Source organism: Chelonia mydas, chromosome 22 (genome assembly GCF_015237465.2).
Source record: "Chelonia mydas isolate rCheMyd1 chromosome 22, rCheMyd1.pri.v2, whole genome shotgun sequence".
Classification (NCBI taxonomy): domain Eukaryota; kingdom Metazoa; phylum Chordata; order Testudines; family Cheloniidae; genus Chelonia; species Chelonia mydas.
Window position 1 is genome coordinate 3,792,129 of NC_051262.2, and position 1,153,433 is coordinate 4,945,561.

Sequence of the window (1,153,433 nt, forward strand, 5' to 3'; positions counted from 1 at the left end):
GAGGAGACCATCAGAGCTGCCCTTGAATTTTAGGCTCCTTGGGGCGGGTGTGTGTGTGTGTTTTGTGATACAAGAGCAGCCCACACAACTTCCTCTCCTGCTGCTTAGCTCTGTCTAATTTTAGGCTGCAAGCTGCCCAGCGTAGGGCCGATACTGTTGCATGTCGGGCCACTGCCAGAACCCCATGGACGCTGGGGGTCTTCCAGAACAGCAGCAGTGTTGCCAGAGGGGGCAGGAGCGCACCTGCGGGGTGGGGGAGGAGATGCTTTTCCCTGGTGAATTGCCCCCAGGCTGTGCTGCACTGGGAGGTTGCATGCAACCAGGGCTGTCTCCTCCGGAGGGGCCTGTATCTTGGGGGTAAGGGGGGAGTGGGGAGAAAGATGTACGGAAACAAAGAGACGGGCCTTAGTGCAGGGGATTTCTGTTAGCCCCACACCCCTCTTCAGATCGGATGCATTTTAAAGATTTATCTTTTTTCCAACCCCAAAGCAGGGAAACAAGATCAGTAGCCCCCGGCTCCCTTGGGAGAGAGGTAAACTGAGACCTTGGGAAAGGGAGACAGCTATGAATGGGGCTATTCTTATCTTGGGAGCAGCCCTTTCCCTCCGCGCCTATTGTTCATTCATGCACCCAGCACAGCGGCACGGGGGTGGGGGGGAGGGAACCCCTCTGTGCTCCAACCTCCCCGGGATCAACCCCCTTCCCCCACCCCCTCCTGGCATCTCCCTCCTGCTCCCCCCACCCCAACTCTCCCACACACAGCTGGCCTAGGCTGCCAGCTGCTGTATGCGCAAGCGTGGTCAGCAGGGGCGGACCGACCTCCGCCGTTTGCCCCAGCCCACACTCCTCGCTTCCCCGCTCATGTTAACTTTATATCGTGCCATTATTTCGCATCCCTCCCTCCCTCCCTCCCTCCTTGGCAAAGCAGCTCCGTTCCGCAGCCCTTCCTCCGGGGAGCCCTGCAGCCCCCCGCACAATTCGGATTACAATCCTTTCTTCCCTTTGCAGACGCCTTTGGCCAGCAAATAGCGGATCGCAGCCCCCTCCTCCCCCTAGGCACCCGGATGGCTGCTTGAAGGTGAGTTTAAGCAGCTCAGCTGAGCAGACCTGGGGGGGGGATGTGTATAAGTCCCTGTACCCGAACCCACCCCAAGCGTTAGTCGTTTTACAGGGGGAAATTGGTCAATTGCATTCCTCTGGCTGCAGCACTGGGGTGGGTGGGTGTGTAATTGACATGCTGCCTGGGACAAACCCAGGAGGGGCGTGCGGGTCTGGTTTCTGTTTTGCCTTTGTTTTTGTTTACTCCTGAGCTAAAAATAAAATGAAAGCGGATTTAAAGGCTGCAACAAAAGGCGCCCATAAACTGGGCTCTTGTCCACCGCTGATCCAGAATCCACCTTTAAAGCACTGCAGGGAGCAGCCTCTTGTGCCTGAAATGTTCTGGATGTGTTTGAACTTGGACCTCTGTCTCTGCTTTTCCGATTTTAAGACTAGAAGGATCTAGTGAGAAATACTGCAGGTCTTTTTGATAGGCTCGTTTGGGGTATCTGGTTATCTAGACTTCTTAAGGGGGTGGGGGGTAAAATAAACAGCCACCACCAAACTTCAGGCTTGGAAAAGATGAGACTCAGGAAGGGTGATGTATTGACTTGTGTGTAATCTGTGCATTGCATCACTGGCTGCTTGGTGTAGGAAACAGCTTCTAGTGGTTCTGAAACTAATGTTAATGGGGAAGCTAGTAGAAGGCATGTGAGAACAACTAGGTGCATGCTGAGTTAGTGGAACTTACTGCTAAAAGGAAATCACAGGAATGGGATGGACAGACACACACATGAGTTTGGTTTTCATTAGGCTCTGGCACTCAAAAAACGTGATCTTGCTGGATTCGAATATTAGCAATAGATCAGTATTATTATTTAAGCGGGTTTTGCATTGATTTTGTAGATCAGTGCTTATTCGGGAAAAGGAGCCCTAAAACCAGGACAGAGATTATTTTGGAGGCCTCTGAACGTGACCTGAAGAAGAGCTCTGTGCAGCTTGAAAGCTTGTCTCTCTCACCAACAGAAATTGGTCCAGTAAAATATGTCGCCTGCCCCACCTTGTCTTTCTAAATGTGTCACACCTTTAAGTATATGGCTAATAGTCGGACTTGGGTATTTGGACAGGGGCATTGCAGATCTGTGTGTCCGCAAATAACCCCTCAGATTTGTGCTCTAGGCGCTGATGCAAATACAATTTGGTTTTTGGTTTTCAGTTTCTTCCTGTTTACTTGTTGCTTTGTGAAAGGGTGTCTCTGCTGAGGGTTCAGGTCACTGTAATGCGCACGTATGAATGAGCTCTAGATGCTCTACTGCAGGAGGAACTGTTAAGAGCCACTGGAAATTCAGAAATCTTGGGAGGTGGGTGGGGAAGAAAGAAAGTTGTCCGTTGGGGTCTTGCATGGGATGGATTTGTCAGGAAGAGGGCATGGCAAATTAAGGGATCAGAGCATCTGGGAGGAGGTTTGTGAAGTGTTTGAATGGACTAGATTCAATGCAGGCACGCAGCTGTGTGTATAACTATGCAAATATTAACCCTGTGTATGTGCATTAGAATCCTCCTACACCACCAGTAACAGTCCAGCACAGCAACCTGCTGACTTGTTGGCGACATGAGCTAATCTGTGTTGCCTCCCTCCGTGGCTCCATATTTTGGGAGCGCTGATGCGCATGTGTTTGGAACGTACTGATAACATAGTAGCAAACGCTAAGCATGATTGATTTGTAAATCAAACTAGCTTTCTTTACAAGGCCCCAAACCTTCTCAGGACCTCCTCTGACTATGGCTCCTGAGAGGTTTCCTTGCCTAATAAGCCACTGTGCTTCTGTGGCACCTTTTTGCTTGACACAAGGGCATAAGGATCCCTTCCCCTATGGGGCATCTGGTGCAGTGATAAGTGGCTTGCTCAAGGCCAAAGAGCAAACCAGTACCAGCTGGGAATGGAACCCAGGTGTCCTGAGTCCCCCTCTCCTGCTGAATCTGCTCAGTCATGTGTGCAGCTCCTGGGACTGAGTTGATAAGGGAAGTGGTTTATGGGTGGAGATAAAGAGAAATGAGAAGGAAAGGGAAGCGGGCTGCCTCCTTTTGAGGTTACTGTCCCATCGCTGGGGCGGTGCTGGTCAGGGGCAAGGTTTTGTGTTTGTTTTTAATTTAAACTGGTGGCTTTGCCCTGTGAGGTAGACAGCCCCCACATGGGACTGATCGATCGTAAATATCGGGCAGTCCCGGCCTCTCACCAAAGGCATATGCATCCTCCCCATGGCCGCCAGGGAAGGCTTCCTCATGCAGGCTGCACACTCCAGCCTGCTCTTCCTTAGGAGCTGGTGCGGCCTTGCTGAGAATAGCTTGACCTGCTGGTATTGCTGATGGGGGAGTATCTTTCTGCTGCTCTACAGGTTTTTCCTCAAAGGAGCAACTGAAAACACACATGGCCTGTTGGAGCCCAGGCAATTAGCTGTTGCCTGCTATGTTCCGTGAGGCATTTTCCTCTCAACAAACACACTTAAAATTGGGTTGGGCAATGCAGTGTCCCTGGCAATAGAGAAGCGATAGAATCTGGCTGTAATGAATATAAAGGGGGTGTTTTATTGAGGCTGCTGGATGCAGACAGATCTTGTCATCCTCTCTAGCTCCCAGGCTGGCTGTACTACCTAGCATCACCACTCGGGCTCTCCCGAAGTCCTGGCCTGAATTATATAGTCATGGACCTGCTGAATGCACTACCGCAAGTGCCCCTGTGAAATGGCTCCAACGCCTGCTGATGGGCTGGAAGCAAAGAATACCCAGGTAGTTACATGTGAAGTGCCCATCAGGGACCAGAGGAAATCACTTGCCTGAGGAGTCTGACTGATGTAGGGCCAATAGCTGATTTAGTTGGGGATTGGTCCTGCTTTGAGCAGGGGGTGGGACTAGATGATCTCCTGAGGTCCCTTCCACCTCTGAGATTCTAGGATTCTGTGATCGTTTGGACGAAGCAGCAGGGAAAAGCTCGCTAATGGGTACTGCGGGGTAGAGCTGCTTAGTGAGTTGGTTTGGGATGAAAACAGTGAGAACTCCAAGCTAATATGTGGGGTGGATGCGGGGGTGAGAAGGAACGTGATGTGCAGGGAGGAAGATGCTTTGGAGGTGGTGAGGAGGAGAAGTGATCTTGAGGTGGTTGTGGGTGCAAACGAGATGGGAACTTGCAGCGTGGCAGGAAGGGCTGTCCCCAAAACCATTGCGTGGGGAACAGTGCATAAAGATCTGGGTAACTCTCACGCCAGGAAAGTCCTGCCAAGGGAGAGGGGCTCCTGACAAAGGAGAGAGTCAAGCGTGCATCACCTCGGTGGTGGATGGGGAGCAGAGTCTGCATGCTCAGAATACGGGCCACATCTAGTGCCTCTCATCTGATGTTCCCAAAGCACCTCACGCAGGTGGGGGTGATCTTGGGCATACTGAAAGCAAAGTGGCTTCCAAAGGTCACCCAGCAATAGAACCATGTCTGGAGCCCAGGTCTCCTGACCCTGTGCTCTAACCACTAGCTCATGCTGCCCCATGTGACAGGCTGCTGTTGCCTTCATGCCTTGCATCCTGCTGCTGTCCCTTCCTATAACGGTCCTGATTTCCTACTCTGACCCTCCTCATAACCCCCTATGCCTCCCTTATCCACCTCTTCATGTCCCCACTTCTCCTTGCCTACTGCTTTCTGTCTGGACCAGCCTACTAGCGTCTCCCTGCTCCAAGCCCCGCCTGCCTCTTGTTCTCTCTCCTGCTGTCTTGCATACAAGAAAACAAACTGCAAGCTACATGCCAGATCTCAACAATGCAGGTTTCCAGGGCCTTGGCTTGTCTCTGCTGTGCCCGTAGTATGTTAGCCAGCTCGTAAAGTTCTGCAAAGCGCCATGCACGCTGATTAAAGAGGGAAGGAGAGGGATCGCACAGGGTGCTTTGGAAAGGAAGAGCTTAGAGGAATAGGATGAGACTGAACAAAGGGAAATTCTGGCTGGGGTGAAGGAGAGGAACCATTTCCTCATGCCAAGGTCAGTCACACTGTGGGACTGGTGTCCCAGGGGTAAGTCGTGGAATCTGGGTTGCTAGATGTTAGTCATTCACTGCCCAAGGCTTTATTTAGTCTGTGATGTGTAGATCAGTGGCTCTCAACCTTTCCAGATGACAGAACTCCTTCCAGGAGACTGATTTGTCTTGCGTACCCCTGAGTTTTACCTCACTTAAAAACTAGTAGCTTACAAAATTAGACATCAAAATACAAAAGTGTCCCAGCACACTATTACTGAAAAAATACTTATTTTCTCATTTTTACCATATAACTGCAAAATAAATCAATTTAATATAAATATTGTACTTATCTTTCAGTGTATAGTACATAAAGCAATACAAACACATCATTGCCTGTATGAAATTTTAGTTTGTACTGACTTTGCTAGTGCTTTTATGTAGCCTGTTGTAAAACTAGGCAAATATCTCAATGAGTAGACGTATGCCCGGAAGACCTCTGCATAGCCTCAGGGATACATGTACCCCTGGTTGAGAACCACTGGTGTAGGGGACAATCCTGCTGCTCTAGCTGGGTGTGCCTGGATGGTGGAATGCTCTGTGGGGCCAAGCTGCTCAGCTGGGCCTTGCAGCCCTTTTCTGGGTGCTCTAATGAGGAGATCTGCGGAGGGCGTGCACAATGGGAGACCTGGTGAGGGGCATTGGAAGGAGACGTGGAGGGAGCCAAAAGAAAATGGAGCAGACAGATTGGGTGACTATAGAGCTAACTGGAGGCAGGGGGCTTCTAAGGGCTTGGTGTGACACTGTATCTCAGGGGAACAACCTTCACCCCCATGTTCATCCTTATAATATGATTCTGTGGTATCCAATGCAAAGTTTGTCATGTTGGGTGTCTTCGGAAGGCTCATGATGACTGAGCATTGTTGTTATAGTAATGTTATAGGTTGTAATATCATGTATATAGTTATGAGGCTGAAAATGTGTCCTCGTGGCTTAAAACAAGACCAGGCAAAACTCTCCAGGAACAGAGGGGCAGTTCGCACCTCATCAGGGCATGTGTGGGACAAACCCAGCCCAGCCTCACAGGAACAAAGGACACTGGCCTAGGCAGCAACAAAGGATCTGTTGGACTCTCCAGTGAGTCACCCCCCTTCCCTCGGTCAGTTTGGGGCTACAATGAGGTAATGCTCACCTGACCCTGAATGGGGAGCAAAACCAAGAGGGAAGAAAGAACATGATAAAAGGGAGAGACATTTGCCATGCTCTTCCTCTCTCTTCCACCTCCATCTCCAGACACCACCACCCAGCTACTGAAGCGCTGATCAAAGGGGAGAGCCTGGCTGAAGGGCAACCAGCCAGCCTGTGGTGAGAAGCATCTAAATTTGTAAGGGCACTGAAAGTGTTAAGATCAGCTTAGAATGCATTTTGCTTTTATTTCATTTGACCAAATCCGACTTGTTAATCTTTGACTTCTAATCACTTAAAATCTATCTTTTATAGTTAATAAATTTGTTTGTTTATTCTACCTGAAACAGTGCATTTGTTTTGAAGCATGTTAGAGACTCCCCTTGGGATAACAAGCCTGGTACATATCAATTTCTCTGTTAAATTGATGAATTCGTATAAGCTTGCTGCATCCAGTGGGCATAACTGGACACTGCAAGACGGAGGTTCCTAGAGTTGTGTCCGGGACTGGAGATGTTGGCTAGTGTCATTCGGTTGCACAATCCAAGCAGCCGCTGGCCAAAAGTCCTCACTCGTACTGGGAGCATCTTACATGCTAGAGGCTGTGTGTGAACAGCCCAGGAGTGGGAGTTCTCACCGCAGAGCAGGGTAAGGCTGGCTCCCAGAGTCGAGGATTGGCGTGACCGGTCCAGATAACACCAGGGGAACGTCACACTTGGGATGTCAGATGTGTCCCAGAAAGCCCAGCTGTGCATGTGGTGGTTTGGGCTGGTAGGGTCACAGGATCTGTAGTCTCTGCCTACACCTTGCAGTGCAGGTATGCTTAAACTCTCCCTACGTTCAGAACCCTATTGGTGCATTTAGCTGCATTAAAGGAGACCCCCAAACTGACAACGGTGACTGGAAAGAGCATGGCCTCCAGACACCCTCCCCTCCAGGTGACCAGGGCCTTCGCCAAGCTCGCAAGGCCCTCCACCTGCTGCGAGAGCTGGAGCAAACAGGCCTGGTGAAGGGACGCAAACTCTGGCTGTGCTGGAACAGTGGAGCTGGCTGAGGGGTGTGAGTTCCAGAGCTGAGAGCCCTGCTCCCTGGCAATCAGGTCTAGGAGCAGTCTGGGCTGGGGTGGTGGAATGTCCCCTTGTAGTATTGAGCAGCCTGGGGCACAGTGGCCTAATGCACCCCCTCTCCCTCCCACACACACCACTGAGCAAGTAGGCGGCCACCTTCTGCAACAGCCGGAGCTTCTGGGTTGGTTGCGAAACATTAGCAGCATCCCTGCTAACTTTGCTGCTGATTCTTTGTGGGCCTGGGCCAGAGTGTCTGGTTGTCAATTAAGCTGGTCATAGAATCACTGAATATCAGGAGGTCATCTAGTCAAACCCCCTGCTCAAAGCAGGACCAATCCCCAACTAAATCATCTTGATTCAGCAGCAGGAACTGTGGTCGTGTGATCTCATGCAGACTAGAACTTTATGCATTGTGAAGACAGTGGTCACTTTGGATGGGCTATTACCAGCAAGAGAGTGAGTTTGTTTGTGGGAGGGCGGAGGGTGAGAAAACCTGGATTTGTGCTGGAAATGGCCCAACTTGATGATCACTTTAGATAAGCTATTACCAGCAGGAGAGTGGGGTGGGAGGAGGCATTGTTTCATGGTGTCTGTGTATAAAATGTCTTCTGCGATTTCCACAGTATGCATCCGATGAAGTGAGCTGTAGCTCACGAAAGCTCATGCTCAAATAAATTGGTTAGTCTCTAAGGTGCCACAAGTCCTCCTTTTCTTTTTACTAGAACTTTAGTTTCTGATGCAATGAGCCCTGTGCCAGCCTCTTTCCGTTTGTGGCTTTGCAGCTTTGGCCGGGTATTTTCCTGATCGTTGTCGCTGACGACGTCATGCTTCACAGAACCAACCAATGCCCCCCCTTCCCTTCCTCCTGCTAAGTAACTCAAGTAACAAGCCTCTTATCACAGGCAGTGTGCAGTTACACTCCACCTCAGGCAGATCACTTGCTCTCAGATGGGTATGGACTAGTGCTGTGGTCCCTCTGAACCGATCTTCCACTCCTAGATGGGAGCTGCTCCCAGCCAAGAGACATTTGCTTCTAAGTCAATAGAAAAATGAGTAAGTGCCATGACTTTTACCTACAGATCTTACCATTCTGTCCTGAGGTACATGGATGCAGATTCAATCAATTGCCGCATATGCCAGTGGTTAGAGCAGTGGTTCTCAACCCGCAGGCTGCTGGTGGCCTAATCAGCACAGAGCTGTGGGCCCTCTGACATCTTCAGGGCCATACAGGTAGTACTGGATGCGGCCCACATATGTGGCCCTCTGTGGTAAATACATTAAGAACCACGGGGTTAGAGCAAAGCATGGAGAAGTCTTCAGTGCTGGGGTCTCTTCTGAGCTCTGCCATGGACCTGCTGTGCCAGCTCACTCACGTGAATAGTATCCGGAATGGGAGGTAGAATGCCTAGCACAGTGGGGTCTTAGTTTCTGGGTTTCCTCGGTACAAATAACTTAATTCTAATTATAAGTGTTTAATGAGTGCTGCTGGGTGTTCAGCATCTTGGAAAAGCAGGTCACTTTTATTTAGAGCTAAATACAGATTTAGGAGACTAGGTTCAGGTGGCGAATTTTGGCAAACCCTGGCCTTAATCCCTCTGTTCCTCAGTTTCCCCACCTGGTTAGCCACTATGGTGGTAAAAATGCCCTTGTCCCAGCTGCTGTAACATTCCCGCTGTTGCTGCCACCAGGGGGAGGTTTCCTGGTGATGGCTACTATAGATGCGGCATGTGGTCAGGGACGGAGCTGGGCTAATGTTCCTTGGCCTTCAATTCATGCCACTTTTGCACCTCCCTGAAACTTTTCCTCCAAGTTTTGGGCTGGAATTAACTCAAATTGTCAAAGAAAACTCAAGCCTAAGCTGGGGAGGTGCACCTGGCTCTGCCTTGGAACTGTGCAAAATCTGCACAATTTGCCTGGCTGCCCATGAGCAGGGTGAGACGATGCGGTGATTAAAAAAGATCAAGGCCTTGTCTTCACTCGTGCCCCCACTGGTGGGGTAGCATTGCTTGCTAGTTTGTATGCAACCCGCTGTTTAGTGTCTTTGCATGCGCCCCTTCTGTGACTATTCTGACCACTTGTTTCTGCCTGACGCTAAAATGGACTTGTCCTGAGCTCAGTGGGGTCAGCTCTGTGTGGAAAGCCCTGGGTTCGAACCCGGCCAGCTGCCTATGATAGTGATGGTTACAGAAATGGTGCCCAGTAGCCAGCAGGTGCCTGGGCCAGATTTCCTCTCCCTTGGCAGGGTAAGTGGCTTCTGTGTTGCATGTAGATACAGCTGTAGTGTTGAGGTGCTAACGTTCTCGAGAATATAGTGACCAGCATTTGCCACTTCTTCTGAATCTCAGCAAGGCATTAACAGAGCTGCTGGGATTCTTGAAGCTGTTTGCGTGATAGGGTTGGTTTTATGAAACTTTTGAAGAAGTTTTGAAATTAGTGGCGCAACCTGTTTCTACGTTTTCAACATGAAAAGTGATTTGGGGTTTTTTTTTTTTTTGGTTCCTACTGATACTTGTTTATTTTTATATTTTAGTTACCTCTTACGAAAAAAAGGTTAAATATAAAAAGGTCAACGTCAAAACAAAATATTGTACAATTATTAAAATTAAAATGTCTTGACTGACCCGATCGAATACTTCTGTTGTTATTGGTTCATGAATATTTTTTAGATTATCCTGATTTGAGACAGAGAATATGTTTGGAAATCTCAGACTCTCCTGAGATGGGGAAGTCATTCCCTATCTAGCTCTAATAATTAAGAGGAGATGATTAATTTCTAGAAATTAGTTTCTTCTCTGATGGGTAGTGGTGGTGAGAGCTCTGCAGTGCTACAGCACTTTTGAAAAGCCACTTGATTTAAAAAAAAAAAAAAGGCAAATTACAGACTCTGTCGACTGCTCTGCCATTCACAGCGTAAACTGCAAGCAACTCTTCTGATTTAAGTCCTAGACTTTAAGGTCACAAGGGATCATCGTGATCATCCAGCAAGGGTGCTGGAACAATTTGTATAGTGAGGGGTGCTGTAAACCCAAACTGCAAACCCTGTATATGATGGAAATCACTTCAAGCCCGGGGGTGCGGCAGCACCCCTAGTTCCAGCATCTATGTCATCTAGTCTGACCCCCTGCACGTTGCTGGCCACAGAACCTCACTCACCCACTCCTGAAATAGACCCCTAACCTCTGGCTGAGTGAGTGAAGTCCTCAACTCATGGTTTAAAGACTTCAGGCTACAGAGAATTCACCATTTACACAAGTTTAAACCTGCTAGTGACCTGTGCCCCATGCTGCAGAGGAAAATCCAGGGTCTCTGCCAGTCTGAGATGGGGGAAAACTCCTTCCTGACCTCAATTATGGCAATTGGTTAGACCCTGAGCATGTGAGCAAGATCCACGAGCCAGACACCAGGGAAAGAATTTTCTGTAATAACTCAGCACTCTCCCCATCTTGTGTGCTATCTCCATGGTCCCTGTGCATGACGGTCAAAGGCTTTGAGCTCCTGTTACAGACTAAATTTTTGACTAAATTTTTCTGCATACACAGTGGAGTGGATTATGTAACCACATCGAAGCAACTTTCTCTTTCTGCATTTGTTTGAAGAACAGGTAAGCAGCTGATCAGAAACTTAAAAGCTGCCGTTTTTTGCTAAATGGCTGATAGCTGAACTTTTAGAAACAGAGGCACTGATTCTCCTCTTGGGATGCCAGTATAAATTGGGAGTAACGCACTGAAACTGTCCGTTAAAATGTTGTAAAATGGATCTCGACCCTGGCTCAGGATGTATTCCAAACAGACTTTAGCAGTAGTGTTCGAGTAAAGCTGCCCCTTGATATGCTGGGGGAAAAGGGTCTCTTTTGGTTCAGTTTCTTGTTTAATTTTTTAATAGGGGTTGATCTAGGGTGACTAGATAGCAAGTGTGAAAAATCGGGACGGGGGTGGGGAGTAATAGGCACCTATAAAAAAAAGCCCCAAATATCGGGACTGGTCACCCTAGGTTGATCAGAGGCATGTGCTTGTCTTGAATGTTCCTCTTCGTCCCGACTGTAGTGATGCACTGCTTTGTCTCTATCTCGATCTAGCGCTGGTTTTAACTCCTCTTGTAGTGTTTTGTTTTTCCTTTTTCTCTGTGTTCTGTGGGAGGCGGTTTCTGCTTGGTGCAGCGTTGCTGGCACGCGCTAGGTGTTTGAACTTTGATCAGAGAGAGGAGGGATCTGAGCAGGAGACCTGGAGCTAGGAGCTGCTGGATTCCATCTCTAGCCCTACCACTGACTTTCTTGGAAGTGCAACCTTGGCGTCCTCCAGGCAGTCGTGTACGTCTGCACTACAGCTGGGAACGAGTCTCCTGGCCTGGGTAGACACACTCGAGCAAGTGCACTAAAAACAGCAGTGTAAACGCTGCAGCTCGGGTGGCGGCTCCGGCTCACCCGACTCCCTGGGTCTGAGCTTGGCTGGCTGTCCTGAGTCTCCGCCAGCGTCCACCCAGCTATGTTTGGTGTGCTAGCTTGAGTCTGTGTTCCCGGGCTGCTGTCATTCCCAGCAGCAGTGTAGACAAACCTCAGCAGGCCTCAGTCCTGTCTCAGAAGTGCCACCCTGAGGAGCAAGAGCCTAGTGCAGTGTCTATGGCCCGTTCAATCCTCTGCCTCCGCTTAGCCTGCCCGCAGGGGGTGTCACTTGTGATTGGTGGCTTGAGCGATATATGGTAGATGGCCATTGGCAGTGTATGAGTGCCCCCCACTTCGGGGAGGCTGGCCACGCAGCCCCACCCCTTCCACCCAAGCCCCACTCACCAGAGCTCCCCCGACGCTTGCCAGAGCCCCGAGCCCTCCATACTGCTGGAGTAGCCCTGGCCAAACAGCTCTGGTCCACTCACGGGCCCCAGCACAGGGTTGCTCGCCAACCCCAGCTTGGGGGAGAGGGCGCAGCATGAATGGGGTCAGGGCTTGGTTTAGGGGGGCTTAGCCTCCCCTGTCCTATTATACCCGCCACCCGTGGTAGAGGCCTGTCTGCCAGGGACCTGACTGAGACCTGCCAGACTCATTTCAGGTAGTCTGCTGGTCAGCCATTAGCTGGGGACACTGCCAACCTGGACTGGCTTTGTGCCAGTGAAGCACAAGTCAGAGAACTTGTCCCTCTGATTCAGTGCTTTTTCTCCTTTTTCTGGAGAATCCCACGCACTTCAGTGTCTAGCCCATCCTTGTGTGTTGCTCTTCTGCCGGTGGTGGCTTGCTCACGTACCTCACTGCTGCTTTCTGCTTTGATTGCATAGAACGGTCCTCGTGCCTTTGGCCACCAGCCCAGCCTTGGTGCTCTCCCTGCTGGCGGGTCCGGGGTGCTTACTATATTTGTCAATTACCGTGTGCCTCGGGAATTCAGATTCCTCCCTGTTGCTCTGGTCTCATTTCCATCACTGAAAGACAAAGCTTGGTACGTGTCCCTGATAAGACTTTGCTCCAAGTGCCCCAGTTTGGGTTTCTTTAGACTGTCAAAGATCTACCTCTCACTGGGAACCTGCTGAGCAATCTTATTGTACTGGCATTGTTTTGCAATCTCTTATTTCCTAAAGTGAAAACAAAACTGTGACATAATCCCGCTTATCTGTCCTCTGTGTAACTGAAGGTTGGTCTTATTTCCCAGGAGTCCTGTGAATTCTTCCCCATTTATCCAAGTCCCAGGATCTTTTCCCTGTAAATGCCTGAGAAAAACAGGATTGTGCTATGTGTGGCTAAGATTGCTCCCTGACCACTGATTTTTTTTCATTTGGGGGAATGAAAGACTTGCATTCATGACTGGGTGCTTAAAAGTGGCATCTAGTGAGGAAGCTACAAAATATACATGTTGGTATGGAGGGCAATACAGTGGTGCCTGATCTTCTCCCCTGCCAAAAAGTTAACCTGGATGGCAGAGAGAAGGGGCAAGCATCAAGAGGGCATGAAGTAGAGGGCAGGTGTGAAAGGAACTACTGTTATGCTGTCAGGTGTAGATGGCTGCCATCAAGCGGGTCTTTGATCTATAGACAATTGCAGATCTGGTTAGTGCCCATGGGTATGCTAAGAATCCTGCTTTCAGGAGCAATTAAATCCCTTTAGGTAGTGATACCTGGAAATGACCACCCAAGGCCTCGTGACAAGGCCTGATCAGAAGCTATAGTTGTGTGGGCTGAGCAGTTCCCTGATTGCAAATGCAGGGGATAGGGAATTGTTTGGCAAGGTATGTGTGTGAGGCAGAAAGCCAGCAGACAGAGAAGCAGTTGTGAGCATGGCCTGAGACTTGCAGAGCTCCTTGGGCACAGAACTCGATGCAAAGGCAGGCATGGGGATTTCTGAGCAAGGGAACTTCCTGCTGCTTGGTTCCACTGGAAACAGGAGTTTGTGGACATTTCTTATAAATAGGGTAGAGCTAAATAATGTACCTGACTCACATCATCCATTTCTCCTCTTAAAAGAACCAATCTTGCAAGGCTCTGAATATTGCCTAAGCTCTCAGGCCAAAGGGGCAGTGCTACTAACCGTAGCAGCCTGTGTGGAACTTGGAAGGAGGTGCACAGGTTGCCGAAGGGAAGGGGTTGGAAGAGGTACCGAGAAGTCCATCTCTGTGCACTTGGCTAGAATGCTAGCTGCAGTTGCATAATCTCTGTAACTTGTTCTCTTAATAAAGAGCCAGGTGAGATCTAGAAATGTGGTGTCCTCTCAGGACCCGGTACGTGAACCACTGAAGAGTAGAAATGTCAATGTAAAGGTTGGGTGCATCAGGAGTGCCTGAAATGCATTAACCTAAATTCTGGACCGTACACCCAATTACCACTTGCAGTCTACTGTTGGAGCAAGGAAGCGAGAAATGACAAGGGTACTTCAGCCCTTCAAACAGCCGGTGAGTGAGAGGCCATTTTACAGCGACAGTGCAGGAGGAGTTGGAGCCATTCAGTTTGTCTCCAGCCCCAAGTGAGGTTGCCAAGGTACTGGAGGAAGACGGCAAAAAACTAAGCCTTGAACATGCACTTTCCACCCTTCTCATCAGGCTGAGCCCCACTGGAGGTGTGCAGCCACGTTCTCTGAAGCCGTGCGAGATGAGCGCTTCTCTTTTCTCCTGCTGTACTGCTGTGAAAGAGCCCTGGCACCTGCTCATGTGGAAAGCGCTGAGGAGGGAGAAGAATTGTCCTCCTTAACCTTGGAGGATAGGACAAGAAGCAATGGGCTTCAATTGCAGCGGGGGAGGTTTAGGTTGGACATTAGGAAAAACTTCCTAACTGTCAGGGTGGTTAAGCACTGGAATAAATTGCCTAGGGAGGTGGCGGAATCTCCATCATTGGAGATTTTTAAGAGCAGGTTCGACAAACACCTGTCAGGGATGGTCTAGATAATACTTAGTCCTGCCTTGAGTGCAGAGGACAGGACTAGATGAACTCTTGAGGTCCCTTCCAGTCCTATGGTTCTGTGATCATGGGGCTGGGAATTTCCCTTAAACATCAGTAATGCTGGGATACAATAACTTCTCTTCAAACCTCCAGGCAACAGAGGGAAAGACCCCTAAGTTTCAGGGAGTCTGATTCATTCTATCCAGGCAGGGGCAGTACACACCCCCATGTGTGGGACAGGTTTCCCACGTGTTTAGGGCTTTGTCTTTCTACAGGGGACGGGAAAACTAAATGGGTCTCTGATTCATACTGTGGAAAACGGCCTTCAGAATGGCCATGCTCATGGGACTAAATCCAGGAAAGTTGTGTCTCCACCTTTGAAATGACTCCCTACCTCACACTGAAACAAATGCCTGTAGGGAAGGAAGCGGCTTAAGTGGCTCCGTGAGAGGCTGTTGAACTTTCAGTCTGGTTGAAGATTATTAGTGAATAAAGCTAATAAAGGTACTCGGAGTGGAAAGCAGAGTCGGTGTGATCTGACTGCGCATTGGCATCTCCTCTTAGGTGGTTGGGTTCTGTGCTGTCAGTTCCTTGAGTGTTTTCTGGCTCTCCCAGCATTTACTGTAGGCAGGACTCTCTAGCTGCCGACAAAGAAGACAGGGAACTGATTCTGGTGTGACCTGGGCTTACTTCTCATTCCTCTTCTCTCTGCCACTCCCCCGCTGCAGCAAGCTGGCTGCCCCGGCGTGTGGCTCAGAGGTGCTGGTTCTGACATAAAAGCCTCATTTGCAGAGAGATTCCACAGTCTGTTTTTAGTGGAATAACTAATTTTTTTTTTTCTGAGCAGCATCAGCATCTCTGGTGCCACCCTCAGCATGGAATCAAAATAGCCCCTGCCGTGAAGAGCTGAGCAGTGGGCACAAGGAGAGGATGCAGTGGGAAGCCCAAAGGAGAGGAGTTAAGTTCATGTAATCCACCGCTCAGTGTGTCCCTCTCTGAGTCTGATCCATAGAGGCTATAAATCTATTACAGCTCCTAGATTAGGCAACTCGCTCCTTCAGCCCAAACTGTAACGTGTTGTGAGCCCCGGACGTCCCCAGCCCAGTCCCCAGCCACGACAAAGGTGCCAGTTTTCACATTAGCCTTTTTCTTTTTAAAATGATTGACTCCCTCACGTGACCTCTCATCGCCTGGCTGGGTTAGGGCGTCCCAGGAGGGCCGATGTCTGCAGCTGTCTGGGTTCTCCTCCAACTCTCTCCCTCTTGGTATGATTACTTTCACCCCTTGGGCCCAATTCTGCCCTCGGAGATGTGCGCACACCCTGCTCATCCAGGTTACGTGTCTGTGTCTCTGAAGGCTGGATTCCCCTGGGGAAAGTCTTATCTTCCTGCTCTGTGACCTACTGAGGACCTGAGCTGTGAACGCTCTGCTACAGAATGTATCACTTACTCTGGAGTTCCACCCACAGGGACTAAGCACTATGCCTGGTAGTGTTTACAGGGTCGGGCCCTTAGTCACAGCTTTCCTGGGTAGGTACAAGTGCACACCTAAAGGCTGTGAGGGATGCATTGTTTTGCCCAGTCTCTCCCCATAGGAGATGGGGGTGGGGAAACCTAGACTATGCACAGGACTGGAAGGGACTCCCTGGGTTATCAAGTCCAGTCCCCTGCTATCACAGGCAACCCTGTTGTATCATCTCCTTCATAAATATATCCCGCTCCACCTTAAAACCAGTGAGGTTTGTTGCCTCCACTGTTCCTCTTGGGAGACTGTTCCAGAGGCTGCTTCCCGGCTTCCAGTTTCCAGCCTAAATTTACACATGGTCAGTTTGCCCCATCTGTTCTTGAGTCCGCATTATCCTTCAGCTTAAATAGCTCCTCACCTTCTCTGAAATTGACTCTTCTGATGTATTACACAAAACCACCGGATCCCTCTGAGCCTTCGTTGTGCTAGGCTAAACAAGCCAAGCTCCGAGTGGTATTCTCTCTGCTTTTGTTTCTTGTGTCTGGCTTTTACACTAGTGCTCTTGCCTTTGAGTTGTGCTCTGCCCGGGCCTCATGCGCCGGTTCTCTGCAGTGTCATATCTGTCGTGCTGCGGTGGAGTGGATTGTTCTGTAGTCTCTTATCTTACAGGATACACTTGCCCTCTGGGGCTGAGGTGTCATTCGTTAGCGTTTGTGACGTCTCCTTGAGAGCCTCCCATGAAAGATGCTAGTGAAGGGCAAGTTATTTTTAAAAGTGTCTTGGCCAGAGTCCCAGGAGGGAGAGCCAGGAATGGAACCCAGGAGTCCTACCATGCATTTTTGCTCCCTCTATGTTCTCCTCTCTGAGAACCGCATTCCCTGAGATTGTTTGTTTTTAAATGAGCTCTCTGTTAATGAACACTTCTTCACTGCTTGCCAGTTTAACTTGTTGCAATCCTGGAGATAGTTTTGAAAGAAGAAATCCATTTACTCCCCCCAAACTTATCTTTCTAGTGTCTGAGCAATATCATTGGTCCGGTATCACCCAATTACAGTGCACCGCACTTCTATCTTTTGAGTTGCAATTGTGCAATAAAAACATCACACGTTCTCCTAACAGCTGTTTGGAAAATGCCTGCAATCAAAGAGTTAAACAGCTTTGTTTTCCCTTTACAAAGATAACTCATGTATTTTTCCTCTGGTAAAATACATTCCTGCTGTGAGATTTGAAGGTACAGTTGGCTCGGAAACCCCTGCAATGGTTTTCAGTGACTGACTAAGAATAAATAATGTCTTTAAAATGTTTGAAATTTTTCTCCCCTTTCCTGACTCCTGGCTCCTAGATGAACTGAGCATGGCCTAAATGCACCTGTACCAAGGATTGGCTGCACGGCCGTCTCCTGTGTAACATGGTCCTCTCTTGGTGAGCCACCGCAGTGCACCCTGGGAGTCCCTGCTGTGTTGCCTCATGGGAGATGCCGTCCAGCTGGGGACAAGAATGGGACCGTGACGAGGCCTCGCGGCAGCCCGCATACCAAAATAACAACTTCTTTCCCCTTATCAGGTGCTTGGGTTTTTGGATGGAAAGTTGGCATTTGCCTGCGGAAAGCGCACTTTGCAGTAAAAATTTAATTGAGTCAAAAACTCGATTTGCCTTCAGAAACCTGTTTTGGATGGACAACTTTTCAACCAGTCCTAGTTTTAATCATGGTGTGGTGGACGCTAACAGTGTTTCGAGCTAGCCAGGCCAGTAACGAATCACAACCTCGGTCGTAGCATGGACAGGGCCTGGGCAGGCACAGTGGAATCTTACTACCCAGGCACTTGATAATCAACACCATAAAATGGTTCAAGTGAGACTTAATAGCAGATGCTGTTGTCGGGTCTTGCATGGAATTCCGTACAGTACATTTGCAGCTACGTGAGGCACCATAACATTTAAACTGTTGTCTAGCAAAAGCACATTTTAAGTTTATAATGATTTCCATTTATTTGGATAGTAATGGCTGCAATATATAAGCCCTTAAATTCTAACAAACTCATTCTTCTGGTCCCTGTATTCTTTTTTTTTAGTACTGCCTGTGTTACTGTATAACAAAACCTAGACCGCTGTGTAACAACCAAGAAAACCTGCCAGGGCTGTAGGTGAACTGTGAAGATAAGAAATGATCTGTGGTCCCCAATAAGATAATTGAGAATATAAGCAATGATTAAATCACTCCCTGTTACCCAATCTGGTGTGCCCAGTGGGATTGTTCTCTGCTCTGTCTGCAAACTCCTTGTGGCAGGGCTAACTTTAACGTTTCTTGGGGCTTAACCAATAAGAACCTCGGTGCTATTGCCACACTATAAAACAAGCAGAAGGAGTTGAACGTGACTTGAGGCATTACCTTGCCTTTCTAAATTATTGTGTGTCTGTTCTGTGCCTCAGTTTCCCCATTGGAAAAATGGGGCTAATGGTACTGACCTCCTTGGAAATGTGCCTTTGAGATCTGTAGACGAAAGGGTGTAAAAGACCTAGAGATTATTATTTATTATTTTATTACTTGCTACCTTGAAGTGGCTCACACTACGGACTGGCAGAACCTCACTAGTTCTCCTTCACGTCCCTGGTGGGTCAAATCTAGTTCCCACTGGGGTCAAAGGCAATCACCTCTTTGACTTAATTGGAACCTGGCTCAGGCCCTAGTGTACTGTAGGATCTATAATTTGTGCACCTGAATTCTTCACAGGAGTAGGATTCATTCACGTTTACCTGACCATGTGGCATTTTCTCCTTTATCAAGTCACTTCCTTTCCTTTGATGGGCCCTGCTTACACCCTTAAGTCTACCTGTCAGAAACGTGGCTCCATGTGAAAATGGACCCAGAAGCCACCTTTCCGCTTCCTATGCAGCTGAATCTCACCTCCTGAAATGAGTGACAGAGAGAAGATGTTATCTTGTTAGCCCTGTAAAATTGATACAGCTACAGGAAGGGAAGGTGGATTCTCTTCTGCCTCACACGCCGTTTAATAAATTGGCAATACAGCTCTCATTGCAGGATCTTTATGGCAAGGGAGGGTGCTAAAAGTGGAAAGATCCCACTGGGTTTTCTACTCCTCACTGAAGATTTTGTGCTACGTATTCTGTTTTCGGTTATTGCAGTCCTTAGAATTAAAGGTATAGTTGTCTGTAGAGTCAAGCTGCCATTTTGTATTCTGTTCAGTGCAGACTGTTCACAGAGGAGATGCACTGTGAGCTCTTAAAGAGATCTCCTTTTCTCTCATTTTATTATTCTAAACCAAAAGGCACTTATCTTGACTTTAGTAAGGCTTTTGATACTGTTTCGCATGACCTTCTCATAAACAAACTAGGGAAATACAACCTAGATGGAGCTGCTATAAGGTGGGTGCATAACTGGTTGGAAAATCGTTCCCAGAGAGTAGTTATCGGTGGTTCACAGTCATGCTGGAAGGGCATAACGAGTGGGGTCCCGCAGGGATCAGTTCTGGGTCTGGTTCTGTTCAATATCATCAATGATGTAGATAATGGCATAGAGAATACACCTATGAAGTTTGCGGACGATACCAAGCTGGGAGGGGTTGCAAGTGCTTTGGAGGATAGGATTAAAATTCCAAATCCATCTGGACAAACTGGAGAAATGGTCTGAAGTAAATAGGATGAAATTCAATCAGGACAAATGCAAAGTACTCCACTTAGGACGGAACAAAGTGGGAAATGACTGCCTAGGAAGGAGTACTGCGGAAAGGGATCTGGAGGTCATAGTGTATCACAAGCTAAATATGAGTCAACTTTGTAAAGCTGTTGCAAAAAAAGTGAACGTCATTCTGGGATGTATTAGCAGGAGTATTGTAAGCAAGACACGAGAAGTAATTCTTCCGCTCTACTCCGTGCTGATTCGGCCTCAGCTGGAGTATTGTGTCCAGTTCTGAGCGCCACATTTCAGGAAAGATGTGGAGAAATTGGAAAAAGTCCAGAAAAGAGCAACAAAAATAAATAAAGGTCTAGAAAACATAACCTGTGAGGGAATATTGAAGAAATTTATTTAGTTCGGAGAAGAGAAGACTGAGAGGGGACACAACCGTTTTAAAGTACTTAAAAGGTTGTTACAAGAAGGAGGGATAGAAATTGTTCTTCTTAACCTCTGAGGACAGGACAAGAAGTAATGGTCTTAAATTGCAGCGAGGGCGGTTTAGGTTAGACATTAGGAAAAACTTCCTAATTGTCAGAGTGGTTAAGCACTGGAATAAATTACCCAGGGAGGTGGTGGAATCTCCATCATTGGGGATTTTTAAGAGCAGGTTGGACAAACACCTGTCAGGGATGGTCTGGATAATACTTAGCTCTGCCTTGAGTGCAGGGGACTGGACTAGATGACCTCTCGAGGTCCCTTCCAGTTCTATGATTCTATATCTGTGGAGATGTATCCTGTTGATCTCTGTGTATGCGAGAAGATGAGTTTACACTCATGAAGACTGCTGAATCTCACACAACAACCCAACTTTCCCTTTCATGTACACAAATTTCCCTTCTGAAAGCTGGAACTACTGCTTTCCATTTCCTTCCTACTAGTGAGTTGAGTATAGTGACCTTTTGTTCCTCTTTGTTCCTCTTCCATTACCTGAGGAGATCACCCTCTGTTGTGTGACACTTTCAGATATGAATATTTTAATCTGTATGAAAATTCTGAATTTATTCTGGGAGCAGCGTGGCATAGAGGACTGAGCCCAGGGCTGGGGGACAGGATGTCCTGGCTCTGCCACTGACTAGCTCTGTGGACTTGGGGAAACTGAGGCACAGAGGGTCAGTAGCTTCTATATCTGTAAAATGGGGGTAGTACTTTGTTAAAACAAATCTTACTGTTTGAAAATTATTTTTTTAGAGCTTTCCCCCCCATTTTACAGATGGGCAAGTCAGTGACTTACCTTGTGCCTCAGTTTCCCCGAGGTCACACAGGAGGTTCAACTCCTCCTGCTTGTTTTATAGTGTGGCAATAGCACTGAGGTTCTTATTGGTTAAGCCCCAAGAAACGTTAAAGTTAGCCCTGCCACAAGGAGTTTGCAGACAGAGCAGAGAACAATCCCACTGGGCACACCAGATTGGGTAACAGGGAGTGATTTAATCATTGCTTATATTCTCAGCTATCTTATTGGGCACCACAGATCATTTCTTACTTTCACGCAGGAGGTGACAGCACTAGGAATAGAATCTGGGTCTCCTCATTCTGCTCATAGCGCGCTCACTGGCCCACATTGTCTCTCTAGGGGCAACCCATATCCTGGGGCCTGGAACCTTTCTGCTCTTGTCCCCTCCAGTTACTGGATGAGTGAGTCCAGAACCATGTTGTGTTGGAGGATTTGTCAGAGATGCTGAGTTTGTGGGAACAACTCTTACTGATGGGATGAGATGAGTCTCCTAATGCATTCTGTAGCTGTGCGGGGGGGAGGGGGAGGGAAGGGGGAAGTGTTTCTGCAGCTCATTAAGCTATGGAGAGAGGAATACATATAAATTTGGGATTAGACCTAGGTCACAGAGGGGTTTGAAGATTAATTAGGTGATATCTGTAAAGCTCAGTGCAACTGACAAGTATTTTCATTGTTTATCGCCTACAGCCTGCTCCTAATCCTCAGTAATTAATATCTAATTTAGACTGTCAGTGCCCTGGGCCAGGAACATTGTCTTCCTACATGGTTGTGAAATGTCATCTACACCTATGGAGCGAGACACATACAGTAAACGATCAGTTTGGCTGGATCCTGCAAGATGCAGCATGTCCTTGGCTGCTCCTAATGCCCATGCTCATCATCCATGAATCCGGACTGGGCCTCAGCCATACCTCACTGCAAGGCAGTGCCAGTGGTGAATTATTTGCTTCCAAGTCTCAATGCAGTCGTGTCAGGGAAACAACGTATAAGGCGGCAGGGGAACGTGACGAATCCACAGATTGGCTGAGCCGCTAGAAGGGGGTTTGTCAACCCAAGAGCTCCCTCTGTCTAATAGCCCTGTCCCTGATCCTGGGAGCCTTATGTAGGGGTGCGGCTGGATCCTTTCACATTGTAGCGAGGATCCCGGTCAGAGCCACAATTGTAAAAATGAAATGCTGGGAAGAACCCACCCCTCCTTTAAGATTCCTGAGTGACTAGATTTTTTTTATCCGCTAGCGCAGTGTTTCTCTGTGTTTTGAGACCAGGGACTTGCTTTCTCAACTGTGTCAGGGAGACCAGCGCCAGCCCATGGACTGATGGTTGAGAAACACTGCTGTAGAAGACTATCCCCTCTTCCTCCTCCCCGACCCCCTCAAAACAGTGCGGTCATGTCCTCATTAGGGAACAATAGACACGTGCGGGAAGCTGGGGTGTGTGTTTCATGCTCTTAAAGAGAGAGACACCGCAAGAAGTGTGCACCTAACAGACTACTTTGGTTTGGTTTGGGACAGGCAGGTTCTGACATCTCTAGGACTAAGAATTAGGTTCATTTGTTTGGTGAAATGCAGCACCCCAGGCATGGGGAAAACTGGACGTGGAAGGGACTCCCTGACTGGGTCTGTTCTGCTGCTCTTGCCACTGTTGGGGATTTGGAAGGTGAGACTGGCCAGGTTAAACCATCCAGAGATGGATCCTTACTTGGCTGATCTGAGAATGTGTCCAGGATCGATTGATTGCAACCTGGGGCTCTGAATAACAAACTGTGGCTAGGGAGAGAGGAGGGGAGGTTGGGGTGCAGCCTGAGCGGTGTGAGGTGGGTTCCTAGAGCATCCCCCGCAAGTGGGGATGGAGGTTGGGCTGCTGGGGGATGGGGCAGGGAGAGATCTTTTGGGAGCGCCTTCGTTTAGGATGCGAACATGCCAGTTGTGAAGCGCCTCCTGCAGGCTGCTGCGGGGGGGACGGGGACGGAGCCACTTCGCAGAATCGGACCCTTAAAGCGTGAGGTGTCTTTCTATGTCGACCAATCTACCAGACCCCCCTCACAATCCCCCTTGTAAGGAAGGGAGATAGCGATGCCAACCCTCCAGGATTGTCCTGGAATCTTCTGTCATGTGATGAAGCCTCCAGGAATATGGCCAACCACAACTGGCATCCCTGCAGGAGAGCATATTTCTTCAGCTGCTGTGGTCATGTGTGCCTTTCAGTTCCTGCCCTGGAGGGGGAGGGTGGCTCCTGGCACATGGGTAACCTCTTAAAGCCAGTGCTGAGAGGTCGAGGCCTGAGGGACAGATCATCCCAGGCTAGGGTAGCTCTGCAGCAAATTGTCACATGCCTTAAACTCAATCCAGGGAAGAGAAGCGGAGAAGTAATTATCTGCTTCCTGTAGTCCCTGCTCCCAGCCATTCCTCATCCTCGCTGACAGCTTTGACTGCCCCTCCTTTCTTCCCAGGATTGTATAATCCCACGATTGTGTAACAATTAGCCATCTCTTTTGCTGATTGTGGAAACTGCACCTCTTTGTTTTCTCTGATCAGGAGCATTTGGTTCCTGCCTCAGGACTTTTTCAGGTGGCTCCATGAACCCTTTGAGGCTTTCCAGTTGGAGACCTGCTTGGGGGCATCACTTTTTACAGCTGCTGGAGCTATGAGATGAGTTTGGCAGGTCTCAGTTCTGTTGGTGGTGGAGAGGAAGATCTTAAGCCACTAGTGCACTTTAGAGGAGTTACCTGGCTCAGCTGCTCCTTGGGAGTGAAACTCTATGAGCTGCTTGCAGTGTGCTCACTATGTGCCAGTGGGAGGCGCTGTTTGCCCTGCAAAAATGAGGTGTGTTTAACCCTTGTTCTAGCAGAGGATGCTACACACCTGGCAGACAGTGAGAGCTCATGCACAGTGGGTATTAAACATGGCTTATCCTGTCCACACCAGCAAGGCAACAGTCTTGAGCAGTGTGTGGTTGGAGACAGGGAATGTGTGTAGACGCTCTTTGATTTTTACAGTGGAGGGACAACCACATGGAGTTGCTCACACTTTGCCTATCCAGCCTGACTAGTTTGCTGGAGGGGGCTGCTGGCTAGCTAACTTTTACAGGTACCTGGCTTTTGTTAACTGGCCCTGGGGCCCTTCCCAGCCCCAAAGTTGCAGGAAGAGGGGGAATGCCACATGCTTGATGACACTCTGGAATCCCCTGCTGGGATCCCCTTAGCTCCTACATACAAGACAGGTCACTTCCGTTTTGTTGTTCATATGGAAAAGTATCCTGACTTCTGCATGGAAGTTTGGAGCCCTGGGAATGTCCCGATCAGAAGGTGCGAGTGGAGGTAGACAGCACACATAGAAGCAGGAAGGTCTGATGTTGGCTGTGTGGGAGGACGTGGTGGCAGGGAGCTGAAGAAGACCTCCCAGCGAAGGTGAGAGTGGGCCACTTGCCCATTTTCCTGCCCATCCCGTGATGCAGAGGCAGTCCTGTAGGGAAGTTTATACCCAGGGTTACTGAAAAGGGATCACGTCAGACTGGCTAAAGCCCTCGACTTGCATCCAGAGCTGCAAATGTTCCATTCTGGAGGGAGCGGGAATCCTGAAAGCCTGGTGGGCAGTGAGGGGGAGGGAATGTTCGATCTCAGGTGGGAAATGGCTGACAACACCAAGATCTTGAACTGTTGCCACCCCGGACAGTCAGGCTGACAGAAGGAACGGAAGAATCTAAACCAAACAAAGGAAGGCACCAGCTCTCTTGACACCCAGAATGGCACTCACAGTCTTGTGTGTGCTGATGGAAATCACGCATGCCCACCCAGTCATGGCCAGTGGAGGACCAGGCTCAGCAAGCAGACACTAGTTGGCTCCAGGCCACCCCAGTGGCTGACCAGGCCGCAGCAGAAGGAACTGTACAGAGGACGAGCGGCCATGTGATCACGAAGCCGTTGATGTTCAGAGCTAGTAGCTACTGACAGACATCCAACGAGAGGCACAGTAATCCTCTCGTTTGTCAGGTGTTCAGGTCATCTACTCACCTGTCTCCTAAGTCTCCCCGTGTCTTGTCTCATTGGCCATATTTGTGGCTGGTTATGGTTAAGAAGAGAAGAACGGCCGTACAGGGTCAGACCGGTGGTCCACCTAGCCCAGGATCCTGTCTTCCAACAGTGGCAAGTGCCAGATGCTTCAGAGGAAATGAGCAGAACACGGCAATTTTTGAGTGATCCGTCCCCCTGTCATCCTGTCTCAGCTTCTGGCCGTCGGAGGTTTAGGGACACCAAGAGCATGGAGTTGCATCCCTGCCCATCTTGGCTAATAGCCATTGATGGACCTTCTCCTCCATGAACTTGTCTAATTCTTTTTTCACCCAGTTATACTTTTGGCCTTCAGAACAACCCGTGGTAGCAAGGTTCACAGGTTCACTGTGCACTATGAAGAAGTACATTGAGCAGATGTTTTCAGAGAACTATCTACAATGACTCCGAGATCTTTCTTAAGTGCTAATTTAGACCCCATCATTTTGGATGGATAGGTGGGATTATGTTTTGCATCGGGCATTATCCATTCTTTGCATTTATCAACATTGAATTTCATCTGCCAGTTTGTTGCCTAGTCACCCCGTTTTGTGAGATCCCTTTGTAACCCTTCACAGTCTGCTTTGAACTTAACTATCTTGATCAGTTTTGTATCACCTGCAAACATTGTCAATACACAGTTTTCCCGTTTTTCCAGATCATTTATGCAATATTATGTTGCTGTTTTTTCCCCCGAAAGGAGGGGGAGATGTAATTTTAAGCCCCGCCTACCAAGTCTGGTGCTTTTCCCCCCACTAGTGGTGGCAGGGTTAGAGACATTGATGAACCAGCTACAGCCTTGGCTAGGAGACCTGGTCTTCTAGCATAAGCAGCAGAGACTCTGACATTAATATCCAGATGTCCCAGATTCAATCCCTGTAGCTGATGACCCATGCAGACTGTGGTATTACACAACCCCAGCCCCTGGAGCAAAGGGATACTGTGTTCAGTGCGTGCCTTCTCATTGCCTCACAAGTCCTCCCTGAATTACCTGCCACACTTCTTGTCAGACTTGTTTTCCTGGAGCCAGACACTAATCCAAAAAAAAAGGGGGACGTTTTGAAAGGCCTCCCATGGCTGCTGGTTGGTTATTTTTTTCGCAACAACATACAACTGATGCCATTGTACAGTTAGTTCTTTTAAGGATTAAGTTACAGGATATGGCAAATAACTTGGCCAAATCTCATATACACTTTGTTTTGTTTTTCTTCTTCTTCTCTAAAGGAGACTCTGAAATACTCGAAATGTTAGCTTACAGCCAGATCTTCTGCGTGTTGGGTGGTAGCTTTTGTATCAAAGCAGGGACTCTTTCAGATGGGGAACAATTTAAGCCTGATTTTGCTAGCCTAAGGTTCTTGCAGTAATTTTTTATGTTGGTATAGCATCTTCCATCCAGCAGGATCTCAGTGGGGTGGTTGTTTTTGAAATGCAGAGTGGGACCTTGAGGGGAAGCGCTTTTCTAAAACTAACTTGCCAATGCTGAGTTCTTTGTCACTTTCAAGCCCTCCATTATAATGAATGTCCCAACTTTTCAGTCCCACTCCAGTATTCTAACCATCAAACCAGCCTTTGTCTCGCTTAATTTTTTATTGACTTCCTAAAAAGGACTCATGTCATTTTAAAAATTTCTCTCTTCTCCAGTGCCACATAGGTTCTACTCAGCGCTTTGAAGCCCAAGCACCAATAGTAAAATAACTTGATTGTTTCAGAAACTGCTGACTCAGAGAGGAATGTGTGACGTTGCACTCCGTATGTTTTATGGAAATATGCTTATGAGTGTAAATATGTAACTGAAATATTCTTTATGCAAAAGGTCTCTTGTAAGGTATCATAACAAAGGTTATAACCTATTGAATATATTTCTCCTACTTGTATGCATGTATCATTCTTATATCTGAAGCTAGAAATGTGAAGTATATCTCTGAGGTCCTATTGTAATTAGGCAAAGTGTGGGCCATTAATGGTGGTTTAGAATCTTGATGGCTCCCAATGACTAGGACAATTTGGTTGTAAATGGTTTATTTACCTGCAAACCTTCCTGTATACGCGTGGGCCAACCCAGGAAGAATGGAGACTAGGGGGGTCTTACAGTGACATCTGATCATGTCACATGATACTGGAATCCATTTTAATCCTTGTTCTTTTCCATTGATGAGGCAGAGGTCGGGATAAGCACAGATAAAAGATTCCCACCTTGTGCCACAGCTATAAAAGAGGGTGGGGCAGGACAATGGGGAATGCCAGTCATGAGAAAACCCCTGCCTACCACCTGAGATGTCTGCTGGATCTAACAAAGACTGTACCAGGGGAAAGGATTGGGCCCAGACTAAGAAGGAGTCTAGTCTGTGAAAGAAGCTTATTGAGGGTGAGCTATTACCTGTAATCAGTTTCTTCATGTATTAGGCTTAGACTTGCGTGTTTTGTTTTGTTTTGCTCTGTGACTTACTTCGTTCTGGCTGTTATTACTTGAAACCAGTTAAATCCTACTTTTTATACTTAATAAAATCACTTTTGTTTATTAATAAACCCAGAGTGAGTGATTAATACCTGGGGGAGCAAACAGCTGTGCATATCTCTCTATCAGTGATATAGAGGGCGAACAATTTAAAAATTTATCCTGTATAAGCTTTATACAGAGTAAAGCGGATTTATTTGGGGTTTGGATCCAATTGGGAGCTGGGTGTCTGGGTGCTGGAGACAGGTAACCTGCTGAGCTGTTTTTAGTTAAAGTCTGCAGCTTTGGGGGTGTAGCCCAGACCTTGGTTCTGTGTTGCAGCAGGCTAGCAGGTCTGGCTCAACAAGGCAGGGTTTTGGAGTCCCAAGCTGGCAGGGAAAACGGATTCAGAGGTAATTTCAGCACGTCAGGTGACCGTCCCAAGGGGATCTCTGTGGCTGACCCCTTCACAGAATGAAACTCACTTTTGGAAGTTGCTGTGTCTTTGCTGGGTTCAGAGGTGGACCCGCTGGTCTGAGTTTCGCGCGGTGCTTTGCTGCTCAAATGTCGGCTCCACAAAGCTGCTGCATGGACAACAGCACCAAGGAAGGGCCATCTCAGAAATGGAGTGAGATGCAACCTAACCTGGGCACAGGATGTTCCTCTTCTCTGGGAGTTCCTTAACCGTTATTTTCTTTGCAAACACTGAAGCTGACCTTGATGAATTTTGAACTTTTGGTCCTAGGAAGACAGTGGTTTTGGTGGTGGTAATTATTTGTATTGCAGTAGCGCCAAGGTGCTCCAGTCAAAGACCAGGGCCGTGCTGTTCTAGGTTCTGTACACAGAAGTGTGGTTAAGTCTTTAAGCCATACCCTCTGTGACATGGATTTCTAATTTTCATGTTTTTTTATAGAGAAGATTAAAATAAATATTATACCTATAAATAAAAGCCCAGATTTTTTTTTAAAGAAAATACACTAAAATCAAGAAAACAGTATTCTCTTCCCCCTCCCTAAAGTTATATACAGAAATGGTGGTAAAGAAGGGTCACTTACTAAATCTTTGTAACTGAAAACTTGTGTCTGGAATGAGAGGAGCATTTACTTTCTTTAGGGGCAAATTTTGTTTTGTAAGTTTAAAAAAATTTTTTTTGGTAAATATTTTTTTGTTTGCCTTCTAAACGAGTCTTTAACCTGAGCTCACAGTGTTGGAATTCACTTCTGTGGATGGGTGTGGCTCCTTGGCCACAATTATTTCCATCTGTAACTCTCACTTCTGTTGTTCCTCTTGCAACATTTCTCTAAAGCCTCTCCCACCCCCAAAATCTGGCAAAATCCATCCGTTGTAGTTAATCTCTCCAGCTGTAAATGACCCAGTGGCTACCACTGGGATTAAACTGTTGAGAATCATCCATGTGGCTCATGTGTTGACCGCCATTGTAGCAAAAAATGTATGTGTTTTGGTTGTGGACTTGTATGGCTCTATTTCTGTGTGCTTTGTTCTCCCCTGAGGCCCTCCAAGCTGTATACAATACTGATTTTTCCATAGGGATATGGCACATGAAGCCAGTTCATCCCTGATTTAACTTCGCTGAAGTCAATGGAGTAATATTGGGGATGAATTTGACCCTTTATGTTGCTAGAGAGAGGTCAGAATTAGAGCCTTGAGTCTTAAAACCAGGGAGAAGCGGAGGTCTGATTTGCATCCCTGGTTCTGAACCCGCCCCTCTGGCTCTGCTTAGGTTTGATTCAGAGAATTTTCTATTCCCAGTTTCAGTTTGGTTTTGGTTGAACTATAAGCACAGCTGATCTCACAAGTCTTGTGCCGAAGTTCTGGTGAGAATTTCGCACTGTTGAACGCTAACCCTCAGTCTGATTCTGCTTCAATCCCTAGACCAAGCCCAATTCTGACACAGAGCCAAACACCACCTCTAGTGAACATAAGCTATTTGGCATCTTCCCAGAGTGCAGAAAAGCTAATGCAGGCAGGTCCTCAGAGTAGCAGCCGTGTTAGTCTGTATTCGCAAAAAGAAAAGGAGGACTTGTGGCACCTTAGAGACTAAGGCAGGTCCTGTAACTTCAGACATTCCTGGGCCCTTTCCGTACCAAAGTGCCAGTGGGGCATATTTTAAATTTCCTTTTACAAATAAAATCATTGATGAGCTTAAGGCTGAACTGTAGCTGCAGTCAGTCTGGCACAGATGGATGGGCCTGTAACCATAGGCCCTGATTAGCAAAGCACTTGATCATGGTGTTAACTTTAAGCACTTGAAGTCAATGGAACTTAAGCACATGCTTAATGTTAAACATATGCTGAAGTACTTTGCTCTGTTGGGACCAGAACAGGGATCTCACAGGCAGCTGCTCTGCAAGCTTCCCTCACTTTGCCTGCTGGAAGTGCCCTCTCCTTGACTTGGAGGGACTGCTCTAGGAATGAGGGGACTTCAGTCTCCATGGCCCATTCAAACTTTGTTGTCTCTGAGCTGGCAAAGAAGATAGCCCATTAGTGATGGTGACTTTGTGACTTGGATGCTTAGCCGGTGCTGACTGGACTGAGTCTTCTGAGTCGTGCAGAATCAATAATTTATTTGCCAACTTGTGCCTTTTTCCCTGCTCATGAATTGTCTATGAACTGATTTGCAAAATTCCTGATTTCATTTCTCATTCAAAATTACTTCTGATTTTTGTCAGCAGACATTCCTATGATGAAATGTTGTGGGTTGGGTGGTCCCATAACTCATGCAATCAAGGGAACAGAAACAGACCAGTGTAACTAGCCAATGTCCCATGGCTTGGGAATTTTACAGTCTCACAGTTTGACATTAATTTCTGGCAAATATTCAAGTTTAAAATTAGCTCTGAGTGTTCACACCAGTAAAGGAGAAACACTCATCTTTGTGGAAAGAACCAAGAATACAATGAATCCGATTTGACTTTCAAATTCATGAATAAATGTGTATTCCCATAACATCTTTCATCTCTCTGCCCAATTCATTTCATGCAGAGACCAATCCCTGCAACACCTTCAGCTCACTAGTGTCCTGATATGAGATTTAAACTGATAAACTACTGCCACTTAGCTCATTACTAGTCCTCTTAGCCATCCACTACCTCCTTGTGTAGGTACCTTAAACACCACAGCACTTCTGACCGGGTGAAAGAAGCGAGCTTTCCTCTTAACTGGTGCAAATTCTTTGGCTGCAGTAATAGTAGTCAACTCAAAATGAGTGCTGATGTGGAGATGCTGGCAAATTCCTGTAGAATCTCCCTGGAACGTATCCTCATAGTCTGGGAGACCAAAGCAACCTGACGTTCCCAATTTAATGCTCCTGATTTCTCACAGGTGCAACCAAGTGAATGCAGCTACTGAAATACTGTTGGCTTGATTCTCAGCATTCCAGGCTTTGACAATGTTGTCGGCTAATCTCTGGCTCTTAGTTCAACGCGTTCAATTGTTGCACTTGTTGGTGGAGTCAGAATTGGCAGGAAACGAGATCTTAACTGGGTCACGTCTTCTAGAAGGAATTATCTTCCTGGTGCCACCTGATCGTAGAATTCTGATGGTTCACTTCTCTCTAGCCATTAGTATGGCATTCATCATGGTAGTATGTGAATCCGTGCTGGGCTTCTGTCCTCACTGCTGGGAGCATGGTGCTGCTGTGATGACAGTCTGTAGCTCTTCTTTTGATGCTGGGATCATTTAGACAACCTGGCAGTGCAGGGTGCTTCCTAGATAACTAAGCCATCTAGAGCAATGCTTTTCATTCTCTCCCACAACTCCCCTTTACAGGGAAAAGGGAGGAGATGCAGCTGGTGAAATATGGACTAATGCATCCTAAGTGATAAGACGTTCACATGGCATGCTCTGGATTTAGTACCATCTGCTGCCTGTCAGGTTATCAGGACCATTCTTTTGGCCAATATGTACTGTTCTGGAGGTTGGCGTAAGCCTTGGCTGCTGATGAGAAGACTATTGTTCGTGTTGTAGCAACTAGCTCCTGGGATCTTCTCTGCCCCACCAAAAAATAAGTATAGCTCTTCCCCATTTTATTCTTCTTTGAGATGTTTGCAAGTGAGCTTAGGCCAGGATATCCTGGGCTTTGATCCAGGGTTTTCGCTCTCTTTGGGACACGGGCAAGTGAGTTCTCTTCCAATCTGCTTCTGTTCCCCTCTGTCGGACAAACAACCTTGTGTCCAACTGCTGTTAGTGTCTCCTGGCATCTGTTTGCCTTTCCCCGGGCCTCTACATTGCTGAAATAATTCATTGCTCCCTTCCAGTCCCAAAGCTTCCCCTTCCGAACTATGGAGCCTCTTCCAGGTCCTGGGAAGTTGTTGGGGCTGTGTATGTTGGGCAGAGGAACCCAGGTGGCTTGTGCATGATGTAAGTATTGCTTTGACGTCAGGTTTTCTGCAGTCTCTGCCCAACCAGAATCTTCCCTGTGTGCATTTCGTGGAAGGAGCTGGGAGACTAGCAGTGTGGGGGCTGATGGACAGGCCAGCGTGGGGCTGTTCAGTGAAGGCTGAGCCTCCGCTACCGTTTTCCCCAGAGTATACGGTAATGGAGCTGTGGAATTTAGATTCACAAAGGGCTTTAGTGCCCAGGAAATCACTGGGATTCACACAGCCTGAGTTAGGTGCTCGCGCTGCCGATCCGGTGAATGGAGGGAGATTGGCACCTCAGAATGGGATTCACAGAAGCCAGCACGCTGAGCAGAGAGCCGCCTAGGCTAGCCAATGGGAGATGCCAAAGAGAAGGGTATGACCTAAGCTCCGTCCCCTCTCAAGTAGTTCAGTGCCTAAATTAACTATAGCTGCCTTCTGCTTCAGCTGTGAACCCTCTCCTGGCCTCGGGTGCCTAAAGCATTTCTTGTAGCTCAGGAGTTAGGGGACTTACCCAGGATGGGAGAGACCCCTTGTTTGAGTCCCCCCTCCGAGATGGGATTTGAACTGGGCTCAGGTGAACAGGTGAGGGTCCTACCCACAGAGCTATGGGACAGTTAGATGCGGGACTTCTTCCGTATCTCCTGTTGATGCTGTTCAACTGTGGCTAAACAAATAAATAACCATTGGAGCCTGGGTCTTCCCCAGGCACGCCCACCCCACCAGGCTTCAGAGTCAATCCCTCATGGCCCGATGACTCTTTAATTATCCAAATTATTAACAGCTTCCACAGGAGAGATTTAGCCGCATCAGGCTCTCCAATAGCCCAGTGGTTAGAGCGCTCACCCGAGAGGTGGTAGATCCCTGTCAAATCCCTTCTCCTCATCAGGCAGGGTGGGACTTGAGGATGTCTCCAACGTCCTGGGTGAATACCCTCACCACCGGGCTAAAGTTACAAGGGAGGTCCCCCCTCACCCTCCGGTTTTGTGTGGAGCTAGATGTGCTCTATTGGACTGAGCCCCGCAGGCAGGTTAAGCAGAGGAACACCCTGTCTCCCCCAGTTGGTGAATTGCTCTGGGGCGAAGGGTCTGGGTGGCTGGAGTGAGTGCCCGGGCCCAGAGGCAGAAACATAGGCACCGAGGGAACTTTTATTGCAAAGCGTAGGTGCCTGCAGTGTTCGGCAGCGGCCGAGCGGGAGTTCTGGGAAAACCCGTAGCGCTTAAATCTGGGACTTAGGCACCTAACTGCCGCTTTAGGCACCTAAGCCCCTTTGTGAATCTAACCCTCACCGTCCCTGGGCTCCATGCTGCGGCCAATGGAAGCATCACGCTTACAACCACAATCAAATCCAGATTTTCTTCAAACAGCATGTGTTACAGGAGCTCAAGGGACTAGCCCTTAGCCGTGCAGGGTCGGAGACACACAGCTAAAAGCTCTGGTTCCCTTCCGTAGAGGGCAGTGGCCTGCTCAGTCATTCCAATCCTGGGCATTTCTGCAGTGCAGATCACTTGGTAAGGATTAAGTCATTGGATCGGGGCATATCCCAGCTGCGTCCCGGTCGTGACTGACTGCACAGTCTCGAGTGACAAATGGAGCAGAAATTGGCTCGCGGGACAGTGCCAGATCTCTCAGTTCATGCATCTTAGCATTGCGTACGGTAGGGAATTTGGCCAATACTGATCAGTGTCGTAATTACTAAACCCTGTGCTTCTGTAAACACCAAGCCCTTTAGGAGAAGGTTTGGCTGTGTGGCAGCGCTCTGGTGAGGATCATTTCAGCTGGGTTGTGGGTTAAGGAGGGGAACTCAAGTGGAAAATATTGGGGTGTTTTGGGGAGATCCCCTCTTACCTTTCTCCTTCTTCCCAACTCTTGCTAGTGCTTAGACTGGTGAAAGGGAGGAGTGTAGAACAGAGAACTGGGAGTCTGGACTCCCAGCTCCACCTCTGACTAGCTGGCTGACCCTGGGAAACTTCTATCGGTAGGTTTCAGAGTAGCAGCTGTGTTAGTCTGTATCCGCAAAAAGAAAAGGAGGACTTGTGGCACCTTAGAGACTAACAAATTTATTTGAGCATAAGCTTTCGTGAGCTACAGCTCACTTCATCGAATGCATTCAGTGGAAAATACAGTGGGGAGATTTATATACACAGAGAACATGAAACAATGGGTGTTACCATACACACTGTAAGGAGAGTGATCAGGTATGGTAACACCCATTGTTTCATGTTCTCTGTGTATATAAATCTCCTCACTGTAGTTTCCACTGAATACATCCAATGAAGTGAGCTGTGTTCACGAAAGCTTATGCTCAAATAAATTTGTTAGTCTCTAAGGTACCACAAGTCCTCCTTTTCTTTTCTCTATACTGTAGTTTCCTTCTCTGTACAGTGGTTTTCCCTTCCCAGCACCTCCCATCCCCAGCCATGGGCCAGGAACCCGTTGGTCTAGGCGTTGGAGCAGAGAACAAGCAGAGAACAAAAAGATGGTCCCTAGCATTCTGTATGATACACACCCCTCTTGTGTGTGGATTTAGGATGCACTTCATTTCCATTCTGTGGGATCTAGCTGGTGTCTGTCTCTGTGAACACCTTTCCCAGCCCCCATGCTCCTGATCCCCTGTGGCTGACCCATGGACCGGGATGTTTCAATGTCTGGCTCCTTTAATGGCAATCCTGATTGTGTGCCGCTCGCATTTTCCTTGCTGCACAGATGGGCCCTAGATTTACTGTGCTGTTCTCTCCATTCACATCTGTGCGGAGCTGAAATCTGAGAGTGCTGGGCCCCGTCTCCTAAGCTTGTTTTGGCTATCTCGATGGCTGGGTTGCTGCTGGCCTCCTGCTTCCACCCAGGTGACGTTTGTCACACGAATTAGCTTTATCTATGCTAATTAGACTCTTTCTCATCAGCTCGTCCCCATCTCAGGCAAGCCAATTTTTGCTAACATGTTAAAGTAAGCATCCCTTCTCCTTGACACATTTCACTCCCTGTTTAGTTCTGGCTTAGGGCATTTATGTCAAATACCGATGGGTTGTCTCGAGCGTGGTAGCTTGAGGCATGCATTTTATTTATTTATTTATTGTAGCATCAGTGCGTGGCTTTTCAAAGTGGCTGGTGACAACCCCAGGGGCCGACAGCCGTTCTCTAGCCACAGAGCCGGTAGAGTGTGGGCAGTGGCAGGGCACTGAAAATGGGCCTTTTCCCCAGCTCTAATGGAACCACCTTCAGGGGAGCTATCTGCGTAGCTCAAGTGGCCTTGGCCTGTCTTTTGATAGCAGTTGTGATGTGGATATGCCCACTAGGCACTGGATTGGGGGAGCCCTCTCATTCCACTTGCACTATATTCGGCCCCAGCTGATCAGATGGAACATGCTCATTCTGCAGGCGTATGGACAGATGAGAAAACCCATAAAAAAAACCCCAGAAAAATCCGTAGGGAGCCCCCAAGCTCGACCCCTGGTCCTTAATCTTCAGAGCCACAGGCCCCCTCCCCTTGAGCTGAAGGAGATCACCTTTAGCTGACTGTAGGAGCGGGACCTTTTAGTCTCTCTAGGCCCAGTTGCTAAAGGTCTGCTCCAAAAACACCCACGCATCCAGAACATTATCCTGAAACTTGCCCGCCAGTAGCCTAGAAGGGGCAGGTGTCATGTCCGAGCCATCCTGTCAATTATCAGCCATTCTGAAGCCAGTGTCACCTTTCTGCCACGTAGTAGCAGGTGTCTCTGGCCTTGCAGCTGGTGGAGGAGAAATCAGTGACGTGGAGTCTGGGAGTATATATAGATGTAGCTTGTATGTGTGTGAATAAAGCACCAGTCCCGGAATGAGGTGGTCAACCAGCATGCAGGGCAGACCCTGCTGCCAGGAATCTCTGCGCCAGGGCCCACTTCCCAGGGAGCAGCTGTGGCTCAGGGTTTGACTCTAATCAGAGCCCCAGACAGTGAGTGAACTCTCCTGCTGCTCACACAGCTTCTCCTCTCCCCAAGCTGCCTCTACACCAAGACCTTGCAAAAGTCAGAACTACCACAGCACGTCTTCCCAAGAGTCAAAACTTGCTTGTAGGCTAAGAAAAGGACCTTGCAACAGCAGGAGCACTGTCTGCCGTAACAACAGGCTGTGACTAGTTGCTCCTTAGTGGACCTAAATCTAACCCCGACCCCCACTCTAGCCCCTGGTGTCCAGTGCTTCATTTTAAATGGGACTGGGTTTCCCTTTTCTGTTCAGGGTTTCAGGTACAGAGACCTTGGCCTGCTTAGTCCCATGACAAACAATCGCCGTTAAAAATCTCTTCAGCCTTTCATAAAGATAAAGAAAAAGGAGGAAGAGTTAAAGCATTTGCCATGTGAAGTATTCAGCAAGACACCCTTTCCCTCGACCCAGAGAGAGCTGTAATAACCGTCCTGTTGGGGGGAAAGAAAAGAGGGGAGTTGAGACAGTCTGGAGGTCTTCTTGAAGTCCAATCCTGCTTCCTTGAAGACAAAGCAAGACACGGACAAAAGGGGACAGATAAGGGCAGTGAAGATAGAAACTGCAGCTTCTGGGGCTGCCTCTCAAGGGGTGAGGGCAGGGCGTGGCGGCATGCCCACGCTAGCTTTGAGCAAGCTCACTGAAGGGAGCAATGCAGACGTGGTGGCCTAAGCTCGCTACCAGAGTACAGTCCTGCCCGGGACGCTAGGTGTGCACTCAGCCGGCTCACCTGGGCTGCCACGGCTACCCTGCTATTTTTACTGAGCTAACGCAGCTGGGTTGTCCTGGCTGGATTTATGGCTCAGTGCAGCAATCTATAACCTACTAACCTTCCTTTTTCCTACCACTGCAGTGGTGCTAACTGCCCCTTTCGCCTTGATTAGTCTCTTACAACCTGTCAACTCCTTAGGCTAAACCAGAGGTCGGCAACCTGCGGCACACGTGCCAGGGGTGGCACCCGAGCTGATTTTAGTGGCACTCTGCTGCCAGCCGGGGTCCCGGCTGCCGGCCCCACTCAGCCCGCTGCCGGCCTGGATGGGCGGAACCCCGGGCTGAGCGGGGCTGGCGGCCGGGACTCCAGCTGGCCGGGGCTGGCGGACAGAACCCCAGACTGGCAGTGGGCTGAGCGGCTCAGCCTGCTGCCCGTCTGGGGTTCTGTCTGCCGCCCCTGTAAATGTAAAATATATTACTGGCACGCGAAACCTTAAATTACAGTAAATAAATGAAGACTTGGCACACCACTTCTCGAAGGTTGCCGACCCCTGTGCGAAACAATCTGTTCCAAACTTCCACCTTGTAGTTAGCATGGCCCGGCCTACACTACGGACCTAGCGCGGTGTAACTACATCGCTCAGGGGTGTGAAAATCCACACCCAGGAGCAACGGAGTCATACCAACCTAAGCCCGCTGTGTAGACAGCGCCAGGTCATAGCTACTGGTTCTCAGGGAGGTGGATTAATTATGCTGACGGGAGAAGCTCTGCCGTTGGCATAGGAACATCTTTAGTTAAGTGCGACAGCGTTTTAAGTGTAGACCTGCTCTACTTTTCCTGGACCTGGAGAAGAGCTCTGTGTAAGCTCGAAAGCTTGTCTCGCTCCCCAGCAGAAGTTATTACCTCGCTTTCCTTGTTTCGCCTGTGCCCTTTAACAGTTTCTCTTGGAAGGATGTATATACTGAGGGGAAGCTGTTGCAGCCTCTGTAGTGCAGCCCTGTTCCACTTGTGCTTCTCCATCAGCCGGGCGAGTCCGTGGGCTTTATGCCTGCATACAGCCTGGAATGGCCTCTTCAGCCAAAGGCACAGGGGCTGTGCCCAGAACTGTCTTATCCGCCCACTTGGTGAGCTTTGGCAGGTGGATGAGGTGAGGTGAGAGGGAGCCCTGAGGCCTAATCCCAGCGTTGACATAAGCGCTCTGTGTGGTGTCGGGGAAATTGTGGTTGGTTTTCCTCCTCTGTGGAATGGGGGAGCGCTCCTTGACTCTGCCGCCCACGCCCCGGGAGCCCTGCTCAGCTGATCTGAACCAGCCGTGGCGGTGCAGTGGGTTTTTTATCACACAGACTTGGGACCAGCGGGCAGAGCATGCCTGTCAGCTCCTTTGATTTAGGAGAGACTTTTGCTTGTCCCCAAAAAAGGTGGGACAAACAAATCCAGGAGTGGAAGTCGAGGCTGGGCCCCCTCCCAAACAAAATCAGTTGGGGTTTACGGGCTATCCTAGGGCACCCCTGATGCTTCTGTACTATGAATTTATTGCTGTGTTTCTGTTCAGGAGGGACCTGGTTTTGTGCCACTGATGCTGGCAGGCCAGTCAAAAGAAATTTGGTGCCCCGATAAATCCATGTTTGCTGGGGCTCCGCCTCCTGCCATTTCACCCCAGTTATAGATGTTTTGGGGGCCCAAGTACCGTTGTCCCCTCCTTTCTTCCCCTTCTGTCTGCCCTGGCTGTGACTGCCTGCAAGCAGAGTGCTGGCCCTTTAGCTGTAAGCCAGGAGCCTCTCTGCCAGAGCATCACTGTGGAAAGACATTAAACCTTTTAAAAAGGAATAAACAAATGGAGGAAACACGCTGCCGTCCCCGGGGCTGGGAGTGAAAGCTGCCGTGTCTGCTGGATTGAAGAGCTATGGCAAATCCTCCCAGCACTGGAGAGCGAGCACCACAGTGGGCAATAGGGCCTGCTAGGGACACAGTATCCCCTGTGCTTTAAATAAAGGCTGATTCTGTAGCTCTCAATGCTGGGTTTTTCTCTTCACCCGTGCAGGGGATATTTGAAGCTGCTGTTGCAAATCTCGGTTTTCTTGCTGCTGGGTGTCTTTGGCAATGTGTCTGCTGCATGCCTGCTTAGCTGTGCATGGTTCAGTTGAGTGTGGTCTGCACACCTGCTCTGTGAAATCCCAACGGCTTGGTGGTATTTTGAGGTTGCAGACCTCCGCCGGGCCATTCTGGCCTGTCATCTTGCAGGTTTGCCTCATCCAAAGCCATAACTGCTTTTTGTATGGTGTTGCTCAAATCTGGAGGTCGTGCCAGATGTCAGATGGGAGAGCTTGGGTTCTCCTAGACCTCTTGTCTTCAGTCAGGTGGGTGGTAGAGGATGGGGAGAGGGAAGGAGCGAAGCAGGGCAGGGAAAGATAGCCAGGGGAAGTCAGAAAAGGAATGAGCCCCAAGTCAGGAGATTTTTAAAACCTCTGGTTTTTTAGCCCTTAAGCATTGCATTTTGAAGCTGTTCTCTGCAGCCAAGTGGGGTAGATTTTATTTATTTATTAAATGAAAACTGCAATTTCCCCATCTTTGCTTGTCTCCAGCAGGGGGCTTTAAGCAGCGGAACACCAAATATTGCGAGATTCATGATAAAATCACGGGATTGTCAAGACCGGGTCTGCAGCATCCCAAAGGGATTAGAGTGGGAGGGGAGGGATGGCCCTTTCCCTGTCTGTTTGGGAAATCCAATCCTTGTGAAAACAGAGTGGAAGTGCTGGAGGAAACCATCTGTCTGTAAAATTCCAAACCACCCTTCCTGCTGCTGGCTCTATTCTGTATCTCGATGCATGTTGTCTTTGGTAATACTCTTGGCATGTTTCACTTGGTTTAATTTCCCTGAGAACTTTCCTCTTGGCTTTCTCCTCCTCCTCCTGCTAAAACCCTCTGTCTAAGGTACTTTGCTGACCTATCCTGTCTCGATTTGCCTGCCCTCTATACGCCTTTTTGTCTCCCCCTGCTCTTCTCCTTCTCCTTCTCTGTTCCCTCCCTTTCTAGCTCCCCCATGCCCGATCCTCTTAGGATCAGGACAAAGTGTGTGTCCTGCTCACCCTCCCAATCAGGCTGATGGTGAATTAACCGGTGTTGCACTCAAGTGAGTTGACCGCCCTGCTTTTACAGTACAATGTTGCCTAGGGGATAGAGCAGTGGACTGGGACTCAGGTGATCTAGGTGCGATTCCCAGCTCTGCCACTATCTTGCTGGTTGACCTTGGGCATATCACTTTACTCCCCGTGCCTCAGTTTCCCCTTCTGTAAATTGGGATAACACTGCCTGCCTCCTTTGTAAAGTGCGGAGGCCAGCCCACTGGAGGGATTGCCTCTCTCTCTCTCTTCCATACTACCAGCCTGCTGGGGTGCTCAATTCGATCCCCCTCGTTATAAAAGAAGGGGTGGCTGGCAAGGTGTTCTCTGTGAGGGCTTGGGACTCTGGACTTGGCTCTTCCCTTTGGGTCGAAGTTTGCTGACCTTCCAGGCTGCAAAAGACAGCTGTTTGCCAGGGATCTGGGAGAGGGCTGAGGGTGTGCTCCCGCAGCCATGAAGGGGAGAAAGGAGTAATTGTAGGCAGCTAGTGCCCAGGGTCTAACTCCAGGCCACAAGAGGGAAAGCTGTGGGCGTCAGCTGCTGCATTATAACGATCGGTGCGGGGTGGGCACGGACACGAACCCCCATGTGCACCGCTGCTGACCACGTGCATGCAGCACTGGAGAATGCAGCTTGTGATCTTAACCGTTAGTAGGCTATTTACGCAGCCCTCCCCCGTCAGGTGTCAGTAATCTTTGGACTTATGCTCGGTTCAGGCCGCTGAAGGGGGAGAGAGACTGGTGGAGGTCAGTGATGTACGTGTAAGCACCCAAGCGTCCCACGGCCTGGCGAGCAAGAGGCTGGGCGTTCTCTGTCTGTGAAGGCCCTGTACTATGAGGGTCTGCCCAGAGCTGGGTTCCTGCACTTCCCAGTCCCACCCAACTGCTGGGCCTGTGGGTCCTCAGTGGGATTTAGAAAGAAATCTCTCCAGCTGTGAGTACTTGCAAGCAAAGGCTGGAAGAGGCCGATACTTGGTGGAGGTGCCGCGCATGAAGTGATGTGTGAATGCTCACTGTATGTTCCCATAGCTTCAAGTCCCAGCTCCAGGCCTGTAGCTTATACCGAGCGTGCTGCCTTCAAGCCTCCGGATTGATGCAGTATTTCTGCACCAGTTTATCTACACTGCAGTCAGGCATCTGACTACCTGACATGCCCGAGCTAGCTTTACATCGGGTCCCCAAGCAGTGAAGCCGTGGTACAAACCTGCCTGGATCCCTGGGTAACATTCGTGGAGCTAGTCCTCTCTGCTGTGACTTCACTGCTCCAAGACCCGAGCTAGCTAGACTGAAGCTAGCCCAGGGATGTCTGCACGAGCTGCAGTCACATCCAGTAACTGCAGTAAAGCCAGCCCCTGGAACTACGTCAGGATAAACTGGACCATTGCATACGCTGCATGGCAAACCTCTGAGCCAGTCACCAGCCTCAATCTCTCATAGCCTGGTGTCCATGCCCCACAAGCCACCATCCCCATTGGTACTGATGGAGTCTCAGCAAAGGCTCCCTCCAGGAATGAATGGGCCATGGAGGCTGAACTCCTTCTGGTGCAGGGATCTCACTTTAAAAGAAGACCGAGTGCATTGGTAGGGAGCTGTGGTGGGAACTTCCCCTGCTGCTGTACCCGTCCTGAGGCTAAGGAGAGGAGTTCAAGGCCAGGTCTGTCAATGGGACACCTTTCACCAGCACTAAATTCACCTTAAAAATAAAATATCAGGGGGCAGCTTTATTTATTTATTTATTTATTTATTTATTTATTTTATTTTGGTCATTGTTCTACTAACCTGGGCTCGCGTTGCCTGAAGAACTTCTGTAAGGTGCTTTTGAGGTGGAGAAGCATCTGCACCTGCATTTGACAGCTGGGGAAACTGAGGCAGACACGTGCATGGCCTGCTTTCCAGGGACATTGAGCACCCAAAGCTCCTGTCGGAAGGCTGCTTTGAGTAGTCAGCACTTCTGGAAATCAGGCCCAAGGTCACACAATGAGCCACTGGGATGGCCAGGAAAAGAACCCAGGTGTCCTGCTGTAATAGCCAGGCTGTAGCATTCTGCTCAGCCTGGCCTGCTTTCTCCCCAGTAGGGTGGAAGCACCTGGGGAAAGAGAGTAAATGTCCCTTGGCATCTGTTCTCTTTCCTCATGCATGCAGCCTCCCCGAGCTCTGTGGTGTGGTATCCAGATGCTGCGGGCACAGGATCGGTGGCACATACCCCTCCTGTGCACTTGTGCTCACAGCCATTCCTGGAACCCAATCTCTTCGCCAGAGAGGCTGGTGACTCTTGATGTGTCCGTGCTGTTCTCTGTAGAGCCCCAGCATCCTCTGAGGGCAGAGTGCAGTGTGAACGTAGGAGGAATGCTGGGGTGTGAATGACGGAGATCAGAGTGGCACAGATGAGACAACCTCAGCAGAGCAGCCGGTGTGGCGCTTTGAGGGGACTGGCAGAGAATCAGGGAAGGTGAACCATGGCTGTGAAAGTGAGTTGTGCTGAGATTCCCACCCCGTGGCACCAGCTGCAGAAGTACCGCAGGTATGGGGAGGTTCTGTCCACATGCTGGGGCTTTGGCTCCTGATCTGACTGCATCAGTCAGCCCTCTTCGGTGCAGCAAACAAGCTGGGACAGACAGTAGGCAGGAAGGAAACTAGGATAAACCTACTGGAGGTGCTGTTTCTCCTCTGTTTTTTTTACCTCCCCTGCTGGGGCGGGGAGGAGCTGTGGTGAAGGGGTTAGAGGAAGTGCCTTTACACTCTTTGTGCAGAACCCCCTAAGGAATCTGCTGGTTTATTTATTTTTGGAGGTTCCTCTTACAAATGAGCCATAAAACAGGAGTCTTGGCCACACATGGGATCTTTAAAGGCCAGGCCAGGGTAGCCTCAGTGGCCTGGCCTTCTTGTGGAACAAAAAATTCCAAGTTCGGCAATGTCAGAATGTCAATTTGAACGGAAATGTTTTGGTTTGAATCGACACTTGGACATGGAATGTTTCATTTTGTTTCAAAATGTTAACATGAGAAACTTAATTGAAAGTGACATTTTTTCCTCTGGAAAATTTCAGTGAACTCATTTTCTGTTGATTATTTTTTATTCTGGTTGCTGGGCACTGTTTAACGAGCCGCTGTGCTCCACCCCAGAGGAGGCTGCATTCCAGCGGTGGCAGATATCCCTCCTCTAAAGTGCCCCTGAAATCCTTGGGGAGGAAAAGTGCTCAAAATTGCAAACTCTTATGACTGGATTACTCCTTACCCGGCTTACATTGCACTTTGTGGGAAACTGTCCTATGCGCTAATCATGGCAGCCTTCCCCCAGGGTGAGAGAGGTGGTGTTAAGAGACCAGAAAGGTCTTATTTATTTTTGCACTATGCCCCCTCCTCCAGCTCTGACTGAGGAACCAGGAATGCTACGGCTTTGTCTCCCCAGATCCTTTTGGGGAAAATCTCCCACTATTGCTGTAGCATCCATGCCCCTTCCCTGAGGAGAATAACGGGGAGCTGTAGAGTAGACAGACAACTCGTGACTGCTGGCATTCCAAACCTTGCGTGATTTAGACCTGACCAGAGCAGAGCTCAATGATACAGTGAGCATTAAAGTGTGGCTCTGCTAAAGGAGGCATTGTGGCTTTGTAGTGGTTGTGTCTCCAGATGCAGCTGTGCTCAGTTTACAAGTGAAGAACTTTCCGCTGTCAGTCTGGCAGTGCTTTCAGGGACTCTCAAGCAGCCCTCTGTTTTTAACTTCTTCCATTGACTTCAGTGATTCTGGTGCCACCCTCGGTGCCTTCGTTGGGTTTTCATGGGTGTGATGGGTCGGAACTCTTCTGATAATGTTCAAGAAGGAGTAGATTCTGGCTCCCTCACCCTGGATCTAAGGGTATTCTACACTGGAGGTGTTATTTCTAGCTCGGGTAGACATACCCGCACTAGTGGTGGGACAGGTGGGAGGTAAGTCAGGCTAGCTGCTCTGAGTACAACAATGCCGAAGGTAGCATTTAAGATTTAAAAAAGGTCTAATCAGTGTGGCCAGTAAGAACTACCCAACTGCTCTGGCTGCTATGCGCCATTCTGTGTTTGTACAAATATAAGATCCCTTAACATCTTTGCGAAGGGCGTGACTAGATCCGAACACTGTAGGCTTAGGTCTGTGCTTCCGAAATCTGTTTAGGATGGCAGCTCTGCCAGGGACCACCTTGGATTCAGCAATCTGCTGTCTGGGTATTTAGCACCAATAAACTGATTTCGGTTTGCGGGTAAAATACTTCTTCTGTCTGCTTCCTTGAAAAGATCTGAAAGCGCTTCATAAGCGAGCATGAGTTAAGCCGCTCAATAGCTATGTGTGGAAGGCAAATATTATCTGTGTGGAGAAACTGAGGTACAGAGGGAGCCTGGACCTGTCTCCAGTCTGTTGGCCTGCTCTACCCCCGTGTCTCACAAATCACTCCACTGCACTGTAGAGCCTCTGTCACCGTTTCACATGCTGACCTCCCAAGTGGCCTGTGCTAGCACCACAACGGAGTTAATGCGGTGACGTGCTGTGAAATTGATTTCATTGCGAGAGCTCTCATGAATGTAATCAGCAGGGGGTGTTACTCTGTCTCTTATTTCACATAAATGAGATTAAGCAATTGAACAGCCTGTGCAGAGGTTTGTTTGGGGGTGAGGAGGAGACTGGAGATTGAGACACACATGCTTTGAAGCTTTGGTGTGATCTAATTGGGGTGGGGATGGGTATTCCACCAGCAAGAATGGGAAAATACCATGAAGAGTCTAGGGCCTAGAAATCTAGTGTACACTTTTATGTCGAGTTGGTCGAGTTCAGGATCCTGACACAAGGAAGAAAGGGAAGCAGCAGAATACGGACCCTGGACTTCAGAAAAGCAGACTTCGACTCCCTCAGGGAACTGATGGGCAAGATCCCCTGGGAGAATAACATGAGGGGGAAAGGAGTCCAGGAGAGCTGGCTGTATTTTAAAGAATCCTTATTGAGGTTACAGGGACAAACCATCCCGAAGTGTAGAAAGAATAGTAAATATGGCAGGCGACCAGCTTGGCTTAACAGTGAAATCCTTGCTGATCTTAAATACAAAAAAGAAGCTTACAAGAAGTGGAAGATTGGACAAATGACAGGGATGAGTATAAAAATATTGCTCAGGCATGCAGGAGTGATATCAGGAAGGCCAAATCACACCTGGAGTTGCAGCTAGCAAGAGATGATAAGAGTAGCAAGAAGGGTTTCTTCAGGTATGTTAACAACAAGAAGAAAGTCAAGGAAAGTGTGGGCCCCTTACTGAATGAGGGAGGCAACCTAGTGACAGAGGATGTGGAAAAAGCTAATGTACTCAATGCTTTTTTTGCCTCTGTCTTCACGAACAAGGTCAGCTCCCAGACTACTGCACTGGGCAGCACAGCATGGGGAGGAGGTGAGCAGCCCTCTGTGGAGAAAGAAGTGGTTCGGGACTATTTAGAAAAGCTGGACGTGCACAAGTCCATGGGGCCGGATGCGCTGCATCCGAGAGTGCTAAAGGAGTTGGTGGATGTGATTGCAGAGCCATTGGCCATTATCTTTGAAAACTCATGGCGATCGGGGGAAGCCCCGGACGACTGGAAAAAGGCTAATGTAGTGCCCATCTTTAAAAAAGGGAAGAAGGAGGATCCTGGGAACTACAGGCCAGTCAGCCTCACCTCAGTCCCTGGAAAAATCATGGAGCAGGTCCTCAAGGAATCAATTCTGAAGCACTTAGAGGAGAGGAAAGTGATCAGGAACAGTCAGCATGGATTCACCAAGGGCAAGTCATGCCTGACTAATCTAATTGCCTTCTATGACGAGATAACTGGTTCCGTGGATGAAGGGAAAGCAGTGGACGTGTTGTTCCTTGACTTTAGCAAAGCTTTTGACACTGTCTCCCACAGTATTCTTGCCAGCAAGTTAAAGAAGTATGGGCTGGATGAATGGACTATAAGGTGGATAGAAAGCTGGCTAGATTTTCAGGCTCAGCGGGTAGTAATCAATGGCTCCATGTCTAGTTGGCAGCCGGTATCGAGTGGAGTGCCCCAAGGGTCGGTCCTGGGGCCGGTTTTGTTCAATATCTTCATTAATGATCTGGAGGATGGTGTGGATTGCACCCTCAGCAAGTTTGCAGATGATACTAAACTGGGAGGAGAGGTAGATACGCTGGGGGCAGGGATAGGATACAGAGGGACCTAGACAAATTAGAGGATTGGGCCGAAAGAAATCTGATGAGGTTCAACAAGGACAAGTGCAGAGTCCTGCACTTAGGACGGAAGAATCCAATGCACAGCTACAGACTAGGGACCGACTGGCTCGGCAGCAGTTCTGCAGAAAAGGTCCTAGGGGTTACAGTGGACGAGAAGCTGGATATGAGTCAACAGTGTGCCCATATTGCCAAGAAGGCCAGTGGCATTTTGGGATGTATATGTAGGGGCATTGCCAGCACATCGAGGGACGTGATCGTTCCCCTCTATTCGACACTGGTGAGGCCTCATCTGGAGTACTGTGTCCAGTTTTGGGCCCCACACTACAAGAAGGATGTGGAAAAATTGGAAAGTGTCCAGCGGAGGGCAACAAAAATGATTAGGGGACTGGAACACATGATTTATGAGGAGAGGCTGAGGGAACTGGGGATGTTTAGTCTGCAGAAGAGAAGAATGAGGGGGGATTTGATAGCTGCTTTCAACTACCTGAAAGGGGGTTCCAAAGCGGATGGCTCTAGACTGTTCTGAGTGGTAGCAGATGACAGAACAAGGAGTAATGGTCTCAAGTTGCAGTGGGGGAGATTTAGGTTGGATATTAGGAAAAACTTTTTCACTAGGAGGGTGATGAAACACTGGAATGCGTTACCTAAGGAGGTGGTGGAATCTCCTTCCTTAGAAGTTTTTAAGGTGAGGCTTGACAAAGCCCTGGCTGGGATGATTTAATTGGGGATCGGTCCTGCTTTGAGCAGGGGGTTGGACTAGATGACCTCCTGAGGTCCCTTCCAACCCTGATATTCTATGATTCTATGTACACTTAGGCAGGAACCTGCAACATTTGACATTTTGAAAATTTCCTGTTTTGCATCAGGAGAGAGCGAGCGAGCAAGAGAGAGACAGATTCACCCCCAGGAAACCTAGTGGTTGGGCTACTCACCTACTACATAGGAGACCCAGGTTAGGTCCCTGCTCCAAATTGGGCAGAGTAGGGATCTGAACCTGGATATCCCACCTGAATGCCCAAACCACCAGGCTATTGGCTATTCTGAGGTGGTCTCTCCCTGGTTTGGACCTTAATTCCTTACTGGATTTGAGAAACTTCGCTGAAGAAAGTGTTGTCAAAACTGCAAAAAGTTCTGTTTTCAACAAATCAGTCCTTTTCTGACAAACTGTTTTGTTGAGGAATTCCTGAATTCCCAGTCAACCCAACGGCCCTCATCCTAGTAGCATTTTACATAATCTTTACTGTATTTATCTTCACAAGATCCCTGGGAGGTAGGGCCGGGCTTTTGTCCCTATTGTACAGATGGGGAACAGAGAGACTCGGTGACTTGTCTAAAGTCACACAGGGAGTCAGTGGCAGAACAAGGAACTGAACCTGCATCTTCCAATTTGTAGGCTAGTGCCCTAACCAGTGGAACAGTGTCCTCCTCTGAATGTCACAATGGGAACAGCTAAGTGGCCATTGGAAAGTGGAATTTCACATATTATGTAGTGAGACAGGAGGGTCTTGTGGTTAAGGCACTGGACTGGGAGCCAGGGGATCTGGATTTAGTTTCCAGCTCTGCTACAGATTATTCATGTGACACTCGGCAGGCAGGAGGCCTAGCTGTTCCAAGTGCAAGTTGTCCTCCCGATAGTTTTCTGAATGAATTCAGCATAAAACACTGAATGCCTCCAGCATTGACTCCCGGCAAAAGAACAGCTTTGACCGTGCCTACGCTGGAGCTGGCTGAAAACTGTCCATCAAAACTTTTATTGATGGAAAATTGGGTTTTTGACTAAATGCATTTTTGTTGTGACAAACGTCTGCTTTCTAAAGGGAACTTTTGCGGGGGTCAAAAATGGAATGCCTGAAAGCCAAAAAATTCTCAATTTTCATCCCAAAGCCCAAATATTTAGTTTCTGAAACACTGCTGTGGTGCTTCATGGGAGTTGCAGTTCAGATGCCTCATGCTCCCGTTCTCTTCTGTGGGCTGGGCCCCAGCTGGACTTCTTTGCCCAGGATGCACCTTGGCCAAGTGACTGCCATGATGCCCTGCCTGGAGGGTAGGCTGTGGTGCATCATGGGAGATGTAATCCAAGCAGGCTGTCCAGTCTCTAGAGGAGACTCCCATGAGGACGGGGATGGCGTTTCTGAATTGAATATTTTAGTTATTACTTTTTTCCTCCCTAAAACCTCAAAATTTTCAATGGAGGAAAAGCCCATTTTCCAACCAGCTCTAATCTTTGTTCATCTGCTTAGTTTCTTCTCTCTAAATACTGTTCTCCTACTGCCCGTCATGGCATTGGCCTGTTTGCTCCTGGTAAGCACAGAAAGCTTTTCGTTAGGCGTAGCAGTGCGTCTTGAATGAATGTTGCTTGAAATGAAAAACAGGACTTCTCAGGTGCCCTGAAAATTTCCTGGAACATGTGTCATGGTGTGGAAAACCAGGATGCTTTGTGTGTGTGTTTAGTTCATTGTTGCCAGCTCTCACAATTTGAGAGTGAGTTTCACACTAGTTGAAGGCTTTTTTTCTTTTTTTTTCTCGGAATGCTCCTGCTTCTGGAGTCGTATGATTGTGAGTTTGCTTTTTAAAAGAAAACGAAAACAATCTCTAACCCTTGTGGTTGCAGAGAAAAGCTTGAGAAATGTGACCCTCAAAGGCTTAAAAAGCAGCAGGCAAATGGAGACCCTCAAATGTATAAATACACTTTAAAATCTCATGATCTTTAAGCCAATGTCAAGGTTTGTGCGGGAGGACCCTTGATTCATGATTTATCAACACGTAGGGCCGGCAGTACGGTCATATGGGGCCTGACCTAAGCAGTACGGAGTGTCTGAGCTCTCTTGGCTCCCTCTGAATGCAGCGAGATTCCCTTCCCTGTGCCCTACCTACTCGGCCTGACGAACGGACCGTGGGGCTTCTGCCTGCGGAGCACCTGGGAGGAGCTAAGGTTACAGTAGCCTCTGTGCCAGCTGCTCCCTCCAGCTCCATGGCGCGCAAGGCCAGAATGACAGGTTTCAGAGTAGCAGCCGTGTTAGTCTGTATTCGCAAAAAGAACAGGAGGACTTGTGGCACCTTAGAGACTAACCAATTTATTTCAGCATAAGCTTTCGTGAGCTACAGCTCACTTCATCAGATGCATTCAGGCCAGAATGTTGCTGGCACCTGCCCAGCTCTTCATGCTCTCCCGCTGGTGTTGGTCTCGTTCATAATGTCCGTGGGGCTCTGGCACCAGGCCCAGTACCTGCCGTGGCAGGAGAGGAAGGGAGGTCATGGGGGGCGGGGGGAGGGCGTGGGCCGCTGTTGCTGGCATTGGCACATCCACTCCCTCACACCCTCATTAAGACCTGCTGGTGAAGCCCACAGATGAGAACCCTGCCTAAGCCCCAGTCTGAAGAGACTGGGGTAGTCTTCTGACCCCCTACTGCAGGCTAGGGGTTCAAATCTAGCTCAGGCTAGTAGTGAGCAGATGCCCTCAAGCATCTCATAGCTGGGATTCTGGCTCCCTGAGGACAGGTATCTGTGGCGCTAATGGGGACCTCTCAGCAGGGAGACCAAGGGGGAAATGGCATCTGAATCCTCTCTCCCCCTACAGACGGTCCCTCCAGGGCAATGACTTATGGCACTAGGGAGCAGTGAGTGGGGGAAGTGAGCCGTGCTGTGCCTGTTCTCTGGATGCCATGGGGGCATCAGTCCCTGCAGGTGAAAATACCCTCTGAGCCCGCTTGTCGTGTTCTGTTCATTCTGCTGTCCAGGCAGCAGCTGGTGGAAGTGCTACCTACTGGCTGGAGCAAGAGGGATTGGGAGCCAGAGATCCTGCCACTGCTCTGCTGTGTGACCTTGGGCCAGTCTCTATGTAGAGATCGCTGGAAAGGCGGTGTTATATGGAAGGACAAAGAAGTATTGTTGGTGGGGGAAGAGAACTCAATAGATGGTCCCTCTGGTTCAGGGGGCACAAGGCAACAGAGACCCCAGCTTAGGTTTTCCTCTCCTGTGTTGCTAGGCCAGGAAGCAGCCTCTTCCAGCCCAGCTCTCTCCCCCCAGATACTCACTGGCTTCCCCTTTTGGGTCAGTCTCTGTTTCACTTCTCATTCCACCAGTTCTAGACTGCGAAGACCCCACATGATTCTAATCTGTGCAAGCTCCTCCCCTCCACCCCACCTCTTGAGAAGATTTATCATCTTCATTCAAGTTTGTTGTGTGCAGCTGGCAAATCCCGTCCATGGAGCAGAGCCCTTTAGCTCACATACTCCTTCCTTTGGAGCTGTGAACTGGCCTTGATTGCATGGAGGTCAAAGCATCCTGTGTTGTTTTATGTGCGCTAAGGTGAGGGGTGTGAAATGAGGCTTTTTGGCTGTGTTGAATGCACATAGTTGTGTGACTGTGGGTTAGGCTGCAGGGTCCTCTAGATCCTTAAGAAAAACACCAAGCACAAGAGTGCCTCCTGCAGGATGAACCTGGGAAAACACGTCAGGCTTCGGGAGAAAGGTGCAGGTGGTAGAGGGGTGTGCAGCATCTTCTCATGTCACCTCCGGTTGCAGAGCAGCGTCGCACACTGGAGACCTGGCAAGGCTGTGCGTTATCACAAATGCCCAACCTACTTCTCCAACCCTCCCATCTCTCTCCCTCACCCTCATCTTTTTATGCCACATCCCAGCACGAGTGGTGTTGGTGCAAATGTCACTTGCAGGGCACCCAGAGTTTACAGGCTGTAAATCAGATTTCTGTATTCTGGAGAAACTCCTCTACTGGGGTTACGGCCCTACCGGAGGCTGCTTCTCAGTTCCTCTAAGTGAATTTTGTGCTGGCCACCGTGTGGGCTGTGTGGGCTCAGAAGCCCTGAATGTAGAGTGGTGAGTGGAACTGGGAAGAGAGAAGGTCAGGTTTTGGAGAGCTTCCGCATGTAACACTGGCCTCTTGGCATACCTAATAAAGATCTCTCTCCTACAACTCTGCCTGCCAGCTTGCATCATTCATTGCTAAAGAAGCACTGAAGATCCAAAGTCCTCTGTATAGCCAGAGGAGTGGTACAGCCTGGGCAGTGGCAGGACAAGCTTCCCCCTGGCTGCAGTGCGCCTCACCCACTTCTGCAGCTCCTAATGGAGCCCTCCAGCTTGGGGGAGTTTACTCCTCATAACTTGGCCTTCCTGTTGAGCGTGCCAGCTAGGGCGTGGATACCCAGCCACTAGGTGCCAGGGCTGCTTGATGTGCTTTGCTCAGATATTTTTCAACATAATGCTGCCTTTTCCGAAGAAAGGAAACTTTCTGGTTTTTCCCTGAAAAACTAAGTGTTTTTTACATATATATATATAAACCTGAAAAGTGTTTGTGTTTTCTTCTCCCTTTTCTCCATTGTGCCACTGGAAAAGATGGGGAGAAAAGAGTGAGACCGGGGAGAGGGGAAGGAACCCCTAAAGCCAAAACCGGAAATGTTCATGGTTTGGTTTTTCAGAGGAAAATGAAAACTTTTGCAGAAATTTAAAAAGAAATAACTGCAAAAAAAATCATATTTTTTCCTAGCTCTCCTAGGGAGCCCTCCTAGGCTCATTTGACATAGACACCTCAAACAGCGCATCAGATGGTGGGAATCTTCGTTCACCACTAAAATATTATGGGTATAAACTCCCTAGAGCGTTGTCTCCAGCTACTGTTACCTGCTCTCCAAATCAGAGGCTTTTAATCCCTAAATGTGCAAGCTCCTTGTTATCTGTGAGCTTTGTGGCTCAGACCCCCAGCTAGTATAAACTGGTATAGCTCAGTTGAATTACGAAAGAGGGAAGTCGGTCCAATGGCTAAGGCACTAACTGATCATTCAGGAGACATGGGTTCTGTCGCATACTCTCTGTGTGACCTTGGGCAAGCCACTTAAAGTATGTCTATGCAGCAAAGAAAAACCCGCGTCTGGCTGATGCTAGCTGGCTCAGGCTTGCAGGGCTTGTGCTGCCAGGCTGTTTAATTCCAGTGTAGACTTCGGGGCTTGGGCTGGAGCCCGAGCTCTGGGACCCTCCCACCCTGCAGTGTCCTGGAGCCTGGGCAATGAAACAGCCCCGCGAGCCTGAGTCGGCTAGCGGAGGCCAGCCCCACGGTTGTCTAGCTGCTGTGTAGACATACCCTTAGTCTCTCCATGCCTGAGTTCTCCAGCTGTAAAAAGGGGTTAATAGCCAGGACCTACCTTGCAGGGGTGTTGTGAGGCTAAGTACAGTAAAGATTGAGGGGCCACAGTTCCTGGCCAATGGGAGCTGCTGAGATGGCTCTGGGGGCGGGGGCAGCGGGCAGAGCCCCCATGGCTGTCCCTCCACCTAGGAGCCAGAGGGAGATGCCAGCAGCTTCCCGGGCGTCGCACGGGGCCGGATAGGGAACCTGCCTGCACCACCAACCGGACTTTTGACAGCCTGGTCAGCGGTGCTGACCGGAGCCACCAAGGTCCCTTTTCAACTGGCAACCCTATGGTAATGGGGGCTGTGTGAGTACCAAAGCTAGCCAGACTTCAGCGCAACTGCTCCTGTTTACAGCAGCTGGGCATTTGCCCTTACATTCTCTCGTGGTCTGCGAGCAGAACCCCGCGATATACATTTTTTGCTGACTGAAGACCTGGAACGAAGTGCTCAGCTCTTCCAGGCCCTGATCTTGCACGCCGTGTGTGGTTCCCCTAATCCTGGGGTTCCCTTGGAATCCCGACAGGCCACAGAGAATGTACGTACCGGCCTGAAATACGTGCGCTGTCAGCGGTGTCGTGTCTCCTCCAGAGCGGGGATCCAGTCCAGGCCCTGTGGTTACCAGCTGGGTTTTGCATCTAATGCAGTGGACGATAAATTTCTCCATCCACAGCTCTCTGTCTGCTCCTTGTCAGAGGTGGGTTCCTGGAGCCTGGTAGAACTCTCATCCCGCTTCCTTCAACCCACTTTATTTTACTCTTCTCTATGTGAAATGTCACCAATTCTTAGTTTGTTTTGGGCTTTGACCTACAAATCTCTCTCTCCCTTTTTCAGAGCCAAACTTAACAGCCTAAAGCCCGGGCAGGGACAGTTAAGCTGCTCATAAAACAACGGTTAATTGTGGCAGTTGTAAGGAGATTATTTCCATGAGCCATGTTCAGTTCAGTCACATTTCCTGCTTTTGTTTCGTGTGCATCTGGGTTTCCCTGCCCCGGACTCCAGGCCCCTCTCTTCCTCCCTGCTTGGGAAAGGATTGGGCCTTGATCCAGCCGATGGCTGAGGGAGGGCCAGATGCTGGCCGGGACCGTATTCTTCAGCGGTGAGACTTGAGGCTGTGCTGTTTCCTTCCCCTGCAGAGGGGGCTGCGAGGCATGAAGCACAACGCCAAGGGTCTGTGCAAGGAGTCTCCCCTGGAGAGTTCAGTCCCTGGCCTGCCCTGAGCTGGGCACGGTGTGATTTTAGCGTAGGGTGACTAGACAGCAAAGCGTGAAAAATCAGGATGGGGGTGCGGGGGGTGATAGGAGCCAATATAAGGAAAAGACCCCAAAATCGGGACTGTCCCTATAAAATCAGGACATCTGGTCGCTCTGTTTTAGCCGTTGCTGTAAAATGGCTTCAAGCACCAGGTTGTGAGGGTTGCTGCAGTTAGATGTTGCCAGTGACGCCCCCCCCCCGCCCGCCCCCACCTTCACTAGTTCTGTGTATCTCCCTTGGCTCTGTGCCAGGGCTGCCAATAATGGCTGAGTTATCTGTGTGAGTTTTTTTAATGTGTCTGGATGCCATGGGACTGCAGAGGGGACATCCTGGGGACATCAGGGCCTGACCCGGAGGTCTAATTCTGGTACTTTCAGTGTCCTGAGCCCCCTTAATTTGTGTCTCAGGCCAGAGACCTGCTGTGGGAGAGAGCATTGGTAGTATGACGCGTATTGCAGCATAGAGTCACAGAATATCAGGGTGGGAAGAGACCTCAGGAGGTGTCTAGTCCAACCCCCCGCTCAAAGCAGGACCAACCCCAACTAAATCATCCCAGCCCGGGCTTTGTCAACAGTGGTTAGGAGCCTGAGTCCTGGACCAAGCTGCCCTTGTGCCCGGCGCTAAACAAAGCCAGTCCTGGGCTGGGTTTTGTTGGAGTTGGTAGCCCATTGCCGATCCGTGGTGCCCCCCCTTCCCCTGGCTGCTCTTTGGAGAGGTTTGTGTGTCCCACACACCCAGGCCCTGCTCCCCTGTCTGTGGGGAGGAGGGAGGGAGTCTGTGGAGCAGTGGAGTTCCTGGGTGACTGCTCCTCTGGGCGCTTGCCACGTAAAACTGGTGGCTTCACATTATTCCCGTTCTGTGGTTTTGTTGTAGGTTTTGTTTTTCCTCCCTCTCAATCCCTCCTGCCTGCTGTGCGGAGGGGCAGGGGAGAGGGAGGGTTGTGGCATTACGGCACTAGTGGGTCCCTCGGCACACACTCCTTGTTCCACATGGTGGTTTTCCCTGCCCACTGACTGCACAGGGACAGTATGAGCCTGTGGCATAGGCTGCTGAGGGAAAGGCCTGTCTTTTGGGGCCTTGAAAACCTAGCTGGGCAAAGCCCTGGAAAATGCCCCGTCCACTAAAGAACCATCCAGCGTTGGCCCATAGGGGGCACGCTGCCTGTCCAAATAGGTCTTTGCCATCTCTCCAGGCTGTGTGATGGGTGTGTCTCACTTAACAGAGTTGAGTGGTGCCAATAGTCAGGCTGATGTTGCTTCAGTGTCTGTCCCCCTGAAGACTAATTCTCTTGGGACTGACGGTTCCTCTCAAATGCTTTATGGCAAGATGCTGCCGAGGATCTGAACCCCAAACACCCCCGCCCTTCCTTCCCCTAGAGTTCCCCTGCCTCCCATCATGCATTTTAATCCTGGATGGCTAGAGTTGGGGTTACGTTACCCTACAGCCTCCTTGCTGGCCACAACTGTGCAGGTGACCAGCGGCTCAGTACCAGAGCGATAGCCCATGTGTTTCTTGCCAGGGTATGGCAATGCCGGCTGGTGTTCTCGGAATACGGCTTTGACTGGAGACCCTCAAGGGATACGCTGCTGAATTCAAGCCTTAAGGTGGCGTGATGCAGCAGTGGGAGGAGACGACTGGGGAGAGATGGAAGACAGGGGTTCCTTTACCTGGCTCCCTGTGTTACTTTGAGGCACAGAAGTGAAAGGACTTAGGCCAGATTCCCCATTTTAAAAACAAAGATCATAGTGCTGCACTAACTTGCAGCGGTGGTTGTAGAGCTAAACCAGCTCGTGTTTGTGAGCTGCCTTGAATGCTGGGGAGGGAAGGAGCTTTGCAATGTTAAGTAGTGTTTCCTGAACCGCTTTGCTGTGAAAATTGGATTGGAAATACAGGGGACTGGGCTATTCGGTGAAATTTCTAGGAGTCCGGTGGCACCTTAACGACGAACAGATTTATTTGGACATAAGCTTTGTAAGTAAAAAACCCACTTCTTCAGATGCAGATTTCTGCTTCCTACCCTAGCAGGAAATGCTGAGGCATCCAGGTGGGGTTATTTTAAGGCTGGAGATATCCATGGCACATGTTGCCTGGGAATGCTCTTTTAGAGTAGCTTCTTTTCACTATACAGGGCAGGTGGGTGCTATTCACTCATAGAAGAGGGCAGCTTGACGCTTGGTCTCACAGAGCATGAAATGGGGTAGGGTTCCTAAATAGAGTCTATAACCAGGACTTTCCCTGGGCAGCACTTGTACCTGCTGTGAGCTGATAAGTGTAGACTAATCCACTGCACTGCAGACAAATACCCCTGAGTGATATAGTTATACTGACCTAATTTCATAGTGTAGACCAGGCCTTAGTCTGTGCTTTCATTCCTAAACAGGGTGGAATACATTGATCCAACACGTTCTCTAATAATAATAATAATGATGATGATGATACCTAGCTCTTATCCATGGATCTCAGAGCGCTTTGCAAAGAAAGTAAACATCATTATCCCTGAAATACAGATGGGGAAACTGAGGCACACGGTGACAACGAGACTTGCGCAAGATCACCCAGAAAGCCCGTGGCACAATTGCGAATCTCCAGACTTAAAGCCCAGGGCTCTGGCCACTAGGCAGCACTGATGTTTGTGCTGAATTTTGAGAGAGAGGTTTTGACTGTCTTGCTTAGTTTTTGGATGTAATAAAAAATATGCTAAAAGAATGTTTAGGTTGCAAAGTCAACCTCTGAAAAGTCACATACCAGAATAAAGGTTGTCTGTGCTGCCTTAATTTGACCCCCTTGTGTGTATGCATTGTGATCGGTTTTAATTACATGATCGCACACTGTTTTTCCGCTCCACAGGTTCTCTGCCTCCTTCACTGAACAGGATGAACAGTGCTCACTGACTGGGTAGCTATTTATATTTCTTTTTATCCTCCTCATTCACTGTGTGGCCCTATGCATTATTTACTGTCTACCATCCAAATCCTGCCTTGAATACAGAATTATTAATTTCCTCATGGGCTTTTCCATGGTGCTCTCCTTAATGAATTGAAGCCAGTTCAATGTTTGCACGGAACTATCTTCACAATACCCTTTGAGAGGGAAAGTGGTGTGTTATCTGCATTTTAAAGATGGACACTGAGACCCAGTGATTGAAGCCAAAATTGTCACTTGTTATCTGACCTTGGGTGTCCAGTGTGGGAAGCGAGTCCTTAGCATTTTATAGCACATCAGAGCAGAGCTCCTGTCTACCACAGGTTTGAGTGCTCAGCATGTCTGCAGCTCTGACCACAGGCGACTCGCATTGTGCCCCCAGCAGATGAGGACCACATGGTGGCCTGTGAAAACTTTGGTTCATGTTACTTGCGCAGCATCGCACAGGATCTCTACAGCAGAGTCACTTTCCTTTAGCCAAGAGACCGTCCTTTCTTTCCCCCCAACCCCGCCTTATTCATTATGCACCTTCCAACTTCTGCAACAAATGAGACAAGGGGCCTATAGACAGTATTCTCCTTCACTGCTCAACCTTGGTTCATCCCCAGGGCGAGTCCATCCTGTGCACTGAATGAGGCAGGTGTCATGTGGAAAAATTATCTGTGATCGTATAATTAAAGACTGTCATAATGGACACCCTCACTTCTGATCTCTCCTAGCTTTTGAGGACTTGACTTTGCAAGCCTAATTGTGTTCTTTGAATGTATATTTTTGAAGGTAACATAAGTATATAGATTTTCTTGTAAGAACAGTTATCAATGATATGCGTCAACTCTTCTCACCTGGCCCTCAGCTGAGCCATCATGAATGGACCGATCTCTCAAAGATGTTGATACAGAGTTGGATGTGGAGGACGGATATGAAGGGGGCTTTGCGGAATGGCTTAGGGCGGGTGTTCCGGGAGTGAGGGTCAGTGTGGGAGAGCACGTGAGAAGTCGATGAAACTGGCATCCGGAGGAGAAGAGAGGCAGAGCTGTGTAAGGTGTTGCAGGCCAGGAGCCTGAGGAAGTCGGGAGGTGTTAGGGGTGGGGATGATGTGGCTGGAGCCAGGGCAAGGGAGATAATGAAAAAAGGCAGCTGCTAATAAGGCACAGTTACAGTAAAACTTTTAACATACTATATCATACATGACTTATTCAGGATCAGGTTAATATTCAAAGAATCTAGGTAAGGTTCTGGCTTGCTGGCTGGGGAGCCATCCCCTTCTGCATATGCTAAAAAGGGTAACCAAACTTCTAACTATTTATCATCTTTTTGGCGCTTCTATTGCGTGTACTCGCTTGGTGTGAAAGCTTCTTCATCACAAGGACAGTCCATATTTTACTATACCACAAGTTCAAGTGTTGGGGAAAAGAGTGTTTCCATATGGGGAACTGAGATGCAGAGAGAGAAGGTGACTTGCCCAAGGTCACACATGAAGTCAGGGGCAGAGCTGGATGTTTGAGTCCAAATCTCCTGAGTCCCAGTCTAGTGCCTTGACCCCAGAGTCATCCTTCCTCTCACCCCTCCCTGTAGCATCTCTGAAACTATTCTTTGTGGCTCTTAATTTCTTAGAGATTGAAATTTACTGAGTGTGTGTTACTTAAACTTCAGGTCAAAACCCTTTTTGCTATAGCAGCAACTGCCAATGGAAAAACTTTTAACATTTGCTGCTGCTACAGAATTGCTCTTGGGTTGGGGACTTATCCCCAGATAAGTTTGTTTGCTTTTTAGAGGTTTTTGCCTAAGTGAATTGACTAGAATACAAAAAAAACCCAACCAAAGACTGCTCTACTTGTAAATGTAAAGAAAGCGTTAACATTTAAGACACAGTATGAACCCCACAACTAATGGCTTTTGCAATAAAGAAAATAAAAAATTTAAAGGACAAAATCCACAGCTTTGTGACAGCTGAAGTTCAGAGATGAGTCTGTAACCTCTGCAGTAGCCGTGCCAAGTTCATTCCCTCCCCATTCTGCCCACCTCCTTCCTGACTTTCTTTTCTCAGTTTAAAACTGTCATTTTTGTCATGTTCTTTTGCTACACACAAGGTTTTTCATCATATGAAATAAACTTTTTAAAAGTTTAACATGTAAACCAGGACATGGGGATTGGAGAACTGTCCTGGATTTTAGGGGAATAGTGATAACTGACTGAAATCTTTTTTTTTTTTCTTCAGTGAAACGGGTTTGTAGGTAGCCATTCTTTATTAGGTGTCATGGGCAAGCGCGTTTGTCATCCAGAAACACTTTTTCCCACTTTGAGGAATTATTTCCTCCATACAATGGGCTTCAGAAATGATCAACAAGATTAACAAAAACATTGGAGGGGGTTACATGTTTGGCGATATTTTGTAGCTGTCCCTCCAAAAGCAGAGTTACATTTGTTTGGTTTTTGGTTTTGTTTCTCATTACATTCGAGGGGACCTGAAGAATTATTTGTCTTTTTATATAACACTTTTTACATTTTACTTTTATACCAGCTGTAACCCGAGATGCTTTACAACATTAAATAACGAGAAATTACTGATGTTACGGTGATTTAAAGCCCCAATGCAGAGGGCCTGGGGAGAAACTTAAAGGCCCAGCTGAAGTGGAAGAGGGAATGATTGAAGAGGGATTCAAGGGCTACTTTTGGATGGCCTAGATCAGTGGTTCTCAACCAGGGGTATATATACCCCCAGGGATACATAAAGGTGTGCTGGTCATCTGGGAATTAGGTCTTTCCAGTCTCTGAGCGCCTCCTGTCCGCCGGTGTCTCTCCTGCCTCAGGCCCCCGTATCGCTCCTGGACCCTGATGCCCTTTACGTTGAGGTTCTGCCCCCAGCAGTACCCCCACACTCTGGATCTCCCCTCCCAGGGGAACCCCCAACCCCTATGCCCACCTTGCCTCAGTGGCTACTGCCAGTCGTCATCTAGCCCCCTTTCTCTGGGGCAAACTGCAGTCTGTCATGGGCACTCATCATCGGCAAGGGGGTTGGACCAGCTGCTTCTGCCTATCCCCAGGTTACACCTCTTCACCCCGGTGCCTCTTTAGGCCTTAAACAAGCCTTCAGCCTGTGGAGTTGCCAGGCTGGAGCTCCCCAGCTCCTCTGGCCTTTCCCCAGCCCTGCTCCGCGTCAGTTACCCTCCCTTCCCAGCCAGCCAGGCCCTTCTCTCTCCAAGGCTAGCCAGAGTGACTCAGCTCCTCCCTTAGTGCTTTTATCAGGGCCTGCTGTGGCCTGATTAGGTGTGGCCCCAGCTGTGGCCACTTCCCCAGTCAGCCTGCCCTTTCTCCCAGGAGCGGAGCACTGCCCTGCTACACGGGGGTACATCAACTCATCTAGATATTTGCCTAGTTTTACAACAGGTGACATAAAAAGCATTAATGTAGTCAGTACAAATGAAAATTTCCTATGGACAATGACTGAAATGTAAGTACAATATTTATATGCCAGCTGATTTATTTTATAGTTATATGAGCTAGGAGCTTGCACGTTTCATTTGTTAGCCGGAGCCATCGAGTGGTATTTGACTATGACTAAAAGGAGGCCTTATGGTGCCGATAAAAAGTACTGGGTTTTCCTTCGTATTGGTTTATCTCAGTTTCCCAGGGTACCTTACCAATCTTCAGCTGGAAGTGTACTAACAATTTAACAGACTGCTCGACAGCATTGCCTCTTCATTCCAAGAAATATGTTGCATTTTTCATCAGTATCTTTATAATGGTTCTGGTGATAATTGTTATCATGTATGCACATATTTACTGGTAAAGTCCTGTCGCCATAATGTCCCTAAGCATAATAACTCAAAAAGAAAAGGAGGACTTGTGGCACCTTAGAGACTAACCAATTTATTTGAGCATAAGCTTTCGTGAGCTACAGCTCACTTCATCGGATGCAAAGCTTATGCTCAAATAAATTGGTTAGTCTCTAAGGTGCCACAAGTCCTCCTTTTCTTTTTGCGAATACAGACTAACACGGCTGCTACTCTGAAACCTTTATATACACAGAGAAGATGAAACAATGGTTGTTACCATACAGACTGTAACAAGAGTGATCAGGTAAGGTGAGCTATTACCAGCGGGGGGCGGGGGGGGGTGTCTTTTGTAGTGATAATCAAGGTGGGCCATTTCCAGCAGTTGACAAGAACAGTAGGGAGGGAAATAAACAAGGGGAAATAGTTTTACTTTATGTAATGACACATCCACCCCCAGTCTTTATTGAAACCTAAGTTAATTGTATCCAGTTTGCAAATTAATTCCAATTCAGCAGTCTCTCCTTGGAGTCTGTTTTTGAAGTTTTTTTGTTCTTGTCAACTGCTGGAAATGGCCCACCTTGATTATCACTACAAAAGGTGTCCTCCCCTCCCCCCCCCCCCCCACCACTCTCCTGCTGGTAATAGCTCACCTTTCCTGATCACTCTTGTTACAGTCTGTATGGTAACACCCATTGTTTCATGTTCTCTGTATATATAAAATCTCCCCACTGTATTTTCCACTGTATGCATCCGAAAGCTTATGCTCAAATAAATGTGTTAGTCTCTAAGGTGCCATGAGTCCTCCTTTTCTTTTTGCGGATACAGACTAACACGGCTGCTACTCCTGAAACCCATAATAACTCAGAGATCTATGGCACTGCTTAGGACATTTGTGATTGTAGTCGGCTTATTCGTTACCTGTTGGTCTCCGGTGTTATTCTGTTGCTCCTAGATGTAGCCTGCAAAGTAAGATAATGTGCCATTTATACAAGCTCGACTGGTTTATCGCCTTGGTGGCCATTAATTCTACATTGAGTCTGAGCAAGGCAATGTGGTAGGTTTTCTTTTGCCTTACTTGTGGCTGTCTAGTGAAGACAAACGAGCATGGCCAGATTTTTGCCTGTTCAGCCCACTGCAGATTACAGTCGAAGTAAATCTACAACTTTTTAGGATCCAATTACAAAGGTTTTCAATCACAGGGAAAAACTTTAAGCAGTTTTTTGAAACTTTGAGTACCTATTTGTTACATAACTAGTTTTGGTTTGGGCTTTAATTTTGTAAGAGGACTGACTCAGGGAAGTATAAGATACAAAAATACTACAAAACTTAAGGCTGCAACAGCCCCCATCCTCCTATGCCCTTAAACAAAAGTTCCTCGTTGCTTAGGGAGGGAGACCAACAGACCTTTGAAGTGATGGCCCTGAACTGTGGGCACAGCCACTGTATAAAAGAGGATGAGCCTGTGATTAAGAATGGAAGAGCCTAAAAGCTGCCTGAACAAGAGTCTCCTGATTAACCAGCATGAGAACAAAGGAGGCCTTTTTGCTTTGCATGGGACGACTGACCCTGTTGATTGCGTTGCTTGCAAAGAATTGCGCCAGTGTTTTCTGCCTTCCAGATGTCCCCAGCTCTGCACGTTTCATAGGCAGCCAATGGCTCTGGCGTGATAGGCTGGTTCTGTGCGATGCCCAGAAAGGTCTGAAGATCTGATGTGTGCATTTCCCATGTATGTGCCTTTAATGGAATGGGCTTGTTCCAAACTCACTAGCGTTCCACGGGCTTTCTCCCGAGCCCTTAATTACAGTGTTTACTAATGACCTATTTGCTAAAGAAAATGGCTCTTCTGAGGCTTTTGATCATGCCTATCTTTTTCTTTTTTTTTGGTCATGCGTTACAGCTTGTGGGCAGGAACTTTTAAACGCTAATGATTCAGCTACTCCATGGGCGTCGATGTAACTAGAATTAACCTTCTGTGGCATTAAAGTGTGCTCCCCATTCCTGTTAAAATTGCTCCCCCAGCCACCAGTGCCATCCCTGCAATCTGTTCTGAAATTCTCCATGCAGCATTGCAAGGCATTCATGCTCTGCTGTCTTTAACTCTTGTTCCATCTCTCCCCTCATGCTCATTTGGGACAACCAGGTCCCTCTTACAGACACCCAGAGAGGTTCTTTAAGTAGCCAGCATTCGTCTTTAGATCAGTTGCAACCTCAGACCTTCCCATCTGGCTCCGGAATGCCGATTGAGGAGGGAGGGTGTTTTTGGTCGGTGCTCTATCCTTCGTGGGAGTTGTGTAAAATACTTTTAAAGAGCTGCTGAGTTCTGACAAATTTTGCAAACGGCAGTGGGTCACGGAAAGCCCGCTTAACTGTTACCTTTTTACTTTTCCCCAGCATGGCTGATTTTCCAAGATGTTTGTGCTTGAAGCAGACACTATCTCCTCTCCCTCATAGTCATTTCTCTCCTGCCTGAATCGTGCAGTGAGAGACATCCTATTTCATCTCCATTGGAGGCCGTTGGGGTCTCCTCTCTTCCTGCAGACATCAGCCAAGGTCGAGGGGGAAAACCTGTCTGGGTAAAATCAGAACCAGCCGGAACATTTATCAGAGATTTGAACCAAAGTTGGAATTAATTCCATCGCTCAAGAGTGGAGTTTAGGACTCAGCAAGGATCTTTATTCATCTCAGCTGCTATTTAATGTGAACTGATCTCCTATGTATCTAATGTCTCCATTACCATCATGTCTATCCAGGCATGAAGGTAATCAGAATGATGTGACTCTTATACCTCATGACATGCTAGGGCTGGAGAGCTCTTTGTCAGACCATGGGCAAAAGCTTTCAGTATCAGCCAACATTTCCCAAGCACTGGGATCTGATACTTTCAAAAAACAAAAAAACCCTACTTCTAAAAAAAAAAAAAAAAAAAAAAAAAAAAAAAAAGAAAAAGGAAAAAAAAAAGTCCCTGTCCTGGGTTGAAGTATTTTGCCATTTGTTCCAGCCAGGTGTTGAAAATCTCGCTCATCACGTCGTCTTAAAAGAGCTCCATCTTTCAAACTGTCACTGCTCAGCAGCTCTGCGGAGGTCTCTTTCCATAATGACAGTCCTTTTGAGGATATTTTTATGCTAGAAAGGGTTGTGAATGAAGTTGTGTGAGGCCAGAACCTTCCTGTGACTTACATGCTGACTTTGCTGAATCCATAGTTGCTGATTTGTGCTCTGAGGAAGGGCAGCAGGAACTGGCCTGACTGTTGGTCTCTAATCGATAACACAAGAACGGCCAGACTGGGTCAGACCAATGGTCCATCTAGCCCAGGATCCTGTCTTCTGACAGTGGCCAATGCCAGGTGCTTTAGGGAATGAACAGAACAGGTAATCATCAAGTGATCCATCCCCTGTAGATATTGCATCTTCTAGTAGCAATGTGGCCTCTGATGTTTTATCATCTGAATGTTACCAACACAGCCCTGCTCCCATTGCCATCTCTGGAAGTTTTGCCATTGACTTCTCTGGAAGTAGCAATTAGCCTTTGATCTTGGTTGATTGGGTGGATTTCATGACTGTGGTTGGGAGACAGGGAATGCTGATGTCTGTCTCTCCTACATCCCAAGGCTGAAGGGTGTCCAGGCTCCAACCTTCTCAGGAGGATGCCGGCTGATCCGGGGGTCGTCCACTGAGTTCCTTTTAAAATAGCACCGCCCCTGCCCCTTGCTGTGGGACCATCTATGTGACCGCCTCAGGCATGTTTGTTAGTGCTCGTCCCCTGACACCTTGGAGAGTAGATGGGACCTGCCAGTGACCCTTGTCAGAGAGAGGAATAGGCCATCGAGCAGGCAGGCCTCCTGGGTGTGCAAGGGGAGAGTAGGGAGCCCCCCACCCCATGCAGCACCAGAGCTGCCCTCCTGTGGGAAGGGCTATCCTAGGCCTCGCGTGGACGAAGAACAAACCCACCCTCCTTCCCCTAGCACCCACCCCCTGGGTGCACGGCAGTGTTCTACGTGGCTGTGTGCAGAGCAGCTGGAGCCATTGGTTGGGAGTGATGCCCTCACTGTCCTGACCCACAGGTTTCGAAGCTGGGTCTGCAGGAACAGCCACGCTCCAGCCCTCCACCTGGCAGCCTGCCGACGCTTGCTTACCTAGGACCCATGGAGCCCAGTTTGAGGCTCTGCCCCTGCCGTTCTATTGGTGGAGTCCTGGACCAGCTGATCTGCTGCTGTCTTAAGTTGGGCTAGCCATCAGCACAGGAACTGGTCTGAACAACTGTGCGCCTTGTGCTTTCTGCTCCCATGGCTTGAGTTCCTGGCATCCTGACCCGGCCTGACTCCTGGCTTCGGATAGGTGGTTCTGACCTCCAGTTTGTCTCCTGACCCTGCTATCCTGCCCCAGCTGACTCCTGTCTTGTGACTGAGGACTCTGGCTCTGACTACTGGGTCTGGCTGTCCACCACCCAGCTGTGACACTTGCTGCATTGCGGAATCGTGACTAAGTGGGGGGGGGCTTTGATCATGACGCACCTGGATGTGTGTGGATTTCATAGATTCCAAGGCCATCGGTATCATCTGGTCAGACCTCCTGAATAACTAGGGCCCGACCGCACTCACGGCCCATTTTGGTCAATTTCACAGTCACAGGATTTTTAAAATGTCATGGTTTCCCATATTTAAATCTGAAATTTCACGGTGTTGTAACTATGGGACTGCCAGCCCAAAGGGAGGTGGGGGGGGGGGGGTTGCAAGGCTATTGTCGGGGGGTTGCAGTATTGCCCATCCTCACTTCTGTGCTCCTGCTCGCGGCAGCGCTGCCTTCAGAGCTGGGCACCTGGCCAGCAGCCGCCGCTCTCCCCCCGCCCAGCTCTGAAGCAGTGCAGAACTGCTACCCCCTTACAATAGCCAGATTTCCCGGGAAACGCCAGGTTTCATGGTCCGTGCTGTGTTTTTCACAGCTGTGAATTCGCTAGGGCCCTCTGTATCATAGAGGACTCCCCTGAATTCACACCTGTTGAACTAGAGCAGATCTCTTTGAAAAACATCTAATCTTGATTTATCAGGTGCCAGTGATGAGGAATCCATCCCAACCCTGGATAAGTTGTTCCAAGGGGGTGGCTGCATCATGGCCCAGCCATGTCAGTGGTGTGACGGATTCCTTTTGCCGGACGGTAGCGTGAGGCCATCAGTAAACGAGAGGACTTATTGCTCAGTGAGCCAGATTAGCTGGAGAGTGTGGGCGGGGGGGAGCCCGGTGGAAATGGGGTGCTGTGTCCTGCTTTTCACGGTGATCTTTCTGGCTTCCCTGGATCCTGTAGCCTTTTCCCTTCTCTCTGGTATGAAAGATCTTGGTGAACAAGGCGTTAAAGATCCTGGTGCATCTCCTGGCATGTCACCCAGAACCCAGGGTCTAACTTGGGTAGGAGGCAGCGCTTAATTTGTAATGAAAGAGGTGCTGGGGCTCAAACAATTTTGTGACATTCATAACGGATGCAGCAAGCCCAGAGGTGCCTGACAAGTCTTGGCACAAATTAAACACTGGTAGGAGGCAGACGTAGTGTGTCTGTCCGCCCCAGCTCTGAGGGGGCGCCCGGCTGCAGCCCAGGCTGTGCTGGCTCTGCGCTTGAGAGCTCTGCCTTTTGGCAGGCAGTCGAGTGAAGCCCGGGGAGGCGGGGGAAGCCCCACTTCTTGCTCAGCTCGCAGACAGATTCCGTGGGAGAGGTTTGCTCTTTTGGCGGCATATTGTAGCTTGCCAGCTCTCCGAGGGCTGTGACGGGCAGGCCGCCCGCCCTGACTCCGCGGTGATTCTCCCCCCTGAAGCAGCACGGGGAGGGCCGAGGGCTGGGCTTGGCAGCGTCTGAGCAGAGAGCCTCAGCCGGGCTTGGTTTCCTCAGGGTTTGATGTGGGTCCTGTCAGCCTTGAAGCAAAACTGTAGCTCGGTGCTGTCATCATCTCAGAGGGGGTGGGGGTCCTAACGCAGTTGGTGGGGCAGAGAGGAGGAGAGGGGAGTGAATAATGGATTTTTTCAGTCCACTGGCCAGTCTGAAAAAATGAAGAAGAAAAATATGGAGGGTTGGGGGAGGGGAGGGTGTGAATGAAACATTTCATTTGGATTTCAAGTGGGTTTCACTTTTTTCAAAAACCATCTTTTGGTAAAATTGCCAAACAAATAGTGGATTCAGGAACTCCAAACCTTACTGTTTGAAAATGTTGGAACAAAACGTTGTCACTCTTTTTTGGAATTTTTGTCCTTTTCTGATCATGCGCGATTTGGTGAAACTGGCACGAATTCAAGAAAGGGGTTTGGGGTCTGAATCTGCATTTTTTTGCCGGGCGGGGGGCGGGTGTCAAGAAAGAGTTTTGGATGAAAAATTTCGCTCAGCTGTAGGGGCATCTCGCATCTCTCTCCTCATTTTCCCTCCTGTTGAGGTGTTTGTCGTTCGCTGGCTCTGGAGCTGTCTTTACCCATCTCTCTGGCTTCCCCTGGATGGGACATGGAGAATTGGGGATGGTAAAAGATTGGCCTACTCAGGACGTTTGCTGTGCAGAGGAGACTGTGTGTGGTGGTGAGCGTACACACCCCTTGGAAGGAGCTCCTGTGGGCTGGGAGCATTTGGGATGGCAGAGGAATCCATCTCTTGGAAACGCTCTGGTCAGATTGGGAGGAATCCAATGGCTTCTGCCTATTGAGCATACGCCCCCTCTTGTGTTAATTATTTTGCAGCTGCTGAATGCACTGGGTGCATCTGGGAAATGCCCAAGTAGCCCGCATGCCATGCGACGTACCTGGCATGGTCTTTTAGTATGATCGACTGGAATGGTCTTTTAGCAGAACACCAGAGTTGTCTATGTGGGGATGATGAGGGGATGGAGGCAGGGTCAGTTCTAGGGTCCCATTATTGTGAGGCAAGTGGGTATTTTGGGGCCCTGGATGTTGCTATTTAAAAAACCAACAACCTTCCAGGAGTCCAGCAGCTAGTAGGATCCCTGGCAAATCTTGGATTTTGAGTTTAAAAAGGCCAAATTTGGTTACTGTGCCAGGACTATGTCATTGTCACTTCCACTGCTTAACATTGGATAACTTGGCACATATTTGGCCCTTTCGAACAATAATTTGGAGCCCTTGAAAATCATCTGCAGGGGTGTGTGTCCCCTTAGCCCCGGTAGCACCAGGTCTGGATGGAGGGGTGTGGGGCACCATGCACGGTCTACTTCCTTTATGAAATGCTTTATCCCATTCAGGCTTTCCAAGAAGTTCCTATTGGTCTTTCAGAGAGTTGTTACGTGTGAATTTATTTTCCAGGCCTTTGATCGGTCTCTAATGTAATTATCCTCTCAGCTTGTGGGTTTCTTTAGATTGCTGTATGATGCCAGGGCTATTCTACTTCTAATGTCTCCCACATGGCAGACTTGTGCATCCAGGGGGGAAAAACATAGCAATTCCAGAGCACCTTTTTATTAGAGGATCTCAAAGCACTCTGCAAATCTGTAATTAAAGCTCTCAGCGCTCCCCAGGTGGTAGATGTGTGGTGGTCCCATTTTAATTGGTGGGAAAACCCAGGCACAGAGGTTGAGTTTCTTGCCTTGCAGAAGCTAAAGTGCCCCTGCTGGCTCTTCTAGTTAAACGGGTTCATAGCCAGGGCAATGAGCAGGGGAGAGGTCTGAGAAACACTTGCATGATAAAGAACCGAGCAGCATTGCTTCAGTGATGGGGATGCATTCCAGGGTGGATGGCTGTGGCTCTCGGAGGAGGGGAGGGGAATTCCTGTTGGGAGCTAGGGAGGGGCTGGCCCTTCCAGTGTTTGGGCAGTGGGGCACGGCTAGGTACAGTGAGAGGAGCTGGGAAGCAGGTTAGTGAGATGGGGGAAGTTATTCATTCTCCGTCTCATGCACTTACTGGTGCTAGTGGAGCGGGGTTCCAGCTTTCCAGTGTGGTGACTCGTCCTTGGACCTGGCCTTCCGCTGCTTGGCTCTGGGGATGCATATACAGGTAAGCTGTGCAAGTCCACAGCATGAGCATCAGAGCCTTCTACTGCTGCTCACTTGCAATGTTACTTGTTAGCCGTAGGGGCCTGTTTTTCGGCGTGATAACACCCTATTTGCGAGTTCCGGCCCTCGTTCGGTGATGGCTCAGTCACGGATGGTCAGCGAGGATTGAACTCTGGTCCTTTGGCAGGAAAATCATGCTGGCACTTGAGCGAAAAGAGTAACTCCATTAGCTGGTAGCTGTAGCAGGCTCTGACTATATGGTGTGGATCACCGGCCGGAGGAAGACATGGCCTACTTACCATGGCACACTTGAAAATGCTGTTGGCCTGCTCAAAAATATTCTTCTGGGCAGGTGATGAGCAATAACCATGATGTTCCCTCTTCTTCCTCTCCCCCAAATTTCAAATGCCTCCCGCTGCACCCTGGGCTACACTCTCCACATGCTCAGTGAGTGCATTCAGGTACAGAGTACATGGGCTTCTGTAACGCTGACAGACCCTGGTCGTCAGCGGGTGGGATCGAACCTGGGGCCCCTGGAGCTTAGTGCAGTCTTCTCTCTCTCTGTCTCTCTTGCTAGTCTGGGTGCAACTAGATGGGACAGAACACCATACCCAGGAGGTGTGTGGGTTACACTTCCAGCATAGCGTCCTCAATGCATGTTTGTTTTCGAGTGCTCCTGCTTTCCCTCCTTGCATAATAATTGAGAACATTTGCCTTGAAACAGAGAAAAGAAACTAATCCATTCCTCAGTTCAGCTGATGCCTTTCGGCGCATGTACCTTTGGTGCACGGGCCTGGGGCTTATATCAGGCTAACGTGTGACATTTACAGGGAGACCCTTGTTAAAATACAGCAGCATATCACTCTTCTGTAGCAAGTCCTGGATTGTTACTAGTGCTGTGGTGGGAGCGCCGGCCCTGAATGGCTGCAGTGCTAGAAACGGCAATTAATCTCTACGTTATACGCTATAAAAACAGCCTCTTCCTGAAAGCCCAGAACCCATAATCCTGCCTTAACAAGGACGATGCAAGCTCTGCTTTTTAGTGAAATGCTTTATCCCATTCAGATTTTCTTCCAGGAACTTCCTGTTGGTCTTTCAGAGAGTTGCTACTTGTATATTTATTTTCCAGGCTTTTGCTCTGTCTCTAATGTTAATTTCCTCTCAGCTTGTTCAATTGTATTTTATTTTATTTTTAGTATGATCCTAATGTCTCCCATATGGCAAACTTGTGCATTCGGATGGAAAAACCGTATTGCACTTCCAGAGCACCCTTTTATTACAGGATCTCAAAGCACGTTGTAAATCTGTAATTAAATCTCTCAACGCTCTCCAGCTGGCAGATGAATGGTGTTTCTATTCTAATTGGTGGGGAAACTGAGGCACCGTGGTTGAGTTGCTGACCCAAGGCTGCAGTGAGGCAGGAATAGACCCAGAGAGTCCTGCTCATTTGTCGGTTCAAACATTAGACGCTGCTGCCCGGAGAGAAGGACTCCAGGTTCCAATCACTTCGTCGCTGCAACTTTCATTTTTGGATAGAATTCTCTGACAGCGTGGTGGAGTTCTAATTTGTTTAAATCAAAGGCAGGGGGAGCCCTTTAGATTGCAAAGGACCTTCGTTTCCTGTCTAGATTAGAACAATGGCAATATGGGTTGAATTTTAAGCCTACAGTATATCCTGCTGGTAGTGCCCATTTATGAATGTGACATTGCTGATGACTGGCAGCAGTGTTCATTCTTTGTTTCTTTCTCTGGTGTATGCACTGCCATGTACTGTCTCTCCCTTGCTCCTTCTGGTAGTTTGCAGGTACCCAGAGCTGAATTGCTGACTGAACAATGCTTGCTTTCAGTGATTAGGAAAAACTCTAGAGGGACTTTTGGGTTAAATTTATCTCCATATCTAGGGCTCAGTCCTGGAAATCCTTATTCAAGTGGGCCCCGATTCAGCAAGGCACTTAAGTTAAAATAACGAGTCCTTGTGGCATCTTAGAGACGAACAAATTTATCTGGGCATAAGCTTTCGTGGGTTAGAACCCACTTCATCAGATGCGTGGCGTGAAAATACAGGAGCAGATATAAATACATGAAAGAATGAGGGTTGCTTTGCCAAATGTGAGGTCAGTCTAAGGAGATAAATCAATTAACAGCAGGATAGCAAGAGAGGAAAAATAACTTTTGAAGTGGTGAGAGTAGCCCATTACAGACAGTTGACAAGAAGGTGTGAGTAACAGTAGGGAGAAATTGGTACTGGGGAAATAAGTTTAGGTTTTGTAATGACCCAACGACTCCCAGTCTTTATTCAGGCCTAATCTGATGGTGTCCAGTTTGCAAATTAATTCCAGTTCTGCAGCTTCACGTTGGAGTCTGTTTTTGAAGTTTTTTTGTTGAAGAATTGCCACTTTTAGGTATGTTATTGAGTGACCAGAGAGACTGAAATGTTCTTCTACTGGTTTTTGAATGTTATGAATCCTGATGTCAGATTTGTGTCCATTTATTCTTTTGCATAGAGACTGTCCGGTTTGTCCAATGTACATGGCAGAGGGGCATTGCTGGCACATGATGGCATATATCGCATTGGTAGATGTGCAGGTGAACGAGCCTCTGATAGTGTGGCTGATGTGATTAGGCCCTATGATGGTGTCCCTTGAATAGACATGTGGACAGAGTTGGCACTAGGTTTGTAGCAGGGTTTGGTTCCTGGGTTGGTGTTTTTGTTGTGTGGTGTGTAGTTGCTGGTGAGTATTTGCTTCAAGTTGGGGGGCTGTCTGTAAGCGAGGACTGACCTGTCTCCCAAAGTTTAAAATGTAAGCTTCTGCTTAAATTCCATTGATTGTGATGAGTGCTTAAGTGCTGGTTTGAATGAGAGCCATGGGTAATCGCGCTGATTAGCTAGCTACATGAGTAAGAGTTTCCTTAGATTTTTAATTTGTTGACCAATCCCTCTGTTTTACTCCAGCTCAGACAACTAGAACTGTGTCTCTGAATCATTTATGTGTTCTTCTCCTTTAAAGTTCCAGTGAAGGTACTGAAGTTAAGAAGCATTCACCTGCAGTGCTTGCAACCCAAACTTTCCATGCTCGTGTAGGAAAACTACAATGTGAAACTGACTTGAACAATAAAACAGGGAGCAGAAGGGAAGCCAACCAGCCAACTTGTCATGTTCATGCAAAAAGTAAATGACAGAGACAGAAAAATAAACCGGACCTAGAAATTCTTTTGGTTTTCACACTCCTTAGGGTGATATTAACAGATCTTTTGAAATATTTTTAAACAGTCCTAGAGTGATCATAGAAAAGAAAAAGAAAAAGCATTAATGGTCTAATAGCTACTGTAGTAGACTCCGAAGCAGGACTCTTGTTTGTATTCCTTGCTTTGCTGCAGAGTTTATTACTACTTATTTTCATAGTGCGTAGAAGCCCTATTATAGACCAGGACCCCATTATCCTGGGTGCTGTGCAAACACAAAACAAAAAGATAGCCCCTTCTTTCTCCAAGGATCTTACAATCTAAGTCACTGTGAGACCTCTGGCAAGTCCCTTGACTTTCCTACAAGTCAGTTTCCCCATCTGTAAGTACAGAGAACTACTCCAGAGGGGCATTGAGGCTTAATTGTCTGTAGAGTTTGGAGTGTTGCATGTGAACCCCTAAACAAGTCTCCCTCCTACTGGTCTGTAGCAACCTCTAGCCTGCGTGTGGTTCTGGTTTCCGTCTGCATGTGGTTGGTGGTGTGGGAGTGATGATCTGTGTTGTCTGATGCTCCACGTGGCGTTTCCCTGAGTGGTCTGTGTCATGCTGAGCTGCAGTCTGAGCTGTTGAAAATTCAAATACAGAGTCCAGTAAATATTGTTTGACTCAAGTAGCTTTTGTTATCGCCTTGATGTCGCCTGCTCGGAGACTCCTGGTGGGAAACCCACTAGTACAGGCTGAGCTGTGGTGCTTCTGCTGGCTTTTTGTCGATGGCGCGTGGCCTCCTGCATCGTAAACGTTAACCCGCGAGTGGCAGATGCTGGCCCCCTCTTGCTCGGTATGAAGCTTGCTCCCAACGGCGCGCGTGGACTCTGGGAGTGCAGAGCCCCAGCCGCAAGGGATCTCTCTTTAGAGCTGGCTTTTGTCCCCTCTTTTAATAGGTCACTGATCTCTGAAGGTGAAGTGTTTCTGTGCTGCCGTTTATCCCCTCTCCCATGCCGGCTTGTTTGTAGGACCACATGTGGGCTTTGGCAGTGCCCACGGCTCCGACGGGAGGCACTAGTGTTGCAGTTCGTAGGCTCACTTGTAAGGACTGACTCTCTGGAAAAGATCCTGGAAGCGTTTTTGTGGGTCTCTTGGAGGATGTGCATAGCTACACATAGAAACCTGGGGAAACGAGAGGGCAACATTTGGCTCTTCTGATCATTCTAGTAACTTCTGTCTGCTCCTTGCAGGTGTGCAGACTCCCTGGGAGCCCTGCTCTCGTGACTGGGTACATTAGTGGGTGATGAATGAACCGGAAGCGATACCTTGAGAGGGCAACATACAGCTGTATGTAACATCTGGTCACCAAACCATGCCCAGTGTCCTAGGGCCACTTCCTCTCGCCTGTGCATGATCTGTGGAAACTCTCAGAGCAGGGCTGGTAGCCCCTTGACATGCCCTTTCCACTGACAAAGGGTGGGAGAGAGAGGCAGTCACACGACAGGTCAATGGCAGAGCAGGGATAGAACATACATCTCCTTACTCCCAGTCTGGTGCCCTCTCCGCTGCCTAGTCAAGTCACGACCACCTGGCGGCAATGCTGATCCCTACAAGCGGGGGAGATGCTGTGCTGGACAGGGCAGCTAATCCTCGCAGTGGAAGAACAGTGTTAGCACTGGCAGGGCAGCCCTCTGTGGCTCATACCCTTTTGCGCTACGTACCAGAGCGGAGCTGCGAGAGAGCCCTACGTGCAGAAACTGCTGCTGGAAACGCATTTGCTTGGGGCCCCTGATCCAGGTCTTAGTCCTCCTCTGCCTCTGTGAGGGCATGTGATATTAACCACATGCACTAATCTGCTGAGCTCAGGGAACCGGCTGCCCAGTGCAGCCCAGCTCCTGGAAAGCCGGCAGTGCCTTGTACGCCAGTGGGAACAAAGACCGAATTCTGCGTCTGAGCCGGTCAACAGATGGCAGGAATTAGGAGTGAGACGGTGGCAGTTTCTTTGGGTTGGAAATCCTTGCATTAGCAGCAGCTCAGGCTGCTGGGTAAGGGCGAGCAAAGCCAGTCCAGACCGTGGGAAGAGCGTGGAGGGGACTGCAGCTGGGGTGGATGGCCAGAGAAATTCTGCACCTTTGCCCAACCAGCCCACGCTGAGCTAACACCCATCAGCACTGCCCCGGAGGGTCCCACCCTGCCCTCCACGCGGCATCCTTCCCAAGCTCTCACGATGGGGTGGAGCCGGTTGCATTGGACTTAGGCGCTCGGCACTCTGCTGTGCTGTCTGGTCCTGCAGAGTAAAGCCAGCACGGTGCTGCCCAGACAGCCACCTGCGTGCGCTCCCTCCCTCTGGGCTGGACTGAGGTGCTGCCGAGCGGCAGGAATCCACACCCCTCAGACAATCTGGTTGCTCTCGGTGCCCGTGCAAGGTGGGAACCGGCTGGGCCTGTGGGATCTCCCATGGTGATCACAGCCTGATGCTTCGGTATGCTAGGTCCCACATGCCATATGGAGCAGTTGGGTGGGGGCTAGCCCTGGGCACAGGAACAGGCATGGGGGGGAGAGGTGTTGGAGGACCAATGGGAAGTGCGTATGCCAGCAAATGAAGCTAGTGGGGCTGCCTGGGCTGCCTGTGGTGCCATGTGACTGCTGGGGATGGCCTGGGATCCCGTGTGCAGTAGGAAGCGCTAGCCTCCGGACCACCGAACTCCGCTCGTGTTCCATCTCTGTGGACCCCTGGAGCAGGTTCTGGTGGTTGTGGGCGGTGACAAGGAGTCCGACCCCCTGGGTTCTGTTCCCACTGACCCGATGGGCGGGACGCTCGCCTGCCTTCCAGGGAGGCGGTGGTGCTCCGAGCGACGTGGCCCTGAGGCGGAAGGGAAGGAGGAGAAGAGCTGTCACGGAGTCACTGGGTGATGCTCTGGAACTACTCCATACGAAGCCAGGCAGGACTCTGAGGAAGCCTCCTCTCCCCAGGGCAAGAAGCTTACACAACGTCGACTTTCCAGGGGCTGACCTCGGAGCGTTCAGCATCCTGGTTCACACTGTGCGCTTCCCTCAGTGAGTCCGCACAGGCGGGGCTCCTGGGGGAGGCAGAGGGCCCTGCACCCCAATTCCACAGTCAGACGTGACTCTCAGCCAGCCAGTAAAACAGAAGGTTTCTTAGACCACAGGAACATGGTCTAAAACAGAGCTTGTAGGTTCAGAGAACAGGACCCCTCAGTCAGGTCCGTCTTGGGGGGCAGGGAGGCCAAAGCCCCATCTGAGCCTCCCCCCATTTCCCCAGCCAGCTCCAAACTGTAACTGTCCAGCCCCTCCTCTGGCCTTTGTCTCTTTCCCGGGCCAGGAGGCCACCCGATCTCTTTGTTCTCCAACACCTTCAGTTGGCACCTTTGCAGAGGAGAGGCCCAGGCCATCAGTTGCCAGGAGACAGGATGTCGGCCATTCTTTGTGCAGACACCATCACACTGGCCCCCAAGGGCTCTGCCACAATCACACACCCTTATCCCACCCCCGGGATACTTAAGAACTGCATAGGGGAAACTGAGGCACCCACACAGAATTCAGAGAAAACATTAAGAACATTCCCACTTTGTCACAAGCGCGTGGCAGCCTGGCAGCAGAAGTGCTTTGTGCATGGAATGGGTGCAGCACGGATGTCAGCAATTTCTGCCTCTGGCAGGTGGGGAGCGCTCCAGCAGCGAGAGGGGCCGGCTGTGGGGGGTCTTTGATATGGGCGCTTGTCCACTACCAGTGGGAGTGAGACCACTCATGCTGGCCAGTCATCAGTCTGGGCAAGGTGGGCTCTAAATCAGTGCTGGACTTGTACTGGTGCCAGGGAGGGGAAAGGTAACCCAAGTCCCTTCCCTGATGGGAGACTTTCAGTAATGCTCCATTTACACACCAGAATTCTGTCTCCTGTCCCCCCCCCCACCCAACCTGGCAAACAAGCGAGTGACCTGTCTGTCTCGGGCGGGGTAGGCAGAGAGCTGGTGGTTCTTCTAACCCTGGCAGCTCTGGGCCAGGGAGGGTCAGGAGGGAAGCTCTCTGCCTGCTAGACTCCAATTTTGCTTCCTGCCACGCTCTAGTCTCTCACTGTCTGTGCTCATTACTTATCCCCTGATTGCTGCATGAGCCGCCCTCAGGGCTCCCCCTTCGGCAGGAACTTGTGGCGCTCAGAAATGTAGGAGAACTTTTCAGCAAGAGAAGCGCGGGCTGTTTTTCTCTTAACCCTTCGGGGCTGGCCTTTCCTACGGAGGCGCTGAACAGGGGGCTAGGAGGCCAGGGTATTGACTATGGGTTACTTCCAGTTGTATTGCAGATGTGCCTGGAGGCCCCAGTCAGGGTAGCATCCCATTGCGCTAGGCGCTGGACTCAGGGAACGGAAGACGGCCCTGCCCCAAAGAGCTGGTAAGGTGGCTGTGGTAAACGGGGGCAGGGTAGGAGGGGCTGGCAGCAGTGCACTGGGCATGCAGGCACCCATTGGGAGCAGACTTACTGAGCTGTTGTCTGCTGTGTTAGCTGCGGGGTTCTGCATTCAGCGGGGTTGCAAGCAGGTGGCCCTTCACTCACTGCCAGGCTGTCGTCCTCTTTCTTAGAGCCCTTTCCCCCGGTCCAGGATTCTTGGTGTCTCTGGCCAGCAGCATGAGGCTGTATTCCCCTCTTCCTGCCCTGCAGCGAGCCAGGGACAGCCAGGTGTGCTGGCTCCCGCTCCCAGAACTGCCCTTCCGCTGGGGTTCCCAGAGAGGCCTCAGCAGTGCGCACGGGAGCGCCTCATGGGCTTCAAACCTTCGGCTCTTGCCGTTCCAGATGTTCCCAGCTTCTCCTACTCGGGGTTGTGTAACAATTGAGTCAACTTGAATCCTTTCCCACTGGAGAGTGGAGTAGTGGGGCCCTCCCTCTGTCTGCCTCACTTAACCCCTTGCTGGTGGGACGTCAGACTTTGGCAAGATGGGTATATAGGGCAGCAGCAGCGACCCAGCTGGGGAGGGGGGTGCCACCAGTCCAGGTTTTCCCAGGATCGTCCCCTTTTTTAAGGTAGCTGTCCCAGGAAATCTGTAAGGGTGCTCAGTGCGGGGGTGGGGTGGGGTGCGTGTGCTCCGAGACTGGCTGAGGAAGGAGAAAGCATCGATCTTCCCCTAAGAAAACATACCCGATTTCCATTAAGCCGCCCAGAAGAAGCCTTGCCTCGCTGAACGCAGCCGTTGGCAGCCTGGTGCTTATAGGGCACAAGTGAGAATGGGTTTGGAGCGACCCATCAGGCAGTGGCCTGGGAGGGGAGGCTGGAATGGATAGAAGATAACAAGAGACGGTGCCCTCTGCTCTGTGTGTGGGTTGTTTCTGAAGTGAGCAATGGTACCAAGTAAAGGATGGGAAACGCGGACTTTCCGCTCTGGTGGCAGGGATTTTTCCTGTGCACAAGATGAATGCTCTGCTCTTTAATGAAAGCAAGAGTCACAGCAGTGCAATAATTCCTAGGCTGGTAACGCCTAGCAGGTAGATATTCAGTATTCCCTTATTTCATAAAGTGCTCCGTAACCCTGAGGATGGTCTTTGCAGCCTGCCTCTGTCTGTCTCTATCTAAAACACAGGCTCTGGCTCCTTCCTTCTGCAGCCCATCAGAGGCTGCGGCAGGCCAGGGGAGAATTCCCACAGGGCGGGGGCAGAGTAGGATGGCCATGAACAAGCTCCGTTGTCAGTGGTGTGCTGGGAGTAGGGCCACAGTGGGCACCCCAAAGACAGGTCTGTGTGGTGCTGCCACCCATTGGCAGCCTGGTTTGGGCTACGTGAGAGCAGTTTCAGCCGCTGAGCAGGCCAGACTTGGCTCAAAGCCACCTGAGCATCCCCTGTCCCTGGGATGCCAGGTTTGTGCTGCACTTCCGAGAGGCACCCACAGAAATTACTTCGTCCAACAATGAAATGTGGCTGTTTCTGGAGTGGGACATCACAGCTGTTGAACAGCACTCAGCTCTGCACAACAGCTCAGGAGAGGAACTGATGAAAAAAGCCTTAACTGCAGGAGGCATGTGCATAAGAACGACCATGCTGGGTCAGACCAAAGGTCCATCTAGCCCAGTATCCTGTCTTCTGACAGTGGCCAGTGCCAGGTGCCCCAGAGGGAATGAACAGAACAGAGAATCATCAAGTGATCCATCCCTGTCACCCATTCCTAGCTTCTGACAAACAGAGGTTAGGGACACCTTCCCTGCCCATCCTAGCTAATAGCCATTGATGGACCTGTCCTCCATGAATTTATCTAGTTCTTTTTTGAACCCTGTTATAGTCTTGGCCTTCACAACATCCTCTGGCAAGGAGTTCCACAGGTTGACCGTGTGTTGTATGAAGAAATACTTCCTTTTGTTTGTTTTAAACCTGCTGCCTATTAACTTCATTTGGTGCCCTCTAGTTCTTGTGTTATGAGAAGGAGAAAATAACACTTCCTTATTTACTTTCTCCTTATCAGTCGTGATTTTATAGACCTCTACCATATACCCCTTAGTCATCTCTTTTCCAAGCTGAAAAGTCCCGGTCTTATTAATCTCTCCTCATAGGGCAGCCATTCCATCCCCCTAATCATTTTTGTTGCCCTTTTCTGAACCTTTTCCAATTCCAATATATCTTTTTTGAGATGGGGCGACCACATCTGCGTGCAGTATTCAAGATGTGGGCATACCATGGATTTATATGGAGGCAACATGATATTTTCTGTCTTATTATCTATCCCTTTCCTAATGATTCCCAACATTCTGTTCACTTTTTTAACTGCCGCTGCACATTGAGTGGATGTTTTCAGAGAACGATCCACAATGACTCCAAGATCTTTCTTGAGTGGTAACAGCTAATTTAGACCCCGTCATTTTATATGTATAGTTGGGATTATGTTTTCCAATGTGCATTACTTTACATTTACCAACATTGAATTTCATCTGCCATTTTGTTGCCCAGTCACCCAGTTTTGAGAGATCCTTTTGTAGCTCTTCGCAGTCTGCCTGGGACTTAAATATCTTGAGCAATTTTGTATCATCTGCAAATTTTGCCACCTCACTGTTTACCCCTTTTTCCAGATCATTTATCAATATATTGAATAGGACTGGGCCCAGTACATCCTTGGGGGGACACCACTATTTACCTCTCTCCATTCTGAAAACTGACCATTTATACCTACCCTTCGTTTTCTATCTTTTAACCACTTACCAATCCATGAGAGCACCTTCCCTCTTATCCCATGACAGCTTACTTCACTTAAGAGCCTTTGGTGAGGAACCTTGGCAAAGGCTTTCTGAAAATCTAAGTACACTATATCCACTGGATCCCCCTTGTCCACATGCTTGTTGACCCCCCTCAAAGAATTGTAGTAGATTGGTGAGGCCTGATTTCCCTTTACAAAAGCTGTGTTGACTCTTCCCCAACAAATTATGTTCATCTATGCGTCTGACAATTCTGTTCTTTACTACAGTTTCAACCAGTTTTCCTGGTACTGAAGTCAGGCTTACAGGCCTCTAATTGCTGGGATCACCTCTGGAGCCCTTTTTTAAAATTGGCGTGATGTTAGCTATCCTCCAGTCATTTGGTACAGAAGCTGATTTAAATGATAGGTTCAAACTACAGTTAGTCGTTCTGCAATTTCACATTTGAGTTCCTTCAGAACTCTTGGGTGAATACTGTCTGGTCCTGGTGACTTCTTATTGTTTAGTTTATCAATCTGTTCCAAAACCTCCTCTAATGACACCTCAATCTGGGACAGTTCCTCAAATTTGTCACCTAAAAAGAATGGCTCAGGTTTGGGAATCTCCCTAACACATTTCCCTAATCACATCCTCAGCCGTGAAGACCAATGCAAAGAATTTATTTAGTTTCTCCACAATGGCCTTATCGTCCTTGAGTGCTTCTTTAGCATCTCGATCGTCCAGGGCCCCCACTGGTTGTTTAGCAGGCTTCCTGCTTCTGATGTACTTAAAATTTTTTTACTATTACTTTGAGTCTTTATCTAGCTGTTCTTCACATTCTTTTTTGGCCTTCCTAATTATATTTTTGTACTTCACTTGCCAGAGTTAATGCCCCTTTCTATTTTCTTCACTAGGATTTCACTTCCATGATTAATTACTCACCCCAGCACGAGCTGTCGGGACCTTTGTGTCCTGGGTCATCAGAGAGCTGGGTGCTCAGTGTCCTCTGGTGCCGTGGCACTGGGGCACTGGCTTGGTGGGAAGAGCACCACCGCCTGAAACCTGAGCGTCGCTTTCCGCAGCACCTGCCTGTTCCTACTGGTCTAAGGTGTCTTCAGGGTAGCGCTGCCCAACAGTTTAGCTCTTAGATTTCACGGAAGCCTCCTAGTCAAAGCCTAGCCAGACCCCTCTCATGTGATCTCAGCTGGGGGTAGCATGGCTACAGGCTGTAGGACCACAGTTGCTGGTTTCGCCATGGTCACCAGCAAGTTCTGTTGTCCCCCATGCAGCACCATGAAGAGAACTCGCAGCTTTCAGCTCCCCAAACCTGCATTGTACCCAGTCCCTAGAGGACCTGCTCCATTAGCTGAGGGAACGTATGGCTGGTCCCCGGTATACGTCAGGGTTGTGTTCTTAAAAAGGGCGATGTATACTGGGGACCCACCAGTACAGTACTCCTCTGAGCGAGCCCCGTCCCTGCTCCTCCCTCTCCTGTAGGCGCGCTGTGAGGGTTCCTTCCCCACTCTGAACTCTGGGGTACAGATGTGGGGACCTGCATGAAAGACCCCTGAAGCTTATTTTTACCAGCTTAGGTAAAAAATTTCCCAAAGGCACAAATTCCACCTTGTCCTTGAACAGTATGCTGCCACCACCAAGTGATTTAGACAAAGAAAAAGGGAAAGGACGACTTGGAGTTCCTGTTCCTTAAAATATCCCCCCAAGCCCCTTCACCCCCTTTCCTGGGGAGGCTTGAGAATAATATACCCTAAATGGCCCCCTCAAGGATTGAACTCACAAGCCTGGGTTTAGCAGGCCAATGCTCAAACCACAGAGCTCTCCCTCCCCAAAAAGGGACAGCGATCTGTTTCCACCCGGTTTCGAACCGGGGACCTTTCGCGTGTTAGGTGAATTGATTACCACTACACTACGGAAACCCAACTTGGCACCTGAGTAGAATAGATTCCAATGCCCTGGAGGCTGCTTACTCCAGATGCACACTCCAGATGCACTTACCAGCTGCTAGTGACAGATTAAAGAAGCTTGCTGGGTGGGATGTATTGAGTCCAACTCGTTCACCCACCCCAGTTTCCCTTCTGTGGCCCTTTAAGATGAAATGTAACATTCAGGCCTTGACCACCTGTGACAATAAGGATCCAATGGCATGTTTCATGAGCTATGGGGGGCTTGCCCTGGGGTCCTGGCCAAATCCCCACTTGCTCCCTCTTAGCTTCCCCCTGCAGTTTCAAGTGGAACTGGTTTTCTTCTTTATTCCCTGCCCTAAACTCCCATGTCTTGTACCTGAGAGCGGCTGCAATTCCCTGCAGAGGTGACTGTGTTTCCATGTGGGGTGAAGCTGGGCTGGTATCATAAATCCATGTCACTGAGTGGGGTAGAATAAAGTTTATACTGGCACGCCCTTTGGGTGGATCTTCGTAACTCAATGGTGGCTCCACCAGTGTCCCCACCCTCTCAGATCCCTCTCATTTGATGTGTTTATTGCATTGACGTACATGAGGTTTACAAGGGGGTGTGTGTGTGTGTGTGTGTGTGAGAACTAGTTGTGGTGCTGTTTTCAGCTGGCACACGCTTACTGGATCTGTTGAAGTTTCCAAGCCACGCTTTTCAGGCCACATTTCATTTATGCAGCAGTGCCAATCCCTGCTAAGTAAATTGTCCGGTGACTGTTTGTTTGAGCATGCTGACGTTACCATGTGAAAATGCGTCGATTACATAGTTACATAGGCCGGGTAAACTGCTCTTCAGTCTGTTTATGGAACACATGCACCGACTGATTGACCAATAAACGTGCTGTGTGAGCTTTGCATTGCTTGGGATGAAAGCTACCGTGTGCATGCTAAGCGACGGTCTACAGCAGCCGTCTGAGACGTAATTCCAGACCTGCTACGTAGCACCAGAGCATGGAGCTGGAGCTGCTGGATCACAGACCTCAGTCTCAGGGCAGTGTTGCTATGGGGGTGGTCCAACATTGAGGAGTCTTTGTATCCTTCAGTGACCAAGCACGGTGAGGAGCAAGCTGTACCCCCAGCCTGCTGGAGAGGAGCAGCACAGAGCAGGGTCTACTTCATTGGGCAATTTTACATCTGAATTCATGAGCCATGAGTTGGGGTCTGTATCTCCTACCTAAGGTCATGTTGGGAGGGTCCCGGTTCTAGATAGGGCCTGTCTCTCCGACGAATATCTGTAAACTGCTTTGGGGGGCTTACATGGCATAAAGAGGTTTGAAATATTGTCATCCGTAGTTATAGAAGGCATCACCAGGTGGCGCTGTTAGTCATTCAAGTTCGTTCTTAGCATGAGAGCAAATGTTCATCCCTGGGAAGACATGTTTTGTTTAGTTTTTAGTTCGGTCCGTTTCTGTGTAGAAAGAGCTGTGTGAGCCGCGGGAGAGTTTGCGCTCTGTATTAGGATGTAACTAGAGGAAATTCTTGGGGCAGAGCTGCTTCCTGGGAACAAGGCATTGGTGTGGGGCTGTGATTCCCAGTAGAGGGGATTGCCCTGTATGCTGTTTGACCATCTCCTTCCAGGGCTGTTGGATGGGTGTAAAGAAGACAAGTTACACTTAGAATAAGTCCAGATTCCACACTACTGATTTCTTTTCACCGGGACGCTGACTTAGCAGGTAGGTGACTGTGGCCTTGTATTGCTCAGCACAAGGAACAGACACTGGTGTCAGAAGGGCCAACACGAGCAAATGGGATAACCCAGAGAAGCTATGTGGCTAGGGATTGTGTGCCCTACAAGCTGCAGTGTCACGGCTTTCAGGGTCGAGCCCAGGGGTGTTTTGTCTTAATTTTAGCCAGTCCCTGCTGAGAGAGCTGGCCTCCAACAGAGCAGGTGAAATCAACAGCAAGCTGGTGCCCCCAAGGCCGAACTCCCACCGGTGTGTCATGTTGCTAGCCTGCCCTTTTCCCTCCTGGCCTTCCAAGGAGTTCTCCCCATCTGTACTAGTCCTTGAGCCAGCTCTTTCCCTGGCATGGAGTTGAGGGTCAGTGAGTGGAAGGAGTCCTGCGAGAGTGGAGGTTGCAGGCTGCCCAGCGCCCACGCTTCTCCTCACCTCCCTGCCCCCTGGAATTTGGCAGAGGAGAGGGGTGATTCTGCACATGTCTCTGTTTCTCCGTGCCTCAGTTTCTCCATGCACAAACTGTGGATAAGACCTAACTTTGTAAGCCAGGCTTAGGGAGGGTGTTTTAGACACAGCCTGTTTCTGAATGTGGAACGTGCCCATGGCTGAGTGGTTAAAAAAAAGCCCTCCTGTGAGCTCTTAATTTCTGATCTGTGGGTGTAATGACTTCATTACATGCTGCGGCTAGTAAAGACACAGTCCCAATGTTGTCTAGTAAAATGGAAATAAACTAGGCTCCAGAAACAGTAACTTTATTTTTCTTTTACACCATTTTCACCAATTAGGGTTTAAGGATTTTTTTGCATTGCTGGGGTGACTACAAAGTCTGGCCCCTCTTTCCCTGGTGGGAGTGGATTACTCCCAGGGTCTGCGTTACTGAAAACACAGAGCTCTGATTGCCTTTTCCCTTGCAGGATCTGCCAGGGGGAGGCTGCATTCACAGGGCTGTCGGCAGTCACTGGAGATTTCCTGGAAGACGTGAAATTGACCATCTGTTGTGCAAAGCCTAAAATCTCCCTAAACAATGTGAAATTCTAACTTTCTGCCAGTGTTGAGCTTTGTGCAAACATGGCTTGGAATCCAGGGGCCACACGCTCAGCTGATGTAAATTGGTGTCGTTTTGTTGGCTTCACAAACCTGAAGACGTTGCCCAGCGACGGGCTTGGTCTGACAGAGTGAAGGGAATGTGGTGGTTGTCCCACGGGCAAGCATGGAACACCGTCCAGATTGGAGGAGTGTTGCGGGCAAGGCTCGAGTGATTCCTTTTTCACCCTCTGCAGGAATGCTAAATGCAGGTGTATAAAACTGGTGAAACTGCATCTACGCAGCAAAGTGAACTCAGATGAACAAAACCTTTTTGATAGTAAAAATTCCAGAATGTGTGCTTTTTGTATCATCTTTTTTTAATTTCTTTTTCCAGACAACTTAAAGCACTTCAGGGCAAGAAAGATACATCTGTTCTATTTATAGCTAGCACCACAGCTGAGCAAAGTAGTTTGCACCACAGCGTAGCGATGCATAAACTTGGAGTGCTATGCAATGTTTGTAAAGAAATATTTCAGAACTGGGGAGGAAGGCAGGGCATTACATTTGGGGCTGGGAATCACAGCCCCCGCTCCAACTGTAGACATACCCAAAGGGTATGGCAGTGTAACAGATCTTTGTGTGGGTGGAAACAATATGGTAGAGACCTTGCAGATTCTCGAAGAATTCAGGATGTTCTAGGCATGCTCAAAAAGAGTATTTGTGGCACCTTAGAGACTAACACATTTATTTATCTAGGCATGTTCAGAAGCTTGTGTGCATGTGTATGTTTAGATTTGTCACCTGTGTACAAAGCCCAGGCTGTGGGATGAGAGGCGATCCAGTCTGGACCTCAAGGTTGAATGTCTGTGGAAGTGATCCACCTTGCTGCCGATTTTTTTGGGGGTTGTCCTTGTAGGTAAGAAGCGAGCTTACCAAGTCTGAGATAACTAGTTCAAGTTTCCAGGTGTCAGCGGTGGGATTTGTGTTGGCACCACATTTCGGTTTTATGTATCTTATTCTTTTCCTATTGGTGCAGATGTGGATTTTTTGTAACATCAGTTTCACACCCACTGACGGAGCGACTGTTCCTGCTCCCTAGCATGCTAAAGCTGCAGTGAAAATGGCGGAGGGGCTGTCCTATTTACATTGATTTTATTGAAACTTTCTGGACAAGACCTTCCCCTTCTTCATTGTTGCAATTTTCCATAGCACAAAGTCTAACAAGCCAAAAAGTAAGTGGAAATTTTTCTTAAGGTGTGTGCTGTAACCTTTCGACCCTCTCGTATGGAACATGGTTGATCATAAACACATTTCACTGGGTCAGTTTTGGTGCTGACCTAAAAAATTTCCTTTTTTTTTTTTTTTTTTTGCTTTGAGCAAAGGAATTTTCCCCCCCCTCCCCCCAAGGGAAAAAACAAAGTTATGCAGGTCTCTGGTCTCCTCCCAACCCCTATGGGGATCTTATGTGGCCTCTGTCACTTTGGTATTTGCACATTGCGCTCCTTACTGTGTGTGATTGTTTCCAACAACCCGGTGAAGTAGGACAGGCTTGTTATTCCGGTTTAACAGATACGTCACGCCGATTAAGAGGTGTCTCTTCGAAAGAGATGATGGGTGCTGAACTGTTCTGAAAACCTGTCCCCAAGTGCAGGTGCTGAGCACCTGGAATGTGGCCTTGTGTGGCTCCCTCAAGCTTTCAGAAGGATTGTCTGACTGGGCTGTGAACCCCACCCAGTTCAAAGCCTCAGCCACAGACCCTCCTTTCTGAGGCTGCCGCAGGCCCCTCCTTGGGGCAAACAGCATGTGTGTAATGCCAGTCCCTGATCTCTCCTCCATCCCAGATCCGGGAGCTTGCTGTTTGGGCACCCAATGAGCTTATTTTTGTTTTGGGATCTGCTATGCAAATCTCCTTCCTGCATGTCCAATCCCAGGAACCCACCCTGCAGGTAATTCCAATATGCAACAGCCTCCAACTAAAAGAAGAGTCCAGTTGGAAACCCATTACCGAAGAGCCGGCATATTTCCTTCGTAGTCAGACCAAGTATAAAGGGTGGGTTTAACATCTCTCTCCCTCTGGAGACTCAGGCCCAGTGGATCCTCAAAGGTATTTAAGTGTCCAACTCCAATGGGAGTTAGGTACCTTAAAACCTTTGAGGATCTGGGCCTCGCTCTCCCATGGGGAAGGTTGGATATCGCACGTGGCTTTCTCCTTGGCAAAGCAGCAAACCTGCCGGAGTTCTAAACTCTCTCTCCTTCCTTGGCGGCCTTTTGCAGCTGGCACTGATGAGCTCCAGATCAATCTGTGTCTGTGTCGAGCCCGCACCTGGAATGCTGGGCATGGCCTTGCTGATGACTCGGTGCCAAAGAGACTGGGAGGAGAGGTTCGAAGGGAGGGCAGCCAAACTCTCTGGAGAACTTGAGGCTAGGTTTGATCAGAAAGGGTAAAGAAATGTAAAGAAAGGAGCAATGGGGAAGACAACATCAGGGGGAGAGTGACTGGTTCCCACACAGCTCTGCCATAGTTCATCACTTTTCACCCACAGCCCCTCTGCTGTCCTAGTCCCCTGCTCTTTGGTACAGCTCTGAATCCGGTCACGAGCTCCCCCGCAGCTCTGCTGATGTCCCACAATCTTGACCTGCAACACCCCTGCTAGTCCAATCCTGCCCCCTCCCTTCCACGCAGCTCTGCTCGTGTGCATCAGTCTGGCCGTGCAGTGTCGACTCCACGTCAGATGGATCCTGCCCGTTTCATCCCATTGTGTCCTGTTACAAATGAACCCCGCCTCTGTTGTGGGAGGCCTGAACAAATTGCCTGCACTCTTGTACCTTGCCACTAGCCTCGTTGTTCCCTCGTAGATGAATGTGTCACTATGTCTGTTCTCCATCACTGGCCATTTTAAAATCCAGATTGGAGGTTGGGCTAAAAGCTCTGCTCTAGGAATTATTTCGGGGCCGTTCTCTGGCCTGCGTCGTACAGGTGGTGGGACAGATGGTCACCATGGTCCCTGCTGGCCTTGGAATCCATGACTATTTAAAAACCATTTTCGAGTGTTTAACAATGAGCTGGTGAAGCTTGTACTTGTGGAATCGCCTCCCGCGCAGATCCCAGCTCTCAAACCTGAGGGGCTGAAACTGAAAAACTCCTTCCGGAGTGTCTCTGAACTCTTTAAATATTGAATCAAGTCTCTCCTCTCTTTTCTAGTGTTGAATATTTCTGTTTTTTCTCCACTTAGGCTGTGGGAGAGAGAAATTCATTCAAACTTCATGCTTTAATTCCCCGCCCCTCCCCACCCTCTCCCCTGCAGCAGCTGTACAAATATAAAAGGAGTACTAGTGGCACCTTCGAGACTAACAAATTTAGTCCTCCTTTTCTTTTTGCGAATACGGACTAACATGGCTGCTTCTCTGAAAGCTGCACGAATATAGTTCTTAACCAGCTGAACAAAGGTCAGAAATAAAATAAAATACACCCCCCCCCCCCACCCCTCTCTGATAGCTCAGCCTGGATTCTGTAATGTTACTTAGAATCCTAGAAAATCAGAGTTGGAAGAGACCTCAGGAGATCATCTAGTCCAACCCCCTGCTCAAAGCAGGACCAACACCCACTAAAAATCAACATCCCCACTAAAACTACATCCCCCAGCCTGCCTGCCAGCTCCTTTTAGCTGGGGCTGGGCGAGTGGAGCTCCTCTTAGACCAGGGGTCGGCAACCTTTCAGAAGTGGTGTGCCGAGTCTTCATTCATTCACTCTAATTTAAGGTTTCACGTGCCAGTAATACATTTTCACTTTTTTAGAAGGTCTCTTTCTATAAGTCTTTATATATAACTGAACTATTGTTGTATGTAAAGTAAATAAGGTTTTTAAAATGTTTCAGAAGCTTCATTTAAAATTAAATTAAAATGCAGAGCCCCCCGGACCGGTGGCCAGGACCCGGGCGGTGTGAGTGCCACTGAAAATCCGCCTTTGGCGCCCGTGCCATAAGTTGCCTACCCCCGCCTTAGACATTGCAGAGTCCAACACCCCGTCACCCCCAAAACCAAACTCATCTCTTCAGCCAGGTGACCACCGCGGTGGAGCAGAGTGACTGCGCTGGCTTGGTGGCTGTTGGCACCCGGCATAGGCAGCCCCTAGCCAGCGTGGCTCCTCCCAGATTGCAGGGAGGGGAGATCCTTGTCTCAGGAAGCTATTCTGCAAGGATGTGCACGGTAGGGAGATGCTTCCGACTGGGGCGGGGTAGAAACTGCTGTACAGCCACTCCAGCAGCGGGAAGGCAGGTGCCGTTGTGCCCTCTGCCAGGGATAAACAACTGTGATTCTACTTCCGGAGCTCCGCCTGCCTCGTTATTCCAGGGCCTGGGCCTGGCTGAGACACAGACTGTGAGGTCACGTAACAACATCCAGGACTTAGCCCCTCGGCTGCCTGGTACAAAGCACTTGCTATGGGGCAGAACGCACCCGTCACGCTGCCGTGAGAGGAGTGCTGGGTACGTCTGGTTAGAATGCAGCTGCTGGACTGAAAGCGTTGAGGTTAGGGCATGCCTGGGTGTGTGGCTGAATGGGCTATATTGGGCTCTGCCGTGAGCAAGCCTGCCTTGGTAAACCTGAGAGGGGATCAGGGTCTTGCGTGAGAGAAACCTTCTGTCCCTGCTGAATGATGTGGCTCACACAGTACTTGTCCTGTCCAGGCATGCATTCAGCCTCTGTGTGCCCTTCCTCAGAACTGCTTGTTTTGGATACTGATCTCCCACCTGTGTTCCAGGTAAAGGTGGACTTCTGGGATGATCTCTGTGCTCTGCAATATTTCAGATGTCTAGCTATTTGTGTACACAGTCAGTAATTGGGGTATGACCATGGGGTGGTGTCAAGGCTGATTCCCCATTCTGGCACTTTGACTGCAGAAGGTGGGGGCCCGCAAGGATTCTAAAAATTAATACTGGCCACTCCATACTTGTATTCAGCTTCCAAGGTTAGAGCTTTTCTCTGAGCTTGGATGGGTAGATGCTGCCACCACCCAAGTGCAAAAACCCCTTTGAGAGCCCAGGAAGGCGCACTTGGGAATTCCTTCCTGTGGGGTTCCCTCAAGCCCTTTCACCCCCTCTGTGGGGAAGAGCTGAGACGGAAATCAACTGTTGCCACCAGCTAATTAAACAACGTGCACAGACCTCTTAGGGACACACAAATCCAGTCCTGTTCTTAAAAAAAGGTAAATTTTATTACAAACAAAAAGAAAGAAAAGACATCTGGAGCTTAGGCTTTTTGATAGGTTTAAAAAACAACAACAATTACAAGGATTAAGCATCAAGATTGCGTCTTGAGCTCCAGCTTAAAGGTTACACGCAAAACAAAAGCACCTGGGGTGACCACAGAAGAGTCCACAAGCCATAAAGAAATAAAAGGAGATAACCTGATCGCATCTTCCTAGACATTCCCTGACCTACTGACATATCGGGGGTTTCAAATGAGTAGTTTCTGGGTAGGATCTGATGATTTTCATACCTCCCCCTTCCTGCTCTCCGGAAGAACAACACAGACCAACAAAGGGGAAGTTTTTTCCCAATTTTAAAAAGTTCTAGCCTTCCCATTGGCTCTTTTGGTCAGGTGCCCACTGCCTCCCTTTTACCTATGGACTTTTTAACCCTTTACAGGTAAAGCAAGTAGAGAGCAGCCACTAACAGGGATTTTATAGCTCGCTGGCTGGCTGGGTGCCCATAAAAGGGAGCTCCTCTCCCCCCCAGCCCCCCACCCCTTATTTATCACAGGTGGTTACCCATAAGGGTTGGAGACTCCCACCCTATCTGCTGTATGAATAATGTGTGTGCTTTGGAACAAGGCAAAGGTCAGCCAGCCCCCGAGGCAGGACCTCTGTGATCTTCGGTGCAAGAGACTCAGTGTCTGCCCATGGGATGCTGGGCACCATGTGTTACTTTAGCCTGGTTTTTAAGGGGAACGCTCCCTAAGCAAGTCTCTCGTGACACCGTAGACGTTTCAGTAGCATTAATTCAACCTATATGCCAGGTGCAGTCTGGAATTTCTAGTTATTTCTGTCTAAAAATACTGGCCTTGTAATTTAGTTCCGAGAACCTCTTCTACAGCCCACAGCAGGGCTTTTTCCCTTGAAAAGGCAAATCTATTTTAGTCAAGTGATCTGAAATTTACCAGAATTAATGCAGAGTAAAACGTGAGAACGTTAACCTCCCTTTACATTTGTGTTGCATTCTCTGGAAAATGCCTATATATTGTCTTTGCTAATGCCTGTTTTTGCATTTCCTTTTTCACTTCTCCTCTAGAAGTGCATGAAAGGAAAGGCTTTAGAACAGTGGTATGCACACAGGTCTTCTGGGGGTACATCAACTCATCTAGAGATTTGCCTAGTTTTACAACAGGCTACATAAAAAGCACTAGTGAAGTCAGTACAAATTCAAATGTCATACAGACAATGACTTGTTTGTCCTGCTCTATATACTATACACTGAAATGTAAGTACAATATTTATATTCCAGATGATTTATTTTATAATTATATGGTAAAAATGAGAAAGTCTGTGCTTTTTCTGTCACAGTGAACTGTGACGCTTTTTTGTATTTTTATGTCTGATTTTGTAGGCAAGTAGTTTTTAAGTGAGGTGAAACTTGGGGGTACGCGAGACAAATCAGACTCCGGAAAGGGGTACAGTCATCTGGCAAGGTTGAGAGCCACTGGTTTAGAAGAGTCAGAGAGGACCCCAGGTATGCACTTGCAATGCCTGAACTGGAAATGCACAAGTAGGAGATTTTTCTCCGCACAGGGACTTTAATTCATGCTTCACAGCATGCCCGAGACAGTCTGCACTCCCTATCTGGCCACCATGCACTGGCGGTGTGTGTATGTGTGAGCACTGGTGACCTCTGCTGGAGCAGGACAAATTAGTGGTGGTTCTAAGGGAGCTGCTCCTTTCTGCTTGCCAAGCGAGCATGGCTGGTGCTGGGTGGAGATGGGGCACTGTCTAGGGCTGAGCTGGATTTCAGACAGTAAATCCATTATGCTAAGCTGATTTGTTTTCCTCGCTCGTCTAGCTGTATCCATGTAGCCAATAAAGATGCCAGGCCACGTCCTGCTTGCAGCAGGAGCACCTGTACCCTGACCCTAATTCCCACTGAGGCTGGGCACTTGCGGAGCGTTAGTAACTGGAGCAGCATTAAGATCAAGGAGAACAACACTTGGCGGGGCTAGAGTGCCTCAGTTTCCCTCAGCGGGAAGCCCAAGGGCACAGAGTGAGTCCGTGCAGAGCCAGGAATAGGACCCAGGAGTTCTGACTCCAGTGCTCTGCTTTGACCATTAGACGGTGTGTTTGCCATGCGTAACCATGGGATACCGCAAACCCTGTCTTCTCTGTGGGACTTGCCCATTCGCAATCATGGGCCATGACCTCAACAGCCAGTTGTTACCCTCCATCCCCAGGCCCTCTGAAAGATTTCAACTCCTCTGAGACAAGCATTGAGAAGCTAGGAGGGTGGGCAGGCTGCTGCAGCGGAAGAGCGAGCGTTAACTCGCTCTCCAAAGTTGAATGGGAGCTAGTTTGGCCCTTGTATCCGTAGGCTCTTCCCCCTCCTTTATAAAATAGTTCTGGAGTAAGAGAGCAGAGTGTGCTCAAGAGGAACTGTTAGCAATCAGCTACAGTGTGGTGTATCCTTGCTAATGGGGCCACTGGCAGGACTGAGACCTTAATGTTGATGGTGTTGACCAGCTGTTGTATCATGGAATCTTGTTACTTCAGTATTCCAGATGTGTAACCTGTTTGGGGACTGTTTTCACTGCAGCCCAGTCCAAGAAGTCCTCATTGCGGATCTCACATGTGCGTGCATGTGTTGTGAGCGTATTAATGGGCTGTATTTATTAATGCCACGCTGAGGTTGAGATTGGAGCTTCCTGGAAGTCATATGAGGTTCCCAGAGCAGCTGTAACTCGGCGCGCCAGGGTGTTACAATGGGAGCTTTCATTGCATGACCGTCATAAGACACCGCGTAATGTGCAAGAGAAAGTTGGGTCTGAATACAAGTTAGCTCCCCTTGGGCTCTTGTTTTATCAGCTCCTCCCAAGGTAAGCAGAGTCCAGCTTGGTCAGTGCTGCCGTGGGAACCTTGAGGGAACATGTCTAGCCTTCTAGGAAGAGCCGGCTGGTACCTGTTAAGTGGCACTCTTTCCTTCTGAGCCTGTACTGCATGCAGGGACCCTATGACGTGGCAGGGAGGGGTCATCTTGGCAGATATGTAAAACCAAAGGCTGGAACTAAAGGTCCCAGGAGATTCAGAGGAACAGCTGAACAATAATGTTGTGTTAAAAATTACCCTAGGATAATTATTGGTGCCATCGTGGTGTGCAATAAAAGGTTTTATTGGCTTTTCCTTGACAATATTTGCATAACAGTTATGTGAGTAATACATATCTCTGTTTCCTGCTGACACGCTCCACTGACCAGTGAAATGCAGCCACTTCTGTGATGGATCGTGTCAGCTGATTGCCAGCTTGCAGCTGCGATACACGGGTTCTTGGATGGGGCGCCAGGTTGAGGAGGGCTTGGGTTCTATTCCTGGCTCTGCTAGTGATTTGCTGTCACCTGGGCCACGTTGCTCACGTTTCTCTGTCTTGGTTTCCCTCTCTGTAAAATGGGGATAATGCTACCTTCGCTTTGAGATCTAAGGATGAAAAATGCCATAAGTGCTTATTCAACCTCCTCCACATCTATCCTCATCATCCTCGCCCTCCCGTTCTTTGGATTCTCTTGTCATTTACCCCACTGCCTCTCTAATGTTAGCAAATCCCAGTGCTACAGGGATGAGGTCATATTCTGCGTTTTCCCATGTGGCGTGTGCAGGCCGGCTGTTTGTTCTTTGATGTGTGTGCCCAGACGGGGTCCTCTTTGCATTCCACACATGCTACTGCCGCAGGGGCACCACACATCTTGCAGCCTGTCACTCAGGTAACACGTGCAGGCCGGAGCTGGAGTTGACTAGCAGCTGGCTCTAGGAGCAACGTGTGATCAGAGTTTATGGAGCAGCCTCTGGGCTTGAGGGTTTGAATCCTGTTTTGAGTGGGTAAAAAGCAGAGCCCAGTTGGAATGAAGCTCAGAGTATGTTCCCCCTGCCTGGTTACAGTACAATGACTATATACAACACAGGAGGTGTTATAAGCTATTAGGTAACATCTCCCGTCCTGCACTGCTGCGGTGGGGACTTGAGCCAAACCTGCCCTGGGCTGCTCTGATGGAACCTCTGCTATCTGCTTCCTCTGGTGTTCTAAGCGTTCATATTTGTCAGAGTGAAGCTGGGATTTGCTAGGGGGAACTTCTGCTGTACTCTGAGGACTACGGAAAGGAGGCTGGCTTAGGTTGCTTTGCTTACGTTGTATTTTGCCTGGAATCCTTGCAAACAGTGCTCTATCGATACGTACCTTCCACATGTATGTTGCACTCCTGAGTTGTTTGCCACTGAGACCTGGATAGCTGCATGTTTCCCTTAAGGGCTTACTGGTGATCTGGTCACCCCCTTGTTATAGACTCTTTACTTTGATGGCTGTTTGGTGTTCATGTGAAACGAGCTGGGTTTCTTTCTTCTAGTGGCGCAGGTCCACGTCCTTCTCCTTGGCCTCCCTTAACTCCAGTCTTGGCAGGAAGACCAGAAGGAATGAGTTGAGTGTTTGGAACTCCTCTAGAAGGGGTCCCTCCCAGGCTGGATTGAAACCTGTTCGAGCAGGACTTTGTGGGGTGGGGTGAGGTGTGTGTGTGTGTGTGTGTGTGTGTGTGTGTGTGTGTGTATGGAAAGCTGGCACTGTTGCGGTTCGCTGGCTTTCATTGCTCTCTGTCCATCCACAGGACAATTAAACTCCAGTGATGTCACTCTGAAACATTCCAGCAGCACTAAATGAGTTTCTCTGCTGTGGGCGAGTAACTGGAGAAGAGCTAAGCTGTGCGGTAATGGCTAGCGTGGGCAGGGGGCCTGGTTAACAAGATCATGCTCTCTTTGAGCTACTAACTGAATGGGCAGCTGATGGCAATGCGACAGATCTAATTCTAATTATGACTGTCACAAAGGTACTGGATTGTAGAACGGGGGAGGCTTGCTGAGCGATCCGAGGAGCGCTGTCTAGCAGGGTGGATAAATGGCTGGCTCACAAATGGGTTGTTGGATTGGGAGGCTGTCAGGTGGCTCAGGATGTGATACGGAGACAGGATTCACATACTTGTCTAATGACCTTGAAGGCTAACTCTGCGCTGCCTATGTTTCTGGCCCTCTCCAAGCGGGGCGGTCTAGTAAACATAGATGATCTATTTAAAAATACGGGGAGGGGAGACACTGAAGTGGCAGCCCATTCAGAGCAGGGAGATGAGGTTTGATGAGGCGGAGTGAGCCAGGGAAAGAACAACTCTCAGTGGAGACATAGAATTAGAGTCATCCAAAGCTCCACTCCCAAGGAGAATGAGGATGATGCTGGGCAACAAACTCACTGCATCCCACCATTTCTCTTCTGGAAATCCCGGATACCGCTGTGAGAAGCTGGCCTCGTTTCATGCTGCACCCTGGCTGCTGGGCCCTCCCTGCAGGGAACACACTTGCTGGTCCTTCTTTGACTCTTACCTGCTGTTTCTAAACTGGCTCTTGCAGTAACAGCTGTGATGAACGTGACCTCTAGATTAGCATCTGACAAGGTTTGCGTGACTCAGACTCATCGGGTCATGCAACACCCTGTGAAGTAGGTACATGATGATGATGTTGTTTGTTGGATCCGTTTTACAGATGGGGAACCAGAGGCAGAGAGAGGTTAAAAGACTGGTCCAAAGTGATTCAGTGGCCAGCTGGGCGCAGGAGTCCTGCTCTAACTACTAGGGGCTATTGCCTTCCATTGCTGACAAGGACAGCATACAATAGCATGTAAGTGGGGCTGCAATTCTCACTAAAACCTAAAAGTGGGAAGCGATGTTGCATGTCCCATCAGACTCCAAGAGGAGGAAGCAGAGCAATAGGAGTTAGGAACCCCCCCTGGAGGTCAGCTAAAGCTGGGGTGGCTCACAAGGTAGTTATAGCAACCCCAGCAGAGATGAGGAAGGTGAGAGAAGATGGTTGTGGATGGTAGTTAGGGAAGTCTTGGCCTACTGAAAGATGCTTTCTCCTTCACTGGTTTGTAATGTCCAGAGCAGCGCTGCTTCCATTGTTTCCCTTAGCAGGCTAAGTTCCAGTCCAAATAGATCCTGCCGCACCTTTGCCAGGACTCGCAATGGATGCCTGTGGACCACAAGGTCAATCAACGGAGGCCAACATACCAGAGAGGTCCCCGTCCTCTCTAGTGCCATGGGTATTAGCTGATTGCCTTGGGGGGATCTTAGCATCAGGATCCCCACAGCATCACTGATGCTCCATGCACTGAGATGCTAATACATTACCAGAGACGCAGCAGACGCTGCACCGGGACTGTGCCTGCGGCTCTCCACAAGAGCAGCCTGCGGGTGCAGGGAAAGGAGGGTGCGTGTGCATAAAACTTTATGCCTAGGATCTGGTTCTTTTCTATCCTCTCTTAAATGTCCCAGAGTAGCAGAGGTCTGGGTCAGCAAGAGGGAACCCCGTGGGCTAAGACACAAAACTTACCAGAAGAAGCCAGGCAATTCAGCTCAGTTTGTTTTTCCCTGGGGCTATTAAGTGTGCCATGCCACTTTGATGAACTAGGTATAGCAGAGCATCTGACCTGTTTGTTGGAATCTAAGCAGAATCTAATTAAAATCTAAGCAGCCAGGAGGCACAGCAGGGCGTGTAGTTATTGCTATGGTAGATTAATATATGTAAACATCCTCTCGACAAGACTAGGCTAAGCCACCCTGGGCTGGGCACTTTCAGGGTGACTCAAAATCAGCCAAAGAGTCTTGCAGCCTGCTGCTTACGGGTGGGGATGCAGCTTCTCACCCGCAGCACAGATGGCTCTGAGTTTCAGGCACCAGACGCCCCCTGATGATCTCCGGTAGCAGCTTCTGTTTCTGCTCAAGAGCTGGGATTGGTAGCATCTTCCAAGGTGAAATAACAAGCCCTGCATGGGGGCTCTGATTGGATTGCCCCTAATTGCACACGACTAGATCATGGGAGCAGGAGCAGTGGAAGAGATGGAGGGGGAATTGTCTGTTCAGAGGTTGAATTCACAGCTCAGCTGGTGTGTGGTGAGATGCATGGTGACATTCGTGTCCTCTAACTCCTCAGTCCCAGCACAGTGGGTTCTAGTGGCCCTGAATACAAGAAGCAATTAAGTGATGCACAATTTACTCCTGAGGGAATTCTGCGCCTAAAAATTCTGTGCATAATATTTTAAAATTCTGCAAGTTTTATTTGTCAATAAATAAATGCAGAGGCCACTGGCTGCATGAAAGTGGGAGATCACCCTGCAGCCCCACCACCACCACCCACCCCTGGGACACAGACTCAGCAGTGAGGCTGCACCCGACCCTGACACAGCACAAGACCTGGCCCTGCTCCTCTGTGCCGAGTGCACCAGGTGTGGGGCAGGCAGGCTCAACCAGGCAGGATCTAAATGTGAAGGGGCTCAGTGTGGGGTGAGAGGGTTCTGTGTGGGACAGTCTGGGTGCAGGCACCTCAGTGGGGGGATCTGGATGCACAGAGGCTCATTGGGAGTGGGGTTCCAGGTGCAGGGGCAATGAGACCCTGCAGGGGCTTCCAGGTGAAGGTGGTTGGGGCTCAGCGGAGGGATCTGGGTGTAGGGGTCTCAGCTGGGAGGTCTGGGTGCTGGGGGAGTGGGGCTGGGTGTGGGGCTGGGTGCAGCTTGTTAGAGGTCAGTGGCATGGGGGTCTGGATGTGGGGGCTCAGGGTGGTGCAGGGGGGTGGGGCTCATCAGGGTGGGGGTGTGAGTGCAGGGAGCTCGGGGGGGGGGGGTAGTCTAGGTGAAAAGGTGGGGGTCCGGAGACAGGGGGTCTGGATTCAGGGGGGCTCCACATGCAGTGGTTGAGGTTCAGTGGGGTAGGGTTTTGGGTATGGAGGGCTCGTGGGGTACGGGGTGAGGCTTGGTGGGGGTGTCTGGGTATGGGAGGTTTGGATGGACGGGGGAGCAGCTCCGGTACAGTGACCTCTCCCCCTGCAGGTGAGGAGCGATGGGGGCAGGAAGCAGGGGAGGATGCTGAGCTTCCTGCACCTGGGGGAGGTTTCTGAGGGTGGGTCTGACACAGCCCCAGCCACTCCTTTCAGGGTAAGAGGAAGTCCAGTCCTCTCCTGCCTCCAGCTCAGCCGGAACGAGCAGCTGATCCTGGCTCAGAATAGGAGCCACTGGCTGGGGTGTCCCCAGCTCCACAGTGATTTACCTCTCCGCCGGCTGCTCCGGGTGCCTGAAACGATGTATCTGCTCTGCTAGAGAGTGGTGCGTGACTGCTCTTGCAGCTTCCCTTTCCTTCCCTGCCAGAAAGTCATTTTTCTGCGGGGAAGCAAAGAAATCTGCGGGGGACATGAATTCTGCGCACACGCAGTGGGACGGAATTCCCCCAGCAGTAACAATTCCCTGTATGCCACTGCACTAAGTACTCCTCCTGTCTCTTGTCTTCCTTTGATAGGGGACGGAAGAGTGGGATTGTAAAGCCCCACCCTGCGGAGGCGCTGCCGGCTCGGCCTTGGAATGAGGGGACGGACGTAAGTAGCCTCCTTTTCCCCCCCCCAGCTGTTCCTTTTATTCTTTAACTTTCCTCCAAAGGAAAGGAGGGCAGAGCGGTGCAGATGTCGCTTTTGGCAGCACGAGAACGAAGCCGCTGTGTGCTCTGAGTGTAGGGCCGTGGTTCCATAAGTGACCCTGCTCCCTCTTAGCGCGATGGGAAGGGCCAGGAGGTCATGATCCCTGTTCATGAACCCCTGGGGTTGAGAACCCCTGCACGGGGGAATAACCAGTAATTGTGTTACCTGGAAAGAAGGCCCCAACCACACGCTTTTCTTCCAGTAACTTTTCATCCTCTTCTTTTCTGATAATGGTTCTTCAGAACCTGTGACCCCATGGAAACGCCAGCCTTCTATTTACCATTAGCATCTGGAAGGCACCCATCACCAGCAAAAAACCAGCCATGGGCTCTGGGTCCGTGGGGCGTGAAAGCCAGCCCTGCCCTCCCTCCGAACTCCAGACTGATCGAACCTGGATTTGATCCTATTCTGTATTGTTTAGCGGCCCATGCATTGACCCGCTGGAGCAGGGACATCTACGTTCACATATGACAGCAAGGATGCAGAGAGACATCCCCCCGCCCCCTCCCGGCCCGTTCCACGTGAAAGTGATTCTACATATTTCGCTCTGTGTGAGGGGCAGTCAGACTGTGCAGGCTGCATGGTCCGTTTCTGAATAACAGGATCACAGAGCTCTCACCTGGCCCCTTGAGGATGCCTACATGAGTGTTCTATGCAATTTCAGGTCAGATTAGTGACTTGCTGGGAAATTTAAATCATGAATCTAGTGCAGTCATTAAGGTGTGATTAATGCGTGCGCGTGCGTGACCTTGGCGAACTCCCCAACAGCAAAGTAGCTGAGCAAAATGTTATCTGCTACCTCTGGCCAGTGAATTACTGAGTATCACGGTGAAATGCTTCCTTATTTCTGGTTTCAGAGTAGCAGCCGTGTTAGTCTGTATCCGTAAAAAGAAAAGGAGGACTTGTGGCACTTTAGAGACTAACCAATTTATTAGAGCATAAGCTTTCATGAGCTACAGCTCACTTCATTGGATGCATGCAGTGATAGCTCACCTTTCCTGGTCACTCTTGTTACAGTCTGTATGGTAACACCCATTGTTTCATGTTCTCTGTGTATATAAAATCTTCCCACTGTATTTTCCACTGCATGCATCCGATGAAGTGATCTGTAGCTCACGAAAGCTTATGCTCAAATAAATTTGTTAGTCTCTAAAGTGCAACAAGTCCTCCTGTTCTTTTTCCTTATTTCTGTTTATTCATTAACAGAAATCATATGCAAATGCTTCCCTGGAAGGAGGGTTTTACCGAATAGAAAGGGTTGCGTCTGGCGAAAGATCTCCAGGTACAATCCCCTTGAGAGAAGCAGCAAGCGGCAGGGGGCACTCGCAAGGATGCATGGGCATGGGTGGCTGTAGCAAGACTGGTTTTCCAGGGTAGTGGCAATTTCTCCCCTCTGCTCAGTGAGAGCAGAAGGTGGGCAGAACGCAGTATTGAGTGTCCGTGAGTGAGGTAGAATCCCTCTCCGGCTGAGCGAAAGGTGCCTGGAGAGGAAGTGCAGTTTCGCTACTGAACGGCGCAGAAGTGATGCTCATGTCACTTTGCTGTCGGGGAGTTCGCCAGGGTCACTACTGGGGAGTTCCACTGTGTGCAGTAATTAAAGTGAGCTAGACGGTGCAGTGACATTGGGGCAGGGTGGAAATGAGCTGCCATATGGGGTACTGGTGAGCTGGCCTGAGTTCTGCGTCTCAGTGTGCAGTCTGAGAATCAGTTCAACGATATACGGCGCCCTTGGTCTCTTTTCTCTGCTCCGCCCCCGTTGGTCTGTGCTCTCTCCAGCTGCCCACTGTGCACAGGCTGCCCCCTTGGGGTTTGCCCTGTGGTGTCCTCTGAACACAACGCACAACGGTTATTGCATTTCCTTCCCGGCTTTCCTGCTGCTTGGGCTAACGCCAGCCGGTGGTCTGAGCAGCGCTGATCATAGTCCACCTGCCTTGGCTCTGAGTCAGAGAAGTCCTTACCTATTTAGCAAACCACTTAAACTCACATCTGACTTTAGGAATGTGCCTAAGTCCCTTTGAAGTCAATGGGATTTAAGCAAATGCTTCAGAGCTTTGCTGAACTGGGTCTGCTGGGAGTGGAGGACTGATTCTTAAGCTGGCCCTGTTGGCTTTCAAACTGGGCAGAGACCTGTCCCTGTGAGGCCTCCTTATCATGCCTCATCCTTATCTGTGCTCTGATCCATCTGCGGTGTCAGGGCCCTATCTCTGTGCCGTAGGTTGGCAACTGTCTAAGGGCCCCACCCGTGGGCCTGGAGCCCATGGTGCTAGGCTCTGTACAAGAGAGGCAGACCCGTTGTTTTGTAACAGCAGTGCCAAACCTAGTGTCAAAAGTGAGATGCTGTAACTGAGCCGAGGCTGCAGTTCTCCCTTCCCCCCCCTCAAATCACTGGCCTCTTCTAGACTAGAGTGTGCACTGTTGTAATGTCAGCCCAGCACACGGTACGCCCAAGGGAATCCACATTGTGGTGCCAAAAGGAACAATCCCAAGCTGTCACTCGTGCTGCTCTGATGATCGATGGAACCAAAGGCAGGGAGCATTACATCCCTCAGAAATCTCTTCTGCTCCCTGCCCTTGGATGCTGCTAGCAGCAGTAGTGTTGCCTAGTGGGTAGAGCAGCGTACGGCAACTCCGCACTCCTGGGGTCGGCTCTTTCCCTGCTATGTTATCGTGAGCAAGTCACTGAAATCACTGCACAGCAGAAGTTACCCACCTGTAAAATGAGTGGAGCAGCCTGTTCCTGCTTCGCAGGGGTGTTAATGAATAAATGAATGTAAATTGCTTTAAGATGCCCAGATGGAAGTCTCTCTGGAATGGCAAAGTGTCATTGCTATGGCTCCCTTCAGTGCCGCAAACAGCTTGGAAGTGTCAGGAACATAAAAGTACGTCTCCAGTAACTCAAACTGCGCCTAAGCCAGATCCAGCTGCAGCCTGCACCGGGGAAACTCCCACCTCTGGAACTATGCTGATATAGCTACAGGGGCTAGGGGTGGGGAACCCCTACAGCTATAGAGGGTGGGAGGGAGCCTCTAATGTAGACCCCCCCTGGAGCACTGCAAAACAGACCTACCCTAGCAACTTTCATCGCGGTTTGCACTTGTCACCTTCTGGGTGTAAAACAACCCAGTGTAGATAGAACTTTCCTGTATAGATCAGGGTGTCGGGGCCAGGAGAGCAGGCCACTGATCCATCTTGCTGCTAGCCAGTCTCTGCCACTCTAGAGGAGAGCGAAGAGACCCCTTAATTCTCATGTTTCTTGTGTGGAGGTAGGGGAAGACTCAATGGCAAACATCAGTTCAGCTCCAGTTTGTAGTGGAGCGATTAATGTGCCAGAGGAGAGGACTGATTTCAGGTGGCAACGAGGCTACAGGACTAGGTGAGCCCTTAACCAAGAACCTGTTCTCCTGCAAATTTCATAGATAATAAAGACCAAGGGTTTTATTAATGTTGTCTTTGTATTAATGAAGACCAAAAGCTCCAAGTACATGGAGCATAGCAACAGGATGGTGCAGTGCGCTCGGCACTCCCAGACAAGAAAACCAGGGCTCTTCCCCGACTTTGTCCTTTTCCCTGAGGTGTAGTATGTCTTTTAAAGCAACACAAAACAAAAATAAAGCAAAACTGTGATTATTCAAAGAGACCTGGGAGGGAAGCTCAAAGGCATTGTTGGGCCATTGATCTGCTCAACCAATAGGGATTTAGGCTGAATTCAAGTTCAGAGGCTCTGAAACCTGCTCTTTACAAACCCTTTTCCTTCCCATTGGGTGGATTTTAGAGGTGTGAATGTTTTTGTTTCCACTGACAGCTGAACAGAAACGTGACCTACTTTTACGCACTGCCACTGTGCTTAACTATACAGACGGAGTCTCTGCTGGATCTCTTTGGGGGCCAAACCACAAGAAGGGGTGAAATGCACCATGTCTGTGGTTGTGCAATTGTGTTAGCTGGCGCCTGCACCACCACCCAAGTGGAGTTGGTTTAAGGGAGTGCTCTCACTGTTTTGGGGAAGCTCCCCAGCTTTGACATGTGACGTAATGCACTGAGAACTGTGAGCAGAGAGTGGAATCTAAAGGGTGGGTGAAGATGACTTGAGTATTCCTCTGTCTCCTTAAAAGAGAATGAATGTAAGGTCTAGGTGCGTTGGGCTTGGAGAGGAGGGATGTGATCCATGAAGGGTCTCAGCATTTATCTCTGCTTTGGAAAGCTGTGATCTTCTGGAAATTAACTTATCAATGAAATACAATGAAGCATGTTTTGACTGCCTGACACTTGTAAGCAGCATCATGTACTCTTGACTCAAACCTGTACAAGGTTGGGAGGAGTGGAGGAGATGAGTGTTCTTGCCAGATCAGTTTAATTATATAACTGGTATCTGCATAGCCATTAATGTGCATGACATGAGGTGGGACAGTAGAAATATATTTTAAGGTGACTTGTTCTCTTTAAATGGTAAGTTTGCATTTATTAAAACTGCTGCTTGCTCATATAAATTACTCTGGGATGCTTCTCTGGAAGACGTTACCTTTGAAAGCCCAACCTTAGGGTGTTGCTGATTCCCTCCCCACCGAAATCTCCTAGGTTCCACCCAGTGATCATCCTTGTTACCCTCACGTAGCAGCAGGGAGCAGGGCTGGGCCTCCTGGTTCTTTTGCCACCAGCCCTCTCCCTCTGAATTGAAGTCCCTGAAATGAGGTGAGTTCAGCTCAGTCCCAGGGTCTCAACTTGCTCGGGGGTCAGGCTCCCACCTAGCTATCTCTTGCCATCCCACAGAGAGAAACAGACCTGGATTGTGTCTCTCTGATCCCTGGGGCATGCGGTGTTAAGTCTAAAACTTTTTCTGTCGGGGCTTAAACCCAGCTCAGTAACAATCTCTCTTGCTGCCATCCTGAGTATTCTGTTGCATTACAATACGGAGAATGCCAGCATTGTAAGGGTTAACCACCAGCTGTTCCCTCTTTGGGGAGAGGATAAAAGTTTGGCACCCTCGGTCCACTGATCCGGAACCGGAGGGTCGTGTCCGCCCCTCTGTTACAGACAACCTGCTGCAGCCAATCGAAACTCAGGCCTGTTCAAATCGCTGTGTGTGTGTGTCTCTCTCTGCTGTGAAATATCCCCAGTGGGTGACTCCCAAAGCCATACAGGCCAGCCCGTAAACAGGGCAACGAGGCAACGGTGATAAACACAGAGGGAGTATCCAGGGGCAGGTGGAGAGACGAGGTAACTGGAGTCCCTGAGTAAACACCTGCCTGGCTGGAAGCGTGCGGAGATTAAGAGGACAGCCCTTGGAATTAGTGGAGTTTGATGTGCAGGTGGTGAAAGCCGCAGGTAGGAGAAACCACACATCTGTCTGAGAGTGCTGCAGGGGGTCGCTGTGGGGAGATGGGATGGTGATCGTGAAGGTCAGAGCTTTAGGAAATCCAGGTAGTTACAAAACCCCAGGTACTGGGGGAGGGGAGGCTTAATAGTAGGGATCCCCTTGATCAGCTTTTCATCAGGTGGCCAGGTCTCTGTATGTGCTCTGTAGAGCCCCCCCAATCCAAGGGCTAAATTAGTATGTTCCTTCTCTAACCTAGTCCTTGAGTATGACCCATGTGCCAGGGTCTGTTAGCCCATGACCCTACCCCCAAAGAGCTTTCGCCTGGCAAGGACTAATCAGCCACACTTTTAAAAGTGGCCTCTGATTTGGGGAGCCCAGCTTGAGGCCCCTTTGTGAGGTGCTGAGCACCTGCATTTCCCATTGACTTCAGCTGGAGCGCCCTGAAAATCACATTCCACGTGCCTCCCACTCATTGCTTAATGTTCCCTGGCTGGAGTGCTAATAACGGTCCTGATCCTCCAAACCCACTTGCGTTACTCAGGGTGGAGTCCCTCCACAGTCAATAGCAGGTATGTAAAGGCTGGCAGAGCTGGAATGAGAAACAGCCTGAGTACCCTGCCCCAGAGATCAGGGTTGGTCTGGCCAATAGACGGGAGTGCCTCCCATGCCATATCCCTCCTCATCACGCCCCTGTGAGCAGGGAAGTATTAGATCCCCATTTGATACAGAACGAGGCAGAGAGAGATGTAAGAGCCAGATTTTCAAAGGCCCCTAAAGAGGCAGATAGGCACTGTTGAAAATCACCCGAGGCCCCTAAATACCTTTGAAAATCTGGCCCAAGGTCAGGGCAGGGAATTGGGGTCCCACGCTGGCTACCACACTATAGCATCACCTCTCCTGTAACGCTCAGAGAACCACGGTGGGGGAGATAACATCTTCTATTGGACCAACTTCTGTTGGTGAGAGACACATGCTTTCGAGCCACACGATTCCCTCCCTCACCTTTTCTCTCTAATATCTGGGAACCAACACGGCTACACCACCACATATTACCTCAAACGGGGTGAATGGGAAACAGAATCGTGGTTTGTTTGGGGAGCACTGGATGTCCGTCCTTACTAAATAACTAAATTGAACAGTCCCACGTGTGTGCAACGGGAATATATATACCCTACCAGGAATATATTTTTATAGCAGAGGGAGAACAGCAACGAAATCCAAAAGATGTCCTAATAACAAGGTCCAATTATCGTGCAAAGAAATAAGTGGGTACATTCCAATCTCTGAAACATAATAACAGACTAATTAATCAAACAGGAACTGCCACCTTGCCGTTCTGCAGAGCTAGTTTAAGACCTGGGAAATTGAGCTCAGCATTTGAACGCATGGCAGACTCGGGAAATGCTCACGATTCGTGTGAGGTAAGCTCCGATGGCTTTTTATTATTAGAACGACTTGGTTTTGTTATAAAGGAGCTGTGATTATTGACAGTGGTTTTGTAGACTTTGACTTTAGAAGGTGGCCAGCGATTTGGGGAGTCTTGGTAACTGGGTGTCTGACTTGGGACATGGTAAATAACAAGTCACACTTGAACTGCTTCATCTGCCTGCACCTAAGATGAATTTGTCAGGAAAGGTAAATGGGATGTTGGCTCCCTCCACCTGCTCAGGTGCTTTTACAACTGGCAGTAGGCGTGAACACCTTTGGGAGATCCAGATATTCTGCAGTGCCCGCACCCTGTGCAGGAGTTCTCGAATCACAGAGACTGGAGAGACCGGATCCCATTCCAGTAGGATCGTCTGTGTCCTTCACCCTGCAGTGCAGGGTTAGCCTCAGCACTCCAGCATGGTGTGTTTCTCAAGTTCTCTGCCCATGTAACTTCAAATGTTACCATCACTTCCCTTAGGATACTGTGGCGAAGCCTGCTAGATCTCACACTCAGGATGTTTTTCATGATCATTCAGTCTATATTTTCTTTTACCTGAGCTCTGTCTGATGGGCCATTCACAGAGTGAAACGGTTATGGGCATTCCTAGAAAGGCTTTGCGATGTTGCTGGCTAATACAGTGCGCTCCGCTCCATCCGGATACACTTATAGGGAGATCTCAGGGAATCCAAGTAGCCTGATAACGAATGGTGGTGGCTGGGGCTTAATTAGAACAGGTACAAAATCAGGATTTTAAAAATAAATATAAACAAACTTTAAAAACCTGGTTGTTGCCCTATTTGAAAACTTGCCTGACCTCTAACTGCTCCGACTTTCTAGCCCCACCCTCTTGTTCTCCTTCTACATCCATACCTGCCTGCAGGTCACCAAGAGCATTGATGTCTGTGCAATGACGTATCTGACCAATAGGGGGCAATACTATCTGCTAGGCCCAACATTGAATATCTTTATCAGTCCCTGCTCGGGGATAGGAAATAATCGGGCCCTTCATGTGCCTTATATTCAGTCGACAGTCTCTGGCTCTAGAAGAAATCATGCACTTTTCCTTTAAGAAGCCTAATGCAGCATCATTGGCATTTATGGCACATAAGAAGACCCCCAATGCAGCCTGGTACTTCATGTGGCTGGCGAAAGGTTTGGACTAGTGATGGGTCTGCACCAAACCTGAGATCCAAAAATCTTGCAAACTTTCGTGGTTTCATAGCGTGTAATGCCAGATGGGACCATTAGATCATCTAATCTGGCCTCCTGTATGTCACAGGCTATTAAATTCCACCCTGTTACTCCTGTGTTGAGCCCAGTAGCTGCAGTTAGACCAAAGCATTTAAGTCCTCAGAAGACTGAACTGTTGTGAGTGCCCAGTCCCCAAAGTCCCTGCAATGGCAGGGAATTGGTTAGGTGAGACTTGCCCAGGTGATCCCAACGTGCTGCAGAAGAAGGTGGAAAACCCCCCACGGTCCCATACAAGCTGAGCTGGGGAAAAATTCCTTCCTGATCCCAGATCTGGTGATCGGCTTGACGAGGAGCATGTGAGCAAGGCTCACCAGCCAGGCATCTAAGACAGGATTGTCCATGCCACTTTGGAGCACTTGTCCTCCCATAGGTACTGACTCCGTGAGTGCTCCGGGGAGTTTGTACTTTATGGCAGGTGGCATCTGGTTCTGGGGCTTGGGCCCAGCTCTCCCTGGACACTGGGTGCTCTTCAGGGTAGGCTTTCCGCTCTCTATTTCAAAGGCAGTGGAATGGTGGCTCTGTTCAGATTGGCGTGTAGAGACCTCCAAGAAGCTTTGGCTAAGCTCAGTGAAGTGAGTCCAAGTGCCGTTGGGCTCCAAATAGGTTGTGAATCTCACATGATTGAACTGACTCTACCCCTGCTTCCAGCCAGGTTGGACTCCTGCACCAGAGGCCCTTCTCTCTGGGACTGCTTTTGCTGGAGTGATGCATTGCTGAAAGAAGGCAAAGAAAAAACTGACCTCTCTCTCTCTGTCTCTCTCTCTGCAGTGTGAGAGATGGCAGAGTTCTTGGAGCTACTGTGAGCCAGTTCTTTACTATTATCCACTCTGGGTTTTCCTGTCCCTTAAGTACTACTCAGCACTTTACATTTTTCAGAGCACTGTCTGCATATGAATCTGCCTATCACCCCATGAAGAAATAATAGTATCCCTGTTCTGCAGCTGGAGAACTGACGTAGGGAGGTTAAGTGACTTGCTAAAGTCTACATGGTGACTCAGTGGCAGAACCAGGGTTTGAATTTGGGATTGCCTGGCTCTCAGCTAAATATCGGGACGCAATGAGTCTGTGCGGCTCAGCTGGGAAGTGAAAGGCCAAGCACCTGAGGTGTGTTTTAATATATTCAAAGGACCATGCTGCATGGTCTCCCATGGCCACTTACTTCTTGTAATGAAACAGCACATTGGAAAGTTCCAGTGGATTAAACGAAGCAACCTCTGTTCATCCTCCGATCCCCCTCTGGGTGTATCTGCCCCTTGCTGTCATACAGCAGTGAATTCCACTCACCAACTCCTTTCACCTGTGAGAGTGGCTGCTAGGGAATCAGGGAGAAATCCACTAGCCTGAATGTGCTGTATGTATGCAGCCCTGGAACGGTTAGGAGCTTGTTTTCTCGGTATTGCAGCTCTTAACTCCTAGGAGCCTGTTTTCTTCAGAGGCAGCTCAGGTGATGTGAGGCAGAGTTGATGCAGCATGTTGCAGAGGGGAGACTTGCCTGCTGTGTGTGCTCGCGTGTTCTGATTCTGTTATTTTCCTGAATCTGAAAGATTTGAACAGAAAAGTGTAGAGTGATGGTTGCTCTTTGAGTAATGAAAATATACAAGTGAGTTCAATACTTGAGGGCTGTGTGTCCACACTGTGAAAAGGATTTTGACAAAGTAGAAAGGGATCAGAAAAGAGCTACAAGAATGATTCGAGGTTTGGGAAAGACTAAAGGAACTCAATCTATTTAGCTTAATAAAGACGTTTAAGAGATAATTTAATCTCTAAACACCTGGATGGGGAGATGATTTCTGATATCAGAGGACGCTTTAATCTATCAAATGCAGAGTGAGATCCAATGGCTGGAGCTGGATAAAATCAGACTAGAAATAAGGTGCAGATTTTTAACAACAAAGATAATTAACCATTTGAACAATTTACCCAGGGAGGTGATGGATCCTCCATTGCTTGAAGTCTTCAAAAAGCTACACTCCAATTCAGCCAGAAGTTATGGGCATCATGCAGGAATCACTGGGTGAAAAGCTAAGACGACTGACTAAATAAAGGGTCAGAATGGTCTCTTCTGGTCTTAAAATCTGAGTCTTTGAAAACAACAGTGAAAAAGGTGGTGGTTTTATTAGCAGGTGTTATGAAAATTGGGCATATAGATTATCATCTCTTTCCTGATTTGGAAACCAGTTCATTGAGACTTTGTAGGAGGGTAGTAAATTACAACAGCAGAATAATGCAGTTTACTTCTCTATGTACCATTTGCTGTAGACGTGATCACTGGCACGTAGCCCTTTGTAAAGCTATAAACAGCGCACATTTATTTAATGCATGCGATAACATACAGAAGTGAAAATAATCTCTGAGACTGTTGCACCAATAACTAAACATAGTGATTCACCTCTCCTGCCAGTTGGGGTCACTTCTCAGTGAAAACTGGCTGTGAAAGGTCCTCAGAGCATGACTAAGCCTTCCAGTCATCTTTACTCAAGATGAATGTGCAGGCTTTTTACTTGGACCCTAAATCACTTCCTCTAAATCCTTGGATGGTGATATATTGGTTAGACAATAAATGTTCTCCCATGTGCCCCAGTTCAGACCCCAGGAAATCACATGATGAGCCTGAGTACACAGCCCTTTTGTCTGAGGATCTCAAAGCATTCTGCAAACAATAATTCTCACTCCTCTTCCCTCTGCCCGATGATGTGGGTATTAGCCTCATTTTAGAGACTGGTAAACTGAAGCAGAGAGGGCTTGCCACCCGCAGTGCCCACTGATTCTGGATGCCCAACCTGGGACATCTGGAGCCTGATTTCTAGCGGTGCTGAGCACTCTCCGCTCTTGCTGACTTTGGTCAGAATTGTGGGTGCTCAAAATCTCTGCAAATTAGCCCCTGGATGCCTCCAGTTGTGCACCCAAAATGAGTGGGCACTTCTGGAAGCATGATCCAAAACGTGGGACCTGACATCAGAGAGGTGAAGGGTACAGCTGGGATTAGAAGTTGCTGGGGGTGTGGCTCCTTCTGCTGTAATAAGTAGACTATTCTCATGCTCTCTCTACCTGTGGAAAAGCACAGTTCATCCCCCTCCTGTAATATGAGCCTATAGGGAGAGACCGGGAATTCACACACCCCTTTGGCTGAGTATAAGATTAGAAAAGGAGTTTGTTTTCTAAGAAGGGGAAAAAGAACCCCCTCTTCTCCCTCCTCCCCCTCCCCAACGCTCTTGGCAAATATAAAATGCTTCCTACAGACCTTCCCTCATGTAATCTTCCATGCCTCCTCCTCAGCAATGGCATTAAACTTGGCAAAGCTGTTGCTAGTGTACTAGGCACTAAATATTTCCGTAAATATATTTTAGCTACTACAAATCCATTTTAATTTAGTACAAAATAAGACACAAGCTAAAACTGAGAAGTGTGGGTCCACCAAACAAGGGACATAGACGTTATGATATTGACAAGCTAAAGTCCCTTGAAATACAGAAAGCTTTTGTTATGCAGTTAAAGAACAGGTTTCAAGCACTTGTAGACCTTGATGAAGAAGAGGGGAATGCAGATGAGGAGATCAACAAGAAGTGGGACAAAGTAACAGCACTTTATAAACAGAGCAGTGAAGCCTGTCTAGGCTACAGGAAGAAGAGAAGGAAGGAGTGGATTACACCCAGCTCATGGAACGCCATAGAAACCAGACGAGCTCTGACGAAAGAAGTTTTAGACACAAACTCCCAGAAGCTAAAGGACAAATATCATAAGCAGTATAGCAAGGCACACCGAGAGGTCAAACGCCTTGTGAGAGCGGACAAACGACATTATATTGATAATCTGGCAACACAAGCAGACGGTGCAGCTGCTGATGGTGAACTAGGAACCTTCTACAAAATGATGCAGCTTATCAGTGGTAAATGACAGACACCAACAAACACTCTCATCAGGAACAAATGAGAACACCTACTAACAACTGACAAAGAACAAGAAATGCACTGGATAGAGCATTTCAAAGAATTGCTGAACAGGGAGCTACCGAAAGAGGAAGCAAACATCCAGGAGGCAGAAGAAGATCTTGATTTCAACACAGACACCCCAACTCAGGAAGAGATCATTCAAGCCATCAAATCCTTAAAAAATGGGAAAGCTCCTGGCAAGGATAACTTGAATGCAGAATTGTTCATGGTAAATCCTAAATTACCAGTATCTATTCTTGCCCCTCTATTTATATCAGTCTGGGAAAGGGGAAAAGTGCCAGGTGAGTGGACCAATGGGGTTACAGTGAAGATATGAAAGAAAGGAACTCTCAGTGATTGTAATAACTGGCAAGGTATCACACTTTTATCTGTGTCAAGCAAAGTATTGTGTAAGATCATAGTCTGGCATATATCAGAGGCAGTTGATAGCGTTTTCAGAAAGGACATGGATGCACAGACCAGATCTTCACTGTACAAAACATAATAGAACAGTGCTTAGAATGGCAACGGTAACTCTACATATATTTCATAGACTTTGAGAAGGCTTTTGATAGCATTCACAGGACCAGCCTAGGGCGCATTCTATGGGCATTCTCTAAGGTGCCACAGTTACTCCTTTTCTTTTTGAGAATACAGACTAACATGGCTGTTACTCTGAAACGTATGATCAATGTCATTAAAAGCTTCTGTTTCAACTTTGCGTGCCGTGTTGATCACGGTGAGCTCAGTTTTGAAGTCAAAACAGGAGTACGTCAGGGATGTGTCGTGTCTGCAATCCCCTTCAGCATTGCCTTCTACTGGGTAATGCAGCGTACAACAGAAGACATGCCAAGAGGCATTAAATGGGACACCCTTCTCGTCCCTTGAAGACCTGGACTTCGCAGATGATGTCACTCTCCTATCACATACCCAATAACATATACAAGAAAAAAGAATTTGACTCAGCTCATTCAGCTAGCAAATTGGACTGCAAATCACCTGCAATAAGACAGAGATCATGACCTTTAATATTGCCTCACCCTCACCAGTACAGATAGAGGATTATGTTCTCACCAGTGTAGAAACATTCCTATGCTTGGGCAGCACCATCAGCCAAGATGGTGGAACAAGCCAGGACATCCGGAACAAAATCAATAAAGCCAGGAACACCTTCAGGAGCTTAAATACGGTCTGGAAATCATCAAAATACAACACCAAAACCAAACTCAAGATTTATCAGCGCTGTGTACTTTCAACACTACTTTATAGTGCAGAATGCTGGGGAATGAGGAAGTCTGACATGTCCAAACTGTCTTCATTCCATACAACCTGCCTCAGAAAAATTCTCTGTAACTTTTGGCCCAGAACAATCTCAAACCAAGATCTGAGCACCATCGTTGCCAGGAGGCGTTGGAGATGGATCAGTCATGTGCTTCAGATGGAATCTGATTCTGTCACCAGAGTAGTAATAAGATGGACACCTAAGGCAAGCGAAAACGAGGCTGCCCGAAAACAACCTGGTGAAGAGCTGTGGAAGCCGAGCTGAAAAACCTGGGGCACAGCTGGGGAACCATTGAAAGACTTGCCAGAAACAGACAGGAGTGGAGGAGCTTTGTCGCTGCCCTAAACTCCAGAGGCGTCATAGGAACATGATGATGAAGACAAATACATTTTAATTGAGTACAAAATAACATCATAAATTAAAATGTTGTGTCCAAAATATCAAAACCAAAAAATGGTAACCAAGAAACGTCATGAAATACGTAAGGTGGGGTGTAAGTTGTGTATTCCAGTTGTTTGTCTTAGCCTATAAAGGTCGGGGTATTCACCATAATCTTTTGGGTGGCCTCGGGGACAGCAGAAATTCCCGCTGCTGACGGAGCCAATCCTTGCTACCAAGCACACACGGAGCCAGGCACTAAACCTGGCCGAGTGGCTTTGCCACCGAACTGCACCGTTGTTTATCTTTATGAATTGCTTCAAGGCTGCCTTATCTGCTGTTAATAGTGATAAAATGGAAGCTCAAATGACAGAGGCACTGGGCAGCCTAAACAGTGTTACTGTGGCGACAATCGTCCATCCTTCATCACTTAACACTGGGCAGTACTATCAGTCTGCTGAGCCAGCTACCTGCTGGGACAACACATGAAAAGAACACACACACACACACACACACACACACACACACAAGCCAACTGACGACAACCTCGACCTGCTACTAGGTGTGGAAAACCACACGCTGCCTGGTATTCACTAGGGTTTTACTTCTTGTTACCGTGCATTAGCTCCCATGCAGTAAGAAAGCACCTTTGTTCCTAGTGGTGACACACCCTAAAACTTTTCTCACCCCCTAGGGTTGAATCTCGTGTCACATGTGCTCTGTCGTCCTCTCTCTCGGCTGTTTGTCTACACGCCCATGTGCTAATTTCTTGGATGGGCTATGCCCGAGCGATTAGTATTAGGATTGCTAGGGCTGCTGCATTTCGCCCCCAGGCTGTGGCTCTGTCTGGGCTGGCTCTTTGTAGCCAAATGAGGCTGTAATGAGTGTTGGGAGTTCTCTCTAGTCAGGAACTTTTATGTTTGTTCCGTCCCCAATCCCTTATGTATAAATTGTTCCCGGCAATGGATTCCTGTGCAGACGTATGCTAATAGTGCTTTGTTCTTGGGTTCAGTCCTTGCCTGCTTATTGATTATTGATTTTTTTTTTTTTTTTTTTTAAATAGCTAGCAAGTATCAATCCAAAGGTCAGGGAGATAAAACAGCAACATCATTTAGTGTTACAGCCTGAATCAATACAACAGATGTGTGGCGAGCAGGAGCCGTGGGCACATTAGTGGAGTCTTTCCCCCCTGGGTGTACAAGTAAAGCTGTGAGCTTCTCTTAGTGGCGTTAAACCCTTCCTGGTGCATTTCGGTATTGAAGCTTGAACGGTAGCAGGATCCGACCGTTTCACAGATCGCACCGTCCTCCTCCCCTGGTGTGACTCTCCCAGATGGTTTGAACCCTGAGCACGCTTCCTTTCCTTGCAAGATACTAGGAGTTGTACTTTCAGAGACACCTCCTTCCCACACAATAGGGGCTGGAACATGGCCTTCTCCACTTGAAGCCAGTCTCTCAGCTGACCTTGCTGGTCACGCACATGCGTAACCCCTCCAGGCTTCCCATTACGCTCCCAGCTCCTTCACGAACGCTTTCCCCAGGTCACTAACTGGCCATCCGCTTCTGTCACCGGGGCTGGCCCGATCTGCTGAAGGAAATGAATTGCATTGGTTTCCAAGCCTGCTGGTGTCGAATGCACCTGCTGCGAGGCTGGTGCACCGTTTCTGGTACCAAAGCCAGTGCTGCAGGCAGGGGCGGCTCTACCGATTTTACCGCCCCAAGCAGCTGCCGCCGCGGAGCTGCCACCAAAAGCCACCACAGCGGGAAGAGCGGCGGAGCTGCCGCCAAATGGCCGCCGCGGGACACGGCCTGCCGCCCCATTCTAGATGCCGCTCCAAGCACCTGCTTGGAAAGCTGGTGCCTGGAGCCAGCCCTGGCTGCAGGCCTTGAATAACTGGTGAACGTTGGAGTGAAAAGTGCACTTGGCCCGCAGGGCGAGCTAAGCAGGAGTGAGTGCTGTGGCTCTGAATGAGGACTGCGCATCACTGGAGCGCTGGGTCCTGGTGGGAGTTGGAATCAGGTGTGAAATTCAACTGCTTTGAATGTTTTGAAAAGTAAATAGTCCTTGGGATACAGAATGTTCAGCCATGCATTTGTTTCATGTAATGAATTCCCTATAATTGCCCCCCATCCCACCTACAAATTAGCTAATTATCTTTAATTAGCTCTTTGATCACACTTGCACCCTGGTTGTGTTTGGATTGCACAGTTTCCGCTTGGCCATTGGAATCTACTCTGTGACGGTGGTGTCTCCTGGTTCCCGCAGGAGTCCCCTCCCGTGCCGGATGCATCTCGCTCTTGGGCAATCTGACTTGTGCTGAGTGTAAAATTCTCCTTTGCTCCATTTCCCCATGTCACTCCTAGTTACTGCCTTGGAGCCTGCAGCGTCCATTCTTGTTTCTTTCTGCTGTTGAGAGATTAAAACAATTTGATTCTCGTTCCCAGAACACACTGCTCGGCACAGTTTGGCTAAAAGACCGCGGTCAGACAGAACTGGCTGGTGAATCTTGCCCATATGCTGAGGTTTTAGCTGATTGCCATATTTCGGGTCGGGAAGGAATTTTCCTCCAGGGCAGATTGGAAGAGGCCCTGGGGGTTTTTCGCCTTCCTCTGTAGCATGGGGTACGGGTCACTTGCTGGAGGATTCTCTGCTCCTTGAAGTCTTTAAACCACGATTTGAGGACTTCAATAGCTCAGACACGGGTGAGAGGCTTTTCGCAGGAGTGGGTGGGTGAAATTCTGTGGCCTGTGTTGTGCAGGAGGTCAGACTAGATGATCATAATGGTCCTTTCTGACCTTAGTGTCTATGAATCTATGAACTACTAGGCTGAGCTGGTATGAAAGGAATGCTTGTGGCACTTTAGAGACTAACCAATTTATTTGAGCATAAGCTTTTGTGAGCTACAGCTCACTTCATTGGATGCATACAGACTAACAAGGCTGTTACTCTGAAACCTATGAAAGGAACGTGCTGCATTTAAGGACAGGCTGTTGAATTGGTCTGTGGCTTGTCTCCGGAAACCTGGGGGGAAACAGCTGAAATGCAGAAACCTATTGCATAGAAATGGCTTTCGCTTGCACCTGTAGAGTTTAGTCTCGTATGCAGAAAATCTGTTGTTTTGACGGTTCAAGATGGTTGCTGATGTTTCTCTGCTTTCATGTCTAGTGATGGAGACGGTGAAAAACCACAGCAAGAACAGTGAGAAACTATTGTAATTTCTAGCTGCATATGTTCCCAGTCCTTCTGCACCCCATTTGACAGGTGACGTCCTTTTATAGTTTGTGGGTGCTCCAACTACTGAACAGATGGCTAAATGTGGATTTACATGGCTAACTTTAGACCCTTCGCTTGTGTGTGGGTAATATACAAACCCTCAGATGATGTAAATTGGCCCGGAGTGATGCTGGTTTACGCCATCTGAATATCTGGTCCATGATTAGGCTTGTCGGAATTCAATTTTTATTTATGATCTTGACAGATAATATTGATTTTTATTTTTAAGCATTTATTTTTATTTTGATCGATTTTAAAAGTGTCACAGTTGCGCAAAATGATGGGTTTTAAGCCCCCTCCCCCTTTTTTTTAAGATTTGTATTGATTTTAAATTCTCACAGTTGTGGGGAATTATGGAGCATCGGCCAATGGAGGGGTCAGACAATAATTATTGAACGACAGTAGATGCTGAGATTCAAAAAGTTAAGGCTTTATAATGGTTCAAACCCAACTGTCATCATCACATGTCAGAATTTTAGCCTTAAATCGAACTCTCATACGTTCTCAAGCAGTGTTTTTCTTACTTTGCCTCTCTTTAAATTTTGATTCTCATCAGTGGAAATATTCTTTTCATTGGTTTGTGTGCATATATTGAAATTGATGTTTACTGATAAATCTAATCCCCCAGGCCTACCCATTATGTATATTATTGGCATATTTTCAGGCTGTATGATTATATAGCTTTTACTTGATCTTGGATTTTTTGGTATGTCTCTAATCTGACAATAACACTGTATCAGAGTCTGGCAAAGCAACAGTGTATTTTCTGTCTCTGTCATATTTCAGCCATATCTGAGAGTGAAGTGACGGACTCTCAGGCAGGACTGCAATTGAATATAATGCGAGAGCACATACTAGGACTTGGCTTGAGCATAGGTGAAAGAGGATGCATTGCCTTTTCATTTAGAATTGGTCTAACAGGTACCTAATTGAGTTATGGAAGCTCATTAATTGCCTTTTTAGACATGTCTCACCCAGTGTTCCCTCTTCTGTTGAGGCCTCAGCTGCACTGTAAAGGTCTCTCCAATTTCTTATAAACTGGAAACACTACAGGGGCGCTAAATGCCTCCGACTGCTCACTAAATGAAAAACAACACTGAAGAGTAGCTCTGACACTGGAGTTAACTTGAGAGAGTTTCCCCGGGTGAAGATGGGCTCGGCCGGAACTTCTCCCTTCCCTTTGTGATTACTGTAGACTTTGCCTGAGTCTGCCAGCAATACTCATGTTCGGTAGACCTGCAAGAGGTTCTATTGAAATCCATGGGACTACACAAGTGAGTACTACTCAGCATGAGTAAGGGTGGCAGAATCGGGCCCTTTGTGTGAGTGGCTGTGTGTGGAGGGGTTGCTCCGTCACTGCTAACTTTCCCATTATGCTTGGTCTTGCAGTGAAGTTATAATGAAGAAAGATGGTGTGAGGTAAGGTCTGGCTCTGGGAGTCAGGTCTCCTGGGTAGCCTGGTAACGTTTCTGGTTCTGCCACGAACTCATTGTATGTGATATTTTAACGCATGCACGGCCTTGGTGACCGTCCTCAGTGAAGGCGGCCAAACAAAACGAGGCATTGAGAATAGTGACTGAGCTTCTGTGGCATTGGGGCTGGTTGTGATGGTCTGGGTATGAGTCCTTCAGTGGCAAAGCTCTAAATCCATATTGAAAACTGGTTGCTGAGGGTTAGCAACAAAATACATTGTGCACTTAAACCATGCACGTGCTCTCTTGATTTTGGGGGCTAAGCCAACTGGTTCTCAGAGCAGTTCCTCCTTGGCACACCTGCCTGTCCCTGGAGGACAGGAGTCTGCATTTCCTTTAAAAAGAAAAGGAGGACTTGTGGCACCTTAGAGACTAACAAATTTATTTGAGCATAAGCTTTTGTTAGTCTCTAAGGTGCCACAAGAACTCCTTTTCCTTTTGCAGATACAGACTAACACGGCTGCTACTCTGAAACCTGCATTTCCTTTGATGCAGTTAATCAGAGGCAGGTAAAGCAGAGCAGGGAGTGCCAGCAAACGGCTGGAAATGTCTCCATTAACTGCTGCCGGAGGAATGGGGGTAGCTGGGCAGGGAAGTGAATGTGGAATTAATTCCTTCCCTTGATTAAAAAATTGTTTTCTCTTGCCACAGAGGGCAGGACAAGTGGCAGTGGGTGCAAACGACAGCACAGCAGATTTAGATTAAATCTCAGGAAAACCTTCCTAACTGTAAGCACAGTAGGATTGTGGAACAGATGCCTTGAGAGGTCATGGAAGCTCCTTCACTGGAAGTTTTCAAAAGGAGGCTTGATAGCCGTCTGCCTTGGAGGGTTTAGGCACAACAAATCCTGCAGCTTGGCAGTCTAAACGAGATGATCCTTGCGGTCCCTTTGAACCCTATGGGTCTGTGATTATCTCCACTGAGCGAGTGACACCTCACTCCCCTGGCATTGGCACAATTGCGTCTTACTCTGTCTGGCTCGCTCTTGGCTTTGAGATGCTAGCAGTATTTTTTAACGGCCCTTTTCGGTTTATCGTGGTGGGAAGGGAAATGCAACGAAGGGTTTAATCAGTGCCATCTCCCCACACAACTGTTCCTTTCCACGCACCCTCAGCAGAACAGCTTGTTTCCTTCAGTGGACAGGGTGGGAAATGGGGGCACGAAGTCTCTCGCTCCTAAATCTGAGCCTGGAAGCTGTTCCCAGGGAAGCTTTGCCTGCCCTGCCCTGGGTTGGATGCATTTTATCTTCACATGCTGCTGTCACCTGTGACGGCTTTCCATGTCAGGTGTCTCCAGATCTACTGCTGGTGACCACTTGATGCCTGTTGTCAGTAGGTGTGTGTGTGTGTTCTTTCCGTGTGCCTTCCCAGCTCTATGCAGAAGGCTGGTTCAGCAGACCTCGAGAGTACTACCCAGTGTGGTCAAGTCTTGGCGGCTGGAAAGTCGTTGCCTCGGTAGCCCTGTTTAGACTGCTCACTGAGTCTGTCCTTGAAGCTTCAATGTTGTTAGCAGACAGGGCAGCGAGTTAGTTCTGCAGGCTTCGATGTTACTCATAAAGCACGGTTCAGTGACAATGGCCCCAGGCCAGGTTTGTTACCCAAAGACACAGTCCTAGCGCTCTGGCTCCATGGTTACAGGTACGCTTACACCTGAGTGCCCTGTGGCAAGGAACGGCTCAGTCAGCAGCAGGACTCCCCACAAAGAACTACGGGGAAGAACCCAGACATTACAGGCCAAAGCAAACAGCTAACCAGGCACATGACACCTATCTCATGACATCTGGTTATTACCTCCCCTTGATCCTGATAGCTTGAATAAATATCCCTCTTCATTGTGTTGTCAAACCACTTTGTACAAATACATCCCAATCTAGTACTAGCTGGAATATATTTATGTAAATATCTAGCGCCTAGTACACTACCAGCAGCTTTGCCGAGTTCATATGCTGGACAGTGATCTTGTGAGCATCTACTTTAATATGTGGTCTGACTTTGGTTCACAGCCTCTGGTTCAGGCCTCAATTCTTGCACCAGGCCCAGTGCTCCAGGCTCTCTGTCTCTCTCTCCTACGATGGCTGCTCATTGGCCTTCATGAAATAATGTCTTTGTCCAGTTTCCAGTCAGATGTTTACATCACAGCCCCCCCTCCCTGCACCCCACAGCTGGTACTGACAGTACCCCCTCCTTGGCGATTTCCATAGATAAGCCAAGAACTGACTAGGGCGTGAAGAGCTAGCAGTGGCCTTGTGGTGTGAAGGGAAGCTCTAGTCCGGGGCTGAGGCATGTTGCTGGGTTAGCTAGCACTGCTGCCCATGTGGGACCTGCCCTAGAGAGAGAACCATGGTCACCATAGCTGTCTTCAGGACAACTCAGGGACACGAGTGTGCGCTGGCATCCCAGGGTGTTTGTTCCTGTTCCTTCATCAGTCGGACAGGCAATGACCGATCCGGAGAGAGGAGCAACATCTGAGGATGAACGTTCCTGGTTCCTCCTCAATGCAATCTGAGATGGTTCGCGCCTCATCCGGTCTCCTTGGCTGTTCTTGTTATACCAATAAAAGCAGCAGGATCTTATTAAAGAGAAAAAGGCAAAATACCACGTTTATTGTGAATACAGAAAGAATCATAGTAAGCAGTTAGTTATAGCTATAACATTCCATTCAATCTCATATTTATTCATACACACACACACACACACAGGTTCTGCAAGGTTGTTATCATAGTTACCAGCCTTAGAGTTGCTCATGCCAAGCCACTGACCAGGTGGCCTGGACATGAGGAGGGAGCAGGGCCTTGTCAGATGCACATCTGACGCTCCTGGAAGTTGGTTTGCAGAATCAGACCCCAAAGTTCTCACTTTCTAGAGTCTGTTTTTATAGGAATTTCTTCCTATGCCAGTCTATGGGAATTGCTTCATCATGCTGTTGCTGAATCAATCAGCAGATAGCACGTTCCTAACGGCTCCGTGCTGCTAGATGTTATCTTGTTCTTTGGTTCTCCCCTTCTTGAGGCTGTTGGGTGGATTCCAGTCTGCCCTCCGGGGGTCCTCTGGTTATTTCCACTTGACGCCTTCTTCAGCCGATGGACATTGGATTCTTAGGCTGGCACCTCCCTGATCATTCAGTTATCCACACCAAGCATCCATCCACATACATCCTCTATCTCTATTTTAATCACAATTGTTAATACAGCAAAAGGGCGGGGAGTCTCTGGGAGCTGTTTCTGTTGTTACAGAGTATTGCTTTGAGTCTCTCTGTGTGAATTGCTTTGAGAACAGACTCTGTCTTAGAATGTACTAACGCAATTAGCAGCTTGCAAGTTTCACACATAGATGGAGAGAAACAGTACCAAAAACCAAGAGACCTCTTAATTAGTAATACACTGGAATTTAAACTATGGGGAATCAAACTGATTTGTGATTTTAATACAGAACTTCTTTAATATGATCCAACATTCTGAGGCTTCCAAGATGAGGAAAGTTCTGTTTCCCTCTTGGCTTTCCATAAAACCAGTACAGCCGTATGAGCACAAACAGGTGGACGAGCTGTAACAGGCTGGGAAGTGGAGCAGATCCTGGGTGGAGTGTAGATACCACAAGTGGGGAAACAGTTGCTAACACAGGAACAGAATTGAGAAGAGTAAAACTAACCCGATGAAAGGGAATCGAGAGAGAATAATGTTGAATACTTGACTCTTCAAAGCATTGGTTAATCTGTGCAGCCTTCTGTGAGGGAGAGAAGTATCATCAACCCCAGTTTTACAGAAGGGGAAAACTGGGACGGGGGATTGAACCTGGGAGTCAGATTGGGGGTGGGGAGGAAGGTGGTGGTTCTCCAAGCTCCGTCCGCATAATAAGCTCCACCCCGTGATTTGCCAAATGGAGATGCTGCTCACTGTAGATTGTGCAGGTGTTCCAAGGATGATCATGTGTACTCGGAGCTCCACTGCTCTCCTTGAGCTTGGCTGCCCCACTTCAGTATGCCCATGGCCCCTGCTAGGCTCCTTGGGCTTGGATCAGAAGGGAGGATTTGGGGGGGGGACCGTGCCCTTCCCCTCTGATTTGCTGCTTGGCTTGTACTGAGCATGCTCAGTCACGTGGCTGAAGTCAGCTGTTCTCACTCTGCCCTGCCCCTACACATGCACTGTCAGCAGGCCTGGGTCATCTCTGGCTTGGATCCTTTGTGGTTGGAAGGGAAAAATTAAGTAGTGCCCTCTTCCAAATGCCACTTGCTTGTGGCACGAAAATGAGACACCACTTGCAGTAAATTGTGCAGATCAGTGCCTCTTTCTCTGCCTTCATGCTGGGGGGGAGGGAGAGAATGAGTTTGCATGGGCCATCAGAGGTAACCCCACGCTGCTGCGAGGAATGGGGCAGGTCACGCCTCTGAGCTGCTATTCATAGAATTATAGAATCGTAGAATATCAGGGTTGGAAGGGACCTCAGGAGGTCATCTAGTCCAACCCCCTGCCCAAAGCAGGACCAATCCCCAATCAAATCATCCCAGCCAGGCCTTTGTCAAGCCTGACCTTAAAAACTTCCAAGGAAGGAGATTCTACCACCTCCCTAGGTAACGCATTCTAGGCTGGCTGCAGAGTCATCTCTCCATTGGTTCCGCTCTGCTTATATTTTTGAGGGCTTGATGGAGCCATTAGTGTTGCGGAGATGTTTATATGAACGCGGAGATTCTGGAGAACAAGGAGGTCACTTCAGAGCGGCGCCAGTGTGGCGGATGGGCATGCACTGGCTTAGCCAGGAGCACACGGGGTCAGACTGGTGGAGGGGATGAGTACCTCAGCTGAAGTCACTGAAAATCCGGCCCATTGTGAGCAAGGGGACACTAAAAATAGAGCATAGCTACTGCAGCGTGAGAGGCGGGAGGAGCTGACCATGCTGAGTATGTACTTAATATCCTGGACAGCACCCGCCTCAGGACAGTTAGCCCCTCATGGTGCTATGGCCAGGTTCTGTTAGCACGCGAGCTGGACCAGAGCTGGCCCAGGTTTGACTCCTCGAGCTGGAAATGTTGTATCTTCCCGCTCTAGTGTAGACGTACCCTACGTGGCAGAATCAGGGATGGCACTCGGGAGTTCCCGGCTCCCAGTCCCTTGCTCAGCAGGTCCCTTCGCCCCTTGTCTAACAACAACACGCAGCGCGTTCTAGAGCAGGAAGGCCCAAGTCTTTGCCCTGCCGTTATCGTCTGATGCCCTGGGTTTGTGTCTAAAGGCCACCTCAGACATGACAGACTCCCGCTCCACGCCCTTTTCCAGGTAACTGTATTCAACTGGCACCTCTCCAGCCACTGCAGCGAGAGGAGCATGTTGATTTGTGCATATAACTGCATAGTAGAAACCTTTATTAGTCAGACGTGCCCATCCCTAGCAAGCCGATCAGATCTATGCCCTCTCCCCCACCACCACCACCCAAACCAGCTTTTAAAAGAACAGAAGCAGGGACACAGTCACAGAATGTGATTGAAAACGACAGCCCGCTTCTCCCCTCTCTGGCCCGACAGTGCTCTGGGCCCGGAGCTGCAGACCCAGGGAATATAGGATGGGAGCCGTGCAGTGACCGCCGTAGCTTTGGGAGAGGAGGGCTGAAGCTGTGGGAACCTTTCCAGAGATTATGGTAAGCGGGATGACAATTTTCAGGCAATTCTTACCATGCCAGGTACAGAAGGGCTTTTTGTTTATTAGAAGAAAACTAGGCTTGGCTTTAATATTGGAGTGATCCTCTTACCCAGGGGAGCACCGTGCCGTCACTGGCAGGCAGAAACTCCAATAGGACGCTTGCATTTCTAGCTGCTGCAATCTTCTCTCTCTGAGGCGCTTCTCGGGCCACGTTACCGTGGCATCTGAGCGCCTCCCGCACCCGCAGTCCTCTGATCCCCAGGATACAGATGGGGAAACGAAGCCAGAGAGAGACTAAGGCTATGTCTACACTGCAGATTTCTGCTGGCGTGGCTATGTCGGGCAGGGGCGGGAAGAAGTGTGAGGCCTGTGCGAGCAAAGCGCCTAGCAGAGATGCGGCCGTACCAGCAGGAGGGCACTTTTGCCGGTATTGCTTACTTTTTTTGCGGGGGGAAGGGAACTGGTGAAAGTGCAGCTTTCTTAGTATAAGCTACATCCGTACTAGGAGCACTTTGCCAGTGTAGCATACTATCTCTTTGTTGTGTGTGTGTGTGTGTGTACACGTCACCGGGCACAATGGGGTCCTGGTCTGTGACTGGACGACGGTGCTGCCGGAATCCCAACGTACCCATATCGGTAGGGTAAAGTTCTCCTAGTGCAGATGCGGCCTATGTCCGTGCTTCTCAAGCTCTCTGATGTGGGGGACTGGCAAATTTTTTTCCTAATGTGCTCGCAGACCGGCAGCCGATGACTTGCGGACCAGCACCGATCCGCAGACCACCATTTTGAGTAGCACTGGCCTACGTGACGTACACAAGATTGGACAGAACGCCTTCTTTGGAGCCGGGAATTGAACCGTGGTCTCTCAAATTTTAGTCTAGCACCCTACTCCTGGATTGTCCTCCCTCTTAAGAGGGATCTAATCAATCAGGCATACCATAATGTCCGGGGCACCTATGTAAATAATGGTATCTCGCATTTGCTATTTTGACATTTTGAAATTCACTGCTTCGGACTTTCAACTACTCCAGAAAGGGAGACGATAGAAAGCCAATTCTTATGCTTGGTTTGAACTTAGAGCTGATTTCCCAAAGGACAGGGCCTGAGTTGCAGCCACAAATTAATGCCAGAGTCTGTTGCCCCTGCATATCTGCATTTATACACCCACGTGTGGGTTTTGGAGAGGCAGGCACAATATGGCTCCTTTGATGCTTTGGCCTGTGTCAGTCCATGGAGTACTTGGGTTTGTCTGCACACAAATTGTTTGGGAAGAGCTATTCTGAAATAACCCCATGTATGGATACTTTTATCCCAGAATAAGAATGTCTTGATCCTGTTTAGCTTAGCCCACTTTCAAAGTAGACATGTCCTTAGATTAATCCACTGATGTTTTTCTAGTGCCTTTCATTCCCGAGAGTCCCAAGCTGGAATGATTTCATCCACCAATGAACTGCAGCTACTTCTAGGGTGGAACACAGTAGCTGTTTAACAGCACATAGCAACATTGCAGGAGTGTAGGATTCAAAGTGAGGAACAACTCTGTATCCAGTTGAAACTGAAAGGGGAACTTAAAAGGGACAAATGTAACCACCTAAACTGAAACTTGGGTGGGATACCTGGGGTTAGCATGAGGGTGGCTGGGACAAGTAGTCGACCATGGGAGTTGTCATTCTGCTGGGTCAAGTGTGTCTATCAACTTGTTTCCTGAATTGGGTAGCAATAGATAATCAGATGGCCTTGAGCCTCTATTGCACTCCAAACTCTCTCTCCTCTGCTCTTGCTTTGCTGCCTTGTGGTGTATTAATTTAAATTTATGGATGGGGAGTGTGTCACAATGTCTGCCACAGTCGCTGCATGCTGCAGCTGGTTGGACTGCTTTGAGTGCTGACTGTTAACGCTATCTTATCCTCCGGTTCCTGCCTCAGAGCTCTCCTTTGCCATGATGCCTACAAAAACTTTAAATTGGTGAGGCCTATGGTGTGCTATGGCCACTGCCCATCATGCTGGCTAGTATTGCCTCACGGTTGCCTTATTCTCCCTGTCTGTTTCCATCTGCTGTCTCTTGCTTTACACTTAGATTGTAAGCTTCTTCGGGCTGGGACTGTCTTTTGCTTCTGTGTTTGTACATCGCCTTGCCCGGGGGAAGGAGACCAAAGCCCTGAGGTAAGTGGGAAAGCGGGATACCGGAAGGAAGCACAGGCAGGAATGTCTGTGAGGGGAGGGCTCCTGCCTCATACTGGGAATGAGGGGCGATCAACAGGTTATCTCAAGTGCTTATATACAAATGCACAAAGCCTTGGAAACAAGCAGGGAGAACTGGAGGTCCTGGTGATGTCAAGGAACTATGACGTGATTGGAATAACAGAGACTTGGTGGGATAACTCACATGACTGGAGTACAGTCATGGATGGTTATAAACTGTTCAGGAAGGACAGGCAGGGCAGAAAAGGTGGGGGAGTAGCACTGTATGTAAGGAAGCAGTATGACTGCTCAGAGCTCCGGTACGAAACTGCGGAAAAACCTGAGTGTCTCTGGATTAAGTTTAGAAGTGTGTGCAACAAGAGTGATGTAGTGGTGGGAGTCTGCTATAGACCACCGGACCAGGGGGATGAGGTGGACGAGGCTTTCTTCCGGCAACTCACGGAAGCTACTAGATCGCATGCCCTGATTCTCATGGGTGACTTTAATTTTCCTGATATCTGCTGGGAGAGCAATACAGCGGTGCATAGACAATCCAGGAAGTTTTTGGAAAGCGTAGGGGACAATTTCCTGGTGCAAGTGCTAGGGGAGCCAACTAGGGGGGGTGCTTTTCTTGACCTGCTGCTCACAAACCAGGTAGAATTAGTGGGGGAAGCAAAAGTGGATGGGAATCTGGGAGGCAGTGACCATGAGTTGGTTGAGTTCAGGATCCTGACGCAGGGAAGAAAGGTAAGCAGCAGGATACGGACCCTGGACTTCAGGAAAGCAGACTTTGACTCCCTTAGGGAACAGATGGCCAGGATCCCCTGGGGGACTAACATGAAGGGGAAGGGAGTCCAGGAGAGCTGGCTGTATTTCAAGGAATCCCTGTTGAGGTTACAGGGACAAACCATCCCGATGAGTCGAAAGAATAGTAAATATGGCAGGCGACCAGCTTGGCTTAATGGTGAAATCCTAGCGGATCTTAAACATAAAAAAGAAGCTTACAAGAAGTGGAAGGTTGGACATATGACCAGGGAAGAGTATAAAAATATTGCTCGGGCATGTAGGAAAGATATCAGGAGGGCCAAATCGCACCTGGAGCTGCAGCTAGCAAGAGATGTCAAGAGTAACAAGAAGGGTTTCTTCAGGTATGTTGGCAACAAGAAGAAAGCCAAGGAAAGTGTGGGCCCCTTACTGAATGAGGGAGGCAACCTAGTGAGAGAGGATGTGGAAAAAGCTAATGTACTCAATGCTTTTTTTGCCTCTATTTTCACTAACAAGGTCAGCTCCCAGACTGCTGTGCTGGGCATCACAAAATGGGGAAGAGATGGCCAGCCCTCTGTAGAGATAGAGGTGGTTAGGGACTATTTAGAAAAGCTGGACGTGCACAAGTCCATGGGGCCGGACGAATTGCATCCGAGAGTGCTGAAGGAATTGGCGGCTGTGATTGCAGAGCCCTTGGCCATTATCTTTGAAAACTCATGGCGAACGGGGGAAGTCCCGGATGACTGGAAAAAGGCTAATGTAGTGCCCATCTTTAAAAAAGGGAAGAAGGAGGATCCTGGGAACTACAGGCCAGTCAGCCTCACCTCAGTCCCTGGAAAAATCATGGAGCAGGTCCTCAAAGAATCAATCCTGAAGCACTTAGAGGAGAGGAAAGTGATCAGGAACAGTCAGCATGGATTCACCAAGGGAAGGTCATGCCTGACTAATCTAATCGCCTTTTATGATGAGATTACTGGTTCTGTGGATGAAGGGAAAGCAGTGGATGTATTGTTTCTTGACTTTAGCAAAGTTTTTGACACGGTCTCCCACAGCATTCTTGTCAGCAAGTTAAGGAAGTATGGGCTGGATGAATGCACTATAAGGTGGGTAGAAAGCTGGCTAGATTGTCGGGCTCAACGGGTAGTGATCAATGGCTCCATGTCTAGTTGGCAGCCGGTGTCAAGTGGAGTGCCCCAGGGGTCGGTCCTGGGGCCCGTTTTGTTCAATATCTTCATAAATGATCTGGAGGATGGTGTGGATTGCACTCTCAGCAAATTTGCGGATGATACTAAACTGGGAGGAGTGGTAGATACGCTGGAGGGGAGGGATAGGATACAGAAGGACCTAGACAAATTGGAGGATTGGGCCAAAAGAAATCTGATGAGGTTCAATAAGGATAAGTGCAGGGTCCTGCACTTAGGACGGAAGAATCCAATGCACCGCTACAGACTAGGGACCGAATGGCTAGGCAGCAGTTCTGCGGAAAAGGACCTAGGGGTGACAGTGGATGAGAAGCTGGATATGAGTCAGCAGTGTGCCCTTGTTGCCAAGAAGGCCAATGGCATTTTGGGATGTATAAGTAGGGGCATAGCGAGCAGATCGAGGGACGTGATCGTTCCCCTCTATTCGACACTGGTGAGGCCTCATCTGGAGTACTGTGTCCAGTTTTGGGCCCCACACTACAAGAAGGATGTGGATAAATTGGAGAGAGTCCAGCGAAGGGCAACAAAAATGATTAGGGGTCTAGAGCACATGACTTATGAGGAGAGGCTGAGGGAGCTGGGATTGTTTAGTCTGCAGAAGAGAAGAATGAGGGGGGATTTGATAGCTGCTTTCAACTACCTGAAAGGGGGTTCCAAAGAGGATGGCTCTAGACTGTTCTCAATGGTAGCAGATGACAGAACGAGGAGTAATGGTCTCAAGTTGCAATGGGGGAGGTTTAGATTGGATATTAGGAAAAACTTTTTCACTAAGAGGGTGGTGAAACACTGGAATGCGTTACCTAGGGAGGTGGTAGAATCTCCTTCCTTAGAAGTTTTTAAGGTCAGGCTTGACAAAGCCCTGGCTGGGATGATTTAACTGGGACTTGGTCCTGCTTTGAGCAGGGTGTTGGACTAGATGACCTTCTGGGGTCCCTTCCAACCCTGATATTCTATGATTCTATGATTCTATGGAGTCCTGATCCAGGTCTCGGGCTCTGAGGTGCTACGGTCATCCAAACAGTGATGTTACCCCTTTTTACCCAAGCGTTAGCCAAAAAATTTGGTTTCAGAGTAGCAGCCGTGTTAGTCTGTATCCGAAAAAAGAAAAGGAGGACTTGTGGCACCTTAGAGACTAACACATTTATTTGAGCATAAGCTTTCGTGAGCTACAGCTCACATCATCGGATGCATGCAGTGGAAAATACAGTGGGGAGATTTTATATACACAGAGAACATGAAACAATGGATACAGACTGTAACAAGAGTGATCAGTAAGGTGAGCTATTACCAAAGACTGGGACACATCCACTCCCAGTCCACCCCTGGTCTTTGGACTGGGAGTGGATGTGTCATTACACAAAGTAAAGCTATTTCCCTATGTTTATTCTCCCCCACCCTCCCCCGCCCTGCAACTGTTCCTCACAGGTTCTTGTCAACTGCTGGAAATGGCCCACCTTGATTATCACTACAAAAGGTTGTTTTTTTTTCTCTCTCTCCTGCTGGTAATAGCTCACCTTACCTGATTGCTCTTGTTACAGTGTGTATTGTAACACCCATTGTTTCATGTTCTCTGTGTATATAAAATCTCCCCACTGTATTTTCCACTGCATGCATCCGATGAAGTGAGCTGTAGCTCACGAAAGCTTATGCTCTAATAAATTGGTTAGTCTCTAAGGTGCCACAAGTCCTCCTTTTCTTTTTCCAAAAAATTTGGAGTCTGATAGGCTATAGATTGCTCCAGATAGGAGGAGAAATTGGGGAGGGTCAGGTATTTCTTTGATGCAGTTTTGTTGATTTACAAAGAATGTACCACATCCTGGTTTCCTGAAGCCAGCAGGAAACACCCAGCAGGAGACATTTCGTTGTTTACCATTCCAAGCCTTCTTCCACTCAGCACTGAGCCCAAAGAGCTGTTTTCTCAACTTTCTTCCAGGGCCACATTATCAGCCTTCTGTTTCTGTCTGCTTGGCTTGATCTTGCTTCTTCAGCTCATCCTATCTCTCTCTCTCTTGCTCACACACACAGACCCGTACTCCCAAAACAAAACTCAACCCAACCTTCCACCCACCTAATTCTAATTCCTGGGTGGACTCACATATGCCTTTGTTTTAGGCAAGGGGCTGATTAATGTCTCTTACTGCTATCTTAAATGAGGATTGGCAGTCACAGCTCACAGTTTAAATGAGGTTTAATCCAACCCCCAACTATAATAGCTCAGAATCATTGTCTCACTATTCCCTTGGGCTCTGTCTCTTTCATCAGATATTAAGATTGTAAGTGGTTTGGGGCAGGGCAGTTTTTTCCTTGTATGCATGAATTATATTTTCCTTATATGCATGAATTTTTCATTATATGCATGAATAGTGTCTAGCAGGGCCTGATCCCTTAGGGAGCTGTTCTAGGCTACAATAATGCAAAATTAATAATCATCAGGAAAGTTCCACTAATAAAGATGCGCTTACAATATGTCCTGCTTCCCAAACCCCACAGATGCCTAATGTAATCTCATAATAAACAGATCTGATGAGGAAAGAGAACATGGCCGCTGGTGAAGCAGGAGGAAGGAATCCATGATTTGAGGATCATGGAGCAGTAACTCTGAAGATCTGTGTGTGATGTCTCTTGTGTGTCTGAATGCTCCTAGTGGAATGACAAAGCACAATACAAGGAAACACGTAAAATGACACGCGTGTTTCCTGTTACAGTAGAAAATCAGTCCCTTGACGTTTTACAACTGAAAACCAAATAGAAATTGACCCGTTTCTCCCCCAAGGGAGACGTAAGTGAAATAGGTGAAAGATGATAAAACCCAACAAAAACACACTTCCTGGTGTCCATAATAATGAAAAGCTCTCCAAGTCCGCAGTGATTGTGTCTAGATTGCTTCCATGCCCTTTGTTGATTGCAGCCTTTGGGTAGCTGATTTATATACCTGCAGTAGAAGAATCCTATGCAGTTACAAACTGGGGTTATGTCACTGAATATATTCTACGTTGTTGTTCATATTAAACTAATTGCTTAATTGCAGGCTCGGTGATCTGAAATAGTGGATGGTGAGCGATGTCTGTTACTACTGGCTTTGTTAAAATTGTCTCTTTTTTTCATTAAAAGCCCCAGATGTAAAATAAGCCCCAGCATGTAATGGCGGGCTTCCTGCTTGGCTCTTCTTGCTGAGGGCAACGCCTGTCACCAGGTGGGAAAAAACTTGTGAAACTGGAATCGATGGCAGCTGACCCCTGGTTTGCCTTATTGAAGCTAGTAGGACTCTCTCCGTAAGGACAGCAGGATTCATCCTGGTGGTTGTGATCGTGTATCGGTAATTCCCAGGGCATGCCCCTTGGAGAGGACTGCAGTCTGAAATTTGGAAAGGCAAGAGGGTCGAGATGAAGTTCCTACCTCCAAAGTACCCTGCACCTTGGAGGGGCTGGAGATGCAGATATCTGCAGCGGCTTTCTAGGTTCTTTTCCTTCCTCTCAAGCTGCCTGTGGGGAAGGGGTTTCTCCAGCCAAGGGGCTGCTCTGTGTCCTGTCTGCCGGTTGGAAGGTGGATCTCATTTGCAGTAACCCTGTTTGGTTCACACACAGGCAGCTTGTAGGATTCCTGCTCTTTGGAGTTTGATCCTGACTTTGCTCTATGCACCGTGCTCTTTAGGTCTGCATCCCGCCTGTCTCTCGCTCTGTGTACAAGCACTCAGCGGTAGGGTGACCAGATGTCCCATGTTTATAGGGAGAGTCCTGTTTTTTGGGACTTTTTCTTGTATAGGCACCTATTACCCCCCACCCTCTGTCCCATTTTTTTCACAGTTGCTATCTGATCACCCTACTCAGTGGGGGTGCATCAGTTATGTGTACCACAGCCTTGTTCTGTGCTTATGCACCCCAAAGTCTGCACTCTCTGCTCTCAGTCCTGCTGCATGCTGCACCCCACAGCTGCTTTCGATGTTCCCCTCACTCTCCTTCTTCTCTACCTTTGCCATGTGCCCAAGCCTTACCCCTGTCACTTCAAGCTTTTAACTTTGCTAAAGTTTAAAAGCAGCACACTCCCTTAAGTTTGGCATAGAAACATATTTTTGTAGGTCCTACTAAAATAGCAGCTGTTGCTTTTGTGGTTTGTGTGATGAGTGATATATTATTGAGTGGGCAGGGACAACTCCAGTCCTTTGCAATCTGGAGGGCTTTTGCCGTCCCATCATTCTGATCTGAAATTAGATCGCAATCTGGACCCGGAAACTTGTGTTGTTTAATTAAAGTGACGTGCGGGAGTCGCCTTCCTCCAGGCAGATTTCAGAGCCTCTGCCAACCCCAGCTTGCATTTCTGATAGCTGATCTGCTCTTAATCACTCCAGCATTCCCAAGAATGAATCCCTAATTTAAAGCAGATGAGAGATAATGTGAGAATTTCCAGATTATAGAAAGCAGAGGTTTGGGCTGATGTATAGAAAGCAGACGAGCTCCGCGTCCCACATCCGCCCTCCCGCAGCACACCGTCTCTTACAAGGCACCGTTTGCTGCCCGGGGTCCCCAGAGCATTGCAGGCCCTGTCGTTTTAATGTTAAATCTTCCCCTCATCTGTTTCTCCTCCCCCTCGCCCCCCAACTGAGAGACACATTCTGGGGAGAGGGAAACAAGCACCAGCTCCCCGGAGACAGCCGCGCTGCATGAAGTTGCCATGTTATTTTGAGGGTTCTCTGGACTTTCCCCGGTGCAGGTGAAGAGGTGATTTTAGTCTGTGACCCTGCGCCGGGGGTGTGTGGGAAGCAACTGCCCAAACCGGTCGGCTGGGTGGGTAAGGAGTGCAGGATCCCGTATGCCGATCCCGCTGGGGTTTAATGTCTAACCCTGTCTGCGACGCTTGCTCCCCTGCCTGCTACTGTGTGGCTAAGAACTTTCCTTGGCCTCTGAGGAAGACCGAATGGCTGAGATTCCTCAGGTGCAAGGGGGTAAAAAACCCTATTGGCTCTACAGGCATGTGATGCAAAACAGTGCATGTGCTGGGGGTATAAAATCTCAGCTCCCATCCTGTCTAAACTCTTCCAAATGTTCTATTCCCAGCATACCCCTGCTGCAGTGGATTTGGGAGACTGGTCACCAATTAGGTCTGCCCCCATCTGGGTGGTACATCTTGCTCAGGGGGGGGAGAGGGAGACCGGCAGTGGGATGAGGGGGACTCTAAAGGAAAGCACTTTGAGTCACATTGTGACACGTGCTCTCTGTAGCCCTCTCCTTGCGGTGAGAAGTTTGTGTTTTTCCAGACTAGATGAGGGGGGATCCTCTCCTTAATATAAGGCTCTGACTGCGGCATTAACATTCTGGGCTGGGGTGAGTGGTTGTGAAGGAGCTACTGCTTCAGAAGGTCATTTCATGCCCCAGGGTATCCCAGGCTGCACTGAAAGGCGGTAATCTCTGGCTAAATTACCTTTCCCAGTAAAATCTGTTAACTCTCTTGATTTGGATAGCTCCAGATTTAAACCCCAGCACACGACTCCATGAGATGAGCCCCAAAGAGTGCTATTGAAATACTCCTTTCCTTGACTGTGGGGGATGACCACACTGTAGTTATGGGGGTGGAGAAGGGCCCCATTGTTACACTTTGCCCTGGTCTACACTAGGAGTTTAGGTCGAATTTAGCAGCGTTAAATCGATGTAAATCTGCACCCGTGCACACGATGAAGCCCTTTTTTTCGACTTAAAGGGCTCTTAAAATCGATTTCCTTAATCCACCTCTGACAAGTGGATTAGCGCTTAAATCGGCCTTGCCGAGTTGAATTTGGGGTACTGTGGATGCAATTAGACGGTATTGGCCTCCGGGAGCTATCCCAGAGTGCTCTATTGTGACCGCTCTGGACAGCACTCTCAACTCAGATGCACTGGCCAGGTAGACAGGAAAAGGCCCGCGAACTTTTGAATTTCAATTTCCTGTTTGCATGGTCACCTGCAGCTTGCCACGCTGGCCAGAGCTCATCAGCAGAGGTGACCATGATGGAGTCCCAGAATCTCAAAATCCAGCATGGATCGAACAGGAGGTACGGGATCTGATTGCTATATGGGGAGAGGAATCCGTGCTATCAGAACTCCGTTCCAGTTTTCGAAATGCCAAAACGTTGTGAAAATCTCCCAGGGCATGAAGGACAGAGGCCATAACAGGGACCCGAAGCAATGCCACGTGAAGTTTAAGGAGCTGAGGCAAGCCTACCAGAAAACCAGAGAGGCGAACGGCCGCTCCAGGTCAAAGCCCCAAACATGCCGCTTCTATGATGAGCTGCATGCCATTTTAGGGGGTTCAGCCACCACTACCCCAGCCGTGTTGTTTGACTCCTTCAATGGAGATGGAGGCAACACGGAAGCAGGTTTTGGGGATGAAGAAGATGATGATGAGGTTGTAGATACCTCACAGCAAGCAAGCGGAGAAACCGGTTTTCCTGACAGCCAGGAACTGCTTCTCACCCTGGACCTGGAGGCAGTCCCCCCCCGGACCCACCCGAGGCTGCCTCCCGGGCCCGTCAGGCGGAGAAGAGATCTCCGGTGAGTGTACCTTTTAAAATACCATACATGGTTTAAAAGCAAGCATGTTTAATGATTAATTTGCCCTGGCATTCGCGGCTCTCCTGGATGTACTCCCAAAGCCTTTGCAAAAGGTTTCTGGGGAGGGCAGCCTTATTCCACCCACCATGGTAGGACACTTTACCACACCAGGCCAGTAGCACGTACTCGTACTCGGGAATCATTGTAGAACAAAGCATTGCAGTGTATGTTTGCTGGCATTCAAACAACATCCGTTCTTTATCTCTCTGTGTTGTCCTCAGGAGAGTGATCTCATTCATGGTCACCTGGTTGAAATAGGGTGCTTTTCTTCAGGGGACATTCCGAGGTGCCTGTTCCTGCTGGGCTGTTTGCCTGTGGCTGAACAGAAATGTTCCCCACTGTTAGCCGGGGGGGGGGCGGGGAAGGTGAGGGGCTAGCCACGTGATGGGGGGAGGCAAAATGCGACCTTGGAACGAAAGCACATGTGCTGTGTCTGTAATGTTAACAGCAAGGTTTACCGTGAAAGAGTGTAGCCATTGTTCTAGAAAATGTGTCTTTTTAAATTCCACTGCCTTTTTTTTTTTTTTCTTCACCAGCTGCATGTGTTTCAATGATCACAGGATCTTCTGCTTCCCAGAGGCTAGTGAAGATTAGAAGGCGAAAAAAACGCACTCGTGATGAAGTGTTCTCTGGGCTCATGGTATCCTCCCACACTGACAGAGCACAGACGAATGCATGGAGGCAGACAATGTCAGAGTGCAGGAAAGCACAAAATGACCGGGAGGAGAGGTGGCGGGCTGAAGAGAGTAAGTGGCGGGCTGAAGAGAGGGCTGAAGCTGAAAGGTGGCGGCAGCGTGATGAGAGGAGGCAGGATTCAGTGCTGAGGCTGCTGGAGTATCAAACCAATATGCTCCAGCATAAGGTTGAGCTCCAGGAAAGGTAGCAGGAGCACAGACTGCCACTACAGCCCCTGTGTAACCAACCACCCTGCTCCCCAAGTTCCATAGCCTCCTCGCCCAGACACCCAAGAACGTGGTGGGGGGGCCTCCGGCCACTCCAACCCATCGGATTGCCCAAGCAACAGAAGGCTGGCATTCAATAAGTTTTAAAGTTTTAAACTTTTAAAGTGCTGTGTGGCCTTGTCCTTCTCTCCTCCACCACCCCTCCTGGTGCTTCTCTCCTCCACCACCCATCCTGGGCTACCTTGGTAGTTATCCCCCTATTTGTGTGATGAATGAATAAAGAATGCATGAATGTGAAGCAACAATGACTTTATTGCCTCTGCAAGCGGTGATCAAACGGAGGAGGGGAGGGTGGTTAGCTTACAGGGAAGTAGAGTGAACCCAGGGGTGGTGGGTTTCATCATGGAGAAACAAACAGAACTTTCATACCGTAGCCTGGCCAGTCATGAAACTGGTTTTCAAAGCTTCTCTGATGCGCACCGCGCCCTCCTGTGCTCTTCTAACCGCCCTGGTGTCTGGCTGTGCGAAACCAGCAGCCAGGCGATTTGCCTCAACCTCCCACCCCGCCATAAACGTCTCCCCCTTACTTTCACAGATATTATGGAGCACACAGCAAGCAGTAATAACAGTGGGAATATTGGTTTCGCTGAGGTCTAAGCGAGTCAGTAAACTGCGCCAGTGCGCCTTTAAACATCCAAATGCACATTCTACCACCATTCTGCACTTGCTCAGCCTGTATTTGAACAGCTCCTGACTACTGTCCAGGCTGCCTGTGTACGGCTTCATGAGCCATGGCATTAAGGGGTAGGCTGGGTCCCCAAGGATAACTATAGGCATTTCAATGTCCCCAACGGTTATTTTCTGGTCTGGGAAGAAAGTCCCTTCCTGCAGCTTTTGAAACAGACCAGAGTTCCTGAAGATGTGAGCGTCATGTACCTTTCCCGGCCATCCCACGTTGATGCTGGTGAAACGTCCCTTGTGATCCACCAGTGCTTGCAGCACTATTGAAAAGTACCCCATGAGGTTTATGTACTTGCCGGCTTCGTGCTCTGGTGCCAAGATAGGGATATGGGTTCCGTCTATGGCCCCACCACAGTTAGGGAATCCCATTGCAGCAAAGCCATCCACTATGACCTGCACATTTCCCAGGGTCACTACCCTTGATATCAGCAGATCTTTGATTGCGTTGGCTACTTGCATCACAGCAGCCCCCACAGTAGATTTGCCCACTCCAAATTGATTCCCAACTGACCGGTAGCTGTCTGGCGTTGCAAGCTTCCACAGGACTATCGCCACTTGCTTCTCACCTGTGAGGGCTGCTCTCATCTCGGTATTCTTGCGCCTCAGGGCAGGGGAAAGCAAGTCACAAAGTTCCATGAAAGTGCCTTTACGCATGCAAAAGTTTCACAACCACTGGGAATCGTCCCAGACCTGCAACACTATACGGTCCCACCAGTCTGTGCTTGTTTCCCGAGCCCAGAATCGGCGTTCCACCGCATGAATCTGCCCCATTAGCACCATGATGCCCACATTGCCAGGGCCCGTGCTTTGAGAGAAGTCTGTGTCCATGTCCTCATCACTCACATTACCGCGCTGACGTCGCCTATTCGCCCGGTATCGCTTTGCCAGGTTCCGGTGCTGCATATACTGCTGGATAATGCGTGTGGTGTTTAATGTGCTCCTAATTGCCAAAGTGATCTGAGCGGGCCCCATACTTGCCATGGTATGGCATCCGCACAGAAAAAAGGCGCGGAACAATTGTTTGCCTTTGCCCTGACGGAGGGAGGGGCGACTGACGACATGGCTTATAGGTTTGGCTTACAGGGAATTAAAATCAACAAAGGGGGTGGCTTTGCGGGAAACTGAATGGCCCCCTCAAGGATAGAACTCAAAACCTCAAGGATAGAACTCAAAACTGGGTTTGGCAGGCCGTTGATTTCACAGAGGGAAGGAAGAGAAAATCAATACAAAACAAATCTGGTCTATTTCTTGTTTTGAGCCACTTCATCTATCTTTGTACATCTTGCTGGCAGCAGACTGTGCAGTACGACCGCTAGCTGTCATCATCTCCTGGGTGCTCGGCAGAAGACGGTGCAGTATGACAACTAGCCATCATCTTCTGCTGCCTGGAGGTGAAACTTAAAAGGGAAACGACCAGGCTGAGTCACTCCCAAGTTTGCCCAGGCGCCCGATTAAAAGAGCACCCAGGACTACGTCGATGACAGCTACCAGTCATACTGCACTGTCTGCTGCCAAAAAGCAATTAACTGCTGCTGTGTAGCAATGCAGTACCACGTCTGCCAGCACCCAGGAGACATACGGTGACGGTTTGCTGAGCGGGCTCCATGCTTGCCGTGGTATGGCGTCTGCACAGGTAACTCAAGAAAAAAGGCGCCAAACGATTGTCTGCCCTTGCTTTCACGGAGGGAGGGAGGGAGGGAACGGGGGCCTGACGATATGTAACCAGAACCACCCACAACAATGTTTTAGCCCCATCAGGCACTGGGATTTCTACCCAGAATTCAGATGGGCGGCGGAGACTGCGGGAACTGTGGGATAGCCACCCACAGTGCAACGCTCCGGAAGTCGACGGTTGCCTCGGTACTGTGGACACACTCCGCCGACTACATGCACTTAGAGCACTTGTGTGGGGACGCACACAATCAACTGTATAAAACCGCTTTCTACAAAACCGACTTCTGTAAATTCGACCTAATTTCGTAGTGTTGACATACCCTTAGTCTCTGATCCCTTTCCATCTGCTCTTCCTTAACCCACGGAAGCTCTTCAGGAGCTGACACTGCTATGGGAGTGTAAACTGGATTCTACTCTGCCTAATGCTTCCCATTATTTCTTATCCAAATCCGTTCTGTGACCAGTAGAGCTGTCAGCTCAAGTTCTGAGGGCAGAATGCTTAATAATTGTGACCAGAGCTGGGTGAATAACTAATTTATAGCTTCAGTGGCCGTTCTGAAGAATCAGCAAAACAGTTCAATTCAACGTGAACCCAATCCAAACATTCTGAAGTTTTCTAGTGAATTGAAAATGTTTTCTTTGAGCCCAAACTCATATATTGTTTGATCAGAAATCCTGTGTTTCCGGGCACGTTTAAAAAGCTAGATTCACAGAAGGGCCAGTGGTGGCTCAGGACTTTTAGCCAAGTGGTTAGAGCACTCACCTGGGATGTGGGAGACCCCGATTCAATTCCCCTCTCCGCCTGAGGAAGAGCAGCGATTTCAGCTGAGGTCTCCCACATCGCCCTGACTCCTGTTAAAAGGGGGTGAACCTGGCCCCGGATGGGGAAAGGGATACGTCATACGCACCACAGGAATAGAGCACTACCCTGGGGATGGGTGTTAGTGTCTCAGTGCATGACCTTCTGCCGGGATGAAACCGACATGGTTTTGGACGGTAAGGAACAGCACCAAGCTGATTGTTCCCTCTGCGTGTGCGAGAGACTTAAAATGTGAGTTTAAAGCTCATTACCCATCTGGTTGTTCTGCAGGGTGAGGTGGGGCTTTGATTTTTAATGCTAATAAAAGCAAATACTTTTTTTTTTGTTTTTAATCAGCTGGGAAAGAATATTTTAAATGAGAGTGGTGCAAACAGAGGATGAAAAGGTACAGCACACTGTCACGTCGTGGCCATAGCATTGCATTTCCCAGAACTCTATTTCCATCTGTACCTAGGGCTCCACCCCGGAGGATGGCCAGAGTCCCATGAGAGGCACTGAAGGAGATGGGAGTCTTTAGAGTGGGCCCGATCCATAACTCATTCACGTCAATGGAAAAGCTCCCATTGATTGGCTGACTCTTGGCCTTCGACATGCCCTTTAAAATGGGGACTGTGGAATGGACTGCTGCTGGCTAAACCCCAAGTGGCTAAGAGGAGGCAGCTAATAACTGCAGGAGCCTAAAAGTTAAATGCCGTACATGGGCCCCATGTGAGATCACTACAGAATGGGAGGGTGTCGTGGAAGGATCCATGGGAGATAGGAATCCTAGTGCTGTGGGCTGCACAGAATCACCTGGGTGTTAGAGAAGGTGCAAGAGATGGTAGCTGACATGTCTATATGCTCCCTTCCTGTGTGAGGGCATGAATTAGAAGCTGGACCCTGTGCTTGCGCTCCCATTGCTGACTAGTGCCTGCTTCATCTGGTAGCCCTTTCCCTCCCCATTGCAGGAGACCACAGCACAGAGCCAGGGTGATGCTGGCAGTAAAATATATTTGCTTTTTGCATCCCTGCCCCTAACAGCTCTCTTCAGGGTGTCGCTTAGTCAACAAACTCAGCATTCCTCTGACAACTTTGCTTTGTGGCTTGGTGGGAACTTACAGGAAGCGGTGGGGCTGATAAGTCCCTTAGGTATGTTGTGTCCTTATGCTGACCTTGTGATGCACAGGCTCTGCCCTTTCTGCGTAGCCATAACTAGACATTTAAATGCTTTCTTATTTTACTGTGAAAATCAGCCATGGTAAACATCTCTGCAGACAGGCTGGCACGTCGTAGGTATCACTGCGCCACATGCCCTGCCGACTCAGCACTGCAGGGGCTCAGATCCCCTTTCCCTCTCCACAAAGCAGAGGACTGTCTCACCGAGGAGACTCTCCATGAGCTCCTAACAGTATGGGGTCTACAAATAGAACTGGTCAAACAAAGAAGTTTGATGAGGATTTGGCAAACAGGTTTTTTTTGTTTTTGTTTTTATTTTCAAGCTAGACTGATTTTTCCCCTCCTTCCCAAGTTTTAATTTTTTCCTTTTGAAATCACTAATTTGCTGTATTTTTGCGAGTTTCAGGGGGCAGAGTTAACGTTGGATGGGGTTGGCAATGAGTGATGAGAGTCCCAGGACATTAGAGACACAAGGCAGGTGCGATAATAGCTTTTATGAGACCAATTTCTGTTGGTGAGAGAGAGAAGCTTTCGAGCTTACACAGAGCTCTTCTTCAGGGCTGGGAAAGGTTCCCGAGTGTCACAGCTAAAGGGACCATTAAGGTGAAGTGGCCCGTTCACACCCCTGTAGTCATAGGACCAAAGGGTGGGGGTGAGTGGGTTTCAGATTGTCCTAGTGAGCCATAAATCCAGAAGGATTCCCTTGCAGTAGGAATTGGCTGGCTCTCTTCTGTTTAATTCCAGGGATTTTAATGTTAGGTGGGTTTTTTTTCCTTGAAGCTGTCGAATTTTATTGGTGTCATACCATGTTCTGGGTGCTAGCTGGACACATTCTCAAACATAACTCTCTTCTTTTTACCAAAGTACTTTTGTTTAGACATTGGATGAAATTCTTACAAGTGCAAGAGGCCTTGTGACGCCTAGCTAGTCCTTGTGCTTGTCTGCAAAGAGGGGGATTTCACCATTTACTCTGCTCCCGGGTCCTAATTCTACCCCTTTATCCCTCCTGAAACAATTCTCCTCTTCCTCCTTTGCACTTCCACGCTTCGGATGCCTGCACCGAGTGCCACCCTCCCTGAACCTGTGCTGACTAGCTTTGCCTTCAGCTGCCTGGTGACTGCTGTGCTACCTTGCTCAGGTGGAATTTGCTTTGCTTTATCAAAGTCACGCTTGTTGGCAGGTCAGTGAAGCCCTTAACAGCTCAGCCGCCGGTGCATCTGAAAGAAAACAGTCCTGCAGGGACCTATAGTAAAGAACAGACTTGTCAGACACATAGATGAACATAATTTGTTGGGAAAGAGTTGACATGGTTTTTGTAAAGGGAAATCATGCCTCACCAATCTACTACAATTCTTTGAGGGGGGTCAACAAGCATGTGGACAAGAGGGATCCAGTGGATATAGTGTATTTAGATTTTCAGAAGGCCTTTGAAAAGGTCCCTCACCAAAGGCTCTTAAGCAAAGTAAGCAGTCATGGGATAAGAGGGAAGGTCCTCTCAGGGATTGGTAACTGGTTAAAAGATAGGAAACAAAGGGCAGGAATAAATGGTCAGTTTTCAGAATGGAGAGAGGTAAATAGTGGTGTCCCCCAGGAGTCTGTACTGGGCCAGTCCTATTCAACATATTCATAAATGATCTGGAAAAAGGGGTAAACAGTGAGGTGGCAAAATTTGCAGATGATACAAAATTGCTGAAGATAGTTAAGTCCAAAGCAGACTGCGAAGAGCTACAAAGGGGTCTCATAAAACTGGGTGAGTGGGCAACAAAATGGCAGATGAAATTCAGTTTTGATAAATGCAAAGTAATGCACAGTGGAAAACATAATCCCAACTATACATATAAAATGATGGGGTCTGAATTAGCTGTTACCACTCAAGAAAAAGATCTTGGAATCATTGTGGATAGTTCCCTGAAAACATCCACTCAATGTGCAGCGGCAGTTAAAAAAGTGAACAGAATGTTGGGCATCATTAAGAAAAGGATCGATAATAAGACAGAAAATATCCTATTGCCTCAATATAAATCTGTGGTACACCCACACCTCGAATACTAAGGGCAGATGTGGTCGCCCCTTCTCAAAAAAGATGTATTGGAATTGCAAAAGGTTCAGAAAAGGGCAACAAAAATGATTAGGGGGATGGAACAGCTGCCCTATGAGGAGAGATTAATAAGACTGGGACTTTTCAGCTTGGAAAAGAGTCGACTAAGGGGGGATATGATAGAGGTCTATAAAATCATGACTGGTGAGGAGAAAGTAAAGAAGGAAGTGTTATTTACTCCTTCTCATAACACAAGAACTAGGGGTCACCCAATTAAATTAATAGGCAGCATGTTTAAAACAAACAAAAGGAAGTATTTCTTCACATAACACACAGTCAACCAGTGGAACTCCTTGCCAGAGGATTTTTTGAAGGCCAAGACTATAACAGGGTTCAAAAAAGAACTAGATAAATTCATGGAGGATAGGTCCATCAATGGCTATTAGCTAGGATGGGCAGGAATGGTGTCCCTAACCTCTGTTTGCCAGAAGCTAGGAATGGGTGACAGGGGATGGATCGCTGGATGATTACCTGTTCTGTTCATTCCCTCTGGGGCACCTGGCATTGGCCACTGTGGGAAGACAGGATACAGGGCTAGATGGACCTTTGGTCTGACCCAGTTGGGCTGTTCTTAAGTTCTTATGACCTCTGTGTTCAGTCAGGAGACTGCTGCAAGGCATGGCTTGTTACATTGCCTGGTCATGTGATGGCTGAGCTCAGTTTCACGCTGCCAGCTCTTCCTGCCACAGCTGTGTTGGGGCAACAACACCCACTGTGATTTGCACCTGTGACTGGGCCAGTACATGCAGGGACTCTGGAAGCATCTGTCTCATCGTTCCCAACACTGTGGGTGTGTTGCAGGAACTATGGGGTACCTTCCCAATCTGAGGCACTGCAGTGTGGGATGCCGGAGGACAGGTTGAATCAATGCAGCTGCAGAGCTCATGGCTTCTGTGCCACAGGAAGAGAAATGGTTATACATTTTCATAGGTTTTAAGGCCAGATCACCATGGTGATCCTCTACTCAATTGTGGTCACCAGGGCAGATCTTCAGAAAGGCATCCAGTTTTGAACTTAGTCCCACTGATGCAGGAGTCTGAGCCACCAACAGAGCTACGTTGAACAATGCCAGCTGCAGATCTGGGCCTGTAGGTTTAACCCGCTGGTTGCATGCTGTTGGTCTGGTGGGTTGCCAGACTGAGTGCATGGCACCAAGGCTTTTGTTGGGGTCAGTTGTACTGAGGAATGTAATGGGCATATTTCTGACAGAAGTAGTAGCGGGGGTTGTTCATATGCCTAGGCAGACTTCTTACAGACTGGGAAAATAAGAGACACTTTTAATTCAGAGATGCCCAAGAAGACAATAAAGAAAAGTGCCCTGACAGTACGATGTGATTTTAGATTGACAGGTCTTTGGGGCGGGGACTACCTTTTTGCTCTGTGTTCGTACAGCACCTAGCACCCTGGGATGCTGGTCCATGAATAGGGTAGGTGCTACCACAATACAGAGAAGAATCATCATTGATCTCCTGGTGATCTTTGGATATGCACACGGGCTAGTTTCCAGAGTCCACCAGGCCATGTGAAGCCTGAGCTGTGCTCTTCTGCATTGATTCGATTACTCTTGCTACCCAGTCGCTTAATGACTTTTTTGTTTTGAGGATTAACTTTTGGGGTTTTTTTTTCCTGTTCAGAAGTGACCGAGAGTTGCACCCACAGGATTTTAGCATGTGGCAAACAAGCGATTGTTTGCCATTGCACACTGGGTTACTGTTATCCTAGATCGGATTACTCAAGGCGCTCTTTAAACAAATCCAAATAAATAGCTGCAGGCGCTCATGCGCGTACTTTAACATGGGCCCAATTTACCTGTCTCTCATGCGTAACTGGGCAATGTCTCCTCTGGAACTGGTCCCCCAGGTAGAGGATCAGCTCCAGGCCTGTGCATCAATTAAGTCCCACTTAGCGGGCTTTTGTTGGCCTTCTGCATCCTTTTCTGGGGCACAATCCAGGCCCTGCTTTGTAGAATCCTTCCCATGGAAGATGCTATCCAACATAAGTGCTAGCTGGTCATCTTAATTGGGGATTAGAGGGTGTGTTCGGGGAGGGGAAGTCACTGAATAGATGCTCTGGGTTTTTTTGGCTGATTTATTTCTTGAAATATTAATATATCTAACCGGGTGATTTGTGCTAACAGGATTATCTGTGGCTCTGCATGCCTGTTACAAACACGTTAAACTGCTTTATGGCAAGGAGAGCAGTCAGGGCTGGTAACCAAGGTTTTATACCATACAAAACCTCTTTTGTTTCAAACCGTGGACAGGCTGGATCTCCCCCTTTCCTCGAGGAGGAGTGGCGTCAAAATCAGGAAGAAAAGCAACAGGATGGGAAGTGTAAGAGAGAGGCGAGGTTCTGTTACAGTGAATCCCCAGGTTCTGAAAGAAGGGGCAGTGTTGCTGTGGTGTTTGTACCAGGGTAGTGCTGGAGGCCCTCCATCAGGAAGCAGTGCTGGAGCTTGTTGGGAAATTTTCGTAAGAACATTAGAACGGCCACACTGGGTCAGACCAGTTCATCTATCCCAGCATCTTGTCTTCCAACAGTGGCTGGTGCCAGGTGCATCAGAGGGAATGAACAGAACAGGGCAGTCATCAAGTGATCCATCCCCTGTGCCACCCATTCCCAGCTTCAAGCAATCAGAGGTTTAGGGCCACCCAGAGCATGGGGCTGCATCTCTCACCGTCTTGGCTAATAGCCATTGATGGATCTATCTGCCTAATTCTTTTCTGAACCCAGTTATTTTTGTGGCCTTCACAACATCCCCTGGCAACAAATTCCACAGGTCGACTGTGTGTTGTGGGTCCTTATGTTTGTTTTAAGCCTTCTACCTATTAATTTCATTGGGTGACTCCTGGTTCTTGGGTTATGAGAAGGGTAATCAATACTTCCCTATTCATTTCTCCTCACCAGTCATGATTTTCTAGACCTCTATCATATCCTCTTTAGTCATCTCTTTTGTAAGCTGAACAGTCCCAGTCTTATTAAGCTCTCCTCATATGGAAGCTGTTCCATACCCCCAATCATTTTTGTTGCCCTTCTCTGCACCTTTTCCATTTCTAATCTATCTTTTTTGAAATGGGCCACCAGAACGGCACACAGTATTCAAGGTGTGGGCTTACCACTGATTTATATAATGACATTATGATAATATGGCAGTAAGTATCTATTCCTTTTCTAATGGTTCCTAACATTCTGTTCACTTTTTTGACTGATGCTTCACGTTGGGCAGATGTTTTCAGAGAACTATCCAGGATGACTCCAAGATCTCCTTCTGGAGTGGTAACAGCTCATTTAGACCCTCCTTATTTTGTATGCATAGTGGGATTATGTTTTCCAATGTGCATTACTTTCATTTATCAAATTGAATTTCATCTGCCATTTTGTTACCCAGTCACCCAGCTATGTGAGATGCCTTTGTAGCTCTTCACAGTCAGCTTTGGACTTAACCATCTTGAGTAATTTTATATCATCTGCAAATTTGCCAACTCACTGTTTACCTCCTTTTCTGGATCATTTATGAATATGTTGAACTGCACAGATCCTAGTACAGATCCTTGGATGACCCTGCTATTTACTGCTTTTTCCATTGTGAAAACTGACCATTTATTCCTACCCTTTGTTTCTTAACTTTTAACCAGTTACTGATCCATGAGAAAAAATGACGAGGAGTACTTGTGGCACCTTAGAGACTAACAAATTTATTTGAGCATAAGCTTTCGCTTGCTAAAACCCACTTCAGAGGATGCATGCAGTGGAAAATACAGTAGGAAGATATATATATGCAGAAAGAACATGAAACAATGGGTTTTGCCATACCCACTATAATGAGAGTGATCAGGTAAGGGGAGCTATTACCAGCAGGAGGAAAAAAAACTCTTATAGTGATAATCAGGATGGCCCATTTCCAACAGTTGACAAGAAGGTGTGAGTAATAGTAAGGGGGAAAATAAGCATGGGGAAGTAGTTTTACTTGTATAATGAGTCATCCGCTCCCAGTCTTTATTCAAGCCTCATTTAATGGTGTCCAGTTTGCAAATTAATTCCAGTTCAGCAGTCTCTCGATGGAGTCTGTTTTTGAAGTTTTTTTGTTGTAGTATTGGAACTTTCATGACTGCCTGCTTTGCTTAAGAGCTTTTGGTGTGGGACCTTCCTTCAGAACTCTTGGGTGAGTACCACTCGGTCCTGGTGATGTATTACTGTTTAATTTATCAGTTTGTTCCAAAACCTCCTCTACTGACACCTCAATCTGGGACAGTTCCTCAGATTTCTCACCTAACAAGAATGGCTTAGGTGTTGGAATCCCTCTCAGCCTCTGCAGTGAAGACCGACGCAAAGAATTCATTTAATTTCTCAGCCAACAGCCTTGTCTTCCTTGAGTGCTCCTTTTGTACCCCGATCATCCAGTGGCCCCACTGAATATTTGGCAGGTTTCCTGCTTCTGATGTACTTTTTTTTTTGCTGGTTTCAGATAAATTGGTTAGTCTCTAAGGTGCCACAAATACTCCTTTTTTTTTTTTTTTTTGCTGTTAGTTTTTGTGTCTTTTGTGTCTAGTTGCACTGCAAATTCTTTTTTGGCCTGCCTCATTATACTTTTACAGTTTTGACTTGCCGGAGTTTATGCTCCTTTCCATTTTCCTCAGTAGGATTTGACTTCCAATTTTTAAAAAGATTCCTTTTTGCCTCTGACTGCCTCTTTTACTCTATTGTTTAGCAATGGTGACATTTTGTTGATCCTATTACTGTTTTTTTAAAATTTGGGATATACATTTAATGTGAGCCTCTATTATGGTGTTTTTAAATAGTTTCCATGGAGCTTGCAGGTATTACACTCTTGTGAGTGTTCCGTTTAATTTCTATTTAACTAGCTTCCTCATATTTACATAGTTCTTCTTGAAGTTAAATGCTACGGTGCTTCTTTGGTATTGTTCCCCTTACAAGGATGTTAAATTTAATTACATTGTGGTCGCTATTACTGAGCAGTTCAGCTATATTCACCTCTTGGACCAGAACTTCTGCTCCATTTAGGACTAAATCAAGAATTGCCTCTGCCTTTGTGGGATCCAGGACTAGCTGCTCCAAGAAGCAGTCATTAGTTTTGTGTGGAAATTTTATCTTTGCATCCTGTCCTGAGGTGACATGTTCCCAATAAATATGCTGATAGTTGAAAACCCCTATTATCACTGAGTTTTCTGTTTCTGTAGCCCCCCTGGTGTCCCTGAGCATTTCATAATCTTGGTCACCATCCTGGTTAGGTGGTTGGTAGTATATTCTGACTGCTATATTCTTATTATTCAAGCGTGGAATTTCAATTCCATAGAAATTCTGTTTCAACTAATCATTTTCTGTCAAAAGATCCTAGTGCATCAAAACCGAAGCTGTTCTCCAAATGGCTGGATATGAATCTCCCAACTTGAAAAAATGTTGAAAAAATTTTGAAATTATTGAAATGTTTCTTTGATATTTTTGAAATGAAAAATTCTGGTTTTGTGATCTGAAACTCTGTCTCATTCAGAAATTTCAGTGAATCAGACACACACACACAAAAATGGCAACACCAAAACACAACATTTTGAAATGAAGTATTTCATTGGACACAAACCAAAATTTTGTTTGGGTTTTTGGTTCCCGAATAATTGAGGTTTTGACTTTGTCCCAATTTGAGAGGGGGGAAAAAAAATTGAACTCTTGACTAAGGGACGGAAAACCATTTTCACCCAGCTTTACACAGGATCCCAGTGTGCTAGGCACTGTGTGTGTCTGCATGCATGCAGTATCGGCGTTTGGAGACATCGCCTGCCCCGAAGAGGTCACAGCGGAAGGTCCTGATCCTGCACTCTAATCCTCATGTGCAGACCCTAATACCTGTATAGTCCCAGTAAAGTCAGTGGGGCAAAATACAGGGGCAGGGGACTGCCCATGTGGATCAGTTTGTGGGTGTAGCAAGCTGGGGGAGGAGGGCGGACAGCTGTTACATGTACTGCATCCAGCGTCCTCCGTGAAGAGAGATCACAGACTGACTCAAAGCCATTTGATTGCCCAATTGATGGGACCAAATGTCTCTCAATCAAAAGGGTTTGGCTGTGAAACTAGCTTCCATGCCCTGTCACCCAATCCCAGCTTCTGGCAAACAGAGGCTAGGGACACCCTCCAAACGTGTATACCCCAGGCCTAGCCCTCTCCTTCCACAGGACAGGGAGAAGAGCAGAAGACTTAAAGTCCACTAGGGACCTCGAGATGTAGCCGTTAGTTATCTTGGAAGAGCTTGGATACTGCAGGGATGGGTACTGAGATGCAGGATGTTGCTCTACCGACTTCTGGTCTACTTGTGCCCCTCCTCCTTGTTTGTTATTAATACTTTGTTCTTCTCACCCATGGATGTCAAAGCACTTTACAGAAGCAAGTCAGAATACCATCCCCATTTTACAGATGGGGGATGTGACTTCCCCAGCGAGCCGGGAATAGAATTCAGGTCTCCAGATTCACTGTCCAGAGCCCACTCTGGTGTATTAGGCCATGACAAGGTGGCAATGAGCTACCAATGCAATGTGGCTATGAAAAAGGCAAATGTGGTCCGAGGATGCATCTGGTGAGGTATTTCCAGTAGAAATGGGGATGTATTAATGCCATTGTAAGAGACACTGGTGAGACCTCGTCTGGAATACTGGCTACAGTTCTGGTCACCCATGTTCAAGAAAGATGAATGCAAACTGGAACCGGCACAGAGGAGGGCTACTAAGTTGGTCAGGGGAATGGAGAGCCTAAGAGCTGGGCTTGTTTAGCCTAGCAAAGCAGCGGCTCAGAGGGGATCTGATTGTTCTCCATAAATACATTGGGGGTACGCGCCAGGGAGGCGGAAGAGCTACTGAAGCTAAAGGACACTGTTGGCACAAGAACAAATGGGGCTAAAGTGACCATGAGTAAATTTATGCTGGAAATTAGAGGCAGGTTTCTAACTGTCAGAGGAGAGAGGCTCTGGCACAGCTTCCCACTGGGAGCAGTGGGGGCAACAAACCGGACTGGATTTAAGGTGAAGCATGCTATGTTTATGAAGGGAATTATTTGATGGGGTAGCCTGGGATAGCAGGGGACTGGACTTGATGATTCAAGAGGCCCCTTCCAGTCCTATGTTTGCATGATTCTAGTAGGTGAGGTGATCTCTTTTATTGGCCCAAGTTCTGTTGGCAGAGATGTGTTTTGGAGCTCCACAGAGCTCTTCTTCAGGTCAAAAGAAAGCTTACCAGCTGAAGTTGGTCTGTAGCGAGGAGACGCTTCACCAGTGCGGCGCCTCCTGCTGGTCGTCTCGGGAATTAGCTCTTTCCTGCCTGGAGCGCCCTCTGCAGGCAGGTGTCTCACCTGCCGCTGGCCCCCATGTCCCTCCTGGACCCCGGTGCCCCTTTACCTCAGGGTTCTGCCCCAGCAGTACCCCCATGCTCTGGGTCTCCCCTCCCAGGGGAACCCCCAACCCTCTAAACCCACCTTGCCTCAGTGGCTCCTGCCAGTCGTCCTCTAGCCCCCGCTCACTGGGGCAGACTGCAGTGTAATGGCCACTCATCACTGGCAAGGGGCCAGGACCTGCTGCCTTTGCCTGTGCCCGGGCTGCTTTTACTCCTTTTCTGCAGGAGTGGGGCAGCCACCCCACTGCATGGTCCAACCAAAGCTATTGCCTCACCCACCTGGGACCAGCACATCTGGAGCAGCAGTACAACCAAATGGCTAATTGTCGCTCCTTATTGCATGCTCTGTGTGTGTTCTTCAGATTCCTTTCATCCAGGGCTCCGGTTCTGTTGTTCGTTCGCCTTACAGTTCAGTTGTGTTTACTCTGTATTTGATGGGCTATCAACGTTCTCTCTTATTAAATGTTTCCTTGATTCATGACTGTAGGTTTGCTTTTAAAGAGCCAATCACGTTTATATGACATGACTAAACAAAGGCAGAGGTTGGAGGCCCGGAAAAAACACAGGAATCCTTCACAATAATTCTTGACATTGCTACTCTGTAGCGCTTCTCACCTTCAAATCGCTGTCGAGCCCGCAAGCTATGAATTGCTTCCTCCCCCTGGCAGGCAGGTGATATGCTAATCCTACAGCTGGGGAAACTCAACAAAATAATGAAGTTACGAGTGTGCCTTCTTCAATAAATTGGCCTGGTTTTGCTCTTGTTTCGACCAGTGTCACTGCAGTGATGTCAGTGGAATTGCTTATGATTTTCACCAGTGGCAGCCCCAGTATTGTCACCTGTAGACACAGGTATTTGTATACACCACAAGTCTATGTGTAGTGCGGGTCCAATTCGGGTGCTGATTTTCTCTTGGTTGGTCTTTTTCTTACTTCGTGAAGGGTTTCCAATGAGATGAGAGCTGGTGAAGGGGCCAGATGGACCACCCTGGAGACCGAAGTGTTCTGTTTACCCACAGCACAGCTGCTGTGCAGACACTGCAAAGGTGCTAACTGCCCCTACAGGATGCTTCTGTGCTGCTCTAGGGACCAGCCCTAGGTGTCAGACCCCCGATACAGCCAGCCCTCGACCTATCTGCAGAGATGGCCGGCTGCTGCCAATTGTGCGTGCGGGAAATGTGGACAAGACTGAGACCCAGCAAACTCATTTCATGTAGACCACTGAACGGCCATGCTGGACATTCAGAGCTATAGCCCAGGTTTCAGTCCTATTTACTGGTGAGGTCTGGCTAGGACGGCCCCAGAGTGCATGGATCTCCAACCTGCTACAGTGCAGCAGAGCTGGATGCTATCTTTATGTTCTTGTCTCTCGGGAGCTGCTCTTATCCCATCCAGTGGAGGAAGCATTGGGCTGGGAACAAACCAGGCTGGGACAATAAGAACCCAACTCTTCTAGGTCTTTTTGGGAGTGGGAAAGGGGACGTTTGAGACAGCTTCATGAACTCAGTTTTCTTAGGATGGGGGAATCCCATGGAAAGGTTTGTGCCTGGTGGTGTCTCCAGCCTCTGCGAGAGGAGGGGATATTTTGCAAGCTGAACCTTGCTCTTGAGAACCTTCCATCCCAGGCGGGTGTGGGAAGCAGGAATGTCGTGCAAAGCAGCTGAATGTGTAGAGGTTCGGTTGAACCTAGTGTCCTAGGTGGTGAGGTTCAGCGATCATTGGTTATTGTGTAGCACAACGACTTACAAAACAAACCTCACACGTCCCTCCATCTTTTTTGATGCCATTCTTCATTTTGAAGCATTTTTTGCCATGGCTGTAGATTAGTAGGTGCAGCGTGTGGGTGGTTGGGATTACAGAGGAAGACTCTGGTATAGTGACCAAAGAATGGATCTAGAAGGCAAGGATCCAGGTTCTGTCTCTAGATCTCCCACTGACTTGGGGCTAGTCATTTGACTTCTATGCCTCACTTTCCCTGTCTGTAAAATGGGGACACCCCTGCTGACCTACTGTTGAGGATGGGCTGAGGCAGAATTAGGGTTTGGTTAGCACTGTGAGGTCCCAGCAAAGAAATGTGGCAGAAAAGTGCCAATGGTCTATATTAAGATCTCCTCAACTGGTGAGCATTTTAGGTGGATGATCCACCCTGGTGCTCAGGGTGCGTCCAACCCAGCTGCAAAGACTCCCTTCAGCTGTGTGGCTTCACTGGGCAATAAGACAGATGGGCAGTGATGTTGTGGGTAATTAGAGCACATCCTTTTGGGTGGGGTCCAGAGGCACACAGCTGAATGCCCGGTGAGTTTAATCAGCTGAGATTAAACTCACTGGCAGTGAACCCTGCCCCTCCAGAAACGCACTCCCTGGGTTGTTTTGCATTTGCAGTGACACAATGCATGGGGTAAAAGGCAGACGCTCACTGTCCGTGGTGGCCTAGCTGTAATGTCAGCCAGAGGGCTCAGCTCTGAACTTCCACTCTGAACTTTTTTGTCGACAAATGCCCATGTGTTGATCCCCAAATGGCCTGTGAAAATGGTTTTGGTCTATCAGAAACCTGCCTGCCAAGTAAGATTCTATCCTTTGCTGCCAGCTTGCATAGCGGGCTGCTGGGGAGCCAGCACTTCCTGGGTCCACAACTCCAGGGCAGCCTAGCCTTGTGGGCAGTGCCAGGCTGGGGACCCCAGACCTTCCTAGAATCCAGAGCTGCAAGGCAGCCCTGCCATGCCAGGGTTTCCAGGCTCACTGCAGTGGATCTGGGTTCCTGAAAGCCCCAGCTCTGATCAGGATTGACTCCCAGATCTGCAGCAGGGAACCTGGGGACAATGAGGACTTTCAGACTCCCTGCCCCAGAGTTGCAGACCCCAGGAGCCCCAACAGCTGGTGACTGAAATTTCTTGTCAGGTTTACAGCCCTAGTGAAACTGACAAGACTGTCAGTCAGCGGCTGCCCTGGTGCTGGGGAGCAGGTCTTGTTTGGGGTCGGTATTTCCAAAACCTTTTTTTTTTTTTTTTTGAAGATTTGTGGTTCATGGGAAATTTTGAAAAAAAAAAAAAACAGTTTACATTCAAAGTGTGGAACGAAAACAGTCAAAATATTGACGTTTCCCAGGAACCAGAAATCCCTGGTTTCGGGCAGCTCCTTGGTGAAGTATCACATTGCTCAGCAGTGCCCCCTCCAGTTGATCTGTAGAATGGCGTGTATGGGCTATGAGAAGAGTCATATCTGCTCCGCCTGGGCAGGAAAGAAGGTAGGCATGCACCCTGTTGACCTGCAAAGTGGCCTCGCAGCACAGGTGTAGGTGATATGGTGGCACAGGGGTAAGGCTGTAGTCTTTGATACTGGAGGGCGTGGGTTCCAATCCTAGCGCTGCTGTGGAGCAGCGTGGCCTTTCATCAGACTTAGATGGCTATAATGGTCCCTTTTGGCCTTGGAATCCGTGTAGGTAAGGAGTGGGGAAGAGTCAGACGGAGACAATTGCTGGAGTTAAACTCCTGTCCGAGGTGGGTGTGAAGAGGAAATCTTATTCCAGGGCATATTTATCAGCAGAGACTTTCTGGGGCTGTTCTCTGGAGCATTAAGCAGGTATTATTATCTGCTAGGATGGAGTAGGTGAGTCCTGCACACTCAATCCCCTGCAGTTGGTAAGGTCACCCTTGGTCCTTTGTTACTTGATGGCCTGGACAGCCCTGCTGGTGGTCAGATAGCAGAAGGCTCAAGAGATTGCTCATGAGAGGTGGCTGTGGCAGATGGGCCGAGGCTGGAAGGGACTGTGAGTTACCCCTCTCTGGTAGCTCTTCTCTGCCACTGATGGGGCCTCGGGCATTGGTGCACCTCGGTCCCGTCTCTTCTCGGCACACAATAGCTTAGTCTCCTGAGGTTAGCCATACTGGGGTGTCATTTCACCTGTTGGGTTTAGTGCGTGGGTGCTGGCTGATGGTGGCCTGTGACATATAGGAGGTCAGACTAGATGATCTAGTGATCACTTCAGCTCTTAAAACGCTGCGATTCTCGAACATAGGGCAAAGAGCCAGGCCCAGACCCAGAAAGATTATGATTTAAGTACAAGGCAGGAGAGAATGGCTGGCTACAGCCAGACAGGGGAGAACAAGGAAACAATGAGGCCATATTGGTGACAGGCAATGGTCACAGCACCCCAGCTGATTGGGTCCTGGCAAGTGAAGTATCCTCTTCCCCTGCATGTGGTGGTTCTAGATCCAAGATAAGGCACGTTGACAGGGCAGTGCAGGGGTAAAGAGAAGAACAAAGCCTCTCTAAGCCTGTCCTTTTGGCACCTGTTCCCCAGCACTTACATTCACTTAGCGAAGGAATAAATTCCAGGGCGTGTTGAGGCTCTGAGGAGCCGCATGGTTATGAAATTAATTTGTTCCGTCCTGTAATGATTCGTGGCATGTCCCCAGCAACTTAGGATGGGAATTGCTCGTAACGAGCGGTGCCTCCTCCCCCCCCCCCCCCCCCCCCCGAATAAAGGTGGCTTTAGATTAGTTTTGTTTGGCTTTTGCTGGCCAAGATGGTGACTGCTGAGTGCAGGCGGGAAGGGGCGTGAAATGAGGATTGTGTGGCAAAGTAAACATTGACCTTAGAGTGGTCAGGGAGTGGGGAGAGCTTAACCACTGGCTCCCACTGCCCTGGAAGAGTTTTAGACTGCTCAGGGATGTGAGAACGCTCAGCTTTGTCCTGCCAGTGACTAAGGATCAGCAAGACGGATGCATGGAGCCAAGGTCATTTTGGAAGAATGTCCTGGCCCGGTTTGCTGGCACTCTTCCCTGCTTCTCCAGAGGGGCGTCTGCCTCTGCGGAGATCCACGGCAGCCTAAAGATTTCAAGGAAACATGACTTAATTATGGAATCATTCAGGAACCCAAGTAATAAATCAAGCGACTGAGCTGTTGAAAATCACTCGGCTTGTAGACACCTGCTCTGAAAAAAGTAAACATGCTGTACATGGGTGGGGAAGGCCTGCTCATTATATTTCCTTAATTAACCACAAAGAGATCATTAGGAAGGTGGTTTCAAACCTTTTCCACTGAGATCTTCCACCCTGGTGCAGTCACCTGATGCATCGCAGGGCGGCTTTCCGAAGAACTCAGAGTGAGTGCAGAAGTCTTTAGAAAACACACAGCACCAGCCAAGCCTCTTTCCAAGTGGATGGCTGGATCAAAGGAATCTGGTTCTTTCCGAGTATGTGGAATCCGACGTGATGTGTGCTGCTTTAATACCTGCCTGTTCGGTCTGATCTGCTTGGCTCCTTGGTGATGCATCAGCTCTGCAGCTGTCTGCTTGGTTCAGGAGCTGCAAAGCCCATCTGGTGCGTGGTGCAGACCCAGAGTCTGTCAGTCTGGGTGGTCGCTGTCTCTCACTTTATATGTGTGTCTGTGTGTGTGTGCGGAAATTATTTTTTAAAAATGTGAATTGAAAATGAAGGTGGCTTAACCCCATCCTGCAAAGTTAGGTGAGGGAAAATATTCCCATCTAATTTATTTTGATAACAACATGGAGAGAACACTTCAATGGGGAAAACTTTCTCTGTGCAGCCTTGAACTTCTAACTCTTCATGTTTTAACTCAGAAGCTCATAAATAATCTATGTTTAGCTGTACTGTGCATCAGGGATTCCATGGGAAGTGAAGTACAGTTATTATCCTCTATCTACAATACCCTGTGGAATACTATGCAGCTGCATCAATATAATGTTATGTGAATATGGATTAGAAGCGCATATGTATAGTTAGGTGGGTTTTTTTTAGTAAGTGATTAACAGTTGACCTACAGCATTTCATGGCATATAACATTTGTGAACTACACCTGGAAACATAAGCTCATCTGTAGGACAGCTGAAGTCCTGTTTCTGTAACATTAATACATTTTGTTCATATGGAACAAAACACATTTTTTCAAAGAGAAATTTCAACGGTTTTGATTTTTTTTCGTGCTGAAGGGCATGTATAATTTAAACACCCATCTGTAATCTCTCTGCATAGAAATCTTCCAAAGTCTCATTTTCAACAGTGACTTACGCTCCTAATTCACAGAGGCACTTTTGAATCCCTGAGTGTGTGACCAGATGATATATATGATCAGCATCTGCCTGCCTCTGTGTGTGTGTGTGTGTGTGTGTGTGTGTGTGTGATTGCTAACATAAAATCTTAACTGCTAGCATCACTATCACACAGGCCACACTAATGCAAGTGCTTCTATGGCACTGAATACCTGTAGGCAGGACTTTCAGTGCCACATAGCATGACGGGGGAGGGATGTGTGCAGGGTGACCAGATGTTCTGCCTGGCAGGTACGACTCAAAGCGTCTTCCTCTTCCCACTCTAGGTGACCAGCAGTGGCCGCGATGAGAGCAATAGCCACCGGGTGGCGCCTCACCTGCTGATAAAAATGATCAACAAGTCCCGTAAGTCCTTGTCGCTTTGCGTTCTTTCCCTGAGACGGGTTTGCAGGGTCATGGATGATTCATGTACAGAATGGTATTTAATACTGACCAGTAGCACCATGGCAACCCCCCAAACTGGGGAAGGGACAAGGTGGGTGTCAGAAACCAAGGCAAGGATGGCTGGGCCCAACAGTCAGAGCCAGAATCAGGAGTCAAGAGCAGGATCGACCCAAGGCAGGAGTAGGGCTGGGAGCCAGGCTGGACCCAGAGCAGGGCTGGAGCAGGCTGAGGCCTGTGGTCTGTCCCCACTGTCAGGCAGGGGAGGGTTCCAAGCTATGAAGTGAGCTGGGCGTGTCTCCAGAGTGGTTTATATACCTGCCCTGAGAGTCACCAGACCAGCTCCTGGCTCCTGGATTGGCTGGAGCCTAGCGTGTGGTTGAACCAGGCTCTAGTTCAGGGATGACTCCTCACCTTCCCAGTGGGGTCAGGGATGTGATCTCTTTCTGTCCTTTGCAGTGGCTCTGGAGGATCAGCCAGTGTGTGGAGGGTTGTGCATGGTGTGATGAGGTGGTACAAAGAAGGATGGAGGGAGCTTTTTGTCTTCTCCAGGAGGCTGGTGGGAGAGGGAGGATAGCTCCATCAGTGGCTATTAGCCAGGGATATAACCCCATGCTCGGGGTGTCCCTAAACCTCTGACTGGCAGATGCAGGGACTGGACGACAGGGGATGGATCGCTGGATGATTACCTGTTTTGTTCATTCCCTCTTGGGCACCTAGCATTGGCCCTTGTTGGAAGACAGGACACTGGGCTAGATGGACCTTTGGTCTGACCTGGTATGGCCATTCTTCCATTCTCATGATATGTACAGTTGTCACTGTTTCTGATCTGGCCGTCTTTTCCCACCTCCTTCATCCTTAGACTGGGCTAATATGTGTGTATTGGGGGGGAAGGTAGGGGGTTGGAGAAGGGGAAATAAAAAAAAGCACCCCCCTGTAAATCTACAGCCCATATGAGACTGGACTAAGATGTAATTCCCAGAGGCCCCTGCTGGAGCTTCTACTCCCTGTACTTGGTACCTACATGTTATAGTGATGGGCAAATATAAACAGGTAGTAGGTGGGTGATGCGGGGGGAATGCTGTAAATCCTCCGATCTTACATGGACACCAGCTGCGACTAGGTTAGTGGGCAGAGACATGAGGAGACTCTTGTGGCTGGCCGGTGGCAGGCAGGGTACACTGAGCCAGGGAAGGGGTTGTGACAGGCTGGGGCAGGGTGTGTCAGCCGGGATCAGTTTGTGATTGGTTAGATGACTCTGGATGAGCGAACGCAAGGGCTGAGCAGGGCAGGCAGATCAGGTCTAGTTTGGTTGTAAAGACCAATAAAGCTAGATTAAACAGCCCAGCCTGTGGTGGTCATATCACTAGCCGCACCCGGATATAAGAGTCTGGGCCAGCTAAGGGGCTTGGCAGATTGCTCTGTTTCACAGCGTGTGAGCATGAGCCTCTGAGCAGGAAGTGTCTGTTCCACAGAAACGATAAATTTATCTCAGACGCATATTTCTTTGGCTGAGCTTATTCAGTGGGTGGGACTCCTGGCTCAGATAGCCACACTTCATCAGCTGCTTTATCTTTCATAACCCAGCTGTGTGCTCCTGTCGCCAGCCTTACCTGGTCAGGTGTGCCATTTCTGGGCCTCCCTGCTGATGGGTGCTAATGGCGTCCGCGCTTCATCATTATACCAATGAGCACAGCTTCCTCTCTGTCATCTTCTTGTGTGACACACGCCTCGCTAGTGTGTTTCTCGTGCTGGCTGCTGCTTGAGCAGACGTTTCTTTTCACATCAAGTGTCACTGCAAACTCTGGGCTCCATGCTGTTGTTCCCCCTTAGCTGCTTTCTGTGCATGTGGCTTCCTTTTCTTTTCCTGTTGCACCAACCCAAGTCTGGTCTCTGGTCTGGCAACCAGACACCCCGTCAGAGTAATTTATATTGAAGTTATCTCAGTAGCCTGATGAAGCATAACAAGTTTCTCCAATGTAAGCGCTGATGCTCTTAATGACAGTTCCGTGTCTTTGACCTGTATTCTAGCTACAGGTTGACCTCAAATCATGGAGGAGTTCAGTCTCCTAAATTGCAGAATTGGACCTTCAGTCTCCCACCAGTCACTGATGGAGCAGACACGTTGGTCTATTGCTGCACCTTGCGCTGAAATACGGACTTGTCAAACTTTATTTTTCCCCGAGTGATTGAATATGCATTGGGGGGGAGGATAGCTCAGTGGTTTGAGCATTGGCCTGCTAAACACAGGGTTGTGAGTTCAATCCTTGAGGGGGCCATTTAGGGATCTGGGGCAAAAATTGGGGATTGGTCCTGCTTTTGAGCAGGGGGTTGGACTAGATACCTCCTGAGGTCCCTTTCAACCCTGAGATTCTATGATTTTAAATGTTACTTTTCCACACACCCCGCAAACAGGCACTTTGAGCCTGAATGACTTTTATTCTAGTTTGAGAAATGTCAGAACAAAAGGAAACTAAAGGTAAAATCTCTATATGAGAGAGAGGGAGAGAGCTCAGCATGGGCCTCCCTCTGTAACGTGCTGCAGGAGTTGCACATCCTACAATGGCAACTTCTCCCTGCAGAAGGGCAGGCTCCTTAGATGTTTAATGGTGCCAGCAGAAGGAGGGAGGTGCTGAGTTTCATAGATTCATAGATATTTAGGTCAGAAGGGACCATTATGATCATCTAGTCTGACCTCCCGCACAATGCAGGCCACAGAATTTCACCCACCACTCCTGGGTGGGCTGATTGGCCAGACCCATTGGAACCAAAAGTTCAAATCCCAGTAGCATCCCCTCAGGCAATACCCCATTGTGGGGAGAAAAATTCTGCTAATAGAGAGCTCTTTAATCTAGCAGACATAACAAGACCTGTTGTGGGCTGTGAGCTGAAACAAGACAAATTCAGGCTCGAAATTAGATGCAAACTTGTAAGTGGAAACCATTGGAGCAACTTATCTAGGGTTGTGGTGGGTTTGCCATAATCCTGAAGTCTTTAAACGAAGATTGGATGTCTTTTTCTGAAATCCTGCTCCAGCTCAACGACTAGAACTGAGCTTGATGCAATAATGAGGGAGAGAAATTTCAGGCCTGTGTTGTGCAGGAGGAGGATCATAATGGTCCCTTCTGGCCTTAAAAAAATCTATGAAATGAAAGAAAGGGTTAGTTGCATTCTCCATACAGGCACAGCAAAAAAAAAAAAATGGAACAGCTGCTGCTCTGGAGAAAGCAGGGTTAATGAGAAACCACTGCCAGAGGGCCAAATTCCCTGCTAGTGTAAATGGGCAAAACTCCACTGAAGTCAGCGAAGAAGAGAATTTGATCCAGAAATTGCATCTCCTCTTCCACTGGAATATGTCTGCATTTTCTTCACATATTAATTTTTGGGAAGGGTTAGTTAGGACTGGCGTGAATCTGGCCCTGTAAGTTCCAGCGGTTTACTTTGGAACTGGCATTATACCTTAGACACCGGGGGAAGGAGGAGAACTGATCTGCACACCACTAAAGCATTTGACACACTGCCCCATGAAACCTTATTCAAAAAATGAATTCAAATTGGCTTTGCCTGTGAATTGAGATCTGGCTAAAAGGATGTAAACCAAGGTCCATGTATTGAGCTGATGGGACGGTTGCATGTTGTGTGGTCCCAGCATTACAGCGTGTTCTCTGTCTCTCATAGGATGGAAGATGATCTTAGGGCTGGCGTTCTTTCTGGTGATGGCGTGGTACTCTATATCCCGCGAAGAAAGGTACATACATCTGTGAGTGTCTTTTTAAAAGTTTTAGTGGGGGCAAGAGGCTTTTCTCTTCTGCCCTTTCCTGATGGTTTCAGGCTGCCTCACTCTGAGACTAAGACACAGTGCATGGAAGGGACACACTCGATCTCAGGAACAGTGTGGAGCTGGAGTCGGGGATAGCTAAATGACCCTGCTTCCAGCCAGATAAAAGGGAGGCCTATCTAGTCTGGATCAACTGGTGAGATTCACCTCCTCAGTTCATCCTACAGGATAAACACGATTATAATTCACCAATAAGTGCCGTCTTGCTGTGATGACATTGCATAACCATGCATTGGGGGTTCCCCTTCCCAAGCCTATCATGATTTCTGGGGGACAGCTCGGTGCTTGTCCAAGGTGAATTTGGGATGACCCTGAAAAATCTGGGCTGTAGATCATGGTGAGTGAGCGTCTCAGCCTTGTCTTCCCTAAAAGGTGCATTCTTACCATGTTAGCTAAGACTGATAACTTACGTGAGGGAGACTCCCAGAGAAGGCTGTCTGTAGTCTTAAGTGCGTGTTAGGAGGTTGAGTTAAAGGACGGGGTTAGTTCACAGGATATGAGAATGCACCTTTCCCTGTACTCGACGACACACCCGAAGGGTTAAAGAAGAAGTGTAGAGGATAAGCAGTCGAAAAAGATGTCAGGCAGTTTTCTTTGGTGCTTCTGCCTAGAACTGAAGACGTGAGTGACGTCTCTGCATGCTGCTCTCTCTCTAGGGTGGGCTTAAGAGCCTAGTATTTGAGCATATAGCAGTCAGTAGAGAGAGGGGTGCTATTACCCACGAAGCATATTCTTAGTATACTTGGAGATTCCCGCAGGCTCTGCCATAGCGCCTCTGGCAACTTGTCACTAGGATGACTGCAATAAGCTCTCCTAGTGGCACATGGCCTGGAGCTGACATGGGACCCGAGCCCTCGGTTAATGTCTGGCAGCGACATGCTCTGCTCTCGCGTGGACTCGCGCCTGCTTGCCGGACGTGGAAAGGACGGCTCGTCATGCGGGCGGAGCCCGGGCTGGGGAAATCACCATCTCCGCTGCTTGCCTTACAGTTTTTCTTTCCCCGTGCAAGATGTCAGAATGACGTGTCCCCAAGGAGAGATGGAAAAGAAAGCCACGCTGCTCATAGGAAAGTGAGTAGCTGTCCTGAGCAGGAGCTGGGCCTTTGCAGGGCTGCTCTTTGCTCCCAGGGGATGGGTGGCATGTGGGAACTGGGGGAGGATTGGCACTGCGGGCTCTGGGGGTGAGGCAAGGGCGGAGAATAGACTGTGAAGTCAGCTGAAGATGCCAGTTCAGTTCAGGTTTGCACGTCCCTCTGGCTAATCCCGCTCTGTGTTCCTCGCAGTTACACGCGGGACCGTCCCATGTTTTTACACCTAAACGATTACTTTTGGGTGAAGAACCGGTCACCGTATGAGCTGCCGTATGGGACTAAAGGAAGCGGTAAGCAAACCTGATTTCTCTGCTCTGCAGCACCGATCCCTGGGGTTTGGCTAATTGCAGCATGGCACATAATAAAGGAAATGTGTTCCCGCTCACACCTGCTTTTTCTGTCTCTCCTGCTGCCTCCTATTTCTTACTTGCAATCTAACCAACGTGGCTTGATCAGCTCTCTCCCTTGGCCTCTTGGCTCTGCCCTGGACTTGCTTACGGTTTGCATGGCCCTTCTGTGAGCGTGTTGCAAATAACTTCTTGTCAGCTGACCCCTGTTTTCGTTTAGGGAATTACCCCCAAACAGATGAATTCTTACAAAGGTGTTGGTGATTGCTTGCCCAGGTTGTGAGAAAAACTTTCAGCCAGTCGGGCGTTCACAAACGGTTTGCAGCAACTTGTTTGTTGCCCATGATCCGTGAGTGGTTGTCAGAGTCACACGATACTGTTTCTGCTCCCTAACTGGATGACTAAGTCTCTTTTTAAAAAGGTGAATAAAGACTATTTTATGTCGATTAAAAATAGTAAAAAGGTGCCTGTCCCAATCTGTAGGAGCCTTAACATCATTTATAACCCCGCAAAGTCTGGCAACGTGGAAGTAATAGTGACTGCTTTTGGTCATGTATATCCCTCCGGTTCCTGTGTGCAATGTGTCCCTCTCTGTGCCCAAGCCACACCCGATGTGGATCTCTTTTATTCCCTAGCAACTGCTCCTGGGAGATGGCAGCAGTCCTCTCCTTCCCCTCCCTCCCGGCTTTTGGCTCCCCTCCAGGAGGGACAGATAGGGTCATAGAAACATGAGTCTGGAAGGGGCCTCGAGAGGTCATCAAGTCCAGCCCCCCTGTGTTGTGGCAGGGCCAAGTAAAGCTACGCCATCCCTGACAGGCGTTTGTCGAACCTGGCTTTAAAAACCTTCAATGATGGGGATTCCACAACTTTCCTTGGATGCCTATCCTGGAGCTTAACTGGCCTTAGAGTTAGAAAGAAAGTTTTTCCTGTTATCTAACCTAAATCTCCCTTGCGGCAGATTAAGCCCATTGCTACTTTTCCATGTCCACTGAAGGTAGAACAACAATTGACCACGGTCCTCTTTGTAACATCCCTAAACATAGCTGAACTCCATTATCAGGTCCCCTCTGTCTTCTTTTCTCAAGACTAAACATGCCCAGATTTTTAGCTTTTCCTCCTAGGTCAGGTTTTCTAAACCTTTAATCATTCTTGTTGCTCTCCTCTGGACTCTCTTCAGTTTGTCCACTTCACTCCTACTGTGGCACCCAGACTTGGACACAGTACTGCAGCCGAGCCCTCACCAGTGCCGACTGGAGTGGGACAGTTACCTTCTGTGTCTTACATACAACACTTCTGTTAACACACCCCCGAATGTTGTTAGCCTTTTTTGCAACTGCATCACATTGTTGACTCCTATTCAATTTGTGATCCACTATAGCCCCCAGATCTTTTTCAGCAGTACGACCACCTAGCCGCTGATTTCCCATTTTTGTGGTTGTGCATTTGATTTTTCCTTCCTAAGTGAAGTACTTTGCACTTGTCTGCACCGAATTTCATCTTGTTGAATTCAGACCAGTTCTCCAGTTTGTCAAAGTCAGTTTCAATTCTAATCCTGTCCTCCAAAGTGCTTGCAACCCCTCCCAGCTTGGTGTCATCTGCATATACTCTCTACTCCATTAGACAAGTCATTAAAAAAATACCAGACCCAGGACTGACCCTTGCGGAACCCCGCTAGATACACCCTCCCAGTTGGACAGTGAACCATTGATAACAACTTTCTGAGTCCGGTCTTTCAACCAGTTGTGCACCCACCTTATAGTAATTTCATGAAGACCACATTTCCCTCGTTTGCTTATGAAAGTCTCATGTGGGACTGTGGCAAAAGCCTTACTAAAATCAAGATGGATCACATCTACTGCTACCCCCATTCATTAGGCCAGAAACTCTTTCAAAGAAGGATATCAGGTTGGTTTGGCATGACTTGTTCTTGACCGATCCATGCTGGCTAGTCCTTATTATCCTTTTATCCTATAGGTGCTTACAAATTGATTGTTTAATCATTTGTTCCCGTATTTTTCAGATATTGAAGTTAGTCTGTGGTTCCCCATGTTCTCCTGATCCCCCTTTTTAAAAATAGGAACTATGTTTATCCTTCTCCAGCCTTCTGGGACTCACCCATCTTCCATGGATTCTGGAAGATAATTGCTAATGGTTCCAAGATTGCTTCAGCTCGTTCCTTAAGTACCTAGGATGAATTTCATCAGGCCCTGCTGACTTGGATACATCTAACTTATCAAAATAGTCCTTAACCTGTTCTTTCCCTATTTTGGCTGGCGTTCCTTCCCTCTTGTGAATATTAATTGTTTTGAGTGTCTGGTCACCATTAACCTTTTAGTGAAGACTGAAGCAAAATAGGCATTCAACACCTCAGCCTTCTTCATGTGGTCAGTTATTAGCTCTCTTTCCCTGCCAAGTAGAGGACCTACGCTTGCCGCTGACTTTCTCTTGCTCCTAATGTATTTAAAGAACCTCTTCTTATTGCCTTTCATGTCCCTGGCTAGGTGTTACTCATTTTGTGCCTTAGCCTTTCTGATTTTGTCCCTACATGTCTGTGCTGTTCTTTTGTACTCCTCCTTAGCAATTTGGCCATGTTTCCACTTTTTGTAGGATTCTTTTTTGATTTTCAGGTCATCAAAGGGCTCCTGATGGAGCCATATTGGTCTCTTTTGATTTTTCCTGTCTTTCCTTCCCACTGGCATAGTTTGCAGTTGCGCATTTAGTTGAGAACCTGCCAGCTCTCTTGAACATCTACCCAAGTCCTCACTCCCGGCAGGAGCAGTTCACTTCGGGGGTGTGGATGGCAGGGAGGGGTCCGACGGTGGAGATGTGAGAGACTTCAGCCACCATCTGCCAATGAACATGGTTGCTCCCAGCTCCTCCTTGCCTGCCTGCCCCATGGGTGTTGATGTGTGTGGTGAACCCCACTGCAGCTGGGAGGTGTATAGCCTCTGGGGGAAGCTCTGGGGAGCGCTGTGTTAATAGTGGGTAGGAGATCTGCTGGTGCAGATGCAGGCTCCTCTGGAGAGAGCGAGAGTCTTCTGTCGTTGCTGTCATTATTTATTTGTAGCACTTAGGGGCCCCAGTCATGGCCCAACACCCCGTTGTGCCGGGTACTGTGCAAACTGCCCCAAAACACTTGCAATCTAAGTCTAAGACAAGAAACAACAGGTGGATGCAGACAGAAAAGGATGCCCAAGGAAGCAGGAACAGAGTGCATTTGGGAGCAGCCCTGGGGCTGGTGAGTGCTGACGCTAGAGGGCAGGTTAACAGGACAGCTGCTAAGGAAGGCTCTATCCAGTCTTTCTCAGTGCTCCTGCTTCGAGCCACCTAAGTGCATCATGTTGTTTATTCCCACCACTGCCTGATCAATAAGTACATAGAATATCAGGGTTGGAAGGGACCTCTGGAGGTCATCTAGTCCAACCCCTGCTCAAAACAGGACCGATCCCCAATTAAATCATCCCAGCCAGGGCTTTGTCAAGCCTGACCTTAAAAACTTCTAAGGAAGGAGATTCCAGCACCTCCCTAGGTAACGCATTCCAGTGTTTCACCACTCTCCTAGTGAAAATGTTTTTCCTAATATCCAACCTAAATCTCCCCCACTGCAACTTGAGACCATTACTCCTTGTTCTGTCATCTGCTACCACTGAGAACAGTCTAGATCCATCCTCTTTGGAACCCCCTTTCAGGTAGTTGAAAGCAGCTATCAAATCCCCCCTCATTCTTCTCTTCCGTAGACTAAACATCCCCAGTTCCCTCAGCCTTTCCTCATAACTCACGTGTTCCAGTCCCCTAATCATTTTTGTTGCCCTCCGCTGGACTCTTTCCAATTTTTCCACATCCTTCTTGTAGTGTGGGGCCCAAAACTGGACACAGTACTCCAGATGAGGACTCACCAGTGTCGAATAGAGGGGAACGATCACGTCCCTCGATCTGCTGGCAATGCCCCTACTTATACATCCCAAAATGCCATTGGCCTTCTTGGCAACAAGGGCACACTGTTGACTCATATCCAACTTCTCGTCCACTGTAACCCCTAGGTCCTTTTCTGCAGAACTGCTGCCGAGCCATTCGGTCCCTAGTCTGTAGCAGTGCATTGGATTCTTCCATCCTAAGTGCAGGACTCTGCACTTGTCCTTGTTGAACCTCATCAGATTTCTTTTGGCCCAATCCTCCAATTTGTCTAGGTCCCTCTGTATCCTTTCCCTACCCTCCAGCGTATCTACCTCTCCTCCCAGTTTAGTGTCATCTGCAAACTTGCTGAGAGTGCAATCCACGCCATCCTCCAGATCATTTGTGAAGATACTGAGCAAAACCGGCCCCAGGACCGACCCTTGGGGCACTCCACTTGATACCGGCTGCCAACTAGACATGGAGCCATTGATCACTACCCGTTGAGCCCGACAGTCTAGCCAGCTTTCTATCCACCTTATAGTCCATTCATCCAGCCCATACTTCATGGCTGCCTCTGTCTCCCCTGCCAGCCTCAGAGGCACTGAACTGTTCTTGTTAAGTTGTTACACTCTTTCCTTCCTGCTGCACAGCTCATGAGCTGTCTTGCGTGGCTGCCACAGCCTTGAGGAGGATGCTCCGGCATGTGCTGCAGGGTCCGTCCACTGGGAAAGACCTGAGTGGCACTCAGAGCATCTTTGCTACTTGCACTGACCCCTCTCTCTACTTGACCTCCCCAGCCCTGCCAGTCAGCGCATGGCAGAGGGGACTGCGTGTGGAAGGTGGCCAGACCCAATTGCTTTTGGCCAGAGGGAGGATGGGGGTGGAGCCTTTGATGGTGGGAAAGGGGATGATCCCAGGGAAACAGCCCTCCAAAAGAAGAATTCCCTCTCTGGTTGCCATGTGGTGCATGGGGGTAGCCTGGGGTCTTGTGCCTAACGTGGGGATTTCATGGCTTCTGGGGAGGACTGATCTCACTAACTGCCCCCTTGCATTCCTTTGCAGAAGACATTCTCCTCCGGGTGTTAGCGATCACCAGCTACTCGGTGCCCGAAAGCATCCAAAGGTAATTCCAGTGCATCTAACGTTTCCTCCCATGCTGCCATTGTCAGGTGAATGATCATCACAGAGCTGTGGAAGGGGCTGGACTGAGAGCTCTGGAGACTCAAGTCCACTCTTTATCTACCAGTCAGGCACAGGCCACAGTGGCAGGGCGAGCTCCTTTCTGCCCCCCATGTGTTGTCTAATACCAGTGTGCCCTTGTGAGGGGTTCAAGCCCCACAGCCCATCCGGCCCTTGACTTCTCTGCTGGGCCAGTTAGAGCAATCTGTGAGTCGAGGGATTTGGTGTCTGGATCTCCAGGCTAGGGCCTTGAGTTTTCAGAGTCACTTCATGTAGGTCACCGGCACTCAGGTGGCATTTGGAGACATTCAGTTACTGCCAGCCTGGACTCACGCTAGATGAGAAGATCCCTAGCAAAGATTTTGATGAACCAAAAATTTTATTTAAACCCAGCAGAGCCCCCTCTCCAAGTGAACACAGGAAGCTCTTGGCCTGAATACCAAGGAGGCTGAAGTCCATTTATATTGGCCTATGTGTGTCTCTTTTTCCTTCTTGGTCCCCTTGTGGATGTTGATAAATCATCTGACCAGGCTTTGGATCAAGACAAAGAGACAATGGAGTCGTCTTCTGCATCAGGTGGGGTTGGGTTGTCATGCAAACATCCACCATCTGTGTCTGTCCGAGGCAGCGCGAAGGTCCACATGTTTACCATCTTCTTGGGTACAATCCATCTCTTCCTCCTCTTTCCTGGGAGTCTCTTTCCTATCACCCTCTCCCCCCATGCCATCGTCACGAGGTACTTTTCATTCATCCTAAATTGACCGCCAGCCCCTAGCCCTCTGGAGGACAGCTCAGGTGCTGGCTGCCAGAAAATCCAGCAGCCAAGTGGGTGAACTGCTGCCCTAGGGCTGAGATGTCCTCCCATCCTTAGTTCCTGGTGGAGAAGCATACAGGTCGCTCTCACCTCTCCTTAGAACCAACGTCTACTACTGCCCTTTGGAAACTTGCCAAAAGGAAGAAACTGCTTGCACCAGAGACTCAGCGTATCAGTCGGTGTCCCTGATGTACACCGCAGTGAGAGGGCCTCTCCCCTTTGAACTAAGCGCATGCCACTGTCTCCCCACCGTCTTGCTGTAGATCTGGTGGACCGCCAGCACGTGGCACGGGTGTTGCCACTGCCCAGCGCCGGGCTTTAACCCATGGAGGGGGGTTTGAGGTCTGAGTTTTCCATCTCCTACGTAGGCTGCCCTGCCCACCCGAAGAGCTGCCTTTGCCCTGAGCGGCGCCCTTTCACAAATACCTCTGGCGTGTGAGTGCGCCTGCTGGGGTGTGTGACTGTCGGAGACCCTGGCCTTCTGTGTGTGTTGGGAGCGCAGCGCCAAACCCCACCCCGGTGCCCTCTTGGTCACTAACATCCCCGAACTGCCCCATTCTCCTTCCCTTGGTGTGTATGGGGGGCTTTGCCCAGATCTCTCCCCCATCTGTACCCCTGCCTCATCTCTCCTCCCGTCCCTGGCGTTGTCCCACATACGCCCCCCTCTCTTGCGGCTTCCTCTCCCCATGTGAACTGAGAGACAAGAGGGAGGGAGGGGTGGGCAGAGTCAAGCCCAACACAGGCAAGTTTCTCCATGTGGCTTGGCCTGCCTTGCCAGTCCTTGGGTCTCTGCTGACGCCCCTCAATCCTGCCCTGCAGCCCCGCTGCTATTCCAGTCCTTGGGTCCCTTGTGAGCCAAGGTTGCCAAACTGCATGCCAGGCTGATGAGCAGATTTGTGACGTGCACCAGGGAGTGGGTTGGATGAGACCCCTCCTCCCCCCAGTGTGCCGCTTCCCGGCAGCCAATGGCAGGATTGGGTTTCCGAGCCCCTGGTAGACTTGCGATCTGTAGCCCAGCCCCGCGCTGACAGACGTGCTCCAGGACATGATGTCATGGTGCTGCAGCCCCAGCCAGCGGCCTGGCTGTTTGTTTGCACTAAAACGAAGTACATTGCTGGACTCTCTCTGGGGACGTACAGCAAAACAAGCCATTGATTTCTGGCAGGCGGGTAACGAGCTGCAGGGTCAGTCTGCTGTGGAATGGTGACTCGCTGCAGCGCCCGTGATTCTGTCTGACAGCCGAGCTCTGGCTCTCTCTTGCTCTGGTCTGTCTGCTTGTCTGAGCTAGTCAAGCGCGGACCATGCGAGGCATGGGTCATAAATACAGTGTGAGTGACCCCCCACTCCCACCCCCTTCCTACAACCCCAGCAGATCTGGGGCACCGTTGTAGCAGAGCAAAGGAACAGGATCCACTCATCCAGCCCACCTAGAATCAGGAACGAGAACCAGATCTCAGGAGGCCCAACAAAACTCCAGTGCAGGGCTGAACAGTGTAACCAGATACTTCCTCGTGTGGCTGTCGTCTCCAGCAGCTGGGCCGTCGGGGCAGAGGCTGCTGTCCCTAGGACAGAAGGGAAAACCAAACCTGGGGCCAAGGCAGGACTTACGGAACATGCTGCAGAGGCAGTCGCCGGGCCAGTTAAAGGCCTGTCTCTGACACAATAAAATGCTAACGCCTAGCTCATCGCTTCCGTAGATCTCCATGAGCTCTACAAAGGAGGTCCGTATCACTAACCCCATTGTGCGGACGGGGAAACTGAGGCACAGAGCGATGTGACTTGCCCAAGGTCACCCAGCAGCTGAGCTGGGAATAGAACCAAGGATCCCTGCGACTCCGTGGGGTGTTCGAGTCGCTAGGCCATGCTGCCGGCTTAGAGCAGCAGCAGCCACCTCCCTGTTGCACCCTGGCGAGCTGGAGCGTGGGGCTGTTCGCGCCATCCAGGGCTGTTTGTGGTTTGCTAGGGGAGGTGCGGTGTGCAGGCTCAGCCCCTATGTTTGCCTGCGTTTCAGTGCACTATCGATGAGCTCTGGGATGAAAACCAGCCTCTCATCCCATTTTATGAGGGAATCCAACGGCTTGGCGTTTGCCTCGCAGCTCTCCAGGTAGCCGGAGGCAGCAGTGGAAGGGAAGAAACTGGCCCGAACAAGCTGCTGCCACGGAGTCTCTCTCTGAAGTGGCTTGAACTGGTGGAAGAATTGGGTTGACTGGGTGAAGCAGCTTCCACCAGTTGCCTAGAGATCTTTCTGACAGTGGTCCCATTGCAGGGCTGGCTTATCACATGGATGCTTCTTTCCACCCCAGCTTCTGGCACCAGCAGGTTTCTTTTCCTCATCAGGCAGGTTGGGACTTTGTTTTCACCTGCCGACCTCAGCCGTTACCGCCGGAATGGTGCCTGGGGCCTGCAGGAGGATGCTGCCTCTGCACTTCTGTAGTATCACCCATCTGACGGGCTCGGGAGCTTCTTTAGACCTCACAGCCTCCCTGTGCTGCTGGGGTGGCATCCCCAGCTCACACATGAGAAAACTGGGGCACAGAGAGGCGGAGACTTACCCAGGATCATACATGGAGTCTGTGTCACACCAGGGAACAGAATCCCAGGCCAGTGTCTTTCCTGCGGAACGATATGTAACTCATGCTAAAGGTGTAGTTCACCTAAGAGGATAAGAGTCTACTTCTGTGCCAATTTAGAGGAGTTACTCCTGTAGCTCAAGCGGTAAGGGCTCTTGCTTTTAGTGATGAAAGTCTCAAGTTCAATCCCTGCTGTCCACTGAGCAGAGGGCTTATTATACGCACCTGCCACCTTCTTTGGGTGTTAACGTGTTGTCTGCAGTCTAATGTGCTGATAAAGGGTCTCTCTTGTCTCTGGGTCTCCACTTGGAATCTAGCTGTGTTGGTAGTGACTGGGCGCCATTGCTACTCAGGGGTCTGTGTGAAATGGGTTTGTGATTTCAGTTTAGTTCCTAGTGGGTGGGAAGGGGCAAGTGTCTACATCAGACAAATGGCCCTACTGACTAGGCCAAGGGAGAGCGGCAATGGGAATTCACCCCTGCATTTCCCCTGGAATCCACCGGTAAAAATGCAGTGCTCGCAGATTCATAGATCTTAAGGCAGAAGGGTCCATTACCGTCTTGTCTGACCTCTTGCATCGCAAAGCCATAGAATTACGTGCAAAACTTCACCCCCCCCGGGAAAGCAAGAAGCTCAACCCTAGAGGGTGCCAAGGAGTCGAGGCTGTTTTTGTTACTTCTAAACATGTGTAAAGAACTAAACTGTTCTATGTAAAGCGGGAGAGAATTCCCCAGAGATGAAAAGGGCAGTGAGGGCGTTTGGTTGAGATTATCTTTTCTTTTGCAGCATGACGTGCCGAAGATGTGCAGTGGTGGGGAACGGACACCGGCTCCGAAACAGCTCCATGGGGGAAGCAATCAACAAATATGACGTAGTAATCAGGTAAGGCACTAAGGAGATTCAGTACAATGGGGGTTAGTCTTCCTCCCCACAAGGACCCATCACATCTGTTTGGACACAGTGGAATATGTTTGCAGATACCTGGGGACAGACTGAGATAAACACTCTGGGATCCATGCTACGTTAATGGGATGGAGGAAAACAGAATGCATTCTTTTCGTGTTGAGAGATCAGAATTGATGCGGCGTGTGAGCCTCTTATCTTTCCCTTTTCCTTTGACTTCACGTTGGAGTGCGTGAAAGGAGGCAGAGCCAGGGAGCAGGGCTAGCCCGGACGAGAGCTGGCCAAGACATTTTGCCATTTGATTGAATTCTGAATCGGAATCAAATATCAGAATGGCTGGCGAACGGGAAATCCTGAACAAAAATTCAGTGCAGAAGCATGGACCCATGGCATTTCCCAAATGTTAATACCAGTTTCACTGTGGCTGTTAGCAGCTGGCCCGGGGACTCTGAGAGCTCTGGGGTCCCTGGCCCTGGGGCTACCCTTTGAGCTGCAGAACCTGGAAATCCAGGGTCCCTGGGCAGCTCATATGGGGCAGCCTGTTCCAGGACCTCCAGGCTATCAGCTTGATGGCAGCGACCCTGAGAGACCCCAGTATTTCCAGACTCCAGGCTGAGGATCTCGGAGCCAAGCTCCAGTTAGAGTCAGGGCTTTCAAGAGTGCCAGGTTCCTGGCACCACAGCAGAGAGCTTGGAAGCTTGGAGAGCCCGCAGGGTCCTGGCTCCATGGGAGGCAGCCTGGAAGCTCTGACATAACAGGGCTGCCTTTGAGACACTGGCCCTGGACATCTGGGGTCCCTGGGGCAGCCCATGTAGTGGGGATGCTCCGGAGATGTGGACCCAGGCAGACCATGTGGTAGGGATGCCTTGGCGATTTGGACCCTGGAAGTCTGCGGTCCCCGGTGCCAGAGCAGTCCAGATGGCAGGGCTCCCCAGTAGCCCATGTGGCAAGCTGACAGAGAAGCAGGCTGCTGGGCTTTCCTGGGAGCTGGAATTGCCAGCACCAGCGAGAAGCAAGTGCTCAGACTCCTTAGGCCAGTTCCTCAGCTCTGATCTGAACGGAAATGCACAGATTTACACAAGGGATGTGGGAGATCCAGGTTAGTCCAACCTGGAAATTCTAGTTTATTCAGGCCCTTCTGCCACGCTTGTCACTGTAGTGTGTGAGCACCTTGCAATCATGCATTAAGCAACGTGACTAACATCTGTCCTGTGTTTGCTCTCTCATCCTGTCCCAGGGAGAGATGTGTTGGCAGGAGAGGGGTTGGGTTTGGGTGGTTTTATGGAAATATACACTCACGTTCCTCAGGATCTGTTAGGGAAGGCAGGGAAAGCAATGCGTCTGGCACCCAAGTGGGAGGTGGGGGCGTTGGGATGGGCCTTACTTCCCGGGGGAGTTCATTCCTGAAGGATCCTGTCCCCTAACCTAACATCTATCACGTCAAAGTGTGGCGAGCAGGTGGCTCGAATCCCTGAAGGGGTCTCTGCTGGGGACGGGAAGCCAGGTGCTAATGGGACAGGTCGTGGGGAAAGTGGGACGCATGTGAAATATCCCCTTCCTCATCTTGCGCTCCCTCCCCACAGGTTGAACAATGCGCCGGTTCATGGGTACGAGGCGGACGTGGGCTCCAAAACCACCATGCGGCTGTTTTACCCAGAGTCCGCGCACTTCAACCCCAGGCGGGAAAACAACCCGGATACTCTGCTGGTGCTGGTGCCCTTTAAACCCATGGATTTCCAGTGGCTGGAGACGATCCTCAATGACAAGAAGCGAGTAAGTGCCGCAGGGAGAGCAGGGGGCCACGTCTGGCCTCTCCTCTGCCTTGTTTCGCTCTCGCCGCTGGGTGCAAGGCTGGGGCAGCCCTAGTGGGGAAAGAATAGCCCCTGACTTTCCTGTTGTCCTTTTCCAGGTTCGCAAGGGGTTCTGGAAGCAGCCCCCTTTAATCTGGGACGCCAATCCCGAGCAAGTGCGCATTCTGAACCCTTACTTTATGGAAATTACTGCTGCCAAATTGCTTAATCTTTCCATGAAGCAGCCGCGGAAGATTAAACAGGTAAGGGAGCCGGTGTGCTGGGGGCAGAGAGAGCAAGGCAGACTTGCGGTGCCCCGGATCTAAATCACAGGGCAGACCCGACTGGAACTCGCTAAGGGGGCATGGTGCCATTCCGCTGCACTGCCCCCCCTCCTTTTTCCCCATTGTGCCCCATCAACTTGTTGAGTAGCCCAGGGCTGGGTCCACATGGCTTGGAAAATTACTGCCCTTTCCAAGGCAGGAGGAGACCAAGGTGAAGGCCACTTGGGTGATTCTTACGGTGCTTTGTAGATAAAATGCTAGGTGATCCATCCACCCGCAGTACAGGGCCTCCTGGGTCGGGGGAGATGCTGGCAACCCACTCACCTCTGTTTCCCTGCATCCTTGAGATTATATTCACACTGCTTTGTTGGGGGGAAAGTTGGCCACGGTTGGGAACTGATTGTGGCTGGAGTCTAAAGCAGAGGAGCTGCTCTTCTGGAGGGAGAAGCTAGCAAGTGGCTTCTGCTCAAGGATGAAGATCTATCTGCACTGAATCCTTCTATTGTTTGTTTGGCCAGTGCAGCCTAATTATTAGGGGGTGTGTGTGTGTGTTACCTGAAAAGATTTTCCTTGTTGTCCATCACTTGTGAGAAATCAGACAAACCCATGACGTTTGGCAGAAGTTGCAAAGGTCTGCGGAGTTCAGAGTGGAATTCTCTTCTCATCCTTTCTTGTAGTGGCACTGTGATGCCGTAGCATTTTGCATCTCCAAAACACTTGGGAATGATTGACTAGCAAATGCCCCCCTAGACCTGCAAGAAATCTGATGGGGTCCTCGTTTATAGCTCGAGAAACTGAGGCTCAGAGGGTTAAATGTCCCAGAGCCAGTCAGTGTTTCACAAATAATCGTATAGCTTCATAGACTGTAAGGCTAGAAAGGTTCCACTGTGATCATCGAGTCTGACCTCCTGCATAGGCCGGGACAAAGAACTGCCCTAAATTCATTGCTGTTTGAACTACAGCAGATTGTCTAGAAAAACATCCAATCTTGATTTACAAATGTACCCTGATGGAGACTCCACCACAGTTGTTCCAATGCTTAATTACCTTTAGTGTGAAAAACCTCTGCCTTATTTCTAGCCTTCATTTGTCTAACTTCAACTTCCAGCCACTGGAGACCTTTGTCTGCTAGAGTGAAGAGCCTGCTCTTCTCAAATTTCTGTTTCCCATGTAGGTAGTTGCAGACCGTGCTCGCGTCACCTTTTAACCTTATCTTTGATAAACGAAAGCATTTGAGTTGCTTGAGTCTTTCACTAGAAGGCAGGTTTTCCAATCCTTGAATCCTTCCCATGGCGCTTCTCAGACCCCTCTCCAATTTATCAGCATCCTTGTTGAATGGTGGACACCAGAACTGGACCCAGTATTCCAGTAGCAGTCGCACCAGTGCCAAACAGAGAGGTAATAGAACCCCTCCTATTCAATATGCCCCCGTTTATATTTCCAAAGATCGCATTAGGCCTTTGTGCCACAGCATCACACAGGGAGCTCGTGTTCAGTGACTATCCCCCACAGCCCCCACGCCCTTTTCAAAATAGCTGCTTCCAAGGAGCAAATATTTGGCATACACTGACCTCGTGCTGATGTTGCTGAATTCTACGTGTGGAAGAGCGTATAACCGAGGAGTGAGTAAACCTGTGCAGAGCTGCAGGGACTCTAAATCTAGCGATGAGGGGGGATCGGAGTAAGCAGATGTCCAAACAGCGTCATTCGGGGATGGGGGGCTGCCACGGTCAGAGAGGAATATCTTCCTCTCCCTGGAAGCGAATAGAAGTTGGCTGAGGGGGCAATAAATTGTTCTACTGGTCTCTCTCCATCAAGGCTCACATCCTCCCAGCCATGTCAAGCAGAGGGAAATGTCCCAAGCATGGAAATCTTATAGGTCAGGGTAGAAGTAACTTACTAAAGGATCTGCAAAGAGAGATCCCCGGACCAGCTTGGCTGGGGGAAGATCATTTCCAGCTGAGACCAGCTCAGCATGGCTCCGACCAACTTAGCCGGGGGAGAAGCTCCTTCCAGAGCAGCTGGCTGTTTGAAGGAAGGTGTGTGCTCTACTTTAGTGTTGCCACGCCCAGAGAAACTGTTTGTATGACTTTCTCCTTGTTCCCATAAATGGATTTCCATGCAAGCGTCTCCATTGTCCTCCACATTTCGTCCAGCATGTGCTACTTTGGGAGGGGAGGGTATAATGTCCCAGGCATCACCCCTCCAGGTTCCTTATTGGGGCTTTGGATCAGCTAAAGAAGAGAATTTTTGTCCCAGGTTCACACTGAGCCTGGTGCATGCTGGGACAGGACTTTGGAAGTTTAAGCAGTGCTGTTTGGATATCTGTGTATTGCAGTCATGGGCAATAAAGCTTTCCTTCAACTGTCCATTCTCAGTGCCTTGATCTATGGCAGATCCTAACGACCCGGCACACCGTCATGGGGGCTCTCCCCATCGGGAGATTTTTCAAGGAGCTACTTGGAAAATCCATGTGTGTCTTGGAGTTCACGACCCAATATTCCCTCTCTTGTCTAGTCCAGATGTTTTATACCCTGTCAAGGCTGAATCCCCGCTCTGTCACACTGAGTGCAGAAGTGGGGGCCTGCAAGGATTTTAAAAATGAATACTTGCCACTCCCGGCTTGTATTACACTCCCAAGGTTACAGCTTCTCTCTGACCTTGGCTTGGGTAAACGCTGTCACCACCCAAATGCAAAAAAAAAACCAAAAACCCCTTTGAACCCAGGAAGGAGCACTTGGGAATTCCCCCCTGTGGGGTACCCTCAAGCCCTTTCACCCCTCCGGGGAGAGCTGAGAAAGAAAACAAAGGAAATTAGCTGTGGCTACCAGCTAATCAAACAACATGTGCACAAACCTCTCAGGACACCAAAAATTCAATTCTGTTCTTAAAAAAGGTAAATTGTATTAAAAACAAAAAGAAAGACAATACATCTGAAACGTAGGCTCTTGCTAGATTTTAAAAGAGCAATTCCAAAAATCAAGCACCGAAAATAGCTTTCTGGGGGCTTCAGCTTAAAGGTTACAAGCAAACAAAAGCATCAGAGGAGATCCACAAGCCAATAAGAAATAAAATAAATAACCCTAATCGCGTCTTCCTAGACATTCCCTTAATTTACTTACATATCTGAGGCTCCAGATAAGTAGGTTTGAGGTATGAATTGATAATCTATAATCATACCTGGCTTAAAGCTGGTCGCAGCATTACTGCTCCCTGTCCCTGCAGCCCAGAGAACAACAGACAAAGGGAAAGTTTCTTTCCCAATTTTAAAAAGTTCTACCTTCCCATGGGCTCTTTTGGTCAGGTGCCTGCTCCCTTTTCTTTACCTGAGGGACCTTTTAACCCTTTACAGGTAAAGCAAGCAGAGAACTGACCAAGAGGGATTTTACAGATAACTGGCTGGCTGAGTGTCCATCAAAGGGAGCTAGTCTCCCCCCCTTCATGTATCACGTACCCCATGAGGCAGGTGGTGATTATATACAGGACAAAACTGAGTCCCACTTTGTAATGGCGGCAGCCCTATAGCTAGAAGCTGCCCTTCCTAAGGGGGGAAGCTTCATTCTTAGTCACGCGTATATGACAAATTGCGTCCATGTATCACAAGGCACCATGGTCATCGGTGAGCCTAGGCCCAGTGTTCACACGGCTCTGATGACTGCGCATACTAAGCCTCGGTGTTATACACAGGACCTGACCCCAAAGAGAGAAGGGAGGAGAAAACCACTCTGAACTGAACCCAGCATGTATGGGTTTTTTTATCACCCTGAGCCCTTCTGACTCTCTCTTTCATCTCTCTCCCTCTAGAAACCAACGACAGGATTATTAGCCATCACCTTGGCATTGCACTTCTGTGACCTGGTACATATCGCAGGCTTTGGGTACCCCGATTCTGCCAATAAGAAACAGACTATACACTACTACGAGCAAATCACACTTAAATCAATGGCCGTAAGTGACCACGCTCTTTCCCCTCTGGTGGTGATCATGGTTTGCTGTTACTTTCCTGTGTGAATCTCTGGGCTTTACAAACGTCACCAGAGGAAACTGTGTTATTAACGTATAAGCGGTAAGCTGTCTGGATTCGGTATGTAATAGAACTAGGGGTTACACCGTCCCTCCATATGCTGTGGGCACTATCCATGGTCATACCCATAAATAGCTTTGATGCATTCCATCCAGAAGAGAGCAGCGGTGCATATGACAGTGATGATCCATAAAAACTCTTCCATTCCCTTGGCATTTGGAGTATTCCCCAGAGTAAGTAGAGGGGATACCTAGGAAATACTCTAGGTAGTAGCACTATCTGTATTATGGTAGTGTCTAGGAACAGTAAGCAAAGATCAGGGCCCACCACGTGTTAGGCCCTGTACAGACAGCAGAACACCTAGCTTGCCATATCCTTGGGACAAGAACCATCTTTTCATTCTGTCTGTACAGCGCCTTGCACACTGGGGTCTAGGTCCACGACTGGCGCTCTGAGATGCTACTGCAATACAATTAATAAATTGCTAATGAAGATAGTCCCTCCCCAGAGAGATGGTGTCATCTAAAGCAGGGTTTCTCAACCCATGGGTCAGGACCCAAAATTGGGTCACCAGAATGTTTCAAAGGATCACGTGGCAGCTCCTGCGGCTCCTGTCCCACGGGGCTGGCTGGTCTCACCTCTTCACTCCAGGCACTGCAACCTCTGAGGTCCCAGCACCACTCAGGTTTGGCCCAGCCGTCATGCTGATGGGAGCCCAGGCAGGCCAAAACTGAGTGAGTGGCACTGCAACCCCTTGAACCGGGTCACAACTCCACTTGCACAAATTTGGTCCAGTCAGGGAGATGGGGCCAAACCAGAGCGGCGCTGCAACCCCACAGGTTGCAGCACCCAGAGGGGAGAGCCAAGTCCAGCCAGCCTCACAGCACAGGAGATGCAGGAGCTGCCACTGTGGGGTGAGTGCTGGGCAGGACCTGACCAAAACCAGCTCAGGGCCTCCACCCCCAGACTATTTACTGGCTCGTGACAGGCCATAAACATTTACAGATGGGTCCTGAGCCCATAAAGGTTGAGAACCACTGATCTAAAGCACAAGGACAACGTGAAGCCAGGCTGAATCTCGGTGGTGAGTTACTGGATGTGAGTTTCCTGTGGCACAGACAAGAAAGCCCACATCGTTCTCCAGCTGGCACGTGTTACAGTAAAACACAAATTCTCAGAACAAGTCTGTGTAAAAGCCTCGGAGCAAGTGTTTTTGCACACAGTCCCTGTGCTGTGTAAAGTGCAAACCTGCCTCCTTCCTTTGGCTTGATGAGCACAGACATTAGCAAAGACCTAATACACAGCTCAGCTCAAAACATCTCTCCGCATTGGGCTGCTCCTAGGGCTCCTCCTTCAGGGCTGCGCAGCTCACACCCTAGATCCTTCATCCTGAGAGAGCTCCCTTACTACTCCCTCTAGATAGGAGTTATCTGCCTCAGGGAGTCAGCCGAATCCACTTACCCCTTTCCCGGTGGGACTAACCCCTGCAAACACTGCCAGCCTGATAGAATTCGTGGGGTTGTAAATACAACAGCAAAGATTTCCCCAGCCCAGAGAAGAATTTAGTCTGTGAGCAGCTTAGTAGACAAAGGAGGAGACACCGGCCTGTTTCGCTGTTGAATCAATGCAAAATGAACAATCCCTTTTCTTGCTGACCAAGCTTCCAAGCTTTCTCATCTGCAAGGTGGCTAATTACCAACGGACCCATTTTATCAGTGGGTTCAGTGAGGCCGAGTGGCTTATTCTGTGGATTCCTGAAACGCTGCTTTGCGGTTGTAGGCATTAAATACTAAACTCTTAAAACAACGACAGTCCCCTTTTAAAGCTGCAGGGCCCCCCCCCGTCCCCCGAGTATCACAAAGGGCGAACCGCGACAGGGCCGGGTGGAGTGGCATCTGATGAGCTCTCTTTTGTCTGTTTCACAGGCATCGGAGCACAATGTCTCGCACGAGGCATTAGCAATAAAAAGGATGCTTGAATTAGGCATCGTCAAGAACCTTACGCACTTCTGATGGGATGTGGACTGGAATTTCCCCGCATTGCCTTGGCCTTCGCCTTGGCTGCCTGTCGCCCAGCGTGTCTCAACATCCACCGGGCCGGAGATACCGCTGCTTCGCCACAGGGCCCCGAATGGGCTCCTTGCTCATGGTGAGGGCTGGCTGCTGGGGACAGCGCTGGTCCTGGAGAAAGTGGGCAGAGGGGAGAGGGCTGCAGAGTCCCCCTCGGCCAGGCTGACTTGGCTTTCGGCCACGTCGTGTCAAGGCTCAGAAGCAGAGCATCCGAAATCCTTACAGTTGTGGGGTGGCTGGATCCCTTTGCGGCCAAGCCATCGCTGACTTGCCGGCTTTTAGGGCAGCGCAGAGGGTGCCCCCGTGGGATGGGCCCTCATGGCTTGCTGCTGCACCCCCCTCTTTGGCCTGCCCACTCTGTGTAGGGGACTGGGGCTGTTTGCCGCTCTGTTGAACTGAACGCTGGACAGGTGAAGAATTGTCAACTGCTCGCCAGATCAGTTTGCTCTCAGTCCGAATGAGGCAGCGGGGCTGGTTTGAACCCCCCCCCCCCACACCATCCCCCCTCCCAGGGTGGGGGGCTGTCTCTGGGGGTGCAGCGCGTGGGAATGCTGCTGTAGGTGAAAGTTGTAATGGTGTCCTTTTTTAAACGTTTATTTGGGGGGGAGGGGAACCGTGCAGTATTTTGCTGATGGGGTTTTCGTCTGACCCTCCTTCCCCCCAGTGCTGCTTCCCAGTGGGAATGGGGAGATGGCGATCAAAGTGGGGGCAGAGAGGCAGAGTGGTGGGAGCATTAAATTATTCTTCGCTGACAGAGCACAGCTGCCTGCTTCACCCCCAGCAGCCCTCGGGCAGTGAAGGAAAGGAGTTTGAATTCTGTTCTGTAAGGGGGCCTAGCATGGGGAGCTAAGGTGACCCCTGGTTTGGAGGAGGAATCGTGGCTGCTCCAGGAATGAGCTGTCCCTAGGGCCGCCTCCGCTGTGGGGCTGAGATCGGACGGGGGACGCCCTCCGCTCGGCCGCACTCGAGGATGTGAAGTAGGAATAAATAGGGTTTCCTTTTCCTTTTGAAAAGGGGCCAGACCGACAGCCTGGGGAATGCGGCACTCGGTTTATCCACAAAACAGGTACCACCATGGGCGGTGGGTGAACGCCCCCTTCAGGGAGGCCATGCCTCCCCCTGCTCCCCTCCTTGCCCACTGGAGCCCCAAGCGTGTCCCCCCACCAACCACAGCCGGAGGAGCCTCAGCCGACCCGCCCTGACCCACTGGCCCAAGCTGAGCCCCCGTCGGCTTCGGGGAGAAGGGGAGCACCGTCCATGGGGCAGAGCGTGGGCAGGGCCGTGGCCTGGGTTAGGGGAGGCTTAGCTTCCGTTGGCCTATGACACCCACCACCCATTGGGTACCACACAGGCTGTTGGACTGCACCCTGCTCCCAGCCAACGTGTCTTAGCCCTAAACTTGCAGGGCTCAGACAGGAGGTGAGTCTCCATAGCCCGCCCTCCAAGCTGTCTCCTCTCTGCCGAGATTGCCAACTATCGGGCTCTGGGCACACGTTTCCTGGGAGCTGGTCCTTTAGATCCTGAAGCGGGGTTGGGGGCAGGCATGCTGCGAAAGCCCAGATCTCTCTTTGGGGTGGGGGAGAATAGGGGGAAATGTTCTTCTTCAAGGTGTTGACCCAAAGGGGCTTGGACTTGGTGGGACAGAGCAGAAACGAGTCTCCTGAGCAGGCAGTGCTGTGGCTCAATGCTAGTTAATTTAACGAACTAATTTAAATGATTATTTATCGGAGAAGCGTCCGTGTCTATTGCAGTACAAGTGGAATGTTGTTTTCGTTGAACTGCCCTGTGGGGTGGGTAAGGAGCAGTGGGGTTGAAACTGTATCATCCTTCTGCTTTGCCTGAAGGGGGAGTGACCTTTGGGGATACTCCCTCCTAACCCAGCTCCAATGCAGAGCAAGTACCCAGCCCCCTCTTATCCTCCATAGTGGCACAGGCTTGGGGTAGCAGCTTTGTCCCTCGGGTGTCTCTAGGGTTTTGACTTCATCACTAAGCATCTAACCGCGCTCAAGGACTCCCGTTGATTTAGCAAGTGCTGGATTAGGGCCCAAAGCTCTTCCTGCCACTGCACCCCTTCTCCCTTGTAGCGCAGTCGGGCATGTGTCACATGGCTTGTATCACTAGGGGGCATGGCTAGGGAACGAGCGTGTGTGTGTTGTGTCCATCCCTGCTGCCCCCTGCTGGAGGGTGTGTGTGTGTGTGTGTGTGTGTGTGTGTGTGTGTGTCTACATACATGTCCCAGGGCTGCTTGGTTCTCAGTACTTGCAGCAGCCGCCTATCGCCTGTTGAGAGAAGCCATGAAATCCCTGCCTGGAAGCCCAGCCTGTCCAGTGGGCACAGTGCTGGATGCCCAGGGTATTGCGTGTGTCCTGCCCCCGCCTCCTCCGGAACCCCACCCACGGGCTCCTGCTCCGGGGGTTCCAACGCAGAGGAGGTGGCTGAGCGCTGGGTGTACTGGGGACAAGAAGGGGTAGGTGGGGGCTGATGCAGGGACCAGGGTGAAAATCGGGCTGGGCGCTGGGTATTGCTAGGTGGGGAGAAGAGCTCTGCCCTCCCTTCACCGTGGAATGGCTGCAGGGTGACTACGGTAGCCCAATGGCTGTAGCTGCCCTCTGCAGGGCCCGTACCCCTCCAGCACAGCGGGCGCTGTGTGGACACGTATGAGAATGGTCCCCGTCCCACAGGGCTTGTGGTCTCAGCAGAGCATCCCCACTCTCCTTCCTACACTACACACACTGCGGGGTCCTGCAGAGTGCTGCTGAATGCCATGCTCAGGCAGGCAAGGAAAGGGAGCCCCCCCAGCTCCCTTTGTCGAGCTCTGAAGGGTGGCGGGAGATTTCTCAGCTGCCTCTTTGGGCTTGTCCCTGGTGTCTCGGTGCCCCGCGCCATGGCTGCTTGGTACCTCGTGGTGATGGCAGTGGTGGAACCCATGTGCCCCTGCTCCGAAAGCACAGGCCCCTGCTGCTGGGTTTCCAAAGCTTTTGGCATTTCATAGGTTTTTTTAGGCGGAGGGAGGTGTGGAAGGGGAGAGGGAGATGTAGAAGGAAATCATGATAGATGACTTCTGCCCCTGCTCTCCGAGCCCCATGTACCATACCCCATGTACCACAGGGTGGTCCTCCCTGGGTCTGGTGGAGCTGTTCCCGAACTTGGGATGGGTGATGCCTGTGTGTCTAGACCTGACCCCCTGGGGGCGGAACATTGAAATATTTACTGTACAGTATCAGTCAACTCTAAACTCTGTCATGCTCACTGGTCTTTGGAGCGCGAGCGATCTCAGAATCCCAGTTGCCTCCGAAGATGACTGATGTATTGCACCATGGTTCTATTGTAAAGACTTTTTGAAAAGAGTTTTTTTAATAAAAGAATTCTTGCTCCAAAGACTGTACATAGGTAAATCTGCAAGATGTGCTGATTATCCCTTACTATCTAGATTGTATATATTGTAAATCTAGATTGCAGTTTAAAAAAAAAAAAATCTGGTCTGAAGAAGGAAACATGTGCTTGAAAAAGGCAAAACAAAGAACTTCATTTGTGGATAAAACCCTAAAAAAGGCGTTTGGTGGCCAAGTTTCATTTTTCTTTTACACTGTGTGTTTGTGTGAGAAAGAGAGAGACTGCAGTGTCAGTGAAAGATGCCAGGCCAGGAGCCCGGTACTTATCCATACGTCAACTTTCAAAGCGGTTCGAGGGTCACATTTAGCACTGCCTTCTGGATAATAGGAACATCTGTAGCCAATATGGCTTTGGAAACAGTCAAACCACTGTTGAGAAAATTAGAATTTGTCAATTCAAAATTAGAATCAAATAATAAAAGTACAAACTAATCAGTCTGTAAAGAACGATAGAAGTGTTTACCATGCTCTTAATCCTCAAAATGTTTTGCAACTAGCCTCAGATGTGTGCGTATTTTCCCTCATTGTACAGGTGGGCAAACTGAGGCAGAGAGAGGCAGCGATATGCCAAGCTGGTTGGAAAAATGGCAAAAGATCCATCATTTTTTCGTATAAAACAAATGTCATCGTAATATTAAATCTTTGCAAACCACTGCCTAGTGGTAGTGCTATGCTGAAGGGGAGCAGCACTTACGCTGCCCGCTCTGTGTGTTGGTGGGATGGTGGTACCCGACACAGGCTATGCGTGGGTTAAATGTGGCTGTGAGGCCAATTCTGTTAGCGGGCTGCACCTGGCGGCAGATCCAGGCTCAATTGATCATGAGGCCCAGCTGGGCAGAAACAGCCTGGCTTGTCCAAGGAGAAGAAGTTTGTAGCTGAAGGGAGCTATGAAGGGGGGTGTCTGCAGCTACTATCTGGGAGCAGAGAAGTGGTGAGGAGGAAACCCAGGGGTGAGGAAACTCTGAAGCTAGCCCTGGAAGAAGGGCCAACCCCGAGAAGTTGTGGGGAAGGGAGGCTGGGTCGGAAGGAGCCCAGGGAAACAGCAGCAAGGACGGGGATGGGGCAGACCGTGGCTGTTGGTTATAGGCTCCCTGGGCTGGAAGCCTGCGTAGAGGGAGGGCCTGGCTTCCCTCCCAGCCACTGCCCAGAGGCATGAGCCCAGAGTGCGGGCCGGAGACCCGACACGATGCCTAGGAATTACTTGTCGGACTTTTGTTTGTTGAACTTGGTTACCCCGAAAGGGGCAGCCCAATGTCGTCGCCTGGCCGGCGGGAAGAGAAGCCACCACAGCACCGGAACGACGGTCGTCGGGGGGGACACCGTATGGGGAGGGAGCCGCGACGCCACCCCCAGCTCCTGCGGTGAGTGAACCCTTTGCAGTCAGGATCTGTCGCTCTGTTGTCGGTTTGTGCAGTGCCCAGCCCAGTATCCCGGCTGGTGTAGAGCGCGGCAGTGACTGGTGCCGGGGAGCGCAGGCTTTTGGGGGGGGCCTCTCGCCGCCTTCCCAGCTGCACAACGAAGCGTGAAAGCCGGGCCCGGGCTGAACTTAAAACGGGACGTGCAGGGGTTAAATTGAGAGGGGCAGTTCCCCCCACCCTTTTCTCTCTGGCTTGGCGAAGCAGCACCCCTAGAGGACTGCACCCCTCATTGACTGGTGCCATGAGAGCACCCCCTGCTGTTTAACTGCGGCTGGCGTGCCGGGGTCTAGCCATGGCGCCCTGCGCACCTGGTTCCCGGCCAGGGTGGAGGGAGCGGGAGGGCGTGGGGAACTGCCATTGTGTGTCTTTGGTGACTGGCCTTTGCCATACGAAATGGGGAAAGATCCAAATGGAACAGTACAGGCATGGAGCCGGGTGTGAACGCTGCCTTGTTAGAACTACCCGGGGACTTCACACGCTGACCCCCACCTCAAACCGCAGGCCTAAGCCTGCCCCCCTGTTCCAGGCCATGTGAGCGTGTGACTGTCGCTTTAACTGGGGGGGGTGCCAGATAAACTCTCTGTTGCTAGGGCAGGAAAAGGCCGGTTCACCCTCCTGCTGGGGTTCTCACCTCTTTTTTTCGGAGCGCCCCTCAACATGCTATGAAAAACTCCAGGGCCCGGGGCGGGGGGGGGACCCTTGGGCACTGGTGTCGTTTGACTTCTATTTTGGGGCATGGGAGGGCAAAGGGTCTGGTGGGGCTTGGGTCAGCTCCGCGTGGCAGGGACCAGGAAGGGAGCACCACCCCTGCCCCCCGACTCACCTCAGCAGGTCACCCAGCCTCTCTGGGTTGTGGGGGGACTCAGCTCAAAGCGTTTGAAAACAGGTCAGGGTGCAGGGGGGGGGGGGAGCTCCATGCAGGCAGGAGGGAGCTGAGGGTATGGGGGGCTAGGGGCTGAGTGAAGGCAGGGGGGAGCTCAGGGTGCAGGGAGTGGGGAGCTAGGGGCTGTGTGCAGGCAGGGGGGGAGCTCAAGGTGCGGGCAGGGGATAGCTAGGGGCTGTGTGCGGGCAGGGGTAGCTCAAGGTGCAGGCAGGGGGTAGTTAGGGGCTGTGTGCGGGCGGGGGGTAACTCAGAGTGCATGGAGGGGTAGCTAGGGGCTGTGTGTTGGCAGGGGGTAGCTAGGGGCTGTGTGTGGGCAGGGGGGTAGCTCAAGGTGGAGGCGGGGGGTAGTTAGGGGCTGTGTGCGGGCGGGGGGTAACTCAGAGTGCATGGAGGGGTAGTTAGGGGCTGTGTGCGGGCGGGGGGGAGCTCAGAGTGCATGGAGGGGGTAGCTAGGGGCTGTGTGCGGGCGGGGGGGTAGCTTAGGTTGCAGGGAGAAGGATTGCTAGGGGCTGTGTGTGGGCAGGGGGTAGCTAGGGGCTGTGTGTGGGCAGGGGGGTAGCTCAAGGTGCAGGCGGGGGGTAGTTAGGGGCTGTGTGCGGGCAGGGGGGTAGCTCAGAGTGCATGGAGGGGTAGCTAGGGGTTGTGTGCCAGGAGGGCTCCCCCTGCGATGGCTGCTCCCCAAGGGCTCTGCTGGAGCTGGAGCTGGGTCTCTCACCCGGGCGGCTCTTACGGGTTGCGTGAGCAAAGGGGGCTGGGAGCTGAGGAGCAGCCGCAACCCTGGGTACCAGCAGCAGACGGAGGAATGCTATGGCTGCCCGCTCCACGGCACCACCAACCAGAGGAGCAGCTGCCCCACATTGCCTGGCTCTGGCTTCCCACCTACCACCTGGCCAGAGGGCTGGGCCTGGGGGAGAGGAGGAGGTGGGGGTGGAGCTGACCCTGGACTGCCCCACTCTGGGGAAGGCACTGCAGTTTCGGGAGCTACAGCCTCGTGCTCCCTGCAGCTCTTCCCATGGGGTTCACAGCTTCTGGCTGTGGGGAGTGCCGCGGCTGGGGGCTCCAGGTTTCAGCCGTGGGGCTCCACAACCCCCCTGAAAGGGCTCATGGACCCCCCCCCAGGGGGCTGCAGACCCGTGGTTGAGAATCGCTGCACTGGATGGGGACAGTTGGGAGTGTGGGATAATGTGGGAGATCCGTCTGCGCCCACCCTGACAGGCTCAGAGAGGTTGATCTTAGCCCATGTACCAATACTTTCCTCCCAAAACTGCTCTTTGGAATTTTCCTCTGGTAAACTGAGGCACCCAGTCTTTCTAGCCAGACGGCTGGCCACTGTTGTGCATATTGCATAGCTCCTAGGAGCCCCAGGCCTGGGCCCCGCTGTGCTTGGCACTATACAGAAAAACAACGAAAAGACGCGCCCTGCCCTGAAGAGTTTGCAGTCTAAGCCTAAGGTGGGGGAAGCCCAAGGTAATTGAATATGATCTGTCTAAGGATGACTCCTAGACTGGGGGCGGGGTATAGTTCTGCAGGTGTCTGTGGGACTGTGAAATTCTAGAATAGGTCTCTGTGGTATATGGGGAGCAGGGGCTGGTCTACACACGGTTTAGCTGCAGTTGGTTGGGAATCAATCCACTTCACTTAAATTGATGTAACACACAGTCTGTTGCAAATCAACTTTTAGCTAAACTTATTGCAGACCAAAAGCCTGATACAAACTGACAAACTGCAGGGAGTGGTCTTGGTTTGAGCAGCGGGTTGGACTAGATGACCTCCTGAGGTCCCTTCCAACCCTGATGGTCTATGATTCTATGGTATGACTTCAACGAAACCAATGTAATCTACTCTTCACCCAGTATGACTGTCCATTCGCGGCTGAACCCAACTAACTAAATCAATGCGTGCCTTTAGTTAAACTGATGCAATGTTATGCAGAAGGGAAGTTTGACCATACAGGAGAGCGGAGACATCTATTCTTTACCAAACTGCACAGAGAAACCCGATTCTTTCTCTTTTTGATGTGTGTATTTCCTGATGCCTTGTGAGGTGCAAATCCATTCTCTGCCAGAGGAAATTCCAGCTGGGGGCACATTTCTCTCTCTGTGCGGACATCTCTCGGCTGTAACCACAGCATCTGTTTCACTTATCTGGATATAGGCAGCCTGCTGACCAGATTGCAAGGCTGGTCTAGACCTCCTGCAGTGGAAAATATTTGTGGATATAACTATTATCTAGAAAACTATCTTTGGTTCAGAAATTGGGGTCATTTTTTCCATAGTGCGTTCCTCTGTAAGGGCCCGTTGAACTCAGGAACCAAGTTCCCATTGATCGAAATGTTGGAGCCCTAATGAGGCTTGGCCAATTCATCACGTGAAATTTACCAGCCAAGGGACAAGACTTTAGCCTGCCCTTCTCATGATGAGCAACTTACTCGCTTGTCAAACAAACTCTGGCTCTTTGAGGGAGTAGACTTTTGCAAGGCTGCTTTCGAAGGCCAGCTGTGGGGGACAGGCCCAGAGCTTGCTGTGAAAGGGCATAACAAACAGAAGCCACGTGTTACCCTGCTGCCTGCCAATCCTTTCTCATTCCCATGTATTTTTAAATTATTGTTGCCTATTCCAGGAAAGTGCTGCCCTGGAATTATGGCTCTTTAGCTCTTCACAGGGTCTATTCTCTTCCAGCCGGTCTAGTCCACTAAAAATACATTCAACCCCAAGGGAAGGGGTTGGGGCAACAGGCCCATTTCCTGCCCCCCCTCCCCGAATTCAGCTCTCCCACAGAAGCACAGAGCTGCCAATCTGTGATCCCAAAAGGGAAGAGCCCGTGTTCTCACTCCTTCCACCCGGCATTAGATCAGTACACAGAGCATGTGCCAGTTTTCCAATGGTTGGGTAGGTTTTTGGTTTTTTACTCTTTCACTTCTCTGCTTTCAGAATAAATCAATGGGAAGTGACAGATCTGTGGCTGCTTTTCTCTGGGAGGGAGCAAAGCTTAGCCCCATTGGCACTGGGATTGGAGCTGTCTGCCTTCTGCTCCAACTCGGCCGTCTGTCTGCGTGTGAGAGAGGGTGCGCCTTTCCCCCTCCCTCAATGCCGCAAAGTACCTCCCCCCAGGGAATAAAAAGTTTAACTAGAGAAAGCCCTGAGACAGCTGGTTGGGATTTTGTCACTAAAACTGCCTGCCCCTTGCCAACAGAAAACACAGATTCATCTAAACCAAAACTTTTCACAGGAAAATGTGTTGGGAATTCAGGGAGGGGAGAGACAGACAGACATACACTCTAGAACAGCCCGGTGGTTAGGGCCCAGACTGCGAACGTAGGAGATCTGGCGTTAGTCCAGCCCCTGCCTGATCTCAAGCAGCATCTTGCGCCCTGGTGTGTGGAGTTGTGCAACTTGTTTCTCGGTGTCATGGCGGCAACTTGAAGAAAAAATTGGGTTTGGGTCGCCCTGAAATGAAAACTTTTTCAGCTGTAAACCCCCTCCCCCCTTTTTTTGTAAACAAACGAAGGTAAAATTCAAACCACGGTGGCCTTTCCGATCGACAAAATGTTTTAAAAAAATCAGTGTGAACCGTTTTGACTTTTCTGCAATTTTTTTTCCGACCGAAACAATTCAGCAAAATCAGCACAAATTTGCAGAACGTTTTGGTCGGCCCAAAGCTGCATTCTTTCGATTGAAATAAGGGTTAGTCCAAAAACATTCGCCCTGCTCCACCAGTGAGGGCCCTGAGCAGCAGGTGATTAGCCTCCAAATTGCCCTGTCCCGTTCGTTCCCTCTGAAGCATCTGGCACTGGCTGCTGTCAGTAGACAGGACACTGGGCTAGATGGTCTGAGCCAGTGAGGCCGTTCTTACGGCTACTCTGGGCTCACTCTGTGTGTGGTGTTTAGTGATGCACCTCGTAAGGGCTCAGGTTCATCCTGGTGAGGCCAAACCCTAACATCTGCCCTTTGTGTGATTGAAGCTCCTCCTCCTAGAGCCTTGACTCCTCCCCCCTGTTCTGGGCAGAGCGGCTCCCTTGGGAGCTTCCTCCTCAGCAATCCCAGCCCTATGAGGTGCTCAGCATCAGCTCTGCCCGCCGGGCTGCCACCATCCTTCTTCCTTTGTCAAATGCACGGCAGGGGGATGACTGGCACAGGGGCAATGGGTCTATGGCGCCCTCCTCTCTAGGTCCCAGGTTCAAAGCCACGGGAGGCTGGTTGTCTAGCAGCTTTGGCCTCTGTCCGGGCAGAGGTGTCCACGCCTGACAAGGAGCAACGTGATCAGAGTGGGGCTGCGAGGAAAGAGCTGGGGCCAGCACGGTCGCCTTGAAGCTCTGACAAAGGGCCCAACTCCTTCCCCTCCCCACAGCTCTTCCTCCTGGGTTCTCATGGGCAGCTCCGGCGGGGACCCCGTCTTCAGCAGAGGTGGCCCTGACACACAGACCCGAGTCTCTGTGGAGAGCTGGAGCAGAACTGAGCAGTGGGAGGCTATTTCTAACATCCTCCATGACCAGAGACTGATGCCAGGGGAGGGGTGGGGGGGATCTGTCTTGTGGCCTCTGACTCGGGAGGCTCTGGGTTCAAGGCTTGGCGCTGTCGCACTTAAATCTCCCTGCCTCAGTTCCCCAGCTGGGTCAGAGGGGTAATGAGCCTCCCTTTGTCTGTTCTGGGCACTGGCTCTTCAGGGTGGGGGCTGTCTCTGTACTGCACCTAGCACACCCCTTCAGTTAGAGCCACCAGGTGCTACCACCCTGCTGTTGTACCAACAGTGTAAGGTATTCATCTGGCCCCCATCACCACAACACCTGAGTGCCACACAGTCTTTAATGCATTTAACCGCCAGCACCCCGGGAAGCAGGGCAGGGCTACTCTCCCCCATTGTACAGCGGGGAAACCGAGGCACAGAGAGGCCAAGTGACTTGCCCATGGACACTTGAGTGATCTGTGGCAGAGCAGGGTCTCCCAGGTTTGAGGCTAGTGCCCTAACCACTCTAAGCAACAGGGTTAAGGAGAACCCATGAGGGACTGACAGTCTTATTCACAGTACGTGAAACAAGAACAAACCCAGCACTGCTCCAGTCTGCTGCTGTATACACGCTTGCTCTGCTTCCCAGCACAGGCCTCCCTGGCTTGGAGGGAGGTGAAATTTTGACTGTCCATGAAGCATGATGATTGTATTGGATTAAGTGGACACAATCATTTCCTCACTGTTGTTTTGTGCATGGGATGATTTAGTTGGGGATTGGTCCTGCTTTGAGCAGGGGGTGGGACTAGATGACCTCCTGAGGTCCCTTCCAACCCTGATATTCTATGTGTGCGTGAATTCCAGCCAGGACATTTTTGTTTTTGACACATGTGCTTGTAACAAAAGCACCCAGTTTAACACCCAGTTCCTTTGTCTGATTCTCCCTGGAGGGACCCATTAGTTGTGTTTTGTCAGGAGTATCACACTGCCCGGTACTCTCTCTCATTTCCTTGTGCTACGGTGTCTCTATCCACCGATAGTCCCTTGTCTTACGCTTAGACTGTAAGTTCTTTGGGGGCAGGGACTGCATCATTGTACAACATCTAGAGTAGTGAAGTGGTCATGGCAGGGTTAACTGGGCTAGCCAGAGTGTTATACTGTTTTTTCTGGGTGAGACGCCACCTCTAGCCAGGCTGTGAGCTGCCAGGGCAGGGCCCAGTTTCCGAGCGCCATGCCTGGAGTCACGTTTCTTCAGGGTCCTGAAGAATTTAAGGTTTAATGAAACAAACAAGCGCTCAAAAGGCAGCTCCCCAAGCAAATTGGTTAATTTGCAGCCAGTTTAATTGCTCGTCACTGTTGCTTGTTGCATATTAATGAACAGATGGTTGGAAAAGCTCCTGCCATAGACGGAGGCCTCCGAAATATCTGGCAGGCAGCTGGGCCTCTGAACAAATCATTAACTGCTCGCGAGGGGCAATCGGCTGCCACGTATTAGCATATTAATCAAACTTCATGAATTATGTGTGGGGGCTGAGGTGGGGTCCTCCCCAGGCAGCAGCTGTGCGGGCAGGGGGTGGGAAAGGGGAAGGGGTGTGACTGCAGTTACAGCACAGGGCCAGCAGGTGGCAGCAACACCTTGGAAAAGCGAGCGGCATTTAATGGTTTGTTTGCCACTGTGCCAGGGTGAAAAAGAAAATCTCCTGCTCTGCATGTTAAATCCCAGCCTGTGGCTTGGGCTGCTGCAGGAGAATGGCCTACGCCCCTGCCAAGCTGTGCAAGGGAGGTGCCTGTATTTCCTGCCGGCGGCTGCTAATTTTGCAAAGGTGGCATTGCAAATACTCCTCGAAGGTGGGGCCCTAGGCAGAGCTTATTGACGCCCACGCCCTCCCGATTCTTGGCTGGCCCAGGGACTAGGCTCTTCCGTTTCCCAGAGCAGGACATGAGACTTGGACTCCGGTCAGGTCTCGTGTAACCCCTCCCGTGCCATCGGGCCAGGGGCCCACCCAGGCTCTCCCCTTTCCCGCAAGCCTGGTTAGTTTTCACCCAGCCGGTTGGAAAGATGGAAAGAGCAGACCGGGGGAGCAGGGGGATGTGACCAGAGCCTGAGAGTGTCTGCGGGAGGGGGAGACAGTGACACGTCGAGGGTGTGGACTTGAAGGGAGGGGTGAAATTAAGAAAGCGGGAGGGGGGGTGTTAATGTGGATTTCAGGAACAGTATCCTGGGAGGCCAGTGTACTGGGGAGTCCATGGGATGGAAATGGGGAAGCCCCATTGCTGGGGGATCTGATTAGACAAAAGTGCTGGCAATGACCTCGTGCTGACCCAGGGGCCGGGCTAGATGGGCCGGGCTTGGGCTCCTGCCCCATCTCTTGTTCGGGGCAGCAGAGATTTCGAGTGCTAGAGAAACGCTCAGGAGCATTGTTCTTCCCTGACCTGTGAGCGGGCAGTCCCCGGCCAGCATTGGAAGGGCTAGTGTCTCTGGTGGGGTATATCTGGGTCAGCTCAATGGCCCAGGTAAACAGGGGGTGGGGGGATATAGGGGTAAGAGGGGCAAAGCCTGTTTCGACCTTCAGATGGGTCCCTGGGGCTCAGAGGAGGTTGGGTTGGCCCATTGCTCTGTGTGGTCTGATACTGGGCAGTGTCTGAAAACCCGCCCTCCATCCCCCCACATTCCCCATGTGCTGCACCAGGGAAGGGGGCATGATTCCTTCAGCACCTTGGTGATGTTTAGCTTATGCCCCATAGCGTGAGAACATAAGCAAGGCCATACTGGGTCAGACCAAAGGTCCATGTAGGCCAGGATCCTGTCTTCCAACAGTGGCCAGTGCCAGGTGTCCCAGAGGGAATGAACAGAACAGGGCGATTATCGAGTGATCCCTCCCCTGTAGTCCAGTCCCTGCATCTGCCAGTCAGAGGCTTAGGGACTGCGGTTGTGTCCCTGCCCATTCTGGCTAATAGCCATTGGTGGACCTATCCTCTATGCACTTGTCTAGTTCTTCTTTGAAACCTGTTATAGTCTTGGCCTTCTCAACATCCTCTGGCAAGGAGTTCCACAGATTGGTTGTGTGAAGAAATACTTCCTTTTGTTTGTTTTAAAGCTGTTGCCTATTAGTTTCTTTGGGTGACCCCTCGTTCTTGTGTTGTGGGAAGGAGTAAATAACACTTCCTTCTTTACTTTCTCCACACGTCATGATTTTATAGACCTCTATCATATCCCCCCCCACTTAGTCATCTCTTTTCCAAGATGAGCACTCCCAGACGTTTTAATCTCTCCTCATTTGGAAGCTGTTCCCTCTCCCTGATCGCTTTTGTTGCCCTTCTCTGTACTTTTCAAATTCTAATATATCTTTCCTGAGATGGGGCGACCAGAACTGTGCACAGTATTCAAGGTGTGGGCGTACCAGGGATTTATATAGTGGCATTTACTGTCTCATTATCTGTTCCTTTCCTAATGGTCCCTAACATTGTTAGCTCGTATTATGACTGTTGCTGTTCATGAGCAGATGTTTTCAGAGAACTAGGAACGCCAAAAATCTTTCTTGAGTGGTAACAGCTAATTTAGACCCCCATCGTTTTGTATGCGTAGTTGGGATTATGTTTTCCAATGTGCATTATTTTGCATTTATCAACATTCAAGTTCATCTGCCATTTTGTTGTCCAGTCGCCCAGTTTTGTGACATCTCTTTGTAACTCTTCACAGTCAGCTTTGGACTTAAAAAAATCATTCAAGATAGTTATTTACAAACTTCAACACCTCACCGTTTACCCCCTTCTCCAGATCGTTTACGACTATGTTGAACAGCACTGGTCCCAGTACAGACTCTTGGGGGACCCTGCTATTTGCCATTCTCCATTGTGAAAAAAGACCATTTATTCCTATCCTTTGTCTCCTATCTTTTAACTAGTTATTGATTCATGAAAAAACCTTTCCCTCTTATCCCATGACAGCTTACTTGGCTTAAGAGCCTTGGGTGTGGGACCTTGGCAAAGGCTTTCTGAAAGTCCAAGTACACTATATCCACTGGATCCCCCTTGTCCACATGCTTGTTGATCCCCTCAAAGAACTCCAATAGATTGGGGAGGCATGATTTCCCTTTACAAAAGCCATGTTGACTCTTCCCTAGCACGTTATCATCTATGTGTCTGATAATTCTGTTCTTTACAATAGTTTCAACCAATTTGCCTGGTACTGAAGTTAGGCTTCCTGGCCTGTGATTGCCGGGATCCCCTTAGGACCCTTTTTAAAAAACCAGCGGTATGTTAGCTACTCTCCAGTCGTCTGATTGAGAGGCTCATTTAAGTGGTAGGTTATATACCACAGTTACTAGTTCTGCAATTTCATATTTGAGTTCCTTCAGGAACTCTTGGGTGAATACCGTCTGGTCCTGCTGATGTATTACTGTTTAATTTATCAGTTTGTTGCAAAATCTCCTCCATTGACACCTCAATCTGGGACAGTTCCTCAGATCTGTCACCTAAAAAGAACAACTCAGGTGTGGGAATCTCCCTCTCAGCCTCTGCAGTGAAGACCGACACACATAATTCCTTTAGTTTGTCAGCAACAGCCTTGTCTTCCTTGAGTGCTCCTTTAACACCTCGATTGTCCAGGAGCCCCATTGACTGTTTGGCAGGCTTCCTGCTTCTGATGTTCTTTTTTTTTTTTTTTAACTAGTTGCTCTGCAAATTCTTTTTTGGTCTGCCTCATTATATTTTTAGCCTTGACTTGCCAGAGTTTATGCTCCTTTCTATTTTCTCAGTAGGATTTGACTTCCAATTTTTAAAAGATGTCTTTTTGTCTCTCACTATCTATTTTACTCTTGTTTATCCATGGTGGCATTTTTTTGGTCCTCCTGTTTGTTTGTTTTTTTGGGGTGGGGGGGAGTATACATTTAACTTGAAGCACTATTATGGTGTTTTTAAATAGTTTCCATGCAGTTTGCAGGCATTTCATTCTGGTGACTGTTCCTTTTAATTTCTATTTAACTAGCCTTCTCATATTTGTGGTGTTCCCATTTTTATTATCCAAGCATGGAATTTCCATAGAAATTCTAGGGTACAGTTTGATTCATTTAAGATTTTTACTATATTTGTCTCTATGGGTTCTTTCACATCTAGTGCCACTAGATGCCACATCCCCCACCAGCCGCATGCCACATCCCCCACCAGCATGACCTACTCGGTCATTCCTGTATATTTTATATCCTGGTATTACTGTGTCCCATTGATTATCATCATTCTGCCAAGTTTCTGTGATGCCTATTATATCAATATCCTCATCTAATACCAGGCACTCAGGTTTGCCCATATTCATATTTAGACTTCTTGTGTTTGTCGTACACAAGCACTTACTGGAATGTGGCAATATTTAGCTGTCTGCATTCGTGTGATGTAACTGAATGGGATTCTTTTCTTCATCTGTTTCTTTTCACTTCCAACCTGGACTTCATCAACTTCTGTCCTCTCCTCTTTACCAGCATATAGAGAATCCCTGGTAATAGATCCTCCCCTAAGGGAGCAAATGGCTTGATTTTTCTCGTCATGTTTGGCCCCACTTCTCCTTTGCTGGGAGGCCTGCAAGGTTGTCACCTGGGCCTTTTCCTCCACAGCCAGCTTCCATCCGTCCCCAGGGCTCTGCCCTGGGGCTGCACTGATGGTGTTTGGCCTGTGTGGTGTTGGGTGTGATTGGAGATGGGGTGATCTCAGGAGCAGCAGGATGCAGCAGCCACGGGCTCCGGCCAGTGATGGATTTCACCCCCCCTCCAGTGTCGGAGGCAGAGCTGACAAACACACCAAGGCCCTAGTTCCACAGTCAGGCTCCGAACCTCAGCAGAAATAATGTGGCTTCTGATTCCTAGAGGCAGGGAGATTTGCAGGGCCCTTGGGCCGTGAGCATCCTCTGGCACCTCTTGAGGGTACGTGTCTGTTACAACATGGGGTAGGTGCTAGAGAAACGATACTAATGCTGAGCTCTTGTCAGCTGTAGACCTCAGAGCGCTTTACAGAGGAGGTCACTCAGTCTCATTAGCCCCATTGTACAGACAGGGATACTGAGGCCTGGAGCGTGGGAAGTGATTTACCCAAGGTCACTCAGCAGCAGGCCGTTGCTCTATCCGCTACCTCAGACTGCCTAATGGATAGTAAGAGACTGATGGTTATTTCCTTGTCCCAACCACAGAGTTCCCCTTGCTGGCCCTGTGGGGTTAGAAGCAGCTGCACATTGACGCTCTCAGCAGCCGGCGCTGACATATCACTGCAAACCCAGGGCCCTCCCCAAGGGCTGGGAGCATGGAGGGGGGCAGTGCGGCAGGGAAGGGGAAATAACCCTGCGGTCTTCAGCATTCTGCATCTGTTTTCCCTTGCTAAGGTGTGGGATCCTAGCACAGGAATGTAGGGATGGCCAGGCAGGAGCAGGCCCCGGCTCCGTCTAGCCCGGTATCCTGACAATGGCCAGCACTGCCCTTCCTGCCGGTGCCTGGTTCGCAAAGCCCCTGGGGAAGGAAGCTGCTGCTGTGGCAGGGTGCGATTATTTTAGTGAGGAGCCTGAAGCAGAGCACCTGCTTTGAACCCCCCATGTCTGCTGGATTTGGGGCCGTTTTGCAAATAGCCCCTCACTCTGTAACCAGTTGATGCAAAGCCCTGGGTCCAAGAAGCCCTCCTGGGCCAGATTTAGGCTTTCAGTGTGAGTTAGGCACCTACATCCTTTAATGACAGGTTTCAGAGGAGCAGCCGTGTTAGTCTGTATCCGCAAAAAGAACAGGAGGACTTGTGGCACCTTAGAGACCGTCTCTAAGGTGCCACAAGTCCTCCTTTTCTTTTTACATCCTTTAAAAAGATCTTGGGCCCAGAGCCTTTTGGCGTTTGCAGTCTGGATCCTGAGCCCCATGCTGCAACTTGAGCTTATCCCAATTAATAAATAACAGCCCCCTCAGGCTGAGGCTGCAGGGATCAGGCTAATGAATGTGGGGGGCAGGCTGCTGGGAAGTTGACGCACCATGGGTCCTGTCTGCCCCCTTCTGGCCAAATATTAGAGTACAGCTACCTCCTTGGAATCCCCCATCGGTCGGTGTATCGCCCAGCCGAGACCCCTGCAGTTCAGGGCAGGTGGGTCTGGCTGTAGGAGCCCAGCAGGGTTGGGACCTGGAGGTCAGCGGCCAGGAACTTCCAGTAGCTGGAGCTGCCCTTCTTTGTCATTCAAACATCTTCTCCATGGGCCTGTGGGGCACATGTCACCCACCCCCACCCGTGTGGTGTCACGTCTCCCTCTAGTGGTGGCTGGATCACACACAGCATTTGGGGAGCCTGGCTAACAGAGCCACCCGGGTTCCCTCGCTCAGGCAGCCGGAGCGCCTGCTTTAAGAGCTGGAGGTTCCTGGTTCAGTCCCTGCTGCCTATGACAGTGAGAGTGCCTGCCCCCTCATCCCGCCATCGGCCCCCCATGGTCCTGCTTCTGCCCCCTTTCACTCCCATGCACTTCCTGCAATTCGGGGCCTCTCTGCAGCATGTTTAACCAAGTGGATTTAGGGCCTGACCCTGCAGTCGCTGGAAACACAAGTGCCGTTGATTTCAGAGCAGAGCCTGCTTTGCTACGTCCTGGGGAGACAACCCAGAGCAGGCACGGCACAGACACGGGGAGGTAGCGTGGCCCAGTGGATAGTGCGCCCGTCGAGGATTCCAGAGACCCGGGCTCTGTTCCTGGCAGTGTTGGTGGTGGGCTGTGTGGTCTCTGGGAAGTCATTGCCCCTCTCTGTGTTGGATCCTTTGTCTATTTTGATTGCGAGCTCTTTGGGTGGAGGCTGGTGTACGTCCATGGCCCAGATCTCAGTTGGGTTCCTGGTGTCGCTGTGATACCTCAGGGCCCATGTCATGTGCTGCCCCCTGCTCTGGAGGGACCAGCTCCAGGCAGGAGGTCAGTTGCTGTGGCCCATTCGATCCTTGCCTCTCTGCTGAGATGGCCAGGGACAGTGCTGACCTGTGTGATGTGGCCACTGGCCCACTGGGAACGGGCCTGAAACTCCACAGGCTTTCGGCAGTGAAGTCTCTGGAGGGTGGAAGACCCACGATCCATTGCCAAGCCCCTGAGATATCCAGGACCTGGGGTGTGCTGTGCGGTCAGAGCTTGCTGGGTCTGACTCGCAAGGGGTCTCGCTCAGCAGTGCCTGCCTTCGCTGGTGATAAGGAGATGAGGGATGCAGAGGAAGCAGCAGGACTGATCTGTTTCAGTGGAGATTGCTGCATAACCATCTCTCCCACTGGGTCCTGATTGCCCGGGGAAGAGTCTCTCCCATCACCTCTCGCTGCGCGGTTTAATTACTCTCCAGCTAATGACCCAGACCGTTGCTGTTGTGGACCAAAGGCCCCATCCTGGAGGTAGCTGGAGGGCCCCTTTGCGCCGCAATGCGGACAGCTGCCTCATTCTCCAGTCTGTGTCATTGTCGCCTGCCAGCTCTCCCGTCACCCACCCTGGGCCTCAGGGCTCGGCTCTGGATCCACGCAGGAGCTGCTGGGAGCTAAACCTGGATCTGAGTGACCTATGCTGGCTCCTCTGTGGAGGACTGGGAGACTTGGCTACTAGGGAAACTGGTCAAGAGACCCCAAGGGCTAGAGCCAGGGACACCGGACTGGTCTCTCACTCCTAGTATGCCTGCATTGTATGCCTTGCCTGAGCAGCGGCTTTACAGAGAGAATGCGGGAGAGAGGACTGATTTTATATTTGGTTTGTTTGTTTTTAACTCTGTCTCCCTCTGCCTGCTCTGGGTGAGGAGGTGGTACCCTGCTGCCGAAATTCTCCCACGCACACTGTATTGCCAACATCAGGCATTCAAAAAATCAGATCAGTTTAAACACCATGAGGCTTTTAAAAAAGGATATCTTTTGGGCTCGTTTTCTGGTTTCCGAGCCTTTTGGGTTGTGTTTTCCAGCTTTTCCCTTTAACCACCAGGGTTCGCAATGTACATTTTAACAAAAGGAAAGCTGAGATTCTCAGTCCATCACTCCAGCAGTTGGAGCTTTGGGACAAATCTCAGACAAAATCATGAGAATTAGCCACCCCGTGTACCCAGGAAACCAGCAGGAATGAGCCCAGGGCCTCTTATTCCAGGAACCGGGGAACAAGGATATTGCCCATGCGCTTCAAGTGAATGAAATATCTGAATAGAAGAATTGCCCAGCTCTCCCACATGGAAGCACTCCGAGGATGTTCCTTGACACGAGTTGTCCAGGGAAGCAGGACCGATACGTACGCTTGGGGGTGGGCTGCGCCTGTGCATTGCTTTGGGTGGTATCCGTATTAGCCATCACTGTTCTCTGGGCAAACTTCCTGCAGCTACTCTTCATGCACGAATCCCATCAGGCCCAAAGCCAGAACCCCCAGCACCCAGCCACGCCCCGAGCAGAATGCTGCCTGCCAGCTGTCTCTGTAACAGAACTTTTGTCAATGGAGTTTTGGCCTGCAGCTCCCAAATTCACAAGCCAGGCTGTATTCAGGAGCGGTTTCCAGGGCTGCTCCAAGGGGGGCTGGGATTGGGCCAGCTTTAGTGGAAGTTAGGGCAGAACATGCCTGTTTGAGGGGGAAACCGGGACAAACATTTGACTGACCGAGGCCACAAAACCCAGGAGTCTGGTTTTCAAGCAATTAGCCTCCTATCAGCTTCAAAATTGCCAGGATCCACCAGAGCCCTGACTCTCCTGGGGCCTAGCCAGGTTCCTCCCATCCAGGCTTACTGGCATTCTCTTCTCTAGACATGGCCCGTTCTCACCTGCCTTTGCCTCCTGTCACCTGGGATGTGGCCGAGTTCCAGCTGTGGAACCCAGAAAGACTTCTTTAGAACATAGCCCAGGGGAGGTCGTGGAAGTTCCTTCCCTGGAGGTTGTCAAAAGGAGGCTAGATAGCCGTCTGCCTTGGGTGGGTTAGACACAGCAAATCCTGCATCTTGGCAGGGGGTTAGATTAGATGACTCTTGTGGTCCCTAACCCTAATGATGCACTGTCTGTGAATTCTTCTCTCGGTGGGCTGGCTAACTCTAGAGCTTGACGCCAAGCTGAGCAGGTGGCTGGGGCGACGCTGCGGTGTGGGATGGTGGAAGGGAGACTCGGAAAAGTGGAGGCCATCTCAGTACTCTTAGAAAGGGCCAGGGGTGTAAGGTCCCTGCCTCTGCATGTGAGAAGAAAGTGAGTTTCCCCAGTGTTCCCAGAGCTTGTCTGCTGGCTGGCTGGAGAGATGCTGAGAGCCTGGTGACAAAACTAAGGCTACCAGAAGGGTCTGTCGCGGTGACTGAGTGCTTTTCTGGTCTGGCAGGGGTGTGGAGACACTAGGTCCTCTCCAGCTGCCTTGCCCCAGTGCTGTCCAGGCTTGGTTTGTGGCCTACGGGTTAGGTCTGGGACGGAACTGTGCATACTTGGGGATAATACTGACTCACCTCCTTAGGGGCCTGGTACAGCTGAACTCACTAGTAGCTGTTTGTAAAGCTGCAAACACACCAGGGCCGTGTGAAGTGTTTCAAACTCCACAGTCGATTGGGCCAGTGGTTCCTGGACGCTCTAGCCCAGAGTGTGGTCTACTAGCCAATCGCCGCGGGCCCTTCTCCACTGCAGGTGGGAGCTACCCTTCCCAGCTCGAGGAGGCGCACCCGCACGAGCTGTGGTCGAGCGAGCATGCTAGATGCAGAGCGCAGCCGCGGCAGCAGGTGGGGTTAGCCGCGCCCATCCAAGGTGCTACGGACTTTCAGTGCACTAGCTTGATCACAGCTAGCATGGGTATTTCCACCTCCCGCTCGACGTGTAAATGGCCTCTGTTTGGCAGGCCTCCCCCCTCAGCTACAGGGGAAAGTGTGTGTGTGTGTGTGTGTGTGTGTGTGGGGAGGGGTAACCCCTTCTAATAGGGTGTAGTAGCTGGATATATGGGATGACGTCTCCACAAACCACCAGGAAATGCTCCACAGGTCGCAGTTTAGGAACCATTACTCTATTCCCTCTGCTTCTCAGGCCTGTATTTTCCCATTAATCCTTTAAATCTTCATCTGTTGCATGCCTCAACCCTCACAGCTGTGACTGGGACAGGAGCGAGGCCTGAGCAGAGACTGTCCCAAAGACGTTTACACTTAGTACAAGAAACTGGAGGTGGCCAGACGACTCCTTCAGCCCCACGCTGCCGACCTGGCTCAGCTCTGGGCCGGGGAGCTGGAGGCAATGGATTCCGTCCCATCGCCCGGTCGCCAGCCACCCAAAAGTCACACGTGTCGTGTCTTATAGCAGGGGGCAGCTGTGTGGTGGGGTGTGGTGATCCCTAGCTATTGAGAGCTGGTGTCTATTCCAGAACCCTGGGAATGCTACCTGGTTTTTTTATGCCTGAGAGTATTTGCACATAAAGCCAAATTCTCTCCTCGACACTTGAGTAAATCAGGACTAACTCCTCTGAAGCCAAGGGAGTTATTTTGGAGTTACACGGTGGGAACGGAGAGCAGAATCTGGCCCTTTTTACAATTAAAGGGAAACTCTCCTGGGATGGTTTAATCCCAAATATAAATTTCCTTGTTTTTTACAAATCCTTTAACACCCCCTAGGGTCAACTGAACTGTTCTTATGACTTGTATTTATTTATTTCCCAATTCCAGCTAACACAGGCTTGGGAGGGTTTGGTTTTTAATGGTGGTTTAGATTTAAAGAGTGGCATTTGCAACCCAGCAATGAGAGGCAGAAAGGACCGAGGTAAATTTTTTTTAAAGATGCCTAAGTGACTTAGGTGCTTAAATGGCATTTACAGAAGTAACTTAGGCACTTAGGGGCAGATTTGTGAAGGCAGTAAAGTGCCTAAAGACACAGATAGGCGACTGGATGCTTTTGCAAATCTTACTAGGCACTTAAGTCCCATTGACTTTCAATAACATTTAGGTTCTAAAGTGACTTAGGGGCTTTTGAAAAATTTACCCTTAGTCTGTTCAGTTTGACTTGAGTGATGAAGTACAGGAACCAAAAGCAAACAAATGGTGAAAAGTAAAGTTGATTTTTTTTTCCCACAGGCTGCCTCAGTTTTAATAAACGGCAGCAAGGGAGGATTTTTCATCTAGAATTCATTTTTAATTTTGAATGCAAGATTTTAGGGGCAGGGCTGGTCTCCTTCCGTTTGGGCGGTGCCCTGTCCAATGGAGGCCCTAGATCCTACCATAATAAACATGGCTCAATAGGATAAATGGATCAAGTTCTGCCCTGTTGCTTCTCATGAGAAGCAGGGCAGCGCCCCTAGATGTGTCCGCTGTAGCAATAAACCTCTGACCCTTCTGAAATGTCCCATGGCATCTGACATGTTTAATGTGAGTCCAGAGCTAGGGTAGGCCTGAATCTCCCCCCCACCGGCTCCCAAATGCTGCCCAGGAGCCTCTGTGTTCATATAGTGCCTAGCACAATGGGGCCAAAGCCCTGTAATATGAAAGTTAAATGAGAACAATGGGCCAGGCCAGATCCCCACAGCTAAATCAACCTCACACTCTGGCCTATTGGCATGAGATTGTCAAACTGATTCCCATCTTTGCCAAGGGAATGACTGTATCAAATCTGACCCAGCCGGGATCAGCAAGGCCTGCCCTAAGGAGCCTCCATTTTGAAAGCACAGAAGCAGAGTGAAATTGGGTGTACGTGCCCTCCCGGAATGGACATGTTTATTTCATAGCTTCCAAATAACCTGAAAGGGACCAGAAGCAGAGGAGCTTGTTACATCTCTTGTATTAATCTTCCAGTTGTGCTACTGGGATAACACACAAGCGACAGTAAGAGATTGCTCTCTGCTGGCATGCCCCCCCGCTTTGGGAGGGTCCGCTCTGTGACTGTCATACCTAACTCAGATACAGACAGTCCTCCGTTGTGCTGTGTCCAACAACAGTTCCTGGCTCGTGGCAGAGTCCCCTGGTGCATGAGATCCGCTGTGGAGCAGTGGGGCGGGCCCCCGCGCACTGTGTCAGTCCCAAGACACACTGTAATATGATGGACACTGAACACCAAACGAAATAAGAAAACCCGATTTAGCAGCGTCAGTGCGCCTATGTTACACCACCGCCCGTTACGCTTCTGATGCGCTGTCTTAAATGAAGCCACACCCTCTCGGGGTCAGAAAACACGGCTCCGAGCCATGGGATCGCGAGTGGCGGGACGGGCGTGTCGGTGGGTCTGAGATGCAAGCTCCCTGGAGCGTCCCACTGCCGCAATACAGCGGGAGTCGGAGGAAGGGCGCTGGGAGAAGGCCTCTGAGCCGACTCCCTCATCGGCTTCCAGAGGGAAAGCAGCCCCCGTGGGAGGGCTTGCAGAGGAGAGGAAAGGCGAGGTGTTGGGGAGGGGAAACCAATGGGGTGTAGCAGGTGTGGCCCTGTCAGCGAGTGTGGGGAGGCCACCGTGCTGCTAGCCCCTGGGCCAGTGGGAAGCTTCCCCTGTGGCCTGACAGGTGAGGAGAGTTCTTGTTAAGTGAAGTAAGTGCTGAAAGGCCGGAAGGCTCACGTGAGGAGGGGCCATGGGCACAGGGTGGTTCTCGGCCCAAACGAAAAACTCTAGAGGGGCGTACTGAGTGCCACAGGGCTCCCGGCACTCTTCGGGGCATGCGTGGCAGGCGTCTCTCTCCCCAAAGGGGGCACCGAGGAAAACGCCCTGGAAGAGGCTTCCGGTTCCGGGGGGTGGGGACGCTGGGTGGCAAGGCGCGCCCCTTCCCCTCCCCACAGCCCCAGCCTCCAGGTCCAACCTTCCTTGTGGTTTGTGCTTGAATCGGTTTGGTCTCGGCTGCCGTAGTCTCCCCACCCCGCAATGGTCCCGTGTTTGACATTGCCCCACGGGGCTAGGAAGGAGACTGCAAGTCTTCGGGGGGAGGGGGGAGAACAGAGCTGCCCAAGACACCCCTCCCTCCCCCAGGCACCCCACAGGAGCCATGGGGTGTCATTTTACTGTGGACAAAAGTGCTTTGGAAAATAAACTCACTAGAACCAGAATAAAGCTTGGGCCAAAATCACTTCTGCAGCTCCCAGCTGCTGGGGGCTCCCCAGCATCCAATGCCTCGGCTCCCGGCCATCCACCCCCGCCCAGCCCCCACTGTCGGCCACGTCCCAGCCGCTCACACGTGCGTCTGCATTCTCCTCTGCAGGGGCCGGCTGGGGTCTGAGTTCTGGGACGAGGACTGCGAGTGGTGGGAGGAGGAGGCCGAGGCCTTGCTGGCCTTGTCGAACTGGACGTAGCCGTCCTGCTTGCCGCTGCTGCTGACGCTGCTGTCGCACTGCGTGTCGAGGAAGGAGCTGCTGTCGCTCATGGAGCCCCGCTGGAACTCCCGCTCGCACAGCTCGATGGAGCTGCTGCCCATGCCCAGCACGAAGCGCTGGCTGTAGTCGTAGAGCCGGTTCTGCCCGCTCAGGGTGGTGTAGATGTTGGTGAAGGACATGCCCGTGGGCACCCGCTGCTTGTTGGCGGGCCTCAGGTCGGGCTGGCAGCCCGAGAGAGAGATGGTGGGGGTGGAGTGGTGGTCCTTGAAGGTGTTCACGCTGTAGTAGCCATTGGTGGGGTCCTTAAGGGAGAGACAAGTTACCGTGACACAGCAGCCCTTTGGGGGGTCTGTCAGCAATGCGTGTCAGGCCTGACATGCTCGCTACACCTAACACCGAAATATAAACCCAGAAGGTGGCATTCAATGTAGCACTGGGAAACTAATAACTCACTGCTCATTAGTATTCTTGTGTGCTGTGTGTACAGAGGTATGGATATGTGCTAGAATTATGTCCTTAAAATGTGTTTGGCAAACAAGGCATAAGCCGAGTCTGCCCTAGACAAAGGAGTGGATATTTGCTTCTCTGACCAGGTTGGTTGTTGGGCAGTGACAACGAAGGTACATTTACATAAAAGGTAAACAAAGCCACCAACCCAGTGAGTGGGGCAGATACCCTCTTACCTATAAAGACAGGGGGTCTGCGCCTCAAGTGATAAGCAACTGACGCAGCTGATTGAATGCAATATTACTGTGCCATACAAGTGTATCGAGTAAGGTCTTTTATGAAAACCTGTAATGCAATAGTGATTCAGATCAGTGGCTGTCAACCTTTCCAGGCTTCTGTACCCCTTTCAGGAGTCTGATTTGTCTTGTGTACCCCAAGTTTCACCTCACTTAAAAATTACTTGCTTAAAACTCAGACATAAAAATACAAACTTGTCACAGCACACTACTGAAAAATTGCTGACTTTCTCATTTTTACCATATAATTCAGCTGGAATATAAATATTGTAGTGACATTTCAGTGTATAGTATATAGAGCAGTATAAACACATCATTGTATGACATTCTAGTTTGTACTGACTTTGCTAGTGCTTTTCATGTAGCCTGTTGTAAAACTAGGCAAATATCTAGATGAGTTGTTGTACCCCCCTGGAAGATCTCTACATAACCCTGGTTGAGACCCACTGATTCAGATCATTGTGAATTGTCCATATTAACACAGTGTGAGGAATTATGGATGATCACTGCTATTCTTTAAAGTCTGTGACCAAACACAAGGAGAAGCAGGTTTTCTCCAGGCAGGAGGGAAGGCAGCTATCTACCTGTCTGCAATGAAATTAAGCAGTGTGGAATCAAAACAATGGAAGCCCCATTTACATAGGAATCAACGGGGGGATGGGAAGTCAACAGGAAGGGAAGAACAGCGGAGTCAATGAACTTTAGGAAGACAGCCTGGTGTCTATAGCCCTGCAGGAGAGATGCTTGGTCTGGGTTTATTTTTCAAAGGTTACTGGACTATAAAGAGAAAGGGGAGCGGATCCCATAGCTGTCCATCACATGGGGGATTAAAGGGACTGGAGCTCTTGAAATCTCAGAATGTTGGGTCCTTCAGCCAGGAAGGTTGATATCTCTGGGAAATGAATATAGGTGAGAGGCTGCTCAGGCATAGATTGTCACTTGCTAAAATGAAGTTTTAGAAGTGTATTTTTACTTTTGTTTGTGTGTAAGCCTTTCTATCTTTACTCTTTCTACTTGACAGCACTTACGCTGATGGCTTCTTGTTCATTTTACTTTTACTATATAGCAATTCAGGGCTGTGATTGAAATAAGAGTGTCTGTCAACCCCCTGGGAACTTAATGAGCTGTCGTGTAGTCTCTTTACAGGAGCAATGAACTTAATAAGGTTCTGTGAGTGCTATAGTCAGGTGGCCTGGACGCTGCAGGGCAGATGGTTTGGGGGAAATTTGGAACCAAGTGAGTGTTAGGCTGCAAAAAGTAACTGGCTGGTGGAAGCCAGGGTGTGACCTCCATGCTTGTAGGCTGGCTGTTGGTGTCAGCGCTGTGCATAACATTGAAGGCACCCAGAATTGTAGGGCAGGCGTGATACAATCCCTTACTGGTCTCGGTTGACTAGTGTCCAAGTTACACACTGGGAACGGAGAACTGGGGAACCTCATGATCCCCGCTGTCCTGGGCCCCTTCCATCCAATGACCTTTTGGCTTGAGATTTCCTCTGGAATCAAGTATCCGCTCCATTTCCTCCCCTGCGTATTTCGGTACCTAACTCCTATTGAAACCAAAGGGAGTGAGGCACCTAAATACCTTTGAGGATCTGGCCCTACCTTACTTGATTTATACTGTTTCAAAATGAAGCGTTTCTAGGGCTGCGTCTGATAGGTTTATGGAAAGACCAATCACAGAGGACACGGGCTGTGAGCTGGAATCTTGTGACCAGTCAATGCTCTTGGTGCTTTGGGGGAACATGGCAAAGGTCCTGTGTGCACTACACCATGGCCCCAGGTCAGGGACAACTGTTCTGTACCTGGGCCCCCAGGCAGGTTCTGACTTGTGGGCCTTTGGCAGGCTCATCCTGCTGCTCTAGGACCTGCAGTCTGTTTTGACGGTGCCACCATTCCACTGAGACCTGCCAAACTCACGGCACACCAGCCAGGGAACGGCTGGCAGACACTGCTGACCTGGATCAGCTGTAGCTGGGGAACTGGAGGCAGTGGGGTTCCGTGTCCCATTCCCTGTTCCTTGAGCCATCCAGAAGACCCAAAGGAATCCAGTGCTTGTGAGGATGGGGGTGGGAGGGAGCGTTTGGTAGCTCTGCTGCTCGTATCCTTCAGATGACTGTTCCCTGCAAGAAGCTGCAGCTGGCCTGGCCCCAAGCTCATGCAGGTGCAGGTTCTGCTCCCGCTGCCTTGTGATGCAAGGGTCTCTGCTGAAAGTCCCCACTGGCTTTTGCTGCTGCCTCTGTCCTTATGGAGCCGTGTTCCCCTTCAGCAGCCAGATAAAGAGAGGGCTCAGGGAACCAACAAGGGCTGAGACAGCTGCGTGCTGGAGAGATGAAGACTACTTCTCTGTTGCTATGGAAACAGCTCGGCTAAATATGATACCTTACTTAGTTATTTCCCCACTCCCAGAAGACAAGGGCAATGATCCCCTTCCCTGGGGGGTGCCGTCACGCCAAGAGGGTGGCATGTGGGTATCAGGCCAAGGGCCTGGGAGTTGAAAGGCCCAAGCTGGTTTTCAGAGGTGCTGCGCCCCTGTGGCTCTCACGTGCTGCACCAGGCTGTGGGAGCCTCTTCGTGTCTCGGAGGGACCAGTGCATTGTGACCAGCATGGGACAGGGAGGCTGGGGAAGGGGCGACCAGGGGACATGTTACCCATTCTCGCCCTCAAATAAACAGTGGGACCAGCATGTGGGAGAGCTTCTCACCCACTTTGCAGACCCCAGGCCCATTCCTGGGTTACAATGAGTTTTGGGGACATTGGAATACCCCTGCCCTCCCCTCACCCATCCCCGCACCTCCAAAGGTCAGTGCAAATAGTGTTTCTAACTAAACTGCCTCTGGCTGCTCCCCTCCCACTGGGCCTCTCTCTCCTTTGCCCTGAGGCTGCATTAGACTGTTCGGCCAGAGGGGCCTGAACACCCACTTTAAGTCCGCTTCATGCTGCCAGAGCGGTGCAAAGGGATCTTAGTATAAATGAGACTCAGGCCCTAATTCTCCAGCCTCAACTCCCATGCCTCCTGGCTTGGGTCTCTGACTGTATTTACACCCCCTGCGCTGAAGACCTGGGGGACAAGAGGAGGGAGAAGTTTCTTGGAGGCCATGCCATGATCAGGTGTGAATCAAGGAGGGGAACGGGACTAACCCATCTTCCCAGCCCGGGGGGAGTGAGTGAGTGAGTGTGTGTGTGTGTGGGGGGGGGGGGGTTGGCTGCAGCCTGACGCTGCTGCAGAAGAGAGTCATGGCCTCTGCTTTGGAAGGCCGAGTTGGCGGGCAGGTGTGCGAAGGCAAAAGCTCTTCCACAGCCGGCCTTGCAAAGAGAACGGCTGGGGCACCTCCCGCAGAACACCCGCTGGGAGGCTGGGGTTTGTCCACGCTGACGGGCAGCAGCCTGGCGTGGCTGCATGTGGAGGGGAAGGTGGCAGTACACATGACTGATGTCACCCCGGGGTGTGTGTAAGCCGCCTCCCTGAGCGCCGTCAGTTGCACCAACCTAAGCGCCGGTGTGGACAGCACTGGGTCAGCAGGAGAGCTGCTTCTGCCACGGTAGCTACTGCCCTGGGTGGAGGCGGTCTCCTTGTGCCGACAGGAGAACGCTCTCCCGCCGTCGGTACAGAGCGTCTTCGCCAGCCATGCTACAGCAGGGTCGCTTCTAGTGTAGCCTACCCCTGTAGCGCGTCTGGTGGAGGTGGCTGCCTCCAGACGATGGGGCCAGGTTCGCAAGTGATCCGCACTCCCAGCTGGGGCCCGATTTCCAAAGCAGCGCTCCTCCCAGTGCGCCAAGCTCTTTGGACAATCTGGCGGTGCGTGCCTGGGAGGTGTGCAGCGCACAACCCTCTGTGCATGCGGTGAGTGCTGAGAGGCTTGTGCGACGTGTGGGTGAGTCCAGAGGAACGAGCGGATGCTATCACACCTGCCTATTGTGTCTCGTATTGCAGCTGCTCCCTGGGAGCTGGGCTCTGAAATGTCGCTTCTCGTGGCTGCTGCCTGAGGCAGTAGGGCCCAGTGGGCAGGGTACTGGGTTGGCAGTCAGCAAACATCCGTTCTATTTCTGGCTGTGCCTGGGAGCTTGGAGAAGTGCCTGCCTGTCCTTGTTTCCCTTCTGTCTTGTCTGTTCACACTGTAAGCTCTTCGGGTCAGGGACTGCCTCCGCCTAGGTGTTTGTGCGGCACCTAGCACACGGGGGCCCTGATATCAGTTGGCATGTCTAGGGGCTACTGCAAGTCACGCATGGTACTAAGGGGTTTAGGTGCCTGAGGCTGGAGCCAGGCCGCTGCTCACCTTCAGGTTCTGGAACTCCTTCTCCTCCTCCTTGAGCACCTCCAGCTGCTTGAGGACAGAATCCTGCTGGAACTCACCTCTGTCCATCTGCAAAACAAGACCAAGTCCCAGTGAGTTTGAGGGTGGGGCCTCAGTGGATCTAGCCCTGTCAGTGCAGTGCCCAGAGGGCTGAATTACACCACAAACCTTCCCAGCTCTCAGCACATGCTCCCTCACCTGCAGGTGGAGCAATATCACCTGCACCCTGGGCTGTTCCCTCTCTCACCCCCCAGGAAGTCCTTAATCACCCCACTTCAGGTAGGGAGCTTCCCCAAATGTCCACCAACCTCCTAGACGAGGCAGCACTGGCTGCAAGAGATAAGAGCATACTCACCTGCGTGACACTCCCTCCTGTGCTACCAGCAGGGGAGATTTTGCTGCTCATCCCATCCAGGGTCTGCTCCCCTTGGGGGAAGGGCGCAAGTATCTGCTGTGCCACCACCCAGCCTTTCCTCCCGCTCTTTGGGCAAGGTCTTAGAGTGACCAGATGTCCCAATTTTATAGGGACAGTCCCGATTTTTGGGTCTTTTTCTCATATAGGCTTCTATTACCCCCCACCCCCGTCCTGATTTTTTCCATTTGCTGTCTGGTCACCCTACCAGGTCTCCAAGCAGGCTGCTGGCAGAACCAGGACTAGGACCCAGATCCTCACAGTTCCAATGCAACGCTCTAGCCAGGAGGCCCCACTGGCTTCCGCACGTGTGTGCGAGAGAGGGAGGGAGGGAGGTGTCACCCCCAGTTTGCAAGCCGGGAGCTGAGGCACAGGCTAGATGACGGGACTTGCACAGCACCACACAGTGTCTGAACCAGGAACTGAATCGAGGTGGCTTGAGCCAATCCAGCCTCTCTCCACTCGCAGATCCCCTGCTACCCGCTCTGGGCTGCAGTGACACAGGAGTGGCTGAGTGTGTCCACCTGGCAGTGCCAAATGCAGCGGGATCTGGTAGCTGAGCTGGGAGAGCAGTTCCAGTTGCTGAGTGAGCGGGTGGGACGCTTCTACCCTGTTCAGGTCTCTAGCAAGACCATCTCAAACCCAGAAGCAGGTATAATTCCAGCCAGAGGGGGCAGGTGCACATTTGTGCACACGCAAGTGTGTGCTGATTCCTACTGACACCAACAAGAGCGCCGTTCCCAGGACCATAACTGTGGTTCATTATCCATCTTGAATGACTCATGAGTAAGGATCCGATTCGGTCATGGATTCTGTGACTTTAATGGGCCTCCGTGACTTCTTTGGCTTCAGCCCGAGGCAGCGGCAGGGCTGGAGCAGGAGTCAGCCCCTGCTCAGGAGCAGCTCCTGGGGTCGGGTCAGCCCCCGGGGCCGCCGGAGCAGTGGCCATGGGGGCTGGTGGCCAGCCCCCGCTGCAGGAGCCATGGTGGAGCTGGAGCAGTGGCCAGCAGTCAGTCCCTGTCAGGGCTCCAACTGTTAGCCCCATCCCCAGGGTATTTTTAGTAAAAGTCAAGGACAGGTCACGGGCTTCCGTGGATTTTTGTTTATTGCCCTCTTTCCCCCCCCCCCCCCCCCCCCAGTTGTTTCTGTGCTCTTGAGAAAGGCCATGGAGGAGGCCTCTAAATGGCACAGGCAGGGCAGGAGATTTCTAATGGCCCGACATGGCTCCTTGCATGGCTTAGTCCAAAACAATGATGGTCAGGGATTGCAGGTGGCTGGCGGCACTGTCCCAATCTGACCCAGCAATGCAGCCCCAAGACTGGGTGGTCTTTGGTTGAGTAGCTAAGGGGACCCTGCCCAGACTGATGGGCCTGGAATTTGATCTGCTCCTGTCGACCCCATCACTCAGCTCAAGATCTAACTTCAAAACATAGGCTTCAACACAAGTCTTTTAAAAGGAGAGAGAACTCTGGGTGCCCCGGTGCTAACAAAGCAGCATATACAACCTGGCAGTCAAAACAGACCCTACAAAAACAAACCGCTGTGTGCAGCCCTGACGAAGGCCCAGAGAGGGGAATTGATGTCCCCAAGGTCACCCAGCAGGTCAGTGGCTGAGCTGGGGACTCAAACCCAGCTCCTCTGGGCGTAAGTCAGCGCCCCTGCAAGCAGGCCATGCTGCTTCCCCTGAGTGACAGGGAAATGGCTCTTTGCTTCCCACTCTTTTCCCACCCAGGGGCTAAGGGTTAAACTAATGACAGTGGCCTGTGGCTGGCTTTGCTTTTGCAAAGATTGGAAGGCAGCGTACCTCCTCGCTAATCTGAATTTGGCTGCCAACAGCGTTTCAAAATCCCAGGTCGGTTTTGGTCTTTTCTTAGTGCTGTAATTAACTCCAAAGCCTGTGATTTTTCTGACTCCAGCTCCTCTCGAAGGTTGGAATCCCGGAGGTTTTACTGAGCCCGTCTTTGACAGCTTACGCCTGACTTTCCAAAGTACCACGGGGGGAAGGTCGATGGGACAGATTTTTTTTTTTAAAAAAAAAACATCCCCCTTGCTTGCTCCAAGATCTCCTGACCCTCCCCGCCCCCTCCCAAGACAGGTACCCCTGTCTGAGAGAGACATGAGGAATCTGAGTCTCTTCTCCCAGCCTCACTTGGTTTTCTTTGAAGACTGGCTGGGGCAAGGTACGCATTAATTAGAATATGGCTCTAATTACCCTTCCCTCAGAAAGGTGGGTCTGAATAATTATCCGCCACTTTCCAGGCTGCCTTTTATCTTCGGAGAAATTGATTTAGTCTCTACAGTCTTCACGTTTTCTCTTTGCGGCTGTAGCCCAGACCTTCTGTTGGACTTACTGCCACTCAATGCCTAATCTAATCACAATTGGAAATCTACACTAAAGTGCTGATTATTACCTGACTTCTTCTGCTGCTTTTGCTGGTAAGTGGTAGTGGAAATTTACCCTGCAGCACTTTCTGCTGATCTCTGAAAAGCCTTTGATATGGCCATTTAATGCAATAAATTAAGGTAGTTGAGTTTTGCTGGAAAAAAGCCTGTAACCTCCATTGATTTACCAGGGTAAATACATGTGTCACAAAGGATTAAATTTAGGGCAGATAAAATACCAAAAGGAGGAGTGCTCACTCTATGGGCTGCATAGCGGGTTTAGTGCCATCTTAAATTCTTATGTTAAATTGAAGGGATGCTGTTAGGACGGTTAGATTCCACATTCAGAGCCTGTTTGTGTGTACAGCTTTATAAACCTGCTCGAAATGTTTCATGTTTTTCTGCCACTTCAGAAAGTGCAGGGTTTAGTTTTCTTTCATTTGTGAGGCTTAGCCATTCTCCTGCAGTGTTTGTAACCAAAGACTGCTAGTGTAGGAGAGACACGCAAGTGCAACTGACGATGCGATGAAACTTCCTAGTCAAGCTACGCTGGCCTACCTGCAAACAAACCGCATAGGTGCTGAATTGTAAACCAGATTGAAAACAACAAGAAACTTTTCCATATTAAGAAGCGGAGGCACCATTCATAACACACGTTTGGGGGTTCTTTTAAATAAATGGCAGTAGTTCTCAAACTGGTTTCTGGACTGTTGCAATGCACTTTGTGTATGATTTTACCCTGGAGTGGCTGCTCAAAGAGAGGGTAAGGGACCTTCTAGTGCTACCAGTTATGGGAGCGTTTCTTCAGCTCATGTGGTAGGGGAACAGAAGGACCAGTGAGCTGCTCTTATGCGTGTGTAAGTAATGTAATAACGGCGCTGCCCGCATGCCTGCAGTGTATTGACTCTTCACCCTCCATGGAGCCCTTTCATTCTGAGACTCAGTGGCTGCGAGAGGAACAGGGGTGTTGTCTGATGATCTCTCCCCTGTGAAGTGGCTGGCAAAATGAACAGGCTGGAGACCTCCTGATATAGAAGAGCTACCTTGAACAGAGGACTGGGTGGGACCTCTGGGTCAATGAGTCCCGTCCCCTGCTATCACAGGCAGCCCGATCATGGGATCCCGTTCAGATACTCATCAAGCGCCATCTTAAAACTAGTAGGGTGTTTGACCCTCACTGCCCCCATTGGGAGGCTGTTCTAGAACCGAAGTCCTCTGATGGTTAGTGACTGTCTAATTTCCAGCTTGCATTGGCGTTTGCTTGCACGTGATGGTGTTAAGGTGCCATGTGGAATGGGGACTCCAGGATCTTGCCCAGTGGCTTCAAGGCAGCTGTGGATGGTGCTGGGCAGGAATTCATGCTGCCCTGCTCAGCCTGGCCTGGAGGAGCTTGGTGGCACAGGCATCCGCACAGGGCAAGGAGGAAGGCGATGGGTGTTGCATTCCTACGTGAGTACCTCCTGCAGGCCGACTGGAGAGGGAGTGCGGCCATCGGACTTGGCTCTCCCGAGCTGTAGCACTGTTCTGAGCCAGGCAGGGGGTGTCCCAGGGTTGCGAATATAAAGAATACGGTCACTTGGCTGCAGAGTGATGCCGGGGCGGGAATCAGCATTATTTCCCGCAGACCCCTACGCACAGCCGGCTCGGCCCCAGGTGCAGACTGTGGTCTGCAATGTGCAGGAGCTAGACTAGATGATCATGATGGTCCCTTCTGGCCTTAACTTCTAGGAGACTCTTGGCTTCACTGGTGTGAAACCTGCTTACGCCAATGCTTAGGCTGAGGCAGGGTTTTGTCTGCCCCCTTGCTGCCGCCTGCAGACACACTGTGGAGGGAACCGTAGCTGAGCTGGCTGACCAGGGAAGGGAAAGTGATGAGACAAACTAATATTCATTGCACGCTCCTCAGAGAGGACTTAGAATCACAGAATATCAGGGTTGGAAGGGACCTCAGGAGGTATCTAGTCCAACCTCCTGCTCAAAGCAGGACCAATCCCCAATTTTTGCCCCAGATCCCAAATGGCCCCCTCAAGGATTGAACTCACAACCCTGGGTTTAGCAGGCCAATGCTCAAACCACTGAGCTATCCTCCCCCCAAGCAACAGACTGTGAAATCCCCAACCCCAGCCCAAATGATAACACTTGTCATTCCCTGCTGCTTTCCATCTGACCCGCTTCTGCTCCTGGATTCCCTGTTCTTCCCTGGGGGCTGCGCTGTGCCGTGGCGGGAGGGCGTGTGAGTTCCATTGACCCTCAGAGCTGTGCTGTGGGGAGCTCAAACTCCTTGTAGGGCTACCTGCGTTGGACGGGCCAAAGGGCAGGGGCCAGACGGAGTACCGTCCATTGGCCCTCCGGGGTGGGGGTTGAGCGCTAGGACAACTACCTATCCTGGTGAAACCGTGACCTTTATTGAAACACAACAAGGGAGCCATTCTAGCAAAGAGCACAGTTGTCTGGGAGGGTGGAGCCTTGTTCATATGCTGAGTGATGTCTGACCGTACGGGAAGGATTTAGAAACAGATTTATTACCTGTACTGAGGTAGCATCTCGGAGCCCACGTCACGGACTAGGACCCCACTGGGCAAGGCACTGTACAAACGGAGCAAAAAGACATGCCCTGCCCCGAAGTCGTGCTTTACTGGTTGGGTAAGCCATACCACCCTGGGAGGGAGTGGGTGAATATTATCACCCAGAGGGGTAAACTGAGGCACCGAGTTGAGTGACTTCCCAAGTTCACTGTGATTTCATGACAGGACTGGGGGTACACATAGGCATCCTAGTGCCCAGTTCCCCTCACTTCCTTCTTATGAAACAGTCCCCTTTACTCTTCTTCCAGGGGTTGATGTGGTCTTGGGGCCAGAGTCCTAACAGTGAGGCTTAAGTCAGCCGACGAAATGCTCAAAGTCCGATTCTGTGCCACGTCCACCACATTAATTACAGAGAGGTGGCTCTTCACGCTAGTCTGGTAATATTATCTGTTAGCTGCTGTGACTTCCTAGTGCTGCGAGGGGGCAGTGCATCCCCATTAGCTGAGAGCCGCTTGGGGGTGGGTGTGTGTGAGACCGAGTGAGAGCCCCATGACCGAGATGAGGGTTGGCACCATAAAGGAGCAGTTCATAAAGCAAATTCACATCAGCTAATTTATAATTCCTGAATTAAGCCAGTCATTAACATGACCTTTATTAACGTTTACACTGTGGCTCAGTTCAGTACAATCTCACTTCATCATTAGCAGGCGGGGGAAATTCATTTGCTTTCCTTTCTCTCTCTCTCTCTCATCCGACAGCAAATAGGTGGTTCTGTGATTCCTGCCGGGGCCCTGGTGCAAAGCGATGCCCTGCCCCTGCCCCGGACCAGAAGCACAGCCGGGCTAGCTCCCAACTGAGAAAATGAATGTTGTGTGCTGCTGAAAGGTGCTGAATTGACAGCCCTGGAGCAAGAAGTCCTCCGTTTAGCCACCGAGCAAACCTGGGGTGGGCAGTGAATGCATGGATGGAATGGGCCAAGGAGACAGAACTCAGGCCCCTAGATCCCTATCCCCTCCCTGGGCAGGGCTGGCAGGTTTTGGGGGCTGCAGGAAAGAAGCTTGCCAGGCTATGCTTTGATGGCAGGAATCAATGACGCCCGTCCCCCTCTTTTAACTGAACCGTTCCGATTTCTTTTCCGTCTGCTACCGCACAGACTGGAGAAGGACAGAGCCAGTGTGAACAGCCCCCAGATTGCTGCATGCATATCAAACACCATCCAGAGCGACGGTGTATAAATAGCATGTTAACGAGGAGGCGCTTAGTTTAAACAGGTGGGTACATGTATCAATACATGGAGTGGGGCTAGACGTTGACTTCATTCCTACGATTCATGGGAATTATTCATGCACTTATGGGGGGTGGGGTGAGGGATGGAGGTGTGGTGAAGGGGAATGAGAGAGATGGTCTGAGCACAGGCTTGGGAGCCAGGAACTCCTCAATTCCAGTTTTAGCTTTGGCACTGAGGACTGGCTGTTCAGATTTGGGATTTACCGTCTCTTCCTTGGTTTCCCCACCTGTAAAATGGCGATCGCACTCCTCACCTACCTACTTGGCCCAAAGATGCTGGAAGCATTAAGGCTTGTAAAGCACTTGGAGGAAGTGTGGTGTAGTGGTGAAAGCACAGGACTGGCGGTGAGTCACGTGTCCTCTCTGTGTCCCTGTCTGCCCATCTGTCAATGAGGGGCTAATATTTCCTATCTCAGGGGTGGGGGGGGGTGGTTAATGGGCTGATATTTGGAAAGCCCCTGGGATCCTCAGTTGAAAGGAGCTATCTGAGGGCAGCGTGGTATGTTAGTCTTATGAGGCTGGAAAGTGCTAGCTTACTTGACTTACTGCGTCGTCAAGGAGAGACGAGACATGGGGCCAAGGACAGAAATATCTGCATTAAGTGCTGGCAAAAACATTGATGTTACCATTTATATCGAAGAAATGTCATGAAAAGCATAGAAAGGAATAAAGCTGGAGCAGTGCCCATGGGCAGAGGCTTTCTACTGGCACATTAAGGCACCAACCTCATTCCTGGCATGACTCCACTGAGTCTGGTGGCGTTACCTCTTGGGGGCACTTGGGCAGAGAGGTTTTGTGCTGAACGCCAGGTGCGTCAAATGGAGAGGTGACCTAGGTAGTTCATCGTCCGCATCCATGAGCGGGTGGAACGCAGGCCTGGCTTATGCTCAAAGATAGCCCTGAGACATATTTGGTAGGGTTCTCTCCCCCTCCCTCCGAAAGAAATTATTTGACAAATTTCAGAGTAACAGCCGTATTCATGCATCCGATGAAGTGAGCTGTAGCTCACGAAAGCTTATGTTCAAATAGATTGGTTAGTCTCTAAGGTGCCACAAGTACTCCTTTCCTATTTGACAAATGTGGATTTTAATTATTTGCTCAGCTTTTTTAGAGATCCCACAGTCCTTTTCATTGTGAAGAGATGGGAATCAAGTGTACCAGGTTCTGCACCAACCACCCTGGATTGTGCAGGATGTTGGGGTAATAGGGGACAGGTCATGGGCATGTGGTTTCCTTGGGAATTATAGGAACCCCCAAGGCTGCTCTAGCTTACACTGGGGTTGAGAATGGCATAGATCAGGCCATAGAATTGGGTAGCCAGAACTGGTTCTCTGACAGGCCTCTGATCTCCTGCACCAAGTGGATCTCAGTGCAGGGCAGAATTTGGGCCAGAATATTATGGCCTCTCAATGCCTCTCTTTCTGCATTGGGAGACACGAGCCAAGCCAGTGGGAGTCCGCAGGGTCCATGCTGTGGTATTGAGGCCTATGCCTTTAAGGGCTGAGCTCCCAGACAGAGTGTCTGGGCAGAGTGCTGTGAAGCTCTTGTCATGCTCAGCTAGTTGAAAGCAGATACAGAATAAAGCAGATAATACTTAGCCATGCCTTGAGTGCGGGAGACTGGCCTAGAAGACCTCTCGAGGTCCCTTCCAGTCCTACACTTCTATGATACTCATCCTCAAGCATAGACTGGGGCAAGCCAGGATTTGCAGTGTTACTACCTCTATTTCCAGGCATGCATTGTTCCAATGGGCTGACTCAACCAAGGACAGCGCAGGCCGGGAAGACAGAGCCCCCTTCCAAACCCTAATGATGACCCCTGCGAGTCGAGGGTGGAGGCACAGCTCTGGCTGCAGCGCTAGCACTGGGAGGTGGGTAAAAACAGGGCTTCAGCTTGCAGGGCTGGCAGGAAATCACACTCAGGACGGACTCCTTTGTCTGTAGCTGTCTCACTCCTGCACCGACCATGTGCTGGGACCTGAGAGCTCATGATCTAAGCAAGCCCAGCCCAGCCGAGATAGGTCCACGGGACAGAAGGAGCTAGGATGTGCTTTTTAATAGCTAATATTTTATCCTTGGCGCTCTCCTTGGTGGCAGCGAGGGAAAGCTTTGACAGAGCAGCGCTGCGGGGCGCTAATGCCCCAGCTGGACTCGCAGCCCTCTGTTGCTCCCATGACCAGGAGAAGAGCTTTCTCTGCGAGCCGACGAGGGGGAGTTTTGCTCTGTTAGTTAAATACACACTTTCTGTGTGTTCCAGCTCTCTGCCAGTGTCTGGCCCTGGGTTCCTGGCCACCATATGGACTAAGACACCAATATGCTTTTGTCCTTTGGTCATGCTGTTGTCACGCAGATGGCTGGTGATAAAGCTACCCATAGACCTGTTAAAGCTGAGTGGCTGCCATGAACTTATTGCCTGGACTGCTGAATTCAAGGACATATCCGGATCTTGGGAACACTAAGACAGTCCCTAATTCTGCCTGGCAGCACTGTCTGCCAGCATCCATTGTCTGTCATTCTCGGGACTAGTTATGGCTGCGCAGGGAGCCATCCGGAGACCCATCCCACGGCCAAGGGAACAGTTGCAGTTTGAGGCGGCTGTTGATTTTCCCCTTCCAGCTTGGATGCCTCTGCTGTTGGTTGGCTCTGTTTTGCTAGAGAAATTTACAGCTCTTGGCTGAACCAAGCCTAGTCCTTCAGGCTGTCAGCTCAGAGAGGGAGGACTTAGCCAGGTGCATTGTGGGAGAGGTTTTGGACTGGCTGCTGCTGGAAGCAGAATACCCCATGAAATGGCTGGTGCTCCTCTGAGAGGGAGGCAGGCGTGTCATTGCCACTAAGGCAACCACTGAGAGGAGCCAGGGTAGGACCAAACGGAGCCTGGGCAGGAGTAGGAGGAGAAGGGGCCTTCCATTGGGTCCCTGTGCTGATGCCAGGTGGGCAGCACGGACACTGTTCCAGGGGTGGGGAGGGACAGGGTATGGGTGGCGACACCCTCCGGTTGAGTTAGCACCTGATGAGCACTCACCTAAGGAGCTGTACGACGGAAGCCATTTGCAGAGCACCATCATTCACAGGCTCCTCCTACCAAAGCCAGACACCAGGGTCCATGTTTTCCATTTGTTAACCGTTTACACACATTGCTCACAAACAACGTTAAAAGAACATTTTTAAGGCTGCAAAGCCAAGCGCTCAGAAGTTAGAAAATGCTAGAATTAAGGTGGCCTGGGTGACTTTCATTTGGCCCCCTTGCGCCTATGCACCATCATGATAGGACACGGCCTCACGCTATTTCCCACACTTCCCACTCTCACTCACAGGCTTCCACTCCCCCTCATTTCCCATGCCTGCTTCCAGTCCCAGTCTCTCCCCAGCCGAACTCTCTGGCTCCGCCTCCAGTCCCCTTCTTCCCATTCTCCCCAGTCCAGCTCTTGTCTCTCTGCATTCAAATCCGGCAGCTTTCTTGGCTCAGTTGGGGGGATCACTGAGTGCACAGGTTCCCCGCTCTCCGTTCTGGTGTCTGGACCCAGCCTGTAGCACCCCAGAGCTACAATTGTATGGAACATCCTGCTTAGCACCAAGATGGAGCATTCTCAGTGCAAAGGGAAACATCAGCGATTTTAACTCTGAAGCTCGAGCAAGTATCTATGGAGCATGTGCGAACTGCACTATTTCAAAGGCTTATAATTTGGGTGGATTTTCACAGTGATGGCAAAAGGCCCATCCCTGACACCAGGGCCACCCCCTTCTGCCAAATTTCCAGTCCCTGCTCTAAAGCATGAGGGCAATAGCACTGCCCAAAGGAAAGGTTGCCAGAATTTTTTTAACTTGGGCCAAACAACATATGGCTTGGGAAACGTCAGGCCAAATGGTAAAGTTTGGCAAAGTTTTCGCCACTGAAAATAGCATCTTATAATGGGAAGTGTCAGAAACTTTAATAAGCACTTGTGCTGGGGCTGTTCACTGCACACCCGCCCTGAAGGGGTTAAAGTTGCTCAGAAGGGGTCAATTAACTTTACAGGCTGCACCTGGGGGACAGCCAGTGCCTGATGAAGGTTAATTGATGATGAAGCCCAGCTGGGCAGGAAGCCAGGCAGATGAGAGCAGAAGGGGGGCTGCAGGGAGAGACTAGGCACAGAGAAGTGGGAAGCGAAAGCCCTGGGAACCTGTTTTTGATGGAAAAGGTTTACCCAGAGGAGTTTCAGGGAAGGAAGCCCCAGGAGAGATCAGTGAGGGTTGAGACAGTGTAGACTTTGGCTACTGATTATAGGGTCCCTGGGCTGGAACCCGGAGCGGGTGCAGGGCCCAGGTTCCCCTAGCAGCCGCTGGGAAGTGGCTCAGGACTGTTGAAGGCGACATCTGGACAGTTGGTCTGGCAAGATATTGATACTCTGGAAGGGGAAAACCATATAGTGACCTGCCTGGAGGGCTGAGTCACGAAGTCCTGGAGAGCGCGAGGGGCCACAAGGAGAGTGAGTGATGGAAGGGGGCACTAGAAGGCAGGAGAGCTGATCCCCGAACCTGGCCATGAGGGGGCCCAACAGTGGTGAGTGAGACCCCGTTACAGCCCTGTATGTAATAGAGGCACAGAGCATTCGCATCTCAGGAACTTTTCAAGGGAGGCAGAGCTCCCATTCTAGTGGGGCTGCCCCAGGATAAACTCTTGCTGAGTCAGCTAGAGTCCCTCTGGGGTCTTTGTCCGGAGGCAGCGCAGCCCCTGAGCCTTGAAAGCCACAGCCCTGCTTCCTGTCTATTAATCTGACATATCATGACTATTGTATCAGCTCACCTCGCATTACCTCTGTGGGGCAGGGCTGTGCCGTTATTCCCCCTTTCACAGGTGATGCTGTGTGACTTGCCCAAAGTCACGCACGCAGCATGGGCTGGAACAGGAAGTTGACCCCAGGCTTCCATGGTAGTGCCTTAACCACTGGGCCTTCCTGCCTCTTTCCTAGCCTGCCTGACTTGTGCAATCTAATCCTTTGCATGCTGAAGGATTCACTCATTTAATGCTGCAAAATGAAGCCGCTTTCATCTGGGGTGTTAAATTTAACCGACCGGATATTAAATTCTTTGGCTTCATTATTGAAGACAATATGTTTTTAAAAGAGTTCTCCCTGCAGATTGCCATGTCAGGTCCCTAGCCGATAGGCAGTGATGAATTCGTCCAGGTTGGCACATTCAAAGTTACACACCTGCCGAGACCTGAGATGTATTTTTTTCCCCTGGAATTTAATTATAATGTTTCCTGCTTGTAGTATAATTGGATGACGCTTCTTGGTGGCTTTAAACTTGTGCAGGTCAAAACCTAATAGAGCGGCTGGATGTCGGTTAATAGATTCCAAAGGCTGCAGCTTTGTCTGATTCCCTGACGAGGGCTCATTTTGGGACTGGCAGCGGTAAAAACAAACCAACAAAAACCCCAGTGGAGATTTTCAAAGGCGGCTAGAGCTTTATCTAGATAGTTGGGTGGTTAACAAGGATATGCAAAGTTAGAGTAGTAAACAGTAAAACCAAGCCTTAGACGGGATATAAAAAAAACCCACCTTCTGCGTTGAACCAGTCCCTAACTCTTAAGGTTTAGGGGGGGGTTATCCCACATTTTTTTACTAGATGGATCATGGGGCTGATCCCGGCGTTTCTCATGTTGAATGCAGGAACAGGAGAGCAACATCCAGATGTGACAAATTAAGTCCTGCAATAAGCTGATTTTATTTATTTATTTTTAGGTGAGCACTTTTCTTCCATTGTGGAACCAGGGAACAAAGTTCTTTCTATAAACAATTAAATGTGCCTTTGGCCAGAGAGAGAGCCAGATTGGCACTATAGCCCAGGGGATGGGACACTCAGCTTGGGCCACCCACATGACAGGTGAGTTCCCTCTATTTAATTTATACCAGGTGGAATCTCTTCAACAGGGAGGCTAATCTCAGAATTCCCAAGCCCTGTGGTTAGGATGCATTTTTTAGAGACAATAAATGAGAGTTCAAATCCCTCCTCTAAATCTGGCAGAGAGGGGCTGTGAACCTGGGTCTCCTACAGCTTGGGTTAGTGCTCTGATCACTTGGCCATAGGGGGCTTCCAACTCCTCACTTTTTGGGAGAAATGGCTTAGGCCCGTAACCCCAGGAGAAAGTCCATGGCTGAAAATCCCAAGTGGAGATAGACGAGGGATATGGCCTGAGCCCCTTTGAGGCTACCGGCAGCTCCTCACTCAGTGTGTTGGCTTTTGTGGATCCCATTCTTAGATGCTTCAGTCTCCCCAGGCATTGTACAGGGAGTCTGACTTGTGGCTGAGGATTTGGCTGGGCACCTAACCCTAACTGGGTGCCACTCTGAGCCTAAGTCATCTTGTGGATCTGTCCCTATGTATTAGTTTCCACAGAACCATAGGGTTAAAAGGGATCGCCAGGCCATCTAGTCTAAGCCCCTGTCGAGCTGCAGGATTTGTTGTCTCTAAACACCCAAGGCAGACGGCTCCAGCCTCCTTTTGAAAACCTCCAGTGAAGGAACCTCCCTAGGCGTCTGTTCCAGTGGCCGACCGTTCTTGCAGTTAGGAAGTTTTTCCTGAGATTTAATCTAAATCTGCTCTGCTGTAGTTTGAACCCAATGCCGCTTGTCCTGCCCTATGTGGTAAGAGAGAACACTTTTTTCCTCCATCTTTTTATGGCAGCCTTTCAAGTATCTGAAGACCGCCCTCATATCCCCCCCTTAATCTCCACTTTTCCAAACTTTGCTCAGATAGCTTGTATTCCATCCCTTTGTTCATCTTTGTTGCTCACCTCTGGATCCTTTCCAGTTTCTCTACATCCTTTCTATACGTTGGTGACCAAAATTGGACACGGTACTTCAGCTGAGGCCTAACCAGTGCCGAATAGAGTGATACTATCGCCTCCCGTGACTTGCACGCTCTGCCTCTGTTAATGCAACCTAAAACTGGATTTGCTTTTTTTGCAACAGCATCGCATTGCTGACTCCTGTTGAGGTTCTGATCCACCACAACTTCCAGAGCCTTCTCAGTCAGTTACCCCCCATGCTGTATTTCTGCATTTGTTTTTTCTTCCCTAAGTGTAGCACCTTACATTTGTCTTTGCTGAATTTCATTTTGTCGTCTCTAGCCCAGTTCTCTCTTTGAATTTTAGCTCCATCCTTTGAAGTATTGGCAACCCCCCCTCCCCCCCCCCACCAGCTTTGTGTCATCCGCAAATCTGATTAGCGTCAGCAGCTTTCTTGGTAACAGAAGGGACAATCTTTAACAGGGCAGAATGGCCACTATCCTCAGTGTGCCAGACATTGAGGCCCCTGCGAGACTGAGGCAGCAAGTGAACAGGACTGACTCTTGCACTGAAAAGCAAAGCTGGTGAGGCGGAGTCACAGAGGCCCGGGGAGGACACCGCCTCAGTGCCAGAGGTGGGAAGAGAACTAAGGTCTCGTGCCTCTATCCACTAGATTATGCTGCTCCCTGTATTAGAGTTGGAAGAGATCTACTAGGTAATTCAGTCTATGCCCCTAACCCAGTGCATGATGACTGACAGCAGTACACATTCCAGTGCCTTGTCCAGTCTGGATTTAAAATGTTTATGAGGTTTCACCTCTTCCCTTGGGAGACAATTCCATAGCCTGATACATTTCACCATCTGGAAATGTTTCCTGATACTTCAGAAAGGGAAAATTGACACTGATTTCATCCCTTTGCCCCTGGTTCTATCCCTGTAGCCACACTAACGAATCCCTCTGGTCTCGGTGGCCTGCCAGCCTCCCTGCTGCGATGTCCCAATGTATGATGCCTCTTTTATTCCCTCCTCTTAAGTCTGTGCTCCACCATGCTGGTGGCATTTCTCTAAACACCCTCTGAGCATTCTCAATGCTCTCTGGTCGTGGACATCCTATCCCCCATGAGCTCTCCCCAGAGCAGTGTACGGGGTGACCATCATCTCCCTGACTTATGGCCCAAAGCCTCTGGAGTTATACTCAGGATGGCACTGACCTTTTCTCCTACCGTCTGTCACTGCAAACTCCTTTCCCCAAGGTCTGGCTTGTTCTTCCTGCTTCCAAAATTTCACCCTCCCATGGAGGCCCTTGAGCCCGAATTATTCCCCCACCTCCCCCAGCTGAGTCTTATGGTATTTCCCACCCACATGCCTAACCTCTGTGTGTCCCTTTGAATGATCGCTCTGCCCTCTCTGATGTTCACACCTCACAAGCTAATATCAGCTGTGAATTTCTTCAACCTGGTGAGTACTCTACATGGAGCTCATTAATGCAGATGTTAAATAAAACCGCTCTCACTGCATCATCAACAACAGAGCGCCCCACATCTCATCTCCCCTCCACCCCAAACTCGATATAGTGCTGTTTATCATTAGCCTTCTTACTGGCCTTCAATCCACATGCCAGCCAGGGTGCATGTCCACACCTGTCTGAATTACTTCTATGAAACTTCATGAGATGTTGTGTCAAATGCTCTCCTCAAATCCAATGTATTCCAGCCAGCGTAGCCCCTCTATCTGCTCAGTTGTAATTCTGTCCGCAAAGCAATCACGTTTGCCTGGTACGAGCTGCTCCTTATAGCACCAGGCTAAGGAGTTTGCCCCCTCTGAGTTTTCTCTTGCTATGGATTCCCTGACTGGCTAGCAATTGCCAGGATTATGCTTTTTCCTTTGCCTGAAAGTTGGTATCATTTGTAATTCTCCAGCTGTCTATGACCTCCACATCTCTCCCTTGGTGTTTCACAAACAATTACTCATGTGTCTGTAAGTTCATTACCATCTTAGGCTATACATCATGCTGTCTGGCCGTCTGAGTTGCATCCGTGCGTCTTGTCTAAGCCCTGCCTCCCCTGCACTGTTATATTATCCATTTTCCAGTATCACCTACGATGGGTCAGAGAGCCCCCTTAAAGAAGACAGGCACCATATGAAGGGTGGGGGAGAAGGACATCTGAGCCAGAAAAACACTGTTAGTATCAGTAATGTTCCACATGGTCAAGTGATACAGGCGCAGGATCAGTACAATTTCCGTAAACGTGTAATACGTGCGCGCACACTTTTCCTATCGACACACACCTGCACTAAGAGGCTGCATTACTTCTCTGTTACCCCACTTACTTTCTTTCATTGTTCTTGTCAAAGACAGATTTATTTATTTTTAAGTCTGGAGTTCAGGACCTCATTGATTTTTTAAAGGCGTAATTGATTTCATCCTTTGCCTCATTTACCAATGTGCCGCCTCTGATATGCCTTTTGCCTTGATAGACTTGTAAAAGCAGTTTTAGTGTCCTTGCCCTGTTTGACTTGCTCTTACTGGTTTGGATGGGGGCACGGTCTCTCTTTTCCCTTCACCGCGTTATGGGCTGGATTTTACAAAGGTGCTCCGCACAGTATGTGGGTGCTGACTCAGCCCTTTTGAAAATCTGGTCCTTACTTCGGTGTCTTAATGGAAGCTAAGCTCTACTGAAGATTGGCATCCAGTTGCAGGTGCCGAACACCTGAAAAATCAGACCCCACATGAGCCCTTTTCCACATCTGGGAGGTTCTTTTACCCTTAGATTTTGAGCCCGTGATTCCCTCCCAAAACTGATCTCGGCAACTTTGTCTAAGCATGATCTAAATAGAACGGAGGCTTATGGGAAGCATTTCGGGTGAGAAATCGGAGTAAGTGTCTCCTGTCCTACATTGTCTCAAGGTTTCCCCTAGAGGGCTCCATAGCACATCCACACAACTTTTTATTTTTTCATGATCGTCCCTTTCTCCCCTCTGCCACCCACAACGACCTCATGAGGTGTGAGCGTAGTGGTTAGTTTCCCTTTTATTTCCCACCTCATTGCAACTTGCATCCCTGCCAGCGGGCTGTCATGGCTGCTCCTTAGCAAGGATGAATTTTATCTGTCATTCCACTGACAAACTTGGAGTCTCTTGCTAGGAACCTCTTTAGAAGCTGGAGACTGGCCATGCAATAGCCTGAGCATGGAGCTGTTGCTGGAAAGCACAGGCCATCAGGGGAATCTGCGGGGGTGAACCAGGGGCTCTGCTCGCTCCCCTCCTACTGCAGCAGAGTTAAAGGAAACATTTGCTAACAGCAAGAGGCCGTTGGCTGGGGAATAGTCTCCCCAAGGGCCAAAGCATCAGAAAATGGCCTGCTATAAACAATGCTGGACAAACAGTGAGGAATATACAGCAGGGGAGTGACTGTACTTTGCACTGTCCAGAGGTGAAGAGTGTTTCCTTAACTCTGTATCTGCTCTCTCTGTCTGAGTCATGGGGCTGCAGCATGGTCTAGTGCAGGGAATGGCAACCTGCGGCCCGCCAGGGCAAGCCCCCTGGCAGGCCGGTTTGTTTACCTGCTGCGTCTGCAGGTTCGGCCGATCGTGGCTCCCACTGGCTGCGATTCGTCGCTGGAGGCCAATGAGGTCTGCAGGAAGTGGTGGCCAGCACGTCTCTCGGCCTGCACCGCTTCCCCCCCCCCCGCCCCCCCACATTGGCCTGGAGCGGCGAACCACAGCCAGTGGGAGCCGCGATCGGCCGAACCGGCGGACTTGGCAGGTAAACAAACCAGCCCGGCCTGCCAGGCGGCTTACCCTGGTGGGCCATGTGCCAAAGGTTGCTGATCCCTGGTCTAGCAACTGGACAGGGACTTGGGAAACCTCGATTCAACTCCTGGCTCTCTGTGACCTGGAGTGAATCACCTCGTCTAGTTAGCTTGAGGTCTTTCGAGCAGGAGCTGTCCCTTACGATTTATAGTGCCCAAGGCACTGTGAGCCCGAGCTCAGCTGAGGCCTCCGTAATGCTACTAGCAATAATAGCTACTGAAACAGTTAGCTCTGGGCAGCTGTGAGAGAGTCAGCAAGACTTGTTATGCTTTATGCAGTCTTCACTGATGCTGATTTAACAGGCAGGATGTACCCAGCTAGGGTTTCAGAGCCCACAATGGATTTGAGACTCCGATAGTTAAGAAAAATGACCAATCTAGCACTGTTATAGCATTTTCCATACACAGGCCTTAAAATGTTTTATAAAGGAGGGTCTCTATCATATAGAGATCTAGATTTTTTTTTTTTTTAAAGGCCAGAAGGGACTTAAATCCTCTAGCCTGGCCTCCTGTGTAGCATACGCCATTACATTTCACCCCGTTACTCAAGCCCAATAACGTGTCTTTGACTAAAGCACCTCCCAGAAAGGCCTCCAGTGTTGACCTGAAAACTTCAAGAGCTGGAGAAACCGCCACTTCTCCTTCTCGTTTGTTCCAAATGGTTAATCACCCTCACGTAAAAGCTTGTGCCTTCTGTCTGGCTTTAATCTAGTGGAGAAAGGCAAAACAAGAACTAATGGCTGGAAGTTAAAGAACACTTTCGTACTTGGTATGTTCTCCTAAAGAAGGTGCAGAAACCGGGTAGTAAGAACTGCCATACTGGGTCACACGAATGGTCCATCTAGCCCACTATCTGTCTTCTGACAGTGGCTGGTGCCAGATACTTTGGAAGGAATGAACAGAACAGGGTAATTATTGTGATCTGTCCCCTGTCTTCCAGTCCCAGCTCTGGCAGTCAGAGGTTTAGGGACACCCAGAACATGGGGTCCCATCCCTGACCATCTTGGCTAATAGCCATTGATGGATCTATTCTCCCTGAATGTATCTAATTTTTTTTTTTAAATCCAGGTATAGTTTTGGCCTTCAACATTCGCAGACAGTGAGTTCCAAAGTTGGCGTTGGTCCTGCTTTGAGCAAGGGATTGGACTAGACGACCTCCTGAGGTCTCTTCCAACACTAATCTTCTATGATGCTGTGACTGCTGTGTGAAGCTGACAATCAAGCTGCCTCTGTCTTTTTGATAAACTAACAAATGGAGCTCTTTAACTCTCTCCTGTAAGGCATTTTTTCCCAGGTCTCAATTTTTGTGGCTCTATTCTGCACCCTCTCCAATTTTTCAACATCATTTTAAAAATGTGGACACCAGACCTGGTCACAGTATTCCAGCATGGGAGCAGGATTTTATAATTGTACTATAAGAATAGAGGTACTAATGTATGTCTTGATTTCATTTTAAGAATGACCCTCTGGGACATTGGTAGGAATGCATCTGATAGACTGCCAGTGTCTGTACTGATAAGGCAGGGACAGACCAGAACAATCCTTATGACTGATTATGGTCACCCTTTTGTTTTAGGATAAGTTATAATGTCTACTATGGTTTCCTCTCTGGATTACAAATTAGGCACTCTAGTTAAATATACATTTCTTTGTTTTAAGGTTTAGTGAGTAAAAGACAGGATCTTGTATTGTGTCTATGTTAATTAGATTAAAGGAATGTTAAAGGCCTGAGCCACAATGTAAACTGTTTTGACCACAAGATTTAGTGAAGTTTAATGTATTCTGCTGTCTTCTCTGTGAGAGATTGATTGTGTAAATGAGGAATGCATGCATCAGGAAAAGAGAAGGTGTGAAAGCCATCACAAACATCCAAGAAAAAGTGAGAGACTTGGAAACACCAGGAGACAATCAGAAAACATCCATTGTATCTGATGCTAAACATGTTAGCAGCATTAACAACTTCAGAGGTGAGGCAGGCACCCCTGGAAGGCAAGACAACAAATAGGAGATAACGATGGGAAGCCTGACAACAACCCTCAAATGATAACGGCAGAGAACACCAAGATTACCACCACTTAAGGATGACATTGCAAAATGCATGGACTCAAATGGGAATTTACAAGTATAAAGCTGGGGTGTTTTGCCATGAAACTCTGGGTTCAGTCCTGCAAAACCTCGGAGCATCAGATTGTGAGCGACAGAACTGAGCTCCTCACTCGTGTTCAGTCTAACTGGCCATTAGACTGACTTGAGCTACAACAGACTGGCAACTATAAAAACATCAACTGGCAGGACTGTGTGTGACTGAAAAGCATATGCTAACTGTTGTATTTTCAATAAATACGGTGTATTTGCCTTCACTCCTAGAAAAGAGCCCATGTGCTTTGTACAGCATAACATTTTCATCAAAGCCATAAACAGGGCAGGGATTTTCCCTCTCTAAACATGCCCAAGGACTGTATTAGCCCTTTTTGCTACAGCATTAGCCCTTAGAACTCATGTTCAGTTGGGTGACCTCTAAAACCTTTTTTTAGAATCACTTTTTCCAGGATATAGTCTCCCATTCCTTGTTCCTAGCTGGATGACCTTGTATTTGGCAGGAATGGGCCTAGCTTACAAAGCAATCTCTGTCTGCTCCCCTCATTCTTTACCACTCGGCAATTCTCTATGTGATCCATAATCTTATTAGCAGTGATTTTATATTTACCTCCAGAGAGCGGATAAAAAGCATTGGGGCCCAGCACCAATCTCTGGAATTCCACTGTGATTCCTCAATAACAGCAATTTTTTGAGATCTGTTGGTTATTTAAAATGGGCTTTATTGTTCATTAGTTCCACTTCACAGGCAGGGATAACAGACTCATTCAGCAGGGACATACCTTTCCCCACATCACATCAACAGAGCCCAGTGCAGAACCCTGGCCTCCCTGTCCCATGGCTGTGCCCTCAGAGGAAGCTGTTTCTCTTAGAATCCTCCTCTTTGACTTGTAAAGTCCTTGGGGGTAGTGCATCTGCATCCTTTGCTGTTTGCATAGCTCCTGGCATTCCCAGGGCACTGCTAGAAATAAGTATATACTGAATAATCTCATCGGAGATCACACAGGAGAGCCGTGCAATCACATCTCACGTTCCTAGGTGCCCCCTTTAAGATCTGGATCAGCTGCTGCGTATCTTCCATTTTCTATATTTGATCTTAGCTCCTGTGCAGGGGAAAGTGTGTTAGCACCTTGGAGAATTAAGGCCTAAACATAAAATTCCCCATTCAGTTAGTGGCCATTCTAGCACAGTGTCAGAATAATGAGGAATAGCTGATCTCTGCACTCTTCCAGCTTTCAGACTGATTTTAAGGCTTCCTAGGCATACACATGTATAGTCTAAAATCAATTCTGCCCATCCCACAAAGCTCTGTCTCAATCTGGTGCTTCCACTGAGAATTCAGAGAGAAGCCTTCTGCACAGGGAGAGTGAATGCACTGTGATAAGCCCTGGCTGGTAATTTAAAGCAGAAGGAGGGTTTCAGGGTGTGTGTGTGGGGGAATACCCCACCAAACAACTGTGCAAACATGCAACAAACTGTTTGCATTTCCCTTTAACTTCTGCTTTTATGGCTGGATGGCTTGTTACGCTTCAGTTTTCTTTCCCCATACGTTTCGCTTGTTAGCCATTTACAACATGACACTAGCAAGTGACCGCAATGGCAGAGCTGCTCTTGGACATGGAGAACGGCAGAGGCATGAGCTCATCCTTGCCCTTGCATAGCAAGAGATAGGTTGAGCCCAGGAGGCTCCTCTGGGTTCTTCCATTGGCAGTGGGGTGACCCATCCTGCAGAGAAATCTTAGATTAGGCCCACGAATGCCCAGAGTCTCCTGTGTTCACAGGGTGCCCCCCGCATCCTATTCAGCTCCGTGCCTGTGGTTGCCTCTCTCCAACTTTTTCACAGGTGGGTGGGCTCCCCACTGTGGATGATGCATCTGAAGAAAATGTAGCACAGACTCAAGCTAGGGTAACTTCCCCCGCAATCCCCATGGAGCATGATGTATGTATCCCCAGCTTGCTTCCTCAATCACATGGATCTCTAACCCTGGGCAAATGGAGAGGAAGTGGCTGCAGCCCCAAACCCTACTATCCCCCATTTCTGTACAAGCAGGCTGAGATCTGTGGATGGAGGTTTCGCCTCTATAACTGGAGGCCAATGGCCAGCATGTGAAGACCTGTAATAGCAATAATTCTCCCTAAGCAGGTGCCGATTGCTGTGCAGGCACCTTGGCTTATGGCATCTTGATTTGAGGAGGTTGAACTAGCACACCCAGCAAGTCCCTGGGGCACAGACCATGCCAGTCAGTGCAAGTTTATGCCAGTCAATATACTCTAGCCGTGACCCACCTGGGGGAGGAAAGGGAGAGTCATGGCTCCGTAACCAACCTAAAACGGGCAAGTGGGGTGCAGACCCCTTTTCTTCCTCAGCTGGACTAAGATGCCTGCTCCCACCAGCTCATTTCACAAGGCTCCCCAACAGCCTTCTGGGGGTAAGGACGTTCCATCACAAATGACTCAGGCTAGTTTTGAACCAATGACCGCACACAAAAAAACCAACCTCCATGGCAGGGAGACTCAGAGCCCAGGTCTACTGCCTCAGGCTTGTGCTAGGGTGCTTAAAAATAGCCATTCCTCCTTGGAGTGAAGCTCGGGTTCTGAAACCCAACTCCCCTCGCCGGGTCTTTGTTGCAGGTTAGACATACCCTTCGAGGTCAGAGCCCGCCCCTCGTTTGAGCCACTCCGTCCACTGGACAAAGATGCAGGCTGTATTAACCCCCATTGGTAACAGGCCAGAGTCTCCTGGAGGTCTTTATTGACCCAGAAAGACAGCACCTCCAGGTGCCTAAGGCTGCCGAGCATCATGGTGGGGCATTGGCTCACTCCTGTCTGAGAGGAGTGCGCCACCTCCTGGCTCACCCATGCCACCTCCTGCAGTTCTCCCAACTCTCTCGGGAACTCTGCTGGCTCAGCTAATGCTCCCTAAGCAGTGAGAGCCTGAGGCTACTGCAGCTGCAAGTCATGACATTGGCATGGTGGGAGGGCAGGACATGAGCAAAAATTAACCACCTCTACCTGCAAATGACTACATGCAAATCCACTTCTTGTGCACATATAAATCTCCAAGGCTTTTTTTTCAGCCTAGCACAGTTGTTCCCCACTAATTAGTTTATTATTATATATTGTTCGACCTACTGTGCCTCCACATTTGCAGTTTGCAGCAATTTCCTTCTTGCGGTGGCAAACTTTCCTTGCAATTAGCCCTGGGGGCTGCTGAGTTACGCTAATAAACCTCTCCTGGCTCTTCCTCTTCATTAGCAAAGTTGCACGTGAGGAGTTTTTATGGCAGTGAAACTTACAAGTCGGTTCGACGGGTGTGAGATCTTGGCAGAGCAGCCATCGCCTTCGGCAGGCGTTAGTGCACCGACCTGCACGTGCCTGCCCTCATTATTGTCAAAGGTTACACGGAGTAACACATGAAAGGCAATAAATCCTTACCATGAGCTGCTTGATAGTCGGGTGTTCCTCTGTCTCCCTGCCTGAGGCAGGCTCCTTGTGTACAATCTCTACGCGGATATCGTTCTTGGCTGAAACCACGCCTTTCAGATCTGAGCAAAGAGAGAGCGAAGCTGTTACTTGCAGGCAGTCATGACAGCCGAGCAAACCCCCTCCCGACATATGTGCTTGCCGATAACGACTGTCAACATAAATAGATCCTACAGTAAAGAAATTGACTCTCTCTCAATGACATGTTTGCAACTGGCGACCTGCAATGTGTTCTGCAAACATTAATTGAGCTTTGCAACACTCGACCAGGTACTTAAGTAATACGTAGTGGTTGATTAGTACACGTCTGAAATGCAGCCACCTCTGAGGTGGAGCTGAGCAGCTATTTAACAGCGCACAGCAACACTGCACAGCTTCTTGATCACAGGAAGTGAGGAATTATAGCATGTCCAGTTGAATATAATCCTTTAGATCAGCGTTTCCCAAACCTTTTTTGGCCACGGAACACCTGGTATACGGAACACTTCGAATATTATTTTGTAGTCGTCTGGTTTTCAAATAAAAAATTGCGTTATTTATGCTCATATATATTTTATTTTATAAAACAAAGCAAAATACAAATTTAAAATAACTGGAACTAACCATTTCTAACTGGAAAGCGCGTATAAAGGAGTACAACCCCCTTTTTTTTAATTACGATTCTGTCACGGAACACCTACTCCCATGGGGCGCAACTCCAGTGTTCCGCGGAACACAGTCTGGGAAACGCTGCTTTAGATCAAGTGTTAGAGGCCTGTAGCCTAGAATTAGTACTGCAGTCTCTGTTCATGAGCGAGGGGGAGGGGTGATCACGGTACCAGCTTTGAAATGCAGGAAGGTTCATAATGATGATTCTAAAAAGGTTAGAGCATTTGGGAGCTAGGCAGTCTGTGTGCGCTTCCATGTTGACCCGAAGGATCAAAATGTGACCCCTACAACACCAGCAGGAAGCAGAATGCAGATAGGCCACTGAAACCTTCCCGTGTGCGATCACGCTGGAGGAATGTGGGCAGGGAGATAAAGTAATCTCTAAGGGTTGCAAAAGGACAAGCTTCAGTTTCTACTTTCTCTAGTAGCATATTTTCATTTACTGTCTGTCTAATACATCTTCAGTATTATCAACTGGGAGGGCTGCTGCTCTCAATCCATTAAGGCCAAGGTTTTGCACGGTACCAGTGACTGGGTACAGCAGGCTAAGAAGTTTGGTTCAGTTAAGTACCCAAATGGTGGGAGCCTCATCCAAACCTCTGACATCTATAACACTGGACTGGGAGTATAACTGGGCAGGAATTTTTCAGTGGAAAATGCTGGTTTGTCAAAATCAAAACATGCTGCTGTGAAGGAATTGCTGGTCAAAGCCAGTCAAAGCGAAGCAATAGCTGAATGGTTACACATCCCGCTCCCCCATCCAGCCCCACTCCACTCCCCCAATTTCAGAAGATCGTTATGTTCTGATGCAGAACAAAATCAAATTTCAAAACCCCAGTGTTTCGCAAAATGTAATTCCTGTTTCCCAGCCGGCCCGAACTGAGAGTTAAAAGAAACATTTTCATGCTACTTCTGGCACATCCTCCTTTTGCTTGGGTTGGGAAGCCCATGAGAAAAGCCTTCCCGATGTGCTTCAGGGCCTGGATGACACTAGAGCACGCAGAGGCCTTTGCAACAAGGGGCTAAGTAATGAACAAAGCGTTAGCCCCTGTTTTGGGAACCCCAGCTGAGGCCTGTGCAATTGCCCCACAGCCCCACATGCATTAGTACAGCATGCGGAAGGGAAATAGGATTTAGAGGCAGGGTCGTTTCGGGAACAACTACTTCCTTTTGATTTCCCAAAGGATGGCAGTAGCTCTTTGAAAAATAAAACCAAAGCCCCAAACAGCAGGCCTTACAGGAGGCTGAGGCTGAGATGACAAGCAGAGATGGACGTGAATCTAAACAGCCCGATCCAAACAGCCCTAAACTTTGAAGTTTGGCTCCAGACTGAGAGCTGGATCTGCATAACAGGACTGGCTCTTGTCTCTCCAATGGGTTGAACCAACCCCCTAGATTCAAACACCTTCAGATCTGCACCCAAACGTGCTCAGGCCTCCTCTAACAATGATACACTTAGAACCAACTAGATTTTGCAGGTGTTCCAAACAGATTGGTTTAGTTAAATGTCCTTTGCTGCTGGCTCTCAAACTGTTAGCCAGTGGGCTGAATCCCATTTGAAAGCTAAAAATACATCCCTTGCTTTCCCATGAGAGCAGCTACAGGCAGGGTGTGCAGCTGGGAGGGCAGGTGTGTGCATATGATCAGAAAGGGGTGGGGAAGTGATCCTAGGGCACAGTTGTTCTCCCTTGGAGTGGACTAGATGATAAAGTCTCATGGTCCCATAATACTACACCTCTTGGTTCCTCACTGACCCCCTCAGGAGCTCAGAGAGACAAGTGCTGGGGGGTCTGATGCTGTGCAGCAGTGACAAAGCTGAGCGCCCTCAGTGGCTCACAGGATTGGGCCCTGTTCAGACGGAAAAGCCAGAAGGAAAACTGCAGCTAATTATCATAATTAGAGCTGCATGAAATTGTTTGGACAAACCTTTTTTCAGGTGACAAAGGCAGATTTGGGCCAACTGAAACACTTTGCGAATTCATGTTTAATTTGTTTGGTTTTTTGTTTTTTAACAGAAAGAACCTCACCCCAATTGAAATGCTTCATTTTGACATTTTTGAAATGGAAGTTTTCAGGTTTTCGATTCGCACTGACTTTTTGTTTGAATTTTACTTCGATTTGAGAGAGGAGTCCGGTGGCACCTTAAAGACTAACAGATTTATTTGGGCATAAGCTTTCATGGGTAAAAAACCCAATTCTTCAGATACATGGAGTGAAAATTACAGATGTAGGCATAACTATAGTGGCAACATGAAGAGAAGGGGAGTTACCTCACAAGTGGAGAACCAGTGCTGGCAAGGCCAATTCAGTCAGGGTGGATGTGTGCCACTCCCAATAACTGATGAGGAGGTGTTAATACCAAGAGAGGGAAAATTGCTTTTGTAGTGAGCCAGCCACACCCAGTCCCTATTCAAGCCCAAATTCATGGTGTTAAATTTGCAAATGAATTGTTGCTCTGCAGTTTCTCTTTGAAGTCTGTTTTTGAAGTTATTTTGTTGAAGGATGGCTACTTTTAAATCTCTTATAGAGTGTCCAGGGAGATTGAAGTGTTCTCCTACTGGCTTTTGTATGTTATCATTCCTGATGTCTGATTTGTGTCCATTTATTCTTTTACGTAGAGATTGTCCAGTTTGGCCAATGGACATGGCAGAGGGGCATTGCTGGCACAGGATGGCGTATATCACATTAGTAGATGTGCAGGTGAATGAGCCCCTGATGGTGTTGCTCATGTGGTTGTATCCTCTGATGGTGTCACTAGAGTAGATATGGGGACAGAGTAGGCAACAGGGTTTGTTACAGGGATTGGTTCCTAGGTTAGTGTTTCTGTGGTGTGGTGTGTGGTTGCTGGTGAGTATTTCCTTCAGGGTGGGGGGCTGTCTGTAAGCGAGGACTGGCCTGTCTCCCAAGATCTGTGAGAATTGTGCCACACACTCTGAAAGAAACTGAGGAACCAGCTGATCAGCATCCTTTACAGCAGACAGGAGAAGATTAAGAATGAGCTCTCAAAACTGGAAACTCTCATACAAAACCAACCTTCCACACAAACTTCCACATGGCTGGACTTTACAAAAACGAGACAAGCCATTTACAACGCATACTTTACTTCTCTTCAGAGGAAAAAGGACTGTAAACTATCTAAACTCCTACGTTCCACAGGGGGCTACAACCGTGGTACCCTTAACTCACCCAACAATATTGTTAATCTATCCAGCCACACACTTAGCCCTATCTTGGGGACTCTCTTTCTGCCGCCCCACCCCCATGAACTTGATACAATTCTGCAGTGATCTGGAAGCTTACTTTCACCATCTCTGACTCAAGGAATATTTTCAACACACCACTGAACAGCGCACTGACCCACAGGAACCCTCCTACCAACACTACAAGAAGAAGAATTCTGTGTGGACTCCTCCTGAGGGTCGAAATGACAGACTGGACTTCTACACAGAGTGCTTCCACAGACGTGCACAGGCTGAAATTGTGAACAAACAGCATCACTTGCCCCATAACCTCAGCTATACAGAACGCAACGCCATCCACAGCCTCAGAAACAACTCTGACATTATAATCAAAGGGGCTGACAAAGGAGGTGCTGTCATCATAATGAACAGGACGGATTATGAACAGAGGCTGCCAGGCAACTCTCCAACACCACATTCTACAGGCCACTATCCTCTGATCCCACTGAGGAGAACCTACGCCATAGCTCAAGAAACTCCCTGCTACAGCACAGGAACAAATCTACACAGACACACCCCTAGAGACCCGACCAGGGGTCTTCTATCTGCTACCCAAGATACATAAACCTGGAGACCCTGGACACCCCATCATCTCAGGCATTGGCACTCTTACAACAGGATTATCTGGCTATTTGGACTCTCTCCTCAGACCCTATGCTACCAGCGCTCCTAGCTATCTTCGAGACACCATGACTTCCTGAGGAACCTGCAATGCATTGGTGATCTTCCTGAAAACACGATCCTGGCCACCATGGATGTAGAAGCTCTTTACACCAATATTCCACATGAGGATGGACTACAAGATGTCAGGAACAGTATCCCTGATGAGGCTACAGCACACCTGGTGGAGTGAGTGTGTCCTCACCCACAACCACTTCAGATTTGGGGACAATTTATACCTTCAAGTCAGCGGCACTGCTATGGGTACCCACATGGCCCCACGGTATGCAAACATTTTTATGGCTGACTTAGAACAACGCTAACACTTCCAGCTCTACATTTCTAGGATTAATCCTGAAACAGGGCAGGTCCCATCACTGCACAGGCCAGTCCCTCCATGTTTCTTCACTGCTCATTTAATTTCCACAATGGCAAAATATGCTGGATTGATAGGTGTGGGGTCAGAAATCTTCAGACCACACAACAAAGGCAGCACAGTGCAGCCATCCTCCATACGGCCCTGGAGGGGTCTTCACTAGACAACAGAGGGCATTTACTCCTGCTTGGCCCATCCCCCTTTGGCTGTCCTTCTGAGGCTGCCAAAGGCAGCTCGTTATGGGCACTGACGTGTCTATCAGCAGCCGAGACCCACTTGATGCAGGGAGCTCAGCAGTTCTCAGAATTTTTTTGGGACCTACTGAACTGGGCTGGATTTGAACCTATTATAGCTGAAAGATTCCTTAGCTTGTTATCTCCTCCTTTAAAAGAAAAGGAGTACTTGTGGCACCTTAGAGACTAACCAATTTATGTGAGCATAAGCTTTCGTGAGCTACAGCTCACTTCCGAAAGCTTATGCTCAAATAAATTGGTTAGTCTCTAAGGTGCCACAAGTACTCCTTTTCTTTTTGCGAATACAGACTAACATGGCTGTTACTCTGAAACCTATCTCCTCCTTTGTGTCACTCCATCACTCTAGTTATATACTTTCCTTTAACCCTCTCCTGATAATGTATTCCTCTAAATCCAAACCTCACCCTCTACCCCCCAACCCCACTCAGGCTGGCACCCAGGTAAACCCCTGAAAGCAGCAGCATGAATATTCCAAGTCTTGGGATGCCAGAAGAATGATTTTGCTCTGTTTTTTCTGTTGCTGTTTCTTACAGTTCCTTTTTGCTGTCCTAGAGTAAGAAAAATGTTCGTTGGGCCGAGGCCACAGCATTTAATCACAAGGAAAAGCCAATTATTACCTTGTAGAGCCCTTTCTCAGGGGCTTACCCTTAAATAACTTGTGGCCTGGTCTTGTCATAAAAGAAACAATAACAGAGGTGTATTAAACTAGTTCAAAAGAATCGCCCCCCCGGGTAACGTTGCTTCCTGTATCTGTAATTTGTTTGTGATGTGCTTCTGCGTAAAGCAGTAACAGGCACTGCCTGCCCCAATCCCCGCTGTACAGGCCATAGCTGCCTCAGGCTTTTCCTGCTCTCTTGAGAGGAAACGGGGTCCCACTAGGAGATTGCAAGAGCATCTCAGCTCCGCGATGGAGAAACTGTGACTTTATTACTGGGTCACCTAGCGCCCGCTGTGAGGAGCAGCACAGGATTGTTTGCTGCAGAAATTCTACTATTGTTTTAAAAGATTCAACCGCTGATCCCTTCATTAGTCTCCTGGAGAGGCTAATCGACCATTTTAGTCCTGGTCTACACTAAAAAGTGAGGTTGGTGCAGCTACATCGCTCGGGTCTGAGAAATCAATGGGAGAATTCTTCTGTCAACCACTGCTACCACCTCTTTGGGCGGTGAGGTACCTATGCTAACAGGAGATCCCCTCCTGTCGCTGTAGTGAAGGTCAACACCGAAGTGCTATGGGATGCCACTGTATCATTTCAACTGTAGACAAGCCCTTACCGTTAGGGAATTACTGCTGCTATTCAGCCCAAATCCGTCTGTCTAGCCCATGGTATCTTTGCTAATTTCATCCCGTTATCCAAAGCTATAACTAAGGCTCCATGTTTGTCATGGAGGTCACGGATTCAGTCCTCCAGATGCAAATGCCCTCAACCGGGCATCTGCAAAGTACATGCAAGATTTGTTGAAATGACTATCACTATCAGATCTGCTCTGTAAAAATGACATGCTAAAACGAGGGAGATTCCACGTTTAATGTCTCTCATTGACTCCAGTTTAACAATATCCAGTTTACAAGATTAATTGTTGCCATTCTTATAAATTACCCCTGGGATCTGAGAGTCAAGCTGGGTTGTTTTTTTGTTTCATCACCAGTACTAAAGGTTCTACAGGCCAACTCCTTCCCGCCGCGACACCCGTGAAACACCAGAGCCTTCAAATTATGTCACCTGTGGCACCCCCCACTGCCTGCAGGTGTAACTGATTGGAACTTGCTAAACCATTCTGTTGCTAATGCACAAAAAGAAACAGACTCCTAGTGACCTCTCCCAGAGCTGAGCTTGCTCTGCTGGGCTAACCGCAGCACAGCACAATAAAATGTACCTATGTCACGAAAGGCAGCAGCTTTGATGCTGAATACAAGCAGAGTAGCTCTGTTGAGTAGGAAGGTGCCATTTTTGCACACTAGAACCACTTTGTTCCAATATCTCTCCCGCAGAGAAGCTCTATTCTGCAGCTCCAAGCACAGCTTTAGGGGATATATACTGGACCACCTTTTCCAGGGCTTAGCAACCAATATCAGGGACAGGTTATCCAGTGCCCTGCACCCAGGAGCTCCCATCATGACACATTGGGCCAGATCTTCTGAAGATGGGCACCCAAGTCTTTTAAAAATCTGCCCATAGGGATCTTTTGAAAATCCGGTCCTGTACGCTCCGCAGTTTCACAGCTCTAAACCACCCCTCTGTGCCATTTTGTCAATGAGGTAAGCCAGCCTAGTCAACCATCAGCCACATCACTGCTACTCCAAGCATGGTCGCGAAGCACAAAGGTTACACGCAGCCTTTCTCTGGCATTCTGAGCAGCGCATGTCATTAGCACAACTGCCCCCCGCACATGTTGATTAGCAAGCGCCAGCCCAACTGAGTGGCTGCACAGCTGTGTCCCTGCGACAGCATCTGCTGCCCAAGCAGGCTTTAACCCCACAAAGCTGTTTAAACAAACTGGAGAGCTCCCTTCTGTCTGAGCGGGGAACAGAACTGTCGGAGCAGGTTCCCAGATGGAAGGCAGGCTGTGTGACAGATGGCTGCACAGGAACAAATGCCCTGCACTGAGCTTGGGCGTTTGAGCTGTTTTTCTCATTTATTTATTGATATTGGACCATGATCTGAACATCTTTTGGCTTCGGCCTGTTAAAACTGAAGTTATTCAAAGGAAATCTCGCTTTTTGGCTAAGGTCAATTACATCTCTGATGTGGCCTCCACCAGGGGACTCTCTCCTAGCTCTGTAGGGGGACAGGCTCTGTGATCTAACTGGCATGCACCAATCCTAAAACCAAGGCGTACCAGAGTCCCAGTTAAGCATGTGGGAGGTCCAGGTTGGGCGCCAATCCTGCCCAGATGTTTGTCTGGAGTTGAGCAAAGTATCTATTGACACATGGCCCCATTAATTGTAGTACCTGCATGCCTCTAACATCAATGGCTTTATCCTCCACACCCCTATGAGATGGAGAAATATTATCACCTTCATTTACAGATTGGGAAACTGAGGCATGGCAAGGGGAAGTGACTTGCCCCAGGTCACACAAAGAGTTCAGTGGCAGAGCCAGGAGCTGAACCCAGTTCTCCTGAGTGTAGTGCTTTAATCGCAACTGCCTGTTCTTCTTGGTTTCATGTGGGCAATGCATTTGATGGCAGGAATCAGGCCCTGCATACAGACCCTACAACTCAGCACTTGGTCTGCTGGGCTAAGAACAAGATCTGCCCTGCTGTGGAGGGCTCCCATCTGTTAATAAGTGAGGTGGATATTTATTCATCTGCTTTTCCCTTGCTGTATATTTCCTAGGCCCTACACCCCTGTATTCACACACTACTGCAGTGCTATTTGGATAAAATATGCCTTGTGAGGTCTCACTTAAAACTGATAGCACACTGGTCATTAATATCATCGTAAAATACATGCGTTAGCCTTGTATGTGAAGTTATGAATTCCCGCCGTATAACATAACTAGACCAAGTTTAGGAAGACAGCCTAGCCTCGGTAAAGGTGATAAGAAGGGCTGTCCTAGACAAAGGACCATTTACATATTAGCCATAAACAAAGCTAGCAAGCAAACTAGTGGGGTTTGCTTTGAGCCGGAACTCAAGCGCCAGAAAATTAACATGGCTCCCCAGAGAGGCCCAGGAGACTGAGCTCCCAGGAGGCCTCCCTGTCTTTGAGAGCAAAGGCAATTCTTTGCGAGTATGTGGGACAGAGAGATGCCCGCTTTAATCTTCTTATGAAGACAAGGGAAACCAGCAACTCATACTTCTGTGGAAGTCCTGACAGAGAGTCAGTCCGCCATGCTGGGCCAAAAGTAATTGGTGAGCGAAACCATCTTAAACTAAGACTGTAGCTTCCTCTATCAGCAAAAAGAACAGGAGTACTTGTGGCAACTTAGAGACTAACAAAAGTCCTCCTGTTCTTTTTGCGAATACAGACTAACAAGGCTGCTACTCTGAAACCTTCCTCCATTAGATGTGTTTTCACTTCTATTTGCTGATAACCATCTCTGCCGTTATTTATTGTACTTGGCATCACTTAACCTATGTCCTGTTGTGAATAAACTTTAATCTAAACCAACCCAAGACTGTGTTTGAAATGAAGGAATTGTTAAATCCCGTTAAGGTGGCAAACTGCTGGGTATGGTCTCTTAAAGGTGCAAGCAAACCTTATTATTTGTTAGCACACTCCAGGACGGGGGCTGGCCACTTCCACACAGGGATTTTGGGGACAGTCAGAACTGGAGGTGTGACCAAAGCTGGTGGACTGCAGGGTGGGGCTGTTGTTTGGTAGGCAGGCTGCTGAGGCCCGAAGCACTGCCCCACGGCTGCACAGCACACAGACATGCAGGATTCAGCATGCTTGTCTGTTGGCTGGCTGTGACAGAGCATTTAAGGCACTCAGGGTTACAGGCAGGCAGTGACCCAGCCCCTCACTGCTCTGGACTGCACCCCAAAAGGCGACAGCCATACATTTCATGTGTCGCTTGCTTCATGCTCACTCGGTGGGGCCAAGATCTGTTCTCGGTTATTGCCATGCAACACCAAAGAAATCCTTGGAAGCTCTGTATGTTCAGACTGGGTCATTTCTTGAGGTGCCTACCCCTGAAGCACCCAAGTTTAAAATCGCTTAAGCACAGCAGCAGTGCAACCCTCCCCCTCCCACCACCACCCCGTTTTCCCATACCCCACCGGGTATGGAGGTCAGAGTAACCGTTGTCACTGATGGCACATCTGGGCTAGGCAGGGTAACAGCTGTTATCTCCATTATACAGACAGGGTGCTGAGGCACAAAGAGACGAAAGCCCAGATCCTCAGAGGTGCCATTGAAACCGATGGGCGGAAGGTGCCGAAACACCTTTGAGGATGTGGGAAAAAGTGGAGATGTTCCTTTGCTGAAGGGCACGAGGAATCTTTGAGAGCTAAGGCTGACGAGGCCAAGCAGACCTACCAACGCACAGAGAGCCAGACAGCAGGCAACCGCTGAATTCTATTCCAAAGGCGGGAGAGAGCAGGCAGGGGCATGCCAGTTGCTATTCCAACTGTTGTAGCCTTTGAGTAACTGACACGTTCAGTCTCTGGCGTTGCTTCCCGCTCTAAGCCTTGGCACCTCCATTGCATATCTGATCTATCATCACCGCATTAATGTGAGAGTGTATGTCCCGTAAAGAACCCAGCACCATCTGGTTCCATCAAAGAAGAAGCCTATAATGAGCCACATGCACTCCCTCCTTGGAATGATGCAGTGTGTGGCTATCTACAAGCGATGGGGAAAAGCATGGCTGATTATGTCTGACCATTGACATGGTAACAGCAATTTGGCCCATTTTCTGTCAGGCTGCTTGAATCACACATTGTCGCTGAATGAGTCCAGCGAAACTGAACTGGCTCGTCCCTGGTCCATCAGAAATACTTACAAAAATGCAACATGAATGACTACCCAAGATTTAATTTGCTAATATCTGCAAGAGCTGCTAATGGGGTTTGGGAGAGTTCAAAACCAGATGTCATTATTGCTCTTAAAAGTGCACATGTTTCTACTGTACGAGGCCAGCCATTTGTTACCCAAGTCCAGGAGGAATTGGGGCTCTTTGATTTCTTTGCAAACAATCAAAAAGGAAAACCAACTGTGTTTCACTGGCAACTAAACAAAGAGCTTATGAACAGCTCTGGCGGGGCTGTTTTTATTGCAGAGTCCCTATAGTGGGAAGCACTGTCAAGGATTGCTTGTTCTCTACTGCTGTCTTAGATGCTCAAAACAATCACGCTCCTTTCCCTGATGGTTTGATCCTTTTTCATTTAGCCAACAATCATGCTTTAATTTCTCTGGTTTTTTTAATGAAGCAACATGATCCTGAGCTGTTTACCCTTTCATTCCTTTACCTGTGTCTTTCATGTCATTTTAATTTATATTCCCATTGCAGCACAGCACATAACAACTTAGGCCCAACATAAACACTAGAGACTGGAATTTCTTATTATGAACACGCATATTTTATAATGATAAAGTGGACTAAAAAAAATAGAATCTGGAACACACTTTGCACCCGCTCCAAGTTCGGAGGCCGAAACTACTTCAGTATTTGTATCCTGCCTGTATGACATAAACTTTACATGAGGGAGTATCATCCAGTGGTTAGAGTAGGGTGCTGGGGCTCCTAGATTCCATTCCCAGCTCTGTCACTGATTCTTTGTATGATGTTGAAAGGCACTCAGCTGCCCCATGCCTCAGTTTCCCCCTCACTAAAGCAGAGGTGTTTTGTTGCTTAACAAATGACAGCCAGAGTGACTCTATAATTTAAATCAGCACAACGGAGATCAGAATTTGGCCCATCTGGTTTTTAAAGTGCATTCAAATCCTCTCCTGGAAGGTGCCTTGGGAGTGAAAAGTAGTGTTGAATGTTCTGTACCCACATGTGATAGACAGATTGCCTCGGTGTCAGGCTGGTGAATTCAATATGGAATTCCTTTGTGAGTTACCCTGTTCGTCTGCATTCCCTGCAGAGTAGACAAGCCTCAGGCCCCCAGGAGTGCACCAGCCAGTGGCCTGCAGACCCTCCGCTGGATGAAGCCACCCTCAGTGTTGCTCTAGGAACAGATTAGCCAGCCGTTAGGCTGCTGATGGATTGTAGGTCAGGTTGCCACCACCTCTGCACGACATCTCTCTGAGAGAAGAGTTTAGCCCAGCCTGTTAGCTCAGGGGGCTGGGATAGGTGACTTGTTGCTGCTACAGACTCAACCCAGCTGAGGGACCTAAAGAATTTGTTACCATTGATTGATTGTTTGGCTTGGTTGATCTCAGACAAGTTCTTAGCAGCCAGGTGTCCCCATCAGCCTACAGACATACACCTGGCAGGGCCATGGATTTGCACTCCCCTTTCATCCTGAGATCAAGGGCGGGACAGCACCTGGGAAGCTGTGTATACACAGGTGAGCTCGGTTTCCAGGACTCTCAGTCCAACCCCAGCGGTTGTGTTTAAAATGAAAGAAAGGGAAGGCACTTACTTCTCTGCGAGCGTGCACAGCAGAAGGCTACGATGGTGGCCATCAGCACCAGGAATGCCACGCCGGCCCCCACAGCGACGCCTATGATCACCGCCATCGGCACTGACTCTGCAAGAGGAACGAGGGAGCCAATGAAGTGCAGAAGTGTCTGAGTACCACCTTCCCCTGCCCTACTGCCTAACCGCCCTGGCTGCCATAACTCCGCTCCTGGCGAGTGCTCTCCTGCCCAATAACTATGCTGGTCTTGAACTGGGTTAATGACGCATAGTGCACACAAATGAGCTTGGCTGTAACTTGACTATCCTCGGGAGGACACAGGGTGTTGGAAAGGAGACATGTACAAGTATGACTCGCTTCGCTGGCCCTTGGATAGCTCCATTGCTCTGCTCTAAATGGGGAAGGGCGTGGGATTCCAAAGACGCCTCCGAAACGTACAGGTCAGCTGCATTGGCTGAGCTGTGTTGGGAGGCTAAGACTGGAAAAGCAGGGTGCTGCAACTCGAGATGAAGGTGCCTCGGCTGGGCTCCAGATTGGAACAGCGGAGCTGGTGGAGTGATCAGGGAGAGGGTGCTCCGTGCTCGTGTATTTATGCCCATGATGAATTTGTTTTTTAGATCCCCGTTGGGATTTTCAGCCTGCAAAGCTGATTTTTGGAAGTCGTGCCAGACCACATTTTGCAACAGAAAAAAAAAAATCATTTTTAGGGAAGTTTGTAAGTCGGTCCCAACAATCTTGTGATCCCCTGGCAAATCTCACCCAAGCACTTCTACTGACTAGCCCCTGTTAATATTGCCATTATTTAACACAATTATTTCTAGTTGTCTACATTTAATGCTGCCCAGGTCTGACCCAAACCTCACTGAAGGCAGAGGAAAGACTCCCACTGACGTCAATGGGTTTTGGGTAAGGCTCATCTAAATAGCGGGTAAATGGCAGAGTCCACAGCCTTGCAGTGAGATCCATTTCCTCAGGAGTTGCATCATGCCGCACCATCAAAGCGCCTTTCTAAATGACGACTGCTCCGTCTCATTCTGGGGACTGCACCGCCAGAGATCTCTCTGCCCTCATGGCAAAAGACACTGTGCGTGCTGCTAACTTAACTGGGCTTGTTCCATTTTAGATACTAGCTACCCATTACTGCCAAAGGGCAGTAGAAGGCAAGCAGAGGGGACTAAGACAAGGAAGGCAGCCCAGGAATTATTGCAAGAACGAAACGGTGAAGCCAGAATCAGATTTATGTCACTTTCTTCTTGTTATTTTTAGAGATGGGATCAACCAAACTATGGCTTCAGCACATCCTTCCCTACGTTTATTAGGAACTGGGGAAACTTTTGGGAAAGAGGGACCTATACAGGAAGGATGGGCTCCACCTAAACCAAAATGGAACCAGATTGCTGGTACTTAAAATTAAAAAGGTCGCAGAGCAGTTTTTAAACTAAGGGCTGGGGGAAAGCCGACAGGTGCGGAGGAGCACATGGTTCAGACAGAGACATCCCTTAGAGGAGGATCTATTAATGGAGATTCTCTATGTCCTAGTAAGGAGGAGAGGATGGAAGATGATAAAATACAGGTAGGATCTGATGAGAAACAGTCAAACGAAGAAGAGTCCCATTCAATTACATCATGTAATGGCAGACAGCTAAAAAGTGCCAAGTTTTTAAAGTGCTTATATACAAATGCTAGAAGTCTAAATAATAAGATGGGTGAACTAAAGTGCCTCATGTTAAATGAGCATATTGATATAATAGGCATCATGGAAACTTGGTAGAATGAGGAAAATCAATGAGACACAGTAATACCAGGGTACACAATATATCAGAAGGACAGTAAAGGTCATGCTGGTGGGGGAGTGGCACTATATGTGAAAGAAAGAGTAGAATCACATAAAGTAAAAATCTTAAATGAACCAAATTATACCATAGACTCTCTCTGATAGTAATTCCATGCTTGAATAATAATATAGCAGTAGGGATATATTACTGACCACTTGAGCAGGATGGGGATAGTGAAATGCTTAGGGAGATTAGAGAGGTTATAAAAATAAAAAACTCAAAAATAATGTGGGATTTCAACTATCCCCATATTGACTGGGTACCTGTCACTTCAGGATGGGATGCAGAGATAAAGTTTCTTGACACCTTAAATAACTGCTTCTTGGAGCAGCTAGTCCTGGAACCCACCAGAGGAGAGACAATTCTTGATTTGAACCTAAGTGGAGCTCAGGATCTGGTCCAAGAGGTGAATGTAGCTGGACCGCTTGGTACTAGTGACCGTAATATAATGAAATTTAACATCCCTGTGGTGGTGAAAGCATCACAGCAGCCCAACACTGTAGCATTTAATTTCAGAAAGGGGAACGACACAAAAATGAGGGGGTAGGTTAAACAGAAATTAAAAGGTACAGCACCAAAAATGAAATCCCTGTGGGCTGCATGGAAACTTTTTAAAGACACCCTAATAGAGGCTCAATTTAAATGTATACCCCAAATTAAAAAACATACTAAGAGAACCAAAAATGTGCCACCGTGGCTAATCAACAAAGTAAAAGAAGCAGTGACAGGCAAAAAGGCATCTTTTAAAAAGTGGAAGTTAAATCCCAACGAGGTAAATAGAAAGGAGGATAAACTCTGGCAAATGAAGTGTAAAAATATAAGTAGGAAGGCCAAAAAAGAATGTGAAGAACAGCTAGCCAAAGACTCAAAAAGTAATAGCAAATTTGTTTTTAAGTACATCAGAAGCAAGAAGCCTGCTAAACAACTAGTGGGGGCATTGGACGATTGAGACGCTAAAGAAGCACTCAAGGATTATAAGGCCATTGCGGAGAAACTAAATGAATTCTTTGCATTGGTCTTCATGGCTGAGGATGTGAGAGGGATTCCCAAACCTGAGCCATTCTTTTTAGATGATAAATCTGAGGAACTGTCCCAGATTGAGGTGTAATTAGAGGAGGTTTTGGAACAAATTAGTAAACTAAACAGTAATAAGTTACCAGGACCAGACGGTATTCACCCAAGAGTTCTGAAGTAATTCAAATGTGAAATTGCAGAATTGCTAACTGTAGTCTGTAACCTATCATTTAAATCAGCTTCTGTACCAAATGACTGGAGGATAGCTAATGTGATGCCAATTTGTAAAAAGGGCTCCAGAAGTGATCCCAGCAATTACAGGCCAGTAAGCCTGACTTCAGTACTGGGCAAATTGGTTGAAACTATAGTAAAGAACAGAATTGTCAGACATATAGATGAACATAATTTGTTGGGGAAGAGTCAATGTGGTTTTTGTAAAAGGAAATCACGCCTCACCAATCTACTAGAATTCTTTGAGAGGGTCAACAAGCATGTGGTCAACGGGGAATCCAGCGGATACAGTGTACTTAGATTTTCAGAAACCCTTTGCTAAGGTCCCTCACCAAAGGCTCTTAAATAAAGTAAGCTGTCCTGGGATAAGAGGGAAGGTGCTCTCATGGATTGGTAACTGGTTAAAAGATAGGAAACAAAGGGCAGGAATAAATGGTCAGTTTTCAGAATGGAGAGAGGTAAACAGTGGGTCCCGCCAGGGGTCTGTACTGGGCCAGTCCTATTCAACATATTCATAAATTATCTGGAAAAAGAGGTAAACAGTGAGATGACAAAATTTGCAGATGATACAAAATTACTCAAGATAGTTAAGTCCAAAGCAGACTGCGAAGAGCTAAAAAAGGATCTCATAAAACGGCAGATTAAATTCAATGTTGATAAATGAAAAGTAATGCCCACTGGAAAACATAATCCCAAATATACATATAAAATGATGGAGTCTAAATTAGCTGTTACGACCCAAGAAAGATATCTTGGAGTCACTGTGGATAGTTCCCTGAAAACATCCACTCAATGTGCAGTGGCAGTTAAAAAGGCAAACAGAATGTTGGGAATCATTAGGAAAGGGACAGATAATAAGACAGAAAATATCACATTGCCTCTCTGTAAATCCATGGTATGCCCACATCTTGAATACTGCTTGCAGATGTGGTCACCCCATCTCAAAAAAGATATATTGGAATTGGAAAAGTTTCAGAAAAGGGCAACAGAAATGATTAGGGGTATGGAACAGCTTCCATATGAGGCGAGATTAATAAGACTAGGACGTTTCAGCTTGGACAAGAGACAACTAAGGGGGGATATGATAGAGGTCTAAAAATTATGACTGGTGTGGAGAAAGTAAATAAGGAAGTGTTATTTTCTCCTTCTCATAACATGAGAACGAGAGGGCACCAAATGAAGTTAATAGGCAGCAGGTTTAAAACAAACAAAAGGAAGTGTTTCTTCACACAACGTACAGTCAACCTGTGGAACTCTTGGTCTTCACAACATCCTCTGGCAAAGACTATAACAGGGTTCAAAAAAGAACTAGATACATTCATGGAGGATAGGTCCGTCAATGGCTATTAGCCAGGATGGGCAGGGAAGGTGTCCCTAGCCTCTGTTTGCCAGAAGCTGGGAATGGGTGACAGGGGATGGATCACTTGATGATTCCCTGCTCTGTTCATTCCCTCTGGGGCACCTGGCATTGGCCACTGTCGGAAGACAGGATACTAGGCTAGAAGAATCTTTAGTCTGACCCAGTATGGCCATTCTTATGTTCTTATGTATGCCCCTCGCAAACCTAGGGGGGATCTGGGTCCAACGTTTGCAAATGAACCCCAGATCCGACCGGTGCCCTCATCAAATGCTGAGGATTTGAGACAGGTATTCAAAACCCCAGCTGGAGCCCTGAGGGTCTCAATGTTGTGCAATAGCCAACAGCAGGCACCACAGCCTGGTGACAGAGGGCAAAGCAGGGCCACGTTTACAGGGTGTTGTGAATGCCACATATGCATCCACTGTAAGAAGCTTGTGAAAGCAGGAGGGCTGGTTCCCAGGATTCCCTGTTCTATTAGCGACTTACAGAGCCCCCCCACTTCTGCGGTAGCTGAGCTACTGTACTTCACCCCATTGTACAGACGGGGTGCTGATGCTCAGAGAAACTACGGAACTTGCCCAAGGAGATAATAAGCCTGTCGCCGAGCAGGGTCTTGAAGCCAGGTCTATTCGTCCTAGCTTAGCAACTTAACCGCTGGGCCATCCTTCCTCCCTATTGGCTGGCCTGGGAGGATCGATGGGGCCCCTTGGGATCCAGGTGACTTTAAGACTGATCCTTTCTACGCTGTAGCTGCTCCCAGCTGCCTTTACTAGCACAGAGATGGTTACATTTGTTAACTGCACAGGAGCCGATTCAGCTACGGGGCAGTGAGCTGGGTTCTCTTCTGCCTCGGGCATCAGCAGCCGAATGCTCAGCTCCGCTCCAGCTGTGGGGTTAGTTTTCCTTGCTGCTGATGTGAGGAGCGGTTAGGGAAACAAGGCCCTTCGACTTGGCAAATGAGCCAATTTGATCTGGAATCACGGAGAGAGAATGAATATATGAAATGCCACAGTGCCACCGGGAACAATTCCTTCTCGCTGCACCTTGACTCTTTTGTGTGTGCCCTCCTGGGGGCTTTCCCCAGTCACCGCTGTCTGCCGTTATTACAGGAGCACAGTGACGATCACCCACTGGAAATTCTTAGTGCTCCCCGCATAAATCAGCTGCTGCGTCGAGGTTGAGGGTTTGAGACACTCGCAGGTGCCGTTTGGGTTTGGAGAACGTGGCCTGGGCTCACAAAACACCTTTTCCTCTAATCTAAACCTAGCGCTCTCATTGCCTCCAGAAGTGAGTCAAGCTGTAGCTAAGGGGAGGGCTGTGCTCTGTTTGAGGACTGGTCAAATCTCCCCAAGCTTATGGTGGTGACATGAGAGAGTTGCATGGGGTAAACAGTAACATGGTAAATTGACCCAGGGTAGCCCCATCTGTAAATGCACCACCACGCTGTTCTACTGTCTCAAACACAGGAGATGGGGGGAACCTGGAGAAACTGCAAGCACGAAGCTTAGCAGGGCCAGACTGATAGTCCACTTCCAACCAGGAGTTTATGGGATGGGAGTGGTGGACCATCGTGTCTCAATTTTTAGGGCTGCTCATGGCTGCGTGTCTCCACCGCAATACATGTTATCAGCAACCCTGGGCTCTGCTCTGAAGCGCAGCGCAGCTTCCTCACGGAGCAATGATAGAGGCGTGGGGCTGTATGAATGGAGAGCATGGCAAGGGGAAAAATCTGTAGTTCAGACCGAGCTGAATTTGTAGTGAATACAATCTAAACTGTGCACACCTCCTCCCCTCTGAGTTCGGTTTAGGAATAATTTATTTTGGTTTGGATAAAACCGATTTGCAATAGACTTAATCTAAATCAATACACGCCACTTTTAAACCCAAATCAGTGTCCAGCTAGTAGTTTGCATGACATTGGTTTAAATAACTGCAAGCTAAATCGGTTTCAATACGCACCTGAAGTCCAGTTAGTGCCACTTTCTCATGCAGACACATTCTATTGGGCTATTTACTCTGTCCTGGGCTATGGTGCCATCATAACGTGTGTGCAATCCATTGATATCATGAGGATCTGTCTCTTTCCCTCTCTACTCCTTTGCTCAGGCCAGATCTACACTACGGTATGACTTTGGTATAATTATGTTGCTCAGGGTTGTGAAAAATCCACACCCCTTAGTGACAGTTATCCTGACCTTAACACCCCAGGTAGGCAGCCCCTCTCATGCAGGTGGATTAGCTAAGCCAGTGGGAGACGCTCTCCCCTCAGCATAGTGTCTTCACTAAAGCACTGCAGCATTTTAAGGGTAGACCTGCCCTCAGTCTCATCCAAAGGGATCAACACCCAATACCATGGCCCCAGTGCCACTAACCCACGTTCAGGCTGAACTTTCAAACCCACGGCATTCAAGTGGGCTCAGAGTTAGGCAAAAAGATCTTTGCCCATCCCTAGTTCATCTTGAACTTCTGGTGCCAGCATAGAGTGGAAGCTAATTCTCACAGCCCTCCCTTCTCAAGAAGCGGAGGGATTAGTCAGTGAAAATAAGTTACTTTCTAGATGCAAATTGGTTCTGCTCATGTGGGTCTGCCTTGTAAATGAACACTTTTCTAGGAAGTCTAGAGAAAAAAAAAACGTCCCCATGCTTCACTCGTCTGTGCAAATGGAGATTGTTAATACTGGTGGACACAGATCCATAGATTATAAAACCAGAATGGACCACTGTGATCACCTAGTCTGACCTCCTGTGTAACAGAGGCCAGAGGTCTTCCCTGAATTAATTCCTGTTTGAACTAGAGCAGATCTTGTAGGAAAACATCCAATCTTGATATAAAAATCGATATACACAGTGAGGACATGAGATCAAACAACAGACCTTCCTGGAAACCCAAGGGAAGTGACTTAGGGCAAGAGCAAGCATCCACTAAGAGTGTCAGAGGGGTTCTCCTCTGACTGATCTGAGTCAAAGGTCAAAGCCGAGACCTTATTGCAAGTTTAGCAGGGAAATGATCTTTCCAGCGGCCCACGCAGTTACTACTAGTCTAGGAGTGGATCAAGGTCAAGCCTCCATGTGTTCCGAATCCTTGGACACCTTTGTATATTTCGCTCTCCTCCCTGTAGAAGTAAAGAGGGCAGAAGGAGATGTCCAGGCGGGGTTGTCCTGTCTCACTGATGTATACTTGTGTTTACTGGCTGCCGCAGGCGTTTGTTGTAGTTCTCAGACCACACGAGGGCGGATAGTTCCCTCCAACTTCCAGTCTAGGCTGGCCCTGGCAGGGCCATGGGGGTGCATAATACAAGAGGCCATTCAGGGCAGCCAAGGGATTAGGGGAGAGACACGCACTATTCACCATGGACACTGGTTTCTATAGATTGCTCCCGCGTGTCTTTGAGTGATAAGGTGGTAGGGCAATACTGTTATAGAAATGCCCATGAGGAAAAAACCTAGCAGTTACTGATCCCATCTACATTTTTAAGGACAACTAGTTGTGGCTACTTCAAGGGTCCTTAGCTCATTCAGTGTTTTAGAGCATACACCAGCTATCACAGGTGTATTCCCCTGTTTTCTTTTGCCCTCAGTAGGGCTGGACAAGCAATTTACTAGGTGGATTTAGCCTGTTTCTTCTGTTTGTGGATTATCCGCAGACAGATTTAATCTTCATTATTTAGGTGGTTGTTTGAAATGAGTCAGTGCATGGTTTATGACAATGCATTTCAGCCCCTGGCTTGCTCGCAAGGTGTCTGCTGAGTGTTGATTCATGTATATGTAATTTGCTATTCATGCCATGTGACTGGCCACTTCATTCACATGGTACTGTTTCTGCTCCCTGCCTGGATGACTGCCAAACCTGCAAAGAGCTTCTCCAATGACTGTGTGAACATTGACAGCAACACTCCTTGTGCAGATGCATATTCACATGAGCCCCCAGGACACTTCTGGCAAATATTTTTGCCTATAAAACCTTTCTCAAAGCTCATGGAAAGGACTACAAAGGGGTGGCGAGGCCCATCCATGGGTGCATGTTTACAGTCACTATTTGAATGGATGTTTGCAAACATTTTCAGCCAGCTCTACACCACAAAATTGTATCTGAGATCATCTCTGAGGACTTTGAATGAATACAGTGTTAAGGTCAAGGACTAGCAACTTTACTGAATGTGTCCAGCTGGGCTCAATGCTTGCAGCTGAAGTCACTGAATATAACCATCCCGTTGCAGGTGTCAGCGTTAAAGGTTGAACCAGGACCCTTCAGCATCAAAGCACTGTCCTCTACCACTTGAGCTAAAGCAGTAAAGCTCCATTTGTCAGTAGCAGTAGTAGGCTGTCATCCTCTTGTGGATCAGCCACAAGAGAAGGCCATAGACACTCTTTGCCAAGAGAGAACACCCCCTAATATCATATCCCAGCATGCATCAATATTCCCTGCTGGTTGTTCTAATATCCTGTCCAAGAATGCTGAGAGGGACCTGCCCCAGAGAACATTACACCCAGTTTGTCCCCATCTACAGCAGATCCCTACCTTGACTTGGATCAGTCAGATTTACTCCCAGACTTCTAGCCTTCCAAACTGTGTTGCAAGCATATTGGAGAGGAGCGCTCCTCTTAACCCTAGTTTACCTTTGGCATCGCTAACATGCCCCTTGCTGGACAGTCACAGTGTCTGCAAATCTCACCACTTTGCTAGACACTGTTCCTTCTGGGTAACTTGCTGTGTCAAGGGCTCCAGATGGCTCCCAACACAGCTGCTGGTGGCGCTCTATACCCTCCGTGCCTCCTGTGTAGGATCGGAGATGGCTACTTTAAGCTGCTGAAGCCAGCTTAATGGGCAGGTAGCATCTGTGAGCCTTCCTCATATGCCCTACACTCAATTTCCCAAGCCCTGCTTCCTTCTTTAGAGTGAGTCCCTAAATATGGCTGCTGGAGCCTTCACCCTCTCTTTTGCCACTTCTCTAGCATTCTGCTTCCAGACAACTCTGCCTGCTGGTGGCCAGTGCAGAGATAACCTATTAGCCCAGTCACCTATCGCTCACCAGATCTGCTGTGCATGCAGCCTGCACTTCGCTATCCCCAATATCCAACGGGCACCCTTGCATTCTGCGTGCAGCAGTTTTACCGAATGAGGTTTCAAATTTGAGCAAACTCTTAAGAGTTATTACAAACTTGTCTCCCTAAAGCCAGTCTTTGGAACATTGCACCAAGCCACCTTTGAATGGATCCTGCTAATACCACAGACACATCTCGCCATGTTCTACTGCATACACCGTGTCCTTCTTTGTACCTTCACTGAGAAGGCTTGTGCCTTCGCTTAGATGGACGGCGTCCATTAGAGCTTGTGAGTGGGTTGATATAAGCCACAATGCACAGGAAGGTCAACTGATTAGAAAGATGAGAGCGTAAGGGGTGAGCCATGGACATCCAGGGAGAATTAGAAGAGAGGTTTGGTCACCCACTTCTTTGAGCAACCTGAATGGGAAATCTTGTGCTAGGCAAAGCTCAAGCAGACGATGAAAACTCATCGTGAAGAGCAGACATCACAGAGCTTCTGCAATTACTTGTTCCTCTTAGAGAAACAAGCAACGCCAGGTGAGTGGAAAGATGGGAGCCTGGAGACACTGTCAATGCCTGCTAGTTCATCATCAAGGGAGCAGGGAGTGAGATCCAGAGGCAAGTGAGGGACTCTTAATGATAGGGTTTGGTCCTGGACGAGTGATGTGGCCGGCAGCGGATGGAGCATGACACAGGGAATGGGAAAAGCTGGCTCCTGGCAGAGATAACGCCAAGGGCTCTCCTGGGATGGAAGACACAGTCACTTACAATGGAAAGGCACAATGAGATGGTCAGGTGACCAGGGATGGTAATGGGTGGGCCAGAGTAACAGTGAACAGAGCTGACAAAGAGCCCAGTGCTGCAATTTGCTGACTCATCAGCTCCAGTCCCCTGGGAAGCCTAATCCAGGCTTCATGGAGGGTGCTGTGGTTCAGGGAGATGAGAAATACAGCTAACAACAGTTTGTGACAAAGGCAATGCATCCTGCAACTGTCTGCCCCATTTCAGGTCCATTCCTGTCCCACCTAATGCTGACAGTGGCTAACTCCCTCCCACTAAGGTGGGGAGAGATGGCTGGAAGTTCATTGCCCCTCTTGAAATTCACTGGTTTGTCTGTGTGTTTCCCCATAATAATACTTAGCATTTATACAGAGCATCTAGTCTGTAAACTCCACAGCACTTTACAAAAGGGTCTAAGTATTAACAGATGGGGAAACCGAGGCACCAAGAGGTCACATGCAGAGCTGGGATTAGAATCCAGGGCTCCCGTCCTCTGGTGCATGCCGTCTCTCAGAGCCTTTGAGAGATCTCTTCCTGCCCTCCTGCTGTCTGTCTCAGGAAAGGTAAAGCTAGAAGGAGGCTGCTGAATGCTAAGGTGTGAAAACGCAGCTGGGGGCAAGTCACATATTCACCTTCAGCTCATGATTCCATACCTGCTTCCATACCAGCTCCTGATTTCATTTCCGTACCTGTTTGAAAATAAAGCAAGCGTCTACAGCCTTGCCAAGCCCAAGTGCACGTCAGTATCTCTGAGCAGGCAGGCTCTTTGCTGCTGGAGGATGCAATGGTGCATGGACGTTCCCCTGAAATAGATATTCTCTACCACCCTAGTCTGAGGTTCCACTGCGTGGGGACCGGGAGCTACCGTCTGGCACTACACTGCAGATTGCTGGGTTATGACTTCAGAGTAGTGTAGAGACCCCACCTCATGGATTCGGCACCGTTGTACAGCAGGGACAACCACTAGGATTCAGTTCTGCTTTCCTATAGGTTCAACCACTGGGAATCACTCCCCTGGGCAGGGATCTAACTCCACTGCCATGTCACCTGCTAGGCCCCTTCTCCATCTCCAGCAGAGTCAACAGTGCCCTTGCAGGACCCAACTAAAGCATCCTGCATGGTTGCCCACACCCACTGGTGTCCAGCTCCACTCCATGCAGTGGCACAGGCTGGGACCCAGACCCATTGCCCTGCAGAGCTGCCCACTGGGACCCAGTTTGTTGGTTCTGTCCACTAGGAACTCACCTCATTGCCATGCACAGGCTCTGATTGGCAGACGATCGGAAAAAACACGGTCTGTTTGCATTGGAAGAAGTGCGAGGCCAATTCTGAGGGGTTCATTTAGCTCTGATTTAATCTGGATGGCAGCCTTGCCCATATAAATCAGAGCTTAATGAGAACAATCCACCTGCCTGCCTGGGCATTTAATAACATAGGTTAGAACTGGAGTCCCTCCAGGAGCAAAACATTCTCTACAAAGGCAGAGCCCCCAGCGTGGAAGCCCCCAAACTGCCCCAGAATTACTCAGAGAGCTGCTTAACCCTTTCTAGGAGCTGCCCTTCCCTCCCACTCTGGCTGCCATGGGTTCCATCTGTCCAGCCCTCCCAAAACTTGCATCTCCGATGGGCACTCTGCTTGAAGCTTCGAACACCAGGCTGGCCCGCTTGGGTCTGTGTCCTGCTTTGCAGAGCAACGAGATGCTGTCAGCTTGCATCGCGTGGACTCAGTGAGAATTGCTGACCAGGTTTCATTAGCAGGCTCTGCCACCGCAACAAATTTGTGCTTTGGGCCCTCTTTTATGTGGAGGGTCACTGGAGCATGTAGCCTCCTCCAGTCCTCAGCAACAGCACTGCGGTGTGTGGTGTAACAGGGGCTTCTGAGCAGCGCACACGTCAATTAACTCCCAATGGCCTTTACCCTTCCACTTCTGCTTCACTTGAGAGGGCTCAGCCCTGAGCCAACACCCCTTGACTTCAATGAGTGGCAAGGGCGTTTACAGACTACTCAGACCGAGTGAGCCACACAAAAAGCTACTGACACCTCCCAGCCGTCACACTGTGCAGCTCGCATCGGCTCTGCAGAGCGTTTCCCATCTCCCAGAGACATAAAGCTTTGGGAGCTAAGGCCATCCAACAAGCCTTCCCAGTGTCTTCCTAAAAAACATCCCAGTTGCCCTTTGACATGTCTCCTGGATATCATAGCACCTCCCTGGTCTTCTGGAGCAGCCAGCTGCTAATTCCCAACGCCCAGGAGCCGCTGCTGGTTTTTAAGCACCGTGTCTGTGGCTCCCACCTTGTTCTTTCAGCCGGATGATCTCAGTGTCTGAGCCGAAGCTGTTCCAGGCAGTACAGTTGTAAATGGTCTGGAAATCAGCTCGGACGATGTTGCTGATGGTCAGTGTCGAGATGACGCCTTCCTCTGTGCTGACCGTCTCCACTGTGTAGCGCCCTGAGGTCCCAGACTCCAGCACGTTCTCCTTCCAGGACCAGGCCTGCAAATCAACAAGAGGGGTTAGTTTTGTTCATTTAGGGCCTAATTCTTTTAGAAGGGCCTCAACTTGGCCTGGGGTGTGCACCCCTACATAACGGTGGGCACAGACTGTAGCCTGAGGATGTCTAATGTGCAAGGGGAATCAGTTAGGGGTGGGACTTTCAAAAGCATTGATGAGATTTAGGAGCATGAGTCCCACTGAAAGACACAGGAACCTGTGCTCCTAAGTCACTTAGGTGCTTTGGAAAATTCCACTCTGGATGTTGACATGCCAGTGGCTAAACTGCAGCCACTAAATTTCAAATGCAGTTGTTTCTAGGTGCAAACTGAGACACAAATTCAGAAGCCAATCAGCAAGATACCCAGATTGGGCACTTCTTGTCCAGTTCTAAGGGTAAGTGGTGTAGAGGATTACGACAGGCCCTGTGTTTGCTATACTGGGGAAACTGAACAGACAGCTTGGCTTGAGACTGGAATGATTACAATGCTGTAAAAATGCATTCGTGTTCAATGGGGGGGACACGGCAGGATTCTATTCTGCTCCATGCATCATCAACCCAGCTGCCAGCTCACTCCAGCCTTCAGACTCTTTCCTGGGCCGGGGCAGAAGGATCCCTGGGAGCTGGATTTTCTGATCCCAGGTGCAGTTTGTAGCACTGGCCCTGAATATTAGCAAATATTCCTGACTTGTAACCTGTGTCTCTCTGTCTGGGCTCAACGAGCGGGGATGAATATGGAGCCCCACAGCCAAGATCTTTACAATTGCTGCAGTGGCAGCTGAATTCTGGGGCTTTAGGAGCTGTGGAGGCATTCTGTGCTGGGGTGGGTATGAATGCGATCAAAGACCTGGTCAAACTGTTCACTGCAAGTAAGTTAGCTACACTCGGTGCTTCGATGACCCCCAGAACTACAGCATCGGAGCATGCACAGCGCCCCTGTGCAGCAGGGCTGTATGATTATCCCCATTGTGTGGATGGGGAACTGAGCCCCAGAGAGACTAAAGGCTAGATTCACAAAGGGATTTAGGTACCCTGCTGCCCAGTGGAACTCTCAGCTCTGAGTCAGATGGCCAGGCTCCCCATGCATTGTGAGGTGTGTGTGTGTCGGGGGGCAAGTTAGGGGTCTAAGAAAAGGATTCTCAGAAGCCAGCACGCTGAGCGGGGAGCTGCCGGAGCCAACCAGGAGTGAAATGCAGAGGAAAAGGGTGGGGCTTAGGGTCCAGATTCACAATGACATTTAGGTGCCTAACTCCATGGTCTGGGCCTTAGGTGCCTGAATGAGAGGCTGGAAGCAAGCACCTGTCTCCACTTGGCATTCTCAGCCATGAGCCCCATCCTGGAGCGGGGCAAAGTCCCTTTGTGACTCTAGCTGTCTCACCACTGCACCAGCCTCCCTTCTCTGGCTAGTTTCCACTGTTTGGTCACAAATCGTATGTGACGCCATCCTGATTTCTGCCAACCAGTTTATGTGAGCAAATGCCAGCCGCTGGGGGGTTTCAGGAATGAGGTCTGGCAGCAGCGCTGGCCCGGTCTCCAGCCTATGAGCGCAGCAGCTGGACAGCCTGCTCCTAAACCCAACAGCAACCACTGATCACTGGCTGCTCAGTGGACATGCCCCCATCTGCAACCTCTCCTGTGCTTGCCCTTTTCCTAGCCTTGCTCCAGCCCTGATCCTGCCTTGCTCCCAGCCTTGCTCCTCCTGGCCTGCCCAGTCCTGCTCCCCTGCTAGTTCCCGCCTCTGCTCTGATTCCTGGTCCCTGCCTCCGGCTCTGACCCTTGGCTCTGATTCCTGGTCCCTGCCTCCGGCTCTGACCCTTGGCTCTGATTCCTGGTCCCTGCCTCCGGCTCTGACCCTTGGCTCTGATTCCTGGTCCCTGCCTCCGGCTCTGACCCTTGGCTCTGATTCCTGGTCTCTGCCTCCGGATGTTTAAGGTCAGGCTTGACAAAGCCCTGGCTGGGATGATTTAGTTGGGATTGGTCCTGCTCTGGGCAGGGGGTTGGACTAGATGGCCTCCAGAGGTCCCTTCCAACTCTGTTATTCTATGATTCTATGTTCATGCATCAATTCCTTTGAGCACATGTGACCGTGGGTGTTTATGTGAAGCACAGCCTTCATCCCAACAACCACCCACGGCCACAAATGCCCTGCACAGAAAACTGCAAGGATGTGGTTGAACCGAACAGCCATTTGAGGTTCCAACTGTGCTGCTCGCCTTTGACCAGCTCTGGGGAATAGCCTGAAAGCATGCAGCTAGGTTGTTCCATGCTTGGGTGCAGGTGTGCGAGTTAGTCCATGTTTGAAGGCGGGTACATGTGAGGGAGGCTGGGCTGTTCCGTGCCCAGATGCTGTGATTTAAAGGCTGGAGGAAGGTGTTTTCCTTTCACAACACTGGGTTTAGTATTAGAGAGACAAAGTGAGCTGTAGCCCACGAAAGCTTATGCTCTAATAAATTTGTTAGTCTCTAAGGTGCCACAAGTCCTCCTGTTCTTTTTAAGCTGCGGGAGGGAATCTCTTTTATTGGATCAGCTCCTGTTGAGGAGAGAGACAAGCTCTGGAGCTACACGGAGCTCTTCCTCAGGTCTTGAACCTGGATACAGTATACTCAAAGGAGGAGCAGCCCAGTTTCCCAGTGTATGGGATGCAGGGCTCCGCCAGAACCTTTTTCCATAAGCAGCCAAGGGCTTTTTCATCCCCTGGTTACAGAACATGCTCCATTTCTGGCTTTGCAAAACCTTGTGAATTTCCCAGCCAGTCAAAAGTGCAGAACCACTGCCTGGGGCTCCGAAGCGGTTTGCTTATTACCAAGGTGATTAAATGCCACCAGGACTTTTCCTTTAATGAATTCACACAGGATTAGAGTGTGGCCTACAAGCTGAACCTCGTTATCTAGCACAGGGCTGGCCAGGCGCTACGACGGGAGGGGCAGCAGCCTCTCTCCTGCCGTACGAGCCCATTCAGTGTGGAGAAAGGGACGGGCCTACTCACGATTCTGTCTGGCGGAGGGGTGCTGCGGATGAAACACTTGATCTGTCCCTTTTCCCCATGCAGAGCGTGCTGCGTCTGAGTGCTCGAAATTATGGGAGGGCCTGAAAGAGAGAAGAAGGGGTGAAACCTGGCTGACTTCCCCCCACCTTCTTCCACATGCAGGGGGACTCCACAGCAGGAAATATTGTGTGACGCTAATGAAGAGCAACCAGCACAGTATCCCCCCCAGGGAAGGTGTTTTTTGGGGGGGGGGGGAGGGGAAGGGGGGGGAGGACGGCTATCAGAGATGCTATGTTACAGATGCACTCTTCTCCAGAGAGAGAGAGATCTCAGATCAAACCTTCAGGGCAGCAGAGATCTGCATCACGGACACAGTGCAGACCAAAGATCCTGTATGGGGACCAAAAACTCTGCTTTCAGGCCAGACTGTTCCCTTTCAGTGGGGCTTGTAGGGATACACATCAGGGCTGTGCTGCTTCTGCTGAGCGGTGTGACACAAATCCTGGGGATCTGCACGGTGGACACAGTGCTCCCCAGCTCTCTCCAAGCCCACAGTGGCATCATTGACACAAACTGTAAGAGACCCTCACTTTCCCTCTCTAAGGCAGTTCCCGCACGGTGCTAAGCTGTCCTTCCCGTTCCGTTCCGAATTCTCTCCCGTCTCAGGCGCCCTGTGGGTGGCCAGCAGAGAGAGCTCTTGCACAATGCACGAGGCACCCTGTCTCTTGCTCGCCCTAGAGGCGAAAGGCCCACAGGCTGTTCGGAGCCCTCGTTATTTCTCACTCTCAGTAAAAGGGCCCTGTGATGGGGTCGCGCAGGGAGTGCAGTGGCAGCCTCGCTTGAGCAGCTATTCCCATTCCTCATCGCCTGCATTTATTAGGGGGCGATTACACTAATTCCTCCCCGTTGGCTTGTGGGGCGGAGACTGAACGAGCCAGATGCACAGAAAGCTGGCAAGGGCTGCTAGCGCCAATGGCGAGGGGTGTCAGTGTCCCGCAGACCGTACGATCCACCCCAGGCTCGGCCACTGCCCGCACGTGGCTCTCCGTGCCTCCTTCGCGAGCCTGGGCGCATCAGTTCCAGGCACACAGAGCGAATGTGCCATGCAGGCAGCCTAGGAGCAGAACACGTCCCCGGGACGTGCCTCCTGTGTCACTTGGGAACAGAGGGCCAGATTTACAAAGGGCTTTAGGTGCCTAAAAATGCAGCGAGGCGCCTAGTGGAGCTTTCAAAATGTCTAAACAGGTTACGTGCCTAACTCCCATTGTTAGAATGGACAACGGGAGTTAGGTTTGTACCCTGCTTAGGTGTCTTTGAAAATCCCATGAGGGATTATAGTGGCGTCACTACGATGTAGTAGGTCTGCCGGCTTAACCCCAGAGCCTACAGCCAAGTTTTTTCACTGGGGAAGGAAAACCACCTGCCTTAAGCGCTGGTTGCTAGGTCATAAGGACATAAGAACGGCCATACTGGGTCAGACCAAAGGTCCATCTAGCCCAGGATCCTGTCTTCCGATGGTGGCCAATGCCAGGTGCCCCAGAGGGAATGAACAGAGCAGGGAATCATCAAGTGATCCGTCCCCTGTCACCCGTTCCCAGCTTCTCATCGATGGAACAATGCTTCTGCACCTGGGGCTAGGCTGGCATAGCTATGTGCCAGAGGGTGTGGATTTTTCACACCCCTGAGCACCATCACTATGCCAACCTAAAGCTTTAAGTGTAGGCCCGTCCCTAGTCTAAGCCTTGGGAGACCAGGGTTCAAGTCGCTGTACTGGCACAGACTTCCTGTGTGACCTGGGGCAAATCACTTTGCCTCTGTGCCTCAGTTCCCCATCTGTACAATGGGGAATAGCACTGCCCTGCCTCTCAGCAGTGTTGAGGATAAATACAGTAATTTTGTGGAGATCCTCATACTCATATACTACAGTAACTGGGGCCACGTAAGTACCATAGATGGCTGTTATCACTGCACTCAGTCACTATGATTTCCAGGGTTCTTAAAAGGGCTTATAAACTCATCAGGTTGGAAATAAAACTGATCCATTCTGACCCAGCCCTTAGCCACAGAGTGAGGTCCTAGATCCCCTGTTTCCACTGAGCCGCATGCTACCATCTGCAAGTAGTGGCTTCAATTTGATTTTAGCCACTTGGAGATAGATGGAAGATCTTGTAACTAAAGCACAGGTCTGGGTGTGGGGATCTGGGTTCTGATTCTGACTCTAAATCACTTCCCTTCCGTGCCTCATTTGCCCATATGGAAAATGGGCATGGTAATACAATAAGAATTGTTGGCACTGTGTTTTGAGATCCTCCAGCAGAAGGGGTTACAGAAGCACAGAGTATTATTTAATGGCGCCACATGATTATTATACAAACAGAGCTGAGGTCATCTAGTCCATCCCCAGCCAGTGCAGGATTGCTCCCCAGAGCACATTTTTCTAGCACACTCATATGTATAGCCTATTGTCTCTTGCGTGCGACAGGGCTCGTTGGATACAGCCAGGTTCTTCTCGGCCCATTTGTCCGATGGAGCTCAGAGTCAGCAGCAAAGGGAGCTCAAGGGGCAAACACCAGCCCTGACATCTTTCACAGGAAGCGGGTTGTTTTTGTGCCTTTGATCAGAACGAGGGAGATTTCAACCTCGGGACTGAAAAACATTTTATTTAATTCTTTACATTAAAAATATACAGGGCTTGTGGGGCGAGCGAGCCATTCCGTGGGGACGCGGGGGGCCAGGCTGCTTACTCGGTGGCTTGTTTTTCATTTGCTGCCTGCTTCGGGGGTGGATCAGGGCCCTTCATGTGTGCAGCCACCTCTGGAAGGGTGTGGGAGGTGGGGATGGAGCTGAGCTACAAAACGGTTGCAGGGCAGGTGGGCTCAGTATCATCCTGGTGGGGTGTGTCAGAGCGGCGTGCTCTCTGGCTCTCCAAGCATGGAATGGTTAGAACTTCACCCTCTCCCGCTCCACTGCTCCCCGTGTCTGTGCCATGTAAGAACTGCTGCTGCCTGGCAGGCCAAGAACACGGGAATCCAGCAGCGCTTGGTCTGCTGGGTGGCATGGAGAGGAGGGGAAGGTTAGGCTTCCTGCCACTCTCACGGCGCTCCCGTGCCAGTGCGGGGGAAGCGAATGCAAATGAGGGAATGGCTACCAGCTATGCTCTGGAGCTGCCACTGCATAATTAACTTTCTGTGGTGCGGCTTAGAAAGAAAGGGGCTCACACTTTGATGGTGCATGGTTTGCCTTTGGAGCATTTAACCTTCAAGGTGGGAGAGGTCAGGCCCCTAGGTCTTCCAGTGAGGACCTGGAAATGAACGGGGATAGAGGGAGAATGATTCCAGGGGAACAGAAAAAGTGCTGGCATCATAATTACTGTTTATTAGCCCCTTAATTAAAATAGATTTACATTTCTGTGAGCTGCTGCTGCGGCTGCTGGCAGACGGGAAAACAGCAACAAGCCAGGATCCAGGCACGGTTGTGCATCAGGGTGAAGGCAATTAGCTCCTCTGACGGGGGCTGCAGTTGGCAGGATGCAGGTTGTCCCTGAACTAAACATTCTGCACGCTCGCGTCTTGCTCAGCTGAGCTGGAACGTGCTCTGAACGCCTATGGCATGGCGGGGCCTCTCTGCCAAGCACAGCAAGCAGGGCAAAGTGGACTGGCAGAGGCAAGAGCGGTGAGTCATACTTTGCTCCTAATGACCAACCGGGCTGCTGAGCCTTGTTTTGAATTCACATCTGTGGATTACGTTGGAAGACTTCTCCTCCCCCCAACACACAAACACACACGCGCGCGCACACACACACACCTTTTCATGCGTAGACACACACGAACACAAATATTCATGCACATTCACACTTTCTTCATGAATAAACACATATGCATGCATATATATATACACATATTCATATATACAAATTCACAGATAGATTTGTGCACACACACACACAGGTGTAATGCATGCAGAAAACACACCTACACTCTCACTCAAACATATATATTTGCACACATACACACACATACTTATTCTCCATCTGTCTCTCTCACACACTCACCACACAGAAATCCTCACTCCCACAACATGCTTTTGAACAGAGCTAGTTGCAGTCTGTAAAGAAAAGTCGATATGTGCATTTGGATTTTCAGAAGACTGTGCTTTGGCTGACATAGCACCATTTTAGGATTCCCTTTCCTCACACATTCTAAGGAAGGAATGGTTGTTTAAAAGGAGACTTTTAAGCAAATACTGTAGAATATTTGCAACAAACACATTCTGAATTTGCAAACATGAACACGTCTCGTATGGAAAAGTCCTGCAGAATTTAATAAAAAATTCTAAATAAATTCTATAGAACCTGTAAAACTGAAGAGTGAAATTTACCCCTCTATTGAATTCTCAACCAGAGAACAGGAATACATGATGTGACTACATTGTCCAATCAAAACAGCTCACCTATTCAAGACTCAGGAGAAAATGCATGCAAACAAGCCCCAGCCTAAGAATTAGTCACAGAAATTATTTGATGAATAATTCTGAATACAGAATACACTGGAGAAAGTCAAGATTTGTTGATGGCTAATTCCCAAGCAGAGGTGAAAGTCACGGAATGACTCATAAGAGAAAATGGAAAACATTATTTTGCAACACTTTCCAGAGAAGTAATTTTCACTGACATCTTCTGCCCAGGTCTGGTTCCAAATTAGTCTCCCCGCTCTGCTCTTACTTAAGCAGTCCTTTGCATTCACCTATATACCTATGCCGTTGCGCCTCCATACACATTCACTCCCACTCTCGCACATATGCTTTCACAGATACATACTGGCTCCTTACAAGCAGGCAAAGGATAGTCTTTTCACAGCACTGGCCTGCGCCTCTGCCACAGGTTTAGGCCAAGATTTTCAAAAATAATGACTAGTCATTTGGGATACCTCCACTTTTGGATGCACGACTTGATTTTCAGGCAGTGACGAACATGCAGCCTCTGGGATTCAGGCCCCTGAAAGGTGTCTGGAGTTGGGCACCTGAACATCATTGGTCAATTTTGAAGAACCTTGACCTTAAATCTCTCTGTGCTTCAGTTTCCCTATCAGTAAAAGGGGGACAAAGATAATCCGGCTTAGGGGGCTGTGAGGATAAATTCCTCAATGTCTGTTAGGTGCTCACACCCTACAGTGCTGGGAGCCCTAGAAAGGCACGTTAATAAATAAGCTTGATGTGATTAGAACATAAGGAAGCATTCCTTCGCTTATTCAGAGACTATGAGTGTGAGGGACCCAATGATGAGAGGGGTTTGTCGCTCCTAAACAGAACACAGCTTTATCCAAACGGAGTAGCCATCTCTAACGGAGGCTTTGGCTACAGTAGAAAGGGTTTGGCGGTACATCTCTTCGGAGTTTCTGTTGGGAACTCTATAATGTTGTTGTGTTTGTACAGATTATAGTGTTTCTCTAGCTTTTTGATACCTGGAACCAGCTTGCTGCCTTCCTAAACTGTCTCGGGGAGATCTCCGCGACCGGTGCTGGTCCACGGACCGGTCATAGAGAAACCAGTCCCGTGAACAAAATATACCAGCAAAAGCACTTTCCCCCAAGTACAACAGCACCTAAGTCAGGGCTTTTGCCAACATAACTATGTTGGCTGGGTTGGGGAAAAAAAAAATCACACCCCTGACCGACCGCACGTTTTCAGTTAGGGGTGGGTGAACTCCAATGGCTCAAGCAGCTTCATGAGCACTGAGAAATAGCCCTATTTGGGATCATTATTCAAACTGTGAGGCCTGGAAGCTGGGCAGGAAAATATCACCAGAGCAAGTCCCTCTCCTAAGGCTTCCCTTCCTGTTGAAGGTGAAACCAGGATGGATTGAACTCATTGTGACCATCTGTGTTGGTTTTATCAGAGAGTTCACCCAGCTCAGCCAACATTCATTTATGCTTCATGCCCCCATCTCTCTCTCTCCCTCTCCTTTCCCTTCCTGTGTGTGGGCAAACTGATACATGTTGGTTTTATTTTTTAACCCTCCCAGTTAAAAACTCTGTTATCCTGAGTGTGTTCTACTTTCTATATGCTACCTTTTGGCACCCTGAGGAGAATTAGGACCTGAGGGTGAAGCAGAAGTAGGACAGAGAACCCTGGATTCCCTACACAGGTCCGCACTCTGCTTGACTGCCTTCCTGTGCAACGTTCATTTTTAGATTGGCGATGTATGAGTGTGCGTGTGTTTGTGTGAATTTAGTGCTGGAGAAGAAGGCCACTAGTTTGACCCCAATGAAAGGAGGGATGAGCCTACTGGACCTCTGGCAAAAGGTGTGCGGGTCCCCAGAAGGGCTTTCCTACAGGAACGACAATGGCTGCCCTCTCAGAAGAGGAGAGGGCCCAAAAAGAAACCAAGAGTCACCTGTGTGGGAGCAATGGAAAGAGCAGGGATGGGGCCACAAGTGTAATAGAAGACAGAAAACCCCAGACACCCACTTCTAGGTGCTGGACGGAGAGCCCTAGAGACTGAGGCTTTCTGGTTTGACTTATAACTGGTACAGCCTTGCTTCTGCACCCCCCTTCCCAGAGACCCATCTAGTGGGGAGCCCAGGAACCCAGTTCTTGACCTCTTTGCTGAGATTACCAACCTGTAGTCATCTAACTGATAGCCATATTTGGGCTCGGGAAGGAATTTCCCTCTGGGTCAGCTTGGCAGAAACCTGGGGTGGGGTGGGGTGGTGGTGTTCACTTTCCTCTACAGTATGGGGCATGGCTCACTTGCAGGTTTAAACTAGTGTAAACGGTGGATTCTCTGTAACTTGAAGTCTTTAAACCATGATTTGAGGACTTCAGTGACTCAGCCAGAGGTTACAGGCTTATCCAGCCAGCATCTTTCACCTGGGCTCCCATCCACGCATGTGCATTTATACAAAACAAATCCAAGTTTAAAAAGGCGGGAGGGGAAGGTCATTTCAGCCTCCGAAAGAAGGAGGGAGAGATTTTTAGTGGGAGTGAAAAAATGTTTTAGGTGCTTTTCAAAATGTCTCCTGCCCTAGCTATGCAAACAGCTCCTGAGGCTCCCCTTCGCACACATCGGAGACAGAGTGAACGCAGCACCCCTGAAAATCAGGTCCTAGGCATCTCCGGTTTGGATCCGGACAATGGAGACACCCAACTCAGAGGCCACTTTTGCAAACATGGCTGTAAGTGACTTGCCCAGCACAGTGCGATGATTGGAACTGGAGAAAGAAGCTCAACTCCGAGGGACGTAGCTGGGTGTGACTTCCGAAATGCAAGGGCTAGGCTGCTTTGCACATTGTCACGCTGGCCTCCTGGCATGATTGCTTCCCTGCAGCTCCGCTTGCCTGCCTGCATCACTCGTTGCCCATGAAACACCCAAGGTCAACGAGCAGAACCAAGAACAGAGCTCAGCTTTTCAGGCTGGGCTTTCGCTATAGGACTTAGCCTACCCACACATGTCAGCAGTTAAATGCTAGTTCCAAGTTCTGGGAACACTGCAAGGCTGGGTGACATCAAAGAAAGAAAAAAGCCTAAGTTGAGAAAAATGGCTTAAATGATAATAAAATAATAAATAATATATTAATAAAAGGGTCATTTTCCCCATGGATAATGGATTTTAAATGGCACAAACACCAGCAGCTTTGGGTCTGATTATTGCCTCAGGAGTTCGGAGTCAGAGGCTTAGCATCATGCTAACAGCATACGATTAGAGACCATTTCGTGAAATAATAGCGTAAAGTTGAAGCCTGTTTGCATCTGGGACTGGAGTTTGAGTCTCCAATAGGAGGTGACTGCTCATGAAGGCTGCCAATCTCCTGGCTTGGGATTCAGTGCTAAGTGTCAGACAGCCCACAGGCAGTAAAAGGCTTTAAACAGGGTTGCTATGGATATAAATGGCGGTGCTATCGGTTGCGGTTATTTTTAGCCTCGCAGTGCCAATTGATTTGTGCAGCCCCAGAGGTTCACACAAAAGAGAAGGCAGATTGCTGACTCTGGAGCCTTTAAGGAATCAAAGGAAGGTCCGAACTTCCCTAGGGGCACCCGAGTCAATATCCGCCTTTCCTTTGAGGTCTTTGCAGCACTAAAATCTCTTGGTGGGGGAGGTTTCATTTTAACTCCTTCCTTTCAGCAGAAGTTCTAGACGATGAGCAGATTGCAGGTCCCGTTCCAGTGGGTTGCGTTGGTCACTGGTATGCCCAGCAATAAGCACCGGCAATGCAAGGTTCATTTTGATGCAGTAAGGCAGGTAGATAGACCACTTGGTTCATCTATGCTACTGATACGGCCCCTGTTGACGGAATACTGAGCGCCTCACAGTTGTTAATGTCCTAATCTTCACCACACACCTGCAAGATGGGGGCAGTGCTATTGATTCCTTGAGGACCTGCTCCATGATTTTTCCGGGGACTGAGGTGAGGCTGACTGGCATGTTGTTCCCCGGATCCTCCTTCTTTCCTTTTTTAAAGATAGGCACTACATTAGCCTTTTTCCAGTCATCCGGGACCTCCCCCGATCGCCACGAGTTTTCAAAGATAATGGCCAATGGCTCTGCAATCACATCCGCCAACTCCTTTAGCACTCTCGGATGCAGTGCATCCGGCCCCATGGACTTGTGCACGTCCAGCTTTTCTAAATAGTCCCGAACCACTTCTTTCTCCACAGAGGGCTGCTCACCTCCTCCCCATGCTGTGCTGCCCAGTGCAGTAGTCTGGGAGCTGACCTTGTTCGTGAAGACAGAGGCAAAAAAAGCATTGAGTACATTAGCTTTTTCCACATCCTCCGTCACTAGGTTGCCTCCCTCATTCAGTAAGGGGCCCACACTTTCCTTGACTTTCTTCTTGTTGCTAACATACCTGAAGAAACCCTTCTTGTTACTTTTAACATCTCTTGCTAGCTGCAACTCCAGATGTGATTTGGCCTTCCTGATTTCACTCCTGCATGCCCGAGCAATATTTTTTAAGCCTCCTTGGTCATTTGTCCAATCTTCCACTTCTTGTAAGCTTCTTTTTTGTGTTTAAGATCAGCAAGGATTTCACTGTTAAGCCAAGCTGGTCGCCTGCCATATTTACTATTCTTTCTACACATTGGGATGATTTGTCCCTGTAACCTCAATAAGGATTCTTTAAAATACAGCCAGCTTTCCTGGACTCCTTTCCGCTCATGTTATTCTCCCAGGGGATCCTGCCCATCAGTTCCCTGAGGGAGTCATAGTCTGCTTTTCTGAAGTCCAGGGTCCGTATTCTGCTGCTCTCCTTTCTTCCTTGTGTCAGGATCCTGAACTTGACCATCTCATGGTCACTGCCTCCCAGGTTCCCATCCACTTTTGCTTCCCCTACTAATTCTTCCCAGTTTGTGAGCAGCAGGTCAAGAAGAGCTCTGTCCCTAGTTGGTTCCTCCAGCACTTGCACCAGGAAATTGTCCCCGACGCTTTCCAAAAACTTCCTGGATTGTCTGTGCACCGTCGTATTGCTCTCCCAGCAGATATCAGTCTGCAGTGATTGAAGTCTCCCATGAGAACCAGGGCCTGCGATCTAGTAACTTCCGTTAGTTGCCGGAAGAAAGCCTCGTCCACCTCATTCCCCTGGTCCGGTGGTCTATAGCAGACTCCCACCACGACATCACCCTTGTTGCTCACACTTCTAAACGTAATCCAGAGACTCTCAGGTTTTTCTGCAGTTTCATATCGGAGCTCTGAGCAGTCATACTGCTCCCTTACATACAGTGCAACTCCCCCACCTTTTCTGCCCTGCCTGTCCTTCCTGAACAGTTTATATCCATCCGTGACAGTATTCCAGTCATGTGAATTATTCCACCAAGTCTCTGTTATTCCAATCACACCGTAATTCCTTGACTGTGCCAGGACTTCCAGTTCTCCCTGCTTGTTTTCCAGGCTTCTTGCATTTGTGTATAGGCACTTGAGATAACTCGCTGATCGTCCCTCTTTCTCGGTATGAGGCAGGAGCCCTCCCTTCTTGCACTCTCCTGCTCGTGCTTCCTCCCGGTATCCCATTTACCTCAGGGCTTTGGTCTCCTTCAAGGAATCAATTCTGAAGCACTTAGAGGAGAGGAAAGTGACCAGGAACAGTCAGCATGGATTTACCAAGGGCAAGTCATGCCTGACTAATCTAATTGCCTACTATCACCAGATAACTGGCTCTGTGGATGAGGAGAAAGCAGTGGAAGTGTTATTCCTTGACTTTAGCAAAGCTTTTGACACGGTCTCCCACAGTATTCTTGCCAGCAAGTTAAAGAAGTATGGGCTGGATGTATGGACTATAAGGTGGATAGAAAGCTGGATAGATCGTCGGGCTCAACGGGTAGTGATCAATGGCTCCATGTCTAGTTGGCAGTCGGTATCAAGTGGAGTGCCCCAAGGGTCGGTCCTGGGGCCGGTTTTGTTCAGTATCTTCATTAATGATCTGGAGGATGGTGTGGATTGCACCCTCAGCAAGTTTGCAGATGACACTAAACTGGGAGGAGAGGTAGATACGCTGGAGGCGAGGGATAGGATACAGAGGGACCTAGACAAATTAGAGGATTGGGCCAAAAGAAATCCGATGAGGTTCAAGAAGGACAAGTGCAGAGTCCTGCACTTAGGACGGAAGAATCCCAGGCACCGCTACAGGCTGGGGACCGAATGGCTAGGCAGCAGTTCTGGAGAAAAGGACCTAGGGGTGACAGTGGATGAGAAGCTGGATATGAGTCAACCGTGTGCCCTTGTTGCCAAGAAGGCCAATGGCATTTTGGGATGTATATGTAGGGGCATTTCCAGCAGATCGAGGGACGTGATCATTCCCCTCTATTCTATTCTGTGGATGAAGGGAAAGCAGTGGATGTATTGTTTCTTGACTTTAGCAAAGCTTTTGACACGGTCTCCCACAGTATTCTTGTCATCAAGTTAAGGAAGTATGGGCTGGATGAATGCACTATAAGGTGGGTAGAAAGCTGGCTAGATTGTCGGGCTCAACGGGTAGTGATCAATGGCTCCATGTCTAGTTGGCAGCCGGTGTCAAGTGGAGTGCCCCAGGGGTCGGTCCTGGGGCCGGTTTTGTTCAATATCTTCATAAATGATCTGGAGGATGGTGTGGATTGCACTCTCAGCAAATTTGCGGATGATACTAAACTGGGAGGAGTGGTAGATACGCTGGAGGGGAGGGATAGGATACAGAAGGACCTAGACAAATTGGAGGATTGGGCCAAAAGAAATCTGATGAGGTTCAATAAGGATAAGTGCAGGGTCCTGCACTTAGGATGGAAGAACCCAATGCACCGCTACAGACTAGGGACCGAATAGCTAGGCAGCAGTTCTGCGGAAAAGGACCTAGGGGTGACAGTGGACGAGAAGCTGGATATGAGTCAGCAGTGTGCCCTTGTTGCCAAGAAGGCCAATGGCATTTTGGGATGTATAAGTAGGGGCATAGCGAGCAGATCGAGGGACGTGATCGTTCCCCTCTATTCGACACTGGTGAGGCCTCATCTGGAGTACTGTGTCCAGTTTTGGGCCCCACACTACAAGAAGGATGTGGATAAATTGGAGAGAGTCCAGCGAAGGGCAACAAAAATGATTAGGGGTCTAGAGCACATGACTTATGAGGAGAGGCTGAGGGAGCTGGGATTGTTTAGTCTGCAGAAGAGAAGAATGAGGGGGGATTTGATAGCTGCTTTCAACTACCTGAAAGGGGGTTCCAAAGAGGATGGCTCTAGACTGTTCTCAATGGTAGCAGATGACAGAACGAGGAGTAATGGTCTCAAGTTGCAATGGGGGAGGTTTAGATTGGATATTAGGAAAAACTTTTTCACTAAGAGGGTGGTGAAACACTGGAATGCGTTACCTAGGGAGGTGGTAGAATCTCCTTCCTTAGAGGTTTTTAAGGTGAGGCTTGACAAAGCCCTGGCTGGGATGATTTAACTGGGACTTGGTCCTGCTTCGAGCAGGGGGTTGGACTAGATGACCTTCTGGGGTCCCTTCCAACCCTGATATTCTATGATTCTATGATTCTATTCGACACTGGTGAGGCCTCATCTGGAGTACTGTGTCCAGTTTTGGGCCCCACACTACAAGAAGGATGTGGATAAATTGGAAAGCGTCCAGCAGAGGGCAACAAAAATGATTAGGGGGCTGGAACACATGACTTATGAGGAGAGGCTGAGGGAACTGGGATTGTTTAGTCTGCGGAAGAGAAGAATATGGGGGGATTTGATAGCTGCTTTCAACTACCTGAAAGGGGGTTCCAAAGAGGATGGCTCTAGACTGTTCTCAGTGGTAGCAGATGACAGAACAAGGAGTAATGGCCTCAAATTGCAGTGTGGGAGGTTTAGGGTGGATATTAGGAAAAACTTTTTCACTAGAAGGGTGGTGAAACACTGGAATGCGTTACCTAGGGAGGTGGTAGAATCTCCATCCTTTGAGGTTTTTAAGGCCCGGCTTGACAAAGCCCTGGCTGGGATGATTTAGTTGGGGATTGGTCCTGCTTTGAGCAGGGGGTTGGACTAGATGACCTCCTGAGGTCCCTTCCAACCCTGATATTCTATGATTCTATTACTACTGCTTTACAGCTGAAAAACTCAGGAGAAAGAGGCCTGATTCTACAACCACTGAGGTCAATAGCAACCCTCTCTCCCTGGGGCATTTCTGGCTCCTATTCCCACCATCAGTCTCTCACAGCACACTGCCTCACCTTGAACTCAGGCCCTGGGATGAAAAGGCAGAGAGGTTACAAAGTGAGCTATCAATTTATAATACAGCAGCCTCTTCCATTAACTAGCTCTCTGTTGTCGATCCATCCACACTAGGCTGATAGGGTTCCTTGGGTCTCTGACCCAGTGAGTCCAGGCTAATGAGAGGGAACCCTCATTGCAGGTGCTGTGGTCTGTCGTTCCCCACGCTGAGCTCAGGTAATACAGGCCCCCAGTTCTGCCGCACTGCAACAAATGGCAGATGTTCGCTTCAGGGACTCAGCCAGCTTGGACTAGCTGATGAATCAATAGCTGCCCTGCTGCTCCACAAGGAGATTTTGTCTCCTGCTCCTACGCCATCAGGGTGGAAGGGAGCTCCAGATGCCTGCTCGTGCCACAGGGGCAGTCACAGAACCTTGTGTTAATGTTACTATCTGGCACCCTCAATGTAACGAAGAGAAGAAGGGATCTAGATAGACGGGGATGCTTGTCAAGGTCTCCAGCTGGTCGCCCCTGCTGCAGATTGGTTTGCGCCGTGTCTCGCCTTCCAGCTGATCGCTCGTTTATCCTTATTATTGCAATGGCCCGTTCCCTGATAAGACTGCCCCATCAGAAGGCAGGAGACACGCTCTATCAGGGGCCGGCAGCAGCCGAAGCACAAATTGTTGTCTGAGCTGTGAATTGTTTTTCAGAGAGAGAGGATTTATTGCATGTGCTTCCTCCCTGTGAGGAACGGGTTTGTGCTGAGCAGCTAGGACAATGTCCCCGTTCCTGGCCTTTAATACCCTCAGCCCCTGCCCTTCCAGGCACAGAATAGTATCATTATTTATTCCCTGTGGTCACGGTAGTGCCTAGAAGCCTCAGTCATGGACCAGACCCCACTGCGCTAGGCGCTGTACGAACACGGAGCAAAAAGTCAGTCCCTGCCCCAAAGAGCACTTGTCCATCTGTAGCACCTCTCAGAGTCTGTCCTGACTAGGCTGAAAGGTGTGGTGAAGATGTCAGTTAGCCCGTTCCAGCTCTCTAGTGCAGACGAGGCAGTGTTGGTTTTACCATGTGTGAACTGGCTGAACTAGAGCTTGGAAGGGCTTCAGGGGCACTTTAGCACATGTTTAAAATGAAACACATGGTTAATTTCTCTCCTGAAGAGCGACGGTTTCCTGGTTCAGGGCCACCACGCTTATAAATAGACGTTATGCTTCATAACACTGCTGGGAGGTAGGCGGGCTTTCCATTTTACAGATGGGGAAACCGAGGCATGGAGTGGTTCGGAGACGTACCCTAGGCTGCCCAATGAGCCCTGAATTTGGCCCCATGACTAGAGTCTTTCCATGTCACTGTACTGTCTTCCTAGCTTGTTTTTGATACAGAAGGGTCACAACCCATTGGGCACCGATTTCTTAAATGGTGGGTGCAGGCAAAGGCAACCCGAAAAGAGCTGGGGGAGGAAGAACTAGGAGAGTCTGTTGTGGTGGTGGCACAGCCATTAAGGGTGGTCAGAAAGCTCACGAGGCGTTTGGCTGGGTCTGGTTGCTGCTGATTCCTGGCACCCTTTCTGTCTCTGCGGAATGCCGCTAATCTGCATAATCCTCCCTTCTGTTAGCAGAGGCTCTGAATCCTACCTGTCTTTGGTCTGAGACTCCAGCTTCTGGAGGATTCCACGCTGGCCTCCAAACTCAGTGAAATGCTGACCAGGCCATGGTCACAGGAAAGTGACATGGAATGGGAGGGAGGGGAGGAAAGGCGAGATGGAATGGCAAGGTGCAAAGCAGGGCTCCATCGCTGTTCCTCAAAGGTCTCATAGACAGGGCACCTGGACTGGGAGTCAGGAGACCTGACTTGGCCATTGGATTGCTGGGTGATCTTTGACAAGTCACTTCCCCTCCCTGAGCCTTTCCCCATCTGTAAAATGGAGAAAATGAACCTGACCTCCTTTGTAAAGCGCTTTGAGATCTATGTGAAAAGTGCTAGATAAGAGTTAGGTGTTTATGAGTAGTAGTAAGCTCCTAGAAGCCCCAACCCCACTGTGCGAGGTGCAGTCCAAACACACAACAAAGAGACAGGGCTAGATCCACAAAGGGATTCATGCATCTAGCTGCCACTTTGGGCACCTAAGTCCATAAGTCAGAGCCTCAAAACACCTCCTCAGCTGATGCCTAAATTTCCATCCGTAACATTCCCTGAATGTCCGCTGGTGCACAAAGCTGCCTAGCTCATGCTTAGGCCCCCGCAAATTCCCTAGAATTCAGGCTGCACGGTCATTCCCAGAACCCCTGCTCAGCGGTGAGAGCACTCAGCCAGATCCAGCCTCAACCCTCTGCTCTGCTGGATTTGGAGCAGGGACTTGTACTCCTATCTCCCCAGCGAGTGCCCGGACTGCGCTCTCTGCCCCAGTGCGTACAAAGGGGACAGCTTCAACGTGGTAGCTGCTAGCCTGGGGGTTAGGGTGCTGCAGTAGGGGATTTGGGTTCAAGTGCTTGTTTTGAATCAGGCAGAGAAGGGATTTGACCACATGCCGCTCATGTAGCAGGTGAATGCACTAGCCACTAGCCACCTCTTCCTTGGCTTGTTGTGAGACAGGGCTGGCCGGGGGTATGTGCCTCTCTCCAGGAGAGGGTTCGCAGCTCAGAACCCCAAGCAAAGGGAGGTACCTCCCACCAGCTCGGACTTAGGTGATCTCACTACATTTGAATGGCAGGGCTTAGGCCCCACCCCTTCCATGGCATATTCTGTTCCAATAGCTCAGGCAGCTCCTGGCTCAGCATGCTGCCTTCAGTGAATCCCTTTCTCAGGTGCCTAACTCTGCCCTGGCATTATCTAGGGAGCCTGGGTAACTAACTTGCGGCTGTGGATTCTGCTGGGCAGCAGGGCACCTAAATGTTAGGCATTTCAGTGCTGAGCCGAAGTCCCTGTTGTGGATCTAGCCCACAGTCTCTGCCCCAAGGAGTTTACAATCTAAGGATAAGACAACAGGTGGGAAGGCAGGAGAGCCCAAGGTAACAATGACAGGATCGTATTATAATCCTGATTTGGATCCAATTAAAAATATGAGATGCCAATTTTCTGTCTAAAATAACAGTGGGCCAGATTTTCCAAAGAGCTCAGAAGAGTGAAAGATTATATGAATGTAGCGAGATAGAGATAGAAGGGATGTATGGCAATTGATAGATAGATAGGCAGGCTCAAGCTGCCAAATTCAGATCTGGACACAGATTTCAAATAGCCCAACACTCGTGGGTTCTTGGGTCTGGGATTTTGATTTGGGACATAATCTGTTTAGTTTCTTTTGTGGCTCTTACTGTGGCATCTGGGTACCTTGTACGGAGAGGGGCCACTTGCAGACATCAGAGCCAGATTCAGGTCTGGAACACCTGTAAAGTTCAGGGGCATTCTGATCAGAAGTTTTGCTTCAGGACCATCTTTCGCTGCGATACAACCGCATTTGCTCCAACCCCTCAGACAGAGACAAACACCTACAAGATCTCTATCAAGCATTCTTACAACTACAATACCTACCTGCTGAAGTGAAGAAACAAATTGACAGAGCCAGAAGAGTACCCAGAAGTTACCTACGACAGGACAGGCCCAACGAAGAAAATAACAGAACGCCACTAGCCATCACCTTCAGCCCCCAACTAAAACCTCTCCAACGCATCATCAAGGACCTACAACCTATCCTGAAGGATGACCCAACACTCTCACAGATCTTGGGAGACAGGCTAGTCCTTGCTTACAGACAGCCCCCCAACCTGAAGCAAATACTCACCAGCAACCACACAACAGAACCACTAACCCAGGAACCTATCCTTGCAACAAAGCCCGTTGCCAACTGTGTCCTCATATCTATTCAGGGGACACCATCATAGGGTCTAATCACATCAGCCACACTATCAGAGGCTCGTTCACCTGCACATCCACCAATGTGATATATGCCATCATGTGCCAGCAATGCCCCTCTGCCAAGTACATTGGTCAAACTGGACAGTCTCTACGTAAAAGAATAAATGGACACAAATCAGACGTCAAGAATTATAACATTCAAAAACCAGCCAGAGAACCCTTCAATCTCTCTGGTCACTCGATTACAGACCTAAAAGTGGCAATTCTTCAACAAAAAACTTCAGAAACAGACTCCAACGATAGACTGCTGAATTGGAATTAATTTGCAAACTGAATACAATGAACTTAGGCTTGAATAAAGACTAGGAGTGGATGGGTCATTACACAAAGTAAAACTATTTCCCCTTGTTTATTTCCCCTCCCACTGTTCTTGTAAAGTGCTGGAAATGGCCCACCTTGATTATCACTACAAAAGGTCCCCGCCCTGCTCTCCTGCTGGTAATAGCTCACCTTTCCTGGTCACTCTTGTTACAGTCTGTATGGTAATACCCATTGTTTCATGTCTGTGTATATAAAATCTCTCCACTATATTTTCCACTGAATGTATCTGATGAAGTGAGCTGTAGCTCACGAAAGCTTATGCTCTAATAAATTGGTTAGTCTCTAAGGTGCCACAAGTCCTCCTTTTCTTTCCCTGTGACACACATGTGCCTCCAGTGGCATCTTCTCCTTATTCTGTCAAACCCAGATATTCTCAAAGACCAGCTGTCATAAATATAAAGGGAAGGGTAACCACCTTTCTGTTTTCAGAACTATAAAATCCCTCCTGGCCAGAGGCAAAACCCTTTCACCTGTAACGGGTTAAGAAGCTAAGATAACCTCACTGGCACCTGACCAAAATGACCAATGAGGAGACAAGATACTTTCAAAGCTGGTGGGGGAACAAAGGGTCTGTCTGTCTGTGTGATGCTTTTGCTGGAAACAGAACAGGAATGGAGTATTAGAACTTGTTAGTAAGTAATCTAGCTAGAAATGCGTTAGATTTCCTTTTGTTTAATGGCTGGTAGAATAGCTGTGCTCAATGGAACGTATATTCCTGTTTTTGTGTCTTTTTGTAACTTAAGGTTTTGCCGAGAGGGATTCTCTATGTTTTGAATCTGATTACCCTGTAAGGTATTTACCAGCCTGATTTTACAGAGGTGATTCTTTTACTTTTTCTTTAATTTAAATTCTTCTTTTAAGAACCTGATTGCTTTTTCATTGTTCTTAAGATCCAAGGGTTTGGGTCTGTGTTCACCTATGCAAATTGGTGAGGATTTTTATCAAGCCTTCCCCAGGAAAGGGGGTGTAGGGCTTGTGGGGATATTTTGGGGGAAGATGTCTCCAAGTGGGCTCTTTCCCTGTTCTTTGTTTAACATGCTTGGTGGTGGCAGCATAGGGTTCAAGGACAAGGCAAAGTTTGTACCCTGAAGAAGTTTTTAACCTAAGCTGGTAAGAATAAGCTTAGGGGGTCTTTCATGCAGATCCCCACATCTGTACCCTAGAGTTCAGAGTGGGGAAGGAACCTTGACACCAGCTCACAAAGAGGTAAAACACAGCAGATTTGCTGCTACGTACACCCCTAATTTTGTGTGCGTATGCTAAGGAGCGTGTAGGGAATCGAGTCCCAGCAGGTCTGCAAAGTCAAGAAGCTGAGGTGGGATAATTCCTGAGTGGCACCAACTTTATTTGCTCCCCTGACAGCACTGCAATGTAAAAATCAAAGCTTGTTTCAGCTCCAGAGGATATGGGGGAAGCATTTCCCGTCCCGCTCCCCATACACATGGCTTTGGTACATTACTCACTTGATCTGAATTCTGGGGGTGTATGTGATTGGTGGCAGGAGGCGAGCAGGTTCTTTGCTGTTTTTTAATTTGCTGCTTTGTGTCCTTCAAGCAATTTTAATTGTAATTAAAATCCAGTCGCCAAATGGAATGGAGCGTGCGAGAGCCTGTGGGCAGGGCGGAAGTCAAGGGAGTGGTTGGCTTTCCGCGGCCCTGCAGTCTTGCCCTGCAGTTTTCTTCTTAGCATTATCTGCATTGCAAATTAAACTCTGCTGCTGCGTGTGCTGCTTCCCCTCTAGCTCTCTTTTCTTCATGACAGTGAATTGGGCCTGAAGCCTGTTGTTTTGCCAGACAGGTGACAGACTATGCAAATTTCACACTCTCTTTACATAGTTCCCAGTTAACCCAGCACTGATCCTCCATGCAGCATAGTTCAGTGGACGGGGCATGAAGCTGGGAGTCAGGAGACCCAGCTTGTCATGGATTTGTGGGGTGACCTTGGCCAAGTCACGGCCTCTCCATGTGCCTCAGTTTCTCCATCTATGAAATGCTGCTGAGACTTACCTTTCCTTTGTAAAGCACTTTGAGACATATGAGTTACAAAGGGCTGTATAAGAGCTAGGAATTATTACGTTCTCTTCGGGACTGTCGTCAGTTACATCAAGGGCTAGATTCACAAGGGGGGTGTGGGTGCCTAACTACCACTTTAGGCACCACTGGCATTCACAAAACTCCTGCTCAGCTGACTCCTAACCCTGGAGGCACCCGTGGTGCTGCAGTTTCCAATGGTAAAGTCCCGGAGGTGCCTCGGTTTGAGCAGAGCCACCAAAGTCCTGGCACCGTCCAACAGCTCAGTCCCTATGGCACGCCTAAGCCCTGGAGGGATTTACAAAGTAGGCGTTCCCCTGTCTATTTCACTTTCGGGCCTGATTTGGTAGTTACCTGAGTCCCCCTTGCAACTCTAGCTATCCCCCAAGTACTTCAGGGTGAGGAAAAGTGAAGAAGAGCCAGAGAATGGTCTAGACAGGGATTCAGGTTCGATTCCCTGCTCTGCAGGCCATGACTCAGCCACTTTTTCCTATTTGACCATGGGCAAGCCATTTCGGCCCAGAAGCCTCACTGATTACTATGGCGCCTAAATACCTTTGAGGATCTGAGCCTCAGTGTTTATGTTTCCCACTTACAATACAGATTACAATAGAGATTGCACTGCCCTACCTCCCAGGATAACAGGTATCCTCACAATGAGGATAAATACATTAAAGATTGCGAGGTGCTCAGATATCTTGGTGATGGGGACCAGATAAGTAATGTAGATAGAAAAAAAATAATCTCCCACAGCTAACAGATACATAAACCTCTTTTAGCTAAAAGTATATTTTGCAATTCGGAAGAGACTTTTACCCAAGGATCTCCAGTTATTTTACAGAGGCTAAATTAATTCAGTCTCACCCCATTATCATCATCAGTATTATTGCCAATGGGATAGGTGCCTTTCACTCCCAGGCCACTGGCTGAAACCCATTCCTAGATGGTAGCGACAGAAAGCTGTTGCCATCTGATAGCAGTTTGGTGGCCTATGGGAAATGCATTTAAAGGATCCAGCTTAGATGCTAGTGTCCACACTGTAAGAACCATTGCTGGAAGGCTCCAAAAGGCCATGAAGTTTGAGTTCTTCCACTCCTCGAGTGAGGGCAGGTTGAGGTGCCTTGACAGTATAATGGGGTGGGGGAATCCTGTGTTCCTTCAGTTTGAAGGATAAATACAGACTGGGATTCTCAAAAAAGCCTAAGTGGGTTAGATGCCCAAATACCATTTGATTTCAGGTCTCCACATCTCAAGTCAGCACCTTTCACCAGCACTGAATGCCCAGGATAGCTGTTGTGCGTTTTGAAAGTTCAGTGATAGGCTAAGCATCATTGGCTGATCCCAACTTCTCTGGGCTGGAAACAGAACTAGGTTTTTTGTGTGATATTCTCTACCCTCCTGCACGGGTTTGTGCCATGAACACCCACCCCATAAACAACTAAATTAGCCGTTACCACTCTAGAATGAGATCTTGGAGTTACCATGGATAGTTCTCTGAAAACTTCAGCTCAATGCACAGCAGCGGTCAAAAAGGCTAGCAGAATGTTTAGGAACTATTACGAAAGGAATAGGAAATAAGACAGAAAATATCACAATGCCACTATATAAATCCATGGTGCACCCACACCTTGAATACTGTGTCCAGTTCCAGTCGCTCCATCTCAAAAAGGAGAGAGTGGAACTGGAGACCATTCAGAGAAGGGTAACAAAGCTGATGAAGAGTATGGAACGACTTCTGCGTGAGGAGAGACTGAAAAGATTAGGGCGATTCAGGCTAGAAAAGAGATGATGAAGGCGAAATATGAGAACGGTCTATAAAATCATGACTGGTGTGGAAACAGTGAATAGGGAAGTGTTATCTACCCTGCCCCACAAAACCAAACGCAGGGGTCACGTGATGAAATTAATAGGCAGCAAACAAGAGGAAGCATTTTTTTCACACAACACACAATTAACTGGTGGAACTCATTGCCATGGGATGGTGTGAGGGCCAAAGTAGAACTCGGTTCAAAAAAGAACTAGATACGTTCATAGAGGATAGGCCCATCAATGGCTAGTCGCCAAGATGGTCAGGGATACAACCCCTCGCTCAGGTGATCCTAAATCTCTGAATGCCAGAAGAGGAAGACGGGTGGATCACTCCAACTGGCCTGTTCTGTAAACTCCCCCTGAAGCTCTGGTACTGGCCACTAGTGGAGAAATAATACTGGGCTAGATGGAGCATTGGTCTGACCCAGTATGGCCGTTTTTTTGTGCTTAAACAGGCTGCATTTCCAAACTAGGTAGCATGAGGGGGTGAAGATTCACAGAAAAAAAGTGAATCATATTGTTTCAATCTTCAGGAAAAATATAGTTTGTCCTTGGGGCAAACTTCCAGCCTGGACGTTTATCTTACCTACACTGGGTCAGCCCATCCCTAGACAAGAACTCAACAATGTTTCCACAATGCCATGAATCGATTTGTCCCTCTGAGGTACAACCAACACAGCGTCCATAGGAAGTGGAGCAATTGTAATATGTCTGGTTAGGAACCTTGCAGGTGTATCTGAGGGTGGCATTTGCCCTCAGAGTGACTGTCCAAGTGGACAGACCAAACCTGCCCACCATGAGCTATTAATTTAACAGGGACAAAACAGCGAGGCTATCATCACTTTCCGACAGAATAATGATAAAGAGATGACAGGTACCATTGACAGTCAGAGACACCTCCCGTTCGCCGGCGCCCACCCGCGGAACCACTGCTCGGCAGACGTATTTCCCCGCATCCTCCTGGCGGACACCTTTTAATGTTAAAGTGTTCTCGTTGCTCAGGACCTGAAAGAGAGGAAACGCATGTTTTAAAGAAGGGCAATGCAAATTTGTCCAGAAACGTTAATGTGTTCTGAAAAACCAGAGAAACATTTACAGTTCAGTGCTCAGGGTTTCAGCCCCAATGCTACAGGTTTGCTATAAATGTAATCCTGTTCATTAGAGCTGAGTGGGAAATGGCTTTCCCATCCTATGTATATTTTTGAGAGTTCAAAATTTGTTCTTATCCCAAATCAGGACAAAAAGTTGAAGTCTCAAAACTTTTCATGAACCAAAGAACTAAATTTTTCTTCAGATCAAGTCAATCAAAATGTTTTGTTTAGATCATTTCAAAATATTTTCTTTCGATTAACACCTTCCCCCCCTCAACTTTTTTCAGTCTAATTAGCTTAAATTTTGAAATAAAAAGTCATTTTCAGACTTGAATTTTTTCTTTAGAAAATGTCAAAACAAAATGTTTTGACAATTTTGAAACTCTTTGTCCAAAAATGTTTTTGTCAGGAGATTCACTGAAATTGACCCTGTTTCACAAACAGTTTTGGTTTCAAAGTGCGAGCATTTTTCAATGAACAAATGTTTTGTTGAAACATTTGGGATCAGCACTAATGCTAATATAATGTAACTCTGTCCCACTCTCGTGACTGGGCCATATCCAGCATATATATATATACAGACTCTGTTACTGCCTCCCAGCAAAGAGACTAGTCATTGGTTCATTCAAAGAATAATTCTAAAAAGAATGTTATTTTTTAAAAGTTTTCAAGCCCAAAGGCTTGGGTCCTGCACAGAAAAGATAACTAGAACCAGTTGCCAGAAAAAGAGAAAAATAATACAATTTCTTAATGGTGTGGGAAATGTCTTCCCATTTTTCAAAATTAGATTTTTTTTTTGAAGTTTGAAATTTCAAAATTTGAAACTTTCCATTAGCTCTAGAGTTTGTGAAGACACGGGGGGGGGGGGGATGTTATGCACATATTCTGTTTAATCCGTTCCCCGTTTTATCCTAAAATTTAATCATTCAAAACGGTCACCGTTTCGAAATCTGAAACAGGTCCACTAATTTTCAGAATGACTAAATCTAGGAAAATTTGCCAATAATTAGTGTGAGACTCAGAAAGTCTTTGCAACCCACCCATATTATGTGATCCCTACAAAACACAAATTGACAAAGGAATCGGGTCTGCAATGTCGAATAGAAAGATGCCACACGTGAACTTTGGGGAGCATTAGAGCGGAGTGCATTCCTGAATGGCAGGCTCTTGGCTGTGAACAGCCAACCTCCCATCCCTTTGAGAGTAAAGTCAGCCCTGTTGCCTTGAAGCAGTTGGCCTTACAGGTATTTTGCCACAATACTATTCAAAGCTTGTTATAAATGTAACCCATGATAACAGTGTGTGGCTCCTTGTCCCCCTCTAGTAGCTGGGCCATGGATAGCAGACCACTAGTCTGCTACTGTCTCTCAACTCAGACACTAGTGTTTCAGCTCATGCTTTTAGATCTTGCACTCCTGTGTTCCACTCCACCAATGACCTGAGCGTGAGTGTCATCACATAAGGATGACTTCACGAGTCTAGCAGAGGCTTGTTGTTCATCCATTGCTATCCTAGTGTTTTGTCGTTGGCTGACCAACAAGCACAGGTGACAGCTGGCAGGTACAGCCTCAGTGAGCTCCAACAAACCAAGGGCCAGGCCTTCTAACAGTAGGCTCACCGACTGCAACATAGTGCCAACGAGAGCCACCAGACATAACAGATGGCTTAGCTGTGTCAAAGGCAAGGCAGCCGGAGGACTTCATGCAACCAGCGTGTGCTTGGCCTGTGGCAAGGCACGTGCACAAAGCATGCAGCGCCACACCTCTGTGCCTGCCCAGACTCGGAGCTGGGAGGAGCAGCACGTATGAGCACACTAGGCATTAGCTGTTCAGATAATCTGCACTCTCAGTACTCGACTAGAAACGTTTGCTGCTTGAGGTGGAAATGTTACTGCAAGAACTGCACTCTTGGGAAGTGGAGGTCCCACATGTGTGGAGAGGGGTCTAGTCCCCTGATGATGTGAGCGCAAACAAGTAGATGTAATTATGTTTTATATTCTCTGTACGATCTGTACAATGCAAAGTGAGGCCAGTGTGCCGAGGAGAGAGCAGACCCCAGCGTGCGTTGTGCATGCTTTGCCGGCCAAGCACGTGCCCCTTTCTGTCACATCATAGGGACACTTTAATACTCTGGAAGCTAGGAAGGAGAGAAATCAAATGAGTTCATTGATGCATTTGCCGAGATGCAGTCACAGAACTTTTCACCCAAGGATCTCAAAGCACTTTCCAAACACTGACTCAGCCTGATGGCATGCTATAGCGAGGGATTATTACCCCTATTTTACAAATCATGGAACTGGGACGCCGTGAGATAACGTCAATGGCAGAGCTTGGAAAAGAACGCAGGAGCCTTGATTCTCAGGCCCTGTTCTAATCACTAGCTTGCACTGTCTCCCTAACTGAGCAGGGCCACACTCTCAGATCTTGGGGGCAGAGTGGGGCTGCCAATGAGCCCCCTATTCCAAACCCCAGGGTCAGAGGAAGAGCAGAATCACGTGCTATCAGTTACGTGCAAGCTGTTGTTTTGAGATCCTCTTTCCTGGCAACTTAGGGTTTGCATCAGCCTGCTGTCTTTGACTCTTCCCCAGAAACATGCTGAAAGCTGGAACGTTCGACGCACTGCCCTACTGCCCCATCGGTGCAATTAGCAGGTTTATTAAAACTGGAAAAGTGCTGAAGCAAAGCGGGCTGATGCGGGCAGTCAGCAAAATCCCAGCACTTGCAGCATTTAGAAATGTGATGAGTCTAAACCAAATAGTGGCTTTTGGAGTCAAGTATTTCTAATTACCTGTGGAAGCAGCTCATGCCAATGGCTCATTTCCCAAATATACAACCGAATCTGTCAGGGTGGGCAGGTTGCCAAAGGGGATTGGAGACAATTTTCCTCAGTAGCTGGGCAGGACCTCCCCAGATGGGCCAGAGAGATGCAGTGCCTGTTCTGCTCTCCCTGCCGACAGTCAGCTCTTTTAGTTGCCAACTGTGTCCACATATCTATTCAGGGGACACCATCATAGGGCCTAATCACATCAGCCACACTATCAGGGGCTCGTTCACCTGCACATCCACCAATGTGATATATGCCATCCTGTGCCAGCAATGCCCCTCTACATTGGCCAAACTGGACAGTCTCTATGTAAAAGAATGAATGGACGCAAATCAGACATCAAGAATTATAACATTCAAAAACCAGTCCGAGAACACTTCAATGTCTCTGGTCACTCCATTACAGACCTAAAAGTGGCAATTCTTCAACAAAAAAACTTGTGGACTCTGCACCTGGGAAAGGTGTCATGGTCCAGCAGAGACCCGAGTTACTGCAAAGGGACATCCCAATCCATCTGCCCAAGTCCTAAAATGGCACTAGCTACTCCCCCACAAGGAGGAGGATTCATAGACTTATAGAAGGGTGGGGACAGGAGAATGGAGGGCAGAGGGGAAATGGGGATTTCCCTGGAGGGACTGAGCAGAGGAATCCTCAGGACCACTTGGAGGATGGTGAGGGAGAACCCATGCTTCACAGGTTGCACCATGCTTTGCCTATGTTTTGCAGTGCATGCATCCCACTCTTCACACTGCTCCAGAGGAACTCGTTGGAAAGCAGCCAGAGGTGACTCTCAGCATGATGAGATGTCAGTGGCCAAGGGAGCATTGAAGCAGGGCCAGGAGGAGCAGAAGAGCACTGGAGACAGCTGGGAATTTAGCCAGGTGGGCTAGAGGAATACGTATGTACCCCACATACGCACTCTCACATGGAAAGGGCTGGGAGAGCAGCCAGAAGGTTTGGTGAAGCACAAGAGCAGGATCAGGAGGTCCAATATCGAGTCAAGTTCAGGGTCTTGGTCCTTGTCTTCAAGGTGCTCAATGGCCTGGGTCCAGTGTGTATTTCAGATTGTCTATAGCTCCAGCATGAAGTCTGCGGTCAACAATTCTAATCACATGTCACAGTGGAACTTTTTACAATAAAGGTAAAACTTGTCTGTGCAGGAGACAGAGCTTTTTGAGGGGTGGTCTGAGACTGGCATGATGTCCCATAGGAACTAAGGACCATCACAAACCTCATTACCCTTCATTGCAAGGGCAAGGTGCACTTCTCTGACCTGCCTTATTCTCACAGGTCCAGAGAGCAGCATGGACATTTATTCAAACAAATACGTAAATAAACCCCTACCAAAATAACAAACCCCATGGCACACACAATCCTCTCCTTGGGGAGGTGATGAGAGAAAGAATGAACCGTATGGTGACAAATGTTAATGCACAGCCAGAGCTCAGATACTCTGGTGATGAGGGCGGTATAAGAACCTATATAGAATAGGATAGCCCCCAATTCACCACCATTTATTATTGTATTATTCAACTAGAACAGTCACTGCTGTAGGGACAGTTGCATCATGGGCATGTTCCTAGAGGGCTGCTTATATCAGTACAGATACAAATGAATCTACACAGGTGTTTTGTCGGTAAAACTACACTGGCAGAGGGCTTGTGCCATTTGGGGAACTGGTGAACTTCGCTGGCAAAAGTTGAGGGTTTTCTTGGATGGACTCAAAATTGAGTATGGATGGCACTGGTATATACTTCAGATGTCCTAAGTTTGTGGATCTCTGCTCCACAGCTGAGATGGATGTTTGCCTACGACACCTGCTTCACGAAGGGATAATTCCTTACGGAGCCACAGACGGCAGGGTCTCCTGGACTCTTCAGGGGACCAGGGTGGTTATACAGGAGCCAGAGGACACAGGTTTGACCCTGTGAACCCTGCACTCTCATTGAGATCAATGGAAACAACATGCAGGACTGGGCCATAACTAAGCTATTCTAGGTGCTGAGTTCCCATAACTCTGCCTGATTTTGGTGCTGCTCACCATGGAATTGTGGTTTATCATTTGTTTTACAGTAAGCACCAATCTCCACTGGAGCCTCTGCACTTGGCCAGAGACAGTCCATCCCCCAAAGAGGTTATGATGGAAATAGACTCTCAGAAGGCATGTGATTTGCCCAAGGTCACACACTAGCTCAGTGGCAGAGACTGGCACAGAATCCAATTCTCCCGAATCCCAGTCCAACGACATGTCCATTCGCCTAGCATGGCCCTCCAGGGCTCACCCCTGATTCAGAACATAGTGCAGCAAGACCTGGGTGACTGAGATTCTTACCACGCCCGAGCCCCGCTTCATCCAGACGATGGTCAGTGATGGGTTCCCAGTCCAAGCACAGCTGAACACTGCATCTGACCCCAGGTCGACAAGGAGGGACTGCGGTTCTGTTGCCATCCTGGGACCAACTGTGCATAGGAGACAAGCAGAGAAGGTGACTGTGTGGAGAAACAGAGTCAGATCCACTGACCAGCACTATCCCCAGCCTGATGAATGACAGGCCAAAGGTTCAACCAATCAGAAGCTCCTGGGCCAAAGGGGCTATCAGGATGATGCAGACCCCTGAGCTTCCACCATCTCCCCCCTCCTTGAAGCATGCTCTGTTTTCACAGACTCATAGGAATGTAGGGCTGTAAAGAATCTCAAGAGGTCCCCAGGTCCAGCCCCCTGTGCAGAAACAGGACCAAGTAAACCTAGACTGCCCTGTGCAACCTGTTCTTAAACACCCCCAATGATGGGGATTCCACAACCTTCCTTGGAAGCCTGTTCCAAAGCTTAACTACAGTTATAATTAGAAAGTTTTCTAACCTAAAGTTGTTTCTAACCTAAATCTCCCTTGCTGCACATTACGCCCCTTACTTCTTTTCCTACCTTCAGCGGACCCGAAGAACAATTGATCCCCGTCCTCTTTATAGCAGCCCTTCCCAGACTTGAAGACTTATCAAGTCCCGCCCTCAGTCATCTTTTCTTCTGACGAAACGTGCCCCGTTTTTTAACCTTTCCTCCTAGGTCAGGTTTTCAAAACCTTTGATCAGTTTTCTCGCTCTCCTCTGGACTCTCTCCAGTTTATCCACATCTTACTGAAAAGCGTGGGGCCCAGAGCGGGACCCAATACTCCAGCTGAGGCCTCGCCAGTGCCAAGCAGAGGACGACAATTACCTCCTGTGTCTTACATACGACACTCCTGCTAATACACCCTATCAGCCTTTTTTGCCTTTTGTATCACAGCTTCCCTGCTGTTCACTAGGCCAATAACCCTGTCAAAGAATGAAGTTAGGTTAGTTTGGCAGGATTTGATCTTGACAAATCCATGCTGGCTATTCCTTATAAACCCCTCAAGGTGATTCCAAATGGATGGTTAATAGTGTTTCTTAGGCTACATCTACACGAGAGACCTTAAGCGGCATAGCTTTACTGATGCAGCTGCGCTGCTGCCAGATCTCTCGTGTAGCTGCTCCGTGCCAGCGGGAGAAAGCTCTCCCGTCAACATGATTAAACCATCCCCACAGAGACGCTCTCCCACTGACATAGCACTGTGCACACTACCGCGTATGCCAGCGAAACCTATGTTGCTCAGGGGTGTGTTTTGCTCAGGGGTGTGTTTTTTTCACACCCCCTGAGCAACATAAGTTTTGTCAACATGAGTGGTAGTGCAGGCATGGCCTAAGTAGATTTCCAGGTATCAAAGTTAAGCTGATTGGGCTATAATTCTCTGAGCATGATCAATAAATACATCTCTCTAACAAGCCAGGAGAGCCAGGACTAGAAACCTGATTCTACAGCCCCAGGAAAGAGGCCTCTGCCTGTACCCCATGGAACAGAACCCACTGGGTCCATTAATTTAGAGGTAAGAAAATAATCTGCACGGTCAACAATTCAGTGCAGTGTTAACAAAACCCTTAATAGCTAAATCACCAGGAAGCCCCGTTTTCTCTGACTCCAGGCTGCGATTGCCAAGGCCGTCTAGCAGATTGGGATTTCCAATTCCCATTATTTTTAGGCAACTCTGAAAGTCCCAGAACTGGTTGCAAAATTAACCAATGTGGAGGTGCGCTTTGGAGCTGATTTTAAGCTGTTCCTTTGGGGCTGGTCTGTGTTCCTGAGGATGCAGAAGCAGAGAAGAACTTACAGTAGACATCCACCGTCCTGCTGATGTTGGTACTGCCCAAAGCATTGGTCACCTCACAGGATACTGGCTCAAAGAAGAAGGTGTGGTCCACAATGGTCTCATAGGAGTCGCCCGATGCTTCCTTTATAACTTGACCTTTTTTTGCCCATCTGTAGAATAAAAAAATAGCAAGGTTGTCTTATTCTGGCAGATCTCATAGAGAGACAAGGTGGGTGAGGTGAGATCTTTTATTGGACCAACTTCTGTTGGGGAGAGAGAGAGACAAGCGTTGGAACTGCACAGAACTCATCTTCAGCTCTCCTGAGTTCTGTGTAGCTAGTAAGCTTGTCTCTTTCACCAACAGAAGCTGGTCCAATAAAAGATTTTACCTCACCCACCTTGTCTCTCATACTAGAGACCAACATGGCTACAACAACACTGCAAACACTCATAGAGAAAGTATCAATTCTCTACCCCCAGTCATGGCTTCTGATAAATAAGAAGAGCTGACCTTTATAGGACATTTTTCATGTCACAAGATCCCAAAAGCCGGTACAACAGCATGCTTCTCTCAGCACTTAAATGCAACTGTCCCAAAGACTACAGCAGCTGTTGCATTATGTAACAATTTAGGACAGGAAGGTGTGAAGAATTTGGTATCCAGTTTAAATGGCCGGAGGAATTTTAGGTAGCAGAATAGGCCATGCTTTCTGTGGTGAAAACCAGAGGAACGACACCAGGGATGGAACTGGGATTCTAATTTTCTGAGTCAGGATATCAGGGTTAACACACATAAAGGTCCACAGAATCTTGAACGCTCACAAGTGGTCAGGACATTGGTTGTATTTAGACTTGAAGGATTCAATCTTTTATCAGTAAATGTTGGTGAACATATCGTTCACCGCACGCACACAGACCGACGGAGAAATATTTCCATCGATCATACTCGAAATGTACAGACAGGCAAAGAAAGAAACATGCTGCATGAGAACCTATTTGAGCTGGATTTAAGGATATTTACTTTGCATATTTTCATGTGACGTTGCCAGTTGTGTTTTAATGGTCATAGAGCTTTAACTTTTTGAATCTCAATATCTACTGTCGTTAAATAATTAGCCTGACCCCTCTATCGTCTGACTTCTCACAATTCTCCTCAGCTACGAACATTTAAAATGGACAGAAATGAAGAAAGATGCTCAATGTTAAACACTGACATTATCCATCAAAATGATAAACAATGAAAATGGAATTCTGCCAAGCCTGTTGTATTTTACATCTGGGAGGGGGCACCCCAGAGACCCCATTGTCCCCTAGCACCAGGCTGGGGTATTGAATCTGGACTGACAGAGAGGGGTAAGAGATCCCAACCTCCTGCTCCCTGCTGAGACACCAACTCACATCCTGGGATTTCCTTGGAAGTGTCTCATGGAGTTACTGCTCTGGATAAACCCGTATAGCACGTGAAAGCCAATAGCAATGACAGACACAATCTGCATCTGACTATCCAAAGGGCTGCTCATTCAGGGCCTAGGCCAAAACCCACTGAAGTGAGTGGAAAGACTCCGACTGACTGCAACGGCCTTGGGATCGCTCTGCTATTGACAAAGCCAGGCTGGATTTGGGTGCCATACAGATAATACAGGTGGGGCCCAAAAGGACACGCACTAGGCCTTATCGTTTAACCGCCTGGCTACGGTTAAGCCTTCGCGCTCCAGCCACGCCGCTGAGTACCACAGCCCCTACGTTTCCGCTAATGACAACGGGCTGCCAACAGGTGCAATGGAAAACCCGGCAGCAACGGATACGATTGATGGAGAATCCCTCCTCCCAAGCACAGAACAGTCCGAGTCCAACAAAGGTGTTCAGGAGTTCGCATCCTCAGCTGAGTCTGTGTCTGGGACCAGGGCTGCAGGCTGCGGCAGGGGACAACAGCCCTGGCCGCTGCCTGTTCTCAAAGCAATTCCAGCAGGCAGGAGTGGCCAGCCCACACCTCCCTCCCCTCTCTGGGTTCACGGGGCTCCCCTGCATTTTCAGCTATGGAGCTGAGGGCCTGTCTGCAGTAGGGATTTTTGCACCAACATGGTTACAACCCCCCTCACCCCCCCAACATAAATATGCTGCATTGGTGCAAAGCAGGACTTGCACTACTGTGATTTTCCCTGAAAATCAGCGCTGTGCACCGAGTCCTAAGGTGGACATGTCTAAGCAGGATGTAGACTGGTGTGTCGGGAGAAAAATCCAGATCAGTGGCTAGTAACTGAAGACCTTAGCTGTTGGTTGCTTGCTGCTTGGGTCTCACTATTGCAATACAGAATGCCCTTTTGCAGAAGAACATCCTGTGTTTGGACATGATCATACTCAGCATGTAAGGCACCCTAAGGGCTGAGTAGTGCAGATGTTAAAACATCAGCCTTGCTTTGGGGACCTGGGCTGAAGCCCTGATGAGGTCATGACTGAGATCATGAATTTGAGGATTTCATCCTAGTCCTTAACAAGACATTTTTCTGTATCACAAAACTGCAACACAAGTGATCACCTCTGTTTAAAGGGACTGACTATAACAAGGAGGCTGCAGATCAGGCCTGAGGGGGTGCAGGACAGGAATAGCAAGGGAGATCCAGGCCAGGATTGAGGTATCTTGGCAGATCCAGGGGACAGGGAGGAAACTTGTTCAGAGCTGCACCTGCTTCCAGGAAGAGCCTTTAGTCTCTAGCTTTCATCAGCACCACACTGACCCTTCATTCCTTGCCAAAAGGAATGCATCCCGGTCCATCGTCTGCTGTCCCATACTCACTGTGCAGCTCACTCATTACTGCCTGACACAGGCGCTGATTTAAACCATTCACGAGTTGCTCTGCATCCCAGCAAACATCTCAGCGCTCCTTTATTGGGGCAGACTCCTCCGGGGAAGGTTTGTAGTGAGAAACACCTTTCACTTGGATGCAAACAGCTTCAAATTTGCAAACACTGAAGAGTCAGCGGTGGAGGAAGCTGCAAACCAATCTCTGGGGGATTGGACCATCTGTACCACGGGCTCCTGCAAAGTCAGCCTGTAAGGTTCATGCCTCTGTTAACTGAATCCAGGCTGCGTTAGCTGAACCTTTCTGTCTCCAAAGTTAATTTAAGATAGCAAAGGTTTTCAAGGCACCCAGCACTATGGCATAGAAGCACCTATTAGATTTGTTAGAAAAGTGGGTGTGTGTGCAGCAGGATGTGTGCTTTTGGCATACGGTAATGCACAAACCATCAGAACCACAGGTGTACTGAGTTTGGTGGTCTCAGTTTTGTAATCCCTAATAAATATTTGCCCACAGGGCATTACCGCAGCAGAGTTGGCAGTCTGCAGGCATGAGATGCACCAGCATTTTGCAGAGTAGGACTGGGGGGCACTGGAAGAGATTTGTGCCAGAGCTGGAGCAGCAGAGGCTGGTATGCAAGTCAGGAACACGGTGCATTGGCAGAGCTGGACTGGAATAGGGAGGGACGTGGCACATCAGGAACACGGTGCATTAGCAGAGCTCGGGGAGTCGGGGGGATGTTTGTGCAATGCCTGCCAATCAATGCAATCAGTCTTTCACTATCAAAAACACTAACCCCCCAGCTCGCCCCTCCCTTTTTTTGATTAAAGGGAACTTTATCCCTTTAAGGCAGCTGAAATAACATTACACTGAAAAGCCAAGCTGGCATTTGCTACACTGAAACGTGCAAATTGTCTTTGCGGACAAGCTGTCAACTCAGCACTTGAATTAAGCTGCTGTTTGCCAAACAATGAGCAACTGTGACCTAACAGGGCACCATCTGGCAACCTGCCACTCTGGGGCTGTTGGGAGAATGAGTGGAGGAAGGGGGCGGGGGAGCCTATCAGGGTGTCTGAAACTCCAGCTGCTCTTCAGTGGCAGGGAAAGTAGTAAACACCTCAAAACAAAAAGTTAAATCAAAGGCAGTGACAATCCTCTGATGAGTCTCAATTCTCATTATCTCTGGGGGACCCACATCTCATCCACTCAGACAGGGGAGGGAGGATCAGGTCCTGCTGCCCCCTGGATGAAGTAAAGATGCCTTCTCCCTGTGTCCCAACCCAGGTGCCGGTAAATAGCAGTACCATGACCAGCCCCACCCTCCTCGAACAGCTGAGTGTGCGATCACCTGAAGTTCTGCAACAGCTTCTGCACTAGGAGCCCGTGCTTGGGGCAGGGCAGTTGATCTTCCCTCCCAAGTCCTCTCCCCTTCCACCTTTCTGCTGTCCCCCCGCCACTCCATTCGAGTCCTTCTCTTGGGGGTTGTTGTCTTTGCCTCCTCTCTTTCTTTCTGTCCTCCCAGCCAGGCTGGCCAAAGCTTGTCCCTTCTTCCTCACTGGCATTTCTAGCATCTGCAGCTCCCTGTCCCCACAGCTCAGACCCAGACAGCGACATTGTAACAACAGCAACAATGGATCATACAGCAAGTCGAGGGCAGGCGTAGAACCGGACTCTGGTCTGAGCACCAGGAGCATCCCCGATGTTCCAGACCACATCGCTGTCATGGCCAGGCAGCTCAGACAGACAGCCGCGCCCTCCCACCACGGTGCTCTCTGGGAGCTGCAGTGGAGTGCCTGCAGCTCCAGTGGAAGTCAGTGGGAGCCGCAGGGTCTCAGCACCTTGGACAGCCCGGCCTGAGGGAGAATGAAACGAGACCCTGAGTGTTACAGCCCTGGACGAGCTCCCCTCCAGGACGCTCACCAGGCTGCTGAACTGGACTCAAGTGTTGGGTCCCAAGTGGTCTTGGCTTGCGGGGGCTGGGCACGGTTTAGGCCCTGTCTGTGGGCCTCCAGGTGCAGACCCTTTGTCTGACACCCCTCCTGGCAGTGGAGACCCCCTAGTGCTGACTCCCCAGCTGCTCTGGCATGCTCCAGAGTTCCAATGAAGTTGGGGACCCTCTGGTTTGCTGTTTCCCTCTTTGGGGGCTTTGTGACAGTGTAAGAGAGTAACACACACTCTGCGAAGGAATTTCGAAACACACACACTTTACACACAGAGAAAGCACAAGAGAGATTCAGCTCTCTGGAAAAATAAACACCTGCATGTGAGACTCTGCCTCAGTTTCCTCCCTCCTCCTGAAAGCCCTGTGGAGCTTAGTGTCTTCCAGAGTCCTGGCCTTTTGTGCATACCCCTCTCCTCTTTCCCAGTCTTGTTTTCTGGTTCTGCTCAAGCACAAACAGATGCCCTCTTGCTTATAAGCAGAGCTTTGGTCATGAGTCCCAGTGGCAGACCTCACCCCCCAGCCATGCTGCAGTCATTTGCACAACCTGCTTAGTTTTTGGGGAAGGGGTGGAGCCAAAAAGAGACATTACCAGTTAATATCCTTCCAGGGAGTCCCCATTGTCCTGAAGAGGCAAGATTCTTCAGTTGTTAATGTCTGTCCCATCTAGGGCCACACATCCTGGGGCCTGACCCTGTCCCCTTAACACAAGATGTATGATGCAAGGAGGCAGTGGAAGACAACCACAAGAGCATGAATGTACAGAATTCATACAATCCAGGTAGAATTCACAAGTTCATATGGACGGATCCCGGAGCGTCACATTGGGATTGGGTGTATCTTGCACTGGCAGCCCACTCAGCAGAGAGGGGGTCACGTGGCCTTCACTCCTGTGGGGGCTTTTACTGGGTGGGGACGGGAGATGTTTTGGCAGAATTGCTGTAGGAGTGTCCACAGACCACCTGTGCATGGTTAAGTGAACCTCACTGAACCAGGATGGATGACTTAGGAGGTTTCACACACCATCTGATGACACAAGCATTTTGAAAGAATTATTAGCAGTACAAATGTGAGCCTATTTGTATGCACTTACTTGCTCTCCTACCTCATTTATCTTCGTGCCTCTAACAGATGCTGACTGGCCACTTGAGTTTCTCTGCCCTGCTGGGTTAGGGGTTTTTCAAATCAACTTCCCCCCTCCCTCCTTCACTAATTAATCAAGTGACTTTGCTTTTATTTCTGCGGCTGTGTTTAGGGTGCTAATGAGCAAAGCCCCTCATCTCTTTAGGATGAAATCAGCTCCTCGCTAGATAAGGAGGAAGAATACCAGCCCTTCACCCTACCAGAGACTCACCATCTTCCTCAACATCTCAACATGCTGGAGAATCATTAATTAATTAACACAAGTCACTATTATCTTCAATGCTCTACCGCGGGGGAAACTGCAGCTGGAGAAGACAAGTGGCTTACCAAAGGTCATACAGCAAGTCACTGCCAGCACGGGGAATAGAGCCCACAAGGCCTGACTCTCATTCCCCTGTGCTAACCATTATACTACACCCCCACTTGATACCAGCTATGGGTTCAGAGGAGTCACAGATCAGGCCTCCCTGCCTCCCACCTTTCCAGTTGTTGCCCACCTCTCTCTTTTCAAAGCTCCTGGAGCACCCCATCCATTCTTGTTGCCTTGACTCCCTTTCCCCTCTCCTGGATTCTCTGCAACCACAGCTTCTGCTTTGTCCACTCCACTGAGCCTGCCCTTACCAAGGTCACTAAAGTCATCCCCAAGGGTCTCTTTTCCCTTCTCATCCTCCTTGGCCTCTACAACATGTTCAGAACAGCCAGTTACTCCATCCTTCCTGAGTCTCTCCCCCTGGGTGTCTACATCTCTATGCTGGACTGCCTCTCCAGCTGCTCCTCAGGGGTTGCTGTTCCATGTCCCATTGGACACAGCTCAAGGTCCACCTAACAGCTCAGGGTCCCAGAAAGAGATGCCACACGTCCCAAACTGGTTTTCCTCTTAGCCAAAGTTCCTCCACCCCCCACTGATCTGTGTGTGGGGACCCTTACCCATGCAGAGCCTCAGGGAGGTCAGAGTGGCTGAGGAATCGAATCTTTCTATCGGTTTTATACTGCTGCCCACCACTGTAGTGTCTGAGCACCTTTCACGTAAAATCAATAGCAACAGTCCCTAGTGGGCTGCCTATCTGGATTGGCTTGCGGGACTGAGGCGTTAGTCACCACCCATACCCCAGCTCTCACTGACTCACATTCTTTTCCTTCCCCCAAAAGACGTACAACCCTAAGGCTATTGTCTCTTTAAGTGCCCTCTTCCTTGGCATAAATGTTCTTGGACTCCTCTGAGGCTGGCCTTTATCGGCATGTCCTCCCCAACTCTGTTACACCAGATCTGTGCATACATTTCACGTTGCTTACTCATTTTCTGGTGTGGTCCTGAAGCTACACGAGAGCTTATTCTGAGAGAGCATTTCTGACCCAGACAAACAGGAGACACTGGAATTCTCACAAGCATGGTGGTTCTTGAGGCCAAGCAAGTCCAGACAAATTCAGATAAGAATCTGATCTATAGGACACTTGCCTGAACAAAAGTGAAGTTTTTCCAACTCTGATCTGCTCCCACATTCATTTTGGGCTCCTCATATCACCAATACTGCTCTATTCCTTGTAACTCTTCTGCAAGCTTAGCAGTGTCCCTTGCAGAGCTGTCAGAATAACTCTTCAGTTGTCTGCTGGATGCTATCTCTTTCTTGCTATAATTACTGGTTCATCATTGTCCATAAAGGAGAACATCTGCTGGCACTCCCACTGCAGCTGTCTCCTGAGGGCTTTTCTTCCTCCAGCAACTGCTCCAGGAGAGGCTGGTATATATTTGTGATGTCCTCTGATTGTAATTCACCAAGGCTTTGTGTAGCTCTCTGTGTTCAGTTGACGTAAGTCCTCATTTCCCCCGCATTTATCCTGTTGTTCAAAAACCCCAAATCCTCACCACAGCAGAAATCACCCACATCCACACACACACAATACCAGTGTTGGCAAACTGGAAATATTTTGTAGTTTTGCCTTAAACATTTCTGTTCTATTCAGGTACCTTTAGTGCCCTCATCACAACACCATCTCACAACCATTAATGGATTTTTAACCAGATGAAATTCAATGCTGATAAATGCAAAGTAATGCCCATTGGAAAACATCCCAACTATACATATAAAATGATTGGGTCAAAATTAGCTGTTACCACTCAAGAAATAGATCTTGAATAGATCATTCAATAGATCATTAGATCAACAGATCAAAATAGATCATTGTGGATAGTTCTCTGAAAACATCCACTCAATGTGCGGTGGCAGCCAAAAAAGCAAACAGCATGTTGGGAATCATTAGGAAAGGGATAGATAATAAGACAGAAAATATCATGTTGCCTCTAAATAAATCCATGGTATGCCCACATCTTGAATACTGCGTACAGATGTGGTCGCCCCATCTAAAAAAAAAAAAAGAAAAAGATATATTGGAATTAGAAAAAGTAGAGAAAAGAGCAAAAAATGATTAAGGGTATGGAACGGCTTCCATATGAGGAGAGATGAATAAGACTGGGACTTTTCAGTTTAGAAAAGAGACAACCAAAGGGGGATATGATAAAGGTCTATAAAATTATGACTGGTGTGGAGAATGTAAATAAAGAAGTGTTATTTACTCCTTCTCATAACACAAGAACTAGGGGTCACCAAATGAAATGAATAGGCAGCAGGTTTAAAACAAACAAAAGGAAGTATTTCTTCACACAACGTACAGTCAACCTGTGGAACTCTTTGCCAGAGGATGTTGTGAAGGCCAAGACTATAACTGGGTTCAAAAAAGAACTAGAGAAGTTCCTTGAGAATAGGTCCATCAATGGTTATTAGCGCGGATGGGAAGGGATGCAAAACCATGGTCTGAAGTATCCCCTAGTCTTTGTTTGCCAGAAGCTGGGAATGGGCAACAGGAGATTGATCACTCAATTACCCGTTCTGTTCATTCTCTCTGAAGCATCTGGTGTTGGCCACTGTCAGAAGACAGGATACCGGGCTCGATGGACCATTGGTCTGACCCAGTATGGCTGTTCTTATGTTCTGTGACCTCTGTGAGGGAGTGAAATATTATCTTGATTTAATAGGTGCAGACTGAGGCCTCACTTCCATACTTGCCAATGAACAGCAACAGAAACACAGGACGAGAGGCATATCTAATAGAAACTGCAGAGATTGGCAGAAAATGATAGTTCAAGATGGAATTTGTCCAGGACATCAGAGTTCATACCCCATCTCCTGGGAAAAATAAAATGGGTCTCTAGTGCACACGAGTAGTCTTGATCTTGGTTTGATGAGCAGGAAAAACCACAAGAGATGGCCCCTCCAATAACCCATGCTGTCCTGCTAGGGCCCCCAAACACCCACTACTGAATCACCAGTCTGTTACTTTATACTGGCTTCCCCCATCCAGCTACTGGAGCCTGTCTGTCCCTGCTAAGCCTGGCTGTCTAGCTGGCTCACAGCGCAAGGGGGTTCAGCAGGAGGCTATGTACACGGTTATTTTACATTTTTGTGAATAATGGCTTATTTATATCCAGTTATATCTACAAGACAGAGTCAAAACCCCAATCCTGAGAACGCAAGAGACACAAAGACTGTGAGCAATCTATTTCCATTATGCAAAGCAAGAAGCTGGGGTGTGATATGATGCAGGTCCTCTCTGTTGAGTGATCTCCCAGGGGTCGTATGGCTGACCGTCTGGACTAGACTCTGGATAGTGCTACAGCAGGGCAGAAATTGTTACAAAAACATGTCCACCGTTCCATTCAAGATGGGAAACTTCAGCAGGGTATTCAAGAAGCCCTATCTCCTAGCCCCATCTTGTGGTGGGGTTTCATGTGGGTGGTAAGGGCCAGAATGCACTGATGGAGGTGAGAGAGATTGCACGAGTCTGATCCGCACATTAAACTAGAGAGACAAAAGCGCCTCTGGAGAGCACAGAGCCCTGATGCTGCTGCACATGGAATATTGCTCAGTTTCAGAAGGATGTAGAAAAGTGAGCTGCAGAAATGACACACGGATTAGAGGATAAATCATATGAGGAGAGACTAAGGGGAGGTAAATTTATAGAGTCTAGAAAAGACCCTGGGCAACACGATCGCAATCTGTAAATACCTTCAACGTAACACTAGAAATGAAAGGAGGGAATGGTCTATAATCTCAGAAGATGGTAGGACGAGGAGCATTGGCCTGAAGCCAAGGGAGGAAATAATGAGGCTTGCTAGATATTAGGCAGAAGTTCTTAACCGCAAGAGCAATTGTGACAGTGGAATAGACTCCCCAGGGAGACGGCTGAGGTACCATCACTGCAGAAGTTCACTAGCGGATTAGAGGAGATGCTGGCATGAATGATGGAAGGAGATAGTCTTGCAGAAAAGCAGGGAGTTGGGTTGGAGGGCTCAGACAACTTTTTCTGACCCAGATTAGGTAGGTAGGGGAAAGGAAAGGAAAGACCTGAAGTTACAGATTGGTTCTCTCTTCTGCTCTGGAGGATGTAACCAAAAACAGCATTTGAGGGATAAGGGAGAAAGAATTTGCCCTCGGCCAAAATGTTTCTGAAGAGGGAACAAGTGATCAAAAATCAGGTGAGGTGCTTGCAGGTATAGTTCCATATAAGGCTTCAAGACTGGAGGCCTTTCTGGAAGATGTTTTAGTCAAACACAAGTTATTGGGCTCGATACAGGCGTAACTGGGTGAAATGTTCTGGTCTGTGGTACGCTGGAGGACAGACGAGATGATCTAATGACATTTTTGAATTTGTTGGTAACCACTGATGTGAGGGAGGATAAGGGCTTTGCAAAGAACTAAATCAGTTCCCAAGAGGTGGCTGACTCACCTGTGTAATATCCTCATCCCAGGACATCTGTTCATGCAAAGCAGACTGAATAAAGGTGAGGAAGGGAGCAGGTTTGGTAACCTCTGAGCAAAACTTGAACTAAACGCAAACATCATCTCAGCCACACTTTGTTACATTTTATCATTTATAATAGTTAATAAAAGGTTAATAAACCACTAATAGGTGTTATAAGCATGTTACAGGCATGATAGTCTGTGTCATAGCTTTCAGAGTAACAGCCATGTTAGTCTGTATTCGCAAAAAGAAAAGGAGTACTTGTGGCACCTTAGAGACTAACCAATTTATTTGAGCATGAGCTTTCGTGAGCTACAGCTCACTTCATCGGATGCATACTGTGGAAACTGCAGAAGACATTATATACACAGAGACCATGAAACAATACCTCCTACCACCCCACTCTCCTGCTGGTAATAGCTTATCTAAAGTGATCATCAAGTTGGGCCATTTCCAGCACAAATCCAGGTTTTCTCACCCTCCGCCCCCCGCCCCCCCAAACTCACTCTCCTGCTGGTAATAGCCCATCCAAAGTGACCACTCTCTTTACAGTGTGTATGATAATCAAGTGGGCCATTTCCAGCACAAATCCAGGTTTTCTCACCCTCCGCCCCGCCCCCCCCCCCCCCCCACAAACTCACTCTCCTGCTGGTAATAGCCCATCCAAATTGACCACTCTCTTTACAGTGTGTATGATAATCAAGGTGGGCCATTTCCAGCACAAATCCAGGTTTTCTCACACACGCCCCCCTTCCCCCCCCCCATACACACACAAACTCACTCTCCTGCTGGTAACAGCTCATCCAAAGTGACCACTCTCCCTACAATGTGCATGACAATCAAGGTGGGCCATTTCCAGCATAAATCCAAGTTTAACCAGAACGTCTGAGGGGAGGGGGGAGGTAGGAAAAAACAAGGGGAAACAGGCTACCTTGCATAATGACTTAGCCACTCCCAGTCTCTATTTAAGCCTAAATTAATAGTATCCAATTTGCAAATGAATTCCAATTCAGCAGTTTCTCGCTGGAGTCTGGATTTGAAGTTTTTTTGTTGTAAGATAGCGACCTTCATGTCTGTGATCGAGTGACCAGAGAGATTGAAGTGTTCTCCGACTGGTTTATGAATGTTATAATTCTTGACATCTGATTTGTGTGCATTTATTCTTTTACATAGAGACTGTCCAGTTTGACCAATGTACATGGCAGAGGGGCATTGCTGGCACATGATGGCATATATCACATTGGTGGATGTGCAGGTGAACGAGCCTCTGATAGAGTGGCTGATGTGATTAGGCCCTGTGATGGTGTCCCCTGAATAGATATGTGGGCACAGTTGGCAACGGGCTTTGTTGCAAGGATAGGTTCCTGGGTTAGTGGTTCTGTTGTGTGGTATGTGGTTGTTGGTGAGTATTTGCTTCAGGTTGGGGGGCTGACTGTAGGCAAGGACTGGCCTGTCTCCCAAGATTTGTGAGAGTGTTGGGTCATCCTTCAGGATAGGTTGTAGATCCTTAATAATGCGTTGGAGGGGTTTTAGTTGGGGGGCTGAAGGTGACGGATAGTGGCGTTCTGTTATTTTCTTTGTTAGGCCTGTCCTGTAGTAGGTGACTTCTGGGTACTCTTCTGGCTCTATCAATCTGTTTCTTCACTTCCACAGGTGGGTATTGTAGTTGTAAGAATGCTTGATAGAGATCTTGTAGGTGTTTGTCTCTGTCTGAGGGGTTGGAGCAAATGCGGTTGTATCGCAGAGCTTGGCTGTAGACGATGGATCGTGTGGTGTGGTCAGGGTGAAAGCTGGAGGCATGTAGGTAGGAATAGCGGTCAGTAGATTTCCGGTATAGGGTGACTATGAGCACATCAGTGGAAGATGTTATAGGTAGTTACGAGCCATGGGTATAAATGACCTGTTGGACCTTTCAATAATCTGTGGCAGCTGACTAACCATTTATTAACATATACTAATAATGTACTAATCATCTATAAACTATTTATAAATGGAACCTTAATGGAAAGTGTGACTGTAATTTTTCTGGAAGTTCAAAACAATTTGACCAACTTTTTCATGCACTTTTACACACCAGGATTCTGGGTTTGTAGACCCAGAGGTTTTGAACAAGCCTCTAAAGCAGATCTTTCATAGATTATCTGTTACTAATAATATGCCATCCAGGAGCAGGACTGGGGCATTGAAGGATTATGGACAATCTCTGAAAAGAAGGCTGTATCTGGAAGGTGGAAACATGAGCAGAGCTGAATGAACAGAATGTATTTCTGTGTCATGACGCAAAACATACCAGCTAATGTTCACACATTTTGGGAGCAGTGATTAATTTAGCATTAGTTTTCACATTTCCCCCCAAATTCACAGTCATTTCCATGATGTTTTCCAAGTTCCTAAGAAATTTTGCCTTTTTGTTACGAGACAATGAGGCTGATCGAGAGTCCAACAAACAGAAATTGATTTCAGTGGGCTTTGGGTTAGGCCCTATGTAAATGTATGCCAATGAAAACAGCTTTTTGCTGTTGCAAAAAAGGGGGTCATTAGGTAAGATGACAGTGTGGTTTTAACCTGAGTGAAAGAAACCCAGCCCCCATCTCTGGTGAAAATGGCCAGAGCAAGGGTGGGAAGAATAATCTGGGTCAATTAAGTCATTTGCTCAGGGTCCCGCAGAAAGTCTGCAATTGAACCCAATCCACTAGATGTGCATTTCCCCATCCTCCAGGTTGAATTCCATTTTCTTATTTTCCTGCCCATATTTCTAACCTCTCTCAGTCCCTCCACAGTTATTTGCTCTGTCCTCCCTGGGGCATGCGGCATCTCCCAATTCAGTATCTTCTGCAAATTTAATTGGAGCGCATGATGGAGGAAAACAAGTTCCAACCAGGAAACAGATTTTCAGTTCCAAGCTTCAAAGGGGTTATTACAGACAGCAAGGAGGAAATAATGATTAAAAAAATATGAAAAATACCTTTGCTGGGTCCTTTTAAGGATTAAACACTTATAAATAAGGAGAAAAAAGAACTACATGCCGATATTCTCTGGAGAAGCAGCATTTTTCTGGGTGAACTGATTACTTTCCAGCTAAAAGTGCAAGTTAACAACGCCCCCACTCCGGGAGATGTTTGCTTGTGAATGAAGGGTTTTTAAAACATGTCACTTCTGTTTTCTGCATCCTGGCCTGATATTTAAAAGGAATGTAACGTGGAGCATGACATCCCAAAGGACTGAACTCCGGGCTCACAGGAAGAGCACATTCCAAATCCAGCATTAGGAGTCTTTACTTTCTTCCGTGTGTTTTAATGCCAAGATCGTTGGAGACTCAAGAGGTCTGCACGCATAGAACCGGCATAGCCCAGGTAGAAGCAATGCATGGTCACCTGCCAGTGTGCCTCAAACCAAGGGTGACCAGATGTCCCTATTTTATAGGGACACTCCTGATATCTGGGGTTTTGTCTTATTACCCCCTACCCAATTTTTCACACTTGCTCTCTGTTCACCCTACTCAAGCCTGACCTGGAAGGTCTACTTGTAAGGGCAGAAGAGGCATGCGAGCTCCATGACCTAATGAGTCCTCGGCCTCTCTGGCAACAAAAGGAGAAATCAACATGATTATGGTGGTGGTTTTCTTTACTGTGGGCCCTGGCCCTGGACTGAGAGCCAACAAGCAACTTCACAGTAGTCCCTGAACAGCTGCTGAAAGTTGCCAGTGTTTGTCTAGGACTAACCAGCGCAGGAATCTGGTGTGCTAATTGCAAGGGTGTTCCATGAACAATTGCCCTGAACACAGCCACAAGAAATCCCAGAGCAGGTGCTTAGCAGAGACATCTGTGCAGCACAGTTACAAATGCACATGGTGAAAGGGTAGGATGAAATCCAGGATCTTCTCCTCCCAAAACACATATGTAATCCAGCATGCCAGACCTTGCCCTCTACCAGTAGAGAACAGTGAGACAAACACAAGAGATGCTCTGTTGTCTGTCTCGCCAGCACTGAGCTCAAGGCTGAATTCTGAGTTACATACAGAAGGCTCAGGAGTACTTGTGGCACCTTAGAGACTAACAAATTTATTTTGAAGCACAAGCTTACAGAAGGCTGTCAGACCTTGCATCTGTCACAAGGTGACAGCACTTTGACCGTCCCTGGTGATTACTACACCACCACATCACGCATTGCTGGGGAACCTGCTAACAGTGGGTAGGGGAGCAATGAGGTTTTTGGACTGGTGAGTCTTGGGGGGCAGGGCCAGCTCCGACCCTCTCATTCCTCATTGGAAGGGCCAGGGGAGAGGGTGGAGCTGGGGAATGTCTCCTGAACACGGCCACCTTTGCCGGCTCCAGTGGCTGGGATTGGAGCGCCCAGGCTGCGGGGGTTCTCCTGAGCTAGGGAGTGGCCTGGTGCCTTCCCCTCTGACCTCCCCGAACCCAGTGACCGCTTGTGTCTCCTCTTTGCTTCTGGGCACCCACAGCCCTGCCCATCCCAAAGATCAGGAGCCCACCCCCACCATGATGAGGCCTGTTTTAGGGCTTCAGCGAGTGCTGGCAATGGGGCCATTGCAAGGCAGAGGCCACAGAGCGCCCCACAGATTCAGGCACCCTACGCATGCAGGAAACATCTGGCTGCTGCCATCTCTTAGCTGGAAGCCAAGCTGCTTCGGTGGAGTTTACACCCCATCCAGTGGCGTCTTCCCTTTGCTACCCAAACTTTTTATCTTTTCCTTTCATACATAGAGAAAAACCTGTAAGGCCAGACCCACAGCGGGGATAAATGGGCACAGATCTACTGATTTCAATGGAACGACATAGATTTACCCCAGCCGGCCCTAGCGTTTTTTGGTTTAAGAGACTTTAATTTCAGACTCAGGAAAATAAGAAGGAAAAAAGAACAAATACAATGTCTATCACCTCCCCACCCCCCCAATTCATTCTGCCCCTGAGACACAAACTGGTAGCCCTCCCGTGTAGCAGGGAGGGAGACAGCGCACAGAAACAGAACGGTGTCTCTCCTTCCCATTACATAGCTACATATGCCACAGACCTTGGGCCAGGCTCTTCTCTCACCTACACCAGTTTGGCACCCGTGTAAACCTACTGAGTTAAATGGAGTCACTCTGGATTTACACCAGTGCCAGTGAGAAAAGAATCAGCCCCCCTAAGCTTCACATGAATCAGCATCCTACCAGCAAAAACTGCATCAATCTTTACCAACCCCGGAGTGGGGCAGGCCCTTAATATTGGAAAAGTCTAAACAAATGTTTCTAGTAAAAAAATGAAGCATTCACCCTTATATGTGGAAGACAGAGTGACTGATCTGCATCATCACAGACAGACAGATAGATAGCACCTCATTCATACTTCAGATGCCTTTGGCATAAGCTATACATACCATCACATTACAAAAAAGTTAAACAAGACCATTTTGTTCCTCCTAGCTACTGCAGCATTAACATCTGCTTCCCCCTGGTGAGCCTTCAGGGCTGGAAGAGCCTAGAACTGCTTCCAAAGAGGGAGTTATACAGCAATTTGAGTCCACCATTTCAAGTCAGCAATGCAATGTCCATTTAAAGCGCTGCCATTCAGAACCCGTGACCCCAATCCCTCAGGAAAGCTGTTTACAATGACCTAAGTCTGTCCGGCCTAAACTTATTTGTGTGTATCAACAATCTTTAAATTTTTCATTGTTGCATCCATTATTCAGCACCACAGATTTTAGTCAGATGATTGTTTTTAGCTTTGGAAGCCACAATCAATACGCCTGCTAGACTGAGCGGCTGAGATCACACGGCATGGGCATATCACCACATGTCACTAGAGCTGGGTCACTAGAGCTGGGTGCTTTCCTAACTCGAATCAGGATCAAAAGTCAAAATCTCAAAAATTGGCATGAACTGAAAATCCAAAACCAATTTCAGTTGGGTCAATCAAATATTTCCTTTGGATTACTTCAAAGCATTTCTTTACAATTTTGGCCTTATTTATCTATTTATTTCAGGGCAGGTGGAAGGTCCAGGGCTCCCTGGGTGGCTCTTACCATGGCCAGCTCTTACCATGGCCCAGCTCCAGCTTCTGGCCTGGCCAGGGGGTGGGATTTAGGGGAAAGAGGAGGAGCAGGGGCGGGCCCCCAGGAAAGAGGAAGGGCAGGACCACAGAGGAGGGCGGGGCTCCTGCACGTGTCCTGCCTTTGCCTTTTGAAAAGGTGATCACCCTAAACCTCATGTGCATCACAGCCATTCCCTGAATATTTGTGAGAACAAAAACCTGCATGAATGTTCACAGGCGAGTGAACAAAAAGGGCCATAACCAGGTTTGCAAGTCAAATGTAGTGAACATGTTCCGAAATCTATCTATTGCCCAATACAAAAGCAGGCCAGATACCTGAAGATGCTAAGTATTATTATTAGGTTATTCTATATATTGCAAGGATACTATGGGGTTTTTAGTAATTCTCTGTGCCTGGCAACTTCTCATTGATGCAACTCCCATTATTTCCAAGTATCTGAAGTCATGTTAAGCCATTCCCTTTTCCCCTGCTTTAAACCTACAAGCTTCTGCTTCACCTCTTAATTTACCGGCATTTGGGAGCTCATCCTGGATAACTCGAAACCAGATGCTTTAATAAACTGGCTTTTTTTAAAAAAAATCTAGGAAAGATTTGTTTTCAAGGACAGTTCTTTAGCAGGCTCGGTTTTTTGTTCCCTACTTGTATCACCAAAGCTCGGCTTCTGTCCAACTTCATCCCAGCTCCCCCCTCCAGTCAGTGATCCCTTAACGAAAATGAGTTCTAATTTGTACAGTTTTGTAATTGCTCTTTCCAGAGGCGCCCGTTCCATCAACTACTAGCTGGCAATTACATCAATTATATTGATTTCAGTTTGTTGTCATCAATACTGCACCGCAGATAAATGCAAAACTAGTCCAGGCCTGTCTCTCTGATCGGCTGACATTGCTTAAGCAGGAGCTAAAGTCACTTTAAAGCTGTCTCCTTGTTCAGGCCCCAAAGGTTACTTTTGGAGTTTGAGGCTGGGCAGACTAGACAATAATTGATCAATGTACAATTTCTGAAACCAAAATAAAGGGCACTATGCACTCATGCAGGCATATAAAGACTAAAATTACCTAGGGCCTGATCTGAAGCTCATAGATTTTAAGGCCACAGGACCTCACCCGCCCACTCCTTTAATAGATCCTTAACCTCGGCTGAGTTACTGAAAGACTCAAATCATGGTTTAAAGACTTCAAGCTACAGAGAATCCACCATTGACTCTACTTCAAACCAGCAAGTGACCCGTGTCCCACACTGAAACGGAAGGTGAAAACCGTCCTGGGTCTCTGCCAATCTGACCTGGGGGAAAATTCCTTCCTGACCCCAAATATGGTGATCAGTTAGACCCTGAGCATGTGGGCAAGACCCACCAGCCGGACACCTGGGAAAGAATTCTCTGTAATAACTCGGAGCCCTCCCCATCTAGTGCCCCATCTCTGGCCATTGGAGATATTGGCTAATATGCCATTGTAGGCAACCTCATCATACCATCCCCCCATGAATTTATCAAGCTCAGTCTTAAAGCAAATGGAACTCAGTGGAAAATCTGCTAATCTGGAGACAGTCAGTGAGCACTTATCATCCTATGAAGTGACTCGCCTGAGTAAGGATCACAGCAGGCAACTGGGTGTCAGGATTCTGGGTTCTAGTCCCCGTTCTGTCCTGTCTCACTGTGGGTGAAATTCACCCCTGTGCAAAGGTAGGGCTACCTGGGCCTCTGCATGGGGGTGAATTCACCCCAATGGCTCAGCTAGGGCAGTTCACTGAATGTCTCCCTGCCTCAGTGTAGTCCTCTGTAAAATGGGGCAACAGCATTTCCCAGCTTGAACAACTAATGCGTGTGAGGCACTGAAGTCATTGGGTGAGAGGGGACATTAGTAGAGTTAATTATTTGTACCGAGGCAGTGCCTGTGGCTTGCACTGTGCAGCAAGCTGTAAACACACACTTGCTGCCCTGCACCACACAGCCCACATACTCCATAGGTACAATCGCTGTAGTGAAGGGTGGGCATGACCGCTCTAACTCCTCACTTCCCTGCTGTGGGGCTGATTCCTCCACAAGTTACTGCCAGCCTTTTACCATGTGGCTGCTAGCTTGGCCAACCCAGCAAGGATTGAACCAGGGACCTCTCGAGCTAAACGCATACACTGCTACAGCTTGAGCTAGACCTCCGAGGCTAGGGAGCTGTAACAACTCACATCCTCTGTGGATTGGGTGCAGAATGGCACCTACCTATACCACACACGCACCAGTAGGCTGCATACTTCCTCCGGAGAAAGGAAGCTCATCCTGAACCTTTGAAGCCTCTAGACGTTCCCGTCCTGGATGAGCCCCCACGTACGTCACAGGCTCTTTTTTGGCTAACACACCCAAGACAGGCATCCTACTAGAATGGACATTCTGATTAAGCATTTTCCAGCTACATGGATTGCGCTGTGATTTGTAATTAACAATACAAAATAAAACAGAGGCTTGCTGTATAAATTGTGTTTGCTCAGAAGGATGGAAAATGAATAAATATTTTGTTTGGCCACATTTTAATGGCTAAATGAAAGTACAGAGAATACCCCAAATACCTTAAATAAATGCCTGACTCAGGAAATGAATTAATTAGCATTTAATTCCTAGGAATGGCTGTTGATTGCTACAAATTGAGTGTAGAATGGATTTGTTGATTTATTACCAGCAACAGTTTCAATTACTAGCATTGGGATGTGAAAGTCCTTCCTCCCCAGATGAAGAAGTGAGCGCTTCATCTAAATGTAATAACTCCCAGCACCTGCCATCAGCAGGACTTGAACATGGGACATTCTGTTCCACAGTACAGCCCTCTGCTAGTACAGCTGAAGGACGGCTAGACCTATAAAGGGATGTCAGCACGGTGCTGTCTAATGCATAGGCACCTTGCCGCCTAGTGGAATTCACAGCCCCGAGGTAGGCGCCCTTGCTCCCAGAGCATTGCATGGGGAGAGTTAGGTACCTAAGCAAGGGATCTCCAGACGCCAAGCGAGCAGGGAGCTGCCTATGCTAACCAGGAATGAATGCAAAGCAAAGGGGTGGGACTTAGCGTTCAGTTCCACAAGGTTCTTGGGCCTCTAACTCCCACTGGTCTAGGCCTTTGGCCAGAGGGAGAAATACTTTTGTGGATCTGGCCCTAACTCTTTACACTGACAGTAACAGTAAACAATTATCCTCTGTGTCGACTAGTCACTGGAGGGAGACATGACACACCCACACACACTCACCTTACAAGCACTGCTTCCAAAACACCTAGGCTTCCTAGAGTGACTGGTTCTAATCCACATGGAAGAGTTCAACCCTGGAGCCTTCCCAGGGTCCCCCCAGGATCATGCAGTTTATATCACTGTGGTCTTTCATTTTTGGCCTTAGAAACCTCACCGTGCAAGAGATGGTGACAGGCTGGGTTTGAACCAGCCCCCCAGTCCCACCGCAGCAGCTCAGCTCTTTGAACTAAAGGCATATTATTATTAGTCAGTCACAGCAGAGATGCTGATAAGTCTCTAGGGGTAACAACCTGAACCACAGAGTATCAGCAGGGTTTAGAACCCAGCACCAAAAGCACTGACCTCTCTCATATGAGACAAAGGAGCAACTTCATTAGCAGGTAGCAGTATTAGGCAGTTATCCTCTGTGTGGACTAGACACTTGAGGGGAACCGAACACACACATTACAACAGTGTTACACTGGGCACTGCAGGGCAAGGCCTTGGTCTGCTAATGGCTGCATTGAGAGGTGATCAGTTACTGGGAACTGAGCATTGAATCTATAATAACAATAGTAATCACCCAAATACCCTGAGAGAACCTGCTTCAATACAGAAATAAATACACCTCTGACTGCACAACGCCAGCTGTCACCTACCACCCCACACTGGAACCCATACAGGGTATCCTCAAACAACTACAACCCATACTTGATTGGGACCCCATCTTGAAAGAAATTATTCCTGAATCCCCTCTTCCGGCCTTCAAACAACCCTCTTCAAGCTCATCATCAGAAGCAAGCTCCCCACAGACCAGGACACACCAACTCAAAATGGCACCAGAGCCTTCCAGACCAACAGCTGAAAAACCTGCAGACACAACCCCCTCCCCTCCCCACAACCCCACCTTTCGAGATCTCTGGGTCCTACACATGCCTATCACAACACGTGGTGTACCTTGTCCAGTGCAGTAAATGCACCAATAGTAACGATGTGAGTGAAACCAATCAATCACTGCACTCTCAGATGAACTCACGCAGGAAAATGATAAAATACAAAAACACCATGTCACCTCTGGGCGAACGCTTTTCACAGAGTGATCGCTCTATAGCTGACCTCTCAGTCCTCATCCTCAAAGGAAACCTGCACAACTCTTTCAAAAGACAAGCCTGGGGGCTTAAATTCATTACTCTGCTAGACACTAAAAATCACAGACTGAACAAGACACTGGATTGATGGCTTATTTTGCAACAATCTGTAACCAAGTGCGTCTCAATCAGGGGTATATGTACCTCTGGGGGCATGCAGAGGTCCTCCAGGGGGTACGTCAACTCATCTAGATATTTGCTTAGTTTTACAACAGGCTACATAATAAGAACTATTGAAGTCAATACAAACGAAAATGTCATACAGACAAAGACTTGTTTGTAGTCTTTGTCTACAGTGGGGCAGGGGGGATTTCAGTGAAGAGGACCTGTACAAACCCCACCGCTCATAAGATGAGCAACTCAACAGTGTTTAATATCCCCACAGAGCACCAGTGCAGGAATGTCTCCCTAGAAGGGCCTTGCACATCATGTAAAGAGCTGATCTCCATCAGGAGGACCAAGGGCTGAGGTGAGCCAGCTATGATTCAAACCCTGCTCCTCGTGTGACCCCTTACACCGTTACTCAGTGCACAGCGGGTGCAAAACACTTCCTGAGGAGACTTTTTCACTCCCGTACTCCCATGATAGCATTCACTCTGCCCTTGGGCAAACGGCGATCCCAGGTGCCAGGCGGTGGTGGGGATCAGCCCAAGGTTGGAAGAGGGCAGCAGGCTATTCTGGCAGTCAGCACAGATGAGGGATAAAGCTTGCCTACTTGTGGGGCTGCTTCCCTGGGAGAGGGCATCACGGACTGCAAACAAAGCGGTGTGCAGCACCAGGACATCAGCCAGGTCTGCACAGCCACACTACAGCGTCAGCTTTCAGACCGTCCGCTGCAGCATGCCGAGGGGCTGTCTAGTGTGGAAGTCACAAAGCCGCTGTTCCACTGGAGCTAGAATTGCCAATTCATTGTCCCCTTCCTCCTAGAGCCATTTGCCTTGTGACGTTCTTCCTTTCTTCCCTTCACCAGAGACCCCTGTGCTCTGAGCTTCACTTGCACAGCCCCCATGTCGGCTGGTGACAGGCCCCGGCATGCTAAGCCAGTTGGATATATTCTTGCCGAGCACCTCCTGTGAGTGACAGGCTATCGGGAGATGATTGACGAGGCATCTGGGGCCAAGTGTGCGTCACACTTCCCCCGAATGGATCCGGGGTGATGCATTGCCCAAATTATTTCTTTATTAAGAGTAAATTTCCATAATGGTGATATATTGTGTCACTCCTCTTCTCCTGCCTGCCTGCCTGCCTCCCTCCTAATGAAGACATGTGGTCCCTGCAAAGCCCTCTATTGTTCCTTAGCCATATGTTAGACTCGTTCCCCCAATGCCAGTGCAGCTGGGCTCATTTATCAGCTGGTACAGGCTTTAAGTAATCTCCACGCCATCTAAATTACATAGCTGGGCCTTCCAGATCAGATCATCGGAGCGTTAATCAAGTTCAGGAGGGCGAGGCCCTGAGTAAAGCTCTTATGTTCCCAGCCACCAACTTGCTTCCCCAGGGAATGTGGGTATGGAAGCAGGATTCAATGGGGGAGAAGGGGGTTTAAGAGCTTAGTTTCCATGCATAGAGCAGATCAGCATTGCTGCTGCATACACCCCTGTCCTCAGCTGGCCCGGATGTTATAGTTCAGAAGAGACACTCCTGAGCCTCTAATAGAAGGATCCAGCTGGGTGGCAGTGGCTCTTGTCCTTCCTATCCTCAGCATGGGCTGGAGGTTCAGAAGGTGCTCGGCACTGGCCCACCTCTACTCCCACTGAAGTCAGTGGAGCATTGGCCCAACTCTGCTCCCATTTGAGTCAAGGCTAAAATCTCTGTTGACATCACCGGGAGCAAACAGGCCAATGTTAAGTGCTTTTCTGCATAATTCAAGGGTGGAAAAAACAGTTTAATAGATTCTTAGATATTAAGGTCAGAAGGGACCATTATGATCATCTAGTCTGACCTCCTGCACAACGCAGGCCACAGAATCTCACACACCCACTCCTGCGAAAAACCTCTCACCTATGTCAGAGCTATTGAAGTCCTCAAATCATGGTTTAAAGACTTCAAGGAGCAGAGAATCCTCCAGCAAGTGACACGTGCCCCATGCTACAGAGGAAGGCGAAAAACCTCCAGGGCCTCTTCCAATCTGCCCTGGAGGAAAATTCCTTCCCGACCCCAAATATGGCGATCAGCTAAACCCTGAGCATATGGGCAAGATTCACCAGCCAGATACTACAGAAAATTCTTTCCTGGGTAACTCCGATCCCACCCCATCTAACATCCCATCACAGGCAGTGGGGCCTATTTACCATGAATATTTACCTTCTCGTAACTGCTGTTCTTCAAGATGGGTTGTTCATGTCCAACGACTGGAAAAAAGGCTAATGTAGTGCCCATTTTTAAAAAAGGGAAGGAGGACGATCCTGGGAACTACAGGCCAGTCAGCCTCACCTCAGTCCCTGGAAAAATCATGGAGCAGGTCCTCAAGGAATCAATTCTGAAGCATTTAGAGGAGAGGAAAGTGATCAGGAACAGTCAGCATGGATTCACCAACGGCAAGTCATGCCTGACTAATCTAATTGCCTTCTATGACGAGATAACTGGCTCTGTGGATGAGGGGAAAGCGGTGGACCTGTCGTTCCTTGACTTTAGCAAAGCTTTTGACACAGTCTCCCACAGTATTCTTGCCAGCAAGTTAAAGAAATATGGGCTGGATGAATGGACTATAAGGTGGGTAGAAAGTTGGCTAGATTGTCGGGCTCAACAGGTAGTGATCAATGGCTCCATGTCTAGTTGGCAGCCAGTATCTAGCAGAGTGCCCCAAGGGTCGGTCCCGGGGCCGGTTTTGTTCAATATCTTCATTAATGATCTGGAGGATGGTGTGGATTGCACCCTCAGCAAGTTTGCAGATGACACTAAACTGGGAGGAGTGGTAGATACGCTGGAGGGTAGGGAAAGGATACAGAGGGCCCTAGACAAATTAGAGGATTGGGCCAAAAGAAATCTGATGAGGTTCAAGAAGGACAAGTGCAGAGTCCTGCACTTAGGACGGAAGAATCCCATGCACCGCTACAGACTAGGGACCGAATGGCTAGGCAGCGGTTCTGCAGAAAAGGACCTAGGGGTTACAGTGGACGAGAAGCTGGATATGAGTCAACAGTGTGCCTTTGTTGCCAAGAAGGCCAATTGCATTTTGGGATGTATATGTAGGGGCATTGCCAGCACATCGAGGGACGTGATCATTCCCCTCTATTCAACATTGGTGAGGCCTCATATGGAGTACTGTGTCCAGTTTTGGGCCCCACGCTACAAGAAGGATGTGGAAAAATTGGGAAGAGTCCAGCGGAAGGCAACAAAAATGATTAGGGGACTGGAACACATGAGTTATGAGGAGAGCCTGAGGGAACTGGGATTGTTTAGTCTGTGGAAGAGAAGAATGAGGGGGGATTTGATAGCTGCTTTCAACTACCTGAAAGGGGGTTCCAAAGAGGATGGATCTAGACTGTTCTCAGTGGTGGCAGATGACAGAACAAGGAGCAATGGTCTCAAGTCGCAGTGGGGGTGGTTTAGGTTGGATATTAGGAAAAACTTTTTTCACTAGTAGGGTGTTGAAGCACTGGAATGGGTTACCTAGGGAGGTGGTGGAATCTCCTTCCTTTGAGGTTTTTAAGGTGAGGCTTGACAAAGCCCTGGCTGGGATGATTTAGTTGGGGATTGGTCCTGCTTTGAGCTGGGGTTTGGACTAGATGACCTCCTGAGGTCCCTTCCAACCCTGATATTCTAGGATTCTATGATTCCAACCAGGTATGTGCGCGCTGCGTGCACAGTCATTGGAAAGTTTTCCCTTAGCAGCTCCCATCTGTGGAGCCCCCTGGAGTGGTGCCTTCACGGAGCTCAATATATGACCCTGCTGACCCGGATCCTCCTCGGTTCCTTCTTGCTGGCTACTCCGACAGAGGGGTCGGGGCAGGGGTATTGGAATGGCCATGAACACCACATCTCAAAGAATACAGTCACGAGAAGGTGAGTAACCGTTTTTTTCCCGTCAAGTGCTTGTTCATGTTAATTCCAATCAGGTGACTCCCAAGCTCCGCCCCGGAGGTGGGGTCAGAGTTAAGGAAACGCCGATTGGAGCACCGCTCTGCTGAATGCTGCATCGTCTCTGGTGTGCTGGGTAACAGCATGAGAGGTGAACGTATGCACCGAGGACCACATTGCTGCCCTGCAAATTTCTTGTACTGGGACCTGGGCCAGGAACACCACTGACAAGGCCTGTGCCCTAGTGGAATGTGCCGTAAGTGCCAGGGCTGTGACCTTGACCAGCTCATAGCATATGCAGATGCAGGACATGATCCAGGAAGATATTCTTTGAGATGAGACCAGGAGTCCTTTCACCTGGTCTGCTACCGCTACAAACAGCTGGTCTGACTTACTGAACAGCTTAGTGCGCTCGACGTAGAAGGCTAGCGCCTGCCAAACATCCAATGAGTGTAGCTCTGCTCACGGCTACTGGCATGAGGCTTAGGATAGAAGACAGGTAGAAAAATGTCTTGGCTAGTATGAAAGTGTGACAATACCTTGGGAAGAAAGGCTGGGTGAGGCCTGAGTTGCACCGTATCCTTGTGGAAGTCTGAGTAGGATGGACTGGAAATAAGGGCCCTTAGCTCTGACACCCTCCTGGCTGATGTGATGGCGACCAGGAAGGCTACCTTCCATGATACATAGAGAAGGGAGCAAGTTGCTAACGGTTCAAAAGGGGGCCCCGTTAATTTGGAGAGGACCAGATTGAGGTCCCATGATGGGACAGACTGTCTGGTCTGAGGATGTAGGCATTCCAGACCCTTGAGGAAACAGCCTACCATGGGTTAGCAAATACGGATCTGCCAGACGCTCCCAGCTAGAAGGCTGAGATAGCAGCAAGATGTACCTTGATGGATGCTGCTGCGAGCCCTTGATCTTTCAAGTACAGAAGTTACTTGAGAATGACTGGTATAGATGCCTGTAGTGGAGGTGTATGCTGCTGGGCACACTAACATATGAATCTTTTCCACTTAGCTAGATATGTGGCCCCAGTGGATGGTTTCCTACTGCAAAGTAGGACCACTCTTACTGGTTCTGAGCACAGAAGCTCCATGGGGTTTAACCATGAAGCTTCCAGGCCATGAGATTATAGAATCATAGAATATCAGGGTTGGAAGAGACCTCAGGAGGTCATCTAGTCCAACCCCCTGCTCAAAGCAGGACCAAGGCAGCAGTTCTGCGGAAAAGGACCTAGGGGTGACAGTGGACGAGAAGCTGGATATGAGTCAGCAGTGTGCCCTTGTTGCCAAGAAGGCCAATGGCATTTTGGGATGTATAAGTAGGGGCATAGCGAGCAGATCGAGGGACGTGATCGTTCCCCTCTATTCGACACTGGTGAGGCCTCATCTGGAGTACTGTGTCCAGTTTTGGGCCCCACACTACAAGAAGGACGTGGATAAATTGGAGAGAGTCCAGCGAAGGGCAACAAAAATGATTAGGGGTCTAGAGCACATGACTTATGAGGAGAGGCTGAGGGAGCTGGGATTGTTTAGTCTGCAGAAGAGAAGAATGAGGGGGGATTTGATAGCTGCTTTCAACTACCTGAAAGGGGGTTCCAAAGAGGATGGCTCTAGACTGTTCTCAATGGTAGCAGATGTCAGAACGAGGAGTAATGGTCTCAAGTTGCAATGGGGGAGGTTTAGATTGGATATTAGGAAAAACTTTTTCACTAAGAGGGTGGTGAAACACTGGAATGCGTTACCTAGGGAGGTGGTAGAATCTCCTTCCTTAGAGGTTTTTAAGGTCAGGCTTGACAAAGCCCTGGCTGGGATGATTTAACTGGGAATTGGTCCTGCTTCGAGCAGGGGGTTGGACTAGATGACCTTCTGGGGTCCCTTCCAACCCTGATATTCTATGATTCTATGATTCTATGATTCAATCCTGTTGTGGGTGCTCGGCAGCTCTGAAATTCAGGCCACTAGTCTCCCAGTGGGTTCCTCTTGCACACTGCTGGGGAATCTCACTGTGGTTTTCAAGCCAGCTGAGGTTCTTCTGTGTTTTGCAAAGGTCTAGTGAGCCAGCTGCATCCCAGGGCTGATTAGCAGTTCGCATCCTTTTGCAACAACAGGGCTGGGGTGAGGGAACGGGGATGTTGCAAATCATGATGCAGGCGCATGGGGATTTTGCATGTCGGGCTTGAGGCCCACTGGCAGAATTGTGAAGGGGAGCCCAGAGGTGCTGCATCCCCTGACTGCTTTCGCACTGGCAGAGCTGCGTGCGAGGAAGTTTGCCTAGCAACTGGCTGGAGCCAGCCCTGTCAATCTTTCCCTTTCCAAGTTCCCTGCCATGAAAACAAAGAAAAACGGCAATTTCCCCTAAATTTCAGGAGATGCGAGAACTGCAGACACGTTTGGGGTTTGATGGGCTGCTGTGCAACATGTCGGTTCCCTTCAGTGCTCGATTGTTTTTAAACATGCTCAGGCTTTGATGATGATGATGATAATAACTCCTTGCTGTACAGAAGAGCCCTCCGTCTTGATTTCCCATGCAATCTAAACTTGATCATTCCTCCTCCTATGAGTCCCGGGGAGCTCGCATGGCTTGATTGCTCATCAGCCGGCAAGTCTTAAAGGGGTAAATGCACTAAATATACAGGCCCTGACTCATTTCCACAACATCCTCTCAGCACTTGGGGGGAGTGGGAGGCAGTGTGGGGACTCCGGATTCTCAAGTAGAACGGGTTGGGAATTTTCTGATGAAATATGGTTTTGTTTGAAGATGCTGACTGGTTGAACCCAAACCATTTTGTGGAAACGTATCAGGTTGGATGAACTTTCAATGAACCACAGGCTGGTTCTAATGGAAACCTGCCGAGTTTCTTGCCAGCTCACCAGGCCACTGCTAAGGACCATGAACTTCGACGGTCCGTGGCACTGGGGCGTCCCCACTAGTTTCAGGGAAGCGTATTTAATGAGTCAGTGTTTCCAAGTCAAACATTTGACAGAATTTCCAGTTCGTGGGAAATTGAGAGAGTTCCTGCAAACCGGAAATTCCAAGTTTCGGCAAGCTCTGTTCTCCAACTGTCCCAGCGTAATTCGGAGCAGCGTAGGAGCAGCTCTAATTTATACCTGCTGGCTCAAGTCCCCAAGAGCCTGTATGCTAGTTGAATACTGACGGAGAACAATTGCACTCTGCTCTGCCATCAGCACATGTGCCGGGGGTGGGGGGAGGGAGGGGAAGAGGGCAGCTGGTGTAGGAGTCATTTACTAGGTGTGGTTGGGAAATTATTTTTCCCCTACGAAAATTGTCAATGACAATGAAAAAGGCCATTGTTGACAAAATTATCTCTTTGATTTTTTTTTTAATGAAACTCATTTTTTTTGGTAGAAATGTCATTTATTAAAAAAAAAAGTTTTGATGGGAATTTCAATCACTTTGCTACTTTGTGCCAGTTGAGAGCCGCTAGGCCAGGAGAAGTCTCAGAGGGCCAACCAGGACCAAATTCTGCCACTTTGTATCAGCCACGTGGCTGGACCAGAGAGAAAGAAGCTGGTCTGTTGGGTGCATGTACATTTCTATATACACAACCTCCCACTAGCCCACTACAAAACTGTGCCAGCTGCATCCCTGCCACCGTGAACTGTGGGCTGGACCCATCTCACAAGCTGAGCAAGGTCTCCAGTTAGATGGATAGTTCCCAGGACAACTCCATGACAGCAACTGGTGCTGGTTGCTGCCCCCCGATGCCAACACTCCAGCATGTTCCAAGGTGGTCAGTGATCCTGGTTTTACCAACGAGGTGTAAGGTCCTAATCACTGCTAGGAATTAGAGATTTCACGCTGTTTTTTCACAGGAGTTGGGGTGTTAGCCCTGGTGTTCTAGGCAGAATCCATTGTGGGTGTTTAATTTCAATGGCATATGTCCTCCATCTGAGGATCTATTAGCTAGATGTGTGTCACAGCACTCTTGTGAGTTGCACCAGTATTACCCCCATTATACAGATGGGGAAATTGAGGCAAAGAGTGGGGAAGTGACATGCCCAATGCAGAGCTTTGAATAGAACCAAAAACACCTGGGCGTTAGACACAAGGACACTCTTCCTCCTTTCCTGACCAAATTGATGAGAAACACAGTGGATGAGGTTCATGACCTCTAAGTTTCAGGTTCCATTTGGCCACAAATTCAGCATGAAACAGTCCAAACACCTGTGTTTTCCACTTGGTTTCACAGCAAAAAGCTGCTAGGTGTAATTCTCACCTGGTTTCAGAGACACACCATGAGTCATGGTGGGTTTGCTCCAAACTGTGCACCTAACACAAAATGCAAAGGGCCCATGAGATCCCTGGTCTGTCTCTGAGCACTAGGCTGCCTTCAAATCATCTCTGTGCTTGACATTCACTCCAGTCCACAGGCTGCACCTCTTACAACCAGCTTTGTGCTGTCACCCTGGCCAGGGTGAATTTCAACCAGAGACAACTATGTTGCAGGCCTTCTCACCGCACAGTACACGGAAGATGCGATTTCATTCTTCCTGCCTACATCCTATCGCCTTAACGCGCCATACAATAGACTTCTCTAATAGGTTTATTTTCTTTTCTTTAAACAGATTGGGTAATCCAATTTAATCACATGGTGCACGTGTTTTAAAATCCATATAACAGGATTACTCCTTAGTTAGTTTCCCCACCCCACCCTTAACTGAATTTGTTTAGTCAGATTTATTGTGACTGGCATGTAAATCCACTAATTTGTCTAACGTGTTTATTCTTGTGCTTAGTGTGTAGTTAAGTGAACTTCCGTGTGCTGAGTATCTAATCCAAGACTCCTAAGGGGAATTAAAGCAGATGGGATGTTCTCACGTTCCTTCTGATAGCACAATTAGCCTTAGCAGTTTCAGCTGCTTCTCTCCTCCATTTCCAGGAAGATAAGAATTGACTTAGTGGATCAGTCCCATGATTCATGTTGCCCAATATCCTGTCTCCAACAGTGGTTAATACCAGCTCCACAGATGCATAGATTTAAAGGCCAGAAGGGAACATTGTGATCTTCTAGTCTGACCTCCTGTGTAACACAGGCCAGAGACCTGCCCCATAATAATTCCTAGAGCACAGCTTTTAGAAAAACAGTCAATCTTGACTTGAAAATTGTCAGATATGGAGAATCCACCGTGACTCTCAGTAAATTATTACAATGGTTAATTACTCTCACAGTTAAAAATGTATGTCTTATTTCCAGTCTAAATTTGTCTAGCTTCAACTTCCAGCCATTGAATCGTGTTAGACTTTCCTCTGCTACATTGAAGAGCCCATTATTAAATATTTGTTCCCCATGTAGATACTTATCGACTGTAATCAAGCCCTTAGTCTTCTCTTTGTTGAGCTAAATAGACAGAGCTCTTTTAGTCCATCTCTATAAAGCAGATTCTCTAATCCTTAATTATTCTATGGCTCTTCTCTGAACCCTCTGCAACTGATCAACATCCCTCTTGAATTGTGGACACCAGAACTGGACACAGGATTCCAGCACTGGTCATACCAGTGCCAAATACAGAAGCAAAATAACCTCTCTATTCATACTCCCCGTTTATGCATCCCATGATCGCATTCGCTCTTTTTGCCACAGTGTCACATTGGGAGCTCATGTTCAGCTGCTTATCCACCATGACCCTCAATTCTTTTTCAGAGTCACTGCTTTCCAGGACAGGGTTCCCATTCTGTACGTATGGCCTACGTTTTTTGTTCCCAGATGTATACATTTAGCCGTATTAAAACACATATTGTTTGCTTCACCCAGTTTACCAAGCGATCTAAATCACTCTTAATCGGTGACCTGTCTCCATTATTTACTACTAGTCCAATTTCTGTCTTATCTGCAAACTTTATCAGTGATGATTTTATGTTAAATAGCGTAAGGCCAAAAACCAATCCCTGTGGGACCCCACTTGAAAAACACCCACACAATGACAATTCCCTGCTTACAATTACATTTTGAGAACTATCAGTTATAAAATTGATTAAAAAATTGGCTAGGTGCCACATTCATTTTACATCCTTCTAGTTTTTTTTTTAAACTCAAAATGGCATATAGTACCAAGAACAATGCCTTACAGACGTCTAACTATATTATGTCAACACCATTACCTTTAACCACCAACCTTGTAATCTCATCAAAACTATATCTAGTTAGTTTGACAGGATCTATTTTCCATAAACCATGTCAATTTGCATTAATTACATTACCCTCCTTTAATTCTTAATTAATCAAATCCCGTATCAGCAGCACCATTATCTTGCCCAGGATTGATGTCAGGCTGACAGACTTACAATTATTCAGGTCATCCAGTTTACCTTTTTAAAAATTGGCATAGCATTTGCTTTCTTCCAGTTTTCTGGAACTTCCACAGTACTCCAAGACTTATTGAAAATTAACATTAACGGTCCAGTGGGTTCCTCAGCCAGCTCTTTAAAAACTCTTGGAGGCAAGTTATTTGGACCTGGCCGATTTAAAAATGTCTGATTTTATTAGCTTCTGTTTAACATCCTTCAGAGATACTAGTGGAATGGAAAGAGTCTTATCATCACCACATAAGACTATATCATCTGTTTTTTCCCCAAATACAGAACAAAAATATGTATTGAACACTTTCACCTTTTCTGCATTATTATTGATAATTCTACCATTTCCATCTAGTAATGGACCAATACCAATGTCAAGATTATTTTTGTTACTAATATATTTTAAAAACTCTTTATTGTTCTGAACTCTGCTGGCCATAAATTTCTCCTTTTGTCCTTTGCTTCCCATATCAATTTTCTACAATTCCTAGCTTCTGATCTATATTCATTACTATCAACTTCACTTTTTTCCAGCTGTTATATATTAATTTTTATAGCTATTTTTATACAGTTTTCCCATCTAAAACAGGTTTTTCAACCAGGACTGTCTTCTTCCTTTATTGTACCATTCTGAGCACCTAATAAGGTGTCCCAATGATCACACACATTTTTCTGTTAAATTCTTCCTCTCAGCTAATTTGGCTCATAATTGTTTTCAGCTTTGTAAAATTGGCCCTATTGAAGCACCAAACATTAGATATAGATATATATTTTACTGGTCTGCACTTTATTCTGCTTGCACAGTGTAATCATGATCACTTGTAAGCTAAGCTACTGTATATTTTTAGTTCTGTGATCAGTTCCTCTTTATCTGTTAAGACAAGATCAAATAATGTATTCCCCCATGTTGGTTGCAACATTTTTTGAGCTAGGAAATTGACATTTATATGGTAGAGAAGACAGAACTTGGGGGTCACATTTAATATTAATGGTGCATACATAAATTCTTTATAAAGGGTTAATAAATGAGTAATAGGTATTACAACCCATAAACAATCTGTTATAGACGATCATAAGGACATCATTAGAAAGTGTCAGAGATAGTTACAAGCCAAGCAAACTAAATAAGACACCTGTTGGACTCTCCAACAATCTATAACAACAGATTAACAATTTATTACAGCATCTATTAATCATTTATTGACACTTTATAAAGTATTTATCAATTGATCCTTACAGTGAAGTATGAACAGACTTGGAAATGAAGAATACCGAGGTTTTATTTTACTTATCTTCTTGAGATTGCCTGACTAACACAGACCCTGTGGTTTTCTCTGGCTCTCTAGCTCCCAGCTATAGAAGGGGCTGCTGTCTACACTGAATAGTATATATAGTTGCTGGGCCCCTTAAGCCCCCATTTTGGCTTCTATCTGTTTTGCCTGGACTTTGGCTAGTCCCCACCTAGGTGAGACATAGCTTCATCTTTGGCAGATCATCAGTCAAGCCCTTCAAGAACAGTAATTATTCAGAGTATAATCACGCCTACATCAAGTTATTCAAATTATGAATCTCAGCATATGCAACTGTCTTACAGAGCCCTCTACCCAGTGGTGAATACCGGTCACTACTAATTATTTGGGAATCTTCTTTTAAGATAATGCCAAGAGCAGAGATTTATGGGTAATCTAAGAGGTCATCCTGTTTGTTGAGTAGGCAGCAGCTTGGGGGAGGAGGGGCTCACAACTCATGGGCTGTAGTTATGACCTTTTATCCGCACAATAGCTTCCCCAGCACTCTAGAGGCAAAATAAGGCGAGATAAATATGAGTTCACCGGAGGCTGTCTTCACTGAAAAATTCTCAGGAATTTTTAAACTTAAAATATTGACATCTCCCTTTTTGCAGACACACTTTTGATATTTATCAGGAGTTTACTATCGATCTGTCTTACACTCCAAAGCCAAGGGCTGTTTTCAAACTGGAGTTTGGTTACATTAAGAATCCGACTCCCCCAAACACAGCTTGCACAAGCACCAATGGGGGAGCATCTTCCAGAGCACACCAAACCCTCCTGGGACCACACTCTGCTCGCCAGAGCTGTATCCCCTCTCATCTCTTCAGCACAGCTCAAATCTTGAAAGAGACGGGATGCAGGAGAACAACCCTGGCATTCCAGCCTGTATTTAACCATAACATTCACACTCACATGAAAATGCTCCAGCTTCCACACATATTCACTTCTCAGTACGACACTGTCACCTATACATAGGCTTCAAGAGAAACTGAAAAGGGCCAACATTTCCAAAAATAGGAGCCTAAAGAAAGGCTCCTAAATCCTTAGACCCTAAATAAATAACCAGATTTAAAAAGTGTTGAGCACGCAACAGCTCCTATCAAAGTCAAGGGGAACCAAATTAGGCCACTTATTTAGGAGCCTAAATATGGACTTAGGGGCCTAACTTTAGTCTTCTAGCTTTGAAAATCTTTGCCAAAATTTCTGCAAAGGATTTTTTGAACCATCCTATGGAGAATCTCTGTAGAATGCGATTTAATGTCTGCAGAAGCCTGTTGGCTTCTTCCTGTTAAATTCCACAGGCCATTGCTATCGGGATCCCGCATAAAGTCGGGGCCCCTGTGCTGATGTGCAAACACCCAGCATGCATGGGAACGCGTCTGTGGGACATGAGGCAGTGGAGGGGCTGGGAAGAGGCTTCCTGAGGCAAGGTTTCCAGATAGAATACTAACCACCAAGTAACAGTGTGAACGAAGCAGAAACTAACCCATCCCGACTGCACACACGCCTAGCGCATGTGAGCTGTAAGGGACTGACAGCCCTGGACACTGCGGCTCTCTGTCTAGCCGCAGAATGGGCACAACACATGTAGCGGCAACATGAGATTTCTCTATGTCCCACCCTGTAGATGTGCCTCAACTCCAACCCGTCGGGGATCCTCAGGGTGAGGAGCTCTACATCCTTGGACCCATTCATCTCATGTCCTCTCTACTGGAACTGCCAACAAGGGACTATTTGTGCCAGTCATTGGGGTATTTTTTTTAATTATGGGGACTCTTTTATGCTAGACACAGGACCAGGGCCACCCATCTCATTTCACATAGGCCGCCAAGCAGCCATCCCACAATCACTCATTTCCATCACTACTGATCCAATCAAGATGTAGCTCCAACAACCACGGAAAGGGCATGGCAAGAGCTTCCTTGCTGTCTTGGCCCAGCTTCTCCAGAGCCTTCTACTACTGACTGAGGCTTAGATCTCCCAGGAGCAGCACACTGGAAGCTTGTACCTTTTAAACGTTCCCCATGGCAGTGGGTTTGGTGACGTTCTTGGCTGTAGATTCCTCATGTCTCCCCCGGCTCCTCAGAACACATGTGGGTCTCTCACTTGTCACTTTCTTTTGTCATCTCCTTGGTTTGTGGATCTCCAGGGCTCATCCTATGGAATCCAGTTGAAACTAGTCTCTCTCCGTTGTCACAGGCTCTAAGCAAGTACTTTTTCTAGGAGACTGCTGTGAGCTCTGAGACCTTTCTGTGTTGAACATGCTCAGTCTGACACCACAAGCCTGAAATGCCATAGATTGCTGCAGAACAACCTCCTCCCACCTCTGGGGACGGAGGGCTTTACCTCTGTGTTATGTCTGGCCCCCACCAGCCTAAGGAGGCCTTAAAATCAAACATGGATCTGGTGAATTAATTAATTTGGATCCAGTTAGAGATGCTGCTTCTCAGATGACGTGCTTAGCCTTCGTCCTTAACAGAGACAAGTGAAGCAATTTGGATAAAATAATCAGACCTGGGACGTTTAACTATGACCTTAGGTTCTGCTTCTTAGCAACCCCTCAGGCTGCCAGCAAAAATTTGCCCTTCTCCGGCAGTTGCCAGTAAGCGGAAGGCTGGTTTGTGAGGCTGCCACTGGGGAAGGAAGTGCTGGGACATGCCTTCCCTGGCTGCAGCCATGCAAACTTGCTGGGCTGCAGCCCCACGAGGATGCACTGAGCACCGACCACTGGCAGAGTTGAGGGGCTGCAGCCAGGGAAGTCACATCACAGTGCTTCCTTCTGGAGCTGCAGCCTCGCAAACCTGCCTGCAGCTGGGGCCTGTCTTCCAAAAGACGTTGCTAATAAGCGGCATGCCGTGGCCCATCTCTGAAATCCATTAAAGTCAACGGGAAGGGATTGGTTCCCGGCTAAATGTTGCTATTATCCGGAAGTTGTCAATATCTGGGGTGCTAGTCTGTATTTCTCATTCCTGTAGGGGAGCCTGGTGCTTTACAGACGAATGTGGCGCCCGTGCCCAGATGCCCTTGTAATCCAAGGTCAAAATCTTGAGTTTGTGGCTTGTTTTTCTGGTCGCCCAGGAGTTCTCTAGGAGTTTGGCTAAGTACTGACGAGGGTGGAAGGCAATTGAGTTCCTATGAGCTCAGAATCTGATTCACTGACTTTTTAAACATCAGGCAAGTGGGGCCAAAGCCTCATCTGGTATAAAGTGATGTAGTGGAGTTAAGTTGTTTATGCTAGCTGAGCATCTGGCCCAGTATGTTCTTCCTTCTTTGTCAAACATCCCTAAGGGAAGCTACCGCCCTGACCCCACTCCTGCCCCCCTTTAAAGCCCAGCTGGTGCAGCGATGCCCTGGATGTTTGCAAACTGCAGGGCCATCTGCTGCTCAAGCCTTTTTCCTGCCCTCCCACCCCCGGATTCATTATTTATAAAGCGTTTTCAGGCTGACCCCAACAGACATACCAGTTACAGCGCGCCTGTGTGATATTTGCCCAAGCAGAGAGCGACAGACACAAGTCAACAGCGTGCATATGGCAAACTGAACTCGGCCTTCTGCCTCTGGCCAACACAAAGTCACATGCAGAGAGAAAATGGTCAATGCCCATGTGTTCCACCTAGCAACAGGGGCATGCAAACCCAACGGAGTTACTCCAGGCTGCCCCTCGTGTCCCTGAGGTCCAAATCCAGCTCAGAGCACTTGCTCACCCCTGCTCTATTGAGCTTTGCAGCAGTCCGCAGGAATTCATTCAGCTTATATTACATCCCACCCAGAGGGTGAATTTTAAAGGGTGGGCTGGGGCAATGGTTCTGCAGAAGGGACAATATTGATGTTTATTTTTAAGCTTTTTTTTTTTTGCTTTATCAATTTAAATGTTCACAGTTGCAGGAAATTGTGTGTGAGAGAGGGCTGGTCTACACTCAAAAATTAGATCAGTCCAGCTACGCTGCTCAGGGGTGTGAAAAATCCACCCCCCTGAGCGAGTAGTTGAGCCTTCCCAAGTCCCTGTGTAGGTCAATGGAAGAATTCTTCTGTCGAACTAGCTACCGCCTCTCAGGGAGGTGGATCTACTACAGTGACAGCAGAACCCCTCCCTACACTGACGTGTAGACACAGCCTCAGACAATACGGGGTTAAGACAATAATTATTAAACGACAGTAGATGATGAGATTCAGAGTTAAAGCTTTCTAGCTGCTAAAACACAAATCGTCAAACACTTCAATCAGACTCTAAGAAGTTCTCAAGCAGCGTATTTCTTACTGTGCTCTCTGCGCATTTCCATCTTCACTGATGGAAATACTTTGCATGTCCACTAACGTTGACATTTACCAATAAAAACTGAAACCCTCCTCCCCCCCACGCCAACTCACAGCTCTTCTGTACCTTCTCCAGTGCTGGGGTGGGTGTTTTGCAATTAGCTGGGTTCTGGGAGAGCCTCTCCAATAATACCCCCTCCTGGATCACGCCCATCCTCAGCCATCTCCATGTCCCCCTCTTTCCTCCACGCACTCCAGGAAGCACCCCCATTCCTTTTGCATAAAAAGGACTGGAGCTGAAGCCATGCCAAATCTATGTCTAATTTCAGCTCAGCAGCTGTAAGGGGATGAATTATTTATATTGCAGTAATAAAAAGCTTAGCATATTTTAAGTTGTCTGAAACAATTTCAATGCAACCTTGTTCGCTCTTCTTTAAGAAACACGCTGAGATGTCTCAGAAGCGAGCTAAGGAGGAAACCATTCAGAAATGGCAAACAAAATGGAATGAATGAGTGAGCAAGAATTCTGTTTATTGTAGGATTTTACATAGCTGCCCATCATGGTAGTATCTGGGCACCTTCCATGTAAAATCAGTGGTGACTTGATTTCTTCCCACTTTGCTCGGCATATCAGTCCCTACTTCTTTCCTTCCCTGGTACTTCCTCTCTGACCTAGAGCATCAGAGCACACGGGTCACCGCTATGCCACTACGGAGACTTCACCCTGGCACGTCCACGTCGGCAGTAGATACACCTGGGCTATGCAGTGGAAATACAATGCATGTGGACAGGAGGAGGTATGCAAGTAGCCATGGTGTCAGTGATGGCTGGAGGTCATGCACTTTACCACCTATTTTGAGGATTTACAGCGTGGACCTGATTTTGAGAGGCTGTTCCTGCATGTAGGTTTGCTAGGCATGGCCGTGCCTCCCAAATGCCTTCGGGACGCTGCAGGGTAAAGTTCCACGGCAACCTGGTGATCTCTGTGTCACAATGTGGTGGCGTTGCATGGCATGGTGACCGTGCAGTGTTTGGTCGTCTTGGTGCAAATGTCGTGATGTTACGGCTTTGTCTTACAGCAGGAACTTTCACAGGTACCAGAGTAGCTCATGGAGAAGACCCTCCAAGGCAAATGATGTTTGACCTCATTCCGAAACTTACTCAGGCTGAGCAACACTTACTCGGGGGGTTGGACTAGATGACCTCCTGAGGTCCCTTCCAACCCTGATATTCTATGATTCTAAACTCATGGGAGTAATTCCACTGAGCTTAATGGGACTGATCACCGCTCATCCTGAGCAACAATTACATGGGCCCCATATGGAGTCTGCTATTTCAAATGGTCTTGGCCTGCACATCTCCACAAACTCATGGCAAGCAGGGTGGGAAAGAACGGGCTACTAAAAATGCAGATATTGTACCCTTCTGTTGAGCACATTCTTGTTCCAGTGGCATAGACAGCCTTGGCCTTATTTTTGAAGGTGCTCTTCATTATTACTATGATAGTAGTGCCTAGAGACCCCAACCATTAAGTTAGGTGCTGGAGAAGCACAAGGGAAGAGACAGGCCCTGCCCTGAAGAACACGAATGTAAATAGACAAGATGGATGAAGGGTGGATTTGCCCAAAGTGATGCAGCAGGTCAGTGGCCAAGCTAAGAATAGAACCCAGGTGCCTTGGGTGCCCATCTAGAGTGCTAGCCGCTGCATCTCACTGCTTCTCCTATTGCCATCAATGGAAGTGTGCGCAGAACGCTGGAACTCAGACTGCTCTGGAATTCGGGGACAGCTCCTGGCCCTGCATCCCTGGCTTGGATGTGCCAGCAGGAGAGCTGAAGGAGCTAAGCGTGATCCTCCACAAGTACAAAGGTACAGGGCTGCGTCATGCAGAGACAGGCAGGCGAGAGGAGCGGAGGGACTCAACGGTGGGTGCTTTTGCTTTCACATTTTCAATTTAGCCGCAGCAGCTCTAATTTCGTAGATCTAAGGACGCCTCGTGAGACTGTGAGGGAACGAGATATAAGAAACATGAGGAAAAAAACCCCAGTAATCTTGTAAAAGTCAGTTTTGAAAAATCAATTTTCTTGTGTGACAAGATTTGCTTAAGGCTTTTCCTTCTGTGAAATCAGTCCATCATCCTTCGGGAGCACATGAAGGAAGTGCCAAGTGCAGTCTGGAATAATTTAAATTAAAGGCTGATAAATTAGGCTTTAGGACCCCAGTTGTCCCCTTCCTACAGAAAGAAAAACCACAAAGACGGTCAAGAACTCTCCCCTTCAACCACCTACTGAGCATAGTTGAGGGTCGCCCCGATCATGTGATATGTCTCTTGCCCAAAGGAGACGGTGACTGAAGGGCCTGAGAAGAGGAAGGAAAGTGCCACCCCATTACCCTTTTTAAAAGTGAAATTGACCACATCACATCTTTTCAGATCTCTCCTATTTCTAAGGGAGCTTCAAAGGAATGTTGGAAGTTTTCTGTTCAGTGGCTACAAAGGCATCATTTACAGCCATTGTTTGGTCGGAGTACAAAGCATTGACCGACATGCTCTGGAAAGCTTTGGAAGTGGGGTTCTGTTAAGCCTAGGAAAATTCAGCTGCTGAATCCGAACTCCTTTGTTTCAGAAAGGTGGGTGGAAATCTTGTGAGGTTCCTGATTTCAGTCCGTTCGGAGGTCCAACCTGTCAGGATTTGCAGCCTGTCATGGAGCAATCAGCTCTTTAAGGGGAATAAGAGCCTGGCTTGCCCACGATAACCTGCTGAACCCCGCCTGGGAGCAACTGGATACTCCACACCAGCTGGGGTGGAGTACCTGATCCCTGCAAGGAGGCTATCTGAGCAGTCTAAAGGGGGCTTCACCAGCCTGCAAGGAAGGAAGGACCGCAAGAGTAGGTAGAGGCCTGTAATGAAAAGGTAGCTCCAAAGGCTGGAGCAGGGGATTGAGGACACTCAGAGACAGTATCCTTCCAGGGTGGGAGTAGTCACTTGAGAGACAACTCTAAAGAAGAGATTGGTAACCCTCTGCTTGGACAGAGGAGAACAAGTGGGGCTGGCAGGCAAGGGGCTTGAGACTGCTTCTGAGGAGAGAAGAGCGAGACGCGCACACTAGGGACTATTTCTAAAAGTAAGATTTACTTGTGTTGATTTCCATGGCCAATGAAGGAAGTCCTCAGGTTGAGGTGTTTCTTTAAGGAAAGTTTGTTTGGACTAGTTTATTGCGGGTGAAAGGGAAACTGAGGCACAACCCCAGGAGAGGCTCGTGGACAAACCGGGAAATCTATCTGGACATGCCATACAGCACCCGAAAGCTGTGTCTTATCAGCCTACCAGTGAAACTCCATTGCCACCAGTGGAGTGACTCCTGGTTTGAAGCCGTGCAACCGAGATGAGAGTCAGGCCGAAGCTGTGCAGCTGTAAGTGGATTTGTTTCGTTGGGTTGATCAGCTGTGGCCCAGCTGACCTGATTATGTGGATTCTTTACAGGAAAGGCCCTTGGCTTCCATCTTACTCTCCTGAGCACCAGTATCCTTAGCAAAGCCACAGATGGAAGAGCAGGGGCATGGGAAGGTGTTTTAGCACGTGGAGTTTCCCGTCGATTCCTACACGTTCCTTCTTTTGGTGGAAACAAATGGGATTGGGTTCCCCCCCAGCTGTGCTGTTGTTTCGTTTGTCTGCCTGCCTCGTGTGTCACAGTCCTGCGTCTTTCCTCTGACCGCGGCATCAAGGACCATCCGCTGCTGGTTTCATTGGCCTGACGGGAGGCAGAGGGAACCCATGCAAGTACTCCACAAGCTCCACATGGCTTAGCATGCCGAGCCACCCCAAACGGCCCACGTTTCAGTGAGATGGGCACTCTGCTAGTGTTACAGTAAGGACACGCAGGGAGAAGTGGAGAAGGATCCATAGGTTTAAGCCCAGAAGGGACCATTATAATCCTTCAGGCTGATATTCTGCAGAACACAGGTCAGAAATCCTCCCCTCGCAATTCCTGCATCCAGCCCGTAACCTGTGATGAGTGAGGGCTGGTCTTTCAGGAAGACAAGAGACCTTAGAGGCTGGAGGCGATGGGATCACTGAGAACTGGTAGAGGGACTGCACCGCTTCGTTGCAGGAGCCACACAAGAGGTGGGGGCTGAGGTGCACAGCAGAGGGACATGTTGCAGACAACAAGGAAGTGGGGATCACAGAGAGACAAGCGATCACAGATGTGATGGGGCATGACCAGATTGGCATAGTAGACCCTTGAAAGCCCCCTTTGCACCTGGTACTCTGAATGCTCTCCATGCACTGACACATACTGGCTTTAGCAAGGACTCAGGCTGTAGCTTGGCTCTCCGGCTGTGTCCAATGAGCTCTGTTGTTTCTCATCTGTGGGAGGGACTCCATCATGTTGCTGGCTCGTTTGACAGCAGGTTCATTTTGTACCGTTAATCATTTTTGCAGTAGGAAACGGTGATCACAAGAAGAAAGCACTTTCCCTTTTTCCCTTCCCAGGAACCAGATTCGCTCTCCTATACACTCTCTCCTAATTAGTTTGAACCACATCTGAATGTCTCCTGCGTGCTTGTTCCCATTACCCTGACAAGCTGGGTAAGAAGGAGACAAATCCCTAACACCTCTCTTCTCCAAGCACAGAGAGCGGCACTGCTCTTCAAACTCCATCCTCCTGGACTGCCGCTGGAGCCAGCCGTGCCGGCAGATTCCCTGCAGCAGCCTGGCCTCATTTCCCAGTGCAAAGAGACTCGCTTCTTTTGGTTTTTTTAATAGCTCGTCTCAACCTCGCTTCTGCCAGCCACCCACCCACGCTCCGCTCCCTGTCCTAGGGAACTGGCAGGTGGGGCTGACGCATCACAAAGGAGATCAGATGAATTCAGTTCCACTTATTTTTTTATTTCCCCGGCTTTCATTTTCACTTCAGAGCAGAGGTCCAGTTGCCTGGGATGAAGCTACAAAGACAAACCTGGGCCGGGAAATAGCAAGACAGCCATGGAAATGTTGCCATGCCTGTAACTGGAGACCTCGGACTGTTTTGCATTTATTTCAACTCCTACTTTAGCTGCATTGGCCTGTGTCAATAAATTTGATTTCTTCTGTGGCTGCCGTGAAATGCCTGAGGGCCCCTTCTGTGCTAGTTGCTGGCTGTGGCTGGCCAGAGATGTAGCACGAAAGGTGACACAGCCATGCAGGCAGAGTGCCAACGTAGCTTCCTGGCACCATACGAAGACAGACTCAGCCTTCAGAGGAGGCGGAACCAGACGGGACCGTTGCTATTCTGTGGGAACTGGGGAGGCAGCAAGGATGCGGCTCATAGGGGCCGGATCTGAGCTCTGATACGCTGATGTAAGCTGAAAAGCCAGGGGAGCTGTTCCAGGTTTACACTGGGATCTGGGTCTGGGGGCTTGCTGCCTCTCAGGAAGGGCACAACAAGACGGGCTGAATACCACCCTGCAGACTGAGAGCTCCCCTTTCAGATTGCTGTGGAGAAGGAGGGACTTGAGATTCTGTCATGTGTTGTTCCAGGAAAACCCAGCAGACGATGTGCTTCTGGGTGCTGCTGGGCCCCAGCACTGGGAGTCCCATTGTGCCGCCATGCACCCGGCACCAATCCCCTCCCTACACGGCCACTTACAGAAACACATTGTTTTACCCACCATCCAGGAAGCACAAAGCAAATGTCTCTGCAGCCTCCAGTGCCCAGCGCAGACACTAACAAACATCTATAAAAGAGGATGGAAGGCAGACATACAGAGCTTGTCTGACAGGATGCTTCCCTGCCCAGGCCTTACTTCTAGATATAATGGGCTTGATTCTCATTTAACTGAGTGCCCCTAATCACTGCTCTGGCAATGTAAAGGGCTCTCTAAGTGAGGTAAGTCACCAGTGCAGTAGGGAGGCAGTGTGGCCTAGTGGATGAAACACTGGCCTGTCACTTGGGAGACCTTGGCTGTATCCTGCTCTGCTGCTGTGTGAGCTTGGGCAAGTCTCCGTGCCTCAGTTTCCCCATCTGTCAAATGGGGCTAGCAATGACCTCCCTTTCTAAAATGCTTTATGAGAGCAGTGGAAAGAGGCTGTAAATAAAAATAACCCCCCGACAGCTGCTCTGTCCTCTGAGCAATGCCCATACCATGGCATTTCCTAACCCACAGTAGGGTTCTGGTCTGGAGCAGCGGCTAAGGAATTTCTTGTCTGGGCCTCCCTAACTAGCTGGCCCGGAGCGGGGCACACCCTGCTGGCCAAGTTGGGAACAGTAGGGAAAACTCCATATTTTCATGAGCTGTAGAGGAAGGCAAAACTGCAGCCTCTCTCTTGAGAAGTCTGTCACTCGCTCTGTCTCTCGCAGGGTGTGTTTTAGGCACCCCCACTGGCCGTGAGCGCCCCCTCTGCCTTGCTGGTGCCGGGGACTCAGTTGGCACACTGTATTTGGGTGTCCCGGCGTGATGGCGTCGAGCCTTCATGTTCTGCTGAGATGTGCTCAGCTCTATGTCTCTGGGCATTTCTACAGTGCAATTGGAGGTGTGACTGCAGTGTGGGCAGGGAGACCTGAGCTAGCTTTAAAAACAGCAGCGAAGATTCAGCTGCACAGACGCCGACTCGGGCTAGCAATGCACATACGTACACAGGGGGCCTTGTGCCGTCAGAGTACAGAGATGTCTGTCTCGCCCTCTTCAAAACAGACAAAGAAACCCACACCCAGTGGGTCCAGTTTTCCTCTTATGCTGGTGTGAATCAGGAATAACTCCTGCAAAGCCACTGGCAGAAACACAGGTGTGGAAATGGCATAATTAGGTCCAGCCACTCCCAGAGCTCTTCCTTTAGATCTGCGCAGGTCAGGATCAGAAGCCAGGTCCATCTAACTAAGAGATGACATCAGTTAGACAGGGCAGTCCCCCAGTGGCAGCCCTGGGACTGGAATCTGCAGCACCGGCAGCCACAGCCGGGTGCTGCCTTCCCCTGCATTTCCATGCGGCCCGGGCTAGGTTTGCGTATTTTCTCTTTGTGTTTCATGCAGATGCCCTGATCTGCAAACCAGCTGTTCTGGTGATTACGTTTTAATGTCTCAAGCTGGGAGTTTGCATTTCGGCTCCATGCTCAAACGCATTAGCCGTTAAACAGATACAACCGGCTTTGAAGTTAACACACTACTAATGCAAATGGAGGTAGTTCACTCCTCCCCAGTGCTGTTGTCTCAGTCTGCTTTGCTCCATGTTCCAAACGCTGGACAGTCCCTTTTAAACATTAATATAGATGTGACTGTTATTTAATAAGAGCCTAATATAGCAGGTCTCTCTTAATTAGCCCAGCTTGCTGGGGGAAGCAAAAAAAAAAAAATGGTGCCCATTAAGTAATGGTCCCAGCAATTAGGGGATCTGGAGCAACACAAATGTTTGCTCTTATTTTGTGAATTGCTTGCGGGGGGAGGGGGAAAGGTAAGCAACATACAGAAGAGTCAACCCCTTTGGCTGAGGTGTTCTTTCCCACCAGGCTCCAAAAAGAACTCTGCAAAAAGTTTCAGAGAGGAAAAAAGGCAAAGGTTTGGAGTTTGAGCTTTCCGGTGGAGCCACAAAAACAAAATGTGGAAGCAGAACCCAGCAGCAGGAGCACGTTTTATATGGTACACAGTGCAATCACTTGTGTCAAAACCCAGCCCATGTATGTTTTTACTTTATATTTTTGTGCAAAGCTCCTAAATTCTTTGTGCGATTTTTCTCCCAGTCTAGTTCCCACCCGCCCCAACACCACAGTTCAGGATTTAGCTACAATTCTACAATAAAGAGTCAGTGCTCATGAATGACACTACAGTAACTACAATAACCACAACCTGAAGAAGAGCTCTGTGTAAGCTCAAAGTTGTCTCTCTCACCAACAGAATTTGGTTCAATAAAAGATATTACCTCCCCCACCTTGTCTCTCTAGTACCATAACAAAGCAGCACACCCAGTCCAGAACTCGTAAGCAATCCGACAATAAGAAAATAGACACAGTTCCAAAGCTGGCCTCTGATATTGGGTGCCTGGATCTGGCTTTCCGAGGTGCTGAGCACCTGCATTTCCATTGAAGTCAACGGGAGAGCTGAATGTTCTGCACTTCTGAAAATCAGGCTCTGGGCATCTTGACATGGGCATCGCAAATTTGAGATACCCCGAGTCAGAGTCCACTTTTGAAAACTTGGGTCCAAAGGCCAGATTTCCAGAGGATTTCCAGAGTGCCCAGAGCTGCCACTGACGTCATCGGAGATTGCTTGGTCTTCGCAAGGGTGAAAATCAGGCAAAACTCATCCAGGAATGGAGGCACCCAAAATTAGAGTCAATTTTTTTGGAAATTTGGGTTATAATGTGTCCAGCCCATCTCACAGGAACACCTGTGTGACACCAAGACAAATGGATGAACTAATGGATACAGGAAAGGAAGAGAAATTCTGATAAGGAACCATAGTCCAGATCCAAGTAACTTTTTAAAATAAACAACCGTGCAAGGGAAGCATTAAATCAATAACTCTCCAGTGGTTTAGCAATGCCCCGGGCTGGGCAGTCTACAAGGATTGAATCCAGGATCTCTGGCTTCAGCTGAAGGAAGAGTGACTTAGAGACTGTGATAGACTCATAAACCTCCATATGTAGTCTGACCACTAGCCTTGTGGTGCTTCTCCCTAGCAGGTTCTCTAGAGGCTCCCATCCCAACCCACCGTAGTGGTAGGCACTGTTCAGTGAGAACGTCCCCGAGACAGAGATGTCGAATGTGCCAGCCCTTTGCTTTTGGGTTGGTTGTCCCAGACATGTTCCTTCAGAGGCAGCTGGGGAGTGACCGCCAGTCCTGCATCCTAGCCTGGGTGATGTGCAAAGGAAAAAGGTGGGACCACGCCTGTTCCTTTTGCTAACAGCCGCCAATTGTGGGGTTTTTTGTTTTCCTCTAAGCAAACTGGAAGAGGAGGGGGGTAGGGGAATCATCTCCTGTCAGAGGCGTATTCAGGCCCCACTGACTTTAAAGGAAACCTCTTAAGAAGCAGCTGAGTTTTTATTAATATTCGATGAGCCAACCATTCTGTTGGTTCAGAGATAAAACAGCGTTTTCTAGACAGTGTCTTGGAAGAAGGCTCTGTGCAGAATGTAGCTCCCTAAGCAAACAAACAAATGGAGCCCCTTGCACCCCACCCCCTCCTGCTGCCAGCTGGGAAGTGCAATGAATCATGGACATACAATGTGGTGGACATTTTGTGGATGAAAGTGAGGGCTGAGGGGAGCTACCACAGGAGGGCTATGAGTCTTTGGTTCACTCCTCTACAGCTCTACCATTTAGTCTGGTCATCCAATCAGGTGCCATCTGGGGTCTGGTGAGACCCATCAGTGGGGTTTTCTTGCTGGAGATGAACCCCAGCTGCTGCATTTTGCGGGAGCAGCCCTGCTGTCTCCCCTGATGCGACTATGCAAAAGGAAAGTCCCTTCTTCGCCAGCTCGGGAAGCTGGGTTCCAACCCAGTGAGGATCCCCTCTGATCTCACCCCACCGACGTCCCGTGGAGTTGCATTCTGCAGGAGCTCGAAGCCCTAGTAGACATGCATGGCCTGTAGCCATATAGCTTGGGCTTTGATAGGACAAACTAAGCCAGGCTGGAGGAGACCATCAAAGTCTCTAGGCGCTGCAGGGAGTGGTGCTGTCACTAGGAACATCCATCCCTGTGAGTCAATAATGAACCAATGCCTCATAGGTTGCTGCAGGTGGAAGAGGGAGAATTTTCGTACTATTACTGGGATCATGTCCTATCCCCATGTGGCCATTAAAGAACCCATCACACTTTCTGGGTTCTTCCAGTTTTGGTTATGTCATTCCGCTGACCTAAACCCCTGCTGCGGTTTCCACTGGAACTGCTTCATCACTTCCTGTCCTAAACTGCTACCTAGCGTTGTAATGTGCTGTTGGGCAACTGCTGTACTCCACTGCAGAGACAGCTGCCTTTCAGCAATAGGTGAAATCTCTCTCCATTCAGTGCCTTATTTTCAGAGATGCTATTCACCCAGAACTCCAGCTGAAGTTGATGGGAGCAGTAGGTGCTGCTGGTCCCCAATGTATAAAGAGCAAATGTCGTTTTTAAAGGTCTCGGGTAGCCTTGGGGATGGGAAGCATTATCAGTGTGAGAGAGCGAGATATTTATTATTGCCCTGTCGGTACCAACTCCCCATCCCTTCACAAAAATAATAAAAATCCTAACAAGCCAAAAGGCTTTGCCTCTTGCAATATTAAACCTGCTCATTTTATTCTGCCACTTTAATGCTTCTCCTTCTCACTGTGAGTGATAAATAATAACAGCAAAAAAACACCCCACAGACACACAACTGACATCAAAAGCCAAGAGAAGATTGGTAAACAGAAAGATCTGAAGAGAGCAAAGAGGAGGCTCGGTTGAGAGTCAGTTCACGTAGCTCTGACTTCTGTTGTTTCCCATTAATTTTACCCACTATCACAGGTGGTGGAACAACGACGGCAGCTAATTACTCCCTCTCTCTCTCTCCTCTTGTTTGCTTGGAGCAAAATAAACTAGCTAAATTCCAAATCCTCCTCCAGCCTCCAATCCCAGAATTGTCCACTGAGGGAATGGAGCACGTGGGGGAGTGTATTGGAGGATGACTGGTTTTGTAATTTATGCACTCATATGCTTCCTGCCTGGACTCGCTGGAGTAGCCATTTCCCATTGCTTCTCCACGCCGCTCCTCCCACGGCTTCTCAGTATTCGATTCCAGGCGCAGAAGCTGATCTCTCAAAACCCACTCTTCCACACTGCTTCCTCCTGGGACTTTATCCTCCAACACGTCAGCTTATCAGGGAACCAACACTGGAGACAAAGGGAAGGGGATGGCGAGGCCCCATGCCACCAAAGCAACGCAGCCCATGTGGGAATAAGGGCCTGATTCAACTTCCCCTAAGGTCAGTGGAAAGACTCCTATGGCTTTCAATGGGAGCCGGAGTCTACCCTAAATGGTGCAGTAGTAAAGCCGGACGAGAGGTGATCTTGCATTGGCTGGCGCCAGCATGGTATTCACGGGCACCCAAAAGAGTCCCGTCTCCTCCTCAGTCTGAAAGAAGGGCGCTCCACTAGCAATGCAGGACACTGAAGGGTCGCCGGAGGGGTGGGGAAGACAGTGAAATGGGGGGGGGGGGGAATGTGTATGTGGGGGGGAGTTGGGAGGTATGTCACAATTTCTTGGGACCATGAGATTCAATTAGAACCCCCTCCCCCCACCTCAACGAGAATTAATTACAATAGAAGAACTATTCAGAACAAAGCGTCTGAAGCAGCACCCACAGGCACTGTCCAACTCCCACGGACAGGGAGCTGGCATTCGAATGCTGCTCCAAGAGCACAGGCCTCGATGAGGGGAGCGAAAGGGCAGCCTGCAGAGATCTGACTAGCCATAGTGCCCATGGCCCCTGTGCGAGCCCAGCCCCGGGGAACAAGCCAGACCCACCTCTCTGGAAGGGGGATTGCAGCCAGCTTGATTTCGACTAGCCTCCTGAGTGCAGCCCACCCAGGCCCCTGGCTACCTGCCCGGGCAGCTTTGTGCCTCCAGCTAGCTTTGACTGAGCTAGCTCAGCGCTAACTCGGGGGCGTCTACACGTGCAGCAATCGCGCCTTCCAAATGCAATGGGGACGCACCCTGGCGGGTTCACCCACGTGGCAGCTGGGAGCGTGCTGCCCAGCCCAAGCAGACACACAGGGGCTAGCGCTGCTCGAGCTGGCAGGCTGAAAGGAGCGGTTTGGCCCTGGTGGCCACGCAGCTATATCCCCAGGGGGCTGGGCAGATTTGTCCTGGGGTGGCTAGCCCAAGCCGCCATCTCTGAGACTCCCAGCTCCACTGCTATTTTATCTGCTCTCTCCAGGAAGCCCACTCCCAGCTGCAGTGTAGACATACCCTGTGCATGATGGCTAACACCAGGGATGGACCCGGGGACCTCTAGCAGTAAAGAGCAAGCTTGACAGCTTCAGCACCAGGCACTGGCCTCCCGTTCTCCCTGCATCTGGCCCAGAGGGGGATACACAGCACACACTGACCAGCAGGTTATCTAGAGACCAGGTAACCTAGGCCACTTCCATTCCCCATTCTCTTGTTGTCCTGCTCTCATGTGAGTAAAGGAGAAGGGGCCAAGGGGGCGGGTGGCTTAACACCTGTAGCTTCCACTCCCACTGGTGCTGACGTGCAGCAGCCTCACCCAGCCTACTGCGCCCAGCCAAGCTTTGCAGAATCCGGCCCCTTGCGTTAAGAGTTGATCGCATTCCTTCGGGAGCCTGGCTTCTCTCCCTGGACTGTGAGGTTAGGGGAGGGGGTGAAGAGCTTTTGTTCCACTTCTCCAGCTTCAGGAACAGAGAGCCAACCTTTCCTGCTTGTCAGCTCCTTCCTCTTTGCAGAGGGCATTTGTCTCTGTTAGCTGAGCAGGGCTTTCCATAAAGCTGTAATGGCCATTCTGCAAGCCAGGGCAGAGCCAGCGCCTTCCAGAGAGTCCCTCCTCATCGGTGCAAGATGACACCAAGTAAGATGCATGAAGCTATTAAACACTCAGGCCTGTTTGCTTTGCTCAAACTAAATGGGTTGAAAGGCCCAGATTGGTTCAATTTGGCCTCTTTTTCTGGGCTCATGCCACTGCACTACATCACTGCGTACAAGCACAGGACGTGCTCTGGGGGCTGCAGGGAGCGCCTGCCCTAGGCAGGCCCCAGGGAATGTTCAGGAACAAGCCCAGCAATCCCACCCACGCAGTATAGTTCCTCTTTAACCCTTCCGGCAGGCTAGCAGTGTCAGGAGGAGAGTGACAGCCTTTCCTTGTGCACAGAACAGCTTCCCCATGCAGCTCCTGACCTAGGGTCCAGGCCTCACCTCCAGAGGTACGAAGGCTCCAGGTTAAGGCGCTGGGCCTTGGTTCAAGGCCCAGCTCTGCTACAAACTTCTTGGGAGACCTTGGCCAAGTCACTTTGTCAGTCCCTCTGACACTTTGTCAGTCCCCTGTAAATGTGGCCGATAAGGCTTCCGGTCCTGTTAGCGTATAAGATCTCCAGGCTAGAGACTGCCTTGTGCTACGGAGATTGTGGTGCACCTCGCACAGCGTGGCCCTGATCTCCAGTTGAACGTATCCAGCTTCAGTACTTACCTGCTCCCTGTTACCGTAGTGCCCGAGCACCTCGCAGCCTTTAAACATATTCATCCTCACACACCTGCTGTGCAGTCGGGCAGTGCTGTCAGCCCCAGGACGCAGCTGGGGAATTTAGGCACAGACAGGCTAAGACCCAGACCCTCAGAGGTATTTAGGCGCCTAACGCCCATTGAAATCACTGGGAGGATCTGGGCCTAAGTGTCTGGCTCAAGGTCATACAGGGAATCAGTGGCAGGCCAGGGCACTGAAGCCAAGGCCCAGGCTAGCATCCCAACCACTGAGCCGTCCTTCTGTCACGTGCTACGCTGCCCTCCAGGAACTGCCGTGATACACAGGAGGGTATAAAGTGGAGAAAACTGGGCCACTGTCAGGGATGCTTTGGCCCCTCCCTCCAGACCAAACCAAAATGACACCTCAACCTCCACCCCGATCACAGGAATTGCAATAGTCACTAAAGCCATCATTGCTTTCAGCCTCATCTTCCAGCTCCGTGCCTGACCTGGTATAAACTGAGACTGGGGAGAGCAGCGTCAGCACGGAGGCTGCCTTCGGTGAACGACTTTCTCTGAAGTGGGTGTATCCTTGGGATTTGAGCTCAGGTAGGACCGCCAGCTGATTGGGATCCCCAAGTGGGAAAACAAGCGGAGTAGTAGCATCTTCAGAGACAACCAGCCCCACTCTCACCCCACCACCCCGGCAGAGAAAACGCACTCACCGGGAAAGCCAGTTGGAAGGTTTCCGATGGAAAGTTTTTCCTTCGGAAAAGGAGGTTTTTGTCAGAATCGAAACATTTTGTGGCAACGTTGATTGTGATAATGTTTTAGTTGAATAAGAGATCAGAACGTAGCGCTCTCATGATCTCTTCAAGATGGCGAGTTTTGATTGCCCAGTCTGAAACAACTTTTCCTTTCCATTTTTAAAAATTGCATATCGGAGAAAATAACGTAAAAGATTTAAAAATTGAAATAGGAAAAAAGTTCTCATTTTAGCCAAACAAAATGTTTCCATCAACCTGAAATGGCTTTTCCCCCTCGAATTTGGTTTCATAGGAAATGTCAGAATGTTTCATTTTGGAACAGAATTTTTTTTGCAGTCATGAAGTTTCCGATGAAATGGAAACTCCGGGTCCTGCACAGCTCTACTCACCGGCCTTCAGCATAACTGAATAGTCTTGCTGCCTTGTACAAGGCAGGGGGCAAGTTTACTGGTTTATTATTTACAATATACCCACTTCATGGATGCCTTCCATCTGAGGACCTCAAAGCACTTAACGAAGAAGGCAAGCATGCCAGCTGGGATAGCAGGGCTGAAAACGCAGTAGAGGGCATAGAACAGCCTTCCTGTGGCCCAGTGGGAGGATTCTATCTCACACCAGGCCACATGGGGAGAAAATGACAGAACTTGGCAATGCCCCGTTTCCCATCATCTTCATCACTAAAGGACACTCACCCCAGCTTGTCCACACTTGAAGCCGAGCTTTGCCCTGCCAATGCACGTGTCTGAGCAGATTTCAGATCACTTTCTGTAACCCACGGGATGTAGATGTGTGTTAACCCTCCATGTGGGTCCAAACCTATACCTCTCAACACTGTGACACAGACCTCCATAACTTGAGCTAAAGCAGCAACTCTGTCAACAGGCAGCATTAGTAGGCTGTTATCTTCTATTAGGACTAGCTTCTGGAGGGAGAAACACCACCTTCTTTACAAAAAGAAAAGGAGTACTTGTGGCACCTTAGAGACTAACCAATTTATTTGAGCATAAGCTTTCGTGAGCTACAGCTCACTTCATCGGATGCATACTGTGGAAAGCACAGAAGATCTTTTTATACACACAAACCATGAAAAAATGGGTGTTTACCACTACAAAAGGTTTTCTCCCCCCCCACCCCACTCTCCTGCTGGTAATAGAATACAGACTAACACGGCTGTTACTCTGAAACCTTCTTTACAAACACATTACATGTGTATGTGCCCGTGTGTCCCCATGAGGGTGCATACAATAGCCAATGTGTGTTTGCAGAATAGGGTTGCCAACCCCCCAGGATTGTCCTGGAGTCTCCCAGAATTAAACGTTAGTTTTTAATTAAAGATTATGTCATGTGTTGAAACTTCCAGGAACACGTCCAACCAAAATTGGCAACTCCAATGCAGAAAGTACTGTAGAATGCCTGTGATTGGAAGGATGTGTGTGTATGCAACAACAGGAGCATGTATGAGGATGCATGTGTCCCCTTTTCTGTACAAGAGTGTGCGCGCATGTGTGTGCAAGTAAAGGGGTGCCTGAGTAGGCATGTGGCAGGGGCTTGCTCACAAGAGCGTGCCAATGTTTATTAGTGCAGGTATGTGTGCAGGGTGAGGCTCCATGTCACATGCACAGCGCGTTGCAAGGGTTGTGCAGGTGACGCGGCGTGGCATGCACTCAGGTGCAAATGCGTTTTTGTGATCTCGTCATGCTTAGAGAATGGAGACACTGGCTTTGCAATACAGAGTCCCAGTGCGGAGCCAAGAGAGGCGACAGCTTGCACAGGTTATTCATGGCAAAGATGACAGTGCCGAGTCTGCAGTGGATCCCTGCCCAGAAAAAGGCATTTGTATTGTTTAGACATTTTCCTCTGTGTTCAAAGTTGTTTACCGACGAACATATTGGGAGGTATAAAAAAAGAAATGTTGGCCGGAGACCAAGACCTGATATTTCTATCAGAGGATGAGAGAAGCCCCACAACATAAATCAGAGCAGCTCAGTCCCCTGGAGAAAAAAATAACTCTTCTTCCATCTGATCCTAGTTTGATTTTATTAATTAATTTATTTATTTCAAAGAACAGGATGCTCGTTGTCTCTGGTCTCGCATGACACCTAAGGAGTCTTGCATCTCCTCTGCAGACCAGATCTATTCTTTCTCGGGGGGATTGAATTACCCAGACCACATGGCCCTGGGGACTTCGGGATTTCACCCAAGCGCTGATTTTGTATTCATCTGTTTTCTGATGCCTCCGTGGGCTCTGTCTGCATCTAAGACTTTACACATGTTTCACTCCTTAATATGGTTTCCCTTCAAAAGCAGAGGCAAGGTTCAGAAAGTTGGTTGGTTTGTACTTTCCAGGCTCACAGCTCTGAGTGCATTAACTGCTCGGATGAAGTCTGCTGATTTTTGTAATAAGAAAATGTGACTCTCTCTCCTCTTATTCAGAGCCCTCGAGAGCCAGCACATCTTTTATCCCTGCGCTTGGCTGATGGTCATGCGGCTTGTCCCCATTTGAATGCCTGCAGATGACATCTAGAACTGTGCAAAGGGATGTTTTCACCCACTGCTGTGAACTGGAGCCAAGGCCAGATGTTACCATGGTGTTGGGGCCGTGGTGTGGGAAGTGCCACATGACTAGGGATTTTGGTTGTACAACCCGAGGCACCTTAAAGTGACCCAGTGCTAGGAACTTTCTGAAAATTTAGGCCCCTTTAAGGAGTCTCAGGTTGGACACCCAAAATACGCAAGCGCTTTGAAAATCTTGGCCACTGAGGTTTGGATGAGATATAAAGTCAAAGTCTTGACTGCTTACCATCATTAATGATCCCCATAATGCCATCAACCCCAAGGTCCCGGTCATATTCCAGTTTTGGAATGCATTTCTTGCTCGTCCACTTCTCCATACAGTTTCAAATGGATATATTATTGGGGTTTTTCTTCTTCTTCATCAGATCCTCTCCTAAACAGCTGTGTCCTGTCCTGACAGCTGCTGTGTTCCACTACAGAGACAGCTGCATTTCAGCGGTGGGAGAACTGACTCTTTTGCATAGTCTGTCAAGTGCTTTGGGATTCTTTGGCATGAAACCGAAAGGCCCTAAATCAATCATAGCTGTTAGATGAAAGAAAGCCCTGGAATGGTGGCAAAATCCCCTTAGCTTGTAATTGTGGTGAGAAAAAAGCTTCGAGTGATGTTAATCCGTTAAGGGAGCTTAAGAAACCCAAACAAATGAAGTGCTCACATTTTTCAGGCTCCTTTTCTTTGAAAAACAAACCAACAACAAAACAATTTTCTATGCAAAAAATACAACCCATCAAATGACCAATTAATTTGTATAGAAAGTCCATCACGCATAAAATGCTTTGGACTGAGTGAGAGAGAGCGAGCTTTATAGAGCTGCAGACGCTGACACCAAGACAACTAGGGAGGGTGAGAGGACGAATGGCGCTGCGGTGGGGGGAAGGGAAGGGAAAGCAGTGGAGCTAGGAAACCAGTGGTACAGCTGCAGGGAGGATGACTGGAAGGAGACAGGAATGGGGCAGAGGAGTGTGATATTTAGACCCAACGTGGTGATTAAAGAACAGAGGGACAGCTCTTTGTGCTCTTACAAGGGAGCAAAGCTGTCCTAAAACCTGTTTGAGCCCCTGCCCTGGGACAGTCCCTAATGGAATGAAGCTCCTATGCCACACACCGCATGCTGTGGCCAGTGCAGTGGGCCTGGCCAGAGGAAAGGAGGCATGGCTGGGCATCCCTTGCACCTTGGTGATACCACAGGCTGGGGCATTGGGAGACAATGCAAATTAGAGCAGCCCTCAGACTGCTCTAACATGCCCCAGTGGTGAGTGGAATCTAGCCCAGCACTGAGTGCCCCAGGGTCACTGAGATGCAAAGGTGTCATAAAGCCATTTCAGCAACCCCTCCTTAGCTGCACTAAGCTGAAGCTGAGGAAAAGGCTAGTTCAAGCAGTCTTGAGCTCTGGGGTTGTGTCAGGCTGTGGCCAATGTCTTGTCACTCAGCCAAGGTGGGTTGTTCTCCCTTTGACTGTGCGAGTGAATCCATCGTGGTGTAACGTCTCCTGGGAAAGTTCACCAAAGTTATTTTCCCAGCTTGGCATGTGCTTCATCTTTTTTTTTTACCATACATAAGAAAACTGAGCTATTTGTATCTTTGACATTAACTGACTTCTCAAATGAATAACGCTTCTTTGTAACTAGGAATGCAATTATTGCTTTATTGCGCTGATGGCAAGATTTCCAGCCAGCAGGAATAGCTGCTACCAGCACACTCGATTGTGCTAATTAAGCTGTAAAAGTCTAACAGGAGGTAAAAAGAACAGGAGGACTTGTGGCACCTTAGAGACTAAGAAATTGATTTGAGCATGAGCTTTCGCGAGCTACAGCTCACTTCATCGGATGCATTTTGTTTTGTTTTGTTTTTTTACCCACTGGATGCATCCGATGAAGTGAGCTGTAGCTCACGAAAGCTTATGCTCAAATCAATTTCTTAGTCTCTAAGGTGCCACAAGTCCTCCTGTTCTTTTTGCGGATGCAGCCTAACACGGCTGCTCCTCTGAAACCTGACAGGAGGCAGGTCATGATAACCTGTCCCCGGAGGTGCTGCTCAGTTAACATGACCTGGTTTTGTTGTAAAAGTATAAATGATGGTGTGTGTGTGCGTAACACCCAGTGAGGAGTGATGAGCAGCTGAGTACAGGTGCGAACATGAAAGCCGCTGCAATGCTGAAGGAGGCCAACAAGAGAAGCGATGTTGGCTGGTGCAGTGGCTCTCAATCTTTTTTCATTTGCGGACCCCTTTGGGAATCTATTGTCTGTGTATATAGTTGAATTCTGTACAGTCAGTTTTCAATCTAAGTCATTCATGGACCCCTTAGGCATAATCCCCAGATTATGTCCACGGAGCACAGGTTGAGACCCACTGATCTATAGGTAGGGCACTGGAGTGGTGGTCAGGAGACCTGGGTTTTGTTCCTGGTCCTGCTGTGCGACTTTGTCGCTTCCTCTCTGTGTGCCTGTGCTTCCATTCCCACCCTTTGTCTACTGAGACTGTAAACTCTTTGTGGCAGAGATGTTTCACTATGTATCTTTCCTTCCAGAGTCTGGTGGTGCCACTGAGCCATACTCAGCCGCCCCTTCCATGACTTGAGGCTGTGTCCAGCAGCCTCAATGAAGAAATCCTTTGGATTCACTACAGCTGAGTCTTATCTCTTCTATACCACTGTCATTCCCTGCATCGGCCAGAGGGGACACTAGGTGTTTCTGTCCCTCTTCCACTGTTCGCCTAGTGTTATCTCAGGAGCAAGAGCTCCAAACTCTCCTTGAGAGAGTTGAGAGACATTGCTAGGCTTGGCTGATCCCCGCTGTTTTGTTTGGGAAGCCCTGATGTTTGGTTGGTGCAGACTTTGTTGGGGGGGAGGGTTGGGGGTTAAAACAGAGGCTCCCCAACTTCCCTCCTCTGACCCCGCACGTGGCCCATCAGAGCACCCCTCAGAACTGACCGCCCTGTATTTTCCACGGCAAATAGCAGGTGTGCATACAACAGCTTTGCACTGAGGGAAGCAGTTCAAAGCATGTGCAACCAGATTCCACTGTCTTCATTTTCCTCGCCCTTGTCTATCCAGTCACAGTCCCTATTGCCGGAGCACAGAGCACCATGTGCCAGGGATGGGGCTGTCACAGGATTTCCAGGCACGTGAGGTGTGTTCTGGCCACTGTCTAGACAGCTCTTCCTACTCTCTCCTCACATGTTGGCTTGTGGCAGCTAGAACAGATGCATGCAACCCAACAGCAGAGTTCTCAGGATTGTGAGTTTTATTGACCAGGTCTACACTCATGGATACGCACACCACCCTGACTACACTCCCAAAGGCCTGTCCCAGCCGGCACTGGGCTCAATATAAAATCTGGGAGGGATTCTCTGGATGGGCAGCCATGCCCTGGTTGTTCCAACGTCTTGCTCAGGAAACTAGGAGAGAGATCCTGCTGGACATTGTGTGTCTTGCAAGATACTGGAGTCAAGACTCCAACTGAGAGACCTCTGTCATCTATAAGCATCAGCTCTGCTAGGGGACCAAAAAGGATTCAAATGCATGACACATGTAATGTCCAGGGGGATCTCTGAGATTAAATTTGACTCAACTGGAAGTTTATCTTTATAGTTCTTATATGTCTGATCAGCTTGAGGGTACACAAGAGTCGAACCACAAGGTCCAGCATGTGGACTGATCCAAAATGCAGCATCCCTAGGGAGGAGCCAGTCCAGCCTTGGTATCCTGGGTTGGTTTGGGGAAGCACATAGAATCATAGAATATCAGGGTTGGAAGGGACTTCAGGAGGTCATCTAGTCCAACCCCCTGCTCAAAGCAGGACCAATCCCCAACTAGATCATCCATTCTCACATGTAGAGAATGGATGATGAGGTAATTAATAGGCAGGTCTACAGCACCTTTTGATGATCTCAAAATGTTTGACACAGGGACCAGATTGGGGGAAAAAAATTAATAGTACTGTCCCAGGCTCCACCCCTAACCCTTGCTTACGTCACGATGCCAAAATGAGTTACCAATGGGAGCAGATTGTGCAGATCTTGATAATATGATTGGCCCTCTCCTTTCTCATACGCTTTGATCATCAGTGAAGCGGTTAATGACACCACTAATACGTAACATTTATATACTAACACCTCAGAGTTACAAACACCAGAGTTACAAACTGACCAGTCAACCGCACACCTCATTTGGAACCAGAAGTACACAATCAGGCAGCAGCAGAGACAAAAAAGCAGTGCAACACAGTACAGTACTGTGTTAAACGTAAGCTACTAAAAGAAAATAAAGGGAAAGCAGCATTTTTCTTCTGCACAGTAAAGTTTCAAAGCTGTATTAAGTGAATGTTCAGTTGTAAACTTTTGAAAGAACCACCATAATGTTTTGTTCAGAGTTACAAACATTTCAGAGTTACGAACAACCTCCATTCCGAGGTGTTTGTAACTCAAAGGTTCTATGGTATACCGCTTCACAGGTGGAAAACACTGTACCGTAATTAGTCATTGGCTAATTAAGTCACACGTCATATGCAAGTGGTAGGCAGGGAAGTATTATTCTACGGAACAGGAAATTGAGACAGGAAGGTGAAATGACTTGCTCATCATCACACTGTGAAAGGCTGGGTTAGAACTCAGAGCCTCTTGATTCCCTAACCCGTGCACATTCCACCGTTCATGCTGCCCCACTCTGGCCATTTAAATCAGTGCCCCTGGGATTCAGCGTTAACACTCGGCTAGGATAAATGGGTCTGCTCACACCTCTTCCAGAGCTATTGTAGCAGGCTGTCCACAGATTCAGGCAGACACCACAGCACCGCTATGCAATCAGTCACACTCTGAGCATTTTCTACCCAGTCATAAGGGCTAGAAGGTTTTGATTTTTTTAAACTCATAAGCTTAGAGGCTGGGGTGCAAGATGGACCCTCAAGAAAAGTGACCCCTGGTGTTGAACCAGTCTGACCCTGACTCTTGAAATCATTAATTAATTTACCACTAAGAGACCCCCTGGGAGGAGGGTATCATTTCTGAGGCACAGACAGATTTCAATGACTTTCTCCAAGGTAATTGGCAAATTTAAGACTGGAACACAGAAGCCCTGGCTCCCAAGCCTCCTCTCTAACCTCTTGTCCAGATATTAGCAACTTTTTCTGGCCTGTGATCCCAGACTCTGCGACCTTCTCCATCTAGCTGGATCTGGCCAAGATCCTCCCCATATTTGGAGCAGGGCGGTTGTGAGTTGTGCTGGTTGGGAAATTGTTGACGAAACTTTTTTTTGACCAAAAAATGCCAATTTTTCTAAAACTGGTCATGAAACAGGGTCAAACTTGATGAATCCCCTGAAATGAAAATTTTTTGGAAAAGAAAAGTTTGGAAATTGTGAAAATGTTTCGTTTTGACATCTTTTGGTTGTTTGAGTTGAAATGACTTTCCAATTCTAAATTTTAGTCCATTTAAATTTTAAAAAGGTTTTTAAAAGTAAAAATAAAAATGAAACGTGTTGAAACTGACTTGATCAAAACAAAAGGTTTTGATTGACCTCACATAATTTTTTTTTCCAATTTGTTGGTTTGCAAAAATATTTGAGATTTTTGAATTTTTGGAATGCAAAAAAATGTTGAAATCTCAGAAATTCTGTCAGGAGAGGAAAAACATTGCCTGCCCACCCCCAGTCTTGACTGAACCCCTGGCCCTGTTCTTGACCCCCAGTTTGAGCACCCCTACTCTACGTCAGTGGCTCTTAACCTTTCCAGATGACTGTACCCCTTTCAGGAGGCTGATTTGCCTTGCGTACCCCCAAGTTTCACCAAACTTAAAAACTACTTGCTTACAAAATCAGACATAAAAATACAAAAGTGTCACAGCACACTAGTACTGAAAAATTGCTTTCTTTCACATTTTTACCATATAAAATAAATCGATTGGAATATAAATATTATACTTACATTTCAGTGTATAGTACATACAGTGGTGTAAACAAGTCATTGTCTGTATGAAATTTTAGTTTGTATGGTCTTCACTAGTGCTTTTTATGTAGTCTATTGTAAAACTAGGCAAATATCTAGATGAGCTGTTGTACCCCCTAGAAGACCTCTCTGTGTACCCTAAGGGGACACGTATCCCTGGTTGAGAACCACTGCTCTACGCTATGCAGCCGTCAATGATCCTGCATTTTGCCTTATACTGTTCCGATTAAACAGCCTCTACCCATGGGTACCAAGAGTGCAATAGAAGCCCAGAGATGCTAATGAAGTTATATCTTTCGAAAAGACTGTAAAAAACAAACAAGCCCCAAATTCTCCCATAATAAACTGTTCATTCAGTGTGTGTTTTGATAGTTATGTCCCCAAACATATGGTTACGCCACCGTGCTGCCAGGGCTCTAATCCCCTCTAAAGTGCCAGTGAATCTCTGACCAAGGAGTTTGGTGTGTGCAGCAAAATGCACCCGGCGGCCGAGGCAGAGATGGAGTCCATTAACATACAACATCACTATCAATGGGAGAGATTGTGGCTGGAGCACCAGACAGCCTCTCTGGCTCCAGCAGCCCTGCTCAGCCAGGAGAGGGAATGGGTATGCAGGAGCAGGTCCATTCCATTCCAGGAGGGAGTAGTGGTAGCTCTATACCCCAGCTAATACATCGCATGGTCAGTGCAGCTGGGGCAAAGCCCAGCTTATCCAATCCACAAGAGCAGCTGTCAGTGTGTAGCCACCCATGGTAATAAACACAGCAATACACAACAGCTCCAAAACCACTGGCTGCGCTCAGGCAAGCTACAGGAAGCAGCTCCATACGGCCAGCCAGTACAGCACACCAACATGAGCGTGACTCCAGTAGGGGACAGTGTTAAACAGACTCCATAATGAACAGAGGCCAGCTCCTTGCGGGCAATCTTACCTGTACTGGGTTGCTGCTGGGTTGGCCTTGGCAGAGCAGTGAAACTTCACCGTGTTGTCCTCAAGCACTGGCTGGGGCTCTACGGACAAGTTGACGAGAGGCGGGTCTGCAAGGAGACATCGACAATCCATCAGCTGTCACATGGATAAGTGTATTTCACTGCCACAGAACGTGAATCGCTCAGCCCCTGCCATGCCTTCTGCTGCAGTGGGTGAATGCTAACTGGCAGGTATGTGACCCAAGTGATTGATTTAACCCTTTCAAGCCAGAAGTCCAGAGTCCCCAAAGCATTTGGCGAAGCCATGTGCTCTTTGGGACACAGCAGAAATTGGGGAGTTGGGGCTTACGGGCTCTGTTCCCAACTCTGCCACTTATTTGCTGCATGAGTCTCAGGGTCTCTCTCCCAAATCTGTGCAGGGCCTTTCCACCCCCAGTGCGGCTCCTGGGGCGTCTTTCTTTGCTCCAAGAGACAGAAGGACTAAGAGGCCTTTACCAGGTTCAGAGCCTGTTGTTCCGGAGATCAGCTCAGCGATGGGCTGAAGAGGATGCTTTGGATGGAGCAAGTGCCAGCAAACACTGGGGCATCTGCTGAGTTCAGCAAGGATGGTGTGAAAGGCAGCACAGGGGGACATTTGCAGCATTGGGGTTAGTTCACAAGTACACTCTGCTCTCCTCAGGGCTTCATGTGTTATTTATATTGCAGGATTATTTGTATAGCAGCAGGAGCTCAGGCCCCATTGTGAAAGGGGCTGTACACATACATTGTTCAAGACAGTTCTTACCCTAAACTGCTTAGTCTAAATAGACGAGGCAGAGAAAGGAAACAGAACAGAGCAGGGACTAACTTATCCAAGGTCACACAGCAGAACGGCAAAGACAGCCCAGGTCTCGGCAGCCCCCAGCTTAGCCACTGGATCACACTGCGGCCCTAGTTTTGGCCACACACCCATCAGGAGCTGCTTGTCTATGGCTGGACTTCTCCTAATTCTGGCTGCGGAGGAGGTACCTCAGGGATCCTAACAAAACAGGTCAGCTCTTAGCGTATCACCCCCATGCGTTTCCTACATCTCTCTCTCCTCTGTAAGGAGGCTATTAGCAAAAGAACCCCAGACAGTGAGGCCTCTTACATACAGGTACTCAGACTACATCACCCATCTATCTGTCTGCGGCACTCACGGATCACTCAGTAGCTCATCATCATTTGCACTCTCCCTGGGAGGTGAGGCATGATGCTCACTGGATCCTCCAGCCAGTCAAAGTCCAGTTCAGGCCTGACATTTTTCTCTTTCCCCCGTCTCTTCTCCTCCCTGGTTTTTGGCCCTGTCTGTTATCTGGGCAAACACTGGGGGAGAGGCATTGGCTGACCCCTGGCTTTGGAGACTAATAATTCAGAGATCATCCCAGCTGGAGACAACTCAAGATAAAGAGCTGAAAGACAGATAAAGAAACTAGAACCATCCCGTGCTAAATGACACAGCACAGCGATTATCCTAATGCACACACACATCACGCACAGCCACACACACACAGATATGCACACACTGCACACATCACAGCTCACACAGACACACAAAAACTAGCATACACACATCTCTCTCTCATACACAAACGCACAACCTGGGCATGTATACACAGGGGCCCACACAAAGACACGTGTCGCACCCTAACATACAGCCACACAATATTCACTCATAGGCACACTGTGCATAGACACACACACCCACCCACCCACAAGGCAGCAAGCCAGACTTGTGCAACGTGTGCTGAGAGTGTGTTTCTCTTCTAGAGCTGCTGAGCCCTCTTGCAATCACAGAACCCAGGCAACAAGCAGCCAGGATGCATTCCTGTCAGCTCAGAGTCCACATGCTGATCTGCTGCTTACATGTTTGCCCACTACCACACCACACGGACCATCCACTCCTGCTCTACGGCACTCTGCTCTATCCAAGGCCTCGGAGGCGGATGGCTGATTTACAGAGGTGTTGAGCAACTGCTGCTCCCATCAGTTTTACTTGGAGTTCTGCACCTCTGCAAACCAGGCCCTGGGGTTTCAGTGGGGTCCATCTAAGCCATGGGGGATGAGGACTTTTCCAAGGGAGACTTTCAGTGGTCTGTTTAATGGCCTGGGGCGAGAGCCAATGCTCTCACATTGTTCATGTTAATAACTTATGCACTGAACCAAAAATCAGCTAAGGGTCCAGCAGGGGGACTTGCTAGCTTGCTTTCATTTCTAAAGCGAATGGCTCAGGACTTTTACAGCCCATGAGCTCGGAGCACTTCAGGATCCTGCTGGGAGGCAGGCGTTGTGATCCCCATTTTACAGACAGGGAAACTCGACCAGAGTATTGGAAATGTGACTTGTGCAAGTACCCACAGAGGTGGGCACAGAACCCAGGAGGCCTGGGACTCACTGGGACCATACTGTTGCCACCATCATTCCCAGGATTAGAGCCCTCAAGACTGAAGGCCTCTGTTTATCCCCCACATGTGCCCTGCACACTTCAGCAGCTGGCCAGCTCTCCCTTCATTCTCTCACTAATGAGTCCCACCCTTGACCTGGGAGAATTAGCTCTTGGGGAATTCTGTTTTCAAGGCCCATTCAGATCTCAGCCTCTGTGTCAAGGCCAGCAGAAGTACCAGTGATTGCCAGTGGGGATGGTGATCTTATAATCTAGACACTTGTTCACTGGCAATGGGTTGGAGGCAACCAAGCCACCCAACAGTGGACAGAAAGTAACAACAGAAAGTGATCACTTCTGACCTGAGCCCCTCTATCTTGAGGGCCTTCACTGTTGGAGAAGAGGGAATTTCAAGCCTTTGTTGGCGGAAGAAAAGTAAAGCTCTGAGACAGAGTGTGCTTGGGGGTTGGCCCATGACTTTTGGAATGAACTCACTCAGGAACAAAGACCCATCACAAATCTTCCCACCTTCCATGCCAAAGGCAAAGCGTATTTCTTTGATCTGCAATTCTCTAACATCAGCTTAGAGGAACAGCTATATATCCGCCCCCTCCAAAACAAAGCACTCCCCTGAACACGCTTCTCCCCCTGGGGAGAGGATGAGAAGACAAACACGTGACACACATGTGGACACGTCACTTATTTCACTACTGGAAGGCACTCAGCCCCAGATAGGCACGTAAATACCTTTGCCTAACTCCCACTGATTTCTATGGGAGTTGGGCACCTAAATATCTTTGAGGATCTGGGCCTCAGATGCTGCAGAGATGAGCATGGGATAAGAACCTATTTAGTTTAGAATAGAAGAACCATCCTATTAGTTAGATGGGTCTCCTCTAACAGTGACATCACTTTGCATTTCTTTAGTGCCTTTCCTCCCAAAGGATCCAGAAGCACTTTCCAAGCCAGCCGTGCCCATCACATTCCTACACTGCATGGTACTTGATAATATTCCCCTGCTGGCTAGGAGTTCTTAAATCTACCACGATGTAATCCACATACAAGCTCAGACATGACATTTCACATCAAAAAATAAACGGAGGCTTGTGACTCCCATTTAAGGGAATAAACTGTCTTGCTTTGAAATGTTCCTGTCTCACACTGCACTCTGTAATGATGATTTTTTGTGCATCTATTACCTTGAAAGTGGCATTTACTCTCTTTCATCAGCCTAATCATCCCTGCCAAGTCCTAACTGGTGTCACAGACCTTTCTTTAGACTGATACTCTCTGTATTTTGCCTTTTATATGATAAGCGTCTAAAATACTTACTACCCAACATTTAGAAGAGAGGTGAAGAAAAGAAAAGAAAAGAAAAGAAAAGAAAGCTTCAACAAGGGTTGGACGTGTATATGGCTATGAAGACTATCCAGACTTAGTTAATGACAGGGTTATTACACCCCAAGCTTCAGGGTTTAAGCTGATCTCTAATGAACTGAGACCGGGATTGGGGAAGATGATCCCACATCTACTACTGTGGGGTTCTTACATCTTCTACTGAAGCATCTGGCCACTGTACGAGACAGGATATTGGACTACAGGGACCCGGGGTCTGATCCACTTTAACATGTCTTATATTGCTTAGCAAAAGCCCTATAGAGCTTGGCTTTCTCAACAAGTCTTCTAGGAAGCCAAGGCATTTCCCAATGTGATGTCCTAGCTTTCTCTGTGTCTGTGACATTGCTTGACATTGCCTGACATTGCCTGCCTGCTAGTGTCTGGACCACAGAGGGGATAAGGGATCTACTCCTAGTTCCAATGAAAAGCTTTTGTTTAGTTCACGTGAAGCAGCAGGGATCCAGGCCGTGGTCCAAGGTTGGTGTAGTGACTTTGTTTATAGAACATGGATTCCTTACACTGTGATCTAAGTACAAAAGCTTCGCCCAGAAATACAAAAGGAGCTCACAACTCAGAGCTCAGTAAGGGTGAGGTTCAATCGGGCCTAGGAGGGTACAGCTGCCTTTGTGAAGAGGCAGGTCCGCAGGGGGACATCCATCCGGGATAGATCTGGATGCTGGGATAGGCATGGCCAGAAAGTCAGTTCTTTTGTATGCTTTGGAGCCTCCACTGGGGTTAGAAATCAGCCCTCTGCAAGCCAGCTTCATGTGCCGCGATCACAGAGGGGAAGTCAGCTGACAACTACCACCACCTGCACAGATTCCTCATCCTCCACTAGCAGCTTGTTTTCCTATAGGACCTACTGCTAAAAGCAGGGGATTCTCCCACTGCCCTATTGGAGACCAGTACAAGTGCTCTAGGATTGCACCTGTGCTTGTGTGGGAAATATCAGTGATGCTGCCCAAGGGGAGGCCACCTTTGGTCTGAAGGCACGGCTGAGAGAGACATCAGCTGGGATTCTCAAAGCTGCCTGTGGGATTTGGATGTCAAGAGCCTATTAAAATGAATGGGAATTGGGTACTGAAATCCCCTAGGCAGCTTTGAGAATCCCAGCTGCGGTCTCTCTCAGCCATGGTCTCAGCCTTCAAACCAATCTCATTCAGCTGCCCTCCTGGCCGACATACTGGGGGTTGAATAGGGGACTTCCGGAGCTATAAGCATGAGCTGCTGCAGCTTGAGCTAACGAGCCAAGGCTCCACAGCTGGGGCTATAACAGACTGGCATTGGCACAGAGAACGACCTGTAACACACACTCACCAGTGGTTGACACCAGCATTCGTGGCTCCATTATTCACCAGGGTGGCACCTAAAAGTGGGACGAGTTTCAGAGCTCCCACAGCTCCTGTTGACTTGAGTGGGGACATGGGAACCCTGGGTAATGAGGCTGCTTTTATTTTAGGTGCCTAAATGTGGGGATTTAGGAGCCTAGCTTTAGTCACTCAGAGGGCAGGGTTCTGGCCTTTGTGTATCACACTGGAACCAGGCAGCAGGGCATGAAAAGTAACAAAGGGAGAAGCAGTTGACTAAATTCTTCTGAACCTAGGAAACTGGCTTCCTTTGAATGCTGATTGGAACACACTGCAATGATGCAGCTTCCATCCAAGGAGCTTCTTAACTGTACCCGCCTAGGAGCCCACTGACGTAGGTGAGCATAGCTAGCCCATTGTATGGAGGGAGGCACTGCTATTAACCCCACATTTCACCCCAGGCATGGAGAGAGTAAAGCCTGGATTGCTCCTCGCCCTGTAGGGATATTCAGGGCATAAGGAGCTTCCCCCTTGTAGAGGGGGATAGACATCATCGCCGTCCTTGTGCTCCCACACACAAGGGCCAGAGGAGCCTAGAGTCCCCAAAGGTCCTCCCATATGGCTCAAGCCATGACCCTGCTGCTTCTTGAATGATCGTCAGAGGAAGAGCCAGGAACAGAATGCCAGTGTCCTGGCTGCAGGCCCATTGGCTTAGCCAAACTGGACATTAGGCACAAATCTGTGACGGTGATTTAACCATTTGAAGAATCCACCAAGGGAAGCAGGGGATTCTCCATCTCTTGTTGTTTTCAAATCAAGCCTGGAGGCCTTCCTGGAAGAAGCTTTAACCAAGCACAAGATATGGGGCTCGGTATAGGAGTAAGTGCATGAAATTCTATCGCCGGTGATAGACAGGAGGATCTAATGGTCCCTTTTGGCTTTAAACTCTACACATCCTTGTATCTATGAACCAAAACGTCCATCCTCCCTCCCAAGGGTGTCCAATGGTCCTGACTGTATCACAAAGGTATTATGATCCAGGTGGCTAGCACATCCACTGTGTTTGCTTCCCCTTAGCTCATGTTTCACTAGCTCTCTCTAGCCTCCTTCTGTCATACTTCTTTCAAACAGGGCTCAGAGAGAGAGAGAGAGAGAGAGAGAGAGAGCGCAGTTCAGCACTCCACTGGACGTATGCAGGCGGAGTCTTTTTGGTGACAACCTTGACAGCTGCCTCTCATTAATGCTAAGCATCAGAGTGGGCAGAGCTAGTGGTGGTGGTCAGGGGCATCAGTCCCCAAAGAAGTGGCAGGTCTCCAGGAGGTGGGAGCAGAGTCTCATTGCTCGGAGCTCACCAGCTTGTCATCCAACGGGGTGTCATTTGTTCATGAGATACCTGCCTCGCTTGCGAAGAGGAAAACACAAAACCCCTTTAGAGTGGTGCAGAATGGGGCTTCTTTGCATGGTGTGTTCTGCAGCGAGTGTCCGTGCTGAGTTTGGTTTGTGCTCACCCTTTCCCTGCTAGATATCTGTGGGACTTCCATGAGGAACATTGGTAGGGGGAACCTGTCATTGACACTGTACCATCTCTTCATTCCCAGGGATGCCAGTCGGGCACCTTTTCCAGGCAGAGGTACACTGGAGGGTGCGCTGGTCCTGTAGGCTGAGTGGAGAAGCCATAAAGTGGTTTGTTGAAAAACTCCTAGAGCAGCCAGTTCCCCTCCGCCTTGTGAATGAACAGGCTCCTGCATCTATAGAGACGCTGAGTTATGGGCGTTTCTCACATGTGCAATAACCCAAGTGCTCATCTCGTGTGATAGAGACAGGCTAGCTGAACCACACAGCACAGAACAGATGGTGGTGAGATGGATATCCAGGCACGACAACACAAGAAAGATGCTCCCCAGCTTGGCATTCCCATCAGAAATTTGGAGATGAAGAATGAGACATCTTTAAGGATCCAACAAGCTGCTTTCCCTAGCTTCTCTCTTTAAATTTAGCTTTTCAGTTAACTTCATGGTGGTGGAAAAGTTAACAGCCTTGAAGAATGATATCCTCCTATGATCGACTATTCCCCTGTGTTCACACCCTAAAAGACACTATTGTAATAATGTTTGTCCAAGGTATGCCTTCTGAGGTATCATTTAAAAACTCATAATTTGCTGATCAGTAATGTCATAGCAAAATGCACATAGCAGTGTTGTGTGTGAAATTATAAACATAAACTGAGATCACGACTAAAAGTATGTTTTCCAGAGAAGTCAAGGGTGTGGCTAAACCAGTTCCTTGGAGACAGAGGGGAAGCTGATGCCTCAGCCAAGTGTAAACAAGGCTAATAGATCATTACCTGCTAGTGGCTATTGTTGGGCAGGGAAGGGACTGGGGCAAAACATCTTAGCAAAGAAACAGCATGGAGTTCCTGCTTGTTGCCTTGCTCCCAGCTGGAAATGCTTCTCAGCGGGGGGACTGGCACCCCAAGACACCCCTTTCTCTCTGCCTATCGCATTCACTGCACCTAAAGAGAAAAAGATAGCAAGCGTTGGACTATGGGGGAGGGGTTCGGCCAGGAAGACTGCTGAAAACATGTGGTGAGAAACTTTGCTTGAATCTGATACCGTTTGTTATGCTAGGTATTAGTAAATGCCTTATCTTTATTTTTCTTGTAACCATTTCTGACTGTTATGCCTCATTACTTGTATTCATTGAAAATCTCTCTTTACAGTTAATAAACTTGTTTTACTGTTTTATCTAATCCAGTGTGCGTAAATTGAAGTGTCTGAACAACTATTTGAATTAATGAGCTGGCTTATTGTTCCCGTAAAGGAATAATGAACTTAAAATATTTTGCATGGTCCAGGAGAGGGCTGGGCAGCACAGGACATACAATGCTGGGGGGAAATCTGGGACTGGGGGTGTGTTGGGGTCACCCTGCAGTATAACCCAGGCTGGTGACAGCCCGAGTGTAACCCAAGTGCGGTTGACAGGCTGCAGTTATATCCAGATACTCAGGGTAGGGCTTGTATGCTGAGAGGCTGTTTGTGAATGTTCCAGGTGGGAGCTACTTCAGCCACACATTGAAAGGCACCCAAGGTTGCAGGGCAGGGGTGACATATTAGTCTAGATTGTACCTTGGTATGTCACACCTCCATCTACCCACACAGAGGTACAGAATGAGTATGTTTCACCCCCACCCCACTGTACTGTCTTGCCTTGGCCCTGAGCTGGGAGGACCCTCCCCCCCAAGGGGGATTCATAGATTATGAGGCTAGAAGGGACCATTCGGCTCATCTTAATGTGAGCTTCTGTGTGACCCCAGACTATAGAACATCAGAGATTCCTGGCTAACACGCACTCTCCGTGCTCCTCTTGGGGTGGTGCTCTGTCTCCTACTGGTGGCTGGGTCACACCTAGCAGGCAATGAGCTACTAGCTCAGACAACCGAGGTTTATACTCTTAGAAACATAGATCCCGGGTCCAATTCCTGCTGCCGCTGACCCAGCCAGGAGGGCGGTATTACAAGAACAATCCATTTCACCTAAGCCACTGAGCCCCCATCCGACAGCACTTTCCAGTGATAAGAGCTGCAGCGGAGGCTAGTGCACCCACAATGGGCTGAACGCCAGAGAAGAGGCTGGGGAGGAAGAAAGCTCTCCTGCAAAAATAGGCATTGCTGGTCCTTGGTGCCTTCAGGATCGGGTCCAAAGTAAGACAGATGCTGCTCCAGGCTCTCCCTGGTGGTTCCTTAGGGCACACCAAGCGAGTCAGAGCTGTGCGGAGCTCACCTCAGAAGGAAGACATCCTTTCTGCAGGACCTCACTGGGCTGAGCTCGCTGAGAAGCAAAACAAGGGAGCGGCAGAGTTAGCCCCTGTGAGTGAGCTTGGCAGGATTCATAGGAGTGGGGAGGTCACACAGAGAGGTGGTCATCTCAGAGGGACAGAAGAGAGTAAGACAGAAGAATAAATATCTGGACAGCAAAGCAGGATGCTGAGCTACCTTCTCTTCACCGGGCTCCCACCTCATTAGGTGGGCAGAATTTACACTGCCAGCTCCCTGCTTTGTTGTGAGCACAGCCACCTGCCTCCTTGATGGGAAATTATGATGGGAAATTACAAGTATTTTCAGTTTACCCTAATCTCATTTAAAAATGTGCAATTCAAATGGCAATAAAGGCAGAGCAGTTGGGAATATAAATGAGATGTGCTAACACAACAGCTCAGAGATATATAGCGCGCTCCTAATTCATTTGCAGGTGTCCTGACACTTCCCCATTGTTATACAACAACAGCTAATCACCTTCCTTTGTTAAGTATGAATCACACTTCTCTTTAGTAGCTTCCCCATTGTTTGATGGTTTAGTAGCTGTGTTTAGGATTTATAGAGGAGCCTCTTTGTATAAAAAGGAGCAGGGCTCCCTTCTGCACTTAAAAAATGTAGATAAAAAGAAGGAGAAAATGAATTAAAAAGTCTTTGATCTTTCCTGTCACAAATGGGATTGTGCTTTCTAATGCTCTAGTAATGTTCCAGAGATTCCCCGTAACAAAGGGAGACACCTGCAAATATTTTTAAAAAGACATTTACATAAATGATAACTCACCATAATGTAATGCTACTCAGTTACAATTATAATTCCTTCCTGGCTGCTTGCAATTAATTTGAATGATTGAATTGACTTGACCCAGCCGGCAGCCAACTGGGAGGAGTGCATACATGCATGTCCACGTACACACATATATTGCATAATCTCATTCACCAAACATTATTTGGTATGAACAGGATCAAGACTACTGGCTTGGGCCCCGATTCAGGAAGGCAAATGCCTTTCTTTGAGCCCCTGAGTACTCATTGGCTTCAGTGACTTGGAGGTATGTTTCACTGCGGACTTAGCAAGGACTCTTACTTGGGTGTTGTCCCTAATCCCCCTCCTGTCCACACACAGAACCCTCTCACCTGAGTTCAGTGCTGCTAAACCCAGGCCAGCTGGCCGGGTGAGGGGTAAAGGCTAAAGCCCAGGTGCTGCTTCCTCTAGGGCCAGTAGTGAGGACACAGGCTACACGCCTTGCATGCCAGTAGTCCTCCAATTGCCCCCTTGTGCCCAAAAGGACAGACACATTCTCTCACAATTCTTTGGGAAAGAAGCTGAGCTGCTCAGCTTCTTGGAAAGTTAGAGACTAACAAATTTATTTGAGCAGAAGCTTTTGTGAGCTACAGCTCACTTCATCGGATGCATACAGGGGAAAATACAGTGGGGAGATTTTATATATACAGAGAACATGAAACAATGGGTGTTACCGTACACAGTGTTACGAGAGTGATCAGGTAAGATGAGGTATTACCAGCAGGAGAGCGGCCGGGGGGGGGGGGGGGGGGGGGCGGAAGAAACCTTTTGTAGTGATAATCAAGGTGGGCCATTTCCAGCAGTTGACAAGAACCTGTGAGGAACAGTCGGGGGTGGGGGGTGGGAGGGAGGAGACTAAACATGGGGAAATAGTTTTACTTTGTGTAATGACACATCCACTGCCAGTCTTTATTCAAGCCTAAGTTAATTGTATCCAGTTTGCAAATTAATTCCAATTCAGCAGTCTCTCGTTGGAGTCTGTTTCTGAAGTTTTTTTTGTTAAAGAATTGCCACTTTTAGGTCTGTAATAGAGTGACCAAAGAGATTGAAGTGTTCTCCAACTGGTTTTTGAATGTTATAATTCTTGACGTCTGATTTGTGTCCATTTATTCTTTTACGTAGACTGGAAATAGCCCACCTTGATTATCACTACAAAAGGTTTCACCCCCACCCCACTCTCCTGCTGGTAATAGCTCACCTTACCTGTTCACTCTTGTTACAGTCTGTATGGTAACACCCATTGTTTCATGTTCTCTGTGTATATAAAATCTCCCCACTATATTTTCCACTGAATGCATCCAATGAAGTGAGCTGTAGCTCACAAAAGCTTATGCTCAAATAAATTTGTTAGTCTCTAAGGTGCCACAAGTACTCCTGTTCTTTTTGCGGATACAGACTAACACGGCTGCTACTCTGAAACCTGTCAGCTTCTTTGGCAGCTTTAAGATCCATGCGATATGTCCGCAGAAGTCCTAGCACCCTAAGAGGGGAAGAGCAGCACCAATGAAGATGCAGCCATGCGGGGTAGGGTGACGCAGTGTGGCTGCTCACATTCGGGCTAGGCTAGCCTAGGTGCTGGTCACCTGAGTTAACGCTGCAGTGAAGGCAGACTCGCTTAAGAAGTTTGCTGGATCTCCATTGACTCCATTACTCTGCTTGCAGGGAGAATCAAAGCTTACACATGCAGGGCATGTGTGGAGCTGGAAGCAGGGGAAAGAACATATATGCTGCCTCCAGGGACCCAAGCAGCAGGGCAAGTACAAGCAGAGGGGCAGACTCTCATGCCCTTGCTCATGTTGACCAGTACCTTGTAAGGTGCTGTGAAACAAAAGGATATCAGAGAGTCTGACCAAAGCTGGAGTCCTCTGCAGTGCCATGCAACTAGCCCACCAGCCACCTGCATCAGAAGTTTGGTGTATGACCTCCTTGCTCTAAACAGCCATGTCAGTGGGTGGGAAGTGTGTGTGCACGCGTGGAAGCTGTTAGTGACATGTGTGTTTGTGGCGCATGGATGGAGGTTCCCTGTTAATCAGGAGGAGGAAGGAATCTGTGCCGTTCCCCGGTGTAGCTCAGGAGCAAAGAAAGCCGTCACGATTCCCTATGGGATGGATGGTTTCACCAGAGAGCATGGTGCAGCTCCTTTTGCACCCTACTGCACCATTGACATCTTGAGCTGTCTTGCTGAGGGTGAGGCCCCCTTCAAGGGGGCCCCCAGGGCCGCAGGATTAGCAGCATCATTTGAAAGAGCGCTGATTCTAACACTTGCACTGAGTGGAGGGGGAGGAAGAGCAGCAAGGCAGCACCTTCTGCCCATCTAGGGGAGAAACCGCCATGACGAACGGGAGACGCACAGCCCCTTCAGTACCTGCTTGCTGTTACAACGTCCTGCAATGCTCCGGCTTACGTGTGGAAAGCAGCAATCCGGTTAGAGACGCAGCGAACTGGGAACAGTTACGAGGCAAAGGCGCTGGGAGGGCTCTCGCACGAATGTCCATGAAATGCTTACAGATCCCTGCATGAAAGGTGACTCATAGCTACCTTAATCCCCTTCACCCTCACTACCACCTTGAGCCTGCGCTCATGCCAGGACCAGTTCTCATCTCCACCCACTCTCGCCTAGAGAGGAAGGATGGTCTGGCGGCCTAAGTGCTAGTGTGGGACTCAGGAGACCAAGTTAAATTCTTTGCTTTAACATCTGTGATCTTGGCCAAGTCACTTAGTCTCTCTGTGAGTCAGTTCCCCCACTGTACAGTGGGGAACGCAGCCCAGCCCTGCCCTGCCTCCCAGGCATGTTGCGAGTATAAATACAATCTGAAGTCCTCAGATACTTTGGTACCAGGAACTGTCGTTACATCGGTTAGAATCCCACGCCCCTGACCTTGCTGTCACTGACTTCCCCTGAATTCTCATTCCTTTACCTCCATCTCACTTAAAGAAAAGCACAATCCTACAGGCCCATTAAAAAAGGCATTGAAATGAGCAACCACATGGCGCGCAGAGGCGCTGAGCTTCCACGAACGGGTCTGGTGAAGCAGCGAGCCAGCCCGTCTCCATCCTGGCACACAGGATGTGAATTTCAATACAGTCACTGGGCTCCGGCAGTATAAATAGTTTATGGCATATCAAACTATTCAACATGATTTTAATCCCACTTGTGATGTTCAGCGCATAACTCACAGGAGTCTGGCTTTGATGTGGCTGTTGGAACGGAAATCACATTGAACAGATGTTCCAGCTGGAGTCACTTAGTGTTTCCATTACAAACCCTGGTGGGGTTTTGGGTTGGTTTTTTGGAAGGGGGAGGTGGGCTCATGACTCAGCTATTTTATTTGGAAGGCAGATCCTGAATCCAGATGTGTGGTATTTAAAGCAAACTTTTGCTACCATCAGATAGACTAGGGGTCCCCCCCATCACTGGATGGGGTGAGCAGTCTTGTTATGGTATAAGAACCTTTTTTGATGCTCTTTTAAGTGAAAAAAATAAGAAGTTGATTTGCTATCAAGTGATTTATTAGGCTGTTGGTTCATGGGATGGACTCGTTCCTTGGAGTGCTTATTGTTAAAGGAAATGTCCTTCAACCTGGGACAGTAACTACTGCGCAGCTATATCAAAGCTAACATTCGGCATAGCATGTGCAGTGGAAGCTGGACTATGCAGACTCCAGGCCAAATGCTCTGGGAGACATAGGGGCCATGCAAGGAATGGGTTTCAGTGGAATTCGTATGACTGTCTCTGAGGAGGGAGGCCAGGAGTTTCAAAGTGCTGTGTGCTATGGAGATGTACTCTTCCCCAGCCATAGCATGCACTGAGCAGGTAGGAGTAGGGCTGGGCCAGGGGACCGTAGGGCTGTGGCTCTGCAGCTCGGTGGATGTATTGGCCAAATCCGCTGTGCAGGGGCCATGCAGCAGGGAAGGGTGCTTGCCAGGCCTGGGCCGTCAGCAAGGAGGCTCTGAGCCCCCACGCTGACTTCCGCTATCTCTAGCTCCACCATGAGAGCACAGCTCTTCCTGAAACTGTGATGCCAGGGAATTGCTCCCTGCACACTAGTAGTGGGGTTTGCGGGGTGGGGGGGGGAGGGATTCTACCAGGCAGAGGGGAAAGCTAGGATATTAATGCTGATGGGGTCTGGCATGTTTGGGGGGAAGGAGAGACGCTGCTGCCCATTCTCACCCCAACCCCATGGGGTTCCCACACAGGCTTTTGTGGGGTCACTGGGGAATGTTCCAGCACTGGGAGGAGCACCAAACTTCCCCATTGCTCAGGCGTGGGATAGCCAGGTTCTCAGCATCTCCACCCATCGCATGTTTAGATTTTAAAAACCAGGTATTTTCAGAGCATTAAAGCAATTCTTTCTGGAGTAGACATCCACCAATCCATGAGCAGTGGCTTCTACTGAGTTAGCCCTGCCTATTATGCAAATAAGGAGGCAGATCTTTGTAGACCTCTTCTTGGGTGACTAAACTAGGCCCTTTAAGAGTAAGACAAGGGCCAGTGGCTCCAGTCTTTCTGCCTTCTCCAACTACCATGACCTGGCTATATTCTGCTTTCTCCTTGGTCTCCTCCATGCATGCAAGTGTGGTGAAGATATTTAAAGCTGGGTGAACACTGGATTTTCCACATTGTGGGAAATTCCAAGATTTTGAATTTTTTTCTGTTCCGAAAAACAGGAATGAAAACACAAAACAAAATACAAAAATTTGCCATGAAACAAAAAATTTCAGGGGAAAAAAATCATTTCATGGCAATCAAAAGGTGGTGTTCAAATTCTCTTTTTAAAAAACAATTTTATATTATTGTCTGTGTGGATGGTGGTGCCAGGAGGGCTTTGGCTTTCTCATCCATGGGATGCTGTTGCGAGAAGGACTGATGAGCAGAGATGGGGACCACCTAGCAAGGAACTGGAAGAGTATCTTTGGATACAGACTGGCTAACTTAGTGAGGGCAGCTTTAAACTAGGTTCAACAGGGGCAGGAGACACAAGCTCACAGGCAAGTCCAAAACATGGAGACCTGGGTGAAGGGTCAGAAGCTGGGGGAACATGGACAATCACAGCAGGGACAAAGGAGCAAGGAGGAACTATAGAGGGGAAATATAATGTACATCGTAGATGTCGGTACACTAATGCAAGAAGCATGGGGAATAAACAGGAAGAACTACAAATTCTAGTGAACAACCACAATTATGACATAATTGGCATCACGGAGACTTCGTGGGATAATTCATATGACTGGAATATTGCTATAGACGGGTACAGCTTTTTAAGGAAGGACAGGCAGGGGAAAAGGGAAGAGCTGTTGTTTTGGGTAGCAAAGATGTATACACTTTGGTTGAGATAGAAGTGGGAGGCACACCTCTTGAGAGTCTTAGGGTAAAGATAAAAGGGGCAAAAAAAATAAGGGTGATGTCACGGTAGGGTCTACTTAGACCACCTAACTAGGAAGAAGTCATGGATGAGGCTGTTTTTAAACAACGAACAAAATCATCCAAAGCACAGGACTCGATGGTGGAGGAGGATTTCAACTACCCAGACACCTGTTGGGAAAATATAGCGGGGCTCAGATTATCCAACAAGTTCTTGCAATGCATTGGAGATAACTTTTTATTACTGAAGGTGGAGAAAGTGACTAGGGGAGAGGCTGTTCTAGATTTGATTCTGACAAACAGGGAGGAACTGGTTGAGAATTTGAAGGTAGAAGGCAGCATGGGTAAAAGTGATCATGAAATGATGAGTTCATTATTCTAAGGAATGGTAGGAGGGAAAATAGCTGAATATAGACAATAGACTTCAAGGCGGCAGACTTTAGAAAACTCAGAATTGGTAGGTAAGATCCCGTGGGAAGCAAGTCTAAGGGAAAAAAGAATTCAGGTGAGTTGGCAGTTTTTTTTTGTTTGTTTGTTTTTTTTGTTTGTTTTTTTTTACAGAGACATTATTAAGGGCACAACAGCAAACTATCCCAATGCATAGGAAAGAGATTAAGTGTGGTAAGAGACCATCCTGGCTTAATCAGGAGACCTTCAATTACCTGAAACTCAAAAGAGTCATACAAAAAGTGGAAACTAGGTCAAATTATGAAGGATGAATATAAAAAAAAAAATGAACACAAGCAGCTAAGGACAACATTAGAGATGTGAAGGCAAATAACGACATTAAACTAGCTAGGGACATAAAGAATAACAAGAAAACATTTTAAAAATACATGACAAGCAAGAGGAAGACCAAGTACAGGGTAGGCCCATTTCTCAATGAGGAGGGAAAGACAATAACAGAAAACACAGCAATGGTCAAAGTGTTAAATATCTTTTTTGTTTCAGTTTTCACACACACAAAAAAGTTAGTGAATGGACGACTAACACAGTGAACATCACTGTAAACGGGGTAGGATCTGAGGCTAAAATAGGAAAAGAACAAATTAAGACAAGTTTCTTAGACAAGTTAGATGTCTTTAAGTCAGTAGATCCTGATGAAATACATCCTAGAATACTTTAAGAATGGTCTGAAGAGATTTCTGAGCCATGAGTGATTATCTTTGAGAACTCATGGAGGACAGGATAGATCCCAGAGAACTGATAAAAGGGCAAATACAGGCCCTATCTATAAAAAGGGGAATAAAGACAATCCAGGGAATTACAGACCAGTCAGCTTAACTTTGGTATCTGGAAAGATAATGGAGCAAATAACCAAACAATTTGTAAGCAAGCACCTAGAAGAAAATAAGGTAACAGTCAATAATGGATCTGTCAAGAACAAACCATGTCAAACCAACCTAATATCCTTCTTTGACAGGGTAACAAGCCTGGTGGATAGAGGGAAGCAGTACATGTGATCTATCTTGATTTGAATAAGGCTTTTGATACTGTCAACATGACCTTCTCATAAACAAACTAGAGAAATATAGCCTAACGAACCTACTATAAGGTGGGTGCACAATAGGTTGGAAAAGTGTACTCAGAGCGCAGTTATCAGTGGCTCACAATCAAGCTGGAAGGGCATACTGAGTGTGGCCCTACAGGGATCTGTCCCGGTTTTGGTGCTGTTCAATATCTTCATAAATGATTTGGATAAGGCCATACAGCATACTTAGAGAGTAAAGTTTGCAGAGGATACCAAGATGGGATGGGTTGCAAGTGCTTAGGAGGACAGGATTAGAATTTGAAATGATCTTGACAAACTGGAGATATGGTTCGAAGCAAATAGGATGAAATTCAATAAGAACAAATGCAAAGTACTAAACTTAGGAAGGAACAATCAATTACACAAATACAAAATGGGAAATGACTTCGTAGGAAGGAGTACTGCAGAAAGGGATCTGGGGGTCACAGTGGATCACAAACTAAATAGGAGTCAACGATGTAATACTGTTGCAAAAAAAGCAAATATCATTCTGGGATATATTAGAAGAAGTGTTGTAAGCAAGACAAGAAGTAATTCTTCCACTCTACTTAGCACTGATAAGGCCTCAACTGGAGTATTGTGTCCAGTTCTGGGCACCACACTTTGGGAAATATGTGGACCAATTCAAGAAAGTCCTGAGGAGAGCAACAGAAATGATTAAAGATCTAGAAAAAATGACCTACAAGGAAAGAAAATTGGATTTGTTTAGTCTGGTGAAGAGAAAACAGAGGGGGGAACATGGTAATAGTCTTCAAGTACCTAAAAGACTGTTATAAAGAGGAGGGTGATAAATTGTTCTCCTTAATCACTGAGAAGTAGTAATGGGCTTAAATTGTACCAAGGCAGATTTAAGTTGGACATTAGAAAAAACTTCCTACATGTCAGGGTGGTTAAGCACTAGAATAAATTGCCTAGGGAGGTTGTGGAATCTCCATCATTGGAGCTTTTTAAGAGCAGGTTAGACAAACACCTGTCAGAGATGGTCTGATAATACTTAGTTCTGCCTCACACCTGTCGAGGTCCCTTCCAGTCCTACATTTCTAGGATTTAAAAAAGTTGAAATGAAGAGTCATTTTTAAACGGGAAATCAAAATGCTCCATTCCGCCCCGCCCCCACAAACAAAATGTTGTCAAAATTGACATTACCGCAAAATGTTTCCCTTTTGACAAATCCAAAGGAAAAGCATTCCATCTGGAAATCTCCAGCCAGCTCCATTGCTATCACATGGTACTATCTGAGAAGCCGATGCGGCCATGCAAACAGACAGTCACATAATGGCGTACACACAAGGCAGCAGAGTGGGGGGAGGGTGCAAGCAATAGGTGCTTAGCCCAGATATTCTGCAACCGTGATATTCTTTTAATGTAGTTTCTTAACGGAATTGTCTAGGTTAAAACAGTTCTATAAACTGGGTTTATTCCTCTAGACACCCCAGGATAGTCCGCGGAGATCCTCCCCTCTGGGACCCTTTACATCTTGTAAAAAGAGCTGGAGTAGCATGAAGGGGCCCTAAAAGCCCCATAACTGGCCAGGGGAGGATTCCTCCAGTGTAGGCATTGTGGAAGACCACCATCAGATTGCCCTTCGACTGGAGGAACCCCTTGCAAGCCCACGTGGAGGGGACATGCTGGGAGTAGGACTAGGGATGGGAAAATGTGTTGTAAGTGGGTCTGCAGCACACGGTGTGGATTCTAGGCAGTACTGTGTGGACAGGTTGTGGCAATGCAGCTAGGCTCCCAGAGCGGTTTTAGGTTATGCCAGGGGGCCCTCCAGCCCTCAGAGCAGCCCAGGCTGGGGAGGGTGCGTCAAGCCATCTTAGCCCTCCCTTGCCCCATGGAAAACAGGCACAGCACAGAATCTCACGCAAGGTGCACAGTGAACCCAAGGACTTCTGCTTGCAAGGATGCTAAAAACTTTCTGCGGGGGATGCACTACATTTTCAATGGCACAGGTCAATGCCCATTACATTAGACAGCAAAGGCTCAGTTCTTCCAGGGGCAGACCGCACAGACCCCGAAATCATCAAAATCCATGGGATTACTCAGGTGCTTCAGGGAAGAGCACTCGGCACCTTGCAGGATGGAGCTCAGAGTGGGCAGGAGATGCTGCCTAGCATGTTAGGCCACGCATGCATGGTCTGGGCTACAGACTACGGACTGCTTCTCAGTCACACTAAGACCCCTTTACACTGCTGTGGCAGCCCAAAGGCTCAGCAAGGAAGGTGAACATTTCACCCACATTAAGGCTTCTTTACACTGGTGGGGTGTGTGTGTAAAAGAGCCTTGCTGCAGTTGAGAATCGGGCCCACAGCACCACCCGTATGTGAAATTTGATTTCCAAACCCTCGTAAGCTCACTCAAATCAAACCCAATTTTCCCAGCAACACTTTTCTTCAACGTGGGCTATTTCCAAGCCGAATTTCAATGCTCAGACCCCTGACGTTTTGATGCTGGGGCTGTTCAAATAAAGGGATCCAAGCACTTTTTTGTTTCTATAACGGGGACTGGGAATGTTTCCCTCTGTCCTCTCATTCAAAAAGGGTCAGACATTTTTTGCTCAAACCGCCGTGGGGGAATCAGGTAGAGACGGGACCTGGAAAGCTTCAGCCTGGGAGATGAAAGGTTTGGAACATTGCGGAGGATTGAAAACAAGGAGTTAAAATGGAAACACCTCCGTGCACGTCAGACAAAACTGACCAGGGAACACAAGGCCCATGCGCAGTCCAAGTCCTAACTCTGCACAGGGGGATTTGACACCACCTCCCCATTGCAGAGATCCCTTCCAGAGCCTTATGTACTACGTATCTGCCCACTTTAACTCCTAGGGCTTGCTTCTGCACTGCCATGCACCATGCAAAGCCATTGACCCCCAGTGCCGAGCAGCGGTATACAACACTCCCCTTCTAACTGGGCAGCATTTCACATCACATTTCACAATGATGAGGGCCATATAAAGTACCTGGGTGAACAGCTAGCTAGGTAGACAGAATGAAAAGGGAGAGCTAGTGAGAGTGCCCGCCTGCAAGTAGCTTGATAGCTAGATGGACTTAAATGATGGCACAGGCCCCGCTACATCTGAGTGGCCAGTGGTGGCTGCAAGTAGCCAGCTGTGGTTCCTTGGTCCTGGCCGACATTAGAGCAGCAGGAGGACTACTCTAAATTCCACTGCTGATGTCAGCTCCAGAAGGGAGCTAGTCGAGGCCCAAGCTTCGTAGAGTTTGGCTCCCTCATGTCCCGCCCCATCTTGCCCCCACTTTGTCTACTGGCATGCCCCATCCTCCTGCTTACCCCAGAAAAGGAGCTGGTGTAGGAGGCACTTAGGCTGCCTCCAGCAGCTTAACACCTACATAGGGACAATTCCCCAGGGGGATCTCCAGCCAATTTAAGTTCAGTGGAAAGTGAATGTAGCGAAGTGGAAAATCCATCTCTCAGGGTGTAAGGCAGTGGGGAACCAGGCTGTGTATGCTGAAGGGATGCAGAGAGGCTGGAGTACATTCTGTCTTCAGGGGTGAAATTCACCCCAGCGCAGGCTGATTAATCTGTCTTGCTGTTATTGTACCCCTCCATCTTCCATCCAGCGCTGTTAAATTGATATCCTCATTAGAGCCCATTAAAAGCAACATTCTTTTAATGGCTGGATGGGATTATTATTATTACTTTCACAGCATGGTGTATTTAATGGTTTGGAGTAGAAATTGGTCTTCTTTATTGGGTCTCTCCCTTTTGAAATGGATTCCACCATGCTCGGAGATTCAGATCACGTTGCCTGCCCCGTTCTATACAGCGCAGTCTAATGATGTCTCTGGCTTTCTGTTGTTATTATTGTGTGTGGGGGGGGGGGGGAGGGGATGCGTGTGCAACTGTTGTAGCCAATTGCTATCTGTGAAATAACCCGTGCCATTATCTCATCTGATCTCACTGATTCTGTCAGGACATACCACAGAGTCACCCAAGAACCTGTTAATCTTCCAGCAGAAAACTGGGAGTCTTAAATGGAGACTTTTCTGCTGCACTCAACTTTGCTCAGCTAGTTTTAATTGGACTCTGGAAAGCAGTTGGCAGCCTAATATTTAACACCCTGCAATTGCAAATTGTTGGCAAATGCAGCTGCAAGAATTGTGTGTGCAGATGAAGCGGGGCTGGGGGAAGGGCCAGCCTGAGCCTGACAGCAGCAGATATTGAAAGGGAGTTAGGGTGGGTGCATCTCAGATAGATGCAGTGGCCCAGACCGAAATCGATACTTAGGGGAGCTATATAAAGTTTGGCCTGTCTTGTTCTCTGCATGTGCCTGTCCCCATCAGCTGGAGTTTTAAACTGGCCATATTAGACTGGGACTGAATGAGACTAGGACATTTATGCAAGCCTTTAAAAAGGTGTAGGTGGGGGAATCACAGACATGGCTACAGAAATTCTGTGTTGTGGGCTAGGCCACTCCATCATGGGGATGGGTATTAAATGTATTTAAAAAAAGCTGTCCCAGCCTTGAAATTTTCTAACAAACTAATAAAATTCCCTCTAAGATTAATAGATTCCAAGGCCAGAAGGTACCTCTGTGAGCATCTAATCTAACAAGGCCAGAGAACTGCCCCTAAATAATTCCTAGAGCACAAGCTTTTAGAAAACCCTCCAATCTGGATTTAAAATTGGTCAGTGATGAAGAATCTACTGTGACTTGGTAAACTGTACCAATGGTTGATCACTCTCACTCTGGAATATTTACACCTTATTTCCAGTCTGAACTGGTCTAGCTTCAACTTCCAGCCATTGGATTGTGTTAGACCTTCCTCTGCTAGATTGAAGAGCCCATTATTAAATATTTGTTCCCCACGTAGGGACTTACAGACTGTGATCAAGTCACCCCTTCACCTTCTCTTTGTTAAGCTAAATAAGTTGAGCTCCTAGAGGCTGTCATTATAAGGCAGGTTTTCTAACCTTTTAAACTACGAGCAATGATGGACCTGATGCTTCTTTGAGGCCTCTTTAAATCCAGGTACAGAGCCCTCAGCCTCTAAGTCATGGGTTCAAATCCAGATCATGCATCACTGGTGAATGAACCTGCTCGTATCACCTGTGCCTTATATGGAATAGTTTGGTGGTCTCAGACAGGTGCCCGGTCAACAAAACGACCATCATAATTGGCATGGTTGCTGGCGACACTATGAACATAGACTATATGGAGGGCATAAGCATGGAGACCCTAGGTACTCCCACAGCTAGGGACAGGCTGAGCAGTTTGTGTAGAATCAGAATCTTTGCTCCCAAGCTGAATCTCAGCAAGTCAAGGTACTCTCCCATCCCCACCATGTTATTTGGTTCATTTTCTCACTGCTTCTGTGGTTGTTGGTTCTGTGGAAATCCCAGGATACCCTGAGAGTGGCCCTTCTGATGGGATCTGGCCTGGGATCCCCCACTCTCAGGAGATAGCCTGTCTACATGGAACATTCAGATCAGTTTTGCAGCTCCAAGAACGTTCAAGAGACTGGAGAAGTTCTGGGGAGATGTCCAGACTTCTGAATGCTGTGTCAGATCAGTGCCCTGAACTGATCACTGGCTACTCGTAAGACTGCAAATACAGAGATACACTGGAGCCAAACCCCAAACTCAGAGCCTGATCTGGTTCGGAACTTTGCACTTAGGGCCCCACTCTAGCCAAACTCAGTCATTCAGGAACCAGGGAATTCCCAGGGCAGGGCGGCATTACAAAACACACATGGCTGGTCTGGCCGGTCACACACTCACGCTGTATGTCGATGGTCACGGACGTCTCCTTCCCGCTGGGAATGGCTTTGTTGGTGGCCCGGCAGACGATGTTCTGCCCGTTCTCGATGTTGGAGGGGCCGATAAAAAGGGTGCTCACGATGCTCTCCCTCTTGCCATCTCGGAGAAGCGTCTGCAGGGGGAGAAGCAGGGATGAAAGTTGGTTACTCTTGAAAGGGGCAATATATTCTTTACTCTTAGCTGTGTTTATTATTTTAGAGCTTAGGGACCAACAAGCATGAAACCAGGTTATGGTAGTGGTAGGCACTGTACAGACAGAGCGGTAGACAGTCCTTGCACGAAGATCTTACAATCTAAATGATTGCAATTCCTATGGGGTTTGCAAAGGAGTTGATGGGGGTTAAGTGCACAAACTCCAATGAGTTTCAATGGGAGTTGGGTGCTTAACTCCAATAGGCTCCTTTAAAACCGTGCAGTGCCTTGCACCCAAGGATGACAGCTCTGGTGAGATTCATCCCACTCGCCATCCCAGGCAGGGAGATGTTTGTATTGTCAACTGAACAGACCTTGCAGCCATCAGGGGTTTCACAGCCAGTGGCCTGCTTCTTGCTCCTTGGGTCACCTCACACACCTGTGCCAAGCAAGTGTGAAACACTGCCATGCCAATCCAGTAGCATTTCACGCCCACTTTGCACAACAGGAAATGAACAAGTATGCTGCCAGGCAGCACGGGAATCAGGCCCTGAAGACTACAAAGGACCATAAGATTCCTAGAGAAGCAGCATAAAGTCACCAATTGCTGCAATGCATTGCACTGTGCAAACTGCAATTTTGCCTCCAGTGAAGTTTGCTTAGAGTGAAGGAAAGAAGCAAGCTGTGTGATCTAGGGCTTGGAGCAGAGAGTGGGGTGCCAGCGGCCAAACCCATCCCAGGCAAAACATCACTCAAGTCAGAATCAGGCCCGAGGACTCCTGGGTTCTATTTTTGGGTCTTCCTAGGGCTCACTCTGTAGCCTTTGGAGAATCAGCCCTTTGTGAATCCATCTCTGAATTTCCACGGGGGGGGGGATCACACCACCTCACTAGCCATCAAGAGAACGAATGCTTGCATTAATTAATTATTATTATTGAGGTTTCTTTCGTTCCGGACCTCTAATGTAGGCTAATCAGACAGGTAATGCATGCCATGAGAGAGAATATTAAAAAGCCATTAACGAGCTGCCTTGCAAGCTCTGCAGTGGACGATGTGTTCAGAAAGGGTTGACGCCACGCCCCGGGTGTAAATCGTAACCACTCTGATTTGCTAGTGTTACACACCCACTTTGCAGCGGTGCAAATGGTGACCCAAGGTGCAGGGCCATGGAGCATCACGCCCTGTATCTAGCTCTACGCCCCACCACGGCACAAGGCAAACCTGCGGTTTTCCTTTCTCCTTGCCCTCCTATGGCACCGTATAAGGAGTGATAATGTATAACCCTCATCTTGATCAGCCCCAAGAAGCAGGGGAGGCCATCAGAGGCGCTAGCGAGGCAGCTGAGGACGCTCCACTCCAATGCTGCAGTTATCCCCCATCGCACACAGGCTCAACCTTCGGATCTGCCTGTTCGTGGGCAGGGAGGAAGGTCTTTGTGAAAGGAACCTGGCGTAGCGAGTAGAAATCTCCTGCTGGGCGGATCTGATTTATGGCCCTCCGGCAGCATGGCCAACCAAAACGTTCAAAAAACGACCCATCAGGCCTCCAGAAAACCATGCGATGGGTGTAAAAATCAGGAGGTTTTTTAAAAAAAAATAATAAACGTTCAGTTCTTTTATTTGCCTTTAGGATTCTGAACGTTTAGGATACACTTACGTCACAGTTTCAAGCCTCTGCAACCAGGAATGCTAGAAACCTGACTCCAGGAGCTGGGGCTTTAAGAAAAACACCAAATATTGCGAGACTTGTAATAAAATCATGAGAGCTGATGACATTGCCACAGGGCTATAGGCACCACCTGGCCCCATCTGGCATGGAAAGTCCCTTGCGTGATGCCTCCCCAGTATGACAGCCCTCTTCCTCCAAGCCCTTCCATGCCAGCTGCTTAAGATGCACTGGGAGTCTCGGCTTCTCATTTGAGATGGGGCCACACTTCGTATGCAGCGAGTGCGCTTAAGCTTTGGAATTAATGCAAACACAAACACAGATATATTTGAAAAAGGGCTGATATTCCTTCACTGTCACAGCAATTGGCGGGTCTGAAATGAAGAGGGCTTAACTCTCTCTTCCCCAGCGCCGGGACTGACCCAGCCCACAGCGGAGAAGAAGATTTGGAGCGATTGCAATTAGTTACAAACGATTACATGTTAATGGCCTAGATTTTAATTAATTTCACCCAAATTGGTGCAGAGAGGGGTCAGTTCTTTCAGGTTTTAATTAGCGCCATCTGCCGCGTGGCATCCTGGGAAGTGGGGGCAGGAAGGGGCAGCTGTGGGTTTGATTTTGTTTTTTGCTCGGTCCCCGTTTCAGGTTGCAAGAGGGAGAGTGAGGCAATGCTGATCAGGGAAGTAATATTATCATGGTGGCTGGACGAGCAGGGTTTGTAGGGGGCTATGGGGATCGTGGATTTGTCCTTGCTCAGTTGCACATGCTGCAGGCAGGTTACCCTTTCACAGCTGTGGTGCTCAACAGCCTGCTTGTTCCTTGCTGGAGACTGCTGCCGGCAGGGGAAATGAAATGTCTCAGGATTTGGGTGTAATAAAGCAGGAATCCTTCTGTGACACTGCAGGCAAATCAGATAGCAGCTAGGGACAGAAAGGTCATAATCCCTATGCAAATGAGATGCTCCCTTCTCCAGTAGCCTCCAGATGGCCTGTGGGGCCAGGTTGACTCATCTGGAGGGAGCTATAGGCAGGGATGGAGGCAGCTGGGCACAGGGGAGACGGATGTCCCCAGGGGCTGCAATCGGATGATGGTTCGCGGGTCTCACAAATTTGTTTTCCATCCGGCCAACACTTCCTGGAGCTGCCCAAGAGCTTCCAAACAGCCCCTGTCTGTCACACCCAGCCCGCCCAGTGCCCTTCCAGGCAGGTACATCTCTCCCCCCACGCCAGGGCTAGTCGGTTTAGGCTGTGGTTGGTTTCTTAAGGAAATACCACCCCCACACACATACTTCTCTTCATCGCTCTCAGGTTTACATGGGGCATCTCCTTGTGGTATCTAAGCCCTGCTTTCACCACCAGCATTGGACGCCTCTCCCCGCCTCATCTAGATCTCTGTAGCATCCCCGCTACCTCAGCTTGCGTGGCAGGCTGTGAACCCTGACAGCATCGCCTGACACTGCTGCCTTCCTGCTCATCTGAGGCTCTCTGCTTGTGTCAGGGCGAGGTCCACTGCTACCATCCTGACAGGCCGGGCCCCAGCGCTCACTCCAGAACTGGGCGTCTGGTGCCTGCCCTCACTATCCCTGCTGAGATCTCAAGAGTCATTCCCCTCATCTGGTTTCTCCTGGCCTCTGTTCGGTAGCTCTGCAGGACAGTTGGGCTCCAGGACCCAAGGGAGTTCATCCCCCCATGGCCCAGGCAACTCCTTGCTGCTGACACCACCCTCTGTGATGGAATTTAATGGGTCATGGACCCCTCTGCCTTTGGCTCCTCATTACCTGTTGCAAGAGCCAGTGTCTTGTATTGGTCTGGGAGCCATCGCTTTGGGCAAGATGGTGACTAGGGCGGTGATGGAGAGAAGGAAGCAGCAGAGCCAGCCTCTCGGGGGACCCCAGACGCTGTGGCATGTGCTACATCCCAGCTGTTTCCCAGGAAGAACAGCAGTGACAGCTCTCTGCCCGGGCTCGAAGATCCATTCTGGAACGGCTCCCTGCTCTAGGCCGCCCTGTCAGTTGATGTCGCAGTAGCACTGACTCTGCAGCAGAGCTGGGTGAAATGTTTTCAGCAAATAGTAAATTCACTGAAAAATGCATTTTTTGAGGTACTGAAACAATCTGCAAATTCAGGTTGAATTTGGCAACTCATTTTGGCCAAAAACAAAATTATTTTTTCCCCTGAGGAAAAGTCATAACAGTTCATTTCAACCATTTTGAAACAAAACATTTGGACTTTTCATTTAGAAATGTAGCAATACTTATTTTTTCACCTTGGACTTGCCCCAACCAACCAAAAAGGTATGTGTGTCTATCTACTCCCCTCATCAAGACGGAGGAAGGCTATAGGAGGGGCGTCGACAATCAATCTGCAGCTTCTGTACGTCCAAACCATCAGTGCCATCTACCAAGCTTCCTGCCTTAAAGCTCTGGCCGCTGCAAAAAAGCCAACAACTATTCCTCGGGGATTTCATCAACGATTCATTCCTGGATGGCCATCTGATGTAACCAGACTATACCAGGAATTTAAATCCACCAACAATGAGCAGGTTATTGAAAAAACTAGAGCTCTTCTAGATCAAACCAGGCAAGAGTGATGGAAAGAAACTGTTTCCAAATTGTATTTCACAAAGCCCAGTCTCAAAGCCTAACAAACTATTACGAGATTGAGGGGAGATTCTCGTTGGGACAAGAGAGTTATACCCAGTTATTGCATCCCAGCTGGTGGTCAATGGCAGAGCTCATAATCAAGACAAAGCCTTCAGACATGCAGTTGAAATGGTGGCTGCTGTGAGATGGCAGGTTCTGAGCATGGACGTGAACCTGATGACTCCTTTTACCGATCAAGAGCATCACAACTTCAGGTCAGATCCCACTGAAATCTATGGACAGAGCCCTAAAACCCAGCCTTGTCCTTCCACACAATCACACCACTTGGATGAAAGAGCCTTCTCCTGGAGAACAGGCATGAGCAAACTCAGCTGGAAATCAGCTTTGTACAGCGAGCTAGGATTTAAAAAACAGGCTTATAATGGAAAAAGAATGGTTTTGTAGGCTTAACTGTGGAGTCATTACTGGAGCTCCACAATGAAGTGAAATAGTAAAAATAAATAGTAAAATCATTTGGTCTTGGGAGAAGAGATACCTATACATATAGGCAGCACTGTGATCCCTGAGGCAACTCCTGAATTGCACCAGGGATGAGTTTGGCTCTGTACCCTTCCACCTTTCCAATGCAGAGGAAATATAAGAGCCACAGGAGGCCAATGCAGCTGCACAAGGAGCTTTTTGGCTATCTAAAACCCAAAAGGGACACATACAGGAAATGGGAGGAGGGGCATGTCACCAAGGAAGGAATAGCGCAAGAATGTGGGGACAAAAAACCAGGAAAGCCAAGGCAAAGAACTGTCAAGGAACGTACAGCCCCTTCCTGTTGTCTCTAACAAATATCAGACAAAAAGAGAAAGATCAAGGATGGCGTGGGCCCACTGCTCAATGGAGAAGGTGAGCTGGGGACAGAAGGCAGAGCTGCTCAATGCCTACTTTGCTTCAGTCTTCTCTCAAAAGATAATGTGACTGGATGACTAGCAAAATTACCAAAGACCACGGCCTTGGATGGGTTAGACACAACAAATCCTGCGTCTTGGCAGGGGGTTAGACTAGATGGTCCTTGCAATCCCCTCTGACCCCATGATTCTATATTAGTGCAGTAAAAGCTGTTCAAACACGAGCCACGTTTCAGAACCAAGTTTCACTATCACAGTTATAACACTGAGCACTTTCCTACGTCTTCAAGTCGTTTTAACTAATACAACCCATCCACCCACGGCACTGTAGGTATTTATGGTCACCCCATTTTAGAGATCAGGAACCTGGGGTTAGGTGCCACAAACTACCCAGTGGCACAAAGGTCAGAGGTGAAACTAGAACCCCACACCTCTTGGCTCCTAGAGCTGCATTCAGCCCCCTGGAACCAGCCTCTCTCTGTTTTACTTCTAGTGAAATCTTGTCAGTCCAAGCCTATAATAATTGCAAGCCAGCAGTTCAGCCCCTGGCTCACAGTGTCACCAGCATAATTGGGATGGAAACTGCTAAAACAGGAACCTTTTGTTCTCTGCTCGCCAAAGGTTGCTGCTGAATTCGTTCAATTTGATGTGCTATTCAGGCCACGAGAGAGACAATCCCCTTCCCTCCCAAGAGACTCATTTCCTCCAAATTGCCCAGCCAACCAGCTTCTTAGCATCACAGAGAGCAATCTGTTCTAGCCAGTTTGGACCCAGAGCCTGCCACTGCTGTGGCCAGTTCTGGCCTCAGGGCTGCACCGGAGAACTGTTGTGTTCTGTTAGGTGGCAGCCATCCACTGGTGCATTTGCACTTCCCCGAGGACAACTCAGGCTGAAATCAATGGGAGTTAGGCACCTGTATACCTTTGAGTATTGGGCCACTGTGCTTTTAGATACGTGGTGAGGAGCACATCAAATAGATGACCTGCTCAGCACTGCCGAGAGGCAGAGCACTGAGCTCTCTGGGCTGGAGGTAGCCAATGAGTCAAATTCACAGCTGAGTCTGCCCTTGACTGCAACTCACAGCTCCTTACACCCTTCCGGCAGCTGCTTTTCTTGCCCCACTCCTCCCCTTGGCAGGGCAGTTGCGTTCACTCCAGTAGGCCATGTTCAGAGATGACATGTAAGGTCGCACGTTAATAAGTAGGTAAGCGTAAGTCAGCCTAAGTTGGTGTAAATCATTTACTGAAGGGTTTGGAGAAGCTTTGAGCCCCTCTGAATATGCCCTTCTGGCTCCCCACTGGATCTCTGCTCTCCCAGCAGCCAGGGGTATAGAAGCTGAGGGAGCAGCACCGAGAAACTTGGGGCCAGAACATCCGCTGGTGTAAGTCAACACAGCACCACTGAGTCAATGGGGTTATGCCAATTGACACCAGTTGAGGAGGACATTGCTTCTGATGCATAAGAGTCACAGTTCTGCTCTGGCCAGTACTGAGTGAAGGACACCTCTGCGAGGCGAGCGAAAGAGCAGTTCCACATCCCCATCCCAAACTCCAGCCCACCTGACCTTGGAGTAGGTGGCTCCATTTATCACTTCTCCATTCCGCATCCAGACGATGGAGGCTGCTGGTTTGGCGTTGTCAGCATGGCAGGTCAGGTTCAGGGGATCCCCAGCTCTCAGGCTAATGACCGGGCCCCCAGTAATTACTGGGTCGTCTGGAGGAACTGCAAAGAAATCAGACAAGAGAAAGAATGTAGTTTATAAGTTTCAGCCAAGCTACCCTTTGCTTGCAAAGTCTGTGCCTGCAGCGGTCCTTAGCAGGGCACACGTGGTGAAAATGGCAACCATGGGCTAAACTACGCTCTGGTACAGTCATGGAACCCCAAGGCAGTCAGCTTCAGTCAGGCTGTGGCTGATGGCAGAATATAGCCCAATCTTAGTACCGTTCAACTTGATTTTCTTTTGTTGCCTGCATATTAGCTGCGTCCCAGAGTCAACAAAATGGCAGCAGTTGCACACTGATATTTAAGAGGCATAGACAAAGGAGACAAGGGATAAGTTTTCAGCAGAGGTTTGAAATGAGATGAAGAATTGATTGCTTGGTGAGATGTAGGAAAGCGTGAGCTGGTAGAGGAGAAGGCTTTCACACAAAACAGGGGCCAGAAGGAAAGAGGCTGGGATAAAGGCAACACAGGAAGGAGGGAGACAGATTAAACAAGAAAAATGACAAAGGTCTAGGAGGTTGCTTGGATAAGTCCATGACCTTATGCTACAAAACAAAAGAGCAGCACATGCACTTTCAGCCTAACAGGAAAGGAGAGAGCACAGCGTGTGCATCCCCTCTGTAACAGTCTGCAACAGCTCTGAGAACAAAATGGCTGCTAACCTCTACATGCAGAAAGAGTTCTGAGAAATTAAAAGGGCAGCACCCAGAAAACAAAGACATACCACTTCCAAACTAGACATACCACACTCAGGTGACTTCTAAACACATGAAGGGCAGTTTAGAAGCGCGACTTAGAAAGAACAAGATGTGAAACCCGAAGGACTGGCCACTGAAAACCCAGCGCTGTGCTGGCAAATGTACAGTCTTTTCCCCCTTAACTTATCTTTAAAAGCCTGATTAATGCCCAGCCTGCAGAAAGGTGGCGGAGTTGGGGGGGGGGGGGGAGGAGGGGTTTGCAGAGCACCCGATGCTGTGAGGATTTGGGGTTTGGTGAGTGTATGCGGTAACAGTGTCTGTTTTTTATAAACACAAATATTTAAACTTCTCAGAGAGTTTGATCCTGGAAGCTTGAGGTCTCCACAGCCAGACAGAGAGGGATGTGTGTGCTTGTAAATGGTTACCATGTTAACTGTTAAAGGTTTACGGAAGTTCATCCACTTGAAATTTGGAATAACAACAGCTGTGTGATCTCAGGGAAGAGAGGGCTATTTGCAACTGAGATTGGTATGCTAGATCACAGTGGGTCTGGGGTACTTGCAGGAGTTTAAGCAGTCGCGAGGGGATTCGGCAGAGAAGAGAGGTTCCGTGTTGAAACCTTTATTAACAACTGTGCCTGAAATGGCTCAAAATGCTGGAACCAACACCAACATGTTTCCCCCATTTATTTATTTATAGTGTTGCTGACTGCACTCATCTAGTGAAACATACACTGCTCATTTTATGAGGGCCCCAGGGAGAAAACTGTCATGCAATCTAGTGTACTCCATTCAAGAGCGAAGCAATGCAAGGTGCTCGGTCTAACAGAACAGAAAAGAGCAGCGAGCAGACACAATTTCAGTCCATTTTACACACTGACAGGGAGAAATGACTTCTTATAATCAGACTATGGGCCAAATTCATCCCTAGCTGCAAATTCACTGCAGTCAGCGGAGACACACCAGAAATTCATCTGGCCCAACATTTCTGCCTGTGACCAGGGACAAGATCCTCAGTTGATAGGATATAAATCAATGTTACTTTGTCGAACTCAGTGGAACTACACCAATTTACACCCATTGAGGATCAGGTCCACAGGAGTTTATACCAGCTGTCTAAGCCTGCGCCCCCCTACCCCTAAATGCCAGGTACCCAGAGTAACTTTTCTCATGGCACAAAACTAAGATTGCTTCACACTTCTGGGTGTTTATACTTCACCCAGCACCATGGTATCTAGTAGCCAGGGGCTGATCTGGATGTGGATTTTAAGCACTGCAAAGTGTGTGGTGAGTGTTCAGAACTGGTGTTTTGGTTCAGCTCATTAGAGTGATGGACAGGTGTTTGGAAAAGTCATCTCTACATTCAGATTTCAAATGCTCCAAAGACCAAGAGGGCTGGAATATGGGGGTTTGGATATAGACTAGTTACAGCAAGTACGTTCTATCTAAAGCACCCGAAGGCCTCCATTAACCTAGTACCTAAGTACCTCACAGTCTTCTATGTCTCCTCACATGCCCCGGTCAGACAGGGAAGTGCTGTTATCCCTGTTTTACAGATGGGAAACTGAGGCACAGAGTGACTAAGTGACTTCACTAAGGTCAAACAGGAAGTTTGCACCAGAGCAGGAATTTGAACGCAGCTTGCCAAGTTCTAGGCTGCTGCCCTAACTCCTAAAGCATCTTTCCTCTCTGCAAATTAACATGCTGCACTGGGGTGGCAAGGGTGTATAAAGTGATTTGCACTCGCTCCTCCTCAGCCAGAAGCTTGCCAAATAACCTCCACGCAGATTGCCGGACATCATGGTCCCAATCTGACAGCGGTGTGAGCGGGCACAATTCCCATAGACATCAACAAGGGGCACACCCATTTGTGCCAGGGCTGAGGCGGGTCCTGCGCCATCCTAAAGACATTTCCCTACATGCAGAGAGTTGCTAGGAGAGTGGGGTTTATAGTGTAAGCAGCTGTAGGTCACACAGCTCGGCTGGACTAGTCAAAACATTTACATCATGCTGGCAAATGAATCTGAGGCAGGGAATTGGATGCAGGCAGCCCTGAGCAGAGTCCAGTCACGGGGAAGGGGAGTGGCACTGTATTTATGGTTTCTCTGTTGCTTTAACGTGACAAAGTTACTGTCGCCTCTTCTCTGCCTCTTGTTACGCGTAGGGTTGCCAGGTTCCACGCAGACGGACGGAGACGCCCTCATTTGGCATTTGTTTGAAGGGAGGTTTTCAAGCATCTCCCTCTGAAGAAAGATTTTGCTGTGAGTGATGAGGAGACGTTTCAGATCTCAGCCTTCCTTTGAAATTCCCATCAATCAAGCTGTCATAGCCTGACAGCCTGCTACGAGGGGTGCCTCTCATTAGGGGCCCCAGCCTAGCTCTATCACATACAGCAGGGATTCGTCCATTCCTGGAGCTGCGAATCCTTTCTGAGCAGAGATGTGGAGTGATGGAAACTGGGCAGAGGCAGTCAGAGGTTGTTCCCATCCGCTGGCCGTAGTGACACGAGCATCATGGGGCTCAGCCCAGCTCTGCATCTCCAAACACCACCAGCACATTGGCACGAATTGGAGATTTCAGCCCAGAGGCCAAGAACTGAATGGGTCATCAACCCTGAACTGCCCTCTCTCTCTCACGTGTGTGTGTGGGGGCTGGTGTTTCAAGGCTCTCAGCTCAGGTATTGGGTGCATCGACTAGGTGTTCTGTGCCCTGGACCTGCTCTGGGGCGATAACCAGAGGGCTTTGCTCTCCATGGCTGCTAATCCAGCACCTTTGTCCAGCTCCAAACCGACATCTAGCAGGGCTTATTGGAAAGGTGGCTTATGCCACAAAGAGCCCTGAATGCCCTCTCATTGCAAATAGACCTCACCATATTTCAGATGGTGCTTGGATTTGGCTTGAAGTCCCTTATGACAGGTAGAGCTTGAGCTGAAGATGAGAGCGAGTGCGTGGTGGGGGTGGGAAGGGTTGTGCTGTTCCCTGGGCCCAAGTAGAAGATTTATTTAGAACAAGACAGAAAGGTGCTCAGATGGCTGATCCGTCAACAGACGGACAGGAAAGGGAGTCATTGCCTCGCCCAGGCAGATGACTGGAGGGAAGGTGGGACATAAGATTCCTTCTCCACTGGACAGGCAGAGTGGACGGCCGCCCACCTCCCTGCCTTGGGGAGCAGATGCTGCTGCAGAGAAGCTACTCAGTTACACAGGGAGCTCACTGTGTTGGGATGGGGCCCAGCTATGACCCACTCTGGGAGCTCGTGGGCACCAGCTGAACAATGTGACCGCGAACGTTTGAAATGGACTAAGCCCTATCTGGCACCCACATGTGCGTCTCTGTTTCAGCACCTGGGGTTCCTGTATTTTGGGCTGAGAAGAAGGTACTCAGCAGTCTTTGCTGGCTTCTCTACCACTGAGCTAAGCTCAGGAGATGGGGAGGAAGCATGCTCCCCAATGCCTCAGAATTGGTTAAGGTGGCCAAGTTGCTCCCCCCACCCCCCAACACGCCCCTCCTGTCTGGCTGTGGCACTGCAGCAACTTTTGCCTCAGCCCCCCCCCCGCAATGTTCTTCAGCCAATTCCTGGTGTAGGGGTCTCCTGGCCCTTCAGCCGGATAACTTTATAGAGTCCTGTCTCTTCTGGGGCCACAAAGTCCTTTAACAAAGGACAACAGAATACTCAAAACAACCGAACCGTCAGCCCAGCCGAGCTCAGCGAGCCACCCCTTCCTCACCGGCACACCTCAGCCACTATGGTTTGTCCCCATGCCCAGTTCCAGGCTCCTGTGCCTCCCACAACCCCACTGTCTAGGTTGGCACTCTCCTCTCCTCACCCAGGGGTTCAGACAGGCTGCTGCTGCTCAGCAGGGTGCCTGCCTCTGGTCAGACGCTCGTTCCAGCTCACTATGGTAGTAGCCTGCTCCTCTCCCCTTTCTCCTTCTCAGCCTTCTTCCAGGCTGCTTCTCAGACAGGCCTCTCCTCCAGGTCTCCCCTTTCCAGCTGGGTCTAATAACTAAGTTAACCCTTAAGGGCTAGCCAAACCCAGACAGTTACACATACACAATTCTGCATACAGACAGTGAATACGCACCACACTACACACACGCCTTATGTCTGTAGATTGAACTGGGCCATCAGAGCCACATACCTGATCTATCCCAAATTTCAACCAGCTCCTCCTGGCGTTCAGGGCAGCTCACCGGCAAAGTTCCAAACTGGCTCCCTATTCAAATGGATGCCAAGTTGAGGGGCTCTGGGGTTTAGGTTTCAACTACCTCCCCTTACTACTCATGCCTCTCATTCTACAGGGATCCACATTCTCCAGCTATTCGTAGGACAGATTCCAGGAGTGTGCAGAGACATATAGTACCATAGGAATGGGACAGCATGGGAATGAGGCTGTACATGAACAATCCATGTGTGGTTACTTGCTCTCGCTGGGGATCATAGAGGGAACCTGCTCAGATCTCGCTGAGGTTCATGAAACACACAAGCAGCCCAAAGACAGGTTTTCTTCCAGGGGGAGGAAACAAGGACTTAGAAATCACCAGCAATTTAAATTACAGCAACAATCCTCTTCCCTAACTGGAACAATAATCAACATCATCATCATGTAGCTCTTCTGTAGCATCTTTCAGGTGAGGATTTCAAAGGGTCTGACATGCTGTAATGAATTTAAGCTTACAAACATTACAAAATGTTTATAAAAAGTATTATTCCTCCTTTTACAGATGGGAAAGGAGACGCCTGGCCTAGAGTGGCCAGCAGGGTTCATTGCTTATATTTTAGCCCTCAGCCGTGAGGAAACTTTTGCAGTGGAAAGGCAGATGCCAAGTGAATTTAGGCATCTACAGGGTTGGTGAAGCCAGGCAGGAGTTTTGTGGATCATGGTGGTGCCATGCACAGGGACTTAGATGCCTAAATCTGGAGTTTAGGCACCCAAATTGCTTTGTGGATCACATCCTTAATTCCTCACCTGTACAGGTCAGGGGCTGCTTTTTATCTAGCTGTCTATCTGAATAGCTTTTCTGTGGCTCCCATCATCCTAAAAAGCTGTACAGTGAAGGCATTTTTAGGCAAGGAAGTTTCCTCTAGTGTGTTCTTCTGGAACAGAAAAAAATCCCTCTTTCCTACAGGAAGCTTGCAGGGCGAAATGGGGGACCTGTCACATGCAGACACTTAATATTCCCCATTGATGTCTGCACAAGGCCAATCCTGGGAAATGAAATTGAAAACTTTTTAGCAGCCGTGTGTTCTAATCATATTCTCTCCACATGGCCCATCCTGTCTCTGAGGTGCCTGACAAAAGGACCTAGGTCATTGGTGGGGAGGGAGAGAGAAAAACACACCTAAGCACAGAACTGTTTTTCTCCCACATACTGTAAGTAACTTGTTTTCTAACCTATTGTTCTACTCCTGTTTCAGTCTATTGGATTAGCAGTGAGTCACAGGGAGCTGATAAGGAGATAAGAAGCATAGTGAAAGAGAGAGAGAGAGAGAATGGGTCCTGATTACATCTTCCCAAATAAGCAGTTATCATCCCCCGGTTATTCATGTAGCCATGAATTATTGATTGGCTCCCGGCTCATTAACCAGGAGATCTGGTTGGGGAGGGGCGGACCTGATGAATAGAAATCACAGCGGCTCTCAACATCTGTAACTTTTATGAAATGAGGAAGGACTCATTACTTTGCCATTCAAACTCCGGCACAGAAAAGAGAGTGAGAAGCCTTTAAGACAGAGCCGTGATCCATTATTCATCCATTGCACTCCCAAGATTTGGTTATTATTATAAGACATCACTATAGAATTTGGTCTCCTAATTTTTAATCACGGAGAGGGTGGAAGTATGAGCCTTTTGTGATGAACTCAAAGATAAAATAGAAAGGGGTTGGTTCTATTGGCAGCAAGGGGAATGGAATTAACTATTAAGGGTCTGAAAAAATTAAAGAACAAAAATGGAAGAGACTTATCACAGGATGACTTTGTGACCTACTGCTGGCTGAGCTGAAATGCTCGGCATCTGCACAAATGCGGGTGTTTACGCTTCCACATGCACTCACACACATGCACCTTCTGACACCCCTATGCACAGATACATGTGTGCACCTGCACAGACATACACCCACACACATAGACACATGCTCCTGCATACACAGAAGCACATGCACAACATACACGCAAACCCATGTGCACACACAATACCCTCACAGAAATGCACAATCATGGAGTGAGCATGGCATTCCATTGAGCTCCTGTAAAGAGACATGCCCTTTGTGCAGGACACATGGCCTTTTAGGGCTTCAGGAGTGTAAAGGGCCCAGCCCTGGGTGGCACCGTACTGTACTCTGGAGCTTAGCCTGCATCGCTGCCCCAATGCGGCAGCTACACTGCACGGATTCTCAAGCTAGCACCGATCTAGCCGTAGCAATGCTAATTCAAGTATATCTACACATGCTGCAATCACATATCCCGAATGGAACATCCTAAGAGCCCTTAGCTCTTGCTCAGTATCCTCCCTCCTCTTTGGAATATTTGAGGTAACTGTGCGGAGAGACAACATGGCTATTGTTACTCACATTAGCTTTGTGGCTAGCTCCGGTATGTCTATCAAAGCTGCAATCACACTCCTTGCCTGTAATGTAGGCAGACTGTCAATGTGAATCACCACCAAGGGGAACAATATGCCCTTGACCGAAAGGGACAGGGGCAACTTGTGAAAACAGCCAAGGAGCTCCATAGTCTGCAGAGCCAGGGAGAAGTAAGAAAGAGCTTTTGGAAAGGCACATTTTAAGACACATCTGAAGAAATGACTAAAAAAGAAATGCATATTGTACAGGTACCATGCTTTTGGCACCATCATAAATTAACTGATTAGTTAGAGGTCTTCCTGCCTGGACCCAGGCCCTGCAAACTCTAACACATGTGAGTTGGCAATGGGGCTATATGCATGTGTACAGTTCCTCAGACCCATAAATGTTTGCCAGATCAGGACTGAATTAGTATCCCATGTGTAACAGGGCTGGCCGCCACCCAAGCATCTGCTAGTGGCCAGGGGTGCTTCTGCTGTGCCCTGGGCCTGTCTTCCCCTTCACTAAACTCCACCGTCCCTTTGGGGCTGGCTTTTTATTAAATTAATAAACTTCTCAAGCAAACACAAACATAACCTTCCACCCCAGCTTCGGTTAGACTGAATCCCTCCTACCTGAAAGACTGTTCCTTTCTCAGAGACCAGTGCAGGAGACTCCATTCTCCTACAGCTTCACTGCCCCAGCCCCTAGCTTCCTGCTGCTGCCTGGGAGCACCTGATTCAACCCAGGTGCGGCTCATCCTGTACTCAGGGCTGGCTCAGCTCCCCCTCAGCCTGTTACACCCAGCCCAGTGCTAGGACACAGGGCTGCTAGAGAAGCCATCCTTTGAACAAGACATAAAAAGGATGTCCCTGAACATTCTTGGCCACTAACTAGCAAGTTGCTGCTGCAATCAGAGATGTCCTTAATTATTATCAATATTTCTCTGAATAGCAGAGCTCCCTGGGGAGAAGCCAGCTCCTGAAAGTGGAGAGAGAAAAACAACCATCTCCCTCTAATTAATTCTGATTGCTTTTTTTTCCCCCCTGCATCGCATTATTTATCAATTTGTGCAACATGCCTTTTCTTTTGAAAAAAGTATTAACAGAATCATCCCAGATGCTCACTAATGGGAAGAGGCCGCATGGCTGCTGGAGTGGAAATGTATAAATATATCAGCCTCTGTGGATTTCAAGGAGTAAATATATATATATCTAAACAGATGAAGTGAGACTTTGAACAAGCATCTCTGGAGGCCCTATTGGCATGGAAAGGGCTGAAGATACACTCCCAGGGCACAGATTCATTGTTAGGTGGGGGTGGTTCTGAAGGGGAGTGGGATGTTCAGTGCTCTGAGACTTACGAGGTCAGAATATTAGAAATTTGTGGGAATTATTATTGCTAGCACAATGACAACGGCTCCTAGAGACCGCAACTGAGATCGGAGCCCCAGACACCGAGTAAAAGACAGCCCCTGTCCCATAGAGCTTGCTATCTAAATAGACGAGACAGGCAAAAAGTAGGAGGGGAAACAGAGGCACAAAGACTTGCCCAAGGTCCAGCTAGACAACACACGGTCTCCTTGAGAATACAGTTGGTCTCTGGCTACACATGGAAACATCCACAAATCCTGATGGCTCTCTGCTTTTTAGCACAGACAATTCTCTGGCCAAAAACGTGCGTGGGGAAGCGAGGTGGCTGCAAGGCTCCTGTTTACACACAGTCTGGGAGCAGAACCTTGTGAATTAGGTGCCCACCATGCACCAGGAGCATGGAAAAGCAAACAGTCCAGGTCAAAGTCCTGGTACAACCCATATGCTGAAAATTACCCAGCTAAACTCTTCCTAAAACCTTATGAGCAACACATGCATCAGGATGGGTCTGAAAACTATGTGCTAGCCTAGGTCCAGGTTTGATACAATGCTTCAATTGTCAGCTCTTTGGGGGCAGGGACCATCTTTGTGTTGTGTGTTTGTACAGCGCCTGGCATAGTGGGGTCCTGAGCCACAATTGGGCTCCTATGTGCTATCACAATACAGATAATCAATAATAACATTGCCCCTGTGGTATAGCTCCTTTCTGATTGATTTCTATGGCACTGCGTGTGCAGTGGGGTCCTACTTGTACTCACACTCAGTATCACCACCTGCTCCTTGGGAACTGCCAGGCTGGATCAGACCCGAGGTCCATCTCATCTAGTATCTTGTCTCCAAAGAGGGAGCAGACCCGGATTCTTCAGAGAAAGTGCAAGAAACCCCATAGTGCTAACTAAAAATGGGCTAATTTTGAATAAATCTTGCCAGCTCCACCCTCTCTCCCCGAGTATCTCAAGTATTGCTAGGCAGAATTAGGATTTGGGAGCTCTGCTCAGGCCCTGGCAATGTGCTTGTGTATTCATGTAGCGCACTGTGGGCTTGTCAACGAGGCATGTTTGTCTCCTGAAGACAAGGCAAGTTTATGAAGGCATCCTAGTACACTTGCTCTGGGTGATTGTTTTCACATGCCCCCCCTGATCTGCATACAATCGCTTGCTGTGTTAAAGTCTTTGCAATGCCGTGTCTCCGCAAGGAGCATTCTCCAGTATGAACCAATCTAATCTATTGCATGTGAATCCCGGTGCATTTTGGGACCAGGCTTGCCTGACGTCAAATTACTTTTGTGAAGTTGGGATTTTAAACCGCAGGCTGTACTGTCTCCTCCTCCCCTCCGTCGGAAGGTGCTGCATAGCTTGGAAGGAAGCAGCCACTTGTTCTCTGCTTGGGATCAAGTGTAAACATGAGTGTTGGGGTGAATTCAACAATAAGCTCAGTGTTAATGACAACTTTAACGGAACAAAGAATTAATTAGCTACTGTACCTTTTTTCTGTGATCCACACACACATAACACAGCATGGGGCTGGCACGTCCTATTCACTGCCTAGCAATTGTACAGGTCTGACTTTGCTTTGAAGCTAACAGCTGTTACTCTCATTAGCATAACGAGGGGCTAGGCAAGTGCATTAAAAGAGGAGGAGGGGATGCTCATGTTGATCCATCTCTGGAAATCACAACCACAGCATACAGGTTATGGTTATGTGTGACCTAAAGGAATTTTAGCTCCTGAGCTGAAGTCTGAGGTCAGGAGATCCATCCAAATAGCACAAAATAGGGAAAGGGGAATGCAAGCAGGTACCGACCAGGAACAGGACCAGCATGTCTGCTGTCAGCTCGGACAGGAGACAGCTCCCTTTTGACTCCATCCGGGAGAGCTGACCCCTATAGACTATGAGGGTCTGGTTTGAAACTCGCAGCACTGGTCAACACCCAGTGTTCAAAACTCAAGAGTCAGGACACCCAAAAAGACAAGAATGTAAAAATACTGCACTGGGAATTCTTTTTGACATCTGGGTTCTGCACCTTTAGGATTCGTGGTTTCCAGCATTTCTCCAGAACCCCGAGGGATAGAAGAAGCTCACTTTTCTGTGTAACAAAAGCTGAGATTCTGATGTACCCGAACGACGCCAGGGTCAAGAGCTTTATGAACAGCACGAAATATTGCAAGACTCACAGTAAAACTGTGGGAGTTGGCAACCCTGAATTCTCATCTGAGGCTAACAATCGGCTGCACTTCTACAGAACCTTCTCTCTGAGTGTCTCAATAAACAGACAGTCCCCCCCACACCCCCCCTACCTCCCCAGCAGCAGGAATCCAGGACAACAATGAAGGTGGGTGTATCACCCCAGGCAGGCCACACAGAGAGTCAGTTGCCCCAGGAGTCCTGATTTCCAGACCCCTGCTAAAGCCAATAACTTTCCCCACAGTCACATGGTAGGTTCAGTGCTGTTTGGGGAATTTTGCTCATTGGACAGGTCCACTCCAGCGTCTGGCTCTGTGTCCGCACACACAGTAAGATGCAGCAAATCTTCTGCAGGTGCTTACAAGACAGTTCCTTTAAGGTCAAGTGATCCCATGCATATACTGAAGTTAACCCTTCTGAGCTCAGATTGAAGAGACCCATTGCACTGACATATCAGAATGGCTCACAGAAAACAGAGAGGCAGCTCCCTTTCCAGACCTCCCAACAATCCCGGGTTTCATGGGACTGTCCCCCTTTGACCACACAACGCCCTGTCCTGCTTGAAGCGGCTCCTGTCCCCTGGGGCTGGCTAGGCTCGGATCCCCACTCCAGGCGTTGCAACCTGGCCTCTGGTTGCAACACAACTCACTCAAATTTGACCTGACTGCCTGCTCATTAGGGAGCATGGAGCGGAGCCCAGCCAGCCCCGCAGGTCAGTGAGTGAGGGGTGGGCTTGCTCTGCATCCCCCCAGGCCTCCTAGCCTATGGGTGCAGCACTTAAGCCTGCTTAAGCCACTTGAAATGTTGGGAGGTGTGCCCTCCTCACAAGCACAGGCTCCTACTGCTTCAGATGGAGGAGAAAGGCAGTTAGCAGTGTAAGGCCTAAGACCCACAGCTGTGTGGTTTCTATTCCCTCCAGCAGTGGCCAGCAGCACACAGTACGCCCATCGTTACAATGCCTGGTTCCAGTAGAGCTGAAGGCCAGCAAGAAGCAGTTCATAAACTAACAGGCTGATTTTCATCTGCCTCCCGTCTTGGTGAACCATTGCTCTGCAGGAGACCCTGAGCGGAGCTTGTCAGAAATCAAAAGACGAATTTAAAGAGCCTCCTGTGCCCCTCCCTCTCATGTAATACAGATGGTAACAAATGCCAGCCCACCCTGGGCGCTGCACATCTCCATTGGCCGCTGCACATCTCCACTGGCCGCTGTGGTTTCAAAGCAAATATTGGCACCACTTAACTCTGTGCAGACCCCATCTTTGCACTGCTAATCCCACCCAGCCCTTCCCAAATGGGTGTCAGCCTCACTACTGCGTGGTGGGAGCTCGCTGTGACAGCTGCCTTGCAGGTCGTTCATTTGGAAGATTATAAAACGTAGCACACGAAGACTAAAACAATATATTATTCCTCTCCAAGCTCCCCCATGCAGCAAACCAGTCCTGGTCTTTGTATCAGATCCCATTGCAATGCCACATTATGTAAATGAAACCTGGACTGCCCAATGAATTAGACCAGCTGTACTGCCTTTGCCCTGTTTCTTAATGCTAAGGGTGAGTTTGAACTATGCACTGTTCGTTGTTGGGAGCTCTGAGTTTTACACACTGAGCAACGTGGTAAAGAACTAAAAGGACAATAGGTTATTTTGTAGGCCAAAAGTAGTATGGAAGCACTTCCTATTTACATAGGAAGTGCATGGGGTTCACTTAACTGATGTGTAACTGCACAGGAACTGCATGGTCCTTGCAACCTACACAATAACAACAGGTGAACAAGTTGGACTGCCACTCAGGTCTCTTGCTGATAAGTAGTGCAGTCCATGGGCCTCGTCAGTCAATGTCAATGTGCGTTTTGATTGAACAAGGGCAGCAGGATTGGACCTACCACCAGCCCTCTGCCATCACAGGGCATTCCCCTTGCTAGACCCATTTGATTCTCCTCTGCATGAAGAGTTGTTGTAGCTGGATGCTCCAGAGCTGCATCTGCTAAGTTCTGCAACCTCCCCCGAAGGAACAGGGATTGACGCTGGCCACAGCCTGAGAAGTGCAGGGCAGCTGCTGATGCCCTCAGAAAGCCGTGTGGCTGCTGTCGACTGGAGACGGGAGATGAAACAGATGCGAGCAAACAGCACAGCCTGGGGGAAACACGCTAAAAAATAAACCAAAAGGAACGAGGAGAGAGCAGAGAAAAATAGCGCTGACAGATTACATAGTGCTTCTCTTTCTTGGCCCTATTTCCAGTCTTTCTTTGAGGGCGAGTGTGTGTAGGTGGGTCAGTAAGAATGATGCCTCACGTCCACCACTAGAGGGAGGAAGGAAACGTCTCTCAGCACTGAGAATGGGGCTTGCAGAGATGGTGTTGGAAAGAGAATTCTTTCCTGCCTGCCTGTCGGAAGAGGGACAGCACTGGATCAATTCAGAACCCAATACGAAAATCTTGATAGAGCCATCTATCTAGCCAGTGAGAGAGACAGAGAGAGGGAGAGGAGCTGGATGGGAAGTGATTTTTTTCCCCACATAACATTTTTAACAAAAACTACATTTTTCATCTTTCTCAAAAATGTCTTCATGTTTTTTTGTTTGTTTTAACCAAAAAAATGGAATAAAGCCACCGATTTTTTTTTTTGACAAGGAGCGCAGGGGATTTTTTGAACATTTCCATTTCATCGAAAAGCCAGTTATTGTTGAAAAAAGGTCTGGGGAAAAAAAATGTCTAGTACTCCCCATAGATAGATAGATGGTACACATGCTGATGGCTAGCTAATGATTTCTTATTTGGAATATTATCTCTGCTAACAAAAGAGCAAGAACCTTAACCCCAGAAAATTTCTGGAACTGCCAGATACTACCTCAGTCAAGCCCTGAGCTGATCTCTGTCAGGTGGATCAGAAAAAAGTTACCCCAACCCCTGTCTTAGGTCTTGTGAGAACCTTCTGAAGAAGCCCTTAGCCTGTTAAACCCTCCCTGCAGCATGAGGCTTAGTGCCTGGCCGCATTCTGTTTTGTTTGTGTCTGGGATGCCCTCAGAGTGGGTCTCTTTAAACTGCAAGGTACTGGCAGCTATTAATGAGAGAGGTCAGTGTCTGACTTGGTGACTGCAACTGATGGCTCCAGTTCTGGCTGTCAAGAAGGTCAGGAGAGAACTAACCAGATCTGGCAGGGATGGGGAGAGAGTAAACAAGAAAAAGCTGTGGGCTCTGTCCACCTATGTATGTATATAGCCCCATCCCCATAGGCACTGAGCACCCACAAGCGTTAATGAATGTAGTCGCATTAATAGCCCCATTTTACAGAGGAGAAACTGAGGCACAGAGCAACTAAGTGATAGCCCAGGGTCACATAGGGAGTCTGTGGCAGAGCTGGGAACTGAACAGAAATCCCCTGAAGCCCTGTCCAGTGCCTTGACTGCAAGACCACGTGTGCCCCGAAGCTGCACTGCTCCGATTCCTGAGATACTACCTCCAAAAACTACTGTGCTCCTGAGCCGGGGAAGTGGGACTCCCTTAGAACTGATGGGTAGGGCTGACTTATAGCTTGGGCCCATCTAGGTTGCATATGGTTGGACTTGAACTATTGACCAAGTAGGGAAAAAGGCCCCCTGTAGCCACCATCAACACCTGGAGCCCACCCACTCCCAGCCTTATCCTTGAGCAGGGGGGAACAATTTGTGATAACAGCGATATCTATATAAAATAGAGTGACAGCCCCTCCTGGTAAGCAGGGCTCCTGGTTGCAGACTGACAGATCAGAGAATGCAAAAGGAAAAGAAAAATGGAATTCGTTATTTTTTCCATATGTCAAACATTTTCAAACTGTTCTAAAAATAAAAAGAAGAAAGGAAAAGGTTTATTATTTTTCACCGGAACAAAAAGGAAGATCTCAAATGAATCCTGCTTTCCAACCCTCGCTCCAACAGGCTGCTGCTCCTGGGAGTCACTTTTAGATCTCCTCTCTTGCTGGCAGGTTGGGAGAGCTTCTGCATATTCCAATGAGACTGGAAGGACAAAGAGTCCCATCAGTGCCACTTAGCCCATCCCTCCCTGCACACATATTGTTGCTTCAAGGTCTCATTTGCTGCTTGCTGGGATGCAACTAATTAGCTTGCACATCCACGGAACTAAATAAAATAGAAAATAAATGCACACAGGCAATAATTTTTCCACGCACTTTTGGCAGAGCTGATGTCACCACTGTGGGGCTTGGCATTATAGACCAATGGTCATTCTCTAGTTTGCACTGAAAGGACACCTCAGTCTGTGGTAGGCTGCAGCCTGTCTCAGGCTCTTGTTGCTTTAATGCAAAGCACATCACACATTTCTGTCCGCAGGAATGGGGCAGAGGTGGTAGCGTGGTTGAGTGGATAGGGAGGGCTTAGCAGTCAGCTAGAATTAAGTTCCAGTAGTGATTCTTATATTGTTGGGCTGAGTGACCGTGTTCAAGTCATTCAAGATGAGAAGGAGGAGAGCCTCGGTGTGCACTGATGGATATTGGGTACTCTGTCACTTTCGGAGATAGAGAAATCACAGGCACACTTTGTCAAGCCTAGACTTCAGTTCAAAGATAAGTTTCTCCTATTCTGAGTCAGGAAGGATTGATTTTTTTTAAAGGTGAAAGGATGCTTTTCTTTTTCTCTCCTCTCTCTTTCTTAAAGGCCAAACCTTTATCTGAAAAACCAGGCGCCGCATGCTCTCCTCTAAATCACCCTCACCCCACTGGAGTGGCTAGTTATTATTGATCTTCTCTCTCAGCTGGACCCTGGAAAAAAGTCAGAAAGTCTGGCTCTGGCTGTAGGGACATCGGAAGAGGTGGAGGGCCATGGGAACAGGCTAGGCAGTGTTAAAACCAGTCTGGGGAATGATTCACCAGGCCAGTGCTCATTCCAAGAATGTGGGCTCTTGGTCCATAAAGAAAACCTGGTTTTCTCACATTTATTCCTTATAAAAGATTATGTGCTGAATCTTCTCTCCTTGACCCATACCCTGAGTTTCTTCTGCCTTCCCCAGTTCCTCCTGCTCAAGGGCAACTAGAGTGAAAGGAAGTGACAAGCTTTGGTGATCAAGTCTTTTCCTACTGTGGTTCCGGCAGTGCCCCACATAGACTCACGGGGGCACAAGCCCGGCAGAGGCTAGATAGATTCCCATCCCTCAAGGAGGTTGTTTTCTGTGTGGTGGTAAAGCATGAAGGTTCTTTATTCAGGGATGGGCCTGAACTGGAACCCTAGCATCCCTTGCTAATTTTTGATCTATACAATCAAAAGACTCACTGAACTTTGGGAAAGTTCCAATCTGAACTTTACAGCTTGGCCTCACCTCTATGGCCAGAGCAATCACAAAAGTATTGGCCTGAAGTCCCACTGATTTATGCAGCTGCCCTCAGTAGGGTGGTTTGGGTCACTTAGCAGTAGGTGGAAAAGTTCACCACCTGGCATCAGCGAGCCCCAGATGCCTGCAGAAGAGATGGGCTTGTGCCACAATATTTGGATTCAGCTCAAGACAGCTGTGCATTTCTGGGTCGTTTGGACTTGGGGGTTTGGTTGAGGTTCATTGTTAGTTTACAGCTGCTGGAAACTGGATATAGACACTTCAGATCTGTCATCCTACAGCTTCTGTCTACCTAGCCATCTGTTCATCCATCTAGACATGGCCGATGCTCCTGTCTGCAGCTCATTGGTTATAAGCCTTTGGAGAATCTCAGCTAGGGGCATCTGGACTGAAGGTCAATGGTTATTTTTCCAGTCTTTCTCATGATGCAAGTGACATTTTTACACATCTAACATGGATTTAAATCGCTGATGAACCAACCATAAATCACCTTCCTTCTTCCCATCCCATCTGAAAATTTTCCTTTTCGCTTTAGTGTTTGATTGAGTCTCTCGGAAAAACCCTGTGTATGAAGGAAGCTTTAAAAAATCAATTGCACTGTGTTGCACTGGATTCAGGTGCCCATGTGTTAGTTTGGGTAGGGAGATGTAGGTTCCAGCTTGATATATGTCTTTATCACTGCTCACGAATCCAAGGCAACAAATGCTGTATGGATTGGTTAAATTGAAAATGTTGTTCACAGTGGAGTTATAGCTATGTTGGTCCCAGGATATGAGAGAGACAAAGTGGGTGAGGTAATATCTTTCGTTGGACAACTTCTGTTGGTGAAAGAGACAAGCTTTTGAGCTACACAGAGCTCTTCTTCTGGCCTGGAAAAGGTATTAGGGTATCACAGCTAAATGCAAGGTGGAACAGATTGTTTAACATGAGTAGTTAACACATATTCTAAGGAACCATTCAAGATGAAGTGGCCCATTAACAACACTGCAGTCATAGGACAAAAAGGGGGTCAGTGGGTTACAGATTGTTGTAATAAACCATAAGTCCAGTGTCTTTATTAAGACCATAATTTTTAGTGTCTAGCAAAGTTATGAATTTAAGCTCCCAGGCTCATCTTTGGAAGGTGTTGTGCAGTTTCCTTTGAGGATGAGGACTGAGAGGTCAGATATTGAGTGACTGTTTTGTGAAAAGTGTTAGCCTATGGGTTTTTGACTTTATCAGTTTTCTGTGTGAGTTCATCTGTGAGTGTAGTGATTGTCTGGTTTCACCCGTATAGTTGTTATTGGGGCATTTAATGCACTGGATGAGGTACACCACGTGTTGTGATAGGCATGTGTAGGACCAATGGAACTTGAAAGCTGTGTTGTGGGGGGTACTGATCATCATAGCAGTGGATATATGCCTGCAGGTTTTGCATCAGTTGAATATCCCATACTTTCTCTTTGGAGTATATTCTGTGGTATCTGAGTGCCTGGCTGTAGACAGCAGATTTCTTGGTGTGTTTGGGCTGGCACTGGACAAAGGTCCAGCTTGCTTCAGGACACAACCAACTTCCTCCAGAAACTCTGCAACTTTAACAGCCTCCCTCAGAACATCATCCTTGCCACCATGTTTGTCACCTTCCTAGACACCAACATGCCTCACGACGGCATCGATACTTGAGATACATGGATGATATTTTCATTCTCTGACCAGATGATTTAAACTTCCCCATAAATCTCCACCACAGCTTCAACAACCACCACCCATCAATCAAAGATTAGAACACTCTAGAACACTCCCACACTAGCAGCAACTTCCTGGACACCACGATCAGCTTCAGCAATGAAACCCCACAGAGAGAAACCCACGGATCATCACACTTACCATCACAGATCCAGTAACCAACCCAAGCACACCAAGAAATCTGTTATCTACAGCCAAGCACTCAGATACCACAGAATATGCTCCGAGAAGAAACTCCAGGCTACACACTTTAAGACATTTAAAACTTCCTTTCCCAAACAAGGACACTACACCAGAGAATGAGATCACACCATAGATTGGGCTACCCGAATACCCCATGAAAACCTACTTCAATATAGAAAAATAACCCTCCAGCTGCACACCCCTAATTGTCACCTACCACCCCAGACTGGAACCCATATGGGGTATCATTAAACAATTATAACCCATACTTGATGGGGACCATATCCTGAAAGAAATCTTTCCCAAACTCCCTCTTCTGGCCTTCAAATAAACGCCCAAACTCACCAAGCTCAGCAGAAGAAGAAGCTCCCCACAGACCAGGACCCCCCATCTCAAAACGGCATCAGCCCTGCCATATCAGCCACATCAGCCCTGGCATCAGATGCAAAACCTGCAGACATATCTCCATTGTTACAAGGACCAACACCCCCCCCCCCAACAGATGTTTCACGATCCGTGGGTCCTACACATGCCTATCACAACATGCGGTGCAGCTCATGCAATGTGCTAAATGCTGCAATAACAACTATGTGGGTGAAACCAGACAATCACTAAGCTCACAAACGAACTCACACAGAAAAATTATAAAAGACAAAATCTCCGTATCACCCCAGGGTCAACACTTTTCACAAAACAATCACTTGATATCTGGCCTCTCAGGCCTTATCCTCAACGGAAACCTGCACACCTTTCAAAGATGAGCCTGGGAGCTTAAATTCATAACTTTGCTAGATACTAAAAATCATGGTTTTAATAAAGACACTGGGGGCATGGCTACACTTGCGAGTTAGAGAGCATTAAAGCAGCCCCTTGCGCTCTAACTCACGACGCGTCCACACTGGCAAGGCACGTAGAGCGCACTGACTCCGTGGCTGGAGCGCTCCTGGTACTCCACCTCTGCAAGACCCATAACACTTGGTGTGCCTGGCTGGAGCGCCGTGGCGCCGGTGTGGATGCCCTGGCCTGTTAACGCACTCTGATCGGCCTCCAGAAGTGTCCCACAATGCCTGTTCTAGCCACTCTGGTCATCACTTTGAACTCTACTGCCCTGCCCTCTTTATTTTGGGAAGGAAATTATTCGGTGTGGGATCATGGGGCAAGGAGGGTTAGGGCTGCATGCATGCCTAGATGCGGAACAGGGCGATGATGTGCTCTCTCACATTGTGGTAATCGGCCTCAGTGATCTCTTCAAAGATCTCATCCAGAACTTGGGCCATGTGCTTGTGCAGGTTCCTTGGGAGCGCTACTGTACTCCTTGTCCCAGTCAGGCTAACATGTCCGCACCACTGTGCCGTGTGGGGCGGGGGGACCATTGCTGCACACAGGCAAGCTGCATATGGGCCAGGGCGGAAGCCGCATTGCAGTAGAAGACCATCCCTTGCTTCCCAGGTCACCCTCAGCAGCGAGATATCTTCCAGGATGAACTCCTGTGGAAAATGTGGGGACAGTGTTCAGTATAGGGGCCGCCTGCCGCTGTTGGCTCTCCCCAAGGCACAGAACCCCGGAGGACTGTACGGCCGTGAAACAATCAGTCCCCCTTGACCCTGTGCTTACTCACCATTTTGGGACTCCTGTGGGTTATGTGTGCTCACTTTGGGATGGGCAAATCCTGCTATCGTTAGACTGTGCTTGTCTTTAAGTACAGGCGAATCACTGCTCTGTCTGGTATGAACAATGCTGCCTCTGTTAAGTGTTGCATTTTGCCTTTACAGGTGCAACTTTGAGATCTCAGCCACCCATGTTATCACCGGCCGAAAGACTCCAAAGAATTAGGAAGAGACCACATAAAAGCAAAGAAGACATGCTGTATGAAGTCATGCAGCAGTCCCTTAACGTAAATCAAAAAGTGCAGGAGTGGAGGGAGAGTGAAAGGAGGATCTGCCAACAGAATGCAGAGCACTGGCACCAAAGCGCGGAGCGCCCGCAACAAAGCACGGAGTGGCTGATAATCATTAAGGGGCACCAAGCGGACTCGATCCGGACGCTTGTAACCATGCAGGCAGAGCACTACCACGCCCATCGCTCCCTGCAGTCCTTGTCCCAAAACTCTTTCCCTTGTGCCCCCATGTCACCTTCAACCCACTTTCCCCAACATCCAGGTTCTTATCGCCACCAGCTGCCTCCAACACCTGTAGCTTCACCACCCAGCCCTGCAAACTATGACCCTTACCCACTGCACTCAACCCCCATCACCATGCAGTGTAGCCATCCTGAAGTGCAGACAGGAAGGCTGAGTATGAGAACAGGACATATGCAAAGCTGTGATTGAACCGTTCCCCACCTCCTTGCCTTTTCTGTTTCCAAAGCAGTTGTGTTTCTTTTCAATACTTGAATTTTATTTTAAATAAATGGCTTTTTTGGCTTTGAAAACATTCTTTATTATTGCATTAAGTAAAAGATACCTTAGCCCAGGAAAGCAACCGGCACTGCAAGTCAGTGTAGCAAGCACAGATTCCTACTAACACTGGAACCACTGCACTTCACTCCTGTGCAAGACACCAAACATTACTGGTGGCTTTCAGCATCAAATTGCTCCCTCAAGGTATCCCTAATCCTTGCATCCCCGCGCTGGTCCCCTCTAATAGCCCTGCTCCCGGCTGTTCAAATTCATCCTCCAGGTGTTGAACCTCCGAGTTCCATACCTGAGTGAATCTTTCACCCTTCCTTTCAAAAACGTTACGGTGGGTACAGCACGCGGATATAACCGTGCGGATATTGTCATCGGCCAGGTCCAGTTTACCATACAGAGAGCTCCAGCGGCCCTTTAAACGGCCAAAAGCACACTCCACAGTCATTCTGCACCAGCTCAGCCTGTTCTTGAACCGCTTCTTGCTGCTGTCAAGGCTCCTGGTGTATGGTTTCATGAGCCACGGCATTAAAGGGTAAGCAGGGTCTCCAAGGATCACAATGGGCATTTCAGCTTCCCCTACGGTGATCTTCTGGTCTGGGAAAAAAGTCCCGGCTTGCAGCTTCCTGAACAGGTCAGTGTTCCGAAAGATGCGTGTGTCACGTACCTTTCTGAGCTAGCCTGCCTTAATGTCAATGAAATGTCTACAGTGATCCACAAGTGCCTGGAGAACCATAGAGAAATACCCTTTCCGCTTAATGTACTCGGAGGCTAGGCGGGCTGGTGCCAGAATTGGAATATGCGTCTCATCTATCGCCCCTCCGCAGTTAGGGAAACCCATTTGTGCAAAGCCAGCCACAATGTCATGCACGTTACCCAGAGTCATGGTTCTTCTGAGCAGGATGCAATTAATGGCCCTGCAAACTTGCATGCTCAGTGGTTTGAGCATTGGCCTGCTAAACCCAGGGTTGTGAGTTCAATCCTTGAGGGGGCCATTTAGGGATCGGGGCAAAAATTGGGGATTGGTCCTGCTTTGAGCAGGGGGTTGGACTAGATGACCTCCTGAGGTCCCTTCCAACCCTGATATTCTGTGATTCTGTGATTCCAATGGTCGACTTTCCCACTCCAAACTGGTTAGTGACCGATCGGTAGCTGTCTAGAGTTGCCAGCTTCCAGATTGCAATAGTGACCCACTTCTCCACCGTCAGGGCAGCTCTCAATCTTGTGTCCTTGAGCTGCAGGATGGGGGCGAGCTCCTCACACAATCCCATGGAAGTGGCTTTTCTCATCTGAAAGTTCTGCAGCCACTGCTTGTCATCCCAGACTTGCAGGACGATGTGATCCCACCACTCAGTGCTTGTTTCCCAAGCCCAAAAACAGCGTTACACAGTGGTGAGCATGTCCGTGAATGCCACGAGCAATCTCGTGTCATATGTGTTACATGAGTCGATATCTTCGTTGGACTCCTCACTGTCAGTTTGTATCTCAAGGAGTAGCTCGACTGCCAAACGTGACGTGCTGGCGAGACCCATCAGCATATTCCTCAGCACTTCGGGATCCATTCCCACAGATCGAAAGGGAAGACAGAGTGCACAGGACAAAAAACGGTGAAAGATGGCGCCAAATGTGGACGGAAGCACAGGGATTGCTGGGTTGCGAAGCGATGCATCATGGGGCATTGGGACAGGACCCAGAATGCCCAGCACCCTCCGCCCCCTTCCCACAAGCCACAGCGCCAGAATGGGAAGAGGTGCTCTGTGGGATAGCTGCCCATAATGCACCTCTCCCAATGCCACTGCAAGTGCCACAAATGTGGCCACCCCAGTGTGCTTACAGCTGACAGTGTGGACACACTGCAGCGCTTTCCCTACTGCGCTCTCCGAGGGCTGGTTTAACTCACAGCACTCTACATCTGCAAGTGTAGCCATGCCCTGGGTTTATGGCTTATTACAGCAACCTGTAACCCTCTAACCCCCCTTTTTTGTCCTATGACTCCAGAGGTGTTAATGGACCACTTCATCGTGAATGGTCCCTTAGAATATGTGTTAACTACTTATGCTAAACAATCTGTCCCACCACTCTGAGTACCTTCCCCAGACCTGAAGAAGAGCTCTGTGTAGCTCAGAAGCTTGTCTCTTTCATCAACAGAAGTTGGTTGAACAAACAATATTACCTCACCCACCTTGGCTCTCTAAAATGAAAATGTATCACTTTGTGCTTATCTGTTGGCTGCACTGAGAAAATGCATACTGGCTGGTTGGAAGTGAAATGCATTGATCTTGACTCCAGCTGCACCCTCACAGGTTAATATGCCATCACAATAACATGCAGGTTCTCCCTCTGGGGTTAGCTACTATCTGGGCACAGTGCAAGTACTCAGAAGTACAATAATCCTCCCACACCCATAACTGCTAGCCATCCAAGCAAATCTGATGGAACTGGAGATAATTGGCCAAACCGGACAGTCTCTACACAAAAAGAATAAACGGACACAAATCCGACATTCAAAAACCAGTAGGAGAACACTTCAATCTCCCTGGACACTCAATAACAGATGTAAAAGTGGCAATACTTCAACAAAAAAACTTCAAAAACAGACTCCAATGTGAAGCTGCAGAACTGGAATTAACTTGCATACTGGACACCATCACATTAGGCCTGAATAAAGACTGGGAGTGGTTGGGTCATTACAAAACCTAAACCTAATTTTCCGCATACTAATTTCCCCCTACTGTTACTCACACCTTCTTGTCAACTGTTTGAAATGGGCCACTCTCATTACCACTACAAATGTTATTTTTCCTCCCTTGGTATCCTACTGTTAATTGAATTGTCTCGTTAGACCGACCTCACACTTGGTAAGGCAATTCCCATCTTTTCATGAATTTATAGCTGCTCCTGTATTTTCCACTCCATGCATCTGATGAAGTGGGTTCTAGCCCACGAAAGCTTATGCCCAAATAAATGTGTTAGCCTCTAAGGTGCCACAAGGACGCCTCGTTATTATGGCTGAAGTTGATAATTTGATTGACTGTATCCTTAACCAGCATCACTCTTTTACTGTGGCCACACAAACCATCTGGGCTCAGGTTCCCAGCTGCATCCAATACCCACCAGGCACAGCCAAGGGAGGCAGTGTGTAACGGAGAAGCTGGTGGCAGCTCCCTGATCCTAGAACAGGTTCTACGCTGGCTCTGGTGTATTACAGAGCATTTTCAAAGCACCTCTAAATGACGCCAGCTGGCTATTGCCCCCAAAAACTGATACAGCAACTGGGAATAGTCAGTGGGCAGTTGTGCTCCAGCCATGTCTTTTTCCCATACGCACCATCGATATGACTTCTGTCCTGGAAGCTAGGGGTAGGGCTCTCCTGGCTGGTTGCCTGTCTAGGGACTCCTTTACACTGGAGAATCCTTAGCTGGGGAGATCTGCTGAGTTTACGGCAGATCAGATTCCAGCCCTTCGTCTACTCTGATTATAATTTACTTGGCTACTCCGATGTATTGCACTTGAACATCTGCAGCACAGAAAGAATTCTTAAGTCGTCCATATGCTGCTATGTCAACCCAATTGGGATTTTATTCGGCACAAGCGTGACGGCAACCTGACAAAATGCTACAAAAAAAGAAAAAAATGCAACATTTCAAGTGCCATGCCTAGATTCCCGTTTTAAGACAAAACAAGAGAAACATGATTTTATTCTCATGATGGGCCCCAAATGGAACCTCAGATTCAAATCCTCCTAGATTTCAGGGACTGGAATCCTGGAGTCACAGACTTCCCAGAGTTCCAAACCTTTCCAAAGTCTTACTCAACTCTCCGGAACCAAACCTAACTCTTTGGTTTTGGCCTAGGTTGGATAGAAAAATGGAAAGAACTGTTTTATGGATCTGGTTCAGATACTTCCCAAGATGGTGGAAATCCCATGGGACCAGCTGATCTTGTGACATTTCCACCATGTTCAATCAAAATCTCATGGCATGGGAAAAGCTCAGCATTATTTAACAGCAGTTGTACCTGAACCCACCCCTTAGCCATGACTTAGCCTGAAACCCAAACTCATTCCCCAGCCTAAACCTTGAGATCCAACTCCATCTCCAGGCTCCAACTTCACAGAGTTTAAGGCCAGACGGGACCAGTATGATAGGAAGTTAGGCACTGCCAGGCTACAGCAGTGGTACATCCAGTCCAATATCCTGTCTCTGACATGGCCAACACCAGGTAAAAGACCCCCTTCCCCCACAGTAATACTTGTGGAGTAATCTACCTCCAAATTAGAGCTCATCCTGATCCCTAATAGTTAGAGATTGGCTTTAAGCCCTGAAGCAAGAGATTTAATATGCCTTCCAAAAATTGTCATTAATTATAACTCTCGATGTTCTTGTTATTCACAGCAATGTCCAATGCCTTTTTGAATTTTGTCCTCAATGATTTCCTGTGGCAGTGAGTTGCACAATCTAATCACATGCTGAGTGAAAAAAGTGTTTCCTTTTACTGATTTTGAATTTCCTAAATTTTAATTTCAATGAATATCCTGTTGCTTTTGTGTTATAAGACAGGGAGAACAGAAGGTCCCGATCTCCCTTCCTTGTACCATTAATTATTTATAGATTTTTATCATGTCCCCTCTTATTCGTTTCCTTTCTAAGGTAAACAGTCCCAATCTTTTCAATCTTGTTTCATGGGGAGGTTTTCCAGGCCTTTGCTCACAGTGGTCTCTAAATCCCGCTAGGACACACCTCTGCTGCCAGGCCCACCTCATTCTAAGCTCGTGATGAATCTTATTACAAAACTGCATGATGTAAAAAGGGTCACAATGGCAGGATTTCTTTCCAAATTCTGAGAGAAGAAGAAAAAGAAAGCTGGGAAGCTGCTGGAAGCCAGGCCTGTTTGTACAGGGCCTAGCACAATGAAGCCCTGGTCTATGACAAGGGCTCCCAGGAGCTATGATGATAACAATACATAATAACTAAATAAGAAGAGGAAAGGGTGGGGGGGGGGGAGAAAAAGTGGCAGACACAGAGAGAGAGAGTGAGAGAGAGATGGGACGAAGGGCAGAGTGTGAGTGATAAAGCGAACAAGTGAGATAAAGCAACCTAAGCAGAGAGAATGGTTGTGCTAATTGCAGATGCTCAGCAGCACACAATCTCCTCTCAGCAGATCGCTGCCAGACAGACCCTGACACTCACAGGAGAAAAGAGCATGCTATGGTTTCCTATCAAGCTCCGATAAATAGATTCTGAAAGGTGCTTTCTTTACAAGTGGTTTACAGCTCAACAACTGTTAACAGTAAAATATCAAGATGCTAAAGGTGCTCCTAGTCTCACTGCAGCGAGACCTATAATTCATTAACCACGGGAGTCCTCTGCCAGCCTCAGGAGATGACATTTCTATTGGTTGCAATTTCACTTTGAGTGGTTTGAATATACATGGATGTTCCACAGGCTTTGCCCATCTGGCCACACACAGAAGGTTGGGTGCCAGCCAGCTGCGGTTAGCATCTTCTCTCCTAAACTTCCGCTCACCAAAGTTCTGCCTAGGGCTGGTCAAAACTTTTCAATTGAACCTGATTTTTGACAGAAAATTGAGGTTTTGACCAAACTCATTTTTTAGCTAAACTAAACTTGTTTGTTTTCTGTGGAAAATTTGGATTTTTCATCAAAAAAACCAGACACCCGAGAACCAAAATATTTGGATTTGGAAATAGCAAGGCTAAGGACTCCCATGAAGCAGTACCTCTCCCCTGCAAGAAGGGAGACCATGATGCATCATGGGAGATGTAGTCTGACCAGGAAGCTTGGCCATTTGAGAAGGACAGAAGCTTGAACTACAATTCCCATGAGGCACTGCGAGGCATTTCAGAATTAAAATGATTCTATCACCTGAAATTTTTCAGTATTCAAATTTCTGCTGAAAATTGTAATTTTTTATAAAAAAATCCTTTTTTTTACTGGCTCCAGTACTGTATCTCTGAATCCTTTCTGTGCCCCAAAGCAACACCTCTGAAAATGCCATCACCCTGCTAGAACATAGGGATTGTCTGATCCTGTGATATCACTGTTCGTTCTACGGTGCCAGCTTTCACAAACATTGTCCCCCAAAACAACTGCAAAACAAAATACCCTCCCTACCACAGCACCTGCAGATTGGGGTATTCCACCAATCTGCAGCTGTAATATTCCAAAGTGCTAGGGATTTGATCTCCAGCTCCTCTCCAGCTCAGGGCCACATAGGAGTGACCCAGCTAGGCCTGGGCATTCAGGTCTCACAAGAACCAGAACAAGCTTGAACATGATGTTATTTGTGTTTATGGTTTATTGGCTTTTCGTTCCCTTGGGAAGTCATTTTGAGGGCCAAAATAAGCCCAGAGCTGATCTTTTCACACTATTCCCACCATTCAAAAACAGAAAGTGCCGGAGGAAAGCTGCTCTCAATTAATCTGGCCCATCACTGGCTCCCTGAGGCATTAAAACATGAACAGAGAAATAAAGAAAAATACTCGATCCCCAGCCCTTGCCTGCGTCCTTACAGCCTGGAGGTGACACGCTCAGAATGCTGAGATGCTCAGGGAGCTTGTGACAGCAGCATTTGCTTTGAACGCTCCCTCTTCATCTCCAAGCCTATTTGGCATGTTTCCCACTTTGGCGGAACACGGCAATGAAACGCTGAGAGTGTTGCCTGGGGAATCTCCAGAGGGTCCATTTGTTCTGCCAGGAAAGTGGTGAACGAGGCACAGTTTGTTCTCGGTGACAGATGCCAGCCAGGGCCTCAGGATTCCTTTGAATTTCCCACCAAGGCCTCTGTTTTTGGCAGCCCAATTTGAAGCACCTCAAGCCTGGTGTTCAGAGGTGCCTGCCATCCAGTTGGGCTCGTGGAAGCCGCAGTGCCTTTGAAATCCAGGCCCGTGTGCCTCACAATGGGCACCCAAAACTGAAGACGCTGACAATCAGGGGCCGCTCCTGGAGAGTTTGGCTGATGGCACTTGTGGGACTCTGAGAGGAGTTATGGGAGGGAGGCCTCAGAACAGTACAGGGAGGGAAGGGCATGTTGTGGGTTTGGAACGTGAAACATCAGGGGTGCTTAGCACGGCACATGGGTACGTGAAAGCCTGCCGGGGGCTCAGAATTCATCAACATTGAATTTCATCTGCTGTTTTGTTGCCCAGTCACCCAGCTTTGTGAGATCCCTTTGTAACTCTTCACAGTCACTTTGGATTTAACTCTCTTGGGTAACTTTTATTATCTGCAAGCTCTGGCACCTCACTGTTTATCCCTTTTTCCAGATCATTTATGAATATGTTAAACAGCACTGGTACCAATGCAGATCCCTGGGGGACCCTGCTATTTACTTTTCTCCACTGTGAGAACTACCATTTATTCCTACTCTTTGTTTCCTATCTTTTAACCAGTTACCAGTCCATGAGAGGACCTGCCTTCTTATCCCTGTCTAATTATACCTTTACACTTGACTTGCCAGAGTTTATGCTCCTTTCTATTTTCCTCAGTAGGATCTGACTTCCAATTTTTAAAGGATGATCTTTTTGCCTCTAACCACTTTTTTTACTCTGTTGTTTAGCCAATGGGATCATTTTTGGTCCTCTTACTGTTTTTTTTTTTTTTTTGGCATACATATAATTTGAACCGTTATTATGGTGTTTTTAAAAAGTTTCCAGCATTTGCAGGCATTCCACTTTCATGGCTCTTCCTTTTAATTTCTATTTAACTTGCCTCCTCATTTTTGTGTAGTTCCCCTTTTTGAAGTTAAATGCTACTGTGATAGTTTACTGAGCAGTTCAGCTATATTCACATTTTGGACGAGACCCTGTGTTCCACTTATTACTCAGTCAAGAATTGCCTCTCCCCTTGTGGGTTCCAGGACCAGCTGCTCCTAGAAGTAGTCATTAGTGGTGTCTACAAATTTTTTCTCTGCATCCCATCCTGAAGTGATGTGATCCCAGTCAATATGGGGATAGTTGAATCCCCCCCCCCTTTATTATTGAATTTTCTATTTTTGCAGCCTCTCGAATCTTTCTGAGCATTTCACAACCCCTGTCATCATGCTGGTCAGGTGGCAAACAGTATATTCCTACTGCTGTACTCTTATTATTTAAGCATGGGATTTCTACCCATAGACATTCTATGGCACTGTTTGAGTCATTTAAGATTTTTACTATATTTGATTCTAGCTTTCTCTCACATCTAGTGCCATTCCCTTACTAGTGCAACCCGCTCCGTCAGCCCTATATGTTTTGTACCCTGGTATTACTGGTTCCCACTGAGTATCACTGTTCCAGAAAGTTTCTGTGATGCCTATTATATCAATATCCTCATTTAATACCAGGCACTAGATTCATCCATCTTAGTATTTAGACTTCTTGTATTTGTACACAAGCACTTATAAAATGTGTTAATATTTAGTTGTCTGCCTTCACGTGACATAACTGAATAGGATTCTTTTTCATTTGACTGTTTCTCTTCAGTTCCTACCTGTACTATATCAACTTCTATCCTCTCCTCTTTACTAGGATATAAAGTATTCTCCTTAATAAATCCTCCCCTAAGGGATATGTCTCTCTGAACTGTGCGCTCCTCTGAACCTGTTGGCTTTCCCTCACATCTTAGTTTAAAAACTCCTCTACTACCTCTTTAATTTTACACACAGCAGTCTGAGTCTGGTTTGGTGTAGGTGAAGCCCATCCTTCCTGAATATACTCCTCCTTTCCCAAAAGGCTCCCCACTTCCTAATAATCCTAACCCCTCCTCCCTACACCATCATTTCATCCACACATTGAGACCCCGCAATTCTGCCTGTCTAGTTCCAAACTGCCTGGAGCGTGGAATTAGAAGCATTTCAGAGAATGCTACCATGGAGGTCCTGGACTTTAATCTCTTACTTAGTAGCCTAAATTTAGCCTCCAGGATCTCTCTTCTACCTTCCCCTATGTCATTTGTTCCTACATGTACCCCAACAACCGGCTTCTTCCCAGCACTGCACATACATCTGTCTAGATGTCTCAAGCGATCTGCAACCTTTGCTCCTTCCTGGTAATTCACCATGAGGGTCTCCCGGTCATAACAAACCCAACTATCTATATTTCTAATAGTTGAATCCCCTATTACTATTGCCTGTCTCTTCCTAATAACTGGGGTCCCTTCCCCTGTCAGGGAATCCTCAGTGCGAGAGGAAACCATGACATCATATGGAAGGAGGGTCCCAACTTTGGGACTGTTTCTCTCTGCTCCTGCTATGCACTTATCTTTATTGAATTTCGTCTTGTTGAATTCAGACCAATTCTTCAATTTGTCAAGATAATTTTGAATTCTAATCCTGTCCTCCAAAGTGTTGAAACCCATCCCAACTTTGGTTTGTCTGCAAATTTTGTAAGTATACTCTCCACTCTATTAGCCAAGCCATTAATGAAAATATTGACCCAGGACTGACCCCGTGGGACCCAACTTGATACACCATCCCACTTCGACAGGAAACCACTGATAATTACTCGCTGAGTATGGTCTTTCAATAAGATGTGCACCCACCTTATAGTAATTTCATCTAGACCACATTTCCCTGGTTTGCTTATAAGAAGGTCACGTGGGACTGTGTCAAAAGCCTTACTAAAATCAAGATATACAAGTCTACTGTTCCCCCTCACCCACCAGTCCAGAAACCTTGTCAAAGAAGGAAGTTAGGTTGGTTTAGCATGATTTATTCTTGACAAATCCATGTGGCTACTCCTTATAACCATATTATCCTCTGGGTGTTTACAAATAGATTGTGTAATAATTTGTTCCAGTATCTTTCCAGGTATCGAGGTTGGGCTGACTGGGCTGACTGGGTCCCCTTTGTTCCTCTTTTTAAAGACAGGTGCTATGTTTGCCGTTCTCTAGTCTTTTTGGGCCTCATCCGTCGTCCATGAGTTCTCAAAGGTAATTGCTAACGATTCCGAGATTGCTTCAGCTATTTCCTTACGTACCCTAGGATGAATTTCATCAGGCCCCACTGACCTGAATGCACCTAACTTATCTAAATATTCTTTAACCTGTTCTTTCCATATTTTGACTGGAGATCCTTCCCCCTTGTTGTTAACATTAATTGTGTTGAGTATCTGGTCACCATTAACCTTTGTAGTGAAGACTGAAGCAAAATGGGCATTCAATACCTCAGCCTTCTTGATGTCATCAGTTATTAGCTCTCCTTCCCTGCTCAGTAGAGGAACTACACTTTCCTTCATCTTTCTCTTGTCCTAATGTATTCAAAGAACCCCTTATTGCCTTTTATGTCCCTTGCCCTGAGTAACTCATTTTGTGCCTTAGCCTTTCAGATTTTGTCTCTATAGGCTTGTGCTATTCTTTTGTATTCCTCCTTAGCAATTCATTCATGTTTCCACTTTTTGTAGGATTTCTTTTTCATGTTTAGGTCATTATTCTTCCTATATTTCCTTTGAATCGGGATAGTTTGCAGTTGTGCCTTTAATATTGTCTCCTTGAGAAACTGCCAGCTGTCCTGAACTCCTTTACCCCTTAGATTTTGTTCCCATGGACCATTACCTACCAGTTCTCTATGTTTATTGAAGTTTGCTTTTTCAAGTCCACTGTCCTTATTCTGCTGCTCTCACTCCTTCCTTTCCTTAGAATTATGAAAACTATCATTTCATGATGACTTTCACCCAACTTGCCATCTACCTTCAGATTCACTACCATTTCTTCCCAGGCGGTTAAAATGAAGTCTAAAATGGCTTCCCCCCTGCTTATTTCCTCCATTTTCTGAAACAAAAAGTTGTCCCTTATACTTTCCAAGAACTTATTGGAAATTTTGTGTTTTGCTGTAATAATTCATAGGTGCACTAAAACACACAGTCATAGTAATACATGTACAGTAAGCACTACACAATTCCTAATGGCATCCAACGCTTCAGGCCCAGAGAACAATCCAGTACAGAACACTACTGTGGCTGACCATTAAATGCTCTTTCAAAGCCTCCCTCCAGCACATAGCTCCACGTTGAGCTCTTGTAATGGCCCTTGTGTCTGACTATTCCAAGTCAGCAGAGAGCCACTCCACCTCCACCCTGGCAGCAGACTTTGCCTCACCAATATTATTATGCAGACCACAACATGTTGGTATAACCACTGGGATATTTTTCTCACTGAGATCCAATCAAGTATTTAAACACCATCAGCATCCCTTCAGTCTACCAAAGGCACATTCAAGTGTCATTTTGCACCTGCTGAGCTGGTAGTTGAATCTTTCCTTGGTGGCCAGTGTCCAGCTTCATGAGCCATGGGAACAAGAGGTAGGCTGGGTCCCCTAGATTCACTATTAGCATTTCAATATTGCCAGTGGTAACCCACTGGCAAGGAAAGAAAGTCCCTGCTTGCAGCTTTATGAACATGCCTGTCTTCTTAAAGATGCGAGTGTCATGCACCTTCTCTGACCAGGTCACACTGATATTGGTGAAGCATCCCCAGTGATCCACCAACACTTGCATAGCCATAGAAAAATAGCCCTTTCTGTTGAGAAATTCTGTGGCAAGGTGAGCTGGTGCCAAAATAGGAATATGCCTGCTGTCTATCGCTCCACCACAGTTCAGGAACCTTATTGCTCTATCTCCATCCATTATGTCCTGCACATTGGCGAGAATCACAGTCATGCGTAGCATGAGATGATTAATGGCCCTACACACTTACATGGCAATGTCCCCCACTGTGGATTTTCCAACTCCAAAATGATTCCTACTGACTTGTAGCAATCTGGCTTTGCAAGCTTCCAGAGTGTGATCACCACTCACTTCTCCACTGTCAATGCAGCTCTCATTCTGGGGTCCCTGTGCTGGAGGGCTGGGGTGAGCTCGGCACACAGATGCAGGCATGTGGCCTTTTGCATCCAAAAGTTCTGCAGCCACTGCTTATCACCCAAATCTGCATTAGGATGTGATCCCACCAGTCGATGCTCATTTCTTGGGCCCAGAACCAGCACTCTACCATATGCAGCTGCTCCATGAACACCGTCACCAATCTTGAATTGTTTTTTGCTATGTCTTTCAGCAATCTGTCCTTAAAGAAATCATCATGACTCCCATTGGTGTGATACTTCCTGCAGGCCTGCAAATACAGATGAACCGGGCTCCTGTATTTGCAACATTCATGAGAACAGTGCAGAACTCTGCGGGCTCCATGCTTCTGTTGGAGATGGAGGACAACGACAAGTGCTGCATGGGTTTGTGAGATTTTTTTTAAAAAGGTGTAAAAATTATGGGCTATGGATGGCATTTTGGGATGGAGAACATTGCATTCTGGGAACTTGACCCCTAAATCTCTGAGTGAATCCTTTCTATCTCACAACACATCGTGAAAATTTCCCAAAAAACATTGTGCTGGATGGTGGTTCATGGCACACTGGGATACGTACCCATTGTGCACTGTACTTTGCATGGACCCAAGCACTCCTGGTGAGTATGCACAGCACCGACACAAGCAACCAAGCATGCACATGCCCAGATAATACACTAACTTGGGCAGCTGTATGCTGACATAACTTAGGTCAACCAAAGTTTGTAGTGTAGACGTGGTCTCAGAGCCACACTGGTTCTCAGCCTGGCTCTCCAGAAAGTTTTTCTCTCTCTCTTTCTCTCTCAAAGACATGGGGGAATAAGATAGCATTTCAACGTGAAGCTCATAGTCTGCCAGTCATTGCTGAGATGCTCTGGCTAATTATTTTTATTCTTAGCGAGCCGTATGGCACGCAGGAGGCGCAGAAAATGGAACATTCTCTCTCTGTCTCCGTCTCCAGCGTGGGCTAATGATGCCTGTAAATTACAGCAGTGTGTCAGGGGATCAGCATTACTAATGAGGCTGTGTGTCAGAGAGGCTGTGATTTCTGATGGGATGTACAACTTTTATGATTCTTCCTGCTACTCCCTACCCTGCTGGGAATTTTGGGATATTTTTCCAGAAAATTATGATTTCCTTCACCGCCCCCCTATTATTTTCATGGTAAGGAAGATAAAGTGGCAGCTGCAGAATATGAGTGGCAAGTGTGACATGAGAAAGGAACCATGCTCTTGAATGCATGTTGGAGGCATGGCCTCACTGGAGAAATTGCGTTCCTAAGAGCAGTCTCTTTCCATAAAGAACAGGAGGACTTGTGGCACCTTAGAGACTAACCAATTTATTTGAGCATAAGCTTTCGTGAGCTACAGCTCACTTCATCGGATGCATACTGTGGAAAGTATTGCAGCAAAGGTGGGGCAAGAAGATTAGGGGGTGGTCTAGATGGTTTGGAGGAGAAGTTCTCAACCAGTGCCAGAGCCTGACCCTATGTGACAGAACAAAGGTTCTGGACCCCTCTCATATCTATCCACACAAAAGGGACGATGGTCAGAACCCAGTGAAACCCATTTGGGACCTTATACCCCATGTCCCCCCGTTTGAGAATCCATGGTTCAGAGGTCTGGTGATGGACTATAGAATGTGCCACCTCCGGGCTGCCAACAGAAACCTGACCCAAGCTGGTGGGCAGTAATTTACTTTTGATGACCATTCAGTGGCCTATGTGAAATGAGATCCTTTCTGATCTAAGTGTCCATTATGTAACCGAGGCTAAGACAGAGTACATCTTTATCCCACTTTAGAGGCTAGATCTTGTGTAGAGGTTGATGACTTGGCTACCTTCTCTGAACTAACAGATGTGCTCCTTTAGCCCAAACAATAGAGATACCAAATCCGTGAACCTCTATGCTCAGTCTAACCACTAGAGGGGGACGAGACACAGTGGTAGTGTGGGTGGCATTTGCAATGCTGGGCTCATCTCCTTCAGATCTGAGCACCTTCTCAAACGATATTAATCCAATAGGTACACTTGGGCATTCAAGCCTTTGTGGGAATGGAAGGATTCCTGGCAAAAATGCTGGAGCCAATCCAGTGACGCAATGAGAAAAACACCATTGTCTTGTCCGACCAGTCATAAATGAAACAGCATAGCTCCACTTCTGATTATTTGCAACCCCACGCATAGAATAAAGAATGCCAAAAATGGGTTTTTTTTGATCCATTCAAATAAGAAATAAGGTCAAGACTCACTGCTATGCTACAGGCAAAACATGAAGCTAAATCTGCCAGATGAATTATTTATTTCTAATTCTTCACTTTTTCAATAATTATTCCTTTCTGCTGAAATTGCAAAATTTTAAAAATTTCAGGCAGCTCTAAAAATTATGTTGTAGAAACAGATCGAGGGCCTTAGAGATGAAACAAACTGCTTCTTCTCCATCACTTTCCCCCCTCCCAGACCAGGGCAGGACTGTTTGCAGTAGTATTCACTATTACTTGGTCTGATCTAGTTTTAAATGAGTCAGGTAATGGGGCCTCCACTGCTTCCCTTAGGAGACTGTCCCAGAGCCTGACAGAAATGCTTGCTGGAACAATTTCCACCTGGGAACCTCCAAGTGGTTTATAATGGTGGTCATAGCATTATCCCTATTTTACCAGAGGGGAAAGTGTAATCACAGAGAGGTGGAGTGACTCACCCAAGGTCACCCAGTGAATGTCAGTAGCAGAGCTGAGAACAGAATCTTGGAGTCCTGACTTTCAATCCCACAGCCTTGACACTGCACCTGTGAAATACTTCCCAATACTCATCTTCCATTTCCCTTTGCTCAGTCTCCTACTACTACTCCTAGCCATCTCCCCTACACGATTCCTCTTCCCTCTGACTGTTTACACCCTTCAGATATTTGTAGATGGTGCTCCAGTTCCCGGATGCTTTGATCCTTTTATTTTTAAACAAGGAGGAGCTCAGGATTAGGACAACTAGAATGTGCATACATTCAGAGCCAGGCTGTGAGTCACGCCTAGGACTTCAGAGCAGCAGGAACTTGATTCATCTAAACTCAGCTGTTCATTGCTGAAACTCTTTCAGTGTCCTGGAGAAGCTGGAGGGACTTGGGCAATATTCCACCCCAGGGCTGTTTCCTAACCCCTAATGCAGCTGTGCATGTGTTCGATAGCATTTGTCTCAGCACAGCTGGATGTAAAATACCATTTGCATTAGATTAAAGTCTCGAGTAAATTGAAATCAAAGGAACAGCTGCTGCTTTTTCATTAAGCTCCTGCCGACTGGAAGGTGGGTGGGTGGGGAAGGGTGATGGTAGGGAAGCGGCTGGGGAGGGAAGGGCTGGATTACACCTGCATGAGAGCTCAACACAACATTGCTGGCTCTCAGTTTGTGTGCTAGCACAAGGCATTGTGCTAGCCCTTGTGACTGGTGGCCAGGAACTCACAGAGGTTGGCATTCTGACTGTATAGGAGCATCTGAATGCCTGATGTTGGGCTGTTGTCAAACGGCAGCAATCTGTCTGATCAGCCCCTCCGAGTTGGGTTCTGCTTTCCAAAGCCCCAGGGGTGGATTAGTGCCAGGGATACCTGTGCCTTTTGCTTAGCTCTTAAGGGCACTGGGGTATCCAGCCTTTTCCTTTCCGAGGAGTGGATTGTATCAGGCCTGGCCAGGAAAGCCCAAGTCTCACCTCTACTTGTCAGGCTACCAACCATCTATCTAGTGTGACGGGGCAAGGCCAGATGGCTATAGAAAAGTAGAGGGAGATAGATTTATTAGCTTCAGGCTAAACAAATCCCTGGTACCAGGATAAGTGAAATGGCAGCTGCTCCAGGTCAATTAAGACACCTGGGGCCAATTAAGAACTTTCCAGAAGGCAGGGAGAAGGCTAGGTTGATTGGGACACCTGAAGCCAATCAGAGGCTGGCTGAAACTAGTTAAAAGCCTCCCAGTTAGTCAGGTGGGTGTGCATGTCAGCAGCTGTGGGAGGAAGTTGCGCTGTTGGAGAGGCTGAGTAGTACACAACCATATCAGGCACAAGGAAGGAGGCTCTGAGGTAAGGGTGAAGTGGAGCTTGAGGAAGTGAGGGCTGCTGTGGGGGAAGTAGCCCAGGGAATTGTATATGTCATGTTTCTAAAAGGTCAGCTACCGTAGCTGATACTAATAGGGTACCTGGGCTGGAGCCTGGTGTAAAGGGTGGACCCAGGCTCCCCCCACAACCTTTGCCCCCTGATTAATCACTGAGACTGGCAGACAACAGAGACTGTGCAAGGAAGGATAACTTCTCCTCACCTCCCTCACTGGCTTATGATGAAAATGGCTCAGTAGACTGTGATCCTTGTCTCTAGAGAGAGATGGGTTACATGGAGGGTCACAGTGAGCCTCTGAGGCTAGCAAAATCCGCCAGGAAACGTTGGACCCACGGAGGCAAGGACAGAGCTTTGTCACACTAGGTTATTACATGGCCCTCATCACTCCAGCGTCGGAGCAATTCATCCTAGACACAGCAGGACCACCCTGATCAGCAGCATGAGTCTGCCCCTAGGGCCCAGAGACTACAGCAGACTGGAGCACCTCGGATCCCATCCAGGGCCCCATCACTGTTCAGTGCACATCCTGCAGCTGGGGGTCTCCTGGTCTTCAGGAAGCAGCATCACCAGGGAAGCCAAAATGCTGCATCTCCCTGCTGCAGCTGTGCTGAGGTTACTTTTCACTGGCTGAGCTAGCAGGAGCTACAATGAGCTTGTCTCGACTCCCCTTGCTGAGCCAGTAGAAGCTGCATTACAGTGGCTTTAGACTGGCTTAGGCAGAGGAAACATCCAGCTCAAACCTAGTTAGCTCAGCTTCCAGTGGGTCATGCAGGTGGAGAGGCTGAGATACTACACAGAGGAGTGTGGTATAAATGCTCCGACAAACAGGCGAACAGATCAAATAGAGGCAGCTTTTAGCAATAAGTGTTGTTTTTCTTAAAGCCCCAGAGCCTGAATTTAGTGGCTACGTGACCATCTCAGCGTCCATTGAAAATACAAAGGAAGTTTCTGGCCCCCATGGCTCATGGCTGGGGAGAAAAACTTGAGAAAGTGGCCCCATAAAGCTCCAACACTGGTAGAAATATAACAAGAACCTTAAAATGGTTATTTGGCCTGTGTTCTGCAGGAGGCCAGATTAGATGATCACATGATCTTTGATCACTTGGGGTTGTCACTCCACTGTTGATATGCCTCTCCACTGTGCTCATTATTGCTGTACATCAGAAGCTGCTGCTCTAAACTGCTCTGAGCTGGAAGTGTGTTTGCAGAAAGGTTCGCACTGGATACGCGTAGGTGGCCATCTTGGAATCCCTTGTATTTCCCTCCTCTTGTTTATACAAGTCTCAATCATCCGATCAGGAACCAGGAACAACAACACGTGACTTGGGTCTGCGTTAGGGTGACCAGACAGCAAGTGTGAAAAATCGGGACAAGGGATGGGGGGTAATAGAAGCCTATATAAGAAAAAGACCACAAAATCGGGACTGTCCCTATAAAATCAGGACATCTGGTCACCCTAGTCTGCGTTCACCCCTGTGCAAAGGGCCTATGAACAATTTAAGTTTTAAGAAACATAAGTGTTGTGTCAGCCTCGCACAGAGGTGAATTTCACTCTAGGCAGATAGTTCGTGAATGAACCCTAGGCTGAAATATGTGCACAGATTGTGTGGGAGAATTCCACGAATGCGCACTTTCATGTCAAACACCAGAGTCTGGTCCTGGATTGTCTGCACATAGAAAAACACAGGAGAGTTATTCACCACGGAGAGTTGTCCCCTGGAGCTCTCTCTCTACTTATATATGGCATGTCCATGCAGTCACACTGCAGAATAGCGGAGGGCTATACTGTATGCATGCAGCCATGGATTCATTATACTAGCTCACCTTTGTCCCCTCACCAGCGTCTCTGACACTAGATGATTCACAATAAACACGTTATTCTGAGCCTACTGCCTGAGCCGGAGATCTATTAATGCAGCTCTAGGTCTCGTGAGGAGAGAAGCACAACTCAGTGAGTCAAATCTAACTGTGAAAAATCATGCCTAAGCCAATTTCTGCCAGGGATGAAAATTCCTAGAAAAAAAGTCTTCTAGCCTTTTACCTTTTTCCCCACTGCCTTACACACACACACACACACACACACACACACACACACTTCCTTTAAACAGACCCCCTACAAAAGCCCAAAACCACGGTGCGTGACAAAGAGGCCAAGTTAACAAAATTATTCACACAGGAAACTGAAAAAGCCCCGGGATTCATTCCTTTAATGTAAATGGCTCTTTCGGTAGCTTCAGTGTCATGATTCGTTATTGCTAATGGAGCTCTCAGGGCCATATCGGCATCTCTCTGTAAGGCCTCAGAGACATCAATCTGCTCAGAATGGAGCAGAACCCCCTTGATTGTGAGCCGCCACCTCCATACAAGTCAATACTTGGCTCGGAACTATTCCTCTCCTCGGTCAGCTCAGCCTTAACCATCAGCTCAGCTCCTGAATGGAAAGGGCGCAAAACAACCATTGGGTACTCAGCATTTCCTCCATTCTGGCTGCCAAGCCATTCCATAGGGAAGCAGACAAACGTCAATGAACTCTGTTGGAGTGCCGGGCACTGTGTGTATTGTAAAGAGACCAGGATTAATACACTGATTTCTCTGCCCTTCTGTTCTCTACTCACCCTGCTTTGCTGAATGATACACTTTATACAGCAATGCAGAAAGCAATTAAGGCTGACAATGTGCCACGAAGACCTGCTGGGGACCCTAACTGGGAGCAGGATGTTGAGCAATTCTGAGGGGTCAGGGCAGTGGCAGAAGGAACAGGACTGCATGATGAAAACATGTGACTTGTTACAATGGCAAAAGGATCATGCTGCTTCCCACTTGTGCTTATTTACTCTAGCTCAGTTAACTCTTTAATGCCTGCCAATTGTAACGTGCTCATGTGGGAGATGGCTGAAACATGGGAAACTGGTTTCATGAAAATATTCCAAATTGTTTCTGTATCGCAGGCTTTGAAACAGCCCCATTTCCCACCAATTTTCTGTTTGTTTTCAAAATGATCAGAATTGTTTTAGCAATTCAAATTGAAAGAGTTTTCATTCGCCAAAAATTCACATTTACAGATTGAAAATTGTGTTTTTGATAAATGAAAAATTCGGAGAATGATTTCTATAGAAAACATCAGTGAAAAAGGTCGCCAAAACAGAAAATAGTGACAATTTGCCACTGATTTCAATGTGACTACTTGAGGGGTAAGGTACTACTCAATGTGAGTAAAGATGGCACAGCTTGGCTCTATGTAAGTGCAACGTATTTCTACTATTACTCGTATCAAATCCAACATGTCCCTTTTCCAGATCTGATCCATTCTTCTCCTAGGACCGGTTCTGCACATGCGAGGAGCTGGTTCTGGAATTACCAACTGCCTTCAACAACCACTACACAGGATAAGCCATTCCTTTGAAAGATGGTTAACTTCCTTTTGGCTTTGGGATTTTGGACCCTGGTCTTTTAAGTTATTTCACATTAGTCAGGCGAAACTCCTTGCATAAGGGAGCCGGGATAGATAGATAGATAGATAGATAGATAGATGAGCTCCTATGGCATCAGACAGAGGGGTATGTGTGGCAACAGACAGACAGGTAGATGCAGCTGGGGAAAAGAGAAGAGGAAAAAACCCTCTAAAGGTAAAGGGAAAAAAAGCAGAGGAGAACAACTCAGGAAAGAAAATATCCGTGAGGAAAAGTGGGGTATAAAAAATGCAAAACGCAAGAAGGATTGAAAGCAAGACAGACAGTTGGAGGTTTCTCTGCTTCAGACAGTGTGGCTGTCCTGGGGATATGGCTATTTCTGGCAACAAAAATGGGTAAATTACTACAACTTTGAGAGGTAGGGAGACACCTTCCCTCTGGAAGTGATGGGGTACTCTGGTGTGATTATGAAAGGCTGACAGATGTGGTTTTCTGAGAAAGGGAAAGCTGGCAACCATGATTTGCAGTCCTCTTGGAGGTCTGCCTCTTTAATTGGTCTTGCCAGAGGTCTGCCAGCTAAGAAAGAAACTGGGATGTGGGGCACAGCAAATGGTGCATTGGGCTAAATAAGTGACCAGGTCACTTCACTGCTGCATTAACCCTTTTGATGCCACTGTAAATGCAGCAGGGATTCATTTCAAAGGGCATTTCAGTCTGGTGCTTAGTATGGGTCATTATTTAACCACCTAGCTGTTCCTTTGTGTAGGCTCCCCTCTGATTCGCCCATATTTAGAATGGATGTAATCCTGGCCCCATTGAAGTCAATATGGAGTTTTGCCATGGACTTCAAAGGGGCCAGGATTTCAGCCACTGTACCCAGATGAGAGATCCGTGGTATTCAGTGATCACTCAGTGCTTAAGTGCTTGCAAGTGATGTGCTTTGTTCTGGGTCCAATTCCAACTGGTTGTGTGAAACAACAAGAGCTTCACAGAGCCCTGTCCAGACTCTCCCTCTGGTATGCTCAGCCCTTAAAGGCACAGTCCCCAATACCAATTTTAGCTTGGCGGGAAGATGTGGTATTGGGGTTTGTGCCTTTAAGGACTCTTCATCCCAAACAGAGAGAGAGAGAGTGTGGATGAGGTGTGGTGAATCTCTGCCCTTAAAGGAACCCCCCCAATAACCCAAGGTCTGCTAAGATTAGTCTCATTTAAGTTTTACCTGACTATTGTGGAATCACTTAAAGCACCAGTTCAGAAGAGCTAGTCAACAGAATGCTACATGTTTTCCACAGGAAAAATTTAAAGTAAACAAAACAAAATCATTCTGTTCAAACATTTTTATGGAATTTTTCTGTTTTTGATTAAACAAAAACTTCAAATTTGGAGGGTTTTATTTATTCCTCCCGCCTCATCCATTTCTATACCCCGTTTTTTTTTTCTCCACTGGAAAAGGGGAAGGAAAGGGAAAAAAAGAAGAGAAAGAAGGGGAAAAAATCAAAACCCTACAACTGAAAAGTTTTCAAAAGTTTTCAGTTGTTCATCAAAAAGAAAAAAAAAACATAAAATTTTGACCGAAACAAACATTTTCTGCAAAAAATTTTAATTTTAGTCAAAAAGTTTTTTCCTCACTGGACCCAAAAATGTCTTGGCAAAAATAATGTGCGAGACAGCCAGATAAATGCCATTATCTGTTCCGTCTGCCTCAAGCATTGGTGACACCTAGTGGCCAATTAGTCTAATCCTAGGGGACTAGTACTACCAACCCTGGACACCATAAGGACTTGATCAGTTATTTGGTAGTGAAATCTGTTTTGTTGGTTTGTTGTCCATGCACTCTAGGTATTAAAATACAGTAGTTCAGGAAGGTTAGGCTGCACATACAGGTTTGTTATTGTAGGGTTGCTAATTAATGAACTGCTAGAAAGGGTTGTGCGGGTTTCAGCAAAACAAACCTGAAAAGACTGTACATCAAATTACTCTACATGATTCTCTAGTTGACACATCATACAGTAATCTGCTTGTAGAGCCACCAATAACCCCCAGATCTCACTGCCTACATGCTCTAACCGCTAGACAATGCCGCCTTCCCTTAAATCTCTTTGCAAACCATTGTGTGAGAGTAACTAAACACCCTTTCTCTCTTTGGGAGTTGATTTTCTTTGGGCACCAAGGAATGGAAGTTGATTTGGGTGTGAAAACTAGTGTAAAACCTCCACATTGCACCTCATTATGTTAATTCTAGCTCCGGAGTGGGAAATTTCTTCCTAGCCCTGCACTGGTAATCAGTTTATACCCTGATGCATTAGGATTGATTGCCCTTCTAACTTATCCTAAACTGCTGTGATTGTAGTTGTTATTGGGAGAAATTCACTCCTGTGCAGAGTGCGAACACAAGTCCTATGCACTAAGTATTAAATAGGAATTAAGTGGTGCATAAACCTTAAGCTTGCCCTTTGCACAGGGATGAACTGCAGCCAGAGTCTTTGGGAGGCTAATTAAAGCTACGGCTCACCAGAAAGGGGGGGTTTATGAAGGCTCAGGACAGAATAAGGGTGTTCATGGTGGATATTGTCCTATAGCTTTGTGGCTCTGGACCTTAACAGCTAGTGAGTTAGCTGAGGAAAGCCAATCAGGGAGCTGACTGGGAGTGAAAAATGAATGTTGATTAGGCTAGCTAAACAGAGGTGAATCAAAGCTGAGAAACCATTTGCCATTGCTTCCGTAGGTCTTGTCCAGTAAACCAAGGCAACCAGCAGAAAGTATTTGGAATAAACCTAGAGGCAAGAAAAGAAAGAGAAATAGATGGGGAAAAGGGGGGGGGGGAGTGCTATTCTTAATTTACTCTAGTTAATTTTTGCTTAATTTGATCACAACTTTCTTCCGTAAATATCAGCCCTTCTTTAATAAGTCAGAATTTTCCACAGAGGCTGAAACTGCAATCTAATCACCCAGTGTATCATAAAAGACTTTTGCTGTTAATTGTTAGGAGGAACCAGAGCTATTCTGTGTGTCAGGTACGGGATTGCAAAGAGAGATCATTATAATCAGATGTAATTAGTAATTATAACCAATCTCGTCTAGAAATTGTTTTTAGTTAACTATTCCTATAGTTCTTCTAATAGTCTTTCATTGCTATTGTCATGAGGGGGCTAGATTGTGTATTGGGGCCGTGATGTGTCTCATTAAGGGGATTGTGTCTGCAGGGCTACAGCTCAGGTCTGCCAATGCCACTCGTGCAAGTCTGAGTCACTGTTACTGGGTTTTCACATTTCACTTGCGCTCAAGGCCTGATCCAAAGGACCTGGAGACAACGGAAAGGCTCCCCCTGACTTCAATGCACTTTGGCTCATAGAATCATAGAAGATTAGGGTTGGAAGGGACCTCAGGAGGTCATCTAATCCAACCCCCTGCTCAAAGCAGGGCCAACCCCAACTAAATGATCCCAGCCAAGGCTTTGTCAAGCCGGGCCTTAAAAACCTCTAAGGATGGAGATTCCACCACCTCCCTAGGTAACCCATTCCAGTGCTTCACCACCCTCAGGTTTATATCAAGCCGTAGGCAGCAGGGAACAAGGGAGTCCCTCCCAGTGCAAGCAGAATAAGGGCTGTGTGGAGGAGAGTAGGAAGTCAGACCATGCCCAGGGGGCTGGGTGGAGGAGAGCATGGTGGGCTTTTTGGGAGAAGCTGGAGAATCACTGAACATCCTCTCTAAGGGACCTTCTGCTGTGCATGAAGCTTCTGGGGACGGCAGTGGAAGCTAAGTCAGGGAACTGAGGCCAGAATATGGCCTGAAGTGTTAAGAAGGAGGAGGAGTTTGGACCTACGGATCAATTTTCACTGCTCACGCAAACCTGACATCTCAGTTGGACAGGGCAGGTCAGCTGGCCTATTGCTCTACACAGATTTTTTTTTTAGCACTGTCTCTGAAACTAACCAGTAAGATATTGACAAACGCAGGAGAGTTCAGACAAGAGCAAGAAAATATTATCAGGGGGCTGCAGGAACTGACTGATGAGGAAAGATGAAAAAGAGCTAAATACAGCTAGCCTAGCTAAGGGGAGGTTTGGGAGCACAGGATAACAGCCTGCAGACATCTGAAGGGTGGCAGCACCAAAGCAAAGGGATTCTTTAGTGTGAAACAGGGGGTCAGACTAGGTGAGGAATGGGTTGAAATTGAAAAAAGGGAGAATTTAAAATGAGCCTCTGGGAAAACTGGCCGACTTTGAAATGGATCAAGCTGCGGAGTTGTCTCTCCAGGGAAGTGGTGGAGTCCCGATCCCTTAGAATATTTAAAACGGGACAAAAGACCAGGATACGGAATAATGGAATAATCAGCTGGAGGATGGACTAAATGACCTAAAAGCTCTCTTCCCTTTCTGATTTCTTGGGGTCCCCCCACCAGGTCCACAGAACACCCTACTTTCAGCTGGATACACCCACATTCTTATTTCATCTAAACTTCCACTGTCTCTTGCTGTGCTCGCATTACTTCCCTGCAGACAGTGCCCATGATGTTCACATGGGTGTCACAGACACGTCCTAGCTGGTCACTGTCTAGACAGGCAAATCTAGTTAGTGGAGGTTAAGGTCTAGTCCTGCACAGGGAGCGTCTGTAGAGGGTGGTTCAGGAGAGGCGTGGGGAGGGTACAAAGTAGAGTAGAATGAATGAGTGCAGGGAAAGTGGGCATATAAGGGAGCAGGGTTTGAATGCTCTATTAGACAGAAGGCAAGGAGTCATGCCGCCAGGGCTGCTGCAAACCTTAGCTGTCTTCACTGTGGTCCACTGTGCGGTTTGGCGTGGCCTCGGCTCCAGTGATGGCTAAAGCATGCACAGGTGCAAGGGTGGTCAGGAGTGGAAGTGCCCATGAGTTCACTGGGGGAAAGGGGCTGTATGGTAAAGCACAGAGGAGGGGAGCGTGACCAGCAGCAAAATAATACGATAACTGCTTTGAAAACTGTACATCAGGATCATTTCACCTACCAACGCAGCCATCTCTGGGGAGAAACAAAGCAGCAGTTCATCAGCACAGGGCAATATCAGATAACACTGTAGGAACAGGAAGTGAAGAAGTTACATGGGGCAGTTTTACCAGATGAAGGTAATTACTTGTCCTGTCCCAGGGCATGGATTTAACACCAGGACTGTTTTGGGAAGTTCCATGTTGTCTTTGGAGACCACAGGGGGTCAGGGACTCAACTTTATTACTGATTTGAAAGATAGCGCATAGCGCCCATTCATACGTGGCTACTGCCAACTCAGGGAAGAGCGTCCTCTACTGACACAACCCCATTGCTCTCTGCAGCAACATGGAGGTTTCCTATCCAACTACCGACCTAGCCTTGAGTGACCATGTGTCTGTCCTGTGATGGGGACTAATTCAGTCCTGATTCCCTTTGCAGTGGCTAGGAAGCCCTGCCTTGGATGATCCTGCTGGGAAGGGTCCTCCTAAAGTACACTTGTCTTTCCTCTTGTTGTGGCAGAAACGTTTCTTGTGCAATGGAGAGGTTCAGTTACTATGGCGATGAGCTCCAATATAAGAACATATAGAGACAGACATGTACCATGCTCACAGAATACAACTATTTGTCCCCCCCGGTGGTGAGACCATGTATAGAGGCTTAGAAGTCCGCTGCTGCCTCCAAGCTAGAGGGCCAGAGTCTTTCAGCTCGAGCACTGAAGACAGGGCTTTTTTACTCAGCGGTCCAGGGAGCAGTCTGCACAGAGAAGCGTGTGTCATTGCAATTGGATCGATAGGTTTAACTTCACACTGCTACAGAGCAATCAGTGAGATAGGGTCTGCACACAAACAAGCAAGCTGAGGCCCGCCAAATTCATTTCAGTTGTGGCCTGGGTTTAAATGCACTTTCTCAAGGTGAAGCAACTCCCAGTGCATCATCACTGCAGCTCCCCCTGCTCTGATAAGAGCCTCTATCACTTAGATGGTGCCATCTTTAACACCCTCCAGTTCAAGGCCCCTCCAAGGTAAAGTGATTCAATTAAACCCTGGTTCATATAGAGTGCTAAAAACCAGGGGAGAAAAATAAAATCCTCTTGAGGATAATTTTCTTCTATGGATTTTTACGACCAGCGGCTGGAGAATCACTTTCTCGTTTTTGTGCTGTCTCTCCAGTCAATAAATAAGAGAGAAATAAAGGATTTTAGAGAAAATAGAATGCAGTCAAAAGGTAAATTGTGGTCTTAAAAGCCCCTAAGAGACTGTCGCTGACTTTGAAATGTTTCCTAGTTTGAGACTATTTCTTCCTGACTACATGGTTTCCGTTTCCCAATTTGCATCTCTGGGAGGTAATCTTTAAAACTGATTTCCCCCCGGTTGCATTTCATCGGCAGAGAACCTAAACAGGCTGTTGCATTACAGTAATAACATCAACATTTCAACCATCTTTACCTTAATTATTTCTCTGTCTTGCCAATGGAACCAGTTAAACAAGATTTATTTTGGTGAGATGAAAAGACTCAGGGTTGTGTGTGCATGTTGAAGATAATCTGTGAAAGCTGATTTCCCTCTTGTTATGTGTCACCGGCATTAAAAATATATACAAAAGGTTCAGGACATTTAAGTAATAATAATTTCAGCATTTCACCTGTCTCTTCCTTAATTAATTCTCTCTTACAGCCTTGCCACCTGAACCTGTGTAGATAAGATTTTAGTGTGGATAAGGAGCAGTGGCCTCTATTCCCATAAGCAGCTTTTTCCAATGTAACAGAAAAGAATTCAGCACTTAAGCTGTTCTCATATTTACTCTGGATTTGCCCACAGCCTCTCAGCAGTGGACTTGGGACTTCAGAACTTGTAAAGTTTTGCAAAATACTAATGAATACGAAAACAAAACAATTTTAAAAATAGGCAGCAAAATTTGTGCCCAAAGCAATTAGAGGAATGCTGAGCGCTGTAGCGCTTGGCCCAAGTATCCTTATTTCAGTGCCAACAAGTACTGCAAGTGGAAAATGGGGACTTTGCCTTATTTTTTCAGATTTATACTAAAGCAGCACCTCCAGGCCCCAAATGAGATCTGGGCTCCGCTGTGCTGGGCAGTCGATTCCTTTCTGACTTATGCTACGTGGATATGAGACAAAGTGGGTGCTATAATATCTGATTTTGGACCAACTTCTGTTGGAGAGAGACAAGCTTCAGAGTCACACAAAGTTCTTCAGTTTGGGGAAAGGTCCTCCGAGCATCCCAGCTAAATGCAAGGTAGAACAGATTGTTTAGCTTAAAGCAGTTAGCACATTTTCTAAGGGACCATTGTCTCCAATAAGAGCTGTTACCTCCCATTTGCTCTCTCTAACATCCTGTGATTGACGCAGCTACAAGTACACTGCGTACATTAATAAGGCGATTTATTTGTGTCCATACGAGAGGGTTCCACTGATTTAATTAATCGGGTTTCTAAAAGTGATGTAACTTTTCAGTGCAGAAAACCCTAAGGCAGGGCTGTCCCTGCTAACATGAGATGTCCAAGCTCTTTCTTGAATTGCTGTTAGAGGGACCTGAGAATGGGAGTCACAAAAGTCAGCATGGTGAGCTGGAAGCCACCTAAGCTTGTGAGTAGGAAATGCCACAGAGAGGGTTATGTCCTAAGCCTCCCATTTCCCTTCAAAGGTTAGACACCTAACTCCAGGCTGCTTCCACTCAGGAATCAGAGTTATGAACCTTCTCCTAGACTTAGGTGCCTAAGCCGAGACAGCACTTTCTCAAGACAAAGCAAGCAGTGGTTCCCAATGGTTAAAGCACTCACCCAGGATGTGGGAAGACCAGGTTTAAATCTACACTCTGTCTGCTGTGCAGCATGCATTTGTAGGTGGGTCTCCCGCCTCCCAGGTGAATTCCCCAATTGCTGGGTTATCCCAGAGCCAGCTCCAGAATGCCCCAGCTGTTCCACTCAGTATGAATAATTACCTGCAAGAGTGGGTCTCCACCTCCCAGGTGAGTTTTGTGACCACTGGGCTATAGAGGCCCTCTCTGTCCCCCCGGTTATTTAATTATTTGCACACAGGAGAACAGCTTCAACAGGAGAGATTCAGAGAGCTCTGACCCAGAATACCCCATAGGAAAGTGCCCTGGCTAGGAGGTGGGAGACCCAAAATCAAATTTCTTCACCATATAAGTCAAAGTGAGGATTTGCACCTGTATTTCCCACAGCCTGCATCAGTGCACTAGCCACTGGGCTGGAGGTCACAAGGCGGCAGAATGTTCTTTTCCTCAGGTGCTAGTTTAGGCATGCTCAGAGCACACCTACTAGATCAGGCCCCAGAGGCAAGACAGGCAGGGGAATGCCTAGCAGGGGAATCCCTCCAGGGCTTAAGTGTAGTTCAATGCTGAGCTGCTGGGCAGCCAGTGTCAGGACTTAGGCAGCTGAGTGCATGCCCAGGTGCGAAAATGTAGGTACCTTGGGGACTTTACCAGTGGAGGGTGTTAAAATGTAGGTGCTGAGCGATTTCAGCCATCCACAGGGTTAGATGGCACTGAGCAAGGGCATTGTGAATGCCAGTGGCACCTAAATATTGGACTTAAGTCCCTGAAGTGGCAGCTAGATGAGACCCATCTGTTCTGGTTACCAGGTAGAGTCAGCAGAAGAGCTCTGCAGCTCCACATAGTGCCCTTGGGTTTGATGCCTTATCACAGACCATTTACAAAGACAGGGGCTGCATGTTAAATTCCAGTCCAGCCTTCCTCAAAGGTGGAGGTGGGAGTTTGTATTTTGGGGTGTGTTTTGTGGCCTGTTAAAGATAAAGGGGGCATTTGTAGCATTGATAACCAGGTGCAAATGTCGACAGAGGCCAAGAGCACTTTGATCTGGGGCCCTGGTTGCTGCAAGAGTGCCTGCAGAATCCCTGCCAAGCAGCGTGTTTTCAGCCGCCCACGCTCGCCCCACATGCCCGCATATGGGAAGCCTGCTTGTGTACAAACATTTGCAAACACCTTGATCGACTTGTGAAAGCACAACAGGTTTTTGGAAGCCGGCTGCGGTGGGGGCTCACTTCCTTATTTGTTCTTTTTTTGCTTCTACGCGTTTCCCGTTAAAAAATAAAACCATAAACAGATTCAATCAGAATAATGCACCAAGCCCAAAGCGGACAAGAGTAAAACAATTGGTCAATCCCCAGGATAATGAGACTTTATGTGATGGAAAATGGATCTGTTTAGGTTGGGGATGCTGGAGTGAGGGACAGAAGAGAGGCAGAGCTGCTACCGGATTGGCTGGTGCCTTGCAATCCTGCCCTGTGCAATGCAGCATAGTCTATGTCAATATTTCAAAAACAAATTAGAAAGCTCTTTGGATTAGATGCTCGGATGTTTCTCTCTCTCTAAATGCATGTGTTGCACAGAGTCTATTTGTATGATAAGATTTCCCTTCTTCCGTAGCTCAGGCAGTTTGCAAGAATGAGAACCATGAAAGTACTTAGGCACCTAAGTCCTGGTTTTGGGTACCACTGTGATCCACAAAACTCCCTCTCGGCTGCTGACAAACCCTGTAGAGGCCCCTAAACTCACTCTGTGGCTACATTTTTGCAGTAATGGATCCCTAGGTGCCTATGTTTCTGCCTCTGGGCATGCACACTGCTGCCTCCCTCTAGGCACCCGGACACCCATCTCCCACCTAAGCCCCAGTGTGAGTCACAAGCCAGGAAAGACAGGCATTCAGCTACCTAAGTGGTGTGCGGGGATCGATCCGGCAGGCGTGCTCAGAGGCTACCTACTGGATCGGTCCCTCAGGCGAGTCCACACAAAACAGCCGGTGGGGATAAGGCGAACCTCACTCAAAACCTTTAGTGGTTAGGGTGCTCGCCTGGGCTGTGAGAAACCCCAAGTTCAATTCCCCCCTCCTCCTGAGAGGGAAAAGGGAATTAAACAAGCTTCTGCTGCCTCTCAGCTGAGTGCTCTAACCACTGTGCTATGCAATAGTCTGATGGAGGGTGCCCTTAACCTTCCCTACTGAAGCTGTTCCACTTTAATTAAACGATGGGATACTCAGATATTATTTGACCAGAGCACTAGTTAGTGGTTAGGGTGATCCCTTGAGCGGTGGTAGATCTCTGCTCACATTCCTTCTGCTCTCAGGCAGAGAGGGGACTTGAACTGGGGTTCCCCCATCCACTAGCTGAATGCACTAAGTTGGAAGCTATGAGGGAGGGCCTGCTAGCTGTTTTGCTTCAGCTCTCACACACAATTTGGGCGGCTGAATGCCCATCTTCCCCCAGAGCGAGGTGCCTCCCTGCAGCCCGGACTTGGGTGCCTATCTCTGTGAGACGTTCAGGGTTTAGCACATCTGCCTCTGATTGGCATCTGCCATTAGCTAGCTTAGGCAGCTCCCTGCCTAGCTCACTGGCTGGGTGGATCACAGTCTAAGATGTCGCTTAGGAGCCTAGATGCAACATTTGAGTTGTGCTGGGATGCCAAGGGAACGGGAACGGCGTCTCATGGTACTTCCAGGTCTGGTATTCTGGCACTTCTTGAGCGCTGCACTCACCCACTGCCATGGGGCTTAGCACAAGCTTTGTGGATCAGAGTTGTTCTTGGGCTCTTTCTAGGGGCCTACAATTTAGGCACTGTGACACACAGCATTGCAACACCTAAGTCCCTCAGTGGATCCCACCCCAAATGTCTCACTGCTAACTCCTAGGCCAGCACTCTGAAAAACATTTCCTCATTTGCTCTTGCTTTTTACAAATTCAGGAAGAATCTTCCCTGCCTTTCTTTCTGACATAATTGGTGTGAGGACATGTAATACTCCATGGACTGCATGATGATAATGGCAATGTGTTTCAGTGCGTGGTTCTGGCCCGTGTGTGATGGAGTGAGGGGTACATGAGCGTGTGTGTGTAGGAAGATGAGGTTGTGTGTGGTAGGGGGAGATAAGTGGATTTGTGTGAAGGGAGACGAGTGTGTGTGTTGGTTTGTATGTCCATGGCATGAATGCACAGATTCCTCTAAGATCCTCCTACACATGAGGAGATTTTGGGGGCTGAGCGCACCTGAGAGTGTGAAAAAGGAGAAACAAAGCCTTCCCAGAGAATGCTTCTCCTCCATATGGTACTGAACTACATCGCCCCTTCTGCAGTCTGTGCCCTTCCACCCAGGCCTGTCAGCCTTACAGCCGGAGGGGAGTTAATAGAAGAAACCCAGCTGTGTCTGCAAGAATGGTGCTGGACTCAACCCCTTTGCCTCTTCAGTCAGAGCTGTCCTGCCAAGTCGTTTCACTTACTGATGCTTCTCCAGCTCTCTCTTTTCAGGACCTCACCTCCCTGTTTCAGAGCGAGTCTGGTTATATTGGGGCTGCATGTGTAAGTACAGCCTCCCGCAAGCCTAATCATCTAAAGTGGCTCTTTGAATAACAGTTCTCGGTGACTGTAGTTTCCTGTAATTTCCGAAAGGAAACAAATCCATGCAGACTGCAATTTTGTGCCTATGAATTTTGAATGAATATTGCTAAGTGCCTTTTGTGAGGAATCAATTTCCTTCTCTCTTCCTTCCTTGCTTCTCTTCTCCAGCCTACCAGATCCCGGTGGAAAAAAAGACACCAACCCATTCAGGGCCCAGCAGGAAACGTCATTCTGTTAGGCTAGTTAGACACTGGATTTAGAATAAAATCTGGGGCCTTGTGTGAGACCACAGAATTTATCTCATGGGTCCTTCAAGGCAGGTGGACAGGCCCTCTAGGAACTGCTGAAGAGTGGGACACTTTAAAGAGTCCTCAGGACCTTTCCATGGCAAGGCTTTGCAGCAGACAGGGGTGTGGAGGAAAGCAGACACATTTTTAACCTACTATAGGGAATGATCCTGCCTTGCTAGGGGATGGAGGACTTGAGCAGAGGTCCTTTAGTATGTGCAGGGTGCTGGGGCTGCCCTCCTCATATGTACCACATTGTGCCCCTTCCTCAAACACCAGTGCTGGCTCCCAATTCAGTCAAGCTGCAGCTCAGACTGGAGCCTCCATGGAGTCCATACAGCTGGACCCCCCCTTCCCACCTTCATCACTGGAGTCTCTCCACAGCATCTGCCCACTGAATCACGGGCATGAGAACCTTCTCTTCTGCAGCTTTTGCTATCCTGCACTTCATGCACTCTCCAGCTCAATTCAATTCTCACTGGTAAGTGAGGGAAAGAAACAAGTTTCTGACTCCCAGGCTAACTAGCAAGGCCTGAAGACCTCCTTCATGGGCTTCATCCCAAGGCGGCACTTGGGCTCTGACCCTACCATTGACCCTGAGGTTGGCTTTGTTATAGTGGGCCCTAGGCTGCGGAGCTGTCTTCTCTGCTATCCAGCTCATTCCCTTCCTACTCCTAAACGACACAAACTAAAGGACTTCCATCTTCCAATGTTGTTTTTCTGTAACTACAATCCCCCTTATATTTAATACCTTCCTCCTTTCAATTCCCTCCCCCAACCCCACATTGTGTGTTGTTTTACCACTGTGCAGTTATCTTTATGACATTGTTGTTTTTAAAGTGTTTTTACCATCTGATTTGATGACAAAATTACTGTACAGCACCCAAAGTGCCCCGGCGGTGAGGAGGAAAGGGTACTTTATAAATGCAGTTATGATGTACTCTGGAACATCTTGCTGTCTGGCTCGAGAGGTGGCTGCCGTGGGTGTATTTGTACACAAAGCACTTTGTGATCCTGGTGGATAAAAGGCGCTATATAAATGTAAATCATTATCATTATCATTAAATACCTTCTGCATCTTTAAAATCTACCAGACGGAATAAAATGCAAGCAGGGCAGCTGGTATCCGGTATTTAGTCACTGAACCAAATTAAGAAGGTGGGATTTGGTCTCTTCTTTTTTTTTCTAAGCGAATAAATGTGATAGCATAAAATATTTTATTTTCCCTCTGCAATTTCTCCTGCTGCTGCAGGTTTGAATGCTACTCTTTGCTTACCTCCAGAACTCCAGGCAGAGCTCCCTGAAGGCAAACTGAGCTGATAGGTGCAGGAATATTGATATACGGTACCAGAGTGTCTCACAATAACTCTGTGCGGTAGGAAAGTACTGTTATTCCACACACAAACCAAGTGACTTGTCCAAGGTCACCCAGGAAGCCTGGGGAAGAGCAGGGAATGAAACCCAGCTCTTCCAGGCCTCAAGCTGGAGTGCTAACCACTAGACCATCCTTCTTTTCCTGCAATCAAATGGGCAGGGGATGCTGACAGCTTGCAGAGTACATGGTTACATTTCCTGGTTTTCCCTTTCAGCTGAATCAGTAAGTCTGATTTTCCTTTTTACCATTCCAAACAGGTGGCTTCTGCCAGCAGCTGCTCTCAACCCTGCCGCGTCACCTCAGCGGGGAGGCGTTTCTACCATTGCGGCCCAAACTGCAGGCCACAACATGCCAAGCATTAGGGTTTCGCTTGGGGCGCCGCTTCCCCTTCCAGGGAACAGTTCAATAGCAGCCTTAGAAATAGCGACAGGTTCTCCAGTCACCGCTGGGGAGCCAGCTGCAGTGACTAGCGGTGAAAAGAATTAACCTCGTTGAAGGCTGCACCTTCCCAGCCACCAAACCGGAATGTGGGCAGCACAAGCAGGGGAAGGACAAGCACGCAGCAGCAGGTGAGTGGAGGAGTCAGGGGACTGGCACCTTTTACCTGAGTCACTCCACCAAATCCAGGGTTGGCTGGTAGCCACTAGGAGGTGCTGTTACCCTAGGATGCCTGTGCAGTGTGAAATGAGTTCGATGGGTGGAGAGCGTCTCAGTCCAATGTCTACCCAACAGGTGTCTGCATCACAGAAGCAACATCTGCAAATGAAATCAATTGGCATTGCCTCCTGGAGGAAGGATGAGCTTATGGTTGCGGAACAGGCCCTGTGCAGCTGGATTCAACTCCCAGCCCCACCACACATTTCTGTGTGATTCCAGGCAAGTCGCCCCAGTTCCCCGTCTGTGAATTGGGGATAACAGCTCAGGCTAGACGAGCACAATGGTCCCTTCTGACCTTCCAGCATCTGAGTCTGTGACACTCTCCCCATTTGGGTCAAAGAATGAACGGGCCCGGAAGAACAAACAACCCCCTCCCCCGAAAGCATGAAGGCTGATAAGGCCCAACGGCAAAGCAGCACAAAGAGGCTTGTCAGTGGCACTGTGTTACCTTGCAACTCCCGGGCAGCACATGGTCCAGGAGCACGTCACACAAGCATATGGGCTATTGCACAAATGCATCTGCTTGAACGTCCTACAGTCATTGCCAGCGGTGATGCTCCACTGAGCTTAAGAGCAGTCAAAGATGAGGGAGGTGAGTAGGGTGGGACTCAGGACACCTGGGTTCTCTATCTGGCCTCTGGTAAGTCACTTCCTGTCTCTGTTCCCCTTCTCCCCCCTTAGGCTGCAGGGAGTGCCTCTTATGGGTCTGTACAGCACCGAGCACAATGGGCCCCCAATCTCAGCTGGGATCTCTACGTGCTGCTCTAATACAAATGCCACTGCTGCTCGGTGGTGTGGGGATGGGAAGGGTTTGGAGATCCCACTCCTTATTCCATGGTAGCAGGCAGACTAAACAAGGCCCAAACACCCACTTCAGAACCACCCCCCTGAGCCGAGTAAAACTGGTAGAAAGGTTTGTGAACTAAACCTGACGAATGCCATGCAGCTCCAGGCATGGCCTCACCTATCAGCAAGCCCACACTATGCCAGCTAATGCTTCTGATCCCAGGTAACAGCCATGGTGCATTACCACGAGACCTGCATTGAAGGCATGTCCCAGACAAACAGCTCAGGATACCTCAACCTCAGAGCTCCAGCTGTCGGGGATGGGCAGCCCCTGGTACATGGCCCAGGAAGATCACAGCAGGTCAAAAACATCTAACAAACCATGTTCTATTTCCCTTCGCTCATGCGAGGGGGGCGTTGGCAATCTAAGAGCTCTGGCAGAGCGGTGGGGCTTGCTGCAGGCTCCCTGTGGCATGCCCCACCTGATGGTAATGGAACCTGCCCCGTTAATCTGCGTCGCTGTTAAAATGAGCAGCATAACCTGCCTGCGCCTGCTACACTGCAGCAATATTTAGTTAAACAAAACAACCCTTTCCCGCTTTTCCCCCCAGACTCTGGTAAGTTGCAGCCTCCTGTTGCCCAGGGGAGGTCTTCCATTCAGCTGCGTTTGCCTTTCTCATTTCATGCTGTAATGGAGATTCATCACAGCTTTTAAATCCATAATTTGCCATGAATCACTTGTCTCGCTCTCTCTCTCTGCGGAGGTCAGCGTTGAGTGTGTTAAGGAAGTCTGATTTTCTAAATGAAACATTCCGGCTTTTCAGTTCAAAACGACTTTTCATTTTGAAATTCAAGCTAATTAGACCGATTTTTTTTTTTTATTTTAAGCGGAGAAAAAGGTCTATCGCAGGAGTGGGTGGGGGAGGTGCTGTGGCCTGAAATGTGCAGGAGGTCAGATTGGATGGTCCCTTCTGGCCTTCACATCTGGAGGTTGAGATCAAAATGAAACAGTTCAAAATAATTGAAACAAAACATTTGTGTTTTTCAGTTCACAAATATTTTTCAGATTTCAACTTTTCGTCCCAAGTCAAGAAGAGAAAATAATTTCAAGCTCTCAAAAATATCCCTGGGATAGGCCAAATGTTTCCTGCTCAGCTCTACCCCCCTCACCTTTTGCAGACTGGAGGGCCAAGTTAGACTCTAAACCTGCTTACAGGGAGGCAGCATATCCCAGGGGAGACAGCACTGGCTTGGGAGACCGTGATTCTATTCCTTGCTCTGCTGGTGACCTGCTAGGTGAATCATTCCCCCCTTGTTTCCTCTCCTACCCTTGGTTTGTCTTGCCTATGTAGACTGTAAGCTCTTCATGGCAGGGGCCCTGGCTTATTATGTGTATGTACAGCACCTAGCACAAAGTGGTCTTAATCTCACTAGGGTACGTCTACACTGCTCACGGCTGTGAGCCTCCCAACCTGGGTCGATAGACTTTGGTTTGTGGGGCTCACACTAGCGCTCTGAAAACAGCTGTGCTTTGAAGCTGAGGCTGGAGTTCAGGTTCTGAAGGGGGCCCCCTCTAGGGAGGGGTGGGCTTCAGAGCCCACGCTCCAGCCCAAGCTGCAACTTCGAACCACTACACAGCTATTTTCAGTCGATCGATCCAGGCTGGGAGGCTCAGTGCCACAGGCTGTGTAGATGGATTTCTAGGTGCTACTGTAATAGAAATCATTATTAATAACTAGGGTCAGGCCTACACTAGAAGAGATTGGTCAGTACAGCTATACCAGCAAACTCTTCCAGTGTAGACGCAGCTTGTATGGGCAAGAGTGCTTTTGCTTATATATATAGCTTATAAGTATAGCTTATATTGGTTCCCTGAGTGAAATAATTTCTATCGGTGTAACTGGATCTACAGTAAGGATTTGGCTGGTATAAAAATATGCAAAAAAAAAAAATCACATTCCTAAGTGACATTACTATACGGGTGGAAGTTTCTAATGTAGACTTGGCTTTAGGCTTTACACACACACACACACACACACACACACCCTGATCCTGCTCTGCAAGTGCAAGATGCTCCCAGATCAGAATGGTCATGTTTCACATGCACTCCGCACTCCCTTTGCACATGGGGCAGGGCAGTAGGGAGTTTGGAGCAGTAGCTCTTGTCCCTGCAGGCCTATTGTCCAAACCATAAGCTCTTGGAGGCTGGGACTGCCTTGAGATTTGTGCTTTGTATAATGCAGACTTGAGTGAATGGTTTGACACAGACGCTGGCCTCAAACAAGGATGCATTCTCTCGCCTCTCCTGCTTGGCATGACCATTGACTTCGTGATGAGAAAAAGCACAGATGGATACAACACAGGCATTGCATGGCTCAGCAGCAGTAGCATACTAGAAGATCTAGTTTTGCTGACTCCAGAGCTCTTCTAAGTGACAACTGAACCATCCTGCAAAGACTGGAAGACTGTCCAGCATCACAAAAAAGGCAGGGTTAATAATCAGGTATGAAAAAACAAACCTAATGAGAGCCCCAGCAACTCCCAACTCAGGTATTATGTGAGAAGGCAAAGGAATACAAGAGGTGATCCAATTCACATAACCCTGGCAGCAGTGTGCAAGCCAACGGGGATACCCAGAAGGAAATAATGCCCTAATCTGGCAAGACAGCAACTTCATTCACCAGCTTAAACAAGATTTGGTTGTTGAAACTCTACAACTTAAAGACCCAACTATGAATCTTCATTGAAAATATTATTTCCACCTTAACTTATGGATGTGAAAGCTGGAAACCCACCCTAGATGCAGACGGACAGCTGAGTGCCTTCAAAAGCAAACACTCTAAAGTTCTCCAGAAAAGAGGAGGGAAGTATCTGGCATGTGTGTTCAGAATGAAGTCAGGCTGGCGTGCCATGGCAGGGGTGCCATGGGGCAGCTGAAGAAACATGCAAAAGGAGTGACTGAAAGAACACAACTCAGAGACGGGAAAGGTAAAGAACTTAACAACATAGAGGATGTACGAAGAATGGTCCATGATACACAGGGGTGGTGAAGCCTTGTTTGTGCCCTAAGCAATGTCAGAGGACAAGGGAAGGATTCAGATAAAATACAGACCTTCCAAAACATTGGCGTATAAGTCCTTTGCTTCAGGGAGTTAGTCCAAGTGATGTCAAGGGGATGGCGGCCATGACCGTAGAATACTGTAGTAGCTTTATTACTGGGTTAGAATAGGAAGGGGGACCAGGGCTGAGGTGCACTGGTAGAGCTGTGGCAGAGAGAGCGGATTAGCAGGAGATGACTGAGGTGCATTGGTGGAGCTGTGTGTGTATGTAGGGCCCCATACAAGCTTGGACCAGCAAGCAGGTTACAGGTCAGGGTAGCACAGAATGGGAGGCCCCAGGCTATGGAGCTTGACTGAGCGGCACTGCCCAAAGCCAGCCCTCACTGCATCTGACTGAAACGAGTTTGTTGCTAGTTTGTTAGTTTCACAGTCACTAGATTCAATCCCACAAAAGGCCAAGAGCTGAGATCAGGAGCAGGAGGCCTCTGCAAAGAGGCTTCCAGGGAGAAAAGCCAGAGCGACGGCCCCTCCTAGTCCCCCCCTTCCCATTTACTTTTCTTTTTTCATGGCTGCTCCTGCCCCTTTTGAGCCTTCGTTTCATTTTTCATTAGGCAGGATCAATAGGAAAGCGGGGGCTGTCACTCAGGTGATGTCACACTTCAAGGGCTTCATTCTTCTCTGTGACCTGACAAGGGTAGAGGGAGTCAATACTTCTGTCAGGTCACTAACAACCCACCAAGTTCTTAACAGTGACTGATCCCTGGCTATGGCCTCCGCAGATCTCAGGGATGCACGGGCGTGTTATGCTGTAGTCCAGAGCGAAAAGGGGAGGCTCGCCCTGTGTGCGCATGTGTGAGTGCAGGTGGTTACTGAGTGAGCAATACAGAAGGGATTTGGGGATTTCCACAGACAGCTAGAAGCCCCTGCTTCCTTCCTTCTTGCTTTTCTGTGCAAGATGGTAAATGATTCTCTCTTGCTAAAGCTGTATGAATTTGGAAGTGCTGGAGCCCTTACTTATGTTTGCAAATGCTCCCCCATCTGAGCCTTCAATCACCCTCCCCTCTAGCTATGCAGTATAGCTGGACCCAGGCTTTCTAAAATGTCAGCATAGGTCATGGGCATTTTAAAAAAAACCAACCTCATTAAAGATTTTCCAGCCCCTCCAGAGCAAAGTGGGTAAGAGGTGAGCGGGTCCCCCACCGCCACTTGCAGATAGCTCAGGATCTGTGCACCAGCGGCAGCCACACTGATTGCTCTCCCCTCTCAACCATGCTCAACTCCTCCCAACTTGGCGAAACAGCGCACTTTTTAAGGGCCAACGTGGACGTATCTAGATTCACACTTGGCGCACAGGGTGACACGTGTTAATTGCAGAGCTACCACATCCATCACCACTAGGAAGAATTGCCCTGCAGCCCCTCTTTGAGTGATGCCAGGGTGTGCACAGGAGCTAGATGCCTGCCACCTGGGTGGATGGATGAATAGTAGGCACTGAAGAGGTTAATGAGATATGAGCTGCTGCTCCCACTGTGTCCTAAGGTACTATTTAAATAAGAATCAGAAAGGCTCTTTATTCTGCTTATAACTGAGCTGAGAGTCTCATGTCATCACATGACTCCAGGGGCTGGGGCTTAAAGAAAAGCACCAAATATCACAAGACTCGCAATTAAATCACAAGAGTCGGCAATAATGAATCTGAGTTCGAGGACTCCAGCAGCTTGGCACCTATAAACTTTCCAGCACGACTGCTTTCAAGATATCCTCCATCTCTGGTGGTGCAGCCATTTGAACATCCCGCTGAAGGATCAGCTGGCTTGGTGCATGTTAGATACCACCCTGACATCCTTGCAGGGAATTTATTATTTTTTTAATATGCTCAATAAAGGTCTTGGGAGCCATTTTTTAGTTTTGAGTCACAACATGGCAGATTAATTGTGCCTGTTTCACTCTCTGTCAGACTAGGACAATCTTTATCTCCCATCACGGTGCGGTAGGAAGCAACCCGGAGGCTGGTCTGTATCTGCAAAGGCTCCAGATTTCCCTATCTCATGCTGGAAAAGCCCCTCTGGGGTTCTCCAAGTAAGTCTTTTTGCATTCTCATGGCAATTGGATATGCCATGCTAGTCGCTGTCACCTCAGCTCTGGAACTGCATGTGCAATAAGTAAAATGGTGCAAGGAGCAGCCCTGAGAATGAAGGGTGGATTTTTTATGTTAAACAAAAAGGGATCTAAGCCAGAGCAGAGCTGGGAAATGGCCCGTCTTTGTCATTTATTCCTTACTCCTTTACATTCCTTCTTTCCAGTTTATTTACTACACACTTGTTGTGCACAGTAATGAATTTGGCAGGGAACAGGGCCGCCGGATAAATGAAATACAGCACTTCATGCTTGTACTGTGTGGCCGGCTAAGATGCACTTAATAGGGATATAAGTAAATCAATTTCATCTCTCTTCTCCGAAAGAAGAAAAGCAGACCATGTGCATGTGCTGGCTTCACTTCTCATCCTCTTCTCAGGGAACAGGGCTTTGAAGCACAGAAATGAACGCCCTGGCTGCGAGATGCCCTTGTTCAGAGTGAACTGGGCAGCACAGAAAGCAAAGCTACCATCCATAGATGTAAGGAATGGAGAACACTCACTGCCATAGGTAATCCCCTCCCAATGGAGAGTTATTCCCTACAGTGTATTCTCCAGTGCTTTGAACATGCTGACCAGTATTGTCTCACTGCTACTTCACTGTTGACGGGACATCAAATATTGAAGTTATTTGGGTTTGGTCTTTATGTTGCTTGATATTTCAGTTTCATTCTGAGTAAACCTGCTTGACATTTTTCCACTGAAGAACTGTCCCACTGGAAAATGTGGTTTGTCAAAACTGAATTTTTTTGGTGGGAAAAATGTCAATTTCAATGCAAAGTTTTGATTTTCCAGCTGGAAAATCAAAATGAAAATGTTTGCTTTGAATTACTATTTCCAAGTACACTGGCATTTTTCAGTCACAATTTTCATTCAAAATGTTTCATTTCAGTCAAAAATGTTCATTTGGACATCTCCAAATAGAATTTTTTCTGACTTTTTCATTCTGTGAAAATATTGGATAGATTGACTTTTTGCCCTAATTCGGGACAAAAACAAATGTTGAAACTTTGCCATGGGATAGAAATTCCATTTTCCGATCCACTCTAGTTTTACATTCAGTTGAATAGATAGGAAGCGGACGTATTAAAAAGTAAAAAGGCAGAAGTCTAACGTCACCATATATGGTTATGATCAATCTAATAATGCTTAGTAACAGCATACTTCGTGCATGGTACACTGTTAAGGCTTCAATAAAAAGCTACATTCAAATGACACAGTTTAACTTGAAACCACTTGACCACCCATGCAGCCCTCGCTTTCTTCGCCTGCTTCTGGTTAGATGTCATATTAAAAGACAGCAGCTCTGTGTTTGAATTGACTTAATCTGTCGCATTAAATAATTCATGTTGATTTAGGAAAGCTTTATTTCTAGTGGGACTTGCAAGAACGCACAGTTAATATTAGAAGAGACCTTGGAGTGGGAGGCAGGGGAATGGATGAGAAAAGGTGAATGTAAAAATTAATTGTATATCAATTATTAAGACTATATTTCTGAAACGGACTCTTTCCCCTCCTTATCAGACCTCTTCAGCCCCTGCAGCAGCCCCTGCCTCGGTCTTAGCCAAGTCCCTTAGCAACATCTCACCCAGAGGAAACCTCTCCCTGTTCCAAGCTGCAGAAATAACATTGCAAACAGGGCTGTGTCTTCTGCTGAGCATTAGTTACAAGGCAGAGCTGGAGGCACCAAGTCCCTGCACTGGGATCCCTGCAAGCAGTCTTTCCGTCACTGACAGTGCAGATCCTTAGGTGCTCATGTGGATCTCACATGTGCTATCCGAGCTACTGAGGAGACTGTGATTTTACTCCTTGCCTCCTAGTCGCTGTCGGATCACTGATCAAGGGCAATTGGCAGCTGGGGACCAAGGGGATGTGTGCCTTAGACCTTACTCAATACACGTGGCTCTCATTAGTTATAGTACTGCAGCTGAACATGGGCTGATGGGCACCAGATGCTGATATCCTGCACTACTGGCTGGCAGAGGGATCCAGCTCTGGCTCGTCTCCTCCTTAACCCTCTCGCAAAATGCGCATCACACCCACCTAGTTCCAGTGTTCTCCCCTATTGCCTTCTGCAAATTCAGACTTCCCATGGCTCCCTAGTCCTCACAACCTGCTGCCCCCCAGCCCATTGGGACAGGATGTAAACAAGACAGTAATAGAATCTAGGGCAGATATCCCATATTCAGCTACTTCTACAGGCCAACCTGCCGCCTTCTTGCTCTAGCTTGGAGTGGGCAGGATTTGGCACAGCTTACATGGTGGCTAGAGCAGAGGGAGAGACAAGGCTGGAGTGTGCTCCTTACAGTCCCACTTCCCAGTGGCCAGAGGTCATTCACGGGGCCCACAAACACACATCCTTCAGCAGCCAGACTCCAGCTGACCTCTACCTGGGGGTCAGCTAGCTAGCAAAGCTTTCGTTCCTGTGAATGCCTAGACCAAGGCAGCATTCTCCCTGCCTGATGCTCTCCTGAGGTACCCACGCTGGCAATGGAGGACCAGAGAATGAAACAGGGACCTAAACAAACAAGGGCTACAACATAGGTAAGATCCCTGCTGGTCCACTAGGCCAGCAGCCAATGGCAGAGGCAGGGCGTGGGGTCAGTTTGGAATGCAGGGTACCAGCACCGTCTGGCTGTTTCTCCTTCCTCAGGGAATGCCGGGGATGCCTGCCCTTTCCCTTTGGCATCAGGGCTCTTTGTAGGGTGCCACCCACAGGGCAGAGAGTGTTCCTAAGTAATTATTGAGTGATCCATCCAAGAAAGAGGACACTTCCCACCCTGTAGCAGCAGAGGAATACCCAGTCATTTCCTGAAAGCCCCGTGAAACACGTGGGTTGTTTGCCTGCCCCCACGTGTACATGCGTGTGTGATGGCACCTTCCAGAGGGTAAAGGACCTACTACTATCATTCACTAGGGGAGTTTCCATTCAGCGAAATAGCCAAGGCCGGTGTAATGGGACCTGAAGGGACAGGGTTCATTTCTAGTGTCAGCTCTGTGTGTGGTTTATACACTGGTGTCTATAGTTTGTAGGACATAGATTCATTACAGGGACCAGGTTTAAATTCAGCTGGAGCTGTCCAGATCAGCGCTCCAGTAAATATTTTCAAACGTGCGGGGCAGAAGCCCCAAGCCCCGGCGCCTCCCGCGGGGCAGAAGCCCCGAGCCCCAGCACCTTCCGCAGGGCAGAAGCCCCGAGCCCCGGCGCCTCCCGCAGGGCAGAAGCCCCGAGCTCCGGGGCTCCAGGAACTGCTCTATGAGAATTTAAGCCATGACAGGGACTCACTGCCATGGGGAAGGGCAGTTGTGTGATGGCTGGCTGGGTGATGGTGGCCTCAATGGAGGCCTTAATTGAACTTTCTGAACTTCAAAAAAGATGGGCAAAACTTTTTTTTGGGAAGGGGCCAGATTGCTGGCCCACTACTAGTTTTTTTGTCAATTAAAAGAGCCCACTGGCTCACAAAAGAGACCCAGGGAGGGCAGCAGAGTGGCAGAGAATGGGGGCTCACGTGCCCAGGAACAAAGCCAGTAGATCTATTTTCAGGCCTACCAGTGTCAGCTGGGGCCTTTTACGAGAGTTTCTCCTAATGCCCAGGCTGATGCAGTGAAGCTGAGCCATGCTCCCTGCAGCAGTCACACTGGGGCAACGTTCTAGTTCAATGCGATTTGGCTCTCACAGTCTGAGGCTGTCAAATATCATCTGCTGTCAGAAGGGAAAGAAAGCTGTTGTCTGGGGCAGCGTGATTCTCCTCAGACTTTGGTCAGAGTCTGGATTCTACTCCTGGATTGTCAGTGAGTTGTGATATGACCCAGGACAAGTCACTTCCTCTCACTCTATGCCTCAGTTTACCTCTCTGTAAAACAGGGATGATAATACTCATTATGAGGCCTGATTAAGAGACGGGAGCTCCTGAAAGGACTGGGCACCGGGGGATTATTGCTGCCACCATCCATTCTGTGCTCCCTTTTCTAATTGCCTCGTCCTTGGTTCTCCCACGCCGTGAGGGACTTGGAGGTGATGTCTGGATGTATCATGGGTACAGTCTCAAATTCATGTAAGGCAGGGATAATAAAAACCCCTCCCCGCCTGCCGCGTCCCTTTGATGAGACCTGCCAAGAAAGTCAGCAGCACTAACACCAGGGCTCCCCGCAGTCTAGTTGCTCGTTTGGAAACATGGCTTGCCTGACCTGGATTCCTCCACCCTCTTGCCACAGGCTCTGGGTACGCCCCTGGCCAGCATGGGCGAACGCTTCACAACTCCTTTGCCCGATCAGTGAAGCAAACTGAGGTTTGCCTCTTCCACCCCCACTCCTCTCCCTCCTGGGGCAGCAACTGCTCTGTTCAAAGTTTCTCCTCGCTTGGCTGCATTCAAGATCTGGAAACTCAACACTAATTAATGTGTCTGCAAATCCCAGTTGGGCTGGCAGGGACTGGAATTCATTCATGGTCCCCTGAGTGCAGCAGGATCTACAAGCTAGCCCTCTGGCTCCTTAAATCGCACAGCTGGCAGATGCATATTTTAACAACACACATCTGTTGGCTATATAATCTCTTGTATTTGCCCTCCCTGCTTTGCGCTTTGATGGAAGACTGGAGGGAACTCTCCAGCGGTTACAGCCAAAGTGTTTGCTTTGCAATTTTGCCCGATTGCCGTCTGATTTTATTTTTAAATTTCTCCGAGTCCTAATCAGGCTCTTACTTTATTTAATTAATACCCTATCTTAGTTAAATAGATCATGAATTAGGAAGATCTTACATTAAAGATGTGCCAGGTAGCAAATAGCCCTCCAGTGGCTTGCAGGAGTCTGCTTTGCTCAGTTCTCTTACCAAATGTACAGATTTGTACATGCAGCCTACAGGGATGTTTTATGAGCAGCGAATCAAGCTGCCTTTTACCCTCATTTTGTGTAACCTGCCCCCTTCCCGCCCCGCCTGTGCCTGTTCCAGTCTGTTTCAGATGTAGGGCATGGGTCACTGAGGCCTGAAGAGAGGAGCGGGGGAAAGGAGAGCCCCACAGCAGTCCTGTGTGGGAGCAGAGGGGCAGGCTGAGATTCTGAGGAAGCACAGGGCAGGAGGAGGGGGAACTAAAAGGATTTTATACCACCTATGCACTGCTGCAGGGTGGGGTGTGGCCACCAGCATAAATTACAGCAGCTCTCATATAGGACAGGGTCCAGAAGGCTGCCTATAGGCCATGGTTCAGCTCAGAACTCCCTGTAGTGCCACGCCTACGGGCCCACCCTGTCCCAGCATGCCCCCTAGGTCAGGGCTCACACCATCTACAGCTGCCCTGTGTTGTTCCTGCACCAGGGAAATTCACCCCCACCCCTTATACATGCTCCAGCTGCTCACAGGACCCCCCACGAGGCCCAAATCAGCACCCCGTGCTCTCAATGCAATCTTCTGGGCTGGATCCGGTTTTTGGCCCATTAGATCAGCCGGTCTGATCTCTTGTACAGAACAGGCTGTTAAATTGCACCCAGGTACCTCTACCTTGACCCCAAAGACTCTAGTTAGACTGAAGCATGCCAGGCCTCAGGGGACTACAGGGTAAGCCACAGCCAGTGACCAGGAGAGACCAAGATGCCATGACAGCCTGAGCCCCTGCAATGATCCAGCAGGGTTCTAGGAGGGTTGGTCAGCTGGAAGTGGCTACCTTCAGATGAGAGCTAGAACCAAACTGATTAGGTGAGATGTGCCCAAATGATACCAGCAGGCTGCAGGGGAAAGTAAAAAAAAAAAATCATCCACGGTACTTTTGAAATAATGCAAAACAGAGAATTTCCCTCCAACATTCACTCCCCTCGGAACTTATAGGGATTGGTTTCCACCATGCAAGTGTAACCCACGTTAACTCAGTGGTGGGCTCTGGCCCTGTCTAATGGGTGGATAACATACTGGGATTAATAAGTTTACTGCTTCCAAATTTCCGTTAAGAGCTGATCCTTTGGCTCAGCCTGTAACCGGCTGGTGCTTTCAGATCCATGGGTTCCAAATTCAAACCCCTGAGATGATCCAACTGGGGATACTTTCCCTGAATGTCTGCAGGATCACACTTTACTGGCACAGCTGTTTAAATCACGTGTGCACGTATCTGTGGGCTCATCCATGCAGGGAAGAGAAAAATACCATGTGATTTATCTGACCTATTGAAAATTCCTGATACAGCTCAAGCAGCACAGAACTGGCCATGCGCAATCTATAGAATTAATAAAAGACAGTGCCAGAATGGTTGAGTGGTTATGATTTTCAAATCAAGCTGCAGAAATAACAACCCACTCATGGATATTCCAAAAGCAAAAAGAAAATAATAGAGGCTGCCGGATCCCTGTTTGGATAAATGTCTCACGTTCTCAAAGGTGCCAGAGCCCTGCACATGGATTTGTGAGTCGGCTGGAGGCACTCTTCTAGGCCGTTAATATGGTCCTAATAATCCAGCACAGGTCGAGAAAGACTGATCAGTGGGAAGTGGGTAGCTTCAGATGAGAGCTAAAACGAAAGTCCTGACCATTGGTACTCAGGAAGGATCTTGAGGCATCTCTTGCTAGATTAGCGTCCTGGCCAGGGTCCTATTAGAGTTGTTATGTCCTACTAACATACATTCCACTGTGTGGCTTCTGCTGGATATGAGAGACTTGACTTCCTGTCCTAAACTCTGTGTTGTGTAATGTGCACTGTTAAACAGCTGCTGCGTCCCCATCCCGCCTCCGCACCCCCTGCAGAGGTGGCTGCTTCTCAGCGTGATAGGATGTATAAAGCCCACACTGGAACTGAAGGGGTTAAGAAGCAGTTCTGGGCCCAGGTGACTACACCTGCAGAGTCTGCTTCAGGCACAGCTTAAAAGGGAGCCAGACCATTCAGAAGGGGGCAGACAGGGGAGGACAGATTTACCCTGAGAGCTCCTGAACCAGGATGCTGCAGAAGCCTTCGCTGCCAGGAAGGGGCTAGCAGCTAAGCCCAGCCAGGCTGGAGGTTGAGTTGTTTTTCTTTTCTATCTTATGTGGGCCTTGGAGATTTTGGGGGAGGTGGATGATAGGAAGTGGTCCAGGTAGGCAGCTTTGAAGAACTCCAAGGTGCTTAACATCGTTGCCTCTCATGGGGTACTGGGCTGGAGCCTGGTGGAATGCAAGGGCCCTGGTTCCCCTACCAACCACTGTTGTTACAGAGGGGGCACAAATCTCAGTAAGAAGAGGGCAGAGATGCTGGAAGCCCCAGGGCCGGGGTGAGCCACCAACAGGGACCAGGAGGTGTACTAAAGGCCCTCCCTGTTGTGAGGACATGAGATTTTATATAAGAACATAAGAACAGCCATACTGGGTCAGACCAAAGATCCACCTAGCCCAGTATCCTGTCTTCTGACAGTGGCCAATGCCAGGTGCCCCAGAGGGAATGAACAGAACAGGTGATCATCAAGTGATCCATCCCCTGTCGCCCATTCCCTGCTTCTGGCAAACAGAGGCTAAGGCCACCATCCCTGCCCATCCTGGCTAACAGCCATTGATGGACCTATGCTCCACAAATTTATCTTGTTCTTTTTGAACCCCGTTATAGTCTTGACCTTCAGAACATCCTCTGGCAAGGAGTTCTACAGGTTGACTGTGTGTTGGGTGAAAAAATACTTCCTTTTGTTGGTTTCAAACCTGCTGCCTGTATTTCCTTGAACTCTGTTACTCTAGAAGGGGACAAACTAAACTGGTGACCTGGCCAGAGGGCCAAATCACTGGCTATCACGAGCTGGGCCCTCACAGTGCCGGAGTGCTTGCTGGCAAGACCCACCAGAGATGGGGGAAAGTGGAGGCCCAGAGACCTAACCACAAGGTGATGCCCCCAGTAAGCCCAGCATCCCCCCATCGTTATCAGCATCATGACTCCTGTTTGTGTAAAGCAGGGGTGGCCAACCTGGGGCTCCGGAGCCACATGCAGCTCTTCAGAAGTTAATATGCGGCTCCTTGTCTAGGCACCGACTCTGGGGCTGGAGCTGCAGGTGCCAACTTTCCAATGTGCCTCACTGCTCAACATCTGGCTTTGCCACAGGCCCTGCTCCCACTCCACTCCTTCCTGCCCCTCCCCTGAGCCTGCCATGCCCTCGGTCCTCCCCCCTCCCCCCAGAGCCTCCTGCATGCCACAAAACAGCTGATCGGGAGGTGTGGGGAGGGAGCAGGAGGCACTGATCGGCAGGGCTGCCAGGGGGCAGGAGGTCCTGGGAGCAGGCGATGGGGAGCTGATGGGTGGCTGCTGACGTATTACTGGGACTCTTTGGCAATGTACATTGGTTAATTCTGGCTCCTTCTCAGGCTCATGCTGGCCACCCCGGTGTAAAGTTTGGAAAAAGCCACAGGGAGCCAATGGGGTGAAATGTGCTGTAGAAGTGTTTCCTATTGTTTCAGGTAAGGCTGCAGAAACCTTGTGCTAGGCATCCATCATTAACACAGGTATATGGAGCTGAGAGATATTTGAATGGAGGCAGCAGTGGGAATAGTAGGGAAAATTTTCCTTTTCGTTCTCTGGGAGCGAAACTCTTATCCCAGAAGCAAGCGGCGGTAAGTGATACTAACAGGCTCATCTGTTTGAGTGTTTGGACTTCCAAGGTTTATGGAATGATCCGTTCCACTACATTTAACAGTGTAGATTTGAAAACAACGTGACAAAATCTTAAATATTTAATTAAAATATGGTGTAAGCTTGTCAGCGGAGCTGGGAAAGTAGGAGGCACCAGACCCGTAAAGCTGTTGTCAGACATGAGTGACAGGAGTTAAAAAATGAGTTAGACAGCATTTGGGAATTTCCTGGTAGCAACCGTGCATAAAGTTAAAGCCCCTAAGTGTGGAATTAGACAGCACAGACTCATGCGAGCAGGAAATATAAGGCTGAGCTATGGGAGGGGGTGAGCAGGAGTACTTTCCGAGGGCAGAATGGCTCATGAAGCAGAAGATGGAGGGAGACTGGAGTTTAGAAAAGCCAGGCGACGGTGGAGGCAATAAACTGATGACAATTATTGCAAACCCCATCCCCAAATGACTAGCACGTAGAGGCAAATGTAAGGGTTTGCAAGGAAACCCAGCACTATGTAATACATGCCCGAGTCAGTACAGACTCAAAGCCCAGATGGGGCTCTGGCAAACAAACAGGTTCCCCGTCTCCTACACAAGTCTGGGAAGGGTTTAGGGTTCTGCCTCCTGGCTGTGTAGAACCTGCAGTCTCAGCCCAAGACCAGGTGAAACTGGGAAGCTTGGGCGGAGCATCACACTGGGCTTTGTCGGAACCTCAGAACTCAGCCCAGGGTTAATGGCAGCCAAAGAAAACTTTAGAACAGACCAGCCCCCTGACATGAAGCCAGAGAGATCCCAGGAGTGTGGGCACAAACCATCTTGGAAAAGTCTATTCCCTTCCAAGGGTTTTATTGTTTCCTTTGACTTGTGTAGGGTAATCCAGTCTATGAGCAAGGGGCACACGGTACATCACAGAACAAGGCCACACAGCTTTAAGGAAAATCCTCACCTTATTTGCATGGGCTAATCAAAGGGGGACTGGGGACATATGGTGGAGTCTGACTGACAGGCCTAAGGGGCCTTCAGCGAAAGATTAATCTCTATTAGCTGCACCAGTAGAGGGCCTATGACATACAGTTTGAGCAGCTTGGATTCTATCCCATGGAGGACACTGCTACACACATGCAGTAGCCAGTCAACTACAACATAATGAGCCAGGCCCTCAACTGGTGTATATTAGCTCAATGGAGCTATGCTGATTTTTAGCAGCTGAGGATCTGGCCCGCTACCCTGCGTTTGGAACAGCTGCAGATCTCTCAGGCGCACTTCCAGGTGGGATGCAGCAACACACTCCCAGTTAGGAAGGAGCTTGAAGCGCCTTTCCTTCCAGCAGTGTGTGGAAACCCACCTCCCCTGGCATAATGGAACAGTTCTCTAGCAGGAGATACAGCTGTGTAAAACCCAGGGGTGAGGAGGATTCAGAGGCAAACTAGCTGCAAGGAAGGGTCACCATGGTACAGGGAAACTATTTAGAAGAGTGTTAGAGCCAGCCCCAAGTCCTTTGTCTTTGTACAGAGCTGTACATAGTTTGTGGACACAGAGCTGCCGGTTATTTGTACAGCGGTATGGTTTTATAGTGGCCGTGTACACAGTTTTATTAGATTGTAGGCATAAAAAACAGCTGCAATAGCTTTGCCTTCCTCTATAAATGCAGCGAGCGCCCCTGTAAATAAAGAGAAATCACTGCCACTGAAGGGAATGGCTTGGTCTCATTACCAGTCCCCACATGGTGCCTGTGTCCATATCACCACCACCAGCAGAGAGAAAGACAATTAGTTCTCGGGCACTGCCGTCCTCACTCTCAATGCTCCACCTGCGGAGCTCCACCCGGACCCTGTTGCTTTAATGTGACTGTGTTAATGGTTCTTTCCTTGGGCAAGCCCAAGCAATAAATCTCTTGGAGTGCATCATGGACTCCGATAAACAGTAATAAAACTTCCAAGGCAACCACCTCCTACAAGCCTCAGGGTAACTTTCTTCCAACTTTTAGAGATTGCCTGCTTGCTATTAATACACTTGAAAGGCTCCAGCTTCTGTGTTTTATAAAGTCATTACACTTATGTACCTCTTGGATCAATGAGAAAGAAGTCTGAAGGGAAATACAGGCCTGGAAGCTGGTGGAGTGGATCTGCTGGGTCAGCAGTGGGGGGAAGAAAAAGGCCCGGCAGAATTCAAGGTTTGTTTTGTTTTATAATTTTGACAGATATTGATGTTTGTTTTTAAGCATTTTTTTCTACTTTTATCAATTTCAACTCTCAAAACTGGGTGAAAATGTGGGGAAGGGGGAAGGTCAGCCAGTGGGGAGGATCAGACAATTTTTGATGACTGTAGTAGATGTCGAGATTAAAAAAGTTAAAACTTAACCATTAAAACAAATTGCAACATCACATGCCCAAATAGACAAAGTAAATATCCTTAAATCAAACTCCACTAAGCTCCCAAGCAGCATGTTTCTTACTGGGCCTGTCTGTACATTTCTATTATCATCGATGGAAATAATTTTGTGGTTGGTTTGTGTGTGTACAGTGAAATCAATGTCAGCAAATGTTGATTTCACTGTACACCCACAAACCAGCCACAAAAGATTTCCATCGATAATAGTAGGAATATACAGGTAGACAGTAAGAAAAATGCTTATTGGAGTTTGATTTAAGGATAATTACTTTGTATATTTTGGCATGTGATGTTGCAGTTTGGGAGGTACAGGGGAGGCACAACCAATCCCAAATGAGGATCTACCTGTGCTGAAATATGTCAAAGGTTTGGGAATGTAGGAGGGATCTACTAAAGTAGCAGCCCCAAATTTGCTTCTCTAGTCTCATGTACTGTAGGAACTGTAACCTCTGTGTTACAGTATATGGAATCACAGATCTTCTTAAATCAAAGACATTAAACAAAACAACTAAAAATAATAGACACCAACAAACAGGCTTCCACATAGCTCAAGTCTCAGCTGTGCTTCCTTTGTTTACCAGAGACCATACCCTGTCTGGAATGCTATATAGCACACACACAGACATCTAGTGTCTGAATAATATACTGCAAGTAAACATACTGTAACACTAGGATGTCAGTGGTATTCCTATCCCCGCTACATGTCTGGTAGGGTGTTTTGTGTACCATAGGCTGGAGGCATGTGCTGTAGATAGCTCTTGCCCTTGGTGGGCCCCCAGCCACACTCCCAGACTTTGAGTATGAGTATTTTTCAACCAAAAAATGGCTTTTCAATTTTCATGGAATACATTCATTTTGTTAGAAATTTTCCAGTTCTTTGATGCGGGGGGAGGGCGGGGGGGGAGGGAAGCGAACAAAAACGTAAGTGTAAAAAAAATAGGGGAAGAGAAGGAAGGGGGGGTGGACAAAAATGGTTTCCATTTAACTGAAAAAACAAAAGCAAAAAAATTCAAATGCTTTTTTCCCCTTTTCATTGGTATTTTTCTGTGGAAAAATAAAGAATATCTTCCAACTAACTCTACCAAAAAATGATCAAATCAGCAGTTCCCAACCCTTAGGGGCAGCGCAGTACAAGGAATATGGTAAAAGCACCCCATGAGTTCCTGCAGCTGTTGACCTTTAAATTCCTGCCGCTGATACTGTTGGTCTCCTGCTAGAAAGCACAGACAGCTATAGGGCTGAAAGCCAGGCAGGGAAGCAGCCAAGGGCCCAGCCTTCTCTCTGCAGCCAGTGCCCAAGTTGCTGCCTCCAGGCTACTGCTCCTGTTCCCATGCAGCCTCTGGCTCTGCCCACAACCCAGGATCCTCCAAGCTCAGGATGCTACTTTCGTTTTGTCTCCTTTGGCCCTTATGGGGCCCTCTACAGGCAGGATGTTAAGCTGGGTAATACAGTGACCAGGAAAGAGCTAGCGGAAGTAATTCACTCTACATCCTGCCTCCACTTGGCCAGTCAAATCAGCAGTCTTCACTGTCATTTGTGATACTTGGCATTTCCATATGTCTGCCACGTAAGGATCCCAAAGCACACACAAACATGGGCAGCTATTATTACACGTATTTTACAGAGGGGTATATTCGGACTCCTCAGACTTACAGCCATTGTGCAACACCACTGAATTTGTCTCAGAGAAGTTATGGCCAACATTCTCAAATTAAAATTAGGTGCATTAGTCCATATTTAGGCACTTAAGTAAGGGATCTGATCGTCAGAGATGACGCTCGCCTACCTGGTAACGGCACCCAATTTGAAATCTCCGTCCTTAGTGACTTAGCCAAGATCATGCTATTTGTCCAAGCAAGACTCGACTCCCTGATCTACACTCAAAGCAGCAGAGCCAGTGACTCAGGACAAGTCTCAGAGCGCTCTCCCGTCAGCATAATTATTCCACCTCTGTGAGAGATGGAAACTATGTCGGTGGAAGAGGGTCTCCCGCAGACATAGTGCCAGTGTGGACAGCGCTTATGTCGATGTAACTTACGTCACTTCGGGGGCTGTCTTTTTCACACCCCAGAACAATTTAAATTACATTGACTTAAGTGGTAACTAGACCAGTCGCTCAATGTGCAGCGGCAGTCAAAAAAAAGCTAACAAAACATTGGGAATCATTAAGAAAAGGATAGATAAGATAGAAAATATATTGCTTCTATATAAATCCATGGTACGCCCACAACTTGAATACTGTGTGCAGATGTGGTTGCCCCATATCAAAAAAGATATATTGGAATTGGAAAAGGTTCAGAAAAAGGGAACAAAAAGATTAGAAGTATGGAACAGCTTCCACATGAGGAGAGAGGAATAAGACTGGGACTTTTCAGCTTGGAAAAGAGACGACTAAGGGGGGATATGGTAGAGGTCTATAAAATCATGACTGGTGTGGAGAAAGTGAATAAGGAAGTGTTATTTACTCCTACTCAAAACATAAGAACTAGGGGTCACCAAATGAAATTAATAGGCAGCAGGTTTAAAACAAACAAAAGGAAGCGTTTCTTCACACAACACACAGTCAACCTGTGGAACTCTTTGCCAGAGGATGTTGTGAAGGCCAAGACTATAACAGCGTTCAAAAAAGAACTAGATAATTCATGGAGCATAGGTCCATCAGTGGCTATTAGCCAATATGGGCAGGGATGGTGTCCCTAGCCTCTGTTGGCCAGAAGCTGGGAATGGACGACAGGGGATGGATCACATAATGATTACCTGTTCTGTTCATTCCCTCTGGGGCATCTGGCATTGGCCACTGTCAGAAGACAGGATACTGGGCTAGGTGGACCTTTGGTCTGACCCAGTATGGCTGTTCTTATGTAGCCTGTCACATTCCCCTCACCCAGTGCACTGTAACTGAGGGATACTGTACCCATCTCATCATGGAGATGCTTGTGGAGCTCACTTAACTCAGAAATAAAGTAGGCCAGTTGAGTCCGCATGAACAAGATTTGAATTAAACATAAATATCTGCACAGCTGGTGGCATTATACTCTGGTAACTACCTGAAATTTCTCTCCATTTTCCTGTATAAATATGCCCTTTGCTTCCCTAATGTACAGTAAATTGTACCTGTAGCTCAATGCACCAAATGTTATCAAGCGATTGTTAGGCAGCAGACCTCTCTCTCAATACACAGGGCTTCTGCTCATTACATACCCACTGAATTTCCCTACTGAGGGCCGGCCAGAGTCACTAAATGTAGTCTGTGGCTAGCTTCATCTTCATTCCTGATGACAGATAGATGGACAAGGTGTCCTAATACAAAGGTACTCAAACTTTTGCCAATGGACCGCTAATGATTCATCGGATTTACCACAGACACCTCCCTAGCCAATCTTAAATTTCCCCTGACCACCTGCATAAATACATGTAAAGTTAAGAGGAACGCATTGCCAGGAGTTTGCAAATCTCATATTCTAGTGTGCTATAACTTTAATATACTTAAAAGAAAAAAGATACTACAAATGTGAGCGGCTGAACAGCCTAGGTAAATGTGCCAATTAGCAAGTACCATGTATATTCACTTGAACATCTATCCAACACATTCCATAACCCCACAGATAATAATGATTTCCCTTTGATCCATAAAAACGTCTTACTGCTCAAATCGACATGTTGCAATAGCTCTCAGTTCTGACGTATGCTTATGCACCCTGGGACTAAATTCATTTTGGAATCTTTAGTTCTAATTAAATAACATTATTTCTTTTGTATGTCTTCTGTAACATATTATTACACAACACAAGAAGGAGACACAGATTAGGGAAGATGCGGAGAAGTAGCTAGCATGGGGTGATTTAAGTGGAGGAGGAGTATAGGGCATGAATAATAGGACTGTGTTACTTTCCTGTTCATTTCCAGATTTCTTTCATGCTTTAGAGGCTGTTTGAGTTCAAAGAATTATTCTTTGGAAATTATATCTACAAATTAGAAGTAATTTTCTCTGGTAGATATACTCCATTGATGCACAATTTAAATGTTATTAATGAAGTGGGTTTTTTTGCTCACTAATAATTAGAACTGATCAAAACATTTCCATCAAAGTGGTTTTTTTTAAAAAAAGAAATTATCTTTTTTCCACAAAAATAAAGGAAAATTTCCACAGGAATTCCATCCAAATCCCAAAAGCATTTGCATTTTGAAAACTGAAAATTTTTACCAAAAAATTTGGAATGTTTTGGTTTTTCATTGGGAAAAAAAAAATCAGAAAAATTCTGGGTTTTTTTGTGAAGCAAAACATTTCTTTTGAAATTTCAAGCAAAATACTTACATTTCCTCAGCAGCTTCACTAAGGCCTAGTCTGCACTAGAAAATTTTACTAGCAAACCTCCCCCCCCGACACATATCCACATTTAATTTTGTGTTCTTATAATAACACCCTCCACTTTTACCAGCATAGTTATTCCCCTTCCCAGAGGGACACAAGCCCCTCACCAGCACAGTATATTGGCACAGTGCCAGTAAACCAGTACAGAAAGTCCTTCCATTACAATCCCACAATGCACATTCCCTCCAGCAGTGGGCTGTGCATTAAGGAGAGAGAGAGAGATTGACCTCTTGTGAATGGCCTGAGGGTAAAGAACCTACTACTACTACTACCAGCCTTGAGAAACCTCTCTCTTGAAGTGGTAGACTCTTATGGCCCAATCCAGCCAAGCAGGTAAGCATGATGTATGTAACTTTAAGCAGGTGACTGAGCCCTGAGTCAGAGTGCTGGGAATCAGCAGCTGAGCCAGCACTCTGATCACTTAAACAGCAATTAATTCCTCTGGGAGTGGACCTAATTAGCAGATTAGAATGGGCTGCAGAGGACTAAAAAGCTAATTAGCACATTAACGCAGAGGGTAGGAGGCAGCACAGGAAGGATGTGCTGGGCAGAGAGGCAAGCTAGTGAAGCCAGAACCAAGAAGGATCTCTGGGTGGGGAGATCTCTTCCCTTTCCTCTCCTGGACAGAAGACTGAGGAGGGGCAGATGTGGTGTATGGATGAGTAATGGTGGTGGGAGGAACAATGTAAACAGACAACTGCTCTGTCTATACAGAGTATTCAGAAGATAGGATGGGACCTCGCACTGTCACAATCCCACTGAAGTCACGGACTGCTTATGTGCTTAACGTTATGTGTGTGCTTAGTGCTTTGCTGAATTGGCACCTATACTTGCAGAGCTGAAGTACCAGGGTTCTAGCTCTGTATGTGTGATTTATCCTAAGATTACTTCAGCTGTGTATGGGTCATGGGCTCCTTATACATTCCCCCTTCAGATCAATATGCTGCGCAGATAGCTCGGACCATGAGTTCCTTTCCGAACCAGCTGGTTTACCAAAGAAATACATTTTGAAAAAGCCACTCATTGCAATCCCAAGGAAGAAAACAAAATAACTCCCTCAGTGTGCCCATGCCAGTGGGGAGACAGGACTTACCAAGAACAGTCAGCCGGGCTGGTCTGGATCGGATGGCCGCCTGAATGGCCTGGCACTCGTAAATGGCATCATCTTGGAGATCTGCCCTCAGGATTTTCAGGTGATGTTCTCCCGACAAATGGTCCCCCACAACCAAATAGCGCGGATAGCCTGCAAAATACAAGTAAGGCTGTAGCCAGGCAGTAATAGCTAGATAATTAAGAGTTTGTAATGTAAATCAAGATTCCCAGACTTTCCCCAGCACAGGGCCTGTGACCAGCTATCAGGTTCTAGGCACCTTAACAGAGGTGCAGAGCCATTCTGCTGACTCATCATGGTAGCCAGACCGCGTGGGTCTCATTGTAGGAGACTGAGAATTCCTTTAAGATGAAGGAGAGCTAGATGTGGGGATAGCAGGTGCTGCAGGGGACACCCCTAGGAGTTCAGGAAGGGATTCAAGCTAAGGAATAAAAAGGAACACCCCAGAAAGGGGGTGAGCTTTAAGCAACAACTGAGCTATGTTGCTACTGTGCTGTTTACAGGGCCACACTGGCAGTTTATCAGGAGTTCAAGGGTCACACTTAATGTGTATCTGAGAAGGAAGGTCTCAGCAGAAAAGTGAAGCGAATTCGTGCTTATCAGCTCATTGAAACCTGAAAGGAAACCAAACATGGGAATGACTCAGACCTGGGGCCTGCCGCATCTGTAACAAACAGTCCTTTCCCAGGATCTCTGCCTCTTGCTGTCGTTGCCCTGATATTTGCATTGGTTAGAAATATCATGCTGCAAAAGGCTTCCAAGACGAGCAACTCCACTAATCCCACTATTCGTGGTTCTGCCACTGCCCTGCCGTGTGACCTACTTCATTAACGTCTCCAAAGCGCTCCGACTGAAGGTGCTAAAAGCAGCAAGTTTGAGGGCCCTGATCCAATACACAGGATACAGCTGTTGAACTTGAAGCAGGAGTAGTTCCATTATTTTCAATGAGCTTAAAGTGCAGCATGTGCTTAACGAGCTTCTGGAGCAAGGCCTAATGAGGAATTGAGAGTCATAACCATCACCAACTTCATTTTGCTGGTAGCCTGAACTATGTTGGAGCGAAGGATTCTATTGCCCAGGTCTTCCCTAGCTGATGATGATTAATGCACCATGTGGTGCAGGCATCTTGGCACTCTCTTGTGTTTTTGTTTTGCAAGCTCTCAAAAGCAGGATTTGCTCTCCTGAACTGTAGGAAATACAAATGATGGGTTTGTTTGCAGTTAGCTAATTAGGTGACTAGCTGAGCTGGTATCATGCAAGCTGGCAATTTCTCTTGCTGAAGCAGACCCAGATCTGCTAATTGTCCAAGTTGTTTGCACGAGCCAGGAGCTTCAGTGGAGTTGTTACCAGTTCACCATGCGGTGTCTTGTAGGGAAGGTTCAGATCTCTAATGTACATGGAAATGTACTGCATCAAGCTTTGAAATGGCTTTAAAGAAGGGATTGCACATGCAGGCAAGTCTGAGACAAGAGCAGCGGCTAAGGAAAGAAGGGAGCATGCGTTAGACCTTAGTCTAAAGTCACCGAAAATGATAATGTGGGTTCGCTTCCCACCTCTTCCACTAACTTGCGCTCTGAAATGATTGTCCACTATCAGAAGCAGCCAGTGCTTTTGTGCACTCTGGGGCCCCATTTTCACAGGTCCTGAGCACCCACAGCTTCCATGAAGCTCAATGGGAACTGTTGGTGCTCAGCCCTTCTGTAAATCAGGCCCTATGGGTTTCAGATTTGGCATGCAAAAATGGAGACACGTTGCCTTTGTTTATGGTGTTCTCTGGTGTGAAAAGTTTTCAGTATTATCACATGGGTCAGTGTTTGCAATACACACAGATGGAAAAACACAAGACATTTAAATAGGCAGCATCTGAAATTGCCATGCAGATATCATGAATGACAGCCTGTTTTGCAACATTTGCATATATATTTCCCAAACACTATGTGCCACAGGCAACACCTGGATAAACATTCATTTTTCTTCAGGAGCAGCTTGTAAAGATGCAGTGGTTTGCACCTGCACTTCAGACATTGTTTCCTTTCCATGCCCCAGCCAGATGAGTTTACTTGGAGGGCAGGAGGGATGGGGAAAAGTTGTCAGCACTATCTACTGTAGTAGATCCATAATTAACAAAGCATTTAAGCACATGCTTAACTTTAAGCTCATGCATCATTTCTATCTGTCACTGGGATTTAAGCCCATGCTTAAAGTTAAACACTTGGGCTCAGATCTTCAAAGGTACTTAGGCACCTAGGTCTTGAGTTTAGGTGCCAAAAATCTCAGTTTTGGCTCCACTGCGATCAACAAAACTTCTGCTGAACCCGGTAGGCACCTAAACACGGCGCCTGCGCTTTCAGGGTAAAAAAGTTCTCTCGGCACCTGTAGTAGGAAGAGAGCCTGAGACATAAGCCCTTGTATCAGAGGGCTGCTATGAGGCAGGACCTACTCACAGAATCTGGCAAAACCAGGGCCGATAGTGCAGAAATACACGTTCCTAAGAAGTGCGAAGTACAGAGAACTCACCCAAACACATCCCAATATCAAGGATGGTACAAAAACATTTGCCAGGGATAACAGAAACACACTGACCCCTCCTAAAAGATAAGGTCAGGATAACAGTATGTAACTTGTTTATATCAGGGTTACAAATATGTATCTCAGAAGGCGTATCTTTGGCCAATCTAGGGGACTGTGGAAAGTCCCGCCACTGACTGAGCTGCGTCCATTGTCACGGGCATAGATGTCTTAGTATCCTCATAGAGCCTTCCAGGTGCTATTACTGTGCTTCGTCGACAATAAAACTGGCTGGGTGCCTTCATACCTTAATGGAGCTTTGTGGTCATTGGACGGTTTGCTCAAGGTCTCCTGTGTCAAATGGCTGCACAGAGCTGGGACAGCACACAGGGGGAACCCACCCATGCAACCAAATATCTAACCACGTTTCTTTCTCTAGGCATGCACACTGCTGCCTCCTGCTAGGCCTCCAGACACTTATCTCCTTCCTGTGCCGCAGAGCGATTCACAAAGTGGAGGAAGGCAGGTGTTCGGCAGCCTGAATTCCATGGGGGGTCTAACCCAGTAGGTGCTCTCATAGGCTACCTACCAGACTGGGTCAGATTCAAAATCCGGAAGGGGGCGGGGGAAGAGGTCATGGGGGCCACCTTACCTTTTGCAGCACCATCTCCTTCTCTGGAGACTGTGTGTGGGACAAGGCAGGTGCTTAACTCATTCCCTCAAGAAACAGCATAAGCACCCTGACTTCAGGCATTTGTGGTCAACAAGCAGAGCTAGACACCTCCCAGCAGCTGGATTTAGGCATGGAACTCCAATGGGGGGGGCAGGGCTTAGCACACGCCTCTCTCGTCAGCATCTCCCATTGGCTAGTTTAGGTGGCTCCCTGTTGTCTTTTGTGGATCCTGGCACCTATATCTTCCCATTCATTGTACAGGGAGCCTAGGTGCCTAAGCTGGCTTTGTGGATTGCAGTGTTGTTCCTGTGCTTTTCTAGGCACCTAAAAGTTCCTCGGTGGCTCCCACCCTTGGTTCAGTGCTTTGCTCAGAGTCTCATTTACCAGGTGACAGGTGGAGTAGAACTCAGGAATAGAACTGGTGGAAAAAATTTGTCCCAAAACTACAAACGATTTTCCTCTAAAAAGTAGCATTTGCGTTGAAATTTTGGGTGGGGGTTGTTGAACTTTTTTCCCCCCCAGTTTGAGAGTGTTAGATGCAACCCCCCCAAATCCCATGAAATGGTTCACCAGAAATGAACATTGTTCATTTTCAGCAAAATTGTTCATGGGAAATAAAAGATTTCTTGACCAGCTTTATTTAGGAGTCTTGTCCATCTGCAATAACCTTTCAACTGCCATGTGCCTTGTGTATGATTAAATAATTCCAGCCTGTGGGTAACCAAGTGGCAAAGTAAAGATCTTGGGTAACATTTTCAAAGGTACCTAAGTGACTTAGGAGCCAAAGTCCAATTTTCAAAAGGGATTTAGGCACAGAGGAGCCCAAGTTCCATCGATTTTCAGTGAGGCTCAGGGTATATCTACAATGCAATTAGACACCCGCAGCTGGCCTCTGACAGACGAGAGGCTCAGGGGGCTGTTTAATTGTGGTGTAGACATTCGGGCTCAGGCTGGAGCCCAGGCTCTAGGACCCTGCAAGGTGAGAGGGTCCCAGAGCTCAGGCTGCAGCCCAAGTATCTACACCACAATTAAACATCCCCTTAGCCCAAGTCAGCTGGCATGGCCTTCTGTGGGTGTCTAATTGCAGTGCAGCCATACCTTAGGCTCTGAGGCCCAGTTCCTCAAAAGGATTCTTAAATGGGAGTTAGGTGGCTAAATACCTCTGGGCATCGGGGCTTTAATACCACTTAACAGTCTTTGAAATTTTTACCCCTTCTTTAAATAGTGCACATTTCGCCCTTGCATCAGTCTCAGTCTGTCTGCCTCGCAGACCTGCCCATTGCTGACAGCTCATCCATTGAGTGGAAGAGGACAGAGGAATCTTGCAAGGCTTACTTGAGAGATCCCGGCCTACTCCTAGGGCGAGTCCATCTTTAATCCACAGCACAATGCCATTGTACTCAGGGATTGCACACAGCAGAGTCACGGGCTGTCCGGCTATCACCACCTGATCTTGAGGCTGCTGCGTAAAGGAAGATGCTTGGCCTGGAGAAAGACAAAAAACAGCAAGAAGGTCAAATGCTGCACCCAAAAGCCTGCAAAGATGTATTGTGTTTAAAATGCAATTCAGAGGCTTGGGGTGCAAGATCATGTATCCCCTTCATTAGCAACCCAGGACTAAATTCTGTGACCCTTATTGCTGTGATTATGAACAAGCCACTTACAATCCCAGGCAGAGTTCAGCATGGATTGGCTCCTGACTGGGAGAGAAATTCATGACATGGTGTTTTCTCCTGGTCTGTTTTATTCAGTGTTTGCACACATTCTGTTCACTTTCAACAGAGCTGGCAAACCCAGCAGCAAAGAGTTCCCCAGGTAATTCCATTCACTGAACCCCGGCTATGATGCCCATTCTCCAGCCTCTTCACCAGCTGCTTCTGGCTCACCCTGTTCACTGCTTGTAGAACCTCTGACCCCTAAATCCCTAGCCCAAAGACACACTACCTCCCACACAGCCTATGCCCCACTTGAATCTCATTTTAGCTTTCCATTGAGGATTTAATGACACTGGGCACAGAGAAGAATTTCATCCAGTGCCGAAACAGTTTGGCCCATGTGGAGTGTGTCTGGATTTGGTACCCAGGAAAAAATGTTCAGACCTACTGAAGCACTCAGAGCTCCTTCTGAAAGTGCCACTGACTACCAGCTCAGGGTAGATACTCTGAAAGGCGTGTGTGTTGGGCAGGGGAGAGGGGATTGACCACAGCTCAATGCATTTAGCTCTATGTTTTAAGAAGTGCCTGTTAATTCTGAGTTTCTACCTTGAGACACCTTGGGTCTGATGTTCTGAGCTGCTGGGCACCCATGCTTCAATGGGATCTGTGACTGAGTGCTGCCCAAGGTGACTCAACTGGGCACCTGGAAAGGGAGGCACCCAAAATTAATTGGCAGTTTAAAAAAAAATCTGGGGCCCACTGCTTTTTACTGTGCTCTCCTCCCATTGATTCAGCACCTGGCATTTCATTATTCATATAATCATTTGGGGGCAGATCTCTGGCCTGCGCTATGCAGGAGATCAGACTAGATGGTCACAATGGTCCCTTCTGGCTTTGGAATCTATGAATTAGCACCGTCGCCATAACAATCCAAGGGCTTTCACAACAGCAAAAAACTGTCCTTATTTTGTTGCTACATCCATTTGAATAACCCCTCTTTCCACTTGCTTGGATCCATCGCCAAACTGCTTTCAATGGGCGTGAACAATTCATGCTCAGCCGCAGCATACAATGGAGGGTATTTTTTAATTGCCCAAAGTTGGAGGAAAATCCCTGTAGCTCTTTTTGCGTTAAAGGAGAGAAAAAAAATTGCATTGGGGGGGGATCCCAACCAGACGAACACATTTTTTTCAGCTTCAAAAATAAGTCCAACTTTATTTTTGCTCAAATGGCTGAACGAAAATAAGCCACTTGGCACTGCGCACGTCATTAGCCTTCCTAGAGGCACAACCCCATAGGTAAAGTGTGTGTGTATGTGTGGAGGGGGGGAGGCGAGGGAATGGAGAGAGACAGAGAGAATCATTACACATCCCAAAGTTAAAAGCAATTGAAATGTTTCCTCTGAACATGCTCTGTTGGGGTCTGCTAAGATTTCAGCAGCCTAATGAGGCCTCACCCCACTCTATGGCATCACCAGGGGGCAGAGAAAACAGCACACATTCTCCCTGCTCAGCCTGACAGCCACTGGGACTGCTGGGATAACATGCATGAGGGAGATTATAAGTGCCCCATTAACAACTAGACAGCATCCCTTTGTATCCAGAGATAAATGCAAAAACTGCTCAATCATCAGAGGCAGCTACCTTGATACCTAATATTAGAGGACCCTGGTCCTCTTTGCTGCGGATACTGGCTCCCACTTCTCTCTTGTTCTCTAATTCAGGACGCATAATTGAGAACCTATTATGGAATAAAGCTATCAAGAGCCCTAATTTACCACCACTGTTTAAGCAATGATCCTCTCTTTTCCACTGGCTTCGGACTGGAACCTCTCAGCATCTGCTGGAGTCTTTGCATACACCGGAAATCAGACAGAAATAATGGTCCCCATTCAACAAAGCAGTTAAGCAAGTGCTTAATTTTAAAATTTGTGAACAATCTTCTCCCTACTTAGCAGAGCACTTTAGCGCATGTGACAGCCACCGTGTTGAACGGGGCAGCTCTAGAGCGAATAGCACAAGCTGCTCTAATTTGAGTGAAGCGCTATAACTGGGGCTGTAGTGGACTCGTATCCTCTGTGGAATGGGCACAGAAGAGACAGGAACTGACACACTCACCATTGTGTCACACGTGTTTAGCTTCAGGTGCTTTGATTTCAGTGGAACGTAAGCATGTGCTAATAGCTGAGTCCACACTTAAGTGCTTTGCTGAATCAGGGCCATCAATATAACATTGAGCCCTATTAGCAAAACCCGCTTTAGTATTAGACATTTCCAGAAGATTATTATGGTAACAACGTTGCATGGCTTGGTTCTACAGATGGTCCTTTGGTGATAAACTCAGGTCCAGATTAGAACACCCATTTGGTGTTTTGGATCAGACCACGTCTCGCTTCCAGATATGAGCTAGAAAAAACATGTATTAGAAAAGTGAAAATAAAAACACGTTCTGACAAAGTAGACCTGAATAGAATCTATATTTGGGACCCCATACTGACAGGGTTTGTGGTGTGGTGGTTAGTGTGTTTATGTATCATTCTGCACTGGTGGAGGGGAAGTTTACAAAGAAAAAAGCTTTCGGCATGATTGTCAAACGTTCTGGACACTTGCATCTCCTGTTAAAGTCAGTGGGAGGTGCAAGTGCATCTCTGAAACTCAGGCCAGCAAATTCCAGTGAAATCAATGATGATCAAACAAACCACACGTGACACATGTTGGCTACTGCACTTCTGGAAGGTCTCCAGGTACTACAGTGAGGAGGACAGTATAAAAAACACAGATAAAACTCCCATCCAGGCTCTCATCTCACATCTTGATCACCGCAACATCCTGCTCTCTGGCTTTGGTAGATGCAATCTTATCCCACTCAGACTGCTGCTGCAAAGATCATTCACCTGGACTGCCACTTTGACCGCATTATCCCTCTTTGCATACCTCCACTGGCTCCCTCCTCCCTGTCACATCGAACAAACTGCTCGGCTTCACTTTCAAGGCCCTTCATGGGCAATCCCCCCAACCCATCAGCTCTCGTTCGCTTCCAAGCTATCGATGCTCACCTCCAATTGGCTCATGATGCCAGCCTTCACCACCCACGTTACATTTTCAAACAGATCCTCAGAGCTTCCTCCCATGCTACCCTTCACACCTGGGTGGAGCCCCACCACCCCCGTAAACATTTGCAAAGCTACCTCATTATCCGCTTCCAAATTCCTCCTCCCAACTCTCCTTTGCCGTGATGCCTCCAAAAATCCTGACGCCGGTTAGGCTGCTGCTTTGCCAGTCCACTGCCTATCATGGTGACCAATGTTGTCTCTTTGTTTACTTGTGTTCCTCCCTCAGTCTCTGTCCATCTCCGGTCTTCTATTTAGATTGTTAGCTCTTTGGTTTGCGCCAGTGCAAAATGTGTTCAGTGTGGGTATAAATTGCTACCAGATCAGAAAACAGCCTGTAAATGACTGTACAAGGTAGAAGACCAGGGAGAATCAGGCCCCTCTATGTAGCAGCACAATTAGGAACTATCATCTGATGGCTGGACCATACTCTTGTGAACTCTATATGCTTGAGGATCAACTTGGCCTACCATTATGCTTCCTTCTATAGTGAAGAAGGTTAGCCAGGTGCTCTACAGACATGTAAATGCAAGGTCTCTGCTCTGAGCAGTTTACAGCTCTCAGCAGGCAATAGCTTAGGGGTGATATACTGAGTCAATGTATTTTAAAATATTGGTCAGAGGTGCCAAGAGGCCAGACAGGTGCCACTTGTCATGTCAGAAATCTAAATAGATAGGAAGCAGCAGCGAGTGGTGATGTCCAGCACACAACTCCTTAGGGTCACAGTTTTAGTTTAGAGCACTTTCCCCCCTCATCTATTTGTAAATCCCAGCAGCAGACCTAGCTTTGCCACAAAACCTACACATTGCTACTAGTTGGCATTCACTGGACTAGTAACTGCCAGTTTATTCCAATGCACCTGTCTCTGCTGTTACCTTGTCCTGCCATTCCCCACTCCTCTTGGTTGTGTTTATTCACCTGGGACCTGAACCTGCATTATGGGAATCAATGGGAGATTCTGGTCTGCTTCCTCTATTGTGAAGTTTGCCTTGTGTTATTTGTACAGCAATAAGGGCCCTAGCCCCCATGTGGGGTCCTTCAGCACTACCATATTAAAAACAATCCAGAATAATAATTATACTTATATAATAATTTATAATAATGTACTTTGTCAAGTACGTAAAAGGTTGTTACAAGGAGGTAGGAGAAAAATTGTTTTTCTTAACCTCGGAGGATAGGACAAGCAGCAATGGGCTTAAATTGCAGCAAGGGAGGTTTAGGTTGGACATTAGGAAAAACTTTTTGTCAGGGTGGTTAAGCACTGGAATAAATTGCCTAGGGTGGTGGTGGAATCTCTGTCATTGGGAATTTTTAAGAGCAGGTTGGACAAACACCTGTCAGGGATGGTCTAGAGAATACTTAGTCCTGTCATGAGTGCAGGGGACTTGACTAGATGACCTCTCGAGGTCCCTTCCAGTCCTATGATTTTTTGCTAATGCTGGTGTGCAGGGTGGACTGAAGTTGCCTGGATAACCTGAAGGACGATTGATTGGAAGCAAGGGGAACCAGGTTATGGAGTGGATTGCATGTCTACTTGGAGGTTAAATGGAGCAGGACTAGAGGAAATATACAACACTACCCTCTATGGACTGGAAGCCATAGGGCAAAGCACACACAAATCCTAATTGGAGGCCTTGTGTGCACCAGGGTAACAAAAGATTTTTTTTTAAAATTGATTTAGTTAAACCAAGGTAAACCTCTTTGTGGACACTTATAAATCAGGTTTTAATTGATTTAAATCAATTTAGCTTAATTCAGTAAGGATTTAAGGTAAATCTATATAAACCAGATTTAAGTGGGATGACAGAAGGGTTTTGCAGCTAAGCTGGTCTTCAACCAGCTTTTAGGCCTTGTCTACAAGGGAAAGTTGCATCAGTTAATTAAAATCAGTTTTTAAAACAGATATAGTTAAGCCAGTGACAGCCACAGTGTGGCTGCTCATATTTCAATTTAAGAACAGCTTATTTTAATTTAACTTAAACATGTTCCCAATGGACTCAGGAAAAAATAAAAGCCACCATCACGATGAAAACCAGATCATCCACACAGGAGTTTGTACCAGTGTCACTCAATTGATTTATTTTCACACCTTAGGTTATACTGGTGCAACTTTTCCATGTAGACAAGGCTTCAGCTACACCAGTGCAACTTTGTGTGTAGACAAGATCCTGGTAACATCTTTTCCAAGGTATTTCTAGGGCATGTAGCACCGTGGTACCTGCATGCCTAATAGAGACTCCTATTCTGCTCATGCTGCAGAAGCCTGAGTTTTTAAAAGGCAAAGGTCTTGGGTTCTAACCTTGATGCTGCACTGCATGTGTTTGGGCTGCTGACCATGTGTCTGTACAGGTAGGCAGAGGCTCCTTACGGTCTCACTTTCTAATGAGGCTGCTGCAGGCCAATCAGCTGAGGTTTTTCCCTAGGAGTTCATGAGGTGGTTAGTCTCCTTTACAAGAGAAGGAGAGAGTCCCTAAGGGACAGAGAGACTTGGCTGATCTGTAGTGCTGGCAGCACGGGGACAAGGGAATTCTTTAATCCAAGCATACCTTAGAGCACAGGGATGAGATTTGGGGCCTTGGAAACAAACCTCTTTGACTACTTCTGAGCCTCCCATCATAGGAAGCGGAAGATTTGTTGCACAACAGTATCGCATTTCCCTGACCTGATGAGATTCCAGTTCAGTCTCCGAGGAGTCTCATTAACAATCAGATTGGCCTTGAATCCTGCTAGTAACACTTTTTTATTCTGATTTAAGTTTTACAAATTTGATTTCATAGGAAATTGTAATCAGCTCTGGGTTTTGTTCCCCCCCTTATTCCCAGGGTTTTTGAGTCAGAATGGAAAAAGCGCTGTTGGCGCCAAAGGAAAAAAAAGGGGGGAAGGAAGTAAACGAGGAAGCAAGAGGGAGGAGGCAAGTGATAGTTTTGCAATTTTTTCTTCTTTCCCCACTGCTAACTGCGATTTCATGGCTTGCTCCTTAATCTCAACAATTCTCCAGGCAACTCAGTTGACTGGGGATAGGCTGGAGTGTGGCAATAACCAAAAAAGATTGTTTTATCAGCAAGAATGATCAGGTTGTCAGCTGGGAGCTGCCAGAGTTGTAATGAGAAGGCAGATACACAAAGTGGTGTTCATGCCCTCTGAAAATGTCCATTAAGCAGAGACTTCATTTGGTAATTGCTATCAAAAAGGAAGCCTTTTTTCCCCTCTTTGTTTCTTGATTTGTTTCTTGATTTGTTTCAGAGGACAGCTGATGTCCATGGAAAATTAGAGAGAAAATTCAGCATATGGCTCCTGTCTTTTCCCTCCTTCTGTTTTGTTTGATGCAGATAACTGTTACGTGAAACCAATTTTCACCCAAGGTCCCATCAACACTACAAATATCACCAACTCAGGGATTCAGTTACAACATGGATGAAGGGTGGAGGATAGATGGGACTTAACTGTATCTCTCTAAGCAGGCTAAAGTGTAGGGGTCAGTCCAGGGTTATCTCGGGTTATGAGGCCAGTCCATAGAACAGCTTTTAACTATCTTGTAATAAAGTCAAGGTGACAAGTGTTCTGTAAATGAATTTCCTGATTCCGAGTCCTTCAGTGGATGGAGCCTAAGTCAAGGTTGCCTCCAGTAAAGCCACTGAACAAGTGTGCAGAGTCCTCACATGAGATGTGCTTTCCCACTTAGTGCAACTTGGGGATAAGACTGATTATTTTCATTGCTAGTGAACTCCAGAATCACACAAAGGCAGTGTGTGATGTGTGCAAGGAAGAGACGTGCTCCTACTGTTCCCAAACTCCAGGACCTCACTTTAGCAGAATGTTTCTGTTCAAGCCATCAGCAGTGGAAGAAGTTTTAACGGTGTTGCCATCTATACTGCCAACACTAGGCTCCAGAGTTATCGCCCCCGAAACAAATGGGGCAGCTCACACCTCTGGGCTGTTGCTTCAGGCTGGCTGTGTGCAGACTCACAGGCCTGGGCTACACTCTGCACCAGTGGAAGCTACAGTGTAGACAGTGTTCTGGGAGCAAAGAGAGAACAGACCGAGGCCATGGGCTTCTGAAGACAGCTAGAAAGTGGCTCATGTTTGGAAGTCCCTCTTTTTGTTAAGTCCCTCATACAACACACCCTAATCCTCTCTCAGAAATGGAGGACCAAGCACTCTATAGGCCCAGTTCAGTGCTACCCTGTACTTTGGATTTGGACCATTTACAATGGTGCAAAGTGGATATAAAATGCTGTGCCTTTGGTCCTAATGTGATGTAGGGACCTTTAGCATGCGCCAGCAGGATCTACACAGGGCAGTTAGACCACAACATGTAGACAAGCCCTAAAAACCGGACACTTTTTCCAGCCCAGTGCTATAGAGGGAGATTGTCAAAAGGCACAAAGGGCAGTTGGAAAATCAGTGGAATGTTCAACAATAGTTCAATGTAAAATTCCAATTTCAGCTTGAACTAATTCTTTCAAAACTACTTACATTGCCACAGATTCTTAAACTGACAGAGTCCCCTCTGTTTGCAGGCCAGGATCTCAACTGGTGTAAATCAGGGTAGCTCTTCTGCACTCAAGACACTTATGCCCTTTCTATATGGGATACCTCATTGAAGACAAGGGAGCTACCCTGATTTACATCTGCTGAGGATCCAGTCCCAGGTCTTTCAGGAGTGCCAATCAGTCTTGCAGACCACACTGTCACTGCTAAAGCATTCTGCTTCCTTATGCAGGGGTTCCAAGAGTGTTTCTCCGCACCTAGGGAAGCAACCACGGAAGACATACTGCATTTACCATTATAGCCTGGAAAGGCAGTTTCCTAACGTCCTAGAGTTTGTTACAAGAAAGCATTAGATCAGCTAGTTTGACCTCCTGTATATCACCGGCCATTTAAATTTCACTCAGATACCCCTACACTGAGCCCCAAGACTTTAGTTAGACTACAGTATTTCAGTCCCCAAGAGATTAAACAGTTGTGTGCCACAGGCAGAGGACAGGAGAGACTAAACCACCAAAGCCCCTGCAATGGTAGGAAACTGATAAGCAGTTCTGCTCCAGTTCCACATTCAGAAGTTTTTCCTTCACAACCCAAAAGGCTGGGAAACTTAACTAAACAAACAAAAACTTAAATTTGGTCAGCTCAGTGGGGAGTCAACCTGACCCCAGGGACAATTTGAACCACCATCCACTTCTATTCATCAAGCAGAAAAGATAGAAGTAGAAACCAATATTACGATTTTGTGCATTTATGATTTAAAATATGCAAATCAACATGCAAATGCAATGCTAACTATGCTGCTTGGCAAGTTTCCAACACGGTACCCATGTGGAATCTGCACTTAGAAGCTGCCCTTCTGATGAGTGCAGTTGTCAGGAATGGGTCGATTTGCTATTGCAGGAAGCGTTTTGATGTCAGAGTTGGAGAGGCTCTTGATGCAAGAGTTTCATCTTATTCTGTTTGTAGGCTTTGCACACTACTCAGCAGAGCTATTTATACAGCCATGTCATTCTAAAAACTGCTTCCTCTGTTGGTATTCTTCCACCTGCTTAAGGAAAGTAGTCCCCCTAAAACCAAAGTCAGCAGAAATTTCTACTACTGTTGAAATCCCAAATGCCTGTCCTACCCTAAAGCTTTTGACATCCTGACATGAAAACGGAGCCGCAGAATGGCTGGGAAGCCCCAGCTGCAGAGATCAGCAGCAGTGCTGAGAAGGATGGCCCTTCTCCCAAGCCCTGATCAAGAGATGAAAGGAAGAACTGGCCTCTCCACTCTTCCTCCAGGAGGGCGGGCAGGAAATCCCATCCCTACCTCTGCTGCCAGCTGTACCCCAGCTAGAGGATGGGGATGCCACCAGGGACTGCATGGGTTCCAGAAGGCAGCATGTGCTACTGCAGGGACACAGGCCCTGAAGAGTCTGAGCTCCAGGCTCGGGGACAGGCCTAGGGAGCCGATGGTGTGTGTGGCCCCTGTGAGACCATACAACACTTGAGGATTGGCCAGAGCCCAGAGGGAAGGAGGCATCTGATCAGAGATGGAGGGGCTGATGCTGGGGGCACGGTGTTTGCACCACAAGGGGACTGCTGCTGCCGAAGCAGATTGTGTATGATGAGAGCACCGTTGGGGTGATTTGTGGGTGAACTTCTGCCTCCCCAAAGGCTGTCATCCAAATCGAGGGGTTGGAGTTTGGAACTAGCAAGGGGGCCCCCTCCCCATGTGGGACCTCTTCTTTCTGGAGAGCAGGAAGAGTGGCATTACTGGGGACCAGTATGAGCTGCTGGCTTCTGCTGTGCGGCTCTTTACATTAGCAGTGAACTACCAACAAGGGCTATTGGCACTACAAAACCGAGGAACTAAGCTGAGCACCAACTATTGGTAACTTATCAACTCTTTTCAAAGGGTACATCTACACTGCACACTCCTTTGGGGAGCACGTACACTGCATGCCCCCCAGTACAGGGATAACTTGCAGTGTAGACCATGAGGCACTGTGATGAATAAGGACATGCCTAAACCCTGTGCCTGCTGCATGGGAGCAGAATCTGGCCCTACATGAGGGAATGAGATGGTAGAAATGCCCCAACTGAAGTAAATGGGTGGGAGCAGCCCAGTGATGCTTTGTCTGTGGGCCACTCTGGCAGGTGCAAGGATGGACTGCACTGTGTGCTCAGAGCAAACTGCATGGCAGGCAAAAGCAGGGCTGATGTCCCCGAGGCTATCTGAGTGAGTCGACTGAAAGTGGGGGGCGGGGGGGATCCTAGATGCAAGACCCAGGAGAAACACAAGTAGCTTCATGAGGCTGTGCATGCTATGCGAACTCTATCTCCTTTCTCCTCCGGCAGAGGCTAAGCACCCTTGACTCCCACTGAGTTTCAGCTGATCTACACCTCCCAGGATCAGAACCCATCAGATGGACCAGGGGAGGAAAGAGTTCACTACTGGACTCATCTCTCCTCCAGCAAAAGGACTGGGGAGAGAAGGAACTCATGGCTGGGTTTCCAGGTGAGCCTTTTTCTATGGACCCGATACATGAATGGGCTCATTCTCTAGAGACAATCAGATCAGCCCTTTTCTTAGAGCCAAGGACAATGAGCTCCCCAAATAAGGTCTGTTGCACTTTAAAAAACATATGCTTGCATCAATTTTTCAGATGGCTCAAAGACAAGCAGACAAAAATGCTACGTTATTTACGACACTCCATGGAATTGTCAGTCAGAGAAAAGTATGGTGCAACCAGGGAGAAAGCAGAGCAGAGCAGGTAATAGCTGGGTGGATGGCAATAGCACACTCCCTCTCTCATTATCCTCCTGCCTGCCTCTCTGTCTTTCAATTACCTTGCACGGTAACCAGGTACCACCAAATGCAACTTTGATTGTGCACTACATTGTAAGCTGCAGCAGCAGCCACCACTATGCCTGGTTATCTCAGATACCCAAGGCATGGTGCACCGTAGGAACAGAGGGCTGGGAGAGGTCAGTAGGCTAGGAAAACCTTCTTATAAAGCAAGGATTAACACTACAAATACCGGGAAAAAAAGGTTTCTAGCACCTTATGACAAGAGAAGCAAGAATGCTAACTTTCCAGCAAGAGCGGGCGAGACACAGGTGAGAGGGGGAGAGCTGGTAGCTGAAGAGCCAGGAGCTTGAATGGGGCTATTGAGTGGCCCAGCTGACGAAGAGGATGAACTGAGTAACACTTGAGAAGTCAAGCTGGTTGAAAAATTTTGCTTCCTTTTTGCCAAAAATTTAGAATGAAAAGATCTTGTTCACCCCCAGATCCCTTTCTGCAGTACTCCTTCCTTGGTAGTCATTTCTCATTTTGTAAGTGTGCAATTGATTGTTCCTTCCTAAGTGGAGTACTCTGCATTTGTCCTTATGGAATTTCATCCTATATTTTAGACCATTTTTCCAGTTTGTCCAGATCATTTTGAACTCTAATCCTGTCCTCCAAAGGGCTTGCAACCCCTCCCAGCTTGGTAGCATCTGCAAACTTTATGAGTAATTACCAGCAGGAGAGCGGGGGCGGGGGGAACCTTTTGTAGTGATAATCAAGGTGGGCCATTTCCAGCAGTTGACAAGAACATCTGAGGAACAGTGGGGGGGGGGGGGGGGGGGAATAAACCAGGGGAAATAGTTTTACTTTGTGTAATGACCCATTCACTCCTAGTCTTTATTCAAGCCTAAGTTAACTGTATCCAGTTTGCAAATTAATTCCAATTCAGCAGTCTCTCATTGGAGTCTGTTTTTGAAGTTTTTTTTGTTGAAGTATTGCCACTTTTAGGTCTGTAATCGCATGACCAGAGAGATCGAAGTGTTCTCCGACTGGTTTTTGAATGTTATAATTCTTGACGTCTGATTTGTGTCCATTTATTCTTGATGGTAGCTATTTGCATAACGGTGCTTACAGAAGAAACATCAGTATCCCACTGTCTGTTAAGTTGCTTCAAAGATGAGAAAGGAAAATTCTGAATAAGGTTTTAGACCTTTTAGAAATATTTTTGTCTATTAGTCACATAGGCAAGAGATCTGAACTATTGAGTCTTCCACTTGCTTTGATACCTGCATGGAATCCCAGCACTGCTTTCAAAGTCACTGTGAGTAGTTTGATCAGCCATGCAGAAAGGGCTTAAATGTCATCATCCACTCTGTTATTAGCTACCAATTGGGAAAGGTATAGGAGTACACTTACCATGGGATATTTATTGCCAGCATCTTTGCAGCACTGGCCTGGAGAATTACCTCTTGTGAAATTAAATGCCTGTTCCCCTTGTTTTCTAGCAGAGCAGATACAAGCTAATGTGCTGCACAGGAGGAGGAAAAATAAAATAGTCCCCCAAAAGCAACGTTAAAGTGACGTTGAAGTGAGCTGTAGCTCACAAAAGCTTATGCTCAGATAAATTGGTTAGTCTCTAAGGTGCCACAAGTCCTCCTTTTCTTTTTGCGAATACAGACTAACATGGCTGCTACTCTGAAAAGTGACCTTAGGGACTGGACTAATGGAAAAAACCCACTGGAAATTCATGGGGGTTGGGGGGTGAAAAACCATTGTGCCTTGCTATCTAAGCCTATACTTCTTTTATATGCATTTGGTGACAGTCTGCTCTCGGAGTCAGCACTGAGCCAGTACCCCAGCCCTACAGTTACGGCCTGCTGGTCATGGTCTTTCCATAGCTTTGCTCTCCCACAGCTATGCTGTCTGTATGATGCCCTGAATGTGCTACAGTTTTAATTGGAGGAATAGGCTGTCTGTCGTTGTGAAGTCAGGAGTAAGGCCGAAGGACAGGAAGGGTAGTTTTGTGGTGGAGTGGGACTCTGAAGAAATAGTTCATGGTTCCCTCGTGAAAGTTGCTTAACATCTGTGTGTCTCACTTTCCGATTTCTAAAATGGGGATGGGGATAATACTACTTCTTTTGCTCCATCTTGGCTATTTAGACTTCAAGCTCTTTGGGACACTATCTGTGTATGTGCAATGGGCCCTGATCTCACCTGGTGGTCCTCTAGGTGCTCCTATAATACAGATGTTGTAGAAGTGGGAGATACACAGTGAGCAGACATGGGGAGCAGGGAAGGGGCTGCATTTGCAGTGAACAGCTTTCATGGCCAGTTTCACTTTGACTCTTCCCTAAGCTAGGGATCATGGCTAATGCGGGCTTTCAAGGATGAAGCACCACCGGGAGGAGCTCACAAACTGCAGCAATCCCATCAAGGCTCCCTGGTCATTGCAGGAAGGCAGTGAGAAGATATTTTTCCAGGGAGAGACAAGCATCTCTGAGCTCTGCACGCCTAGCAGGCTATGATCCTTCTTCCAAGGTTGCCTGGAGAACATGGGTCACACCTGTTGTGCCGATAATGAAAAGCAATGGTGCTGCAGGTACCCAAGGTGACTTCAAAGGCACTATAAATCCTGTGCATCATGCTTACCTGAAAGAGGAGATGCTTCTGTCTCATTAACACAAGGGAAGAGATTTTCTCACATCGATTCAGTCAACAGCCCTATCTCCAGTTGGAAATTGACAATGACTGTAAAAAATATTTGCCATCAGCACTCATAAGGAACCTCTCCCAGACTAATACATTGCCATTTGCTATTCTGTTAAAGTGCAGCCATTCTGGCAGGATGCCACAATGCCCAGGGCTCACTTGGGAGCATAGGGTTAAAACAGATGCTGTTTCCATAATTCCAGTTCAGTTGGTCTTCTGCATTTCTGCTACAGACACTTTCCTGATCTTAAGGGTTTCTGGCTTATGGGTCAGTATCTGGAAGCTCTGGGTAAGGTCTTCTCAACTCAAGGACATTCATAGACATCTGGGAATGGAAACATCCATATACCAACCCCTATTCTCCCCCACAAGAGAATAGCCAGAGGCTTTTTTTTTAAAAAAAAAAAAGCCCTGGTGAAATGGGCATGCTCGACATTCACAAGATAAAAACAGCTGTGATGCAAGCTTCCCAGAGAACAGTCTCCTAGGACTTCCCAGCCAATATGCCTCCATCCTGACCCGGAGTGCCCACCTCTTTGGGTGACTTTTCTGAGTACCTCTTTCTTCAGACGCCATTCAATGCCTCTGTTGAGCCTGAAACAAAGGCTCAGCTAAGGGTCATGCAGATCAGTCCACTAGAAATTGGGCTGAGACCCCTTCCTAACTCATTGCACGCAGGTGTCCAACAACTGGGACTGCATTTGAAAGGATGCTCTCTGTAATTGTTAGCCCATTCCTAGTCCTTTGAGAAGCAGTGCTCATCTAAGAGACGTTAGTCCTTTAACTCTCAGAGACCTTGGCTTTAAGCTGGAAGGTTTGTCAGTAGTATAGGCTGCCCCAAATCCATCTGGCTGCTGTCATAAGAATGGCCAGACTGGGTCAGACCAAAGGTCCATCTAGCCTAGTATCCTGTCTCCCGACAGCGGCCAAAGCCAGGTTCTTCAGAGGGAATGAACAAAACAGGCAATCATTGAGTGATCCATCCCCCATCAGCCATTCCCAGCTTCTGGAATTCAGAGGCTAGGGAGACCCAGAGCATGGGGTTGTATCCCTAAACATCTTGGCTAACAGCCAGTTCTGGGGGCCTGAGCCTGGATGAGATGTGGCACTCAAACTGCTAGCAAAGGATGTGATCCCTGGGAGTCAGGCTGGCGTAGCCACTCTGGCATGGCATCATAGCTGAAGGACTCCATCTGTGGAAGAGCAGGAAGTGCTAGGAAGAAGACAAGGCTGAAGATGACAAGTTCCAGATTTGGGACATTTTTATGCCCCCATCACCACCATAGGATCTGAGCCTCCCCTGAATGTACCCTCCCGGTACTCCTGAGCGGGAGGGCAAGGCTCTTATCACCATTGTACAGGGGAGGAACTGAGGCACAGAGAGACTAAGTGGCTTGATGGAAGTCTGTGGCAGAGCTGAAAGAGAACCCAGCTCTCCTAAGACTCTTGATTCATGCTCCAGTGTCTTAACTCACTCTAAGGCCACAAGACCATGGTTGCACCAGTGCCCTCTGCAGGGTGGCATCAGAAGTTACTGAAATGTAGATCATAAGTCCTATCCTGCTAACAGCGATTCTCTCTTAGCTCAAGAGATAGGCACCTAGATGTCTGACACAGGAGGATCCAACATCTAACCTGGCTGATCTATTTACATTTTGAGAGGCCATAGTTCGCAAAAGTGTTAAGCATGTTTCTAGTGGAACCTTAAAGGGATTAGTTTTATCACAGCATAAAGGCAATGGAATTTTACCATCAGAGAAGTCATTGCAGTACGCTGCTGCTTAACCATGCTGAGGAGTAGGGTGAGATTGCTACAAGTTCTGTGTGTGTGTGACAGACAGAGACACAATTATCAGGTTTGAGGGTTAAGCGACATGAAAATCAGCAATTTATTATTTTGTTTTTTCCAAGTGGAAATGATAGTAAATAGGTGTTTTGTTTTTTTTTAAATGTAGGGCTTCATGCTTAGGCTGTTCTTTGGAATAATGCTTTTTTAACTCTAAAATTAAGTCACCAGTAGGGGTGTGCACAAGGAGGGGGGGCAAGCAGGGGTAATCAGCAGAGGATGCAGAATCCCTCCAGCCCCTGGGCCCCAGTGAGGAGTGCAGAACTCTTCCTGCCCCAGCGCTGCAGTGGGGAGAGCGGACTGCTTCAGCCCCAGAGCTGCGAGGTCCACCCTCCCCGCCACAGCCCCGGGGCTGAAGGAGCGCTCTCGCTCTCTCCACCACGGCCCCGGGGCAGGAGGAGAAGTTCTGCGCCCTCTACTGGTGCCGCCCCAAAAACGTGGTAAAATTTAAATTCCTGCGCACACCCCTTGTCTCCACAATGCATCAGGCACTTGGAAAAACAGAGATGCATAAGAGAAGTTTGAGTGAGTAGCAACCTAAGGTGAATCAACAAGAAAGCATTATCCAAAGCCCAATTAGTGGTAAAGAATGGGAATGGCCTAAAACATTAGAGTAGGACTCAGAAGATTGGAAGTCAGTTCCCACGTCTCCTGTTTCCCCATGGGGAAGTGAGTTCACCTGTTTCGTCTGTATTTAGTGATAGCAATATTTGTTTTGGCCACTTGGCATACAAGTTCTTTGGGGCAGAGACTGTCTCTTACTCACTGCGTATGCAGCACCCAGCATAATGGAGCCCTGATCTCAGTTGGGGCCTCTAGGGGCAACTGAAATACAAATAGGTAGCAGGCAAGCACAGTGCAAAGTCCATCAATGGAGTTACACAAGTGGAGAGTATGGCCCCAAATCCTTGAGAGAAGCAGCACCCCTACCCTTATATCCCAGCTTGTAAGCAAGAAAAGCTCAGCTCTGTTTCTCTTCCCCCTTCATGCTGTGGTTCCAAACCCTGTTATCAGCTCTGGGAGACAAGCCCCTGCCATGAGAAACGGACTGAGTCTGCTAGGTCTGAGCGAGATAAGTGGATTTTGCTCCCCCACCCACCCGGCCCCACACTTTATACGGTGAGTGCTTTGCAGCTCCAAATGCCCCTGGAGCCTCTCTCCAGAGGCTGAGCCATGTCTCACCTTGGTCTCACTTTCCGGCTTTCCCTCCTGAACCTTTACAAATGCACAAAACCACTGAAGCCATCCCTGTGCAGTAGATGGGATGGGGATGATGATATGATGTGCGGCTTTTCTTTGGTTGAGCAGATACTCGCATGGCACCTATACAGGGAGAGATGTGTGCGGCAGAACTGTCCCTTCTGCCTGCTGGGTCTGTACCTCCAGGACAGCTGTCTGTGCTCACTTACTGTTCAAGAAAGAGACCAACAATTTCCCTGACAAGAGTTACAGATGGCTGCACTAGAGAAAGATTGCTGAGCAGCCATGCTTAATGTACCAATCTTGGGTAATGCTAGAAGTTGCAAGGTGAGGAGGGGGGCCTGGCTCTCCTCTTTCTCTACCATACCAGTGTCACTCAAGAGTGAGCTCTCTCAAGTCAGCAGGCCTGATTCTGCCTTCACTTGCGCTTAACATCAAAGCAGGTTTTGCCTGGGGAAAAGCAGCAGGGTCTGGCTTGTCTAAGGATGCTGAAATCACAGCACATGTCAACTCCAGCTCTGAATTGCCCAGAGTGAAGTTCAGGGATCCTCTCTAAGGATCACTGAAGTTTATGGTTCAAACAGTATGTCCCTATGTTGCTCTCATCCCGCGCACACCTCTCAGTCATTAATGGGTGTTATCCTTACCTCTATATCTGAGTCCGGGTGTATCAACTCCATTTGGACCCAAAGGACAGGGCACTTTTTCTAAAAGCTCTGCTCTAGGAATTATTATGGGGCAGGTCTCTGGCCTGTGTTTTGTGGGAGGTCAGACTAGATGATCACAGTGGTCCCTTCTAACCGTGGAACCTACGACACATGAAAGGACTTGCTTAAGGCCACACCAGGAGTCTGGCCCAGGTCTCCGGAGTTCCAGTCCAGTGTGCCTCCCTCTTCTCAGAGGAGTAGAATGGGGCACTCAGCCAGTGGCCTGAATAGTAGGGAAGGGATTGCACTTCCAGGAGACAGGATCCCTTCCTGAGGCTACCTCTATACTGCAGGAACTACTGCAGCTCTGCTGCAACAGCACTGTAGTGCAGAAGTTTCTAAGAGCACATGCCGACTACTCTGTAAAAGAAAAGTCCATCCCCGATTGGGATTTAAATCTGTTCAACCGTAGAATTTTTGCTGGTTTCTTTTCAGTGGTCTGGTTCTGAGAAACCCCAACTCAGGGGGAGATTAGTGGATTCTAGCCTGCTGGGTTAAAGGGCAGGTAAAGAATGACATGTATAAATAAAACTAATTGTTACTGAACCCCTACTGGGCCTGGATACATGCCTGCACAGGGTGCCAAGCCTTCCCTCCCATGAGGAATGGGGTATTGTTGGGTAGATGGGGTCTCCCCCAGAAACCTGATGGACAGGTTTCCTCTGACTCCAGAGCTTAGGGGGGAAATTCATGAGAATTTACAGAACAGAAAATTATACAAAATAAATCTATTCATGGAAAACCATTGTAATTCATCTTTTTCCACTTGTTTCCTATTCCAATGCCCCCTGGGAATTCTCTCCTGGGCCGAGGACCCAGGGGTTCCGATCAGAGTTTGAGTTGGAGGCTAGGTCAGGACTGGGTTGCAGAAGCAAATGAATCAGATTCTTGTGAGATTTCAGTCTCAAATGGCAGAAATCCCCTAGGATCATTTCCAGCATCCTGAAACCTTTCCAAGGCCTAATGGTCTCTGACAGCTGGGAAAAAAAAATCTCCAGAAAAACACTGGGTGTTTGTGGGACATTTCAGCCATGGCTGAATCTGAATATAGGCCCCTTTTGGGACGAGAACTACTGGGAAAGTCTCAGATGTTAGCAACAAGAAGGTGGTCAGGGAAAGTGTGGGACTCTTACTGAATGGAGGAGGCAGAGTGACAGATGACGTGGAAAAAAGCTGAAGCACTCAATGTCTTTTTTGCCCTCGGTCTTCAAAGACAAGGTCACCTCCCGGACTGCTACACTGGGCATCACAGTATGGGGAGGAGGTTAGCAGCCCTCAGTGGTGAAAGAACAGGTTAATGACTATTTAGAAAAGCTGGACATGCACAAGTCCATGGATCCAGATCTAATGCATCCAAGGGTGCTGAGGGAGTTCGCTGATGTGATTGCAGAGCCATTGGCCATTATCTTTGAAAATTTGTGGCGATCCGGGGAAAAAGGCAAATATAGTGCCCATATTTTAAAAAGAGAAGAAAGAATCTGGGGAACTACAGCCTCACTTCAGTCCCCAGCAAAATCATGGAGCAGGTGCTCAAGGAATCCATTTTGAAGCACTTGGAGGAGAGGAAGGTGATCAAGAACAGTCAACATGGATTTACCAAGGGCAAGTCATGCCTGACCAACCTGATTGCCTTCTATGATGAGATAACTGGCTCTGTGGTTATGGGGAAAGTGGTGGATGTGATATATCTTGACTTTAGCAAAGCTTTTGATAAGGTCTCCCACAGTATTCTTGCCAGCAAGTTAAACAAGTGGAAGAATGGACTATAAGATGGATAGAAAGTTGCCTAGATTGTCGGGCTCAATGAGTAGTGAGCAATGGCTGGATGTCTAGTTGGCAGCCACTATCAAGCGAAGTGCCCCAGGGGTCTGTCCTGGGGCCGGTTTTGTTCGATAACTTTATTAATGATCTGGATGATGGGATGGATTGCACCCTCAGCAAGTTTGCGGATGACACTAAGCTGCCGGGAGAGGTAGATACACTGTAGGGTAGGGATAGGGTCCAGAGTGACCTATACAAATTGGAGGATTGGGCCAAAAGAAATCTGATGAGGTTCAACAAGGACAAGTGCAGAGTCCTGCACTTAGGATGAAAGAATCCCATGCACCGCTACAGGCGGGGGACCGACTGGCTAAGCAGCAGTTCTGCAGAAAAGGACCTGGGGATTACAGTGGATGAGAAGCTGGATACGAGTCAACAGTGTGCCCTTGTTGCCAAGAAGGCCAACGGCATATTGGGCTATATTAGTAGGAGCATTGCCAGCATATCGAGGGAAGTGATTATTCCCCTCTATTTGGCACTGGTGAAGCCACACCTCATAGAATATCAGGGTTGGAAGGGACCTCAGGAGGTCATCTAGTCCAACCCCCTGCTCAAAGCAGGACCAATCATAGCAGCCTTCAACTGCCTGAAGGGAGGTGTCATAAATATAAAGGGAAGGGTAAACCCCTGTAAAATCCCTCCTGGCCAGAGGAAATCTCCTCTCACCTGTAAAGGGTTAAGAAGCTAAAGGTAACCTCGCTGGCACCTGACCAAAATGACCAATGAGGAGACAAGATAATTTCAAAAGCTGGGAGGAGGGAGAGAAACAAAGGGTATGTGTGTCCGTCTATATTTTGTCTTTGCCGGGGATAGACCAGGAATGAAGCCTTAGAACTTTTAGTAAGTAATCTAGCTAGGTACGTGTTAGATTATGATTTCTTTAAATGGCTGAGAAAAGAATTGTGCTGAATAGAATAACTATTTCTGTCTGTGTATCTTTTTTGTAACTTAAGGTTTTTGCCTAGAGGGGTTCTCTATGTTTTGAATCTAATTACCCTGTAAAGTATTTACCATCCTGATTTTACAGGGGGGATTTTTTTTTTAATTTCTATTTACTCCTATTTCTATTAAAAGTCTTCTTGTAAGAAAACTGAATGCTTTTTCATTGTTCTCAGATCCAAGGGTTTGGGTCTGTGGTCACCTATGCAAATTGGTGAGGCTTTTTATCCAACATTTCCCTGGAAAGGGGGGGGTGCAAGTGTTGGGAGGATTGTTCATTGTTTTTAAGATCCAAGGGTCTGGGTCTGTAGTCACCTAGGCAAATTGGTGAGGCTTTTTTTTACCAAACCTTGTCCAGGAAGTGGGGTGCAAGGTTTTGGGAAGTATTTTGGGGGGAAAGACGTGTCCAAACAGCTCTTCCCCAGTAACCAGTATTTGTTTGGTGGTGGTAGCGGCCAATCCAAGGACAAAGGGTGGAATATTTTGTACCTTGGGGAAGTTTTGACCTAAGCTGGTAAAGATAAGCTTAGGAGGTTTTTTTTTTATGCAAGTCCCCACATCTGTACCCTAGAGTTCAGAGTGGGGGAGGAACCTTGACATGGTGGCATAGTGGTGGGATTAACCTGAAATCATTTTGAGATCCAGTTGAGATTTTGTTGAACTAGAAATACAGATTTTTAAAAAGGAAGTCCAGAAGCAGCTGAAACTGAAAGCAGCTTGTTTTTTTCTCTGCTTTGTGGCCAAGCAGAGACAAAAGGGGATTATCTTTGTGAATTGCAGGTTTTCTTTGCCTGGAGGCAGGGTACTTAACTCCTGCAGGGAAATTCACAGTCTTCCAACCCAGAGTTTTTTTTTTCCCTAAAAGTAAATAGAAGGGGGGGTGTTCTACCCATTTGCCTGGAGACAAAAGGGGCAGGGTTTTTTTTTTTTTTTGGATTTTGATTTTTTACAAGGAGCACAAGTTTAAAAAGGAAACTTGGTTTTTCTTTGGGCTGGGTAAACAGGTTTCAAAGTAGCTGGAAGTTTTTGCTTTGATTTGGGCCCAGAGCAGAGACAAGGGAATTGTCTTTTTTTTTTTGTAGGCTGACAATCACTATCAGAGAATAGGTATTCTATTCCAGCACAGCAAAATTTTACAGCCAAGTTCTGTTTGTTTATTTCTAAACCTCGGGTGTAAAGTTAGTTAAAAACAGAGAGTTTAGGATGACAGAATCCACGGCACAACAAAAGATGGAATTAGCCAGATTTCAGGCTGAGGAAAAACAAAAGGAACATGAAAGACAGATAGAACTCATGCGGCTGGAGAAGGAGGTACAGGAGGCTGCCTACAGGAGGGAAATGGAGGCAAGGAAGCATGAGGAGGAGGAGAAGGAAAAAGCAAGGAAGCATGAGGAGGAGGAGAAGGAAAAAGAGAGGAAGCATGAGGAGGAGGAGAAGGAAAAAGAGAGGAAGCATGCACTGGAGATGGAGAAGGTAAAGGCTCAGCAGAATATACCAACAAACCCTAGCAATCCTTCTCCAGGTACCACTCCCCATCCCAGAAAGTTCCCCACCTACAAGGCAGGTGATGATACTGAGGCCTTCTTAGAAAACTTCGAAAGGGCCTGCCTTGGGTACAACATCTCTACTGACCAATACATGGTAGAGCTGAGGCCGCAGCTCAGTGGACCCTTAGCTGAGGTGGCAGCTGAAATGCCTAAAGAACACATGAACAAGTATGAATTGTTTAAATCCAAGGCGAGAGTCAGAATGGGGATAACACCCGAGCAGTCTCGTCGGAGGTTCAGAGCCCTAAGGTGGAAACAAGATGTGTCATTTACCCGACATGCCTACCACATTGTGAAGCATTGGGATGCCTGGATATCCGGAGCAAGTGTTGAATCTCCAGTAAATTTGCCCTTCCTAATGCAAATGGAACAATTCTTAGAGGGTGTTCCTGAGGAAATAGAAAGATACATCCTAGATGGGAAGCCCAAAACTGTAATCGAGGCAGGAGAGATTGGAGCCAGATGGGTGGAGGTGGCAGAGAAGAAGAAAACTGGTCGCAGTTGGAGCGGAGACCAGAAGGGACAACCCCAGACCACACCCTCTTACCGGGGGCCGCCCAAAGCCCCACCTACCTCCCAAAGAACCCTCCAGACCCCTTATCGTCCCTCCACCCCATTCTCCAGCAACACTCCTCGCCCCAGTGACCAGTCAGCTGGACGATGTTTTAAATGTAACGAGCTGGGGCATGTAAAGGCCAACTGCCCCAAGAACCCCAACAGATTACAGTTCATTGCACCGGAATCACACCAGAGGTCCACAGGCCCAGATACCTCCCAGATACCCTTGGAGCGGAGGGAAGCTGTGAGTGTGGGCGGGAAGAAGGTCACCGCGTGGAGGGACACCGGAGCACAAGTGTCAGCTATCCATGCTTCCTTAGTGGACCCCAATTTAATCAACTCAGAGATCCAAGTGACCATTCAACCCTTCAAGTCCAACTCTTTCGATTTGCCTACAGCCAAGTTGCCTGTCCAGTACAAGGGCTGGTCCGGAACGTGGACTTTTGCAGTCTATGATGATTATCCCATCCCCATGCTGTTGGGGGAAGACTTGGCCAATCATGTGAAGCAAGCCAAGAGGGTGGGAACGGTCACCCGCAGCCAGGCTAAACAAGCCGTGAGGCCTAGCTCTGTTCCGAAAACTTCTATCAGGACCCGGTCAGAGGTGATGGACCCGGACCCCAGGCCAATGTCTGCAACAGCAGTAGTGGATCCAGTCCCAGAGACCCAGATGGAACCAGTCCCAGAACCAGCCGAACAACCAACACCAGACCCATTGTCAGCCCTGAATCCAGTACTTGCAACCTCAACACTAGAGGGCCCCACCGACCCTGAACCGGCAGCAGCCGATAACCCGACACAAGAGGCTCAGCCGGAGCCTGAATCCCAACATAGTGCACCAGCGGAGAGCGGTTCACAGTCAACAGAAACAGCTCCATCCCCTATATCGCTTCCAGAGGGACCAAGCCTAGGTCCACAATCCAATGAGGAACTGATGTCTCCAGCATCAAGGGAACAGTTCCAGACCGAACAGGAAGCAGATGAAAGCCTCCAGAGAGCTTGGACGGCGGCACGGAGCAACCCACCACCTCTCAGCTCTTCTAATCGATCCAGGTTTGTTGTAGAAAGAGGACTTTTATACAAGGAAACTCTTTCTGGTGGACACCAGGAAAAGTGGCATCCTCAGAGACAGTTGGTAGTTCCAACTAAGTACCGGGCCAAGCTCTTGAGCTTAGCCCATGATCACCCTAGTGGCCATGCTGGGGTGAACAGGACCAAAGACCGTTTGGGGGGGTCATTCCACTGGGAGGGAATGGGCAAGGATGTTTCTACCTATGTCCAGTCTTGTGAGGTGTGCCAAAGAGTGGGAAAGCCCCAAGACCAGGTCAAAGCCCCTCTCCAGCCACTCCCCATCATTGAAGTTCCATTTCAGCGAGTAGCTGTGGATATTCTGGGTCCTTTTCCGAAAAAGACACCCAGAGGAAAGCAGTACATACTGACTTTCATGGATTTTGCCACCCGATGGCCGGAAGCAGTAGCTCTAAGCAACACCAGGGCTAAAAGTGTGTGCCAGGCACTAGCAGACATTTTTGCCAGGGTAGGTTGGCCCTCCGACATCCTCACAGATGCAGGGACTAATTTCCTGGCAGGAACTATGAAAAACCTTTGGGAAGCTCATGGGGTAAATCACTTGGTTGCCACTCCTTACCACCATCAAACAAATGGCATGGTGGAGAAGTTTAATGGAACTTTGGGGGCCATGATACGTAAATTCGTAAATGAGCACTCCAATGATTGGGACCTAGTGTTGCAGCAGTTGCTCTTTGCCTACAGAGCTGTACCACACCCCAGTTTAGGGTTTTCCCCATTTGAACTTGTATATGGCCGTGAGGTTAAGGGGCCATTGCAGTTGGTGAAGCAGCAATGGGAGGGATTTACACCTTCTCCAGGAACTAACATTCTGGACTTTGTAACCAACCTACAAAACACCCTCCGAACCTCTTTAGCCCTTGCTAAAGAAAACTTACAGGATACTCAAAAAGAACAAAAAGCCTGGTATGATAAACATGCCAGAGAGCGTTCCTTCAAAGTAGGGGACCAGGTCATGGTCTTAAAGGCGCTCCAGGCCCATAAAATGGAAGCATCGTGGGAAGGGCCATTCACGGTCCAGGAGCGCCTGGGAGCTGTTAATTATCTCATAGCATTCCCCACCTCCAATCGAAAGCCTAAGGTGTACCATATTAATTCTCTAAAGCCCTTTTATTCCAGAGAATTAAAGGTTTGTCAGTTTACAGCCCAGGGAGGAGACGACGCTGAGTGGCCTGAAGGTGTCTACTACGAAGGGAAATGTGCTGGTGGTGTGGAAGAGGTGAACCTCTCCATGACCCTTGGGCGTATGCAGCGACAGCAGATCCAGGAGCTGTGCACTAGCTACGCGCCAACGTTCTCAGCCACCCCAGGACTGACTGAACGGGCATACCACTCCATTGACACAGGTAATGCTCGCCCAATTAGAGTCCAACCTTACCGGGTGTCTCCTCAAGCTAAAACTGCTATAGAACGGGAGATCCAGGATATGTTACAGATGGGTGTAATCCGCCCCTCTGAAAGTGCATGGGCATCTCCAGTGGTTCTAGTTCCCAAACCAGATGGGGAAATACGTTTTTGCGTGGACTACCATAAGCTAAATGCTGTAACTCGCCCAGACAACTATCCAATGCCACGCACAGATGAACTATTAGAGAAACTGGGACGGGCCCAGTTCATCTCTACCTTGGACTTAACCAAGGGGTACTGGCAGGTACCGCTAGATGAATCTGCCAAGGAAAGGTCAGCCTTCACCACACATCTCGGGCTGTATGAATTTAATGTACTCCCTTTCGGGCTGCGAAATGCACCCGCCACCTTCCAAAGACTTGTAGATGGTCTCCTAGAGGGATTAGGAGAATATGCAGTCGCCTACCTTGACGATGTGGCCATATTTTCGGATTCCTGGGCAGACCACCTGGAACATCTACAAAAAGTCCTTGAGCGCATAAGGGAGGCAGGACTAACTGTTAAGGCTAAGAAGTGTCAAATAGGCCTAAACAGAGTGACTTACCTTGGACACCAGGTGGGTCAAGGAACTATCAGCCCCCTACAGGCCAAAGTGGATGCTATCCAAAAGTGGCCTGTCCCAAAGTCAAAGAAACAGGTTCAATCCTTCTTAGGCTTGGCCGGTTATTACAGACGATTTGTACCGCACTACAGCCAAATCGCCGCCCCACTGACAGACCTAACCAAAAAGAAACAGCCAAATGCGGTTCAGTGGACCGAAAAGTGTCAGAAGGCCTTTAACAAGCTTAAAGCGACACTCATGTCTGACCCTGTACTAAGGGCCCCAGACTTTGACAAACCGTTCCTAGTAACCACAGATGCGTCCGAGCGTGGTGTGGGAGCAGTTTTAATGCAGAAAGGACCTGATCAAGAATTCCACCCTGTAGTGTTTCTCAGCAAAAAACTGTCTGAGAGGGAAAGCCACTGGTCAGTCACTGAAAAAGAATGTTACGCCATTGTCTACGCTCTGGAAAAGCTACGCCCATATGTTTGGGGACGGCGTTTCCACCTGCAAACCGACCATGCTGCACTGAAGTGGCTTCACACGGTCAAAGAAAATAGCAAAAAACTTCTTCGGTGGAGTTTAGCTCTCCAAGATTTTGATTTTGACATCCAACACATCTCAGGAGCTTCTAACAAAGTGGCTGATGCACTCTCCCGTGAAAGTTTCCCAGAATCAACTGGTTAAAATCGTCCTTGAGATGTAGAAAATATTGTTAGTCTTTATGTACTTGGTAGTATATTTAGAGATGCATGTGTCTTATTAACTCTGTTTTTCCTAGAGCTCCAGGAAGAAATCCCAGCCAGTGTTTCACCCTAGCTGAGATTTGGGGGGCGTGTCATAAATATAAAGGGAAGGGTAAACCCCTGTAAAATCCCTCCTGGCCAGAGGAAATCTCCTCTCACCTGTAAAGGGTTAAGAAGCTAAAGGTAACCTCGCTGGCACCTGACCAAAATGACCAATGAGGAGACAAGATAATTTCAAAAGCTGGGAGGAGGGAGAGAAACAAAGGGTATGTGTGTCTGTCTATATTTTGTCTTTGCCGGGGATAGACCAGGAATGAAGCCTTAGAACTTTTAGTAAGTAATCTAGCTAGGTACGTGTTAGATTATGATTTCTTTAAATGGATGAGAAAAGAATTGTGCTGAATAGAATAACTATTTCTGTCTGTGTATCTTTTTTGTAACTTAAGGTTTTTGCCTAGAGGGGTTCTCTATGTTTTGAATCTAATTACCCTGTAAAGTATTTACCATCCTGATTTTACAGGGGGGATTTTTTTTTTAATTTCTATTTACTCCTATTTCTATTAAAAGTCTTCTTGTAAGAAAACTGAATGCTTTTTCATTGTTCTCAGATCCAAGGGTTTGGGTCTGTGGTCACCTATGCAAATTGGTGAGGCTTTTTATCCAACATTTCCCTGGAAAGGGGGGGGTGCAAGTGTTGGGAGGATTGTTCATTGTTTTTAAGATCCAAGGGTCTGGGTCTGTAGTCACCTAGGCAAATTGGTGAGGCTTTTTTTTACCAAACCTTGTCCAGGAAGTGGGGTGCAAGGTTTTGGGAAGTATTTTGGGGGGAAAGACGTGTCCAAACAGCTCTTCCCCAGTAACCAGTATTTGTTTGGTGGTGGTAGCGGCCAATCCAAGGACAAAGGGTGGAATATTTTGTACCTTGGGGAAGTTTTGACCTAAGCTGGTAAAGATAAGCTTAGGAGGTTTTTTTTTTATGCAGGTCCCCACATCTGTACCCTAGAGTTCAGAGTGGGGGAGGAACCTTGACAGGAGGGTTCCAAAGAGGTTGGAGCTAGGCTGTTCTCAGTGGTGGCAGATGACAGAACAAGAAGCAATGGTCTCAAGTTGCAGTGGGGGAGTCTAGGTTGGATATTAGGAAACACTTTCACGAGGAGGGTGGTGAAGCAAGGGAATGGGTTATCTAGGGAGGTTGTGGAAACTCCATCCTTAGAGGTTTTTAAGGCCCAGCTTGACAAAGCCCTCGCTGGGATGATTTAGTTAGCGTTGGTCCTGCTTTGAGCAGGGGGTTGGACCAGATGACCTCCTGAGGTCTCTTTCAACCCTAATATTCTATGATTCTATGATGCAAGGAACCAAATCCTCCTCGGAAAGCAGAAGGGAACGGGGCTATGAATTCCCAGTTTTGGCCCATCACTAGTTATTAGTAGTATATTCAGATGGCGCTGCCACTGCTTTTGGCTTCAGCAAAGAAGGTTTTCTGCCTTCAGCAAGGTGCTAACCTAACCTATTTTGGCCTCAGAGGAAAGACACAACCATCATAATAATTTTTTAAAAGCAATGTGCACTACTTTTGCCTTATGCAATCTTATAAATTACTCGGCACCCAGCTGCCAGCTCAGACTAAGCTCAACATTGCCTGCAGTAATTTTGATCAGATGCACTTTATCTGCTTCATATTTGTGTTTCTGGGCTCTTCGGTAACTTATAAATGTCATTGCAGTGTTTATTTGTTATAATGAAACTTAATGGCATTTGAAACCAATGACTATGCTTGGGGGCCGCAGGTTTGAAGTGATCTCTTCATCTCAGGAGCAGGATGCCCAAAGATAACATTAAATTACCCCGTAGGAATGGAAGATGTATGCACAGAGATATTCCTGTCTCTGTATTATTCATTGGAGAGAGGACTAGCAATAAGCTCCAGAGCCTAAGGCTATGAGCTCAAAGCAATGTCACCCACTGAAAGCGAATATTTCCATCCAAGGGGAACTAGTTGTCAAGCTATAAGCCCAAATTCCACCTCATCTGTTTTATTAAGCCTTCTGAGGAATTCTAGGTCTGTTTCATATGAAAGGCATGCCGGGACCAGCTGGGAGGGACAGAACCAGACAATGAAATCAAGTCTTGAGCTACCTGTGTGGAGGAAAGAGTGGATTTGGTGTGGTACAGAGAAGGGGCCAGTTGAACGTGCTGAGCTTACTGTGAAGGGCATTATTGTAATTTATATTACATTAGCACAAACGAGGACAAGACCTCATTGTGCTAGGGGCTGTATATACACAAATAAGAGACCATCCCTGTTCCAAAGAGTTTACAGTCTAAACAGACCTGGCAGAGGAGAGACACTTACTCAAGGTTACATAGCAAGTCAATAGCACAACCAGGAGTTTAACCCAAGTGCAGTGCATTATCCACAGGGCCACACTCCTCTGTGTACGTACCATACAAACATTATATAAAACAGCTGGACAGGAAAGTGATTTCGCAATCTGTGAAAAATGTCAAGATTCTAAATTTTTGCCCCCATCCTGAATCAGGACAAAAAAAATCTCAAACATTTTTCACTAAATGAAAAATCCAGAAAAAAAAGTTTCAGGCTGATCGAAACATTTTGTTTTGATAAATTCAAGATGTTTCATTTAGATTGACCTTTATTTTCATTTTTGTAAATAAATTTCTAAATGAAAAGTCAAAGCATTTCAATCCAAAGATGTTGAAATGGGACATTTTTGAAATTCTCTTTTCCCCAGTTTTTTTTTCTAAACAAAAAATTCATCAAAACCAACACTTCCCGCGATCCATGTGACAAACTCAACACCACTAATTGGCTAATCATGCTAATTGGCGTACTCAGAACAGAGGCCAAAATCTGCACAGGCCATAGACTCTAACCTACAGCACTTACCCCTAGAGGAAATTCCCCCGGTATGGGTGTGAGCAACACTTGCAGGGCAGTGTGTGTGGGAAGGCTGCCCTTCTAGAGAGGCTTGGAAAAAAGTTTTTTTTTTCTGCTGAAAATTTTGACAAAGAAAGCAAAACAAATTAAAAAAAGTGTGCATGAAAAATTTCCAGTGAAAGTGTCAAGTAAAAACTGAAAACTTCTGGCCAAAAGCTGAAAAATTCATTTCAGAAATACCACTGCAATATCTTGTGGGCGCTGGCATTGGGTGTTCATATCCCCATTCTCCTCTCTCTGGATCTGGTGCCATAGCCAGCTTACATCTCCCAGTGTCCATCATGGCCTTCCCACTAGCTGAGTCAGCATGGTGCATCATAGCAGTCCCTGGCTGAGGTACATTATGGGTTATGTTGTCTGGCTGGAGAACACAGCCCATAAAAGAGATTGGGTCCAAGAGATGCCCAAACTACAACTCCCATCAGGCATTGTAGTGCCATTATCAAATTGAAATTTTTAGTTTATGCTCTGAAAACCAAAATCATTTCACTTTTTGGGAATCCTGTGTTTTGACAAAGAGTCAAAGTTATCCAAGGAAAACAAATACATTTTTTTAAATACACAAAAAAGGCCATTTTTCATTGAAAAACAATGTAGATGGACCAGCCCTATGCCCTATCAATAAATAGGCAACTTAATTTACTGTAGCTGTGTGGCCCATTGCCTTTCACCACTCAGCCCACACAAGCTGAGGTTTATGATCACATGCAAATTAGTCACAAACATGCAAATTATCTCATTAAATAATTTGCATAAACAATCTCACAAAAAGTTGTACAAGATCTGGTAGCAGTGCTACACTACAAGTTCTCTAGGGCAGGGACTGACTTCTTTAATCACACACTTCCACAGCATTGTGTACAACAAATTAGTGTTTATTACACACAAAAGCCCCCACAACAGCTGAGCCACCAGATGTATTATGCTTACAGGTGCAATTCACCCCATGTGGAGGTTCAACACGAGGTTTAGGAACCCCTAAGTCCAACATCCACTCTGGCTCTCGGTGCTGGGGTGCATTTCACCCCTGCTGCCAACCTGCCCCGTTTAGCCCTGGCTGCAGCCAGTCTGACAATGACTAAGAAGCTCCAGCCCTAATTTTTTTTTCCCATCCCCGCCCAGAGGAAAATCCCCTCTGATTGGCTGATTTCCCCACCTCCAGGGGAAGAGCAGCCAGTCAGAGCTGCTGTAGGAGGCAGGTAGAGCTCTCCCCACTCAGCTACCCAAAAGCTCTTTGGACGGAGTGGGGGTAAGAAAGGGAGCAGTCAACACCATTCTCACTGGAGGAGAGGTGGGCAGAGGGGCAGAAAAAGCCCAGCATCTTAGGGCACCTTCTCACCTGCTTCCCTCCTGTAAGCAACAGGCCAGGCTACATATGGCCTGGGAAGGGGAAGTGAGGTGTGAAAAACTCCTGGAGCTGCAGGAGGAGCAGAGGTGGCATAACTGATTAATTGAGGCTTGTGGGGGAGTTAATGTGTGCACTGGGGGTGCATAATGAATTGCTGGGTTGGGGAATGGGCATATGTGGGTGGGTTGGGAGGCAGAATTAATTAGAAATTTGAGGTTTAGGGAGAAGCTGGGCACTCTGGGCCATCAGGAAGCATGTTTACACAAGCCTATGTAATCTGTCTTTGCAGCGAGAGCTGCAGCAATGAGGGCTACAATCGGAGAGCTGGCGACACTAATTGCCACACACATGCTGTGGAGGGAAGCAGGAGGTCAAAAAAAAATAATTAAAGGCTGTCCTATAATTCTTAAGGAAAAAACTCATGGTTTTTGGACCAATCTCAGGATTTTGGGGGGCCGACTCTTGATTTCTGGGGTTGGCAATGCTGTCTCTCTCCAAACGAATCACCGAGTAATTACATTTCTGAAAGCCATGTCCCTCGATGGATTTAATAGGATGCCACTGCAGATAGACAGGTCCAGTGCAGACCAACTGGGTCACTTAGCCTGACCCACTGCACCCTGCAGGGCTGTTCACGAACATCAGATCCGGAGTCTCTGCACCTCCAGCAGTATTGTGTCATGGGGCGGGGGGTCTGAGCTCCATGGCCTCAGTAGCTTTGGCTCTTCCAAACTCTCCCCTCCTCACTACACTCCACCTAAACGTCTCCTTCCTTCACTTCAGGCCATGGTTCCTTGCCCTCCCTTCTTTTGAGACTGAATAATTTCTTCCCTTCATTTCTACTGCTGCAGGTATTTATAGACTTGGAGAGTGTCTCCCCTTGAGCCGTCCCCAGACTGTGTATATTCACCTCCCTCAGCCTCTCCTCGTACGACTTTCCCTCTAATCCTCATGTCACTGCTGCTGCCATTGTTAGTATTCTCTCTGGCTTTGCTACATCTTCCCTACACCGTGGGGACCCGCGCTGTGCACACCGCTCCAGGAGCGGCTGCGCCGGAGGTCACGTAGAGCTGCAAAATTCCTGATGCCTTATTGCCTCAGAATCCGTTGAAGCGAAACGCTCACAGCAACAAAATAGGCACATCTTTCCCTGGGCATCCCTTTGCCACCAGAAACACTGTCACCTGGGATGTTCAGAACCCCAACACAGAAGCTTTAACACGTAGGAGCTCATTTGTCTTGACTACCTCAGGCTATTGAGCTGCCTCTCAACCTTCACCCTGCGTACATACATACCTAGCTGCCGTGGCCGTACTGTCTGGGCACCTCACAGACACGACTGACATTCTCTTCTCACCCTGAGCGTTAGGGAAGTGTCACTATCCTCCTTTTACAGATGGGGAACAGAGTTACAGGTAGACTATGGGCTCGATTTTTAAGAGATCAGGAAATCTGGCCCCAATGGCAGGTGCTGACATCTCTCTGAAATCTGGACCTTCCTCTCACCGTGTTTCTCCTGCCCAAGGTCAGACAGACCCTCTGTGGGAGAACTCAATCTCCTGTACCCCAATCTAACACCAACCACACAATCATCTCCTCTCAGACCCATATCCTTGCTCCTTCCATACTCCCCACTCCCCTCGGCTCCCTAGCCACACTTCTTAGCACCAGAATGTCTTTGTCCCGCCCCGCCTTAGCTCAGAGCAGGCACAGAGCCTCACACAATCACCAGTCCTGCGTGCCCATCCTTCCCCACCCACTGCTTCCATATCCTATTCACCCAGTCTGGCCTTGTGACGTGCCCTGGCTGTGAGGCAGGTTGAGAACTCAAAGGGAGGAGAATTTGGTCACGTCTAGACAGTAGGCAAAGGAGAGGGAGGGGGCTTGAGGCAGGGTGGGGTATGTTTCTCCCACATAGCCCTGTACTGCCCGGCCTTCCATGGTCACCAGCCCTCCCCATCTGGTACAGCACTCCTGCACAGTGGGCCACCTCTATTCCAAGCTATCAGATTGCATCTGGGGAGCAGCTAGTTTCCTAGGGTTTAAATTGCTTTACCAACTTCAGAAGGCAGGTGATATTTCCACAATCCCCAGCATGACATTTTACAGCGACAACGTGCAGGGCATCTGCAAGCCACAGACTCTCCTGCATCACAACACAAACCATGGTCCCAACCCTGCCAGAATAGCATCTCCAGGGACATTGTACTGGGGGTTTACACAGGTGGAAGGTGACTGCTAAAGCGGGTCAAAAAATGGAACCAAATGTTTGTCGAAATATATTCACTAACCAAAGAGGGAAAGGAATTGGAGGTAGCTTATTTGATTCATGCTATTGGACTATCTGAACAAAAAGTGGAAACAGTTATTGGCAGATAAGGTGTCTGCTAACTGACAGGATTTGATTAGTCTTTCATTATTTGGGATTCTTATTTGACCAGCTCTAAGACATGTATCATACTGGGGCATTAGCTCAGTGCTGAATGTGACGGACGAGCATCTCATGTTAAAATACCAGGATCTGGGCTTTCCTTTGAGATCGCCAAGCCAACAATTTACAGGCTCTAGTCTTGCCTAACCAGCCGTGACACTGATTAACGACATGGAAAGGGGACCAGAGAGGGCCACCTGCATGACCTTGCCTGAAAAGCCAAATGGGGATCCAGCAATGTGCATGGCATTTTACTGACCTACAGCTTTTGAATCACCCTTGGCAAAATGGGGTTCTAGTTGCCGAGGAGATTAATGGAGCAGAGTTTTATGGAAAGAGGGTAGTGGAAGAGGCAGCATAGGCTAGAGGGTAAATGTCATGGGCTGGGCTTCTCCTCAGCTGCCAGGCCCAGTCACTTTCTTAACAAAACCAACCAACCAAAGTCTTTACTCACTCCTTATTTTCAGGTTCCAGCTCCACCCTTCTCAGGAACCTCTGGCCGGTGCCCATTTCTAGTCAGTTCAGCTTCCTCTCTGGGACAGGAGCCCCAGGGCGGTCTCCCTGAGCTCTTAGCCCACTTGCTTGAGGGGAAACCACCACAGGAATTAGCACCACACCAATGTGGTTTTCCCTCCCCAGGCCCAGTCTGTCTCAATCAATTCCTCCTCCAGCTGCCCAGCAGCAGCCCTTTATAGGCCCAGGTGTAGCCTTGCCTCTTTAATTGGCTGGACCGGGCTCACCTGTATTGGTTCAGGGGCACTAAATATAGTCTAGCCACAGGGACCAGCTACCCTGTGACTGCAAGAAACTCAATGGGGAATTATGCTATCCCAGTTCTAATCCTGGCTCTGCTGGTGACCTGGGACAAATAACTTTGCCTCTGGTTTGCATTTCCTATCTTGGCTGTTCAGATGGTAAATTCTTTGGTGGCAGGGGAGCTATGTGTTTGGACAGTGTCCAGCAGCACAATGGGGGTTGGGGAAACTAGGCACAACTGTAATACAATTAGCAACAACAATGGTCTGCCCAACCCCTCCAGCAAAGCAGTTCCAGCTCTACCAGGACACCCTGTCCTAACTAAAATCCCCTCTCTGCTTCCACGTAGAATTTCGAACTCTGCTGTGGCTGTTTCAAAGTTCCTCTTCACGTCCTGGTCTGAACTGAAGGTGAAGAAGTCCGGGGACGTTTCTTTCCAGTTCACCCTAAATATTTCATTTAGCACTTGCTTCTAAAAATATCAATTTCTTCCTTTTCTTTTTTTTTACGCTAGAGGCTCATGCACCACACAGCTCATCCTTTATGAATATTGATGAGAATTATTAGTCATGGAATATTTCATTTCCCTCCTCCTCCCCCAATCTATATAAAACCCAGGTCTTTGCAAAGGGGAAAAGTCATCAAAAGTTATGAATCTCGATATGCTTCAGGATTAGATTCATTAATATATTTATAGAATTATTATATACCTACATGATCAAATACTGTACATAGAAGCACCCCCACATATAGGGCATTAGAGGCAGGATTGCTACACTATAGTTAAATGCTACTGTCTGTGGGTTAAATTCACCTGTATGCACAGGACTTAACTACTGCACAAGCCATGTGTTGATCCTCTGAACAGGGGTGAAGTTCACTCCGTCTATCCCCATACGTACCAGCTCCCTATCATTTATATTTCTTACACGTTTGCCCCCTTGCCAGCTAAGTGCTTATGTGGCCTTCTCCAACCTAACCTCGGAGCACCTCCAGATATATGGATTTTTATCCTGATTATTAGAGCTGGGCAGTTTTTGGACAAACATTTTATTTGATGAAAAATGTAGTTTCAGTCAATCCAAAACTCTTCTTGAATTTGACAGGAATAGTTTTGGCCAGAAGAGGAGGAGGAAGAGGTGCGGCTGCTGCTGTTCCTCCAGCTTTGCCTGACCCCTACTCTATTAGTGTATATGTGTGAATTCTGCAGTGAGTTTCTGGCCACAACTGCAAGGTAGATTTGCTTAAGTTGGCCCATGATCCACCTGCTGTTTATCACAAGAAAGGGGGCGTCTCGGAACACAACTCTCACGCTGGTATTGCTCCAGTGACTTCAATCCCATCTGCTCTGTATGTCTCTACGTGTGTGTGAGAGAGAACATACATACACCCATTGACTTCAATGACACCGATTTACACCAGAGGAGGATATGGGCCATAATGAATATACATAAGACGTAGGCAGACATAAGCTAGAAATTCGTTTGCTGTGGTGGGAAGGTTAGCAGGTGGGGTTGTACCCTGTGGAAATCTCCATTGCAATGCAATTGCTGGGGCCTGCAAAACTCTGGAGAAATCGGTGTGTCCTTTCCCAATGTCTCATAGGGTCCATGCACCCACTCACACATGCATATATAAGCTTTATGAACCAGAGTCCGGAGTTCCCTTCTTGGGAGCAATGTCTTCAAGGTAAATTAAGAAGCTGAAGTGGGAGCTTGAGCACAGTAATGTCCTATCACTGATGCTTGGAGGACTTGCTAGAGGATTTATGGCATCATTTGAAGCTGGCTTAATGATATAAACAGACCGGCATGTCCAGGTTCTGGTCTAGCGGAGACTGTGTCAATGAAGTGACCTGCATTGCTTATGATATATTAGCTACTGGCAAATGTTTTGTCCTGGTACCCATAAAAACACAGGAGGGAAAGTAAAATCCCCCCACTTGTCAAAAGGATGCTAAGGGCCATCGCAACAGCTCTCTTCAGGGAGAGGAGAAATCCATAAACATGTGCTCTTGGGGATAATTCTGAAGGTAGGTTGGGAGCAGGGTATTGGTGATAAACCTACAGTGCCAGGAGTAGCTATTCTGACAAAGGGCTCACACTTTTCTTTTCCCTTTCCCATACATTTTTTTAAACTAGGAAATTAAATGCCCAAAGCTACAAGAATACAATATTAAGGACAGTTAAACACTCAAAAGTCAGGAAGTGTCAATGTTAAGGTGGAACACATAACCTTAACTCTGCCTCCGTTTTGTATGCATTATGATACAGGGTAAAGTTTTCAAAATAACCTAAGTGACTCAGGACCCTAACTCCCATTTTCCGAAGTGACTAGGGGCTAGATTTAAAAAGGTATTTAGGCACCTCAAGATGCAGATAGGCGTGAAGGAAGTTTCATTCTTAAACACTTTGGAAAATCCCACTTTAAAAATCTGGCCCTAAGTGATTTAGAAGCCTAAGTCCCATTACAGTAAATAGTACGTAGCTTCCTAAATCACTTTTAAAAATTTTACCTGCAACCTTTAACTAGATGATCACAGGTTATCTTATACTTGTGGATCTAAGATTATGGGGAAAATGTTCAAATTCTTTTACATTATTTGAGAGAGAGTTCACTATCTTTTCCTGTATTTTCAGAGGAACCTAAACTCAAATCAATGTATACAATTCATAAATATTGTAACAATTCTGTAGCTTCCACGACTTCACAGGTGTCACTATACTGCACACCATGTCCACTCTTCAGGAGCATCAGGGATAAAATTCAGATCCTTCTGCTCCAAAAAGCACAGGTCCCTACTGCTTCATCTACTATTAGTTGCTAATAACATTATAGGCACTATGAAACAAAATGGAGCAGTTCCAATTCTATCCAGTAGATGGCAGTCGTGCCCACATACATTCCTCCCACATCAGCACATTTATTGCAAGTGCACATGGGTAAGTTGTGTGTGTAATTGGTTTAAGCTCAGCTCAGAAGCAGCATCTGTTTTTTCAGTGAGGTGCCTGCTTTTTACCCAGCTTTCCAGCTGGCCTGACAGAGGCAAAATGTCTGCCTGACACTTGACAAAGCACAGGCTTGTTTGTTTGTTCTCAGATTTAACTTCCATCATTGCCTTGTTTGCCTAACATGCAAGGGATGCATCAGAGATGTTTCAGTGAGGCCCCCACTGATGAGGATGCACCTTAAGCAACTTCTCTGGCGCTTACTGCTTCTTCTCCTCTTGCAAATGCCTTTGTTAGATAAACAACAAAAGCCTCAACACCGTTTATACAGCAGATGCCTTTCCTAATCACTTGCAATTGCATCTTCTCGGCAAGATGAAAGCGACAATGCTTGGGGTAAAGCGAGCTCTCCCATCACGCAGCTGCCAAGCTGCAGAGAAGGCAGACCTTTTATGGCTGATATAGTGGCGAGGTTTATAGACAAAGCTCGCACGGTGCCCTGCTGCTGGCTTTGGAGATCAGCTAATGAAGGGATCATGAACAGTATGGCTCCAAGCAGATTGCATGCTCGGGTTCCCATTGCTTTTGTGGGGAATCCCATCCCCCAGCAGCAGACGGAGCGCCTCGGGTCCTGCTCCTTCACAAATGGATGAAGAATGTTCTGAGTGACTAACCTGCTTAGGTATGAGACCAGACCAACTCCTGTGGGGCCCCTTCTTTGTCAGGCACGGTAGTTTCCATTAGATCTAAAAGCAGGTCAAGCACGATGGATCCTGGTAGCTCTTAATGCGGGAATGCACAAAAGTTCTGGTTCCTTCAACAGGCAGGTTACTAGTGAAGAATGGCAACTCTTCCCTGTTGTGCCCAAAGGCTGGACTGAACTGAGGTTCCTGCAGCTGTGAGGCACGTGTCTAGGAGCCAGCAGCCCAACCGTTAGAGCTGGGAGGGTTCGCATTGCAGAGGCTGTGGGTTTGATTGTCTGGGGGACGCCCCCCAACAAGGTTTGGGCTGGGCCTCCCGCCCAGACTACCTCTCTTCAGGGTGGAATTCTGCTCAGAAGGCTCCAGTTCAGGCCAATGCTCCCTATGAAGCCCTGTAATTCCCTGAGGTGAGTAGCTGCCTTCCAGTGCCGGTGCTGGTGGCCTGTATAAATTGTGGCACATTGGGTGGAGGGGAGGGTCTCAGAGCAGTTATCAGAGCAGGATGTTTCCCTGTGAGAGGCTCATCTGCTGAACACTGAAGGGTTTGTGTCCCCCCACCCAACCCGGGCTGTGGTGAGCTAGTGCAAGCCCTTCCCCTGGGGTAGATCCAGTTGCTTTGTGACCTAATCAGAGGAGCGTGTGGGTTGGTGTGTAACAGCAGCCAGCTCCTTCTGGATGAACCAGTTACTTTCTCCAATAGTGGAAGTTACTTTCCTGACTCCTCAGAATCCCAGTGTCATGGGGCAGCTGGACAGGACGTGGCTGCGACATGTGAGACCGGAAGCATACTGGCCAAGCCACAGAAGGGACCTTCTAGCCCTCACAAAGGAACACTGTGATTGTACCATGCTGAGAATTCCTCAACATCATCCGCCTCCCCCAACCACTCACTTCCCCAGGGCGACTTATGTCTTACCTTACAGAACACAACTTGATTGTCCTTCTAGCTGCAGAGCTCCCGGCCGAGAGTCGAGGGTACATGGCAGCATCAAGGGAAGCAGAATGGGATGGAATCAAACACTGGGAAACACTTATTGTAATTATTGTATAGTGCAAGTCCGAGCGGTAACAATCAATCCAGCCATTGATGGGCTGAGCCACACCCTGGATCAGAGTGCCTTCAGAAACCAAACGTAGATCCAAGTTTTCCAGGTTCCTTTTTCACAATGGGCCAAACCAAATGCCTTTGGAGCCAACTCCCTTTGGACTTTAGTCTGTTGGATTCTGGATCAGAATCTTGTCACTTGATCTCACTTCTCCTTCCTGGCCTTGACAGTGGAGCATCCCAGCTTCAACTGGCACAAACATCCCTCTCCCTGCACAGAGTGGAGCTGCAAAGCTATCTGCAACCTTCATTCCTGCAAGAGCTGCAGATTCTGTTTGAGAAGCTATTAAGCACCAGTCCAATAGAGCAACCTTTAATTGACAAGCCACTTGGCCCTTTAAATGATCTCTGAATAGCGTTTTCCTTTTATTGCTTTGTGCAGTTGAGCAGCCTTGGCTTCAGGTTATTTTGGCTTATGATAAACTCTGGATCTATAAAGCTCCCATTCGCTTTGGTCTCTCTTTTGGTCTCTCTTGTCCATTTGCTTCCTTTACAAGTTTTAAATTAAAAAAAAAAAGCACACAGAGAAAAAGATACCAAATTAACAGGAAAACAAATGAAAATGAGTATGTTGTATCTCTCTTTGATGACAGCCACCGTATTAGCTACCCTTACGCCGGACAGAGAATCTGCTCAGCAGCACAAGTGGGCTTTTATATTTATTCTAAATTAGAAATAAAATGATGGAAGCCTCAAATGGAAGCATCAACTAATTGCACTAATATCTCACTAATTCCAGCATCAGGGAGGGGGAATAATGACTTTTTGCTATTTTACCAATTGTTCAATTTAGACCAAGGTGCATTATGAGCTTTCTTTCTGTTCTGTGATCTATGGTGCAGGCTGAGATTCCAGTTCAATTATTAATATGCAGGAGTTATAATTATTCTGATGACTGGTATGAGATAATTATAAACCATAAAAACAGCTTTCATCTGCATGCACAATTCGGTTTTTTTCCTTCTTTTTCTTTGCGCTGTGAATCTGAATTTTATCTGTAAACTGGAGACACGCAAGAGTTCAGAATGATGCACTTTAAAAAAAAAAAAAAAGCAAACCTAGACGCACTGTGTTGATTTGGTGCTCATGAAAGTGTGGAGCAGATAACACCAGCCAGAAACAGGAGCAGCGGGGCAGCTGCACGTTCTGCCAGGCAATCTCCGTTCTCATCTGTAACAGCTCTGCTATTCCCAGGCACTTGCACATCCGTGTCTATGCATGTCCATCTTGACCTGAAGCAGTCTTGTTATTCTTATCCTGAGCAGCTTGGCCAATGTTCCTTTCATTCTGAGCAGTACTATCCCCTGCTGTTCCAGTCCTGAGAAATGTCAGTCCACCTCAGTCCTGACCTACAATCCCCACTGCTATCTAAGTCCTGGGCGCTCACTCAGCTCTGCCCAACGTACCTCATTCCTGATCTGCCATCCCCTCTGCTATTCCAATTCTGGACCAGCATGCAATAGTGCGAATGCATCTCAGTCCTGATCTGCAGCCCCTTTGCTATTCCCGTCCCAGGCCCTCCCTCAGTTCTGCCACTGTACCCCAACCCTGTTCTGTAGTCACATCTGCTATTTGAGCCCTGCACTCGCCCTGACTAGAGAAAGCCAAAATTAGAATCATCAAATCGTAGGACTGGAAGGGACCTCAGGAGGTCTTCTAGTCCAGTCCCTTGCACGCATGGCAGGACTAAGTATTATCATAAATTCTATGATGCTTTCCCATTGTAGGTAGATATTTAATGAAGATGAATATGTGAGACCACAAAATGAATTTGTATGTGGGGTCCCGATTTCTAGGTATTCTCCTGGGTTAGCAGGGGTGGAAATATACCTCATGTATAGCACTACAGTACACCTCCCCAGGAACTCAAACGTCTAAGGATTTGTCTCTCTCTTTTTTCTTTCACAGGCCTTCTTTTGCCATGGTTGGGAGCTTCCAGTGAGAATGTTTGAAACGATAAAGTGTGGTCTTCTCACGGCACATCATCCAGGCACTGAAATGCCACGAAGTGAGGTTATCTCCAGAAAGGGCTCGAGGAGGCATTTAATTTGTCTATTTCCATGGCACTCCCTATCCTAGTTATCTGAACCCCTTATACAAGCTCCCAGAAAACATCGGAGACAGATTGAAAAGACACACGTGCCAACATCAGATTGCTCCCCACCACTCTCTTCATTGTCCTCAGAGAACAGAGGGCAAGAGATTGTTTTTAAAGAAATATCATTCACCTCTCAAAGCACTGCACTAGAACATCAGTGTGCATTCAGCTGGTGGGAGAGGGGGACTCACTGGGGACCCCCCCCCTCACTGAAGCTTCACCCAAAACTCTAGCTGAGCCTGAAGTTGCCCCTCTTTCCATGTCGAAAATCACATACTCTGCAGTCTGCTAACTGCTTTTCCCAATCGGTTTTCATTTTCATTCTGGCAGAAATACCAGTAGATGCCATTACAAACCTTCAACAGGTTTCTGCCAGTTTCTCTATTGGTTTCTCATGGGGGACCAATAACCCCAGTAAATCAGTTGCTCCATTCCTAAACGTAGTTGGCCAACTGGAACCAACTGCAAATGCTAATGTGGGATTTCCAGCTCTGTACTTCACAGGGCCTGCTGAAAGAACTCCAGATCTCATGAGCCAGGTGATATGGGTTGGGTATGTACCCCATCTTGGCAAACTGAGAGTTGTATTGACTTCAGGTAATGAGCTAAACCTTTTGGGTGCTTAACACCCCACAATCTTTGGAGATTTTCCCACCACTCGTTACCCACTTGTAGATCTGACCGGTAGCCCCATAATATCTGAGTGGTCTTTAGTGATAATCCCTTCTGGTAGGCTATGACACCCTCAGTATGAGAGCTTGCTTTACATGTTTGCCAGTGGGTAATATCTGACAGGCCTCATTCTCTCAGTAAAACAGGGTGCAGTGTACATTGCTACATGGGAACTATTGGTCAGCACATAATGGCTGCCTCTGGCTGCAATGCCACCGTTTAACTCAGTGCTCTGTATAGTGCATTCAGATACCTTAAGTCAGTGGTTCTCAAACTTTTATACTAGTGACCCCTTTCACATAGCAAGCCCCTGAGTGCGACCCCCCCCCCTTATAAATTAAAAATACTTTTAAAATATATTTAACCCCATTATTCATTCTGGAGGCAAAGCGGGGTTGGGGTGGAGGTTGACAGCTCGTGACCCCCCATGTAATAACCTCACCACCCCCTGAAGCAGGGCTTTGGAGCCGTGCTCCGGCTCTGCTTCAGCTCCAGGCAAAAACCTGCAGCTCCACTGCTCTGGAGCTGTTCCGCGCTCCAGCTCCGGGCTCCGCTCCAAAGCCCTGTCCCGAAGGGTCCCGACCCCTAGTTTGAGAACCCCTGCCTTAAGTGTAGAAGATGCTATTTAAACCAAGTTCTACATAGCTATCATGTAGGGGGAAGAAAGCTGCCGGAGACCTGTGCACCGAACGTAAATATCTCTGCTGTGGGATCACCAGTGACGTGCTAGTGGATATTCTAAATAGAAGTCACTGATTCATAGGGAACTGTACAGCAACATGGCAAAGCCTTGGCATGGGGTCCAGAGACCTGGATTCTAGTCTGGTTCTGCCCCTGACTTGCTGTGTGACCCTTGGCAAAACAGTTAGGTTTTGCCTTGACTAGAGATGGGGCTAGCAAGGCATGGAGGAGGAGTTCACGCTTCTCTGAGCAGCAGTGTTTCATCCTACTGTGTGCACCTTTGTTTCATGGAAATCAACCTGCACAGGCGGGAGAACATGCTGCACTGACCAGCTCTTCCTTGACTTACCAGCAGCCTCTCTCCCCGGCCACGTCTCTTTTTACCACCAGGCCTGTCAGCTGCAAAGAGTGTTCTGCCGAGTGGGTGCCGGCAGCTTCACAGCATGGGGAGGGTTCCACACAGCTGCCATTGCCCTCCGCAGGGGGCTGGCCTGCCTTTCTGCAGCTGTGTTCCCTTCCCCACCACGGAAGGGAGCATACAAGCCTCCCTCTGCAGAAGGCTTGAGCAGAGCATGAGAAAGGAAAGCCAGGAGAGCGAGCCTGGCATGTGCATTCTCCTGCAAATGGGAAGCAGTCACGGGCACCGTCTAGCAGCCGGTGGCTTGCCGGAACAGGTGGTGGAGGAGTAGGCTGACACCTCCTAGCTTAATAGTTCCCGCTAGTCACTTTGTGAATGGCAGCCAAAAAATGCCATGATTGCAGCAGCGACGGCCGCTAATGACTCAGTATAAATCTGGCAAGACAACAAAGGCAGGAGAAGAGAGAGTGGGAGCGGAAAAGGCTCCTGAATTTCTACTTTTGGCCGGTGAGAAGTAAATGGAAGGAAAGTACAGGGAGGGGGCAGGTGGGAGCCAGTTGGGAATAATGCCAGCCTGACGTGGGGATGAGTTGCTGGCGTAACCAAGGAGGGGGTTTCACGTACCAGCCATTGGGTTGAAGGGAGCCCTCATTGCCAGAACTGGGGATTTACTGTAGACCTTTGGCTTTGGAGGAGGGTTGGACTGAACAGAGGGAGAGGATTCAGTTCTTCTAATTTTAGGGCAGATCTGGAGCTTATTACCTAAGCCAAAATTTTGAAACTTGGGGACGTAACATCAGCCATCTATGTCCGTATCATGGCTCCTAAGTAAGTGGCCTGAAGTCCATACAAGCTGCAAGAGCACAGAACCTCTGAGCCGCAGAGCATTCAGTTGGATGCCATACAATGGCTTAGGTGCCTGGCTTTATGTGGTCAAGATTGGAAATGCTGCCCCTAGTCCGTGCTCGGGCAGAACCTCCGCTGAAGCCAACGGGGAGTTCTGCCGGAGAAAGGATCCGGCCCTTAATGACTAAATGGCACATTCCTCTTGATTATGTATCTGTTTCTGAATGTTAACAAACAGTCTGCAGTGTTTGACTGAGTGGGTTATTAACAGAATGAAGACAGATGGTAGAGGATTAACTCTAACGCTTCTTTATTGCAAGGCTGTCACTACAGAGAGCTCAGCGCTCTCCTTCTGACTACAACCGTCACCAGCTTAATTCCCCACTACAACTCAGAACCACGTGCCACCTAGTGATCCAGGCACAAAGAACACCCGATCATTAATCAGAGTGTGGGGACAATCAGAAAGTGACTGTGTCAGAATGGCACCTTCTCGTGCTCCCCATGCACCTCTGAGTTGTATCCAACCAGGCTTTTACTGCCATAAGCTTTGCAGAGCTGACATAGCCGGAGGCAGAGAGCTAGATTCTCTTCTGCCCTGTGCATCAGAGCCCATATAGCTGGATTTGATTCTTCCATGTGCATCATCACCAGTGTTAGGAGCACTGAAACTTGATTCTGTAATGCCAGATGTTGGGTTGCAGCTCCCAGCTTTTCCTGCGGGACACCAAGACTTTGTCTAGACTTAAGCTTTTGTAATATGTGTTAACTGATTGCCAGTTAACACATGCTAACTAACACAATTGGAAATGCTAATGTAGACACTCCACAAATGTGTGTTCATGGACACTCTAGAGTGTCAGATCGGAACAAATATCTCAGAAGCATCTACATTCATATTTACAATCATGTTAATTAACATGTGTTAACTGACAATCAATTAACATGTGCTACAACACTATTAATACTCTAGTCTAGACAAGTCCATAGAATACTCATTCTAGAGCTGACGTAGGGGGATAAAGAGTAGGACCCGATCTACCTGCAGATTTCATACTGGTATAACTATGTCAGTTAGAGTTGTAATTTTTGACTGGTTTAGTTATATCGGTACAACCCCTAGTGTAGACGCAGTTGTTCCAGTATAAAAGTATCTATACCCATCCTGCACAGGACTAGCTACACTAATATAAGCACTTCTGTAACTGTGAGCACACGAGGGGGCATTGTACCCCTCTGAGCACAGTTAAAGTGATACAACTGTTGTGTGTAGGCAAGGCTACATTTCTCTGACTACAGCTGCACTTTAAAAGCATTACCGTTAGGCGCCAGCATGGTTCTAGTGATGGATGTAATTACCCATTTCCACGATGATGGAGACCCCATGATGCATAATTAGCAGATTGCTCCATTGTCTGCGTCTGTTTTTAATTCCTTCGGACACCCCATAATTATTGATAGGGCTATTCATTAGCGTTCTAATGCAATAAAGAGGAAGATCTTTTATTTGGCAAAATTCAAAAGGCAAAGCATCTCTCTTTGTATCCCTGTGGTGTATTTGGTCCAAAGAGTCTGGCTCAAGCTATCAGAATCGTAGACCAGTGAAGTAAGTACCAAGGGTTCTTAGCTGCTCTAGTAAGGATGACCAGATCTCAGAAGTCCACCCTGGTTCAGATTAGCTGCAAAGTTTGGATCTGGAACTCAACAAAGTTTAGGGGTGTTTGGGTCTGGAATTTTCGTCCAGGACCATTTTCAGTACAAATAGATCAATGGTGGAGTACGTAGCTATGGAAAGCCTATGACTTTGTTTTTATTTTACTGCATCTTTAAATCTAAGGAACCTACTGTCTGCAAACATTGGTAGCTATTTGCTTGTGCAGAATGAGACAAATACACTGTGTTCATTCTCTCCCCCTCACAAAGACTTTATTTTTGTTCTTTCAGATTTCTCTTTTCTTAGTCTAACATAAAACCACATTGATGCTGAAATTAGCTAGCTGATTAGGGAGAAACATAACTGGAATTCTCTAGAGGTTGGATGCTTATCCAGAGGAAGGTTGATTTTGCAGGATCAGGTTCTCCCAGGAGATTCCCGAGTGTTGCCACAATCCCGCTGTACCTCAAATACCTCTCAGAATGTTTCTACACTGCTGATTCTGCTTCCACACACTAGTAGGAAGGCCAAGGGGCATGAAAATATTGCAGAAATCAGGCAAACTAAGCTCTGGATTCTGCCACCCTTACTCCGATAGAGTATGCCCTTAGTGTGAGTCTTCACTACAGGAAAAGGTGTTAGCTAACACACGGTAACTAACACGAGGTAAAATCCTAGTGAAGACAAGGCAATTTGTCATTTTCACACGAGTTAGCAGGTTGAGGATTTGGGTCAGTTCTTGTTCAACCCAACCCGTTCCATCCCTTCCCTAGCAGTAATCCTACTATGGCCAAACTCTCCTCACTGTGCACTTGACACGAATCTCCCGTTTAGTGCTGCTTTAGGAACCTTAATCCCTCTCTGTTGATTCTCTGACCTGGCATAAAACACAGAGGTGCTGCAGTGCAGCTGCCCCTGTCCTGGGGTTTGCTTCACAAACAACTCAAGAGCAGAAGCTGCCAGAAATTGGGATGTTCACTCTTCTGAGTGTAAATATTTTTTACTATTTAATTATTTCGACTCATAATTATTCATCATTTTTGGATGGATTAACCACTGATAGGACAGCACTTTGGAGATGGATGGAATATATAACAACACTTTACATGTCTCTCTGGGTTCTTGCAGTGTGCAAACACCTCGCACGCATTAAAGAAGCCATCCTCACTGGGAGGCAATATTAGCCCCAATTTAAGATGGGGAACTGAGGCACAGAGGATCAGATTTTCAAAGGTATTTAGATACCTACATATGTGGATGGATGGGGTTTTCTAAAGCACCAGAGCAGGTTTGGTGCCTAACTCCCCTATGATCTCCATGGGAGTTAGGCATTTATATACCTTTGAAGATCCGGACCCTAGGATCCTAAATTTCATTGACTTTCAATGAAACTTAGCCTGTTGCTTTTGAAAATGGGACTTAGGCACTTTTGAAAATTGCATCCTAAATGATTTGCCCATTTGAACCCAGCTCTCCTAAGTCAGAAGTCCTTATGCTACCCCGAAGAGCAGACATCTTATGAACAGGCTTTCACATGTATGAATAAAATAAAAAATACTAAGCACACTTACTGTCTTTTCCACAAGGGAAGTACTTTTTACACACACTGATTAATCACTACAGCATCTCTTGGCAAGGGAAAGTGTCCCATTTTATACATAGGAAACTGAGGCATAGAGAGGTAAAGTGACATGTCCAAGGTTACAGTGAGTAAGTGGTCGAGTTGGGACAAGAATTCATATCGCCCCTCTCACGCTTTTCTAGTCTCACTCCTAGACTGGATTGCCACATCAGAAAAGAAATCTTGATCCACGGAAATCAGTAGAAGCTTTGTCATTGTCAGCACTGGATCAGGCCCTTGATGGACTCAAAACACGTGTAAGCCTCGGTAAGGGCTAAAGATTGTCACAGTTTGGGTTTCAGGAGACACAGTGTAATGAATCCTGATGCCAGTGTGTAGCCAGATCTCTGGGATCTGGCCAAAGCAAGCATCCATGAGTAATTCCCCACATTTGACAGTGCAACTAGAACTGGGCAAAAAAAAAAAATTTCAATGAAGAATGCAGATTCGGCAACACCAAAACATTTCACGAATTCATGTTGGTTTGCCAAATTGTTTCAATAGGGAAAAACCCTAAAAAAATTCCAAAAAAGTCAAAACATTCTGTTTCAACGTATTTAAAATGAAACGTTTTAATTCTTCTGTTCCAAGTGACTTTCTTTAATTTTATTTTTAAAAGGAATGAAAAACGGTCAAAATTGAAATGAAACGTTTCATTTGACCTGAAAAAATATTTTGTTTGACTTTTGTTTTGCCACAAAAAATAAAAAAAAAAAATTTGGTTCCATCCGAAATGATTTCCCCCTCCCCCGATTATTTGGAATTGCCAGGGGACTGAAAAATCCATTATTCACAAGCTCTATGTGGAACGGCAGCAAACCATCTGGTGGCTGCTTCTGCAGTCTCAGAACTCCACCAGCCCATGAGGCACCTGCATGTCCTCTCCATGGGGCGGAGAGCACAACCGGTGGATCTGTGGAGTGCTTCTCTACTGGTCCTCCCTCCACTCTCCTGTACTGGGTCATGCAGGGGCTCTGGTTCTGCTGCTGTCAGGAATCTTTGTTCTTATTGAGGAGGGGACAAGGATTTTCCCCTTATTCATAGCAACACACGTGGTAGAAAGCATTTGTATCCTTCATCTAGAGACTTGCTCTGGGAAGGGTTGATAGAAGAAGGGGTTGGGCGAGAGAAGACGTGTGGGGGAAAGGGGAATAAAGGGAGAGGAGGGGATAATAATGGGGGGCAGGGGGAAAGAGATGGGGAGAAGTAGAAGCTGTCAAAGAAAGTTGGCAGAGGTGGGAGGTACAAGAAGTGAGGGGCTGTGGGGAGAGCCCCGGTGGCCTGTGGGGCAGTCACTTACCTTCAGTCATTCTCCGATACTTCTCCTTGTACATGAAACCCAGCACGAGGCAGCATCCTCTTCTCGGGAGACCCAGTTCTAAAAGTGAAAGAGCGACAACCACATTAGTTGGCAGGCCAGCCAGGAGAGAGCCAAAGGTGCCCACGGTGGGTGGGATGGGGTAAAGGGGGTGTCGCCTGCCGACCCTGCCGTCAGTGCAATGCAAAGGGGTCGTCAAGGCGGAGGTCTCCTCTGCAAGAAGGGAGTGGCCAGGGAAAGCAGATTGAACAGTTTCTCCAGAGAAGGGTCTGAGCGTCCCATCCCCAATGGGAAAGCCATTCCCTCCGCATCCCATCTCTCAGGTGTTTGCCTCTCCTGCTGCTTCTATGCTGGGTGCAATGTACTGTGTGTCTCTGCCCTTCCATAACGTGCAGCAGTGACGAGGACTCGGCTTCTTAATCCCTTTCGCTCCGCAGACTGTGTGATAAAATGTAACGTAGGGTCGTGAAGGAGAGATAAACCTGACTTGAGGCTTCTTGCCCTTTCAAAACAAACAGCTGGCCCTCACAGTGGCACAATGCCAAGGCCCCAGGCAGCCTGTTGCTTTGATCCCTCAATTTCTTACAGGGGGTGACTGACTATCAGTAAAAAGCAGAGAAGCAGATCTCAGCATGGATTTTCCAGAAGTGCGTTGTGTGTGTGTGTGTGTGCATTTCTCCCCACGTGTCTATCTCGCCACACAACAAAAAGCCCTCGTTCTTCAAAGAAATTCTCCTGCGCCAGGGTAGAGAAGATTAAGATACCATGTCCCGGCCGCGGCTTGCCTTTGGGGGCCTCCCCCACGCAGATCAAAGCCCCTTTGATGTTTACTTAGTGCCTCTGTGGTCCCTTAATACAGCTCCCATTTGTCACCAGAAGAACACTTCTGATGTCACAAAGCAGCGCAGGTATGAGAAAGGGGAAGACAGCAAAGCGCAATGGCTTAAAGTGCTGGGAGCTTTACAGCAGAGAGCACTATACACAGCAATCTAAGAGACCCCCTCTTCTGCAGTATTGGAGCACCTCACAACCTTTAATGCACTATGCTCACATCGCCCCCCTGAGGTATTATCCCCCTTTTACAGTCAACCTTTGCTCTTCCTGAGCAGCACTTACTTATGTGCATAAACCTACTGGACTTGTGCAACCTGGGTAAGGGTCACAGAGTCAGCCCATGAGGGGCACGGTGGGATTGCCTTTCTCATGTACGTGTGGTACATAGTGATACCGAGCACTTATGCAGCACCAACTACCCAAGTATCCAAAGGCCGTCCCAGGCACTAACTGATTGGCCTTCACAGTGCCCTGGGTGGGCAGGTATTAGTGTCCTCAGATGATAAGGGGGAAACCAAGTCACGGATTCTCAGAGAAATTGAGATGCCTAATTGCAAGTGATTTTATAGGGAGTTTGCCATCTAAATACGTTGACGATCTGGACCAGAGCACAATGAAACCAATAGAAAGACGCCCATTGACATCAATGGACTTTGGATCAGGCCCAGAAGCAATTTGTCCAATGTCACATAGAACCTCATCCTGAGGCTGAGAATCTTCACTTCTCGCTACCTTCGGCCCCACTTCAGGAAGGTACTTACCCAACTGCCCATCTTTAAGCATGTAAATAATCCCATTGAAATCAATGCTTAGAGTTAGGCACACTCTTGGATGGTTTCCTGAATTGGGGTCTTTCCTGGCAGTTGAGAGCAGGATCGGCTCCACAGTAAATCAGCAGCACAGTGAGGCTGAGACGCTGGCACTCCTGTCTCCCAGTCCCAGGCTCAAACCACAAGACCAAGGCCATGCTGGTCACTGCTATCTTTGTATTCAGCAAATATAAACATTTGGGCTATTCCAGTTAAATAAAAAATAGATGGGGTGGTTATTAGTGGAATAATAGATGCCTTCTGCTAACTTCTATTGGTCACCCCTAGTGCCTGGTGACTTCAAATGGAGGATAGCCCCAGGAGCTGTTAACTCAATAGCTCAGAGCTCCTTTCCAAATACAAGGTGCCAACTAGAATAGGTAGCACCTAGCTGAAAACACACACACACTCTCTCTCTCTCTCCCCCAAAATAAGACAGAGCTATTTATCTGTTGGAATTATCTAAAACCTCTAATACTGTTTAAATATATAAAACCCATAGAAGTAAGCAAGATGCATTTAAGCCTTTATTGATAGGAAAGCAAAATACTATTGATACCTATCGAGCCTGCAAAGACCATCATGCTATCAAAGTGTAATTAAAGTAACAGAATTAGGTTAATCACAAAAGCAGTCAGTTCCACTGTGGAGTCAAACAAATCAGTGTTTTTCTGTTACTGAGTCTGAAGTGCAATTGCATATTTCTTTTCTGCAAACACCTCCCCCCCACACACATTTGCTGTTGTTGAATGTGTTTTCACTAGCACAAGGTGAACTTCAGAAGAGGTCAGAAAGGTGGATGCTTCCAACCTGTGAGGTTTAGGTCTGGACCAGAACTTGTCCAGAGTTTGGATCAGCTTGTTCCAGTCTGGGCTCCATCTCCAGCTTGCCTCATAGTGAGGCTGTGATAATGAATGCTTATTAAGCCATTTGAGATCCTAAAATGAAAGGAGCACAGCATTCTAATAATTTATGCTGCAAATTTTTGAGACCTCGATAAAGCTTTTATAGCTAACGGCACCTTTAAATACTTGAGAGCACCTTTAAAGATAAAGTACTTTGAGGTGGCTCTGCGTGACCTCTAAGCTCTCAGTTGCCTAAAGATTGCTTGCCACTTCATGCCCTTCAGGGTATGTCTACACTGCACACTAAGCCCGGGCTCTGACTCAGGTTTGAGCCCAAGCCCCACTTCTCTCCACACACAGATCTGTCTGACTCAGGTCAGCAAGCATTCAGGACCTGGATCCTGGCACCTTGCTGGGGGTGGGTCAGCGCCGAGTCCCACTGTGACTCAGGTCCAAGCCCTGTTATTTCGCAGCGTGGACGCAGGTCAAGCCCCAAACCTGAGTTAGAAGGTCTGTGTAGTGCAGTATGGGAGCACTAGCATGGCTGTGAGACCCGAGTCCGGCAACTGCAGTAGGTGCTCAAGTTCAGGCTTGGAAGCATTGTGTCCACAGCCAGTTTACAATGCAGCGTAGACTCCCTTCTAGTGGCTAAGGGCAAAGGACGGCTAAGATAGTTAAGCACACATCCAACATCTGAAATCCTCTGGCATCAGGGCGCTGCAACAATCCCACTGGAAAAAGGTTGTAACGCACCTGTGTCCATATCCCATAACTTTGAAATTATCCAACAATCCACATTTTCTTCCCATGTGGCTTAATTTCTCTCCCTCCCTCCGTGAGAACTATAAAGGAAATCTCGTCTGACATTTCCCACCTCGGTCATTTGTGTTGGGTGAAACAAAATAGTTCACTTGGAATATATCTTGAGGCGCGTCGATTTTCTCCACATTTTGATTAACTCAAAAGCAACTACACCGATTCATCACAGACCTTCTTATAAAAATGGAGACAAAGAACAGAAAAGGTCAGATCAAAGACTGGCATGGAGGGGGTTGCTAGAGTGGAAATTAGAATGCGACCACAACTCTAACACTCACTCCTCACTTATGCAATAACGAAGATCATTTGAACGAGCACCAAAATGCAGCTGCCTCTGGGGTGGGGATAGCCATCTTTGTAATGGCCCCAACATTGCTACGCAGCAGCTTTAGGGTTAGGAAATGAAGAATAAGTTACTAACTGAAAGCCAGAAGGGGAGTTCAGGTGGGAAAAATATATGGTGTTGACTGAAGTTGGAATCGACAGGGAATAACGTGAGAGGCAGGAGATGACACATGTGATTTAGAAGAGGAGCTGTCGCTTTGCTGTGCCAAATTACAGAACCCTCCTGCTTTTCCTCATCAGATTTTTTTCTCACTTTCATTTGCAATTTAATTACCTCCTTTCAAGGCAATTACAATACCCATAAATCATGCAGGGAGCAAGGTTTCTGATCAACTAGCATACTAAAGGCCGGAGCAAAGGAGTAGTAAAGGGTTATTAGCACGATCATCCTATGTACTATTGTGTAGCTGTATCCCACCAGGAATGATAATAAATGTTTAATAGCCCAATAATACCTGTTTAATAATTTTTCCAGCTCATCCTGACTAATTGCAAGTTTATTAAAGAACAATAAACTTTATAATCAGTGTAAAGGCATAATTGCAATTCCATTGCTTATTTAATACTGAGTTAATTATATTACAACTAAGTTATTTTTTCCCATACATATTAAATATCAATTAGTTGTTTTAAACTATTGATTTGTATTTAATTAACTATGCTATTATATACCAATTAAGGTCTTATAAGAGAAGCTGAAACAGCTGGTCTGTTAAATTAAATTTTAAAATACATGGTATTAAAATAAGTATCACGTTTTCATTTTCTCACGTTTTCGCTCTGCAGAGATGGTAATTTATTCTCTGTCAATGGTTTTACATTACCGTGTTGTATGCATGAGTTTCATTCAAGGGCTTCATCTTCCATTCATTGGGAGAGCGGGACAGCGATCTCTGTGGTAGTGAGGTCCTAGTGCCAGTACCCGTGACACTGTAATATGATGGCTGGGTCCAATCACAAGACCAGAGTAGGCCTCCATACAATCTTGCTTTGTGATCTCAGATGCAAAGCGGGGTTAGACCCAGTCAGTACTTGTTTGGGAGAATGCCAAAGGACATGAAGGTCTTAGAGGAAGTGGTGGTGATGAGTCACTGGATCATGTTCTTCCTTTCTTCTGGGGGCACAACGTTGACTGCGGTTAATGATTTTGTGTTTTTTTTTCCAGGTAATTGATAAAGATGTTAAATAGCATAGGGCCAAGAAGTCATCCCTGCAGGATGCCACTAGAAATACATCCACTCAATGATAATTCCCGTTTACAATTACATTGAGACTGTCAGTTAGCCAGTCTTTAATACATGTAATATGTGCCACATTGAATTTGTATCATTCTCATTTTTTAATCAAAAAGGCATGTGGTGCCAAGTCAAACACCTTGCAGAAGTCTAAGTATAGTACAGCAACACTATTACTTTTATTAACCAAACTTGTAATCTCATAAAGAATATATGAAGCTAGGTTGGCAGGATTTATTTTCCATAAAACCATGTTCATTGGCATTAATTATATTGCCTTCATTTAATTCTTTATTAATCCTTATTATTTATTTCCTTCTATCAGTATTAAATGGGCTGCATTTCAATTTCACTGAACTTTGCTTTTTGCTCGTATGGAGTTGAATAAATATCCCACTGCGCTTTTTTCTGAGGCATTAGCCCGCCCGGCGGACCTGGCCGAATTCCAAAGTAGTTAATTACATTCTTCCTCACCACGTCCTCCGTGTACTTTCTGGGAACCCGCCACAGAATTCTTCATGTCCTGCCCTTAACACTTGGCAAAGCTGCCGTGTATCTCTTAAACAGCGGCTCCATTGGAACAGCAGGTGAATGGATCCTTCCACGGATTATTTGTATGTTGCTTTGCTAAGTCTGCAAAGTGACTGGAGATCTTTGGAGATGAAAAGAAGCTACGTTCATGTTATTATTATTAAATCTGCTCCTGCTTAATTTATAAAAACATATTAAAAAAAGAAAGCCTCCCACATGAGAAAATGGGCACATGACAATTTGAAATGAGAATGAGGCGGCGACAGGCGTAAAATGCTTTAGCGATACTGTATTTTACTTTATAGTGCACTGCAGAAAGGTTGCATTTATAAATGTATTTATTGTATTATGCACTTGCAAACCACCCTGTCATCCATTTATTGCACAAATAAAATCTTAAAAGCAGAGGATTAGTTGAGTGTGTCCCTATGGGACCACAATCTGACTTTAAAGAATCCATAGCTGGAGATAAACAGGCAGTGCAAAGGTTCTTGCCAGCTGATTGCCCTGTCCTAAAGTGCTGCTGGGGGCAGGGATTATTCTTCAGCTGTCCATGGATGTGGAAGTCCTGTTCATGTTAATAAGCGTTGATGTACACAGCGGATCTTCAGGGGAGAAATCTACCCCTGGGCAGAGGCCTATGTGCCCATTAAAAGTCCTACTAAAGCAAAGTCCTTGGAGTAGCCTTCTGCACAGGGGTGAGTTTCACCCTTGAGTGGCACAGCTGAACTTCATATTCTGAAGGGGCATTTCTAAGGAAGGGACACCTCAGAGCGGCCTGGATCAAGATCCAAACTTCCCTTATCTTCAGGAGTGTGTGGACCTGGCATTTCGATTTGGTCCCACCTCAGATTTCAGTGCCTGTGCAATTCCCTGCAACCCCAGGCTGGTCCAGTCCCAATACTATTGATAATAAAGGATGGAATCTTTGGGACCAGTCCATGGATAGATTTCTTTAAGGTGTACCCTTTGTGCCCTCTCAATCCTGGGCTGCTTGGGGGCTGAAGAGGCCTATAGAAGAATGACTCACTGACCGGCATGCCCCCTCATGGCTGGGTGTGGCAGACGCTACTCCTCTGGCGCTCCCTGCTGACAACCGCTCCGGCTCTGTGATGGTCAATGTCTTCTCGTGACTCAGCCCTCCAGCCAGGCCACATTCCGTCCCGGGGCAACGAGTCCCACAAAACAGTAGTCCATTGCCCTTATACCTGATCTTCAGCCCCGACTCTGGACTCAGTAGTCCTTACACCCCTGATACCTGGGGCCTTTCACTCCACCTTCCTCAGTGGCTGCTGTAATGGACCGGGATGTAGGCAGTCTGGCCTAACAGACCAGGTGTCAGGTCTAGTGGGCAGAGCAGGCATCCAGGTCAGGGAACGAAGCCGAGGGTCAGCATCAGAGTCAACTGCCAGGTATCAGAGCCAGGGGTCAAGCCAGAGTCAGAGCCAGGGATCGAAGCTGCCCCTGCTATCCCTGTTAGCTTTAATTTAGCTAGTGTGGGTAATAGCCATTCCCGTACAAGTCCATGGGGGACTTTTGTATGTGCTCTCGTTTCTGGCCCATGCCGGGATCCGTGCTGCTGCATCTTCACTGCTATTTTAGCCATGCTACCTCAATTAAGCTCATGTGGGCCTGTCCACCCATGCTACACCTTAATTTGAGGTGTAGACTCACGCTTTGATGGCCTTGGGGGGTCTGTCTAAACCATGGCAGCCTCCCTGGCCTCTGCAGACTGTGGCTCTGCTTCAGACTTGCCCCTCCCACCTCTGGCATATGAGAAAGTCCTCAAAGGACAGCCTTATGGCTGTCTCTCGGCAATGCCTGCACTGGGGGAATCCTGCCTGGCCAGAACTGGTGCTTTTAGGGCTCCTTTGTGCCATTCAGGCCCTTGTACCCAGTGTAAAGGGAAGAGAGGACCTCTCCCCACCCTTCTGCAATCTCTCTGCATGCGGCAGTCTCTCCACTTCTCGAATCATTTTCATCACCTCTCCCTGGACCCCTTCTATTTCTGCTGTATCTTTTCCCAGATGCTTTCTTAGAACTGAAAATCAGCACTCAAGTTGATGGCATGCCACTGATTTCCATAATGGCATGATATCACAGTGGTATTATTTTCTATCCTATTTATTCATCCTAACATTTTTGTTTGTTTGCTTTTGGACTACACTGAGTGGAGTTTTTCACTGAATTGTGCCCAGTGATGCTTCCATCTTTTTCCTGAGTGGTTAAAATTCAGTTACAACCTAGCAATGTGGAGGAATAGTCCAAATTATTCCTCTTGAATGGCATTATTTTCACAGCATTTTTCAATGCTGAATCTCATCTGCCAGTGGAAGATTGGACAAATGACCAGGGAGGAGTATAAAAATATTGCTCAGGCATGCAGGAGTGAAATCAGGAAGGCCAAATCACACTTGGAGTTGCAGCTAGCAAGAGATGTTAAGAGAACAAGAAGTGTTTCTTCAGGTATGATAGCAACAAGAAGAAAGTCAAGGAAAGTGTGGGCCCCTTACTGAATGAGGGAGGCAACCTAGTGACAGAGGATGTGGAAAAAGCTAATGTACTCAATGCTTTTTTTGCCTCTGTCTTCACGAACAAGGTCAGCTCCCAGACTACTGCACTGGCGATCAGGGGAGGTCCTGGATGACTGGAAAAAGGCTAATGTAGTGCCCATCTTTAAAAAAGGGAAGAAAGAGGATCCGGGGAACTACAGGCCAGTCAGCCTCACCTCAGTCCCTGGAAAAATCATGGAGCAAGTCCTCAAGGAATCAATTCTGAAGCACTTAGAGGAGAGGAAAGTGATCAGGAACAGTCAGCATGGATTCACTAAGGGAAGTCATGCCTGACTAATCTAATTGCCTTCTATCACCAGATAACTGGCTCTGTGGATGAGGGGAAAGCAGTGGACATGTTATTCTTTGACTTTAGCAAAGCTTCTGGTACGGTCTCCCACAGTATTCTTGCCAGCAAGTTAAAGAAGTATGGGATGGATGAATGGACTGTAAGGTGGATAGAAAACTGGCTAGATTGTCAGGCTCAATGGGTAGTTATCAATGGCTCCATGTCTAGTTGGCAGCCGGTTATCAAGCGGAGTGCCCCAAGGGGCGGTCCTGGGGCCGGTTTTGTTCAACATCTTCATTAATGATCTGGATGACGGGGATGAACTGCACCCTCAGCAAGTTCGCACATGACACTAAGCTGGAGAGAGAGGTAATAAGCTAGAGAGTAGGGATAGGGTCCAGACTGACCTAGACAAATTGGAGGATTGGGCCAAAAGAAATCTGATGAGGTTCAACAAGGACAAGTGCAGAGTCCTGCACTTAGGATGGAAGACTCCCATGCACTGCTACAGGCTGGGGACCGACTGGCTAAGCGGCAGTTCTGCAGAAAAGGACAGGGGGATTACAGGGGATGAGAAGATGGATATGAGTCAACAGTGTGCCCTTGTTGCCAAGAAGGCCAATGGCATTTTGGGATGTATAAGTAGGGGCATTGCCAGCACGTAGAGGGACGTGATCGTTCCCCTCTATTCGACATTGGTGAGGCCTCATCTGGAGCACTGTGTCCAGTTTTGGGCCCCACACTACAAGAACGATGTGGAAAAATTGGAAAGCATCCAGCAGAGGGCAACAAAAATGACTAGGGGACTGGAACACATGACTTATGAGGAGAGGCTGAGGGAACTGGGATTGTTTAGTCTGCAGAAGAGAAGAATGAGGGGGGATTTGCTAGCTGCTTTCAACTACCTGAAAGGGGGTTCCAAAGAGGATGGCTCTAGACTGTTCTCAGTGGTAGCAGATGACAGAACAAGGAGTAATGGTCTCAAGTTGCAGTGGGGGAGGTTTAGGTTGGATATTAGGAAAAACTTTTTCACAAGGAGGGTGGTGAAGCCCTAGCATGCGTTACCTAGGGAGGTGGTGGAATCTTCTTCCTTTGAGGTTTTTAAGGTGAGGCTTGACAAAGCCCTGGCTGGAATGATTTAGTTGCGGACTAGACTACCTCCTGAGGTCCCTTCCAACCCTGGTATTCTATGATTCTATGATTGTGTTGTCCATTCATATAGCTTAGCTAGGGCCGTCTAAAGTTCCTCATGGTCTTCCTGCTTCAAATGCAGGCCCAGATCTTCATCAAGAGCCAAGTGTGGTAGTTCCAGTGACTTCTATAAAACTACACCAACAGATGATTTGGCCTGCATTTAAAGAATTTCCTGTGGATTTGTTGCATCTGTTTCTACTGTCAGCCCCCAAATCAAGCCTCATGCTTCAAGGCATTGTCTCACTGCATGGAGGACAGGAGAAGGCCTCTGATTCCCAAGCCCAGGATAAAATGCTGAAGTTAAGCATTGGCCACTGTGGTTAGATGGACCGGTGGCCCCTTTCCTTCTTCAGTGGCCTCTTGACTCTTCCAGTCCATGATTAAGAGAAATTCAAGGCAATATGAGACCTTTCCTTCCACCCCACCTGCCCCTCCCTGGCACTTTGCAGGGACCACCTCAGACACCTTTCAGTCCCCCTCCTCTAGGTGCCATCCACACCCTGCTGGAGTGGACGCAGGTTGCTGAGGGTTCACTGTCTCTTTAAAGAGGAGCCTGTGTCAGTGCAGACAGGGTCAGCAGGGGGAGGCCAGGTGATAGTCACATCTGTTTCATTCACACTCCAGTGGCGGTGCTTTGCCAGCCAATAGGGCTGTGTCCACCCCAAGAACCTTTTTGACTCCTCCAAGGCAGAAAGAACAAGGACAGGACAGGCTGCGCAGACAGCTCACTCAGCATCTCTTTGCTCCGTCCATCTGCTCTGCCTCCCGCAGGCATCCCTCTTGCGCGTCCAGAGTCTCACATGCCCCGAGCTGTCTATCTCCTGCCTCCTCATCTGCTTGGCAGCTCAGTCCCGAACTCCTGGTTGCTTGGGAAGTAGCCTGACAAGGGCTGCAGCAGCACTGATGTCTCCCTAGCTGCTCCCCTCCCTGCCTCAGCTTCTGATATGGAGGACCAAGAGCTTCCACCAAAGAAAGGGGGGTGTGTGTGTGTGTGCCAGGAAACTGGTGTCATCCTCCTGGAGAGGGCTACAAAACAGGGTGTGTGTCAAACACACTGAACCTATTAGAACAGCAGTATGCATTTCTCTAGTGCCCTCCAACCTGAAGGATCCGCAAAGCACTTCGTAAACAATGTTCCTATCACAGTCAAAGGACAAATCCCTATGATCAGGTTCTGTGCACTGGGAAAACCTCACCTGCCACTTGAAATGCAGCCACCTCTGGCACGGAACACAGCAGCTGTTTAACAATAGGCAGCAAATCTCTGCAGCAGCTTAGGATGACGCAACATGAAAAAGCAAACCTGTATCCAATTGGGACTGCAGGGGGAAAGTTACGGGGGATAAAATGGAATGGCCCAAACTGGGGATTGGCCAGGATGTCAAGGGTAACCTTCCTATTCTTGTGAAAAGTGTGCTGGCTCTTTAATGGCCACAACGGCAGCAGCACGGGCTCCCAACTCTGGGGAGGAATTTCCAGGGGTCTGCTCTGATAGTGTTTGAATAGGTCCCTTTTACTCCCAGGGATGGAAGTAAGAAATTTAAAGCCAACCTTCCTCTCTTTTCTTTTGTGGAACAGATGAAAACTGGCTCAGGAAAACCCAGTGCAAAAATCCGAAAGGAAGGAAAACTATTTTGGAAACAAAAAAAAGATTTGGTTTGAATCCAGGTGTAAAATCAGGCAGTGGCATGGGGTTCTCATTTCCTCCAAAGTCACCAGTGTCAGTTTCAGGTGCCCTGAATATTATATTCTCACTGAATTTGTGCCATCAGTTATGCAAACAGCACTGTATTATCTAGACCCCCAGTGAGACAGTCTAGTATCCAGGAATTGCAGAGTCATTTATTTATTTATTTCAGTGGATATGAAAATGTGCCCAAATGCAGCTCTAGGCACCTGTACAAAGATAGGAAATATGTTCCCATTACGCTCCTCCCAGAGCACTAGCCTAAAACTCTGCCCACCCAGGCCACTACCTCCCCGCTAGGAAAAGCCTGGGTGACAGAGAGACTTTGCAGCATGCCTGAAAGTCAGCAGATTCAGAGCAAAGTGGAAAGAGTCCAGCTCCAGAGTCCCAGATCCCTTACTGAAAACCTGGGAAAGGACCGTGAAATATGCCCTTTGCTTGACTGGCTTGGAGAACTGCACTGGTTACTGGTCTCTTCAAGCCCAGCTGTTCTGGAGCCTTCAAACCCAGCTGTCCTGAGTCCTTCAAACCCAATTGTCATGGGCCCTTTAAGCCCACCCCAAAACAGAGTAAGCATCAAAATGCATTCAGTCTATCATTTGAAGATGACACGGCACAGCAGTCTGAGGCAGGGAACCCTGTGGTCCTTCTATTACAGAGAAATCATGCTCCAGCCTCGCAAATGACATTACTACTCTATATCTTATAATTAAATTGTATTTGCCGGTTACCTCACAGCATGTCTGCAATTCTTGTTCATCCGAGGTCTTTTTTTTCCATCTTCATCTTCTATTTTGTTTTTTTTCTAAGATCTTTTTCCCCCTTCCCAACTCTCAGCAATTTCACAAAACTCCCTAAGTCGGGTTTCTCTCAGAGAGATAAAAGAGACACACAGAGATTGCGTGTGCTGTGAAAAATCAGAGGAAGGCACTGGAATATCTCTTGTTTTTTTCTCAGATTTCATGAGATTTGGAGTCTGGAGGTTTTTAGATAGGACTTTGGTTGTCGGATGTCCTGATGAAAGGACAGCTGGGGTGATGGTCTGATGGTGTAAATGAAGTTACCCATGACCCCTTGAAAGTATCACAGAATCATGGCACAGTTTAGCAAGAGTGGATATCTTTGATCGGGAGAGACCATTGACTGGAGTAGCAGTGGGTGGGGTGGATTGGGATCTAAGTGCATCTGCCGAGCTGTGTTGTGGGACATCGGACTGAAGAGCAGGTGGTGCTCAAGAACAGAGGTGCACCCAGAGCTGTGTTGGTGGGGCACCGCTTTTGAGAAGCATGGCTGCTACAGGTCAGGATTGGCAGAGTGGCTCAGCGGTGTTGAGGGCATAGATCTGGGGATAGGGAGGAGGATGCAATCCACGTTCCTGTTCTTTGGCTTCCACTAAAATTCAGTCAAACTGTAGAAATAAATTGGAAAGGGCAGCTGGAAAGCACAGCCCCACCCACTGGGAATGAATAAGGCACTGATTACATGTAAGGGGCGAAAGCTGCACGAATGAAGGGATTTTCTGCTCATTCCAGCTCCATCCCTTTCCTGCAGACATGCTGCTTTGATTGGGGTACTGAAGCATTACAGCGTGCCAGCAGGGAGGGTCATTCCGACGTTGGGCAGTGATAGAAAAGGAAAGTGAATGGTCGGTGAACATTTAAGTTCCACACTGCTGGATGCTGATTGTTAAGATGCAGAGCATGGGTTCCCCAAACACCAAACAGTGGAAGACCCCATCTGGCCAAAGGAAATGACACTATCATTATGGTGATCAGGCCATAGTTATTCTGCTACAGTACAGGAAGAGAGACTCACAGTTGGTGCTAGACTTTCTGCTTCAGTTCAGATAAGCACTCAGAAGACCCCATGCTTGGTTTGCAAAGGTACTGAGCATCCACAATGCCAGATGAAGTTGATGGGAGCTGCTCTGGGAATCAGGTCCAGTGTGCTTAAGTGAAATTCTCTGCAAAATTGGGCCCACAAATATTCCAGCATTTCCCCTGGGAGCCCTGGGTTGTCAGCTTCCAGGTGGACCTAAAATTTCCCAAGAGCAGCCATTCTGCAGGAGCTTCGGCCCAGATTCTCAACAGTATTTAGGTGCCTAACTCCCACTGCTTTAATTGAAGTTCGGTGTCTAAAAAGCTTTTAGTATTTGCCTCTTTGTCACTCGTGCTTTCAGACCCCACAAGCATAAAATCTTATCCAGACATCAGAAGGGTTTAGGGTTCAGTGCAAGGGATGGACGGAGGTTTGGGTTAGTTCACATTCTTTCAAAACTTGTTTGGCCCACCCTAGCTAGGACATGACCAAGCACAATGTTATCCCAACTGTGCATTGTCCACTCTGCTATGGTCGAATAGCAGGCCTGCTTCTGCTCCCATCAAAGTCAATAGCATAGTGCCAGACCAAAGCTCAGCTGTAGGGTACAACACTGAGGCTTAGACCTCTGTTCTAGGCCTCACTTGGCTTGCTGCATAATTTTGGACAAGTTGCTGTGCCTCATTTTCTCCCTCTCTACAATGTTCTTAATGACTCTGGCCACCTTTGGCCTCAAAAGCCTGTCTCATTAGTCAGATCCTATACGTCAGCCTCCTGCTGTTCACTAACAGTACGTCTGGCTGGGGAGTGGAGGTGAGCAATGGACAAACTGCTAGTGGTACAGAGGTTCCGTTTCACAAAGTAACCTAGCAGAGAAACTCTTCCCGCTGGCTGGGGAAGTGGGGCAGGGCAGCTGGACAGGGGGCGTCTCACGCTCCATTTGAGAAGGCTGTGATTTCACAGGTTCATGCTGCCTTAGGCTGAGGGTGTCAGCACTCACATGCTAAGCAGTGGGTGGCTGAGTCCAGACTTGGCGAGGAGACCTCCAAGGAAAATTCAAGTGCTGCAGGGAGAGGTGCGGAACTAGGAAGTCTCTCTGGGCTGCCAGTCCCAGAGGGGTGCCCAAATGCTGTCCACTGGTTGAGACACGAAACTGGGGTCTTGAGCTGGCTGTCAGCCCATGGTGCTTTTCACAAAGACTGGGGTGTTAGTTCCATTGTCTTAAGTAAACTTCTGTTGGGGTAATTACATCAAGCCTTCCTGCAGTGTCCCTGCAATTTCAGCTGGAGACAGGACTCCTCTTCACTTCCTCTCCTAAGCAGCAGTGCAGCAATGCTGATAAGTAGCTGCCACATCGCACCCCAGAGGTGGCTGCATTTCAGTAGCAGGGCAAAGAGATTCCCGTAGACACAAAGAGCCAGATCCCATTGGAGCTATGTGGATTTACACCAGCTAAGGATCTGGCGTGATGTTCGCCAAACATTTTGGGCTGAAAGGAGGCTAATACCACAGCATCAGTCTATCACGCAGCACTGCAGCAATCAGAGTGGGTGAGACAGGTATAAAAGCAACCTGGGAAACTCAAAATCAGCATAAGCGCTGGGAGCTCAGAGGCTGAAGCGTTGATCATCACTCTCCTTGATGGCTGCAGTGCAGACCGAGGCATGCGACACACAGCGGGAGTGGGGAGCAGTGGATGTCTCTTTTATAGACTACACTGTCTCAGCACGTTACGGGCCTTGACTAAGTTAAACTCCCGGCTTGGAGCTGGTGCCTTTATGTACCTTTCACTTGCAGCCGCTCCACACATCTGCTGCCAGCCCGTGTAACTTATTGCAGGTACTTTGGCTTCCATTGCCAGGGGGCCATTTTCCCAGTGTTGGCTGTAATGTGAATGATATGTGACAATAGCTCCCCTGCTTCTCCCGGTGCCAGTGTGCTTCTACTGAGCACACACAGTCTCAGTGCCATTAAAAGTAATGGAGTGAGATTGTCCAGGCCATTACTTTCAATGGCTCCGTTTCAGACAGACAGCCTAAAGCGCTGGTATCCTCAAAATAGCAAGCTGGGTGGCTCCAACCTTCTCTGCTTCATTATCACAGTCACGCACTCCAAATCACCAGAGCTTAATTGGAAAGACCGCCAGGTTTGTGTCTGATTGACCTAAATGCTCCAGGAAAAGCACAAATATTCTTTGCACCTTTGACAAACATTTCTTTGCCCAGCAATTATTTTTTTTTGCACGAAAAGAAATTTCAGGGTAATGGGTTCTTCAAAACCAAGCCTAAGTCCTTTTAAGAGAGAGAGACGGAAAACACACACATACACTACCTGACGGAAACACGTTGTGAGGCCATTGTATGTTCAGGAGGTGATGGCCCTATTTGGAGATTAAGAACATAAAAACAGCCAGACTGGGTCAGACCAACGGTCCATCTAGCCCAGGATCCTGTCTTCCAATAGTGACTGTTGCCAGATGCTTCACAGGGAATGAACAGAACAGGGCAATTATGGAGTGATCCATCCCTTCATCAACTCCCAGCATCTGGCAGTCAGAGATTCAGGGATAACCAGAGCATGGGGTTGCATACCTGACCATCTTGACTAATAGCCATTGATGGACTTATCCTCTGTGAACTTATCTAATTATTTTTTTAACCCAGTTATACTTTTGGCCTTTACAACATCCCCTGGCAATGAGTTCCACAGGTTGATTGTGCACAGGGGAGGCAAGTTTGTATAATTTTTGGTGGTGCCCAGAACAGGTCCAAGTTCTGCCTGCCCCACACACCTGCCTAAGGCTCTGGAAGGGAGTTTGGGTGCGGGAGGGGAGGGGGCTCTGGGAGGGAGTTTGGGTGCAGGAGGGGTGCAGGCTCTAGGAGGGAGTTTGGGTGCAGGCTGTCGGCTGAGGCAAGGGTTGCAAGAGTGGGTGTGGGGGCCAGGCTCTGGGAGGGAGTTTGGGTGCGGGAGGGGTACGGGCTCTGGGATGAGGCAGAGGGTTGGAGTGCAGGAGGGGGTGCGGGGGGTGGGCTCTGGCAGGGAGTTTGCATGTGGGGTGCAGGCTCTGGGCTGGGGCAGGGGGTTGGGGTGCGGGAGAGGGTGAGGGGAGTGGCGCTTACCTACGGTGGCTCCCGAAAGTGACCCACACACTCCTCTGGCAGCAGGTTCTAGGCGGGGGACCGTGGGCTCTCCATGTGCCACTGCCCGCAGGCACCGCCCCTGCATCTCCCACTGGCCGCAGTTCCCAGCCAATGGGAGCTGCGGAGTTGGCACTCAGGGCTGGGGCAGCGTGCAGAGACACCCCCCAGGACGCAGGGATGTGCCAGCCACTTCCAGGAGTGGAACAGAGCAAGGGTGGGCAGGAAGCCACCTTAGCCGCACTGCGCTGCTGGTGGTGGTGGCGGCTGGGGGCCTCTGGGCCCTTTTAAATTGCCATGGGGTGGCAGGTGGGGCCAGGGGACACTGCGGGGGAGGTAAGCGGGGGCGGTAGGCGGGGGACAGACTCGACCCCAAACATTGGTGGAACCGGGCCCCCGGGCCCTGAATATTCCTGGAGCATGGGCACCACAGGCCCATATAACTCACTGCCCCGACTGTGCGTTCTGTGAAGAAGTACTTCTTTATGATTGTTTTAAAATTGCTGCCTATTAATTTCATTGGGCGATCCCTGGTTCTTGTGTGATGGGAAGGGGTAACTAACACGTTCCTATTCAGTTTCTCCACGCGGGTCACAATTTTATAGACCCCTGTCATATCCCCCCTCAGACTCTTCTCTAAGCTGAACAGCCCCAGGGTTTTTAATCTCTCCTCAGACGGAAGCTGTTCCGTACCCCTCATCATTTGTGTTGCCCTTCTCTGTATTTTTTCCTAATATATCTTTTCAGCTGGCCTCGATACTACTGCAAATATAGTTCTTGGTAGAGCTGGTCAGGAATATTTTCATCAAAAATTCATTTAGCCAGAAAATGCAGTTTCCACAAAATCAAAATTTCTGACCAAGCTGCACGGTGCATCTGGTTTGGTGCATCATGGGAAATGTAGTCCACAGGCACCCAAACTGCAACTCCCATCAGGCAGATGCAATTTAACTGACTGGAAACAAAACATTTTAACATCTTTCAGAACTTTTCGTTCCACCAAAAATTGATATTTCAACGTTTTTTTTCTAAATTTTTCAAAAAATGTGAACATACCAACATTTCCTGCAGGACACACATTCTGAGTTGTGGTGATTTCCAGCTCTGGAGTCGCCATTTGCATCAGGGGGTCAGAAAGGTATGGCACAGTTAGGTCTTTGCTCCAACCATGTGTCCACATGCAGCCTCAGTGGCCCTGTGGCATGGTGTGGTGGTGGGTTGCAGGTGGCCTGTGGTGTGTTAATAGGGTGGTCAGGTGTCCAGTTTTCAGCCAGAAAGTCCGGTTGAAAAGGGGACCTGACAGTCAGATATATTGACTGGACACCCAAAGTCCTGTTACTGAAGGTGGGGGAGGCGGGGAGGTGCCAGGTTATCACCCACACCAGCCCCTACTTGGCTGGCGCCGCCTCCTACCTGCGGCAGGTAGCTGCAGCTCCCAGCCCCGGCTCTGCAGGCGAGTCCCTCCCAAGCTGGACGGACGGCGGGGGGGAGGGAAAAGCAGTGAGTGATGGGGGAAGGGAGGAAGAGGAGCGAATGGGGGGTAGGACACTGGGGGAAGAGGCGGGGCCTCAGGGAAGGGTCAGGGCAGGGGCGGGGTCTCAGGGGAAGGGGCGGGGCAGGGGCAGGGTCTCAGGGGCAGGGGCGGGGCAAGGGAGGTTCTGGCACTCCTGCTGGAGTGTTCAATTTTTAAATATTACAGAGTTGGCAACCCTCTGCGTTAATGCACTAGCCTTTTGCCTATGGGACGTACATTGAAATCCTGGCTTATGCCACACAGGTGAAAATGAGTCTGGGGGAATCTCATCCCAAACTCATATTTGAATAACAGGCAAATCCCCAGACAATTGGGTAAGAGCGATCAGCCAATGTCAGCCAATGTCAGCCAAGGTGGAGGCCAAGAAGTGAAGCAGCTGCAGGGGGTGCTACGGGATAGGATTGAGGGACATTGGCAAAGCTGTGTGGTGACCCTAAGACTGGACTAGCAAGGGGGGGCTGCAGGGCAGAACTGAGGGGCACTGGGAAAATTAGGGGTCAGTAGGGAGCCCCGGGATGGAAGAGCAGAAAATGCTGCAGGCCCTGGTTGTACTGGCAGTGGTGTGGGAACCCCGGACGGGAGTAGCAGGACGCAGTGGGGGAAACCAGCGATGGGGATGATTTAGTAGGGGGTGGTTATGAATTCTAGGCTCTGTTCTTGTGGGCACAGCGGGTGGCATGGTTTTTAGGGACTCACATGAAGACCAGGAGATGGGCTGGTAGCCTGGGATGGTGGGTGGAGAGCCTGGAAAAGGGTGTGGAAATAGGCGTGGGAAGGAAGAAGCCAACAGGGGCACTGAGACTGGCATTACAGCTGGGGCACAGGGGAACTCAGTGATTGTGCTGTGTGGGCAGAGGTCCCCAAGGGTGACCCCAACCAGATGGCCCTGGCTCGGAGATAAAAAGCAAAGTGGCCATTTGTAGGAAGTGCCAGTCCCTGCCCTTGCTGAGGGAATGAACATGTCTGTGTGGTTCTGTAGCTCCTTAGCAAGCAGTGAAATCCCACCTGGCAGGCCGTGCTGCTCAATGACAGGCTGAATTACATTATATCTGGGCAGTTTCACACATCTGGCTATTGTGCTGTGGAGCACTGCTGCAGCTAAGGACACTGATGCAGAAGAAGTAAAGAGGCCTGAGTGGGGTGTTGTTTTCCCTCCCTAGGACTTAACACTTTGCCGGTCAGTAAGTGGGTTGTCAGTGAGTGGCAGCATGTGTCCTGGATCCAGATGTTAGCCAGGATACAGGGCCTGATGGATGGATGAGCAGATGCAGAATGGCAGATCCGTATTCCCGTTGCAAAGGGAAGGCGATGCAGGACCTGATCCAGAGGCCACTGAAGCTGGGGATGTCTTTGTGCTGTCTTTAATGGGCTCTGGAGCAAGCCCCTCGTCAGCAGGTATTTGGGGTGAGGGATGAAAGAGGGGAAACCCTGCTAACTTGTTGGGCCTGTTCCCCACCTCTATGGACTGGCCCCTGTTTTCTCTGGAGGGAAAGAGGACAATTCTGCTCAAGCAAACTCTCCAGTTGTAAAGGCACTAACTAGAGCAGTCACTGTCTTTATATGAGTGTGAGTGCGTGCATGTCTGAGTGAGTGTGCATATGTGTGTGTGAGTATGCACAGGTCAAGTGTGTGTTTGTGTACAGCTGCATGTTGGAAGGTGGGTGTGTGCCTGTGTGTGAGGGTGGCCCGCACCTGTTTGTGTCTGTGAGCGTGTGTATGTGTGCATGGCTGTGTATCTCTGGGTGTGCACATGGGTCTCTGAGTGTGGCACACACAAGTGTGTGTGTGAGAGAGAGAGAGAGAAAGTTAGTGTATGTGTGTGTGCATGGGATGCATTGGTGCAGCTCAATGGAGGTCCACGCAGTGACGCTTCCATCCCCTTTCTGCTGAGCTCAAAGGCCTGCTGAAGGGAGCAGTGGTCCCCAGAGGACACAGCCGTTACTCACCCTGCTATTCATGGCATTCACCCTGCACATGGCATCAAAGCAAACAGCCACTACCTCAGCACAGAGCCCCCAGCAGGTGTGCACAGGGACAGTGGGGGTGCCTGCGGCCCCAGCCCACTAAGAGACTCAGGCAGAAAGAGAACAGCTGCCCCCGCCACTCACACACAGGACAAAAGTGAGATGACTCCGCTCCAATTGTAATTCAATATCACGGAAGGTACTTTTCCGAAGCTGAACGGCTGCAGCTGACTTCTCTCAGCCTGAGGCTTAGCTATAAAGCATCACCTCCCTGCTGTAGCAGACCAGGGAGGCTGCCTGCACAACCCTGGTTGGACCTGTCACGCAGGCAAGTCCCTCCATGGCTTGCCCCCATCACGATGCCCAGTTTACTCAAAGATGCCGAGGTCCTGAAGCTCTCACCTCTGTCCAGTCCAGGACAGGAGGTAATACATTTTTCAGCTGCTGGAGCAGAGTGCAGTAACTGTGGGATTAGCATCTTTTTCTCCACTGCACATTTCATCTGTAAACTAAGATTAAGTACCTAGAGGAGAAAGCCACAGGAACAGGGAACTTTAATATTTTTCACTGCCGAGTTCACACGAATGAACAAACAGCTCAGATCTGAAGTCGGAGGTCGGAGGTGGCTTGTGGAAAGAGCTTTCCGCGTGTGCCAGTTCAAGGGACCTGACTTGGAAAAGTTTCCCTCCCGCTTTGACAGGCAAGACACCTTCAACCTCTTGCATGCCAGATGGTTGGTGTCTCTGCCCTGGAAGGAAACACCTACCATCCCTGCTAAAGGGAGACAAGGAGGGAGGGTGTGGAAACTCCATATGGTGAAATACAAGGTGAAATAAATCGGGAAGAAGCAGAGTTGGGCTGATGAATCAGACCATTGGTCTGTCTGCTCTTGAGTGCCAACAACTTCAGAGGAAGTCGGGACTGCTCCACAAAGTGCCTTTAGTACACAGTTGTGGTACTCAGGAAAGGGTCAGGGCATCCTGACTGCTGTGGGAGAGCCACTTATGCCCTGAAGCCTGTGACTTGATTGACCTTATCCTGGCATGAAAATCTACTAATATTCATGAAATTATCCAGCCTATTTAAAAATCCAGATGCCCCACCTGGACCGCTATGTATCATGCAAGGAAATGCTCAGACGTGCCCGGGGCCCTCGTTCGGAGCTCCTGGACTTGTGCACATTGTGCCCTATCTGGCTGAGGTGTGAACTCTACTCCGTTATCCGGGACGTTTGAGCCATGGTGGTCACCTGACGGTTCTAGGCGCCTCCCATGAAGTAACTGAGAACCAGCAGTTGAAGAGCTTGTCTAAAGGACTGCATTGACTAAGCTAGTTATTATGGTGCCTCACAATCCATTCATCTGCCCTACTATACCACCCACCACGGTCCCTATTTATTTTGATTTCATCATGGAAACATAGGTGGCGCTAGAGCTCCTGGAGGCTCAGCCCCCGCCCCTCGCAATCTACCAGCTCACCGTCTTTTCTCCGGTTTTGGCTGTGCCACTCCACGTGCATGCCCAGCTTGGCGGGCGAAGTTCCACATCCGGTGGCACAAGGGCCAGAAAGGAAGCAGGGCGGGGCACCACAGGGGGCAGGATCCTGCCTGCACGCAAAGGTGTGCATCAAGTGATGCTGTGGCGGGCTCCTCCAAAGTCTGCAAGGAGCACGAGCTGACGGGCCAGAGTGAGGAGCCGGGCCCAGGCCAGCAGGAAAGCAGCTGCCACGATGGGGTGAGTGCGAGGCGGGTCACTCTCCAAGCACATCCTGCCTGGGGATTAATAGCACAGTAGCTGTTCAGTTTCACTCAGCTTCCCCAAGGAACATTGTCACCCACTGCCTACACACATAAATATCAAAGGACGTCAACCCCCGGTCATGGCGCCCGGACGCATTATAAAAATACCACTCAGTGGATGCTAAACCAGTGGTAGGAAACCAACTAGTCCTTTCTCTGCACAAAAGCAGCCGGTCAGCATGAATGTCCCTTGGCTGACCTCCTGCAAAACCCACCACCACCACCACCACCACCAAAAGGTGCCAAGTCGGTCAATGCCGTAAGGTCACCAGCCACTCCCCATTCGTGGAAAGAGTTACCCCGCCCCCACAAGCATAATGGGATTTGCAGAGGAGTCACCGCAGCGGAAGTCAGTGCTGAGTAGCTGGTGCCACAGTGTCTTATCCAGCCATAAGCGTCTCCTGCCTCGTCACTGGTCTTGCACATAGGCTGGTCACGCATGTTCTATCTGCATGGAAAATCTGGCGTGTTTTTACCACCGTTGCAGGAGGGAGAATAATTTATGCCCCAGCCACACTGGCAATGAAAGGGTGTGAGCTGAAACCATTTCAGAGATCTGGGTCTGCATCTAATTTTTTAAAAAATAACAGTTTCTCAGAATTCACGGGTCTGTGGAAACCGCGAGCACCCTCGTCTGCAAATCTCCTAGCTGCAATAACCTTCAAACAAAAGAAAATGAGCATATTGTACAAGCAAAAACCACTCTCTCAAAGGTTCGGTTCAAGAGTGTTTTAGCGGCCGTCACACTGACCCAGTGCAGAGTGCTTGGATTAAGAACATAGTCAGGTGGCATTGAAGGGATAATGATGTTATCTATAAGACATATCTTATCTATGAGACACAGGAAGCCTGACTTAGGACCTTTCCCTGAGCTATCTTCAAAAGAACACCGACAAAAATAAACTCCTGTGTGAGAGCTGTGATTATTCCCAAACAGATTCTGCTGGAACGACCCAACTTTCCAAGCAGGCAAGATGATTTGGGGCAAATCAGGGGTACTTCAGAACTAGCAGAGAGCGTATCTCAGCAGGGTTTGGGGTTCAGCCTTCGGGAGTTCCTCTGGGCCATCTAGAACTCGTGAATCAGCAACAAGCAGCCCGGGATGAGTTTCCCTAGCTGCATTTCAGCATGTCTAGTCCTGCCAGGAGACCCAGAATTGACTAAGTGGTGGAAACTCTCCAAAAAGGAACTGATCTGGGCATTCCTGTGTGTCTTCACTTCTAAAAATAAGCAAAACCTGGGACACAGGATGATGTGTATTGTTTAGAACTGGTTTGCCCATTACTCCTCTGCACACAATGGGGAAGCCGGGGTGGGGGGGAGAGGCCAGATGAATGCCCTGCACATACATAGGCTTGGCAGAATTTAATTTGAATTTTTTTGCCATTTTGATGATTAATATTTATTTTTATTTTAAATTCCCTCCTCATTTTTAACTGTTTTAATTCTTACAGTTGCAGGAAATTAACAGGGGAGGAGTTAGGGTTGGGGTGAGGTCCGTGCTGACAGTGGGTTTGCAGGGGGCTTCCTGCGTGTCCGAGGGGCCCAAGACACCTGGGCACAAGATGCAGGGAAGGCTGTGGTTCTGACTGAGCAGAGCAAAGACTCCTGGCCAGGGATGAAAGAAGGAGTATGAGTCCCTGGCTGTGGGGCTGCAAAGGGCTCCCCACCCGATCCCTGCAACCACAAGGTCTAGGGGGGTGGGCGGGGAGGAACGAGGCTGCACTACGCCCCGACTGTTACGGGTGGATATTTCTTTTGTCGATTTCAGTAGGTCAGCAGAAATTGACATTTGTCGACATCTATCAATTGAAATCAAATCCTGCCAAGCCTATACATAAATATTTTGCTACCTCCAGCCTTTTCCAAGCACAGGAAAAGCTAGGATTTTTGTCACCATTCAACAACAGGACCCGGACATCGGTGCTTCCAGGAATAAGGATGTAGGACCTTCCATGGGAGAGAGGAGAGATCTCCCAGAGAGAGTTCCCTTCCCCATGCGATCCCAGCGGGCAAGCCCATTGTTAACTCTTCTGCACATCGTCGGTGGGGGGGGGGAAGGGGGAGAGGGAATGTTGTTGCCCATGTAAAGACTGAGAAAGAACTGAATAAGGTGCAAAGGACTGAGACCATAGTTACTGAAAAGTGCTCCTAACTATTCACTGAAACGAGGCGGTCAATATTACTTAGTTCTGAAGTATACCACAAAGCACACTGTAGAGACGGGTCAGAAGCATTATCATTATTTTATAGATGGAGGAACTGAGAAGAATTGAGTTGTCTAAGATCACACAGCAGGGAATAGATCCCAAGTTTTGTAGCATTCTATTCTATTCCGAAGTTCTTAAACCGCACTTACTGCTAACCATTGAACTTCTCTGCTTCCTCTATATAACATTTCAGGAAACTAGCACATACTTTCTATAACTTTATGACTCATTTTAAAATAAATCTCTCCTCCCCGTACCTGCCTGGACCTGAGTGCAGGACCTCACCTTTCTGTGTTTTCTCAGACCATCACTCACCTCTCAAACAGCACAATGGACTGAATCTCACATGCTGCATTGGGAGTTGGGGATGCTGAAAGGGAAAACCAGAGTTTCTGAGCTGTGGTCCTGGAGGGTTAACGCAAGCCTCTCTGTACACTTTTAGAATATATTTATTTGTCATTTTTGGGTTGACATTTGTATTGTGCTGAGCTGGTACCTCAAATGCTCTAGTTTAAAATTACCTAGTCAATCCTTGGTTTAAAAATAAACATCAGATCACCTTTAACAAAATAAACACAGGATTTTCCATTCTGGATTATATACTGTATTTACCCATGTACCTGGTATGGCTTTATTTTTTGTGCGCTACACCTTTAAATCACTAAGGACTCTGTCTGCAGAGACAGACAGCTATTTGTGTTCAGTTCAGTGCAGACTGCTGCGGAGGGGACACACGCACTGTGCTCTCTCTCACTGACCATTTACTTTTGTTCTTTTTGAGGCATCTGAACTAGGGGTCAGAGAGGCAGGTTGCTGGTTGAGTGTTGGGACAACAAAAAGGGTTAGATATCCAAAAACACAAAGGACCGTTAGGGGCCTGATCCACACTGAAAGTCAATGGGAATTGAGTGCCTCATTCCCATTTGTGGAAAATATTTTCCCCAAAGTCTTTGGTTGCTGAATGGAAAAAAACCCAGACAAACAACACATTGGACCATTGGTCCCTCCATTGGGACGGTAGCTAACAGAGATGCTTTAGGAGGTGGAGTAATGCCACCGCATAACCCATCCTGCATCAGGTAACTAGAGCCCTCCTTTCTTCTTTCTCATGTTGGCCTCTAAATCTCCTATAGAAAGCGAGGGGTTTCCATTCCATTTCCAAGGAGCAAAGGAAGATGCACTGGGAATGCTGATCGACCGGCAGGCGCTATCTGCCTTTCAAAGGACGTTGCATGCCATTGTTTTAATCAATAATGTATTATTTCCTCCATGTTTTATATCCTCCTGTTTATGATGTGTACATAGGGATTTCCCGTGATCTGAATGTGTTCATTAAATGTAGCTGACACGCGGCATGTGAAAGCTGCTGCCTGGCCCTGCAGTCCCTTCGGGAAATGGAACTGCTGCTTCCGTCACAAAGACATTTTCACGAGCAAAAGTGGAAAGAGAAAGGAAAGGAAGAAAAGCACACAATGGCGCAGAGGTCAAAGCGGGACTCCATGCACAGAAAACAGGGGGCGCCCTAATGCTAGGATCTCGTGGATATCATTGTGAAGGGAATGTTAAATATTGTTATAACCTTACATGGAGACGCTGCTCACACAGAATAGAGGAAAGAGCTCTCGCCCCTTCTTTGAAAGGCATTCGTGGACCTCTCTGAGGCTCTCTCTGCTTTATCTCTGAGACAGGGCGGTGTAACGAGAACTCCCATCCTTTGCAGTAAAAAGACTTTTGTCCCGTTCCTGTCTATTTGAAGAGATGGAAATCGAGGTCCTGACCCACTGTGGCCATGAAATATCTCATGGCACTGTTCACAGGAGGAATAATAACAATGCTACTTCACCCTTCTATGGCAGCCTTTCATCCATAGATCTCAAAGCACTTATAAGGACAGGGAAGTATCCTCATCCCCACTCGGGGTTACTGAGGTATAGAGCAGTGACGTGCCCTAGTTAAGACAGTGGAGGATCTAGGAACAGAACACAGAGCTCTCAGTCCCTGTAAACTTAGGGTCTGTCTACATTGCTGTCACAGGGCGTGACTGCAGCTTGTGTAGACACACCCGAGCTAGCTTTAATCTAGCTATCTTGGGTCCATGGCAGGGAAGCCCCGGTAGCACGGGCTTCCGTGTGGGCTGTTCAAGCCTGCCCAGAGCCCGCAGTTATTACTTGGGCAGCTAGCCCATGCTGAAGGCTGTGCTGCTGTGACTTCACTGCTCTGGTACCTAAGCGAGCTAGATTGAAGCTATCTGGGGTACATCCACACAAACTGCAGTCATGCCCTGTGATTGCGGCACAGCCATTCCCTATGGGGTTTACACTGCCACCTATCACTAGAGTATCTAAGGCTACGTTTACCCTTGGAGCTGGGGGTGTGATTGCCAGCTTGAGGAGACATATCTGTGCTCACGCTCCTCGAGCCAGCATGCTAGAAATAACAGCGCAGCTGCAGTAGCTAGATGTCCTGAGTACAAATCCGCCCGGGGCCCACGGATGGGTGTGTGGGGCGGCTAGCCCATAATGCCGTTCACTGCTGCTGGTGCTACCCTGGCACTACTCTGATTTTTACCATGCTACCTCTGAGACGTGAGCTTTTCTCCTCTATCTGCCATTGACGCTTTCTATATCAGTGGGCAAGTAACCTCACTTCTCCACGCCTCTCTGGAAAAACACTCTTCGTCTCCTCTCAAAGAGGCCTAGACATTCCATTCCAAGTGCTTGTCAAACACTTTGAAATGATATCAACACACAAGGGATTGTTATTCCTCGCCTCCCTTTAGCTGTTGTGTGGCGTTATTGTGCTGCGTCAAACAGCTGTTGTGTTCCAGCTCGGAGCTGCCTGCTCCTCGGCCATGAATTGAGTCCTCAAACAGAAATGGATAAATATCTCAATAAATAAAGCAGATAGACAGCTGCATCAGCCTAATCAGTTGTGTAATGTCTGGGAAACGCTTGGAAGTCCTTCTGTAGTAAAGGCACCATGTTAATGTAAATGGTGATGATAATCATTAAATGCCTTCTGCATCTTTGAAACCTACTGATGGAACATTATACAAGTTGGGCATCTGGTTTTCAGCCTTTATAGGCTGAAAAAAAAATCAGGAAGGTGTATTTTTGGCAAATAAATGTGATCCCATAAAGCCTGGCCTGATTCCAACTTGCCTAATAGCATTTCTCCTCTCTAAACTCCCTCTGTCACTTCAAGTGCACGATCCCTCTCCTCAGCGCCCTGTGGCACAGTGGGCTTCTCTTCGCTATCGCTTGTATGGGTGCATGGATAACTCGGGGAGGCAGCATGGCCTAGAAGGCAGGATGCTGAATTGGGAGTCAGAAGAGCTTGGTTCCATCAGCCCCGTTGCACAGAGAAGGAAAAGCAAGCCAGGGGGGATATGACTTGTTCAGGGTCACCAAGTGCATCAGGCCTGGTCTCCAGATAGGTGAGCATAGCTACGGTGTGAAAAATTCACACCCCTGGGAGCCACACCGTAGCTAGGCTGACCTCACCCCGGCGTAGATGCGGGTAGGTAAATGGAAGAATTCTTCTGCCATCAACCGCTACAGCCGCTCAGGGAGGTGGATTAACTACGTCAATGGAAAACCCTCCTTCCTCGCGGTGGGAAGCGTCTACCCTATGGCCCTTTGGCGGCGGGGCTGCAGCACTGTAACTGTAGTGCCTGGAGCACAGTCACGGCCTCAGTGGCAGAAGACTAGAACCCTGGTGTCCTGATTCCCAGAGCCCTGTTCTAAGCACCAGAGCTTCGGATGTATTGTGCCTCCCAGGAATTGCAGCTCATGCTGGGGGAGGGCAGGTTCTGAGTTCTGCTGCTTGTCCCTGGAGCAACTTACACCAATCCCTGGGACTGCTCCAGGTTACATGCGCTGTGCATGCCCCTCGGGGACTGCTCTGGAGCCCAGCATAGCTGGAGTGTGCTGTGCTCTGGCCACACCAGAACTGCCCGACAGCCCAGGTCAGCCCGGTGCTAGGGCCTGCACCCATGGGTGGAATTAGTCACCTGTGGTCCTCCCTCCACCGCTGACTTCACAGCGTGCAGGGCTGGGGAACGTAGCACCAATGGGAGCAGCCGGCACAAGCCACTGAATCAAAAATATTGGTGCTCCTTTATCTATCTGAAGGGGGCACCGTCTAGGAGATGCTAATTTAACATATCTCTGCCCTCCGAATGGCTTTTCCTTTTCACTAAATTGAAGGCACAGCACAATATATCTGTGCTGGAAATGGCCCAACTTGATGATCACTTTAGATAAGCTATTACCAGCAGGAGAGTGGGGTGGGAGGAGGTATTGTTTCATGGTGTCTGTGTATACAATGTCTTCTGCGATTTCCACAGTATGCATCCGATGAAGTGAGCTGTAGCTCACGAAAGCTCATGCTCAAATAAATTGGTTAGTCTCTAAGGTGCCACAAGTCCTCCTTTTCTTCTAGCACAATATATGTGGCTGATTAGGCTGCGTAATACAGTCCCTGCAAATTTAGATTAGGCATGATTATAACTTAAATAAAATAGTCTGAACACAGTTCTTATAGCCATCTATCTTTCCTCCCCTTCGTACTGCAAGATGGAAAGTGAGTGGGAGGAACAGAGGGCTTTGTCAGCAGAACCAGTCTGGAGGAAGACCACAGGCATGAGGCTTTCCCTTGCCGACTGCAGGACACAGACCCATTGAAATTCAGGGCGGGAAGGGACTCGAGAGGTCATCTAGTCCAGCCCCCTGCACTGAGACAGGACCAAGTAAACCTAGACCAGCCATGACAGGTGTTTGCCCAACGTGTTCTTAAAATCTCCAGTGACAAGGATTCCACAACCTCCCTGAGTAACCTATTCCAGTGCTGAACTATCCTTATAGTTAGAAAGTTCTTCCTAATATCTAACCGAAATCTCCCTTGCTGCAGACTAAGCTGGATATGTCTTGTCCTACCTTCAGTGGACATGAAGAACAACTGATCATCAGTCTCTTTCAGACAGTCCTTAACGTATTTAAAGTCTGTTATCAGGTTCGCCCCTCAGTCTCTCTCCAATTTACCCACATCTTTCCTAACGTGTGGCACCCAGAACTGGACCCAATGTTCCTGCTGAGGCCTCGCCAGTGCCGAGTAGAGTGGGACAATCATCTCCCATGTCTTATATACGACACTCGTCTCAATACACATCAGAATTACATTTGCCTTTTTTGCCTCTGCACCACACTTTTGGCTCATATTCAATTTGTGATGCACTGTAGCCCTGAGATACCTTCCCGCAGTATTACCACCTCCCCAGTTATTCCCAAATTTGTAGTTGTACATTTGATTTTTCCTTCCTACGTGTAGTACTTTGCACTTGTCTGTACTGAATTTCATCTTGTTGATTTCATAACAATTCTGCAATTTTTCAAGGTCATTCTAATCCTGTCCTCCAAAGTGCTTGCAACCCCTCCCAGCTTGGTGTCATCTGAAAATTTTATAAGCATACTCTCTACTCCATTAGCCAAGTCGTTAATGAAAATATCAAATGGACTGGGACTCAGGACTGACCCTTGTGGTATCCCACTACATATGACCACCCAGTTTGACAGTGAGCCATTAGTAATTACTCTTTGAGTATGGGTTTTCAACCATTTTAGGACCCCATCTTACAGTTCATCATGAACAACTTCAGTTAGGAGAACAGTGCTCCTGTAATGCTGGGATAGAATTGTACATGGAATAGGAATGCTCCTTCCATCTCTCCTGCCTTTGGAAATGGATGGTGCCAGCAGGGTCACTTGATGCAGCCATGGCTCATGGGGCTAAAATCTTACCAGCTCTTACAAGCTAAGCAAGGTTGATTCTAGTCAGCACCTTGATAGGAGATGTTCAGTAAAAGCCCAAAGTTCTGCAAGAAGTTCAGATTTGCAGTAAACTTTTTGCAACCTGGGCTGAGCTTTGACTAGATAACAAACCATGAACCCAGATGAGCCGGCTAGCAAACAATCCCCAAATCAGCCCCCTGAGCACCACATGTGGGCCACTTTATGTGCCCCAGTGGCTGTTCCATCAGCCATAAGCATGCTCAAACCAGCTGGTGTCTTTGCTAAGCTTGTAAGCCTGGAGATCTTGGAGGAGATTATTTAAAACCCAAGCAATGTTGGCCACCTGAGGAACAATGAGTTTGCCCAACCCCAGGTCCCAGCCATTTATGAGAACTACATGTTGCGTTAATTTTTCCTGTTGCTAGCGATACATTTTACATTTTTTGATGCCTTGGTCATTACCTTCATGGAACCATACAAATTAGAGATGGAGAAGGCCTATGAGGCTATAAATGTCTACCCAGGGGCCCCAGGCCAGTGAAGATGGATGCCTACAGCATATTTTTTTGAGTGATAAGCTGTTGCCAGCGGGGGAGTGAGGTGGGAGGAAGTTTTGTTTCATGGTCTCTGTGTGTATATAATGTCTTCTGCAGTTTCCACGATATGCTATGCATCCGATGAAGTGAGCTGTAGCTCACGAAAGCTCATGCTCAAATAAACTGGTTAGTCTCTAAGGTGCCACAAGTACTCCTTTTCTTTTTACGAATACAGACTAACACGGCTGTTACTCTGAAAAATTTCTCAGTCTAGTTTTAAAAGACTCAAATGATGGGGTGAGGAATCAATTACTCAGTTAGGGGACAAGGTGGGTTGTGTTACAGGAACGCTCGATAGCTGTATATAGAGAATACGTAACATAACGCTTGGGTTTTTTAGAACCACTGAAACTTGTTGCTGAGCCCTGCCAAGAGCTTCCTTTGTGCTGTTCTTTACATCACCTCTTAAGAGTTTAGATGTGTTAGTGGCAAGTAGCTGAATAGATCTTCCATCTCTTCCCATGCACAGATTATTCACACCATGGTAGCTCTCATCATTAGGAAATTTCACTCATTAGGGGTTTTTTCCTTTCCATGGTTCCATGTAAGCACACCTCCCTTTAAAGCACAGCCGAGCGCGGCACCTTAGGGAACATCTTACAAAGAGATGTAGAACCACATAGGGCAAAGATGACATTTCAGGGGAAAACGGGCAATGAGAGAGCTTCACTAGGCTGCAAAAAGAGAACACGCAGACTTAATGAACTGTAAATGGCTGACCTCGGGGGGACCCCAATAATTTACCACTTACTAAACCATTAACACCTCCTAAGCAGGAGAGCAGATCAAATTGAAGGTGATTACAGCTCTTGCAATCGAGGGGCATTAGACAATGGCTACAGATGGGCTCACAGTGTGTTAGTTAGAAATGCACTAAGCTGATGAGCAGAAAGGTGCATGGGGCCAGCAGCAGCCTCCTGGAAGGGCTGAAGGGGGCTCCCCCATGCGGGCCCTGAATACTGAAGGCAAAGGCAAAAGCAAGGTGGGAGTGGCTCCAGTGCTGGCTGTCATGGGCTGGTGCAGACGGAAAGGATTTGCAGTACTTTTCCAGAGGATCGGGTTATCCAAATCCATCTTGCTGCTTAGAAACCAGCACTGGGTGTTATTACCTTTGATGTACAGCCCTCTCTCTGGGAATGTGCAGAGAGGATCTTTGACTCAGCTTGTGTTACGCGCACCGTTGTACATCCCATCTGGCATGTTGGCAGCGAGAATTTGTTTCCCCACAATACACCCCCCCACCACATACACACCCAGCACAGACCTCCTCTCCCCCCTCCACAGAGTACCCTTCCATATACACACACACACAACCACACAGACTACCCCCTCACACACAAAGTACCACACACATACACAACTTCGTACACAGAGTACTAGTCACATACAAACACACCAGCTACCTCCTGCCCCCAATGCGACTCTCCACAGCCCCAAATACACCCATACCCATGCACATACACCCAGGACTCTCCACAAACCTAGCGATCCACTCACACACACACACAGCTCTCCACAAACCTAGTGTACCACTCACACATACACACAGCTTTGCATACACCCACACAAAGTAACACACCCACACATACATACACACACAGGGTACTACACACACACGACTCTCCACAAACTCAGAGTACCATACACACAGATATGGATATACCCACATCCACACAAAGTACCGCACACATGTGCACATACGCACATACACACACACACAGAGTACCACAGTCCCTCAGCGTACACACAGAGTACCATGTGCATGCACAATACCACACACACTCTTTTTACGGTCTTGCCTTAATTGTCTGTAATTGTCCCTCATTAGATGCACATAATAAACTTTGCAGGACAAGGGAATGATACAATCTTGGCAGGTTTCAGAGTAACAGCCGTGTTAGTCTGTATTCGCAAAAAGAAAAGGAGGACTTGTGGCACCTTAGAGACTAACCAATTTATTTGAGCATAAGCTTTCATGAGCTACAGCTCACTTCATCGGATGCATACTGTGGAAAATACAGAAGATGTTCTTATACATACAAACCATGAAAAAATGGGTGTTTACCATTACAAAAGGTTTTCTCTCCCCCCACCCCACTCTCCTGCTGGTAATAGCTTATCTAAAGTGATCACTCTCCTTACAATGTGTATGATAATCAAGCTGGGCCATTTCCAGCATAAATCCAGGTTTTCTCCCCCCGCCCCACAAACCCACTCTCCTGTTGGTAATAACTTATCTAAAGTGATCACTCTCCTTACAATGTGTATGATAATCAAGGTGGGCCATTTCCAGCACAAATCCAGGGTTTAACAAGAACGTCTGAGGAGGGGGGTGGTGGTAAATGTAGGGCTGGATTAAGGCTAAACTGACTGTGACTGTAACCTTCGGAAATGAAGGTCAGCACTGGTGCTTTGGGGTGTGATTTGCAGCCATTTCTGCCTTGATGGGAAAATACTGGAGGGGATAATTACTCACAAGTCACCAGTGTCCTGGCTCCAAGCAGCTGAAGCCTGAGATTTAGGCATGGCAGGGGGAGGCGTCTCCAATGGACGGTCTCTGCCCAGTCCTGCTCTAGTGGTGGTGGGGAGGACAGAGAAAGAGGCTACCTGGCTTCAGTCCTCAGTGCACTTTTAGCAGACATCCCAGGAGTTACATGGCAGCCTGAGCATGGCACATCCGGCTGGCTAAAGGACACTAGGATATGGACCTGATCGTACGACTCCCCTGACTCTGACGGGAGGAACAGCTGTGTCACTCAGAGCAGAACGCAGACAAGCATTTTATGTTCTGGGATGGACAGTAGCACCAAGCAAGGAACATTTGTATTGGCTAGAGTTAGGCATCACGGTAATTCCTGTGTAAGCCCCACAGCTCCACCAAAGCACCTCACAGACCAGGACCCGTGCCCCTCTATTCCGACTCGCTGGACCCCTGGCTATTGCAGTCCTGAGTTCACTCCACCGCCGCTCAGCCAATGCACCTAACTCAGAGCCTGCGACACGCCCTGCTATCCCAGCCCTGGCTTCCCGCACAGAGCTCGGCCAAGGCACCTCACTCCCCGGCCCCCCGTTCAGCCCAGCGAGAACACCTCATTGCATGATCAGCAGAGTCCTCTGCTATTGTACTTCTGGGTGCCCATGCTAACGGGGGCAAACGCTGTGACAATTTACCATCCCAGACTCCTCCGTCCATTCCCAGGGAGACAGCAATGAAAAGGGGCTACTTGGAAAGGAAAGAAGTTTAGTTAGCGAGAGCTCACTCCAGCTTAAGGTAGGAATGTGCCCTCACACTCTCCTTCCATTGACAATGGTGCTGTGGTCGTGTATCTGTGGCTGGATAATTGAGACCCATGGAGCAAGAAAAGCTGAACCTGACCTCACTGAGTGCCTCTGACACCCCAACATGTGCCTTTTGGGCTGCACATATTATGGCTTCCCATTGAGCAATGTTAGAAATGAGCATAAGCATGGCCACACTGGGTCAGATCAACGGTCCATCTAGCCCAGGATCCTGTCTCCTGACATTGGCTGGTGCCAGGTACTTCACAGGGAATGAACAGAACAGGGCGATTATTGAATGATCCATCCCCTGTCATCCAGTCCCAGCTACTGGCAGTCAGAGGCTTAAGGACCCCCAGAGAATGACCCAAAATGCACCTCTCTGCTATTATATGGTGTGTCTATTCCATGTGTAGCAAACAAAGGACACAAATTCCAGGCAAATCACTTTACCATACACACACAGGTAAAGTGAACACATGCACACACCATCTAACAATAGCACTTAGGGATTTACAATATCTTTTCTTTGGTTTCCCATTTGCAAGGATAAATTCTCTGCTAGTGTAAATGGCAAAAATCCATAGAAGTCAATGGAGCTGGGCCCATTTTACCCCCAAAGAGAATTTGGTCCATGATTTCCGGCCACACAATAGTGCCAGGTGAGCTGTGCATGAAGGACTCAAAAATGCTAGGGACTAATTTGCAAAAGATATTTTTTGCAGGTACAAAGGCTGAGGAGCTTGTGCAGGCCGGGCTTGGAGTCATCATATTACAGGTTCCCCATTGTGTCCAGGGATTCTCATCACAGCGTCTCCCCACCAGTTCACTAGGTAATTTCCTGACTCATCAGTCACCGCCTGCCTTATTCAGCCATAGTGAACTAGTGACTCGAAAATTGTCTTTATTTAGTTCTGTTATCAGGAGCTCGCAGAGCCTTTCTGCTTTCCACTCCAGTTGCTTTCAGTCCAGCCGTGGGATGCAGGAACATCACAACAGCCTGCAAGGCTGACAAACCCCCGCATGCCTCCCGAGAAAAACCAGGGATGTCACGAGAATGTACCAACACTGAAGTGCAGCACACACAGCCAGCCAAGCGTGCAAACACTTACTCCAGGAACGTGCTTCTTTATTATAGTTTTGCACCAACAGCAAGAGCTTTCCTCCGTCTAGTCTGGCAGTAATGTGACCAGGGTTTTCCTGAATACATTCAGGCCCAGATCCTCAGTGGGTGCAAACAGATGTAGCTCCTTGACTTCAGAGGAGCGACACAGATTTACACCCACTGAGCATCTGGCCCTTAGATTTGTGGAACTAAATAGATTACATGGCTTGTATGTTGCAGTCTTTGACTGTCCCGCTACAGAGACTAATTCTGTTCCCCATGCACAATTAATGACTAATTCGGCCTCTGGATCTGTAGGATCAGTCACAAGGGTAACACAATGCAACTAGCTTACAATGCACCAAATTCACCGGTAACATAATGCAACTAGTTTACAATGCACCAAATTACAATGCACCAAATTCACAAGTCACACAGTGTGTTCCCAGTGCAATACGTGTGCAGCGTGATGCAAGTTGTTCGCAAAACAAATCAAGGTGCTTACTCCCGTGGACTCATTGCATCCCGTTTTCAACACAACGCAACACAACAGGATTTGCAACGGAAGGCATAATGTACACAGGGCATCATGTTTGCCACTCCTCTGTGTCAGAGGAGAATGAGAATGGGCTGAGTCCCTAAATCCTCAGTAGACCCTGCATCAATGCCCAGACACATTCTGACCTGCGCCACAAGCTGGCTGGCGCTAAATGGACCCACCTATCAATAAAACACAGCAGTTATTAGCTGGAATTTTCGTGCAGGACTTTCACAATGCAATTGACTCAGCAGATAGGTGACAGCAAGCTGTACATAGCAGCAAAGATCCCACTGGCGCCTGAGTTTGGATGAGTCATTGGAGTTCAAGGTCCACTCTCTCTCAGCCCAAGAGTGAGTCTGAAACATCCCATCAGGAGGTATCAGGGCAGAGGACTCCCTTCTCTCCCCAACACATCTGCCAGCTTTCCTGACCCACATCCAGTATTGGGCCCTCCCTCAGGCACCTTCCTGCAGGCAAGGAAGGCTGGATGGGACTCCGCCTCATGCTAAGCAAACATGGCTTCTCCGGGAAGCAGCATTGTTAAGAGGATGGGGAGGGACTCGGAATGAGGAGACCTGGGTTCTCCTTCCATTTCTGCTGCTCACTCTGGATAAGTCACAATCCCTCACTGAAGGTCAGTTTCCTCATCTATGCAATGGAGACAATGATTCCCACCTGCCTACATCAAGTGCTTCTTTGAGATCGATGGATGAGAAGTGCACTTGGAGTGTTAAATATTATTATTTCTAACCTAACTCAGATTGGTGCCCAGATGCCACAGAGATGGGCACAGTATAAAAACCTACCCACGCTTAACACTACGGTATCAGAGCCACAAAGCAACACAATGCCAATCCCTCCCCAATGCTCCAGAGTCAGGGGCACAGGTTCCCTAGCCCACCCAGTCCTGGGGCCCCCGGTAGGTCTACACTGCCCAGGTCAATTGATTCAGGCTCACAGGGCTTGGGCTGCAGGGCTAAAATAGCAGTGTAGACTGTCCCATTTGGGCTGTAGCCAGACTCTAAGACCTTCCCTCCCTCACTGGGTTTCAGAGCCAGGGCTCCAGCTCGAGTGGGAACATCTACACTGCTATTTTTAGCCCTGCAGCCCGAGGCCCGCGAGCCCAAGTCGATTGACCAGGGCTCTGAGCCTCGGTGCTGTGGGGTTGGTTTTTTCATTTGGTTTTCTTTTTCAGTGTAGCCCTACCCTGAGAGGCCAGCAACCAACCTTGGGGCTCCTGCATGGCAGCACTCGGCTACTCATGCATGAACAACAGAATTTATGGATGTGCAAATAAACGACGATGTAATGCCATTAATTTACACCCCCTCCTTGTCCATGTAATGTTTCCCAAACTACAGGGCATGGGCGACTTCCACTAATCTCCCCTGCCTCAGCCGGTGACATTGTGCAAACCCCTGGTAACGGCAGGCTCCTGTTAACATTTGCATTAAGAAGCCCGCTGACAGACGAGCTTGGATGTAACCGGCTTTACTGTCTTGGTTTACAGCACACGTTTGCAAAGTGCTTACTGATTAAGAAACAAGTCACTTGCAAACAAGGGGAAAACCGCTAGATTAAATGCACAGTGCAGAATTTCTAATGTCCACTGAGCCTGTGTATCAATCAGGTTTCCTCCATTATGGTATTACTCGAAAGGGCCCATTAACTTATACAGAAATGAAACTTCCATTAACCCCTCACCCCACAACACAGAGACAACTTTCTTAATACTTGCTAGCTTATGTTTATGACAAAACCCTTCTGAATGCCAGTTGTCTCTCCGAGTCTGCAGGGCAGACACATCATGGCTGTGAATTAGTCCACTCCTCCCGGTGCCGTGTTTACTTGGAAGCCTGACCAGGACAGAAAATCAAAATCTCAAAAACTTTCACAAACTGGAAAGTCTGAAAAAAAATTGGTTCAGGTCAGTGAAAACATTTCACTGCCTAATTTTAAAATGTTTACTTTCCATTTCTACCATTTGCAAATTTGCAATTCTTTTTTTTTAATATCATCAGCTTAAATTATTTTCAAGTCGAAAAGTACGTGACTTTTTCCCACCAAAAGTTTGTGTTTTGATGAACTGGCCTTTTCCTACCAAAAAAAAGCGTTGTCAAAAATTTTCCAACCAGGTCTAGTTGTGTGAATAAATCAGTTGAAGACTGTGAGGTGCTCAGATGCCATGGTGACGCAGGTGGGCCGTGTAAGTCCCTTAGATAGAGTTATGCTGCTAAAACCCTTGGTCATGCAGAAAGGTTTAGCACAGCCTGGGGATTTGGTTAAAACCCAGGCAGTCCTCATCTTCAGTGTGGGTTGTAACTAGGGTGACCAGACAGCAAGTGTGAAAAATCGGGACAGGAGGTGGGGGTAATAGGAGCCTATATAAGAAAAAGACCCAAAAATCCTATAAAATCGGGACCCTATAAAATCGGGACATCTGGTCACCCTAGTTGTAACATAGATGGAAGAGAGCTGTCTGGTAACCTGATCCCCTGGCATAGTTGAACGTGTATGGCAAACAGGACTGATCTGAGATGGGCATTTCTCTGTAGGCGGCTTTCTGCAGGTCATGAGGTGGTGTGAAGCAGCGAAGAGAGCAGGGGGGCATTTTATTCTAAATACATATTTAAAAAGCAGCTTTTGGGATCCAGACATGGCTATCAATCACCCAGCGTTTTACAGCCCAGGGCTGAGAACATCAGACTGGAAAAGGGACATAAGGGGATCTAGGGAAAGCAAATTGCGAGGCAGTAGCAGCAGGAAGGCGTCTTGCTCATGCAGGGAGTGTGTGAATTGTGAAGACGGCCCACTGGGCTAGGCCACAGAGGCAAAACACATGAATAATACAGCAGGCGAGTAAAGGCCTTTCACAGAAGGGGTAGGAATGAGGGGAACGCATAGGGCTCTCGCTCCTTCACACACTTGGCATGTCAGGACCTGCGCATGCCCGTATCCCCTCAGCGCCAGGCGGGTAGACAGAGCTCTAGAGAAAAGCAGGAAATGGACCCTGGCACTGGTATATGCTGCGTGTCCCCCATCCATGGCGCATGTAAGTTTGGAACAGTCGCACACTGTAGAACCGGAGGCTTTCTGCTCTGGAGTACCCTGGTTCAATCCTCAGCCCCCATCACCACCGGATCTGCTCCTCAGGTCTAATAACAGCCATGCAAGGCCCGAGCTGAGGATCAGACCTGTAGCAAGCTGATCTCAGAGGCGCTTGTAGCTGGGTGGCAGCATTCTCTGTGTCTTCACCCCTTTCTGATTCCCTCAACACTCCCTGCAGTGACATCCGCCCCTCTAAAGCACTCCCTCAGATTTGGCCTGGCTGTTGCCCCATCATGATGATGGAACCACGACTGTGGGTGAGTGCAAATTATAGAACTTAAAAAGACATTCACAGGGCTCTACCTATCAGCACCTCTCCATCTGTTGGCTTGAGAGCCTTGCAAAGTTGCCCTCTTCCTACAGCTGCCTACCTGTGTCTTCATATCTTGTCCAGCTCTGTGGTACCTGAGAACATATCCCCAGTGCTGAGTGTGTGCCCATACTCACTGAGGGGGGATTTAATGCCAGCCATAGAGTGGCAATGAAACTTCCCCCACACTGGGCCTTGCCACTAGCCTGAACGTGTGCCCTCTAGAGGTCCATCAATCGATGGCCCCTTCCATCCACGGCATCTCGACTGAGAATGTCCACCAGTGTGATCTGTCTGTTGATGTGGCCAAGAAGAACCTGGGCTGAGGCCTCCATCACTGGCCACCAAACAACCATCAGATGCTTTCCGTTACTTCCCTGGGCCAGATCTGAATGGGTGACCTAGATTCTGAAGGCCCAATCCTCTGAGCCACCATGCTCCCTAGCACACAGTGCTCCTAGACTAAGAGACTTTAAGGCCAGAAAGGACCATCATTATCATCTAGTCTGACCTCCTGCACATTGCAGGCCACAGAACCTCACCCACCCACTCCCGAAACAGACCCCTAACCTGAATGGAAGCTGACAGGCTCTTAACTACTACGATGCCCGTAGGCCCCACTGAAATGAATGCTGGAGCGGCTGCCATTTTACTGCCACTTCTATTAGCTGGAATATGGCTTTAATGTGGCAGAAGAGAAGTCTGCGGTACTTGTGCCAGGGAACAAGGACGCATCTTTCCACCAAAGTTTTTCTTTTGATTTCACTGCCGCAGAGATTGTCAGGAGGTTTCTAGTCATGCTTGTTTCCGGGTGGCTGCTGAATATGCATGAGTTTGCAGACGCTTTGTGCATTGCTATGCTGTAACTGGAACGGTTGGTGCCAAGTTCTCTGGGAGTGGAGAGAGTGGAGGGGTATCAGGGCTAGCGCACACTTCAAAAACACTTGAAGCGTGATCTCCTCAGTTGGTGTGGGAGGCATCCCTTTGGACATGACCAGAAGATCTGGCTTTTGATTTGCAGATGACTTGGCTTCCTCTTCAAAGGGTGAGATTCCTGCGTTCACCCCCAGAGCAGCAGACATTTCTACCGGAGCCTGTCCCCTGCTACACAACCACTCTGGCATTCTACAGCAACATCACAATGAGAGCACAATATTCAGATGGGGTTTGCTACTCAGCTCTGGACTGCCCCTTTCCTGCACCCCTTTAGCCAGGCCACCCCACATGTCCCTTGAAACCCAGGCCATCCTCTCCTTGCTCTCCTCACTGAAACGCCACTGGTGTCTTTGCCCCTTCTCCTTACTTTTCCTTCCCATGATCAGCTGCTCCAGCCCCCACCCTCAACCCCTGCACCACTGTCACAACACTGGGTCCATGGCACAAATGCTCTAAGCATGGAGAAGGCAGCAGAGTTTGCCTTTCTCCATGGGGCTGGCTGGCTGGGGTAGGTCTGGTGGTTTCTACAGGCTTGTTGAGGGAATGTTTGGAGGGGAATTTGTATAAGAGCCAAAAGTTGTTTTCTGCAGCACGTGAGACCAGACGGTTTAACGTGGGAAATGTGGCTTGTTCCTGATGCTGGTCTCATTCAGTAGGAGGCTGCTGTTGGCTCTTTAAGAAGGAAGCAGGACCTGTTTGCTTTCAGCAGGGAGCCTGTCAGGGGCACAACGTCATTTCATGATGACCATTTGCAGGACTCTAGCCCCTAGCGGCCCCACTGCACTAGGCATTACATGCACTTAGGGAGAGGCAGTCCCTGCTCCAGAGGACTCACTGCCTAACAGAAAAGAAGTAATTTACTGATGGGGAAATGAGACAGAGATGAAGCAGCTTCTCTACGGTCAGGCAGGGAGTCTGTGACAAACCCAGGAATTGAACGCGGCTCTCCTGAGACCTTGGCCAGTGCTCACTCAGGCACAACACGATCCTAGTCAACACAATGACACTGGACATCAGGGTTCCTGTCCCCACATCCTCTAGAGCAATGGGATTCTCCCCATGCCATTTCTGAATGCTGCCAGATACCTCATCAAAGGTGCCTGTTGATGGAGACACAAGTCAAAGGGAAATTGGAAAAAGCCTGCCCCACACCTCCAGTCACAATTACAGCCAAGACGGGAAGCAGGGCTTGGGGCCATTTTTCTAAGTCTCCTTGAACAATGCAGCAGGACTAACCCGCCGCATTCAGCAGAGACCAGGCCTCATTTGCTTCCAAGGAGGATTTTCCGTCCATCTCGCTTGTATAAAAAGAAAGGGATGAATAAATTGAGATTTATGGGATGCCAGGACAGCTGACTTTTTTTGCACCAGAACTCAATATTTTTTCACAGCAACTGTTTGAAGGCTGCAGATGGAGTGTTAAGAGCAGCTGGGATCTCCTCAGAGAGAGGAGTAATAAACGGCAGGCTGAAGTGGGGGGCGGGGGGACAGGGCGGGGGTTCATCGCTCCAAGACGGCAGCAGACTGTGATGGGACCATGTTCATAGCCTTGGACTCCAGTCAGCTGTTATCACTGTGGTGCTCACAACCTCAAAAGGATCAGATTGGTTTTTTGGCTTGGAGAGACCTACCGGGACATGTCCCTTTGGGGAGCACTCCAGTCTGGATACAGATCCTACAGCTCAAGCAGAAGAATCAGTCTGCTTCTTTTGGTAATCCCTGGAAGTGGGTCAGACCTTTCCTTGGTATTATAAAGCAGGAGGAAGGCAACACATATTTCCTGGCAGGCAGCTTCCGGGGGCTTCCCTAGCTGATGAGCAGCGGATGTGACAAATGACCTCGTATAGGGATCACCTTTAAAGATGCAGGGACAAATCCTCAGCTGGTGTAAATGAGCCACATTGAGTTCTATAGAGCTAGGCTGATTTTCAGCCACTTAGGATCTGGCCTATAACATTTGCCATGGCACAAAGTTGGACTTCACCACTGCATCACACCTTTTGAAACAGGAAATAACAGCTCCCTGAAGTCAAATAATTCCATGCCACAGGGAAGGCTGCAATGAGCTCTGTAGATCTCTCCCACGTCTGGTTCCTGGGAGCCAAATGCTCTCACCTAGCCATTCTCAGCCTGTGCTCTGTGCACCACTGCTGGTCCATGGAAAGCTGGCTGTCAGATGATGCTGGCTCCTCCCACTTGTTTCTAGCTAACAAACCATAAAACAAGAAGCTAAGAACACACAAAACTCTTCCCCAGTGCTAATTCTCCATGCCAATGGTAGCAGTGGTCGATTGCCACAAAAACGTAGGTGATGGGAAATGGGGCTGAGGCCCAGCGACTGCAATGGGTGCTGTCCCTGGTACTGACGGCCTGACCAGACCAGTGGGAGAACAGCTCTCACGGCACCTGCTACCCAACCCGGCAGGCTCCAGATGGGCCACTCAAGAGTGTGTGTCTCTCTATCCTGCGCCCCGACTACAAAACTCCTGTGAATTGTCCCTCCCCCCCACCGCTTTCCCAGCCCGAGGAAAATGGTATAAACCTCTCATTGTATGGAGCCACCATTCCCCCACTCCCAGCCTTAGCAGGGAATTAACACATTGCCTTGCCATCGACAAGGCAATGCTCCCCAAGCTGCTGCTTCGTCAGCACTTCCAGCCCTGATTAATTCTAGATCAAGTTTGCCAACTCTGGGTCCCCTCACGTCTGAGGACATTTCTCACAAGCCCTTCCCAATTTCCTCCCTCCCTGACGTCCTTGTCAGCAACAGATGGTTCCAGCCCAGCTGGCTTGTGCCATCAGTTCCCCTCCTCACGGTGCTGCCCAGGTGCCTCGATGCAGCAAGGGGCTCTGGGTACCCAGTGCTGCAGTGGCTCTGTCTCACAGGGCACAAACTAATAAAGGAAGGGCCGAACTGGGCTCGGGTTACAGGCTGGCCTCTTCACCCACTGGCTGGAAGAAGACAGAGATTGTCTGTCTCGGAAATGCTGACAGAGAACAAAGCCAGCTCTGAGCAGGGAGCTTTACTGCACAAAAGCCTCAGCCTCTTCAAAGACAAAATGAAATTGTCTCTCACTCACTTCTTCTCTGCCTTGCTATTCTCTTCCCCTCCCTTCCTGTCTTTCTTGTTCTCACTCTCCTGCATCCTCTGCCTCTAGCCCTCCTTTTCTATCTCTGTCTTGTGCCCAGCTCTCCTACCTCACCCTACTTCTACACACTCTCTCTCTCTAAGGATGAGGATTTTTTCACTAGGGGTTTTTTTTTAGCACCCCTCCTCTCCTTCCCTGATAGACTAAATTTAGCTGCTTCTTGGCACTTGGTGCAGTGACTTTTGCCCGCTCCCCTCTAGGCTTTGGTGTTTGCAAACAAAAGCCCCACGACACAAGGAGCATCGCCCACCTCCTCTCTAGAGCAAGGATCAGGCTCTGGAAAGCACGGCTCTGTTGCAGACAGTGCTCAGAGAGGCCAACACCCCTTCCCCACCACTACTGCTGGACAGGGAGCATGGAGACATCTCCCTCTACATGCTCTCAATGTGGCCAGCCAATATGGACAGGAGGAGCGATTTGAATATTGATTTGTCTCTTCTGTACCAGGCTGCAGAGTGAGAGCAATTCCTCGGCCTCTGGCTTGGACTGCAGGCATGACAAATGGACATAAATGCTAGAATTCGATGCCAAGGTCAGGGAAGATGAGTCCAAAGTGCTGACAAAGCACTTACCTGCTGGAAGGCTACTGCTATAGCTGGATGGCCCTGGTGCAAACAGAGACCGATCTGTGGCAATGCCTGGAAAGGCACTGCTCAGGAACGAGAGCAGAGATCTCTCTCCCTCTAACTCCATAGCCAGCCTGAAGGGAAGCATCACCACTGCAAACTGATGGCTGAATTTAAAAGATAGTGGGCATGATCCACTCCTGTGCAGAAGGTCAGTACAAGGACTAGAGTGGGACTTCATTGGCACCTAGGCCTTGTTCTGGGTATTTGCACGGGGGTGAATTTCTCCCTTGGGTGTCTTGGATGTGGGAGATAAACAGGGACATTTGCTAGTGGGCTATTCTACAGCTGAGGTTTGTGGATGGATGGACATCACAGGATCATGGGGCGAGGCTGCTGGGAACTGCTCACCCTCTTTCAGAAGGCAGAAGCATCTCCCTGCTAGTCACAGTCATCCCCCCGGGCTCTAGATGTACAAATGCCCACACCATACAGGTATGCACACCTAGACATAAACACAACCGATAAATGCCAAGTGTTTGCACACACACAATTAACATATGCACATATACAAGCCCAGCATGTAAGCATTACACACACGTGTACAAACTGTGTGCCTACACACACACACACACAGAGATACTTAGAAATACAATAAAACCTCATGCATGAGCCATAAGTCCATCCTCCCAGTGCATGCCCTTCATACACACCATGCAGATACAGATGCATGTGTATCAACATAGAGAACACACAAATGCATAAACACACATCGGCTTGATTTTCAATTCCCAACTTGCATCTCAGCAGGGACTCAGAAGCTATTACTAAGTTAACATCCTGCATTCTCTGTGTCACCTTTGAACAACCCCCTCCCGTGTCCCCTTTCAACTCTATGGTCCTTCAGATTTGCACGATCATCTCCTCTGCCCCACCAATTTCCATGGATGCATCCCTGTTGTGTGTGTAGGGGGGATAGGGGGAGGCAGGAGTCCTTCTTTATATCTCCACTAAATCTCAAGTGGTGGGAGGCAGCGATAACTATTTAATTGTCTGCTTCAGAACTCATGAATGTCCACACTGGCTTGGCAGCAGGTGACTTCTGACCAAAGCAGCTTGATTAGCAAATGCAGATTTCTCTCTCCCTGAGGTATTAGCTGTTGAAGTCAGGTCCCTGTCACTTCCATAGACCTGCTCCGTCAAGCAGCTGTCTTCAACGCTTGTTTTAATGAAGTCCCATTGATTGATTGCTCTCTGCCCTTACAGCAGTGTAGCTGTCACCCTAACCGGTCCACCCCTGCTTGTAGCATTATCACAGGGGTCTCAGCTTGCACCGGCCCAAGGCCTACGTCTCAGCTGCAGATACCTTCACAGCAGCATGGAACTGCAGAAGCACCAGTGAGCTGACAAGCCTGAGCTCCCGTCAATGCAGGGGAGCTGACTGTCTCATCTGAATTAAGTGCCCATGTTTAGTTTTTAATTAAGCCCCCACCGTCTTTTTGAAAGGTCGCGGATGACACAGTCCCCTTGAACGCTCATTTGCAGAGTTATTCCAAGTCAAGAGTTCCAAGGTGGGAGGCTTGTCACTCAAACTGTCATGGGAATGGAGCCCTCAAAAGTGATGGATCCAAAAGAACAGTGAGGATGGATTTTGAGAGTCCAAATTCAATCGGTGTAGAAGTGAGGGCCCCACTCAACTTTAACAAACGCCTTCTTGGCACCAGGGAAGGGCCAGGTGATGGGTGGAGTTTGCCCTTTGTTTGTTCCCCAGTAAGATGATATAATATTCTTTTCCTCATACTGGGCTATATTATCCCTTCAGGGCTAGATACCAGAGTGATGGGCATTACGCTTAACTCGGAGACTCGTACTTAGTTGCACAGATATTGGTGTGGGGCTATATTCCTATGCACTTACATTTGGCAGTATAGGAGCCCTGCTTAAAGTGAGTGGAGTTGTGAGGGGGAGGTCACAGACCCAGCAAAATTTTAAGCTCTGTTTTACCATGTGCATGAAAATTTATTTCGGCTGGGATTATGATACACCACCCACCACCATATGTTTTTTACTGACCACTTTAAGGACTGTATAAGCCCCAATCGCGGGTAGGTCTCCTGAATAGTAATATCACTGCCATTTAATATTTATGTAACTGCTACAACGGGTGAGACACTGACAGAGACACAGCCCCTGCCTTTAAGAATTTACATTTAGAGCTGGGTGGAAAAATTTTCATCAAAACGTTTTTTTGCAACAAAATTGGCCTTTCAAACTAGATTTTCATGGGAAAAATGTCTGTCTTGGTCTAAATGTTCTGATGAGACGATTCACAAGGAAAATTTTTCATTTCAGTTCGAATCGAATGGAATTTTTCATTTTGTTAGAAATTTTTCCTGGAAAAGAATTTCCATTTTTCAACCTGTCCAATTTACATTCAAATGAGACAATCAACCTGTGAGGGATGGCGGGTGGAAAGGAATAGAAGTTGCTGCTCTATTTATCTCAGGCAGATCCTGGAACAAAGAGACTTTCCCGAGGTCACTGATGGAGCAGTGACAGAACAGGAAATTGAAACGGAGAGGTGCATTCCCTAACCAGTAGACCATCCTACCCTGCCCCAGCTCCTAGCCTGCCTGCCTGCCTCCCTCCCCCATCCTCCCAACCATACCACTACCCCTAGTGAGTTAACAACTCCTGGAGAGGAAGAGTAGGCTATGAAGGCCTCACAGGAGAGGACTTGGAGGAAGTAGGGTGCAGGGAGAAGGAAGGGGGAGAGCAGTGCTTAATTTGTAAAGAAAGAAGAGCTGGGGCTCAAGCAATAATGATAATATCATTCCTAGAACAAAACAGGGTCCTCTGTGCAGCGTGACCTCACATGCATCATACATATGAGATCACGCTTTGCACACCACTGACAGAAGACGTGCCCGGGTTGAGTCATGTTGTGTTGATTCAGATGGAATATATGGGCTAAAGGTGTTAACATACCTAAGTCACTGTCCAACATTAAACAGTGTTCAACAAGGGTCAGGGTTTGGTATACAGAGACCTCTGCGTGCTTAGTACCCTGCTTAGCAAACCCACCATTACAAATTCTCTTAACCTTTTATAAAAGATACAGAAAAGAAGGAAAACCAGTGAAAACCTTTGAAATGTGAAGTATTAAGTATGGCTTTTATTTTAATGGCTTTTTGTTCCTTTTCCCTGGAGAGGAATTTAGAGGGAAAATTCCCTTGTTTGACAGTCTTTTAGAAGACAGTATTAGCTGTCTATTGGGGTAAAAGAGAAGAAGCAAGTTGAGATGAGCTGGAACTGTTGTTGTTAAAGTCTGATCCTGTTTTATCTCAGCTGGAGCTGATGGGGTGATGTCCTCTGGGTCTCTCTCTCTGGCCCAGTCTGGTCAGGACATCTCTCAGGATTAAGATGATGAAGGTCTGGGGTCCCAGGAGAGGATGGGGGTGGCAGCCATGAAGGTGAAGCTCTCTCCAGTAGCCTCCATCTGTTCTTCCATATTTTCAATCCAAAGTCTCTTGTTTAAGTGCCCAAAAGGGAGTGGTGAGCGGAATGGCCCATTCCCTCATTATTTTGTCCACCAACTAGGCCTTATATTTGATATGCCAGTTCTGGTTTCTTAATTTCCAATTCCACATCTTCTGTTTTTGCCAATCATGATTTTAACACAGTCTGAGTTATATCAGCAGGCCTTTTTGTTTAGACTAATTCTGTTCCTCTGGCTCCTTTTTGTATCTTTTCCCACTAACATTTGCTATTGCACGTTACTGTGACGCCTTATGAACTTTCACATCCTTTTTCCTGTTGAGCTCATAATTAGACTAAATCTGTAGGCCCGATTTTCACAACAAGGCAAGCCCCGGCACAAACTGAGCTCTGGGGCAGAGGCATGGCAGAGCAGGGCTGGGAGGCAATTCCTGGCACATGGGCACCATTGAGGAAAGCCTGGAGACAGGACATGGAGGGAGAGGTGAGTTATGCAGTTTGCATGTGCAAAGGGTATGGAAGAGGGAGTGAAAGCAGAGGCAGGTAGGAGTAGGGAGGAGGGGTAAAGCTGGGGAGGGGATGCTTACATCGTATTAAGAAGGAGAAGCATTCCCCCCGGGCACAAGGCCAGCCTGAGCCCTAGACACTGCTCAAATCCCACTTTGGCCCTTGAGGCAGCCCATAGTCACTTGGGGATTGCTGGGTTTTCAGTCGTAATGGCATCCCGTACCCTCTCCAGGGTGACACATTGCACCGGTCAGGCTCTACCTTGTCCAGGAGGTGTGACTGCAACTCAGGTAGGCATGCTCGCACTGGCTTTAATCTAGCTAGCTTCGGTACCAACAGCAGTGAAGATGCAGCAGTGCAGGCTCCCATGTAGACTGTACAAGTCTGCCTGGGATCCTGAGTACTTACGCGCATTCCTGGCCAACGCTGAAATTCGTGCCACCACATCTCTGCTGCTATTTTTAGCTGCGCTGGCTAGAAGAAAGCTAGCATGGGGCTGCCTATGCCAGCTGCAATCACACCTCCAACTGCACCGTAGACGTACTCGCAGCGGCTGGCTTGCAAAGCTGCTCTGAAAAGCCTTGACAATCTGATAGGGCCCCCATGGAGAGGGAATTGACACTTGACAATATTTCTAGAGCCTCCAAACTGCTTCAGCTGTCTCTCTGGTATCCCTCCACCCCTGTACTATTTCCTGCCACTGAAGAGAGCTCTTCTTCAGCTACAAAGATTCAGTTCAAGCATTCTCAGTTTGCTTCTATCCCCTTCATTTCTAGGAGAGTCCTGGTGCTCATCTTTTTCTCTCAGACGTTCCTTCAGATCCCCGGGCATCCTGTTTCAGCCTTGTCTTGGAGTGGCTTCGAGACCATCACCAAAGACTGGCCTGATTCACCCTGTGCTTTGTACAGTCATTACCAACCCCAAACATTCAAAAATCATGATTCAGGCCCCCTGAAATCATGAGATTGGTTTAAAAGTCCACAAGAACTTTAAAAAAAATCACAGTTTGTCTTCCAGCCTTGCAAAATTTAAGGCTCATGTTTTCTGGCTTTTCTCCACAACCATGGGGGCTAGAAACTGTTTTTTTTTTTTAATGAAAGCTGAAATTCTTGCCTGATCACATGATTCCAGGAGCTGGGACTTGGAGAAAAACACCAAATATTGAGAGACCTGTGATAAAATCTCAAGAGGAGACACCAGTAAAGCAAATATTAAAGTATACAGACCTTAATCTCATTTACATTGTGGCCCTTTGATAGAAAGATAAATAGGTAGATTTGCCCTTATATTAAAATAAGAAGCTAGAACCTCATCTGACATAAATTGGCATAGCTTCACTGAAGTGAACAGATCTACACCAATTTATGGTAGTTGAGGCTACGGCCCAAGATTTTCAGTGTTCTACAGTGAAGACTCCAAACACAGAAGTTTCATTATGGTAACGCTGTGGTGTTTGGAACAATTACCGTAGAACCCTGTATTGCTTTTTTATATGGGTCTCTCCCAATTTTCCATATCCCGGAGAGTTCAGATAAATTCCCAACAGGTGTCCAAAGTGATCACAGATCCCAATGACCATCTCTACAACCACATCGACCTCTTACTAACCACAAAGCCATTTTTTTTGTCCACCGTTCTGTCTCCTTTCCATTGCATAAGAACATCAGAACGGCCAAACTGGGTCAGACCAAAGGTCCATCTAGCCCAGGATCCTGTCTTCTGACAGTGGCCAATGCCAGGTGCTTCAGAGGGAATGAACAGAACAGGGAATCATCAAGTGATCTGTCCCCTGTCGCCCATTCCCTGCTTCTGGCTACAGAGGCTAGGGACACCATTCCTGCCCTTCAGAAGGGAGAGATTTAGTTTCTGTTCCCTTGTTTAGTAACATCCATTTATGACACTGGATTCACAGGGGAGCATTCAATAAGCACTTCTACGCTGGACCCTCCCTTGTAGCATTGTAGCTGTTAGCACAGAATCTGAGATATACATGGCTGCCTTCACCTAATCTAAAACTGTATCAAATGGCTTTTAACCTTGCCCAAGTGAATTCAATTTGGCCACTGGATGAGGATCCAATTCCCTGGGCTAGAAAAGAAAAACCACTTACTAAAGCGACGCTCCCAGGGGACTAGCTTCTGAAAGAAAACTCAGAGAAGATTTCCAGACCGCTAATCTTGTGATAGCTCATGCAAGACAAATCTGGAATGATGAGGTCATTTCGTAAAACATAAGCACACCCAAGGAAACACGGGAGTAGCATCACAAGTACCTTTGAACGGGTTTCATTAGCAAGGCTCAGGAGATAGGTAATTCTGGGGGGAAAATAGTCTCAGGAGGGAGCTGTAAGCTTTGAGGATCTTTGTATATTTCATAAGGTTTGACAAGTAAAGTAGGTATATAAAAAGAGAATGATAAGTACTTACAACGGAGATGGACAACATGATCAGAGCCTAAGTGTGCAGGATGACTGGGGAGTTCAGTAATGAGAGATGGAGAATTTTCACTAACTTACCCATTCAAATCAAGCCCAGCTTAGTAGTTCTGATCGTTTATCTATCTATCTATCATCTACCTATCTATCTATCTATTACTCCTAGGGGAATTTTGTGCCACTGCGTGTGCGCAGAATTCATGTCCCCTGCAGATTTATTTGCTTTCCCGCAGAAAAATGACTTTCTGACAGGGAAGCAAAAGGAAGCTGCAAGAGCAGTCACGCACCACTCCTTAGCAGAGCAGAAACATCGTTTCAGGCACCCAGAGCAGTGGGTGGAGAGGTAAATCACCGGGAGGCTGGGGACAACTGAGCCAGGATCAGCTGCTAGTCCTGGCTGAGCTGGAGGCAGGAGAGGACAGGACTTCCTCTTCCCCTGCAAGCAGTGTCTGGGGCTGTGTCAGACCCATCCCCAGAAACCTCCCCCAGTGCAGGAAATTCAGCATCCTCCCCTGCTTTCTCCCATCACTCCTCAACTGTGGGGGGAGGGGTCACTGTATGGGGATTTGCTCCCCCATCCACCCAACCCCCATGCATCTGGACCTCCCATACCCAGACATCCCTGCCAAGCCTCACCTGGTACATCCAGAACCCCCCTAGTCCTTCATACCTGAACTTCACCCCACTGAACCTCAATCCCTGCATCTGGAGACCCCGGCCTCCGGACCCCCTGCCTCCGGACCCCTCCAGACCCCCACCTCTGCACCCAGATCAGCTTCCATTGAGCTCTCTACACTCAAACCCCCACCCTGCACCATCCAGATCCCCACACCACTGATCCCCAACTAACTGCACCCAGACCCCACCCCACCAACCCCCACTCCCCCAACACCCAGACCCCCCCCACTGAGCCCCAACCACCCTCACCTGGAAACCCCTGCAGAGTCCCATTGCCCCTCACTGGAACCCCCAACGAGCCTCTGTGCATCCATCCAACCCTCCATGTAGATCCCCCACTGAGCTGCCTGCACCCAGATTGTCCCACACAGAATCATCTCATCCCACACCTGGATCCCCCACACTGAGCCCCTCCACTCTTGGATCCTGCCTAGTTGAGCCTGCCTGCCCCACACCTGGTGCACAGAGAGGCAGGGCTCCAAGGTGTTTCTGGGGCAGGCCCAGGCCTTGTGCTGTGTCACTGTCGGGTGCAACCTCACCACTGAGTCCATGTCCGAGGGGTGGGGGGACTGCAGGGTGATCTCCCATCTTCAGCAAGCCAGTGGCCTGTGCTCCCCACTGCCATGCTGGAGCCTCTGCATTTATATATTGACAAATAAAACTTGCAGAATTTTGCAGAATTTTAAAATATTGTGCATAGAATGTTAATTTTTTTGGTGCAGAATGCCCTCAGGAGTAATCTATCCACCCTCCACGATATATTCCTTCTTTCCTATCTATCCACCATGCATACTGTCTCTCTATCTATGTTTTGGGAATGTATGACCATTCTGAGCTTTAGATCAATAATATCGGCAAAGATATTATCAGAGCATACAGCATCCCCCTGCCCTGCACAAGCATCACTGACAGGAAGACCCCGCCTCTCATGAAAACTCTACTCCTCCCCTACATCTCGCCATCCCTACCTTGGCTGGTCTTCTCTTTGCACCTTTAGTCACACACAAAGGTGTCTCTGTTGTGGGCTACAGGGAAATCGCCAATAGCTGTCACTTGGATTAGGGCTTTGGCACGCTTTCCAGCCCTCCCACTAGCAGAGGTGGAAGTGGTCACTAACTATTACACAGCTTGGTGTAGCCAGTAGAGTCACAGAGCTGAAGGCCAGAAAGGACCACCAGATCACCTGGACTGACCTCTTGCATACCACAGGCCACCAGCACCACCCAGCATCTGCATGCTCAACCCAACAACCAAAATGAGACCAAAGTGTTACAGCCCATAGGAGACTAGACAACAGGCAGAGCCCCTCTTCCATCAGAGGCAGGGGCAACCCAGGTTGCGTGAGTCAGTCTGTCAGATAGAAAGCTGGAGAGAACCACAGCAGACTTAATGAAGAAGCCCCTTTACATTTATTATAGCCATGTCCGGTCTCTTCTCTATCACGAGGGAGACTACAGGGACCAGGGCAATGGAATGGACACACACAGCAGCTAAGACCTCTCCGTGTTTTCTTCCCCTGAACTGGGCTTTGACGCCGCCCTTGGCAGACAGCCTCGTCCGGGTGTGCTGATGGGTTCACAGAACAGAGTCTTCCCTGACAGGCAGGTGCCAGTGCAGTGGCTGGATTCCTCTGGCTCAGCCACGGCAGGGAAAGCAGCGTGCGGACCCAGCTGCACTGCTGACTCCCACCCGCAGTTCATTGAATCGCCCGCTATTAGACTTTGTTTAAGCCGATAAGCGATGGCTGCCACGCGAGTATCCAGTACGGTGACAGCTCACACGCTTCCTGCCGAGCAGTTTTGCCCTGGAGGCTGCGGTGCAGCCCTGCTCCCCGCGCAGTATCACAGACTCCCTCTGGAGTGGTTTTTGGGGGGGGCCCTAGTGGTGCCTAATTTCCCGACTGCTCAGGGCACATCAGTTTGCACACACGGGGTGTGCGGGAAGGGATGCTACTTTCATCTGCCTGCCTACATGTCTCCTTTCCACTACGAGACTAGATGCTACCCTTTGACCCTACTTCCCTCTTCCCTCAGCTCTCATCCATCCCTTCCCCAGTCTGGCTCCCCCCTTTCACCTCAGGCCAGCTCACCATCTCCCGCCCCATCCAACCTCCTGCCCCTTCGTCCCACTCAGAGCTCCCCTACAGGCGTATTTCCATGCAGCCCCTTCCTTCCCCTAGGCTGGCCACGCTCTCCCCGTTGTATCAGGACCACAGTCACGGCGCCCCCTGCCTGTGCTCTAGGGACACTTCCCCTTGTGGAGCTGCCATTACAGCAGCGTTGGGCAGACCCTCCCTTCATGAGGAGGCTGAGGATGGTTCTGCCTTGTGATGGGGGCAGGGAAGGCACTTGTTTCACTATAAAGTTGATTGCATTGAAACAAAATGGGCCTCGCCACTTCAGTTCCCTCCGCACAGCTCTCTGCCTGCCCCATGCAGAGTCAGGGCTAGAGTGAGCGCAAAGCCTGGGGCTCTGCACCGTGCCCATATAAAGGAGCCACATCTGCCTCCCAGAGAGAGACTTGGCTTGTCTTTGTATGGCAGGATCATTATTAGTGGCAGTTAAGGGACAGATGCTGACAGAGATGTAGGGAAAAGGCTGGCTTGCCTCACTCAGGATGGGTTGGTTATGAGAGAGCCTGATGTCTGGATTGCACTGCAAATGTTACACAGGGATTGTCAGTGTTCTTAGAATCATAGAATATCAGGGTTGGAAGGGACCTCAGGAGGTCATCTAGTCCAACCCCCTGCTCAAAGCAGGACCAACCCCACTAAATCATCCCAGCCAGGGCTTTGTCAAGCCGGGCCTTAAAAACCTCTAAGGATGGAGATTCCACCACCTTCCTAGGTAACCCATTCCAGTGCTTCACCACCCTCTAGTGAAATAGTGTTTCCTAATATCCAACCTAAACCTCCCCCACTGCAACTTGAGACCATTGCTCCTTGTTCTGTCATCTGCCACCATTGAGAAGAGCCCAGCTCCATCCTCTTTGGAACCTCCCTTCAGGTAGTTGAAGGCTGCTATCGGATCGCCCCTCACTCTTCTTTTCTGTAGACTAAATAACCCCAGTTCCCTCAGCCTCTCCTCGTAAATCATGTGCCCCAGCCCCCTAAAAATTTTTGTTGTGTGAGCTGGGTGCAGAGAGACAAACAGAGAGGGAAAGAAAGTTAAGTGAGACAGAGGGAAAGAAAATCAGACAGCTAGACAAAGAAAGAAAGAAAGAAAGAAAGAAAGAAAGAAAGAAAGAAAGAAAGAAAGACGAGGGTGGGGGGGGAGAAAGACAGACAGACTAGAAAGGCCAGCTGACAGAGGGAAATAAAAAGCAAAGCTGACAGAGAGAGACAAAGAAAGCGAGCCTGAGCACTCAACAACTTCATTTTGCAAATGAGTCTAAACTGGGGCTGCAGGCCGCTCCCCTCCCCTGAGCTGTGTTGTTGCTGTGCGGCAGCGTGGCTAATGAGGCATCTGCTCTGTTTGACAGCCCGCATCTGCTGCCACTTGCCTGCTTCTGCCAACCTCCCAGCAGCCCCCGCTGCACAGAAGCAGCTCTCCCTTCCAGTCAGGTGTGTGCCCTGTGCAGCCACCTGCCGCCTCCCAGGGATCCCTCCGGTGGCCTCGTGCCAGGTGAGGGACCAATGCTGATGCCACGGTGGGAGTGGGGGCAATGAAGGGATGCGGGGGTTGGGGGGTGTGGAGAATGTGGCTAAATGAGGGAGATCCCTCCTGAGACACCCTGAAAGTGAAGCAGCCCCTTTAAAAAGAGAAAGACACAGAACGTGTTGCAGTGATTCAAGGGCCTTTGCTCCAAAACACGCCTGAGTCTGTCTCTAATTATCAGTATCAGAGCATAAAATTTTATGTTTTCCCATCTTCTCCCTGCTCTCTTTTTGTATTTAATGTAATCCTCCCTATTTTACAATGAGATGCCAGGCCTGGCATTAAAATATAATATTCAATTAATGCCGAACCACATGAAAGGGCAGCGCGGGGATGAGGGAGGGGAGCCAAGCTGCTCTTTCTCAGCAGGGAGATGGGAAATAGACTGATTGGGAGAGGCTTTAAAGGAGTTAAAACTGCACAGTAAAATCAAGGATAAAGCTGAACCTGGATGTTAGGGGAAAATCTGGCTCCACGTAGGGCCAATCTCTAGCCAAGGTGGGAGTGAAGAAGGGGATGCTCTGCCTGGTGAGAAGCAGAGGCTTCCTTCTGCTTTGCTTGACAGGCATGTGTTTGGGCTTGGTCAGATTTCAGCAGCCAAGCCGAGTCCAGTGGTGGTCCATTCTGAATGGCTGGAAATGGTATTAGATTCACTAACTGCTGCTCTTCCCTCTGAGGGAGGGATGAACTCGGGTGCTAGCCAGGGGTTGCTGTGTTTCCGAAGGGACGCTTTTTCGGAGGAGATTTTAAAGCAAGGTCCTGACCAGTATTGGTCACTGGAGATCCCATGACACTTTTGTAAAAATAGGCATCTTAAATGTAGTGTCTTTGCAAAACTGTAGTTAATTTAATTCTCTAACAGTTTTAACTAAATATGTTAATCTGACCTACATGGGTGTGTAGAACTGCAGTATGCCATTATGCAATTGACGTGTTCCGCCCCAGAGATAGCTGCATTTCAGAGTGGAAAAGTATATAAAAAAAGACTATTGTAAAATCAATTCATGATGCTTATGAAGCACTGAGTGATTCATCAAAAATGACTAATGAAATGTGCTCAACAAACGGCACAAAATCTGACAGCAATTTGTACATTTCATCCAAACTGAAATGCTCTTGGTTCATTTTTGCCATCTTTAATATTAGACAATGAAAAAAAAAGTGGTACAGGGAGATATTGACATGCTATCATTAGTGATAAACTGCATAACATTGAAGTAACTGGGTCAGACAAGCAATGGCTACAAATCCAAGAAAGACTGATTCTAGTTTTGTGACTAACTTCAAGGTAGGGACTCAGGACACCTCGGTTCTGTTCCTAGCTCTACTATTGACTCATGTGGCCTTGGGCAAGTCACTGTCTCGCCTGGTGCCTCAGTTTCCCCAGTGGTAAAATGGGAATAATACTGCATCCCTACATCACAGTTTGGTTCATTCATTCTGGTAAAGCACTCTCAGAGGGGAGGAGCTACATAACAATACTTAGGGTTCCCATAGCGTTTTTCATTCACAGATCTCAATAGGTGTTTAAAAAAAGAAAATCTTTATCATTATCCCCATTCTATAGATGGAGAGAATGAGGTACAGAGAGGGAAGTGATATATCCAAGGTCACCCCAAGCATAAGTGGCAGAAAAAGTCTCATGAAAGACAGTCCTGTCCTCTAGGTCTACTAGCATGGTAGTGTCTCAGGACCAACCAAGATTTGGGCCCGATTGTGCCGGGAACTGTTACAGACAGTCCTCTTCTAGCAATGTCTAATGTCACCGCATATACCTACTGTGATCATTACCAATGTACAGCTGGATATGGCATGAGCCCTGATTTGTATTGTGTTAGATCCAGTCTTGCTCTTCTGCTTTTCATAGCCCCATACAGCTTCCCCTCTAACCCTGGCCCCATATGACTCTCCTCAGTTCACCCTCGCCCCAGCCATCTCTCCCTGGCCCTAACCCAATAATACTTATATCTATTAGACCAATCCAGTACGGTCTGAAAGAGTCTTAAATCCTCCCTAGATATTTCCATATTTCTGAGGTTTAATGCGTCACATTTAATGTGGTCCATTTGGAAGCCAGCAGGAAAAGTCATTTCTAGGTACAGGGAACGTGAGCAATGAAGCTCCCTCGTTCCCCATATCTCAATCCACCTGAGTCCCTGGAAACATACTGAACATGGGAGAGAGAAGCACTGTCCAAATGAAACTCACTAGCTGGAGGATTATGGGCAGGAAAAAATGAGCTTGCACGAGTCCAGGGCTGATGGATGGAATTTGGGAGTCCCAGTCCAAGCTAAGGGAGAACGTACTGTGCTAAACACACATTCTGCACTGGGCACTTCATCTTCGGGAGACAACTCAGGGGCTTTAATAATGTTGACTGCTGTTAATGAAAATGGTCTGTTTCACTTAATAAATACAATGCATTCTCAAGCCATCAATCTCAGTTTTCTTCTTCAGGTAATGCCGGACAGGCTTAGTCAAGAGTGTCAGAGACAAGAACACTTGTTAGTGTGAAGGTAGCCAAGGTTGCAGGTGGAGTGAAGTTTGGTAACAGCTCCTCCTACCTTTATTGGGGTGTCTTGGGGCTAGCTCATTGGGCATCACTTTGATAAGGAACCCCAGCATCTAAAAAGTATTCATCAAAGTCAGCCTATGCAATTATTGTTATTATTTATGAGTATGCCAATTGTTTTTTGTTCATGTCAGTTGTTCATACATGTACAGAAGACACCCAGAGAATGACATCCTGCTGCCTGCCTTTTGCAGTAGATGTCTTGCTCAGGGGGGAGAGCAAAGAGGAAGTGAAAGAAAATTTAGAGAGATGGAAGTGTGTACTTGAAAGAAATGGCATGAAAATCAGCAGAAATAAAACAGAGTAGATGGGCTGTAGATTCAATGAGATCTTGCAGGAAGACAATGAGACTGTACGTCTGGAGGGGCCAGCCACTACCAAAGGTACAGAACTTCAAGTACCTAGGTTTCGACACTACAGGATAATAGTAAACTCAGCAATGAACTTATAAGCCGAACAGGAAAGGCCTGGACTAAATGGAGAGAAGTGAGCAGAGTGACCTGCGCCAGGACAATGCCTATCAAATTGAAAAGTCAGATCTACAAGAATTTCCAGTTTCCTTTGCCTCTTCAATCCTTAGCATAACAAAGGGGCTAGTTTTAGGCAGATATCAAATGGGCCAAGACTGCTAACTCCATTGTAACTCAATGGAACAATTCAGCGCAGTCACCAGCAGGTAACTGAAAGCAATTGTGGCCCATTATCAGGGTAGAAGCCTCAGACACCCCACACCCTGGAAGGAGAAAAAAGGCAAGAGGTCTTGCCCAACACATGATTGTGCTAAAATGAATTGTAAACAGTCATACTGCAGAGATATGCGGTCTGAGGAAGAGGAGATGGGGCACGGGAGAGGTGTGGGAGGACAGACGTTTGAGACAGGGACCATCTTTTTATCTGGGTTTTATACAGCACCTGGCACATGGGGTTCTGTTTTTTTGTCTGGGTTTTATACAGCACCTGGCAGACTGGGGCTTCTATACCCCAATAATAATAAGAATATACATAATAAACAGGGCAATTCACTATTCTAAATGTCTGCTTAGACCAGGACCTTACAGAGCAGGTCCATCCGGAGCAAGGTATGGGCTAGCAAAGTACTTTGTGAGACCTGGGTAGCTTCAACCCTAAACCTGCTCTCCTTTTGTGCCACATCCTCAGCTCCTCCCATGCACCAACATGCAAGTGAGCTCATTAAAGCCAGCAATGCCTGATGCAGCTTTGGTCTCAGAATAGCCATTTGCACCTCTGTCTGATAACAAGAAGGAGCCAGCACATTCGCTGGATGTGTCATTGCAAGCAGGTGCAAGTAGCATTCCACTGGCTCAACAGCTTTGTTAATTACTGCATCCCTTCATGATGCCCAGTAATTACAGCACTATGTTGGTGCTATGATGGCGTGCAGCTACAGATAAAGGCCTGTTGGTATTTTCTACTATAAAGCCTCTTTCTTCAAGGGATTCATTATAATTCAGCTATTTCAAGACGCCGAGAGACAAACAAACAAGTTCTGTCTGCCCAGATGGGATTTTGTTGCTGTTTTGTTTTAATTTGGAATGGTGACAAATGGGGGATTGGATCACTTAGGAACAGGATACACAGCTTCTCCCCGTAAATCACGGGTTCAAACGTGGGGCCAGGAGGCACCGACTGACCGTCCCTGCTTAGAGCAAAATGGCTTATGTGAAAACAGTTTGAGGACTTTCTAGGGGAAAAGTCTAGATTGTATACACTGAAATTCTATCTGCAGTTATGCCTCTGGTCGGCAGTCAGGCCGAGGTCTGAGCCAGTATGGAAGCTCCGTCTGTCCAGCTCAGGGCTGGTGCACAAAGAGGGTGGGGTGTAATGGAGGGAGGAGAGAACTTTAACTTGCCACTGCTCAGACGGTATAGGACCATATCTGAGATAGAGTGAAGAAGTTCAGACAACATTAAGCATTTCAGGCTGCTGTGAGACAGCCTAGCTATAGAGAGACAGGATGGTCTAGTGGATAGGGCACATGCCAGGGATTTAAGAGACATGGGTTCGATCACCTGCTTTTTAATAGACTCCTGTGTGATAGTAGGTCGGTCACTTAGTCTCTCTGTAACACAGATAAAAGCCTTTTCCTGCCTCTCAGGAGTGTTGTAAGGATAAACACACCATATGTTTTGAGGCACTGAGATATCACAGTGATGGGCATAGAGGTAGAGGTATGGACCGAATGCTTATCTATCTATTACTGTTTTTTCTAAGGTGCCAATCACTTCAGGGGCATACAATAATTAAAGACTGTGCCCTAAAAGATCTAAAATGATTTAATTCTCAGAGCTAGATCTTTACAGCAGCTCAGAATCTGGCCCTCCGTGTCTCACTCTTTTAGTGTGCACAGTCCTATTCATTTTAGTACATTCATTTTTTGTTCTTTGGTCACTCTCAAAGAGCAAAGTCACATGAACTGTAAAATTGGCACTTTCAGAACCATTTCCGAGCGTTAGGCTCATGTAGGGACCCCAGCTCATCCCCTAGTCACACGCCTTTGGAAAACAGATGAAAAGCTATCTGAATCAGTAATTTCTCTTTTATTTCTTACCAAAGTCCATTCATGGCACATAACAGTAATTATGAATTTTCAGTTTGCAGCCTGCACCTGATTTTCGATGGTATTTTCCATCCCTAGTATTTGCCAGATAGTTCAGATGAAGAATTTTCAAACTATAAGCTGTTCGTGGCTGTGGTCAGCTAAGTCACATGGTATCATTGCTGCTCCCTGACTGGATAACTGAAACATTTCAAACAGGAGATAACGAAGAGCAAATAACTGAGTTCCTGGGATTTTTTGGCTGGCTCACTGGGAATCATGGGCAATGCAATGGATATCCTTTGGTTAGCCAAATACTCCTGAACAGGGAATAATGCGATGCCATGGTTAACGGCGAACCCAACTTGCTGCTTTTGATCACGACACTACTCATGAATTAGCTTGTTTATTCGTCAGCTCTGTTTCTTACTGTCTGCTTTGGTCATGCTTACTCACCCTGAGTAACACTGATTTTAATGGAGCTTTACAGTATTCAAGGAAACTACTCGCAGAGCAGTATACTACTCAGTGCGGTGGCAGAACCCAGCCTTGGATTGCCCGGCTTTCCTAAACTATGTCTCCAGTGTAATTTCTAGCTCAGCTAGACATACCTGCATTAGCTTTGATTGAGCAGCCCTGAATACATATCTAGGGCTTCAGGGACAGCTTGTCCCTCCTGCCGCTGCAGCTACACTGCTATTGAGAGCGGCCTAGCGCGATCAGAGCTAGCGCAGGTATGTCTACTCGAACAAAAAATGACCCCTTCCAGCTCCACTGCAGGCATGCCTATTGTCTACACTCGCAGTGCTGAGCTGATGGCAGCACTGGTGGGGATTATTTTACACAGACAAAGGCCCTCAAAATCTCTCCTCAGTGCTCATTCCAGCAAGCCCTATTGAGTCCAGCGGGTGTTGTATGACAGAAGGAAGTCTGCTGAATTTGGCTGAGTGCTTTGATCATCCAAACATGAGGACATCTGCTGGGAGAGCAATACAGCGGTGCATAGACAATCCAGGAAGTTTTTGGAAAGCGTAGGGGACAATTTCCTGGTGCAAGTGCTAGGGGAGCCAACTAGGGGGGGCGCTTTTCTTGACCTGCTGCTCACAAACCGGGTAGAATTAGTGGGGGAAGCAAAAGTGGATGGGAATCTGGGAGGCAGTGACCATGAGTTGGTTGAGTTCAGGATCCTGACGCAGGGAAGGAAGGTAAGCAGCAGGATACGGACCCTGGACTTCAGGAAAGCAGACTTCGACTCCCTCAGGGAACAGATGGCCAGGATCCCCTGGGGGACTAACATGAAGGGGAAGGGAGTCCAGGAGAGCTGGCTGTATTTCAAGGAATCCCTGTTGAGGTTACAGGGACAAACCATCCCGATGAGTCGAAAGAATAGTAAATATGGCAGGCGACCAGCTTGGCTTAATGGTGAAATCCTAGCGGATCTTAAACATAAAAAAGAAGCTTACAAGAAGTGGAAGGTTGGACATATGACCAGGGAAGAGTATAAAAATATTGCTCGGGCATGTAGGAAAGATATCAGGAGGGCCAAATCGCACCTGGAGCTGCAGCTAGCAAGAGATGTCAAGAGTAACAAGAAGGGTTTCTTCAGGTATGTTGGCAACAAGAAGAAAGCCAAGGAAAGTGTGGGCCCCTTACTGAATGAGGGAGGCAACCTAGTGACAGAGGATGTGGAAAAAGCTAATGTACTCAATGCTTTTTTTGCCTCTGTTTTCACTAACAAGGTCAGCTCCCAGACTGCTGCGCTGGGCATCACAAAATGGGGAAGAGATGGCCAGCCCTCTGTAGAGATAGAGGTGGTTAGGGACTATTTAGAAAAGCTGGACGTGCACAAGTCCATGGGGCCGGACGAATTGCATCCGAGAGTGCTGAAGGAATTGGCGGCTGTGATTGCAGAGCCCTTGGCCATTATCTTTGAAAACTCGTGGCGAACGGGGGAAGTCCCGGATGACTGGAAAAAGGCTAATGTAGTGCCCATCTTTAAAAAAGGGAAGAAGGAGGATCCTGGGAACTACAGGCCAGTCAGCCTCACCTCAGTCCCTGGAAAAATCATGGAGCAGGTCCTCAAAGAATCAATCCTGAAGCACTTAGAGGAGAGGAAAGTGATCAGGAACAGTCAGCATGGATTCACCAAGGGAAGGTCATGCCTGACTAATCTAATCGCCTTTTATGATGAGATTACTGGTTCTGTGGATGAAGGGAAAGCAGTGGATGTATTGTTTCTTGACTTTAGCAAAGCTTTTGACACGGTCTCCCACAGCATTCTTGTCAGCAAGTTAAGGAAGTATGGGCTGGATGAATGCACTATAAGGTGGGTAGAAAGCTGGCTAGATTGTCGGGCTCAACGGGTAGTGATCAATGGCTCCATGTCTAGTTGGCAGCCGGTGTCAAGTGGAGTGCCCCAGGGGTCGGTCCTGGGGCCGGTTTTGTTCAATATCTTCATAAATGATCTGGAGGATGGTGTGGATTGCACTCTCAGCAAATTTGCGGATGATACTAAACTGGGAGGAGTGGTAGATACGCTGGAGGGGAGGGATAGGATACAGAAGGACCTAGACAAATTGGAGGATTGGGCCAAAAGAAATCTGATGAGGTTCAATAAGGATAAGTGCAGGGTCCTGCACTTAGGACGGAAGAACCCAATGCACCGCTACAGACTAGGGACCGAATGGCTAGGCAGCAGTTCTGCGGAAAAGGACCTAGGGGTGACAGTGGACGAGAAGCTGGATATGAGTCAGCAGTGTGCCCTTGTTGCCAAGAAGGCCAATGGCATTTTGGGATGTATAAGTAGGGGCATAGCGAGTAGATCGAGGGACGTGATCGTTCCCCTCTATTCGACACTGGTGAGGCCTCATCTGGAGTACTGTGTCCAGTTTTGGGCCCCACACTACAAGAAGGATGTGGATAAATTGGAAAGAGTCCAGCGAAGGGCAACAAAAATGATTAGGGGTCTAGAGCACATGACTTATGAGGAGAGGCTGAGGGAGCTGGGATTGTTTAGTCTGCAGAAGAGAAGAATGAGGGGGGATTTGATAGCTGCTTTCAACTACCTGAAAGGGGGTTCCAAAGAGGATGGCTCTAGACTGTTCTCAATGGTAGCAGATGACAGAACGAGGAGTAATGGTCTCAAGTTGCAATGGGGGAGGTTTAGATTGGATATTAGGAAAAACTTTTTCACTAAGAGGGTGGTGAAACACTGGAATGCGTTACCTAGGGAGGTGGTAGAATCTCCTTCCTTACAGGTTTTTAAGGTCAGGCTTGACAAAGCCCTGGCTGGGATGATATAACTGGGACTTGGTCCTGCTTTGAGCAGGGGGTTGGACTAGATGACCTTCTGGGGTCCCTTCCAACCCTGATATTCTATGATTCTATGATTCTATGACAGAGCACTCATCAGACAATCAGCCCTCTTAAGTTTTTTCTACACACTTCACAATCATCCAATTGATGTGCAATTATCTCCAAAATACTTTCCTGTCCATTACTCCCCTCTTGTTATTTTAGATTTTCTTTTGCCATTCTGTGCCAGATAATCTCAATTTCCCCCCAGTTTATTTCAGCGGATAGTTGTTTGCAATCATCTCCCATTAAATGGAAGAACTCTGCAAAGAAACAAGCAAAACAAACAAACATCTCTCCCCCCTCACAATGTGCTCTTGACAAGCTGCCATACATTATCTGGTCAAATAAGCCCCACCACAACACAGGAGTTATATTATTCCCTTCAAAAATATGCACTTATTAAAATGTAAAACAGTCTGATCATATTGAGGAAATACATATTACATAGATAGGTTTTCTTTCATTATCCTGGCCTGTAAAATATACCACTTATTTATTTCAGATTACTTTTTAAAGGAATGTGTTCAGGGCTTTAATTTCGTTTTAGGAATTGCTTTTCGGCTCTTGAGTTGTGGCAGTGTTCCTTTTTACAGAATAATTTCCAGGTAGTAAACAGAGCTTATCTTTCCACTGGAGACAGAGCCCTGACACTCAGGAGGGGGGGCTGGGGCATTTCCCAGGGAAGAGGCAGAAAATGATGAGTACATCAGCCCTACATGTGACACTTGGATATGGAGTGTTTCAGATTCATTGGCCTAGGCCGGGAAGTAAATTTTAAGGTGATTTAGAAGATTTGCAGCACACAATTCTTTTCAGCTATGAGGAGAAAGATGAAGCATTGCCAAGCCCAGGTGTTAAAAAACCATGAGTTTGCCCTGCCCCTAAAAATCGTGAGACTGGCTTAAAAATCATGAGGAGGTTTTTAATAGTAAATGCAGGGGCTCTTTTTATTTGGGGGTTCTGGGTTTTGAGCTTTTAGGGATCATGTTTTCAAGCTTTTCTCTGGAATCACAAGGGCTCGAAACTTACTTTTTAAAAGAAATGAAAGCTCAGTTAATCACATAGCTTCAGGACCTGGGGCTTTAAGAAAACCACTAACTATTGCAAAGCTCAAACTAAAATCACATGAGCTGTCAACACCATAGAAGAGAGGTAATAAGTGTGGATAAAGGTCATACTAGCTATCTTAGGTACCTATATGGCTATATATATATTGCTGTGGTGTCTGAACACCTTACAGCTAGGTCTGGGCAGAAAATGGTTCTCCTGTCCCATGAGAATTTTCGAGATTTCAAAAATTTTTCCCTTCCAGAATAGAGATGAAAAGTTGGAATCTCAGAAATTCAGGAACAGGATAATGAAAGAACCGACAAACTGAATGTAGTGCCCATCTTTAAAGAAGGGAAGAAGGAGGATCCTGGGAACTACAGGCCAGTCAGCCTCACCTCAGTCCCTGGAAAAATCATGGAGCAGGTCCTCAAGGAATCAATCCTGAAGCACTTACACGAGAGGAAAGTGATCAGGAACAGTCAGCATGGATTCACCAAGGGAAGGTCATGCCTGACTAATCTAATTGCCTCCTATGATGAGATTACTGGTTCTGTGGATGAAGGGAAAGCGGTGGATGTATTGTTTCTTGACTTTAGCAAAGCTTTTGACACGGTCTCCCACAGTATTCTTGTCAGCAAGTTAAAGAAGTATGGGCTGGATGAATGCACTATAAGGTGGGTAGAAAGTTGGCTAGATTGTCGGGCTCAACAGGTAGTGATCAATGGATCCATGTCTGGATGGCAGCCGGTATCAAGTGGAGTGCCCCAAGGGTCGGTCCTGGGGCCGGTTTTGTTCAATATCTTCATAAATGATCTGGAGGATGGTGTGGATTGCACTCTCAACAAATTTGCGGATGATACTAAACTAGGAGGAGTGGTAGATATGGTGGCAGGTAGGGATAGGATACAGAGGGACCTAGACAAATTGGAGGATTGGGCCAAAAGAAATCTGATGAGGTTCAACAAGGATAAGTGCAGGGTCCTGCACTTAAGACGGAATAATCCCATGCACCGCTACAGACTAGGGACCGAATGGCTGGGCAGCAGTTCTGCAGAAAAGGACCTAGGGGTGACAGTGAACGAGAAGCTGGATACGAGAAGTGTGCCCTTGTTGCCAAGAAGGCCAATGGCATTTTGGGATGTATAAGTAGGGGCATAGCCAGCAGATCGAGGGACGTGATCATATCCCTCTATTCGACTTTGGTGAGGCCTCATCTGGAGTACCGTGTCCAGTTTTGGGCCCCACACTACAAGAAGGATGTGGAAAAATTGGAGAGAGTCCAGCGAAGGGCAACAAAAATGGTTAGGGGTCTGGAACACATGACTTATGAGGAGAGGCTGAGGGAACTGGGATTGTTTAGTCTGCAGAAGAGAAGAATGAGGGGGGATTTGATAGCTGCTTTCAACTACCTGAGAGGTGGTTCCAAAGAGGATAGTTCTAGACTATTCTCAGTGGTAGAAGATGACAGGACAAGGAGTAATGGTCTCAAGTTGCAGTGGGGGAGGTTTAGGTTGGATATTAGGAAAAACTTTTTCACTAGGAGGGTGGTGAAACACTGGAATGCGTTACCTAGGGAGGTGGTAGAATCTCCTTCCTTAGAAGTTTTTAAGGTCAGGCTTGAGAAAGCCCTGGCTGGGATGATTTAGTCGGGGATTGGTCCTGCTTTGAGCAGGGGGTTGGACTAGATGACGTCCTGAGGTCCCTTCCAACCCTGATATTCTATGATTCTATGAATAAAACTTCGGTTTTGGTCAACCATAATTTTAATTTTAGGAATAGGGAGACACTGGGGCTAGGATACTGCTGGGAGGATGTAGGGGTCTCTGCCCAGGTCCCCCCCAAGACATCACTCTTGGTCCTGTCTGGTACCCGCATGGCAGTGGCCAGGGCCCCAGCATTCTCCAAGGTGCCCCTTGACCTGGAGGCAGTGGTGCAGGGCTGCCAGGCAGTGCTGGGGGGCCAGATGTGGAGCCTGTGCTGGAGGCCGGCAGATGGAGTGGAATATCTGGCAGCAGCTGGCTGGGCTGGTGAAGTACATGGGGGGCAGGTGACCTCTGCTGGCACCCCACCAGTCCTGGGCACCGACCTATAACAGCTGGCAGCCAGTGCCAGTGCCTGGCTCTGGACTATGAGCAGGGGGAGCTGGTGACTGGGATGCCAGGGACAGCAGCAGCAGCTGCTCTAGCTGCAGTTACAGGTGGGGAGACTGACACGGAGAGCCCAGAGGAGCCAGTGAAGAGGAGCTGGAGTAAAAGTGCCCCGCGCTGGCCTCCGCAGCGTGAATGATGAGGCCTGCATTGAATGACTTGCCAGACATGAAGCAAACCGTGTGAAGCAAAAGGAAGGAGAGGGTGTGACGATTGCAGCGAGGCAAATGACGCCACCGCTTGAACTGCAAACGGCAGAGCCGAACTCCACACCTCGGAAAACCTACATTACCAACTTCTCTTCTGTCATCTCCCTGCCACTCAAATGCGGAACAACGAGGTTGTAGACACCTCCCTTAAACTCTTTTGGTGTCAAACCTGCACATTCCTACAACTCGTAACTTCCTTATTGATACCACGCTCAGAGCACGGATCCTGGCCACATCTGCTCCCATGGATGGAAAAATAAATGCTCTGAGTTTGTGACATTTTCCCCTAAGTATGTGATCCATATTTTGAGTTTTAAGTATAAATTCCCTACCACATGATTATTTTTGTACAATTATTTCAGTATCATAACTAATGTAAGTCTTGGCTGGGTTCTCTGAGTGTCTAGGGTATACAAGTTAGTTAACATCTTCTTATCTACTTAATACGTTTTTCAGAACCCCTGGGTTTTCCATGGTAAATCAGAACTCCTGACGTTCCAGGGCGCAGCCAGTCTGGAGTCTTCTGACCAGCTTAATTGTTCTCTTGAAGGCTGAAAACAGCCCGTGCGCAATAACAAAGGGAAAATCTTCTCATCCTGACTTCCATTTTCTGAAACACCGCCCCCATAATTTCCCACAACTGTGAAAATTTACATAGATAAAAATGCTTAAAAATAAACATCGACATTATCCCCTGAAATGATAAACAAACAAAAAAAAATCAAATTCTGCCAAGTCTACCCATCATGCATTTCAAAACTGTCTTTCTCTCTCCCTTCAGTGTCCTCTTCCCCCCTCCTTCAGCAGTGACATTACGTTTATTTGCATATTGCAATGAACAGGTTTGTGTGAATGTGATTGCTACTGCCCTCTGTTGGGTGGAATCAAAACTGCTCACTGTGCGTCACCTACCCTATACGGCTTGCAGCTAACTGAGGTGAAACGAAAGGGGCCTGGGAGCAGGAGGAGCTGAGCTCTGTCCCCACTGTTGCCATGGTGCTCTGAGTGACCATAATATGCAGCAGGATCAGAGGGCGTCGGCAGGGATTGGTTACAACACACTGAACACAGGCTACGTCTATGAGCTCGGGGTATGATTTCCCTGGTCGTGTGCACACAGGTTAGCTCTCACTGAGCTAGTGCAAGTGAATATAAACACCAGTGTAGCCGTGGTAGCACGGGTAGAGGCAAGCGAGGCACGGTTCAGCTGTGCCGAGTACATACCCACCGGTTTACAATGAGAGCTGGCGCGAGCGTGTGCACACGAGCAGGGGAACTGCCCCCCTCGCTCACAGCATAGACAGAGTTATATTCACCATGAGTCTCAGCTCCACCTCCCCATAGATTCCATGGGTGAGTGTGTCTGGACAGAAATCTCTCATTGGGGGATTCCAGGTCAGATCAAAACACAAACAAGGCCTATTTTCCACTTCTGCTTCAGAGGCAGCCCAAACCTCACACAAACAGTCCGGCTCACAAGATTTCCACCAGGAGGGCTCACGGCCGTGCCTGAGTGGCTAGTGAGATTTCTGAGCCATCAAACCTGGAGCCTGCCTCCAACCCAAACTCCAGCCTACATCCAGTGTAAACACAGCCTCTTTCAGCCCTTCTCTGGTACACATACCAACACCTAGCTCTCACATAGTGTTTTTCATCCAGTGATGTCGAAGCACTTTACAGAGGAGGGCAGTATCATTACCCTCATTTTGCAGATGCATAAACCGAGGTATCGGGAGAGTAACAACTTGCTCAAGGTCACACCATTTTGCAGAGGCAGGAATTTAACCCATATCGCCTGAGAGCAAATCCTGGGCGCAGTCCACTAGACTACACTGTTTCCCTTAGCCCTATGCTCTCAAAGCACTGTGACAGGATACCAGATGGGTACAGGAACAAAATATTCCCGAACCATCAAGAAGAACTATAAAGAAGTCAAACAAGCGGAGGGCCCAAGGGAGAGTGAAATATTGGATTTGCGAGACGAGGAAGAGAAGAGGCATAAAAGTGAAGAGTATTAAGAAGAGGAAAAGGATCCCCCCCCTCACCTGCCAGCTCTCTCTTATAATATCTGGGTTCTGAATGAATTGTGTCAGGACCACAGTCTCTGTGGTTATGTATACATCTCCAAAGGCATTCACCCTATTAGTGCAGCACCACTTCCCTATTTTGGATCTCAGTTGCTCTCCTATAACATTTCTGCAGCCCATTTATATGGCAGTGTAGGGAAAGCATCCTATGCAAAATTTGTACTGTAGCACTTTACTCACCACTAAAACACAGCCACCTCTGGGGCAGAAAGCAAGAGCTGTTTAACAGCACTCAGCAACGCTACACTAAACATATGTGATGTGAGAAAGCTTCCTGTATCCAAACTGGAAATGCTGAAGGAATTTAGCAAAGCAGCATGTAATTAGGTCAGGATTCCGGGGACTCCACCTCTAGTCTTGTGGAAAATTCCATAGGATCCCTAGCGAGCACCAGTACTCAGGTCTGCGGCATCCCAAAGAGACACTGCATCCAAATGGCAGCACCTCCAGCAGTACAGCACCCTACGACTACTACAGCTGTTGGAGTGCTCACTCCAGTCCTAGCTCAGCAAAGTATTTAAGCACCTGCTTAATGATAAACACAGGGGTGGTCCCCTCCTTGGGCCTTAAAGTTGGGTGGGAGCTTAAGTACATGGCCTTAGGGGGAACAGTGCCATGATTGAACCAGCCCCACTTCCTACACTACCAGGGCTTTCCTCGGCTGTCTCCCCTCCCAGTATGAATAATCCCCAACTCGATTTAGCTTCTGAGCTCTTACAAAGTCACGCAGCCTGGGACGACATGGGGGCAGGCAAATGACTCACTGATTAACACTAAATAATAATTCTTCATACAGTACAAGAGGAATTTGAGGGGGCGGGGGCTGACTTTCTAGTTGATTTATTGACGTCTGTTCTCCCTTCCAAGAGCTCCCCTACTGGATTCCCCCTAATTGCTAATGGAAGCTGTGTGCAAGAGTTGAAAGGATATTTTCATTGTCTGGCAGAGGGAATTAAAAACACAACAAAGGAGCCTACTCACATGAGATGTTAAATGAGTAAGCGGGAGTAAAATGGTTGGTTTTCTGGAGGAACATGGCTTCATGGTTTCCTCTCACTACGCCCCATCACATACTTATTGCATTAACAGTGCTGTTTAGCGAACGTAGCATAGGGTGTGGGGAGGGTGTGTGTGATCAGAACTTTCATTCCCGTGATGAAATACTGCAGGGACTATGAAATGGATGATGTCAAGTAATCTAGGCCAAGAATGTCGATCTTGGAGGAGGGAAGGGACACCATCCAGTGCACAGTCCACTCTGGAGCTGGAGACCCAAGCAAAAGAGTGTAACCCACCCCAGTGCAGGTTGTGGCTGCAAGTGCCAGGGTGCACCCGCCCTCGCCAGATGTCTGGTAGGGTGCTCTGTGCACCACAAGCTGGGAGATTATGCTCTGTAGCTGCTCCAGGCGCTTGGCTCTGTTGGCTCTAGCCTTGGTGGGCCCCAGAAACATTCCCAGATTTGGGGGATAAATGAGGCTTCATTTACGATGGCTGCCAGAAACTAAAAGGTGCAAATACCCCCGGCAAAATTATTGTAATGGTTATAGATCAACTGAACAGTTCCTAAACCAGCCCCTAGGGGCAGCCCATTCCAAAGCATAAGGGTAACTTTTTTCAGAGTAGCAGCCGTGTTAGTCTGTATTCGCAAAAAGAAAAGGAGGACTTGTGGCACTTTAGAGACTAACCAATTTATTGGAGCATAGGCTTTCGTGAGCTACGGCTCACGAACGCTTATGCTCAAATAAATTGGTTAGTCTCTAAGGTGCCACAAGTACTCCTTTTCTTTATAAGGGTAACTGTGTCTCATTGTAATCTCTCCACACTATCCTGCTCCCTGCAGCGTGCTTTTCCGTATATTTCTGCTGCAGCTATGGTCACCTCCTGTCAATAACCAGATGTGTCTCTGCCCAATTCTCAAACTTCCCATCCCAGCTGTCCGGCTACACCGCTTCCCCTCTGCAGCCAGCTCCCAAGCTGCTGCCGCCAGCTGGCTGAACTAGCTCAGATGTCTGCGTAGAGCAGTGGGGGGAAGATACCCATGAGCGAGCCAGCTGACTCTTTACAGGAGCATTGGAGGAGTGCACGAGAACCAGGAAGTGAAAGTGACCATGCCTGTTTAACTTGCCCCCCAGAGTGGAAGTGGGAAAGGTCAAGCAGCAGCACCAGGGAGGGAAAGTAAATTAGAGGCCAGATCAGAGGGAAAAATCTCTACGTAAAGCAGAGAGGAACTCCCCCTCTCTCCCAGCATCCCTATAGCTCCACCCTTCTCCTTGGCTGGTGCAGTGATCCTGTTGCAATCTACTGTAACAACTGACCCAGAACATGTCTTCTGTGGATTGTCCCCACAAAGGGGATAGGAAATCCCACAACTTTGCACTGGAAATAATTATTCAGTAGGGGCAAAGGGAGGAGCTGAACTAGAAGGAGTTTCAGTCTATGAAAGCCAGGACTCTCAGGAGGAGATGTGCCTGAGGACCAACATGCAGATTCCCCATGTCCCTGATTTTCCTCCTCGTCCTGCGACAAGATGGCTCCAGCAGGCCACTGACTCTACAGCTATGCCTCTCCCCATGGGAAGGGCTTTCAGCACACAGAGGGTGAGTGTATGTGGTTCAGTATTAATTTGTCTGCTTCCTTGTGGATTATGGAGTCATCACCCCATGACCTACCCACGCCACACCTGCAGCACGTGGCCCCCAGGAAACATCCTGCAGGGTTAGGAGAAGATTGCTGCTACTTACTACATGTTAGCAAAGACTGGTGTAGGGGGACCTTGTGTGAGGACCCATCTGCATAGGTCATCAGCAGGGTTTGAACTCAGGAACCTTAGCATAAACCTCTGCCACTGGAGCTTAGCTGGCAGCAGTAGTAGGCTACTATCTTCTACTGACACAGCCACAAGAGCAGGACATGTCACACTCTACATTAGGCTACACCATACTTGGAGTGAGGATAAACATATGAATTCAGTCTCGAGAGTTCTCTGTTTGGTCCCTCCCACAAACTCTCACACCACCTCCTTAAAAATTAAATCCAGATCTGTGCTGCATTCAGTTGCACAAGATCAATTCAGAATGAGGGGCTGTTTATTAAATTAAGACACTTTATCTTAACATTCACCTTACTGGACCATCCTCTAGTTTTAAAGACAACATCCACCCTTTTGATTTGAGCTATTAAACAGGTGATGAGATGGTCACATAAAATGTGGTTTTTTTTCCAAACCATCTTTCTAAACTCTCACTTTAGGATCCAAGCTTATGAAAAATCACTATTAAAATCGAGACCCCCGCAGGAGTTTCGCTAAGTGTTTGCTTTTTGATGCAGTGGCAAAGATTGCCTAGAATATCATTTTGTGTGTTCAAAGACTCAAGAATGTGCTAAGTGGGAAAAGTGCGTATGGTGGGGGGAACAGCTAATGGTAAGCGATATCTTAAAAGCCCAGGAGAGGTTGAAAATGTGAATCCATGTAGAAAATAATATACTATTATTTAAAAGAGTAAATTGCCAAAATGACAGTATTTTGCGATTCTTTCTCTACAAGACTCATCCCAGCTGAACCCCTGATGTGCAAGGTGGGTTGTTTTTTAAAAATTTTTATAGAGATACTATTAAACCTACAGAAATATCCTAGTTATTTACCAAGTGATTAAACCACAGTCATTTATTATCGTTTTACTAGAACATTGTTTTCTTGGGTCTCCAGGGTTTTATTGCTTCCAGTATAACACTCACCCCTCCTTCAATAATAATCCCCTTTGCTTTGACTATATTGCCTTATATTTTTAGATTCTTTTAACGTTTTGCATAAAATTCAAACTCTAATGGGCTTTATGAGATGCACTGTCATGGATCCAAACCCTTATGAAGATAATTATCTTGTTCATTTGTGTTTTCATTACACTGAGAAATACTTCCCCTCCACCACCTCCACATTTTCCTCCCAAACCAAATGGCAGGGGTCTAATTTATTTTTTTCCCTTTTCCAATGAAAGAATGATGCACAGACTATCACTATCCTCCTCTTTTGTTTAATAGAAAACAGTCGATTAATCTCTTGGGGTGGGGGGCAGACGAGCAGAGAAGATAGTACATTTTCAGCATGGTGTGCAATACAGCTGGCATGAAAACATCTGGGCCTGGTGGAGAGGGGGGTAAACCAGGAGTTGCTTTGCCCATGGAGTTACACGGGAGCTGAACTCACTGGGAGAGAGAGAAGAAGAAGCCTCTGTGTCCCCTGCAGCAAAACCTGAGCAAATGTTTCAAAACAACATTTTCATAAGCCCACATAAAAGCAAAACCTAGCATGTCCCAGCATGGGTTCAGTGCTGCGAAAAGGGACTGGCCTATCTAAATCCTGGATTGGTGGGTGGAGCCCAACAGAACAAGAAAAGGCCCCTCCCCTTCAGAGAATGTTTGGGTGCAGATCAGTGGATTCAAATGAGGGCTTTAGAAGGGGGACACTGAGCAAAGAGCCCCAAAGAACACCCAGTGCCCCAAGGAGTCTAAGGTGCTACAAATGGATCCACCCAGAGGAGCTCTGCCCAGATGTGTGAATGGACAAAGGCCCAGCAAAAGTTCCCACAGCCACAGAGACCTCCCCCGCCAATCCTGCTTCCTCCTCCTGGCCCAGATTGAGAATCTGGGGGCTCCTTCACCTTCCATAAACTAGACAGCAAAGCACCCTGCCCCACTCACAGATCCCCAAATGCCCCTCTCACCTCACTCCACACATACCCCACCCCCAACAGATCCCTGGATGTCCCTCCCATCCCATATATACCCCAAAAGCCCTCCACCCTCCATGTATGCTGACAGCCCCTCTACACCTGTCTTCCACCTCATCCCACTCACTGCAGCCCCCAACACCTTGGAGCGAGTGGCGTTGCAACCAGGGCAGTGCAAATTGGTTGGGTGTTTTGTTTGTTGTTTTTCCCAGTCACGGAGGTCCCCAGAGATGGGGGCCCAGTGCAAGGGCACCTAGTGCCCACTGGTTAAGCTGGGCCTGTGGTGGCCATCTTGACTAGTGCCCGGAGGGGGCGAACAGAGAGGTCTCCGGACTTTTGTGGGGCAAGGACAGGGAGCCCTGGAGACTGTTTATCCATGAAATAGTGGCAGGATGAGCAACAGCAGGGCATATATTACCCACACTGCCCCCACAAGGTGCCTCGACCCTGACACGGAGGGATCCCCTCTCAAGGCGAGAGGTGAGTTGAGTCTCAATGAGCCATTCAGTCTTTGGTCTTTCTCCTGTGACTGCCAAGAAAGAAGCCACTTGTGGGGAGGAAGTTGCATTGTGGATATAATGTACTGATTTATGTGCGTTGTCGCCCTCTCATAGTTGGTCCAAAGAAAGGCTCAGGGACTTCAGTACGTCCACATATAATGGCCCTTCATTAGCACAAATGGTAGTGACCCGCCAGCTGGAACTGCGTGTGCCGGACTCTAGTCCCACCTCCTCATGTGCGTGTTATTTCTATAACCATGGCAATAGCTGCTCTTTGCACAGATAGATTCATGCCATACACAACTTTCTTCTGGTCCCAGGGCTGATACTGGCAAACCCCTATGACACCGGAGAGCTGTTCATTCCCAAACTGAGCTGAAACGGAACCAGCTCCCATCACACAGCCATGAGATGATTTTACCCTCCCTTGAGCCAAATTCACTATTGTCACCACCACGAGGCCACATCGGCTGGCGGAAATGGTGATATTTGACTGCGTATTGAATCTTTTTGATGCTTAAGAGAGACGAGCTAGCACTAGAACAGCAGAAATAAGTAGTCTGTGCACGGAGTGGTGTTGCCTGCCTAACTCTCTGCACATTGCAGTGAAGGTCTAACTGTTAGCAATGAAGGTGCAGACTCAAGCTGTCTTTTATTGCTGGGTTTCCAGTGCACCTTCTCCAGTGGAAAAGAAGAGAAAGCCAGAGGAGAAACAGCAGGGAAGTCAGGTAGACTTGTGCCTCAGCCTGTGGGCAGCCAGGCATGCTTAGGGTGAAGGGAAGTGAGTATAACAAGCAGGGTATGGAATCAGCATCCAAGCTTTTACTTTCCTTTGTTTTTGTTATGGATAGCAGAACGGAGAAGCCAGTCTGGGCAGCATTAGGGACCGGGTGCTGAATACGTCTGACTAGCCATGGACTTGGACCCAAATCCAGGATCTCTAAGGAGGAGGCAAACCCAGACCTACTTCTGAATTTCACAGCTGCGCCCTCTGATGTCCCTGGCTACTCTTTAAATCAAGTCACTGAGATTTGAAAGCATGTTGCACTAACTATGATCTTCACTGATCATGTCTGCGCTGCATGGGTATCCACATAGCACTGACTAAATTCCTAAGCTCCTATGCTTCCACGGATTGGGTTCAGTGCAAAACCTGGGATGGATTCTCTAGGGGGCAATCTCTGGTCTGGAATCTGGGGAGGTGGGTGCCTGCTCCCTGCGGCGAGGCGCAGGGGGGCCAAGCGACACCAGGTTAATCCGCCCCGGGGCCGGGGGCGCCTCCTGCGACTTGGGTGGCCGCGGACACCTGACGTCCAGTGTGGACTCTGAAGCCCCTTTCAGATCCCAGGCATAATTTCCCCCCCTCTCTTAATCCCAGGAAACCCTACCAAAGCCAATGGAGTTGTATGGGGTTAACTGAGAGGAGAATTTGCTTGCTAACACATATAAAGGGCTGAATCCAAAACAGCACGTCTCTGATCACTGGACTCCAGGTCTGGATCAGGATCTAAATTTTCCGCTCTGGACCCAGAGAAAGATTGTTCTTGTGGTTAAGGTATGAGACAAAACTCACAATAGCTGGCTTCATTTCCTGCCTTTACCGCTACCTTCCTATGTGATCTTGGGCAAGTCACTTAGGCTCTCTCTGTGCAGCAGTTCCCTGTCTGTAAGATGGGGCAGTGGCATTGTTTTTTCCTCCCACTGTCTGTCTTGTCTATTTAAATGATTAACTCTTTAGAACTGGGATTATCTTTTATAATGTGTATGTACAGCTCCTAGCACACTGCAATATTAAACCTCAGCTGGAGCCTCCAGATACTTCTGTAACACAAATAATAAATAGAGCACAGAACCAGTTGCCCAGCCCTGGTATCTTTGGCCAAGCTTTTCCCAAGTGACTAGTGGTCTGGAGGGCCTAATCTGAGACACCTTAAAGAGGCCTGATTTTCAGCCGGTGAAAACCAGGGCTCTTTAAAGGGTCTCAGGTCAGGCACCCAGAATCAGAGGGCTATCCCCTCCTACGTTTTACTGGCCATAAGGGCAAGTGACATGGGGGAGGGGGCAGAGAGGAGTGAATGGGGGGGCAGGGTCTTGGGGGGAAGAGGCAGCATGGGGGCAGGGCCTCGGGGGAAGGGGTGGCACAGGGGGTGGGGCCACGGTTCGGGCGCTGGTGGCCCTCCCACTTTCTGGGAGCTTCCACCACTCCTGTGCCTCCTGAATATCTTGCCCCTTCCTTCTTGCTTTCTTTCCCTTTCAGGAGAAAAAATCCCCAAATCTTTCCCAGAAAAATGTAAATATGTATCATTTGCTTGGGAAACACACCCTCAGAATCTGAAGGAGTAATTGTGTAACCGGTAGATGGAGCAGGCTATCCTTCCATGGGAAAAAAATACATATGTATACATTTATAAACGCCATAAAGGAGGGGTATTATTTCCACTTGCTGTACACACAAAACTCCTTGTAGAACAATGGCAGTTACAGGCACAGATCAGCAACCTGCATCCTATTACACTCATGTCTCTCGCTGAGCCCCTGTAGTCTAGTGTATCGGGTATCGGTAAATAAATCTCCTATTGATTCATAGTCGTATTGCAGCAGGAAGTCATGGAGACAAATACTGTATCTGGATTATAAAACGGGTTGGGGGAAATTATGACCATTAATCATATTTCAGAACTCTACAGACGAAGGGCCAAATTCTTCCCCTGAGTTCCACGGCTGCAATTCTGTTCAAGTCAGTGGAGTAGCACTGATGTAGCTGAGATCAGAATTTAGTCAGAAGACTATAAGGGTAATTGAACCTCACGCTTCAGAGTACCAGCTGATTGCCTGAAAAGGTTAGAGGCTCTCTATCACACGCACACACATGGCACTGCACAACAGGGCGTGTGTGTGTGTGTGTGAGAGAGAGAGAGAAAGAGAGAGAGAGATGGATAGATTCACTAACCCTCCCACTGTTTGAGATCATCCCACCTTTACCAGAGCAGGTCTCCATACCACAAAAATTGCTTGCAAGATGTCCACAGCTCCCTAAATCTGTTCCGGGCTCTTCCAAATGCCTTACATTGCAATGCAATGTTATATGACACAGCACAATGCTGTTTCAATGCAGTGTGATGCTATTGACATGCAACCCGATGACATTTTGGGCTGCCAGAGAGGAGGGTGACAATTTTGATACAAGGCAACAAAGTTGCATCGAAAGATGATCACGCTGTCTCTCGTCGCACCAATGCAGGAAAAGAGTTTGCCCTGCTGGACAAACTTACAAAAGGGCTACTCTAATAGAGAGCTTCCATGTTGCCTTGAAACATCAGACACTGGCTACACCTCATGGCAGGCTTCCAAGCTATATGGACCAATGGTCTGAGGCAGCATGGGTAGCATGGATCACTAGGATGAACACTTACTACAGCACATTCCAGTAGTAGCTGATAATCAGCTGCTTTACTTGGAAATATACAGTGAAAGGGCTGAAACCAGTCTGTGAACTCAAGAAGATCTAACTAAGCCACCAGAGTACCCTGGGAACGATCCTCAGTACCCCGAAATTTGGAAATGCCAGGCGATGTGACAGTGAGCTTCCCTCGTTTGCACAGCATAGAGTTTGTCATGTAGAGGGGTGTGGCAGGGAAGGGAGGGATTCTTTCCTCTGAAATCAGGGCCCATGCACGGAAAAGGAGGCAGTGCCACCTCGTCAGTAGATGGGATGGGAGAAAGTCCAAGGCTCTCAGAGCACAGACACAGGTCTGGCCTCGGCCTGTCAGAAGAACAGCTCTGGGTTTTGGAGGTGAACGTCTCTCCTCAGCAAACCCCACAGCATTCTGTGCCATGCAAAGTGAGGGCTGTGTTTTAGAAGATCTTTGTTCCAGGTACAGGCCATTTCTTATGTCATCAATACTGAAAGATATGGACTTGACAGAACACAGAGGCATATCATTGCCTCCTGTTCCTCATTAATAAGCTGCTAGGCAGCTGGCTCAGGAAATGGGAATGGAGCCCTTGACATCTAGCTTGCTGGGTTAAACCCAGCCCACGCTGGCAGTGGTTGAAAGTCACTGGCAGCAACCTAGCGGTCTGCCTGAAATGAGCTGGTGGGTCTCAGCCCAACTCCCAGAGGACAGGTGCCAATGGCACAAAACCAAGGCCATACAACTGGCAGTCTCAGAGTCGGACAGAGCGGTCACAGCAGAAAGTCCCATTCTGCACCTCTGTCTGGGCACAGCTGAGCCATGTGATGGAGGAAGTGTGTGTGGGGGGGGGAAGAGATGAGAAGATTGCACTGAGGAGAGAGGGCAGGGTAGCCCAACAGAGAGGAAGGGTGGTCCAGTGGTTAGGGCACAAATCTAGCATTTGGCAAACCCGTGTTCAGTTCCCTCCCCTGCCACAGATTTCCTGTGTTACCTTGACACTTAGCGTCTCTATGCTTCCATTCCACATGGGAATGATGGCACTGCCCTACCTCCTGGGGTGCTCTGAGAATAAAACCCACTTAATTGTGAAAAGTGCTATACTCTACAGCTCTCAATTCATCAGCATCTGCGATCACTGCATTCATTCCAGAAAGGTCTGCCTTGCTGGCAGGTTGCTATGAACTTTTCATGCACCGCAAGGGGACATCCTTTAGTTCAAGCCAATGTCTCTTTCCTTCCATATTGGATGTCTCTTATCCCAGACTAAAATTAATGATAGTGGTCTGTGAATTTCAGATTCTCCTGCCAGGCTGCAATGCCTCTCTGCTGTTGCTCTCTGAAATAGCAGCCTGCCTTCTGATCAGCTCACTCATAATATGCCCATGCCCCCAGCATACAGCACCACAACGGTTCTCACCACTGTGTGCAAGTTGATGCAATGGGACTTTATTGTCAGAGGTGACTAGATCCCCCTGAAGAAGGGTTCCAGTCCTAGGACCCAATTCTGTGAGGTGCAGAGCACCTCTTTGCCAAGGGCCCTGGCCCTCAACTCACACTAACTTTGCAGAGAGTCTTGGGTGCTTGGCATGTTGTAGGATCAGGTCCATACTTTCTAGAAGTCCTTACATTTAATGTAGCCTGCGCTACAGCAGACATTAGCTGGCAGAGAACTCAGTGCAAGTCTGCCGCGATGAATCATGGGTTTTCCAGATTGCAGGGAGCCCTCAGGCAGTGTTAGCAAACAGGAAAACTGGAAAGAATGGAACAAATAAACAAACAGGTGCCACAACTTAAACAGACTCTCTATCCTCATTGAGCAAGCATCCAGATTCCAGCTTGCAGTTCAGCGAAGGTGCCCTGTTCCGATGCAGCATCTTTCATCTAGGGATCACAAAGCACCTTACAAGCAATAATTGCATCACTCTGGAGGTGGGTCTGTATCATTATCCCCATTTCATAGATGGGGAAACTGAGGTACAGGGGAGTGGAATGACTTGCCCAAGATCATAGGATGCATCAGTGACAGAGCTGAGAACAGAACCTAGCAATCCTGATTGCAACATCCCCTGGTCTAACCACTAGATCATACTTCCTGTTTCAATGCAGTATTAACATTTGGGCTTGGGCTGGGTGTATATGGGGGCTAGATCTTCAGTTGGCGCAAACTGGTGCAGCTCCATTGAAGTCCATGGAGCTATACTGATTTACACCAGCTGAGGATCTAGCCCCCCACTGATCTCCATCCCATCCACGCAAGTCAGCCCATCAGTGCATGATTAAGCATGTCTGGTACGTAATACACTACTCAAGGTCCTTGCGTGCATGGAGTATCCCTAGCCTACGAGCCATCCCTAACTGTATCAGTGATGAGGAAGGGGATGAAGAAAGAATCCTGACCAGCAGCGAATGACTTTGGGTCAGGCATCCTGAGCCTGCAACGTCTTTCAATGCCAAAGGCACTTGACCTTCAAAGTGAAATGCTGAAGGCCAGAAGGTGAAGATAGGTTTCTTCCAGATGGCAGCGTCCTGTCTTTGTCCTTTCTTCAGGGGAGCTAGAAGGCAGAAACCTCATGTCTGGATTTTCTCCCAGGCAGCAAAAGCCCATTTAGACCAGCTTGGGGACATCAGAAATAGACCTTGAACCATTCAAGAGAGTGGAGCAGAGATATTGGCACCAACACCTCACTGTCAAAACACGTTTCTCTTTAATTAAAAATGTCATGTGTGCCCCTCTCCCTGCGCTGTGACTGATGTTGCCAATTCTGCTGTGCTTAAATGTGTCATATCGTAGTACATCACATCCTAATTAACACATCTTGTCAGGTCCAGCAGTTGGCTTCACTAACATGTTTATAGCAGCTGTCACTGGGACCCAGCACAGGAGCTGAGGCCGCCTTGCTCGGCGATGAGGCGCTATGGTGGTGAGTTTATTTAAGGGAACAGGGATGGAGCATTGTCATAATAAGGGAAACTAAGGCAGCCGCTGGGCTGACCCCTGCGGTCATGCTTGCGTCTAGAGTGAGGACACAGTGACAGAACAAAGCAGGCTTTGCTCTATTCTATAATAATGAGATAAAGGAGGCGCACTCCATTCCGTGCTCAGCGGGGTTTCATAATAACACTTTGCACTTTTACAGCACCACCGTCTGCAAAACACTTCACAAGAGAAGAATGAATTTACCTCCCCATCATCCCTGAGAGATGGGGATTGCAGACAGAGGAAGGGAAGTACAGAGGGCAAGCAGGGTGGGTGCCAGAGCCTGGGCTCCAGCCCGAGCAGGAATGTCTACAATTCTAGTTGTAGTCCTGTAGTGCGAGCTCCATAAGCCCGAGTCAGTTGACCTGGGCCCTGAGACTCGCTGCTGGAGGGTTTTTTTGCAGTGTGGAAATACCCAGAGAGGTTAAGTAACTAGCCCAAGGTCACACAAACACTAGGTGTCTTTCAGTTCTCACTATTAGGCAGAACTGCCTGACAAATTCAGGAATAGAACACGGCTGTCCTGGCTCATAGCCCTCTGCTAATTATCAGACAATGCAGCCTGCCATATTTAGGAATAGAACCCAGACATCCTCACTCCTTATCCCCTATTTTAATTATTAAACAACACTGCTTGCCTGGGACTGCGGAATAGAAGTCAGGCATCCTGATTGCTGGCCCTTTGCTCTAACTATTAGATAACACTGCTTCTCCCAGCCAGGCACACAACTCAGGACTGAGACTTCCAAGCCTCTGTTCTAGCGATCAGGCAATGCTGCAGCTAGAGCTGTGCAAAATATTCACAACCACAAGAGCTACACATGGCTCACTCCATCAATTGTGGAAATACAGACGCCTCTGGGGTGGAACACAGAGGCTTTATAACAGTGCACAGTAACACTGGACAACAGTTTAAGTCCATGTTTAGGTACTACAGTGATGATAATTATAGGATAGATAGGTAGTGGAAGAGTGGTGGTGAAGAGTATCAGACGGGTAGCCATGTTAGTCTGTAGCCACAAAAACAACAAGGAGTCTGGTGGCACCTTAAAGACTAACAGATTTATTTGGGCATACGCTTTCATGGGGAGACTCCATGCATCTGAAGAAGTGGGTTTTTTACCCACAAAAGCTTATGCCCAAATAAATCTGTTAGTCTTTAAGGTGCCACCAGACTCCACGTTGTTTTTAGGTAGTGAAGAATGCCATATCCAACTGAAAATGCATGAGGAATCAATGGAGGCAGAATGTAACAATCAGAGCTGCTCAGAAAATGGCCCACAACAGATGTCGATTTTTTGGCGAAAAATTGAAATCCAAAATATTTCAACTAAAAATGAAAATATTTTAATTTTGAAATGCTGCTGTGGTGCCTCATGCCCTCCTATAGGCCAGGCTGGACTGAATCTCCCATGATACACCCCGGTCCCCCTCTTGGTGAGAAGATGCCTTACATTATGGCAGATGCATGGCCATAGTGCATCATGGGAGATAAAGTCTGGCTGAGGAGCTTGACCCAAAAAAGAGAATGAGAGCATAAGACATTTGACTACAACTCCCAGGAGGCACTGTGGAAACGTTACCAAGTCAAAATATTTCACTTTTCAGCCAATATATAAGTATTTTGCTGAGAAATTGAATTTTTCCACAGAAAGCCAACACTTTTTGTGAAACAATTGCCAAAATCCCAATTTTCCATCACAAAAACAATACAGATGGAATTTTTTCAATGAGCCCTAGTAATAACCTGGAGTTGTAATTTGCCTGGAATGACTGAGTTTACCCCCTCTCTCCTACAAAGGATGCAGTGGGGTACTTAATGACCATCTGCTATCAAGATCTTTGTTTTCTGTTTCCTTGGAAAGAGCACACCTCCAGCAGCACGTGACCCTTCTTGGCACCATGTTGGCGCATAGGCGCAGTAGCAACTCTGAGTACAGCGTGCCTCACCAGACTTTGCACAGTCCTAGTATAGTTTGTAAAGCCCAATGGGATCTAGCTATTTGGATGAAAAGCCCCATGTAAATGTAAGGTGAATAAGACAAATTCACCACTGAAGTTAATGGACGGAAGGGTGGACTTGTGGGTGAATTCTTAGCTTGGCACGCCAGCGAGCCGAGTGTGCTTCCTGTGGGACCATGGGCAAATCACTTAGTCTCTCTCGGCATTATTTCCCCATCTGTGAAATCAGGATGAGAATGCTCCAGTTCTTCCACCCTGGGTCTGTCTTGTCTATGTAAATTGTAAGCAATTCGGGGTGTAGATTTTCTGTCACTATGTACATAGAGTCGCTAGAACAAGGGGGCCCCAAACTGAAATAGATCATAATCTACCAGAAGTGGATTTAGTCCATCCTCATACAGCGCTATCCACATTGTCAGAAACCAATTACTGTTACCACCCCACCACTTTCCCTTTCCATTTCTCTCTTGCCCAAATGGGGGTTGCTTGGCATGCTAGAAAATAATCAAACAAACAGCTGCTGAAGTGGAGACTGTGACGTTGCACTCCATATGTTTTATGGAAATATGCTAATGAGCGTGAATATAATGTAACTGGAATATGCTTCATGCAAAAGGTCTCTTAGAATCATAGAATATCAGGGTTGGAAGGGACCTCAGGAGGTCATCTAGTCCAACCTCCTGCTCAAAGCAGGACCAATCCCCAACTAAATCATCCCAGCCAGGGCTTTGTCAAGCCTGACCTTAAAAATATCTAAGAAAGGAGATTCCACCACCTCCCTAGGTAACGCATTCCAGTGTTTCACCACCCTCCTAGTGAAAAAGTTTTTCCTAATATCCAACCTAAACCTCCCCCACTGCAACTTGAGACCTCTTGTAAGGTATCATTACAAAGCTTATAATCTACTCAGTGTGTTCATCCTATTTGTATGAATGTATCATTCTTGTATCTAAAACTAGAAATACGAAGTATGACTTTGAGGTCCTATTGTAATTATGCAAAGTGTGGGCCATTAATGGTGGTTTAGAATCTTGATGGCTCCCATTGACTAGGACAATTGCCTGTAAATGGCTCTGTTTACCTGCAAGCCTCCACTGCATATGTGTGGGCCAGTCCTGAAAGAATGGAGGAGGGCTCACAGGACATGTGAACATGTCACATGACACTGAAAACCATCTTTAACCTGGTGCTTTTCCATTTAGAAGGAGGGGTGGGAACCCAAAGAGAGACAAAGGATTTCTGCCTTGTGCCAAAACTACAGAAGGGTGTGGAAGAGAACAAAGGGCGGGCCAGTCATGAGAAATACCACCTGAGCTGGAACCAACGAGAACTGCACCGGAGAAAGGATTGGGCCCAGACTAAGAAGGAGTCTAGTCTCTGAAAGAAGCTTATTGGAACATCTCAAAGGGTGAGATTTACCTGTATTCAGTTTCTTAATGTATTAGGCTTAGACTTGCATGTTTTGTTTTATTTTGCTTGGTAACTTACTTTGTTCTGTCTGTTATTACTTGAAACCACTTAAATCCTACTTTTTATACTTAATAAAATCACTTTTGTTTCTTAATTAACCCAGAGTAAGTGATTAATACCTCAGGAAGCCAACAGCGGTGCATATCTCTCTATCAGTGTTATAGAGGGCAGACAATTTATGGGTTTACCCTGTATAAGCTTTATAAAGAGTAAAACAGATTTATTTCGGGTTTGGATCCCATTGGGAGCTGGGAGTCTGGGTGCTGGAGATAGGTGACCTGCTGAGCACTTTTGGTTTAAATCTGCAGCTTGGAGGGCATGTGGGTCTGTGTTGCAGCAGACTTGCATGTCTGGCTCAACAAGGCAGGGTTCTGGAGGCCCAAACTGGCAGAGAAAACGGGCTCAGAGGTAAATTCAGCACGTCAGGTGACAGTCCCAAGGGGGTTTCTGTGACCGAACCCATCACAAAGACTTTTCAAGTGATTCCATGTGCCAAATCAGTGGAATTTGTAAATCTTTGATAACAAACATTTAAGGGTGAAGTCTAATGAAGGATTCTAGGAGCTGCAAACGATGGCAAGATGTGCTTTTTAAGTAAAACTCTAATGTATTTTTGTCTCTCTCCCCTCACAAAGTGGGAAAGTGGGGGTTTCTCATTCTGAGATCCGTGCTGTCCAGCTGTAATGTTCCCTTTGATTAAGTGAGGTTTTAATTCTTCTTCCTTTGAGTGCTGCCATTGTAACCTTTCTTTAGGATCTAAAGTAGGGGACCCCTGCCCATCGTCCGGCAGTGTGTGTGAATAGGGAGATGGATGGAATGCATAGCTTCAAGAGTGATGGCTGGAAAACCAAAAGACCAAGGCAATGCCACTTGCTACAGAGCCCTGAGCTCCACGTTCCAACACTGGGCTTTCCTTGAATTGGTGCAGATGGGGAGTGAATCAGGAGAGGAGAGGGAAGAGTCAAGCTTTGGTCATGGTAACCATTTCCTTTGCTGTGTGCCTCTCTCATTGGCTATCAGGATCCCAAATTCTTAACTCAAAGGGTTACATGGATGGAACAAGGCGCAGTCAGACTCATTCAAGGGGACAGCGAGAAGATATAATTTGATTGATTTTTAATAAATTAATGGCATTTCCCATTTGCTGTTTCTGTACTCTCAATTAGCCAATGCTTGTAGCAATCATATTCAATTCCTGTTAATTATTTTTTACAATAAAGAAGTCCTACCACTTTCAGAGCAGAAGAGGGCACAGTATGGCTTTGGCTTAGGAGACTGGTCAAGGGAGACTTCCACCTCTCACTTCAAACCTAGAGCTGGTTGGAAAACAGATTTTTCCATTCCTGTGAAAAATATTGAGATTTACAGAAAAAAATCACCCCAAATTGGGATGATAAGCCAAAATTTTGCAAAACAAAGATTGGGTTTGGGGTTTTTTTCATTTCTGGTCAATTGAAACATTTTGTTGTGATAAATTTGAAACATTTCATTTACATTTTGACCATTATAATTTTTAAAGTTTTCCCATAAAGTACACTTTGAAACGAAAAGTCATCTTGAAATGAAAACAATCAAAGCTTTCCATTCCGAAAGGCCAAAACCCGACGTTTGGCCAATTTTTTTGAGGTTTTTTTTTTTTAAAAGAAGGGTTTTGTCGAAATTGCATCATGTGATGGAAAACCAGTTAGACATCAGTATTTTGACTAACTCTAGTTAAACCTGGGCCAGGTCAGTAGTGACCAAATGTCACTCTCCTCCCACAGCTTCGGGCTAGTTCCTGTGAAACGAGTAGAGCTCACAGCTTCCTCCGCAATAGGCAAAAGTCCAAAAGGCCCAATCCACCACTGCTACCTGGCACCCTAGCTGGCATTCTGAGCAGAGAGAGCAAAGACTGAAAGGAAATGGAGACTGAGCTGCCCTTTCACCCACGGTTCCTCATGCTCAGGGAGAGACAAATCCATACACAGCAGGGGACAGAACTTGCCCTGCCCAGGTATCTCCCTAACTCTTCTTCTCCCCACTGGCCTTCTGCCACACATGCACATTCCAGCCCAGGCCTCCTCCCACCGTGGGGTACAGAGTTGGGTATCTAGATTCAGGATGGGCTGTGGCTGCATGCAGATTGCTGCATTCTGTTCTCTCTGCCCCTCTTGGAGACTTTTGTCATATTAAGGCCTGATCCAAAGCCTACTGAAATCAATGGTAGACTTTCCACTGACTTCATGCCTTGAACTTCATGGGGAAAAAATGACTTTACTGTCACATGGGTCAACAATCAAACCACCCATCCTCACAGGTAGAGACATGCACAGTGATTCCATATTCAGAGGTCTCTAACCATGCTAACTCCAGATCTACAGCAACTCGTGGCTACAACTGCAGCAAAGGGATGAGGGTAAAATGTCTTTTTAAATTAAAAAAAAACAACAACCCAAAACTGTATGAAACAGATTATTAATTCATTGTGCAATTAAATTAAATTCTCTAGAACAGTCACAATATTTGGCACGGAGTGACTCGTAACAAGCAAGGCATTAACAATGTGGTGTTATGTTTCCCGTGTGAGGAGTTACTGGGACAGATACGCTGGCAATTGTACAAATTATATTTCTCTCTCTTCCTTTTCCCTGTCATTGCTGAATGTTCCCTTCTGAGTGCTTGTCTTTGGTGTGTTTATCCCTGTTTTGACCTTTCTGCTGAAGTGTTTCTAAAGATCTGCCCCTGTGTCAGCAGAAATGGGCCACCTTTAGTTGGGGGAAATCTCAAACATTTCAGAAGTTTGATTCAGAGAAATACAGATTCGAAGCTCCACTGAAGCCATAAGGAAGACCCCCATTGACTTCAATGGCCTTTGACTCAAGCTCCATACGCCATCCTAATTTTGTGGGCTGGAAATCAGGAAAGTCACTCCTATTCTCTGCCTGGGACACACAATAGTTCAATCTCCTGAGGACTGAAATGCCTCAGTTTATCCAAAGTCATTGGGCTCAATATAGGGCAATTTGGGTGAAACTGACAGGAGGTCAGAGGATGATTTAAAGGTCCCTTTGCCCTTAAACTCTATGAAACTATGAAAGATCAGGGTTTCCCAAGGGGTTTCCCTGTGCTTCTTGTTCTGACAGAGCCTGAAACATTGTGAACTCGCCGTTTCCTGTGAATTTCATTGCAAGCCGCCGTCAACTGGTTAATGACACCCCTATTCTAGTCTATTCCAGTTCTTACACTACACCTATCACAGTATTGGCTGTACCTCAGTTACTGACTATTGGATTTAGTGGGAGCTGCAAGCGGGCACTCAGCACCTCTAAAGATCAGGCCATACACATTTTGTGTCCTTCCCCTCCCCACAACACCACACTGGGGAACTGGATTCAGAATCTCCACTCCCCAATTCCTGCAGCCCCCTGGGTCTCCCATCCAAATGCTGACCACTCCCCACCCCACTTAGCGAGGAGCGCTTCCAAGATCAGAGCACTCTCCAGGATGAAAGGAGAGCCACTGCCGTTTGCCTGCAGCAAGCAGTGATCTCCTTTGGCGCACCAATACAGCTTAAACGAGGTGTGAATGCAAGGAGTGTATGGCGCCCTCACCCACAGACACATAGTAAATACGGCGCAAAATGCCTCCGCATCGTAGGTGCCTTCTGATCCACTTCCGCCAGCTGCCTGGCACGTGGGCAGGTGATGCTGCCAGCCCAAATATGTGCAGCATTCAGGCTCTTGCATGATGTATCAGTAGCCACCAGACAGCTGGCTATCTCTTCCCGAGTATAAAATAGCAGCCATCTCTCTCTCTCATCCACGCCAAGAGCAGTCTCCTTGTATTAGACTACTGGAAGGCCATCAGAAGGATCTTGCTTGAAAGTGGTGGGAGTTGGAACATCCCGAGGCAATGTTATGATTGTTCTATAAGGTCAGGAGGATGCTTAATACTGCAGACTTGGAACGGCAAGTATCTAGCAGATGATTTATCACCCCTGGAGTCCATTTGTTATGGTCTGCAATGCTGGAATGGGAAACAAGGCAGGGGTACTTAGGGTGTGGAAGCACCCCCGGCCTGAAGTGGTTTCCATCATATACAGGGTTTACTGTTTCGATCAATGGCTCTCAGCACCCCCACTATACAAATTGTTCCAATGCCACTGAAACAAGGGGGAAATTGCAAGAGGATGAAAGCCAACAGAACTGGCTTCTAATCCCAGTTCTGCCACAGACCCACCATGTGACCTCAGGCATGTCAATTAACAGTACTGTGCCTCAGTTTACCCTTCTGTATAGTGGGTATAGAGGAGAGTAACCTGTCATCCATGTGACAACCCCAACAGGCTTGCTGCTTATTTGTGGCACTACGAAAGGAACAAGCATTTGCAAAGGGGCACCCTCCAGATGCATGATAGGATGAACCAATCAGAGGGTGCATAGATGGGGCTGAGGCAGTCAGGGCCCAAGGGTTCTACTCTCTGTCATTGTATTATGCCTACTCTACACCATGGTAGATGAGTGGATATTTGTGGATCAGTAGCTCACATCCAGTGAAACCTAACCCCTGTGCAGAAAGGCCATGCACCATCCATGTTCCACCGCAGCCCTACTTTGAGGCTTAGGTGGGACTCAGGTGGTGCCGAGACCTTTTACCAGTGAACTTCCCCCTTCCTGTGTGACTTTGTGTGAGTCAATTTATTCCTCTGACTCAGGCTATTCAAGGAAAGTGGCATGGTTTGGTGTTAGAACAGCTGCCGAGGAACCTTGCTTCTCTTCTTGGGTCTGCTACTCATTCACCCTGTGAGCGTGTTGGGGAGTCGCTTCTCAGCTGATTGTCATCTCCTTTTGAAAAACAAGCCAGGAGTGTCTCTAGACTCTCTTGCCCCTCTGGGGAGTTTGTCTTCACTGTGGTGTCAACCTGAACTACTCCTCTTGATTTAGCCCAGCTCGAGTAAGCACAGCTATGCTGCGCTATAACACTGGAGTGGCTATGTCCACACTGGTGCTGTACTCGCTTGCGCAGGGCGCTGAGATGCCTGCGGGCACATCCTCCAGACTTTAGTGCTCCAGGAAGCTGAGCTGCTCTAAAAATTCTTTGCCAGTGAATTGTGGGAGAACTTGTCTGTCCTCCCTGGGCCCATGGGGGTGGGGAACTGTGGGAAGGCACAGGAGGACTAGCAGCCCTCGAGTGCCACTAGCCTGTGTCCACATTACAGAACGGGCATGTTAGCAGCTGATGAATTGTGCACACTCGAGATTTAGTCCATCCCCCCGGATGGGTCAGCTGACTTGAGTTAAAGCACCAGCTTGCTTGAGTGAAGGGGCTGTGTGTGTGGATGGGAACTGAGTTAGGGGCAACACTCGTTATAACTGGTGTTCCCCTTGCAGTGAAGACAAGCCCTCTGTTAAATGGGGATCAGAGGGATCTTTGTGATTCTCACTTAATTGTCTGGAAAGCTCTTTCAGATCTGGAGATGAAACTGGCTATGGAGATGCACCGGGTCACTATTATTATGGCTTTCCATCGGAATCACCAGGATTCCCCCGTGGGAGTGTAATGTATTCTGTCAATTATAAGAAAGTGGCGCTAAGCTGAATGGGACCCTGATAATGAGGGCTCCTTTCATTTCCATGTGCCCGTGCACAGGCCAGTTCAGAGGCAGATAAATGAAGGTCTCCCACTCCACAGATGGCATATGAGAATTCTTTAAGCAGAATAATTTTATGGTTCTTGACTCAGGAAGTCGGTTTGAACTTTGGTTTCAGAGATAAAAGGGCTGACAAAGCATCCCCACAGGACACCCAGCCTCGTTTGCATTCATAAATGTGCAGCAACCCACTTCTTCACACTAGGAATTACCTTCGCTCAAAGGTTTTTCTATCGTCACTTATCATCTAATGAGCAGTGTAAGAAACTTCATTTCAAGGGAAGGGGGGAAAATCCCCGCTCAGTGGCTGCCTCTGATTGGGATTCAATTTCTGTGGCTTTTTCATATCACGGTGCTGAATAGGAAAAGATATAAGAGCAAAGAGCTGAAAGCAGGGCCTGGCCCTTTAGGTGGAGATGGGAGTGGACCGTCTGCAAACTATGCGGCTCATCTGAGAGGGCAGAGGTGGTGGCACTGGCAGGCAGCACCCACACTGAGCCGAGAGGCGGCAGGAGACGGGAAATGCCATCTGTATCCATAACGGTAATTATCCCCTGGGAAGGTCAGCTTCCATTCTTGCCAACCTGTACAGCCCATTTCAGATGGAAAGGCCGTGTCTGAGATAGCTGGGCAATCATCATAATAATCGTTTACGTTTGGCGCCTCTCATTCCAAAGTACTTTGCAAGACATGTGCAAGGGATTTCTTCCCCTGCTCTCTGCTAAAACACAGGCACCTCATGAAGGGTGGTACACAGTGGCTATTTAACTGGGATCAGCAACGCTACGCAGCTGCCTGAGGCTGATAGGCGGCGGTGTCCAATCCAAGCTGCATTATTATTATTTATTTGTATTGTAGTGGTCAAACAAGCCAGCCAGGCATGGCTCCATGTTGTGCTCAGCACTGAACAAACTGGCCCCAACGAGCTTAGAATCTCAGACTGAAACAAGAGGCAGTAAATAACCAGGAAAAATAACAGGCAGGAAGGAGGGGGGCAAGAGAGGGCGAGGCCAGTGGACGTGAGACCACATGCTTACGGAGGCTAGCAACATGCACAACTCTGAGGCTCCAAAGCACCTGGAAGTTTAACAAACAAACAAACAGAATCAGCCACCCGGACAGCACTACCACTAAGCTATCCCTCACTTCCTGGATGGGACGGTCCAGCGACTAGGGCATGGGACCAGGAGTCAGCAGACCTGGGATCCATTCTCCGACTGAGCACTGACCTGCTGGGTGTCCTGGTCTGTCTCTTTTGTACACTTAGGGTGACAATTTCAAAATGCGCCTGCATGCCATTGACTTTCAATGAGACCATGCTCCTGAATGACTAGCCACTTGGGAAAAAAATCTCCCCCTTTGAGGGCAGGGACTGTCTCTCATACTGCCTTTGCTCAGAGCAGGAAAAGTGGTGGGGCTCAGCCAGCCTGTGGTAGCGAAGCCCGACATTAACGCAGCCTCGCTCCTAGCCTAGACTAAGCCCCAGGTGTTTCTATAGCACCTGGGACAACAGGGCCCAGATCTTGGCTGAGCATGCTAGGTGCTGCCGTAATACAAACAACAGAGAGTAATAATAACTCATGCAGCCGCTGCTGCAGAGGTGGATCTTGAGGAGGGATCTGAAGGAGGAGAGGAGCTCGGCTTTACAGATCAGCTCAGGAAGGAGGCACCAGCCGGGAGGGCCAGCATGAAGGAAAGACGCCACCTTCTTTGCTTTAGACCCTGGATAGCATTTTCTGCCTGCTGACAGTCTGCTTACTGCCCTCTCTCCTTCCACCCCTCTGCCACTCCATTGCTAGCTTCACAGCTCCTGCCCTCCATGCAGTTCACCTGCCCCTCAACACTCCTCTTCTCCCACTCCGCTCCTATTACCTCTCAGTCTTTCGGCCGCCTCCCTATGTTTCCAGTTTGTTTGTGTAGTGCCCTTGGCAGCACCTAGGTTGAGGGCATTAGATGCCCAGCTCCTGCTGAAACCCAGTGTGACTTGGGCACGAAACTCCCTTTGAAAAATCGCAGCTCTTCTGCATTGTCCCTTTCATGTTTCCCCTGTTGAATGCACACATCCTTACCTCTAGGGGGCCCCCTCATGCCTGGACATGGCATTGCAGGGAACTTTGCTTCTCACTCCCCCTCTGGTGGCCACTTTCTCAGCCATGGGGACCACACCCAGCCCATCTCTTCCCTGGACTCCCTCACTGGGGTCTTCTGTGGCTCAACCCTCCAGCCGAGTCATACAATGGTCCAGTCCCCTTTCCGCATTCAGCTCTAAACTAAAGATCCTTCGCCCCTTCTGGGCTTGACTTCAGTTTTCTTCCCCTTGTAGGCCCCAGCTCAGGTCTCGACTCCATCAATGATATTTGTCCCCTCCATAGTCTCTCCCCAGCTGAATTCCCTCAGTCTATTATATGGCTTAGCTCTGCCTTCTCTATTCAGGAGGCAGTTAGGTAGTCTCCCCGTCCCGGTGCAGAGCATGACTAATTGGATCTTTTCCCTTGCCTTGCAGGTGATGGGGGTGAAGACCCATCACACCCACCGTATAGTCAATCAGCACCCGATCCTGCTCCAATGGAACTTTTACCGCTGACTCCAATGGGGTACTGTCACTTTCCCCTGTTGTTTGTGCGGTTCTTTCACATGGCAAGGAAGGAGAGAAAACAGAATGATTGAAAGAGCCACAAAAGTTGTCATGGGCACTCAGCTGCTGATTCATTTTTGGACACTGCCTAGATTCCAGGTTATCATTGTCTCTCTACGCAGAACAGACCTGTGCTGAAGCCTGGCTTGCACCAGGTGCCAGTTACCGAACTTCTGTATTTGTTGTAAAAAATGGCACGTTGCAGATCTCAGATTGAACTCTACTCTCCATAGGCACCACCTTTCTCGGAACTTCAGACATCCAGGACTTGTACTGGTTATGTTCAAAACTGGATAAGGATAGAGGTTCAGCTTTTCAAAGCAGCGCAGAGGATTTAGCCACATAACTCTCATCAATTTGAAAGGCAGCTGAGTAGTTAAATCCCCTGCACTGCATTTGAAGATCTCTGCCCCATACTATAGAAACTGCCGCTTATTAAAAGTAGAAAAACAAACGGCTCTCTCCACAGAAGGCAGGAGACCACAAATGAGAATGCAAGGTGCTGCAGAGAGTGGGGCGGATGATCCAGTAGGGAGCACTTTTGCTCTCTATTCAGTGTTGAACTGCTAGTGTAGCAGTAGACTGGTCATCCGTTTGTCGTTGGAAAATGCCGTTTTGATGAAACTGGGAAAAACAATTGTCAACTCATATCGATTTTGACCAAATTTTGTTTTGAAAAAAATTGGAAACAATGTTTTGAAAATGTCAACAGGGAACTCTCGTTTCAATATTTTCAGAGTAGAAAGTTTCAATTTTTTTGACTTTTGATTTTGAAATGTATTTTAGATTTTTTAACCAGTTGAAATTGAAACCAAATGTGTAGAATTTATCAACTTGAAATTTGGGTTATTTTGTTCTTTTTTTCATGAAAATTTTTGAAACTTCTACTTAAAAAAAGCTGTCTCCAATTTGGGACAATTTTCACATGACACAAAAATACATTTTCCAACCGCCTCTCCCCAGCAGGATGATAAAGGACTGTGCTGTTAGACATGCTGTGTTTTAGGAGACTCATAACATCTAAGTACCGACCACCCCTGGTCTTTAAAGACCTCATGGCATTTTCCACAACATTAAGGGAATTAATTCTTGTTTTCTGGCCAAATGCCCACTCTGGCAATTACACCTAGATCTACGTAAATTGCACCAGCAATTTCATCTTGAACCCAGACCATGTGTATTCATACGGTACAGCAAGCAACATAAGACTGCAAGTTCAACCTATCTGAAATTTTGTGGGAGTACCCCATTTTCAACAGGCCACACCTAACTCTTTCACTGAAGTGTCACGAAGAAATATAATGTGCCAATGCAACATCCTGGCACTGGGATATTGCATTTTGATTTGATGGCACTACAGCAAGATGATGGTGTCTCTTTGGAACATTGTTGCAATCCAGTGATGTTGTGCCACAACCTCATTGTACTGCCCCTTGAGACTTTGGTGCATGCTCGCCAAGTTGCAGCTCAACCAAGTTTTGTTCTGTAGGTGAACACCTATAGGAGACACTCCTAGAAACTCTGCATCTTTTAGCCAGAACTTTAGTGATCTTAGCCACTACAACCAGATCTCGACAGAAACTATATAACTGCATAGTTCACCCCCCCATACACACACACGTCTCTGAGGACATTATCTGCTAGAGCAATGAATTACAGTGAACTAAAATGGCCTTAATACATTAAAGCACACCCAGAGTATATCATTAATCTAATTATTGAGAAAATGTATGGGGAGAAGACTCCTTCGGAGCGCTCCTCAAGGTGAAGAGCCACCAGCCCTTAATTTTGGTCTTGCAGCAAAGCAACAAAAACACAATTTTGTCTGAAGTACAATCAAGGTCGTGCAAAGTGCAGGAGCAGTGAGACATGGAGTTTCCCATTTATCCATTCGATGGATCTCAGTCACCCCCCTTCCAGACTCTGAGCAGTTCAAGGAGATGGTTTCATTGACCTAGTTTGATTTATTTTGACACTTTTCAAGTCTGGAGTGGATGCTACAACCCAGTAGCCCATCAAGAGTGACACTTCACTGATAATTGAATGGAGGCTTAGGACCTGCAGTTTAGATGCTGCAGACAGAGCTCCAGTAGGATGTTACTTCAGTACCAAATGGTTACTACTCAGAATCTCACTTTATAAGGTGCATTGACAACCTGTCTTCTGCTGCTGATAATGACTTAGGTGATAATCCTTAGGTTTGTCTCTCCATCATTGAAATGTTTGGCTTTAAAAAAGACTTTTGCTTGACAAAACACACTGAAAGCTGTTTACTTTTTAAAATGCATCTAAATATGTTAATATGCTAGGCCCCAATTCAGCAAAGGCCTTAAGCATGTGCTTAACTTTCAGAGCATAAATCCACCACTATTCAGCAAAGCACTTATACACGTGCTTAATGTTATGCATTTTATTAGTTTTAACATCAAAAAAACCACTCACGTGCTTAAAGTTAAACACATATTTAAGTATTTTGGTGAATTAGGGATTTAAAAACAGATCTCAGCTCTCCTCTAATGTCCAACTCCGCAACTTCTGATCGGGCAGTGCTACAGAGGGCACTAAGAAGTATAAATCCAGGGCAATATTTTGAATATATCAGGGTCTTAGAAACTGGAGATTTGATCTACTAATCCAAAGTGTATTTTAGCAATAGATGTGTCAACTGAAGTGGTCTGTGTAATTAGTATTCTCGCCAGCATTGATTCTGTTCAAATATATTGCACACATCAATCACCCACTTCCTTGACTCATCTGTCTAGGTCAGTCAATTACAAACTTATTTTCCAGTCATGAGTATTCTTGCGAAACAGACACAAGGAAGAGGCGAAACTCATTTCGGGGTTTGACCTCTCTGGCTAGCTATTTAGTAGAATAGTTTACTTATTTTTCATAGCCATCCATTCAAATCTGACCCATAGAATAGAAAGACCACTTCTTTAATTGCAAATGGTTTAATACAGATGTCCATTAATTTATGTTAAATTACAGTAAAACATCTATGGCAGGAACATGATGTGACATCCACATGAATACTAAATAAATTCATTGTGATCAGCGCTACAACAATGAATACGAAATGAATTCATAATGATAAGACAATTAATCCTCTACCTTTCTATGCCTTTAGATGATACACTACGTGGTCTTATTTCCTTCACAATGCCATGTAAAATAAATGAAGGAATTTTTCAGCCAGCCAGTTTGTTCAAATGGCCTTTTTTTTCATGCAGTCAGACTGTTCCAATTCTTCTTTTAAAGAAGTTGATTAATGCAACCAGTGGCGTGGCTTCGGTTCATGTGCTGCTTCCCAATCAATCAATCAATCAATAATAGTCAGCACTTATCAAATATTAATGAATTGATCTTATTATAGGAGACGAGTGGAACACTTTTAGATTTGGATCTTTGATGGAACTTTTTGTTAAAGGGCCATGATAAAAATCTTTTAAAACATTATCTCTTACCGATGTTACTAATGATAATGTCATAAATTCAAAGATTTTAAGGTTTGAAAGGAATATTATAATCTTGTCTGACATATAACATAGACTTTTACCCAGTGAAGTTAACTTCATACAACTGAAAAGATTTTTAAAATAGAAATTGACTTTGCACAAACTACCTTTTGCTGTACAATTCATCAAAGGCCTCATCTATATTGAGGAAAAGCATCATGTTAAAAGACATGTTAGCCAACATGACATTAATTGTGAGTTTGCCCTTTGTATGGACAAGGAGAAGTTGGGTTTACAATTGTGTTATCTCATCATGGTTAACCCTGGAGAGGACCTTAGGTTCAACTCTCACCAGCTAGCATGTTTGGAAACTCAACTTGTCCTTGTCAACACTAGATGCTAAGGGTGAAATCCAGGCCCCACTGAAGTCAATGAGAGTTTTCTCACACTTTCATTGAAATTAAGAGAAATACCAGAATGGAAATATTTCTGTTCATACGGCCATGTGTCCCTGAACACTGGGAATGACTGTGAATAGTCAGAGCACCATGTTTATACTGTTTGAAAGACAACACCAGCCCACATGAACTTCTAATCAACATGGTGTGCAAAACAGGTGCCGTAGCAAGACTTGTCCACACCAGTGCTTCCAATGTTGTCAGCACTGGTGTAGCTGAACCAGAGTTAGCCACAATGAGAAAATGAAAACGAGAGAAGACACCCCTATCAGCCAGCAATAATGACTATGTTTGGCACAGGGGCCTAGCAGAAAGGGGTCCTGCTCTTAGTTGGGGACTTTAGGCCTCACCTCAGTATAAATAAAACTAATCATCACTAAAGCTACGTCTACCCTCGGAGTTGGGGGTGTGATTCCCAGCTGAAGCAGACATACTCATGCTAGCGCTCATTAAGCGAGCACAGTAAAAACAGTAGTGTAGCTGGGGTAGCATAAGCAGAGGTGAGCGGTGGCATGGACGAGTGGCCCCAAGTACAAACTCACCTGGACCCTGTGGGTGCTCATGTGGGGCAGCCAGCGTGTGCTGCCGCCCACCACTGCCCATGCTGCCATGGCTACACTACTATTTTAGCAGGCCAACCCAATGACAGCTAGCCTGAGTATGTCTATGAGAGCTGGGAATCACACCCTTAGCTCCAAGTGCAGACATATCCTAAAAACCAGCAACCAACTAGGGAGCTGGGCTTTCGGTGATGCTTTTCAAGTTGATGAAGTCTTGACCCTACCTGATCATGAAAGACTATGATCCTTTTTGCAATAGGAGGGGTGTTGACCTCAGTCTCCTGGCTAGATGCTAGCTGATGGCCACCATTTGTCAAGTAAAAAAAATCCATCAAAATGTTATATATTTTTTTAATTTCAAAAGTTCAGAAAAAACAGTCAAATTAAATTATTACTGTGTGTGTTGGGGAGAGGGATGGAGGAGGAGTTAAACCAGCTCTTGTGAGATCCGGTTGAGATGCTTTCGATTTAGAAGAAAAAATGATGACATTTCAAATTTTCAATTTTTTAAAAAAATCAGGGTTAAAAAAACAAAGCAATTTTTTTTAAAATACATTTTCCCCAACCAGCTTTACTAATTTCTATTCTGCCTTCATGAATTCCACCTACAGATTGAACTGGACACAGGCTCCTTCTCTCCCTCCCCTCAAACTGCGGGGCAGAGTTGCTGGGCAGCGTTAAGCAGCGGCTGGTGGAAGAAGTGATGATCCCTATATGTTGTTTGTAAAATACTCTGGGGTTATTTGAGGTGAAAAGGCCTGTTTGAAATGCAAACTATTGTTATCATTACAGCCCTGGTCCTTTAAAATTCTACCCGCCTCTTGCTGAAATAATCGCAACTCAACAGTGCCCTCTGTTGACTATAGCGTGGGTTGTGGCAGGCAACCCACCACAGACTTTGATTCACTGAATGATGGTCAAGTCCTAAACTGCTACACAATGTGTGGCAACACTGTATTAGGGACCTGATCCAGAACCTACTGAAGTTAATGGAAGGCTTTCCATTGACTGGAATGAGCATTTGATCAAATCCTTGATAACCACTACTACTGAAGGCTCTACTTGCTTGAGTGAAGTGTTTTCTCCAGAAGCCATTGTACAGGCTACAAGATGTCCTCTTGAACTGTGCTAACAGAGGTGCTGAGAACCAGTCACTCCCGTCAGCTCCTGGCCTAAAGAGTCAGAGTCCTGTCTCTTGACATTTAGCTCCATGATTACGTTTCTTGGCCAAGCAACTACCCCAACTGTCATTCATATTTAATCACAGAACAAACTTGAAATTGGGTGTTCAGTAATCAGGGTTTTCTCAATTACAGGGGAACAGCCAAATTCTCCAAGGCTGGTTGGCTGAGCAGGACTCATGTGCATATTAGTAAGTGCTCTTATTAGCCCTGCTGAGTTGTCTGACCTTGAGGAAAGCAGGTGAGACCTCTTTTCCTCCCTACAGCTCTGCTCTGTTGGAGCTACTAAAAGGTTCAGCCTTTCAGAGCACAGGGACTCTACAGAGTTGAGTTCCTGCTCCTGCATGGCCAAGGAGCTGCAGGAGCACCAGTGCTACTCAGGGTACACAGCTAACGAGTTTAACAGGGACTTTGGGGTTAATTGGTACTTGGTGCATCGAAGCTGTACTGTAGGTGGTCTGTGGAACTCAGAACCACATGATATCACTGAATCAAATAATTTAGGACCCAGTGCTGCAAGCTGCCGTGCACCTTCAGCTCCCATTGATTTCAGGGGACTGGCAAACTATTGTTTAAGTAAATTAGACCAGCACTATACTCCATAAGGGAAAAAAATGCTGAGGGTGATGAATCCTAATGCATTAGAGGTCAGGTCTAAAGGTTATGCATGGGGATCAAGTTGAAATATCCTTCTCTGTAGTCGTAGCATTGCAGAGTAAAATAGACAATGCAAGGCAGGGAATGGAGTCTGGCCTTTTCTGGTACGGGAGTTCTAATGCACGGGTATGTGTATACAGTAATTAGGGCATTCTGAACGTATGAAGGGTGAAGTGTGAATTCCTTCTAGTCTAGCAGGAATTGAAGGTCATGCCATATGCTACTGAAGAGGCAATTTACCCTAGATTTGTAATAAGGTCTCACATTTGACCTACTAGCTGAGTGTTACATGGCATTAATAATCTCTCTACAGATAATATAGAGACAAACAAAAGTAGAGTATGGAGGCTGATCTTCTAGAAGTGAATTAATTTGCAAGGTCTAGTCTATTGGAAAAGTTCTAATTTTTAAAGTAAAACTAACTGTATTTAAACTGAATGCCCATCCCTTGGATGGATGGCTGAAAGTGGGTGGGTGTGTATAGGGATTCACATGTAATAGGGATTAATTAAATTATTCATTTCACATGTAATTTGTGATTAATTTAGCCCTTTCTTCTATTAAAGCACCAAGCCAAAGGTTCCATAAAAGTGTTAACTATTCATAAGTATTCGCTGAGCAGTTTAGATGAATAATTTCTAGTGGTTGGTTTGTTTCCCAATTTGTTTCAGAGGTCATTTACATGCCATATCTGTGGTGTGCAGTTGGTCCTAAGTCTCATGGTATTGTTTATGCTTCCTCATTGGATGAGTGGAACTTTTTAAAACAGAACAACCACCAATAGCCAACAATTAATCATGTACTTCCTGGTATGAATTACGAAACAAATAATCATGTTAGAATTCGTAAAACTTATGGGATTCATGGATGTTTTCATGAGAACATAGTGCTGGCCTGTAGACTTACAAATAATGAATTATTTGACTTCAAAGACAGGGGCTCAGCAAAATCAGCCCACTTCTTCACATATATATTAATGGTTATGTGTATTCACTATTTGGCCAGCTGCTGGGGCAAGGTTTTCAAAGGCACAAATGGCAGTGCCTGAGGGTATGTCTACACTTGGAGCCGGAAGGTAAATACCAGCTCCAGGAGGCACACCTGCACTAGCTCTGATTGACTTAGCATGCTAAAAATAGAAGTGTAGCCAGGAAAGTGAGAACCCCTGCCACGGCTACGCACTGATTTTAGCACACTAACTCAATCAGAGATAGTGCAGGTATGTCTCCTTGAGCTGGAATTTACACCTGTAGCTCAAAGTGTAGGCATACCCTGACACTCTTTGGCTTTCAGTGGAAGCTAGATGCTTAACTTCTATCTGCAACTCTAAAAGCTTGAATGTGTAATATAGACACGTGCCTGTTCCATTGTAATCCTCGCATGTTAAGCGTTAGGTCAGGTCTTTTTTTGTTGGCATAGCTATATGTTTAGGAGGGTGATTTTTTTGTGACACAGACATGCTGGCAAAACTCACCTAGCGTAGACTCATTATACTGGCATTAAAGTGCTTTTTGCATGTATAGCTTATTTCCCCAGCCAAACCAGAATAAACTGTACTGGCAAAAGCACTGGTATATTGATAAAACTGCATCTAGGAAGGTTTTGCTGGTATAGCTATACTGTCAGTAATTTTAAGTTTCAGAGTAACAGCCGTGTTAGTCTGTATTCGCAAAAAGAAAAGGAGTACTTGTGGCACCTTAGAGACTAACCAATTTATTTGAGCATGAGCTTTCGTGAGCTACAGCTCACTTCATCCGATGAAGTGAGCTGTAGCTCACGAAAGCTCATGCTCAAATAAATTGATTAGTCTCTAAGGTGCCACAAGTACTCCTTTTCTTTTTGTAATTTTAAGTGTGGACCTGGCTTTAGAGAATGGACATTTCAAACACTCTGCCATGCTTTACCACCACATTGTGTCTGTAAATAGTGCTGGTTGAAAATGTTCTGATACAGCAGCTTTTCTGTCAAAAATGCTGAGTCAGTGAAATCAAAATGTTTCACTGAAATGTATCAATTTTGTCAATATTGTCAACAAAATATTATCAGAATGTTTGGTTTCGATAAGATCAAAATGCTTCATTTACATTTTAATAATACAATATGGGCATTTGTTGAAATGAAACATATTGATAAGGTCATTTTAATATTCCCCAAATGAAATTTTTTAGTTTTATTTTGCAGAAAACTTTGACTTTTTGTTCCAGTTTTGTTCCAGTTTCGACCAGCTCTAGCTGTAAACCAAGACCCCTGTGCTAAGCTAACCACTGAAGAAGTAAATCTTTGAAGCAATGGGTGGGAGGAATGCACAAGTAAAGAAAAAAGAAAAGGAGGACTTGTGGCACCTTAGAGACTAACCAATTTATCTGAGCATAAGCTTTCGTGAGCTCCAGCTCACTTCATCCGATGCATACTGTGGAAAATACAGAAGATGTTCTTATACATACAAACCATGAAAAAATGGGTGTTTACCACTACAAAAGGTTTTCTCTCCTCCCACCCCACTCTCCTGCTGGTAATAGCTTATCTAAAGTGATCACTCTCCTTACAATGTGTATGATAATCAAGTTGGGCCATTTCCAGCACAAATCCAGGTTTTCTCCCCCCCCGCCCCTTCCACACACACAAACCCACTCTCCTGTTGGTAAGAGCTTATCTAAAGTGATCACTCTCCTTACAATGTGTATGATAATCAAGGTGGGCCATTTCCAGCACAAATCCAGGGTTTAACAAGAACGTTTGAGGAACGGGGTGGATGGGGGGGGCCCTGTCTCCCAAGATTTGTGAGAGTGTTGGGTCATCCTTCAGGATAGGTTGTAGATCCTTAATAATCATGGTGGATTTCAACAATTTCCATCCCACCATCAACCTCAGCCTGGTCCAGTCCACACAAGAGATCCGCTTCCTGGACACTACAGTGCTAATAAACGATGGTCACATAAACATCACCCTATACCGGAAACCTACTGACCGCTATTCCTACCTACATGCCTCCAGCTTTCACCCTGACCACACCACATGGGTTTGTTGGGGAGGGTGGGGAGAAAACCTGGATTTGTGCTGGAAATGGCCCAACTTGATTATCATACACATTGTAAGGAGAGTGATCACTTTAGATAAGCTATTACCAGCAGGAGAGTGGGGTGGGAGGAGAGAAAACCTTTTGTAGTGGTAAACACCCATTTTTTCATGGTTTGTATGTATAAGAACATCTTCTGTATTTTCCACGGTATGCATCTGATGAAGTGAGCTGAAGCTCACGAAAGCTTATGATCAAATAAATTGGTTAGTCTCTAAGGTGCCACAAGTACTCCTTTTCTTTTTGCAAATACAGACTAACACAGCTGTTACTCTGAAACAAGTAAAGAAATCTTCTTAGCATGCAAAGTAACAGCACTTTATGTGAGCTTTGCCTCACCCCATGCAATGCTCACGCTAACTAACCCATGGATTATCCATTATCAACTCCCACTGCCCCATCACATACTAGGCCCAGAGGTAGACAGGTCAGCAGGGATTCAACTTGTGACTGCTGCTTGAGCTAGGAGACCGTCTTCCCTTTGACAAGGATATGGCAAGCTCATGAACCTCTATATGTGTGCAAGCCACCAGGAGGAGAGTGCCACACTCGATGAGTGTGGATTACACAGGTCTCACTGGAGAAGACTGGTATACAGTGATGAAACTCTCTTCTGCATGGTCAGATCTATAGTCTTTATTAATGGTATGTTTTTAACTTGCTTAACTATTGTTCTTGCAGTGGGTCAGGAGTTACCAATCTATGGCAGAGGTTGTTCCAATAAGCCTGGGAATTCAGTTTGGAAAGGATCGTGCTTTGATGTAATCTGACCCCTTGTCACTAAAGGCTCTGAGGTGTCCAGATCTGGCACAGTCCCACTTGCGTCTTCTATTAAGCTATCTCATGTTACTGAAACAGTCTAATAAGAGAGAACATGTTCCCATCTTCCTAGCGCATTTTATTTCATTCCTCACTGGAAAATGTCAGTTTTGCTTTGAAAGGACATTTCCAGTTGAAACATGGAAGAAAAATTCTGACCACAACAAAAAAACACTCTGCACTTTTCTGTGCTATTTTTCCAGGAGTAACAAAGCAAAGCAATAATTTGTATGCGATGGATGACAAAGGCCTCTTCTGCTAATGCATGCTTTCTGTATTAGGGAGAGTGCTTGCTGGCTTGCCTTCGTCTTCTATGACAAAGTTGAAGACTGGATGGCAACAAGCTATGCCTCTTCTAAGGCATTTGCTTAGGAGGAGTGATGGCCTTGATGGTGATTGCATAGGAGCTGTATTAGTGGGGAGACTATTCTTGGCCTTGCATAGGATTTATGGGTGAACTTGGGCAATTCACTTCACCTCCCCAGGCCAAATTCATTCTTGGCATGAAATCACTAGAGTTACATCAGGGACAACTCCGTTTAGGGGCTATGAGCACCTCCCAATTGTCTGTCATTCTACCCTCACAACAGTCTGTCAGCTGGGGAAGTCCTTACCCCCATTTTACAGATGGGAGCAGAAGCAGAGAGATTAGCAACCAGGCCAAGGTCCCCAGTTAGTGTGTCCGTTCTTTAGGGCAGTGACTAGCCTTGTTACAGGTGTGTACGTTGCTCAGCACAGTGGGGGCCTGAGTCTGGACTAGGGCCTCAAGGGGCTACCACAATACGCATAACAAGTCCCTGAGCCTGTCTGTGGAAATGCCAGGAACTGCACCTGACTATCCTAAGTCATGAGACAATCCTGAGCAGGTGGCTCATTTCATCACGTAGACGACCACCCCCTTCTAGAGCTGGGAGAACAACTCCTACCAGCTCCACGGGAGCGCTGGGTGGTGGCTCAATTCCTTACACTTTGAGATCCTCGGAAGACAAAGTATGACAATGACTCTGAGCCGTTCACTGAATAAAGAATTCCGCGCTAGCGTTACACAGAATAACGCTGCTTAGAAAACAAACCAACCTTTTTGAATGCGAGCTCAAAGGAGGCGGGGGATCTTGCTATCACCCCTGCTGGAAAATTATGGTCCCTAAGGGGCACAATCAACTCGACGGGGTTCCAGCCACGCTAATGCCTATGTGGCAATCAGAAGCAAGTTCTAGTCGGGGTGTACTTTACTCTTTAGCAATAAGTGCTCCGAATCACCACTAGCCATCATGCCATGTACTGTCATGATTGTTTCTCGTGCCCTACCATGGCTGGCAGTGTCTGTGCCCATCCCCAGCTCAGAGACAGGATTTTGCTCTGTCTAGAGAGCAGTCAGCCCCAAATCCCAAAACAAAAGTCATCTTCTTCTCTCTACGCACTTTGCCTAGATCTAGTTAATTGTGCTTGAAGAAAACCTAACGGACTATAAAGTGGATAATGCGTTCAGTTCAGTATAATAAAGCTAAGCAGGCAAGATGGGGTCAGGCCAGGGGCCTTTCTTTCTATTTGTAACTATGCTCTGTGTTCTCAGCCGGTGCAGAATAACCGTTGAGCTCCCAAGAAAGCACCTCTGACATGCCTGTGAATACAAATTCAATTCATCCCCATCATTCCCACTTTAGTACACAGCAGATTTAATTCACAGTGATAGGACATGTCATTGTCACTGAGACAGGTCTCACTCCAGATCAGCAATAATGGAAGCGGAAAATGCTAGGGAGGTAAGTAAATCTTGACATTCAGAGCTCGGACTAGGGATTCAGTGGGTTTTAGCCTCTTGGGGCCCACCCACCTTTTCCCTTTTCAAATAGCCCCTTGGCTCCCCAATACTAGCTACCCCTAGATTCACCATGAGAGGGAAGCGAATAGATAGTCCCAGGAACATTCAACCCCCAAGCCAAAGGCAATCTACCATGACTAACCAGGAACGCTTAGTGGCACAGCAGGTGGTTTCTGCCCATACGTACCTGGGATGGTTGGCAGAACTGGAGGCACCTGGCATGTGTCATGCAGCAATAAAGTGGTGAATGCATCATGGCTCACTGCGCAATCAATGTTTTCGATGTCTATACGTTCCCTGATCATTCTAACAGGAGACACAGCAAAAGGGCAGGCATTTGGTGCTAAAGAGCAGAAGTAATTTTCTTTAAAATGAGATTTGAAAACCTAGGATTGCTTAAACCAATTCTTCCACAACCATCCCCTCTCGGTCACTACCACATCTAGGAGCGCAATAAACTCACCAGTTGTGACTCATCATAAGAAAGGAAGCCACGAATTAGAAAGAAACAAACCCTGATTCCATCCTTTAAGAATACAACAGAACCACAAGACACATGTGCCCTCTTTCTCTGAGCTCTGCCAAGGGCAGGAGAGCTTGTTTCCAAAGCAAAGAGAGCTCAGAGAGAATCTGCTGAAAATCCACAGGGCAGACCCAGAAACGTGCATCAGATGGTTGGGGCCGTGAGGACTTCTAAAGAGCTTCTATGAGTCACCGAGCAAAGGATATTTACATGAAAATGAGAACTTTAATAAAATAAGGACGTTGCTAATTGTTCCCCAGCTCAAATCATAATCGTCTCTCTGGGACGCCATTAAAATTGTTTCACGGAAACTAGAGATGGGAAAATCCTATCTCAGTCATCTGCTTCTGCCCAAGGTCGCTGCAGGATTCTTCCAGACAGTAGGTCTCATTCTCCTCTGACACTGGTGTAAGTCAGGGGCAACTCCGCTGAAGCCTTGGAGCATAGCTCGTAAGAACGAGAGGAGAACCAGGCTCAATATACTGCCTAGCACTTCATTCTGTTTGGGTTCAGATGCCTTGTCTCCCTGACATTGGGACTTCCATTCCCTTGGGAAACCATCCCATAACTTAACAGATCTCACCCAAGAGAAGCATTTCCACCCAGCCACCAGCTTTTAACTGTATCCCATCAGTCCTTATTAACGACCCGAGGAAATGTACAAGGACTGTCCTGCATTGGCTGGGAGGTGGCTGGGATAATCTCTGACTCCTATGATCCCCGCTGCACCATGCTTGTGGGCGTTTAGCCTATGGCCTTGAATGCAGGAGCTCTGGGAGCAGCCACAGTATAAACTGCCACAGCCCATGCCTTCTCACAAGGTGCTGACAGGCGGGACTCTGCACACACTGACTCAGTAGCAGTGAGTGGTGCAGCGGGCAGGCAGAGCTGTAGGAATGAGATATTTATTAAACATGCTGAGAGGCCAGTGTTGCATGCAGAGGCGTTAGAGGTAGAGGAGCCAGCAGCCTGAGCGCCGCTTGCATTTCAGAGTCCCCGGCGACACAGCGAACTAGGTCCTTCCTGAACCCTGATTCTTTTTCCTCCAGTTTCACTCATCATACTACATGCCTGATTCTCCAGTGCATGCACCTGGCATCAGGATGCTCTGCTGGCACTGAATAGCCTTAAACCCAGCAGCTCCAGCCACAGAAGGACTCCTCCTGTGTAGCAGAATCCTCAGGTAGCTTAGAGCTGGGATAGCAGCTGCTCTGCTGTTTCTGGGGAAAGAGGGCTGGGCTCCCTTACTGCCAGGCTGATCCCCAGCTCCAGGAGTGACAGACCAGCACCCAGACAGCCCATAGCCATAACAGTGCAAACCAACCTTTACAACCCACCTTCAGCTAGGCTGAGCGCTCCTTGGCTGTATCCCAGGGTCTGGTCCCCTGCCTTCTAGAAGAGGGGATCTCCCCAAGTCCCATAGAACTTGGGGGTTGTATTTTGCAACAGTATATCGATTGGGCAGTTATTCCAAATTTTAGAACCGTGCTTATAAGATAATTTAATTGTCTGCCTTTCTTTAAACTGTAATTTCATTTACCTTGCATTCTGCTACATAAAATTCTACAGGCATGCAGCATGCTGTATTTCCTATTAGTGCTTTAACTCATGTGCTAATTTTCAATACTCCCTCACCACCAAGTATTAAGTAATTGCTACTGTTTTCTCTTTTTTGGTGAGTGGACTGCAGAGGCAGTACTGTACGTTAGATACACACAGTACTTTAGATGTATACATAGCATTTCAAGAGCCTAGAGATGTGTACCCTGATCCTGCAGCTGAATGAATCCATGCAGGCAAACGTGCCAGGTTGAGGCCTAAGATTGAAGAGCATGTACTTTGCACTTTTGTTCTATTCCCTATCCCATCATTTGCCCTGACGTAAGGGAAGATCAGATTGGTACACACACCATACAGACTCTTGTGTTCCTCAGGCCTCAAATTTATCTGTGTACTAACATGACTCCTAACTGTCAGAGGTGTGGCGGTCTGGCTAATCCCACTGACTTCAACAGGAGCTGTGAATTATCAGCAGCCCTGAAAATCAGACCCTAGAGCCCTCCCCACTCCATAATCCATTTTCAGGGGCAAAAATCTGTCCCTCCTGCTTCGTGGGCCCTGATGCAAAGTCCCTTGAAGCTGATGGAGAGACTCAATGGGCTTTGGATCAGGCCTTATGGGAACTCCATCCACAGCATGTGGAACACAGGAGGGAGCATAGGTGGGCCGGACGCTCTGCTACCACACATATCCTCGTGTCCTTTCCCTGCTGCGTGTGCGTGGTGGGAGAGCACATAAAAGCTCTACCCCTTCAGCTGTTCTCCACTGATTTGTACATCTGCCCAGGGCCCAGCAATTTGAGACCAGGTCCTGGGTTTAGATTTGGCTCATAGTGAAGCAGAATGAAAGCCCCAAATGGAATCATTGCCTGGCAACACCAGAATCGCAATCATGTCTAGAATAAGCTTCTACTGCGACCTGTGTTAGTCACTGAAATCCCGTAATGTCTCTATAAGAGGGTTTCTATGCGCATACAATGTCGGGCATGGAAATAAATACAAAATATTGCATCCTCTGGGGCTCAGCTGTGCAACCTTGATTCACAGAGGTGAGCACTTGCATGATTCCAGTGAGTTACATGCGTTTATTGCTATTTACCTATGGGTGAAATACATCCATGGGACTTAATTGGTGCATAGGCTGTGTACTGGCTCCCTGCTCCGGAGGGACATAAAAACTGGACAACTGAACCCTGAATGTTTGAATTTTGTGACTTTTCTGCTTTAAAACTTTGTTACATTAAGTTTATTGTAATTAATAAGGCTATCAATGAGCTATGCCAGCGGGACCTTTAACTCCTGACTGTCAAAAGGGTAGAGACCATAAAAGCAGTCCACTAGCTGCTCAGGCCGAGGGTTCAGCAATAGGCCAATAACCTATCCACAAAAACCAATGAAATGACAGAAACACAACAAAAGAGCCATTCTGGCAAACAGCATAATACTCAAGGATGGCAAAGCCATTTTTGTGCCCGAAGTGACGTCTGACAGAGCAGGAAGGATTCAGTTTCAGATCGATTTTGCATGGAAGGCATTCAGATATTACAGTGATGAGCAGCTGTATAAAACTCAAAGATAATTGTAATGCTATTGATTGATCTATGTCTATTCAAAAAGGGATGACTAAGCTAAAGGAACACTTACTCACGCGGGTGAGCACTTATGTGAGTATCTCCACAGGAGCCTCACATGAGCAGTTCATGGGTGTGAGTAGGTTTCCACAACCAACCGTTCTATTATGCCATCGCCCAACATAGCAATGGTCAGCCATGCTGGAGCACGTTTGGAGACTGGAAATGGAATTCATTTCTGATCTAATAAAAGTCACAAATCACAGAGGCTCTTATTAAAGTCATCCAGAGCTTGGTTTCACAGTGGCCAATTTCACAAGACATACAATAGTGCTTCCTGGAGCCTTGGAGACCATAATTGAGTCTTTAGGATAAATCCTACTGCTTTGGTCGCACTTTAAAAATGAGTGTTGGTAGTTCATGCCTAATTACTCCTGAATTAGCTAGGTAATTCATCAGGTCTGATTATGGGTGCATAATGAATTTACCAAATCCATGTGTATTAGAGAGATATTAATTCCATACAAAATCCCACAATTCATTCATGTGCCATTTGTTTTCATTCCCCCTTTCCTTTAAAAAAAATAAGCTAATTAGTTCAAATTATTTGTACTTGACTAAGGGCTTGAAACACACATGCAGAATGATTAGCTTATAACTCAGTAGACGGGAAAGCGCGGAGCCGACATTAATTGTGACGGAAGGTTCATAAAGAATTAATATCTCTCAACCATCTCTGTTTTCAGTAATAATAATAAGTCTAATCGTGATGAGTGGATAGAACAATGTGAAGCCCCTAACTAATGCAGCTGTACATGAATTACTAAAACGAATATCTTAAAGGCTCAGCACTTGCTTTGAAGTTGAATGCAGCAGAAAGTTCTGTCTCCTTCCTGTGGAACATCAGGCCCCTTCCTTCAGATTTCACCAACTTTTATTTCTTACATGGTCTTCCCTCCATCACCAGAAAGGGAGGTAATGGAGAGAAGTGGATTATATAGGAAACAGTAGTAGAAAAATAAATGTGTGCTTTATTCTTGAAGACAGGACTATAAGGTGGTCCATTGTAGACCTGTTGTCTATAACATTTGATTGGGATACATCTGGCCACAGGACGTACTAGACCAATGGTCCATCAAGTCCTCTATCATTCCCCAGTGCCCGATGCTTCAGAGAGAGATGAACCCGTTCCCTTGATAGTGCCCCCAGCCAACTGGGCAATACTGCAAGTTGGGTATAAAATCCTTCCCACAATAAGCTGATGACCTGAATCACGAGCTCTGCCTCCCCTGATCGCAGATTATTATTCACTGGGGGTGAAAGTCACCCTTGCCCAGAGGCACAGCACAAGGACTAGGCATTACTTTAAATTTGAGTGCCAGCACCCTGCATAGGAAGGAATTTCACCCTGAGGTGTAACTGAGTAGTGTAACTGAGTTTGTTTGTTTGCTTTCTCACTGCCCATCCCCTGAACTCAGCTAGCAATTACTTTCTTCCAACACCCCCACCTTCAACATGTATTTCCACGTCCTTAGGCTTTGTCACAACCGGACATGGGCATGACTCAGGCTGGGTCAGGAGACCAGAGTCTGAGACAGGCCAGAGGGCAACCAAGAGTCTGGGGTTCAGGAGCCAGGCACGGTCAGATTACCAGGAGATCAGTCAGGCAGTAGGAACAGGTAGCACAGAGAAAGCAGTCCTAAGCAGAGGAAACCCAGCTATATGGACATCTTCCTGTTTCTGTGCTTGATTTAAATACAAGCAGGGAACCAATCAGGACCCCCAGAGTGTTGCCAATCAGATCCCAGGACTGGCGTCCTCTGTTGGACTTCAGTTTCTAGTTCTGGCGTTACATAAGCATGTAAGTGTGTGAGGGAACACACAACTTTTGCAACACAAAACTGGTTTCAGGTTCAAATCAAGCTATGGCCAACATCCTCCATTGAGAGAAGGCCAGATTTTTCCCCAGTGGTTCATGCCCTCCCTGTGCTGGTCTGGTGTATCCTACCTTACCCAGAGAGAATGCATGTCCATTGGGGAGAAAGTGGTGTTTCCCTGGAGGGCACACAACCCCAGCCCAGTCCCTTGCTCAGTATGTTTTCCATACTCAATCATCACACTTTAATAACAAACCCTTGGCATAATTTGAATACTGAGTTGCATAATTTAGCAAGCAAGGGGTACAACTAACTGGTCAATCGGCCTATCTTTCAGGGCATGGGTCTCCCAGTGCTCGTCTAATTGGAGCCAGAGTTGACCAAGCCCTTCCTTGTTCCCCCAGTCTGGCACCCCAACCTGGCAACCTACATCCCTTCCCCCGCCTCTTCTTTCACACACACACACACACACACACACACACACACACACACACACACCCCTACCTCTTCCTGGCAGACTTGCCTTCTTCCCTGATCAGGGTGGATGTGGAACACTTGATTTTGTGCTTTTTACCCACAAAAGCTTATGCCCAAATAAATCCGTTAGTCTTTAAGGTGCCACCGGACTCCTTGTTGTTTTTGTGGATACAGACTAACACAGCTACCCCCTGATACTTGATTCTGTGCTGAGTATCTGATTGAGTGACATCCTGTACTTAACCTATTGATCCCTCACACTTTACCAGGCTCTTTCTCCCCCTCCTTCCAGTTGACTTTAATTACCAGGCAATGCACCTTCCTAACAGGCATTTACATTTTGTTTGGTTTGCTGATTCCTGGGGCATTCACACTGACAGAAAATGGAGCTCACTTCACAGCCTCTCCCATGCTCTGCTCAGGGTGTGGGTGTGGGTGTGAGTGAGAGAGAGAGAGAGAGAATTTTGCACTAATACACACTGTTTTAAGCATAGCAATCTGGATAGTGTGCCCTTACACTGGATACCAGTGTCTGCTCCAAAGCCCATTGAAGCCAATGGAAGAACTCTGATTGACCTCAGTGGGGTCTGGATCAGACCCACATTGTCTGCCTGTGTAGATATATAAAGGCATATACAGTGTACTTCTCTGCTCAATCCTTCAACTTACTCCACGAGTGTAGGTGGAATTTGGCGCCATGCTCTCTTTTAAACAAAACAGCACCCCCACCCGTGTAATTCCATCCCTCAAAAGGCCACACCTCCATTTCTGCTCAGCTATCTGTAGCTGGTGCCTTTCATTATCAAACACACTCCAGAACTCTTGACATCAGCTGCATCAGGGCTTCCAAAGAGGAGCTGCTGCAGCAGCTGGTGCAAAAAGATGACAGGGTGCACCGAAGAGCCAAGAGGGCCAGCTGAACAGGAAAATGGGGTGGGGAGCGGGGCACTGTTTTGCAGGAAAGGCAGAATTTCTGCCTCCAGAGAAGAGGCATGTTGAGAGCAGTGTGTTGTCTGAGTGACCCCAACGGTCTATTCTGTTAAGGACCCCTTCGTTGGAGAGCCCTAGGCAACGTAGATGTAAAGCGTTAGATGTGTGGATGATTTAGTTGGGGATTGGTCCTGCTTTGAGCAGGGGGTTGGACTAGATGATCTCCTGAGGTCCCTTCCAACCCTGATATTCTATGATTCTATGAATTCTATGATTCTACCTGCTTTGCCTAAGGCTGCCCCCCATAGACAGGATGTCTGGAATACGTCCGGCTCCACCCAAAGAGAAGGGAAATGTTTGGCTGTGCTGGTATATAGGAGACAACTAAACCCAAAGCTCCATGTTGCCAGGGAAGGGGCTTCAATTCTGTAACTCTGCGAAGGATAAGTGACAAAATGAGATTTTTAACCCAGTTCCGAGAGGAAAGGTGCCTCTCTCTGTCATATCCGCATTCAGTAACATACTCTACGTGGCACAAACATCTATACAAGTGGGCCTGCAGAATGTGTGAAATCCCAGCAACCCAGTCACACAGCCCAAGGGGGGAGCTGATGTGCCATGAATTGTTAAGGGCATAAAAGGCTCGGAGCATGATAAGTGAAGTGGGAAGGAGGCAGCAGCCCTGGCAAAGAACACAGCCTGGTTGAAAAGCCAAGCAGAGCTGTCCTTAAAGCACGAATCACCATTAGCCAGCCATGCAGCCCAATCAATGGGCCTGATTCCCTTCCGACATCTGTGCATATCAGGAACAAGTCAGTGGGAGTCAATGGAGTGACACTGGTATAAAAGCGGAGGGAGATCACAATTGGAACCACTGATTTTAGTGGAATTTCTCCTCATTTACACCAGCACGAGAAAGAAAAGAATCAGGCCCGGAGTATCTAACAACTCATCTACTGGGGCATGAGACTTGGATCATCAAAATGTGCAGCTTGTCCATTAACACCTCTGTGATTAGTCAGCCATGAGCACAGCTCAGAACTGAGCCTCTAAGGGACAGAGGACTCAGTTAGGGTCTGCTTCAACTCACAGCAAAGTCAGTGGGATCCATTCCTTCGCACTGGGAGTTGGACCCTATCCTTAACATGGCACATAAAGTTCTTGGGTGGAATCCTAGCTCCACTGAAGTCACTGGCAAAATTCCTGTTGCCTCCCATGCGGCCAGGATGTCACCTGTCATAACTAGAACATACAGCTGACTTGGGAAAAAGCTAAGCATCCCCAAGATTCATCACAGATTCAGCCCAGATCCTACATGTATTGAAAAGGAACTAGTCACATGTGCAGCACAAAAAGGAAAGGTGCAGTAAACAAGCACAGACTCTGTGTGTGTGTGAGTGTGTGTGTGTGTGTGAGTGTGTGTGTGTGAGAGAGAGAGAGAGAGAGAGAGTGTGTGTGTGTGTGAGAGAGAGAGACCTTTGACTTCAATGGCACCCCAAAGGGAGATTTGTATATCTTCACTCAGGGCTCCGCTCTCTTCCCCCAGATCCACACCACCTTGTGTAGCTATGTTCCTTGAGCAATCTGCCATAGAGTATGCACATACACACACAGGAGTACAATTTTCAGGCACCTCACCCATGGTAGATTAGAACCAATTGCTACACTCGAAAATACAGAAATTAAGGGCTGGATTTCTGTACCGGCCTGCACCTGGCACAGCCATCTTCAGCTGTGCAAAATGAATGTAAAACAGCAGCAGACCAGAATGGCTGCATTTCACACCCACTTTGCACGGGGGCAAAGGACCATACAAGGAAGGAGGCAATGGGGAATCAAGCTCCAAGGTTCTGGTTTGTTGTGAACACCACTCATTTGCCTTTAGACACAGGTTTATGGTGGCTCTCTCTTCCTGTGTGATTTGTGCTAGGCTAGTTCACTTGCCCCATGTGACACAGAACCATCTCTCTCCTGGCCTATATCTGTTCAACTTCTATATAATAAAATGTTTTGGAACCAAAAATGTATATTTTATTCATTTACACTATAAAACCGGAACCCAAAGCCTTGGAAGAGGAGAGAATGAAAGACAAATGTATATGGGGAAAGAGAGAGTGATTGATTGACTTTCCAGGTACTTTGATCTATAGCTCCTGGAGGTGAAAGCCTCACTGAGACTCAAAGCCATCGATTTTCTCTTAAAATTGCTTACCTATGCTATGCATATAAATAAAGAATACCAGGTGTGATGAAAGATGTACATCATAAAATGATCAAAAAGAACATGTCTGTTTATGACAGAGAAAAAACATTAACTCAATGGAGAGGGGTAAGTGATGAGTGTTTCACATGGGCAAATCTCACTGTTCAGCATGAAAGAGACATTAAACAAGGGTAGAACCCCTTCCCGAACAGAGATGGCTGGAGACACGTGTGTGTCTGCATGCTAAGAAGAAAAACGAAGATGGGATCTGAGAGATCATTCAAGACTGGACTAACCAGTTCTGACAAGAAGAAGAATAGACCTCAAACTCAAACCAAATCCTGAAATAAACTTTTGCACTTTTGTGGGACTAGAATTTGCAAAATATAATTTCAAGCTCAGCTGGAAGAAGGAACCCTCATCTCTTCCCAACCCAGTTTTGCAGGCTCAAGAAGTTGGAATTAGCATCTGAACATTTAGATGCTTATACAAACAAATGCTTGTTGAACTTTGAAGGTCATGTATCACGGGCCATAATGGGATCCTTACACCCAAGAGTTGGTGGATAACGCCACAGGTAAATCCTAACATGAGATACAATATACAGTGTACCAGTATATAGCATGTAAATATATATGAAAAGCATTAGAAATTTAGGATAAAAAAAGCTATTCATTTCTGGAATAGGTTGCAAGGCATACCTGGGGCTTAATAAATAATCATCATAATAAACACATTCCAGTTACATAGCGGCGTTCACTTTCACCTCAGATCTTAACTAAGCACAGAGAGATGTGAGGCAAGATTTTCAGGAGTTCAGTACCCACAGTTGGGGCCCAGTTTTCAAGATAATTCAGCCTCTGGATTTTTGACAGTGCTCAGCACCCACTTGTTCCCATTACAGTGCTTATAGCCAGATTCTTCTGAAGAATTCAGCACCCAATGTGCCTTACAAACAGTCAGTGGCAGAATTGAGACTAGAGTTCAGGTTTTCTGCCCCTCAAACTTGCTCAAAACTTCTCAAACACAACACGGACTGTCCTGCAATACGACGTTTTACAATGACTAACGTGTGAGCATAATGTCTAAGTATTTAAGAGAGACAAGGTGGGAGAGGTAATATCTTTTATTGGACCAACTTCTGTTGGTGAGAGAGACAAGTTTTCGAGCTACACAGAGCTCTTCTTCAGGGCTGGGAAAGGTACACCCAGCATCCCAGTAAAATACAAAGTGGAACTGATTGTTTAGCATAAGTAGTTAACATGTTATATTTGGCTCAAAAGCTTGTCTCTCTCACCAACAGAAGTTGGTCCAATAAAAGACATTCCCTCACCCACCTAGTCTCTCTCATATCCTGGGACCAACGTGGCCACAACTACACTGCATACATAAGTATCAAAGAGACATTACTGTGGAAGGGGTCAGGATTAAATGGAAGACCATGTGTGGCAACGGGTAACACAAAGGGCTGGAACGTATGTGTCTTTAACAACTCCTCTCAGCACTGAGCCCTACACGAAAAGTGCCTTGTGATGACAAGTGGGGCAGGGAATCTGGGATTTCAGCTCAAAGCCTCTATGCAAATGCCATTTTATATATATGTGTGCACGAGAAGGTGACTGGGGAATACCCTGGGAATTCCAAAGCCAGCCTGCAGTGAAATCAAATCACAGCTTAGTTTCTTTGTTACATTTCCCATTAATACCCAAGTTGTTAGCTCAGCACATCACACAGTCTTTGCTGGAGAGCCACCATTTCGCTGCTCTGCTTTCAGAACTGGCTGTAATTTCAGTGTTGATTTGCACCCCAGCAATGGCTGACACAACTCTGGCCTAATTAATTCCTTTGGAGCCCTTTCTTAGGCCTTTTCATGGCAGCGATAAAGAGACTGAGTGCCTGTGCGAGACTAAAGTGTCTCTCAGCGCTCAGTGAGACAAGCTTCAGAGCCACAAAGCTTTGCCAATATCACTGAGTGAGGCACAAACAACAGTGTGACATGCTCCATTCACAGTGCAGCCATCAACCATGGAAATCAGTCCACATTGGCTGGGAGCCACATCCATGGTGTCACGCAGGTCTGGCTCACAGGCAACACAAGGCCTGGTGTTTGATTCACCACCCTGATTCACTCAGGTGCAGAGGGAACATTAGATATGAGGTGATGGGGGACATACAGGTGTAGAGGTGAACATGGGATACCACAGATTTCACCTCCATGTTATGGACTACTTAGGCCCAGATTCATAGCATGGAGTTGCCTCACCTTCTGGATTGTATATCCTCCTTCATCCTGTATTCCAAGGTCAGCTCTGTGGACTGGGGGGCCCTGACTCCTTTGGGGCTATAAGAGGAAGCAGTCCCTCTACATAGCTCTTCCGTGGGAGGCACAAATGGGGAATGTTATTGGTACCCCCAACAGTCATAGCTACTTATATGGTCTCCATCACCTATTATCTGAGCCCCTCACAGTCTCCACAGCTATCCCCATGAGGTAGAGACGTGTTGGTGTCCCCATTTTATAGATGGAGAACTAGGGCACAGACTGGTTAAGTGACTTACCCAAGATCACACAAGGGGTCTGCGGTACAGCTGTGGCTTGAACCTAGATTTCCTGAGTTCTAGACTAGCCCCTTAGCCATTGGACCATCCTTCCTTACACTCAGCCATTCCACAGCTGGGCATGTTATTACCCTACAGAGAAGGACAACTGCACACAGCCTGGAAGATACACTTTGGCCATCCCGAAAAAAAACTTTTCAAAGTCCAAATTTTCTGGCGACTAAGAAGTGAATTACATACTTCATGCTGCCTAGCGTTACACCCTCCGCTGGCTTTGTTATGCCTCAATGGACAGCATTAGCACTCGAGGTAGGCAACAGTCTGCACCAGTATCACATTTCATTGTATTTTACAGCACAGACTTTCAATGGGTGAATAAAGGGGGGATAGATGGCATTTCATGTGAGAGACACGCCAAGAAAAGCTGTTTTCAGGGAGGTTTTTTTCTGCATCTGTTAAATAGCAGCCGAGTGATTCCTTGAAGGTCTGGTTCTCTCAACAAAAGGCATGTTTGACAGCCCTTGGGTACCACGTTTCAAAGCAAACATGACTCACAACCTTTAGGTGGATACCGGGGGTGCATAGACAAGCAGAGGATAATGGTTTCTCTATGAACATTTGGAGCAGACTCAGAGGAGATAAACAAGATAATTTAATTTGTCAATATTGTCTCCTTTTATCTCCCCCCTCCCCGCATTCCAATTCAAACAAAAACAGTACATGGGGTATAAAAAGGCAGCAACAGGGCTGGGTTCTTGATTTCATGCACGCTGATGTAATTTTGCTTGCTTCCAATGGAACAGTGCCTGATTTACACAAATGTAACTGAGAGCAGAATCAACCCAACACGACACCGGCAGCCAAGCAAATGAAACAGAGAACAGAAAGTTGAAGGGAATAAAAGCAATCAGGTAGTTTGCTGCTAATGAATTCAATGGCAGTAAAGCCCATTTCCTTCTGCTGGTTTTTCTATAAACAATTTACAGCGTAAATGTGTTTTCAGGGTATACAAATTGTCCTGTATTAAGATACTTGACAAACAGTTTCTAGATAAAGACGGGCTATGAAGCCTTCAAATAGTCTCGTTGTGTGTGTTTTATTTCAAGGAAACAAACTGTGTGTGTTGTGAGTGGGTCAAAATCCTAAGCGAGGTTTGCAGGAGGGAATTATTATGTAGTTAGAACAAATCTGAAAAGGCTGTACATAATTAAAGGCACACCTGTCAACAGAAAGTACTACCTGGTTGAATGGTACCTTATACTTGCCGCATATAAATATACAGTATTGTTGAGCAATAAGGTATTCATACAAAGAGTGAGATCTTTGGGCGAGTTTCACTGGAGCTACGCCAATTTTCATCAGTTGAGTATCTGATACAGCATTTTAAAAATGCTTTGTACTACATGCTCAATCACAGACTTGATGTATGCTTATGCGGGGTGATCGTGGAGTGGAAGGAGCACCCGCCTCCTTACTCCCCGTCTAGGTTACTCACATCACTGGAGCTTGTGTGGGGAGGATGATTGCTCCCACACAGGTAGGTGAGGAGTGGGCAGCCTGGACTTTATCCCCTTCCCCACAGCCCAGAGCCAATGCAAAGAGGGAAGCAATGTGGGACAGCAAAAGGGCTGGGATGGAATGCACCCCATGGAACAGGAACTGACTGTGATTCTCAGTCACCCTCTGGTTCCTGTCCCGTTACTGGGACAGCACAGCTACATGCTACCCCTTATTCAGGTGGGACTCCAGGGCTGAGCTGGTAGCAAACTTTTCAAAAAAACATTTTATTGCTGTAAAAAAAAACAATTTGTCACAACTGACACTACTGGCGAAACAGGGTCAGTTTCGATGAATCACTCAAAAAATGTGCCAACGCTGACATTTTTGAACTGGCGTGTTTCAGTTTTTTGAGTCAAAATGAATTTTTGTTTTGAAATTTAAGTAAATTTAGACTAAAAAAAGGTTAAAAAAATAAAAAATGGTTAAAAACTAAATAAAACATTTAGAAATGATCGAAACAAGACTTTTCCATTGACCTGATATGAATATTTTTTCAAACTTTTGGATCAGAAAAATTTCAGAGATTTTGACTTTTCCACCTAATTTGGGTTGGGACATTGTTTTAATATGTCAAAAAATTTTATGGGCTGGGAAAACTCTTTTGCGCTGTTTCCCTACCCATTGTGGGAGTTTGAGATCCCTGATCTACATGTAACATGTCAGCAAACGATTTGACACTAGCCAGCAGGATTTGACTCACAAGCAGAAGAAAGGGAATCTCTGCAGCTGATCTTCCTTTGAGGGTGGGCAGATGAGGCAACAGCATCCCATGCTCCAAGTCTGATCCTTAGAAAGGACCATAGTAGTCAGTTCCTTTCATAGTTAGTTTGCTCGGGCGGTTCACTTGAGTGTTAATAGCTTCCAAAGTCCTTTCATGACTCGAGCCCCTGAATGCTGCAGGACTGGCCTGCTGCACCCACCTGACCTAACCTATTTTGTTTCCAGTGCTTCACCACCCTCCTAGTGAAAAAGTGTTTCCTAATATCCAACCTAAACCTCCCCCACTGCAACTTGAGACCATTACTCCTTGTTCTGTCATCTGCTACCACTGAGAACAGTCTAGATCCAACCTCTTTGGAAGCCCCTTTCAGGTAGTTGAAAGCAGCTATCAAATCCCCCCTCATTCTTCTCTTCTGCAGACTAAACAATCCCAGTTCCCTCAGCCTCTCCTCGTAAGTCATGTGTTCCAGTCCCCTAATCATTTTTGATGCCCTCCACTGGACGCTTTCCAATTTTTCCACATCCTTCTTGTAGTGTGGGGCCCAAAACTGGACACAGTACTCCAGATGAGGCCTCACCAATGTCGAATAGAGGGGAACGATCACGTCCCTCGATCTGCTGGCAATGCCCCTACTTATACATCCCAAAATGCCATTGGCCTTCTTGGCAACAAGGGCACACTGTTGACTCATATCCAGCTTCTCATCCACTGTAACCCCTAGGTCCTTTTCTGCAGAACTGCTGCTGAGCCATTCGGTTCCTAGTCTGTAGCGGTGCATGGGATTCTTCCATCCTAAGTGCAGGACTCTGCACTTGTCCTTGTTGAACCTCATCAGATTTCTTTTGGCCCAATCCTCCAATTTGTCTAGGGCCCTCTGTATCCTATCCCTACCCTCCAGCGTATCTACCTCTCCTCCCAGTTTAGTGTCATCTGCAAACTTGCTGAGGGTGCAATCCACACAATCCTCCAGATCATTTATGAAGATATTGAACAAAACCGGCCTCAGGACCGACCCTTGGAGCACTCCACTTGATACCGGCTGCCAACTAGACATGGAGCCATTGATCACTACCCGTTGAGCCCAACAATCTAGCCAACTTTCTATCCACCTTATAGTTCATTCATCCAGACCATATTTCTTTAACTTGCTAGCAAGAATACTGTGAGGTTATGATCACCCTGCCCCTGGCCTGGCCTAATGACTATTCCCCTGTGGATAAATACTTAAACAGACACTGGAACTGAGCAAGAGAGTGGGAATGACTCTGCAGCCCAGCAGTTAGGACACCCCGCCTCCCCACCGGCCCGGGAGGTGGGAGACCCTGGGTCCAGTCCCCCTGCTCCAACCACTCTTCCATTATGGGTCCAAAGTGAAACAGCTTCAACAGGAGAGATGAGGGAGCAGAGAAGGGGGAAACTGAACCTGAGTCTCCCATATCCCACGCGAGTACTCTACCCACTGGGCTAAATGTTATAAGGTGGGTGGCACAACCACTACCATCTCCTCTAGCTAGATGTTGAATGGAACCTGATCTGCCAGGTGACCTCTGAACACTCCTACTGGATCGAGCCCCATATGCAACGAAGGCAGCTGAAGAGCTGTCTTTCCTTGGTTTGTGAATTGCCCTGGGGCTTTGGCAGGAGACAGGCATTTGGATGCCTCGTGAGGGGCAGCAGTGCACACGCTCAGAAGCAGAAATATAGATGCCTGGGGAACTTAGGCATTTAAACCCAAGCATGGGGTTTAGGCACCAAAGTACCCTCGTGGATCCCCCCAAAATGATCCAATGGGTCTTTTCCAACTTGAATTCATATGATCCCTTCGTGGTGGTGGTCGTGCTATCAGAAACCACTACACATATGTTAACACATGCAGAGCCTACAGGGAAGCCTACTTGTCAGGCTAAGTTTAGAATTACACAGATACGCTCTGTGTCCATCTCTCTCACACACTAACAGAATACTGTGGCTACTATCTCCTGTGTTACTAATCTAAGGAAAAATCAAACATCTGGCCAACCCCTAAAGACATGTGTCCAGCAGCTGGATCCTACAGAAACCAATCATAATTGAACAAGTAGGGGCAGGGAGAGATATCAGACATTAAGGGCCAAATCCAGTGTTTAGTCGTATTCTTTCTCTTGACTTCAGTAGACACTGTAACAGGCTCTAAGGTAAAGAAAATTTCAGAATCACATAAGAAATTGCTCTCTCTCTCTGAGTTCTCTTCCTTTCCTCTAAGAGGTTTATAGCAGTCTATAAACCAGAATATGATAGTTAACGCACATAATCAAATTCTAATAAAGCATATGCAGTGGGAAGAGCAAAGGAAGTGGCTTAATGAAAGAAACCCACCCTGCGTCAGCATCTTTTGGGCTGCCACCACCGATTGTGTGGCTTATGACAGGATGATTTTAGTGAAAGGCATAATTGACGATACAGACAAGTTGCACGGAAGGTGGGGGGAAAAGTCACAAGGACCTTTGGCATTTTGTAACTTACAAATCTGTCAGCTCTGAAAGTTAGATACAGACTGATCATGTTTTGATAACTCCTCAAGAGCCTGTAGATATTATGCTAATTCAGAGGGTGAGCTGTGAAGAATGAGGCTAGGACAATAAAGGCAAGGAGTTTACAATTGCTTTTTAATATATTTCCAGAATTCATTCTGAATGTGCTGTCTATCCCATAAGCTGAGCTGGCAGAGGGGACAATGTTGGGTGGAATAAATAGGACCTCATAACTTTAGCCCTCCTGTATTAAATTGTATTGAGCAGCACAATAAACACCAAGCCGGAGAAGCACATGCAATAAGGTAATAATTCAGGCTCTTGCCTGCAAATCTTCCTCTCTCCAAGCATGCTCATTAATCACTGCCATGCTTATTTATACACTTAAAGAAGCTATAAACAAAGGGAGAAATGGTTTCTCTCATTACTATGTTTTTTTTATTGAGTTAACTTCCAGAATACTTTATAATAGTCTTGGCTGGTGATAGAGTCTCCTGCTCTAACTTGATCATAAAGTTTTTCCTGCTTTTCTTGTCCTCCTGGACATAGGAAGTCATTACGATGAGGATGTGAAACCTGTTGGGTAGAAGAGGGAGGAGGAGGAGGACAGGCCTACAGCTGTGTAAAAACTGAGTGAGTGGTGGGGGGGGGGGAAATAACTTTGAAATGAGATTCAGGCAAACATTTAGTGTGCTTTCAATCTGTGTCCTTTGCACCTTTCAACATATGGGGGATTAGTTTTGCATTAGCGACAAACCATGAAAGCAAACAAGTTTTCATATGGGTCTCTTCGGAACTCCTGGGTCCTATTCCTGTCTCAGCCACTGTCTCGATCTATGAACTTGGCTAAGTCACTTCACTTGTCTTTGTCTCTGATTGAGCCTCTGGAAAATGTTATGGTCCAAATTTTCCATTAAATAACCAAGAAGGGAAGAAAATGGTCCTTGAAAAGAGAACATTTTCCAGTCTTCAGAAAAAGTTGGTTTTCTTCTTGTCAGAAACTTGACAAATTTGGAGAGAAAAAAATTCAACTGACACACAACTTTTTTGTTTTGATTTTTTTTTTCTGAAAATGTGCAGCATTTTTCAAAGAACTGTACCCTGATCTGAGTGCTTGGGCCAGGTGTGATGCTGGCAGACCAGATGCCAGCTCATGCCAAATTCCCCATGCCTCAACTGAACACTGACAAAATATATAGTTAAAGTCAGTCTGGCTCGCCTGTGTGTTAGTATTATTAAAATAGGTATCAGAATTATAAGAATGTGCATAGACTTTATTGAATGCTTGTGAACTGTTCCATGCCTTAATCTCACTTATAACATCTGTACCCAATATTGTAAGGGGATATTTAAGCACCTTTATTGTGAGCCCTCTGTAACTGCGTAAATCGCCAGACGGAAGACAAACATTACCTAGTGTAAAGTATGGCCAACAAGGAAGGTACACTGACATCAGACGGATTATTGTGGAACATTAAAGAGGACAAAAGATATTGGTGCTCTGCTCTTTCTCCCTCCCCATGAAGATGAGCCATGCAAGTGGATTCCTCCCATCAGTTGAGTTTGCAGCTCAGAGCACATGCAGGGGAAGGGAATAAAAACCTCTAACAAGAAGGAACTGGATCTTTGTGCTACTTGGACTCTGAGACAATGTTTCTAAGCATAAGAAAGGGATTCCCAGCTGCTTAGCCTGGGATAACTCTAAAGGACATACAGAGTTTCTTATCATAGAAGCTTCTATTACTCTGGAAATTTAAGATTGAAACTTACATGTATGTACTGTTTACCTGTTTTAACCTTGTAAAAACTGTCTTATTTCCTTTCCCTAATAATAAATCTATAGATAGTTTATTATAGGACTGGCTGTAAGTGTTGCCTTTGGTGTCAGATCTAAGATGCAACTGTCCTGGGCTAAGTGACTTGTCCTTTGGGACAGCAAGTAACCTGAATGTTGCTCTGATTCTTGGTATAAGGGACCATCTATCACAATGGTAGGCTCACCTGGGTGGCAAGACAGATTGTGTACCCAAGGGGACTGTCTGTGACTCCATGTTTAGGCTGTTATAGTGCCTGAGGAGTTCACACTTGATAACTGGTGGGTGCAATCTAAGTATAGATCTTACAACCAATTTAGGGTTTGTGCTCTGGTTCTTAATCTGCCCTGAGGTTGCTACTCATGCTCGTGAGCCACTGCAGGCCAGCTTGACACCAAGACAGAACATGCCACATTTGACAGGGCCACAATCCAGACGGGCTTCAGAGGGGAGGTAATGTTAGGACGGTTGTCTGATCTATCAGGCTCTGGCTCTTGGAGTTCGTCAGAGGAAAGTATTTCTTGCCGTCCGTGACATTCTGCCTGTGTTGAATAATGTTCTGGGTTCTCCTCTCGCTCTGAAGAGGTCATGGTTGTTTTTTTAATTATTAATTGCTGCTGTTATCTGTATTAAGCAAGGCAATCCCAGACTGTAGTTGTAGTAAAAACACATTCATCAGTGAGAACACCCAGACTGCACTCCTGTCAACGGAGTTAGGAAGAACCAGTTCTCTCCCTTCTGTCACTCGTTTCCTCTTCTCTCTCTCATAGCAGAATCTTGTCCCGCTCAATGGCTTGCATATGTTTCCTCTATAAATACCACTTCAACACTCCATGCTACCCACCTGAGCAATTTGGTCCCTTTGATCTAGGAGAATTTCTCTCTCGTTCCCGTCTCTAATTTCTCTGATCCTGTGCTGGGTTTAGGAACCCATGGTAAAGACTGATGATGATGTGGGAGATAGGAACAGAGTGGGGAGGGACTAGACAACCTCCAGAAAAAATTCTGGACCCTTGTGAAGTCAGTAGTAGTAGAGAGACAATGTGGCCTGGTAGGTAAAGCACAGGACAGTAGCCTAGGAGACCTGAATTCTCTAACCAACTCTACCATGGAATCTTAGGCAAGCTGTTACATCCCTCTTGGTCCGTTTCCCCTCAGACCCTTTGCCTGTCCTGTCTATTTAGACTGGGGCATGGAATATCTCCTTCTATGCATCTGTTCCCAGTTCCCAGCATAACAGAGCCCTGATCTCGGTTGCTGCTGCAATGCCAATAACAACAGCACACAATCACCCATCAGACTGTACCCCTGGAAGCAAGATCCCACCTAAGCACCGTGGCATGGCTCACTCTCCTTATAGTCCCTAAATTCAGGACATACACACCCCTGCCAAGTAAGATGATCAAATGATGTTAACTTAGCCTAATATGAAGCTCTGTAATAAATTTCATCAGAAGCTACTGGAGAGTGGAGCTGCTGAGCCGCTGAGGAGTGTCAGGCGCCTGGCAGTGCTAACGTATATCTTAGAGAACTTATCATCTAATTATAAAGGATAAAGCATATTTTTTCCAGTGTGGTTACATGTGGTAATGAAGCATGCAGAAAGCCACACAAGATGGATGGGCGCTTTCACTGCTGATGCTGAAAACTTGCTTAACTTAATAGTCTATTTATTACATTTATTCCCTGAGCATCCAGGGCCCCCTTAATATCTTCTAGCTCATTTCATGCTGTACAATTAAAACTAGGGAATGTACTTGTGTAAGCAGGCCTTGGCATGAAAAGGAGCAGGACTTAATATGGGGGAAGAAGGCAGAGGCTACATGGCCTGGTTCAAGACAGAAGAGAAGCTGCAAATGATGTAGATAATCAATGGCCCGACCATGTTCTTGGATCCCACTTAGCACAGCAAGTCAGAGGAGGGAGTGGGGAGAATTTAGGTCCTATAGAGAGAATTCAGCGAGACTTCGGGCCCTGCAGAAATAGAGGTGTTAGTAAAACAGATAGACAGGGCACTGGAATCAGATACCAGAGGCCTAGTTCTATTCAGTGCTCTGACTCTAAACTGCTGTGCATTCTCCTCTCTGTGGCTCAGTTTCCCCATCTGTGAAATGGGGGTCACAATATTTATTCTTCTTGGTAAAGTGCTTTATGATTTATGGATGAAAGGTGCCAGGTAATAGCTGAGTATTGTCATCATTTTCCATTGTGCTACCTGCTACAGAGAGGATGGATGATCCAGGGGTTACAGTGCTACCTGAAGACCAACATTCAATTTTCTGCCTGCCCAAGACTTCCCTCTGTGACCTTGAGCTTTTGTGTGCTAGTTCCCTCTCTGTACAATGGGGATACCAGGACTCACAGGGTTGTTGTGAGGCCAAATACATTAGAGATGGAGGTGCTCAGATACTATGGTAACCAGGACCATATGGGTACCACAGATAGTGATCTATCAAGGTGGTAGTAAATTGCTATAATTGATGGGACTTTGCTGTATGATATAAGGACTGAGAGATTTTCCACTTTTAATGGAAGAAAATATAGGTAAGGGAAGGAGGTTACAGTATTGTGAGTAGTTTGGCAGCTGATGTAAACTTGAAAAAGCAGAAGGGTTTTGCTGCAAAAATCAAGTTTTAGAGCCACAGATGCACCTCTAAAGAGAGAGTTTGTGCCTTCCACTTGCGGGAACAGGCTGCAGCAGTGACTCAGTAACTGAGCCATATCAGACTCATTCTGTACTTGGTATTGCAAAGACAGCTCTCGCCCCAGACACGGGGAAAGCCAGGCTAGCTTGGGCGAGAGCCTACAGACCCTGACGGGTGCCCGGCTTTGTCACTGACATGCACAGCAGAGCACAACACATTATTAGGCCTGCACCATGGGAGGTGTTGTGGTCCAGTGGACACAGCAATTGCACGTGAGGCAGCTGCCCTGGGATCCAGTCCTGACTGGCTGTGTGACCTTGGGGAAGCACAGCACCAAGATCAGAGTCCATTACACTTGGTGCTGTACAAACGCACAGTGAGATGGCTGCCCCTGCCCCAAAGAGCTTGCAATTAAAAAGACAAATAGTGGGAGAATGGAAGGGCTATTTTCCCTATTTTACAGATGGGGAGCTGAGGCTGTGACCTGTCCGAAGGCACACAGGAAATGTGAAGCAAACAGGTATGCTGAATGGTTTAGACCCTCCCAAGTAAATACTCTAACTGAACTAAGATCTCTTGATCTTATCACAGAACCAGTCATCTGACCATTTCTCTGACTGTGCTCCCTCTGCTGTAAACTGGGAATACTGGTACTCACCCATATTTACAATGGGCTTTGGGATCCATGAATGAAAGGCACCGGCTGAGTGCTAAATATTAAGCTTATAATATGAAGATAATAATAAATTACAATATGCTTATATGATCACATCATTCTCCTTTCCCCATTAGTGCTAGCTGGAAATTTTTTTCCCCTACAGAAAATTCAGTTTTCATTAAAAAGCAAAAAGTGAAGTATTTTGATTTTCAAAGGCTGTCAAGGTACTTCCTGGGAATTGCAGTTCAGGTGTCTAGAGGCCAAGTTACATAGTCAGACTACATCTTCCATGATGCATAATGGCCTCCCTTCTTGGGGATGGAAGGCCAAGCACCATAGTGGCTGCTTGGGCATGGACATGATGGGAGATGTAGTCCAGCTCGGGAGTCCGGCCGGTACAAGGAGAACGGGACCATGAGGCACTCAAACTATGATTCCCATGAGGCACCATGGCCGCATTTCAGAATTGAAACATTTTGATTTTCTCAGGCATTCAATTTTTTGCCCTCCCCCTCCCCAAAGAAATTCCAATAGAAAGCAGACCTTGTTCTATGAAAAAAAATTGCTTTAGTCAACCCCCCAATTTTTCCATTGAAAAACAATTCTGATGGAAAATTTTCAACCTGCCACACTTCCCATCTATTCTTTACCCTTCTGCATAATGAATTCCAGGAGAAGTTGTCTCTCCTGCCCATCTGGAGCTGAAGCCAGTTTGACAATTTGAGAGAGAGAGAGAGAGAGAGGAGAAAAATGTAAACATACGCAAGGATAGCGGTTTAAACATCCCATTAAGATTAATGTATCTCAGTAATTGACTTAAACTACGGGATTTTTAATGTTTTTCAAAATTTCCTGGAAGAAGGTTTTGCAGTAGCTAGCATTAAAGATTTTCTTCAAAAAATATGTATTTAGCAAGAGCAGCCCATAGCTAAGACTTTTTAAGGCACTGATTCCAGGGGATTTAATAAGAATGTAATTTGTATAATTAAACATTCATCAATGTCACTTTTATTAAATGAATGCCAGAAATATTACCTCCACCAGTACCACCTAACAGGATTAGAATATATTATATGAAAAATGAACACTTGGTAGTTTCTCTCTCTCTCTCTGGCTTTGTCTATCATAAGGAGATTTGCAAGGCTGCAAAATAATTTAGAAGAGTAGTAAATGAGAATGAATAAGGAAAATGTGTGGATTTTGGTAACTAACCCATATTATGTATGAAAGTTCATATCAAAATGTTTTCACTTGGAAAAAAGTGACTAAAGGAGTTTTCTGTCTCCCAGATGCTGATGTTGGTGAGCCATCTGCCAGGATCTGTAAGAAATCTCCTGTAACAGGGAGAAATCTGACAAAATTCTGTGAGCAGCCAAGAAAGGGGATGGAGGTCTGGTTGAGGGAGGAGGGGGGCAATGATGATATGATATAGGGGAAAATAAGAGAGGGGAATTAGATACACAGTGTGTGACAGTCATGTGTTACAGATACAACAGGTAAGTCACTCACACCTATATGGAACAAGGGCTGGGAACCTAATTCTTTAGCTCCCAAACCCCAGGCCTCTGCCACATGTAGTAAGAGAGGATTCCCTTACCAATAATGGTAGCTATGTTTCATATATGTTCTGTGGGTCAGCCACTACAGAACATCATCACACATCCATTCAAACAACGCTCGAAGTCAGACAAGCAGAGCTGGTCATTTTTTTAAAAAAGTGAAAATGTTATGGAAAATTTCCATGCCTTTTTTGGGGGTGGGAGATGGGGAGGGGGAAGCTGGGATTTTGAAATTTGAAAAAAAATTGATAATCTCTAAATTTTGTTTTAAAATGGTCCAGGTTCCTAGCAGAACTACATCTTCCATCCTGCACCACAACCTCCCCCCAACTTCAGCCTCTACATGCATCATGGGACTCCCACATGCAATGAACAATTTTTGTTTGATCGCAGTTCAAAATGATATTTTGCTGCTGTCTTCCAGTTTAAAAAAAACACCCAAACAAAACTTTTGAGGTCAAAATGTTGATTTGAAACAAAATTTTGTTTCATTTCTACTTACAATGTTGTTGAGGCTTTTTGAAACTGAAAAACTGAAGAGGAACATTTTAAATTAGCTCAGTGGTTTGTGCATTGGCCTGCTAAACCCAGGGTTGCGAGTTCAATCCTTGAGGGGGCCATTTAGGGATCTGGGGCAAAAATTGGGGATTGGTCCTGCTTTGAGCAGGGGGTTGGACTAGATGACCTCCTGAGGTCCCTTCCAACCCTGATATTCTATGATATTAGGAAATTGAGCCAAAATGAAAAAAAAAAATGCTTAATTTTGAAAGAAAGCGTCTATTTCAATGCAAAATGTTCAGTCTGAAGCAGTTCAAAACTTCCAAACTTTTACTAAATAAATCTGAACCAAGATTTTTCATTAGAAATTTTGAGAGAAAATTTTTGTTTTTTCAGCCAGTTCTAATTCAGTCCACTAAGCATCAGGGAGCAGCTATAGAGTGTGACTCTGGGTTCCCCCAAAGTTTGGGGGAGTTCCGAAGGGACATTTCAGTTCAGGGTCCCTCTATAGTCACTTCATGCATCTTTCATCTCAGCTGCTGTCACAGCTCAGAGCACAGCACTTCTGAATTCCACATGGAAATGTCTTGAATGGCAGCACAGTCAAAGTCTGGGCTCAGCTGGGGGAGGCGCTGTGCTCCAGACTGGTGGGGCTGGGTTTTATATCTACAAGGAATGATATTATTAGCCTTAATCAGCTAGGCCTGCTCAGACTATTGGGGCCAAACAGGGAAGGATCTAAACTCTGGCGGCACTTCAGCCTGTTTACACACAGCAAAGAGTTTGCCATTTATTCCATTCCTTATGCATAAATACACACACAATCTTAATGACTCTAGAAAGGTTTTGCCCGGGAGAGATCAATAAAGCAGACACAGTTTGAGACCTAGGGGTTGTGGCTGGAGCTGGGCGAATCACTGATATTTTGGTTTGCTGGCAGTTCTGGAGGGGAAATGGTTCTGGCTGGAATAAAAAGAATTTTTTGGATTTTAGACAAAATGGAAAAGATTTGGTTTGTTTCAGTTTGTTTGTTTTTTTAAATAAAGGCAAAGGAAATGAAGGGCTAGATTCACAGAACCATGGGGTAGGAGAGGGAAGGTGCACCTTCTATGCTCTGCAGTCCAGTGGTTAGAGCACTTACGAGGGATGTGGGAGACCGAAACTGTTCCACTTTGCATAAAAGGCAGACACCATTGTGTCCTCAATTTTGTGACTGGCACCTAAATCCTATGTTAATTTAGTTGTGTGCTGCGGGCGTGGGGGGGAGGGTTTGAGGGGCGAACTCCCCCCTCCCCCGTTAGGTTTTTGTACTTGCTCAAAGTTCTCTAGGTCACAGAGCCGGTGCGGGGGGCTATGGCCTGACCACTTTTAAGCAGAGGTCCCATCGTAAACCAGCATGGCTGCTGCCAGTTGCGAAGTCACCACGCCACTGAATTTTGACCCAGCCACCCCTCCATCCAGACCAAATGGTGTTATGACCTGGCACAAGGGGAGTTGGTTTCTGAATGGTGCAGTGCAGGGTAGTCCGCCAAGAATTTGACTCCTGGAGGCACCAGTTAATGCACTGTGTGGATAAGAGGGAGGGGGGACACCCTGGCCGAGGGAGACCCGGGATCCCTGCAAGGGGAATGAGTGGGGAGGGGGAGGACCGTGCACCAGAATTTGGCCCCCTAACAAATATATTAATTGGCAGCACTGGAATCTGCCCCCCCATCAAAACATTTTAATTTTTTTACTTTTGAATGTTTTTAATTTTTTTTTTCCATTTTGACCAAAACAATTTGCTGAAATCGATACAAATTCACTACGTTTCAGTAAACCGGAATTGGTGATTTTTGGAAGAGAAGAGTTTCGCCTGAAAAATTTCACCCAGCCCCTGCTGAGGCACTTAAAAGTCATAGAGAGAGAGGGAGAAGCAAAACTGCCTAACAAAGAGGCCTATGCACATACTGCAAACAATACAGCATCCAGCGATGTGGTCACTCTGAGCCTGCTGCCCGCTGAGGCTGAAGGCAGAACTCCAGTTGGCTCTTCCTGGGAACAAGGCAGCAGCCACAGTTCTGTGATAAGGCCCCGACGCACCTAGTCTATTAAGCACATAAGCAGTCCAGTGGGATTGCACCAATGCTTAAAATTAGGAATCTGCTTATGTAACTTGCTGAATCGGAGCCCCTAAGTGATTGTTATGGTGATGATCACACTAATAATAATGCAGTTTTTAAGAAAAGACCCTCCAGCGAACACAGAACATTTGTGGGTGAGATTTTCAAAGTGGATTAAGGGAATTAGGCACCCAACTCCTGTTGACTTCCAATGGGGCCCAAATCCCCTTGGCGCTGTGGTACTTTTCTGGCTCCCATTACCATCTCATCTGTCCACCTCTCACTCTTTAAAGGACTTGTCCTCACTCACAGCCTGTCAGGTACAGCAGTGCCATTATTCCTGTTTCACCGATGGGGAACTGAGGCACAGAGAGACTTGTCCAAGGTCACACAAGGAGACTGTGGCAGATCAGAGAACTGAAAATGTTGCCTGAGTAGCAGGCTGGCACTCTAACCCCTAGACCATGCTCCCCTGTTATGTGCCTGCACAGCATGTCACGCACTGGTGGCTTCTAGACCCTGCTCTGCTCACACAGCAGGAATTCGGTTTCACAGAATTTTTTTTCGCCAAGTCCCAACCTAGTGACTAGACCAGCTACCCTCTTGCAACAGGAAGGATGCTAATAATAGTCACACTAATTCACAGCCCTACACTAAAGAGGGGGTGATTGCAACCCCCTCCTAGACAATGGTCACCATTAAAATCTTTATGATTGTGCCTAGGCAGGGAAATAAATTGACTGGCAGGATTTTTTTAAATCCAGGAGAGAACTCAAAGGGGGAAAGCTGATAATATCTGAAAACCAAGAAGCACCAAGGAGAGAGAAAGGCAGATTGGATGCAATGCTTGTGAGGCCTTTTTTTGGTCCCTGTGTTCTATTCCTGTCCTCTGTCAGCCCAAGTGATCCAACAATCCTTTTGATTGCAGACATCAAGGAAGAGAAAAGTGCTGACGGCAGACCAGACCCATCCATTGCCGGTACATCAACATGAGGGCTTCCCCGATCGGGCAGCACGCGCCATCAGCTGCCATCTCGAGCAGCAATTAATACACAAATGATAAAATGTCACGGATCACCTGGAGCATGGGGAAGTCACCAATCCTGTCATTCCACATTTCAGAGATGTCAGGGAGTGGAGCTCACAGATGTCAGGGAGTGGAGGCTGGGACACCACAGGAGGGAGTGAGCGGCTGAACGAGGCCTCTCCTCTTGGAAAGTGGGAGAGAAAGGAAAGAGATGTGTTGTTTGGGGTGAAGGATCTTTGACAATGCAATTCTACGACTGATCAGTCTGGCAAAGGGTGGGAGACAAGAATGTTGTCAAAAAGCCATTGCTGGCCTGTAACATCTTTCATCCCAGGATTGCAAAGCACTTTGAAACCGTTAATTAGGCCCTGCAACACCCTTGTGAAATAGCGGCATTAGAAAGCGCAAATTCACCGGCTATTACTGCACAGTTTACCAGATACCAAGACGACAGGCTCCATTGAAATGCCTTAGGTCTTAAATGGACAGAAGAATAATCCCCAGTATAAGGATGCGGAAAACAGTGATCATCTCTGATGCCAATGTGCAGTAATTGTTGGAATATGCCAACCTTTTACTGGTGGCCATTGAATGTATTATTCTGGCCTGAATTTTATAGTGTGGTTTGTTTGGGAGACATGTGTTGATCCTAGCGGCCTGCTAGGCAAAGCTGAGAGCTTCCTAATGAGGCTCCAGCCTGTCATCCTTTGATTCCTAACCCCTTTAGCATCCCTTGACAAGGGGCCAGGTCTAACTCAGGTAGAACAGGGGGTTAAAAAGCCTGCTCGTAAGCGACCAGAGGAGCTGTTGAACAGGAGGAGCAAACAGGGGAGTTTAGAGATGAAGCATGAGAGCCAGATACACCTAACAAACATTCTCTGAACTCGCCCCATTATGGAAACACCACACTTGAGACTGGCAGAGAGAGAGAGGTGATGTCACTTGTGCATGGTTATACAGAGAGGAAACATCCCCGGACAGTGAGTTCAGCAGGTTGACTGTGTGTGGGGTGAAGAAGTACTTTCCTTTGTTTTAAACCTGCTGCCTATTCATTTCATTTGGTGACCCCTCGTTCATGGGTTATGTGAAGGGGTAATGAAGATTAATGCTACGAAGATTAATTAATGTACTTGCAATACGTGAAAGTGCTATGGGTTAAAAAATGGTCTAGGCCCAATTCAAGTTCCAGGCAAAGATCTGGTTATTACTTCATCCAAACTGGAAATTGTCCCCTAATGATTTGCGTCAAATGTTCATCCTCTTAAGCCCAGACAGGAAATCACTGGTGTCTTTGCGTGTCTATGGTTGTGTTAAACAGAGTTCCAGATGCATTGTAATTACATGGTCAAATCAAGGGATGTTCACAGGAGACCCACTGGGCAAGTGGCCAGTCCCACTCCAAAGAAAGTACTTTAGTTTGGAATCATGTCAAACCAGAGAGGAAACCCTGATGGAGAATAGAGGATAAAACCTTCCCCCTTCAAAGCTGCTTAGATAATATTTTTCAGACAAACATTTGGACAGCTAAGCGACGATCACACCAAGGTGTGCTGGGGTCTGTGTGTGCTACAGGAAACTTCACTTTGACGTGTGCTGCTAGGCCTTGAAATACTCCATTCAGCAAGCAAAGTTTTTGCTCTCATTCTTCGCTATCTATCCCTAACCACCTAGGCTGGGAGCAGAGCAAGTCCAGCAAATACTGTTTATTTTAGAACACCACCTAGAGACCCCCAACTGAGATCAAGATCCCATTGCACTGGGTGCTGCATGTATACATGATAAGAGACGGCCCCTGCCCCAAAGAGCTTACAAACTAGACAGACAAGTCAAGGCAAAGCATGGGATGAGAAACAGATTTGCTCAAGGTCACACAGCAGATCAGTAGCTGAGCCAGGATGAGAACCCAGCTTCCTGACACCCAGTACACTACCCCACTCTGTCTCTCAAGCGGTTGCTCAGCAACAGAAATTTGCTAACAGCAAAAGAAAGGCATACAGGAGCAGACACCCTGCCGATGCCCAAATCCCAGCCTTTGAAAAAGCCTTTACTGGAGAGTGTAATGGGGGGTACTCACCTCTTGAGCACCTCCTAGCAGCTGGATGCAGTACCGCCGTCCCATTCTCACCCTTGGGGCCCCCTGTAGGTTGCCAACCTCACTTGGTGGGTCTTCAGTGGCTCTGCCATCCAGCCGGGTCACACAGTCACAATGAGCCACTTTGGGGGTGGCAGAGTCCAACAAAACTGTCTGTCTGCCCTCACCAGGGTTTTCTGCCCCAGCTCTGGCCTCTTTAAATGTAGCTCTTTGCTCAGGCCTCCAAACGAGCCTTGTCCCCTTCTCAGTGGCTTGTGGGAGAACCTGGGCCTGCCTCCTACTCCGGTTCCAATGTGGGAAACCCACACACAGCAGTCACATACTGCTCACTATGGTTCTTTCCTGCTGCTTCCCTGGGCCTCTTCCTACCTGACCCTTTTGTCTTCACCCCTTAGCTCAGGATTGAAGTTCTCAGATCCCCTCTCTCCTAGTTTAAGCAAATGCAGACAGGAACAAACTCTCGTTATCCCTCCAGTTCCTGTAGCCAGAGAAAAACACCGCATTGGACTGGACTGGACTGCACCGCACCCCTCTGGTCACAGCCAGGAACTGAGCTGCTAAGGCCCTGCAGCTCTTTTTATCTGAACCTACTGGGCTCTGATTGGCTGCTTTTGGGATGCCCAGGCCTGGAGAAACCACCTTCACTGCTCTTTTCCTGGGGCGGGGTGTAGTAGGACAGTAGGGCCTCCAGCAGGTAGCCACAAAGGCTAGGTACGCCCCCTCAGATAGAGCACTGTGGTCCTTTATGAAACATGCGTTTTCTTTGCTTCACATATAACCTATGGATTGGACAGACGTATCTACTTACCTACCTGTTTATTAGAGTCAGGTTCCCAGATGTTTTCCTACAAGAAACAGTTTGTTTATCTTTAAGCAGTGTCTTTGTAACTAGAGCCCAATTTGGTGCAATAAGAAGTCGGTCTCAAATCAAAGAATCCCAAATACTTTGGGAAACATTTGTATCCTGAAATTCTATAGTCGAGCTCCCTGAATCCTAATCTTGGTAAAGAACCAGCTACCTTTTGCAGTTCAGCCCTCTTGTCCCATCATGACTTTAGTTGAAATTAACAAACCCATCCTATCCAAGCTGATCACAACAGTGCTTTTGGGCCTCATCATCTATCAATCCTACTGTTTCTGAGTTCTGTGCATGGGGAGAGGGGAAGGGGAAGGGGCTGGATTTTGTGACTTTCATACAGACCAAGCTATTCACTTTCGGCCATGCACACAACAGTAAATAAATAAATACAGGAAAGGAAGTGAAGGATTTACTGTGTACTAAAGGTACAGTGCATTTAAATTGGAGAGATAAATAATTGTATTTATGGTGATGCCAAGGTAAAGAAGATACATTACTTTCTTAAGAATAACTCTTGTCTCCCCGGGCTGGTCAATGCTGAAAGGCTCATAATGATTTTTTAAAAAACTTTAAGATGGATGTGCCCTAAAGGCATCATATTGTCAGTGTTGTAAATTAGTTGCGCAAGAAGGGATAATTTTATATCTTTCTCTGCCCCCCATTCCCGTGCCCTGAGGCTGTCTTGTCAAACTTCTCCCACACTCATGTTGCAATCACGCACTGTTTGTCCCACTTTCCTTTTCACGTGGCCGCTTTCAATAAATCCTCCCTTTTCCCATTTCTAACATGATCGTGCATGCATCATAACATAAAGGGTATTGATTGCTAATATGTATCTGACTGGCAGACAAGCCTCTGTGGTAATGTAAGGAAAAGATTGGTCGGGGAAAGAGAAAATATAAATAAAGAAATACAGCCTCATGGATTGAACCAACTGGCACGAGAAATGTTGTGGGGATTTTCTTACCCCTTGGGGTGCTAAATGTCAATACCACATTTACTGCCGAGCAAAGGAAAATAACAAGAAACAAAACATAAACAGGAAAAAAAATTCTGACTTTCCTAGCAGGAGTGATTGGTGCTGGGAACATGCCCTTGACTGGTTATAAACTGTCATGCAGTAGCCAGTAGCACTTCTCTTGCATTTGACCCTAATTAAATTGCAGCGATACAGTGTTCTCTGCCCCTGAAACAAACAAACAAAAACCAGAAAAGAGGTGGGATGGGGCGAGCAGGGAGGGGGGAGAAGAAGACCGTCTCCCACAATGGGGACGTCAACAACAGGATCATTTATTGGAGCTGCAGTTGGCTTTTCCATCTGGAGCAAACGTCTCTGAAATGTCATAGGTGACAGCTGAAGGAAATTTCTGTTGAAGAAATTGAATACAGTACTACCTAAAATGCCCCTGGCCCCAAGAAAGAAAGAATGAAAGAAACGAAAGAAAGAACGAAACAAAGCAGAAGCATGAAACAAAGAACGAAAGAGTAAGGGCTAGCAAAGTTATTTGTTTCCATTTGTCAGCTTCTGAGTCAAGGAGTACCGGGGGAGGGTCGGGGGGGTGGGGTGAGAGAGAGCGAGAGACGTATGTGCAAGACATTCTTTCTTTCTTGGAAAATGGCAGTGGACTCCAGACATCCATTTATAACATAATGTATAAATAAATAAATAATACCGCCTACGTTCCCTCTATACATCTTGGATTTGAAAGAAAACTGAATGTTGCCAGACCAAATCATACCAAAATGAGTCTGTCCTGAAATAACATTCAGGTCTCAGCTCTCCTTCTATTTAAGCTCCCTCTCTTTCAGGAAAAGGGGACGTGTATTTCTTTGCAGGCTCTGAAAGTCAGCGGAGCCCATGCTAGCACTGCGATTCCAGAAATGTCATCCCCACAGTCAGATCTATCAGTGTATGTTTGTCACAGCCTCAAAGTGATGTAAATACGTCTAATCATTCCATCAAGACTCAGCATCAAGACTGGAAGAGATGGCTTGCGAGGCAGTGACTCTGTTGGAAGCGTCCATTGCTTCTAGCTAGCTGAGCTATGAATCAGTGCAACTATCTACCTATCTGCCTGTCATTTTTGCAATCACCCAGGCCTGTGCACAGGATATCCTGGGACTGACAGTTAAGCACCAAAGGCATAATCTGGTAGTCAGATTTCACACCACTGCGCTTGGAATACATCCCCCCCCATGACAGGTAAAATGAATAAATACAGAAAGACATCTGCTGTTAACTGAAAATGGCAAGTAGTACCTCAGAAAGCTAGTTAGAGAGACAGAAGAGACGGGGAGGCAGGAGATGGGCTTTCTAAATCCTTCTCTGCATTTTTCTGGCTTCTGTCCACCTGTAAGGAAGGGGAAGGCCATGACTCAGTCACCGTGCCACATTCGGGGTATCTCCCAGCTGCGGTGGATAGAGCCAGAACAGTTTTGCATTGGCAGGGTGACTTGGAATGCAAGGGGAATGTCCTGTACATCAGAGGTGCTCCCAGGGTATTTGGGTTCCAGGACTCCGTGAGGGGCTGCCCAGGCTGGCCTTGTGCAAAAGCAACACAAGCAGCTGCCCATCTCTGTTGGAAGGCCCAGCATCCCATGCAGGTTGGGTAGCTCCCAGGCCAGCCTCTGTCGCAGAGAGTGGGGAAAGAAAGGATTGGCATACAGACCCCCAGCAGAGGCGCCCACAGTTGGCTGAGTCCCAGGGTTATGCAGTCATGTGTCAAAGCATTGAGTCACAAGAGCAAAGTTCTGAGCTGATGAGACTTAAGTCAGGGCTACACTAGCCATGTTTGCTGACACAGCAATGTTGGTTAGGGGTGTGCTTTTACTGGTGTCATTTCTATACCAGCAAAAGCCCTAGTGCAGATGAGAGAGGAAAGCTCCCTGCTCCTGATACAGGATGTGGGTTGGAGCCCTTAATCCCAGCTCAAATCTTAAAAGTTTAGCTAATGTGTGAGTAAATTTCATTGCCAGGGCAAAACCTGCCCTAAGCAACATGCCTGCACCACACTGTCTTCAGTGGGGTCACCTAATAGTGTCACAAGGGCAGGAGCTGAGGGCAATAGGGATGCTCAGGTGCCATCTAGGGAAGATTCTGGCCTGCAGTATCTTTATAAGTGATGATGGCACACAAGCCAGGGAGGACCCAGCTTGACTGTCAGATCCCATGCTGAGTCGGCAGAGCAAGTGGTTAGAAAGAAAACAACCGTATTTCTTAAACTGATGCTATTAGCTGTGGAGATGCTGAGAGGCTCATAGGAAGCCCTAGGATGTCATTTTTATAGTGCCACTTTTCAGAGTAGAGCCGCAATTTAAACATCCTATTTGGGGCTTTTTTTCCCCATGAAATATTCAGGAGAGTTGCTGGCTCTGACTTTCAGACGAGGAATCTGCTGATAAACAGATCATCGGAGCTGATAAAAATATACATGCTCGGCGAAGCCTGTGGTGAAAGGTAAAAGGTCACCCTTACCCTGTAAACAGACTGTACCTAAAGGCGACTTCATCAAAAGATCTTCATAAATTCCCCCCCACCCACTTCCTAGATTATTTATTGCTCCTGCATTCCAGAACTTTGCTGCCAGCATATTTTGATGTCAACTTAAACCATGCAATTTATTGAATTTGTATTTTATTTATACATCCCCCCATGTATATATTTTTATGGACAGAAACGAGCCCTTGGAGTTTGGATTGCCTCTTAGGCTTGGGTGGCTGTGAAGCAAAGGAACTTGACAGGGTTGTGAAGGAGAAGAAGAATAAGAATAAGAATGGGTTCATATATCAAAAGACCTTTTTATGTAGGGTATGAATGAGTGTGAGAGTTTTCCTGAAAGCCAGAGACGGATACAAGAGAAAGGGGCAAAGGATGTCTTAGATTAACAGATTCAGAGATTATCAAATCAGAAGAGACCACTGATCATTTTAAGAGATGACTAACGAGTCTTTCATTGGTCACTGGTTCCAATTCAGCAGCCCATACTTATCTAAGTGCATATAATATGTGACATATATGAATGTATCAATCATTGTAACACTGCTGCGTGGTAGGAATGTATTACTACCTCTGTTTTACGGATGGAGAAACTGAGACTCAAAGAAATCAAGTGACTTGCCCAAAGTAATAGAAGAATTTTCTGTGGCTAAGACAAAAATCCTTATAGATTCCAAGGCCAGATGGGACCATGGTGATCATCTGGTCTGACCTCCTGCATAGCATAGGCTATAGAATTAACTTCCCTGTTAATTCTTCTGAATCACAAGGCAGTGCCTTCACCACAGGGCTGCCCTTCCTCCTCCTAAATGCTCCTCAACTCATGGCTGGTCAGCAGCATATGTGAAATGCACCAGGTGGGATCTCTGACCAGTTCCTAGTGAAGTGTCGTCCATGCCACAGAAACTGCCATCACAACTGGTAAAAATCAGAGTCATCCCTCATCAGATGTACATGAGAGACTAATGATCAGCAGCGGGATGGGAGATGACTTCTGCTCTCCACCCAAAGATGGTGTTTGTAGGGCAAGCCGAAAGCCTGTGGGGGAGCCTTGCACCACCACTGACCATGCTTCACTGGCTACACAGAAGACTTCCGGATGTCAGTCCAGTACTGGGGATTACCCGAGGCTCTCTGCTTGGTGTCCCCTTCTCTCTCCTTGTGTTTGGACCTGATCACCCCCCACTCCTGACTGTTCATTTTTTTCTCTCCTCTTCTCAGCTGCAGTCTGGTCTCTGTGACCCTGCCCTCACCTGAAGAGGCAGGCCTTTCCTTCTGGTAAGCTCCGCCCACCATTTCCAGATAGGCTGTCACCTACATACATTTCTGGAGCGCCCTCAGGAGACCAGACAGTCCTAGCAATCCCCAGGCCAAAGCCAGGATCAGTCCAGGGAGGGTACATTTCCCCAGACAGGCGCCAACAGTGTCCACCTACTCCTTTATTTTTAGCCCATGTGTTGTAGCCAGGCAGGGTTCTGTAACAAACACGGAACAAAGTAGTCAGGGAGGGTGTCAGCTGTGGTGGGAAGCAGGGGCACAGAAATCCATACCGGGTGGTGGAGACTTGTCTAAGGTGAAAAAAAGTCTCAGCTTCACAGCGATCTTTCCTGGGTTCATGTCAGGCAAACAAAGTCTTCAAAACAGAACCTGTGTGGCCTCCCTCGGCTGTTTAACTGTTTATACGGGAGGGTTTTCTGAGTGGATTGCTCCTTTCCAGTGGGCCTATCCTGTTCATGTCACCTGGCTGGGGGACTGGGCATTGTGTCAATATGAAACTATATGACAGAGGGAACGGAAAAGGCCATGCTGCCTAGGGAAAAAAAAGCAGAAGGTTTAAGAGAACCCAAGAATTACTTCAATTTGTGCGTGCATGCTCGGTGTTAATAGAAATACCTCGTGTTTTACAAAGGAGGTCAGTATCATTGCCTGTTCTACAGATGGGGAAACTGAGGCACGGAGCAGGGAAGTGACTTTCCATGGTTGCCCAGCAGAATAGTGGCACCTCAGGCCCATGCTAGGCTCTCCCCCCTAGGCAACACTGCTGCCCACATGGCTCTATAAGCATTTGTGTATGTGCCTAATATAGGTCAGTGTAAATGTGCGTCTAAGCCTGTGTGTGAGAGCATTCATGGCTGTATGTGAGAGGCTGCTCTGTAGGTGTGCAAGCGGATGAAACTCTGCCTGTGAGAGACCGTGCATAACATCAGTGTGTGCGACTGGGTGTGCAATGAAGATGTGACGAGCTGCGTGAGTGAGCGAGCATCCCTGCGTGGGAGCATGCATTGTGTAAAGGTGCATCTATGTGACCACGAGAAGGCAAGCGTGGCTGTTTGTGACAGGCTGGCAACTCCGTGGGTTTGTTGAGGGAGCAGTGTGCTCAATGCAGCTGTCTTTCCAAAGGTGTGACTGCAGCCCTACAACTGGTGAGACTTGTATGTTCGCCAGCGTGGGTGTGACAGTCTGTCTGAGGGAGTGATGGTGAGGAGAGGACACCGTTCCACTCAGTGTGAGTGCGGGACAGACTGTGCTTGCAAACACGCATGCCTTTGGCTCGCCGGGGCACTGGTGGACCCTGGAGCTGAAGAACAGCCCCCTCTATCCCCATCAAACCCTTCGCCAAGGGCTCTAGTCCAGAAGAGTAAATAACAGCTCCTCTCTTGCCAGGAGAAAATCACTCGTTATTCCAAACATAGGCACGGGCAGGGCCCTTCCTCCAGCCTTTCCAGCCCTGGGTAACCGGCAGAGCTTCTGCTCTCACATTGTCTGGATTCAGATAAAGTCTGCAACCTCATTTGCCTCACTCTCTCTGGTGAGAAAAATGAAACCCAGAAAAAGCTTGGCCAAGCTGGCTTCCCTGAGAACATTGCCTCAGACTCCGTCTTTCCTGCGGCTCCCACAGGCAGAGAGTAGAGCTACCAATTAAATTTATCTCCTTCCACTTGCTTTGTATTAGATTATGTCCAGCCCAGGCAGAGAAAGGACAGGGATGGGGGCGGGGGCAAGGGGTGTAAAAAAACCCACCAGGCAGATGTAAAACCTGACAGACATGTTAGAGAGTTTGTTGGAAAGGGGTGGGGGACATATGGGGGTGGGAATGCAGGTAAAGTTTGAACAAACGCAAAGTCAAACACAATAATAATTTGGGCAAAATGGCAAATGGCCCAGCTGAGAAAGGAAATAGCATCGCGAGCATAAAAACTCCTAAATGGAGCGCAGATGGGAGGGAGAAGGGTAATCTTCTGGAAAAGCCTCTAATTGTCTGCCCACAGTAATAATTTCAGAGAATGCTCCCCTCTCCCCCTCCTGCGTATAATTACACCATTCCATCTGTCTATCAGCAGGTTTTTTAGAGCTCCTTAAGGCTGCCGCACTCTCCTCCTCGCAGCAAGAAGAGGTTTTTTGAAGATTTAAGAATCCTTCTGAAACATATCCCAAAGACAAGGCTCTCAGGAGAGGCAAATCCCTCTTCTAGGCCTGCTAAGACTCTATTAAAAAAAGTCATAGAATCTCTCTGAGCTCCATTATGGTGTCAAAACAGGAGATAGGTGGAAGAGGAAGGGGCTATTTTTTCCCACCCTTTCTTTTCTCCCCGTTCTTCTCCTTTCTTACCATTACTGCGGCTCTTCCTCCCCAGCCTGGCAAAATTGGCTGATCAATAGTAGCCTGAAGTGGCATGTGCCTTTTGCTGTCTCCCATGCATATATATATACATATATATATGTCTCCCATGCACACATACACAATGGAAGCCACTGGCAGGACAAGTGTTTTCAAACAGCCCAGGAGCTGGGAGGGGTCTTTCTTTAGATACAAGTTCAGTTCACTGAACACGCACACGTCTTGCAAATGATGTCTCACCGATATGCAAATCAGGTCATGACTGGCTGAATAGAGCAGAGGTGGGCATGTCAACAGCTGGCATAGCAGTGCTATGAGTTGTGTGTGCAAGAAGTGGTCCTGGTCTAGAGGGTGCCTTTCACTGATGGCAACCTGCTCCTTTTCCTAGGCCAGGCTGAAATTGCTCCAGTTTGTCCTTCTCTTGCCCTGACTACTCTGGGTCACAGCCAGGCTGCCCTGGATAAAGCACATGCAGCTAACAGTGCCTAGGCTTCGCTGGTGTTTACCCCATACAACAGGGAAGAGAAGGGATAATGGTGAGGGCTGGATTCAGAAGAGTGGTGGGGCAATCCTGCACTGGGTGTTTCCATGCACAGGGGGGCTGGAGCTGTTCATGGGAAAGGAGCGAGTCCCGAAAATGAGAAATCAAGGAAAAGAGGAACAGAAAGAGAATGAACGTACAGTCAGTGTACTTCACTCGCCAGCCCTTCTGACTAGATGTGGGAGAAATGTTTCAGCCAGAACCCTTTTCCCCCTTTGAAACATGCAGATTCAGCAACACCAAAACTTTTGGTGAATTTGTGTTGGTTTTGCTACATTGTTCATTTTGGAGGGAAAAAACTGCAAGTTTTCAAAACATTTCATTCCGACATTGTTTCAAAATTTCCTTTATCTTTAAAAACATTCAAAACTGTTTTCAAATGCTCAGAACTGAAACTAAACATTTTGATTTTGCAGAAACAAACCATTTCCTTCGACCCACAATCATTTTTTCCCAACATTTCAATTGGCTGAAAATTTCCAATATTTTCATTTTGGGCCGACCTAAAACAAGCTTTCCTCCCAACTTTTTAAAATTTCCAATGAACTGAAAAACCACTTTTCTCCCAGCTATGCTTATGCCAAAACCCTGGGGCCTTACAGGGTTGAAGTGCAGGGTAGAGAGGGTGAGTGGAATTTATTAGCCCTTCCTAAAATACAAGTAAACAAATAAAAGGCTGGTGAGCATGCATTTGGGGGATAACTGCCCAGCAGGAGAACTAATTGATTGGCTGGGGTCCTGAAGTCAGAAGATTTAGGCTAGGATTTGCAAAGCAGCCTAAGGGAGTAAGCTTCCCAAATCCTACCATCCCACCATCAACCTCAGCCTGGACCAGTCCACACAAGAGATCCACTTCCTGGACACTACGGTGCTAATAAGCGATGGTCACATAAACACCACCCTATACCAGAAACCTACTGACCGCTATTCCTACCTACATGCCTCCAGCTTTCATCCAGACCACACCACACGATCCATTGTCTACAGCCAAGCTCTACGATACAACCGCATTTGCTCCAACCCCTCAGACAGAGACAAACACCTACAAGATCTCTATCAAGTGTTCTTACAACTACAGTACCCACCTGATGAAGTGAAGAAACAGACTGACAGAGCCAGAAGAGTACCCAGAAGTTACCTACGACAGGACAGGCCCAACAAAGAAAATAACAGAACGCCACTAGCCATCACCTTCAGCCCCCAACTAAAACCTCTCCAACGCATCATCAAGGATCTAGAACCTATCCTGAAGGACGACCCATCACTCTCACAGATCTTGGGAGACAGGCCAGTCCTTGTTTACAGACAGCCCCCCAACCTGAAGCAAATACTCACCAGCAACCATACACCACACAACAGAACCACTAACCCAGGAACCTATCCTTGCAACAAAGCCCGTTGCCAACTGTGTCCATATATCTATTCAGGGGACACCATCACAGGGTCTAATCACATCAGCCACACTATCAGAGGCTCATTCACCTGCGCATCTACCAATGTGATATATGCCATCACGTGCCAGCAATGCCCCTCTGCCATGTACATTGGCCAAACTGGACAGTCCCTACATAAAAGAATCAACGGACACAAATCAGATGTCAAGAATTAGAACATTCAAAAACCAGTCAGAGAACACTTCAATCTCTTTGGTCACTCGATTACAGACCTAAAAGTGGCAATTCTTCAACAAAAAAACTTCAAAAACAGACTCCAACGAGAGACTGCTGAATTGGAATTAATTTGCAAACTGGATACAATGAACTTAGGCTTGAATAAAGACTGGGAGTGGATGGGTCATTACACAAAGTAAAACTTTGCTTATTCCCCCCGCCCCCACTGTTCCTCACAGGTTCTTGTCAACTGCTGGAAATGGCCCACCTTGATTATCACTACAAAATGTTTTTCCCCCCCGCTCTCCTGCTAGTAATAGCTCACCTTACCTGATCACTCTCGTTACAGTGTGTATGGTAACACCCATTGTTTCATGTTATCTGTGTATGTTCTCTCCCCACTGTATTTTCCACTGAATGCATCCGATGAAGTGAGCTGTAGCTCATGAAAGCTTATGCTCAAATAAATTGGTTAGTCTCTAAGGTGCCACAAGTCCTCCTTTTCTTTTTGTGGATACAGACTAACACAGCTGCTACTCTGAAACCAAATCCTACTGGAATTCACGGAAGTTCAGTGCCTAATTTGATGAGGGTGCTTTGAAAATCTACGCCTTAATTAGCATACTCCACATTTAAATTTGTAATGTTTGGCATTTCTAAAGGTCTTTACCAATAGTAACTTATCCTTCTGCCCTGTGCGGCATGGGGAAACAGAGGTATGGCAAGGTGGCATGATTGCCAAGGAGCACGGCAAGTATGTTGGCAGAGCGGAGAATTCATGATTCCCAACTCCCAGGTCCCTGGGCTAACCGGCTGTGAGTCTCCTCTCACACCTCTTTTGTCCCAGTGGAAGCCAGTTTGGGCCAGACCCTCAGCTGGTGTAAATCAAAGTAACTCCACTGACTTTGCTGGAACTGTATGGGTTTACACCAAAGATCCGTCCCAGCTACTCTGTGACACTTACACAGGAGTTATATGGGGGTGAGTGGGAAACGAATCATGCCTTTTCCCACCCCTACAAAGTGCTGGGCCACAACTGAGCAAGGAGAGCAAGAGCCCGTCAGTATCTCCTCTACTGCAGTGTAACGTGAGGACTTCTCTGTTTGGTCCCTTTAAGCTTTGTTCTACAACCCTCGCCCACAAACTTCAGATGAAACACAGAGGAGAGGACTCCAGGTTCATTTCATTTTAAAGATAACCCACAAAAGCCACATTCATCCCGAAATAGCCTTTGAAAATGTCGCCATGTGTGACAGTGTCTCTTTGCAAAAAAAAAGTCACATTGCATTGGGCATAAAAGAACTGTTTGAACAAGGTAGCTATAGTTAAATTATCTCGATGCATTTCAATCATTTCTCAACATCAAGGCTAATTTTTCAATATCATGGTCCTTTTGACAATAAATGAATTGCATGATTTGGTTTTTTAAAAACCCCCTTTCATGATGAATTTCTCGGTGAGGCATGTCAAAAGCGATCCATCCATTTATCTGCATAAACCAAAAATATCAAGATGTCATGTCAAAAAACACTGACCTCCTGATTTTCTTGCATACTGCAGGAGAAGCCACGTGGGGAGGAGATGAGGGACTTTTTTCATGCTGGGAAGGACACATATTGATGGAAGTCAGTATCTGCCTGAAGGCTGCCATCATTCTCAGTCAATGGGCCAAACTCAGAGGTGGCGTGTTAGACGGGGTTAGACTCCCTAGTAGTCTTAGATCTATTTTAACCCAGGGCTACTGATGTGTATGGGAATTTAGAGCTTTGTCTATACTGCAGGCATGGGGTGTGACTGCAGCTCCAGTAGATATCCTAGCTTTAATCTAGCGAGCTCGGGCCCCAGAGCAAGGAAGCTATGGCAACATGTGCTTCAGCGCAGACTGCACAAGTCCATAGAACTATATCAGTATCACTGGCAAAACTTTCCCATATACACTAGGCCCTAGATGCATTTTTTACTAGTCTTCTGGCCCATTGGTGTGTGACTTCTACCGCCTTGGATCCTGTTACATGTCAATTCCTTGGGCCAAACTCAAAAGTCACGTGTAAGCAAGGGGTGTAAGGATTTGTCTCCACACAGCAAGGATACCATGACACAAAAAACCTATATTAACACTTTGAAATCAACACAGGTGTCCACACCGGTGGGGGTGGGGGAGGAGAAGAGATTGCCTGATGGAATTAAGTCAGTGTTTAGACTGATTTAGTTAAAAGGATGGAAAAACTGGGGGTCAACAAGCCCTCAATTACACATTAGTGCGTGTGAGTGCCAGTCCATCAAAGGGAGTCCATATGGTGTCAAGTTGGGGCAAATTTGGGGACACATTGAGGGGAACTGGAAGAAAGTGTAATTTTCTTCAACTTCTGGTCCCTAGAGCCTCTTCTAGACTCCGGTCCATTGGCTTTTCAGCGTAAGGATTGTTTTATGGAGGCCACGCTTAACAGCCCGACACAACCACAGTCTCTCTCTCTCTCTCTCTCTCTCTCTCTCTCTGAGTTTTTGTTTGTTCAAGCCTTTTCCTAGTACAACAGAAAGTGGAGTTGACTGTCCTCCTTACACCAATTATAGATCAGTGTGATGCCCGCTGGGCCTGAATCTCCTCACCTCCCAGCTCATGTTGTCATTTACACAGGCCCAGAGAGGTGTACATAACTGGGCAGGGCACTGTTCACGCCCTCCTGACTGACAGCAGTGGGGGAGCAGAATCAGGCCTAAGGAAAAACCAGAAACATGGATAGTGCTAGATTCATTGCACATCTTACTAGATTTGTCACCTTGCCTCCCCTGCTCCCCACCCCAGATTGCTTTATTTGTCTCATCCACCTGCTGTCTTGTCTTTCAGGGCCCAATCCAAAATACGATGAAGTCAATGGAAGTTCTTCCATGGATTTCAATGCCCTTTGGATCAAGTCCATAGACTATAAGCTCTCTGGGGCAAGGAGGGTCATTTATCATGTATCTGTACAGCATCTAGCACAGTGGGTCCCAACCGGGTTTTGATGTTTAGATATTACGTCAATCTGTATGTAATAAAAAACAATACTATGAGGAGAAGCGGAAGAACAAACCACATGTGATTAGATGTTAATTACATCACTTAACGCACTACTGGGAGGTGCTCAGACTCCCTGGTGATGAGGGTACCGTAGGAACCGATACAGAACTCAATAGAAATATGACGAAGAACATGATGATGCTAAAGATAGGGCACATTCAGCAGTGACCTAAAGGGTGGAGCAAGTTGGTCAGAATTCAAATACCAAATGGTGCTAAGGCAACTGGATGTTCTCATTGTCCATATAGACGGCTGTCACAGGGGTCACTCACAGCTAGGGCACCTCCTCCTGATCGCTCTGGAGTTTAGCTCCTTCCTAGCTGTGCTCTTCTCTGGCGGGCTCTCCGCCCGTCATCCTCTCTCACCCTTTCTCACTCCAGAAGCAGCAGCTTCCTCTTTGTGATTCTTCCCGGCCAGGTCACTATGCATGTTACCCCCTTTTGGGCTATCAAAGTCTCGCTCCACACCAGCTGTCTCACGTAGTCTCCCCATCCACTGCCCCATGGTGCCACTCCCTTAGTGGCTGGCAAGGGAACCCAGGCCTGCCCTTTACTCCAGGTTCTGGCTCAAGGACCCTCTAAGCCAGCAGCCAAGGTCTGCTCCCTCCTCGTCGTTACTGCCCTTCCCTGAGCCCTCTCCTACCTTTCTGGCTCCCCACAACTCTCTGGGTTTTCCAGACCAAACTCCCTCCTCCCAGGGAGTAACTGTAGACCACTTGCCTTCAGACACATCTCCCCTCTCCCAGGAATGACGGCAGCCTACTTCCCTGCATCCCCACAGCTGCTCTCAGCTACCTGCCTTTATAACCCTGTCCAGCTTGTTCCTCCTCACCTGGCTTCCCTCATTCCATCAGGGGATTCCTTAAGCCACCCGATACCCCTCGCTGTGGCCTGCCTGGTTAATTGGCCCCCTTGGGGGCCTACGTTAACCCCTTTGGAGTGACTGTGGGGTGAATGCCCCGTCAGAATGTCTCATCACTTTTAAGATCCTGACTGCCGGTGCATTTCATGCGCAGTCAGGCCAGACAACCCTGCTCCCAGAGACCAGCGTGGAGACTCTACAGAGTTCACCTCAGTCCTTTTGTTCTCACACTCTCGGAGTAGAATTCAGCAGCTAGTGGCTGCAAAGCTTCAGGGAAGGCACCTTGCTGCGTGGGGACATTGCAAAGCATCCTGTCATCGGATTACAGGTGTTTCATAAAGCGACAAGGTTCCCAAGACACGCCACAAAAGTGTCACGCTAGCTGTGTGGAGACAAGGGGCCTGAGCTTGCACTGAGGATGGCTTGGGACACAAGCCATCTCTCTGTTTCTCTCTTTGGCAACTTTTCACTTTGTGTTTCAGAAGGTTAAGAAAAGCAAAGAAATCTCACTATTCACATTTGTATAGAAAGAGGCAAGGGAAGGGGGTTGATGGCAAGAAAGCAACAGAACAGCATGCAAGCATTGGAGAGCAGGAATGGATCAATAGGATGAATTTCCTCCCACCTCACCCAGCAAGTCCAGCACACTTAAATCCCACTTACAGCCTATTCTGAGGCCAGAAGTGGTGTGTACGTAACTCATGCTAACACAGTGAGGCTCTCTGTCTCCCTCTCGTGGCTAGACCATGTACAGAGGTGGATGAGCCTGCTATTGCTGCTGAGGGACTAGAGACTCTGTCTTTAGCTCAAGCAGTAGCAGCTTGTGATTTTTTTCGATCCAGAGACCAAGGGTTCAAGCCCCACTGATGACAACCCCTGCTCAGATGTGGTTTAACACGGACCTTGTGATGGCCCTCTGCAGAGGGGAAAGGTTCACTCTTGCAGAAAATCTAGGCTCTCATCATCATCTCTTGCTTTGACTATTGCATCGCCCTTATCTCCAACCTTCCTGACACCCACCTTGCTCCCGGTGGGTCCGTTAAAAGGTTGCTCCCTGGTCTGTCGCTCTCATTGTGTCATCCCCTTTTTGAGCCACTCCCCACCATCACAGCAAAGGAGGATACTTCTCACCTATGCTATGGTACCCTGACACTGCTGTGGCCTCTAAGTGGGTGTGAATTATATTGGGTACAGTTAAGGCTCCGTTTCACTGCCAGAGTGGTCTCCAGTAGCCTTGCTGAACAAAAGAATTAGACCCCACTAGTTTTTCCTCTCTGTGCTTATTCCCCACTGTCTTGCACCTTGCACAGTCATTTACAGCAGTGCAATGTGAAAATTAAATGCCACCATTCTTTGCACAGTTTCACACCCACTTTGCACAGGTGTAAATGACCTCACAGAGTGCGAAGCCAAGGGATTCAGGCACTCTCGCTGCATACCCATGCACTGAAAAACAGTCAGTCGGAAGATAGAAAAGTCTGACCCACTCCCTGAAATCCAAACACACAAACACACACTCCAGATTTGAATTTTGCAGCATCTCTGTTACACCCCATCTTTTCTGAAATAATTCCTATGTGAACTACAGCATCATTTCTAGAAAATACACACATTACGGTCTGAGGCCTGATCTACACTAAAAAGTTAGGTTGAAGGAAGCTGCCTTAAATCGACTTGTTAATGTACATGTCTACACTACCAGGTCCTTCACACCGACCTAAGTTGCCTCTAATGTCAACTTCTGTAATCCACCTCTGCGAGAGGAGTAGCGCTTAATTCAATTTTCAAGGGTCGACTGCGAGATAGTGTAGATGCAGCATTGTGTAATTAGACTTAATTGGCCTCCAGGTGGTGTGGATGCTCATCTGTGACCGCTCTGGAGATCATTCTCAACTCTGCCGCACTGCAACCAGGTCCACAGGAAACAGCCCCTCCCCTGCTAAAGCCCCAGGATATTTTGATTTCTCATTTCCTGTTTGATCAGCATTGGGAGCATGCCAGCTTGAGCACAGCTAATCATGGAGACTACACACCCCAAACGTGCTCCAGCCTGGTCTGCACAGGAGGTGGGGGATCTCAATGCTGTTTGGGGAGAAGAATCTGTGCAGGCAGAGCTCCAATCCAGCAGAAGAAATGCTGACATCTGTGCAAAGATAGCTTGTGGACTGGGGGAGAAGGGCTACACAAGGGACACACTGCAGTGCCATGTGAAAATAAAAGAACTTCGCAAAGCGTACCAGAAGGCAAGGGAGGTGAACAGTCATTCTGGTGCTGAACCCCACACTTGCCTGTTTTACAATGAGCTGCATGTGATTCTGGGGGGTGACCCTACCAGCACCCTCACAAGCAATGTGGACACCTCACAGTTGTGTGAGTCTAGAGACAACAAGGAGGACAATACGGTGGATGAGGAAAAGGAGAAGGAGGAGAATGGGAGACAGGCAGGCAGTGGATCCATTCTCCCCGAGAGCTAGGAAATATTCTTAACCCTGGAGTCCTGTGGGTTGCAGGACATCACGGTGTCTGACCATGATGCCAGGAAGGCACCTCTGGTGAGTCTACAGTTACAATCAACGTCCAGTTAAACTTTAGCTGGCACACACATTCGGTGGTATTGCATGTTTACTGTGAAGAAAAAAGCGAGGTGCTGTGGTTCTCTGCTTACAAGAGGCTGCTCCAGCTACACAGAGGGTGGCCCCCGGAAAAGACTGTTTATGTGGACTGGGATAGCCCGGGAGTCCTCCCTGGATATCTCTAGGAAACCTTCATGGAGCTACTCTGCAATCCTTTGCAGAAAGTTTCTGGGCAGGGCAGTCTTATTTCTTCCACCATAGAACGACACTTTCCCATGCAACTGCTGAATTAATTCTGCTGGCATCTTTACGGTACACAGCATAAGGACCGGGTCTATACCCAGATGCTTGCAGCATCTCCTTCCTTTCGGCCTCTGTTACCCTCAGGAGACTGATATCACGTAGGGTTGCCAAGGAGAAACGGGGGAAGTTCTCATTAAAAGTGCTCTTACAAGAAAAAAAAAGGGCACCCCACTCTCCCACATTCCAGATCGCCAGACCATGCGGCCGTTAATGTGCCTTTACTGTGCTCAGCATGGGTCGGCAAGTAGTTTAAAGTGGCTGATAGGGGACTGGGGCCCCACATGAGAGATTCCACAATTTGGGAGTGAAAGCGTTACCCCCCACCGCCCCGTTCATAAACAGCTTCCCGTGGTGCTATGGTGAAGGGCCATTGTTCGAATAGCTACCTCTGCTCCCAACAGGAGCCTGCCATAAACTTCATTAAAAATGCGGTCACCCGTGACTTGGGGGGGCCTACTCACCATGGCTGGAGCAGCAAAACGGTGCAGTGAACAGTTATGGATTCTGATTATGTTATGGCTTGCACCTAGTGTAATAAGGGTTTTTTTTAATGAAAACGGCCTTGCTGTGGAAACATTTTATTCATGTACAATGGCTCCTTTATTGTTTCCCAGCACTGACAGCTGGAAATGTGTCCTTCAGCATGTCATCAACACCTGAAAGCAGACTTTCGCTGATTAGAAGGAGGAGAAAGAGAACACAGGAGGACATGTTCACCAAGATAATGAACGCCTCCAGGACAGCTGACACAGAGCTGAGAGGATTTCACTGTCCGAGAAGTTAGACATGGACATGGAGAGCAGGAAAGCTTTCAATAAGCAAGAGCGTGCGGTGCAGGATGAGATGCTTCGGATTATGAGGGACCAAGCAGACATGTTGAGGCATCTTGTTGAACTGCAGGAACAGAAGCAGTAGGGTAGAGTCCCTCTGCAGACCCTGGTGAACAGCCGGACAGCATCGTCTGGTACAGAATCACCCTCCCACAAGTGTTCCCTGAGGCGTGGGCAAAAAGTCCATTATCCCTTTCACTTAACTCAGTGGGAGGGTACAAGGAACAGAAGAGGCCCATTCACAGACCTTTGATGGTCTGGAATGAGGTCTTATGTTACACATCTGAAAATGTTTCTCCCGTTCCAACTTTACAACCCCTTTTCCGCAAGGCTACCTTTTTTCCCCCTGTTCTCCCTCTTACTTATGTTTGTTAAATAAAGTAAATGGATTTGAGAAATAAATGTTCTTTATTGAGAAGAAGCAGTGGGCTTGGGTGGGAGGTTGGCTTTACAGGGATAGTGATACAAGGCAGGTGAAGGTTTGGGAAAGCACAATGAAGACAAGCAGCTCACATTACTATGACTCATTATTGAAACATCTTTTCAAAGCCTCGCAGATACGCAGGGCCCCTTGCTGTGCTCTTCTTTTAGCCCTGGTGTCTGACTGCTCAAAAATGGCTGCCATGCAATCTGCCTCAACTGCCCACCCCTGCGAAAAATTTTCCTCCTTTTTTCCCACAGATATTATGGAGCACACAGCAGGCAGCTATAACCTCATGGGGATGGTCTCTTCACTAAGGTCCAGCCTTGTTAGTAAACTTCTCCAGTGCCCTTTCGAACAACCAAAGGCACATTTAACCACCATTCTGCACTTGCTGAGCCTATAGTTGAACTGTTCCTTACTGCTGTCCAGACGGCCGGTGTATGGCTTCATGAGCCATGGGAGCAAAGGGTAGGCTGGGTCCCCCAGGATAAATACAGGCACCTCAATGTCATCAATGTTCATTTTGTGGTCTGGAAAGTCCGGGATTGCAGCTTTTTGAACAGACCCGAGTTCCTAAAGATGCGCGCATCGTGAAACTTTCCTGGCCATCCTACGTTGCTATCAGTGAAACATCCCCTGTGATCCACCGGCACTTGCAACACCATTGAAAAGTATCTCTTTTGTTTTATGTATTCTTTGGCAAGGTGCTCTGGTGCCAAGAGGGGGATATGTGGGCCATCTATCACCCCACCGCAATTAGGAAACCCCATCGCGGTAAAACCATCCACCATGTCCTGCACATTTCCCAGACTCACTACCCTTCACAGCAGAAGTTGATTAATGGCCCTGCACACTTGGAGCACAGCAGCTCCCATGGTTGATTTACCTACTCCAAATTGATTCCCCACTGACCGCTAACTGTCTGGCGTTGCAAGCTTCCAAATAGCGATCGCCACATGCTTCTCCACTGTCAGAGCAGATCTCACTTTTGTGTTGCTGAACTGCAGGGCAGGGGAAAGCTCTGCACAGAGTTCCCGGAAGGTGGCCTTCCGCATTCGAAAGTTCTGCAGGCACTGCTCGTCATCCCAGACCTGCAAGACGATGCGGTCTCACCAGTCAGTGCTTGTTTCACGGGACCAGACACGGCGCTCAGAGTGCAGCTGTTCTCTGACTGCCAGCAGCAACTGAGAATTGCAGGGCTGCTTGCAGGACATCGCTATGTTCCGCGCGGCAGACCCTACCTCGGCTCTGGAAATACTGCAGGAGAAGGCGCGAGGTGTTTGAGATGCTCACAGAAAGAGTGACAACTGAGCAGGCTCCAGGCTTCTGGGGTTATGGCATAGGCGCGGCGGGTTTAAGGCACGAAAACCACTGGATTGTTCGCGTTGAGCACAGTGCATCATGGGATGCCGAAACAATGTTCCCATTCTCCCCTGCGACAATGTTTTGGTCCCATGAGGCATTGCACAAACTTCCCAAAACACGCTGCGGCAAGTTGGACTTTGGGATGGCTACTCACAATGCACTGCTTTATGCATCGATGCAGGCACTGCTAGTGAGGACGCATTCCATCGAGACAATGAGCATGGTGTGGCCACGCACAATCGAGTTAATTAATTCTGTGGCTCGAGGTCAAATTAGATAAAGTCAACTTAATTTTGTAGTGTAGACAAGCCCTCATTCTTTCCTGCAGTCATACACCAGTGTACCTCCCTGAGGATTCCCTGCAGTGTGTGTTGGCGTTTACAACCCTGCACAGTGAATGTAAAATGCTACCAAATCAGACCTGTCCACTCGCTCATCTGGTGGTACCAGTTTATATCTGCTTTGCACCAGGGTTTGGAGTAACGGGGAGCGAGAGAGAGTGAGGAGAGTTCCCCTTTCCTCAGGGGTTGGTGCAGAGATAACTCTCCCATTCTTCAATCTACTTTTCTTCCTGCTTGTTACAAGTATGAACAATGACAGAAGAAGCAGGATGGAGGAGAATCAAGCTCAATGACTCCAGTGGAGTCACTCAAGATTTACATCGGTGCAGGAGAGAATTGGGACCACAGCTTGTTCCCTGGGAATGATGTTTGGTTGCACTAAGCGATCCGAGATGCAGTTTGAAGACTAACTACAACATGTTTGACAAGCTTTCCTGAAATGAGAGACCTGGAGACCTCTGTGTCTCCAGAGTCCCCAGACAAGTGATGCTAAAGGATATAATTGGGCATGTGGTTTAAGAGCTTTCATCTCAGGACTCTTGTCCTCAATCCAGGCTGATAATGGGTTGTTTTGTTTAGAAAAAATAGCTACTAATGTTTTTGGCCTTTGTCTCCAGAATTGTCACTTTAACCTCCTGATCCATTGCCCCAGATTGCACGGCAGTAGCCTGCAGCTATGAAACCATAAAACAGACGCTAGACACTCAGCCAGAAAAAAAAAAAAAAAATATATATATATATATATATATATATATATATATATATTTATATATTTTTTTCTCCTCGCTAATGTTTATCACATTTTCTCCCTGACAAATTGCAGTGCTGCGCCGCGTCTGAAAGGAACTAAATGAGCATGTGAAGTCAAGCATTGGAGAATATCGCAAAGTCTGAAATAAATAATATCAGACTAATGATTTGCTAATAGTGGAGATCATTTGTTGTCGTTGATTTTGTGTGTGTGTGCGCACTAAAAAGAGTGCCCTGTTGGGATTCTTATTTCCCTTTGTAAAAAATGTATAAACAGGGAAGTGATTAAATCTATCACTTTGCAATATATTTTTAAAAAACAGCATTTTAAAGGACAAAGATGACCCTGGAGGAACTGAACAGCCCGGAGGCCTTGGGAACAGGATATGGAGACCTTTATCTCTGGGTTTCTGGAATAAACCCAGCCCATATCAGTCGCTATGGCAATTTAGTTACTCCCCTGAACAGATGTAGTAGACCTGAATCCAGGTGTGAGCATCTCCACAATACATCCTCATCATCACAGACACTAATCGGCCCCCAGACCGGCAGGGACAGCAGAGAAGACACTGATCGCAAGGGCCATGGATACTGAAGAGGCCTTGGTTCTTTACAGACTTTCCCGTCACGTGAAAGGGGACAGCCACATCGGCACTGGTAGCACGGTTGTTTAGTGTATACCTGCTCCATGAATCTTGGGGACTGCAGAGCAACTAAATCTGGGTTTAAAAAGTTTCTAAGGAATACTTCCAACAGAGGGAAAGCTGGTGATTCTTCTCCTAACTCAGAGAAGCAGGTACCTAAGTGACAGTACCTGCTTCTGAACAAAAAGGACTGAGATGGAGGTCTCAGGGATAGTCCACTATCAATAAAGTTACTCTCCATAGAATGCCAACTCTCCTAATGAAATGAGAACGAGTCCTTAAAGCTCCAGTTAACATGAGTGCATATGAGAGCTTGGGGAAATAGCTCTGTAAGTGGCACTCCCCATGAATAACCATCACCTTGCAGATGTATTAAGGAGGAGACCCCCCTTCTGTGTCCTGGGCCATGAAATGCTTCACTCCTGGCACGAGCCGTGAACTCCCAATGCACCAAGAGAGGGAGGGGGGGAAATAACCCTCTTATAATTAAGTGTCTCGAGTAAAGATTTGATTCAGATTTAATAAGAAATTTATTCTAAGTCAAACAAATACCAATTGATTATTAAGAACCTAATTACTGATGTGCAACCCCTGTCATGGCCAGGTTTTTCTTCAACGGCAGAGTTGTTAAAGCTCAATAAATACCCTTTTAATAATTGATTAGCATGGAATTAATAGTGAATAACTGCTGCACCTTGATGTATCTCCACACACTGAATATGACTCACACTATGTGACTGCTACATGGAACTGAGCACAGCTCACATAGTGCCTCTGAGTCAGAGACGTTCCATTAAGGGGCCTGAGCCTGCCAACTACTGAGCACCCTCCACTTCCATTGAAGGCAACAGGGAATGATGGTGCTCAGCACCTGTTGGATCAGACCCCCGTAGCAGCAAGTCAGGATGCCTCAGTACTATTGCTGGCTCTGCTACAGAGCAACCAGATGCCCTTGGGTGAGTCACTTAACCATCCCGTGTCTCAGTTTCCCTGAGCCAAATTCCTTTTTGGTGCAACTCCACACAAGTCACTGCGGTTACATCAGGAATATGCCCCCCACCCCATCTATAATATTAGCATGTTACTACTCACCTCCCTAAGGGGTACTAGAGCTGATGAAGTTTTCGGAGATAGCAGATGAAAGGGCTCATTATTAAATAGCATTTCTGTATTATTTGTATTGTAACTAGAGGCCTCAGTGGGAGAGACAGGTGCTCAGTATCTCTGGGAATCAGACCCTAGGTCACACAGGGAGTTTCTGGAAAAGGCATAAAGAAAACTCACATCTGCTGAGCACCAAAATAGTACCTTAATCAAAACGCCTTCCACTGGCTGCTTCTGCAGCAACATATCTCAAAATATTGTAGGTCCTACCTAAAGAGACTACATTAAAAAAACGGTGGAGACAATTGGTGGGTTTTCAGTTTGGAACCTGGATGGTGTTCCCCAGCAGATGCCAACGAGCTTAGGGCAGGAAAGGTTTGGAGCTTAGTCTACTTGAGACAGAATCCCTGTAGCTCCATCCCAGCTTTGAAGCTAGCCCAGGGACTGAGCGCCATTGCTGTCTCAGGGCTGGCCCATGTTCTCTGGGAGTTGATTCAGTCAATCCGTTTACAGTTCCTAGTGGACAGGTGTCTGGATCGCATCCCATATGCCAATCTTATATCTCCACAGAAGCCCAGGATTGACTGGCACAGGTTCCACCCTTCTGGGTTAGGTTTTGGTTTGCCAGCTCATATCCCAGAGTGAAGCTTTGGGGTCCTTAGCCGGAAAACTCAGATACAGATTTTGAACCTGCTGCAGAATTCAGAGTTCCTGGGTTTTGGTTCCAACTATTCTGAGCTATATTCTGCCCACGGAGGGGCACCTTCCTCTGAAAGCAGCCCCCATTAATTCTTCGCAGAGTAAGACACTGCCCAATGGAAGAGCTGTTCAGGAATTTTTTTATGAAACATTTTTTCATCAGAAAATGCCGATTCATCAAAACCAAACCTGTTTGCGGGCAAGACTTGGTTTGCGCAAAACTCTTGTTTCAAAATGTTTTTGGAAAAGAACAGTTAACCACATCTTGAAATGCCCTCTTTCACGATTTTTGAAACGGCAAGTTTTGGGGTTTTTTTAGTTTGAAATAGCTTTGCCTTTCAAAATGTAATTTATAATAAAAAAATTAAAAAACACTGTTCTTAAAAGGTTGAAATCAAAAGAAAACGTTTTGAAATGATCAAAACAAAACCCTTTGATTGGCCTAATCTGAAACATTCTCCAGGTTTTCGGTTCATGAACATTTCTGAGATTTTCACTTTTTGTTCTGATTTGGGATGGGAATTTTTGTTTTTTAAGTCTGGAAAATTCTTGCGGGATGGAAAATCAATTTTCTACCCAGCTCTCTTCGATGGGTGCATGCACAACAGAAACCTGGCGCTGCAGCCCTGAAAACTGGATCCACACCAGAGGCAGATTCCAAACCCCACTGAGTTTGGAGGGAGAGGAGGGTCGGCTCTGGGCTGAGGAAGGCTCGAGGCAGATCGCTAAACTGCTGATCACAGGAGCCTGACCATGTGTACACTTTAGCTCCCAGTGTGAAGGGAAGACAGTGTCAAAAAAAGAAAATCCCAACCTGAATGTCTCAGATGCTGGTGCTGCCATGCCGCCAGGCATCCTGGAGATGGCTGTGCTAATGGCATGGGAAATAGTGTGCTTTCCTCATCCCGGTCCCTTAATGCGGCCACATCACAAACCTTCAACTGCAATCAGGGCCACCTAATCTGATTAGCCACTGAGCTTCCTCCTATACCGAACGGATAGTAGAGAAGGGCCGTGGCTGGTGGGAATGCAGCGTATGCATAAGGAGTGCCAAGCAAGCCATGTCTCCAGGATGCAAGCAATCTATCACTTTCTATGTGACGACATCGGGGGGAGCAGGAGGTGGGACGAGGGACAGCACTTGGGCTGATCTCCCTTGTCTGTCATCAGCATGAGGCTGAGCTTCCCACAACGGTTCCTAGGTAGAGAGGGAGAGAGAGTGCTACGCTTTGCTGGGACACTTAAGATAGATCGAGAGTGACGGTGGCACTTGGAGAGCTGAAATGGCTGACAATATTCATGGAGAAGAAGCTTCTACCCTGTCATTCTCTGCTGTGTGCATGCCTCACGCTCCCACCAGGAGGGGAGGGGGCCACTGTCAGCCGTCAGTCGGGCAGTTTTTGTTGTTGGAAGCTGGTGCCCGGATCTGGCAGATGGTAATGCAAATGGAGCTCCTGAATCAAGGAACAAATTGCAAGGCATTTGTTTTAAGTGGAGAGCTGTAACGAGTCTGTTAATTAGTAATTAAGCCAAGCTGAAGGCGCAGTGCGGATGTGGGTGCAAGGACTGGAAGCTGGGTGCAGGCGGGAGCATGGGTGTGAACTGGCTAGCGGTTTTGGCTGTGGGTGCAGGATAGGCTATGGGGTATCACTGCGGCGGGATGGCACTGGGGTGCTGGCACAGATTTGGTGTGAAAGGTGAGGTGAATGCAAGTGTATGTGGCTGGCTGCACATGGTGCAGAAGGAGAGTCAGAGCCCCATGCAGCACAAGGGTGGGGGTCATGCAATGCAGGTGCAGTTCCATGTGCAGGTGCAGGGCAGCTGCATGTTCAGTGTGGGCGTGGTTACAGGTGGGGGGAGCAGTGCGTGTGCAGTACATAATGTGGATGCAGTTATAGGTGTGGGTGCGGCACGAGGGCAGAGAAACATGGGCAGCCCAAGTAGCAGAGTAGCTGTGCATGCAGTACAGCTGTGGAGGCTGGTGCATGTGCAGTGTGGGTGCTGTGTGGACTTGGGTGCAGTGCAGGTGCTGGCCTGGGGTGGATGCAGTGTAGTGTGTAGTGGGAGAGATGAGGTGCATTGAGGGGGTAGAGTTGGGGTGGGCGCAGTGCAGTGTGGGTTCGGAGCTGAGATAGGTGCAGAACAGTGTAGGTGTAGGGCTGGGATAGGAGCAGTGCAGTGTGGGCATAGGACTGGGATAGGAGCAGTGCAGTGCAGATCCAGGGCTGGGATAGGAGCAGTGCAGAGTGGATTCGGAGCCAGGGTGGGTGCAGAACAGTGTAGGTGTAGGGCTGGGCTATGTGCAGTGTAGGTATAGGGCTGGGCTATGAGCAGTGCAGTGTGGGTGTAGGGCTGGGACAGGAGCAGTGCAGTGTGGGTGTAGGGCTGGGACAGGAGCAGTGCAGTGTGGGTATAAGGCTAAGATGGGCACAGCACAGGGTAGGTGTAGGGCTGGGAGGCGGTCAGTACCATGTGAGGCTAGGACAGGCGCAGTGTGGGTGTAGGACTGCGGTAGGCGCAACGCAGTGTGGGCTCAGAGCTGGGGTGCATGCAGAGCCATGTGGATGTGGGTGCAGGTGTAGGGTTGGGACGGGCACAGTGCAGGGGATGCAGTGCAGATTTGAGGTGTGTTGTGAGTGTGTTTATTGCTGCAGCTATTCAGTTGTTTCCTCTCCATTCGGACCCCAGAAGCTCATAGCCATTTGAACCTTGGCCCCTCTCCACTTCTTTCCATCTCTGGTGAAGGGCCAACCAGAGGCAATTCACTGCAGCTCCATGGCTTTGTCTGGGGCCTAGGGCTGCTAACCCAGGGCCTGCCCATCTCACCCAGTTGCTGGATGGCTGGGAGAAGCACAAGGTGAGTTTCTGGAGCAAACCTTGGTCCTGTTGGAGCTACTGAGCCAGATCCTGAAGCTGCTGTTCAAACCTCCAGTGATGGCAAAGGACCAGCACTGGACTCTGGATGTGACTAATAGTCGTTGTCTCTAACCTGGGCACATGAAGGCCGAAGAAATAGCTACAAATCTATTTATTGCCGAACAAGCCAGCCCTTTCACCAGCTTGCGAGGAGATGACAGAGGGGAGAAGGCCACCTGTGGGCTCCCACTGGAATCAGAACATAAGAATGGCTATATGGGGTCAGACCAAAGGTCCATCTAGCCCAGTGTCCTGTCTTCCCACAGTGGCCAATGCCAGGTGCCCCAGAGGGAATGAACAGAACAGGGAATCATCAAGTGATCCATCCCCTGTCGCCCATTCCCAGCTTCTGGGTATGGGCGACAGGTTCCAAGATGGCAGCGCTTGGGGGCCCCTGGGGCTCAGCCCAGGCCTGCGCAGCTGGCCCCTGGCCCCTCGCTGACATTTCCAGCAGCAAAGTGGATTTCTGCCATTGGCTCAGGGGGGCCGGCTGACAGCGAACGACCAGACAGAGTCACCTGGAAGGGACAAATGGCTGTGAATGGAGATGGAAAGGCTCTTAATGGTGACAGGGAAGAGGAATCGCAGCTGCACAGGAAGCAAATGCAGGGAAAGGCCAGCTGCTCTGCCAGTCAGTAAGGGGGAGAGAGACACACCGTCAGTCAAGGAGACAGACAGGGATCTCACAGCTGGCACAGAGAGAGGGCAGAGAAAGAGCTTTTCAGCCCAGCAGGATCAATCCCATAGGAGAACACTGAGCTCCTGTTCCTCCCTGCACATGAGGCAGGATTTCCAGCCCCCTGTCCCATACCAGTCAGAGACTGATGATGGATACCGTGTGAAGGAGAGAGAGACACTGCACATGCCAGACAGAGAGAGCCATCTCCTGCGGCTGTCCCAGAGGAGACCCGGCAAGGGCTCACTGCTCAGAGTGGGCAGGGAAAGTTCCCTTCCTATAACTGTATTTTGCAATGAGGAGTAAAAACCTGCAGTCCTTCCACTCCCTGCTCTTTTAAGAGGGCGCAGCATCCTCAATACACAGTATCACAGAGACCTTCCCCAAGAGAGCCAGCTGGAAGGCAAAGGGCAATGGAGCAGTTTAAAGGAGACGTGGCGAGTGACTCCGTGGGACAGTTCCTGGGAGCTGTGGGCGCTCCTGTGGCAATGATTCTCTAGCCACATCTGAAGTGGAGGGCGCAGGGAACCCATGGCATGCTGTTCACACACTGGGCTTCAGAGCAGGCTCTGGTGGAGCCAAGGCCTCAAAGCTTTGGGGGTGTGGCGATCAGACAGAGGAAGGATGATCAGAGTGCTCCTGAGGCCTGGGTTCAATTCCTACCTCTACCACTGACTCCCTATCTGACTCTGGCCAAGTCACTTGGTTTCTCTGTGTCTCAGGACCCGGTCTGTAGAAAGGGGGGTTACAACCTGCCCTATGCCCCAAGGGCCTTTGGAGCTGCTCAGATACTATGGTAACAGCATGTGTACTTTCGGTGTCATCACAGGCCTCATTGGTCAGGCTTTGCAAAACCAAAGCCAGGGCTGCTTTGGAGCGAAGTCCCATTTTATCGAAACCCTGGACCAAGGGCCCCTCTCCTAACCCATGTCTGCATCCCAAAGCTTCGAGGGTGTGCTGGGACCTCCGCATGAACCCTTGCTCATCACCATGCAACACTCATCCATTGCCCTGCCCCAATCCCAGAGACAACAAGGGAAGCCGGCCAGCCAAGGGTTACGTTCTGATTTCCTTTCTGATTTATGTAAACTCCTGAACGGCATCCCAATAAGAAATCAGTTCCTGTCATCAGCTTTATTTCTTATTCTGAGCCACAACACTAAAACACTTCACGGTGATTACAAATAGCAAAGTTATTTTTTGCCAAGCCTCCGCATCAGAACTTAATAGCATGGTGTAATGCCACCCCACGCTGATGTGTGGCATATTTAATATCCATCTTTCTTAGAAATAACAGTGTTCTGAAATTAGAAGGGACTTTAGCAGCGGAATAATTAATGTGGATAACCGTCATAAATGGAACAAATACAGATGGCAGTGAACCATGATTGCTAATACTCTAACCTGTTGTGACAGAACTTTAAAAATTGAAACCCTTTTCCCCAGAGGCCAGTGAGTGGAAATAAATGAAAATTAAAAAAAAACAAAAACAAAACCCAGAGCTCTTCTCTAATTGCATCGTCCCCTCTCATTACCAGTCTCCCAGTCGGTTACGCACATGTTCTACCGGAGCTTCCAAACCTCTTCTCCCTATCAGTATTGTGTTCTCATTACAGCAAGGTTTACAAGAGGGAGAACGTGTTTATGCTAAAGGCACTGGCATGGATACAGCAGATGCGGGTTCAATTTACAGCATTTACTGTGGGATATTGGATAAATCACCCAATCTCTCTGTGCTTCACTTCACCACCAACTAAATAGGTAAAACAGGCTTTTCTTTGTCTGTCTTGTCCATTTAAGATATGTCTACACTGGAGCTGGAGGTGTAATTTCCAGCTCAGTTAGACATACATGTGCTATCTTTGACCAAGCCAGTGCACTAAAAATCCAAGTGTAGCTGTGGGTGTGCTGGCAGTGGGAGGGGTAAGTGCCAGAGTAAGTACTTTGGGTGCAAGGCAGGACTGTACTCGGGACAGCTAGCCCCCCCCCGCGCTGCCAGGGTTCACATGCGCATGTCTCCTCAAGCTGAAAATTATACCCCCCAGCTTCAATGTAGATGTCCCCTTGGAGTGTGAGCTCTCTGGGGCAGGGACAGTTTCTCATGATGTGTTTGTACAGCACCTAGCACAACAGGGCCTGCTCTCACTTCAGCACCACTGACATACCAATGATACGAACACAGCACACGGCCTTGCTGGCAGCTGTTCGCAATGTGGTAGGCTCTGTCAGGAGCGGGAGCTGGCGCAACTGATTTGTCAGTGGAAAGGTCCAGGTCTGGTAGATGGGTGGCGTGTGCTGAATCCTTGCCCTAGTTACAACAGCTCAGCCCCACCCGACTTCACCAGCGGCTGCCCTGGTGTAGCTAAGAAGAGAATTTGGCTCACTGTGGGCACATCTATCTCTCCTATGAAGTGATGATGTCCTAGGAGGAAAAGGAGGAGGATGAGCACTCTCCCAGAAGGGGTGCCTGGAAACACTAGGTCTGGTAAGAGAGCAACAAATGGGCTGCGAAGCATCTCAGAAGAGATGTAGCCAGCGCTTCTCTCAGTTGCATATACAGACCTGTCAAAAGAAATTTGAAGCCCTGGTACATCGTGTTCACTGGGGCCCCATCCCCTCCCATGTCACCCCCCTTTCACCCAGTTACAGACCTCTCATCTGCAGGGCCATGGTCCCATAGCCTAGATGTTCCTCCTCGCCCAGCTGACAGCACTGCTACCTGCTCTCCCAACACAACAATCCCCTGAACAGCCAGCTGAAAGCCATGCAGGTGCAGCAACAAAGGAGCGCTCTCCGTGCCCTCCCCCATGAACCCCTGGGCATTAACTGCCAAAGGGGCTTCAATCTGGGATGGGGAAGGCCTGAATAGGTCATCAACTCAGTCCACCTGCCAAAGCAGGCTTGTTCTCCACAGAACAATGCCTAGACACTAGCCTAGGTTAATTTGAAAAGGCCCAAGTACTGGGATTTTCATTCCTTCTTCTTTCAATTTTCACAGTGAAATAAGTAGCGACCGAGTTCAGGGATTCTCTCCCCAGTTCCTCCATGTCCGGCAGAAATCATAAACTTCCCACTCCCAGGATGAATATCTGTCTAAACCCATCAGGCTGGAAAACAAGGACATTCCGCAGTTCAGTCCCTCCATGCGTTGTGTTATGCAGGGTAACACACTGGATGTGGTGTAATGCTGCATCACACAAGCTACACTCCGAGGCAAATCCATTAACACAATACTCTGATGGGGTCATTTCCCCCTCACCAGACACACTGGGCACTTGTGTGGGTGTGAGTTAATGGGGGAGATTTCTCCCACAGTGATATTCCCTTTGCATTTGCAGAGCACCTTTCGTCCAGAAGAACCAGACCCTACGATGCTTTGCAGACTATGCCTGGGTCACTTCCCCACCACTGAAACAGTCACCTCTCGAGTGACACACAGCACTTTTCTTTTTGTTGTGGCATCAATACCACCACATCAGAGTTTAGGCCAGGAAGTGAAGAATCAGGGATTCACCCAAATTAGAGTTGAAAAAGAATAATGAACCTGAATGCCATCACCTCCACCCTGACACAGACCATACTGGAATGTTTCCTGTGCTGTATTTTCTAGAGCTTAGTTTCAAATATCTCAAATCGAAGGCCTTCCGCTGCTCCTCCTGGGAAACTCTCCCCCACCCTAAAAGATGTTGCCATTGGTAAGTTTCTCTGTTGTTCTGTCTAAACAATCCCTTAAATTCCATCATGTTTGACTATGCCTCTTCTCCCCTCTGTAACACATCCTTCTTGGCACATACATTTACAGCTGGGCATTGTTTTTCAGATGAATTGTTTATTTGCTAAATAATGCAATTTAGGGTTGACCAAAACTATTGGCAAATTCAGTTAATAGTTTCAGCTTCCAAAGATGGGAATTTTTTTCAAAGTTGAAACATTTTATTTCGACATTTTGTTTCGAAACAACCTTTTGTTTCGATATTCAAAGTGACCTTTTGCTTCCATATTCAAAACGACCTTTTGTTTCGACATTTTGCTTCAAAACTATCGTTGGTTTCTAACATTAGCTGGATTTAATGTGTTTTAAAGGGTAAAAAACAGCCAACAATTAAATAATGTTTGACCCAAAACAATTTTTTTTGTTGATTTCACTTTGACACAAAATGATTTGTTTGGTTTGGCCACTGAACCGAAAAATCGGTTATTCACCCAGTTCTATTTACATCCTTCAAATATCTGAAATTAAAAGAGGAAAATTAGGCAGCATTGAATTTATGTGATTTGGAATTTGCCTAGGACTTTAAAGGCACCATCCAACTACACTGGGTTAATATAAACACAGAAGGCTTCAAAGCAGCACTGATCTAGGGCTGGATCTGAAGTTTATTGAAATCCACGGAGAGGCTCCCACTCATTCCAGTGGGACTTTGGCTCAAGCCTTCAGTTTCCATTTCACTTCCTGCAACACTCTGTCTTGTTTTTTTCTTTTCTTGGAGGTCTCCCATCCAAGTCACAAACTTCATTAGTTTAGGAAATCTGACTAGATCACTCTGTGAGTTTGGCATAGTTGGAGGTACAACTGCAGGAAGTTAAAGAGATCTGGCACTGCACCTTTAATTTTCCCAGAGACTGAATTGAAGGGTTACCTCTATTGTATCCCAGTGTTCTGTCCTCCAGCCAGATAGCAGGGAGGGAAGAGAGAGATGTGCATCTGTGCACCATGGCAGCCAGAATTCCTTTTAAGGAGATGCTCAGTGTGCAGTTATTTACTCTTTTTACATGGATGCAGCACAGTGGTTTGACAGAGACTCCAACCTGCCAAAACAAAGTCTGCCTAACCCACCCTCCTAAATAACAAGGAAGATGTTTCTAAGCCCAGCCAATCTTGCAAAGGAAACAGCTGATTGGCGGCCCTTTGGAAAATAAACAAAGAAAGGCGAGCCAAACTAAAAGCCAAAGCGGAAAGTGATTTTCATAACTCATTCACCTAAAGGATGAGATCTGAAATGAGTTAGTTGGCAGATGGGCACCCTAGAGGTACATCGGTTTGTCACTCCCTATAAGGCATCTCGGAGAAACCACTGCATGACTTCACCTCTCCTGCCTGAGAAGGGGAAAAAAATAAAGCTTTGCAAATTTCCATTAGCAGTTAAATATTCTCTGTGCTTAAAGACAGAAGCAAGCCTGGGAATGCAAGATGGTTCTAACCATCACTTTCCACATCGGTCTGTTCATTGTTGCACCACTGAAGAAACTTCCCTTTCTCTTTTCTTATGGGGAGTTTCTGTGTTCCTTGTTAAACTATTTGTACACAACAAACAAGGAAGAATGGAGCCGGCCGAGGGTTATTTATTGCGCCAGCATGAAGTCACTGAGGCAGGAGGCTAGCGCTAGGCATGGCATCTTGTGATGTATGGCTTAGGACAGCTTGGTGCTGAGAATGCCATGAAGTATTAATCTCAAGGAGATGCTATTGAACTCAAGAAAGACTTAACATCAGTGCTGAGAGATCAAAGATATGATATCTCTGGCAGAGTGCGCTATCAGAAGTGATCATAAGAAAAACAAAGGGGTCATTTTAGTGCCTTGTGCATTAATGGAGTGACTCGTTGCCTCAGGGCAGAGGCAAACAGCAATTTTTCCTGAACCGTACCAACGTACACATGGGATTTTTTGACATTTCTTTACATCTTATTGTGGGCTGCCAATAAATGAAGGCATAATAATGTCAAATCAGTTTTCCTGTCTAAGTTATGAGCTGCCCTCTATTGTTTTTCCCCTTTCAGTGCTTTCCAGTCAGCCAAAGATAGAAACTCTTTGAGTTCTAAATGCAAAACTGCAGAAGTAAATGAACACCTAAGTGGCTGGCTCAAACCAACACACATGCTGGGACTGCCAATGGAAGGTTCTCCGATCAACATGGTGCAAGGTAGAAATAGGATAATCCTGTCCTTCCTTAACATGTGATCATTTCTAGAACACATGCTTTGCATGGTGTTGCATTTATTCTAGCCACAGAAGGGTTGGCTAGGGCTACAGTTTTTGTTTTCCACCGAGTTTTTTTGATTTTTCATCAGAAAACAAAACCTGAACATTTTGGGGTTCACACTGAAATTTTTTCGGTTTTTGCTCAAAATAAAACCTAGAATTATTTTTTTTAAAATGAAAAGTAGAAATTGTCCACAGAAAGCAGATACTTAACACAAAAAAATGGTGGTTTTGTCAAAAATCCAACTTTCCATTGAAAAATAGTTTTGATGGAAAATTTTCAACCAACCCTAGATAGTTCTCATGGGATATGCTTGGTCTAAACTGCAGTTCATATGAGCTCCTATGGTCCTATATGCAAGAGGTGCCTGGAGTCATTAGAAGAGGAAAGTTGTTTGGTTACTGTGCATCTGGGGAATGTAGTCTAAGCTAGAGTTGTATCATCCTATACCAAAGTGTAACAAACTCATGGCCAATTAACATTTTCATCATTATTCTGCACACCACAGACACTCAAAATTTCACAGTAACAGTGGGGATAGAACCCAAGTCCTCCAGCTTCTGCCAATTGACTAAAAGAAAAAGAGCAGCAGAGGGAATAAGAGTGAACAGCGGTGCGGCTTCCCAACCATGTGATGTATCTTTCAGGGCACATATAAAACAATACTTCAGAATACCACGCAAACTGGCCCCAGCCAATTACTGTCAAACACAGTGATATTTGGAATCGTGGCATGGCCAGAAATAAAATAATACCATGCACTATTTTACTGCATAGCTTGCTGGGAAATATTTGATCTTCCTATACTAATTGTAATTTTAACACTTGTCCTTTGGTAAAAGGACTAACATCCCCAGAAGGCCACGCATCCTACCACGATCCTGATGAATGGCTAATTGTATGCTTGCAAGTGATGGTCTGGAGGGACTCAATCAATCAATGAGTGCTTATCCACCTTTGCATGGGGGAGTAATTAATGCTCATTTGCAGAAGGGACTGTTTATGTAAATAACAAGTTCATGGCTGTCGCATTTGACAGATAGCTGAGGGGGCAGGGAGGTGGAATGTGTGACAGTCCGTGGCGCCTGCATGGGAAGGACAAAGAGATGTGGAGAATGGAGAGTGCCTGTGCGACTCTGTTTGCCACCAGTAAAGTTGTGTTGTTTGTGCTGCTTGGTGATGCAACCGATCTGAAGGAGCAGCCCGGGCCCTGCCTTGCTGGCTCTGGATTTGAGTGCTGGCATTAACCCTCTGACAGAGACAAACCCCTGTTCTGCTGCCCGGTCTGCAACTTGTCCAGAAGTGACAAGAATATTTTGTACTTGGAAATGGTGAGGACGTCCATCCAGTGTGAAAAGAAAAGGAGGACTTGTGGCACCTTAGAGACTAACAAATTTATTTGAGCATAAGCTTTCGTGAGCTACAGCTCACTTCATCGGATGCATTCAGTGGAAAATACAGTGGGGAGATTTATATACATCGAAAACATGAAACAATGGGTATTTCCATACACTCTGTAACCAGAGTGATCACTTAAGGTGAGCTATTATCAGCAGGAGAGCGGGGGGGGGGGGGGGCAGGGGGGGGAGAAAACCCTTTTGTAGTGATAATCAAGGTGGGCCATTTTCAGCAGTTGACAAGAACGTCTGAGGAACAGTGTGGGGGATAAACACGGGGAAATAGTTTTACTTTGTGTAATGACCCATCCACTCCCAGTCTCTATTCAAGCCGAAGTTAATTGTATCCAGTTTGCAAATTAATTCCAATTCAGCAGTCTCTCGCGGTGGAGTCTGTTTTTGATGTAAAAGAATAAATGGACACAAATCAGACGTCAAGAATTATAACATTCAAAAACCAGTTGGAGAACACTTCAATCTCTCTGGTCACTTGACTACAGACCTAAAAGTGGCAATACTTCAACAAAAAAACTTCAAAAACAGACTCCAAGGAGAGACTGCTGAATTGGAATTAATTTGCAAACTGGATACAATTAACTTCGGCTTGAATAAAGACTGGGAGTGGATGGGTCATTATACAAAGTAAAACTATTTCCCCATGTTTATCCCCCCCCGCCCCCACTGTACCTCAGACGTTCTTTTCAACTGCTGGAAATGGCCCACCTTGATTATCACTACAAAAGGGTTCCCCCCCACCACTCTCCTGCTGGTAATAGCTCACCTTAAGTGATCACTCTGGTTACAGTGTGTATGGTAAGACCCATTGTTTCATGTTCTCGATGTATATAAATCTCCCCACTGTATTTTCCACTGAATGCATCCGATGAAGTGAGCTGTAGCTCACAAAAGCTTATGCTCAAATAAATTTGTTAGTCTCTAAGGTGCCACAAGTCCTCCTGTTCTTTTTGCGAATACAGACTAACACGGCTGCTACTCTGAAACCTGTCATCCAGTGTGAGAGAGTGGCTTGGGATTGCAGGAGGCTGTATTACTGCTCCTGGCCTATGAACATGCTTCTTTGGAAGGAGGAGCTGATAAGGATAGTCATTCAGTGCAGCCTTAATAAGAACAGCCCTTTCTCTCAGGGCTGCAGATAAAGGCCTTCTTCATTACCCCCAAAAGAACCTGACCAGCTCTCTGGTGAATCTAACATGGGGCTAGTGGGTCCTGAGCTGGCGAGGGAGTGAGCATGTGTGGCTCAAAGGTGCAACCACCTGAAGATGGCATGGCATGAAAATGCATGAGTTAAAGGGTACCGCAGATGAACAGCACAGAGTCAGGGAAGGTGGGTACCGTCCTTCCTGGAGCTTGTGTATGTGGTTGCTGGGAAATGGAGCTGAGATGGGACTTCTGCCATTCCTAGAGGAATCCCAACCTTCGTTTCAGAAGAGAGGAGAGCCAGAGACTCCATGAAGTCCAGTAGGGACTTTGCTATTGCTATAGAGTTTACATGGAAAGCACTCAGATACTGTGGTGATGGGCAGCCTTATAAACCCAAAGGATATGTCTACACTGCAGTAAAAAAACCCATGGCATGGCTGTGGCTAGCCCAGGTCAGCTGTTTGGGCTCATGGGGCTTGGGATGCAGGGCTATAAAATTGCAGTGTGGATGTTCAGTCTCAGGCTGGAGCCTGGGCTCTAAAACCCCATAAGCGGGGAGGGTCCTAGAGCCTGGGCTCCAGCCCAAGCCAGAGTGTCTACACTGCTAATTTTAGCCCTATAAGCCCCAGTCAGTTGACCCAGGCTCTGACACTTGGTGCCACATGTTTTTATTGCAGTGTAGACATACAATCAGAGTTCTGGTGTCTCATTGTAGATGCCTAACTCAAGGTAGTGTGGCCTATGGGACTGATCACTGGCCTGGATGCAGGGAAGTTGGGTTCCATTCCTGGTTCTGCCATGGGCCTGCTGGGTGACCTTGAGCAAGTTTGTGCCTCAGTTTCCCCATACATAAAATAATGAAAACAATATTGCAGAATAGACCTCCTTTATAAAGAGCTTTGAGATCTACAAATAAAATGTGCTATGCAAGAGCTAGGTCTTGTTATTAATAATAATAGAAGGGGCCTGCTGTACAGAAAGTGCCCACCCTTTGAAAATCAGGCCCTATTTAAGAAAGCCCAAGAGGAACACACCAAAAACGAGGCACTCTGAATCACTAGTCCTGCTTGAAAATGTACATCCCAGGAGGGGCAGTGGGTGGCTGTATTTCATTTAGATATTCCCATTCTCAGTCCCTCACACTATACCCTATCCCCAGTGCCCCACAGCTAGCACTCCCAGGCTGATTATATGTGTGTGTGTATATATATATGATGCTATGTATATATATCTTGCATACATATCAGAGTGCAAAAGGGGATTAGTAACATGCACAGAGCTCTTTCAGTCTTCTCATTTCTACTCCCTTATTTCCCTTCTATGCATCTACATGTTGAGGGTTGTTTTTAAGTGTTTTTATTAGGTTGTGCTTGCTTGGGGAAGTCCATTATAAATTAGAATACTATTAGGACCAAGGATAATTTGTCCTCCTCTGTGAGGAAAATATTGTTACTCCCAATATTTAGGGGAAACTGAGGCAGATAGTGGCTAAGAGATTTGTTCCACATTCCAAAGGGGATCAGTGTCAGACTCAAGATAAACCTTGAGCGTTGCTGGAGCCTGGTGCTTTGCTCAGACCAGGCTGTTCTCCTCGCAGCATGCAGCTGAAGGTGATACAGAGATGTACAGGGTGCTGTGTTGCTCCCTGAGATGGAGAAGGTGCAGGACAAAAGGGAGGCCACCAGTCTGACACACACATTAGCATCCCATGACTCTAGTTCCCAGAATAACTAGCAGTTTCCACTACATTTCCTGCCTAGATCCTGGCCTGGATGAACCAGTCCTGGAAAGGACTGCCCACTACACTCCAGGTACTAGTGAGCAGATAAACATGTGTTACATGGGAGATATGCAGGGACAAGTGGGTATAACTATCAGCAACAGGATAATATAAAATAATACGCTAACAGAAAAGCCGTCCTGGTAGTGAAATGCATTCGACTGTTGAACCAGTTGAAACTCCAACACTTGAATCATTTGAAATTCAATTGGGCAAAACCCTTGAAAATGGCCTGCAGAAGACAATCTGGTACTGGTTGTGGAAAATAGACTAAATCACCTGTTTCATCTCTGATTTCTATGACTAATTCTCAAACAACAGGCACATGTTATCAGGGAGACTTTTCAAATAACTAAAGCTATCTAAGAGTTGAGACACTATTGTAGGAAGGTCAAAAGCAGCTGTGTATGAGCCTGAGATGAAGTCTGGGTTCGGTGATGAGAAGCACCCACAATTTCAGATGCTTCCCAGGGACTGGGAAGAGCTTCTCATGTAGTCGCGTCCATCTCCAACCCTAGCTGGGACCACAGTCAAGCAGAACTGAGACACGACACAGGGCAGGAAAGCTAAGAAGGAATTTCAGAGCCACTGGGAAAGTTTGCTGTGAGGTTTGGTCCATAGTTTCTGGGATGGAAACCTAGTGTTCCTAAAGTCCCTTGTTCAAAACCCAAGCAGAGGCCACCCAAATGGTGAAGAGAACTACATGGGGCCAGAGCCTGCAATGAGTTCTATGTGCCCAGAGTCCCACTGATTAATTCTCATATGGGCTAACCTGAACCCATGCAGACCCCTGGCAGGAGAACAGACTTGTTCATCTACCCTTGCTCACTCCAAGATCCCAGCCTCTTTAATTCTCCTCCAAAGAAGGCTTTATCCTCTGGCAAGATCCATTCTCCCTGTCAGCTTCTGCATGCCAACAGCCGAGTGAGGGTTCAGTCCCCTCCAAACTGTCACACTCCATAAAGACTAAATCATTGCTATTCAACCATTCTGCTTCCATCATCATTAATATTCTTAAAAGGATCTTGGAAACACATTTATACAAGGCTACATGAGCAGCTTCTACATTTACTTTCAATTTAAATAATGGTTTTAGCCAAGCTTTTGATGTGCTGTTTACTTTAATTACTGTTTTACCCCTATCTGTGTCTTGACACGGTGTCACTGAATATTTTATGACTTTCCCTGACTCCTCTTTCTCTTCCCAACGTGCATGAGTCCACATCTCCCCCCACCTCCCCTCCATCCTGCAAATTGCATTTCTAACTTTTTCCGGGGCTTGTTGTAAACGAGATGTGGCATGTCACCGAGATTATCCTCCCCTGGTGATTGCAAAGGGGATAAATAAACCAGTAAACAGCTGTTTACCAAGCTGGCATGGAGAGCTGGTACTGACTAATGCAGGGGCTCACTGGCATGCAGGCAACACCTTACACTGAGGCTCTCTGGGCCACCTGCCTACCCATGATGGCCGAATGAATTGCAGACTAAGCCTAAAAAGAGGACAACTGAAAAATGGGCAGCTTCAAAGTATCCTCAAAGAAAGAGCAATGGGAAAACTTACTCTTATATCTTTATTACTTGATGACGCTAGAGCCTAAGTATTACAGGAGGGCTCTCTACTTAAGTAGTTCATAGATAAAGTGCCAGTGGATGGTGCTCAAAAATATATAGTGTAATTCCTGGATTCATTCCTGGCACCTTCAGAAAGCAATATCCAGGAGATCTCATGTGCTCTTCGCATGTCTAGGTGTTCCCTGACACAGGCAGTGCTTCACTGAAACCCTGAAATGCTGCACGGCAGAGAGAACAATAATTAGTTTATAGTGTTTTTATTCCCCTGCTCCCAAACCCCTTGAAAACAATCTAGGGCCAGATCCATAGCTCTACGGCAGTCACAGGACCTACAATGGTATTGCGCCACCTGAAAATCTGGCCCTTACTCTCCTGGATTCCTGTTTCTAGGCTGGGTAGGAAGCCTATTCTCAACATTTCACTAAGATGTTACACTCCATGTCTCACCTCTCCGAGTGGTGTACCATCCTATCTAGGCTATATCTAGAGCTAACATGGGGCTATGGGTTGTTAATGCTCCAAAGGCCCTTGAGAAATTTTCATGAGTGCTCAAGGGAGAAGAGAAATTGTTCCCAGGAAAACCCTGGGTTTTGATGGGTCTATAACTAGATAACAACAGGTTTTTTTTTTTAAAGTAGCCTGTTTATTGGTTTTTCTATGATGTTTAACTACATAGAAACTTGTGGTAAAAGCCATTAGCTATAGCTAGAAGAAGCCACACAAAAAAGGGGCTAGTTTGGTCAAAATTTCAAATCAAACTTTAATTTCAGTAATTTCCTCTCTAATATGGCAGACACTCTTCTCTGGACAGAGGAAAAAAGATACCCTCTTTTACATGATTTTTTTGACAATATTTCAGGGCAGCTTACAATACCCGGCTTATATCGGAACTGAGATTGCCATCTGAACTATGGAATAGCTCCTAATAAGGACAGCAAAACAGTTTTAGTACCAGAGCCTCAGTTGGTTTCGCTAGGTCGCTCAAAACCTTGGTCTGGGTTTTGTATATGTCTAGTATTAAGCTAATTTTTATTGTTCTTTTTTTGTTCTTTAATGGTCAATCTAGAGGTCTATTGTTCTTGGGCCAATGCAGATTATTATTATTCAAATCCCAGGAGCACCTAGAAGTCAGGGGCCTATTGTTCTATGCAAACACATGGGAAGAGACAGACCCTACCTCAGAGAGGCTATATCTAATTAGACACGACAGACAAAGGAGGGATGGAAACAAAGAGAGAGAGATGTAGTGAGTTGAACACCATCAGATGTCAGGGGCAGCACCAGATTAGAGGTCTCCTCGCTCCCTGCCCAGGGCTCTATCCACTGGCTGAACTGGTACTGGGGTGACACACTGGTAAGTATGCCCTTTGTAACCGGGGTACAGCATCTGACTGACAGAATGGTTCCTGACAGCTTCTCTGCGTTGGATGACTTAGCAATGTAAATTCACCAGACCCAAGCACAAAGAACCTCTGATCTTGTGGGGAAAATGCCAAGCCAACGTGCAGCAAAGAATGGCCAAAACAATACTGTAAAAGTAAATTTCACTAGCACAATAAAGGCCAGAGGAGGCAGAAAAATGACAGTGCAGAGAAGAGATAAAGAGAAAGATGACAAGAGCACTTCAATGAGTCACTAAATGTACCTGCCCTAATATCTCAGACCTGTCATGGTTGACTCTTTGTTCACACTTAATATAGGCACTGGGCCCATAGCTGGGTAAGAGATCAATAATTCTGCAAAGAAACTGAAGGCTAAAAGGTCTCATGGGACTGACAAAATCAAGCTGAACTCCAGGTAATACGTACTAAAGGGAATTGCAGAGACTCCACTCAGGGAGATTAAAAGTGCTGTCAGATGCCAGAAGAGAGGGGATGTGTAACTCTAAAGTTATTCAGAGAAACTGAACCCTTAGAACGAAGAGCTGTGGGCAGATAACCCTTCCCCGCCTCTCCTTCCTGGGGAAATTGCTTCCAAGGCAGAATGAAAGCTGACACAGAGGAGGTGGTCCGTTCGCTGACAGAACCCACTTCCATGCAAATGGGAAAGCTTGAAAACTGCAACAGCATCCACATCAATTGAGAGACAGCATCTGCTCCTTCATATGAAGGCGGTTTTTATGATGCCAAGGCAATCCCCTGCTGCAATTCCTAGGGGGCTTCCAATCACAGTAGCTCCACTCTGGGAGATTTCACTCCCAGATTTCCAAACCAGACCCACCCCACCATCCCAAGCTCACAGCCCTTTAGATTCATTTATTAAAATGTCTTTGGTACTGGTGAAAGGTGCTGGGCAATTTAAATCCTGGGGCAGTGGGTGAGCCAACAAGAACAACAGACCCTGCCTGCTGAGAAGGGAAGGGCTATTGAAACCAGAATTAAGGTGATTATGGGAGACAAAGAATGAAAAACAAGGTGAGCTGTGCAGGGAAACTGAGAGGCATTTGGACCCGTGCCATCATATGGAGACTAGCACATGCAGTATAGCAGTAGACAAAGCCATGGATCTGAGATGACTTGGCCATCCTGACACTGGTGTAAGACTGACAGCTTGGGAGAATGGAACCTCCTTTCTTCCTGCACAACAGAGACATCACGGGCAGTGGATTCTCCCATGGGCAAGCTTCCCCCACCCCACTGCCCCCTCTCTGCTCTTTAAGGCTCCCGCCCGGAAGGCTGTGAGAAGATTTCAGTCTCCAGGCCCCCTGACTCTCTGTGCCGAGATGATCAACAAGGGGGCTGCCATTCCAGTGAGAGTCACTGGCACTCAGGGCACCTGCTGTGGATCCCTGTCCCCATCTGTCACATGGCGGGGGGCGGGTGAGATTTCCTTTCCAAAGGCCAGTGAGACTTACAGATGCAAAGTGCTACAGGGGCCTGAATCCAAAACCCACTGAAGTCAATGGAAAGCCTCTTGTAGACTTCAGTAGGCTTTGGATCAGGCCCTGGAAGAGCTAAGGGCTCTTGTTATAAGGGTAGTAGGTATCTAGGAATTGGCAGATCACATCAGAGGTCCATCTAGACTAGTATCCTGTCTGTCACAATGGCCAAGCACCACATGCTTCAGGGGAAGGTGTCAGAACCTCTCAGTAGCACATGGGGGATAATCTGCCCCCCCACATATTTTCATAGCAGTTAAGGTCAGAAGGAATGATCAGACTATCTAGTCGGACCTCCTTGATAGCACAAGCCAATACGTTTCACCCAGTTAACCCGGTACTGAGCTTTCGTTAGACTAAAGCACTTCAGTCCTCAGCCGACTGAACTCTTGTGTGTGTCCCCAAGGCCTGAGGCCTCTGCAATGGCACGGAACGGGTTAGCTGCTGTGCCGGGAAGATTCCAGCAGGTGATTCGTGCCCCATGCTGCAGAGGAAGATGAACAATCCTCACATCTCTGTAACCTTCCAGCTCAGGCGGAGAAGCTTCTAGCGTCTTTCCTCCTGTACTTTACAGGATCCTCTGAAATAAACCCAACTGCCTTATTTTATTATTTTTAAAAAATAAAGATCTGCTCCCTCCTCACCCATCCTCCTGGGCGCATTGTTCACACAACATCTGACGCCCATGCGGCCTGCCCAGCAAAGTGGCTTTCTGTCATCGAGACATTTGCCCAACATTCCATTCAGTAATTCTTTGCGCGTCAGGCAAATTAATTTATCACTCAATGGAATTGCACCGAGCATTAATGAAGCCATTTAGTATTCAGGCAGAAGTCCTCTCTATTTTCCACAAGTGCTCCATTGTAGTTCAGCATTTGTTGGGCAGTAATTAATGGTACTTAATCCTTAAATCCTTAAATTGTTTCTAATTTGGTAAGCAGTAAAGTTGTAGTAATCCGTTTCTTTGCTGCTTTCCTTCCCTCTGTCCTCAGTACAGCCTATTTTTGATATACTTTTGTAGGCCTTCCTCCAGTTTAACAACAGAGGGGCCAAACGGTCTACTGGGTAAGGCACAAGCCAGGGAACCAGGATTCCTGGGTTCTCTTAGTGATTCTGTCATTGACTTGCTGACAAGTCACTCATCTCTCTCCACCCGCTTCCCCATTGTGTAATTAAGAGAATGTTTACCTCTCTCACATAGGTCTTGTGAGTGTTAGCTAATTAATGTAAATCATTTTGAGCTCTTAAGAAAGAATCATCCACAGACAAAATTAATTACATCTAACTTATCTAAATATTCTTTAACCTGTTCTTTCCTTATTTTGGCTTGCATTCCTTCTGCCCTGTTTTTAATTTTAATTGTGTTTAGTGTCTGGTTACCATTAACCTTTTTAGTGAAGACTAAAGCAAAACAGGCATTAAACACTTCAGCCTTCTTGATGTCACTAGTTTTTAGCTCTTCTTCCTCACTAAGTAGAGGACCTACACTTTCCTTCATCTTTCTCTTGCTCCTAATATATTTAAAGAACCACTTCTTATTGCCTTTCATGTCCCTTGCTAGGTGTAATTCATTTTGTGCCTTAGCTTTTCTGATTCTGTCCCTCCATGCTTGCACTATTCTTTTGCACTCCTCCTTAGCAATTTGTCCATGTTTCCTCTTTTTGTAGGATTCCTTTTTGATTTTCAGGTCATTAGAGAGCTCCTGATGGAGCCATATTGGCTTCTTACTATCTTTCCTTTGCATCATGATAGTTTGCAGTTGTACCTTTAGTATTGAGAACAAGCCAGCTTTCCTGAACTCCTTTATCCCTTAGATTTTCTTCCCATGGGACCTTACCAGTTCTCTGAGTTTGTTGAAATCTGCTCTTTTTGAAGTCATATTGTCCTTAATCTGTTGCATATCCATACCCAAATAGAAGACACAAGCTTAAAGCACATATGTCGTTTCAGACAGAAGACTCTCCTCTCAAAGGGTGTGTCTACACTGCATCCTTCTTTCGGTGACGTGTAGTGTACCTACACATGTAGTCCCCATGCCACGGGGTATAAAAAGCAGTGGAGATGGTGAGGCAAGGCTGAGGCAAGTAAAGACACACCTGAAGGTTGTATGTATTCACGCTGATAATCTACCTGGCCCTCTGCTTGCCCAAGCCATGCCGCCCTATCTACATCACTATTTCTAGCAATGTGGTGTCCCACTGCTGCAGCCTTTCCCCGCCTCCTCCCCCCTGCCAGAGCCTTTCATGTACACATGGAGCTACACACTGCAGAAGTGTAGATTTTCACTGCATTATGTAGCAACACATACATTACACACTGCCACTAGTGGTCTGTAACATAGCCAAAAAGTGTGCTTCCTCAAACCTATTCCTTTGAATCCTTTTGCCCCCATTTGAAGGCAAAAGGAGTTCCATGCATGTAGAAAGAGCAGAGGTAGAGAGTTATGATCCAGATCTGAGAGGAGAATTTGTCCCTAAATATGGTGGCCATTTAGGGATATATAATACCTTTTTATATAAAAAAAAGCTGGTTTTGTAAGAAATCTGAATGATGAGACAGGCTTTGTGGGATTAATTTAGAACATATGAAAGAATGCCCCATGCTCAGTGAGTAGGACGAACCTGCTGCTGACTCTGCCCCACATGGAATTTTCCCCATATCAAGCCATTCTTGTACAGAAGTTTCAAATGTAACTGATGCACATGGTCATGTTATTCGCTTGAATAAAACCTGGGACTGCTGATTCTGAAGTTCTGAGTGTCTCCTGCCTGAGCTAGAGCAGCAAACCCAGGAGTCCACATGCAGTAGCAGGCTCATCAACCTCTATATTTGAGCTAGTTGGTTTTTTCCCCCATCCAAACATTTTTTTTCCAAAGAAAAATGGCTTTTTGACCAAAATGAATATTTTTTTGGCAAATTTACATTTTAGGAGAATTTTCTGGTTTTTCAGGAAAAAACGTACAAGCCAAAGAAGTGTTGTGTTTTTCGTTTTTTTGTGGCTTTCCCCCACTTTTTTTATCTCCTCCCTCCATTTCTAGTGAAAGAAAATCAGGTCAGGGTTAGGGAGGAAAGTGAGAAGGACAAAAAAAGGAGAGGAAAAAATGAAAGCCAAAACCGATTTTATTTCAGTTTTCATTTAGTACAAACCCCCACAAACATATACCAAATAAATTTCAAGCTAAATGTACATTTTTCGTTTTGCGAATTTTTTTCCATGGAAAATGTATAGATTTTTTTTGACCAAATCTACTCTATGTAGGATATAGTCACTGGGGGGAGACAAAGAGATGCACTGTGCTAGTGCTGGTTACACAAACATACTCACACCCACATTTCTAACACTAAGTTCCATCCTTCTCCTAAGCAAATGTTACCTATTGAACCAGATTGCAACACGCTTTGGGACACTAGCTGGGGAATTGGGCTGAGAATGTGAGACTCATTTCACATGCAGCTTCACTTAGCAGACAAAATCTCCAGCCATTTCTGGAGAGGGACATAAAGAGGTCTCCGATTTGCAAGCACCAAGGGGATTGGATGAGAAGAAGCACTTACAATGTTTTTTGACACTGCACTTTGATCAATTTGATGGATTTAATATTATAGAAATATTTCATTTTTCAGTGTGGATGGAAAAGAATCTAATCATCCATCCAGCTGAACTCTAGATTTCTCATGATTCACTGGAAAGGGGATGGGGGGGTGGGAGCAACAACAACAAAAAGAACCAACAACAACCCATACTCTTGATTTAAAATCCAACTTGACCCGAGGTAATTTGTTCATTAGTTCAAACTGTGAGGCTTTCATTCTCGCCTTATATTTTAAGTCATTGCTCTGTTTTTCAAGGTATTATTTAACCAAAGTGGAATCTAATGATGTTTTCTCTCCACATTCATTTTTAAGCCGGGAATGAAGGCGACAGAGGGAAGTTGTACAATTGATTAATGCAGGGCAATGCAGATGGGGCGGAATCGGAGCAACAGTGTAAAATATGGTTTTATAAATATGAATGAAAAAGAAGCAGCAGCCACCTAGTGAGCTCCATGCTGAGCGCCTCAGCTGCCATCTAGCCAGGGGTGACCTTGAGCCATTCCTGAAGGAGGCACCTTCTCAATAACGCCAGACAATTAAGAAATTAATGGGATGATACTCGATTCTTCAGGAAGTGAACTAGGTCATGTAGACTCGAACACAGTCGGCACTAATGAACTCAACACATTCTCCAAGCAGTGGGAGTTATACTGGGATAGACTGACTGAGCTTTATATCATTAATAGCACAAGTCACCTTCTCTTTTTGAAGGGGAATTGGCAACAACAGGTTTCTTTCAGTATCCAAACTTTGATACAGCAAAATGTCTTCAGGATGGTAGGCTTCATAATGCATTCTGGGACAGATCCCCTGCTGATGCTAATGAGTTTAGCTGCACTGAAGTCAACTGAGTTACACCAATTTACAGATCAAGGCCTATGTCTGCACAGAGCCATTCAGTCCAGGAAGGTTATTCATAAAACCAAGGTTCTGTCCATTTCTGGTTATTAAAGACCCCAAGGCGGTTTTTCTATGGATTAGAATGCTAACACTGGTCTCCTAGCTACATGGCAACCTTTCTACCCTTTTTAAGTTTTAAGTTCCTCGCTGCAGTTTTAACTGGATGTATTCACTTGCCATCCTGAGATACCGTAGAGGTTGTGTCTGCTGTCTTGTCCCATCCCAGAGGTGGCTGCATTTCATCTGTGCATGGAGTGGTCTCTGCGAACTACGCCATTCATTGTAATGTAGCCATGGTGTCCTGATGGCTGTTTGGTGGGACGAGCTGGTGGCCGCCAGCTTGTTCTAGTAGAATAGAGACACCACATCACAAAGAAGAGCCACCGCCATTGTCCTGCTTGTTGGCAGCCTCAGCAAAAAAAGGGAGGACTGATCATAGCATGGCCTCAGCTCTCAGCCCTAGAGTTGATCACATATTTCCAGGGCAGAGTTGAGTGGTGCTGGGTTCTGATCCCACCAGTGCTGTACTTGCCCTGTGACTAAAACAGGGGCTGCATTCTGTAGTGCTGTCAATCAAGTGCCTCTTAAAAACACTGCACTCAGTCCCTGACATTGCTCTTCCCATCTGCAAGTGATTATTGCCCTGATGACACACCTGTACCATGCCACACCCGGGATTAAAACATTTCACAATTTGCTTAAAGTCCACCGGGCCGTCCCCATCAGACTCCCCAGGAGCCTTACCAAATGCTTCATCCAAGCAGACTATTACTGTACGTAATATATTGCAACAGAGCCTAGCCACTGCTGGGGTGTGAGTGCTCTTCTCTGCGGGTTTGCCCCCTACACATCCTGCCCTCATCATTCTATATCTCCTCTTTCACCCTTTTCCATCCCTCGATTTTTCTCTCCCTCTGCAATTGTCCTCGTGAGCCAGGCATTATCATCACATACTTCCAATTAGTCAGTTACAACATTTTCTGTAACTAAACTGCTTACCATCTTGCATGATTAAGCCCCCTACAATATGCATGACATTTGCTATAACTGTACCAAAGGGGCTATACTAAATCCAGGGTTGGGTTGCACCAAACTTGATCACCAAGATATTTGACCCTGCAGTCCCTACTCAAACTCCATCGGTGTCAAAGTTTTACCCAGTGCCAGGGTTACATTCCTGACCATTACGGGTATGAATTTAATTCTGCACAAGTTTTGAGAGTCTCTTGAGAAGGGCTGGAAACTGTCAACGGCTACTGACTTCTGCACAAGTTGAGAACACTCAGGGCCTTGCAGGAGTCAGTCTTCAATGCACATATTGTTTTGCATCTTAGATTTGTTTTTTCAATTGGTTATTACAACAGCACCGGAGGGCCCAAACTGAGATTAGGGGTCCACTTTGCAAGGCCCTGGACATACATACATGACAGGAAACAGTGCCTACCCTGAGAACAAACAGTCTGAACATTTGCAGATGGGAACCCGAGGCAGAGAAAGAGTAAGTGATTTGCCCAACGTCACACAGGATTTTGTGGCAGAGCTAAGAATCAAACCACAGTCTAGTGGAGCCCAAGCAAGGGCCTTAACCATAAAACCAGTCTTAATTCCTTAACATGCAGCTTCTTGGTGGGTCTTATTCTGGCTATTAATGGTACCTCCTGGTGAAAATCAGCAGGATCAGCCTGTGAAATGAGATCAGCTGTGGAAACAGAAGTATGAGTGGTGTCCTACGCCTTGGTGCCAGGTGCCAGCTGGAGTTTCAGCAATGTCTGCTGTGACTGCGCTTTAAAGACAGAAGAGGAGTTGAAAATAATGGGACCTTGCACTCAGCTAGCATTTTACATTTTCACTGTGCTGCATGAAACTTAATTAATTAGTGAATCAAAGCACTGCAGGCAGGAGTCGATATTCACGCAACATGATTGGTGCCAAGGGCTGAACCACGAGCAAATCTTGGTTCTTACAGGTTTATAAAACTGGATGCCTCTGATTTCACAAAACCGCAGAGCAGAACTCAGCCTTCTGGTTACATACTCAGGGCTGTATTCATCACCTCCATTGCCTCGTCTCACTGGGCTGATGGGCAGCATGGCTCCCTTTTGCAGAGGAGATTTGGAAAAAGTAGAAACTTGCATTAAGCAGAACTAGATAATCTGCCACTTTCGGGTCAAACACTCAATGGAAAACTCCTGGCGCAGCGACAGATCTGCTGTAAAAGCTTTCGAATGGCCAGTCTTCAATTCAGCTCAGTGGCTAAACCCCTAGTCAGCTTTGCTAGCTTGAGATCAGGCCACAGAACAGGGTCTGAAAGGTCCACACACTGGGGGGGAGTAAAAACAAACATATAGGGCTTTATTAATGCCCTCAATGGGGATAAATCAGAGTGGGAATTCTCTCCATCGCCCAGAGAATATCGACGCTCAGATTGCAGCTAGAATTACACCCCTTGAGCTCCCGCCGTGTCAGTCTGACTGCTCAGACGTATAGCAACACGTCAGGAATGGTGTTTCACGGCAACGTTTAAGCATGACCTCGAATCTGTATGAGGCCTGTGAAGAAAAGAAAAGAACTGCCACAAAACAAGAAGAGAGAGGCCCAGTGCTGTTTACTGCAGGACAGAATAAGATACTGTCTAAGGTCCAGGCTGCTAGAGCCCTGGGTACATTAAAATTTTGCCATTATGTGCTTATTTGCTTGCTTCTCCAATAACTGCCCAGCTTTTCTTTACAGGAGACAGGTTTAGCCTCGGGAAGTTATGAAAAGCAATAAAAACTAAACGGTTTCTGGGTCACCAGCAGAGCCAGTCCCCATGGGTTCTTTAAACAATAATTGCTCCCTCACCTTGGAGACAGGCAGGACTCAGTCCCGAAAGGTTAGTCCATCAACAATTCCTAAACTGTCTGAAGGGCAGTAGCCTCACTCCTAAAGGGCTTTTGAGGCAATTTTTAAACAGCTTCCATAGCTCACAGGGCTTTTGTTCCACTGACATAACTAAGCAAGAATAGCTACTGCTGTCAGGGTCAGGGGAGTCAGCTCCTTTCTATTCTATTTAGGTTCTTATACTGCCCTCATCACCGTCTGTCTGAGTGTCTTCACCATTGGCTTTACTCTCACTTAAAAATATTCAAGGGCAAATGCTCTCTCTGAGTCTTCAGGGGTCATTAACCTCGGAGGCAAACAGCTTATTCTGAAGCAAGGCAGGTAGTCTTGTAAAACTTGTGGGAGGGGGGGTAAGAGGAGGGATGGAATTGGACCACCTCACAATGAGCAAAAGGGGTTCACAGCTGCTTTGGCCATGACAGAAATGCTCGCTAATATTCAATGGATGGCAGGGCTGGGGGAATCGGGTTGGAGAAAAAAAGAAAGCAGCTTGAATCGTGACCCAAACCTGAACTTCTTACGAAGTTAGGAAAAGTTGGTCTGTTGTTTGTTTTACTTTAAAATTGTTCACGCTGCCTCTGGATGTCCTGGCTGGGACCCCAAGAAGGGCAATACATATACTTAAATTGTAAACTCATTGGAGTGGGGACCACCTTTTAGTTTTGTCTGTACAGCGCCTAGCACAATAGGGTCTGGTCCACGGCTGGGGCTCCTTACCACAATAGAAATAATAAATAATAACAGCATTAGCTTAGGGTCTGTGATTATGTCGCCTGCTAGTGGCTGCTCCCATGCACTGTAACAGCCTGCTACTGACTCAGTTCAAGAACTTCACTTTTAGCTCAAGGGGTAGAAACCTGCAGTCTTGGTGCTCAAGGTCCCACGGTTCAGCTCAAGCCAGTGACAATATCTGCATACCTCCAGCCACAGAAACCACCAAAGAGATCCAGAAAAGTCTGTCAATATAGTATTTCCAAAGAGGATGAAACCAGGAGACCCTGGAAATGTTGCAAGAAATCCTGACTGTGTGAGGTTTTTTTTTTTATTGCATCCCTATCTGCTCTAGTATTCCGGAAGCAAGGGCATGGCTGGGATGCTGCTATGGAAGAAGCTCCAGAGGAAGAGGATTTGGATATGCCTTTATTTCACAGAACAAAGAGCTAGGGATACATTTGGAAAAGTATCTAAATATTTGGATAATTATCCAAGAAGATCCTTTTGAGGGCCTCATGTTGCTCTAAAAAGATCATCTGGTTGCTTAAAGAACTCTCTGCCATTAGTACAATCAATAACATCGTGCTCGATGAGGTAACTCACATCAGATATATATAAACCTCATGGCTGTAACTTTCAAAGGACTCAATGCTCATATGCTGTAGGAAGACTCTGGGACAAGCCCATATGACACATTGGGGGACTTCCAAAGGTCTAGCCTCTACATTATGGATCAGTCTTCAAAGGTTTTGAGGAACATCCAAACCTTGTAGGAACTTTCTGAAGTTCCTCGGTTTAGTGAAATTGGCCTTGAAAGATTTCAGCAGCCAGGTGGGCTAGAAACAATGATTGGGGCTTCCAAAGCAGGGGAATCACTAAAATGGATGATGTGCAGCTGAATCTCCTATCCTGCTTCAAATATGTCAACCGACATGTCCCAGGGTGTCCGTCACAGGGTCAGCTAACCCTTCAGAGGGCTGGGGCTCAGCAGACTCTTCTCACCAGACTCTTCCCACCGCCGCAGGTGGAGATGAGTGCTGAAGTCAGGTTACAAGGGTCATCTGACTAAAGCAGGTCTGCTTGGGGAGGGGATAAGAGCAGCCTGGAAGGAGCTGTATAGGGGGAGGAATTCTGGAGTAGAGACAGTCTAACAGAGGAGGACCCCAGGGGAGCAGCCCTAGGAGTCAATGCTCTATAGAAGAGTGGGAGGACATCGCAGAGGGCTGGAGTAGGAGAGACAGGGAACTTGACTACAGGCAAGCACAGTTGTTTAGCACAGCCCTGGGAACTCACAGAAGAGGAAGGTGTGGGTTCCGCCTATATTGCCTCCTAGTGGGGTGATGCAATGACCCCTGTGAATGAGGGGAGAATGCAGAGACTGAGCTGAATCCAGAGGACAGATTGAAGAGCCCTGAAAGAGGAGACAGAGCCTTGTCAAGGAAGGGCCAAGCCCATTTAAGGCTGAGGTGGAAGACTCTTCCTTTTGTCTGAACTCTGATACCCTCAAAGGGATGGACTTTTGCAACTTTGTCGGAGGGCCAAGTTGCCTTAGTAACCAAACCATGCTGGAAGGTTGAGAGAACCAACCTGCATGAGGGGAAACTGAGGAAGAGGATGGGCCTGGAGGCAGACTGAGCAGGTCCCTGTTAGTGTGCCCTTCTGAGCAGGAATCAGGGGATTAAAAGTGTGCGCTGGGAGAATGGACAGTGATTGGGCGCAAAGATTCATCTGGGTGGGTTTGCCTCTCCCTAGCACTGATAGAAATCTGTGTTTTTGGGTTCTGCAGCAACAACTCTAAATTCCAGGGGCACTAAGAGAATGAAAGACTGGGTTTTTTTGCACTTCAAAGGTAACTGTGGAACATATAATTACATGGCAGTTGTCATATGTCATTGGGGAGTTCCAGCATAAGCATCATTTCCACAGAGAGCAAATATAGCATACACTTATCTCTGCCCTCTGGACCACATGGCAGGATACATGGCATTTACTTGGGGATTTACTAGGAGTATTTACCAAGACCTGTGCAAGAAGCAATAATTACTACAGATCCCAGAATGAGCAGGCTGTAACCTGCAGGACTCGTGTCCCAGAGAACTTCTAGTGTGTGACTACTGTACCCTAAAGGAATAACCACTCCCCCATGTCCCGCTGACATCTCCTCTAACCCCAGTTTCAGCAATGTTGCTTCCTCTTGGGAGCCCACGTCACTCTCCCATTTCCACTGGCTCCAAGAAGCCACTCTTCCCACCGCCTGCTCTCTGCCCCCGTCTCTCCGCAGTGCCTAATCTAACTCTTTCCTTTCTTCATGTCAGACCATTGCTCCTTGTCTCCCTGTTGTCTTAGATCAGGAATAATTGGGGCCAGTTGAAAAAAACCTGGTAGTTTGGTTTTCTGCCAGAAAACGCTGCTTTGTGGAAATTGAAATGTTTTGTGGGAACAAGTCAGTCTGGATGGAAAAGTTTTAAAACAATTTGAAATTGAAATGAAATATTTTGTTTTTAATCCATTGTTGCATTTTCTCTTTCATTTGAGGTGTCATAATTTAATATTATGTAAATAGAAAATATTGAATGCATTTAATATTATAATGTTGCAACATTATTGAAACGTTCAATGTTTATGAACTGAAATAATTTAGAATAGTTTGTTCTATGAAATATTTTCACTTCTTTTTCCCAAAATATTGGACTTTCCAGAAGGATGGAAATTCCATTTTCTGACCAGCTCTAGTAGTTACTAATGAGAGCAAGGATGGTCCTGTGTTTCACACCTGAAGTGAGTCTCAAGGACAATTGGGTTTAAATCCTGGCTCTGCCACTGATTCCCTGTGTGACTTTGGGAAAGTCACTGAATCTCTCTGTGTTTTGGCTCCCTCTCTGTGAAATGGGGATAACGGTATTTCTCCCATTGGTAGGGGCTGTCTATGCTGCAGCTGGAGGTGTGACTGCTAGTGAAGCCAAAAATATCAGTGATGCTGCAGCACCGTGGACGTTAGCCGGGGCCGCAGAAGCCTGCCTGGGCACATACCTGGATTCCTATCCCACACTGAACCCACGCCACCATGGCTATTTTTCAGCTGTGCTAGGTAAATTAAAGCTAGCACAGCTATTATGTCTCCCCATGCTACAACCATACCTTTGACTCCAGTATAGACAGACTCCTTTCTCTTGTCCATTTCGAATGTCAGCTCTTTAGAGCAAGGTCTGTCTCATGCTAAGTGTAAGTACAGCACCTAGCACAACAGGACTACAATTTCAGCTGGAGTTCCTAGGCGCTACTGGAATGCAGACAATTAAATAAAGAAAACAGTCAAGTTCAGTCAATCTCTGTTTAAACACAACAAGCTTTGCTAATAGGCAAAAAGCTCCTTTAGCAAACGTGTACCATAGAGCATTAAATGCTATAAAGGACCAGGGCCACTACTGTAGAAGAGGCTATAGGGGACAGTGTGAACAAATCAGTACCAGGAACAAGGCTAGCTCAGAGAGGCCCATCACTGTGGGCTTGTGAATTTTTTTTAAATTTCAAGTGCATTTCTCTGGCGGCTGGCAGGAGATGGACACATCTGTTCACAGAGTCAGTGGGACATTACAGTGACCACTTAAAGCATTTATTTTTCAGAGGCCTGACCCTGCCAGTGCTGAGTTGGTGAGGAGATTCAGCGTGGCCTGACCGCATGAGAAAGGGTTTGCAGGAAAAAACCCCTAAGCGAGAGCTCTTTCCCAAAACGCCTCCCCCTTCCTCTCCGCACATGCCAGTGTGCCGGCGTGGCTGTGCCTTGACTTCTAGCCATGCTGTCATGCCCATCACTAGCAAGGGAGAAGCTTCACTGGGAAAGGGGGTGTAATTCCCGGTAAATCACTACGGCCAACTAAAGAGGAAGTGGCTGCTTTGGAAGGCAGTTTTGGTAGCTGGGTCTGAAACATCAGCGGTGTCAAAGCATCAGAAGCTTGGGGAGATTCCAGACTCCATTAAATTGACACTAATTCACAGGCCCAAGCTGGTTTCCTTGATAATGTCCAGAGAGCCACTTTAGCCTTACCAAGGTTTCTGCATTGGAACCACTGGGAGTACACAATCAAAATCACAGCACTGAAGCTTCAAGATTAAGATTTTCTGGCTGCCTTCCTTGCGTCTTGTGAACGGCTGAAGGGGAAATTGCTATCACGAAAAAGCAGACAAACAAACCAAACCCCACCAGAACATACCATCCCAAGGCTTGGCACCCACAGTCAGACATGACAGTGGCCAGGGAAACCAGGAACCTGAGACTCAACCCTGTTTCCAGGAGCTTGGTCAGAATTTGGAGAGATTTCCCTACTATCTAGTGAGTGAGATTCTGGATGGCTAGAAGAGAAGTCTGCCTGGGCAGAAGGAAACACAGTGGAAAATAATCAGAGGACGCTTTGATCCTGCTTAGTGTGTGAGGTGTATGCACTGATTGAATTGCATTGAGAGGCAGCATGGTCTAGTAGATAGAGCCCTGGCCTGGGAGCATGGCCACTGATCAGGTGGATGACTTTTGGGCAAGTTATTTCGGGCGGGATTCACAATGGGGACGAAGGCACCTAAGTCCACCATTTAGACAGCACTGGCATTCACAGAACCCCCACTCAGCTGCCACAAAACCCTCTAGGCAGTTGCCTAAAGTCGCCAGGCACCTACATTTCAGTGTCTGGGTGTCGTGCACAGCCACCTTGGTTCTGATATTGCCCAGCACCTAAAGAACGCCTAAGCTCCTGTGTGATTCACAAACTAGGCGCTCGCCCACCTTTCTTGGCTTTGGGGCCTGATCTGGTAGGCCTGCTTAGAGAACACCTTAACAGGACGATTCTATTGCATGGTTGGGGCAGTCACCACGGAGGTGGAAGACCCAGGCAGAAGACCCTGCTCCAAATCAGATAGAGCAGGGATTTGAACCTCGGTCTTGCATATCCTAAGTGAGTCACCTACCCACAGGGTTATTGACTATTCCAGCCAAGGGGAGGATGGTCTGCCTCTCTCTGGTTTTGACCAGAAATTCCATCCTGCCTCTGAGAAACTTTCCCAACACCGTTTTCATTGAAACAGACATATTTTGGGTTTGACGAACAGGCATTTTCCAATGAAAACGTGATTCTTTGAACGATCCTCAGCCAACTCTAGACACACATCTGTACAACGCCTGGCATGCTGGGGCCCTGATCCCTGACGGGCTTCATAGGTGCTTCAGCTACACAAATAATAGTAGCTGGCAAGATGATGACGCTTTCTTTGTACCAGGACTGAGCCTGCTTGTCCATCATATTCATCCCTGTCTGAATCTGTATGCCTTAGTGAAGCCTCAACTCCATTCTCTTTAGATTCTATTTATATTTCTCTCATCTACTGTCTGAGAGGTATGTGAGAGAGAATTCATCCCCCAAAGTCCTTCACAACTGAAAGAAAACAGAAGTCAAATATCAATGTATTTATTTATTTTGCTTCATACAAATATCTAAACCTCTTGCCTAGTAAATAATCGATCTCAGCTGACTGGAAAATGAAATCAGTTTTATGTACTCTTCCAAAGCCTCTGTGATATTACTAATATATCTTTTCCCTGTCGAGAGTAATGACTTTTCTACAGGCCAGCAGATAAGAAAGTGCTTACATATATTTTCGGATACAAACACTCCCCTGAATTATCCTGTCTTAATGTACTTCAGAGTTTGGTGTAAGTTACCTGATGACTATGGATAGTAAGAGCTCGTGGAGAAGAACCATGTTAACAGATAGCAAACTTCAGTGGGAATCCAAAAGGGTTTTTAGAAGCATTTGTTTTATGACCATCTATGCTTGGTCTGTTAGAAAACCAATGACTCACTAAAGGTGAGGCATGCTACAATAGGAAGCCCCAAAAAGGGGAAGGAAGAGAGGAAGAATAGGCTAATGGTTAGAGATGTGGCCTAGGACTCAAAAGACCTGGGTTCAATTACCACTTGTCAATTCCATGGGTGTGACTTTAGGCAAGTTGCTTGCTCTGTGCCTCAGTTCTGTTGAATGGCACTTCCCTATGCCGTACCACTATCATGAACTTTTTCACTCCTAAGAGAACTGTCAAAATCCTGAGAGTTTGCTTTAAAAAAAGTGATTCTTTTTTGTTCTCTCTTTTCACCCTTAATTTTTCACCAAAACGAAAGGGCTGTTTTCCCAGATGGGGGAGTGCTATTTTAATTTGGAAACATTGGGTTTTGTCAGGGAAGGCCATGACATGCCATGAAAATCCCTGAACTTCCAGCTGGCCCAAATTCATAATGATTCAGTATCTGTCTGGAGGCAGGCAGGGGCCTGAATTCAACCATCTTTGCTGTACATATATAGGGTGAAATCCTGGCCCTGCTGAAATCAACCGTCAAGCTCCCACTGTCCTCAATAAAACCAGGATTTCACCCATCACCGCCATCAGAAATGGTCACCAGCCTGAACATCCATGGGGATGTGTCTTTCCAGAGGTGAATTCAACAGCACTGGTCCCCATACACATAGGAAACAAAGGGGAGTCGCTCTAAATCTAGGACAGCCATCTAAATTCCAGATGTGCACAGATTTAGAGCTGGGTAGCAAATGTGTCTGCCACCAGGGAAAATTTTGAGTTTTTCTTGAAAAACAGAAAACTCCAAAATTGAAAATTTTCACTATTCTAGCCTCTCAAAATCTGAAAATCCCTCCTAAAAAACCTGCCAAAACCTCCACACTTTTCATTCATAAACTGAATTTTTTGGTTTTTAGGAAAAAAATTAAAATATTTCAAGGAAAGCAGACACTTTCCACAAATAATTTTGTTTTGTCATATACCCAATTTTCCACTGGAAAAAAGTTTTAATGGAATATTTTTGACCAGCCCTACAGAGAAGTCTCAGCACAAGGGTTCTTACGTGTCCTATGTAGGGCAGAAGCTGTAAAACAAGAGACATGAACAGCCCTACTCTGTCACTATTTATCATTCCTGCTTAACAATATAAGATATATGATAGGAGCAAAACAATTTGGTGGCAGAACATCATAAATGAAGTCTATTTTCCCTAGAAACTGCATAACCATTTGAATTAATTTAATTCAAAATATCAAATTAAATTAAACTGTAGAATAATCCCCAAGGGAAAGCATATTTCATTTGCAATGTCTTCTCATAGAGTATTCTCTGCCAAAAGTTTTGCTATGCATCTGGCTTTGGATCTAAATTTATTGCATTAGCTCTGGGAAGACTTTTAATAGAAAGTGAGATTAAAAGAAGGAAAAAACTTGTGTTGGGAAAAAAAAAACCTATAAAGACAGAATGCAGTTTTGAAATGGGTGAAGCTGTACCCTTACCTGACTCTGCCAGCAGTGAATCCAATCTCAGATCAAATGAGAATGAGAGCTGTCATTAAAGAAGGCCAGCACAGATACTAGGTAAGTGTGTGCATCACAGACATAAGAGCATGCTGCCTACCTGGCTAACTAGGACATCCTCAGGTGGCCTAATAGCAATCAGTGATGGAAAAAAGAGACCAGCAGGTGATGAATGGAGAATGATGATGTGCTTTCTAAATCAGCTTTGGAGGAAAGAGATACCAGAAAAGGTTCTTTCTTGTTCAGGTGGAGCTAGAGGCTATGGTTTCCTTTCCAAAGGAGGGGAGGAAAGTACTGCCTTCTTATTACTAACATCAACCATGTCTTTTAAATAATCTCCCAAATAAATACAAGTCAGTGCAGATCTCAGATGCTCTTCGGTTCAACAGGTTGGGAACAGGGAGGTGCTGACCCCATCCGTTTTCAAAATATAGGTCACGCACAAAAGCACCACTTACAAAATGAACAGGCTTGCTCTTCACGGCAAGAAATTGAAGAAAATTGCAGCCAGCGGCAGCCTGTAGGTTGATGCAGTGGGAATAATCTATTTCTTCCCCACCCCGTGAGCAAATACAGAACAGCAGATGTTGATATGGGAGAAGGGATTTCTCTAAACAAACAACCTGCTCCCTTTAAGAGAACTTTTGCACTGAAATAAAAATCTATCCTTCCCACCCCCCAGAATCCAACAAAAAAACACCTAAGCCAAAAGGTAAGAAGTATCTTAATCAAATCAAAATGCATTAGGACTTTAATCTCCAGCACTTTAGTAACCTCCCAGTTTGTTTTAAATCTTGATTGGAAGAATTATCCTGACAAGAAAATTAGTGGTAAGTCAATAAACCTGTAGCCTGCGGATAGAGCCGTGAGTAACCAGTGAGAGAATTCATTTGATCACTCACACAAATAAGCTCAAGATGATGGACTGACTTGGCTGGCAAAGTTCATTATGATTTTAACCATGAAACCATGAAGAGCAGGTAATCATATTTAAAGAGATAAGAAATACAACTAGCACAGGCCTTGGCTTCAACAGAGAAATTCTCATTTACAGCAGTCACGGGTGGAAAATCAATACCCACTTTTGGATGCAAAGGGAGTCTGAGTCTTGATGAAGCTGCTAGGTTTGGGAGGGGTTTTTTTGCTTCCAACCGAAAAACCCAGGAGAATTTGCATTCTAGCTGCATTCAGGGCTCCCCTCAACCTGGCACAACAACGTCATTCCATCTATCCTTGTCAAAGTGCATCTTTCTCCTGATTTCAAACAACCTGTCTTCATGTCACTTACTTGCAGTTCTCCTCTGAGTCCCTTCCTCTCTCGCTCTACACACACACAGAGAGAGAGAGAGAGACAGAGACAGAGACAGTGCATCATGCATCCCTAGAAGAGAGCTCATATCTGCCCTGGAAATGGGGAAGTCTGCTCCTGAAATGTATCTTGCAAAGAGAACAAAAGATTATTCTCAGGCTTTTTAGAATTGATTGGGAAGGTAATAGGAAAGTTCTTCCACATTCTCCTGGAACTCTGGGAATTCTCAGTGTTTAAACAGGAGTAATTCATAAAAGGAAACAGCTACAACAACAGACACAAACAAACAAGCTTTCGCACAGCTTGAGTTCCGGTTTTGTCTGCTATGTTTACCAAGGACAGTACTCTGCCTGGAACTCTGTGTAGCAAACAGAGACACATAATGTCTGACTAATATACTGCAGGTGAATATTTCCTTACAAGTCTCAAGAACTGCATGGTGCTGTTTCTGCTCCCCAAGTGGATGACTTCCCATCCCAAGAAAGACCCTTCCAAATAGCCAGACAAACACTGCTGATGTGCAATATGTAAATGTGAACACTGAGAGGAAGCAAATGAAAGGGGGCTCCAATCAATTCAAAGCCGACCCACGGATTCTGTTCACAGTTAGCGAATGCTGTCATGTGATATTTGCCCTTACATAACCTAGTCCTTCCAATCTTCCTGACAGAGGTGGTTCAGGAGGTTAAAATAAATGGGCATGAAGGAGATACTTGCTTTCCTGGTTTCTGGACTGACTCCAGCCAAGATTAGTCTTAACCAAAATGTGTGATGTCTTTTCAGTGGCCTCCATTTAGTCCCTTGAGGGAAGGAAGTCACATCGCACTTGCTCCATCACCTGCAGGCAGTCCTGCTCCTGCGAGATCCATAGCAGGGCTGGCCAGAAAACAAGAACTATATTTCATGAACAATTCTGAGCTTTCAAAATTTTCACAGAAAAAGGAAGAGCAAGACCTATTCCAGAGTAGGCCAGTGGTTAGGGCACTCACCCAGGATGCGGAAAATCCAGGTTTGTGTCCCTCGGCAGACTAAACCAAAGCAGAGAGAGCTTGTGTGCTCAGTGGATTAGGGGACTTTAATTTCTAGGCCTCTCTGTCCAGTGCCTTCCGTGAACACTACATGCACTGAAAACTGAGAAAAAAATAAACTGTCCGACCGGCACCACGTTGGAAGCCTCTGGCAGCCCAACAGGACAGCTCTGAACCCGAGTCATTCCCAGGTGCCCCTCACCCCGAGGATGCACACAGTGCTTCATTAACGCTCCCAGCCCAAGGAAATGGCTACGTATAAAATTGACAAGGATTTAGTGGTGATGAATGTGGATTAGGTACTTAAGTAAAGCATGGCTGTAATGCAAGGCCTACAGGCTGAGGCCTGTAAGAGTTTAGCTCAGCCAAGCTAGATCGCAGGCTTTAGAACATGTGATATGGGTGGGTGACCTAGGAATAACCCCATGCCAATAAGGTTACAAAAGAGAGATCCAATCAAGGCCAAGCAATACTCACAAGCCATTCAGGGCCCGATTCCCCACCACCTTGCCTGCCTTCTACACTGGTACAAAGGGCATGAAAAAGGCTACCAGGCTGGTTTGGTAATACTCTGCCCTGGTGTGAATGATAACTCTGGAGAAACAAGTACAGACAGAGGAAGTGACTTATCAATGGACACATGGGAAAGCAAAGACAAGAACCCACATTGCCTGACTCCTCATCCTTTGCCTTCGCCACAGAAGCAGCCTGCGGCATGTGCCAGGTTTCATGGGTTTTTTTTTTTTAAAATTGATTAAATGGGTTTCACTGCTACTGCTCCTCTCTGGCACCTACTGTATCTTGGCAAAACATCCAATCTGGTTAAAACCACCCGCGCTGCTCATCCTCCTCCCAACCGTTTGCTCCTGCCATTCAACCAAGCTCATGATGGCACCAGCTTGGCAAAGGTCACTGAGTCAGAGGCGTGTGATGTCACTTGATTGGATTCAGCCAGGAGCTGAAGGTGCTTTGGCTTATTCCACTTCAGGTCAAAGTAGCAGGGTAGAAACAGAATCTCGAAGTGCAGGGGAAGGGGCAGAATTAAATCAAGCCCTGCAGCCCAGAATAAAGGCCAACAAACTCATTCACCCCTTGACCTTCCTGCTAATGGAAAAATGAGCCAGGCAAGCTCAGGTGATGACCTGGAGCTGAACTACAAGTTCCCAAAGGTGAGCAAGTTGCCAAAGCACAAAACATAAGCTATTTCCGATGCTTGGCAGAGAACATCTAACCAAGACACAGTGGTCCATCTTCTAACTGGTTCAGCTAGGAATCTCACATTTTTATATGCCAAGTTACACAGATCATTTCTGAACCTTTCAGAGCCCCGTGCATTTCTGAGCATCAGCAATCAAGCAGAAAATTCTGGGGCAAGCTGTGAAATGAAAATCAATTCCATCTCCATTTCACGGCGACTAATGTGGCATTTACAATATAAACAATCGTTTCTGTTAGGGAGGAAAATTAAAAGCTGCACTACATAAAAAGGAACAATGTTTAAAGTTCTGATGGAAATGAGCACTTGGACTGGAGATGATTGCAAAAGGCGGATGGGTGGGGGGAACTTGCTGCTCAGAAGGGCAGAGATTTCAGAACAGCATGGCTTTGCTGCCATTTGAGTGGTTGACTGTGAGTTCAAAGGAAACCTTCTCTTGACAACAGAAGAAGGGATGAAGGAAATCAGGAGGCAGAGGGATGGGAGGGAATTTCATGGCTTGGCAAAGTTGCAAAAATAGTAGGTCCTTTAAGAGATTATCCAAATCCTTCATTTTGTAATGATGAGACCAGGCCATTCCCTGCTGGAGTTAATCTAACTCAAAATCTGGGCATGTTTGGATCCAGCCCAATGACGGGGCCACACCCCTGCAGTTGGGAGCATATTCAGTTGCAGGTTCAGGATAATAGTCATTCCTGTGCTCCAGTCAGCACTGAGGCACCAAATGTCTGTTTTTACATTCCTGTGTGTGAAGGCGATCATCCAGCTAAGTGATCCAAATGTCCTAATACAAAGCACCCATAGTTAACAATCGGACCCACCACTTTTTCCCAAACATTGCAGAACCCAGTAACTGTAGTTATAACCCTACCCTCAGAAGCCCTAAGCTGTTGTATGACTCAGTTTTCTATGTACTGCACCTTTAAATGCCTGCTGGGAAGGGGATTCAGGATAGAGGATGATTGATTTCTCATTGATTTCAATGAGAGTTAGGTGCCTAAATACCTTTAAGCATCTGGGCTAGCATTACAATGCAAGAGACACTCTACCCTCTCTTGCTCATGGTGACTTTATATTTGTTCTTTCTCCATTTGTTGCTTTCCTTAATATGAAGTAAGAGCCACCTAGAGGGGATGTGCATGTATTACTCTGCATGTAGAAAACTCAACATGAGCCAGCGCACTGTAGCTAGGCAATATGGTCTAGAGATTAAAGCAAAGGCCTATGCACCAGGGCTCCTAAATGCTATGCCCCCACTCTGCCACTGATTTTAGTGTGCAAACCTGGGGAAAGTCACTTCTCTTCTGTACCTTCATTTGATCAATGCACAGCATGGGTATAATTATGCTTCTGTGCCAGGAGTGTTGCGGGGCTTCATTAACCTAACATGCTTTGAGATCTCCTGATGAAAGGACCTAAGCATTGTTTTTCTTGGATTAGGATGGTACGCGGCGGGGAAGAGAGGCATTTCCATGGAATAAGAAAAAGAAAACACCATTTTCCTATGAACACAGAATAGCTCCAGGCATGACTGGCTCGCAGATGACACCAGATCATTATACCTGATGGCTTGATTTACCTTGATCAGAATGGCAATTTACTAGACACTTTTTTCCCCAAAGAGCGCTAATCACTTTTTTCCCCCTCTGTGTGCATAAAATAACATTGAAATGCACCATACAAATCGCTTGCCACAGTCCAAAAAAACACTAATCAGCTGCAAACATCTAAATCATGGCTCGAGACTTAGCATGATAAGGTAAAAAAACAGTGTTGGTGCATACAGAACTATTATTTACCAGTGTCAGAAATAACTATCACATTTACATAACTGGGAGGCTGCGTGACAGCTTTTTTCCAGGAAACTGCTTTAGCTGCAAAAAAATCTGTGACTTGAATGAACTGGATATTTTTTAAACTGTGTATGTGTGTATACATATATATATATGAACTGGGATGCAAGCTTTTAACCTTTCAAGGTCTCCACTTAGTTATTAATCCATGTGAAAGTGGTGAAAAATGGGATATTTAAAAAACAAACAAAAGTACACTGCAATGCCCTCCCTGCTGCCTGTACTAATTTCCGCTATATTATTAACTCGAAATACGGACAGTGCCACTAGCTAATTGAGCTGGTCTTGCCCGTTGTAGCTTTTATGATAGCAGCAAGGCACTGGATATACCAACTATGGACAGGTCAGGGTCCTTTCCCCCTCCTAGTGTAGAGAAAGAACCTTTTGGCTTCATTTATGGCACAGCACTTACCTTTGGAGGAAAGTTACATTAGACAGCAAAGATTGATTTTGTTTTTTATGTAGATCTCAGTGGGTGAAATTCACCCCTGCACAGAGGGGGCTGGCACAAGGTCTATACAGCACTGACACTGCAAGAACTATGTAAGATTTACATGCTCTACTGCACAGAATTAAATCCCCAAGCCCAGTCCTCCTTTTTTACACTGGATTTGGTGACTGGGGAAAGGCATTGTGGAGACTGGAGGACTCCACAGAACAGCCAATGTAGAGAGACAGAGAGCAGGACTGCAGGCTTCCCTTGTGTTTCAACCCCCTTTGACAAGGGACAACCTGCCCCTGTGACCCACTGGTGAGCGTGTGTGTTACAGGCCCCTGCTCCACAAAGGATGTGACTCTATTACAGCCCCAGCAAACAAGGGCAGGTTTTTTAGCTCACGCTGTAGCAGCTCATGACTTTTAGCTCTGGAGGTCCCCACTTCAAGCCCTGGTGGGCTGGCCAAGATGGTGGCCACTGCACCAGCACGAGGCCTAGCTACCATTAAAGCCCTTTTAAAAAAATTTAAGCAGGACGATAGGGGTGCCTTGGCCTTGTGCTATCTGCGCACATGGGATGGTATTTTATCTGGAGGGGATAGCACCTGTAACACATTGTTCAGTGTGTGTTATGCATACCCCCTCTGGAGTATTAATCTGTTACAGCTCCCTAGCTACAGAACTCTTGAATTCATAGGTTCCAAGGCCAAAAGGGATCATTGAGATCATCTCGTCTGGCCTCCTGTATAACACAGGCCAGACAGCGTTCCCCAAGTAATTCCTAGAGCAGAGCTTTTCTAAAAACTTCCAATCTGGATTTGAAAATGGTCAGTGAGGGAGAATCCACCATGACCCTTGGTAAATTGTTCCAACGGTTATTTACTCTCACCATTAAAAATGTGTGCCCTATTTCCAGTCTGAATTTATCTAGCTTCAACTTCCAGCCATTGTATCATGTTAGCCCTTCCTCTGCTAAATTGCAGAGCCCATTATTAAGTATTCGTGCCCAATGTAGATACTTATGGACTGTGATCAAGTCAGCCCTTCACTTTCTCTTTGTTAAGCCAAACAGAGTGAGCTCCCTGAGTCTATCACCATAAGACATGTTTTCCAGTCCTTTAGTTGTTCTCAAACCCTCGCTAATTTATCAACTTCCTTCTGGAATCGTGGGCACCAGAACTGGACACAGGATTCTAGCAGCAGTCGCACCAGTGCCAAAACAGGTAAAATAACCTCTCTACTTCTATTGAAGATTCCGTTGTTTACGCCTCCCAGCATCGCGTTAGCTCTTTTGGCCACAGTGTCCCACTGGGAGCTCACGTTCAGTGTATTATCCACCACAACCCCCAAATCTTTTACCAAGCCACTGCTTCCCAGGATAGAGTCCCCCAGCCTGTATGCATGGACTATGTGCTTTGTTCCTAGATGTAGATGCTTACATTGTTTCTAGTTCTGGAGGTCCCGAAGGCATCAGCCAAGATGGCGCCTGTCTCTCACACACTGCATGTCTCTTTTGATGGTCTGGCTGGGCATCTCAGTGGGACAGGCTGGGGATGGCTGCCTCTCCTCCCTACCCCACTGTGGGGTGACATGCAATCCCTGCAGGTACTTGGAAGGAATAGAGGGACTCTGTTGTGTCTTTCCTGTGTGGGCTGCTCCTGGGAACCCCTTCTCCTTGTGCTCCCACACTAGGAATAGAAACACGGGCTCTCGCTCTCTCTCTCCCATCTCTGAACCCACATAGCCTGAGCAATGCTCCAATGCCCTTTGCTGGTTCTTCTGTCCCCAAGGGGCAGTGTGGCCTGGATAGGCTCTGGAAAGTTTGGATGCTCACTTTAGCCGAGGCTTTCAAATAGAGCGTGGGCATGATGTAGCAGCTTGGGGCCAAAGGAGTTTGTCAGGACCTTTATGATGTTATTGTGTATAAGTTATGCATTATTATTATTGTGTATTATGGGGGTGTCTAGAGGCTTTGGCCGAGATCAGGACCCTATTGTGCTAGGTGCTCTATAAACATATAGTGTCTATCATCTAAACAGACAAGACAAAGGGTTGGAGGGGAAACTGAGGCATAGAGAAGGGAAGTAATGTGCCCAAGGTCACACAGCAAGTCAGTAGCAGGCAGCTACTGATGAACTTTGAATTTAAATAGAGGTGGACCCAAAGGAACTCCCTAAATTGTACAACCCTAAGGGGCAGGTCTGGACTCATCACCAGATCTCAACTTGGTAGAAGGGTTAAATCAAGCACCATCCCCAATCTTCTGGGAACTGAAGTCTGGATCCAAACATTGCAGCTTGGATCCATCTCTAATTTGGGGTTCAAACTGATCTAAGTCTCCGAATTTACCAGGGCTGGTGTCCTGGTGAAATTCCAGCCCTTGCTTTCCCCTTAAGGGCATCACGCACATGTGCTGGGTGCAGCAGAGAATAACAGCAGCAGGTCCCAGCATAGTAACGCCAGCAGGTACTTCAGGAGTTTGTCCCTGGCACACCAGGTTCCCCATGCTTTCCTCAACCATGAGCCTGTGTCCTGGGCTCCCAGGCTCCCAGCTGAGGCGCAGCCTGCCTGTCTCAGGCACTTATCCCATCGCTATAGCATCTGTGCGCCTCACAATCTGGAATGTGTTTAAATTCCTGACCCCCATGCGTGGGGCAGGGCAGGGGTGTTACCCACACTGGACAGGCAGGGAACTTGAGCACAGAAGCTATGTCGGCACCATCTGTAGTGGTGAGCCTCCCAGCCCAGGGCCACAGACTCAGACTTGCAAGGCTCACGCTAGCACTCTAAAAATAAACGTGCAAACAGCACTTTGAGCTTGCGACTTGGGGGCTGCCTCCCTCGAGGCGTCCAGCTCCTGCCTGAACTCCTGAGGATCCATGAACTGGGGGAAGATAGACGCTCCCTCACTTCAGTCACCTGCAGGGTCCGATCTGGTAGGTGTGCTCACAGGACCCCTAACTCCACAAAACACAGCTGTGAGGGGCAGGAGGCAGGCAGCCTCTGTTATAATCTTCAGCCCAGTGGCTTTATAGCACATGCACACAGGACGAGAGCGACCTCTGGTCCAGCAGTTCTCAAACTTCATTACACAGTGACCCTCTTCTGACAACAAAAATTAGTACGTGACCCCAGGAGGGGTACCAAAGCCTGAGCCCTCCCAAGCAGGGGGGCCAAAGCCTGAGCCCCACCACCCCGGGTGGGTGAGCCGGCCAAAGCTGAAGCCCAAGGGGGGCCTGTAACCTGAGCCCAGCTGCCCAGGACTGAAGATCTCAGACTTCCGCTTCAGCCCCAAATGGTGGGGCTTGGGCTTCAGCCCCGGGACCCAGCAAGTCTAAAGCCAGCCCTGGTGACCCTATTAAAACAGGGTCCTGACCCCCAGTTTGAGAACTGCTGCCCTAGTCCAAGTCCCCCTCTGCCAGATGGATCACAGTGTTGTTCCTGTGATTTTCTAGGCATCTATAAGTAAGGCACCGTGACACTCAGTGTTGTAATGCCTAAATCCCTGTGTGCAGCTGAACCTAAGTGACATAGGATGGCTGTGGCAGAGTGAGGAATTAAAACTAGATAGCCCAAGCCCTAGGCTAGTGCCCTATTCACTGGATCATCCTTCCTCTCAAGTTCTGACCAAACTGGGCCTCCAGCTCCTTGTGATTTGGAGGAGTCCAAGTTACATCATGCTCTGCTGACATGGCGATGGTATTGGCCATCTCTGGCTAAACCAGCATCATAATTGTCCCTCTGCTGACACACCAGCCAGGTACACTAGCCCTGGAGGCTCACAGAGGAGTCCTAGCCATGGGCAGAAAGGTAGAACAAGGGGTGACATTCTAGCAGACGGAGCCTCCTTAGCATCTCTGTGGTTCTGTCCTTATCACAGCGCCTAGCTGCTTCACCCTCCTCCCTTCTTACGAGCATCTTTGAGGTAACACTCACTCTTACAGGACATGGTGCGGCCATTATCCAGGACTTTATGACATGACGAGGACTGGCAGCTCCAGCTAACATACAGATTTCTATTGTCCTGAGATAACTGTATTGATGGGGGGAAAAGAACGCCATATTGATTTACATTGTTCTGCGGGAATGCTGGTCAAGTCCCTTTATAGATTGATGAGGCTAGGAGTATATTAACTCAGGGACTCTGAAGGACTAGGCTAATAGGTGAGGGATGGGACAGGAGAGAGATTCTCATTTCAGTTACACTCATATAGAACTCCACTGAAGTAAATGGCGGATTTATGCCCATAGCTATCAGTGAGATTAAAATCTGGCCCTAACTCCAGTGAGATCACATCTACTCCCTATAAATGACAGAGGAATTCAGGCCCTAATTCAAGTGAAGCCAGTAGTGTTACCCATGTTCCTACCAGCGTGACCGAGTGCACAATCCCAGTACGGAGTGTGAAAAACATTTTATTTCAATTTAAAAAGGAAAAGGGCTTTGGAGAAGAAAGTAAAAAACATAATCACTGGATTCTTTTATCCCCATTGAGACTCACAACTCTCAGGGCCTGTTTTCATTCATCACCACACCCAGATAGTTTCCAAGGCGAGCAGCAGGTGATCTGAGCATCGATTGTGCTCTCTCCTCAGGATGAAACAGCCTTGATCAGATTAGAACATACCGAGCTGCCAAAAGGAAAGCGCCGGGGATGAGCGAGCATCAGGTGATAAAGCAGGAGATGCAGGGAAGGGCATAAATAAAGCCCATAGAAAGGACCGAAGAGGTCCTTTGTGTCACAAGAATAACATCATGTTGGGCCATGCAAAGATTAGGTGAGAACAAGCCCCCAACTGAATGTCAATAAAGAAGGAGTGCCAGTCCATGTGCTGGAGACGTCAGGACAAACGTCTCTCAAGATTTTTCTCTTGTGGATTGGCAATACTTCTAGCACCATTCAACCTGCTGCCAGCAAGACAGTCATGCAGGCAGCTACAGTCTCCTCAAATATCAAAGGGAGACTGGATCAGGGGATTATATCTGCTAAAATATAGTTGTGGAACACAAACCGTGTGTATGAAAACTATTGAGTGCAGTCCAGTACTCAGACCTGGGGAGTAGGAGTCAGGACTGCTGGGTTCTGTTCCCAAGTCTGGAAAGGGAGTGTGGTATAGTGGTTAGAGCTGGAGTTTGTGGAATCAAGATACTTGGTTTTAAACATGGCTCTGCAATTCTACAGATCCCAGCACAGATTTGTAGTGTGAGCTTGGGCAAGTCACATGAACTCTGCCTCTATCCCCAACACATAAAACAGAGCTGGCAGAATGAAACCTGTCTCAAATGGCCATTCAAGGGCCTGGCAAAAGTCAGTTGCTTAAGGGTGGTGAGCTTTTGAAAGAGACAGAGCACAATCATACTCAGTTTGGAGTCACTGGGAAGCAGTCTCTTAAGATAAGATGTTGCCTAATTACAGTGACTTTCTGTACAGGTTTCACTATATTTTCAAGGGTATTGTGAAGACTGACTAACTGTTAGTGCAGTACAATGAATATGTAAAGCATGGAAAGTGCTCAGCCTCTGTCACCATCCTTACTGTCACAGGGAGACCATTAAGGGATGGCATCATGGCAACATGAAGCATGCCTGTCCCAGAGCAACCAAGTATACTATGGGTAACTTTTTAAAACTGCCTAAAGACCCTAAGCCCCATTTTCAAAAGTGATTTGGGGGAAATTTTCAAAAATCCCTAAGTGACTTAGGGACCTAAGCCCCAGCTCTGAGGTATCTAGGCACCTAACTCCCAGTAAAATCAACAGGACTTAGATGCCTAAATACCCTTTGAGGATCTGGGTCTAAATCCTTTCGAGAATCTGGTCCTAAGTGCCTGAGTTACTTTTGAAACTGGGACTTAGGTGCTTTTGAAAATGTATGTTTGTGTGTGGGCATGTGAATTTGCGTTTAGCCTAACCAAAAGAAGGCTGAGGGGAGATATGATTGCTCTCTATAAATATATCAGAGGGATAAATACCAGGGAGGGAGAGGAATTATTTAAGCTCAGTACCAATGTGGAAACAAGAACATATGGATATAAACTGGCCATCAGGAAGTTTAGACTTGAAATTAGATGAAGGTTTCTAACTATCCGAGGAGTTCTGGAACATCCTTCCAAGGGGAGCAACGGGGGCAAAAGACATATCTGGCTTCAACACTAAGCTTGATAAGTTTATGGAGGGGATGGTATGATGGGATAGCCTAATTTTGGCAATTAATTGATCTTTGACTATTGGCGGTAAATATGCCCAGTGGCCTGTGATGGGATGTAAGATCGGGTGGGATCTGAGTTACTACAGAGAATTCTTTCCTGGGTGTCTGGCTGGTGAGTCTTGCCCACATGCTCAGGGTTTAGCTCATCGCCATATTTGGGGTCAGGAAGGAATTTTCCTCCAGGCAGATTGGCAGAGGCCCTGGGGTTTTTTCGCATTCCTCTGCAGCGTGGGGCATAGGTCACTTCCTGGAGGATTCGCTGCACCTTTAAGCCACAATTTGAGGACTTCAATAGCTCAGACATAAGTTAGGGGTTTGCTACAGGAGTGGGAGGGTGAGATTCTGTGGCCTGCGTTGTGCAGGAGGTCAGACTAGACGATCATAACAGTCCCTTCTGACCTTAAAGTCTATGACTGTGATTCATGCACAGGGGAGAGACAGAAACAAGGATCATATTTGTAAAGGGCTTGGGGATCCCTGAGGTGCCACATAAATTCAGTAACACAAATCTTCCTGTTTCACGAGCATAAATCATTCTCTAACTAATAGGGGTTAGGAAGAAACGCCTGTCCATGGTTTTGTGCACCTCCCGCTCCCTCTAGAGAGGCTGGTATTGGACACTGTCGGAGACAAGCTATGGGTTACTGGTCCTCTGGCCTGATGCAGTTTGTGTCCTTATTTTAGTGTAATTTTGCTCTAAGGCCTTGGGTATGTACTGCTCAAATACATTCTCATGTTAAAGCAGGCCCATGGTGTTCACTGTTCACCCATGTACTTTTATATCAACTAATCCTATTAACAACCATGGCAGGATACTATGATTCTTCTGCAACCTTTGAGCCTTTGCTGCAGCCGTTCTGGAGGTCAGACAGGGCTAGCCAAGAGGTGTTTGGCTGACTGAGAAGCACAGCATGTGACCCCAAGAAGCATTGGGCAGGCTCGCCCGATGCATCACAGCTGCCTATTTAGACATTTGTCTAAGAGAGATTTTATTCTCTTCCAGACAGTGCATGGCCTCAGCTCTACACCTTAGGCTTTGAGATCAGAATTTGCCATTAAGCAACAATGCTCCATTTCCAGTTGACATTCTGAGCATCAGGAGGAGAACTGGGCCTGTTTGTCTCTGTTCCCAGTTCCGTCATCTCATCTGAAATGCCTCTTGCCTTTACCCTTTTCTTGGGGCGAAGAGAGGTGGGGCTGTGCATATGCTCACTGATATTTCAGAGACTCTAATTAATGGTGAGATTATCCATGCATTTAATCATTAAAAAGGTATTCAAGTCAGAGTAAATACAATTTCCACTTAGTTATTTTCCAATAACCATCCCCTTCCCCCATGGCAAAACATAAAAAATAGATGCAACCTACAAAGTCCTTATCCTTAGTCAATCTTCACTGTGCCTCATTCTCAGGTCACCAGAAGCCAACTGTCCAACAGCCCCGCTGGGAATTCATCCAGCCTCAGTGTCACCTTGAATTTGTCCATGTAACTGGTTGCTTTGTAATGCTGGCTGAAGAGTAAACTTATTTTCACCTCAGTTTTGGCCTGTTATGACCATATGTTACAATAATCAACCCAGGTCTTGAGAGTAGGGCTGGCCAGAAAGCAAGAATTCTGTGTCATGACAAATTTGGAGGTTTCGACTTTTGTTTCCATTCTGCATCAGAGCAAAACTGAAGCCTTTAAAAATATACTCAAACAGAAGACAGAAAGACCACCCCAGACTATCTGAGAGCTTAGAACACTATCTTGGGATGTGGGAAAGCCAGGTTCAACTCCTTGCTCCAAATTAGTCAGTGCAGTGACTTGAACCTGTCTCTCCCAGATTGCAGGCAAGTGACCTAAGCACTGGGATATTGTCTAATCTGGAGTCTCTCTTGCACTCTACCAGAAAACAGTTTAATCGAAAAATTCCCAACCAGCTGTAGTCTTGTGTACTGCTGGGTCTCCACCCTTGATGGGTGAAGGGAACGTGTAGGCTAATAATAATGCTCATTACTTACACAGTACTTTACAGACGTTCACTCATCCATCCTATCAACTCCCAGTACCAAATTCACCACTGTCTTACTCCAATTTTACAGTGATGCCATTTCAATGCAATCAGTTGAGTTACCTAGGTATCAAACTGGAATATTGCACTAGAGAATCAAGCCCCTGATCCATGTTTACATCTAAGGAAACAGACACAGAAAGGACAAGGCCAAACATTTCTTGGCCTCTTTTTTTTTTATTAGCCCCACTTGAGACATCATGGGCCTGATTTTCAGAGTTGGCGATCACCCAAAGCTCCAGATCACTGGGATATACAGGAGCTCAGCCTCTCTGAAGATCAGGCCATTACTGTGTCCTATTTTGGGCTCTATAAAATTGAGGCACCCAAAATTGGTGGCTTTTGAAAATCAGGCTGTTGAAAATGTTGGCCCTAGTGCCCTGGGTCTGATTCAGATTTCAGAGGCATGGGTGCAAAACGGGAGCAAGTCCCTCCATGTCAATGTTTGTATAATGCTTTGAGATCACTGGATAAAAGAAGCCACAAAAACTCAAAATACATATCCTTATCTGGCTAAATGACTTATTTGCATAAGGTCCTGCAGCAATCAGTTTCACAGGTCAGCCTCACCTTTCAGTCCAAATTATTGCAGTCTGTTTCAACTAAATACAAAACACAATGGCGTAGAGAGCAAGGTGAACTTTAGAAAGGTAGAACAGACAATCTTGTGTGTCAGCTTAAAGAAAAAAAGTCTTATGTTGGCTAGTTGCTTTTAATCTTCCTTATAATAGGGTTCCATATTGCTACAGCTTAACAGGTTTGTGGCTTCAGCATTTAGCACTGGTATAAACAATGCTCGGATAATTGCTGGGTCACTGTTATTTACTTCTTCTGCTTTTTAACAAAGCTTTCCATATAACTGCCTTGAAAGGGTAATACTGTAATTTCCGTTACTGCCTCGCGCTATTGAAGGCAAAAGGGCAGGAATGCTGAGTTAGGCAGAGGAAAGAAGCAGAACAACATGGTGGATTTTGGACGCAGTGTTAAAAATAACTCCCACCTAACAGGGTTTAATTGCCTTGTGCTTCTGCAGACCAGCGAGAGGGTAAAGAGAGACACGAGGAAAGCTTTGGGCTATCAGTTGTTGTGTCATCATCCCAATTAAAGCTGTTCTTCTCAGTTGCCTGTGGAGAGGAGTATTGTCCCACCTGTCCAGATCCTGTGCAATTTCTAGCTAGCCTGATTAAAACGATGGTAATGGTATCAGTGCAAAGGGGCGAGAAGTTTGAAGAACTACTGTTGGACTAATGGCGACTCCTTTCTCTGCATCTGCCTTCCCAGAATCCATTGCTTCATCAGGCCCCTTAGGTAATTAGAGCAGAAGCAGCCAAAGCAGGGGCCTCTGAACATTCAGAACTTTCTACAGTTTTGATTGGGTTTTCTCTGTCCTGTGATGATGCCCTGTTTGCTCCAATGCTCCCCCTCCCCCAGCCTATTCACCTCGGCTTCACTCCACACCTGCCCCTCTTGCCCTTTTCTACCTGCCCGGCCCCCCTCACTCCATTTCCTTTACTTCCCATTATAGTTTATCCCCACCTAAGTACCACACACCACTCCTGCCACCCCCCTGGGTCACTCTGCAGTGTGCTAGACAGTGTGCCACCCTATGTCTATTTAGACTGTAAGCTCTCCAAGGCAGGGGCCATCTACTGCTCTGTTTGGGCCTAGCACAATGGGGCCCCAGCCCTGGCAGGCCCCCAGGCACTATCTTACCAAACATGATTCATAATAATAGGCAGCTGATGTGCTGAGTTTCTCATGCTGACCAGCATGGTCTCCTTTGCTCCCTCTGTTTGTTGGCTGTATCGCACTGGTGTCTAAACTCTTACACTCTTTGGAAGAGGGACTGGCTTTTTGTTGTGTTTGTACAGCACCTAGCGCAATGAGGCCCTCGCCTCTAAGCACTACTGCAATATTATTATTTCATCTCTGTTATTATGAAAAATGTGGCACTGAAGCAGCAGAAATATGTCCATAGCTGGCCTTTCTCACTGTCTATCCTAATCTCATTCCCTCTTCTTACATCTTTCTCTCCTCTCTATGCTCTGCAGGGGTCAGATTTTTCTTAATTATATTAAAGCCCCACCCGCAATCCCTGTCTCTGCCCATGATCCCAGAGTATATTCTGAAATGATCAGTCGTGAAACAACAACATGCAATTGAGATGAAAGGGGGCAGCTTCCAGCGGATCAAATGCTGAACTCCAGCACAAAGCTTCAATACCAAGGCTCTGTGCAGAGAATGTAGGCAAGGTTGGCGGAAGGGAAACTTTCTGCGCAACCCAATATACTCATTCCATTGCAATAACTAAATCCTGTGGACTTTGCTAACAGCTGAGGTCCCTTTGCAGCCGGGTCAATCCTATGAATCCAGATAGCGGCAGATGTCCTGCTCACTTCATTGCACTGCTCCCACAACCCCTCCAGCCTCTTCCACACCACAGGACCAGAAGGCAACCACCTTGCCCTGAGGCTTTCCTTTCCCACGGAGACAGTGGGAGCGAGTGGAAGAGAATCAAGGCTTGTCTACACTTAAAATGCGGTGGTGGTGTAGCAGTAGCACTTCAATGAAGGCGCTACCTTTGGTAACGGGAGAGGTTCTCCCATTGACACAGGTAATTCTCCTCCCCGGGAGACAGCAGGTTCGTCGGCGGAAGAATTCTCCTGTCGACCTAGCGCTGTCTACACCAGGGGTTAGGTTGGTTTAACTGCGTCGCTCAGGGCTGTGGATTTTTCACTCCCCTAAGCAACATAGTTATACCGACCTCATTGCCATGTTTAGCCCTCCTATGGCTCTTAACTCCTTTTGTCGGTCTGCAGATTCAGCCTGGCATCATCAGCTCACATGCAGAATAAGAACAGGCTCCCCAGCTTTGAGGGCTGTCACAAGATGGCAGGATCTACCACCCCACACAGGGATATTGGAGATCTTCAGCTGACCCACGTTGCTAACAGGAGTCAGAAGCTGGCACAAAGGTGTTGCGTAAATACTGCTGACCCACTGTCCCAGGTGTAGCTCGATATATCCACCAGGCTGGCAGGGAGGTGGATGATATCCTCTGGTCACTGGGAACTAAAGCGACGGGAGAGGAAGGTCCTGCAGGGAACCCTAAGAAAAGCCAGGCTTGGGGAGAAAGCTGAGGAGCCTGAGATTTATGTCCTATTATTATGTGAGATACCAACAAAACCAAACCCCAGGATGGACTGAACCTCACACAGGGAGAGGAGCCTTTATATGGAGCAGGGTGGGGATGCCATATGCTCAGAAGCTGCAAAGAAATGCTGACACACACATCACCATGAACTGGATCAGACCTTCCTCTGCCCGTTCACTCCCTCTCTCCCTCCACTCCCCCCTCTTTGTATCTTTCACTCTCCCTCTCCTCACACGTTCTTCCACTCTCTCACTCACATTCTCCATCTTGCAGTCTCCCTGGATAGCTGCAAACAGTGGGAGACCACAATAGACAGCGCATCAGCGGCTCCTGACAGCTCTGGTGCTATAATATGGACCTGCCAAAGCTGCTGCAGTGATGATAGCTTTGCAGAATTAGTGAGCTCCCTCCTATGTAAATGGAATGTGGGCAGGGGAGAAGAAAAACCCACTTGAGATTTTTTTTTTCAACAGGGAAGCCATGCGTGTTAATCTCAATTTCCTTTTCCAAAAAACCCCCAAAACCAAACAAATAACTTCACCCACGCTCTCAGTCAGTGCATGTGACATCACTCAAGTGCTCAGTTTTTTCCAACTAACCATTAAAATCAGATTATGAGATTTCGTGGTGCAGCAAATAGCTCTCGCTCCATACCAACATTAGGGAAACGGGACATTTTCAAACATCCCCCTTCCGACTGGGCTCATTACTCCCAATAGGCTGCTGGAGGGATTGAGCGATAGGAGGGATTTCTGCAGTGGCTGGGAGAGGCGGTGGGCTTGTGTTTTTAAAGTGAGGTGAGTGACATGTTTGCTGAGAGAACGGAGAGGTAGGTGAAAAGCTGTGTGTCCCACTCCCCAGTCCTGCAAGAGTGATCCAGTAGCCCTGGCATGGGCTGGACTGAAGCCATATCCTCGAAAGAAAGACTCCATACTAGAGCTGTGCAAATAACTGACTGTCCAGGTTGCTGGCCATTCCCCTCCTCCCACCCTCCCCCAAAGCCCAGCCTTTTGTGGGTCAACCCAAATTCATCATTTTTTGAAATTTTTGGTGAATCAAAAAGCAAAAACCAAAACCTGGATCAAGCAAAATATTTTGATGTTTTGGGATTTTTTTTTTAATTGAAACAAATTGGCAGGAATTAGTGAAATGTTTCAGGCAACCCCCATATCTGCATTTTTCACCAGCAAAAAGTTTTGATCAAACACTTCATCCAGCTTTACTCTGGATCCCATTTCCTGAACCATCTAGTCACCTGTGTCTACAGCCAGATTGGAATTAACTCCTTAGAAGAGAAAGGTTCTGTATTCTTTTGCCTAGCTATCTTCTCACTCGTGAACAAGGACATTTGCATGTGTGTATAAGTATTCACTATTTGCTCTTCAGATGTTTGCGTCATTTGTCATCCATGCAGTGAGCAGAAGCAATACCATGTGCTGTAGGTGACCAATCAGACACCATGAATGAAGATGAGTCAACAGTCGAAGCCACAGGCAAAGTGAATTAGACTAAAGCTATTTGCTGGAGTTTTGGATTGTAAAATCTTTGAGACAGTAGCTCTCTCTTTTATTATGTTTATAAAGTGCCTAACTTGATGGTGCCTAGAACCTGATCAGGACCACAGGGCACCACCACCGTGCATCATAATAACAGTGGATAATATGTGAACAGAGGAAGGAGCTAAGATTGAGAGCTGGTCAGGACATCTTTTTTGTTTCCATTAAAATGTTCAGCAAAGAAGAAAAAAAGTAATGTCGGCATTTTTCTTCAAACATTTTGGGGGTTTTGTCAAAAAACCAGAAACCTGAACACCAAAGAACGTGTGGTTTTTGGCAACTGAAAACTACAAAATTTCGGCCAAAACTCAGAGTTTTCTTTTTCTTTTCAACAACACTCCCTCCCCCCAAGTTTCATAAAAATAGACATTTGCAAGGGACATTTCTATTTTGACAAGAAAGCCATTTTCTTAGGTCAGGGGAAGGTGAAGGAAGGGAGGGAATGCTGGGGACAAGGGACTTTGATGGAAAATTTTCTTCCGGCTCTACTAACTTTATCAATAAACTATATCCATGCACGCGCGCGCGCACACACAAACAGACAGAGTGACTGTAGAGAATAGAGATCTGGACTTGTTACCAACACCTTTGCTTTCGATAATGGAAATGTTTTGAAGCGAGTAGAACACATGGGTGCTTGGAGAATCAGAGGTGTTTAACAGACTGTTAATAGCACTCAGCAATGGTGCCATGCTGTCATGTGAAAGGGACACTAGGAAAATACATTCTAAAGTGCTGTTGCCTATTTAGTCATATACATGGGATCGCGTTGACCCATTATCCTCCAACAGCTCCACTGGCTCCCCATTCATTTCAAAATCAAGCTCAAAATTACCCTCTCTGAGACCCCAAGGTTCGCCTCACAGACCTAATCTCTTTTTACTCCCGTTCTCAGCCTCTGTTCTTGGCCTCCTTTTTTGTCTCTTGACAATCTGGCTGCAAAGAGTTTTGAGGTCCTTGGGGAAAGGTACCTATGGAAGAGCGTAACATTATTGTTCTAAATCTCCAAGGCTTTTAAGGCTACTACCTACTGTTTCCTTCAAATCATGATGTGACAACTTGGTGTCTCGGAGTGGAACTAGCTCAGAGAGCCATATGCACGACTCATCGTTGTGGGGGAATCTGACTAGTTGTACTTTTCTGGAAGCTGCAGGTAAAGAGGCCTTTAAGAAACACGCTCAGTGATAATTAAAAAACATTGTGCATCATGTTGCTGGCAGGTAGCTGCTTAGCTGGTTCGTTACAGACAGCTCTGTACAACCTGATATCTTCAATTTCTGCTAACAGTGGTGGTGAACATGAAGGCACCTGCAATTTGCCACCTGTGACCAATTTGTTACCTGCAAAAAAGGTGCCATTTTTTTAAAGGCAGATTTTAAAATGTGCACACATTTAGAATGTGCTTCTGGGTGTTAATATGCAGCCATGGGACCTCAGGCTGCAATCATCTTGGAGCTTGCATGCTACACTGATCAATGTTAGTATTGCAGACCTGCACAGAATGACTAGGTGCTGTAGGAAACAGTGCTTCTTTAGGGGTCTGTTCTGACTCCAAGGCCCCAATGCATTGATAGGGGTGCTGTACTGGCAGATGTGCCATGTTTCAGATGAAAGGCAAAACCACTAGGGTTATCCAAGAGCTTTTGATCTTTATGCTCAACTGTAATGCAGTTCCCTATTTGAGAGAGTCGAGGTATTAAGCTGAATCTAACTCCAAACTGGTTAATTACATTCTACCTCCCAACATTCTTTTTTCATGATCAGTTGGCCACTGAATTCTTTTCCACTTTCTGCCTGTGCCATTGGGTATTGTTGCTGTGTCCCAGAGGTGGCTGCATTTGGTGGTGGGCAACCCATTCACCGTACCTCCAGTTTGTTCCAGTTTTACATAGTAAAATTTGCAAAGCACTTTGGGATCCTTTCACACAAAAAGCAACAGTGGAAACGTCAAATTGTCTTGAAACCATGGCAACACGGGAAGCCATCCATCAGGAATATAAACTGAGGCTGAGATGTGTAAACGTGACTAGGGGACGTAGCCACACAGTTCCCATTAATTTCAATCAGAATCGCAGGGACGCAAACTGTAGTGATTTTATTGCAATTCATGTGATATTTGTTGTTTTTCTTAAAGCCCCAGCTGCTGGAGTCAGGTGATAAGACACTCTCAGCTTTCACTGGAAAAAAAAAAAGTAAATCTAGTCCTCATTGTTGCAAAGAAAAACTTAGAAATGTGACCTGAGTGCACCTAAACCAGCAGACAAAACAGAACTTCAGTCAGGGCTGGGCCTCTGAGCATGAAGTGACCCGAAGATCAGAGATCAATCTGGGGCCAGGCTAGGTCAAAACTGCAAAGTCAGAGTCTGTTACCAAATTGGGAGTGTGAGGTGAGATTCAGGGTTGGGCCAGGCCAGAGTCTTTCACTGGGGTGAGCAATGATCTGAAGCCAGAGACAGTAAGTAAACCAGGATTGGGGTCAGGAGCTGAGCCTAGGTCGAGAGCCAGAAATCTGGGATCACGGCACGGCAAGCAGGGTCTAAGGCAGAAGCACACCAGGAGTCTGCATTGCTCAGACAACTCCCAAAACTGCCCTCCGGGTTTATATGGGGAGAGCCAGCCAATCAGGGAAACATGGACAGCTGTCACTCATCCCCTCAGGGCAGAACTTCCTGCAGGGCTTAGCCTCTCAGTTATTCTTCGTGGCAACTCTGCTGGGGCCCCTGGTGGTGGTGGGGGAGCGATGGCTCCCTCAAATCCCATAGATCCCAGCTCTACACCCATCTGTTCATACAACTTCACATATATTACTTTAAAAGACAAATCTCATTATTTTTAAGCCACTCTCGTGATTTTGGGGGGGGCCTGACTCCTACATATGAACACGTGCGGTTGGTAACACAGGAGCTATGTGGCTAAATCCCACCAGGCAGCTTGGAAAATCCTAACCACGAATTGCTCAATGCATCCTCTCTCTGCTGGGAGAACTGTGCAAATGGGAAGTTCCATCTCCAATATGTCTAGAGCGGGGGTAAGCAACCTATGGCACGTGTGCCAAAGGCAGCCCGCGAGCTGATTTTCAGTCGCACTCAAACTGCCCGGGTCCTGGCCACCAGTCCGGGGGACTCTGCATTTTAATTTAATATTAAATGAAGCTTCTTAAACATTTTTAAAACCTTATTTACTTTACATACAAGAATAGTTTAGTTATATATTGTAGACTTATAGAAAGAGACCTTCTAAAAATGTTAAAATGTACTACTGGCACGTGAAACCTTAAAGTAGAGTGAATAAATGAAGACTCGGCACACCACTTCTGAAAGGTTGCTGACCCCTGGTCTAGAGAGAGGGAGGCCACAAAGACTCAGTCCTTGTTTGCTCAGATTAAATAAGAGCCAAGGCCAGATATATATTTTTACAACTGAGTTCTCTTCCTAGCAGATTTTCTCTTGATAAGAATGGCAAGTTTTCATTAAAGTGGGATAGATAGATAGAGTATTCTGCTATAAAGACATAACCTGATTCTAGGCTGTGCTGTCATTCAAGAGAGATTGGAGAGGAGGAAAGAAGGTTTTCAGGAACTTGCTTTTCAAATAATTTTGACAATTAAGCTGAGCATCTGGTGGAAGCTTTTCAATAGCAGTGAGTATCTATATCTATTGGTATTTCTAAGGGACTTTTCATCTTGGTATCTAAATGCCAAGATAACTGCTTGCATTTATACAGCTTCTTTTCATCCAAAAGCATCCCAAAGTGCATTGTAAACTACCTACAGGAATCATGTTACCCCAACTGCAATGCATTGGCCTCTGGCGCAGAGCACAGCAGTTCTTTAACAGCACATAGCAACAACGCACAAGGATTTAGGGCCAGAACTGAAGAATCGCACAACCATCTGAAATTGCAAGAGGAATTTAGGGAAAAACACTGCAGTTATAAGCAGAACACTATGGCTACTGCCTCTAATCTTGTGCAATGGGATCTTTAAATAACCACAAGCAGCTAGGCCATTGTTTTTACATGCCACCGCTACCTGCAGGTATTTTGAATGAAGGGTGCTTTCTGCTGAATCACCAGAACTATTCTACTGCACCTTAGGTTTTCACTGATCTCCCAGCCAAGCGCTGACCTTGCATGACCTTATTTAGCTAGTGAAATATGACAGGAATGCAAACTAGCTTCCAGGTAGGCAGCGTCTTGCCTGCATGGAAAGGATGGAGGGAGCGGGGTGCAGAAAGTGCTTTGGATGGCCCTACATATCCATATTAGAAAATACCAATAGGAAGCAAGCAACCTGTCCGATCAGTTCCTGGTGACTTGCATTAAGCTAATCTACACATTAACCCACTCATTTACTTTACCCAGCACCTAGACACTAAAGTGCCCAGGACAATATTAGGGCAGGATCAAAAGCCCAGCGAAGTCAATGGGAGACACCTTCGGGCCTGAATAAACCTGGGGCACCCTGAACTTATCATATGGTTCCTTGATCAAACCAGGAGACCTTTAAAATTAGAAGTCCTATTTGCTGTGTCTGAGCAGTAATGATCCTACGACTCTTTTCATAGCTCTAGGGGTTTAACGCAATGGTCATGATTAAAATCTCCCTTCTCCCTATTGTTGGAGAGGGTATTCTGTGTACCAGATGGCTATTGACATCCACCCCAGAGGTGGCTGCACCTCATTTTGCAGATATACATACAGATTCGCATGAATATGGTTTTTGAAGTGTTTTAGCATCCTTTGAAATAGAGGATACCCTTACTGAAGTCATCCCATGCTGTCTGGGCCATTAGTGCAACCTTTGCTGATCTAAAAAGATTAAAGTGAAATTAAGCTTCCAGCAAGGTCAGACTTATCTCAGCCTTGGGGTTTAAGCACCTATGACTAGAATCTAAGCACGTATCATAATTATATTGGAAATAAGATTGATACTTTTGCTTCTGCTGCTTTTCACTCCTTTCTGTTCTTTTTTAAAACATTAGTAGAGCCCTGATGCTGATCTGACTTTAAAGCAGTCACTGCTGATTTGAGAGCACAATCATGGCCTGCCTCCTTTCTGCACCAATTGCAGATCTCAGTATCAATCTGTAGGTTTCTCAGTTCGTTCCTATCACGTCATATTTATCCTCAGGACCTACTCGCTGACTCACCACTACAGAGAGGGTAGCAGGGCCTCACTGTTACCAGCTCTCATTTCCTCCTAATTTATCACCTTTGTGAGTTTCCTAAACAGCTGAAGAAAGAGGTACCTTCCACTGTTAGTTATTCTATTAAGGAACATCCAAATCTTTGGAGGAGAGATTCCCTAGCAGATATGGTCATGTACCCCTTACACGGAAGACCAGTTTCAAAGATGCATGTAAAATGGAATTCTCTCTGCTCCCAAAGACTTAAGCACCATGCTAGATAGCAGATCTTTCCTAGAAATACGTAAGCTCTCTTTAAAGAGAATTTAGTGTTGGTGCAAGATTGATGGCCCTAGAGACAAAGGGCCTGATTCTCAAGGCATCTGTTGTCCTCTGTTTATGCACATGACATGTTGGGTAGCAGCAAGTTTCCTATGATCCTCAGCCCTGCGCTCAAAAGATGGTCTCTAGACCAGTGAAAAGAGCTCGATACTCTGTGATCTATTCAGTCTTCAGATTCCTTTGTGAGGCTGCCAACAAGGGGACCAACCAGTGCCAATCCCAATATGCAGACGTAACCAATGGGCTGAGATAATCAACCCACATGTAGGCTACCAACAAGCTCAGTGGCTCTGAGTGACTTGCTCAGATCTGAACCAGGCACCTAGCATTGAAAGGCTCTACAGAATGACTAGTTAGCAATCAGCTAATATAGGCAGCGAGATTTCAACACAATAAAGAGAAGAGCAGGCCATGCTAATGCATGAAACTCAAAAAGGATTTGGAGGTGCAGTTCAATTGAGCGCTCCAAAAGTTGGACACTCGCTTGAAATTCTATAGTCTGGAAAATGAGGCTGAAAATTCTCCTGAGTACAGGCTGTCTCAGGAGGGCTGCGCACTCCTGTAACAAACCCCTAACCTATGTCTGAGCTATTGAAGTCCTCAAATTGTGGTTTAAAGACTTAAGGGTGCAGAGAATCCTTCAGCAAGTGACCTGTGCCCCACGCTGCAGAGGAAAGCGAAAAACCCCCAGGGCCTCTGCCAATCTGCCCTGGAGGAAAATTCCTTCCCAACCCCAAATATGGTGATCAGCTAAACCCTGAGCATGTGGGCAAGACTCACCAGCCAGACACCCAGGAAAGAATTCTCTATAGTAACTCAGATCCCAACCAAAACACCTCTTGGCTAGCTCTGTCTGACCTCCAGAACGGCTGCAGCAAAGGCTCAAAGGTTGCAGAAGAATCATACTATCCTGCCATGGTTGTTAATAGGATTAGTTGATATAAAAGTACATGGGTGAACAGTGAACACCATGGGCCTGCTTTAACATGAGAATGCATTTGAGCAGTACATACCCAAGGCCTTAGAGCAAAATTACACTAAAATAAGGACACAAACTGCATCAGGCCAGAGGACCAGTAACCCATAGCTTGTCTCTGTCAGTGTCCAGTACCAGCCTCTCTAGAGGGAGCGGGAGGTGCACAAAACCATGGACAGGCGTTTCTTCCTAACCCCTATTAGTTAGAGAACAATTTATGCTCCTGAAACAGGAAGATTTGTGTTACTGAATTTATGTGGCACCTCAGGGATTCCCAAGCCCTTTACAAACATGATCCTTATTTCTGTGTCTCCCCTGTGCATGAATCACAGAGTCATAGACTTTAAGGTTAGAAGGGACCATTATGATCGTCTAGTCTGACCTCCTGCACAACGCAGGCCACAGAACCTCACCCGTCCACTCCTGTAACAAACCCCTAACCTATGTCTGAGCTACTGAAGTCCTCAAATTGTGATTTAAAGACTTAAAGGTGCAGAGAATCCTCCAGGAAGTGACACGTGCCCCACGCTGCAGCGGAAAGCGAAAACTCTCAGGGCCTCTGCCAATCTGCCTGGAGGAAAATTCCTTCCTGACCCCAAATATGGCGATGAGCTAAACCCTGAGCATGTGGGCAAGACTCACCAGCCAGACACCCAGGAAAGAATTCTCTGTAGTAACTCAGATCCCACCCAATTTAACATCCCATCACAGGCCACTGGGCATATTTACTGCAGTACAGCGGAACGGAATGTCTGCCCTCCACTCCCACCAGTTCCATGCAAGCTCATTTCGAGATCTGGACTAAGGTTTGTGGACGTTGCAGGAAGTTCTCACTTTAGTCAGACTGATCTGTCCATCCTTACTCAGGATTGAAGGTTGCAGACCCATTACTGTTGGTAAGTGGAAGCACAGAAGTATATTGTACTATGGCCTGTGTTGTGCAGAGCGTCAGCCTATTTCTTTTCTTGACCTGCTGCTCACAAACTGGGTAGAATTAGTGGGGGAAGCAAAAGTGGATGGGAATCTGGGAGGCAGTGACCATGAGTTGGTTGAGTTCAGGATCCTGACGCAGGGAAGAAAGGTAAGCAGCAGGATACGGACCCTGGACTTCAGGAAAGCAGACTTCGACTCCCTCAGGGAACAGATGGCCAGGATCCCCTGGGGGACTAACATGAAGGGGAAGGGAGTCCAGGAGAGCTGGCTGTATTTCAAGGAATCCCTGTTGAGGTTACAGGGACAAACCATCCCGATGAGTCGAAAGAATAGTAAATATGGCAGGCGACCAGCTTGGCTTAATGGTGAAATCCTAGCGGATCTTAAACATAAAAAAGAAGCTTACAAGAAGTGGAAGGTTGGACATATGACCAGGGAAGAGTATAAAAATATTGCTCGGGCATGTAGGAAAGATATCAGGAGGGCCAAATCGCACCTGGAGCTGCAGCTAGCAAGAGATGTCAAGAGTAACAAGAAGGGTTTCTTCAGGTATGTTGGCAACAAGAAGAAAGCCAAGGAAAGTGTGGGCCCCTTACTGAATGAGGGAGGCAAGCTAGTGACAGAGGATGTGGAAAAAGCTAATGTACTCAATGCTTTTTTTGCCTCTGTTTTCACTAACAAGGTCAGCTCCCAGACTGCTGCGCTGGGCATCACAAAATGGGGAAGAGATGGCCAGCCCTCTGTGGAGATAGAGGTGGTTAGGGACTATTTAGAAAAGCTGGACGTGCACAAGTCCATGGGGCCGGACGAGTTGCATCCGAGAGTGCTGAAGGAATTGGCGGCTGTGATTGCAGAGCCCTTGGCCATTATCTTTGAAAACTCGTGGCGAACGGGGGAAGTCCCGGATGACTGGAAAAAGGCTAATGTAGTGCCAATCTTTAAAAAAGGGAAGAAGGAGGATCCTGGGAACTACAGGCCAGTCAGCCTCCCCTCAGTCCCCGGAAAAATCATGGAGCAGGTCCTCAAAGAATCAATCCTGAAGCACTTACGTGAGAGGAAAGTGATCAGGAACAGTCAGCATGGATTCACCAAGGGAAGGTCATGCCTGACTAATCTAATCGCCTTTTATGATGAGATTACTGGTTCTGTGGATGAAGGGAAAGCAGTGGATGTATTGTTTCTTGACTTTAGCAAAGCTTTTGACACGGTCTCCCACAGCATTCTTGTCAGCAAGTTAAGGAAGTATGGGCTGGATGAATGCACTATAAGGTGGGTAGAAAGCTGGCTAGATTGTCGGGCTCAACGGGTAGTGATCAATGGCTCCATGTCTAGTTGGCAGCCGGTGTCAAGTGGAGTGCCCCAGGGGTCGGTCCTGGGGCCCGTTTTGTTCAATATCTTCATAAACGATCTGGAGGATGGTGTGGATTGCACTCTCAACAAATTTGCGGATGATACTAAACTGGGAGGAGTGGTAGATACACTGGAGGGGAGGGATAGGATACAGAAGGACCTAGACAAATTGGAGGATTGGGCCAAAAGAAATCTGATGAGGTTCAATAAGGATAAGTGCAGGGTCCTGCACTTAGGATGGAAGAATCCAATGCACCGCTACAGACTAGGGACCGAATGGCTAGGCAGCAGTTCTGTGGAAAAGGACCTAGGGGTGACAGTGGACGAGAAGCTGGATATGAGTCAGCAGTGTGCCCTTGTTGCCAAGAAGGCCAATGGCATTTTGGGATGTATAAGTAGGGGCATAGCGAGCAGATCGAGGGACGTGATCGTTCCCCTCTATTCGACACTGGTGAGGCCTCATCTGGAGTACTGTGTCCAGTTTTGGGCCCCACACTACAAGAAGGATGTGGATAAATTGGAGAGAGTCCAGCGAAGGGCAACAAAAATGATTAGGGGTCTAGAGCACATGACTTATGAGGAGAGGCTGAGGGAGCTGGGATTGTTTAGTCTGCAGAAGAGAAGAATGAGGGGGGATTTGATAGCTGCTTTCAACTACCTGAAAGGGGGTTCCAAAGAGGATGGCTCTAGACTGTTCTCAATGGTAGCAGATGACAGAACGAGGAGTAATGGTCTCAAGTTGCAATGGGGGAGGTTTAGATTGGATATTAGGAAAAACTTTTTCACTAAGAGGGTGGTGAAACACTGGAATGCGTTACCTAAGGAGGTGGTAGAATCTCCTTCCTTAGAGGTTTTTAAGGTCAGGCTTGACAAAGCCCTGGCTGGGATGATTTAACTGGGAATTGGTCCTGCTTCGAGCAGGGGGTTGGACTAGATGACCTTCTGGGGTCCCTTCCAACCCTGATATTCTATGATTCTATGATAAGATCGTAATGGTGAGTGAAAGCTCATGTGGGAGCATGTGAGGACAATAGATAGGAAAGATCACTAATAAGCGTAAGAGACGTAGTATGGGAAAGAAGCTCAGTTTTTTTAACTCGGTGCAATTAATTACTTTTGTTGCTCAAAATAAAAAGTTGCTCTTGGTGGGGAAACCTGACAGGGTTTCTTTATGCTTAATGTTCGCTGAGCCATCTTTTCTATCTCACTTACCTGATGTGGAACATATACCGGAATCGGAGTGACAGTGAATAAATCACCAGCTTTGCTTGGCTTCTTTGAAAAATTAATTTAGGTACCCAAAATTTCTCATAGTGTATCTTTTCTCATTGCTTCCTTCTCGCCAGCCTGAGAGGGCTGTGGGCTATTCTAAATGGAAAGCTATAACAAATCCATGGTTGCATTCATATAGGCAGCATGGGAGAGAACTCGTGGCTTCTGATGTCAAAGCAAACGGCCCCACCGCTTGAGCTAAAGCAAAAGTATCTGACTTAGGAGCTCAAGTCAGGTAGGTGCTTTGAAAAATGTACCCATTCTCCCTGAGTTATCAAATCTATCAGGCCTGATTATTTCTGTTGTCCTCCAGCCACTAGATGGCAGCACTGTCACAAACACTGAAGCTGGTACGATATTTTATTCCACAGAGGTAACCATCATTATCAGTCAATGGATGAGAATTTCACATTGTCTAGATCTGTTTATTTGAATGCACGTGGGTTAGGCCACAGAGGAATGCTCATTATTAGCAGTGGTGCAATTCCTTTTAACGGCTGAGCCGATCCTTCTGACTAAGAACCATTCTTAGGTGTAGAACTGCTGCTTACACATCACTCCCACTTAAGCAAGTCAAACACCTACGAAAGCCCATAGCCACATATATGCAGACTCTTCAGTCATCAGCTGGGATCGAATTTAGCACCAAAAGCACATGCCTTTACCACTTGAGCTAAAAGGTATCTTGTTTAGGTATAAAAGTCACAGGCTGTTATAGCCACTAGAGCCACCAGCTACCTGGTGATACGATCACATGCACTATACCAGCACATTACGCCTTCCAACATATACACAGGAACTAGCAAGCGCATCCCACACTAGACAAACCTAACTGTGGGGTTTCCTAAGAGCTATCACTCAATGATACTCCTGAGGGCATTCTGCACCAAAAAATTAAAAATTCTGAGCACAATATTTTAAAATTCTGCAAAATTCTGCCAATTTTATTTGTCAAATAAATGTGAGGCTCCAGCATGGCACTGGAGAGCACAGGCCACTGGCTGCACACAGCTGGGAGATCACTGTGCAGCTACCCCTGGGACACGGACTCAATGGTGAGGCTGCACCCAACCCTGACAAAGTGCAAGGACCGGGCCTGCCCCAGAAACACCCCAGAGCCCTGCCCCTCTATGCCAGGTGCACCAGTTGTGGGCAGAAAGGTTCAGCAAGGCAGGATCCAAGTGTGAAGGGGCTTAGCGTGGGGGGATCCAGGTGTGGGTTGAAAGTGTTCTGTGTGGGGCAATCTGGGTGCGGGCAGCTCAGTAGGGATCTGGGTGCAGGGGGGGATCTGGATGCACAGGGGCTTTTGGTGGGTTCTGGGTGCAATGTTAATGGAACTCTGCAGGGGAGTCCAGGTGCAGATGGTTGGGACTCAGCGGTGGGGTCTGGTTGTGGGAGGAATAGAGCTCGACAGGGGCATCTGGGTGTGTGGGGGATCAGTGGGGGGTCCAGATGCTGGGGTAGTGGGGCTCGGTGGGGTGGGGATCTATGTGCAGCTGGTTCAGGGTCACTAGGGTGGGGATTTGGGTGTGGGTGGCTCGTCGTGGTGGTCCAGTTGCAGGGGTAGTGGGGCTTATGCGGGGGGGGGGGGTGAGGCCTGGTGGGGAGGGTCTGGATATGAGGGGGTCTGGATGCATGGGGGTTGGGTGGATGGGGAAGCAGCTCCCTATACAGTGATCCCTCCCCCTGTAGCTGAGGAGTGATGGGTGCAGGAAGCGTGTGTGTGGTGGGGGAGTTTGCAGAGCTTCCTACAGCCAGGGAAGAAATCTGGGGGTGGGTCTGACACAGCCCCGGATGCCGTGCAGGTGTAAGGGGACTGTTGCCCCTTACTAACATTCAGTGGGGGTGTTTTGGTTGGCTAGCTCCCAGTACTAAAAGGGGAAGGGTCTATGGGAAACCAGGACCCTGAGACTGATAGTCCCCAGGAACAATGGGGAGAGGCCAATGCTCCAGGTCAGCCTGAATGCCAGGGCGAGCAGGCTAATCAGGAGGCCAGGGAGGTCCCATCCTCCGTGTGAGCTGGATTTGCCTGGGTCAGACAGACAGAGTGGGGCCGAGCTAAGGAGAAAGCAGGGGCCCGAGCTGAGCTGGGGAGCAGAGCTGGGCCAGATCCAGAGGGACCAGAAAAGCAGCCCAGAGAGAGCAGACCCTGTCCTGGGAGCAGAGCTGCAGCCCCAAAGCCAGAGGCACAGCCCAGAGAGAGCAGACTTGCCCTGGGAGCAGAGCTGCAGCAACCAGAGCCAGAGGGGCCAGAAAAGCAGCCCAGGAAGCAGGTCAGTGCTGGGAGCAGAGTCACAGAAGCAGCCTGCAGAGCAGACCTGTCCTGGGAGCAGAGCTGTAGCAACCAGAGCCAGAGGAGCCAAAGAAGCAGCGCAGGGAGCTGGAGGCAGAGCAGCCGCAGCAGTGCAGATGCCTCAGCCAAGAGGCTCTGCAGGCCAGGCTTGGATCGTAACCCCGACAGGGCGGGGGCGACACTGGGCAGAAGGGTCCTACCACTTAGAGCCTGAGAGCGTGTGGCCACCACCAGAGCAAGTGTCCAACCCACAGCATCCCTGCAGCAAAGCCAGGGCCTGGGAAGAAGGCCTGGGACTTAACAAGGAACAGACTGTGAAGTGCCCTGACATTCCAGAGACACCGTTTGTGATAAGAAAAGGAGTACCTGTGGCACCTTAGAGACTAACAAATTTATTTGAGCATAAGCTTTCGTGAGCTACAGCTCAATTCATCGGATGCATTCCCATCCGATGAAGTGAGCTGTAGCTCACGAAAGCTTATGCTCAAATAAATGTGTTGGCCTCTAAGGTGCCACAAGTCCTCCTTTTCTTTTTGCGAATACAGACTAACACGGCTGCTACTCTGAAACTGTTTGCGATGTTCCCTGCCTCAGAGCGGGTTGATGTGTTTCCTTTAACCTTTCGTATTTTTCCGTATTCTTTTTAAAATTAATTGTTGATTAAATAACTTGCATTTGCTTTAACTTGTATGTAATGGTCATTGGGTCAGAGAAGTGCCCAGTGCAGAGAGAGTACCCCGGAATGGGGACCCTAGCCCCTGTCTTAGGTGACCACAGCAGGGTTGGGGGTCGAGCCCCCCAGGAATCCTGGGCCCAGCCTTGTTGGGGTTACGAGGACTCTGCCGGACCGGAGAGTGGAAGGGGAGTCCTCAAGGGCAGGGAGGCCACGGGGTAAAGGAAGAGGGAGCGAGGACTCAGATCTTTTCGCTAGCCCACTTCACCGGGGTAGTGCAGAAGCCAGGAAAGTTCCCCACAATAGCAGGACTATTCCCCCGCTTACACAGGGAAAGAGGAAGTCCCGCCCTCCCCAACCCAGCCGGGACTAGCAGCTGAGCCCAGCGCAGGGTAGGAGCCACCAGACAGGTCTTCCCCAGTCCCGCCTCCTGCTCCATAGTGATTTACCTCTCTGCCGGCTGCCCTGGGCACCCAAAACATACTGCTGGGGAGGGTCACATGACCACTCTTGTGGCTTCCCTTTGCTTCTCCATCAGAGTGTCATTTTTCTGCAGGGAAGCAAAGAAATCTGTGGGAGATATAAATTTTGCACATGCGCAGTAGCGCAGAATTCCCCCAGGACTAAAGTGAGTAGTCCCAGTCTAGATCCTCAAAGATATTTAGGGTGCCTATATCCCTTAGCTGTAATAGTTGTACTGGGGTTCACAGTCTTCTTGTGGGTCTCTCTTCACCAGAAAGTGATACAATCCTATATTTCAGCAGGCCTGATCCCATCCAAACAAAGGTAACGGCCTCACACCAGCTCATACCGTTACAAGATTTGTCTGACAATCTATGTCTCTTGAGCTGCAATTTGATTATGAATCCGCTCCCCACCCCCGTCAAACTAGCTGCAATAAATGGGCTGGATCTGCTGGCTATGCTACAGCCAGGTGTTTGAAACAGAGGCGAGAGAGAACAAAATTAGGTCAAATTTGCTGATGAGAGATGAGTAAATAACAACCGCTATTCCAGGGAGCTTTTGTTCTCTATAAAAGAAAAGCTGGTACCTTTGCAGAATTGTCGCCTCTCATTCCAGATGAAGCTTTGCCTGTACTGCATTTTTCGATGTTTCAGAGATTAATACAACAGGAGACAGGGCAGGGAAGTGGAGTTTAAAAGAACAGCAGCAGCAGCAGCACAAGCTCATGGAAATATGCAGCTGAGGGAATGAATGCCTGATTAATGGAACCAATCAACAAACAATGGAGTGTGTTTTATTGAAAAGGCTCCCCTTGCTAGTGTCGGCATTGGATGGATTGACAATGTGGTACTGCTTTATATTGGGCCTTTTTTTTTTTTTTTTGCAAGTACAATATGAAAGTGGCTAATAATAGGATAGAGAACATTTTCAAGGTGTGTTTTATTACCCATTTAGATCTGATGCTTGCCAAAAAAGAAAATCTGACTATTTGGAAGCCCATTTTACGCTAGTGGCAGGGAATAGGAATTATGCCTGCTAATATGCTATACAGTGGGGAAATACTGTAAGTTACTGTATTTAAATACAATATAAGGGTTTGACAGAATGTTTGCCCACAAAGCAGCAATGTTTATTTCAGTAGGTAAGTTACTTAACGTCTCTGTGCCCCCATTTGTGAAACAAGCATAATGCTTATTTATGGGTTTTATTTAACTATGTAATTGCTATGTGTTTGTTTTCTGTGTCATGCCTTTAAATAATATCACCCAGCTCTTTCATAGCACTTTTCAACAGTAGATCTCAAAGCACTTTTACAAAACATCATTATCCCCATTTTACATGTGGGGAAACTGAGGCACAGGGCAGTGAAGTGCCTCGCCCCAAGTCAGGCTAGTGGCAGACCTAGGAATATAACCCTGGGTATCCCAAGTCCCAGTCTAGGGTGCTAAGCACTGGGTCACAGTATCTCCAATAAATGAATGGAAACTTAGCAGAAACTGTCCATTGCTAGTGCTAATGTGATGACCTGTAACCACAGCAGCTGTGTGGTGTGTGTTTGTGAGAAAGAGAGACAGACAGACAGACAGAGGATAGTGAGACACACATAGTCTGGGTTTGCTCTCAGCCCCAACCAGCGCCCCTTGTGTTGGTACAGGCTTTTCCATAGAATGCAAGGCAGCTCTGGTATCTAACAATCCTTTTATTGCCTCATTGGAATGTAAGGGTTACCTCTGTATCATGCTGAGCTACAGCTTACCACCTCTTCTCAAAGGTTGCCAATCTCCTAAGAAATATTAAAATGCAAACATGAGAATTACAAGAAAGATAACCCCAAAATTGGAACCTGCCCCGATAACGGAAAATCCAACCTGTCTTCACTGCAGCTGGGATGATGCAAGGTACAGAGAGAATGGGCATTGCCCGGCAGTGGCTCTGCCAAATGCAGTCGTGTTGTAGGCAGGAAACTGAGCACATAAAATGTGGGGAACATGAAAAAGAACGATAGCAGGTAGTATACTGAGACATGTGATGGTCCAGATTCTGATCTTGCTTACTCCAGTGCAAGTCGGGGGAGTGCCGCTGAAGTCAATAGTGTTAACTGGTATGAAAAAAGAATCGGGGGTGTGGAGTGCACAGGAGCTTTCCCAGCCTCCCAAGCATCATTCTGGTAATGTGCACAATAGGCAGTGTGGCCCAGTGGATAGAGCACTGGACTGGGGCTCTATTCCCAGCTCTACCACTGGCCTGCTGCGTGACCATGAGCAAGTCACATTGCTGCTCTGTGCCTCAGTTTCCCAGTCTGCAAAATGTGGACAGTGACACTGACCTCCTTGGTAAAGTGCTTTGAGATTTACTGATAAAAAGTGCTTTACAAAAGCTGTGTGTTATTAACGCAGCCCTTGAGCTACCACAATCCCCTAGCCCAGTCAGTGACCTTCCCACCGAACTCCACCAATGGTCCTCAGTACTTACCTACAACATCCCCTGCTATTCCAGTCCTGTCCCCTCCCCTCTCAAACTCCACCAATGCCCCTCAATCCTGCCCTGCAGCACCACCTGCTATTCCAGTCCTGGACCCCGACACTGCAATGCCATTAAATCCTCTTCTAACCTGCATCACCCGCTGTGCCGGATCTCCCATTAGCAGAGATTGCCAACCATGATGAGTTGTACACATGCAGGTAACAATCCAGCCCTCTCATATACTATGCCTCCTAGACACACACAAGCCCATTAAGACTAATGAAACTGGGGAAGCCTAATTCCCCATGCAGATGAATTTGGGGGAGAGGGGAATAAATTTCTCAACACACAGAAAGTTGAGACTCTTGCATCAACAATTCTGCTGGAAAAGCTAACCTCATTCCTGCCCTGTAAACAAGCTTGAAAGTATACATAATAATAAAAAAGCCACCTCGTTTTTCTTGCAGAACCATTATATTGTTTTATTATTTTTCTATTCACACTGCCAATAATAAATTACATTAGCCAAGATGTTGCCATTTATTATACTATTTAGACAGACGCGTCGCTGTGCTGGTTTTGCATTAGTGCTGCATAACCCGAGGCTGGCTTTTGCTGATCACTTTGGAATCATGAACATGTATCTTACATATGGTGAAAAATAAACGCCAGCCCTGAAACATTACGGCCATCCAAACTCATGGGGTGCTCGAAGGGTGGACTCGCTGTCTAGCATCTGTCCGCCAGGCTACACAGTGGCATTATTAGAGGAACAGGAATAAATCATCATTGGGGCACAGTCTTGAGGTTCCAGACTGCATATTTTGCCTCCAACAGCCAACTCAGTCAGGAAATAGTCCAGGGACTTGCATTCTTCCTGCTGATCTATCCACATAGATATATGGCCCCCAACTTCTCTAGTATCTGAACATCTTATAACCATTCATGTGTTTATCATCCCAACACCCTTGTGAGGTAGGGAAGGAGTATCCTCCCCATTTTACTGAGGGAGAACAGAGATAAAACCAGCTGCAGAAGGTCACACAGGCAGCAAACTCAGAGCTCCGGAGTCATAATGCTGTGCCTTAATCACAAAGTCAACCTTCAGACCACAAAGAGCCTTAGCAACAAAGCCCAAAGCCCAACACAGATTTGCCTGCTTGACTGGGACTCAGACTGGGCCCCTTGCAAGGCTGACAGTACTCTTGAGCCTGGATGACAAGCCTGCCATGCAGCATCAAACTGGGGAGATGTATCTAGTGGGGTCTGGCAGGGGTCAGTCCTGGCTCTCATACGATTCAATCTTTTCATTAATGACTTGGATAGTGGAGTGGAAAGTACAGTGATAAAATCTGCAGATGACACTAAACTGGGAGGTGCTACAAGCACTTTGGAGGACAGGATTTGAATTCAAAACAACTTTGACAAATTGGAGAACTGGTCTGAATTCAACAAGATGAAATTCAATAAAGACAAGTGCAGGCTGGGGACTGACTGGCTAAGCGGCAGTTCTGCAGAAAAGGACCTGGGGATTACAGTGGATGAGAAGCTGGATACGAGTCAACAGTGTGCCCTTGTTGCCAAGAAGGCTAACAGCATATTGGTCTGCATTAGTAGGAGCGTTCCCAGCAGATCGAGGAAAGTGATTATTCCCCTCTATTTGGCACTGGTGAGGCCACACCTGGGAGTACTGCACCCAGTTTTGGTCCCCCCACTACAGAAGGGATGTGGACAAAGTGGAGAGAGTCCAGCAGAGGCCAACAAAAATGATTAGGGGGCTGGGGCACCAGACTTATGAGGAGAGGCTGAGCGAACTGGGCTTATTTAATCTACAGAAGAGAAGAATGAGGAGGGATTTGACAGCAGCCTTCAAGTACCTGAAAGTGAGTTCCAAAGAAGATGGAGCTAGGCTGTTCTCAGTGGTGGCAGATGACAGAACAAGGAGCAATCTCGAGTTGCAATAGGGGAGGTGTAGCTTGGATATTAGGAAAAACTATTTCTCTAGGAAGGTGGTGAACCACTGGAATAGGTTACATAGGGAGGTGGTGGAATCTCCATCGTTAGAGGTTTTTAAGGCCCGGCTTGACAAAGCCCTGGCTGGGATGATTTGGTTGGGGTTGGTCCTGCTTTGAGCAGGGGGTTGGACTAGATACCTCCTGAGGTCTCTTCCAACCCTAATCATCTATGATTTTATGAAAGTACTTCACTTAGGAAGGAAAAATCAAACGCACAACTGTAAAATGGGGAATAACTGGCTAGGTGGTGGTGGTGGTACTGCTGAAAATGATCTGTGGGTTATAGTGGATCACAAATTGAATATATGTCAACAACATGATACAGTTTCAAAAAAGGCTAGTATCATTCTGCGGTGTGTTAACGGGAGTGTCATATGTAAGACACAGAGAGGAAGTTGTCCCTCTCTACTTTGCATAGGTGAGGCCTCAGCTGGAGTACAGTGTCTATTCTGGACACCATACTTTAGGAAAGGTTAGGGTTAGGGTTAAGTTAAGGATAGTTAAACTCTGGAACAGGCTTGCAAGGGAGGTTGTGGAATTGTCGTCACTGGAGGTTTTTAAGAGAAGGTTGGACAAACACCTGTCTGGGCTTATCTAGGTTGACTTGGTGCTGCCTCAGTGCAGGGGGCTGGACTCTATGACCTCAGTCCCTTCCAGCCTGATATTGCTATAATTCTATGAGGTAGGTAGGTATTATCCACATTTTACAGATGGGCAAAGTGAGGATCAAAAGGGGAAGAGGCTTGCCCAAGGGCACATACCCTGCAGCAAAACTGAGTAGAAATCGGGGCGGGGGGCAGGGCACACACTCCTGCTTTAACCACTAGGCCCCAGAGCACTGGTCTCATTGGGGATCCTTCTTTTAATGTGCTTCAATTTTATTAACCACTTCGAGTTCACTTTTTCTCTATGCCCAGCCCCGGCCAGGCTGTACTGCAAGAGGAAGGTGCTGATGCTGAGATAGAGGCAATAGTAAATGGCAGGTAGCAAGAGTGCACCCGGGGCCTGGTAGCTGCGTCTGAGGGAAAGAGAATCCTATGGTTGAAGAGAAGAGTAATTGCAGTGGAAATTCAAAAATCTCCTCACTGAGCCTGGCTCATTCAGCTTCTCAGGTTCTTGTAAATCAGCAGCCGTGGCAGCACCTCATTCTGAAACGACGACGGTTCGGAACAGGGAGGAAAATGAAATAATTGCGTTTTGACCAGCTTGAGACAATTCCTCTGTACGTAGATACATATTTATAAACACAGGTGTTGAGCGTAAAGCCATTTGATCAAATTCATTATCTCCCTCCACATACTCATCAGAATCAATAGCTAGTGGAGGCGAGGAGGAGTTTTTCCTTCAAAACTTTGGCAGGAATTTGACATTCCCATATATTACTCAGAGAACCGAAAATGATATGCCAGTGTTGCAGAGAAGTAGCTAGGTAAAATCCCTCTGCAACTCTCCACCAGTGCACCCCAGTGCCGGACCCCTGCTATTCCAGTCACAGTCCTCTGAATGTACCCCTCAATCCTGTCCTATAAGAACCCCTGCTATTGCAGTCTGTCCACTCCACCTCATCACCGCTGCCAAGGCCCCTGCTCGTCCAGTCCTGGCCCCATGCAGCCATGCGCCCTACCTGCTGCTACCCTTGCTACTGCACATACACTGCTAACTGTACTCATGCTAGGTCAGTGAGCGCGAGCGTGCCTTTGTGTACGTGAGCCGGGGAACCATACCGCGAGCTCATAGCGAAGACATAATCTGTGAGTGCACCTTTCGGAACCTCACGCTATGAATCTATGGAGTGGAGGTTTGATTTGTTGGGTTTTCCCAATCCATGCTTCAACCGGCCTTGTGTACCACCTTGCCTCATCAAGGGGAGAGACCATGGTGCATTGCAGGAGATGTAGTCTGATCACGCACCAAGGGTATATTATGTGCCTTAGCTACATAACACGCTCTGCTCAGTCACTTCATTCTTTATCTGCAATAACCCTCCTACCTCTACCCCGCCCTGGCCCCCAGCTCTGTGAATGTTACTCAATCCTGATCTGCAGCACTTCTTCCTATTAAGTAATAGCTCTGGCCTTAACCTAGAATTTCCAAGTGAATTAACTAAATGCAGACCTTTAACATTAGCCTAACAGTTTGTCTGTATTTATTAAGTAATCAGAGCAATGGACAATCATTCTCTATGGGAACTGAGGATGGAGAATGTTTCCTGGAGATCTCCCCTCTCGATTCCTGAGCAAGGCTGTGGAACAGCTGAAGAAGAGACTGCCCATAGAGACCAGTGCATAGAGCCCAGTGCATGCTGGGAGAGGCCTTTGGAATTCAGTCCTGTTGTACAGATGTGACCAGTAAAGCTCACAGTTTGCATATCTCACTGTACAGTCTGAGACTTCATTTTCACAACATTAGAAACTGCCAGAGTGAACGCAACGACTGTGTAATGGGAGTGTGCTGTGGTGGGAGGTAAATACCCTGCACTGTACAAAGTACAGGCAACACCACTTAAGCCCCTCTTCTGCAGGCTTGAGCGGTGCACTGGCCCTGTACTGCCCATCTGCAAAGGGGTGAATTCCCCCCGTGGAGTAGTGATGGGGCTGGAAGGGAGTATCGATGGGGGCAGCGAGTGGAGCGTTGCTGTGGGTGTCCTTTTGAAGTTCACTGGCATGAGAGGAAGACCAAGAAAAGCCAGGAGTCGCTGGCCAACATTCTCTACCTGTGTTCTGCAGAAGGTCAGACCAAATGACCATAACAGTCAGGGATTTGAATCTATGCTATGGGCCTGTTTGCTGTAAATCTGGCTGGAATGGAATTCCTCCAGCACAATGACGGCATAAACCTGGCACAGGCTGCCTTCCACAGACCCTAATGTAGGTGTGACAGGCTGCATGGCTGCCACAACATGCAGTATCTCCGGGGCTGCCTTTGTTACCCCCAGGGCCATTTCAGCCCTTGACCACACCATAACTGAGAGGGTACAACACTGGCTTAAAGCCAGTTCTTCTAGTCCAGCTCCCTGCACTCAGAGCAGGACCAAGGAATAACTAGACGAGAGTTTCTCAAACTTCATTGCACCATGACCCTCTTCTGACAACAAAGTTACTAGAAAACCCTGGGGGAGGCGGCTGAGCCCAAGCTCCACCACCTTGGGTTGTGGGAGAGGGAGCCTCAGTCTGAGCCCTGCCACCCCTGGTGGGGATGGACCTTGGGCTTCAGCTCCAGCCCCGGGTCCCAGCAAGTTTAATGCTGGCCCTGGTGACCCCATTAAAATGGGGTCGCAACCCACTTTGGGGTCCTGACCCACCGTTTGAGAACCACTGAAACAGACCATTCCTGACAGGTGTTTTTCTAACCTGTTTTTAAAAACGTTCAGTGATGGAAATTCCACACCCTCCCTATGTCAGCACCATGTCAACATTTTAGAAATTAATTATTTGGGGTTAAGGCTGAAATGTTTTGTATTTAGATTTTTCACCAAAAACTCAAAATTTTCCATGGAAAGCTTAAAGGAAAATATCTTCTTTAAAAATGCTGTGGAAAATGCCCATTTTCCAACCAGCTCTGCACAGAATGCCCCACCTCCCCTTTCTAGACCCCCATGAATAGCCATCCCCTCCAGCCCCTAGGCCCAGCAGCCTCCGCTCTAGGAGCTGGAAAGCCCTCCATCACCCTTTGTTCTCATTTTTTGACCACTTATTCTCTTTATTTTTTCCTCTTTTTCCACATTAGCTTGTGTTTCTTATTTTAGCCCCAGGGGAGTATGGGGAGGAGAGTTGTTTTCATAGCGAAAACATGCAGTTACAACAGGGCTCCTCAGGTGAAAAGGAATCCATAATTGAAACAAAACCAAACCAAATCTCATTAGGATATTTTTGCGAGAAGTACAGTGCAGCTATGGAAGGTCTGCCAGGGAAACAGCTCAGCCTTGATTAAGATTCAACTGCAGTGGAATATCAGAAATGTTATTCCTTTTGTAGGTCCTGAAAAGTTTGGCCTCCAATCTGCTGTGCCAGGAATCTCAGAATATTCAGGGCTTTTTAATTGTATTTTATTCCCGCTTCTCTAAACCTGAAAACATCATTTTGTGGCATTTTGACCTTCCAGTTTTACCTCCAGAATAACGAGCCCCATGCATCTTTTTCAGCCAGGTCCATTTGCAAATCTTTGGCTTGACACTGGCTGTCTCTGGCCCACCAACAAGGGCATCTCTGGGGGCTTTTCAGGGAGCATCCACAGAGTGCTTGAGTTTATTCAGCTCTCGGCCGTGTGCTGAACTATTCAGACTATGTCGAGGTTTAGTAATGTGGTGAGTGGCAGCCAATGAAGATTGCTTCAGCACACTGAGGATGACAGAGCTGCTGGCAACTGCAGTTTGGGGTTAATGTAATTAACAAAGGGTTTGCCAGCTCCTGTGTTAGGTTGGGGTGGCCAAGAAGATAACAACTAGAGACCCAATCGCGGATTGAGGCCCCCGTTGTGCTATGTGTTGTAGACAGATATATGGCAAAGAAAGCCCCTGCCTCAAAGAGCGCACAGTTTAAGTATATGAGGAGGGACAGCAAGTGCATACAGGAAATAGCTGGGATGAGAGCAAGAGGCAACAGCAAGAAGATGATGGAAGTGAAATACATAGCCGTCACAGCACTTGTCTATACGGAGAATTAGTGCACAGCCAGCTGGGTGTAAATCTACAGTGCTCTAGCCCAGTGCATGCAACTGGTCACGTGGAATGAGCTACTGTGCACTAAAACGTCCGTCATGTGCTTCGATGGACTGCTGTATGAAACAGCGCCGGCTACCTAGCCGTTGCCATTTGTTTTGCTTCGCAAACTCCATGACAGTGGTGAGTTTTTAGGATGCTGGCCCTCTAAACAGAAGCAAATGTAACGCTTTGCACATATTTTGAAAATAGTATGTAGCGCAAGAGATGGATCCCAACATTTGGGGCTGTTTAGATCAGGAAGTCTAGTTCAGGCTGATCTCTCCTTTGCACCTTAGATAGCACTTTTCATGCAGGAATCTCAAAGAACTTTGGTGTGATGTGCGTATTATTTCTACCTAATAGGTGGGGAAACTGAGCAATATGACTTGCCCAACATCACAAAATGAGTCGGAGGCAGGAACAGAATTTCGTACTGAGTCCCAGAATATCATCCTAGCTACAGAGCCACATTACTAAATATGCCAGTGTGTTAACACTTGATCACCACACATGGACACAAAGGCTTTGAAATATTTTTTCTATCAAATTCGTAGCATGTGTAACTTATGATTTCAGTTTCCGTGGGACTTTTAAATGCCAGACTCTGTTGTTTGCCATTTTCTGCTCAGATGCGGCATGTTGCAGAGACACACCCACTGTACTCTCTCTCTCTCTCATGGAGAATCCAGGCCTTTGGCCTCGACCACCCTGGTTCACCCTTATTAATAAATGGTTATATTATTCATTATTATTTTATTAAGATATTAACACAGTTGTTTCTCCAGTTTCCCCACAACAGCAGTTTGCACCAACTGATGCTGCAGGATGTTACATGGTACATATAAGTGGGTGACATTCATCTAGGAGAAACCACTAATGTAATTACCCAGACTGGGCTGGTAATTTGCCACCAGCTGCACTTCTGCAGCCTGGATGGAGGAAGACAGCCCATTGCCTCTTTTCTAACCTGCTTGTTTTATGTTCACTTTGTTTTGGCTATCAACTGAATACACTCAAGGGTAAGGACCCCTCAGGGACCTGTGATAGTTACTGCTGCAAACATAACATCTATATTTGTTGCCACGGCGATGGCTAATAACATTATAATGGAACACAGGGTCCTTTGCAGCAGCACATGGCAGCCTGATGCAACTGCAAGGGTATACAAGCTGGAGGGAGAAAAATAAGCCCACCTTTCCCAGCTGATACAGAGGTTATGGGGTTTTCATGTGTGTGTGTCCAGAGACAAGTAAAGAGACCCAATGAGCAAATTTTATATTCCAGCCCGACTGCTGGCAGCAATAATGGCAGATAAACCCAGTAAGGCTGAAACGTGGGATTTCTGAGGTCTTCATACATGGAGAAAATTACAGTTCGGGACAATATGATTTCTCTCCTTGCTGTCAAGATCATCTAAGTTCTGTGAAGTGCAAAAGTCTTCAAGATGACCTTTCCCAAACAGAAGCGAGAGTTGTGAAGCCTATTACTGAGCATAAGCCAATTTGCTTTGTAAGTGTAAGTGGCAATTTTCCTCCTAAATACATTACAGTGGAAGGTAAATGGCTATAAACAGAAAATAGCGCTTTCTCTCCCTTATAAGAGCTCTCAGAGTGCTGTTTGTGAGATATGATCTTAAAAAACACCCTCGTGGGACATCAGTAGCACAGAATATTGATTTGTTGTCATGTGGTGATTTTCATGCACACTTTTTATAGAAAAAAGAATAAGGTGGGATACAAGGGGAAGACACTTTTAAAACACCTTTAACAGCAGCTTTAATAGGCACTGAAAAATGAGGATTGGTATATTTTGTTATTAGGTGCGTTGGTAGAACCAAGGTAACTTATAAAGCATCTGGCAAAAGTTCCAATGGCCAGATCCTGTGACTAGCCAGAGACACTGATACTCAGCTCAGCTGCTACACTTGACAATGAAACATGATCCGTGCTCCAGGCTGGATGGCAGGCAGGGTGAAAACAGCACTTTGGACCCCTCGCTCCATGCCAACCAACAGAGCTGGGCCAATGCAAGGTAGAGTGGGAAAGGAGCGACCCAGACCTGCATCCCTCCAGCTGGTCATAGAATCACAGAAATGTCAAGCTGTAAGGGACCTTGAGAAGTCATCCAGTCCAGCCCCTGCACTGAGGCAGGACCAAGTGAACCAAGACCATCCCTGGCAGATGTTTGTCTTAGGCACAATGTGGGCCGTAACAACAACTGAGATGCTTGTGGCCCACCCCGCCAACCCACCAACCCTTGCAGGAAATGGTTCAAAATCACATGCTTGCTCTAGGAGAGGTTATTCCACTGTCTCAGGCTGGGAATGATGGCAGCAATGAAGGATTCTCTCATTACAACCCACACCTAATATTCCCATGCATTGTCTAATGAGCAGAAACTGGAAGACAATGTGGACTCTCCCCTTTCTGATTAAAATCCCTTAATTACACTCATCTTTATAATAAGCATAAGATTTTCGGTGCTGATCTTCCCAATGGTCCATCTAGCCCAGCATACTGCCTCCAGCAATGGCACATTATCTCCAGATAACCCAACAAAAGGCACAGTAATAGATACACCTCAGAGGATCTAATCCTGTTTATCTACAATTTTGGATTGGCATTTCTGTTCATTAGGAACATGCGGTGTATAAGGACCGTCCGTCTTCATTTGGAACCCACACTTTCTATTATATGTAATTATTTCTCACTGCGGCTTGCATGCTAGAAGTGGTTACTAAAAAGCAAGTGCGTCTACAGGAAGATATATCAGGTCTCTTGCTTATTATTATTTGCATTACTGTACAAGACACTCAGCTCAGGACTATTGTGCTAGTCATTGTCCAAACACAGAGCTAGGAATAGAAGCTAGGTCTTTGGGACTTGGGAGTGAAAAGGACCTCTTGGGTCACTGAGTCAAGTCCTCCAGTATTCCAGGCAACCCAGTCATATAATCGTGAGCTGGTCAAAAATAATTCATTGAAAGTTTTCTGTCAGAAAATACAGTTCACTAAACCAAAATATTCATTAAGTCATATACATTTTGACAAAATTTAATTGAAAAACATTTTGAAAAAACATCAATGTGTCCTTTTCTGACATTTTCAGAATGAAAAGTTTTGATTTTTCATTTTGAAATTACTTTTCATTTCAGAATTTACTTTATATATATATAAAGCGTTTTGAAATGGAAACTAAATGTTTCATGCAACTGACCCTAAATGAATTTTTTTCAGAATTTTGCTTTCAAAATTTTTTTCAAAATTGTGGCTTTTCATTGCGATTTGAGAGGACTTTTTTCACAAATTTGTGAAATGTTTGACAAGACGGAAAATCTGTTTTCAATTCTACCTAAGTCTTCTGTCCTGCATCCCACGCCAATGCGTCACCCCCTCGCCCACACTGCCTTGCTACAGAGAGGAATATCTGCAGACCCAGATTCTCAGCTGGAGTAGCTCCACTGACGTCAACAGAGCTGCACCAATATACACCAGCTGAGAATCTGTCCCATAGTGAACAACCAAGGTACACCTAGATATTAGAGTTGATCAGATACTGGTCAGTTCAGATCTCCCTTGTCTGACCCCTTAAAAATCCCAAACTTCCCAAGGCTTCAAAGCTGGTCTGTCTTGATTTGGTTTAATAGGTTTGTTCACTAGCAAGTGTATGTAATCAGCATCAAACAGATGTAACAGTGACTTGGGGACTAGTTGGAACTGGAGACTTCATGGATATTCCATAGACTGGCATTTTCTAATACTGAATAAAGTTGCAAACCACAAAGCGATCTCATGAATTCTTTGCAGAGTCAGGATTCCCTAGATGTCGTACATGGGGAATGCTCCCTGCTAGGACACAGATATTTCCATTTCTTGGCCCTTTCTAATTTTCGACAGCAGGGCCTGTTGTAATAATTGGGACTACAAATCTACTCTAATTGTGAGCTCAACTGTACAGAGTATGCAAAAGTTCATAAAATGTCACAATAACCTATAACAACAAATGTTGATGGGAAAAGGTATGAAAGGGAGACAGAAAAATGGAATTAGTCAGAACAAAAGGGCCTCCTGATATAAATCAAAGACTGCGTTAAATCATGTTTGGAAAAAAGAGAAGATATGGAACCAGAAATTAATGAACTAAAACTGGTCTGTCAGATATTAGGCAGTATTGGCAAACAAAATAAGAAGGGAATGGGCTATTCCACCTACTATTCCCTTTGTGGGTCCTTAAAGAAACAGACTTCAGGGGTGGGGGAGGAATATGAAAGAACAGATGAGAGAAAAAAGAACAGAGACAGAGAACTTCACCATCAAGGCTGCCACTCCCACCATTGCCTGGGACCCCAGACCTTCTTCATCGTAATCTTGAGGGCTGTCATGACCAGACCGGGTCAGTTAGGGGATCCAGTTCACATCAGTACCCCTATCAGCTCTAGCTGAATCCCAGCCCCCCCAAGATGAAACAGGACTGGATATTAGCAGCAGCAGCAACAGCAGCAACTCCAGCCCATCTCAACTCACTTCTCCCTTCCCCCAAAGGGCAGTCTGATGCCATCGAAGAGACTGCCAAACTAGGGGGGTTTCCTTCTAAAATCTCTCTCCAGCTAAAGGAAAAGGGAACAAGAAGTGTTGCTAAAATAAAAGCCTTGCTTAATACTTTACTTTTCAAAGGCTTTAACTGATTTTCCTTCTTTTCTGTATCTTTAATAAAAGGTTAGAGGATTTTTTTAATGGTGTGTTCACCATGGGACTGAGCAGGCTGAGGTCTCTGTATACCAAACCCCAGACCTTGTTTAACCCTGTTTAATGCTGACAGTGACTCGGTTATGTTAACACCTTTGGCGTACTTATTTCATCTAAATTAATATAACAGGCCTCCCTGAATCCCTTCCCCCATTCAGCCTGGACCCTCTTCCATTTAGCAACATGTCAAGAGCAAGGTGGCCATGATACGCTGACAATTATTCATTACGTCCCGGGGAGTCACAACCCCAACACTGAGAACCCCGGATCTACTATATGTATGGTCATTAAGAAGCCACTCTTTTGTTTTTAGTATTCAGATCCTCAGCTGGTCTAAATGGGATCACTCCACTGAAGTCAATTTGCATAAGTTAAGTATCTGGCCCACAATTTTTAACAGAGTCAAGGAATAAAATATATTGTTAACCTGTGCCATCATTAGCTCCATCATTAATTAACCCCTTCTCCCACTCAAACAAAAATATCCAACCAGAACAAAAACATGTCATGAAGGAAAAAGCAAACAAACCCCCGCAAACACACTTGTTAATTAGCTCAGCATCTCACAGGGCTAAGAGCCAACGCACCTATGGAGAAGGGGCTGGATTCTCTGGTCCACTTTGGTCATTTTGTGTAATTTAGGTGCTGCAAAGTAGCCAGATTCTCACTGTGGCTACCAGAGAACTCCGCTGGTGGAGTGGAGCTATCCTTATTAATTACTATTATTACAAATTATTATTATAATTTGTGTTGCCATAGTACCTAACAGCCCCAGTCATGGACAAGGACCCCACTGTACAAGGTGCTGTACAAGCAAACTTGCACTAGCCCCCCAAACCTGTGCATACGGTGTATGAGGGTAGCAGGAATGGGGGGTGGGCCAATTTTCCAGGTCACTTACAGACCTTATGCCAGTGAGTTAAGTTAAGGCAGTCCCGCAGCTGCTTTAACTTACACTAGGGCTTGGCAGTGTAGGGACAGGGTGCCTGATAGCCCCTTGTTCTCCTGTGCTGAGCCAAGCCGTGGCGTGGAACAGAGTTCAGCACAAGGTTTGTTAGATGAGATCTGGTGTTCATATTGCAATAACGGTCTGTCTACACCGCAATCAGAGGCATGTCGGCTGCATGTGGAGATGCATCCGAGCTAACTTGGATTAGTTAGATCAAAATAATAATAGCAGGGAAGCTGCAGCAGCCCAGGTTGTACAACCCTGCCTTGGACCCTGGGTATGTACACACAAGCAGCTGGCCGGAGCTGTGACAGCTTCACAGTTTTCAGAGTAGCAGCCGTGTTAGTCTGTATCCGCAAAAAGAACAGGAGGACTTGTGGCACCTTAGAAACTAACAAATTTATTTGAGCATAAGCTTTCATGAGCTACAGCATCCGATGAAGTGAGCTGTAGCTCACAAAAGCTTATGCTCAAATAAATTTGTTAGTCTCTAAGGTGCCACAAGTCCTCCTTTTCTTTATTCAGAAACTGTGGCTTCTGTGTGATAGAAATAAGTCTTGTGAACTGGCCTCAAAAATATTTTGCTTTGTGCATTTTCTCCTTTGTCTTTGTTGTGATAAACATCACCTGAAAAAACAATATTTTTTAATCCATAGCAACAGCTGTATTTAAACACAGGAAGGAAAAGATAATCACTTATCAGGGAAGCATATTCACACTTGAGAGAAAAGATAATTCACACTTCCTCTAGCTTGTCTTCAATGACACAGGTTTGCTAGAGACTGACGCTCCATATGTTTTCCAACCTTGGCCCATGTTTGTGGAGCAAAATTGATATTCACTGTTAAATGTTTTCCTTCGACCTTTTAATCTTTCTGGCCTTATTTACTCCTTTATTCAGTCTGATGATTGCAATCTACTGTTAATATTTCCTTGTGCTAAAGGAAAAGTGCATGGATTAGTCATAAAATCTTTGTTAGTTAATAGATTAATATTTTAAAAATTAAGGGCGGAATATTCAAAAGCATTTTGCATTGGCCTATCTCTGCACCCATTGAAGTCAATGGGTGCCTCTGAAAATGAACGAAACTGTTGTTTGAAACACTTGTCATGGTCTCACCAGCTCCATAACTGTGACTTTGTATCTCAATGGAAGCTGCCATTTTCTTATCAATAGTTCCCAGCAAACAAACTACTCTAGTGATGTACAATAGGGTGCAGGAAATTCAGCTCCGACTGAAATGCGCAAAAAAAGGCAGAAGAGTGTCAAAGTTGTTTGAAGGATAAAAAATATTTAAACCACTAAACCATATTTACACTGCTAAATTAAGCAAAGCACTGACAAATAAATATAGGATTTACCTTACAACAGACTTGACTTCCATGTTTTCCCATGCACTAAGGGCCATTCCAACAAAGCACTTATTAAACATGTGCTCGAATTTAAGCATGTGCTTAAGTGCTTTGCTGGATGGGACCACAAACTGGAGCTGACTTCCCCAAATCCTATTCTGTACCATGAAACAATCAAGAAAGTAGCTTCCTATCTGATTGCAATTCTTTTTTTCCATTGTATTGTACACAATACTTTTATAGAGATTTACTCCCTTTGTACTTGGCTGAAATTATTAGCATCCCTTTTACAGTACTTTAGAGTCGGTCTTTAATAAAGAGAAATAAAGACACAGGGTATGATCTCGATTATGGAAAGTACCTTGCTTTCCCTAATGTTCAGGAGCATGGCACTCATCTTACGACCTGAGTAGTCTGCTGACAACAATAGCCAGCATTAAACCCTCTAATGTCCTTGGTCAATTATAAAATGCAACAGTATGGGAATAAATTTCCCTTCAGCCATCCACACAGATTCCTTGTGCAGCCTGAAGCATGACTGGTTTGCGTTAGAACACTATCTTACCCTGCACAATCGCGGATAACACTTCGCAATTATACAGCAATTGCATCTGCAGCACTTAATCCTCACAACATCCCTGCAAAGTATGTCACTTAGCATGACCCCTATCTGAGAGATGGGGGACACTGAGGCACAGCGGTTACAGGTCACCGAGTATCCTCAATTCCCATTGATAATATCGTTGCCAACGTCAGAACTGTCCATACCTTTGTCGCGATAGAACCAGCACTCAGCACCCTGCAGGGGGCGCTGGCACACTGCAGGATCTGGACATTAGTGACCTAAGCAGTGTCATCCACTGAGCTACTGGTGGAGTTAAGAGCTTGCCTATACACAAAAGCTGTACTGCTTCGACTAGACTGGCAAAGTTACATCTGTAGAACCCTTCCAAACCCCCATCCCCGGTGTGGGCAAAGCTACATCAGTATAAAGGTGCTTTATACCAGTAGAACGTATTCCCCAAGCTATACTGGCATAAAGCACCTCCACAGCAGTATAACTGCATCCATATTTGGAGTTGTACCAATATAACTATTTTGGTTAAAAAATATCACATCCTTAACCAAAACAGCTAGTCCCGTACAATATCTGCGTGTAGACCAATCTGAAGACACCATACCAGATCCTCAGTTGGTGTCATTGAGATCAGCTCCACCAAAGCCAATGGAACGGCCACAAATCACACCAGCGGAGGGTCTGGTGCTATCATACTGAAGATCCTGACTCCAAGTCTTGTGGTTAATCTACTAGGCCAGCTGCTGCTCTGAGATGTTAGGATTGTTAAAGCCTCAGACCCGTAGTTATTACTCAGCAAACTCCCCCTGGGCTCTTCACTAGATTTGTCTGCACTCTGTGATCTTGGGCACCTTATTCCACAGGCTGACAATCTGCTGAACACACAGGTATTTTAGGTTTCTTTGCCTTTACTTATAAATCAATTTTAACTATAACAACGACATCAGTAACAAAACCGAGCCAAACTGCATGGCCCATTCTTCTCACCCACTAACTACCGCAAATTAAACAGTGAATTGTATTGCAGTCGGGCTATTGTCATGCAAACGAAGGAAAACAACTTGCTTTCCAATTTCCTCATGCAAATATAAACTGAATTGTTGAGACAGAGAATATATTTTGCCATCTCAGTGGTTCGGCAGAAGATAAGAAGCATTGCAAAAGTTCTGCATTTTGTAAGCTGGCAGGTTATTGAATAAATAAATAAATAAATAAATAAATAAAACACCCAGCAAAACCAAATGTTTAAATAACATTCAAAGGAAACCGCCAAGATCAGCAGGTCCAGAATTTAATCAGTCCTGATGCCTTTTTGCATATCCATATACTTTGTGGTTTACTTCCCTTCAAAACAAATGCTTCAACACTAATATTATTCTAAGGAAGGAAAAAAACTGTAAACAACTCAGCTTTCATGAGCAACCCTACCATAATAAGCCTTTGTGCTTATATGAAACAAATAGGAACCAAGAATCTTTCCCCCCACATAACTACCCTAAGAGCTTATCTATGCATAAATATTGTACTGCTTTAACCATACCAGCATAATTAAAGAGGTCCCACCCCTTCTAGTTATTCTGGTATAAAGGTGACTTATATTGGTATTGCTGCTATTCCCATATTAGAAGGCGAGGCACCTTTATAACTGGGTCAATATTAGGGGTTGAACCAGTCGAGCTCTTTCTGTTAAAAAATATAAATAAAAATATCACACCTCTAACCTTATACGGGTACAAGTAGTGTGTGTAGACCAGGCCTAACTGTGCTGCACTCATAGAAAAACTTACGCAGAGATTCACACGGGCCAGAAGAAGTGTCATCCAGTAACACTTTGCTGATCCTATACATTCACTTCAGGACTAAATCAAAGCTCAGGGCACAAAAGGTTGGACTCTCCTCCCAATCTTCCTAAGTGCTTCATCTCCACATCTTTACTTCTCAATCTTTCCCTTTTAGTCCAGATCCAAGTATGACTCTGATCTTAGCTGAGTCACCTCTATGACCACATGGCTAAAGTATGAAGGCTGCACTATCTGGCCCACTATAGAACATCTTCACTTTGTACCTTTCAGCACTGTGCTGCTGAAGACTGCAGGCTCCTTCCGGGGGGGACAGCTGAAAAGCACTAAGAGTCTATAGCTTCTGTCTGTTTTTGGTCTTGCACAGGCTCTGCTTGTACTAGGTGCTTTTCACCCAGAAGCTAGCATTGTGACCTCCTTGTAATGGCACCTGTGGAGCAGGAGATATGCATCTAAGTGTCATCATCCGCCTGTTGTTGACAGCATAGTTGTGTCATCACCCCACCTCTCCAAGCAACCTCATGTACACACGGAAGAGCAGAGAGGATGGGATAGAGTCCAGTAGATTTCCACGGGTGACAATGATTAGGAAAAAATAAGCAGGTCCTTTCTGGGTCCTGCTGAAGAGGAATGATTGGAGTCATTACAGAGCTGCATTGTTTACTCCAGCTATGATGTGGCAGTGGATGAACAAACTCCACAGCTGACCATGTCAAAGACTGCAGAGGAGTTGGGTAGTATGAACACTGAGATTTGATCTACATCCATTGCCACATCTCTTAGTGCTACTAGGTCTGTCTCTGGACTGTGCCCTGGGCTGGAGCCTGATTGTGAAGCATCCAATATGTTGGCAGGTGTCACGTGTTTGAGTGTGGTTGTCACTATGACTTTTCTCAATGATTTAGCCTAGAAATTAGGTGGTTGGAGGTGAGCTGCTAGCTGGAGACAGATTCTGCAGAGTAAAGGAATGAAATGGAACAAAGGAAAAAAGTTAAGACTAAATACGAGGAAAAAATTCCTAAAATTGAGATGTATTAACCTAGAAAGGTAAGCCCCATCGCTGGACACACTGCCAACTAAATTGGCCAAAGCCCTGCAGAATATAGCATGTGATTAATCCATTCTGGTAGTAGTATGTTGGAAACTCCAGCAGTGGTCCCCAAGAGGTGGACTGGACGGGAGCTAATAGGGCTGTGTGCCCCAGCTTCAAAGTTCAGCCCTGGCTCTCAAGTTTCTCAAAGCTTGAGGATGTCCAGATCCAGGGGTTTAAGGCCCTGATCCCTAAATTCCCATCTCTGACTTCTTGGCATCTCTCAGTAGTATAGAAATGGATTCAGAGCTATTAGAAAGGGTCTCTTTTCCTACCAGGTTGCCATCAAATTTGCTCCTTCCTTTCTACTGCTGTTCTCATTCAAGCACCACATAAATGAATTCAATCAACTCCAATTTACCCAGCGTGGCTGGCAGGAGTCATAATGCTCATCTCCTGTCTCTTGTCAGGGGCTAGGTGCATGAGTGTCTCCCTTCCTTCACTGTACGCTCAGATGCTTTGGTGTGTTCTGTCTCTAGAAATAGAGTCCTGCCACTCTTAATAATAGCTCACTCCCAACAAATCTAATAGGGCTAACACTGAGTCACTGACCATACCAGGCTGGCAGAGAAATGGAGTGGAAGGAAGATTTCTGCAGAGCAGCTGTCAGCGCCATTCGTTTGCCAGGGACTAGAAGCATGTAATTCACAACTTCAGTAAGCTGGTGAAGTTATCATTTGAAAGTTGTTGCTCTGCAGTGGCTTGACAGTCTAACAATACAAAATAAATCTCCTATTCATGCCACTCTGGCAAGACTGAATCCTTGGAATGTGCAGCAGCAGCCGAAAGCAGTGATAAGTTCTTGTTACAATGCTGTAACTTACAGCGGCTGAGCGCTGCTCTCATTACCATACATTATCTTACTGCACACACAGGAAACCTTTCCAGTGGACTTCGCTGTCGCTGAGCCTTTATTCCCCTTCAGTGTTAAAGCTGAACATACTTTGTGTAAGCCCAAAGCCTGAGCTGCCCCTCTGATATCTCTGGTTTTGAAGTGTCTGGGAGCTGCAGCATTTTTGCCAGCTCTTTGGCCGGTGGATTGCAGTCCGAAGCATTTGTAAAAGCTTTGTAAATGGTATTTGGAGTTGAGAATGAACAACGCCTTCCTGTCTCGTAACAGACAGGACAGAGCACTACGGCATCTGGCCAGCCAATGTGGCTTCATAACAGAAAGGCAGCTCCTGGGAAAGGAGGAGTCTTAGCAGCTGAGAAAATGAACAGCTGCGTCAGGGGAAGAACAGCAATAATAAGACAATTCACAGGCTCTGGATGATAGACACCAAATTAATCAAAGGGGATGGGTGGGGGAACAGCACCCATTGTATGTGTGTGTGTGCGACGCGCACGTGCACTTACACACAAATAAACAAGGACACAAATAATCATCCTGTTAGACAAGCCTTATCTACTGCCTTTTACTGGCTGCCCCACACTCCTCAAGAGTTGGGACAGGCCTGAGTAACCAACAATCAGGGCACTGTGGCCCAGGGGATGGGGGGCAATGGACTTGGACCCCCCTAAATCTGAGGTCAAGCCTTTGTTGAGTGACCTCAGATGAGCCACTTAGCCTCCCTATGCCTCAGTCTCCCCATCTATAAGATGGGGTGATACTGACCCTCCTTTGTAAAGTGCTTTGAGATCTTGGGAAGAGAGGCACTTGGTTAAGAGCCAAGTAGTACCATAACTGATTCCTTGATGCATTTTTAGTCTACTGTTCATTTTGGGAAGGTACTATAGACTTTGGAAGGGGTGAGGGAATCCTCAGCACTGCTCCACTGATGTCAGTGGAGCTAATCCTGCTTTGCATCAGCCGAGGATCTGACCTGGGGTCTAATACAGACATTTGCAACAGTCTGTTTTAGATACATAAGTTTCGCCACAGGGACTTTACAGGGGAAAGATGTTGCCTTCTAAAAACTGGCTCTGGCTCCCTTAGCTGAGTAAGTCGCTCCTGCCAAGGATGTTATCCATAAGCCCCCAAGTGAACACATCCACTTTTGCCAAACAAATGAGCTCCATTTGTTATGGGAGCTGTGTGCGTCTTCTCTCAGCGGAGACAGCAACCAGCGTGAAGGGTACAGGAGTGATTGCCATGCAAACCAGAGGATTTGATTGTAAAAGACTGAAAGCATTAGATTCAGCAGCCTGATAAAGCAACTATGTATCTTCCACTGTGCAGCATATTTTAGCATTATTTTCCCCTAGGTGAAATTCATTGCAGGTAAAAGCTCTGACATTCACAGACACCCCTGGAGACCAAAGTCCTCTATTTATCATCATGCAGGTACAACTTGGACAGTGCACTGCCAGTTTCCCCCACAGTGCCCTACTGATGTGCCCCAATTCCCATGCACGGGAATCAATCATAGAAATTAGATGGAAAAGATCTATTCAGTCCCCAAGTCCATCCCCAGCCCAGCCCCAGCCAGTGCAGGATTGCTCCCTACCGTACTTTGCCCGGGCTAATTTTGAATGTCCCAAACAGTGAAGCTAGTGGGTGCACGTCAAAGATTAATGAAGCAGTTTTAAGGCTGCCGAAGCACAAGGGGTGTTGTGAAGGGTGAAAGTGCAAGTTAGCAAATCGCCAGGAAAAAGGATGGATTGTGGTTTGTGTGTGCGCAAAATCCACCATCAACCTTGGCAGTCTTTTGAGCAACCCCAGCTGGTCTTCATGTCCAGCTCAGAGCTTGACTTCTCTGCTAAACAAACCTGGGCACCAGTAGTTATTGTGGCTTTGTGATGCTGACACTTACCCATCATGACCTGTAAAGAAACTTTTAGCTTATTCCCACAAGCCATCAACCAGCTATCTGACGGTGGCTACTTTCAGTTAAGCCAGTGGGACCTGTTGTATTAATTAGATGAAATGAATGGGCCAAAGGTGTTAACATAACCCAATCACTGTCTAATAGTAAACAATGTTATACCAGGTTGGGGGTTTGGTATACAGAGACCTCAGCCTGCTTAGTACCATTAAAAATCCTTTTAACATTTTATTAAAGGGACCGGAAGAAAGGAAAAACAGTTAAACCCTTTGAAATGTAAAGTATTAAGTAAGGCTTTCGTAGTAACAACATTTTGACTTATTAGGAGAGACTGAGGGAACTGGGCTTATTTAGTCTGCAGAAGAGAAGAGTGAGGAGGGATTTGATAGCAGCCTTCAACTACCTGAAAGAGGTATTCATCCACCCAAAGAGGATGGAGCTCGGCTGTTCTCAGTAGTGGCAGATGACAGAACAAGGAGCAATGGTCTCAAGTTGCAGTGGAGGTGGTCTAGGTTGGATATTTGGAAACACTATTTCCCTAGGAGGGTGGTGAAGCACTGGAATGGGTTACCTAGGGAGGTGGTGAAATCTCCATCCTTAGAGATTTTTAAGGCCCGGCTTGACAAAGCCCTGGCTGGGATGATTTAGTTGGGGTTGGTCCTGCTTTGAGCAGGGAGTTGGACTAGGTGACCTCCTGAGGTCTCTTCCAACCCTAATCTTCTATGATTCTTGTTCCCTTTCCCTTTAGCTGGAGAGAATTTCAAAAGGAAATAAAACCTTTTGTTTGACAGTCCCTTAGGCCTGGTCTACATTACGAATTTATGTAGGATTTAGCAGGGTTAAATCGAATTAACCCTGCACCCGTCCACACAACCAAGCCATTTTTTTCGACATAAAGGGCTCTTAAAACCGATTTCTGTACTCCTCCCCAATGAGGGGATTAGCACTGAAATCGACATCACCGTTTCGAATTAGGGTTAGTGTGGACGCAAGTCGAAGGTATTGGCCTCCAGGAGCTATCCCACAGTGCAGCATTGTGACCGCTCTGGACAGCACTCTGAACTCGGATGCACTGGCGAGGTGTACAGGAAAAGCCCCGGGAAGTTTTGAATCTCATTTCCTGTTTGGCCAGGTGAGCTCATCAGCACAGGTGACCATGCAGTCCCAGAATAGAAAGAGAGCTCCAGCATGGACCGAACAGGCGGTACTGGATCTGATCGCTATATGGGGAGAGGAATCCGTGCTATCAGAACTACGTTCCAAAAGACAAAATGCCAAAACATTTCAAAAAATCTCCAAGGCCATGAGAGACAGAGGCTACAGCAGGGACGCAACACAGTGCCGCGCGAAACTTAAGGAGCTCAGACAAGTGTACCAGAAAACCAAAGAATCAAACGGACACTCCGGGACAGAGCCCCAGACATGCCGCTTCTACGCTGAGCTGCATGCAGTTTTAGGGGGGGCCGCCACCACTACCCCACCCCTGTTTGTGGACTCCGATGATGGGGTACTCTCCACCATGCCTGAGGATTTTTCAGACAGGGAAGATGAGGAGGAGGATGACGAGCTTGAGGAGAGCACACAGCACACCGTTCTCCCCGACAGCCAGGATCTTTTTATCATCCTGACTGAAATACCCTCCCAACCCAATGAAGCTGGAGAAGGGACCACTGGTGAGTGTACCTTTTTAAATATAATACATGTTATAAAAGCAAGCATTTTTGAATGATTAAGTAGCCCTGAGAATTTGAGATGCATTCGTGGCCAGTACAGCTACTGGAAAAGTTTGTTAACGTGTCTGGGGATGGAGCGGAAATCCTCCAGGGACATCTCCATGAAGCTCTCCTGGAGGTACTCTAAAAGCCTTTGCAGAAGGTTTCTGGGGAGATCAGCCTTATTCCGTCCTCCATGGTAGGACACTTTACCAGGCCATGCTAGTAGCAAGTAATCTGGTATCATTGCATGACAAAGCCTGGCAGCGTATGGTCCCAGTGTTTGCTGGCATTCAAGCAGCATCCGTTCTTTATCTCTCTGTGTTATCCTCAGGAGACTGATATCGTTCATGGTAACCTGGTTGAAATAGGGGAATGTAATTAAGGGGACATTCAGAGGTGGCTGTTCCTACTGGGCTGTTTGCCTGTGGCTGAAAAGAAATCCTCCCCGCAGTTAGCCATGCAGTGCGGGGGGCATTGGCGCTGAGCTGTTTGCATTTGGCTAGCAGGGATCTTCCCAGATACCAGCCACGCAGTGGGGTGAGGGGTAAAGCAATCATCCCAGAAAATTGGATGTGGGGGTGGGGTTAGTTTGGTTTCTGCTGCTGCACGTTAACAGGAAAACCGCAGCACTAAATGGCCATCTCAATGTGCTTTGCTTGGTATGGGAGAGGAGGGCGCTGCTGTTATGAAGGTTGCAGAAGCCAAAAGACTATGGCTTACCGTGGCCGCCTGCAAGCTGAATTCTGTTGCCCGGCACTGCATGTGTGATCTCTAACACCGAAGCCGCAGGCACTCAATATAAGATGCAAAATGCGACCTTGTACCAAAATCACATGTGCTATGTAATGTGAATAGTGTTGTTCACCATGAAAGAGTATAGCCATTGTTCTGTAAAATGTATCTTTTTAAATACTTCACTCCCTTTTTTTCCTCCAGCAGCTGTAAATGTTTCAAGCCTCCCTCCTCCATCCCAAAGGCTATCTCAGATAAGGTGGCAAAAAAATGCACGCATGATGAAATGTTCTCTGAGCTCATGCAGTCGTCCGGCACTGACAGAGCTCAGCAGAATGTGTGGAGGGTCACAATAGCAGAGTACAGGAAAGTGGCCAATGAACATGAGGAGAGATGGCGGCAGGAAGATCAGAGGAGGCATGAGGCAATGCTGGGGCTACTGCGGGATCAAATGGACATGCTCCTGCATCTGGTGGACGTTCATGAACGGCAGCAGGATCACAGACTGCCACTGCAGCCCCTGTTTAACCACCGTCCCTCCTCCCCAAGTTCCATAGCCTCCTCATCCAGATGCCCAAGAACGCGGGTGGGGAGCCTCCGGGCACCCAACCACTTCACCCCAGTGGACAGCCCAAGCAATAGAAAGCTGTCATTCAAGAAGTTTTAAAGTGGCCTTTTCCTTCCCTCCTACCCTCCTCCCACACCCCACCCAGGCTACCTTGTGAGTTATCTTCCTATTTTTATAATCAATTAATAAAGAATACATGTTTTTTAAACAATAGTGACTTTATTTCCTTTGCAAGCAAGCTGTGATCGAAGGGGGGAGGGCGGGTGGCTCACAGGGAATTTAGAGGCAACCAAGGAGGTGGGTTTTCATCAAGGAGAAACAAATAGAAGTGTCACACAGTATCCTGGCCAGTCATGAAACTGGTTTTCAAGGCTTCTCTGATGCGCAGCACTTCCTGCTGTGCTCTTCTAACCGCCCTGGTGTCTGATTGCCCGTATTCAGTGGCCAGGCAATTTGCCTCAACTTCCCACCCCGCCATAAACGTCTCTCTCTTACTCTCACAGAGATTGTGGAGTACATAGCAAGCAGCAATTACAATGGGAATATTGGTTTCACTGAGGTCTGAGCGAGTCAGTAAAGTGCGCCAGCGACCCTTTAAATGTCCAAATCCACACTCTACCACCATTCTGCACTTGCTCAGCCTATAGTTGAACAGCTCCTTACTACTGTCCAGGGTGCCTGTGTACGGCATCATGAGCCAGGGCATTAAGGGGTAGGCTGGGTCCCCAAGGATAACTACAGGCATTTCAACATCACCAACAGTCGTTTTCTGGTCTGGGAAGTAAATCCCTTCCTGCAGCCGTTTAAACAGACCAGAGTTCCTGAAGACGCAAGCATCATGAACCTTTCCCGGCCATCCCATATTGATGTTGGTGAAAGGTCCCTTGTGATCCACCAGTGCTTGCAGCACCATTGAAAAGTACCCTTTGCAGTTTATGTACTGGCTGCCCTGGTGGTCCGGTCCCAAGATAGGGATATGCGTTCCGTCTATAGCCCCACCACAGTTAGGGAATCCCATTGCAGCAAAGCCATCTAGTATGACCTGCACATTTCCCAGAGTTATTACCTTTGATAGCAGCAGCTCAATGATTGCGTTGTCTACTTGCATCACAGCAATCCTCACAGTGGATTTGCCCACTTCAAATTGATTACCGACTGCAATGCCTGGTAGCTGTCTGGCATTGCAAGCTTCCACAGGGCTATTGCCACTCACTTGTGAACTGTGAGGGCTGCTCTCATCTTGGTATTCTTGCGCTTCAGGGCAGGGGAAAGCAAGTCACAAAGTTCCATGAAAGTGTCCTTACGCATGCAAAAGTTTCAGAGCCACTGGGAATCATCCCAAACCTGCAACACTATGCTGTCCCAGCACTCTGTGCTTGTTTTCCGGGCCCAGAATCGGGGTTCCACGGCATGAGCCTGGCCCAGTAACACCATGATCTCCAAATTGCCGGGGACCGCGGTTTTAGAGAAATTTGTGTTCATGTCCTCATCACCTGCCGTCGCCTCCTCGCCTGGTTTTTCAGGTGCTGGTTCTGCATAAACTGCACGATAATGTGTGAGGTGTTTACAATGGTCATAACTGCTGCAGTGAGCTGAACGGGTTCCATGCTTGCCGTGCTATGGCGTCTGCTCGGGCAATCCAGGGAAAAGGGCGCAAAATGATTATCTGCTGTTGCTTTCACGGGGGGAGGGAGGGTTGACTGATGACATTTACCCATAACCACCCGTGACAAATTTTTGGCCCCATCAGGCATTGGGAGCTCAGCCCAGAATTCCAGTGGGCAGCGGGGACTGCGGGAACTGTGGGATAGCTACCCACAGTGCACTGCTCGGAATGTTGACGCTTGCCACGGTACTGTGGACGCACAGCGCTGAATTAATGTGCTTAGTGTGGACGCATGCACTCGACTTTATACAATCTGTTCCCAAAAATCGACTTCTGTAAAATCGGAGTACTTTCGTAGTGTAGACATGGCCTTAGAGGGTATAAAAGATACTAATATCTGTCCTTTTGGGTGAAAAGAGAAGTGAGCTGAGATGATTTTGGTAATTAAATATTCATGGTAAATAGGCCTAATGGCCTGTGATGGGATGTTAGATGGGGTGGGATCTGAGTTACCCAGGAAAGAATTTTCTGTAGTATCTGGCAGGTGAATCTTGCCCATATGCTCAGGGTTTAGCTGATCGCCATATTTGGGGTCGGGAAGGAATTTTCCTCCAGGGCAGACTGGAAGAGGCCCTGGAGGTTTTTCGCCTTCCTCTGTAGCATGGGGCATGGGTCACTTGCTGGAGGATTCTCTACTCCTTGAAGTCTTTAAACCACGATTTGAGGACTTCAATAGCTCAGACATAGGTGAGAGGTTTTTCGCAGGAGTGGGTGGGTGAAATTCTGTGGCCTGCGTTGTGCAGGAGGTCAGACTAGATTATCATAATGGTCCCTTCTGACCTTAGTATCTCTGAATCTATATCCCACCCCCAGTCTCTTACTTTAAGGTATAGCTGCGTCTCTCGGGGATGTGGATTTTTCACACCTAGTGAAACTCCTAGTGTAGACCAGACCTAATTCAATCTTTCTCCCTTTCGTACCTTTTCCCATCACCATTTGTTATTATTAGGTGTTGTGACTTTTTATGAACTTTCACATATTTTTTACAGCTGAGCTCACAATTAGGGTAACCAGACGTAAACATGTGCTTAAATTTAAACATGTGCTTAACAGACTTTTCCTGAGCCATAGTGGCAGAGCCTTGGGCTTGGGCAGGATTGGAAACACCATGAGATAATATCATCAAACTCTTGTGTGATTCCAACCCTGCCTAAAACCAAGGTGTGGTTGAGTGAGGAAGCTGTAGAAGGGAATGTGCACACAACAACTTCACCAACTTTTACAGACCAAAACAAAAGAACAAAGTTTCCAGTTATAATTTGGTGCAAGTGTTGGAGGAAAAGACTCAGGTTGGCTGTTATTTCACTTGAACTGAGTTTCTCATCCCTTAGTTAGGGGAGCAGCACATGGATTGTAAGTCTGAATATATTCCTACAATTGGATGCTTTTAAGCAGGTGTCATCCTTAAGCATTTCTTGACGGGAGCTTGGAAACATAATGGGATGTGGGTTCTATTTCCTTTCTCTAACTGAAAGGCAAAGCTCTGTTTTCAAAAGAATATGCTAGTGTTTAAAGTTGTTTTGTTCATATGAATGATAATGTAGGCAACACAAGAGCCTCATCTCCCCTTGAAGTATGCATGTGTTTAATTCCTATATGTGACACATACATGTCAAGCTGGCAAATAAACCTTACACATGCCTTGCTTGAATGTGTCTTTCTGGAGATTCTGGTCCCAGAGAGAAGCCAGGGAAGAAGTGAATGATATTCCCCTCTACTGGTTAACCACCCGTTGGACATGAGACCTACCACTAGACTAGAGTTAACTAATTGAACTCCTATTTAACTGAAGTGCTAGAGGCTTTGGGAGCTGAAATACCAGCTTTCTAGTTCAAACCCTGAAATGGATTCTGTTCACGAAATCTGTGCTAAGTTCCTTGGTCTGCCACAGGCTTCCTGTATGACTGTAAAGCTTCAGAAGGGTAGCCGTGTTAGTCTGGATCTGTAAAAGCGGTAAAGAATCCTGTGGCACCTTATAGACTAACAGACGTATTGGAGCATGAGCTTTTGTGGGTGAATGCGAATTCATCCACGAAAGCTCATGCTCCAATATGTCTGTTAGTCTATAAGGTGCCACAGGACTCTTTGCCGCTTGTATGACTGTAGTAAGTCACAGTCTCTCCATGCCTCAGTTTCCCATCTGTAAAATGGTAAGATAAATGGATTAAGAATGTGTAAGATGCTCAGGGGCCACAGAAGTACCTTAGATAGATTCTTCTCTCTGTGAGATTGCGACTGAATGCATCCCTGTATTCACACCCTACAAGCTGTAGTAATAATCTTTGTACAAAATATGCCCTATGAGGTATCATTTGAACACTAATAACCCACTAGTCAATAATATTATGGTGAAATGTATATACCAATATTAAATGTAAAGTTATGAACATACACTGAAATGATTACTGAAGTGTGTTTACCAAACAGGTCTGGGGAGTTGGTAAACCTGTTTTTCAAAGACAAGGGAAGCTGGCACCTGGCCAGGTGTCATCAAAGCTGATGGTCATTGCCTTTCAAGTGGCCATTCTTTGGCAAGGAAAGGGGCAGTAGCAAACATATCTGAATCTTAGCAAATAACTTAGCAAACCTCCCTCCTCCCAGGCTCCATGTCTCGTTGCTCTCAGCTGGAAATAACTTTATCAAGAGATCACTCTCAGGAAGAGGGGTTTCAAAGTATGTCTGAACTATAAAAGTGCGAGGAAAAAAAACACACCAAATTAGCTCTCCCTATCCATCTCTCCTGAATTTAACAAGACAAAATAATCCATCTTATTGACTATAAGGATGGATTCTGACCTGAAGATTGGCCAATAACACTGTGGAAAACATGTAGTAAGAATTTCACCTTGAGCCAAGCCTAGTTTGTATAGTTTTAGTACAAGGAAGCATTTTATCTTTATTTTTCTTGTAACCGTGTCTGAGTTTAATGCCTTGATACTTGCACTCACTTACCATCTCTCTGTTCATAAACTTTTTTGTTGTTTAATTAAAATTAATCCAGTATAGTGAACTGTGTGGGTAACTCCCTTTAAGGTGCCAAATTGTTGTATATTGTTCCTTTACAGGGGCAACAGACCTTGTTATCTGAGCTGTCCAGGAAGGGACTGGGCAGTGCAGTACAGAATACACATTCGGGGGGGGGGGCCCCCGTGGGAATCCAGGACTGGGAGTATGTTGGGGTCACCCTGAATGGGGTAACCAAGGCTGGTGGAAGCCGGAGTGTGACTGGAGTGTGCTAGCAGCCTGCAGTCAGACACACACACACTCTGGGTGTGACTTGCATGCTGGCAGTTTGTTTGTGAGCAGCCCAGATGGGAGCTACAGCAGCAAGGTATTGCAAGGCACCCAAGGTAACAGGGCCAGGGTGAGGGTCCCCCTACTCATAGAATCATAGAATATTAGGGTTGGAAGAGATCTCAGGAGGTATCTAGTCCAACCCCCTGCTCAAAGCAGGACAAATCCCAACCAAATCATCCCAGCCAGGGCTTTGTCAAGCTGGGCCTTAAGAACCTCTAACGATTGAGATTCCACCACCTCCTGAGGTAACCCGTTCCAGTGGTTCACCACCCTCCTAGTGAAATAGTTTTTCCCTAATATCCAAGCTACACCTCCCCCACTGCAACTTGAGATTGCTCCTTGTTCTGTCATCTGCCACCACTGAGAACAGCCTAGCTCCATCTTCTTTGGAACTCACTTTCAGGTACTTGAAGGCTGCTGTCAAATCCCTCCTCATTCTTCTCTTCTGTCGACTAAATAAGCTCAGTTCCCTCAGCCTCTCCTCATAAGTCTGGTGCCCCAGCCCCCTAACCATTTTTGTAGGCCTCTGCTGGACTCTCTCCAATTTGTCCACATCCTTCCTGTAGTGGGGGGCCCAAAGCTGGACGCAATACTTCAGATGTCGCCTCGCCAGTGCCAAATAGAGGGGAATAATCACTTCCCTCGATCTGCTGGTAATGCTCCTACTAATGCAGACCAATATGCTGTTAGCCTTCTTGGCAACAAGGGCACACTGTTGATTCATACCCAGCTTGTCACTCACTGTAATCCCCAGGTCCTTTTCTGCAGAACTGCTGCTTAGCCAGTCGGTCCCCAGGCTGTAGTAGTGCATGGGATTCTTCCATCCTAAGAGCAGGAATCTGCACTTGTCCTTGTTGAACCTCATCTGATTTCTTTTGGCCCAATCCTCCAATTTGTCTAGATCACTCTGGAACCTTTCCCTACCCTCCAGCGTATCTACCTCTCCCCCCAGATTAGCGTCATCCGCGAACTTGTTGAGGGTGCAATCCATCCCATCATCCAGATAATTAATGAAGATGTTGAACATAACCGGCCCCAGGACCAATCCCTGTGGCACTTTGCTTGATACCAGCTGCCAGCTAGACATCGAGCCATTGATCACTACCAGTTGAGCCTGATGATCTAACCAGTTTCTATCCACTGGTCAGGAATGCACCCCGAAATGTCATAGAGATGTGTATAATAATTGTGCCTCTTGCACATGGATTCCTTATAGCATCTGGGCCATACCTAACATACAACCCACTGACAGATTGAGAAACAAGTATGTCTCATGGTTAAGAGATTATAACGGGATCAATTCCGTTGTTTCAGTTTCTCCATTTCATTAGCTACGGATCAAGATGTGTCAAGCCCCATTTTCCAAGAGCCAGACTTGTAAACAACTTGTCATTACCGAAGCAGAACTGCAAGCGGTCAGAAATAGCTGTGGGATTGGAACTTGATTAATACATTTCAAAATAATTCAGCTACTCATGTTAGCTGGACAAAGGCTTTTGAAAAGCCCTGTGGAGGAGACATGGATCTTCCAAATTCCTAGGGCTCTGCAGTCCTGTCTGACAAGCAACAGGTAGGACATTATTATGGGTCTCTGCTTAATTTTAACATACATACATATATATAACTATTTAACATATTTTATATACAGAGAGAGATTCACCAGAATTGATGCTCAACAGTTTTCCAAATTTTTTAAAATTTCGATGGAAAATGACAATTTTAAACAAAATGTTCAAAAAAATTTCCATTTAACCCTGACCCACCAGTAAGTCAGCGGCAGAGTCAGGAAAAGAAGCCAGGAGTACTGGCTCCAACATCTGAGCTCTGACCTCTAGATACACTTCCTAAGAAAATCAATGATAGCATGTGGACCCTTCCACGTCTAGGTCACCAGTTTACATCCAGCCAGGTCAGAAAGGACTTAAAATCATTGCCAGCTGATGGCTCTTTCATTGCTTATGTCAGCTATTCAAGTTGCCCAATGTCGCCTCAGTGAACAAATGTCCACATCACAAAACATATAACTGTCAGACAATACAGAACATGGGATCTTGACTCTGGGGTTATGATCCCGATGCAGGTCAAGAAGTCAGCATAACCCTTCCTTTCTTTATGGCAGTGGTTTTTAACCTATTTCTCATTGTGGGCCACATATGCAGCTCTCTATGTGTTAGGAGGCCCACATCCACACAATATATATACTACCTGTATGGCTCTGAGGATGTTACATGGGCCATAGATGCACGCTGATTGGGTCGCAAGATGCCCTTGGGCCACAAATTGAGATACGCTGCTTTATGGCTAGATAGGAAGAGGGGACCCTGAAATTTTGTCTTGTAACAGGGAGACATGATATGGCAAAGATTGAGAACAACTGACCTACACATAAACATATCTTTGCCTCCTCAGAGCAGCAGGGAAGCGAAGGGTTAAGAGATTATAACGGGATCGTCAGTGGAGCAAACAGCCAAAACTGAAATATGATCCAAATACTAGACCAGCACCTCAAACCCCACTGGACAATTCACTGGGAAGAACAAACCACAGCCAGCTACAAGCTGGACTGTTAGAGTTCTGCACACAGAACATCTGCCCCAGCAGGTACCGCATCACTCTGACATGTGCAAAACCACGGCAGACAGACCCTCTCCAAATACAGCACCTGTAACCCCAAACTAGAGCTGGAAATTGACATTAAGCCATTTGAACTCTGAGAGGAGTGACTGTGCCCTTAGTGTGACAGCGGAGAGACTGAGACAGGGAGATCTTTCTGCTCCATTGTCCCAAGTAGGAGGGAGTCTGAGGAAGACGTGTTCTCGTATTATCAGGAACCATAAAGACATCTCATCACAAAGTGACAAGGAAAAACTGAGCCCAACCCTGGGAGAAAGGAGAGAGATGGCGTCGCTCTGGAGAGCAACTTGTCAAGGAGTTAAGAACAGTCACTAATGGCAAATGGACAGAGAGGATCAAACTCCAAATGCATCCTGTAACCATATCCTGGTGGGTCATGCCTCATCCTGATAGTCACCTGAGGGTTCATCTGGCAACATCTGTACAGCTTTCTATGCCAAGGAAGTCTCATTGGCTGAAATGGAATTAAAGTCTCATTGAGCCATGGAGACTGACCTGCCCTCTGACCATTTGAAATGGCCTCTCAAGGACCATTGGCTGGATGGCTTAGGAGGAGCTAAAATTTGCACATACTGTTTTGAATATCAAGGACATCAGCCCTGTGGCTGCCAGTCCAGCTTCTTTCATGGGCACTAAAATTAATCTGGAAAAGGGGAAAAAAAGAGGTATTTTAATTGGCAACTACAACATTCCTTGTAAAACAGAGAGACAGATTCATGTGAAGGGGAATGGAGAGAGCTGTTTTGATATCTGAATGCTAATGACTCCGTGGCATCCCCATTTGTTATGTATCTGCTTTCGAAATGTCATGGTTGACTCTAGTGGTAATTATTGAATTTCAACATTTATAGAAAACAGCACATATAGTACAGCGATAATTGCCCAGTTGGATATTTATGAAGGATCCTGGTTTTTTTCCTGTCGATAAATACAAAAAAATTGGTAATTATCACTAGAGCTACTTGTTAAAAAATCAGAACGCAGGTAAACAACAAATACCAATGTAGATTTTTCATTATAATTCAAAAAACACATGATCACGTTGATCTTAAAATGACAAACTACTGCCTCTTGCGGAAAAGCACAGTCACAAAGCAGTGGCAACATTTAGCATTGCTGCACACCACAATACAATAGGTTTCCACAGTGTGATTGCTGTGCAATGAACACTGCTGCACGGCATTTTCAGGTAAATCAATACATAACCCAGGTTTTTCCAGTTGTGATGATGAGACCACAAAGATTCATGAGGTTTGGTCTGGTTCAGATACTGACTCCAAAGTGGGGACAGCTGTTCATACTATCTGAATCTACTGAGTCTGTGGATTTTGAGGAACAAGCTGTCTTGGAAGACTTTGGATATTTCCTGCTTGTTTCCCTCTCAGAAATATTATAGGAACAGCCTCTCTCACAGCTTTTCTGCACACTTTTAGGACAAAGGGTCTAGATGAATGGAACAGGGTTACAAACTGGAGGTCTCTGGAGCTCTGCTTTCATCTCTGCCACATTGTCAATTCACCCCTTCTGTAAGGAGATGGAGAAACTGAGGCACAGAGAGGTGATGGGACTTGCCCACGGTCACCCAGCAGGCCAGTATCATGGCAGGGACGCATTAATACTATTTTTTTGCTTGGCATGTATATCTCCTGCAGTCAGAGGCTGGCATCCAAAGCAAATATGTAGACCAACACCACAAAATTAATATCCATCTTTCAAACAGCCCAAGGTTCAGAGGGTTTCAGAGCTGGGATTTTGGTTCTTCTCCATCTCCAATCAAAAGCACATATAAAGAAAACATATTTGCTTAATGGGAGAGCAGGTTGTATTAGAAGAGGGAGAGAAGGTAAATACGGTGGTATATAATTAAAGGAGCAAAGAAAGAAGGCCAGCAAGGAAGAATCACCCAGCATTTAAACGAACAGTAAAGAAAAAGTCCATTATATATGCACAGCAGATAAGTGGATACAGTGAGTTAGCCTACATAGGAACGACAGAGGGAAATTGGAGGCAGAGGAGGATAAGGAGCTGAAACTGACACTACTAACAACATTTACTTTTGCATCTGTCTTTGCAAATGAGGAGGATGAGGATTTGCCCTAAGTCAGGGATCTGATCTCCAGGGAGAACAAATGAGGAATTAAGAAGTGTGCAGATAAATGAGAAATGGTCCATAAAAGGTTAGAGGAACTTAAAAGTGACACAAAGCATTAGGGTCCAGGCGACAACCTGCACACATGGGACTTAAAGTACCAGGGGTAGTAGTGACAAGGCAGGAAACTCTGTTCAGTCTCAGATATGCCCCTTAAAATGGTCTGGGGAGAGAACACTGAGGGATGAGGATGGGTGGACTGGGAGGAACATGCAGGAGGCACCAGACATCTCATAAGGAAGCTGGCTGGTGTGGACTGCCCATCCTAATTTCACAGGCTAAAGAGATCTGGGTGGTTTGGCAAAGTCACCAAAGACTAAGTTTTCACAAATGTCCACGAATTTGGCGTGCCCGGTTATCTAGGTGCTCATGGGCTGAAATTCCTTGCTCCTGATTTTCAGCAGAGCTGAGCACCGACTGCTCCCATTGGCTTCATCTCTGAAACATCAGGCACTAGGTGGGGCTAGGGTTGCCAATTTTGGCTGGACTTATTCATGGGTGTTTCATCACATGACATAATCTTTAATTAAAGATTAACCTTTAATTCCTGGAGAATCCAGGGCAATCCTGGAGGGTTGGCAACCCTAGCTGGGGCCCCAAACATAGAAGCACTCAAAATTAGAGGATGCTTTGAGAAACAGGGGCCCGAACCTGCTTTTCGAAACTTAAGCCCTGGTTCAGGGTCCATCTCGATTCAGGATTGAACTTAGTTTAAGTCTTAAGTCTCATTGGAGTTATAGGGATGCCTTACCGAATCGAGGTCTTGATGCATATCTGGGATGACGCAGCAGGTGAGTCAGGTGCCCGTCAGCTGTGAGAAGAGTATTTATTTGGAAGCCAATTTTTAAGGGGAAGAAAAGACTTGAAAGTGTCTAGGTTGATTAAGGACAGTCCACATGATCTCAGGGAAGGGAGATCAATCCTTATTAACTTGTTAGAATTCTTTGGAGATATTACTAGCTTGGTAGACAAGTGAGATGCAATTGGCATGAGTATCTCAGACGGGCAGGGAGCATTTGACAAAGTTCAGCATGTGTGGATAATATTAACAGCGAGGACTGGAAGTCACTGACAGAGAAGAAAATGAGCCAGTTAGTTACACGGTGCATGTGGGGTGGGGGAAAGGATAGTGGAAATATGTTGCATGGAAAAGGGATCTGTCCAGGAATGGCATATAAGGATCCAAAGCAGAGCGACAGGCCAGGCTAGTGGACTGGGTAATCGAAGGAAAAAGATTATATTCTATTCCCAGTTCTGCTACTGATTTGGGTAAATCCTCTTTGCCTCAGATTTAATCTCTCTGTGCCTTGTTTTCTCCCATCTATTCAACTGGGACCATACTGGGCTTAGATTTTCAAAAGGGACCAGTGATTTAGGGGGCTTTAATTTTGGGGTTCCCAACTTGGGACATTTTTAAGTGTCCTGAAAGTGCTGAACAATGAAATACTGTGAAAATCAGGCACCTGTAATTTGTCTCATGTTGGGCATCCAAAAATCACTGGTCACTTTTCGAAGAGTCCACCATGGTACTAACGTCCCTTTTAAAAAAGTGTTTTGAAATCTATAGCTGGAGATGGAGCACAGCAGAAATGCAAAGCAGAGGCTTATTGATAAAAATAAGTGAAAGTGCAATATAATTTACTGAATTTTCTTTTCTATACGAGTAATACCACACTATCATTACTATAGTGTTTGGGGCTTGCATTGTATGATATTGTAGCAATTTTTAATGAGCCTATGCTAACAAACAATAAGTAAGGTAAAGCTCTGGTAAAGCTATGACTAGACAGACTCACAAAGCCTTTGAGAGTTTTAAGAAAGAGCAGGAGAATCAATCACAGAAGCACTTGGTCAAATCTCAATGTCCGTATTTGAATGTGACTCTTGTTAAAACTCTCTCTGAAGTCACTGGACCTGAGGAAGGACAGATGGTTTTGGCCCATAGGTAATAGTTGTGGTGAAGAGCAATTCTCCGTCCCCATTAAGGTCTGCTTTTAGGTGGTTGGGCTGCCTCAGACCAGATTGCAAATGGCCATCACTTATCAGCCCCACGACCTACAACCAAAACTGTTGCTGGCCTTTTTGCTGCCCAGCATGGCCACCCTGTTCTGTTTGTATAGTAGAACTAGCGCTCCTCCAGCTAATGCAGTATTGTTCCCTTTACTACATTTTCCAGGTGTTTGTCTTACCCAGATCTTAGGCAATGGGATACCCTCATGATACTGGTCAATCTTCTTCTTTTTCCCGTTATCCCCACATCATCAGGGGTTGAGCTGTCATGCAAGCACCTGCCATCTTTGTCTGTACAAGGTGACAGTAAGGTCTACCTGCTAACCATCCACTGCTTCCTTGGCTTTCCTCAGGATCTCTTTCCCACCACCCTCTCCTGCCATGCTATCTTTACCAGGACCTCTTCATTCATCCTGGTCAGCCTGAGCATCAAGTCCTGTTCCCACTGAACAATGGTAAAATGTCCAGCGGATTAATGGGATCCACTGGCCCTAACACAATCTATCTCACTGTTGGGAAGAGAGTAGCTAGGGTACTATGTGGGGAGGAGAAGATGCTTGTTGCCGATGCCTCCTGTCTTGGTATCACCAGTTTGTCTCAGTGACCTCATGGCGGAGAATGGAAATGTGTTCTGTTGTTATTACAGGAGAGGGAGGCAAAGACAATATTTGGACAGATGATAATCAAATAACATTGCAGAAAGTTAATATCACTTAGCTGTCATTAAGAACGGACACTATCCATATTCAGCAGTGTAACAGGATAATGAGGTGTGCAGAGAAGGAGTCTGGGAGCCTGCCAGCCTGTGGGAGGATGCCATTTCCTCTAATTTTTCATTGGCTGAATTGATAGATGGTGTTTCCAGGCTCTCTCCCAATGAAACAGGGTTGTATCAATCCCGGTTAAAAGAAACGTCACTAATCTCCTCAAGTAACCCAAGCGGCACATGCTCTGATTGCGATAGAATAGCTTGGACTCAAAGCCCTACCACCCATAGCTAATACACAACACTATCAGACTCGGTGGCATTGCCCAGATGCACCGAGATCCATGTGTGTAACTCTCCATGCCATGAGAAAAGAGCCTGTCCCCTCAGAGTCACATCCCTGCGTAGACCACTGCAGAGAGTGTGCACATGTCTTGCCTCCTTCGGAGATCTGTGTTACCAGAAACCTTTCCTCAGTCAAAGGGGTGATATTCCAGCCAGAGCCCCTCATCAGATATCTCCCAAATGAAAGAGACATTTTACAGACAACCCCACTGAGGATAGAATATATGTTCCTACCAGGACTATGCTGAAGCTTACATTTCTTGTACGTTGGTGTCTAGATACCACAATGATAGCCTCTAGATTAGCCAACGCTGTGGCACAGACTCACCATCCCAGAAGCATCTTCTCATGACAAGACCCACCACTGCAGCCCCTCTGCCTCACCCTTGTCCTCTGGTGGTCTAGGCGGTGATGTGGCTTTCTGGCCAGATCATACTAAGAGCCCCACCCCTTCCAGGGCAACAACATGCAACTCAAAAGAACAAACTCTCCCAACCCTGCCCAGCTCAATCCTCTGCAAGTGTTTCACCCCTTTCCCAGGCTCTGCAGAGTTCTTCCTCACTCCATTACAGAGCGCGGCCTCCCAGGGCTTTCTCCCTGGAGACCTGGTGCCTCCTGAGCAGCTGACCCTCAGGGCTTCTTCCCTGGAGTCTCTTCTCCCAGGCCTGCTTTAGGATCCTGCAGTCCTTCCTTTATAGGAACCACACAGTCTGGCTCACCCCAGCTGGGTCTAATCCTTAATTATCTGCCTGTTTGCCAGGTGCCACAGAATGGGCTCTCTGTACACCCCATCACAAGCTCTCGTACTCTAATGTCCCTTGGGATAAATGATGCCAATACACTGGAACAACCTGGAACATTATTTTTAGCCCCTTATGCATTTCACCAGTCAGTCCATCCCTTCCGGGGTTATGAAGTCCAACAGGATCCCGACCAAATGCCATCTCCAGACAGTTTCAGCCCCAACTCAGGCCTCTGGGCCACTAAAGTAGTGGTTGGCAGGGGAACCTGGGCCTGCCCACTACACTGGGTTCCAGGCGAGGGCCCGTACAACCAGCAACCCAGGTCTGCTGTTTCCCTGGGTTCCTTCCTGCCCAGCCTCTCTTTTGTCTGTTTATGGGTTAACCACTGGAGCTTTCTCTATTCCCCGTGGCTACTTCACCCCTTTCTCCAAGGCAGGATCCCATAGCTTATTCTCCCCCAGGACTTATTTCTTGTCCCTGATGGCTTCCCTCCCCCCAGAGACTGACTGCAGCCTCCTTCCCCTGCATCCCTCTCCTACTCTCAGCTTCTTGGCTTTATAGCTCTGGCCAGGCTTCACTCTCAATGAACCCTGGCCCTCTTCTCAGATGAGGCCAGGTGACCTAATTGGCCTCTCAGGCCCTTGTTAACCCTTTCCAGGCTGGTGTGGCTGCACACCTCATTGCATGCCACCTTTCACTCAGAAGCACAGGAAAGTGGTGGGAAATGTTAGGAAGACTCTTGTTTTCATATTCTCTGGTGTAAGGCAGAAAAACAAACCATTTTTACCAGACTTTTTGGCTGGAGTGATTCTGATTATAAAAATGTTCTGGGTATTAACAGGAAAGAACTTGGGCTCTAGTGTGGGGGGAACAGGACTAGGCAACATTTCCAGAGAAAGGAGTTACTTGGCACTCACAGGACGTATCTCCTGCATGGAGGCGCAGAAAACAAGTGAACAAGTGTCTGCCTCCCCAAAATATCATGAAATCTAGCACCACCACATGTCTCTACGGCCAAGAGTTTAGGAAGATTCCAAGAGGAATTGGACATTTGCATGGATTATAAGAAAATCTGGAGTCAGAAGAGTTGATGCTAAGAATAAAAAAGTTTGGAAGGAAGATAAAACCTCAGATTTGGGGCCTTAAATTGATCTCTAGTAAGGATCAAGAAGAGACCTTCACGGGTGGGGTGGGGGGTGGTCAGATTATCTCACCTCTGCTAAAGGGGAGGGGGGTGTTCTTGCACCTTTCTTTGAAGCATCTGACGCTGGCCACTATCAGTATTGGACTACATGGACCTTAAGTCTGAGCCAGTCTGGCACTGCCTATGTAGCATCACAGCTGATACCAGCTGGCATTGTTGCTGGTAATCTCAGCAGAGAGGGTTAAGGATTGAACAGACCATGGAGTCTGAACACCAGGCTGCTCCCCTGCTAGGGCTCCCAGCCTGGACAAGGAGTATGTGGGCAGTATCCCAGGATATATTTACACTGGAGACAAGGCCAGTCTCAGCATGAAATTATTCTTTTTTAAAGGAAGAAATTTGCTTTGAAATTAAAAGAAAATATCTTCCTGCCTTGCTTGTTAATACATGAAGGTAAAATGCTTGTCCCATGTTATAAGACTCCACGTCATCCACCCTTTGTGCAGTTAGCTTTGAGAAAGATTTGGCCAGGATGCGCAGCAGTGAATAGCTGGTGGGGGCCTCCTCTGGGAATACCTGCAGGTAATGTTTTTTGTTTAATATCTGCACTTCTCTAAAAATAAAATCAACTTGACATTGATTAAAGCTGAAAAACCCCACCAGCCCAGTTCTCCGTGTGCCTGGCTCCAGGGCCCCTTCATCAAATTGTTTTCCTTTTCCATGCTGATCCTCATGAACTCCTCTGCTCAGCTTGCTTCACCCGTGGGCGACAGGGCTGGAAATGGAAGCACAGGTTTCCCCTCGGCACCAAACTGTCAGAACCTACTCCACGAGCATTGTTTCTGCTCCTGCCCCTCATGTGTCGAGACAGAGCTCTGGAGAGGGAAATACAAAAGACATATTTCCCCTTTGTGAACCAAATTTCTTGTGCTTCATTTAAATGGGAAGAAGGGAGAAAACCCTAAATACAATAATAATGGGATGACTGTCTGACTGGATCAGACCCGTGATCCAGCTAGACCACTATCCATTCTCTGGGACACCCAGTACCAGATGTTTCAAAGGAAGATGCAAGGAACCCTGAACTGGACAATCATGCAATAACCTGCCCATCAGGGATACTGCTACCTGACCCTCCATCAGTTAGCAGGTGGTTGAAACATGAAGGTTTATATCCACCTGAAATGCATTGTTTGGCCTATCTAGTGTAACTGTCAGTATTCTCTTTAACCATAAAAGGCTTTGTTTAACCCTAGGACTTCTACCCCCTAAACAACTTTCCAACCATTGTTAGCACTGGTGGGAGCACTAGAAAGGGCACTAGGGTATAAATATGCCCAACGCAGGTTCACAGAACACTTAATTACTATGACAAAAGCACAACTCCCCCCCCCACCCCCCCGCAGTTATACTGGACATTATGCAAACATGAAAGCCACCCTCTTGGCTGACACTGCAGGAACTGAACCAGGGAGGTCTAGAGCTAGAAAACTGAACTCCTACAGCATGAACTAAAGAATCCAGGTCTGTAGCATAGGGCAGAAAGGGACCTGTCACACACTCACTTGTGGGCTAGACAACCACATAGAAACAGTTCCTTCCCCAGACAGCTTGCAGTTTAAACAGGAACAGAAAATAGGAAGGATCGCCTAGTGGTTAGGATACTGCTCTGCCATAGATTCCATGTGGGGGCAAGTCACTTCACCTCTCTGTATCTGTTCCCCACCTGTCGCATGGGGCTACGAGCACCACACAATCTCACAGGGTATTAGGAGGATAAATACACTAAAATACTGGTAGGTGCCCAGACACCAAAGTAATAGGTCTCAGCTGAGTACCATAGAAAGGAAGATTTATTAGCCTACTTTGCACATAGCAGAACTTATACACATGAGTTTAAGTGATTTGCCTAAGGTCTCACAGGGAATCAGTAGCAGAGCAATGAACTGAGTCCCAAATCCAGCGCTTTCCTCACTCCTTCTCAGTCACTGCAGGGTAGTAAAGCTTTTTATTTTATATTTTTATTATTAATGCTGCATAAAGTCTATTACCCTCCAAAATTCCCAGATCCCCACACTCTCCCAGTAAAAATCCAGAAGGGACGCATCAGCTTTCACAGTGTCCTTCATAAATGGAAAAACTCCATCAAGTACTTCATTAAGTTCTTTTTCCTTCTACGCTGAACAGCCTTTGGTTGTAAAAGAGGTGAGTAGCTGCAACAGTTGCTGTTTTATTAACTCAGGCTTCCAGTTTTCCTTTCAGGGGGGAGAGGAGAAGAAATAATGCATTTTGCAGCCCCTGGAAATCAAATTACTCTGTGGCTTGTGTGCAAATCCCGTTCATGAATTAACAACCTCTTGCTAATCACTCCTAGTTGATATTTATCACAGGTACATTTTACAAGATGAAGCCTGTCACGGTGCTGGCAGACGGTCACCAAGTCCCACCAGCAGCTGCAAATATTCATTAATAATCTTTTGTTGTTGTTTTGTTTTGGCTCTGGACTGCCACTTCCCATCCTCCCGCTTGGTAAGTCTGGGACAGGATCATTATTGAGTGGTGTGTGCAAAAGGCAGCTAAGAAATTTTAAATGAAACCAGATGTTGAGAAATGCCATTATCCAGTGCGTGCTACAATAAAGAGCATTAACATTTCTAAGTGACAGGCCCTGGAAAATTGGACGACGAGAGCAACGCATTTACAGCTAAGCTGAGGGACTTCTCTGTGGGCAGCCTGGGATTCTACAAGTGGCTGGCTGATGGTCTAGGGCAGTTTCGACCCAAGGTACCAGTAGGGGGTGAGTAACCAGACACACTGCTGCCAGCCGCATTCAGTGCCCACCAGCTGCCTGGATGCCAAGCTAACGCAGTGCAGAAGCTGAAGTTTGAGAGCCCTTGGAATTATTATTTCCTACGATGCCTGCAGTGCTTTGTGCCAACACACAGCCACCATGGAGCTCCCTGCAGGCAGACTAAGTCCTCCAAACTAGATTCTCAACTCCAACCCCTGAATTGAAGGGTTGGGATTGAATTCCTCAGATCTGATCTCGGCCCCTTATGTACAGGACAGATCTATGGAGGAGGAGAGAGCCCACTGGGAAAAGCTATTAAAGGGTTAACCCAGAAGAGGATCCCATTTATATCAAACATCTCCCCTGAAATATTACAGGAAGCCCCAAGGCAGAAGGGGGAAAAAACGACTGCAGAGTGCATGTTCCTTCTGCCTCCATATTCGAATCTGCAGTACAACGTTAGGACGCGCACAGCACATACATATGCTAGCCGGATGGACCATCTGAGCACACAGGAGCTGAGAAGAATGGGGTGACAGCCATCCTCATGGGTGAACCCAGGGATTGAAACAGGGACCCCCATAGCTAAAAGGATGAGTTACTAGATCTAGAAGAGGCAGCTCTGGTGTGAAGGGCTGTAACAGAGCATAGCCTCAGTGGATGAGGCAAGTCTAACGTGTACTGACCAGTGGGTGACCCAATGAACTGTGCGACCCAAGGCTATGCACACCCAGCCAAGCTTTCCGACTAATGAAGATCAAACATTCATGATTTGGGCTGGCATCTATTAAGGAGCCACGATTTCAGATGCTTCTCTAGGCTACCTGTCTAGGCACTTATCTAGCCATAAGCACCATTGTATGTGAGTGCCGCACAATTGCTAATGGATTTTCTCCTCTGTAAGACCATAAACTAGGATCCCCATTCTACAGATCGGAATCTGAGGAACGGGGTAGATTAAGCGACTTGCCCAAGAAAAATCTCTGACTGAGCTGAGACCTGAACCAGCTCTACTGAATTACAAGCCACTGCTCTAGCCACCAGCCCATCCTCCCTCCCAGCTCCTTGGAGGCTGCAAAATTTGGCTTGAGACTAGACTCTCCTGTTGGATTTCTGATAGATCCATTAATTCTGTGGGCCCAGATTATTACCTGGTGTAAACTGGCATTGGTCCACTATGAAGTGATACTGATTTTCCTCACTTGAGGAACTGGTGCAACCGGAATGGTTCTCAGTGTGTTTTGGCATCGCTGGGTTTTATTCCTGGCTGGAATATGCATGAAAATAATAATAAAAATACTGTAGGGAAAGGGAAGCTAAGGCCCCCCAATGTCCATTCACAATGGTTTGGCAGATTTTGGTGGATATTGGATCTGTATACAAAGGCTTTTCTCTAGTAAAGGGCTGAATCAAATGGACTTTGGGGAAAGTCTGGATCTGAGCTTGGTGGCTCAGACTCCTCCTAACCCTGTCAGCAGGTCTCCATTGCTGAAGGCTTTTCCTGTTTGCTACAAGAGAGAGCCTTCATGCAATGGATCAATTCTTTTATCAGGTCAACTCTCTATTCTCCCCTCAGTGCTCTGGAAGTTCGTGCTTTCAATAGGCTGCGTTCCTTTACTGTGTGTTTTATTATTAAGGCCTTCAGTGTATTTCTTTGTGTGTGTTTTGTAGCTAGTGGATGGAGCAGCATCACTTTTAACAGGGATTTGTTCGAGTGGCCTCAACTGCAATACCCTGAACAAGCTCTGTTAAGAGTCTAAATTAAACCAAGCAAAGCCTGGAAATTCAGAGTTTAAAGCCACCACACCACCTTTAAATCAAATTAATGTTTCTGTGTGCAGCCAGGTACAGTCTCTTCCCACTGCTGTTATTCCGATAATAGGATCATTCAAAAGGGCTCTTATCAAGTCTCCTGGATGCTCTGTTCTGATGATTTCAAACAGGAACAATTTGTCACACCGCACTCTTCCCTTCAAAACAGTGCCAAGAAAGTACTTGTGAGGCTCAGTACCTTCCCTTTCCCGTCCACGAGCACTTGTTCTGGGGACCTGTGTTTTTGCAATCGGCATGATGAGTGCACATCAGAGGGGGCAGCTGTATTCTCTAGAAATAAATGCATCTCTGAAAGTGCTGTCTGGGCCCTTGGGAGGTGTATTCCCCAAGACACATAACTGTTAACTCAGTTTAGAGCTCCCCACCGTGCAATGCTGGAGTAAACAGACCTCGACTGATGTAGGAAGGAACGGAATCTTCCCCACAACCGACAGGTAAGGTGCAGCCCAACAGTGCAGCTGCTCTGCAGCCCAGCTTTGGGCTTTTAGCTAGTGAACCCAGGATTTTGTGGGCCTACCTCCCATGCCCTGCCCCTCACCCTTGTCACTTTTCATCCCTCTCTGCCATGATGGCTTCCAACTTTCCACACCTCTCCGGAGCACCCCATTTGATCAGTTTGGCAGTAGCACCTTACAGGCCCTAACTGAAATCAGGTGGCCCCTCTGCTAGGCACTGGACAAACACATAGTGAGAGAGAGTCCCTGCCCAGGGAGAGCTTGCAATGTAAACAGACAAGAGATGCTATAGCTCAAACAGAAGTTATGTGATGCAGAAACTATTGGGTGAGGCTCTCTGCCCCGTAGGTCAGACTAGATTATCAGAATGGCCCCATCTTACCTTAAAATCGATGAATCGATGAATCTATGAAAAGAAGTGACGGGTGAGAGGCAAAAAAGAGTCACAGAAAGAGGAAGTGACTTGCCAAGGACACACAGCAAAGCATCAAATTAGAGTCCAGGTGTTCGGGGTCTTAGTCTGGTGCCCTACCCTCTAAACCAAGGTACTCCCCCCCCCCCTTTTTTTTTCATATCAGCCAGCCACCAAACCATTTCCTCTCCACTCACATTTTAAAGATGGTGAAACTGTGGCAGAGACAGAGGTGACTAACCTTAGGTCACACCAGGTAATCAGTGGTAGAGATGGGACCAGAACTCAGGTCTCCTGAGTCCCATGCTTGTGCCTTCACCACTCTATTCTAAGCTAGCTTGTGCACTTGTGCTCATTGTTAGAAGGGCTGGTTGGAGCGGGTTTGGTTGACATTTCAATCACATTTCAAATTCTGCAATTCAACAAAATAATCAGGAACTTTTTGTGTGTGTGAGAAATGACCCCCACCCAGTTTTTCAGTCAGGTAAAGAGCTGGCTGAAATTCCTTGTCTTCTGAATGTCTACAGGCAGGGGGAGAAGTGTGGGGGGGGGGAGGGGGGAGGAGTGACAACATGTTTTCCCTTTGTCTTCCAATAGCCCTATCAAGTGCTTTGTGCTGCTCAGATGGCAGGTGCTGCAGAAGTGTTATGAAACAGGCTCTCCAAGGAGCTCTCCGTTGTGCTAAACTAGAATTTGTGTTTCCTACTATCCTACTATAAGAATACCCTACTCAGCTCATACAGGGCTTGGACCCTGCTGAGGCATAGACCACCCAGGATTCCAGGTGAACTCCTTGCTAAATCCGTGCTGTAGTTCTCCTCATGCTAATTCATCTTCAGGCCCCTGTTATACAGGGTATAACAACCCCATTTTACAGATGAGGAACCAGGCAGGAAGGTTAATTACTTTCCCCAAGGCCACACACGGACTTAAGTGTCAACTTAGGTGGCCCCAACTCCTAGTCTTAGGCACACACCCCAGGAAGGGCAGAGCACTTGAAAGAGATAGTGAGTTTCCTGCTCTCTAAAGTCTTGATTTCTGGAAGACTGGAAGTAGAGAGGTAACACACACATGGACACGCACAGATTATATACAACTTCGATTGGAAGCTCTTTGGAATCATCTTTTTGCTCTATCTGTGTGCAGCACCTAGCACAGTAGGGTGGTGGTTCATGACTGGAGCTCTCAGGTGCTACAGCAATACAAAGAACCAATAATTATAATAGCCATGTTTTAGAGAGAGAGAGGAAAGCTCAGTCTTTTTGTCTTTGGTCCTGTTTGATGATTTTTCTAAGAAGGAGACCAGTTGGTTACAAGTGCAATGGTGAGTTTTGCAAGGTGCATATGTGTCACCTGGGGATAAGTCTGAGACTTGTCAAACTCATGTCACCCATCATCAGTCACTAAAAGTGAAATACACCTCTGTGCAGAGAGCCAGCATAAGGCCTTTACACCACTTCACTCTCATGGATGAATTTTATCCTGGGTCACTACTAACCACTTAGCTGGGGCAACCATTTTGTTGTTGCAAAGCATGCACGGTTATGCACACACACACACGCGCGCACACACACACACACACACACACTCCACAACCCAATGATTGACATAAACACCCAACACTAAAGCTGATCACTCAAAATTGTTTTGTGTCATGCAGAATTCAAATTGTTTATGTCGATATCCCCGCACACCCTCTCACACTACCTCCTTCCCCAAATTGCCTCCTACTATTTCTCTATACAGATGGTAATAATAAAAATAACCATATGGACAATCATGAGGGTGAAAAGCAATAAGAGACAATGACTCCAATGACTAGAATGAAGGAGAAAGATGGTTAATGAAATAGAAGTCCCCACCAACATGTTTCAAATTAATCCACAGAAGGAATTTAAAGAGCCGATCCTGTCATCATTTTAAAAATACATCTATTTCGTCTTCCTTTTTTGTTTTAGTTTCTAGGTTTAAAACACACACACACACGCACGAAACACCCACCTTCTTGGGTTCAGAGCAGGAATTTGTAGAAAGAAAAATCTATTGAGACACAGAACTGAAGTAACTCCAATGACAGAGTGCCCCATGTAGAAAATTCCTAATAAATCATCAAAAACAACTGCTGCCCCAATATCGCATCTGACAAATGGAAAATAAATTGTGCCAACTCCATGGGAGCCAGAATGGCCCAGTTCAATATTTTCTCCCTAATACATTCATAGGTGGGGAGGAAATCTTAAAAACAAACAAACAAACCCACACATTTGATTAACTGACTGTTCCTTCCAAATATATCTATAAATAAAGCAAAGACTGAATTCAGTGATCCTATATAAGCACATAAAGAAAAGGAGTACTTGTGGCACCTTAGAGACTAACAAATTTATTTGAGCATAAGCTTTCGTGAGCTACAGCTCAGCATCCGATGAAGTGAGCTGTAGCTCACAAAAGCTTATGCTCAAATAAATTGGTTAGTCTCTAAGGTGCCACAAGTCCTCCTTTTCTTTTTGCGGATACAGACTAACACGGCTGCTACTCTGAAACCTATATAAGCACATGCATCTTTATATTTTATATGTTTGTGTGTATACGATCCCTGCTGGCATCTGTGCCTCTCCTATTGTTCAAAAACACAATTAGAAATTCTATTTTTAAGTAAAAAGAAAAGGAGGACTTGTGGCACCTTAGAGACTAACCAGTTTATTTGAGCATGAGCTTTCGTGAGCTACAGCTCACTTCATCGGATGCATAGCATATCGTGGAAACTGCAGAAGACATTATATACACACAGAGACCATGAAACAAAACTTCCTCCCACCTTACTCCCCCGCTGGCAACAGCTTATCTAAAGTGATCCTCAAGTAGAGCCATTTCCAGCACAAATCCAGGTTTTCTCACCCTTCCCCCCCCCCCCCACACACATACAAATTCACTCTCCGCGGAGAGAATGAGTTTGTGTGTGTGGTTTTTGGAAAAAAGGGGGGTGTGTGGGGGGGGTGAGAAAACCTGGATTAGTGCTGGAGGTGACCCACCTTGATTATCATGCGCATTATAAAGAGGGGTTTCAAAGGGGGATGGGCTGTTGCCAGCAGGAGAGTGAATTTGTATGTGTGTGGGGAGGGGGGGGGAAGGGTGAGAAAACCTGGATTTGTGCTGGAAATGGCTCTACTTGAGGATCACTTTAGATAAGCTGTTGCCAGCGGGGGAGTAAGGTGGGAGGAAGTTTTGTTTCATGGTCTCTGTGTGTATATAATGTCTTCTGCAGTTTCCACGATATGCTATGCATCCGATGAAGTGAGCTGTAGCTCACGAAAGCTCATGCTCAAATAAACTGGTTAGTCTCTAAGGTGCCACAAGTACTCCTTTTCTTTTTACGAATACAGACTAACACGGCTGTTACTCTGAAACCTATTTTTAAGTAAAATACTTTGAGACAATCATTTAGAAACTCTCCCATTTTATATATTAAATTTGGAGGATAGATAGATAGATTCGGATTTCAATTAAAGATGAAGCTAACTTGTTATTACAAGCACATCTATTATTGTGTGCGTGCACATACATAACTGTGTAACATTATTGGTATTATAGTTCTATAGTCGTCTGTCATTACTATTTATCATTTGTAGGACTGTGGCATTTAGAGGCCCCATTTGAGATCACAGCCCAACTGTGCTAAGCACTGTTCACACATATAACAAGAATAAAGTCCTCCAGTCAACGCTTCCACCCACAGCCCCTATTCCCACTGGCTTCCAGTCCCAGTCTCCTGCCCGGGCTCCTTGTCCAACGTAGTGTCATCCCCCTCATTCCAGCTCCCTGTCTCTTTGCCCAGCCAGTCCCAGTCTCCCAACCCCCAGCTCCTCATCCAATCTCAGTCTCTCCCACACCTATTGGCTTCCAATCCCCACTTCCATTTCCCTCCTGAGTCCTAGTATTATCTTCCAACCAGTTGAACTTCCCCCTACAGTTCCCAGACTCAGTTTCCTTGTCCACCCAGGGCTCCACTTCCAATTCCCCATCTCTTTGCCTAACCAGCTTCAACCTTCACCCTACCCCAATTCCCAGTCCCCTCCATCCCTTCTCTCAGTTCTTCTGACCAGACCCAGACAGCTCCACAGCATTCCCAAGCTGCAATGCTGGGAACATCCTGCTTCAACCCCATATTGAAGCATGCCCAGTGCAGAGAAAACTTTTGGAAAATTTGGCTGCTAAAACCTGAGATGTCTCAACTGAGCATGTGTGAAATGTCATTTGTAGAAGCTTACAACCTGGCCAAATTTGAGCAGATTTTCACAAGGATGGCAAAAGGCCCATTCCTGGCCCAAAAACTACCCCCTGCCAAATTTCAAGCCCCTGCACCAAACCAAGGAGCACTAGAACTTTTCAAAGAAAAGGTCTCCAGAATTTTGGAGAGACAAGGTGAGTGAGGTAACATCTTTCATTTTATTTAATATTTTTGCATCTGTTGATTTTTAATGTGGACAAAACACGTAGTTCCCTAGCCTTGTTCTCAGAAAGAGACGAGCCATTTTGACTGAAATGTTCCAAAAGAATTGAGCCTGGCATTGAAAATTCCAGCCCTGACAGTTAAAATTTGGCAAAGGTATAAGCAGCTGAAAACAGGGTTTATGGTGCAAAGTATCAGAAAACCTTAATAATAAGGGGTGCTACCAACCCCACCTATAAAACAGGCCTCGATACAAAGAGATGCACACTATTTTATGCATGCAGGAATAGTCAAGGTGTGCATATTTACTACATGCTTTATATGCATGCTATAATACAGACAAATTCTAACTTGAACCAGATAACAGGCAAGCAATCTCCTACTGCCTAACTATGCAAATGTTACTGCATTCTGGCCAAGACTAGTCCTATTGCATATTTCATCCCTTAGGAATAACTGCTGCAAGGAGCTGTGCATAAGGTCATTTGCCTGCACAAGGCACCACGAGGGCCACTGTGTTTTGCAAGCCATGCCTCCCTTAGCCTTTGTCCATACCACAATATGCCCCTCATGGAGGGCCAGTGGAGTGGTTTATCCCAGGAGGTAGAATCTGGGCTGACAGCTCCTTCCTTGTGCCCAGAGCCCCTTGGAGAATCCATCCCCTTAGCTCTATTTAATTCTGAGAATTATTATCTGGGAGCGAGTGGTAAATGGGATTTTTGCAGGCAGTGAATTTTCTGTCAGATCAGCTGTCAAGGTGGGGGGAAGAATATACAGCTGCAATAAGGGGAGAGAGGGGGGCTATGCCATCCATAAATAAAGAGAAACTGAGCTGGTTTGACATTATAAAGTTTGAAGGCCCTCAGGCAACCCAGGTTCAACAAATTCCCCTCCTCTGATCCATCCCCATTCTGATCCCTGCCTCTCTCCTGCTCTCCTCTGCCACTAAGTGCATCCAGCCAGCACTGCTGCTGTGCACGAAGCAGAGGTTTTCCTTCCCTTTCCTGCTTTATTTCTTTGTCATCCTGGCATGGCGGAGAGCAGGGCTGACAGCGGGAGGTGAGAGCAACTCGGGGACTGTTATATTTTTCGGTTGTCATTGCTCTGAACAGTGCCAAGCCAGCCCGGGCTGCAGGAGGAGAGATCATGCAAAGTTGCAAGATGGTGTCTATAAATACTGTCTGGTTGTTTATCTATGGCTCTGTGAACAGAGCTACGGCATCAATGCCACTGACAAACCTAGGAGAGGGCTGCAAGGCAAACACTTAAGAGAGGGAAGGAAAACTTGGGACACCTGATTCTCCTCTCCCCTATGCTGCGAGAACTCCACTTATTTCAGCAGAGTGACTCCCAATATACAGCAGCATAAGTGAGGGCTGTGTCAGGTCCTGGGAGTCCTCAGCTACTTGTGAAATACGCCAGCAATGCCAACCCTTCTGGAAGGGCTAAGAAATCAGAAGACAAGGCCTGATTCTGAAATCCCCTGTGCGGGTGTAAGGGCTCAGTCCTGCAAGGTGCTGAGCACTTGGGCCCAATTCAACAACAGCACTTCAGCACATGCTTAACTTAAAGCACGTGTACCCGCTGACTTCCATGGGGGTATATCAGGGCTAGGGTGCTCAGCCAGGATGGAGCACGACATACAAAGTAACTTTATTCAAATCAGTGGAATTACACTGGTATAAGGGAGATCAGAATCCAGCCTGCAGGGGAGATGACATTCAGGATCAGATCCCTGCTTCATCTAGTCTTTTGCCAACCAATGGCCAACACCAGAGGCTTCAGAGAAAGATTTAAAAGCCCATAATGCAGCTGGGCAGATGTGCAATGCTGCAGATATGAGGGTCTGGGCCAGGAAAGTCTTTTCTAATGTACTAAGCATGAGATTTGATTACCCCTCGCAACCACTGTTACTTCCGGGGTTTGAAATTCGGGAGCCCTTTCTATACCTAGGTACAATATACACCATTAGATCTCTCGCAGGTCCTTATCAGTGGAAGGAACAGAACCCAGGAGCCCTGACTCTGTCCCTGCTCTGTTTTTTTGGATCACATCTCTTCCATAAATGCCAACATTAAGCAGCTGTGAAAGATTCTGTGATGCATCGGAATGGATGTTGCTATGCCATGAGATGCAACTATGCATTGTCTAATTGATCACATAGAGGAGAGAGGTCTGTTCCAGGAGCTCCTGTATGGAACCAGTCCAGATCCAAGCAAAACCAGTGGTAAAACTCCCACTGACTTCAGTAAAACAAGATCAAGCCCTTAGAAGAGGATTGTGAGTGAGCACTGCAAATATTGCCAGCCAAGGACTTCGAATAACGGTGACTCGCACACTAAGAAACTGGGCTCCATGGTGACCTTGTTAAAAAGATGTGCCACTTCTATTACGGGAACCATAATTTTGCATCAGTGCATCCCAAGCAACAATCCTTTGCAATTGTACTTGTCTCTCTACTCAGGGTAAGAAATTAGTTATCTCCCTAAAACAAGCAGGCAGCTTCAAATGCAGTATTTGTGTAATTTGCATGCCTCAGTAATGTTTTATGTATTATGCTGCTTATAAGCTAAAATGTACATGCACGCTCCTGCAAATGTAGGTAAATTATGAATAAATTAAATCTTATCTAAATAAACAAGTGTCTTTTTGAACAGAAATGCAAGCTGTCATGAATATTTAAGTGGACATGGATAAATCCTCTTCATACAGTGTTACTTCAAAGAGGATTTTCTAGCTTCCTGATTTTTAGTTATAGGAAAAGACTGAGGGGGAAAATTTAGGCCCCACTATTCTCTGGGGAAAACTATGATTGAGAAATCTGGCACTGCAGAACTGGGAGGCAAGAACACTTTTCTGGGTATCTGTCAAAGTAATTTTCTACAAACTAGGAGGAATCTGTGCAAGCTCCCAGGTGAGTTTTGTGGGAAGGGAGCTTGGTTAAAAGATAGGGAGAGTTGGGACAGACACCGTGTGTGGGCGGGTGAGGTGGAAGCCAGGAGAGTCAGAGATGGAAACTTGCAGGGTAGGCTTGCAATGAATGTAATATTTATTTATGTATTTTTGCGACAAGTATGTTCAACGGCTAGATGGAGGCACTGATGGGCTCTGTTCATGGCTCTCCACTGGGTTGGCTTGTAACACTGGGCAAGTTGCTGAACTTCTGAGCCTTGCTTTCCACATCTGAGAAGTGGAGATAACCATGAAAATTAGAGTTTGGAGAAGCCCTGTTAGATTATCTAGCCCATCACCTTGGCAGAGCACCACTGTTCCTTATAGTACATCTATAAGTGGTTAGTCTAGCACTTACCTCTAACACCAAGGCATGGTAAGGGTTAATTAACTGAATGTTAGTAAAGGGCTCTGAGATCCTTGGAGAAAAGGAGCTATAAAAGGCAAAGTATTGTTATCAGCAGGAAATAAACCCTAGATTATCTCTCATCTAGAATTGGATGTTTCTTAAGAATATCCCTTCAGTACAGCAGTAGGCCTGATTAAACCCCGTCTGGTGCGTCAATGAAGCAACATAAGTTGTCCGAAGAAAAGGAGACATGAGGCATAGCGGTAGCTTTGGTTTAATAATTTCTAGCCCATCTCTCAGCACTCACTGTCTTTGGTGTGAGAAATCCAGCTCCTCCCACCACAACCTCCAAAATCTCCATGCGGAAAAGGGGGGAATGTTGAGGTGGGAAAAATGATTTCCAAAATTCAGACAGTGAGCAAAACGTCATTAGGTAATTGTGATTATCAGCCTATAAATCAATGGATATAGTGAAATGAAGTCGTCACTCACCCCTGCTACAGGGGCATATTCTGTTAGCAGCGCTCAGGGGTTGGCTGGGCAACCCCAATTACTTTGTTTAGGAGAACAAGCTAGCTAATTACCACATACATTAATCGGACTGTATAGACCCCTTTAATCAGAAGGAGGACTTGATCACTCAGGTGATTGTCATAGGATGAAGAGCCTTTTACCCCTAGGGTCAAATCCATTCTGGATCAGTAATGACCAGAAGCGGTTAGCCTTCTGGTTGCTGTGCATTGGCCCCTATGAAAGATTTTTGGTGGTCTCAGTCCAATTCCCAGCCAAAATGGTTTCCACATAAAAACAAGTGCCTCAGTGGATGCCACGTTCACAGGCACCTGTGAAGGACCTAAGGTGGGTAAAATGGAGAGAACTGGCATCCTGCTTGCCATTCTCAACAAAGGCAACAAGGACTGAAAGGAAACCTTCTTCCATTTGCAGATGCCCACTTAGGTCAAGGTTGAGGCCTGGTAGGGGCAGGATGGGAGCCACTGGCATTGCTACTGTGCACAGAATGTTGTTTTGTTTTGAAACATTTCAAAATTTTGGCTTTTTGTTCTGATTTGGGAGGGTTTTTTTTAAATCTCAAATGTTTTCATTGGATGGAAAATCCATTTTCTGACCAGATCTACTTAAATCTTCTATCCTGAGTCCCATTTCAATGCCCTACTCACACACACCCCACCCCCCCAATGCCTTGCTATATGATAGATAAACTAGATCCGTCACAGGTATAAGTCAGAGGAACTGCACTGATGTTAATGGAGCTCTGCTGATTCACACAGATCTGACCTTGCGGCTCCTTTGAAGTCAATGGAGAAAGGCCAATCTGCACAAGATGAATAGTCGCAATCAGGCTCCAGTCCTCGAAATCCAGTACTTCCTTTAATTCACGTCTACCAACGAAGTGCTTCTGGGCACTTGTCAGTTTCTCCCATTAGTGTTATGAGTATCTCATTTTTGTGTGTCTACAAGTGTCCTTGTGTTTGTGTCATGGAAGTCTACGGGGGTTAACCAAATGGGCCCCAGTGAGTCACTGGTGTCACTCAGGAGTTCTGTGTACTGAGCAACTGTGTATTGCAGACGTATCATTTAAACGTGTAGAACATGCACTGTTATAATTAATGCATGTGTTATTAGGAGATAATGTCTGCACCGCATGAGTATACGGCACAGCAACAAGTGCCATTTGGGGATGGTGAAACGCCCACGCAACACTGAGCCACTTAATGAATCGCAAAAGCCATTTGCTGGAAGTGTACCCTGGTGCCAAAGACATTAGTGCTGTGCGCTGCTGACAGAACAACTCCCACCAAGGACAACCAATGTGGGAAAGCTTCCTGTCTGGGAAGATTTGGAACTGTCATCACCCTCCCAGCAGGGGGCGATGTAGGGGTAGACATTCAGGGTTGCAATCTATGCTGTGGCTAAACATCAGGGCTGTCAGTCTGGGGCTTTTCTCCATTACCAAATTCACTAAACATACATAAATATTTATAAAGTGTGTTTTTTGGTATCTGTAAAGCAGTGATACTCAGTCCTCAGTGGTTCAGGAGCCAAATTAGCAATCAACATTACCCAAAAGAACCACAGTAGTGTAAATTCATTGTTTTATTTACTATAGTACTATATAGTCATGTTTTCACAGTCTGATGGGAAATATTTAGTTTTTATATATTTATATATTATTCTCACAACAAATAAGTTCATAACTTAGTGCAACTTTATAGCTTAATTGGTTAATAACATAGTAAAAGCATCCTGATTGGTTAATAACATAGACTGGTTAATAATTAAATCACACAGTGCTTTAATATCACATGCTGCAAAGAGTCACAGGAGACAACGGAGCCATGTTCTGGAGCCAGTCCTCTGACTTAAGTGGAGCCACTCCAGATTTACAACCCAGGCCTGACTCAGAACTATAAAGTCAATGTGCTTGATGTTCTTATGAGATGGTATCTGAAAAAGTGTAAAGCAAAAACCCATTCGCCTGTTACTTACATTTCAGAACTGACCTGGCCCCATTTGCTAATTGCCAGAGTGAGCCCAATCCAGAAAGTTTGGATCCAAACTTTCTCAAAGTTTGGGAGAGTTTGGCTCTTGGGGGTTGGTCTGGGCCTGTCTCTGCTGTTTATCAGAGACATTCTATTTGTATGAGGGAATAGCTTTTTCTTTCTCTTTATTTAAATAATTCCACAATGCCCAGTGGTGAGTGCTTCAGCAACAGTAAGGAATTTATCCTTCCAACAGCACTAGAAGGCCGGGAATTGTCCACATTTTACAGATGGCAAACCAAGACACAGTGGGACAGATTGTCAAAGGGATTCATGCACCTAAAGATACAAATAGGCACCTAGCAGGATTTGCAAAAACACCTAAGAGGGTTGTGAACTCTGCACCACCTAACTCCCATTAAAATCAATGTGATTTGAGTGCCTAACCTGTTGAAAATTCCACCAGTTGTCTGAATGGTTTTGAAAAGCATATAGTGTGGGAGTTGGATACTGCGAGGAAACACAAGGAGGAGGGTACAAGAACAGGAAGCCTCCTGATTCATACTGAGAAAATAAGGCAATCAGCTAGTTATCTTAGGTGCATGTACATGAATGCAAGAACCCTGGGAAACACGCCGGAAGAACTGGAAGTCCTGGCACAATCAAGGAACTATGACGTGATTGAAATAACAGAAACTTGGTGGGGCAGCTCAGAAGACTGGAGCACGGTCATGGATGGGTATAAACTGTTCAGGAAGGACAGGTACGGGAAGAAAGGTGGAGGAGTTGCATTGTATGTAAGACAGCAGTATGATTGCTCAGAGCTCCCGTTTGAAACTGGAGAAAAGCCTGTTGAGAGTCTTTGGGTTAAGTTTAGAGGTGAGAGCAACAAGGGTGACATTGTGGTGGGTGTCTGCTATAGACCACCGGATGAGAAATATGAGGTAGACAAGGCTTTCTTCAGACAACTAACTGAAGTATCCAGATCACAGGCCCTGGTACTAATGGGGGACTCCAATCACCCTGAAATCTGCTGGGAGAACAATACAGCAGTGCACAGACAATCCAGGAAGTTTTTGGAGAGTGTTGGGAACAACTTCGTGGTACAAGTGCTGGAGCAACCAACTAGGGGCCGTGCTCCTCTTGACCTGTTGCTTACAAAAAGGGAAGAATTAGTAGGGGAAGTAGAAGTGGGTGGCAATTTAGGCAGCAGTGACCATGAGATGGTTGAGTTCAGGATCCTCACAAAAGGAAGAAAGGAGAGTAGCAAAATACGGATCCTGGACAGAAAAGTAGACTTAGATGCCCTTAGGAAACTGATGGGCAGGATCCCCTAGGAAGCTAATATGAGGGGGCAAGCACTCCAGGAAAGCTGGCTGTATTTTAAAGAAGCCTTATTGAGGACGCAGGAACAAACCATCCCGGTGTGCAGAAAGAATAGCAAATATGGCAGGCAACCAGCTTGGGTTAACAATGAAATCTTCGGTGAGCTTAAACTCAAAAAGAAAGCTTACAAGAAGTGGAAATTCGGACAGATGACTAGGGAGGAGTATAAAAATATTGCTCGAGTATGCAGAGGTGTAACCAGGAAGGTCAAGGCACAACTGGAGTTGCAGCTAGCAAGGGATGTGAAGGGTAACAAGAAGGGTTTCTACAGGTATGTTAGCAACAAGAAGAATGTCAGGGAAAGTATGGGACCCTTACTGAATGGGGGAGGCAACATAGTGACAGATGATGTGGAAAAAGCTGAAGTACTCAATGCTTTTTTTTCCTTAGTCTTCACAGATAAGGTCAGCTCCTAGACTGCTGCAGTGGGCAACACGGTATGGGGAGGAGGTGAGCAGCCCTCAGCGGCGAAAGAACAGGTTAAGGACTATTTAGAAAAGCTGGACGTGCACAAATCCATGGATCCAGATCTAATGCATCCAAGGGTGCTGAGGAAGTTGGCTGATGTGATTGCAGAGCCATTGGGCATTATCTTTGAAAATTTGTGGCGATCAGGGGAGGTCCCGGACGATTGGAAAAAGGCAAATACAGTGCCCATATTTTAAAAAGGGAAGAAAGAGAACCCGGGGAACTACAGACCCGTCAGCCTCTCTTCAGTCTCCTGCAAAATCATGGAGCAGATCCTCAAGAAATCCATTTTGAAGCACTTGGAGGAGAGGAAGGTGATCAGGAACAGGCTACATGGATTCACCAAGGGCAAGTCATGCCTGACCAACCTGATTGCCTTCTATGAGGCGATAACTGGCTCTGTGGATATGGGGAAAGCGGTGGACATGATATATATTGACTTTAGCAAAGCTTTTGATACTATCTCCCACAGTATTCTTGCCAGCAAGTTTAAAAAGTTTGGATTGGAGGAATGGACTATAAGGTGGATAGAAAGCCGGCTAGATTGTCGGGCTCAACAGAATGATCAAAGGCTTGATGTCTAGTTGGCAGCCGGTATCAAGCGGAGTGCCCCAGGGGTCGGTCCTGGGGCCGGTTTTGTTCAATATCTTTATCAATGATCTGGATGATGGGATTAATTGCACCCTCAGCAAATGTGCAGATGACACTAAACTGGGGGATGAGGTAGATACACTGGAGGGTAGGGATAGGGTCCAGACTGACCTAGACAAATTGGAGGACTGGGCCAAAAGAAATCTGATGAGGTTCAACAAGGACAAGTGCAGAGTCCTGCACTTAGGAAGGAAGAATCCCATGCACCGCTACAGGCTAGGGACCGACTGGCTAAGCAGCAGTTCTGCAGAAAAGGACCTCGGGATTACAGTGGGCAAGAAGCTGGATATGAGTCAGCAGTGTGCCCTTGTTGCCAAGAAGGATAACGGCATATTGGGCTGTATTCGTAGGAGCACTGCCAGCAGATCGAGGGAAGTAATTATTCCCCTCTATTTGGCACTGGTGAGGCCACACCTGGAGTACTGCATCCAGTTTTGGTCCCCCCACTACAGAAGGGATGTGGACAAATTGGAGGGCAATGAAAATGATTGGGGGCTGGGGCACATGACTTACGAGGAGAGGCTGAGGGAAATGGGGTTATTTAGTCTGCAGAAGAGAAGAGCGAGAAGAGTGATAGCAACCTTCAACTACCTGAAGGGGGGTTCCAAAGAGGATGGAGCTAGGCAGTTTTCAGTAGTGGCAGATAACAGAACAATAAGCAATGGTCTCAAGTTGCAGTGCGGGAGGTGTAGGTTGGATATTAGGAAACACTATTTCACTAGGAGGGTGGTGAAGCACTGGAATAGGTTACCTAGGGAGGTCGTGGAATCTCCATTCTTAGAGGTTTTTAAGGCCCAGCTTGACAAAGCCCTAGCTGGGATGATTTAGTTGGTGCTGGTCCTGCTTGAGCAGGGGATTGGAGTAGATGACCTCCTGAGGTCTCTTCCAACCCCAATCTTCTATGATTCTTTGAAAATCTGGCCCAGAGAGAAAAAGCTCTAGATTGCATATCCCTTAATCATGCTGACGAGTGACGAGTCCCATAAATAGCCCCCCTGAAGCCAAGAGGTCTGATCAGAAGAATAGAAATGTGCCCATCAATGCTTTGCCTGACGTCACACAGAAAACCAGTTGTAGAGCTGATAACTGAAGCCAGATCTCCTCAGCTACTTGTCCAGCACTTAGGCCACTAACCAACCCTCCCTTCCACTTCTCCAGCCTATCCCAGCTACTTTTCCTACTAGGCCCTGTAATAAGACAGCATATTCGTTCCCTTGTCAACATCCTTTGTTATTACACACCCAGGCAGCTGACTTTGCTGCAGGATGGAGCGGGAGAAGGCAACGGGTGACAGGAGTTGAAAAAGCAAAAAAAAAAAAAATCCTATTCAAACCAGTGTTCTGAAAGAACAGCCAACGGGTGGCAGAAAGCACCTGGCTGAATGAATTGCTGCTTTTTTGCTTGCCTTTTTTTTTTTTTAAACAAATGTTCTCTTCTTTCAAGTTTGTTCCAATGTGAAAGTAAAAGAGGAGGGAGGGGGGAAAAAAAGAGATATCCTTCTTTAAGGTCTATTGGCTTGTCAGATTTTAGCCTTTAAATCAAAGCGATTTTTGGAGTCATGCTAGAGCAAAGAGGCTTACGAAATTGGTGCAATTGGAATTTTTTTCCCCTTTTGCTGCATTTATGTAACTTACAAAATGTGGAATCCACTTTTTCTCAGGTTGAGACATGGGGTACCAAGACCAGAGCCTCTCAGTCCGACTCCACTGAAGTTAATGGAGCTTTAACTCTGAGTAGGAACTCAGTTGAACTACTCACGCAAGGGATTCTGTAGCCCCCCTCTCCACAGAATCTGGGCACCTGGCATACACTAATGAATGTCTCTCCAAAGAGCCCTCGGGTAGTTGGGAAGCATCATTATCCCCATTTTACAGATTAAGAAACTGAGCTGGTCTCTGGGAACACTCAGGGCACGTCTATACTTAAAATGCTGCAGTGATGCAGCTGCGTGGCTATAGCACTTTAATGAAGATGCTCTAAACCGATGGGAGAGCACTCTCCCATTGGCGTGGTTAATCCATCTCCCCGAAAGGCGGTAGCTATGTTGACAGGAGATGCTCTCCTGCCACCTCATGCTGTCTACATACGGGGTTAGGGCAGTATAACTGTATTGCTCAAGGGTGTGGATTTTTCACACCCCTGAGGGATAGAGTTATTCCAGTATATGTCTGTAGCGTAGACCAGACTTGAGGAATGTTAATCTAAATTAAAGATGTGAATTTGAAGTGCATTAGTTAAACTGCATTAAACTCCTGTGCGAACACGCTTATTGAGGTATGCCTACACTACAAGTGCTCTAGCTACAGTGCTGTAGCTCTGCAGTGTAGACACTTACTACAGTGACAGAAGGGCTTTTTCCTTCACTCTAATAAATTCCCCCCTCCCCAAGGAGCAGTAGCTAGGCCAACAGGAGAATTCTTCTGTTGACCTAGCCGCATCTCCAGTGGGAGCTTTTGGAGAGCCCAGGCCTAAGTGACTAATCCCTAGGCCACATAAACATCAAGGAGGTGAACCCACATTCCCAGACCTGAAGCACAAGAACACCCAGCCACAGAAGCACCCCAGAGGCTGAGCTGATAATAGGTGTCTAAACTGAGAATGCCACATGTGCCTATGGGAGGGCACAAAAAGGGCAAGGCACCGGGCTGTGCTTGCAGGGAGTGTGACTGTATGCAAAAGTGTCTGTACATGCACAATTGCTCATCTCGCGCGCACAGTCACAAATGGTGCAGGTGTGTGATTCATGAGCATGGTTAACTCTCTGCAACCTTCTGAATGCATATTCTGCAGTCACACAATGTAAGGTGCCAACATTGGAAGAAGTAGCCCCATCTACCCACTTTCAGCCTGGAGGAGATTTTTTTTATCAGTTGGCAATTTCCATCTATAAGCCCCAAGGAAATGAAGTCTGATAATGAAAGTGCTGACACAACCATAGCAATAGAGTGGTACTGTGAGGAGCGGTGGAATGGGTCTCTCAGGAAAGTAGTTTAGATCGTTCCTTCTTATCCGTTTTTGTCCCCCGTGACATTTAATCAATCAAGCTAAGTTGGGAGCGGGCTCTGAGAAAATTCTTAAAGATGCCTTCCATTTACTCACTGCTGTCATGAAAAACAAATTTAAACAGTGGGGAGGGAGGGCAAGGGAAAATGAATGAAATAGGTTAAGAGGGGGGAATGAGCAACCCAAATAAGAGTAGCCTTTATTTAAAAATATCTAGTTGAGAAGTCTGATCACAGAGCACTCAGCTGTGAGGTCTATCCATTATCAAGAGACTGACAACACATACTAGTAGCCAGTCTGGGAACTTTACTTAATAAATCAAAGCTGACAAGCTCTCCCAAACTGATATAAAAGGCTCTTTTAATGTCTGTGACCTGCATAAGTTTTATTCATTTTACTTTCTGAAATAATAGATGAATAGCAATCGAAAACAATCTACTCTCCTCAAGTGGGAGCCATATGTCTTTATTTTTCAAGAGGGGTAGAGAGGTTGGGGCTGAAGGAGAAATTCCCTCAGTGTGGGTGCACATGGAAGACAGGGATATATGCAGATTAGAGATGTGAGGAGGGCTAGTGCTGTAAATCGTCCTGGGTGGGCAGGTGCAAATTGATGCGTTTATCAGCAAGCGGGGCTGTACCAAGTGCAGCTGTGAGAAAGAATGGCTTGGTGGTAAAGGAACTGGGCTCAGGAGACTCAGGTTCAATTCTTGGCTCTTCCAGACTCCATCTGGCTAAATTAGCTAGTCTCTCTACTTTCCCAGGGATGGTTAGACTACCCTACCACAGAGGGACATTGTGATGTGCTCCCATGGAGGGATGAGAGCCATGTAGCTTGTCTTTTTCACCAACAGAAGTTGGTTCAATAAAAGATACTACCTCACCCACCTTCTCTCTCATGCAGATATCTAGGTAGCTTGATAGAAAGCCACCACCTTTGAGTAGTTCATTGCCTTGGGAAATCTCTCTCTCCCCAATCATCTATTGGATGAACTTCTACCTGGCAGCCACCATATTTTACATCTCTACATAACCCAAACTGCACTAAAGATGTCATTCCTCCCCAAAGAGAAGAATCTTGGGGTTTTTTTCCTCACTCAGTTCAGGGTGTGTGTGTGTGAAGAATAGGCTAGGAATGTTAATTTTAGCTTCCTAAATATCATCAAATGTGCACCCTTAACTTCTACATGTGAACCCTTAACTTTCCCAATCTGGTCTACAGAGTCCCTATACCATGTAGTCTCCAAACTCACCCCTTCTGATGGTTTGGCTTTGTTAACAAACAAAAATAAGATCACAAAGTTTCATTAAACCCATCTCCCTTGATGTGGCTGCTCCTAGGGCTCCTCCCTCAACTCTGCTTAGCACACACCCTAGATCCTCTTCCCAGAGACCCACTTACCCTACCTTATATCCAGGTGAGGTAATGAACTACCTGCCTCAGTGAATCACTTAACCCTTGCTTAGCATGATAAGCAGATACTAACAGGGTAGGTTGTTCCCTGTTCCAGGGTCTAAATTACACCCCTAGATCTGCACATTGTAGAGCTTTATAGATGTTTGGTTTCAGATTTGAACTTCACTGATGCTCTTCTGTGTGTTCAGCTCAGAATCAAAACCCTGGATTCCAACATGCTCATAGATTTTGGATGTGGTCCAAATCTGCAACTCTACCTGCTCTTTGGTAACCAGCTTTTGCTGATTTCACATGGAAATTCATTACCTGCACTAACACAGTCTGTTAATGTGACAGAATGTACCCATGTCTACATCCTACGCACTACTGTAATAATTTTTGAACAAATTATGCCTGTGAGGTATTATTTGAAAACTCATAATTTGCCGGTCATTTTTGCCCTGGTTAAATGTGCGTGGCAACATTGTATATGAAGTTATAAAATACCCCTGTATAGTGTTATTAACACATTCTAAAACCTACAGCCTTGACCAAACAGAAGAGGGGAAACAAGTCTGTCCTAAACAAAGGAATGTGTGCTCTGCTTAATTTGCACGGACGCAATAAACAGAGTCATTAAGTGGTAAGGGAAACTAAGAAAGCTCAAACAGGTGAGGAAAAAACAGCAGGGCATATTCTTCCACACAGATTGTGTGTCCTCCTGGTGCCCAGCTAGACATGTTTTTCAAGAAGGGGACTGAAACTATAAAAAGGAGGGACAAACACTCCAATGCACCCTCTCCCTCTCCCTCCCGATCGCCTTCCCTGCACCTGAAGCAACAAAGGAAGCCTTCATTTGATTCTGGGGGAGGAGTCCTGACATACAGAGTTTGGCCAGGAAGATTGCTGAAAGCATGTGGTGAGAAACTTTGCTTGAATCTGACACAGTTTGTTTGTTAAGCTAGATATTAGTAAATGTCTTATATTTATTTTTCTTATAATCATTTCTGATTTTATGTCTCATTACTTGTACTCACTTAAAATCTCTCTCTTTGTAGTTAATAATCTTGTTTTATTGTTTTATCTAATCCAGTGTGTATAAATTGAAGAGTCTGGGAAACTCCACTTGGGGTGACAAGTTGTATGCATATTATTCTTTTAAAGACATAATGGACTTAATATAATTTGTATTGTCCAGGAGAGGGCTGGGCAGTACAGGACATACATTTCTAAGGAAAAATCTAAGACTGGGAGTGTGTTGGGGTCACCCTGCAGTGTAACCAAAGCTAGTGACAGCCAGAGTGTAACCCAGGTGTGACTGGCAGGCTCAGGTTAGGGCTTGCATGCTGGGAGGCTGTTTGTAAGTGGTCCAGATGGGAGCTACTTCAGCAAGGCATTGTAAGACACCCAAGGTTACAGGGCAGGGGTGATGCAGCTGCTCATTAGTCTGAATTGTACTTTGGTATGTCACAGTTAACCACTCATTTTGTGAAAAGAAAGCTTTCTCCCACTTGAATTTGGCAATGACTCCAAGTGGCCTTGGGGAACTGTCAGACTCTGCTCAGGAATCCCTGCCAATGGGCATCTCTCACTCTCTTTGGAAAGGCGCTTTTACATTCAGCCTTTTCATGGGGGATTCTACAAAGTTTCTACGAAAGGGGAACTGAACTTTAGCTAAATTGATGAGAGTTTCCAGGGCACAGATAATTCCAGGTTCACCCCAAAAGGCCTCCATTGTAAATGAAGACACTCCATCTAATTAGGGGCATTATTCTTAGGAGAGACTTAGCAAGCACTGCTTTAGAGTTAGTAGAAACCCCTTGGCAACACAAACTAACAGCATCCCTGGTGCTGTTAGTTTAAAAAAAAACAACGTTTTTCAACTGCTATCATTTCTGATCAAATTATGTATATTGCACAATGGCAAAAGGAGGCTTAAACTGCTCCGTATGCGTCTCTGCTGCTACCTCAGCTCTCGGCTTTCAGGAAAAATAAGGTTTGATCTTTTCAAGTGTAAATTAAGCAATTTGCAAAATATGTATTTTGGCATACAGGCAAGTTGGCATTAAAAACAAACGGGGGGGTTATTGGATTCCATAAACCACCATCTAACAGAGTTATCCGAGGCCCATAATTTTCAGCTTTAATGAGAAGGGACGCTTTTCACTTACGATAATAATGGCCACTCTCCTATGGTTTGAGCCAGGCACCCTTCTCCCATCACTTCCTGGCAGGCTGGGATCAGCAGGAATGGACAGGCAGAGGCTTGGTTCCAAAGACCTGACCCACCAAATCCCATTGAAATGAACGGAAGCTTTTCAGTTGATTTCAGTTTGTCTTGGATCAGTTCATGGATGCAGGAGGTTGGGGTGGCTGTTTTGCACTAAATAGGAATCGTCACCAAAAACTCTAATCAAGTCAAAACTGAACCTTCTTTTGAGGTTCGAAAAGAAAATAGTGGATAATTTTATATTCCACATTATTTTTCTATGGCCTTCTGCAGGCTTTAGCTCTGGGAGCAACAGCGCTAAAATGCTGACAGCAGCACTTTTCACCTGAATAGCACCTATAAGCATTAATCCATCCCCCTCCTCTACACCTCGGAGAGATAGGGGAATGCTGCCATACCTGTTTAACAGTCAGGAAAGCAGAGGCAGACAGGTTAAGTAATTTGCCCAGGGCTAGGGTACATCTACACTGCAATAAAACACTTGCAGTGTCAGCTGACTCAGGCTAGCAGGGTTGGGGGCTATAAAATTGCAAGTGTAGACATCCAGGCTCAGGCTGGAGCCCATGCTGTGAACTGTCCCATCATGGGGTCCCAGAGCCCTGATATCTCCCCTGCAATTTTATAGCCCCACAGCCCAAGTCCATGTCAGATGATACAGGCCAACCATGGGTGTCTGACTGCTGTGTAGACATACCCCCACTGAACATCTGAGGATCTCAGTACCTAATGAACTGACTCTCACAGAACCTCTCCTAGGTAGGTGTCGTTCCCTTCATGTTACAGGTGGCACAGAGAAGTCCCAAGACTTGCTCAAGGCAGTAGCATGGCCAGGAAAAGACACTAGGAGTCCTGACTTTCGGCCCCTTGCTGTAACCAGTGGATGTAATGGTCACATAGAGAGAAATGTTCAAATGACTCCTCATTGCTCTTGACAATGAGTTTTGATGTCCCCTATTCCAACCCGGCCGCCCCACCCTGATTGGCCAAGGGCGGAATCCTTGCCTCATCACTAGAGAGTCACTGCACTTAATTCTTTACAGAAACTCCTACTGGAAGTTTAAGGAGATTGTCATAGGCTCAAAAGGGAATCCTGCCTAGTCTTTGGATGCAAATATGGCAGCTGTGCAACACAAGATGCTCTGAGGGAAAGAGTCTCAGTGTCAGAGCCTTGTGATTAAGGCACTGGGCTGGGAGACAGCAGATGTTGGTTCAATTGCTGGGTCTTCCACAGACTCTGACCTTGGCCAAGCCACCTTCAATCTTTTGATGCTTCATGTAAAATGGAGACAGCGCTGCTGCCTTCCCTCAAAAGGGTGCTGCAGATGAATTCATTAATGACTGTGGGACGCTCACATGCTACAGTGATGGGACAATCATAGCAGGCAGAAAGCTTAGTGCTTGGAAGTGGACTGAGCCTCAGGGCAAGGCACCGGAGACCTTAGAGTTTTAAAAGAAGCCGATCTAGACTGCACGTGCAGAGCCTTATCCCATGGGAGTCTTTCCATTGATTTCTGTGGGCACTGAATCCAGCCCATGGGCAAAACCGGTATGCAGGCAAAGCGCTACTTACCAGCAACAGACACTGCAAACACACCCGGCCTAGATACAGTACCCAAGGCAGATTAGACAGCATCCTTAGCCCCTCCACCCCCCGAGAAGTGGTACACGGCCATTTCTGCTACAGCAGCGATGAATACAAGGGTAACTCAGAGGAATCCAAAGGTGTTTCCCCACCGCTAGCCCTTGCAGAGGGAGGGGAGTTATACTTTTCCCCCCCACGAGTGCTACGAGGACAGGTGGTAGGGGATGACGAGTCAGGCATGACAGGGTGGCTTGGTTTAAACAGTTGTATGCTGTTACCGATGAGACACGGAGGAGGTAAAATCTTGTATTGGACCAAGCTCCGCAAACAAGCTTTTGAGCTTTCACAGAGCTCTTCTTCAGGTCTGGGAAAGGTCTGAGAGCTAGACTGTGGAGCTCGAAAACTTGTCTCTTTCACCTACAGAAGTTGGTCTAATAAAAGACATTCCATCCCCTACCTTGTCTCTCTCTAATATCCTGGGACCGACATGGCTACAACAACACTGCAAATTGCTAACAGAGGCACTTTCCATCTCATCACAGGAGAGATGCATTTTAGCAGCTGCAATTGGGGTTCTAGGGTTCTGCTGTTCAGCGACTCTACCAGCTCCGTCCTGCTTCCTGGGTCATTTGATCTCTTGGCTCTGACCTCAGATGAGAAAAATGTAATCAGGGGAAGAAAAGCAAAGGCAGGGGGGTTATGCACGGGTGGGCCTGCTAGATGGATATGGCGCACTGCCTGAGTTTCAGGGATAGACTGCCTCCCCACTGAACTGCAGACAGGAAATTGGGCTGCCTGATGACAGCTGAGATGCAGAGCTTTATTAAACACTATACCAGGAGGCATTGTATCTCCTAAACCATCTCAATTACTGAGTTATTTATAGGAGCAGATTGCAGCCTTCCTCTGGCGACACACTGCTAAGATGCAAGGCACTGGCTTTCCCTCTGGTGACTGCTCCAGGCACTCGCAGCTGTACAGCACACAGTGACGCTGCTGACTGCAAAATTAGCTGCAGCTGCAGACTTTAATGGGCTGGCTGGGAGTCTCTGAATAGCTTATGCATCCCATGGGGACCTAGGGTGAAAGATCAAAGCCAGGAACCCTCCACCCCACACTGCATTTAGCAGGGACCATCAACACTGCCAGCACCAGACTCTCCATAGGGGGACGGAGAGAAGCCATGCCACTGTTTCTCCAGAGCCAGCCAGCTGAGGGCATCACACCTCCTCTGGGGCAGAGTGGCAACTCCCAACGTCTGCACTCACAACATCTGCAGGAGGCACCAGCTTTCCCAGGAGCTTCATCCGGATGGTGCAGCTCTGCCCGTTCCCATCTCGGAGTTGCAGCTGTAGGCCCCAGTCCAGTCCTTCCCCAGCAATTGGCTTACAAGGAAACAGAGCCATGCAAGGGGCTTGCTAACCAGCTTGAGGCACCAGGTTGCTTCACACTGTCTGCTCACACCTGGTGGAATTGCCTTCTCCTCTGCACCCCACACTACCTGGCACAGCCTCTGTAATCTCTCCATGTCATGGATGCCACAACAGCCCTTTCACAATCAGATCTGTAAACCCATCCTCCTTTCCCTTCCGCCCTTTGCTGCCTGTATAAGAGCTAAGAGGCAAGAAGCATTTGAACACGCACTGCAAAGCTCAGCTGCAACCTGGTGCTTCTATTGCACCTTCCGTCCAAAGATCCCAAGGCACCCCTGAGAAAGGCACCATTGTCCCCATTAAATGCATGGGGAACCCAAGGCACAGAGAGGCTGAGTGCCAAGTCCAGGGTCACACAGGAACTCAGATACAGCTGGTGTAAAAGAGGTTCTGCTAAAAAGTGCATTTGGTGCTTTTGTAGCTCATTGGTAACACGTGGCTTTGTAAAACATGCCGTGGAGAGAACCAGGCAGACGTGGCCGGGAGGGAAGGAGATTAGCAGGCAAGGTTTTGAGAGATGGAGATTCAGTGGCTCAGCAGAGGGGAGGATTTCTAGATAAGGAAGCCGAGCAAAAATGGAAGAGCTCCTGACACCATCGTCCCTTGCAAGGCAGAATCTCAGAGAGGGGCAGGGATGATGCCAAGATTAGAGGAGAAAAGCAGAAGGGCTGGGGGGTATGGAGACAGGAAAGGAGAGGACCCAAACATCTACGTAATGCCATAACTTTGTTCCAATGAACTTAGAGCTAAATCACGTATAGAAGGAATGGGAAGGGGAGAGGCCCAGGAGCTAAACTCTGGGGTGACGTCAGGGGATATAAGAGACCCTCAGACTCCCTTAGGCTTACATACACCCACCGACTCAGGTGAAAAGGGGAATAAGATGAGGGAACGTTGGCTACGTCCATTCTGTGAACACTACAGCAGCACAGTTTCAGTGCTGTCAGCCTCTGTAAGCCTTGTAGCGTAGAGGATTCCTAAGGTGACGGAAGGGGTTTTTTGGTCAGGGTAGGTAACCCACCTCCCTGAGCAATGGTAGCTAGGTCGACAGAAGAATTCTTCCATCGATCCAGCTATGTCTAGACAGGAGTTGGCTTAACTATGGCGCTCAGGGATGTGAATTTTTTCACATAACCGAATGGTATGGCTATGATGACCTAAATTTTAAGAGGCTTTATGCCCTGAGGAGCCAGAAAGAGGTGCAAGGAGCTGCAGGTTGCGAAAGAGAGGGGAGGCTAATTTATTGGAAATAGTCTTATACCCTCCTGTCAAATGCTTTCCTTGCTGCCCTCCTTCCACTTACCCCAACCTGGGTTCCGTTAGACTCATTGGATGACATTGAGAAGGGATGTGTGAGGGGTGTGTATGTACAGTTACACGTTCCCAACAGGGTGTGACCGATGAGACATACTAGGAGGGGAGGGGAAAAGGAACGAGCGACACAGACTCAGACACATGGATTTTGGCTCTGTGTCTATGGCACAATTGAGAGAGGCTATGGAAAGTCCAGACCCCAGGAGAGCAGGTTTAGATGGGTAGAGAGCCAGTCAGAGATGGGTGGAGAGCCAGGCCTAACTCCACACCACGAAGATCCTTAAGGTCAGATGTGAACCGTCAGGACTATGGAGAACTGCTGGCACTGTGAACCTACACACACGGGAAGCTATTTTAAGTCAGGCCCCATTAGCATGGTCATGGATGCTCCCAGATCTCTTCAATAGTAAAATGAATATCAATAAAGCATTAATGAGTGATTTTCCCAGCTCCATGGTGTCTTACTGGAAATAAAACCTGACATCTCTTATGGCATTGACGACCTCTCATTTACCAGCTCACGCACGCTGACAGATAACCAATAGTGTCTGACTTCCACTCGCCTCCCAAAATAGAAGGATTTCTCCAGGGTTGTTAAGCCATGTCTGGGTTTCAGCTCACATTTTAGACAGTCTCCAAAGGCTTTCAAGCCCTTTCCATTTTTGCTATCTAGAGAGATGGCTAATGCTTGCTGATTGAAGTCCTGGAACGCAAGAGCAGAAGTCAGACCAAGGCAGTGCTGTCACGGGTGGAAAGAGGACTGTAGATAAACAAGTATTGTGGTCTACTGAACTCCACCACCTTGGAGGTCTAATATTGCTCACTGCATGTTGTTACAGTCTGTGCCGCCTATGGCTTCTGCACTGGCAGTGAACAATGGTTACTTCAGCTCACAGTGCTGGGGGGCAAAAGCCATCTGCGTAGCCAGAGAGTAGCCTGCTATGATCTCCCAAACCTGTGTAGAATTCTATGTCTCAATACATGCAAGTCACCGCACACTTAGTCTGAGTCTGCTCCCCAAATTCTCCCCCACCCACCTCACTCTCTTCCTTTAACCCTCCCCATGTTGCTCTCTGATAATAGCAAAGAGTGGCTCCAGTGGTCCCCTGGTGTACAATATACTGGCATTAGAAAAGGTTCAGAAAAGGGCAACTAAAATGATTAGGGGTTTGGAATGGGTCCCTATGAGGAGAGATTAAAGAGGCTAGGACTTTTCATCTTGGAAAAGAGGAGACTAATGCGGGATATGATAGAGATCTATAAAATCATGAGTGGTGTGGAGAAAGTGAATAAGGAAAAGTTATTTACTTGTTCCCATCATATAAGAACTAGGGGCCACCATAAGAACTAGGGACCACCAAATGAAATTAATAGGTGGCAGGTTTAAAACAAATAAAAGGAAGTTCTTCTTCACTCAGCGCACAGTCAACCTGTGGAATCATAGAATATCAGGGTTGGAAGGGACCTCAGGAGATCATTTAGTCCAACCCCCTGCTCAAAGCAGGATCAATCCCCAATTTTTGCCCCAGATCCCTAAATGGTCACCTCAAGGATTGAACTCACAATCCTGGGTTTAGCAGGCCAATGCTCAAACCACTGAGCTATCCCTCTTTGCCTGAGGAGGTTGTGAAGGCTAGGACTATAACAGGGTTTAAAAGAGAACTGGATAAATTCGTGGAGGTTAAGTCCATTAATGGCTATTAGCCAGGATGTGTAAGGAATGGCGTCCCTAGCCTCTGTTTGTCAGAAGATGGAGATGGATGGCAAGAGAGAGATCACTAGATGATTACCTGTTAGGTTCACTCCCTCTGGGGCACCTGGCATTGGCCACTGTCAGTAGACAGGATACTGGGCTGGATGGACCTTTGGTCTGACCCAGTATGGCCATTCTTATATTCTTATGTTAATAAAGCACAGGAAAAACAACAGGTGAAACCCTTGTCTACCAAAGTCAATGGGAGTTTTGCTGTTGGCTTCAACGGGACCTGGATTTCACCCCATGCACCAAAGCTGAGCCAACACCAGGGAGAGGCTGTTACCCCAAGCATGCATGTAGAATGGAAGTGCTGGGAGCAAGCTCCCAAGCATCATGCTGAATATAGAACAAGTGATGCAACAGACAAAAAGTGATGGAACTTTGAGGGCAGACTACAAGTCCCGAGAGCGTGGATAATTATCTCATTGCCAAGATCAAAGACCCATCTGCTAAATGCATTTGAAGACTAAGCACGCATTCAGGGTATGGGCGACCCAAGCCCATAATAATCAGGGCTTCACCAAGAAGTGTGGAACATGCAGGTTGTTTTCTCTCTGCACATTGTTAAACTCCAGGCATTTCCAGTTACTGATACTTCTCATGAAAACTTTAGCTTTCCTCTAGCCCACAGCACCACCATCTACTTGTGCGGGGGTGATGTTGTGAAGGGAAAAAAGTCCTTCTCCAACACGTCAGGGTAGTAACTTCTGGTGGTTATGGAAGTAAGGCTGATCTCATGGCTATGGTACAGCTGGCAGTCAAGGCATAACCCAGGCTGGCTGTGCAGGTCAAGCTTTCCTGACTGGGGGTGGGGAAGGCATGTGTAACCCATACCAACTCACTGTGCCTGTTTTACCACTCTAGTGGTTCGATCACAGACAGAAGTTTCTGATGCTGGTAGTAGATTTAGCTCTGCAGGTCACAGGTTCAATCCCTCTTCTAGGGGTGTCACAACAAAGAGATCTGGGCTTTGCTCCTGCCTCTGTCACACGCTTCCCCTGTGACCTGGGGCAAGTCACCCTAGCCCCTCTGTACATTAGTCTCTCCTTCTGTAAAATGCGGACAACGACAGATCTCAGGCCTCAGCAATTGACAGGAGAGTCATTTTCTCAGCGTTTGTGTGTTCTCAGCTGAAAGACTGTACAGAGTGCATTTTATTATGATGAACTTGCAGGCTCAGAACTGATATTCAGAATAAGGCATTTGTACTTAGAAGATTCCTTTCATCTTTCCAATTTTCACTCCCCTAGCTCCTTCTACCCAGCAATCTCAAAACTCTGATACATAAGAGACATGTAAAAATCATTTCACCAGCCACTGACATGGAGTCAGCTCTGGGGAAAAACTCAGCAGCAGTTTAAGAGTGTACAGAAACACCAAAACAGCTGAAGACAAAAAGCGAGGAAGATTATTTTTTTCCTATTGGAAATGCATGGAGATAGAATGTAATTGCATTCTGAGTTGGAATTGGCCCAAAACATTGCTTCATTCCAAACTCAGGAACAAGTACCTCAACCACCCTTCCTGTTGCAGAGGAATTCATGAAGGCTCCAATCCAAACATAAATGCTTAGCTTGGGAGTTAGGAAACGATCACAGGGCACAGGTGTTATACGCACAAAAGTGACATGGGTGTCCTAAAAACAACAGGGAAAAGACCTTAGGCTTTGATGGAATGCTTGATTATGGGGTTTTTATTTAGAACCATTGACTGTGTATGAAATGTTTCCCTGACCCAAATGTGTCAGCTTAAGTTGAGGAGGGAGGGGAGCAGGTTAAAGGGGAACCCTAGGGAAGTCAGAAAGGAAAAAATGAGATGATGGTGATTTTCATCTTTGGGAGTCAAAGGTTTCTGACCTCTGAGCTTTCCAGGCTGTATCATTAGAGTCCAGGAGAGAGACTTCCCAGTGCACCATAGAGCCTCTCCCTGCACCAAGGGATTTTTCATTTCATACATCATTTACAACCTGCTGCATCAATTTGCCAGTGTCAGTTCATCTCCTTCTAAACAAAGCAAAGGAAACAACTACATCTGCATGTGTTGTTGTTTCCTGAAGAGTCAGGCATCTTGGGCCTGGATTTCCCAGCCACATCCCAACCTGAAGTGACAGTACAGAAGTTGCAGATCAGGGAAGGAAAACCATGGACTGGATCCTTAACTAGTGTAAACTGGAGCAGTTCTACCAGGGTCAATAGAACTGCACCAACTTATACCAGATGAAGATCTGGCCCGGTATCTTTTGTTGTTCTTAGAAGGCTCTATCTACCATTCCTAAACTTTCCTGATGACTCCACTTGAATTATTAATACATAGGCCTGGCTTACACAGAGAGGTATGCCAGTTTAGCCAGTGCAACTTTGCGCTTGGATCCTCTTATATTATTGTAAACCTGCCTTGCACTGGTGAATGTAAACTAAATGAGAGTCAGGTTTAAATTGATGTCGAGTGGCCACACCCAAAGTGGCACCGATTTAACCAACTTGGTGCAACCTGACACCTGTAGTGAAAATGGGGCAACTGTGATCAGACCAGCCCTTCATCCAAATATTGTTCTTCATTAAAGGTGGGTCAGTACCATTATCACCATTTTATAGATGGGGAAACTAAGGCACAGAGAGGGGAAGAGGTGCATTTTCAAAAGCGGCCTCTAATTTTGTTTGCCTCCATTTCTTGTTGTCCAGGTGTAGGCACTGAGAACCCACAACTTCAAAGGAAGTCAACCTCTGCAGATAAAGTCCAAGGTTTCTCAGGCTGGGCACCCAAAGTTGGGGGTCACTTCTCAAAATGCGACCTGACACAATTTGCTCATTACCCCACACTGAGTCAATAGCAGAGCCAGGAGTAGGAACCTCATCTCCAATGTCCCAGTGAACTGCACCACCCTATGTCCCAAAACTATTCCACTAACCAAGCAATCAGAGTTAAACTACTCCGATGGCTCACACACCATGTCCCTTCTACCAATATCCTACACCTAAATCAGAGCAGTAAACAAGGTGCTGGGGAAAATTTTCAAAAGCACCTAAATGAGGAATCAAAGTCCCATTTTCAAAAGAAAGCTGGGGCACTATGGCCCGACTTTCAGAAGAGCTCACAACCCAACATGCTTAGCTTTTTTGAAAATTAGGCCACTTATTGTGGTGCCTAACTGAGTGATAAGCCCTCTTGAAGATCTTGCTCTGAGAAGCCTCAGTGAGTTTCAATGAGACATAGGCTCCTAAGTGCCTAAATCACTTTGGAAAGGTACTTAAGCTCCTAAACAACTGATGGCTTGTCTAAACAGGGACACTCAGGAAAATTAATCTGAATTAACAGACAATGTGTGAATTCAAAGTGGATCAATTGAACTGCATTAAACCCCTGTGTGGGCAAGTTCATTCAGAATTAAATTAGCTTAGTTCACTTTGGGCTTGTCTACAAGAGCTAGTGGACTAGATCAAAGCAGTCTAACAAACAGCTAATACATGTCAGCAGGGTGCACAGGGAGAGTTAGATTGCAGCAGGCTAGTGTGGGACAGATTCACACCCAGTTTGTGGTCTAATTGTGTAGACCAGTGGCTCCCAAACTTGCTCCGCCGCTTGTGCAGGGAAAGCCCCTGGCGGGCTGGGCCGGTTTGTTTACCTGCCGCGTCCACAGGTTCGGCCAATCGCCGTGCCGCTTCCAGCAGCTCCCATTGGCCTGGAGCAGCGAACCGCGGCCACTGGGAGCCACTATTGGCTGAACCTGCGGACGCAGCAGATAAACAAATCAGCCCGGCCCGCCAGGGGCTTTCCCTGCACAAGTGGCGGAACAAGTTTGGGAACCACTGGTGTAGACCGTCCCAAACTAAATTAAACTAAACTGAATTAAGGACACTTAAATTCTGAATGAGGGAGTCCCAACAGGGTTTTAATGCAGATCAACTAATCCACTTTTAAATTCACCATTTTTGTTAATTCAGATTAATTTTCCTGAGTGTCCCTGTGTTGACCTTAGGCACTTTTGAAAGTGTCACCCACTGTAACTATACTTTGAGAACTGCCTTCAGTCACTGCCAACCCAGAAGCGAAAATTTCCTCCTCCCGGTCTCAATTCCCCATTAATTCCCCCATCTGTAGGCTTCCTTCATCCTAGGAGAGCCATAACATTGTTGACTCTTTTACAGGAAGAAAACAACTTGCTGGAAATGCTAGCTGAGGTGGGAGGTTCATATGAAACAGCTCCAGCTCATTGCAACTCTGGGTCCTATATGCTGGACCTCTTCTGGAACCCCAAAGAGCCACACATGCCAGCATGGGCAAGCCAACAATCAAACAGACAGATGTTTGCTTCACCTTACTGCCAATTTAGCTAACAGCCTCCCATCTATCGGAACCCATCATCCAGGAAGCTGCCGGCAATTTAATGAGCATATAAGCTGTTGCTTATCCATACATCTCTTGCTGTTAAACAGGAGGAAAAGGGCTGGGCAAATCCTAGGAGACACTGCTGTAGCCAACATTGGCACAAAACCCTGGCTTCAGAGCTGCCTTCCATTTCCAGAGTCCATGGAAAGTTCGAAAGGGAAGAACAAATAAGACTTTTACTTCCGGGTCATTGGTTCAAACCCAGCACTGGCCAGTAGGGACTAAGCATCATTAACATCTGATGGCTATTTAATAGCAAAACATTATGGGAAGTGGGTCTTCACTCTTCTTCTTAGGGTCTGTATGCTGGGATGTTCACCCCACACTATCCTGGGAAGGATTAATGAGGCTGAGAAGAGGTCAATTAAGAACACTGAACAAAAGAACAGAACACGTAAGAATAACCATACCAGGTCAGACCAATGGTCCATCTAGCCCAGTATCCTGTCTTCCGACGGTGGCCAATACCAGGTGCTTCAGAGGGAATGAACAGAACAGGTAATCATCAAGTGATCCAACAGGTAATCATCAAGATGGGTCACCCTTAAGGGGAATTAGGCAGCCGAAATAACCCCAGATTGATGATGGAGCCCAGCAGAGAAGGAACAGGCAGGGCTAGTATAAGACAAGGGCTGCAGTGAGGGAGTCTGTAGCCACTCTCTGAATGTTAGAGAAAGAGAGAGAGAGAGAGAGAGAAAAGGAAGGAAGGAAACCCCGTGAGAGAGTAGAAACCCCAGGGGATCCAAGCCCTGAAGGAAGGGCTTGTCCTGAAGGCCTGAGAGAGGTGGAGTAGGAAGAGGCTCAGGGAAACAGAAGCAAGATGGGACATTGTAGACCTTGGCTGCTAAGCTGAGGGCCCCTAAGCTGGAATCTGGAGGAGATGGCAGGCCCAGGTTTCCCTACTAGCCACTGGGAAAGTGGCACAGTCTGAGCAGTGAATGGGAAGACTGTTGGAAACAGTTTGTATGGAGAGCGGTTGATACTCCCGGAAGAGGAAAACACATTGTGACCTGGTCAGAGGCCTAAGCCACGAAGAGAGAGCACCTGAGTTGCAGAGAGAGAGGTAGCAGGGTCCACGAACGAGCGACAGAAGGAGGTGCTGGACCTGGAATTGCTGATCCCCAGAGCAGACAGAAGGAGATGACCTAGCGTTGAGCGGTACCCCATTACAGTCTGGCTTCAGTGCAGAGTTAACTTGGGCTCTTACACAACAACCTGTGAGGCAGGGCAGTGTTATTAATTCCCCACTGTGGGAAGTGAGGCACAGAGAGGCTAAGTGACTTGCCCCAGGTCCCAAACTAACTTCAACAACTAAACAAGCTTTGTTTTAGCATGTGCTTAAAAGTAAGCATGTGCTTAAGTGCTGTTCTAATTGAGACCTCCCTGATTGTAGGATAAAGCTCCACTGGGTGATCTTAAGTGGGCTACACAGAGGATGTGTTAGTAGAAATGAGATGAATACTGCAAAATATAAAAAATAAAAGGTGAACTTCCTGCATATCAGCATAACAGTCTTCATTACCCTGCATATAAAAGTAGTCACCCCTCTTCAGCTGTTCTCAACTGCAACTCAAATCAGATCAGGAATGCCTGCTTTCAGTGCATGTAAGCATCCTGCCTAATAATCACCTGGCTAGAAAATTAAAGCTAGAAAGCTTTGTCAATGAATATGCATTCCAAAACAGTAAATTAATACATTCCCCCTGAATCCACAATAGATACATCTTTGTTAAGCCACACAACTTTGAGATAAATTGTAGCTTTTTAGAACTGCACTGTCAAAAGGAGAATATATCACTAACGAGCGGATACGGAGTTCAAAAGTACATATAATAATATAATTAAGATAGCTTGACAAGAATGTATTTTATAAGAGTAAAATACCTACAGGTATAATGGCTTCATAAAGTCTGTCAGATTTACTTCTGCTGTGAAGAAATTTAAAATGTTTTACTTTAATGCAATGCAAATTAAGCCAAGGATATTCATATAACACAGCCCTTAAATAAAAAAGGTGGAAAGAGAGAAAAGAATAAGAAGTCAAGAGCAGCCAAACAAGACATTTAACTTTCCAGGTGACTTGGCTGATAGATCAAACAAACAGATTTTGGAGGGATGTTTACTGAACAAGCCAATTTCAGATGGGTTTCTTTCCCGAAGGCTGCAGGAAGGTAAGCTAAATTAATGTCACTCGCTATATATTTTTCTTCTTATTCAAAAGCTCCTGATACAATATTTAAGTGAGAGCAATTTTTATGTAATTATGTGTGTGTGGAAAACGGTTTTCTCTTTCCCAGTATGCGAAAATGTTAGAAAGAAAGGGATGGGGGAAAAAAGGTGAATCAGAACTTGCAGAAGTTTAATCAGTTCCTTCTCCTCCCAACCACTGTTCAAGCAGCACCATCACAGGCCCTAATCTGAGCCCGCTATAGGTCATTAGCAGCGTGTCAACCCAGAACCTTCAGCACCACAGCACAGGATGCTACCACTTAAATGTCTAAGGAGTCCCTGTAAGGGTAAAGCTACAGCACTGAAAGGCAGAACTAATGGAGCATGTTACAGAAGAGGCACACACACTGTGCTCTCTTGCTCACACATACACATGACGACATGGATTTTGTTCTTTCCCTTAACTGAAAGTTTCTCATTCTCAGAGTACAGGATGGTTCTTTGAGTACAGAAAATACATCATTACCTGACTGCCACATTCAAGTCAATGTTTTTATTTTTGAAGTCTGAAAAAAGTGTAATAAAACCTTTCTCCGGTTTATTAATTATTATTATTTTATTCTCTGTGGAAATGCCTAGGAGCCCTAGTCTTGGACCAGGACTTCATTGTGTTAAGCACTGTACAAACAAAACAAAAAGACAGGTCCCTGAACCCATTTAAATCAATGTTTTCCTAGCCTCTGGAAGGGACAGGAGTCAAAGTATTAATAATAAATAATGAAATACTTTTCAATTTTTAAAATCCCTTCCTTCCAATGGCTGCCTCAATAATTTAAGCTCTTCAGCACTCCTGTGAGGTAGGGAAGTATTATCCCCATTTAATAGAAAGGGAAACAGAGGCACAGAGCGACAAGGTGCGTTGCCCAAAATCACACAGTGAATCTGTAGCAAAGCCAAGGATAGAAGCAGATCTCCTGCCTCTTTTGGTTTAACCTTAGGTCCAAAGTTAGTATCCGAATCAGGGAACCATCCTTCCTTTCTCTCATGGCTCACCCTGATTACATGCATCAGAACTTAGTGGCTGACCTGTGATTCTTGCCTCTATCTTGCTTCCCACCATCCAACACAGTATGAGATGTGAAGCTGTTTGCAACAGACAGGGAGGGAATGCATGTGTCCCTGCACCAGGTGTTAGCAGCCATAGCAAGGAGGCATTCTAAGTCACAAGAAACAAAGATGTCAACAGTCTATGGGGAAAAGTGGGACAGAAATCAAGACACATTTCCCAGAGTCTATGCCAGGTGGAAAACAAAACTGAGCTGATGAAATCTGCTCTCACATCAGGTGTGGAGACGGCTCCCTCCATCTGTTAGCTCACCAAAGAATCCCTCGGTTGGTATTCCAACCTGGCTTAGCTTTGCCAGTTACAGGTTAATACTGATTGTTCCGGAGATATGTGTGTGTGTGTGTGTGTAGGCGCATGTCTTCTCTGACTTCAGAAACAACTCCCTTAACTAGGAACCTTGGCAAATCCAAGGGTTGAAGAATGAGAGAGAGTGTTGAGCGAACCACTGGGTGTTAACATCCTGGGGTCCTATTCCCAGGATCAAGTGGGTGAAGTCTCTGGTCTGTGTTAAGCAGCAGACAGACCAGATGACCATAGTGGTCCCTTTTGGCCTTAAAATCTAGAGATTTATGTTGTCTTGCTTGAGTCCCTTCTGTGCTTCAATTTTTCATGTGCAAAGTGGGTGGAATAATAGTTGCCTTCCTCTCAGGGCTGCAGAGGATACATTAATGGCTTGCGGGGTGCTCTAAAGTTCTTTGGAGAGATACTTTTCTGCAAGCAAACTGTGCTGAACTTCATCTACAGAAAGCCAGGTAGCTGTCTAAACTCTGGCATCTATGAAGCGAGCACAGTCCTGGAAAGGTAAAATCCCACCTGGTGACTGAGGGGGAGCACCATCGAATAGGATAACACTAAGTTCCATCACAAGAACATTCCTGCTAAACACACCAGCAGGAATGTTAAGTGCTATACTATCCAATGCATGCTATACTCCTCCTCTGCCTTTGTCTTTTTCTTACGACTGGCGTGCAATTCACAGTAAGATATTAGATGTGACTCTTTCTCTTTTATCAGATGATTAAGATGCTACCAAAGGCTTTATCAACAATAGACCAGAAATATACTAGTTATGTCCCAGGGTCTTTTCTGCTGAGCGCTCAGTCTGACAGCACTTTCTATGAGGGTTAACGCTAAGAAATGCTTTCCTGTATTTCAGCCTTTATTGGCAATCCATTCTCATTAAACCTAATGCATTTGTCTTCATAATATGTACTTCACAATTACAATATCAGAGGGTTTGTACATAATAAAAATGATCTATAGAATGTTACAAGGGGAAAACATCATAATGTAATGTGGTTATTAATGAAGTGCCTGGGATGCGGTGGAATGCAATTTTCATGGGGCACTCTGCACCCTACACTGCAGGCCCTTATAAAGACGGGAGGGCTAGGAGGCCATGGTACACAGGGAAGGGATAGAAGGTGATATTGAAATTAAATTGACAGTTGCCCCAGTGACAGGTGGAAGGAGATTCACGTGACAATGGTAATCATGTCTCTGCTGGGGCTGTCTGCGGGCATTGAACCTGTGTCATCTGGGTCTAACACAATGAGTTGCTAGCGCTTTAGTGAAAGGACCAGGTGTGGTAGCTTAGCTGCCGTATAACACTACAAACAGATGAACAGCTGTACTGTAGGCTGCATGCTCCCTCTGGGCTGGGAAGCTGATCTGGATCTTCAGGCATTCCAATCCTATACAGACCACCACTTGCAACAAACACCCTTAGCTGGGTTACCTGTGGGGATTGAACCCTAGAACCTCTACAGCTCATGAGTTTCTACTACTGGTGTTAGAAGACCAGGTCCATTAGCTCACAGCCAGTAGCAAACTCATAAATCTCCATCCATGGTGCAGCTACTAGAAGGTGACAAGAGCCACCCTGTCAGCGTGGGTAACACTGGTTGAATTTAGGGGAGGGACTTTGCGAACATGATGTTCTGGGTCTGAGCCTGCATAATGGATGTTAAAGTGGAATAAGCCATGTCTTCTGTTCAACTGCTCAGCTCTTCAGATAAAATTTACCTGTCACCCAGTACCTCTGGGAGAGACACACCTCCCATCCCATCCAACAGAGCAGGTAAAATGAGCAGATGGGCTCCTCCAGCCTCCCTTTGCCCCAGGTTCGGTGTGCATAGTGGATGGGTGCCTGCCCTGCCACGTTATGTGTGAGGTGTATCCTTGAAGGGTCACACTGTCTGGTGTACTAGGTATATCTGGAATACCGACATCTTCTGCAATACCGGAGGGCCCTGAAAAGTCCCGATTGTTCCCTTGGGGATGCACGGGAGTCTCTGCTCTGCCATACCAATGTTTGAAATACAACCAACAAGTTGAATTAAAAATATCAGGTAGATCCCCACGGCAGAAGAGGCAATGCAGAGAGGTGACGTGGTATGCCCAAGGTCACACAGAACATCAGTGGCAGGTAAGGAACAGAAACCAGGAGGACAATGTGTCCCCTGCAGGATGCATGCAACATGAAATGGATTAACAAGAACATAAGGCTATCTGAGCTCTTTTGCTATGGACCGCCAGGGAACCTATTCCCAGCTCAAGCTAAAAGAGACTGCTCTGTCCATCAAACATTGACTCCTTGCTGCAACAGGAACTGCTCACCATGCATCAACTGCAGAGGCAGGGTAAAGCCTTTAAACATCTGTCTGCTTTAATTCTTTTGTGTCTCACATAGGCAGGATTCAGAGGATCACCAAAGGGTTGATTAAGCTGGTACTGGGAAAGATTACAAGGTGTGAGGATAAATAAAAGGGAGAGGTTACCATGACCAATAAGGACATTTTGGTCCACAGAGAGGGAGGGAAAAAAACATTAGCAAAAAATTAAAAAGAGTAGAACTAGTGCACTAAATAGGAAGCTGCTGCAGATGTTCAGAACAAGAGACAGTCCAGAGGTACACCAAGCAAGCATAGGAATGTGTGCACCGTAAAAAAAAAAAAATGACCTCAACAAAACTGACGTGAAGAGACTGAAGTTAAACTGAGTGAGCATGCTACGGTGCAATGAAACTTTGTCCTTGAGTCTTCACCCCAAACTCAGACCAAATCAGGGGCCTTTTGGGGAGTTGTGTGTATTCACGAGTCTCTATGATTCTGCATCCCTCGCTCGGGATGTGAAAGAGGCATCGATACCATGACAATCATTCTGACCTGATGAGGAATCTCATGAAAGAGCCTGCACTTGAGAGCACTTCAGCACAACTTTGCAAACCAAAAAGGACGGGCTGAACCTTTGGGGGATGTGTGAAACAAGGCAGAACCACCTGCCTTCATCCGACACACTCACCTGAAACAGCTGCTTTCCGCAGACTTCACAGATAGAATATATACCGGATTCCTGCTGGCATCTGACCCACACCCTCTAAGAGCTTTACCAAGGCAGGTGAGTATCAATAAACTTCTTTTACAGATGGAGAAACAGACATAGAGCAGCGTAGTGAACTGTCCAGTTAGTGGCAGAGTCAGGAACAGAATCCAGGAGGTCTGAACCCACCATAAGGGCTTTTTTATTCTACCAGGTTTCAGAGTAGCAGCCGTGTTAGTCTGTATCCACAGAAAGAACAGGCGTACTTGTGGCACCTTAGAGACTCACAAATTTATTTGAGCATAAGCTTTCGTGGGCCACATCCCACTTCATCGGATGCATAGAATGGAACACGTAGTAAGAAGATTATATATATATATATATACACACACACACACACACATATATACAGAGAAGGTGGAAATTGCCATACAAACTGTAAGAGGCTAATTAATTAAGATGAGCTATTATCAGCAGGAGAAAAAAACTTTTGTAGTGATAATCAAGATGGCCCATTTAGACAGTTGACAAGAAGGTGTGAGGATACTTAACATAGGGAAATAGATTCAACATGTGGAATGACCCAGCCACTCCCAGTCTCTATTCAAACCCAAGTTAATGGTATCTAGTTTGCACATTAATTCAAGGGCCATCTTGATCATCAATACGGGAGTCTTTTTCTCCTGCTGATAATAGCTCATCTTAATTAATTAGCCTCTTACAGTTTGTATGGCAACTTCCACCTTTTCTGTATGTACATATATATCTTCTTACTGTATGTTCCATTCTATGCATCCAATGAAGTGAGCTGTAGCTCACGAAAGCTTATGCTCTAATAAATTTGTTAGTCTCTAAGGTGCCACAAGTACTCCTGTTCTTTTATTCTATCAGGTAGCTACTTCCCCTCCACCACTCACTTCCCTGCAAAAAACGAAATCTCCCTTATAAATTCTGTTGCTAATCTAGGTGCGTTACTATTTCTCCAGGAGGGGAGAACTGCTCACTCTTTTATTACTGAAAAATGTGTTTTAAAAAGCCAAAAAAATTTCTTTTGTAAGAAAATGAAAAAAAAATTGAAAGAGGATGAAAGAGCATGACAAATGCATTTTAAACCATTTATTTCTGTCCAGTGTTGCGATTCTATAAAGCTTTCACAGAAACCCATATTTAAATGTAAATTCCCTGCAAAAAAAGGATGAGATGCTGAAAAGACAAAGGGGAAGCTTGACCCAGTAATGGCTGGGGTGGGATAAATGATGTCAGGGGCTGTGCAGATATGTGCGATCCTGCAAGTAGCTATATGCCATTTGAAGTTTGAACCCAGGTGCAGAGGTATTCTGCATGGAGCCAGTTACAGGACTGGGGCCTTGCTAAAATGCAGCCTAAAACTCTGTGTTCCCAGGTAGGACACATCACATCATTTCTAGGAGGAGGCATGGAAGCTTTGCTGCAAAGCACCCTGGCATGGAGATGTTTTCACTCACTGCTCTTAAACCAAGGCAGATGGAGTTTGTTCTCTCTTTCTCAGATGGACGTAAAGAGCTAAAGTCCAGAAAGTTGTCCTCCGTGAAAGAAAAGAAAGCAGAAGGTTAAATGAGACACTGGAAAAAATCTATGTGTCATAATTACCGCGCCTTTATTTCCCCACCCAGCACTAATGACCTTTTTCAGTGACAGAGCCAGATCAGCTTTGTCCCAAATGGCAATCATAAGAGAGGGTCCAACACAGGGCACTGCTTGGTGTCCCTGGACAGTGTTCTCCCCTTCATTAATTCTCTTCAGCTCAGCCTCATGCAGGATTGGCCCTGGAGTCCTTCTCTTTGTCATTGGTGCATGTCTGGGGGAATTAACCTATCCCAGCTGCTCTAAAGGTAGAATACCAGATCTAATTTCTGTATATAGGGCACAAGCCTATAATCATAATAATACAGACGTTGGATACAGATGTTCTGGGTATGAGGCAGAGTACATCCTGTTAATATATTTGTTCAGTCTAGTGTTAAAGCTGAGCTAATACCAATCTCTTTAGAGGATTAATATACACTAACATCACATTATCAAACCATTAAACACACTTGGATATACATGCCACCCTGTCCATCTTTAATTCTTCTTATTACTGGAGTCACAATCTGAACAAGGTCAGCAGCATTCATCTCCCCCCACTCAAAACAGTATCACACATGGGGCTGCTTAATCCAGCCAGTGCTGATCCCGTGATAAACCAATGGAATGACCCCAGCATGGCAAGCAAGCGCAGGGCTTTGTACAAAGGGGGCTGGCCATCTGGGACAGGGAAAGTGAATGGACGTGCTTGGACTGGGACAATTGAAAGGCACTGGAACTGGTGTGATTCTGCAATGCAGGAACGGGAGTCTCAGGCAGACAGCCCATAACCCCAGCTCTATGGGGGCTGCCAGCATCTCTCTGCAGCTAGGCTTGTGGGGCTGGACAGAGGAATGAATGGGGACAGTGGATTTACCAGCTATTTCACCTCGTGGAGCATGGCAGGCTAGCATGTTAGCACCTCTTCTACCACGGACCAACACCAGGCTGGGGGTAGGGGCTGGGAAGATTTCCCATCATTCCCCATGCAACTCTTTTGCACCAAGCCATTCTGTAAGATGGGGGAGAGGATATATCCTGGGGAATTTGGCAGAAGCTTGCCTTTTTGAAGAACAAAATCCTGTTGAAAGGCAGGAAATGGAAGATGGGAAGCGATGGCCATTAACACTGGCCTAGTCCATCTGTACTGTAAGCTCTGCCTTTACAAAAGACAGAGGACACCCACCCCATGGCAATGGAGGCTGCAGGCTTTATGCTCCAAGTCCCTAGTGACAAGCCCTGGGAAACAGAGCTATTGTGAGTCATGTGAAAAAAAGCCCTGAACATTTTCCCATTCACAAGGATACATTAAATAGTCTGGTGGCACCCTGAAGACTAACAGATTTACTTGACCATAAGTTTTCGAGGGTAAAAACCCCACTTCTTCAGATTGCATGAAGAAGTGGGGTTTTTACCCATGAAAGCTTATGCTCAAATAAATCCGTTAGTCTTTAAGGTGCCACCGGACTCCTTGTTGTTTTTGTGGATACAGACTAACATGACTACCCCCTGATACTCGTCATTAAATAATCTGGATCAATGGGTGAGCACTATGCTGCAGAAGTGCCAGAGCGCAAGTACCGGAAGTGCCATAGGATGCTGTTCCAGATCCCCAGAAAAGTGCCAGCACAGCATCCTGGAGTGTTCTGGCAGAACTCGAGCAATGGTTTGGATGGAACAATTTTCAGCCTATAAGCGTGTGGACAAACCCTTCCTTTCAGCTTTTTGTGGCATGCGACTGGTCATCTAAAGTCATATAGTATGGCTTTCTGATCCCAGATTGGACATCTGACATTTTCAAAGAGGACATTTATGACTACTGAATGCTACGCTTTGGGGTCTGAATTTACAGATGATGAATGATCCCTCACGCCCCACGCTGGGATGCTTCGCGTGATTCGTGCACATTTCCACCACCTATTCCCCGACCAGGCAGATGACAGATGAACTCTAAATATCACAGCCATGCAGATACTACATTTACTGGTGAAAAATGTTCACAAGTTGTTTTTTGCAACATTCAGCCAGTTCTAATGGGATAAAAACTTTTCCACTCTGGATTTGGTGTCCCATTCAATTCTATGCATGCTAGCAAAAACCACCACCATTAAACACCTCCTCTCGTCAGTGCCCACTAGTGGGGACAGAATCTGTACCCCACAATTCGAAAGCGTGGGCACATACCACATAAGCTAAAATGATAATTCCATTAGTTGGTAGCAGTAGCAGGTTCTTACTCTCTAGTTGAGCCAGCCAGGGATGCAGCATACTTGGCTGGCATCTTTAATAACCTGAGAGACCAGCATTGATAATATTAAAGCAATTGTTTAATTGACCACTTGTATCCATCCTTACCATTGTATATACATATATATTCTAACTCTCATTCAAGTCTTTCAAGACCTGTCTTGCAAGGCCTATTGACTGATGATCAGTGAGATTTCCCCCCTCCATACTTGGCTCTTGGGAAAAAAAAACCACTTGGAATTATTTGTATTCTGCTGTATAATACCTCTTTCAGTGTTACATCTGAAGAGTCCTTTACAAGCGAGGAAATAGCCAATATACTGCAGTGAGGCGCTTCAGCTCAGCTCTCTTTATTGTAAAATTAGATGTCATTATGAAAAGCATTGATATCAATATAAGTGCAAAAGGGCCCTTCTGTTAAAGCAGAAACCCGACTTAACAATATCCTATTTTTTCTAGTCATCAGAAACATTGCTTGATAGCTTAGCCAATATAATGCACAGCATATTTACACTGAGCATTAAATAACGATTATGCAAAACGTACTTCACTCCAATATCCAAGCATATTTATGGAAAGCTAAATTACATTGCCAAGTTTATTTCAGCCCGAGAAAGCCCCATGGGGAAAGGATCTTGTGCATCTTTAAGAGCAAGTGTAAACTTTTCAAGAGAGAAAGAAACCATTGGTCTAGAGACGTGCATTGTACCTGGGTAAATCACGATGCAATTACACAGTAAAGTTTTCCTTGATGAGGCAGCGATGTGATGACATGTCATTACTTTTTCAATGCTGCACTGTGTGTTTATTAAAATGTTAATGCAAGCATAATAACAGGCTGTATGTTTGTGCCGAGAATGTCAGAGCCTTCCAGATGTCAATCACAGCTGAAAATAAAACAGCAAATAAGCAGTCAGGCTTGATGGCGCAACTGACAGCCAATACGCGGGCAACTGACAAGCAGGTGGCTTCCCTCTCCCCAGGCGCTTTATCGCTGTAATGTACCTAATAGGAGGGATGTTTCTTTCATTAACCCAAATGGAATCGGCTGGCAACAAGCAGAATAAACCAGACATATCAGTGTACAGAGGGATTCTGTTAATGGGCAGGTTAGTAGGCAAAGTTGGATGGGCTATTAATTTCTCTTTGGCCCACTCGCTCTCTGCAGACCATGTGGAATACCTCACCAATCTGCTGCCATTAGGGAGCCCAGCTGTGCCCTGAACTTTTCAGGCAATTGGAGCCAGGGCCTGATTTTGATCTTGCTACTGTTGGTGTAAAACTGAAGTAACTGCACCGAGGTCAATGGAATGACACTGGTTTAAATATGGATCTCAGGAGCAGAATCAGGTTACACTCCCAGGATTGTGCTAGCTTGCACCTTCCCAAGCAATGGGTGAGCTCTAACCCAACAGTAACCTTGCATTGCTCTGACCCCCTGAGGCTGGTATGCAGCTGTGAGACTAGGGTTTGGAGCAGCCTGGTCTCTGACATGTTTGAGTGAATACTATTGAATGGCAGGTCAACAGGACTTGAGCAGCAGTGCCTGCTATAGAGGCTCCTTGTTTGGCCTAGTGGTTAGCACACTACAATGGGACTATGGACAGCTGGGTTCTATCCATAGCTCTTCCACTAGGTGAACTTGGTAAATCAATGCCCTGCCCCTGCCTCAGTTTCCCCATCCATATAATGGGGATAATCATCCTGACCTTCTCGGTAAAGAGCTTTGAGAACTACTGGGGACATGCACTATTTAAGAGCATGGGATTATTATTAATGGCAAAAGGGAGTGCTTGGAATAGCAGACAGCATTGGTATGGATGCCAGTGGTTGGGACACACTGCTCTAACTCACACTTGTAGGCAAACAAAGGCACAGGCACACCTGAACCAATAACTATGCAGTGAGTCACTGAGAACCTACAAAAAGGCAAAGGCTGCCCTTTACAAAAAGGCAAAGGCAAAGGCAAAGGCTGGCCCTTCGAAATTCTTCATGCTCTTCCAGGGGATTTCTATGAAAGGGCATCAGGGATACGTTCAATAGTTTGGATCAGTGGGTGAGTGCTGTGCTGGAGAAGAACTAGTAAAATGATTCCACATTTATGTGACAGCAAGAAATTCAAAGAGCCAGGTCTCACCAATAGTGTACAGAGGCAAGAAGATGCTAATATATAGTCTCAATTTACTGCGTTACCCGGTGTGTAGGGTATAGCATGTGCCTTTCTGTTGCCACTGCCCTGTCCAACACTTTGCCATTAGAGAATGAGTGCTAAAGGTCAGGTTACTAGGGCTGGCCAAACATTGTCTATGAAAACTGTTTTTGGATAGAAAATTGGGTTTCTGGCTAAACTAATTTTTTTTTTGCAAAAAAAAAAAAAGAGTCTCCTTTCTGCAGAAAATTAATTTTTCATCAAAAAACCAAACTACCAAATTCTAAAATAGTTTGATTACAGAACTATGTCTTGGTTCTTCATGGAAACTGTAGTTCACTTCTCTTTTGTCCCCATTCTCCTGTAGGGACTGGGCTCCCTGACTGGACTACATCTCCTATGATGCACCATCTCTCCTCTCCAAGAGTGGAGACAGTGGTGCATCAAGGGAAATACAGACTGACCAGGGCCCAGCTGATAGAAGATAAAGACCAACTACATCTCCCATGAGGCACCAAAGCAATATTCCCAAATTGAAATCTTTCAGGCAAAAGTTTTGGCATTTGAATTTTTGCTGAAAAAAAAATCAACATCATCTGTGGAAAACAAAACATTTTTGACCAGCTTGTCTGACTACAAAATGGGGGGAGTGGCGTGGTTGTGTGGATGTAAAGTGCACAGATGTTCATATGCAAAAATAATCATTTCCATTCAATATATTGGTTCAGGTACTGGGTGGACTAATAAAGAAATCCATAAAGTTTCCAGAAGCCTGAACCAGTGAGCTAATTAACTGGGCAAGTGGACAGTGGATTTTGAGGAGACATAGTAGCAAAGGTAGAGATAGTGACAAAATAGAAAGAGAGTTGTCTGGGCTTAGCAAAGCCCTCTGCAGTGTGAGAAGGTAATCCAAAAAAATGTAACAATTGCATTGGGCACCAACATATCCGAGACAGTAAGAATCTTAGAAAAAACAGCTGATGGTTGCTTGGCAACTGGCGTTCCAAAAGGTTTTCAAAGTAAGCAATAGGCTCAGGCTGGCATATGGAAAGTTTAACATTACATGGGGTTTATAATCCTAGCCTTGTCTCCAATGTAAGAGAAAGAAAGAGAGATTTTAAAAAAAAAATTTTAAATGCCGTGGGCCCAAAGCTGCCCTCAGATCCATGTGTGCAGCTTTGACCAAAGACACCAGGAGTGGAACATGCATATCAGAGGTGGGAATGGGGTTCTTGTGAGTACATCGTGCACGGTCTTCAAGATTCAGACTGAAAATATTCTGCACAAAGTAGGCAGCATGGCCCAGTAGGTAATGCACTGGCCTCAGAGCTACAAAACTGGAGTTCTAAGCCCAGCTCTGCCGTTGGACCTCGGGCAAACTACTGTGTCTCTACTTCCCAATTGGTAAAACAGGGATAAGAATACTCTTTTGTAAAGTGCTTTAAGATATACAGATGAATGGCTCATGGTAAGTATTATTATTATTCTTGTAAATACATGAGTCTGCCAGGAAGAGAGGCCTGTACTGTGTAAAATTCAAAACGACATCTATAATTTCATGACAAAATGTGTTTTATAGAAAACGAGTGAGCTACACAGTGCTCAATTCAACATCTCCTGAAATAATCCATTTTGTTACCTCCCCTGAGGTGAAATGATGGGGATAACCTGGAACCTTTAGCATGAGCCAGAATACTATGGCCCTAATTGTGGGAAGTCAGCCTGGGGGGACGGGGGAATGAGGTAGGAAAAGCCACCTAAATTGCAGTGGTTGCTGAGGCGGAGTCCCACTAAGCCAAAATGAAGACACACTGGCTCAGACCCTCAAAGGTATTTAGGGAGTTAGGCATCTAAATGCCTTTTTGGATCTGGGCCACCATCTAAACACAGGTTCTATCAGGGTTTGAACAGGTTTTGTGGATGGGGCGAAAGCATAGCAGAATCTAACACACCTAGGCTTTTCTCATCCCACTGGGCCAATGTCAACAGTGTTCTTTAGCTCTGTCCCCAGGGTGGATGTAGAGACTTGAACCTCCGTGAGCTGCGCTTCCAGGGGACATCATAGCAGTTGCAATCAGCAGTGGTGCTAGAGACCAAAGCATTCTGGATTAGGAAAAGGTGTCCAGTGCTGTCAGAACCAAAGCCACTTCTTTAGGAGCTGGGCCCTCTAGTTAGGGTACATGGTTCTGATGTGTGGCTGATCTGGGAAAGGTTCATAACAAAACCACAAATGCATCTGGGCTTGGCATTTGCTCCCTGCATTCTACAAACCTATTGGAGAAATAGGTTCTGCGCAGTGCTCATTTATTATTTTTGGGTGTAACCTGGAGATAGGGTGTGTAGTTTTAGCCTGCAATGGAGACAAAAAATTGTTTGGGCTGACTTGTGCTGTTGGGTCTCATTCAGTTTCCAAGAGAATTTAGGGGGTGCAAGCCCTGTGAGAGGAGGGGATATTCTGAGGTTTTTCTGCAAATCAGGGAATCAGAGCGCAGATCGGGTTGCCCCATTTATGTTTGCAAACTGGAATATTTATATTAAGCTAATCAAAAAAGTTTAGGTCCCTAGAGGAGGAACACTGAAAATGAGCAGGATCAAACGTACACACACACGAGACAAAAAGCAGGAACAGCATGGGCTGCAAAGAAAAGCGAAGCATGAAGTTTTGGAAACCTGGCAGAAAGGGGAGAGCAGACACAAAGGTTTGTTTAATCAGATGCATTCAGGAGCTTTGAAGACATCTAAGGCAACAGTAACACTCTGCACTTCAGCAATGCTTTTCATCCAAGCATTTCAAAGGGCTTAGCAAAAATGGGGATTGCGATCCTCAGTTTGCAAATAGGGAAACTAAGTCACAAAGAGGGGGAAGGATTTCCCCAAGGTCTCCTAGATGCTGATCCAGCAATAGGCTTAAGCACATTGCTGAATCAGTCCCACATGGACTTAGTGGCAGAGCTTAAACTAGACCCCAGGACTCCCACTACCTTGCAAAAATGAGTACGAGATACTGCCTTAGCTTGTTCATAGACTTTACGGTCAGAAGGGACCATTATGATCGTCTAGTCTGACCTCCTGCAAAACGCAGGCCACAGAATCTCACCCGCCCACTCCTGTAACAAACCCCTAACCTATGTCTGAGCTACTAAAGTCCTCAAATCACAATTTAAAGACTTCAAGGTGCAGAGAATCCTCCAGCAAGTGACCTGTGCCCCACGCTGCAGAGGAAGGCGAAAAAACCCCAGGGCCTCTGCCAATCTGCCCTGGACGAAAATTCCTTCCCGACCCCAAATATGGCGATCAGCTAAACCCTGAGCATGTGGGCAAGACTCACCAGCCAGACACCCAGGAAAGAATTCTCTGTAGTAACTCAGATCCCACCCCATCTAGTGTCCCATCACAGGCCATTTGGCATATTTACCGCTAATAGTCAAAGATCAATTAATTGCTCAAATTAGGCTATCCCATCATACCATCCCCTCCATAAATTTATCAAGCTTAGTTTTGAAGCCAGATACGTCTTTTGCCTCCTTTGCTCCCGTTGGAAGGTTATTCCAGAACTTCACTCCTCTGATGGTTAGAAACCTTCGTCTAATTTCAAGTCTAAACTTGCTGATGGCCAGTTTATATCCATGCGCTCTTGTGTTCACAATGGAACTGAGCTTAAATTATTCCTCTCCCTCCCTGGTATTTATCCCTCTGATATATTAATAGAGAGCAATCATATGTCCCCTCAGCCTTTTTTTGGTTAGGATAAACAAGCCAAGCTCTGAGTCTCCTTTCATAAGACAGGTTTTCCATTCCTCGGATCATCCTAGTAGCCCCTCTCTGTACCTGTTCCAGTTTGAATTCATCCTCCTTAAACATGGGAGACCAGAACTGCACACACTGTTCCAGATGAGGTCTCACCAGTGCCTTGTATAATGGTACTAACACCTCCCCTGATGCATCCCAAGACCGCATGAGATTTTTTCATGGCCATATCACATTGGCAGCTCATAGTCATCCTGTGATCAACCAATACTCTGAGGTCCTTCTCCTCCTCTGTTACTTTCAAGTGATGCATCCCCAGTTTATAACAAAAATTCTTGTTATTAATCCCTAAATACATGACCTTGCACTTTTCACTCTTAAATTTCATCCTATTACTATTACTCCAGTTTACAAGGTCATCCAGATCTTCCTGTATGATATCCCTCTCTGTATTGGCAATACCTCTCAGCTTCGTGTCATCCGCAAACTTTATTAGCACATTCCCACTTTTTGTGCCAAGGTCAGTAATAAAAAGATTAAATAAGATTGGTCCCAAAACCGATCCCTGAGGAACTCCACTGGTAACCTCCTTCCAGCCTGACAGTTCACCTTTCAGTATGACCCGTTGTAGTCTCCCCTTTAACCAGTTCCTTATCCACCTTTCAATTTTCATATTGATCCCCATCTTTTCCAACTTAGCTAATAATTCCCCATGTGGAACCATATCAAATACCTTACTGAAATCAAGGTAAATTAGATCCACTGTGTTTCCTTTGTCTAAAAAATCTGTTACCTTCTCAAACAAGGAGATCAGGTTGGTTTGGCACGATCTGCCTTTTGTAAAACCATGTTGTATTTTGTCCCAATTACCATTGACCTCAATGTCCTTAACTACTTTCTCCTTCAAATTTTTTTTCCAAGACCTTACATACTACAGATGTAAAACTAACAGGCCTGTATTTACCCAGATCACATTTTTTCCCCTTCTTAAAAACATGAACTATGTTAGCAATTCTCCAGTCATACGGTACAACCCCTGAGTTGTAGGCGGGAAGTCAGCTAGATAAGGATGGGGATAAGGGGAGACAAGAGCTCAGACAAGGAGAAGATACAAAGAAAGCATGTTGGAGTTCAATGGGAAAATCAGCAATGGAGGACACTCACTGATGTATTATTATTGATTCTCTGTATTGTGGTAGCACCTAGGAGCTCCAGCCATGGACCAGGACTCCTTACTGCTTGATGCTTTACAAACACAGAGCAAACAGGTGGTCCAAGCCCCAAAGAGTTGACAAGAGATGGAGACAACAGACTGACAGGGAATCCAGTGAGAAAATATTGGTCAGAATGACAGGCAGGGCCCTCTGCATACCAGCGACCTCATCACTGTCAAGTTTGCTGCAGACATAACTGCAAAGGAGAGTGGAGGTGGATGAGGAAATAGGTTTGCAGACCTTTCCAGGGAGCTCCACCCAAACGCAACAGGCAGCGTTGGAGAAAGCACCCAGGGACTTCTCTGAAAACATCACTAGTGGGCGACAGAGGCTGGCATCACGAGCTTCTAGGAGGAGGGAGTCTCCACCTCAACAGCGAGTCAGAGTGAGTAGTTCAGGTGGGGACAGGTCCTGAAGGGAAATTAGATCAGTTCAGCAACTGGTAGCTACAAGAGGAAAGGGATGCTGGGAGAATGAACATTGGTGTAACCCCCCCCTGCATAAAGCTACTGACAGAAAGGGTGCGACAAGCATATAAATAAGGGCCTCACAATGGAAAGACCAGTGATAATGTGTTCAGAAATTTCCACCCTCAGAACGCTGGAGTTAAACCTGACTCCCTTACCCCAAAGCCCCTGCGAGGCAGGTAGATTGGGAAGTATCATTATCCCCAGTTAATGTGACTGGGCGGGGAAACCGAGGCTGAAAGGTTAAAGGCCACAATGTGAAGCCTTTACTCCTATCAGCATGCAATTACTAATGCACGTACGCCCCTTGGTTGCCAGAGACCGGTAAGGGTGAGTAAAGACTCCACAATCTGGGCATAGATGTCTTGAGATGGACTAGCCAGTAGGTCAGTGGCAGCGCTGCAATCAGTCCACTAAGCTTCCTCCAATAGTCTGGGTGGGCAGAGGGCAAGGAAATAGCTTTAGATGCTGTTTAAAACCATAATTTCAAAAGGAAGAGCCCTCCAATTCCTGCACATCACAAGGAAGAGAGAATTTCCCAACAGTCAAAGGTCACATCCCAATTAGGTGCTGTTAAATAGAATAATCTCCCTAAAAAAATTTCTGTGGCACTTAGACACTTAGGCAAGTACAGTACTTAAAACAATAAGAAAAATGGCAGCGCTTAAGTACCTTCTATGGTATGTGGCTTAATCTGTAGGAAGGAGAACAAAGAAATGGCCACCGACACGTCTGGCTTGGGTTGAACGCTGCCACACTACACTTTCTACTTCCAGCTGGGGGAAAGTTTTGAAAAGATGTTTTTATTTTGCTTAGTCCAATGAGAAAACTGCTTCACAAAAAAATGGTTGACCTCCAAGGACTGATGATGATGGCTGATTTCACTGATGATGGGTAACTGCAACTCAAAGCAGTGTAAAGGAGACAGATTGAAAATACAAAAAGCTCACCCTTTCCCCCTCTGCCTACCACAAATTATTTGACTACTGGCCTAGATAATCTTTTGCCCTGATTTCTCCTACACTTAGCACCCATGCTTGTCCCTGTAGCAGCTATAAAATGAATCTTAATATTTTTCCCTGAAAAGCTTCAGAGCAGGCAGCAAATTGAGTGTCATTTGGACATTGACATGGAACTTACAAGGCTGGAAGAATACACTGTAAGCTGCCAAAGTACGCTATTGTCATCACTACCATGGGAGCATCCGATTTAATGTGTGGAATGCTTCTTAACTGGTTTCTTGCAGTCTCAGCCTGGTTGCCATGGGTCAAAATAAAGGATACGAGTTCATCAGATGAGTCCTTACATCAACTTCTGAAAGGTTACAGGAGCAAACATCTCGGTCTTACCACTTGCTCCCCCTCCAAAAGGATCTCGCGTGTACAAGACTGACTCGGGTTCCTTATGGTGCAAAACGTATTTATTTTTTATTTTTCGGTGCGGCTCTCAAGAGCAGGTGTTAGATAATTCAGTAATTAGTATGCACATCTAACTCCACTGCAGCCTCTGTTGATCTCTCAATTACAGTTAGCTGGGTCCTCTGAAGTTTGCAGTAGTTAATTAGAGCATTATTGAACAGCCGGGCTTTGCAGCCAAGCTTCATAATCAGATGACAGCTCGGTCCCATATACTTAGAATTGGGTTAGTCCTTGGCTTGTGCATATCAGGCTTGAATGGTCATGCCAGGAGCCAATCCTGATGCCTCTTACACCACTGTAAATCAGGAACACCTCCCATCGAGGTCACTAGCGTAAAACCCGTGTGTGAGACAATAAGCAGGACAGCGCCATTTACTGTTCTGCTGAGTATGGTCTGTAACAGGACTATATTTAGAGCATTAAAGGCACTGCTGGAGAAGTTCCTCGGGTTAGTACGAGGCCTGTGAAATGCACGCGGAATACAATTCAGCACTGTGTACATCACTGCAAGTGAATCGTAGTTCCTCCCGAATGCAGACTTCTATCCACCTGCGTCAAGATTAGGATGACGTCTTTGTAATAGCCAGAAGTCCTCTCCCACCCTTCAGCCCTGTGGCTGTCACGTTTTGTGTTCTACACCCAGTCTGTGCTCAACTATCCCATTGACAGATGTGGGAGAACGAGAACTGAATATACAGTAGGGTTCTGCCCTGCGACTACAGAATCCAGTGTGTGGATCTGAGAGAAGGATTTCACCCCTGGCATAGCCAAAACTGGTGAGGACACTGAATGGAAACGATCAAATCCTTTGTACTGATTCACTTGGTTTGAGTGGCGTCTGACTCACCTGGCCAACAGCACTCACCATTGTAGCTCCGCTCTTGCTAGAGAAGTTACAGGACTCTGTTATGATGCATCTAAAGGGGATTCTTTTTTGAGGCTTTTGGACACAGACCCTGCAGTTGGCTGCACCTTTCCAGCTCCCAGATTAGCTAGCTATGACCTGTGCTGGCTAGAGTCTTGGGACATGTCAAGAACAGTATGGAATTGCAGCTGATTAACTGGAGAGGACTTAAACCCCTTTACTGTGTGTGGAGAGCAACAGGCCCTGAGTCGGGAAGGTTTCACGCAGGAGGTAAATGCACCTCACAACATGCAGGGTCTGGTTATTGACACAAAGTTTGGCCACCATGAACCTCAACTGTGTCACGCACAAGTGTTATGCTGCAGTATTCTCTGCAGCACTGGGGTCCTGACCGTGGGTTCAACCGGACTGACGTGAACAGTGTCAGGACAGGAGGCAGCCTAAGCTCTCCTCCAAGCTTTCATGTTAAGTGTAAACATGGAGAGAAACACACAAAACTAAGGAAGACAGTTACAGAGGAGTGAGAGGAAAATAAAGACGCTCTGGGCCAGGGAGTCCAAGGACTGTCTTTTTGTTATGTGTTTGTACAGCACCTACCACAGTGGGGTTCCAGTCTACACGTCAGATCCATAGGCACTTCTTTAACAATAGATAACAGGGAGCACACAGCTGGGAAAAAGGACAGATGCTTCTTTTCTACCTAGCCACTGACCTTCTTTGGGATGGGAAATCCCTACGTCTTTCAGAGGCAAGCGTGGGCTCTTTGGCCCAGAGACAAAAACCATGATGAAAGAGTGAATTTAACATGGTGGAAGGAGGGTGGGGTGATGCTAATCACACTTCCCTATCCACTAGTTAGGAATACACAGATGGACACTATGGAGACAAGTGGATAGGGCATCGCACTGGGAGCCAGGAGATGTGGGGACTAGTCCCAGCTCTACCACTGACTTGCTGAGTGGCCTCAGGCAAGTTGCTTCATGTCTCTAAGCCTCTAGTCTGCATAATAAGATGTCTGGACAGTCGCCTGGAGCCTAGGATGTCTGCTGAGTCAGTGAGTCACAATGGAAACAGCTACAAGCATGGTTGCGAGCTCTTTTTGTTCAGTGTCACCAGGCTGAATCATCACTGGGATTTGGCATCTGTTACCATCCAGTTTTTAACTTCTCTGCCATTTTGACTTTACAGATTACAACCATATAGTGCACAGCTAAGTAAGGCATTCGTGGGCTGTACTACTTTGGCCTAACTTACAGTTGCTCGGTTAGTGCTGTGGCCTGTGGACATACAGGAGGTCACACTCATTGATCCGGTGGTCCCTTCCAGCCTTGCACTCTATGATACTATTTATGCCATATCAAGAGTGCTAGAACACTATGACATCAAAGGTCACTCAACCAATCACCACGCTTACTCTACACATAATTTGCGTACACCAATTTCATTGTAGGAGTAAGTCTGCACAGATGGTGAATTAGTCCAAGTGCCACTCGCACAAACAAACACAACCCACATGCACAATAACCACACATACATGCAGCCCCCCATTACAGCACCCTTCCCTCATTTACCACCTGGGCAAACCACCACAAATTTTCCAGGACTGTCACTCTGTGTATCACTTGGAAGCCTAGAATGTCTGGTGAGTCAGCGTGACATGACAGAAACAGCTAAAAGCAGGGTAGAGAGCTCTTTGTTCAGACTATTACCAGGTTCACTCATCACTGGGATTGGCCATCTGTTACCCTCTAATTTTTAAATTCTCAGCCATTTGTTTGGTTTTTTACATTTTACAAATTATACCGTACAGCAGTATGGGCTCTCACCAAGTTAGACTGTAAGCAAAGGACCCTGTCTTTGTTTGGGCGCTAGGCACTGTGGGAACACAACTCAGACTAAACACAGCCAAGGTGGAGAAGACCACCAGCAACAAGAGTTCTCATTGTTTTCTGCACAAAGACCATTTGCTAGTCACACCCCCAGGTAGGGTGGAGCAAAGGGTGGGGGTGCACTCGGAGCTAAGACAGGACGCAATGCTGCGGATGCTAAATATAGAAGAGAACACACCAGGGAAAACAAAGGTATGGACAACAATGCTGAGCTAGTTAGGATTCCTCTGCATGTCTCACACTGACAAATTGCACCCGGCAGCTCAAAAACAGTTACCACTAAATAATTGAGGGTGTCATGTCATCTCCAACGTTTGAAATCTGATTTTCAGAAACTCATGATAATTACTGAAGTACAACTTAGCATTTATTCTATAAATATTAGAGAGAGTGTGCGCATACATCATTTGAAGTCCAGAAGACACGCCTGTCTTGTTAGCTGAATTTTGGGGAAGCGCATTTAAGAATGTATGAGGCAGGGAAGGAGGCACAATGGAATATGCTCAAAACCAGAAGACACAGGCATGTGTCCTTGCTGCAGCTTTGGCTGCTAGCTTTCCCCAAAACCTTAGGCAGGTCTATTTGGTTTTAGCTCCAGTGGTGGGAGAACAAGTTTGGGTGTAATGCAAATACCCCAGAAACTTTGCCCAAAGGCAGTTTCTTTTTGCGACTCTATGCATCTAAGTGGCGTGGCTGCAATGGTGCAAATGCTGCAGCTGCGCCAGGACTTCTGAGGTTTACAGAGCCCACCCAGACGGTGCGTGCTACAGCACTTCATGTGGTGCCCTGGCTCGCAATGCCACTCTTGCCAATTTGGCCCCTCCGTCAGAAACATGGGCCAAATATGAGTGATGAGTGGCGTTGCAACCGGGCACGTGGGGGTTGTTATGCCAGTCAGGTTTGGCCCAGCTACCCCTCTGTCAAGATGGGGGCATGGCCACGCCAAACTTGAGTGAGTAGCACTGCAACTTGGCATATGGATTCACAGCACCAATGATCACTCGGATTTGGCCTGTGCTGTGTGAGTTCAGGGCTGGCGATGGGTTGGGCGAAGGCACTAGGCAGCCAGGATTGGGAGAAGCTGCCCTAGTTTGGGCCAGGAACAGAGTGCTGAGCGGGGGGTGGGGGTTCAGTGAGTGGCTAGGAATGTCCCCAGGCTGCGGGGGCAAGTAGTTGGAGGACCATCGGGTGAGCAGGGAGTGTTGGGTTTGGCGGGGTGAGGGGCTGGGGTGAGTAGGAAATGCTGGGGGAGGGTGGGGTGCACTGTGGGTGCTGTGGAGGGAATGGGGGATGTTAGGGCATGGTGAGGTAGATGGGGAATCGGCATGTTGGGACTAAGCAAAATTTTAGATTTTGGCATTGGGCCCCTAACCTATTTTTGCACCACAGTCCTATGGGGCCTTGTTATGCCACTGAATCTCTTTTGAGATTCTGAGAGTCTGCTGACACACCAATTAGGAGGGGTGATTGCAGCATGTGTGGACTTTAATCTACCTAGTTTGCTAAAAGTAGCAGTGAAGCCAGAGCTGCTGGAGCGTGCGCCAAGGGTCCCGGCTGTGCTAGTGTTCAGGAGTGCTACTCAGTGCTGCCTCGGCGTCGTTGCTGTTTTTAGTGATCTAGGTAGATCCAGGCTAATTTGGGAATGTCTACACATGCTGCAATTGCACCTCTGAACTACTATGTAGACAGACCCTACACCAGTTCCTCTATGGAGGCTTACTGTTCTTTGTCAGTTTCAGGGCCTGTCTTGAAAAGAGCCAGTTTATCCTGAATGGAGCCTAAAAATGCAGCAAAGGAGAAAAAATAAAGTAGGGAGGTAAACAAACTCTTCCAAACCTCATCAAACATTCTGTGTGAGTTTGATTTGAGTTCAGGGTTGCTTCTTCATGTATCAACACGGCTCTGCCTTCCCTGCGATCAAGTGGAGAGCGTACTCAGCCCACGGTTACGCTCTCAGCCGCGCTTGGCTAGGGAGTGCCATTAGAATGGACAAAAGAGCCACGCAGCAAATTAGGGGCTTTAACACCAGATATCAAAAAGGAGCATGTTCCTAAGTGGCTTCATTGCTGACCTGCGTATGGAGGTGGATTCCATTGAAGCCCGCAAGCGGGGCTCAGGAAAAGGAACAAACAAACAGGCACTTTTTGAGAAATTAAGAAAGCAATTTAAAAGTGGGTAATTAGATCTCCCTTTTGCGCTGCACTGGGAAAATTAAATTACTTTTTTATGAAGGTGTGTGCATCAGCTCAGAGAAGTATTGTAGCGACAGATTATTTTTCAAATAATTCTTTTTTTTCCCTTCATCTCCCCCTCTCTATTCCCTTGCTCTCTGTTCCCTGTGCATCCAAGGAAGTGGCACTTTTAGCCTTCAGCTGTGGCAGGCGTTCATCTCCAATAATTGCATTTGCTGCATAAATTGCGGCGACGTGAGGAATAAAATTAGTTTAAAATGAACCCAAATGGCAATCTCAAGCAAATATCAGATGGATTAACCAATTTGTCCTTGTTTTAGGAACAGGCCAGGAGCAGGAACAAGCCAGCTCGGCATTTAAAACGATAGAGTTAAAAAAGAGGGGTAATTAAAAAGAGGGACGGGGGTTCATTTGGGAGAACGGAGTGGTCTAGAGCTGCTCTGAGCTGGGGTCTCCATTGCTATGTCTTAAAGCCGGGGCAGATGGGAACACTACAGAGGCACAGCATTCAGCGCACAGGGCAGCCAGACAAGGCCAGGGCACGAATAGCTCTGAAAGGTTTGTGCTGGTTGGCTGGAAGGGTGAGAGGTAGCACCACAGTTACACCAGGACAGCTGTTTAGGAAGACATTGATGGGTTCCAGAAAGAATCCCACCTAGTGTGTCTTTGCTGGTGGAGCTACTAATGTACCACTGGACAAAGGAGTGCCGGACACCAGAGCATCTAGACACCAGCACCATATTGGGCACTGGATGGGGTCTGTAGGGCTTTGGGGATATGTTTATACAGCATTTTGGAGCGAGCAGGTGTAAGCCTCCCAGCCGGAGTCAACAGACTTGGGCTAACAGTGCTTGCACCAGCGCTCTAAGAATACCTGTACGGAAGCACTCTGAAGTTGTGGCTCGAACTGGAGTTCAGACGCTGAAGTCTAGGGAGAGGGGTGCACTGGGAGGCTCCCTCCCGCTCGCTTCAAAATGCTGCATAGACATACCCTGAGGGACTGAGCTAGAGGGTAGGATCCTCAGAGTTCACCTGGCAATGCAGAGGGCAAACCTACAATGTGGCTTTGCTGGTGGGTCGGGCACGCATGCTCAGCATCAAACAGATCACCTTATTTGGGGTTGGGAAGGAATTTTTCCTCAGGCCAGTTTGGTGGGTTCCTTGGGTTTTTTCACTTCCTCTGCAATGTGGGCTGTGGGTCACTTGCTAGGATCAGCTGGGAATATCTCACCTAACCCTTTCCCGGCCATTTGCATTGTTCTCTTCCTGTGGCATGTCCTGAGGGCTTTAATACTTCAGTCTAATGCTGGTTATTGGGCTCAATACAGGGGTAAGAGGGTGCAGTTAGTGGCCTGTGATATGTAGGAGATCAGCCTGGAAGATCTGGTGATCTCTTCTGGCCTCGCTATGACTCTGTGGGCATGGGGAAGCATCATCGTGGACATCCGCACAAGACTTGGGGTGCTCAGACAGGTCCCTAAGGGAGAGGGAGTGCACTCATAGCCTTGTGGTTGGAAATCATGAGAACTAGATTCTACTCCCAGCTCCTCATGTGGTCCACACACATTTCCTCACCCTGCCTCCCTTGGAACCTGTTAAAAATCCCACAGCTGGCAAGCCTGTATGTCCATTTCTGCCTTTATAATCATCTTGTACCTCTAACTCCTCCCTATTGGATTTTCGAGTTGCTTTTGCTGACTTTATTTAATGAGGTTTATTGTTTGCTCTGCATAATTTTCAAAAGCATGTCACCCACTTGGAGATTGCCGTCAGATCTCCGGCTTAAGGAAGGGGGGAGGGTCCTTTGAAGCTACCTTCATTAATTCAGCATCTAGTTTCCGCATTTAACAGTGCATGTGTTTGAAGCGCACCGAAGCCACTGTGGAAATATCTACGATGATTCCCACGATACTGCATATTAGAATGAACCATTATAAAATCACTGTGCTTGCCGTCCTTCCTTGCTTTGTAACTTCTCTCCAGATATCAAAAAAATGTAATCTGGAATATCAAAATATCAACACCCAGCTCTGATAATGACTTCCTAGGGCTTGAGACAGCATAAAACAAAGATTTAATTTTAATTATTAGCAGTTCAATTTTTCCCATCCCTGGTTATTGCAATAGACAAAACAGTTGGGAAGGGGAGGGTGCAACAAATAGACGAGTAAAAGCATTTATATATCACTGCTTGCCATATTTATAGCCTGAGTGTTTGTTGCTTCTGATAGGGAGCTATTGTCTTGGATTGTATTCATTTTTGCTTTTACTTGTTTGTAAATGCCTTACCTTTACTTGAATATTCAGTACAGGGAGGCATGGTGCCCAGTGTATTACATACACCTTTCCAGTAGCTCTATCATGCATCTAGCTCCCTTCCCATCATGCCTGTTCTCTCACTTTTTCTCCATCTCAAGCCTCTGCCTGGTGTTATATTTAGAACATTGTTCACTTGCAAGGTGAGGTGAAGACAAAATTGTTCTCTGTGTAAAACCAGTTATCAATTATCCACATACACAGAAGAGTGGCTCCGTTATCTCTTGTCAGCATAGCTGCCAACAAAACAAATACCTGGCACCCCATCAAACTTGTTCTCTGCTGGTTCATACAGGAAGTTTATCAGGATCCTTAGCTCTGAATGCCCTTTTGGCATCAGAGACAGGATACTGGGCATCTTGAAGGATTTCATGACCAATGCCCAAATATTCCCAGATCTTGATGTTTTGCTCTCATTTACGTTTTTGCGAGACAATCGATCATTGGTGATAAGAACAAGTGGACAATTTGATGCCAAATCAGTAACTAGAGCCTCATTCCAAGCTATACTTGTGTGTGAATTAGTCCTTTGGTAAGTCTGCTAATTGCCACTATTTTGGTGTTTTGCTCCATCCTATCACAGCTGTTTTTAGCCAGTCAACGGACTTTAATACTCTACTAATTTCCCTTCATTGTCTAATATACATGAAGGACACTGGGGAACCTTACGGACACAGAAAATATCTTTAAGAGTCAGGTGCACACAAACAGATGCATTAAAATAAAATCCCACCAAGGTAAATAAATTCCCACCACCCATTATCCTAATAAATTTCAATTCTTTTTAAAAATGGAGGCAAGGGTTAGTCTTGATGGTACCTGGTATCAATCATGCATTTATTTTATACACCTCAGCAATACATAGCAATTAGCAGAGGTAACTCTAATTAGGTTTTCCATTGGAATGAGAGTCCCTCTCAACTTAACTCATAACATTTCAAGCTTCTAATGATTGCAAGGTCATTTTGGTATTCTGCGTAACAGCCTTGATGCTAATGAATACATTTGATATGCATGGGAACATCACATGTTTTCCCTTCGTGGTTATTAGCTCTTATCGGTGGACACTTTGCTTCAATTGCTACTGAATGCAGCGTGGCCTAAGAGAGCAACCTAAACATCCAGATTAATTGCACCGAGGTGCAGTCTCCAGTGAAGTGAGGCCAGGTGATAAGCCCTTGCTGATAAGCCACGGGTGGACAGTGTGCTTGTCTAAAGGTTTAGTTTTAGATTAGAACAGCATGAGCCTCCAGAAGGCTGAAAACTTAAATTTCCTTTGTGTTCTAGATAGGAAAAGTGGGAAAACAACTGGCTTATCACCAGCTTAGTGCAGCTCCTGTGTCTATACATCGCATGTGACATAATCTCCTCACAAGACAGTGCAGCATCATACTAGACATGGAACTTTTTACACCACGTCAGAAACAGACATTTCATTTCCCTCCAGTTTCCCTGCCTATGAATGAGGAGCTGGATGATGGGATTCAGTGAAGACAACTGATTTTAAAAGTCAAACCAATATACATGGAATTCTCACATTTTATTTTTGCTATTCAGTCATATTAATTTCTAAGGACCCTGATTCTGCCAGCCTTGCTTACATTCAAATCCTAAAAGCAGTCCCACTGGCATGAGTGGCACTGCCTACAGAGGAAGCTATCGCTTGTGTGTAAATGCCTTTTTTTTTTTTTTAAGGAGGTAGCAGGGCCTAGTTGATATGGACACTGGACAGACTCAGGTGGCCCAAGTTCTGACTCTGTTGTTGGGTGATCTTGAGCTCTTTCTCAGCTCCTTTAAAGTGCTTTAAGATCTCCAGATGAAAAGAGCTAGCTATTATTATTACCCAACATGAGTAGTGCTGGCAGCACTGGACCTATGTGAATAAATTTTCTCATTGCTCCCTAGAACTCTAATCCTCCTTGGTAATTTAACCAGGAAAACGCAGTCTTTGGGGAGAGGGCATTACAGAGGATTTGCCATATTGCCTCAGGCCATTGGTCAACCAAGCCCAGTATCCTCCCTCCAGTAGCCAATGAAGCAGCCAACTGTGCAATGTTCCACATGGGAGCTGGGAGATGTTGGAAGTTCCCTCATTTATGTCTCCAGAAATGCGAGAACTGTACCCTTCCATTGGCATTACATGGAGAGAGGAGTGGAGGCAGACGAATTAAAACTGGAAGCGCTGGCTGAAGGTATGAGCAGCAGCTGGTAATATTTATGTTTCAGCATCCCACAATATGATACTGAAATCAGGTTTGCTGCTCAAGAGCAAGAGGAATCCATCCTACAAGTCCTATATATCAATATTTGCAACACCTAGGGAGCTTTGCATTTGCTGGCAGTAACCACTATTTCCCTTCTCACACTGGGCAATGCTTAATCTCCAACTCCTAAATGGTGCACAGAATGACCCTTAGCCCTTCTTTTTCCATAAACTGGCTTAGTGCATATGATCATTTCTAGTTCCAACAACTGTAACAGCCTGCCACTTACATAGCTCAAGTGGCAGAGGCCTTTGGTTTTGGTGCTGAATGCCCTGGCTTTGATCTCTGTGCTTCTATGGTGGGTTACACGGCAAAAACAGCACATCAGAGGCTTTGTGAATCATAGGTGGCAGCTGGTCACATGCCTCCTGGAGAGGTCCACAAACTGCAAAATTTGAGCATGTGTATCTGGAGCTCTAACATGGATTTCCTTGGATAGATCATTGGTCTGTCCATACACAGTTTACCAACAACAGAAATCCAAAAGAGCTAAATGTGAGGAATAAAATGGTCCACTACCAACTAGTTTGCCCAGTTCTGACTGTAAGCTTCTTGGGGCAGGGATTGTGGAGGTGATTTTCAAAGCAGCCTAGGGGATTTACCCACACTTCTTTCCATAAAAATCAATAGAAGGTTGGTGTCTTAATTCCCTAGACTCCTTTGAACAACCTCAACCTGAGCATTTCCATCAGGTCTCACACCACACAGCATGCACTGGAATAACACCACCAGTGGGATTTTGATAATCAAAGAGTGCCCTTTGTAAGCCACTGACCAATGGGGAGTTCAGAGACTCTAGCACTGCGTGCCACTCGGGCTGAATGGTTTGAGGAGAGGATACTGTGCTGGATTTGTTGGCTAAGCGAACAGTGCATTCTCATGCTCAGATAATGCAGAAATAAAGTGCATTTGTAACAGACAACAAAAGGATTATCCCCCATCCATTTCAAAGCACCCTTCATTCCACTCAGGGATTACATTTTCCTTTACTTATCTTGCAAATGGTTTTTCATAAAAGCGCATGGCTTATGGCATATACCAAAATGTGACTGGGACAATGAAAGCATGTATCCCCAGAGAGAGATTCCATTCACTGGTATACACTCACTACTGTAATCTAGTCTGACTCGGAGGTGGCGCAGACTTCTGAATATCAGAGACCCTGAACAGATCAACTTTTAAATCACAGCTGAATAAAAAAATAAATAAAATTGGCGGTGGGAGGGATGTTAGCAGTGGCAGACCTTCAGCATTCACATTTACTCATCAGCTGATGACAATATCTGTTTTTCTATAGCATCTGTCTGCCGAGAACCTCTAAGTGCTTCAGAAACATCAGTTCCATCCAGCTTCACAATGCTGCATGAATCCTGGAAAGAAACAGCTCCACCATCTACACATAGGGAAAATGACACACAACTGGTTCCTATGCACTATGATAATACAAATAATAAAATAACACTGCTACCAACAGAGAAGGTCAAGAGCTGCATTCAAAGCTAAACACTGAAAGCTGATGGCAAACGGCAAAGCTGGGAATGGAATCCAGGAAGCTTGGCTCCAGCTCTAACCACTACGCTACACCATGCTCCTCCCTACCAAGCAGAAGGGATGGCAAGTATTGCCATGTGAACACACTGCAGCAGAGCTGGGAAGTGTGGTGACACTGGAACTGGCTCAGTTACGCATGGGTGCTTTGCAGATGTCTATATAGAGCTCCACTTGGTCTCAGAACACAAGGTGTTCTATGGACAATGGGATGGAACCGAAGAAGGAGATTTCGGAGCCCTTGTCTACATGGGAAAGGGGTGGGTCGCTTTCATTAATACCTGTAGAGTGCTTTGGAAACATAATTAGCATTCAGAACTCCAAAGAGATAGGTATATATCATTAACTGTGTTTTACAGAAGGGGAAGGAAACTGAGGCAGAGAGATTATGTGACAGAGCCCTAGACCTGACAGTCATGTGGACTAGTAGAATAGTGAAATCATAACAGCCATACATAGGTTCCAAGGGCTGCTATGGGGCTATCGTCCTGTGTCACTTAAGGAGACCATGGTTTGAATCAATCTTGGGATTAAAACTGTAAAATAAGTCTAAAGAAACCTGAAACCAGGCAAAACTCACCTTGATTCTGGTACAAGCCCAAAGTCAGGTCACATTTATGAGCCTTTTAACAAACTTGGCCTGAGTTTCACTCAGTTCTAGGGCAAGTGACAGTTTGGGTCAAAACCAAGCAGAACTCGGTGATTTAGGTTTCTAACCTAAACTGAGCTTTGCTTTGGATTGCAGAGGTCTCTAGGCAGAGTTGGGTGCAAACCCATAGGCAGCTTCGGAAACCAGTGAAAAGGATCATTCAAGTCCCCTGAGAAGATCGATCCAGAGCTATAGTTGAGAGACATAGGTAACGAGAGCAGGACACTTAGCCCTGTTCCAAGTGTATGCTGTTTCCCACTGTCAGAAAGCTCCTGAAGAACTGGGAATGAGTGGCTGGCTCTGGGGAAAGGGTAACCAGACGGCAAGTGTGAAAAATCGGGAAGGGGGTGGGGGAGTAATAGGCACCTATATAAGACAAAGCCCCGACTATTGGGACTGTCCCTATAAAATCAGAACATCTGGTCACCCTCTCTGGGGAGTCCCAGCACTGGCATGGCAGGAGCATTTGAGAGAGCAGCAGTGGCAACCTGCTCAGCACCAGCATCAGCATCATGCCCAGCTCCATTCCATAACAAGCCTCCTTGCTTTCATGTGCATTGGACATTCATGGGGAATGACTGCCCGCCCCCTGCAGGATGTAAGCATTGGCTACCAACTTCACTGGAAGCTACCAGGACCCTGGGGCTCTAAAGGGGAGAATAGGACCTTAATAGGATCATTAAGTCTATGGTCCGCTAGGTCACTAGAATCAGTTATGTGCAGGGCCAGGCCTAGGTACCAATAAACCCTGCCATCAGAGTGGATCTCAGTATTTACTAGAAGGGAGGTTTTCGAGTGCATGCAGTTTTCATAACTGGGAGGACGTTGCAAGCACACCTTTCTCACCTGGAAGTCTGGGGTTTACCCTGGTTTTCTTGTTAGGTCAATTTGGATTGATTAGCACAGCTCTGACTGTAATTAAATCAGACTCATTTAAGGAATGATGGGGTGGTAATCATGGAAACTTCCTACTTATAAACAATAGAAATGGGGCCAAAAGGCAGCCTGTGTGTCTCACACCATGCTCCTGCATTGCTCAAAGCCACATCAAAAGACATTTGCCATGCATGTTCTTTTCGGAAAGTGGATAATTTGTGCAGATCTTGGTGTTCTTTGGAGCCACTGCAAGTTCCAGCTGCAGCACAACATGCGCCAGCAAAAACCCATTTAATCCCCATCAAGAGACACTTATTGGACCTCTGCTGAAAATTGATCCTGTGCTCAGATGATAGTTCTGGCTCCAGCAGCTCTGCTTACAGGGCATGGGGGGAGGTTGCCCCAACTCACAAGGGGAAATGCAATTCAAGTAAAATGGGAGGACCCTAGACTAAAATGCAGGAGATTTTGGTTCAGTTAATCTACTGTTGCCTCCCAGTGTTATCTTGGGCAAGCCATATAGTCTCTGTGCCTCAGTTTCTCATCAATTTCTTGTTAAATCCATTAATGTTTGTGAGGAACTCAGAGGCTCTGGGGGTGGGGACTTATATCTTAAGATTTTATATGGCCACCCAGTGCTGTAGCATCTGAGCCCCTTCCATAGGCATGTAAAGTGTCAACATAATTAAAAAAAAGTTTACCTTAATCCTGATTTTAGGCTTAACCCACTAGGGAGCTCTGCAAAGCAGGATTCATCCAAGGATGGACTGCATTGTATATTGAGCTGTCTAACAGGAAGTCCTGTTGAAAGCCAGTGGCAAACTTCCCCCGAATTCAATGGAGCAGGATCACCCCTAATTGAGGGAAGCATTAAAGAACCCTGGGCATATAGGAAAGATGATGGTGCCCCGTCAAACATCTCAGCCTGCAGCTACCACTGCATAGCAGGATATCTGGATAGGAAACCTCATTTTTATGTACATATGAGGAATTTAGTAGGAGTAGCCAGAGTGACATCATCAAAGCCCTTGGAAATTATTGACTACCAGTCATGCATTGTACTCATAATGCTATTGGCCAGCAGGGGAAGTCATAGGGCCCAGGAGTCAAAGGACTGGAAGGGTGCATGGAAACCAGATTCTAACTGAAGAAATGCCATGGACTCAGTGCGTGACCTTGATTGAGTCCCTTAAAGAGGGGCTTCTATCAGCCCAGCTGAAGTTTTGGGTGGGAACAAAAATCAGCACTTCACTGACAATCACCCAGTATTGTAATGCTCAGAGGTCCAGCCAGCCCGTACAGTCTGAGTGCACCAGAAAGTTAAGCAGCCAGGCATCCAGTTGCTAGGGAGTAGCAGTACAGTAATTCTGCCAGCAGGGCTGAGGCAGACTGCAGCGGGCAGGGGCACAAGAGCCATGTATTTTTAGAAAATATATTGCAGACTCCCATGTTTCTTGCAATCCCAACGCACTGTGAGGTGAATGTTATGTGAACCCACAACCCCAAAGAGTATCAATTTGTGGGTAGCCGGGACAAATTTAATCCCAGAGCACTGCAGATTTCATAGAATCATAGAATAACAGAGTTGGAAGGGACCTCTGGAGGCCATCTAGTCCAACCCCCTGCCCAGAGCAGGACCAATCCCAACTAAATCATCCCAGCCAGGGCTTTGTCAAGCCTGACCTTAAAAACTTCTAAGGAAGGGGATTCCACCACCTCCCTAGATAACGCATTCCAGTGTTTCACCACCCTCTTAGTGAAAAAGTTTTTCCTAATATCCAATCTAAACCTTCCCACTGCAACTTGAGACCATAACTCCTTGTCCTGTCATCTGCTATCACTGAGAATAGTCTAGATCCATCCTCTTTGGATCCACCTTTCAGGTAGTTAAAAGCAGCTATCAAATCCCCCCTCATTCTTCTCTTCCGTAGACTAAACAATCCCAGTTCCCTCAGCCTCTCCTCATAACTCATGTGTTCCAGACCCCTAAGCATTTTTGTTGCCCTCCGCTGGACTCTCTCCAATTTCTCCACATCCTTCTTGTAGTGTGGGGCCCAAAACTGGACACAGTACTCCAGATGAGGACTCACCAATGTCGAACAGAGGGGAACGATCACGTCCCTCAATCTGCTGGCAATGCCCCTACTTATACACCCCAAAATGCCATTGGCCTTCTTGGCAACAAGGGCACACTGTTGACTCATATCTAGCTTCTCGTCCACTGTAACCCCTAGGTCCTTCTCTGCAGAACTGTTGCCTAGCCATCCGGTCCCTAGTCTGTAGCGGTGCATTGGAGTCTTCCGTCTTAAGTGCAGGACTCTGCACTTGTCCTTGTTGAACCTCATCAGATTTCTTTTGGCCCAATCCTCCAATTTGTCTAGGTCCCTCTGTATTCTATCCCTACCCTCCAGTGTATCTACCACTCCTCCCAGTTTAGTGTCATCCACAAACTTGCTGAGGGTGCAAATCCACACTATCCTCCAGATCATTAATGAAGATATTGAACAAAACCGGCCCCAGGACCGACCCTTGGGGCACTCCGCTAGATACCGGCTGCCAACTAGACATGGAGCCATTGATCACTACCCGTTGAGCCCGACAATCTAGCCAACTTTCTACCCACCTTGTAGTGCATCCATCCAGCCCATGCTTCTTTAACTTGCTGACAAGAATACTGTGGGAGACCGTGTCAAAAGTTTGGCTAAAATCGAGGAATAACACGTCCACCGCTTTCCCTTCATCCACAGAACCAGTTATCTCATCATAACTGAGATTTGGAGCAGTGGGCCTCGGGAATGGCTGCTGTTGACACAGCCTCTCTAGGAAACAAGGTATACCAGCTCAAAGGGAATGCTCTGGTTCTTATGCACAGTGTTTAAGGCCACAATGGGTCATATGGTCTGACCCAATTTGGGTGCGTGTGTAGTGCTGCCATCCACTATTGGCAAGAGGCCTGTAGGAAATTAATAGTTTCATATCAAAATAAGCTGGAAGGAAACACATGAAGGCAGGTCCTGACTCCAGAGCTCTGGTCCCTGCACTCAGCTCTGCACCATATAGGCACCATTAACAGTGCCATACAGAGCCAGGGCATAATCCCCCTAGAGCAGGCACTGCATAGGGTAACAGGCAACAGCCCTGTGCTGCCCCGCCCCCCCCCCCCCCCGCAAGACCTTTTGTAGGAGGCATGCTGTGGCCGGGAGGTGGGCTCCCAGCACAGAGCAGAGTCTGAAGTCTGTATTTTAGCAGGTCCCCACCTCTGTCACAGTTGCCATGGGTGTGTGTGTGTAGTTAGGCAGGCAACAGTGAGCTGGCCTGCACACAGCCCACCAATTAGAATCATAGAATCATAGAATATCAGGGTTGGAAGGGACCTCAGGAGGTCATCTAGTCCAACCCCCTGCTCAAAGCAGGACTAATCCCCAATTTTTGCCCTGGATCCCTAAATGGCCCCCTCAAAGATTGAACTCACAACCCCGGGTTTAGCAGGCCAATGCTCAAACCACTGAGCTATTCCTCCCCCCAATTCATCACACCTTAGTGACTCTCGTTACTGCGAGGAGTCATTCATGGAGATCATAGAATATTAGGGTTGGAAGAGACCTCAGGAGGTCATCTAGTCCAATCCCCTGCTCAAAGCAGGACCAACCCCAACTAAATCATCCCAGCCAGAGCTTTGTCAAGCCTGACCTTAAAAACCTCTAAGGAAGGAGATTCCACCACCTCCCTAGGGAACCCTTTCCAGTGGGTGAATGGGGAGATGAAGGGCAGGGGGGTGGGGGGTGGGAGGAAGGAGGAATGGCACACGCCAGCAATAGCAGCGTTGCCAACATATTAGCAGGGGACATGAATACAAAGCCAGCTTTCAGCTCCAAACTACCCCTCCCTTCTCCAAAGGGTTAAAAAAAGTAATTAAATGATGATTTTTTTGTAAGTGCTGGACTTCTGAGGCCTGTTTTGTTTTTCCTTCCCCCCTCGTTTGGGGGGGGGAGGGGGGGAGAAGATTTAAGATAATGGCCCTATTCTCTTCAGAATAAATTAAGCTCAGAGATAGAGAATCCCATTACTAATGCCTTTCAGCAAAGCCCAGGCAGTCTTTTAAAGTCAAACTTTAAAGCATAATGTGCACTGATCTTGCTGAAATCTTTCCTGTAATGATATTTAAGTGATGGGCAAGTGTATCAATGGGTTCAGGTGAAGTATTGATTGTGTATCTTCAGGGGGATGGAGCCACTGCAGAGTGCTTTGGCAGACGGAACGCATGACACTTTATTTAAAGGATACTTTGGTTGCAGGGAGGAGCAAAATCCCAACCATAGATGCAAGTAACTAATTATTCTAGAGAGTCATGGGAGAAAGAAAAAAGAAAGAAAGAAAAGAAAAGAGGAAGGAGAAGGGAGAGAAACAATGCAAAGGATGTGCCTCAAGGAGCAGAATATGGGGCACAAGGAACCCGCGTGTGCTGGGAAGAAAGTTTTGTCCTCACACATTCTGCACATGCTTCCCAAATGCAATTTAATATTCTTTTCAAATTCCCCTTTTTTCTTTTATTTTAAGAGGAAAGCTGACAAAGGAGTGATCTTCACATTCCCTTGAAAAAAAGGGATGTCTTGCCTGCACTGATGGTGAAGGGGGGCTGCTTTTGAAAGCCGCCACAGCTCGTTTGTCTGTTTCAAAAAAAACTTTTTTCATTCACTTGTCGACAAGAGGAATGGCTGCTAGGGGCTAGGCAGTACTGCATACATCTGCCCTGCTGTGGGCTATATACCTGCTTCCCTTCCCATGCACTATCTATGCTGGAACATAGAAGTATATGGCTTGTTAGCTTATCCAGCTCTCTCGAAGACCTGAACTGAATCCAAGATATCTAGAGCCTTGAGCTGCCAAGCCAGTTCAGGAACAATCCTCCTGTCAACGCAGGATGTGCAGAGAACACCTGGGGATGCTAGCGGGACAAATGGTGATAGAGCAATATCAGATGCAGTCTGCATTAGCACGGCTGAGTATCTAAATGCCACGCACAGGGCTCAGTGAATCTTCTGAGCAGAGCTGTGTATTGTGTTAGCATCTAAGAGCACGGGGAATTTATGGAAAAGGCCCTAGCTATTGGGGTAGCCCATCAATCTGCTGTATCATCAGGGTAGCAGTCAAATCAGAGTCCTTGGGGAATGGAGAGGGAAGGAAGATCCCCTCTGTCTTCCAGAATGGAACTCCTGCCTCTGAGTCTAGACCAGGACTCTTAAAAGTCCACCCACCAATCCTGAAAATGCAACACCCCCCGCCACCCCACAACTAAACACAAGGTGAGGATGGGGTAGGAGAGGAGAACAGAGCCTTGCTCTCGGGAATTTGGCACCGCTGCTTCTGCTCCAGGCTGGAGCATGCCACTGAAAATTAATGGCGGGGCGGGGAAATGGGTGGGTAATTATTTCAGAGCTACTAGAAGGCAGAACTATAGAGCAAAGGGTTTGGGACTTGTGGTGAAGGGGCAACGCCACTTTTTAAAAAAGCTCTCTCGTCTTTACTGCAAACTAGATGCAAGCCTGGGATGTGGATTTTAAACCAGGCATCAGGTCCAGCCTTCAAACCTCTTGCCCTCTCAAATTTCACAGGGGCTGGGATTTGGAGTTCTAGATTAGCCTATTATAGACATAGCCTCTAATTTAGAAATTCTGATTTAGTTTGACATCCAGATTCTGGGGGCAGTATTCAGAGCCGGGACTTCCAGTTCTGGGTGATCATTACTGAACACAAGGGTCCAAATGTGCAAAACTCTTCCGTGCAAACTTGAGTTATTAGGGTGTGCAACACCAGTGCACACAGTTGGGGTGTTTCCATGCACTCATTGCTTTGTATGTATGCAACTTTAACTTGTGCATAATGACCAATGCACATGCATGTATCACTTATTTTCCCCCATCTATATTAATCATGCTCACAAGTGCAAACACTTAAGACAAAGAGTAAAGTGGTTGGGAAATTTTCAATGAAACCTTTTTCATCGGAAAATGCCAGTTTGTCACAACTAGGACTTTTTGTGGAAATGTCCCAACAAAAAATTCATTGGGAAGGCTTCTTGGGATGTAACTTCTGGTCAAAAGCAGAAACAAAAAGAGAGACCCTAGAACAGACCAAAAGCTCAGTGGTTAGGGTACCTTTCTGGGACCCAAATCACAGCAGGAACTTCAATCTGATTCTGTCCTTGTGACGAGTTCCCAATGCAAGGTAAGTAAAATAAACCCTACCCCAGGACTATTTCCACAGGAATGCAAAACAGTTAGCCATCAGGCTGTGAAGTCTCATCTTGATTAGAGATTTTGGTTTTATTATTACCCTTGTTAATTGATTGTCAATTAACACAGGGTTTTAGCATTTACAACTGTTTTAGTTACGACAAGACCACGGACAAGATCTAGTCCAATTTGAATGAGACCAAAAAATGAAACAAACTCCACCAAAATATTTGCGTATCATGTGGTCTCCAGGGGAACACTACAAATTGATTCAGTTTGATTTCAAACCGGAACTTGCCTTGCTCAGAAAACTTCCATGCACAGTAGCAAATCCTATGGAGGAAGTCGGGCTATGCTGTGAATTGGGAATGAAAGCCTGGCACGTGGTTTCATGTTTGGTAATGAAAGTTCCACAGAGCTCCATTCTCTAGCCAGAGTAATTATCCCCAAGCAGACTAAAGTGTCCCATAGAGCCCCCCACTCCCCTTCTATAAATATGCTTTTGATTTAAGGAATTATTATAAAAAAATCTGGAAGCCTTACAGTCATCTACTGTGCATTTAAAGGGAAAACAAAGTCCCTTTTGCAATTACCATTCCCTAAGAACTTTAGACTCCACATTTTTTCGGTTAACAATGTGGGGATCATAGTTACACATTTATTAAGAAGAGGCCACTTACATTCATCTCGGCATAGATACAGTGTCTGTGGCTGTGTTTAATTAGAGATTAAAGCAGAGGAATTGAATAACCGGGGCTGCTAATGAATTAGGAAGCTCAGCAAAGCAAAGAGAGCTGAAGATTTCTCAGCTTTGTTTGGCTCTTCCCCCACCACTTCTCCATTGCTACATCCCACCTCTTTGCTCAACGGTTGGTTGACTTGCTAGAGCAGAATAGCACCAGCAGTTTATTACCCCCTGCGGTCTAAGTGAAAACAGAAAGCTTTAACAGACTTCATTCGTGGCAGGCAGATTCTTTAGAGTCCTCCTGCATCTGAAGACGACTAGTCAACGGGATTTATAGGGTGCTTAGTACTTCAGAGTCTTTTGAAGTTATAAATGGCAAGACTGAGATTGGTCAAGCCACCAAAAGCCTCTATGCTTGCTTCAGTGGTGAAAACCTAGCTCATGAATATCACTTACCCACAGCGATAAGCAAACTAAGTTTGGGTGATGTGACATGCCCCCCACCTCCAGAACTCAACAAGCTTTGAAGGTTTTGACAAGTTCATTCAGCTTTCACATGCATCCGATGAAGTGAGCTGTAGCTCACGAAAGCTTATGCTCAAATAAATTGGTTAGTCTCTAAGGTGCCACAAGTCCTCCTTTTCTTTTTACACACCCCACTGTCATTCACACCTTGGACTGTCCATTCTTCTGGCTGGGATTGGAAGTTTGAGGGTCAGGATGCCACAGCAAAGGTTGCCTTTGGAGCTTTTATAAAGGAAAGATAGGTACAGTGATTTGGGCGCTAGCCTGGGACCTGGGTTCAATTCCCTGCTCTGCCACAGACTCCTTGTATGACCTTTCATGAGTCAGTTAGGCCTTGTCACCACTAGGAAACAAGGTATGTTCTTACCTCCGCTTAGTTAACAAGATGAAACCCTCATGAAAACAAAGCTGTTGTAGTTTTAACAAGAGTTAGCAAGTCAAGGTAAATCTTAAGCTCTTGCATAGTCCTTTCCTCACCTACTTTCACGTGTAAGAACTACAAACTACCTTGTCTTCAATAGGATTTTACCTCAAGTTAGTTAGCATGAGATAAGAACACACCTTTTCGCATAGGGAAGAAGACATGGTTAGCTGCTCTGTGCCTCAGTTTCCCCATCTGTATAATGGGTATAAAAACACTACCCCACCTCACAGCAGTATTAAGAAGATAATTACATTGAAGATTGAGAGGTGCTCAGACATGACGTAATAATGGAAGCCGCCTAACTCTCTAAAAAAGATACAGAAGCAAGCAGTGCTGGAAATCTCACCGGGAAACTCCTTCCCCAAGGACAAGGCAGGGAATTAACAAACATAGCCTCTATCTGCCAGGATTCTTGGCTATTCGTCTAAATCTGTCACTGCTACATCACAGACACAGATAAGTGCTATTTCGCTGTACTCATCTCAGTGGGCTAGCTTCCTACCCAAAGTCAACCTGGGTTTTTTCAGAACGACTCCACAAGCTAACCCTGGAGAATATTAGAAAAGCGGCCACCGATAAATGCATTTTGTGACAGCTGGTATGGTGCAACCGCCACAAAAGAATTTAATCTCTTAATAAAACTCCATTATTGTTATTGTTATGTTTCTGGACACTTGCTGTTCTCCTGCAGAGCCACTCATAACAAGCTCTGCTTGAACTTACGGCTTCCGTGTGGCCAGAATTCTCCTCTCGAATGCATGCATGATTAGCTTCTATGGGAGCCATGCACAAGCATCTGTTGGAATAATTTTGCCCTTGGGCTACAGAAAAATAATTAGGGACTTATTACCATGATGATGTGCAGACCTATGCCCTAGAAAGCCAACTTTCCATGGGTTTACCCCCATCATTAATAGTAAAATTACATAAATTATAATATAATTGGAAAAGTTTCCTCCATCTTGTAGTTCTGAGAATCAAATGTAGACTGTCCACAATGGCTATATGACGGAAATCAATCTTCGATCCATCCCACTTTGTCTCTTCTGATTAGCACATGAGACTACAAACCAGGAAGCCTGGATTCTAATCCCTACAGACTTCCTGCATGACACTGGACAGATGACCCCACCTCTTTGTGCTTGAGTTTCATCAGGTGTACAGTGGGTTTCATACATAACCTCACAGCGGTGCCACGAGGCTTAATCCAAGAGTGTTATGAAACACTTTCTAATCCTTGAATACAAAGTGCTATGTGAAATTATTTATAAGCAAGGGCAGGAATACTTGTAAAAAGAACCAGTCTCCTTTCTTTTCACTGTAACTCCCATTGCTAGCACTGGGTCAACACTATTGTGGTGGGATTTAATGGGAGGAAACATTATCTAATTGTTAAAGTAGGGCCTTCGACTCAGGACTCCTGGGTTCCACCTGCTTTCGCTGGCTTGCTGCTCTTCTGCTGGCTTGTCGCATTACCTTGGGCAGGTTGTAATGTCCTTGTGTACCTGCCTGTAAAATGGCTGTCCGTGCAAGCTAATCTTGTGGAACAAATAAGTTTAGGTCCTCAGTGCTCAGCATAGTGAATGTTCATAGAGTACTTTGAGATCTTGGGATAGACAGTGCTATGTTAGGGCACTGCACTATTTATGCCGCTCCCTGATAGCGGAGGAGAGCTTTACCTTTTTCAGAATGCTACTAGGAGAGAGATAAAATATTTAAGGCGATTTTTATCGGTTGGCCACTGTTCGTTGGCTGATACATTTCAAGCCTCATTTGGTACAAAATTGAAATGGTTTAAGTCAACATTCAAGGTAAATGTCTGCATTTTTATATCCAAAGGCCCCAACTTGTTATTATTTGCTTCTGTGCAGTTGGTTAAATTGAGCTTTCGTATATTTACTGCACCATCCTAATGTCTAATCAGACTGATTGCTGGTGGGGATAACATGGCTGGAAAAATAGTTCTTTTGCTGAGACAATAACAGGGTAACAGACTTTTGGTCACAAAGTCTTTCATAAATAAGAGGTTATATCTAATAACGTTTGCTTAAAACTTCTTAGCGGAGCTGCCGTTCTCAGATGCTGCTGGCTGTTTAGTCTCAGCTTTAAATAAAAATGTGTGTGTGTATTTGCTGTGGGGGAAGGAAAATAATCCCCCCTTTTAAACCATCATCTGCTCCACCACAGAACACATCACACCCCCTCCACACACGCAGAGAGATTGGTGGATACTGAAAGGATAATGAGTTCTGAACATCTGGGGGGGAGGGAGAGGAAGATGGAATTTATTCCAGAAAGTGACAAGGAAAATCTCATCATGCAAAGCCTTGTACTGTTGGAACTGCCCTACCAGACTGCAATCCCAGGAGAGGGGGAAAACAGGTTTATTCTAGGGGGTTTGCTGGAAAACAACTATCAGCTGTAATGAGTCAGAGATAACTTTGGTAACACAGGCCGGAGGCTGATGTTCCATTGCGTGGCTGGGAGCTCACTGGTGTTATGGATGAACTGTAAACAACAGGAGCTTAGATTTAGAGGCCCGTCTTTCTCGGAAATGCAGAGTAACATGAAATAAAATGGAAAAAAATCATTATAAAGCAAAGATTTTCCCATCAGACTTGGGAGATTCAGTAGCCAACGGCGCACACGGGACCACTTGTGCCGTACAGAGCGCACCAGTCAATGGCAGGTGCTTTGTGGGTCACGTGCACACATGGCATATGCAGAGTGGGCATACTGGTGGGGTGGGGCTGGGCAGGGGTCAGCAGGAGGGTTTGGCAGATGTCCTGATTTTATAGGGACAGTCCCCATTTTGGGGTCTTTTTCTTCTATAGGCTCCTATTACCCTCCACCCCCTGTTCTGATTTTTCACATTTGCTGTCTGGTAACCCTAGTTTGGCAGCAACACAGAGTGCGGGACAGACGCATGCAACACAAGCCAAGGCCTGACGAGGGGCCTATGGGAGTGAGGGGGCTGGAGGGTGGGGGCACTCAGCCTCCCTGAACTTGCCCAGCAAGAGGGCCCCAGCACTGCGTTTCTCCCACCTCCCATGGAAGGGAGGGTAGTGAGGGGGCCTGGGCTGGTCCCCACAGGAGAAGAGTGAAGGTGAGCCTTGGATATTAAGGTGGGGTGCTGGCCCTCGGGTAGAGGTGGGGTATGTCTAGGGCTCTGAGGGCCAAGGCTTGCCGGGGGAGGAGGGAGAGACACAGGGGCTGAGTGGGGCAGTGTGGATAAAACAAAACCCAAAATTCCTGCAAAACGAAGAAAAATATTAAAAAGTAAGAAGAATGTCACAAGGCTCTAGTTACGTTTCTCTAGCATCTCCCCCATCTACTTTAGGCTCAGTGTTTCTATGGTGGGATTATGACAGCCTTGCAACAGAGGCAGCATAATTCTATCCAAATGGGAAGGGCTTCTCCCACCCCATCTCTGTCTCCCCACCTCCCAGCCTTTCCCCTTCATCGTCCTCCTTCCTGGGGAGAGCTGCTGGGACAGGGGGGTGGCATGGATGGGTCACACCAGCCTGTTGGTGGATTTGTCAAGCAGCACAATCCCTGCAGACCATAGCTATCTTGGTGGTTGCAGATGGATAAGCAGTCTCTGCAATAACCTGTTCCTAAAGCATTGAAGGGCTCTGTGCAATGCCCATAGAAGTCAGTGTGAGTCTACTGACTTCAGTAGGCGTTAGATCAGGACCCTATAGACTTTGTAGACTAACACTAGGACTTGGAATTCAATGCAGGAAGCCACTGGAGATCATGGAGCACTGCTGTGATGTCTTCATTGCGCAGTAAACAGGCTCCTGCATGCTCCATGGGATAACTGCCTTCAGCACCAGGCAGGGGGAATTGTAGTAACCTGGTCAGAAGCTGATTAAAGTATGGATCCCAGTAGCAAGGCCCTTCCCTGAGAGAAATAGAATTGGGTTCCTAGCCAGCCAAAGCCCAGAGCCATCACTTGTTCCAGAGTGTGCCAAGGCTCAGCAGGGAGTCTAAGGTGATGCCAAGGCCCACAGCTGAGGGTGAGACCATGCCCAAAATTCAATGAAGAGGAATCAGCACTCAGCACTGGAATGAAGCCACCTCTGGGGTGGGAGGCACATTAAAAGGTATTTGAAGAGCACAGAGCAACAGTTTAGGTTGAGAAGTGACTAGGACTACGGCCTGCAGTTTGAAACTGGACAGGGTGGGAAATTTTAAGGAAACAAAATGTCATGACTTGACATAGAATCAGAGCAGATATCCAGTGTTAATTGCCCTAGCACTTGTCATAAAAATAAAATATCCCTGGTTAGAAGACTGCCTCTAGGAGACATGACTTGATTGGCCCCTTAGACAAAGATCAAGCTTTTTAATATCACATGAGAAGCATGAACCCACATACTGGCCTCTACAGGGAGTGGAGGATGCTTTATGCAGGCACTGATGGAGCTCCCAGCCAATGACTATTAACAAGAGAGAAGGGAGTGGAGGTAGTGAAGTGTTAACAGTCTTAACACCTAGCTCATATATAAAATTTATCAAAGTGCATTATCCTCATTTCACAGATCGGGAAACTGAGGCACAGAGAGAAGCAACTTGTGTGAGGTCACCCAGAAGGCCAGCAGCAGACCTGGGAACAGGGTGTCCTCAGTCCCAGTGCAGTGCTCGATCAACTAGGAAACACTGCCTCCTTTACAAACAGAGAGCCCTAGCCAGCCATCAAACCACAACAGGCTGGATGCAATGGCTCACAGTGGTATGGGGGAGGCAAGAGAGCTCAGTCAATCTCCCAATGCAAGCGTGTAAATGTCAGTAAGCAGCATGAAGATGAAATGGGCCTGACAGACGGAGCCATCCTGGTTTTTGTTTGTCTTCAGAGTTGTCAGTTCAGGTCTCCAGGTCAGAAATCATTTTATCTGCTAAACCATATGCTTTGTAGAACAAAACGCCTGGCAGACTTCAAGACACATGTATTTTAAGGTGCACAATAACATGATGAACATCTCTAGACACTTGCTTCCTATTTATTACCACCACATAGTGGGAAAGGTTTCACTTTTCTATGCCTGGCCTGTAGTTTGTGAATCACCTTCAAAAAGAATCCCAGAGGTTTCCTCTCTAATTTTACCATTTTTAAATATTTTGCTAAAAATCCAATATATAAAAAAGGAAGTAATCTTCCCTTCCACAATAAAGGTATTTATTACATGCATAAACAGCCATTGAGAAATAACCTTGCTGGACTTTCAGTTGCAACTCTGGCACACAGGTTTCTGTAAGTGCCATCCTGGCTGATGATAGTTATAGAGCTTTACAATTGCTAGCTAGTTAACCCTCACCACACACAAAGAAGGTGGATGAGGAATAGAACGAATAATGCTTTGCCAGAGAAATGTGGTTGAACACAGCACATGTTTAACAGCACAGCAGCAACATGACATAACAGTGTAGAACGAGGACTCAGGAATTGCCCAGCTATAATGCAGAAGGAATTTATGTTAGAGCTGGAATTTGGCCCAAATATCTGGATTTAACATCCCTACGCTTACTCAGCTGCCATTGAGTCTTCAACACAGACAAGGGGTCAGGTACCAGGGAGAGTACACCATGCTGAGGCATTGGTTCCCGACTGATTTAAGAAAGAGGGCCTCCACCTTTTCCTGCAGCACGAACGTGGTCCTTGCTGCTGTCCCACTTGTGTTCTATCATTTGCTTCCTTGCGGTCTTTGGCAGGATGAACCACAGCAGCCTCATACGGCCCTAGTTGGACCAGATTTTCGGAAGAGTTTAGCCCGCTGGGTGCTGATCTCCCTTGAAAATCTGGCCCCAGTTGTGGGTGCTGAGCACTTGACAAGCTGACCCTTGCAGTGAAAACAAAATGTTGTGCAAGGAAGGAGAGAGATAGAGAGGACAGAAGGGAGCCAAGAGCATGGCCCAGAGGGGTACGTAGGCTCCGCTTTGCACCTCAGGGGATGATTCGTCCATTTCTAAACTAGGTGATCTTTTGTGCTCACTAGAGGATATTAACAAACACACACACACACCCTCAGCTGCACAGATCGAGCATGGGTCACAGGCACGGGAGCATATTTTGTGCAGGCTCCCTAAAACCAGGAAGGGGGCATCCAAAGCTGGGCTGTTTGCTTTGCAAATGTTTCAGGGATCACACGAAGGAGAGTCACGTTTCTGGCGGGAGGAAGGGAGCAAGGGGAGTTCTCAGCCTAGGTTATGCAACAAATTTAAGCATTACACCAAAGCCAAATGCTGACCTTTCTTCATACCAAGTTATCACTGGGTTCAACTGGTTTTATACTAAGCAGGGCAGGGAGAGAATCATGTTAACTGAGGAAGACTCCACCTGAATATGCCCGGGGAAATTTAGGGCAGGCTTCATTTATACATGGTCCTGTGTGGAACACACAGCAGAGATAGGTAGCAGCAAGGGGGGGGTGAGGGGGGAAAGCGTTCTAAGCTGCCCACGCAACCCTTTGGCGTCTTATTTTGTTCCAAGCCTACAAGGCCTAAGAGCCTGATGTTGCTTCGTGCCCCTGCGGGCAGCTGATAGTCATTATCAGCATCTCATAATTTTGTCCCTCCGAAGTAAAAAACATGAAAAGCAATCCATCACTCTCAATAGCCCGACATGCAAGTAGCAGCTTCCAGACATCATGTTAACAGTCATTTATTATAGTGCTCAAAATAATGCCAGGGTGGATCAGCCTATGTAACTCATCGCCAAGCTTCAGGGTCATGGGCTCAAAGCACAGCAAGTTTGGGCCAGCATAAGCAGGTGCTGTTGAGATGAGGTCGCCTGAGAAAGTGTGATGTTGTACAGTGTGTGCCACTCTGATTTACTGAGATGTAAATGGAGATCCCTAATCCCAGAGAAAGCCACTGTGCACAAACCCATTTGAGGTCATTTTCCCCTCTCCCTGCCAGAGTCTAGGCTCAGGCACAGAGCCCTGACTGGATCATGTTCAATAAAACACCTCTTCTTTTGAAGTGAAAGCACCGGACACATCTGGAAGCTGAGACTCTGAATCACATATTCAGCAGCCTGTGATATTCAGTTGACTGCTGCAAAATGTCCTGTAGACTTTCATAATGCACTCGGTGCGTGCGTATGTCATGCTGACCGAGAGCACCCCAGGCTACAACTGCTGCTGCCCCTCCTTGGGCTCGATGCGGGATGCCAGCACAGCAGCGAACGCGACACTGCCACGGCCTGCTGCTTATTAGCGACTGTTGAATGCACACATCTTTGAAGCAAGTTGTGCCGAGGCCTCGCACAGAAGCAAAGGAATTTCTGCGCACACACACCCTGCTGTGCTGACACATCTCCCACTCTCGTGGTGCCCCTACACCCAGTTTTAATTGATAGCTACCCATAAACACTTCTTGCCTGTGACAAGGACAATGTGACCAGCAGAGTGGCTATGTGCTCCCAAGTCCATTGGTGAGCAGAGATATCCTCAGAACTCTGCAGCAGAAGGCCACTCAAAGCAATACCTGCAGTTATTATGGGCAGAGCTGTTTTTATTCTTCTTAGCTGGAAGGACACAGGCGTTGTGGTCAGCTATTGATTTCTCTCCACTTAAAGTATGCAAGGTCTCCCTCTCTCTGAAGAGGGGACAAGTAGCGCTTGCCTCAGATTGGACGTTGGGTGGCTGATTGAGGAGTCAAGGCAGGTCCTCAGTAGGACGGATTGAAAATTTTCCATTGAAATTGGTTTTTGATAGAAAATTGGGGTTTTGACTAAGTTTTTGTTGTTGTTGTTGCAAACAGTATCTGTTTTCTGGAAAAAAGTCAATTGTGTGTCAAAAAAGCGACCACTTGAAAACCAAAAAGATTTTGGTCAAAAATGTGAAATGGTTTGGATATGCCACCTCAATGCCTCATGGGAGTTGCAGTCAGGGTGGATTTGATTTAAATCAAATTGATTTAAATCACTAGTCAGGAAGACTCGATTTAATCATGGATTTCTACACAAAAGTGCATTCTTGTTGGTTGTTATAACCTTAATACATATTCTTCACAACTCAGAGATAGATGTAGGTTTCATTTGTGGAAGGTACACACTATACATTTTTAAAGTGATTTATTTTGAAAACTTTTCAGATTAGTTTTACAGCTATATCAGAAAATGAATGATTGTTTGGTTATTTAATTTACGAAAGGTAATTGAAGATATTTATGAAGTCATTGGGAGGTGAACTATCTCCAATTCAACAGGTTAATCATTAATATTTGGAGGATTTTCCTGCCATGCTGTATTAGGAGGAGAACATCACCAGACAGACATTTAAATTGCTTTATTTAACTATTTTTCACCTCTATATATTATTTATTTTAAACATTTTTGCTGTTAACAAGCATGTTATCTCTGGAGACACAAATCCACAGTTTGAGAACTGCAAAACTAAGCATCTCTGATGGTATCTTCTAGACTGAGCACTGAGTCCCATTGGGTAGATAGAAAGATTAACCTAAATAATCTACACAGAAGCCCCTGGAACCCCATAAAATTGGGTCCCTAAACCATGAACTATTGGAACTCATTTATAAAACTCTTCTTAAACATTACAGGAATATATTGGTCTCATACTATAGAATTAGAATTTATAATCCCTGTTCCATGATGAGATATCTTTGAGCTATAATATATCTATCTTTAGATAAAATGCTTTTTGAGGAAAAAAAATAAAAAAAATCTGATTTAAATAAAAAAATCTGATTTAAAAAAATATCATTGATTTTCTATCCACCCTGGTTTCAGTGTGGTTGCTTCATGTCCCAGTTCTTCTCTATGGGCTGGACTCATAGCTGGACCACATCTCCTATGACGCTCCACAGACATGGACTCCCAGCATGTACCACCTCCCCTGACAAAGACTGGAGACTGGTGCATCATGAAAGATGTAGTCTGACTAGGGAGCCCAGCCTGTAAAGGAGAATGGGAGCACAAGGTGTCCAAACTACAGCTCCCATGAAGCACCTCAGAAACATATCAGAATTGAAATATTTTGATTTTGGGGTGATTTAGGTTTTTTGCCTAGAACTCAACGTTTTCAGTGGAAAAAAAAACTTGATTAAAACTTTTCCCATTTTCATCTAAATTTCCAAAGGAAGAAAGTTTATTTTCTGGCCATCTCTACTCCTCACAGTGAGGCATTTAAGACTGCATAACTTTTTCCAGTCTAAGCCAGTTTTAAGTGCTTTCAGATTTGGGGCTGAAATTTTCCAAACGTGGTTTTTTGCTCAGAGATGCCTTTTTTCCTCCCATGGGGAAGAGTCTGTATATAAATGGATCAGCCAATTTTGAGTTAGGGGAGGAGAGGTACATTTCCTCCTCCTTATAAAACAATCCTTGCAACCATTTTATTTTTATTTTTTGCAAGAGGCTTTGACAGTTGAAATGAAACACAGAGCGAGCCCTGAGGATGAGCAGCACATGGAGCCAATTTCCTCCAGAAGCAGGCTAACTGGACTAAGCTCACTTTAAAATTACACACAGAACCTGCCCAATGTTAAGTGCATGCTAAACTCATTAAGGGTCATTAGAGTTGAAACCTGTTCACACCGGCCATTTCAAATGTGGTTCATTTTAAACAATGTTCATGCTCTTTTGACTCCCTGGAGCTTTCTGACCTACTTGCCCCAAGTCTGCCCTGGAGTGCACAGGAATTGGGCTCCTTCCAACAGACCCCCTAAGGCGTACTGGAAGGAACCTTTAACTCCTAGATTAGCTGTGACTAGCCTGAACGTTACCACAGCTGAAACTCCAACAGGGATTCATAGGCAGCAGCTAGGTCTCAGTTGGGAGCTTCTCCTTGTAGATGTGAGAGTCCATCTGAGCTAATGATAAGAGGAGAATTAGTCAAGATGGCAAATGGCCATTGGCATACAGGCACCACGCTGCATTTCCATGCAGGAGAAGCAGTTCTGGGCAACAGCTTATAGATCCACTGCTCCTGAAGTCACCAGTTTGTTCTTGGGTCGCCATAGATTCAGGGTAGTTTTAAGGATCCTATATTTTTGCCTCTTTACAGCCCCTATGTGCTGACATCACTTTAACTAATTACCAGCTTCCCTTCCCTCTACTGTTGTCATACCCTCCTAATGGATGGCCCTTTAGGACCTGGGATACTTATTAGTGTAATAAAACAATGCACCCATCCATCTCACCGGCTGTATATCTGGATCTTGTAGCATATCTGCAGTGGCATAAAGCTGCATTTAATTTGGCATTTTATCTTGGGGGCATCTGAATCTAGTGGCTGCAGAATTTCACTTTCAGATCCTGCAGCAGACAAAGAGCAGAACGATTTTGCAGATGTCAGGATGCTGCTCCCTGGCCAGAGTTCTTGCAGTGCATAGAGCTTTGGTACAAAAGCCTGTGAAATTCCCCTGGTGTACAGTTTTGTTACCAACTCAAACCTTTGGCCAAATCAAAGGTCAAAATTTCTTCCGCCTTGTGAGGAAGCTGGTGCTTGAGCTACAGTTATGACTCCAAGCAAACTGACTCTCCGGGAGGAAGAATCGGCTTGTGGGTAAGGTATGAGATGGAGTGCAAACGAGCTTGATTCAATCCCCAGCTTGGCCATGGATTTGCTTTGTGATCCTGCGCAAGTCACTTGAGTCTCCCTGAACCTTATTTTCTGCTCAGGAAAAAAAAAAGGGGGGGGGGGTGAGAGGCCAAGGCTTCAGTCCTACCTCACATGCAGTGCCATGAAGGTAAATTTGTGAGGCACCCTATTACTACAGTGACAGGGACCCCAGACGTATCTAGATGGAGACTTTTAATTTGAGATTTTGGATTCATTTGAACTTGAAACTCAAGAGGATGTTACCCCATTTGAACCAGCATTCTACCTTATCCCTCAAAACCATCTATCCCTCCCCGCCGCCTCATCTTTCCTGAAGAGACACTGATGGGGTAGGAAAGAAACTACATCTTCCCCTGTGGAAGAGAAGATCTGTAACAGAGACCCAAATCCACAGAGGCACTGGGGTGTTGCAATGTGTACCTTTTAGGCACCTCACCTCCCAGTGGATTCCACAATCCCTATTCAATGCATGGGGAGAGATAGGCAGCTAAGAACGGGATCTATGAAAGCCAGCACGTGAGGCAGAGAGCTGGCTAATAGCAGATGCCAAAGAGAGGAGCATGTCCTAAGCCCAGCCATACTCATGGAGTTAGGTGCCTACCTGAGAACTCTTTCCTGGAGTCGGGTGCCTGAGCCGATTTCTACGAGAACTGCAGGGGCACATGCCTAATTCCACACAAGATTGCTAGCGGGCAGGAAGTTGTGGGGTCCTTTTGTAGGTCTGGGCCAGAGGGCTTTGATAGGAGAGGTGCAGAGCCATCTCCTCTTACTTTCCACAGAACGAAAGAAAGAGAAACAAAATAATCCACCAGCTCCAGGCAGAGTCCATGTGAAAACAGGAATGGAAGGATGCAGTGACATGGTCTAATTAAAAAGACCTAATGGAGATTTTTAATTCCATCCTGAGAGAAATAGCCCATTCATCTGCTGTTGAAAGCTCCATATGGCCTTCTCTGGTTTATGCCATTTAGATGGAACAAGCACCCTGGTATTAAAATTCCCCACGCATTAAATTGCCTCAGGGGCGTCTCCAGCCATCAGTGTAAATGGCAAGGATGATGCGTCAAAATTGCCATTTCTCCAGAAGAGGAACTGTTCTGACTTGGACACAGGGGAAGAGTCACCAGGGAAAAGGAGGGGAACATCCCCAGAGAAACACACTTCAGAAATATCTGACCCCCACTTCTCTGAGGGGAAGAGACTGAAAGCATTTGGCTGGCTTTGCCTACCAAAACAAAGGCTGAGAGGGGGGGTCTGATGGTTTTCTAACTACATCTAACTAAGCACTAAGAACAGAGAAGAGCTACTGAAGCTCAAGGACAATACTGGCACAAGAACAAATGGGTATGAACTGGCCCTGAATAAATTTAGGCTGGAAATCAGAAGGTTTCCACCCACCAGTGGAATGAGGTTCTGAAACAGCCTCCCAAAAAGTTTCTTGCCCTGTTCTAAGTAGTTTTAAGACAGAGCTTGACAAGTTTATGAATGGGATTCCATAGTGGGGTTGCCTATGATAACAAGGGACAGGAGGTCCCTTCCAGTGCTATGATTTATGTCCATATGTTGATCTGAAAGGCAACTGTGAGAATGCTAAAGCCAGACCATCCTGAGGAGAACCGAGGAAATGGAAACAATGGCCAAATGGTGAGCAAGGATCTGGAGCTGCCCAAACCCAGGTAAGAAGCTCAATGAATGCAAAACACAGCTTGCCCAGTTGTCTACACTAGCATTTGTTGTCTTGCTGTAACTTCAGTTAATAGACTGTGTCTGTTAACTAAAGCTAATTGCATTGTCTGTGCTATTCTGCAAAAAGAACAGGAGTACTTGTAGTACCTTAGAGACTAACAAATTTATTTGAGCATAAGCTTTCATGGGCTACAGCCCACTTCATCAGATGCATAGAATGGAACATATAGTAAGAAGATATATATAGATATATAGATATACACATATATATACATACAGAGAACATGAAAAGGTGGAACTAGCCATACCAACTGTAAGAGGCTAATTATGTAAGATGAGCTATTATCAGCAGGAGAAAAAAAATGTTTGTAGTGATAATCAAGATGGCCCATTTAGACAGTTGACAAGAAGGTGTGAGGATACTTAACTTAGGGAAATAGATTCAATATGTGTAATGAGCCAGCCACTCCCAGTCTCTATTCAAACCCAAGTTAATGATATCAAGTTTGCATATTAATTCAAGTCAGCAGTTTCTTGTTGGAGTCTGTTTTTGAAGCTTTTCTGTTGCAAAATTGCCACCTTTAAGTCTGTTACTGAGTAACCAGAGAGGTTGAAGTGTTCTCCTACCGGTTTTTGAATGTTATGATTCCGGATGTCAGATTTGTGTCCATTTATTCTTTTGCATAGAGACTGTCCAGTTTGGCCAATGTACATGGCACAGAGGCATTGCTGGCACATGATGGCATATATCACATTGGTAGATGTGCAGGTGAACGAGCCCCTGATGGCGTGGCTAATGTGATTAGGTCCTATGATTGTGTCACTTGAATAAATATGTGGACAGAGTTGGCATCGGGCTTTGTTGCAAGGATAGATTCCTGGGTTAGTGTTTTTGTTGTGTGGTGTGTGGTTGCTGGAGAGTATTTGCTTCAGGTTGGGGGGGTTGTCTGTAAGTGAGGACTGGTCTGTCTCCCAAGATCTGAGAGTGAGGGATCATTTTTCAGGACAGGTTGTAGATCTTTGATGATGCGCTGGAGAGGTTTTAGTTGGGAGCTGAAGGTGACAGCTAGTGGCATTCTGTTATTTTCTTTGTTGGGCCTGTCCTGTAGTAGATGACTTCTGGGTACTCTTCTGGCTCTGTCAATCTGTTTTTAGTCTCTAAGGTGCCACAAGTACTCCTGTTCTTTTTGCGGATACAGACTAACATGGCTGCTACTCTGAAACCTGTGCTATTCTGGATGCTCTTCCACAGTGGGCCAAGCCCTTTGGTATGTTACCAGATTAGGCAGCACTGGTGCACTAATGCAATGGGCCTACATTAGGTGGCAGAGAAATGTTTTTGATACAACAGATTTCCCATCAGAAAATGCAAAAATTGTGAAATCGGAACATTTTTCAGGAATGAAATTTCCACCTGGAGAAGTCAAAATAATTCATGTTAGCTTTCTCATTTCATTTTGATAAGATTAAAACATTTCTTTACAGCTTGCATATTATAATATTAAGTTCATTGTGTGTAATATTAAAACATTTTATATTATAATGTTTGGTCATTATCAAAACAAAACACATCAATGTTTCTCAATTGATTTTTTTCAGAAATTTCTGTGGTGAATTTTGACATTTTGACTTTCTGTTCTGATTCTGAACAAAAGCAAATTTCAAAATGTCAGGATTTCCCAACAGAAATTGTGCTTCCTAACTGGCTCTATCTGGAGGTTTGCACTGCTGTAGCTACACTGATGTCATTACACCAATTTTCCTAATCAAGACAAGGCCAGAGATACCAGGGTGAGGGATGCCCTCTTTAAAACCTAGATAGCCAGAGAGCTGCCACGTTTGACAGAAGTTTGTCTAGTCAGTGCGTCCCACACAGTGGATCCCAAGCCACCAGTGGATTGAGGGAAGCTTCTACGTGGATTAGAGGGTTTTAGGCAAACTCTTCCTGTCTGGTGCAGAGGAAAGGACCGAGCCCAGCTCCCCAGTCTCCCCATAGAGCTAGCCCTGGCTGCCTGCTCTGGGCATTGAGACCTGGCACATGGGGTCACAGCATCACTGCAGTTTGTCCCACACACATTGCTGTCATGATGGAGGAGTGGCTAGGCCAAACCTGAGAGGCACTGCAACCCCACATACTAGGTCACAGTACCACTTCCAGCAATTCAGCCTGGCTGCCCCTCAGTATGACAGAAGGGTGGCTGCCCCAAACCTGGGTGGCAGTCGGACATTGTGCACTAGGTTGCAATGCCCAGAATGGGAAGCTGGGCCCAGCCCCATGGGACAGGAGCCACCTCTGTGGGGCATATGGAGAGGCTCGCTCCCGAACCCCACTTTCACCCCCAAACTAGGCCTCCCATCCCTCCCGGGCCAGATTAGGGTTGCGGTGCCAGAGCAAAGGATGCATCTATGTAATGGTGGGTAGCAGAAAAAGAAAAAATGGTGGGTTGCCACCATTTAGGAACCACTGGTCTAAGTCCATCCTCTAATGCCTCAGTCCCAGGTAGTCCTTAGCACCCTGCACACAAAAGCCTCCTGCAAAATGGTTCAGTGGTTAGTGCAGCACCCTAGTACTTGGGAGACCTGGGCTCAAGGCCATGCTCTGCCACAGACTTCCTGTGTGACCTTGTGTGAGACACATAGCCGTTCTGTGTCTTAGCTCCGCACCTGTACAGTGGGTCTAATGCAACAGCCTTGTGTGGCAGGACAGTGCTGAAGACAAATACATTACAGACTGGGAGATGCTCAGATATTACAGTCATTGGGGCCAGATAAGTACCGTAGACAGACAGAGGAGAGAAAGAAATGGCCACTTTATTAATTTGTTTATAACAGAAAAAGACTTGGAACAATAAACTAAAAGCTGATAAAATTTCAGTTTCTATTCCCTGCCAAATTGCTCGGATCCACGGTTCCCTTCCGCACCGCTCATCTATTTTTCACCATCCCTGTTTAAAAAGGATATGTAAAGCATCCACTCCTCCCCCGCCCCCCACTCGCATCCTAATTATCACCCTCTCCTTTCGCTCCACTTGTCACTGCGGCATGAGGAAGAGTCCGTGGGGACTTGTGCAATAACAGATCCCAGTGATAACAACTGCCACAGGCTGTTAGTTATAATTGCACATGCTGTTCTATCATGATAACTAACCAGGGCCAGTCACTGAGCATAGGGCACCAGGGGGTCGATTCACAGAAGATGGGGAGAGAAGAGTTTCACACCCTTTCCACCTTCTGGGCATTTCAGGAAGGGATTCAGGTTTAGCCTGGGCTGTGTGCACCTTGGTCACTTGGTGGGGGACCACAGGCAATTTTGCCTGACATCAGTAATATGTATGGGTGTATGCACCATTGCTGTCTTCTGGATGGAATCAGACCTGCTCTGGGGTTAGCAATTGTCAACCGCAAGCAAGCAAATAATAAAAATAAATAAATAAATAAATAAAGCCTAGCTCTCAATTAGCGTTTTTCATCAGTAGATCTCAAAGTGCCTTACCAGGCAGGTCAATATCATTATCCCCATTGTACAGATGGGGGAATTGAGGCACAGAGAGGGGAAATGACTTGCTCAAGGTCATGCAACACCAGAGATGGGAATCAAAACTCCTGTCTTCCAGTCCAGTGCTCTAGCCACTAGACCATACTGTCTCTGGAAGCTAAAGGACTAGCAAACACTATGAGGCTGCTGGTAACAGGTGGAGATTCTTCTTTGCCTTATCTGGTAGAAGCCAGTGTTTCTGAGCCAAAAAATGCTGAGTTATAGTCCCAAATGCCACATCACTGCTGTCTGGCTACCGACCGTGTTGTCTCAATGCAAGTAGCAGCATCCCCTCCACATCCCTAACCAAGCCCTGGAAAAAGGCCAGAGAACTCTGTCCTGGGATAGGAACTGGGCTCAGTGCAGGCTGGGACAGTAGTGTGGGAGTTGAGTCAGGGTTGTGTGCAGACCCATATAGTGTCACCTGATCAGCAAAGCTCAGAGTTTATGCAAGCGACTTCAGAGGATCAGCTCTTTGGACTGAAGGAGCTCCTGGGTATAGATTTCTTACAATAGCCCCTCCTTTTGGTTTCATTTCTCCAGCCTGGCAGAGGTACCCTCTCCAGCTACTGAAGCTGGACAGCTTAGCCAGACAGAGGCTTCCCTTTATCGCACCTTGCGGAGATGCTGCCTGCACTGGCCTCAATAGGAGCCACATACACTGCTGATCCAGGGTACCCCGAAGGAGTGTGTCAGGAGAGACTGCAAACTGGGCTTTGCCCTCCAGCTGCACACACATAGCATCCGGCCTGTAAATTCAGTGAGGCTGGACTTAGATTCTGCCCGACAGACAGGCCTACTGCAAGCCTTTTCCATCCCTCTCTTGCCTGAGGCTGTTACGACTCAGAGTCTCTCACTTTCATGTTGGAATGAAAATATCATAATGTACAAATTATCACTTTATAATTAATTATGCAGAATAACTAAAGTGAACATGACTTTGGTGTTATGACAGCTTTGAAATCTACCACTTTTTAAGTTAATAAGTAATGAGTCCCACCTCGCTGGGTGCCTGTTTAAAACAGTCTAAGGTTACCGAAACAAAAAAGAAGATTTAAACAAATTCATCTATGTTAGAGCTGTAGGGATCTCTGTAATTTGGGCTTTTGGGGGGGCAGTGGGGGGGAAGGGGAAGGAGGGACTGACTAGAATGAATTAAAAATAAAAGAATGAGAAAGATTGCTGAAACCATCTTGTTTAGAACCAGCACCTCCCAAATCCACCCAATTTAACCCAGCCAAGGTCACCTTGAGCCCCACAGCTCAGCCCATGGCACCCAAGGGTATGTCTACACTGCAATTAAAAACCCACAGCTGGCCTGTGCCACCCCTCCCACCTCACAGGGTCCTAGAGCCTGGGCTCCAGCCTGAGCCCAAACATCTACACTGCAATTAAACAGCCCCCCTTAGCCTGAGCCCCGCGAGCCCCGAGTCAGCTGCATGTAACTAACTGCAATGTAGACATACCCTAAGGCGTTCTAGTGCAGGATTTTGGAGCAGGCCGTTTCCAACATATATCTCCATGCAATGTAAACGCTGCCCAAACATGACTATGTACTATTCTGCAGCCAATCGACAGAGGACAGCCACCTGTTTCCACTCCACCTACTAGGCTGAGAGCCCTGTAGCTCAAGTGGTAGAGGCCAGTGGGCTAGAACTAGGGACCCTGGGTTCAGCCCCTGGCGATGACCCACCCAGAGGGTTATCATAGTACCACCTTTAACAGGAGTGAAGGTTGATGAAGGTAACAGCTAATGTACTTACATGACCCCACTACAGATTTTGAGGGGTTCAGATATTACAATAATGTACTGTGACAAAGTTCCTCCTCTGCCTTGGTAGGTCCTGCGCTTATTGGCGGATTTCCTCACCTCAGAGGTTCATGGCAGCCCTCAGTTTGGCCACTTTCATGGCTCAAATCTGCCGTTCGCTCAGTTAGCCTCATCGCTGGCCAGCATGGGAAAAAGAAGAAGAACAATCCCCGCAGTCTCTGCTGATCCACCTAGTGGATCGGGGAACAGGCCAGAGACCTTCCCCTCTGGTGGAACCCACAGTCCAGTTCAACTCCTCCAGTATCAAGTAGGGAGTTGAGGGGATGGAGGAATGGGGGGAACCCAGGCTCGCCCTCTCCTCCGGGTTCCAGCCCAGGGCCCTGTGGATTGCAGCGGTCTACAGTAGCTCCTGTAACAGCTGCGTGACAGTTACAATTCCCTGGGCTACTTCCCTATGGCCTCCGCTCAAAACTTTCTTTATTCTCACCATAGGACCTTCCTCCTGATGTCTGATAATGCTTGTACTTCTCAGTCTTCCAGTCATATGCCTTCTCACTCTCAGCTTCTTGCGCCTCTTGCTCCCAGCTCCTCACACGCACACCACAAACTGAAGTGAGCTCCTTTTTAAACCCAGGTGCCCTGATTAACCTGCCTGTCTTAATTGATTCTGGCAGCTTCTTGATTGGCTGCAGGTGTTCTAATCAGCCTGTCTGCCTTAATTGTTTCCAGAAAGTTCCTGATTGTTCTGAAACCTTCCCTGTTACCTTACCCAGGGAAAAGAGACCTACTTAATTTGGGGCTAATATATCTGCCTTCAATCACTCTGGAGCTTGGAGGTGTGCTGTGAGACTTGGAAAATTATAGAACTGAAGTAAGGGGGACCCTGCCCAGTAGGGGAGGGAGACTCCCTTCCCCAGCATCTAAGGACTGCAGGTACCCCATCCAAGAGGGAAGAGGGTAAGAACCCGCGGGAGTTGAGAGGGGCTGGGGCTCAGAGTGAGGAGCAAACCCAGACCCTCCCCCGCTTCCCTCCTTTACCATCTTCCTGGGCCACTAGCGGGGCCATAGATGCCCCAAGAACACGGGCAAGGGGTGGCATCTTAGCTCCCCGCCAAGAAAAGCGCAGGATCCACCAGACTAACATCGGCCATCTTGTCATTATCTATCTATCTTCTTACTATATGTTCCATTCTGTGCATCCGATGAAGTGGGCTGTAGCCCACAAAAGCTTATGCTCTACTAAATTTGTTAGTCTCTAAGGTACCACAAGTACTCCTGTTCTTTTTGCAGATACAGACTAACACGGTTGCTACTCTGAAACCTGAGAGTCACGTGATATATGACAACCTATGGCAGCTTCCATATCACCTTATGTATTAATACCATGGTGTCAGGATGGTTATTTTCAGTTCCTCTTGGCTCCTGGAGGCCATAAGCCAGGTGGGATGGACTGTCACCACCGTCATGCCACACTGAGCTGGAAGGAAAGGCTGTCAGAGAACATAGCTGGACAGTCAAAGCCAGGGCCCGTGAGGCATTCACTTCTCAGTGTGTAACAATCTCCCAGGGCCTCATTTTCCAGGGAGGGAGGAGGCAAGACTTGCCCTGCCTCCCAGGGAAATGCTTTGAGATCCTCAGATGAACATCTTTCTAGATGCGCCAAGCTTTGTTATTACTATATCACTGGTCCAAGGACATACCACCAAATGCAGCTACCTCCCAGTTCATCACCTGGATCAATCATTTCAATCACTCCTGCTAAGCTGGCATGGCTGGCCCTGAAAGCAAAAGCCTAGTTTACAAATCTGCACTTCAGGGTTTATTTTGGCAGCCCGAGCTATGATGGGGAACAACAATTAGAGTAATTAGCAACAAGTTCGTCAATGTCAATCTGCCAGGGAAGGCAGGCAGGAGAGCTGCAGAACACCTGTGCCACAGGCTGCCCTGAGTTAGTGACTGTCAGCTCCAGGACCGTGTTTTCCCCAGCTGTTCTCACTGCAATATGCCACCCACTGTAATAAGTCTGACAAGCATTCCTGTTGGCCTTGTTCTCAAATAGAAGGTGGATCCCTCTCCTAGTGAATGATACATAGAGCCAAGAGCCTTTTCCTGCTCCTTCTGATGGGTTGGTCTAAAGGACCAATTCAGAATGCTCTGCATGTTGCAATGTGCGGTCCTGATACAAAGGCCAACTAAGTCAATTGGCTTTGGATCGGACCCTACAAGGAAGGAAGCCATGGTGCCTCAGTGAGTTTCTTGTCTAATACAGGACCACAGCCCACCTCAAACACCAGGGAAATGTCCTCGGACAATATTTCAACCATGTGGGAAATCCGTCACTCTCATTCCTATAGACGGCTAGTGACATATTCCTATCCGCCCCAGAAGTTATTCAGATCTAGGGGAAATATCTGAATGGAGACACTGAACCTACCAAGATTCGCCTATCACTGGTTCTGGTACCTAGCAGTGCAAAGCTAATTTTAGGTCATTCAGCCCTGGGGAAAAGATTCCCTTGGAAAACATACAACATGTCTGGACAGTTTATGCTACCAAATAACAGTCAGACTGGTGATGTAGTGCCGCAGGTATCCACAAGGCGCTAAATGGCTGATGTGTGGAATTCTAGCACCCTTTACAAAGGGACAGGCTCCAACAGAAAGACTGTTAATTGAGCTCTTCCTCTCGCAAACATCTCTTGCCTTCTTTACAGGAAGGGGAAAAAAATCCAATCATTTTCCAGAAGCTGTCTGGGCCAGGCTCTAGTGTGTTAAATGGGCTTCTGCCAAGGCCACCTGGCACAAACCAATCTCCAACGACCTCAGTCCACAAAGCCAGTGAGTGTCCTGAATTTCTGAGAGCAAAAGATGCTGGACTTCCAATGGGACTGAGGATGCTAAGTCACTTTAGCATCTAAACACCTTTGAGGCTCTAGGCCATGGGCACGCTAAAACTTTTTGCCCATTCACTCACACACACACACACACACACACACACACATATATATATTACAGGAGCACCAAGAGGACCCAATCAAGGATCAGAGGTCCAGATCAGGGCCTCATTGCACTTGGTCCTGTGCAGATATTTAAGTTCCAAAGTGTCTGCAATCACACATCAGAGCGCATGTTCACAGCATGAGCTCTTGGGCGCAGGTGGCAACTCTATGACACGTTTCTGCAGAACCTACAGTAGGGGGGCTTAGGACTCTAGTGCTACCACAATGAAAATAGATACTAGTTACAAGATACAACAGGAGGGCAAGACAAACAAAACTGGGAGGGAAGGGTATGGATGACATAATAACGGTGAAATAAGCAAGTGCTGTGCAGTAAGCACTGGCCAAAGGCTGACTTCGGTGTACCTATGGTCAGCTGGCAGGGCTATACAGACATCTGGGCATACATATCGTATATAAACACACAATAGACATGCACATTTTTAATACAGAATACATATAGATCAGGAACTAGTCCACAGAAAAATAATTGACTCTTCTTGCCCCTGGATGCCACCTCTTCTTTCCATTACCCATCACACAGCCTCCTGCCCCTTCCCCTTACTGCACCATAGCACCAACACGGCAATCTCAGCCATGACCCCTATGGTGAAGTAGCATCAACAAAGTACCCCAAGCACAGCTAGCTTCTTACAATGCAACTTAGCTGCTTGAAACAAGGCGAGGAGACAGCACAATGTGAGCAGTCAGTACTCCATGGTCCAGAAGCCAGCGCTCTACAGGCCACGATCTGAGAACCATTGCTTTGATGGGAGCACGTGGCTATCATATAGATGGGGCCCTAGCAAATTCATGGCCACGAAAAACACGTCACGGACTGTGAAATCTGCACCCGCCCCCATGCCCACCCCCACCCGGTGAAATCTGGTCTCTTGTGTGCTTTTACTCTGTACTATAGAGCTTTCAAGGGGGGAGACCAGCGTTTCTCAAATTGGGGGTCCTGACCCAAAAGGGAGTTGCGGGGGGGGCCACAAGGTTATTTCAAGGGGGTCACGGTATTGCCACCCTTACTTCTGCATTGCCTTCAGAGCTGGGCAGCTGGAGAGCAGCGGCTGCTGACTGAGGGCCCAGCTCTGCAGGCAGCAGCGTAGAAGTAAGGGTGGCAACACCGTACCATGCCATCCTTACTCCTGCGCTGCTGTGGCTGGCGGCAGCTCTGTCTTCAGAGCTGGGCTCCCGGCCAGCAGCCGCCGCTCTCCGGCCGCCCAGCTCTGAAAGCAGCGCTGCTGCCAGCTGTACCACAACCCCCCCGCAATAACCTCGCGACGCCCCAATTCCTTTTCTGGGTCAGGACCCCTGCAATTACAACACTGAGAAATGTCAGATTTAAATAGCTGAAATCATGAAATTTATTACTTTAAAAATCCTATGACTGTGAAATTGACCAAAATGGACTGTGAATTTGGCAAGGCCTTTCATCTAGATATAGCTTTCCAGCCACAGGTCTCAGCATCACTCGCTATTATTTTCGGGATAAGGAAACTCAAGTGCAGGGAGATGACGTGATTTGACCCCCAATCACCCAGAAATCCAGCAGCAGAGCTGGGAGTAGAACCCAGCTCTCCTGAGCCCTAGTCCAGTGCTCTGTCTACTAGGCCACCATGCTCTCAGCCAAGTCTTTACTACATAAAGACTTCTCTCCCCTTCTTCTGCCCATGTGCCTGCTTTGCAGCAGTAAACATCCTTGCTGGGGGCTATGGAAGCTCCTTCGGAAGGCCCGGCTCACAAACGTATTAGCTACCACCCTGCAACCCAGTTAAACAGATCACAATTCAGGCAAGTAATTGAAAGTTCCTCCCTACTGGTCCTTTCTTGCAGGGTTTGATGCTTGTGTGATTAACGCGCACGTGTGTCTGTATCAGATGGGTAAGGAAAGGCATCTGCACTGGTGTGCAAGGCCGCAGTCTCTCATTCGGGCTGTATCGTGCTGGGCATCTGCTAGTCTCTGTCCTGCCTGGAGTGAGACGGCCCATTAGCCGAGGCTAGGGGGAAGCTTTGGCGGGTAGGCAGATTATATGGATATGAAGTTTTAGAGTGCCTGACTACAGCAGATTGGTGGGATTTAGGGATTAAGAGGAGAGGATTGTCAGATTCGAGCAGGGATCAGTGTGAAGATTGAAGTTGAGAGCAGATGTCGCTGATTTCCTGGCTCCCCCATCTGCTCCCTCCCCCTCGAATGTTATCCACTCGCAAAGTCAATGATCTCCCATCGTCCTTTTTTTCCATCTGCTGGCTTGGCTGCACAGGTGCCAGCCACATCCCAAATCCACAGCCAGAAACTCAGTTCATGTGAAAGATTAAAGGCACCTATCTGGTTGCTTTTGCCCATTGCTTTCTCTTTTGCTCTCTGTCACAGACGCTGTCCATCACTGCCCACCTGCTCCAACCCTTCACTTTCAACTGCACTTTGGTTTCCCTTGGCAGTGTCATCTTCCCCTTCCACCGCCTCTCCTTCCTCCCTCTGAGTCCGTGTTCTAAATGACACCCTATGACTCTGCATGTGTCTACGCTGCAATCCGAGGTGCGACTGTAGCTCAGGTAGGCAGCCCCACACTAGTTCTAATCTAGCTAGCATGTCTAAAAACAGCTGTGAAGATGCTGCGGGGTAGACTCCAGCCTGGGCTTGGAATGGGCTGCCTGCCCTTGGTGCAATCATACGATGGCAGGGTGGAGAGACCCTCTGCTGGTCCCCACTGGGCTCTCCTGCCATCAGAGGATAGCTCTGGATGGGATCTGGTCAGACTTTTAGCTAGGGGAAGAGGTCTTTATCCAGGCCAATAATATCTTTAGATCAATAGGTATAATAATGCTTTGTTCATGTTATCACTTAAGTCTAAGTATGTCAGAGCACTCTTTACATACATCAGTTAAGCCTCTGTCTGCTCAGGGCAGGAGTAATCATCAGCATTTTTCAGATGGGGAAACTGGAGTACCTGTCAAGTGACTTATTCAGAGTTACATAAAGCCAGGAACAGAACAGGACTCCTGGACCCCTGCGCTAACTAACTTACTGACTCCAGGCTAGGAACTATTACACATTAAACTGAGAGACCATGCAGCCCAGTCAAGAGGACATAGCTGGAACTCATGAGACCTGGGCTCGATGCTTAGTTCTGTGGCATGACCTTTTAGACACTGTCCTCATCACCTCCCCTTCCTCTCCCACCCTCTCTTTGTCTTGTCTGTTGAGATGGTGAGCTCTTTGGTGCAATGGCTCACTACATATTTGCACCATCTAGTGCAATGTGACCCTGGTCATGGTAGAGCCCTCTGGGGGCTAGAGTAACAGAAATGCTAAAAATGCATATTATGTTGTTTAATGTGTGTGTTTATTTTGAAGTTACCAACTGGCAAAGGCCTTGTGTGTGAGGGACTTCACCAAAGCCCGTATCTGGAATAACGGCTTCTTAATGCAAACCACCCTAGTGACTTTCATAACCTGGCATGGCTAGTGCAGCTTGCAGAGTTGGGCCTAATTAGCGGTGAACTGAAAGGATTTTGAAAGGAACAGGGGCTGCCACTTTCAGGGCAGGACTGAGCTAGCAGGCACACACGGGGTTAAGATACTAGCCTTTACCATCTGGGTTCAAAGCCCATTTAGAACGTAAACAAAAGCACCTTCACACAAATACAAGTATTTGTCAACATCTCAGAAAAAGTCCAGCACATGCTGCAGAAAGGTCAGGACTAGAAGAGTACAGGGGGAGGAGGGAGAATTTCAGTGCTGAGGGGCATTGTCAGAGCAGCGGAGAGGACTGGGATAGTGGGGAGATATGGGTCACTATTGAGGGGTACTGGCAGGGGGACAGGACTGGAATAGCAGGGGATACTGCCTGGCCTTAATCCAGCACTATACGCTGAGACATTTCTTGCCCTTTTTTGGATCAAAATTTTCACATATCCCCCCCCAAAAATCAGATGCAGAACATTTCAACTAGCTACTCACACTACACTATAAAGTGCTGAGCACCTTAGGTCGGACGGTCAAAGGAGCTTAAGGGAAGCTGGCACCTAACTCCCCTAGCTTCTTTTGAAACTCCTAGCTCTTGACTCCATGGGAGAGAGGAATGCTGAGCACTCTACCAGAACAGCCCCTAATATTTGACTGCATCATATAACAATTGGCATGCAAGATGACAATGTCACATGAAGAGTTAAAAATCCCTGGCAGCCAATGATTCCCTACCACCACCCTGCTTTAAAAAGACAATTCAAGGGAGAGAAGGGGAAAAAAAATCTGTGCGTATGTTGCTTATACAGTAGACAAGATTTAATAGACAGAAGATACAGAGTCTTATCAGCACAACTCATGCTTGATAGTGCAATGGAGGGCATCATACATTAGCTTGCTTTGACCTGCAGGGCCCTCAGCTGGAATTTTCTCTACCACACTGACATTATGTTGTTTACATGCTATGCACATCGTGCCTGCATGGAAACATGCTGACACTTTGGAGGCTTCTGAATACAGACAGGAGAATGAATGGAGAAAAAGATGTTGGGATCGAAATGTTTCTCTAATTGCTATAGATGTAATTCTGTGGGTTGGGGAGGGGGTTTCCCTTCCTCTTTTTAAAGGAAAAAAATAAACCAAAAAGCAGTTTACCACACTGGGCTGCTTTCCCTTTCCATTCTGTGCTGCTGTTTCCCTTGCCCTCCCACCCCTTTCTCCACATAAAGGGCTAAGAGAGGATCTAGCTAAAACCATAGACAATTTAGCCTAGATTGGGTTCCAAGATTCTTGCAAGACGGAATCAATTAAAATAGGAGCTTTCAAGGCACCGTGTGAATTATCTTCCCATCCTCCCAAGTGTCCAAAACATTCTAAATGCTGCAGGGATGGGACTGAAATATCTGTTGTTTATAGCCAAAAGATAAGGGAGTTTACATTTTATGATTCCTTGGCTTATTTTGGGTTCCCTAAATTTCATACTTTCTAGTTGTATTTGGGGTTAGGAATACATTTCCCTCCTCCATCCCACCACCCATGAGTGTGTGGATTGCCATTCCTGGGAAGTTGGAGGGTTCTTGCACCTTCCACCGCTTCTGGTTTTTGTTGGAGACAGGCCATCGGACTGATCCAAAGGACTTTCAAATACAGGTAAGTGAAAATCAGGATTCCCAGCTCCCAAGAAATTCCAATATTTCAACACTTGTTTCAGCTGTAATCAGGACCAAAAAAAATCAAAACATTAACATCTGAACTTCTTGTCCCACCAAAAAATTCAGTTTGGAAATGTCGAAATGATTCATTTAGAGTCAGTTCAACATTTGACTGCATCTGCTTAAGATGCTTCCTGGGAGTTGCAATTCCAGTGCCTCATGCTTCCTTTCTCCCTGATGAGCTGATCTCCTCAGCCAGACAACATCTCCCGTGATGCAGCACACTTATGAACTTTTGGTATACACCTTGTGGCTCTTTCAGCAGGGAAACATGGGAGATGCAGTCCGGGCAAGGAGCTTGGCCCATAGGAGAAAACGGGTTTGAAGCACCCGAACTACAGTTCCCATGAAGTGCTGTGGTGCCCTAGAGAGATGCACTTTAATGTCAAACCAAGGAAATATTTATTAAAAATTGACAAATTCCTGACCAGCTCTACTTTCAAATGGTAACTAAGTCTCGTATCACCCCAGTGAGGTAGATACAGTGTCACCTGTGAAACACAGGTCAATGCTCACAGCAACCTTGCAGTAGCAGAGGGGTTCTCAAACTGGGGTCGGGACCAGTCAGGGGTTGCAAAGTTATTATATGGGGGGGTCATGAGCTGTCAGCCTGCACCCTAAACCCCGCTTTGCACCCAGCATTTATAATGGTGTTAAATATATAAAAACATGTTTTTTAATTTATAAGGGACGAAATCGCACTCAGAGGCTTGCTATGTGAAAGGTGTCACCATTACAAAAGTTTGAGAACCATTGCAGTAGTAGGTGATTTTGTAAGGCCCTCCCATGCTACTGCGATGAGATAAATGGAGCTGATGTGGCCAGCCCAAGCGCTAGGAGCAACAGTAGAACCCAAGAGTCCAGAGACTCCGTGTTTCTGTGATTATCAGGCAACATTTCTTCTCCTTAATCCCCCCACTTTATGTACTGCCAGTCCCAAGCACTCTCAAACCATGAGTCAGGTCCCAAACAATCATGAAATTGGCCAAAAAAACCTGTGTGATTTTATGAAATAAAGTTACAGTTCCTTTTTGCTTTAGGGGTTACATTTTCAAGCTTTTCCTTGCAAATACAAGTGCTAGACACGGTTATTTAATAACAGCTGAGGTTTACACAGTCACATGACTCCAGGAGTGGGGCTTTATTGAAAACAGCAAATATCATAAGCGTTGGCAATGCTGCATCTCTCATCCTCCTCTCGCTCTCCTCTGGGCTTATCATGGGGAGGGAGGCCTTTCTGTCCATATTCCACACTGCCACATGCTCACATAAACTAAATCCAAACTCTAGATCACTGGTTCTTAACCTTTACTGCAGCCGGAACCCCTTTGGTTCTCTAAATATGTTCTTGACCCCTTATCAAAAAACCACTGAAGTAGGTCGGTTCTTAAAACCTAGATATATTTTTCATTTGTATGTTACAGTAATTGTTAAAAAATGTATAATGTTAATAAATACATAGGTTTGATGAAACAAAGTAGTTGTATTTACGTACCTTTGCTTAATTTGTGTTTTCGATGATTTACCTTCTAAAAAAATCTGGCATGTCTCGCACCCCCAGAAAGGGCATCTCGCACCCCCAGGGGCTGTGTGCACCCCAGGTTAAGAACCACAACTCTAGATACTGCCCTTTCCTTGTGTGCATGGAACAACCTCTAATCTGTGCTGTGAAGCAAAGGTGCAGAGAGCCCAATGAACTGTGGAACTCTGTGGCAACTTCCCTAGACATCTCCAAACTGCACTGTAGTGCCCTTGGAGAGGTGATGGAGTGTTTGCACAGCCGGCTGGATTCCTTAAATCCCCTTGGCAAACTCATCTGTAATAAAGCTGACCCACACCCAAGTTAGCGCACTAGTCTGAGACTTGTGAGATCCAGGGTCAAGTCCCTGGTCCGCCCAAGCCTTCCTTTGTATCCCATCTCCACAATGGGGATAATGCCACTGCCCTACCTTCGTGGGGCGTGTGAGGATAAATACATCAAAGACAGTGAGGCACTCGGATACTGTGAGTTGGGCCACAGATAGCTAGATCTTGCATACAGACCCCACGGTTATCAGCAGGGATTGAGACTTGCACCTTCATCACCAAAAAACAGCAGCCTTCACCCTATGAGCTAGTGGGGAACATTGCACATGATGGATAATTACTAGGCTCTATGGGCCACTGGGTTCAACCACTAGAGGCAGATAGTGAGCTATTGTATAGGTTCCTGGATTTTAAGGGCAGTAGGGACTAGACTACTGGATCATAATGCAGAACATTAAATAGTTATTTTGCCTTTGGGCAAACAGATATGGTGTAGGTGGAAAATTTGGTCTTTTAGATGTTCAACTAGAGGAAGATGAGCTTGAGGGAGTAGTGTTATGCTGAGGGTGGTTCCACTTTTAATTATTTTAATAGGAAATGTTGACATTTCAATGCACTTCTTAAACAATGATTTTTCAGCCATTTAGTGTCTGCAGAAAGAAGTTAGAAAGCAGTTGCTGACTGTTCTCTCTTTAAAACTTTATTCATTACAAGTCTCACCTTTTGTAATCATAAAGAAAGAAAAGGAACAAATCATGTTTCCTATTAATTTCTTATTGATTGATTGCTGGGCAGAATTGACAGCTTGTGCACATACCAGTCTCCTACAGTTGCAATATAAATTAAGCTTCCGCATCTGCAATTTTTATTAATGATGAAATGAGATTAGCTTCCCCTACCCCACAACCACCAGTTTGTAAGTGAAGGGAAAAGACATCAGTAACTGAGGTTGTCAGAGGACAAGCTTGATCCTGTGAGGTGCTGAGCAGAACTGTCCCATGAGAATTTTAGAGATTCTGAAAGCTTTTCCTACCCTGAATTGGGACAAAAAGTCAAAATCTTGAAAATGTTCACAAACTGAAATTTTAAAAAAATCAATTCATTTCGTAACTGCAAAGTGTTCTGTTTTTATTTCAACCTTTTATGCTTTTAATTTTTTTAGTCTAAATTTAGAAACAAAAAGCCATTTCAACTAAAAAAAACAAAAAAATTGACATTTCAACTATTTTGAAACTTTTATTTCCAAATATTTGTCCAGTCAGGAGATTTGTAGAAACGTACCACTTTGTGAAGCTTCGGTTTCAACGAAGCAGCACTTTTGGTGATTCACGACCAGTTCTAGTGCTTAGTGCGCTGGAGTCTCACCAATATCATCGAGTATTACGGGTGCTCAGTCACCTACAGGACTAGACCCGAGACATGGAATCCTTCCAAAACATTATGAGACCCTGAACTGTTGGAGCATGGGCAGTACTACCATACTACACAAGCAGAGATCAGGCAGCATGGTCTAGTTTTCAATGGAATGGGAGTCCGGTCACCTGGGCTCCATTCTTAGCTCTGTCATTTGCACTCTATTTCCTCTCCCACCTCTTGGGGCAGGGACTGTATATTATAGAAGTCTGTATATGGCATTTAGCACCATGGGCCTCTGATTTTGTTTGGGGCCTCTTGTTGCTATTGTAACACAAACAGCAGCAGCTGTTTAAAATAAAAATATGCTGTGCATTCCCTCTATATATGAAGAAAAAAAAAATCTATTCAGTTGCTTTTTTTCTTCCCCACTAATCATTCCTTACATTTATCTAAAAGCAGTTTCATGCTGTAAAACTGCTGCCTCTGAAACTTGGATTGTTTTTTCTTTCCTTTTCTCTTCACACATCTCAGTCTTTTTATTTATTTATTTACACAACCACTGAAAAAAATAAATTTCCCCATTAAGAATTTTTTTTGGAATTTCAGCATCACTTTAAGTAACGCCATCTGACATTTACACAAGCTGCAAAACAGGGGTTTGTAATTGCATTGCAAGGCGTGTAGATCACTGGCTGCTCCTCCTCCATCACCCTCTCTACCTTATCATACCCCAGGGGGCAGCAAGTGGGGAGGAATTAATTTGTCAATTTCTTCCACTTTCTTTCAGCATCAGTTATTGTATTCTCACCACTTCCCGGTTTATTTAAGGCATCTCTCTTCTGTCCCCCCATCCCAGCTCCTGCAGGCCAATTAATCATTTGGAACCTCCACTCAATTTGCTCTCTGGATAGATTTTGAATTTGGTTTTTATTCCTGATCTTACAAAACTCTGGATGTGTTACTGTGGCAACTGGGAAAAGCCTAGCAAGCTCATGAATGAAACTCATTGTGACTATTCCAGAGATGTTACCCCACCCACCACTGCAAACTCTTAGTGTTCAGCTGTTTGCCAGCCACTTGATTGCTGCACTTACACACACCCCTATCCTGTGCCTTTGCTATATTATCCCTAATTCCAGTGCTAAAGGCCATTAGGGAGACCCCATCTAGCAATCTAATCTAATTTATTATCTATACTGAAGTAATGCCTAGGAGTTCTAGTCATGGACCAGAACCCCATTGCATTAAACACTGTACAAACCCAGAACAAAAATAATAACGTCAAGCTCGTATAGAGCACTTTTCATCAGTGGATCTCAAAGCTACTTACAAAGACAGAATCACCGACCCCATCTTATGCATGGGGAAACTGCGGCACAAAGTGGGGAAGTGACTTGTCCAATGTCACCCAACAGCCAAGCTAGAATCCATCTCTCCTGAGTGGCAGTCCACTGCTCTATCTACCAGACCACATGCTAGGGCACAGCCCCAAAGAGCTTACCATAAGTGTAAGACAAGACCCAACAGGTGGCTACAGACAAAGGAACACAAGGAATCAGTGAGACAGTTTTGGTCAGCATGACAGTCTGAGCACACCAGCGGTCTCACCAGTGTCAAGTTTTATAATTATAACATTATGTTTCTCTCTCACACACTTAAAAAGGTCAACCCTGCACTTTCCTTCTGAAGGGACTTATTTCAAGTTCAGGAAAACAAAGAGAAGCAACGTCCCCAGGGGTGGGCACAGGGTGCGTGACTCATTTAAGAGTCTGTACCAACCAAGAACAAATTGGCTGCCACATGCCCCATGCCAGGAGAGTTCTTAGAAAGTTGGTGTGATAGACATCCTTGACTACACCAGCCGCCTGGCAATAGCTCACAGCACTGCCCTCTGCCACCAGATAGGCAAGGAGGCACCTTCCATTTAAAGGTGCAATACACCAAACTACAGAGAACCATATCATGTCCCTTCCCAGTACATTTCACCAATACCCCCCAGTACTTTGGTCAGTGGTAGTTAGGGTGACCAGATGTTCCAATTTTATAGGGACAGTCCCGATATTTGGGGCTTTGTCTTATATAGGTACCTATTACCCCCCACTCCATCCCAATTTTTCACCCTTGCTATCTGGTCACCCTAGTCGTAGTCAGAACTACAGAGATGTAGAAATTAAGAGTGGGCGTTAACTAAGAAAGAAATGATTTTCCAAAGCTCACAAAGGTTGGGTGTGAGGCAGATGCACTTCTTGTTATCCAGCCCCCTTCCCCCAGCCCTAAACTTGACAAGTGATATATTAGTCAATATTAGGCCAGCTGCACTGTAATTAGGTCCCTCTTAACAAGCACGAGTGGACTTGGGTCTTATAGTCAACACATAACCAAAGGGACTGCATTGAGGAGAGCTGGCTGGAAAACTTAAGATGAAAACAAAATCTGGATGTGAAATGGAAACTTAAATTTTCATGAATTTTTCTCTAGTTTCAACAATTTTAAAACTTATTTCAATTGGAATAATAGCTAAAAAGATGCCTATCTGAGGCTCTAAGCATCCTAGCAGAGCATTAACAATACAAGTAAATCTAAGCATCATTACAATAAGTTCAAAAAGATGAATGATCAACTCAGCTCAGCCAGACGTCTTCAAAAGTCCTTTCTACCTCTTCATAATTTAGGAAGCATATCCCTAAGGATTCTCCGAAAGCCCTATCAAACAGATGCCTATTGAAGATTCTGTTTGAGCTAGGACTAGATTCATTGACTAGATGTCTAGGATTAATGGCACATGCCCTGAGGGCTAGTAAATGAAGCTTCTGAGAAGATCTCTTGTGGTTACTGGAAGATGTTGCAGATCTAGGACACGTGGCTTTGGCAGGCATGAAACCAATAGATCTGTGCAAAGGATGGAATTTCTGTTTTGGGAAGGGTTTTGACATCTGGCTTCATCCCAAATCAGAACAAAAACTGAACGTTTCAAAATTCTTCACAAAAGAATATTCCCGAAAGCATTAGTTTTAGGTCAATCAAAACATTCTGATGCCAGACTTCTTTAAAATTGTGCTCAATTTTTAAAATTTCTAAACAAAAAAAGTCATTTCAAATTGAAAATTCAAAATGGTTAATTCTGAAAGTGTTGCAATTGGATGTTTTGACATTGTCAGAACAGCCCCCGGTTTTCTTCCAAAATAATCCTGCAAAATCACCATTAAGATTTTGCCAGAACCACATATCCTGAAAGATTAGGTTTCTACTGAAATTTCTCCGACCAGCACTGTGTACAACCCATATTAACCCAGGGTGGAGTTCGGTCTCACTTTAGAGTAGCTGGATCATGTAAGGGATATACGAGTCTATTTCTGCCTCCCACCTCTTTTAGTTCAGGCAGTAGAGACTCCCTCTTTTAAATCTAGAGATCTAAAAGTTCAATTATCGGAAGCAACCAATGGTGGGGTGTCAATACACAGTTGGCATGGAGACAATGCATGTTGGAATTATTGGTGCTGTTTGCTGTAAGGAAATCAGCCTGTATAAGGAAACTGTCCAGTTTAAGAAAGTATTTGCGCCTATTTTTTCAATGGCTTACTTCACAACATCACAATGGTTGCTGACTGGCAGATGAAGCAGAGACTCCATGGACTAAGTGGGCCATGGTGGGCCAAGAGTCCTTCTAGGTCAGGATTAAGGCACATTCAATGGGAAAGCTTGCATCCCTACTTACTTTGCTGTATTATGCACCAGATAAACTAGGGAATTCATCCTCCAGGGTGGCTAACGAACCACCTTTTTGCCATCACTAAACATTTCCTTTTTTAATTGGGCCAGTGATCTCTATAACTTTTCCCCGAATGAGTGGCCACTGATTTTGCATGAAGTGCTGTACATCCCTGGAATGCAGAGGAATCTCTGTATATCAGCTATATGGGGAAAGCCCAACTGTAACAGTCTGTTAGCAGCCAATAAAGAGAGGCCTGGTCATGTGACAGTCTATGAAAAGTTTTATGAATTGCAACCATTGGGTGTCCCTCCTGCAGGTGGAACAGGCCTTCCTGGCCATCATGCTGTAGATGCACGCCTCAGGGAGGATTTATGAGGATGCCATGGGGACTGCAGCTCAGGCTACAGCATTAATCAGCCAGGTGGGCGCCAGACTTGTCACATCCAATCCTGACCCACAGTTTTGTGAAAAGAGGCAGGAGGAAGATGTCTGGCATTCCCAGGGCTTGGAGTGAGCCATTAATTGAAAACTGTACAAAAGAATAAAGCCATGCACTCAGAACCAAAGAGGTAGCATCGTTCATCTCCATCAGGCACAAATGGGCTGCTCAACCTTTAAGAGCTTAATTAGTTTCTTTGTTTTTGGAAAGAACTATTGGGTGATGCCCTCACTTAGGGAAGGGGGAGCCGGAGCATGATGGATGGGCTATTTCTATGGGCCTAGGATTCCAATCCTTCAGTCTCATCCTCTTGGCATCTCCTCATGCACAGCTGTATTAGTGCAGGCCTGCTGGCACAGTCTGTTTCCAACCTCTTTCGGTTTTACTGCTTCTGTAAGCACTGCCAGCCTCTGACTTCACAGTTCTGCGGATGACATCATCATCTGAACGGCTGTGATAAGGACTACTGGCCAACACATTGCTATGGGCCATAATCAACCCTCCCTCTTGCCACAGAACTCGTGCTGATGTTAGCAAGAGCTCCACGTGCAGAATGAGGGCCTAATGCTGCCCCCATTGAGTAGTGGTATGAAGAGAACAGCTAGCGAGGTACTTGTGGGTAAGGGTTGGGATAAGAAGAGAGCTTGCGGGTATACACAAAGGCACAATGCAGGGGGCACACAGGAGGTAAGTCAACATTTGTTCCCACAGTTATCACAGAGGAATCCTGTTCTACATAGTGGGAATAACCTAGCATAACTCTTGGCAAACATTACCCATCTCAGGAATTCCTAAAATGTTTATCATCCCAGTATACATGCCCTGATACTGACTTTTTAAATGGTAATCCATCTCTGATTGTCTCTCGTTTTGCACTCAAATTTGCCCTCCTAGAGCAAAGACAGTTTTCAAAACTAGATCATCTAAGTCAGGGCCTTTCTAAAGTACTCAGATCTATTGATGAAAAGAGCTAAATAAGAGCTAGGTTTTTATTACAGAAGAGCAGATATTACCCATATACTCAATGAAAGACTAAGGAAAGAAACACACTTATGGGAATACTATTACTTCGTACTTCCATGGTTCTTTACACCTAAGATCTCATAGAACTTTACAAACACTGATACGGAAATGGAAGTACTGAGTGGTTAAAAGGATTTGCTCCCGGTCAAACAACAAGCCTGTGGCAGAAGCAGGAACAGAAGTTAGGAAACCTAGCTCCCAGCCCCTTCCTCTCTTCACTAGCGCACACATCTAAAAAAAAGGAATCCGTCATCATGAGGTTCACTGCACTTCTTGGGCCAGATCCTCAGCAGGTCTAAATGGGCACAGCCCTATTGAAGTGAACGGAGCTGCCGCAATTTACACCAGCTAAGAATATGCCCTTTTACCCTTGTATCCTTCATTCTCACCTCTTTGTTCCTCACTGGCATGCTATGAGAGATGTATGTAGCATGGTCCATTTGGTCACAATTTTTCCTCCCTGCCCATCTATGCCTCTAATTAGCTTTCTGGTATTAATGGCAAAGTTTTCATAGATTCCAAAGCCTGAAGGGATCATTTTGCTCCCTACAGACCATCTAGTCTGACCTCCTGTATAACACAAGCAAGAGAACTTCCCCAAAATAATTCCTAATTTACTTTTTGAAAAACATCCAATCTTGATTGAAAAATGGTCAGTGATGGAGAATCCACCACAGAGCCTTGGAGGCACCCAAATGGCTGAACAAAGCATTTGCAACAAAAGCTCCCTCTCCCTCCACACACACACACGTTTCCTTACAAACTCAAACCTCAGATAAGCCTTTACTTAGGTTTGCAAACCTGTCCAACAGTCTTGGGCCACAAAGGACAGTAGGACAAAATCATGCAAAATTCCTGGTTTTGAGAGGATGCTGAGTTAGTTTCATTTTGGTCTTCTGCTTTAGTTCAAACACACACAAAAAACTCAGGAAAGGTGCAGGGATCAAAACGGACAGATATGCTCATGAAATCCTGATAGCCAAGTTCCTATTTCTCAAGACCTGAGTTCCTTAAATTGTTTTGTCTCTTATCTAATTCCTCCTAACTTGTTTAACACCAAGACCCCCTTTTCCTCTTAAATAAAAATATGGAGCTCTTTTTATTCCAGCAGGGTTCCAGATAATAAAAAGATTTATAATTAAGCCAATAGATTTCCTTTTGCTACGCTGTGCTGGATTATGAGAGAGTATATTTATATGCAATTATGAAATGAACAGTATTTCTTACCCGAGTGAAGCTTTAAAAGTCATTATGAATCCATTAACTCAGCAGACCTTACAAAAGGCCTTCTCTGCTCTGGATTTATTTTAATTTAAAAGCAGATAGGAAACTTTTCCCCTCCCTGTTTTTTAACCCTCCTTTGCTGCAGTAAGATGAGGGGAGGAAAAAAAAGAAGTATACATCAAAGTTGGCTCTGCAGTGTAGACCAAACTCTTTGCTAGTGTACATGGGCAAACTGAAGTCAATGGAGCTTTGACCATTTACACCAGTAGAGAATTTGGCTCATATCTTCTGCATGCCTGCACTGCAGTACTGGATTTGCAACCACATATTTGGATCTGGGAAATTCACGAAATTTGGAATCTTCCTTGAACTCCACTGTAGGGAGACTCTTGACTTGCTCAAATCTTGCCTAGGAACAAGTCCTCAGTGCTTTAACATTCCACCCATGCTGTGGGAAGGGAGTGTTACCTGCATAGGAACTCAATGTTATTCAATGGAATCCACAGTTGAAGGCTTCAGGACTGTAAAGATAGGTGACCCAGTTTACACAGGATAAAATATTCATCCCCAAATCCAAGCATCTTTAAGAAGTCTCAAAAAGTTCCACTAACTTAGCTGGAGCCCCATAGATAAGGAGTATTGAGAGAGATGAAGCGCAGTTTATATGTGGAAAACTGCAGGAGGGTAGAAACTAGAGGCATGCAGGAGCCAAGAGTATTTGGAGGTTATGCCTCACTTTAGTGAATTGCAGAACTTGAGGAAAATAACCTCTTGGGTATTAAATAGGGCACCCACTTCCGTGGTATGAGTGGCTAGATCCATCCTTCCCTTTTTACATACACCAATGATGTCACCTATCAAGGAAATGCACCCACCTCTGAGGTGAAACTTGGCAGCTGTTTAATGGCTCACAGCAACACCGCATCTCTCTATTTTTATTGTGGTAATACCTAAAAGCCCCAGTCACGGATTAGGCCACCACTGTGCTAGGCGCTGCACATACATATAACAGAGACAGTACCAGCACTGGAAGTGAAGAATACCATTGAAACTGCAGGGGAATTTTAGGGAGCTAGAATGCAATAAGGTACATTTGGCCAGGATGCCACACTGCCTCCTCTAATCAGGTGAGATTTTTAATCGGTCCATGTGATCATGACTGTCACTTGTGAAAGACAACATCTCCAGAAACCCGGTGTCCACTAACACCAGACCAGGACAATCACTCAGTGCCCAAAGTCTCCCTGCTCTATTCACTGCTTCTTGAAATGCATTTAGAAGTGAGCACTAGGGACATGAAGGGTCAAGTGCTAGCCAGGCCCAAACTTGCTTAGCTTACAAGTGCTCACACAGCTACACTGTGAGGAGATACAGATGCACAGGCCGCCACTGAGATTGTGGTGGCAAGAACAAACTCCAAGAGCCATGTGCACTGATCACACAAATGGCTTATTTTGAAGTGCCAGGCCTGTGGAAAAGAGAGTCTTCCTCCCCACCCACTTCTTTAGAGTTGTAAAATCACAAAGGACTTACTGGGCTGACATTCCAGCCTTGCTCCATCTGTATTACAGCTCGACAAGAAGGAACTCTCTTAGTGGCCTTAACGTCGAGTCATAAGGCAGAAGGAATGACAGTCGCCCAACGAAGTCTGCTGCGGCACTGGCAATCTTTCACAGTTTCTTCGCTCTGCACTGAGTGAGAATGGTTCATTCTGCTCATCTTAAGAGGAAAATCCATCTTCAAATCACAGAAAGCTCTTCAGAGAGAAGAGCCTGGCTTTCATTAACATGTCAGCAGTGAAGTGCAGCAGCATCCCATTGGTCACGTTAAAAGGGGTCGGGAGGAACAGGGAGTTACTTCTCCCCTGTTGCTTGCTAGCTAAAAGAATACCACTGGCCAGGATCCCTCTTTCCTTCTCCCAGCTTGGATCAACTCCAGAGGAAGACATGAATCGGCCTCTCACAGGCTGCATCTGTCACTCCCCTCCTTTCTGATCCCGTTCCATCCAACTCCCACTAACGTCAATGGAAAGGATACAAGCGGAGCTGGACTGGGCCCCCAGAGAAAGAGTCCTTTGAATTTCACCCCTCCATCAGTTCCCCACAGCGTTCTTGGTCTCGGGTTTGTTGTCAAGAAAGAGAAAATTCTAAGCAGTCCCTTTGCTTGTTCTCCCTCATCTGCCCTTGTTTCATGCAGAGGCAAGTTAGCAGCTGCTCAAATAGGGATGACGCAAAGCAGTCCTGCAAATAACAGCCACTCCATTGCTTGCTTCTAGATTGCAACCTGCACTGAACATTGCTGAAGCCGAGGTAATTCCAGCACAGTCCAACCCAGAGGTGACCAAATGGGGCTGCTCTCATGTTAGGCTTCTGGTACATTCAGACCTCTCCTGAGGAATCATGTTCTAATACAGTATTATGCCCAGTTTTGTAGACTCCAGAGGGTTGGACAAAACCTGATGGTTTACAGAAGCAATCAGATTTTTGGGTGCCCACCCATATGGGAAGCCCAACTCCAAACCCATTTGAGAATCACCCATCACAACCTTCAATGGTCCATTTAAAGTCAACTTGGGGTCTTCTTCTTACTCCAGACACACCATGCAACTGACGGAGAGCTCTGTGAATCAGTCACAGATGCCAACCACACTCAGCCAACACGACTGCCTCCAGAAGACTCAGATTCATCCTACACAAGATTCATTCTTTGTATTACAGTAGTGATCAGAGGCCCCAACAGAGATCAAGGCCCTTTTGCGCCGAACAGCATACAGACACATGGTAAGGGTGTGTCTACACTGGAGCTAGCTTTGACCAGCGAGTGCAGTAAAAATAGTGGCATAGCCACAGCAGCCCAGGTGGCAGGAAAGGGCCACCCCAAGTATAATCCTGTCTGAAACCCTAGGTACAACCTCAGGTGGCTAGCCCCTCCCCCCAGCCAGGTTACACTGCTATTTTTAACACTCTACCTCAATCAAAACTGGCACACGCATGTCTACCCAAGCTGAAAATTACAGCTGCCCGCTCCAGTGCATCCTAAGAGATGCCCCCTACCACAGACCTCTATACACAAGAGAAAGGGTGGGGAAGAAAGGGGTATTTTCCCCATTTTTGCACATCTGATTAAGTGACTTGCTTCAGCTCACAGGTAACACCTGTATCGGAGGCAAGAATTGAGCTCAGATGTCCCAAGATGCAGTCCACACCCTTAACCCAAGAGCCATCGCTCTCTTGAGGGAGAGGGGCAAAAATCCACCTGGCTGCCGTCTCCCAAAAACCTACCCCAAGTGGCCAGGACTCCACACAGCTTCCTTACTTGACATACCTAACTGTGCACTTACAGGGAGCAGTTCCTTCCCTCACAGGCTCTCAGAGCACTTTGCCAACACAAAGGAATTAAGCCACCTCATCCCTGTGAGGTGGGATATCACTACCCACTATTTGCCGGAAGGGATGAGACGTACCCAAGGCCAGATGGAGAGTCACTGGCAGAGCTGTGAACAGAATCCAGGTCTCCTGATTTCCAGTCACACGCTTTAATCACTAGGCAACACTCCCTTGGCCAGGGTCTGCATGTGGGAACAAGGCCTTGGCTCGTCAGCATTGTTATAGGGTTAGTGTTTCCACTAGTGATGACAAATTAGGATGGTGGCTGCTGGTGCAGAGCTGGGTAGAGAGCCAACCTTTGGGCACTCACCTCCCTGGTGTTTAAAGGCACCTGCTGATGGAACAGCTCATCCTCTTGCACCAGCCTGCATGAATCAGACTCCTTTCAATTGTACCGGTATTTCCCCTTCAGCATATGCCTCCACAGCTTTTAATCCATAACTACCATTCATTTAGCAGCACAAAGCTTGCATGCAGGAGAGGGATGTCAGATAGGGTGACCAGACAAAGTGTGAACAAATCAGGACAGAGTGTGGGGTAATAGGCACCTTTATTTCAAAAAAAAAAAAAAAAAAGCAAGCCCTGAATATCAGGACTGTCCCTATAAAATCAGGACATCTGGTCACCCTAATGTCAGATACTAGCTCAGAGGCTGTTTAAACTGCCCCACTTCTCCCCAGCCCTCTTACTGCTCTTCCCCAGTGATTCATACCCCCTCCTACTCTCCCCCGGTATCCTACCTGGGGGGCGTCACTCTGGCATTCTCAGGCACCCATCTCCTTGCTGTCTACTCCAATCAGAGGCCTGTGAGTGCTTTCAATTCTCAGACAAATTAAATCTCCCTGACAGACTCTATCTGCCTCGAGTTCTCCATTATGCTTTTGCTTTCCATTGGGCCTGCTAGTGACAAACTTGCTTTGACACCTTCACTGTTTCTCAGTCTCATTTTCTGTACGATCTCTCGCTCTTCGTCATGCCATGTGATTTTTGCTCTGACAAACCCATTTTGATCCCCTCCTTGCTTCCCGCTCTCTCTGCAATTCGCGAGCCTTTTGGGACTAGACAACTGGTTGATTAACTAATAGGAAAAAAAGAATTGGGGCAAGGTGGCTGTTTGAAAACTCATCTCTCTGGATTTAATTTGGGAGAGGCAGTTGCAGTCAGATTCATTACACTTGCCCCTTTGCCCTGACACATTCTAGCTCATTGTCTTCACCAGAAGATAATTTGTCCTGTTTTGCAGGATCAGGTATTGAGCCTTGGGCTTTTGCTACCATTTTAATCTCCGCTTGCAATTTACAAAAGCTTTGGCTAAGGGTGAAAGGTTCTGCATTTCATTAAGGTGCCTCACAGGGACCCCAGCTAACCTGCGTCACTAGGCACTGCCTTGACACAGTACAATGGTTGCACTTTAGAAAAGTTCACTCCATTTCTAAAATATTACCAGTTCCAACAGTTTTCCCCCCGTACTAGCTACAGGGAGCAGCATTCAAACCTGTACTATCCCTATGTCTGCAACAAACTTTAAATGCAGCCACAGGAATTCATTCAATAGTCATCACCACAAATGGGCAAACAGCAGGTTTGGTGTGGTGGGGGGCGGTGGGGGGGTCGATTTTTGTATTAAGGCAAAGTTACAATAAAATGTTAATGTACTACATCATGTGTTACTTATTCAGGGTCAGGTTAATATCCAAGAACCTGGCTATAGATTTTGAAAAAAAAAATGGTTTGGGTTTGAACAAAACTTTATTTTGACCACACACACACACAAATAAAAATATTTTGTTTCAATTCCATCATTTTAAAATGTTTTTGATTTTTGAATGATAAAATTAAAGATAACTTTTAAACAAAAATTTGTTTTGAATTGAAATGTTTCAGTTCAAAAAATGTGGAAACAAAGTTCAAAGTTTTTTCCCCCTTGACCAAAACAGTTTGGTGAAACAGACATGAATTCATCTTCTGCCCATCCCAGTTGTTTTAACATCCCGTCTACATGCCTTAATCACTTCAGTTTTAGAAGTAACATGGATAGGAACCGATTAGAAATGGATAAGTACTGCATTTAGCTCTTTCATAGCACTTTTCACCCATTAATCTCTCAGCACTTTACAAGGAAAAGCAAGCAACGCTCTCCCCATTTCACAGAAGGGGAAAAGTGATGCAGAGATGGGAAGTCACCGTAGGTCAGTGGTAAGGCTGGGAATAAAACCCAGATCCCTTGATTCCCAGGCCTGTGCACTATCCACTAGACCACCCTGCCTCGCAAATAGCATTGAATAACTGTTTGCATGAATACCCAACGATTGGCTACTTTCACGTATGGCTGCACTGGCATGTCAATAAAGGTCTTTGTGTGCAAACTATAGTGTCTCTTATTCATGGCTCTCTCATTTTAAACAAGTTTCACTCATCCAATCAGGGTGCAGAATCAATTCTATGTGACTTACAATCACACACCACGAACAGTCAATGTTAAAAAAAGTGATTTGTTTGCCAACAACCCACAGAGCCATGACAAATCATGTTGCAGCTCCCCACACCTTGCCCTGTGCCAAAGAAAAACTGATTCCCTACTGGCTTCCTTCTTAAGTTGCATTCCATGTATGCAAAGGTTGGGACTTCAGTGACTGACCCCAATAATTTGCCTTCCCGAAGTCCAGGACAATTGGTTCCCACCTCCAATCACTCAACACAACAATTTCCAATTCTCATCTCCCTATCAAAAGCAGTACAGAGTCCTACAGGTTAAAACTAATTAAAGACCACTGTGCAATTGATTTTACGTCTATTACATTATACTTAAAACTCAGTACCATCACAGATGTTTTACTAGTCAATTTAAACAAAACACAATAACCACTGCAAATAGATCTATAAGGCAACAAATCTATTAATGAAACATCATTTGGTTGTCAAAAGCATATGTAAGTTTTCACAGTGATACAGTACAATCTGCAAAAAGAAAAGGAGTACTTGTGGCACCTTAGAGACTAACCAATTTATTTGAGCATAAGCTTTCATGAGCTACAGCTCACTTCATCGGATGCATTCAGTGGAAAATATAGTGGGGAGATTTATATACATAAAGAACATGAAACAATGGGTGTTACCATACACACTGTAAGGAGAGTGATCAGGTAAGGTGAGCTATTACCAGCAGGAGAGCGGGGGCGAAAAAACCTTTTGTAGTGATAATCAAGGTGGGCCATTTCCAGCAGTTCACAAGAACATCTGAGGAACGGCCTTGATAATTAGAACATCTCTTATTGAGTAGAAATACTACCCTGTAGACACAATATTTTATATAATTAAGCAATATTTTCATTTCACCCAGGAATATCCAAGCCTTTACAAAGATTTAATTCCACATTACCTCTGTGAGAAAAACACTATCCACATTTTATATAGAGATACAGGAAGGCACAAAGATTAAGTGACATGCCCAACATAACCTAGAAAATCAGTGGCAGAACCAGGAACAGAGTCTAGGTCCTGGGATCTAGCCTCACGATAAATATTGGCTTTGGGGCTATGTATGTTATGTAGGACCTACCATATCTTAACGTCTGCCAAGCTAGCCAGACATGGAACCACTAATTCATGTTTACAAAGCAGTATTTTTTTTTGTAAATTGCAGGAAAAGAAATGTGGTTTCTAGGCTCTTAAGAGGGTTTTAAAAAGAAGGGAGAATACAACTAAAAGAAACCTAAACTATTTTAAAAAGCATCTTATCTAGTATTTATCTACTGCGCGACAGTCTTCCTAAATCTAAATGCAATGGGATGGTAATGTGTATTTTAGACTCATAATTTAAAGTGTTACTGAAATGTCTTTACACACAGAAGATCAGCCTCCGAGATCAAAGGCTGATGTATCTAGCGACTGTCTATGACAAAAGAGGGAGATTTCTAACAGTGAATTACAGTGTTAGACAAATTGAGCTCATCTTCCCTCAAGAAGACTCTCCTTACCACTTTGAGTGGAAAGTTTGTTCTATATAGACCACTTTCCAACCAAAATGCTACCTACGGAGTGACTCGTGGTAAGAAATATCACTTTCAGGAGAGAGTGTTGCTTTAAAGAACTAAAGGAGGAGGAGGAGGAGGGTTATATATGCAAGGAGCAGGCACAATGGAACAACTCCACCCTCTTTTGTAGTCAGCAGTCCATTCCATGGCTGAAGAGTTCAGGCCACCATTTAGGGAGACCCTGTGCGGAGACATTAGGCAGACCAGGTTGCACTACTCAGAGCTTGTCTACATTTGAAATGCCACAGTGGCAAAGCTGTGCCGCTGTAACACTTCAGTGTAGACACCACTTTGCCAACAGGAGGGGATTTCCCATCGGTGGAGTTAATCCACCTCCTCAAAAGGCAGCCAGCAGCTAAGGTGATAGAAGAATTCTTCTGTTGATCTAAAGCTGTCTACACAGGGTCTTAGGTCAGTTTAACTACACTACTCAGAGGTGAGAATTATGCACACCCCTGACCAATGTAGTTCAACAAACCTAATTTTCTAGCGTTGACCAGACCTCAATCTGGGTGCTAGACAGAACCACACGGTCTGTCCTTGCCCAATGGTCTCAACAAACAATCAAATCTCCTTGATATTCATTACAGCCAAGTACTGTCTCTTCTCTCCCATCAGAGACCTTCCCCACCGTGTTGTGTGTGTCTATGACTAGCCCTTACTTTCATCTTATGAGCATCTTCCCCAGACGAGTTCAGTCTGCCTCAGGGTGACTCCCCATTAGGGTTCCCAGTTTTGGTTGGACATATTTCTGGAGGTTTCATCACATCACAATCTTTCATTAAAGATTAATCTAATTCCTGGAGACTCCAGGACAATCCTAGAGGGTTGGGGACCCTAGTCCCCATCAGCGAGAAGGAATTCTGCAGAGGGTCATTTGCAGGTAAGAGACTTGCAATCCCCAGGGCAGGCGGTGGCACATTCAGACCTCCGTTGCTGGTCTGAAATATGTCAAACAGCACCACCCTGCATCCTTTATGAGACAACATGACATGTTGGAGGCATCCCGTCTCATGGAGGGAAACAGGTTGCTTTGGAAGCTCAGCAACTTTGCAGCAGCATCCAATTTGGGTGAGGTTCACCCTGTCCTGGAGGGAAAGTCCCTCCAAGGCCCCACAATGGAGACACACAGGAACCTTTGGTGGCACAGAGATTCTCCCCCACCACCACCCGATCTGCTGCTGGGCAACTGCAAGATTGCTGTACTTGCTGTCCCTGTCCCACCAGGCCACCATAGAGCAACCAGACCACAAGGATATCAGCTTGGAACACTGACACCAATGTGGGCAACATTAACTCACTCGCTATTGAGCAGCAAACTTCACCAAGGGACGACAACGCAGGGAACTGCAATCCCCTGGCAATCCAAGTCGCCCGCATTATGTGGGGAGCTCCAACCACACATTGCGCTGCCAGACCATCTTTCATGGCCTCCGGGGGAGGCAGTTCATCCTACCTCCCTACAGATGTCTCAGTCACTTTGGCTGCTTGCCAAGGAAGTGCCAGTGAGTGCAATTCTCATCCCTACAGAGCTGGGGAGAGACATCTGGGGCCTGACATGGGTCACAATGGGACTGTGTGTAAGGAGAGAGACGCACTGAATTCAGTGGCAGTATTTCAGCAGCTGCCTCTGACACAGCCAAGGGAAAGCTGCTTGCCCCCCCTCCCCTTTCCTGGAGATCTTACAGCTGTCCAGTGGTTTTTAATTAATACCCTCTGCCTCAGAAGGGGGGGTAGGGGGGCTGGATAACATTAACAGATTTATTTCACACTGGGAGAGGGCGCTAAGGAGGGAAAGAGCTCAGGTATCCTAAGAAACTCCTCACTCACTAATACAAATGCCAGGTTGCCTGAGAAATACTGTTTGCTAGTTTCAGAGCAAAATCATCCAAAGTTTCAAGAGATGCCAAGGCCACGGAGAGGCCCACGGAGAGGCCCCCGCCCGGCCCAGGGCATCAAGGCATCAGCTGCATCCCGCCCTCTCACTCCGCTGCCTTTCACTTTAATTTGCCTTTGGAAATGACTTCGTGCCCCCCTTCACTGACACCCCTCACTCGCAATGCCTGCCTTCATTCCTCTGTCAGTTCGTGTCTACCTACCCATTCATCCCCTTCCCATCGCTGTATCTTTCTCTTTGGGTTGGCGTTCCTAACATCAGAATCATTCCATCTGACAAAGTCTCCGCTCGTCTGTGTCTTCCTGTCTCCTTCTATGTCTGTCAGGCCCTTTTCTACATGTCTAAGCATTTTAATGACATACGGTTCTGGGGAGAGCGAAAGGAGATCTTCACTCAAACGAGGAAGATGACAAAAAAAATCACTAGCGACAGGGCTAAATTCAGTGCACAAAGGGAGGGCGCCATGAAGAAGATTGGCCATGAAGGAGCACCCCATCGTTACACTAATGATGACTTTTAGTGGCGGCAGAGATAACAGATTCCCTTTGTGAGGGCCAACCTCCTCCTCCAGCCCCGCCCTTCGCAGCATCATTAATTTGTCTAATTTCATTTTCAGCACTTCCCCACTGTGCTGGCTCAATCGGCTGCCTGTCTGTCCAGCAGAGCAAGTTGAACCTTCAGAGCACATTCGACTGCTTCAAGCCTCCACTGAATGGGGGACCTTTTTCTTTTAGAATCATTGATTCCAAGGCCGGAAGGGACCATTGTGATCATCTAGTCTGGCCTCCTGAACACAGGCCAGAGAACGTCCCTACAATGAATTTAGCTACCATTTGCATTTGTGAAAATCTTATTCATAGTAGCTGTACACACGTTTGTGTGTGTTGACTTGGGCCTCCAATTTAAAAAGAACTTGGTCCTAAGTGTCTCAGATTTTATGGTCTGAAATCAATCCTTTGGAGTAATGTTTTCAAGTCATACAGCTACCAGTGATGTTAACTGGCACCTCAAACCTAACGTCCTGCATTCTCCTTCCTTTCCTTCTTCCGGCTGCCACTCTGCCCAAATCAATCAGTCGCTACATTTCAGAGTCTTGGCCTAGGAACATGGTAATTGATTATAACATTTCATATGCAGGATGTTATTTTATTGGCATGGATTGGAGCAAGTGGTAATACATACGGCACGTGTGTATCGCCCAGGCTGGAGATTAATGGACAATTCTTTTATGATTCAAGCCCATAGGAAGTGCATTTCGCACATGTATCAAACTTGCTGGGCAGTCTGTTTTCTGTAGCCAAGCCCTGGCTGCTGAGTAGTTACTCATGTGGCATCATCTTCTCTCCAATCTACAAAGCCATGCAATGCCAGGCTATAATCATATCAGATCTTGCTAGATAAGAAAGCGGTACCCAGCTCACTACTTGGGTGGGGAATACAGTGGTGATCTCAGAGTCATTTTATTAATCGCTTATATGGCACGTTTCATCAGCAGATCTCAGAGCACTTACAAAGGAGCCTTGTGCTGTACTGAACCCCAGGTGACCTTCAAATGCAGGTGCTCCCTCAAAAGCCTGTTTGTCCCTAGTGCTCAGACTGCAGCTGTCCATTTAAGTCACAGAGGGGTAGTGCCCGATCCCCTCACAACCACGAATGAAATGTCTGCTCTTATGGGGCAGAAGAGCATTATCGTGTCCATTTTACAAATGTACAGAGAGATCTAGAGGCCTGATGTTCCAAGAGGTCTATGGGATCTGTAGAGACTCAGCATCAGTTGGGGTTGTGGCTGCTCATCCCTTCAGAAAAAAAAAAAAAATCAGGATTTTAAGTGACTTGCCCAAGATCACACAGGGAGAATGTGGCAGAGCTGGCAACTGAGCCCTCAACTCCTGAATTCCAGTCCAGTGCCTTAATCACAAGACCAGTTTTTCCTTCCTGTAAGATCATTCTGGGTATTGATCTGCAAAACAGCACACCTCAAACATTGCACTCCTAGAGTACTGTTGACCCACAGGGTGCTTTGGAAATGGAATTCAGGTGGGCAACTATAGATATGAGGTCAGAGGTTAGCTTCTGATGCTTTATCAGGCCTGATGAAGTGAGAGCAGATGAGTGTATAGATACCCCCTATCACCACCCAAACACAGTCAGGAGACCAGAGGTTTGGTGCAAAGAGTTGACAGCTAAGGAATGCATTAAGACAAATCCTACAGATTTGGCCTTCTACTACTAGTCTGCAATCATACAACAATCTCTCCATCAAAACTAGCCCCGGCTCAGCAAAGAAGCCCAGATTGAACGGAGATGGAATTATCCTCCCATGGCTAGAAGGAAGACAGGATGGAGTGGGAGCATAGGTGGAGGAGGGAGATCTTTGCACTGCCACTGGTCAGCCTGTAACTGTTAGGTGCATGGGCAGGAAAATGTTGGTCCATCCAGGACCTCTCACAAATATCAAAGTCACTAAATAAGAGACAGTGATGGGGAAAAAAAGGACAAAAGTTACAAACATAAAAATCAACCACAAACAAGATGCCCTTGCAGTCTGAGTTCTCCACCTCCTGGAACACAGTAATCGTGAAAACAAATAAATCAATAAGAAATGCCTTAAAATAAAAGAAGCCTCATTTGTCAGATGAAAAGAGAGAAGCTGTCAAGAGAGTGTTATGCGAATTTATCAGGGAAATCTGTTGAGCTGTGCAACATTTTTTTTGAGCAGGATGCTTCAGATGGAATGGTTTCCCATCTGAACCTGTACACTGATCAAAGAAACACAAAGCAAAAATAACCCCTCCCTTTAAACCCAAAACATACTGTCTATGGGCAATTTATTGCACAGAGCCAAGGCCAGGAGACTGAAAGATGGCCAGCACTCTCTGCCCACGGCTCCTCCAGCAGCAACACATCACACACTCCTTCCAGTCCTCTGAGTATTAAAGCAATACAGCAATTGCCGAGCTCTCTGCTCAGTCAGAGCTACCTACTTTTCCCCCTTTCCGGACGGGATTTTCCAAAGGGTCCGGTGTTGGGCTAACTCTGATTGTACTAATGTACAATCGACGTCAGAGGGAGCGGAGTTAAGCCAGTGCTGAGCGATTCTGCAAATCCCACCCTTACTTGTGGGTATTTTTCAAACTTTAATGCTGGGTGAAAGTCCAAAAAGCTTCTGCATGTCACCAGGAAGGAGAACCCAACAGCTCATTGCCTGATCTAAATTATAAACTGCTTTGAGCTGGCGGTCTTGCAAGGACTCTCACAGTCCAAAAATTTCAGCACTAGTGTTGGCTTGGATGCAAGCCCCAGGCTTCTGGGCATAAGCCTCTTACAGATATGGTCTGGAAGCTTTTCCTATTGGTGAGTTATTTCCTAATTGTCCACTCTGGGGTTTCTTGCCTCTTCCTCTAAAGCGCCTGGTGCCAGCCACTGTCAGAGACAGGTCACAAGCATAGAGGGACCTCTGGGCCAAAGCGGGCAAGCATTTTGTATGTTCCATGCTCAGAGAAGTCACATAACCATAGGACGCACACAAGTGATGACCATGAATGACTGACAGTTCAATGCAGTATATAAATATGGCTCACATGAAGGTGTATTTACTCACTAGGACTGAATGATTGCTTCTTCAAGGCTGCAGGTCAAGGTCTGCTATGAAAATAATAATAGTAAATACTGTGCATTTCTAGAGCAGCTCCAACCTTCACCTGAGCGACTCGAAGTGCACTGCAGATATAAACTACAGCCTCACAAAAGGAAAGGAGAGCACAATGTTCACTCCACCCAATGTAGAAGGGCGGGTAGAATGTGACAGGTGTTTCACAGCACAGAGTTAACAATGACAGGATAAGGAGGAAAACAGTAGGTCCAGGTAAAATCTGATTAACGCCTTTGCTCTACCATTCAATTTCAATTTCACCTCCGGCAGAGCTCCCTAAGTGCTTCAGTACTGATTCAGAGGGAAGCACACCAGCTACTGAGTTCCCACCCAGGTACAACCAGACCAAAATGTGCTTAGCTTGGGAGAACAACATCTATTACAGGAGTGAGCTCATTAGCCTAGAGCAGCAGTTCTCAAACTGTGAGTAGGGACCCCAAAGTGGGTAGCAACCCCATTTTAATGGGGTCGCCAGGGCTGGCTTAGACTTGTGGGGGTCCAGGGTTGAAGCCTGAGCCCCCACCACCCAGGGCCAAAGCCCCAGCCTCAGGGCTTTAGCCCTGGGCGGCAGGGCTCAGGTTATAGGCCCCCTGCCTGGGGCTGAAGCCCTTGGTCTTCAGCTTTGGGGCCCCCAGGGCAGCAGAGCTCAAATGGGCTTAGGCTTCAGTCCCCTCTCCTGGGGTCATGTAGTAATTTTTGTTGCACTGCTTCCGAGGCCATGAGCAAAGTGTGGCGTGGCAGCCAGGCTCAGGAAACCAAGAACCCAAAGGTCACCCTTCACCAGCACTGGATGGCAGATGGAACAGTGAAGAAGTCTTAGTACAACACTACGAATGGGGAGGGGAAGATAGCAATAGTGCCCCAGAGGCTGCGGGCAGGGCAAGGCAAGATCACAGAAGGGGGAACTTAGGAGGATGCCTCACAGGTCTCATACTCCCACCCTCTAGAGTCCTTAGCCTGTTTGGTTAGGTGCAGATTTCACAGGGCACGTTGCAGAACACACCACACTCCCATCCCAAAGAGCTTGCAGTCTGCCAGCTGCGTGGTTTGTACTGCAGGCAGAGGCTCTGGGGTTGGGATGTACCTCAGGTAGCAGTGGCTATAGGGGGACATTACAGTTGCTGTACCATAGTGAGTGTTTCTATATGGCTACAGGGTAAGAGTGCAGGAGAAGGAGGCAACACAGATGGGTACTGCTGCAGGCGGTGGCACTGGGGGTTGTATGCAAAGAAGAGTTCTCACACGGCATCAGCGTGAGGCAGCATTGATGGGTCTAGTGTCAGCTATGTGTGGCTTTTCACTTAGCAAACAGACTCCAATTCCCCTTTGGATGGAGTGATTGGGTTTCAGATAAGGCATGAAATCCCCCAGGCTTTCCTTGGAAGAGGCCCATTAACAGTCACAGATAAACCGCAGGAAACAGGCATTTCTAACGAAAATAGAGATGGAGCTCTAACCAAGACGTCACAGTCAGACTATGTGCTTCTAAAGAACTACTGACTTGTATCGAGGTGATCAGCATGATTTATTGAGCAGAAAAGGGAATATTGACTGATGTGAAGGCCTGGTCAATACTGAACCCAAGGGATAATAAATCTAAATAGCGACCAGAAACAGTCTCTCTATATCTGGATTTTATTCAATGTGCCAAGCACTTATGATACAATTTGGGTATGTTCCCACAATCCAGTGGTCAGGTAGGGACTGCACAGCAATCATAAAATCAAAGCATCATAGAAATGTGAGGCTGGAAGAGACCTCGAGAGGTCATGAAGTCCAGCCCTCTGCACTGAGGCAAGACCAAGTAAACCTAGACCATCCCTGACAGGTTTTTTTCCAACCTGTCCTTAAAAGCCTCCAATGATGGGGATTCCACAACCTCCCTTGGACACCTATTCCAGAGCTTAACTACCCTTATAGTGAGAAAGATTTTTCTTACTATCTAACCTAAATCTCCCTTGCTGCAGATTAAACCCATTGCTTCTTGTTCTAGCTTCAGTGGCCTTGAAGAGCAATTGATCAAATCCTCTTTCTAACAGCCCTTAACACAGAGGTGGGCAAACTACGGCCTATGGGACCATTCTGCCCGGCCCCTGAGCTCCTGGCCCAGGAGGCTAGCGCCCGGCCCCTCCTCCACAGCCTCAGCTCACTGCGCCACCGGCACAATGCTCTAGGCGGCAGGGCTGCAGAGCCCGGCCTGACCTGGTGCTCTGTGCTGTGCGGTAAGTGTCTGGCTCCAGGCAGGCGGTGCGGCTGCCTGTCCTGGTGCAGTCGCGTGGCCAGCCAGCAGTGCTCCAGGCAGCGCAGTAAGGGGGCAAGGAGGAGGGTTAGATAGAGGGCAGGGGAGGTCAGGGGCCACGGGTGTGGATAGGGGCAGGGGTTCCAGGGTGGCTGTCAAGGGGCAAGAAGCGGGGGGGTGGGGAGGGGTCGGGTCGGATAGGGGGCATTGGCCGGACCATGCCTGGCTGTTTGGGGAGGCAGCACCTCCCCTAACCGGCCCTCCATACAATTTCTGAAACCCAGTGTGGCCCTCAGGCCTAAAAGTTTGCCCGCCCCGCCTTAACATATTTCAAGACTATTATCAGATCCCCTCTCAGTCTTCTTGTCTCCAGACTCAACATGCCAGACTTTTTAACCTTTACTCATGGGTCAGGTTTGCTAAACTATCATTTTTCTTGCTCTCCTCTGGACTGTCTCCAATTTATTCACATCTTTCCTAAAAAGTGTGGCATCCAGAACTGCACACAGTACCCAAGCTGAGGCCTCACCAGTGCCGAGCAGAGGATGACAATTACCTCGTATGTCTTACATGCGACACACCTGTTAATGCACCCCAGAATATTAGCTTTTTTCATAAGTGCATCACATTGTGGACTCACATTCAATTTGTGATCCATTCTAATCCCCAGATCCCTTTCAGCAGTACTACCACACATAGCCAGTTAGAACCCATTTTGTAGTTGTGCATTTGATTTTTCCTTCCCAAGTATCATACTTTGCACATCTTTATTGAATTTCATCTTGTTGATTTCAGGCCAATTCTCTAATTTGTCAATTTTGAATTCTAATCCTGTCCTCCAAAGTGCTTGCCGCTGCTCACAGCTTGGTGGCATCCACAAATTTTATAAGCATACCCTTCACTCCATTATCCAAGTAATTAGTGAAAATATTGAATAGTACTGGAGTCAGGATTGAGCCCTGAGGGATCCACTGTATACACCTTCCCAGTTGGACAGCGAACCGTTGATTACTACTCCTTAAGCAGTGTTTCAACCAGCCGTGCATCCATCTAACGGTAATTTCACCCAGACCACATTTCCCTAGTTTGCTTATGAGACTGTCATGTGAGACTGTCAAAAGCCTTACTAAAAATCAAGATATATCATGTCTACTGATTTCCCCAAAAATTGCTCTGCGGCACACCATGGCTATTCAGAAATTCATAGTGACAGATTTCAGAGCCTGCTGTTCCACATGCACAAGTCCCCCATGCGTGAGAATCACCATTAGCTACTAACAGCATAGAGCATATAATACACAGCTAATCAATGCCCATTTCCTCTGGTGGAGGACGGGCCACTAATACACTGTAGCAAGTTGATTACAGCAAAAAATTCAGCTGACCCAATGATCATCATAATAATCACCATTCCATCCCATCGCCTTTGGAAGAGGGCTTGAGGAATATAATGGCATTGCAGCATGACCTGAAGGCCAAACTGAGGCTATGTTGGGTCAGGACATGCATGGGGTAGGTTTATTTTAATAGAGTGCCCCCTCTCCTTTAGCTTGAGAACACTCTTCACACAGCCCAGAGAAACACACCTAAGGAGTAAGTTCTTCTGTCCCCAGTGGGATCTCAAACATCAAATTAAGCCTAATGAAAGATTCAGGATAATATTTTCAAAAGCTAGTAAGTCCCAAGACATTTCTGAAAATAGGGCTGCAATGCTTCTGAAAATTCTGCCCTCAATCTCCAGACACATTCCATGTGGCACGCCTTAGGTGTTTTGCATTGAAAACAGGAGGCCACTCCAAGGCTGGCAGTGCCCTGCAACGGACTGGACCAGATCATCCTTTCCTGCTTACTTTATCAACCGCTGGCTGCACAATGCAGCACGTTTCACGTGACTTGCAAGCTGATGTGTGACTGCTCTAACTCAGTCAGCACAGGAGGTCACAGATCAGTTGGGCCAGCCCAGGTTTGTGGGATCAAAGCCAGCAAACTGTATAGCAGAGGCCAGCACCTGGCCATGCAATTGCTTTCAGCCAACAAGGAACAGTTTATGAAGACAGCACAGCAAATAATAGGGCTGATCTTACACTTGGCAGGCACATGTAGTGCCAATCCAATTCCCACCATACCCCCTTCGGATTACTCATGAGATGCAACTGAGGAAAGGAGCCATCTCCTACCTGCCTGCAACCCCTTCCCCGTTCCTGAAGATCCAGAGATTCTGTTGCCCACAGGGTATACGATCACTGAGCAGGATGCAGGGGATGGAAATTAAAGCGTTTATTACCTGCCATGTCCCCCTTGTGCTGGTGGCACAGCCAGGTGGGACCGTGAGCAGGATGCACGGTATGGGGCTCAAAAAATGGGGCTGTGTTGGGGGCATAGGCCAAAGGCTGCCGTGTTGTGGGAAGCAAGTGGCACAATTTGACAGGATTGCAGAAGGGTAATTTGACTGATAATACAGCACAGACAAATGGAAGTGTTCAGGCTTTAATATTTAATCATGCAAAATGAAAAGTGAGTGAGCGAGTGAGACTGAGGATCTAGGATGCAGATGAAAAGATCTGTCTCGCATCAGATGCTCTGCAAGCAGGGCTGGCTCTAGGTTTTTGCTGCCCCAAGCTCCGAGAGCACAACTGCCGAAGCAAAAAGGATGGCTGGAACGCCGACCCTGAATTGTGCCGCCCCAAGCACCTGCTTGCTTTGCTGGTGCCTGGAGCCGGTCCTATCTGCAGATCATCACAGACTCCTGGCCCCCAGGGACCTCGACAAACCAGGCGCTCCTCTGCAGCAAGCCATCATCTTTGGGTACATCGACTGTGTGTTGTGCATTGTGCACCCAGGCTCCCTTCGCCCCTGCACCCCACTTTCCCCCTGTAAAAATGTGCTATAGGCACCTGACACTTATCTTGGTCTTGGAAGAAGAAATGGTGGAGCAAGGAGCTCCCTGATATGTAGCATGGGGCAGAAGGAGAGTGGATCATCAGCCCACATGCCCTTGCTAGAGCCACTCTGAATCATGCATATTGTTTTGAGGGGGAAGTGTGGTCTAGTGGGTAAAGTGAGGACTACAAGTCAAGGCTTACAGTTCTGCACTGAGCCCGTGTGGTTGTGGGTGAGCTAATGAATCTGTTTCTGCTTCCCCCCCACCCCCACCATCTCTGTAAGGCAGGGCTAATAACCACCCCAGGGTAAAAATGCATGTAAGTGTAACATACTTGTGAAATGTGTGCCTCGTGTCCCCGCTGAGGGCTAATCCACACGGAAGAAAGCCTACTACAGCTGGCCGTTGGTGGGACTGCTTCTCTAGATGTTTTGGGTTGGACAGTACTAGGCTGAAACCCAGCTGAGAACCTCTGGTGGGAGGGATTACATATAGAGGAGAGAGACACCTCCTAAGAAACAGTGGTTTGAATTTGGGCTCCTCTTTATTCTGTCCAAGCTAGTTTGTCCATTGCTGACAAGAACGCACCTGTTTGGAGGCAGCCTGGGAGAACACAATTACCACCATCAGTTACACTCAAACTCTTTTTGTCCACTTCTGAAAGATTATGCAATTGCAGACTAAGCCTATAAAAGGAGCCACTGTTCCAGCTAGGGAATAGCCTGAACTATTGTGCATAAACGCTGCAATTTGTATTACATCCTTGTATAGCCCTGGCTGGGATGATTTAGTCGGGGATCGGTCCTGCTTTGAGCAGGGGGTTGGACTAGATGACCTCCTGAGGTCCCTTCCAACCCTGATATTCTATGATTCGGTCCACTGTCATATGGAAAATTAAAGGGAGGCCAGCTCCATCAATATCACACTGTGAACAATGCCGATGTCTCTGCTGGATTATCACAGCTAGCAAGAATGGTTAAACATCCAGCTAGAACAAAGGAAAGGTGTTAATGGAATAGCCATAACAGACAGGCCTGTTGCATATTAAAAGGATTCTGTTTTACAAGAATAGGGAAACTGATCCATAGAAATAAAGATTCTCCAAGACCCAAAGATAGGTTCCCCCATATGAGCATGTGTAATGACGAGATTCAATTAGGCTAAGCGAGGCTCTAGACCAGCACATCTGTTTAGGAAAGCTACAAATCAGCAATACCCTTTAAATATCAATGAGGACTAAAGAGGATTTTCTCCCATTCCCTTAATTAAGTCATTAGTCTTTCCCCCTTACCTACACAGAAAAAAAAAAAGAGAGAGAGAAGTACAGTTGCAAGGATGAGAAGAGACCCATCTGCACAGGAGCAGATATGGTGACCTTACTGCTGTGGTTTCCCTAGAGAATGAGAACACACAGAAGTCATCCATTTCCACATTAGGGTGAGTAGCACTTGTTTCCCACTGCAGGTTTATAGCACCAGGACACCCCCTCACGGCAGCCTGTACAGGAACCCTGACTGGGAGCAGAACTAGATCTCTGCAGTAGGTAAGGAAAAGGCATACTAACTCATCTTACCACCTTCCCTGCAGTGGGTTTCCCAGTGCTTTGAGCATTCCAGTTTTAAAGGAGTGCAGCAATGTGGCTTATCTTGGGAAATGAGGCTACAATGTACATGCTTTGATGGTAGTAGCCCAGGATCTGGGAATTTTGTATGTGACGCAGGGTGTTTTAAACACTGTAGTGGGGATACACTGGAGAACTTCACTGTTCAGGCTTGGGTAACCCCACTTAATGAGTACACGGCCCTCTTCCCAGGGTGGAGGAGGAGTCTATTACAACTGCAAGCTGATGGTTTGGCTTTTAGCCCAAGCGGTAGCAACGCATGCTTTTCGCTCTGGGAGGTCCCTGGTTCAGTTCCTAGTGATGACAGAGAACGGCACTCATTTGACTTATTCCAGCACTGAGTGCTATGTCTTTGCTCACATGCAGCCATGTTTTCTTTATTTCACACTCCGGGCATAGTTATGTTTATGAGTTTTCCTTCTTGTAGCAAGTCCTCAAGCTCTTTGGCTATCTGTAAAATGTGACTCACCTACATCTTTCTCAGCTGTCCAGTCAAGGTGACCCAACTCACATCCTCCCAGGATGATTAAAAATAAAGTTTCTTAGGCCATCTAGCTAGGTCCCTATTATTCTTTTCTTTATTTCTGCCATTCCTCATCTGCACTGCTACCCATTAATGAGATAACTCCTTAAATCTCTTCCCAGCTTCCTTTACGGGATGCAATCAAATGGGAAACCCTCTCTATCTATGGTCTCAGCTAGGGAGACACACGCCCATATTAGAAAAGGAAGATGCGAACACATAACACAACCCTTCTCAGTGGGTCATCAACAACAGGAACCAAACGTGGGACCTCAATCTTAGCGCACAAGCTGCTACTGCCTAGCCATCAACTCATCAGCCTGTGAATGACCCAGCCACCTCTACAGGGGGACAGAGCACCACACTGACTGGGCGTGGGTTACAGATACCTACAATGCATTGTACTGTAGTTGTCCACTTGTGCTAATATTCAGTACTGATCTAGCAATTTACAAATATGAGCTAGCTAGCTGAAGGCAAAAACTGACACAAAGGTGAGGCAAGTTACCCAAGATACTGCTTTGATCATCTCTCTCTTTTATTTAAATAATTTTGAAGTTGGTAAAGATTTGAACTAAAATAATGAATAAGGAAAAAGGAAGATATATAGTCATATAAAGTTATGGTTGTTTCCACTGGAAGTTTTGCCATGTCTCAGTATAAAAGGTATAGGTATCCTTTCTACTACTTCACTTTTTCCATAAAATAAACCCTGGGCTGTTAACAAGCTGTTTGTTAAACAGGATTATTGTGTGAAGATTTCTACTCTAGGAAGAGGTACCACTCCAGCTAAAAGTAATCTCTGTTTTTGTTTTATTTATTTTATTTTTCAAAGAAGGATTGACATTACCTTTGTTGTATTCTGGACTGCACAGGGCTGTAGTAGAGGAGTACTGCAGACTTGTCTGAAGAGCACTTTTATATAACCTTTTCCCATCCAGAATACAAACTCAGAGAACGGTGCTTACAGAAGTTCTGTGCGCTGGAGAGACAGCCTGTTATATCCCGACTGGTCCAATGGGTTGGGTGCTAAGTGGAGACCTAGGCTGAAGTCCCTACTCTGACAGAAACTCCGTGTGAGAGCATGGGCAAATCTCAGTCTCTGTGCCTCAGTTTCCCCATTTGTAAAAGGGAATAATAGCAGTGCCCTATCCTCCATGGGAGTTGAGGATAAATACATTAAAGACCAAGGTGCTCAGATACTATGGCAATCGGGGCTATTTAAGATCCTAAGATAGATACTGACTTGCACCCAACTAGACCCAGTTGTTTGCAGACGTACGAGAATTACCCAAGACAACAAAGTTGGGAGTAGGTGTCACACCACAGTCTTAACTTCTGCAAATAGTTAGTGTCAGTGCTGTGTATGGCTCATGCTTCAGTTAGATGCAAACTAGCCATCTCGGCTTTCACATATGACAATTGCCGTGTGATTTCTGTCTCATTAAGCTATAAAATGTAAAGCAAATGGGGCTTATGCAGCTGCTGCTCGATGTTCACTTGCACAGTGTCAAGACTTGTGACTTTTTAATGGCCCTGCACTCTCATCAGTGTCTAAAGAGGCCTGTCTTCATTTGGTTTTTGAGGGTGAGCACAGAACGCTTGACTATTTGCATTCCCAGCATCAAACACTGCACAGGGAAGAGACAATGTTGTCTCGAGCAGTGGTTTTCAACCTTTTTTCAATTTGCAGACCCTTAAAAAATTTCAACTGGAGGTATTAACCCCTTTGGAAATCTTAGACATAGTCTGTGGGCCCCAAGGGTCCACGGACACAGATTGTAAGCCACTGGTCTAGAGGTCAGAAAAGGAGACAAATGCAGTGCTCCTGGATCCCTCTTCTCCAGGTTCTGCCATTGACTGTTGTGGCATCTTGCATAAGGCATTTCTGTGCCTCAGTTTAGCCAGCTGTCAGGAGTGGCTAATACTTACAATTTTGTGTAAACACACGCAGTTTCCCCTCTCTTTGCTAAAGTTTGAGAACCACTGTGCTAGTTCAATCAAAGGCTCCCCATTTTGATTTTAAAATATTTGCGGACCTCCTCCCCCAAGCACTCTGCTCAGCACCAGGCCCTGCCACCACTAAACCCCTTCCCCCCAATGCCCTGCTCCACCCCTGCCCCTCCTCTTCCATGTCTCTTTCTGCCCCCTCCCCACTCTTCCCCCTCCCTCCCAGGGCCTCCTTCATGCTAGGGAACAGCTGTTCTGCAGCGTGCAGGAGGAGTTGATGGAGGGACAGGGAGGAGTTGATCAGTGGGGCCCATGGACCCCTAGACCCCAGTTTGAGAAACGCTGATCTAGCACACCTGCACATGCACAATACAGTGTATTTGCATTGCCAAGTGTAGAAAGCTACATGCAGAGAACTTTAGGGTGGGCAAAACTGTGGCCAGATGTTTTGGGGACATTTTTGAGAGCATGGCCATTAGCACTGAAGTTCTGGAATTTTTGTCCAATACGTGACACAGGAATATAAAGGAAAAAAGTGGTTACAATACACGTGATTTAATAATACTTTAATGTAGTACAGACAGTATCTCAAATACAGCACACTGTGAAGTTAATGCATAACTTCTGGTACAGGAAGCTAGTAAGGAGCACAGGTATTTAGGCTGGCCAGCATGAGAACATTAGCTGCACAAAGGTCAAGTTTGGTGAAGCTTGGATTCAAATCTGGTTCCAATGTTGTGTGGACCCAAGGTTTGGACCCATCACTCATAATAGAGACAATACACCCTCTGATCTTCTAATTTACTTCAGGGATTCTTCCAAGAGCAAGCGGTACAGAGAAGGTTGCCATTAGACCAACAACAGCTAAAGCCATGCCACTGCTCACTGAGCTTCTTAAAGCTGAATAAAAGGAAGGAAGGCACTTAAAGACCAGTGTTTGCATTTCAAGCTATGCTGGGTGTGGTTTTGCCATCTACTGGGCTCTCAAGTTTTTCTCTGATAAGAACAGATTTAATAATTTTATTAAGATAATGTTGAAATAAAAAGAAAACGGTACAGAGTTCAAGCATAGAAGTTTCTGGTTATCAGGGAATAAGGTACAGATTACCAAGGGGTGCGAAATTCGGTTTAGGAGCTGGTGGCGTAAGGAATACATAATCTGCAGTCTCCCTGATTGGGGGTAAAAGTTTAACCAGTCAACGTACAGACATTGAGATATGGGGGTATGTTGTCCATATAATGGCTATGTTCAGGTGTGGAGTATAATGAGCAGATACGATGATGGGGATGGATCTACCCTCATTTGGTGGGATTTAATGTTCAGTGAGTTTCTGGTTCCAGTTCATACGGTCCAGTGGGAAAAGCCTCTCAGTCCCTTTCCCATAGTGGATGCATGATGTCGTACCGGCTCACACCTCCTGGTACTGTCAGTGATGTGTTCGGTGTAGATGTCCCTGGACCATCAGATGGTGTCCGAGACGATGAGGCACGCATGAGCCGTGCGTAGCATCGACCAATCCCACAGGTCTGCAGCACACGCTCGTTGCAGGGGTCCCAAGCACCCAGGGCTCTGACGATCAGGGCATCCATCTGCACCTCGTAGCCCTTCGCTCTCAGGGTGTCGGCCAGAGGGGCGTATTTTTCCAGCTTATGAGCTCGGGCTTTGTGGAAGGCCGGGGTCCTGTTCTCGAAGGAGACCATGATGTCAACGAGGATGATCTTTTTCTGGGCCTCGTCGGTGACTACCACGTCGGGTCGCAGCTGGCTGTCAGTCCCGGGGATGGCGCAGTTCACGGCGACCTCCCCCAGGCGCGGGGCGATGGCTTTCACCAGGCGGTTCTGGGTGGCGTTGTGGCGCAGCTGCCGGGCTCTGGAGTGGGGCCTGCAGCTGCACAGGACGTGGGGCAGGGTCTCGTTGGAGTAGCCGCACTTCCTGCGACGCTTGTCTCGGTTCCCGTGGCGGACGGCCCCGTTGAGCGGGACGCAGTTGAGCCGGGCGCAGTGGATGAACCGCCAGTCGGCGAAACGGGTGAAGCCGCCCCTGGCGAGGAAGTGGTTGCTGGCGTCCCACTTGCTGGTCAGTTCGAAGGCTTTACCCCGGTCCGGTTTACGCTTCAGGGCTTCCATGTACAGCGAGTGGATGGCTGCCTTCAGGGTCCTCTCCAGCAGGCCCCTGGCGCTCGGGATGACGATGGTGTTGTCCTCAGACCTGGAAACACCCCGTGTGTTGGCCTAGGAGAACACCTCCCTTTACTACGCTGCAAAGACAATTTAGCCTCACCTCAAGCAAACACCCCTGTAAAGTGCAGCAAAGATGAACCGTTGAAGCCCAAAGGAATGCAGGGGCAGAAGTATTTACAGAGCTCTGCTGCTCCACAAACGAGCACGGCTATCCCCATGCTGCCCCGGCAGCCATGGTTGGTGTGTTCACCTCCCCAGTCCGGACGCAATTACAGTAATTAAGCCTCACTCTGCAGCTGCATGAGCCAGGAAGTTTCCTGAGCTGAAGCCACTCACCTGTGTAAGCCCTGGACATTTGCTTGCTGTTCCAGAGCACGGCACAGTGATGCTCAGCAGCTTTGCCATGCTGGTCAGGTGCAGACAACATGCTGGTTGTGTGGCCTACAAAAATCTCATTAAAACTGAGTAGAGCACAATGACAACACAGCATTGACTGCCAGGTGTCCCCTCTCCTCCCCCCCCCACACTCACACACACCTGTGATGGTCGTTCTTTATCTTGAGTCCCATTTGCGACTGGGAACCCATTCTGCTGGGTGCTGTACAAACACTGAGTGACAGCCTGTGCTCCCTATTAACAATCGGCATCAACTGAATAGGCTAGAGGTGGGAGAAAAGTATCCTCCTCATTGTACAGATAAAACAAAAAGGCCTAAAAATTCCAATCTCAGTTCAAAGTGACTAGTGATTTCAAGTGCCCCACTTGGGTCACCATAAAGGGGCCTGATTTACCAAGAGTGATAAGCAGCCACCATCTGAAAAACTGGCTTATTTAAGATGCCTTGAAGTGGGCACCCAAAATCTGAGTCACCCCAAATCACTAGCCACTTTTGAAAACTCAAGCCTAACTGCCTTGCCCAAGGTTGTGCAAGAGATCAGGGGCAGCGCTGTGGCTAGATCTCAGATCTTCCAGTGCCTAGTCCAGTGCCTTAACCATGAGATCCTCCTTCCCGGAAAACAACATAAGAAAGTGTAGGTTGATGAGTGGTGCAAAATGGGCAGCGAGCATGTGCAGCTTAACAATTTTGTACTGCAAGCAGTTGTTAATGCAAGAGCATGTTGGGTGTCGTGAGACTGGCGAGTGTTATGAAAAGCTTCTGACACTAACAGCAGAGGGAAAAGCAGAAGTAGAAAACGCGATTTCTCTGGGAAGGATAAAGCAGGACATTATTCAACAAAGCCCAGCTCCGGGAGCAGAGGCAGAGAATCTCACACAAAGTAGCAAACTCCCACTGATGCCATTGTTAAGCCTGCAGAGTAGAAATTTCTCTGGAATAAAAGCAGCATCTGCAACAGTTATTTATCACCATGCAAACATTTTTCCTTCTCCTTTCATTGTTAGTGCAATACAGACCACATGCGTCTCTGACAAGGAGAGGAAAAAAGACACAGACGGGATCAAGAAAGGCCAAGATTAATTTGGTTTCATATAGATAAAAACCAAGTAATCATTTTTTAAATTTAATATTAAAGTTATAAGTCACTTTTGACAACACTGAAATGTAAACTAGTGCATATAATAAGCCCTAGCAACATTACATTAGCTGTTAACGCAAAACAGTTCCCTTATCAACTTACAACGCTCTTAAAGAACTAATAACTGCATTCAGGACTGATTCGATGGTAACTCGTTCTCCTGGGGCAATGAGGTCCGCCCCACCTCCTGCTGCCACTTTGGAAGTCCCCATTTCTGAGCTGTTTTTCAACTATGCCAGTGACAAACTCAGACATAGCAAAAGGGGGGACAGCAGGGGAAACTGGCATGGAAAGACTGAAAGCTAGCCACGTCTCAAGTGCGTGCAATGCACTGGTGCATGCGCGCACACAGACTCCTGCACTGGGCAGCTGGGATTTGATGCATTATTCTCTCTCTCAATAACAAAAGAGATGACTTCCAGGAACCAGCACTCAACAGGACCTGGACTCCAGCCACTCTTCTCAACCTAGGGTTTAAATACAATTTTCAGGATATCGGCTATGGAAGTTTAACTTCTTTCCAGGCCAACAGTAGAGGGAAAAACAAGACACCTATCTAGAGATGTTAACAGGAGATGTACCGCATTGGCATAAATACAGAGCCCTACCCTGCCATGGCAGCACTCCCAGAATGCCCACTGAAGCAAATGGAAGTCAAGGTGTATGCAATATCAAGGCCCAGGTTCAAGACCCCTCCCAGTGGGTCACTGGAAGGTAGCCACTGGAAATAATGGCCACGTGGCCCCAGCTGGGACATGGCATATAATACATCTGTAGAAAGAGGAACAAGGTAATAGAGGCTGAGCAGGTACCATATGGACCAGTAACAAACTGACTTCAGCTAAACTGACGTTACCCCTTGCACAGTGAATTAAGCATGTCTGAACATTTCCTTGCACCAAGTAACATGTTTTTCAGAATCCAAACATGGATCCAGGTCAGAATTTCACTGCCACCCCATCACTATCATGGGCTAGATTGAAAACCTGAATCCGTAGGCCCACACTTGGATCTAGTTTTCTTCTGCAGCCCAGGCTCATCTCAATATTCTTTGTGAAATATTTTTTCTTCTATCAAGGGAGTGGGAAGGAAGGGAACTTCCCAGATCTGTCCACAGCCCAACCTGACCCCAGCCTGCTCCTCCCACATTGAAGTTTCCAATGTGCAGCAGGGGGAGAAAGCATGCAAGGGCCGCCATCTTGGTCAGCACACTGGGGATTGAACCAGTAACCTCCAGAGCTAACAGCATGAGCTGCTACAGTCTGACGTAAAGAGCCCAGACTCCCAAACTAGGGTTCTAACAGACTCGCATCCACAGTGTATCAGACACCTGGGTGACCAATAACTCACATTCACCAGTAGGATACACGTGCTCCTTTCCCGGGCATCACCACCAGCCTGAGAAGGCTTGAAATAAATAACTAAAAGGCATACCTCGTAAATATTCAAATCTACTCAAGCCCCCAATTTCAATTTGACTTCTATGCATATGATCAGACAGTAAAATGCAAATGTATACAAATGCCCCCATAGGAAGAAACAAACGGGAGCTCTGCATAATGGGATTAGGATCAGATTGCTTCCAGTCATGGAAGACGGTACCAAGGGCTTTTGTTTGAGTGCATTGGACAGTGTAACCTTTATTCGATGCCGGTCACACAGCAGTGAGCTTTTGCTACAGACCGCCTTGAAGGGGCGGTTATCTCCTGCAGGATGCTGCTGGGAGTGGGGAGAGGGGATCTGACAGCCTGGCACTGACAGCTCCCGGGGAAGGACAGCTTGACATAGTCGGGATGGGTACAAGATGACTCTGCATAGGCCACGTAAGCTGCTATTCGCGGCTGGGGTGGGTGGGTAAGTGGTGAGAGATGGGGCAGAAGTCACAGCAATAGCCTTATGGGATTGGGATCCTCTGGGACACATGAGCCAGTGAGGTTCATTTAGCCAGCCTCTGCACGTTTGGGGTTGGGTCTGGACTTCAAGAGATGCCCTTGCCCCACAACCCGTCTCCCAACAGCCTCCCTCCCACTCACATTTGTAAGATCTTCACAATGCCTCCACATTCACTGCTGTTCGGGCCCCCTGCACCCTCCTCTTCATCCTCAGTGGCTGGCAAGGGTTACTGCTCCCCCTCAATCCAGAAGAGGGTGTCTGAGCGGAATAAGGAAGCACCTGACCCTAATACAGACCCACAGCACAGCAGGATCTAGGAAGGAGACAATAGTATGCATTAGAGCTAGGACCCTCCCAACAGCCCATGGGGCAGGGAGCCACCAAGCGATGCCCCACTTCTCCCTCCAAACCACAAGCGGTGTGGGGAGACGCACCTGGTCCCATAAAGCGCTAAAATGAAACAGGCAACTTCACACACACACCTAATCTCCGCAGACAGGCCAGGGACCCCAAGGCCTGGAGAAGAGAGGATGGAAGCGGTGCAAGGGAACAGCATCATCTCCAGTTGGAGGAGGCTCCACAGCACGCACGCCTAGGCTCAAGTCACCAGCACCCAGATTCATGGTCTGGGGTCTGAGCTCTAGCTCTGCGTCAGCCTGACAGCTCGTCAGGACCCCAGGGTTCTCTTCTCAACTTTGCGACCAACTCCCCACCAGTCCTCGAGGCACGCCTGCCTCAGCTTCCTCACCTCTATGGTGGAGATAAGACTTGCCTCCCTCTTGGATCAAGAGGTCTGTGGCCAAATCTCTGCAAGACCTCAGCAGCCACAATCGGGCACTTCCCAGTTAGGTCCAAAAGCAAGAGGCCAGCTCCTCTGAAGGGCTCCGTCTGCTGAATGCTGGGCTGTATCGACAACCTGACCAGAACCATGGGCACAGAGCACTTGAACGGCTGGGCCCGCACATCTGTGAAGCGCTCAGAGCGCATCTGAGAGGCACTGTGTCCTACTGCTGGGTGTGTGAAATTCTCTACCCATCATTTATTGTATTCGTTTTCATTTTAAGTGAATATCTATTTTCAATGACTGCTTCCCGCAAGGGGCGTGCCTCGCTCAGAGTACTCGTTTCGCTTCCCTTCATTATTAGATTAGGAGCCACTGAAGTTTAACTAACAGTATTTAAGAGATACTGGTACAGAACTGTTCTGCAACTGCTAATCCACCTCAGCCCCTGACAAGTTCTTAAGTCTGAGGATCTCTTAGACATTGTGACTCACCATCACTTGTCTCCTGTCCCACCACTGACGTACTCCAAGCGAAGGAATGTTTGGAGACCCCTTATATGCCCAGCAGATGTATTCTCCTTACACATCTTCCCTGCATAGCATCTCTCTTAGGTACTGATAAGGCCCCTCTTCACTGCAAAATCTGAGCACCTCACAATCTTTAATACATGCCTCCTCATGCACCTCTGAGGAAGGACCCATTGTACTGACAGGGAAATGAGACACAAAGAGGCTAAGACGGGGTGGGCAACCAGCCATTTTAAGCCAGCCCTCGAGCTCCCGCTGGGGAGTGGCATCTGGGACTTGCCTCACTCTGGCACTCCAGCCGGGGCGCATGGTTGGGGGCTGCTCCATGCGGCTCCAAGAAGCAGTGGCATGGCCCCACTCTGGCGCTCCAGCAGGGGAGCAGGGTCGGGGGCCGCTCCACGCGGCTCCCAGAAGCAGCGGCATGGCCCCCTCGGGCTCCTATGCGCTCCAATGGCCGTGCTCCAATGGGAGCTGCAGGGATGGTGCCTGTGGACAGGGCAGCATGCAGAGCCGCCTGGCCATGCCTCCGCGTAGGAGGGACATGCTGCTGCTTCCGGGAGCCACTTGAGGTAAGTGCCGCCCAGAGCCTGCACCCCTGAGCCTCTCCCCACGCCCCAACCCCCTGCCTCAAGCCCTGATCCCCCTCCCACCTTCTGAATCCCTTGATCCCAGCCCAGAGCATCCTCCTGCACCCCAAACCCCTCATCCCCAGCCCCACCCCAGAGCCTGCACCTCTTCTCACACCCCACTCCCCCGGCCCCACCCAGAGCTGCCGCCCCACCCTCACACACACTCTGAACTCTTCATTTCTGGCCCCATCCCAGAGCCCGCACCCCCAACCAGAGCCCTCACCCCCTTCCGCACCCCAACCCCAATTTTATGAGCATTCATGGCCCACCATACAATTTCTATTCCCAGATGTGGCCCTCGGGCCAATAAGTTTGCCCACCCCTGAGCTAAGGAACTTGCCCAAGATCATACAGGAAATCTGTAGCAAAGCAGAGAATTCAACCCAGGCCTCCAGAGCATCAGACAAGTGCCCTAATTGCTGGGGCACCTTTCCCGGGCCATTCAATGGTAAAGTGTACTTGCAGATTTGCTTCACTAGGGAATCTTCCCAGTTGTGTCCTAAAAGAAATCCTCCTTGGGCACCAGTGTCGCTCCTCCTGGTGAGCTCTCTCCCCAGCATGCTCACTTGCTGCCTGCTCAGCCTTCCGCCAACGCAGTGAAGTCATAACTATAATGATACTATTATATTTTGCTCATTATGCCTCATTTTTATTGCATGGCCTCATTAAGTTAAGAAGCTGCCGTGTTTAACTGCATCTCTTGGCCTCTACACGGGGACTCCAGCCCACATCCATCATCAATCACTTTATTAAAAACACAGGACAAAAATTACTATTAAGCACATTACTGTCCATCAATCTGGTCAACTGCCTCTCAGGACCTTTCTCTACCTGCTCAATGCACTGGGGCCAGATGAATGTCACTGGCACTTTTTTAATCTTTTGAATTTTCTAATATTTATGAGTGGATTAAGGGTTGTTTTAGAGAAGAGCAATGGGAGAGACAGATGCCGGATTTCTCTCCCTGACGATGCATGCAAGAAAGAAAACCATATACAAACAGAAAGAGAGAAACTGTCAAAGCATAAAGCCTTATGGTATTGGATCAATGGCAAGATAATTTATAGAACTCTAGAACAGGTACAGAATTCAATTGATACAGCTGCAGAATTATTATATTGTAACAAATCTGTGGCCTGCTATAAACATTATGATCATCTCTACGCTGCAAACCATGGCTATTTAAAAGTTCACGGCAGCAGCAGGGATAGAGTTCATCTTATCTCTTGAACTAAGGAGAATCTACTTTAGTTAGCAGAGTAGAGTGTATGACACACAGTTTATCAGCTCCAATTCCATCCACTAGACTAGAGGGCAACAATGCACATTAGTCAATTAATTCCAATATAATTCTGTATTGCACATATGACAATCTCTACAATAGAGAAACGTGAAGATTGCGAAGTCAGAATGAAACAGGGTTCCAGTAGGGTTTCCACATCAAAATATTTCTTAATTTCTGAAAGAAATTGCAGAAAACTGCAGAAATTGCAAAAAAAAAAACCTGAGAGTCTCTGGATTAAGTTTAGAAGTGTGAGCACCAAAGGTGATGTCGTGGTGGGAGTCTGCTATAGACCACCGGACCAGGGGAATGAGGTGGACGAGGCTTTCTTCCGGCAACTAACGGAAGTTACTAGATCGCAGGCCCTGGTTCTCATGGGAGACTTCAATCACTGCAGACTGATATCTGCTGGGAGAGCAATACAGCAGTGCACAGACAATCCAGGAAGTTTTTGGAAAATGTAGGGGACAATTTCCTGGTGCAAGTGCTGGAGGAACCAACTAGGGGCAGAGCTCTTCTTGACCTGCTGCTCACAAACCAGGAAGAATTAGTAGGGGAAGCAAAAGTGGATGGGAACCTGGAAGGCAATGACCATGAGATGGTCGAGTTCAGGATCCTGACACAAGGAGGAAAGGAAAGCAGAAGAATACGGACCCTGGACTTCAGAAAAGCAGACTTTGACTCCCGCAGGGAACTGATGGGCAAGATCCCCTGGGAGAACAACATGAGGGGGAAAGGAGTCCAGGAGAGCTGGCTTTATTTTAAAGAATCCTTATTGAGGTTACAGGGACAAACCATCCCAATGTGTAGAAAGAATAGTAAATATGGCAGGCGACCAGCTTGGCTTAACAGTGAAATCCTTGCTGATCTTAAACACAAAAAAGAAGCTTACAAGAAGTGGAAGATTGGACAGATGACCAGGGATGAGTATAAAAATATTGCTCGGGCATTCAGGAGTGAAATCAGGAACGCCAAATCACATCTGGAGTTGCAGCTAGCAAGAGATGTTAAAAGTAACAAGAAGGGTTTCTTCAGGTATGTTGGCAACAAGAAGTCAGTCAAGGAAAGTGTGGGCCCCTTACTGAATGAGGAAGGCAACGTAGTGACAGAGGATGTGGAAAAAGCTAATGTACTCAATGCTTTTTTTGCCTCTGTCTTCACGAACAAGGTCAGCTCCCAGACTACTGCACTGGGCAGCACAGCATGGGGAGGAGGTGACCAGCCCTCTGTGGAGAAAGAAGTGATTCGGGACTATTTAGAAAAGCTGGACGTGCACAAGTCCATGGGGCCGGATGCGTTGCACCCGAGAGTGCTAAAGGAGTTGGCGGATGTGATTGCGGAGCCATTGTCCATTATCTTTGAAAACTCATGGCAATCTGGGGAAGTCCTGGACGACTGGAAAAAGGCTAATGTAGTGCCCATCTTTAAAAAAGGGAAGGACGAGGATCCTGGGAACTACAGGCCAGTCAGCCTCACCTCAGTCCCTGGAAAAATCATGGAGCAGGTCCTCAAGGAATCAATTCTGAAGCACTTAAATGAGAGGAAAGTTATCAGGAACAGTCAGCATGGATTCACCAAGGGCAAGTCATGCCTGACTAATCTAATTGCCTTCTATGACTAGATAACTGGTTCGGTGGATGAAGGGAAAGCAGTGGACGTATTATTCCTCAACTTTAGCAAAGCTTTTGACACTGTCTCCCACAGTATTCTTGCCAGCAAGTTAAAGAAGTACGGGATGGATGAATGCACTATAAGGTGGGTAGAAAGTTGGCTAGATTGTCGGGCTCAACGGGTAGTGATCAATGGCTCCATGTCTAGTTGGCAGCCAGTATCAAGCGGAGTGCCCCAAGGGTCGGTCCTGGGGCCGGTTTTGTTCAATATCTTCATAAATGATCTGGAGGATGGTGTGGATTGCACCCTCAGCAAGTTTGCAGACGACACTAAACTGGGAGGAGTGGTAGATACGCTGGAGGGTAGGGATAGGATACAGGGGGACCTAGACAAATTGGAGGATTGGGCCAAAAGAAATCTGATGAGGTTCAACAAGGACAAGTGCAGAGTCCTGCACTTAGGACGGAAGAATCCCAGGCACCGCTACAGACTAGGGACCGAATGGCTCGGCAGCAGTTCTGCAGAAAAGGACCTAGGGGTTATAGTGGACGAGAAGCTAGATAGGAGTCAACAGTGTGCCCTTGTTGCCAAGAAGGCCAATGGCATTTTGGGATGTATAAGTAGGGGCATTGCCAGCAGATCGAGGGACGTGATCGTTCCTCTCTATTCAACATTGGTGAGGCCTTATCTGGAGTACTGTGTCCAGTTTTGGGCCCCACACTACAAGAAGGATGTGGAAAAATTGGAGAGAGTCCAGCGGAGGGCAACAAAAATGATTAGGGGACTGGAACACATGACTTATGAGGAGAGGCTGAGGGAACTGGGATTGTTTAGTCTACAGAAGAGAAGAATGAGGGGGGATTTGACAGCTGCTTTCAACTACCTGAAAGGGCGTTCCAAAGAGGATGGATCTAGCCTATTCTCAGTGGTAGCGGATGACAGGACAAGGAGTAATGGTCTCAAGTTGCAGTGGGGGAGATTTAGGTTGGATATCAGGAAAAACTTTTTCACTAGGAGGGTGGTGAAACACTGGAATGCGTTACCTAGGGAGGTGGTGGAATCTCCTTCCTTAGAAGTTTTTAAGGTCAGGCTTGACAAAGCCCTGGCTGGGATGATTTAATTGGGGATCGGTCCTGCTTTGAGCAGGGGGTTGGACTAGATGACCTCCTGAGGTGCCTTCCAACCCTGATATTCTATGATTCTGGTCCATTTCAAACTGTTGAAATTTCCCCTGGAAGGAAATTCATTTTCCCCACCAGGTGTGGTCACAAGTCACTTGTCCAAGGTCAGAGTACAGTGGGATTTGGCCTTATTTCCATTTTGGGAAGTTTCCAGTGAACTTGGAAAAAACTCAAGCCACAGGATGAATAAGCTACCTGTGGAAATCCATTTCCCAGCTGAAAGGCTGCTATGATCTCCATTGCAAAGGCAAGAACAAAGGCATCCAGCTATTTGGTAGATGTATGCAGACTCTCATTTTTCCTATCCGTAGTATAAGTTTATCTTGCTTTTTCCCCCTTTTCCAAATCCATTTTGTTTGGGTGAGATTTTCCCTCTGGTTTGATTCGATTATGGAGGGGGGGGGAACCCAAACCACGAGCATTCGGGAGGTCAAAAATGGTACGGAGATACGGCAAAGAGAGAAAGCAAACATAGCAAGTGCCTCCAACCTTCTTATGGTCCGAGCCTCCTGCTGAAATAGGAGAAGATGGTGAATTTAAAAGGGAAGGTGTTTAGGAAGAACTGTATGTCTTAAATTCCGAGACCTGAACGCCTAGCTATTTTCCTTTCTAGCTGACCAATCTGATCGAACAGGGCTCTGAAGATTTCAAAGGACCCCAAGTGTCCTAGTTTATCATAAGTGTATATCTTAAACCAATGTTATCATTTTAAGCATGACCAGAAAGAGAGAGGAATCTGCAGACACGATTTCTGGCATGGAAGATAGATGCTCAAACAAGAGGAAAAAGCATGCAGGTTAACACAACCCATCCCCACCTCGCATCCAGCCTAGAGTTAATCATCACAGAACTGTGGCATCTCATGACATTTTTACGATCAAAGCAGTGACAGAAAGGATGTTTCTGATCTCCGGGAAAGCTTCCTCCCAGGAACGCAGAATATCTACATCCCTGACACAGATCTGCCAATAACAGCTCAACCTCTCTCTAAGGGGAGAGGAACGTACATCCTTCGAGGGATCTACTGCCGCAGCCCCAGCCATTGATGTATTCTTGTTAGAGATTCACATTTGGTATTTGCAGCACAAGGAATGATAGATCGACCACTGATGACCAGCTGGGTTGAAATTTGTCCCTGTGCATTGGGACAGGAGCACCAGGCCTCCGCATTACTTGAGCCTACAAGGGAGCGCACGTATGTATCTACCATCTTGATTAGCCCCCTTTGGGGGACATTTCTTCAAAGAGGCTAAGGCCCCAATCCTGCAAAGACTTATGCTCATGTTTAACTGTATGCACGATCAGCATTTGAAGTCACTGGGTCGGCAACATGAATGTCTGCAGAAAAAGGGCCCGAGGACAGAGTGAGCCATAGAGACTGTTTCCCTTCCATTGTAGAGAGCATTTCCCCATAGGTCCCTGCTGAGGCACACTGGCAGGGGAAGCCAATTCCCCAGTTGTGGATCAAGGAATTCCACCTTTAAGGCTGTCTGGCGCTTTTCACTATTAAAAAAATATTAAATATAAAAGGAAGGGTGCTCCCTCTGCCCCCGCAAGAAAGTCACCAAAAGCACCTGATCTACCAAAAGGAAAAGACGGTTACTCACCTTTGTAACTGTTGTTATTCGAGATGTGTTGCTCATATCCATTCCAATTAGGTGTGCGCGCGCGCCGCATGCATGATTGTTGGAGAATTTTTACCCTAGCAACACCCGGTGGATCAGCTGAGGAGCCCCCTGGAGTTGCGCCTTCATGGCCCCCATAAGTCTGAAGAGGACCAGGTTTAGGTCCTACATGGGGACCAGTTGCCGCACCTGTGGATAGAGACAGTCCAGGCCCTTAAGAAACCTACCGACCATAGGGTTCAAGAAAACAGAGTGTCCATTTTCTCCTGGGTGAAAAGGCGAGATGGCTGCCAGGTGCACTCTAACAGATGATATTGCCAGACCTTGCTGTTTTAGGGATAGGAGATAGTCCAAGATGAGAGGCACGGACACTTGCAGAGGGGGCGTGCCGCATTGAGCACACCAGCAGGAGAAACGCTTCCATTTGGCCAGGCACGTGGCTCGAGTGGAGGGCTTCCTGCTACCTAGCAGGACCTGCTGCACTGAATGGGAGCAGAGAAGCTCTGAGTTAGCCAGCCATGCAGCATCCATGCCGTGAGGTGGAGGGATTGCAGGTCAGGGTGACAGAGGCAGCCGTGGTCTTGTGAGATCAGGTCCGGCCAAAGCAGGAGTGGAATCGGGGCATCTACCGATATCTCCAATAGTGTGGTGTACCGGGGGCGACCAGGATCAGACATGTTCTGTCCCTGTGCACCTTGAGTAGGACTTTGTGAACCAGCGAGAATGGAGGGAAGGCATAGAACAACTGGCCCTTGTAGGAAGGGATCTGTGAGAGAACCCGGGGAGCGTCCCTGGAGAGAGCAAAATATCTGGCACTTCCGATTGCTGCGCGAGGCAAACAGGTCAACCTGGGGAAACCCCCCCCTCTGGAAAATGGAGTGGATGACATCGGGACGGATCGACCACTCGTGGGACTGGAAGGAACTGCTGAGGTGGTCTGCCAGTGTGTTCTGGACCCCTGGTAGAAAGGACGCCACCAGGTGGATAGAGTGGGTAATACAAAACTCCCACAATTGAATGGCTTCCCGACAAAGTGGGGACGAGCGAGCTCCCACTTGCTTGTTGATGTAGAACATGGCTGTGGTGTTGTCTGTGAGGACCGCCACGCAACAGCCATGTAGATGCTCCTGGAATGCTTGACACGCCAGGTGCACCGCCATCAGCTCCCGTATGTTGATGTGTAGAGAGAGTTAGGCTGTGGTCCACAGACTCAGCGTCCCATCCTAGGGATGTTGTGTCTGTGACTAGAGACAATGAGGGTTGAGGAGTATGGAATGGGACTCCTTCGCATACTGCCCTGGGGTCTAACCACCAGCGGAGAGAGGCTAAGACCATTTCTGGGATGGTGACCACCATGTTTAGGCTGTCTCAACTTGGGCAATAGACGGTTGTCAGCCAGGCCTGAAATGGGCGGTGCTGCAGTTTGGCATGCCTGGTCACATACTTGCAGGAGGTCATGTGCCCCAGAAGGCTTAAGTACATCCTTGCCGTTGAGGTAGGAAAACTTTGGAGGCTCCGGATGAGACTCGCGAAAGACTGGAAGCGGGCGTCTGGTAAAAGAACTTGGGCAAGTCTGGAATCTAAGACTGCCCCAATGAACTCTATTCTCTGGGTTGGATCCAGAGTCGACTTTTCCATGTTGAGGAGGAGGCCTAATCGACGAAACATGGCCATGGTCGCTTGGATGTGGGACTATGCCTGTTCCCTGGTGCGACCTCGGATAAGCCAATCACCGAGATACAGGAATACTTGGATTAGCTGCCGACGGAGGAAGGCTGCCACGACAGCCATACATTTGGTAAATACCCAGGGGGCCGTAAAAAGACCGAATGGAAGGACAGTGAACTGATAGTGTTCATGGTTGACCACAAAGCGAAGGAAACGTCTGTGCGCCGGATGAATCGTTATGTGGAAATACGCGTCCTTCGTGTCAAGGGCAGCGTACCAGTCTCCAGGATAGGTATGATGGTCCCCATGCGGAACTTCAACTTTACCACGAATTTGTTAACTCTGCCCTTTGCTTTGGGGACTAGGAAGTAACGGGAGTAAAAACCCCTGCCCCTTAATTCCCTTGGAACCTCCTTGATCGCTCCCATGGTTAGGAGCGTCTGCACTTCCTGCATAAGGAGTTGCTCGTGAGAAGGGTCCCTGAAGAGGGAGGGTGGGGAGAAAGAAAATTGGAGAGAATATCCCTTTTCCACTGTGCGAAGAATGCAACGGTCCGTAGTTATGAGTGACCACACACGGTGGAAATGGGATAAACGATTCCAGATTGGCGGGGAAGGATCCTGACTGATGTCCAGTATGCTGTCCTCAGGCGCACCTTCAAAAGTTCTGTTTGCGCCTCACTGGAGGTTTAGCTGGGCCTTGGTTCTGCCCTGGCTGGTGGACTTCTTCCTGCCACCTCGCCCACGTCTCCTATAAAAGTCCTGCCTTGGCCGAGGAGGGGAAAAGGATCGTTGAGGCTGGGGTTTGAAGGTCCTCAGTTGTGTGACCGGTGTGTGCATCCCCAGGGAGCAAATTATGGCCCTAGAATCTTTAAGGCTTTGGAGCCTGGCATCAGTCTTATCCGAAAACAGGACTTGTCCTTCAAAGGGAAGGTCCTGTAGGGTTTGCTGCAGTTCTGACAGCAGGCCGGACACCTGCAGCCAAGATATGCGCCTCACAGCTATTCCCAACGCAAGGGTCCGGGCAGTGGAGTCCGCAGCATCTAATGAGGCCTGTAAGGAGGTCCTGGCCGCCTTTTTTCCCTCCTCTACCAGGGCCCCAAACTCATCTCTGGACTCCAGAGGTACTAGCTCCTTGAATTTTAACATGGAGTTCCATGAGTTGTAGTCATAGCGGCTCAGGAGCTCCTGCTGGTTCATGATTCTGAGCTGCAGCCCCACTGAGGAATAGATCTTGCACCCGAACAAATCGAGACGCCTGGCATCTTTCAACTTGGACGCCGGAGCCTGTTGCCCATGCCGCTCCCTCTCGTTCACCGAGGCCACCACTAGTGAACATGGCTGAGGGTGAGTATAGAGGTACTCAATCTTTGGAGGGGACAATATATTTCCTCTCCACCCCTTTAGCAGTTGGAGGGATGGATGCAGGTGTTTGCCAGATTGTTCTGACCGTGGTCTGTATGGTGCGAATGAGTGGTAAAGCCAATTGAGATGGGGCCTCCGCTGACAAGATGTCCACCACCTCCTCCACTTGGAGGTTCATGTTCTGTGCCACCCTGTGCAGGAGGTCCTGGTGGGCACGGAGGTCTATTGGAGGGGGACCCGAGACCATTGTCCCAGCCACTGCCTCGTCTGGGGAGGATGAGGACGACGCCACAGGGTCCAGTTGTATTTCCTGCTGGGTCGGGTCTTGTCGTCCGGGGTCCACGACTCCGGAGTCTGGACCCTGCCCCGGAGTTGGGGCTGTGGTTTCCATGCCCCCTGGAGCAGGACGGCTTATGGTGGCCTCTGGCACCTGAGGCTCTGAGTGGGCTGAGCAGGAGGCCCCAGATGGGGCACCCTGGGCTTGATGGTAAGCCCATGGTGTCCAAAAGGGCCATTGTGCAGATCCTTGGACGGGATCATGGCCTTCCTCTTGATAGTGGGTAGCATCATCCTCGCCGTGGCTATGAGCTATGTGGCTGGGTCATGAGCCCGCTTTGGATTGTGACGAATGCGAGGCAGATCACGAAGGCCAAGGCGGTGCTGACCGTGTGTGCGTCGAGTCACCCGGACGCGGTGGAGACCGGTACCGGGCCACCGGGGATTGGTGATGTGACTACGGGGAGCAGCACCACAACGCTGGGGTGCGGTGCCGGGACCAAGACCGGTGCCGAGGTCTGGACTGGAACCGCGATCCGGATCTTGACTGCGATGATGACCGTCTCCAAGAGCGGCACTGAGATCTGCTCCAGGACAGTGACCGACGTGTAGAGCAGTGCCGGGAATCTGACTGGCCCCAAGAGTCGGAACAGTGCCACAAGCCAGATCGGTGCCATGAGTATGACTGGCGCCAGGACTGCGAATGGCATTGGGAGCGGGAACAGATCAGAGAACAGGACCGGTGCCATGGTTCCATCTCAGGAGCCGACGGCCGGATCAGGGATGGTTTGCCCCGGAACGGTACCGCACGAAGAGGAGCCAGTGCCACAGTTTGCGGTGATGTCGACTATGTCATCGCAATGAGGTCCCTTGCCACCACAAAGCTATCCAGCATTGATGGGAGCCGGGGCTGGACCATGCTACGAGTCAGGGAGCCCATGTACGCCGGACTCAACCACTCTTCCCTCGGTGCCAGAGTCAGCGGTGCCGATGTCGGCGCTTGAACCCCTGGTTGCTCCGCTACTGGACACAACTCCAAGGGTGGTCCTAGGGGGCGCTGGTGACTGCTGAGGCGGAGCAGCTATCTCTGGCCTGCGGTGCCGCTTTTGGGCAGGCGAATGAGAACAGTGCCGGTGAACTTCGGTGCTGGGGGTCTCTGCCAGAGTCCAATCGCGGTGCAGTACCTACCGCTGCCGCCAGGGCACTGTGCACCAAGGAGCTCGGCGCCCGGTCTTGGCGTGCCGCTGTGGGAATCCGGGCTAAGAGCCGACTCCATCAGGAGCTGTTTTAATCTAAAGTCCTGCTCCCTCTTGGTCCGGGGCCGAAATCCCTTGCAAATTTTGCACTTGTCCGCCTGGTGGGTTTCCCCCAGACACTTCAGGCAGAAGTCGTGGGGGTCGCCCGTTGGCATGGGCTTAGCACAGGACGAACCAGGTTTAAAGCCTGGAGCCTTGGGCATGAGCCCAAGCGGCAGGCGGGGAGGAGACACCTTCTAACCCACTACTATAACTATATACACTACCTCAACAACTATAACAATTAAACTACGAAGACAGCATCGCTAAGGAGAGTGGAGAGCAGCAAAGCCGAGCTCCACATTCCAATGACCATCACGGGCGGCAAGAAGGAACTGAGGGGGCGCTGGGTCGGCTGGGGTATATATCCAGCACCATGAAAGCGCCACTCCAGGGGGCTCCACAGCCGACCCACCAGGTGTTGCTAGGGTAAAAGTTCTCCAACGATCGTGCACACAGCACGCGCACATCTAATTGGGATCGATATGAGCAAGCACTCGAAGAAGAAGCGGGCATTTCAGTTCAAAATTTAATGTGCTAATTTCAGACACACCCACAGCTTTATAATTCCCCAAACTCTCCCTGCACAGAGACCGAAGCATGCCCAGGCAGCAACAGACTTTGCTATCAGGAGGACAAAGTGCTGTGAACAACAGAGCCTAATTTTAGCATCTGTTTGTTCTGCTTCTTCAACACGTAAAGGCGGGGGGGGGTGAAAGGACTGGACTGGCTGCTCCCAGCTTATTAAAGACACAGCCAGGAGCAGGGCAGAAAAGCATTAAATCACACTCTGGGATTAGCACATGAAGGAGGAAGAAAAATAACAACCCAACAGGCACCGCTGGCCGGCGATGCCAGCTTGTTTTGTGAGCTGCTGAAGGTTACTGTGCTCCCCTCAGACACATGCTGCTCGCTCTCTACCTCCCTCCCCTTCACCAGGAGACTCAGGCATATTCATCATTAGCCACCAGGAATTGGTAGTCTAGGAACAGCATGAACTGTGTTCCCCCACCTTCCCCAGCTCCTTATTCAGCAAGGCCATGACTCATCTGCTGCACAGCAACCCCCTGACCCAGCCAGGTCTTGTTTCCCCTTTGCTCCGCCAATAGGGGTTACACTGGAGTCTGCCCCTCCCCACCCCTCCGTTGGGAACAGCACTGGACTGTTGCTGACCTTGACTCAGGGTGGGAAATCTAGCCATAAGTACCCTGCGTACAACTCACAAATGAATTGCCAGCATGCAGCAGCTCCTTTATGAACATGGGGGAGCTCAGATTCCTCCCTCCCCAATATCCTGTCTAAGATCACCTCTCTCTACAGCACAGAGCCGCACATGGGGTTAAGCACCAACATCTCCCCCCTCTCCCCAACCCCCCGCAAGACTCCAGCTATGTTCTCAGCCTTCAGGAGAGTCAGAACCCTAGCATGCCAGCTGTGAGCCCAAAGGGACCACAGTGAGTCTGCTCCTGCCTCTCCCAAGAAGCCCTGTACCAGCAGGATGGCTCTCCTCCATGCAAGCGCTGCTGCTGCCACCACCAGGCTGAATTTAAAAACGAGGAGGAGCTGCAGCTCTCAGCCTCTGCCAGATGACCTGGTTTAATATTCGAAATACATGGGTATTTTTACCCACACACACGCCTCTGTCTGTGGTTTTAATTTTTAAACCCTCCTCCCAAAGTCTACAGGCTCTTTTCTTAGCATCGCAAATGCATTAGCTCAGCCAGGTGAGATAAGTCAGATAGAATCCTTCACTGTTTGAATCGGCGGCAAATGCCCTGACAGTGACCGATGGGATGCCAATCAGGATACACTGCTGGAGTCAGCTAGGACTGGAGAGGACAGTCACTAGACTGGCACTGCAGGGGAACAACCCCAGAGGTAGGAGGAGAGGGGAGTTAGCTATCCTGACAGGGCTCTCTCATCTGACATCTGTGGATTTTGTCTGTAGCAATTTCTGTGCCGCTGGGAGGATGCAGGCGAAGCCAAGCCTGCAGGCAGCTCCTTTCCAGTTAGGGAGAGAGAGAGAAGCGGTTTTGCAACTTTGGGAATGCAAAGATGTCAAGACCAATCCCACACCTTGTTCTGTGATTTTTCTCCAGCTCACGGCTGAGACGCGGCCTGCCACATACTGACCAAGATGCAGCGGCCGGTGACATTGCTGGGTGACTGACGGAGATGCAAAGTGAGCGGCAGCAAGCAGCTGTGATGGGTTCTTCCTGCACATGCAGCCTAGGAGTGGGGATTGGGCTCTGGGTGTCTGTCAAATGTCATCTTAATTTATTGGCCTGGTTTTAGAACCTCCCCCTCAAAGGAGACACATATGGGATCTCCTAGCCCCACACCTGCTTGGTACAGAGAAGCTTCTATTCAAGCAGCTGAAGCCAGCTCAGGGATACAGTCTCCCCTCCAGCATCTATCTGTATGTACACTATCACTGCAGGCCCATCTCGTTCATGTTACACAACAGCAGAGAGAAGCCAGGGGAAAGCCCTACATCTCAGCTGCTTTTGGGGAGCCTGGATCCAGAGCCAGATTTTTGGATCTTTCGACTGGACTCTGCCCACCAAATACACGTTCAACACAAAGCAACAAACAACTTGATTCGGATCTCTGTGAATCACTTTCATGTCACAACTGGATTTGGTGGTGCGACTCCTGATTTACAACGCTGAAAGATAGGGATCCCCCATAAGTTCTAGTGTCCTAGGCAAAGCTTCAGGAGGATTTATGTTCATTAACGAACGGTTGTAACTACTAAAGCTAATACAGGATCATCAGACTTTGTACTATGGGGTATAAGTCTGGAGGGCCAAGGGGAAAGGCCCCACATGCATCATACCTTTCTCTGAAGGATCGGGATGCTAGATTTCAAGGACCTCTGGGCTGCTCTGGACTTGCTTCAGTTCCTCTGCTCCTCCACTGACCCAGCCTGGCACTATCAGCAGCAGCTGCCAAATCACCACATAAGAGGACAGCAGCCGATGGGCTTTCAGTGCAAACAGGAAGCCTCCAAGATGTATGCCACCTGGCCACTCTAAGAGCAGCAAGGGCGGCTGGCTTCTGCCCCAAAGCAATCAATGGTTCGTAACCTTCTCAGCCGTCCCTTTCACCTACATCTAAGGACATCGGCTCTTTGACCTCTTCACTCCCGCTCTCCTTGTACCAGATCACTCCACACCAGGCAGGCCACCTGCTCCCCCACCCTCAGTACAGCTCTGTTCTCAATTTGCACTATAGTTTCCTCGCTGCTATGCAGCTGCATCTTTAGAGTTATCCTTAGAGAAATCTGGAATCTCCTGAACACCAATCCTTCCTTTGGTGCTTCACTCCATGCCTTTCCCTCCCTTATTGCCTCCCCTTAGAGGTATCTGCTCAAATGCTCTCTCCAATGCATTTTTATCCCCTACCCTCCTTTCTCCGCAGCCCAAAAGCAGGACAGCCATATGCCTAAAGGAATCAGACTCTCACGAGACAGCCTAGCTCTTTGTACCTCCCCCTCCCCCGCCACCCACAGCCATCCTCCCATCCAGTGAATGTAACCCAAACCCTAAGGTAAGGAAATAGCTCCTTACAATAGGGGATTGCAAAGGCAACCCCTGAGGAGCCCAAAGGCCGCTCCTGTCTTGCACACTGTTATCCAGAAGTGCTGCCCAAGCCTTGCTCACTTGGACCTGGTAAAGAACAGGAATTGCTCACTTGAGTTCACCAGCAGGTCCTGGCGCAGGCTAGCACCCTGCGAGCCTTGTACATCAGTGTTCACAGCGCAATGGGCTTTTCACCTGGTCTCCTACCCAAACTATAATAGCTTGGTCCGGTGACATCTGCTGTGCTAGCGACCACACTATAGGCCTCAGCCCATTCTCCTTGGAAGACTAGATTTATAATCCACCAACCAGCCTGTGGCAAAATCACTAGCCACAGCCCAGCCAGCAATATAAGGCTGGAGTGAATCAGCTTGTAGCACCACCTACAAAGAGATGGCACCAACTGGCCATATTTTAGGCCAGTACAAGTCACACCAACTCTTAGTCCCTCTCAACTAAGTGGGGGACAGGAACGTCCCAAGGGGCAGCATTTTGGCAGCATATTTATGACCAGAGTGAAAGCTTTGTCCTTGCTGGTGTAGAACTGAATGTGTATGTCAAGAATACTCCCACAGGGGAAAGAGCAACTCCTTGAGTTTCATCCACTTGGCAATTTGGAGGGGAGGAGGGGAGCAGAAAAGTGCCATTTTCACAGCAAAATCTAGCTGCTTTTCTTTGGCCACCTCCTGAAATGACTTACAGCCTGCCAGACTGGTGAGTGATCAGCCTCCCAGCGCAATTTTGAGTCCCCATCACCTTTTGTTGCACCCTTCTGAAAAGCTGGATGGCTCCCCCCACTCCCCAGAAATGGCTACTTCCAGTTGCCCTCTTGCTGCAGGAAATCACGAGTAGCAAAGTAATCCCACCACTGCAATACCCAGGCTGGCCATTATGCGAGTTCAGCTGTCTTAACTTCTTACTGAGTATACAAGTGGTGCTGACATTTATTTAATCCTCATAGTACTGTTGACTGTGTACTTACGGAAACATCGCATGCTTATGGGAGACATTTGTTTCCAAGCAGCTTATGCTAAATTGCAGTGATATAAAGGAAACACTTACCCAATATTGACATTTACTGACTCCTGGCAGTATACCGCCTGAATACTCATTTATACCACTGGAGAGGAAAAAAGAAATGGAAAGAATCCAGGCCCTTCACTTCTGATCTCTTTTCAGGAGTTAAGCAATGTTGAGTTAATGATGAAAATGGAAGGGTATGTGCCCAGAACAGCAGGGGTGGACGGAAGAGCCTCGCAACTTTTCACCAGTTCACGCTCACTTCCTTCTTCATGGAAGAATCATCATCTTGGTTCCATGGCACAAAGCTTTGATCCCCTCCCACCTGAGAGTACCCATGAGAAAGGCCACCAGTTAGGAAAGAATTTTTTAGTCTGTATTTTTGGACTGTAGTTATTAAGATCCCTCATGCCCTGCTGTATGAATTCCAGACCCTGAACACTCCATTCCTGCAGGATATTTATATATCCTCAAACAGGACCACAGCGTTATTTAATGGAATTCACCCCGCACAATAGGTGGAATTTTCAGCCATTAAGGCATCAGGCCAAATCAATCCCTAGTGTGGTTCCATTAACTTCAATGCAGTGATGCAAGGGATGAATCTTCCCTTTACTGTATAGAAAAATACTGCAATAAACCCAGCCTACCAAAGTTTTCCTTGCATGCAGAGGTTAATTATCCATTGTGTGAGCATACTCCACGGAACACAGTTCCCAGTTACTTCATACACTGAGGCATCTACTATTCTCAGCTGAAGACCTGATTGGGTCACATTAGTGTTAATGAATGGCAGTTATGTGAATGCCCTTTTAAAAGCAAGTACTACAATATTCTACAGCTACAGCAGGCTTTGGAGTTACTGCTGTAGTTTTCTTCTTATGTGGGGGTGCTGAATGAACAAATTAAGATGAGATCTTATCGTAGAGCTGGTAGCTGAATCTAACTATACAAATCTTCTACCTCCCACTAATACCGTGACATTTAAAGAGAGCCAGCAAGTGCACAATCAGCTGCTAAACGGTGGATAGAAAGCATGCTTTAAATTTTGACTAATGCTGTACAGTAAGAGGCAGATCCATCCCTCACATAACTATGGAACCAGGAGCTCTTTAGACAGCTCTCCCTGCTCTGCTTTTGGGGTTGGTAATGTCACTTTGCTGATCATCTTTAAATGGACACTGTTGGATCAAACGGGAAACAGCGTAGGTCTGGTAAAGCCTACATCCAACAGAGATGATCTCATAGCCGTTCCCCTGCAGACTTTGCAACCCAAACACTGCAGCATCAGGCAAGCGCATGATAAGCCAAATGTAAGAGACAATAAAACAAAAAGTGAAACTGACTAACCTGTTTTCTATTTGTGCAAGTAGAGACAAACAAGGAAACCTGCGCCATCAATGATGAAAAGTGTATTGGATATTAAAAAAATATTTGTGATTTAATAATGTACAACATGGGCTCTCCACCTCTGGGTTGTGGGCAGGTTTCAAGGTCCCAACCAAACTCTTCCCGACTTTACAGGAGAGAGAAAAACCCAGAACATATTTTATGCTGCAATATGGGAAAAGATTGGGAGCTACTAATCTAAGGTGTTAGTACCACAGGTCAGGATTTTCTATCCATATTAATTTTACCTGACTGATGTCCCTTTAAAGTAACAGTGAGGCATCCAGGAAACACAAGACAAAAGTAATGACACCTGCCTGAGATGTACTGCACCATGTAAGATGTACTGTGCCATGTACAGTGCCCTGAGACCTCTGCATAACCTTAGCACAGGGAGACCAGTTACAAATGGAGCATTCGCCTCAACACATGAGCCATTACTTGGAATTCCCTTGCTCTGTGAAAGTAATGAGGGTCTCAATAAAAGGCCAGTGACCCTTTTTTATGACTGAATGCAGCTGGTGGTAGAGATCTAGCTTAAAAAAGGCATCTTTGGTCCTCTAGTGAATCTCACCGCAGGCCCTACTGATGGATTTCTACCACCTACCCATTTGTTTGTGCAAACCCAGTCATCAGAATCATGCCGAAGCGGATTGGACAAAGCACAGGAGAGCAATAATGCTGCATTAGCCCCTTGGATGACCCAGCAGCCCTTTTCCATCTCTAATACGGAGTTGATTCTGGTTTCCCCCCAATGTAGTCTTGCCTTGCGCTCCCAGGGCAAGTACCTTATCAGCAGGATTTCCCATCCTCTGTCATTGTAAGCAGTTACTTCTTGTTTCACTGTTAATGACTGAAAAATAATCCCCTCCTCATTTGGTGTTGGTTACAGGCTATGAGGTCACCCCTTTCTCCAAGACCTGATGCATTAATTTCTCTTTACTTCTCCATAAACATCTCTGGAGCATGGAAATTCTCTGCCCTGCATGGGGAATACCACCGAATATACCAGCAAGCCCCCTAGAAAGGCTCTCCCAACTCCCTACAGGACAAGACGACTATGAATAGAGTCCAGAACTTGTCTTATCAGAACTTTTCAGCAAAGGATCCTTCTCTGGATCTTCTCCCATTTGTGGCATCAAGGTTCATGCTGCATGCACCACCCCCGATGTCCTGTCCCCCCCAGACAATGTACAGAGAGGAATGGTTAAGTCACCAGCCCTACATGAAAATCTATTTACACAACCCTGTCAAAAGTTCACCTTTCTTTTGTATCAGCACCATTCTGCAAGCTTCTGGTCCATTCACCATCACCCATCGACTCTGTTCTCTTCTATCACTGCATTACAGTTAGAGGATTGGATAAGTGCCTCAGCTAGGTATTCCCAGCCCTTTGCTGTACCTGGATTTGGCTTGATTTCCCTTCTCAGCTTAACCTCACAATTGCATTGCCCTTGTCACCTGTGGTCTGACGACTAGTCATGCTAATGTTCACACACTGCAAATAATAAAATGACCTGTAGCAAAGGGTCCTGGTTTGATTTTAACGAGTCCTTTGCAAGGACTGCAATCTCTTCAAAGCAAGGCAGAGGGGGAAAAGCTATGTGCAGCTCCTACAGAGCCAGGACTTTACCGTCCCAAGAACAGACAGCCAGAGATCCATAGGCAAATAGGGCACTTCAGATCCTTGAGGGCAAGGGCTACTTTCTGATCTGAAAACACCCAGATAGACACTTCATTGGCAGCTGTCTAGTTACTCTAGATTTACACCAGGGTAACTGAGATCAGAACCTGGCCAAAGGACATGCCCCACAGAGCTTACAGTAAAACAGACGCAAGACGCTGGCACAACAGTTCCAACCAAGTGGCACCTATGCCAGATCACTTCTGCAGAGGAAAGTTTCCTGACAGGGGCATGAGTTAAGGAGGCACTCGAGAGATGGAAGAGAAGCAGACATCTGTTCCATGTGGACTGGGATGACATCAAAGGAGGCACTAAGCCAAGGGGGGGGGGGAAACCAAGGCAATAATGGGAAAAGGTGGCTAAGGAGCACTCCCGTGCCAGCGCCTAGACTGGTCTCCAGGGAGAGGGGGTGATTTGCCATAGCCCCTCCTTGGAAGTTGGTTAGATCATAATGAGATTGTAGGGCTCACACTGCTGGTTCCCATGCATTTATAAATGCTCCTCTACAATGACTGAGCCACTTCATGGTGTCTGGCTCTGAGAGCCCACACAACCCAACCCAAGCCTTGTTTTAAAGCTAAGTTGCAGACTTTCACCTGTTTGTTGATGTTTTGTTGCACCAGGCCATGATTCCTGGCACACACCCTGGATGGATTTAACAAAGAAGATTCATGGGCTCTCACAGTGAAATTCCACTTGAGTGCAGAGCATGTCTGGGATTTGGCTATGAAGGCACCTTCTCTGGACCTTCCCCATGGCTCTGGATCTGACAGATGGCAAGGGGCTTCCATGTGGCTATTTGTTTCTTCCAACCTCAGCTCCTTTGGGTGAAGGGGAAAATAATTGGACATGATAAAAAGAAAAAAGGTAGTGAGTTTCATGTTTTAGGATGACAGCGTCAATTCTCTTCTCACCAAAGGGCATAACACATCTCCCCCCACCAGGAGGTAAATTTCACAGTGACTTTATCCTGACTTGCACCAGGCATTATGGTACTGATGACTTAGAAAAAGCAGCAACACCAGGAAAAAATAAATAAACCAACGAACCACCACACCAGAAAACAACCTAAAGAGACTCTACACACAAAACATTGGCAGTTGTCAACTTTCAGAGCAAGAAGACAGGGGTTTGGGGCCATTTGCTGGGGAATCAGAGAATAAAAAACACGGGAAGGAGATTTGTTCTCCCCATACCTTAAGAAAAGTTCACTCTGACACTTTAAAGGCATAGGAATGAGTTACAGGAGAGATCATCCTCCTTCATTATTCTGTAATACCTCTCAATGCAGAAAGGGGATGGGTGGGGTGGGGGCCCAGTGGATTAAATACTGGACATTTACATGTGGAGCTCTACTTGAGATCTGGCTTTGTAGAGCTAGTCTCAAAATTATTCCGTTAAGAGGCTTTAAAAGGGTCTACAGGGAAGCAGAAGTGTGTAAAGGAGAGAAACACTTCACACTGTGAAATCCTAGCATAGGCAGGGAATGGGGAGGTCAAACTGATCTCTGGTGAGCGAAGCCATAATGGGAATCCATATCAGCCCAAGGCAATGCACTCAACCCCCAGGATGTGAAACCCATGGGAAGTATGGTCACTGGATAGAGCACATTGTATGGTCATCCCAGAAGACCAATGTTGTTCGGCATCATTTCCCGGGACAACATCAAACCAGCCTGCCACAAATATGCACGGGGTCACTGAGGACAAATCCTTGGGCTGAAATCCAGTGACCTTAACTGATTCTTCTCCAGGTATCTGAGATTCTCATGTAAGGCCCATGCCTAAGTTAAATGTTCCATGCATGATTCTTGGATCATACATATGTGATCCTTGCCAATCTGCTATTACTGACTCGAGGAAGTAGGAGTCCTGTGTGTGCTGTTCACACTGATCCATTTGGGCCAAATTCACTCTTAGTGTAAGTGAATGCAACTCCACTGACTTCCCTGGAGAGGCAGCTGCATATATCATGGGTAGGTCTGGCTCACTGACTTCACGGGGTCTACTTCTGTGAGTAAGGCAAGTGGGATTTGCCTGCGAGCTGCCTCCAGCACAAGGGGTTACTGCCCTATGGGCGCACACCATCTGCATCAGTCAACAAGGTAACTGTATGGCCCAACAGCCCGAGTGGCACTCTTAAGACCATGGGTGCATGTGCTATTGAAATCAATGGCACCACAATGGGCACTGTGCCCAGGCATGCATAAGCACTACCAGCCCAGCCCTGCAGTCAGAATGGGGAATTCCAAGTGGGGGAAGCACCAATGTGTCCTGGAAATACACTTCGGCTCCTGGATCTGTGCTACCCCTTCCTCAGCAGCCACACAGATTGGAGAGGGGATAGAACAAGACACACACAGTGGGCTAGCTGCCCGGCTGTTGACTGTCACATTTCTCAAGCACTGCAAGCAACAGCTACATGGCAATGAATTTATCCTTCTTACAGTAGGAACCAGCCCATGTGCGATGTTAGCTGTGCTGCCATGTAACCCAACAGGAATATGCAAGGTACCAGAGACACATTCCCAACAGGTTGCCACAGAGAGGCAGATCAGCTAGACCACACAGCAAAGAGACAAGATGCGGCTCTACACAGCAGCTTTCAAACAGCAAGGCTCATTAAAAAAAGTCCTAATTAAAAACAATGCCTGGGAAGTTGTGGGGGGGCGGGGAGGGGGAAGCAAGGCCCTTCTGGGCCTGAAAGGCAAACTTCTGCAGCTCTGCTAACAAACTGCCATTTGATCTGCAGGGACTGGAGAGGCTCAGGGGGCCGGAGAAGAGACACTACAAGGAAAAGCCAGGCTGCCAAACTGCTCATATACCTGAACCTGCCACTGCCCCAGTGTGCCAGGAGAGCTCAGATTTGTTCTGCCTGAAATTGGCACAGCAGACACAGTGGATTTCTTTTGTGCAGAATGAAGCACCTTCGATTGCAAACATGGCTCTCCCCTTTAGCACTGTCAGTGGTAACAGGGTGCTGGGGGGCACCCAGCGACAGGTCTGGCCCACAGCTCAGAAGAGAAAGCAACAAGTGGGCAGCTGTACAGCGGCATGCCTCCAACCAGGGGCTGACCACGACGAGCCTGTGTTTGGCTGGGGAGGGGGAGAAACAGCCACCCGTTACAAGCTACACTCTCTCCCGCAAAAGTTTCACCCTTCATGTAATCAACAGATGGACTCGTGGGTGGTTTCTTTTGACCACCTCACGCCCTGTCCTGCATGAACGCCTTCCTGTGACCCAGCTAACACTTGGCGTTGGCATTCCGAGAGGGCACAAGCAGCTCCAACTCTTTAAGCAAAACCCTCCGTATTCCACAGGTAACTGCCAACAGCTCTGCCCCAGCAACACAGCTCTGAAATAACACCCCTCCCCGACGCCTGGGACGGCTGCTCAATATCAAAGTTGCGTGGGAAATTCCTCCAGACTGCCCGGCTCTCTCCAGCGCTGGAGGCATACGGCCAAAAGGGAGCGCCGAATCCCCCCTACCCGTACCAGGGGGACCCACACGCTCTCATCTGAGACACCTCTTTCCATCACAAAACACGCTTGCAATTGTAGCCCCCCACCCCGTCAAGGCGCTCTGCCCCAACCGAAACAAGGCAAAGCCACCAATCTAAGGTGAACGAACCTTGCCAAACAAGCAAACCCCTCACTGGGGTCTAATGGGGAAGTGGGGGGAAAGCGGAGTTCAGAGCCGTGTTTACACACAAACAGGAGCTAATTAACTTAGCTGGAGCAGAAAGAACTCATTTGCATGGTAAACATTTTTTAAGGCGAGCTGTCTTGAGAGAGAGCAGAACTCCGGAATGCACTTGCCAGCGAAGGACCTTTTCCCAAATACGATCGCACCCTCCTGGCCAAACCCAGGGGCTCACCTGGCCTGATCTCCCCAACAGGAGAGCCAGCACCCCTGCCTGGCCACCATCCCCGACCTGCCCGCACACCCTACTTTGAAACTCAGGAACCGCCGTGTCCTACCTTGGCTGAGCAGCAAGAAGCAGAGGAGCAGCAGGTCTGCCTGGAAAGCTTTCATTCCTTAGAGTTCGCCAGCGGGGAGCGAGCAGGAATCGGGGGGCTGCAGCTTCTCCGGCGCCTGCAATCCTTTCTCTCCCTCTCTTCAGTCTCAGCAGCCGGTTGCGACGGAGTTGTTCTGAGCCGCCTCTGCTTGTCTGGCTCCTCGCAGCTCCATCCTCGGTCTCAGCATCCCAGCCTCCTCTACAGGAGCTCCTCCCACAGCAGTCAGGGACTTGACTGACAGAGCAAATCTTCTCTACACGGGCTGGGGGGGAGTAACAACGAAAGAGGGAATACTTGTTAAAAATGAAAAAGGCGGGTTATTTTTTCCTCTCCTCCCTCCCAAGAATGGGCTGCTTTCATCCGACACAAGCCCAGGCCGCCGGGCTCCATGTCTTTTCACGGGGGAACATTTCTGATTTTACAGGAGCAAACTTGATTAATAATGTTCGCTCCTGCTAAATGAAAGCAGGGGACTCTGTGGGCTTGCAAAGCAGCTGGGGGAGGGATTTTGTGCAGGGAGAGGGCACCACAGGTAGAACTTAGGCTGCGAGAAACATGTGCAACTCTCCATGAGATTTTTTTTTCCTTTGCTCTATAAAGGTTTCCCACCCCACCTCTGGGTTACAGCCCAGGGCTGCTACTTTCTGCGAAGAGGCAGAGCCAGTGGCAAACAGCAATGCAACTAAGTGACTTTCCTATTTTGCAGCCCCTCGAACTTTTTTGTGCATGGGGAGAGCTTGCACCAGTAGCATTTGGAAAGACTTGCAGGTGAACATCCCACTGTTTGCTTAGGCAAATGAGCTCATCTCCATTTTCCCCACTCTATAGTCCTGTTGCTCCCACTAAAGTATTCCATCCTTTAGCTTCCAGCCGCTGGGCAGCTGTCATCCATGGGGAAATGGATGGCTCTGTCCAGGCAGGGGATCATACAGTACGACTCAAGAACAGTTATCCTCATGGTCCATGCAACCTGCCTGAAGGACTTTGCTTAGATTCAGGGCTAGCTCTGGGCTCCAATGAATGGCTACAGCATAGCTGGTTTGGAAACAATGTCTCACCTGCACTCAGAGCTCCACCTAATTTTCACAGAAGCCAGCAGGTGTCTTTCCCCATTGGCTTCCTTGGGAGTTAAGTTGAGCTGTACAGTGCCTAACCATGGTAGCTTGCACCAGGTTGGAACGTCGTTCGAACCAGCATAGCAGGTGCGAAGAATACAAACCTTCCTGCTTCAGGGCATGACAGCCAGTAATTGTCAGTGGTTAGGAAAGAACTTCCCCTACAAATTGGCTATTTCAGAAGTGTCCACTTCAGGCTTTTTGCAGCTGGCCAGGCAGAGGCAGGACTCCAGTGTAGACAGGCCTCTGATGTGCTGTGTGTCCTGGCACAGAAGTAGATTCTATCTGTGTGGAATTTAGCTCACCAGAAGGTAATTAAATTCCATCCAGATAGAAGCCTATCCTAAACTGTTGCTTTGCACAATTAAACGGCCTGCAGTGCTCCACCCCAGAGGTGTGGCTGTCTCTCAGATGCCGGCTGAGTGATTGCTGTGCATTGGAATCCTTCAGCACAAGAGGTGCTAAGGTAATGTAATGTTCTCTGCTGCAGACTCATTCCACATAGAGATTTCGTTCACTGGTAACAATTGCCCTGTTTCCCCTTGCTGTATTTACCAGCAGGGTGCAAGATAGTCAATCCATACCCGAACTGTATCATGTAGTTCTAAGGAGCTGTGTGACAGTTCTTATAAAAGATGCTGCACAAAGTGACGCTAGTGAATCACCACCACTGTTTGCTAACAGAATACAGTCGTATATCTACAGCTATTGGCTACCTTACGTAACAGATGTGCACCATGACCCTCAGATCAAAGAGAATAAAGCTTACAACCTCCTATCCTGAAGCACAGGCCTCTCATACTTGACAGATTCTCCACTACCTCAGCACTATAGGGCTTATGACATACAGTTAAACTGCTCTTTAATTTTGTCCAGTAGAGGGCATTGGTGTACCCAGTGGCCAAGTCAGTAAGGATGGCAGATGACACTTGCTTTGAGCAACCAGAAGCTTTTGCACAATTGCACCTGCGCAATGGCATCTCACCTCCTCTGCAATATTCTACATATTTATACACTTTGTGGGGCCAAGGATGTTGGGCTTTTCTGTAGAGCAAACATTGTTCCAAGGGGTTTATTCAGAATTTGCAGATTTTTTGGTGCCATTTTCCTTAGATTTCATTACACTGCAGGTGGTGGCCATTGCTTTGCTGTTCAAAGCAGAGAAACATGATTTGCCCCAGCTACATTTGGGATGGTCATAGCTGGGCAGATTTAACTTCCCCAGAGTTAGGGGCAAGGGCTCTGAGCAAAGTTTTCCATACAAACCCACCTCTAGGGGACACAGGAATCATACATGAGGCAGGAGGAGTTTTATTTTCCCCAGGTTGGTTCCCTCCACTCCAGGAGGTACTGCAAAGCAGAAATGCAGCAGCAGTTTCGCTTTCAGGGTGAAACATGTTGCTCATCTCTGCATTGCAAATGGTGGTGCCGATGGAGGAGATGCCGGGCAGCTAGAGAGGGACAACACACACCTGTCTAATCCGGGGCAGGGGCTTCCAGGGCTGACCACTCAACTGCTAGAGAAGTTGCACAGAGGTGACAGCACAGCTAAAATGCTTAGTCCCACAGCCTCACTTCCTCCCCACACACTCAGGACTCCCATCCCCACAGAGAAGCCAGGGGAAAGGCTTGGGGGAGGGGCTGTATTGTATAGATCACATTCTCCCTCCCCCAGAAAAAAAATCCCTTCCATCCACAGAAGCAATTTGGGCCACCAGCCACCCACAGGGGTGAGCATCAAAGCCCCTTTGAGCCAGGCATCAAGAGCAGGTGAGCTAGGGGAAAGAACCATTCTAGCCTTCTTAAAAGGTAAAGAGCCTCTGGGCCACACGAAGCCCAATAAAGATACCTATGCTCAGCACCCACACCAAGCACTTGCTTTTAGCAAAGGGAAGACAAAGCAAACAAAGAAACAAGTCATACTGGAGTATCAGCCTTCATGCTACTAGACAAACAAATAATGCCTTGCCCCAGCACTCCCCTAGATAGACTAGGTTAGGGAGAAAACAAAAAAACCTCTCCTCTCCTTCCCCAGGGACACAGCAGCACTTCACTCCCAGCCTTGCAGGCACTCTGCTTCCTTTTCATGACTTCCCCCAATTAGATGACATGGCTCCAAACCCTAGCAGCCCGACAAGCCACAGCTGCCAGCCCTTCTGTTCAGCCAGGCAGTCTTTGATGGCTAGTTCCCTACTTTCTGCCCACTGAATGGGCTGAACCCCTTTCCTGGTTCACACGAGGACTGCACCCCATCACAGACCCCTGTAATTCATAATGAGCCTGAAAATATTATCTAACATTTCTATAGCATTTATTGTCTGGAAAGGGGGTGGCATCTTAATCACCTGTGCAATAGTAACTAAAAGAAAACACAAACCCTGCCCAGGGATCTCATCCCCTACTACTGACCATTGGTCACCTCTGGGGTGGAATGCAGCAGCTTTTAGGCAGCACACAGCTACGCTGTACAATGATTAAAGACAGGAAGTGAGGAAGAATTCTGTATCCATTTGAAACTGCAAGGGGGCACTTGGGGGCACTGAATGTAATTATAAAATGAGCATTATACAGTAATTATGGCTTTGCAATCTAATTACTTACAGCTGTGCCTTTGTGCTTAAAGGTGAACTTCAAAAGGAAATGGCAGAGTTCTCCTAGGGTTTATACTTATATCTGCAGAAAGTCACCAGCGGCCAGGTAACAGGGTCTGTCTATGTGCAAATGTGCACCAGTTTCATTAAACTGGTGCAAATCTCTCTGGGGATGCACGGACATTGATTTAGCTGGCACCTCTCTGTTTACAAGCTAAGCTGACAGAAGCCAGTTTAAATTGATTTATGAACTATTGATTTATCCACACACAAAGTGGCACCAATTTAACTAAATCAGTTTAGAATCATACTTTTAGTTAAATTGGCATAGAGCTGTATTTATGTATAGGCCTGGCCTAAAACGGACATCAGTATGTTATCATCTAACAAGGACAACTCACTGTTTTCTTCTTAAGCCCTGTGACTACCAGACCTGCTGAGACTGTGCCAATGCCATGCACATATACATATCCCTGATGGCATCACAGTAACCATGGTTCCTTGTGACACGCAGTCACCCTGTAGAAGGTTGCGATTTTCTTTTCACTTGAGTTCATGATTTGCAACATTCTCCACCTTCCTCCTCCCAAAAGCATGACATTATTTTCTAGCAGAACTGTTACTTTTGTGCCTGTTGTCAGATGCAGCAGGGGTCACAAAGCACTGGGCTAGGAATCAGGAGATGTGGGACCTAATTATCCATTGTATGCATACAACCCTGACTAGAGTTTGTGTGAGACCAGCTAATGGGATAATCAGGTCTTGGGGTTCTGTTCCTGTTTCTGCCATTGGCCTGCTGGGAGATCAGAGGCACATCACTTAACTTCCCTGCGTCTCTGTCTCTTCTGTACAGTTTACCACCTGTAAAACAGGAATAAGTACACTGACTGGAACTGCCTGGAAAATAGCATTTTCTGTGACAAATTTCAAAATAAAATTTAAAAGGTTTCATTTTTCAATTTTTGTATGTGGAAATTTTCTTTTTTTGACAAACTGAAAACTTTTTTTTCCTTCATTTTCTCATCTGAAAACCAGGAAAACATCAAATTCCAGAAAAAGGCCATGCACTGCGTTGTTTTTTGTAAAATTCCACATCTTGAGACCATCAGTTCACCACCTCCACTGGTGTGAGAGGTGGGAGCCCTAGTGAAGACAGGACACAAACTTCTGTAGGCATTTTAACCACTGTGTCATCTAGCCCTGCAAAGTGCAAAGGGGATGTAGAGATTAATTAAACTTGCACAGGTTTGAAATGTCAAACAAAACCCAAGCAGCATTGAACCACATGGAGTAAAATGTCTGAATGACTTGGACACAATTCTTGCAAGTGGAAGTCAGGAGGTTCTAAATGGTGCTAGTTATTGGTAGAAGGCAGAAAGCCAAAAGATGAGTGACTTTAACCAGCTGAGAGGAGCCATAATCACCTGGAAATGAGCTGCCAGGAGTCGTATTGCTCTTACTAAATGGAACAAAACCACATAAAAACAAGGAATCCGAGGAGCCCATTAGAGCCGTAGAGACAAATTTTGCTTTCAGTTATGATGGTGTGAAGCTGCACAACTTGGTGGAGTTCCCCCAGATTTACATGGGCAAATGAGAGTGGAATTTGGCCCATGACTGTGAAATTATCTAGGGTCAATCAGAAGACTCCAGTGAGTCCAGAATTCTAAAGCTGCTTTTGGCCCATTTCTTTGCTCACAAAAGATTGGGCTAGCAGAGCTGGTGCAGGACGGACGGCCACTGGCAAAACAATGTGGGAAGGGCATCAGGATTACAGGGCCCCAGGACACCATGGAATGCAAGACTCTCGTTACTTCTTTATCAGACTCTTATGTCCTTGCTGTACACCTGCTAGGGGCCATTCTGAGCAGTGACTCTAAATGTTTGCAGCTAGCACTGCATTCCCCCCAAACATGAGTGGACAGTCAGGTCTTTGGAGGCTCAGGATTGGAACAGCACAGAGTGTGGCGGCCCCAAGTCCAATCGGGGTTGTGGGGGGGGCAGGAGGGCCATTTGACCTGGGCCTCAAGCTCAAAGGGGGCCTCACATTTAGACACTTGTTAATTTTTTGGCATTTGATAAGTTTCGCAACTTGTTTTTATGCACATCCCTATCGGACCAAAATATGACACATTCTCTCAGCTTACAGCTGCAAATTTAAGCAAATAAGAGATGTGATTTGGTAAAAGACATAATTTTTTTGTTAACTGATATAAATTTTGTCTTATTAAAGAGTTAAAAATGTTCATAAATATTAATAAAAATATATTGGTTCTGATGGCACAAGATTAGACGGTGATGAACGTGTCCTCTCAGATCAGCTGATTATATAAACAAACCACTACGAGTGGCTGGTGGTGGATCAAATGCGTGTTGAAAGATAGAGAATTGTTACATTTTAGTGTCTTTATAGTTTTATGTCTAGTTGACCCAGGAATTATTTATGTGTGAGAATTCCTCATTATTATCTTCATATGGTAGCTAAAAGAGGTGATTGGTTGGTTGGTTGGTTGGTTGAGTCCTACTTGGTAGCTTGGCCATCATCATAGGCTTTCATAGTCTATAGGCCCAGATTCAAGGTGAAAATTTGCGAGGACAATCTTGTACAATGAGTTTCATGAGGACACACATTTGAAATTTTTGGACATTATCCCTCTGTCTGTATCCGTGTCTGTGTTTACTATACATGTATATGTCATCCCTTTGTCTTCAGCTCAGCCTGTTATATTATAAATTGCATGCTTGAGTTTTGAGTCAGTGACAAGGATAATAACCTGACTGTTTCATTTTGTGTTCTTAATTAGTATTCCTTCGTTTTAAGTCTTTTCAGCATTTGCGTACATGTTTACAGTAGAAGATTTCAAGTGTAGATAAGCTACTTATTTACAACAGAATATTTCAAGTGTGGATAGGCTACATATTGACCAGATAGATCACTATGAAGGGGAGATTTGAAAGTGGTGCAAGCAAGAGATGGCGAAAACAACTGAGTGAAGCAGCAGCTAAGAGCTCAAAGCCAATCACTTCATTTCTCAAACCACTGGAAAACACACCTTACCCAACAAACAATGCTACAGACAATGAAAACTCTGCAACAGGTAATATTTCAATGCCAATACCTGAACATGAGGACACGAGTCAAGAAGGAGATGTGCCAACAGTAACAGATGCAGCAGAAGATCCTGTGTATGATCAAGAAACTCAACAGCAACAGGAAGATGTAGATCTTACGCACAAGAGCAATTCATGAGTACTACAGGTTTGACTGTGACTGACACTGGAATTATTGACAAGAGCAATGCTGCCCAAATGCAATCTTTTCTTCAAATTAGTTGTTTTGAAATTCCAGGTAACAATCCACGAGATGCTGATAATCAAGCTTTCCCTACTTGTCTGCTGACAAAAACTCTTCCAAATGGTGAGACCTGCACAAAAGTCTGGTTATGCTGGAGTACGGAAAAACAAACTCTGTATTGTGAACTCTGCTCCATTTTGAACAAAAGTGCTGCAAATGCATCAGTTCTCTCTGATCAATCAGGATGGAGCATCAACTGAGTTTGGAGGAAGTTGAAAGACCGAATACCATCACATGAAAGTTCAAATCTCACACAAAGAAAACTATGTTGCATGGAAATCAGCCAGTAGGGCAGCATCAGCTGAAAGTTCAGCTGAGAATTTACTCTTGACTGAACTCTCTACAGAAACTAATAACTGGAAAACTTCTTGAGTGCATCCTGAATGTCATCCTTTTCCTTTCTGAGTGGGGATTGGCTTTCTTTGGTTCAAGTCAACGTACTGGTGATCGTGCAAATAGAAACTTTCTAGGCATAGTTGAGCTTCTCAGCAAATATGACCCACTTTTATCAGAGCATGTTAAACGTGTTCGAGAATCGCAAGAGAGTCAAAAGCGCTTGCCAGGCTTAATATCTACTTAATATCAACTGTGACATTGCACGAAAGATAGCTTTTTCCTCAATAATTAGTGCATTTGCACAAAAAAAGGCTAGAAAAGCATTTGTTAAATCAAAAATATTCAAATTATGTCTCACTCTTTTTTTGGTGCCTTATTTTGTTTTTATGTATCATCATTTTTTATTTTTATTATGGCTAGGGGCCTCAAAAGCTGGAAGTGGCCAGGGCCTCTCTGGACCTCTGAGAGGGCCTGGGTGGCCCAGGACTGCAGAGCTGTGTAGAGGGAGGGGTAGGGATCGTGTGGGGCATGGGCTGACCTGCAATGACACACCTGTGATGGTGGGGAGCCCTGCATACCCGTAGAGTCCCATCGCCTTCCATCAGTGCAATTCTCCTTGCAGGACTGGAGCCTAATGGTGCAATTTCACCAATTAATGCAACAGGGAGATTTTGCATTAAATCCGGGCCAGGATGAAGTGAATTGGAGTTTTGCCATTGACTTCAATGAGACCAAGATGTCATCCTATATCATCTACTGGACAAGCAATGGGCACATTATAATGTCCATCTCCACCTCCATGTGCTCTCAAACAGCTGGAATGGTCACACAGGGGCGCCAGATGGCAAAGTCCTCCTTTCAGCGAATAGTTCTTTATAGCCTTTTTGGTCATGTGTCTAATCTGTCTCCTTGGCTGCTGATGGCCAGAGGGGAGAATTCTGCCTTTTTTTTTTTTTTGATCCTACAATGACAAGTGCAATAGATGCAAAACATCAGAAGATGGCAAAAGCAGGCACTTTTCTGATGCAGCTGACTAATGTTAGCCTGTTTACTGGAGAGGGCAGGAAACGGAATGCTGTAAAATGCTGTGGCTAAAAAAATAAAGCAGCATAACAAAATTTAAAAAAATATATATAGGAGTGAGATTGACAGGAAATGGGTCCTGAACAGCAGGACAGCTTGAGCCAAGGTAGATTTTGTTGTTGTCTCTTTTTAAGCACATGGAAGGGGTAAATCACACATTTCCCTGCTATGGTTTGTAAAATGTTTTTCTCACCGTTTAAAAATGTGTTGGCCAAGTGATGGTGTTCAAAGGAGACAGGGTAGTCTAGTGGTTAAGGCACTAAACTGAGGCTCAAGAGATCTGGCTTCAATTCTCTGCAACAGGCTTCCTGCGTGACCATGGACAAATCAGTTAGGCCCAGATCTCCTGGAAGTGAGGAGCCTAAATACCTTTCAGAATCTGTGCCTCAGTCTCCTCATCTGTCAAATGTGGATAATGATGCTTGTCAAGTTAGAATAAAGTTCTCCAGAGCAGCAGCTGTCTCTTCCTGTGCATGTGAGCAGCGCAGAAAGAGACAGCCCCTGGCACTGTGGGACCCAGTCACTGCTGTAATGTTCAGAAGAGGAATGCAGCTGGGACACTTTGCCGTCTCCTGAAAGTTGACGAACTTTCATAGGACGAAAAAAAATGTATCTGTGTTTCCTTGAGAGTTTGTGGGAAACAATAACAAATTCCATTCAAATAAACACCCATTGCTGTGATCAAAGGTTACAATAGTGAGGTTTTAAAATCAATCAATCAATGACATGAAATTCATAGAGAATAGAAGTACTAAAAGGGATTGGTGCTTTGGGTGCGCTGAGGTGAAACTTACAATCTATGAGGTGCATTCTGGCAGGAACGTATCACAAGACCCTCAGCCAGCATGGGGGTGGTGATAGGGTATGGACAGCATAATGGGCTGGGTGGAGTACTGAATAATAAATAAATGCTTGTCATCCAAAGGTCTCAAAGCACTTTATGAAGGTGGGTCAGTGGCATTACCTTAATTGTATAGATGGGGAAACTGAGTAACAAAGTGACTTGTGCAAGGCCATCCAGCAGACCAGTGGTAGAGGCAGGAATAAGAATCCAAGTCACCTAGCTCCTCGTCTGGGACCCGATCCACCAGGCCATTCTACTGGCCATAGTAACTAAATTCAGCTCTCAGGGAATATAGGGAACAGCCCAAGAAGAGCTAAGTCTCAGCAGAAGGGAGATCTGCACAGAGCTGGGCTGGGTTTGTTTTTTTTTATTGTCTAGTGAGGATGTAACCACTGCACCCTAAATCCTCATGCAGGAAAAGCTGAGAGGAAAATCCCACTAAGTAAAAGACATGTGTTCCTCGCCAAGAATCCACCAGCCCCAAAGCCAGGCTCTGAGCTATTCCATTGCTAGGCCAGCCCACCTTCCTAAAATCCATGGAGAAGCTGCTCCAGTGGAACCTTAGAGACCCATTCCAAGGCAGGGGCAAGCAGCTAAACGCTGGGGGGGGGGGGTGTCAGATTTTCAAAGGTATTTAGACACCTGGAAATACAGATAGGCGCCTTGTGGGATTTTCAGAAGTGGCAAAGGCACCTTTCTGTACATACAACCATCTAAATACCCTTGCAAATCTGGCCCTTTGTCTTCATAAATATGTGCAGATATCGCGACCCCAGTGATAGCCCTGCCTTCATCCTTCTGGTCCGAGCAGGAACCATCGCAGATGGAACGCTGCCAAGACTGTCTGCATTACTGCCACTTTGGCAGCATATACTACAGCCCATTTGTAGGGCACGTGTGGAGCAATCCTACATTTGGCCCTATATGAAAGGGTGTCCTTTCTAGCACACTTGGGGCAAATCCTGACCTGATCACAGGGCAGAAGTCAGTTTGCAATTGACTTTCAAATGCTGCCAGCCTCCCGGTGCCCTGATTGAGTCGTGAAGATGCATAGAGCCAGGATGATACTGACTCTGTGTCTTGACCTTATTCCCTTGCTTGTAACATGGGAGTTGTATTTCACCTGGAGGGACTTTCCCTTAATGTGCATCATTTGTTCCTGAATCCTGTGCTGTCTCGGCTTCGGAAGTGTATTGGTTTTGTAGCTGGTACCCTCTGTAGGTCCTGCACCTATGGGTGCTATGGGCTGGTACTGGTTCTCTTTCCTCTGCACTGCAATGATCTTGTCAACTTTGTCCAACCTTCCTCTTTCTAGCCAGTAGATGGACACAATCTATTTTGATTGCTGATATTTCCAGAAGGCTGAGTCATGCCCTAGCCCAGTGAATTGGATATCAGGGCTTTCCATGAACTAGAAGCAGCCCCAGAAGCGTGCAGGGAGGCAGACAGGGAGAGAGCAGAGGAGAGCAGGTCACACAATGGAGCCTCTGGTTCAGCAGGGGTGCGGGGATATTTCTTGCTTGACAGGATGCTTGAATGCTCTGCCTGGCTCATTTGCATGGCAGCGCCCAGCTTGCTTTTCCCAGCTAAGAGCTGTTTCAGAGCAGTGCTGGACATGCTCTGGGAGGCCCCAGATGTGTGGGGGGAACTCTGGGCGCATCCTGAATGTTTCCAGGTTCTGGAGGGTGCTTTAAGTTCTGAGGACCCGTTAAAAGGATTCCTAGGTGTTAGGGGTGTGTGAACAGCCCTGGGATGGAGGGATAGAGATGCATTGGCTCTCAGGACCCACTGAAAGTGGTGGCCCAGGCCAATGGGCACACTGAGTTCTGAGGATATCATATGCTGGGACGTCTGAGCCTGCTAGCGAGTGCAAGGAGATTCAGCTGGCGCAGTGGCTAGTCTGGGCTGTGCATATGGGTACACAGAACTCCACGCATGCACGGCAGGAGCCTGTGTCATACTCATGAGCCCATGGGATTTGGGGCAGGCACTCAACTTTCAATGGTGCAATGTGCCAGGAGGCCCAGGCAGGGTGGGAGCACACCGAGAGTTATCTGTGTCCCCTGGGTGATTATGTCAGGATGCTGCTGACAATGCCTATTTTTGATGTATCTGTTTCGGTTCAACGATGTTGCTTAATCTGGTGTAGGCACCTTTCCCAACGCATTGTTCCAGCAGCTCTTCCAAACAGGCAGGAGATAACTAATGTGATAAAGTGGCCACACTCATCTGAGCAAAAAATGCCTTGTATGTTCCTGGAATCTTCACATTGCCCAGCAGTCACCAAAGGGACCCTGCTGGCCTTCCCTGCTGCATATGAGAGTCCAAGAGCAAGGCAGGGACACTTCCACGTTTGGCAACGGGTAGGCACAGCAGTCGCTGATACCATAAGCAAAACCATACCATAACAGCCTTTTGAAAAGCCTGGAGGCTAAACAGAGCTCCCAGCAGCCTGGGTACCCACAGCATGAGATGCATTTTCAGAACTTCTGCCCCGCTTGATGTCTGCTTTGAAAATGTTCCTGATCTGAAGAGCATCCTACACAGAATGCTCCAATTCCCTGCTACATGTCCCAATAGATCCCCCCTTTGAAAACCACCCTGAGAAAGGCCAGTAAACCAGATAACAGGGTGCAACTGAGCTCTCTCTACTGCATGGACAGCTGCCAAAAAATCTCAGCTTGTGGCACCTGATAAACTCTCCTACAGGAGGTCTAGGAACAATACAGGGAGAGATACGCAGGCCCTAGAAACACAGTCACCATGAGAGAAATGCTTTGAGACTTACAGGGTTAAATACACTAAAAGAGCTTTGATGACATTTTGTTTCAGGCAAGCAAGGAAAGAACGCTTAGCGTCCCACTCCTGGCTGTGAGCTCATCCTGTCTCAGAAACGAAGCAACACTGGGCCAGGCCATTTCTTGGATGGATAGCCTCCAGGGACAGTTCAAGGTGCTGGTGATGCGCATGATATAAAAATGGAGGTAGGCAAGAAGTGCAATTCAGCATGTGTCACTCTTCTCTATGCATCACTATCAGAATCAATGCTCCGGGATGGTATTGGAGGATAGCCCCACCCCATTGTTGTCATTTAACTCCCTGCAGCAGTTTCTCTCTGCAAAATAAAGGTATTAAACATGCTGTCCTGGACACATTTCCAGTGTAAATGTAAGATGGTTCTAGGTGAGGAGTTGCCACAGTTTCACATACACGAGCATCTGTAGAGATGTAACACTACATCAGTAGCACCTGGGAATCCCATGATATGCTGCTCGATGAGTCTAGCTCTCTTCAACCCCTTCACTACCTGGCCTTTGTGAAAAAGATCCAGGCTGTGACTAGGGCTCCTAGCTGCTATGGCTATGCAAATAATAAATGATAAGAATGCTTACAGACAGCAACTGAAACCAGGGCTCCATTGTGTGGGGGCACTGTAAAACCACATATTTAAAGAGAATCCCTGCCCCAATGAGCTTCCAATCTAAATAGATAAAACAGATAAAGAATGGGTGAAAGGAATGATCCCTACCCCCCTCCCCGCTGAGGCACAGGAATTAAGTGACTTGCCCAAGGTCACACAAAAACCTGTGGCAGAGCTCAGAAATAAACATAGATCTCTCTTCTTTCAGTCCAATGCCTCTCCCCACAAAACCAGCCCGTCTGACATAAAAGGAAGCAAAGTTCTGTGATCTCAGCCATTGCCAGGATGTCCTGAGTTGCTGAGTAACCAGGGCAGAGGTTCTTGGGATAGGGGTATAGGGCCCATAAGAGATCCATCAATATAGGCGCACATATGTAAGGGAATCGGGGAGGTTCACTCATGTGTTTAGATAGGCCCTGTAAAACTCATGTATGGTGGCACTAGATTATGAGCCAGTGCAGGGAGTGGGGAATGAACAATATCCTGCATAGCTGGTCTGTGTGCACACTTGCACTGATTATACTTAGGCCTTGTCCACAAGCCTCATTGGTTTAACTTGAACTGGTTTTATACCATTTTAGTTAAACAGGCGCAACCCGCACTTATTGCGGTTTTAAGGGTGACTTACTTCAGGTTAGTTTAAATCTGTTGCTAATTGACATTAGCTAAACCAAAATATGCCTGGTTTAAACCAAAATAAGTATGTCCATGAAGACTTTTGCTCCAGTTTAACTAAATCAGCTTAAAAATCACACCTTTAGTTCAAGTGGTGCAACATCCGTGTGTCAACAAACCCTTAAAGTGTAATGTTAAGCCACTGCAGCTTTGTTCACAGACACTCCTGTGTGTTTAAACCTGTCTTGCATCAGATCGCACCTGTAAATTGCTGTCTGTGCTCATCAAGCAGAATTTGGCCACTGCTTTTGTAATAAATCTGTGTTTTCCTAGGGAATGTACCGTTATCATTATGCTCTACACTCAGACACTCATGGCAATTGCAGGGGTAGGATTTACAAGACTCTTGTTTCCCTGCCACTTGAATTGCCAGGTAATCTCTATTAACTATAGCAATGTGGGGCCTATGACACTCAGCTGAGAAGCTTTAGCTCTATCCACCAAAGGGCAGTGCCTCCCAGTCCATACTCCCTGGTACACGTACGCACACACACACAAGCTCAACGTATTGCATGTCCTGCATCTGCCTGTGACTCAAAGTATAAGTGCCAAAATATTAAGAGAACAGCTTTTCTCAGGGTTATCCCCGGTCTATCTGGGAGCAGAAAGTACAAGCAATGCTGTAAGAGAGCCTGTTCTTATAAGATTTCCAGCTCCAGTTCTGCGGACCCAGGAGGTCCTGGTAGATCTGGCTATGTTATGGATAAGCATTTGAACTTCCAGTGGTGACTCAAGGGTCCAGGAATTGTGTTTACCGACGTGTCTGTCCCGCACCTAACACAGTAGGGGCCTGATCCTGTTTTTGGGCTTTTGGGCACCACCACAATATACATAATTAGTAATAAATGTATTTGCCTCTTGTAAAAATTCAGATGTAGATTTTAAATGTCCCAGTGGTTGGATCTGCAATTCTTTTAATTGCAACAGAATTAGATCTCTGAACCTTTAGAGGTTCACCCATCACTGAAAAACAATAACAAAAGCAAAATCGTTACTGTCCCTCATGGTAGAGAAGAGTCAGGACTCACCTGGACAGAATATAAAGGAGAATTCTCGTTAAGGGTGCTGAATGCAGACAGACCCTGTGGTTCTCTCTAGTTAAGTAGCCCTTAACTAAAGCTGGGCCAAGATTAGATTTTTTTGGTTTGTTGGCAATTTTGAAAAGACAGAAAAGAATTTGTTTGAGGTCAGACTGAAAATGAAAAATTTTGAAATTTTCAGTGAATTCAAAAGTAAAAAGAAGATCATTTCAGGTTGAATGAAACTTTTTGTTTTGACAAAATCGAAGTATTTTATTGTGATTTTGACCCTTTTAAAATGTTTCTGAATGTTTTAAATTAACACTAAAGGAATCTGGAAATAAAGTTGTTTCAAACAAAAAAAAAATCAAAATGTTTTGTTTCAAAAATGTCAAAATGAAATATTTAGATTTTTGGGGAATGTTTTTGTTTACTTTTTGTTATGAAGCAATTAGACAAAATCAACATGAATTCCCTAAATTTTCAGTGTTGCCAAATCTGCAATTTTCAACAAAAACATTTTTGGCTGATAAATTACTCCCAGCTCTACATTGAACCCAGTGTCATCAGGTGGGTCTCCGTAAATCCTGGTCTGGATTTGGCAGTCAAGGAAGGGACTGCTGGCTGTATCGCTGCTGGAAGATCAGTGAGTCTGGAATGGTTGAAAAAAAGCATTTGTATAAAAACAACAAATCTCAATTCTACTTGATTGGCACTTTAATTAGGCCCACGTCCTTTGGCTACCACTGCAATCAGATTGGAGAAGAATGGAAAGATTATACACCGTTATATTTATCTCAAGATTACAAGATTTTTTAAAATTATTTTTAAAACTCCTTGTAAACATGGTGAAGGGAGCGATAATGTCTAGGCTTGGAGAAAGCACTTTATCAGATGTATGATAGCGGGTTCTAGCCCACGAAAGCTTATGCCCAAATAAATTTGTTAGTCTCTAAGTTGCCACAAGGACTCGGTTTTTTTTTGCTGATACAGACTAACATGGCTTGTCAATACCATGGCAAGGGTTCTGCAGCATGCAAGTTAGCCTTGAATGTAAGCGTTCCCGTGAAAAAGAAAGCAAATATCCATGCTATTTTTATAAGGCGATTACCCTCTTTTCTTTCTTTTAGTACATTAATTTGTATGGAGGCCGTAATCTGGCTAACAGTTACCAGCCGTGGGTGAATCGCAAGAGGTCTGATTCAGAAAAGCATTACTGGTAAATAATAAGACCAACGTACAATTGTTGGGATCTAGATCTAGTTATAGACTCACATTTAAAATGCTGAATGGAGGATTCTGATCAGGCAGAAATTTACACTCAGGTGGACATGACGATAAAAGGCCCAGTGTGAACATGACTAAGACCATGTCTGTACTACAGACTTCTGCCAGCTATGTCAGTCAGTGATCATACAGCTGTCTTATGCACCCATTCTGCTTTTTGGCCAGACTGCATCTGCCATGATGCACCAAACCCAGGGAGTCCTATGGTGTACCGCTTTATCAAGAGGAGTGAAAGTGTTGCACCACGGGAGAAGTAGTCTAGCCAGAGAGCCTGGCCCATAGTGGAGAATGAGCACACAAAAACCTCTTTTCTGATCAGTTCTAATCATGGCTTTTTGAAGGGGAAGAAGCTGGCTGTCTTTTCTCCACACATTATGTGGGTCCTGGAGAACGGGGCATAAGAGCAAGACTTGGATAAATTGATAAGAACCATACTGGAGCAGTCACTCAGCCTCAACAAAACCCAGAACCCAGTTTCTATAAAGCTGGGTTAATTGATTCCCCCTCCATTCATTTTCAATTTGCAGTTGCCTCTGGCCTGACCCCAGAAATGCAGTAAGACAGTCTGTTTTGGCAAGATTTCTAGCTCAGGGTTGGCAGTCCCAAGAGGTTGGGAGGAGCTTCCAAGCTCTTAGATACCTAGCTGAACTCCCAGTCCCCCTGAGACTCACCACGCAGTTGTTCAGAAGTTTACTAGAGCATTTACTCTGAACGTTAGCGGTTGGGACATTTCACCTTGCCAACAGGATTTCATGGAAGAATTCTGGCACTTCCTGGCTTGGACCTAGTTGGAAACATGGTGAAAGCAGCTTCCTAGTAGTATTTCAGTACTTCTGTTCCAGGCTAGAACCAGGAAGAGTTTTGGTGTGTACGGATGTTCCCACAGCACATACGTACATACATGTGTGTGCATGTGCACGCGGGTGTGCATGCACCCACGCATGACTGCGACCAATAATGATCCTTTACTGTATGTAATAGTGACTAGGGGCACCAGTCAAAGATCAGGGCCACATTATGCTAGGTGCTGTACACATATATAGTAAAGAACTGTCCCTTACAATCACCATTGGTAGGTCGTAAGGAGGAAAAGTCGCATATGGAAAGAAAAAGAGATGCCTGGAATCAGTCCCTAATATAGGGTGACCAGATTGCAAGTGTAAAAAATTGGGACTGGAATGGGGGGATTATTGGATCCTATATAAGACAAAATCCCTAATATCGGAATGTCTGGTCACCCTACCCTAGTCCCACCCCCCAATCTTGAAGGCTCTGGAGAGTTCTGGAAGGTTGGAGCATCTGAGGAAATAAAGAGGAACCTTCTTGTGAGTAGTGAGTGAATTTCCAGCTCTTAACTAAGAGTTGTTTAATCAAGGCCCAGGGAGAAGCAGTTTCTAAAATCATCCACTCAGGGAACAGAGGAAATACCCTGTAACCATGGTGGAGAATCATACAGTTCAAGTGGTGAATTCCAAGTATGGACTAATCGAATGAACATTCACTTTCAACTGGATTGTGTCTTGTCCAGACTCAGAGGCTGAAGTCTGCTCTGTGAACTATTCATTCCAGATAGTGAACAAACTAAAGACAATTCGGGAGCAGAACTTAGGGACGTAGAATTGCCAGACTGGGTCAGGTCACTGGGCCCATCTAGTCCAGTAACTTGTCTTCAGCAATGGCCAATACCAGCTGCTTCAGAGGAAGACGCTTCTTCTAGAAGTATGTGTGGGATTTGCCTGTTTGTGGCATGGCCTCCATGGCAAGTGGTAACCAGTTTCTGGGTGGTTGGATCCTTTGGGTTTTATAAGGGAACCATGTTCCCAGTTTGGATCCTGATCCAGGTTTGGCTTGGAAGTGCCTGCAGAGTATGAGACTGGATCTGGGCATGGATCCAACACTGTGATTTTATCATGAGTCACACAATGTCTAGTGTTTATTTCAAAGCCCCAGCTCCTGGAGTCATGGGAATGTGTTACTAAACACAAGATAAGATTCTAAGAAAACGTCTAGCCCTGGTGTTGGTGGTAAAAAGTTTGAAAACCTGACCCAGCTGCCCTCTCAAGGTTCAGAAACTAGAAGAAAGATAAAAATAAGACAAAATATATTATTTAAAAATCTTATGATTTCATGCCAGTCTTGTGATTTTGGGGGGGCCCCCCGATATGTGATTTGTGAATGCTCAGGGTAAGCAATGTGGGGATCTCCTTTCTTGTTTATAAACCAAACTGAACTCCGCTCGTAGTGGAGTCCTTCGCCGTTCTTACTGGAATTCATTATGTGTGATCATGGAGGATTATTGGCTCCGAGGGGAATGCACAGTTGATACATTGCTCTGCCTCCCTAAGGGTCACAGACTGCTACCTTCAGCTCAGGGACTGTTTTAATGCCTGCAAAGGCAAACTGTAACTACTGTCATCTGGGGCTGATCAGTCACTGTCCCCCTCCCTCCCCAAAAGCCAGCAGTGCTGACTCAGCATTGCTGGTGTTGACAATGAGTTCCAAGGGGACAAATCAATGCAAAAAAGGTAGGCACAGGGATATGGAGTTTGGAAATATAGACAAAGCAGGGTCTTGCCGCTGCACCTACCCATGTGGTTGCTTTTAATGGGGAAGCAGTGTAGACTCGTGGTTAGAGTGAAGGTATGGAGTCAGAACTCATGGGTTCTATCCTCTGCCACAGACTCAATATTTAACCACAAGTAACTCCCTTCATTTCTTGGTGCCTCAGTTTACTCATCTGCACAACAGTGCAATCTAACTTGCCTCCCCGGAGTGGTTTGACACCTGATTGGTTAGTGTTTCTGAAGTGTTATGAAGCTCTCCAGAGGGTGAGAATCTGTAATAATTATACTGTATTTGGACGCTTAGGAGCTTCTGTGCATTGCGTTCAGTCTTTTTTTGTGTGATGAAAGGCAAGCATTTGAGTGTCTGAAAATTGCTGTGGCCTGAGAGGAAAAAGCTCCATCCCCTGCCGGCACACCCTCTCCTCTGCCCCTCAGAACAGAAGCCAAGGCACAGGGAAGTCCTGCTCCTTGCATGTATAATTGTCAGCAATGGAGTCTTCCCCATGGCAAGAGAGCAGCATTACCCAATACTCCTTGGGTAGGCTTGGCATCTCTTAATTTACTACAAAACACCTCTCGTCTCAGGAGAGTCAAGGCGGTGTTTTATTATGTGCAATTAAACCATGCCCGTGATCCTACCTGGCCTTGTTATCTTTCCCCAGGACAATTATAGGCCATCCTCCAGGAGGCGAAGTACTGGTGGTGCAGGTGGGGCTGGGGATAAGAATTCTCAGGGGCATGTTTCTCTGCAAAGCTCCCACAGCACAGAGGAACCTGGTCACTTGGGTAAGTTCTCGGGCTACAGCTACAAAGACGAATGTGATGCCAGGGAGGTTAACAGGTCTGGCTGCATGGGCAAAGCAGGTTCAGTGAGGTAGATCAGGGGCCAGAGCCAGGACTTTTCCGAGCACGGCTCTCTCGAGTTAGGCTCCTAACTCACTGGACCAGTTTTCAGGGAGTCAGCTGCTCCCATTGAAATCACCACCTTTGTAAATCAGGCTATTTTGGCTTAGGCTCCAAATTCTGGAGTTAGGGGCTGTGAGGAAGCACCTGTCCCAGCCTGCTCTACAAATGCACCCCAACTCTGCAAGCTTCAGACAAGGGAGCTAGGATCTGGGACCATACAAAAATCAGGACCTCCCCCCCACCCCCCCGGCAGTGTCAGGCCCACTATGCTTTTAAGATGACAACACACTCCAACTCAACACCAAGCATGCCCAGTGCACGAAACCATTGGGCTAAACTGGCAGAACATGCTCAGCAGGTTGTGCCACCTTCATCTTGCCAATCTGTCCCGTAAGGTGTAAATTTTTTCCTATGCATAATAGATTTTGTCCTAGCCTGGGTCACATTAAGCAGAGCACCGATGGGTTTTAGCTAGTTTCAGTTACAGTCATTAAAACTTTTGCTCACACCAGCCGAGCCTTTCCAAAAGCCACGCCTGACAGCCCATTAGAGCTCGGTTATTTATAGGAGGGCATGTTAATTTTATGGGATCACAGACCAAATGATTCAATGCTTGGCTTTACTGAAAGGAATAATTCAGGGGACTGAGTGCTCACTGACACAACAAGCACCTACTCTGTAACCTCCAGAAGAAAAGGCTCTTGAGTCACTCATGAGTATATATAGGTACAAAGATAGCAATAGAGAGACAGAGAATCCTGAGATGACTGGCTGGTCCATAGCCCATGACCCTTTGCATGACCAATGATCCTTTTTTCCTGGACAGTGCTATAAAAGGAGGTCAGACTAGATGATCAAATGGTCCCTTAAACTCTATGAAACTCTAAGGCAAGGTATACTCTCTGCCACTGAGGAACTGACTGGAAAGGACATTTCTGGCCTCTGAAATAGCTTAAGTCTCATAGAGAGAGCTGAGAAGCAGCGGCTGGGGCTCCAGAGTGCTGGTGCTCTGTGGCCTCCTGGGAGATGGCGACAGTAGTAGCTAAGTTTCAGAGTAACAGCCATGTTAGTCTGTATTCACAAAAAGAAAAGGAGTACTTGTGGCACTTTAGAGATTAACCAATTTATTTGAGCATAAGCTTTCGTGAGCTACAGCTCACTTCATCGGATGCATACTGTGGAAAGTGTAGAAGATCTTTTATACACACAAAGCATGAAAAAATACCTCCCCCCACCCCACTCTCCTGCTGGCAATAGCTTATCTAAAGTGATCACTCTCCTTACAATGTGTATGATAATCAAGTTGGGCCATTTCCAGCACAAATCCAGGTTTTCTCACCCTCCCCCCCCCCACACACAAACCCACTCTCCTGCAGGTAATAGCTTATCTAAAGTGACCACTCTCCTTACAATGTGTATGATAATCAAGGTGGGCCATTTCCAGCACAAATCCAGGGTTTAACAAGAACGTCTGGGGGGGAGTGTCTAATGGTCTCAGGGTCCACTGAAGCACGCTACAGCGGGGAAGGGGTTGTGATTCTGAGTGCTCTGCCCATACCAGGCAACCAGGCAGCTGTATACCTCTGCCAGTGGTTGGGGCCTTGGTTCTCAATCACATCAGGAAGACAGCACCTCGGGCAGTATAGTCCCCCACTTAACTCAGAGAGGAAGGATGGGCTAGTGGTTAGGACACTAACATAGGACCTGGAAGACATGGGTCAGACATTGATTTCAATGGAAGTTAGGAGCCTAAATACCTCTGTGGATCTGGGCCTTAGTTTCCATCTGTAAAATGGGGATAACACCACTACCCTGCCTCACTGGGGTTCTGGGAGGATTAATACATTAATAGATGGTGAGGTGCTCAGATACACAAGAACATAAGAACGGCCATACTGGGTCAGACCAAAGGTCCATCTAGCCCAGTATCCTGTCTTCAAGCAGTGGCCAATGCCAGGTGCCCCAGAGGGAATGAACAGAACAGGTATGGATCATCAAGTGATCCATCCCCTGTTGTCTATTCCCAGTTTCTGTCAAACAGAGGCTAGGGACACCATTCCTCTTGGCTAATAGCCATTGATGGACCTATCCTTCAGGAACTTATCTTGTTTTTTTTCGAACCCTGTTATAGTCTTGGCCTTCACAACATCCTCTGGCAAGGAGTTCCACAGGTTGACTGTGTGTTGTGCGAAAAAATACTTCCTTTTGTTTGTTTTAAACCGCTGCCTATTAATTTCATTTGGTGACCCCTAGTTCTTGTGTTATGAGGAGTAAATAACACTTCCTTCTTTACTTTCTCCACACCAGTCATGATTTTGTAGACCTCTATCATATCACAGAATCATAGAATATCAGGGTTGGAAGGGACCTCAGGAGGTCATCTAGTCCAAACCCCTGCTCAAAGCCCCCTTGGTCATCTCTTTTCATAGCTGAAAAGTACCAGTCTTATTAATCTCTCCTCATATGGCAGCTGTTCCATGCCCCTAATCATTTTTGTTGCCCTTTCCTGAACCTTTTCCAATTCAATATATCTTTTTTTGAGATGTGGCGACTACATCTGCATGCAGTATGCAAGATGTGGGCGTACCATGGATTTATATAGAGGCATTAAGCTATTTTCTGTCTTATTATCTATCCCTTTCTTAATGATTCCCAACATTCTGTTTGCCTTTTTGACTGCCGCTGTACATTGAGTGGATGTTTTCAGAAAACTATCCACAATGACTCCAAGATCTCTTTCTTGAGTGGTAACAGTAAATTTAGACCCCATCATTTTATATGTATTGTTGGGATTATGTTTTCCAATGTGCATTACTTTGCATTTATCAACATTGAATTTCATCCGTCATTTTGTTGCCCACTCACCCAGTTTTGTGAGATCCTTTTGTAGCTCTTCACGGTCTGCCTAAGTCTTAACTATCTTGAGCAATTTTGTATCATCTGCAAATTTTACCACCTTACTATTTACCCCCTTTTCCAGATCATTTATGAATATATTGAAAAGGATCGGTCCCAGTACAGACCCCTGGGGGACACCACTATTTACCTCTCTCCATTCTGAAAACTGGCCATTTATTCCTACCCTTTGTTTCCTATCTTTTAACCAGTTACCAATCCATGAGAGGACCTTCCTGCTTATCCCAGGACAGCTTACTTTGCTTAAGAGCCTTTGGTGAGGGGCCTTGTTAATAGCTTTCTGAAAATCTAAGTACACTATATCCACTGGATCCCCCTTGTCCACATGCTTGTTGACCCCCCTCAAAGAATTGTAGTAGATTGCTGAGGCATGATTTCCCTTTACAAAAACCATGTTGACTCTTCCCCAACAAATTATGTTCATCTATGTGTCTGACAATTTTGTTCTTTACTATCATTTCAACCAGTTTGCCCAGTACTGAAGTCAGGCTTACCAGCTTCTAATTGCTGGGATCACCTCTGGAGCCCTTTTAAAAATTTGGTGTCACATTAGCTATCCTCCAGTCATTTGGTACAGAAGCTGATTTAAATGATAGGTTATAGACTACAGTTAGCAATTCTGCAATTTCACATTTGAATTCCTTCAGAACTCTTTGGTGAATTCCATCTGGTCCTTGTGATTTATTTCTGTTTAGTTTATCAATTTGTTACAAAACCTCTTCTAATGACACCTCAATCTGGGACAGTTCCTCAGATTTATCACCTAAAAAGAATGGCTCAGGTTTGGGAATCTCCCTCACATCCTCAGCCGTGAAGACCGATGCAAAGAATTCATTTAGTTTCTCCGCAATGGCCTTATCGTCCTTGAGCGCTCCTTTAGTATCTCGATCATCCAATGGCCCCACTGGTTGTTTAGCAGGCTTCCTGCTTCTGATGTACTTAAAACATTTTTTTATTACTTTTTGAGTCTTTGGCTAGCTGTTCTTCAAGTTCATTTTTGGCCTTCCTAATTAAATTTTTACACTTCACTTGCCAGAGTTTTGCTCCTTTCTATTTTCCTCACTAGGATTTAACTTCCACTTTTAAAAGATGCCTTTTGACTTCTCACTGGTTCTTTTACTTTGTTGTTTAGCCACGGTGACACTTTTTTGGTTCTCTTACTATGTTTTTTAATTTGGGGTATGCATTTTGCTCACATTGCAGAAGTACAAATGAGGACACACAGTGCAAGGCAGTTAATATTCAGGCCCAGTCGTGCCAATTCTTAGTTCCCCCATCCCTTTCCTTGTGGCAGTGTTAGGGAGTGGAACATAGGCAGTGAGGTCTAGTGGTCAGCGCAGGAGTCAGTAGCCACCTGCCAGAGCCAAAGGTCACAGCTGGAGTCAGAGGCAGATCAGAGCCAAGGGTCAAAACCAGGTTACGTGCAGTGAGGCAAGGAAGGAGCCGGGGTCAGTCCAGAGCTGGGGCTGAGGACAAGCTAGCAAAGACACTATCACAGCCATGGGCAAATGCTTTGAGCACTTACTGAATGACTGCTGCTGCTGATCTTAAGAGCAGGTCTGCTAATCCCCTCAGCCAACTGGACAGCTTGGTCTATCAGTTAGATTGCCTGGGGTTAGGTTAGCTGCTGGGCCCTTACTCCTGACAGGCAGCCCTGGACCTGCTTGGCATAAATTAGAGCAGCCTGAGGACGACCCTAACATATGCTTTGCAGAGCGTTCCAGCTGCACTCCTCCCTCCCACCCCCACCTCATGACATGTCCCACACATCAGAGGATGGGGGCATGGCCAGTTTAGAATGCTAATGCCAGATCTACCCCAGCCAGCAGGGCCTCCTGCACAGGGGTGATCTCTGGATCTCCTTTCACTGTCTCCAAGACTCCTTTGTACTCCCAGAGCTGTGAGAAGGGGCCTCAGCATAACTGAGGATCAGGGCCCGGATCCTCAAAGCACTTTCCAAACCGGAACTAAGTTTTGCATTCTACAGTCCTTCTCCCTGGATCATTGCCCTCCCATCCTTTCTCCGAGAATCAATGCAGCATTGTGGGATTTTTCTAAGACCTGATTTCCTGGCAAGTGTGACCCATCCATACTGAAGTCATCAGGGTGATACAAAAGGGATAAGTCTTAAAGAAAGCTCAGAGATTGGCGCAACTCTTTTTGCAGCAGCGGCAAAACCCACAAGTGGTTTGCGTGTAGCGTATTGGTTCCTTCTCCGAGATCACTGGTGTGTCCTCGGGGAAGGGGAGTTTGCCTTTAGTGCCATCCCTCTGTCTTTGCTTCTGGCCTTCCCTGCATCTTTTTCTCTGTCCCCTTCTCTGCACCCATCTCCCTTTCCCATCACTTAGCTAAGCCAGACAGCAACACTGGACAGCAACAGTGCTGAACAGATCTGTCCTCAGCCTGGGAATGCTGCTGGCTCTGCGTTCTCTTGAAACTGAAGATGGTAAAGGACAAGACAAATGCAAAAGGGCATTCTATTAATAACTCACGTGGATGAGAGCTCATTTAACAAAAAGGTGAGCTACAATACATTGCAGATTGACACGGGCCTTGCGTCACCATGTAATGAACCTCACTTCAATGGCCTCCTGCCTCCACCAAATGGCAAGTGCAGCAGGGAGAGAGCTGAGCTCAGAATAACCCAGGGGGAAATGATTCCAGGAGTTTTCAAAAGGATGAGTTGGCGTTTGGCCAGGACCGGAGTGGGGTCTAAAGTAAAACCAAATGCTTCCCAGCTGTCATGGATGATGGGGGTAACATCTCCATTCTGGTAAAACCAACTAAGCCCTCTGGTCAATGTCTCATCCAACAGAGAGCACCACCTAGCATCAAGGCTTTGCTTTGATACTGACACTTACTGAATGGCCAATGGCTCTTTTCCTGCAGTACCTGGGTTTCCTGTGGGCTCTTCCAGGCTTAGACAAGCTGCTTGGCTCGTGAGACAGGCTGAGATCCCAGCCCAAGGTGGTGTTGCTGTGGGCATTTTAATAACTGTTTCCTGTGCTTTCCCTCTGGTTCAAGTTGTTTTTCCGAGCTGTCTGGGTGCCTGGTTGTGTGAAGGGTTTACTCATTATTTATTTCCCTGTAAAGTACTTTGAGACCCTTTGTATGAAAGATGCTATAGAAAAAAGGAATTGAATTGGAATTGTGAAGTTCTGAGTGTGAAGCCCTCTTGGCAAAAGAATATGAAGGAGAGACAGAATGAGAGAGGGTAAAGCGAATGTCACATATGCAAAGCAAGGATCACACACCAGCTTCTCTGTCTCAGTTTAGGGCCTGATCCAAAGACCCATTGAAATCAAAGGGACTCTTTGTGTTGACTTTCATGTCCTTAATGGTTTTCAAATTCCCAGTGGCACTGCTGTCAGGGTGGGTATGTTTGCTAGGGGTAATCAGAAACTCTCCAATCTATTTTCTGTTTCCAGAGAACAGCATGTTCTCTGACTGGTCCCTAGTCCTCTCTGTCATGCCACTGGCTAGGGGAAGTCCAATACTGGCATAGTAGGTGTAGGTTGCAGGTTAGGATGTAGGTTTATCGGTGGAGACCCAGGACTGGAATAGCGGGGGTATGGCAAGTTTGGATCAAGGTGCATTAGCAGAGCTGGGGGTGGAGGGGCAGGATTGGTCAGTGGGAGAAGCCCCATCGGGAAACAGAGGGTTGACCTGCCTTAGCTGCATTATTGGGGCTTTGCGGGACATAACCTGCCCACTTGATCACTGTGCCAGCAGAGTCCAGTACCCAGGGCTGCCTGTTTTTTGGCATCAGGAATGAGAGACACTTCAGGTTTGTTTTGAATGAGCCCAGGTTCCCCGGATGGTTCAGCAGCTCTTCAGCCTTTTGATGGCTCCCTGGAAGTGGAGTTTCTATGTGCCTCAGGGGTGGGAGCCTGAAAGCTTTCCCTTTCCTTCCCCAGCTAATTCCGGGTGGCTGCAGGCAGGCCTGTACAGTGCAGCTTCCCCACCCAGCTCTCTCCAATGCAGTGACTCTCCTCTCTTGCCCGCCAGCAGCCTGATCTGACAGTCGGCGGTGGGGTAGGAATAGCAGCATGGGTGGGGCAGGGGGGAAGCAGGAGCCATTTAATACACTTGGGAAAACAGCCCATGGAAATTAGCCCACCAGCTGATGCTTGGCTGGTGTCTGATGGTCCTGTTACAGCTGCGATTCTGGTGGGCAATGTGCATGGCCACAGAGGAGAACTCTGCAAATTCAGATCTGAACTGTTGGCCAGCGCTCTTTCTTTCCATCAGAATCCAGGCAACAGGGGCCCAGACCTATGCAGCCCTGGCACACAGCTAGGAAATCAGGTGCAATTCATTCCACCCTGCTCCCTGTGGGCTCACACGGAAAGGCAATTACCAGCCCTTTATCACTCATTTCATTTCTCCCCCGGCCCCCTCCCTGGGCAAGGCTGTTTCTGGGCTATTTTCTCCACTGCAGGCTGTGGCTGAGCGCTGCCGGGAGTAGCATTTAGCAGAACCAGGCAGCAGGCCCAGTGTTAACTCCAAAGACGGCTCTGAAATAGACTTATTATGCCAGGAGAATGTGTGTGCTCAGGGTTAATTGTAACCGAGGCCAGGAGCAGCCATTCCTTTTCATACACAATCAGGCCTCAGAGAGGGGATGAGGAGCTGCTGGGCTATTGCATGTCATTATCCTAGGGCTGAGGGAGGGGGGAGGAAGGAGCCAGACTCTAGGAAGCTGCTGTTTGTTATTTTTTGTTTTTAGAAAGATTCCATGGCTGAAATCAGCAAAAACTAGGGTAGCAGCTGGGAGGCATTGGGCTGCTGTCCTTCCTGCCCCACTGATGCTTTCTCAGCCAATCTCCCCCTTTCCCCAGCCTCCCACTGTCCTGCTGAGTAAAGGTGGAAGACGGTAGAGGGGTCCAGACAGGCACCAGAGATTCTGGATGCCTCTCTGAGCATCTTGGGCTGGAAACCAGGCTCCCTCATCAGATGTAGGGCTGGATTGTGCCCATTAACAATAGTAATACCTAGCTGCTATTTAGTGCTTTTCATCCCATCTTCAACATGCTTTACAAAGGAGGTCAGTGTCATTATCCCTGTTTTAATGATGGGGAAACTGAGGCACAGAGGAAATGGTTTGCCAAAAGTCACCCAGCAAAATAAATAGCACAGGTGGGAATTGAACCCATGTATTCTGAGTTCCAGGCCAATGCCCTAGTCCATACTGACTCAGTTATGCACTTGCCCCTCTGGGAGGGCAAGTCCTGTCCCTAGGGAGAACAGCCCTCTCCCCAACTCCATACATCGGAGCAGCATGTCCTCACCTCCGTTGTTAGGCAGCTCTGCTGGTCAGTGTGTGTGAGGGGGCAGGACTGTAGGTTCCCCATTTCCCTTGGGAGTGGCCCATACACTAAGGAGCCCTAACCAGGAGTAATCTGAGTGCTCAGGACTGCTGCATGTCTAGCTCCTGCGCAGGAGTGCAAATAGGTAGGGTGGAATGTGCTGCTGTACCTCTCCCAAGTCACGGTAAGTCTGCCCAGTGCAGCGCCTTATCCACACGCACAAACCCCATTGACAGAGGATGTGTGTAAGTCCATTGGTCCTATTAACATTTTCACACTGGCTTCTCTAAGGCCTCAGGGAATCACCTGACCATGAGATGCATGGACGATAGAGGTGTGAAGGTCTGATTGCCCCATAAATGAGTCTCTGAGGCAAAACCAAGGATCTCACAGGAAATGGAAATGCAAATCCCACTATCAGTGGGTTTATCCAGGCTGTCCCAGATTCTGAGACACTTGGCTTTATCTGGGACTCCGTGCAATCCCTGTACAATGTTATCACTTGCTAAAAGCCAGCAGTATGTTCAGCACAGCAAAAGTGGATGGGAGCTGGACTCATGGATCCAGCACAGCAGATGGCCAGTGGTGTTTAGCAGCTATACAGAGTCATATTCATCATGTTTTCAGGTGTCAGCTGTTCCTTACCACCTACTGCTTCTTGCACTGGTGACAAGTGAACTGTCTAGTGGGGGTCAGATTCAATTTTGCTTCTGTAAAATGCTTACAAGACAGTTATCTATCCATCCCCATACACACTCCTCTATTTATCCATCTGTCCATCCAAGCTGGCTGAATAGCAAAATAAACTTTAATTCGCAAATATTTTTGTGAATAAACATACAAATGTGGGTTTGTTCTGATTTGGAGGTCAGTCTAGATGATCTAATGAACCATTTGATCTTAAAATCTGTGAATCTATGAGTGATGAGGTTTTATTATTCCTTATTGGGAATATTTGGACAGTCATTGGGCATTAAAGTGATCGCAACCTCTGCAAGTTTAATGAATTTTTTAGCACAAAATTAAGACCAGAAAGTGCATTAGTCCCTATTTGTTCTTCTCCTGTTTACATTTCCTCAGCCAATTAGGGAGCAGAAATAACACTATGTGAATGTAGGTGACCAATCACATAATCCCATTAGTGACTAGCAAATAGTCATAGTGAACAGCAACAATGTAGGGGCTGTAACTGTTGGTTGAGTGCAACCCCGTAATGGGCCCAGCCACTGAAACCAGTATTGGCTCATAAGCCAAATTCACACTGAGTATTCTGTTAAAAGAATAGTTTGACTCTCTCGAGTTACTGCCAACTGAAATAATAGCGTATGGGCCTGGTTCCCGCCTAGTGCCTTGCGCCTGTGCAATGTAAGCAGGAAACTACTTTTGTGATTTGGCAATTCACTTCAGAGAACAGCCATGAGAATGGTCAGAGGAATGGGAACCGTGGCATCGCGAATGACTCCAGGAGCTCCATCACCTTAGCTTAACAAACAGAAGGTTAGGGGTTACGTGGTCACAGTGAATAAGTACATACATGGGGAATAGAAATTTGACATAGGGCTCTTCAGTCTATGCTACGCATAGAAAAGCATAGCAAAGATCCAATGGCTAGAAAAGTGAGACTAATTAAGACACAATTTTTAACAATGAGGGTAATTAACAAGTGAAACAATTTACCAAGGGACTCTCCATCACTTCCAGTTTTTATATCAAGACTGGATGTGCTCTCATTCAAACAGGAATTAACTCAAGGATGTTCTCTTGCTTGTGTTATGTAGGTGGTCAGATTAGATGATCACAATGGTCCCTTCCAGATTTATAATGTATGAATTCGCCTCCTTGGGCCTCAGTTTGCCCATCTGTAAAGCAGGGATAATGCTATTTAGTTAATCTCCTTTATAAAGCACTTTGAGATTTATGGATGAAACTTGCTTTTTATTATTACTATTATTATTATTGGACCCTAAGGTTCTTTGGCTTTAGCAGGAGATTTGCAGGAGTACAGATGGAAGAAACTAAAAAAAGGACCTGGGGACAGATTTTCAAAGGTATTTAGGTGTCTAAAGATGCAGATAGGCACCTACTTGGATTTTTGAAAGCACCTAGGCACCTAATTCCTATTTGTTTCAATGGGAGTTAGGCACATTTGAAAACCCCAGTAAGTTGCCTGTCTGCATCTTTAGGTGCCTAAATACCTTTGAAAAATCTTGCCCTTGACCCATTAATATTGAACAATGAGGTTTTCCCCTTATAATAGAAAAGGGAATGCAATGAAAAAGAAGGATCAGGTTAGAAGTGCAAATTCCCAACCAGTCCTACCCCCTTGCTGGTTTTCCCTGTTGTTCTTTTAAAGGCTTTGTCCACATTAAACTGGCAGCATAATTCCATTGGCATGGGCCACTTCACCTCTTCCACTGTATCTGCTACTATACCCCTTTCCTGCTATTCCCTTTGATGACTTCTCTTCAGCTGTTGCAGAGAAGAAATGCTGGTATCAGCAAACAGATGGCGGCTGAGGCATGTAGCATAAAATATATTTATCAAGGCAAACAGCTGTAGCCCATTTCATTCTGAAGATTTCTATTAAAAGTTCTCTGGAGCTACAAGCTGCTCCGACTTTGCAGTTGGAATAAAGCTGAGGGGACAAATGGCTTTTTTCAGACCATTTCTTTCCTCTCCCGTAGCTCCTTTTTTTGAAGGCACAAGGAAAGAACAGCCTGGCTCTGTTCACAATGCTGAGGCTGACTCTGATGTAGTTGAGGAAGGGGGAGTATGGCATTTGAAATGCTGGTGGTAACACAGTATCGGCCAGTGGCCCACTAGTATGCATGATGGTATTCTGACTGGCTGATTTTCAATGGGCATGGATAACCTTGCTCTTATGGTGGGATCATTCCCACCTATGCCTGCTACATCCCTTATCACACATGCTGTCCAACCACATTCAGCCTTAGGTTAAAGATGGCTTCCACCCAGTGCTTAATTTGTGCCAGGGCTTGCCAAGGTTGAGCCCTTGCACCTTTAGGCTTGGCAATTCATAGCCCTCGCACTTCTGGGCTTGCTGCATCAGTTAACAATGTAAAAAACTGCTTGAGCCCCTAATTGCTTGAGCCCTGACATCTCTTTCATTACAAATTAAGCACTGCTTCCACCAAGGAAATCTTCCACGATGGAGGTTGCAGAGGTAGAGAGCAGCCCAATATCTCACCTGATGTGGTGGACCCACAGGCGGCCAGGGCTAGCTGGTGGGAAAACTTTCAACAGAACCATTTGCTATCAGAGATTCTAGTTCCATCAAAGCTGAAATGCTTTGCAAAATCATGTCAACTTCCCTGAAATTTCATGTAGGAGGAAAAAAGGAAGGGAAATGTACCAGAAATAAAGAAATGACATTTTTGGAATGAAATGTTTTGATTTTTCCTTTCAAAATGACTTTGTTTCAATTTGGTTATGCATTTTATATAATAACATATATCAAAATGTTTCAGTTTTGTCAAAACAAAATGTTTCAATTGACCTAAAACTTTTTTTTCAGCATTTTTTTAATCTCAAATTTGTCATCCCCCCCCCCCCAGCCCCCGCAAATTGTAACAAAAAGAAATTTAAAAATCCTCTGCAAAACTGACTATCCATTCTCTGCCCCGCTGAAATCAGGACGATCGAAAAAGTGGGTGCTGCTGGCTGAAAAGGAGCAGTGGCCAGGGAAGCCAAAGAACTCATCCACAGCTTCAGCCAGAGGCAGCTGCTATGGATACTCCTGGCCACAAACTAAAGCTGCCCTGCAGGCCGGGGGCAACATGAGCTGCACTCTCTCAGGATGAACCCTCCCCCACCAAGACACAGGGGTAGGTGTAATTTACATCCGTGTGAATGTGGCCCAGGAACTATAAGAGGCTGCTGGAGCTGGAATAGTCATGATTCTTAGCACTCACATAGTGACTTTCATCCATGGATTTCAAAGCACTTTACAGTGCCAGGTAAGTCTCATTATCCCCATGTCATGGGGAAACTGAGGCAGAAAGGAGGGAAATGACTCATTCATGGTCCCATAATGAGTATGTGGAGGAGTTAGGAATGGAATGGAACCCAAGAGTCCTGCCTCCTACCTTGTGCTTTAACCACTGAACAGTGGAATTGTCAGCTATCAAGGGCTGTGGTGGTAAAGTCACAAACCCATAATTTGACAGTGGAACTCATTGCCACAAGACTTCATTGAGGACAAAAACTTAGCAAGATTCAAAGAGGGACTGGACATCTATATGGATAAGATGATCCAAAGTTATCTTAGTCAATACTAATATACAATTTGGAAGAGAGATTAAACCTCATGATTCAGGGCTTAAACTGTTCTCTAACTGCTAGAGGTCTAGAGGTTTCTTGCACCTCCCTCTGAAGCATCTGGTGCTGGCCACTGTCAGAGAGAGGATACTGGACTGGATAGACCTTGGCTCTGATCGAGTCTGGCAGTTCCTGTGTTGCTGTGATAAGGTTTAAATGCTCAGCCTTGGAAAATGACATTTATCTTCGATGCAGAGAACATCAGAGATCTCAGATTTTGTCTGAATCCAGTCAAAGTGCCTCTGCCTGAAATAGTCAGCTCAAAGACCCCAAGCTAGTAATGGTTTTGTTCTATGGGATGAGTGAGTTCTTCAAACAGGATCATATGGGGAATGTTTTTTGCACCCAAAGGGGAAGACCTGAGTCAGTGACTGCTTAGATACCACATCTAATCATGCACTGGGATCATAGTGGAGGTTCTGTCCTGAGCCTCCATGACTATAGAGTATATGCTAACCCAGTCCCCTGAAAAAAGGGATCTCTGTTTCTGTCTTTTCATGTGTGGATGGTGCTTAGCTCAACTACTGTCTGCCAAGACACCTCCCGGAAGCACCCTGCTGTCAGTGAAAGGGGTTGTGGGGCATGTCCGGGAACAGCATGGGAGCAGTCAGTAATAGAAACACCCCTGACACAGAGCAGAATTCTATGATTCAGAGGGGGAGGAAAGGTATAGGACAAGCTGGCGGTTTGCATCGCCATGCACCCCAAACTTTCCCCTCCATCCAGATCCACTAGCTTTCCTCCACAAGGCAGTATGCCCTCGTTTTTCCACAGGCTATGGCTACCATCCAAAGCCCGAGAGGCCAAATCCACTGCTGGCTCCTTCAGGCAGGAGGCCGTGGAATTTCAGTCTGGGTCTTCTGAAATGGCCATTAAAAATTTACAGTGTGTGCAACTTTTTCCTCTCTCTAAAAAAATGAAAAAAAAATAATAATCCTCTTATTACACAGGATCACAGGCAGCATATGCAGTGAATAAAATATTCCTGGCAGCCTCTCCTTTTTAATTGAATGCAGTTTCCCTAGCCAACTCCTGTACCTTGCCTCCCAAATTCAGGCTTCTATTTTGAGCCCAGTGAGGATGAGAAGTTTGCCCTAAAAATGTGCTCAGTAGACTGGGGACGCCATATGTTCGCCACGCTATGAGGAGCTTGTCGCCAGCCCACTGACAAGGAAGCTGCTGGTGAGCTTTAACTTTGGGGATGGGGGTTTGCATTAATGAGGCGCCACAGAGCCGAGCCTTGGAGTCACTGGTGGGTCTGCACGGTGAGCTAGCACTAGGCAGGTGAGTGGCACTAAGCAGGCAGGGTGGCCTACTGGATGGAAGGCAAGGCTAGCGCTCGGGAGCTCTGGGTGTCATGCCGAACCCTGCTGCAGCATGACTTTGGGCAAGTCATTTCTCTTTCTGAACAATGAGGGCACAGCTACTGCCCTCCTTTGTAAAGCGAGTGAAAAGCACTACAGCAGAGCTGAGTTCTGTTGGGAGGGCTAGATCGTCACTAGCCCTCGGCTTCTGTGCAAGCAGATATGGGGGGTGCCAGGTGTCCCCCTCATGCCATAGATTGCAGCATCAAAGGAGAAACAGGGTCTGCACAACAGCTGTGTCAGCCCACCCCATGCAGCTGGGTGGGATGGGAACTCGCTAGGGCTGTGGCTTCTCCCACCAGCCAGCAGAGCTGCACCCGAGTGCTGGGTTATGTAGAGGGCATTGGCTGTAGCAGTTTTCTTCCTCCTCCCACATGGAGCAGGGGGGAAGATAGGGAGGCAGATCTGGACTTTCCCTATCACACTCTGCTGCTCCTGGGAGGCAGCTACCCCTTGCCCAGGGAAGAGGACAAAGCTTGGGCCTAGGCATATGTACACCCTACCCCAGCACCTCCTAGGCATCCATTGATGTATGGTCACAACCTCCCGGGAAGCATCTTGTATCTTCCCCACCCCATATAGGTGGGGAAGCAGGCACAGAGACAGTGAGGGATTTGCTGAAGGGCACCCATGGGAGGGTTGCACCAATGGCTAAAGCATAGATAAGGCCTGAGTCCCTGTTGCCTAGCACCCAGGTGGTGTAAAATGGTCTCACACCAGTTTGGCAGCATTTGATAATAGCTTTGCCCTCTCTTTGAGCTGGTGTAACTGACGACATGTGGGGCAAGGCAGGGGACAATTAGAACTGGAGTGTTCATGAACCCCCTGCCCGCGTTCTTGTAACTGGAGACGCTCACCATGATTTACCCATTTTCACTGGTGCTTGATGCAGGAGGTGCAGCTTGTGTACAACCTTCCCCCCAGGCCTTAGGGTACGTCTGCCCTGCAATTATGGGGTGCGACTGCAGCTGGAATGGGCATACCCAGGCCAGCTTTAATCTAGCTAGCATGGGTACCAGACCAGTGAAGCTGTGGCACTGAGACCTGCAGAGCTGGCTGTACAAGCCTGCCTGGAACCCCAAGGCAAACCCGTGCTGAAGGTCATGGTGCCACAGCATCGTTGCTCTCGAGCTGGCTAGATTAAAGCTAGGTCAGGTATATCTGTTTACTAGATTCAGAGTAGCAGCTGTGTTAGTCTGTATCTGCAAAAGGAAAAGGAGGACTTGTGGCACCTTAGAGACGAACAAATTTATTTGAGCATAAGCTTCTGCGAGCTACAGCTCACTTCATCGGATGCATGCTGTAGCTCACGAAAGCTTATGCTCATGCTCAAATAAATGTGTTCATCTCTAAGGTGCCACAAGTGCTCCTTTTCTTTTTGCTGGAATCACACTTGTGATTGAAGTGCAGACATATCCTGCATGTGATACTTAGACCCTCCCTTGACCTGGGATAGGACATGCTAACACAGCAGCCAGAAAAAGTTTACTACAGGTATTAATCCTTCTCCATAGGAGTCTAAATAGCTCTCCGGCTCCCTATTATCTCATTACTTCTCCTGTAAACAGCTCTGTTCCTTGAAAGATGCAGCCCAGTGCGCTGCTGTGGTGTGTGCCTGCCGGAGCCCAGGAGACATTAGGTCACCCCAGACACTTGAGGAAAACAAGGCTGCTACTCCCTTTGGAACATGGTCTCTTAGCAGCAGTCACTGGGCTTTTTCATTCCCTTCCTGCAGAGGACAACAGCTCTGCTCTGCAAGTGTCCTCCCAGTGCTTGGATGATGATAGTGTAATTAGGCTGATGAGTTTCAATTTGCCACCTCCACACAGCATAGGTCTGGAGAAAGAGAGAGAGAGACCCTCCATTCCCTGGGAATCCAACCAGTGTATTCCCAGCCAAACTCACTTTACCAGTTACCAGTCCTGATTCATCATTATATTTTTATATATAGATACACACACACACACACACACACACACACACACACACTCTAAAAACAAACACAAACCACACCTGAGCTCATGGTGGGAAGAAATACCTCACCTTCATTCCATCTTTCTCACTACAGGATCATTTACCTCTAACTCAAGGAGTGAGTGTTATTCGCTGCACTTGGGTTGGGGCATGGCCAGAGTTTCCAGTTATGCAGTGTGCAATAGGGCCCCATGTGCTCATTGTTGCGGCTTGTTTGCCCTGGAAATGGTGGGCTGTGAAAAGGAGGCAACTGGCAAACATGGTTTATGGTGAGGAAATGACTCTAGGACATAGCATTGCAGAGCCTGTAACATTAGATGGCCAAATCTTGATTGGCACAGGGCACTTGCAACGTGCCCTGAAACAAACAGGAGCTGCAGATGCTGAGCACCAATACAGATTAGACCAACAGAGATTAGGCAGAGAAAGTGTTCAGCTGGGGACATCTGGAGAAGTCTACACAATGCGTTATGGGATATTAAGATACATAGCAGGATGGGAGCTGATGAGTGGTCAGCCTTCTAGACTCTGAAGCATCATGTTTAAGGGTCTCGAGACAAATGCATTTGTACAGTGCCTCTTACGTGAGGCTCTCAGAGCATTGTACACATGTTAACATCTTCACAGGAGGCTTAATTTTCTAAATCTTGTTATCCCCATTCTAGAGATGAGAAAACAAACACAGATGAAGACCTAAATGTTCATGTATCCACTAAATTTGGACCAACTTGGGCTAATGAGGGCCCAAATTTCAAAGGTGCTGAGCACCCACACCACCACATGAAGTCAGTGGGAATGCAGGCACTCAGCACCATGCAGAAGCAGCCCTTAGATATTTCAAGGGGGGGGCACCCAAAAATGCACACACCAGATTTAGCATATGCTTTTGCCCAAAACCACCCAGCTCATCAGAGAGAGTGCTGGGTCCAGAACCCAGAACTTCAGCTTCGGGGGAGAAGGGGACAGATTGTTGGGTATGTTGGAGCAAGCCCCACTGGAACTATTTGTTGCGCTGAGTGGAAGAAGTGGGAGGAAACCTCATGAGTAGAAATTCCCAGTCCCATGCAGGAGTAACCCCAGGTTGCATTTGACTGAGCAGACTGGGCACAAGGATAGCTGCGCAGAGAAGAGTCACATGTTAGCCACCTCCCAAGAAGTAGGAAGGAAAAAGAAGACAAAGGGGGAGGGAGAGAAATAGGAAAGGGAAGTAGCAGCTGGAGACAGAAAGAAGAAATGAGGCAGGGTAACAGGAAAGGTCCCAAGAACTCTCTCCCTCCCCTTTGCTTCTGTAAAAACACAAAAAGAACTTAATCACAGAAGAGAGCAGCAGCATCTCAGTGGACACTTTGAAGGCTGTTTGCCAGGGAAAAGAGCTCTGAGTTTTGGTTTAAATATGGCCTTTAAATCTGATGAAATCTGAGAGTCCTACTCCCCGTGGCCACACTGGGAGAGATTCTAGGTGGTTCCTCTTGAGATACTGGCCCCAGGTGCAAATCAGAGCAGGCTCTGGGCTGCTCTAACTGACAGCAATCTTCCTTGGGCTGCCTATGTGTGAAATCTCTTTATCACCAAGTGCTACAATTACTCCCCCTCCTGTCCTGGTTCCAGCCCCAGCACTCCCCCAACTCTGACACTAACAAGGACAAGCAATATGTGCCTCCTTGTGTTGCCCCCATGCGGTTCTTGAGATTCTTCCATTGTCTTGTGGCTCATATACAGCCCCTAAACACATCCGGAGCAGAGTAGAGAGACCATGCTTTTAAGCCACGATCCCTCTAAAGGTTCTTCTTATGTTGTGCTGATCTGATCCCAGGAAGGACTGGTCTGGACCCATCCCCTGCACATGGATGTGAGGTAGAGGGCCCAAGATGCCTTCCTCACACCCAGTGCAGATCTCTACTGACAGAGAAGAGAGGATTTCAGCTGTACTGAATACAAAAAGGGATTATTTACAGAGGATACTGGACACAGACATACCCTGTGGGTCTCTCTGGGTCCCAGGCTGAAGGTATGTCTACATTGCACACCACTGGTGGTGGCATACAGGGTATATGTAGCTACACGCCATGGTGAAAAGTCAGCAACATCCATACTGCAGTGTGTAGCTACACAGGACAGTGAAAGGCTCTGGCAGTTTCCTCATTGCTGGAGTCTTTCCCTGCAGTGGGCTGGACACAATCCACCTAGGAAATGGCAGCTGTGCTGGGGGCTGTTGCAGCTATCAGGCCCTTCTCTGCCCCATCTGGGGAAGCTAGCAAGGCCATGGCCCTGCCAGCCCTCCACCCTAGACTGTAGAGCAATCCGTGCAGAGAATGGAGCTAAATTCCTTCAGTGCTCCTTCTGCAGCATGGCCCCGGTGCCCCTGAACCAGATGCTGGCCAGAACCTGGCTGTAAAATGAGCCCTTCAAGCAGCAAAATGACCCAGTACAAGTCACACCCTGACACCAAATTCCTGTGCTCCTATCGGGAAATAAAGTGATCAAGGAATCCATGTAGCCATCCGGCTTTGAGTAGAAACAGCCAAGTGGGCTCTCAACTGGGGCAAACAAACGGATCTAAGGGATCCTAACCACAGAGCAACTGCTCACTCCTGAATAGCAGTACAGATCCCGGCAAGGAATGACGCTTGCATTGGGCTGAGGAGGGCCTGCAAATGGTTCAGAGACGGCACCACAGAGGATTTGCTGGGTTTTGAATAATGATTTCTGGGAGTGAGAGGAGTGCCCCTGCAGCCTTGCCCTAGGCCCCCCATTTCAGCATTCGCCTCAAGCAACATTTCAGATGAGCCAGCCTGGGACGTATTGCTCACCCCGTGAGAGAAGCAGGTGAAAAAGGAGCAGTGATCAGCAAGCAGCTGCCCTCAGGGCCTGCCACCCACAGCACCTCACAGGGTGCTTACAACAGCTCTCAGCACCTGGCCTCCTTAGCTGGCAGCTTACAGACTCCCAGCTCGTTGGAGCAAATGCTATGCATAAAAGCCTCTTCAAATATGTGAAGGTTTTTGTCCTGGTCAGTTGTGAACTAACATGTTCACAATCAAGATGACTCTAGCCCTTAAGGAGCACCTAAGGAGACTAGCTCAGGAGCCCAGGTCACATATTAGGGATAGGACTTGTTTGCAAGGCAATGAATGCAGTGAGGCCTTAAGGTCCAGGAGGGTTTCTTTGGAGTGATGAGCCTATGAGACCTCGAGCATGATCCCAGCTGGGGATTTGGTGCGAGTCCCTGCAACTAAGTGGCTTTTGCCCTCAAATGAAGTACAACCTGGTGCTTTCAGCTGAGTTTTATTTATGTATATTGATTTCTAAAACACTAAGAAGAGTCCGCCTGAGCCCTCTAGGTGCCTTAGAGACAGCGGTTCAGAACCAGCACCCCCTCACACTGTGATACCATGAAATAGCCAGGCAGCAGAGAGGCCAACTCCAATTCCCCTCCCTGCCCCCCTGACATCACCCCAATGGCATTTGCTTCTTCAGATGCTCGGGAGCTCTGCTGCATGCCCTGGAGGGCTACAGATTCAGACTGAGTGTGTTTCAAAGGAAAGGGGTGCTCACAGGGGAGACTCTGCCAACCCCTCCCCCCCCCAACTTTTATACTGAGGGGGTCCAGTTCAAGAACTTCAGGGGAGGAAGGTCCTAAGTGGTTCTCAAGCTTCCCAGAAGACTGTACCCCTTTCAGGAGTCTGATTTGTCTTGCATACCCCAAGTTTCACCTCACTTTTGTTTACAAAATCAGGCATAACAATACAAAAGTGTCACAGTGCACTGTTACTGAAAAATTGCTTACTTTCTCATTTTTACCATGTAATTATAAAATAAAATCAACAAATATAAATATTGTACTTACATTTCAGGGTATAGTATATAGAGCAGTATAAACAAGTCATTGTCTGTATGAAATTTTAGTTTGTACTGACTTCACTAGTGCTTTTTATGTAGCCTGTTGTAAAAACTACACAAATATCTAGATGAGTTGATGTAACCCCTGGAAGACCTGTGTACCCCCCAGGGATACACGTACCCCCGTTTGAGAACCATTCTCCTAAGCCAGTTTGGGCTTTTTGGACAGATGGAACAGAACCAAATCCCCACTGCAAATCTGGAGATCTCGGCTCCAGATCTGTTCTCTTTCTTCAAGCTGACAGAACCTCGGGCCCGGCCTACCCCAAGGAAATTCTCAGCAGTGTGACTACTTCATTGTAGTTTTCTTGGTGCAAACCTTCAATGGAGTTGCATTGCATGGGGCAGGGCAGGTTTTCTACCAGTGCTGTTTACTTCAACATGTTACTGGGTCAGCGAGCATTGGTATTAGAGATTTTGTTTTCTCCTGTGGAAAATTTTGACTTTTTGCCCCAAACCCCCAAACTCAAAAACCAAAGTGTTTGTGGCCAACAACAAACCCCACCAAAAACCAACCAAAAAAATATTCAGTTGGGAGAGGAGGGTGTTGATTTTTCTGTGAAAACAATTAAAATTTCCTGCAGAGAGCAGATACTTTATGTGGAAAATTTTGCTTTGTTGAAAACCCAAATTTTCCATTGAAAAATATTTTGCACAGAAGATTTTCAATGTGCCCAGATCAGAGCCACTCCTACTCTGCACTGAGGTAGCCTATCTGCATTTGGAATTTACACCAGGGTAACAGCATGGGTGGAGATAGCTGTACTCATGATAATTCCTTCTGTGTAGATAGCACCCTAGTTCTAACCTATACGACTAAACACGAAAAAAGCAGGGTAGCACGAATCTCTGCAGTCCATGCAGCTCTTTCTAGCAATACATTAGCCACCCCACAAACCACTCAGTATCTCTTGTGCCCTGAGAACCTGTCACAGATTCACTGGGCGATGCTCTGGAACTACTCCGTATGAAGCCAGTCAGGACTCTGGCGGAGCATGCCTCCTGTCTCTGAGCATACCGTCCCCAGGTCAAGAAGCTTACACAGCTTTGACTTTCCTAGATCTGACTTCAGAGCATTCAGCATCCCCTTCCACACTGTGCGCTTCCCACTGCGAGTCCACCCTGGCAGGGCTCCTGGGGTGCAGGGCCCTTTGGCTTCCCCAACTCTGCAGCCAGATGCGACTCTCAGTCAGCATGTAGAACAGAAGGTTTATTACTTGACAGGAACACAGCATAGAATAGAACTTGTTAGCGCAGAAATTGGTGACTTTCAGCCAAGTCCATCTTGGGGAGTCCTGGGCCAGAAGCCCTGGACTCCCCCCCTTCCATTCCCCCCTGCACCCCAAAGCAGACTGCTAGCTTCCAGAGACCTGACCTCCGACACCCCCATTGCTCTTCCTCCTTGTCTCGCTTACTGGGCAAAGAGTCACCTGGCTGCATCCCCCTCCTGGGTCTCAGGTTACTAAGGGTACCAGTCATGGCCTACATGCAGGCAGCAGAAGCAGCCTCACCTGCCCCAGAGGTCTCAGCCAAAGTCACATACCCCTATTGCCACCACCGAGGTATTGATGCAGCACACAGGGAAACTGAGGCACACAGTATTCATGCAAAACAGTAAAACTCACATAGGCTCAGTAGTAAGACTCTCATACAACATAACAAGGGAAAATCCCCACTTCATCACAGAGCCACATATAAATAACCGTATTCTGGGACAAATTCCATGCCATGGGTGAAGGAGATGAAGCACAGAAGACACAGCACAAGGGGAAGAGGGACCATCCCAACGTTGAGCTTCTGTGGGGGCTGTAATGACTCCCAGCATAATTTAGAGCAGCCCAATGGCTTTTTAAGTTATGGCAACCTCTCTGGCATCATCTACGACTGTGGTACTGGGCAGAATTGCTACAGCTCCAACCCCTCCCACCTCCATCATGCCTCCAACTAGAGCAGTGTATTGAGGCGGGAACAGGGGCAGCATCCCTCTTAATTCTTTTGGGAGTAATTCCATGGCTCAGCAAAACAAACCAGCAATAAAATACTACAGCATTCGTGCAGCCTTTGTCATTCAAAAGGGAGATGCAATTTAGAGCTGTCTGGAGGACAACAATTTCATTTCCCAACCATTTTTGAGGTTTCACAATTTGTTTTAGTTTTTGTTTATATAAAAAAAGTTGCATATTGGAATGAAAACCAAAGCTTCTGAATGGTTTCAGAGTAACAGCTGTGTTAGTCTGTATTCGCAAAAAGAAAAGGAGTACTTGTGGCACCTTAGAGACTAACCAATTTATTTGAGCATAAGCTGAAGTGAGCTACAGCTCACTTCATCGGATGCATACTGTGGAAAATACAGAAGATGTTTGTTTTTATACACACAAACCATGAAAAAATGGGTGATCATCACTACAGAAGGTTCTCTCTCCCCCCACCCCACTCTCCTGCTGGTAATAGCTTATGTAAAGTGATCACTCTCCTTACAATGTGCATGATAACCTGGATTTGTGCTGGAAATGGCCCACCTTGATTATCATACACATTGTAAGGAGAGTGATCGCTTTAGATAAGCTATTACCAGCAGGAGAGTGGGGTGGGGGGAGAGAAAACCTTCTGTAGTGATAATCACCCATTTTTTCATGGTTTGTGTGTATAAAAACAAACATCTTCTGTATTTTCCACAGTATGCATCCGATGAAGTGAGCTGTAGCTCACGAAAGCTTATGCTCAAATAAATTGGTTAGTCTCTAAGGTGCCACAAGTACTCCTTTTCTTAAAGCTTCTGAATGTTTTTGTGAAACAGAATTTAGCCAAAACTGATGTTTCTGGATTAAAAACTTGAACTTTTTAATTCACGTCTCTCTCTCTCTGGTTAGAGGTGGCCAGAGAACGAAGGACCTCAAAAAAAAACAAAACCCAACAACCAAAAATCAGGCGGGGTGGAAAAATGTTTTTTCCCTCCTGGGAATATTTGAGAGTTTGAAAATTTTTCCCCCCTCTCAAACCAGGACAAAAAGTTGAATTCTCTAAAATTTTTGCACACCACAAAAAACTTCAAAATATTTTTGGTTTGGGTCAATCCAAGTGTTTGGTTTCATTTATGTTCAAAGGTTTCATTTTTATTTTGATCTTTAATTTCATTTTTAATCTAATGACCTTACCTTTCTTAGTGAAAAATCCTCTTGAATCAGAAAACTGGAATTTTTTGTTTTGAAAATGTTCAAATTAAATATTTCAATAATTTCAAAGCCTTCCCCCCTCCTCCCCAGTTTAAGTCGGGAGATTCATCAAAACTGACCCTGTTTCATGAACAGTTTTGGTTTCAATGTTGAAAAATTCCCCAACCAACTCTACTCAAAATTCTTCCAGATGAAATCTTCCTTGAAACAGATATATCTCCACAAAGCCACAGACTAAATGAAAATTTAGACTAAATTAGACTAAATGAGATTTTGTCTAAAATGTTCTGACCAGCCCTTCTGCAAATCTTTGAGTCCTATCTCCACTCTCAGACTCCCCATCTTCCCATGTTGGGGTATATTGGGAGAAGTGCTCTGGGCATATATTGGTTTAAAAAAAAAAAAACGTGATTCATAAAGATATTTGGAAAACTGCAAAATCCATCTATACTCACATTTTTTGCCTACCTCTGACAGAAGTGGGGGGAAAAATCCACATTTACTGTGAAAACTCTTGTGAAACCTCACTTGGTGAAATGAAAGCTATCAAAATCCCTCTAATGAGTGCATCCTTGACTAGGGCACTAGATGGGAACTTGGGAGTCCTGGGTCCTGTTCTTGGCTCTGTGCTGACTGGCTCAGTAACCTAGCACAAACACTTCTCCTTGGTTTCCCCTTCCATTTTGTCTATTTTGATTGTAAGCTCTTTGAGGAAGAGACTGTCTTTTATCATGGGTTTGTATAGCACCTAGTGCAACAGGGCCTGATCTCAATGGAGCTTTTGCCATACAAACAAGAATACATCTGGTGACTGTGTGTTTTCACTCTGAGTTTTGTGCACAGGAAACAAACCTAGATGACAGTGAAGCTGCTTCTCCTTCAGTTACACCTGGCTGTTTCTTACCCAAATGACCCTTAAAGAATGAAGATCGACATGTATAAACAGTTTAACCTGAGACTCTGTCACTGGACTACAAATAGCTCCCCGCTGAACTAAAAGTACAATTGTATGGTGCCCTCTGCTCAGAGAGGACCTGCCCTGCTCCGTCATCTCATGCCACAGCTCTGCCATGGCATGCACCTCCATGGCAGGCAGACATTAGGGCAAAGGTTGCCAGTCATCAGCATCTCCCACGCAGTCTTTGTGGAGTGTGCGTCCAGCATGGGCTATGGAACAAGGTTGTCAAAGCCTTCCCAAAAGTGGGAGGGCGTGGGGCCCCCCACTCCTGAGGCTCCGGCCCAGCCCCTCCTCTTCCTCTGGAGATCCCACCCCCGGCCAAGCCAGAGCGGGGCAGGGGAACATGCCCTCTTCCCCCACCCGAAATAGGTGGGGGCTGAAAGCAGCCCCCTGCCCGTGTCCTAACCTCTCGCCCAGGGCAGGTAGAAGGACCCAGGCTCCCCGCAGCTGCTCACATGGCTCTCCCCGACACAGCTCCAGCTTGGGGTGGGGTCTCGGAGCTGCAGCCCAGCCATGGTAAGAGCCATGCAGGCAGCTGGGGCGGATCCTCCACCTGCCCGTGGTGCGGGGGGCCTGCCAAGAGCAGCCCCCAGCCCAGGTCCCCACCCCCTGGGGCCCCTGCCCAGGGCAGGTGGAGTATCCATGGCTCCCCACAGCTGCCCACGTGACTCTTACCATGGCGGGCTGCGATTCTGAGCCCCGACTCCCCTCTCCCCGACCCAGGTCCAATCAGCCGTGCAGGCAGCTGTGGTGAGCCAGCATGAAGACACGGACCCTCCACCTGTTCTGGGCTAGGAGCCTGCAGGGAGACACAGGCCAGGGGTTGCTCTCAGCCTCCCAACACCACAGGCAGGTGGAGGGTCCGCATGGCTCCCCAGCCAGGCTCCACACTGGCCTGGCCAGGGTGTGTGTGGGTGGGTGGGGGGGGGGGCTGTAGGGGGAGAAGGCAGGGTCCACACCGGCAAAAAAAAATAAAAATAAAAAATGGGAGGGCTATGGCCCCCCTGGTTGCAGCACCACTGTTACGGAGAAGAAGGATGGTCCATCATTCAGTGCCCTCACCTAAGACTTAGCAGAACTGGGTTCGAGCTGCTTCTTTTCCACAGCCTGTGTGGGAGATCCTGGCCAAGCCATGTAGTCTTTCTGCATCTAGGGCAGTTGTTCCCAAACTTTAACAACCTGTGAACCCCTTTCACTAAAGTGAAAAGTCTCACGAACCCCCTCCTAAAAATGAATATTTCCAGGGATTTTCTCCTTTACCTGAGTATAAATTATAAAAGCAGTGATCTTGGAGATATAAAATTTGTTTTTATGACAAGCTTATTACATACTATTTATTATTTATCATTACATTATGAAAACGGCAACACTCCTCCAAGAGCTCGCTTTCATAGCTTGTATCACTTTGAATAAGCCTGTTATAAAACAAGGCTCCTGTGTTTTGTCAAGGAGTATCAGAGGTGAAACAGCAGGAAGGTATTTAAGAAGCCAACTCACACAGAGTTTCTCCTACACAAGCATTCAGGTCTTGAGCAGTCCAGGCAAACAACACACGTTACAACAAAACTTAAACTTGTTCTTCATAATAATTTTAAAAACAATACTAGCTGCCTATTTAATTTTAAAAACAGCAAAAAAAATATCCACCTCCCTTTCCATTTCTTATAAGGAGCCTTGAAGTTTAAATCTCCTCAGTGTGATAGATAGGCTTGCTTTGATCTGCTCGGCTCGGGAAGTCCAGGGGCTCCAGGCTGCTGGCCCGTGCTGCCCGGGGTCCCTAGGGACACCTCTGTCTGCCATTAGGGAATTTTTTCCTGAGAATCCCCTGTAACATTTCGTGAACCCCCAGGGGTTCACAAACCCCAGTTTGGGAACCACTGATCTAGGGTGACCAGACGTCCCGATGTTATAGGGACTGTCCCGATTATTGGGTCTTTTTCTTATATAGCATCCTATTGCCCCCCACCCCATCCCGATTTTTGACATTTGCTGTCTGGTCACCCTATCTGCATCTCAGTTTCCCTAGTAGTAATAGCAGGTCCCTGCCATAAAGGGGAGTTATAAGGGTAAATGCACTGAAAATTATGAGGGGCTCTGATACTATGGTAGTGTAAGAGTAATCGACAGTCTCCTACCGTAATCCATCCTGGGCCCCGTAGGCAGCAGTCCTGGCCGGGAATCCCAAAAGGGGCATTCCCCTGGCCTAGCTGTCGGAGCCAGGCCTCAGCTGGGAGGTGGCGTCAGCAGTGCCGGGCTCCTGCGAGCATCTCTCTGGGCGGGCCAACGTCAGCGTGCGGGAGCCCGCCCTGGAGACCCGCGCGTCTGCTCTCGGTGCCGGCCTTTTAGCCGTTACGGGGAGCGGACTTCGTGTGGGCAGCGGGAGCCCGCCGAGGAGGCGCGTCCCTCACGTGCTTCCGGCACGTTCCGCTTCAGAACGCTGGGGAGGCCTCAAGGGCCCGCAGGCAGGCACAGTGCCAGGACCCTCGGCCGCATGGCCTCTCCTAGGTGGGACCCTTCCGTCTCGCTCACCCGCCCTGCAACATCGAGCCCTCTAGCTCACAGCTCGGCTGACAATCTGTCACAATAAGGTGGCCGTTGGTTCAATCAAAGATATTACCTCATCCCCCCGCCCCCCGCTGTCTCTGCACTAAGACTGGTTCATGGGAGGCAGACTTATCAAGACAATGACCTGGGATACCACTCGGTCAGTGTAGTTTTTCTGAATGGTGACTAAATATTTCTGTCTAAGATGCTTAGGAGCTGTTCTGTGAGCAAACAGACTCATTTCTGCTGCTGCCCAAGGGAGCTTTTCTTTAGAAGAGAGCTGTGATTTTGGAGCGAAGCTCCAAGGTTCAAATCCCTGCTCCCCAGGTGCTTGCGCTGCATAATGGTGGCTGTAGAACGTGGGGAGTTTACAGACTATGCACTCAAGCTCGTTATAGATGGCGGTGTAGATTCTGACAACAGCACCAACGAGTCACTGCTGCTTTTTAGTCTCATAAGAGTGAGACACTCCGAAGTTTAACAGGGGAAGTCCCTGATCTAAGAGGATCTCTTTGAATGGGTAATTCTCCTCCCAGAAATGTACTCCCATCACCCTGCTTCCTGTCCACCTTGCCAGATGTGACAAGCAGGTTAATGAAACAGTGGCAGAGACACTCAGTCACTATTAACTCAGGGAAAGGGGCAATTCATCAAGTGCTGGGCTGTGCCCTTGGCCCTGATCCTGCAGTCCTTTTACACACGTGAGCAGTCTTGCTGACTTCAGGGACTTTGTTGGGTACAAGAGGCAGGATGAGCCCTGAAATGTCCTATTGTTCTCCACTGGTGTCTAACACATGAGCCCCTCTCTCATGGAGTTGGTCTCTCTGTCCCAGACCCATACAATTGCTCAGACACCTAACTCCCACTTTAGTTACTTCAATCCAAAATTTAGGCATTACTGAAACTCTCAAAACCCCCCACTCTGCCGCTACCTAGCTCTGGGAGGTACCTAAAATCTCTTGGCACCTACATTTCTGCTGTTTGTATCTCTGGGCATGCACACTGCTGCCTTGGTCCTGGTGGCCCAGGTCTGTGTCAATCCAGCACCTGAGTGGGATCCTCAAACCACATGAAACTAGGTGTTCCCTGGCCTAGCTCACCTGCTATGTCTGATCACACCTCACTCCCCACAGACCCCCCTCTGCCTGAAGTCAAGAAGGGAGGCTGAACATGGGCTTTCCACCTATCAAGTGAGTACCCTAACCACTAGGCACGGGGGGTCTCTCAACCTCTCCTGTTAGAGCCATTCCACTGTGCATAAATAATTAAACATGCATTGGGGTCCAGCAAGCACGTGAATAACTCTACCGTCTTGTGGTCGGGGCACTCACCTGGAAGGCAGGAAACCCCTCTTCAAATGCCTTTTCTTCATCACATGGGGGGGGGGGGGTGAATTGAACAAGGGTATGCCATATGCAGGGTGAGGGTGCTAACTACCGAGCTAAAGATTATAATGGAAGTCCCCCCCTAACCCCTGCCATTTGTGTGGAATTAGAAGTGCACTGGCATTATTCTTGGTGCCTCCTCTCCAGGAGACGGTTCCTGGCTGTGAATCCCAAGTAGAGATAGGCACCTCACTCCATGAGAGGGGCAGGACTTGGACACTCTTCAGCATCTGCTTTTGGCTAGCTTATGTGGCTCCTCCCCTAGCGTGCTGGCATTTGTGGATCCAGTTCTTAGGCACCACTCTCTCCCTAGTGCATTATATAGGTGAGTGTGGGTGCCTACCTCCAGGTTTGTGGATTCCACTGGGTGGTTAGGCACCTTAAGTGTTCCAGCAACTAACTTTTGAGTGGCAATCCCTTTGTGGATTCGGGCCTCTGCTCCTCTTTGCCTCCAGGCCTCCCGTCTCATCGAGCTCTGCCTTTTCCCTTTCCCTTCATGCAGTCACACCACTGGTAGTGAGAACCTTCTCCTCTCCAACCACTGCCACCAAGAACCTCTTGCATTCTTTCTTCTCCTCCCCCTCGACTCTCCATCCTATTTCAGGCCACAGGGAAAATGCCATTTATTCTCCTTCACCAAAATGCTTTCTTTGCTCATCTTAGCTTTCATCCTGCAGTTGTGTCATTTACTTTTTAATTGCATTCTCAACCGATATGAGGATGCTTTATATCAAATACACTTATAAAAAAATACAGACTCTTTCACTGGGTTGACTAGCAGACAATTAATTTCCATGTTCTCACTGAGCTAGACTCTTGAAATTTGACACACTAAGTCATTAAGAGTTATTGTGCTCAAAGGATTTTCCTCATTCCCCAAATTTGACCTTTTCACCAGAATTCACCAGCACAAAGTCATAATTCTTTCCTACCAGTTTTGGAGTTCAAATCTTGACATTTGGGTCACTCATTCACAATGGGCCAGAAAAAAAAAAATCCCAAAATTTGTGATAAGACATTCCAATCAAAGTTTAGAAAAAAAAAATGACATGAATTTCTTTGGCATGGTAGCACTCACTGAGGGCTCTAACCTGAAGAGATTAAAGCCATCAGTTCTGTTCAGTCCATTTTAGCCAAACAAATTGTCAAATGCAAGCAAGAGCCACAATCACAGACAACAATAGCCATGTACATCTGCTTGATAAGCATGCGGATGTCAGCTAGTTCCAAACAACATTGTATAGTATCTTATAGCTAGGCATGGCAGAATTCATTTTTTCTAGAATTTCAATGGATAATAATGTTTATTTTAAGCTCCCCCCCCCCCAATTTCTATTGTTTGTATTTTTCACAGTTGTGCATAATTATGGAGCAGGGCAGACAATTAGGTCATGACGGCAGATATTGTGATTAAAGGTTAAGACTTTATAACCTTAAAACATGGATTGTCAACATCAGACGTCAAAGCAAATATCCTTAAATCAAACTAAGTTCTCAAGCAGCATTTTTCTTACTTTGTCTATCTGTACATTTCAGTTATTACCCTTGGAAATGTTTTTTCGTTGGTATGTGTTTGTCTGGTGGAATTGGCATTTCATGGCCTTCATCAGTACAAATCTAAACGTTCCAAGCCTATGTATAACAGTTCTGTCTCCGGGTGAACTGCAAGGCCTGCTTCCTTAACTTACTGAATAGAAAGTGCTTCTTGTAACCAACTAAGACCCTGCATTTGAATGAAGCAGAGAAGGCTGATGCCTCTACTAAAGTGTTCTGAGTGTGTGTATAAACACACGGATCATTATGGGGTCATGTCTGGAGAGACTCAGTGTATGCGCAGTGTGCCCCAGCTGGCTCGTAACCAGGATTCATCACTGAATCTGGTCCGCTGGTTGAATCATTAGCTGCCCTGGCCCAGGCTGGGTACTGACGGGGAGCGAGCCAGGAACGCTGGTATGAAGTTAAAGGCTTTCACTTACCCTAAAGTGTAAGAATGTGCGTGTGTGCGCGCATGCAGCAAACCAGCCTTTTGGAGTGCGCAGAGTAACTCGGTTTTCTTTCTATGTCTAATTAGGTCAATTGGAAGCTTAGCTGGTTCCTTCAGCCCAGTTGAGTTAGGAGCGCCCTCCTACCTGAACTGTCAGCACTTCTATGCCAATCACCTGGACAGGATTTGGGACAGAAAAGCTCACCCAATCCATGCACAACTTCTCAGAGCTACAGGTGGCTTCTCAGGCCTTGCCTCATGCTCCTTTGCCAGATCCGGGACTGATTTAAACCTGGTGTTTAATAAAAGTTATCCAAAACCAAATACACCCATCTTAAATGAGCCCCACTGAGGCTGAGTCGGGGCACATCAAACAGCTGCTGCAACCACCCCATTTTCCCAGAGCAATCCTTTGACATCCTTGTCAGACAGGGTACAGGAAAATAACCCGGATTTTCTCTTAAAAAAGTGCTACATATACTTTGGATTGGCCCAGATCAGCCTCTATATTCAGCAACCAGCATCGCAGCACCGGGGCAAACCCCAAGGCAAGCCATAATTCAGTCATCAAGCAGAAATGAGCTGAACTGGTGTAAACTGCAGCTTTCCTTGTTTCCCTGTGGGGAAACATCTGAGCTGCTATACCAGTGGCTGGCTGCTGATGGCTGAATCCCAAGAATAGACAAAACCCTACATAACCACCAGTGTCCTGAACATACCTCTTCTTGTTTATGGGGCAGCTGGGTAACTTCCATGCTCCTGGCTGAGAAATAGGGATGTTTCTAGATGGAGAGGACAGCCCCATGGAATACCCCCCCACCCCCCCTCGAGGCTTACAGCCCCCATCGCTGTGCTACACAAGTGTTGTTATAATTATTCTGTGTTGTGCAGCGGTTTCCTATTCCTTTCTTCAACACTGCCCTCGGCACTGGCTATTCTGAATTTCTTTCTCCAGCTCACTGACGTTCCAGCATAACAGAAATCAGTGAACCTGCGGCTGTAACTTAGCACACCCCTTGTTTTCCCCAGGAAGACGAAAACAGCACCTGTGTAATTATGACATTTTGCAGATAATTTTAACTGTAAGTCATAATTCGGAAACAACCACCCCCCACGCACCCCACCTCGGCACAGAGAGCTGATTCTCGGCACCTTGAACTTACTGTCAAACACGCTAGCGGAAATAAAGAGGTGCTAATACAATAGAGCCTAGGAAGAGAAAATAAGATTAAAGGCGACATTTGAGATTTTTTTTCAGGCTTCTGGGGAGGAGAAAAAAGTAGAACAAGGTTTAGTTGCCAGCAAAAGCTGACAGACAGGAGCTCGGAGGTTGTTAAAATAAGAGCCCTTATTATTTCATGCTGGTATAATGAAAGCAAGCTTGGCGGGATCTTTCATTTGGCCTTGAAATTGAATTTTATTTTTTGCTATTGGAGGAAAAATATTGGCAGGCACTGGCCACGTATTTGGTGCCTTGCAGTCATTACTCTCTGGGAGGAGTGAGTGGGTCATGAATTTCCTGAAGCAGGATAAGCAACATTTTTATATGGACTAGTAGGTCTTGTATGGACTTGGATAGATTTTAGCACCAGAAGGGACAATCCGGTCATCTTGTCTGACCTCCTGAATAACACGGGTCACAGAACTTCACCCAGTGACCTCTCTGTTGAGGCCACTAACGTGTGTTTGATTCAAGCATATCTTGCAGAAAAGGCCTCCAGTCTGGATCTGAAGACTTCAGCCAGGGAAATGGTGGGTTCTCCATGTCTTGGTTTGGTCTGGTGGTTAGTCACTCTCCCTATTAAAAACCTGGGCCCAATTTCTAACTTGAATTAGTCTGACTTTAACTTCCAGCCATCAGTTCTTGGCACGTCTTTGTCTGCTAGATTAAAGAGCCCTGTAGCACCCAATATTTCCTCCTCATGAAGATACGTAGCCAAGTCACTTCTGCTTCTTCATTTTGGTACGCTACACACATTGAGCTCAATAAGTATCTTATCGTACAGCATTTTTTCCAGCCTTGAATCATTCTTGTGACTCTTCTCTGCACCCTCTCCAATTGTTCAACAACCAGCAGGTTGGAGCCATCTGCAATCCTGTGATGTATCGCACAGTAAGCCAGAAGGTAAAAGTTCTCATCTGAATGACCACGGATTGCACAGTGAAGCTCTGGCTCCGTGGTTAAGCACAAAGCACTCCGAGTAGGGATGTTGAGAGACAAACATGGAGCTGCAGGAGGACATTGTCACTGGTGCTTTTCAGAGTGGCAGCAGGCTCTCCTGCCTTGGAAACCCTTGAGGACACTAGTGGTAAAAGGCAGGATCTTGAATCAGGGGTTGCCTGTGATGGTGGGGGGAGGGGGCGGGACTCCATGATCCAGGAACTCCCTTCCACTCCTAAGTTCCTATATCTGGGGATGGATTCAGACTTTGGGCCCAGCCACATCAAGAGAGGGGTGTGCACTGCACTAGCCACGAATATCTTGGATGCCTGTAACTCAGACATACCCCTCTGGGGCACAATCCCTCCCCTGCTTCCGCCTCACTCCTGGGAATTAGTGATGTCACTGCTGGCCTACACCAGGAGTAAATAAATGCCTACCTCACCTGCATCATCCCCATACTGGCTGCTCTTGGGTGCTGGCTCTGTGGCACTGGCCAGAGTGCTAAGGGGAGGTCAGGGTCAAGGCCCATCTATGCCCTGCTTCTACCCACTCACCCCATTCCCCGTGGGAGGTGGATTGGCAGAAGAGGGAGGCTGCTCTTCTATCCATGCTTCTGCCAGCAACTGGGGAGCTCACTCAGGGTAGTACAGGGACATTTTACACTCCCTGCCTCCTTTTGGTGGTCACATAGCCACAATTGTGCCCACCAGACCTGATTTCCAGAGGTGCTGAGCACTGGCAGCTCCTATTGTTTTCGAATGGAGCTGTGGGCCATCAGCACTTTGGAGGCATGGGGTGGTAGCATTTGCAGAGCAGTTGGGAGACCCTCAGATGAAGGCTGCTGCAGCATTGCATTAGCCACAAGTGAACACAAAGGGGCAGGAGGGCCTTTGGACTGAGAAACTGCAGAGGCAGAAGGGAGAGTAAGACACCCCGCCTGCCCCCACCTGGGCTACCTGGCTGCTGGACCTGGCCACACAGGAATATGGAGCCATTGGGTGTCTGCTGCAGCAGGAAGGTGAGGAGTGGGTGGCATTTGGCTCCACCTCCCTTAATAGGCAGGTCAGCTCAGCTGAGCCACAGGGTGTTGTAATTTGCTGGAACAAGGGGGAAGCAGAGTAGGAGCTATGGCTCAGAGGGTCACCCATGAGGCATAGCAGCTTTGGGGCTGCTCCTGGAGTCCTGGATCTTGCATACCATCATTTGCTCTGGGCTGGGCCTAAGGGAACAAACTAGCCCATGCTGCATGCTTTAATTACTCCAGGGATCCAGCCAAGAACCCCTCTTCCCTTGCACAGGACCAAAGGAGTTAACATTCCCCACCCCAGGAGCTTCCTGGCAGGACCAGCCCTTTGCTTCATCTCATCCCAACTCCCTGCTGCAAAGTGTTGCTTGCTAAAGGAGACACTTCATAGTGGTTAGGAAGCATTTCTTTCCCGTGCTGGCTAGAGCGGTTTTTCACTCGAGCTGCTAGGAGTATTTACAGTCCCATCATTGCTGCCGGTAAGGCATGCCCCCCCCCCCCCCCCCGTCTGTCTCGCTCTCTCTTTTTCTTTCCCTGACACTTTTGTCGTGGTGATGGGCCCCGGTCCATGCAGAGATTAACACAGTGTTCAGCCAATGTCCATGCCTCGGAGGAGAAGAGCTAGCTGTTTATCTCTTGAAAGCAGACGCTTTGGATTTGATCCCTAGGGGGATTTATTGGGGTGTCCTGAATCTGCCTCTGTCTCTTTTGGCCTCTCTCTTCATACACATTCACTCCTCTGTGCAGTGTACTATGGACGCAGGGACAGATGCCAGGGGCTGGGGATTTTGTATTTCTCCTCCAAACCAGAGCAATCCAGAAAAGCCTGCGAGTGTGTCAGCATGGTTAAGGCTCAGTGCCCAGTAATCCCACAACTTGTAATCATTTCTGTTGGTCAGAGCAACTGGGCTCACTTCACCGGGCCTCATGAGAGCATCCCCCTGGGTTCTGACCTGCAGCCCTGTGATTTGTCACAATTGAACCCAAATGCTCAGAACTATACTGAGCCAAAGTGGCCAGTCCCCCACCAATTTTCCACCATAAATCAAGCTCCTAGATGGCAAGATATTTGGGGCAGGGATTGTCTTTGTGCACATAGCACAATGGGGTCCTGGGCCGTGCCTGGAGCTCCTAGCCACTATGACAACTCAGATGCGCACAGAGAGCTCAGCTTTGTATCTGCTTGGGAGGATCAGGAACCCCCAAGGACTCGCATGTGAGATATCCACACCTTAGGGCGCTACACATAGGGGTAAATCAGCCTTGCCCACCTGTTTACATTCTCCTGCGGCACCTGGGTGGGCAGGTGGACAGCGAGGAGTGTGGGCACAGCACCTGCTCCACCCCATCATGGGCCAGCCAGCCCCGCTGAGCCACCACTGGGAGTATTGTGCCTTGCTGCTGGCACACTACAATGTGTTGTTGGCCTATCTTAGGGATAGGAGGGAGGGAACCATGACTTCCAAGAATGTCTCAGTCACAGTGTCTCTCTGGGTTGGCTTGCATATTTCCCTTTGCTTAGGGCTCAGGCTAAAGGCACAATCTAGCCTGAAATAGAGTCACCAACCTGGCCGTTTCTAGCTGCCAACGAACCCCCAAACCATCCTTGGTGTGGCTTTGCAGTGAATGCTTAGTTCTGTTCTGCTCTGCTCTGCCAGCAGCTTTGCCAGCTCCAAGAGCTGAAAAATCATGAGTCAGTCCCCCTGCCCCAATCATGAGATTAGCTTAAAGATTCATGAGCTTTTTTAAAAAAAAATAAAAATAAAATAAAGTTACATGCTGGGTTCTTTTCATTCTCCTTCTGGTTTTTGAGCTTTAGAGTGCACTCAGGGTAGGATTGATGATTTTCTTTGCACTGGCTAGAAATTTACCTTAGAAAAAAACAAACAAAAAAAACCCCCAGACATCTGAAAGTCTCACAAAACAACATGACTCCAGGAGCTGGGGCTTTAAGAATTACACCGAATATTGCCAGACTTGCAAGCTGGCAACAATGCACCAGTCTGCTGATAGGATTGCTGGGTGGTTCTGTCCCATGTGTGATGAGAGTGGCTCTTTTTAACTTAAAATTTAAGGGCTTTGGGGCAGGGACTGTATTTTTGTTCTGCGTTTGCACAGCGCCTGGCACAGTCAGGTCCTGGCCCATGGCTGGGGCTCCTAGGTACTACCGCAATACAAACAATTAACAACAACTTTGCAGCCAGACATCTTAGGAAGTGCATCAAATAAAGTCATCCCCTCCAGTTCTCTCTCCCGCACCCTACGGATTGTTTTGAACTGAGGACACCAATTATTTCTCTTTTTCCAAAAGAAAAAGAAATTACGTGAATAATCATGTCAATGCGCACCAGTGTTTTCACAGCACCTTTCATGACCTTGCAATGCCGGGACCTTTACAGCTGTAGTGAGTTATAGAATGAAATAAAGTCAGCCAAAGCTGCAAGAGGGAATGCTCCTGCTCTGAAAGATGGTTGGACAGGAGAAAGGGGGAAATTCAGCTACATTCAGAGCCATAAGTCCTGGACATCACTTAAGCTCTTTGCACAGGCAAATTTCACCATAAAACTTTGTACTACAGAAAAAACAGCACCCTGAACAAAAGCCCTGCCTCATGGCTCTTAATATTTACACTGATCTTTTAGTTCTTCCTCTTACTTTCATGGCTCCTGTCCAGAGCCCTTGACTGATAGGAGTGATAACAAGAGACTAACTGCTCATTAAAATGTGAGCCTGCAGGACACACGCAGGTTGTCCCAGTTATAAGCTCAGGTCAATGGGACGGCTGAGCTTTTTGTAACAATGCCCCTCAAATTTCCACATCTTTTTGCTGCTCACAGGGCCCAGCATTTGCAGCTGATCTGACCTGTTCCTCATTAATCGAGGAGAGTCACTCTATAAAGGGTTTGGCTACCGAGGCCAGGGAAGTGGCTGGCTCTGGGGATGTGCAATTGGACTTTACCCTCCTTGCTACTTCAAGTGAAGGCTACTGTGGTGGTGACTGACAGTTGTTACTAGTGACATCTGCTGGGCAATAGTTTTCAGGGGATAACATTGTCAGTCTCATTAGCAGATTCAGCCGGAAAACAGCTATCTGTGTAAGCACTGGTGAGGTCCCCAGTTGCTTCATTATCTGAGGCACAGATAGCCAAAGGTATTTAGGTGCCTAAATCCCACTGAAATCAGTGGGATTTAGGCACCTAAATACTTTTGAGGATGTGGGTGTCAGTGCCTCCCATGTGTTTATGGATTTCTCTGGTAAGATGGGGAAGCTTCATTATCCCCATTTTACAGATGGGGATAAAGTCACAAAAGCGATCAAGATTTTCAAAAAGTGACTAGTATTTTAGGGAGCTTTAATTTCTTGGTGTCTGTGATGGGGTATGCAGACCCTGTGCTGGTAACAAAGGGGTTTAGCAGCTGCTCCAGACCTAGGCAGCCCAACCCTGCCATGCCTGCATGCTTGGGAGGAGGAGCTCCAAAGGCCTGCAGAAGTGACTGACCTACACTGTGAGCTTCAACTGCCTGAGGCCTGGCTGTAGCAACATTGCCCAACCCAAAGGGAAGAGACTTGGGATTATCAGAAGATCTGAGACACTGATTCCAGTTATTTAAGGTCTTTACTGATTGTGAAAAGAGGGGACTGGCAGGAAGTGGCCCAGGGAGGCAGCAGTATAATACTTTGGGTTCAGGGCTTAGCTCCCTACCACTGGGCTCTGCATTGGAGCCCGGTGGAGAGGATGGGCCCAAGTCCCTCACCGACCCCTGGGGCACCAAAAAGGCAGAAGTCCAATCTAGATGAAAGATGGCTCTGAAGAGAGAAGGGTGAAGATCCCAAAATCCCAGCCTGGGGTGGGGAGCCATTTGCTTTATCGAGAGGGCTAGTCCAACAATGGGGTATCTCTATACCCCAGAAAGAGTGGACCTCAAATGTGTGGCCCCCCTGGGACGTGGTCACAGAAGGACAGACCACTACAGGACCAGAGCGGCTGGCAACAGGGGTGCCAGGAAAGAAAAGAAAAGAACCTGCCCTGCTCTGCCTGACCAGTGAGTGACATCTGAGCTCCTTAGCAGTGCCTGACTGGAACATCCTAAAGAAGGGGTTTTCAGCAGATAGTGGGTGCTCAGCATTTTCTGTAAATCAACCTTTTCTGGGGTCTCCCACCAGGTACTCAAACACAGTAGTCACTTCTGAAAAAAATCTTGGCATAAGGTGCTTGCCCAAGGCCCCACAGGAACATTACAACACAGCTAGATCAGCGGCCGTACTGACCAGAAGTCAGATTCTGGCCCAGAGATAATAATAAATTTCTAGCTCGTATGCCTTTTTTAGATCTCAAAGTGCATAACAAAGGAGGTTGCTATCATGATGGGGGGAGGGATAGCTCAGTGGTTTGAGCATTGGCCTGCTAAACCCAGGCTTGAGAGTTCAATCCTTGAGGGGGCCATTTAGGGATCTAGAGCAAAAATTGGGGATTGGTCCTGCTTTGAGCAGGGGGTTGGACTAGATGACCTCCTGAGGTCCCTTCCAACCCTGACATTCTATGATCCCCATTTTATAGATGGGGAAACCGAGGCACAGAGTGCAGAGGAGGAGCGGATTTACTTCTAGACATAGTACATTGCAGTCTAACAGTTGTTGCTGTTTGGTTGTGTTTCCCTGTGCTACAAATACTTCCTTGGTTCAGGCCCGACACTCCTCTCACCACCATTGTGACGGTTTCATCTCGGCTGTGGTCTATTCTATATATCGTGTCATTCTTACATTGCGGCTGTAGGGTTTTACCTGGGGTTTTCCTGGCTGAGTCACAAGGTGATGCTGCTCTGGGTAACTTCCAGAAGGCACATGTATTTCTGTGCTGCTTTGTGGCTTCGTGGCAGCGTTTCCTAGAAGATAATGGGTGGCTGATGTTCTTTAATCACCATGGGAGAGTTCTGGGTTTATGTATGAGCGACCACACTCTTTGGATCCATGGACGTGCCCCACAAATGGGCGTGTAGTGACGTCTTGGCCCACATCCTTCCCAGCCGAGGTGCAGGCTGGTGGAGCTCATTTGGTTTCTGCTTACCAAGCTCTGAAAGAAGTGTGACCTTGATTCCCATCGGGAAGAGGTGGTGGCGTGTGCATTCTGGAGGTGTCCACCTCGATGGCACTATCAAACCCTGCTTCCCATTTTCCCTTAATTTGGTGTGACTTATCTATTCCGACGCTCTTCAGAGACGCGGAGGGAATGGCAGTTGGGGCTGCCTTTTTCTGCTGAGTTGTATTCTGCTTTCACAGCCCAGTGTCAGCAACCTTCTTCGTCCCGTCCCAGCTGCTGGCAAGCCCCAGCACTCCACTCGCGCTTGCACGTGCCTCCAGGAGAGATCAGGGTTAGAAGACAGTTGGCAAGTTTCACTTGAGGCTGCAGTTCTCATAGGTGCCATGAAAGGGGCCTCGTGCAAAGATCCAAGCTCTGGTGACTGCAATGTGCTATGCTGGCAGGCAACTCAGCTGCCCCTTCAGGGGTATAAATTTGGTTTGTTGGCTGAGTCTGCCCCAACTCCCACGGCACAAAGATCTATAGCCTCTTTTGCACGGGAAGAGGCGGCTGAGCATTTGCAGCGTGCAGCACAGGTACCGTATTTCACAGCTGGCTGACTTGTAATGGGATTCTTATATCCAAAGTTACTTTCCTGGATCCAGCTCTGATTAGCAGATGCAAATCCTGCCCTGCATGCTGATGTATCAGTGCTGTACAGGTCATCCCTCTCTCCATCTGCCAGCCCAGAACAGCAGAGATGCTCCTGCTTTACAGCCCCAAAAGACTAGGGGTTGGGAGTGGGATATTCTCAGGGAGAGCTCTCAGCTCTGGCATTTGCTTCCTTCGCTGCCCTGAGTCAGCCTGAGGCTGTTGGCCTTCCAGACATGATGTATGGCTCTTTGGATCTCTAAGGGTATGTCTACACTGCAATTAGACATGTGAGGCACAGGGCTTGGGCTGTTTAATTGTGGTGTAAACATTCCAGCATGGACTGCAGCCAGAGCTCTGGGACCTTCCCACCTCATAGGGTCCTAGAGCTCGAGCTCCAGCCTGAGCCTGAGCATCTACACCACATTTAAACAGCCCCTTAGTCCAAGCCTTTGAGCCAAGTCAGAGGGCACAGGCCAGCCACAGGTGTCTAATTGCAGTGTAGACAGACCCTAAGGCAGGAGTTCTCAAAGGTTTTTGTAGAGTGGGCCAATAATAGAGAGTTTTGCTGGTACCTTCCTGCCCTTCCCCCTCTCCCAGCCCCACCTCCCCTCTCATTCCTCATTGCCCAGCCTCTGGATTTGCCCCAGTACCATTGACCAAAGTGTCCCTCCCTACCCTTTGTGCAGCATGGTCTGCACCCACTGCTTGTCTGGTCACACCACCCCAGATGCAACTGCTTGATTCCTTAGTTGTACCCTCTCCTCCCCCCTGATGTTCTGGGGGGGAAGGGGGAGGTCCTTAGGGATGAGAAGGACAATGGAAATGTAACTCCTGTATCATGGTAAATTTTAACTGGTGCGCTGATGTCCGATCCTGCCTCCCCAGCTGGGCCAGCGTGGAGTTATCAAGTTTGACTGTCTATGCAGCAGTTTCTGTAAGATCAGTGCCTTTGAGTTTTCTCAGCAGCTATGGATCTGAATAGCGCAACTACGGCTCCCAGGAGCAAAGAATCAGGCCCTCATAGCCATGCTGCCAAGTCCTGTCCTAGCAGCAAGGGGGATATGGCAGTCTGGATTGGGGAACTCTGCGCCAGACTTCCTTGTAAATCTGCATCCAGCTGACCTAGGGTCACCAGAGAACATCAGCACAGGGGCCTGTCAGACACTCAGCATCTCCCTACAGCTTAGATCAGGGCAATTGATGTCTCAGACCTTACAGCTCCTCCACAAGAAATCAGAGTGGCCTAGTTATTTGGCACAATGGGCTAATGGGCTTTGAAGGGAATGGCTGCTCTTGGATCACAGTGAGGCTGGGACTAGATCCTCAGCTGGTGGGAATTGGTGTAGCTCTTTTGAAGTCAATGGACCTAGACCAATTTCATTCATCCAGTGATAGATTTGAGCCCTGAGGGGACCACTGTGATCATCTAGTCGGACCTCCTGTACAACTTGGGCCATAGAATCGTAGCCAGTGATTCCTGGATCTAGCCCAATCACCTGTGAAATCTGGCCCCTGAGTTCTTCTGGATCACCAGAGCTTTTCACCAGTGTGACTTCACTGGCGTTCCTCCTAATTTGCACTGGTGTAGTGCCAGCAGAACTAGGTCCCTTCAGTAAATCTCCACTGATCTTTCCTCTGACTGGAATCCTGGAAACCTCCTGGACTAGCCACTGTGGTATTGTCAGCCATAGCAAGCAGACTTAGGCCATCTGAGACCCAGAATTGTGCTGAGTATTTCTGGGCTTATCTGGAGTGCACCACACTAATCCTTTGCTCCGCAAAATGTGGTGGGCTGATAGTCACAGCACATGATATTCCCATGCATGTTTTCACATTCCCATGCATGTTTTCACATCCCGTGATGGGAGACACTGGCTTGCAGTGCAGTGACACACTGATGCCAAGTCATTATGGATCTTATTGATTTTATAGCAGTGCCTGGGGGCCGCAACCAAGGTCAAGGGCCCATTCTAGGCAATATACCAACACAGTGAGACAGTCCCTACCCAATCTAAATGGGTAAAACAGACAGCAGGAGAAGGACAGTGCTGTTAACCCCATTTTACAGATCAGAAACTGAGGCACAGAGATGGCAGGCCAGATTTTTAAAAGGTCTTCAGGCACCTACCTCCCATTGAAGTCAGTAAGTCGCATCAGCTGATGACCCAGTATCACTTATGACATCACAAAGGCTAAGTTTGTCCATCTGAAAAGTGCCACGAGCTGGGCGGAGCTTGGACGCAGTCTGCTGCCTGTACCCCAGGAATTTAGAGTGATTGATTAGGGAGGGGTACAGATAGGTTCAGAGCACAGTGAGTGAGTCTCTCGAAGGTTAAACCCCTTCATTTCACAGCAACACTCAGGATTCAGGTTAGCACTCATTTTTAATCCTTGTAATCCACTTCCACTCTGCTTGGTGCTCTTCTGTCCCCCTCGAGCAGTGTGCATGCCACGTACAGGGGCTGGTAAGTCAGCTACAATTCATGCTGACAGAGCTGGCTGGGTTAGCTCAGACAGCGGACGCTCATGCTTTTAGATCTAAAAGTCCCAGGTCTGATGTCCGCTGCCGATGGCCCGGTCAGGGCCAGGAGATCAGGGGCATTCTCCGAAACTGTTCTAGGGTTGCAGTGGAGGCAAGGCAGTGCAAAGGGAAGACCAGAGCTGAGTTCAAACCAAAACCTGGAGCTGGACCCCAATGAAGTTCAGATTTGGGTCAAGTTTTGCTGCTCGGACCCATCTCACTTCAAGGTTGGTCTGATTCTGATTCAACATCACAGTAACTCCACTTGGCACAATTCTCCTTTCAGTCATACAGCAATAACCTCACTGACGTCTATGGGTGCAATTCTCCACTTGGGGCAAGTATCTAAGCTCCACTGAAGTCAGGGGGATAGAGCAGTATCCAAGTCAGTCATGGGGATTATGCCTATGGTATTGCTCACTCTGGAGATTTTATTGCATGTCTAGTGATATTTGATGTTTTTCTTCAATCTCTATCTTCTGGAGTCATGTGATTATGCAAGATTTCAGTGCTCATTTGGAAATGAAAAAAAAAAAATCATGACCAAAAAGTTTCTAGTCCTCCTAATTGAGAAGAAAAGCCCAGAAAGCTGAACCAGGGCACCCGCAGGGTTCAGAAAGATGAAAAATGTACACTGCTCCTTCCAATTTATCACTTTAAAGAAATATCATTCTTTTTATGTGCTCTCATAATTTTGGGGGCCTTGATTCATGCTTTTTGAATACTTGGAGGTTGGTGAGACTACACTGATTTACACCAGCTGAGGATCTGGACCAATGGAGTCATGCCTCTGTACCCTGGTGTCTATCAGAGGCTGATCAGGCTTCAGTGGCGTTACTTCCACACTGACACCAGTTTCCGGGAGATCAGAATCCAGCCCAATGTGTTTACACAGAGGGCTGAGTAGGTGGTGGGGTGAATTAGCACAGGCAGGGCAGATTCACGCTTAAACAAATCATCCGTTTGCTAAAAGACAACAGTGACTTAGTACTTCCTAATTACCAGACCAAAGTAAAGCAATTACTCCTTATTTGCACATGATTATTAAGAATGGTTTAAAATGAGTAAACATTAAAAAAAAAAAACTACTTAGCAAATTTTCATTATCCAAATGAGGAATAAAGATATTTGTAAGTAAAGGCAGCCCCTATATATAATGAAAGACATTACTCAGGAAATGAACGAATTAGTACTGTTCTTAATTGCAAGAAATTACTATCAGGTTACTACAAATTACTGGCAGGATGAACAGTTTTTGTGTTTTTTTTTTTAAGTAAAAAACCCACTGGTACATTTTATGCAACTGTAAATAATTAATCGTTTCCTTTGTTCCTTAGCAGAGTTAAGAAACAAAAGAAAAATACCAACTGATCCTGTCTGCCAGAGCCATTATTTTTTAAAGTTACTTCTTAATATCAGAATGCCTCCATGCAGCCATTTGTTGCAATCAGCAGCATGCATTCAGACAGTCACTCATACACTGAGACTAGCTCAGAAGTCATGAGATTTTAAACAAATATACCTATTGGGTTCTTTTTATTTGCCTCTGGGGTGTGAGCCTTTAGGGTGCACTTGCTTCACATTTTCAAGATCTTCTTCCCATCCTCAAGGGTTATATATTTAATTTAAGACAAAAAAGGGGTGGGGGGGGGCACTAAGATTCTCATGCATGCACCTGACTCCAGCAGCTGGGACTTTAAGAAAAGATACCACATATTCTGAGGCTCTTGATGAAATCACAAGACTTGGCAACATTGTCAGTGTATGATACTCAGACAGCCCCTTCCCTGTAAAGCTGATCAAAGCACATAAAGAACATGTGTGTGATTGTCATAGGGTGTTCCCCTCCAGGGCACCCTCTCATGGCATGAGGTCACTTTACAGGGCCTCTGCCATCAATCTCCCCCCTCTTCAGGACTCCCCACAGGGCTTTACTTATTTCTGCACAGTCTCACAGGGCTTTACTTATTTCCCCAAAACAACCAAAATGCAACTAAGAACATTAGATAATTGCTGTGCTGGCATTAGTCTCAGCTCTTACCTTAAAGTATTTCCTTCACAACCTCCTGTCTAACAATCAGTGCAGTGCTTTCCTTTTTCTACACTTCCTACAACTCTTTCTCAACCCCACCGTTCTGCTTCCTGCTAGTCATTATAGGGAATCAGCTGATCCCTGCTCAGGTGTAACTAAGGTTGGTTAGGTCCAAGCCTCTGGTCCTTAAAGGAGCAAGTCACTCAGTTACAGTGATCAAATGTACATCAGCTTGACAGAATTCAACTTGTTTAACAGTTTTGACAGATAATGTCCAGGTTTATTTTAAAGCTTTTTTTCAGTTTTTATCAATTTAAATGTTCACAGTTGTGTCACATTAGGGGGGAGGGTGTCAGACAGTAATTCTTTAATGACAGTGGAGACTGAGATTCAAAAAGTTAAAGCTCTATAACCATTAAAACACACACTCTCAACATCACCTGTCATAATGCACAAAGTAAATATCCTTCAGTCAAACTGAATAGGTTCTCAAGCAGCATTTGTTTTCATTTGTCACTTGTAAATGTTGATTATTCTCAATGGAGATTTTTGGTCAGTCTCTGTGCATGTACAGTGAAATCAACCTTTGCCGCCATATACAATAACAATCTAATGCTCCCAAGCTGAAATATACACAACATGGGAAATTTCACCAGTGTTCTGCTACATGAGCATTTGCAACCCCTGCTCACTGTCTCTTACTTTCTGCCAGATTTGATTTTCAGCATCTCAAGTAAAATGGAGAAGGTGGACAGCCCAAATAAGGAGGGTGGACAGCTGACAGACTCCACAAACAAATCAGATTCCCCGGTGGGGTGTGTCACGCTGGCTTTGGGCTCATTAGCACCATATTCCCTAGATATTAGGACAGTAATAATTGCTGTTACTTTTTTTTTTTTTGCACTGCATCTGCATTTTATCACTTTTGGATGCTTGACTCTAAACCAGATAGCATGTTTCCCAAATCATGAATGCAGGGACCTTGGAGCAGCATTCTTAAATCTTGAAATTACATGCGATCATGATTATTTTGTACTGATTACCAATAATTCCTGATCTCAACCATGCTGAGAAAACCCTTTCTCAGCATGTGCTCGTATTTTTGTTTCTAAGTGGGGTGGGAAGAAGCATGTGGGACGCTGGGCAAATCCAAAAGAGCTGGCCAACCTAGTTCAGCCCTAATAAGAACTGACCAAACAGAGAACAACGTTGAATACAATGAATTATTGTTTTCATTTCTGTCATTCAAATTAGGATAGACGCTCGCCAGAACGGTCAATCTGTCTAATCTAATACACTGCTTACCCAACCATTGAATACACTAATACTGTAATTACTTTGCAGCTATCTGGCCTTGCCCTCCCAGCCCTCACACTCTCCCTTATGCCCACAATGTCCAGGATAAAACACAGATGAAGATCAGCAAATTCCAGAGTCGCGGGCCCCTCGCGGAGGATGGCCTGCTGGCAGCCCCATCCCATTTAAACCAAATTCCCCCCCAATCGCATCTGCAACAGTATGGCACAGAGAAAGAGGCAGCGCTCAGGTAGCAACGTGCCAGAAACTTGCACTGCAGCCTCAGGGCACCCCCCATCTGCCTGGCACTTGCACTGAAGGCATGAAGGAGGCCCCTACCTGCCTGGCACCAGTGCAGACTTTGCTAGTGTCATAAATATAAAGGGAAGGGTAATCACCTTTCTGTATACAGAACTATAAAATCCCTCCTGGCCAGAGGCAAAACCCTTTCACCTGTAACAGGTTAAGAAGCTAAGATAACCTCGCTGGCACCTGACCAAAATGACCAATTAGGAGACAAGATACTTTCAAAGCTGGAGGGGGGTAGGCGGGGGGAAGGGAGGGAACAAAGGGTGGGTCGGTCGGTCTGTGTGATGCTTTTGCTGGGAACAGAACAGGAATGGAGTATTAGAACTTGTTAGTAAGTAATCTAGCTAGAAATGCGTTAGATTTCCTTTTGTTTAAGTGGCTGGTAAATAAGTTGTGCTGAATGGAATGTATATTCCTGTTTTTGTGTCTTTTTGTAACTTAAGGTTTTGCCTAGAGGGATTCTCTATGTTTTGAATCTGATTACCCTGTAAGGTATTTACCATCCTGATTTTACAGGGGTGATTGTTTTACTTTTTCTTTAATTAAAATTCTTCTTTTAAGAACCTGATTGCTTTTCATTGTTCTTAAGATCCAAGGGTTTGGGTCTGTGTTCACCTATGCAAATTGGTGAGGATTTTTATCAAGCCTTCCCCAGGAAAGGGGGTGTAGGGCTTGCGGGGATATTCTGGGGGGAAGACTTCTCCAGGTGGGCTCTTTCCCTGTTCTTTGTTTAATACGCTTGGTGGTGGCAGCATAGGATCCAAGGACAAGGAAAAGTTTTAACCTAAGCTGGTAAGAAAAAGCTTAGGGGGTGTTTCATGCAGGTCCCCACATCTGTACCCTAGAGTTCAGAGTGGGGAAGGAACCTTGACAGCTAGCTTGCTATTTTTCATCTTTAAATGGGACTCCCTCAAGCTGAGTTTACTCAGCTTACTCCCAAAACAACTTGCTACATCTGCCCTGGGTTGTGGAACCTTCATTGGTGTCCCTGGCCATGTCAGGCAAAAGACAGAAACGCTTCCCTCTGTGATGGACACAGACAAGCAGCGGGCTCCAGTCAGACTGAGACACATTATTCCTGTTAGAGGGGTGGGTAGTTACCAGCATGGATGAAAGTTAGTTTGACCCGTCCTCCTGGAGACGACATGGCTTTGTTGACTTAGCACAAGGCTGAGAGCTGGTGGGTTTTGGAGCTGGGGCTGACAGTGTGACCTTAGGCAAACGCCTCTGGAGCTGCAGGTGCTTTTGTGTTATCTAGGACTGGGAGCAGAAGTTAGCATGCAGGTGACTTGATGAGATATTTAGCTGCCTTTGTGCAGAGCTAGGCATCTCATCTTGGGCAGCTGTGCCTGCAAAACTGATCCCTAAATCTTGCCAGTTGCATCCACTGTAAAACAGGAATCATAATGCAAGGTTGAGAGGCTCCACCAGCTATTGGGTGTAAAGTCTATTGGGACTCAGGTGGAAAAGGGCTACAAAAGCACACAGTAATTATTATTATTTGTATAATTTATTATAGACATTTAATAGAAACAATCTAAGTTTCCATGACGCTCCTGGAGTTAGAACTCTCTGTAAATTGTGGTAGTTGCAGATGGTTATTTATTACTTTTTTAAAAAGAAAAAAGTGCATCCGATGAAGTGAGCTGTCGCTCTCGAAAGCTTATGCTCAAATAAATTGGTTAGTCTCTAAAGTGCCACAAGTACTCCTTTTCTTTTTGCGAATACAGACTAACACGGCTGTTACTCTGAAACCTGTTATTACTTTTTGTCATTTAAAATATACATTGTAAGAACCACATAATGTACAGGGCGTGCTAACCCTGGGTCAGGGTGGGAATCTGGATTGCTCTCTTGACTGCATGAATCCAGCTTCTGGGGTCCCTCCTCTGGGAGAAGAGTGTGAGCTGTGCCCATGGTGTGGGTGCCAGAGTCAGTCAGATTTGTTCAAGCATCCTGTCACCCATCCATCACTCACAAGCAGGCACTCTCCTGCCCTGTATGAAACATGCCCTGTGGGCATTTCTTAATTCATGCTCCCAAGTATTGAGAGCTTTCGTAAAGGTTAAGAGAGTCTAACACCCACCCACACACTAGCACGGAGTCTATCTCGCTCTCTCAGATCCGCTAATTCTCTCCAGCTCTCTGGGCCTGCTGCCCAGGTGGTGTGCAAGGGGATATCAGTTAGGTCCCATCATGCTCAGTTACGGCTACACATCAGCTGGGAGGATGCTTCCCAGTATGGATAGACAGACACATGCTAGCTCTGCTCTGCTCTGCTCAGGCTAGCACGCTAGCTGCCTGAGTACAAATCCACCACCTCTTGGGTAGGTACTGGGGTGGCTAGCCTGAGCTGCTGTCACTGCTGGTATGGACACACTGCTATTTTTAGGAGGCTAGCACATCTGTCTACCCGTGCTGGGAATAACCCTTCCAGCTGCTGTGCAAACATACCCTTAGATACCCCTTAGACCTATTTACTCCTGAATGATGAGGAAGGGACCCTATACTGACATAACTTACATAGTAAGGTAGCATTGCTAACCCTGAGCGTTTAAAAGTCATGAATCAAGCCCCATAAAATTGTGAGTTTGTTTTTTTCTTAACAGAATACATCTTCTGTTCTTTTCATTTGCCCTCTGGCTGCTGAGCCTTTTGGTTGCATGTGGGTCACAGTTTCAAGCTTTCCTTTGCAACCATGAGGGTGAGAAACTTACTTTTTCTTCCCACTGGCAACTGAGATTCGCACCTGATCACTTGACTCCAGGATCTGGAGCTTTAAGAAGAACTATCATGAGACTCATGATAAAATCACAAGAGTTTGCAACACTGCTAAGATGCCAGAACAAAGTATAAATTACACCATTGTAAAGACTCCTTCTAGATTTGCTTATACTCAGCTCTGAATTTGCTCACTAACCCTCTAGCAAGTTGAACAGAAGTAGAGAATGACACTTAAGTTTGGGGAAGGATCTAGTTAGGTGTGACACCAACGGCTCAGGAATACACGTTCTGGCCAGGCTGCTCCCAGATCAACTCCAGAGGAACATTTCAGTGGAATAAAATATACCCTCTGTGTCCTTTAAGAAAGGAGATCTGCTTCCTGAACACATACCATTCAAGTGCAGATTGGGAACCTTGGTTCCATTAAGTGGCCTTGGAGAAGGGACAGCAAAGTTGAAGAGAGAATTTTCTGCAGAAGGAGGGAGTTTTCTTTGCTAATTTTGAGGTGTGGGGTGTCATTCCTCTCCCTGTACAATGACCCATTTCTACCCTCTCACACTTTCTCTGTCTCTCCCTGTTTTTTTTGTAGGACACAGGCAAATATCCTACTCTTTTAATTATGCAAATCTATGGAGCAGGCCAGGTCATGATCATCTTTTAAATGGAAATAGCGCAAGCCCCTGAAGCTATCTGCTTCCTTGTATCTTCTGGCCAGATTCAGGCTTGATCATAATGAACCCAAGCCAGGATGAAAGGCCAAGGAGCCGGGAAATTAACAGGAGGAGCTGAAAACATTACAAAAAAATAAAGGCAGGGAAAGAGATTTAAAGGGCCAGTGTCAAAACTCGCAGCTGGAAAATCCACCCTGTTTCTCAATCTGCTCAAGGTTTGAATCTGGACCAGCCCGTTGCCCAGCCCTCAGGATCAGCAGCACTGCACTGAACTCTGCCATGCTGTCAGGATTTGTTTCAGACAGCCCTGGTCTTGGAAAGAAGCCAATGGCTTGCAGGGTCATCCCCACTACCTGCTTTACAGTGAAGGTCTGATCCTGCAAAACCCTTGCTCATAGGAATGACCCCACTGTCTTCAATGGGGTTAAATTACAAGTGCAAGGATAACCCCTGGGGTAAAGGTTTACAGAATCGGGTTCTGCTGTAGTAAATTAACAAGAGACAATTCCAAGGGAGGCTGAGATGTTTACTGATTACAAAGTGCTGTTCCCTCCTAGTTCAGCAATTCCACAGGGATCAGTCATTCCACTGGCGGATACAGTCCTGTGAGTCAGGCTTAGCTTACCCCATCCATGCAACATGCACCCTGATGCCAAGGCTCGGAGGGAACATCGGCTGAGTAAAATCTGCAAGCATCGAGCCCCTTGGTAGGATTGTTTGTACCTCGCCAAGAGAAGAAGTGCTCCTTTGGGGCAGTGGCTGCTCTTTGAGATGCAACCCCCTCTGCGCCCATCCTACAGTCAAATGGGCAAGAGCCTGCTTTCCAGAAGCTATCCCCATTTGTCCTACATCATAAAAAGCAAGGCCCTGCTGTGCTTCTCATCGCATGACAACAAACCTTCGGTGTTATGAGCTGTGAAGACAGCAGATTTCTGAGAGAGCTTAGCTCCTGTCGGGGAAGCTGGCTGGAAGTTAAGTGGCTAGATTTTAGTACACAGCATCTGCCACTGTCTTAATAAAGAAAGGCTTTTCCATTGTTCCCACTAGGAGCTGCTGGGTGCCGAGGCCTTTTGAAAATCTGGCCCACCGTCATTCCATGTCTTCCTCTTTCGGTAGATCCATGTGAAATCGCTTCACGGGGCTTGTTTGGACATTTCCTTAGCTTTCGCCTTAAAGCAAAACTCAGCTGAAACTGACAAGTTTCACTTGTTGTTTTTGTCCTGAACCACCTGGATCCATTAATTTAGTGTGGTTTTGATGCAAAACCATAATGTGGTCTCTGGTTTACAAGAAACTTCTCAACCGTCCATATACCTGTCGATGAACGGGATCTGCAGTACAAATCTGCAACAAAACCCCAAAGCTGGTGAGTTTGGGAACACAGGAAGATAGGGACTATCAAACAGAATCAGACCCAAAGTCCATCTAGCCAAATATCCTGTGTCTGATAGTTGCCAGCATGAGTCAAGAGGTTGTGTGGTCCAGAGGATAGGGTAAGGGAGTCGGAATCAGGCAACTCTGTCACTAACCTGCTGTGTGTGACTTTAGGCATATTGCCTCCTCTCCCATCCTTTGTCTGTCTTATCTAATTAGATGGTGAGCGCTTTGTGGCAGGAAGTGTTTTTGTTATGGATGTATACAGCACCTAGCACAGTGACTCCCTGAGTTTGGTTGGGGCCTCTAGGCCTGCCATAATAATAATAAAGCAGGTGCTTTAAAGGAAGGTACAGGAGCTTCCTGCAGTAGGCAGCTATGTCATAACCTGCCCATGTGGAATATGTCTTCCTAATTCCCACTGATTTTTTTTTTGGAGGGGGGGTGTCACATTTTTCAAACTTTTCTCTGCTAGGGCTAGAAACTTGTTTTTACATGAAAGCTGAGATTCTCACATCATCACATGACTCCTGGAGCTGGGACCTTAAGAACGTCACCAAATAGCTTAAGGTATGTGATAAAATTGTGACACTTGGCAGTACTGCTTATACACCTACCCTGCATGGGTGGAAGTGGCTACATAACAAAACCCTAATAATACGCAGCACTTTGTATCAGTAGATTGAAAGTGTCATTGTCTCCATTGTACAGAAGGGGAAACTGAGGCACAGAGTGGTGAAATGACTTGCCCAAGGTCACCCAGCCAGTCAGTAGCAAAGCTGGGAATAGAATCTAGGTCTCCTGTCCTGAATCCCACTTTAGTGCTCAATCCACTAGACCAGACTGTCTCCCCAGTGTGGATTGGGTTTAGTGTACATGGACCCTTTGGGGACTTTGATCCATAAAAGGCACTACAGTAACACAAGGTATCATGGGACTCAGGCGGCAGAGGTTGGCATGAGGTCAGTATGCTTCAGGTCCTAGACTTACCTAGCTGTTAGCGCAGCTGGGATTCAAAGACAAGCCAGAAAAGGGGTGTCCCATGGAGCTACACGTTGAGCTTGTGGTGCTTTGTAGGTTCTCCAGGCACATCCCTGGCTCGATTCCACCAGCCAGGAGAGATAAGGAAATACTAGACAGGAGAGCAGGGCACAGCAGCAGCCTCTCTCTTCCCTTCCTATGCATGAGTCAGTAGCATCCTTGTTTTGGAAGCAGGATCCTCTCAAAGAGCCATTTGCATTTCAGAGAGCTCCTGCTCTGTTCTGCCACTGAGAGTGCTGAGCTTTTGTTTGCAAGGAGGGCTTTAGCGCTAGATCGCAAAGGGGGGCGAGTGGAGAAAAGAGGCGAGCACCTGGCTGGTTTGATCCTTCCTTCCCTTTTCTGTCAGCAGAATTCTTTGCCAGGAGCAGGCTCTTCAAAATCTGGCTCCCAGAAAACAGGGCTAAGGAAAAAGGATGGGGCTGGCTGTATGAGGATATGTGCGTGGCCTCATGTAGGTTACAGCAGGGCCCTGGGAGCAGGAATTCTGGCTTCTATTCCCAGCCAGGGCACTATTTCATCAACTGTGGTGATGGGGATCATTAGCCTCGCTAGATAGCTTCATTCTATGTCTGTGAGGTAGTTACTTCACCTCTAAGGGACTCCGTTTCCCCATTTGTGAAAAGGTTCTAAATCCCAGTGAGGGTTTGTAGTTCAGTCTATTTTAGGCACTTCTGCAACAGCACATGAGCACCTTACAGTCTTTAATATACTCCCACAAGTACTACTATCCCCATTTTACAGAGGGGGGCACTGAGGTATAGAGAGAGTCAGTGGAAGACCAGGGACTTGAACTCAGAACTCTCAAGCTAGTGCCCTAACCAATGGGCCACCCTTTCTCTTCTATGGGAATAGGGGGATCCAAACAGGGTCCTGTTATGTGTAGGGTGCTACACATGCTAACCCTTGCCTGCACTACAGAAAGCTTGTGTATGGTGCAACCCTCTGGGTCTTACTCGCTACCAGAGGGTGCAGCATAAGCATCCAGTATAAACCAGCTACCCAGTTGAGGAGCAAAGAGTCAAATCCCAAGGAGGCTGAGTCAGCTTTGCATCTTTTTGATGTTGATAAATTGCACGCAGATCTCGCAGACGAAACCTTAAAAACAGAGCTGGATGTTACAAATCCACGGCACTGTTTATAAGAGTAGGGGAGGTTTGCTCCAGTGCCCTGGGCTTAAATACACTCTACCTGTGCTATGCAATGCTTTCATCGCACACTCCACCCCAGAGCTGGTTGCATGTCAGTGATGCTATATGTTGTCAAGCCAGCAAGGCTCTAGCCTCTTTTATTCTCCACTCATCCCCCTTTGCAATCTCAAAAGAGAGACCTCATTTTAAAAAAAGGCTGGACAGTTAATGTTGGGCACCTTTAGGATAAAAGATGCTATTTAAAGTAGGTTTCAGAGTAACAGCCATGTTAGTCTGTATTCGCAAAAAGAAAAGGAGGACTTGTGGCACCTTAGAGACTAACCAATTTATTTGAGCATAAGCTTTCGTGAGCTACAGCTCATGCATCCGATGAAGTGAGCTGTAGCTCACGAAAGCTTATGCTCAAATAAATTGGTTAGTCCCTAAGGTGCCACAAGTCCTCCTTTGCTTTTATTTAAAGATAAATGATTATAATTCATTCACATTTATAAAATGCTTGTAGACCCCTCGGGACAATGGTATGATATTCTAAACAGCAAGAGCATAGGATGCCTCAGGATTATGGCCCTGAGGAGATTACAATTCTCCCAGCTCTGCTTTAGACTCACTGGGTGATCATGTGCCAGTCACTCAATTTCTCTGTGCTGTTCCCCCATCTGTAACATATTTCTTTATTCCCACCATTTGACCACCATGTCTGTTTAGATTGTAGGATCTTCAGGAGAGGGTCATTTTCTGGCTATATGTCTGCACACTGCTCAGCACAACAGGGTCCTGACCTCCGCTGGGGCCTTTTTGTGCAATTATGGAACAAACTAGAAATAATAATGCAAGTTGCATTGGGTTGAATTTTGAGGTCCTTACTCAAGTTTTGGCTCAGTGAGAGCTCAGAGTCTGGCCACTTGGCCCAGTGCCTTCAGAGAGAGTTAGCCTGAGGAAGAAACTCAGAAAATGGTCTTTGATTTCAATGGAATTCAATGGCACTTGCTGGAGATGCAATCCTCTAGCCCTCGGCGTTAGCCTTTAGCTGCATCAAAACCCTAAACTTATTGGGGTAACACTTACTCCCATGTGGAAGCTCTGTTCAGAGGACTAAAGCCAGTCAAGAATTTTTCAAGGAATGATAATTTTGCCCCCCAAAAAGGCTGCTTCATCGACACTGAAACTGCTTGTGAAGCAGTGTCAGTTTCAATTAATCTCTTGGCTTAAACATTTTTGGAAACAAACCTTTTGAAATTGTCCCACTTTGACATTTTTCGATCAGAAGTTTCATTTTCCCCAAGTCAAAACCACTTTTTGTTTCAACATTTTAGTAAATTTGGACTAAAAAAAGAGGGTGAAAAACGAAATAAAGAAAAAGTCAAAATCCAAACAAAATGTTTCAAAGTTATCCAAAAGCATCATTTCAATCGACTTGAACTCAATTTTATTTTGGTTTGTTGGTTGGTGAGAATTTTGGAGATTTCAACTTTTTGCTCCGATTCAAGACAAGGAAATTTTTCAAAATCTCAAACATTTTCACAGAATGGGGAAACCATTTCCCACCCAGCCCTCCACAATACCCGCTTAACTGACGCGGAGGCCTGGTAGAGAGTGAATAGTACCCACAACGGTGGAGTGAGGGTAACGTTTTCACAAAGCATAGCGAGAGCCGCATGGACTCTCCGGGCTTCTTTATTGACCACAATGTGCAACCCCATGCTCTAGGTGTCCCTAAGCCTCTGACTGCCAGGTACTGGGACTGGATGATCGGGGATGGATCACTTGACAGTTGCCCTGTTCTGTTCATTCCTTCTGAAGCAACAGGCATGGGCCACTGTCGGTAGATAGGATCCTGGGCTAGATGGACCATTGGTCTGACTCACTATGGCCATTCTCGTTTTCTTAAGTCTTTTCTAATATCAGCTGCACTGAATAAATTACATTGCAAGGGTAAAAGAAAAAAAAACAAAAAACGTTTGCCTTGCAGTGAAAACACCCACAAGACTCCTCTTCAAGATTTCTGATTCCATTAAGACAGCCCCCAAAACTCGCTTTTATGTGCTATTTATAGATATATTATTTTTAAATGTCTCATGATTAGGTCTGATCTGCTTAAAGGCTTTGATTAAATAGCCTTTGCTCTGCAGCTAGTGCAAGTTCATCATTTGCTATCACAAAATGTCTCGATGCCTGAGATAAACTCTAATGAAAATGTTATTTTAGCCTTAAGGACATAATGGCTCTTATTACTGGTATTTTTATTTTATGTTTTGACACACTCTGAGAGACAGAGAATGCCACTTTTCTGCCCTCACCAAGTCCGCTATGCTCCCCAGCCCATCCCCTCTCCTCCCCCGCCTCGCAAGGTGGAAAGTGGAGGGCAGCTTGGAGAAATGATTCTCCTTTTAGTTGCTCATAAGTATATTTTTAAATACAAGGAAGGTCCTAAGAATTGTTGCTCCCAAGAAAATGGCACAAAATTCTTGATAGTGAAGATTTCAGAGGTGCTGTTTTCATTGTTGCAAGTCCAGGAATGGCTCAGAAATAATCATGGTTAGAGATGCTCAAATTATCTTTTTGTTCGCTGTTCGTACATTGCCTAGCACAACTGGGTCCTGGTCTGTGACTTGTGCTCCTAGACACCACTGCAATACAATAAATAATTATAACAGTAGGGCAGATTTTCTCCTGATGTATACTGGTGTAGCTTCATTGACTTCAGTTTGTTCCAGCAGAGAATTTGGGCCAAATTATTCATTTAATATAGAATTCTTTTTCTTTCTTTCTTTCTTTCTTTCTTTTTCCAGTTTCATGAGGATTTGGTCCATTGAAAGTATCCATTGCATGGTTGATGCCACCAAATTTCAGCCTATGGGGAGTTTCCAAATTGCTTACTTTGTCTAATTGTGAGACGGAACAACTAACTCACATGGTATTGTTTCTGTTCCGGCACTGGTTAGTTACATGGTATTGTTTCTGCTTCCTGATTGGTCACCTAAGTGACGTGGTAATTTTTTTGGCCGCTAACTGGATGATTGATTTTTGTTTTTAAATAGGAGAATAAAGAATAGATGAACGATCCAAGGAAGAGTAAAGTCTGAACTCTGAATTACAAATATTTTGGAAGAAGAATAATTTGTTTATACTAAAATTTATGCAAGCTTTGGGAGTCTTGAACATTTTCGTGAATGAATGGGCAGTGGTTCAAATTTTCCTGGACAGCAAATAATATGACTTCAAGATTAACAGCAGAGTGAATATGCTAAATTCATTCACAAAGCTCTTCTTGTTTTATCCAACCAGCGCTAGTCATGTCCATGTTCTCTAATTTCCTTTCCCACCCCTGCAGCTCACACCAGGAATGAATCATTCTTAAGTTAATGTGCCTGCAAGGAAGAATTTTAATTTATCAGAGAATTTTCCTATGGCAGCAATGTCAATGGTGGTGGTGGATGAACCTCACAAATGGAGCTGGACCTGAATGAAAAGGTCCAGATCAGAATCTGAATCTTTCATAGTTTAAGCAATATTTGGAGTTAAAATGTATAGCAGAATCCCAAGCACAAAAAAAATATCACCGTTCTGAGTTGGTATCATTTTCACCCTCACTTTGCACTGGAGTAAATCAAGCACACGGGTTTTAGGGCAATGGAATCAGGCCCTTTGTTCAAAGGGAGGCAGTGTCGCTCAGCGGATAGAGCACTGTAGTGGGACTCTGGAGATGTGTTCTGCCTCTTCCCTGCTTGGTGATCTTTGGCAAGTTGCATCCCCGCTCTGTGCCTCAATTTCCCAATCTGCAAAATAGGGATAACCAGCCTCCTTTGTAAAGTGTTCTGAGATCTAAGGATGAACCGGAGGCTTCTTTTGAACCTTTCAAAGGAGTTTGTTTCAAATTTAGATTCAGTTTGAGATCTACCTGTTTTTCTGCCCAGGTATCCATCCATCTGTTGGTCAGCATAAGGCATTTATATAGCACCAAATACTGTCGCTTTGAGGCATGGAATTCTGGATGGTGGTTCATTGATCTTATCTCGGTCCATTTCCCTCACTGCTATTCCCTCAGTTCTGGACTGAGTGTTTTCTGGACTCCAGCTGCTTAGGCCATTCAGTGGAACATGCTGTGACTCATTCTTGTTTGGAAGGAAGGAGGTGATCGCTAGAGCAGTCTTGCTTGACAAGGGCTCATGGGAGCATCTGTATTCCAGACAGGTGTGTTCAAAGCCCTGTGAAACTCCCCTTTACATTTCCAGTTGATACTAACATCAAAAAGCTCAAAGCGAAGCTCAGAAAAGACATATTTTCACCTGCATAGGGCATATGCTGGTTCTCCATGGATTTGGGGCAAAACCACAAAGTGATCCCTGGTTCCGTTGGGTCTGAGCCCAGATTCGCAGTGATCCCCTCCATGTATCTGGTCCGAGTTGCATCTCTGTAACAACACTTGAAAGGTGGGGATGATAATTTCAGGTTTCTTTCTGTTCCAGTGACTGGTCCCCCTCCAGGCTTGCACAGAGTCTGCATGTGCCTGTCCCCAAGGTGCCTGGCAGGAAAGATGGTGCCCAGGGGCGTTAGCAGCAGCTGGGCCAAGCAAGGTGGAAGATTAGATGTTCCGAGAGGGAAGACAGCTTGGAATGAAGAGGTGGCAGGTAATAAAGAGACAAAAATACGGGCATTAGAGGCCTAATGGCTGAGTAATAATAATAATACATTATGTCAACAGCTGTGACACAAGCAACTCTGGAAGTATTTATAGCGCCAACTAAACGACAGAGCCAGGTGCCCCATTTTGACTCTGCACCACCTTCTCTGCTGGATTTTGTTTCTGCCCGAGGATTATTTTGGAAAGAGCTATTATTATCCGTGATTTATCACTCTGCACGAGGGGGAACTCTCACTTTCCACAGAGACAATCACTGAACCCCCACCGAGAGCCACTTAAAGGAGCAGCAGCCTGTTTTCAGGCCGAGATTCAAGGGAGGCGATTTAACATTGGCTAACGAACGGGCACTGCTGGATGGGAACGTGACTTAATCTCCACTTTGCTTGTAGTCAGTAGTTTCATCACTACTAAATGTGCAATTTAATCCTCCCTAATTACTGAAAAATGAGCTTGCAAATGGTGAGTTGTTTTTGTGGAGAACTTTTCATGGAGGAAGCTTCTGAAACTTTTCTCTCTCTCTTTCTTTCTTTCGTTCTTATCCAGTTTATTCTATTCCATGCTCATACCATACCTATTGCCGTGGCATCACTACCCCACCAAGCCTGGTGCACAATATGCAGAGTATTATAATAAAGTACAGCAAGGACAAGAAGCTAGGTAAGAGGGAGGGGAGGTTAGCAAAGCCTGGGACAAGGAGAAACTCATTCAGGGGCCTGGGAAATGGAGGCAGAATTGTTTTGTCCTCTTCCCCGCATTGCCCTGCCCTATTTCCTGAAGCCTCCAGGGAACGGAGTTGCATGACAGCGTTTAACCACAAGGATTGTGATTTCAACCTGTGGAACAAAACCCTAGCAGAAAACACAGACAAGGGATAATCTGGGTTCAGCAGCCCTCCTGCCAAGGACGGTCCAAGCTCCTGCTATTTGATCAGCTTTAATTGCTTGGGAAATGCTGTTCTCTGGGTTACAGGTTTTAATCTTCAATAATTAAGGAGGTGAACCATCTGCCATCCAGTGCATAGGGTGGACAGGCCCGTCTGTGACAGATGAAGCTAGCAGGGCTGTTGTGTCCTCTACAGAAGTCAGGTCAGGAGGCCTGAGGAATTCTGCTGCCCCAGAAGCTACGCACACCCAGTGTCCTGTACTTGGCTCAGTAAGCCTATAGAAAGAGCAAGGCCAGCATTTTGTGTCAAGGATCTGTCCGCGAACAGCCAGGGGACAGCTTCAAAGTTATTAAAGCCGGTGGGTTGCTGGGGGAAGGGACCAGCCTGCCTACTCCAGAAAGGGAAATGTTATTTTGCCCCTGAGGGAAGCAGCAGTGCGTGATTTCCTGCTTCTCCAGAGCAGTTCAGCAATGACCCCTTGTGATGTTTTGGGGATCACCCCGACCAGTAAGGGTTCTGTCTCCACCTGCCATGTGACCGTGGGGTCCTTTGTGCTATACAGCTTTGGATCACAGCCCTGACACTAGTAGTCTGCCCACAAGTACAACCTCTGACTCTGGCTTCCACCAGCCTTGTAGGGTGACACCGATCACTCATCCAGTTCTGAGTCTCCACAAATCCATCCTCTTTGAGTTCTTAACCACCAGACACTTGGACTTTTCCTGTGGTTCGTTGCCCCCACAGGTGTGAAACCAGCTCCCCAGACACCAGCTCACTTTAGTACACACACTCCCCACAGTTTGCACAGGAGAGACCTGCTTGGGGGTAGAAATAAAGAAACCTTTATAGAAAACCTAATAGAAAAACCACAGCTCCAGAGACTCACTAGCTGTATCTCAGCATCAGGAGAGCTGAGCAAACCGTTCCTAGCAAACAGTTTATCAGAGGATTTAGGCCCTTACTTTCCCCAGTCAGTATCCATGAGCAGACTTTGGTTTTACTCATTTAGGCCCTAATTCAGCATTTAGGCACATGCCTAAACTCAAGCATACGGTTAAGTGCTTTGATGAACCAGGCCCTTGGTATGCATTCCTGGTCATCTGATGAATGCCTCCAGTGAACAAGTGTCAGCTCACGTGTTGTCATCAGCTATTCATTTTGATGAGTGTTCATTATTCAGGATGTATTGCCTAAGTCATCTGGTGCTATTTCCTCTCCCTGATTGGATGACTGAAGTGAGTGTGTACAGGGCAAATAATGAGAGTATCATTCTTCACAAGTGAATGTGGACATTTGAACAAGTAATAACCCTTCCCTAAAGTCTGCATGAACAAAAACTTATTTGCATGGATGTTTGTGAAAAGCAGAGTTAGTGACAAGAGAGGAAGGGATTTGCATTTCCATTTTTTCTTGATGTTTCATTTTTCTTGAAATTTTCCAACCAGCTGTAGTGAGAAGTGAATTGAAAGTTGTGGTCCACTGAAAATTGTTTTAAAATTGTGATGTATCACTTTAAATTTTCATAGCATTTCCTCATCCTGCTTGCAGACGGGGAGTTCTGTCTGTAGGGAAGTGTGCAATCAGAGGCAGTCTGCAGCCAGCCTGCCTAGAGTTAGGTGGGATGAATTATGCTTCTGTTTTTAGGGAGCAGCCTGCTTTGTCTCTCTCTGTTTATGGGTTCTTAGCGTTACCGTTCTGAATTCTAAAAAATAAAGCAGTATTACATTGCAACCTTCCAGCAGAATGGCTTTATCTCACTTCTCTCTTTGAATGCCATGAAATATAACAAAAGGCAATGGAGTTAGGCACCTACCTCACATAGGCATGTTTGTAAATCCTGCTAGGTACCTGTCTGCATCTATAGGTAGCTAAGTAAATACCTTTGTAAATCTGTCCCTAAGAGCCAAGAGGTTCCAATCCCCATTGTACAAACATATAACAGAAAGATAGACGCTGTCCCACAGAGTTTACAATCCAAGTACAAGACTACAGACAACAGCTGGATACAGCAAGGAGTGCAAATTAACAGTGCAACAGTCATGATCAGTGTGATGAGCAGCAGTCGCAGCACATTGGCTGCCTAACCATTGTTGGGTTTTGTATATGCATCATGGCAAGAGGAGAGTTTTAATTTCAGAGAGAGAACGGAGCTAGCAGGAAGATCACAGGGGAGAACATCCATAGGTCCATGGCCTTCATGAACCTAGCACCCTAAGTGTGTGTCTTGCTAGTGGCTTGCTCACAGGTGCAATCTCTTTCTGTCTGATCAGCCTATCAATCATTTTAATGCATTTTCCCCTGTCAGTTTGTGAAGCCAAGGCTGAAACAGCAGTTTCTAGGGAGCTGGGTGTTTTACTTTCTTCCCCCCCCCCCCCCCCCCCCCAACATGCAGTGCCATTTTTAGCTTTTCAACTTTAACCATGTTCCTTTTCTTTTCAAATCCAGTTCCCAGCTCATTCCTGTTGCTAACTGCCTCTTATCTGCTGTCCTTTCAGACTGCTGGGCTGAGCGAATTGGGAAGCTTCCTTTCAACTAAATCAGTGCGTATGTCCCCTGTCCCCCCCACTTGCATTTTTTTTTTTTTGTGCTTGGGATTCTGCTATACATTTCAAATCAGATTCTAGCTGTAATACCCATAAGGCTTTTCCTTCTGCCTATGCTTTCAGGCTTTTTGTTACCCTTTGGAGACTTCAGATAAAATGAGGTGACCTCTCCTCGTCTCTGATACGGGTCGGAAATGGGGGTTGGAAACATAATGCTTATCACTGTACTAAACATTTTGGAGCAAACAAGTTGGTTTCTCTTTGCAGCTCCTTGTTTAATGCTTCAAACCTTGTATCCACAGCCGATAAACTTTTGTTTGATCCTTGATCCTTTAATACTTAATCCTCAATGGGGGTGCTTGCTGGGCCAGTTTCTGATCTTACCATTTCTTGGTGTGAGGAAATCGTTGTGGAATCAGGTAGGGTACATTTAAAGCACTGAAGCTATTCTGCAATAGCTGTTCCAGTCAATTTTCCTCTGTAGCCACGTCCTTAGCTCCAATGGGGTAAATCTAGAATCGCTTTATTGGTGAACCCCGCTCCCTTTGAAGTCAGTGGAATTACTCCAGATTTACACTATTGTAAGCAATGACTTTGACCTGTGTTACTTTATCATGGCTGCAGTTTGATTAGGTGGGGCTGAAATCCCATGGGTAGCACTTGTAGAATTTCAACCCATATGGGAGGAAATCTCTCAAGATCTGATGTTCTCCCAAGATTTTGACTGTGCCCAAAAGGGAAAGTTGGTCCTTCCCAAGTGTGACCCAGTGTCAGGAGGTTGGGTCGCAGGTGGTCTGGCCTAGCAGTTGGTGCTGGAGGTCAGAACCCGAGTCAGAGTCTAAATGCCAGAGCCAAGGGAGGAGACAGGAAATGGACAAGAGGATCAGAACCGGACGCAGAGAAAGTAGGAGCAGGGCTGGTTCAGAGACAGGAGAGAGGCTGGAGCAGGACTGCTGTGCCTCTCACAGTAGGGAAGAGGCTAGACTTGGCTGTCAAGAATACGAAGAGGATTTTTCACTAAGGCTGCTGGATGCAGATAGAAACCGTGGTACATTCTGGCTTCTCCTGCTCCCAGGCTGCCTAATGTCAATGCTCACGATCGACTTGTCTGAACTAAGCAGCCCTGAGAAGGACTGCTGCCTACATTGCAGGGAAGCTGACTGGTGAGTAAGTCAAGTTTAGCAGCTAGGGATGTCTGGACTTTGATGGACATCCAGTGTACAACATTAATGGGCCTTTAGCACAGGTTCTACTACAAATAATGAACAGACACAGCTAATAAAGTTACGGAAGTCTCTCATTTGAAACCAAACTCTTGTCACAGACCTGTGCCTTCTCTCAAAGATGGTATTTAGAGGCATGACAAGTTTGAACTTTTGGAACCCATCAGACTTTGAGTTGAGGGAGAAGACAAAAAAAAGTACAGGATGTCCTAATGTAACGGGGAAAATACCAACAACACAGAAACATGTTACTTATTCTCAGCCCTGTAATTTGAAAATGATTCATTTGATTCTTCTGAAAGTATCCAGAATAAATCACCTTTGTGTGGAGACTGATCGTGAGAAAATTCAGCCTGGAAGGAATTCATTTGAGAAAATTGTAAGGGTATGAATACCAGGGCTTGGAAAGAAAATGCTCCTGCAACTTTGCCTAGCGAATCATTTACTATGATGACTCCACGGACCCTTGCTGAAAATGTTATAAATGGTCTGATCCGCAAAGGTGCTGAGCTCATGAATTTCTCATTGACTCCAACAGGATTTTAGGAGGCTCATGCTTCTGAAAATCAGGCCACAGGCTGTACGCTGCATGGATCTTCAGTTTGTTACAGTGTTCTTACTAGACGTGGTTGAAATTTCTTGAATGAAAAACAGCTCTTTTCACAAATGAATATTGTCCTAAAAAACATTTTGACTTTCTTGAAATTTTAAAACCCAATGAAAAATCTTATTGATCACTTTTTCAATTTGGTTTGTCCTTTTGCCTTTGAACTTTCTAGAGTTTGGAGATTTTTTTTGTTTTTCTATTGCTGGGTTTGATTGTTTGGCTTGGTCACAGGGTGGTTTTTTTTTTCAAAATCAAATATTTTTCATTTCATAATTGAAAATTTTCATTTCCAAAAAGTCATCTATGCTTTAATTGACAAAGTAACATGCTAGGGCTTGTCTGCACCCCACTTGTTAGCTGATTAAACTTTAGAAACCAATTAATTCAATAAGTGAACCCCTCTCCCCCAGTGTGGACAGTTTTAATTCAATTTAGCTTATATAAGGCTGAAAAGAGCCATTTATCTGTCTGTGCATTTAATCTCTCTCCTCCTCTCGAGAATCCTGCACCGCTCAAAGCAGAATGGTACCTGACAAATTATAACCTGAACATATAATAATAATACCTACTTCTTATATAGTGCTTTGCATCAGTAGATCTCAAAGTGCCTTACAAAAAGGGTATCATTATTCCCATTTTACAGATGGGGAAACTGAGGCACAGAGTGAGGAAAAGACTTGCCCAGGATCACCCAGCAGGCCAGTGGCAGAGCCAGGAAGAGAACACAGGTGCATGGTAATCAGTGGAGATTTGTTAGTTTGGCAGCTAAATTCCCTGAATATTCCCTGAGAGGCTGAGGGAACTGGGATTGTTTAGTCTACAGAAGAGAAGAATGAGGGGGGATTTGATAGCTGCTTTCAACTACCTGAAAGGTGGTTCCAAAGAGGATGGATCTAGACTATTCTCAGTGGTAGCAGATGACAGGACAAGGAGTAATGGTCTCAAGTTGCAGTGGGGGAGATTTAGGTTGGATATCAGGAAAAACTTTTTCACTAGGAGGGTGGTGAAACACTGGAATGCATTACCTAGGGAGGTGGTGGAATCTCCTTCCTTAGAAGTTTTTAAGGTGAGGCTTGACAAAGCCCTGGCTGGGATGATTTAATTGGGGATCGGTCCTGCTTTGAGCAGGGAGTTGGACTAGATGACCTCCTGAGGTCCCTTCCAACCCTGATATTCTATGATTCTATGATTCCATACTCCAGCCCCTCACAGCTCCTGCCTGCCAGCTGGCCAGTATGTGCCATCCCTGCAGAGTGGCTGAGCATGCTCCAGCCCAAGGCTGTGGGGCTGAGTACCACTTTCCCTGCAATTGCCCCTGCCAGCAGCCCAGCAGGCACTGTGAGCAGGGACCTGTCTCTCCTGTGCTCTCAATGCTCCCATTCCTGGTGCCCAAGGGATGGAGGAAGCAGCCTGGCTGGAATGCAGAGGGGGTGAGAAGTGGGGGTGGGAACTGGGCAGAGACAGGCTCTGGGGGGCTGGGTGGGGAGCAGGGGAGAAGACACAGGCTGTGGGAGGGGATATGGGTAGGGAGGCTGTGTGTGGGAGGGGTAGGATGAGGGAGGCGAAGGGAGGAGCAGAAACAGGCTGGGTGGTGGAGGATAGAGACAGGCTTGAAGGTGGGGAATGGGGCCAGAGGCACAGGGGGCAGGCAGGTTCTACAGGGAAAGAAGGGGCTGTCTGCATTAGGCTCTGGAATACAGTCCTACCGGAACTTGAGTCTCGGGAAACTCTAGTACTGCATCTGATGAAGTGGGTTTTAGCCCATGAAAGCTTATGCCCAAATAAATTTGTTCGTCTCTAAGGTGCCACAAGGACTCCTTGTTGTTTTTGCTGATACAGACTAACACGGTTACCACTGAAATCTAGTACCGGCTTTTGAGAATTTGGCTTTGCAACCTGAACGATCTTTCAATGTAGCTGCTTTTGTATGTCATATACATTTTTAATTAAGCAAAGACATTGGCTAAAATATCCAATCAGGAAGCTGAGCGGGAGCTGGCCCTGTCCCCATTGGGCAAATGCAATCAGGCATAGGCAGGATGCTCTGTAATCCTCAGAGAAGCTGAACTTCAAAAATCACACTCAAGTATCCAGGGCGGGAAGAAGAGTGTTGGGAAGCACGGGGCTTAAGGCTCAGTCTGCTCCGGCAGCCTGTGCAGTAGAACAGCACGTGGTAATTGATTTCTATCCTCTACCTAGGCTGTGCGGATAGAGGATAGAAATCAATTAGAGAAATCAAATCAAACAGAGGAGGAGAACAAAACCTTCAGCACCCACTACAGAACTTCTCCAAGTCTCAATTAATGTGTCCCTACCTCCTTACAAGGCAACAGTCTATTTCTCTGTCAGCCAAACCTGGTTAACCTCTGGGGACGGGGAGGGAGAGGGGGAAGGATTCACCCTCTCCCAGACCTTTTGTGAGACGTGGCACAGTTATCCAATTTCCTTCTAATTGCGCTAACAAGGATGAATTAGGACTTCCATCAGCGGGGCAAGTGATCGGTTTGGAGTCAGCCATGGGCGACGGAGCCAGAGATTAAACAAAACTACCATGTTAATGTCTAATAATACAACAGAGAGTGGAAATTAACCACAAGACAAATATGCCGGGCCGGCGACATTGGAGAATTTGTTCTTGAAACACGATGTTATTTAAAAGCAATGCTATTATTAGGGCCATCTAACTTAATTTCAAAGGCATAATAGAAAAGTAAATGTGCTGCCATTGTGCTTTTTAGGCAATTTTAAAAAACTGGACGAGATCATTGTAGGCTATTGAAATAATCACCCTGGCTAAATTCCTCTTTGATATACGTTAATTACCCCAGAGCTTAGCTGGGCAATTCATTCCCAGACTGAGCTGTGCTGTGCTCCTTCACAGATTGTCATACACTTTGGGCAACGGAAGTTAACACTCAGCCCACCCCTGCCATGTACGATGGATTTGTTGTGTGGGCTGGGGAGCCCCCAGATGAAGTGTGGAACCCAGCCTTGGTGCATTATACCTGCCCCGAGAGATATTCGCTCAGCTTCCCAAGCCAATAAAATGCCACAGAATTGAGCTGAATTGAAGTGACGCTTCTTATGGACCTCGGTACAAACCCGGATCCTCAGCTGGTGTAAATCAGAGCTGTGCATGGGAGATGTGGCCCGGATATCCCTGTCCCTCGGGGACCAGCCGCTGTGCAGTCTCTGGGTCTGGAATTCCAGCAGAGATGCTTGCAGAGAGAGTGAGGCTTCCAGGAAATGGTGCATGTGTTATAGCAGGGCTGGTTCAGGGGCGAAAGTTTCAGGACCCCTGAGGTGATTGGAGCCCCCAACCCACCAGGGACAGGTGGTAGGGACAGCATTCTGCTTGCGCTCCCGTGACACTGGCTGCTTGGTGCCCCGTGAGAATGCCTCTTCCCCCAGGGATGGAGTAAGAGCCTGATCCAAGCACACTTAAGGCCACCCGTTAGGCCTTGGCTCAGGCCCTATACCAGAATCAATCCTGGCCCTGGGCTAGGAAGGGGGCTCGTGGGGAGAGGAGGAGGGAGTGCATCAAGCAACAGATATCCCAGTCTGCATGATCCTGAGCTGGGTCTGTCATCAGCCCCAACATAAGCCGCGTGTTGGCCTGTGCTTGCTGGTTCCGGATTTGTCTAGCCCTGTGGCACCTCAGCCAGCCATCTGGCCACACGACACAGAAGCCACCACCAGCTGAAATGTGGGGGACACGGAATGAGGAGGCAGGGCCCTTGGGGCTCAGAGAAGTGGGGCGAGGCTGTCTTTATATATGCAAGTTGTCAGGGGCCAGATAGACTGGGCCTTGAAGGCCCAAGTCCATAGAAGCTCACTCAGTAGGTGGCACTACAGACATGCCAACAGTCCTGGGTTTTGCAGGACTATCCTGCTTTGACCCACACAACCCCTTTCCTGGCTGAAGCAAGTCCAGTCCTGGGGGTGGGGGGGAATGGGGGGGGGGGGTTGGGCTGGGCTCTCCACTCTGGGCATTGAGATCTCATCCCTGGTGCGTGGGATCGCAGCCGGGGCGCTGGAACAATTTGTACAATGGGAGTGCTGAGAGCCATCGAACCAAACTGTAAACCCCGTTTATAATGGAAACCACGTCAAGCCAGGGGGTGCGGCAACATGCCCAGAACCCCTAGTTTCAGCACCTATCCATCGCAGCACTGCTGGAGTTTGCCCCGGCCCCCCTGACGGTGAGTGGTCTTGCAACCCTGCGTGCTAGGGGCCAGGTTACAACTCCTGGAATGGGGAGCTGAGCAGCTGCCACGGGGTGAGAGTGGGGTGGGCTCTCTCTGCAACTGCCCCCCTCCTGGGTCTCCCATCCTCTGGGGATAGCACCCAACCCTTCTGGGCAGCATCTGACCTGACCCCTGTCCCCCGGGCCTCCTCCCCATCCTTCTTTAGCCACCTGAAATGTTGGGAGGTGTGGAACTGCGCTCCCTGTGCATACCCAGCCAGGGTCTGGTTGGTACAGAGAGGATTACAAGGCCAGGGTCCCTCCTCCTGGCCCCCTGAGGGTCCTGTGGAGAGCAGGAGGCCTGCATGGGAGTCCATTGCCCTGCATCTCACGCCGTCAGTGGCATCAGTGCAAAGTGGACACAGGACGCAGAAAAGAATCGCTCCCAGCGTGTGCAAATTAACAGGGAGGAAATCAAGGGTCTACCCTCTGCATGGTGGGGAGAGGTTATATGTTTCCAATGTGAGGTTGTCTTCAAGCTGGCACAAACAGTGGGATTCTGTTCAGCTAAAACCTCCGTTTTGCTCACGAAATGCAATCTAATGATCGATACAAGCACTGAGCAGCAAAATCAAATTCCCCTTTATAGGGTGACGGGGTGTTTTTTTTTTTGCAATAGTGATATCCTTTTACCTTTTATTAAGTTGCATAAAAATTGTATCTTTAGTGCTCTAACCTCTCTTCCTGCACTTAAGGGAGCATTTTAGACGAGCAACCATATTGAAAACCCTTTCTAGCGCTTTTCATCTGATGTTAGGCCTCTGGGAGTAGTGCCCTCCCCGTTTTGAAGGGGAAAGTAGGGTCAGGGAGGTGAAGTGACTTGCAGGTCACATAGGGATTCAATTCACTCTACATGGCAGGGACCTTCTCTTTGTTATGTGTCTGGAAAGCGCCTAGCGCAAAAGAGCTGGGACTTCTGTGGGCTACTGCAGCACAAAGGACAGCAGTTAAGAATAGCAGCTGGGCTGGGATTAGAACCCCTGGGAAGTTAGACTTGAGATTGAGTTAGGCTTGGCAGAATTTAACTTTTTAAAACTAATATTAGCAATAATAGGATAATAGCAATGGCTGTTTTTAGGCCATTTTTTAGATTTTGATTTATTTAAATTTTCAAAGTTGCATGAAATTAGGGGGGAGTCAACATCGCATGCCCAAATATACACAAAGGAAATACACTTAAACACTCATCAGTTCTCAGTTTCTCAGTGTCTTACTTTGCCTAGCTGCAAATTGAGACGATTATTGATGGAAATATTTTTTTTGTCGGTTGCGTGCGTACAATGAAATTGACATTTACCGACAAAAATCAAAAAACTTTCCAAAGCGACTTATGCTACACTGAGATCTGCCCCAGCTGGCACCAGGAGTTGCCTCTGAATGGGGAAGGAACAAGGTCTGGCCCTGCACCAGCACTGGTTCTATCATCGGAATGAGGAGAGACAAGATTTCCTGACTGTGCTCTAAGCTGGGAATGGGCAACAGGGGATGGATCATTGATGATTCCCTGTTCTGTTCATTCCCACTGAAGCACCTGGCATTGGCCACTGTCAGAAGACAGGACACTGGGCTAGACGGACCTTTGGTCTGACCCAGTCTGGCCGTTCTTATCTCCATGGCCATCACTTTGGACTACATCTCCTTTATCCACTTTAACTCCGCTAGTGCGTGTTTGCCCAGCTCCGTGAGCGTGCTCAGTGTGCAACACTCACTGCAGAGAGCTAGGCCTGTAGGTCTCCCCAGGTGGCAGTTTTTCAGAGCAATGCCAGGTATGGTACAGTTACAAACCTTACACAGTATGTCTGCTGCTCCCGCTTGTGGCGAGCTCCTTGCAACCTGCCACTCCAGCCTCGCTACACACCGAGAACCAGGGTCAGCAGTAATAAACAAGGAAAGAACTCGTCTCCACCTAAAACAGCACCTAGGCACCAAATCCAGCCTCTGTGTCACTCAAGCACCTCAATGGAATCCTTGAGGGTGGCATGTGCCCCTGATGCTGGAAGTTTTCAATGGGCTTAAGGTAACTAACCTCATCCCTGCCTCCTCACTTCAAGAGGAAGAGCCAAAAGCCACTAGGTGGAGGCTTTGAAGGTTTGATTCAGACCTTGCTCTGCTTCCCTTGCTCTTTTTGGCTACTGCAGGTGGAAACCTGTTGTAACCCACATGTCTCCAGACACCAGAGTGCTCCCTCCTTTTCGGTAGAGTGGCTACTTGTCAATAGGCCCTGGAGGAAGCTTGGGGAGAAGATGACCATGAACTCAGGAGACCTGGGTTCTATTCTCAATTCAGCCATAAGCTTCCTGGATGCCCCAGGGCATTCTATGCTTCTATCTATTCTATTCCTGTGCTTTCAGAGCCTGCGCCCCTGGGGGTGACGAGCACCCTCAGTGCCTATTGAAACCTATGGAAGAAGCAGGTGCTCAGCATCTTTGCAGATTGAGCCTGCCTTTAAGCACCCAGATTTGAAAAATTTGGATTTATTCCATATTCGGAGGCCAAATGCCTCTCCCCCGCGGGTGTAAATCTGGAGTAAATCCATGGACATGGGTGGGAGTCTTGCTCTTTGTGGTCAGCTCTGTGAATGTGAGACTTAGGCTTCGGGGACTGGCCCCGCATGTGCCTGTGGCTGGCTTGCATGGCAGACGCAGGCTGTTTCTGATACGATGGCGGAGCATAAGTCATTTCATGCTTTCTAACCACTCAAGGAAAAATGTGGAACCATCTCCCACCCACCATCACCTTCCTGGATCCAGCCCATGAGGGTCTTGGAGGGCGTCTGACAGAAAAACAGGATGCTTTCAGAGCACTTCCTGTGTCCCATCCTTTATGTCTCCTCAGCAATGAAATGCATTCTTCCCTTGATGCTCCATTCAGTGCATATTAAATGGGATATGAAATTCTGCCTCAGAAAACCCCAGAGATGGTTCTATTCACTGTCCTTTATATAGAATTAAAATCGATCCAAGACATATCTGCAAATCTATTGAATTACATAGTCCACAAGTGAGGTAAGGCTGGCCTTACAGGAGGAAATAAAGCAGCCGAGAGCAGGAATGAGTTGGGTAGGATGGTATACGGAGTGGCGTGAATGCCTTGGGTCATGCTCTGTATCATGTCATAAAGATTCAACCTATTGACTGAAGAATAAGTTCAGTTCGTTTTTGATTAACCCTGTGTGTTAGAAAAAGAGAGATGGGAGCCTATATTATGTGTGTGTATGTCATGGCTGTGTACTATCCATATGGGTGACAGTATGAGAAAAGGTGTGGTGTGTTTTGTGTGTGATTCTGTAGATTTGTGTGTGGAGTGTGTGAGCGACAATGTGTGTGTGTGTGTGTTTTAGGCCTGTGTGAGGGCCTAACGAGGGTGAGTGTCATTACACACCTGTACCTGTGTGTGACCATGTTTGTGTGAGAGCATGTACAACACGTGAGATAGCATGATGAAAGTGTGCACAGGCTGTATCTGTTGTGAATGTATACGTGTGTATTAGTGATCTGTGTGTGTGTGTGTCCATGTGTACATGGGATGTAGGTATGTGAGAGTGTTTTTATGTGAGAGCGTTGAGCATATGAAGTGTATAGAGTGTATGTGTTGGGAAGTACGTGTGTGACTGGTATATGTGAGTTTATTTGTCTGCATGCATGCCAGAGGAAGTGTGTGTGTGTGTGTATCTGGGTGGTATATGTTAATATGTATGTGGATCAGGTAGGTGTATCCCTGTGAGAGTGTCTGACAGCATGGTGTGTATCAATATGTTTGTGAGACATAAATGTGTGTGAGTCTGTATGTGCACATGTGAGAGTGTATTGTGTCTCTGAATTCGGGTGCTGTGTGCTAGGGTGTGCGTGTAGACACAAGCTTGTGTGTGTGTGTGTGTGTGTGTGTGTGTGTGTGTGATGCATCCGTACAAGATCAGGTGAAACTGAAAACCGCAATCGTTCCCCCACAAGCTTACTGCTAAAGAGTTTAGCTATTTTTTGTGCCATGCTAATCTACTGTGCTGGGCTGCAAATAGCCCCCCCATTAGTCTTGTTCTTGGAATGGAAAATGTATGTAATTGCTTAGTAATGCTTTTAAACTTTTGAATGGCATATATGCATATTGTGTATGTGCATCCAGCTATCTATCTATAGGCCATCTAATGGGTTCCGGTGGGATATCGTGTTGTATCCACAAATCGGGAAGCCTGGAAACTCATCAGTGCTTCAGGCATGACTGGCATTTTAAAAGACCTTCTTCATGAGTGGAATTAACATGATACATCCCAATGGAACCTGTTAGCTATTCTATTCATACCCCTATGGACAAAAAATAATATTCATCTGTTTTGTTTGAAAAAAAAAAAATGTCTTTAGGGCATTTGTATTATTCAAGGCTTCGTGATGCCATGGGACAAAGAGAGACAGTTTATCAGCTTCCCTTGCTGGCTAAGGCCAAAAATATATAGGTCACTTGCCGGTATAAAAATGAACTGTAATAACCGCTGCTAGCCTTTCTTGGTTGGGGAAGATGTGCCTGCTATGTCACTGGGTTATATTGTGATATTAACACTGCAAGCTGGTGGGCCCAGATCATTTTACCCAGATTGTAACAAAGTTTGACATGTGGTCAATATAGCCACACACAGCCTGCTTAATGCATCGAGCCAGTTTCCCTGCTAGTGCACTTCAGATGCACCCGGGATGAAGTTGACTCGTGAGGTACAGGCAGGACATGCTATAATGAGGATACCATGTTTGGACAGTGAGGGCTGAAAAATGATTGCCACCCTCTGAAACTATTCTCTGCCAGTGTAGATGGGGCCTCTTATCTGTGTCAGCCAGTCCTAGTATCTCTCAGGTTTCCATGCAGGAGAATATTGCAAAATGCACAACACATCACATGAAATACACTCATGACCCTTTGCTCCTGGCACCTGCAGCTGAGGCAGGCTGGGATGGGCACTTTCCTCCCACAATGCACTGGTACAAATAATACAAAGGTGGCTATGCATGTTTTTGATGAGAATTGATTTTTTCGGGCCTTCCCAGCTATCCGCATTGCCAAGTTCAGGAGTTGAAACTAGTGCCCCAAAGCAGAGCTGGTTAAACGGACAAACGACAAAGAACATTTCCCAAACATCTCTTTCAAACATTTTCCACTTTTTTTTCCAGTGTTTAGAAATTCAAAATTTGAAAAAAAGTGTCAATGAAAGAAAAATCCCAACTAATTCTAGAGTGGTTTGATAAACAGGGGGGGGGGGGGGGGGGGGGGGAGGGAGAGGGGAGATTCATGTTGACATTTAGCCAAAACAATCCCAATTTATTTTTTTCAAATTTGGTCAAGTTTTCCATATTTAAAAAATTTCAAGCCACTTCACTCAGACTTTGGATGACTCGGTCCCCCTCTCTTTCCAACCCTGTGGGGGAGAGGGGAGGAAGAGGAGAAATCCCCACAGCTCCCTTCCCTTATTATAAAAACAGCCCTTCAGTAGTCCCCAGCCATAGACCCACACCCTACAACTACACTGTGGGATTTGGGCCTAGTGCTGTAGGGTGGTAGAATGTTTCATTTATGGGATCCCTGGCTGTGGGTGAGGGGAAAGAATCTCAGTGCTCCTTTAGAAGGGGCATGAAGAATTCCCCCTCCTCTTCAGCACTCTTCCTCTCTCTGCAGGAAGGAAGGAGCCTGAATTTCATCTCCGCTCCTCCTTCCTGGATTGAGGGGTAGTAACCCCCCTGCAGTCTGTCACTGCCCAGTAAAACCTCTAGATTCTGGAGCTATGGAATGGCTGGGCTAAGGACACCTTGGTGGTTTAGCCCAGGGCACCCTGAGGCAACCCTTACTTCAAGGGAGTGGGGTGGACAGGTTGCCCCAGAACGATGCAGATGGGAAAAATGGTCCAAGGGATCTCCCTCCAAGGGAGAGATCGAAGTCTACCCAACCCAGATGATAAGAGGGGCAGTTGGGTCTGTGGATCAGAGTGGAGTCTGATAGAGAGGAAGAGCATTCCACTGGGATGCTGAGAAGGGGGCCTATTATGGGGCGGGGGTGGGCTGGATCTGAATTCTGGTCTGGATGGTATTCCCATTTGGGATCCAGTGGCTGTCAGAGATGGGGCTGAACCAGACTGGCAACTCTGACCACCACCAATATCAGGAACATTCACAATCAGCCATGCTTGTGGTCCAGTGTGAAAGGCACCAGCATGACTGTAAGGAGACCTGGGGTGTAGTCCCATGGATACCCCAAACCAAGGGCAAAATCCTTTCCCACCCTAGGAACCTATTTCTCCTCCTATCTGTCATGTTTATTTTAATTATAACCTCTTTGGAGCAAGGCCCTTGTGTATATACAGCACCTGGCAGAGTGGGGCCCTGACTGCTAATGGAATATAAATAATAATCTAGCAGCTGGACCCATTATGATGATGGACTGGACCAAACACCCCTGAAATGTGGGCCAGACAATGTCGACATCTCTTGTATCAATCTATAGACAGTGGACCTGGTTCTGTTCCCCATTGTGCTTGTGGAAGATGAGAGACAAGTCCATTGAAGTCAGTGAAACTACACCCTTGTGAATTAGGCTCCACTGCATCTCAGACCAGCGGTACACTATAAATGTTCATTGGTATAACTATATCGCCCAGGGGTATGAAAAATCCACCAGTGTAGACAGCATTAGGTCAACAAGAGAGCTTCTCCCATCAACATAGCTACTGCCTCTTGGCAAGGTGGGTTAACTATGCCAATGGGAGACGCTCTCCTGACAGTGTAGGAGAAACTTCACTGAAGTGCTATAGTGGCATTTTAAGGGAAGACCTGCCCTTAGTCAGACACTCAGCTCAGAGGATTTTTATCCCTGTCTCTTTGGCACCAATATTTGTATGAAATTTCCGTCACCAGTTTCCAAATGGGAAGAAATGGGGATACACATCTAAAGCCCCATCCCTGATTTATATCCAAACACAAGACCAGCATAGTCGGAGCACGAATGAATCAGCCAGGGCTATTATTAGCTGACAGAATTTAGGAAAAACTGTATAAATCTCCCTTTGTGCCATAAATACATTTCTACCCTGGGAGACTAGAAAGAAACTCATTATGCCACATCCTGAGAGGCAGAGGCACGCCTCGCCCAATGAAAGGTGGCGCATCCTCCAGCTATATAAGCTTGTGGGACAACTTAGCGTAGCTCTTATTTACGTTAATGTAAGATGGACTAGTCAGTGCATGGGAGGCAGGGTGGTCTGTAGTGAGAGGAGGGGACGGGGTTCTTTTCCTCATTCTCGTAGGGAAGTGTAAGCTAGAGGTTAGGGCCAGGAAGACTGGGAGGCAGGATTCATGGGTTCGACTCCTGGATCTCCCACTGATTTTCTGTGTGCGCCACCTCTGTTTGCTCTTCGCATGATGCTGTGGCAAAAAGGGCTAATGAAATCCCTGGATGTATAAAGAGAGGAGCGGGGAGGCGATTTTACCTCTGGATGTAGTACTAGCGGGACTGACGCGGGCACATTGCATACAGTCCTGAGGTCCTCATTTTAAAAGGATGTTGAATGCTTCGAGGGCTGGAAAAAATGCTTTACCAAGAGACAGAAGGAGCTCAGTCTGTTTAGCTTCCCAACAAGGAGACTGAGGGGTGACTCAGCGATGGCGTATCAGTACATGGGGAGAAAATACCAGACACTCAAGGGCTCTTTAATCTAGTGGAGAAAAGCATGACAAGAGCCCATGGCTGGAAGTTAAAGCCAGGCAAATTCCAGTTAGAGATAAGGCCCATACTTTTATCAGTAAGGTGATCAGCTATTGGGACAAACTCCTAAGGGAAGCAGTGGATTCTTCCACCTTTGAAGTCTTCAGATCCAGACTGGATGCCTTTGTGGAAGATGCTTTAGTCAAGCAGAAGTTGCTGGGCTCAATACGGGAGTAACTGGAGGAAACTCTGTGACCTATGTTATACAAGAGGCCAGGGTAGATGATCTAGATGAGTCATGTTTAAAATGGGGACAATGATGCTTTCACCCACTTTTGTAAATTACTTTTTAAGATTTACAGATGAAAAGCTCTATATAAATGCCTGGTAAAACCAGCTGCCCTCTTTGTTCCCTGAGTTCATAGGGGCAAGGGGCTGACTCAGTACATGAGGTTACAGGCCAAAGCACAGGGTGAGATGGACAAGCGCTCAACAGGTGAGTAGCGTAGAGCGTTAGAAGTCATGCATGATTATTCCATGAATGTATGTACAGAGTAACATAGTGCTGTTTGTTTTTAAATGTATATAATAAAATACATGGGATGTGCAACACAACTGAGTGAGGAATACCGCTGCAAACTTCTTTCTTGCTTGCTTTAAAAAGAATATAAAATATGCCAGAATAACCCCTGGCCACTGTGTGTTATGCATCCTGGTCTGTGTCCAACTCACGGAGGATTAAGAGCTGTTAATGCTCTTAGCTGGAGAACTTGCTAGTTAGCTTAAGCTGTAGAGACTCACAGGTTTAGCTCCAGAGGGGCCCCAAATTCAGTTCCTTCTGTAAGCCATGTGATGGCTGTTGCGCCAGCCCATGAACTCTTGGTTCTCTGTCTACATTTACAGTTAATTAAAATACCACCCAGCAGCCCAATGCAATAAAAACATTAACACACCGGCCGATAAACCCAGAAGCAAACTCTAGCCTATGCCCTCGATTCTCCCCAGAAGTCCTATCAAACAGATGGGCTTTTTGCAGCATGACCTGAAGGGCAAAAAACATGAGCTATTTTGGACCAACAGGGATTCTGTGTTTCTTGATAGAATCATGGATCAAATATTTGTTTCTTTAATTTCACAGTGTTAACACTGCAGTCACTGAAGGCCAGATTCTGCAGAAGTTAGGAAGCTGGGAACTCAGGCATTGCCTGCTTGGATCATAGCGATGGCCCAGCTACTCCAGCAGATTGTATCTGACACTCGGCAGTACCAGATGCTTCAGAAAGCAGGTGTAAGACCCCCTGCAGTCAGCAATTCCAAAACACCTGCCCCCTGGACAAAATATACTTCCTAGCCAAACTATTCAGAAGTTGGTTGTGCCCTAGATGCAAGAGGGCTCATTATCCTTTCAAAATGCTTGATCAATTAATTTAATTATTTAATCCTTGCTATTGTAGCTAGTTATCCACAGAATGGTCTGATCCATTTTTGAATCCTTATGAAATCTTGGAGAGGAAGGATGACCCAGTGGGTAGGGTGCTAGCCCGGGACTTGCAAAACTTGGGCTCTGCTATGGATGTCGTGTGTGACCATCAGCAAGTAATTATTCCTCCCTGTGCCTCAGTTCCCCAGCTGTAAATGGGGGTCATAGCACTGCCCTACCCCGCAGGGGTGGCGTGAGGACAAATGCATTAAGGATTGTGAGGTGCTCATATACTGTCGATGATGGGGGCTGGATAAGTACGCTAGATAGGTGGATAGATACAGCTTGTGCAATGAGATTCCATAGGCTAACTACAGAGTAACACTCCAGCAATTTTAGATTTGTACTGGCACAATTAAGATCAGAATCTGTCCCTAAGGGATGTTTAAATGTAGATGTGTTTCAGCCTAACCCTTTCTTTGATTCCTTCTAGCACACGCAGAAATGGTTTGAGAAAAGAAGCCACTCAGATCAATAATTAAAGCTAGGGCAAATTGCAATATATGGGCTCTTTAAAGAGGATTTGTACCATGATTTTTTTAACATTACCAGATTCTTAAAAAAAAATCTTTACATTTTCATATACAATTCAGTGTAGAGCACTGATCTTTTTAGTACAAAACAGATCTTAACATTCAGAACTTGCCAACTGTTGGATAAGCTGTAATAAAGTTGATTGTTGCAACAGTACCCCACTGACATAGACTGATCTAAAAGGAATGGAAGCAGAATTAAATTCCCTGCACTGAAGCCTCCACATTAGGCTGCAAGAGCCGGGAAAGCTACACGGGAAGCAAGTTCTAGGGTATCGTTTTTGGCAAAAGGAGAGTGAGAGCAAAGTACACAGGTTCCACTTATGCAGATTAAACATCTGATCTGTTCCCCAGCTGCTGCTGCTATCTGGTGCAAATGGGCGTTGAAGTGGATTGAGACTGGAGGGGATGCTCGTGCTGCGCCAGCCAAGGAGGAGGGGGAGTGGGCATGTGGCGGCTCTGTCTACCCAAACCGAGGAGAGGACGAAGCTTTTAGCAAAGGAGAGGGGGCTGAACTCTCACTGCATCCTCTTGGTTTAACCCCTGGGTGCTCAAGTCTCTCACTTGAGAGACAGGACCTGGTTGTGATCTCAGCCATACTGAATAAATCTGGAGTCACGTCAATGGAGTGGCCCCCGATTCCTGTGGTGCCTCTGCATGCCTTCTAAACTGAGGGCATGGCTGGGAGCCCGTCCGGCCCTGGATGTACATCAGAGCAGTCCACCAAGGGCTAGCGTAACCCACAGGAGCTCCCCAGTCACCTAGGGGCTGCTCCATGGCCCAGAATAGAGTGTGCTTGCTCCAGCCACAGCCCTCTCCCCCGATATGCTCTTGGCTCACCCCTATGTTGGGGCTGCAACATGGGTGGCCCAGGGCCATTATGCCAGCCACAGTGCGTAAATGGGACTGAACTGTACCTAGTCCTTGTGCTAGGTCCTCTGCACAGGGGTGAGTTTCATCCTGTTTCAGCAGAATAGGATTATGTTGTTTTAATGTCAGGGACCACTTCTTGGCTGACATCACAGGGACTTTGCAGGGCCAAGCCAAAAAGTTAAACACCCACCCAGCCCAGTCTGATAGGAGCCTTCTGAACCCAGTATACTGGCTTTAACAGGGGAAGCTAATGAGGAAAAACCTCAATATGTGGAATCTTCTCTCTATGAAAGTGTTTTTGTTTTCACTTTCTTTCCAGTTTTGTTTTCACCCTCCTCAGAGAGAAGATGAACAGCCACTTGTCTCTGAAGGCTGAAATTTATGACTGGCTTGGGATCTAACAGCCAGGACAGGGTAGGATACCAGGGTGCAAATTACCCATCCATCAAGCTGTCAGACCCTAGAGGTAGCTTCTGAGCTTCCTTGGACTACCAGGCATCAAATGCATTTAAGGAGAGGCAATTGGGTGCCCTTCTGCCCTTGACTGAATCCTCTGATGGGCAGAGCTGACCAAGATTCAGAAAGGCCATTGGGAGAGTGAAGGGATATCATAATGGAAGTTGTTGGAACAGACACCCAATCTCCCAAATAAATCTTTCTGCAGCTCTCTCAGTACCCAGGTCCCACTCCAGTTTCCAGCTTTGCTAACCTTTACCTCTCCTGCCACCAATACTTTGCTCTACTTCGTGCATGTGACAGTTATGCCAATTTCCTGGACAAATCTTCCTGAATTAAGTATTTCAGGTGCTCACTGTATTAATGCAAATGTTTATGTATTACTGTGGGATTATATGGAACTTCTTTAGGAGAAAGACAGAATGAATGCAATCTGTAGGATATACTATGAGTTTTAAAAGACTATGCTGAACAATGTAGCAGACTAATGATTTTTGGGTCAATACATGTGAAGTGGAATTCCTAGCATGTACATGGGAGAAGGAGATTAAAAACTCCCACCCATGGACTCAGCCTTTGAAGCTTCACCCTGATCACCTGCTGATCTTCTGTTACATGAGGACAGTTCAAAGACAAACTATATAAAGGAGTAAATGTCTTACTCATTAGTGTTCTTGTTCCAAGCTGAAGCTGCAATTAATCTTATGACCATAGAAAAACCCCTGGGTAGGTTTTGAAGGACTGGTCACAGGCCAGAGGCTTTGTTGAAGCATGGAGTTCTCTGGTTAGCTTGTTATATATATCCCTCTGGTAAGCATGTTATTGTTTTTAACATGTTTTCTCAGCAATGCTTTTGCCTTAACATACTTGCTTACAAAGAGCTGTGTAGTAGCTTAACTGGCAATTACACAGTTTACCATCTCTGAGGAGAAAAGTAAAGCAGGCTGGTTTAGTATACATGGGGAACTGTGGAGTTTGGAAATACCTAAGTCAGGAGGTAGAGAAAGACAGAGAGACGGGTCTCCACTTTTGTGGGCACACTGCCCCAGAGAGGTAATGGCTGAGGAGCCTAGAGTGGCTGCCCTTGCTGGGGAATACAACTGCAGCAGCCCTGAACTGTGAGAGTGTATAACACTCCTTTCATCCAAGCATCATAAACAATTAAGCCTCCCATGTAGAGCTGGGTGAAGATTTTTTGCCACACAGGTTTGGTGTCTCCTGTGGAAAAATACAGAATTGGCAACATTGATATGTTTGGTGAATTTGTGCCATTGTTTCAGCTGACATGGCACAAATGCATTAAACATTTCAGTGTTGCCCAATCTGTATTTTTCCAACCTAAAAACAGATATTAAAAAACCATCAAAGCTTTTAATTTCAGGTCAAACAACTTTGTTTCAAAATTTCTATTATGTTTTTAATGCTCTAAAAATGAAACATTTTTATTTTGTTGAAACTTTTGTTTGACACAAAACGTTTTAAAAAATATTTTCAAATTGCCAAAAACTTCAAAAAAATTTCACTTTTGGTTTGAGTGAAAATGAATTTGTTTGATTTTTCAGAATTTCCAGCAAACCAAAAAGTCTGTTATTTGCCAAGCTCTTAGGTAAATTATGGCAGAGTTGTAGCTAAAACAGAATGATATAGTCTTAGTCCTTCCTCATGTCTCATTATAATGGCCCCTCTTACTGAACCATTCCCAGTGGCTATTATCTGCTCAGGGGAAGAGGGGCAGCATTAAGGTTGCTTTGTGTTTTCTGGTTTTCAGCGGTTTAAATTGAGCCACCTCCACATTCTGGATGAGCACCAGGGAGCACTGGTCAAGTTTAACTGTGCGTTAATGGAGTTTTGGGGTAGTTCATAAATATCATCACATAGGCGCCTGCATCCAGGCTGGTTTAATGTTCTGCATCAAAACTTTTTTGGTGGATAATTAGGTATTAGACAAAACAATATTTTTTGTGGAAAGTTTCTGCTTTCTTTGAACATTTTTGACTTTGTTGAAAAGCTGAAAAATTTGTCCAAACATCTCAGTTTTTGGTTGAATATTTTTCTGTTTTCAGCACTGTTTGCACAGTTTTCATTTTGGGTCCATTTTTGACCAAAACTTTTCAGATTCTGATTTTGATAAAGATTGAAACTTTCCATGGAAAAAACAAATTTCAGGTCAGCTGAACCTGCACCTCTTTTATTAGATAGATAAATGTCACCACAGATGAGCCCATTTTCAAATCCCTGAATTTCAGGATAATGAAGATTTGGGTCTGAACTTTGATCCTCTATTCACCCTGTGATGGGTTTGGGCCCTTTGGGGTGTATCCTGATGTTCTGAGACACCACTGAGCCTGTCTATTATGCCAGTCTGGGTTCCCTTTACCTGGCCTTGCTGGGCTAAGCTCATAAGCCTCTTCTAGTCAAGCACACAGGCAGGGCCCCCACACAGCTTCACAGAGAGACAAACATCTGCTCTGGAAAGCTTCAGCCTTAGGGGCTTGCTCCAACACTCTGTTCAAGGGGTACAAACCCAAAGGTTTTATGAAATTCATCCCCTCCTCAATGTGGCGGGAGATATGCACAACTCCTTGCCCGCCCAGTTAGAATTTACATAAACTGGGTTATATTATAAACAAGCAATATATTTATTACAAAAGGTGAATTTTAAGTGAATATAAGATAACAGACAGAACAAAGCAGATTACTAACCAAATAAAGCAAAATATGCAAGCTAAGCTCAATGTACTTAAGAAACAGGTTACAAAATGTAAATTCTCACCCTAAATGTTATTTTAGGCAGGTTGCAAAGTTTCTGTGGTTCAGAGTTCCAGTTATATTTCCTTTCAGACTGGACCCCATCTCATTCATATCATAAGCATATTTTCATAAGGAATATGGAATATAATGTCACACACCCTAGCTAAAACCCTGGATCGGGGCAGTCCCAAGATTTGGAAGAGTTCTGATCGAGATTCGTCTATTATAAAGCCAGAAGGAATCACTATGATCATCTAGTTTGACCTCCTTTATAACACGGGCCATAGGATTGAATTAATCCTCTAGAGCAGAACTTTTAGAAAAGCATCCAATATCAATTTCAAAATTTCCAGTGATGGAGAATCCACCACAACTGTTGGTAAACTGTTCCAGTGGTGAATTACTCTGTTAAACTTTTTCACCTTATTTGTAGCCTGAATGTCTACTTCCAGTCATTGATTCTTGGTATCCCTTTGTCTGCTAGATTGAAGAGCCTTCTGTTATGAAATTTCTGTTCCCCCTGTAGGTACTTACAGACTAATCAAATCACCCCTTAACCTTCTCTTTGTTTAGGCATACATGCTGAGCTCCTTGGGTCTATCACTCTAAAGCACAATTTACAATCCTCTAAACCTTTATGGCCTTTCTCTGAACCTTCTCCAATATATCATTCTTTTTTATGTGAGGACACCTGCATTGGATACAGGATTCCAGTAGTGGTCACACCAATGCTAATATAAAGGTAATTTACCCTCTGTACTCCTACCTGATTTTCCTCTGTTTATGCATCTGTCAAGGCCGATTCCCCACTCTGGCACTTCGAGTGCAGAAGGTGGGGGCCTGCAAGGATTCTAAAAATTAATACTTGCCACTCCAGACTTGTATTAACTCCCAAGGTTACAGCTTTTCTCTGACCTTGGCTTGGTAAACGCTGCCACCACCCAAATGCAAAAAAACGCTTGGACCCAGGAAGGAGCACTTGGGGGAATTCCTCCCTGTGGGGTACCCTCAAGCACTTTCAAACCCAACCCAACCCCCCCCCCCCCCCCCCCCCGGAAAGAGCTGAGAAAGGAAATTAGCTGTCACCACCAGCTAATTAAACATATGCACAAACCTGTTAGGACACCAAAAATCTAATCCTGTTCTTAAAAAAGGTAAATTTTATTAAAAACAAAAAAGAAGAAAATACATCTGGAACTTAGGCTTTTGCTAGATTTATACTGTAATTCCAAAAATTAAGTACCAAGAATAGCTTTGAGGGCCAGCTTAAAAGTTACAAGCAAACAAAAGCACCTGGGGGTTAGCGTAGAGGAGATCCACAAGCCAAAAATAAAGAAATAAACCTGATCGTGTCTATTTAAACATTCCCTGTCCCAGTGATTCCTTCTAGGTATGGAAGATGAATTTTCATACCTGGTTAAACCTTACAAAGCATTCCTGCTTATAGCATTGCTGCTCTGTGTCTCCTTCTCTGGAGAACACCAGACAAAGGGAAAGTTTCTTTTTCAATTTTAAAAAGTTTGAGCCTTCCCATTGACTCTTTTGGTCAGGTGCCCACTTCCTTTTCTTTACAGACTTTTTGGGGGACTTTTTAACCCTTTACAGGTAAAGCAAGCAGAGAACAGCTACCAAGAGGGATTTTACAGCTAGCTGTCTGGCTGGGTGTCCATAAAGGGGAGCTACCCCCCACTTCACTTGCCACAGCATCCAAGAGTAGCAATGGGAGCTCATGTTGAGCTGATTATCTACCATAATCCCCCAAGTACTTTTCAGAGTCACCACAGTAAGTATGGCCTACATTCATAATTCCCAGATATAGAACTTTACACTGGCCATATTAAAATGCCTATTGTTTGCTTGCGTCTAGCTTACAAGCAATCCAGATCTGTATCAGAGACTTGTCTTCATTATTTACCACTCCTCCAATCATCTACAGACTGACTGATTTTGTTTTGAATTCCGTGTCATTGATAAAAAATGTCCAGTAGAATAGGTCCAGTCCCTGTGGGATCCTACTAGAAACACACCTTCTCAATGATTTTCCATTTATGATTACATTCTGAGACCTGTCAGTTAGCCAGTTTTTAATCCATTTAATGGGTGCCATGTTGATTTTTTTTTATAGTTCTAGGCTTTTTTATCTAACTGTTGTGCTGTCCCAAGTCAAATGCCTCATATACACATCTATTACATCACGATTACCTTTATCACTATACATCAATTATTTTGACAAGTTCTATTTTCCATAAACCCATGTTAACTGGCATTAATTATATTAACCTCCTTTAATTCTTTACTAAAAGAGACCTGTATCAACTATTCCATTATTTTGCCCAGGATTGATGTCAGACTGACAGGCCAATAATTACCTAGCTCGTCCCGTTTACCCTTTTAAAATATTGGCACAATATTAGCTTTCTTCCCGTACTCTAACTTCCCCTGTGCCCCAAGCCTTATTGAAAATCAACATCTAGATTTGACCTGTATTGAACTGTGTGTCTCAGGTCCATGTCTCAGTACTATACCCTGTGTTATGGCTGTGTATAAAAAAAAAGACAAAAGGCTGCCGATTGGCTTCCCAAATCCACACAGCAAGGCAGTGAAGGAGGCAGCTGTAGAAGCCAGGAGCCTTTCTCCCCGCTCTATTTGTCTACGTGTCTTTTCCAACCGATAGGAAAAAGACAAGCCCTGAGAGGAAGTGTTTGAATCTGAAGGGTCCAACAATAAGGGTTCTGAACTCATTCACAGCATTGTGATTCCACTGATTTCAATGGGGTTGAGTGCTGATTTACACCATGCAAGTCAGAGGAGAATCAGGCCCCATGGGCTTAAAGAGAAGATCAGTAGGTGGCAGGCCCATAGGGCCTGGTGTGCCCTCCTGCTAACCTGGCTGTGACACCCACCAAAGCCCAAAGTCAGGACTAGCTCCACTGAAATCAATGGAGTTACACCCATGTTTCTGCATGAGTGGGAGCAGCTTCAAGTTCATGGCCCCTTACGGCGAGGTGACTAATGGGGTGAGGCAGGTGGGGGGCATGGGAGAGTGGACTCACCAGTAGGGCACCCTCTCATGGCTTGATGGGGTAGAGCAGCTCTTTCCACTCTCAGGCCAATGGTCACCCTGGCCCAGCGACAGTGTCTCCTCATGACTCAGCAGGTCACGGTTTACTCCTACCCCGGCTGGGGTGACCAAGGCACAACAGACAGGCCAAAAACACCACAACACAAGGGATCTTTCTGCCCCCTCTTGGGCTATTCCGCAGCCCCACCCTAGTCTCAATAGCACTTACATCAGGTTTGTGCACCCCTTTCCTCAGGGCTTGAGGGGGGTGAACCCAGGCCCACCCTCAGCTCTAGGTTCCAGTCCAGGGACCCTGGATTGGGCAGCTAGGTCTGCTCCTTTGAACACACTGGTGTTTGCTTGGGTTTCTTCCCACCTCTGAGCTGCTTGTGCTGAACACAGCCCTTCCTCTGGTCTCCAGGGCTCTGGCGTCTCCCTAAGCCCTGCCAGCTCCTTGCCCCCCCTGGAATGCCAATCCCTCAGGTCTGCCCCTCTGTGCCTTAGCCCTTCCCAGAGAGCAGGAATGCCCAACCTCCTCTCTCCTACATCCCTCTCCTGAACCTTCTCTGTAGCTTTCCCTTCCTTTTTTTATGAAGAAGACCCAGCTCCCCCTCAGCAGGGTCTAATAACAAATCAAGCCTGATACAGCCTCCAGCTGCAGCTTGGTGGTCTAATTGAGCAGACTTCTGGTAACCTTCTGTTCACCTGCATGGGGCAGACACCCCATCACAGAGGCACAGATACCTTTGCCCCTAAAGTATTGCAAACAGCCTGGGCAGTGCAGCAGTGGCAAGAGGGGCCCTGTTAGGTCTACATGAGCCCATGTGAGTGGATAGCTTCCCTGGTTAAGAAGAGACTATTTATAAACACAATCCTGGTGCTGCTGTGACCCAGCCTGGCTGCAGTCTCTGTCCCATGCCCTGGCACTGGCTTTTGAGTGAGGAAACCTTGGTTCTATCCCTACCTCTGCCATTGAGCAGCCATGTGACCTTGGGCAAGTCACTTCCCCTCCCTGTGCCTTTGTTTCTCCTCCCACCCTTTGACTGCATTGGCTGTTTAGACTGTAAGCTCTCTGGGACAGGGAGTGTCTCCTATTTGTACATCACAAAGGAGTTCTGAGCTTTCATAGACTGTAAGTTCTGACCTCCTATGTATCACGGGCCATAGCATTTCACTCAGTTAACCCTGAATTGGGCCCAGCAAATTGTGTCTGGCTAAAACGTATCTGCTAGAAAGGCATCCAGTCTTGATCTAAAGACATCAGGAGATGGAAGGTCTGCCACTTCCATTGATAGTTTGCTGCAATGGTTAATCACCCTCGCTGTTAAAAATGTGTGTTTTATTTCCGACTTTGTGTCTTCCCGAAACAAACCCTTGAGGGGGGTCTCACCCTTGCATCACTGAAGGGAGGATTTGATAGCTGCTTTCAACTACCTGAAAGGGGCTTCCAAAGAGGATGGATCTAGACTGTTCTCAGTGGTATCAGATGACAGAACGAGGAGTAATGGTCTCAAGTTGCAGTGGGGGAGGTCTAGGTTGGATATTAGGAAAAACTTTTTCACTAGGAGGGTGGTGAAGCACTGGAATGGGTTACCCAGGGAGATGGTGGAATCTCCTTCCTCAGAGGTTTTAAGGCCCAGCTTGACAAAGCCCTGGCTGGGATGATTTAGTTGGGGATTGGTCCTGCTTTGAGCAGGGGTTTGGACCAGATGACCTCCTGAGGTCCCTTCCAACCCTGATAGTCTATGATTCTATGATTCTAAGGTAATGTGGTGTCTTCAGATACGAGCTGTTAAAAGAGGCCTTGTACCATGTTTATCTTCGAAGATGTGCTCAGGGTCAGAGTAAGTCATAGCTACTGTAGGTCCATGCCCAGGGCCCAAGCTTCTGAGGTCACATCATTAGGACATAATCTTACCTTAGCTTTCATTTCATAAACAAACCAACACTTCCCAGGCCACATGGTTGTAAAGAAAAGCTTGAAAATGCTGCCTGGTGCAGCCATGTCTGCACAATAGCCTGTGACAATAGCTCTCAGAAAGGGGAGCACCTTCATGCATCTCAATAGGGTGCTGCCTGTGTGCCCCACTACTCTGGTGGGCCCTGCCAATACCACCCAGCAGGGCTCTGTGTGGGGCAGGAGAGGGGTGCGGTGAGCTACCTCACCCATTACAGCAGATTCCCCCCAGATGCTGGGAAAGGGGAAAGGGAGGGCTCCTTGCTGAAAATCCTGCCTCTTCAGAAGTGAGAGGGTTCCACGGGGAGCTCCAGGAGCACTGTGTCCTGGTGTACCTAGGAGTTCAGACATATAATTTCAGGGATGGCTCCTCCTTGCATTAATGTTTTGCCTTTTTCCAGCACTATCCATCCAAGGATCACAGAGGGCTTTGTGAACATCGCTGAACTAGTCCTCACTGCCCCCTCTAAAGTATCTATCTTGCCAGGACATAGATGGGGAAACTGAGGCAGTCCCTCCTCCAAGATCACACAGGAAGCATACAGCAGAGGCAGGACCAGAACTCAGGATCTTTGACACCCAGGCCACCCTCTTGGCCACGTGAACATCTTTCCCCCTACACAAGCAGAGAGTGCTGTGCCAGCCAGGTTCCTGAGCCTAGTCTTTGCCCTGAAGATCTCATTTCATGTCAGCTTTGCCTTATCCCCTTTCCGGCATCAATGGTGTCTTCTGGAAAAGCAGTCAACTCCCCACCACCCCGGAGGCCAAACTGGCAAAGGTCTAGCTTATCAGCCTTCCCTTTGTGAGTATTTTCCTTCCTCATCCGTGGCGGGTGCTTTGGGATTTTTGATTCTCCCAGAGGGCAGAGAGAGGTGCCTGGAAGGGCCTTGGATCCTCATTATCATAGGATTGCACTCCAGCCGGGAGAGCTTGGCTCTGCCTCTGTGTTTGAAGGGGGCTTTACACACTAAGCAGATGGGATGGCACAAAATGGTTACATGTCTTTTGTCAGAACTGGAAGCGAGGAGGAAGTGAACCGAGTGACTGAAATCCCTTTTTGGAGCTCTTTTTTCCTCCCCCACCCCTGCTGTGTCAGAGGGTGAAGCCAGGGATTTGCGTGCAAAGCATCCATCCCAAGCCTCAGCTGGATACAACATAAAGGTTTGGCTGGGTTTTTTTTAAGCAATGGGGATTGGCTTCCTGGACTGCACAGACAGTTCTGTGGCCAGAAGTGGGACATAAGCCTTCACTGGCCCTCTGCTGCAGGGTGGATATCATCCCACGGTACACAGCAGAGTCAAGCATTGCTTTTAGTTACTATTCCCTGCAACTTTTTTTGGTCTATATGATGATTTTTTAAGGTGGCAACACTCCCACATGAAGGGCTAGTTCAGGGGTTGTTTCTGCTCCATAGGTCAGATCTGCATGCATCCGATGAAGTGGGTTTTAGCCCACAAAAGCTTATGCTCAAATAAATTTGTTAGTCTCTAAGGTGCCACAAGTCCTCCTTTTCTTTTTGCCCTCACTAGGGTGACCCCAAAGGGAAAATGGGACACTGCACTGGGCCGGCCTGAGGCTCCCCTTCCTCCACGTGTGGCCCCCCAGTCCTCCCTGCCGCCTGTGTGGGGCTGGCCTGAACCCTCCAGCTGCTCCCGGGGCTGACCTGGCCTGAGCCCAGCCACCCACCAACTGGACATCTCGGGGAGCTGACCAGCTAGGAGGATGGGGAACCTAGGGAGATGGGGTGCCTGGGCTTACAGGCAGGCAGGAAACCAGGCAGGCAAGCTGGCTGGCTGGTTTCCACTGAAAGTTTCGATGGAATCAATATGTTCCTACATGATCATGTGGAATCAGCACTTTCTGCTGCAAAGCAGTGTCGTCCGAAAATTTTCAACCAGCTCCACATTCTCCTTTTGTTCCTTGCTTCTCTGTGCCTCAGTCCCCAACCTGTGCAATGGGGATAATATCACCGCCCCGCCTAGCAGAGGGTCTGTGGGGGCCAAGAGCTGAGATGCTCCGATACAGCAGTGAGGGATGCTCAGGTCAGACAGCCTTCCTTCGCAACGCGCTGTGAGATACACACATGAAAGTGCAGTGTGAGAGCTCGCTATTTACTGTGGTGCAATTCTTGTTTAAATGGGTGTCTTTGATGATTATGACAGCGTTTAGAGATAGATCATACGACGCCCAGGGGCCTGTGCACCTGTAACATCAAAGGTACAGGTAGCCTATTATTGTGGTCTATTTTAGCTGAGCACAGACTAGGCTGCAAAGTGTTTCCTGCCACTGCCTCAAGTGGGAGCTGGGCTATCTGCTAAACAGCTAATGATGTTTGGACTCTAGCATTAGAGGCAGAGGAGCGAACTCCTATCAAAGCCTCTAGATTTCTGTCTGTTTGAAAAGGCCCACGGCTAGGCCAAGACAGCCTGCCTTGTCTGTCTGTCTTTGGCCCGGAGATTGTCAAAGGAACCTCCGCTCTGATCTACATGCAATGCATCTCCTGGCCTTTCAGACGAGCTTCTTCAGCTGCTCTTGATAACATAAAACAGCTCAGTGGACACAGCAGAGAGTGATACAGTGCAAGTGGGAGGTATGAAAGGATTAAAAAAAGAATTGCTGGGGAGAGAAGATCTGATCAGAGCCAGCGCAGCACACACAGGAATGAGAATGACTTTAGGAAGGAGGGTTTTCTTTTCCCAATGAAATCTCTGCTCTGCCTTTAAAGGGCAGATTCTCAAGGGCTGGCCTCCATTTCTGTACCAACAGAGACTATGTAAAACAGAGCTTGGAAAGCATAATGTGTGGGGGGGAACCAATTGGTACCTGTGGTTATTTGCTGGTAAAGCCAGTATCCCCAGGGTGTCTAAGAGCCAGACATTAACTGCACCTGCAAAACTGTACTCACAAAATTGGGAGAGGGGGGCGGGGTGGGGGGGAAGGGGGGCCAGCTGAGGAGCACCCCATAAAAACCTTCAAAGCCACCATATTGTCCTGCAAATCTCTTAAAACTCACCTCCTAAGCACTCGACAGTTATAGGCGGCAAGTTTTAAGCCACCAATCAGCTTTCTCGTGGTCCCCTTGTGCTCCCCAGGTCAGTTCGCTATATGCACCTTTTGTCACTCACCTTATACATAGATTATAAATTCTCTGTGGCAGGGACCATCTTTCTGTTCTGCGCTGCACAGCGCCTGGCACACTGGGGTCCTGGTTCATGACTGGGCCATCTAGTAAGTCAGAAAATACCATTTTGACCAAACCAATTTTTTGTGAAATTGGATCGATTTTGGCAACATTTTATTTGGGAAACAAATAGAAAAAAGTTTTGTTTTATGTTTTGCAATGACTTTTCATTTTGAAATGTACTATATAGGAAAAAATGGTCCAAATCTAAATGAAACTTGCAAATGGAGGCTACATTCATTGGACAAATTATCCCTAGTGAATTATTCCCTCTGCTCCATTTGTGAGGACAGACTTCAGTCCACGTTCATGGCTCATTGTCTGGTCTGTGTTTGATGCTGTGCTCTTTGAGAATGGACAGTCTCTTGACTAAGATACAGGGCAGGGCATGGGTGCGTAATTCCTGGCTCTGCCTCAACCTTCTTTACCTGTGGCTTTTGGGGCAAGTCACTGGAGCCTACACTTTGAAATGTGGTATCTGAATTTGGGTTTGTTAATTTTCAGGTGTCCAATGTCAGACCCCTTGGTCTTGATCTTCAAAAGTGCTAAGCAACCATGACTCCAGGTGAGGTCCCTGGGAGCTGTGGTGCTCAGCAGGTTTGAAAAATCGGGCCTGCGTATCTCAAGTCAAGAGCACTAATGGAGGCGTGCAAAATCAGATGCCACTTTTGAAAAATTTGGGCCTTAACCTTTCTGTGTCTCAATTTCCCCATTGATAAAGTGGGGATGATCATACTTACCTACCTATCAAGGTATTGTGAGGATGAATTATTTAATGTTTGTAAAGCATACAGAAGCCACTGGATAGAAGGTACGAAAAGAAACTATATTAATAATATTTATGCCATCACTGCCTTGTGCAGCATCTGCCCACCCAGCTTTCCCAGCACAGAAGTATCCTCTGCCATGCAGTCTCCTCATTTACACTACCTCTCAGTCCGGTAGCCAGCCTGTTCTTTTTCTCTCTTCCTTCTCTGATTGCCGGAGGTTTTGCAGGGCCGTCTTGTGTGTTGACTGCACAGCGCTTGGATACATCAGGAAAACACTTTGCAAATCGATAGGAACAACGGAGCCTTGTTCTGATGCCGATGCTCTGCTCTCTTTGATCTTCCCGGTGCTAGTGTGAGGAGAAAGAGGATGGTAACAATAACAGTCTGAATCCTTTGTTCTCACACAGTACCCTTCCTCTGAGCTGCTCAAAGCACTCGAGTAATTTACTAGCTTCCACAGCACTCCTAGGAGTATTAGCCCCATTCTAGAAGTTGGGGAAACTGAGGCACAAAGGTGCTAAGGTTACACAGCAAGTGAGCATTGCACTCAGGAATTGAACCCAGGAATCCTAACTCCTCTTTTCCTGCTTTAACTGCTGGGTGATGTTTCTGCCCAGAGGTTCCATCTTGCAAAGCTCTTGTGCATGTGAGCAGTCCGGTTTATGTCAGTGGGGCTATTTACTTGATTAAAGTCTGGTGTGTCCCTGGCTGTCACCTTGTGACCCCCCTGCTCCCAGTGCCACTCTCCTTCCTGGGATCCGCTTGGATGTGGTTCCCCTGGGTTTCACTGTCATCTGTCTGTCAGGCTCACAGGCGCTTGGTTTATCTGCCCCAGTGACTTCCTCTCCAGCACCCTTTCCAACACACTCTCTAATATGGGCCCCTGGGAATGCCCCCGCACCCCGAACAAACAGGGGACACTCCCAGGTCTTTCATCTGAAGCCATTTCCTCCTTTGCTTATGCCCCTAGGCCTGAGCTCTCCTCATCAATGACAGTAGGAGAAAGAGAAATCTCACAGTGCTCTTGGAACATAAGTGATTCAGGGCCCTGCATATCCGTGCAACTCATAGGCCAGTTCTGTCTCCCTCTCCCACAGCAGAACCAGAAGGCAGAGCAATTCTAAACCCGTTGCCCCCCTGCTGGCAATGTGGGGCCATTCACAACCCAATCCCCAACCCCTCCTGCACAGAACCCTGAATTTGGATTCTCACCTCCACAGCAGGGTGTCACTTTTGCATCTCTTGCCCTCATTCTGGGAGCGTCACGCCTGCAAGCGGCATGCAGGGTGCTTCTCTCATTGGCCTCAGGCCTCCTTGGGGATATGACAAGCCAGAACATATTACAGAGGGAATTCAGCATTATCTATCCCCAGCATCCACCTAATCCATCATGAGGGGAAAGGAAAAAGCTCTCCAGGCCCGCAGCAGCTCCGAATGCCGACATTTCTTATTCTGAGCCTGTGTTCCCACTTGTCAGTTTGATTTCTCAATGCTTTAAAATCCTTGGTATTCTCAGTTAGGCTACAGTGTCACGTCCATCACCCGTTATCACCAGGTTCCTGCGCTTCCTTTCCTTCTTCCTTGGCCTCTGAAATCTTCAAAAAAGTAAAAAAGTAAAATTAAAATAAAATAACAATAATAAGAAGAAGCTTTAAAGATTCTTATCTGCTGTAACCTGGATTACATCCAGACCCTTTGTTACCTCTCAGTTACTACTGCACACACTCAGTATTGTTAAATCTACATCTCTGCGTGGTCGTTAGTATTTCTAGATACAAGGAAGCTGGTCTGTCTGGAGAGAATGGGATTGTAACAGGTTATAATGTTTGAGGAGGCTGCATGAAGAGACAGAGCTGCTTTGCTGACTCACCCTGATGCCGATTTCTGGCACCCTAAAGAAAGATGCAGAGCTATTCTGCTGGCTCACCCTTGCAGCCAGAATAGGTGTGACCTATTTGCTCCAACCTGGGTTTAAGTATCTCAGAGGCACAGGGAGCTAGGGGCAGGGATAGAGGATGACCTGAAGTAAGTAACTCTTGAAACAGCCAAGCTTGGGAGAAAACACAGGCTGAGGTTATGTTTGTTGTTGTTCAGGTTAAGAATAAAGGAAATCCCAACCCAGGAAGGGGGTAAAAGTTTGGACTTTGCCCATTGTGTGTATCTTCTTTAAGATGTAGGGTGGTTACACTACCTGCTTAGAGGCAGGTGTGCACTCCTCCAATCCTGGACCAGCTGTGCTCCATGCCAGTTTTTAGAATAAGTCTCTCATCTCAATAGTCCAAACTGCCTACTACTACCCCACACGACTAGCTTGGAAGCCTAGGGAAGTTGTGGGTATCTAAAAGAGGCTGAAATTTGGCTCCACATCTTTCAGTTGTTGCAGAAGCAAAGTGAAAATGGGATCATGAACACTAATCTCTGCTCCCCAGTGCCTTCTCCACCTCGGCCCCACATGTTTGATAAACACTGACAGAAATAGGAGCGGCCCTGTCAAACCGCAGCTACTCTACAATATGTGACCTGAAAGTGTTTTTGGTGTAAATGAGGCTCTCAGACTGTACAAGCCTAATATAGTGTGAGATAAAGTGTCTAAGAAGCTATAATTTGATTTTTCAATCCTGTTACTAAGATATTAGGGAAGGTGATTAATAATCCAGCGTCCTATCACAGCACAGCAAGCTTCCGTAGGAGAAGATTGTTAATGCAATAAAACAAACCCCTAAATAGATACGAGGAGGAAAGATTTTTTTCTACCCTGTGCCAGGATTCATTCAATATAAGGGACCAGATCCTCAGCAGGTGTAAATCAGTAAAGCCCAATTGAGTTCAATAGAACTATACTAATTTGCATTAGCTGGGCATCTGGCCCATTGACTTCAGTGGTGATATATTGATTTGCACCAGCTGGGGTGCTGGCCCAGTAGCTCCAATGGAATAATGTTGATTTACACCCTCTGGGGATTTGGCTCAGTGTTTTTTAAGATCATTTGACATATCACCATAAAAACTGGGGGATCTTGCTCAGTTCCCCTCTGGAGGATTCTCACTGTAAAGAAATCCTTAAGTGGTATAGCAATATTGTGAGACACAGTCTAGACCTGGGATTGCTGGAAGAGTGTGGAATAACATCTCAAGGGTTGTGGATGACAAGTGGATGCCACTGAGACTCATATCCCAACTTTATAGAACAATGGTGTCCCTACAATGGTAGGGAAACATGGGTGATAGAGCTGGCAGGTTTGGTGCCTACAGGTGTTTGAGATGAGATGTCTTCGTGTCATAAGAAGAGTCACATGAAGAAACATAGAATGGGACTTTCTATAATAAGGATGACACTCGTTTGTGCAGGGGACGGAGACTTCTTAGGGGCTGGGTTTGAGACTGTGGCCAACAACTGAAGGAATTACGGACCATCACAAACATGTCCACCTTCCGTTTCAAGTACCAAGTGCATTTCTTTGACTTGCCTTTTCTAACAAAACTGTAGAGCCATGTGGGTTTATAAATCTAAAACAAAGCACTTCCCTGCACTCATTTCTTCCCCTGGGGAGAGGATGAGAGAACAAACACAAGATACATATTAGTCACATTGCTTAATGCAACTGGAAGGCGCACAGATACTGTGGTGGCATGAGAACAAGAACAGAATAGAAAGCTAAATATGGTTGTAACAGGCATAGCAAGGAAAGCCCAGGGCACTTCAGGACTGTGGCTTTGCTGCTCTTAGAAGCTCAGCAGGAGATGATGTGGTCCATATGTGAATGGGAGACCCAAAGTGCTATGTAAATGCTACTGAGGGAAAAGTGGTCTTCTTTCAGAATTCATGGCAGAGGGGGCTGTCCTGTTGGAAGCTTAGACTCCTGAAAGAGTGTGCTGTGTAGCTGGGTGAATGTGAGAAGAGGTGACTTGGGGACAGTTGAAGGCTGTTTCAGCCCTAAAAAAGCCCAACTGTTTTAGGAGCTGGCCAGGAAAAGCAGATGAGTGATCAGTCAAGACTGTGGGATGTAGCCCCAGCAGAGGCAAGCAGGAGTGTATGTGTTCTTTGCCTCAGAGAGGGGTAGTTGGACGAACCAATGCATACATAGAATGATCAGCCTTGCATCCAAATAACCTTAACTGTGCCCTGCGGTAACACCATGCAATAACCATATGGTTGGCATTAAGGCATTTTAGGGTCCGAAGTCTCAGATTTGATTAACCTGATTTTTCTTCTTCTTCTTCTTTCCTTTTTTAGCATTTGGCAACACTGCAGGGCAGAGTTAAGGTTGTTTGGGTGCCTTAACTGTGCATTCCAAGACCTCAACGTATTTGTATTTCTCCTCAGTTTCACCTTAACTCTGAATTTCCTGGGTCTTTAGTTCTTGTTTTGGGGATAATTACAGCCCCCCCCCCCAATGTTGTTTACCCTTACATTGCGGATCTGCCCTCTCAATCTTAACTCCATTTCCACCTAGGCTTTTGCCTGGGAATGTATGCTGTATTTATTTTTCCCTTCGTTTATTTTCACTCCCCCCCTTCCCTCGCCTCCTTTTTTCATATTCTTCTGTATTTATTTTTCTTGCCATGTGCTATTTTTCAACTTATTATTTCACTGGATTCCCCTCCCCCTTCTCACCTCTGCCTCGCCTTGTAGATCTTTTTTTTTTAAATTTCTGCTACACGTAACAAGAACCCAACAACACTTGAGTTCGAGCTGAACTTTCGGTCCCACTTGTGTCACATTACTGGGTTCCACATGAGGCAAAGCAGGAAGCCCTAGTCTTCCTTTTGTTAGCAAAAATTCCTCCAGACCAAGGCACCACCTGCCCCAAAGGTCCTTGGAGCCGTTTCTATTACAGACTAGGAAATAAAAACGTGGTGTGGTTGTCACCGCTCATCTATCCACCGTGCCGTGGTGAATAATGCAAGGAAACATATACGTATTTATACAGCAAATGGGAAAATACATTTCTTAAGATGAATGAGGCTGTTTTCAAGCTTGATGCACCCAATAAAATAACTGAGTATCAAGAGAGAGGTTTATTTTGAAGCCTGGATGTGTCATAACATCAGCTCCCAAGCAGGACTTCAAAATACATAAATCAGAAAGCAGAACAGAGGGGAATGGACAGGACAGCAGTAAACACTGGGCAAAGGTAGACACGGTACATTTATATAAAGCAAAGACAGAGTGTGCATCGGCTGTTTGGTGGGCACTCATGCACCAGATTTAATTCAAAGACCATGCTTGTCCTATTAAAGTGCTTTGGTAAGGCAAGATTTTGATCATGGGTTTCAAGGCTAGAGCTGGGCAAATAACTGATTTTTTTCATCACTGGCAATTTTGAAAATAAAATAAAATAAAAAAAAAACTAAAATTTTTGGTAAATTGAAAAGGCAAAAAAAATATAATTTTTTTGTGTTGCATAAAACATTTTGTTTAATTTTTCAAGCACTTTTTAACATTTTGGATTTTTGAAATAAATAAAATTAAAGAAAATGTTTAAACAAAAAGTTTCTTTGAATTGAAACATTTAAACTTTTTTTGGTAATTTTTTTCAAAGTGAACAGTTTGGCAAAAGTGACAAAAGTCACACACTGTTTTGGCGTTGCAGAATCTGCATCCCCCCCTCCCGCCACCCACCCACAAAAAAAAGTTTTGGGTGAAAAATTTCACCAAGCTGTATTGAAAAATCATTTTTTTGGGGGTCAAATTACTGTTTTGTTTTTGGGTTTCCAGTTTTCCAGTGAGAACCAGAACATTTCTGAGAATAAAAACACTTTCTGAGAAAATTGTCATTATGCTGAAAACTTAATACTCCATCCAAAAAATGTTGCGATGGAAAATAGTCAACAAGCCCTAGTTTTCAAACCTACGTGTCGCCCAACTCTAAGAGATGTGCACTACTTTAATATTGCCTGGTGATAAATTTCTTTGCATGTAGTATAGTATATAAGGGTGTGTCTACACTACAGTGGCTACCATGCTACATCTATGCTGTTGTAGTGTGTAGAACAAGTGTAGATGTTTCCTACACTGACGGAAGGGGTTTTTCTGTTGATGAAGTTAACTCACCTCTCCATGAGTTGGCAGCTCCGTTGACCTAGCTGTGCTTACACAAGGGGTTAGGGCCATCTATGTTGCACAGGGTGTGAAATTTTTCACCACCCTGAGCAATGTAGCTAGCTTGACCTAAGTTTCAGGGATAGACCAGGCCTGTGTCTTTATGGCACTCTGAGATCCTAGTGCAGGATTGTTGCTATTATTTATCTGTGCTATCATCCAATTAAGAAGCTAGGATGAAGCTCAAAATAAAAGGGCAGAGGGGATAGCTAGCTTCTAGGAATCTGAGAACTGGAAAGACCTGCTAGCTCCTGGTCAGTGCAGGATTGCTCTCCCCACTGTTAATTTACTAGTGCTTTGCCCAGTTTAACAATGGGGCTTCTACCACTTCCCTTGGTTAGGGGCAGCAGGTGTAGAGATCAAGCTGAAGGAAGCAGCTGAGCAAGAGTTTGAGAGAAACATAGGCAGGGAAGCACAAAGAGATTGTTCCGGGAGCGAACCTGGCAGCTTAAACCATACAAAGTGCGGAATGTGGTTTTATAAATCACACATGCCACAGAATCTCTGAGGCGTTGGGATTTATCTCCAGTTGATGGGGGTGCTGGGGGAATGATTCCTCACTCATTCCTTGCATCGCGAGTGAGTGATGGAACCCAATGGATCATCCCTATCTTCCATGCAGCTAACTTCCATATCTTCCATATTGCCAAGGCATGTTGGCCAAGCACGGTCCTAGAGGTGCCTGGTGCAGTAACTGCCATAGACAATACGGCAGAAACTGAAGTTCATGGGTGTGCTTCCGCTGTACACTGCACCTTATGTTGTTCGTTACACCTGTTCAGAGTGGATACATAATGCTACTGCTGGTAACATTTCACACGTACTTCGCATGGGTGTGAATGATGACACGAGTGTGAGGCAGATCGGGCCCAAGAGGAGGGGAGGGAAAAAGATCAAGGGAATAAAATGAAGAGATGTGAGAAAATAAGAAAAGGAGCAAGAAAGTGGGACTTGGGTAGGACGGGAAGAGGTGATCAAGGGAGGCCAGGAAAGAAAACCAAAAAGGAGGGGGGAAAGGAGGAGAAAGCTCAATAGGATCATAGAATCATAGAATCATAGAATATCAGGGTTGGAAGGGACCCCAGAAGGTCATCTAGTCCAACCCCCTGCTCAAAGCAGGACCAAGTCCCAGTTAAATCATCCCAGCCAGGGCTTTGTCAAGCCTGACCTTAAAAACCTCTAAGGAAGGAGATTCTACCACCTCCCTAGGTAACGCATTCCTGTGTTTCACCACCCTCTTAGTGAAAAAGTTCTTCCTAATATCCAATCTAAACCTCCCCCATTGCAACTTGAGACCATTACTCCTCGTTCTGTCATCTGCTACCATTGAGAACAGTCTAGAGCCATCCTCTTTGGAACCCCCTTTCAGGTAGTTGAAAGCAGCTATCAAATCCCCCCTCATTCTTCTCTTCTGCAGACTAAACAATCCCAGCTCCCTCAGCCTCTCCTCATAAGTCATGTGCTCTAGACCCCTAATCATTTTTGTTGCCCTTCGCTGGACTCTTTCCAATTTATCCACATCCTTCTTGTAGTGTGGGGCCCAAAACTGGACACAGTACTCCAGATGAGGCCTCACCAGTGTCGAATAGAGGGGAACGATCACGTCCCTCGATCTGCTCGCTATGCCCCTACTTATACATCCCAAAATGCCATTGGCCTTCTTGGCAACAAGGGCACACTGCTGACTCATATCCAGCTTCTCGTCCACTGTCACCCCTAGGTCCTTTTCCGCAGAACTGCTGCCTAGCCATTCGGTCCCTAGTCTGTAGCGGTGCATTGGATTCTTCCATCCTAAGTGCAGGACCCTGCACTTATCCTTATTGAACCTCATCAGATTTCTTTTGGCCCAATCCTCCAATTTGTCTAGGTCCTTCTGTATCCTATCCCTCCCCTCCAGCGTATCTACCACTCCTCCCAGTTTAGTATCATCCGCAAATTTGCTCAGAGTGCAATCCACACCATCCTCCAGATCATTTATGAAGATAGACCCGCTAGGAATGTTTTCATTGAAATATTTCATTGCCAAAAAATTGCTTGCTTTTTTGGGCAGAAAAAAAATTCATTTGGGTAGAAATGCTCTGTTTTTATCATGAAAAACAGGGAAATTGAAAAAATGTTTGGTATCTGTTGTTTCAGGAAGAGAATTGAACCATTTTCATGGGAAAATTTGAAAAAAATATTAAAAATATCAATGAAAAATCATCGGCATATTTTAGGCCAGCTCTACTAACGAGGGAGAAGGAAAGGGCGGGGGGACAGTGTGAGAGTCTTTCATCACCTGATCTGGGTCAATAGTGAGGGAAATTCTTGCTGTTTGATGGCCTGTGTGAAGCTAAAATGAGCGGGTGATCTCGGTCCATGTACAGCAAATGCATGTCTGCCTCAGCAGAGACACTCAGACTTGACTAAGCCCAGGATGCTGGACTCCCCTCGCACCCTTAGAGTGGAGCCTCCAGGTCGGAGCTGATTAGCACTGGTTGGATGGTGCAGGAGAGGAGGGAAGTTTGCCCTGCCTCTGACAGCGGTGTGCTTGTTCTGGGGATAGAGAGAGCAAGCCAGGGCTGAGACTCCAGCACCTTTGCATGGGAGGTTATCTTGGCTGTGGGGCTGTTTCCTCTGCCCTTGTCCAGTCATGCGTCTGGGCAGAGTTCCACGGGGCAGCAGCCGCTCTGGCTCCCTTGACATCTTCCAGAGCAGGGTGCCGCCTGGGTTCCTCCGTTTGGGGCCATCCCACTGGCGTTCATCTGCTGGGCCTCTGAGCTTGCCCCCTGCCCTGCATTTTTGCTTTGCCATTTTGTAGTTGACCTTGTCTCCCTTTTGGCCCCGTCCTTCTCTCTAGAGGGTGGCCATTGGGGTTGCAGAGGGTGGGCCTTGCGAGGGGTTTCCCTCCAGCTGAGGGCAGGTAGACACAACACCTTCCATCAGCAGAGAGGGGGAGAGAGGCAGGGAAAAGTGGAAAAACAAAAGCAGATGATCACCGGGTCTAATCCTGCCAGGTGCCAGTCTTGCGTGCTCTCAGTCCCCTCTGAAAACAGCAGGAGTTGAGGGTTTTCTGGGCGTTCATTTGTCTTGATGGCTTTGGCTATGAGTGGCAGCTCCTGATGAGTAGCCACGTGCCACTCAGGAAACGTGGGGCAAGCAAAGAGAGAAATCAGTCATTGCTGGATCCAGGGGTGGGAGCGTGGTGACGTGCGCCCAAGTAGCTAACCAGCTGGCAGGGAGCTGGCGGGGCATCGCAGAGTGTGAGAGAACAAAACAAGGCAAAGGAGACTGGGGAGCTGGGAGGGATAGAGCCTAGTGGAATTCCTCGTGCCCATCAGCATCTAGCCGGCCCTCTCCCCGCCAGCCAGCCCTGGTGAACAGAGAGAGTACAGAGACCTCACTGTGACCTCAGGACCCCAGTACAGTTGTGCCCCCCTCCACCATTTCCCCATTCCTCTCATCGGTCCTCAGGGGATGGGGCCGCGACCTGTTGGGGAGTGCAAGTGCGGGAGGGGCTGTTGCCTGTTTGGAGGTGGGGGCAGGAGAGGAGCCTTGACCTGTTGGGGGTGGGATGGTGGCACTAGGGTGACCAGACAGCAACTGTGAAAAATCGGGGCGGGGGTTAATAGGCACCTATATAAGACAAAGCCCCAAATATTGGGGCTGTCCCTATAGAATCAGGACATCTGGTCACCCTAGGCGGCACTTACCTGTTGGCAGGACATCTCAGGCACCAGAGAGATGAAAAGGCAGGAGATGATCCTAAAGCAAAGAGGTCAGGAGCATTTAGGGAAATTAATGGAAATGTGCCCCCCGCGGGCAAGCCAGAGCGGTCAATGTAATTCAGCGCATTCATCTTCTCTGCACTGGCTTTTATCTTTGTCACGGTATCTGGATTTGCTAGTCACAACAGATTTGTCTTCCTCCAGATGTCTCACTTACAGGGAAGGTTTTATTCCCAATAATTTTCGGATGTTCTCTCCTTATGATTTATCTCTCTTAGGTAGTTATCTCATTTCTCCCAATTGTACATTTGCCTCAAAGAAACCTCCTATAACTTAGAGCTCCCCCATCTCTCTCTAGGCCAAATGCATCTTCTTTTCGTCTTGATTTCTGTATTTGTCTTCTTCTCCCCATGTAGATTTTACTCTCAGGATTTATCTCCCCTATTCCTGAGACCTGCCTCAGAAACCAGCGCTTTTGCTTTCCCCTGCTCGGTCTTTTTGTTTGTTTAATAGTTAACAGCATCTGTGTTTCTAGAATTTCTCTCCAAGATAGGCTTTGAGAGTTGTGGGGTGCAGGGTTACAGCTGGCAAACCTGGATGCCTGGGTTCTTTTTGTGGATCTGCCACTAACTCATTGTGACACCCTGAGTGAGTCACATGGGGATAGATTTCCTGAAGGTCATTCCCCTCCCCATTTAGGGACCTCAATCAGGGGCCAGAGTCCCTTGCAAGCAAGCATTTTGGACTCCAGTTTCTTCTGAAAATCCAGCTCTAAGGGCCTGTGGATGCTCAGCGCTTCTGAACATTGAGGCCTCTCTGTGCCTTCATTTCTGCCTTTTGGCCAATGGAGATAACAACACACCAGGGTGAGGAGTGTGGGGTAGGTACTGCAGCGAGGGTACTCACCATAGCACAGGGGCATTCCAAAGTTTAATTCACTAACATTAGGGAGTGCTTTGACAGCTTTGGATAAAAGGCCTTCGAGAAAGGCAGAGTATGGGTCATATTTAGGCAGTGAAAGGGCCCTGCTAAGACGGGAGGTTCTGTCATGCCAGAGGACCCCACAAATGCGCACTTGCTGTTGTGGCTTGTCTATCCATCAGCTCAGACTCAGAAGCTGACGCTCTCCTAGGACTGCAATAAATGCGACCTGCCAAAACACTGGCTGGTGTTATTTGGTTAGGATGAAGGATGTGGCTAGGTCAGAATTTTTTGGTGGGGCCCTGGTCCTAGGTTTAAACTAAGGAGTTCATTGAAAGTTCTCCTCAGTCCTCCACAATGGCTGCTGGCCTGTGGGAGCTTCCTTAAAGTTGTGCTTTTTCTACTGCTGTAGTCTGGGGTACAGGAGCAGCGGCCCTGGCAAGGGTCTCTCCCCCCAAAGAGCTCCTCTGTTAAACTAACAGCTGCCAGTGGTTCACAGAAGTAGGATGAAGGTAAATGTATTTTGCTCTGATTTAATATTCTCATTCTTCGGAGTGGGACAGGTTGCCATGTCCCGCAGTGGAAGGAGCATGCTGAATTTCATGCTGGATTGACAGTCATGGGCTTCAGGAAAGCAGACTTTGACTCCCTCAGGGAACAGATGGCCAGGATCCCCTGGGGGACTAACATGAAGGGGAAGGGAGTCCAGGAGAGCTGGCTGTATTTCAAGGAATCCCTGTTGAGGTTACAGGGACAAACCATCCCGATGAGTCGAAAGAATAGTAAATATGGCAGGCGACCAGCTTGGCTTAATGGTGAAATCCTAGCGGATCTTAAACATAAAAAAGAAGCTTACAAGAAGTGGAAGGTTGGACGTATGACCAGGGAAGAGTATAAAAATATTGCTCGGGCATGTAGGAAAGATATCAGGAGGGCCAAATCGCACCTGGAGCTGCAGCTAGCAAGAGATGTCAAGAGTAACAAGAAGGGTTTCTTCAGGTATGTTGGCAACAAGAAGAAAGCCAAGGAAAGTGTGGGCCCCTTACTGAATGAGGGAGGCAACCTAGTGACAGAGGATGTGGAAAAAGCTAATGTACTCAATGCTTTTTTTGCCTCTGTTTTCACTAACAAGGTCAGCTCCCAGACTGCTGTGCTGGGCATCACAAAATGGGGAAGAGATGGCCAGCCCTCTGTAGAGATAGAGGTGGTTAGGGACTATTTAGAAAAGCTGGACGTGCACAAGTCCATGGGGCCGGACGAATTGCATCCGAGAGTGCTGAAGGAATTGGCGGCTGTGATTGCAGAGCCCTTGGCCATTATCTTTGAAAACTCGTGGCGAACGGGGGAAGTCCCGGATGACTGGAAAAAGGCTAATGTAGTGCCCATCTTTAAAAAAGGGAAGAAGGAGGATCCTGGGAACTACAGGCCAGTCAGCCTCACCTCAGTCCCTGGAAAAATCATGGAGCAGGTCCTCAAAGAATCAATCCTGAAGCACTTAGAGGAGAGGAAAGTGATCAGGAACAGTCAGCATGGATTCACCAAGGGAAGGTCATGCCTGACTAATCTAATCGCCTTTTATGATGAGATTACTGGTTCTGTGGATGAAGGGAAAGCAGTGGATGTATTGTTTCTTGACTTTAGCAAAGCTTTTGACACGGTCTCCCACAGCATTCTTGTCAGCAAGTTAAGGAAGTATGGGCTGGATGAATGCACTATAAGGTGGGTAGAAAGCTGGCTAGATTGTCGGGCTCAACGGGTAGTGATCAATGGCTCCATGTCTAGTTGGCAGCCGGTGTCAAGTGGAGTGCCCCAGGGGTCGGTCCTGGGGCCGGTTTTGTTCAATATCTTCATAAATGATCTGGAGGATGGTGTGGATTGCACTCTCAGCAAATTTGCGGATGATACTAAACTGGGAGGAGTGGTAGATACGCTGGAGGGGAGGGATAGGATACAGAAGGACCTAGACAAATTGGAGGATTGGGCCAAAAGAAATCTGATGAGGTTCAATAAGGATAAGTGCAGGGTCCTGCACTTAGGATGGAAGAATCCAATGCACCGCTACAGACTAGGGACCGAATGGCTAGGCAGCAGTTCTGCGGAAAAGGACCTAGGGGTGACAGTAGACGAGAAGCTGGATATGAGTCAGCAGTGTGCCCTTGTTGCCAAGAAGGCCAATGGCATTTTGGGATGTATAAGTAGGGGCATAGCGAGCAGATCGAGGGACGTGATCGTTCCCCTCTATTCGACACTGGTGAGGCCTCATCTGGAGTACTGTGTCCAGTTTTGGGCCCCACACTACAAGAAGGATGTGGATAAATTGGAAAGAGTCCAGCGAAGGGCAACAAAAATGATTAGGGGTCTAGAGCACATGACTTATGAGGAGAGGCTGAGGGAGCTGGGATTGTTTAGTCTGCAGAAGAGAAGAATGAGGGGGGATTTGATAGCTGCTTTCAACTACCTGAAAGGGGGTTCCAAAGAGGATGGCTCTAGACTGTTCTCAATGGTAGCAGATGACAGAACGAGGAGTAATGGTCTCAAGTTGCAATGGGGGAGGTTTAGATTGGATATTAGGAAAAACTTTTTCACTAAGAGGGTGGTGAAACACTGGAATGCGTTACCTAGGGAGGTGGTAGAATCTCCTTCCTTAGAGGTATTTAAGGTCAGGCTTGACAAAGCCCTGGCTGGGATGATTTAACTGGGACTTGGTCCTGCTTTGAGCAGGGGGTTGGACTAGATGACCTTCTGGGGTCCCTTCCAACCCTGATATTCTATGATTCTATGATTCTATGATTAAACTCCTCTCATTATCCCCAGAACAGGGACAGCAGCAGTGCCAGGAGGGCAGACAACAATGTTCCAGCCAAACGTTTTTCTGAAGGAAAATTGGGGTTTTCAACTAAACGAGCATTTTCATAGAAAGCTGCTGCTTTCCTCAAAAATCTTTGACTTTTGGGGGGGTAGGAGTTTGGGGGGAGATTGGAAAACTGAAAAATGTTGGTTGAAAACTGAAAATATTTCAATTCTCAGTAGTTTTAAGTCAAAACTTCTGGTTTCCGGCAGTTTGTGGCCAAAAATTGTTCTGAGTTTTGGTAGAAAATTTTCAGTTTGGGGGAAACCTCCACAAAAATAAAACAAAGTTAATTGTTGGTGAAATTTTCCATGGATCCCCCCCCCCCCCGCCATACACAGACATTTGCCAGCCAGCTCTGAATGCAAGTTTCCCTACTTCTAACCCATTAAGGTGTCCCAACATGGTCCTTGAAGGGCCACCTACGGCTGCTAAGAGCTGGACAGTCACCACACCCCATTCAGCAGCTACTCGGAGACAGCCAATCATGGTGATGGCCTGCGTGATGCGCACGCTTGTCTGACGCAATCTGCACTCCTTTATTCTTCTTCGTTGATGATGGTGGAGCCTTGGAAGCAAAATCTACCTGGAAGCTGTGGAGCAGCTGCTCCTTGTACGTGCAGCAGCTGGAGCAGCCCATCTGGCTGTGTCAGCTCAATCACTTACATGTCGTGACAGTGTCTTGGCCACAGTGACATGACGTATTGTGCAATTTAAAGCGTGGTGTTTTTTCACGAAAGCACACGGGGGCAGAAGGGGAGGGAGGGAGGAAATGTGTTGCAGGGAGAAAACAAAATCATCACCACATTTAATACACCCCAACCTGACCTGCCACAGACTCTCAAGCTTTGTTTTTATCTTTTTAAGAGATTGCTTTGCTCTCTTGCTCCGGGAAATGATGCCACATCACTCCTCCTCCATCCTCCGTCACCTTCACTCGTTTCCTATCCGTCTCGCAATGTAATTCAAAATTGCCCTCTGGGTAACTCTCCATAGACTCTGTCTGCCACATTTATCTGACCTTAAATCCCCCCCTCCTCTTTACGTCCCACTTGAAATGTTCCTTCAAGTGTATGCCACCCCTGCTGAGTTTTACTTGGCCAATCTTGGCTTGGAGGGGACAGTTCTGGCACCCCATGAGTGGAACTTGCAAGACCACTGAAATGTCCCCCACGTTATTCTGGGGCTAGTTAAATGCTTCAGCATGAGATCATTCCCAGAGGTGCCATGGGATGATGCTGTACTGTGTCGTGGGATGGGATGAAATTAAGCAGCTAAACGATGGTGCATTAAGCAGCTAAAAATGAATGTTTTCCATTTGCAAAGAGCAAGTACCTGGCTCTCTACTTTATCTTGAGCTCTTTCCTCCCCCGTCATTCCCCTTTACCCAAGCTACTGCAGCGCTTCTAGACCTCCCCCGTCATTCCCCTAGACCCAAGCTACTGCAGCGCTTCTAGAGAGGGTACCAGACTTTCCAGTTTGTGGGAAATTCTGTGATTTTGAAAAAAAAAAATCCACTTTGAAACAGAATGAGAACAAAACATTTTGAAATTTCCTGTGAAACAAAATTGCTAAGGAAAAAAAGCATCTGGGGTCATAGAATCATAGAATCATAGAAGATTAGGGTGGGAAGAGACCTCAGGAGGGCATCTGTTCCACCCCCCTGCTCAAAGCAGGACCAACCCCAGCTAAATCATCAAACCATTTAATCACCATAAGACCAAAACATGTCATTCCAATTTCGTCCTTTAAAAAGTTTAACAATTTTTTTAAAATAAAAAACAATGGATTTCATTTTGAAAAGTCGTTTTGAAATGAAAAATCAAAAATGCGAATTAACTCCACTGGGTACAGCTAAACCCCGTGCAACCCCATGCTCTTAGTGTCCCTAGCCTCTCTTGCCAAAAGCTCAGACTGGATGACAGGGGATGGATCACTTGGTGATGACCTGTTCTCTTCGTTCCCTCTGGGGCACCTGGTGTTGGCCACTGTCAGAAGACAGGACACTGGGCTAGATGGACCTTTGGTCTCACACAGTACGGCCGTTCTTATGTTCTTATCAAAATAGTCCATTCCCAAAATGAAAAAATGGGACGTTAATATTATCAAAAAACTTCACTTCATTATTTTCTAACAAAATATTGTCAAATCGACACTTTTTCTAAATATTTGATTTAACCAAAAATGGCATTTTTCATTGAAAAACCATTTTGACAAAACATTTCGGACCAGCTATCGCTTGATCCTGCAAGGTGCTTAACATCCTGGCCCTCATCCAGCAAAGCACTTCCGTACATGCTTAACTTTAAATCATTGGGACTACTCATATGCTTAGAGTTAGGCAGGTGCTTAAGTACTCTGCTGGACAAAATCCAGAATGCTCAGCAGCAGCTTCTGGGATCAAGCCCTCAAGGATCAACCACAAGGGTGTCCTCAGAGTAGCCATGTGCATTGTCTATCCTGCATGATCACTACCTGCTGCTGAAAATTGTAACCTTCATAGCTCAGTTTTGTCTCCCTATGTTCCCAAGATAGCAGCCTCCACTGGTAACAGCTGAACCCCAAACGATGCAACATTCCTCGAGAGGCGGGGATGAAACTAGTTGTGTTTTACTAGAGGCTTTGTGGGTTCGGAGACCCTTGTGCTGAAATAAGAACAGTTTGCACTCGACTGAAGGTCTCAAAGGGCTTTACAGGTGCTAACCCTACAAAACCCCTGGGAGATAACTATTGTTATCCCCATTCTACAGGTAGGGGAAACTGAGTAGTACAACATTGAAGTGACTTGCCCAGGTTCATACAGCAAGGGCATTACTGAGCCGGGAACCCTGATCTCTTGACCACTCCATTTTGGAGCTTTAACTCCGCTTCCCCATTTTAAAGCAAACCAGATTTTTTTCTGGCTGTGGTTACTCATGGGCTTTCAGAGGCTGAGTTGTTTTCCCTTCATCAGAAGGCAGGTCTTCTGGGCTGGAGGAGGCTTCACAGATTCATATTCCACGCACACAGCTTAGTGACTTTGGGCAGTTTCATGATGAGTTTTGCCTTTTTCTTCCTGGATTCAAACTTAAAATGAAATACAAGGGGCCCTATTCCCTGTTCTGCCCCGTTCCTTTTGGTGCAGGAAAAAGCTGAATGGATGTGTGTGTGTGTGGGGGGGGGGGGGGGGGAGGTGGGGGTGAATGTGGTTTTAAGGCACCCTTTCACTCTCCTCAATCTGGGCCCAGATAAGGACTGCCCTGTCTGGAGTGTAAATAAGAGCTTTCTTAATTAATGCAAACCTGACTATGGTTCCAGCCATACCTCTTTCTCCATAGCCCCCTGTGCTGGGTTGCTAGGTTTGATGCTGAAGACCTGTTCGGGAATTCCACCTGTGCCAGGTTATTCCCCAGTGTCTGGATCCTCTGGCTTTATGGTCTTTAAGCAGCATGGGAGGGGCCCAAAGGGGCCTTTATATAATGGACAATCATGGACAAGTGGCTCCCAGCCCTTGTTCTGTTCCTCTGCACAGGGCAGAGTTCATAAGAACATAAGAACAGCCATACTAGGTCAGAACAAAGGTCCATCAAGCCCAGTATCCTGTCTTTGACAGTGGCAAATGGCAAGTGCCCCAAAGGGAATGAATAGACAGGTTATCATCAAGTGATCCATGCCCTGTCACCCAATCCCAGCTTCTGGCAAACAGAGGCTAGGGACACCATTCCTGCCCATCCTGGCTAATAGCCATTGATGGACCTGTCCTCCATGAATTTATCTAACCCCCTTTTGAACCCCGTTCTAGTATTGGCCTTCACAACACCCTCCAGCAAGGAGTTCTAGAGGTTGACAGTGCATTACATGAAAAAATACTTTCTTGTGTTTGTTTTAAACCTGCTACCTATTAATTTCATTTGGTGTCCCCTTGTTCTTGTATTATGAGAAGGAGTAAATAACACTTCCTTATTTACTTTCTCTATACCACTCATGATTTTATAGACCTCTATCATATCCGTGCTCCATCCAAGTTCCATCCAAGTGAACGCCAAAGGCAAAACAAAATCTGTTTTTATCTTCATGGAGCCTCTTTATGTGCTGTAATTTTTGACCAGCCCTAAAGACAAGGATGAGGAGAGGCCTCACAGTACAACGTCTATTCTGCTAGCTGCCTTGGGGGGATGTTGCCAGCTAGCTAGGAACAGATTCCTGTTCGTCACTGAGATCTCAAAGGCCTAATGGGCTAGTTCTAGGTCTGCCCTTTTATTTTCATCCTTAATTCTTTCACCCTCATTAAATTAAACTCTGGCTTAATTTTTTCTTTTTATCCTCCCCCACCCCTTTTTTTTGACAAAACTCAGCTTCCTGGGAAACCTTTCAGAAGTTCCATATAGAGATGAAATAAAATAAATGTCCCGGCTGCTGAGTGACCCCCCTGCATTATGGGAGATGGTCAGTGGAAATTAATGTGTACTGCAGATGCTGTGGTTCACGTCCTCTTTATCTAAACCCCGAGGGAGTCTGAGATTAGGGAAGGGGTGTTAATAGCTTTTATTTGCCCACCTGTGTTTTTTATTTTCAGGAAATGAGGCCATCTCCCCGGTTTGATGGTTGGATCTTTCTGAACTCCCTGATAATAAATTCACTCCTTTTCCAACACAGATATATTTTTTTAAAAAAACCAAACTCTTCTGATATGTTAAGAAGCCATCCCTCTCATCATCTGAAACTCATATCCGGTTGAAGTTTAGGCCTGTTTCACTGTTAATTTCACTGCAGCCACCTTAAAAGAATTCCTATTAAAGGAACCGACCCCCTGGAATAACAACCATCACCTCCTGCAGGTACACCAGAACAAAAAGAGGGCAGAAAGAGAGGTGGTCTGGAAAAGGATCCCTGATGAGCTAACAGGCTTGTTAAAAGGATAAAGCACATTCAGCCAGGGGAACGGATGTGCAGAATCCGGGGTTTTTACCTTGCTGTGTCTTTGCTACTATACATTTTAATACTGTAGCACCTGGTGGCCCAAACCGCAATCATTCCCCCTGTCTGCTGAGCGCCGTACAGACTTTATAAGAGACAGTCCCTGCTGCAAAGAGCTTAGAGTTCCAATACACAAAATGTAGGGGGGATAGGGGGAACAGAAACGGATGCACAGACAGATGGAGTGACTCGGCCAAGGCCACATGGTCCATCAGTGGCAGAGCCAGAAATAGACTCTAGGCTCCTGAGTACTATCACCAGTCTGAATTAATTCCTGTGTGCAAAACGCCTTGGGATCCTCTGATAGACAGTGCTGCACGAAAACTGCATTGTGCCTGAACTTTGCTCAGAGCACTGTGCTTCTGCTCCAACAGCCCTTTCCTGTAGGTGTCAAGGCCGCTTATTGGAAACGTGGGGTCTGTGATGGGATGTCCACCCCACACAGGACTGGAAGATGTTAAGGTGGCCAGGTAGGCCTGTTAACTCCACAGGCTCTACCTGGAGGAAGAGGCAGGGAGCAGGGCTTGATTGCAAGCAGGCTCAGCTGGGAGCAATCACTCCCTGGGATCAGGGAGGTGTGTTTGGAGGCTATACAGAGAAGTAGCCCACAGTTGCTCCATGGGAGGAGGGAGCAGAGAGGCTGGCAAACCCCAGAGAGGGGGGAGTAGGTAGCAAGTTTGGGGACTGAGCAGAGCTGGGCTGTGTGTTGTAGGGTCCCTAGGCTGGAACCTGGAGTAGAGGGCAGGGCCAAGTTCCCCGCTCTGCCACTGGGTAAGTGGCACCGGTGGGGCAGTGAACTGGAGGACTGCCTGCATCGCTGTAGTAGTGACAAAGAATTGAAGGGCTGTACCCTGGAAAGAGGGAATGCTGAGTGACCTGGGTGGAGGGCTGTCTCAAAGAGGACATTGCAGTTCCTGGAGCAAGACAAGGGCTGCTGACCAGAGAGAGGGAGAGAGACAGGGCAATGATGTGCAACTGTGGGCAGGAGCTTCGATGTGATGAACTAATGCCCAGAATGGGCAGGAGGAGGCGCCAGACTAGCTGTGAGTGGAGCACCCTGTCACAGGGTCACATTTCCAAAAGTGTCTGAGTAACTGTGACCCTAGGCACTTCTGTCTTCACACCCTGCACACCACTGCAACGATATTGGTGCCAAATGGGCCATGGGACGTATCAGTTGAAAGTGTATAAATATCTTTGTGAAATGCTGATGTAAATGTTCTATGTGATGTGATGAATTCCCTCTGTGTGATGTCACTTGAATGTGTTTCAGAGCAGATAGCCTAGTGTAAGTAAAGGTGATAAACAGGTCTGTGGGTTTGCCTCCATTTACATATTAGGAGCAAACAAAGCCCTGGAGCTAAACCAGCGGGAGTTCTCCTGATCCTGAACTCCAAAGCCAGTGAATTATCATGGTTCCTGGACCCCAGAGAGACACAAGAGTCTGAAACCCCAGGGAGCCTTCCTGCCTTGTGAGACAAAGACATCCCTTTGAGGATATAAGGAACAGAGAGACTCCATCTTTCTCCTTCACCTTAGCAGACAAAACAATTGAGTGATTTGATCTCTGTGATGCATCCTGGCGAGGCTGGTTGGTAAAAGCTGGAAAGTGGGTGAGAAAAATTGTCTTGAACAAAGACTTTGTCTTGCTGGATGAAGTTTTAGGCCATGCCTACATTTACAAGCGTACATCGGCACAGCTGTACGGATACAGCTGTGGCTGACCCTTCCATAGCCCTTAGCCTTCAGAGCAGGAATCTGGAAACCTCTTCCTTAGAAGAACAGACAAAAGAAAAGGCATCCGAGCACTTGAAAGAACCTGACTTGCAGACACCGTGCTTCCTACTTATTACTACCGCAGAGCCGGCGGTGATACTAATGAAATGGCAATCGGAGGGAACACAATGGGCTATTTATGGAAATGCTGCTGGCTGCGCTGTGGGGTGCACAGTAGAAACTGAAGCGTAAGGGAAGGGCCATTATATTGCTAACCGTGCTATTGTCCCGTCGTAATTATTAGCTCTGGGGGTGGAGGAGGAGAATACTTCTCGTTTGCCAGGCTGGGAGATAAAGGGGCTGGGAGCAGCTTTCATGGACCAGGAGAGATGAGGGCAGGGAGCTATTGGGCGGGCCACAAGCACTGGGGCCTGAGGAGTTTTCTAGGCACTCCCAGGGAATGGGGAATGAGAAGAGCTTTAGAACCCCACCCGCTAAGAGAACAGAGTGTTGGAAAGTCCTGAGAGATGGACACGAGAACAGGGGCTCCTCGGTGCATTCTCTGATCCAGCCCCTCAGGTTCCCTCTGGACCAGGAAACCCTAGTCTCATTGCCAACCTCAGCAAACCTTTTGTCCAGCCCCTGCTGAGTTTCTGGCTTCTAACCAAACTGGGATGCAGATGAATTTAATCAGGGCAGCTCTGTGCAGCCCCTGCCAAAGCCTTGCTCCCTGTGCTGTGGGGCCTCTGTATCTGGGCAGCCACATGGAATTACATCTTCAGTGCTAAGATGGACACAGAGTCTGCCGTAGTGGTGAGGCCTGGAACTGGAGCAGCAAAGACATGTGGAAACCAAACCGATTCAAGCCAGATCGGGGCTAATGAAAGCAAAGTGATGGGACAAAAAGACTTCTCAAAGGCAGAAGATGATTGGGACAAATGGTGAAGCTGATGACTTGAGAAGATCTACCAATTCACTTTGTTAAATATTTTTGTTTACATGTGGGGGGCGGGGGGGGGTGGGGGGGGAGGGGAGCCGAGGAGATGGGATTTGGGCACTGTGTCTTTAAATCTGTAACAGACAGCCGGGCAGGAGAGCTGGGCAGGGGAAGCTCGACCATGAAGCATAGGGCTGGCTGGAGCAGCTGTTTTCCTCATTCTAATAAGGTGCCGCGTTGAGTGTTCAAAGAAAGCAGCTCTTTCGGCACCGTCTACCCCCTTGCCACATGACACCCCCGCCTTCCCCTTCACAGAGCAAAGTGCTGAAATCTTCAAACCAGACCCCCGGACACCACGAACGCTGGCCCTGTGCTGCCTGCCTGTCTCCCCTTTCAATAGTCCTGTGAGCAGAGGCCCTTCCTAAAGGAAAGTTAAAGGAGCTTAAGACACCGGTAGCATAGTGTGTATCAAAGGCTTTTCTTTGCTCTGCGGGGATCACAAGTCCAATCCCACTCCGGTCAGAATTAGCCACAGAAACCTCTTCTCATTAAATGCTTGTTAAAGCCTGAAATTTTAAAAAAAGAAAAGACAGAGGAGGGCTCCGGTAGCGTATTGCTTCAGCCAAAATTGGAATCGCTCCACTGCTGAGTGCCTGCCATGGAACCTGTGCTGGAAGGCAGCCGCGGGTCCCGCAAGAGGCATGGAGCATCCCAGCTGCTCTTCGTTTGGACCTGTCTTTCCCACCCATCTCTTGAGAGGGCTACATAATGCACTTCAATGGCCTCCATCACCTCAGTCTTTAATGTATTTAGCTCAGTGAGGCTCTTCGCCCCATTGCACAGATGGGGCTCTGTGGCCCAGGTAGATAAAGGTCCAGATCCTCAAAAGGTATTTAAACTGGGCCTAAAGGTGAGTTGCCCAAGGAGTCAGTGGCAGAGAAAGGAATTGAAGCGCAGTCTTCTGAGTCCCAAGTGAGTCCCTTAACCACTAGACCACCCTTCCTCTCAAGAGCATGGGATGGAGGAGGGATGTGGGTTTCTATGAGAACCCAGGACCCAATGATGGCTATTCCAGTTTGGGTCTATTATGGGGGTAGAGAGATGGCACTCCTCTGTTAGTGCTTTCACACAACCACAGCCCTGCAGCCGGTGCTCCCCGATCGGGTGAGCACACCCCAAAGGGGTGTTTCAGACAGGACAGCGTTGAGGCCCCAGCCCCATCATCCCAAGGCACTGGAAACCAGCAAGACAAAGGTGCATTGTTTATTACTCAGAGGTTTAGTCAATCTGCCTATGAATGCTGTCTCCTGGGCATCCCCAGGAGGATATATCTACTACTTTATTATATCTACTACTATTATTATATCTACTACTTTATTAATAATTGGAGTGGAGCAAATTTTGCACAACCAAGTTTTAAAGTGAATTTGCAATGGGCAGATCATTAACTATAGAGGTCCCATTCAGATATGGCTGCAGGGCTTGCTGTTGCATCCTAGATCAACGCCATAATGTTCTGTTAACACGGACAAGACTTTTTCAGGCTTTCATCCCTGCAGTGCAGTGACTGTATTTTTTAGTGTATTCCTATCACAAGCCACCTCTTTCTGTCCTGTTTTTTTTATTTTTATTTCCCAAATGGATTTGAATTTTGGAAGATCTTCTAGGTTTATTTGATTAAATCCAGCTTTGGAGCTAAACCCAAAGCACTGACCCTTTGGTATAATTAACCAACGCTTAACATGGCTTTATGTCTTATTCCAGTCTCAATCCATTTTGACCTAGTTAAAGCATGATGCCTCAATTTCATCCCTCCAAAAGTGAAATGGCCCAGTCCATGCCAAGCAATGCAAAATATAAGCAATAGCCATCCCACCAGAATGCTTAGCTAAAAATCATGTAAAACCTGTCCTGAAGCAGGGATCATTTTTCTAGCTTCCCAGAACCATGGGGTCCCAATAGTAATGGGAAATAGATCCAAACCTTTCCTGATTCTCCTCTCACAAACCTGATGGAAATCAGCAGCAAATCCATGACATTAATGTCATGACGCTGCTGTAGAGAAGACTCAGGCCCCCTGTATTGAGCTTTCCAGAAACAAAATACCAAGCAACGAGTTGTTGCAAAACCAAAACCATCTTCTTGGTTTTGCCCATCTCTTGATGGGCCAAGGTCTGAAACCATTATCTGAACACCTTTCTAAACCCTGCCAGACATTGGAAAACTTCGACATTCCAAATGGAGCTGGGCAAATTTATTTACCTTCTTCTGAGTCCCTTAACCACAGGGACCACCCTTCATCTCAAGAGCACAGGAAGGGGGAGGGATGTACGTTTCCATGAGTACCCAGGACCAAGTGATGGTTGGGTGACAGAACGACCCAACCACTCTTCTTCTGTGAAAAAATGGAGATTCAACAACAACAATAATTATCCTGAATTTGTGTTGATTTCACTGAGTTGCTTGTTTTAAAAAAAAAAAATCTAAATTTGAAATGTTTTGTTTTAACATTTTCAGAATGAAGCGATTTGGTTTTTTCAATTCGAAATGACTTTTCATTTCAAAGTTTCTTTCCGTTTTATTTTTTAAAAAGTTTAAAATGCTTGACATCAAAACTAAACTTTTGGTTGGAGTCAAACAAAACATTTCCTTCAACCCGAAATGGCTGTTTTTTTTTTGTTGACTTTTTGCTTTGCGGACAATTTTGGGTTGTCCCGAAACAATTATTTGTTAATTTTTTTCAGAACTGCCAGTGAACTGAAAAATCAGTTATTTGGACAGCTCGAGTCCCAGTGTCTGGTGGGGAATGGTTGTAGTTTTGATTTTGCAAAACTCAAACCTACATGATAAGGGTTTGCTACAATCCAAACCCACTGCACCCCCTTTTTAACCCTGTCTCTACATCAGAAGACCCTATCTGTCTTGCACATCCCCTGAAGTTCTCCCCAATACAACTTTGTTCAACCTTTACTTAAATGGCCACCTCTGCTATTAAGCAATTATTTTTGTCTGCTCCCAAAGGGGGTGACTCTAGACAGCTTCTACCATCATTTAAAAAAAAAACGATTCTGTACTTGGCTCATGATTTGAATACAGCAGAGTATTAAAAATGGAAAAGCTCTGATAAGAGAAGTAGGTTTTTTCCCTTCCCTACCTCACCTTGAGGAAACCATCTCCTCCCATCGCGTTTGACCTTGGATGTGTTTAGTGGGCTGGACAAGGAAAAGTCCCATTTTCTTGCAATGGCATCCATTGCTCAGCTGAACACAGGCCACGAGAGAAGACGGGAGGAGGAAAAAAAAGGAAGCCTCAAAGAGAACACAAATTAAAATGACTGAGAAAAAACAAGGAGGAAATACAGTGAAGTCATCCCCATGATACCCCATGGGGAAATCCATCTAATTACACATTCTGCACCACCCATTTTTGCCCCCAGTCTGGGGATGGAATATGGAGCCAGGATTGGGAAGCAGCGAGAAACTTTTTTCCTCCTCTCTTCTCTTGCCCCTATTTCTTCCCTGACCTCTGCAGTTATCTCCAGATTTATCAGCAATGCTAGATGACTCTTTTCACATCAGTAAGCACCATCCAAAATACAACAATCAAAAAGAGTCAGAGAAAAATAAAATCAATGTCCACAAACACAAAGCGGCCAATTTTGGCAAGCACAATTTATTCATAAAAAATCCCAACCCCTATAGTGCACAGGGGAATCTTGCCCCTTTCACATCCACAGTGCCCTTGACTGGAGTGCCAATGCGTGCCAGCCAAAGGGTACATTGTTTGCCAGGCCTGCTATTGTTCCAACAATGCCTCTGATCTCTCTCTTTTCCTTACTCTTGGCTCCTTGTTTATTAATGAATTCCATGTGATCGCTATCCTAATTAATTTAAGATAGCAATTAGAATAGAGCTTTTGCCTGGTAGAAAAGGCGGGGTGGGGGTGGGTAGGTAGACAGAAGGTGCCTCCAAGTTATGTCTGCACAAGCCAGGCCACGGCAAACGCCTGATGCATCCTTCTGATTGTTCATATCATTGCTCCTCTGAGGTCGTAATCATGCTTCTGCAGAAGCCGTATTAGCAAAAAGACCTCGACACCACTGCTCTGAAGTCTTTCCAGTATTAATTGCTTATTTTCCCCTTGGGGAGATTATGTTTCCTATCTTGAACCAAAGACATTTTGTTTTGGTCTCTCTCTTTCTTTCTCTTTTTTTCATTTTAAATGAGCTTTAATTTTAATAAGTGAGATCTTTCTTTCTTTTCTTTCATATCCAGTCACTTGCATTAGGAAAAGAAATGGAATGGAGCCCAGCTCCACACCAGTGTATGTTGCAGATGTTGTTTTAAGCCACTTTTTTGGTATGTTTTTGTTTTCACAATCCTGTTCCCTATTGGCTAAGTGAAAGCAGCCGGAAGGCTGTTGTGCCAGCCAGGACCTGGCAGGCCTCAAGGAAGCCTGGCCATGCCCTCTCTGCTGGCTGCAAGGAAAGGGATGGCTATGAGCAGCTACTCTGGCTCGATGCCACTGGGATTGCCTGTACCGAGGCGGGCTGCTCTAGCTTTAAGGTCTCTTTAGTGATGCAGTGGAAAGTGGCCAGGACACAGCCAGGGGGTAATAATGGGCTGGTTACTCCATTCTTTCCTCTAGGTTGCTTCAGGATGGAACAAAAAGAAAGAGAATGAGAATCAGGAAGGGAGAATGAGAAGGATGGACCAGAGAGGGGCAGGCAGGAGGAGAGCCAGTGGAAGGAAGACAGATTGCAGACTGCTGCTGCCCACAAAGTCCCACCAGACCAGGGGCAAGCTGATTGCAGCAGGGAGGGGTTAAGGATAAGCCCTGACCTTGGGTCTAGCCATCTTCAACTTTCATAAACTAACCGGACCTCTACAGACTCTCTTGAAAAACTTGCAGACCGAGCACCGCCATCATCTCCCATGCAGATGTTCACAGAGGAAACCACATTCCTAGGCCCTGAGATTACTGGTGAGATGATGAAACATACCCCAGGACCCCAAACATACCCCTCCTGAACCCCAAACCTCTCATCTCTGGCCCCACCCCCGAAACTGTACCCCCAGCCAGATACCTCACCCTCCTCCCACGCCCCAACCCCCTGAGCCAGCCTGGTGAAAATGAGTGAGTGAGGGTAGGAAGAGCAAGTGACGGGGGCGGGGCCTCAAAAGAGGGGCGGAGCAGGGGGCGGAGCACAGGTGTTTGGTTTTGTGCGAGTAGAAAGTTGGCAACCCTACGCCATAAACATCCACAAAGCTCCCCCACAATCCTTCTTCACATCCTGCCTTAAAACTTTGCCACGATGCCTACGGAAAACTTGACAACAGCTGCTGGTGTGCTGAGACCGCTGACCTTGCTTCCTTGTAGTTCCCTGTTGACCTATATCCATGATATCCTATATCATAACCTTTCCCCTGATACCTTACAAGGCATGCTTTCTATGTAAGATCACGATTATATAAAAAATAAGGAATATGGGGGTTACAGGACATTCCCCCCAGGTATAGAATGTTACACCTATATATCAGGGTGGGGTGGCCAAACCTCGGCTCGGGAGCGCCATGCAGCTATTTTACAGTTAAAGTGTGGCTCACAGAGCCCCCAACACCCTCCCATTCTCCACCTACCAGACTGAGGGGTGGGAGAGCTTGGGAATTCTGTTCTGCAGTGGGGTGTTACGTCTAGGGGCTTCTGCCCAGTGTGTGTGAGTGTATGTATATATGTGCGTGTGTGTGTGTGTGTGTGTATAGATTGATTTATAATTGTGCAACCAGGAAGCCTTGGAAATGTCATGGCAGAGCCTGTTCTGGGGAGATATCCAGTCAAATTCTTTGCCTGAAGCAATGTGAGTACATTGGGATAAGTGTTGAATACAACCACTGAGCCTGTGGACATTTATCTGCTCCAGCCATAACGTACAAATCCTTTTGAGCTTTGCTCGCTGCCTTCTAAGACTGACTCTCTGTATTTACCAGGAAAAAAACGAAACAAACCGCAGTGCTTCACACATGTCGGATTGCTGCTAGCAACATGGGAATGAAATGAAAGAATCATTCCAGGCTTGATCCAGAGCCCAAGGGAGCTGAGGGGAAGCCATTTCAGTGGACACTGGCTCAGCTCCTATTTCCCTGCTCTGGGATGTGGAGGGCTGGAAATGCCATTGATTAGGTTTAAAAAAAAAATCTCTAAGTCTTCTCTCTGATGAAACTGGCCTTTAGCTGTTCTCTAATGTCAAGTCTCTGCTTGTACATTCAGGGCAGCAGCACATGGAGAAGAATGAAAAAGAAGTTTCTCCAGCACCATGGTGATGAGGGCCAGATGCGTATCTAGATGGACTGATAGATAGATATAGCAGTAACACCTGGTTCTTTTCGTACAACAGTCTCCAGGTGCTTTACCAAGTCAGCAAGTACCATTAGCTCCATTTCAAAGATGGGGAAACTGAGGCACTCTGTGATCTCTCCAAGGCTAGTGGCAAAGCCCAGAATAAAATGCAGGTGTTCTGTGTTCTAGTCTCCACTGCTTTATCCACTAGACCACACTGCCTCCCAATCGTCCTAGGAAGAAGATGCTGATGATTGATGATGGGGGTGTGTGTGTGTGTGTGTGTATGTGGGGGGGGGGCGTGATTCACCAGTGCCCGGGTGAGGTCTGGATTATGGGTAAACAGCAGAAAAGGTCCCCACAGTGATAGGGTGAAAGGCATAGAGCAGGTGGGATAAGGTCACGTGGAAATGGGCTTTGACATCTCAATGGAGATTACATGCTGAGGTGGAACACAGTAATGGAGCAGAAGCAGGCCAGAGACAAGGTTAGGGAGCAGGACCAGGGAGCGATGCCCATGTGAAAATGCAGGAAGGCTGGCTGGATTGGGCAAAGTCTGATTTATCACCCAAGCTGCCCAGACACACTGAATCACCGTCACCCCAGTGGGAGGAATATCAGGAAGTCTATGAACCAGGTGCAAATTCCAGGACCCACAGCCTCAAAGGTATTTGAGGATCTGGACACGGGGGCCCAGCTCTGAACATAGAGGATAAATAACAAGAGAACTCCAGGGGAAAGGAAGAGAGCATGAACACACACTTGAGGGGGCCAGTGTGATGGGCTGGGAGCCGTAGGCTGGTTGGCACCAGTGCTGACCATAGGTAACTTGGAGTGGGCTCAGTGTTCTGATCTCTTCCCCACTGTGTCTCATCCCTGAGACCTCTCTCCTGGTCCTGTCTTGAGCCCGAAGAGTGTCCCCAGTCCCAGCCCCAAGCATGGTCCCTTTCCAGGTGCTCGCTGACCTCCTTGGTTAGTTCCTCACTCCTATCCCCAGATGAATGATGGAGGATTTGGGAAAGGGGCAGGCAACTGGTTTTTGTTCCTTTGTGCCTTATTTTTGTTCCCCTTTGCTGCTCCTCTTTCCCCCTGGCCATGTTGCTCCACCTCTGGCTGAGCAGGTGAAGAGATTAGCCCTCCCAACAGCTGGGGCTGGGGCTGTGCCCTGGTTTAGCATTGTGCCTCTCCCAAGGTTGTTTGTTGAATCCAAGTGCTGCAGCATCTTTCCCTGGATTTGAGTGAAGAAGGAAAAAATTCTTAGTAAGAGAAACTGGCGGGGGGGGGGGGGCAGATTTCCCTCTCATGTCTCCCGAAGCAGCCTGAAAAGTGCAGATATAGACCAAGGAGGGCTGTATAACTAGCCCAGGTCTTTAGGCAAAGCCTAGTATTGCAAGCCTGGGACTGGGATACTCATGCTTGCTAGGTGCTCTTCTAGCATGCATTAGCTGAGAGATGTTAGCTGAGTTACTAAACTTCTCTGGGCCTCAGTTTACCTGTTTGTTAAGTGAGGGTTAATATAATAATTAACAGCACTTCTCTAGCACGTTCCACTGGAAGATCTCAGGATCTAAATCAAGCCCTGCACCTTAGGACTGGTTTTGCAAAACTCTCATTGACTTCAGAGGCAGGATTAGACTTTTTCTTGATCTAAGAAGTCAGACTGTGAGAAATACTCCGCACCAATCTTGAAGTCAATCTGTGCTATGGTAATATGACATGCTGGTTTAGTGGGAGGCTGTTACAGTAGCTAAGGAACTAACCTGAGATTCAAGAGAGAAAGGTTCAATTCCCAGCTCTGCTAGAGACATCCGAGGTCGGGCACTTCACCTCTCTGTGCCTCAGTTCCCCATCTGTACAATGGGGGAAATAGTGCTGCCCTACCTCACAGGGGTGCTGTGAGTTTAAGTACCTTAAAGACTGAGGTGCTCAGATGCAGTGGTAACCGCATGGATAGTGCCTTCCGACATGTCTCCCTCTAGTCACTGACCCCAGTGACTACAACTACCTGTCAGTGACTCTTTCAAGTGGTAGCAGCTTGTGTTCTGGGGGCTGATCCCAAGTCTCTCCGTGGGACTCTGGCTTTAAAGGGCTTTGAGACAGGCCCGTGGTCTTGGGTTCTAACCCCTCTCAACGTGGCTCTTGCACGTGTTTGGCCATGAGCCATTACACGGGCGCTGCTAATAATTCCCCATCATTCTCCTGTCCACCGGTGAAACACAAGAGTAGGCGCTGGCTGGGACAGGGTGCTGAAGGGATGAGAAGCAGTAGTGGAGAGACTGCAGGCCAGTGGTGGTGATGGTGGGAAACAGTTCCAAAGGGATGCCTGGCTGCTTTAATTAATACACAGAGTTCACAGATAAATCGAGGAGCAGCGTGTCCAGGACGATATGGCCAGGAAAGGAAAGGGCTTGTTTCTGGAGTTCACTCACAGGGCCTAGCTGTTTGGAGACAATCTATGCCCCAGTCACTTGATACAATTATTACTGTGTTGTGTGAGTATATACGGAAGGAGGACAGTCGGGGAAAGAAGCTGATAGGACATAAAATTGTAGAGACTTCAGGACTGAGTGCACATAATAGAAATCTCAAAAGATCTCATCAGGGTAGGGGTTAGAGTGCATGAACAAGGGAAGAAGTATCTGATTGTTACAGGTCCCTTACATTGCCTGACCTTAATGTTCAGTGCAGACTGCAGGCCACACAAACTCCCCCCGCCCCACCCTTCTCCCTCCCCCAGACAAATAATCTGGAGAGAAATCAGACTCCCAGACCTGACAGTTAACCTGTTTCAGGCCACCCCTGTATAGATGCCCAGGGCAAGGCCATTACTGAGTAAAACAACTGGGCGAGAAGGTCTCTTCCCATACATAGTTCTGCTAATGTACCTCAATTCTGACCTACAGCACCCCCTACTGTTCCATTGGCATCCCCCCTCCTTCCAGCTCTGCTAATGCACTTCAGACCTGACCTGAAACAGCAGCTTGTTCACAGTTGGTGTTGATGCCATTTAGACAATCATCCCAGGCAGAAATTCAGCCTTTTATTATCCATCAAGGCGGGTTGCAGGGCCTGCAAGTTTCTCACCCTGCTGAGGCCCACATGCCGGGACAGAGACTCTGAATGAGGGACGGGATAGCTCAGTGGTTTGAGTATTGGCCTGCTAAACCCAGGGTTGTGAGTTCAATCCTTGAGGGGGCCATTTGGGGATCGGGGCAAAAACTGGGGATTGGTCCTGCTTTGAGCAGGGGGTTGGACTGGATGATCTCCTCAGGTCCCTTCCAACCCTGATATTCTATGATTCTATGACTTAAGTAGAATGAGGATACAAGCAGCTTAAAAGGAACTGGACCAGAGCATGAGCCACAATCAGGATGACCGGATTCTGTTCCTAGTTCAGTCACCATCTCTGTGCCTCAGTTTCTCCATTTGAAAACAAGAATATTAATACTCACCTACCTTCATAAAACCCTTTGGGATCACGGAGTGGAAAGTGCTATAGAATTGCTAAGCAACAGTAACTCCTCAGATTGGTGCCCCCACCAGACCCCCCTGAACGCTTAGGCCTGGTCTACACTGGGGGGGGGGGCCTAAGTCGGTCTAAGTTACGCAACTTCAGCTACGAAAATAGCGTCGCTGAAGTCGAAGGACTTAGAGCTACTCACCGCGGTGTCTTCGCTGCGGTAGGTCGACTGGTGCTGCTCCCCCGTCGACCCTGCCTACGCTCCTCGCTCCGGTGGAGTACCGGAGTCGACGAGAGAGCGCTCGGCGGTCGATTTATCGCGTCTTCACTAGACGCGATAAATCGACCCCCGCTGGATCGATCTGTAGACAGGCCCTTAAAATCAGTCCATTTCCAAAGGGTTAAGTGGGGGGGAGGAGCTTCCAGCCAAAGTCCAGGGAGCGCCAGGATGAGCCTCTACAGTCCTGAAAGCAGGAGCTCATTTTGGCAGCATCTCCGGTTTTGCAAGAGAGAAGTGCTTGGCGGACATGAAAATGTGAGCAGCATGTATATGTAAAACAGGGAGCTATGTACACCAGGCCCCCCTCTACAAACCCAACCCAGCCTGGCTCTGATGAGTATCTGACATATCAATTGTATCCCCAAATGCCTTAGAGACTTAACGATGCAGCTACAGGGAACTTTAAGTATTACACCTGACATTCCCCCAAGCTCTCATCATCTCATGTCTTAATTAGTGCAACCACCTGCTCTCCGGCTTTCACAAATGCAACCTTGTCCTGCTCGTATCCCTTCTGAATGCTGCTGCAGAGATCATTTTCCTAGCCCGGCACTTTGACCATGTCACCCCTATCTTTGCATCCCTCCACTGGTGCCCTCTTCGCCATCGCCCCAAACATGAGCTGCTTGTCCTCATTTTCAAGGCCCTTCGTGGTTAATTCCCACCAATCTCTCATTCCCTACCAAGCTGTTGACTCTCGCCTCTCATCAGACCATGTTGCCAGCTTTCATTGCCCACCAGTTTCATGGCCCTTGTGTTTGGGAGGAGCTCACTGGATACATCCACAAAGCTACCTCATTATCCTCCTTCACATCCCTCCTCAAAACTTTCCTTAGCCAGGATGCCTACAAAAGACCTGACAATGGCTAGCCTGCTGGTGTGGTGAGATTGCTGCCTATTGGGCTGGCCAATACTGTCTCACTATTCACTTGGGCTCCCCCATCTGTTGTCTCTTGTCTTACACATAGGTTGTGAGCTCTGTGGGTCAGGGAGTGTCTTTTTGTTCTGTGTTTGTACAGCGCCTAGCACAGTGGGGTCCTGGTCCATGATTAGAGCTCCTAGGTGCTGTGACAATACAAACAATAAATAGTAAAGACCAGACCAGGAAGTGAGGGAAATGAAGAGGCACATGCCAAGGAGGAAAATATCCGTCTCCAGCGGTGGTTTGAAATGAGGCGGCAAATTGAAGAGGTGGAGAGAGAACAGGGAGGCTGTGGAAGGTGGCGAGAGCTGCAGAGCAGAGGGCTCTTACACTGACAGTGGGGAGAGACAAAGAAGTGGCTGATAATGCAGATAATAGGGTCAGAGGAAGATCAGGCTGGGCTGTGCACCGATGCAAGTGCTTGTCTTATGACTAGAGCGGAGCGAAAACTGGAATTTCCTTCCTACGGGAAATTTGGGTTTGTCATGAAATGGGACAAAAAGTTGAAATTTCCAAATTTGCTGCAGAACTGAATTTCCCCAGAATTTCAATTTGGAAATGTCAAAACATTTTTTTGATCAAAAACGTTTTCAATCAAAGCCGAAATATTCTGTTCTAGTTTGTTAAAACGTTGTTTCAAGTTATTTCAGCCTTAAACTGCCTTTCCTTATATTGACCCATTGCCCTATAGGAGTTGTAGTTTGAAAGCCTTCTGCCCCCTATTCTCCTCAATGGGTCAGACGCCCAGGCCAGACTACATTTCCCATAATGCGCACTAAATAATGGCATTTCAAATGCACCATGATAGGAAAATAAAATTTAATGTTGTGTTGAATTGATTAGAAACAAAATATTTCAGGTCGGTTCAAAACCTAAAATATTCCAATTCAGGTCAAACTGGGCCAAAATGAATATTTCATTTCAATTTTCCCAATAGAAATTAAGAAATTCTCATCAAAATAAGAGAATTTCAATTTTGTGGGAAAGTATATTTTCCATTGGATCCATGTCCCTGTCCCCAACATGCCCCTTCCTGTGGGCCTGGATCCAGGGCAGGCATAGAGTCCTTATACCAGCACTGTGCCTGGATGGGAGGTCCCCCGCACAGGGATTATTCCCTGTGGGGTCAACTCCTTAGGCTGCCTCAGAGGTGTAAAAGGCCCTGAGCGTAACTGAGAATCAGACCTGGAGTGTGCTAGAAACCAGAGCAAATGTGCCAGCCTTTCCCCTCCAGCCTCCGTTACTCCGCTCATCCAGTTTTTCTTTCCCCTACTCCCCCTTCTCTTCTCTCCTTCTTTTGAAGATGCATCAGGTCTGGAGTTCAGCTTAATCCAGCTGGTAGATGTATTATTCATTTCTATGCTTTAATGATGTGATAAGGTTTCTGGAAATAGGAAAAAGCTCATTAAACTGTCATTTGAATATAGATCATAACTAAATTCTAAGGGAGAAGGAGCCTTTGCCAGCAGAGCTACCTGGCCTTCCCTGCATACACGGGCCACGTGAGCCTCACCAGAGGATAGAAATCGGAGAGAAGAAGCGCTTACACCCTATCTATTCATTCATTATCGCTTATAAGTAGAATGGTCGCAGCGAGTGCGAGGGGGAATGGAAAGAAAAATAATGCATGAAGGAGGCTGTAGATAAACAGACGCTGCTTCCAGCGATCTGACTTCAGGAGTTTTGCAGAGATACCAATGGGACTTCTCTGTCTGGAGGGGCAGCTCATTGCCGGGGTATGGGAGCACCTCACGCTCACGAATAGCATTGATTCTCTCCGTCACCCCCTGTTAAGTATTAGCCTCATTTTGCAAACATGGAGCTGAATTACCAGGTAGATTAAGGCTATGTCTACACTGCATTGTAAACCCAGGGCTGTGGGACCTGGGTTAGTGGACTCAGGCTATGCCGACAGAGTGAAAAAACCCAAACGAAAAACCTTGCAGCAGCAAAAGATCGGGTCAACTGTCTCAGACTTGCAGGGCTCGGGCTACAGGGCTAAAAATAGCTGCATAGATGTTTGAGCTCGGGCTGGAGTCTAGGCTCTGAAACCCAGCGATGGGGGGAGGATTTCGGAGCTCGGGTTCCAGCCTACGCTCAGTGTCTGCACTCTGATTTTTAGCCCCACTAGCCCAAGCCACGTGACCTGGGCTCTGAGACTCGGTGCCGTGGGATTAATTTGTTTTGCTGCGGAGACGTACCCTTAGTGTTTCCAGGCCTGCGCTTGAGCCTCCACGCTGTAGTGTAAACATGGCTTTACAGTTGCTGTACAGTCTTATGGCCACACTGCGCTACAAGGGAGCACCAGCAGCCAATATGCCACATGGGCTGCAATGATCTTCCACTACGGGGAGCTATTAGGTATCTCATTGCCCAGCAGATATGGAAGCAGGAGATCTGGCTGCACAGGTGATGGAACGGAAGTGATTATAGGTGAAGTATTGTTGAAGGGGAATCAGCCCAGGACTCCCCCCTTAATGGGGAGCTTTCTCCAGCTTAAAGCCCTCACTTGATTTTATTTTATTTTTGATCTCCCTTTATTTCCCTGCACCTTAAAGGAAGCTTTGCTCCGCTTTCCTGATCAGAGGTGAGCACGGATGGCTTTGATCTCCCCGAGCACAGCTCGCTCTATGGGAAGCATGGCAGCCGTATGAGAATAATTGCACCTCTGCTCAGAGGACAAAAGAGAGGCCTTTGTTTCCTTTCCCATGGATGGAGGTGGTGTGTTTAATACAGGGGTCCTGGCTGCTAGTGTGGTACCCCCAGAGTCCCCGCTCACTTCCTTTCTGAGGTGTCAAGATGTATTATTCACGAGAAACTGCCTGGACTCTGCCATGAAACATCCATCTTCTTGCTTATTTGTATTGTGATAGCACCTAGGAACCCCACCAACAGGACCCCATCGGACGCTGCTCAAGACAATCTGCTGCCCTAGGCAAAACTTCAGTGCTGCCCCCCCCCTCCCCCGTCCTCCTAGCCCTAGAGTGGCAGATTTGTCCTGACCGTCCTCTGTCATGACAGGACAGGCGCACAAAGTTTCAGTGTCACTCAAATTTGGCCTGGCTGCCCCTCTGTCAAGATGGAGGGATGTCTGGGCCATATCTGCCACCCCAGACAGCTGCCTAGTTCGCATATAGCTAGAGTGGCCTCTTGACACCATTATGTTAGGTGTTGTACAAGTACATCTTAATGAAGTGCCAGGGGACAGAGCATCTGATGATGGTGAAGAAGGCCCTATGATAGATTGAGAAGACCCCTGCAGCATCAGAGATCTCAGAGTGCCTTATGAAAGAAGGGCAGTGACATTAACCCAATTCACATGGGGGAAATGGAGGCAGAGAACAGTGTAGTGATTCATCCATGGTCACCGAGAGTGTCAGTAGCAAAGCTAGGAACAGAACCTGTAATTGTGAATCCCAGATGCAATGTCCTGGTAAATGACTATGTCAAGCATTTGTAAAAGAGCTTGGAACCTACAACTGGGGCCAGACTTTCATAAGAGCTCTGCCCCCAGTTAGGCACCAAAATAAGCGGCTGCATCTTCAAAAGAGCTCGGCCTGTTGGTGCACGTTTTTTTTTGCAAAACCCAGCCCCAGCTGCAAACGACTGTCAAAATGAGTCAGATTTCAGCAATGGGCAACCTTGGTCATGTTTTCTCCTTGTAGCCATGCAACACAGCTGGCTCCGGTGTACAATGGAGTAACACCACCGATGTCACAGAATTACACTGGTGTAAGAGAGAGTCAGTCTCAAGTGCTCTTGCCAGGTTAATGCATTTGTTATCTGCTCTTGGTGCTGTATTGGGCCTGGAATAAAGTGACTCATAGCTCACGGAGTCGGTTGTATACTGGTTATTATTAGGAGAGCTGTAGGATCAGGAGAGGTGAAACTTACACTATCTCTTGGAGACATAGATTTAACACCATTGCTACCACTTTAATCAGCATGCTGTTCTATTCCAATAGCTCTGGCTTCATTAAGGCACAAAGCCAGGTTGTTCCTTATCAGAGCATTTGGAGTTTTTTCATTTTGTGTTTGATTAACAGATTGATTTTGTTCTCACTTTGAGTTCTAATTTCTGTATTTTAAGTGCCACAGAAATTAGGAATAACAATAATGTGCAGAGTCTAACTGCAGCAGACCTGCCAGCCGCCCACACTGCAGTGTGCCCGTTCCACTGGGCAGGGGGCATACCTGCACGGCAGTGAGCCCGTTCTGCCGGGCATTGGACTCACCTGTGCTGCAGTGTGCCCATTCCAGTGGTCAGGGGATTCACCCGTTGTCAAGGTTCCTCCCCCACTCTGAACTCTAGGGTACAGATGTGGGGACCTGCATGAAAACCTCCTAAGCTTACTTTTACCAGCTTAGGTTAAAACTTCCCCAAGGTACAAATTAATTTTATCCTTTGCCCTTGGAATAACCACTGCCACCACCAAACTCTAACTGGGTTTACTGGGAAACGCAGTTTGGACACGTCTTTCCCCCCCAAATCCTCCCAACCCTTGCACCCCACTTCCTGGGAAAGGTTTGGTAAAAATCCTCACCAATTTGCATAGGTGACCACAGACCCAAACCCTTGGATCTGAGAACAATGAAAAAGCATTCAGTTTTCTTACAAGAAGACTTTTAATAGAAATAGAAGTAAATAGGAGTAAAGGAATCACCCCTGAAAAATCAGGATGGTAGATACCTTACAGGGTAATTAGATTCAAAACATAGAGAATCCCTCTAGGCAAAACCTTAAGTTACAAAAAAGACACACAGACAGGGATAGTCATTCTATTCAGCACAATTCTTTTCTCAGCCATTTAAAGAAATCATAATCTAACGCATACCTAGCTAGATTACTTACTAAAAGTTCTAAGACTCCATTCCTGGCCTATCCCCAGCAAAAGCAGCATATAGACAGACCCAGACCCTTTGTTTCTCTCCCTCCTCCCACCTTTTGAAAGTATCTTGTCTCCTCATTGGTCATTTTGGTCCGGTGCCCGCGAGGTTACCTTTAGCTTCTTAACCCTTTACAGGTGAGAGGATTTTTCCTCTGGCCAGGAGGGATTTTAAAGGGGTTTACCCTTCCCTTTACGTTTATGACACCCGTGCTGCAGTGTGCCCATTGCACTGGGCAGGGGGCTCACCTACACTGCAGTATGCCCGTTCTGCTGGGCATTGGGCTAATCTGTGCTGCAGTGTGCCCATTGCACTGGGCAGGGGGCTCACCCGCACTGCAGTTTCTCTGTTCCACCAGCTTACTCGTATGTGGATTTGGTAAAAGTTCCAGAGGGTGCCAGCGAGGTGAGGATATTTAAGGGGGGCAGTCCAGCCCATGTATCCACACTGCCGCATGTACCCTGGCTCTGCAGCAGACTATGATTCTGTTGTGTGAGAAGGGGCTAGACCTCGGGAAGCTCATAGCGCTGCGGAGTCCAGCTTTGCAGGGAGTTTCTCTGATGATGAATGAGGAAGTGCTGGGGAGGGTGAGGACAGGGGCAAGGCAAGGGATCCCCACTGTGTGTGCTCCAGCACTCCCCCATATGGGGCCAGCCCCTGTGGAGTAGCTTTGGAGCCCCTGAGGATGGATTCACTCACCCCAGCACCCAGGGGAGGTGTCCAGCACGCACCACGCTGCTCAGGCAAGTGCTAGATCACCTCACCAGCAGTAGCGATGCCCCTGCAACTGGAGCTGGTCAAATTAGTCGCCAGGAGCAACCGATGCAGCCCTTTTTCCTGTTTGGGCACCGCATAAGAGCAGATCCCAAATTTTACAACTGTCTGTGTACTTTGATGAAAAGTTTATGGCAACAAACTTGGGCTGCTGGATGCATGGTAAATATCTCATCTGTTATTAATGAATTAATTAATGGCAATATCACCTAGGAGCCCCAGCCATGGACCAGATCCCCACTATGTTAGATGCTGCACAAACCCAGACCAAAAAAGACGGTCCCTGCCCCAAAGAGCTGGCGAATTATTTGGAATTCCCCAGCTGATGTCTACTAGTGATCACATGGTGTCGCTTTTGTTCTCTGATTGGATGCTACTTCCACCCAGACCATATTTCATTTTGTCGCCCCCTCCCCCATAAAAAACCCCAACAACAGACAAAAACAGAAAAGAGTTTTGCTTCTTGATTACAAAAATTTCAGCAAAGCAAAGCTCAAAAATGGATCCAGGAAAGGGGGTGGACGTGGCTGAATAGAGACGTGACTTAGGATTCACAAAATTGTTTGCAAATCTTTCCCTTGACTGTCCTTGGCATCAGTGGGAGCTGGATCAAGTCCTGTTTGCACTTTTTCCCTTCAGCCCCCTTTGGCTGAAATGAGACCATGTGACGGTTATTGTTTCTGAGTGAATAGCTAGAAAATCCAGCAGGGGGTCACTGCACATGCTCAGCTGCTCTTGTGCTTTGCAAAAACAAACAACCAAATAAATAAAATGGCCGTTTCAGCATGTGATTTCTTATGGGAAGTTCCTTCTAATCAGAGAGTGGGATCTCTCTGTCCGTTGTGATTATTGCAGTTAATTAATATAATACCTAGCTCTTATACAACCATTTTCATCAGTTGATCTCAAGGCACTTTGCAAAGGTCAGTATCATTAGCGCCATTTTACACATGGGGAAACTGAGGCACAAAGCGGCAAAGGCACTTGCCCAAGCTCACTCATCTGGCCAGTAGCACAACGGAGACTACAACACAGGTCTCCTCAGTCCCAGTGTGGTGCTCCATTCACTAGGCTGACAACATGCTAGCCGCTGTACAGACAGTCCCAGCTCCAAAGAACTTATAAAGTACCTAGCTATAGAAGAAAGGCTGCTCTGGGAGAGCATGGCTAGGGTATTATTCTTGATGTTATTGTTGATTCCCGTCTCATGGGCATCTTGGGAGACATGAATCTTAAGTGGACGAAGGGAAGAGACTAGCTATTTATTACATATTTACTTTATTTTCCTAGCCATTTACACCCTCCCATGGTATCTGACTGCTGTGAGGTCTAACCCGAGGTCTAACCCAAGGTCATGTTGCCAGTGTTCCATCGTGCCTTCAGATACGCTTTCATAGATTCATAGCTGTTAAGGCCAAAAGGGATCATTAGGATATGACTTGTCTGACTTCCTCTGGAGCACAGAACCTCATCCAGTACTTTCTGGATGGAGCCCATACCATCAGTCTGAGTTACAGCATCTCTTCTAGACAGACACCTAGCCTTGTTTTAAAGAGTGCAAGGGATGGAGAACCCACCACGATCCTCGGTAGGTTGTCCCAGTGGTTAATTATTTATAGTTCGGTTTTATGTTATTTATTTTATTCGTTCTTTTTAGTTTAGTTGAATTGGTTTTCAGAAAACCCTCCCTGATGACTAAACAACCAACCAAGGAACGTACCAGGGACGCACCATTTGCTCAATCAAAACTACAATCCTCAAGAGAAAAACTTGATAAGAATTGGGGTGCTGGCCCTCCTGTCCTGACCCCACGCCATCACAGCTAGTTACATTCCACCTCCCTAAATTCCCTCTGCTGCTTCACCTAGATACAGGTCCCGAAAACTGCTGCAGTGTAGTTGTTAATCAGCTGTTTCACTTCAGTTCTCATACCTAAATAGGCTGCAGTTTGAACATCAGTTTAAGATTTTAAAGTGCCTTGGGACCCTTAGGAATGAAAGGAAGCATGGAAATATGCTTAAATTAATCGCTATTAATATAAGCATATTATTATTAAGACATTGAGAAAACATGAGGAAAGGTTGAAAGAAGTGGGCCTGGTTAGTCTAGAGAAGAGAAGACTGAGTGGGGACCTGACAGTCTTCAAATACGTCAAGAGTTGTTATCAAGAAGACGGTGATCAATTGTTCTCCATGTCCACTAGGGGTAGGACAAGAAGTAATCGGCTGTGTTTACAGCAAAGGAGATTTAGGTTAGCTATTCGGAAAAGCTTTCCAGTTAAGCAGGGAACAGGTTACCTTGGGAGGCTGTGGAATCCCCGTTGTTGGAGGTTTATAAGAACATGTTGGACAAATACCTGTCAGGGATGGTTTATGTTTATTGGTCCTGCCTCAGCACAGCGAGCTGGACTCAATGACCTCTTGCGGTCCCTTCAAGTCCTACATTTCTATGATTATATTTATTATTATTGTTTGTTATTTGTGATATAATGCCGCGGCGTCATTCCATGTGATATCTGACTATTTCAGGACCATTGCTGGCTCTCTCAGGTTGCATTTCATCGCCATAAACCCAGACACTTATGATAATATGTATATATAAAAAGCTCTGTGTATGTGTGTGTATACATATATCATGTGGGCGTGATGGGGAAGCAAAATTCTATAAATAAATCCCATTATCTTATTACACTGTAATTTTCTATCATTATCTCCAGTGCAGATCAGATCCATCTGCAGGCTGCAATGAGAGAAAGAGAGAAAGTAGGAAATGGGAAACTCCTTAGCCTTACAGAGGTTTACAGGGTGGGAGAATAGGGTAGAGGTTGGGTCAGATCTGCAACATCTACACTAGTTTGTAAATTAGTGCAAGTCTCCAGCAGTGGTAGTGTACACACAGCAGCACCATTGCTTCTGGTGATCTATCTTCTGTCTTAGGGCCGGATCCTGCTTGGGCTTCTTCCTTCTCATATTCCCACTGACTGCAGTTGAAGGCACTGAGCAAACTCTCAGGAAGTGCTCAGCACCTTGCAGAACCATGCCCGGAATGGTCAGCCTATGTGCTAAGCCCGTGTCTTCTGCCACTGCCTATTTGCCATTTGCTTGTGCTCACTAATCCACAGTATGATACAAGCGCTCCTGAGAAGGTCACTCTGAGGCTTGGAGCAGCTCTGTTTCTGTGGCGGGTTGGGACTAAGGCTGAACCTGAAGCAAAAAGCCCAGCCCAAACTGCCTGGATCTATTACGTGTGTCTCTGGGTGTGTGTGTGTATGTATTCAAAACCTAAAGCCAGATCTGGAAGTGAGCTTTGCAAATGGCTTCTCTTTTTTCCAAGGGATGGAACTAAAAACCCAGATCAAAACATCTCCCCAAGCTTTGGGGTGTTGGGATCCACATCAGCAAGTGATGGCTTGAGTCCACCTCTGGTCAGGAGTGTATTCAACTCAACAGGAGATGGTGAACATTGACAAGGTCTGAGCTTGCAAGTGGGTACCTAAGAAAGATGGCCTTACGGTTAAGGCACTGGACTGGGAGTCAGGTGATCCTTACGCTCACAGAATTTAAGGCCAGCAGGGATCATTTCATTACCTCATCTGATCTATTGTATAACACAAACCATGACAATTCACGCACGACCAGGGCTTCTAGGTGCTCTAAAAATAACAATAACAATTACCTCTGCACTGGGCCCACTGACTGGTGATTGGCTAAAGCATCTCTTCTAGAAAGGCATCCAGGCTCCATGTGATGACATCAAGAGATGAAGAATACACCACTTTCCTTGGTAGTTGGTTCCAGTGGTTAATCACCTGCACTATTACAAAATTGTCCCTAATTTCTCATTTGAATTTGTCTGCCTTCATCTCCCAGTCACTGGTTCCTGCTACACCTCTCTTGGTACCTGGCATGTCCTCCCCGTGATGGTACTTACACACTGTAATCAAGTCCCCTCTCAATCTTCTTTTTGATAAGCTAGACAGACCGAGCTCTTTAACTCTCTTGCTGAACAGCATTTTCTCCGGCCCTTGAATACATTTTTTGTGGGTTTTCTGCACTGTCTCCAATTTTTCAACATCCCTGCAAAATGTGGACACCAGAACTGGATGCAGCATTCCAGTATCAGTTACACCCATGCCATATAAAGAATTAGGGTCGCCTCCCTTTTCCCCTCAGGGGTCTCATCCTAGCTTTCCCACATGCTTCTTAGGTGACCTTGGATAAATCAGTCTTGGTGCCTCAATTCCCTGTCTGAATAATGGGCATAATGCCGCTTCCCTGTTTCATCTGGGTGCTATGAGGGTAAATTAATTTGCCTTTGTGAAGTGCTTAGGTCGTATGGTGATGAGTGCAATAGTAAAGCCTGTGTGGGTTTTTATACCAGGTACCTCCTCACCATGGGATTTATGTGCCTAAGGGAATGCTTGTGAACATTGGCTTGAACTCTGGGACCTGCAAGTGACAAAATGATGCTTTTGTACCTGAGCTGTCCAGTAAAAAGCTGCCAGGCTTGGAGCTGGTATCTGATGTTGGGCCCTATATAACTCAGAAAGAGGGTTTTAATTGTTTGCTTGACTCAATGCCCAGTGCAAAGATTAAGAAACAAAATAAAACAAAACAGACAAGAAAGACTCGGTCTCATTTGAAAACCAATAACCGGCTTTGGGATTTTGATGTAAAACATTTTTGGATAATCCTATTAGCTGGGAAGGGAAACAGGCCTGTTTTAATGACAGAATATTTTTTTTCTCTCTTTCCTTAACACTGAGTCTGAAACAGATTAAACGCACCAGTTGAAGTAGATCCTCTTTATTAAGATTGTCTGTAATGCAAGTTTTTACAGCCTGTGTGTGGGGGGGTGCTTATTATCAGCTTATCCTGCGCTAAAGTGCCTAGCCCAAACTGGTCATCCCCAGCTGGGGGTATATGAGATTCCCTCCCATTGCACCCAGTTCTTAGAGACAGGTTTAGAAAAGTGGTTTCACTTGGCCACAAGACCAAAGGAACAATTTATATATTATTTGTATTAAAGTAGCATCTGTAGGACACAACTGAGGTCGGGGCCTCATTGTGCTAGGTGCTGTATCTATACCTAGTGAAGACCTTACGCTATACATAGACAAGGCTTTGAAACAGAAAACAGAGAGTGGCTTGTGATTAGTAGCTCAGATCTAAGACTAGAACCCAGTTTCTACAGTCCAAAACTAGCGGCTTATTTAATTAACCACATTGCTACTGGTTTAGTGAGCCCTTTGAGAGAAATCTATCTATCTATCTATCTATCTATCTATCTATCTATCTATCTATCTATCTATCTATCTATCTATCTAGAGAGCGAACAAGAGAGAGAGAATGTTGTAATAAGACTTGTGTGGGAACTGGGATTCCATGATTTCAAACATTTTTTGTTCTACTAAAATTTAGAAATTTCCCACAAAATGAAAAAAAAAAAGAAAAAAAAAAAAGGTGAGCTTCAAGTCAATTAAAATGTTTCATTCTGAAAATGCTGGTATTGAACTTTTTCACTATTAAAACACTTCCGCTGGATTTCTTTTCCCCAAACCAAATTTTGCCAAAATCAATACATTTCCATGGAAAGTTTCGATTTCGATGAAGTGGCATTTTCAATGGTAAAATGTTCCATTGGAAAACATTTGACCAGCTGTAACGCAATGGCCCAGTCTCTGCCACTCTGTGGGCATTATACCAGCATCTACATAAAGATCATGTGAGATCTGCTCCCCTGAACAGCTTCAAACACCTTCTGTCTGAAAACAAATCAACCTCTCTGAGAAATATTTTTCTGTTCCAGAATGTGGCATTTCCAACCCTCCTGCCTCAGAATTATCCGGGGCTCAGGATGGGTGAGATACAGTAATTATTAGTAATACATTTCTTGTACATACAAATGTAATTACTTTAAGATATGACTTCTCAGTCCCACACAATGAACTCAGGACAATTAGACCCACAGAAATGAAAGTGTCTGGCTGTATAAGTGGAAGGATACAAACAATAGTCCCAACAGATCTTTTTAAGCACTCTTAAATATTCCTAAACTAGTTTTTCTGTAGCATTTGTTTTTTGCCATGTTGTTGTAGCCGTGTTGGGCCCAGGATACGACAGAGACAAGGTGGAGGAAGGAATATTTTTTATTGGACCAATTTCTTTTGGTGAAAGAGGCAAGTTTTCGAGCGCCATGGAGCTGAAGAAGAGCTCTGTGGAGCTGAAAGCTTGTCTCTTTCACCATGAGAAGTTGACCCAATGAAAGATATTACCTCATCCACTTTGCCTGCAGCGTTTGTGGCATTTAGGACTGAACTAAGCCAACTGACATGGATGGGAGTTCTTTCATTGACTTCAATGGGCTGTGGGTCAGGCCTGTACAGAATACACGATGGGGTGGTGGAGTCTAAGGGTTTCACTGGAACTCATTTGGGATGACCTGCATGAATCATGAATGGCAAAGCCACTGGTGGGGAATATGAGCACCCCATAACAATGCGGCAATAACCTTCATACCACTCCCCTTGCCACGTATTCCATACACCGACACATACCATCTGAGATCTAGTTACCAAAAGTGCTATACAACAGCTAAGTATTTATTAATTATTATTATTATTTATTATATACATTGTATCTATGGCTCTGTGTGGTCTTGGCCCATCCAATGTATTATGAAGCAGTAGAGTTCTCTAACCAAGGAACAGGTCTATTCTATATATAATTTATTCTGCTAATTCAATTTATTATTCTAAAATCATGCAATTCTAGAAAATCTACCCTAAAAATGTGATCTTTCTGGAGCTCGTTACTATGCAAAGTGGATGTCACCAGTCAAGTCTGGACCCTTACATGCCGAAATCTTGGCAAAGCTAACTTATTAATGCCAAAATGCCAAACCTTCATTTCTGAATAACCTTCAGAGCAGAGAGATTCAGGGGACAAGATTTTCAGCTGGAGGATCTGGCCCAGAATGAGTGCATTATATGTCAGAGCTCCTGATGACGTGTCATTTCATCCACAAGTGGCATGCGTGTACCCCTGAGGTGGAACATTTCACATTTTAACCACCTGTGCCACCTCTTCTGAAGAGTTTAGGACAGGAAGTGAATGCTGTATCTGGCTGCAAGGGAGGGCGGTGAGGGGGATTTAAGTCAGCAAAATGGAGTCACTTTGTCAGAAATCTGGCCAGGGCTAACCCCATTACTCTTAAGAAAAGTGACAATGAATCTTTCATAACCACGCAGCAGCAGAGAGACCATCACTGGACTGGGAATCAAGCATCTGGCTTCTACCCCGGCTCTGCTGGTGACCCGATATGGAGCAAGTCACTTCCTCTCCTGCCATTTGTCTGTCCTGTTTATTTAGATTGCAAGCTCTTGGGGAAAGGTACTGTCTGTGCAGAACTTAACACAATGGCAGGTCTGATCTTGGCTGGGGCCTCCAGGTGCTGCAGGATTGTAGGTAATAAATGAAGGTCTCATTTTTTGTTTAGTTCTGCCCTGAAAATGCTCCCCTCCCATTGCTGATGCATCAATTAAATACCAGCTGAAAAGGAAGAGGGCCAAGGGACTAGAGTTGTCCAGTGACTAGGGCACCTGATGGGGAGTCAAATAACCCGACCTGCTGCATGACCTTGGGTAAGTCACTTTCCTTTTCTGTGCCTCAGTTTCCCCATTTTAAAATAGGGACAATGATGCCCATGGTTGTAATGGGCCCTGTTCAGTATCATTACATACTTTATATAGAAAAGGACCTAGCTTCTGCAGAAAAGGACCTAGGGGTTACAGTGGACAAGAAGCTGGATATGAGTCAGCAGTGTGCCCTTGTTGCCAAGAAGGCCAATGGCATTTTGGGCTGTATAAATAAGGGCATTGCCAGCAGATTGAGGGACATGATCTTTCCCCTGTATTCGACATTGGTGAGGCCTCATCTGGTGTACTGTGTCCAGTTTTGGGCCCCACACTACAAGAAGGATGTGGAAAAATTGGAAAGTGTCCAGCGGAGGGCAACAAAAATGATTAGGGGATGGGAACACATGACTTATGAGGAGAGGCTGAGAGAACTGGGATTGTTTAGTCTGCAGAAGAGAAGAACGAGGGGGTTTTGATAGCTGCTTTCAACTACCTGAAAGGGGGTTCCAAAGAGGATGGATCTAGACTGTTCTCAGTGGTGGCAGATGACAGAACAAGGAGTAATGGTCTCAAGTTGCAGTGGGGGAGGTTTAGGTTGGATATTAGGAAAAACCTTTTCACTAGGAGGGTGGTGAAGCACTGGAATGGGTTACCTAGGGAGGTGGTGGAATATCCTTCCTTTGAGGTTTTTAAGGTGAGGCTTGACAAAGCCCTGGCTGGGATGATTTAGTTGGTGTTGGTCCTGCTTTGAGCAGGGGGTGGAACTAGATGACCTCCTGAGGTCCCTTCCAACCCTGATATTCTATGATTCTATGATTACGCCACTCTGGTTTTTCCTCTGTGTGTGTGTGTGTTTGTGTGTGTGCTGGGGGCGCGGGGAGGGGAAGGCTCCCATACAACCGCTGGCCCAGTCAAACTCTGCTTAGCAACAACACCTGATGGCATCACAGCCTAATTAAGAGGCTGTAACTGTATATTTTTACAATAGAGCTGAACTTCTCCGTACTCCCCTCCCCTACACTGCCATCACTGATCAGTCTTCAGCATTCAGGAGTCGGCTTGCTGTGGTTAGGTTAAAAGAAAAAAAAAAACCGTAAAGAAAAAGGAATATCTGTTATTTCCATCTCAAGCATAAAACAGACACAGCAGCAAAAGATGCAGTGTCAAAAGATCCTGTGTTACCTACACGTATTGATTTGAAGCACTTGTCTTTCTTGATTTTCAGAAGTGTGTTTGATTGCTGGCAGGTTTATAGAATTATGGGTTTAATTGGATGCCTGTGTTTTACTGGATGTAAGTGAAATATACTGCTGGGCTGTGTGAGGTGTGAAGGGGAATTCTCTGCCACCCATCCGCCTCTTGTCGGGAGATCACAGAGGGTGGAAGCCACCAGGAGTCGGCAAACCTGGTTAGAGTTATTTGGTTTTGGAGGTGTGCAAACCGTGCTAGGCATTTTCCAAGTCTGTGCAATGAATTCCCGCAGGAGCTAAAGGCCATCACAGACCTCTCCGCCTCCCCCTCCAAAGTCAAGGTGAATGTCTCTGACCTGCCTTCTCAAACATAAAACCAGAGTAGTGTGCATATTAAAAAATCCAAAGCAAACCCTACTGAAACAAACCACTCCACGGCACACACATACAACTCTCCCCTTAGGGGGAGACTGAGAGAGAGAAAACTGCCCATGACAGGTACTAATCACATTGATTAACTCATGGTACGTTCTCAGAGACTCCAGTAATGTAATCAAAGACTGTATCATAATTACAGCTGTACTGACAACTGATTTTTTGGTTTGATTGCCAAAACAAAAAAAATCCAAAAGAAAAATTGCTGGGGTTGACCCAAAACAAAAACATTTCAATATTTTTGGCAAACTGCAAAACTCAAAAATATTTTGTTTCAGGGCCAGTGAACTGTTTTGTTCAACCCAAAATGTTTTGCTTCATGTTTAAGCTGTTGAAATTATTTTGAAATGGTTTTGAAAATAAAATGGAGTGAAATGCCGAAATGAAACATCTCTCAGGAGTGAAAAGTCAAAATGTTTCATCTCAGCGATGTTGAAAAGAGCTGTTCTGACATTTCTGAATTTGTTTTTTTCCCCCCAACCAAAAACAAGTGGTCAAAACAGACCCAAATATGCCAATTGTTTTGGTCAACCTCACTCTGCATTTTTCAACAAAAAATGTGTACAAATAATTTTGCCCATCTCTAATTATAATGCATATGCATGAGGGAGTCGAGTTAAGATTGCACAGACATTCTTAATTCTGGCATTTACTAGCTTTGCCGTGATTGACTTTGCAAATTAATAATGGTCTTTTAACTTAGCTTTTCTGAGCATAAGGTACATAATGATGGCGCTGATAGTGATACTCACAGTTGCATGTCGAGTTACAAGACCCTGTTGTTAGCTGCTTGTAATTTGTTAAACTTCAACTATTTGGGCTGAAATTTCCCATGCAGGGTACCTGCCCCAGCTCTTATTGAGAGCAAGGTGAGGGGAAAATATGTCTTTTGCCCATGTTAAAAACATTCTTACAACCATGTAGTTGAGAGGCTCTAATGCCTCTGTGGTTTGTAGCAGGGACTTTAGATTTGGCAGGGGTGGGGGCTGCTCTGATGTCAGGGATATGCCATTTACCATCCCTGTGAAAATCCTTTCAAATCTGACCAAGTGGTAAGCCTCCAAAAAACCTGCATTTTGCTACAGCAGAGTGATTTTTCACTTCAGGGACTGAACCAGAAGAGAACCAAACACCCAGTTAGGTCTGAACCAAAACCAATGTAATGTTTTGTGTGTGTTAAATCAAAAGAACTTGGCAAATATCATCTGGACTCAACCAGCATGAGAGAACATGGAGTGGAGGGAATTCAAAGAGGCTCAGAGCTACCAAGTCCAATAGGAATTTTGCTGTTTTCAGCTTGTTTGAATTTCACTCTTCCTGTTGGATTTTCTTCTGCCATATGTGGTCATAGACTTGCCCGTAGGTCCATCCACTGCCTTCCCCGCAGGCTCCATCTGTCAGCTTTGCGGAGATAAAAGATGAGTCTTATTGTAGTGGGACAGGAACATTCTCAAATGTGGCTGTGAGATGCAGAAGCTCAGCAGAACACTAGCAGACTTTGCCAGTTCCCCAACCCAGCCAGCAGGATGCCCCCAAACCAAACTCCATGGGACCCAGAAATCCTCTGCACCAATCCCTCCTGGACAAACTTCTTGACCCACTTAAAGCCCATCCTCTCTCTGATGTGTTCCCTGCCTGCCAAACTCCCTCAGATCCTCAAAGCCCCACTTCACCCTTAAAACCAGAGCAGACACAACGCTTGTCCGTTTCCTTTATAAGCCTTTATTGTTTTTCTGGCCTCCAGATGAAATTCAAAGAAAATTCCAGCCCTACCAAAATCTCAGGATTCATGGAGCTTGCAGATCTGGTCACATAGACTTCTCTGGGTTCCTCTTCTTTTCCTCCTATGTTCCCTGTTAAATCTCTTCTTTAGAGTGTTTCATTTCCCTTTTCTCTCTCTCCCTGCTTTGCCCCTGGGTGTCTCTTTGGCCAAGGGGCTCTGCACCCAGCCACTATGCTGAACTGCTGAGTTGGTTCTGGAAAGGCCGGCCAGACCCAGGTACTGTGCTGACCGCACGGTGCTGGGCTTTGTGCTGGCAGGATGACATCACAGTGCAGAAATGAGATGTTCCCCTGGCTGTCTCTTTCCTTTCTCCCTGAGTTATAGGCTGCATTTTACTTGCTCCCATTTGCATGGAAAGTCTGAGTGACAGACAGCATGAGGAAATCAATCCCACCATCCCCTGCTTTCAACAGGGGAGCAGAAACTGTCTCTAGTTTTCTCGCTCTCTCCTTTGCCACCTTAGCTGAACAATCATTCATTCATCTCTGTGTTTCCACTGGGTTTTATGTCTCCATTTTCTTTTTCCAGATTGTGATCACTGATGCTCTGTGTTGTACAGCTCGACTCTGCTTTCCATATCTTGCTGCAGAGAGAGTCTGTGAGCGAGAAGGCTCTGGCTAGGGACTCGTAGCGAGGTGGCTTCTTTAGTTTTTTGATATTTGCTTATTTTCCTTTTAGAGCTTCGATCAGCATTTTGTCATACCCGGCCGTTCCCCTTTAGGGATTCCCTCAGTGTAGTCCTTTCCATGCACAGACACACCTTTGCCCTCTGAGAATCCCATGTTGGTTGCACCACACAGGAAAGGACCCTTCCTATATCTCATCCCATTTGCCACCTGGGTTCCTGCCCCCCACATCTATCTCCCACCTCCTCTGACCCCCACAGTCTGCCCTCTTCTCCACCCCATCTATTCCCAGGTTTTGCCCCCTTCCCTAGACCTCCTACCTCCCAAGGTCCTGCTCCATTGTGTCTTGCCCCCCATCTGCCCCAGGTTATGCTCCTCTATGATCTGCTCCCTGTCCCCTGTTTTCCTAGCCCCCCATCTGCCCTCTATGTCCTTGTCCTCCCCACCACATTGTCCCCCACTCTGGTCTGAACCTCACCCCATCTGTCCCCTCTGTCCTGCTCTCCCCACAGGTCCTGGAACCCATCCTTACCCCATGTCCAGACTCTAGTTTCCCTGTATTATCCCCCCATTTATTCCACCCATGTATTGCATTGCATCTCCTTTCCCCCAGCCTCATGTTGGGACCCCCCCCACACACACTTGCACCCTAGGGTGCCTTTCAGATTGACACCCAGAGGGGTTTCCTTGGGATGGATGGCCAGAGCCCAGCTTGGGGATGTGGGAGTGGAGACAGATGGAACCACATTCCCTGATCCCAGCACATGGTGCTCTTGGGGAGAGAATCCCAATACAGGGCTGGGCAGGGCTGCTGGCTCCTCAGGGTGGGGCGCCCCAGGGGATACTCCCAGGGAAGAGCATACTGCTGTACTTGCTGCTCTGTCACCCAAACAGGGAACTGATCCGGGAGGCGGCGGGGCAGGAGGGAGGTTACGAAGCAATAGGAAGTCACTCCTGTCTGCATGGGGCACCCCTTGGAGATGTGGGTGGGAAATGTGGGTGCTGTTTTAAAGGAGTCAGGCTCCATACAACTTTATACCAGAACCTGGGCAGGAGAGGGGTTGCTTACCCACCCATCCATTCCAGGGCTAGAGTCAATTCTATCCAGTCTGCGTGGACCAGACTTTTCCTTGTGCCCTTATTTTCAATTTTGCCTCCTACCTGCGGGAGTCACCTTCCCTGGCCCCCAAATACAGAAGGCTCTGCCCCTTACATCCCCAGTGTGGGCTTCGCCCCCTGATTCTGGGGCCCCACCTTGTACAAACCTGGCCCCTATCTTTAAGGAACTGTAAAAGCGGCAAAGAGTCCTGTGGCACCTTATAGACCAGCAGACGGATTGGAGCATGAGCTTTCCTGGGCGTTCGTCTATCAGGTGCCACAGGACTCTTTGCAGAATATAATATAATAATCAGAACCTTGATACTAGTCTTATGAATAACAAGTTATAGAACCCATTTTTCCAGACGGAAAAAAAATTCCCCTCAGGACAGCGATGTTGATGGGACTCATCCCTCGACATTCTGATACCTCAGTGCAGTAGAAATCGCTTTAGCTGGGTCGGAAGGAGAAGAACAAAGTGACGCAGTGCACCATGCTGCAATGTACGCACCAGGCTTACCGTCATTTTGAGACGTTCAGTTGTAGGAACGCCTCAATCCCCAATTAGTTTGTAATCGAGGGGTTGGACTGTATATTATAATATTTCGACATCATCAAAGCGAAAGCGACAAATCTCCTTTTTCTGGCGAACAGGGGAAATCAGTCCACGTGCTGCGGTATAACTGACAAGGCTAGGCCAAAGCATTTTGCGCGCAGCTAAAGTCAGCTTTAATCCTTATCAAACCCCAGTGTGCCCGCCCAGGGTACCCCAGAAGCCTGGGACATGGAGCCTTTCGCCCATGATCGGAACCTGCATGCAGGTTGAGTAGCTACTGAAGTTTCTTCCCGTCAGATGGCTTCTCGGTGTGGGTGTGAAGTGAATTACTAAGGTCCTTGATCGTCTTCCTCATGGACAAGCATCTGCCTCACTTCAGCTGCCAGCATGTTCGGCTGCTTCGAGGACAGCCATGGCAGAGGCCGATGATAAAATGAAGACCTTGATCTCTCGGGTCAGGGCTCCAGCAGGTTTTCTGGGCAGCATGAGAGCGGTTTGTGTCACTGCCAGCTGTGATCTTGTTCTGTGGGTAAACTTGCTGGGGCATCAATATGCCACAGGCATGGAAATTCATTGAAATGTCATCCCTCCTTGGTCTGGTTTGTCCAGCCGGACATGAGGGGGAAGGGTCTGGCTTCAGCAGTGCCCAGCAGAAGCAGAAGGGAAGTCAGGAAGAGAACCCAGGTGTCCTGAATCCAGCCAGCACTGGAAGCTGGAAAAGCAGGGACAATGGTGGGACAGTCCCTTATCCCAAAGTCAAGCTGGCCATGTGCTGGGGATAAAGGGAAAACTCCAGACCTCGTGTCTGTTGATTTCACACACTTTAACTGCACGCTCTGAGGGGCAAGGACAGGATCTTTGTTTGTATGTAGAACGCCTAGAAGTCTGGGGCCCCCATCCTCTTTGTGGTCTCTGGGTGCTGCAGTAATATCACTATGAAATGGTAATAAATCTTCAAAAGTATTAAATCTGGCTAACAGGAGTTTTAAACGTTTTAAAAACCCAAGTGACCAGTCTACCCTCCAGGGAGCGTAGCCGTCCGGTGTCTATCTATTTTAGACATTAAGGGAGTGCCTCACAATCTGTAATGCATTTATCCTCATAACACCCATGCCGCACAGAGAGGTGCTGTCAGACCCATTTTACAGATGGTGAGATGAGGCCCAGATTCAAAAAGATATTAGGTGCTGAACTTCCACTAGGAGGAAGAGGGCATTGAAGCCAGATCTCCTGAGATCTACATAACCACTGGATCATCCTTCCTCCTTGCCTGTTCCTAAGTGGGGCTAGAATTAAGCCACGCAGACCAGATATTCAGGGAAGATGTGGCTGTTTTAATCTGGCTCAGAGATTTCAGGGAGGGAGGAAGTTTTGTACACCCATTTCAAATGTGCCAGCCAAGGAACCAAACTACCTGGCTCTGCTACAGCGAGATGGCTGGTGATGCCTCTTACTATGTGGCGTGGGAAAGCTCTTTGTTTAAAGGTCCCCATCAGGCTCTGAATCTGTGAAGTTGGGCTGCTGATGGTCTCTCACAGCTGCTTCTCTGCATGTTTCAGCCTGGGCACCCTAGGAAAGCAATAAGCCCAGTCTCATTTGCATGAGTCTCTGCCGTGGTTTTTCTGACTCTGGGGCTCTTTGAAGCATTCATTAGATCTCTTTAATTAAATATGTAACACACACACACACACAATGCCATCTAGCATATATACAAATCTTCCCAACGGCCGCCTCTGCCCCTAATTAAAAGCAGCCGTCTCCTGCATCCGCGAATGATTCGAGAAAGATGCTTTCGTCTCCAGGAGACAGCATCACTCAGTAAATGGGAGCTTCCAACCAGTGAGCCCCCGTGAGTAAAACTGTCCTGCTCCAGCATGTTTGGAGGCTGCCTGCAAAGGCCACTAAGTGCTAGAGATGTCTACACTACGTGGTGGTAAATCTCCAGCATGCTTGCTGTCTGACGCTCAAGGGATGAAAAGGGGCGGGACCTGGGTGGAAAATGGGCATCTCCTCCCTTGCAGCTGAGCAAAGCTGGTCTCAAATCAGAATCCTTCAGTTGCTTACCCCAGTGGCAGCGTTCTACACCCATTTTGCCACGGTGTAAATGACAATACAAGGTGCAAAGCAGTGACCGGCCCAGCACCCATGCAATAGCAGAAACAGCATGTGGGCCAGCTGCTGAGCTGATGTAAATTGGCATCGCTCCATTGACTTCAGTGTCCCATTGACTCCAAAGGAGCTGTGTTGATTTACCCAGGGAGGGTATGACCCCCTTGTCTTCAGATGAGATCCCTGATTGCTCATAGCAAGAAAAGTAAAAGGGCTGGTGACAGCAGCCAGCTAGCCACTTGTCGGACAAAACGCCTTAAAGATGGGTTGTGGACTTTAGCTCAGTTTTAAAATATGCAGGTTTGGCAAATAATTCGTGGTGGTGGTGATTTTTTTTTACATTTACCTCCCCTCATCTGGGTTTTATCTGTATTTTCTTTTCTCTTAAAGAATGGATCTAAAACAATCTGTAACTACCATCCAAAACCAGTAAGAAATGAAATCAGTAACATTCAACTCAGTTTTATACCTCTTATCTAAATGCCTTTGTCTTAGAATAATTATTGTAAAATTCTATGGTTGAAGATTCTCCAATTCAATTTTGGCCAGGTCCAGAGTGGTATAAATTGGTAGCTTCAGAGTGGAACTAAACTGATTTACACTAGCTGAGGATCTCGCCTGACATCTTTCTCAGCACATGTGATGCCAGGAATCATAACAATACTAATAATTAATAATATTGAACTCTTATATAGCTCTTTGTTCATTAGTAGATCTCAAAGCAAACAAAGTCAAGCAGAAAGACAGAAGAGGCAGACATGAAGATAAGGGGCTTGATTCTCTTCTCTCACTAATGTAGATCAGGAATAACCAGTCAAAAGACTTACTGGCATAAGTGGGCCAAATCTACAATTGTCCTGCACCTTATGCAGTCATGTACACCAGAACTAAGTGACTACCAACTGGGTGCAAAAAGTTACCATTTGGATCCCATACCATTTTACAGTAATTTTGTTCTGCTGTAGACATAAAGTGCAGAGCTGCAGCGACCTCTGGGCCCAATGAGAAGAGAATCAGGCCCAGAAATGCAGGACGAGATGTAGAAACAAACAAACGCGTTTTGCCCCCAGTTAAACTAGCATTAATCCAGTGTAACTCCACCGAAGTCAGTGGAGTCACTCTGGTTTGACTCCAGTATAACTGAGAAGGGGATCAAGCCCATAGTATTTGTCTAAGGCTAAATCAATGCTGCCTCCTCATGGGGTATAGAGGCAATTATAGACTCACACACATTCATTAGGAGGTCTAAAATTCAGAATTAGAGTGCACTAATTATTGCATTCTTCCACCATGGAGGGCTACAACTTAGAAGCAGGCTGTAGTTATAAAACTGTAGCTCCCTGATGTTTTGTTACCTGGTCAATATTTTGGTAGCCTTAGGGCTTCATCATCTGGACTATATTGGTAAATTTGATTCATGCTATTGATCACTTCGCAGAGACAGCTCTGAGATCCCCAGATGGTGGAAATTCACATGCCTCCCTTGGCTTCAGTGGGATACCCTGATTTACACCAGCTGAGGCTCTAGCCTGTAGCTCCGCATTGTAGCTGCTAGGCCCAGTGGACACAGAATGGCTTCCTGAGATGTAAACAACTTGTGTTGTTTATTGGATTCTACAGTACTTCTATTTTCCACTCCTGCCTGGTTTAATTGAATGGAAATGGACATGTACTTGAGTGACGGAATAGTTGCGGTAGAGGGGTCCATCTGTTATACCCAGTTTGCGGGGAGACGCTTCACTTTGAAAATCAGAGTTTCCCTCCCTAGCTGCTGAACATTTCCAGAGTTAAAGGGCTTGATTCACCTCTCATTCGTGTGTAAATCAGGGCACACATGAATGAACTCGATGCAGTTACATGGTGCGGAGGAGAACCAGCCCAATGTCAATGTCAGTAGTATAATGTGATCAAACAGTGCTTAAGGTGCTCACAAGAGCTCTGCTTTATTGTATTTAGTTCCAGCTGGCTGTGCATAACAACAACAAAAGTGCCACAGTGCCCCACCCAGATTTGGTGCCTGGAAAGTTCAGCCCTTAAAGGCATAGTCCCTAATACCATAGGTGGTACCTATATACTTTGAGATCAAGGTGGAAGTGACATACTTTTCAACAAAAAATACCCACTCTATCTTGGGATTCCTCCATTTGGAGGTAAAGCACCCAGTTATTTTTGTGGATTGCTATGGCAGGTGTCACCAGTGTCACTGTTACACATGGTCTTCCAAGTTCTTTTTCTTGGTGTGCAAGTGAGTTTTGATTCTTGGGAAGACATGCTACCTGGCTGTTCATGTGGGGTGATGCAAGGCTGTGATGTAGAGGCAGCTTGTGGAGAGAGAGAGAGAGAGCTGTGCGAGCAGCAGAAGGCCTTGCTCTCTGCCTGGGGCTGCGATTAGAGTCCAACCTGCTGCTCCCTGGGACAGAGCTGCTCCCTGGGAACTGGCCATTGGTGTTGAGTACAGATTCCTGGCAGATGGAATTGCCCTGCATGCTGTTTGACCACCTCATTCCAGGACTGCTGTCGGCTTGTAAATAAAGCAAGTTACACTTACATATATGAACACTCCACATTACTGATTTCTCCTCCATGGGGAAACTGACAGACAAGGCCCTGAATACCTGCTCACTCTCTGCAAAGGGGAGATACTGATGTCAAAGAAGAGGCACCAGGAGTACTGGGGAATCATGGACAGAAACTGCTTAATTCTCTGTAATTTGATAGTTCCTTCCATTTACAGATTTCAATATGCTATACAGACACTAAAGAATTTAGCCTAGTTGCTCCCCTGTGAGGACCGTATTACCATCCCCATCGGACAGATGGGGGAAACCGAGGCAAAGAGAAATTAAAGTGACTTGCCCGTGGGCACCCAGTGAATCAGGCACAGAATCCAGATCTCTCCACTCCCATTCCTGTGCCTTGACCACAAGACCACATCCTTTTTCCTCTGTGCCATTTACTGCATCCCCGTGAAACCTGACAGGATGGTGGGTTCTTCTCCGTATTGCCCTTCAGCCCTAGCCTTGTCTAGATACAAAGTGTAGTTAGTTTGTTCAGCCCCTCCTTGGCGCGAAACAGAACATAACCTACAGGCGAAATGAGTGGCTCTCAGCTACCAAGCACACTGGGAATGCGAACATCACTGCATGCAAAATGAAGCAGAAACATGGTCACTGTTTATTGTTTTGTGAAGGCCAAGTGACCACAGTTGACACCTGAAGTGTGATTGTGGTGGTGTGTGCTCCCTACACTGGCCCTGCCAGAGCTGAATTAGGTCAAGTGGGCCCAATCAGCCAATTAGGCTGCAAAAGGGGGTGGTGAAGTGAATTAGAAGGAAGCTCCCTTGTGAAGGAACAGGTGGGGAAGGGAGTGTAGGGAGGAGGCCTGCAGTCCCACTCCCTGAGGTGAGGGAGAAGGAGAACGGTAGGAAGGAGTCCGGGGTGAGAAGAGCTAAACTCACGGTGCTCACCCCTGGACTCTTTCCTATAGAAGCCCCACCTGTTCCCTCACAGGTGAGTTTCCTTCTAATCAGCTTTCTACACCTCCCCCTTTTGCAGCCTAATTGGTTGAGTGGGCCCACCTGGCCTACATCAGCTCTTGCAGGGCCAGTGTGAGGCGCACCCCCACCGCAGTGATGTAGGCATCCTTAAACTGATCAGCTGGGCTGAGGGCGTCCTTCAGATTCTAAATACCGATTCATATATATATAGTGCCGGACCGTCAGCACAAAGGTAGGCCCTCGAAAAGAATGTGTGAGGTGTCTGCTGCTGTAAGTTGACGTTGCTCCATTGACTCAGAAGAGCTGCAGTGGGCTGGTCTGAGGCGCTGGCTGAGAATGTTCTGTGCTCTTCTGTTTCTGTTCTAACCAATGCTATGAGCTGAATCCACCCCCCACCCGCACCCAGCAGCCCAATGTACCAAGGGAACATACAGGGGCATGTGACCTACCTCGTGGGTGCTGTATTGAGCGAGCTGAAGAACCAGGTCCTTGGCCTCAGTTACATCACGTGGGGGTGTGTTCCACAGGTGAACATAGCGGTATTCAAAATGAGCCCACCTCACTGATCCCTACCGCTGAATTATGTATTTTCTGTTAGATCCTCTGCCCACATTTTAATGCTTCTAGTTCACTTGTTCTTTTTCTTAATTGCTGCTATGCATGGAGCAAACGCGTCCGTCAAGTTGTCCAGAATGATGCCTGGATGTTTTCCTGAGAGGCGATGATTAATTCAAAAACCATCAGGGTGCGTGAGTCGTTTAATTGTTCCTCCCAATGCGAATTACCTTGCACTTGTCTATGCTGAACAACATCTTCCATCTCGTTGCCCAATTGTTGTACCTAACTTTATCAGATCCTCCTGGATTTCTCTCAAGCCTCCTGTGACTTGACTAACCTAAATACTTTGCCTCATCCAAAAAACGTACTGCTTCTGTTCGTTCGTTCTTTCTTTCTTGCACCATGGCATCTGCTCAAGCTAGATATTTCTACAACATCGCTAACTTTGAGGTCAAGGCACTGTGGTATCTATCCATTACCTCCTCCAGGTTATTGTAAATATATGAATATGTTCCTAATTATCCTAGGTGGATAAGCCAGTTCCAAGAGCGTAGAAGTTGGAACCTTCACTTAGGTTGAAACAGTCACAAAGCAAACCTTTACTGGGAGCAATAACCGAAACACCAAGGATCTGCCCTGAAGCCAGTTAAAGTCAATGGGCAATCCTTCCATTGACTTCAGTGGGTTAGGATCAGGACCTAAAATATTGTGATAACGGCTGTTCTCATGTGTCTCCAGTCCTCCTAGAAACAGGAGGTGCAAGGAATCTCAAGGGAAGCACTTTCCAGGGTTGTTTAGTATAGAGGTTTGATCCTTTGGAGACACATTCAGGCTTTTGGGTGCTCACATGAGTTGAACCTTTGAACATTGTGTCTATAGCAAGGCCCAAGCCACATAATTCAGAGCCTCAGTCTGGGCTACTGCCAGTCATCACCAAGCCCCCGCTCCCTGGGGCAGACTGCAGTGTAAAGGCCACTCATCATAGGCAAGGGGGTTCGGACCTGTTGCCTTCCTCTGCCTCCCAGTACCTCTATGGGCCTTGGACCAGGCCCTACAGCCTGGGGAGTTGCCAGCCTGGAGCACCCCCGCTCAACCTGCTCCTTCCCCAGCATGGCGCCATCCTCAGTACCCTGTCGGGCAGCCAGGCCCTGCTCTCGCCCGGCCTGGAGAGGGACTCTTGGGCCTCTGGCTCACAGTCTTTTTATACAGGCCAGCTGGGGCCTGATTGGGTGTGGCCCAGCTGCGGCTGCTTCCCCAATCAGCCATCCCCAGCCACAGCCCTCTCCAGGGCTGCTTTTAACCCTTTCTATTTTAGGAGTGGGGTAGCCACCCCGCTACATTATCATTATCCCCATTTTACAGATGGGGGAAACTGAGGCATGGAACAGTGAAGTGACTTGCCCATGTCACCCAGCAAACAGAATCCAGGTCTCATGAATCCTGGTTCAGTTCTATCCAGGAGGCCAGAAAGCCAATACAGCCACACCCAACTGTGAATGCAATTATAGTGGTATAAAGACGTTTATTATGGGCAGTTCAGTTTATAGATAAGGTTGCCCAATAGTTTCCATTGAAGACCCTGTTTTCAGTTACTTATAACTTTGCCAAACTGAAGCTGGTTGGGATTAAATTTTCCATGAGGGTTTATCTGCCTCAGGCTGAACTTTTTGGGAAAGTTTCAGCTAAAATGTTGCCACCATTTCCAAGAACGATTTTAGGGGAAAATACACGTTAAAAATTGCTGCTCATTTATTGTTTATATTACAGTAACAAGGAAAGGGCCCAGCCAGGACTGGGGTTCCATTGCAGTAGGTGCTATGCCGTGAAAATGCAGCCCCTGCCCCAAAGAGCTTACACTGGCTGGTAGAACATACCCTGTATCTTCAAAGGGATTGGGAGAAGCGTTGCAACACTCTGAGTGGAACTTGGAAGGAGAAGCGCTGGCTGCGGGATGGAAGAGTTTGGAGGATTCACCGGGAAGTCAGTCTGTGTGCACATGGCTAGGTTGCTAAGCTGCAGTTGTAGCAGCTCTGTAGATCGTTGCTTTAATAACGAGCCAGTTTTGTGTAATATGAATGGAGTCATAGAGTTTAAGGCCTGACAGGACTATCAAACCATTTAGTCTGACTTCCTGTATATCACAGGCCACCTACACGCCCCACCACCCACACACTAAACCCAACAACCCAAATTAGACAAAGTATCACAGTCCACCAGAGACTAGACTACCACACACAGAGAATAGGAGGGACCGAGATGCACCAATGCCCGAGACCCCCGCAATGGCAAGGAAATAAGTGAGATATACCCAGATAATCCTGGCAAATGTCACCTTCTGTTACAAGCACATGGTATGTGAAACAGGCAATTCTGGATGTTGGCTTTGCATCAGCAGTATTGACAGCCCCAAGCAGTCAAACATCAGCCACCCCTGCACCCAAAAAAACCCTTGAGATTGGTTTAAAAATCATGAGAGTTTTCAAAAATAAAATAGAAGCTGGGTTATTTTTATTTGCCTTCTGAACCCTTAGTCACTCAAGTCACATTTTCAAACTTTCCTCTGCAGTCCTGAGATCTAGCTTTCTTAGGTTCTTCTCTGTCCACCATCACTGTAATACCTGAGCACCTCACAGTCTTTAATGTATTCATCCTCACACAATCTGGGAGGTAAAACGGTGCCACTATGCTCATTTTACAGATGTGGAACTGAGACACAGAGAGGATAAGTGAATTGCCCACACAGGAAGATTGTGGTGCACCAGGGGCTTGAATACAAGTCTCCATACTCTAGATTAGTGCTCTGACCACTGGATTGTAATGAAATGAAAGTTGATTTCTTGCATAATCACAAGACTCCAGGAGCTGGAGCGTCAAGAAAACCAGCAAATCCCACAACACTCACGGTAAAATCTGAGAGCTAGCAACAGTGCATTGAGGCCCCATCTACATGGATCTCAGTCATCATGCTTGAGCACAGTCTAAATCCATGTTAATTAAGTTTTGACAAAGTAGAGTGTGGTCAAACTATGCAAACGAAACTGGGCTTTAGCTATCTGGGGACCTATGATTCCCATGCCAAGATTTATACTCTGTTCATCCCCATCCTATCAAAGTGCTTTAGATAATTTGCTGATAGGACAAATGTTGGGTTTAAAATCACTTGTGCCTAGTGCTTAATTTGTACCAGGGCTTACCGGGGCTGAGCCCTGGCACCTCTAGGCTTGGCAGTTCATAGGCCGGGCACCTCGGGCCTTGGCAGTTCATAGGCCTGGCACCTCTAGGCTTGGCAGTTCATAGGCCCGGCACCTCGGGCCTTGGCAGTTCATAGGCCCAGCACCTCGGGGCTTAGCAGTTCATAGGCCCGGCACCTCTAGGCTTGGCAGTTCATAGGCCCGGCACCTCGGGCCTTGGCAGTTCATAGGCCCGGCACCTCTAGGCTTGGCAGTTCATAGGCCCGGCACCTCGGGCCTTGGCAGTTCATAGGCCGGGCACCTCTAGGCTTGGCAGTTCATAGGCCCGGCACCTCGGGGCTTGGCAGTTCATAGGCCGGGCACCTCGGGGCTTGGCAGTTCATAGGCCCGGCACCTCGGGCCTTGGCAGTTCATAGGCCCGGCACCTCTAGGCTTGGCAGTTCATAGGCCCGGCACCTCGGGCCTTGGCAGTTCATAGGCCCGGCACCTCGGGGCTTGGCAGTTCATAGGCCCGGCACCTCGGGCCTTGGCAGTTCATAGGCCCGGCACCTCTAGGCTTGGCAGTTCATAGGCCCGGCACCTCGGGCCTTGGCAGTTCATAGGCCCAGCACCTCTAGGCTTGGCAGTTCATAGGCCCGGCACCTCGGGCCTTGGCAGTTCATAGGCCCGGCACCTCTAGGCTTGGCAGTTCATAGGCCCGGCACCTCTAGGCTTGGCAGTTCATAGGCCGGGCACCTCGGGGCTTGGCAGTTCATAGGCCCGGCACCTCGGGGCTTGGCAGTTCATAGGCCTGGCACCTCGGGGCTTGGCAGTTCATAGGCCTGGCACCTCGGGGCTTGGCAGTTCATAGGCCTGGCACCTCGGGGCTTGGCCATTCATAGGCCCGGCACCTCTAGGCTTGGCAGTTCATAGGCCCGGCACCTCGGGGCTTGGCAGTTCATCGGCCCGGCACCTCGGGGCTTGCTGCCTGAGTTATGAAAGTAGAAAACTTGCTCAAGTCCCGGAACTGAATTGCTTGATGCCTGGCACCTCTTTCATTACAAATTAAGTACTACTTGTGCCATTTTAGAACTCTTTAAAAATACTTAATTGCACATCTAAAAGGGACACGTGGCAGGTGAATTGTGAGCTGTCTGCCTGAATGACTGACAACTCTTGCCAACTGAAGCAGTGTTGATTATGCACAGTTCTGTGAAGGCCTCTTTGCAGGAATGCTGCAGAGAGTCTCTCAAAGAAGCAAACTGTTAGTCAGTGTGTGGGAATATTATATTAAGGCCAGAGACCCTGCATATTGTTCCAGATTAGAGATTAACTTGTTTCTAATTAATTTCTGTGATGTGTAATAAAATAACATTGTGGCTTTTTTTTTTTTTGTGGTGCTGGGGTAACTCATAATCCAATCTTTAATTATTATCTCTCACTTAAAAACAATAAAGGGTCTATGATGTTATAACGCCAATTGGACAGAGGCTTTCGGAAAGGCAAGAGGGTTGTAAATATATAGAGGGAGTAAATGTAGAGGGTTTCTTTTTCTTAATGAGCTGCAATGTCTAAAGCATTAGAACAGTTGGGGGCTTGAAAGTAAAAACTCCTCTGAGCTAGTCACAAAGCCTAACAGCACTCCTGCTCCGAGGTCCTATTTGGCTTAAAGGGACATTTGAAACAAAGTGGGATGAGTAGGGGGATGGAAGCAAAAAGGCCTTTGGAGCGGAAAATGAAATAGATTGTGAAGTAGTCGGCAAAGTTTTCATCCCCTGGTGTCAGAGTAGCAGCCATGTTAGTCTGTATCCGCAAAAAGAAAAGGAGGACTTGTGGCACCTTAGAGACGAACAAATTTATTTGAGCATAAGCTCTCATGAGCTACAGCTCACTTCATCGGATGGATGCAGTGGAAAATACAGTGGGGAGATTTTATATACACAGAGAACATGAAACAATGGGTGTTACCATACACAGTGTAACGAGAGTGATCAGGTAAGCTGAGCTATTACCAGCAGGAGAGAAAAAAACCTTTTGTAGTGATAATCAAGGTGGGCCACTTCCAGCAGTTGACAAGAACCTGTGAGGAAGAGTGGGGGGGTGGAGGGGGGAGGGAAATAAACATGGAGAAATAGTTTTACTTTGTGTAATGACACATCCACTCCCAGTCTTTATTCAAGCCCAAGTTAATGGTGTCCAGTTTGCAAATTAATTCCAATTCAGCAGTCTCTCGTTGGAGTCTGTTTTTGAAGTTTTTTTGTTGAAGAATTGCCACTTTTAGGTCTGTAATCGAGTGACCAGAGAGATTGAAGTGTTCTCCGACTGGTTTTTGAATGTTATAATTCTTGATGTCTGATTTGTGTCCATTTATTCTTTTACGTAGAGACTGTCCAGTTTGGCCAATGTACATGGCAGAGGGGCATTGCTGGCACATGATGGCATATATCACATTGGTAGATGTGCAGGTGAACGAGCCTCTGATAGTGTGGCTGATGTGATTAGGCCCCATGATGGTGTCCCCTGAATAGATATGTGGACACAGTTGGCAACGGGCTTTGTTGCAAGGATAGGTTCCTGGGTTAGTAGTTCTGTTGTGTGGTGTGTGGTTGCTGGTGACTATTTGCTTCAGGTTGGGGGGCTGTCTGTAAGCAAGGACTAGCCTGTCTCCCAAGATCTGTGAGAGTGATGGGTCGTCCTTCAAGATAGGTTGTAGATCCTTGATGATGCGTTGGAGAGGTTTTAGTTGGGGGCTGAAGGTGATGGCTAGTGGCGTTCTGTTATTTTCTTTGTTGGGCCTGTCCTGTAGTAGGTAACTTCTGGGTACTCTTCTGGCTCTGTCAATCTGTTTCTTCACTTCAGCAGGTGGGTACTATAGTTGTACAAGATCTCTATCAAGTGTTCTTACAAGAGACTGCTGAATTGGAATTAATTTGCAAACTGGACACCATTACATTAGGCTTGAATAAAGACTGGGAGTGGATGTGTCGTTACACAAAGTAAACTATTTCCCCATGTTTATTTCCCCCCCTACTGATTCTCACACATTCTTGTCAACTGCTGGAAATAGCCCACCTTGATTATCACTACAAAAGGTTTTTCTCTCCTGCTGGTAATAGCTCAGCTTACCTGATCACTCTCATTACACTGTGTATGGTAACACCCATTGTTTCATGTTCTCTGTGTATATAAAATCTCCCCGCTGTATTTTCCACTGAATGTATCCGACGAAGTGAGCTGTAGCTCACGAGAGCTTATACTTAAATAAATTTGTTAGTCTCTAAGGTGCCAAAACTATCCCCTGGTGTGTTTCACTGTCAAAAGCTCATAGAAACCACAGATGGAAAAGAGGGTGCAGAAAAGAACTACAAAAATTACTCAAAGGCTGGAGAAAATGCTTTTGTGCGTGATTTAAAGAGCTTAATCTGTTTAGTTTATCAAAAAGATTGAGTGGTGCAGTGTATAAGTACCTTCACAGGGAAAAAAATACTGGATACTAAAGGGCTCTCTAATTTAGTGGAGAAAGGCAGAACAAAAGCCCTTGGCTGTGGCTGGTAGTTAAAGCCTGAGAAATTCAAACGAGAAATAAGGCACACATTTTTAACAGGGAGGGTGATTAACCATTGGAACAAACTATCAAGGAAAGTGATGGGTTCTCCACCTCTGGAGGTCTTCAGATCCAGACGGGAGCCTTTCTGGCAGAGATAATTTAGCCAATCACAAGTTCTTGGGCTCAATACAGAGATATCTGGGTGAAAGTTTATGTCCTCTGATATACAGGAAGTCAGACTGGATGGTATAATGTTTCCCCTGGGCCTTAAAATCTGTGAATCTATGAAACTAGAATAAAATGTCCTTTGTCTGATTCATCAAGGGACCTGTCTGTCTCTGTGCCATGCTATTGTCTCCAGAGCACTTGTGCCACAGTGGTGGATCAATTCAGAACTCAGCTGCAGCATTCTGCAGCTGTCGCTTTGGCTGTGGTGTCGGTGTTTTCAATTTGTTTGTGCAAATGTGTGTCAAAAATATCCTATTTGGGAAAAAATATGGTAATTTTGGCAAAAATAATTCTCCCTTTTTAAAAAAAAAGTCTGTTTATTTGTTTAGTGAAACCTGAAAACAAACAAATTATTAGTTTTCTGGGTTTCTTTCAGGTTTCCTCCCTGTCCCAGGTTTGGTTTTTCCTCTTAGTTCCTCCCTTCCGCCCTTTTCAGTGGCAAAATGGAAATGGAAAAAGAAGAAGAGGGGAAAAGGCAAAAGCTGAAAACATAAAATGTTTGAACTACAAATTTTGAATTAAAATTTTGAATAAATGAAATGTTCCCTCCCCCCAAAAACTCGCAGAATGAAAGTGATTTGGAAAATTTTCAGCATTACACATTACCGTTTTTCAACCAGTTCTAAATCCAGGGTCAAATTTTCAAAAGCACCTAAGCGACTTAGAAGCATAAGTCCCATTTTCAAAAGTGACTTAGGGCCAGATTTTTAAAGGGATTTCAGTAGGAGTTAGGTGCGTAAATACCTCTAAATATCTGGACCCCAGGCACTGAGAGTAGATTCACAAAGGGGACCTAGACTCAGCTTTACAGCATCTAACTTTTAGGCACCCTACTACCTAGTGGAATCCACCACCCAAAGTTAGGCACCCGTGGGGAGAGTTAGGTACCTAAAACTGAGATTCACAAAAGCCAGTATGCTGAGCAGGGAGCTGCCTAAAGTAGCCAATAGGAAATGTCTAGGTGAGGAGTGTGGCCTAAACTCTGTCCCGCAAAGTGAGTTAGGCACCTCCCTTCATCTGTGCTTGACAGCAGTGAGCCCTCCTACATAGTCACTGGGCCTGAGAGTGACAATGACTCTTCAGCCCTGTGGTCTGGGCACTCAGCTGGGAAGTCAGGTTCCAGCTCCAGTGACTAATTATTTTGTACAAAGTAGAACAGCTGCAGTAGGAGAGATTGGGAGAAAGGCAGCTTGGGACACCCACAAGGAGCAGGGCACTCATCTGGGTGGTGGGAGACCTAGTCCCTACACCACCAGCAGGCAGGGGGACGATTTGAATCCCGGTGCTCTATTAGGCTAGAATGGGGGCACTACCACTGTCTGTGTTTTGTGGGCGGCCCAATCCAGTAGGCAGGATCCGGCCCCAGAGATGACATAGTTGGGACAATGCCTGGTTTCAGGGTTGAAATCAGCAGGAATTAGGCACCTAACCTGCTGGGACCTAAATACCTGCGAAAATGTGGCCCATAGGAGCGTAATTCTCCCATGGAGACTTGGGTTCCCTAAGTGCCCAAATCACTTTTGAAAATGGGCTTTGGCCTTCTACGTCACTTCGGTGCTTTCAAAAATTGTATCCCCCGGGCTTTGGCCCGTGCTGGCAAAACCAACCGTCAGAAAATATTTGATTAAATTTCCCCCAAGGCATCAGCAACGCTTTCCCGTTCTTGTCCCCCGAAGAGAAAAATTTTGCTTCTCCCAAAACATTTGAATAGGCATCAGGCACCCATGAGCTGCCCAGATTGCGGCTGGACGGTCTAGCTCCTTTCCTCCAGTCCTTGCTCTTCTGGAGGTGCCTTGGTGTGTTTGTTGGTGTTTTGCTCTCCAGTGAAGGTTGTGGCTTTGTTTGCTCTTTTCCAAACACCCGTAGTATTCAAAGTGAAAAGCACGGAGTAAGCGCTGCCTGCTCCAGTAATCCTAATGGGAACTCATGCTGATCCGGAATGAGATTCTAAGTGGTATTGTTATTTACCAAAACCAGGGTCTTGCCTCCAAATGCTCCCAACTCCGGAACAAGCCTTGTCACCTTGCTACCTCCCTTGCCACACAGGAGCCTTGGTTTGCATAACTTGTGGTTTACTCTCTTCCCTGGATTAGCCCCGTTTTGTTCTGATAGATTAGGCAGGGATCCTCAGTAGATCTCTCTGCCTCACATTCTCGTCCTCCTGGGGGGTGAACTTTGTCCCTTGTGAGATGCTGCCACATGGTGAAATCTATGAGGGAGAGCTGGAGGTGGCAAATGGAGAGAACAATAAACTATTCACATGGAGTCATAAGCCCCATTCTAGTCTCCCTGTGTCACGCTGGTTTCGTGGGGCCAGATCCTTTTTTGTTTCTTATCAATAGCCCTATGGAAGCCAATGGAGCCAGGTTGTTTTACACCAGCTGAGAATCTGGCCCACTTGACTTTAATGGAGTTATTGTTGATTACACCAATGAAATCAGAATCAAGCCTAGCGTGCAGTTCTCTTGCAGAGCCGCCCACAGGTCAAAGGCTCTCACGGCTTGTCTGCCCTGCATTGTAGCTCCAGCTAGCTAGCCCCTCAGGGGGGTGGGCTGACACTCCAGTTCTGCTGATGCTGGAGCTGGTAAGTCAGGGGGAATGCAGCAACTCAAGTGACAACAATTCATCAGCTTCTAAATCCAACCGCTCTGCTGATCCTATTACTCTGTGTGGTTCTGGTGTTGCTTTGCAATATGGTTATTCTCACTCCAGCTTGCCTAGCTGGAGTGGTGTGACTCACGTGTACTAACTTGTGCAAACCATTGCAGGGAAGACTAGCCCTCAGTGTTACAGGATGTCTTCTAGAGGGACTATAACAACTAAGGTTGTCAGGGGGTTACTTAGGACACTGCAGGGTGCATTGTAGCACCTGCAAAATATTTAGAGTTGAGAAACTTGCGAGGTGGAGACAAAAGTTCAGCTATCCGGCCCTAGCTCAGATACCACAAAATGTGCTCCGAGGAGAAAGTCCGAGATACATACCTCAACACGCTTAAAATGACCTTCACCAAACACACACCGCCAGACAAGTAGATTGCATCATGGAACAGGCCACGCAAATACCTCATGGGAACCAGCTCCAGTATAGAAGAAGAAAAAAGCCCTCTGACCTCACACCGCAAGTTGTTCCCTACCATTCCACACCAGGGTATCATTAAACAACTACAACTGATACTTGATGGGGACCACATCCTGAAGAAATCATTCCTGAACTCCCTCTTCTGATCTTCAAACAACGCTCCAACCTTGGCAAGCTCATCATCAGAAGCAAGCTCCCCACACGTGAGGATTCATCAACTTAAAGCAGCATCAGACGCTGCCCTAACAACCAATGCAAAACCTGTGGACGTATCTCCACTGTTAAGATAATCCACAACAGATCTTTGGGGATCTGTGGGTCCTACACATGCATATTACAACATGTGGCATACCTCATCCAGTGCACTAAATGCCCCAGTAACAACTCTGTGTGTGAAATGAAACAATCATCACACTCTTAATGACCTCACGCAGACAAAGGATAAAAGACCTACACCCCTGGGTGAAGATTTTCACAGATTGATCACTCCATAACTGACCTCTCCAACCTCATCCTCAAAGGAAACCCGCACAACACCTTCAGAAGATGAGCCTGGGAGTTTAAAATCACAACTTTGTTAGACACTAAACTCATTGTCTTAATAATAACACTGGATTTACAGTTCATTACAACAATCTATAACCCACCAACTCGGTTCTGTGACTGCAGAGGTGTTAGCTGCCCACTCCACCTTAAATAGTCTCTTACAACATATTAACACCTTATGCTAAACAGTCTGTTCAACCTTGTATTTAGCTGTGACACTCTGAGGACCTTTCCCAGACCTGCAGAAAACCGTGTGAGCACAGAAGCTTGTTTCTTTCACCAGCAGAAGTTGGTCTAATGAAAGATATTACCTTGGTCGCCTTGTTTCCCTTCCTTCCGAGGCAGCTGAGGGATGGCTTAGCAGCATGCAGCTGAGTGAGGCATGAACTGTATTAGCTTATTCTATATTTGTCCAAGATTTTGCATCTCCCTTGGAGCATCTGGCTCCGTTAGAGACAGACTGCCAGGAGAGTTGGGCCCTTGTCTGAGATACTGCAGCACATTCCTGCCTAGTCTAGACGCGATAAATCGACTGCCGAGCGCTCTCCCATCGACTCCGGTACTCCACCAGGTAGAGTCGACGGGGGAGTGTGGAGCAGGTGGAGTCAATGCGGGAGTCAATGGGGGAGTAGATCTAAGGACGTCGACTTCAGCTACATTATTCACGGAGCTTAGATCAAGCCTCCCCAGACCTGAGAATCAGGCACTATACTAATAAATATGTACCCAGTGGGCCCGATCTTCAGCCTAGCTCCACTGACATCATTACCCCTGAGCCCTAACACCTCTGAAATTTGGGAGAAGTCCAACTCCAAGTCTTTGGACCTTCTTTAGTGATGCTTGACTATTAAAGTATCTTTCTGGTACTTTCTTAAGGGGAGGGATTTGCCTGGTGCCTTTGGTTAGAACATTCCCTCCTTGGTATGTGCTGAGCTTTTCTCTCCACCCCAGAGATAGCTGCATTTCAGCAATAATGTACCATATTACACTGGAACAATAGCACCACTAGAGTTCAAGGTTGAGACTAGTTTGCTGTTTAATATCTATACACGGTTTGCAAAACACTGTGGAATTGAAATCAATGGAGCTCTGCCAACTTACACCAACCGAGGATCTGGTCCAACAGTGACTGCTTACGCTCAGCCCTTGGTAGATGACCCCATCTCCTCTCACGCTGGTGTAAATCAGGAGTCGTTCCATTGAAATCAGCGGAGTTGGAGTGTGAGTGGATAATCAGGCCCATAGGCTGAAATTTAAGGTGGGAGGGGTCTGTTCTCATTAGAAACCTTTTAGGTAAATGACTTAACAAAATCAAAGATCATGTACTTTTTAATTTTATTTTAACCTCTTTCTTTAATGTGGCACAAAACTCTAAAAGTAGTTCATATTGTTCATCGAAATTACAAAAGCTACTATAACTGTCAGTTTATGCACCTTAAAAAAATCCCCCAGTAATATATGCCTACTCACTACTCTATTACTCCAGTTTTAAACTGAACAAACTCCAGTGAATTACCCCCGTGTTAACCATGAGTAAAGCAATGGTGAATCATTCTCATTTTCCCATTTAGCCTGTGTGGGTTTGTCAGACCCATAAATATTCTTCAAACCTTTTTTTGGAGTGTGCGCTTTCACAATGAACTCATTTTTTTCCACCCTGACAATCTTGCAAATATTTTTAATGAACTGAAACGGTTTGAAACAGGGAACTCATAATTACCATTATTAATAAGAACAGGCCGCTGCCTTACCATAATGAGACATTTGGTGCCATGTAGGACAGAACAACATATTGTAATATGCTATTTATTCAGGATGTACATGGGAGATTTGACACTGAATTACACCCACATTCTTACCAGCTATAATGATTCTGCACCATATACCCACATACTTAAAAATGCCACACTAGCTACTTCTGGCCCTGTCGCTGTATAACGTTGCAGCTTCAAGTTCCTGCTTATTTATTGTGTAGAGAACAATATTATATGTGTTCTCATGTGTCCTTGCCTGTATATAAAAATACCACATTTAAAACCTAACCTGTGGACCTTACCTGTACATAACTCTTGTCTGTAAATATTTGTGTACTTTCAATACCGGTAATTGTCCCTTACCTATAAATACGAAACTGTATAATCACAAGTAAATATCTCGCGTAAATATTTCCCTGTGTATTCACTTGTCAATATTTCCTTCTGTACTTATCTGTAAATATCTCTTATGTATAAATATCAATCCGTCTAATCACTTGTACATATCACTTAGCTATAAATATTTCCATGTGTACTTACCTGTAGGTCTACCTTACCTGTAAAGAACACAACTGAAAAAGTTTAAATCAGAGAAATAATGAGTCCAATAAGAAAAGGAGGACTTGTGGCACCTTAGAGACTAACCAATTTATTTGAGCATAAGTCTTTGTGAGCTACAGCTCACTTCATCGGATGCATTCAGAGTCCAATGTGAGTGCAAAGACACTTGGGGCAAATACAGGATCAAGCAGAGTAGAGCTGTGAACCTCGGGAATGCATGCAGTGCAGAAAGGCAATACAATACAGGTACAATGTTAGACCTTGCTCTTGCGGTCCCCATCAATCCCCTTGGGAGGCCGGAGTCAATGCTAACTTTGTCAGTGGTTGACCTTAGACTTCAGTCCTATTCAATTTATCTTGTCCTCGGGCATAATTAGCAAGTGCAGCAATATTTGAGAGCTATTGAAAATGGTATTAATGAATAGCAGCTTTCATTTTGGAGGAGCTGCAGATGCTTTGCAAACCAGGCAAATATATGGAACTGCATCCCTGAAATGCAGCCCCCTCTGGGGTTGAGAGAGAAACCCAGCACAAGCAATGGAGGGGAATTTCTGGCCAAGGTCACTAGGCAACCCTGTGCACTTACACAAAGTACCTGGGTATCTTTAATGTCCATATATAACTAGAGAAAGCACAAGACATGGATCTGGACTTTCCCACAAGGTCTGCGGTGTTTAGATGCAGTGTTAAGGACTTCAGTGGGGTGGCTCCAATTTATATCAGCTTAGGATCTGCCCCAATGGGTACATATTTGCCAGCACAGGACCTGATTCTCATCACCACATGGGAATCTGCTGCAATGGGTGAGTCCACAGATCTACCTAGGCTGGTATCCCATCTCTAGCAGTGACCAGTACCAGAGGCTTCATGGAAGATGCAACAAGAGCTCAGGCAACAAACCGAGAGAGCTATCCTGGTGTTAAAACACGCCTGTTTTTGCAGTGAAGATAACTAGCAGTGACTGGTTTCTGACATGGCCATTCTGGTCTGGCTGCTATAAAAGACAGGCTTCCTTTCTCGGGGAAGAGAGGGCCACAGACATTTGTGATGGTGCAAACGTTTGCTGATCTAGGGGCATCGTGTGATAACACAGGCAGGAGCTATGATATAAAGCTGGCAATGAGAAAGGTCCTTAGTCTGCTGCTTAGGCTGGAATTTCACAAGAGTCAGCAAGGAGGTGTTGGCTTCTCCACAGAGCACCTTGTGGCTCATACCGTCTCTTCAGACCCTGTAGCTTAATTGATTAGCTTTTGATGCTCCTGATTGCAGCAGCTTTAGGGAACAGCAGCAGCAGGGGAGAAGGAGGTGAGAGGAGTGTTAGCACTTCATTTAGAGAGCCAGGCTAATGACTTGTGTGGTGCAATTAGAATTAATTTAAGGGACCAAATCCTGTTTTGACTAAAGTGAGACCCTGAATCTGCTAATGACTTGTCAAAACTGGGCTCCGGGAGGTCACCACCCAGGGTTTAACTGGTTTCATGCTTTAAAGACTAGAGTACAGCGAGTTCGGCTTGTGTGCGTGGGTTTGGTGTCAACCCTTGAATCCAGCTGCTTGCAAAAAAATAACCTCCAAGGTGACTTTGCACCGCCCGTGGGTCAGATGCAGACATGTGCAAGGCTCCATGCAGGAAGGGTGGAAGATCCAGACATTTTTAGGTCCATGGTGGGGTTTATGCCCTGCAAATATTCGCAGGCTATTATTCTCTCTCTCTAATTGTCCCATTGGGAAGCACATCACATTTCTCCCTCTCTCTCTCTCCTTTCCATATCTGTACACATCTGTGGGCATAGCTAAAGATTTAGTCATATTGCTTAGCCTCTTCCCACTTGTTGCCCTTGGATTTCACAGTCCCAGTGCGGAAGGGAAGAAGTGGTTTGAATCAGCAGTATCGCTACACTGCATGTCCAACACCTCTAAGATTTAAGGCTAACCCAATAACTCTGCTGTAAAAACATTTCATGTGGTAGTGTTACTAAATCTCCTCTTTGCCAGGTCTCTCTAGAACCCAATGTCCGAATTTCCCAGATTAGCCATTGAATGTTGCAAAATGGTTTTTTTTTCCCCCTCTGGCAGCTTTATTTCTCGCTATTGGAATTCCAGCCAGGTTATTTTACTCAGCTGTCCTTTGAGAGGAGAGCAAATGTTCCTGTAAAAGACAGCTTTGAAATCCATTTGTATCTGAGATATCTCTTTTGCATCCCCTCAATCCTTTCATAGGGAAAAAAATGTAATATGCTCCTAACGGACATCACTTACAGTGATACTCCAGAGCTCAGAACCAGTGACCTACCGGTGAGAATAACCGGCTCCTCTAGACTACTAATACACTAGTAATAGGAATGATTTGTTTCAATACTATTTAACTACCATAGGCTCAGCAACCCCCAACGTGGTGTGATTAAATATTAATATTCTTCTAGCCTGAGATCTTGCTCTGTTTTTCTCTCCGGATCGCTGTATTCATACATACTAGGAGTCTCCAACAGAGTGTTTTCTAAATGAAACTAACCGCTCTTGGCCTTCCTTGAAGTACGTTGGGAACTGGAGTTTTGTTCATCCTGGGGAATGGTGAACAATTGTTATCAGAAGCAATCATTTCACGGTGATGCACCAGGGAAATGTGCTGCTGGGATTCATCCTTGGGGATGGGCGATGGAGATATGACTTCAGTCTTGGAGGGGAGATGTGGAAGGGGGAAGGAGATGGAAGAGGATGATCATGGAGGCAGAAGGGTGCTTGATATACGGGGAAGTGAAGGTAGGGTGTGATCACTGTTGGAATAGGTGTAGCAAAGGCGAGGTGAAAGCAGAAGATAGGGTGACCACTATACTAGGGGGAGATACAGATGAGGGAATGATCAGTGCTGGGGAGAATGGGGGTGCGACTGTGACTTAATGAGTCTTCAAAGTTTGGGGTCAGTTAAAGTACCCCAAAGTTTTGATCTTTCTCTGCACCGATGAAACCTCTTGGCTTTGCAGAATGGTTGGGCTTCTGGACGTCTTCCAGGCCAGCGCTGAATGACTGAATAGAGATGAAAGACGCGGCTTGGAGAGTCAGGTGTTGAAAATGTCCTTGACCCCAGTAACTCTGAAAACCTCGTCCTGCTGCCCCATTGCTCTGAAAACGTCACCCTCTGACTCTGTCATTTCAAAAGCTTTGTCTGATTCAGCGAGGAAAAAAAGGGCAAAAAAATCATTTTGGGTCAAACAAAATGTTTAGTGCAACCCAAAGCGATTTGTTTGTTCTTTTTTTTCTCTTCAGGTGTTTTTCAGCCTTCCCCCTATTTTAAAAAAATTAACTACATTTAATGTAGTGTAATGCCATTTTGAAATGAAAGATCAGAATTATTCATTTTGAAATGGCTGGAACAAAACAGTTCAACTTTGTGGAATTTTTGCCCCCATTCTTTTCAGCCAAAACTGTGTGTCAAATCCCACCCAAATTTGGGAATAATTTCGGTGCCCCCCAAAAATGCATTTTTGAGATAATTTATTATTTGCCAGAAAAAAAATCACCCAGTTCTAATGTTGCCACTCTGAGTGAGTAGCACTTTGCTCCTTACATGCTTCTCTTGAAATCAATATAGTAAAGTGCCACTCAGCCAGAGCTAGGAGATCAGAATCAAGATCTTAAGAATAGTGCGATTTTGTGATCTGGACTCCTCTTTGTTAGATCTAGGGGTGTGAGCACCAACTGATTTCACATAGGGTGCATCTACACAGCACAAAACAAAAATACTCCACAGCAGTAAGTCCCAGAGCCTGGATCACCTGATTTAGGTTTGCGGAGCTAAAAATACCAGTGTGGATGTTTGATCTCAGGCTGGAGCCCAGGCTCTGAAACTCAGTAACGGGGAAGGGTCTCAGAGCCCAGGCTCCAGTCTAAGCTTGAATGTCTACACTGCTATGACCCAAGCTCTGAGACTTCCTGCTGCAGGTCTTTTTTTTTTTTTTTGCTGTTTTGACGTTCCCATAGACAACCCAAGAGCTTTGACTTGCTATTGACCTGGATTGGATTCACATTGATTGCGAAATTCCCTAGATCCCACTTCTGACCTCCTGAGTCACCCAAGCCTCCTGGTACCTAAGTACCTTGCTGCTACTATCATAGGAGAATAGCTGGGTATGAAGTTGCTGAGCTCAGGGGAATTTAACAGGGACAATCCCCAGCTAAGCGATTAAATGCCAGTCCCTAATTCCATAAATGCCTAGCTGACAGTTTAGCTGGGCTCCTCACAATACAATATAACTAATCTGCCATGCAGCTGCAATGTTAATGGGCCAAGTGTGTTATCACACATTTGCCTGTTAGAAACAGTAATGCCTAAATGAATTGCTATGATTTTTAATACAGATATAGGTGCCGGGGTAACATGGCCACAGGTTGGCAGCTGGCTGGCCGGGTGCAACGGTGGAGTATATCCCCATGGTTATCTTCCTCCTCACAGCTGCTGCAGACTGACAGCCTTGGATCGGATAACGAATGAGAGGAGGAGAGATGGCGCTGGAAGAGAAATGCTCCCAGTGGAAGAAGGAAGAAGGGGGTTATCTCTGGACGGTATTTTGGACACAGACTTCAAGACAATATCAGAAGGACAGTTGGATCTGAGGAAGCAGGAGTTTGGGGTGCAGGACTCCTGGGGTCAGTTTCTAGCTCTGGAAGGGGAGTGTGTGCCAATGATTAGAGTAGGCGGAGTGGAAGGCAGAACTCCTGTGTTTTATTGCTGGATGTGTGGAGGGGCTGTAGCTTAGTGGTTAGAGCACACGGGGCGACGCAGTAGGACTCCCCGGTTCTCCGCCTAGCTCTGACACCATGGCATGTCAGGTGAGTCACTTAACCTTGCTGTGCCTCAGCTTCCCAATCTGTGGAGCAGTTGTGATCATCTGTGTCTTTCCCACAAAAGACTTCTGTGTGGAGCTGAGCAAGGAATTGACTTGCTGGTCACACCAAAAAATCTGGGGGGGCCGGGGAGGGGAGTCAGTTTGTTTGGCTTTTCCTGTTGAAATGAAAAAGTGGAGGAAAAAAAAAAGTTTCGGGTGAAGTGAAAAGCCCAAGACAATATTTTTTTGTTTCACTTTGAGCCATTTTCAGGTGTTTTTCCCCCCATCCCCTTTTTCATAGAATCATAGAATAACAGAGTTGGAAGGGACCTCTGGAGGCCATCTAGTCCAACCCCCTGCCCAGAGCAGGACCAATCCCAACTAAATCATCCCAGCCGGGGCTTTGTCAAGCCTGACCTTAAAAACTTCTAAGGAAGGGGATTCCACCACCTCCCTAGGTAACGCATTCCAGTGTTTCACCACCCTCCTAGTGAAAAAGTTTTTCCTGATATCCAACCTAAACCTCCCCCACTGCAACTTGAAACTTTAATTAGCTAAATTTCTAAAAGACAGGCCACTTCTACCCAGAAACCCAAAGCGTTTCGTTTGGAAATGGCCCTGATGAACCCGTATGGCTTTTTGGAAACATTTTCCCCATTTTTTTTTCCAGATGAAACTATTCACCAAGGTTGAGCCACATTTGCCAACCATTTTGGTGCCCTGAAAAAATGCATTTATCAGCAAATGTTCTGTTCCCTCCAAAACCGTCACTGAGCAAACTTTGTGAGGGTGGGTCTTTGTAAAGGGCTTCGAGATCCTTAGAGGGTGAGGCTGCATCTTTCACCAGCACTAATTCAGAGATTTCAAAGCAGCCTAAGGGAGTTGGCTCCTCGGAGAATCCCACCCTAAATGCAGACAAATATACTCCATGCTTTAACTGACTGGGGGACTTAGCTGGCAGCATGTATATATGCGGATAAAGAATAGCTTTAGCCAGATAGGTCAGCAACTTCACACGCACAGAGTATGTAGCTGTCACAGAGGCTGTGAGTTACTGGCCGTTTTCAGCCAGTCTGACCCACTAGGACAAAGATAAACTCCAGCGCTCATCATGAGTATCGTCGTCAGAATTCTCCCACCTCCAGAGAGTGAATTTTACAGTGAAAGTGCTGAGCTGGGTCTGGAGCTCTCTGGTCAAGGGCTATCACATGACTATCGTCCATCATTTTCAGGTGCTTATCACCATGGTACCTACATGCATATTTAATCCCAGAGGTGCCCCTGGCTAGTGTGCTCCGGCAGGACAGGTTTTGCGTATGATCCACCAAGTCACAAGCCTGATCATATGGAGATGCAGAACCAGAGAGTCCGGTGGAGGAGACGCCACTTTGAAGATGATCTTCATACAGCCAAGAAGCGCTCCCTTGGAACTCTGCGATTGCCAGCTTTGCATTTGTCTACTCTCACCACCTAAGCAGTGAATAAGCTGTTCAACCTTTGGATGGATGACCTCCAAAAGCCATCTGGGCTGATACAGGATTTAAGACGTCATGCTCCTCCATTGGAGTCACTCTTGCATAGTGCTAAGGGCTGCTGTGTTAATGGAGGAGCTGCCTTTCAACTGAGCTGTACAACGGAAGGCCTGAGCACTAAAGATATAGTGAGATAATTGTGTTAAGGCATTGGGATGTGTTAACCTTGGTATCTTGCACCAGTATCTGTTTGGGTCATTAACATTCTGCTAACCTAATATTGCCCTGGTGGTTTCAATTGGGTATTGGATCCTTCTTCACTTCCTGTCCTAAACATTTTGTGGCATTTGTGTACTTGGTTAAAAAGCTGTTGTGTTCCACCCCAGAGGTGGTTGCATCTGGGTGATGGATGAAATGATTCCTGCTTTGGTATCTTTAGGTAATAATAATAATACCTTGCATCCCCATAGTCTCTTCCATCCAAAGGTCTCAAAGTGTTCTACACTCACCAATTAATTAAGCCCTGTAACACTAGGGGAGGATAATTGCTTCAGATAGGGAAATTGAGGCACAGAACCATTAAGTGACTTTCCCAAAGCTACACAGCAAATCAGTGGCAGATAGAACACAAGGCTTCAATACTGTGCTGTGAACAAACTGAGCTCAGCAGGGGCTGGAGGGGCAAAGCTGTCCCTCAGCCTCCTTTCCACTGGGCCCCCTCCTGCGGCTCGCTGCAGGGCAAACCAGTTCCCCAGCACAAATCAGAACTGCCCTTAGGCTGCTCTAACTTCTGCTGAGTTATTACAACCCTCTGAGAGGCTTTTCCAATGGCAAGGATAACAGGAACACAGCCCTACCCTCTTTACATCCCCTGTGCCAGTGGGGAGAGCAGGGGGTGTTGAGTCTGGTTTACACCACCTGGGCAGTTCCCTTATGTTAAGAAAAGGAGTACTTGTGGCACCTTAGAGACTAACCAATTTATTTGAGCATGAGCTTTCGTGAGCTACAGCTCACTTCATCGGATGCATACTGTGGAAATTGCAGAAGACATTATTATATACACAGACACCATGAAACAATACGTCCTCCCACCCCACTCTCCTGCTGGTAATAGCTTATCTAAAGTGATCATCAAGATGGGCCATTTCCAGCACAAATCCAGGCAGGAAATGGCCCACCTTGATTATCATACACATTGTGAAGAGAGTAGTCACTTTGGATGGGCTATTACCAGCAAGAGAGTGAGTTTGTCTGTGGGGGGGGGGAAGGGTGAGAAAACCTGGATTTGTGCTGGAAATGGCCCATCTTGATGATCACTTTAGATAAGCTATTACCAGCAGGAGAGTGGGGTGGGAGGAGGTATTGTTTCATGGTGTCTGTGTATATAATAATGTCTTCTGCAATTTCCACAGTATGCATCCGATGAAGTGAGCTGTAGCTCACGAAAGCTCATGCTCAAATAAATTGGTTAGTCTCTAAGGTGCCACAAGTACTCCTTTTCTTTTTGCGAATACAGACTAACACGGCTGTTACTCTGAAACCTGTCCTTATGTTAAGAGACTCCCCACTCGTTCCTGTAGGGCAGCTTTGCATCCTCTGGCTCTCAGAATTTCTAGGTCTGACCACTAGGACCTAGCTCTTATCAAGCACCGTTCATCAATAGATTTCAAAGTGTTGTACCGAGGTCAGTTTCATTACCCCATTTTACAGCTGGGGAAACTCAGGCAGAAAGAGGTGAAATGACTTACCCAAGGCCATTTGGCAGGCTAGTAACAGAGAAAGGACTAGAACCCAGGACATCTGTGTCTCAGTATGATGTTCTATCCACTAGGCAACCCTGCCCAGAATCCCTGGCCCTCACTAGATGACAACCTGGTGGAAAGGAATTATTTAATAACCCCTGCTGCTTGTGTGCTGATTCACTGGGTTTTTAATAAAAAGAACAGGTAAGGCAGTGTGAGACCTGGAGTCTCTTTTGAACAACTGGCGTGTGTGTGTGTGTCTGTGTCTGTGTGTGAGAGAGATGAGAATATTGACAAAACCCCCAAACAACAGCAACAAACGAGTGTAATTTAATGTAATCAGTCGTAATAAGGAAATAGAAACCAACTGCAAAACTGCATATTTCTGTCTGGATTTGTTTCTTGCAGTGCTGAGTGGTGAAAAACAATGCATCCAACCAAATGCATGGCTGCTAAACGGGCGCACCACCAGCCACGTCAATGTCGCTGGGTCAGTTTACACCAGCGGCTCCTTTGGCTCTAGTGTTTCTAATAGTGGGCTGGGTTTGGGGTTTGTTTTTTCCCTATACACATAGCACAGTTCAGGGGGATGCACCTGAGGGTAAAGCTCTGGCTCTCAGCATTAGAGTCACAACAAAAGGTGGTGATTTATAATTGGCTACCATTATGCCTTTCATCACCCATCTATCATCCGGCAGCAGCCCTGGCATTTCAGAGTTTGGATGTGGGGGAACGAATTGCCTTTTCTTATGTTCAGCTGATAAATAATAATAACCATCATTGTTAGAATGGCAATCATAATAAAATCCATCTGTTCCGTCCTCTCCCCCCCCCCCCCATCCCCATCTCAGAGAAAGAGTGAGTTTCTGGGTCTATTTATTAATCGGTTGGATTTGGGAATGTGGCATAGTTAAGTTAAACTCAATCTGTTGCTGAACAAATAAACCCACAGCATATTACGTATTAAAACCATTTTTCATGGATTAAAATCTTCCCAATGGGGCCCTCTGTGCACTAATCGCTCAGGATCGGAGCAGCAAAGCACAGAACTCCCGGTCAAACTGGAAATTTTCCTTTCTCTCCCAGCCCCACTGGGACCTGATTCTGCCACGATGTCATCAATTGCACCAATGCAAAATGGGTGTGGAAATGCTAGCAGATCTAAATGGCATATTGTTTCCCTGGGCTCCCTCCAGCTATCTATCTGTACCCACCTGCTGCTCTAGACTTGTATTTAGGTCAGGGACAGGGTATGTCTGTACGGCAGGCGAAGGTGTGATTGTACTGCAGTTTGGTGTACCCAAGGCAGCTTTCTTCTACCTAGCGTGGGCAAAGATCATAGTGTAGATGTGGCTGCGTGGGCTACAAGTGTACAAGCCTCTGGGTTCACACTTGGGATGCCAGTCCGTGCTGACGTCTATGCCACTGTCTACACTACAATTGTCACCTGTGCTAGCTAGAGGAAAGCTACGTTCACACCTTCACTGGCAGTGCAGACATGCTGAGATTGTCAGCTCTTTGGGGCAGTGTGATGGGGTGTTCACCCCCAGACAGGGCTTCACAGGGGTTAAGGTGGCTGGGGAGGCCAATTAACTCCACAGGCTGCACCTGGAGGAGGAGCCAGGGAGCAGGGAACTAATTGAGAGCAGGCTCAACTGGGCAGGAACAGGCAGGGCCTGTATAAAGCCAGGTAGCTGGTAACAAACAGGGGTTTCTGGGAAAGGCTGCAGGAAGGCAAGTAGCAGTCACTCCCGGGGAAGAGGGAGGAGGATTTGGAGCTGGTATACCTAGAGAGAGAAGAGGAACCAGAGAGTAGGAAGCAGTCCGGGGAAGGAGCAGTGAGGGCTGGAAGAGGAAAGCCCAGAACTGCTGAGCTGAGGGTCCCTGGACTGGAACCTGGAGTACAGGGCAGGCCTGAGTTCCCCTACCAGCCATTGAGGGAGTGGCACCGGGGCAGTGAATGGGATGACTGCCTAGGACTGCTGATGGACTGTACCCCAGAAGTGAGTGACCTGGCCGGAGGGCTGAGTCACGGATAGAATGCTGTGGTTCCTGGAGCGGGAGAATGGGCTGCAGACCAGAGGGAGAGACAGAGCGACGGCATGCAAACACGCAGAAGGGGGTGCCAGCCTCAAGAGCTAATCCCCAGAGTGACCAGAAGGTAAGTGGTGCACCCTGTGACAGGCAGGGAGCATCTTTTTGTTCTGTTTGTACAGTGCCTGGCACAATGGGGACCTGGTCCATGATTAGAGCTCCTAGGTGCTACAATAATACAAACAATAGAAACAATAACCGCCCATGAATAACACAATGGAAGAGTTTTCTACCCACTGCGTAAGCTGCAAGGTGAGGATAAATATTACTTATACTACAGTAGCTGCTAGAGGCTGTACACACATGGAATAAGAGGAAGTCCCTCCCCAGAAGAGCTGAAAATGCCAGCCAGTGCTGCCAATCTCAAGCATTCAGAAATCATGAGACCCCCTGAAATTGTGAGATTGGCTTAAAAATCATGAGTTAATTAGAAAATGATCCTTTTTTTTTTTTATGAAAGGGGCCCCTGAAATTGCTTTGCCCCAGGCCCCCTGAATCCTCTGGGCGGCACTGTCCATTTGGGGTTCTTCTTATTTCTCTTCTCTTCTTTGATCCTTTGGGATGCACTTAGGTCACGTTTTCAAGATTTTCTTTGAAACCATGAGGGCTAGAAACTTACTTTATGCAACTACAACCAACACCCTCCCCTCCCCACCCCCCCCCAAAAAAGCAGAGATTTTCCCATTTTCACCTGACTCCAGGAGCTAGGGCAAAGAGGGTGCAGAGACACTTGTGCGAGGAGGTGATGAATGGGTGGATGGGGCTGGCATGGTTGTCAGAGCTGGGGAGGTTGGGGCTAGGCTGGGGGATGTAATGAGAAGCGATGATAGATACGCAGGGAGGGGGGGACAGATTGAAAGGGGAGTGCAAGAAGCTAGAACTTGATGTGAGGAAACTGTGGGAGCTGGTGGGGAGATTCTAAGCAATAGGCAAGGGAGATGGTCTTAGCAGCTGTATTTGGTATGGACGGAGCAGGGTTTCTGAGAGCTGGGGAGGAGGCGGGCACATAGTTAAGACCGGCTCTGCATGAGAATTAGATGGCAAAAGATTCCTATTCTCCAAGGTCAGGGAGCTATTCTACAGTCTCTGTGACTTCCTAGCTGCACCAACCTGCTCTGCATGGGGAATACGCTTGTGTATAGACCCACCGGCTCTGTTCTTGTCTTTCCCCCATGCTGAGCCCAAACCCAGCATGTATAAGAGGATTCAAGCAGCCCCGCCAGATCATAGCTCCATGGAGTGCAGGGTGCAACGACCTCCTGGGATCTTTCCAAGCCCCCATACACATCAGTCCCATTGTGGCTAGATCCCTGGTGGGGGAAGTGGATTCGCCCCTGCTACAGGAATAATATGCAACAGGCATCAGCCATGGCACTTGGTCCTAAGTGGACACTGATGGATTCCAGGACACAGGGCCAGGCGGCGGGGGGGAAGGGGAAGAGATGAGGCAATGGCTACTTCAGCCATCTGAAGAGCAAAAGAACGCATCCTCATTAACGCTGCTCCTTGGCGCGCCACAGAAAGTATCGGGGCCGTTCAGTTATTAGATGTGCTGAGTCTGTTACGACACTCCATGTAACAGTGATCATGTCTGCACTGGACAATGGAGCCTGGCTGGGAAGCAAAGGAATAGTCAGACACCTGGAGGTTGGCAGCCGGGCTTCAGAGGTAACTCAAGGGATTTGCTGCTTCCTCTGCTAGGCCCTGACGCAAAGCACCCTGGAGTCAGCCAGGGATTTGCAATAACCTCAGGAGACCTGGGGTCAGGTCTCTTAAACTCCGGCAGGGATACGGAGAAGCAGGGAGATCTCTGACCTGGGATAGAAGGATGACTTGCTCAATGTCAAACCCACTGCAAGCGAGGGCTTGCCTTAACCACAAGCGTTCTTGGCGTTTCATGCTGCTCAGGAGAGCTGTGCAATAAGGGAGGAGAGAGGGGAATCTCATGGCAGAACAGAGTGAGAGATGGAGAGAGAACCAAATTCATGGCAGGACTTAGCTTGGAAAGACCCTGTCCGGCGACTCCGGGCTGTGAGTGTCAATCTGGGAGCTGGAGACGCAAAGCCAGCCACGCAGCATCTAGGCCACGCAGCATCTAGAACAGCATCTAGGCCACAGGCTATTCCAGGCTCAGTCGCTGGGTGACCTTGAATTGGTCACCTCTCTTCTCTGTACTTGGGTTTCCTCTCCTGCACTTGGTTGCTACTGTAAGCTCTCTGGGTCTGGGTCTGATTGTAGGTCATGCCTCTAATACAAATAAGGCTGTGTTCAGCAGCCTCAATAAAGAATCCCTGTTCAGAGTCATCATTGCCCAGGCCTGCCTTAACCCAAGAGGCCGCCCCGCCCCACTGAGGAAACTTTGCATGAAGGGAATTGCTGAGACTTCGCTGTAAAGATTCCCCTCCGCTTCAAATGCGAGGGATGAGCAGAACAAGAGAACCTGCTTTTTCCAATAGAAAAAATCGCACTCCCGGCTTCCAAGACGTGCTTTATTTCTCTTCCTCCAAAACAATAACCTCAAAAGCACAGAAATGATGTCAGGAGATACTGCTGTCTGGGCTGCTGCTCCCCTGCTTCTACAAATTCCCAGCCAGACATCACACTGCTCCTTTAATGGCCGATGCACACATCCAGTGGATAAACCTAACGGGGAGAAGCAGTGTTGACTTCCTAGGTGGATGCTGAGCTAGGGACAGAAGGCCATCTGGCACGAGCAGGCAGGTTCTGCTGTGTGGATCCAGCTGCCTAAGGAATCCCAGCATACCCATGGGGAATGATAAACACAAGTGTTTTAAAAATGGCCGACACCCCCATATTGTCCCGAATGGCGCCACTTTAAGTGACTGGGTTTTGTGGCAGCTGCTGTGAGGAGCTGTGCTTCCTGCTTCAGATGAAAAGAAATACAAAGCAGGAATGAAGGGCTAGGGAAGGGACAAGGCAGATCTTATACGGTGGAGCAAAGAGGGAAAGTGACGTTTGCCCTAGAACCAGCTTTTCAAAGGCATTTAGGCGCCTAACTCCCATTGATTTCACAATTTGAAATCCCACTGGTTTCCCATCTGCATCCTTCAAAGATATGTTGAAAAACGTGGCCCTTACTCTAATTGGGTTCCTTGTTCAGTGTTAGACGAAAGCGATTCCCTCTGCATTTATTATTCTTGTCGCATGGCAGCTGTGATGCCTTCCTCTGTTTGCTAGAAGCTGGGAATTAGCGACAGGAGATGGATCACTTGATGATTACCTGTTCTGTTCATTCCCTCTGGGGCACCTGGCACCGGCCACTGTCAGAAGACAGGAAACTGGGCTAGATGGACCTTTGGTCTGACCCAGGATGGCCGTTCTTATGTGATGTCACAGCAGGGAGCATCCTGGGGTATCTCCCAGAACAGGAGATGGTGTGAAGTAAGTCAAGACCACCGGGGAATTGAAACCGAAATAAAATAGTAATATGTAGCTCAAATACAGTGTTTTTCATCGTAGACTTCAAAAAGGAGGATCAGTATCACAACCACCATTTTCAAATGGGGAAACTGAGGCACAAAGTGGGGCCCTGACTTGCCCAAGGTCATGCAGCACAGTACTGATCCTTAGCCACTGGGTCATGCTTCCTGCAGTGTGTTTATGCCAAATGCCCCTCTTACCTGCCGCTATTTAGCACAGTGAAGCATGAAACCCCACACTGAGGGTAAGATGAGTCTAATATGAGTACGGAGAGCAAATTTCTGAGACACTTGGACAATCCCACGGAGGACATGGTGGAAGAATCTTCACTGGCATTATTTAAAAGTGGACTGGGCAAAGTGCAATCCTCTATTGTAGGCAATAATCCTGTATTATCAGGGGGTTGAACTGGATAACAGTATCTTACAGAGCAGCTTTCCTCCCAAAGGGCTTTACAGACTAATCACGCACGGTGCTGCTGAAATGCAGCCACCTCTAGGGTGCGCAGCAGATTAACAAAGAGGATAAATTTTTGCCAAGGACATTGATGTAAAGCCCTACTGTTACTGAAGGAAAAGTCCAAAGGTATCTTTACAGTGCAGGCAGAGCAGATGGGGCTTGGGTTTACAGGTCTCCATTTAAACTGCAGGGAGCTTTTTTTGCCCGCAGAACAAAGCCTGTCCCAGTCAAGCAGCCTGCTGTTTCAGACTGGCTTTAGAGAGGTGATAGGATTAGGAAGGCAGCTCTAATGACAATCAACAGCTCCCCAGCTACCTTGTGCATTGGAAACAGTGCAGCCTGAACTCTGAGCTGCACCGGCCCCCTGGAATAGTCCTCCAGGGCAAAGGGTGGAGGCTGCGTCACAAGAGGTATTTAAAGCTGACCTGGACAAGACATAATAGTAGGGAATTCATGACCACAACCACCCCAGATTCTGTTCTACCAGCAGCCCTGCTTGCTGGTTTATGCCAGAGTTCCCTGTATTCACTTAAAAATTCACTGTTGTTACTGTGCTTCACACCACAGCCACTCAGCACATCGCAGGGATAGACGCCACAGGGATAGAAGCCAGATCCTCCTGCTCAGGCCCCTGCCATGTGAGCTAAAGGAGAACCTCCCTTTGCAGTACAGGACATAGAACTCACAGTTGATCAGTTCTCATTTCATGCACTAGAGGGCAGTGATGCTCATCCATCACAGCTAGCCCATTCTTTTCCATCTTAGCCCATGTTGTATGTGTTCAGAGAGATGTCTGCTCCCCATTTCTGCCCTTTCACACAATTACAGTAATTACTGATTTTTTTAAAAAAATATTTAGAAAATGGCAATATTAGAAAACTTTTTCTGCCCATAAAACTATAAACCAATATTCACTACAAGGTATGGATTCTGATGTGTCATTTATCACGAGGAATTGTTTTCTGTGTGAGAGCATGGACTGCTCCACGTTTGAATTTAAAAGACACAAGAACTGCTGTTTATACTCGCAAATATCAGACATGAAGCAGCGTGCTCTAGTGACCTGCCCTGAGGGATGGGAGCTTGGAGACTTTCAGCTCTAATACCAGTATTAATGTGGGTAAGTCGCTGCACCCCTCTGTGCCTCAGTTTCCCGGAGAGGAATATTGTATTCCCTACTGCCCAAGGATGCTGCAAGGATTAATTAATTAATGTTTCTCAAGTGTTGTGCCTTCGTGGATGAGAGGCAGAAGATGGAACTGGTAAGAAAAATTACAAAAAATGAGCATCCTTTAGACATTTAAAAAACGGTTTTGAATTTGTGGGTCAGAGCCACAGCTAGTATGCATCAAGTTACTTGGGTTTATACCAGCTGACAATCTTGACCCAGTTATGTTTACACTGAGGAACTACAATTTCATAGACCTCTCTACCGTATGTACTTGTACGGCCAAAGTATCTGAGCGCCTCACAATCTTTAATGTATTGATCACAGTACCCCTGTGGGGTAGGGCAGCGCCGTTTCCCCACTGTACAGACGGGAAGTTGAGGCACAGAGACTTGCTCAAGGTCACACAGGAAGAAATGAATGGGGGCAGGCGTCTCTCAAGTCACAGCCCAGCATCCTTTCTCCTTTGGTTTTGGGGTTAATGTTAGTGTTAACATGGGTTAACTCTTCCTAATGCACGGCACATCCTCCCTCGTTTGCCAGGTCTGATATCCAGGGCTTGCCTAGATTGGAGTGATTTGCTCTGGGGTAGCTGGTGCAAACCCCTAAGGCAGGCACACTGCACTATTATAACTTCCTGGGGTAAAGTGTACAAACACAAACACTCTCTTCCACTAGTGCAGCACATCTACCTTGGGCATTGGCCCCAGCGTAGCTAGGCTGGTGAACAAGAGCCCAGTAGAGACAGGGCCTCAGACCATCAAGCTAGGATTTTCCAAAAGTAGCCACTGGTTTGGCACATCCCAGATTTTGGGGCTCCCAAAATTCAGAAGTCCCCTTTCAAAACACGACTACCATATTCTCCAGAGCAGGGACTCCTCTTATAAAGGATGTTTGTTGCCTCAGTCATGTACCTGTGAGCTGACTGCAGGCCTGGACTCGGACCGAGCTCCCTCTCTCTCCACGGACCTGTGCTAAGGTAGCCCAGACACGGTGGTGGTTTTCGTGCCCTTCACCTGGGAACAGATTGAGAGCTGCCAAACTCATTTTACCCAACAATCATCAGCTAGATAACAACTTCCAATTACCTGGCTGCATTCCAGGCAGTGAGCTAGTGCAGGAAGCTTTGCCATTACTAACCCTCACGTCATTCCTCAGCCCTCCATTAGATGGGTACAGAACGCCATCCTATACTGCTCAGCATCATGAATGCGGGGCGGAGGGCACCGGCCCGGCTCTGGTTTTCTCACCTTTTTCCTTCTAGTTTTATCTCTCTATCCTTGGGCTCCTCTCCTAAAGTACAAATTGACCTCTCACAATTTTCTCCTTTCATGTCCTTGTTCTAAAATGTTAATAACTGGTCAGTGACAGGCTGATTAAGCCTTCCCTTCTCCCTTATTTAGATTGGTGTCGCTGCACCGGCTTTAACGGAGCCGTAAAGAACATTAACACCCAGTGTGCGGTGACAGGGCAAACCATTCCCTGGAAATTGATAAGGGCTTTTTCTGGAAATGAATTTGGCGCTGGCAAAACTAAGGGAGGCCTGCAGCTTCATCCATCTCCCTCCCTTTAATAACTTTCATTTGTTTGGCGCTATCTCCTACACCGATTAATGTAACAAATGCTTTTGTCTCTGAAGGATGTTGCTGCTGAAGTTTTGAGCTGCCCCTTCCCCCTCACGTCTTCTCTTTAAAATTACATGAGCATCATTTGTTTCCCATAAGACTGAGATCAGGGTCCCACGGAGCTAGTGACCATAAAAACACACACAGCAAAAACAAGCACTTCCAACAAAGGGCAGGAGGGGAAACTGAGGCACTGAACCAGGGGAAACGACTTAATCAAGGTCATAGAGCTAGTCAGTGGCAAAGCCAAGCCTAGAACAATGCTGTCCTGCTGCCCATCTCGGCATCCCAGTCTCAATATCCCAAGCTCGCTCTGCAACATACTTGGGAAAATTCGCTGGCTGCTGATCGTTGCCGTGGCAGAAATGCCCACAATCTTAATGCTGCTCCTCTGACAAGTGACTATGTTAAAATGGGTGCTCTTGCTCAATGCTTGTGCCCTGTGTTATGTATCCAGAGCTCTAGGCAGTGTGGCCTAGTGGATGGCACATCACAATTAGACTCAGCATTCCTGGGTTCTAGTTCTAACCCTGTCCTGATGAGTGACCTCGGGGCAAGTTGCTTCTCGTCTCTGTGCCTTAGTTTCCCCATCTCAATAATGATGCTGACCTTAGTAAAGTGCTTTTTAGATCAGTAGATAGCAAAGTGCTACATAAGACCTAAGTATTATTGGAGCTGCTAACTTTCCTTACCAAAAATATCGTGTCTTACAGTTACTCGCTGTCACAGCTCTGGGAGAGCGTTTTGGAGTCTAGTCCACTGTGTGCCTCATCGACTGACTTCTTCTCCATCCGTCAGTCAGTTACACCTGTGCAGCCCCATGAAGCAACGGGGCTAGCAGAGGTCTTACTGAGATCAGAGTTAGGTGCCTAAGAGCACGTGGGTTTTGGTGCCAGTGATAATGTGTGAAAAATAAAACCTCTGCTTGACTGAACTTCTGAGCTGAGTTCATGGGGCTGGTAGTTAGAATCCCCTCTGCCCCCATCTTTTTATTTTTACACTGAATAGATTTGCTCGGGAATGACTGAGACAAAATAAACATAGAGCCATTACGATGCCGTTCTGCCCACCACGTTCCTGAGCTGAACAGCACTTTATAACAACCCTGTCAAATTCAAGTTTTCTTTATTCAACAAAGGCTTTTCCAGGCGCTCATCTGAACAGAAATGCCAGCACGAAACACCATTTTAAATTGCAATGCAAACAGGCTTCGTTTAATTCCATACCTCCCCTGCAGTGTATTGCGAACTCAAACACAACAGCATGGGACAAGTCCAGGAGACGCGGACAGTGAAGCTGATTCTGTGCTGGGGGCGTGATCCTGCCTGCAGCAGGAATGGAGCATGGTGTGAACAACAGCAAGGGAAAAGATGCTTTGCAGAATGGAGCAGGCAGGGAGCCAGATCCTGCACTAACGAGACCCCTGCCGCACACACACACATTATCCCTACCTCATAGCAGGAGGGGGGTACAAAAGGGGACTGTCTAGGAATGGAATGTATATGCCCCATTACCATAGTAACTAAGCCCCTCAGTCTTTAATGTATTTACCCTCACAACAGCCGGGTCAGGTAGGGCACTGCTATTATCCCCAGTTCACAGATGCTGAAATAAGGCCAAGACTGAAATTAATAGGAACTGGGCACCTAAATACCTTTGAGGATCTGGGCCTAAATGGCTTACCCAAGGTGACCTGTGGCAGAGCAGATAAAAGAACCCAGATCTCCTAAGGCCAGACTACAGCCCTAACCTCTGGGCTCTCCTTCCTTTTAGCAAACCCCTTTGTGTGTGGGAATTTTGCCACGGAAGAGATGAGGAGTGAGGCAGTGCCACCGGGCGCTGGGATGTAAGGGTGTGAGTGGCTTGGGGTAGACACATGGGTGCTAGATGGGGCAGGGGAGGGACACTTCAGTCTTGTGAGTGCAGAGGAATATTTTTGAGGCCCCGTCTTCGCTGGCCCCTTGCACATTATGCATGTGCTTTGCAAAAGCGAGGTGGGAGTTTCAACGACCTCCCTGTGAAAGAAAGCAGGGGAATTTGTGCACTTGGGCAAGTTACGGCATGGGGCAGTCAGAAGCTTTTCTTTTTATAGACTTTATCCTGCTGTTTGAAAATGATCTCTTACTGAGCACCGAAATAAAGGTCACCCTAAGATACCAACGTTGAGCTTTTATTTTATGGCAGTCAATCATTTGCTTTGAGTGCTTTTCCTTTGCCTAATCCTCCACTTCACCTAATGTACAGCAATAAATAGTCTCAGATCTTCCCGTCTCAGATCTTCCCGCTCACCTGAACTCTCCATCGTAACCCTTTCGGGGATCAGGACTACTGAAAACCTTCCGTTGCTAAGGCCTGGTCTAAACAGAGATTTTAAACCAGTACAACGATTTCAGTTAGGGGAGTGATTTTTATGGTTATATGTATTTAACCAAGGTAGTTAAAGTGGACATAGCTATACTGGCATAAACGTGCTTTATACCTGTACAGCATACGTCCCTTACTATATGAGAATAAAGTATCTGAGTATAAGCCCTTTTATAGCAGCATAACTGCACTCACCCAAGAGGGCTTGTACAGCTTTAACGATACCTCAACCTACAAGACCGAAGTGATGCTGATCAGGATGGGGAAGTGTTTGGCTGGGATGTTTGTCTCCCCCTTCTCCCCCGTGCCACACACACTTAGGGAATAGATCTTCCTACATTCACCAGCAGGTGCAAAGCCCTGGGGTCCTGCCGAACTTGTCGTGTGTGATTTGTTTGCCAACAATTATTTTTTTTTTGGCATCAAGAAAAAGAGGCAAATGTTGTCAAACAAGTGATTTAATTCTGGCTGAAAGTGATCATTCATTATTTGTAAGACAGTTAGCAGTAAGCTAACTTACTTACAGAGAGGCTAAGTGGCTTGCCCAAAGTAACAGTGAATTGGTAGAAGCACTGGGAATAGGACCCAGCTGGCCTGCCTCGTTGTGCCTTGCTCTAGCCAATAGATCACTCAGCTCCCGCAATAATGGCATGATTTAGTGCTTTGAACCCCACAGGGCGGACGTTCAGCCAATAGAGATTGATATTGTGGGCAATTTGGCAGCACCAAGCACTCAAGTATGGCTTCCGGGCTGGTAGATGCAAGATGGCTTCATGGATCAGGCATTGGACGAGGACTCATAATATCTGGGCTTTATTCCTGGCTCAGGCCATAGACTTACTGTCCAGTCTCGAGCAGGTCACTGTCTTTCCCTTTCTCTGTCTCACAGCATTGTTGGGAGGGTAAAACCCATTCTGGATTGTGAGGTGCTCAGATGACTATGGTGATGAAGGCCAGATACGTTACCTCATTAGACAGCAGGGCTTGACAGGGAGTTGGCAATTCCATAATGTGGTATCTAAATGAGAAAGCATAATCATGTGTCCAAATAATACTGGAATATCTTCCAGCCTGTGAGACATTCTCGTCAGCTTGATAGTTGCATAGAATTTAAGGCCTAAAGAAACCACCAGATCACGCAGTCTGACCTCCTGTATATTGCAGTCCATTACATTTCACCCAGTTACCCCTGTATTGCCTATAACTTTGGTTAGACTGAAGCATTTTAGTCATTCGAAGACTAAACTGTTATTTGCCAGGGACCAAGGTGCCAGTGTCTGAGGCTAGAAAGATAGGGAAGGGATTAGGTGGGATATGCCCAGATGATCCCAGCTGGTGAACCCTGCCCTGTGCTGCAGAGGAAGGCAAATACCCTCCAACATCCCTGGGGGAGAATTCCTTCCTGACCCCCAATGTGGTGATCAGTTTGACCCTGAGCATGTGAGCAAGACGCCAGTCAAGCCGCTAAGAAAGAGGAAGCTGAAGGCATGTTACCCAGACTAAGCAGTTGTCTTAGAGCCATCTCTATCACCAATGGGAGGCTTTCTGTTGTCACTACTGCGTGCTGGTTGTGAAATGAAGAGTTCACTCTCGGGCTCTTTTCCATGCAAGTCATTGCGGGGATGAAACTGTATTTGGGGGAGAGACATGATGGTGATGGATTGTGGGCCATGAAGGAGCAATGGGAAGCTAGTTCTCTCTTGATGCCAAGCCAATTCAAAGAGACGGCAACTTGTGCCATGTCTCAGAGTGAAGCCTCTGTCTGGAATGAGCCAACAGAGGTGGGGATTGAACTGATTTAGAGAATAACATGATGCAAGGCCAGAGTAAATCCTTGGCCTGCTGGCAAATTGCGTCCCAAGCCAGGGAACTGTCTGTAGAGGTCTAGGCCCAGATCCTCAAAGGTAGGAATTTAGATTTCAATGGGAGTTAGGTGCCTAAATACCATTGAGGATCTGGACCATAGTCATTAGCCTTCTGGGGGTGAAATTCACCCCCATGCAGCAAGCCAGTACAAGGTCTATATACCACTCAAGCCCTATTTAGAGGGCAGAGGGTAAATTTCCTCTTGTAAGCTGCTCTTTGAGCCAGAGAGAGGAACGAAGGATTTGATCTGTTGGTTCAGACCAATCCTGCTGTGATTTTCAACCTCATTTTAAGGGGAGAAGAGACCTGATCAATGCAATTATAAGACAGCAGCTGGTGCCCCGAACACTGGATTATTCCACTGTGCCCATTGTTGGTGGTTGAGAGCCATAACTGCCTACTGCTGCTACAGGCTAGTGGAGGTACTCCTTTAGATCTAGCAGCGGAGATGCGTGCTTTGGTGCTGAAGGCCTTGTGGTCAACCCTGCTGAAGGACTAAGGTGGTTAAAGACACTTTCTCAGCAGAAGGGTCCTTCCAAGCATCTATACGCTGGGACATAGATTCATGACTGATACATTGTAGAGGGGTCACTGACCCATGCAACCCAGTACCCTGCTTCCAGCAGCAGCCAGTATCTGACCTGATACCCCACAAAAAGGCCTAGTATCACTAGCCAGATATACCGAGTTTGTTCCTTCTGACGGAGGGGTGAGTGAGGAGAGAGAAGAATTTGCCAATGATAAAGCTGAAAGTTGCAGCAGCAGAGAAAGGATTTAAAAAAACAGAGAAAATAAGGCAGAGCCTTGGGCTTCAGTCAGCTGTTACTAGTCTGCAATAAGGATGGAGGAGTTGCAAGCTCCCCTTTGCAGAGAGAAATCCTATTTAAACACAATCCCCGAGGAAGTGCTGAAGTGGGGAAAGCGGCTGGTGCCACGGTGAACTGCCAGAATGAAAGCCTTTAAGGCAGGAGGATCCTGCAGATAGAAATCTCTCATCCTGAACTGAGATAAAACCCTGTGACTCGTGCTGCTGATACACCAGTGAAAAAGAACTGGCTGCTTGATCTCACTCTGTTGCTTTCAAGCAACCTGATATTCTTTTTGTGGTTAAGGGCTTTTTCTCATCCCCCCCCCCCTACTTTTCTCTTTGCAGCTCAGTCATGTAACGAACCAGATGCCGAATCTGGGCCATGATGACAGCTTTGAGCTTGTTCGGTTTTTGCTACACGCTGCAAAGCACTTCGCTCTTTCCCCCCCCTTGCCCTTAATAAAACAATCCCCATTTGCTTCTTTCTTCCTTGATTGCATTGCAGAGCAGCCCCAGCAGGTGGGCTTCCAGCCCAGTCAGTGCCATCTCTGCTGCCAGCAAAACGGAACGATGGCTCCAAAGCCCCAGTGCTCACGCCAAGAAGCCTGGACCTCTGGCAACACATGGAGGAATGCCATTTATCAGTGCAATTGAATGATCGATGCTCTGTTTAAAATAGAGTCAGGAAGGGCTCCCCGGTACAGTGCAGGGGCTAATGCATCTCCCCACTTCTTGAACTATCCACGTCATGTCTATTAGAGTTGAGTGGGAAAAAGTTTCCCTGCCCTGAATGGAAACAAAAAGTTGAAATCTCAGTGTGTCGGGGTGTCCACCCGCCACAGGACTGGAAGGGGTTAAGATGGCCAGGCAGGAGGAGGAGCCAGGGAGCAGGATCAGCGGGAGGGACCCAGGAAGCTGGGACCAGAAGAGGCGGCAGGGAATCATAGACTCGTAGGAACAGAAAGGACCTTGAGAGGTCATCTAGTCCAGTCCAGTCCCCTGCACTCAAAACAGGACTACATATTATCTAGACCATCCCTGACCATCCCTGACAGGCGTTCCCTGACAGCAAGTAGGCTGCAGTCACTCCCTGAGATGAGGGAGCTTGGGAGGCTGGCGAACCCATGGCAGGGGAGAAGCTGGGAAGGTAGGATAAGGCTCAGGGGCAACCAGCAAGGTGGGATGGTGCAGGCCTTGGCTGCTCACTGGAGAGCCCCTGAGCTGGAACCCAGAGTAGAGAGCTGGCCCGGGTTCCCCTACCAGCTACTGGGGATGTGGCACAGACCAGGCAGAGGACAACGGACTGCCTGGGACGGTTTGTCCTGGAATGACTTTTGTTACATCATCTGGAAGGGGACCCATCCAGAGAGTCAAGTCACGAAGAAGAGGCTGCATTTCCTGGAGTGAGAAGGGTCCGGAGGGCGAGAGGAGGACTGGAGAGACACCACCCGAGGAGGATGCAACGCCTGGTCCAAGTTAACCCCTACAGCGACCAGGAGAAGGCGCCATAGCGGTGAGTGCACGCCATGACCCTCGAGTGTTTTAAACCAAGAAATCCCTCAAAACTCAGATGGGGTTAATCAAAATGTTCTGTTTGGATGAAATGCGATTTTGATATTTAAAAAATAATTTTTACTATATACAATAAATTTCAACATGAAAAATCAAAACATTCCATTCAAACATGTGTTTGGATGGTATGGAAACGCTTCATGGTGTGCATTTTTTAAATGAAGTTTCTTTTAAATTGATATGTTTCCGCCAAGCCTCTTGCTTTTGACAAATGGGCATTTTCCAGTAGAGAAAAGTTCCAGCTCAAAACCTCCCCTAAAATAAATGCAGACTCATTGGAGGAGTGCTGAACTGGAGATAGGCCTGAACCAAAATCCCGGATCAAAATCCTGCTTTGGTTCCAAATTCACAGCTGGAACCTGTCTTGATGAAGAATCTGATTGCTGTTGATTGGGCCCCGTTGTTGGCCCACGATCAGAGGTGCTCCCAAAACCCACTGGTCTCAGGAGATGTAGAAATCAATTTGCTTTGCCTGCATTCACACACCTTGAGCTTCCTGCAAATATCGTAGCAAATGAGCCCACTGGCAGGGATGTTCGCAGAGGCAGGAAACTGCAAGTGATTATTAGAGGCTCTGGGTAACATTTTCTAAAACACCTAAATCACATGGAAAATCAACAGGACTCCTAAATCATGTACAAACCTTTAAAATTTGACCTTCATAACTGAAAGTGAATTTTAAGCTCCTCCCTGCAAGTATTTGTACCTGAAACACAATCCCAATCAAGGAACAGAGACAATACCATACGATCTGGGCACCCAGTCAAAACTTCTGACCACAACTCAGGTTTTGAATATCCACTATAGACAACAATCTGCTTAGAAACAAGCTACAAACCAAAATATTTTCTGTAGAAATTATTGGGTGAACAAGCTTGATGAGCAAACAAATCTGCGAGCGTCTCTAGATCCTATCTCACAGAAGGAGAATGAGGGGGATGTGCAGTGACGCCAAACAGTGGCAAATCCAAAACTGATCAGAGGAAATAATTTTTTTTAAAGCAAGACACAATCAGCCAGCGGAACTCACTCCCAATATGTCAATGAAGGATATAGCAGGATTCAAAAAGCGATCAGACATTTGTAGAGAGAGAATAGTAAAGACTAAAAATTAAAGGAGAGGTTTGGAAGGTTTACAAACCCTCCTACTTCGGGCTTATGCCCCTCTCTCTCACTAAAGAAGATTGGAAAGAAACTCTCCCTGGGGAAAGGTTAGCCCATCACTGCTTAATGCAGGTACTCTAGCACCTGCATCCAAAGAAGCTGGTGCTAGTAATTAATAGCAGGTATCTGGAGATTGAATCTGGATGAGACAGACCAGTGGTCTGAGTCAGCCTGGCAATCCTTATATTCTTTTGAGAGGAATGAGAGTGTTTCACAGACAATTTGGAAAGACAGAAAGAAAAGCAATTTTCAAGGAATAAATTGTTTATTAAGCAATAGTAATAATTAATAATGACTGTGTTTATGCAGCACCTAGCACCAATGGGTCCTGATTCTGACTTGGGTCTCTAAGGTCCAGATCATCAACAGTATTTAGACACCTAATTCCCTTTGAGGATCTGGGCCTTAAAGCTGTTATAATACAAATACAAATAATACAGATTATAGCACTAGAAGGAATATAAGATTGAGGACTCTGGAGTTGAGTTGTAGACCATCCACTTCTCTATTTCTTAATCTCTGTGTAGGGTGTGTTTACCGAGGGATGGAGGTCAGAATTCCTGATTAATGCCGGATGGGGAGGCTGGATGGGGAGAGGAAGGATGATTCAGTGGTTAGGGCATTACTAGTCTGGGTTCAATTCCTTACTCTGCCACTGACTTCCTGCATGACCGTGAGAAAATCTCCGTGCCTCAGTTTCCCATCTGTGCAATGGGGATAATAGCACTGCCCTGCCTCCCAGGGATGTGTGAGGATCAACTTGTTAAAGACTGCGAGCTGTTCAGATACAGTGATGCTGAGGGCTGCCTTAGGTAGATACTGCTTCGGTGCAGAGGTTATTCCTTTTTATCCATCGGCCCAGGGAGCACGCTGTGAACAAATATTAAAAGCTCCACCATGCTTGCATGCCAGAAACCAGTGCTTTGCTGAAGTGTCTCTCCCCAGCTGTTCATTAGCTGATCCTCTTACACTGGGATGGATGTCTCTCACCTGAGAACTCCTTAAGATACCAGATGCAAGCTCTTCTCTGATTAAGGGCCAAGGGAAGCTCCTGAGAGAGTTGCTTTATTGCCCTGTCACAGCGGATTCACAGGAGCGGGGATGTCAGAGGCAGAGAGAGGACTCGGTGGGCTGTTTGGGTTGCAGCGTTCCATGCATCCCAACCCCCGGAGCATGTGGTTGGGTTAGCGGAATAGAGACGCCAGGCTCTTGCCCTACAGCAAAAGAAGAGATGGGCTGATGGGACCCTCCACACGAGCATGTTCATGGATTCATATATTGCAAGGACGGAAGGAACCATTAGATCCTCTAGGCTGACTTCCTGCATAGCACAGGGCAGATACCCTTGCACTGCGCCCAATAACTTGTGCATGACTAAAGCATCTTGCAGAATGGCAGCTGTAGGCCGCTGGCCTGGCCCTCAGCCCAGGAAGGCAAGACATCACACCCGGTGTTTCATTCAGGCCCTTTCCTCAGGGTTCCAGCTTCATTTTTTCCACATTAAACTAGTCCAGCACATCAACCATCTCTTCCCCCTGGCCCAGGGTCTTCTGCAGGGGCCTTTCTATTGCCTTTAGGTTTCCATTACACAGTCCAAGTCCCAGCTCAGCAAGGATCTTAAACAGGTGCCTAGTTTTAAGCACCCCGGACTGGAACTACGCACATGCTCAGTGATAGTCACATGCCTAGCTGAACGGCATCCCAAGGGACCAGTTCATGAGCAGCTAATGAGCTGCAAATTGGTGGTTCAACAACGAAAATTGATTCGCTCACCAAAATGGAGGTTAAAGATCTAACAAGTATGATTTGTACCGGACAGTTTGACCTGGCGTAGCTATAGCAGTAAACAAGAATGGTATTCCCTGAGACCCTGTGGTCCTTGCCATACTAATAAGTACGGTTGGCAGAATTTGTTGGTTTTTTAAATAATTTTGAGGGATAATATCAATGCTTTATTTTTAAGCCTTTTTGTCTACTTTTATCAGCTTAAATTTTCGCAGTGATGGGAAATTATGGGGGGGAGGGATTCAAAAAGTGAAAGCTTCATAACCATTAAAAGGCAAACTGTCAACATCACATGTCAAAATGTACAAAGTACATACCCTTAAATCCAACTCTAATAAATCTCAAGCAGCATTTTTCCTCATTATGCCTTGCTGTAAATTTCAGTGATTAGAGACGGAAAGATTTTTTCATCCATTTGCCTGTGTATGGAGAACTGCTGCTTACCGACATTTACTGATAAAAATCTAATCCTTCCAAGCCTAAAAATACCACACCACACAGCCTCTCTCCAACATACCAGCCAATCTGGGAGCGCTGCACAGAGCCCGATAACATGGCCCCCACTGCAATTAGTCAGGCGAAAATGTACATCAGCATAACTCTGATCATGTCATTTTCAAACGACCCCTCAGGGGCGCTCTATAGACCATAAAGATTCCTTCCCAGAAATCTCTGTTCCATTGGCATCCATTTTGCATTAGCCCTTTTCCATGTTAAGACTCTGAAACACACCTGGAGGGTTTCTTAAACACATTTCTGACAATATTAAGGGAATTATTCCGACAGCTGAGTGACTTCAACCAACTGCAGAGTGGAAAAAATCCCTTGGAGATTCTCTGCCTGCAGCATTCTTATTCCTATTATTAAACTATTATATCTGTGTGTGTATGTGTGTGAATGTATACATATATTATACATATGTCTATATATTTATACGGATGCACATTTATATTTCTATAGACTCACAAAAACGTATCAGGACATAAACACACATACTTGTAGAAATACACATATTTATGGAGACATGCAGATTTATGTAGCCATACAAAAACACATATAGTATAGGGAGGCATAATCATACATTGGTATTTATATGAATACACACATTTTTATGGGACCACACACATACGTTTATATGGCCAACATCCACTCACACATATTTATATTTAATAGGTGCACAGACACCACACGTTTATATTTATAGGGGCCCAGAGACCTTTATCCCCACTTATACGGATACTCTCAGTGCTCTTCAGGTCTGATTAGAGCTGTTTGAATAAGGGCTTTTTTAGTTCAGTGGCAATCCCCCCAAAATAAAAAATATTGTTTTGGGTTGAGTGGAAATATGCAACTTTTAGAAATCTTTGGTGAACCAAAAAGTTGGAAAAAAATCCTTTTGGGGTGAATGAAATTTTGTCATTTGGATTTCAACCATTTTAAAATGTTTTGGATTTTTTTAAAAACAAAATTAAAGGAAATTTTGAAATAAAAAGTCTTGCTGAACTGAAAAATTGAAATGTTTTGTTTAGAAATTGTCAGAATGAAATGTTTTGATTTTTTCCCTTTTTTTCTAGTTCTTTTTTGACCGAAACAAATGGGCGAAACTGATGTGAATTTGTGAAACTTTTCAGTGTTGGGGAATCTGTATTTTCATCAAAAAAATCTTTTGGCTGAAAAATGTGGCCCTGCTGTAGACCCAATCCTATGAGGTGCCAAGTGTCTCCTACAAATATCCCTTAATTCCTACTAAAGCCAACAAAAGCACTGGGCTATAATGGGGTTTCTCTTGAATTACTTGGGCATCACATCTGAAGGAGCACCCTTAAGCCATGTCTATGCAACAAACTTATGCTGATTCAAGTTACATCAGCCCCCACAGTTAGTACATAGCTTGGGCGCATGCATGCTTGGCTTCTGTTTCGGCGATGCATGTGCTCACCAGAAGTGCTTCTATTAATGCAGAGAGCAGTGCACCATGGGTAGGTATCCCATTGTGCAACTCACCGCCATCCAGGACCCTGTCTTTTGGGAAGTGTTGGCAATGCACGATAGGGTCAAAATGAGTTGCATTGAAATGACTGGGAGCAAGTGTCCACTTCCCAGTTTGCAACTGTCTTCATGCCATAACATTATCTGTATCCCATAATTTTTGCATCTCTTTATCAAAATCTCACAAACCCATGCAGCCATCCTTGGTGTCCGCTGTCCCTGTCAGAAGCATGGAGCCTGCACAACTCCGCACTATTGTCATGAGCATTGCAAGCACACGGTGCACGATCCTGGAGTATCTGCAGAGCCTCAAGAAGGACTGAACGTGGGGAACGTGACAATTCCTTGGAGGACAGATTGCTCTGGGACATAACGAGAACCAATTCAGGGTTGTCAGCGGTGTTCATGGAGCAGCTGCAGATGGCGGAGCGCTGCTTCTGGACCTGAGAAACGAGCACTGACTGGTGGGATTGCATCGAAATGCAAGTTTGGGATGACGAGCTGGGACTGCAGAACTTTCAGATGCCCAAGGCCACATTCTTGGATTTGTGTGCTGAGCTTGCCCCAGTCCTCCAGCACAGAGACACCTAAATGAGAGCTGCTAGTCAGATGGAATCAAATTGGAGTCAGGAAATCCACCGCAGGGGCCATTGTGATGCACGTGTGCAGGGCCATCATAGAATCATAGAATATCAGGGTTGGAAGGGACCCCAGAAGGTCATCTAGTCCAACCCCCTGCTCGAAGCAGGACCAATTCCCAGTTAAATCATCCCAGCCAGGGCTTTGTCAAGCCTGACCTTAAAAAACCTCTAAGGAAGGAGGTTGCCTCCTGCTCCACAGGACCATGATTATTGGCAATGTGCAGGACATAGTGGATGGATTTGCAGCAATAGGGTTCCCTAACTGCGGTGGAACGATAGACATCCCTATTTTGGCACCAGCCCACCTTGCCACAGAGTACACCAACAGAAAGTGCTACTTTTCTATGGTTATTCAAGCCTTGGTGGATCACCAGGGACACTTCACTGACATCAGTGTGAGCTGGCCTGGGAAGGTGCATGATGCTCACATCTTTAAGAACACAGGATTGTGCGGAAAGCTGCAAGCAGGGCCATTCTTTCCCAACCAGTGAATTACCATCAGTAATGTTGAAACTCCAGTAGTGAACCTGGGTGACCCAGACAACCCCTTGCTCCCTTGGCTCATGAAGCTATATACCGGTCACCTCCACAGCACCAAGGAATGATTCGATTACTGGCTCAGCAGGTGCAGAATGACAGTTGAATGTGCTTTTTGTTGCTTGAAGGATCGCTGGCATTGTTTACTCACAAGATTGGACAAGAGTGAGAAAATGATCCCAATGGTTATAGCTGCCCGCTGTGTCCCGCATAATATTTGTGAAGCAAAGGGGGAAAGTTTCCACTGGGATGGAGGTGGAGCAGCTGTCTGGTGAATTTGACTAGCCAGACACAAGAGCTATTAGAAGAGCTCAGTGCAGAGCTATATGAATCAGGGAGGCTTTGAAAGACTGCTTTAATAGCGAGCCAGAGTAATGTGTGTTGGTGTAGTGTGCTCTGCCTGGCCCTGCTCTTTTGTGGCCTGGTAGGAATTGTGTGGCGATTGCTGAACGTATAGGAATATATACATTGTCAATGCACCTATTAATTTTGTTTGTGACTGATCCTATCAGTTGTGTGACATTGTGCAGTAACAAGTCATTGGTCTCTTTCAGAACTGCTGGGTACTCAGCAGCATATGTTGTGAACTAATAGAGATGAATTATGCTCCAAATAATAGAATTTTATTCTGTAACAAAATCAGTCCAAAAAAATCCCCATGCATTTTAAAAACAAATATATAAAAAATGTAATGAAGAGAACATCACTTTTGAAAGGGAAAGAACATGCATGTCCATTTCAGCTACAAATACACCAACCCTGGCTTTCCCAGATCAGTGTATGCAAAGCTATGATTGCCTTTAGTGTCCCCTGGGGTGGAGTCATAGGGGTAATGCCCTGAGCCCTGCTGCCATGTGAAATGTTGAGGGGGGGGGTATAAGGAGGTCCCGATATGGAGTTCTCAAGGGGCTATAGAGGGAGGTGAGTCCAAGATTGTTGAACCTGCAGGTCCACCAGAGTTTGCAGCATGTGCATTTGCTTCCAGAGAAGCTCCCTTATGTCCTGATGCATCTCCCTCTCCTTTTCCTGCTGGGCCTTTCTCCTCTCCACTCTTTCCTTCTCCAGGCTGTCTGCAATGTTCATCCTCCAGGCTCTGTGCTCGTGGTCCGATGCAGCAATGGCTTGCAGGATCTCACCGAACATGTCAGCCCGAGTCCTCTTCTTTCTCTTCCTTATCTGGTTCAGGCGTTTTGCAGGTGTGGAGGGGGAGACCCTGAAGGCCGCAATGGCAGCAGCTGCAGATAAAACACAGAGGTACCATTGTTGGCATATTTACTTCAGAAAGTGAAACTCTCCCCACAGGCCCAGGAGATCCAATATCTCCTGAAGTGTGTATGAGCCGGTAGCCAGCATGGTCAGCTGGGCAGTTGCACTCAATAATGGAGAACTGCTAGGTGCCTGCCAAGCCGGGCAATCAGGAAAAGGAATTTCAAAAATTCACAGGGCTTTAAAGGGGAGGGAGGCTTATGGTCTCCATGACCTCTGGGCAGTGGAGTTCACAATGGTGACCAGAGTGGTCAGTGTGCGGCATTGTGGATCAGCAGCTGGAGGACAGTGATTACACTGTTTACACAGTGTTTACACTCGCACGGCATTGACCTAAATACAGCAGCTGGGGCTCTACTTCACTCAGGGAGGTGGGCTTACTGTGTTGGCCTAATGGTGCTAATGTCGGCGGGAGACCAATGTAAGTGTAGACACATGCACATGCCTTATGTTGACCTAACTTTGTAGTGTGTAGACCAGGCCTCAGTAGTGCAAGATCTACAGCTGTTTCTAATACTAAGGCTCACGGGCTGCCCCTGGCTGGGGGTTACTGACTGAGTTAGCTGCTGTCAGTTAGCCATCCGAGAGGTCACTTGTGTCTGTTGCTTGCCACCTCCCAGCCATATTCCAAAGCTGAATGAGTGGCTAATTGGAAGGTGAGAAGTCTAGAATGTCATCCCATCCCCTGGGACAGGCTGAGTCATTGCACCACGTTGGGTGCACAGAACTGGCTATTTCCCTGCATTCATAGGCTCTCTGCTTTATGAGAGAGTGACCATCAGGCCTGAATTTCCCTGCCTTTGCACTGATTTCCCCATTTCCTGGGGTGTCCCCTCCTCTAGCAGCCTTGGTGGCAAATTCCTGATGATTCGGCTCTCTAGCTGACATCCTGGTCCTGCAGTTTAAACAAGGCTGCATGCTCCTTTGGTTCTTTGTGCTAGGAATTTGAACGTGATGCTGCATGAGAGTGGATGGAAATTGTTTGAAAGCTGAAGGTTGAAGAAGTCAAATCAGGGCCATAAGCCAATGCAGACTTTTCCCACCCCTCCCCATGCTGTCTCTCCTTTTGTTCTTTTGCTTTTTGGAATTTATTACAAGCCAAACTGGCCGATGCAGCAATCCGGCCGCGGAGAGGCGAGCTGGGTGCATTTGAAAGGTGACCAAAGAAGAAATCATAAAAACATAAAATAAAAAAAAATGACAGGATCCCTGCAGATAAAGGTCCAAATCCTGCTCTTTCCTGGGCAGACAAAAAGGGGCATGTTGCAGCACAGTCTCTGTGGCTCAGTTACACAGGGAGAGGGTGGGACGATAGGGACTCATGCATAGATTAGGAACCTCCAGCATGCTGCAGGGTCTAACTCCAAGAGCGGGCTTTCGGAGACCTGGCTGTATGGATTAACTCCAAGGGCTGGAGGATCGGCTGCATTCCAGCCCATAGAGTGGCACAGCGGTGTCTGTAGTGTGGGGGAAGGATCTCGCCACCCTTGTAACCATCTTGTTCCCTAGCACCCAGGCAGGTTCCTCGGACTGATGGCAGGAATGCATGTGCAGACTCACACAATTTACCCAGAAAGCTGTTTGTTCTGCACCTCGCAACAACGCTGCGCAGGGCACTTAACAAGCAGCTGACGGAAAGGCAAGGCCCTGGCAGGGCAGATCTTCGACTCTAAAGCTGGACTGAACAAACTGCTCTCCCTCACGCCGAGGGGCTTGGGTGGGATGGTAGCTAAGGAGAGGAAGGGGCTGAAATTAACTGCAGGAGCTGCCTGCAGCATGGGTTGCATGCTTGCTCATTACCAGCGAATGATGTGCCAGGCAGGTGGAGTTTTGGAAAGAGATCTTTCTGAAGCAGGCTGAGAGGTCAGGGTTCCACACGGAAGCTGTTGAGTTTGAGTGCAAGTAGCCTGGGGCCTGGCTTATTCCTGAGCCCTGGGTGCCACACCGAGCGGGGTCCCTTCTGAAGCCTTTCTCTAGCTCCACTCATCATGCTGCACATGCTTTCTCTTGTAAGTTGCATTGCAGCAACTCAGAGCTGACAGGGCGGGTGGAGGATAAACTTCAACACTGTTTTGTGGAGCATCTCTGATACCAGGGCCCAGACCCAGTGCAAAGCTGCCAGAAAGACAGGGGATCTGGGCTTCTCCTGCATTTGGGTATCTTCAGGTGGAATATCACTGCTCCTACAGTCTGGGGACAATGGCGGGGACAAAGGGGGCACTGCTGGGGCTTCTTGTAGTTCTGACTCTGAAATGGCCCCATGGAGCACCAATCAGCTGTTTGGCGGTACCCTGATGAGCTGATCGGTGGCACCATCAAACAGCTCATTGGCAGCGCTGCCGAGCAGCTGTGGCTGGTGGGTGCTGAGCACCCAACTATTTTTTCCGTGGGTGTTCCGGGGCTCTGGAGTCAGCGCCTCTGGGGAATAGTCCCATTGGGTCAGGTCCACAGTTGGTGTACACGAGTCTAGATTGTCTCCAGTGGAACTGCATTGCTTTTAATAGGAATTAAATAGGAACTCACTAACTCACTGTTACTAGGAACTTACTGATGGTCTGGCCTATTAACTAATCACAGCGGATAAAGTTAAGAACATGGTGTAAACCTTTGTGGGATCAGGGCCCTCTATATTGACTTAGGAACTAATGCATGAACCTGCTTTTGAAAATATTGGCCCTATCTCCTTGTGCTGTAACCACACAGCTTACTGACCTTACAATTGTGTCTCTTCCATCTGTTCTCTATATCCCAGGATGAATAATATATTATTCCTGCTTGGTTGAACAAAAAATGTAAGTGTGAGATTTCCTTGGAAAACGCTTGCACGTTATCTTTTGTCTCACACTGAATAGTGATCATTATGTTAACAAAGGACATTTAAATACTCCATTGTACATAGCAAGTACCATCTTATTTTCTGTCTAATTGTCCCACCTGTATTTAATGCCAACAATAGTTCCGTTATTTGTATGATGGTGGCTATGCCATTGTGTGATTGCCGCAAATAACAAATCCATCATAAAAGCAAAAAAGAAAGGGGCGGGGGTGTGGGGGGGAGTATATACAGGGAGAAATGGAATGGACTCTTTTACTCTAGGTCTGCTGAATTAAGTCTGCCTCAGGTAGGTTATTGAAACAAGGTTGGATGGCCATTTGGTGGCCTGTGGGAAATGAGTTAATGGATCTCACTGTTGCCTGAACTATGGTTTGTGTATTAATTATACTGATTACTCAAGAATTCCCAGTGAACACTCTGAGGTCTGGTGGGTTCTTGTCCTAAGACCAGGCCTCGTATTATTATCATTACAGTTCAGTTGGGAACCCGACATGCACGGTTACAACACTCGTACTTAAGAAAAACCTTCTGTAGTTGTCAGAGTTTTATGAACACAGAGCCAGAAGGGTACCCAGAAGTCACCTACTACAAGACAGGCCCAACAAAGAAAGTAACAGAATGCCACTAGCCGTCACCTACAGCCCCCAACTAAAACCTCTCCAGCGCATCATCAAGGATCTACAACCTATCCTGAAGGACGACCCATCACTCTCACAGATCTTGGGAGATAGGCCAGTCCTCGCTTACAGACCGCCCCCCAACCTAAAACAAATACTCACCAGCAACTACACACCACACAACAAAAACACCAACCCAGGAACCAAACCCTGCAAGAAATCCCGGTGCCAACTCTGTCCACATATCTATTCAAGGGACACCATCATAGGACCTAATCACATCAGCCACAACATAAGGGGTTCATTCACTTACACACCTACTGACGTGATATATGCCGTCATGTGCCAGCAATGCCCCTCTGCCATGTACATTGGCCAAACTGGACAGTATCTACGCAAAAGAATAAATGGACACAAATCTGACATCAGGAATTATAACATTCAAAAACCAGTCGGAGAACCCTTCAATCTCCCTGGTCACTCAATAACAGACTTAAAAGTGGCAATTCTTCAACAAAAAAACTTCAAAAACAGACTCCAACGTGAACTGCAGAACTGAAATTAATTTGCAAACTGGACACCATCACATTAGGCCTGAATAAAAACTGGGAGTGGTTGGGTCATTGCAAAACCTAAACCTAATTTTCCCCATACTAATTTCCCCCTACTGTTACTCACACCTTCTTGTCAACTGTTTGAAATGGGCCACTCTCATTACCACTACAAAAGTTATTTTTCCTCCCTTGGTATCCTACTATTAATTGAATTGTCTCGTTAGACCGACCTCACACTTGGTAAGGCAACTCCCATCTTTTCATGTATTTATACCAGCTCCTGTATTTTCCACTCCATGCATCTGATGAAGTGGGTTCTAGATCACAAAAGCTTATGCCCAAATATATTTGTTAGTCTCTAAGGTGCCACAAGGACTCCTTGTTGTTTTTACAGTGAGCAAAGTTACAAACTCTCCAACCCAGCGAGTTAATACAGAATGTGCGTCTGAGCATCCATATATTCATGCAGTCTCTTGCAGAACAACCCAAAGAGTTAGTCATTATCTTCCTCCTCCTCATGATCTTCCTCCTCCTCCTCACCTTCCTCAGCACCATCACCAGTGGGCATCATCCTGGCATCGCAGAAGAGCTGCTTCTTTCCCCCACACTGAGCCCACAGGCTGGGATACAACTTTTATAATGTGCTCCACTGATGCCATTGTGCCAAATGCATATTCGTCAGGGGGTTCTTCCCTTTTCCTTATTTGCATTTCCTCACCCTACTATATGTTGGGGTGCCTTTCTCCCATAGGTTGCTAGGCCTTTTACCTCAGGCTTATTAGAACATACATCAGCTAGTGGCCATGGCACTCTTGTAGTTGGACATTTGCGGATGTTCCTAACTTAAAATAGGCCAAGCTGGTATAAACTAGCCTCTTGTGGTTACCTGCCAGCAGTTTAGTCATGACAGCATTCAGTCTTATGATCTAGGCTTACTTCTGGTTAACTACAGGCCTCATTGCTTTACTGCCGTAACTTATGCTTTACCCTAGCAAATACCTGTAGGCTACGTCAGACCAGTGGCCAGAGGAGAAAAACCAGCTCACCTAAGGGTAACTGATTCCCTGGATGGAAAACTCAACAGAGAGCCAAGGACTGAATATTTCATGGAAAGCAAATTCCCCTCTCATATTTAGAGGTAGCCCCTTCTGATTAGTATTGGAGCATGTTGTCAGGGAGTTTGTATTCTACCTTTTTTATCCTTTGCATGTTGGCAGTGTTGAGGGTCCCCTTTTTGCTAGGTGCTGTATAGGCATGTAGATACAGCACCTGCCCTAAAGCTCTACAATCTACAAGAGAGGAAGCTGTGACTTGTCTCAGCCTCCCAGCAGGTCAGTGGCAGAGTGAGGGATAGCACTCAGATCTCCTGATCTCTAGTGCAGTACCTTAGCCGTGCAGCCAATTCTATTCTGTGGACAAACAGCCTTCCCTACATGCACATTCCCACACACACATTTACAAAAGAATCAAATGCATTTGCATTCTCAGTTAACTTTAATTAGGTGTGGCAGAATTCAATTTTTTTTATAATTGCGACAGATAATATCAATGTTCATTTTTAAGCATTTTTTTTCAATTTTTATCAATGTAAATGTTCACGGTTGTAAGGACTTATGGGGCGATCAGATAATGAGAGAGTCAAACAATAATTGACAGTATGTTGAGATTCAAACATTTAAAGCTTTGTAACTGTTAAAACACAAATGGTCAACATCACGTCAAAAAATACAAAGTAAATATCCTGAAATCAAACTCTAACAAGTTCTCAAGCTGCATTTTTCTTACTTTGCCTCTCTGTACATTTTGATTATTATGAAATCAATATTTTATTTGTTGGTTTGTGTGTGCCCGGTGAAATTGACAGTTACCAAGATTTACCGATAAAAATCTAATGCTTCCAAACCTAACTTGAATTAACTGGTTTAATGATTTTCTGTCTATGCTGTTTCTAATGTGCCCATCACCATAGTATCTAGGTGTCCAATTAATTTCCCTTTATTACCTTGCGGTGTAAATTTCTGTACTAGTCCAATTTCCATTGTAAGCTCTTTGGGGCAGGAACTGGCAGTTTTGGTTCTGTAAACTGGCATGAAAACCTGAAGTCATTTCTATGGTGCTGGTGTCTGTGATATCTGAGCATTTTCACACCCCCACCTCCCCAGTCAGGTAGGTAAGTATTATTACTTAGATGACTCTTTGGGGTAGAGGCCATCTTTTTGTCCTGTCTTTGTAAATGCACCCCTAGCAGAAAGGGGCCCTGGGCCATGACTGGGTCATCCAGGCACTGTCACAAAACAAACAATGCATAATAATATCTTCATTTTACAGATGGGGAAACTGAGGCATGGCATGGGTAAGTGACTACACAATCAGTGACAGTACCAGCCAAAGTTCATGATTCCCTGGGTTGTACTTTAACCCTAAGCCATGTATGAGAAATATTAATGCCTGCAGAACATACAGTGCTAATTGTAATACTACACACACATTACATTGGTTTGTAATGAGCAACTATCTTCTTGTGCTATTGGAAATGCTGAACTCAGTTACTCTAGGCTAGGGTAAATTTGCCATAACGCCACTGAAGTGGATGGAGTCACTTCAGATTTACACTGGTGCAAAGAGATCAGAATCCATCCTGTTTTCTCGGTCATGGATGTCAGAACCTCTCAGGCTTTCTCCTCCCTATCATTCACAAGATGGCACTTTTGATACCTCCACACACTGACAGCTGTAGTTGTTTATAAAAGGGTTCTTCTGCACACTGCTCGGGATTGTTCACCAAATTGCTGTCATGTGGCTCACACATATCTGGCATCGTGTACTTTAGTGACACCAGCCTTCCCCTTCTCTAATATCTGTGAGATAGGCTATCAGGCTTTAACCCACCTCTGTAAGCCACCAGGTGTGCCCATGATTGAGAAAATCCATTTGAATCCAAATAAAAACATGACACTTCACAAACGACTTCCCAGCTAATTCCGCTCTGCAAAAATAAATTGGAAAAAAAAGGGATAGGACCGTTCCTTGGCTGTGAAAGGTAATTATTCTGACACGCTACCTTAATTACACCAGCAAAAAATGCAAAGTGTGCTGTAATCCCCATCTGAAAGTGGAAACAGCCCTTCTGTCCAGATCTGTATAAATTGACTTTGCCTTGCACTCTGGGAGATATTAACTGTTTCTTTTCTCTTTTCTTTTTCTCCTGTTTGTGTTTGCAAGGCTGGCATACTGGAATGTGTCTAAGCCCTGGTCTACACCGCAAGCTTATGTTGATATAATAATGTTGTTCAGGGGTATGGAAAATCCACACCCTTGAGTGACGCAGTTATACTGACCTAATTCTCGGTGTAAGACAGCACTATGTCGACAGGAGGGCTTCTCCCATTGACATAGCTATCGTCTCGTGGAGAGGTGGAGTACCAATGCCAATGGGAGAGCTTCACAAGCCCTTAGATACACAATCTTCTTTGCTCCTTTTTCTTTGGAGTGCTCTGATTGAGAAGTGCTCTACAAGACCCTGTTGAAGTAAGTAGGCACTCATACATAGGCCTGGCATAAGATCTTAGCCAGTCAGTAAGATCTATCTGTTTATCTAGGTTATTACACTACACCCATCTACATATTATTTGAGGGCCTAATTGCTCCAGTCAAAATGCAACAGGAGGTCCGAGGGTATGTCTACACTGTAATTAAACGCCTGTGGCTCGCCCATGTCAGCTGAGCTGGGCTCACGGGGCTGTAATGTTGTAGTGTAGATGTTTGGATTCCGGCAGGAGCCCGGGGTCTGAGAGCTCAAGCTCTAGCCTGAGCCAAGATATCTACAATGCAGTTTTACAGCCCCGCAGTGAGCCCCGTGAGCCTGAGTCAGCTGACATGGGCCAGTCCTGGAAGTTTAATTGCAGTGTAGACATAATCAGATAGGGCCTGCCTGTCATAGACAGCAAGATAGACAAATAAAGAAGGAGAGATAGTAGATGGTGACTGAGTGATAGATGGTGCACATACTGATAGATAGAGATGGTGAGCTATTATGTAATAGACAGGCAGACACACAGATGATATATAGATAGACCCCATTAACAGCTTATTTAGAAACATAGATAAAGTCGGCAGTCAGTAGAATCTGCCTGTCTGTCACCTGATAGTTTACTGTATCTGTCTGTATCTTTTTCATGGTGGTAGAAAAGCAGGTTATAAAAATGCATAAATCCACGCTGTTGCTCTACACAAACACCAGAGGTTTCTCTTCTCCATACAAGAGCAGGAAGGGTTGCCGACAATTCTAATCTTCTTGTTTTACACCTGTCTCCGCTACCCTGGGGACAGGCTGAGCAATGTGAGAATTCTGTTGCTATTGTTTGTTTGAGAACCCAGGATTAAAACAGAATTGATCACTTAAAGAATGTACACATTTTAACAGCCCCTAATTCCTTTGTTGCTTGCCTCCTTCCCAGAGCTTTCCCCTCGTGCTAACAGGTATGTATTCATTTACAGGTTCATACTGTGTCGGGCCCAGACACAAACACTTATGCACAAGCTTAATGTTCAGCTCACAAGTAGACTCATTGACTCAGTGGGGCTACACATATGTGCAAAGTTAAGTGTGTGTGTATAAGTGTTTGCGGGTTCAGAGCTTCATATACAACAGACAATACAATACTCAGTTGCTCCACTTAGGAATGCGCAGAGAGCCATCTATTCATGAACAGCTATTCATAGTCATATTTCATATTCACCACAAATTCTTCTGAAATATTTGTTGGGATTCAGAGTCTGGATAGCAGCACTAGTGGATAACACATGAGGAAAAACAAGGGAAAAACCCCAGGTACAATCAGCTTCTGCACTTTTAAATTTAATTAGATTAACTGTATTGAAGGTCTCTTTATTTGTTTTGTTTTTTAGATATGCCCATCCCACACATTAAAATACCTATTACAAAGTATAATATAAAGCACTTCTTGTCCTGACTTGATGCATAAATCCTAGTGGATAAAAGAAGTTAAAAATTCACTTGATACCTTCATAGTGTTACGTGTCTGTGTAAGCAATTGCTGTAATTGTCATACGGCTGCTATTTGAGGAAGGTTGGTTGGGTCAGAACCTGATGTGTCAAATCCCCAGCTGGTGTAATTGGTGTAAATCTATTGATGTCAGTGGGCCAGATCCCCGGCTCACGTAAACCAGTGTAGATAAATTTAGATCAAAGGGCAAGATTGCCAGCTGGTATAAATCAGTATCAATCCATTGAAGTCAATGGAGCCATGCCCATTTATACCACCCGAGGATCTGGTCTGATATGTCTAATGCTATAACCAAGCAGAGGAAACTTTCTTCTTTTGAAAGAAATAAAACCACTTTCTGTGTCTTTATATATCATAAAGGTGCCGGAAAGGGCATAAACACCATTTTTATTTTGTAGCTTTGCAGTTCACATTTAACCTGGATCCATCCATTTTGCCAGTAGCTTGGCAGTTAAAGGGGCCTGAGATGTTCATCTGCAGATGTGTTTCTGTGTCGAACTCAAGTCAATTTTCAAAATGCTCAAAGGCAGGTGGCCCTTGCCATTTTCTGGAGTATCTCTGGACGTATCATTAAACCTGGCCCATTAATAATGATGGGAATATGAAGCCTGCAGAAATCTAGGGCAACTCAGTGTGGTGTATTGAAAACTGTGTTAAAATGACAAACTATCACTTCAAGAGTAAGGGGTTTCTGGGCCCTGTCTGCAGGCTAAGGATTTTACAGGGAAATGTGCAAGCTAGGTTTTCAGAAGTTAGTTTGCAAAGAGCCATCTTAGAGAAGGATAGGGTGAGTTGTACCTCTCTGCCCTTAGGGAGCAGCCTGCTTTCTCTCTCTCTGGAACTGAGGTCTTGTGTGTGATTGTTCTGAATTCTAAGAAATAAAGTCGTGTGACTCTGCAACCTTCCCGCCAGGGTATTTTAGGGTTTTAATTAACTCCTCTGTGTGAACATAACACTCAGGCCCCTGGACTAGGGCAGGGCATAGCAGCAGTCCTGGGAGCAAGATTGTATTGTGCATCCTTCAGGAAAATGTCTTTGGACTGAGGAAACAGGGGACCTCAATGTCAGGCCTTCTCCACCTCCTCCTACAAAACCCTCTCCTTAAGGAAGTGGTCCATCTGGCCAAACCCACTAGATCCTGAGATGCGCAACTGAGCCAATCAGCAGCACCTAGCGGCTGTAATGAGGGGAGGGAATGGTTAAAAACCGTTACCATTCCCTGCTGGAAAACAACCACAGGAGAGTGACAGACAATGGGACAGGGCATTTAGGGGGATATTGTCTGGAGGATCCTGAGGATTTCCCAGGGAAAGGAAGAACCCATGTGTGTGTGGGGGCGGGGGTGAGAGAAGAGAATTTCTGGGGCTTGTTGGAAGGGAAGGGATGTTGTACAAAGGGGAATCCTGATGCCTGTATAGGGGCTAGTGGTGGAGCGCTTGCTAGTTTCATGAGAAACCAGTGAGCTTCACAAAGTGTTGCATCGGGCAAACTCCAATTGCCAAGTGATGCTGATGACCTTGGAGACCCAAGTGAAATGCTGCTGGAGTGTGTTGCAGAGCCCTCGAGCTAGATTCACAAAGGGGACAAAGCCGTTGCAATGCTTCACTCCCCACCACCCAGGGAACCCACAGGCCTGGCTCCTTGTGCGATGCATGGGGAGAGTTCGAGAACGGGATTCACGAAAGCCAGCATGCTGAGCGGGGAGCCGCCTAAACTAGCCAATAGGAAATGCCAAAGAGATGGGTTTGTCCTAAGCCCCGCCTCTGAAAGGGCCACAGGCTGTGTGGTGTTAGTATGTAGGTGGCTGTGCACATGCCTAGCTGTTGAAATTTAGGTGCCTCTGGGACTTTACCAGTGGAAATTCCAGTGCTTAAGGACTTTATGTGCCTTCAGGGCTACGCAGCAGGTCAGCAATGGCTTGTGAACACCAAGGGTTCCTAAATATTAGACTTCAGCACCTAAAGTGGGAATTAGGCACCTAAGTCCCTTTGTGAATATGGGCTCTAGTGGAATGCACTGGCAGAGTGTGTCACAGCCCCCTCTAGTGGCTGGTCCACTGTAGGATAACAACCTACTACTAACAGCTAATCGAATTGCTCCTTTAGCTTGAGTGGTAGAGGCTAGAGCTACAGTGCTGCAGGTGGCGGAATCAAACCTTGCTAGTAACACATACGGATGGTCATGATGACGCTAGCACAGTCCCTCTTGCTGTAGCTCTGACAGCTGGATTTTAGGGCTATGCCCATTACATGATCAGTTGTTCCTATTTCCCACTGGAAACCGGAGGTGCCTTTCTCACAGCATGAGACCACCGAGCTGGCTCTGTCTGGAGCATGGTGGGAGGGAGCAAGGGGGCTCTCTTAATTGACGAACTGCCTCTCTCCTTGTTATAATTGCTCCCACAGGGGCTGTATAATTGGTGCAACACTGTGACCGTGAACCCGTCTCACTGCTTTCCCCACATCCCAGCTGTATGGCAGCATTCGAGGCAGTCTGAGGTTGTCTGTAAGATGATTATTATAATCACTGCAGGGACATTTCCAAGCACTGGCATTAAGGAGGATGCTGAATGACTCATTTCCAAGGGAGCTGGTAATGGACATCAGGCATGAACCCTGAGGTGCATCAGATCCCTGTCCACATGCTACAGCAGCCTGGCTCACTCTCACCTCTGCATGTTGCAGTCACAAGGCAAGAGGAGGTGTCTGGTGGTTAGACTGGGAGATCAGTAATCTCCACAATTCAGTATGTGGAGTGGGGCAAGTCACATCCCCTGTTTTCGCCCCCCAGTTCCCTCATTTTCATAATTGGGATAGTAATATTTATCCAGCTTCCAGTGCTTATAGATCCTCCATACAAGGTGGCATCAGCCTTGGCCACGGTACACAGCTAGTCAGGAATCTTCCAAACAGATATTTTTTTTCATCAGAAAATGCTGATTTGTTGACACCAGACCTGTTTTCAGGAAAGGATCGATTTTGAAGAATCTCCCGATTCGAAGAAAAAATTGCAAAACGAGTTTCAAAGTTGTCCAAACTTCCCGTTCCAACTTTTTCCTAACAAACCTTTTTCTTTTTTGGTTCAAACCACATTTTCATTGAGAAATTGTAGTGAATGTATCGGATCCTATAAAGAGGCCCCCAAAATATTGAAAGATTGAGCAATTAAACATTTTGAAATGAGGGAAACAACACTTTTTGACTGACCCAGTCAGAAATGTTTTTCAGATTTTTGACGAGCAAAAACGGTTGTGATTTTGACGTTTCATCCAGATTTGGGACGGGAAAAACTTTCAAAATCTTTAAAATTCTCTCAGGACAGGAAAACCATTTCCTGTTCTAACCATCTCGAACTTCACAGCTGTCACTGTGCATGATTGCAGCAGCAGTGGGAGAATATACAGTAGAGCCTTTCACTTCAAACAATGAACCGTTTCTACTCCTTAAATGAGAGGAGAATCACTGACAACCATATAGGTTGTGACATGCAGTGAAGTAGTTCTGATTCCATCCCCTAGATGGCAAGGGTGTGAACACACACGCACACACACAGGCCAGTTCGTTATAGTGTTATTTATTCACTGAGTGCCTGCAGTGTTCTTGGCACAGCAAAAGCGGAGGAAGATGCGGTCCCCGCTGTTAATTATTATTGCTTATTATTAACTAATAATGAACGGATTAGTCAGAATCTGGGAAGATTCTGAGCTCTCAGACAAAGGGAAATGTTTTAAACTGACCCCAGAGATTGGGCTGCTTCCCCTGTTGCCAGGCCCACTCTATCTGCCGTGCATGTAATGATGTTCTATTTATCAAAGGATAGGCCATCACAGATGGAGATGGAGATGGTGAAGGGGTGTGTGTGTGTGTGTGTAGTTTTTTAATAGCTGGTTTAAATGCAGCTGCAGTAATTGCCCTCCTGGCTTTACCCAGGTTAACCAACTCATGCCAGCATCTGCTGCTGTTGAGATGAATGCATCTAATGGACAGGGCTGTGCTGTGAAAATACAATCCCTCTCCCCATTTAAAGCTCACCTTTAATGATCTCTGCATTGAAGTGGGATCCTTTCCAGCTGTACAAGTCTGGCTCAGAACCCAGCAGTCCTAATAGCCAGTCCTATTCTCTAACCACCAGACAAAACTCCCCTCCCAGAGCTTGGAATACAGGCCTGGAGTCCTGATTCCCAGTCCCACCTCCCACTCTAACTACTAGGCAAAACGTCGCTCTGAGAGCTGGGAATTGGAACCCGGGAGTCCTGCGGCCCAGGTTCATACTCTGACTAATAAACAACACTCCCGTCACAGCTTTGGGAATAGAACCGAAGAACCCTGGCTCTCAACTCCCTTGCTCTAACCACTAGGTAACACTCCACTTGAAGAGCTGGAAGCGGAACTGAGAAGTCCTGCCCTTTTGCCTTGCCAATCCTTTGGCTTCCGTTGATGGACATGGCTTTACCAGCTGGAAATTGGTAGTGGGGGTGGATAGTCATTTCATGCTGAGATTTCTTCTTCCCTGTACATGGTCACAGCTCTCGCCCGGCCTGCACAGACTGAGCTTTTGGACGTGGGGGCCTAGTTGCTAAATAAATAGAAGGCATTGTGAGTGCTGATAGATGTTCTGTTTTCTCTTGGCATTGTGCTCAGCGGAGGATTACTGCTGTGTGTGTTTAAATGTGACAGCTGTTTCATTCATTCCCTGGCGTGGCACAGGAGCCCCGATAAGGCCTGTAATATGCTGCTGAAATGCTTAAAACAATCTCCTCCAGAACAATTGACCCCCCTCCTGCCCCGGTCTCCCCTTACCCCGCATCGATTTGGAGCCGATGGGGCGAAGCGCAGAAGCCGAGCCCACAGGAGTCCCCTACAACAGCTGGATGGTGAGACTGGCCTCACAATATGCTTTACTTGGCGCCAAAATTGTTTAGATGCAGCTAAAGTGTTTAGCAACCTTAATTAAAGGGCATTTAGGGAGATAGAGTGAGGCAGGATGAGATTAACAGTGGATTATTCCACTGCCTGGATGTGACCTTATTATATTATTACTTTGGAAGGAGATTGTTCAAATTGTGATTAACTTCTCTGAACAGTTCTTCTAATCTGCTGGATTCAGTTTAATTGAGGTGATGGGTAAACTGACAACAGCTGTGTTTAGGTGAGGAGTTTGGTCTGCTGCTGGTTAGGGGTGGGGACTGGGGTTCCTGGGTTCCTTTCCCAGCTTTGGGAAATGAATAGTGTCTAGTGGTTAGAGCAAGGGAGTGGGAATCAGGATTAGAATCCGAGACCCAGAGGGCTAGAAGGGACCACAAGGGTCATCAAGGCTAATCCCCTGCCAAGATGCAGGGTTTGTTGTGTCTAAACCATTCCTGGATTATTTTTCATGTAGAGCTGGTCAAAGCTTTTCAGATGAAAGGTTTTTCAGTTGAAGAATGCCATTCTGCTGAAATTGAAATGTTTCGCAAAAACAAACACTGAGAGGTAATAATTTTATGACCACCCTATGCAACTGCTCAGTGAGGGGAAGTTATAGCGTATTGGATTAGCAGATGTTCCTGTATGAATGCATTGCTCTAGCTCAAGGGTGGTCAACCTGAACCTGAGCAGGAGCCAGAATGTACCAATGTACATTGCCAAAGAGCCGCAGTAATACGTCGGCAGCCCCGGAGCAGCTCCTCCCGGCTCCCACCGCCTCCCACCCACCGGCAGCCCTGCCGATCAGCGCCTCCCCCTCCCTCCTCGCACCTCCCGATCAGCTTTTTCATGGCGTGCAGGAGGCTCGGGGTGAGGGGGGTAGAAGCGAGGGCACTGGGGAGGGGGCGGGAAGGGGTGGAGTGGGGGCAGGGCCTGGGGCAGAGCCAGGGGTTGAGCAGTGAGCGCCCCCCAGCGCCTGTAGCTCCAGCCCCGGAGCCGGTGCCTAGACAAGGAGCCGCGTATTAACTTCTGAAGAGCCGCGTGTGGCTCCGGAGCCCCAGGTTGGCCACCCCTGCTCAAACTCATTGGCTCTCAGACTTTTGTATTGGTGACCCCTTTTACGTGCGACCCACCTTAAATATAGAAAAACGGGTTTTTAATTTATAACACCATTGTAAATGCTGGAGGCAAAGCGGGGTTTGCGGGGGGGAGGCTGACAGCTTGCGACCCCCCCTCATGTAATAATCTCACGACCCCCTCAGGGGTCCCAACCCCCAGTTTGAGATCTCCTGCTCTAGCTTAATGGGGGGAAACCAGCTGGGACTTGGCACACTGCATCTAGATAAGCAACTGCTGAACAAACACTTGGGGGACAATTACAAGATAATGGCGGAATCTATTCACTTCAGGGATGCTATATTGTGTCTCTAATGCAGACTCAAGCCTCATTTTGCCAGGCCGGGAACTCAGATCAGAAAAACACTCTGATTCAGGGTACGGAGAGGCTGCATCTGTACAGGCCAGTATATAGTTTTTAAGATCTGTTTTCTTGACAATGGTTTTGTTTTAAATAAATAATCAGAGATGAGTAACTAATTGATTTTTTGGCTCAGGGACTGAATTTAAAGAGCCGGAAAAAAATTTGGTTCAGTTCAACACGAAACAATTTTTTTGGGCTTCCTGTTGTGTTTCAGGTCATTTTGGGGAGGTTTTTTAACCCTTGCTTGCTTGTTTGTTTGTTTTTTTTAAAGCAAATTTTCAAAACAAAACACTGTTTTGAAATGAAAAGTTGAAATGTTTCATTTCAAAATAGCCCAAATGAACCGTTGAGACTTTTGCAAAAATAAAAAATTCAATTTTGTTTTGGCCAAAATGATTTGCTGAATTCATCCTGAATTTGTGAATAGCTTCAGTGACCAGAAAAATGCATTTTGGGGGAACTTGCAATTCACCAAAACAAACAAACAAACAAACAATTGCCCAGCTCTATAAATAATACCTTTCAGAGGGTCGTCTGGTCACTGGATACCACTGGTAGTGCTCCCAGAGGGAACAGGAATGCAGGTACTGTACCCAAGGCAAGTCTACTGAGATAATTATGGCTGATCATCACTGGGGACTGCAGCCCAGGGCTCCAGGCCCAGTCTGACAGTGGGAGAATCGCATGATTCCATCCAAGCGAGGCGACAGCCTGCAGGTGAGACTCTGGACGGATGCACTCAATGAGATCAGCAGGGGTCAGAGATGCAGTTGGCACTAAATGTGACATAAGCACTGAAAGATACAGAGAGAAGCCTAGTGGGATTTTCAAAATCCTGATAGATGGCTATCTGCCCCTTTAGGCAGTTAAATACCACTAAAGTCTGGCCCCAAATGCTCTCTCTCTGACTTGTCACTTGTCGGGCCCTGTCCTGAGCATCACGCTGGAGATGAGGATAGTCCTTCGCTCCCACTGATGTCACAAGGAGGGGAGAAGGTGTGTGGTTCTCCTAGGAGTGGCTCGGCACTGTGCAGAGCAGAGTATACAGGACATTACATAGGCTAGGAGTTTCTAAGGGCCCAAGGTGTAGTTATCCCACTCCTCCACCTGCTTCAAATGGCCCTGAGGGATCAGTTAGGCCGGCCTCACATTGGCAAGCACCTTCTCATGCTGTGGATTCTGCCACTCCTACACTGAGTAATACCCTACATGCTTCTCTCTAATGGCCTTGAGATGGAACCTGTCCTCATCAAAACTGGGGTTAAGCAAGGGTGCGTTATTGGCCCAACCCTGTTCTCCATCTATTTAGCAGTCATTTTGGTCCTCATTGAAGATCACCTCCCCAATGGAGTTGACATTCAATACAGAATGGATGGCAGGCTCTTTAATCTTTGACGTCTCCACTCAAAGTCTAAAGTCTTCAGAGTGTCCATTGCTGATCTTCAGTACAATGATGACTGTGTCATCCTTGTACACACTGAGAATGACCTTCAGTCCATACTGGATTTTCTTGCACAAGCTTACCAAAGCCTAGGACTCTCACTCAATGTTGAGAAGACTAAAGTACTCTATCAACCTTCTTCAGACCTTGCACATGACCAACCCCAAATAACCACAGAGGGTCAGACTTTGGAGACAGTTGAGCACTTTCGCTACCTCAGTAGCTAACTTTCTCAAAATGCAAAAATTGACAGTGAAATACAGCACAGGATCCAGTGCGCAAGTGCTTCCTTTGGGAAATTGCTCTGACGTGTTTTCACGGACTGTGACCTACGCAGGACACCAAGATCCAGGTCTATAAGACAATTGTGGTTCCAACACTCCTCTATGGATGTGAAACCTGGGTGATCTATCGACAGAACCTCAAGAGTCTGGAGAGGTATCATGAACGACACCTCCGGAAGATCCTTCGTGTCAAGTGGCAAGATCGCCGCACTAACGCCAGCATCCTCACTAAAGCCAATGTCACCAGCATTGAAGCAATGATCCTCATGCACCAACTTCGCTGGGCTGGACACTGTGCGGATGCCAGACTTTCGCCTCCCAAAACAAGTCCTCTACTCTCAGCTCACCCATGGTCAGCGTGGTGGTCAGAGGAAACGCTACAGAGACACACTGACAGCGTATCTTAAGAAAACTAATATGAACATCACAAGCTGGGAGGAGCAAGCCACCAACTGACCCCAATGGCACCATATCCTCCATCAGGGAGTGGCCCGCTTTGAGGAGAAGTGCCTTGTCCTCGAAGCTGAAAAGAGAGAGAGAGGGAAGGAAAAAGAAAGAACTTTCTCCCAGCAGGCAGCTGGCCTGCCACAAAATGTCTGTACCTACTGTAGGTGGATTTGCAGTTCCAGAATCGGACTCCTGAGTCATCTCAGGACCTATATGTTTGACTTGAGGGATCGCTAATCAATCAGTACCCTACATAGTACGGTCCCACTGATTTCAGTGGGGCTACTCACACAGTAAGGGAGGGAAGGCTGGCAGGATCTAGCCTGGTGGGACTACTCATGTGACCCAGTGCTCTGAGTAAATTGTCTACCATCAGCCTCTAAACCAATCCAGACAGTTTGAAAGGGCAATAGGAAAAAAACGAAGTGAGATGACTCACCTAGCTTCTGAGTGATGGCTTTTTGGTGCACGTCTGCAATTTTAAAAGGGCTTTTGTTTTATTAAAATGAACCCTTGCTGCCTGCTGATCCATATTATGGATTAAACCTGCAGACAGGGAACAATGTAGACAGGCGTTTGTGTTCACAGCACTCAGAAATCTAACAAGGGCCTTGCCTAGGCTGCATGCTTCAGCCGTGAGTATCCAGTGCTTAGCTTAGCTGTCCTGCTGCAAACCCCTAGCACAGGATGGAAAAAGCACTCAGGGCTACAATTTGCTCATCACAGGAGAGCTCATCACTGCTTCAACCCAGAGGCCTATCTCAGGTTGGTCGTCTACATCTGTCTCTCTAGCTAACAGGCTTTTGTGCCCCCTGTTAGCATCTGAGCACTTCGTATGTGTTTACCCTCCCAGATCCCTGAAATAGGGCAGTGCTGTTAGCCCCATTGTACAGAGAGGAAACTGAGGCACAGAGCAGTTAAGTGACTTGCCTAAAGGCAGAGTAGGGACTTGAACCCACAGCTCCTGAGTCATCGGCCAATGGCCTAACTACCAGACCATCCTTTCTCTCTTGCCTGTTTTGCCTAAGAGTTTGCCTGGGTGTAGTTATACCTCATGGCTGTAATTGGGACAAATCCCCAGTGTAGAAATGGCCTGGTAGAAAGGGTCTGAGGTCAGGGGTTAAAATTTCCATTTCCTCTTCCTCCCGCACCCTACTACACTGCTCCTGCTCCCCACTGAAATGAGCCCTGTAGGGAGCAGAGGGTCACACCAACCTTCTGATTAGCAAGCAGGGCTCCAAGTGAGAGGCAGACCTCAATGTGAGTTGCCTCTCTGGCTGGTCCTGCTGCTGTGCGGAGGTGCTCCTGGTGGGATTAATGGACACCAAAATGGGGGCACACCTTGATCTAGCCTTCCTAGCCACCGGGATGTGGGGCCTCCTCCAAGCTCAGTAAATCAATGGGAGTCTTTCCATGGGCTTCCATTTTGGAGGAGGTGTATAGAAACTGTCTGTGCAGGAGAATGGAGAGATTCCTGCTTGGGGACCAGAAGCATTTTCCTTTCATGTAGGCATGCTACCCAGGAGAAGATGAGGGGAAAATTCAGGGGGAGGGAAAGCATGGGAAGGGGAAATGGTGGGGGGAGGGGAAACACCCACCATTTCCTGTTGCAGGCTAGACTGAATGTAGAAACTATGGTCTTAGCTAGCAGCAGCCTTTCTAAAA

General features: G+C 47.2%; 2 protein-coding genes and 2 long non-coding RNA genes across 32 annotated transcripts; 1 reads left to right on the forward strand and 3 right to left on the reverse strand.

Annotated features, from left to right (window-relative positions):
• The first annotated feature begins 852 nt into the window (after positions 1–852).
• Positions 853–178,934, forward strand: ST3GAL4 (ST3 beta-galactoside alpha-2,3-sialyltransferase 4). 27 transcript variants are annotated; one of them, XM_043534244.1, is made up of 14 exons: positions 853–1,078; positions 56,099–56,146; positions 96,489–96,564; positions 103,295–103,398; positions 152,465–152,543; positions 156,258–156,339; positions 157,407–157,487; positions 157,700–157,797; positions 162,811–162,871; positions 167,098–167,193; positions 168,798–168,987; positions 169,124–169,267; positions 173,093–173,236; positions 175,238–178,934. In XM_043534244.1, the coding sequence occupies exons 4-14, from the start codon at positions 103,363–103,365 to the stop codon at positions 175,322–175,324; spliced, it is 1,098 nt and encodes a 365-aa protein (XP_043390179.1). In that variant the 5' UTR covers positions 853–1,078; positions 56,099–56,146; positions 96,489–96,564; positions 103,295–103,362; the 3' UTR covers positions 175,325–178,934. The 27 variants fall into 27 exon arrangements, with proteins under 27 accessions (XP_043390179.1, XP_043390177.1, XP_043390181.1 ...); XM_043534243.1 differs by lacking the exon at positions 853–1,078 and adding an exon at positions 8,187–8,336; XM_043534242.1 differs by lacking the exon at positions 56,099–56,146.
• On the reverse strand, positions 59,094–78,187 carry LOC122463593. Its single transcript, XR_006287092.1, has 3 exons — positions 78,176–78,187; positions 64,407–64,409; positions 59,094–59,226 (listed from the first exon to the last, which is right to left on the reverse strand). It is a non-coding gene; the product is annotated as an uncharacterized LOC122463593 (long non-coding RNA).
• Positions 178,390–179,378, reverse strand: LOC122463594. The gene is made up of 2 exons (XR_006287093.1): positions 179,237–179,378; positions 178,390–179,142 (listed from the first exon to the last, which is right to left on the reverse strand). It is a non-coding gene; the product is annotated as an uncharacterized LOC122463594 (long non-coding RNA).
• Positions 179,379–198,139: 18,761 nt separating this feature from the next.
• On the reverse strand, positions 198,140–925,522 carry KIRREL3 (kirre like nephrin family adhesion molecule 3). 3 transcript variants are annotated; one of them, XM_037882237.2, is made up of 17 exons: positions 925,210–925,506; positions 501,647–501,724; positions 454,370–454,519; positions 449,836–449,985; positions 373,849–374,006; positions 366,951–367,101; positions 344,602–344,707; positions 284,321–284,469; positions 282,472–282,599; positions 277,104–277,230; positions 255,500–255,600; positions 252,317–252,515; positions 250,678–250,713; positions 239,763–239,870; positions 227,498–227,607; positions 204,763–204,849; positions 198,140–200,044 (listed from the first exon to the last, which is right to left on the reverse strand). In XM_037882237.2, the coding sequence occupies exons 1-17, from the start codon at positions 925,262–925,264 to the stop codon at positions 199,601–199,603; spliced, it is 2,337 nt and encodes a 778-aa protein (XP_037738165.1). In that variant the 5' UTR covers positions 925,265–925,506; the 3' UTR covers positions 198,140–199,600. The 3 variants fall into 3 exon arrangements, with proteins under 3 accessions (XP_037738165.1, XP_037738166.1, XP_037738167.1); XM_037882238.2 differs by lacking the exon at positions 250,678–250,713 and having other exon boundaries at positions 925,210–925,522; XM_037882239.2 differs by lacking the exons at positions 198,140–200,044; positions 204,763–204,849 and adding an exon at positions 224,764–225,165.
• Between the last annotated feature and the right edge of the window lie 227,911 nt (positions 925,523–1,153,433).

Coding starts and splice junctions, on each gene's coding strand:
- ST3GAL4 (XM_037882242.2), top strand. CDS start 93,567: ATGAACGTGACCTCTAGATTAGCATCTGACAAGGTTTGCGTGACTCAG. Junction 157,488..157,699: donor GCCACGCTGCTCATAGGAAA/GTGAGTAGCTGT, acceptor TGTTCCTCGCAG/TTACACGCGGGACCGTCCCA. Junction 157,798..162,810: donor GTATGGGACTAAAGGAAGCG/GTAAGCAAACCT, acceptor ATTCCTTTGCAG/AAGACATTCTCCTCCGGGTG.
- KIRREL3 (XM_037882237.2), bottom strand. CDS start 925,264: ATGAAAGCTTTCCAGGCAGACCTGCTGCTCCTCTGCTTCTTGCTGCTC. Junction 250,714..252,316: donor CATCCGGCTGAAAGAACAAG/GTGGGAGCCACA, acceptor ATTTTCAAACAG/GTACGGAAATGAAATCAGGA. Junction 227,608..239,762: donor CTGTGCACGCTCGCAGAGAA/GTAAGTGCCTTC, acceptor CTCTTTGCTCAG/ATCTGAAAGGCGTGGTTTCA.